The sequence below is a fragment of the Schistocerca nitens genome, chromosome 1 (genome assembly GCF_023898315.1).
Source record: "Schistocerca nitens isolate TAMUIC-IGC-003100 chromosome 1, iqSchNite1.1, whole genome shotgun sequence".
In the NCBI taxonomy this organism is placed as follows: domain Eukaryota; kingdom Metazoa; phylum Arthropoda; class Insecta; order Orthoptera; family Acrididae; genus Schistocerca; species Schistocerca nitens.
The window spans coordinates 554,204,749-555,358,181 of NC_064614.1; the positions used below are offsets into that span (position 1 = coordinate 554,204,749).

General features: G+C 42.9%; 1 protein-coding gene and 2 non-coding genes across 4 annotated transcripts; 2 read left to right on the forward strand and 1 right to left on the reverse strand.

Moving 5' to 3' along the window:
- Positions 1-375,177: 375,177 nt before the first annotated feature.
- On the reverse strand, positions 375,178-375,252 carry Trnas-cga (transfer RNA serine (anticodon CGA)). The gene has a single exon. It is a non-coding gene; the product is annotated as a tRNA-Ser (tRNA).
- Positions 375,253-375,791: 539 nt separating this feature from the next.
- Trnas-cga (transfer RNA serine (anticodon CGA)) lies at positions 375,792-375,866 on the forward strand. Its single transcript has one exon. It is a non-coding gene; the product is annotated as a tRNA-Ser (tRNA).
- A 14,599-nt stretch (positions 375,867-390,465) lies between these two features.
- LOC126254472 (follistatin-related protein 5-like) lies at positions 390,466-963,307 on the forward strand. 2 transcript variants are annotated; one of them, XM_049955314.1, is made up of 17 exons: positions 390,466-390,564; positions 636,959-637,025; positions 722,765-722,933; positions 810,550-810,786; positions 840,116-840,405; positions 846,803-846,943; positions 853,430-853,562; positions 870,750-871,034; positions 884,811-884,908; positions 909,451-909,655; positions 914,693-914,814; positions 921,867-922,007; positions 925,205-925,420; positions 928,111-928,261; positions 936,373-936,573; positions 939,917-940,063; positions 960,862-963,307. In XM_049955314.1, exons 2-17 carry the CDS (start codon positions 636,966-636,968, stop codon positions 961,089-961,091), a joined length of 2,826 nt encoding a protein of 941 aa, XP_049811271.1. In that variant the 5' UTR covers positions 390,466-390,564; positions 636,959-636,965; the 3' UTR covers positions 961,092-963,307. The 2 variants fall into 2 exon arrangements, with proteins under 2 accessions (XP_049811271.1, XP_049811272.1); XM_049955315.1 differs by having other exon boundaries at positions 853,430-853,550.
- Positions 963,308-1,153,433: the final 190,126 nt, after the last annotated feature.

Sequence of the window (1,153,433 nt, forward strand, 5' to 3'; positions counted from 1 at the left end):
TGCAGCTGGAGTGATATGGGACCCTTGATACGTCTAAATACGACTCTGACAGATGAAACGTACGTAGGCATCCTGTCTGATCATCTGCATCCATTCATGTCCATTCTGCACTCCGACGGACTTTGGCAATTCCAACAGGACAATGTAACACCCCACGTTTCCAGAATTTATGCAGATTGACTCCAGAAACATTCTTCTGAGTTCGACACTTTCTCTGGCCACTAAACTCCTCATACATGAAAATTATTGAGCATATCTGGGATGCCTTGCAAAGTGCTGTTCAGAAGAGATCTCCACCCCCGTGTACTCTTACGTATATATGGACAGCGCTGCAGGACTGATTCTATCAATTCCCTCCAGCACTACTTCTGACATTAGTCGAATCGATGCCACGTGGTGTTGCGGCACTTCTGCGTTCCCGCGGTGGCCCTCCACGAATTAGGCAGGTGTACCAGTTTCTTTGGTTGTGCAGTGTAGAACATTACTAACATGAAACTAATGCGCTGAAAATAAAACTGGAATGGGTCTGCTATTATGACGCACTTCGCACATTCTTTCGTCAAGGATGTTTTTAATTGAGTTGTCACTCTGCTGACAGCGAACGGCTGTGAAACATACTATACTTGCCCGCCACTAGCGGCTGTATTCTGCTGATGCCTTGCTGTGGATTTAACAGAACTTCCACTCTGAACTGGGGACAGCGGTAGTGGCCGGTTCACAGTATTAGCAAGCTCAGGCATCGATGCATTAAGTATGTGCAAATGAGGTCCAGCGACACTCGCCGTATTTTGACGCGTGTGGCGTTCGTCACGTGCGTTGCTGAGCCGGACCCGTGTGGCTGTCTTTCCGGAGCTCGCGGCTGGCTGGCCGGCTCCGCGCGGCCCGGAAGCTGCATAAGTTGCGGCAGACTGCGCGGCGCCGGCGGGGTCGAATATTATTTGCAAGTCGATGGCCGCCCATCTGGGACGGTCGACGCCGGAATTTAGCTATTCATAGTTATCCAAACTTATGAATTATTTACAGGGCCGGCCGCGCGCCGAATAATCCGCGCCTCCGCGGACGCTCATCCAGAGCGCGCACGGCGTCAATGTCGGCATCGTCAGCGACCGCCGCGTCAAGTTGTCCGCTCGGCGAGGGGCTGGCAGTATTTGTACGTTTGCCAGAGGCTCAGCCCAAAGCAAAACACTTACGAAATACGATTGATATAAGGGAATCCAAACAATGTATGCCTACGAATGATACATTTTTATTTCATAGTTCACAGAGCAGACGCTACGAAAATATCGCTCATTAATACAACCCTCTAATTTGTAATGGGACCACTGTGTGGTCTGCTAGGAAAAACGTTAAGCTTGCAGTCTGTCTTGTGGTCGTCTCAAACACGCTCCTGATATTTTGTGCCTGAATTGAAGATTTAATGCTTCAGATATGTAGAGGCTGATATAAAATTATTCGGTCCAGGCGATGTATTCATTTCAATTATGAATGTCAGACAGCTACGCTGCTCTTTAAATGGTTTTTATTTTGCGAATCACTCTCGATGAGCCCATTCAGCATATTTCTATCATCATGTGCTCTGTGAATACATAACTAAGGGATGGTTTTAACATAATGGTCTCTAACAATGATCAGTGATTTATAAAATAAAAACCACTTAAAGAGCAGTCTATCTGGATGCTATTTTACTTTCAGTGACAAAAGTCAATATATTTTAGCATCTCAAATCGCTGCATCTACTTTGGCATGAATCTACCTGACCTCGGTGGCTTGAGAATGCAACAGTGACATGTAAGTCCACCTCTCATTGAAACGTTATTAGAGTGTTTACGCTCAAACCACTGATCAATGCTCACTGTTATGTATAGAAACTTACCAGTAAGTATTTCTCTCGAATACTGTGTTCTCAAAACTAGCTGCCATGTTCATACCCGCAGCAACGTACGAACGTCAATAACCATGCTACAAATACAACTGTTTTGCAATTCTTCTATGTATTTTGCTTCATAGGCTGTTGGAAACGTTCTCTCACTACTTCACGTGCTAATGGAATGGTCTTACTATATGGTAGTGTACAAATAATTATACAGTTAAATTAAACTTATAACACGACCATAGTGGCGATTGCAGTCGCATATCGCTTGCGATCTTATGAGGGAAACTACCATACAAAGGCTTCATTAATACTGCCACAAACATAAGAAAGATATTCATAACATAGAAAATGGTTAAATAATGATATAAAGAATGAACGTGGCACATTTGTCTACACTGGTCCTGCTTGATGATTCCAGCTTTTGTATACCGTGTGTCATTTTTTAATTATAATATTTGTTTAAACAATGATTGTGAGTGCAGCTAAACGCTAATTAAATCACTCAAAAAACATGACCATTTCAATACCTCATTAAATATAGTCTAGCCTACTGCATGCTGTTGCCCTGTTTGGTACTGTTTAAACTGTATACCAGATTATTTATAACAAATTAGTCTAATCATTGGCCTTTGGTGGCCGTATGTTGTTTTAGCATACAGTAGGTAGTGAAGTCAAATAAAGAACATTTCAATGGCTTAAATTTAAGCCCCCGTTTATTGGATGAAAAACATTCAAGTTTCAGGAAACCTAAAGGCGATGAAGATTTATGCCTGACCTTCTGCTTGGTTGAAGCCACTGAAAATACATTCATAGGATTTGTCTACCAAGAAAAAGCACTCGACAATGTGAAATGATGCCAGAGTGAAATTCTCACGAAAATAGTTGTAAGCTATAAGGAACCACGGGTAATGTGAAGTATATACAAGAACCATGCGGGGTAAATTAGAGAAGAAGATCAAGAACAGTGTGCTCAGATTACACAGCATATAAGGCAGTGACGTAGATTTTCATCCTTACTATTCAACTATTCACTCTACACTCCTGGAAATGGAAAAAAGAACACATTGACACCGGTGTGTCAGACCCACCATACTTGCTCCGGACACTGCGAGAGGGCTGTACAAGCAATGATCACACGCACGGCACAGCGGACACACCAGGAACCGCGGTGTTGGCCGTCGAATGGCGCTAGCTGCGCAGCATTTGTGCACCGCCGCCGTCAGTGTCAGCCAGTTTGCCGTGGCATACGGAGCTCCATCGCAGTCTTTAACACTGGTAGCATGCCGCGACAGCGTGGACGTGAACCGTATGTGCAGTTGACGGACTTTGAGCGAGGGCGTATAGTGGGCATGCGGGAGGCCGGGTGGACGTACCGCCGAATTGCTCAACACGTGGGGCGTAAGGTCTCCACAGTACATCGATGTTGTCGCCAGTGGTCGGCGGAAGGTGCACGTGCCCGTCGACCTGGGACCGGACCACAGCGACGCACGGATGCACGCCAAGACCGTAGGATCCTACGCAGTGCCGTAGGGGACCGCACCGCCACTTCCCAGCAAATTAGGGACACTGTTGCTCCTGGGGTATCGGCGAGGACCATTCGCAACCGTCTCCATGAAGCTGGGCTACGGTCCCGCACACCGTTAGGCCGTGTCAATAAAGTTTCCCCTTCCTGGGACAATGAATTCACGGTGTTCTTATTTCAATTTCCAGGAGTGTATATACGAAAGAAGCAATGACGGAACAAATTATGGTACAGCAGTGGGATTAAAATTCAGACTGAGTGGAAATCAGTGGTAATATCCAGTGATGATTGACAGGAAGTGTTGAACTGAATGAACAATCTAATGACTACAGAATGCCGATTGAGAGCAACCTGAAGAAAGATGAAAATAATGATGAGTGACGGAATGAGACTTGTGATAAACGTAACGTCAAAATTGGAGACTATAAAGCACATGGAATGAAGAATTTTTATCTTAGAAGTAAGGCAAAACACGACAGATGAATCAAGGACGCCTTAAAAGAAGAGAAAAGCATTCTACCAAAGTCAAAAACGGCATTCCTGGCCAAAAGAAGTCTGTCAGTACCAAATACTAGCCTTAACGTGAGGAATACCTGCCTGACTATGTAAATTTGGAGCTTAGCATTGTGTGAATGTGGGAAAACCATAAAAAAGAAAATCTAAGGGTTTGAGATGTGGTGCTGTATGCTGTAGAAGGATGTTGGAGATTAGCTAGACTGGTAAGACAGGGACGGCCAAGAACGCAGCACGTGAGCAGGGCTCTGGCTCACATGCCGTATCTCTCTCGCCTGGGTGCACACGTCCTACACCGCCACGTCCTGCTGTCCGAGTCTGAAGAGGAGGAAGAGGTGGACTCACCGCACGTAAATGGCAATACAGTCACAATGAATACGACTTGCTTTCATATTTCATATTTCTCAAAAACACAGATCACAAACAATACAAATTTTCAGTAGTACTGCCACGTAATCGTGACTTGTTTATTTTCATAACTGAAAAAACTTCTCACGCACCTGTGTTGACGCAAATATTACATCAAGTTCGCAACCTCATTAAGGAGACGTGGAAACTCTTCTGGGGCAAACCGTAGACCTCCGGGACAGTTTTAACGCAAAATAATTTGTCTTTTAAACGGGAATTAAATTGCAGATCAATCAGTACTATCCGCACATGCACCGCGGCGCTTTCATCTGAAGAGGTAAATGGTCTCGAAAATAGCCCGAAAACAGTTTTAAGATGGCCAGTGTCGTCCAAACGTTTATAAAACTATCCCTGTAGTTCTTTAGAGCCTCAATGACTTACTCAACGCCCGTAAGCTCCGGCAAATGGACGGCGTTCTTCTGAGACTTTGTCTCTTCCACAATGCGATTTTCTTTGTAAATGCATCTCCATCGAATCGAAAGTAAGTTGCATACGTTTACAGAAGTAAGTTGTTTCTCACAACGCAATTTCTTATTGTGTGTAGTCAAGTACACTTAAAATACAAAGTCTGTTGTAATTTTCCATTCCTACTCTTCTTTTTCCTTCATAAATTCAACAATAGTGTGTTTTAACTTGAAAACCCGTTTCAGGCAAGCAACGTACTTCTTAGTAATATATAAAGTCGTCATACTCTTCGTTCCCATCGAAAACTGTCAACTGACATTGGAATAGTGCATGTGACTTCAGAAAATTTACTATTCGTACCACCAATTTCATCAAGTGCTCCATGTCTACAAAATCAGCACGAATTCCTTCTTGATGTGGAAAACAATCCGTCAATCACTACTATCCTTTGTTCTGTTATCGTCAATTAAACCTTTAATTTTTTTATGTTGTGAAGTCGTTCCATAGGAAATTCTTATCCTTCTCTTCTGTGACGTCTACTTATTTTGAAACGCTTGTAACAATAGATCGCTAGACTGCCTCTATTTGTGCAAGCAACCACTGGACCTGAGAACTTCTTTTACACCACGAGAAAAAACAGCGAAGGGTAAACAGTACTGACCCCGCAGTTCTGTCGGAGAAAGTCGCGCCGATCCAAATATGTAGCACAGTAATGCTCTAGGATACGTCACGACGTAGAAGTACTTGTGAGAAGTACCGAGCAATGCGGAGTCAGGCCGGGCATCGGCGTTCACACGGCCCACACATCGGGCTGACATTGACAAAAAGGTGGGACTGGCCGATAAGGCACGAGTTAAGACGTCTCAACTACACCAGTATAACTGTAAACAACAGGTCGTCTGTGACAAATCAGATAAGACGTAAGACCGACAGTATGTGGAAAAGAAACAATACCTGTCTATGTGTGCCGGAAAACGTACGCTAAACATTGAATTGTACAAATATCACATTGAATGCGCAATACAGCCATAACTTTTTAATGAACTAATGTATATAGGGTTAGAAACGCTGCAATGGAGTGAAAACACAAAATTCAACAACAAGAGCTCACCAGAACGGGAATATAATCGTACCAGTAGAACATAAGATCATAAATTCACTTTTAACAACGAAGGACATTTCTCTCACATACATAGATAAAGAGAATGATACTGGAAAACCACACTTTGGAATCACTAGCTACAATTTACAAATCAAATATTGCTATAATCGTTGCCAATTTCCAAATGCACAGACATTCGATCTAGCCAAACTGACACAAATACACAGAAAACACAAGAATAAAGGACGCAGCTGATCTAATAGGGTGAAAGAAAAAAATTGAAATCTAGCAGACTGTTGATGTAATTTTCATCTACACTCAGATATCGAGAGACCAAATTGTGAACATCATAAAAGAGATCTACAGCTATAACTAACTGTATCTGCGATGCACGTATAAGCAATTAGAATAACTCTGAAGTTCTGTTTTACTTTCAACATTAACTTTTACTTACAACGAGGACAATTAGCAGAATCATCAATTAGCAGCCTAATGTACTAATGATTGTTTGACAAAATAGTAATACCGAGATACAAAATTAGAAAGTTGGTACCAACATGTAGGTGATGTAATTCACCAATTACGCGAGTCACCTACCCGCAGGAAATAATTAAAAAATGGTTCAAATGGCTCTGAGCACTATGGGACTTAACATCTGTGGTCATCAGTCCCCTAGAACTTAGAACTACTTAAACCTAACTAACCTAAGGACATCACACACATCCATGCCCGAGGCAGTATTCGAACCTGCGACCGTAGCAGTCGCGCGGTTCCGGACTGAGCGCCTAGAACCGCGAGACCACCGCGGCCGGCAAATAATTACATGTTGGCAGAAAAAATATCCATCTACAAATGTAGCTCATGATTGAGAGAGATACGGATGAAAGTCCAACTTTTTGGACGTCACCATGCATAACGAAAACGATGAGTTCACAACATTGAGGAAGCGAAAAAATTTACAATTTATGGAAGCGAAAAAATTTACAATTTTGCTATATATATATCATTTGAATCGACAGTCACAGTCGTCATAAAAAGTCCATAGTGGCTATACACACAGGAAGTATACAGCTGGAAACACAGTTGTGGACAACCAATCAAATCACCCCATACGCCATAACAAAAGCCAGCTGCAGATACTTACTATGCTGACTCAACAGAACACTGTGAACAAATATGATTACATGGATGAAAGTAACGTAGTTAAGCAAATAGCACTGGAAAATGGCTACTGCATAAAGACATTATAAGAAAAAAAAACAACAACAGAAAACAGAAACGCACAGCCTAAAATCAGTAAACGAGCACACAATATTAAATGCTAGACTAGTAGACATTAAGCAACAAGCGGTACACCAGATGGACAATGCACTAAAAAGACGGGGTTTCAACATCCAATACCAGATTAGCGAAGGAGTTCAAAACTGTGAGAAAACGTTTACCTACAACGAATAAACAAGTGTAATATTTTTACTCATCAAATTGCATGCTGTTTGGAACACAAATTTTTAGTAACTAATTTTATACTTTTTCCCCGATATTTCACCGATACGTATAAACCTGCAGCAAATAATTTCATGTGGCAACAAAGTTAAACTGAAAATTTATTATCTGCAATGCAATTATTTGTTATCGCACCTCACCTTGTTATCTGTAGCTATCGTCGGCTTGCGACAGTTAAAACCAAAGATCATATTCCCTATTCTGAATGCTTGAAACGATGCTTCTCAGTTCAGTTGTTATGACAGGAACGGTTTTATCGTTGTCGGTTTATCCTTAATGTGCACTGTGCAATCATTAACGCTTCGAATCCTCGTAGCAGCACGTAACAGGCAAGAAGAAGGGGAATACGACGATAAATAAGGGTAAAGGGCCAAATACAGAGGGAAATGCATCTCATAAGTTCTATTTCCACTTGTGGTTTAGAATTTAGTCTAAGACGAAATTATAGGTTTCTGGTACCTCCAGATTTCTTGTAGCACTTTCTTGTGCTAGAACCATAGGATCATTAAAAGGCAGAACAATCAGCCATCTTTCTTAATGTCCTAAAAGCTGGGGCGCTTAGCAGCTGATCGCCCAATGCCACAGACCTCGTGGAAACAAGGTGGTGGCTGCTGGGGGGAGGGGGGGGGGGGAGGAGTGGGAGGGGGAAAATCTGCCAGTGCGTTTGCGGCCCACGTCGCAGATTGCTTACACAACACGGGAGCAGCTGCCCACGGAGCGGATAAAAAAGAGAGAAAAAATGCTGGCCACTACAAACGGCGCGCCGCCAGCAAAACACACACATCTCTCGTCGCCATTTCGCTTTCATCGCTCAGGGTTTAAATATTTAACTCCGGGCTAATGTTGCGCTTCCAAAAGAAAGCACACTACAACATTCACCCCGCTGAAACTGATTTCGGATGACGGCCCTCACCTCTCGTTAAGGCTGTGAATGTTGGTTACAGCTACTGACAGATTACACTGAACAGGCATGAGTTTCAATAAGGTAATGCCACTTTGAATTAATGCGATCATTCATAACTGCTGACAATGCACAGTAGCATGTTCCATACAATTAATATTTTTGGACTGACTCAATGGTTTGGGAGAAACCGCTTTTACTGCACGGCGCTTATAGACTGAAATCGAATCGACTACCATCAGTTTACACGAAGCTCCGACGTACTTACCTGAGTTCTACGGTTTCGATGGTATCCTCACAAAGAAATTCACTGTGTGACAGATTGTAATGAGGTTTACAACACATTGTACATCACACAATGTTGATATGGATGTTTTTACTACTAGATATGTGATCAGTTCCTTAGACATTTCGTTTCCTAATAGATGTTAAACATCGGGTATTAAAATTAAATGACATTGTGGTTCGCGAGACTTGACGGCTGTAGCAGTAGACCGAGACGGAAGCAATGCCTACTGAAAATACAGTTTATTTTCTTTGTATTTAGCAGCTGTGTGCCATAGGTCACTGCAGGAGCAAAGAGTTCTTGGGGACTGGAAAAAAAAGTGGAGGTCATTCCCGGTTTCTAGAAAGGTCGTCGAACAGACTTCGAGCAAACAAGGCGGTAGCCGTCGAACTGACGCACAGAACTATAGCCCTATATCGGTGACATCAGCATGTTGCAGGATTTTTGAAAGTGTTTTACGCTTATGACATTTCTGGAGTCCGAAAACATTGTCTCTTTGGATTAACATGGTTTCAGCAAACGATTATCGTATGAAACTCCGTAACTTTGGGTGTACTGCAGGCTCATTCCCGTTCACAATATACAGTGTTAAATAACCTAGATGATATCGTCAGTAGTTCAAAAAGGCTTTTGGTGAACGATAGTGTTGTACACTGAGAGGCTATTAACGCTAGAAAATTGAAGCGAAATGCAGGAAGACTTGTAGAGCAGTGAACCTTGGAAGCTCACTTTAAACATATATAAGGAATAAATAGGCAGAAAGACCTTTTATCATAATAATATTTGTGTGAAGAACAATCACTGTAAGAAGTCACATCCATTAAATACGTAGGGCTATGTGTACAGAGCGATTTGAAGTAGAAGGGCCACATAATACTAAACGCAGTTAACGAAGAGAATCTTGCGAAGAATCCTTGGGAAGTGTAGTCTTTCCACAAAGAGCGGAGCTTACAAAACACTCGTTCTACTAATACTCGAAATATGATTCAAATGGCTCTGAGCACTATGGGATGTAACATCTGAGGTCATCAGAACCATAGAACTACTAAAACCTAACTAACCTAAGGATATCACACACATCCATGCCCGAGGCATGACTCGAACCTGCGACCGTAGCGGTCGCGCGGGTCTACACTGAAGCACCTAGAACCGCTCGGTCACATCGGCCGTCAATGCTCAAATATCGCTCGTCAGTCTGGGATTCGTACGAGACAGGGCTGTTGATGGTAATTAAGAAGATTCAAAGAAGAGCAACTTCTTGCGCTGCAGGTTCATTTGGTAAGCACAAAAGCGTCATGTAGTCCCTCAACCAACTGCTCTGGCAGACGCTGCTGGAGAGGCGCTCTGCATGACGATATAGCTTACTGTTGAAATTCCAGAGCGTACGTTCAGAGATGAGTCAACCGCTATATTGCTCCTTCTACATATATGTCCCGAAGAGGACGGGGAGGTTAAATTAGAGGGATTTGAGATCACACTTTCTCCTCGCGGCCCATTTGCGGTTGGAGCAGGAGAGGCGGTTGTGGTATGTGGCGGTGGACGGAGGGGGGAGGGGGGGCGAAGGGGGTAGTGGTACACCAAGTACAGACGCTGCAATGTGGATTCCATAGTGCAGGTGTACATGTAACTATGTATATTATAAAAAAAAGAGATGTTGCAGCCTAAACATAAATGATGGAAGAGAAATACTGACTCAGACGCATGAGGGTACTGAAATAATTCAATGGCGACAAGTGAAAATGTGCGCCAGACGGAGACTCGAACCCAGGTGTCCTGCTTTTTGCGAGCGGTCGCCTCGGCTATTGGAGCACGCTTCCCACCCTCTTCATAATTCCCTACATGTCAGATATATATTATATTGGTCATCAGTCTACTGACTGGTTTGATGCGGCCCGCCACGAATTCCTTTCCTGTGCTAACCTCTTCATCTCAGAGTAGCACTTGGAACCTACGTCCTCAATTCTTTGCTTGACGTATTCCAATCTCTGTCTTCCTCCACAGTTTTTGCCCTCTACAGCTCCCTCTAGTACCATGGAAGTCATTCCCACATGTCTTAGCGGATGTCCTATCATCCTGTCCCTTCTCCTTATAAGTGTTTTCCACATATTCCTTTCCTATCCGATTCTGCGTAGAACCTCCTCATTCCTTACCTTATCAGTCCACCTAATTTTCAACATTCGTCTATAGCACCACATCTCAAATGCTTCGATTCTCTTCTGTTCCGGTTTTCCCACAGTCCATGTTTCACTACCATACAATGCTGTACTCCAGACGTACATCCTCAGAAATTTCTTCCTCAAATTAAGGCCGGTGTTTGATATTAGTAGACTTCTCTTGGCCAGAAATGCCTTTTTTGCCATAGCGAGTCTGCTTTTGATGTCCTCCTTGCTCCGTCCGCAATTGGTTATTTTACTGCCTAGGTAGCAGAATTCCTTAACTTCATTGACTTCGTGGCCATCAATCCTGATGTTAAGTTTCTCGCTGTTCTCATTTCTACTACTTCTCATTACCTTCGTCTTTCTCCGATTTACTCTCAAACCATACTGTGTACTCATTAGACTGTTCATTCCGTTCAGCAGATCATTTAATTCTTCTTCACTTTCACTCAGGATAGCAATGTCATCAGCGAATCGTATCATTGATATCCTTTCACCTTGTATTTTAATACCACTCCTGAACCTTTCTTTTATGTCCATAATTGCTTCCTCGATGTACAGATTGAAGAGTAAGGGCGAAAGGCTACAGCCTTGTCTTACACCCTTCTTAATACGAGCACTTCGTTCTTGATCGTCCACTCTTATTATTCCCTCTTGGTTGTTGTACATATTGTATATGACCCGTCTCTCCCTATAGCTTACCTCTACTTTTTTCAGAATCTCGAACAGCTTGCACCATTTTATATTGTCGAACGCTTTTTCCAGGTCGACAAATCCTATGAAAGTGTCTTGATTTTTCTTTAGCCTTGCTTCCATTATTAGCCGTAACGCCAGAATTGCCTCTCTCGTCCCTTTACTTTTCCTAAAGCCAAACTGATCGTCACCTAGCGCATTCTCAATTTTCTTTTCCATTCTTCTGTATATTATTCTTGTAAGCAGCTTCGATGCATGAGCTGTTAAGCTGATTGTGCGATAATTCTCGCACTTGTCAGCTCTTGCCGTCTTCGGAATTGTCTGGATGATGCTTTTCCGAAAGTCAGATGGTATGTCGCCAGACTCATATATTCTACACACCAACGTGAATAGTCGTTTTGTTGCCACTTCCCCCAATGATTTTAGAAATTCTGATGGAATGATATCTATCCCTTCTGCCTTATTTGACCGTAAATCCTCCAAAGCTCTTTTAAATTCCGATTCTAATACTGAATCCCCTATCTCTTCTAAATCGACTCCTGTTTCTTCTTCTATCACATCAGACAAATCTTCACCGTCATAGAGGTTTTCAATGTATTCTTTCCACCTATCTGCTCTCTCCTCTGCATTTAACAGTGCAATTCCCGTTGCACTCTTAATGTTACCACCGTTGCTTTTAATGTCACCAATGGTTGTTTTGACTTTCCTGTATGCTGAGTCTGTCCTTCCGAGAATCATATCTTTTTCGATGTCTTCACATTTTTCCTGCAGCCATTTCGTCTTAGCTTCCCTGCACTTCCCATTTGTTTCATTCCTCTGCGACTTGTATTTCTGTATTCCTGATTTTCCCGGAACATGTTTGTACTTCCTCCTTTCATCAATCAACTGAAGTATTTCTTCTGTTACCCATGGTTTCTTCACAGCTACCTTCTTTGTACCTATGTTTTCCTTCCCAACTTCTGTGATGGCCCTTTTTAGAGATGTCCATTCCTCTTCAATTGTACTGCCTACTGCGCAGATATAACACACACCAAACATGCAACATTAGCGCATATGACTTGATGGCATTCCATGATATCTTGAGCGTGGATGCACCCTAGGTGCGACCTCATGCAGGTCTCATCCTAAATCCGGTGAGAAATGAGGATAGTGGACAGGGGGCTCCATGGAAATATGTGCGACTAGAGCGGAAGCGTGCTCAGATAGCCGAAGTCGTTAAAGTGACTGCTCGCGTAAAGTGGGAAATCCGGGTTCGAGTCCTGATCCGACTCACATTTTCATTTGTCGCCACTGAATTACGAGAGACGTTCAATACGTAATGCCAAAAAGCTATTAATATACATAGGCAAACGTCCTAGTCGGTGCTTCACATTTGATGTTTGTTCTGTGCGCCGGTGAAGTTTCGAACCGTTCTGACAGATGGCAGAGCTGTAGTACAGCGTCAAAATGGCATCTACATACGACTCATGTTACAAGTAGCGGGATGTAATTGAATTCTTGTGTGCAGAAAAAGAAACCTTGATGAACGTCCATAAACGTTTGTGTGCAGTACATGGCGATGCTGCAGCTGACAGGAGCACAGTTGGCGACGGGCAAATAATGTTACAGCCTCAGGAAATGCAGAAAAACAGCTCCCTAATCAGCCAAGAGGGTCAAAAATCAATTCAGAAGTATACGTGAAGACTCTGAATAAACTCAAGAAGCGTTTCGGACGTTTTCGATCGGACAAGAATCGAGCAGAAACCTCGCTCCAACACGATAATGCACGTCCACACAAGTCTGAGAATCCGTGAACACATCGCCAAATTGGGTTGGACATCACTGCCCCAGACACCCTACACATCAGATCTGGAATCCTCGGACTTCCATCTCTCTGGGTCGCTTAAAGACTCTCTACAGGAAGACACTTTGAAGATGGCCACAGTGTCAGTCACGCACTGAAAATATGGCTACGCCTACAGGACAAGAACTTTTACCAGCAGGGAATACATGCTTTTCCACAACGTTGCCGGACGGCCATAGAACGTGATGGAGACTACGTAGAAAAATAGGTCATGGCTGATGTATATTGTCACCAATTTCTGACTCTTAACAATAAATAAGTTGTGAGTAAAAACACGTGGGGCGTCACTTATTTAACGATCCTCGTATTTCAGTACTCTCATGCGGCTGACGTCGGTACTCGTATTTCTCTGTCATCATGTACATGTACGGTCATTGAATCATGAAAGCGTGGCGTTTGTTCTTTAGGGAAAAGGACAGACACCACACCCATATAATAGTTATTAACACATAGACCTTAGCCATCATCGCGCACCAAGAACGGTAAAGGATCACCTTTACTGCCATTAATCCTATAGCGAAGTTCATATGCCAACCACAACCTGCTCATTAAAACAGTACCTACGCGATGGTGTTGCTTCGCAAAGACACAACTGTGCCACGTGGAAGTCGCTCATACGAAAGTGTGAGGCCGCCGGGAAACCTGCTTTAAGGAACATCCTGGAATGAATCGAAAACATAGCACAGTGTCTTGTACGAAGTCTTCAAGGGTTGTCAGCCGAGTACCATCGTCGTCTCGTAGCAACGTTTCGATGGAATGCGTCTCCATCATCTTCGCCTGGAGATGATGGAGACGCATTCCATCGAAACGTTGCTACGAGACGACGATGCTACTCGGCTGACAATCCGTGAAGACTTCATATATGAAATTCGCCGAGAAAGCCTGCACTCGCATATAGCACAGTGTCCTTCCTAGTATAAAGTGATTTTAATTTGTCCTGCACAAGTTAGCATGTCAGTAAAATCGTTCTTTACATTTTGTGGTAATATGCTTAATGGCGGATACAGTATCTGACACTAACCCTGGGGATTGCGGCTTGCATCGGGTTTAGTCGAAAAATCACAAACAGACCCAATTACAGTAATGGGCAACCGCACCTGTTTGGCTGTGACATACATAAACAGTAACGAATCGTTTGCTGTAAGATTGTCTATCATGCAAGAGAACGAGTTGCTGTGTTGCTCGCCTCCGATGGTACAGAGGAATGTGTGGCGCAAAGTTGCGTTTAGTGATGCGTGCAGATACTGGCTCAGCGTCAGTGAAATCCAGGTGATGCATATGCGGTCTGGTCAGGTAGGGGCTGGGGGGGGGGGGGGGATAGGGGGAGGCAAATAACGATATCTATGCCATGCAGGGCCGACCCAGGGAATCTTGTGTGGGAAACCGTAAACTACAGTAGCGCCTTGAGCAGTGGCGGCCGCTCATCTCAGACTAGGCTTTGTTCAAATCTACTTCAGGACTGCTCGTAGCAACGCGTGAGGACACCGAGCACACGGGTCTCACACCACACAGAATACGTGCTTAATCTTACATCTCATTCAACTCGCCCAGTCTTGCAAATAAATCAGGCTACGAAGCTTGCACTGTCATCAATGCAACCAGATGTTAAGTACGTACTGCGACTTCGCAAACCGGGGGTGAAGCCTAGAGTCGTAGATACTAACTCGCTCCTGTTCTCTGAATTACAACATTAGCACAGTCTGGTGGAAGAGTTCGTGCACGGATGAGTTCTTCTTCTCCGTCCAGAGGGTTCGAACGCACCGTCACGATTGTCGGTTACTAAAAAAGGCAGCAATCGGTTGAAAAAGTTGAAAAGTTCAGTACATGTGTGGACGAGCTGCTATCATTTGGTCTACACGTGGATTGACGTTTCCGAATAGGAACAAGCGAGATCATTCCAAATCACGGGGCATCGACTTCACACAAGCAGGCGCGTGATAAAACGCCAACGATCAGTTCCGCAGGATATCATAGTCGTTACTGAAGTCCATCTAACAAAACTGCACCATTAATTCATAGAAACTCTGACAAAATTACTTATTCCCATTGCTGTCGTCACCTAAATTTTTCATAGATAATTTTCACTGTTCAGCAGGACTTGCGATTTTTACTAAGTCTCACGCGATAACAATTACGAAAAACTGGCAGGTGTCAAAGAGCTTTAGAGCATCGAACATATTAGCGAACGCTGCTGAGTGTCCGCCGGCTGCTGAACAAACATACAACCCTGATTAGCTGATACCGCATTCGCAAAACCAACTGGGCAGAGCATTTGTACGCTCATGAAACTGTTGTCACAAATATATTTCAGAACGCGTATTACCAGTGCAATGCAAATTATTTGAATAACACATCTCACAGTACAGTTATAAGCGTCGTTGCTTGCGAGTTACCAAGATAGAAGGAATGAAATGAGTTAGTTAATTCTACAGTTAAGGTGCATGAGATTGATTGTTTTGATGTTGTTCATAATTGTAATTTTATAAAAGAAACTTAAAAATAATTTAATGTATGTGTGTGTGCACTGTCGTTTTTATATGAAATTATCTCCTTTCTATTCGAGGACTCAGACTGACGATATCTTCTGTTCTCTCTCCTACTTTACTTAGCTTGTAACTGCGTTTAGCGATCCCCGCCTTCTGGAGTCTTACAAGGAGACCCCAGTATGGGTGGGATCGGCATTTGGAAACCATCTACGCAGTGGTGGGTCCTCGTTTGCAAATTATTGACGAAACAACTCCCACGCACTAACTACACATAGAGGGCGTTTTTTTCTTTTTAACTTGGGACAACTAAATATATCGAAAACGAAGCTTCATACGTAAAAAAAAGTGTTCTAGGTGGATGGTTAATGTCATTAAAGGGCACATCTGTCTATACTACAACTGGCCACCTCCTAAATCCTGCATGGGCAGGATTAGTTTGATATTTTGAAATGGAAACCCCCATTATTGCATATTCGAAATCTACGCCCAAAAGTATCTACGGTTTACTCATACTATTGTTTTCCATTCGTGGTAGATAACGTTGTAATCGACAAATATCGAGGGTGCCTCTCTCTGCAGTTAAGAACCAACGTATTTAGTTATATATGAGAACAGAGAACTATTATATCCACGTAGTTTGTAACTGGACATCGAAACGGGTATCCATAATGTACTGCAGAACTAAATTTGTAACACCAAAGTAAATTTCCAACATAAATCTCAATCGTTAGAACACAAAGGTTTACCTTTACCTCCGGAATTAAACGTAGAATCAAATGCGTCGTTTATTAACTGCGAAAACAAGCACACTTCATATTTGCCGGTTATAGCGCCATCTACCACGTATGGGAAACAATGGTTTGAGTAAACATACGTATTTTTTGGCATAGAATCCCAATCAGCGTAAAAAAGAGGGGAGGGGGTCCAACTTGGAAATAGAAAGTTTATCCCACCACTCAGGAAGGTTGTTTATGAGATGATGAGTTGTAGCACTTGCTACTGCGCGATGTAAAACATACGATTTCAAATGTGGCTCTTTATAACAGCAGTGGTCAAAGACTACCCATGACTAGCCCAAACTCGGCATTGTGATGATGGAGGTATATGGAAGTTCAAGCTATCAGAATCCAGTACATTAATTTAAGAACTGGTAAACAGAAATCAATATTTGAACTTGCTAGGTAATGTTCCTGAGTTAGTTCAAATATGCCTAACCGAACTGCACTACCGTTTGCAAAGGGAAATAATGATTACCGGTAGAAATACGTATGACGTTTAGATATTCTACTAACTTATGCAGGAACTTGGCTGGCCGGCCGCGGTGGCAGAGCGGTTCTAGGCGCGTCAGTCCGGAACCGCGCGACTATTACGGTGGCAGGTTCGAATCCGGCCTCGGGCATGGATGTGTGTGATGTCCTTAGGCTAGTTAGATTTAAGTAGTTCTAAGTTTTAGGGGACTGATGACGTCAGATGTTGAGTCTCATAGTGATCAGAGCCATTTGAACTTGGTTGTGACCATGGCATTCATGTGCTTTCCACAAGAAAGAAGGGAGCTGGAAAAAAGTAACTAACAGTCAAGGCATTCACCGTAGGAAAATGGTTATAAGGACAGTAGGAACTCGCAGAGAGGCCACTTGTCTCTGTGGAGTAACAACAATGGTAAACGGAATTTTGACAGGTAGGTGGAGATTGTGGGCCTCCTAGAATGGTTGACATCAGAGATACAGATCCACGAAGCAGTGAGCTAAATAAACAAGAGAACTACGCATGTAGCAACTGACTAGATGATAACTTTTTCCATGGATTCTGAAGAGCTCAGAGAAACCCTGATAAAAGAGGGGAGGGAGAAACTGGCAATCGAGGGAATCCAAGTGTGAGCTAAAATGCGTAGAGAAACACAGAAGCATCTACTGCACAAAATTAATCTGGGAGTCAAAGTGTTGATAAAGTGTCGCCGCCAATTAAGAACGCATGAATACCTACACAGTAAATTTTCAGTGTTTACTGCAGATCTTTCCGCATAAGGAGAATAATTCATGCCACCTTTCCAGAATGAGATTTTCACTCTGCAGCGGAGTGTGCGCTGATATCAAACTTCCTGGCAGATTAAAACTGTGTGCCGGACCGAGACTCGAACTCGGGACCTTTGCCTTTCGTGGGCAAGTGCTCTACCAACTGAGCTACCCAAGCACGACTCACGCCCCGTCCTCACAGCTTTACCTCTGCCAGTATCTCGTCTCCTACTTTCCAAAAGCTCTCCTGCGAACCTTGCAGCACCAGCACTCCTGAAAGAAAGGATATTGCGGAGACATGGCTTAGCCACAGCCTGGGGGACATTTCCAGAAGGAGATTTTCACTCTGGAGCGGAGTGTGCGCTGATATGAAAGTTCCTGGCAGATTAAAATTGTGTGCCGGACCGAGACTCGAACTCTGGGCCTTTGCCTTTCGCGGGCAAGGGCTCTACCAACTGAGAGGCAAAGGTCACGAGTTCGAGTCTCGGTCCAGCACACAGTTTTAATCTGCCAGGAACTTTCATATCAGCGCACACTACGCTCCAGAGTGAAAATCTCATTCTGGAAACATCCCAAGGCTTTGGCTAAGCCATGTCTCCGCAATATCCTTTCTTTCAGGAGTGCTGGTGCTGCAAGGTTCGCAGGAGAGCTTTTGGAAAGTAGGAGACGAGATACTGGCAGAGGTAAAGCTGTGAGGACGGGGCGTGAGTCGTGCTTGGGTAGCTCAGTTGGTAGAGCACTTGCCCGCGAAAGGCAAAGGTCCCGAGTTCGAGTCTCGGTCCGGCACACAGTTTTAATCTGCCAGGAAGTTTCATGCCAACTGTGATTAAATTGGTACTATTAGAATCAAAAGATCGTGGAGTCAGCATCACATTTCTAACTGTAAGAAGTTTCGAGAATAATAGCTAAATGAATACCTAGAAGGGTAATTCGAGAATAATAGCTAAATGAATATCTCGAAGGATAAAGATTTGACTTTCTGTGATATTATAGCAAATTTTCTTGTTGTAATCTTCTTTCAAATGGGTACGTATAATTTGTTTCTTAATTAATGCAATAATTCCACGTTACTTGATACGTGGACAATATAATAACCGCATGTCCTAATCAATTCTTTTCTTAACGCGAGTTAAATTTTGAGTGTAATGTGGAGGGAAGATATCCGTTGTTTGCGTCTTCCTCTCGATGTTAATTGGCCAGAGCAAGAAATAATGTCGTGTCACAGTGGCCACAAGACAACAATGCGCTGAGAGTGAATATGGAGCATGCGTAGCGCTCTAAAGGAAGGTTTATATTTCTGAAGCTTCTTTTTCTTGTTCTTCCCAACGAGGATAAGGCCTTTGTGATCAATTCTGGCTTCGTAGGATTTACTCCCGTCTCTTGTCTGGTCATCCCACACTTTTTCCTCTGACTGTCTTTTATCTACTTGCTGCTTTAAGTAGCCTTCTTTCATTCATATGTTATAGATCCCCTTTCTATGTCGTTTGCAACTCTTCTCTAATCTCTTCATTCCTATGGCTCTGAGCACTATGGGACTTAACATCTGAAGTCATCAGTCCCCTAGAACTTAGAACTACTTAAACCTAACTAACCTAAGGACATCACACACATCCATGCCCGAGGCAGGATTCGAACCTGCGACCGTGGCAGCAGCGCAGTTCCGGACTGAAGCGCCTAGAACCGCTTTGCCATAACGTCCGGCCTCGTCATTCCTAAAATGGAACTCGCTTAGAACATCCTTTCACAGTCCCTAGTAATTTTATTTCCGCTATTTGTAGACGGCTTTTATCTCTCTTTCATTATGCATGACTCACTTTCATAAATCAACAAAGAGACAGCCACTATATTATAGAACCCGGACTGGGTGTCCATCATGGTATTATTTCTTTATCCTCTTCTTATGGTGTCTTTTATCATTCTGGACTTATCTATGTTAATATATACCTCTCCGTCGCTAAAAGATATCTAAGGAATCTAAAGTTAAAGACTTACTCAATTAGTTGATTATTGATCATATTTTTGCCTCTTGGGGCATTTCTTCCGTAAAAAGTCATCGCATTTGCTTTTTTTACGAAAATAGTTAGAGTAGATTGAGCAGAGCACAGCTGCAACTTATTTAATGATCTTTGCAATCCATCTTCTGCCTACATTAATACATTGTGTTGTAAGGGTACTTTGAAACACGTGAGTGGTGCCGTATAAATATACTGGGTGATCAAAAGGTCAGTATAAATTTGAAAACTGAATAAATCACGGAATAATGTAGATAGAGAGGTACAAATTGACACACATGCTTGGAATGATATGCGGTTTTATTAGAACCGAAAAAATACAAAAGTTCAAAAAAGTCTGACAGATGGCACTTCATCTGATCAGAATAGCAACAATTAGCATAACAAAGTAATACAAAGCAAAGATGATGTTCTTTACACGAAATGCTCAATATGTCCACCATCATTCCTCAACAATAGCTGTAGTCGAGGAATAATGTCGTGAACAGCACTGTAAAGCATGTCCGGAGTTATGCTGAGGCATTGGCGTCGGATGTTGTCTTTCAGCATCCCTAGAGATGTCGGTCGGTCACGATACACTTGTGACTTCAGGTAACCCCAAAGCCAATAATCGCACAGACTGAGGTCTGAGGACCTGGGAGGCCAAGCATGACGAAAGTGGCGGCTGAGCACACGATCATCACCAAACGACGCGCGCAAGAGATCTTTCACGCTCAATCTGTCGGACATTTTATGAACTTTGTTTTTTTCGGTTCTAACAAAACCCCATGTCATTCCAAGCATGTGTGTCAATTTTTACCTCTCTATCTACATTATTCCGTGGTTTATTAAGTTTTCAAATTTATACGGACTTTCAATCACCCTATATATTAAACAGCCTAGGAGAAAGACTACATCCTTCTTGATTTGTAGTAAATACCTGCTACTCTCTTCCTTTTTTGCAGAAGTGTCTGTTCGAATACAGGATCTTTATTGCTGATATAAATTACTTAGGTTATCCATGTCTTTCTAGAATTTCCGGTAGTATCGTCCTATTTACCTTGTCGAACATCTTTTCAAAATCTACGAATGCAATGTGTGTAAAAAGATTGTATTCTCTTCATACGCCAGTATTCTATTTATTGTGTCTATATTACCTGAGGTAGATCTTCCTTTTCGAAACTCGTTTTTAACTTCAGATAACTGAACCTCTATATGGGGCGCAAACGAGCATTACCTATCTAAGATAAGAAAGACGACGCACCACAGGCAAACAAATTATTACAATCTGAAAAACATTGCATGATTTATTCAAGAGAAAGAGCTTCACAAATTGTGCAAGTCAATAAAGCAATGGTCCACCAGTGGCCCTTATGCAAGCTGTCACTCGGCTTGGCTTGACAGAGTCGTTGGATGGTCTTCTGGGAGATCTGTCCAATTGGCGGGTTAGATCGTTAAAATTCCAAGCTGTTGGGAGGGCTCTGCCCAGAATACGGCTTGGCAAGCACGAAGATAAGCAACAGAAACTCTCGCCGTGTTCAGATGGACGTCATCTTGCTGAAATATGAACCCAGGACAGTGACTTCCCATGAAGGGCAACAAAACGGGGCGTAGATTATTGGCGACGTACCGATGTGCTAAAAGGGTGCCGCGAATGACAATCTAAGGCGTCCTGCAGTGAAATGAATTTTCACTCCAGACCATTGATTCACATTGTAGGGAGGTATGGCGGGCGACAGCCAGGTTGGTATCCCACTGCTGTCTGGATCGTCTCGAAATACGTCTTCATTGGTCTTCATGACTCTGCTCGAAGCAGGACTCTTCACGCAAGACAATTCTATTCCACTCGATTAGATTTCATGCTGAAGGCGTTTTTGGAGGCGCCCCAAAACGGGGTGGGATACTAAACTGACGCTGTCATACGGCTCTACAGTCAGGAGTGATGGTCTGCAGTGCTATCTCTTTTCATAGCAAGACGTCTTTAGTTCTCTTCCGCGACATCATTACAATACAATGGTATGTGACGATATTGTACCTCCGTTTTATTACTCTTCCTGAGCGTACATTTCAGCAAAGTAATACCCGCCCGCACATGTCGATAGTCTACTGCTGGACTTCATGCTTGTCAAACCTTAACTTTTCCAGCAACGTCGCGGATGTCTCAGCATGCGGGCAGAGCCCTCCAACTAACTCGGGATCTTGAAATCGTCTTTAGTCAGAGGGAGAGATCTCTTACCTTATAATGCTGTAGTAGTTCTATCTGAAATTATTGATCTTCTTTCCCCTCTTTGACCTTTGTGCTCTTTCTTTTCCACCTCAAACAAAGAATTATTTTACTAACAAACAGAAAACGATCTGTATGTCACGTCCCCTGTAGAATGGCGTATCTTATCGATTCTCTGGTTTTCTCATTGACTATTGTGGCCTACTAGTAATCTCAGCCCTCTGGAATTCGAAGTATATCTTTTTTGCGGAAAGATATATGTTTCTACTTTTAATTTGTTATATTTACAGAATTTTATGTATTATTCCATTGCTGATAAGATGTGCTTCTCCATATTTCCCTACCACATTTCCTTTTTCGTATTCCCTACTCTTTCATTTATACCTCCTGCCTGAATTAATGCTTCTGCTTTATTCGTTCGGTCTCTTTCTGCCTGTAGTGTATGATGCAAGTCATCCGTATGTTCCTCCCCATTTTCAAGCCTAAATAAGTATTGTTGATGCCGCAGATACTGGGCTGCGTCCTCAGGGTTATGTGTTGAAATTGGCAACTGCAGGGAAAGCGCTGTGCACAATACGGTGAAGCTTATTTCGCGCAGTGTAATGTACCTGACAGATTGTAAAAACACAGATTAGAGTCTTGTGGAGAGGTTTCGTCTTCATTCAGATCAAGTAATAGAGGCGATATGATGGAGAAAAACCCCAGTCAGAAGCGGTCAATAAAGAGCGATAAACCATAATCGACAGTGGGAGGAGGAGGAGGATATTAGTGTTTAACGTCCCGTCGACAACGAGGTCATTAGAGACGGAGCGCAAGCTCGGGTGAGGGAATGATGGGGGGAGGAAATCGGCCGTGCCCTTTCAAAGGAACCATCCCGGCATTTGCCTGAAGCGATTTAGGGAAATCACGGAAAACCTAAATCAGGATGACCGGAGAAATCGATAGTGTGTGGTCAGAAAGGAGTATCGACCATGACAAACCAAGACTGACGAGACGAGTGTGGATAGAAAGGAAACGAGTGACTATTTTGCCACAAGAGGTTAGCACGGCAAACTATAAGAGCCGCTGGACGAAGATACTGATGGTAAGCCGACAATCTCAGTACAGCGTTAGATCAAAACAAAATTATCCTGGTGTATTTTTTTTATATCTTTATTCTTCAAATACATGATACATAATAACCCACCACCTAATACATTAGTGGGTCCTAATTTATACGTGTATTGCAATTACAATTACTGCAGCTTATCTAAGTTCTAGGAATGTAGTGTTGTTCCTGTGTAACCTCCCCGCAAAAATGAAAGATAATATTCAAATGTAAATGGGCATAGAGCTAAGTGTAACCTCCCCGGAGAAATAAAAATGAAAATATTTTAAATGTTAATGGGAATAGAGACAAATGTTACCTCCCCGTAATTATTTTTAAATGATATGAATTGAATAAGAATTGCAAACAGTGCCAAATGTTAGCTTCCCACAATAATAAAAGTCAATGACAATAAAAAGTGTGCAAAAATATTAAGTCCCCACAAAATTAACGTTAAGATTAACCTGATAAATTGATTCTGGGAGGAAAAGCAAAGGAAGTATTGTTTCAAATGTAATAATTATTTTTTTAAAAAAAGATTGTTTTGAGAACAAAATTATTATTGGGGCGATTCTTGAACAAATTAATTACAGTTAAGATACATTACATTATCAGATGTGCGCAATGCTGCTTCATTACCTTATTTAAAAAATATACTTCGTCCTGAACCTTGACCAGAGGCCCATGTCGACGCCCGCCGACTCCTCACACACAACTGCGACTGTCTCTCGCGCGCTACTAGCACAGACGAACTACATGCTCTCGCGACTCGCTACGTACAACTACTCTCTCGCAACTCCACTCTCGCGCTACAGCTCTCCAACTGAACTACATGCTCTCACGCGGTCAAGCGCAGACTAGCCACGATAAATAACTCTCTGGTCAGAGATTCTGTCATGCCTCGCCATCGCTGCTACTGAATACACGTGTTTCATAACCCTCCACTGGGGGGGGGCAAAAATTTGGCAGCGATGGTGAGTCATTTGGACTTGCCATGAGCAACAAATTTTTCTTAACTAATTAACTTTTACAATCACAGAATATTCAGATGTAGAACATGAATTAAATGTGGTGCACATGCACCGAGTACAAAACATTTCAGACAATGACAAAAAAATATATACAATGAGTACAAAACAAGTGACATAAGTGCACACGCACTGAAAAACTCTTTAGCATTTTCACAACAAATAAACATAATGGCAAAAAATCATGTTGATAAGTGACATAAGTGCACATGTACTGCAGTTCAGCAAATCGAAAAAAAATGTATAGGTGATGAATATAAATGATGTTAGCAAAAAATGATTTTCATTACGTTACAAGAATTAGGATAGGAAAGGGAAGGATTGCATCATGGTTGTAGCACCTTAGGTTGCATGCAGCTGCACTGAAAGTCCATATCTTTACACAGAAGTACAACACCAAGTGAGACAATTTGAAGTTCTTTTCCCAGAAGTATTTATCAGCGTAGCCAAAACACTGAAATGTCGTAGTAATATTCCATGTTTTCACTTTGGCAGTACATTAGGTACACCAAACAGTGGGACCATAATAACGTCTCCATCGCTCACGGTGGTGGACAGCATGTCGTGTCAACACCACACTCTTACAAGGCACACCGACGTAGAATTACTGCAAAAACCAAATATAGTGCTCCATGATCAGGAGGATGTACAGGACAAATGGATATTGCAGTAATTCAGGGTAGTGAGGTCAGAAGGTGAAGGACATTAAGTCACATACTAGTCTTCATTAGGAATTACATTAGTAGTTTGCGGCATTCATAGCCCAGTTATTGAACATTTCTGTACCATGTATGTAGTATTACAGAAAAATGTTCATTAATTCTTTTAAATAGAATATTTGCACCCACTCACTAATTACAAATCATCAGAAGTCATTACTTAAAACAGGAGGTAGTCAATTAGAATGTTGATACTCTATCATTGGTCATAGAGTCATCATTTCTCAGTTACAAAGCATTATTCATTAGTAGCATTCATTTTCCAGTTACAAAACATTATTAATTAATCATTTGTCATTTCAATATAGTAATAATCAGTAGCCTCCTTTTCCTAGTTACAAAGCGTAGTGAATAGCATTCATTTTCTAGTTACAAAGCAAAATTAGTAGCATTCGTTTCCTATTTACAAAGCATTATTAAATAATTGCATTCTTTTCCCAGTTACAAAGCATAATGAATAGCATTCATTTTCTAGTTACAAAGCATTATTAATTAATCATTTGTCATTTCAATATAGTAATAATCAATAGCCTTCTTTTCCTAATTACAAAGCATTATTAAATAATCGCATTCTTTTCCCAGTTACAAAGCATAATGAATAGCATTCATTTTCTAGTTACAAAGCATAATTAGTAGCATTCTTTTCCTAGTTACAAAGCATTAAATAATCGCATTCTTTTCCTAGTTACAAAGCATAATAAATAGCATTCATTTTCTAGTTACAAAGCATTAAATAATCGCATTCTTTTCCCAGTTACAAAGCATAATAATAGCATTCATTTTCTACTTACAAAGCATTATTAATTAATCATTTGTCATTTCAATATAGTAATAATCAGTAGCCTTCTTTTCCTAATTACAAAGCATTATTAAATAATTGCATTCTTTTCTCAGTTACAAAGCATAATGAATAGCATTCATTTTCTAGTTACAAAGCATAATTAGTAGCATTCTTTTCCTATTTACAAAGCATTATTAAATAATCGCATTCTTTTCCCAGTTACAAAGCATAATGAATAGCGTTCATTTTCTAGTTACAAAGCATAATTAGTAGCATTCTTTTCCTAGTTACAAAGCATTAAATAATCGCATTCTTTTCTCAGTTACAAAGCATAATGAATAGCATTCATTTTCTAGTTACAAAGCATAATTAGTAGCATTCTTTTCCTATTTACAAAGCATTATTAAATAATCGCATTCTTTTCCCAGTTACAAAGCATAATGAATAGCGTTCATTTTCTAGTTACAAAGCATAATCAGTAGCATTCTCTTCCTAGTTACAAAGCATTAAATAATCGCATTCTTTTCTCAGTTACAAAGCATAATGAATAGCATTCATTTTCTAGTTACAAAGCATAATTAGTAGCATTCTTTTCCTATTTACAAAGCATTATTAGTAGCATTCTTTTTAGTTACAAAGCATTGGTTATCTCTATATAGTAATTAGTACTACTCATTCTTCAGGTGACATATTATTCATAGCTGATCAGCATTACTCAGAACTCTCTTAAACTGGTATCATTATTTGGGACTGGTAATACATTTTTTTTGTTAGCAATGCATTGCGTTGGGTAATTATAGAGGAAAGCAAGAGAGAAAAATTTGCTTCTGGGTTGTTGGTGCAAATAAAAATGTGTAACGTCATTCGTCATAAGTCAGCTGTGGCAAGATTATGCAACAAGTAGAGTATATGTAATCACATTCATAGATGACATAGATTTAATGAACCACTGCTTATAGCACATGAATTTCATAAATAATTTTTCCTGCAAAAATATATATAAAAAAATGGATTATTAAGCTGAAAGAAGAAGTGCATTATATGCTGAAAAGTAGTGAATTTCGAATTAACATGTAGTGAAATGTGTATAAAAATGTGTTCCATAGCTGTCCTTTCCAAAACCTTCCGTCATTATACTATGCAATATAACACCTGCTGTCAAAGCGAACCGCAAAATATACTTAAATAACTACATAGCATAAATACATAACTTCAACAATATCCTCATCTGTAAAGAAAAAAAACTTCATTACACATCACTTCATTACCTATATTATCATAACTCCATTATTATCATCGCTTGTAAAGAAAAACTCCATTATCCATAGTAGCATATTCTTCATCATTATTCATCATCATTCATTATCATCTGCAAAAAAATCACTTCATTACTCATTACACAACTATTCCTTATCTCTAGCATATTTCATCACTAAAACTAAGATGTGTAGTTCTGTCTGACAGCCCGCATCAATCGCCTTGTATTCTGAAAGAAAAAATTAGTTAAGACTGCTATTCTACGATGTGTATAGTATATTCTTGTTAATGCTTGTTAATTCTGATCCATTTACTCTTCCTCATAGGGTTTTTGCATCTTCTTTCGTTTATTCCGTATGTGAAATTCCCATTTCTGTTTAATTTATTTCCTTTACACGTTATTCCTTTCTGAAAATGATGAACAAAGATTAATGTCGTGCATTTACATCATATACCCATTAAATAATGACTGGTTTATGGTAACATAATTAAGCATACAGCATAACATGACAGAAAACGTAATTTGTCAAAGACATTGACAGTGTTCAGATGCAAAAAGTGTACACAGAATATCACAATGCAGCAGCAAAAAAAAAAAAAAAAGGTAAAACAGTCACGATCTTGAGATGTCATAGGGCAAAAAAAAAATGTCGAAGTCAACTGGTGTTTGTTATATCTTAATTATTTCACAGTGCATACAAACAAAACATGAAAACAATCGTACATACATAAATAAATGATGACAACTTGCCAAGAAAAAATGCGATAATCATCAATAAGTAGTCATGTGAATATAATTGCATAAGTAGTCATAAAATGTGTAAGTTCATCCGGAAAAATGTGCACGGTCTTATGTGTAACGACAAGAAGAGCGACCTGCTAACCTTACCTTGCCGGGCACTTGCCAAGAAAAAATACGACAATCATCAATAAGTAGTCACATAAATATAATTGCATAAGTGGTTATAAAATGTGTAAGTTCATCTGAAAAAATATGCACGGTCCGATGTGTAACGACAAGAAGAGCGACCTGCTAACCGTACCTTGCCGGGCACTTGCCAAGAAAAAATACGATAATCATCCATAGGTAGTCATGTGAATATAATTGCAGAAATAGTCATAAAATGTGTAAATGGCATCATAGCATGTTAAATCATAAAGTGTCCTCACTCAATAAAGGGTTTACTGTTAGAGACATGGTGGTTGCCTTTACTTTTTCTGGTTCTCAGAGTTTCGACGTGTACAACATTGGGGTGAGGAATGCTGCGAATCCGATATGGACCTGCGTATAGAAGTTCAAATTTGCTGCACTTACCTTTTATTCTGCTGGATAAATAGTGTGTACGTACTAATATCTTCTGTCCAATGTGAAAGTCTCGGCGTATACAAACCTGTTTTTGCTGTCTTCTCCGGCGCTCTGCGGCACGTTTGATGTTGTTCAGTGCAATGTCAATTATTTCGTGGTGTCGTAATCGACGAGATGTAGGAAATGTTACTAATTCTGTAATTTTGTTTGGTGGTTCAACGTTTTCCAGTATAACAGGCGGAGATAGCATAGTGGATTCATTTGGAATCGAATTAATTACATCTTGGAATGAGAGTATGTGTGTATCCCAATCAATATGTCTTTTGTGGCAGTATATTCTACACAGTTTACCAATTTCTTTCATTAATCGTTCACAGGGGTTCGAAGAAGCATGATACTTGGATATATAGATCGGAGAAATGTTTCTAGCTCGTAACATGCGTGTCCATATAGCAGATCGAAACTGTGATCCATTGTCGGAAATTACTTTCAACACATGCCCTACATGAAATAGAAAATGTTTTACAAATGCTTTCGAAACGGTTTTAGCAGTAGCTTTGCGTAACGGAGTGAAAGTAACAAATTTTGAAGTGAGTTCGACAGCTACAAAGATGTAGCAAAAACCTCTGTTAGTTCTGGGAATCGGACCAAAAATGTCTACTGCGGCCATATGTCTTAATTTAACAGGTACAATGGGATATAATGGAGGAATATGTGAAGTGGTGTCTGACTTAGCTTTCTGACAGATTTTACATGACGCTAAAACTCGTCGTATACGTTTCTCCATGTTGGCAAAATAACAGTTCTGTCTCAGTATAAGAAAACATTTTCTGGCTCCGTAATGTGCGTAACTTAAATGAGTATACCATATTAATTTGTTAACCAGTTCGTCAGGAATGCATAATAACCAATTGTTGCTGTCAGGATGAGAGCAGCGAAACAGAATGTCATTGCGTACAATGTAATGGTTTCTAATTGTAACATTATTCTTATCTTGCCAAAGGTGTTTAATTTCTTTCCACACGTTGTCTTTATTTTGCTCTTTTGCTATGTCCTGTAATGACGATGAAATAAAATTTTCAAATGCAACTTGTTGAATGTACATGACGCTGAAATTTACTTTGCAGAAGTTGGTCGCGACGTCTTGCTGATTGTTGCTATAACATTTTGTGTGCCGGCAATGTGAACTATTGTAAAATTAAATTCCTGTAAATAAAGTTTCCATCTGCTTAATCTGTCATGAGTGAATTTAGCCGAAAGTAAGAATTGTATCGCTCTGTGATCTGTGTAGACGGTGGTATGTCTGCCATAAAGAAAGTGCCGAAATCTCGTAAAAGCCCATACAACACATAATGTTTCCAGTTCCGTAACGGAGTAATTTCGTTCCGCAGGTGACAGAATGCGGCTTGCAAATGCGATGTTTCTAATTACTGTAGAGCCATCTTCTTCAATTTCCTGAAAAATATGTACCCCTAAAGCGGTGTTGGAACTGTCGGTGGCAATGGAAAAATTTCTGGTAAGATCTGGATGCGATAAAAGTGGTGCATTCAACAAAGCATGTTTCAGGTTCATAAATTCAGAATGTGCTTGCTTATCCCAAGACAAAATAGTGTTTTTACCTGTTAATTGGCATAATCGAGGTGTGTCTTAATTAAGCCCAAAAAACTGCGTAGTTGTTTCTTCGTCGTAGGAACAGTAATGTCACGTAGAGCTTGAAGTTTTTCCGGATCAGGCGCAATGCCTTCTGCTGACATTATGTGTCCAAGAAATTTTATAGAAGTTTTGCCAAAATGCGATTTACTGAGGTTAACTGTGAGTCCTTGTGCACGAAAAGTTTGTAACAGTCGTTCAAGAATCATATTGTGTTCACACCAGTTAGCTTCTGCAATAAGAATGTCGTCTACGTACGTCGTGATTCTGTCTTTAAGTTCTGTCGGAAGTATAGTTTTCAAACCGCGAATAAAGGCTGCAGAAGAAATAGTTAAACAGAATGGTAATTTGCAAAATTGATAACAGTCGCCAAAACAGAGAAATGCTGTGTATTTTCTGCAATTTGGATGAAGCTGAATTTGCCAAAATCCCGATTTCAAATCTAATGTAGAATAAATAGCCGTACCATGAAATTTCTGTAGTAGTTCTTCTAATGTCTGTGGTCGATCTGTTTCATTAATAATTATGTCATTGATGTGACGTGAATCAAGTACGAGGCGAAGTGAGCCATCTTTTTTCTTAACAATATGTAGCGGGTTTATGTACGGACTAACTGCTGGTTCAATAATACCTTGGTCGAGCATATCTTGCAACTCTTTTTTAACTTGTTCTCTGTGGATATATGGAATGGGATAATGCTTAGCTTTAAATGTGTCGTGCTGTTTGACTTGAAATTTATACATAAATCCGGACATAGTACCAGGAATGTTGTCGAAAACTGGAGCCTGCTGTAAAAGAATTTTGTGTAGTTGCGTGCGTTCGTCGTTTGTATTTGCGCTGCTTTGTTTAACTTTATCAGAAATCGTCTGTATTACGTCGTAGTCAGCTTCGTCTGGAGTGTTGTAGTTATGTACGTACGTATCAGTGAACAATGTGGGATTACAGTCTATGTTACGTGATACGGAAATGGCCTCTGTGCGGTTAATTGTTTGTTCTTCCGCAGATAATGAGTGCTGAAATTCTAAAGCAAGTTGTACATTTTCATCCTTTAACATTAAATAAGAATTCTGAAAATCAATAACTGCGTCGTGTTGTACCAGAAAATTAGTACCTAAAATAACGTCTGTTGTCAATAAAGGAACAATCCAAAAATTTGAGTGAAATGTGTGACCTGCAATACAAAATGATAAATGCGTCTGTAATTTAACATCTACTCCTTTACTCGATACTGCTCCTTTCACTTTCGTTTTACCTAATGGTAATGTAGGATACGTATTCTCTTTGTTACACTCGTTGAAAGTTTCTTCATTTATTACTGACATAGGTGATCCGGAATCGATTACTGCTGAAAATTTCGATGAACCTATTTTAATTTCGATGACAGGATGTGAAATGGTTTTCTGAACAACTGGTCTTTCCTGCAAAAGAGTGTCTCTGATATCGTCAAAAGTAATTACATTTTCGTGAACAATATTCTGTGTGTCTAAAGTATGCTTGTGTTACTGGAAGATGCGACCTGTACAGTATCTAGTCAGATTCTATCTGACGTGTTATTATTATCAGGAGCATTCTGTGGCATTTCTACTATTTGAACTGTTCTATTACTTCTCCCAGACGTATTACGCTCTGGATGATACCTACTGTCGGGTTCATTCATGAGAATAGGTGCTTGTGGATAGTTTTGCTGTTGGTATGACCGACTGTAAGTAGATGTACGCCGAAAATTGTCCTCATTATTTTTACGTCTGTCGTAATAGTCATTCCTATACGGTGCATTGCGATAGGAATTGAAATACTGTGTTTTCTGCACATAGTTAGGTTGCCCTTGTGCATTACATTGTTGGTTACGTATGCTAACCGGTTGACTTTCATGCTGTTGCGTTGGAAAACTTCTATTGTTACCAAAATGTGGTTCCTGTTGCTGATAATTTTGACGATATTGATAATTAGAATTTGGTCTGTTATTAAAGTTCGGTTGGTTGTCATTCCTAAAGCGTCTATTACTTTTACTATTGAAATTACGTGGTTGATCGTAATTACTGTAAGTTTGCTGGCCTTGGTTGTTATATGAAAAATTTTTGTTTACGAAGGAGTAGTCTGATTGCTGCGCTTCTAAAAGTTGCAGCAGATCCCTGAATGCCGAAATATTTTCTTTTTGATGACCCGTTAAAAGAGACACACGTAATGATCGTGGCAATTTAGAAATACATAATTGAATGAGTGCAGATTCACTGTATGGTTCACTTAGGTACTGGTTTTGTTGCACCATGTGCTCAAAAAATTGCTTCACACTGGGAAAATTGGTGTTCTCATAATTTGGCAAACTAATTAGTTGATCTTTAATTCCGCGCTGTGTTGTCTTCGACCAGTACGCTGATAGAAAAGAATTCTGAAATTCTTCTACCGAATAGCATTGCCTCGCGATCGGTCACATACGAGTTGCCGGTTCGCCTTCCAAAAAACTACAAATGAATTCAAGTTTGTGCGTTACAGGCCAAGTCGGTGGAAAAGCAAAGCTAAATTATTGTATCCAATCTAGCGGATGAATCTGTGTTCTGTCATTTTTAAACACTTTAAATTTTCTCACTGACAGAAAATGTTTGTAATCAAAATTATCGTCTCTATATGATGGAACAGGTTCATGATTGAAAGAGAATCTATTTGTCTGTGTCTGTTCTGAATGTAAGTCCTGTACTCTCTGTAGATTACTCAAATTATACGCGCTGCGTGAGTCTGACAAATGTTCGCAAAGTGGCATCTGCTGTGATGTGTTGAACCCAGAAACATTTTTTATCTCTGTTACCTCTTGCTGTAAACATGACAATTTTCTACGTAAGGTGTTATTAGATGAATCGATCTCATTAATTGTCTGCTGTAAATTTTGAAATTCAGGTGTTTGGTTAAATGAAACTGGTGCAGTATCGTCTGATTTGCTGTCATTATTACTTTCAATAACATCAATACGACTGGCCAATTCATCATATTTTTCAGTCAGTATTTTTGCATGCTCATCGTTTTTACTGTCAGAAGTATTAATCTGTTTTTGTAATTTACGTGTGGTTTCGTTCAATTTTTTAACGTCAGCTTTGATGACATCGCAATCCTGTGTTAGTTCTAATTGTTCAAATCTGTCTGTCACTGTCTGAATATCTACTGTGTGTGTATCTGTTTTTGATTTAAGATCAGAAATTTCATCACGTAATTCGGCGTTCAACTGTTTGATGGTATTAATTTCGTCGGATACTGTAGCAATATTGTTGTCTACATATGTTTTTGCCTTCGCAAACATTTTACGTTTGTCTTCTTGTCTCGGAGCAGTGATTGTTTCCATGACTTGACGTTTTACTTTATTTTTGATCCTGAATAAATTTGCAGAAACGCGTATCACTGTTTTGTATGTGCTGATTAAAGCGCTCGTCAATTTGAGTGTTCTGTTGTTCGAATTTCGCGTCTATCTTTGCGTCCATTGTGCGCGAAAGTTCTGCCGTCATTAATTTAAATTCGTCGCGCAATTGTGTAGCTTTTTCAGAGCATTGTTTAGCGACTCCGCTAATTTCCTCTCTAAGTGTTTCTGTTGCAGCTGTTTGCATATCCCTTAATTCTTGCGCAACAGATGTAATTTCTTCGCTACTTTTCTTTGAACAAGCCTCAATTTCCTCGCGTAACTGTTCCTTAGTGTCATGGCACTGCGCGGCAACGGCTCTAATTTGTTCACTAAGCTGCCTGGAATTGTTGTCTAATTTTTCATTTAACTGTTTGTTCTGTTCACTAAGTTGTTTGTGATTGTTGTCTTGTCTTTCATCCGACCGTTTTGAATTGCTGTCTATTTTTTCATTCAACTCTTTGGAAGTGTTGTCTAGTTTTTCATTAAGTTGTTTATTCATTTGTAGCAAAAATGCCATAATTGGATCCGACACAAAATTATCATTTCTATTCTCCGTGTTGTTTAGTGGTGTACCTGGAATTGTCTCGCTTTCCGTAACCATTTGGTTATTCTGAGATTCACAAAAAGGTTTGTCAGTCGGATGTACACTGTCAGACATTATTTCGGAATTAAATAAATCCGTCGTACTTTGTGTATCCTGTTCATTTTCATTAGACAAATTTGTGTGTTCGTCACGTGAATTTAGTAAACCGGTTGTGTTAAGCTGGGCAGCGCTCATTACAATAGAGCGTCCCACGTCATCAATTGTTGTCAAATTAACAGAGGAGACAATTGAGTTCGTTTGCTCATCAGTAGGATGATTGTCAGTAAACGGTGGATTGTCATCATTACACTGCGCGTCACAAGCACCATCAGTGAAGTTGCTTAAGTCGGTAATTTCATTCATTATACCTCGCGATACACTATTCACTGTCTTTCGCGGCATTTTTATAATAGACACAATTATTCACAAATGAAATAAGCGCAATGCAAAAAGCAACAAACACAAATACAACAAAGCAACGAATTGCCGATGATCTGAGGAAAGAAAGTCATAAAATTAGTACAAGCGTTGCGCCAAATGCTAATTATATTAAGTAAATAAGAGCAAATATCTGACTACTTTTCAGAAGATTCTCAAAGAAATACGATCCTGGACCGGATGTCGCCAAGTGTAACCTCCCCGCAAAAATGAAAGATAATATTCAAATGTAAATGGGCATAGAGCTAAGTGTAACCTCCCCGGAGAAATAAAAATGAAAATACACTCCTGGAAATGGAAAAAAGAACACATTGACACCGGTGTGTCAGACCCACCATACTTGCTCCGGACACTGCGAGAGGGCTGTGCAAGCAATGATCACACGCACGGCACAGCGGACACACCAGGAACCGCGGTGTTGGCCGTCGAATGGCGCTAGCTGCGCAGCATTTGTGCACCGCCGCCGTCAGTGTCAGCCAGTTTGCCGTGGCATACGGAGCTCCATCGCAGTCTTTAACACTGGTAGCATGCCGCGACAGCGTGGACGTGAACCGTATGTGCAGTTGACGGACTTTGAGCGAGGGCGTATAGTGGGCATGCGGGAGGCCGGGTGGACGTACCGCCGAATTGCTCAACACGTGGGGCGTGAGGTCTCCACAGTACATCGATGTTGTCGCCAGTGGTCGGCGGAAGGTGCACGTGCCCGTCGACCTGGGACCGGACCGCAGCGACGCACGGATGCACGCCAAGACCGTAGGATCCTACGCAGTGCTGTAGGGGACTGCACCGCCACTTCCCAGCAAATTAGGGACACTGTTGCTCCTGGGGTATCGGCGAGGACCATTCGCAACCGTCTCCATGAAGCTGGGCTACGGTGCCTCACACCGTTAGGCCGTCTTCCGCTCACGCCCCAACATCGTGCAGCCCGCCTCCAGTGGTGTCGCGACAGGCGTGAATGGAGGGACGAATGGAGACGTGTCGTCTTCAGCGATGAGAGTCGCTTCTGCCTTGGTGCCAATGATGGTCGCATGCGTGTTTGGCGCCGTGCAGGTGAGCGCCACAATCAGGACTGCATACGACCGAGGCACACAGGGCCAACACCCGGCATCATGGTGTGGGGAGCGATCTCCTACACTGGCCGTACACCACTGGTGATCGTCGAGGGGACACTGAATAGTGCACGGTACATCCAAACCGTCATCGAACCCATCGTTCTACCATTCCTAGACCGGCAAGGGAACTTGCTGTTCCAACAGGACAATGCACGTCCGCATGTATCCCGTGCCACCCAACGTGCTCTAGAAGGTGTAAGTCAACTACCCTGGCCAGCAAGATCTCCGGATCTGTCCCCCATTGAGCATGTTTGGGACTGGATGAAGCGTCGTCTCACGCGGTCTGCACGTCCAGCACGAACGCTGGTCCAACTGAGGCGCCAGGTGGAAATGGCATGGCAAGCCGTTCCACAGGACTACATCCAGCATCTCTAAGATCGTCTCCATGGGAGAATAGCAGCCTGCATTGCTGCGAAAGGTGGATATACACTGTACTAGTGCCGACATTGTGCATGCTCTGTTGCCTGTGTCTATGTGCCTGTGGTTCTGTCAGTGTGATCATGTGATGTATCTGACCCCAGGAATGTGTCAATAAAGTTTCCCCTTCCTGGGACAATGAATTCACGGTGTTCTTATTTCAATTTCCAGGAGTGTATTTTAAATGTTAATGGGAATAGAGACAAATGTTACCTCCCCGTAATTATTTTTAAATGATATGAATTGAATAAGAATTGCAAACAGTGCCAAATGTTAGCTTCCCACAATAATAAAAGTCAATGACAATAAAAAGTGTGCAAAAATATTAAGTCCCCACAAAATTAACGTTAAGATTAACCTGATAAATTGATTCTGGGAGGAAAAGCAAAGGAAGTATTGTTTCAAATGTAATAATTATTTTTTTTAAAAAAGATTATTTTGAGAACAAAATTATTATTGGGGCGATTCTTGAACAAATTAATTACAGTTAAGATACATTACATTATCAGATGTGCGCAATGCTGCTTCATTACCTTATTTAAAAAATATACCTCGTCCTGAAGCTTGACCAGAGCCCCATGTCGACGCCCGCCGACTCCTCACACACAACTGCGACTGTCTCTCGCGCGCTACTAGCACAGACGAACTACATGCTCTCGCGACTCGCTACGTACGACTAGCCACGATAAATAACTCTCTGGTCAGAGATTCTGTCATGCCTCGCCATCGCTGCTACTGAATACACGTGTTTCACCTGTTTCCACTATGGGGATTACTTGCTATGTCTTTGGGTTACCGGTGTTTTACTTATCTACTATTTATTGCTGATCTACTCTACATGTAGCGTTACAGGTGTGCCAGTGTTTATAAACCTGCATTGTGCCCATCGAGCTAATCCCAGTGGGCATGCCCCTGGCACCGGTTTCGGCCCAGAATAGTGAATCGCTGCAGTACTACGCAAATGGACTCTACTAAATCTTACAGTCATGTCCGGTGAGTGCCTGAATCAGTTAGAATATGCACACTCCCCCTAATCCTAGACGTGGCGGATCCCAGCCGTGAAGCGGCTGGCCAAGTCCACGCCTCGGCGGAACAGGACAGGTGTACGGACTCTAAATCAGGTATGGTTCTTCCTTAGGAATTCCTTTATAACTTTGCTTGATATTTCATTGGCAAGTTTATTCAAGATTTGGAAATGGTCCTATTGCGTGATCAGGTAGTACGTGTCATTAATGGGTAGCTGTTGTCTTAAATGTGCAGCTGCATCGTCGAAGAGGTGGCACTCATACACTACATGGTCCGGGGTGCCTGGTGCGGCCCCACAGTCACACGTTGGTGTAGCTCGCTTCCCAAACCGGCGTAGATATGCCTGGTAGGGCCCACGTCCCGTAAGGAAGTGCAGCAGCTCTCTTGATGGCTTAAAATATTGCAGCTGTAATCGCTCCATGTTGTTGGGCAGTAATTCGTATGTTCTACTACCCGTTTCATCCTTGTCCCACTGTTCCTACCATAGCTCCTCTCCCCTATGTTTAATTTCTAACTTGTTCCCCAAGTGAATCCCCATTAGTTCAATTATTTTGTCCCTCTTCTCCTTTTTTACCCAATACCACTTCGTCTGTTCCCCAATCTTTATATCAAGAAGACAAAGTCCCATTAATAGTGATAATGCTCCCCCTGGAGTTGTCCTATATACCCCTACAGAACGCAGGAGCATATTTCGCTGCACTCTTCTTACGGCCATGGCAGGCATGACCCTTGTGAGCCTGTGACTCCTGACCCGTATCCTACAGTTGATGCCAGAATACTATTATGGCAAAGTTTTATTACTTCCGTTGGCAGGTGGAATCGTTTATGACCAATCCCAATCACATTATTCAGTGTTTCTAGAGATCTTTGCGTCACGGTGTCAATATGTGATGTATTCTCCTCTCATCGACGACTACACCTAAGTATCGGGCCTCATGGTGTAATACGTGGGAACGCTTGAATATATTGATTTATGTTGTTTTCTGATTAAAATCTATGAAAAGACGAAAAACTGGGTTATAATTATTTCACGAGTTGATGTATGGATATTTTTTATGTTTCAGAAAACCATTTGGCCTTCATTAGTGGCTGAAATGATGCTATAATTTGCAAATGAGATGCCAGATGCTTTGTTAAAATGTCATATTGGTGTTTTGCTGATGACCCTTCAAAGGATTCGAGAAGATGGAAAGTAGTTCGTATAGTAAATATGGAGTTGATTGTGAGACCTACAATTGAGTTGTGGATGCTGAAGGAATTATGAATAAGATTTTATATGTATGACCAGTGGAGTCGGATTGCCTGTATCGGCAGATATCTCACAGCAAAATATGCAGCTTACGAGGCGCGGGGTGGAGAAGAGTTTGTACCTTTTTAATTCTGGCGAATTTTGCGTGAGAACTGGACATGCGCTCGACCCCTTCCATACCTACCACCTAATTGAGTGTGTGCACAACGGTAATAAAAGGAATTGATGGTGGACCCCGCTAGTTGGTAAAGTAAGGAGTGCACAGTCACACTAATTTAATAAAAATCAATATGTACTCAGTAAAGAAAAAGGGAATTTTATCATAATAAACGACAGGAAATGGGATTCTGCATCTATCTATGAAATGATATGCGGATTAAAAATTACAATATGATTTATTATACATCAGAACACAGGTACTTCATTGTCTATACAAACAGTAGGCAAAAGGGTAGGTCATACCGAACTATGATGAGAATAAGAGTTGGCTCGAGAACAAGGGGCTCCTACTCTCTGTGAAGCAATAGATTGACCATAATGACTGGAGGTCCTAAAGAATCAAATATTACTCCCCCGACTATAATGCAGTATTCCGATTAGTAGTGAGATCTCAAATGGGATCACATGGAGAAACAAGCAAGGTGGACTCCAGGCAAAGCGAGTGTGCGTGCTGCTGAGGAATTCAGTATAAAAATGATAGGTCCTACAATACCGGAGCCGCAAAATACTTTACCAGTCCTGAAAACTGCAGTTCGTCGTCAGTAGGCAGCGCTCTGATGATGTAGGCACCGACTTACACTGTGCAGAAACTCTGCTACTCGCCCTGTCGGTACAGACGCAAAAATGGATAGTGAGAATCTGGGTCTTAAGTCGCAGAATGAAACTGGAGTGTGACCGCAGTCAAGCTCCACAACTATTCCGAAAAAGTGTTAAAACGTCGCAAGACCACCCGATTCCGACGAAGACCAGATCATGAATCCTCTGTACCCGCGCAATGCAAGAGTGAAGCCTACGTTACTCACTCCACACTACCCTCGGAAAACCGCGAATCAGCATTCAGTGCTGATTCACAATTCCCCAACACTGTCTCAGAACATCACTCGCGCCAACAGCGACCATTCCCTCCAATTTCGAGCAGGCCTTTATGACGTCAACTGGCCTCAGTTTCAGTTGACCAATCATGCCTCTGCTATTTAGCTGGGGGCACTGAACTTGCCGTTTGACAGGCTACGAAAACAATATACCTAGACGACTGACCATCCGGCGCCAGACAGCCGCGCCCAGCAGGGCACGGTCCACAAGTATTCTCAGAACCATTAAGACAATACAGTCAGTCGGCGCCTGCAGTCTTCGTTCCAGATGCGCCGGGACGGTAAACACACAGACTGCGGCGGCACTCAGACGGCTCGCAGGTCGTTTGCACTGCGTGCAATAGGCGAAACTCGACCGTGGTCAGTCGTCCTGCCAGGCGCTGAAGCCCATTGATGTACGACCCTCTCAGTATTCGCTGAAGTGCAACCGCCCTCCCCCCCCCCCCACTCCCATCCCTGGAAACGCAGTGTGCTGCGTCCTCCGGTGTTCGCGTCGCAACAGGCCACCCAGTGAAGTAACAGAGGAAACTAAAAGTGAGACCACATACAGCTGCAACATGCATAGCAGTCCAGTGAAAATCACTTTGAGCTCTCAGTACAAATACTGTCATTAGAATAAACTTATTCGGCCCATTCCCACGGTGAAATGATATAAAACATTAATAAAATTGATGAAAATGATGAAAATGAGAGGCGACATGCAAAAGAAGGCATGGAACCTCCCAAGCTAATGACATAGATGAGTGTCGTCAGTTTTGAATCAGGAGCTTTTCTTCTCCCCTGCACCAATTTTTATTTATTTATTTATTTTTATTTTTTTTTACATGAGAGATATTAACTAGCGTTTGATCTTTGGATTTGCTCGCACTGAAATGTGTTAGTGTATGACTCTCATAATCTGTAAACTGAAGTTGTAGAGACTGTATGAACACTGGATTAACCTTTCATTTTTGTTGTATCTGTATCTGTGAATAAGGTGGTCTTCTTCATTTGGGTGTACAGATAATACTTCGATTTACACTTTATATTTATTAGTTGCATTAGTGTCCACCTCATAGAGAGATAGATCAGAGTATTCTACTTATTTTCAGTGTACTGGCTTTGTAAAACTAAAACCGGTTTTACGAATGTTTCTAGGATGATTACAACTAGTCTGACAAGGGAACCTTCCCATCGCACCCCCCTCACATTTAGTTATAAGTTGGCACAGTGAATAGGCCTTGAAAAACTGAACACAGATCAATCGAGAAAACAGGAATAAGTTGTGTGGAACTACGAAAAAATAAGGAAAATATACAAACTGAGTAGTCCATTCATAGGATAGGCAACATCAAGGTTAATATGAGCTCAGGAGCGCCGTGGTCCCGTGGTTAGCGTGAGCAGCTGCGGAACGAAAGGTCCTTGGTTCAAGTCTTCCCTCGAGTGAAAAGTTTAGTCTTTTATTTTCGCAAAGTTATGATCTGTCCGTTCGTTCATTGACGTCTCTCTTCACTGTAATAAGTTTAGTGTTTGTGTTTTGCGACCGCACCGCAAAACCGTGCGATTAGTAGACGATAGGACGTGCCTCTCCAATGGGAACCGAAAACGTTTCATCGCAAGTTCATTGGTCAACCAATTCCTCCACAGGAAAACACGTCTGATATATTCTATACGACACTGGTGACGGCATGTGCGTCACATGACAGGAATATGTTGCCGACTCACCTAACTTGTACACTTCGCGAATGGGTAAAAAGATTCTTCTACCTTGCCCGATTTAGGTTTTCTTGTCGATGTGATAATCACTCCCAAAAAAGTGATGAAAACATAAGAGTTTGTCACATAAACTGCAACAAATGAATGCAACAGTTGCAGAGTCGCGCAGTTTTCCCTGTGCTCTGTCAAAACATATGTTTTTAACGTTTTCAAATTTTTCCATTTAGGTGTAGCGTTCCCACACTACGGCGCAGTTACCTCGCATCTGACGGACGGACGGACAGATAATAATTGTCTGAAAATAAAAAATTAAAATCTTTAATCTTCACTCGAGGGAAGACTTGAACCATGGATTTTTCGTTGCGCAGCTGCTCACGCTAACCACGGGACCACGGTGGTCCTGGGCTCAAACTATCCTTGATGTTGCCTAGTTTGCGCATGGACTACTCAGTTTGTATATTTTGCTTATTTTTTTCATAGTTCCACACAACTTCTTCCTGTTTTCTCGATTGATCTGTGTTCAGTTTTTCAAGGTCTATCCACTGTGCCAACTTATAACTAAATCTGACGGGGGTGCGATGGGGTGGTTCCCTTTGAGCATCAAATCCACCCAGGAGCTGCTAGGGTCTTAGGCTTTTACCTGAGGCGAATACTCTGCTTTCTCAAGGGGCCCAGATTAATAGTGGTACAACGCCACAGGGGTGTAGGGGCGGGCGGGGCAGGAGGTGAAGGAGTAGGGGGAGGGGTGGACTTCCACCTTCCCCTAACTCCAGCCTAGTTTTTCCGCACGGCTCGTGGTATATACTTGCCACTGGGCGAACAACAGTGTCCACTGCTGCGCCTCTACAATCGTGACAATGCACCAGTTGACTGACCTACATCCGGGGCGGCCTGATGTCAAGCTGCCAGTAGTGTCTCGCGGCTCCAGGAGTGCAACAGTGTACGGGATACCTACATTAAACGCCTGATGAGGCGCAGCTAAGTCAAAAGCTTTCGCTAGCCGTATCTCTCCGGTGACGCGTTGAAAGTCGAGGTACACAGTCCGTACCTGTTAGTCTATCGTAGAAGCCAGACAGTTTTGGACGCCCGTAATGGTAAACATTGTATTCTTGACTTAACTTCGATGACACAAGACAATCTCTGTTAAGTATAAAAGTAAGCACTCTGATGGACATGGTTTAATAATGTTGTCGGGTACCTTCAAATTCGACACGAAGTTTCGTTTAGTGATGAGTATGAACTGAGATGTCGACACTGTGAAACCCTTTAGATACCAACAATCCGTAAGATCAAGTGAGAGGACGCTAATTAGAAACTAGTTGCCTGTAGTCATTTCCCAAAACTGGGCATTCCTCGGAGACATGAAACTTAGTCAGGGTGACATTGCTCACAGATTTGGGTAGTGTTAAAATGCAGCGACCACATAAACATTGTTGATTATCTGGAGTTGTATGAAAATCTGAAGATCAGCGCAGACATTACCGGTCATTTGTGAGAGACGTAAGACTGTCAAAGTGTAGAAGAAATCAGTCAATGGAACAATGGAAGGCAGCGAGAAAACAGTTGCTTTGAGGGGATGGAGATGGCGCCAGTGGAGCCTGTATGTGCCTTTTATCCTGCAACTCTGAGCTGTTCCTGCATATATGTATATGTATTCCTTGTGTTATCAGTTAAACCTGTTACCTAAGTATTTTGCTTAACAGTGACAATCAACCGAGTTTCATTTTATTTTGTGTCACTGTCGTCATGGCTATTAGATCTATTCCGTTGCTAAAGTTCAAGTAGAGAGTTGTGCGCATTAACTGTGCTAATGTACAGAGTTAATATTTAAGTAGTTGACTGATTATTCTTTTATTTATACCTACATAATGCTAGTTTGCTACAAACACACAAATATACACATATGTGATGAATATTTTCCATGTCATTTAGGATTGAATATTTTGATCATTGGATTAGCTTTTTCATTATTCTGAAAGATAGGTAGTTAACAACATGTAAGTTTTAATTTATAATTGCCTAATGCTAAATGACTTGATGGGCTATGTGAACAATGTGAATATAAGTTTATCGTTGCTTAATGATAATTGATTTGAAATCCAGTGTGCCTAATGTTAATTTTAATTGTACTATTGCTTAATGTTGACTGATTTGAAGGCCAATGTGCCTAAAGTAAATTTTTAATTGCATTATTGCTCTGTGTTCTGTGTTCACGCCAGGTCAACCTGTTGAGTATAGCCTGTTCCCTGTCGGCAGCTTTGTAACTGCAGCTACGTGTACCTACCTGGAGCATCCAGCACTCTATTCTGGTCCGGCAGCTAGATTGGAGAGATTGCCTTGTGTGGATGTTTTTGCAGCTATCCAGCACCGAAGTGAGAACACGTATTGCGCGTATTGTAAAGCATTTACAAGAATAAACATATTTTCATATCAAATAATTAGTGTTGCTGTAACTGATTTGAGCGGAAATAGGCGGAAGGGAGGGACTCGTTTCACAATGTGCACTCAGAACTTAAATGTGAAAGGTATGTGCTGAGATTCGATCAGGATAGAGCCAGTGAAAAATGTCGATAGTTCCCAACCGCAAGGTTGGACGAGTAGTACATCTTCGGGTAGTAAGATCTTTGACAGCTAACAGAGCTAGGTGCACACGGTAAAAGTTTGAGTAGTGGTGAGGAGATGCGCAGAGACAGCAGACGTGTTTCGAGTCGGAGCTAGATGCCTGCAGGAGGTAGCCGGGTCGTGACAGCATCAAAGTAAGAATTGGCGCTACGCACATAATAAACTATATATTGAGCGAAACTCGGCACATACCTGGGGAAACTAGAAAGAATAATTAATAAAATAGGTTTTCTTTGGTTAAATAATGTCTAAAAGCTAGATAGAAATCCCATTGTTGATGCAATAAGCGTTTTGTGAAACTTTCTCGTAAATCCATGCTATAGTTTTTTTTTTTTGTTTTTCACATGTGCCTTAAAAGTTTGAACAATAAATATTTTTTAGATAAAATTAGTTTCATCTCACACCTTATGTCGTTTTCCGCATCCTGTGCTTGCATCGAACCTAAAGGTACATTAAAGTAAAGTTCCCATGAGTAAAGCTAATAATTTCATTTATCAGAGTAAAATAATCTATATGCCATTGCACAGTTGGCAAATTATTCAGATCAGGACAGAATTTTTATTAAGTAACAAACAGGGCCAAAATGAGCAAAGTTATCTAGAATGACAATTTCATGCCATTGCACTACGGCTGAGTTGAATATATGTTTTATTATCGGCTAAACGGGAAGGAGTGCAGGAGCTAAGTCCACAGACGCAGTCAGATGCAGGTTGGTGACTTTCATTTATTTTTACCAGTAAACTTTAATGCAGTCAGATGTGTATTTTGAGTATTAATTTTCCAACAATATTTTCATGCAGTCAGATAAAGTTCAGTTCAGTTAAATACGCAATCAGATGCAAGTTTTATTAAAGACTAAAGCAGTCACATGCAGTTCAGTCTAGTTTAAATAGTTTTATTAACAACTCTTTCAAATGTATGACTGCAGGAGCAACACGCCTGCGAGTGAAAATCTTTTGTACAGTCGAAATGCTAAATTAAGCCCCAAAATACATATGTGGTTAGAAAAGCAAGCACATGTATTTATGGTAACCTAGAATTCAAACATCTCTCTCCGTTATTACATACGGGCAATAAGAACAACATTAATTAAATGTGTTCCTGTAATACAAACTCCTCTAGAAGGAGATGTGACAAGCAAAAGAAGCCATGGAGATGACTTCAGCAGGGAAGAGTGTTGTACATAGAGGACAGTGTACCTAGTAACACATGTTTCCTAGTCGGTGTTTCCATCTAGTGACTGATTTCTGAATCACATGAAGACTGTGCAATACATACCGCCATAAACAGTTTACTGCACTTTCTACTGTGTTTTTTGTTGTGAGACAGAGTCTTACAGTGACTAAATTTTAATATATTTTTTAAATCGTTTAATTAAGATTTGGATAGTCAAATAATAATTCATCGGTCGTGCACTATTTTGAACCTGCCACCTTGAACAAGTGATAATAGGAAATAAAATCAGCTTCTTTTAATGTCTCAACATTTTTCCCTGTATTGAGAATGGAAATTTTTGTTACTTTTCAGTAGCTTCTGTTTCAAAGTGTTTTAACTTGTAACTGGTTTTTGATAATACTACTTCTTAATTTGATTTCACTTATTAATTGTTGGTAGGTGGTAGAGTAATAATGTAATACAGACTACTCACAACATTTTCTCGACGGCCACGCTTTTAAATTTCAATAAACTGTTTATCGGTAGGTACATGACCACGGAACAGTTTAATTTTTCGAACAACTTTACTTTTCCGGATTAATTTTTGTAATTTAGGGAAAAGACTGCAGTCACATAATGCAAGTGCTATTATTTCTTAATGGTGAAAGGAAACATATTAAAATTATATTACAGGGCTCAAAAGAGGCGAAGTCTGTAAAGTTTTCTAGGGTACAACACTCCCTTCTACTGTTAGAAACTCTTACAAGATGAGCTTTTCCCTATTACAGGTCAATGCAACACGTAATCACACATTTCCAAGCCAAGTGGTCTAAAAGTTGTTTGTAGGACGAGTTATGGAGACACTTCGCACTAATTGTACAGGTGGTCTCTGAAGAAATTTTCAAACTCCAAGACCGATAGTAAAGCATTTATTTATATAACCGGTTTCGGCAATATGGAATAAACTAATACTTTATAATATCACATCATAATTTTCCTCAGTTCTTAAAGTGTTGTTACACGACGTATATACCATGTGATCAAAAAGTCAGTATAAATTTGAAAACTTAACAAACCACGGAATAATGTAGATAGAGAGGAAAAACTTGACACACATGCTTGGAATGACATGGGGTTTCGTTATTAGAACAAAAAAAAAAACCCATATTTGCTAGACGCGTGAAAGACCTCTTGCGCGCGTCGTTGGTGATCGTGTGCTCAGCCACCACTTTCGTCATGCTTGGCCTCCCAGGTCCACAGACCTCAGTCCGTGCGATTATTGGCTTTGGGGTTACCTGAAGTGTATCGTGATGAACCAACATATCTAGGGATACTGAAAGACAACATCTGACGCCAGTGCCTCACCATAACTCTAGACATGCTTTACAGTGCTGTTCACAACATTATTCCTCGACTACAGCTATTGTGGGGGAATGATGGTGGAAATACTGAGTATTTCCTGTAAAGAACATCATCTTTCCTTTGTCTTACTTTGTTATGATAATTATTGCTATTCTGACCAGGTGAAACGCCATCTGTCGGACATTTTTTGAACGTTTGTATTTTTTTAGTTGTAATAAAACTTAGTTGTAATAAAACCCCATGTCATTTCAAGCATGTGTGTCAATTTGTACCTCTCTATGTACATTATTCCGTGATTTATTCAGTTTTCAAATTTATACTGACTTTTTGATCATCCGGTATATCAGTGTTGCGAAATTCACTGGAAATTGGCATGTCTAACATAAAAGAATGACAGTACTTAAAAAGGTGACGGAGAATCAGCGTGAACATCCTGGATGTTACATAAACTCACCAGATGGCACTATGGTGGTGTAATTCGATAACAGCGTCCTCCATTGGACGAATGCACCGATATATTGTTCCATACAATTTTTTATGCTAAATAAAATCCAATTGTTATTTGCAGTATCTACATGCCAATTCAGAGAACATTATTTCAGAGGATTATCTTAAAAAAAACAGATGTTTATAAAATAACATATTTAAAAATTTTACAATTGTTTACAATTTTAAAATGTTACACTCGGAAGTTGGAAGACATTTGGTTAGATTCTCTGTGTACGTAATAGTAACAGACATGAAGCTTAGCTCTGTTATATCCAAGACTAAATGTATGTAATGTTAACTATCATATGAATAAAATAACACATCAATACGTCTAGTTGATTTTCTCACAACAAATGGAGTTTACATTTATAGTAGTGTCTTTTCCAGTGGAAGATGGTGGTATCATATCATACCAATACAGTGCCATTTGTTGAGCTTAATAAATGCTTAGAATGTTTACGATTATTCTCAGTCAGTTATAAGCTGTTGATGTGTGTAAGCACTCGCAGTCGGCGATTTAGTATTACGTTTGTACATACCATTTCCTTCATGTTTGAGATGACCATCTCGAATGAATTTCACGACACTGACGTGTATATAAGTGGTGTAACACGACTTACAGAACTGAGAAATAAGATGATGTTTATGTTATAATTATTGGCTGTTCCAAATATTGTGGTACACGGAAATATTTGCGGTACACTGTTATATCATGTTTATACGTCGATTTCGCTTCTATTCTGTGGCAGATCTGAAGACAACAACGTAGTCTTCCCGAAACCGATTATCTAAATCTAATAAGTGCTTAACTAACGATGTTGACTTTTGCAAGTTTCTTCAGACTACACGCTACTGCAGATCACCCCCCGCTCCTCCGCCCCCCCCTCCCCCCTATACAACAATATCAGGAATACAGGGCGCTCGGAAATTCTTGTTACAAACTTTTAGGAATTACAGAAGGCAGTGATTAAAAAATATTTTGAATAAGAGCCCAATGTCGCAGATGTATCGTTTCCATTCACGACGATTTCAGTTCAAGTGTGTAACACGCCCACGTCTGCTGAGGGAAAGACAAAAGTCTCGGAGTTGCTTGTCTTCTTGTCCTGGTATACAATAGGGTAGAAAGGTTGTCGTGCACAAAGTATGCTGTATGTGTTTGTTTTGTGGGGGGGAGGGGAAGTAATGTAAACATGTAATGTTTAAGTGTTAAATGATAAATTCAGTGATAAATGGATAATTCGTGACGTTAGCTAATAATTGTACTGTGCCACGCCTAATTCAATTCAAGCAGAAGTGGACGAGTTAAGTTGCATGAGTTAAATATCTGAAGTGAAATCTCTTTAGAACGGAAATCGTAGACTTCCGGTCATGGGTTTCTAATTGAAACTGTTATTGTTGTTGTGGTCTTCAGTCCTGAGACTGATTTCATGCAACTCTCCATGCTACTCTATCCTGTGCAAGGTTCTTCATCTCCCAGTACCTATTGCAACCTACATCCTTCTGAATCTGCTTAGTGTATTCATCTCTTGGTCTCCCTCTACGATTTTTACCCTCCACGCTGCCCTTCAATACTAAATTGGTGATCCCTTGATGCCTCAGAAGATGTTCTACCAACCGATCCCTTCTTGTAGTCAAGTTGTGCAAACTCCTCCTCAATTCTATTCAATACCTCCTCATTAGTTATGAGATTTACCCATCTAATCTTCAGCATTCTTCTGTAGCACCACATTTCGAAAACTTCTATTCTCTTCTTGTCCAAACTATTTATCGTCCACGTTTCACTTCCATACATGGCTACACTCCATACAAATACTTTCAGAAACGACTTCCTGATACTTAAATCTATACTCGATGATAATAAACTTCTTCAGAAACGCTTTCCTTGCCATTGCCAGTCTACATTTTATATCCTCCCTACTTCGATCATCGTCAGTAATTTTGCTCCCCAAATAGAAAAACTCCTTTTCTACTTAAAGTGTCATATTTCCTAATCTAATACCCTCAGCATCACCCGACGTAATTCGACTACATTCCATTATCCTCGTTTTGTTTTTGTTAATGTTCATCTTATATCCTCCTTTCAAGACACTGTCTATTCCGTTCAACTGCTCTTCAAAGTCCTTTTCTGTCTCTGACAGAATGACAATACAAACTATTAGCATGTCTAAAAGTCTTACAAGGGAACCTCCCCATCGCACCCCCCTCAGATTTAGTTATAAGTTGTCACAGTGGATAGGCCTTGAAAAACTGAACACAGATCATTCGAGAAAACAGGAAGAAGTTGTGAGGAACTATGAAAAAAATAAGCAAAATATACAAACTGAGTAGTCCATGTGCAAGATAGGCAACATCAAGGCTGAAATGAGTTTAGGAGCGCCGTGGTCCCGTGGTTAGCGTGAGCAACTGCGGAGCGGGAGGTTCTTGGTTCAATTCTTCCCTCGTGTGAAAATTTTTCTTCCTTTACTTGCGCATAGTTATGATCTGTCCGTTCGTTCTTTGACGTCTCTGTTCACTGTAATAAGTTTAGTGTCTGTTTTGCGACCGCACCGCAAACTTCCAGTTCAGAAAATATTCATTGACCTTGTTATTGAAGTCGCGAGCTATATTTGCTGGCTTCATATTGCCCACGGAATGCATCTCACGTATTTAGTGCACTCCCGTCCAAAGTAGCGAACAGTCAACTGCCAGTCAGGGAGCCTCGTTAGCAGGAATACTCTCTCTTCCGTGCGCTGTTGTCGACTGACGTCGTGTGTTCCGATGTTTGTTCAGGTGCAGCATCCTCATGCTACGGCGCAGTTACCTCGCATCGGACGGACGGACAGATAATAATTGTCTGAAAATAAACTCTTCACTCGAGGGAAGACATGAACCAAGGACCTGTTGTTCCGCAGCTGCTCACGCTAACCACGGGACCACGACGCTACTGAGCTCATGTTATCCTTGATGTTGCCTATCTTGCACATGGACTACTCAGTTTGTATATTTTGCTATTTTTTTCATAGTTCCACACAACTTCTTCCTGTTTTCTCGATTGATCTGTGTTCAGTTTTTCAAGGCCCATCCACTGTGCCAACTTATAACTAAATCTGAGGGGGGTGCGATGGGGAGGTTCCCTTGTTAGAAGTCTGTAAAGGAAATTTCCTAACAGGAAGTATATGATACAGGCACCAGAGGAAATATTCTTTACAGGGAACTGTGGATCTATTTTAACACGCCTCGGGAATAAAACTGAAGAAACGAGGTAAGGGCATTACGATTATTAAACGCCTTGACGGCCCGGACCGTGGATTAAAATCAGCGCCTGGGAAGGCTCCCCCGGGGACGGGGTGAGCCGTGATTCAAGGCCGCCGGCCGCCGCCGTAACGAGCGCCGCCAAATTAGATCAGCCGGTCCGGCATCCCTGCAGGCGCGCCATTTTTACCGGGGGCTGCGGGGCGACAGCGGTGGTGGCGGCGGCGGCGGCGGCGGCATCTGCAGATGCAGCTTCGTCACGGGCGCGTCCGCGTAAAGACCGCCGCGGCAGCGCCAAGTCAGCGGGAACCTTGCGGACGCTACCCGCCTCTGGTCTGCAGCTCCCGTGACGCATAGCGTATTGCACGGGGCGTCCCCAGCCGTCACTGGCACCGCCCCCCCCCCTCCCCCACCCATCCCACCACGAGTGTGCAGGCCATCGGTGATACCATACTGCGCCTACAAGATAACCATACCACACAAAACATTATTCAACCACAGGAGTCCGTTTTTTCTCCTTCCTTTGGCGATTTCGCCTGTTCTAGTCAAAAAGGTCGAGCCATTTCTGCCGTGGACTTCCCCTGTCTGTCACGTCCAACTAAGTCTGTTGTAAAGATTTGGTTTTCGAAATCTATACTCAGACTGAGCCGTGCGTGGCTCGTGTTCATTCCGTTTATTGTAAGTCATCTTCTCTTACCGTACTGCCGCCTCGTTTCCTTATTCCATTTACTGGCGTCACTAACTTCCTGCCTTACCTGCCCGTGAGTGGCAGCAGCAGCGCTTATCGATAAGTGCTCTGTCGTATTATATCTGGAGCGACCGATAGTATTCCGGGCCGTCGTGTGTCTGTTAGTGGGGCGCTGAGTAGCAATTAAGTCGAGATGCAGCAGGAGTGAAGTCGGGGACGGAGCGCCGGTGAGGTGCCGACAGCCAGTGCTCACCGACCACTGGCGGCACACATGAACTGTCTGACGGAAGAAGATTGGAGAGGGTCGACCGTTGGTTGGTCGTCACATCAGGCGACGTGTATTGCGTCTTTTGACCGTTTCTGGGCCTCGTCACTTGGTCATCTTGCTGAACGTGGGTCGGTTCCTTCCTTGTGCAGAGATGTCGTGGCCAATGGGCAAGAGTTACCTCTGCATGGATGGGTCCGAGCGACGGTGTCCAGGTAGCCGTGTCTCCGAATTCCGAACGGACATAGAGTCGGACTGGAGCTGCAGTCAGCGTCGGACAGCCAAGACTCGCCCCACCGTTTCTCACACACGAAACTTGAAATTACAATGAAATGAACTCCCTTAGCTGTTTACAGGCGTTGACATACGTCAACGGGTGCAGATGAAAATGTGTGCCCCGACCGGGACTCGAACCCGGGATCTCCTGCTTACATGGCAGACGCTCTATCCATCGGAGCCACCGAGGACACAGAGGATAGCGCGACTGCAGCGATTTATCTCTAGCACGCCTCCCGCGAAACCCAGATTCTCAACGTATTGTCCCGCACTACATTCGTAGTGCTCCCGCCCATTATACTCAAAACTCGCGGCGCGTTGCCGATTCCCGTAAGAGGTGGGGCACAGTTTGTGCACTCACACAGAAGATGATGGTCAATGGCCGGTGAGCCTGAACTATATTAGTATATACACGTAACTTGAGTTTGAGCGACCTGGGTTGGTCGTTCGGTCGGTCGTCTCATCGGACGACGTGTATATAGTCGCCGACCGCTTGTGAAAACTGTCTGTGGGTAGAATTTATTGGTCCTTGTTGTTCCACAGTGATTGCTTTTACAGTTGTTCGAGTTCTTGTGCAAGTATGTTTACGTGGAACCTTGTGTAGCTTCTGTGATTTCCGCTGAGCAGATGAATGTTGTCTGCGTAATGGAGTAGTCAGTCGGTAGGTTGAAATAGAGCATTTAGGCCTTCAGCAGTGTTTGTTTCAGAATCTGTGGCTTTAATATGTAAATCCTTGCCTGTAAGGTTTCTCTTTAATTATCTTGAATTCTTGATAGGGCCTTCAGCCGTGTTCTGTAAATGTTTATATTAAGGTGGTCTTTAATTATTCTTGAGTAATTGTTTGGGCCTTCAGCCGACAAGATACTTCAAGTTTTCTTAAGATGTTTTTCTGTTGTAGTGTGTAAAAGCTTATCTTTAAAGCCTCTCCTTTATTGTGTAAAGAAAACTTTTTATTGGGCTTTCAGCCGAAGAATTAACTTGAATTTTCCTTAATATGGTCTTTAGACGGAATTTGTAAATGCTTGGCTTTTAAAGTACTTCTTTAGCTGATCTGAAATATTGTCTCGATCTTTAGCCGAGAATATGTTGTAATTTTACTTAAATAAGGCCTTAAATAAGCCGTTACTCTAAATCCTGGTGTTTTAAAAGGAATCATTTAAACTTATTCTGGAGAAGTTGCTTGGGCCCTCAGCCGTGAATTGATCTTTGTTGTTTTAAAGAGAAAACTGTGCATTAGTTCGAGCAATACAGTTGTGTATTCTTGTATAACTAACAGTAATTGACGTTGGCCCCTTTCCACAAATTGATCCGCTCTGTCCTGCGACAACCGGATTTCACAGACGAAAAGATTAACGCATCACGAACGAGCGTTACGGAGACTGGCCACAAATTCATATTCGTGCAGGTATCGACGGAAAATGCGAAATTATAAACTTCGCAGCTGATGGATGAACGAGTGTCGCTGCAGTGTAATTTCACAACGCAGCAAGGGTAGTATCCAGGGGACATATCGATACCACGGTATACTCCGAGGTGATAAGTCATAGGATACCTCCTAATTATCTTATCCGGCCTCCTTTTGCCTGACGTAGTGCAGCATCTCGAAATGGCATGGACTCCACAAGCTGCTGGAAGTCACCCACAGGAACGTTCGCCCATCCTGCAGGAGTGAAGGATCTTATGCTCCAATTGGCCTCCACGTTATGTCCCATAAATGGCTGGTTGGTTCAAATGGCTCTGAGCACTATGGGCCGTAACTTCTGAGGTCATCAGTCCCCTAGAACTTTACTTAAAGCCAATTAACCTAAGGGCATCACACACATCCATGCCCGAGGCAGGATTCGAACCTGCGACCGTAGCGGTCGCGCGGTTCTAGACTGTAGCGCCTAGAACCGCTCGGCCACCCAGGCCGGCTGTCCCATAAATGTTCGATGGGATTCATGTTGAGTGATCTGGGTGGCCAAATCATTCACTCGAATCATTCACAATGTTCTCCAAAACAAAGCGAACACTTCCGGCCTTGTGACATGGTACACAGTGATTCATAAGCATCCCATTCTTCTTTGCGAACATGAAATCCATGAATGGATGAAAATGGTCCTCAGGTACAAAATTAAGGCTTTCGTGGCCACTTGTTGACAAACTGCCTATTGGCTTCAGTCTCGGGTTCTTCGGCCGACGTTCATCTAATGATTTTTCTGACGTTTCACCAGCACGAGTGGCTGGCATTGTCAAAGCTTTACCCTCCATTGCCGGTGGTGAACTGGAGGCGAGCTCGCGGCCGCAGACTATATGTACCTGGCGCGCCAACGTCCGAGGGCTTCTCCGCCGTCATTTCCGGTGCGGTTCTCCTCTTGCTACCTGCGACGGTCGTTCGCTGCAGTACGGGCAGCCAGGATCCGTTTACCCTAAGGCTTTCCTCTTCCTTGTTGAAACTGTTCACGTGTTTTTGTATTTCTGCAGCTTCTCTGAACAAGCGTGTGTGATAGTGCTTCTCTACAGCCAGAACTTCCGTGTCGGCGAATTTTATTACGTGGTCGGTCCCATTCAGTGCGTGCTCTGCCACGGCCGATTTCTCCACCTGCCCCAACCTGCAATGTCGCTTCTGCTCTTTGATCCTGGTGTTTATTGATCGTCCAGTCATTCCGACATAAACTTTTCCGCATGTGCATGGTATACGGTATATTCCCGACCTTGCAAGTGGGTCTCTTTTCTCCTTCGCCGATCTAAGACACTCTTTGATCTTCCTTGTCGGTTTGAAAATCGTCTTTACGCCATGTTTGCGCAATGTGCGGCCGATTCTGTCCGTCACTCTGGGAATGTATGGCAGAAAGGCCATACCCGACATTTCTTTTTCTGGTTCCTTACTTTGCCGAGTGTTGGGCTCTGTTACACTTCTAATGTAATTTGTGGAGTACCCATTGCTCCTCAGAACAGTTTCCAGGTGTTGCATTTTTCGTTTGAGGTGTTGTGGCTCACATATTCGTCCTGCTCTCGTACGAGCGTACTAATCATGCCTCTTCTCTGGCTCGGGTGGTGGTTTGACCGTTTGTGCAGGTATCGGTCCGTATGTGTCGGTTTTCGACACACGCTGTGTCCCAGGTTTTCGCCTTCCCTTGTGACCAGCACATCTAGAAATGGCAGTTTCTTGTCCTTTTCTGCTTCCATGGTAAATGTTATGTTGGCATGGAGGCTGTTCAAGTGTCTTAGGAAGTCACCGAGCTGTTCTTCACCATGGCTCCACACCACGAAAGTATCATCGACGTACCTGTACCACACCTTAGGTTTGCAAGTCGCTGAGTACAGTGCCTGTGCTTCGAATTGTTCCATGAAGAAGTTGGCCACCACTGGACTGAGAGGACTACCCATGGCGACGCCTTCCAACTGTTCGTAGAATTCGCCATTCCACGTGTAATAGCTCGTGGTGAGACATGCATGGAAGAGCTTTTTGATGTCTTGCGGGAACATGGAACCTATGTGCTCCAGAGCGTCACTGAGTAGCACTTTCGTAAATAACGAGACAACAACAAAGCTGACCACGATGTCGTTTGGTGCAAGTTTGTTTATTCAGCTTCTCAATGAAATGTCCTGAGTCCTTAATGTATGTGTCGGTCTTCCCCACGTGTGGCTGGAGCAGAGAGGCCAAGTGTTTTGCCAGTTTATACGTCGGTGAGCCAGGAGCGCTATCGATCGGTCTCAGTGGAACGTTGTTCTTATGGATCTTGGGTAATCCATACAGCCGAGGTGGTAGGGCTTCCGTGTTGCGCAGGTTTCTCTGTATCCGCCGGCAGAGAAAACGCCTTGATTAATAGATTCGTATTCCGAGTGATAGGCTGCGTCGGATCTGAGCTTAGTTTTCGGTACGTCGTCGGATCTAATAGGTCTCGGATCTTTTGCTCATAATCCTCGGTCTTCATTACGACGGTCGCATTCCCCTTATCGGCAGGCAGTAGCAACGTATAAACTGGCAAAACACTTGGCCTCTCTGCTCCAGCCACACGTGGGGAAGACCGACACATACATTAAGGACTCAGGACATTTCATTGAGAAGCTGAATAAACTGAAACTTGCACCAAACGACATCGTAGTCAGCTTTGATGTTGTTTCGTTATTTACGAAAGTGCCACTCAGTGACGCTCTGGAGCACATCGGTTCCATGTTCCCGTAAGACATCAAAAAGCTCTTTCATGCATGTCTCACCACGAGCTATTTCACGTGGAATGGCGATTTCTACTAACAGCTGGAAGGCGTCGCCATGGGTAGTCCTCTCAGTCCAGTGGTGGCTAACTTCTTCATGGAACAATTCGAAGCACAGGCACTGGACTCTGCGACTTGCAAACCTAAGGTGTGGTACAGGTACGTCGATGATACTTTCGTGGTGTGGAGCCATGGTGAAGAACAGCTCGGTGACTTCCTAAGACACTTGAACAGCCTCCACGCCAACATAACATTTACCATGGAAGTAGAAAAGGACAAGAAACTGCCATTTCTAGATGTGCTGGTCACAAGGGAAGGCGACAACCTGGGACACAGCGTGTATCGAAAACCGACACACACGGACCTATACCTGCACAAACTGTCAAACCACCACCCGAGCCAGAGAAGAGGCATGATTAGTACGCTCGTAACGAGAGCAGGACGAATATGTGAGCCGCAACACCTCAAACGAGAAATGCAACACCTGGAAACTGTTCTAAAGGAGCAATGGGTACTCCACAAATTACATTAGAAGTGTAACAGAGCCCAACACTCGGCAAAGTAAGGAACCAGAAAAAGAAATGTCGGGTACGGCCTTTCTGCCATACATTCCCAGAGTGACGGACAGAATCGGCCGCACATTGCGCAAACATGGCGTAAAGACGATTTTCAAACCGACAAGGAAGGTCAAAGAGTGTCTTAGATCGGCGAAGGAGAAAAGAGACCCACTTGCAAGGTCGGGAATATTCCGTATACCATGCACATGCGGAAAAGTTTGTCGGAATGACTGGACGATCAATTAACACCAGGATCAAAGAGCAGAAGCGACATTGCAGGTTGGGGCAGGTGGAGAAATCGGCCGTGGCAGAGCACGCACTGAATGGGACCGACCACGTAATAAAATTCGCCGACACGGAAGTTCTAGCTGTAGAGAAGCACTATCACACACGCTTGTTCAGAGAAGCTGCAGAAATACAAAAACATGCGAACAGTTTCAACAAGAAAGAGGAAAGCCTTAAGGTAAACGGATCCTGGCTGCCCGTACTGCAGCGAACGACCGTCGCAGGTAGCAAGAGAACCGCACCGGAAATGACCGCGGAGAAGCCCTCGGACGTTGGCGCGCCAGGTACATATAGTCTGCGGCCGCGAGCTCGCCTCCAGTTCACCACCGGCAATGGAGGGTAAAGCTTTGACAATGCCAACCACTCGTGCTGGCGAAACGTCAGAAAAATCATTAGATGAACGTCGGCCGAAGAACCCGAGATAGAAGCCAATAGGCGGTCCTCAGGTAGCCGAAAATCGTCAGGGAGGCACTAAGAGCCCTGGATTCATCGTTATAATCTATCTGGCGTGCACGCCCTTTGCACTGACTACCATTGACAATCTCATTGACCAGAGCAGAATGGTCTTCATTGATGAGTCCCATTTCGAACTGAGATCCGATGAAGAGCGATTACGTGCAACTAGGAATAAAGTCCCAAGCATTCAAAAAAGCCAAAAACAATTTACAAAACCAGAATCCTTGACTTGACATAAACCTCTGAGTACAAGATACAATGAACAATCCTGCTGAGTGTGACGTGTAGGACCCATGACATCTGGTACACAAGAATAGAAACTGTACATAAACATTGCCTAACAACTACAAAATGCTCAGTGCCATTTGTCTCAAAATACAGAATTGAATCACTAATTAATGCAAGAAAATGATCCCAAAACATCCCAGGAAGGGAATGGCAACAGGAAAGACAGGGTGTTGGTGGAGTTAGCGGTGAAACTCACAAGGAGGCACAATCTAGGTCCCAGAAGAACACATGACAAGATCAGCTGTGCCAGCTAGGACATCGAGGTTGGCGGGAACAACAGGTGCGGCCACATGGATGGCCACGGCATTGCCAGTGGGAATGACTGGGCTGGCCACAGGAAAGGCTGGGATGGCAGTGAGGGGACCAGTCATGGTCACACCGGTGCTGAACACACAGATAAGACAGCTGGCACCAGCACTGACGTGGCTGCTGAACTGTGGTGGGCCAGTCGGAACAGGGCTGGTGGTGCAAACGCTGACAGTAGGACAGACGTTGTCACATACAGACATAGCAACAACTAGAGGCTGGTTGTCATATAGCTACAATATAGCAGGTCAGCAACTGGAAGCAGTTAATTCTGTGAATTATCTGGGAGTAGGTATTAGGAGTGATTTCAAATGGAATGATCATATAAAGTTGATTGTCGGTAAAGCGGAATCCAGACTGAGATTTATTGGAAGAATCCTAAGGAAATGCAATCCAAAAACGAAGGAAGTAGGTTACAGTACACTTGCTCGCCCACTGCTTGAATATTGCTCACCAGTGTGAGATCCGTACCAGATAGGTTTGATAGAAGAGATAGAGAAGATCCAACGGAGAGCAGCGCGCTTCGTTACAGTATCATTTAGTAATCGCGAAAGCGTTACAGAGATGATAGACAAACTCCAGTGGAAGACTCTGCAGGAGAGATGCTTAGTAGCTCGGTACAGGCTTTTGTTTCCAGAACATACCTTCACCGAGGAGTCAAGCAGTATATTGCTCCCTACCTATATCTCGCGAAGAGACCATGAGGATAAAATCAGAGATTAGAGCCCACACAGAGGCATACTGACAATCTTTCTTTCTACGAACAATACGAGACTGGAATAGAAGGGAGAACCGATAGAGGTACTCAAAGTACCCTCCGCCACACACCGTCAGGTGGCTTGCAGATTATGGATGTAGATGTAGAGATCCTGGACAGTAGTGGGATACCAGTCGGATTGTTGCCCACTATGCTAGCGGACAACGTGGAGTGATGGTTTGGGGTGACATTTCATTTCATAAAAGGGAGCCTTCGGTTGTCATCCGCGACACCCTCACAGCCCCGTTTTGTTGCCTGTCACGACAAGCCATCCTGGACTTAGTGATGGACGAGAATTTCTATTGCTTTTCTCATGGTTGCCAAACCCTATCTTTGCAAGCAAGGTCACCCGATCTCTTCCATAAGAGAAAGTTTGGAGCATTATGGGCAGGGTACTACAATCAGCTCTTGATTTTGACGATCTGACGCGCCAGCTGGACAGAAGTTGGCAGGATATCTCTTAGGACATCCAGAAACTCTGTCAATCACTGTCAACCCGAATAGCTGCTTGCGTAAATGACAGAAGTGGGTTAACGTATTATTGTCCAGTTTGAGAAGCTCGTCCTCCTGAATAAATCATTCCGTTTTCCTGAATTGTTATCATTTTTGTGTCTGTGCATGTACATCTCATGTACCGATTCCGTACCATTCGGGTAATTCCTTCGTGGAGCGCCTTTCTTGTCTGTCTTAGAGTATATTTCCATGCATTCTGTCTACATGTTCCCACCATATATTTGGGTTTAGATTCATTTTCTTGCACACTGAATAAAGTTGTAATCCAGTTTGAATGTATCCATTTCTGGAGTGAATTTCTCTAGTGTACCTTTTAACACTACATAGATATTCCGCAGACTGAGTCTTGCTCATATCTTTTTCATTCGGATCCATAGAGCATAGTGCTGTGTCCTTGTTTCAGCGTAGTTGTAATTGTTCCACAGACTGAGTCAAATTTTTGAATCTTACTATAAATTTCACTGTCGAAATTTCGTCCTATGTAGAAACCGAGACACTGAAAGCGAGTCATCTACTCCAGTATTATACTATTTTATAATTTCAGGTCTTATACACGACTTTCTCAGAAGTCATCGTGCTAATACCAAGTAACACGCTCTCTAGCCTTCTTATCAGCTTCAGTACGGAGACGAAGAGACTCCTTAAGTTTCTTCCGATGTGTCGTATCTAGCTGAAGCCACTCTTTGAAGATCGGGTCTCATAAGGCTACCACTTTACGATTACGTTGAGTGATACACTTTACCCGCTGTTCAAAACAGAATCAAGTTTTATTTGATTGATGTGGAGTAGTAAAGCCGGCCAGTCCGCGCACGAGGAAGTACCAGACTATTTGTCAAACAAGGAACGTATGCATGCAGCCCTATAAACAACGCTGCTCTCAACATGAACGTGAAGAAGAAAGGGTGACATTTGTTCATCCAGTAGCATAAGGCGACCAGAGTCATAGGGTAGCGATATGAACGTACACAGATGCGGCAGTGTCGAGTACACAAGGTAAAAAAGGGCAGTGCATTTGTGGAGCTGTCGTCTGTATTCAGTTGATGGTTGTGGAAAGGTTTGCGACGTTATTATTGCCGCACGCCTGGAATTAACAGACTTTGAACGCGGATTGGTAGTTGGGGCTAGACGCATGGGACATTCTGTTTCGGAAATAGTTGGGGAATTCAGTATTCAGAGATCCACAGGTATCTGGAGTGTACCGATAACACAAAATTTCAGGCATGACCTCTCACTACGGACAACGCAGTGGCCGATGGTATTCACTTAACGACAACAACCGAGAGTAGTGGCTTTTGCATAGAATTGTCAGTACGAAAAGACAAGCAACACTGCGTGAAACAACCATAGAAATCAATGCGAGTCGTACGACGAACGTATTCGCTGACACAGTGTGGCGAAGTTTGGGGTTAATGGGGTATGGCAGGTGGCTACCCACATGAGTGCTTTTGCTAAAAGTATGATATCAGCTGTAGCGCCTCTCCTCAGCTCGTGATCATGTCGATTGGACCCTAGAAAACCATGGCTTCGCAGGTGATTCCCTATTTCAATTGGTACGAGCTGATAGTACGGTACGAGTGTGGTGAAGACCTCACGAAGTCATGGACCCAGGTTGTCAACAAGCCACTGTGCAAGCTGGTGGTGGCTTCACAGTGGTGTTATCTGTGTATAGAAGCGCTGGTCTTGGTGCTTTGGTCCAACTGAATCTAACATTGACTGTAAATGGTTATATTCGGCTACCTGGAGACCATATGGAGCCATTAATGGACTACATGTTCCCAAACAACGATGAAATTTTTATGGATAGCAATGCCTCATATACCTGGACCACAGTTGTTTGTGATTGGTTTGAAGAAGTTTGTGAACAATTCGAGAAAATGTGGTCATCCAGCTCACCCGACATGAATCCACTCCGACATTTATGGGACACAATCGAGAGGTCGGTTCGTGCACAAAGAAACTTCACTGGCAATACATTCGCAGTTATTGACGGCTATAGAGGCATCATGCTTCAAAATAATAATTCTTATGGGACTTCCGACGACTTGTTGAGTTGATGCCACATCGATTTACTGCACTACTCCGGGTAGAAGAATGTCTGACACGATATTAGTAGGTATCCCATGATTTTCTTTACCTCAGTATGTTGCAACAGACATCCTGGTTCAAGTTCACGGTAATCTAAATTACTAAGCTCAAATCATGGTAAGGAAGCACGCCTAGATGTTTACAGTTATCACCCCCGGAATGGCCAGCCGTAGTGTCCGAGTGGTTCTAGGCGCTACAGTCTGGAGCCGCGCGACCGCTACGGTCGCAGGTTTGAATCCTACCTCGGGCGTCGATGTGTGTGATGTCCTTAGGTTAGTTAGATTTAAGTAGTTTTAAGTTCTCGGGGACTGATGACCTCAGAAGTTAAGTCCCATAGTGCTCAGAGCCATTTGAATGGCTCTGAGCACTATGGGACTCAACTGCTGTGGTCATCAGTCACCTAGAACTTAGAACTACTTAAACCTAACTAACCTAAGGACAGCACACACATCCATGCCCGAGGCAGGATTCGAACCTGCGACCGTAGCAGTCGCACGGTTCCTGACTGCGCGCCTAGAACCGCGAGACCACCGCGGCCGGCGAGCCATTTGAACCTGCGGAATGAGCAACATCCTCCACACGTCTCACTGGGCAGTCAATGCATCCATCGCTTTGGATCACTTGAAATGAAGCTAAATCACAATTCGGTGGAGCATACTACACAAACTCAGGCAGCTACTGTGCTGTTTCCTTGTTTTAAGTCCCCCTAAAGTGCTTTATAGATACTATGATGAATGGACTTCTGGGAGGTACCGGACACCAAATATTTATTTCATGTCCACTTGGAAACTCTTTGACGGGACCTGAATTTACTGTAATTAATAATTCCTGTCGGCTTCCTCTCTCACTGTCTCTGTCCCTTGTTTTTGAATTATTTACTCTAGTTTTCATTTCTCAGTAACATTTCTTACAACTTTCAGTCTAACTACTTGTGGAGCATTGACTTCTTACCATGCCACTATCAAGGACTTGTCTTAAGGAAAGAGCATTCAAATCAAGTCAGGTAAAAAATTTCCTTTTTACTGGAAACAGAAATTCAAGTTACTGATAAATTTCGGTATTTTATTGATTCCTACTTCAATCTCTTAAATATAAAGGAACATGAAAGATATCACTTTTGGCAACCTAATGTTTATATTATTTTGAAATACTACTGTGAGATTTCGCTTCAGGAGGGACACAGCGTCTTCAAAAGCGCCTTCGATTTACACAGTGGTAAAGAAAATATGAATATAACAAACTGCATTCCCATCGTTTGGTTGTAGCTGATGTTGAACTTGAACGTTTTCCATCAGTTATTAGACATCAACAAATGCCATTTGGGTGTTTGATAACTTTTGGAGCCCCGATAGGTACTTCTCGAGATGATGATTTGACAAAAGAGATAGCAGCTAATTCTTAACTTCAAATGTAACCAACTTTAGGCAATGGTCCTCCCGAACTATAACATAATCGAGGATTCGAGACTTAGCGATCTATTTCAAATTACCCTTGACCACCCAACGGCGAATTCTCGTAACGAATTTATTAACAGGGAATGCATAACTAGCGTTTTGAAGTTTTCTCAAGATTGGTATATTCGGACGTGTGTAACTGCAGCTCATGTACGTTTATATTCCCATGACTCCACTGCAATATACACTTAAGTGCCCGGCAGAGGTTTATTTGAACCATCGTAAAGGAATTTCTTTCCCGTTCCACTCTCTATCGGAGCGTGAAAGGAAACGAACACTTAAATCATCCCGTATGAGCTCTGACTTCTCTCATCTTATTACGATGGTCATTTCTTCCGATGAAGATTGTCGACAGTAAAATACTTTCTCATTCAGAGGAAATAGTTGGTGACTGAAATTTCGTGAAAAGATTTCGCCACAACGAAAAAGCCTTTGTTTTAATGACTGGCACCCCAACTCGTGTATCATATCCGTATCTCTATCCGCCCTGTTTCGATGTCCTCCGTCAATTCTGTGTGGTAACGATCATATGCTGCAGGGAAATACTCTAGAAATGGACGGATAAGCGTAGTGTAGTTAGTCCCTTTAGTACAGTTACATATTCCAAGTGTTCTGACAAATAACGCAGTTTTTGCCTTCCCCACATTATCTACGTGCTGGTTCCAGTTTAAATTGTCGTAATCTTAACTCTTAGGCATTTAATAGAAGTGACAGCCTTTATGTTTGTGTAAGTTATCGTGTAACCGAAATTTCACGGATTTCTATTAGTACACTTGTGGATGACGCACTATCCTCATTCCGAGTTAATTGTCACTTTCCTAATAAGTGCTCCTATAAATGATTTCATGCATCTGATGCCTGCAAGATCGATACAAGACGTCATTTTACGAAAAGTTCTCAGCCAAAATGGAAACATCTCTAAAAATGCTGCTGTTGTGTCAAAAAATATCACTTCGACCATAGCACTGTGACACTCCTTCGGAGGGAGAGAGGGTGGTGGTGGTTAGTGTTTAACGTCCCGTCGACAACGAGGTCATTAGAGACGGAGCGCAAGCTCGGGTTAGGAAAGGATTGGGAAGGAAATCGGCCGTGCCCTTTCAAAGGAACCATCCCGGCATTTGCCTGAAACGATTTAGGGAAATCACGGAAAACCTAAATCAGGATGGCCGGAGACGGGATTGAACCGTCGTCCTCCCGAATGCGAGTCCGAGGGAGAGAGTTCATAGACATCTTTTTCCTGCTCGTTTTTACCGTAAACAAAAGACCGAAACATATATAAAAGTAGCACTTGGCAGCAGACACAAATGGCAGACGTCAGAACAAGATGGCTGCCGTAGAGAGAGACAGAAGAGGCGGGATCGGACACTTCCGATGGCCGGTTTCAGTAGTAGATGAATGTAGAAATGAAAATAAAGTTAATATGTCATATGATAAAGATAACTCAGTATCGGTTTCGTGCGAAAAGACTTTATTAATGAATGAAAGGGAGACAGAAATGGCGAGTGAAAAGGGAAATATTGGCACTGTTAATGATGTGTATGAGATAAAGGACGTTGATGTGGGGGAAGTTAGGATGAATAAAGAGGAAAGGGAGGTAGAATATGCCACGCAAAAGACGTGTGCACAATTAAAATTAGGTAAAAATGATGTAGAGGAGGACGTTAGTAATCATGACATTATAAGCAGCGCAGATGAAATTATTGTTGATGGAAAGGTGTTTAATGATTGTAATGCAGAAGGGCCTAGTAAGAATTTCGCATGATTACCTGAAAATGACAGCATGGAAGAAAATGAAATGAAAGTTATCGAATTATATGACGATTATACTAAGTATGAAGTTAAGGCTGAAATCGTTCAAAGTGATGCAACAGAAGTGCCTGAGCCTCCAAACGATATGCATTGTGTAGAAAATCAGTCGAAAAACGAAGTGGCTGAGGCATCTAGTGATAATCTGCTCCACTGTCTAAAAGTTGCTTTCCTGCTCGAATCTGATGACGAAAATGAAATCAGTGATAATTCAGGTGATGTAGGGTATATGAATACAGATAAGAATGAATATACTAACTTTGCCTATTGTTCAAAAGTCGCATACTTAACTGAATCTGATGGTGAGGAAGGGAGTAGTGATGACTCGAGTAAAGATGAATTCTCAGGTGTAAACGAAAGTGAATATAATTTTACTGAAAGAGGTTACGAAAAAATTAATGACATCTTTTCGAAACAGAATCCGGAATGTGTAACTGAAACTAAACCGAAAGAGCCGCCGGATGACACTATATTAGGGCAGGCTTTACTTAATGTAATGACAGAAATATATTTACTGAAACTTAAAGAAACTTCAGATATAAATATAGTAGAACATGAATTGTTGAAAATCTGTAAAGATGTAAAGGTCAACAAACCCAAAAAGCCACCTGATATACAACTGAAATCAGTAGGTAATATTTCCTGGAAAGACATTATGGTTGAGCAGGATTTGTTATGGGAAGAACAGGAGGAAAAGGAACAGAGAATTATTAAACAAACTATAATACCTGTAAATGTTTATAACACTGAACTGCAAGTACTTTTAGACACAGGATCCCAAATCAGTGCCATATCGGAATCATTCTTTGATCATATTTCATGTAAACCAGGGTTAGTAACAATGTCTGTTAGTGGAGTGAAAATTATAGGAGCTACTGGTAGGTCCAGCAAGCCCATTCAAAAACAAGTATTGATGGACTTTGAAATAGGAAGCCAAAAATTTGAACATGATTTTTTAGTGGTCCCTGAACTAAGTGCTGAACTGATTCTAGGTATTGATTGGCTAGACAAGGAAAAAGTAATTTTAGATTGTAGTAGTGGAACTGTTAAGATTAATAGGGAAACCGAAACAATAGAAATTAAATTTGAAGGTGACAACCAGGTCCAAGCTGTGAATGTAGAACCCATTTTGTTAAAAATAGAATCTGAAAATGATGGTTTATCCCAACTATTTGAAATATACCATGTGAGAGGTTTATTGCAGGATGATCAAAAAACTGACAGTTTTAGGGAAATTGTTGATGTTATCCAAGAAATATCATGTGAACAGAAAGATGATTTATTTGATATCTTGAATAGTAATAAGAAAGTGTTCTCTGATAAACCAGGTGTCGTAAACAACTTTGAATACCGTATGGATATCCTGGAACATGAACCATTCTTTGTCAGACCATATCCAATACCTATAGCTAAGAAAGAAGCAGTACAAGCTGAAATTGATAAAATGTTGGAGTGGGGGGGGGGGTAATAGAAAGAAGCAATAGTGAATACAATAGTCCACTTATTATAGTCAATAAAAAGGATGGAGGTGTAAGAGTAGTCATTGATGCACGGACATTGAATAAAATTGTCAGGAGAGAAGAAGACAGGCCTGAAAATTTAGATGATTCATTACAAAAGTTCCATAATGTAAAGTACCTAACTAGTTTAGACCTCACTGCTGGATATTGGCAGATCCCATTACACAAAGATTCTAGGAAATATACAGCTTTTTTGTTTGCAGGAAAGGGTTACCAATACAAAGTTGTACCATTTGGTTTAAATACTTCTGTTTCTGTTTTCATTAGGGCTTTGGATTCTGTGTTAGGAAAAGAACTTTGTGCCAGATTGACTGTATATGTGGATGACCTATTGATTGCTACTGATAACTGGAAAGAACATTGTGACCTGTTAAACAAAACCCTTATTGCTCTTCAAACAGGGGGCATGACTTTAAAGTTAAAAAAGTGTGAATTTGTGAGACAAGAAATTAAGATTTTAGGACACATAATAACCACATCTGGGATTGGCAAGGACCCAGAAAAGCTCAATGCTATTGAAAAGGGCCCTCCTCCAAAGAACAGGAAACAGTTGAAAGCGTTTTTAGGTCTGTGTGGGTTTTACCGCAAATTTGTGAAGGGGCAAGCTTTTAACAGCCCACATTTGAATAGCTTGTTAAAGAAAAATAGTGTATATGTTTGGACATCTGAATGTCAGAAAGATTTTGAAAATTTGAAAACTGAGTTAGTAAGGGAAAACATTTTACATCACCCAGTTTTAAGTAAGCCATTCCAGATGATTACAGACAGTAGTGCTTATGGTATTGGTGTTGAAATATTTCAGGAAAACACAGAATCTGGGGAAACAAAACATAATACCATTGCTTTTGCTAGTAGGACTTTAACTAAATATGAGAAAAACTATACTATTTCAGAGAAAGAGGCCTTAGCAATCATTTGGGGATTAAAGAAATTTAGGATTTATTTATGGGGGCATAAAACCATAATTCATACAGACCACAAGGCATTAACCTTTTTAAAAAACTGTCGACTGTTTACCGGCAGGTTGAGTCGATGGGCCCTGTACTTACAACAGTTGATTATGAGATATTATACATTAAAGGTAGTGACAATTATGTAGCTGATGCTGTATCACGGTTGCCTGAGGGTATGAACAACTTACCAAGGGAATGTAATGAAGATGGTAAATTTCATATAAGATATATTAAGGAGGTTCCAGGTAGGAAAAGAATTGAGCAAATTTGTAAAAGTATGAGGTTCCACCAGAATGAGGATGAAATTTGGAAGTCAGTGAAAATTAATTTTAGTAACCCTAATTTCCCACAAATCAGTAGATTTTACAAGATATTTAATGGAGTTTTGTATAGGATAAAGAATACCAGCACTGAAGAATGGAAGGTGTGTTGGCCTAGGCAATTTGAGACTGAAGTGATTATTTTCATCTTGCCTTAGGGCATTGTGGTCCCAAGAAGTGTATTGAAAAGTTAACTGATGTGGTTGCGATTAATGTAGGTGCTACTAAGAAAATTACTGAGAGAATAAGATCTTGTGATGTATGTCAGAGGGCAAAAGTAACAAATAGAGTAAATCAAGGTTTCATGCAGAATACGCTACCAGAGGACACATTAGAATTACTGTCAGTGGATTTGTATGGTCCTTTACCTAAAACCTCAGGTAATTGGTCTTACATTGTTGTAGTGTTGGAAGTATTCTCCAAATTTATTAAATTATATCCAATTAGGAAAGCCACTGCTAAAGCAGTCTTCAGCAAGATGACTGAGTATTTTAACACCATTGGTAAACCTAAAGCAGTTTTGTCTGATAATGGGCCACAGTTTATCTCAAAAATCTGGAAGGAAGGCATGAAGCAACATGATGTTCAAGTTAAATATATTTCAGCTTACCACCCAGCTAGTAACCCTGTCGAAAGATATATGCGTGAATTAGGAAGTTTAGGTAGAACCTACTGTCACCATAACCATAAGGCTTGGGGCAGATTTGTAAATGACTTTGAAAAGACCATGAACACCTTATACCATGAAACCACCGGTTTTACCCCTGAAGAAATTCTGTTGGACCGTAAAAGTAAAAGTATTATTGAAGAGATCTTGCAATTACCACCTATTGTAGGAATTAATCTGCATGAGAAAAAAGAGTTAGTTAAGAAAAGAATGAGAGAGAAAGCGGCCGCTAGATCTAAAAGGCATGATAATAACCTCAAAACAACTAAATTTAAGCTTGGAGATTATGTTTTGGTGAAGACCCATGAAAAATCTAGTGAAATTAATAATGAAATTTCTAAATTCAAATACATTTACAATGGGCCTTTTGAAGTGCAAGGAACTCCACATGCAAATGCTTATTTTCTTGTGTACCCTAGGTCAAGGAAGCCTTTAGGAGTTAGAAATATAGTCGACCTGAAATTGTATGTCCACAGAAACCAATGATGGATAAAATGTAGTAGCCTCAGGGGACATGCACTCTTTGCATTGTCAGGTGCCTGACGAGCACCAGGGACCCGAGTCATTGCCAGCACTACTTCCATTTCTTTTCGTGCTGGCCAACCTTCCTCTTCATCATTCAGTACTTTTACTATCTTCTTTCCTTCTTCTCTATCAGAGTAAACTGAATAGTGTGGAATTAATGTAGAACACTGTGTATTGTTTGTGGATAAGTAAATGAATAATTAAATTAGGCACACTAGAAAATGACTAAGAATAATGAAAGTATAGTGGGTACAGTAAAGAGGAATAGGAACATGCAGTTAAAGTAAATGAATAAATGGTTCTATGCAGAAAGATGCAAGTGTGAATAAAGGTAATGTTTAAATTGAATAATCTAATATGATTATTGTCTAAAGATGGTTGTATAGAAATGGGTAAGAACGGTGATGAAAAATGTTCTGTGTCAAAATTGAGGGGATAAACCTGACTAGTATACATGATATAGATTAGAGAGGTATGTGTCTAGTGCCACCAAAAGTGGGCAGAACTCACAGTAAGATGTAAAATTATTGTTCTGAGCTTGACATATCTGATGACCTAAATGTGTAGTTAAATTTGATACTGACTTTAAAAGAAATATTACTGAGTAAGAAAGTGGGGAGAAAAACCACAAATCGGGGACTCTCAAATAACCCCTGAACATTGTCATTATTCCAAAAATGTCATTTAAAAATTTTTCTTGATTAATGTATATGTTTCCTGATGTTGTCATTTGAAAAGAAATGGTTTTGTTGCCAGTGTCTAATTACTGTTTCAAAGTTGCAGGTTTTATGTTTTGTACCATTAATGCAAATTTTACCAAAGATGTGACATAATGCTGAAAAACTCAAAAGGGATGACAATAAACTGCTCAAAAATATATTGTTGGGCAGCAAAACAAGACAAAACAATAAAAATGCTGTGGTCCTAAAGCTGAGGACTACCCAAATATTCTGTGTGAGCAGTAACCAAAGGACTTGGCATTGTGGGGGCAAGGAGTTGATAAGTGGTCACGAACTGCCAAACCTATAGGATGGGGCAGTGTGTTAATTTAAAAAATGTGTTTTCTTTAGTGTTTTTAATCTAAATTGTGTTTTTGTGCCTAAATATTTATAGATAAAGACTGCCAAACCAATAGTGGGCAGAATGTGTAACATGGACTGCAAGCACTGAGGCAAGCAGTGAAGTAAGTTAGGTTTTTTGATCCATGTGTTATGAACTGATTATTCTTATTGAAGTCAGTGAAAACATGTTATACAATATATATGCATTCTTATTCAAATGGATGTAGATGTTTGTTTTGGACTGTCTTGTTTTAAAAAACACAGCAGTGATGATGAAAGATAGGTTCTGAGTAGGTTAATGTGTTTATGTGTAAGAAACGTTTTGGACTGCTATTAATGAAGAGCAGCTTCAAAGTTAATTGTTTTCAGAAAACCTTGAAAAGTTACTTTGGTATTTAAAGAGTCTGTTAGAAAAAGTTCTCATAGTTGTTTTGTGTAAATATTGATACATATATGGATGCAGACTGAAAATTTCAATATTTCATGAATTGCTGAATCTTGTAAAATGCACTGTGATTATGAGTATGTTTGGGTGTGTGTGAATATTTACTGTCTTTGAAAATATTGAAACACTAATTCCTGTTTTGTCAAGTTAAAATGTTCTGTGCTATTGTATATGTGTTTATTATTATTATTTTTTATTTGAAGGCTATACCTTTTCTACTATTATGAAGCTTATTTTGTGTACTGTTTTGTCTTTTATTTGAACTGTGTGTGTATGAAATGAACATGCTTGAAGGTATCCTGTGTATTGATGAAAATTAGTTTCCTTAAACCAGTGTGAAAATGAAAATTAGTGTAATTGTCTCAATTTTGATAGTGTTTCTGGAAAAAAGTATAAAAATTCTTACTATATATTACTGTATGTTTGTAATATGTATTTTTTTTCCCAACTGAAGTTGGATGGTATAATTTTTTTTCTGTAGCCAACACCACTTAGGTGTTATAGATGTTTCCTTGAAGTATCCCTTACAGGAAACTTCAACGAAACATGGGGCATGTGTAACACCATAGTTCTAATGCTCTACTGATTTATTTTGCTTTTTGTTTATTTAATGTTACTTCGTTGAGCTTCTATAAATGTGTTTGATTGAATAGATAATACAAAATTGTATACTCCTTTCTTTGCACAAACTTTGATGTCATGGTTTGGTTCTATGCAGTGTAGCATATCTCTCGTTTAAATGCTTTGACCCATTTGGAGGGAACAAAACTTACTGTATATGATTGTAATTTTGTGTGAATAATTTTTTGTAGACATGTTAATATGTGCAAATGTTCTGTGTTATTCAATGCGTTTGTTTGCTGTTATGTAAACTGCTGATCCTCACTTAGGAATCTTAGTAATTTTGTGTATAAGAGGTAGGGTGGTTCCCCTCGGGAATGGAACTGTGTAGCGAGCGCAAATTGTGGTTGGCCTAGGAGGAAAAGGTGGAACTGATAGTCAGTCGGGGACGAGCCATAAGTCGGAGATGAGCTACGAGTCCGTGCACTGCCATGTAAAAGACGCATATGGTGCTGGTTCCGAGAGAGGCTTTTCCTGCTACTTTCTAAGGCCTCGGATGTATGGATAAATAGCTGGAACTATTCTGGAATTTGTATCTATCTTCGCCACCAAGAAATGACAGAGTCCAGCAATTCTGTCTGCAATTCCATCTACCAACATGCAGTTGCCACCACATTGCGCAATCACTGTAACGCAATACTATAATGATGTACAGTGAAGGATCAGCTTAAAGGATGTGTTATTGTGCTCAAATATAAGGTAATTTATATCTGAATTTATGTACCAACCTTGATTTTTCTCCTCATCATAACACCTCTCAGGTTCCTTTCCGTTTGAACTAAAGTGATTACCGAGTGTCCTTACTGAAAGTACGTTAAAACCCAGTTTGCTAATTAATGCCTCTTGGACAGAGTAAAGTTAAAGTTAATGTGGCAAGAAAGTGAGTTAAAGTTAATGATGCTTGATGAAATAATTTTCCATAGTAAAATTGCTTATTAATGTGTTGTTGCCAACTTCAAATTAAAAGTTCTCAAGACTGAGGCTTATAAAGTTTTGCTTAGTAAATGATCACATTACTACCTGTTGTTAATCGTAGAAAGTGAGTCAGTATCTTACATAAATGTTAATTTTATGTCTCACGGTAGTAAAAGTAGAAAACTGCATAGTAGGAAATTATATGTTCATGATTACTAAGTGTTTGTCTCTCTTGTGTGCATATTAACAGTATAAAGACCACTCAGTGTAAGCCCTGAAAGTGATAGTGTTTTTCTGTACGTGTTATAATTTTGCAAATAGTTTTTGTGCTGCTCCAGTTGTTAACTTCAATCTTAAAACATATGTGTGTCAGAGTTCATTGCACTCGCGTGTGGCCAAGTCTAGGTTGTGTTTGTCCGTTATAGTTACTTATACCTACTTTCTTAAGCGAGAATGTTAATAATTCTCTTGCCTAGTTAGGCTGGCGACCATTTTCTTTATCCGTTAAACAGTGCAGATAGACAAAATTTTGTTTGCTACTTTTCAAATATTTACGTAATTCTGACTTTCATTTCCGATAAGCCATTTCCGTTAGGTACAACACGGTCAACTTAACAAAATTCCTCCCAGAGGGTAACACTGCTCTGCTGCTTTGTGTCATAATTGCTTTTGCAAAGTAGTTTTATGTCACGACCTGTTTCTAGCATTGAGGTTAGGGTGCAGTAGTATCAGCGGACAGAAGTGTTATAAAGTGTACAAAACGTTTGAATTACAATAGGTGATCGAAAAGTTTCCGTTGGACGGCCTTGCAGTCCAAAATCGGCATACCAATCGACCAAAATGACCATCACTCTGAAGCAATCATTCCACCAACGCACCAGAATGAAATACCTGACTGTTAAAATACCTGACAGGTAAAACATCGTGTCCTCTGCATGAAGAAGTTCGTCTGTAACTGCCTGCTGCACATCCTCGTCCGACAGGAATCGTCGACGCTTCAAGGTCTTTTATAAGGGACCAAAGGCGTGATAATTGCATGGGAATAAATCAGAGTGGTTGCTGTACCGTCACCTTACTTAAGTTGGTGTAATTTCTGCATTACGACATTTGCGACATGAGACCGTGCCTTGTCAAGAAGTAGCTGCAACCCTTTCGCACCATTCCACAACGGTGGGTTTCGAAAGAGATGCTGCCCCATACACATTTTTCATTCTCCTATAGATATCTACCTGTGGTTGTTTCTTGGAACCCAAGAAAAGAATAACGGCTCATTGGTCCTATTTGGACGCATTTAACAATACTGCGGCCGCAGTTCACGTTTCCGCTTTTACCGCACGCACTTGAGAAAGACAAGAATGCCTCAATAAACCATAGTCTATACATCGGTACTCATACAGCTTCATCGAATCGCGCTATATTGCAAACACGCTGCAGCAATGCCCTGAAACGGACACTTTGATCGCCACTTATACAATAGGCGATGTCACCCTGCTCTTATATTTCGCCGAAAAAAAGTTCATTTTCGCCGAGGGAAAAACGGATGTGCATTGTATGTTAAGAAAGCTTAAAGAAGAAAATGAGCACTAGGGTATGAAGAGAAAATTTACAAAGACTGTGTACTAGGTTGTCGGTGGTATAGGAAGGGATCTTGTTATGGATGTTGGATTCATACTTAAGTGTACTTGATCATACAAATATTTTGGGGCAACCATTCCGGCAAGAGATGATGCAATGAAGAAATAAAACGCTCATTACGAAAGGAACAGGTGGGAATTAAGTAGCTACACTCCATTATTTTAAAGATAAGTACGACAAAAATTTGAAAAGGAGTATATGTAATTGAAAAGGAATATATATAAATGATACCATTACTCCGTATGCTGCTGAACTGTGGGAAGTCTCGATGGTCAATGGGATGCAGTTAAAGGCAATGGTAATGGAGAAATTTGTGAAGTACCAAGAAATGACAAAACAAGAAATGAAGTGCTACGAGAATGGGAGTTATGAATGATATCGTAGGCACAACTGAAAACAAAGACACACGGTATGGACAGCTTAGAAGAATGATAGAGAAAAGATGGCCCTCAAGTATGGCGTTGGAAACATCTAAGACACATAATGACGAAGACCCAGGCTACTCTTGAACGATGGAGTGAGGCGGGCGATGCAGCTCAGAGCCATGAAAGAAGAGGACCTGCAAGATAATAGGATAGGGAAATTTGAGTGCGGGAGACGCCATGTGATGTAGAAAGCTCACAGAAAGAGGAGGAATTTGCTTCTAGTATATCTGTTAAAAACTTAATGTGTCTAAAATGTATCGAAAAAGTATCGTTTCCCTTTTTTGGCTATTTCCTATATTTCTCTGCTCACTGATCTCATTCATCTATACCGAATTTTCTGTTCCTTAACCTGGTGTCGGTAGTCTTCTCAGAGTTCACATTTCCAAAGTTTCTCAGTGCCTTTGTCTGTCTTCAACAGTATTCGATTTTGTCATACATTTACAAACTCCTTTTTCTTTTCTGCACTAAACGAAATCTTCACTAATACCTCTCTCATTGGAAGCACATTTAGTTGTTGGAATTTTTTTTTATTTTCGTAGTGCATTTCTTCTCTTCTGTAATAAAGGTGCCTGAACAGCAAAATTTATCAAGCTTTTCTATTTCCTTCCTTTAATTTTTCGTGTCAGGTGTCCTTATCATTTCTGATTTGGTTACCACCGTCTTCTTGGTAGTTTTTTGTAGTTACAAATTTCAGAAGTAAATTCTGCATACGTTTCTCATTTCACTTTTTACAGCAACATCATCCAGAGCTTAATTCACTGAAAGCGAACACCGTTCATTTTTCACTCCAGATATTTTGCTTTGAATATGGTCTTTGGACCGAAGAGGTAAAATAAATATGAAGTAATGGGCGGTAGGGTTCTAAGGTTTTCCATGCTTTTTATTACGACAATCCCCCGATCCATACTCAATTTGGTTCCACACCTTGCAAAAGTAAGCTGTGTGAAATCTGTGCCTTGAAAAACGGAAAACCCAGATTTCACAGACCATATTGCCCCAATGATGTAACGGGACAGTGAGCCCAAAGCAGATGGAGGAAGAGCAGAGTGAAAAGAGCCATTTATTTATATGATCCTGGCAGCACATGCTATACAGTATTTCGAGGAAAGATAGCAACAGTGTCAACGAAAAAGTCTTTAGTTTCTTCACAGGAGACGGTGAATGTCCTCGGGTATTAATCGCATAAAATGAAGGGGAGTAAACTGCTATCAGTAAGGAAACGTTCGTCACCTCAAAGTAGAAGAGTCTTGCAGAGCCAAGGCAAAGCCTTTAGTAGTGAATGACGTGTTTCTAATTTGTTGATTGTACATAGGAGCTAATTATAAACTGACAACATTGTTTGTGAGTCCTATTTTTATACTTGTTCTTTAGATTCTGCTATTGATGCACCAGTATATCTACATGAAGGTCATTTAAATACGATCCATTAATGTATATCCCTGCATCTGACTAAGCTATGTAACCAAAAACGTCTTTGCCGGAGTGGCCGAGCGGTTCTAGGCGCTACAGTCTGGATCCGCGTGACCGCTACGGTCGCAGGTTCGAATCCTGCCTCGGGCATGGATGTGTGTGATGTCCTTAGGTTAGTTAGGTTTAAGTAGTTCTATGTTCTAGGGGACTGATGACCTCAGAAGTTAACTCCCATAGTGCTCTGAGCCATTTGAACCAAAAACGTCTTTTAGAATTGCGAAATATGGAACCTTCTTTCCTTGCTCCTGTTTGAATTTCTCACTGTCTGTTAAGGAAACATAGCACAGAAGTATGTATTCTTCAATCTAATAATAAAAGCTTACATCAACACTTTATATCACTCTCCCTCTCCCCCTGCGGGTCCGGCGTAAGAATAGGCCTGAGGTATTCCTGCCTGTCGTAAGAGGCGACTAAAAGGAGTTTCAACCGTTTTGGCCTCCCATGTGATGGTCCCCCTTGGGGTTTGACCTCCATTTTTCAAAATTCTACAGAAGTATGAGCCTTTTGGGGAAGGACGCCTTACGTGGTGTCTCACTGGTCCTCAGTGCACTAAGACCTTGGCACTCAGCATTGTATCGGCGTTGTAACCACACCCACTATTCCTCAAATTGGGCCTAAACGCCTGATGGGTTGCACAAGTTACGCCCATCGTGCGTCCCCATCTGCACCTACGATCATGATGGACTTTCCATGGCACCCGAAATGCAGCACGGTAGCCAGCCCATTGTGGTGGGGTCGTCGTGTACCCTCTATGTTGTAGCCCCCTGACAACACAGGGATCGTACTGCCGATACCTGAGCTGCACCCTCCCCACGTCGGCCAAGGAGTAGATGCCCGTCTCCTTGGGGCATTGGGACTCCTGGCAACGGTCATCCTGCCAGGTGGCCCTTGCTGAGGCTGGGTGGCGCCCGTGGGGAGAGTCCCTGGTCGGAGTGGGTGGTATCAGGGCGGACGTTTCGCAGATGAAACGTCAACATGTGTCAGGTCGCCCTGCGGCCGAGTCTTTTAAAAAGAAAGGTACTGTCTCTGGTTCTGGTTCTCCTGCATTTTCCCCCTTGGCCACTCCCTGGGAGGAAGGACAGGCCCGCCGGCTTGGGGCGAAGTACTTCCCCCTCTATTTAGTCTGTTCTCGGACCGATGGGGAGACGTTTGCCACCTCCAAGCCCATGTTCTTTGTCCAGCACATCGAGGACATCTTCAGGGAAATCGAGGCTCTCAGTAAAATGCGTTCGGGGTCCGTTCTTATAAAGACCGCCTCCGCCACACAGTCGGCGGCACTCCAGGCGTGCGACCGACTAGGGGACATCCCAGTGTCTATTGTCCCGCATCTGGCACTGAATAGGACGCAGGGGGTTATTTTTCATCGGGACCTCCTGCTGCAATCTGATGAGGAGCTCAGGACCAACCTGGAGCGCCGAGGCGTACATTTCGTCTGGCGAGTTCAGCGCGGCCCCAAAGACCGTTGCATCGACACCGGAGCCTTTATCCTCGCCTTCGATGGGGACGTTCTCCTGGAGAAGGTAAAGGTGATGTGCACCGGTGCGACGTGCAACCTTACGTCCCGCCTCCTATGTGCTGCTTTCGGTGTTTGCGCTTTGGGCTCATGTCGTCACGGTGTGAGGCTGAGCCCCTTTGTGGCGATTGCGGACGTCCTCTTCGTGAGGAACATACATGCACCCCACCAACTCGGTGCGTCAATTGTCCTAGCAACCACTCGCCTAGATCTTTAGACTGCCCCGCGTATCAGAAGGAGAGGAAGATTCAGGAATTAAAAAGTTTGGATCGTCTCTCTTATTCTGAGGCCAGGAAGAAGTATGACCACCTCCATCCCATGACGTTGACAAGTTCGTTTGCCTCAGTCTTCTCCACTCCTTCCACAGTATCCTCACCCCTCTCCTGTCCCCCCTCCATCTACCCACCCCATTCGGGGTCTATGCCTCCGCCTCCCAAATCCCTCCCTTCGAAATCCTGCTCCCTCATGGCCCCTGCCCCTCTGCCCCGGGGGCCACCATTCCTCCTCCTCCCCCTCCGCCGCCTGAGAAGCGATCCTCTTCTCAGGCGTCCATCGGGGAAACGTTCCGGACCCCGGCTTCCGAGGTCCGGCGTTCCAACACGGACCCCACGCGTGAGGACCTTCTTCGGGTCCAGCCCACCATCCCCGTGCCTCATCAGACTTCAGAGAAGGCCTCCAAGAAGAAATCTTTATCCCCCTCTCCACCCCGGCGCGTTTCGTCTGACGCTCCATCCGTGAGTCGCTGCTCCTGGCCGTCCTCAGTTTCGTCGGGACGCTCTGCTGCCAGGCGCTCAGCTGGCCTCTCGTCGGCGAATGATGCTGCCCCTCCTACGCAACCCGGGAAAGCGGCCGCCGCTGGCGACGACTCGTGGAACAGGATCCGCCTCCCGCCGGTTGTAGCGTTGTTCCCTCGACACCTGGTTCTCCGCGGCCGTCGAGGTGACCAGCTCTTCACCCGTTTCGTTCCCCCTCTTTTCTGACTAGCGATGGCTTTGTTACATTGGAACATAAGAGGTATTCGATCTAATCGGGATAAATTACAACTGCTCCTCCGCCTGCACTGTCCGCTCGTCCTTGGTCTCCAGGAAACCAAGTTGCGCCCAACTGACCGTATTGCTTTTACCCACTATACCTCGGAGCGGTGTGACCTCCCCCCTGTGGACGGTATTCCAGCCCATGGTGGGGTCATGTTGCTCGTTCGGGAGGATGTCTATTACCATCCCCTCCCATTGACCACCCCACTCCAAGCAATAGCTGTCCGTATTACTCTTTCTGCCTTTACTTTTTCTGTTTGTACCGTCTACACTCCATCGTCATCCGCAGTTAGTCGGGCTGACATGATGCACTTGATTGTTCAGCTTCCTCCGCCGTTTTTATTGTTTGGCGACTTCAATGCCCATCATCCCCTTTGGGGCTCTCCTGCATCCTGTCAAAGAGGCTCCCTCTTGGCGGATGTCGTCAACCATCTCAATCTTGTCTGCCTCAATACTGGCGCCCCGACTTTCCTCTCGGACTCTACCCATACCTACTACCACTTGGACCTCTCGATCTGTTCTACCACTCTTGCCTGTCGGGTCGAGTGGTACGTCCTTTCCGACACCTATTCGAGCGACCACTTCCCCTGTGTCGTTCATCTCCTGCACCACACCCAATCCCCACGTCCTTCGAGCTGGAACATACCGAAAGCTGACTGGGGACTTTACTCCTCCCTGGCGACGTTTCCAGACCACGATTTTCTCAGTTGTGACAGTCAGGTCGAATACCTCACTGCTGTTATCATCAATGCTGCCGAACGTTCCATTCCTCGTACTGCCTCTTCTTCACGTCGCCTTTCCGTCCCCTGGTGGAATGAGGCTTGTCGAGACGCTATGTGTGCTCGGCGACGTGCTTTACGCACCTTTCGCCACCATCCTACGTTGGCGAATTGTATTGGATACAAACGACTCCGAGCGCAATGCCGTAGAGTCATCAAAGACAGCAAAAAAGCTTGTTGGGCCTCTTTCACCAGCTCCTTTAACAGTTTTACTCCCTCTTCTGTCGTCTGGGGTGGCCTGCGCCGGCTGTCGGGCATTAAGGCCCACTCCTCGGTACCTGGCCGGACTTCAGGTGATGAGGTCCTCGTTGATCCTGTGGATATCTCCAACGCCTTCGGCCGCTTTTTCGCGGAGGTTTCAAGCTCCGCCCATTACCATCCTGCCTTCCTTCCCAGGAAAGAGGCAGAAGAGGCTCGGCGACCTTCCTTACACTCGCTGAATCTGGAAAATTATAATGCTCCCTTTACTATGCGGGAACTCGAACGTGCACTTGCACTGTCCCGGTCCTCTGCTCTGGGACCAGATGCCATTCACGTTCAGATGCTGGCACACCTTTCTCCGGCAGGCAAAAGCTTCCTTCTTCGTACCTACAATCGCGTCTGGACCGAAGGTCAAGTCCTCATGCATTGGCGTGACGCTGTCGTTGTTCCTATACCCAAACCCGGGAAGGATAGACACCTTCCTTCTAGTTACCGCCCCATTTCTCTTACAAGCTGTGTCTGTAAGGTGATGGAGCGCATGGTTAACGCTCGGTTAGTTTGGATTCTTGAATCTCGACGGCTACTTACCAATGTTTAATGCGGCTTTCGTCGCCGCCGCTCCACTGTTGACCACCTTGTGACCTTGTCGACATTCATCATGAACAACTTTTTGCGAAAGCGCCAAACGGTCGCCGTGTTCTTCGATTTGGAGAAGGCTTATGATACCTGTTGGAGAGGAGGTATCCTCCGCACTATGCACAGGTGGGGTCTACGCGGTCGCCTGCCCTTTTTATTGATTCCTTTTTAACAGTTCGACAGTTTAGGGTACATGTGGAATCCGTATTGTCCGACGTCTTCCTCCAGGAGAATGGAGTGCTCCGTCTTGAGCGTAGCCCTTTTTGCCATAGCGATCAATCCAATTATGGATTGCATTCCACCTAATGTCTCAGGCTCTCCTTTTGTCGATGACTTCGCGATCTACTGCAGTGCCCAGAGAACATGCCTCCTGGAGCGCTGCCTTCAGCGTTGTCTAGACAGCCTATACTCATGGAGTGTGGCAAATGGCTTCCGGTTCTCTGAAGAGAAGACGCTTTGCATCAACTTTTGGCGATATAAAGCGTTCCTTCCGCCATCCTTATATCTCGGTCCCGTTGTTCTCCCATTCGTGGAAACAACTGAGTTTCTAGGGCTCACACTGGACAGGAAACTTTGTTGGTCTCCGCACGTCTCTTATTTGGCTGCCCGTTGTACACGTTCCCTTAATGTCCTCAGAGTTCTTAGTGGTTCATCTTGGGGAGCGGACCGCACTGTCCTGCTTCGCTTGTATCGGTCCATAGTCCGATCAAAGCTGGATTATGGGAGCCTCGTCTACTCGTCTGCTCGGCCATCCCTCTTACGCCGTCTCAACTCCATCCACCATAAGGGTTTACGTCTTGCGACCGGAGCTTTCTACACTAGTCCCGTCGAGAGTCTTCATGCTGAAGCTGCCGAATTACCATTGACCTACCGGCGCGACGTACTGCTTTGTCGGTATGCCTGCCGGCTGTTGTCAATGCCCGACCACCCCTCTTATCAGTCCTCCTTCGCCGATTCTCTCGACCGTCAGTATGGGTTGTATGTGTCTGCCCTGCTGCCCCCTGGAGTCCGCTTTCGTCGCCTGCTTCGACAATTGGATTTTTCCCTCCGTACCACCTTCAGAGAGGGCGAGAGCCCGACACCACCTTGGCTCCAGGCTCTGGTTCACGTTTATCTCGACCTCAGCTCGCTCCTGAAGGAGGGTACTCCAGCTGCAGTGTATTGCTCACGGTTTGTCGAACTTCGTGCGCGACTTGCCAATCACACCTTTATTTACACTGATGGCTCCAAAACTGACGATGTTGTCGGCTGTGTCCTTGTCGTTGGGGCCGTCACCTTTAAATACCGGCTCCTCGACCAGGGTTCCAACTTTACGGCCGAGCTTTTTGCTCTCCATCAGGCCGTTCAGTATGCCCGCAGCCACCGCCATTCATCGTATGTACTCTGCTCTGATTCACTCAGTGCTCTTCAGAGCCTTGGAACTCCATATCCGGTCCATCCCTTGGTGCAACGGATCCAGCAGTCCCTCCATTCTTTCGCTGAGGGTGGCTCTCCTGTCAGCTTTCTGTGGGTTCCCGGCCATGTAGGAGTGCCTGGGAATGAGGCTGCTGATGCTGCAGCCAAGGCTGCAGTCCTCCTGCCTCGGCCAGCCTCCCATTGTGTCCGGTCATCTGACGTTAGTGGTGTTGTTTGTAAGAGGCTTGTGTCCTTGTGGTGGGATACTTGGTCCTCACTTCAAGGAAACGAGCTCCGGGCAGTAAAACCGTTCCCAACTGCTAGGACAACCTCCTCCCGACCACCTCGGCGAGAAGAGGTCCTTCTGACCAGGTTGCGGATTGGGCATTGCCGGTTTAGCCACCGCTACCTGCTCTCCGGTGACCCAGCCCCGCAGTGCCCTTGTGGTCATGCATTACAGTGCGCCATGTTTTATTGTCGTGTCCACGTTTTAGTCAATCTCGTGTTGTCCTGTCTCTGCCATCTACTTTACAGGATATTTTAGCGGATGACGCTCGAGCTCGTGTTCTTCGTTTTATTACTTTGACTGGATTGTCCAAAGACATCTAACTCTTTCACTTATTTTATCTGCATCTTTGTAAGAACTTTGTGGTGTCCCCCCCCCCCTTGAGTTTTACTAGATTCTATGTGCTCTAACAATTGTGACTGGGCGCTAATGACCTCAGTAGTTGAGCGCCCTTAAACCCAAAAAAAAAAAAAAAATTGTATCTCCAACACCATTATTAAATACCATGTTGAAACTGAGGTAGCACTTACCTTAAATTATAACAATCACTGCTCGCTCGAATAGCTATGATCACGATTTTGAGGCACACAAGGCCTCTCTCCTACGAAAGTTATTGGAATAAACCCACCTCCTGCATAACATAAATATAAAAAGGCTATAGATTAAAATGGGCCAAGGAAAATGATTAATGAGCACCGCACATTTCCTCTCCCTCCTTTTGTACGTTGTTGTAGCTGCTAGTTGTACAGTTGGCTATCAAAAGTGCAGTCCCATAAAGACGGCATGCAAGAAATGCGAAACTGGCTTGAAATGTGCTACATGCTTGGATATGCAAATGATTTGCATTTCAGCGCAACAGAGCAAAACAAATGCGTTCTGTACTCTAGGAAAAACTAGGTAGCAAGTTTGTCATTTAGAAATCGCATCTGAGTGTTGTTTACTTTTTTGTGTGAGAAGATCGTATTACGTCTCGCCTATGAAGGAGAAAAGCCTATCAACGCCTGTCGAAAACAGCGTGGTCGTGACCTGTTGGTAATAATGTTTATCGTTCTGCGATGTTTTTGCTCCGGTTGATCGGGATCCCCAGTCATGCAAACAGGGAACAGCGAAACAATGCACCCACCAGAGAGGACAGGCATATTGTTTTCAGTCGTGTAGAATTGTGCATCCGTGTCAACTATATTGAGTTGGGGAATGGGTTTGTTTGCAGCAAGACAAATTTCCACACGAACAGTATCATGATGTTACACCATAGTGTGTAACGGAACATATTTTATTGACAACAAAATGTAATAATTTGTAGGAATGCGTGGTGTCTGTTCTTTCGAACATGTCCGACGGAACAGATACTACACATTCCTATAGCTGATTAACTTAGATTTGGCAATGGATAAACCTTCTTCAGTACCGATGCACCAATTTGTCCAACCTTCTATGCGAACCTCATAGTAACGAGCATGGAGGAAATGGGGCTGCGGATAGGTGGCCCTCGGTGTGAGTGTGGCTCGGCCATGAGGCACGCCGAGGTAGTCTGCGCAGTTACGGTAATATTGTGACACGGATGGCGCAGGGGTTAACGTACCTGACTAATAAACAAGACCTCACGGATTCCAATCCCGGTGCGGTACACATTTTCACGCAACGCCGCTTATTCTGCGTAATGTCCTGATGCAGCTGATACCCGTAATCCTTTCTGTTTCCAGTCCTTTCTTCCCAACCCACCTCTACCTTCAATCCATATAAAATGAAATAGCAGCTAATTTATGTTCCATAAATGTTTTCGATAGGATCGATCAATAAATTTCGACGCATACCTGTATTCAAATAGAAAGCAGATGGCCTTATAGGTTAAAAAAAAACAGTAGTTGACATGGGGAAAGGGTTGCAATACTTACGTTTGTAAATGTAGTTTGCTGTGGCATCCCAGAGTTTACAAAATAATTACTTGAATATGAAAGTCAAAATAGCGAAGATCGAGTGTCGTGTGCAGTAGCAAGGAGAAAGGCAGACAGCGAGGCTTTGATCTGAACAGCCATGTTATGAATGTCTAGTGGGACAAAAATTTGTTTTATGGTAAACAGTGATTTTTAACATTTATTAAGAGGTGTGGCGTTAATGTGCGCGCTATCAGGTCACCTCTGAAAATTGTAAAGGACGAATGCAAGAATTTCCACGCTAGTGACACTGCAAAATTTTGGAGCTGTGGCCGCTGAAATAAGAATGGCTCTAAACGGCGATGTATTGGTCGACAAGTAATTAATGTAACAGATCTTAACAAGCATAGCAGCCTTGGTTAGTTCACCGACCACCTGAAACGACGCACCGAACAACGAACGTCACAACAACACAAGGGGAGACTTCCCAGTTAATTTCTTAAAGACTAGAACAGTATCGGAGCTTAGTGCAGTCTTGTGTTATGTGAGATTTCGTGAATTATAGGTGAATAATACTTAAACACAATGTTAATTTCAGTCTAAACCACTTCACGCTCCGAATTTCAAAACACTTTCAGAATTACTTGAAATATTGTTTTAAATCATAGTGTTTCGTAATTTAAGACTAGAAAACAATTAAATTAAGACTGCTGAAGTAGTTTTTATCATTCTCACAGAGAGAAAGGAAGTTTTAATTAATTGCATTGATCGTTTTGCGATTCAATTTTTTGACGTATGTCTTTTTCCGTATTAACTTCAAAGTTTTGCTGAAAGCTAAGTTATCGTTAAAGAAAAGTCATTTCCATAAATTTATACGTAAAATGAAAGATGGCTGCTTTACAGAATATGAGTGACTCAGACTGCTGGCCCCCAACCTGGAAACAGTAATTGACATCAGTTATAATTACAGTGCAGCAACCAACCAGAATTCTGTCCAAAATGAAATCAAAGTAGATTAGCTCCATCACAGCTTTGCTACCATAAAGAAAAGAAACGGAAGGAAAAGAAGAGAATACTTGGTAATAGTATTTATACGTACAGAGAGTTAGTACAGCCGTGTGGGGTGGCCGCGCTCTTTGAGGCGCCGTGTCACGGACTGCGCGGCCCCTCCCGCCTGAGGTTAGAGTCCTCCCTTCGGCATGGGTGTGTCTGTTGTTCTTAGCATAAGTTAGTTAAGTAGTGTGTAAGTCTATGGACGATGACCTCAGCAGTTTGGTCCCTTAGGAATTGACACACACATTTTGAAGCTAATACTCGTACAAGACGAATCACAAACTATTTTTTTTTTTTAGCTGGAATCTTTGATTGTGGACAGGTGGATGTAATTAAAATATAAAAACGACGTCGGAGGAAAGCATTGTTAACTTAAGACAATGATTTATATGTCATAGCGGGTGAAGTTGAGGATCGAATCGCTACATCTAGCAGTTGCTTTCGAATAAGTAGCCAATCTGATTTTTCAAGCTTTAAACAGTCGAAGTAGGGCACACAGCGTTCAATCGAAACGCGGCAAAACCGATATGGTTATTTGCTAGATTTAATAGCAAAAAAATGGCTCTGAGCACTATGGGACTTAACTTCTGAGGTCATCAGTCCCCTACAACTTACAACTACTTAAACCTAACTAACCTAAGGACAGCACACACATCCATGCCCGAGGCAGGATTCGAACCTGCGACCGTAGCGGTTGCACAGTTCCAGACTGTAGCGCCTAGAACCGCTTGGCCACCCCGGCCGGCATTTAATAGCATGTGTGCGCAGATGAATAAAGCAAAATTTTGGCTACAGCGGGGGCTGGCATCACAATTTGAGCGACAGAGAGCTCTAGTGTGCCCAAGGTTGCAAGCCACCACATTTCGGGGAAACTGAAGGAGAGAAAAATAAGAAACAGTGCGCAGCGATGGGGACCCAGAACGTGGCTTGTCACAAAAAAAAAAAAAAAAAAAAAAAAAAACTAAAATGACCCGAAACTTTCTGGCAGATTAAAAATGTGCCGGACCGAGACTCTAACTCGGGACCTTTGCCTTTCGCGGGCAAGTGCTCTACCAACATTTTTTTTAACAGAATTTTTTCTGTAATTTCGCAACTCCATAAAATATATCAGAAAAAAAAGCTCGCATACGCTGGCCCCTATCACGGTTAGAACTGACGACTGATTGAGCCGTTCTGACCCAAGACACTGGCGGAACCCCCCCCCCCTTTTTTTGGGGGGGGGTCTCCTTCCTCCCCTTCAACCCATCCCTGCACTCGCCAATTTCTGCCTTCTCGGCCTGGCTTCTATGCCATTAAAAGAACGTTTAACACAAAGGACGCTTCCTCTGCATCTAGAAAGGGAAACGTGTTGTCACTGCAGTGGAAAATTCAAGGTGGTTTGCTTCTGCAGCAAAGGAGACGTTTCATTCCTTGTTGATGACTCTTTGCTGCAAAACTTTTATTTTCATCGTGTTTTGTTGGGTTTTTAGTTTTTTGTATTTTTTTAACTTTTTTAATATACAAAAAGTTATTTTTTAAATTGTTTGTTTCCACTATTCTTTGCGTGAGACATCTCGGCTTGTTGACGGCACTCAACGCTCGTCTTCTCGAGGGCTGCCTATTATGGTATACCCCAAGCACATAGCTTGGTCTCTTTTCTTTTTCCCCGTTTGTATGTGATATCCTATGTCGGCAGTTGTCTTCTCTTAGCACTGAGTGCCCAATTGCCGGACGCAACACACTGGTTGCGATGTTGGAAAAAAAAAAGAAAAAAAACACTACCATCAACGTTATCAACAGTCGGACGCAGTGCATACATCGACTTCGTCGTTCCTTGTTCATTTTTGTTCATCGTCGTTGTCGTTCATAGTGTCGTTATTCTCAATGCTGGTATATAGTTCGCGAACCTTTGTCTGTATTTGTCATCCTTAATCAGCAGTTGCGCTTGTGTGGCTAGATATACTCTGTAGCCCTGGTAAGATGGCGCATCTTCGGCTTGAATTAGGTAATGCAGAGTATGTCCTGTCAGCCATGTCCATATATTTTTCTTCGTGATGGGGTAGCAAGTGCCATCAGGTTGCAACACCGATGTGATGGAGATTGTCTGTCTAGCTGTCCTGCAGATAGAGGCAAGGTTCATTCTGCACCATTCCCAGACCAATTTATTTTCTCCGCAGGCACATCTGTGTAGCAAGTTGTCTATGAGGGCACGCTCTCCACATCTGTCAGTTGCCGACAATCGTATGCAGTGTAATTTTTCTTTCGTAGGTATGGTCTCATTAACTACTCTATGCCACGTTGATCTGATATTTGTTCCGAGCACTTTGTTGTGGATGTTCTTCCAGATTTGAGCCCAATCCCGTAGGGGATATTTCGTTTCCATGCGGTTTACTCTTCCACCAGTAGTCATTATCCGGTATAGTTGGGCGGTTGTAAGGTCCTGTATTGGCGCGCTCAGTTTCGCTCGGAGGTAACTAACTTCGAGCAGAAACATCCTGATGTGGTTGGCTTTGTAGTGGGTTTCCCCCAGGTTTATCGGTATTGCTATATTAATAGGTGTATACATCCGTAGGGCCATATGGAGCGCGCTGTCTGGGTAGTCTTGAAACAGCTGAGTAGTTCTCCGTATAAGAAGAGCCTTGCATTTAATTTCAACATCTATTAGCCCTAGGCCCCCTTTCTCTGGTGGGAGAGTAATAACATTAATTCCCACTTTGAATATTTCACCCCTCCAAATATACCAACCAATTGCCGTCATTATTTGCTTGGAAATGCTGTTTACCACAGGGATTGTCTGCCCTACATACCAGATTTTCGAAAGTATCATTTTATTGATAAACTGCACTCTTCGTATGAGGTCCTGTTCTCTGCCTTTATTTTACTGGAGACAACCTCTCGTCATAGCCAAAAGCTCTTGCCAATTGTCCGTAGTAGTTTTCAGAGGGCAGCGGCCCATTCGTATTCCCAACAGCTTGATACTCTCATGTACTACATGTGGGCAGTTATCATCGATTCTAAACCCTCTACCGATCGGCATTAGTTTGGTCTTGCGATAGTTGAGCTTTGAGCATGAGGCTCTTTCATACTCCCGTACACTATTAGTGACTTCTTGTAGGTCTCGCTCCGAACGTACGATGACACTTAGGTCATCCGCGTATGCCACACATTTTACAGTCATCGAATACAGGGTTAAGCCCTCAAGTGTACGGTTCAGCAAACGAACAAGTGGCTCAATGGCAATGACAAAAAGAGGCATTGACATGGGGCACCCTTGTCGTACAGATCGCTCAATAGTTATTTGCCGGGAGAGTTGCCATTGATGACGATCCTAGAGCAAGCAGAGGTGTACATATTTTTGACCATCGTAATAAAACCGTCACCAAAACCTAAATGGTTCATAATTTGAAAAAGGTAGCTGTGCGAGATCCTGTCAAAGGCTTTGCATTGATCTAGAGCTAAAATTGCAGCCTCCGGTTGGGTAATAGCACTAAAGGAAATGATCTCCGTATAATCTGCGAGACTTCTAAAGATCGTTCGACCAGGGACGGCTGCTGTCTGGCTACCATGTATGATTTTATGTAAAACATGTTTAATTCTAGCTGCTAGAACGCGGGCCACAATTTTGTAATCGGAGTTGAGGAGGGAAATAGGACGAAATTTGACATCATCTGGTGGGTATTCTTTGGGGACAAGTACAGTTAGACTATCACTGAATCCTGCTGGTAGTTACCGACCTACTTTAATTTCATTACATATGTTCAGAAAGTAATGTTCGAGTAAATACCAGAATTGTTTGTAGAATTCAATGGGTAGGCCATCTGCCCCGGGCGATTTATTACCCTGAGCCTTCCTCAAAGCCTCCCGAAGTTCTTCCTCTGTGACATCACTTAGTAATAGTTGTCTGTCTGTCTCGTCGAGGGTAGCTGTAAGGTAGTTTTTCATGGTCGTAATTGCCTCGTCATTCGTGAGCTCTGACATGTACAGCCGTCAGTAATAGTCGGTTATATATTCCTTTATCTCAGTCTGGGTTGTGGTGACACTGTCATCTTCTGTTTTTAATCTGTGAATCAATTTCTGTCTTGAGCGGCGTTTCTCTTTCGCAAGATGGAAGGAGGATGGGCTTTCGTCATAGGCGCTGTTACCATCGCGAGAACGTATTTTAATTCCTTCCAGTTGTCTTCGTTTCAATAGTGTTAGCTTCGCCTTAATCCTTTTGATCTGTACAAAGTTCTCCTGTGTGACATGAGGAGCAGAATACAGCTCACGGAGACATCGAAAATAAAATTTGAAAAGCTCTTTCTGCTGCAATTAATAAGTTTGGGCTTTGCGCAGCGGCACCACCACAGCGTGACCGACGGAAAAGTTTGTTGGCGCCGTGAGCAGAGATCCCATACTGCCTGCACCCGTTCTCTTAAAGCTTGATCATTGAGTATTGAAACATTCAGCTTCCAACCGGCTCTGCCACGGTACGTTCCCTGCCGTACCATTCGGATTGTACGGTGATATGCCTCGTGGTCGGAAAAGTACAACGGCCACGTCTCCGTTGCAGAGATCTTGTCCGGCAGGCGTTTTCATACATAAATTCTGTTTAGTCGGCCGGCAGTTTGAGCGGTAAATTACGTAAAACACTGTCGGTCCCCATTCAGGATTTCCCAGCTGTCTTCTAAGTCCATCAGTCGAACAGTTTCGGCAAGTGTCGCACAACCTTTAAAGTTCAGCCATTGGTCTTTAGGTTTAAAACACAATTAAAATCCCCGCCGACGAACACGTCCTCCTCATTCCTCCGTAAAAGATTCAATAAGTCAGTAGCGTAAAAATGTGCTCTGGCAGCTCTATTTTGATTCCCCGAGGGAGCATAGATGTTTATCAATCTAGTCTTTCCACGTCCGAGACAATAATACCCTCTTTGAATAACAGAGCTGTGCCTGAGGAGCTATCTGGGATGGTATATGTCAGTACGTCACACCCAGAAAAGTCAGGTAGGAAATGGTGAGCCACCTCTTGCAGCATCGCGATGTCTGCATCACAGCTATACAAATAATCGCGGAGACTGTGTATCTTCTGCTCTGAAGTTATTTTGTGTATGTTTACTGTGATTATCTTGTAGTCCTGAAAAGGAGGCATGAAGTTCTCTATGTTAAAAGTCGCCGACCAATCAGCAAAAGCATGATATCGGTGAGGAAATTAACACGTATCCGAATCCTCATCTTTTCTCAGGTTCGTTGAAAGCTGTCGTGTCACAAGTAATTCTGCTCTCCTGGCTGGCATAGCCTCCTTTGGTGGTTCAGACGTAATCAGTCCTCGATCCACCGACATATCCTCGATATCATCAGCCCAGCTGCCTGCATTTGACATGTCCATCTTCTGATCTGAGCCCTTTCCCGTTGGACACTGTTCTTTTCGCCCCTCTCTCAGGAGCTGCTGAGAGACCCGATCCTCGTCTGCGTGGTCACTGTTATCGCCTGGTCGTGGCCACTCGATTGCTTCGCATCTGTCCTGCCAAGAGTTGCGTCCGTTAATTCGCGGGCAATTTGCGCACCTTTCTCGCGCAGCAGTGGAGCTGTATTCTCACAAGGGAACCTCCCCATCGCACCCCCCTCAGATTTAGTTATAAGTTGGCACAGTGTATAGGCCTTGAAAAACTGAACACAGATCAATCGAGAAAACAGGAAGAAGTTGTGTGGAACTATGAAAAAAATAAGCAAAATATACAAATTGAGTAGTCCATAAGCAAGATATGCAACGTCAAGTACAATGTGAGCTCAGGAGCGCTGTGGTCCCGTGGTTAGCGTGAGCAGCTGTGCAACGAGTGGTTCTAGGTTCAAGTCTTCCCTCGGATGAAAATTTTACTTTCTCTATTTTCGCAACGTTATGATCTGTACGTTCGTTCATTGACGTCTCTGTTCACTGTAATAAGTTTAGTGTCCATGTTTTGCAACCGCACCGCAAAACCGTGCTATTAGTAGACGAAAGGACGTGCCTCTCCAATGGGAACCGAAAACATTTGATCGCAAGGTCATAGGTCAACCGATTCCTCCACAGGAAAACACGTCTGATATTCTATACGACACTGGTGACGGCATGTGCGTCACATGGCAGGAATATGCTGTCGACCCACCTAACTTGTACACTTGGCGAATGGGTAAAAAGATTCTTCTACCCTGCCCGATTTAGGTTTTCTTGTTAATGTGATAATCACTCCCAAAAAAGTGATGAAAACATAAGAGTTTTTTCATATAAACAGCAATAAATGAATGCAACAGTTTCACAGTCGCACAGTTTTCCGTGTGCTCTGTCAAAACATATGATTTTTACGTTTTCATACAACGTCCCCATACTACGGCGCAGTTACCTTGCATCGGACGGACGGACAGATAATAATTGTCTGAAAATAAAAAATTAAACTTTTCACTCGAGGGAAGACTTGAACCAAGGACCTCTCCTTCCGCAACTGCTCACGCTAACCACGGGACCACGGCGCTCCTGAGTTCATAACATCCTTGATGTTGCCTATCTTACACGTGAACTACTCAGTGTATATTTTGCTTATTTTTTTCAGTTCCACACAACTTCTTCCTGTTTCCTCGATTGATCTGTGTTCAGTTTTTCAAGGCCTATCCACTGTGCCAACTTATAACTAAATCTCAGGGGGGTGCGATGGGGAGGTTCCCTTGTCAGCATCCTTGTGAGCGATCCGTCGCTTTTTGTGTTTTTTAGGAGAAACGTCAGCCCTTTCATTTGCCACAGTCACTGAGGAAGAGCTGCAGATTGGTAATCCGGTGTTGTCGTCGCTTCCCATTGATTTAGAATCCGCTCCTTTGTCGGTGCGTGGATCATTCTCAACATCTTGGGTTTTCTCGCCAACCTGGGCGCTAACCAAACACGTAGCCTCCGGATCGGTCAGTTTCATCGTCACGTCGGGGGTGGTGTCAGCGTTGCCCTCTGGGGTGGCAGTCTCCATTGGTGTCTGGTCAGCTTCGGTGGTGGTGACAGTTGTGTCCATGTGTGTGACCTCCGTCGCTGCCATGGTCGAACGGACTGCCGCCACGTAAGTTAGAGGCACTGATGACATCTTGTTGCTAGGAACACTTTCGCCTGGTGGCAACTGTGTCACTCGTCTCTGTACGCATTGTGCGCGAACTTGATCAGTTGCACCACACCCAGAGCAAGTGCGCGGCTGTCCATCGTATATAACAATTGCCCTGTATCCACGGATCGTAATACATGATGGAATGTGTTTCTCCAGTTCTATTTTCACCTGTCGAACACCGTTCAAGACAGGAACTTTGAAGGACACCCACTTTTCCGCAATATTGCTGATAATCGTACCATAATTTTTCAAAACTGCATTTATTTCGTCGGCAGGAACTTCAAAAGGTAGTCCGAAAATTCTAACTGTGCGGACACTAAATCCTGCACGAGATAAATGAACTTCGCCAATATTACCATCGCTGTGAGTTAATTTAAGGCTACCACCGCATGACTGAACAATTTGATCGCATATTTCAGCAGTTTTAAACTTTATGTGCGCAGTACTGCTAACGATCGAAAGATGTACACCAATTATTTCGTCAAAAGTTCGTTTCTAAACATTCTCAATCCATGCTTCGAGTTCGTAAGCTTTAGGTCGTGCATATTTCGGATCGAAACTTAATTTCAAAGTATCTTTTCGTGCTAGTTCATTCATAGTCAATTCGTGACATTTTTCACAGCAGCAGAGACGTAAACACCAGCGCGCGTCCGCTCGCCACGGCCGCCGAGGGCCGACTCGTAACTGAGCTACCCAAGCACGACTCAGGCCCCGTCCTCACAGCTTTACTTCTGCCAGTACCTCGTCTCCTACCACCAAACTGACCCATTTAAAGAAACAATATTAAGTGCCACAATAATTAAAATATAAGACCTCTTGGTCGACAATCAACAGCCGTTAAGATAAGAACTTACGTAATTTTTACGCAGTTAGTCGCTAGTTAAAAAGTGTGGACTGGATCAGTAATGAAAGACCGCGTGAGTTCGTTCGCGAATGTCTACCATGTGAACACTGTTACTGCTTCCTCGACACAGCGGCAGGGAGAGGCGCGCTGGCAATTCTCGCCTCGACGACGACGCTGGACGCAAAAATGGCATGATGGCTTCCAAAGGATTTGGACAGCAACTGTCTTGTTGTAAACAGTCTTGGGGGTTTGCCGCCTGATAACGTCGTGCGAACTCCACAATATTTGTTCGGAGCAAACTGTCCAACATCTTCAGATGATTGAAACTTTGCTGGTGGCTAGATAACGGCACGTCGACGCCTCTGTGTATATAACACGTGTGCAAAGAATGCGCAGGCGCGGAAATCACGTATGCGCAGTGATTAGCAATGAGATTGCGCCATACTGAAACCCTCTCTGCCGAAAATCGAAGAGTGGCAATCCTGCGCGTGCGCTGTACGCTATGTTTACTAATAGTGCAGCCAAACGCTACTCACCAGGAAACCGTAGTACACCTATGTTATGGGAGGTCTCTTACAGAAAAATCATGATTTTCTCGGCGCGATTTAATAGGAGCCAATGCAGGGTTCCAGACTGTGCTCAGCTGAAATCCCGCATCCCTGGTGATGAGATTATCAGCTATACGGTTATGTATTGCTTCCTTATATACACAAGCTAAGAAAGATGATGCCCGGGATAAAACTTCTGTCTTTTCATAAAATCATTCGACTTTCTGTATTCATACAGTGTTCTGCAAATGCCATTTTCTCCAGTTGGCGTAGGCGCGTAACACTGATGTTTAGCGCAGCGTTCTTTTGCTGTGCCACTTGTCTGGCCGATATATGCCGGCCACATTGAGAAGGAATCTTATACACACCACTTTTCCTTAGGCCAAGAGCATCCTGAACTAAGCCCAACAGGTCCCTTAGTTTTGCAGATGGTTTAAAAACACACTTAATGTCTTATCTTTCGAGAACTCTTCCGATTCTTGACGACATGACTTGTCCTATATAACCTACATTGAAACACCAAATATAATTTCGAAATGTTGTATGAAAGCACACAGAAATTAAGCTTTATTGAAGGGTAAAGTTATTTTATAATAAATAACGTAAAGAAACTGGTACTTACTTCAATTTTAAGGGTGAAATCAAGATCGACAAACAAGAAAGTTGTTGTGCTACTTTACCAAGATGAAAAACGGGAATCCCTCGTAACAATGTTTTCAACATGAAAACAGAGTTAGGAACCAGTGTAACCAAAGTATACTGAGATTTATAACTATTAATAAAAAAATACAGAACACCGGGTTTCAAACATCTTCAGTATAAACTCTGGAGGATAATAATTTATCTTTTTCCTGTATGGGGGACGAAAGTCGCCCCGAAGAGCCAAAGTTGACCCATTTAATGTTGTACTAAAAGTTTGAAAGATAGTAAACAGAATAAAACACACAGTTTTTAACACTCAGTTGTTCATGCCTCCATACTTCTGCTTTGAATGAGTTTGATTCAGCAAAATTTTAGCTTCCTTTTAAATTTAAGAAGTCGTAGAATTCTGAAGAACTATATTTCTAACTAACTTTCATGTATCAGAATTCCTATCAAAGCCTCTTCTTTCATTTCACTTTTCTCAAATGTCCATATTTTATTCATCAAAGGTAACACACATTCGATTTGCTGCATTTCTAGAGAGAAAGCATAACTCAAATTCCACAATCTTAGAAATATTGTCAAAAGAGATATTTTTGGATGTGAAATGTTGGAACTGTTTGTACCCAACAAAATATTTGTGACAATTGTTTCTATGCCGAGTTTCTCTGTTTGCTAAGGCCAAATTGGTGAATGTCTTCGTATTTTCATTATGCCCCATGGACTGAATTCGCTTGGACCTGAATGCATTACGCATCTGTCTCTCTGAATAATAGTTTTGTCGGAAACGCTGTCCTCAGGTGTTGTATCTCAATCGACAGGCTTTCAGGGATCAGATACCACATGCACTCTGTGATCACTACCGCACTATGCAGGGTGATGGCAGCTTGTGACTTGCAAATATAGATCTGCATGCGTTGGTTTGCGGTAGACTCTGTGTCTCAAGGTTACATCTGCTTTCCTTCGTACCAAAACATCAAGAAAAGGCAAAGTACCATCTTTTTCAACTTCCATAGTGAAGTTTATATGCGGATGGAGCGAATTTAAATGCCGAAGAAACGTAGGTAGAATATCAAGTCCATGTGGCCACACTACAAACGTTGAAGGTGCTTTTTCTTCAAAGTCCTCCATAAAATGATTGGCCACCACAGGAGTCAGAGGGCTTCTCATAGCGACACCGCCTACTTGTTCAAAAAATATTGACCATGAAATAAGAATTATGTTGAAGTAAGCACATGCAACTATGTCCTTCTTAAATTTGTTGCTAATAACCTGAGCGTCCTGCAGGGGCACCTCTGTATATAGAGACACAACTTCAAGACTTACTAAGAGATCCGACGATTACAATATAAGAGTTTTCAGACGACCTATGAAATCCTCAGAGTTTCGAAAATGATGCACTTGCCTCCGAGAGGTCCCAATAGTGAGGTCAGATATTTAGCAAGGAAATAAGTAGGTGCTCTCATGCTTACAATGGGATGGAGGGGCACCGCATTCTTATGGACCTTGGGTAGGCCACGCAGTCGGGAACTGCAGCCTATTGACGCAAACCCTTGGTGACTTGCGCTGGGATCGAGCTCTTTCTGATGAGTTCCGAATTCTCTAACTGGATCCTACCCGTCGGATCATTTTTTAAAAATTTACTGTATGCAGGATCGTCGAGCAGTTTTTATGTCTTGCTACTATATTCTGTGCGTGAGAGAGGCATGGTAGTATGTCCTTTGTCAGCAGGTAAGTGATGATGGTCTCCTCTCAATTCTCGTAGAACATTTCTTTCAGCTGATGTGATGTTAAAGTTGGACTTCTTAGTTGGAGCTCGAGTCAAGATGCGGCACGTGTCGCGCCTAAGCTCCTCGGCAGCATCCTTAGGAACTTTCGAAACATCCTCTTCTACACCATTAATCACACCTCGGATGTGAATGGTCCCCGTGTACCGAGCGATGTGGCGTGGTTGTTAGCACACTGAACTCGCATTCGGGAGGACGACGGTTCAAACCCGTCTCCGGCCATCCTGATTTAGGTTTTCCGTGATTTGCCTAAATAGTTTCAGGCAAATGCTGGGATGGTTCCTTTGAAAGGGCACGGCCGAATTTCCTTCCCAATCCTTTCCCAAGCCGAGCTTGTGCTCCGTCTCTAATGACCTCGTTGTCGACGGGACGTTACACACTAATCTCCTCCTCGCCCTGGTCTCCGTCTAGGTGCAAAATTCAGACCATTCTCTAGCACCGAAACTGCAGCGTAGTCCAAAGTCTTGTACGTGAGATTGAACACGGTATGTATTCTTGGCATGTCTCCTTGCGTTCGGGGTTCGAGTCGATCGTATATTGTCATTCGACGAACCTTGGATTTTCGTTCAGTCCCATTAGCCAGCACCCAATTCCAGGATACCGCTGAAAGGTTCGCTGAAATCTTCAGATGTAGTGATAGTAATTGTCTGGACACCAAGATTTGAATGTATTTCATGTACTGGGCCGCTTGGAGTCCGTCATTTTATAGCTACCAGCATTTATGTGTAGGAAGGCTATGTGGAGCCTCTTATTGACATTCTGTCTACTTTTGTTTTATTAAGATGTGCATGTATTCCAAGTAGAAGACCACCTGCAACCATTCAATTTTTGATTTTACTGTTAGGTTTTCTCAAGTAATTATGTCACAGCACTGTGTAAACAAGGCCATTGGGAGCCAGTATTCTAATTTTAATGACATTTTATGACGATTTTGTGTAAGCATTTATGTGCAATGCCTACTGAGAGCCAGGAACTTTAAATGTACACTACAATTTTAGCTATAATGGCCACTTGTAACCAGCCTATGACCTTCCATTGATATATATATATATATATATATATATATATATATATATATATATATATATATATATATGCCACGTGCAGCCATACCATAAGCATTTTTATTGCTTTCTTAAATATTTTGTCAGGATGTTTACTATGTAAAATGAGCTTGCAGCTTTTCTAATATATCTAACCACTGCTATATGCATTATAATAGGTATATAGGGCGCTGTAGGTCATTATGAAGGATTATCCGTTACCAATAATTTTGTCTTGCCATGTTTGCTTAAATCTTTGTCTCGTTTATTTAGCATGTATGCTAGTATTGATATACTCATAGACAGACTAATGCCACAATTCTTGAGATTTATTATACTTACAGGCAGACTGTTGCCACACTTCTCATTATATTGTATAGAATTGACATGTAATAATGTACAGCAATATGCCTTCTGTCCAGTTTATGGTTTTATCAGGATACTGTATCTTTATTGTTCACGTTTCCCACATTTATTACAAGTTGTCATGTTGCATTGATGAAAGGAGAAAATATAAAAATGCAGTAAATGAAGCAGGCAAAAAGGAACACAAACGTCTCCAAAATGAGATCGACTGGAAGTGCAAAATGGCTAAGCAGGGATGGCTAGAGGACAAATGTAAGGATGTAGAGGCTTGTCTCACTAGGGGTAAGATAGATACTGCCTACAGGAAAATTAAAGAGACCTTTGGAGAGAAGAGAACCACTTGTATGAATATCAAGAGCTCAGATGGCAACCCAGTTCTAAGCAAAGAAGGGAAGGCAGAAAGGTGGAAGGAGTATATAGAGGGTTTATACTAGGGCGATGTACTTGAGGACAATATTATGGAAATGGAAGAGGATGTATATGAAGATGAAATGGGAGATAAGATACTGCGTGAAGAGTTTGACAGAGCACTGAAAGACCTGAGTCGAAACAAGGCCCCAGGAGTATACAACATTCCATTAGAACTACTGATGGCCTTGGGAGAGCCAGTCATGACAAAACTCTACCATCTGGTGAGCAAGACGTACGAGACAGGCGAAATACCCTCAGACTTCAAGAAGAATATAATAATTCCAATCCCAAAGAAAGCAGGTGTTGACAGATGTGAAAATTACCGAACTATCAGTTTAATAAGTCACAGCTGCAAAATAATAACGCGAATTCTTTACAGACGAATGGAAAAACTGGTAGAAGCGGACCTCGGGGAAGATCAGTTTGGATTCCGTAGAAATGTTGGAACACGTGAGGCAATACTAACCTCACGACTTATCTTAGAAGAAAGATTAAGAAAAGGCAAACGTACGTTTCTAGCATTTATAGACTTAGAGAAAGCTTTTGACAACGTTAACTGGAATACTCTCTTTCAAATTCTGAAGGTGGCAGGGGTAAAATACAGGGAGCGAAAGGCTATTTACAATTTGTACAGAAACCAGATGGCAGTTAAAAGAGTCGAGGGGCATGAAAGGGAAGCAGTGGTTAGGAAAGGAGTGAGACAGGGTTGTAGCCTCTCCCCGATGTTATTCAATCTGTATATTGAGCAAGCAGTAAAGGAAACAAAAGAAAAATTCGGAGTAGGTATTAAAATTCATGGAGAAGAAATAAAAACTTTGAGGTTCGCCGATGACATTGTAATTCTGTCAGAGACAGCAAAGGACTTGGAAGAGCAGTTGAACGGAATGGACAGTGTCTTGAAAGGAGGATATAAAATGAACATCAACAAAAGCAAAACGAGGATAATGGAATGTAGTCAAATTAAATCGGGTGATGCTGAGGGGATTAGATTAGGAAATGACACTTAAAGTAGTAAAGGAGTTTTGCTATTTAGGGAGCAAAATAACTGATGATGGTCGAAGTAGAGAGGATATAAAATGTAGACTGGCAATGGCAAGGAAATCGTTTCTTAAGAAGAGAAATTTGTTAACATCGAGTATAGATTTAAGTGTCAGGAAGTCGTTTCTGAAAGTATTTGTATGGAGTGTAGCCATGTATGGAAGTGAAACATGGACGATAACCAGTTTGGACAAGAAGAGAATAGAAGCTTTCGAAATGTGGTGCTACAGAAGAATGCTGAAGATAAGGTGGGTAGATCACGTAACTAATGAGGAGGTATTGAATAGGATTGGGGAGAAGAGAAGTTTGTGGCACAACTTGACTAGAAGAAGGGATCGGTTGATAGGACATGTTTTGAGGCATCAAGGGATCACAAATTTAGCATTGGAGGGCAGCGTGGAGGGTAAAAATCGTAGAGGGAGACCAAGAGATCAATACACTAAGCAGATTCAGAAGGATGTAGGTTGCAGTAGGTACTGGGAGATGAAGAAGCTTGCACAGGATAGAGTAGCATGGAGAGCTGCATCAAACCAGTCTCAGGACTGAATACCACAACAACACAACAACGTCATGTTGAAACACCCAGAATAGCCTGATTTAAAGCTTAAATACACATTTTGATACATTGGTTAGGATATGAAACTTATTAGGATATGTTCCACTATCTTACCTATCTTACAGCTTTCCATCATCCAATTTCCTCTCTCACTCAATGCACTGGAGCTATCAGATATTAGCTTTTATACTTCAGTGTGGTTATGCACAATATGGATTGGTGAAGAATCTTTAATTTCTAATGTAGTGATGATTAAGCTGTTCTTGGACTCTGGACCAACCTACTACAGCTAATGCTCAGATGTGAAACTGCAAATAGTTTGACTTTATAATGCAGCCATGTCTACATGGTCATAAGCTTCAGCCATGCACCAATCTTTCCTTAGCAAGTTTCCCATTATTTTCTTGACAACTATGGATATCCTTTACTCTTAGTTTCACTAAAATTATGCATCATCTAGCAAAATGAATTTAGACCATTTTGTAGATGACATGACCAGACTTTACATTTACTACTTATGCACCAGAGCATCAGCTTGCCCAAGAGCTCAATGATTTGTAATGTCGTTTGGGTTATATTGTAATGATTATGTAATATCTATTATTCATATTGTAAATTCTGATGTAAAAAGAAATAACCGTACATTTGTTGTCCATTGCACATCCAAACTGTATGGCAAATTTAACAAACCCTGCTGGAGGGTTGTGTGAGGGGCTATGTATATGTGGAGCCCAGTTTTGTAATATATTTCGTGAAAAATGACATGAAATGGTTATGACATGTAGAAAGGACTGTACGCTTGATACCACTGAACCAAAGAAGTTGCCTAAGTGGCACAATGGATTGTAAGTAGGGGCGCACAGAGCGCAGTAGCAGTTGCCGAGGCACTCTGTTAAAGGTAGGATGTAAGACTTGAAGCTAGTGGCCAGCTGTGAGAATTTAGCTGTTGGCCTATGGACGCAGAATAATACAGTTTTGTAAAGTAATCTAATTTTCTATATTTAGTTTTAAGTATGCAGCAACGCAATGTGGATTTTGCTAATTCTAACAGTACTGTCCATTAAATGTAGGAACCAAGTATCTTCCATCAGATTTAATGTATAGGTCGATTAGGCATACCCGATTTGTAATATTTTGTGTATTCAGTAATCCTGACACAGACAAGTTAAATTTTTGGATCTATTTTTTCAAACGATGTCAGACCTTTTGCCACACATCAATACAAGTATTATTAACTACGGCAGTTAAGTGAGAATTGTAGAAGAATTGATAAGTTCACTGATTTTAAAGTTTATTTAAAATGTTTCGTATTAGATTTTGTGAAGGAGAAACTTTATTTTGAATACAGTTTTCTAAATGAAGAACACTGTCGTAGCATATTGTGTTATCGTTACCTCATCCTCTACCACGTTGTGTGATCCCTTTGTATGAAGCTGTTTTACAGCCAGCGCTACACTTTGCTGAGTCATGTTTGAATATTTTGTAAGACTACTGAGAAGAGAACAGAATATCAAGAATACATCGGTTGCGACTCAAAAGCTAAGGAAATTCTATAACATTATTTATTTGTATAGGGAAATTTATCAGTTTATTGTACAGGGCCATAGAACTCGGTGCCCACGAGACTGAGTAAATTTCGGAGTGATTGATTCCATTATAGGCATTACACACTGATTTTTCAGATTAAGTGGTTTAATTTTTTTTTGGATTACAATAAAACTGATTAAGTACAACATTTGCTCAACAACACATCAAACTGTAAATATGGCTAACCCAAAGTTATTTTTGAAGAACGTTACACTTGTAACAAACACAAATCATTTAAAATACGTGACACAGTAGCCGACGGCCTTCACCTAACAGCCGAGATCAGCGGCGTTTGTGTGGACTTGTCAGTGTTAAGATACAAGCAACTCCGTGAAATAAACAGAGACATCAATATGGGACAGTGTTAGGACAGCGCGGCGAAATCTGGCGTTAATGGGTTATGGGAGCAGGCGACCTAAGCGAGTACCTTCGCTAAGAGCACGACATCGCTTGCAGCGCCTCTTCTGGGATCCTGTTCTGGGTTCGCGACCATATTGGTTGAAACCTAGACGATTGGAAAACCGTGGCCTGGTCAGATGAGTCCCGATTTCAGTTAGTAAGAGCTTATAGTAGGACAAGTGTAGAGGAGACTATAAGAGGCCTTGGACCCAAGCGGTCAACAAGACACTGTGCTGGCTGGTGGTGGCTCGTTAATGGTGTGGGCCTTGTTTATATTGAATCTACTGGGTTCTCTGGCTACGTTCGGCTGCTTGGAGCCCATTTACAGCCATTCGTGGATGGATTTCTTGTGGATGGCAGTGTGCCATTTCACTCGGCAACAGTCGTTGCCAGTTGTCTTGAAGATCATAGTGGACAATTCGAGCGAATGCTTTTGGCCACCCAGATAGCCCGTCATGAAGCCCATAGAAACATTTATGGGAAGCAATTGAGAGGTCAGTTCGTGCGCAAAACGCTGCATCGGCAAGGCTTTCGGATTTACAGATGGCTATAGAGGCAGGAAGGTTCAATATTTCTGCAGGAGACTTCCAACTTTTTCAGTCCATGCCACGTCGAGTTGCTGCACTACGCCCGACGAAAAGAGGTCTGACGCGATAATAGGTGGCATCCTGTGACTTGTCAACTCAGTGTTTGTACTCCTTATATCACCGTTGCTCGGAGGGGGAGAGAGAACAAAAGTCATGGGCGGAGGGGCTATGAAATACTGGTTAACACGGGCTGTGAGTAGTGGTGCAGGCAAAAATGAAGAGTTTACGCGTGTCTGGGCTTTCTGTGAGACAAGTGGCTGTTATAACGTGTCTCCGTGCGCCTGCTAAGCCTTGCTCGTCGGATCCGTCTGAAGTGCTGCAGGGTCGCCAGGGGGACGTGATGGCATCGTAGCAGCAGCAGCAGCAGCAGTGGCAGTAGCAGTGGACGGCAGTAGATGGCAGTTTGCAGCTGGAGCGGGCGTACCGCCTGAAACATTGATGCGGCCCCGCGCCGGAATCAGTTTGCTGGCGCTGAGTGTGCACGCGGCGCGCAGCGGTCGGTGGACGCCGGCTCTTAGGCTAAATATTGCAGCAGCCGGCGCCGGACCTCTCTGCCCTGCTCAGTGGTCGTCAGCGCCGCATTTGCCTGCGCGGCGACGCCCTGCGGAACGGAAGAGCGCCCTCCACTGCGTGAAGCACACACCTATAGTCGTCACATTCCTCTATTACGTGTATACAGCTATACACCAGGAAAGGTAGTAAATAGGGGAGTTCTCTTTATATTAGGAAGAAAACTCAGAAATCAGTAGGTGATTTTGGGGGACAGGACGCAAAATAAAGTACACTGAATTGTCACCTTTGATAGCAAGGGCTCTGTTGGGCAAATCAGAATGAGCCTGGATGACGTACACAGATAAGTCATTTCACTCTGCTTCAAATCTACGCTAGAGATCTTGTCAGAGTGGTGAGATAGTGACATTCTCTCCCCAATCTATGACCAGATGCTGTCAGTTGGTGAGAGATCTGGCGAACATGTTGGCCAGAGTGAACTGCAATGGTCAGGGCAGCACAGCCAACATGCAGCGTTGCGTTCTCTTGTTGAAAGACAATGACATAGAGACCTCGAAAAATGGCAAAATCATCAGCCTTAAAAATTCATGGCACCATATGTCTGCAAATCATTGCGCATGTGTGACTTCCGCGCCTGCACATCGTTGCGCGCGTGTTCTATATACAGGGTCGTCGACCTTAAGATACCGTCAGTCTTACCCACCCACCAGCAAAGTTCAACCACCTGAAGATGTCGGACAGTTTCTCCCAGAAAATATTGTGGAATTTGCACAAAGTCATCCGGCGGCAAACCTGTGAAGACTATTTACAACAAATCCGCCAGAAAATCTTGAAGAGTCTGATCGTGTACCTTTACAGGTACGAGATGGCGAAGAACATATGTGACTTTGACGATTTACGTCTCAAGAGATGTAGATTGTTAAGCATCATTGCATTTTTACTGAGATGCCACAAGCAAACTATTCCTAACATTGCTAAATTTAAACATTATATAAACTCTGCGGCTGCGGTTAGAATTAAATGACGGCGAGTGCGGCACTGCGAGAGGAACGGTGCACTATAAGAGTTGAATATAAAATGTCATCCAGAGGAGCCAAGTTGCTTTCCTGCATACATAAATGCTGATGTTACAGACATCATATTTGTTTCTCAAATTGGCCAAGTTTTACGAAGAAATAGTTGCTGACCTTTAACTGAAAATGACAAAAATGTTCTTTGAGGCTCTCAGTAGCCCTGTTCTACATTAAATAAATGCTGATCTTAATTGATAACATGACAGAAAACATCTTTCAGGCTCAAGGCGGCCTAGTTTTACATAGCATAAACATCGAAGCTAACTCAGCATGGCTTTCTACAAGAAAAAACAGCATAAATAGCGATATTATTTAAAACTATGGCTCTGTATGGCCTAAACGAGTACATATTAGACAAATAGTATCATAGGATAAAGACACAATATTTATAGGTTGTGTAGCACCCTCGGGTCTTCATAAAATTATATGTTAAATGACATATATCTCTGACAATGCGCATATCTACAGCGAAGGGTAGGGAATGATAAGGGCAGTACACTTTATCTGTAAAAAAAAAAAAAAAATTAAGTCAATCTACATTATCTTGAGTCTAGAACTGTATGGCCAAAGTAAAGAAAAAATGCGATTATAGTATATACAAGCATACAGACAGGAGTACTAAGTGCACTATAGCTTAATGACTAGATAAATGTAATATATTACAAGAAATGAAGAGATAATAAATGCAAATATGAGGGTGAACTGCAGAAATAGTGGATCCCGTAAATGTGAGTATTAAACTGGAAACAAAGAAAAAAGGCAATCATGCATGCTAACATGAGAAGGCAGTATCACACAGTCTCATAAAGAATGGTGAAAAAATATGTTTTTAGGTGCAAGGCTTCTGTGACAGCCTCCCACAAACATCTCCAATTATTTGGCACAAGGTAAGACAGTTTTTCTTAGAAAGGACACAACTTACACAAAATATATATGAACATCATAGAATACCATTAAGAAAAATCATCAATAAATCCTCATTATTGGAGTGCAGCTCATGGTATGGACACCTATTAAACATAAATATTCCATCATTATTCCATAAAATTGCTGCAGCTCAGAGCATGAACACATAGCAAATAATTTAACAATATTCGTAACCTAACACAGAATGCAGAGAAATATCCCTAATCCTAAATCTTTGTAGGCAAACGGCCTATTTACCTAGTACACCAACAGAAAAATGTTTGGTACATTGGTTCTGAATATAGGAAATGGATGAGAACATGTAATGAATATGAGTTACAGGGTACATTGATTTCTTAAATCTACATAGGTGAAAGCAAGTAAACTAATGACATCATCATGTACAAAAGATATTCCGCGAATTAGAGCACAAGGCTGGACATAAATGATACATGGCAACATTATAAAGTATAAAGAGTGACTGAACTAACACAACGTAATAATTCATCAGAAAATAGTATAAACAACAGTAGTAATACTAACTTCACTAGGGTGTGCCAAAATGGCAAAGTGAAGTAGCATAGCTTTGTTAAAAATATAACACATTTCATAGCATCAGTAAAGACAAAATAGCATCAGAAATAAATTATTATAAGATATATAGAAGCTATATACAAAAAGGCCACAAATTCTTATAAAATAAAAAGTGTTTGAGTTACAGTTTGCTGAGGTCAGATCACGCAAGGGATGTGATAGGCTGGACACTTGTCAAAATAAATGTTGTCTCCTTCAGTTCTTGTTTTCATGTACACCCTTATGAAAACAGAAAAATATGCAAGGCCCTAGCTTACAAACCGACCTGCAAGATTCTCCCTACTGGGCACATCGCCACCTAATAAAATGCTGAATAATCAAGGACACATGAAAACAAGGTACCAATGGAAATTGTATAAGCATGGGAAATGCATCAGACAAAAAGATCTGGGTTGTTTCGTATTATTACATACACTCATATGTAAATAAGAATAACCGTAAATAAAAGTTGGCAATAGAAATACATGCATCTGTAAATTTTTTTGCAGTTAGCAGAGTTCCTGAAAATAACAAAAAAAGTATACAAAACTGAACAGCGAAAAAATAAATTAGTAGCAGTAGTGTAATGTCTTCAGAATGCAAGACGTCGAACTGAAAAAAATAATACATGTTGTCAACACTGGTGCATATCTTTATTGTAAATAACATAGCTGGTTACATATGAATTTAGTAGAATAAATGCTGTAAGGATTTCTTCTGAAATTCTTGCTCCTCAAATAAGCGTGCATATAATTTCGTTCATAATCGCACCCGTATTCTTGGAGCTAAAACTTTCCTAGTTGGTATTTCAGTAATTTCTCGTTATTGCTATACAATGGAAATTGAAACACAGTACATATTCAGGTGTTGCATAGCAACAACAGACTTTAAAAAATGACAAATTTATTGTATCAGTGTCGAAATCGTGTGTAATTTTGCAGTCCATAAAAGGAAACTCTTAAAGGTAATTTATGTGATGGCAGAATCTGCTATGCTATATTTACGTAGCGCAATATAAGTTCAAAATGGTTCAAATGGCTCTGAGCACTATGGGACTTAACATTTGTGGTCATCAGTCCCCTAGAACTTAGAACTACTTAAACCTAACTAACCTAAGGACATCACACACATCCATGCCCAAGGCAGGATTCGAACCTGCGACCGTAGCAGTCACACGGTTTCAGACTGAGCGTCTAGAACCGCTAGACCACCACGGCCAGCGCAATATAAGTGATCCAGCTCTGTGTTTGGCATGGCATAATATTTTTGAGATGAATGCTGATGTGATTAGCTTTGGAAATCGATGTTCTGAAATAAATATGCTTGACAGTTTGGTACTGGTGATATTGAGCTCTGGTTATTTTGTTGTTAACTGATCTGCTGCTGATAACTTGGCGATTGATTTCATAGGATTCATGCACTGTTGTTAAACCAGATTTTTCACTGTAAATAAAACGAAGTACAGTGAGTGCAAACAATACTCGTTTGGCTGCATATCTTTTAGAAACCAAAGTATAACATGAAAAGAAATGTACACTTAGTCCAAAAAGAATTTGTCTAGTTGTAAGTTTTTGTAAAAACTAAGTATATACCACGCAAAAGGAAGGGAACATAAAATGTGAACATCCAGTCATATGCAACGAACCTTAATAAGTCATTTTTATTGATGGGCAAGGAAATAAATACATCCATAGCGATAACAAATTTGACGAAATGGAGAAATATTTTAGATACAACTATTAACGTATCAGAATATAACGAAATGAGTAGAAAAACAATGAACTGAAATTAGAAATAGGCATTTTAACTGCAAACAAATGATAAGATTTGGTTATTACAACATTAAATAAATTTTTTATCTGAGAAATAAATAATAACTAAAAATTTAATATAATCAAAACTATTTTAGTAAGTTAAATACACCAGATGTATTTGTTAACGATGTAATAAATCCAATCCCCTAATTCTTTTCTAATGTAACTTACTGAATGACTGTTGAGAAAAATAAAATTATTACTGTCGTGAGTTACAGTTATTTTTAAATGTTGTAGTTTATTATGAGTAGGAAATACGAAGGAGAGTATGATTAATAAATTATTAGAGTGAGAAATACTTTTTCTGGTTAAAAAGCAGTAATACCTGTTTCTCAGCGAGAAAATCCATTATATTTTAAGAACATTCCATCTAATTAATTAAAATCAATACTATTTCATTGGAAAGGAACTATTTTTGTCAAATTATTAGCTGCAATTTTTTTAGCTGGAATAGTACTATCACTAAAACCTAAACATTCTCAACATTACCTTTTATACCCATATATCATTTCATTTAAAATTTTATTTTTCTTAATATGTATGTCAGGTTTTTTAATATGATAAATTTTTTCTACGTTCTTTAAATTATATTGCTCAGGAGGGATCTTTATTGTTTCTCCATCACAAATAATTTTTTTTAATGTAATATTTACAGTTCTAATGTTGTATGAACAAATTAAAGCAAATTCTTATATTTATCTTCCTTAGGCACAATTAATCTATGTCTTTAGGATTGGTCAATGATTAGTTAACTGAACCAGACAACTAATTTAGTAAAAAAAAGTATTTCAATAAATAGTACACATTCAAAAATAGACTGGGTAACATAAACATGTATCCATGAGAAAAGATTAAAATAAGCATGTTAAACTGCTACTAAATTTTATTTCATGTGTAATAATGGCACAAAAAAGAAGTAAAAGAACAAAATTAGTGACTGACAATTATAATTTAACGCCAAAAGGATTACAGTGACATAAAATAAGTCATTTATATACTTATATAAATGTTTGAATCATGTTAACTACTCAGAAGCTACAAAAATCTGTAAAAAATTTAAAATAAAAACAATGAATAAATTGAAACTTCCTGGCAGATTAAAACTGTATGCCCGACCGAGACTCGAACTCGGGACATTTGCCTTTCACAGGCAAGTGCTCTACCATCTGAGCTACCGAAGCACAACTCACGGCTTTACTTCTGCCAGTATCTCGTCTCCTACCTTCCAAACTTTACAGAAGCTCTCCTCCGAACCTTGCAGAACTAGCACTCCTGAAAGAAAGGATACTGTGGAGACATGGCTTAGCCACAGCCTGGGGGATGTTTCCAGAAAAATTGTTATTTTTATTGAAAATAATGAAGAATTTGTACAATTTGAAAAATTTAAAACAATCTGTTTTATTTGATTTGATTCCTGAAAATGAAGGTATAAGAAAGGATATTTCACTAGAGGAAGAGAAAAATGAACAGATTGCTTTATTTTGTCCAGACAGTCAAAAATCCCAGAACAATTTGTAAGAAGTCATCTTAATTTTTTAAATATATTTAGTCAAGATGATACTATTTCAAACCTCAAAACATCATGAATATGTTGGCTATATAATATTACTTTAAGGAAATGTGTACTAAATGTTGGAACAACAATCAGTTTGGACTTATTGCAAGGGATATAACAAGAAAAATTAATGTAAAATATAAAGAACTAAAGTTGAAGATTTTTAAAACCATAGAAAGAAAAAAACATAACATACGAAACATTAAATGTTAAACTGTTAACCTTTAATTATGATATGTGAAAGGACAATTTTTTGTCTTCAATAAATACATGTGAGATGGAAACTGTTTTAGGACCTAAACGTAATACAAATGAAGGAAAAATTAAAAGAAAGATTTCAAAAATTAAAAAAGAAACCAGAACTAATTATGAAAAATAGAAAACAAACGTAGTACTGTATTGAGGAATGGAAGATGTAGAAGATAAAGTCTCAAATGCAATTGGAGGAAATAAATTGGGTGTAAACAAAATGGTTCCTTTTCATCATCAACAACTACATAGAACAATTTAATTATTGTTGCACACTGTGAAAGATTATGCCTCAACTGATTCAGAAATAGAATAATTATTAAACAAATATGTATAGGTGGTTACAGCAAGATAAAAAAATTCAATTATGTAGAAGTGTAAGAAGTGTAAGCATCTAGAGTATATCAACCACAGTGAAGATACTACTCTTACATGAGGAAATTTATTGTAAGATTTCCAGTAAAATTTGATGCACAAAAATTAAAAATTGGGAATAGAACACAAGAAGGTGCAGATGGATTAAAGTAGCACTTACTAAAAAGCAGATTAATTTGGATGATCAGAACAAAAAGTATAATGTGAATGATTTCTCAAATAATGCAGACATGTGATATCAGTGAGGCTTATTATATTCTGACAAATAAAAAGTTAATAAAATCAAGTCTACTTATCAACTATAGACATTTCAAAAAAGCTTTGTTGATGTTTATCTTTCAAAAAAATTAGCATTAAATTTACATTTATATGAAGATGAGAGAAGTGGTGAATGCTTAATTAAAAAGTATACAGAAAAACCACTTCACCATATTCGGATTTTTTCTAAAATTTTGAATAAGACGATTTTATAAATTTCAGAAATAAAATAATTTTATTAATTGTTAAAAGGGGAATACCTTTGTAAGGTTTTAAATAAAATAATTTAATTATTTTCTGAATATTGATTTTACTAAATTTATATAAATTTTTTACCTGCAAATCAATAAGTTTGCAATTGATTATTCTTAGCTGTCAAACTCGAAACCAAAACTAAAACAAGTTAAATTGAAGTAGGTAATGAACAATTAAATAGTACTGATAATTTTTTAAATGATGCGTAAAGAGAAACGATACATGAAGACTGCTGAAACTATACATACATTGTAAGTACGAGGTGCAGGCAGCCGAATTTTTCGACGAAGGAATTTCCAAGCTCGTCCATCACTATGATAAGTGACTTAATTTAAATGGCAGCTAAGTAGAAAAGTATTGAAGTGTGGCTTTCATCTGTATATAATAGAAAAAAATTATACAATACTTTATTTATTTTTAATTCCAAAACATAATGTACTTTGTGGATAGCCCTCATATCATAGTTATGACAAACTTTTACACATCTTAGAAGAAAAAGTTTTGGATTAACAAATCATAAAGATGGCTTTTTACCATCATTATTGGCTGCATTACCATATATATATACTGTAAGCGCAATAGTCGGTGGAGTGACCATTGTAGCAAATGCAATACCAGATTAAAAATGAAAAGCTAAAGCATTCAAGAACAAAGAGAGAATTTATGAAGGGAAAAAACGGAACTGGAACAAAAAAAAACAATAATTTTAAAATTGAACAAGTTTTGTATTCAGCAAATGTTGCTAAAAGTTTAAAAATAAATATAATAGTTGCTTTTATATTTGATGGATTCCATAATAAACCAGAATGTTTTCAATATGGTATAGTTAATTTAGATACTTTTGATAACATTGATGCTCCTTTGATTTATTATCATAAGACAAATAATACCAAAACTGTTTGATTCATTCGGTGGTGATATTCTAAGAGAATTAATTAATTATTTTGGAATAAACATTCAAATAATAATGCTGAAAGAACAAAAAATTTTGGTAAATTTATTTGTGACTATTTATATTTATTCATATTATACTGTTATCAGATATGCTAAATTTAATAATACTTTAAAAATGTCCATTTTTTAAAAAGTGGACATTTTTGGGAATAAAATATAGTTAATTTATGTAGAATTAGAAAATGACACACAATAAAAATTAATATATAACTAATTTTGGAGGAATTGAAATTAAAATTTAACACAAGAATTGATAAACATGACTTAGAAAAAAAAAGGATCAGTGCTAGAAATTGAACATTAAATCAGACATTTTCAGAACGAATTAAGTAAAACATTTTATTATACTAAGACTTACATTACTTTTAAAAATAGAAGATTATTGAAAGTGGGGGCAAACAATATGTAAAAAAAAATAATTTAAAAATGTTTGTAATAAAGTTGATTATATGATTATTCTATCGAAAATAATAAATATTTTACTAAACGATATATGGAAAAGGAATTACAAAAATTTTTAAGGATCCTTAACAAATGAAATGTATTTGATATTAGTGTAATAATTACACTTTACAAAAATGTAATGGATTAGACAGTCAAGTTTATGATAAATTACTAACTGAATTCACATTTATGAGTGCAAACGTCCAAAAAATTCATAAATTCAGACAGTAAAATTATATTGTGAAAAAGTTCTTAGTGTTCATAAAATTATGAATGAGGATTTTTCTTTTATAGATTTAACTTCTAATCATTTCATTATTTCTGTGTTTTCTGTAACTACTACTGCTATCCAGTCAATAAAAGTTGTGCATTTTTTTTAGTTATCTATCTACATAACAAATAAATTATGTATATCAGTGCAGTTTCATTAGGCAAATTTTGATCTTATATAAATGGATCCATTCCTCAAGAATCTCAACAACAGAAAAACTTCTTATCCGTTTTTATTAAAATAAGTAATTACATCAGATATTTAATATACTTAAAATAATTAATCTATGTAAATGGATAACCTTAATCACTTTTCAGACCATCGTACGTGATGTCCAAAATGTAAACAATTTATTGAAACACACAAATTAAACAGACCAAAGAATTGAAGTAATTTGTTCAAATTGTAGAACAAAAAACTATTTGTTACAAAATTGTAAGAAAATGTTTCCAATCTAATGAATTAATTAAACCAATTGTATAAAATTTTAAAAGTAGTCTCATTTCTTTTGATGTAGATGATTAAGGTTGAGCAGATTTAATGGAAATTGATTCCAGTAAATTAAAATGAATTTAAGGAACATAAATTATTATCTATAATCGATGTTTCTGAAAATATGCTTGAAATAATCCAGTTAAGGGTGAAACAGGTAAAACATGGCTCATTTTTTTTAGATAAATCCAAAGACTGCTTCAGCTGTCACAAGAAATTTACAAACAGCTAGTGGAAAACATTTTTATGGTAATGATTTTCAAGAACTTATGAAAAAATCAAAAGTTTACCGTTACTCAGCCTTTACAGAATTAAAAGCATCTGTTGTGGAAAGGTTTAGTAGGGAATCAAAAGAAATATGTGGGAAAGTTTGACTTACAAGGAAATCACGAAAGGGTTGATTTAGTTAAAAAAACTAGTTGATAAATATCACACAAAACATTCAACAATAAAAATGAAGCCAAAACATGTAACTAAGGAAAATGGAAAAAAATTATTTTGAACTGTTTATCTAATATTTTTTTTAAGTCTGAATAGCAAATAGGCAGTAACGGGAGAATAGATAAATTAAAAGGAATTTTTGACAAAACCACACAGATAACTGGTCTTCAGAAATTTCTGAAACTGAAAAAGATATTCACTCTAATCTACCAATACACATTATAAAGCCTTAGATGGAGAAGAAATGAAAGGAAATTTTTATAAACAAGGACTACAAAAAATCATTGTCCAGATACAGCTTCTTGAAAATATTAAGAAAATACTGATAAAGTTTTTCTTAAATGGCTTGGTTTTAATATTGCTCATAGTTTTTAGGAATTAAAATATCTTTACAAGATTATTTTCAATAATTCCTATTTTTACATATGAACAATATTGAGAGTCCTAAATTTTATTCACCTTCTGTAAGGAAAAAGTAAATATAATTTAGATATTGCTAATAGAAATATAGAAATTAATACAAATTTTGGAGATGGTTGGGTCATACAAATCATGCTCAATTATAAATAACTTCTAAAATTATTCATGCTAATGGTTCTGCTTGTCATACACGTGAAGGAAAACCAAATAAAAATTATTGGTAATTAAGTTTGAAAGTTATTTTATTTTCTAACTATAATATATCAAATAATTTTTATCTACAATGGAATATCCCTTCGTTTCATAGATATATTAAATTTAACTTTGTCTCTCTCAGATAAAATTTATGTGGAAGGACATAGTAAAGTAAGAAGTAAGAAAATTGAAGTACTTTATCTGTTAGAAATGTTTGGTGATATTTATCGATTACAAAGAATTTATGTGCGAAGGACTTTTAGCTGTTATTTTTACTTTAAGCTGTAGAGCTGGAGATGCTGTCAGTAGATGGACTCATAAAAATAATACTGGAGTCGAAATAAGATACATTTGCAAAATAAGGGTAAATTCTTATTGAAAACATGGAACTTAAATTCCCTGTTGTTAAATAACAACCTGATTATGAAAATGAACTAGAACAAAATTAGATTAAAATATCATAAAATAGCAATATGTTTTTGTAAATTATAAACGATGGCAGAAACTGTAGTAGTAAAAATAATTTCTAAATAGATATAACAAATCAGTGTACTTTAGCAGAGTTTCATATACTTTCTTTTATTTTTGTTGTGTTTCAAATGAAAGAAAATTAATCAAGTAGTAGAATCTTCATATTTAATAATTTTAAATTGTAGTGCATTTACTTAGAAACAAAAGAAAGGAAATTTTCATCAAGAAATAATGAATTTAGATCCACCAATAATTTTTTCAAAAATCATATGACCTATTTCACGACTTTAAATGAGTAACACATTTAAAAGGTGATACTGATATAAATCTGAACAAATTTAATATAGATTATCTTATTTCCATTATAAATATGATACAAAGGAAAAATATTGCCAAAATTTAAAAAATTTTACTTTCGTGATAAAATTAATGATATTTTATCTTACGCAATTTTATAAAAAAAAAAGAATGTAACTTATGATGTTGAACAAAGAATATTTATTGAGAAATTTTAATTAATATTTTTGGTAAATTATAAAATTCAAAATTCACTTCTTATCGTTTGAAATTATAGGTAAAGTATTCAGACACAGATTCATAGGTTACTGAATAGCAAAGTTTAAAAAAAAATATTTTAGCAAAAATGTAATCTTTTAATATTTTTGGTAATTTATAAGATTTATATTTGAAAACATTACACAATGAAGGGAGTACTAGACTTCTGTTATAACCTGCAATGAAAAAATTTTAGATTTTATAAATGAAAAATTTTATAGGATTTATTAAATTATGAAAACAGAGTTACATACAAGATATTTTGTTATGATTTATAGGACCAAATTTTTGTTAGATTTTTAAAAATGAAAAAACTAAAAATTAACAATTATCACATTTAAAGACAAAAAATTGTTTAGTTTTTAAAAATAAAAATGCATTAGAGATTTTAAAACAGGTTGTGCATAAATGTTTCATTTTTTGTGTGCAACATTTTATTACATTTTAATCAATGAAATTTATAATTAGCTGAATTTATTTAATTTTGTTCATTAAATATGGTTAAATTTATTAATTTGACTGATGATGGTTGGGGAAAATAGTTTTCAGCAATAGTAAATGGAATTTCCTCCAAAATGAAGGCCTATGTTTGATACTAGTAGACTTTTCTTGACCTGGAATACCATTTTTGCCATTGCTAGTCTGCTTTTGATGTCCTCCTTGCTCCAACCATTACTGGTTATTTTACTGCCTAGGTAGCAGAATTCCATGACTTCATTCACTTCTTTATCATCAATCCTGATGTTAAATTTCTGTCTATTCTCATTTCTGCTGCTTCTCATTACTTTCACCTTTCTTCAATTTAATCTCAATCCATTTTATGTACTCATTAGATTGTCCATTCCATTCAGCAACCATGTAATTCTTCTTCACTTTTACTCACGATAGCGATATCACCAGCGAATCATATCACTGACATCCTTTCACCTTGAATTTTAATTCCACTCCTGAATCTTTTTTTCTGTCACTGCTTCAATGTACAGATTGAACAGTTTGGGTGAAAGACTACATCCCCACCTGACACCCTTTTTAATCAAAGCAATTTACACTTGGTCATCCACTCTCATTATTCCCTCTTGGTTCTTGTACATATTGTATACTATCCATCTCTCCCTATAGCTTACCCCTATTTTTCTCAGAATTTCGAGTACCTAGCACCATTTTACATTGTCGAATGTCAGAATGGCCTTTCTCATGCCTTTACCTATTCTAAGCCAAATTGATCATCATCTAGCACTTTCCAGTTTTCCTCTCCATTCTTCTGGATATTATTCTTGTCAACAACTTTTATGCATGAGCAGTAAAGGTGATTGTGTGATATATTCTCGCATTTGTTAACTCTTGCAGTCTTCAGAATGGTGTGGATGATATTTTTCTAAAAGGCAGATGGTATGTCACCACACTCCTACATTCTACACACCAACATGAATAGTCGTTTTGTCGCCACTTCCCCAAATGATTTTAGAAATTCTGATGGAATGTTATCTATCTCTTCTTCCTTATTGGATCTTAAGTATTCCAAAGCTCTTTTAAATTCTTATTTTAACACTGTAACTCGTATCTGTTCCAAATCGACTCCTGTTTCTTCTTCTATCACATCAGAAGCTTTCAATGTCTTGTGTCCACATGTTGGCTCTGTCCTTTGAATGCAACAGTTGAATTCTTATTGCCCTCTTAATGTTACCTCCCTTGCTTTTAATCAGTCATTTCTTTTTCGGTTTCGTCACATTTTTCATGCAGCCATTTCGTCTTAGCTGCCCTGCATTTCCTATTTCTTTCGCTCCTTAGTTACTTGTATTCAGTAATCCTCAGTTTCCCAGAACATTTTTGTGCTTCCTGCTTTCATCAATCAGCTGAAGTATTTCTTCTTCTACATGTCGTTTCTTTGCAGTTACTTTCTTTGTACCTACGTTTTTCTTTCCAACTTCTGTGATGGCCCTTCTTAGAGATGTCCATTCCTCTTCAATTGTACTGTCTACTGAGCTATTCCTTATTGCTGCATCAATAGCCTTGGAAAACCTCAACCATATCTCGTCATTCCTTAGTACTACCATATCCCACTTCTCTGTGTATTCGTTCTTCCTGACTAACGTCTCAAACTTCAGCCTACTCTTCTTCACTACTGCTACTACTGATCTGAATCTACATCTGCTTCTGGGTAGGTCTTATAATACAGTATCTGATTGAATCTCTGTCTGGCCATTACGTAATCTAACTGCAATCTTCAGATATCAACTGTCCTTTTCCAAGTATATCTCCTCTTGTTGTGCTTCTTGAACAGTGTATTTGCTATTACTAGCTGAAATTTATTATGGAACTCAATTAGTCTTTCTCCTCTCCCATTCCTTGTCCCAAGCCCATATCCTCCTGTAACCTTTTCTTCTGTTCCTTCCCCTACAACTGCATTCCTGTCCCTCATGACAATTAGGTTTTCATCTTCCTTCAAATATTGTATTACCCTTTCAATATCCTCAGATAGTTTCTGTAATTCTTCATCTTCAGCTTGCAACGATGACATGTGTATGTCAAGTATCATTATTGGTGCTGTTTTTCTGTCGATTCTGATGAGAACAACGCTATCACAGAACTGTTCACAGTAACACTCTCCCTGACCTTCCTTCCTCTTCATAACGAATCCTACTCTTTATACCATTTTCTGCTGCTGTTGATATTATTCTATACCCTCCAACCAGAAATCCTTGTCTTCTTTTCCTTTAACTTCGCTGACGCTTACTGTATCTAGATTGAGCCTTTGCATTTCCCTTTTCAGATTTTCTGCCTTTGCTACCACATTCAAGTTTCTGACATTATACGTCCCGACTCGTTGAACGTTATCCTTTCGTTGATTATTCAGTCTTTATCTCATGCTCACTTCCTCGTTGGCAGTCCCGTCCCATAGATCCGAATGGGCGTCTATTCTGGAATTCTTTGGCCAATGGAGAGATCATCAAGATACATTTTCAGTTACAGGCCACATGTCCTGCGTATGCACGTTGTGTGTCTTTAATGCAGTGGTTTCCGTTGCCTTCTGCATCCTCATGCCGCTGATCACTGTGATTCTTTCCCCTTTCGGGGCAGTCCGCTTCACCGCCCTCTTTGGTGAGGCTGTTGGCGAAATGAGGGTCAATTCTTATGCCGGAAGTCTTCTGCCGTCAAATGAAGATTATTAATCAAATTTAAGTCCTGCCGGGTTACGAATCCAGAACCGAGGACGCTTTGATTATTAATAAAAGACGCTACTTCTTAGATACTGGTGTGAAAAAGTTCAGTTAATACGACAGCACTGACGAGGGACAAGGAGTACTTGAACTGTTAGTACTGGTTATTGGGCTGGGAGCCACAGGCTGAGAAAATGAGGTCAAGTGACATGGATTCTGTCTAACAATGCTATGGTGGGAATTAAACTTTTTATGTTAATTGCGTAGCAGCAAAGTCTGCTTCCGGGCGTCCTTTCGGGGTATCAATATAATATCCATCATTTTGTTGCAACGACCGAGTGACAGGATTCTTAAGTGAGGTGCTCGCTAAAACCTGGGAACCTTCCCCGAACTCTAAGTTCGAAACATTCCGGAACACTGCTGCAATATGGAGCTTTAACTGTTGATTCGTGTGGCATGGAGGTATACTGTAACCGTCGTGAAAAGTCAACTGAAACCTTCTACTCGATTTGGACGTTTCTTATGGTCAGACTGAATTTTGCAGCACTTCTGGCAAGACTACTCTTAATAAGTTAAATAACAAGCCTGTCTCCTAACGGTCTCAGTATTCTTAAAGGAAACATCGTTACAGAAAGATGTATGGCTGTATGATACAATCCAAGTACTGAAAACATCACTGTTAAGGGTTGATGGTAAAACTTCATAACTAATTGGAATGTAGAAAATGAAGCACTTTAAACTAAAACAGTTCAGAAACATCACTAAAAAATCCAATAATTTATCAGTTTTACATGTGGAGCAGGGCAGTCAAGGCAGGCCAAATTTAAATTGACTGTACGTAGCTACAGAAGGTAACGTTTTCCTCATTTACCAACTGCAAATCTAGTTCTGTTAAAAATTACAAATTACGAATTATAGCCAAGATGCCAAGTTACATTGAAACAAACTTTTTGCAGGATTTTGAATGCTTTCATGTGTGGGGTACACATGAAAGATGAAATTTCTTCAGTGATGTTTCCTTCAAGAATGCTGAAACAGAGTTGTTCACTCTCACCAGTCCAGATAGGGATAGGTGACACTGACAGGTTATAACTGATGGCAGTATTTTATTTCTAAGTAACCAGTATTTCTTGATATTTTTTCCTAGTTATGACCGCTTTTTTTCATGTTGAAATTACAACTGGGTAAAAAACCAGTCCTATCAATTTCTTACAATAACAGCGCTAAAACTCTGTGTTCTTAAATAAACTTTTTAAAAAAGCGAGTCATGTTTGTTGTTAGTATTTCCACCGGTTTGAAATATAATGTTGTAGAAATTGGGGGATGCTATCAGCTCTGTTTTAATGAGAATGCCTACAGTTAGAAACTAGCAACAAACCCATGACATAAGAATCAATACAGCACTTCAGAGACAATAATGTACCCGTTGCCATGTGGCGTGGCCTATTAGATATTACTCATGTACGTACAACGTGCAAGAGTTGCCCCCATCTGGTCTACACTACAGTTTATCTCTGTCGTCCTCAGAGATAGGTTGTGTCGCAGAATGGTACCACCGGTACTTTTGAAGTATTTTACGAAATGCTGTAGGGAAGAAGCACAAAGTTCCATTTGCTTTAAAAGCTTAAATACCGGAGGAGGCACAACAAACTTGCGAGATCCACAATACTCCTTTGAAGAGAAGGTAAACCAATAACTATAGATTTATTGATATGATATTAACCTGTTCAGTGTGAAAAATTTAGAGCACCCAATAGTGATGATGCCAGGAAATCACTGACTTGTGACAATATTCGCTATTGAAACTTCCTGGCACATTAAAACTGTGTGCCGGACCGAGACTCGGACTCGGGACCTTTGCATTTCACAGGCAAGTGCTGCCAAGTGGTAGAGCACTTGTCCACGAAATTCAAAGGTCCCGAGTTCGAGTCTAGGTACGGCACATAGTTTTAATGTGCCAGGAAGTTTCAATAGCGAATACTGTTTCCAAGAACCACAGGAAGAGGAGGGGTATATTTTCAAAAGGCCGGATGATACGAAAATACTTCGGTTAGATTGTCATGGTCAGACAGAGATTTCGAAATCAGATACTGGATTGTAACGCATACCCAGGAGAAGATCTAGATGCAGATCACAATGGATTAGGGCCGAGGAGAAGGCTGGAGTTTAATAGATTGGTTGATTGATTGAGGGAGCAATGGGACCAAACAGCGAGGTCATCAGTCTTGCGGTTCCAAAGTTACACATGGAAGTGAGAGTCCGCTAAAAATGAAGAGGAGTCAAACTATAAAACGCGGAAGTTAAAACACACACAGTAGAAGCTATAAAATGGTAACCCAAATCCAAAAACTGTGAAAACAGAGGGATCAAAGAGCAGTCTTTCCAATGGGGAGTGGTCATGCATCCGAAACTGAGAAAACGTGAAGAGAAGCGCCAAGCACAACCATCCTGCCCCTGCTCCATGAGTGAAGTAAAACCCTATACCTGAAAACAAAAACCACTTTCATGGAGGAAACTGATTACTTCTTCAACCATCCATGAATTGTCTGCCCATATTAAATTTAAGGAATCAGGAAGACTTTACTGAGTGCAAAGGGCCAAAAGAAGGGAATATTTCACTAATAAATGGGATACCGTCAGTCTGGCTCCACAACAACACTGGGGATGGTTCGTTATGTAAGAGGAAACAATCAGTTAGCCTCCTATGACCATTGTGTAGATGGCAAAAGACAGTGGACCCCTTCTGAGAGGAGTGGAAGGGAGAGTGCCAAACCACAGTAGGCTCCTTGATGGGGCGGAGTTTATTGCTGTGAGCAGTAGCGCACCAGAAGTCATTCCACTTTTGGATTTGATGTAGATTCGCACATCCACATCTGGAATCATGTAAGGGAACGCACAGTGAGTATCTGCTTATCTAGCTAAATGGTCAACCAGTTCATTCCTTGGGGTACCCACATGACTTGGAACCCAGAGAAAGGCAACTGAGCAGGCGGCACAGCCAAAGGCAGAGAAAAGGTCATGGACAGCAGCGACCAAACGGTAATGAGAGTATCATTTGTTGATAGCACTCAGGCTGCTCATTCATCAGTACAAATTAAAACACTGTGGAGGGAGCCTGAGAAACAAAATAGAGGGCTCTGTGACAGACTAAGAGCTCTGTACTACATGATCCCAGCAAGAAATGGTTTTCTAAGCCAGCGGGAGATGTCAAAGCGCATCCTGCCTTGTCTTTCGTCTTAGAACCATCAGTGTAGAGGATCGTGGCACCGTGGAACTCTGTAAGGACGGCATTTACAAGACACCAGAACACCATAGTGGGCGAGAGGCTTAGGTCCTAATCCATGGTATAGGCACCATCCAAGGATGGGTGTGGGAGAAAATACACAGGGTACATTCCAGGGAGTGGAAATGGAGATGCCTACAGAGGGAAGTGAGATGCATTGCAACCAGCAATCCCACCCTTGGGTAGTTATCAGGAGGGAGCATCCGTCGTTTACAAAGAGGACAGGGTACATAGGATGGTCAGGGAAATGGTGAGTGGCCAGTGCATCGTTTTTCTAGAGGGCGAAAGCCCGCTTCTGTGAGGAGACTGTCTATGGAACTAGCACAAAAGGCACCAATAGCCAGATGCACACCACAGTGGTGAACAGGATCAAACATTTGCAGAGTGGAAGTAGCCATTGAGCCATTACCTGACTACCGTAATCTAGTCTGGACATGACGAGAGCATTGTAAAGAGGGAGAAAAGTAGCACAGTCTGTACCCCAAGATATGTGGGCTAGGAGGCAGAGAGCATTAAGTGGCCACACGCATGTAGTCTTTAGGTGACGAAAATGGGGCAGTGACATCAGCTTTTTATCAAAAATAAGGCGCAAGAAACGGGACTGTGCTAGAATATCGAGGGGCTGGTCGTCTAAAGTTCTGGGTCGGGGTGTACTGTGGGTTTATGATAAAAGGGCATAACCCATGTTCTGGAGGTTACCGAGTATGAGCTGCACTAGAAGCAAAACTCGTTGACGTACAAAGCTGGGGCAACCACAGGCCCAGCAGAGGTTACATGCCCATTGATGGCTATGTGGAAGAGTGTGACGCTTAACACAGGACTCTGTGGGATACTGTTCTCCTGGATCCGAATGAAGTTAAATGCCAACTGAAATCCAGAAGAGGCAGTGACACAAAAACTCGCGGATAAAAATCGGAAGGGCCCCTGTCATGGAAGGTCGCTAAAATGTGATGGTGCTAAGCCATGTGAAACGCATCATGTATATCGGAGGAGACTGCAACAAGATGATGGCAGTTAGCAAAAGCATGTCGGATTGTTGTTTCCAACCTGAGAAAATGGTCAATTGGAGATCATCCTTCCTGGCAGTCACACTGATACGGGGACAAAAGGACGAACATAATCTGAAGCTAAATATCATATTGAACATTTTACAAAGATTTTGTCAGGCCAATTCGGCAGTAGCTGTCAGAGACATTGGGTTCTTCCTGGACTTAAGGACAGGAATAACTATATTGTCTCACCATTGCAAGGGTAAAGAGCCTGTGAGCCAAATGGAGTTGCAGATCCAGAGGTAACGTCCAAGTGTTGGATCATCTGGTTGTGGATGAAATCTGGGCCTGTGGCCAAGTCACGTGAAGAGGTAAGAGTCTGCAAGAATTCCTTCAGTGAATGGTTCATTATAGGGTTCAGCATGGTGTGGGTTGAAATATCAGGGTGGTTTCTTCAACCGGCGTTTCTGCCAGAGAAAGGTAGCGGGATAAGAAGAGGATCTTAATGCCGTTGCAAAGTGTGTGGCGAGGTGTTCTGCAACGACTAGCTCTAGGCGCGCAGTCCGGTACCGTGCGACTGCTACGGTCGCAGGTTCGAATCCTGCCTCGGGCATGGATGTGTGTGATGTCCTTAGGTTAGTTAGGTTTAAGTAGTTCTAAGTTCTAGGGGACTGATGACCACAGCAGTTGAGTCCCATAGTGCTCAGAGCCATTTTGCAACGACTAGTGGATCAGTGCACAGAGCACATTGGAAGTTAAGACCTCGGACAGTTGACTGTCGCTGGCTGCCCAGAAGGCTATTGAGATTGGACCAAACTTGTGATAAAGAGGCATATATCTCAAGGGAGGAAACATAGCACTCCTGGCGTTCCTTTTTACTCTTCTTAATAAGGAAATTCACCTTAGCACAGAGACACTTGAAAGCGAGTAGTCTGGTCTGTGAAGGGTGTCATCTAAATCACTGCAGCGCCCATCAGTGGTGCTGGACAGCGACTGCTACATCCTTGGTCCACCATGGCACCGGTCGACGACGAGGGGGACCTGTGGTTAGGGAGACAGCAGTGCCAGCAGAATGAAGAATTGTGGCGGAGACACCCTTCGCGACTGCATCAATGCAATTCGAGAGGGAGGTGTTAAGGTACACAGGAGACTTAAATAAAGGCCAATTGGCTCTGCAGAATGCCCAGTGTGGGGGCCTGTCTGCCTTGCGGCAACAGGTGGACGACAGAAATACTATAAACTGGTCACTGTCACAAATATCATCACGGGGTGATCAACGTAGGGAAGCCATGAGAGCAGGGAAGGAGATCGTGAGATCTATAGCAATAAAGGTGCCATGAGCGCACCTGAAGTGGGTAGGGGAACCGTCACTGAAGAGGCATAAATAGCAAACGGTAACAGGTTGGTCGATTACATCCACACAATTCCGAAGACTGCAAGAACTGACAAGTGCGAGAATTATCTCATAATTAGATTAATAGCTCAAGCATCCAAGTTACTTACATGAATAATATACAGAATAATGGAAAAGATGCTACGGTCGCAGGTTCGAATCCTGCCTCGGGCATGGATGTGTGTGATGTCCTTAGGTTATTTAGGTTTATGTAGTTGTAAGTTCTAGGGGACTGATGACCTCAGATGTGAAGTCCCATAGTGCTCAGAGCTATTTGAACCAATGGAAAAGAAAATTGAGATGTGCTAGCTGATGATTAATTTGGCTTTAGAAAAGGTAAAGGCAATTCTGACGTTGCAGTTGGTAATGGGGGAGAGAATAAAGAAAAATCAAGACAACATTTTGAAAAGGAAAGTTGCTACTCACCTTATAGTGGAGAAGATGAGTCGCAGATAGGAACAACAAAAAGCCACAAGTTCACAGGATCTCTCAAGCTGGTGAAAGAGTTCGACAATGTAAAATGGTGTAAGATGTTCGAAAGTCTGAGAAAAATAGGGGTAAGCTATAGGGAGAACCCGGTAATATACAACATGTACAAGAGCCAAGAGGGAATAATAAGAATGCAGGACCAAGAACGAGGTGCTCGGATTAAAGAGTGTAAGACAGGGATGTAGTCTTTCCCACCTCCTGTTCAAGTTGTAAATGGAAGAAGCAATAATGGAAATACAAGAAAGATTCAAGAGTGGAATTAAAAATCGAGGTGAAAGGATATCAGTGATACAATTCGCTGATGAAATTGCTATCCTGAGTGAAAGTGAAGAAGAATTACATGGTATGCTAAATGGAATGAACGATCTAATGAGTAATGAATATGGATTGAGAGCAAATCAAAGAAAGACGAAAGTAATGAGAAGTAGCGGAAACGATTACAGCGAAATACTTAACATCAGGATTGATGGCCACGAAGTAGATGAAGTTAAGGAATTCTGCTGCCTAGGCAGAAAAATAACTAATGACGAATGGATCAAAGGGGACACGAAAAGCAGGCTAGCCTTGAAAAAAGGGAATTCCTGACCAAGAGAAGTCTACTAAAATCAAACATAGACCATAATTTGAGAAATAAATTTCTGAGAAACATAGACTGTGGCAAAATAGGAACAGAAGAAAATGGATGCGTTTGAGATGCGGTGCTACAGGCGAGTGTAGACAGATAAAGTGAGGAATGAGGAGATTGTGCTCAGATTGTGGGAGGAAAGCAATATGTGTAAACACTGTCCAGGAGAAGGGACAGGATGATGGGATATCTGTTAAGACATCAGGGAATTACTCCCATGGTACTAGAGGGAGCTGTAGAGGACAAAAACTGTAGAGGACGACCGAGATTGGAATACATCTAGCAAATAATTGAGGACGTAGGTTGCAAGTGCTACTGTGAGATGAAGAGGTTGGCACAGGAGAGTAGTTCGTGGTGGGCCCCGTCGAACGAATCAGGAGACTGATGACAAAAAACTGTAGTTTACATATGACACAACGAAGACGTATAAAGAATTAATCCCATCATTCGTTTCGAAAGTTTTATGGAATCCCTTCGAAATACCAAAATCGAAATGGACAATCAAACTGCTCCATGTTCAGCGCTTTACCGCTGTTCCAACTCGCTGTTTCTTTTCTTTTTCTTTTTCTTTTTTTTTTTTTTTTCCTACTCCACGTGAAATTTATTAATGTCAACATTTGCGTATGGACATTGGACCATTTTCTAGATCACAATTTCTGCTTGATTACAGATGATTCGATCTTATAAATAAAATTTCGATTGGAACTTGAAGTGCCAAGAATTTCGTGGAAACCATGTCCTAGAAGAGAATATGAATTACTTGTGCCTTTCCCTCGGGAAACGGCTGTGCGGCGCCCGAGTGGAAACACTGCAGTCGTCGAGGGGGAGGGAAGAAACGTCATGGGGGGGGGGGGGGCAGGGAGGGAAAGAGGGAGGTTGGGGACTGGACGGGAGGGAGGAATAAAGCGCCGCCCACGGCCACGGTTGCTGAACTGTCGACGTTTATCTTTCCCTCCCACTCCTCTGCGGCAAGCATTCCTTTCCCTAGCAGCGAAGTTACAGGCATTCTTAAATATTTCCGTTCTGTAGGCGCTCATTTTCACCTTAGCGTTTTTATTTTTCTTTGCTTTCCAACAGCAGTTACTTCAACAGCTTCCAAAATATGTCACGTACGAAAATCACGCAACTGCGCTGTATAATTTATCCTCATTGCCGTCGTTTCTATAAACCAACCCAGAAGACGAGCATTTGCAACACTGAGTGAAGCATTCTAGTATCAGGAATTTTGCCTGAAGCCCAGATATGAGTCAGAAGCAACAACGCCAGTGCACTATCAGATCCAGACACCCATTAGCGTACGTTAAGAAGCGTTTGTCTTTCTTACAGCTTTAACTGTTCTTGGGAGACTTTCAGTGAGATAACTAAACGTATGTGGAGGAATGGCAGCCCATTCTTCCTCAAGAGCCGAATGAAGCGAAGGTAGGGATGTTGAACGCTAGAATGTGCAGTCGACTTTCTGACTCACAGATGTTGCTTTATGACAAGGAGCATTATCATGCAGCACAGTGATCGTCTCCAAACTGTTCTACAGTACGCAGTACACAATAGTGTACAAATTGTTCATATCCTTCCGGATTTAGCGTTTTGTTACTCACCAAAAGCAGGAAAAATAACCACCATTCCTTGCTGCAACACCACCTCCTCCTTACTTCACTGTTGTCAATAAACATGATGGCAGATAAAGTAGCCCAGACATTCGCAATACCCAAAACCTTACATCGGACTGCCCACAGTGTACACCGTATTTCATCACTCCAAGTCACTCATTTCTAGTCATCTAGCGTCCAGTAGTGCTGCTCTTTACATCACTTCTAGTATCGCTCTGCATTCACTACAGAAAGATGGAGTGATGTATGAGGTGATGCTCGACCATCGTCCTTTGTGCTCATTCTTTTTAACTACCTAAGCACGGCCTTTGTGCTGGATGGGCAGCTGGTAACGCTTTAGGCCTCACTTCTGATTTATTTCCCTTATTTCACGCGATTTCTTACAGCCACCCTTCGCAGTCCTCGACCATGCCTGTCCGTCAGTATACGAGGTCGGTCTGGACTTCCAACTTCACATCACCAACATTAGACTTGCGCAGCTTTAGAAGGGTAGAACTACGATGGTCGTTCAATAAGTAATGCCCTACATTTTTTTCTCAGAACATATTTATTGTTGAGAGTCAGAATTTGGAGACAATATACATCAACATGTCTTGCCCATATCCTGTTTTTCTACGTAGTCCTCATCACTTTCTATGGCTGTACGCGTACGTTGTGGAAGAGCATGTCATCCCTGCTGTTAAAAGCTCTTGTTTTGTAGGCATAGCCACGTTTTCACTGTATCCGTGACAGAAAGGCCTCTCTGTCGGTCTCAAAAAATGGTTCAAATAGCTCTGAGCACTATGGGGCTTAACATCTGAGGTCATCAGTCCCCTAGAACTTAGAACTAGTTAAACCTAACTAACCTAAGGACATCACACACATCCATGCCCGAGGCAGGATTCGAACCTGCGACCGTAGTGGTCGCGCGGTTCCACACTGAAGGGCCTAGAACCGCTCGGCCACAGCGGCCGACCCGTCGGTGTTATAATGTTCCAACAATTCAGTTGAAATGGCCTTTATTTGAATCTTGTGGTCCGCTGTGAGCATTCGTGCAACCCATCGTGAGCACCTCTTTGAATATCCGAGAGTGTCGATCACTGCAAACGCACTTCCAATGCTGGCCGACAAATATAGGGCCAATTGTCGAGTTGTGATGCCCCGATCGGCACGAATAATGGCATCCGCACGATTCAGCATGTCTGGAGCAGATGCTGTGACAGGACGTCCCGAGCGTGGCTGATCTTGGAGCTCTGATTCTGCATTTCCTGAGGCTGTAGCTTTCTCTACACGTCGCCCAACTGTACTCCTATCAACTGCAGCATCGGCATACACTGCACACAAACGTTTGTGGATGTTCACCACGGTTTCTTTCTCTGCACACAAGAATTCAATAACAGCATGCCGCTTGTAACGTGAGTCGTATGAAGACGCCATTTTGATGCTGTAATACGGCTCAGCCATCTGCTAGAAAGGTTCGAAACTTCGCCGGCGCACAAACATCAAATATGAAGCACCAACAAGGACGTTTCTCTATGTGTATTAATAGCTTTTTAAAGAAAGTGGGACATTACTTATTGAACTACCAGCGTATTCCTGATTTATATATTACTCAAACGACATCCGACGCCTAGTGCACGTTCGAAGCTAGTGCACCGACCCAATTTGCTGTTACAGCTTCTCTGCTCACATTACTCCCTGCTTCCTTTCGTACTGGCGGGTCCGCCTCTCGTGCTGTCTCCTGACCACTTGCACGTGACATAGGGGTGACCGGAGTGTAAGTTACCGCTTGCACTATAGTATGAACGAATAAAAGAGTTAATGTTCGTGGTAATAAATTAACACTTACTTAGATCGAAACCTGCACAGAGAAAAATGTAATGCTGTGACTTACGTATACATTCTCATCTGAGACAAACGACATTTGAGGCTCTACCTGAGGAAGAAATGTTACTGCATGCCTTTTACAAGGCAATACTTTATTATTCTGCTTTATAGTCTTCGCAACTCTAGGTGTAAGACCACACAAAGTTCGATGTATTACTAAACAATACAGTTACATCGACAACAGCATTCTGTCAATGGACCTTTTTTCTACTCGGCTCGCACGTTCTGCTGAGTGATCTTTTGACAACTCACGCTATGTGTATGTGCTATGAATCAGGAACGCTATGCGACATATGATATATGCTTCATTTATAGTAGGATTATGCCAGTGATCAGCTGTAGGCCATACGTCTGCATCAATATTTTGTTCTAATTGCCAATTGCACTTAACAACGAATCTGAGATTTATTTCTTGAATTCTGGCGGGCAAGGTAAACCTGAATGTTGCTTCGTCATCAATTTAATCAAATGCCAGTGTATTTCTGGATTTGTCGTGCATAAATTCAGTATTTAATCTGTCATATGATTTCTGGAGTTAGTTTATAGCTACCTATAGACTCCACAAACTAATTTGCTGGTAACATCCAGTTATTAACTACAGCACCATCCCCGGATAGTCCTAATTTGTACCCCGTGTTATCAACTGCTTCACTTACGTGATCCATAAAGATCCTAAAGGTCCTAGCTAGTTGCACTACCGGATGTGATAGGCTCAGTTCCATAAGAGGTATAATTAATTACTTTTATTTGAAATAAAAACCAGCAGTTTATTCGGAGTTGGTATAATTTCACACTTTATGTGGCATTCGTCCTTTTACGTGTATCAGTTGAACAGTCTGATACACTTTTTAAACACAGATCTTATAGCTGCAACAGTAAGTGAATTATGAGAATTAGCACAGCGTCAGCTATGCTTAAAGGAAATGTACACATTAACCAGCCTATCTGTTATTTTGAAAGTGTCGTCAATAACGTAAATAGTTATCACTAAGTTAGGAAAGCCGGCCGAAGTGGCCGTGCGGTTAAAGGCGCTGCAGTCTGGAACCGCAAGACCGCTACGGTCGCAGGTTCGAATCCTGCCTCGGGCATGGATGTTTGTGATGTCCTTAGGTTAGTTAGGTTTAACTAGTTCTAAGTTCTAGGGGACTAATGACCTCTGCAGTTGAGTCTCGTAGTGCTCAGAGCCATTTGAAGTTAGGAAAATTAGCGCAAAACTTGATTTTCCTTCTTCATTAAGCTCTTAGAGCACGGGAGCTGTTTACGGCTGCCGCGAGAACGCGCCTTCCTGTCGACTGAATTCGAGTGGTGGCTCATGTTAGTTATTTGCTATGGAAATTTTCTAACGTAAGGGGCCTAGATTAACGTAGAAAGGTACAATGCGTTGAACAATATTATAATGTCGTTAGTAGTAGTTAAGAACGAAGTCAGTTTATATGTGTCCTTTAGCTTCTGTATTTACATGACTGGGTATATTGTCACGTAGAAGAAAGTGTATGTAGATGAATGACGAACACTGACTTCACTTAACGAAGGTTTATTCAGCACTTTCACATACAAGGGCGCGGAGCGAACTGCCTCCGGCCAGAACACACACGGTATATACAGGGTGAGTCACCTAGCGTTACCGCTGGATATATTTCGTAAACCACATCAAATACTGACGAACCGATTCCACAGACCGAACGTGAGGAGAGGGGCTACTGTAATTGTTTAATACAAACCATACAAAAATGCACGGAAGTATGTTTTTTAACACAAACCTACGTTTTTTTTAAATGGAACCCCGTTAGTTTTGTAAGCACATCTGAACATATAAACAAATACGTAATCACTGCCGTTTGTTGCATTGTAAAATGTTAATTACATCTAGAGATATTGTAACCTAAAGTTGACGCTTGAGTACCACTCCTCCGCTGTTCGATCGTGTGTATCGGAGAGCACCGAATTACGTAGGGATCCAAAGGGAACGGTGATGGACCTTAGGTACAGAAGAGACTGGAACAACACATAACGTCCAAGTGCTAACACCTTTTTATTCGTCTTTCTCACTTACGCACATGTACATTACCATGAGGGGTGAGGTACACGTACACACGTGGTTTCCGCTTTCAATTACGAAGTGGAATAGTGTGTTCCGACATGTCAGGCCTACAACCCCAGAGGATATGAAACAACGTATTGTGACAGCCTACGGCGACATTACACTAGATGTACTGCGGCGTGTACGACATTCATTACGCCAGAGATTGCAATTGTGTGCAGCAAATGATGGCCACAACATTGAACATCTATTGGCCTAGTAACATCAGATAACTGTCTTACAACCTTATAAGGTCCAAAGTAGCGCCTGAGGTGTTTCTCAGAGAGACCAACCATCCGAACAGGAGTGAAGATCCAGACGAGGTCACCAGGCTGGTATACAACATGACTTTGGCCCGCTTCATACCTTTGGCTATCGTTTACTTGAGCCTGCAGCGTGCGGAGCCGAGCTAAGTGCCGAGCTTCCTCAGCTCTGGTAGATACCTCACCGATGTAGTGGTAGTCCACATCATCAGGATGTAACGGAAACTGGCCGGCCAGTGTGGCCGAGCGATTCTAGGCACCTCAGTCTCGAACTGCGCGACCGCTACGGTCGTAGGTTCGAATCCTGCCTCGGGCATGGATGTGTGTGATGTCTTTAGGTTAGTTAGGTTTAAGTAGTTCTAAGTTCTAGGGGACTGATGACCTCAGATGTTGAGACCCATAGTGCTCAGAGCCATTTCAACCATTTTGTAACGGAATCAACAGTGTATATCGTCATCGTCGCCTTACCCCCATCCACCAGGAAAAATGGCGTAAATCCGGTGGTGTCTTATTTGGCGGTGTTGTAGGCAAACGTCACGAAAAATAGGAACTCATCTCAGTTGCTCTGCTCAGTATTGACGAACATTGATAGCATGCCGGTCTTATTAAGGCGTTCAGTGAGCACGTTAGTTTGCGGATGGTAGGCAGTCGTCATGTGACGACTGATGTTGCACCGACGGTTTATCTCTGTCACCAAGATTCGATTGATAAACTTTCCCTCGATCCGTAATTAACGACCTTCGGGCACCTGGTTTAAATCAATGTCTTCCACGATGAATTTGGCTACCTCGAATGTTTCGGCTGTTTTCATGGCTTTTGTAATGGCATAGCGTGTCACATAATCAGTGCTAACAATTATCCATCTATTGCCACTAGCAGACGTTGGAAATCGTCCGAGGAGGTCAATCCCAACACGCTGGAAAGGCGTTTCGGCTGGTGGAATTGGTATGAGTCGGCCAGACGGTTTCTGAGGAATTGTCTTACTCCTCTGGTACTCTCGACAGTGCGACACATAGTGACGGACACACTTAAATGAACCTTGCCAGAAAAATCTCTTGCGGATGATATCGTATGTCCGGCCTCAGGTGTGTCATGGAATTTCTGTACAACATCTAAGCGCATGTGTTTAGCAATCATTGGTAGATACCTCTTTCCAAAGGTATCAAAGTCTTTCTTACAAAGCAATCCATTAACAACCTTAAACTGTCCTTTCATATCCTCTGACCGACTTAAGGCAAGCATAATTTGAGATATCTAGGCGTCCTTCTTCTGCTCAGCAGAGAGATGCTGGAGTGCAGCGAGACAGTCACTATAATCATCAAAGCATTGATGGTCTTGCACAGGATATCTTGAGAGACAGTCGGCATCTTGATGTTTCCTTCCACTTTTGTACACTGTGGTAATGTCATGCTCTTGAAGATGTAGTGCCCACCTGGCGAGTCGTCCTATTCGAACCTTAAGACCTGTCAACCAACAATGTGAATAATGGTCTGTAACAACTGTGAATGGCCTTCCATAGAGATACTGTCGAAATCTGCACATGGCCCAGATCTCAGCAAGACATTCTCTTTCTGTAGTTGAGTGTTTCTATCGGCTTTTGTGAGTGTCCTAGAAGCATAGGCTACAACCTTCTATTTTCTATCCGAAATCTGCACCATAACAGCACCGATCCCAAACCCACTGGCATCTGTGTGTAGTTATGTAGGTGCTCTCTCATCATACAGACCAAAAACAGGGACAGTCGTCAGAGCTTTTCGCAGCACATCGAAAGAATCTTGTTGAGCACCACCCCAGATAAATTTAGCATCAGTTTTAACAACTCTTGGAGTGGCCTGGCTTTGATACAAAAGTCTTTGACAAAACGACGGTAATAAGAAAATAATCCGAGAGAGCTTCTCACATCTCTAATATTTTTAGGAATAGGAAATTCCGTTATAGAGCTCATCTTTTCTGGGTCTGCCGCTCATCTTCGTTTGAAGCAAGGTGTCAAAGTATTTTGATTTCTTTGCTTCAAAGAGACACTTTTTTTGATTAAGTTTCAGTCCGCCTTATTGGAGACACGTAAGAACGGCCTTCAGTCTTTTTATGTGTTCATCAAATTTCACTGAGAACACTATAATGTCATCTAAATAACAAAGACACGTCGTCCACTTCAGGTGCCTTAGAAGATTATCCATCATCCGTTCAAAAGTTGCTGGTGTATTACACAAACCAAACGGCATTACCTTAAACTCATACAGCCCCTCAGGGGTGATGAATGTAGTTTTCTCACCTTCATCCTCATGTACTTCGATTTGCCAGTATCCCGAGTACATGTCCATGGTTGAGAAAAACTGAACCCCCCATCAGACAATGTAGTGTGTCGTCTATGCGTGGAAGAAGGTAAACGTCCTTTTAGTTATTAAGCTTTCTGTAATCAGCACAAAAGCGCCAACTGAGATCCTTATTCCTGACGAGAACCACTGGTGACGACCATGGGCTCTGTGAAGGCTGAATGATGTCATTCTTCATCATTTTCTCTACCTCGTCGTGAATTACTCGACATCCTCTTGCTGCCTTATTGGTAGATGGTCTGCAGTGCTAATCCGGTGCTTCACCGTCGATTTGTCTAATTTGCTCCTCATCCGTGGATTGAAGCATTCAGAGAACTCTAGGAGAATGGCAAGTAGCTTCTTTTGTTGTTCCTTAGTGAGATCTGGTGATAATCGAGTTAGAAGATCATGTTTCGCAATGGCAGCGCCAAATTCGCCCACAGACTCGGCATGAGACTTCCATGACGCTCAGCTGCTCTGCAATTAACGGCTCAGCGTTTGCTACGCACATGCGTCTTGGAAGGATCTGTGGTTCTCAGCGACAGTTAACTATCCACAATTCAACGAATCTGTTCTTAAACGAGACGACAGAGGCTGGGATTACCAAGTTATTCTTCAGTGGTATGCTTCTCGTACATTCCACAAGATGCGTGGGTTGATGCATGGCATCACCTCTCTAGCGCTGACTGCAGGAATGATCACATCATCCAGCAGACATAGTCTCCACACACTTGGATGCGCATCTTCCTGTCCACAGTACCTGATCTCGTTTAGCAAAATCTTAAAGTGACCACAATCTATAATTGCCTGAGAAGATTTCAAAAAGTCCTATCCAAGAATGACGTCATGACTACACTCTTGTAAGACGATGAATTCTAAGTGCTGTATATGGCCACTTATACTCATACGAATGACACATCTTCCTGCAGGTTTTACTTATTTCCCATTAGCCATCTTCAGCAGACATGTTTTTTTGTCGACGAATACGGTTTTCTGCAACTGGCGACGGTACTTCTCCGAAATTGAGTACACAAGAGCTTGAGCTGGTCGGCCATCCAGGAGGATATCGACGTAGTTTCCTATCATTTTTGTAGTGATCGACAGTGGAGGATTTTTCTCTTCTAAGACCTCACCTCCAAGGAAGGTTGCACCCTTTAGTTTTCCAGGTTGCGGCAGCTAGGTGATCTGCTGAAGCTTCTGAACAGCGATGGAGACTTTGATTGGCGTGTTGGGGAGCGTCCTCTCTAGCGGCTAGCTTGCGGCGATAGTGACCTACGTCGTCCTGCACCCACATCTTCTTGTTAATCTTCGTTGTCCCGGAGTTGTCGCCGGCTAAGATCGGTCTGCTGTCTTCTGGCGCGGGCGTCATCAAATATCCGCCTCCTTTCTCAACAATAGCGCACCACATGTCCCGGTCGTCCGCAGTGGAAACATACTTGTTGGTTATCCTGGGTCCTCCAGACGTCAGTCTTCGGTGGTGCCCAGGTTCCTCATGCGGCATTGTAGGAAAGTAACTTCGCCTGGGTTTCGACTTTTTTCCATTTTAAAGGGAAGTGAAGGACGAGAGATTGGGTTCAATGTCTGTTCCACTTCCTCCCTTATGACCTCTTGACGCGTCTCGGTTTTTTGCTCGCCTTGCAATCCAAGTGCCTTCTGAACTTCCTCTCTCACTATCTGACGAAGAACACTTGCGAAATTAGTTTTTTCCTCCATAACAGACCTTTGGAAGCTGTTCAGACTTCTTGCTTGTAATTATTTTTTGATGCATTGTCTCGATATACTGGCACCAGTTTATGAAGTCGTCTGCTGTCGAAACCTCCTTCAGGAGTAGGGCTTGATACATGTCCTCAGCAACACCCTTCATGAGATGTGCAACCTTATCTTCCTCCTTCATTCCAGGATCCATTATTTTACACAGCTCCAAGACGTCCTGAATGTAGGATGCTGTCGTTTCTCCTGCACTTTATCTTCAGCCTTGCACTTGTGTCATTGTGTGTCACCGAACTACTTGCGCAGTTCCGCCTGGAATACTTCCCAGCTTGTGAACTTCTCCTCGTTGTTCTCATACCATTGCTTGGCAGTGCTCTCCAAGTAGAAAAATACTTTTGCCAAACACACGGTGTCATCCCATTTGTTAAATTTGGCTGTACGCTCATATACCTTCAGCCACTTATTTGGATCTTGGCCATCGTCATCAGAGGATGTCTCATGTGGTGGCACACAGTTGCTGTCACCGTAACGTCCTCTTCTTCTTCTGTCTCAGATACATTGAGATCTGTTGAATACGGCTCGGACTCGGGTTTCTCGCCACGTAAAAGGCGGCTCTGTCGTGGCCTGATGGGAGCCACTGTGTCGTCGATAACGTGCGGTATCACAAATTCCAATACCCAGTGCCTCCACCGGAATAATGTCGCGTAGAAGAAGGTGTAAGTAGATGAATGACGAACACTAACTTCACTTAACGAAGGTTTGTTCAGCACATGCACATACAAGAGCGCGGAGCGAGCTGCTTCCGGCCAGAACACATACGGCAAATATACAGCTACAGAACATTACAGTACAATGATTCTTGCAATGTGGACACTTCTAGGACGTACTCGAACCGAATGTAGAAAGTAAAGTTTTTACAGTTTAGTAAGGTTTTGAATTCACGGCCGTCCATGCATCAGCCTAGTATCATAACCCCTACACTACAGCGACTATGGTACTGAGCTTCTCCTGCGACAATATTTATGGAATGACAGATCAAAAAAGTTTGACTTCTGCGGTTTTAGGTATAGCTAAGGCTAAACCAACTATCATAATTTGCTTAGAGAGTTCAACAGCGCAGCTTGTTTGAAACTGTCTTCGATTTTACAACGAAGAAACATCTCGGGGACTGGGATTCGTTATGATTTATTTCAAGAATATTGTGCGACCAAAGTTGCTGAGACTGTTGAATTTCAGGTGATCCACTCGATCGACATTTGCTTTTATCGTCACTGCATGGACCTTAAAACGGCTTTTATTTCAACAAAAAGAGTACACGAAAGTGGAGAATGACTTGCAGTCAGGTGATAAAAATCACATGGGTATTACGTACCATGATATACTCATTAGGTCGTAAAACTGTTTTAAACCACAATCATTTTAAAATTGGTATGTCTAACAATTAATGGTTCGTTATCGTAATTGTTAGTCACTTTAAATCAGTGACTGACATTGGTGGTTGGGTCGTTTGCTGATAGCTGTCATTTTTCCTTGCCTATGTTTTTGGTAGCAGTATACAGGGTGGTCCATTGATAGTGACTGGGCCAAATATCTCACGAAATAAGCATCAAACGAAAAAACTACAATGAACGTAACTCGTCTAGCTTGGAGGGGGGAAACTGATGGCGCTATGGTTGGCTCGCTAGATGGCGCTGCCATAGGTCAAACGGAAATCAACTTCGCTTTTTTAAATAGTGTAGTACGTAAAGGAACATGAATGTTTTAGTTGGACCATTTTCTTCCCTTTGTGTTGGATGGCGCTGTAATAGTCACAAACGTATAAGTATGTGGTATCACGTAACATTCCTCCAGTGCGGACGATATTTGTTTCGTGATACATTGTTGTTGTTGTTCTGGTATTCAGTCCTGAGACTGGTTTGATGCAGCTCTCCATGCTACTCTATCCTGTGCAAGCTTCTTCATCTCCCAGTACCTACTGCAACCTACATCCTTCTGAATCTGCTTAGTGTATTCATCTCTTGGTCTCCCCCTACGATTTTTACCCTCCACGCTGCCCTCCAATACTAAATTGGTGATCCCTTGATGCCTCAGAACATGTCCTACCAACCGATCCCTTCTTCTGGTCAAGTTGTGCCACAAACTCCTCTTCTCCCCAATCCTATTCAGTACCTCCTCATTAGTTATGTGATCTACCCATCTAATCTTCAGCATTCTTCTGTAGCACCACATTTCGAAAGCTTCTATTCTCTTCTTGTCCAAGCTATTTACCGTCCATGTTTCACTTCCATACATGGCTACACTCCATACAAATACTTTCAGAAATGACTTCCTGACACTTAAATCTATACATTACCCGTGTTGAAATGGACCGTTTACCAATTGCAGAAAAGGTCGATATCGTGTTGATCTATGGCTATTGACATCAAAATGCCCAACGGGCGTGTGCTATCTATGCTGCTCGGTATCCTGGACGACGTCATCCAAGTGTTCGGACCGTTCGCCGGATAGTTACGTTTTTTAAGGAAACAGGAAGTGTTCAGCCACATGTGAAACGTCAACTATGACCTGCAACAAATGATGATGCCCAAGTAGGTGTTGTAGCTGCTGTCGCGGCTAATCCGCACATCAGTAGCAGACAAATAGCGCGAGAATCGGGAATCTCAAAAACGTCGATGTTGAGAATGCTACATCAACATCGATTGCACCCGTACCAAATGTCTATGCACCACGAATTGCATGGCGACGACTATGAACGTCGTGTACAATTCTGCCACTGGGCACAAGAGAAATTACGGCACGATGACAGATTTTTTGCACGCGTTCTGTTTAGCGAAGAAGCATCATTCAGCAATAGAGGTAACGTAAACCGGCATAATATGCACTATTGGGCAACGGAAAATCCACGATGGCTACAAGTGGAACATCAGCGATCTTGGCGGGTTAATGTATGGTGCGGCATTATGGGAGGAAGGATAATTGTCCCCCATTTTATCGATGACAATCTAAATGGTGCAACGTATGCTGATTTCCTACGTAATGTTCTACCGATGTTACTACAAGACGTTTCACTGCATGACAGAATGGTGATGTACTTCCAACATGATGGATGTCCGGCACATAGCTCGCGTGTGGTTGAAGTGGTATTGAATAGCATATTTCATGACAGGTGAATTGGTCGTCGAAGCACGTTCACTGGATATGACGTTCCCGGATTTCTTTCTGTGGGGAAAGTTGAAGGATTTTTGCTATCGTGATCCATCGACAACGCCTGACAACATGCGTCAGCGCATTGTCAATGCATGTGTGAACATTACGGAAGGCGAACTATTCACTGCTGAGAGGAATGTCGTTACATGTATTGCCAAATGCGTTGAGGTTGACAGACATCATTTTGAGCATTTGTTGCATTAATGTGGTATTTACACGTAATCGCGCTGTAACAGCATGCATTCTCAAAAATAAGTTCACAAAGGTACATGTATCACATTGGAACAACGGAAATAAAATTTTCAAAAGTACCTACGTTCTGTATATTAATTTAAAAAAACCTGCCTGTTACCAACTGTTCGTCTAAAATCGTGAGCCATGTGTTTGTGACTATTACAGCGCCATCTATCACAAAGCGAAAAATGTTATTCAACTAAAACATTCATATTTCTTTACGTACTACACGAATATGTAATAAAAATGGGGGTTCCTATTTTTTAAAAAAAAACCGCAGTTGATATGCGTTTGACCTTTGGCAGTGCCATCTAGCGGGCCAACCATATCTCCATCTGTTTTCCCCATTCAAGCTAGACAAGTTTCGTTCTTTGTAGTTTTTCGTTTGACGCTTATTTCGTGAGATTTTTTGCCCGGTCACGATTAATGGACCACCCTGTATACCTACAGTGGCAGTATGAAAGCTGTCTTCTCTGTTCATTGCCTACGTGGTTTCCTGGTTCGTATTTGCGATGGTAGTTTAGTTGGCAATCCGATCTCGATTTATCGTTAAGTTCACATCCGTCTTATTCAAGCTGTTGTGATTTTTGTGGATCTGAACTGTTTCTCTGAAACAGGGGTAGTGGAGTCTATTCAAAGAGAGACCATGTAGTTGCTTTCTGTTACATATGACGCATGGCTGTCAGAGAGATTGCTTTGCAGCAGCCTATTTCTCTGTGAGCTCAATCTGTAGTGTCATTGTGTTCAGTAATCCTGGTATTGATGGAATTCTCTGTCAAGCGAACGCAAACATTCCCATTTGGTAACGGTAAGAGCTTAATCTAGACGCTGTATACCAGTCTCTCTTAACGTTTCCTTAACACTGTCTGAGATTTAAGATTTTCCACAAAATATTAATCCTTTCTGAATTCTAGCTGAGATTTAAGTAATTCACAAATTCTACATGAAAGAAGAGCACGACGAGATTTGGAGATACACTGATAAGATTATCATGATGACGTTGATTTGAGGGGCGCTCAACATTGAGATCATCAGCATCCATACAAGTTCCCAATCTTTCCAGTCCCAATCCCGCCACTTATCGAATGATGATGAGGACAACACAAATTCCCAGTCCCCGGGTGGAGAAAATCCCCGACCCACCCGCGAATCGAACTCGTGACCCCGTGATCCATAGGTAGCAACGCTACCCATTAGACCACGAGCTGCGGACCATAAGATAATCATGAACCGATTTATTCATTACCAAACTGCTGTAGAGGTACTCACAAGCCAGAAGCATTTCATATAGGGGCTACTCGCTTTATCGATGGCAACCGTTCAGGGCGAATGTCTGACCAATTGCTGGGTAACCGAAGAACGCCTTCCAGCCAAAATACAGTGATGTGGCCGATCGGCAATATGTGCAGCATACTCTAGAGTCTTGTCTCATCGGTGGAACTGTGTATAGTTAGTGGACCACTGTCGCCGCGGGCAAGTTGACGTCCCTTTTGGGTGAAGTCGGCAGCCTAGCTTAGTGTGTGTTGGTGCCAGCTAAACTCCGGTTAGAATTCTGACTGTCAGCCACTCAACCACATGGCGGAAGCCGACTTAGGAATACGTCTCACCCCCGGACTGTGGCTTTTATGGTGAGTGCTCGTTTCAAACAACTTTTAATTTGATGAAAATGTGTGGTGGCCCTGGGCATCCTTGTTACCTTTTTAATCTGCGAGTGATTTTCCCGTGGCCGGCGTGACACGCTCTTCGGTACATATCCGCTCGTTTGCTTCTATAGTGGGCTGTCTCACATCTACATCTACATCTACGTGATTACTCTGTTATTCACAATAAATTGCCTGGCAGAGGGTTCAATGAACCACCTTCAGGCTGTCTCTCTACCGTTCCACTCTCGAACGGCACACGGGAGAAACGAGCACTTAAATTTTTCTGTGTGTGCCCTGATTACTCTTATTTTATCGTGATTATCATTTCTCACTATGTAGGAGGGTGCCAACAGAATGTTTTCGCAATCAGAGGAGAAAACGGATGATTGAAATTTCATGAGAAGATGCTGTCGCAACGAAAAACGCCTTTGTTTTAATGATTGCCACTCCAATCCACGTATCATGTCTGTGACACTATCTCCCCTATTTTGCGACAATACAAAACGAGTTGCCCTTTTTTGTACTTTTTCGACGTCATCCGTCAGTCCCACCTGATGCGGATCCCACGCCGCACAGCAGTACTCCAGAATAGGGCGGACAAGTGTGGTGTAAGCAGTCTCTTTAACAGGCCTGTTGCACCTTCTAAGTATTCTGCCAATGAACCGCATGCTTTGGTTTTCTCTACCCACAATATTATCGATGTGATAATCCAATTTAGGTTATTTCTAACTGTAATCCCTAAGTATTTAGTTGAATTTACAGCCTTCAGATTTGTGTGACTTATCGTGTAATCTAAATTTTGCTGATTTCTTTAAGTATTCATGTGAATAACTTAAATTTTTCTTTATTCAGGGTCAATTGCCACTTTTCGCACCATACAGATATCTTATCCAAATCATTTTACAAGGCGTTTTGATCATCTGATGACTTTACAGGACGGTAAATGACAGCATCAGCCGGCCGTTGTGCCGAACTATTCTAAGCGCTTCAGTCTGGAAACGCGACCGCTATGGTCGCAGGTTCGAATCCTGCCTCGGGCATGGATGTGTGTGATGTCCTTATGTTAGTTAGGTTTAAGTAGTTCTAAGTTCTAGGGGACTGATGAGCTCAGATGGTTCAAATGGCTCTGAGCACTATGGGACTCAACTGCTGAGGTCATTAGTCCCCTAGAACTTAGAACTAGTTAAACCTAACTAACCTAAGGACATCACAAACATCCATGCCCGAGGCAGGATTCGAACCTGCGACCGTAGCGGTCTTGCGGTTCCAGACTGCAGCGCCTTTAACCGCACGGCCACTTCGGCCGGCGATGAGCTCAGATGTTAAGTCGCATAGTGCTCAGAGCCATTCGACAGCATCATCTGCAAACAGTCTAAGACCGCTACTCAGATTGTCTCCTATGTCGTTAATATAAATCAGGAACAATAGAAGGCCTATAACACTTCCTTGGGGAACGCCGTATATTACTTCTGTTTTATTCGCTGACTTTATTACTACGAACTGTGATCTTTCTGACAGGATATCACGAATCCAGTCGCGCAGCTGAGGTGATACTCCGTAGGCACGCAGTTTGGTTAGAAGACGCATGTGAGCTTGCCTTTTGGAGAACGTTTCACCGCTTGTGGCGAAAATAAGTTAAACATTAAATTTACTGCTGGTATTTTTGGCATTCTATTGTCATACCGCTGTGTGTCGGGGCTTGTTCGCCTTTGTACAGGATCTGCGTTTTAATCCTGTCTAGAGAGCTGCACGCTCGAGTAATTGCTGTAAAATTTCCTGACGTTTGTATTTGTATACCTGTCACCCTTTCCCCACTCTTTGACGCACTCGTTGGTGCATGTGTTATCTCGTTTTGGTGGTACTTGTATTAATGCAGGGCTGCTAATGGTAATTTCGTTATTATTATTGTACTGGATTCAAGAGGGAGACTGGAAGTGTGCGTTGCTGTGTTGTCCTGTGTGTCACCGAGTGGAACTAAGTTCACAGCTAATAAAATAAAAGATGAAAGAAAGGGAACAGACACATTGGTGTCCTATTTAAACCTCCATACACCACTGAACAGAGATATGTCTTTGTAAAAAAGATAGCCAGCTAATTTCACATATGCATTTTACTGTAAGTTGTTTACTGTTCTGCTGCATTTAGGTACGCTTGCCTCTTCCGCTACTATTGCGTTACATGTTTGCTTGTCTGCTGCCTCAGCATGCTTAAGCTGATGTATGTAGTGTTTGTATTGCTGGCTGTAGAGAGACATTAACTGTCCTAGTCCTAAATTAACTTAATGTAGTTGTCTCAAGGTCGTTCTAGATCAATTCCTTGCCGGGCTGGCAGGTGACCTTTTCCTGTAATGTCTAGTGGTGCTGGCAGTTAATTTTAACTCTCTTAATAATCTGAATAACTGGTACTAAGCTTAGTGACGGCCGTTTATGTTAAATCCTTTTTGCTACGACTGTTTGTGAATATCCTTGATAGCGTCATCGAGACGTGGCTGTTGGTGTACTACTGCATTTCACGGCGGCAGAGCGAAATTAGCCCGCATCTCGTGGTCGTGCGGTAGCGTTCTCGCTTCCTACGCCCGGGTTCCCGGGTTCGATTCCCGGCGGGGTCAGGGATTTTCTGTGCCTCGTGATGGCTGGGTGTTGTGTGCTGTCCTTAGGTTAGTTAGGTTTAAGTAGTTCTAAGTTCTAGGGGACTTATGACCACAGCAGTTGAGTCCCATAGTGCTCAGAGCCATTTTTTGAGCGAAATTAAAAATCATTTTCGCTCTCTGAGTGGTCCTCACCTGTTCATAAGTTCAGTACTCTGTGTAAAATTAGCATTTTGGAGTGGTCTCGTTTATTATAAGCTTTGATTGACCGCAGGCCAGGAATCTAATTGCTTAAAAAAAGTTGACTTTCCGCCGGCAACGGCGTATTTGGATTAATGTTACACACACATTTTTGATGGGCCTTCTTGTGTTCTAGTAAACTATTCTGTAACGATCTTATTGGGTCTATCCCGCTAGTTCAAGATTATTATTATTGTTCTCGCTTGAACTGAAGTTCTTGGTAGCAAATTGCTAATACTTGCTTGACTCGTTTTTCTATTTTAATTTTAGGCGCTGTCGTAGTTGCACAGCTGTTATATGGTTTTGAAATGTTAAAAATTGCACTTAATTGTTGTAAAGTTTTTATACAAGGTATCTAATCTTCAACGTTAGTTTTCACCCTTTGCTGTTAAGAGATTGTTGTGCTGAAGACATTACAAATTGTTATTTATGGAAATAGGATTTAATATGAGCAGCACCTTACCAATCCCCAACCAGGTCCCTAACGCTCCATCTCAGGGAACTTAAATCGAATAATTAATGACAAGCATTTTTTACCGCAGAGCGAACATTTTAGATGTTACGTTTCCTGTTTCTACCGGATCCCATCAGTCCAAAAAGTTTCGCAACTGCATGAATAAAAAGATAGATAAAAGTTCAGATGGCGGTTTAATGCTTCAGATGATCTACATTGTTTCCTCCCACGTGAATACAAAGAACCTTCATACGACCCTGGGATGTTATTCAATTCGCGCCTCACATTTTCTTGGGTGTTGTTTAAGTCGTCAAAATGTTGGCCCTTCATGTGGATTTCTGCACCTTGTTGTTTTGTGGTAGATTCGTACCACTCATGATGATTTTTTTCCAGAAAAGAATTGTCCGAGTTTTGAACTTCAGTCATGTCGTTGGAGGCATCCATGAGTCATTGCTTTTGATAGGGACTCATGGTACGAGACAAACTTTGCACGCAATTTTCTCTTCTTCGAAACATTTTGCAGAATGTGTTGAACTCTTGGTTTAGAAATATTGCTCCATTCCGATATGTGACAATAAACACTGACAAATAAAGCCTTAAGACGGCCTGATCACAACTGAATGAGTCTCTGCCGGCCGGGTTGGCCGAGCGGTTCTAGGCGCTACAGTCTGGAACCGCGTGACCGCTACGCTCGCAGGTTCGAATCCTGCCTCGGGCATGGATGTGTGTGATGTCCTTAGGTTAGTTAGGTTTAAGTAGTTATAAGTTCTAGGGGACTGATGAGCTTAGAAGTTAAGTCCCATTGTGCTCAGAGCCATCTGAACCATTTTTTTGAATGAGTATCTGTTTTTAGTTCAAGCAGCCACCTTAGTTACTGCGCTGATGTCGCTTATACTCTAGGAATGATATCAGTCTCTGAACGTTTTTGGCGGTCTGTGTATGTTTTGTTAGCGTATAAACATGGGTAATGGACAAGAAAATATGACGCGTATAGAAGATTATAGAATTTACCCGTGATAATGTTTCAGTGAATGATGATGAGAGGGTTGATACAGCACCCTCGAGAGGTGATGATATAATACTTATATTTAAATTTCACGTAGAAACAATAAGCTAATTAGGTTCACCAATATTTGAAGCTCGGTATTCACTGGCATTAAAAATATATTGTAAGGATTCTCCTTGCCATTAAACCGAGACCTTAGTTAGTAGCATCGTGCTTCCACGTTCAGGGATACGACTGCAAAATAAAATTGGTGGTAAGATAAGACCACAGCCCGGAAACCTAACACCACGAGCGATTCCATCAGAGCTTGTTACAAAAAAAAACCATTTAGGTTCGCCACAAAAAGCCGTTTCACTGCCACTAGTGGCTTTTCTCGTGATAGGAGTCTTCAGATAGTATCTCAGCTTTTAGCCGGACTTCGTGGACACCGCACGCGCTTCTCTGATCGGCAGTTTACTGCCAGACCACATGGATCTATACTTTAAGCATGATGTGGGTAGAAGTTCCAGTGAATGCCCCTTAAATACAACTATTTCGACGAGCTGTCATTTCGTACATTTTCTCACTCGTGGCTCGTAATAGCACGTTGCCTAATCAAACGATGACACCACCGAGTCTCGATGTCAATCGTGCTGCCACTCAAGCGACGCCAAAGCGTCCCACCACCGCCGCTGCGTCACTGCTCGTCGGTCTCTCTCCAGCTCGTATCATAGTTTCACACTTTTCTTAACAATGTATTCTCATTTATTCATGTATATCAGCAATGTCAATTAGATATACAGTATTCTTGAATGAAACCTGATGGTAGCTGCTCCTTTTAGTAAAGTTTCAGTACTATTATTGTTATTATTATATTATTCCTTTAGTGAACTGTTGTGCATTGCGTAAAATAATTAAACGATCACTTTTTCGAAACCCCTTAATTGCCTCCCGTTCCGACGCCTAAGGCGACATCACCCCACGGATCGACGACGAACAGCAAGGTGTCAACACACGCACAAAAAATGCCAGAGCTCAGAAATTCATGTGACGTCTAAAGTTGGTTAATAATTCATTGGCAACCATATGTCATCACAATTCTGCCCAGTGCCGCCGCTGGGAATATCAGCACAGACCCTCTTACACACATTTCATCCCTTCTTTTGACGCCCCCATAATGGAGGTCAGAACCAGCGTTGAATTCAACCTGTTTTCCTATGAGTGGCTGTGGGATCAGAATCGACACGAAAAGTTCTCAGAGGGTGGCATCAAGGGCGTCAATAAAACCACTCCTTTTCTTGGGACGGATTCCCACACATCTATCGGACGAAAACGAAAATTTGCAGTGCGGTGAGCAACACGGAAACGTTCTTGATGGTTTTTCATACTACTGGCTTCTAGCTAACGCTTCAAGCCTTTTACACGAACATCGTGGACTAGCAACCCCATTAAACGACGTGATCTCACTCCTTGGTGTGCAGGGCGTCCGCAATTTTTGCTCTGGTGTACACCGTGCAACCACTTGGGACCATTCAGAACCATTCGAGGAAAGCTGAACGTGATCTGAGGCAGCAACGCATTAATGGTAGAATGAAGCTTTTTTAAAAAAAATCCTTACAGGAAATGACGCATCAACAAATAACGACTGTGACAATGTCACTTCAAACATGTGTCAAAGCGACGAGAGAAATGTCAATAGATTAACCGTTGTGACCACAAAAATTATGTGCAAGTGGATTCGGTTGAATGTTAGATATGTGCAGCTTAATTACCAGTATAGCAAAACTATATTTCTTAAGTTTTAACTATCATCAGTAACTGAGTCCGAATGATGTTTGTTTCAGGAGTGCAGTCTTAATCGCACTAAGCAACTTCCTCTCACTGTCTGCATTTCCACTGTTGCGATTATAAGGCGGTGTATTACATTATCACCACTTTTCTTTCTTCGAAACTGTTGAGTCTCTTCACTTTCGTTAACAGGTATAGCTTCCGTGTTATGTTACAAATTAGTAGACAGTTTGGCAAGAAATCGTAATTACAGATCAGTTACAAACCTAGTGCTCCGTTTCTCTCAGTGAACTCAAATGTGTGACAGCTGAGGTTTTGATACCCGAGCGCAGTATCATGAGTCACTTTAGCTCAAATTACCTCGTGTTAGAGATCTGCAATAGAGCTTGGGTCTGGAGAAGATGGAAATGTGTTACAAATATTTTGTTTTCGTAATGTGTTCCCATAACTCGGTAACGTTGTCAGGTAACACACATCGGTGAACTTTACACATATCGTTTTAAGCTTTTGCTCTCGCAAATAAAATTAAAATGAAAACATTTTGCACCCCGTCTAAAAAGTAGTTATGCCAGAGCAATCTTTGTACATTCATACAGTTTGCGAGTTTGAGCGAGTTAAATGAAATGTAAGATAACGAGTGTGTTCTGAGTGGGATGTGGCAATTCTGTTCTGCGCCTGCCAACGTACCTACCGAAATGTGAATCCTGATGTAATTCTGGACAGACCGTAATGTCCTCTACATCGTTGGAACCTAAAAGCTATTTTCTTCTAAAACAATTTGGAACAGCTGGCGCAAGCAATTCAGAATGGCTTAGTCCGGTCCGCTGCGCCTTCCTGTCTTCCTGTTGGGAGACCGAGTGAATGACGAATCCGAGGAGGGTTTTGTGAATGGGCAGGTGGTGGGAAATGAGTGGGGGTGGGAGACGTGATGAGGTGCTCTGCCCGGCGCCGCTCTTTTAATCACGTCGTCAAACTCAACGAGTGGCTGGGCTCTCGGCAGCCCAATGGGACAGACTCACTGCCCGTGGGACCGATGTTCTATCAACGCGGCACGCTTTACCACTACTACCACCCAAACGTGCAGCTCCACCACTCTTCACTGGGTACTGCGATCTACATATGTTTATTTGAAATAGCTTTAATATGAAACACCTCTAATAATGTAGAACAGGAAATGTATTCGCAGTTGCGAATATGAACCACCATCCGCTGTATATTGGAATGACAGCAATGAAAATACGTGCCGGACCGAGACTTTCCCTCTTTATACAAGACATCGCCTCAACCGCTTCGGCCATCCGAGCACGAATCACCACCAGACCCAACTTACATACGTAGTCTTCTGTGTGTCACAACCGGCACTCGCACGTTACGATCATTCCTGTCCACGAAAGACAGTTTATTAAAAATCGAGGGCGGGGGATTGACGAATAATACGAAATATCGGAGCCTGTGTTATTAAGAGAGCCATGCAATCTTCCCTTGGACATGAATGCATGTCCGAAGGTACATTGCATCGTACTTTTTAATAACACAGTTATTCCTATTTTGTATTACTGATAATGTAATATATCAGCAAAAAGCAAACCTCGACGTACTGGCCGTGATGGGTCAATCGGGATTGACCAACCGCCGTCCCATTCTATGCCAGTAGCGTCATTAGATGCCGTATAGAGGGGCGTGGGTCAACACACCACTCTCTCAGTCGTTTGTCGTTTTTTTTTTTTTTTTTTCCCTGGACCTTAGTGTTGCTCCCCAACTGGTACCCCTGGCAGTACTGGGAATTGAACCTGGTTCTTCCATAGCGACCAGACATGCTGACCACATACCAGATGAGATGTTAACAACTGCTTATCTGCTTTTTCAAGTGGAAATATTCTCCTAGACTTCTTAACTGAACTATTATCTTTCGTAACCATAGTTGCTATAATTACGTAATGTTCCCTAATCCCCCTTGTCGATAAGGTCCGGCCTATCTGCAGCTACAAGGTCTAAGATGATTCCACTGCGCGTGGGCTGCTGAAATAGTTGCTGAAGGCAGTTTTCAGAAAACAAATGGCTCTGAGCACTACGGGACTTAACATCTGAGGTCATTAGTCCCCTAGAAATTGGAACTACTCAATCCTAACCTAAGACATCACACACATCCATGCCCGAGGCAGGATTCAAACCTGCGACCGTAGCGGTCGCGCGGATCCAGAGTGAAGCGCCTAAAAATGCTCGGCCACACCGACAAGCTTTCAGAAAACGTTTTCGTAAGTACTTCGCATGACTGACTGTACCACGCAGCAATGAATCCATAGACATCCCAGTCTAGACGCAGTAGGTTAAAGTCGCCTCCAAGAACCGATGCATGACTTGAGCATTTACATGTAACCGACTATATACGTTCTTTGACTCTATAACTGTCAAAACAGAATAGGTACCAGAAAAAAACATCCAAAAATTAAGGTGGTTTCACCAAGACCTTTTACACGCAACCAGATAACTTCTCTGTCACATGCAGCTTCGACCTCAACAGAGAGAATATTATTGTTAACTCCAGTGAACTCTTTCCTTCATATGGCCTCTAATCTGTCTTTCGATATACGTTCCATGATTCGGTAAATATCTCAGAACTTTACAGTTAGGAGTTCAGGCAGCTGTCAGTCCCGAGAATAAATTGAGCGGGAAAACTTTCCTGGAGGGCAGTAACTTCGGGAACTTTGTTACGAATACTTCGACAGTTTCCTGATAAAATTTTGACAGTTGAAGTGTATTTACTCTGAACGAGTCTGTCTTCCCTTGGCCGGCCGCGGTGGTCTAGCGGTTCTAGGCGCTCAGTCCGGAACCGCGCGACTGCTACGGTCGCAGGGTCGAATCCTGCCTCGGGCATGGATGTGTGTGATGTCCTTAGGTTTAAGTAATTCTAAGTTCTAGGGGAATGATGACCTCAGATGTTAAGTCTAATAGTGCTCAGAGCCATTTGAACCATTTTTTGAATAGCCCAAGTCCGTCGTAACGCAAAATGTACATGAATGGATATAGGTGATAAGGCAGGATACTTACAGACTTGTCACCTGTCAGAGTCGTATCAGAGTCCCCTACACTCCAACTGCACATGCCCCACACCATTACAGAGCTTTCAACAACTTGAAGAGTCCCCTGCTGACATAATTTCAAGAGGTTGTCTCAATACCTGTGCGCGTCCATCCGCTCGATAAAATTCGAAACGAGAGTCGTCCGACCAGGCAACATGTTTCAAGTCATCAACAGTCCAGTGTCGGTGTTCATGGGCCAGGCGAGACGTAGAGCTTGGCTATGCTCTACCTCGTGTTGTGCCATCCATTGTCCTATATACTTCCAAATCTACCAGTGGAATACTACATCTAGATCTACATCTACATGGTTACTCTGCTATTCAAAATAAAGTGCCTGGTAGAGGGTTCAATGAACAACCTTTAAGCAGTCTCTCGAGCGTTCCACTCTCGAAAGGTGCCAGGGAAAAGCGAGCATTAAAATATTTTTGTGTAAGCCCCAATTTCTCTTATTTTACCGCGATGATCATTACGCCCTATGTAGTTGGGCTCAAACAGAATGTTTTTACAATCATAGGAGAAGAGATGATTGAAATTTCATGAGAAAATCCTGTCGCAATGAAAAAGGCTTTTTTTTAATGATTGGGACTGCTATTCAGTATTGGGGCAATGGGGGTTATACGCCAAAGTACCATTATACAAGATGATGGCGATGACGTCATCCAAGGCGGCGGCCATGACGTCAGCTGGTGGCTCAGGTACCGTTATCCAAGATGGCTGATTTTCGCGGGAAGTTCGAATTTTGGTGGGAAAGTGCCACACACTCCTCTCCCACAAAAATGGCGGGAAGTACAAATTCCAACCGGATAATGCGTCACACCCTGGTTATCTCTACTAAGCAAAGAAAATAGCGGGAGAGAGCTCACTTGGCCTATCTACATTAAGCTATGTCACCTGATCGCCACTTTTTCCTGTGAACTGGCGCCAAGGTTGAATTTTGGCTGTAAACAAAGCTCACTTGGGGTTTCTCTGCTAAGGTAAGAAAATGGCGCGAAAGAAAGGACACTTGTACTAACCACACTCGCCTGACCGCCATCTCCTCCTAAGGATTCGTGCAGATGTGTTCGGCACGAGGTCTGGACTCCAACTGGCTTAGTACACATGGCCACCAGCAGATGGCGCTCTCATGACATCAAGCGATGACGCAAGTAGCGTAATCCAAGATGGCGGCACCCAGTGTGTTCACTTCGAGGTCCAGACCCCCAACTGACTTAGTACATTTCGTAGAAGCCAGAGGACGCTACCGTGATGTCAGGTGATGAAGCAAGTACTGTTATCCAATATGGGTACATACATTTTGTTCGCCATGTGCTCTAGGATACAGCCACTGCACTATCCCATTACGTAATCCAAGATCGTCTGCTCTCTCACACGTTTATAACGGGATACAGCCAGTGCGCGCGCGACTGTTGACGTCACAGCCTCCTGCCAGCGTATTTATACTCACGGCACAGATAGTCTTCTGCTAATACCCTAATGAATGTAACTGAACACATGTGACACCCACATCGCGCATCTAACGTATGAATTTTCTAAGTACTTAACTCCATTTCAATTTTAATCATATTCAATAACTGAATGTACCATTTCCATATTAAGCGCTCAAATGAGAAGTTCCACATTTTCCCACTAGGAGCGCAGTGTTCCTTCATGACCTAGCATCCCCCACTCCCACCCCTAGAATGCTGCTCTCCTATTGGCTACTTCATTAGTCACGTGATTCGACGTCATAGATCCCTAGATCGTGGTCTGTAGAGGGAAAATGGCACGAAAATGACTCAGGCTGCGCTGGGCTGCTGGGGAGAGTAAGGAAGGAGTGCACTCTATTTATTTTTGAACATTTTATTTAGGGATGGAGTACATTTATCACACTGATACAAAACACACGCTCTCACATGCTTGGGGCCATCTCACACAGCCCAGAGTCCTGCAAACTACTTCTAAATAACGCTCTCGACGTTTTCCCAGATTCCTCCTGTTGCTGCATACTCGTTACCATTTACAAATTGTTCTGCGCGAACCAGAAGATACGCAAATACTTCCTCAATTTCACAGCATTTCGGTGTACATTCCGTCAATTTATACCTACTCTCTTGTCATTTTTCGCAATTCTATTTTAGGTCAGACCTATCCGTGCGATGACAACATAACACCTCGTTCTGTGTTCTAAAATTGCCTGTAAATGTAGCACAGGTGCCAACATCTAGCCCAAATGCACTGATGGGGATGCGTAATACAGCAATGTACTCGACTATATCCAGACACCTCCACATTCGGAGGTAGTTTGCCCTGTTTTGTTGAGGAAGTACTTGCGTATCTTCTGGTTAGCGCAGAACAATTTGCACATGGGAAGGAGTACACAGCAACAGGTGGAATCCGTGATAATCAGGGAGGTAGTCATCGTTTTTCCGCCGAGGCAGTATTATACTGTATGTCTGTTGAGGTACCAGTGATACACCTGAGTAGACTATTGTATTTGATGCTTTTCAGGAGGACAGAGGACCATTAAGTTCTAAATTTACTTGTATCTATGTTCAAGGATAACAGAGAGTGACCGAGCGAGGTGGCGCAGTGGTTAGCACACTGGACTCGCATTCGGGAGGACGATGGTTCAATCCCGCGTCCGGCCATCCTGATTTAGGTTTTCCGTGATTTCCCTAAATCGCTCCAGGCAAATGCCGGGATGGTTCCTTTGAAAGGGCACGGCCGACTTCCTTCCCCGTCCTTCCCTAATCGGATGAGACCGATGACCTCGCTGTTTGGTCTCTTCCCTCAAACAACCCCCCCCCCCCCCCCCCCCCCAACAGAGAGTGGACGGGGTGATCGATTGAGATAGAGCTGTAACGAGGCACGATTTAATGGTTGACTGATTCATTCTAGAGAAGTTGCTGCAGGTCAATTTTTTTTCCAGTGTTCTGACAGGATGTATCAGTTGCGTGACATAGCCTGCGTTCTAATCGCATACAACCACGTGTTCTGTATGCGGTTTAAAGCACTATCTACTTGCGATCGTTAACGGTAAATCTGTCGGTCATCAGAGGACTTCCATCTCATGTGTGAGTAAACTTGACACATTCCTCTAAACGAACTTTGATTTATGCGATGTATTGCATCCCCCCTATCGCGCCTTGGGTGTAAAATTCTTTCAGCGGCATAACTTAGTTAGCGATAGGAGCTTGTGAGGTGTTGCAATCGCCGTGTACACATTTGCCCTGCAGATGTGCTGTTTACAGAGTTAGTGATGGAATGAACTGTAATTTTCACATGTTGGACGCTGCTGCTATGCGTTTATTTGTTTCGTTGTAGGATGTATCCCCCGCTACTAACGATCATTTTATATAGGGGTGATGCAGACATGGTATAGTTTATGAATGGTGTTCGGATGTGAACAGTGGACACTATACGTCTCCGGAAAGCTATATAGTGATCGTATCTCGCAGAGCAAGTGTTTTGCGGTTCGATAACATATATTTTCGTAGAGAAAGCGGGAAGGAGGATGTATGTCATGCGCTTGAAATATATTTCTCACAAAGGAATATTAACAACGCTACATTACATACGTCTGAAGGTCGGAAACGCAGGTGATCTAACGTTATAAATGTTCAAATGTGTGTGAAATCTTATGGGACTCAACTGCTAAGGTCATCAGTCCCTAAGCTTACACACTACTCAACCTAAATTATCCTAAGGACAAACACACACACTCATGCCCGAGGGAGGACTCGAACCTCCGCCGAGACGAGCCTCACAGTCCATGACTGCAGCGCCTCAGACCGCTCGGCTAATCCCGCGCGGCTCTAACATTACAGGTCCGTTTTAAGTGAAGAACGTTGTAGCCTTAGGAGTGCGTGTATTTATGTTCTCTCTTACCAACTTCTTCCATGTACCGATCCTACACTCTAGAACAGTACTTTAGAATTGATAGCTTGGTTGATTTACGTAAAAATGCGTTGACCTCCATCCGTCTGGAGCTCCATTGCGTATAAAAATTATTCCTTTCGTGTTCTTAACTGTCCGCTATTACATCATGGCACTTTGAAATCTGTTACTATACAATGACAATGCGAGGAGGGTCCTTCACTGTCTAATTTTAGCCTAAGACAGTGAGTATGCTTTGTGACTCCCATACGCATAGAGATAGACCGTAAATTAAACACTATGCTCGAGGTGATAGAAATATGTGGAGCGCTGTCTGGTATACGTTGATGATTTATGTGTTCGAGAATTAACACTGAATGGATGTACTGCACAGTCATCTATTCATCTATCCATGTTCGCACTGATACTCGCAATGTGGAGAAGGAGTGGTTCAGCTATGATACTGAAATTGGGGGAACATGCTGTCACATCACTGGCCGGTGTTGAAGTTACTGTATAATTGTTTCCGCTATCAATTGTGATGCTTATTATTACAGTACATCGATGTTGTCTTTTCCATTCCATACGTGCACTGGTTACCACATAATGATTGACTGATATTGCTTGTCTGAGTTGGGGAAAACGTTTTAGTGGATGGACAGCAACTTCTGGGCGGATAGCGCCGAAACAGTGATCGCGTACATGAGAGCAATATGCGGAATCAGTCTAAATGGAACGCAGAGTCATGAGCTACTCCATCAGTGTGAGAGATGAGTATAAATGTAGAGCTCGTGAATCACCTTCGGACTGTAGTTTCGAGACCTACGCCAATGTGGCAAACTCTTCCAGTTTGCTTATGTTGTAATTGTATTTTATTTAAAATAAACCGATGTGTGGCGTGTTATGCTATCCAGCGTAAGAATATCATTTACATCATGCAACGTATAATTTCCTACGAAAGGCCGTAGATCAGAACTTCTTAATGTCAGTTGAAACGCGTATGTATTCAGTACAGCGATGGCGAGGCATGACAGAATCTCTGACCAGAGAGTTGTTTATCGTTGCTAGTCTGCGCTTGACCGCGCGACAGTTCAGTTGCTAGTTGCACTCAGTCTGTGCTAGTAGCGCGCGAGAGACAGTCGCAGTTATATGTGAGGAGCCGGCGGACGTCGACATGGGCCTCTGGTCAAGGTTCACGACGAGGTAAATTTTTTTAAATAAGGTAATGAAGCAGCATTGCGCACACTTGATAATGTAATGTATCTTAACTGTAATTAATTTGTTCAAGAATCGCCCCAATAATAATTTTGTTATGAAAGCAATCTTTTAAGAAAATAATCATTACAATCGAAACAATATTTCCTTTGCTTTTCCTCCCAGAATCAATTTATCAGGTTGATCTTAACGTTAATTTTGTAGGGACTTAATATTTTTGCACATTGTTATTATCATTGAGTTTTACTACTGTGGGAAGCTAACATATGGCACTATTTGCATTTTTTATTCAGTTCATATCATTTAATAATAATTACGGAGAGATTACACTTAGCGCGATGTCTATTCACATTTAAAAATTATCTTTCATTATTGCGGGAAGGTTACACTTGGCTCTATTCCCATTGACATCTAAAATATTTTCATTGACATTTCTCCGGGGAGGTTACACAGTTCAGAACCTGACACTGGCGTCGAAGTCGTGGCAGAAAAACGAAATGTTTGGCTTTGTAAAAAAGCGTGTCAGAAAACAGTGTTTGAACCAGGACCAGAGGGATCATCTCATGCGACTTAGTATAGTGTGCGGGATAAGATCATTCACCTAGAGTACAGCTGGTCAAACTTCAAAGTGGCCTCTGCAGCGCCTTTATATTTTATAGGCGTCAGTAGCAGTAGCAGTTTGAGGTGTAAATTCGGTAAGGGACTTGGTAAACAGGAATGCTTGAATGACTGCACGCTTCGCTATTCTGGGAAAGCATTGCGAAATCTGTTTCTCCGCGCTGGACCGCAGTACATCTATGCGACATTGCGCCTGCACCGGTGCCTACATGACTTATAAATGGGATGAGCTTTTATAGTTCGTAATTTTTCTATGTTGGGGGTGGAGAATAACGATGATGGCATGTTGGGCTGATTGATTTGAATGGGCGTGGATCTTTAGTACTTGTATGTGGTTTGGGGACGTTCAACATTGCGCGCATTTCCGCCGGATGGTCAAAACACTATCCTGTTACACTGACTCAGGTCGTTCTGTTTCTACACTGGTTGCGGAAGGTGGTGGGTATGTCTTTCTCCGACTTCTGCTCGGTTCAGACTTAAATTGAACGATCACATGCGGAAAGCTGTAGAAACGGGAGCAGTTGCCAGATGAGTAGGGGGTGACTAAAACCACATTGCAATTTTACTGTAGCAGCTAGGTTCGGGAAAGGTGATTCGTTTCGGTATATGGGAGTGCCAGAAATATGACTCACTTGTGGTTGTGATCGGGTGAAGGTAAGTGCTTGAATGGAGAGACCTGATTCCAAATGATTGACATCATTTCTAGCGGATAGTGTAACACTAGAGATCTGAGAAGCTAGTGTACATTTTCTTCTTAAGACCTCAATCGGCACATCATATACAACTACTGTTTGTGTTCCTTCTCAATCAGCCATTGCCTATAACTCAGTGGATATGTGGCAGAAGCTCTGATATGGTATCGAGACAGAATGCGCTAGAAATACACTCCTGGAAATGGAAAAAAGAACACATTGACACCGGTGTGTCAGACCCACCATACTTGGTCCGGACACTGCGAGAGGGCTGTACAAGCAATGATCACACGCACGGCACAGCGGACACACCAGGAACCGCGGTGTTGGCCGTCGAATGGCGCTAGCTGCGCAGCATTTGTGCACCGCCGCCGTCAGTGTCAGCCAGTTTGCCGTGGCATACGGAGCTCCATCGCAGTCTTTAACACTGGTAGCATGCCGCGACAGCGTGGACGTGAACCGTATGTGCAGTTGACGGACTTTGAGCGAGGGCGTATAGTGGGCATGCGGGAGGTCGGGTGGACGTACCGCCGAATTGCTCAACACGTGGGGCGTGAGGTCTCCACAGTACATCGATGTTGTCGCCAGTGGTCGGCGGAAGGTGCACGTGCCCGTCGACCTGGGACCGGACCGCAGCGACGCACGGGTGCACGCCAAGACCGTAGGATCCTACGCAATGCCGTAGGGGACCGCACCGCCACTTCCCAGCAAATTAGGGACACTGTTGCTCCTGGGGTATCGGCGAGGACCATTCGCAACCGTCTCCATGAAGCTGGGCTACGGTCCCGCACACCGTTAGGCCGTCTTCCGCTCACGCCCCAACATCGTACAGCCCGCCTCCAGTGGTGTCGCGACAGGCGTGAATGGAGGGACGAATGGAGACGTGTCGTCTTCAGCGATGAGAGTCGCTTCTGCCTTGGTGCCAATGATGGTCGTATGCGTGTTTGGCGCCGTGCAGGTGAGCGCCACAATCAGGACTGCATACGACCGAGGCACACAGGGCCAACACCCGGCATCATGGTGTGGGGAGCGATCTCCTACACTGGCCGTACACCACTGGTGATCGTCGAGGGGACACTGAATAGTGCACGGTACATCCAAACCGTCATCGAACCCATCGTTCTACCATTCCTAGACCGGCAAGGGAACTTGCTGTTCCAACAGGACAATGCACGTCCGCATGTATCCCGTGCCACCCAACGTGCTCTAGAAGGTGTAAGTCAACTACCCTGGCCAGCAAGATCTCCGGATCTGTCCCCCATCGAGCATGTTTGGGACTGGATGAAGCGTCGTCTCACGCGGTCTGCACGTCCAGCACGAACGCTGGTCCAACTGAGGCGCCAGGTGGAAATGGCATGGCAAGCCGTTCCACAGGACTACATCCAGCATCTCTACGATCGTCTCCATGGGAGAATAGCAGCCTGCATTGCTGCGAAAGGTGGATATACACTGTACTAGTGCCGACATTGTACATGCTCTGTTGCCTGTGTCTATGTGCCTGTGGTTCTGTCAGTGTGATCATGTGATGTATCTGACCCCAGGAATGTGTCAATAAAGTTTCCCCTTCCTGGGACAATGAATTCACGGTGTTCTTATTTCAATTTCCAGGAGTGTATTATAGAATTATCTAGTTGGGGTGGTGTGAGGGAGTTTTAAATAAAGCTTACATACCACGTTCCTTAGTCGAATCACTCTCAAAATGGGGTAATTTTCTCACGAGGTTGCATAGTGGGCTGGTAATACGCATTCCTATGATCACCATCATGGTATGTGCCTGGAAAAAAAACACCTCATTCAGAGGTTATGTCGTACCTCGATTGGTAAAGCGGGTATAGCTTTTAACATGAATACTTGTGTGCACCTGTAGAACCAAGACCGCTTGTGACGGTAACATACGCTAGTTGCTGCGATCGGGATTTTCTTTAACATCTCACCGACTGCGTCTCTCTTTGTAGGACTCGCAAGAAAAACAAAAGAGACATGCACACAGATCGTTGATTTTCGGTCAGTATCATTTCGTGTCGCAGGCAATCATCTAATGACGAAGTATTATATTTAGTAGTGGCGGGGAATGCGTGATATGTTCGCATTTGAGCATCAGGTTTATAAGCTATGTGTTTGTGGAAAGGAAATGACTATGTCCACTCGTAAGGAGGGTATGGATTTGACTTGGAGTACTGTGATAGCAAAGGGAAGAGTATGTCCAGGTGTAAGGAAGGTACAGATATCTCTATTTCTAGAGCCACTGCCGACAGCGGTGTGTATATCCGATACTTCGCTCATTGTCGAATGTCGTTCAATTGATACCATGATCGTAACATTGAACTGTAAGTATAATGATAAAATATATATGTGACCGGTTGTCTGGACTAATTCCATGTACGCATGGGCTGTGATGGGAATGATTCACGTTCCCCGTTAACGGCAGCAAAGGCCTGTTGGAGTGTAGGAATGTGTATGAGTTAGACGATCGAATAGAGAACTAATACTTAGTATGTGTTGGGCGGATTTCGTGATCAAGTGGAAATTTGAGAAGATTGTGTATGGAAGTGCGTTTGCACTGGACTGTTATTCCCTCCCATGTAAATTGTTCAGTTGACTGCTTCTGCACATTTCGGGTCTTTATTTAGTTGAGACAAGATCGATTGTGTTGCATGCATGTGGCATGTGGAAAATACGTTTGCCTGTTCTCTAGACATGGGAGAGACCTTAGTTGGCTTGTAAATTATAGGGATGATATGGAATCTGTTACACCAGCAAGATCGGCATTCGCAGGTGGAAATATCATTTTTCATCTGTTTGTTTCTAGTTACTCAGTGGTCTAGAGCATGCTCCACCTAGCTAAAGTTTGGGGTTTGTGGAGAAATAATTTCCAGTCTCTATCTTCGGAATTAAGTTGCGTGAGCGACCGGGCGTCTGGTGCTGTGTGCTTGATATCGAGAAGTACAGGGAAAATGATATTATGGGAGATGATGTGGAAATACTTTTTTTCGTGTAATCGCAGAGTCTGGAGATGGGTGTAGAAACGCAAGCAGGCAGGTCCGGACCAGAAACAGTAGCGCATTTGCACTGAGGGGAAAACGAGCCTGTCTTTGCACATCAGGCTTTTTGATGTAAAGGGGGTGATTTTGTACTGCATAGGATACGAATTGTATGTTTACTACATCGACACAGTACACGTTGATATATTGCTGAGTTGGAGATCGGTTACACGCAGTAATATTCAAGCTCTTGGCACGAGTGGGAGGACAGTGTATAAGAGTAGGTGTCTTTACATGTTTGAGGGTATGTTTGGCACTTTGCGAGGTTTAGTTCTCGGTGCAATATGGCAATCAGTGTAAAGCAGTTTTTTGCAGCTGAATGTCACGTCTGTAGAAAGAAAGAAAAGGTGAACGGTGCTTTCCTAGGACTGGGGAGCATTGTGATATATAGCCTGTGTGAGTGTAGGCACACAATTTTTTTGGGCGCTGTACATATATAAAAGATAACTGCACTCTTTGTGTAAAATGTGTATATATTGTATTGTAAAGTTACTATGATTTACGTTATGGCAAGAGTAGAGAGGATGACAGTGCGTCCTATCGTAAGAGTCTTTCCGTATTTGACGATATGTATGGTAGTTTGTATGATTTGTCAGTGCAATATGGCGATTTGTGTAAAATAACCACTCAGTCTCGTCTGCAGAAGAGAAAAAGGTGGACAGTGCTTAGATATCGGCAGTATCAGTAAATCGGCGAGTAAATTCGATAACAGCCAATCATAATGCTCCATTCATTCACATCCTTTGTGCTTGGATACAGGAGCATCTACTTAGCAGTGAGACCATGTGCGTTTGTTGAGAGCAGGAAGGGTAGCATGTGATGGAGTGGGTACCACGATAGGTGCGCAAGGAACACTGCATTCGACGATATTTTGCGTTATTTTCCTAAAGAGGTTTTGTTAGGGCAAGAATTTCCATGCATACATGCTGAGACAATACGAAACTCGTACAAAAGCGCACATTAAGCATTTCTGAGGGACTATGCAATTTACTAGAGTTCGACTTGGTTATTATTTTAGATAGCAATGTGGCTTCAGTATTAGACAGAACATTGCAAGAAGCGCTTGCGATGGTAAGTAGCTATGTGCGGCTAAGTGTCAACCACACATCAGGCTTGGCCCATTAGAAGCGAGCTTGTGCTATTCTGGAATTGATTTCTGCAGCATCTTCGCCAGACCGCAGTTGGAGCGAGGGTAGCGACGAGATCACGCGAGAGGATAATCGTGGAGCGTCTGGGGTCTGCAAATAAGTCTTTGCTCCCGTCCGACCTCGTCATCAACGGCCCAAGATGCAACTTCCACCTGCGTTCGGCGGCGGCTCGCGACTGTGACAGCGTGCGCATCCCTGGCCAGTCGCACCAAGACCCGTGTCCAAGTGAACACGTATTTGGATAGCAATTTCTCAGAAATCAAGTATGAAAGGGATGTGGCCGCCTCATGCTTGCGGGACCAGATTGGGGGCCTGTGCGTGGTTTGACAGCTGATGGCCACGTCACTTCGCAGTTCGGTGGACAAGGTACGTGAGGATGCGGCGGTGCTTGTGCGCGTTAATTGCATTATTTTGCGAGCTTGCCTATAGGCTGTTCCATGCACTATTTGGACAGTTTACAAGTACTGAGCGTGTCTACACATCACTGTGCTATATTACTTAGGAGTAGTCTGCAATGCGTGCAGCCGGCCGGAGTGGCCGTGCGGTTCTGGGCGCTACAGCCTGGAGCCGAGCGACCGCTACGGTCGCAGGTTCGAATCCTGCTTCGGGCATGGATTTGTGTGATGTCCTTAGGTTAGTTAGGTTTAATTGGTTCTAAGTTCTAGGCGACTGATGACCTCAGAAGTTAAGTCGCATAATGCTCAGAGCCATTTTTTTTTTTTTTTTTTTTTTTTTTTTTTGCAATGCGTACTGATATTATTTGGTTAATTTAAGAGTTGTTTGCGTGCCTGGAGAGCTTTATTTAGAAGTAGTTTGCAGGACTGTGGGCTATGTGAGATGGCCCCAAGCATATGAGAGCGTGTGCTTTGTGTCAGTGTGATAAATGTACTCCATCCCTAAATAAAATGTTCAAAAATAGAGGGTACTCCTTCCTTACTCTCCCCAGCAGGCCAGCGCAGCGTGAACCATTTTCGTGCCATCACCTGCATCACGTGCTTCATCACCTGACATCACGATAGTGCCCTCTGTCAGCTACGAAATGTACTAAGTCTTTTGGGGTCTGGAACGCATGGTGAACACAATGGGTGCCGCCATCTTGCATTATGGTACTTGCGCCATCACCTGAGAACATGAGAGCGCTCTCTCCTGGTGGCGATGTGTACTAAGCCAGTTGGAGTCCAAACCTCATGTCGAACACATCTGCATGAAATTGTATAAATAATAAAGACATATCTACAAATCCTTTTTTCCAACTAATCCGTAGGAGGAGGTGGTGGTCGGGCGAGTGAGGTTAGTACAAGTGTCCTTTCTTTCGTGCCATTTTTTTACCTTAGCAGCGAAACCCCAAGTGAGCTTTGTTTACCGCCAAAATTCAACCTTGGCGCCAGTTCATAGGAGAAAGTGGCGGTCAGGTGACTTAGGTTAGTGGAGGTAGGCTAAGTGAGCTCTCTTCCCGCTATTTTCTTTGCTTAGTAGAGATAACCAGGGTGTGACTCATTATCCGGTTGGAATTTGAAGTTCCCGCCATTTTTGTGGTGGAGGGGGGTGTTGCTCTTTCCTGCCAAAATTCGACCTTCCCACTAAAACCAGCCATTTTGGATAACGGTATTTGCGTCATCAGCTGACGCCATGGCCGCCATCTTGGATGACGTCATCGTCGCCATCATGGTTACTGGTACTTTGGCGTAGAACCCCCCTCCCCCTTCCCGTCCCAATACTCAATCCACGTATCATGTCTGTGGCACTATCTCCCTTATTTCGAGATAATACAAAACGAGCTGCCCTTACTTTTCCGATGTCATCCGTCAGTCCCACCTGATGCGGATCCCACACTGCATAGTCCAGGACGGACAAGCGTGGTATAAGCAGTCTCTTTAGTAGAACTGTTGCACCTTCTAAGTGTTCTGCCAATGAATCCCAGTCTTTGGTTTGCTCTTCCCACAACATTACCTAAGTTATCGTTCCAGTGTATGTTATTTGTAATTCTAATCCCTAAGTATCTAGTTGAATTTACAGTCTTCAGATTTGTGTGACTTACCGCACAACCGAAATTTAGCGGATTTCTTTTAGTACTCATCTTAATAACTTCACACTTTTCTTTGTTTAGGGTCAATTGCCACTTTTCGCACCATACAGACGGTAAATTGCAGCAGCATCTGAAAACAATCTAAGACGGCTACTCAGATTGTCTCCTATGTCGTTAATGTAGATCAGGAACAATAGAGGGCCTATAACACTTCCTTGGGGGACGCCCGATATTAGTTGTATTTTACTCGATGACTTTCCATCTATTACTACAAACAGTGACCTTTCTACAGGAAACCACGAATCCAGTCGCACAACTGAAGCGATATTTCATAGGCACGCAATTTGGTTAGAAGACGCTTGTGAGGGACGGTTCCGAAAGCTTTCTGGAAATCTAAAAATATGGAATCAATTTGATTCCTGTCGATAGCACTCATTACTTCATGAGTAAAGAGAGCTAGTTTTGTTTCGCAAGAACGATATTTTTTGAATCCTTGCTAACTGTGTTTTCTTCGAGGTACTTCATAAGATCGCATACAGTATATGTTCCAAAACCCCACTCCAAATCAACGTTAGTGATATGGGCTTGTAATTCAGCGGATTACTCCTCCCGTTTTGTGTATTGGTGTGACTTGAGCAATTTTCCAGTCTTTAGGTCGGATCTTTCTGTGAGCGAGCGATTGTATATAACTGCTAAATATGGAGTTATTGTATCAGCATACTCTGAGAGGAGCCTGTTTGGTATACAATCTGGACCTGAGGGTTGCCTTTATTGAATGATTTAAGCTGCTTTACTACACCGACGATATCTACTTCTATTTTTCCCATCTTGGCAGTTGCTCTTGATTGGAATTCTGGAATATTTACTTTGTCTTCTTTGGTGAAGGAGTTTCGGAAAATCGTGTTTAATAAATTGATTTAGTAGCACTGTCATCAGTGACTTCACCGTTGTTATCGCGAAGTGAAGGTATTGATTGGGTCTTGCCACTGGTGTGCTTTTTGTATGACAAGAATCTCTTTGCGTTTTCTGCCAGATTTCGAGACAGAGTTTAAATGTGGAAATTATTAAAAGCATCTCTCATTGAAGTACGCGCTATATTTGGAACTTCTGCAAAACATTAGCAGTCTTGGGGAGTTTGCGTTCTTTTAAATTTGGCATCGTTTTTTTCGTTGCTTCTGCAGCAGCGATCTGACCCGTTTTGTGCACCATGGGGGATCAGTACCATTGCTCCTTAATTTAGGTGGTATATCTCTCTCAATTGTTGTCGATACTATCTCTTTGAAATCATTCCACAACTTCTCTACGCTTACATGATCAGATCGGAAGGAGTGTAGACTGTCTCTTCAAAAGGTGTTAAGAGCATTTTATCAGCTTTTTTAAATAGATATACTTTGCGTTTCTTTGTAATGGTTGTAGGCGTTACGGTGTTCAGCCTAGCAGCTACTGCCTTGTGGACGCTAATCCCCGTAATGGTCACTATACGTCCTATTTGTCAAGGACTATTTGTTGCTAAGAGATCATGTATGCTTTCGCAACCATTTACGCTTTGAATGGGCTCATGAACTAACTGTTCAAGATAATTTTGTGAGAAAGCTTTCAGTGCAATTTCGGACGATGTTTTATGCCTGTCGCCGACTTTAAACATATAACATATCCAGCAGATCGAGGATAGATTGAAGTCACCACCGACCATGATTGTATGATTGGGGTATCTATTTGAAATGACTCTAATTTTCTTTGAACTGTTTAGCAACTATATCTTCCGAGTTGAGAAGGGGGGTGGGGGGTGGGGGAGGCAGGGGTGGTCGGTAAAACGATCCAATTAATAGTTTAGACCGATTGTCAAGTATAACCTCTACCCATTGTAATGGTCCGCCTAAGTCGTTGATATCTTGCTAATTGCTGTAAACGCACTATTTCACTCCCATTTACGGAGCTTGTTAGCACTTGATGTTAGGTTGGCGCCATTACAATGTATTGTATTGTAGTAATCGCTGCTGCTTGCTGGATCGCTGCTGTGTCTCGTTGCTGATGCTGGCTCTAAATCTGGTTGTCTAGGGTAAACACATGAGGTCCCGTGTTTTTCATGTGCTTTTGATGATAAAGAACGAGCGAAACCAACACATATGTAAATATCAAATATTTATTACTTTAGTGGCCATATTAATTCCACTGTCCACCAAAGACCATAACACAACACAAAGTAGTACTTCCTTTACATGTTCTTTGCATTGTTTTGCCAAACAATAACACAGAAACACACTTCACCAAAGTGACATTCCGACTGCCCCGACTGCCTCCGACTGTTCTTTTCGACCCTTCTCGCTGCTTGTATTTATAACATTGTCAAAGAACTACTAAAAAGAGATATAGTTTATAAGTCACATGTACATCTGTTGTTATAATTTGTGCAGAAAAGTTATTAATTTGCATCGAGTGACATAATTTAACATGTTATTAAAATGACAGACAGATTTGTTGACTTGACAGAATAATTCTTTGTTACAAAAAGGCTGTTTTTTTAGAAGTTTGTCAATTGACTTCTCTAATTTGCATAAATAAGTAAGTAACATGAATTATGAAGAATTACATTGGTTTTCGTCTAAAATAGGATTGATTACATGAATACTGAGTGAAAACGCTCCTAGTGAACAAATAGGTTTCACTGGGTGATTTTTATTTAAGGAGATCCAAAATACCTATGTTGGCCACTATTTTTCGTACTTCATATTAATTATTTAAGATGAACTTAGTGTTTTTACATGATGACATTTGCTGTATCAGTGATCAAGTGATATTAACTTTTGTGTGGGTCAGTTATTCAGTATAATTTAATGGGTTGACTGTTTATGGAGACATGTTATGCAATCATTGTTAACATACACAATAACTTTTCTATAATCATAAATACTCATTAAACTGGTTGAATTTGGAAGGGATCGCATACCTCATTAAAGTAAAGCCTTTAATATGTTCCGTTACAATACCCCCCTCGGGTAATATCATTTACAGAATGTTAATGATATTTGCCGACTAGGACAAATGTGTCAATTTCTATGCATAATGTGTATGTATACAACAACCGTTACACTGTTTCAAAATGACTTTTTCCTGCAAATATTTTTGTTGTGTTGTTTCAAATGCACTTTGTGTTATGGCTCTCAGTATGACAGCATAATAAAAATATTTAGTAATATATGAAAGTAAAAAAAATTGTTAATCTTTGCTCCCAGTGAGCCACAATGGAAAATGATCAAAAACAGACACAAATGTATCACATGCGATGTTAAGATATATACAAAAAAATATATGTAAATTATTTCAAATTCAGCTCTCATTGAGTCACAGAATAATCAAGATAATAGAAGGAACATAAATATATTACATAGATGGACAGGTCAGATGTCCATAGCAAAATTTTGCAACTGTCTGCTCGTTTTGAGCCACATAAAGGAAGTGAAAACAAAGAACATAATTATAAGTATGGACATGATAAATAAACACAAACACTAGAGAAGTCACATGTATGAATATAATATGCATTTAAAAAAAAGAAAATATTTAAAAAACTTGTCTCCCATTGAGACACATAGTCAAGATAGTAGAAGAACATATTAATACCAAAATTGCACACTTAATTTGGTCACAACATAACACAAACATCAAACTTGGTAAACATCTGATTGGTTGTAGAAAATTGTACACAAATCTTATGCCTAAGAAAAGAATAGTAACAAAATGATGGGTCTTGCACAACAATTTTTACATTGTCTTTTATATTTGGTGCAAGTATGTCCCATATTCAACAATACAAAAAGAAAGTAATAAATGTTGGTCACCTTCTTGCCCATTGCAAGTAAAGAAGATATCACAATATTTAATATTCAATAGTGACAATAAAAATATAAAAACATTGTCTCAGACATCTGGAACTTTTCCAGGGTCTGTAGTGGTAGTTGCTATTTGACACACCCAGTGAAAATCTTTCGCTGATAACATGCTTTACGGAAAATGGGTAAGTAACTGTATTCAAACAGGGAAATGTGCTTAATCATGTTTATATGGTTTCAATTCAGTGATGTTTCTTAATCCAAATAACCTTCTTGATCTGGGAAAGATTAGTCTATACGCATTAGGATGTGGGCTTTCTTTTATTTCAAATGGACCAATGTAAATATCAAAAAACTTTTTAAGTTCAGCTGACAATAATTTTGATTTCTCTTGTGTCTTGACTAGTACAAGGTCCCCTGGTTTGAACTGCGTAGCTTTTCCTTTGGCTGCATGTCGCCTTTTTCTCAATTCCCCTTGTTTTTTCATGGTTTCCCGTACACAGTCTTCTCTTTCTTGGGGTGACATAATTTTGCAAGGTGGATACTCTATGTTTTCAGTGAAGAAACTAGCGGGGTATTGGTTGTACATTATTTCGTGTGGGGAAAATCCAGTGGAAGAGTGCTGTAAGCTGTTCATTATTTCTTCAAAACTATTTATGTACTCTAACCAATTAGTGTGGTTCTGGCTACAGTAGGTTCTGCACAGTCTTCCAATTTCTCTCATGTATCTCTCAGCTGGGTTGCTTGACGGGTGGTAAGCAGATATTAAAATGTGTTTAATTCCCGTGTCTTCAATAAAAGTTTTCCAGTAGTTAGAGGTGAACTGAGACCCATTGTCTGAAAGTATTGCCTTTGGTTTTCCCACAGTGTTGAAATAATTACTTGTAATTTTTGAAACTATCTGTTTGCTGGTAGCTTTCCTTAAGGGATAAAGCTTTATAAATTTGGAGAAGGTGTCTACCATGACATAAATATAACTGTAACCCCCCCTTGTCTTGGGTAACGGTCCATAGATGTCAGTTGCAACGAGATCGAGTTTATTAGTGGGTAATATGTTCTGCATTATTCCCCTGGTTGTTTGGTTAGTCACTTTTACCCTCTGACATCTGTCACATGTTGATAACTTTTTCTTTACTCTTCTGCTAATGTTGTAAAAATAAATGTTCTCCTGTATTTTCTGAATACACTTAGTGGTGCCACAGTGGCCAAAGCTTTCATGTACATAAGTAATGAGCGTATCTATTTGTTGCTCAGGCCAACATAGTTTCCAATAGTCTAAATCGGGTTTAGGTCTTCTGAATAGTATCCCCTTGTGTACTTTATAGTATGCTTCTACCTTTTCTCCCTCAGTTTTTCCTATGTAACTTTTGACTAGTTTCCAGTTTTCATCGTGGTTCTGAAACCTCCTAATGTCGTTACAGATTTTTTGTATTTCCTTTTCCTCTTTAATGCCCTTTAGATACATAATTTTGAAAATTCTCTCATCCTCCCCACTACTTCCCTCCAAATCACTTCCCAAAGGTAGTCTTGATAAAGCGTCTGCTACCACATTTTGTTTTCCCTGAATGTACCTCACTTCGTAATCAAACTGCTGGAGAAACATGGCCCATCTGGTGAGTCTGTTATGGTATAACCTGCACTCTTGGAGATAGCTTAATGCTTTGTGGTCTGTCTGTACTATTACTTTATGTCCCAAGAGGTAATTTCTAAATTTTGTAAAACCCCAATGTATAGCTAGTAATTCCTTTTCTGTCACTGTGTAGTGTTTTTCATGTTTTTGAAGAATTCTTCTGGCAAATGCGATTGTTCGGTGTTCCATTTTTCCATTTACTTCCTTTTCTTGAAATAAATGTACTCCTAACCCTGCATCGCTGCTGTCAGTAGCTAGCCAGAAAGGACTTGACATGTCTGGTCTATGTAGAAGTTGGCTGTTACATAGTTGCGATTTGATTTTGTTAAAAGAATCTTCACATTCTGGTGTCCAATCCCACACTACATTTTTCTTAAGTAAGTTGTACAAACAAACTGCATTTAATGCTTGATTACTGATGAATTTTCTGTAAAATCCTGTGAAGCCGAAAAATGATTTGAGTTGTTTCTTGTTTCTAGGTGTTGGAAAATTTTCTATGGCTTTTATTTTGTCTTTGTCTGGCAAAATCCCTTGTTCTGTAATGATGTGTCCCAAAAATTTTAACTCCTCTAGCCCAAATTTACATTTTTCTAATTTTAATGTCATTCCTCCCTTTCTGAGTTTCATAAATACCTCCCTTAATAGTTCAAGGTGTTCTTCCCAAGTTTTCCCAGTGATTAAAATGTCATCTACATAAATGGTTAATTTTGAACTAGTTTCATGACCAAGTACAAAATCTAATGCTCTGATGAATTCCGCAACTGATACATTGAGACCAAATGGTACGACTGTATACTGATAACATTTACCATTATATAAAAAGGCTGTATATTTTCTCGAATCAGGACTAAGTTCAACTTGATGAAAACCAGCGGTGAGATCTAGGCTTGTCATATGTTTGACACACTCAAATTTACCTAACAGCTCATCTATACTTTCTGGGTGGTCGTTCTCTCTGATGAGATACTTGTTCAGATGTCTGGAGTCTAATACAATCCTAACACTATTGTCTCCCTTTTTTACAATGACCAACGGGTTGTTGTAGGCACTGCAACTTCTTTCTATAACTTCCCAATTTTCCATTTTTTGTATTTCTTTTTCCACAGCGTCTCTTTTTGCAAATGGTATTCCATATGGTTTTATAAAGAAAGGCTCATGTGGTTTTAACTGTAATTTACATTGATAATATTTCACTCTACCAGGTCTATCATCAAACACATCTTGGAATTCCCATAATAACTCTTTTAATTTTTCCTTCTGTGTAATATTTAGGCTTTCAGCTTCCCCCAGTTTTTTCTCTACTAACTTCTCAAACTCTTGATCCTCTGCATCTTCCTCTAAGTTCTCATCCAGGTAATAAACATCCTCATTTTCATGATACACTGATTGAATGTGGTTACAGCTGTCACCACAGTTTAAAATTAACAAATTCACTACACAGCTTTGTTGTGTAACAGGTTCTATAATACACATTTGTTTTGCTATAAAATTAAACTCTGCATTCACTTTTAATATCCAATCCATACCTAAAATGAAATTTTCATTCAGGTCATCTACTACTAAGCATCCATGTTCAAAATTTAGGTTATCAATTTTAAAAGTAAGTAACACTTGTTTCTTAACTACCTTGCTGGCTCTGCCTGTAGCTCCTTTCACTTTTAATCCAACAACTGGCATCTCGGGAAAATGTTGAGAATTTCTGAGCTTATCTCTAAGTCCAGAAGTGATGGCAGAAACAGGACTTCCTGTGTCTACTAACACTCTCCCTTCCCACTTGTCAATGTTTACTTTAACATATGGACAACCTAGATAAACATCTTTGTCTATTTCAGTATTTTCAAACAATAGATCATTTTCAATTTCTTTAGTTCCTAAGTCTAATGTCTCTTTCCTACATTTAGCCACATCCCTCTCTGTTTGCAAAGCATTGGCATTTAAATATAAACCTTTGTTTTTATCTGTTCCTCTTAACACTGTGTTGCCACTCAACAAATTATTGTTTTCACCCCATTTTTTATAAAGTCCACTATGGATTCTTATCCACCATATAGGATACAAGGTTGCACTTACCTTTGCTAATTCTTTCCAAAAGGCGTCTTTCTTTATACAGTTCCCATAGTTGTTCCACAAAACTTCTAAAAACTTTTCCCCTTTTTCTTGAAAACACACATTCACATTCCATCCCTTTATATTTTCTTTAATATTATTATTATTCTCATAGATTAGCGTTTCATAGTTCCCAATAGGCAATAGCTTGTCCTCAGATACACATTCCCTAGTTTGCATTTCACTTAAATTAACCTCATTATTACCCATGTTTGTCACATCACTTACCTTTACCACATCATCACTTTTCAATTCTACAAATACTTTTATTTCTTCCTCCACACTCTCATCAATAACATCACTTGATTTAGGATCATTATTTAAATGTCCCTCTATTACTTCTTCCTCCTCCTCAACAACAACCCCATCTGCAGTTTTCCCCCTATGTATCTGATTCTCAGCAATTGAGTCTTTGGCTCCATTAAACACTCTGTCATCCCCCTTCTTATCAAATAAACCCCCCAAAATAGATTCTACTTGTGGTGTGTCTGACTTGTTATTCACACCAGTATCCTTTTCAGCCCAACTATGGAACTCTGCAATACCTTCAACTTCTGCACTTTCACTAACTACCTGTGCTTGAACACAGTTTTTATTAACTGTATCACTTTTACTCATAGTATCCCAAAACCTTTTATTAAATTCTAATTTATTCATTCTAACAACTTCAGTATTTTCATGGTATTTACTCTTTACATTGTATCCTCTCCTTTTCCAGTTTCGGTTATGTGTTGTCCTGTCATAATATTGTCTAGCCCCAAAACTACGGACATCTAGTGGGACTGTCCACCGTTTCCCGGCTGGTTTCCTCGGTCTGTCCGTTTGTAGTTGTCGTTTTGTTCACTAGTTTCAACAAACCCCCTTCTCTCTTGTTCTCTTCCCCAATACCTATTTCTATCATTCCTGTTATCTCTCCTCCATCCTCCCTCCTGTGTATTGTTTCTGAAATCATTTTCATATCTCCTATCTCCCCTATTTGGAGCATTATTTCCAGAATTTTCAGAGTCTCTCCTCCCATAATAATCTCTATTTACATTCCTGTTCCACCCCCCATACTGGTTGTTGCCAGAGCCAAAACTTTGGTTATTTTCTAAGGCCCTATCTAATCTATCTACAAATTTCAGGAACTCTTCCATTGAATCGTCTGGTCCATGGACCAATTCCCACTGCAGTCTCTCTGGTAATCTTCTTTTTAAAACATCAATTTGTGTCATAATATCAAAAGAATTATTCAAGTGAGCAAGTTTTTTCAATTGATCTCTGCAAAATTTTTGCATTCCCCCTACTTTCCCTCTATACACTGGTCCATTTAGAAATTCTGACTTCAATCTGGCTTGTATGGACTGTGACCAAAATTTACAAATAAATTTGGCTTCAAACTCTTCAAACGTATTCCAAGAATCATTATTCTCATTTGCCCAGGATAGGGCCTCCCTTTCTAGAAACCGTTTTACTAACTTAATTTTTATGTTGTCTGACATTCCTACAACAAACATATCCTTACATTGGTGAATAAAGTCAATGGGGTGCAGATTTTCACCAGGAAAGCATTTCACTTGGATGTGCCCATACATTGTATTTTGATTGTAAAACATTTGTTTTGACATTAATGCATCTTCCAATTGTGTATATTTAGTGTGTATATTTTCTACTTTTGTATCTACATTAGTGGTGTACAGGTTGTATTCTTGTTTAAGGTTTTCTGATGTTTTGTCTATTCTCTGATCTAATCTTTCAACTTCAGTATCTACTCTGTTGTAGATGACAGCAATGCTGTCTGTGTTAGCTTGTATGTTTTCATTTAAACTTTCAACTTTAACTTGAAATTCTTTTCTGAAGTGTATCAACTGTTCTCTAGTGTCCTTACTGAGGGTAGTTTTAATTTCCTCACACTTCTCATTGAGATGAGTACTTAATAGTTTAAAATCCGAACTTAACTTATCCAGTCTATCTGTGTTTTCTTCACTTGATTGTTTAAGTTGCAAGCTTATTTGAGTTGCAAACCCTGCTAGCCACTCTGTTAAGTTTAATTGTTCACCATCCCCTGGTTCAATTTTTACATTTCCTACGATCTCATCACTCTCAGGTAGAGACATGTTCACTATTAATTATTTTAAATGACAACAACAAGATACCTTGCTTTATGCTATGATGTCGTGATCGGTGTTCTTGTTGGCTTTCTTCACTTCTATTCAGTTTTATCGAAGCAGAAGTCTTGATTGATGAATTCCATTGACATGATCCAGACGTTAATCTTGATGATAGTTTTTCGTAGTCGCACAAACACAATTTATTTATTTATTTTTGACATATTTTCACTGTTGACACACTGCACAGATAACCTTTTTTTTGGAATGCTAAGCACTTACGAAATTTATCGCTGCACTATTATCATCGATGCACTTAAAGATCCCGGACGAGCCCCCACTTTTGTAATGGTCCGCCTAAGTCGTTGATATCTTGCTAATTGCTGTAAACGCACTATTTCACTCCCATTTACGGAGCTTGTTAGCACTTGATGTTAGGTTGGCGCCATTACAATGTATTGTATTGTAGTAATCGCTGCTGCTTGCTGGATCGCTGCTGTGTCTCGTTGCTGATGCTGGCTCTAAATCTGGTTGTCTAGGGTAAACACATGAGGTCCCGTGTTTTTCATGTGCTTTTGATGATAAAGAACGAGCGAAACCAACACATATGTAAATATCAAATATTTATTACTTTAGTGGCCATATTAATTCCACTGTCCACCAAAGACCATAACACAACACAAAGTAGTACTTCCTTTACATGTTCTTTGCATTGTTTTGCCAAACAATAACACAGAAACACACTTCACCAAAGTGACATTCCGACTGCCCCGACTGCCTCCGACTGTTCTTTTCGACCCTTCTCGCTGCTTGTATTTATAACATTGTCAAAGAACTACTAAAAAGAGATATAGTTTATAAGTCACATGTACATCTGTTGTTATAATTTGTGCAGAAAAGTTATTAATTTGCATCGAGTGACATAAGTTAACATGTTATTAAAATGACAGACAGATTTGTTGACTTGACAGAATAATTCTTTGTTACAAAAAGGCTGTTTTTTTAGAAGTTTGTCAATTGACTTCTCTAATTTGCATAAATAAGTAAGTAACATGAATTATGAAGAATTACATTGGTTTTCGTCTAAAATAGGATTGATTACATGAATACTGAGTGAAAACGCTCCTAGTGAACAAATAGGTTTCACTGGGTGATTTTTATTTAAGGAGATCCAAAATACCTATGTTGGCCACTATTTTTCGTACTTCATATTAATTATTTAAGATGAACTTAGTGTTTTTACATGATGACATTTGCTGTATCAGTGATCAAGTGATATTAACTTTTGTGTGGGTCAGTTATTCAGTATAATTTAATGGGTTGACTGTTTATGGAGACATGTTATGCAATCATTGTTAACATATACAATAACTTTTCTATAATCATAAATACTCATTAAACTGGTTGAATTTGGAAGGGATCGCATACTTCATTAAAGTAAAGCCTTTAATATGTTCCGTTACACCATACTATTTCGCAGGAACTATGTACTTCAATTTCACTACAAGGCAAACTACTTCTTAGAGCAATAAATACTGCACCACTAACTGAATGTAATTTATCCTTTCTGAACACTGTTAGATCGTTTGAAAAAATTTATGATGAACTGATTTCCAGCTTTAGCCAGCTTTCTGTACTTATAACTATTTGAGCTTCAGTGCATTCTATTAGCGCTTGGAACTCTGGTTCTTTACCACCACAGCTAAGACAATTTACAACCACAATACCGATCGTCTCTATAACTAATTTACTGTGTTTACCTGCCCCCTTTTAGACGGACGCCCTTTCTCTGGTTCTCTGAGACCCTATAACCCAAAACACCGCCCAGTGCCTCCCACACAGACCCTGTCACCCGTGCAGCCGCTTCCTGTGTGTAGTGAACTCCTTACCTATTAAGCGGAACCTGGAAACCCACCATCTGATGGCGCAAGTAAAGGAATCTGCAGCCTACACTGTCACAGAACCGCCTGAGCCTCTGATTCAGTCCCTCCACTCGGCTCTGCACCAAGGATCATAGTCGGTTCTGTCGACGATGCTGCAGATGGTGGGCTCCACCTTAACCTCGCAAGCGAGCCTGGCAGTCTTTACCATTTCCGCTAGCCACCCGAAACCAGAGAGAATCTCCTCCGATCCAAAGCGACATACGTCACTGATACCGACATGAGCCACCACCTGCAGTTGGCTGCACTTTGTACTCTTCATAGCATCCGGAAGCACCCTTTCCACATCCATAATGACTCCCCCCCACCCCCCAGCTATGCACATGGCGTGCACACTGGCTTCCTTCCCCCCTTGGCAGCAATGTTCCTAAGGGGCTCCATTACGCGCCTCACGTTGGAGCTCCCAGCTACCATCAAACCCACCCTCTGTGAATTCCCAGACCTTGAAGGCCGAGAAGCTTCCTCTGGAACAGGGTGTATGACTGCATCTGGCTAAGAAAAAATGGCTCTAAGCACTATGGGACTTAACATCTGAGGTCGCCTAGACTTAGTCGCCTAGACTTAGAACTACTTAAACCTAACTAACGTAAGGATATCAAACACATCCATGCCCGGGGCAGGATTCGAACCTGCGAACGTAGCACCAGCGCGGTTCCGGACTGAAGCGCCTAGAACCGCTTGGCCATATCCGGCTAAGAGACATCTTCAGCCATAGATAACGCCCGAAACCTGTTCGTCAAACGAACTGGGGAGACCCTACGGTCGGCCCCTCGGAAAGTTTTTCGCTTGCTACCAGACTTTGGAATGATCTCCCTCTCGACCACGGGTGAGTGGTCAACCTCATTGTAGCCAGTACCCAGTACCCAGGGCGGCCACAGCAGTGGACCAATCCGGGGACACGTAGGACGTGTTCGACATCCCTAGCATCCCCGCGTCCGACCACTCCGCCCCCCCCCGCACCACACACACACACACACACACACACACACACACACACACAGTGATGCCCGTTGGCAGCAGCCCCGAGCTGTGTGACGGTAGCCAACGGAGCCTAGTGCTGTGAGCGAAGGGTCACAACTCAGCTCGCATCTGTACATAGCAAAAAAATGGTTCAAATGGCTCTGAGCACTATGGGACTTAACGTCTAAGGCTATCAGTCCCCTAGAACTTAGAACCACTTAAACCTAACCAACCTAAGGACATCACACATATCCATGCCCGAGGCAGGATTCGAACCTGCGACCGTAGCGGTCGCGCGGTTCCAGACTGAAGCGCCTAGAACTGTTCGGCCACAACTGTACACAGCAATCACAGTTCCTATCAGTTACTGAAGCTCTTAAAAATATATAACAAACGAACCCATCGACAACGAGGTCATTGGAGCACAAGCTGGTATTATGGAGGTTTGGGAAAGGAAATCGGCCGTGCTCTTTCAAATGAACCATCCTGGCATTTGCCTGAAGAAAGTTAGGGAAATCACAGAAAGCGTAAACCAGGACAGTTGAACCTGGATTCGAACCGTCGTCCTCTCGAATGCGAGTGCAGTGTGCTAACCTCAGCGCCACCTCCCTCAGTGTTATCAAAGTAATGTCCTCAAAGGTGTTCTGTAAATTGGAAACAGATGAAAATCGTATGAGACCAAGTCGAGCCTTTTCATGCTGAAGTTGGCCGGCCGGAGTGGCCATGCGGTTCTAGGCGCTGCAGTCTGGAAGCGAGCGACCGCTACGGTCGCAGGTTCGAATCCTACCTCGGGCATGGATGTGTGTGATGTCCTTAGGTTAGTTAGGTTTAAGTAGTTCTAAGTTCTAGGGGACTGATAACCTCAGATCTTAAGTCCCATAGTGCTCAGAGCCATTTGAACTTCTCACTTCCCGTCCCCTAGGAAAAAAAAGTGCTAGATCCAGTACACATTTTTTATTCCTGTACATTTAGTGCTTACAGCTATTAAAGCACCATGACACATTGATGGTGAGGCTATCCAGTTTTCCGAAGTCGGTGACCTTCATCCGGTCACTGGAAAACACATCGAGTCTGTTCTTGTGGTGTAGTAAAAACTGCAGGATCATTTACAAGGTTAAGAGCATGTATTCTGGTGCCCTAAACTTTCTGTTACTACGGCGGACATCGGTGTACGAACATCTGGGTTGCGCGGAGTTCCTATAATTTTCTCAGTACTTGCAGTCTTACTCTTGACTCACAACTGTTAAAAACAGAAAACAAAGCTATCACACTTGTTGTGTTAGTGTAGTAATATGGATTACAAATGGTAAATATTTTATTGGATCTGGTAACATACAGGGCACACGCCTCCTAGAAACAATGACTAATCAGGCCTTTTCACCCCAAAAGTGTCCATATGTTACTTGTTAGTTTCATTATCTCATCATAATCATTTCGAATTTTTTCGTGCTGGGCACCATATGTGCTGGCAGTGGAGTTTTTTCTCATTAACTGGGATGGAATAATGTTTTTCCCTTTTTTAAGAAAAGACCTGGTCATCTATGCAATGAAATAACCAGCATGCCTTCAGGCATTATGCATGAACAGTAAGACATTGGTTGGGTTTCAGGTAACGACGTAAGGTGCTATAGACTTATATCACCTTCGCACTTTCAGGGACCTGTGTCGCTGGAGACTTTCGTCGGGCATTATGTTATTGTGTCGGGCGACAAATCTTACCAGCTCAATGTTTAGTTGTAGTATACCTATTTCGCACCTTTTGACTGATCACTCGAGCCATAGATACACAACAGTGTGCCATTTTGAAGAAACCACACACACAACTCGGTGGCGGCATATCTGAATCATTTTAAAGCGATATAGTGAGAAAACTTCACTCTGCAACAATTACATATAAATTGTAATGATATAGTTCAAAATTTTATTGTAAATTTTTTAAATTATTTGTTCGTTTAATCGTCAAAAGAGGTGAGACTCGTCACAAGATAAATAATTTTTGCAAGTGTGAGAGGTGGTATGAGCCCCCTCTCATTTTCTATCTTACGATATTCGTCTCTAATTGTATGCGGTGAAAAGTTGCTATTCCTTCACACGCGGACGTCCCACGCAGCGTCTCTCGTCACCTGGGTGGTCCGGTGACAGGCGTGCTCTGCTGATCTGGAATGGGTTAAGCCGACAGGTGTGAGGAAGTCGAGTGAATGCTTTGCAGACGCCGACATTGTCAAACGACACGCCCAGAGGGGTCTGAAGTAGCGGCTGGGCTAGAGGTTCCGTTACTTCGCAGAATCTTAGCGAAAACACTTTCTGGCGGCCTACCAGCGAGGCGTGGGAATGACTTGTGTACCCAGGCAGTTGTGGCGGGAAAATTCCCGCGCTTTCTGCAAAATAGTAACTGTGATTGGCTTGCTCAGGGCATAGCTCCGTGACGTAGCAAAATCAGCGCAGAAATTGGCGCCAAGAATCTCCATTGGTGGAATGGTAGTGCTCCGGCAATGGAGTGGAATTTTCCGCCGGTTTTCGAGTTGCCGATTGGAACGTTTAACCACGGCCACTGTCGTGGGGGCGGGAATGTTGTGTGTTCGGCCTGTATGGCTTCTCTAGTGCAGGCGCCTTTCGGTCGAGGACGTCGAAGCAACCAGCCATCGCCTCCGGTACGCCAAATCGTGTTCTTGCCGCAGCACCGGCAGACAGGGATTTTCCTAGGTGATAATCAGAGCTCAGCAGAGCGCGCCTGTTCGTCTTTTTCTAACTTTGTTCTGTCTTGGGTAGCATCAATTAATGTTGGGTTGGCTATGTGTTTTCTCTTAAGATTTGAGTTGCAAGGAGTTGGCTCCACATACCACTTCGTCATAATCCTCACAATCTAGTTTAGGGACAACTTCACATTCACAGCGTTTGTTTGAGTATCCAATTTGAGCCAATTTGATGTATTGTAAATGTTTCATGTGTTTTTGTTTATTATTTTGTGTTTAGTCTTAATAAATCATATTGTTATTTTGGACAGAACTTTCATTCTGTTAATCGGTAGAGCAACCCTATCATTCCTCACTATGTTAATGAAACCTTCGTTTTTTTAACTTATTTATCAAATTAAATTATTGCAGGTGCCAAACTCTCTTCTACTCCACTGGCAGGGTTGATTAGAGTCAGTTCGCGTTTTTTTTTTTTTTTTTTTTTTTTTTTATCCTTGTGCAACAGCAAAAGTCGGAGTTAGAATACGGGGGGCTTAGAGCATCATTTACATATGTAGATTCTAGAAGAATTTAGTGTTAAATACACTGCTAGCCCCAGCACCTCGCAAGTGGTACGCTACGATTTGTTTATACTTCAAAAGAGTCCTTCAGGAACCATCAAGAGCTTCAGATGAAGTAAATCTTAACTCAGTACCAGTTTCAATCATATTCAGGTAGCATAACATTGTCTACATTGTCCTGTGTGGCGTCGTTCTTGCTGTGGCATTAATATATAAAATGAAAATCATCCTGCGCCACTGAAGCTACCATCAGGAGTAAAAGACATTCAGAGAATCAACAGCAAATTGCATCAGTATAGCTAAATAATCTTAGAACATTCTCTGTGTTCACGTTCGGTTCTCCCGTGTTTCCGTAAGGCACTCATCCACTGACAATGGAAACCAGTAGCGCACCAGCTCTTGCCGATTCATAAGCATAATTTCTTTCAAATAAATAATTCTTAGTAGAATTCAACGGAGCACAGTCATCACTAAACTATCGTAATGAGCAGCTTGTGATATAAATCGTGATGAGAAAACGAATTGGACAATAAATCGTGGGCTTTAAGACACCAACAAAACTTTAGAAGTTGATTTCTGTTTGAGTAAAGCGTACTCCCTGCTTATAAGGACACAGATTGAGTAATGAACCAATGTTATGGTTCTGTGTGATTTTACAAGTTACACTCAGTAGCTGTAAAAATGTAATACAAAAAAGTGGTCTGTTTAGGTAATTGACCATCAATAGAGCCAAGTGTAAATAAAAATGTTGCAGGTTACACTGCGAGATGTCAGCATGCTTCTTTGCTAAAGATTGCTAGGAAGTAAAAAGTAAGCATTTGTGGCTATCCCTTGCTATTTAAAGTATGAAAATAGACAACGAAAAACTACTGGAATTTTCTAAATTTAGAAACTGCTAGATGGTGGCATATTCATTCTAGCAATCAGCTAACGACCACATGCAAGTGTTGATGCCATCGCATTTCAGAAGCTTCATTCGCTTCTCTCGTGAGTCCTGTCGCCGCCTCACAGGCTTTAACCTCTGCTCAGCACTGGGTGGTCGGTGGAACCACTCCGCACCCATGCTGGCAGTTTATCTTCCCGAAACGATGTTTCTATGGCTGCTGTTCTCAGCGCCAGCTTTGTCATGAGTGCGGACAACAAGCCGTTTGTCAACTCTGCGTGGAGGCGCATGATATCGGCAAACGCATCAATAAGCATCCTCGTAATCCCAAATGTCCTACACCAGTGGCTCCTACTTGCTGACGCAAACGAGATTTATCAACTGGCATTGTGATCTGTTACCCTTTAGTCTGCAAATAAGCTGTTCTCAACTATATCGGATGAAACTTAGTTCCCTATGCAAGTGAGTCATTCTTCTGTAAGGTGGCCTACAAAAATGCTTTTCAGCTGCATTCGCAGCTAACGTTAACAAAATATAAACGACAGAGAAATGGTTGCAGTCGTGTGGTGCATCGGGGCTTGACGAAACAACGAGATACTGACGTTATTGTTAACAAAAACTTTCGTAAGCTGTTATAGGCTACAACATATCAGAATTAAGGTACGACATTCAGAGTCTTATTAACTTCTCATAGGACGCGAACTGAGCAGAATGCTCATGTGTCTGTGGCTGTTAAAGTATTGGGAAAACAATTAAGTACAACAAAATATGCCATTTATCGTGATAGGACTGAAAACGGCACGTTTTTGAAATCGTTAACCTGACTCAGAAAATAAATTAGGAGACACACACACACACACACCATTAAGACCCCAAACTGAATTCCTGTTTGCGAACGGATTAACTGGTGTGATGAAATTATAAGGCCCTAGTTCAGGATCCTAAAGTGGAGAATTCAATAATACTGAAAACGTGGTTAATTAAAGGTGTAAACGGAAACAAGTTTACATTGCTACAACTACGAAATCACAGCCTCACAGAATAAACAAAGCTGATGACAGATCACGATGCTCCAGTAGCATTATTATACGTATCGTCCCATTACAAGAGGAAGCCAGGGCGGTCAGCAGTTAACGCGCTCGCGTCTGACATTGTCGACAGAGTAAGGGGAGACCTACAGAAAGGGCCGTTTAAAATAGGAGTAAGCAGAACAACAAAATGTATGGGAATGACGACCTTGCGCTTAGTATACTGTTCAAATATACCTATACCATAATTCCTGCTAACCTGCCACTCTGATTTTTAAGTTGCACCAATATTCACATTCTTGAAACCCATGATGTTTCTCTGAAGTTCTTCCATCAACGACTGTATTCCATTGCAGTGGAAAAGTGTTCCGGAATGGTTCAACAACTCACCGTTGGTGTACGCGGAAAACACACGCACACACACACGAACACACACATTCAAGTAGCTCTGAAATATGATACGTGTCTCCTGTGTATGACGTGACAGGAAGTTGTGGGGCTGGGATGAGCGCTTAACAACATGACAGATTTAATCTTACACCCAAGCTTTAAAAAGATTTGAAGAGCATGGGTTAACATCCAGCAAGTGACTAATAACAACAAATATTCAGTGATAGACTAACGCCCTGTCAACCCAGGCAAAATACAACAACTGTTACAATTAATAAAAATCCAAAACCGGATAACAGGCTCCAAAGGTACTAACCTCTGGGGCAAACCACGGAAGGAGGAAAACTTTCAAAAACATGCTAGATCCAAAAATGAATTAAGTGCACACGAGCCAGAGCATTAATATGTGACAAGTTTTCTCTGAATAACAGTGCCAACAGCGTCTGTCAAATAACGCAAAGACAATGAATCGGAAATATAGCAAAGTGCAAGGAATTCCGTTACAATCCTAAATTAAAACATGTTGAGAGAACGTTTCCAAATAAGTTCTCGAAACATAACTCATTTATTCCAAAGAAATCAGAGTGGTAATTACAACGACACTAGATCGAAGGCACTAAAATATCCCAACGGTTAGGTTTACTTAGTTGTGTTTACATCACGTGGCAAAAGGTGTAATACCATAGCCTGGTGGTTCACTAATTATTACTGCACAACTGGTCAAAATGATTATGAAGCAAGTACTCAGAAGGCAACAAAAATGGTTCAAATGACTCTGAGAACTATGGGACTTAACATCTTAGGTCATCAGTCCCCTAGAACTTAGAACTACTTAAACCTAACTAACCTAAAGACATCACACACATCCATGCCCGAGGCAGAACTCGAACCTGCGACCGTAGCGGTCGTGCGGTTCCAGACTGAAGCGCCTAGAACCGCTCGGCCACACCGGCCGGCTGAAGGCAATCTGTTACAAAAATCCTTAACAGCCGCGCAATAATCAATAGTTACCCTGCATACGGTGTACACCAATAGCACTGCCTGCTCTTTCCTGCAAGCATGATATCGGTGGAAGTGAGGGAGGCACTGAATAACAACACACTCTCACAGCTCAGATCGGGGCCCGAATTCGTGCATTCCGCGAACCAGCAGAAACAAACTGCTCTCTAGAAAGCAAACAAAATCGGGCCTGCTGTACTTTCACTGTTCGGACATCAAATTCTTCTTATCGGCTGGCGATGAGAGCTCGCGCTAACCCGACTTCCGGTCAGATCCGGCCTTCTCAGCTGCTCAGAGGAACTCCGCAGTTCCCCCGTATCTTCTTGCTCTCAACCTCATACTCCCTTGTTATGCGCGGTGTGTCCAGTTCTATCAGTGCTGTTTTCGGGGTGCTCTCATAGAGTCGTGCTGTCGCAGCCGAAACTCTGTTCGAGCGGATTTTCAAACTGCCGCTGCTGAGTGACGTCTTGTGAGAGCACAGTTTACATACGTGCTCAGTTGAATTGTACACAAATTATTGTGATTTTGTAGTGAAATGATTGTTCAACCGAATATAGCCTGAGTGCATTCAAGTCAATCGACTGATTGTCAACCTATCCATACAAGTTCAGTTTGTGCGCACATCAATGTATGCGCTTTTAGTGCCACTGATAAGATGCAGTTGAAGTCGATTTCTCTCCACGTACGATTCAAGATATCCGAGGTGACACGTTCAAATGCAGTGCGAATGGGTGCCTTCAAATCTTATAGGTTTTGTAAACTTGGTTCGGTAAACCACACCCTTTACAAAACTCCACAGGAACAAATCCGGTGGTGTGAGGTCAGAGGATCGTAGTGGCCATCAAATTGGAACATCTCATCCATTTCACCAATTCGGAAACTTTTCATCTAGAAACTGACGGACGTTTAGCAACTAGTAGGCTGGCGCCCCATCCTGCTGGAATATGACTTCCGGTTGCAGGCGTTCCAGTTGCGGCACAGCAAACTCCTGCAACATGTCCAGGTAAACACCACCGTTCACGGCAGACTCGAAGAAAATGAACGGACCATTGATGCAACTGCGCATCACTCCGTACCAAACATTGACCATTTTACGTGCAACATTTGGATGCTGTGAACCCCGTATATCAACGTTATGATGAAGCAATCTGCCAGATACGTTGTCTCATTCGAGAAACAATTTTTTTTTCATAAAGTCATTGTTTGCGTCAATCTTGGATAGCATATCCACTGCAAACTGTTCGCGCTGAGGGTTGTCCGTAGTCTTCAACGCCTGAGGCAGCGGCACCTTGCAGGGATAAAGCTGTAACCTCTTATGCATTCTTGTGCAGCGATCGCGTCATTTCTAACTCTCTGGCCGCCGGACTCCTTGTAGATGCCTGCCATACCTTGTTCACGTAGTCGTCTGAAACACACGGGCGTCCGGCCCCCTTTCTACAGAGAACATTACCTGTTTTCATAATTGAGGTATGCTAAGCCCGAACAGTTGCTCAGGACAGTGGTTGCGTTCCATACCGTTTACGAAAGATTCATTGCACTTGGGTTTTGGATGTTGTCTGTATCAACTAGGCCGCACACTGAGCTTTCTCTGTTTTGCGTCAAATTGCATCATCTGGAAGGTAAAAAATTGTATGAGGTGTATTATCACATGTTGAAAACCATTTGTTAATCAGAATGAGATTTTCACTCTGCAGCGGAGTGTGCGCTGATATGAAACTTCCTGGCAGATTAAAACTGTGTGCCCGACCGAGACTCGAACTCGGGACCTTCGCCTTTCGCGGGCAAGTGCTCTACGAACTGAGCTACCGAAGCACGACTCACGCCCGGTACTCACAGCTTTACTTCTGCCAGTACCTCGTCTCCTACCTTCCAAACTTTACAGAAGCTCTCCTGCGAACCTTGCAGAACTAGCACTCCTGAAAGAAAGGATATTGCGGAGACATGGCTTAATATCTAGCATAGTTTTAAATTTATTAAAATGTTGTGAAGATAATTTAGGGATACCCTTTATCTTCAGTCAAAATTAAAATGTTGTTTCCGTAAGTTTAATTACACAGTCAACAGTTTATTCTCTCTTTCCATAACAATTTCGAGACGTAGATGATGGTTAAAAGCTCAGTTGGCTTCACGTAATACAGTATACTAAAATTAACACTATTTATGTATTCTCTTACATTTATGACGTAGGCACTGGAACTGCAGTCTTTTTTATCTCAACACCCTGTAGAGACCTCATATCATCCCTCACGTCGACTCGCGAGAACGTCTTCACTATACGCATCCACTCCACACGAAAGTTCAACAGTGACGGCTTAATGAACTTCAGCGATCATTAAGGGTCAATGAAATATAGCAATAGACAACAATACCAAAAGATGCTCACATAGGCAAATCATAATGCCGCTGAGGTTCCAAAGAAAAACAGAAGCAGAGCAGTCTCGTTATACTTGCTGTAATACGTTAGTTTTGGTAGTTTATAAACCGTGTGTATATAAAATACTTCTATAAACTTCTGATATGATTCTATCACTCAGAACCAAGTACAAAATTCATTAACTTCATGACATACTTCAAGTAAGTCATAAATATACCAAACGCTGAGAATGTTCTCCGCTTGTTTCTTCACATACAGGCACTCGTCAGAAAATTCACTGATGCGCACTATTTATAGAGAGGGGGGGACGATTCGACTGGCAGCAATGACTCTGTTTTCATACCTTTTGGAGAAAAAACAATATGTCCTACTGCCAGTGAAGAGAACGGTCAGTGCTCTTTCAAATTACAAACTTCATACAAGTTTATCGACTATTTTCTACTACCTAATTTTGAATTCTGTCAAGTTATAATCTTCCGTGTCGTCAACATATTCTTTGTCCATTCTCGTTTACAAAGTTCTGGGCTCCATATGTGTAACATAGTCAACTTTCCTCGTAACTGTGCATACTAAGGGCAGTTGTGAGGGTATGAAGACTGTAGCAAATGTTTGCGACTATTTCTGAGTCCAACAAGTGGTTGGATTCGGCCAGTACCCAGTTGTCGTTGCTATCGTCTTCTGTCCAAAGACTTGTTTGATTCAGCTCTCCAGCATGGGAAAGCATGTCCAGATAACTGCTGCAACCCACATCCATTTGAGTCTGCTTGCTGTACTCGATTCTTTATCCCCCTCTGAAATTTTCATCGACCGCACTTGCCTCTATTACTAAACTGATGAACCCTTGATAACTCAGAACGTGTGTTATTAACCAATCCCTTCTTTTAATGAAGTTGGCCGGCCCGTGTGGCCTAGCGGTTCTAGGCACTTCAGTCTCGAACCGCGCGACCGCTATGGCCGTATGTTCGAATCCTGCCTCGGGCATGGATGTGTGTGACGTCCTTAGGTTAGTTAGGTTTAAGTAGTTCTAAGTTCTAGGGGACTGATGACGTCAGATGTTAAGCCGCATAGTGCTCAGAGCCATTTGAACCATTTTTAAGTGAAATTGACAAATTTCTTGTTTCGCCAATTCTATTCAGAAGCTCCTCATTAGTTATGCGATACACCCATTTAACCTGCAAAATTCTTCTGTAGCATCACATTACTAATACATCTGTTCTTGTTTTGTCTAAACTAGTTATCGTCCTCATTTCACTTTCACACAAGAGTACACTCCTTTGAGAAAAGACTTTCTAACACTTAAAATCCATGTTAACAAATTTCTATTCTTCACAAATATTTTTCTTTCCATTGCCGGTCTACATTTTATATCCTCTCGGTCTCTGCAATCATCTGTTACATTGATGCCCAAATAGCAAAACTCATCTACTATTTTAAGTGGCTTGTTTCTGAGCCTAATTCCCTTAGGGTCATCTGATTTAATTCTAACATTCCATTATCTTTGTTTCGCTTTTGTTGATGTTCATATTATACTGTCCTCTCAAGGCACTGTACATTTCGTTCAACTGTTCCTCCAAGTCTTTTGCTGTTTTTGACACAATTACCATCTCATTCGAAAACGTCAAAGTTTTTATTTCTTCTCCATGAACTTTAATTCCTTCACCAAATTTCTCTTTGGTTTCCTTTACTGCTTCCTCAATGTACAGATTTAATAACATCAGTGATAGGTTACAGCCCCTATATCACTCCGTTCTCAAGCACTGCTTCCTTTTCATACCGCTTGCCTCATGAGTGTCGTCTGGTTTCTACACAAGTTGTAAATACCCTTTCGCTCCCTGTATTTTGCCCCTGATACCTTCAGAATTTCAGAGTATTCCGATCAACTTTGTCAAAACCTTTCTCTGAGTCTACAAATGATATAAACGTAGGTTTGCATTTGCTTAATCTATCTTCTAAGATAAGTCGTAGGTCAGCATTGCCTCGTGTGTTCTTACATTTATCCTGAATCCCAACTGATCTTCCCCGAGTTAGGCTTCTAACAGTTTTCCCACTCCTCTGTATGTAATTCGTGTCAGTATTTTTCAAACACGACTTATTAAACTCACAGTTATTTAATATTCTCACGTCTCATCCATCCCTTAACTTGGAATTTGAATTATTACAAACTTCTTGATATCTGTGTGTGTGTGTGTGTGTGTGTGTGTGTGTGTGTGTGTGTCCACTGGTGATCCAAACCGAGCTATTTTACCTCCGGAAGATATTTCCCAAGTGGATACCATCCTCATTCAACCATACAGTTGAGCATCGCGCTCTCGGTAAAAATAACAGCTGCAGTTTCACCCTTGCATTGAGCCGTTCTCAAGGCCACGTTTGCTAATGTACCACGACCAGATCCGTCAATCGGCCAGACTCTTGCCCTCTTCAGGAATCAGATGTTCGTCTCGCCACTTCACATTTGTTGTGGTTGCACCTACAATACGGCTGCCTGTATCCTGCATCGTTGAAGCCACACGACATCGGCACGGTCTTTCGTTCATGGGGAGGAGGCATCGATTGACGGCGACAATTTTGTGCCTACTTTCTCAAGTTTTTTTAAAGATTTTTACATTTCTTTTATTCTTATTTTTACAATTATTAGTCTCCCGAAAAGTTTTATGTGGCCCTCCAGAACTACCTCTTCATCTCGGAATAGCACTTGTACCCAATGACTTCAATTTTTTGTTTCAAAAATTTCAGTCTCTACATTCTTTTACAGTTCAAGCCCTCTATAGCACCCTACAATACCAAAGATGTTATTTCCTGATGGCTGAACACACATCCTATCACCCCGTTCCTTCTTAACCAGTGTTTTCGACGTGTTCCTAAGATTTCTGATTTTGGGGATAAACTCCTCATTTCTTATTTTATCAGGGCTTTTAACTTTCATTACCATTCCAATAACACAACATCGTGATTCACTTCCTTTATAATTTTCCCACAGTCCACGATTATCTTTCATATCATGTTGTGCATCAGAGTTACATTTTCTGATATTTCTTTGTATGATTGACACTTTTAGACATGTTTCAGCGAGGAAAAATAGACCCTTGCCCCCATTCATTTTGGCAGTATTTTCTGCGGGATTCAGATGGGGGACGTACTGTTGTCTACGAGGCCAAGAGCAAGTGCTGCACAGCAAAGGAGACTACGGGATAAGACATGAAACCTTTGAAAAGAATGGTAAAGTACACTGAAGAGCCAAAGAAACTGGTACATCTGCTTAATATGGTGCAGGGCCCCCGCGAGCACGAAGAAGTGCCGCAACAAGGAGTGACATGGACTCGACTAATGTCTGAAGTAGTGCTGGAGGGAACTGACACCATGAATCCTGCAGGGCTGTCCATAAATCGGTAAGAGTACTAGGGGATGGAAATCTCTTTTGAGAAGAGCGTTGTAAGGCATCCCATATATGCTCAGAAGTGTTTAAACTCAGAAGCGTGTTTCTGGATCCACTCTGTAGCAATTCTGGATATGTGAGGTGTCGCATTGTCCTGCTGAAATTGCCCAAGTCCGTCGCAGCGCACATTGGCCATGAATGGATGCAGGTGACCAGACAGGATGCTTACATATGTGTCACGTGTCAGAGTCGTATGTACACCTATCAGGGTCTCATATGATTCCAACTGCACATGCCCCTCACCATTACAGATCCTCCACCAACTCGAATAGTCTCCTGCTGTCATGCAGAGTCCATGGATTCATGAGGTTATCTTCATACCTGTACACGACTATCCGCTCGATACAATTTGAAACGAGTCTCGTCTGACTAGGCATTTATGCATTTATGTCGATGTATAATTCGTTTGTTTTGTAAATATTATTTGTATTTTTACGCTGGGTCTGGCCTAGGGAAAACTATGCTATCGAACGATTACATCGATAGCTCGTGTGGAGAACCAAAGTGTTGAGGATCTTTGGTAGTGTTAACTTTGCCACATGGAGCGCGGGCAGAGGGAGTCTGGCTGGAGTAGGGCGGTGGAGCAGGTGTGTGGTGTGACGCTCCCGCGAGTTGCCGCGCTTTCGGTGTTTGGCACCATGTAATTGCGCTCGACTTCCTATGATAGTTTCTGACATAGTGTCGTGGACGGGAAGCATTAGCTGGCGCACATCAAGAGCCCGTTTCGCCTGGTGACCGTGTCAAGAAGAAGGCGCGCCAACATCAAGCTTCTGCAACAGCGACAGCTGACAATGAGTGACTGCCGCCACCTCCACGATCGACGACTGCAAACCTTCAATCAACCAACAAGGAAGACTAAAAGCATGTAAAGTTTTAGAACTATATGGCAGACCTCAGCTTTTCAAACTGTCCAATTTGTCTCACAAATTACGGCAACGTAGCATGAACCTTTGTTGCTCATTGTCCCAATTGCATTACCAAGCAGGGTCCCTTCTTTTTCCGGAATGAACCCGAGTGCCGTTGAAATTAAAACGTCAGCATGAAAGTAATATCATTCCATTTCACTCCTTTAATTTCAAAGTTCAGTTAAAGTATTCATAGCTGGCTACAATATTTAGATTACACGAGCAGAAATTAAGAGTGCGAGTTTTGTTACCATATTTTAGCTTACCTGTGACTGCAGCTCAGCTTGGTACGTACTAAATTTTACTATTGCTAATTGTTCAGAATCATTTAATTCAAGTTCAAAGTTAAATCTCTTATTTCTAAATTGCGTAAATTCAAGTAGCTTTTGTTGAGGTATCCCAAGACTACCCTTATTGTATTGAATTTCGTAGTGCTTCAGAAACAAAGTTAACTATTAATTTCAGTCACTAAATTAACTTCCAGTTATCCAGTTTTATTAATTCTTTTGCTAAATTAAGTCAAAGTGTAGCGGAATTTATTACTTCTCACAGACATTCAGTTTTTACACAGCAGGTGTCAACCTTCAGTTGCCACGCTTTTAGTGCTAATTATATGTGCATTAATCTTTCATTTTCAGTTATAATAGTTGTCTGTAGGACTGGCGACCGTAATTTTCCCCAAATCTCAAATATCTAATTAACGCCAGTTAATTGTTAACGTAACGACCGCACATTTACTTTATTAACTTTACCCCTTTTCAAAATTAATTTCCACCAGTTGCATTTGCATTTTTCCTTTCATTTAGGTGTAACCCTTTCCTCCCTCTTTACCTACAGATTAACTTCAGTGACGATTGCTTTTCCCAAATTTCCATTAGGTACAAGCGGTTTAATTTTTACTATCATTAAGGTCGATAAGTGAGGGGGAGGTTACAACTTCATGGGAAGCAGTATTTGGATGACGGGAAGGTTATTAATGCTGCAAGACGTTGGCTCCAACGGCGAACAGTAAAGGCCCTCCCAGTAAGATGGCGTTAAGCCCGTCGCATTGGTCACTATGTTGAAAAATAGGGCTTAGTAGCCTAAAGAGTAGAGAATAATATGGTGTACTGGAATCCTGAATAAAACCAATCGGCTTTCAGAAAGATATTTATTGGATTACTTATCAAACGTCTCTCATAGAGCGTGTTTAGAGGCATACAGACTGTATTTCCCTCGCTCTTTACGAGAATGGAACAGGAAAGAAAGTGGATAATATCGGTGCGATGTACCATTCCTCATACACTATATAGTGGGTTGTGGATATGTATTTAGTTGTAAATCACTGTCTATATATGTGATGTGTAGAAAAGTGTTGGAAAGGATGGGTGAAGAAATGCCTTACCAGAAAAGGGTACACTAATAGATAATGAGTTAAGTCATTAAGGCATGCACAAATGTTTCCACAGGAAGTATCACAAGAGAAGGAAAGGAGAAATCGCAGACAAGTATTAAGTAATAAAAAAATTTGTGCATTGCCAAATATGCGGAATACTAAATGGAGCGGGCTTACCTACAAACGTTGTATTTCCAAGAACACAGAATTTTTTCACTTACGACCACGATCCAAGCAACACGTTTCCTACCTTGATAACAAGCTACCATATCCTCTGGTTCCAGGACAAGCGTCTGTAGCCTTCTCCATATGCCGAGAATGAGGGCTGTCGTAATACACGTCAGGCGGTTTACGAGCGCGGGGGCGGCGCGCGTGACGTAATCCAGGAATGGCTAGAGGGGTAGGGGCGAGGTGGGTTTACGGTCGGCGTTGCGCACCTGCCGCTTGAGCCGCGTTCAGCCCCTGCCGGCGTTATCTGCCCTCGCAGACACCCCGGCGACGCCTCCAGCCACACCACACCGCAGCACAGCAGACCTCCCCGCACTGCCGGATGGGGTGGGGGCGGTGTTGCCGCGTCACGCCTCTGCTCTGGTGCGGGCAGCAGCGTGGGCCCCCTGCACGGGAGGCGCTGCACGGCGGCGCACAAAAAACGTCACGGCCAGCCTCGTCGAGAAATCCCGCTGTACTCTCCTACAGCTCGAAGACGTAATTCTTTTCATTTTTTGACGTCAGTTTCTCTATTAGTTTGGAGATACGCATATGAGCGGATTAGGGGATGGATTAAGGTTGGCTACTTGCAGGTTTACATTGTCTGAGTACATACACATTTCTGATTGTGGTTTGCCTCTTACACTTTTAAGGAAGCTGACAGCAATTACATCATTTCAGATTAGAATACTTGTTCAGTTACACTCACTGTACATCACCATCATTTGTTATAAAAATAGCCGGCCGCGGTGGTCTCGCGGTTCTAGGCGCGCAGTCAGGAACCGTGCGACTGCTACGGTCGCAGGTTCGAATCCTGCCTCGGGCATGGATGTGTGTGATGTCCTTAGGTTAGTTAGGTTTAAGTAGTTCTAAGTTCTAGGGGACTGATGACCACAACAGTTGAGTCCCATAGTGCTCAGAGCCATTTTGTTATAAAAATATTACAAAATTTATAAAAATACATTCACTATGACAAAAATATTCGAGTAAAGACAAAGAGTAGTGTTTTTCAACGAGCGAGGTGGCGCAGTGGTTTGCACACTGGACTCGTATCTCGTAGGGCGACGTTTCGAATCCACGTCTGGCCATTCAGACTGGGTAGGTTACTTTGGAAGGGCACAGCCGGTTTCCTTCCACCTCCTCCAAATACTCCCAGCCTGCGTTCCATCTCTAATGACCTCGATGTCAACGGTCTGTTAAACCCTTGTCTTCCTTCCTTCCTTCTTTCAACTGTGTTTTTCATCGAAGGGCACCTGGAAAAGTTTAATAAGTGTCTGATCAAATACTAATATTGTTGCAATGGGAAATTTCTGCGATTATGCACTCTTAGAATGGCTCTGAGCACTATGGGACTTAGCTTCTGAGGTCATCAGTCCCCTAGAACTACTTAAACCTAACTAACCTAAGGACATCACACACACCCATGGCCGAGGCAGGATTCGAACCTGCGACCGTAGCGTTCGCGCGGTTCCAGACTGTAGCGCCTAGAATCGCTCGGCACTCGGCACTCTCACTCCGAACATATGCACAAAATATTTTTTCTCTTTCAGATTTGGTCACGATAAAACTTCACTACATTGTGGAAACTTTCAATCCTCTGTCTTCCAATGCTTAAGGCCTAGGAGGAAAACTACCACGCTACCTTCGAGGGACGTGAGCCTGACTTCTATGCAACCCAAGTGCAGTGCTATGTAATGGGAACATTGCGCGAGTACATACGACGTTCAAAAATTCAATACCCAAACTGAGCCCTCTCCATAATGGAGAGGACAACATACAAATTTCGTTAAGTAACCAAGTGTCATAAATGAATGTTTCATGTGTACAGAGTATCATTGGGTGTAATTGAAAGGAAAATAATGATCAATATTCTTCAATTCTTTATTGCTGTGATCTTTGTTACAATAAATGTTCAAAATGCACACCATTAACTCCAGCGCATAGCCAGTATAGGTGTAGTAGGGCGCTCGTTTTCGATGGAGAAGGTGTGGCGTGCTCTGTATACGTGTGGCAGTTGTAAGAATTCTTGCAATAATTTCTCCCCTGAGTGCACAGGGATGGAATGCACTTCAGCTTTCATGTGCCCTGATGATGGGCCCTAATGATGGGAGGTCGGGAGAGCTTACAGGCCAATGTCTAAGTCCTGCCGGCCGATCCATCGACTGCTGAAATTACGGCCAAATATTACACGTACTACATAAGAGGCGATCAAAAAGATTTCTTTGACGACGTTGCTCCAGCATATATGGAATGTGGCGCCACTTCAATCGGGTAGGCACCGACATGTAGGCAGAGGATTGTATGGCATTCGTGTCTTGCCGATTTCGGAGCAGTAAATGTGGATAAGTGAACTAAGGTGACGTTATTACCAAATGCGTCCAAAGAGCCATTATTCTTTTCTTCGCTGCCGAACACTGGTAGACATCCATCACAGAATGAAGAATGTGTGCGAGGCAGCGTGTCTGACGAAACTCACCGTTGTGGAATAGTGCGGCCAGGGGTGTCGCTGGTTCATGGTAACGCAGCTTGCTGTATCACAAATGTTGACACGCAGAAGTTACGCCCCCTCAAGTGGGAGACACTCGAACAACCGCCATAGAGTCCTGATCTGTCCCCGTGCAATTATCACACCTTCGGTCCCTTAAAAAAAGCCTTGAAGGGTCGATGATACCTGCGGGACGAGGATTTGCAGCTGTTACGGACTCCTTCACGCTGCAAGACATAGTGTTTTACCAAATGAGTATCTTAGATCTGGTACGTCGGTGGGATGATTACCTCTATGCTCACGGCGATTTTTCCCAACTGACATACTGATCCTGGACCGTATGGTCTTCGAAGGGACGCTTTTTTATCCTTTCCCATAGTTCTGTAAAACGTTCCAGGACCCATCGTGTTGGAACTACATCCTCGTTCAAATACACTACTGTCCATTAAAACTGCTATACCAAGAAGAAATGCAGATGATAAACGGGTATTCATTGGACAAATATATTATACTAGAACTGGCATGTGATTACATTTTCACGCAATTTGGGTGCATAGATCCTGAGAAGTCAGTACCCAGAACAACCACCTCTGGCCGTAATAACGGCCTTGATACGCCTGGGCATTGAGTCAAACAGAGCTTGGATGGCGTGTACAGGTACAGCTGCCCAAGCAGCTTCAACACGATACCACAGTTCTTCAAGAGTAGTGACTGGCGTAGTGTGACGAGCCAGTTGCTCGGCCACCATTGACCAGACGTTTTCGATTGGTGAGAGAGCTGGAGAATGTGCTGACCAGGGCAGCAGTTCAACATTGTCTGTATCCAGAAAGACCCCTACAGGACCTGCAACATATGCTCGTGCATTATCCTGCTGAAATGTAGGGTTTCGCCGGGATCGAATGAAGGGTAGAGCCACGGGTCGTAACACATCTGAAATGTAACGTCCACTGTTCACAGTGCGTCAATGCGAACAAGAGGTGACCGAAACGTGTAGCCAATGACACCCCGTACTATCACGCCGAGTGATACGCAAGTATGGCGATGACGAATACACGCTTCGAATGCGCGTTCACCGCGATGTCGCCAAACACGGATGAGACAATCATGATGCTGTAAACAGAACCTGGATTCATCCGAAAAAATGAAGTTTTGCCATTCGTGCACCCAGGTTCGTCGTTGACTACACCATCGCAGGTGCTCCTGTCTGTGATGTAGCGTCAAGGGTAACCGCAGCCATGGTCTCCGAGCTGATAGTCCATGCTGCAGCAAACGTCGTCGAACTGTTCGTGCAGAAGCGTTAGAGTGTTGGTCGTTTTTTTCTCTGTGTCGAACAGTTTTCGCACAGACACTTCACATAATTTACTACCTGATGATTCCTACACCGTCGTAACTGCATCTCTATGTGGATTATGCCTGCAGTATAGATTAACTGTTTTGCGTCCCAGGGTCCACACTTCAACACCTGACGTGCTGCGCAGGGGAAAATAAGCATTAATGGCTTGCTCTTGCCACACATACTTCGAGGTACTGACCAACCTAAAAACAATCTACATCTAATAACCATGATTATTAATCTGCAAATGAAGGAAATACTGGTGCAATGTTGTTCAGTACGCCGTCCTCAGTCACCTATAAAAATCTCTATTTATGCTCGGCACATGCTGTATACTCACTGGACAAAATATTAGTCACCTACTTGAGAGTAATTGTATTCTTGGAGCGCCGCAGTGTGTGCACAACGCCCTCCCGTGTCAGTAATATGATCACCAACCAGACATAAATCTTTGCAGGGAAGTGTACTTGAGAGTGGATTGTCTTCAAAGAAACGAACAGCATATGAACTGGACAGTAGTTGACTCTAGACGTTTAGCATAGTTCAAAGAGTCATCATTTTGTCTCTTTTTCAAGTGAAGCGAGACATCGAATTCATCGACAACCCAGTGAGGCATTATACCCTTCGTTGAGGCGGTTGCGGTTCAGGACAGACGAGGTTCTGTGATGTTCCGAAAATTTTTTCCGTATCATGATTTGGGTCCAATCATTCAGGTAATGTTGAAAATGAACCAGGATGAAACTTCCTGGCGGATTAAAACTGTGTGCTGGACCGAGACGCGAACTAGTTCTGCAAGGTTTGCATGAGAGCTTCTGTTAAGTTTGGAAGGTAGGAGATGAGGTACTGGCAGATGTAAAGCTGTGAGGACGGGGCGTGAGTCGTGCTTCGGTAGCTCAGTTGGTAGAGCACTTGCCGGCGACAGGCAAAAAGTCCCGAGTTCTAGTCTCGGTCCGGCACATAGTTTTAATCTACCAGGAAGTTTCATATCAGCGCACACTCCGCTGCAGAGTGAAAATCTCATTCTGATGAACCAGGATGTTTGTTTCAACAATCTCTGCGACGCATTACCCTCTCCTTTACATAGAAGTGATGGATTCGCTATGGACACGTGTGTCTTCAAGGGCATTCACCTGGTTTTCACGTATACGTTCCTGGTTTGACGTACACGCTGTCCCCTACAGTACCTCATCAGTCCCGCCAAAGCACCCTATGTTCATTACATAAGAAACGTTTTCGATCATTTGGAATTGCCGGTGAAACTTAGTAATCAACATCCCCCAATCTGATAATTCCAAGAGGCAATGAATAAGGAGTTACTCCTGCTCCATATGGCAAGCCTGAAGCGGCCTGTTGACTCTTTTCCACGCCGACTGCAGACCATTATCAACGGTGGAGGCACTGTTACATGGTATTAGCGTGATGTGGTAGCTGATTAATTTTATTTTGTGTGGAGGACATGCATAGATGAAACTGCGGCAAAACTAGGAAGAACAAGCTAAAACAACGTGAAATACGTTTCTATATAAATTATCTCCGAAATTAAATAATTAGAAGTACCATATGACTAATACGGGACAAGCGAAGTGCATGAACGACCATTCGCGTAAGAGAGGTGAACAGTTTCCGGAGTTTCTGCTCTAAAAGACGGCTCTCGAAGTCTCCTAAGCATATTCTTGCGACTTAAATGCGTCGTTTTTCAAGTGCATGCGAGGCGAATTTTGCCAAATAATACTGTACCCAAAACACTGCTCTTCTTTGTGCACGGTCTGTGCGCTCCATTAGCCTAACGTGATGCGCGTCCCATACCTTTGGGCAGTATTAGCAGTATTATGTATGGACTGCACAAGCGTCCTATATGGTATATCACTTTTGTAGGCATGCTACAGCTTCCCAGTATCCCATCAATGACGTGCACCTAGTCTTTTTCCTTACCTCTCATTGAGCCTATGAGTTCGTTGGACGTCTCTACACACTGTTACTGCCAAGTGTTTGAGTGACATATCTGACTGTGCTTGTGACACATTAATCCTGTAGTTACTGGGAATCATGCTCTCAGTTTTTCATAAAGTACACAACTTTGCTTTTCCCTGCATTAAGACCTAGTTTCCAGTTTTTGCACTAGGATGCTACTTTGCTAAGGTCTACTGGACATTACTGCACTTCTTACGGAATGGAATTTCCTTCTAGAATCAACACTTATACTGTTGGTCATCAGTTTGAAATTTAGGGACATATCTTACTCACTCGGGGTGCATCCATTTCTCCAGTGTCTGTTGATAAGTTTCTTCCCAGGATAATAGGTTATTTGTTGCACGCTGCATGTAAAGTACGAGTAATTTTCAGTCCAATTGGAAAAGTGCGTAGATGTTGCAAAGTTACTCATTTTCTTCAGAAGACATGTAGGTGATGTTGCTATTGTTGTTGTTGTTGTTGTTGTTGTTGTGGACTCAGTGCGTAGATACAGGAACAAGGCTCTTCGTCTCTACACAACTACTGAAACATAAGCCTTCTTATTATGTTCAGTTATTTGGCACCCTCTAAAACTTTTACTTCTTGCTCTTTTATTTCTCACACCGTTCCTTTGCCACTGGATGTCTCCTACCAACCTATCCCTCCTCATACTCAAGTTTTACCGTAAATCTCTTTTCTCCACTATTCGATTCAGATTCTCTTCGTTAGTTATTTTATCGAAACATTCTGTGGTAAAAGGTACGGTGCAGCATATTTTAAGAAATATAAAATTTAATATTTTCTTCATGTATCGTTCCCAAAATATTTTTATTAACATGTGACCTGTTCCACTTCCAAATGCACCTTCATCAGATATAAAATTATTGGCTGTGGAGAGCAGACATTTCAAAATCTTCTATTCTCTTGTAACTTGTACTACTTGAATAGACGTTTAACATTGTACATAGGTACACTCCAAAACTTCCAGAACGAAATTCCTAGTAAATTTATGTCAGCCTCTAACATACTTACATTTCTTCAGGAATTTTTTTCTTCCTAATACCAGTCTACATTTTATATTTTCTTTATTTTCGTTATTTTGATGTGTAAGTATCAAACTCGTGTTAAGTGTCTAACTCCGTCAGCACCACCTGACCTAGCTCGAGTACACTCTGTAAGTAGGCTGTTTAGGTTTTTATATTGGTAATGCCACGTAGCGCACTGTATGAAAATCACTGGCTGTGCTGTGTGCAGTCTGTGGCTGGGTGGCATTGTTGTAATATTCGCTATTGTAGTGTTGGGCAGTTGGCTGTTAACAGCGCGTAGCGTTGCGCAGTTGGAGGTGAGCCGCCAGCAGTGGTGGATGTGGGGAGAGAAATGGAGGAATTTTGAGAGTAGATGATCTGGACGTGTGTCTATCAGAAACAGTACATTTGTAAGAATGGATGTCATGAACTGCTATATATATTATGACTTTTGAACACTATTAAGGTAAATACATTGTTTGTTCTCTATCAAAATCTTTCATTTGCTAACTATGCGTATCAGGAGTTAGTGCCTTCAGTAGTTTGAATCTTTTATTTATCTGGCAGTAGTGGCGCTCGCTGTATTGAGTAGTTCGAGTAATGAAGATTTTTGTGAGGTAAGTGATTTGTGAAACGTATAGGTTAATTTAGTCAGGGCCATTCTCTTGTAGGGATTATTGAAAGTCATATTACGTTTCGCTAAAAAATATTGTGTGTCAGTTTAAGCACAATCATGTATAATTTTTCTAAGGGACCGTTCCAACTCTATTTATTTCATTTTGCTTTAATGTAACATCTGTTCAAGATGCTACACTTTTATTTCAATTGATCTCCCAAGTCCTTTGCCTTTTCTGACAGATTTACAAATTTTGTATGTGCTCTCCATTAACTTTCATTTCAGTTCCAAATTTCACGTTTGTTTCCCTTACTACTTTTACTATGAATAACATGAGGGATTGTTTACAACCTTTCTTCACATCAGTCTCTATACTGCCTCGTTTTATGTCCTTCGACTCTTTTAATTGCTTGCTGGTTTCTATATAAGTTGTAGATAACCACTTCTCCCTGTATTTAATGCATGAAAACAGCAGTTAGGGAGTCCAGAAACGTGTAAAGCTTTAAATTCGAGTATGTGAGTGTGCGACAATGGCTCGAGTGACCGTGCGCCTGGAGCACGGAAGCGGTGCTGAGGTGCGTTTCAGAGATTCATAAATCGCACGGAGGTGTGCGCGATAAAGCCCTGAAAAGGGACGCTCACTATCTGCGACGGAAATGGGCCGCATAAAGGTCAGCGCCGCGGCGGAAGCGTTTGGGAGGGTGGGGGCGGCGTTCCCCACTCTGCCGTAAAGTCAAATTACCAGCGGCGCGCTCCCCCCGCCCTATAACACCAGCACCAGCAGCAGCAGTAGCAGCACTCGTTAGGAATTACTACCTCGGAAAGTGAACTCACCAACGCAGCCGGGTCTAGGCCTGCAGCGGAATAATATTTTCCCTCTTGGTACAGTACTGTTATGAGCGTAATTAGAAATCTGGGGTGCTGCTGGCTGTCTTACATGCGTTCACAGAATAGTCCCACGGAGAAAACGAGGAAAACAAACAAATGTTATTTTCCACAGTTCGCTGAGATCATTAAAAAATCCTTGGAGATTAAATTCGTTTTCTGTTGAACTGTAATATTCTGAAACGTCTCCTGAAAATCTCTGCATAAGATGACAGCACGAAATACTTTTACGAGAGGGATTGAATAAGTAATGCAACACTTTTTTTGAAAGTAGGTCGGTTTTATTCGGGATTTCAATACAGCATATTACGAGAGGCATTTGATAAGTCCGTGCAAATTCCGAGAGATGGCACCACTGGCGCGTATCGAGGGCTTGTTTACTTAATAGCATCTTTGGAAAGAACGCACACCAAGTTTCAGTCGTATTGTATTTCTTTGTGTTTGGCATTCATGTGAATCAAGGAAGTCGAGTGATTGTCAAAAAATGAACGAATAAAAATTTCGTATGGTGATTAAACATTACATCATGAAAGGCAAAACCCCTCAGGAGACTAAAGAGAAGTTCGATAAACATTATGGTTCCTATGCACCTTCGATTGGAACAGTTTATAAGTGGTTTAAAAATTTTCGGAGTGGCCATATGGGCACAAGTGATGCTGAACATTCTGGACGCTCTGTGGTGGTTACAACTCCAGAAATCATTGATAAAATCCATGATATGGTGATGGATGACAGAAGAGTTAAGGTGCGTGAGATTGCTAGTGCTGTGGGCATCTCGAATGGACGGGTAAATAATATTTTTCATAAACATTTGGATATGAGAAAACTATCAGCAAGGTGGGTTCCGCGATTGCTCACGCTTGACCAAAAACGGAATCGTGTGAAGTGTTGCAAGGATGGTTTGCAGCTATTCTGGAAGAATCCGCAGGACTTTAAACGTCGTTTCGTCACTGTGGATGAAACATGGGTACATTACTATACTCCTGAGACCAAACAACAATCTAAACAATGGGTTACCAAGGGACAATCTGCACCAGAAAAGGCGAAGACCATTCCTTCGGCCGGAAAGATTATGGCGAATGTCTTTTGGGATTGTCAAGGGATAATCCTCGTCGACTATCTGGAAAAGGGTAAAACTATTACAGGTGCATATTATTCATCGTTATTGGACCGTTTGAAAGCCGAGCTGCAAGAAAAACGCCGGCGATTGGGCCGCAAAAAAATCCTCTTCAATCACGACAATGCACCAGCACACACCTCAGCAGTTGTGGTCTCAAAATTAATGGAAATAGGATTCCAACTAGTTTCACATCCCCCATATTCTCCAGACTTGGCTACCTCGGACTACTATTTGTTCCCCAAGTTGAAGAAATGACTGACGGGACAAAGTTTTTATTCAAACGAGGAGGTGATTGCAGTAACTAATAGCTATTTTGCAGACTTGGACGATTCCTATTATTCGGAAGGGATCAACAAATTAGAACAGCGTTGGACGAAGTGTGTAAGTGTAAAATGAGGCTATGACGAAAAATAAAAAAGGTTTACCCCAAACACTTAAGTAGTTTTTGTTTCTGCACGGACTTTTCAAACGGCCCTCGTATTCCCTTCTCTTTTCGCTACCAAAGCTTGTTTTCCAACATAATTTCCGTTCGATGCGACGGCCTTACGCCACCTTTCTATGAGGTCCTGTGTTCCGGCATGGAACCACTCTATAGGTCGACGTCGGAGCCAACGTCTGGCTGCATCAATAATCTCCCCATCATCCGCATACTGCTTCCAGCAGTGTGCATCTTTCATTGGACCAAACAGATGGAGGTCCGAAGGTACGATACGCGGGCTGTAGGGTGGCCGAGGAAGAACAGTGAAGTTTTGCGAGCTCCTCTCGGGTGCGCAGACCAACTGTGACCTCCAGTTGAGCCACGAGGTGTTTGGTTGTGATCCGTCAATCATCTTGAATGAGAGTGTCCGCACGTTCCAACATTACAGGAGTCACACCTGCGTGCGGCCGGCCGGCACGTGGGACATCGGAATGGTTTGCGGTACCTTGTTGCAATGATGACAGAAGTCCCACCCACAACTCACCGTGAATTTCTTCAGTGCCAGATCCCCGTAGACTTTCTGCAAGCGCCTATGAGTATATACGATTATCTTATTCCCCTCCAAAAGAAATTTGGTAACAGCTCCCAGGTTGCAATACATCTCCGTTACAGGCGTCATTTTGAAGACTACCGTATAGTGTTTCAACCTATCGGAATTTCATGAAACTAAAGCGCTTGAAGCGGGAATAAGACGGAATATTTCCAATGTTCCACAGCAAATTCCTCGTTTTGGCCAAGAAGAAAAGATCTGGCGTTACTTATTGAATGCCTCTCGTAGCTTTGTGTCGCGGAGATACTAACTGCAAAACACATCTCATCTTTTTTTTTTCATTTGTATTCAGCCTCTTGGCGTACTACTGGAAAGCACCTAAATAATCACTCCAGGTAGAAAACTAGTCACGCCCTCTCTAGACTTGATAAAGGCCTGAGTTCAGCGAGGAAGAGCGTCCACAAGCTTCGTCAGGTATGCTCAAGCCACTCGCTGATTATTAAATACTATAGAGATACGAAATTGCGAGGATATTGATTCTCCAAACAGTCCCCCAAATTTGTTCAGGTGTTTAGATGGAGAGATTTAAAGGGCCAATCGAGCTAAGATAGTGTGCCCGATTGTTCGTCGAAAGGAGAACGTACTCTTGTAGCCCTGTGAACGCGGCTTGCAAACCAGGAGCGTCCACAGCACGCCCATCAAGAAGATACAGGAAAAAGGCAACACTTAGGCCCTGACCACGTTGAAGTAAACGTGTTGGTTCACGTTCACGGTAACCTGAACGAGTGGTCCCAAATCATAGTACTGTAACAGAAACTGGCCGAGCGGTTCTACGCGTTTCAATCCGGAACCGCGCGACTGCTACGATCGCAGGTTCGAATCCTGTTTCGGGCATGGATGTGTGTGATGTCCTTAGGTTAGTTACGTTTAAGTGGTTCTAAGTTCTAGGGGACTGATGGTCTCAGATGTTAAGTCCCATAGTGCTCAGAGCCATTTGAACCATTTGTAACAGAAAAACTCTGTGGATTACTAATTTTTTTCTTTCACTTTTGCTCTTGCGAAGTGTTTTTTCCGGCTGTAAATAACTGTACTAGGACTTTTCTTATGTGATGTTGATACGTTCACTGTTTGTCTACTGTAAACTTGAGTGAATAATAAATGTAAGCTAGTTGTATGTAGACACTCTGGTTTAGTCAGGGTTATACGTTGTCGACAGATTACAGTGAAACTGCAATTTTATTATCACTGGGCGTGCGAGTGCTTCGGCAGAACAGTGTAGAACGGTGCAGAGATGTGAACAGACGAGTCACGTACAGAGAACGGTGGAGAGAGTAGTGACGCGGCGTGTGTGTGGAGACATGGTCGTAAGGCAGGGCTGCTAAAATATGTAGTGGCTTGGTGGAGGTTTAGGGTGGCCAGGCAGAGTATAGCGCATCAAGCGGGCACAGAACAATCACTGCAAGAGGATACCAACTATCATGAAGAGCACTGAGGGTCCTATTTCATTTATTGTGGAGTAGTAAGAAGGAGAAACTATGCACATACTTTCTACGAACTATGCGTTAAATGCGCCGACGACGACTCAATACTATGTAAAATCCAACCTATTGTTTGATTACACTTGTATACGGCTAGGCAGCGTCGTACTTAATCACGTAATTGAATAGCAGCAAGATACTTTAAAGTGCTCGAAAATGGTTCAAATGGCTCTAAGCACTATGGGACTTAACATTTGTGGTCATCAGTCCCCTAGACTTAGAACTACTTAAACCTAACTAGCCTAAGGAAATCACACACATCCATGCCCGAGGCAGGATTCGAACTTGCGACCGTAGCAGCAGCGCCGTTGCGGACTGAAGCGCCTAGAACCGCTCGGCGACAGTGGCCGGCCTTTAAAGTGCTGACTATCAGTTGCACCTAGGACAGTTTACCAAATGAGGTTCCATCCTATCCGCTATTACTAACCCGTGGAAACCCTAATGAATAACAAGCAATTGTTTGCAAGACAGCATTTAAACGGATTGTTTACGCCTACTAATTTGAACAGTAGCTTCAAAAGCAGTGCTTAGCAAAGTAAAATTGAGTAAAAATATTCTTTGTGTTACTTTTTTTCAATGAGAAATACTTTAATTTTACGGAACTATAGCCAGTCAGAAGTGTCATTCAAGTCTTTAGTAAATAGTGGTTGCGCCTTGCACCCGCGTTTAATTCCGCGTAATTGCCACGGATGTGGAATCTGGTCGCAAGAGCGCATGGAGCGTTACTGTCGCCGGTAGAGGGCAGTTCGCAGGAGAAGGTTGTTTAGGGCTGCGGCGACCTGGAGAAGAGGAGGAGCGCAAGTGTGGCGGCGTGTTGGTGTGGCCAAGCACCTGCCGTGGCCCGTTCGCAAGAGTTATGCCTTTGCTCACTGCCGGTTTGGCGGGACCGATTGTTGGCCCTGTGGCTTAACCATTCCAAAACGATTTTAGAATCGAAGGGTATAGAATGCAGACGTCATTCCTCTGATTTATGAATTGCAGTTTATAGTTAGTGAAAATTGTTTCCGAGGCATGTCTATAGTTAACTGTTGGGTTGTATCACGAGCTCAAGCTGTATACTAAATTGTTTGCATCTACAAAAGAACTAAGGAATTTCTGCATTTGAAATATGTTTAATTTTTAAAAAATAATTAACCAGTTGTCTTTGTGTTACAGGATAGGTGATGATTTCTTTTGTTAACAGTGATCTTGTGAAATATGCCTGAGTACCATTATCGAAAATTTTTAATAAAGTTTTCTAGTACTGTGGTAGCAGCAACCGCTTTCCTATGTTATTGGAGAAGGAGGAATTATTGCTACTGCCGTCGCCTCTGCCGCCGCCTCTATTATCTTAAATTTGAACCACTTTTGTCAGTCATTTTGGCAACGGCCTTGCCGCAGTGGATACAACGGTTCCCGTGAGCTCACGGAAGTTAAGCACTGCCGGGCGTGGTCGGCACTTGGATGGGTGACCATCCAGGCCGCCATGCGCTGTTGCCATTTTTCGGGGTGCACTCAGCCTCGTGATGCCAATTGAGGAGCTACTCGACCGAACAGTAGCGGCTTCGGTCAGGAATACCAGCATTACGACCGGGAGAGCGGTGTGCTGACCCCGCACCCCTGTTATCCGCATCCTCCACTGAGGATGACATGGCGGTCGGATGGTTCCGGTAGGCCACTCATGGCCTACGACGGAGTGAGTGCTTTGACAGTCATTTTGGCTACTTCGAAGGCAATGGGGTTTCGATAATTACTGGCATTAGTCGATGGTTGATATTTGTGACACAATCATTTGATCATATTTTTGCTGTGTGCAATGTAAATGTATATTTTTACTTCATTTAATAATCTTTACAAAAAGGAAGTGATTTTATACTGTTGCTCTTTTGAGGTGTTTGCCATCAGTTGGTTATTGAATTTACTCTTTTCAGTCAATTTTATTCTTGGATGTTTGATTTTAAAAATAAATTCATTAGTGTTTTCAGAAACGTTAATAAATTCATTATGGCTCAGTACCTTTCCCCTCAACACGAGCTCCCCACCGAATTTCAGTGGTAGTAACTGTACAAAGTGATTATCAGTAAGTGTTAGTTAATAATAGTGAAAGATAAAGTTATGTGGACTCAACAAGTGAGTAAAATCATTTCCCGAATTTTGACAAACTTTTGCAATTGAAAATTAGCTTCGCAGATCATGTAACTGTGAATAACACGAATGTGATTTAACTCTTCAGGCTTTCCCGGCGATCTAATGACATCTTGGGTTGTCGGTTGTTCTGCCGGATATCAGCGTCGTACTTGCACGATATTTCGGTCACGTAGCTCGTAACCTTCATCAGGTGTGACCTGAGACTGCTCCTCGAGTGGACCTGGTCCAGCGTCTGCAGCCGTTGGTGGAAGGGGAAGGCCATAGGCATAAATACTGGACCAGGTCCACTCGAGGAGCAGTCTCAGGTCGCACCTGATGAAGGTTACGAGCTACGTGACCGAAATATCGTGCAAGTACGACGCTGATATTCGGCAGAACACCCGACAACCCAAGATGTCACGAATGTGATTATTTAACGCGGCTGTAATCATTACGTTTTCCAGTTTAAATGACAGCATTTATTCGTGAATAAGTATGAGTAGCTTTTGGCGTAGACCTAACGACGGTGAGTATCACACTGAGTTACGTCAAGATTTTTGCATTTTACGTTACCACTCACAGATAATGAAATTTTGTGGTTGTTCGTTCATTACTAAATTGTTTCCATGATTTACAATTTAACTGAAAAGTATTTGACTAATGTGACACTTTCGCAGTATTTAATAGATGCGTGCTGTTTTTGCTTGGTAACAAACAAAGAATTCTTACGTATTTTTACCCCTATATCGTATGAGCAATTAGGGAAACAGAAATTCTGCTCATGTAGTGAGTTGGCCAACGTTAAGTTTCCTTATTCATTAACTAAATTCATAACATTCTTTTCAAAATTTTTCTAACTACTGTGCTTCCATTTCATTACTTTCATTTTACTTTAACTGAGTTCCACTTCTTTATCGTCATTGCTAAAAGCACTGAGCACTGACGATTCGGTTATACTAGCACGTACATTTAACGGGTTTCATTTATTCTTAAGAGTAGATACCTTTCCAGCACAACAGAAAATTCTAGGTACCGGGAACATTTAAATCCTAATGAAACGAAAGTGCAAAGGGTTATTATAGTACGAAAAACATCACCAATACATTACAGAACCACTTACGACCTGAACTGCATCCGCCACACTTTACCGGTTCAACATCTCATTGGCGCATTCTATGCTTTGTATTATTTGACGAGAATGAGGTCGCGGCCCGACATACCACGCTGGACGCCTCCATTCAACCACTGTCCAGTTCCTGTGTTGTTTGAAGACTTGCAGCTTAAGCCCGTCTCACACGGAGCAAGGTTCGCCGCAAGTTTGCGAGACGGCGTGCATGCCTGCCGGCTTGCAGGGAAAGGAGCCGGCTATCTTCCATGCCGAAGCTCTCCCACGGTGCAAGATCGGCAGCTAGTTGAGAGAAGAATAAAGAAAGAATAGACGAAAAACTGGATTAAGACGAGAAACGCTGGAGAAGGTGTGCTCTCCATGCTTCATAAAGAGTTGAGGTTAATTCGCATAACACCTACTTTTGTTTGAAAAGTATCAGCATTTCATTACTGTTCGATTTTATAAATATGCCAATAATGACTGTTATATACGACTTTATTTTATAGGATAGAAGATCGTACATCTTTTGCAGATTTTATACGAATGGATGTATTGGTATTTGCAACTCTCTCGAGTGCCTCTGCACGCAAGTGTTTACTATAATAGTTTGCGCTTTTCACGACGTACAGACACTGTTCTTCCCTATAAGTACATATCAATGCTTCTATCGCTTCCTTGGACCACTGCGGTGCCATTATTAATTAATTATAAGAACTTCCTACCGCACCTCTCAACAGCAGAAAAGCGACTATCAACAAAGGCTTCCCGCCCAAGCTTTCCGCGTCTGATGTCACAAACGAAACGCCTTATCATGGGCCAACGCAGGTAGCACGCAAGGAACCTCGCAAGAATAATAGCACCGGACCTATCCTGGAAATCTTAAAAGGTTCCCAGCAAGGTAGCCCACTAGGGACGACGGAGTCCGCAAGGTAGGCGCCGCGCGAGCCAGCAAGGAAACTTACAGCGAATCTTGCTCCGTGTGAGACGGGCTTTACGTGCGCAGCGAGGTACGCGACTCCAAATGAACACTGATTGTAGTTCCCTTCACAGTGTTCTCTCGAGCAAAGAGATGTACAAGCTGAAAATTATTGAACTATATGATAACATGAATTAGTTACAACACACACTTTATTCAACATGTAAACGTCACTACAGATGATCGGGTTCAAGTTGCGACATGTTCGATATGCCTGCCATCATTGGCGATGAAATGGAGCAGACTAATAGAGAAATTCTGCATGACCCTCTGAAGTGTCGGAACATGGATCCTGCCGATGACCTCCTAAATGGCTGTTTTCAGCTCAGAAATGCTTTTGGGGTTATTGCCGTACATCTTGCCTTTAATGAAGCCCCAGGAAAAAGGCGTCGCCTGTGTTCACATCCGGAGACTATGGCTGTCAATCGAGGCACATGCCAGTGGCTTCTGGGTACCGCAGAGCCAGACTGCGGTCCCCAGAGTGCTCCTCCAGGACATCAATGACTCAACTGCTTCGATGGGGTCGACCTCCGTTTTGCATGAACGACATATTGTCAAAATCCAGATCACCTTGAATTTTTATTTATTTATTTATATGTTTTTTATCATCAATCTCCTGAATCGTTGGAAGTGGCCCGAAACGAATTCCTCTCCTGTGCTAATCTCTTCATCCCAGAGTAGCACTTGCAACCTACGTTCTCAACCACTTGCTGCACGTATTCCAATCTCGGTCTTCGTCTACCGTTTTTGCCCTCTACAACTCCATCTAGTATCATGGAGGTCATTTCCTGATGCCTTAACAAAAGTCCTATCGTCTTGTCCCTTCTCCGTGTCACTGGTTTCCCCACATTATTTTCCTCTTCGATTCTGTGCAGAACCTTCACATACTTTAACCTGTCAGTCCACCTAATTTTCAACATTCGTCTGTAGCATCACATCTCAAATTCTTCGATTCTCTTCTTCTCCGGTTTTCCCACAGAGCATGTTTCACTACCATACAATGCTCTGCTACAAACGTACATTCCCAGAAATTTATTCCTCAAATTAAGGCCTTTGTTTGATACTAGTAGACTTCTCTTGGCCAGTAGTGCCCTTTTTGCCAGTGCTAGTCCGATTTTAATGTCCTCCTTGCTCTGTCCGTCATTGGTTATTTTGTGGCCTAGATAGCAGCATTACTTAACTTCATCTACTTCGTGACCATTAAGTTCCTCACTGTTCTTATTTCTGCTGCTTCTCATTATTATAATCTTTCTTCGATTTACAATCAGCGTATCATGAAATTCTTCTTCACTTTCACTTAGGATATCAATGTCATCAGCGAATCTTGTCATTGATATCCTTTCATCTTGAATTTTAATTTCACTTCTGAACCTTTACTTTACTACCATCGTTGCTTCTTCGATGTACAGATTGAATAGTAGGGGCCAAAGATTACATCCTTGTCTTACACACTTTTTAATCCCAGCATTTCGATCTTGGTGGTCCAGTCTTATTATTCCCTCTTGGTTCTTGTACATATTGTATATTATCCGACTCTCCCTATAGCTTTCTCAGGATTTCGAACATCTTGCACCATTTTATACTGTCGAACGCTTTTTCAAGTCAACAAATTCTATGAATGTGTCTTGATTTTTCTTTAGTCTTTCTTCCTTTATCAACCGCAACCAAACTGATCGTCAAGTAACACATCCTCAATTTTCTTTCCCAATCTTCTGCATATTATTCTTGTGAGCAACTTGAATGCATGAGCTGTTAAGCTGACAGTGCGATAATTCTCGCACTTATCAGCTCTTGCAGTCATCGGAAATTGTGTGGGTGATATTTTTTTGAAAATCTGATGGTATTTCGCCAAACTCATAAATTCTACACAACAACGTGAGTAGTCGTTTTGTCGGCACTTCCCCCAATGACTTAAGAAATTCTGATGGAATGTTGTCAATCCCTTCTGCCTTATTTGATCTTAAGTCCTCCAAAGCTCTTTTAAATTCTGATTCTAATACTGGATCCCCTGTCTCTTCTAAACAGACTCATGTTTCTTCTTCTATCAAATCAGACAAGTCTTCCACCTCATACAGACCTTCAATGTACTCTTTCTACCTTTCCCCTCTCTCCTCTGCGCCATGTCAGGGACTGCGCGGCCCCTCCCGCCGGAGGTTCGAGTCCTCCCTCGGGCATGGGGGTGTGTGTTCTTCTTAGCATAAGTTAGTTTAAGTAGCTGGTAAGTCTAGGGACCGATGTCCTCAGCAGTTTGATCACTTAGAAATTCACACACATTTGAACATTTTTTCTGTCCTCTGCATTTAACAGAGGAATTCCCGTTGAACTCTTAATGTTACCACCCTTGCTTTTAATTTCACCGAGGGCTGTTTTGACTTTCGTACATGCCGAGTCAGTCCTTCCGACAATCATTTCCATTTAGAATTCTTAACATTCTTCATGAATCCATTTCGTCTCAGCTTCCATACACTTCCTATTTATTTCGATCCTCAGCGACTTGTATTCCTGTATTCCTGAATTTCGCTGAACATTTTTTGTATTTCCTTCTTTCATCGATCAACTGAAGTATTTCTTCTGTTACCCATGATTTCTTCGCAGTAACCTTCTTTATACCTATATTTTCTCTTTACAAGTTCTGTGATTGCCCTTTTTAAGGCGTCCATTCCTCTTCAAGTGAACTGCCTACTCAGCTACCCCTTAGCAATAACGGAACTTCAAGCGTATCTTATCATGCCTTAGCGCTCCCGCATCTCACTTCTTTGCATATTCATCCTTCCTGACTAATCTCTTAAACCGCAGCCTACTCTTCATCACTACTACATTGTGATATGTCTATATCTGCTCCTGGATACGCCTTACAATCTAGTATCTGATTTCAGAATCTCTGCCTGACCATGATGTAATCTAACTGAAATCTTTTTCAAGAATTCCTCCTCCTCTTTTGATTCCTGAGCAGAGTATTCACTATTAGTACAGAACTCAATTAGTCTTTCTCCCATCTCGTTCCTTACCCCCATCCCCTACCCTCCTGTTTTTTCTCTTCTCCTTCGTCTACTACTGCATTGCAATCCCCCATGACTATTAGGTTTTCATCTCCCTTCACGTATTGTATTACCCTTTCAATATCATCATAAACTTTCTCTATCTCCTCATGTTCAGCTTGCGATGTCGACTTGTCTACCTGAATTATCTGTGTCAGTACTGGTTTGCTGTCTATTCTGATAAGAACAACCCTATCACAGAACTGCTCACAGTAACACACTCTCTGCCCTACCTTCTTATTCATAACGAGTCCTACTCCCGTTACACCATTTTCTGCTGCTGTTTATATTACCCTATACTCACCTGACCAGAAATCGTTGTCTTCTTTCCATTTCACCTAACTGACTCCTACTCTATTTAAATTGAGCCTTTGCTTTTTCCAGTTTCAAATTTTCTAACTTCGCTACCACATTTGAGTGTTGGATTCCACGCCACGTCTCGTAGAAAATTATCCTTCAGTGATTATTCATTCTTTTTCTCATAGTCACTTCCCCGTTGACAGTCCTCTCCCGGAGATCCGAATGGGGTATTGTTTGCCAATGGATATATGATGATTACACTTTTTCAGTTACAGGACACATGTCCTGGGGATAAACGTTATGTGTCTTTAATGCGGAGGTTTCCATTGCCTTCTGCCTCCTCATGCCGTTGATCATTGTCAAATCTTCCACCTTTAGGCGCAGTTTTCCACCCCAACGATAAGTGAGTGCCATGAATCTCTGTCCGCTCCTCCACCCTCTTTGACAAGCCTTCGCCCGCCAAAGCGGATTGTTAATCAAAATACAAAGGGTGACGAGTATCGAAACCGGGACCGAGGACGTTTTGTTAGCAATAGTACACGCTATTCTTTTTTTAATCTCGTTTTGTTCGTTACTGGTCGTTGTATTCGTTCGGTGCGGACGTCCCAAGACGCTTGTTAAAGTACATTGTTGACCCATTAACTCAATTTTTTTATTGCAGTGAGCAGCTGAAACGTCCCCTTAGAAAAATTGTACATGACTGTGCTTAAACTGACACAAAATATTTTTAGCGCAATGCAATCTGACTTTCAAAAATCCCTACAAAGGAATGGCACTGACTAACATTGAAATAAACCTTTCACAAATCACTTACCTCACAAAAATCTTCGTTACTCAAGCTACTGCAATACAGCGAGCGCCACTACTGCCAGCTAAATAAAAGATTCAAATTACTGAAGGCACTAACTACTGATAGGCATAGTTAGCAAATGAAAGATTTTTATAGAGAAAAAAGCAATGTATTTACCTTAATAGTGTTCAAAAGTCATAATATATAAACCAGTTCATGACATCCATTCTTACAAATGTACTGTTTCTGATAGACACACGTCCAGATCATCTGCTCTCAAAGTTCCTCCATTTCTCTCCCCACATCCACCACTGCTGGCGGCTCACCTTCAACTGTGCAACGCTACGCTCTGTTAACAGCCAACTGCCCAACACTACAATAGCCAACAACAATGCAAACCAGCCATAGGTTGCACGCAGCACAGCCAGTGATTTTCATACAGAGCGCTACGTGGCGGTGGCGTTCCCAATATAAGAACCTAAACAGCCTACTTACCCTCATGCTCCCCAGAAAATATTTTACAAATTGTTTTGGGCACTGGCCAATACATATTTGTTAACATTTTTTAACAATTACAATAACAAAGAAATCAAATGCACACACCTATTGATACAATGTTGGTCAAAAGCTAAAATTTTCTCACAGTCCATAAAGACAGTTCTGATCGTTCATTATAATAAAATTGCAGTGTTTTTCTCAAAGTCTGAGCAGTAAAAGAAAATGCACACGGAAGTAGTGGATTTCAATGCAGTCTTGAAGAAGTAGTGTTGTCCTTCCAACGGAAAGACAATGCTGACTCTTGACATGCAGTCAGGTAATGGTCCACAACAGAGCAAACCCACCACAGAGTCAGTCGAAGTTTTGAAGAATATTGGTAGGTAGGTCGTCACAGAGCAGACCCACTGTGGTCGTGGTAGAGATTACGGTATTGGTGGGCCACCAGAGGTGCAGACCCACTGTAGTCCTTGTAGAAATAATGGTATTCGTGGGCCATCAAAGATGCAGACTCAATGTAGTCCTTGTAGAGATGGCTAGCAGCCATCCGTGGCGACTGTGCAGGTGCACAATCACCATCCAAGAGTCCTGCAGAGAATATAGCAAGTCCATAAACCACCACTTGTGTACTCACAAAATTTGTTTCTAATTGTCCTTAGAACCAGCAATGCTGTTAACTAGTCCCTTGCTGAATTATTAACACACGTCCAAACACTAACAGTCCCAACTGCTCACATACTGTGCATATACTATGACGAACAGAAACATGTGCAGTGAAATGATACTTAATTTGAAGAACTGGTGTCTATACAATTATAAATTTACAACATAAGAATACAATTACGAAGGTGCAAAATACATCATTAAAGAACATAACAATACAGATAAAATTTGTAGTAAATGGGGCTTTACAAAAGAATAGAAATAAAAATATACATCATTGTTTCAAGAATTATGACATAAGTAAATACATAAAAGGTCTGAATAACTTTCGAAACATCAACTTCACACGTGAGCATTAAAACAAAACAGAACAAATAATGTCTAAACATCTTTACAAAGTAAATAACATAGTATTAGAAAAATTCTACAACATAACATCAGCTAAACACATAAAGACAGGAAAAACGCAAATACACAAGGGTACACAAACACATAGAGGGATAACACAAATGGAAAGGACAGGGTTTGTTTTACTGCAGTATTTTGCATGGAGATCTCCCTTCGTTCATCATTATTCCCAAAAAGTCCTATCTAAGCCTGCTTTCTGTATTCTGTTCATATCCTCTTTCAAAAATAGTTTCTCTCCACTGTACACAACTTTTTTGGCCAAACCATTTTCTTATAGCTTCTCAATGCATTTCTTCCATTTCATCATAGTTAGTTTCTTATATAGTCTGCCCCCTCTTAAGCTAACTTAAATCTACTGAGCTCAAATGCTAAACTAAGGGATGAGGCAATGCAGCAGCACATAACAAATTAACACAAACAGCAATGACAAAAAAATGGAAATCGGCAAAGCAAGCAGCAGTATATATAAATTAGCAAAGCAATTGCAATATTACAACTGATATAAGGCAATGTGCAGCAAACAAGAAAAATAAATCCATAGTAAAACTGGCTTAACAGAGTGATACAAAGTCAAATTCAGTAACACTATGCCTGACAAACAGCAGCAACAAATGCTATAACTTATACCTAAACATGACAAAGCTCAATCAGAAAAAATATTACATTAAAGACAACAATGCAGATAAGGGAAATGTCTATTCACATCTTAATCTCTATGTAATTAAAGTGGTGCACCACAACGTATTCTACAAAATAAATTACCAAGTACTTGAAAAGAAAATTATGTATGCAGTTCCTTTTAAGGGAAATGTCTTTTTGTGCTCCCTAATTTTTTTTGAAGTATATCATAAAATTATTATTTACTGGATCTGTAGACAGAAAATATTTATATTAGTACATCTATTAAATTTTATTTTAGCCAATGCTGCAGTGGAGCTAGAAACTAGATATTAAACAAATTGAGCGATCTCTCAACTAGAAAGACAATAGATGTAAAAATGTTTCTCATCATTTCATTAGGCATTTTAGTAAATATCATAAATTAAGAGCTTCACAGTGTAATCATATGTTTTCAAGTGTGAGCGTGTCGTATTTGCGGTGCTTTCTACAAAGGAATGTCAATAGCGAGGATAATGGCCTCTTTTTTTTCTCCACCTGTGCCTCTGAAAGGCACACACTAATGCTTTTTTCCAGGCGACTGTTGCGCAGCTGGGTGCCCACGACGCATTACGTGAAGGTGGTCACTTAACTTTCTTACTGAGATATTTACGACACCAGTTTGCACTACAGTGACAGTCTCATATAAAAATTTCACAGGTCGAGAATTTGCATTGCAAATCTGTAGAAACAAAATCCTATAAATATAACAGTGTCCAAAAAATTTTCGCCAGCATAGTGATACATTCATGCATATACACACATTTCATAACTCTTAAAGTATGACTCTCGGTTTCCAACATCCTTTTTCACAAACCAGAGTACCTAACCACTACTCATTATTCCTTGCTTTATTACACATACACATATTCGTAGACACTTCTTCAATATTTCATCATCATAAATACGTAGCATAATCAAATTCCTCATATAGCATCAGCTTATTGATCATAAACATGCCGAAACAGCGTAATACACATAGTCATCATAACATTATAAAACCTCAGCCAAATCTCAGAATCGTCGTAGCTTCCTCCAATAATTTCAAAACCTAAAAAATTCTCTGCTCATGTCAAAAGTGTCATCTACCTTAAACGTACTTTAAAAATCATGATCCCATACCAAATACATCATTCAAAGCTCTCATAGTATCACAATGGTTCCGAAAAAATATGAACATTTCACAGAGTACAGACAAAATACAATATCATAAGTGTGAAGTTATCCAACTGTGTAATTACGTAAACATCTGTCACTGATGTAGTAAAATAAATATTTGTCTCTCTGTTAAACGATCAGATAGCTGTGTAACTCTGTGTTAGAGAAATATGGTACCGATGTGTAACGTTGTATAAGCAAATACCATATTAGCTAGGGCTCCTTGTGCTTGCCACACACATGGTACACAAAGTAAGCGTGTACCCCCCTGAGGATTAATGTAATTATACCCTCAGGTGTTACAGATTACAGCAATGGAATGAAATGTATCATGGAAAACATTCTTTGTAATTCAAAAATCTTGAAAAATAAATGGTTTAAGTACAAAATTAATCTCTCAAATGCGTGTCCTGTAACGCTAAATGTGCGTCTTCTGTAAGATAATTTTGTGGAAGTGTCGTAGTTATCGTCCTCCGTAAGCAAAGTTCTGCTGAAGTCAATGTACTTACCTCATCATAAACGAAAGTGAAATGCTTTGCGTATAGATATCGTAGTTATTACGTACCTTACCGTGATCAAGAAAGTACTATAATGTAACGTATTGTTGTGCTACGGAAAAGGCTGTCTCACTGTAGCTATACCACAAAAGTTACTACTAAAACATGTTTTACTTTCCAGAATAATACAAAAAAAATTGTGCAGATATAAAACAGATACACCGCAAAAGCAACAATGTAAATTGTGTCACATATTAGTAGCGTCGTGATATAATCGTGTAGCTATCAAAGAAACCAAATGCTAAGTCATGTTTAATCTCACCGAATGTACTTCAAATAAAGAGTATCTTTTCAAGTAAACCAAAATGTTGCATTAAAATCTCATTGGCAGTATATGTTCTAAGTATGTAAGCCTGATAGTCATTGCATAATCGTGCAACTAACAAGCAAGAATGTACAAATGTACAAATAACACTGTGTCGTCTGCTCACTATAACAATGCATTCGTAATTTCTGTTTAAATAAGTTCTCTTGGTTCTTGACTGGATATTTAACTTCAGACATTGTCGCATGTTAACAGATTCTAAGTCTGACAAAGCATACTAGAAATGTGAAGTGAAAAGTTTTATGGCAAAGACAAAGTTAAAAAGCAGATTATCTTTCAATAAACGGTTTTACATGTGAAATGTGGTGTAAACCTTTACTCTTCCTAGTACGCAGAGTTTCAACTTCAACGCAATTATCATGTGGTATACGTCGGATTCTGTAAGGTCCACTGTAAACTAGAAAGAATTTGTGACTCAAGTGTTTCTTCTTATGTGACAATAAATGAGCTTTAATGAGAACTTTATGACCAATATATAATTTCTATGCATTTGCTTTACCGTGTAGTTTTCTCCTTTTGTCTGCTGCAGATTTTATATTTTTAATAGCCAAATCAATTACGTGTATTCGGGAAAGGTACAAGCTCTCCGATTCTGTTCGATGGTTCTTCATTCTTCAGTACAATAGTAAAGCAGTAGAGTCATGAGGCATTTCATTCAGCACATTTTGAAATAAGTGTAAATATCTGTCCCAATGCTGATGCTTTCTGTGACAAAGTCTGCAAAGCTTATTGATTTCTTTCATAAACCGATCAGACGGGTTACAATGTGGTGAGTACAATGAAATAAAAACAGGTTTGATTTTATGATTCCGAAGCATGCGTGACCTAACAGCAGATCTGAATTGCGGTCCGTTACCTGAAATGACTTCAGCAACGTGGCCAACTTCACGTACGAAATTTTTAACAAAGGCGTTGGATACAGAACGTCCAGTGGCTTCACGTAACGGAGTGAAAGAAACAAATTTTGAAGTAAGTTCAACAGCGACTAGAACGTACGAAAATCCATTCGATGTTCTGGCAAGGCGTCCCAAGAGATCAACAGCAGCAATTTTTTTTAATTTAGAAGGAATGATAGGAAACAATGGAGCACGATGTGAGATAGTAGATGGTTTCGCCTTTTGAAAAAGTTTACAAATAGACAAGACTCTTCGAATTCTCTTTTCCATATTGTTAAAATAAAGTCGTTCGAAGAATATGATAACATTTTCGTGGACCAAAATGTGCGTAGCTGAAATGAATGTACCAAATGAGCTTATTAACAAAATCGTATGGAATGCAAAGTAAGTAGCGATTCTTTCAAAGAATTGAAGTCCAACTGTGCTTGTTCGTCCCAGTTCCAAATAGTATTTTTTCCAGTGAGAGAACAAAGTTGTGGTGTAACTAGAATTTCCATATTCAGAAAACGACGGTAAAAATTTACGAGACCTAGAAAACTTCGGACTCGTTTTTTTTGTGGATGGAACCGGAATGGCTCTGATTGCTTCTAACTTTTCAGGATCCAGCTTAATGCCTTCAGAAGAAATAATACACTCCTGGAAATTGAAATAAGAACACCGTGAATTCATTGTCCCAGGAAGGGGAAACTTTATTGACACATTCCTGGGGTCAGATACATCACATGATCACACTGACAGAACCACAGGCACATAGACACAGGCAACAGAGCATGCACAATGTCGGCACTAGTACAGTGTATATCCACCTTTCGCAGCAATGCAGGCTGCTATTCTCCCATGGAGACGATCGTAGAGATGCTGGATGTAGTCCTGTGGAACGGCTTGCCATGCCATTTCCACCTGGCGCCTCAGTTGGACCAGCGTTCGTGCTGGACGTGCAGACCGCGTGAGACGACGCTTCATCCAGTCCCAAACATGCTCAATGGGGGACAGATCCGGAGATCTTGCTGGCCAGGGTAGTTGACTTACACCTTCTAGAGCACGTTGGGTGGCACGGGATACATGCGGACGTGCATTGTCCTGTTGGAACAGCAAGTTCCCTTGCCGGTCTAGGAATGGTAGAACGATGGGTTCGATGACGGTTTGGATGTACCGTGCACTATTCAGTGTCCCCTCGACGATCACCAGTGGTGTACGGCCAGTGTAGGAGATCGCTCCCCACACCATGATGCCGGGTGTTGGCCCTGTGTGCCTCGGTCGTATGCAGTCCTGATTGTGGCGCTCACCTGCACGGCGCCAAACACGCATACGACCATCATTGGCACCAAGGCAGAAGCGACTCTCATCGCTCAAGACGACACGTCTCCATTCGTCCCTCCATTCACGCCTGTCGCGACACCACTGGAGGCGGGCTGCACGATGTTGGGGCGTGAGCGGAAGACGGCCTAACGGTGTGTGGGACCGTAGCCCAGCTTCATGGAGACGGTTGCGAATGGTCCTCGCCGATACCCCAGGAGCAACAGTGTCCCTAATTTGCTGGGAAGTGGCGGTGCGGTCCCCTACGGCACTGCGTAGGATCCTACGGTCTTGGCGTGCATCCGTGCGTCGCTGCGGTCCGGTCCCAGGTTGACGGGCACGTGCACCTTCCGCCGACCACTGGCGACAACATCGATGTACTGTGGAGACCTCACGCCCCACGTGAGCAATTCGGCGGTACGTCCACCCGGCCTCCCGCATGCCCACTATACGCCCTCGCTCAAAGTCCGTCAACTGCACATACGGTTCACGTCCACGCTGTCGCGGCATGCTACCAGTGTTAAAGACTGCGATGGAGCTCCGTATGCCACGGCAAACCGGCTGACACTGACGGCGGCGGTGCACAAATGCTGCGCAGCTAGCGCCATTCGACGGCCAACACCGCGGGTCCTGGTGTGTCCGCTGTGCCGTCTGGTGTGTCCGCTGTGCCGTGCGTGTGATCATTGCTTGTACAGCCCTCTCGCAGTGTCCGGAGCAAGTATGGTGGGTCTGACACACCGGTGTCAATGTGTTCTTTTTTCCATTTCCAGGAGTGTATGTCCCAAAAACTTCACCTTTGTCCTACCGAATTCAGACTTTTCTAAGTTAACTGTAATTCCAGATTCTGCAAAAATATGTAACACGCTGTTGAGGATGCGATTATGTTGTTCCCATGAGGCTTCTGCTATCAGAATATCGTCCACATATAAGGTGATGTAACGTTTTAAGAACTCAGGTAATATGGAATTTAGCCCGCGAATGAATGCTGCCCAAGAAATGTTCAAACCAAAAGGAAGTTTCCGAAACTGATAACAAACGCCGACACAAAGGAAAGCTGTGTATTTTCTACATTCTGGATGAAGTTCGATGTGATAAAAGCTAGATCTGAGATCAAAAGAAGACAACACTTTTACACCATTAAAATTTTGAAGTAGTTCTTCCAACGTTTGCGGCCTGTCTGTTTCAGGAATGATGACAGTATTGATTTGTCTCGAATCTAAGACAAGCCTGATCGATCCATTTTTCTTCTCAACAACATGTAATGGATTGCTGTATGAGCTTACTGCAGGCTCAATAATGCCCTCGTCAAGCATAGATTTTATTTCTGTTCCAACACGGTCCCTGTAATGTGCCGGAATTACGTATGGTCTAACACAAAATTTAGTATGCTCACGAACACGAAATTGGTATTGAAATCCCTTGATTGTTCCTGTTTTGTGGGTAAAAACTGTGGAATGTGCTTGTAAAATCTCAAAAAGGTCTTGCCTATCAGTGTCATTACAATTCTCAATTGTTTGAATTTTATTCTGAATTAACTCATTAGTATCAAATGCGCCGTCGATATCATCCCTGTCAGTACTTGCAGAGTGATTGTTAGTGTCAAGTTCCGTCGAAAATTCCGAACTGTTGTCTAACAGGAGGTAAAGCCGATTAATTTCTTCGTGATGGTTTGAGAGCCAATCTTCAAATTTCAAAGGTATTGACTTACCTTCTTTCTCTAAACTTATTTCAGCATCGTGAAAGTTTAAGATGGTTTTGTATTCATTCAAAAAGTCTACTCCCAATATAATTTCCGTCGACAATAATGGAACAATAAGAAAGTTCATAGAGAAGCTGTGGCTTTGACAAAAGAATTCTAAGTTGGTTTGTTGGCGTACATCTACACTTTTTCCAAAGAATGCACCTTGTAATTTAATATTACGTAACGGAAGTGTGGGGCAACCGTTCGACTTGTTGCATTTGCTAAAGGCTGTTTCACTAATTACTGAAATGGGACTGCCAGAGTCAAGTACTGCCGTAAATTTTACGTCATTTACTGTAATGTGAATCACAGGATATGCAATGTTGTTATGTTTTACGTCGTGTTCCTGGAGTAAGATGTCCCTAATGTCTTCCATTTTTACGTAATTACTAGCTACGGCAGCTGCGTCATTAGTTTCATACGTACGTTTTGTGGCTGCCAGCGGTATGAGTCATTGCCTATTGTGTCTTTGTTAGCGCGCGTCGTTATCGGGATTTGGAGACCTAACTTCTACAAATTCACCTTGTCGAGAGGGCCCTGCCCTGTTTGAATCCCGCCAGTTCTAATGCAATTCAGGTCTGTCGCTAGGATCATATCGTCTGTCGTCATGTCGGTAGATTCCATAATTTCTTTCTTGTCGGTCACGTGGTGGAGAATTTCTCCCTGAATCGTAACTGCGCAATGGACCGTTGCGTCTGAAGCTATTCTGTCTCCCTTGATAATAATTATTTTGGTTCCCATATTGTCTGTTTCTCTAATTGTCTCCGTGATAGTCACTACTACGGAGAGGTGATCTTTCCCTGTAAATATTACTACTCTGCCAACGGTTGTCATACGGGTGGTGTCTGTTTTGGTTACGATTTGTGTTGTGAGAATAGCCTTGTCGTGTCCAGTTATTATTTCTTTCATCACGGAATTGCGACGGATGTGACTTGTAATTGTTATGTTCCTGTTATCGCGTTCCGCGATTGTCAGTGTCAATTTCTAATTCTTGTAAAAGTTCCTGATAAGCTTCAATGTCGTCTTTGCAACGTCCTGCCAAAATAATATGTCGTAAATGTTCAGGTAATTTGATTAAGCAAATGCGGATGAGTTCTGAGGGGCTGTATGGGTTTGACAGGTACTGATTCTTGTGCAACATGTCTTCAAAATATTTCACAAGACTGGAAAATTCAGATTGTTCGAAATGTTTCATCATTATGATGCAATGTTTTACTTGGTCTTGTGTAGCTTGAGACCAATATGCTGAGAAGAAGGCATGATAAAATTCTCCTTCACTGTGGCAATTGTGAATGACCGATCGCATTCTTACAGCTGGTTCATTCTCTAAATAGCCACACATAAATTCTAATCTGTGCTGTAATGACCAGTTGGGAGGAAAACAATGAGAGAATTGATGAAGCCACGCTTGTGGATGAATGTCGTTGCCGGAATTCTTAAATGTTTTGAATTTACGTGTAGTAATAATCAGCTTATAGTCAAAATCATCATGTCGGCGAGTCGCATGTCGGTCATTGTTACGTCGTTTCGGCGGTTCCATCTCTAAATTCGGTGTACCTTGCCAATTTTTTTCATAATTTCCGAAGTTCCCAGTGTTATTATTTAGTGGCTGTTCCGTATTTCTATGTCCATCTTCCCATATTGGAGAGCGAGTGTCCTCTGAAATACATATTTCTTGTATTACCTGTGTCAGCTGATCTTGTACTTCCCGGATTTCTCTTTGGTGTTGCGTATTAATTTGATTCTCATTTTGTTTGAATTTCCTAATTTGTTCGCACTCTTCTGTGTCATTAAGGACTACCGGTTTTGTGTCATTCAGATTATCATCTACCTTCGTAGATAAATTATTTAGCTGATCCGAAAGTTCAACTACTTTCTCTGATAATGAACTAATTTCCTCCATGTATCTTTCTGAACCAATTTTCAGAGTATCTACTGTGTCCTTTAAGTTTTCCTGGGTTTTTGCAAGTTGCGTAACCGAATCGGTAGATTCAACTGAGTCAATTTTAGCTTGCAAGGTCTCTTGATTTTCATGAACAATAGTTTGCAGTTCTTTTATGGCTGCTTCGTGATTCTGTAATGCATTTTCATGCCACGAAAAAATAGGTTGGAAATGCTCACAAATTTGGGTTTTTACGTCGTTACAGACTTTTTGACATTTCGATTCGATTTTATGTAACTCAGTAGTTAATTCTTCACGTGTTTGTTCAAGCATGGTGTCTAACTTTTGAAGCTTTTGCTGTGTTTGATTCTGATTTTGTTCCATAGTGTCTAACTTTTGAAGCTCTTGCTGTGTTTGTCTCTGATTTTGTTCCATTTGTTGCATTAATTGCAATAATAATGTATTAGTGTCTGGGATCTGTTTCTCTATGCTTTTTGGCAGTGCATTTTCACCGGCAACATTCACATTTTGACAAGCAGAAAATGTCTTGACTCATTTGAGAAAACGGTGAGGACCCAAAACCTAAGTCTACAGTATTTGCGATATTGTGTTCTGTCATTCCCGATTCCTGAGGCGAGCTGTTGCCGACCGATCGATCGATAATGCTTCCCTGTTTACTACCTGTTTCACTGTCTACACCATTATTTGCGCCCGCTCCATTTCCCTATGCGCAGTTACCAAATTACTACTTTGAATGTCTGTTAATTCATTACACAGTGGTGCTGAAAAGCTACACTCGTCGTCACTATTATTTCTCAGTTTACTTTGCAGCCCAGTGTTACGTTTTTCACACGCCATTATTGTCACAATATTTCACACGATAACACAGAAAAGCACAATCTGAAGAGCAAAAATAAGAGAACACTTTAACATAGCACTGAAAATAATATCTAGTTAATTGCAAGCGCAGCTGCGAAATACTTGGTGCAAATCTACATGCGTGCCACAACTGTTTTACTGTAGAACAATGAAAGACTGCAACTACAAAGGAGATTCTCTCTACAATTACGCGCTAGCAATAAACAAAAGCTACACTAATCACACAAACTACAAGAAAAAATCAGAAGATTCCAGTGAGGTATCCTCGGCTAAGGGTCGAGATATGAAACGTCCCCTTAGAAAAATTATTAATGACTGTGCTTAAACTGACACACAATATTTTTAGCGCAACACAATCTGACTTTCAAAAATCACTACAAAAGAATGGCCCTGACTAACACTGAACTATATATACCTTTCACAAATCACTTACAAAAATCTTCGTTACTCAAGCTACTGCAATACAGCGAGCGCCACTACTGCCAGCTAAATAAAAGATACAAACTACTGAAGGCACTAACTACTGATAGGCATAGTTAGCAAATGAAAGATTTTTATAGAGAAAAAACAATGTATTTACCTTAATATTGTTCAAAAGTCATATTATATATATCAGTTCATGACATCCAGTCTTATAAATTTACTGTGTCTGTCCTGATCATCCGTTCTCACAACTCCGCCATCTCTCTCCCCACATCCACCACTGCTGGCGGCTCACCTCCAACTGCGCAACGCTACGCTCTGTTAACAGCCAACTTCCCAACACTACAATAGCCAACAACAATGCAAACCAGCCAGAGGTTGCACGCAGCACAGCCAGTGATTTTCATACAGAGCGCTACGTCGCGGTGGCGTTCCCAATATAAGAACCTAAACAGCCTACTTACACAGCCAAGCCTCCGACAAAACACGCTTAGCTCCTGTGGCGGCGTCTCCTACACCACGGGGTCTTTGGGTAATGCGGATGAAATCAGCTTTGAAAACGTTAACATACCGTTCGGTAGTCACCGTGCCATCATGGAGTACCGTACTGCTTATTCCGTGACTGGACATTTCACACCTCACAGTCACTTGTTGAAGGTGAGATGACTTCTCGATCGCGAAATGCGGATCCTCTGTTTCCCCTAATGCGCCAATTTTGCTTATCGACGACCCCATCCAAATGAAAGTGGGCATGCACATATTAATTCCCATCCTGCCCCGCGCCCAACGATGCAGTTTGAACGTCTTAACGCAAACCGTTCAGAAGTTATGAAGATTTTATGTCATATAGTTCAATAATTGTCTCTGCGCCTGCGTTCATTGCTAAAACCGATTTCTTTTGAGCTTGAAACCTGCAGCCACTGAGCAGGACTGACACACGTCTCCATTCATATCGATTAGAGTCTTTCTGCGACCGCTGTTCTTACGCGGTGATGCAAGGGGAGAGGTTGACACATCGTTCCTCGTAGACACGTTGGACAGCCCTCATTGATACATCAACAAATCGGATAGCTCCATTCCCGGTGTGATCATGGAGACGTCAAACATGATAGCACTTTTCTGCTACTTTAACATCTACACGTCGACACATCTTTTTGGCTGATTCCGTACAACCAACTGGCATAACCACGATTCTTGAAGATCTATCGTACACCAGCGCTCTACTATCGTATGACTTTTACTTTGCTTACAGAATCCCAAAGCGACAAATGTGCCTTTTTAGGAATGTGGCTAATTCCAGAATGAGATTTTCACTCTGCAGCGGAGTGTGCGCTGATATGAAACTTTCTGGCAGATTAAAAGGTCCCGAGTTCGAGTCTCGGTCGGGCACACAGTTTTAATCTGCCAGGAAGTTTTAATGTGGCTAATGTTTTGTCGATTGAACTTACTTAACTGCCAGGAAAATACTGAACTGTTAAATGACGCAGTGGTGTCATTTCAGTACACAGAGCGTCTTTTATAGGAAGGATTTTCTCTCGACCATTTTCTCTCATGTTTCCGCTTATATTTGTAATTTCGTTTCTGCAATGTTTGGCTGCAGTCATCCCAAATAAATACAGCTCATCACACCTTTTATATGACGCCCAGTGTCGTCAGAAAGCATCGGTTTGTTTCCCGTTGCAAACAAAATTATTTTCATAGCGGAATTTTACGTGCTATTTCTATAAAGCGGCCGCAAAGTAGTGAAGTGAGAGATTTGTTTCATGGATACGTATTAACAGGGACAGTAAAATACGAACAGTAACCAGTACTCCAGTAGCCACAATACCACCCTCGTCCGTGTTGACTGCCACCGCCATGCTGCATGTGTGGCATGAGGCTTGATGAGCAGTAGTTGTTTAGGCTGACTCCACGTACACATAGAAAAAATAAAATCTCAAATACCTGTGGAAATAACAGAGAGAACTCCCCTGACGAGTCTTAGCAGAGACACCCTGCATGTTTATCCGGTTTTGGTTGAGTTATTATTTAATTACCATATCCAATAGTAAAACAACCCATTGCTTCGACACCTTGTAGCTTAAAAGCACCCATTACAGATGAATAATATTTTCAGCTAATGTACAAGATGTGCAGACATGTAATCCATACATCCATACTTAATATAAAAGTATATGTATGTGTATATGTTCCACATTTCCTCCTAAATCACTGAACCGATTTCAACCAGACTTAATACACACTTAATTTAATGTCTGGAATTCATCGCTGTTGGGGGTGAAGCCCACCTTCGTGTCAAAGCGGTGTGGGTAAAAAAGCACTGTAGCCCAAGAAGCACGAATATTCGTTCTTTACTCACCTAACATTTGAGAATACAGAATTAAACACGAAAAACGCTGATCCCAGTACTGAATACGTAGCCAAACGTTTTCGGGCATAAACGACATATCCTGAACTGTTTCAGAATGAAAGAGATGTCTGTACTACGATGCTATGAATCATAAAATATGCAGACGATCTATTGCTATTGACTCTAGGAACCAGTAGGAATTAACTTAAGAATCAATTTTGTAAAATGAAGACAGTTATTGAAAGTCTAAATGGTTACGAAGTACCCAACACTGGAATGAGCAGAAATGCGACTATTTACAATTTAGTTTTAAATCATTCAGTTTACATTTCACTGTCACCCCGTTATCCCGTTGCTGTTGACTTTTAATGCCTTGACAGCTGCACGACCTCAGTCTCATCAATCAACTGAGGGCTGACAAAATACCTGGCACACTGCTCTTTTTTCAAAGCTGCAAATTATTGATTCAAACAAACTTTGATAGGGCTAAATAATAGGAAAGAAATTTGGCAACAAAATCATTGTAAAAATATATTTTCCCATTGTAAGCCTATTTTTACCCTGTGGATTGCAACTCTTAGTACATTCTATTAGCAAATAAATTATAAATTGATTTTTAACTTAAAGCCTTGGGTGCAAACTTGAGCTCACTAACAGATTTAAAATAACGTTTCTGGCTTCAGAATGGCTACATAAGGGGCACTCTTTAAATTAAAGTGCATAAAGTTTATTGAAAGAGTTTGTTGACTGCAGCTTTAAATGTATGTAAGTAATTGAAATCAATATGCCTGATTAAACTATATGACAGTGTAGCTTTCAGATACAAAAAAAATGTTTATTGAGTTATGCTGAGAAATTAGAAGTAGCGAAATATTTAGAAACTTTTTACCCAAAATGTTTATTATATTTATAAAACACAAGGCTCTTTGCAGCTAAAAACTACTGAGACAGCAACGCAAGCTGGCAGTCAATGTAAACAGTGAATCACTAAATCCAACTAAATGAAGAACATTTTCCTACACCTGTTACTCATTTTGTCACGACCCTTGACGAAAACATCAGAGTTCACAAAATGAAACAACTGGTGAAAATTTCTGAGTTCCACACTCAATTCTCATTTAAATCTAATCATTTGGACTATGCGGTTGTCCACCACCCAGAAAGTAAAAAGACCAACTTGACTGTACCGTGTTTCCACATGAAGTTCTCAATCCAGTATCACCCAGGACGAAGGATCTTTCTACATTCACAAACAACAGCTCTCGTTCCCTTCCAGCCTGTGTGTTTTTCCACTACCACCGCCATCTAGCCTTGTGATGGGTATGATCATTTTTTAGTAAGTTCTTTCCAATTTCGCCGTCACTAGTGACATATATTAACATAACATCAATTTCCGAACCTACAGTACAATTTACATAAAATGTCTGATGCGAAGAATAATGAAACACATTAAACTCCGTCATAGCCGGTCCCAAGCCCGGTTGAAAAAGGAGGAGGGGGGAGGAGTAACACCTCATAAAAAAACCTTGGTTCACCTGGCCCGGGTGACAGTTCCTCGTGAGGGCGCCTTGTCAGGGACACGGTGAAGACCTCAACGGCAGTGAAGGCGGAGATGAAGATCATCGGTACGGCGGAACTGGCGGAAGAGGCGACCTTGCTTTTTGGGATACTATAAAAGCTACCGTCCAAGGTTATTTGGACAAAGGGCACGACGGTTCCTCAGGTTAGTGGCGGTAACCCTACAGCGTCTGTTCCACATGTTAGTGGCGGCTGATCTATAAAACTCAGAAGTGGAACTCTGAGCTTAACCAGACTGAAATCTCAATTTCAGTCACAAACCCAGTCCAATTAAATCAACATGGATACAGCACCTTCAAAGACAAATTACCGCAGTGGGTCAAATCCCACGGTTGAAAAACCGCAAGTGGTCTGTTCGGATTCTGGGGAGACCACAGAAGTGTGCATGGAGGTAAATCGGAGTACCTCAAAACCCCGTAATAACAAAATCAAACCAAAATCTAGAATTTGGCTAATGACATTTAATGTAAATTCTCTCCTAAAAATGGGAAAACTGAAAAACATCCTGGACAAATCCAGAGAACGTAAAATCAAAATTATTGCATTTCAGGAATCACGATATACAGATGAAAATCCTTTTGATTCGGAAGGATACAGGATATACAAAGGAAAACCTGGAAAACGAGCTATGGCAAATTGTCCACAATTTGGAACTGGATTTATAGTAGATACATCAATACTTGATTCAGTCGCAACTTTCAAATCTTACTCGGGTCAGCTCTCCATGATGACAATAAAATCAGCTAATAAGATATACACCCTAATCAACGGACATGCACCAACTAACATCACTAACAAAAACAAAATAGAAGAAGTAGAAGAATTCTGGAACCAATTAGATAATATTCTCCAAAAAATCCCAAATAACCATGTCAAAATCCTTAAGGGCGATTTCAATGCACAAATCGGTAAAGAAAAGAAATATCGATATTGGGTAGGTAAATGGTCAGGGCATACACAGACCAACCGGAATGGCATGCGACTCATTGAAATCTGTAAAAACCATGACCTATTTTTCAAATCAACATTTTTCAAGAAAAGAGCCTCGAAAACGAGAACTTGGATCTCACCTAATCCATTACCAGGTGAATATCAGTTGGATCATGTAATGATCTCCCGCGTAAATACAGTAGAAATCATGAAACTTAAAGTCCTTAATGGACTAGACCTAGATTCCGACCATTACCCAACAAAATTCTCCCTAGATGTCATTCCAGAAAAAAGAAAATTCACTAAGAAATCTCCACACCGTAAATATGATGTACAAAAGGCAAATGGCAATGAACAATTTACAAAAGAAATGCAAAATTTAAAACCACAAAATTGGCAACAACTGCAAGCAGGACTTTTAAATGCAGCTGAAACTGTAGCACCGCAAACAAGAACACGTAAACACCCATGGTGGACAGATGAGTGTGACCAACTGATAAATCTCAGACAATAGGCGTGGCAAAATTGGTTGTGCAACAAAAATCAAAAGACCCTGGAAGATCTCAAAGATACCAGGAAAACAGTCACAAAAGCAATACGAACAGTCCGTAAACAACACGAAGACAAAAAATTGCAAGACATAGAAAATGATTTCAAGAAAAACAATTCCCGAAATTTCTACAGAGTATTCAAACAAAAATTAACAAAGTACTCTCCTCCATAACTCCAGTTCAAAAATGACCATGGGGAAGTTGCTCATACCAACACCGAAAACTGTGAAATTCTTGCAAAATACTTTTCTAAATTACTGAATTGTGAAAAGCCTGCAGAAAAATTTGAGTTCCATCGTACACAACGAAACCCAGACTCAAAGCCACCAAGTTTACAAGAGATTAAAGAGATAATTCAGTCACTGAAAAATAACAAAGCAGCAGGAGAAGACCAAATCATCGCAGAATTATGGAAAAATGCAGGAGAAAATCTTATTGCAAAACTCAAAGAAATTATACCTGAAATCTGGAAAACTGAAAAAGTCCCCACAGATTGGAAGACTGCAATCATACATCCTCTGTACAAAAAAGGAAGTAAAACAGACCCCAACAACTATCGTGGAATCTCTTTATTGTCAATAACATACAAAATTCTGTCTAAAGCCCTACTAAACCGCGCAGAACCTCAGCTGGATTCAAAACTAGGCAAATACCAATGTGGGTTCAGAAAAGGTCGATCATGCGTAGAACAAATCCTTAACTTGAAAAACTCAATGAAATATTTACATAGTACTTCAAACAAAAGTTATGTCATCACGTTTGTCGACTTTAAAAACGCATATGACAGTATAGACCGAGAATCCCTTTTTGAAGTATTAACAAAATTTGGACAAGATCAAAAGACAATAAACATCATAAAAGAAACACTCACGGAGACCAAATCCAAAGTAAAATTTATGGGAGAATTGAGCACAGAATTTGAAATAGACACAGGAGTACGACAAGGGGATGTACTGTCCCCAGTGCTCTTCAATTGTGCTCTTGAAAAGTTGTTAGAGAATGGAGAAAAGCAGGTGCACCAGCACACAGACTGGGACCAAGACATAAGGGCATAGAATTAGACTGTTAAGCATTTGCTGATGACATGGCACTGATCGCAAAAGACGTTACCGATGCACAGAAACAGCTAGAATTATTACAAGAACAGGCAGCTAAAATAGGATTACGAATTTCATTTGAAAAAAGCAAAATTTATGACTGACTTCAAAGATGCACCTTCTGATCTCAAAATTGGTAATAACTACATCTCTCGAGTAAAAGAATTTAAATATTTAGGTGAATGGATTGCAGAAAACTGTAATGAAAAGAAATCTGTCAGATCAAGAGTCAGGAAAATGGAGACGGCGTTTCAGTTAACAAAAAACATTTACAACAAAAAGACTGTCGTGGAACTGCAAAATACGACACTATACAACAGTAATTAGACCCGAAGCTCTCTACGCATCTGAGACACTAAATCTTCTACACAGAACACTAAAAGAGGAATTAGAAGTAAAAGATCGTAAGATAATGAGGAAAATCCTAGGACCAAGAACTAAAGATGGGGTACATTATCCAAAACCCAATGCAGAAATATATAAAAATATCTCCAAAATAACAGACACTATGCGCATGAGAAAAATCCAATTCATGAGGCAGAAAGAATTGACTCAAACAGGTTAACGCACAAAATCCATACATTTTTAAAGAACAAGACCGAACTGGTACAAACAGACGGAAAAAGACCTGAGGGAATTAGGGTCTCCAAATCTACATGATAGAAATGAATTCAGAAAAATCACAAACACACGGGGTTTTGAGGAAGAAGAGAGAAAAACTAACCGACATACGAGTACATGGTCTACGCAACGAAAGCTAGCCCATTCGTTGTTTATGAACGAATACTGGGCGAAAAGGAAGGCCAACAAATGTTGATTACGCGTGGTCCTAAGTGATCCATCCGCGAAGAAGAAGAAACACATTAATTTTATGTTATGCTACGTACAAGTAAATTATTTCATATACGAGGGCAGTTCAATAAGTAATGCAACACATTTTTTTTCTGAAACCGGGGTTGTTTTATTCAGCATTGAAATGCACCAGGTTATTCCCCAATCTTTTAGCTACACAACACTATTTTTCAACGTAATCTCCATTCAATGCTACGGCCTTACGCCAGCTTGAAATGAGGGCCTGTATGCCTGCACGGTACCATTCCACTGGTCGATGTCGGAGCTAACGTCGTACTGCATCAATAACTTCTTCATCATCCGCGTAGTGCGTCCCACGGATTGCGTCCTTCACTGGGCCAAACATATGGAAATCCGACGGTGCGAGATCGGGGCTGTAGGGTGCATGAGGAAGAACAGTCCACTGAAGTTTTGTGAGCTCCTCTCGGGTGCGAAGACTTGTGTGAGGCCTTGCGTTGTCATGAAGAAGGAGAACTTCGTTCTGATTTTTGTGCCTACGAACACGCTGAAGTCGTTTCTTCAATTTCTGAAGAGTAGCACAATACACTTCAGATTTGATCGTTTGACCATGGGGAAGGACATCGAACAGAATAACCCCTTCAGCGTCCCAGAAGACTGTAACCATGTCTTTACCGGCTGAGGGTATGGCTTTAAACTTTTTCTTGGTAGGGGAGTGGGTGTGGCGCCACTCCATTGATTGCCGTTTTGTTTCAGGTTCGAAGTGATGAACCCATGTTTCATCGCCTGTAACAATCTTTGACAAGAAATTGTCACCCTCAGCCACATGACGAGCAAGCAATTCCGCACAGATGGTTCTCCTTTGCTCTTTATGGTGTTCGGTTAGACAACGAGGGACCCAGCGGGAACAAACCTTTTAATATCCCAACTGGTGAACAATTGTGACAGCACTACCAACAGAGATGTCAAGTTGAGCACTGAGTTGTTTGATGATGATCCGTCGATCATCTCGCACGAGTGTGTTCGCACGCTCCGCCATTGCAGGAGTCACAGCTGTGCACGGACGGCCCGCACGCGGGAGATCAGACAGTCTTGCTTGACCTTGCGGCGATGATGACACACGCTTTACCCAACGACTCACCGTGCTTTTGTCCACTGCCAGATCACCGTAGACATTCTGCAAGCGCCTATGAATAACTGAGATGCCCTGGTTTTCCGCCAAAAGAAACTCGATCACTGCCCATTGTTTGCAACGCACATCCGTTACAGACGCCATTTTAACAGCTCCGTACAGCGCTGCCACCTGTCGGAAGTCAATGAAACTATACGAGACGAAGCGGGAATGTTTGAAAATATTCCACAAGAAATTTCCAGTTTTTTCAACCAAAATTGGCCGAGAAAAAAAATGTGTTGCATTACTTATTGAACTGCCCTCGTATAATGTTAATACACTGCACATCGGAAGTAAAAGATACGCCGCGCGGGATTAGCCGAGCGGTCTTGGGCGCTGCTGTCATGGACTGTGCGGCTGGTCCCGGCGGAGGTTGGAGTCCTCCCTCGGGCATGGGTGTGTGTGGTTGTCCTTAGGATAATTTACGGTAAGTGGTGTGTAAGCTTAGGGACTGATGACCTTAGCATTTAAGTCCCATAAGATTTCCCACACATTTGAACTTTTTTTGTAAAATATACCTTTTTCGAAAACCCGTAAAATTTAGCTTAAAGGTGCCTACAGCCTTCCTCTACGATGGTGGTGGAAGAGCGTGGCGCCCTGCAACGCACCAGCTGGCTGGGCGACTTTTCAAACAGTAAGGTATCGACACTTGAAAAGTCAAGGCCAAAGCTTAGATGGAAGTTCATGTGACGTGTAAAGTTGGTTAATGATGTCACATTTTATCACTTTCGCACCAAATTTCACGACAATTCTGTCCGATAACTCTGTGGACGTGTCGTAGGATGAAAAGGTTGTCACGTTCCCGCTTATCCACTTTTGACCCCTTTCTTTTGATGCCTCTCCGATGGAGGTCAGAACCGCGACACCCAGCGTTGAAACCACGCGGTTTTCTTGTGAGTGGCCGAGGAAAACATGTCAGACACAACGCGGCACAGAATCAACACGAATGGGCCTCAGAGGACGTCATAAAGGGCGCAAAAAAACACCATTTCTTGAGACGTTGATTCCCACTCAATTCGCTGTTGAAAAAGACAGTTTTCATTGCGATGAGCAAAAGGAGGAAGTTCTTGACAATTTTTGATACTGTAATATCTCCCTTACGCTTCAATCCCCCTCTAAGGACATCGTGGACTAGCAGCCTCATTGAGAGTGATAGCACCCCCTTGTAGCGAAATATGACCGCATTTTCATTGAGAGCGATCGCACCCCTTGTAGCGAAATACGACCGCATTTTTTGTTCTTGTCTGCACAGTGGAACCACTAGGGACCACTCAAACAAATTCGATGAAATTTGAATGTGAACCGAAGTAGCAAAGGTTTATTACGCTTTTTCAGTGCTCCTGTTTCTCGCCTTCCTGTGGCATGATCACGGAAGGTCTGACATTGACACATGGAAGAGTGGAACGTAAGTGGTGCCTCTAAGTTTGGTAAACGCCGCGGTGGCAACCGCTCACATTTATTGAGAATTTTAGATATGTGCTTTTACAGAGAAATCCTGTGATTAGCCCTAGCCATCTGAGGGTAGGGGCCGTGGTGGCCGAGCGGTTCTAGACGCTACAGTCGAGTTCCGCGCGACAGCTACGGCCGCAGATTCGAATCCTGCCTGGGGCATGGATGTGTGTGATGTCCTTTTAGTTAGGTTTAAGTAGTTCTACGTTCTAGGGGACTATGACCTCAGCAGTTAAGTCCCATAGCGCTCAGAGCCATTTGAACCATGTGAGGGTAGGCAACCACTTGACACACTTTACATGCCAGTTTCCTGCCTGCGTGCACCTAGGACAAGGTCACTCCTAAGAAAACCGCGTAAGTCAGAGTAGGGTGTCACAATTTTGACTTATATCACAGAGGCGTTAGAAAAAGAAGAGAAATACAAGAGGGGGTTTGTCGACCTTCCTACCGTGCGGCACGTCAAGAGTGATGTTGGCCGGAATTGAGGTGAAATTTTGTGCCAATGTGACAACATTAATCCGCTTTACACATTACACGGATTTCTGAACTCTGGCCTTTCCTTCCCGTCTGTTGACACCTTGCTGTTTGCAGCGTCGTCGGGCACGAGATTGATGTATCAGGACGCCACACTTTTGTAGCATTACAGAAGAAGTTCATAGGCACCTTTGAGCCAAATTTCAAACTTATACATCGTAGAGGGAGGCAGCTATGGGGGTTCGAAAAAATATTTTACTTCTGTTGCGGAGTGTAGTGCGTAACACCACTGAGCTGGTATAACCACAATAAATTATAGATGTAATTTATTATTAAATTTTTTCACAAGAATGGATGTGGGATAAATTAATGTTCGGTATTTTGCAAGCCGCTGCCGATAACTTGGAATCTGAAACTAAGCTGCAAGTCCCTAATATAAAGTTGTGAGAATTTTCTTCTTCACTTGCAGTGCGCCCAAGTTAAGTATACATTTGAGGCAGTGTCACCATACTTGCGCCGCTGAGCATTTTCTGCCAGAGCTCAGTACGATACGCAGCGTTTAGTCGCCCAATGTCATTTTTTGTTTCTATTCATACACACGGGAGGAAATTCTCCTAAGCCTTTCCTCCATGGAAACCACTTTACACACCACGTTAATCTCGTTCTATCTGGGCTGGGCGCTAACAGCCAAGTGACACTGAGCTAACATCTCTGTACCGCTGGAGTTTCGCGGAAGGCTCAAAGCTGGTATTTATTCCGCAAAATATTCTCACAACAATTTTCAGCTTTTACATTCCAAACTTGTGAAAACTTCCCCTTAAAACAGTTCCAGGTACAATGTTGTATTCTCAGGGCATCTTCCGTTTCTTACTGTCTAATTTGAAAGAACGTTAATTTCCAAACTTCTTCCGTTTCTCTGATATCGATTCAACTTTCTGCAGTTTTTACTAAATCTGTAAATGTCACTGCTTCCGGACTGATACGTCTGGCTTTTTGGTGGTACAAACAAGCTTCTCGCACTAACATAGCATACCCGAATCCACATATTCCAGACCTGTCGGATTTGTTTCTTCCATGGGGGACTTGAAGCACTTTCACCAAAACAATTGCAGGTCGCAACGGTAGCCGTACAGCACTATTAGGTATTGTCTCCTAATGGAAAAAAAGATGGATGTTCAGAATCACAGACCAGGTTTTCAACTAGAATGAATAGGACCTAGTGAATAGAAAACAGATGGTTATTCTTAGTGGACGACGGTAACGAACTACGATAATACGTCAATGCAGTACCATTACTGTATAGAATTTACAGGCTGGCCCAAAAGTCCGTTAACGTTTGAAAATACACTAATTCACAGAATAACGTAGGTAAATGAAATTTTCGTGTGGCTAGGGCCACCGGTCGAGTAGACAGGACGCCTGGTGCAAGTCTTATCACTCCCATCAGAATCTTGTATAATATGAGTTGTACTGCGAGAGGGAAGCATGCCATCCCTATCCTGACTAATAAACACCTGCAGAAAGTCACAAATTTCATGCACGATGGTGCTCCACCCCTCGTTGCTACACGTATTAATGATCTGCGCACATCGTTTGAGGAGGATCGCGTACTTTGCCGCCCCGTCTGTCTTTCTTTGCGTACCAGGTACCCAGACTTCAATTCGTGTGATTCTTTGCTGTGGGTTACCTGAAGTTGCAGCTCTACCACAGTCGTCGGACCTCATTAGCAATGCTAAAAGACAACATTCGACGGCTATTTCTCCCCATACCTACTGATATGGTGCACAGTGACGTTCACGACATTGTCCTTCGGCTTGTAGACACTGTTGATAAAAGACAGACTACATGTTGAGCATTTGTTGCGAAGAACATCGTCTTTACTAAAAAGTCAATTGTTATGCTAATTATTTCTTTTTTACCATATAAAGCACCATTTGATCACATTTTGTGCACTTTTTTTTGGTTTCAGTAAAACCCCACGTAATTTCAAGCACGTTTGTATTCCGTGAAGTATTGAATTTTCAAATGTTAACGTACTTTCGGGTCACCCTGTATATAGATGACCTACTCGGTAGTGCAGGAAAGTCGATAAGAATTCTTGGATCATACTGTTGTTTGTTGAAATGCGGCAACGCTAGAAAATTGTGACGAAATGCAGAAACACCTGTAGAGAATCGACACGGTATGGGGATTGTCAGTCGACCTTGAAGATACAAATAGGCAGGAAGATCCGTTATTGTATGATTACATGATAGTTAGGCAATCAGTTGAAAAAGCCACATCCCTCAAGAATGTGAGAGTTTGTCGATGGATTGATTTAATCAGGTAGCTGCAGTGTTTCTTGATTTCCGAAAAGCATTTGCTCAGTACCTCACCTAATCTTATCGTCAAAAGTATGATCAAATGGAGTTTCAAGTGAAACTTGTGACTGGATTAAGGACTTCTTGGTAGCGAGGACACAGCATGTTATCTTGGATGGAAAGCCATTATGTGTAGAAGTAACTTCGGGTACGCCCCAGGGAAGTGTATTGGGACCCTTGCTGTTCATCTTGTATATTAATGACCTTGTAGGCAATATTAATAGTAAAATCAGGCTTTTTGCAGATCATGCAGTTATCTATATTGAAGTACTAACTGAGAGAAGCTGTATAAATTTTCAGTCAGATCTTGATAAGATTTCAGCATGGTGCAGAGATTGGTAACTTGCTCTAAATGTTCAGAAATGTAAAATTGTGCACTTCACAAAACAAACAAACAAACTTAGTATCCTATGACTACAATATCAGTGAGTCACTGCTGTAATCGGCCAACTCATACAAATACCTGGTTGTAACACTCTGTAGGGATATGGAATGGAATGATCACATAGGTTCATTTATGGGTAAAGTAGGTCGTAGACTTAGGTTTGTTTGTAGAATACTGTGTACTAATGAGATTCAGTCTACTAATCTACTCCAAAGAGATTCAGTCTACTAAAGAGATTGCTTAAAGTCACCTCTGCGACCCGTCCTAGAATACTGATGAAGTGTGTGGGACCTGTACCAGAAAGACTAACAGGGGATGTTGAACGTATACAGAAAAGGGCATCACGAATGGTCACAGGTTTTTTAAATCCATAAGAGAGTCACAGAGTACTGAAGGAATTGAAATGGCTGACTCTTGAAGGTGGCGTGAAATACCCCGAGAAAGTCTATTTACAAAATTTAAGGAACCAGCTTTAAATGACTACTCTAGGGATATACTACAACCCCCGACATATCGCTCATACAGGGATCGTGAGGATAAGATTAGTACAATTACTGCACGATTAGAGGTACTCAATCATTCTTCCCGCGCTCTATACGTGAATGGAACAGGAATAAACCCTAATAACTGGTACAATAGGACATACCCTGTGCCATGCACCTCACGATGGTTTGCAGAGTATAGATGTAGATGTAGATTTAAAGAGGAAGAACCACATAAGACTAATCGTAGGAAAGGCAGATTCGAGACATATTTCCTGTAAGAAACCTCAGTAAGTTCAGTTTACCCACCGAGCAGGCAGGTACCTTATTCCTCGTTAGCTAATATTTGAGTATGATTCCTCAGTCTGAGGCCCTTACCATGCAGGAAAAGAAAGAGATAAGATCCGAAAAGGAGAAGTGCATTTCGTCACTTTAGTAAGCTTGAAAGTGTCACGAAGATGATTGACGCTGCAAGAGTGCCACTGTTCATCACGATCTGATTTACTGTTAAAATTACGATTGCGTAGAATCCTAAAAGAGTCAAGCAACATTTGTTTTTCTCCTACAAGTATCTTGTGAAAATGAAGATAAAATTAGAGACATTCGATATCATACAGAGACTTACCAGCAGTCGTTTTTATTGCCCAAGATTCACGACTGGAGCAGAAGTTGACGGGAAGAGGCAGCGTCGCACAGAAGTAACCCTCTCCACAAACTGTAAGGTTGGTTGCGGAGTAAAGCATATAGACGTAGATGTGCAGTACAGCTACCACCAACTGAAACCCTCAACCTAAGTCACTAAAGACCAGACTCATAAGCTGTCAGACCTTAAATAACGGTGTTTCTCGTTCCACTAAAACCAGTCTCACCACGTGGGAGTAATGACTCGTACGCCTCCACGCCACCCTCACCGAAGCACACACGATCCCAGTAAGTTCGAGCTGCATCACAACCCGCTGTCTCTTCAAACGAGTCAGGGAAATGGCGCACAGTGAACGTCCCGAAACCAGCAAGCAAAGGCAAACTGAGGTCTTTTATTGCCTACTCCAGGCTCAGTAGTTCAAACTTCACACTACCGGTGTTCAGGTGGATTATTAGCACGTCTTAGTCTTATTTCACGTGCAAACTACGTTGGTGTAAGTGAAACGGTGTGTCCCTTCTTCTCCTTTTTGTTTTATGCTTAGGATACTTGTTTACTACTAATACCACGAACCGTGTCCTGACATGCAAAATGTAGGCTAAGCACCTTCCAACTACATTCGTGTGGTTCACACATTGCAGGGATGTTAACAAACGCATTGTATGAAGAAATGCTGTAGTACACTGTTAGTGATGTTACATCACAATGAAACTCCCGCAAAACAGGATGACTTAACGGTACACCTTCTCTGCGGTACCGATGTTGTGACAAAAAAATGGCTCTGAGCACTATGGGACTTAACTTCTGAGGTCATCAGTCCCCTAGAACTTAGAACTACTTAAACCTAACTAACCTAAGGACATCACACACATCCATACCCGAGGCAGGATTCGAACCTGCGACCGTAGTGGTCGAGCGGTTCCAGACTGTAGCGCCTAGAACCGCTCGCCCACCCCGGCCGGCGATGTGACATATATTGTCGCGAATTACGCCAAGATTTCTAGAATCTTATCGTGAAAGATGAAAAACGTGAAACGAAAATTAAACAAGGGCCTACAGGTGCGTTAGTTCGAACTGGATAAGGACAGGGCAAGTAATCGACAACGAACGAAAACGCAATACCTGAACTTCGATGGCCGGATTTCTCTACCTAATACGAGATTTCAATGCCCACGTTCGAATAGAAAACAGCTTATGACACTTTCACTTCTTTCCTCAATGATGACTTATCCAGAAATAATGCCATAAGACATTAGTGAATGAAAACAGCAAAAGTAAGTCAACAGTTTTATATTTTCATCTCCAAAAGTTGTTATTTGTCAGCAGAGAAAAAGTTTCACAGCTAAGTAATATATGTAACATATGATTTCTAGTTCAGGTCATTATGAACATAAATATTGCATGGGGGCTTAATTAAAAATATTAATGAATAAATGCAATAATTTTACTAGCTGTGTGACCGGTTACGAAGTCTCGTAACCGGTTGGCCCTGACTAATATTAGCACGCAATCTGACTGCATAAAATAAAAATAACGAATAACAAGGAATTTTCATTAACAAAATTGATTAATTAAGTCCCCTGCAACTATAAAACCTACGAAACAACAAAGCACAAGTGTAACTGTTCTGTGTGTGGTAGTGTGACTCAACGTACATGTATCTGGCTCGGTGCTTTTTCAATACGACAAAATATTTTAAACATCATTTACAAAAAACTAATTGAAAAACCAGAAATACTATAATTGCACATTGATACCACAATTACAAGTCTAATAAATGAACACGAGCCAGACGTCTTGTTGACTGTATCTGTGAGTAAGGGGCATTGTCATTAATGAAAACTGTAATACCTTTTTACCTCACTATATATTGACGAAAATTTTCCTTTACACCAGCATCATAAATCAAAAGCCCATCTCCTCAAACACAATCTGACAATTGCAACTTCTTCCATCAATACATTACACCAACCGAACAGCATCTACTCTCTCGCCCAACAGAACAACAACTGCCCTCGACATCCTCTGAACTACTACTGCACCAGTGGAGGCAGCAGAGTAATAATCTTTGGCGCAATCTCTGGCGCTGTGACTCAGTGCAGCCACCTTTCAACATCTAAGGATATATAGTATCTTCTTCCATCTATTGATTTAAACTCATGAATTATTACTGATGGTGCGAGTGGCCTTGTGTATTACTGACTTGTGTGTATTCTATTTTGTCAAAATACAGTGGAAGACCTATTCCAAAGAACCATTTCTTAATTTTCTGGATAATATTATTCACATTTTCAGGTGTCGAGGTTAGTCCATTAGGCTTCTTTACATGGTCAGCATAGAGAAATATTTCTGCTTCTTGGCTATGTGATGGAATATCATCATACAAGAGGTTGTAGGCTAGCCACCACACATTGTGGTGCGGATCCAGTATTAATCCCTGTGGTACACCCGTAATTATGGGCATTCTGAAGGTGCTGTTTTACTGCGTGCACTGCTTGACTTTCTCGATGCAACACGCTACATCCTTTTACAGTAGTTAGGTAATACGAAAAGTGGTTGCCGGCAAGACCTCTAATATCATAATATTTGAGCTACTGTAGGAGAATACTGAACACTGCCCAATAAAACGCTTTTGACGAGTCACAGGAGATTTTAGCTTACAAAATTAGGTGATTCAAATTTTATATAATCTGATATGTGAATTGAAAAATAGAATTTTCTGTGGAGAGACCGCTTTAATTACGAACTGAGATTGACCAAGTATCTTATTTTCAGAGAGATGCGTTAGGAGTCGAAGTCGCTGGAGGTTTGGGGATGCTTGAGTGGAGGCTGTAGAGCGGGGAAAAGGGCAGCTCGTGGCTGCAGAGACACATTGCGGCAATCTTTAAGCATTTTATTTTCTTACGCCTCGTGCGGTACAGGTTCCCGTCGTCCTGCTTACGTCGAATTCGACCCATTCGGCGGTTTCGTCGCTCTGCGTTGCTAAGACGCAGCCCCATTGCTCGTGGCCCCGTTGCAACAGCCACGGCGAGGGACGCTACCCATCAGCAAACTCTTCGACGACGGCCACGCGCCGGGCTCCTCTGGTGACAGGCGGTACTCGTGCCACGCCGGCCCGCTCCTCCGACGGGGGGGAAGCGGATGCTGTGGATGGATGTCCTCTGCAGCACGAGAACGCACACCATGCCTACGGATAAGAGTCGACCGTGCTGCTGGAAGGCCTGGTCTAGTCAGAGGGTCCAACCGTGGCCCCGCTAGAGACTGGAACTGTCTCTGTTGGTCCATCATGGACAGGGGACGTCGGCTGGTTAAATAATTTTCATTGTCAATGAAATTCACCAACAACCGTTTAACTTAATATTTTACACTGCTGGCCACCGTAAATGCAACACCAAGAAAGACAAGAGGTAGTACAACAAAATTTATTTTGTAGATAACATGTTGACCAAGTATCAAATGATTACGTTTACAGACGTCTGTGACATGTGGTTCCTGCCAGAATCAGTAGCCAGAGTAGCCGCCATTGTTGGAGATCACCGCTGCCACACGTCTCGGCATTGAGTCAAAGAGACGTTGGATGTGTTCCTGGGGTAAAGCAGCCCAAGCAGCTTCCACACGTTGCCAAAGATCATCTGGTGTGGCAGCTGGAGATGTAATCTGGGTCACTCGTTGAGCAACAATGGACCACATGTTTTCTATCGGCGAAAGATCGGGAGAGCGAGCCGGCCAGGGAAGCAATTCAATCTGGTTATTGACGAAGAACCTTTGGACAATGCGTGCCACGTGTGGTCGCGCATTATCCTGTTGAAATATGGCTGTGGCCGAGCCCTGAAGGTGAGGAAGACCAACTGGCTCCAGCACCTCGGATATGTAGCGCCGGCTATTTAAAGTACCGGCAATGCGTACTAGAGGCGTGCGAGAATAATATCCAATACCGCCCCATACCATAATACCCGGTGCAAGACCAGTGCGGCGGTGCATAATGCAGCTGTCCAGCATCCTCTCTCCACGGTGTCTCCACACTCGAATCCGACCATCGTGGTGCTGCAGACAGAAGCGTGCCTCGTCAGTAGAGACAACGTCATTCCATTCTGCCGTCCACATCCGTCTGTCATCACACCATTGGCGACGGAGACGTCTGTGGTTCTGCGTCAATGGTAGACGAAGCAATGGACGTCTTGCGGACAGACCACTCTGCTGTAAACGGCGTCGAATGGTACGCGCAGACACTGGATGATGCGTTACAGACGCAATGTGCTGTGCTATGGTTCGGGATGTCACTGAGCGATCCGTCACTGCCATGCGCACAATTTGCCTATCAGCACGTGCAGTGGTGCACAGAGGTGAATGCGAACGACCACGTCGGTCCGTCGTACCCTCCTGCATCCAACGGTCACATATCCGCATTACAGTTGTTTGGTTTCGCCCAACACGACTAGCGATTTCTCTGTATGATAATCCAGAATCTCGGTAAGCCACTATCCTTCCTCTGTCGAACTCGGATACTTGATCAAACGATGTTCGCTGTTGTCTACGAGGCATAACTGATCGTCTTGTGAAACAACCACAAGGTAAACACACGTGCCGAAAGTACACTCGTCGAAATCGCCAAGCCTTAAATGGCGCTATGAGGTGGCGCCACAGGCGCGCGTGATGTGCGTCTGCGCTGAAATTCTAATCAGTTGCATATCTCATCGCTGCAAACCCATGGTGTAAATTTCACTTGATTCGGATGCTTCCTTCAGGGTGTTGCATTTACGGTGCCCAGCAGTGTATTTTACTTTGAAGGCTACCAGTTTCAGTATTTCATTATGTCATCTTCAGGTCCCATACGCAACTCTCCAAACAAACGAAAAGGTCAATGGAACGGTGGTCCTCCGTCGGAAGCTTCATGTGGCCGGCCGTGTAGCACAGCACCGTCATCCAAGAGAGCTGTGACACTGAAGATACTGGTATTACCTGACTGCCCCGTATTTATACTAGAAAGTGCGGAAAGTTTTGCAAATGCTCTTCAAGTCACCCACTGACACACATTAGGTCAGCTCTAGTGCGCTGGCTTCGAGGGCGGTTTGCGGCAAGAGCACGCCATTTAGGCAACTCTTGCACCCATGTCGGTCGGACGAACTTTGCTACTTCACGTTGCACAAAGTTATTATCAACAAGCCCGCACCTGACTGACGGGTATGGCTGCAATCCACTGCCGTAAATGCACGTTAACAGTACCTTACGCGGTGATGCCGCTACAGGTTCTTGCAGACTTGAACCGGCCGGGGTGGCCGAGCGGTTCTAGGCGCTACAGTCTGGAACTGCGCAACCGCTACGGTCGCAGGTTCGAATCCTGCCTCGGGCATGGATGTGTGTGATGTCCTTAGGCTAGTTAGGTTTAAGTAGTTCTAAGTTCTAGAGGACTGATGATCTCAGAAGTTAAGTCCCATAGTGCTCAGAGCCATTTGAACCATTTTCTTGCAGACTTGATTTTTTCCAGAATCTTCGAGCAGGAGGTGAAACGGCCGGGCTGGTAATTATTAACATACGGGTTGGTAATTATTAACATACGTTTACCTTAATTATAAACGGGTCTGACGGTTGCACATTTAAATCTGTCTGAAAATTACCCCGTGATAGTTGAAACGAAGTAGATTTGTGAATAAAGGGATTGTACTACTTTATGTATTATCAACTCCGTGGGAGATTTGGGCTTTTGGAAGAGTTAATTACTTTATTCTTTGCGGACATGGACTGCAGTAGCTGTAAATTGCCTGTGTTCATGAAGCTTTGCTTACTGCACACACAGAATTGTTTCTTCCCATGCAGTGGCCTTGGAATTGAAGGGGATTTGGAGGCAATGTTTTCCATGTTTCCTTTAGCGAGGTCTGCAAACCGAGAACCTCGAGAGGGCGTTGACACAGTAGTCAGGCTTGAGGGTATTCCGCCCTCTGACACCACACGACGCCGCGCTCGCGACGGGAATCCTCGAATCAGTCGGAGGCGCGCGCTGTCTTTGCATTGCTTCTGGGGGCGTCACGGCGCCTTTTATAGGTTTCCTCCGCCTCCGCTGGTGCAGGATTCGCGGCTGCTGGCGTTTCGCGCGAGCTTCTCGTTCCACGTCGCCTCTGCCGGTGCCGAGAGGCGCCGCTGCGCCTGCTCCCCTGTGAAACTGACACTCTCTTCATCACCCGAGACGCTTTTCTCTGTTAGGCCCTGCCGTGCATCGTCTTAGGCGCCCTTACAGTCGGTAGAACTATGGTTTCGGGAGAATTGTCTCTGATACCGTTCCTTGCGGTGCCGAATTACTCTTGCTTGCTTACGAGACGTGCTAATTCGCTTGTCCCGTCTTGGAACGAGTAATCCTCCAACATCCTTTCTCAAATATTTGTCTATCATTTAATTATTTCACACCTCTGAGCTCACTTAAAATTTCCCTGATTATTATCCTTGGAAATTAACACTTTCTATTGTACTATTCTTCTCCATCTTCTTATTTTTGTTTCGCTTTGACCGGCTTTACAGTGGGTTATTTCCGCACAACCTTGAGCTTCAACTTGCATCCGTCATTCTCGCATTTGACTTGTGTCAACCTCTTTTCTGTTAACAGTCAGTTTTTGCTAGGTTTGAACTTGGCTTTTCTTGAAAACGCTAAAGGGTTCGAAGTCTTCTGCTTGGTTTGATGCGGAACTTCACGTTTTCCTCTGCTCTGCTAACATTTTCGTTTCACAGCAGCACTTTATTTTTTGGAATCTTCTGTCTTTACCTACATTTTTTGGCCGCTGCAGCTCCCTGAAGCACAACAGAAGTTATTTGTTGATGTCATACCACACCCCCTATCATCCTGTAGTTTCTTCGTGTCTTTCCACGTACCTTTTGTCGTCGAGAATTCGACTAAAGGGAGTACTGAACGTATAAAAAGCTGGGCAGCAAGAGTAATCACTGATTTGTGCGACCAATGCATCAGCACCGTGGAAATGCCGAAATACGCTGAGTTGGCAGATGACTGGAGATAGATGTTCCTACATTTATTTATTTCTGTTTATATTACTGATATTGCCTAAGTTCCTTATGTATTCTGCAGTAACATTGATAATTGTTTCTTATTTTAATTGGCTTGTGTATCACCCTCCATGTTCTATACCTCCTGATGCAGCCTTGTCAAGTACTAATCTTACTTTATTTTACTGGTTTTGTTTATCAATAGAAACCGTTATGTAGGCAAGCTGTTCCTATTTTGTGTTAAAGTTTTTCCTGTCTACTCCATTTTTATTTCTTTACTGTTCAATTTTTTATTTCTTCATTGCATTACCGCCACACTGACAAAGATGTTACTTACTGCATGTTTCTGTTTCAGTCTAGACGTGTTACTTCTCTTCCAATGTTGTTTGCAAACATTGTAACTTCTTTGGTGACAGTACTCTGTAAATGTCTGAAGAGGGCCTTGTAAGCCGAAAACCGGTTCTACATAGTAAAAGCAATATTGTAGAGCAAAAGCAAACTGATGCTGTTCATTTATTATAGATGTTGAGCCTTGCCGTTTATTGAGATCTTTTTTTTCTCGGCTTCTATAAGACAAAGTCAAATGAAAACGAGATAAATGAAAAAAAAATAGTTAACTGTTTATTGATTCAAAAGTAAACGCCATAACTGTTAATGTGCTTATGTGCTTATCCCACTCCAAGATGAGACGGTCAATGCCTTCATGGAAAACTGTTTGTGGTTTCCACTGCTGTACCCAAGCGTGCACCTCTTTGACCGATCAAATCGACTGCCTCCAATGTCTTCTTCCAGGGACTTAAAAATAGGAAATTCCTACAGGACAAGCAGAAGTACCGCAACATGACGTAGCATGGATTCAACTTACGTCTGAAGTAGTGCTGGAGGGAATTGACACCGTGAATGCCGCAGGACTGTCCAGAAATCCGTACTAGTGGGTAGAGATCCCTTCTGAACAGCACGTTGCAAGACATCCCAGATATACTCAATAATGTTCATCTCTGGGGAGTTTGGTGGCCAGCGGAAGTGTTTAAACTCAGAAGAGTGTCCCTGGACCCACTCTGTAGCAAATCTGGACGTGTGGAGTGTCGCATTCTACTACTGGAATTCCCAAGCCCCTCGGAATGCACAATTGACATGCATGGATGCAGGTGATAAGATAGGTACCTTACGTACGTGTCACCTGTCAGAGTCGTATCTAGACGTATCAGGAGTCCCATATCACTCCAACTGCCCACGTCCCACACCATTACTGAGGCTCCACCAGGTTCGACAGTCCCCTGCTGACATGCAAGCTCCATGGATTCATGCGGTTGTCTCCATACCGGTACACGTCCATCAGCTCGATACAATTTGGAACGAGACTCGTCCGAACAGGCAACATGTTCCCAGTCATCAACAGTTCAATGTCGGTGTTGACGGGCCCACGCGAGGCCAGAGCTTTGTGTCGTGCAGTCATCAAGGGTACACGAGTGGACTTTCGGCCCCGAAAGTCCAAATCGGTGATGTTTCATTGAATAGTTCACACGCTGACACGTGTTGACGGCCAAGATTTAAATCTGCAGCAGTTTGCGAAAGCGTTGCACTTCTACCACGTTGAACGATTTTCTTCAGTCGTCGTTGGTCCCGCTTTTGCAGGATCTTTTTCCGGCCACAGTGATGTGGGAGACTTGACGTTTTACCAGATTTCAGATATTCTCGGTACATTCCTGAAATGGTCGTACGGGAAAATCGCCACCTCATCGTTATCTCGGAGATGCTGTGTCCATCACTCGTGCCCGATTATAACATAAACTCACGTACGTCTTGATAATATGTCATTGTAGCAGCAGTAACCGATGCAACAACTGCGCCAGACACTTGTCTTACATAGGCGTTGCCGACCGCAGCGCCGTGTTCTGCCTGTTTACATATCTCTGTACTTCAGTAGCCATGCCCATTCCAGTTTCTTTGGCGCTTCAGTGTAGATATTTAAATTAACAACAGCGTTTGTTAATCTAGACCTAAATGAAATTATATTACTACATACATGTATTAATTTTAAAAAAATTAAGAATTTTTGGATAGTAAAAAATGGTCTAGACCATATACAGTAATTTTATTTTAGAAAAGATGACAGGTTTGACAGATGACAGCATTTGATCATCCTCACAGCGTTACTCCATAAACTGAGTAACATAGAAGTTATTACAGGATACATAAAAACTGCACAAGCAATAAAAATTATATAACTGTAATATAAGTACAATAAAGAACACCCATTGTGACTGCTGGAGATGTTGACACGGAGCATGAACCGCTCCAGGATGGCTGGGAGAACATCTAGTGCATGACGTGCTATTGCCTTCGCATAAATAGCGAGAACTCTGCCCACCGTCTCCAGCAACATGACAACGACAGCCAAAGGCCGTGAAACACAAATGAAATCAGCAAAATACAACTGTAAAATTAAATGTTTAGTTTACGCCCACAGTCAAGTTGACATAAAAATATGGCTCAAATGGCTCTGAGCACTATGGGACTCAACTGCTGTGGTCATAAGTCCCCTAGAACTTAGAACTACTTAAACCTAACTAACCTAAGGACAGCACACAACACCCAGCCATCACGAGGCAGAGAAAATCCCTGATCCCGCCGGGAATCGAACCCGGGAACCCGGGCGTGGGAAGCGAGAACGCTACCGCACGACCACGAGATGCGGGCATAAAAATATGCTTTAACAAAATATAATAAAAGAAATGGGAAAAAATAATAATAAGGAAATGAACTATTAAAAAAAGTAATAGAAACAGGAACGAGGTGCCCTCTATAAGGACTTGTGCGTAAAATTTTTGGAGCAAAGATGGCTCAAAAGGACGCCACCAGTAACATAGCAACGGCATGGAGATAGACATCTTCCGATTACAAGTCAAAGATCCAGGAGATTTGGTTTACAATTTTTACACAGAACATAATTCACCATAACTTAATTATATACAGCAGCGGTAACGGGTATATTAGATACATCAGAAACACTAGCACGGACACTAGAAAATATAATCTACACAGGTGTAATAAAGCAATAAACCACTGACGTTAGAATTATACACAAGATGCCCTCAATGAGGAACCCCTCAATGTATGTCGAGCTGCGATGGATTACAAGGACTCCTCCAGCTCATGATAGCTGTAAAAACATTGATATGTATCGATTATGTCACAAACACAGGCCTGTTGTTACAGTTGGATTCGGAATACACGTCATGATATTATTACATACAGTAAAAATAATAGGTACTTTAGTTACAACAGAAACTGCATTCCCGAAAATTTTATTTCCTTTTTCAATTTAGATGACGTGTCTCATATCATTTTGTAAATAATTTATGGATGAATTAACAACTACCGAATTAACTAAAATAAAACAAAATATCTTAACCTATTGGAGCAGTCTCTATGTTAATGTCTGTTCTCTGTTTAATACCACATGGATAGAATCAACTGAAGCACATATCACGAGGCAGCAGCACCTGGCTTTGTATGGAGTCTTGTTTATTGTCTTGGGGCGTGATGAATCACAACGTACACCTTCTTCCACCTGTTTCCTTGTATTCTTTAGGTTAGGTAGTACAGGTCACATTTAGCAAACACTTCTAGCGACTATTACACTGTTCAATTTTCTAATAAGACTTTGGATCATCTTCCAATAAACTGAAAGCAGAATTTGTTTCCATATTTACACACGTTACTGCCGAGACTTTGGCCGAAAGTATCAGTCACGTAGGCTTACACTTTAGAGCATCATGGAGGTATTCCATCAGGTCTTTTTTTTTTTTTTAGCTTTTAGCAGTGTATTGCAACAGATCAGGACGATTTGTTTTTTCTATCCATTTTGTTACGGTCTTCCATTTGCAGTCAAGAGAGTTATTAAGCTAACACCGAAAATGCCCTCCTCAAATTGTTGCCAAGGATTGATGGATCTGATGTTATCTAAAATGTTGTCATAAATAGCAACGTTAGTTTTGTCACCGACGGGAAATGGCGGCCCCTGTAAACTTAATAAAATCAAACCCAGTCTGTCATACCACTTGAATGCAATTTATTGTCGTTACTACACAATAAGGGAAATATTCACCCAGCAACTTTCCATCGCCACCTACAGACACAAGTACCTTCCGCAACGTTCTGTGAAATGTTAATCTACTACCGCATAGCCAATGAAAACGTTAAGGTTTCACTCAATTTTGCATAGCGATTTACAGCTGGAGGCTTCCAATTATTGGCTTAACATAAGTGGCTTCTGGATATCATAGCTATCATTTAAGCAAAGTCCTAGCATCTCTTAGTGTATCGTTATGTCGATGACACTTATAGGTGAGATCCAGAGGAAATACCAGTGCCAGAAAATAGTAGCGAAATGCTTAGCGCAAGAACTGGAAGGTGACCCTAAGTAAAAATAAATGTGTTAATGATAATAAATAGGAAGGACTCATTCTTGTTCGATTACTCGATTGACGATCAACCACTGCAAACATCAAAAAGCAGTGTTAGAGGACGTTTAGGAGCGATGTGTCATACTTATCTCTAGGAGAAGCAAAATGTGATGGAAGGTGAACTGTGATTCGTTGGAAGAATAGGAAGCAAATGCAACTAATGGATGTGTGTGCTACCGAGATGAGAGGTATTCGTTTCAGATCGTAACCCAACAACTGAAAAGAGAAATGTATAAGTATTTTGATGAATACAAACATCTGGCAGCCTATTATGTGTTTATTCTAGGTAACCATTACATTTAACGTTACCTTGGGACAGACTTATCGTGACACCGTGGGGTGAAAGGTAATAATCCACAGTCGATTAAGACCATTTTTAGTTTTGCAGCGTGTAAACATTAACATCTCGCGGTTTTCTAATGCTTCTGCAGGACAAATCCGTTAAACTCTCAATATCCACAAGCGTGACAAAAATTAGTATCATTTCGGCATCTCAGGGTGGAGAACAAGCTCGAAAGAGTCTTGTTCGCATTTGGTGCGTTTAAGTCTACATGGGAACAAAGTGGATCCCTTGCCACTTTGGGGTTAGATTACAAACGATAACAGCAATTAGATTCCTGAACTTCATCAGCGACATGAATGGTCAGTCTAATGACGGGAAAAAGATCGCAAGTCCACAAATAATTAATATAGAGTAATGAAATAACTGGAGAAAATTTGTCTAGGTAACATGTTTAAGTGATTAACATTGCAAGATACAAGTTAACAGGTAACGCGTTTAAGCGCCAGAATATTGAATGTAAGCATGGAAAAAGGCATTCATTGTGTACTACAGGCGCGTAAAGTCAGTTTGTGGGATGGAATTCCTTGCCTATTGGACTTGGGCGGCCAGTGCTGGGACAGTTAATGCTGTTTGTGGATGGCGCTGGAGTGGTCGTCTGATGATGTCCCATATGTGCTCGATTGGAGACTGATCCGGTAATGGAGGAGGTTAGAGCAATTTTTAGATACCCTGTGTTATACTGTTGAAAAAGGACCGCATGGAAAGTTTTTCTTGAATGGCAGTGCAGCAGGTCGAATAACCACACTCCCATACAATACTGCAATCAGGATACGTAGGATAGCCACGAGGGTGCTCCTATTGTCATGCGAAATCCCAACCCAGATCGTAATTCCAGGAGCAGGTCCATTGGCTCAAAAGGACGCAGACAGGTTGGTTTGTAGGTCCTCAGCTGGCCTCCTTCTGGCAAATACATGGCCATCAAATGGTTCAAATGGCTCTGAGCACTATGGGACTCAACTGCTGAGGTCATTAGTCCCCTAGAACTTTGAACTAGTTAAACCTAACTAACCTAAGGACATCACAAACATCCATGCCCGAGGCAGGATTCGAACCTGCGACCGTAGCGGTCTTGCGGTTCCAGACTGCAGCGCCTTTAACCGCACGGCCACTTCGGCCGGCTACATGGCCATCAGTGGCACCAAGGCAGAACCAGTTTTCATGAGAAACCAACAGACCTTGACCCTTCCCTCCAATGAGCTCTCCCTTTACACCCCTGTCTAACGACTAACAAGCATGACACGTAATACTTCAACCGATGTTGAGAGAGAGAGAGAGAGAGAGAGAGAGAGAAATCGAAGGCGTTACTTTTCAGCACGCCCTCGTATCAAAACCAGTGTATACCCAGATCACAAATACGATAATGCATTCTTCCTGCTGTACTGTACAAGTACTTTAGGCAGAATTTCGTTTACTGCTATCAGTGCTGGCGTTGCAACTTTAATGGTTAGCGTGCAGTTTGAGTCTCCAAAGGGCTCTTTTGGTACGGTAGTATAATATTTCCAGCCTCCCTTCTTACCGTCTCTGTGCAAGCTTTAATGCTCCAGATTACGACGTGTTTCTGTCTTTTTGTAAGAGAGAGAGAGAACATGGAACTCGGCGCCGCGAGGTGCAGCTTTTGCGGCTCCGGGCTGTGGCTGTGGCTGCGCCTGCAGGGTATACCGCGCCGCGGTACGCCGCCGCTTGTTCTGCCCGCGGCTGTTTGCAGTTGGAGCTGACGTGGGCTCGGCGCGCGCTTTGAAGTGCTGAAGAGTGGCCGTCAGGCGCACCGCCAGCCTCCGTCGCTTCTGTGTCAGCCAAATGTTTATCCGCTAAACGCGAAATGTCACAGGCTTCGTCTCTGTCTTTAGGCAGGACGTGGAGAAGGCTCTGGTGGTGCAATAACTTCTTAGCGGAGGCAATGTCAGTGGTTGACGAGAAGATACCAAATTCTTGTACCAAGCAACAGCTGTACTGTACTGGCTGTCTATTACTTTCAAGTGACATAATTTTCCCTTGAACACAAAATATGAGAGATTTCGTAGTAAGGCATTCGTATATCGATGGCTATCTGATCTACTTTAGACTGATGCCTGTTTTTCTGAAGAGAGAGTAATCCAATTCCACACCTTATTTCCTTCGTTTAGTTACCCTTTTTACGTCGTTGACTAAATGTGAGACGATTTTACGCCCACGTAGAAGTATACCTGGTACATGGCAAAAGTCACTTTTCATTTACACTAGCGCTTAGGTGTATCCCCTATTCTTTAGTTGAGGTTTGTACACTCTCAGGTGCATGGCATGGAAACTACTAATGTTCTCAGTGTAAACTCATTTTAAAAGAATCAGCCCACTAGTTACTTCCTTATACTTTAAATAAACAAGCAAACATTCAACACGGCTGTAAATCAACACGGGGAAAACAAGGCCAACCGAAGAACTTTAACAAATTAACTAGCAAACGGTGGTTGGGGTAATATACCAGCTTCATAAAGGAGCTAAACAACAGATTCAAGCATACTGAAATTTACTGGTTTTAAATGGTGTCCTTTATAATACCCTCTCCTTTTGGCATGGAATCTCTTTAATTATTTGACTGAATTTACAAGTAGAAACAACATGTGGGTCATTTGAAAATTAATGCAACTTTTTTCTCCTAATGTTTATAATTGTCGAAATACGAGGATTAAACATAAAATTTTAATGTTCACATCGGAAAAAGCGAGTGAAGTTATTACATTTTTGTTTTCTTGCAGGTACAAGGCAACAGTCCTGATACACAATGAACTTATCTCGCTAGAGCACTGAGGCACGTCACTAGATGAGCCAAAACAAAACAATGTAATCTCTTGATGGAGTACTCTGTGTAATTTGTTTTCTGCATCTGAAGAAGAACAATGCTGCAACAATCCATGCTGAATGGGTGAAAGTATATTGCAACAATGCACCATCATATGCACAGTGATTAGATGGCGTACACTCTTCTAGTGTGGTCGGCCAAGTCAGAATTACTAAGAGAGAAGTTGAACGCCATCTCTTTCTCAAGGATCGATAATTGCTCGGGAAATGGAAGACCTGTACTCGAATACCGGCGTATCACACTCCAGGCGATAGTGGAAAAAGTGGACATCAGTCTTGGATTAGTTTTCGACGTCCCGCACGACAAACACAATATGAAGAGGTCACCATCAGTTTGTGGTTCGCGACTGCTCACACCCGTCAAAAATACCCACCGAATCGAGACAGCAGAATAAATGTTGGAACTGTCAAGCTAATCCGGATGACGTCTTTAGCCACATAACCGGAATAGACGAATGTTGGGTGCATCGCTAATACCCTAAAACAAAGGAGGAAACGAAGAGGCGGAAAGATGTGCGTTCACCACCACCTAAACATGCCAAGACCCAACCATCACAGGGCAAGTTGATAGGGTTTTTTGACTGCCATAGTGTTGTGGTAGTACATTATGCTCACAAGAGACGAACCTTGACAGCAGCATACTACCAAAATGTCCTGACGACGTTATGGGAGGTGTCAAAACGAATCGTCGAGGGAAGTTGTGCAAGGGGTTTATCTGGTTTATGGCAGCGTCAAAGCTACTTCTATGGGCTATCAAATTTTCTCTCGTCTCCCATCTCCCCCTATTATAGCACCAAATAACTTCTCCCTCTTTCCCCGGATGAAGAATCCGTTGCGTGGCAGCCATATGTAGACTGATAGCTAAATGATTAAGTCATTGAAAGATATCCACACAAGTACATATACTGGCGTGCACAACTTATGTACTGAAACGACTTTCCCATGAAGTGTCACTGCCAAGTAAAATAGCTCTGATATTTCACCTTTGTTCAGAGACAATGGTTACACTCCAGTCACCATCATTCATGATAGTACCATGGACATTACATACGGCTGGACATGTTTCTTAATGGAGCAATGTATGCTCTGCAACATGCTCCTAAACTGGTAACAACGTTGGAAAGAGTTCTTTGTGGTAGAACGTTTCATTCCTCTAGCAGCGCAGTTGACGACTGCTAGACAATGATCTTTGGTGCATGTGGATGCATATCACGCTTGCTCGATGGGATTTAAATCGAGAGAACAGGTAGGCCAGTTCATTCGTCGAATGTCTCATTCCAAGATATCCTCCACCAACGTTATGCCTTGACACCCTGTAACACCTGGACGACCACAAAAAAAGATCGTGTTTGACGATACTGAACTTACCCCCAGCCCCCCTCCCCCCGGGACATTATCAAACATGATCGCTTAGGTGGTCCAGATATTCTGGTGTAGGGATGGACAATGCTGTATGGGCGTACTGACCTAAAACTTTTTGAACAGGATACGCTCACCGGACAAGGTTATTACATTTTACTTTCACATGTGCGTCTTTTCAGGGAAGCGTTCGGTCGTGACTTGATTTTTATGGATAACGCGCGAACACATCGAACAGCGTAGATGGAAGATCTCTTAGAACGAGAGTATATTCGCGAGTGTACTGGCCTCCCCGTTCCCCCGACATAAATCTCATCGAGTTGTATTGCTGTACTTCTACATGAACCAACGACCGTCGAACAGCTGTCAAACCGCACTGGCGGAGGAAGGAAGCCCCTTACCGCAACTCCTTAAAAATCTTTTGGCCAGTATGGGACTACGTTGCAGACCACACACTACCGCCCATGGGGATACCACAACGTGTTAATAAGCATGTACCGACGTTTGAAATATACTGTACCACCACTAATCACAGTAACTTCAGTGTAATTATTGGCTTCGTATAAAAATATCATTTCTGTTCGTCTCATTCCGTTTTATGCTGAGTTACCTTGTATACTAGCAGTACAGGAGCGGTTCGTTCTCTGTATGGTCCAAGTCTGATCAAAATATGTTACTTGGCATTAACATGTTATGCGAAAGTAATTTTCGTCCTTACGTTTTGCCTACCAGTGTATGTTAAGTGTCTCTGGCACGAAACAAATAAGAACATTATCTCCACAATTAGATGTCAGAACGTAGTCGAACTCAATAGAAACTACAATGAAATATTATCTAAGAGTAACGTACGAGGAAAGAGTCACTCACTTATCGACATTTTGTATGTAATAGATCTAATGTACATAAGAATAAGTACGGTGAAATCATATTTCGTGGACGGCCGCGATGGCCGAGCGGTTCTAAGCGCTTCAGTCCGGAAACAGGTGGCTGCTGTGGTCGCAGGTTCGAATCCGGCCTCGGGCATGGATGTGTGTGATGTCCTTAGGTTAGTTGGGTTTAAGGGGATTAGGACGTCAAACGGGCCGACTTGGAGCAGGAGAGGCACCACAGGACATTTTAATTTCCACTGTCTATACTTTTACAAATAAATTCATAACACTTTGTCAGCATGACCAGGACGGATTCAGAATTCACACTCATAGGAGTGGAAGTTCGAAAACATAACGAAATAATTTTTTTACATGTGAAATTTCATCATTTTTTTCACTTACTAATGACAGTATTTGTTCCTATAGGTACACTTTTCTTTGCACAGCATACAAACCATACTTAAAGGTATATGAAACCCTAGAATTTTCCAAATCTATTAAAAACTGTGGTAAAAATTGAGGTAATTAACTATAAAATTTGTGTTTTTTCTAAACATGAAGTTTAAAATATAACAGTTCATCCGTTTTTTCGTAAGTTAAATAAATTCTAGAGTTTCATACACCTGTGAGTATGGTATGTATGCTGTGCAAAATTCATCGAAGAATCTAACTTATGAAGAAAAATGTACCTATAGCAACAAATGCAGCCATTAGTAAGTGAAAAAATGATGAAATTTCGCACGTAAAAAAATTTATTTTGTTATGTTTTCGAACTTCCACAGCAATGAGTGTGAATGCTGAATCCTTTCTGGTGTTGCTGACAAAGTTTTATGAATTTATTTGTAAAATTATAGACACTGGAAATTAAAATGTCTTGTGATGCCTCTCCTGCTCCAAGTCGGCCCGTTTGACGTCCTACCCCCTTAAGTAGTTCTAAATCTAGGGTACTGATGACCTCAGATGTTAAGTCCCATAGTGCTTAGAGCCACTTTTTTTTCATATTTCGTTTTCAGTGCAAGTTTTCTCGTATTCAGTCAACGTGAAAATTTCCGTCACAGATACGGTACTGGTACCAGTGGAAACATATTTTTGTTGTTCCGCACAGTAACAGTTTTCAAGTGACAAGTATATGAATTTATAAACTGTAGTGTGTGTCCTGTTGAGATAAACTGAAATACGGCGTGTTTATAAATATCTTGATTTTCTATGGTTTATCGCTAACGGAAAATAGTGTAAAATTGTTCAGGTATATCATTTTCAATTTTTAAAAACGGAAATCTGGATTGAAGGACAGTACCGGTACCTCTCTTGTATACAGCCTGTTTAAGGTCTTGTGTCTTTTACTAACCTTAGATACTGTACATTGTGAAGTAATAAGTAAACAAAAATTACTTTCATGTCGCATGAGAATGATATTGATAACTTAGTGTCATTTTGAAGGATACAGCAGACATTGAACAATGAACTGATAATCAAGTTAACAGTAGTTTTTGATATTCCAAACATTAAACGTCAAATGTATTCCATAAGATGTGAAAGTCTCGTGGGTAATCCAAGCAGTTGGAGTCGGATTTTTGTACCATTAAATTTGTCACGATTGAATGTCACGTCAAGCAACGGGAACTTAGTATTTAGTAGCAGGAGCAATAGTAAAACGGCGGTATTTTGTCGCAGGGAGTCACTAATCTCTTTTTATTGCTTACAAAAAAACCAGTCTACATCAAGCATTATGTGACAGATATGTGCCGTTTCTGCTGAATTAGGCCCTCTTCAAACTACAAAACTAAAATACAAGACTGTTACTACTGTCAGGAACAACTGGTGTGCGTCGTTAGAATTCGTTGGACTTAGTGTTAGTTTCCACACAGTAAACGCAGACAGTCTCGTTGTGTCAGGCGTGGATGCGTTCGACACCATCTTTTAGAGTCATCAGTCTTCTGACCGGTTTGATGCGGCCCGCCACGAATTCCTCTCCTGAACCAACCTCTTCATCTCAGAGTACCACTTGCAACCTACGTCCTCAATTATTTGTTTGATGAGTTACAATCTCTGTCTTCCTCTACAGTTTTTGCCCCCTACTGCCACCTCTAGTACCATGGAAGTCATTCCCTCATGTCTTAACAGATGTCCTATCATACCACCATCCTGTTCCTTCTCCTTATCAATGTTTTTCATACATTCCTTTCCTATCCTACGCTGCGAAGAACCTCCTCTTTCCTTACTTTATCAGTCCACCTAATTTTCAACAATCGTCTGTAACACCATATCACAAAATCTTCGATTCTCTTCTGTTCCGGTTTTCCCACAGCCGATGTTTCACTACCATACAATACCTTCCTCAAATTAAGGTCTATCTTTGATACTAGCAGACTTCACTTGGAGAGGAATGCCCTTTTTGCCAGTGCCAGTTTGCGTTTGATATCCTCCTTGCTCGGTCCTTTTATTGGTTACTCTGCTACCTATGGAGCAGAATTCCGTAACTTCATCTACTTCGTGACCATCAATCCTGACGTTACGTTTCTCGCTGTTCTCATTTCTGATACCAATCACTACTTTCGTCTTTCTTCGATTTACACTCAATCCATATTCTGTACTTATTACATTGTTCATTGCATTCAGTAGATGATGTAGTTCGTACTCATTTTCACTCAGGCTAGCAATATCATCAGCCGATCGTATCACTGAGATCCTTTCATCTTGAATTTTAATTCCAATCCGAACTTTTCTTTTATTTACATCATTACCTCTTCGATGTACAGATTGAACTGTATAGGCGAAAGACTACATTCCCCTCTTACCACCCTTTTTAATACGAGAACTCCGTTCTTGGCCGCCCAGTCTTATGATTCCGTCATGGCTCTTGTACGTATTGTATTTTATCCGTCTCTCCCTATAGCTTACCCCTATTTTTCTAAGAGTTTCGAACATCTTGCACCAGTTTACATTGTCGAACGCTTTTTCCAGGTCGACATATCGTATGAAGTGTCTTGATTTTTCTTTAATCTTGCTTCCATTATCAACCACAACGTCAGACTTTTCTCTCTGCTGACTTTACCTTCCCCAAACCCAAACAATAACACAGCCTCAATTTTCTTTCCCATTCTTCTGTATGTTATTCTTGTCAGCAATTTGCATTCCTGAGCTGTTAAGCTGTTTGTGCGATAATTCGCAAATTTGTCAGCGCTTGCAGTCTTCGACATTGTGTGGATGATATTTCCCGAAAGTCAGATGTACGTCTCCATACTCATACCTTCTACACACCAACGTGAGTGGTCTTTTGTTGCCACTTCCCCCAACGTTTTTTTTTTTTTTTAGAAATTCTGATGGAATGTTATCTATTCCCTCTGCTTTACTTGACCTTAAGCCCTCCAAAGCTCTCTTAACTTCTGATACTAATACCAGATCACATCAGACAAATCTTCCACCTCATAGAGACCTTCAATGTAGTCTTTCCACCTATCCGCTCTCTTCACTGCATTTAACAGTGGAATTCCCGTTGGACTCTTAATATTGCCACCCTTGCTTTTAATTTCACCGAAGGTGATTTTGACTTTCCTGTATGCTGAGTCAGTCTTTCCGAGAACCTTTTCTTTGACGATTTATTCATATTTTTCACGCAGCCATTTCGTCTTACCTTTCCTGCATTTCCTATTTATTTCATTCCTCAGCGACTTATATTTCTGTATTCATGAATTTCCCTGAACATATTTGTACTTCATCCATACATCGATCAAGTGGAGTATTTCTTCTATTACCCATGGTTTCTTCGCAGTTACCTTCTTTGCACCAACGATTCTCTTTCTACTTCTGTGATTGCCTTTTTAGAAAAGTCAATTACTCTTCAACTGTGCTGCCTACTGGACTATTCCTTATTGCTGCCTTAGAGAACTTCAGGCGTACCTCGTCAGTCCTTGGACTATTCCTTATTGCTGCCTTAGAGAACTTCAGGTGTACCTCGTCAGTCCTTAGCACTTCCGTATCCCACTACTTTGCCTATTGATTCTTCCTGACGAAATTCTTAAACTCCAGTCTGCTCTTCATCACTACATTGTGATCTGAGTCTATATCTGCTCTTGGGTACGCCTCACAATCCAGTATCTGATTTCAGAATCTCTGTCTGACCATGATGTAACCTAACTGAAATCTTCCCTTATCGCCCAGCCTTTTCCAAGTATACCACCTCCACTTGTGGTTCTTGAACAGAGTATTCGCTATTATTAGCTGAAATTTATTACAGAACTCAATTAGCTTTTCTCTTCTCTCATTCCTTGCCCCAAGCCCATATTCTCCAGCAACCTTTTCTTCGCCTACAACTGCATTCTAGTCCCCCATGACTATTAGGTTTTCATTTCCCTTTCATATACTTTTTCTATCCCTTCATCTTCAGCTTGCGACATCTGCATGTATACCTGAACTAACGTTGTCGGTGCTTTTTTGCTCTCGATTCTGATAAGAACAATCCTATCAGTGAAGTGTTCACAGTAACACATGTTCTGGTTCAAATGGTTCAAATGGCTCTGAGCACTATGGGACTTAACAGCTATGGTCATGAGTCCCCTAGAACTTAGAACTAGGTAAACCTAACTAACCAAAGGACAACACACAACACCCCACATTTTCAGCCCTACCTTTCTATTCATAACAGATTCTACTCCCGTTATACCCTTTTCTGCTGCTGTTGATATTACCCTATACTTATCTTATCAGAAATCCTTTTCTTCTTTCCATTTATCTTCAATGACCCATACTGCACCTAGATAGAGCCTTTGCATTTCCCTTTTCAAGTAGAAAGCTTCTCTACCACATTCAGGCTTCTGGCATTCCACGCCCCAACTCGTTGGTTATTCATTCTTCTTCTGATTTTCACCTTCCCCTTTGCAGTCCCCGCCCGGAGATCCGAACGGGGAACTATTCCCGAATCTTTCGCCAATGTAAAAATCATCATGACATTTTTTCAATTACTGGCCACATGTCTTGTGAATACACGTTACGTGTCTTTAATGCAGTGGTTTCCATTGCTTCTGCATACTCAAGCAGTTGCTTATTGCAGTTCTTCCGCCATCAGGGGCAGTTTCTCACCCAAAGGTCAACAGAGTTCTCTGAACCTTAGTCTGCTCCTTCACCATCTTTGACAAGGCCGTTGGTAGGATGAGGATGACTACTTATTCCGCAAGTCCGGAAGTCTTCGCCTGCCAATGTTGATTATTAATCAAATATTTAAGCGGTGGCGAGTTCCAACCCTGGGGCCGATTACGTTCTGATTACTAATGAAAGACGCAACCACCTCTCTCTTTTTTTATTTTATTTTATTTTTACAAACTAACGACTAACGGCCAGACGCTCTTTCAGTAATGAATATATGTGACGACTTTTCCACTGCACTGATGTTTCTCAGTTTTGTGTGAAACTGAAAGCAAGCCGGTTTCGATAAATTGTGTGAATTTTGTGCTTAGCTTTTTTATTATGGCTTCGTTGTCGTCTTCTCTGGAGTAAGATGCTCTTGATGTTTTTTTTTTTTCCTGGGGGAATAAATATGTAATTTTCGAGGATTCGTTTCTTCGTTGAGTCACTGCACCCGTGATAAAATAATAGTTGGTTGATTTGCGCGGTTGTATTTTAGAATTCTCGGGCGACTGCTTCACAAAATAATTCACAGCTTCCATATTAGTATGACATTTACCTGCTCATATGAACTACAGAATTCAAATTGTTCCTTACGTCTACACAAAAACAAGTTCCGACCTCTTAAAGCAACTTCACAAGACACTTTTCTCTAACAACTCTCTCCGCCAAGTGCAAGAGAGAGATCAACGATTGCTTTTGTAGGCCAAAGAGTTCAAATCATTTACATCGTTGGTGAAGAAATGGTTTGGAGTAACTAATACACGTTATTTATATAAATTTAGCAAAATTAAGTGGAACGTCGTGATAGATATAGTTTCGTGTTAAATAACTTCCAAATTATTCTGATGGTGCAAAATGAAAGCAGCACTGCATGAACGACATTTTCGTATACATTAGTTTATATGAAGTTACTGCGTTACAAATTCCTATCAGTACCGGAGTTCATGATGTGCATTACGCTTGATTATGTCACACTCCTGCAACTTCAACACACTGTATTATCATTCTTTGACGTTTCTATCCTCAAGTTAGTCCTCTACAGCGCCTCCAAGTCTGTCTGTACCGTTTTGTTAAACCTCATACGTCGATGAAAACACTGAAACAAAGAAATTCTTTGTCATAACAATTGAACATTTGTGTCAGTATACGCCGGCGCAGATGGCCGAGCGGTTCTAGGCGCTTCAGTCTGGAACCGCGCGACCGTTACGGTCGCAGGTTCGAATCCTACCTCGGGCATGGATGTGTGTGATGTCCTTAGGTTAATTAGGTTTAAGTAGTTCTAAGTTCTAGGGGACTGATGACCTCATATGTTAACTCCCATACTGCTCAGAGCCATTTCAACCATTTTGGCAGTATACGATTCAATACTGCTTGTGCGTATCACGAACAGTCATCTTAACAAATTAATCTATCCACACAACAAACCTCGGCCGAGTGAAAAATTCGATATCATTGACCATTCCCAATTACACGCCCCGTGAGATAAATTTTGATTCTACTTTTGGACACAATATGCGTCCTAGGAGAGAATAATTTGTTGATGTTTTAGAAATCAGGGGACTTCAGTGATATTAGAATATGAAGCCGGTCTGGAGGCGTTTTACTTTTTTTAATCTCAGCCGGGAACAAATTTTCGGTTGTCACGAGATACAAACTTGAGCAGTAAATTTTTATCACTTTCCAATCACAGCCATGAAATGAACTTCATCACATAAGAAATTGAAGCGTAATATGTACAGCAACATTAAGTGTAATTTCGAACTATTTTAGGTCCCGCTTCCACGCTGTATCGCATAAAGAAAATTCGTTAAGATAGGCTTGTAAAAGCTACTGGGAGAGGATATAAATTGATTTTATTAATGCCAGCTGAATACTAAGCAAGTAACTTACCTAGTAGCAGCACAGCAAGTAGTTTGCTTTGTACGCCTAGCGCTCAGAAGCTGCTGCTGGGAGCGGGAATTACCAGTACGTCAGACAGTGTCGGCGATTTGCTCGGTGGGACCAGGGTCTGAGTCAGCCTGGATACCGCCGGCTGGCCCCGGGGAACCATACGTCTCAGGGCCCGTCACGCCACCGCCTCCCCAAAAACAGGCCGCGACAGCGCTCTCAGCTGTCGACAATAGCGGTGGGTCTCGAGGGAAGGCAAAGTCGGGGTGCTACCCTCCAAAGGAATCGGCTGAAGGCTGAAGACAGTCTCTTTGCCTTTTCTTTGTGAAACCTCTACCGTTGGTCGAACAAACACTATTCAAGTGATTATGCTGTACCATGGATTTCACCTTAAAACCAAGATTTCGTTCCCATCTGCGAAGGACATTTTCATGGGGAACCTAACCTTCTTTGAGTTTCCGATTAACACGCAGTCTAGCTGGTGTCTCGTCCGCAGATGGCGACGAAGCGTTGGGTTTTAACGTGAAATCCACTGGACCACAGCATAATCGCCGGGAACATTTGATTAGTTGTGATATTTGGGGGCGTGAAAGTTTACGTTTTACAATCATTGGAAAGTTGGTAACAAGCTAGAACAAATGTCTGTGTTTGAGCGGCGACTATGTAGAGAAGTATCTGGAAAGTGTAGCTAAATGTTGCAGATAAAACATTTTTTATTTTCGCCGCGATTTCCATTTCCCTGCCGATTGGAGGTCGAAAAACAAAAATAACCATCGACTGTCATTTAACATCCGGGCTGAAAAAGAGGGAAAAATATATTAATCATGGCTCATGTTTTTTGGTACTCGTTCGATTCAGAATCTAATATTAATATAATAATTTGAGAGGACGGCTATAAATAGAGGCTGCAGCATCCTGTGGTTTTCTCACTGCGCCATTTTCTACATTTTACGTTAAAATCAAGTCGAAGAGAAAGCGTTATTGGTGAATAATTTTAGATGTCGGTCCTTGTGCAAGTCATTTAACGAATGAATGTTCACACGGGACAGAGATCTCCCCGCCCCAGACTGAAAGTTTCCACAGTGAAGGAACAGTCTGGGTGCTCAGTACAGAGGTGAGCAGAAGTTAAGGACGAAAGCAGCTTTTGTATCACGTGTCACTGTCAAATACTCGTAATATAGCTTGGTGAAACTTGAATCATGCATAGAAAGAAGTGCTACAGTACCGTACAGTACCATACAGTGCTGTACCGTACAGTCTTGTGCCATACCGTACAGTACCATACCATAGAGTACTGTACTGTACCATACAGTACTGTACCGTACCATACTGTACTGTACCATACCGTACAGTACTGTACTGTACATTACATACCGTACAGTACTGTACAGGACTGTACGGTACCTTACAGTACCCTACAGTACTGTACAGGACTGTAGAGTACCGTACAGTACTGTACTGTACTGTACAGTACAGAAGGTAACTGAAAGAAATACGCTAGGAGACGAAACAAGTGCTACTTTCGCTGTACATTACAAAAGGCGGAGCATGGTTCTTACTAGGATGTGTGATAACTACGGACGTCAGTGCATACTCTGTAACGTGCCCCCATGCTGGCCACAAAGTTGGTATTTAGTTGTGGTGGTAGGGTGTTCCATTCTTCCACCAGCGTCGTTCACAACGGCTAGATGGTCGCTGGGGCCTGTATGTGGGAGTGCTGCCCCCCCCCCCCCCCCCCACCCAGTGCATCCGACACGTGCTCGATGTCTCTTAAGTCGAATGAATTGGCAGGTGACTCCATTCGCCGAATATCCTCACTTCCCAAGCACTCCTCTACCTTCGTTGTTCGATGCGGTCACGCATTGTCATCCTAAAAATTAATTCAGTCCCGAATACACCTCTGAAAAGACGCATGGGGGAAACGAGTAGTCCCAATAACATTGCCCAGTGAGCGTTGTTGTATCCGGATCACGCTCCAGCTACTGCCGGGTCTGAGTGCTGACGAGTCCTCTCCATTTGGTTCGGTCCTCCCACCACTATTCTCCCTCCACTTGCTGCCAGGTCACAACTCTCCTTTCCACACATATTCTCACTCCCGTTTTCCACCGTGTTCTTGGGCGCTGGTTCAAATGGCTCTGAGCACTATGGGACTTAACGTCTGAGGTCATCAGTCCCCCAGAACTTAGAACTACTTAAACCTAACTAACCTAAGGACATTGCATACATCCGTGCCCCAGACAATTCGAACCTGCGACCGTAGCGGTCGCGCGGTTCCAGGCTGAAGCGCCTAGAACCGCTCGGCCACACCGGCCGGCTCTTGGGCGCTGTCTAGGCCTTTTCCATCCATCTTCAGTTCTTCCATACTTTTAGGAAGTGTCTGCCCACGCGTCCTCCTAACATGCCCGTACCATCTTAATCTCGTTTTTTTACATTTTTTTCTCTCATACTTTCTTGTTAAAGGTCCTTTCTAATATCTACATTCATGTTTTTCCCTCTGCTCGGAGAAATTTCATTTCCACTGCTTGCAGTCTGTTCCAGTCACTACCAGTGAGCGTACAACGTTCAAATTTTTGTAGATGCAGTTATGCCTCATCACTCCATGTTGGGCAACGCCGGACTAATTCTCATATGGCAAGCTGTGGAAACACTTAGCGCACCCAGGAATGTCGTCGAACATGATCGTTCTGGTGGTCTAGATGTGACGATATGATTTTAGGTCGTGTTATGCGACTGCTAGCAATAGGTTATTCCTCATAGACATTGGACAGTCTCCAGAATGAGATTTTCACTCTGCAGCGGAGTGTGCGCTGACATGAAACTTCCTGGCAGATTAAAACTGTGTGCCCGACCGAGACTCGAACTCGAAACCCTTACCCTTCGCGGGCAAGTGCTCTACCAAATGAGCTACCGGAGCACGACTCACGCCAGGTACTCACAGCTTCACTTCTGCCAGTACCTCGTCTCCTACCTTCCAAACTTTACAGAAGCTCTCCTGCGAACCTTGCAGAACTAGCACTCCTGAAAGAAAGGAGTGCTAGTTCTGCAAGGTTCGCAGGAGAGCTTCTGTAAAGTTTGGAAGGTAGGAGACGAGGTACTCGCAGAAGTGAAGCTGTGAGTACCGGGCGTGAGTCGTCCTTCGGTAGCTCAGATGGTAGAGCACTTGCCCGCGAAAGGCAAAGGTCCCGAGTCTCGGTCGGGCACACAGGTTTAATCTGCCAGGAAGTTTCATTGGACAGTCTGTTTTGAAACATCAAAAAATCTGGAAACTTCATTGGTTCGGTCGTCATAACCAGGTTAAAGCATGCAAAGCATGATAGCCCCTTTATGAAATTCTGTCACGTTTTCACATCGAACGGTCTTCGCTGCGCTGATTCCTTACAACCGACTGGCATTTACACAGTACTTCACTAAGATGACTTAGGTCAGCGGTAATGGATTACACTATCGCCTGATCCCAGTAAGATACTTGTGTGGTAATATTTAGTGCTGCAAGCTTACAAATAATTTATAAATGTGGTGGAATCGGAAACTTTGCAAGAATTATTTAACCTGCATGGTAGAGAGAAAATGTTACAAGAAAGCATAACGATTAAGAACACAATAGAGGCGAAAGAAATACTCATTCCCTGTGTAGAAGTCAGTAATTGTATGGGAAATGTTGCGCCTGCGTCGTCCGGAGGGTGAGCGAGACAGCTGGCTTTCACAGTTGAAACCTGAACTTTAACAGCACGCAGGCCAACTGCAGGCTGAGTGCCGAGGGCCACACTGTGCTACTGCCAGGTGAAACGATTAGGCGCGCAGCGAATCTGCCGGAGCGGGCAGTTGGCTGCAGAGTTGCGCGGTAAACGTAATTAGCGAAACGGCGAGTGGAGGACTGGCCGCGTTGGCTGGCGCGCTCTACGGTCCGGAATGCTGGCAGTCCTGCGCGAGCCAGCCGCCTCGGCCGTGTCCTCTGGCGGCTAACGGCAGCCACGGACCGCACGGCGGCAACGCTGCATCTCCGCCCGTTCCGTCAGTTGCTCCAATTAAACTTCTTCTTCGTCTTTTACCAACCCGCGATTAGGTCTCGTGACCTGTTTTGGTCTCACCATTTCTTTCTCGGCCATCCCACACTCTTCTTTATAATTGGATTATATTTCGTAACATTACAGCATTTCATTTGGGTTTCTCTTCTCACTGTACCCTTTTATGTTCTTCTTATTAGATTAGATTTACTTTCATTCCATTTGATCCGTAGTGAGGAGGTCCTCCAGGATGTAGAACATGTCAGAAAAACAACAATACATGACAAATATTTACAACTAAAACAAATAAGTTAATGTACCATTCCACAGGTCCGAAGTGGAATGATCTCATCTTTTTAATGAACGCTATATTAAAAGAGTCATTTTACAAATACTAATGCACTGAATTTAAATAAAAAAAGTTTTTTATTTATTTATAACGTAATAAACGTATCCTACACCTGCTATAATACTTATTTAAAATGAACACATTACAGCACTGGAATGGTGCAGAAGTTTATATAAGCCAAACATTATATATATATATATATATATATATATATATCAGTTGATTTTACTGAGAAATTCATCAATGGAGTAGAAGGAGTTGGCCACCAATAAATCCTTTAGGCTTCTCTTAAACTGAATTTCATCGGTTGTTAAGCTTTTTATGGCTGCTGGCAAGTTACTGAAAATGTGTGTTCCTGAATAATGCACACCTTTTTGTACAAGACTAAGTGACTTTAAATCCTTGTGAAGATTATTCTTATTTCTAGTATTGATTCCATGAATTGAGCTGTTGGTTTGAAAAATATATTGGGAAGCAGTAGTTAGTATCCCTAGTTCCCTAAACAGGCTTCTGCAGGATGTTCTTGAGTTCACACCACATATAGCTCTTACTGCACGTTTTAGTTCCCGGAAAACTTAAGCTTGGCTTGATGAATTACCCCAAAAAATAACCCCTATGTCTGACAATTCGTATTGCAAATACAGATTTGTTAAGACGCTTCAGCAGTTCTGTGGTGTGCTCCTTCCAGTTGAATTTATTATCAAGCTATAATCCCAAGAATTTAACACTGTTCACTTCTTGTATCTGCTTGTCATCGTATGTTAGGCATACATCCCTTACAAGTTCTGAACTGCATGTATTGTGTGTGTTTTCAAAGTTTAGAGACAAAGAATTGGCTAGGAACCAGTGATTAAGGTCCACAAATATTTTATTAGCTGATCTTTCTAAGACTACACTTGATTTGCTATTTATTGCAATGTTTGTATCATCGGCAACAAAACGAACTTGGCATTTGGTAATGTTACTGATAAAAGATCAATGATATACACAATAAAAAGTAAGGGTCGCAAAATGGAAACTTGTGATACATGTGTGATAGTAAGTGTTAATAAGTGTTAATCGAGATCCCCTGCTATACCCGCAGGACAGGACAGATAGTTTAATTTGTGGAAGGGGGCCAAAATGAGTGGCTGTCAGTTGCACTCGAACACACTCCTTCATTCACGTGACAAACATTAGAAGAGTAAAGAAAAACATTAAAAACAGAGCAAGCCAAACATTAATTTTAGAACTTAATTCCTGGATAAATGCACCATCCAATCTCGTACCTCAAGGCCAAAACAACTTTAATTTAATACCGGATCAAGGCCAATCACTTAAGACTCAAAATCAAGAATTTGAATTTTAAAAGGCAGAAGGCCTCATCTTAAAACATTTCTCTAAATTAGGCTGAAGTCCCAAACAATCTCACGCCTTAAGGACGAAACAACTGTAATTTAAATCGACTATAAGCCATAAATAAACAAACAACACGGACAAATAAGAAAAGGCAGCACATCAAATGGCACTCAGAAGTTTCCAAGGGTCGGCCTGGAATTCAAACACTAACGCTCGCATAGGTGAGACAGGCAGTCGGCCAAACAATTCTCAATCCGACGGCAAAAGGATTACTTCCACTCCACCCGACCAGCACACAACAGGGAGTTCAACGGAACAGCGCAGAAGGTATCGGCGCCCGCAACGAATTACACATTCAGCTGTAAAACTACACGCCCTGCTGGACAGCCGCAAAACGACGAGGAAAATACACTGCCGGAATTTACGTCAATGGTCAGGGCAGGTAACCGGAACGTTAACGGCCACAAGGCAGAAGATTCGGCTGGTGCACATCAATTCAAAAATAATCAAGTTAAGTTAAACTCCATAGGAGGGCGGCTAGAATTTCGCCAACTTGAAAACACACGTTGTTTGCTAGCCCACAACGAAATTCAAACGACACAATGTGAACAGTTGGGGACTGGCAGGCAGATTAAGTAAAGACTCAACTTTCTTGTACGGGATCGGTGAGCCACGGACCTCGTAGCAATGGGAACAGCTCCTCACACGCCGACCGCGCGTGGACACCGCCAGCGGCCCTGGCCAGACATGTCACGGAGACTTCCTCGCTGCTCCACGCCAACCGACCAACTGCCCGCACACGGCACAGCCGGAAACTATAAGCGCGAGGCCAATGATAGTACAAGGGTGCGAATATCGAGACACGTTGCTGCTGCGACTCGCAGAGAGAGAGAGGATCATAGCATAATCGCGATAACCGCGCGAGACTAATCACAGAATAGCAACCAAGGTTTAACGCAGGGCACAACATGAGCCAGCCACGGCTCGTTAATTTTTTATTTATCTCTTTCGCCGGCCGGAGTGGCCGTGCGGTTCTAGGCGCTGCAATCTGGAACCACGAGACCGCTACGGTCGCAGGTTCGAATCCTGCCTCGGGCATGGATGTGTGTGATGTCCTTAGGTTAGTTAGGTTTAAGTAGTTGTAAGTTCTAGGGGACTGATGACCTCAGAAGTTGAGTCCCATAGTGCTCAAAGCCATTTGAACCACTTTTTTTATCTCCTTCTATTCTTCAAAAGTTATGTCGCATCCTAGATGTTGGAAATGGGCAACTTGTTGTTATTGAGTGTATCTCATTGAAAGACCATTTTGTTTTTGTTGTTTACATCTTCGTGCTGTAATCTAGGACTAAACTGTTTAATCTGTGTACCGCTTTTTGTAATTTGTCTTCAGCGTCCTGTATGATTACCTCGACGTCAAGAAAAAGCATCGTATTTAGAGATTTACATTGTCCAGGCACATTTAATGCAACCACCTCTCAAAAGCCAGACTAACAACTTTTTACAGCGTGAGACGTGCAGTAAGAGAGTTAATAGGGTTCTCTATGCTGCCTGCAGGCATGTGGGGTCATGCCAGGGGCCGGCTGAGGTTTCATGGCGAGACCAGTCTGATCGAGATTGTCCCACAGATTCTCGATTGAATTTAAATTCTGGATGTTTAGTGGCCAGGGGAGTACGTCAATCTCACCCTGGTGCTCTTCGAACTACTCACGTACACTGAGAGCAGTTGATACGTTGCACTGAGCTGCTCGTAGAGGCAGTCGCGCCGAGGAAGAACAGACTGCATATAGGGATGGACATGGCCCTCAACGACAAATGCATGCTTTTTTGACCCATTGCACTTTCCGTAATGATGAGATCACCCTGGGTATGCCACGAAAACGTTCTGCAGACCTTGTTTTAATGCAGGGTGTTTACTTTCAGACGATTCACGCCGTAAACACTAACGCCCATCTGTCTGAGATAAAAGTGGTTCATGTGAAAAGGCATTTCGTCACCTCTCTGTGCATGTCCACTTGCAGTACTGACGTACAAATTTCAGCCTGAATCTCCGATGAACAATAGCGCATGAACGGGTCGCCATCTGCGGAGGCTCATACGCAGCTGCTTTCGCTGAACGGTCGTTGATGAGACACTGTCGGTAGCCCCTCTGTCCATCTGGGCGGTCAGTTGCTCAACAGTTGCACGGCTACTCTCCTGTACACATCTCCACAGCTGTCGCTCATCACTGTCATGGCCGGTGGTGCACCACAGTTGCCTCGCAGCCGGTTTTACATACCGTATATAGTGTATATGTTCCAAATCATATACCTCGATGTGTTCTGGCCTCCATTAGCTGGCCAAATCGTCGATGTAGATGTTGAACGGTGCTGGTGATATGCCTTACTCTGGTTTACCTCTACTTCAGGTGTTGCCTCTTTGCCAGTATCTATTCTTATTTTGGTGTGCCGGCCGGGGTAGCCGAGCGGTTCTAGGCGCTACAGTCTGGAACCGCGCGACCGCTACGGCCGCAGGTTCGAATCCTGCCACGGGCATGGATGTGTGTGATCTCCTTAGGTTAGTTAGGTTTAAGTAGTTCTAAGTTCTAGAGGACTGATGACCTCGGAAGTTAAGTCCCATAGTGCTCAGAGCCATACATTTATCAGGCACGTGGGGAAACCACTATTGACCGTTCCTGACCAAATACGTTTTCAGTTGTTGCGGTCTAATGCTGTTTCATTGTCGATTAATGGTTGGTGTGTTTCCAAATTGAATTCCCGTTTCTGTTGTATAATCAGTTTCAGAGCGTGTCAGTACAGTATCTTCCTTTTGTCTAAGCATGTTTTAATAGAATTGAATGATAGATGTTTCGAAGCCTTTCCTTAATTGTTATGCTGCTGATTTTAAAGTGTTTATAGTTGTGTTACTTCTTATACTTTTTCAGATGTGAAATTACTTTACGACACCTCTATTCCTCTAATATTTCATCTGTATATTAAAAAATCTAGGAACGGAGTCTTCTGAATTCTCGAGATGTTCCATTATATTTCATTACTTCTGAGTCAGTTCTATCCAATCCAAGTGCTTTTTCTTTTCTTGAATGTCTCTTAATTCTGTCAGCTCTATTATATTTAAAAAACAATCAACTACGGAAAATTAAAAAAGAAACGCTTCCACAAAAGTTGCGTAAAACTCTATGTTGCTATGGCTTACTCGAGGTCATTGCTGTTCTTTTTCATTTCTCTCATTGGCCTGAAAAAATGGAGAATTAAAGCTAACGCACCTACGATCATATGTTCATTGAAGACGGTGCTCACACACGGCAGGAGGAGGAAGGGGAATAAAAATCGCCCATGCCCTTTCGAAGGAACCATACTGCGTTAGCTCTGACTGACGAGAAACCTAGATCTCGGTATTTGAACCACCGACCCAACGTTTAATACAACCCGAGATATTTTAGCTGGCCAGCTGGAGTCATCTTCAGGTGATCCATCGCAGTATTCGATGGTTATACTGTAGATAATTGGTAACTGCGGAGTTGAAATCTTTTATGTAGTGTAGTAACACGTTCCCTGCCATCCTGTCGAAAATGTTCTCCACATGCTTTTTCACTGAGCGATTCTACTTGAAACATTAACATTTCCCACGAAATCATTTAATTTTCATCATCCTTTTCTAATACGACACTTCAAACTCTGCAGTTTTCTTCTTTTCCGATTTTCACAAAGTCCACTAATCAATTCCACACTGTATTCCAGACTCACATTCTCAGTAATACCTTTCTGAAACTTAGGCCTTTTTTTGGTGACTAGAACGAGATTCGTTTTGGTGAATACTGCTCTTTTTCCCTGAGTTAGTGTACTTGTGTCAAGCTTTGTTCGTTAAGCCTTATTTTTCTTCGAAGAATTGCTTTACTACATGGTATGCAATGTTGATGATAAGTTTATAGCTCATTTCATTTCTGACACTCCTCATTACTTTAGCTTTCCTTTAGTATATTCTCAATACGTAGACCACTCCATTGCATATATTTCGTAAATCCTCCTCAATTTTCACAGAGAGAATAATTCATCATCAATTCACGCCATCCTCTACGGTCGCAGGTTCGAATCCTGCCTCGGGCATGGATGTGTGTGATATCCTTAGGTTAGTTTAAGTAGTTCTAAGTTCTAGGGGACTGATGACCTCAGAAGTTAAGTCCCATAGTTCTCCCAGCCATTTGAACCATTTTTTGAATTAACGCCATCGAATTTCTTCCACTGGGTAACATTTTTTTCAGTTTCTCTAGATTTAGCAGGTGAACAATACAAGAAAATGACACTCGCTGCCTTATGTCCTTCTGATTATGAGGACTTCTCGTTCGATCTTCTGTCTGTATTACACTTGGTTAATGAACGTGCTGTGCTTCCCACATACTGAATACATATTTTACGTGGTTTTGAAAGGTCTTGTATCCCATACCTCAGCGTATACTGCAGCACGCGCTATGTTCTTCCTACACTGGTGCATCGTTAAAACAATTGGCATTCCCACAATTTTATTCTTAACGACTTCGACAATCGGAAGCAAACTTCATGCAGTTACTTCGTTTTTCATAAACTAAATAACTCTGTGATGTAACTGAGAACTGCCATTGCCCCACGCGTGACATGCATTATGTCAGAACGTTGGTAACGCGTTGCTCATCAGGTCTTCCATTACGTTGGAGGCCAAAGTACCGAGTGAAGAATGCAAACATGGGATCATTGAGCCCATCTCTGGATTCCATTTGCTTGTAGAGACTTCTCCTGCTCCGAGCAGTGCAGCAGGCTGGCACAGTCAACTCTTGCTGCGGAACGAAAGATGTGTTGGTTGCTACAACAGGGGAATTGCCTTCCACAGTCAGTCTGTACCGGAGATGACAATGACCTGTCATGCACGTTTATGCATCGAAAGTTCTGAAACTTAATTCGTCGACTTCCACTACAACTGGAATCTCAGAGAGGATAATTTGTCGCTGAGTGGCGGAGTACACACGGAAAATAATCTTGTTACAATATTGCAGTGCCAGTGTTATTCCGAATTACGATCCAACGTTCCTTCGGACATACGCGCGTCCGAAGGAACAAGCACTGCGGCGACTACAGTCGTCATCAAATACTGAAATGTATTCACAGTTGCGAATATGGATAATCATCAGCTCTATAATGCAATGCCGACAATGAAAGTTAGAGGACATAATATTACTGGTTTTGAAAAGAATATACTGTAATATTATCGCTTTTGCTGATGACAAAGCTTCTGAAACAGTAAAATAGTGCATAGAAAAATTTTTTCTTGTGGATGACAAAATTATATATTCCGCCAACCAGCATCAGATTCCCATCTGACCAACGAGAACGTTGACCGACGGCATTGTTTAGAGGCCAGTGACCGATCTCAAAATTACGCTGTTTACGTAATTACATTGTCCGGATACTTACAGAAAAGACCGGTAAAAGAGATCTCAGGGACGCTGAAATAAAAGTTTGATAAAGTAATAGCCGATTGAAGACTAATAGCGTTCGGCTGAGGCCACCAAACAATTCGTCGGCAACTCTCCTTCGTTGCAGCCTGAAAAAGTTCTAAAATGCATCATAATAATTTGAGATGTGGAATTAATGGAAGAGGTAGATTCTTAACTCAAACACTGCCATTGTAATTAAATTAGCGTAATTATTTAATCAAGAGTTATAGATACGGCAGCGACTTTTGCCTTTTCTGAAACTTCCATCGAAAACAAACGAGAGAGAGAGAGAGAGAGAGAGAGAGAGAGAGAGAGAGAGATATCACAGCTCCTGCTTTTGTATAATCCAAAAACAAATTACGGCGACTGCTTCAACTTCCTTTACAGTTTCGATGCTTAAGCATTTCTCTGCCCGCATCTCGTGGTCGTGCGGTAGCGTTCTCGCTTCCCACGCCCGGGTTCCCGGGTTCGATTCCCGGCGGGGTCAGGGATTTTCTCTGCCTCGTGATGGCTGGGTGTTGTGTGCTGTCCTTAGGTTAGTTAGGTTTAAGTAGTTCTAAGTTCTAGGGGACTTATGACCACAGCAGTTGAGTCCCATAGTGCTCAGAGCCATTTGAACCATTTTGAAGCATTTCTCTGGAAAGTTCTTTACCAGAACAGCAAAACAATAAATTCCTTATATTAAATCGTGACCTTTTCTCCTTACTTTACAGATTTATTTACACAGAGAAAATTTATTCATAATATATTTTAGCCTTAATCAAACAATGGGACATTTTCAATTAATTATTCAAAAAACAACATTTCAAGGATGTCAAATTAAACACCTTTCAGCCATCAAATTTCCAACCTTATATTATTTGGCAACCAGTTTCAGCGTTATACTACGCCCCTGACTGAAGTGTAGGAAAAAGTTACCTCGGTTGTGATCTAATCAGGGGCCAGCAGTACAGGGATCATTTCAACTATCACCTGCCGACGGGTGACTAAAACCAGTATTGCTGGCCCCTGATTAGATCACAACCGAGGTAGATTTTCCTACACGTCAATCAGGGACGCATATTCTATTAGTTATTCAAAAAGCAACATTTCATTTCACCCTTGAATACTTGTTTCGTATTTGACTCTAGAAATACAGAACTAGGGTTCAACTGCGTTACGATTAGTATACATTGTGTTACATAGGTGTAAGTAAACATTATGGTCCAACAGAATCATTAACAAAATAAACTGTCCACTTGGCAGTTCTTTTAGAGAAAATGTTTGGTACCTACACTTTAATGTCTTTGTGTACCTGTTTCTTGAAGTTTGTTTAAATGCATTTGTCTTTTGAAATGTTCATAAACTTTTAGTAAATATACAGAAATATAGTACTATAGGCATAGGTCCTTTCTGAGTTTGTTATTTCTATTCCTTTTTTACTGTTTTTTTTAATATGAATCTTGTCGCTCTTATCTGTAACTACGAAACACACGCGGTGCGTCTAATTGACACATCACAACACTTTCTTGTTTCGGCGCGCTCTGTTGAAGAGGCGGGACTGTCGGCTCTTGCGTTGACCTCTGGCGGCGATTCCAGGAAACCCGGTGCCCAGCTAGTTGCGCATTGTATTTGGAACGTGTGCGAACGGCTCTGGCGGCTGGCCACGCCCCCACTGGAACTTGCTCCATACACGTGACGACCGGCTGCGGCCATTGATACATGAATATCAAACCGAAGCAGTACCAGATCTACAAACGTTAGTTCTATATCGCACAGCTGTCCTAGGTAAAAAATTTGGTTAGTACAACAGATTTAGCTTTCATTATTGTCTTCCGTGCGTATTGTTATTGGGATCCAGGTCTATCGTTAGGGAACTTTATTTCTCACAAGATTGTAGTTGGCACCACTGTCTACAGATCATGGTGCATTTTTGAACTAAAGAGGTCGAGATCTTAACCTCTGAATTCGTCAACAATCAGCATTCGTTTATGCTTTTTTGTGTTCACTACAGGCATTTCAAGGACGTCTCTGCCGAAACACTGCTCAGAGTTGTTTCACAAAAAAAGGTTCACTCAGTCTATAATCGTAAAGTTTGTGAGTGGCGGCAATTATGCACGCTTTCAAACGGTGTTTGTTTGGTGACGAGGAAGGTTTTTACTTTTACATTACCTCGCCAATGCAAAACTGTCTTTTATAGTTTCACTAACTCACTTTTGTGTGTGGACATCTATGTCAACGAATGTGTACACATGGAAGACAAGTCATGTCCGCCGGACCTCTCGCTGCACTGGATGGCGTGCAGTTCACAACGGTGAATTTGACATATGAACTGTTCACTTCGTGTAGCACTTATTTACTTCATACACTTTGGATTCCCAACGTTACTCGCTTAAGTGTCCTATTGCGACACCAGTTCACATCGCACTCTTCGTTTATAAAAACACTCACAAATAAATGAGTCCCTTTTTCTTATCCATACCAGTCTGTTTGTTCCCTGGATCGCATTTACTTCTTCTACAAATTAACTGACATAGTTTTCACATTTGTCTTTCTTACAAGTGGAGTACATTGCATGAATTATGTGTTGCTCATGTGTTTTTTGGAATATTAGCCGTGTTTGTTACAATGCATTGCTCGTGGTCTGATGTTCACAAAACTTTTACTTCCTTCTTTCTGTATTTCATAGACTGAGTATCAATACCTGGTTTATCGTCATGTTACCATGTACTTACTAAAAAATAATCCCATTCTACATACGGATCAGCAAAGAGCAAAGCACAAACAAAATCCAAACAACACAGATCGCAGTCACAGAATTAACACATGCTTCCGAAATCTCATGTGGCAAAAATCTAAACTCTTGCTCCGCATAAACTCATATCACTCATGGTCTCACATCATTTAAAATATAATGGATTATGCTGTTGAAATTGAGCCAGTATACCTTTGCATAGCAATTATTCAATTCAAAATAGCATTCATATCTACTCACATGAAATAGATAAGTAAGAGATTAGCATACACATAAATCTTCACATACAAAATAAAGTATCAATCCAATAGCACCTTTTACTAGATTCTGCTTGACTTATATATTAGAAATGAAATCTTTCATGCTGCTTGCGTACTAATATCTACAGTATGATTCAGTTATTACACAGCCTGTACATCTTTCTTTTATAAATGATCAGCTCAATTTAGTGTAACCCTATATAGCACAAGTGCGACTAGAGAACGCACTCTGTTTACATACAGTTCACTATCAAGTTTCACTTACTGTTCTTTACTTGTTAGTATTCAATGTATCAGTGTATCATACATTTGTTCCATAGAAATTAAACCAGAAAAAAATGTTTACCACAAGATAACAAGTTATATTGGATATTACTGACTCTTGCTCTGTATACACTTAGTTGCATGCAACAGTTCATCTGTTTATGTTTGTACTAGGCATCAAATTATAAAAAAACATAACTTTAGTTCTCATTTGGCTTCTGTTCATCACTTCCCTTATATTATACTTTAAATGATCTATACAGAAATATCTTCCAAAATGTCAGACTTCTAGACTTCATATAACTAACGCTGAAAATAATTTTTTCACTGACATAATACTCAGTCCTCATTTCCACATTTCACTGTTTTAGTGCCATAGTGATACTTTCACATTACATAACGGTCACTTTTGACAACATAAACATACTTTCATGAAATTACATAGAAAAACTTCATAACTACTACTTATACTCAGCAAATACTTAAAACTAAAAGATCATTATTGCTTCTATGTCAAACAAATGTCAGCAGTTTCATCACCTTCTATATCATTGGTAATATTTATGTCCATTAGGTTTGGTACAGTAGTACATGTTCTTCATTGTGCAATAGACTTTCACAGTACGACAGGTTCAGCATAAAACTTCAAAGTGTGTATATATTCACCATACAGAGTGGTAGATAAAATATGGAAGACAAAATACTTTGACCTCTGGGCAAACATCCTTACTGAACATATTTCTTCAGATCCTTTTGGTGATAATAAAACTTCTGACCTTTTCGTACGGAAGCAGTTATTTTGTTGATAGATCATGCATCAATAACAAGACGCACGCCTCTACCTGCCTTGCCCACAGTTAATAATGGGCTGATTTATTGCGAAAGGGTAGGCTCTATAATATGCCACTATATCATCTTCTGGAGCTCCTGTTTGGCAGTCTCCCATTTGGACCACGGGACGGAATAGGTTGCTTGTCAGTAGTTTATGTGGTAGAACTTCCATCTGGTAAACATAATTCTTAATCACGACAGGCTTTAACGAAAGTACCTCGACATATTTCTCGAGTAACATACACAATTCGGTTTTCTGTTCGTTCGATAAGGTTTTCGCTTCATCGGATTTGCATCGCATGAGCGAAGAATCTATTTCGTTTTGCCCACTGTTCTTTAGTTCAAGTGCAAGCTTCGTATACTGTGAATGGTCTTGAACCCACAGCACTCTGTTCTTAACACTATGCCGTCCGGCGACACCACAGTGGTGTCGTGCGCGAAATACCGGTCAACGGCCGGCGGCACCACATTGGTGTCGTCTGCATAGTATCGCGCAGTGGCCGGCGACACCACAGTGGTGTCGTGTGCATAGTATCACTGAGTGGCCGGCGACACCACAGTGGTGACGTGAGGATAGTATCGCGCAGTGGCCAGCGACAGCACTTTAGTATTTTTTGCATTCTGTTGGTGCTTTGTTTAGGTAGCAATAAGCTACACACGTCTACAAGTACGTGCCCTTTCATCATGGCAGACGAAAGAGACGATACGATTATTTACGATGAATCCGTGGAGGTTTTGTGTGAGGTTTCGAACGACTTGGCCGAGTGGGAAGAGGACATTGAATATCAAAAATACACTCCTGGAAATTGAAATAAGAACACCGTGAATTCATTGTCCCAGGAAGGGGAAACTTTATTGACATATTCCTGGGGTCAGATACATCACATGATCACACTGACAGAACCACAGGCACATAGACACAGGCAACAGAGCATGCACAATGTCGGCACTAGTACAGTGTATATCCACCTTTCGCAGCAATGCAGGCTGCTATTCTCCCATGGAGACGATCGTAGAGATGCTGGATGTAGTCCTGTGAAACGGCTTGCCATGCCATTTCCACCTGGCGCCTCAGTTGGACCAGCGTTCGTGCTGGACGTGCAGACCGCGTGAGACGACGCTTCATCCAGTCCCAAACATGCTCAATGGGGGACAGATCCGGAGATCTAGCTGGCCAGGGTAGTTGACTTACACCTTCTAGACCACGTTGGGTGGCACGGGATACATGCGGACGTGCATTGTCCTGTTGGAACAGCACGTTCCCTTGCCGGTCTAGGAATGGTAGAACGATGGGTTCGATGACGGTTTGGATGTACCGTGCACTATTCAGTGTCCCCTCGACGATCACCAGTGGTGTACGGCCAGTGTAGGAAATCGCTCCCCACACCATGATGCCGGGTGTTGGCCCTGTGTGCCTCGATCGTATGCAGTCCTGATTGTGGCGCTCACCTGCACGGCGCCAAACACGCATACGACCATTATTGGCACCAAGGCAGAAGCGACTCTCATCGCTGAAGACGACACGTCTCCATTCGTCCCTCCATTCACGCCTGTCGCGACACCACTGGAGGCGGGCTGCACGATGTTGGGGCGTGAGCGGAAGACGGCCTGACGGTGTGCGGGACCGTAGCCCAGCTTCATGGAGACGGTTGCGAATGGTCCTCGCCGATACCCCAGGAGCAACAGTGTCCCTAATTTGCTGGGAAGTGGCGGTGCGGTCCCCTACGGCACTGCGTAGGATCCTACGGTCTTGGCGTGCATCCGTGCGTCGCTGCGGTCCGGTCCCAGGTCGACGGGCACGTGCACCTTCCGCCGACCACTGGCGGCAACATCGATGTACTGTGGAGACCTCACGCCCCACGTGTTGAGCAATTCGGCGGTACGTCCACCCGGCCTCCCGCATGCCCACTATACGCCCTCGCTCAAAGTCCGTCAACTGCACATACGGTTCACGTCCACGCTGTCGCGGCATGCTACCAGTGTTAAAGACTGCGACGGAGCTCCGTATGCCACGGCAAACTGGCTGACACTGACGGCGGCGGTGCACAAATGCTGCGCAGCTAGCGCCATTCGACGGCCAACACCGCGGTTGCTGGTGTGTCCGCTGTGCCGTGCGTGTGATCATTGCTTGTACAGCCCTCTCGCAGTGTCCGGAGCAAGTATGGTGGGTCTGACACACCGGTGTCAATGTGTTCTTTTTTCTATTTCCAGGAGTGTATGAAAGTGAAACAGAATCGTCGGAAGATAGTGAAATACGTCCAAGAAGAATTCGGCGAACGCTACGGTTGCCAACTGATTCGGATTAATCAGAAGAAGACGACAGAGCACAGTAGTCAGACTTTGATTTACCGAGGACCAATAATAAATTTGAAGGATCTCCCGGTCCAAACATATTTCTTAAAGATACACAGAGCGTCGAGGATATTCTAGAACTCTATATTAGGAACGATCTATTTCAATATATTAGCAACAAAATCAACAAGTACTACAGTCAAAATTGCATTAGAAGGAAACAGGATAAAAAAAATGCCAAATTTGTCGACGTTACTGGAACTGAACTTAGAAAATGCTTTGGGCTTGCTATCCTTGTGGGAACTGTAAAAAAAGCGAGGATCGATTATTATTGGTCAACGAATCCGTTGATAGACACACCGATATTTCGCAAAACGACGTCCCACAACCGATTCAGACGAATATTATCATTATTACATTTTTCGGACAACAATAATAAACTGGATAATGCCGACAGCCTTTTCAAAGTGCAATTCGTAATTGATTATTTTTCCAAAAAGTTTAAAGAAACGTTTAGTCCAAGTCAAAACATCTCAATTGATGAAGAAATGATACAGTGGCGTGGACGATTAATATATGTGAAGACAGTAACTGTTCTCGAAAGAACAGAATACTGTTGATGACCGTGCATCTTTTCCCTGGACTAAATGATGACTAACTGAAACCCTCAGCTGCCGACAGGTGTTATTAATATACCTCGATGTGGACAGTTGAAAATGTGTGACCCGACGGGACTCGAACCCGGGATCTCCTGCTTACATGGCAGACGCTCTATCCATCTTTTTTTTTTTCTAATGAACCGCTGCAGGAGCAGGACGACGGGTAGGGCAGGGGTCGACACCCGAAGCCTGGCCATCCCGCCGCCACGCCCAAGCAACGTGTTCGAGTTCGAGGATCGAAGGATCAGGAAGAGGATGTAGTGGGTTTGTCGATGTTGTTTTATTTATTTATTTCTTTAATTTTTATAACATTTTTTTGTACTATAGATTTATTTTTGTTTCATTACAAAGAAAGATCCTACAACTGCCGTAGCCGAGCGTCCGAGTCGTCTTCTCGTCTCTTGGGAGGGGTTCCCCCCTATTCCGTCCGTAGAGGATCAATATGCTCCAGGATTCTTCTTCATTTCCAGCGTCTCATACCCGGAACGCCCCAGTGAGCAGGAGGATCCACAAATAATGAACCTAAATAATTTGCGAAACGAGTTCTGTACTTCGGGTGGCGGCTGAAAGCTGCATGTGTCGTCATCAATAGGGACCAAAAGTCGAGTGTGCCTTTGGGAGCATCGCAAAATATGTAGTAAACGGCCATGCCTTTTAGCCAGTTAAAGGCGTTCGTTCTGGTTGATGGAAAGTATACGCCGTCGGGGCGCAATACGTCATCAGGGGAGATAGACTCCGGCAATCGCCGCAAGAGTAATGCCAGCATGCGCTGCGTCAGTAGCCAGCACTCGCTGGTCGTGGCCTGATACATCGACGCCACGTGTCAGTGACTGCTCGCCGACACGCTTCCTCGCGAAGGAGGGAGACGTTCAGCGTCCAAGGGCCCCTGCTGCGTCTCGTGAATTGTCGGGGCAAGGTGACAGTGCAGATGTACGCGAGATGGTCCGTGAAGGCCGTCGGCCAGAGTTCTGCATCACGGGTTGCTGTGCGGAGGGCACGCGAGACGTATATCCGGTCCAGACGACCGGCAGAATGGCTGGTAAAGTGCGTATATCCACTCTGGGTCCCATGATGTAAGAGCCATGTGTCGTGGAGCGCGAGGTCACGTATCAATGCTTGTAGAGCCGGGCATGGAACGTAATGCGGTATCTGGTCCTCGGGCCGCAGAACACTGTTAAAATCGCCGCCCACTATGTAATGGTCCATATTTCCTAGCAAAAGTGGGGCTACCTCCTCCGAATAGAAGACATGCCTGTCACCACGGTGCGAATTACCGGAGGGAGCGTAGACGTTAATGAGGCGGACTGCGCCAAGTGTGAGTGCGAATTGAACGGTTTCTACGAGACATCATGCACATCGAACCACAAGAACTGATAGGAATTCGTCTATTGTAACCAGCACAATTCTATAAGGTACAATTCTATAAGGTACATTACATATGTAGAATTGTGGACAATTGGGAATGTGAGTCTCACGGGAAGCGTGCAAGGGATAAGTCCCTGCAGTCGCGTTATTTATCTGTGTCCTCGGTGGCTCAGAAGTCGGCTTTCAGCCGTGTTACCGTGCGGACTGGCTCGGCGCGCCGGGCAGTGCTCCGCAGGTGTTGTTGTTTACCCGCTAGCGCGCGGTCGCGTCGTTGTCTTGCCGTATAGTACTTGTACCGACCCGACATGGCGTTCTCATATCGAAAAGCTACAATCAAACTAACGTTCAACGCATCGTACACAAGACCGAAGGCCCATGAAATTGAACGGTTTCTACGAGACATCATGCACATCGAACCACAAGAACTGATAGGAATTCATCTGTCTGTTGTAACCAGCACAGTGTCAGTGTACCTCGCCGGCCGCGGTGGTCTCGCGGTTCTAGGCGCGCAGTCCGGAACCGTGCGACTGCTACGGTCGCAGGTTCGAATCCTGCCTCGGGCATGGATGTGTGTGATGTCCTTAGGTTAGATAGGTTTAAGTAGTTCTAAGTTCTAGGGGACTTATGACCACAGCAGTTGAGTCCCATAGTGCTCAGAGCCATTTAGTGTACCTCAAACTGATCGACGAAGCGGCCTGCGACAGATTACTCCAATGATCTGCAAACGGCTTTCGCTTCTGTCACGCAGACGGTAACGTGAGCGTGGTAGGAGTTGACCATGCTGGTCTGGGGGTGCGTACCGTGCGCATCTTTGAACTACCGTTCGAAGTTCCTGCCAACCTAGTCGTTGAGGCGCTGCGGCCATACGGCATAGTTCTGAGCCACACAGAGGAGAAATGGAACACATTCGAAACGTACCCTGTCCTTAACGGGGTACGACAGGTGCGCATAGAACTTAAGAAGCACGTTCCATCATATGTTTTCGTTGGTGGCTGCCGCGCAATTGTTATATATGATGGACAACCGAGGACCTGCTCGGGCTGCGGCCAGGAGGGCCATGTTAGAACTGAGTGTCTGCAACGCCGCCTCGTTCAGGTGCCTCGCAATGAACTTCCCCAAAGATCCACTATGACCTCTCTCCCGCTAACATACGTGGAGGCGGCACGACATGATGTGATGGAGGATCAAAACCTGCTACCTCCTCAAGCCGCTGCCAGATCCGTTCGAGAGTCAGCGCCGTCGACGACGCCGCAGCCCAACGGTGCAGAGGTTCCTACAGCCTCTGCCCACCGCAGCGTCGTGGGCACCGAGCCACCGTCACTGTCGGGATCAGACACATGGGTTCCTAGCGACCGAGACTGTGTCGAGCCCCGCCCTCCAGTGGATGTCGAATCTCGGACCCGAAAGCAAAAATCACCCAAGCGACACAAGAAGAGGCGATTGTCAGCTGAAGAACAGGGCAGGGATGTGAAGCCGGCGGAAGGCACCGAATTCGTTGACTCGCCCACAATTGCAACGGACTCCAGTGGCATCATTCACCAGAAGGTGCCTGAAGACAAGGAACACTCTCCTAAATCTGGTGGCCCAGAAAACGAGGCGCACTGCGTCGACTCCCAAAATGTGGGCTCCTGTGAAAGCGACCAGCCCCCAATGACAGCACAATCGTCTCTTGGTAATTGGGCAGACGATATGGAGGCAGATGATGCACAGCAAACATCGATATCTCCACCAGAGCCCATGGCTGACATTGTGCCCGGAGGGCTCTGCCAGTCAGGGACTCCTACGACACAGTAATGCACAGCATGCAGATGGATGGCTGTGTTGTGTGTGAGATCACTGTGGGATTGCACCGGCACACTGACTCCGCCACTTGATATGTCTCAGTCATACCGTGTGGGAACAGTCAATGTAAATGGTGTCCACTCCACTGTCAAGACCCGCATATTACACGACATGATCAGAGCGGCAGACTTGGACATTGCCCTTCTCCAGGAGGTCCGTCCCGAGCTGTGTTTAGACCTATATGGCTACACCACGTACAGCCTACCCGTAGGTGATGGCGCAGGAGGAACGGCCATCCTTCTCCGAGATGGCATAGACGCGACGGACGAGACGTACTTGCCGAACGGGCGAGGCATCGCACTCACACTTGGCGCAGTGCGCCTCATTAACGTCTACGCTCCCTCCGGTAATTCGCACCTTGGTGACAGGAATTTCTTCTATTCGGAGGAGGTAGCCCCACTTTTGCAAGGAAATATGGACCAATACATAGTGGGCGGCGATTTTAACAGTGTTCTGCGGCCCGAGGACCAGATACCGCATTACGTCCCATGCCCGGCTCTACAAGCATTGATACGTGACCTCGCGCTCCACGACACATGGCTCTTACATCATGGGACCCAGAGTGGATATACGAATTTTACCAGCCATTCTGCCAGTCGTCTGGACCGGATATACGTCTCACGTGGCCTCCGCACAGCAACCTGTGATGCAGAACTCTGGCCGACGGCCTTCACGGATCATCTCGCGTACATCTGCACTGTCACCTTACCCCGACAACTCACAAGACGCAGCAAGGGCCCGTGGACGCTGAACGTCTCCCTCCTTCGCGAGGAAGCGTGTCGGCGAGCAGTCACTGGCACGTGGCGCCGATGTATCGGGCGCCTGCCTATGTACACTTCTACGTTGCTGTGGTGGCTGGGATGTGTGAAACCTGCCCTCCGAAAGACCTTGATCGCCTACGGGCGTGACAGATCGAACTGGCAAAGGGCAACATCGGAATTTTATTATACAGCGTTAAGTGAGCTGGCGACGCAACCGCCGTCTCCCGAATGTTAGATGTCCGTACAACGCATCAAAGCTCGTCTACTTCGCATCAGGACAGAGTAGCTGGACGGTGTCCGTATCCGTGCGCGAGTGCAAGACTGTATCCCCAACGAAACAGCGTCAGTGTATCACATTGTGCGCGAGAGGCGCCACCGCAAACGTCAGCTCATTACGGCGGTAAACACGGAGGACGGCGGGCGCGCAGTGACACAAACGGCCATCGCGCACACTTTCGCCAGACACTATGGGACCTTGTACATGGAATATCCGCAAAATGTACGTGATTATGACGAGCTGTTGCACGATTTTCCCGCCCCTCGGGACGTGGCACCCGATGATAGTCTGCTGTTGCCCATTACACCCGACGAGCTGACATCGGCCTTGGCACGTGGAGCACCGAACAAGTCGCCTGGACCGGACGGTTTACCCCTGGAATTCTACCGCACTTTTTACCACCTTATGGGCGACAAATGGCTCCAAATGTTTCAAGACCTGATCCGCCCTGATTTCACTGTCCCCACAGAATTCACAGAAGGCATCTTGATCCCAGTTCCGAAACCGAATGGTGGTTGTAGGTGGCAGGATTTTCGCCCACTCACACTCCTCAACAACGACTACAAGATCTTCGCCCGTATCCTCCGCGCGCGTCTCCACACCGCTATCGGGAAAGCCATCCACACCGATCAGACATGTTTAGGTGGTGTCAGCAACATTCATACGGCGTTAGGAGCATACCGCGACGTAATTGCTTTGACGGCGGCCTGCAAAATACGAGGCGCCCTTGTCGCCGTAGATTTTGACCACGCATTCGACCGCGTCGACCACGGCTTCTTACGCGCAGTTTTGCAACACATGGGCCTCTCTCCGGAGTCTGCACAGGTGGTCCTTCGACTGGTCCACGGAGCGCGCTCCCGCATGATGGTCAACGGTTATCAGTCTGGTCACATTGTTGTTGGACGGTCAGTGCGACAAGGATGCCCCCTGTCGGGTATATTATTTGCTGCAGCGCTTGAACCAGCTTTACATGGTCTACGGCAGCGATTAACTGGTATCTCCTTGCGGGACGTGACCTTTTGTTGTTGTGCATTCGCCGATGACATGTTGTTCCTGGCCAGATCAGAGGATGAAATGCATATGGCGCTACAGTGGCTACGCCAGTACGGGGCGGTCGCTGGGAGCGTCATCAACGTAAAGAAGACAAAATACATGGATGTCGGAGGGGGGATTTCCCACACAACGGCGGTGTCCTTTGACAAGGTGCCCGTACTCAAGTGTTTAGGAGTGCAATTCTATAGCAATGTCCGCCGCACGGTGGCGGCTACGTACCGCCGGCTCTTACACCAGACACGTGCTCTGCTGCAGGACAACAAACTGCGTCGCTTGGATATGCTCCTCAGAACACGTTATGTCAACACCTATCTTGTCTCAAAACTGAACTATTTTGTGCATATCCTTCCCTTGACAGCTACGATGGCCGACAGATTTCAAGCTGCATATGGACTTTTCGTAAACACCGGTCTGGTTTTTAAAGTCCGATACGCCGCCCTGACACTGCTGCAGCGGGCGGGCGGTATCGGTTTAATTCACGTATATAACCGTGCGCGATCGCTTTATCTCAACACTATGCGTCGTACGTGGACCTCTGCCCATGCCACTCTGACGGGCACCCTGATAGCGGAAGTGGCACCACACTCTCTGCATCCCCCGGTTTCTGTAGGACACATTTCAACGGCACTCACCCACGTCAGAGAGTTCTTTATTGACTTCAGCTACTTACGGTCAGAACTTCCGACGACACGGAAGCCCAGCACAAATGACTATTATCGCCTCTATCAACAGCGGCAACCTGTAAATACGGTCACCCACAGACATCCTGAAGTTGCCTGGAACACGGTGTGGCGAGCGGTACACACGCCTTTTCTACCTACGACGGTGCGTTCATTGTGGTACGTGGTTGTGAATGGGAAGTTCGCTACTCGTCAGAGGTTACATTCCATACATCTGACGGACGACCCCTTGTGTCCGACATGCTCAGTCGCTGACTCGGATGCACACCGTCTGACGTGTGCCGCGACCAGCGAATGCTGGCTACTGATGCAGCGCATGCTGGCATTACTCTTGCGGCGATTGCCGGAGTCTATCTCTCCTGATGACGTATTGCGCCCCGACGGCGAATACTTTCCATCAACCAGAACGAACGCCGTTAACTGCCTAAAAGGCATGGCCGTTTACCACATATTTTGCGATGCTCCCAAAGGCACACTCGACTTTTGGTCCCTATTGATGACGACACATGCAGCTTTCAGCCGCCACCCGAAGTACAGAACTCGTTTCGCAAATTATTTAGGTTCATTATTTGTGGATCCTCCTGCTCACTGGGGCGTTCCGGGTATGAGACGCTGAAAATTAAGAAGAATCCTGGAGCATATTGATCCTCTACGGACGGAATAGGGGGGAACCCCTCCCAACAGACGAGAAGACGACTCGGACGCTCAGCTACGGCAGTTGTAGGATCTTTCTTTGTAATGAAACAAAAATAAATCTATAGTACAAAAAAATGTTATAAAAATTAAAGAAATAAATAAATAAAACAACATCGACAAACCCACTACATCCTCTTCCTGATCCTTCGATCCTCGAACTCGAACACGTTGCTTGGGCGTGGCGGCGGGATGGCCAGGCTTCGGGTGCCGACCCCTGCCCTACCCGTCGTCCTGCTCCTGCAGCGGTTCATTAGAAAAAAAAAGATGGATAGAGCGTCTGCCATGTAAGCAGGAGATCCCGGGTTCGAGTCCCGGTCGGGGCACACATTTTCAACTGTCCACATCGAGGTATATCAACAACCTGTCGGCAGCTGAGGGTTTCAGTTAGTCATCATTTATTCCAGTGGACGATTAAATTTTAAAGTTTACAATCCGTCGAAAATTTACAAATATGGCATACTCATTCGGATGCTGCGTGATTCGAGTAAGGGATACATTTCCTCATTCAAGATATATAGCGACGCTGGACAGCCTTTAGTAAAAAAACAGTGACACCTTCTTATAGAAAGTGGCATGAGCTCTACGTGGATAATTATTATAACAGTGTAGAACTTGCACAGAAGTTACTTTAAAAGAAAATTCGAGTTTGTGGAAAGATACAGGAAAATATAGGATTTCCGGAAAAATTTAAGCGTGCAACAGCTTGTCATCAACGGAAAGGTGAAGTACTCGCACAGGTATGGAGAGCTTCGAAAACTAAAACGATACGAACAATCTCTACAATACATAATGTCACTTTGACTGACACAAAGAAAATGTAGAAAAACCAATTACACAATAAAAAACCTGGAAGTGTATTAGACTACAACAAATACATGAAAGAAGTGGATCGGGCAGACCAATATTTGAGTTATTACCCTATATGCAGAAAAAGTATAAAATGGTAAGAAAAGGTATGCATGCACATCTTTAATTGAGTATTATTTAATGCTTCACGTACATGGCAATATTTCAATACAGACCACTAGAGTCTCCAATTTCACGATTTTATACTGAAAGAGTCTGATTCTCAGATAAAAGACCATGTACTTGCTTCTGAGCAAAACTTGGGGGTTGCCACTACGTCGCGTACTTCACATCGTCATCTGGTTGACAGACTTTCTCGTCTCATAAAGCAACACCAACGAAAATATAGGAACTGCCATGCCATGTATGTTCCAAAGACAAAAGAAAGAACAACAAACTTAATGTGCAAGTCTTGTGGTGTTACGCTACATCTTGGAGACTGTTACGCTGCATATCATACGAAACAGAAGTACTAAGTACCAAAGACAATGCAAATAAACAAATATATCAAACAAACAAATTTTGTATTTATTTAGTTATGTATAACTTCGAAATTTTATGAAAGTAGGGCAACAGGGTTTTGAACTATCGAGAACTAACGACGAGATTAGTAAAATTTAATTTATAATCTCCCTATAATGTCAAGAACGGCTGGTGACAAGCCAAGTAGTCCGAAATAGCGCTGCCTGCGCCAAGCGAATACATTTGTACCAGATGTGCGGACGGCAAAGTGTTAATAATCTTAAACTCTATTCCTTGGCACAGTCTGCTGAGTTTCGCTTTTGTCTTTATGAGACTCAAACTAACTCCTCACCTCCTAACTTTATATGGCATTTCCCATGCGGGAGGTCGATCTTTACGTCCCGTTTCCGCATGAATTCCATGCCTACGAGACACGACACGGTTAAATTTTTTCACTTCGAGAAACGTTCATTGATCCGCTCCGTTCTCAAATTTTATACCTATCCGTGCCTGCAACGTAACAGTCTGGCCTCTGGCACCAATATCACCAGATACCATCCAGTTTTGAACGGGAAAAGACGGAATTTTTACAGACTGCGCTATTTTCTTAAAGAAATTAGCTTCTATCACGTTTACGCTTGCACCGGTATCTAAAATCAATGTCGTGGAAATACCTCCCACAATGGCTTAAACAGCGGCTTGTATGTACCCCTAGGGATGTTCAATATTATTGTCTACCTCATTAAATAACTCAGTCTCATCGTTACATCGGAGTATGTCTATCTGTTCGTTGAACCTATTGCGCCCATTCCGTCCCGCGACTGGCATCAGGGAGTTCGATACAGTCGCATTTAGTTTGACGCCCGAGACGCTGTCCTCGGTGGCGCTTCAACCACCTCGATTATCCGAACGTCCTGATTGTAGTTATTCCCATTTTGGTTTACATGCGTGCCTTGGTCTTGACTATTTTGCGACCACTGATTATTGTGATCTTGATTCCTATTGTTGTTTTGTCGGTTCCCGTTTCGATTATTTTGATAACCGCGATGGTACCGATTACTGTTTCGCCTCTACCTTTGAAAGAACGCCTTTTCCTTTTGTGGACAACCATTGCTGCCGTTCTGATGTGCGTGTCCGGTTTGCGACCAGTCGTTATGGCTGATATTTAGGCCGTGTCCGTTCCTATTCGCGGACTGCGAGCCATTGTTCCTAGTGCTGATTTTCACATCTTCTTGTGTTACGTCCATGGTATCAAGCACTGACAAAAAAAGTCCAAGGCCAACATCAGGGAGTGTGATTAACTTTACCCTTATGTGCACAGGCAAACTTGCCTTTAAGATGCGTAATACATCATTTTGTGCGAACGGCTATTCCCATAGCTCGTTAAACTAATGCATTTTTCGAAATACTTCATAAGTCCACCCTGCTTTGGATTGTAAATTTCTGGGCTGAAGAAATGTTTTCTAAGACGTTCTTGTATGCCCAATGACCAGTACTTAGCAGGAAAAGCCGTTTCAAATGGATCAAATGGCTCTGAGCACTATGGGACTTAACATCTGAGGTCATCAGTCCCCTAGAAATTAGAACTACTTAAACCTAACTAACCTAAGGACATCACACACATCCATGCCCGAGGCAGGATTCGAACCTGCGACCGTAGCAGTCATGCGGTTCCAGACTGAAGCGACTAGAACCGCTCGGCCACTCTGGCCGGCTAATGTACACAGTTCTCTGCGGCTTCGGTAACCCATAAAGCACCGTCTCCTTGTATGTGTGAGGCAACGAATTGTGTCCTCTGCCTCTAATTCCATGACCTGGGCAATGCGTTGCGGAATGAAAGTGACGGCTGTGGCATTGTTTCCATCGCACTCGCACTTCTTTCACCTGTGACGAAACTTCGTCTCGCCGCTATGCAAGGTCGTGATGTATCATGTTCTTTATTTGGTCTATTTCCTAGCGGAGCGTTTGTTTCGCCTTGCCGAGTTCAGCCATCGCTTCGCTCCCAGCGCGTTGTATTGCGGCTTTCCACTCGGAATTTATTTTATCGGTGAACATTTTGTCTTTCTGCTCAAGCCACTTGGCGAATTTGGTATTTAATTCTTCACTTTGCTGATGTAGACTGGTTTTTAACACTTCTTCTTCTGTTTCTGCAAACAAACTGTCAACACGTTGTGTTAATTCGCGCATCGTACCTTACATAGTCTTCTGTGCTGATTGTATTGTTTCCACATCTTTTGATAGTTTGGAAACGGTTTCTGGTAAATCCTTATATGCCTCCTGAAGGCTGATAATTTCGGATGCTGTTTGTTGTGGCGTAACAAGACCGCTACGCCACACGGAAGTAGCCGAAAGGCACGCGTTAATCTCACGTAGGCTAGAGAGAGGTCTGAAACAGGATACGTAATGAATGCTATAAATAAAAGTACGTAGCGGCTATAATACTTAACTTTATTCCATCATTTGTATACAGCATTCTTGATGATACAAGTGAGACTCTATCTTGAAATGGTTAATGGCTCCTTCCTAGGTCGTAGCCATGGACTTAGCTGAAGGCTATTCTAACTGTCTCTCGGCAAATGAGAGAAAGGCTTCGTCAGTGTAGTCGCTAGCAAAGTCGTCGTACAGGAGGGGCGAGTGCTAGTCCGTCTCTCGAGACCTGCCGTGTGGTGGCGCTCGGTCTGACAGTGGCGACACGCGGGTCCGACATGTACTAATGGACCGCGGCCGATTTAAAGCTACCACCTAGCAAGTGTGGTGTCTGGGGGTGACACCACACTGTTGTTCCTAAAGCACTGTTTAATATTTTTTACTAATTCCTCATTTACCTGAGTGATTTGAGATGTCAGCGCTGCATCTCTCTCAGCACTAATAGTATTGACCTGCCTAGAGATTTCAGAAAATGTGCTGTTTATGCGTGAAGGAAGCGCTTCATCGCGTTCATTCAATATAGTATTTATGCGTAAAGCAAGGGTTTCATCGCTTGCATCAAGTGTTTTTACCAGTTCCTTATCGCGAGCATTAATCATCTCAGAAACTTTATTGAATAACAGAGAAAAGGGATCTACGGCGGAAGGAGGTATTTGCTCGGTACTTTCAATTGCTTGTGCAACTGCCTTGGCGCAGTGGATACACCGGTTCCCGTTGGATCACCGAAGTTAAGCGCTGTCGGGCGTGTGCGGCACTTAGATGGATGACCATCCGGACCGCCATGAGCTGTTGCCATTTATCGGGGAGCACTCAGCTTCGTGATGCCAACTGAGGAGCTACCCGACCGAATAGTGGCGGCTACGGTCAAAGAAAACCACCATAACGACCAGGAGAGCTGTGTGCTGACCACACGCCCCTCCTATCCGCATCATCAGCTGAGGATGACACGGCGGTCGGATGGTACCGATGGGCCACTTCTGGCCTGAGGACAGAGTGCTTTCTTCAATTGCTTGTGGCTGTATATTGGCTTCTTCGTCCACATATTGAGCACCAGAACCTGCCACCGTCGGATCGGTACTATTGTTACCGCTTTCGACGTTATTTTCAGAAACACAATCATTTGCGGAACCCATGTTTTCAGGTTTACCTATCTTTGTCATAACACAAATTTAAAATATACTTTGAAATAAAATCTCTTGACAACAGACTGAATAACTAGCGTAAATCGACCAGAAACTAATTGGTGTATTCCTATAACGACAATATGGATGCTTCAAATTTCGTTTCGCTTGCGCGCAGCAGAAAAGTAGCCATCTTAGTATGGCGCTTAGCAACAATGCCTACTGCAATTACAAATTACGCAAAATGCAGAAAATTTAAAATTGACCATGAATTAAATGAGCAAGGCTTTGCAGACTACGAAAGCAGGGGTAACTGGTAACATGTTGGTAACCATACATTTTTTTCCGGGTTGCTACTAGGAGTCTGGTCTGATTCCCGTTACACCAGTTAATTTTCCGTGCAGCCGTCATCAGTTTGTTCCTGACTGCAACAATACAGTTGATTCGTGAAAAACAGAACGAACAAGCAGAAATTAACATTATACCATTTTTGTTGGAGCAACACGTTGGCTGCGCCAATATAATATTATTGGTGTTTAAAACGAATATAATGTAATATTATACTTATCGCTTTTGCTGATGACAAATCTTCTGAAATGGTAAAATAGTGCATTAAAATTTTTGCTTGTGGATAATTAAATTATTATTCCGCCAACCAGCATCATCAGATTCCCATCATACCGACGAGAACGTCGAACGACGGCATTGTTTAGAGGCCAGTGACCGATCTCAAAATTATGCAGTTTGCGTGGTTAGATTGCCCGTATGCTGACAGAAAAGACCGGTAAAAGCGTTCGGCTGTGACCACGAAAAAAATTGTGGTCAACTCTCCTTCACTGCAGCCTGAAATAGTTCTAAAATGCGGCATAATAATTTGAGATGTGGAATTAATGGAAAAGGAAAGTAGATTCTTAATTCAAACACTGCTATTGTAATTAGCGTAATTTTTTAATCAAGAATTATATATGCGAGAGCAACTCTTACCTTTTGTGAAACAGCCATCGAAAACAAACGAGAGAGAGAGAGAGAGATATCACAGCTCCTGCTTTTGTATAATCCAAAAACAAATTACGGCGACTGCTTCAACTTCCTTTACAGTTTCGATGCTTAAGCATTTCTCTGGAACGTTCTTTACCGGAACAGCAAAAAACTAAATTACTTACATTAAATCGTGACCTTTTCTCCTTACTTTACAGATTTATTTACACATAGAAAATTTATTCATAATATATTTTAGCCTTAATCAAACGAATGGGACATTTTCTATTAATAATTCAAAAAACAACATTTCAAGGATGTCAAATTAAACACCTTTCAGCCATCAAATTTCCAACCTTATATTATTTGGCAACCAGTTTCAGCGTTATACTACGCCCCTGACTGACGTGTAGGAAAAAGTTACCTCGGTTGTGATCTAATCCGGCCAGCAGTACTGCTATTAGTAGATACTTGCTACAGGGATCACTTCAACTATCACCTGCCGACAGGTGACTAAAACCAGTATTGCTGGCCCCTGATTAGATCACAACCGAGATAAATTTTTCCTACACGTCAGTCAGGGGCCTGAAGATGGCGTAGTATAACGCTGACCCTGATTGTCAAATAAAATGTTTGGAAATATGACGGCTGAAATTTTTAATTTGACACCCTATATCAAACAGCCGAGTCCCACAACCATCCCTAAACAGATGGAAATACAGAGAATGAAAATTAGTGTCGGACCGGGGCTCGAATCCGGATCTCCCGGTTATGGTGACCGTTCGCAATAAGCGGGAAACCCTGGTTCGAGCCCCTGTCCGGTACAAATTTTCTCTGTCGTCATTCCTTTCTACAGCTGATGGTTATATACATTCCCAACTGCGAATATATCTCATTTAAAAATCTTGTTATTGGTTGTAGATAATCCATGTCCTTATGTTTTAACTTGCAGTATTTTAAGGTTACATTTCTGCATATAAGTGAAAGCAACTACTGCGAAGTCATTAGCGAGCGTGTTAATAACGTATTGCTAGTGAACAAACGAAAATTTCTACCTTTACAAGGACATATCGAATAAACACAGTCGCATTTCGCATTGCATAAACAGTGACGCAACTACGATGACGCTCTGATTTATTACAGTATGGGAACAGGTGCTCACCTTAACTGTGCCAAGATAAGTTTCCCAGTCTAGAAACACACTGTCGTTCAAAGTCCCTTACGGCGACACGCCCCCGTCTTACGTGATTCGACAACTTTTTTATTTACGTATAAACAGCGACGACGGAAGAACACTCGCAGTGAGAGCCCTTGGTGTATAAAGTGTGGCGTTGTTGCATGTCATAACAGCAAGTAGTTTGTTTGAAGACGGAGATTCTGAAATTTATGTGCTTGTGGGCGTAACAAGAGGGAAGTTTTCCGATCAGGGAACTTTATTAGACGAACTAGGTTAAAAAACGTCAGTAAGTTTTGAAGAGATCGAGTCGCTAAAGCGTTGTGCACTCTTTATTCTTCCCCACCACGTCGACATTTTGTTTTATCATAAAAACTCCTTATAGGACCTTGTATTTTTGACATATGGAATGCGCAACTCACGCAGTGTGAAGAAGCTTACAGCGTAACTATATAGAAAAATTTAGTTTAACCTTTCCATCATGATGGAAGAAACGAAAGCAGTCGTGTGATGAATTGAAATTACAAATAAATTGGGCTCTGGTTGCAAGGACGGGTTTCAGTTTCTTTATTACACTGGATTGTCTCCTTCTGTCCTCTGAGTTGTCAGTTTTGTGTGGTGGTGTACGTTTGTTGCGTCGGTGATGACAGCAGTTTGTGATGCAACGGAGGTTGTATGTAACATCCATTACATGTATATTACTATGTGCACATCTGCCCCGAAATCGATAATTCATTAAAATAATAGTGAAAATCATCCTTGGTGGCAGAGGCTAATTTACCAACAATTTCTATAAAATTCGGCTAAAGTATATACCTATGTGCCAAACACAAGAAACAGCACCAAGAATGTTGACAACTATATCTTTGCTTCTGCCAGTCGCTATTCAGAAAAATTATCTTCAGTTATTGTTACACGTGATTTACATTCACATTTAACACGTCACACTGGAAATGCCTCCAACACGTACTTGAACAAATGGAACACTATCAAGCATGTGCTCGTGAGCAGAGACCGAAGAAAAGTGGGGAGGAGTGAGAAAGAGGAAAGGGATTTTGACAGGAAAACCGAAATACTGATCCTCAAATAACATTGTAATGACGTATTCTTATAGCCTTCCACCAATATTACAAAGTCATCACATTGCAATAACATGTTCGGGTATATTGGTCGACGCACATAAAAGAAAAGAAAGCAACTCAGGTAAGCGCCAAGTTAACGTCACTGTAGTAATTGATGTATTGACGACGCAAGTTTAAATTCGTAACCCTGAAGAATAATAAAGTAAATTCTGAGAACTGCTACAGAGAGAGGCTCTTTTGTATCCCACCTGGAAAGCAACGGGTGGGTAGGAGCAGGAAAAGGTAATACATGTCGGTACTGCAGTATGAGTTCAAATCACCTTTACTCTAGCAAGAAGAATACATAACTTTGCAATGTGGTACGAAGTGTCCCGGCCATCTGCTCTTCATCAAATGACAGAATGTGGAGTGGAGCTTGTGGAGTTCTCCCGCTCCGGCTAGAGTGCACTATCGTCGGTGTCTCATAGCGCCAACTTATGAAACTATGCCGTGGCATCGTTGCTATCAATACCACATCCCTCCCCCCTGAAATGACACACCATCGTTGAGCATGGTTTCCGACGACGGGTGGAGGGGCCCAGGGGCGGTGTAGCTGAGGGGGCGGACAGCGGAACTGCCGGGGCGCGCTGTCCATCCGTGATCCCGAATTGCTCTCGAGGGGGCGAGGAAAACGCCCCGTGGAAAACCTGCCCAGGCCGCGCACCACCACTGGGTACGCCCGGATGAGGAGGCGGACGCGGAGCAACGACCTCCACGGGCGACGGCTGCGGCGGCGGCCTCAGCGTCTATCGGTTCTGCCACCGCGGAGGAACACGGCGGCGGTGAGAGGCGACCGGTGCAGCTGACCAGACCGGCAGTGGCGACGACGACGACGACGACGACGACGACGACAGCAAGCGCGCCCGCGGGGGCGCGAGCGAGGGAGGCGCCGTAGGTGGAGTCGTGAGTTGAGGCGGCGGAAGCCGTGAAGCCTCCAATTCTGCCGGAAAAAAACCTGCGGCAGAGATCCGAGGACAGCACAAACGGATCTGGTCCCGGTGTCGCTTGACACTGCCAGAGGGACCAGAAATGAGAAATAGGGCGCGGCCAAGCTGGCGAAGAATGCATCCCTGCTCCCAGCGCTTCCTGCCAGAGAAAACGCGATAGAACACCAAATCATGTGGCGCCAAGCCAGAACGAGGCGAAGCAGCGGGAGCGCACGTCGGCAGGTGCAATAGCTCCAGGAGCGACCGATGGGCGCGGCCGTGTAGCAATTCCGCTGGGGAACGGGTGCTGCCGGCCGGTGTGGCCAAGCGGTTCTAGGCGCTTCAGCCTGGAACCGCACGACCGCTACGGTCGCAGGTTCGAATCCTGCCTCGGGCATGGATGTGTGTGACGTCCTTAGGTTAGTTAGGTTTAAGTAGTTCTAAGTTCTAGGAGACTGATGACCTCAGATGTTAGGTCCCATAGTGCTCAGAGCCATTTGAACGGGTGCTGCGTGGTTGAGAGCGATAGGAAGCAAGGAAAGTCCAGAGTGCGCGCTTGCGTGAGTGCGTGGCGCGCAACTTGCTCATCTGCGACTTAAACGTACGCACAAAGCGTTCAGCCTCACCGTTCGACTGGGGGTGGAACGGGACTGAGGTCAGATGGCGAATGCCATTAGCAGCACAGGACGCTTCAAACTATGAGGACACGAATTGGGAGCCATTGTCGGAGACAATAACTTTAGGAAGGCCCTCACTGCAAAAAATAGACCTCAAAGCCCTAACAGTACTCGCAGATGTAGTAGAAGACATAGGTACAACAAAATGGAAGTTGCTGCACGCATCAATAACCATCTACCAGCGGGTGTCCCTGAAAGGACCCGCAAAATCAATATGAATGCGCTGCCAAGGCGCAGTAGGAGTAGACCACGCAAAGGAGCGCTGGTGGGGAGTAGATTGATGCTCTACGCAAGAGCGACAGTTAGCAAGCAAATTCTCAATTTGTTTATCAATGCCGATGCAAGTGCAGTGACAACGCGCTGATTGCTTCATCCGCACTATACCCCAATGACCAGCATGCAGTAAACGGAGGATATCCGACTGCAACGAACGAGGTGCAACCACACGAGACTGATCATTGTCAGTCTGTAACAGGATAGCACCGTTGTGTACAGACAACTTGTGACATTGCGCGAAGTAATGTCGAACGAGTGGGTAATTAATCTGTGTAACAGATGCAGACCATTGAGTACGAATATACTGGAAAAGAATCTGTAAAGAAGCGTCGGCGGCTGTCGCTGAAGCAATGCGACGAAAATCCACCGGAAAACCATCAGCTAATTCCTTATCTTGCGAATCAATAAACAGGCATGACAATTCAGAAGAATCAAACATTTCGTCAGGACCGATAAGCAGACGAGACAAAGCATCAGCATTGTCGTGCTGGGCCGTAGGTCGAAACAAGATTTCGTAATTGTAGTTAGACAAAAACAAAGACCAACGTTGCAACTTTTGTGCAGTACGGGCCGGAACTGGCTTTGACGGGTGGAATAATGACGTCAAAGGCTTATGGTTGGTGACGTACATACGGTCGACAGCTGGTGGTGTCACGTCTACCAAGGTGTGGCAGGAGACAGTCTCCTGCCACACCTTGGTAGACGTGACACCACCAGCAGTTGACCATATGTTCGCCCTGAAGATGGCTCCTGCGATGAGCTGAAACCGGTCGGCACGACATAAATAAACAACGCAATGAAGACTGTTATCTTAATACTAAGTTAATGGCTGTTGCTCCATAACCATGTTGTCCAAACATATATCAGGATAGCCGGACTCGGGTTGGAACCATCGTCCTCCAGAATGCGAATCCAATGTGCTAACCACTGCGCCACCTCGCTCTGGCAATGAAAATTTGATTTTCATTACTTCACATTACTCCTGCCGAAATTAAACTAAAATGCCATCATAATCTATTCATAAAATGGCATAATTTTATTTTAAAAGTGTAACACAGTAAGACAAGTATTACAGTATCTTAGTATATGTAATCGGCAGGGTAACTCACTACGCGAAACTTACCGGAAATTTATTCATCCAGTATTTGAGAAATAGCGCCCTTAGCGACTTCCAACGAACTTTGCACATCATTTCAAACTTTTTCTCGCTGACTACCCCCACAAAATGAAGCTAGGAAGAATTTTTATCCCTTAATACACTTTCGCTGCTCATGTAACATTCAGCATGACAGTTTAGCATGACAGCGCTCTCTAGTATTTCCGGGTCATCGTACGTCGAGCGAGGGGAGTTGGGACGGAGCAACAGTGGGGTCCGGACAGCCACCGCTAGCGACCCACACGCACTGTTCGACGGAAGCCCGTGGTGGAGAGAGTGCACGACCACGTCAAGGACCGGATTCAGCGAGTTTTAGTTGAATGAACCATTGATATTCGTGTAGTGCAATTTTCACCTTTGTGTGTGTGTGTGTGTGTGTGTGTGTGTGTGTGTGCCCGCCCGTCGAAGTGCCCTTGTGGCAGTAAGTCGTCAGTCGACGATTTATACTGGGATCTTTCCCGTGCCTGACTTGAGTGGCTACGACCGTTGGTTGGTCGCTCGGTCCGTCGTCGCAGCGGACGACGTGCATTTGGTCTTCCGACCACTTCTGGCTTCTCTATGTTTGTGCCGACTTGGAACTTGGAATTCGTTCGTGTTGTTTGACAGTGACTGGTTTTGGTATTGTGAGTTGTTGGTGGAATTGTTTTACCGGATCCGTGTGTATCTTATGGTTTAGAATGAGCAGTTATTTTAATGCTGTTTGCGTAGTGGATTTGCTGAGAGTGGCGCGCACGGACATCAGTTCGGTTGGGGCGCAGCAGCGAACAGGTCCGTGCAGCGCGAGGGCAAGCCAGAGCCGCTGGGGGCGTGCTGCCACTGCCGGATCGAGGAGGGGTAGCTGCGAGAGCGACGACTTCGTTGCACTCCGTACCCTTGACGTTTGAGTGAAGAGTTAACTGCTAACGCAACCTCAACTATTCTGAGATCTCGCCTTTGGTCGGTGCGTTGTTTGTTGCTACCAGGGCCGCTGAGCCTGGCGGCAACGAGTGAAGTGTTTCAAGGCGGTGAAATATTACAGCCGTCTTTCTCTATTTGTTATTCATCATTGAATTTAGTATTATTCTTATTAGTGAAGTGCAACCAGCGGTATTTTCTGAATTGTGGCCGCCAGCGCCCCAGTTACCTGCTCTGGAGGTTAGTGTACTTTTCCTCGTTGTGTTGAAGCTGTCAGACACAGCCTCTACTTCAACAGCGTCTTGTATTGTACAGTGCTTATGTTTTGGAGGGTCTACCTTGGTTCTAGTGTTTCCTTCGGCCTTGGTGTTTTCTGAAGATGTAATGCTGTCTGTCTCTTCGCTCTTGCCTAAAAATACTCCATCGTTGTACCAGTGATCGGACGTTAGGTGCATTGGTTAGTCGTTCGATCGGCGCTTAAGCTGCCCCTAGTTTGAGTTGCCATCCTGTTACATGAGTACAACTCTTGGCTACCTGTCTCACCTTACCTTATGTTTGAGTTACCTTCGCAGGCCGACTCTTGAAACCCTTGCTGAGAACCGCTTTTGCTGATTCCATAGATTGTAATGTTTGATTTAAGGATATTTGTAATTTTCTAATTATTGTTGGTGTGACCTAGAGCCGAGCAATATAATTTCATTTCTTTCGTGATAAGGCCTTCAGCTGTGTTACAGTAAGGTTTTTTCAAGCAAACTTGTTTTAAAGGCAAGGTATTATTTTAAAAGGTGCTATTTGGAATTGTTCTTCTGACTTCCAATTCAGGCGTTCAGCCGTTTGTTGTTTGAGGTTTTCTTGGTGGCCTTCGCCCCCAAAATTGTGGAACTTTTTTTTTTCCCTGTGATAAGGCCTTCAGCCGTCATACATTCAGTTGTGTGTGTTCTTCTTTTAGAGATTGTTTTAATTTTTTTTTCTTTATTGATTTTCAATTCCCCCCGAAGGGAGCGGGCTGGCAGCAGCTTACTACGCTGCTCTACAGCCTACAGACTTTTTTTAAATAAAGGAAGAAGAAAGAAACAAGGTAAAACAGGCGATAAAATGGTGAGTTATAGTGTAAAATGGCGTAAAAATGCGGAAAGTTAAAACAGAAAGCAAAAGGGGTTGGCAATGTAGATAAAATACACAGGAATCAGACAAGTAACATAGTAGACACACAATTAAAAAACACGGCGACAGTCTGGTTTCAGTTCGCAAGAGATAAAAGGCACACCCAGCGACAGTATGATGGCCGTTCGCAACAAGTCCCAAAAAACACAACACGGAACACTCACTGTAAAACACGCACTGTAGAACACTCATTGGAGAACACTGCAGGATAGTGGCAGCACAAAGATGACACTCCCGAGCCAAAGGCAGATGGGGGGGGGGGGACCTGCAGGAGGGGGAAAAATAAGGAGGGAGGAGAGGAAAAAAAACGAAAAGGGGGGGGGAACCAAGGAGGGAGAGGACTAATAAAGGGGGAGAAGGGGGAGAGGGAATGAGAGGAGGGAAATGTAAAAGGACGCGGGGGAGAGAAGGGGGCAAAGAGAGGGGAGACGGGGAAGAAAGAGGATGGAAGGGGGGGAGAGGGAGCCCGGGAAAAGGACAGAGGAAAGGAGGGGGAGTGAGGATCAGAGTTGATAGGAGGGATAAATGGAGGGAGAGAGGGCATCATCCGGGAGGGGGAGTTGATGGAAGCCACCTTGGGAAAGGAGATGTAGGGTGTAGAAATGGAGGGTAGGGGGACACAACGGTGAAGACGTGGCAGGGGGTGGGGATGGGAGAGGAGAGGAGCAACCAGGGGGTGAGGGGGTTCAAGACGGCGGGAGGTGTAGAGGATGCGGATATGATCGAGGAATAGGAGCAGATGGGGGAAAGGAATGAGATCATAGAGGATCCGCGTGGGGGACGGGAGGCGTATACAGAAGGCGAGGCGGAGTGCATGACGCTCAAGGATCTGGAGGGACTGATAGAATTTGGGGGGGGGGGCAGATATCCAGGCAGGACTGGCATAACAGAGAATGGGATGGATTAAGGATTTGTAGGTGTGGAGGATGGTAGAGGGGTGCAACACCCAAGTCCGGCCGGAGAGGAGTTTGAGAAGTCGGAGGCGGTTGTGGGCTTTGGATTGGATGGAGCGGAGATGAAGGATCCAGGTGAGGTGACGGTCAATGGTGAGGCCAAGGTAGGTGAGAGTGGGGGTGAGGCGGACAGGACGGGCGCAGACAGTAAGGGAGAAATCCAGGAGCCGGAAGGAGCGAGTGGTACGACCTACGTTGATTGCCTGGGTCTTGGAAGGGTTGAGTTTCAGGAGCCACTGGTAACACCATGCAGCAGAAAGGTCAAGGTGATTCTGGAGAAGGCGTTGGGACCGTTGGAGGGTAGGAGCGAGGTCGAGGAATGCGATGTCATCAGCATATTTCAAGAGGTGTACTGGAGGGGGGGGGGGGTAGGGGCATATCTGCCGTGTACAGGAGGTAGAGGAGAGGGGAGAGGACAGAGCCCTGGGGCACACCTGCAGAGGGGTAGAAGGTGTAGGAAGTGGCATTATGGATGGTAACATAGGAGGGGCGGTGGGAGAGGAAGGAGGCCACCAGACGGATGTAGTTGATACGAAGGGCGTAGGTTTGGAGTTTAAACAGGAGACCGGGATGCCAGACATGGTCGTAGGCCTTCTCGAGGTCAAGGAAGACAAAAATGGAGGAGCGACAGGAGTTAAGCTGGAGGGAGAGGAGTGAGGTGGAGGAGTTGGTCATCAGCAGAGAAGGAAGGTCGAAAGCCACATTGGGTGTTTGGGAGGAGGTGGTGTTGGCGGAGGTGGTGATGGATGCGCCGGGAAAGGATGGATTCCAAGAACTTGCTGAACACCGATGTGAGACAGATAGGACGAAAGGAAGAGGCATCAGATGGAGGCTTGTTGGGTTTGGAGAACATCAGGATATGGGAGGTTTTCCACAGGTCGGGATAGAAGCCAGTGGCAAGGATGACATTGTAGAGGGTGGCAAGGATTGAAAGGAACGAGGGAGGGCAGTGCTTGAGGTGGCGGTAGGTAACGCAGTCATGGGCTGGAGCAGTGTTGCGTTTGGTGCGGAGTGTGAGAATGATGTCCTGTGTAGTGATGGGAGTGTTAATTTCAGATGGTGGTGGGTGGCCCAAGTACTGGAAGCTAGGAGCAAGGGGAGGAACAGAGGTATTCGTACGGTCCATGACATCAGGGAAGAGGGAATAATCAAAGTAGGGATCATATGGGATGGAAAAAACATCAGAGAGGTGGGAGGCAAAGTGGTTGGCCTTACTGAGGTTGTCAGGAAAGGGACGGTCATTAAGGAGGAGAGGGTACTGGGGGGTGGGGTGGTTCCCGGTAAGGCGGTGGAAAGCAGACCAATACTTGGAAGAGTTTATGGGGAGCGTGGTGTTGAGTGGTGTACATGTCTGGCGCCAGGCTCGGCGTTTCTTCGCAGTAAGCAGGTTGCGGATGTGACGTTGTAATTGCCGGTGGCGGGTAAGTGTATACTGGCCACGAGTGCGAAGAAAAGAGCGGTAGAGGCGGCGGGACCCTCGAAGGAGAAGGACGGCCTGTGGAGGCACTGCGGGGCGGTGAGGGTGGATGGCTTTGGTGGGGATATGGGTGGCGAAGGCGTCAGACAAAGTCTGGTGCAGGAAGGCAGCAGCACGAGAGATGTCATCAGGAGATTGGAGGGTAAGGTCGTGGCCGTCAACCTGGGTGTGAATGGAGTCCCGGTAGGCATCCCAGTTGGCACGGGAGTAATCATGGACAAGTTTAGGAGGGACGTCAGGGCGAGGAGCGTTGCGGGGATGGCGACCAGTAGAGACAGTGAGGATAACATTAGCATGGTCACTGCCAATGAGGTCAAGGACATCTGCGGTGATGCGCCCAAGGAGGTTGGGAGAGGCAAGGACCATATCAGGAGTGGTGTTGGATTCGGGTCAGGTGTGCTGGGGCAGGGGAACCAGGTCGCCCTGGAGAGTGGTGAGAAACTGATGCCACCGCTGGAGGTCGGCAGGATCACGGCTGTGGATATTGAGGTCGGCGGCAAGCACGTGGATGGAGAAGGTGTGGTCAATGTGGGCCAGGAAATCGTACGGGATGGGGGTGCGAGGGCGGACATAAATGGTGGCACAGGTGATGGTAAGGGTGGGGAAGAAGAGGCTGAGGGTGAGATGCTCGGCAGGATTGTTAAGGAGAGGTTGGGGCCGGACAGGGAGGTGCTTGAGGTGGCCTATAGCAAATCCGCCACGCGCCAGAGGGTACGGGTTATTGGTGCGGTGTAGGGTGTAAGGAGCCGTGGAGACGGAGATACGTGGTTGAAGGAAGGTTTCATTTAGGACGAAGGCATCCACGCGGTGCTGGCGGAGGGTGTGGAGGAAGAGGAGTTTGTGGGTGGGCACGGAGCGAGTGTTGTGGTACAGGAGACGGTAGGGTTCGCGTACCATGGGAGGGGAGAGTTAGACGAGGGTGGTGAGGGGGGTGAAGAAGTGGGCCTGGTTGTGGGAGTATGTGGCATATGTGGCAAGATGGAAGATGGAACGGGCAGTGAGGGCGATTTGGGAAAGAGTGTGCAAGCGCTGGAAGGGGTGGATGTTTTGGAGCACAATGGTGGGGAAACGGATGATGTCCTCAGCAGTAGGGGGAGGGCGGAGCGAGTTGTTGGGGTGGATGGGGTCATCAACAGGACGGACAGGGACGGTGAGCTAAGGGGTGACTGGTGGAGGTTTCGCTTTACACTTTGAGGAGTAGGTAGGATGTGGTTCGTTGCAAGTGTTGCAGGAGGTGGGAGAGGTGAGGTTGGGGCAATTCTTGAGGAAGTGGGAAGCTTTGCAGTGGGGACACTTAGGGGGGTTCTTGCAGGCAGAGGTAACGTGGTCGTTGTAGGTGAGACAGCATTGGCAGCGGTAGGATTGGACGGGGGAACGGGAGGGGTCCACCTTATGACGGCGATTGTAGATGTGGGCTCCCTCTGTGAGGAGGCGGTCAATGGAGGAGGAGGATTCGGTGAATATCCGCATGAGAAAAGTCTGCCCGGCATCATTGAAGATGTGACGGGCCGAGCGGATTTCAATGTCGGTCCGGGAGTTGAGTTCCGCCAACACCTCAGCCTCCGTCATCATGGGGCTAAGCTTTGTGATCACAGCGGTGAAGGTTGGCGGACGTCGGGGAGGTTGAGGTTGACGGGGAGAGGACGGGGTGTGGTAGGGGGTGAGGGTTGCACGTTGGCCAAATTGGATACGGGGGATGTGGGAGAGGAGATCGGTGTGGAAGGAAGCATGGGGGGGATTGTTTTAATTTTTTTTGTTTTTTTTTTCTTTATTGAATTTCAATTCCCCCCGAAGGGGGGCGGGCTGGCAGCAACTTAGCATGCAACTCTTCAGCAGACATATTTTGTGACAAAGATCAAGAGAACAAATAATAAAAAAAAACAGGCGATAAAATCGGAGACTTAGAGAGTAACAAGATGAAAAGAAATCGTGGAAGTTAAAACAACAACAGAGGGATGATGATGCTAAGAAAAATACATACGAAGCAGACAGGGAAAACAATAGACAATTAAAAAACACGGTGACAGTCTGGATTCTGTTCGCAAAAGACATAAAATTCACACCGAGCGACAGCATGGCTTCTGTTCGCAACACGAGAAAGACAAACAACACTGAATAGTCACTGGAACACTGCACTAAAAAGTTGGCAAATGTGACACCACAGTCGAGAGCAGGTGGGGGCAGACGGGACAGAAGATGGAAAAACAAAAAAGGGGGGAACGGAGAGTAAAAGCGAAGGGGGGAACCGGGAAAGGAGCTGATGGAGGATGAGGACCCAGAAGAGGGGTGGAGGGCAGACGCGACAGAGAGTGAGGGAGGCAGAGGAGGGGAATACAAAAGAACTGGGTGGGAGAAGGGAGATAGGGAGAGGTGTAGTGGGTAGAAAACAGGACGGAAGGGGGGTGGAAGAGGGAGCCCAGGGAAAGGACAGAGGAAAGGAGGGGGAGTGAGGATCAGAGTTGATGGGAAGGATAAATGGAGGGAGAGAGGGCATCATCCGGGAGCGGGAAAGGAGATGGAGGGTGTAGAGATGGAGGGTAGGGGGGACACAACAGTGAAGACGTGGCAGGGGGCGGGGATGGGAGAGGAGAAGAGCAACCAGGGGGTGAGGGGGTTCAAGACGGCGGGAAGTGTAGAGGATGCAGATATGTTCGAGGAATAGGAGCAGATGGGGGAAAGGAATGACATCATAGAGGATCCGCGTGGGGGACGGGAGGCGGATACGGAAGGCGAGGCGGAGTGCATGATGCTCAAGGATCTGGAGGGACTGATAGAATTTGGGGGGTGCAGATATCCAGGCAGGACTGGCATAACAGAGGATGGGACGGATTAAGGATTTGTAGGTGTGGAGGATGGTACAGGGGTGCAACCCCCATGTCCGGCCAGAGAGGAGTTTGAGGAGTCAGAGTAAGTTGTGGGCTTTGGTTTGGATGGAGCGCAGATGAGGTATCCAGGTGAGGTGACGGTCAATGGTGAGGCCAAGGTAGGTGAGGGTAGGGGTGAGGCAGACAGGCCATGTGCAGACATTAAGGGAGAAATCCAGGAGCCGGAAGGAGCGAGTGGTACGACCTACGATGATTGCCTGGGTCTTGGAAGGAGTGGGTTTCAGGAGCCATTGGTTACACCATGCAGCAAAAAGGTCAAGGTGATTCTGGAGAAGGCGTTGGGACCGTTGGAGGGTAGGAGCGAGGGCGAGGAATGCGGTGTCATCAGCATATTGCAAGAGGTGTACTGGAGGGGGGGGGGGTTGGGGCATGTCTGCCGTGTACAGGAGGTAGAGGAGAGGGGAGAGGACAGAGCCCTGTGGCACACCGGCAGAGGGGTAGAAGGTGTGGGAATTGGCATGATGGATGGTAACATAGGAGGGGTGGTGGGAGACGAAGGAGGCCACCAGACGGTTGTAGTTGATAGGAAGGGCGTAGGTTTGGAGTTTAAACAGGAGACCGGGATGCCAGACATGGTTGTAGGCCTTTTCGAGGTCAAGTGAGACAAAAATGGCGGAGTGACGGGAGTTAAGCTGGAGGGAGAGGAGATGAGTGAGGCGGAGGAGCTGGTCATCAGCAGAGAAGGAAGGTCGAAAGCCACATTGGGTGTTTGGGAGGAGGTGGTTTTGGTGGAGGTGGAGATGGATGCACTGGGAAAGGATGGATTCCAAGAGCTTGCTGAACACCGATGTGAGACAGATAGGACGATAGGAAGAGGCATCAGATGGAGGCTTATTGGGTTTGGAGAACATCAGGATACAGGAGGTTTTCCACAGGTCGGGATAGAAGCCAGTTGCAAGGATGACATTGTAGAGGGTGGCAAGGAGGGAAAGGAAGGAGGGAGGGCAGTGTTTGAGGTGGCGGTAGGTAACGCAGTCGTTGCCGGGAGCAGTGTTGCGTTTAGTGCGGAGTGTGAGAATGATGTCCTGTGTAGTGATGGGAGTGTTAAGTGCAGATAGTGGGGTGTGGCCCAAGTACTGGAAGCTAGGAGTAAGGAGAGGAACAGAGGTATTCGTACGGTCCATGACATCAGGGAAGAGGGAATAATCGAAGTAGGGATCATATGGGATGGAAAAAACATCAGAGAGGTGGGAGGCAAAGTGGTTGGCCTGACTGAGGTTGTCAGGAAAGGGACGGTCATTAAGGAGGAGAGGGTACTGGGGGGTGGGGATGTTCCCAGTAAGGCGGTGGAAAGCAGACCAATACTTGGAAGAGTTGATGGGGAGTGTGGTGTTGAGTGGTTTACATGTCTGGCGCCAGGCTCGGCGTTTCTTCGCAACAAGCAGGTTGCGGATGTGTCGCTGTAATTGCCGGTGGCGGGTAAGTGTATCCCGGCCACGAGTGTGGAGAAAAGAGCGGTAGAGGCAGCGGGACTCTCGAAGGAGAAGGACGGCCTGTGGAGGCAGGGCGGGGCGGTGAGGGTGGATGGCTTTGCTGGGGATATGGGTGACGACGGCGTCAGACAAGGTCTGGTGCAGGAAGGCAGCAGTGCGAGAGATGTCATCAGGAGACTGGAGGGTAAGGTCGTGGCCGTCAACCTGGGTGTGAATGGAATCCCGGTAGGCATCCCAGTTGGCACGGGAGTAATCATGGACAAGTTTAGGAGGGACGGCAGGGCGAGGAGCGTGGCGGGGATGGCGACCGTTAGAGATAGTGAGGAGGACAGGAGCATGGTCACTGCCAATGAGGTCAAGGACAGCCACGGTGATGCGCCCAAGGAGGTTTGGAGAGGCAAGGTCCACATCAGGAGTGTTGTTGGATTTGGGTCAGGTGTGCTGAGGCAGGGGAACCATGTCGCCCTGGAGAGTGGTGAGAAACTGATGCCACCGCCGGAGGTCGGCAGGATCACGGCTGTAGATATTGAGGTCGGCGGCAATCACGTAGGTGGAGAAGGTGCGGTCAATGTGGGCCAGGAAATCGTACGGGATGGGGGTGCGAGGGCGGACATAAATGGTGGCACAGGTGATGGTAAGGGTGGGGAAGAAGAGGCTGAGGGTGAGATGCTCGGCAGGATTTTTAAGGAGAGGTTGGGGCCGGACAGGGAGGTGCTTGAGGTGGCCTATAGCAACTCCGCCACGCGCGAGAGGGTACGGGTTATCGGTGCGGTGTAGGGTGTAAGGAGCCGTGGAGACGGAGATACGGGGTTGAAGGAAAGTTTCATTTAGGACGAAGGCATCCACGAGGTGCTGACGTAGGGTGTGGAGGAAGAGGAGTTTGTGGGTGGGCACGGAGCGAATGTTGTGGTACAGGATACGGTACGGTTGTTGTACCATGGGAGTGGAGAGTTAAACAAGGGTGGTGAGGGGGGTGAAGGTGAAGTGGGCCTGGTTGTGGGAGTATGTGGCATAGGTGGTAAGATGGAAGATGGAACGGGCAGCGAGGGCGATTTGGGAAAGAGTGTGGGAGCGCTGGAAGGGGTAGATGTTTTGGAGCACAATGGTGGTGAAGTGGATGATGTCCTCAGCAGTAGGGGGAGGGCGGGGCGATTTGTTGGGGTGGATGGGGTCATCAACAGGACGGACAGGGACGGTGAGCTCAGGGGTTACTGGTGGAGGTTTCGCTTTACACTTCGAGGAGTAGGTAGGATGTGGTTAGTTGCAAGTGTTGCAGGAGGGGGGAGAGGTGAGGTTGGGGCAATGCTTGAGGAAGTGTGAAGCTTTGCAGTGGGGACAAGTAGGGGGGTTCTTGCAGGCAGAGGTAATGTAGTCGTTGTAGGTGAGACAGCATTGGTAACGATAGGATTGGACTGGGGAACGGGAGGGGTCCACCTTATGGCACTGATTGTAGATGAGGGCTCCCTCGGTGAGGAGGCGGTCAATGGAGGAGGAGGATTCGGTGAATATCCGCATGAGAAAAGTCGGCCCGGCATCATTGAAGATGCGACGGGCCGAGTGGATTTCAATGTCGGTCCGGGAGTTGAGTTCCGCCAACACCTCAGCCTCCGTGATCACGGGGCTAAGCTTTGTGATCACAGCGGTGAAGGTTGGTGGACGCCGGGGACGTTTAGGCTGACGGGGAGAGGACGGGGTGTGGTAGGGGGTGAGGGTTGCACATTGGCCAAATTGGATACGGGGGATGCGGGAGAGGAGATCGGTGTGGAGGGAAGCACTGGGGGATTTTATGAGGACCGAGTCCTTGCGAGGAATCAGTTGGGAGATGGGAGCATTGGGGTAGTATTTCCGGATGGCGAGGGTGAGGGAGCGGGCATCAAGGAATTGAGGGTCAGGATTGGAGAGGACAAAGGTGTGGGTGGCAGGCGTGGCGGGGGCGGGGGTCGGAGCCGCGTCCATGGGGGTGGGTGGGTCATGGGGGTTGGGGGTTTTTTTGGAGGAGACTTCGGGGGAAGGGTCAACATTCGGGCGCTTTGAAGGTTTCATGGGCACGACCGGGTGGAGAGGGGGCAGGGGTACATGTTGCAGGGGAAGATGGGGGGGGCAGGACCACCCTGAGCAGCGGATGACGCAGACGGAGGGGGCGTGGGTGTCACTGAGACTGTGGAATGTCGAGCAGAGATCCGTGCTGGCTTGGAGCCTGTAGGAGGCGGAGCGTGGAGCGGCGGAAAGTCAGTAGCTGTCGATGGGGCGACAGTGATAGGGGAGGAGGAGTTGGGGGTGGTTACAGCCGAAAGTGGCGCAGGGGTGGGGTGGACAGGGAGAAAAGGAAGGACGGGAAGTGGGGTGGAGGAGGAGCTCCATGTGATGGTGGTTGGAGCAGCAGAGGTAGAGGTGAAAATGATAGCGGTGGTGGTGGTGGGTTGGGACATGGTGGCGGCGCGCGAGAAGGGCGGCGGCGGCGACCAGACGGCGACGGCGGCGACCGGCAGGCGGGCGGCGGCGGCGAGCACCGGCAGGCGGCAGGCGGCAGGCGACGGCGGCGAGCACCGGCAGGCGGCAGGCGGCGACCAGGCGGCGGCGGCGAGCCCCGGCAGGCGGTGACGCCGGCGGCGGCGGCGGCGGCGGCGGCGAGGACCGGCAGGCGGCGACCAAACGGCAGCGAGCACCGTCAGGCGGCGACCAGGCGGCGAGGAGGACCGGACGGCGAGCAGTAGTGACGGCGAGCAGACGACACGGCAAGGAAACGGCGGGAATCTTCCACGTCGAAGTCGCACCCTGAGAGTAGCCCAGGCAGTGAAACTCTTCGATGAAGACGAGAGGGAATCCAACTCTCGAATGGTGGATTGTTTTAATTTTTTTTTCTTTATTGAATTTCAATTCCCCCCGAAGGGGGCGGGCTGGCAGCAGCTGACTATGCCGCTCTGCAGCCTACAGAATTTGTGTTAAAAAGAGGAAGATAATAAAAAATAACAGTTGGCGATAAAAACGGTGACTTAAAGGTAAAATGGCAGAAAATTCTAGAACTTGAAACATAAAACAGATAGGTGATGATGCTAAGATATTACACAAGAAGCAGAAAAATAACAGGCAGACAGTTAAAAAAAACACGGTGACAGTCTGGTTTCTGTTCGCAAGATATAAAATGCACACCCGGCGACAGCATGATTTCTGTTTGCAACACTGTGGAAAGACGCACAACACTGAACACTCACTTAAACACGGCACTAAAAAGTTGGCACAAATATGACATACCACAGCCGAGAGTAGGTGGGGGGGAAACTGGACAGATGATGAAGAAAATAAAAAAGGGGGGGAAGGAGAAGAAAAGTGAAGGGTGGGAGGGGGGAAAGAAGCCAATGGAGAAGACCCATAAGAGGGGTGGGGGGTGCTGAGCAGACGTGCCAGGGAGTGGGGAAGGCAGAGGAGGGGAATGCAAAAGGACTCGGGGGGTGGGGGAGGAGAAGGGACACAGGGGGAGGTTGGGCGGGGAGAAAACACAGGATGGAAGGGGGGAGGAAGAGGGAGCCCAGGGAAAGGTCGGAGGAAAGGAGGGGGGTGAGGATCAGAGTTGATAGGAAGGATAAATGGAGGGAGAGGGGGCATCATCCGGGAGGGGTAGTTGACGGAAGCCACCTTGGGAAAGGAGATGGAGGGTGTGGAGATGGAGGGTAGGGGGGACACAACGGTGAAGACGTGGCAGGGGGTGGGGATGGGAGAGGAGAGGAGCAACCAGGGGGTGAGGGGGTTCAAGACGGCGGAAGGTGTAGAGGATGCGGATATGTTCGAGGAATAGGAGCAGATGGGGGAAAGGAATGAGATCATAGAGGATCCGCGTGGGGGACGGGAGGCAGATACGGAAGGCGAGGCGGAGTGCATGACGCTCAAGGATCTGGAGGGACTGATAGAATTTGGGGGGTGCAGATATCCAGGCAGGACTGGCATAACAGAGGATGGGACGGATTAAGGATTTGTAGGTGTGGAGGATGGTACAGGGGTGCAACCCCCATGTCCGGCCAGAGAGGAGTTTGAGGAGTCGGAGGCGGTTGTGGGCTTTGGATTGGATGGAGCGGAGATGAGGTATCCAGGTGAGGTGACAGTCAATGGTGAGGCCAAGGTAGGTGAGGGTGGGGGTGAGGCGGACAGGACGTGCGCAGACAGTAAGGGAGAAATCCAGGAGCCGGAAGGAGCGAGTGGTACGACCTACTATGATTGCCTGGGTCTTGGAAGTATTGAGTTTCAGGAGCCATTGGTTACACCATGCAGCAAAAAGGTCAAGGTGATTCTGGAGAAGGCGTTGGGACCGTTGGAGGGTAGGAGCGAGGGCGATGAATGCGGTGTCATCAGCATATTGCAAGAGGTGTACTGCAGGGGGGGTTGGGGCATATCGGCCGTGTACAGGAGGTAGAGGAGAGGGGAGAGGACAGAGCCCTGGGGCACACCGGCAGAGGGGTAGAAGGTGTGGGAATTGGCATGATGGATGGTAACATAGGAGGGGCGGTGGGAGAGGAAGGAGGCCACCAGACGGATGTAGTTGATAGGAAGGGAGTAGGTTTGGAGTTTAAACAGGAGACCGGGATGCCAGACACGGTCGTAGGCCTTTTCGAGGTCAAGTGAGACAAAAATGGCGGAGCGACGGGAGTTAAGCTGGAGGGAGAGGAGATGAGTGTGGCGGAGGTGTTGGTCATCAGCAGAGAAGGAAGGTCGAAAGCCACATTGGGTGTTTGGGAGGAGGTGGTTTTGGTGGAGGTGGAGATGGATGCGCCGGGAAAGGATGGATTCCAAGAGCTTGCTGAACACCGATGTGAGACAGATAGGACGATAGGAAGAGGCATCAGATGGAGGCTTATTGGGTTTGGAGAACATCAGGATACGGGAGGTTTTCCACAGGTCGGGATAGAAGCCAGTGGCAAGGATGACATTGTAGAGGGTGGCAAGGAGGGTAAGAAAGGAGGGAGGGCAGTGTTTGAGGTGGCGGTAGGTAACGCAGTCGTGGCCGGGAGCAGTGTTGCGTTTAGTGCGGAGTGTGAGGCTGATGTCCTGTGCAGTGATGGGAGTGTTAAGTGCAGAAGGCGGGGTGTGGCCCAAGTACTGGAAGCTAGGAGCAAGGGGAGGAACAGAGGTATTCGTACGGTCCATGACATCAGGGAAGAGGGAATAATCAAAGTGGGGATCATCTGGGATGGAAAAAACATCAGAGAGGTGGGAGGCAAAGTGGTTGGCCTGACTGAGGTTGTCAGGAAAGGGACGGTCATTAAGGAGGAGAGGGTACTGGGGGGTGGGGCGGTTCCCAGTAAGGCGGTGGCAAGCAGACCAATACTTGGAAGAGTTGATGGGGAGCGTGGCGTTGAGTTGTGTACATGTCTGGCGCCAGGCTCGGCGTTTCTTCGCAACAAGCAGGTTGCGGATGTGTCGCTGTAATTGCCGGTGGCGAGTAAGTGTATCCCGGTCACGAGTGTGGAGAACAGAGCGGTAGAGGCAGCGGGACTCTCGAAGGAGAAGGACGGCCTGTGGAGGCAGGGCGGGGCGGTGAGGGTGGATGGCTTTGCTGGGGATATGGGTGACGACGGCGTCAGACAAGGTCTGGTGCAGGAAGGCAGCAGTGCGAGAGATGTCATCAGGAGACTGGAGGGTAAGGTCGTGGCCGTCAACCTGGGTGTGAATGGAATCCCGGTAGGCATCCCAGTTGGCACGGGAGTAATCATGGACAAGTTTAGGAGGGACGGCAGGGCGAGGAGCATGGCGGGGATGGCGACCGTTAGAGATAGTGAGGAGGACAGGAGCATGGTCACTGCCAATGAGGTCAAGGACAGCCACGGTGATGCGCCCAAGGAGGTTTGGAGAGGCAAGGACCACATCAGGAGTGTTGTTGGATTTGGGTCAGGTGTGCTGAGGCAGGGGAACCAGGTCGCCCTGGAGAGTGGTGAGAAACTGATGCCACCGCCGGAGGTCGGCAGGATCACGGCTGTAGATATTGAGGTCGGCGGCAATCACGTAGGTGGAGAAGGTGCGGTCAATGTGGGCCAGGAAATCGTACGGGATGGGGGTGCGAGGGCGGACATAAATGGTGGCACAGGTGATGGTAAGGGTGGGGACGAAGAGGCTGAGGGTGAGATGCTCGGCAGGATTTTTAAGGAGAGGTTGGGGCCGGACAGGGAGGTGCTTGAGGTGGCCTATAGCAACTCCGCCACGCGCGAGAGGGTACGGGTTATCGGTGCGGTGTAGGGTGTAAGGAGCCGTGGAGACGGAGATACGGGGTTGAAGGAAAGTTTCATTTAGGACGAAGGCATCCACGAGGTGCTGACGTAGGGTGTGGAGGAAGAGGAGTTTGTGGGTGGGCACGGAGCGAATGTTGTGGTACAGGATACGGTACGGTTGTTGTACCATGGGAGTGGAGAGTTAAACAAGGGTGGTGAGGGGGGTGAAGGTGAAGTGGGCCTGGTTGTGGGAGTATGTGGCATAGGTGGTAAGATGGAAGATGGAACGGGCAGCGAGGGCGATTTGGGAAAGAGTGTGGGAGCGCTGGAAGGGGTAGATGTTTTGGAGCACAATGGTGGTGAAGCGGATGATGTCCTCAGCAGTAGGGGGAGGGCGGGGCGATTTGTTGGGGTGGATGGGGTCATCAACAGGACGGACAGGGACGGTGAGCTCAGGGGTTACTGGTGGAGGTTTCGCTTTACACTTCGAGGAGTAGGTAGGATGTGGTTCGTTGCAAGTGTTGCAGGAGGGGGGAGAGGTGAGGTTGGGGCAATGCTTGAGGAAGTGTGAAGCTTTGCAGTGGGGACAAGTAGGGGGGTTCTTGCAGGCAGAGGTAATGTAGTCGTTGTAGGTGAGACAGCATTGGTAACGATAGGATTGGACTGGGGAACGGGAGGGGTCCACCTTATGGCACTGATTGTAGATGAGGGCTCCCTCGGTGAGGAGGCGGTCAATGGAGGAGGAGGATTCGGTGAATATTCGCATGAGAAAAGTCGGCCCGGCATCATTGAAGATGCGACGGGCCGAGTGGATTTCAATGTCGGTCCGGGAGTTGAGTTCCGCCAACACCTCAGCCTCCGTGATCACGGGGCTAAGCTTTGTGATCACAGCGGTGAAGGTTGGTGGACGCCGGGGACGTTTAGGCTGACGGGGAGAGGACGGGGTGTGGTAGGGGGTGAGGGTTGCACATTGGCCAAATTGGATACGGGGGATGCGGGAGAGGAGATCGGTGTGGAGGGAAGCACTGGGGGATTTTATGAGGACCGAGTCCTTGCGAGGAATCAGTTGGGAGATGGGAGCATTGGGGTAGTATTTCCGGATGGCGAGGGTGAGGGAGCGGGCATCAAGGAATTGAGGGTCAGGATTGGAGAGGACAAAGGTGTGGGTGGCAGGCGTGGCGGGGGCGGGGGTCGGAGCCGCGTCCATGGGGGTGGGTGGGTCATGGGGGTTGGGGGTTTTTTTGGAGGAGACTTCGGGGGAAGGGTCAACATTCGGGCGCTTTGAAGGTTTCATGGGCACGACCGGGTGGAGAGGGGGCAGGGGTACATGTTGCAGGGGAAGATGGGGGGGGCAGGACCACCCTGAGCAGCGGATGACGCAGACGGAGGGGGCGTATGTGTCACTGAGACTATGGAACGGCGAGCAGAGATCCGTGCTGGCTTGGAGCCTGTCGGAGGCGGTGCGGGGAGCGGCGGAAAGTCAGTAGTTGTCGATGAGGCGACAGTGATAGGGGAGGAGGAGTTGGGGGTGGTTACAGCCGAAAGTGGCGCTGGGGTGGGGTGGACAGGGAGAGAAGGAAGGACGGGAAGTGGGGTGGAGGAGGAGCTCCATGTGATGGTGGTTGGAGCAGCGGAGGGAGAGGTGAAAATGATAGTGGTGGTGGTGGTGGGTTGGGACATGGTGGCGGCGCGCGAGGAAGGGGGCGGCGGCGACCAGACGGCGACAGCGGCGACCGGCAGGCGGTGGCGGCGGCGGGCGGCGGCGGTGGCGGTGGCGGCGGCGGGCGGCGGGCGGCGGCGAGCACCGGCAGGCGGCAGGCGACGGCGGCGAGCACCGGCAGGCGGCGGCAGCGGCGAGCCCCGGCAGGCGGCGACGGCGGCGGCGGCGAGGACCGGCAGGCGACGACCAAATGGCGGCGGCGGCGGCGGCGGCGGCGGCGAGCACCGGCAGGCGGCGGTGGCGGCGAGGACAGGACGGCGAGCAGTATTGACGGCGAGCAGACGACACGGCAAGGAAACGGCGGGAATCTTCCACGTCGATGTTGCACCCTGAGAGTAGCCCAGGCAGTGAAACTCTTCGATGAAGACGAGAGGGAATCCAACCCTCGAATGTGGATTGTTTTAAAATTTTAATTTCTTTACATAAAGTTTACGTATATGTTGTGCATCCGAGAGTAAGTAATTACGGCCCCGTCCACAGTCATAACCTTATCCGGCACCATCCTGAGAACCCAGCTCTCAAATACCTTATTTAAAATACATGCAGCCGACTTCTAAATTTTGATAATTATTATAGAAACCAAATGCGGTAAAATAAAAGACGAATACAGTTAACCGTATAAAATTACTTAAAGGAAATATATAAAGATAATAGCTCTGATACTTTTATGGTGAATTTACGGTCAAAAATAAAATATACGTAATACACTGTCTATAGTAACCTATAAATTACCTACGAAAGATAAAATGTCTCTATGACACAATAACTGAAGAAAAAACACATCAATGATCGACGCCCTCTGTTGGTTCGGCCGCCAGGATGTTACGCCGGCGCGCAGCGAAAGTAAGAAAATAACTAGAGGGCTTTGCATACATTGTGATATGTCTCCCGCAAAAAAGATTTCTACAACATACTAACAGACATTAAATAAAATTATATAGTCTGGTCATACAATCCATGAATAGGTGGGATATAATCAGTTACAGGATTAGAGCGACGAATGTATGGAAGTAAGGCAGATACAAACTGTTCTCGACATAAATCAGCAACAAGGCTAGGTATAAATAAGCGAGGCATTATGTGGTTGTCGTAGTATCTTATCAAACGAAAGGAAGTAGGCGTTGGGCAAAAAATCGCTTTGTCCATTGACTACGCTTGTGGGCTTATGCTTTTTAGCTTTGTAAATCTCCAACTTCTCCAAAAAATCGAGTGCGCGACTCCTCTGTGCTCTGTGTAGAATACGCATAGCAGTTTCGATATTTCCTACAGTGTGGCCAGTTTTGTTATGTGCCTGCAAATGCTCCCTGAATGTTATTTTAAAAGAAAGGCAGGTTTGACCGATATAAAATTTGTCACAACTACTACAAACGGTCGTGTAAAACCCAGAACCATCAAATGTATCAGAATTATTACTCTAATTATGTTTTACATGGTGTTTCAGGGTGTTGTTAACTTGAAAACCACATCTAACCTTAGATTTCCTGAAACACTTTTCTCTTTGCTGGGACATTTTTCGGTAAAATTTCATTGGAATAATTTTCAGTTTTTCTTTATTACTTTTTCTTTAGTATTAATATTGTCACAATACATGTGTTTTATTGCTCCCCCTTTTTTTTAAGTTGGCAGTGACAGGGGTCATATTCCGCTCTTCAGCCTTTGATTTAAGAAATACCTAGAAATGCAATGAAACCCGACTAAAAACGATTAATTGGCTGAAATGGTTATCCGTGTGTCATGAAAGTGATAAATTTACAACGTAATCTTCATCATGCCGATAAACCTGGCTACAGTAATTAGAAAGGGGTTTGAAAACAATGGGTAACTGAGGTCGATACCGGTAATGTGATTTACCCTAAGAAGTGACCAAGACGGTGCCTAGACTGAAATTTTCACTCTGCAACGGAAAGTGCGCTTATTTGGAGCTTCCTGGCAGATTACAATTATGTCAGACTGAAACTCGAACTCAGAATCTTTGCCTTTCGCGGGCAAGTGTTTTAGCGGCTGAACTACCCAAGCACAAATCACGACCCGTCCTCACAGCTTTACTTCCACTGCAGCGTGAAAATTTCATCCTGGAAACATCCCCCACGCTGTGACCTACCCACGTCTCCGCAATATCCTTTCTTCTAGGAGTGCTAATCATGCAAGTTTCGCAGGAGAAGTTCTGTGAAGTTTGGAAGACAGAAGACGAGATACTGGAGGAAGTAAAGCTATGAGGACGGATCGTGAGTCGTGCTTGGGTAGCTCAGTCGGTAGAGCTAAAGGCAAAGGTCCCGAATTCGAGTCTCGGTTCAGCACACAGTTTTAATCTGCCGAGAAGTTCCAGGACGGAGTCTGTTTATTTTCGTAGTTATTGTTCTCTTAAACTGTCAATTATAGTACCGTCTCCGAATGACTAGTCATTATCAATAGCCCTTTTATCTTTCAACATACGTCAGCTGAATATTGGCCATTATCCGGGACCATCAAAGAAGTGACAACACTATGTAATTTTTTTAATCATTGTTAAAAATTTTCGACAGGTTTTTAAAGTTGTAGAGCACACATGTATTATTTTAAGTTAACTTAATTTTAAATGATATATTAGTACAAACTAAACTACAAAAATATCTTCCACAGCCATGTATTGCTAGTTCGGATCAGAACTCAAGAAGGAGCCGCATGAAGTGTGAGCTCCTACCATACTGTGATGCAGCCATCGGCGAAGGAGCATTCAAGGAACCACTTTCGAATTTTGTGATCTGAGGTTAGACATTAATTAATTTATTAATATAATGGACCTTAAACAGTTCTTTAACACTTCAGTTATTAATCACTCAATTCGGTGTAGCCTTAGAAATTTTTTTTATATATTATGTTCTTTACATTATTTGAAAAGCATTAACAATTGTATACCAATAAGACTGTAATAAGGAGAAGTGTTTGCGTTGGATTTAGAAGCGTCCGATCCACCATACTTTTCAAGCCGGTGGGCTACTCTGAAGCGTTAATGAAATATATAAATAAGTTCAGACAAGAAGGTTTTGAATTATATGCTGTAGAAGAATTTTGTAGATTAGATAGGTAGATCGAACAACAGATGAGGATATTCAGAATGTAATAGGGGAAGAAGAATTTTATGGAGAAAATTAAACTAAAGGAAGAGATCAGTTTATAGGGTATACCAAGCGTTGCGCCGGCTGAATTTCAATAAGATCACAGTCAAGGCAAATGGTGTGCAACAGTTCTGTTGGAAAGTACGTAAACCAAAATACTCCTCCATTTGAGAAACGTTAATCGTGATTAGCACCGATCTCACAGTTAACTTACATTATCTTGGAAGTAAAACAAAATACTAAGTTTTAGATCGTCCCAGATGCAGAGTCGTAGCCCCGGTGATTCTGAAAGAAGACAATAGTGACGCCCTCAGTCGGCAGTGGCTGGTGCAGCAGAACGTCTTGCGTAGCGAACGCTGCGATTGAGACTCTGAGGAACTGCGGGTGCAGTCGGCAACAGGCCCTAGACTCAGGAGATACTTCGGAGCAGCTTTCCACCGCGTTAAATATGCAGGTCCCGTAGATATTCGAGGAACTATTTGCGATCACGTGGCGAGTGGAGACGCTTGCCACAGGACCAGCGAACTCTGGCGACGCTAGATCTGCCGCCTGCAGGCCCAGGCAGCATGCTTGATTGAAGCTCTGTCATCTGCTGGCGTGGCGTTACTCCTTCAAGGTTAGGCTACAGCTACAGCACTGCTGTGAGAAGAGTTGCCGGTACGTAGCGCACACAGCCCGTCCTCAGCATGATACACCTTAAGCAGAGCTGATCTCTACCAAAACTACAGTTCGGTAGTCGTGGTACAGTACGTAAATAGCGTGGTAAATGGTAGCATTAGTGGTAGTGTTGCAAGCATTGGTAGGGAAAGGAATATGAACAAATGTGTAAGAGAGGAACAGGGAAACCACGAATTATCTTGGTTTTGTTGTTTGCTTGATTCTTTGTTTTGCATATAATGAGAGCCACACATCATTCAGTGTTGTAATGTAATGTAATGTAATGTAATGTGTGTGAAATCTTATGGGACTTAACTGCTAAGGCTATCAGTCCCTAAGCTTACACATTACTTAACCTAAATTATCCTAAGGACAAACACACACACCCCATGCCCGAGGGAGGACTCGAACCTCTGCCGGGATCAGCCGCAGATTCAGTGTAAATCCATTGTGTATTTCATATATTTACAGACCATAAATTTCATTTTAAAGTGAATAAAATTTAGTTGATCGCATGGCTTCCGGGATTTTACATAAGCAAAATAATTACTTCTGGAGCAAGCACAGCTTCCATGCACGAACATAAAGTATATATAATTATAGGTGTTATATTGTACTCAATGTCAATAGAACGTTGCTCATCATAATCATAGGTAAGAGTTTCATGTTACTAAAGATATATAGTAAAGTTGTATATGAGTAACAGAAACATGTTTTATATAAGCCTGACAATGTAGTGAAATGTTTGACGTATTTCTATTCCCGTCTTTTTATTTATTTATTTATTTTTTGAGAAAATTGCGTCGTCTAGATCTATATGATAAATCTATACTGTTGTACAATTTTTACAACGACGTCCTTCTGTTTTTGCGTTACAAATCAAGAACTTTGGAATAAAATCTTAATTAAATATTGAAAATTTCAATATTTCTGTATATACTATTTACATTTGGTAACAGACAGTAGGTAGTTTGCGCGGCCCTGTATAAAGTTTCAGCTTTTAACAGAGAATACTCTGTTCAATAATCGTAAGAGGAGGAGGTATATTGAAAAAGGGCTGGAGATACAGGAAGATTTCAGTTACATTACATCATGGTCAGGCAGAGATTTGGAAGTCTCTCAGGAGCAGATGTAGACTTAGATCATAATTTAGAAGTGATGAAGAGTAGAATAAAGCTAAAGAGACTAGTCACGAAGAATCAATACGCAAAGAAGTGGGATACGGAAGTAATAAGGAATGAAGAGATACGCTTGAAGTACTTCAAGGCGATAGATATTACGATGAGGAATAGCTCAGTAGCCAATTCGGTTGAAGAAGAATGGTCATTTCTAAAAAGACAGTCACCGAAGTGTAAAGCTACATAGGCAAAAAGAAGGTAACTACGAAGAAACCATGGGTAACAGAAGTCATACTTCAGTTGATCGATGACAGAACGAAGTGCAAAAATATTCAGGGAAACTCAAGAATACAGAGAAACAAGACATTTAGAAATGAAATAAATAGGAAAATCAGGCTGCTTGAAAATGGTGAAGATGTCGAAAAAGAAATGATTGTCGGAAGGACGGACGCAACATATAGGAAAGTCAAAGAGGCTTTCGTGGGATTAAAAGCAAGGGTGACAACATTAAGAATGCAGTGGTAATTCCACTGTTAATTGCATAGGAGAGAGCGCATAGAAGGAACGATTACACTAGAGGGGAGGAATTGTCTGGTGTGACAGATGAAACAGGTATCGACATAGAAGAGTTAGAGCATCTAGAATCTAGAATTAGAATCACCATTCAAAAACTTTGGAAGACTTGAGATCAAATAAGGCAGAAGATACAGATAACATTTTTTAGAATTTCTTACATCATTGGGGGAAGTGGCAAAAAAAAAAAAAAACGAATATTCACGTTGGTGTTTAGAGTGTATGTGTCTGGCGATATACTTTCGGAAGAATATTATCCTTACACTCCCGAAGACAGCAAGAATTGTCGCACAATCATCTTAGCAGCTCATACACCTAAGTTGATGACAAGAATAATAAACAGAAGATGAGGTTAAGTTTGGCTTTAGGAAAGGTAAAGGAGGCAATTCTGAGGCTGCGGCTGAAAATGGAACCAAGACTAAAGAAAAATCAAGACCCATTCTTAGCATTTATCGACTTTGACAATGTAAAATGGTGCTAGATGTTCGAAATTCTGAGGAAAACAGGGGTAAGCTATAGTGCGAGACGGGTAATATACAAGATGCAGAAGAGCCAAGAGGAAATAATAAGGGTGGAAGACCATGAACAAAGTGCTCGAATTATGAAGGGTGTGAGACAGGGATGTAGTCTTACGACCCCACTCTTCAGTCTATAGACCGAAGAAGTAATAATGAAAATAGAAGAGTTTCTAGAATCGAATTAAAATCTAAAGTGAAAGGATATTAATGATGACACTGCTATCCTCAGTAAAATTACAAGACTTGCTGAAAGAAATAAACAGTTTAGTGAGTACAGAATATGGCTTGAGAGTAAATCGGAGATATACGAAAGTAAAGAAAAGTAGGAGGAATGTGAACAGCGAGAAGCTTAACATGAGGATTGATGGCCACGAAGTAGATGAAGTCTACTACCTAGGTAGCAAAGTAACCCATAACCGACGGAACAAGGAGGAGAAAAAGCAGACTGAAACTGGCAAGAAAGACATCACCGGCGAAGAGAAGTCTACTACTAAGCAATAGGGAGAAATTTCTGAAGATGTACGTGTAGGCCACTGCTTAGTGTGGCCGTGAAACATGGATTGTGGGAAAGTCCTAAGATGAAAAACGTATGTTTTTGAGGGTATCTGCATACTTTTGATCACTACACACAGTTTCTACATGGTTCACTTCTTCCAGTTTCTAGTGGACTCTTAGGAAGGCAATGATCACATACGTTAAGAAATGGGAAGCCCGATAGGTATGCAACACAGCAAACATATGCCTACAGGAACGAGGGTATAATCTTAACGGGCCAAAGCTACTAGGTAAACTGCCATCTCCATACTTATTTATGATAGTCTGCGGTAACCTACAGTACAACTCCACTCTTGAGATATCAACAGATTATAAATAGGCTTGCACAGGGTAAACGAGTGTGGATAGCTGCATCAAACCAGTCCTTGGTCTGAAGGCCACGTAAACATTATATTTCTACTTTATACGGTTTGTAGAGCAACTAGCAGACGAGCGCGGCATTGCCAGAGTCAGAATAAATAGCATAGGGGAAGGCATGAGTACCTTCTGGATATGAGATGAATACCGTCATATGTCTCATTAAGGATAGCATGAAAGCAGTTAGACTGATAATAAGGTAATTTCGTCGCGGTGCGTGATGGCGGGTGAGTGTGGTGGGAACATATCCGTTAAATAGCATATGAAGCAATAAACACTCTTAGGTAAAGCTAAATAATACAAGACTTCCGCACTTAAACACACACGTGAAAATGTTTAATTTCCGAGGCAATGTAACGTTGATATGGTCCTCAACGTGTTTCATCCATACTGTGCTGGGTGATCATACGCATGAAGAATAACGCCACAGGAGAATAAGCGAAGTGATTCACGAAAATGTGCTAAATTATTGTAAGGAATATATTAATGAATAATAAGCGAAATATGTATGCGAAATCACTGTTTCACAAGCTGCGACATCGTCGCGAAAAACAGATCTGATGATGGTAATTAAAGACCGAAACAGGTAATCTGTTAAACAAAAAAGATTGTGACCATAGACTTAAATTAAAGAAAACAAAATCACTGTAGTGTACCGTTAGATTATTCATTTGTTATTTACTAGTATTGTTATCTTTGAGTCTATATGATTTTTTATTTTGTATCTCTGATGACCATCGATAGAGTGTGAGTAACTAAAATGCGCTGAGACATTAAAAACTGATCTATTGATATTAAACGCCGCTCTTAAAGTATGAATGACGGTTCGCGCAAGCATCGTATTATGTCGGACGAATGAAACAAACACAATGATAAAGTTCGTTGGTCACGGAGTATATACACTACTGGCCATTAAAATAGCTACACCACGAAGATGACGTGCTACAGATGCGAAATTTAACCGACAGGTAGAAGATGTTGTGATATGCAAATGATTAGCTTTTCAGAGCATTCACACAAGGGTGGCACCGGTGCCGACACATACAACGTGCTATGAGGAGAGTTTCCAACCGATTTCTCATACACAAACAGCAGTTAACCGGTGTTGCCTGGTGAAACGTTGTTGTGATGCCTCGTGTAAGGAGGAGAAATACGTACCATCACGTTTCCGACTTTGATAAAGGTCGGATTGTAGCCTGTCGCGATTGCGGTTTATCGTATCGCGACATTTCTGCTCGCGTTGGTCGACATCCAATGACTGTTAGCAGAATATGGAATCGGTGGGTTCAGGAGGGTAATATGGAACGCCGTGCTGGATCCCAACGGCCTCGAATCACTAGCAGTTGAGATGACAGGTATCTTATCCGCATGGCTGTAACGGATCGTGCAGCCACGTCTCGATCCCTGTGTCAATAGATGGTGACGTTTGCAAGACAACAACCATCTGTACGAACAGTTCGTCGACGTTTGCAGCAGCATGGACTATCAGGTCGGAGATCATGGCTGCGGTTACCCTTGACGCTGCATCACAGACAGTAGCGCCTGCGATAGTGTACTCAACGACGAACCTGGGTGAACGAATGGAAAAACATTTTTTCGGATGAATCCAGGTTCCGTTTACGGCATCATGATGGTCGCATCCGAGTTTGGCGACATCGCGGTGAACGCACAATGGAAGCGTGTATTGGTCATCTCTACACTGGCGTGTCACCCGGCATGGTGGTATGGTGGTCCCATTGGTTACACGTCTCGGTCACCTGTTGTTCGCATTGACGGCACTTTGAACAGTGGACGTTACATTTCAGATGTGTTACGACCCGTGGCTCTACTCTACATTCGATCCCTGCGAAACCCTACATTTCAGCAGGATAATGCACGTCCGCATGTTGCAGGTCCTGTACGGGCTTTTCTGGATATAGAAAATATTCGACTGCTTCCCTAGCCAGCACATTCTCCAGATCTCTCACCAACTGAAAACGTCTTGTCAATGGTGGCCGAGCAACTGTCTCGTCACAATACGCCAGTCACTACTCTTGATGAATTGTGGTATCGTGTTGAAGCTGCATGGGCAGCTGTACCTGTACACGCCATCCAAGCTGTGTTTGACTCAATGCCCAGGCGAATCAAGGCCGTTATTACGGCCAGAGGTGGTTGTTCTGGGTACTGATTTCTCAGGATCGATGCATCCAAATTGCGTGAAAATGTAATGGCATGTTAGTGCTAGTATAATATATTTTTTCAATGAATACCTGTTTGTCATCTGCATTTCTTCTTGGTGTAGCAATTTTAATGGCCAGTAGAGCAGCTCTTTCTAAGAGTATGTATTGCTCCATATTTCGTGGATTTTTGCTTGCGATACTCACTCACTGCGATGCACCGCAACTAAACTCCCTTACTGACAACATGAGACAAAGTACTATGTACCGCCACAACCACGAGTGGGTGGCAGTGGGTAGCTGTGGAGAAAAGTCTGTCAGTACATACACACACAAGCCTTTTATAAACACATATAAAGATTGATAATAACTAGCCAGTCGAAACCACTGTAGCCATCACATAATTCATGTCAGGATTGAGTGAAACAGAGTACAAGTCAAAGTAAGGTCCTCATGGATTCTGCCTGGCAGTCACATGATAAATATGTAAAAGCAGGAAGCTGGTTCTTCCGACCTTTAATGGCAAGGGGACTGCCCCAATTCGCCTACGGGTATGATGTTAAACAATGAAGGAGGGGAATGTAGGTGGAGTGTTTCGAGAATGGTCTGCAGTTGCAAAACGGGCAGTCGCCTAATCCCTGAGAAGCAGAAGGGAAAGAAGACGATTTTATCCTGCTGCACACGTCTGCAAATCCTTAGCATCACACCTGCCAAATGTCAAAGCGCATCGTGTGTGCTGAAGAGAGAAACGTTACGACTAGAACTCGTATTTGCTATAGTACAGATAATATCCCGTCCGTGGTGGTCCATTACGACTGCGCCAAATCTCATATTAATACAGCCGTCAAAGTGGCGGCAATAAAAGGAGCTGTAACTCCTGCGGAGGCGCTCGGTCTTGGATTTATGAGGTGATGGCCTGCGGGCCGGGTGCGTTTCTTGGGGCTGGGTCCGGCGTGCGATCTCTGGCACGGCCGGCGGACGGCCGTAAACTGACGGAATACGGTGGCGCTCTGTTTCATTAAACCGGCGCTGTCGCTTACAGATGCCGCACCATCCGCCTCTCCACTTCCGCTGCCAATAAACGTTTCACTCCGACACTTGCTAGAACTCTGGCCGCTGCTCCTCTGAAACAATAAAACCGCGCCGTCACTTCAGTTGATACGTAATTTCAACTCGTTTCACAGCCAGGCATGTAATAACTGAAACTCTGCTTTGGAGGCTACGATGCTTCACTATTGTCTTAATAGGCACATTAATATCAAAAACTTACGACGAACAGAGAAATGAAAATTATGTTAACAATGAAATCGTACATTTACCATGTAGGGAGGTCGAATTCGATGGTTTTCTCTTTCTATAAGCACAATCACGTCATCGAGAGCCACATAACCTTCATCTACATCCACGAGATCAATCTGCAATTCACACTTAAGTGTTTGCCAGATGGTTTATAGAACCATTTCAGTCTATTTCTTTACCTTTCCACTCGCGAAACACATGCGAGTAAAATATACATCTTACACTTTCCACGCGAGCTCTGATTTCTCTTTTTCATGACGATCATTTCTCCCCATGTTTGTGGAACAAAACACTTAGACATTCGGGGGAGAAAGCTAGTGGCTGTAGCTTCGTGGAAACTGCCTTTGTATTAATTCTCACCACCTCGACTTGATTATCGTATCCGTGACAGTCTCGCCTTTATTTCGTGATAATACAAAATGGGCTGCCCTCTCTCGAACTTTCTAATCGTCTTTCGACAATCCTATTTGGTAGAGATCCCACACCGTGTAGTAATACGCCAGCAGCGGACGAACAGCCATAGTATCGGCGTCGCATTAGTAGATTCATTGCATCTTCCAAGTGTTCTCCTAATAAAGCGATTTTCCTCCAGAATATTTAAATGTGACAGTTCCCAAATCAGTAGGAGAACTGAGCTGTTGCTGTACTGGTCACAAAATAAGAAGACATCAGCTGATAAATCAATGACTTTATTTGACGCGTTTCGGGCAGAATCCATCCTCTGATTGTCTGCAAGCCAGAAATACATAACAAATAACAGAAAATGTAACTATACAAAGAATACAGAAGAGTATGAAAACACAAGTATCATCAAAATCTCACTCGCCTAATCTTGCTACGGGGTGAGACCTTGCCCTGTCTTATAATTGTTTCTACTATTTATATTTTACTGTACTTTATTAAATTGTTTCTTTTCACTTGTTTTATTTATGTAGTTTTGTAGGGAAGTCTGAATTTATGTAACAGGTTCGGAATTTTTATCCTCTTTGTCTTTTATTTCACATGTATTTCCTCTTTGTCGATGGTGTTTTGTAAATTTCTATTCTTCATTTATTTTATTATTCACAATTTTTGAACTTCTGTAAAAGCTGAATTTTGTGTACTACGTTTCTTACGAAAAAGAGAAAAGAGAATTTTTCCCTGCCTTTGGCACTACTTTTGTATTCATTACTGCCCTGTGGTGGAGTACACTGCAATATGGTTGCATTGTTCCTGTGTGACTTTGTCACGATTACATGTCAGAGGTTGAAAATACCGCTACAGTTGTAAAGTTCTTTTATTATCACATGACCGGTTTCGGGCTCTTATAAGCCCATCTTCAGGTATCATAGCTTAGTGCTATGAACCCCGAGCGCCGCAGTGGACGTGTACAAGGCGCGGTGTGCTACCTACGAGCGCAGAACATGTGTCAGTTTCAATCAAATTTCTTTGCCACTTCGTTGAATCGACAGCGTTTATGTTTCTGTAATTTACCGTGTAACGGAAATTTAACAAAATTTTTCGTACTCATGATAAGGACCTCATACACTCCTGGAAACTGAAATAAGAACACCGTGAATTCATTGTCCCAGGAAGGGGAAACTTTATTGACACATTCCTGGGGTCAGATACATCACATGATCACACTGACAGAACCACAGGCACATAGACACAGGCAACAGAGCATGCACAATGTCGGCACTAGTACAGTGTATATCCACCTTTCGCAGCAATGCAGGCTGCTATTCTCCCATGGAGACGATCGTAGAGATGCTGGATGTAGTCCTGTGGAACGGCTTGCCATGCCATTTCCACCTGGCGCCTCAGTTGGACCAGCGTTCGTGCTGGACGTGCAGACCGCGTGAGACGACGCTTCATCCAGTCCCAAACATGCTCAATGGGGGACAGACCCGGAGATCTTGCTGGCCAGGGTAGTTGACTTACACCTTCTAGAGCACGTTGGGTGGCACGGGATACATGCGGACGTGCATTGTCCTGTTGGAACAGCACGTTCCCTTGCCGGTCTAGGAATGGTAGAACGATGGGTTCGATGACGGTTTGGATGTACCGTGCACTATTCAGTGTCCCCTCGACGATCACCAGTGGTGTACGGCCAGTGTAGGAGATCGCTCCCCACACCATGATGCCGGGTGTTGGCCCTGTGTGCCTCGGTCGTATGCAGTCCTGATTGTGGCGCTCACCTGCACGGCGCCAAACACGCATACGACCATCATTGGCACCAAGGCAGAAGCGACTCTCATCGCTGAAGACGACAAGTCTCCATTCGTCCCTCCATTCACGCCTGTCGCGACACCACTGGAGGCGGGCTGCACGATGTTGGGGCGTGAGCGGAAGACGGCCTAACGGTGTGCGGGACCGTAGCCCAGCTTCATGGAGACGGCTGCGAATGGCCCTCGCCGATACCCCAGGAGCAACCGTGTCCCTAATTTGCTGGGAAGTGGCGGTGCGGTCCCCTACGGCACTGCGTAGGATCCTACGGTCTTGGCGTGCATCCGTGCGTCGCTGCGGTCCGGTCCCAGGTCGACGGGCACGTGCACCTTCCGCCGACCACTGGCGACCACATCGATGTACTGTGGAGACCTCACGCCCCACGTGTTGAGCAATTCGGCGGTACGTCCACCCGGCCTCCCGCATGCCCACTATACGCCCTCGCTCAAAGTCCGTCAACTGCACATACGGTTCACGTCCACGCTGTCGCGGCATGCTACCAGTGTTAAAGACTGCGATGGAGTTCCGTATGCCACGGCAAACTGGCTGACACTGACGGCGGCGGTGCACAAATGCTGCGCAGCTAGCGCCATTCGACGGCCAACACCGCGGTTCCTGGTGTGTCCGCTGTGCCGTGCGTGTGATCATTGCTTGTACAGCCCTCTCGCAGTGTCCGGAGCAAGTATGGTGGGTCTGACACACCGGTGTCAATGTGTTCTTTTTTCCATTTCCAGGAGTGTACTTAGGTCCTCAATTGCCATTTTTCGCATCATGTAGCTGTCTTACCTAAATCATTTTGCAGTTATTTTGGACCTTATGATCACTAGAGTAGACTATAAACGATAGCATTATCTGAAAAAACATTTATTTGGGCTGCTCTAAATGTTTTTTTACGTCTTTTATGTGGATTAATAATACCAAACGGGTGACTTCCGTGTTGCGTGACTTCCGTGTCCTGGGCATAAGCTCTCCTGTAGCACAGCCACGTCTGCCGGGTTGCCTACGCGGCAGATGGCAACATCAAAATGCAATATGTTTAAAGTATGGCTTGTGGGAGGCTCCACTCGGATCGACTGTGCCACCGTCACCACAAGTGGCGCCAAAGTTGCCGCACTATTTCTCTATACCAAACGCATCTCCAGAAAGAGAGCAGGACACACAACCTTCCACTGAACCAGTATTTACGAGGCCGCACGGCTTCGAACCAGCAGTTGCGGTTCCGATGTCAGTTCAAGTTATAGTTCCACTTCAGTGAGTTACCTCCAAACTCAGCGTACAGCCTAGTCGTGGTCACTGGAAAGACATCAATCGATTATCAAGACTCTCAACACCAACGAGTGTTTGTTTCTAAATTTGCATCTAAGTGGTCATTTAACTGTCGTAGTTGGAACTGCGTCGAAGCAATCACTTAACTCTCTTAATTTGTATCAAAAGTGACCATTGACGTTATTTTTTGGCCTTTCTAGGTGATACTTAATGGATTTTTGCAATTCTAATTCTGAATATTTACTTGATCTAACTTTATGCACTCTGACCTAAGTAAATATGTTGATTCTAGTGGAATTGGCTTTGGTAGATACGTAGCTACGTCTGTAGGAACTGGCAATTTTAGACCTGCAATAAAGCATTCGGTGACTGCTGTCTCAACAGCTTCTATATTTTTCTTGGGGAACGTTAGTAATCACCTCAGTTTACCTAGATCACTCCCCGTCAACTACTATGAACTCTGACCTATGTGACGGGGAAAATATGAATCCAGTACCAAATATGAAATGATACGCATTAGAAGCCAGTTGTGAGGAGTGGTCTTAAAAGCTGTCTGGGAATCTAAAAACATGAAATCAACTTGAGTCCCCTGTCCATAGAACTCATTTTTCAGTAGATTTCACAAGTTAGGGATTATTCACAAACAGCACGAAGGAATCCAGGGAAGAGCTGCTGTACTTGTACGTAGTCGGTTCATTTTGCACCTTAGTGTAGCTTCGATGCTCATTCGGTTTCACCTTAATCACACATTTGTGTCACGCGTATTATTTATAATAGCCGCCATGATGAAGAACGTGTCAGTTGATCTGAATTAAAACAAACGTCTTAAAGAATACATTTATATTTAAAAGGCTAATATATATCACTTACAGATTTACATTGACTACTTTTTACTGTTAACATTTGTTCAGAGAAAACAATTATAATCCACACTTGAAAGCACTTGTAAAATACGAGGGTTACCCAGAAAGTAGGTTCCGATCGGTCGCTAAATGGAAACCACAGTGAAAGAAACATTTTATTTGCAAGAGTTAGCTACATTTTCCAGATACTTCTCTAAATGGACGCCGCTCCGACTTAGACATTTGTCGGAGCGTTATACCAAGTTTCCAACACCATCGTTATAGAATGCAACCGCCTGTGCTTTCCAATAATTCTCTACGCTGGTCTATAGAGCGTAGCCTGCGTCCAAGTGCTGTCTTCATATCCAGCGTTTCATGTGAACAGAGATGATACTCAGGACGAGCCAATTAGGGCTGTGTTGTGGGTGATCGAACACTTCCCATCGAAAAGGCTGCAGGAGCATCTTCACTGCCCCTGCAGAGTGCGGCTGAGAATTGCCATGAAGAAGGAAGTGCGTTGCAGTTGTGTTAGGTGGGCTGCATTCTTTAAGGTGAAACCTCTCAGCGGGCCCTCCTACTTGGCGGGAGACATCGTTGCTCTAGGCACCTCTACTCGCTCACAGTGCGCTCTTTACTGTAAAGATGGTCTTGCTGCGATCGACGGGCGTACTAGAGACACTACCCAACACATCTGTGCAAAGCTTCATCGGGTTTTCACTATGGTTTCCATTTAGAGACCGATCGGAGCTTACTTTCTGGACAACGCTCGAACATTTCTGATGTAGGCAGGTCAAGTGCTCGAATTCTAACGTAAACCGAACGTAAAATGTAGACAGTTTTTTTCAGCTATGTACTTTATTTGTACCTACGCTAAATTACATACTCTATACAGTGGATCGCATTTTAGTCTATTATTCTATTTGTGAATGTTATGACTGCTATCATACCCAAACGAATCAATGGCAATAAATAGGTGGATAGAAGTACGGTGAGTCAGTGGTTAAAGTTCTCAACGGTTTGTTTAGAAACCTAAATGGAACTAGTTTTGAACGGCACATATGATAACCAGAAAGGATAGGTAGATCTCCCTGGGGAAAGGTTGACATAAGGAGTAATGACTTTGTAGTAGCTCGAGGGCCCAAACACTTCTCACGTTAGAAGGCAAAGCATGCAAAATTTACTACTTAAAAGAAAACATTTGGTTCAAGGAAAATAATGTCGCCGCGTAAAAGATTGTTTCAGAAACTGGTGTATGGTACGGCTCAGCAACATAATCCTTAAAGACTGCCGAAAAGAAGAGGCTGAAGACTTTCGATGCACGGAACAGCCAGAAAATACCGAATATACCGTGGAGGGAAGGAAAAATGTAATATCAGTGAGCGTGCTGTCCGTGTGTAGAATGGGGAAGGTGAGCAATCTATCTGAGATTGATCAAGTGCAGACTGTGATAGCCCGGAGGCTCGCCACGAGTATTTCGGGAACTGCACGACTTGTCGGGTGTTCAAAGAGTGCTGCCGTGAGTGTCATCAACATATAGCGAAACCACGATGAACCCAAGCCCATAAGACATGGGATTCACCAGGTACCCCTCATTACAGTTGTAGGCTGGGCAGGCTGGTGAAACAGGACAGACGACGAAATGTGGGGGAACTAACGTCAGTGCTTAATGCTGGGCAGAGTACAATCTAACGAGGGCATCTTCAGCCGACGACCCATATATGTGCCAATGTTAACACCACGACATTGGCAACTACGACTGAAGTGGGCGTGTGACTATTGGTATTGGACGTTGGCGTAGGAAAAGAGCATTGTATCAACTGATGAATACCGATACTTTCCTCATCATGCCGATGGAATGGCGCGAATCCGTCGTTTTCCAAGAGAACAACTCCTTGATACCTGAACTGTGGAATGGAGACAAGGTGGCGGCGGCTCCAGCATGCTCTGGGGAACATTCACATGGGCATCCATGAGTCCAGTGGAGCTCGTGCAAGGCACCATTACGGTCAAGGAGTATCATACACTGCCTGCAGACCACTTACACCCCTTCCTGACTATCATGTTTCCCGAAGGCAGTGACATTTTTCATCCAGGCCAGGAGTGTGATGGACTAGAGGAATGCAGTGGCGAGTTAGACTTGTGTTGCCCCCCTAACTCGCCAGATCTGAACTCTATCGAACACGATTCGGATGTGGTTGACGACCCCCTCCCTAGAATTTGCGGGAATTAGGTGACTTGTGTGTGTGTGTGTGTGTGTGTGTGTGTGTGTGTGTGTGTGTGTGTGTGTGTGTGTTTGTGTGTGTGCGCAGATGTTGTTTCAACTCCCTCCGGCGAATTTCCAAGGGGCTCATTGCGTTCATACCACGAAGCGTCGTGCAGTCGTCCTTTTATCGCTGCCAGAGGCAGACGTACCGATTATTAGGTAGGTGGTCATGATGTTCCGGCTGATCAGCGTATGTAGCATTTAGCAACTATTATGTGTATGAGACTTGCTTGAGGTGTCATATAGTCACAATTTCATTGACTTTTTATTTATTTTATCTCAATCTTAATCATAATGTTAGGATACCATACCAGTGAATACCAGTGAATATTAATGTAAAGGCTGGTACTAAAGTAAAAGCAGTCATCTGAGGCTTTCTTTATTAAGCGTGTTTGCTTCTCTTTTTTCTTCAGTATTAATCAGTAACGTTCGACTAAATAATAAATAATTACATGTATCGAGCGCTTGTCTCGCGATAGTGTTTATTCACTAACTATTCTATTGCGCTATCTGTTTGAAAAAAAACGTCGTGCAGCACAAAAGAAAAGCTGTAACTGTTTCTCTAATTGTCAGAAGTCTAGATCCGGCCATTTGCATTATCTCTCAGCGCTGTGGTATGCAGAGGTTCTGGAGGAATTGTTGTTCAGCTCTGGAGCAGTTGGAGTTTTGTGTTAGCTAGTAGTGTAAAGGTATGTGTCGTGCGCCATAAATAAGATGTCGCGAGTTCGAATACATTTACTACCAAATTTTTTTAAAACGCAATTCTGCTGTCTGCTGAAGTTACCAATGTAATGGAACATTGAACATAATTCCCTTCACTTCTCAACCCAAAATAGTCACATGTGGAAAAAGGGCTAACTTCTGTGACATTTTGTTCTTTTCAGTTTTAGTAGACAGCCAGGCAGCAGATGCATCTCGAAGCTTTTGTATTATGTATGTGGAGAGCGCATCGTGGCCAAATACATCAGAAAAGTTTTTTCTACATTAGCTGTCGTATGGTAGTGGCATTTTATTCTTCTTCAAACATTGTTTGACAGCTTTAACTCAGAACACGCTTTCTACATGCATGTAATCAATAAACTGCATGTGCATCGTGACACTGTAATAGTTAACATCAGAGAATTCGCATATATCGTTGATGATTAATTTCGCTATCATGTTTACTATTGTTTCAACAACACTAAAGGAAACCTTACGAAAACTGTGCACTGTATTATAAGAAATGAAATAAAACTACCCACGATAACCTTACGACGAAAGTGTGTTTTAATAAAACTGAGTATCTGTACACAAGCATGCCTCTATCGACACGAATTAGTAAAATACTACTCACTTAGATTTTGATTGGGTCTGTGTTTAATTGGTATGCTGTGTCATACTCAATAGGTATGCAAATGTGGCATTTCATAAATATAGTAATGTATTTCTAGAAACCCAAAATTTGCTTGTCAGCAGCGGAAAGAGGCGTTACCTGTTGTGCAGCATTGTAAGTTTTTCACCATTGCACTATGAGCCGAAAGTATTTTCTTGCGATTTCCTTACTGATGTTTGATCTAACTGCTTGTAGCTCTTTTACAGAAGGGGTAAAAACGTTGAAGTCAGTGAGACGAACTGCGAACCATAACAGACGCTTTTTCACAGGCCAGCACGTTACCATAGAGCTGGCGAGCAGGTATGTGTGTGTGTGTGTGTGTGTGTGTGTGTGAGAGAGAGAGAGAGAGAGAGAGAGAGAGAGAGAGAGAGAGAGAGCGCTTCCTCTTACGAGGCCAATAGTGGCTAGAACTCATAAACCGCTATTTAAAGGACGAGATTAGTTGCGATTTACACCTGCAACGACCTTCCTGGGCTGAAACCCGTAAGTTTACAATCTTTTGTTACACCTCAAGCGATAGTAACTGAGATTATTCAATGGAAATGACAGGTAAAACCAAGTGAACTTTGAGGCTTAATTCCGTGCACACAAGGAAGTAACTCGTCGATCACAGAGTTGCCAAACATACTTTGCCTTGTTGCCAAATCTCAGTTACAGTACCAGCAGGAAGAAGACAAACCGATGTGATCCTACAGCGGGCTGGGAAGTGACCATAGCTGGTGTCTCGAAATCGCAGCTGCTACGGCCTGGAATACGTAATGCGACTGATTCGCATACCTGTAACTAGGTTTAGGGACTGGAGCGTAGTTACTAAAAATACTCAGAATTGACTGCAAACTAACCATCATAAATCAGTAACTCTCATAGTTGTCTTCATATTTATTTCGCAAGTGTACTCTAAGAAACTCATTCACAGGCGTTTTCGTGCCTCGCCGATAGTCGAGCACAACAAACAAATAAAAAAAAAAAAATGTGTGAATGTGTGTGTGGCAGAGAGAGAGAGAGAGAGAGAGAGAGAGAGAGAGGGAGGGAGAGGGAGGGAGAGAGGGAGAGGGAGGGAGAGGGACGGAGGGAGAGAGAGGGAGGGAGAGGGAGGTAGAGGGAGGGAGAGGGAGGGAGGAGAGGGAGAGAGAGGGAGAGAGAGGGAGAGAGAGGGAGAGAGAGGGAGGAATAAAAAAGAACGAGAGAGAGAGTGTGTGTGTAAAAAATTGTTGTAAAGAAATTGAATCACGATATGTAATGAAATATTTCATTTAAAATGACACATTCCACATCATTGCGAAATGTAGTATTCATTATCTATGGAACAAGAATTAATCTAATCTAATCTAATCACATCATATTGATGACTAGCCATGAAGAGTCATGAATTACCGAAAATTTTGCCAATACCAGTAACCAAATCTAAACTTGAAAATAAAAGACGACAATTTTTGTAATAAACGGGGCCCTAATCAAGACCTTTTCGTCCCTGTTAGCTAACCACGAAAGATGTCTGATATACCTCCATTCTGAAGTAACAAAGTGTGCATGCATTTAAAGATGAAGTGCAAGATGTGAAGTTATGTGACGTAGATACGAACCCAACACGTAATCGGATTCTTAACTAAGAAAAATCAAATGTTACGTATCGGTTTTGCTAAAGAGCTGCTAGGTGTTTGAATCTAAAATAAGGATACAAAGTTTTGTGCCTAAGCGACAAATCGAACTGCACACCTATGGTGCATCCACGAATATAGCTTACGTATCAGTTGCTTACTCACCAACGGTAAGATGTGTGTGTGTGTGTGTGCTTGACCAGAAATAACTACACCTATTGCGATTGTTGGCAACACATTAACAGACATTAAAAATGCACGTTAATTTTCACTAGCAGGTGGGTGTGCACTTGATAGGGCTTGAAATGAAATTATGAATATTTTTGTACTGGATCCTTTGGATCAGACCTAGAGAAGATTGCAGTCTTGGGAAAAAAAACGAAATGATTGAACTATACCGTTCTGAGAGATTCAGATCCTCGAAAGAGGAGATACGAATTCGAATCACAGTCCAGCACCAAATTTTTCAACGTCTCTAGTTCAGTCAAGTACAAGTAAAATAAGAGATTTGTTCCTTTAAATGGCTATCGGTTCATCAAATAAAATAAAATTTTCTAATGTAAGTGAGTTTACTGGCGACTGTATTTATGTTTGCTATGACTTCCGCTATGTCATTTCCCAACGTAAACCAGCTCTGCCCAGTCGGTAATGATGGAACGTGATGTTTAATGCGGATTATGGATTATAACGTCTTTCTCTTTACGTTACCAGAGGTAAAATAAATCTGTTTCTGCCTCTTAAATGTAAATTCCTGAACCCACGCAGTGCACCTGTGATAATTCGTTCCACCAGACCATCGTGGCCACATTTCCCAGCCTCAGGAGTGTGCTGACACGGATGATGTGCTTAGCTTACAAAATTAGTCACGGTGGAAAAAATGCGAATCTATTAAATGGTTGAGTAGAAATAAGCTTCTGACGCGGAGATTATGCTATTCTCATGTCAGCAGGATGTAAAGACCCCTCTAGGCATCATAGGCTGGAAGTAAAGCCATTTTGAATTTTCAGAAATTGAGCAAATCTCTTCGTTAGAGAAAATCCACTGTGAAGTGTGAAGTTACCGGATAATTCGATTATTACCGTCATTATTACCACCATTTTCTTCATACCGCTACTGGAACACACGTGCTTGAAGATCATTTAATGCCTTTTGGTCAATATAGAAGTAGTTTCCCAAGAACAGGTTATTTCCCTGTCTACGGAATCCTTTTCATGTTAATATCAAACATCAGCAGTTACTTGATAACAAAAACGCGCTGCCTTTCTTCATTTACTTGCGCCTAGAAATGGTTGTCAAATACTGCCAAACGAAAAGGCAAGAGATCTTACTGCCTTCCGATATACATCGCTGTCAGTTCTTCCATATGATTTGATCGACATGACCCGTTTCAAGTTGTGTATGACAGACAATGTTTTAGCAAATCAATTGTTTTCCTTTGAAATAAACAGAAAGATTTTCATTCTAATCTATCCAAGTTCAAAATTTTCGCAGTATTATTTCAAATTTAATATTCGCTTCTATAATGCAGAAAAGTATTTCACAGTTGCAAAACTCGCATCCGACTCATTGACCTTACACTTAGTCGCTGACCATAAGTTCTAGCTCAGAGTGACACCAGTTTAAGTAACCTAATGTAGCGAAGACTGTTTGCCAGCGCTCTTTCTCACCAGAAAACACGAAATTCACTCATTTGGCTCCATAAGTGCACTGTAACAGTTATTTCTGAGTGTATGCAATGCATACGGAGTGTAGAATTTAGTGGTGCTCTCTCTTCCACTTCTGTATACAATATGCCTGACCTAAACGGGCCCTTTATCATTACAGGCGCTGGGCAGTGCAACATCATAATGACAACAGTAATGTGCTTATACTGACAACCTGACTGTTCGTTTTACCTGATTTTGTAATCATTTAAATAAAACATGAGCTTCCAGTGGGAGACATTCGTCCCCCTTTTCCTTCTGTGAAATTTGTCAGTAAGCTTTTTGCCTTCCAACAAGTGAAATGCGGAAGAATACGGCCGGTAAACGATTCAAAAACCCCGATTTGGTGCCGTTAAGACGATTTGTCCAAACATAGTCGTAGCTGAAGGAATTTAGTTTCTTCTTAAATCGTCTTAAGCAGCAACGTTCACAGATATCTCAAATAGGAAAAAGCTCATTATCCAGGTACGAAGGTTGTAAAACAAACTTCCCACAGTTTGTGACAGGTTGATCTTTTCGTCTGATAACACTGCGTAAGTATTTTGTCTAAGAGGTATCACAAGTAGTGTTCCTGTAGCTGTGGGAATCATTGGTTGAAAACCTAAATTGGTGTCACTCTGAGCTAGAGTTTATGGTCAGCGACTAAGTGTAAGGTCAATGAGTTGGAAACCAATTTTGAAACTATGAAATACTTTCCTACATTTTAGAATCGAATATTAAATTTGAACTAATATTGCGAAAATTTTGTGCTTGGATAGCTTAGAATGAAAATCTTTGTTTATTTCAAAGGAAAAAAATGATTTTCTAAAACATTGTCTGTCATACACAACTTGAAACAGGTCATGTCGACCAAATCATATGGAAGAACTGACAGCGACGTATATCGAAAGGCCGTAAGATCTCTTGCCTTTTGGTTTGGCAGTATTCGACAGCCATTTCTATGCGCAAGTAAGTAAAGAAATGCAGCAGGTTTTTGTTATCAAGTAGCCCCTTCATCAATTACTTTAGTTTTAATGTAATCTACGAGTAACTGCTGATGTTTGATATTAACATGAAAAGGATTCCGTAGACAGGGAAAGAACCTGTTCTTGGGAAACTACTTCTATATTGACCAAAAGGCATTAAATGATCTTCAAGCACGTGTTTTCCAGCAGCTGTATGAATAAAATGATGGTAATAATGACGGCAATAATCGAATTATCCGGTAACTTCGCACTTCACAGTGGATTTTCTCGAACTAAGCATTTTGCTCAATTTGTGAAAATTCAAAATGGCTTTACTTCCAGCCTATGATGCCTAGAAGAGTCTTTACATCCTTCTGACATGAGAATAGCATAATCTCCGCGTCAGAAGCTTAGCATTAGGAGTCGTTATTTCTGGTCAAACACACACACACCTTACTGTTGGTGAGTAAGCAACTGATACTTAAGCTATATTCGTGGATTCACCGTAGGTGTGCAGTTCGATTGTCGCTTAGGCACAAAACTTTGTATCCTTATTTTAGATTCAAACACCTAGCAGCTCGTAAGGAAAACCGATACGTAACATTTGATTTTTCTTAGTTCACAATCCGATTACGTGTTGGGTTCGTATCTACGTCACATAACTTCACATCTTGCACTTCATCTTTAAATGCATGCACACTTTGTTACTTCAGAATGGAGGTATATCAGACATCTTTCGTGGTTAGCTAACAGGGACGAAAAGGTCTTGATTGGGGCCCCGTTTATTACAAAAATTGTCGTCTTTTATTTTCAAGTTTAGATTTGGTTACTGGTATTGGCAAAATTTTCGGTAATTCATGACTCTTCATGGCTAGTCATCAATATGATGTGATTAGATTAGATTAGATTGGCTCTGAGCACTATGGGACTCAACTGCTGTGGTCATAAGTCCCCTAGAACTTAGAACTACTTAAACCTAACTAACCTAAGGACAGCACACAACACCCAGCCGTCACGAGGCAGAGAATTAGATTAGATTAATTCTTGTTCCATAGATAATGAATACTACATTTCGCAATGATGTGGAACGTGTCATTTTAAATGAAATATTTCATTACATATCGTGATTCAATTTCTTTACAACAATTTTTTACACACACACTCTCTCTCTCTCATTCTTTTTTATTCCTCCCTCCCTCCTCTCCCTCCCTCTCCCTCCCCCTCCCTCCCTCTCCCTCCCTCTCCCTCCCTCTCCCTCCCAATCCCTCCCTCCCTCCCTCTCCCTCTCTCCCTCTCTCTCTCTCTCTCTCTCTGCCACACACACATTCACACATTATTTTTTTTTTATTTGTTTGTTGTGCTCGACTACCGGCGAGGCACGAAAACGCCTGTGAATGAGTTTCTTAGAGTACACTTGCGAAATAAATATGAAGACAACTATGAGAGTTACTGATTTATGATGGTTAGTTTGCAGTCAATTCTGAGTATTTTTAGTAACTACGCTCCAGTCCCTAAACCTAGTTACAGGTATGCGAATCAGTCGCATTACGTATTCCAGGCCGTAGCAGCTGCGATTTCGAGACACCAGCTATGGTCACTTCCCAGCCCGCTGTAGGATCACATCGGTTCGTCTTCTTCCTGCTGGTACTGTAACTGAGATTTGGCAACAAGGCAAAGTATGTTTGGCAACTCTGTGATCGACGAGTTACTTCCTTGTGTGCACGGAATTAAGCCTCAAAGTTCACTTGGTTTTACCTGTCATTTCCATTGAATAATCTCAGTTATTATCGCTTGAGGTGTAACAAAAGATTGTAAACTTACGGGTTTCAGCCCAGGAAGGTCGTTGCAGGTGTAAATCGCAACTAATCTCGTCCTTTAAATAGCGGTTTATGAGTTCTAGCCACTATTGGCCTCGTAAGAGGAAGCGCTCTCTCTCTCTCTCTCTCTCTCTCTCTCTCTCACACACACACACACGCACACACACACACACACACACACACACACATACCTGCTCGCCAGCTCTATGGTAACGTGCTGGCCTGTGAAAAAGCGTCTGTTATGGTTCGCAGTTCGTCTCACTGACTTCAACGTTTTTACCCCTTCTGTAAAAGAGCTACAAGCAGTTAGATCAAACATCAGTAAGGAAATCGCAAGAAAATACTTTCGGCTCATAGTGCAATGGTGAAAAACTTACAATGCTGCACAACAGGTAACGCCTCTTTCCGCTGCTGACAAGCAAATTTTGGGTTTCTAGAAATACATTACTATATTTATGAAATGCCACATTTGCATACCTATTGAGTATGACACAGCATACCAATTAAACACAGACCCAATCAAAATCTAAGTGAGTAGTATTTTACTAATTCGTGTTGATAGAGGCATGCTTGTGTACAGATACTCAGTTTTATTAAAACACACTTTCGTCGTAAGGTTATCGTGGGTAGTTTTATTTCATTTCTTATAATACAGTGCACAGTTTTCGTAAGGTTTCCTTTAGTGTTGTTGAAACAATAGTAAACATGATAGCGAAATTAATCATCAACGATATATGCGAATTCTCTGATGTTAACTATTACAGTGTCACGATGCACATGCAGTTTATTGATTACATGCATGTAGAAAGCGTGTTCTGAGTTAAAGCTGTCAAACAATGTTTGAAGAAGAATAAAATGCCACTACCATACGACAGCTAATGTAGAAAAAACTTTTCTGATGTATTTGGCCACGATGCGCTCTCCACATACATAATACAAAAGCTTCGAGATGCATCTGCTGCCTGGCTGTCTACTAAAACTGAAAAGAACAAAATGTCACAGAAGTTAGCCCTTTTTCCACATGTGACTATTTTGGGTTGAGAAGTGAAGGGAATTATGTTCAAAGTTCCATTACATTGGTAACTTCATCAGACAGTAGAATTGCGTTTTAAAAAATTTGGTAGTAAATGTATTCGAACTCGCGACATCTTATTTATGGCGCACGACACATACCTTTACACTACTAGCTAACACAAAACTCCAACTGCTCCAGAGCTGAATAATAATTCCTCAAGAACCTCTGCATACCACAGCGCTGAGAGATAATGCAAATGGCCGGGTCTAGACTTCTGACGATGAGCGAAACAGTTACACCTTTTGGTTTTGCGCTGCACGACGTTTTTTTTACAAACAGATAACGCAATAGAATAGTTGAAGTGGAAAGGAACACTTCCTATCTAAATTTCTGCAACCTACACTGTTGGCAGTTCTGTGTAGGTGGCAGATTTTATTTTGGTGATTACAAAATAGAGTCGAATGCATGCACTGGGCAGCTAGTTCATGGTGATTTGGTCAACCAAGTAAATGAATTTACTGAACATGCTGCAATTTACTACAGTGAGCCTGTGTGTCAGAATTCTCATCCAGTGTGGCGCAACGGCGTTACAATAGAAAAATCAGTCACGGAGCAGTGGTTTTGGTGGTCGGTTGGACTGATGATAGGTCTTATACCTACGGTCTGGGTTCGAACCCTTCTGTCAATGATTTTAGATAGGGAGAGAAAGATTCCATTCTCTTCTGACTACACAAAGTGAAGAAGATATAATGGCAGTGTGGTCTGAAATTCACATTAAAGATTATATTCCTTCACTGCCAAGTAGACGTTAGGTTGAACCACAATAAAGTCTGGAGTGGCGACATGTAGAAACTGTATCACCAGTTGGTTGTGTTTCGATATCAATCCGATTAGGTTCTGGGTTCGAATCGGTGTCCAACACAAAGCTTTACCTCACAGCGTTTCAAGTAAGTTACTTGTGAAGAAGCAATATTTAACATCTCTCGTAGTTCGTTAACAGAGACAAGAGATGCTGGGGAGAAATTCGCGTCCGTTAAAAATGTTTGTGTTATGTAATTTAAAGTTGATATTTGCTAACTGATACTGTCTAAAATCGAGGTATATCACTCTCTGTATGCCTAATCAGGAATGACTGTTAGTTTGCGTCAGTCACGAAATCTTTACTTAGTCTGCCTGACCTGGGTTTGAATCCATTTGCAGAACGAGACGGTTCGTCGTGTCATTTGAAGTTCATACATATTCTCAACTAGCTGCTCGTGGATAGCTTAAATTTTTAATATCATTTTGTGGCTCAATACTAAGTGCTGTATGTTACTTTGAAGAGGAAATCATGAATACGACGAACTTACTACGTGCATTACCTATCTGTCGTAATAATGAGTGTGGTAACATTTCAGGTATGCCATTTATTGTAATAAATGTGAGCTTACAAGCCTTAAGGGCAGTCTTATCTGTGATAAGGTGTTCCCTGATATATGTAGCATCGTAGTATTACTTTACATCATGAGTTACTGCGATACAGAGCAGTGTTTTCTAGTGGTGACTTGTCGGAACCATTTTCAATAGTCAAACGACTGTACCAAGGAGCGTTTAGAGGACCTGCTAGACAGCTGCGTTATGCCGGTTGCATGCGAATCAGGCGAAATGCAATTCAGGTCGTTCGGATATTTTTGAGTATAACTGTAAAGGGGTAGCAACTAAGTTTCGCTAGAGTTTTATGGTCCGAAAAATAAGATCCAAAATTTGAAAAAAGAGCATACAACTTACCAATTTTGTTTTTCTCATCCATGCTCTTCTCATTGAAATCAGGCACAAACTTAATTATAATTTCTTGCCACGCATTCGTATTCATCACTTTATTGCTATAGTAATCGCTTTTCACATCCGAAATAGCAGGACGACTTTCTGCTTCACTTATAAAATCTTCCGTGTTTATCAAATCTAAACTCATGGCTACAGTGTGTACATTATTATGTACAATGAATGTTTCGCAGCACTGTCTCAGAAATGGCTGCCTGTCGGTTGGAAAGTCTGCAGCGGTGTGTCTGTGATGTGTCCAGTGCGAACACTCCAGTTCAATCTAATGCATGTCCGGCGGCGACTGCTGAGAACACAGTGATCTTGTCCCTCACAGGTGGCGAGGGTGAGTCACTGCTGTGTGACAGTGGCTCGGGGAGGCAGTATAGTGTCCCGGTGTGAATGCTCCAGTTCAAACGAATGTATCTCTGTCGATGACCGTCGCTGGTGACCGTCGCCAGTGTACCAGTGTGAAACTGGCCTTACATAAAGATTTCACCCACAGCTTTCATCAACAAAAGAGAAACACACACCATTCACACACAAGTAAGCACAACTCATGCACACATGACCGCCAGCTCAGCGTCTTTATGTGTCTTTTAATTGTGCAAATCTGGAATTTAATGTGTCATCTTTATGGTAAGTAGCAATGTGTCTTTTCCTGCATTGCTGATATTCCTACCTATTTTCTTTGAAACAACTGCAATTTATATACAGCTGCTACGTAAATGGCCACTACAAGAAACGTTCCCATTGTTTAATTTTGTCTGTTCTTGTTGTGGTCTTCAGTCCAGAGACTGGTTTGATGCAGCTCTCTATGCTACTCTATCCTGTGCAAGCTTCTTCATCTCCCAGTACCTACTGCAACCTACGACCTTCTGAATCTGTTTAGTGTATTCATCTCTTGTTCTCCCTCTACGAATTTTACCCTCCACGCTGCCCTCCAATGCTAAATTTGTGATCCCTTGATGCCTCAGAATATGAGCTAACAACCGATCCCTTCTTCTAGTCAAGTTGTGCCACAAATTTCTCTTCTCTCCAATTCTATTCAGTACCTCCTCATTATGTGATCTATCCATCTGATCTTCAGCATTCTTCTGTAGCACCACATTTAGAAAGCTTCTATTCTATTCTTGTCCAAACTATTTATCTCCCATGTTTCACTTCCATACATGGCTACATTCAATAAAATACTTTCAGAAACGACTTCCTGACACTTAAATCTATGCTCGATGTTAACAAATTTCTCTTCTTCAGAAACGCTTTCCTTGCCATTGCCAGTCTACATTTTATATCCTCCCTACTTCGACCATCGTCCGTTATTTTGCTCCCCAAACAGCAAAACTCATTTAATACTTTAAGCGTCTCACTTCCTAATCTAATTCCCGCAGCATCACCCGATTTAATTGGACTACATTCCATTATCCTCGTTTTGCTTTTGTTGATGTTCATCTTATATCCTCCTTTCAAGACACGGTCGATTCCGTTCAGCTGCCCTTCCAGGTCCTTTGCTGTCTCTGACAGAATTAAAATGTCATCGGCGAACCTCAAAGTTTTTATTTCTTCTCCATGGATTTTAATACCTACTTCGAATTTTTCTTTTGTTTCCTTTGCTGCTTGCTCAATATACAGATTGAATAATATGGGGGAGAGGCTACAACCCTGTGTCACTCCCTTCCCAACCGCTGCTTCCCTTTCATGCCCCTCGACTCTTATAACTGCCATCTGGTTTCTGTACAAATTGTAAATGACCTTTCGCTCCCTGTATTTGACCCCTGCCACCTTCAGAATTTGAAAGAGAGTATTCCAGTCAACATTTTCAAAAGCTTTCTCTAAGTCTACAAATGCTAGAAACGTAGGTTTGCCTTTCCTTAATCTATTTTCTAAGAAAAGTCGTAGGGTCAGTATTGCCTCACGTATTCCAACATTTCTACGTAATTTTGTCTAGATAACATATTTAAGTGTTTAATATTGAAGGATCATAGGCTAAAATAAGCGCCGGGTAAACCATTGCAAATGTAAAATGCTGGTACATTAATGACAAGAGAAATCGTTGAAGAATGCAAGCATGCAAAGGTGCATGCATTGTTGTACAGGTGCCCTGTGTCAGTTTGTGGGACGGAATTCCATGCCTGTTGCACTTGGTCGGTCAGTACAGGGACTGTTAATGCTCTTTCTGAATGACGCTGGAGCTGTCTTTCGGTGATGTCCCATACGTGCTCGATTGGAGACAGATCTGACGATCGAGCAGTACAAGGCAACGTGTCGATAGCCTTAAATCATTTTGGCTTACAACAGCAGTATGTGGGCAAGCGTTACCCCTTGGAAAACACGCCCTGGAATTCTGTTCAAAAATGGCAGCACGACAGGTCGAGTTACAAGAATGACGTACAGTTTTGCAGTCAGAGTTGTTCTGCTGTCATACGAAATCACACCTCGGACCGTAACTCCAGGTGAGGGTCCAATACTTTTAGCATCCAGACAGATTGGTTTCAGTCCTTCAACTGGCCCCCGTCTAACCAGTACCCGGCCATCACTGTCACCGAGGCAGAACCAGTTTTTATCAGAAAACGGAACTGACCTCCACGCTGACCTCCAATGACCTCTCGCTTGACACCACTGAAGTCGGAAATGGAAGTGGTTTGGGGTCAGTGGAAGCACTCCACACGCGTCTCTCTCCCAGAGCTGTCCTTGAAGTAATCGATTTGTAACAGTCCGTTGTGTTACTGTGGCAACAACTACTGCTCAAATTGCTGCTGCAGACGCAGTGCGATGGGCCAGCGCCGCATGACGAACGCGATGGTCCTCCCCGTCGACAGTGCCACTTAACCGTCTAGAGGCCGGCCTTTTTGCGATCGTACATTCCCGTGACCACTGCAGCCAGCAATCATGAACAGTGGCTGCAGTACTGCCAGGTCTTCCTGCGGTACCGCGCAAGAAATATTCAGCTTCTCGTAGCCCTCTTACGCGACCTCGTTCAAACTCAGTGTAATGTCCATAATGGTGTCCCTGCCGCCTTAAAGACATTCTTAACTAACATCAGCTCAGAGGTATCTAACACTCCCTACCGTTACTGCGTCTATTTAAAACAAACCTTATTTACATCTTTATAGTGCCCCTACTGGCGGCCCTCTTAAGTGACTGGCGTGAAATTTGAATAGACATCATCTTTCAAGCGTAGAAATACCCTATAAACTTTCTTTTATGTTGCACAATTCCTTGGTGTAGCGATTTTCGTCGTTCGACGATACCAAAATGATTTCTTATGCTACTGATGCTGCACTTTGGCTCAGTCGTATTTTAATCATGGAAGATTTCGTCTGTTTTACTCAGATCTGAAGATGGTATTCATGGGCCGAAGTCGATATAACCTGGTGACAATTTTTGTGCTCTTATTGCTGACTCGTCAAACTTCTGACTGGTTTGGTGCAGCCCACCACGAATTGCTCTCTTGAACCAACCTCTTCATCTCAGATGTGGCACTTGTCGCCTATATCCTCAGTCATTTGTTAGACATATTCAGTGAACACTGCCTTCAAGTACGGTGGAGGCTATTCCCTGCTGCCTCAACACGTGTTGTATCACCCACTCCCTCCTTATTGTCCGCATTTTCCATGTGTTCCACTCTTCGCCGATTCTGCGGATCTAATTCCTTACATTGCGAGCCCACTTTTAATAAACATCCTCCTAGAGCACCACACCTCAGACGATTCGATTCTTTTGTGTTATGGTTTCCCCACTAACGTAAAATTTAGCGCTCCTGACGTACATTCTCAGAAATTTCTACCTCACATTTAGACTTACATTGATACGAATAGACCTCTTATGGCCAGAAATGGGGTCTTCACCTGTGCTACTATTTCTGCGTCCTCCTTGCCTCGTACGTCATGTGTCGTTTTACTTGCAAGGCAAGTCTCATTAAGTCCGTTTACTTTGTCATTACTTCTGGTGCTAAGGTTATCACTAATCTTATTTCTGTATTTTAAACATAGCTGCACAACAGCAACGGTTCCACGTAATAAAATTATAAACAGCCGACCAGTTGCAATGGATAAAGAATTCTTTACCTAGGTTTCAACAAATTTAAATTTGTCTTCTTCAGAAGGTGGCCTAAGGACAATGAACATCATAGCTTACATTAGAAAGGTATGAAACTTAAGTCAAGAATAGATTTTAACACAAATTACAGAGCTCTTGCATTACAAAAATATGAGAACGACGACTGGTTCAAATGGTTCAAATGGCTCTGAGCACTATGGGACTTAACAGCTGTGGTCATCAGTCCCCTAGAACTTAGAACTACTTAAACCTAACTAACATCACACACATCCATGCCCGAGGCAGGATTCGAACCTGCGACCGTAGCAGTCTCGCGGTTCCGGACTGCGCGCCTAGAACCGCGAGACCACCGCGGCCGGCCGACGACTGGTACTTACAATTGTACATTAGTATGGACTAATGTACCATCGCCGTTTTTACAAATGTCGGCATAGATCCATTTGTCAAAATTAAAATATAGCCCTAAATTATCAGTATTAATAACGTCCTTAGATAAAGTAACAATAAAAAGAAGGAAAGCGTTTAACACTCCCGTTATAACAGTATGGGAGCCTTGGTACAATTAATGTAGTTATACATCAAAAAGACAGATGGCGCTTACCCCGCGAGAGTTACGCACAGTGGCATATACAGCCAAAATACAAAAATTACATTACTATATTAGTGAAGCCCTCAAACGGTATATATGTCAGAACTTTAAAATTGACAATAATGGCTCTTAAGACAGAATTACGAACCCTGGTCCACAATCCAGTTAATACACATTCGCAGGGAACCAATGTTTTAAAGCCAGACGAAATCACATAAGGGCCGATGTAGTGGCAGCCATACATCGTGAGAAAACCACATTACATAAAGGGTAGTGAGCTTAAAGATTTGAAAGTGCATCGTAGCTTCCTGAGAAAATATTTCTACTACTACTCAATATTTCTACTACTACTCAATATTTTTTTCGGATTACTTTCAATTCACATTCAGTACTTCAGACTGTTTATTTAACTTCACTTCACTTTACTGTCATCAGCGAATTTTATCATTGTTATCGTAGAACTGAAGAATGAAATTATACATACAATTATCTACTGATTTAGCAACCGTCTGTGAATTCCTTCGACGTCTTCCTCGATCCCAAGCACTCGAGCAGTACTCAAGAATAGGTCGGACTAACGTCCTATATGTGGTCTCCCTTACAAATGAAGCACAATTTCCTACGGTTCTCCCAATAATACAAAGTCGACCATACATCTTTCCTTCTACAGTCCTCACATGCCCGTTCCATTTCACGTCGCTTTGCAGTGCTACGCCTAAAATATTAAACGATATGACTGTATCAAGAAGGACAATACTAAAACTGTATCCAGAAATTTTGTGTTTGGTTTTCCTACTCGTCCCCATTAACTTACAATTCTTCCTCATTTAGAGTTAGCTGCCACTCATCAAACCAACTACAAATTTTGTCTAAGTCATCTTGTATTCTCCTACAGTCACACAACTTGGACCTTACTGACACCGGAGCCTTATCAGCAAAGAACAGCAGATTTTCAGCCCACCCTTTTCGCCAGACCATTAACATATAGAAAAAATAATACCGGTCCTATCACGCTTCCCTGGGGCTCTCTTATTGATATACTTGTCTGTAATGAACACTCGCCGTCGAAGACAACATACTGGATGTATTACGAAATAGATAAGCATTCTGTGACTACATAAATTTATAAATTATAGGAAGCAGCAATTAGTCGTCCTTGTCATTTTTTTTTTTTTTTTTTTTTTTTTTTTGTAGGTTTCATTCTGCAAATCCAGAATCGGCTAGTGCCTAGCCATTATCAATGCAACATTTTCTAATCTCGATGTATCTTAGTTCCCAGTTGTTCGGACGTCAGTCACAGTTCTTTGAATACTACATAATAGTCGCTGAGTGCATCCACTTTCCTAATGGAAGGTAACCTGATGATTCTGTGACTGCGTATTAACGTCGACTGTTTGCGAAGTACGAACACTTATGCCAGTCTCGAGCTCAAATTTTCCCCTTATGGCGAGCGGTCACCCTAACAACTTCGGTTATCTGAGCACGCTTCCAGGACCGATCCAAACTTCCATGTGTCACGTAGTCTGATACGTATATGTCTGAAGGAAATGAACAGACACTGTATAAACACAGATATCACAAGTATCAGTGAAGTATGCACTACTTATTACTAATTGCCTTCAGTTCTGGCGCTACAGTCTGGAACCGCGCGACCGCTACGGTCGCAGGTTCGAATCCTGCTTCGGGCATGGATGTGTGTGTTGTCCTTAGGTTAGTTAGGTTTAAGTAGTTCTCGTGCTCAGAGCGATTTGAACCGTTTGAACTAATTGCCTTCAGAACACAAGTTACGAAAGTGGATACATTACTTTTCATTTAGCCGCGGTACATCCATTATCTTGTTGGTATGCAGAAACCTGAAATTTACCTAAGCTAGTTACGCGAAGTCGGGAAACTCGTCCAGGCGGAACGTGAGGCTGTCAGCAGCCATCTCGACCGGCTGCAGACATCGGCGCTCGTGTCTCGCGGATGTAAGGCGCGGCGCGTCGCGGCGCTGCGCGGCTGGCGGCACAGTGGGCCTCGGCTAACAAGGATGCCGGCGTGGGCGCCGCCCTAATGAAGAATGGCGGCTTCTAATTGTAATTTATCAGTATTAAGTGCCCCGCAGCCGGCTGCTGGCGAGGCGCGGCGCGACGCGTGCCGCTACGTGCGGCTACGTGCGGCCGTACCTAATTAAGACTTTTTAATGGCCCGGCCAGCCTCCCACGCGGCATGCGTCATGATTAGCCGGCCATTGTTCTGCCGTGGCGTGACGACGGCGCCCCTTTGTCGCTTGCAGCGGCGGAATGTCCCAGGCTCGCGTCTTCCCTTTCGTGCTGCCGACATCCTGCAATTTCCCATTTCACACCTTGCGAACCAGACGCACGGCGTCGTATGTGCATCGAGCATTGCTTCAGCTGCAGACTGCCTGCCGTAGTGCTTGGGTAAACCTGCGTAAGAGATAGTGTGGGCTTACTTGGCCGACAAATTTTCAGAACCTATTAAGCGAATCTCCTCTTCATGTATTCGCTGCGTTTTTTTGCGTAAATATTTCTTGGATCTGCTGAGTCGCGCGCTCATAATGCCCGAGGATTTGAATCCCCACCACTTCTCTTCCTCCGGCCGCTGTGACCGAGTGGTTCTAGGCGCTTCAGTCCGGAACCACGCGGCTACTACGGGACTGATGATCTCAGACGTTAAGTCCCATAGTGCTCAGAGCCATTTCAGCTTCTCTTGAGAGTCACTGTTTACGGTTGTGGCAAGCCCTAGCCGCGATTTTCCTGCAGCGCAAGACGGCCTCTGCTGAGTTGGCCATTTTCTCTCGTTCCATCGACTGGTGCAGAGGTAGTCCATATCACTTGCCACACTGCGGAGTTCGGAGCAGTGTATGTTGTGATTTGATATCGTACGTGCCTTATATGTACGAGCCGCGCGGGTTTAGCCGAACGGTCAGGGGCGCGGCAATCATGGACTCTGCGACTGGTCCCGGCGGATGTTCGAGTCCTCCCTCGGGGAATGGGTGTGTGTGTTTGTCCTTAGGATAATTTAGGTTAAGTAGTGTGTAAGCTTAGGGACTGATGACCTTAGCAGTGAAGTCCCATAAGATTTCACACACACATTATATGTACGAGGGGCGTTAATTAATAATGCAACTTATTTCTTTCTCGGCCGGTTTCGTTGGAAAAATGCAGTATTTCTCGTGGGACATCGTGGAATATTCCTGCTTCAGCCATTATAGTTTCGTCAAGTTCAGATTGGTGCCGACGCTATACGTCGCCTTAAAAAAAAATGGCTCTGAGCACTATGGGACTCAACTGCTGTGGCCATAAGTCCCCTAGAACTTAGAACTACTTAAACCTAACTAACCTAAGGACATCACACACATCCATGCCCGAGGCAGGATTCGAACCTGCGACCGTAGCGGTCGCACGGTTCCGGACTGCGCGCCTAGAACCGCGAGACCACCGCGGCCGGCCGTAGCCTTCAAAATGGCGTCTGTAACGGAGATGTGTTCCAAGCAGAGTGCTATCATTGACTTTCTTTGCCGGCCGCGGTGGTCTCGCGGTTCTAGGCGCTCAGTCCGGAACCGCGCGACTGCTACGGTCGCAGGTTCGAATCCTGCCTTGGGCATGGATGTGTGCGATGTTCTTAGGTTAGTTAGGTTTAAGTAGTTCTAAGTTCTAGGGGACTTATGACCGCAGATGTTAAGTCCCATAGTGCTCAGAGCCATTTGAACCATTTTTTTTTTACTTTCTTTTGGCGGAATACCACGGCATCGCAGATATTTATAGGCGCTTGCAGAATGTCTTCCGAGGCCTTACAGTGAACAAAAGGACGCTGAGTCGTTCGGCGAGGTGTTTGTCATCATCGTAACAAGGTCGCACAAACCTGTCCGATTTCCCGCTTGCCAGCCAGCGCGACACAGCTGTGATTGCTGCAATGTTGGGACGTGCGGACACTCTCATTTCGATGTGATCGATAGATTACAATCAAACACGTGGCTGCACGTCTGCACGACTCTGTTGGTAGTGCTCACGCCTTTAGTTGGCGAGCTCAAAGCAGTGGCGCACAGCACTACTGGCCTCGACGGTACGATGAAAGGGTCTTGTGTGTGGCAGGGAACCGGTCGGAACCAGGAAGACAGTGGGCTGCTGGCTGACGAAACGGTGCCAATACATGGAAGGCGCGTATTCTGCTGTTGTCTTGGTTCCGAGGATGACAGACTTTAGAGATCCGTGGTACGGCCTCTGAGGAGCCCAGTGGGAATCATTGGCTGACGACGGGAGTGAGCAGTCTGAAGACTAGGAGGTCAGGCCAGCCGGTGTTGTCTCTGTGTCCGAGAAGTCTGCACCTGGATAGCACGGACATGGATGGCGTCTTCTTCTATGTGCGTCTTGTAGACAGAGATTCCTCCGGGCCACTACGAGTTCGGCTTTGATCTTCACGTTGTGCAGCCGACTGTCTATTGACAAAAAGTAGAACAGACACTAGCGCGATGGAAATTACATGGAGAGTGATTCGGTACAAGATTACCGTGTATTAATACTGCCTTCGACTGATTTATGTGCAGTTGATTGGCCAGTAGCTGTAGCCGAGCGGTTCTAGGCGCTTCAGTCCGGAACCGCGCTGCTGCTACGGTCGCAGGTTCGAATCCTGCCTCGGGCATGGATGTGTGTGATGTCTTTGGTTAGTTAGATTCAAGTAGTTCTAAGTCTAGGGGACTGATGAGCGCCGGCCGGTGTGGCCAAGCGGTTAAAGGCGCTACAGTCTCGAACCGCGTGACCGCTACGGTCGCAGGTTCGACTCCTGCCTCTGGCATGGATGTGTGTGATGTCCTTAGGTTAGTTAGGTTTAAGTAGTTCTAAGTTCTAGGGGACTGATGACCGTAGAAGTTAAGTCCCATAGTGCTCAGAGCCATTTGAACCATTTGACTGATGAGCTCAGATGTTAAATCCCATAGTGCTTAGATCCATTTGACTTTTGCAGTTGATTGTTCCCAGTTATCCATTAATGATGGCTATGCTGCTGATCCAAGCTATCATTCTTCAACATGCGTATGAGGGATTTTGTGCACGTCAAACTGGGTACAGATTTCTGTGGCTCCTGTGGCTAAGATGCGGTGTAATTTAATGAAGCTGTTTTTCTTTGTCATTACTATTGATATTTCACTCACAGCATCTCGTTCTCTTCAAATGGTTCAAATGGCTCTAAGCACTGTGGGGCTTAACATCTGAGGTCATCAGTCCCCTAGACTTAGAACTACTTAAACCTAACTAACCTAAGGACATCTCACACATCCATTCCCGAGGAAGGATTCGAACATGCGATCGTAGCAGGCGCGTGGTTCCGGACTGAAGCGCCTAGAACCGCTCGGTCACAGCGGACGGCTCGTTCTCTTCATTGTGGATTTTAATTGCTGTGAATCTCGGGCATTAACCATTTTTGTGCTTATAAAATCTGTTCCAGTTATTCTGCATTTATTTAGCGAGCCTTAATATGCCAATCCTGTATATTTTCTCTTATAAAGATTTGCTGTATTCAGCCGCGCGGGATTATCCGAGCGGTCTAGGGCGCTGCAGTCATGGGCTGTGCGGAGATTCGAGTCCTCCCTCGGGCATGGGTGTGTGTGTTTGTCCTTAGGATAATTTAGGTTAAGTAGTGTGTATGCTTAGGGACTCATGACCTTAGCAGTTAAGTCCCATAAGATTGGACACACATTTGAACTTTTTTTTTTGCTGTTTTCATTGTTTATTATTTACAGGTTGTCTGACAACTCTCTATCAATACCATGCACATTTTTAATAGAAGATTTCGTCAAGTGTTGAAATTGTCTTGGTGATCCTGTTCTTAGTAAAGTGCGTATTCTGGTAAGACAAATATACATCCCCTCAATGGCTAATCACTTCCACTCTTCAGCCCATTCTGCCGATAAAGTTAATAGAAATGGAGACTAAGTACGCTACGAAGAGGTGTTCCTCCAACAACAGAGAAACACCCCAGCGGCACAATTAAGGAGTCACTCAAGAGTAACCCATTGAATTACAGACCCATAGCTTATACTGTACTCGAACATTACGAATCACCTTGAAGAAAATGATTTATTGGTACATAACCAACACGGAAATATAGTTCCTGTGCAACACAGCTAGTTGTCTATTACCATGTAGTAATGACTGCTGTCGACAAGGGATCTTAGATCGATTCCATATTCCTAGATTTCCGGAAGGCTCTTGATACCGTTCTTCACAAGCGACTATTAATCAAATTGCGTGCATATGAAGTATCGTCTCAGTTGTGTGACTGGATTCGTGATTTCCTCTCGGAAAGGTCACAGTTCGTAGTGATAGACGGTAAATCATCGAGTAGAACAGAAGTGATATCTGTCATTCCGCAAGGTAGTGTCATAGGCCATCTGCTGTTGTCATCTAGGTGATGATCTGAGCAGCCCCCTTGGATTGTTTGCAGATGACCGTGTAATTTACCGTCTAGTAAAATCATCAGACGATCAATTCCAATTACAAAATGATCTAAAGAGAATTTCTGTATGGTGCGAAAAGCGGCAATTGGCACTAAACAAAGAAAGTGCGAGGTCATCCACATGGATGCTAAAAGAAATCCGATAAATTTTGGGTATACCATAAATCACACAAATCTAAGGGCTGTCAATTCGACTAAATACCTAAGAATTACAATTACGAGCAACTTAAATTGGAAAGAGCACATAGATAATATTGCATAGATAATATTGTCGGGAAGAAACAAATACTGCGCTTTGTAGGCAGAACACTTAGAAGATGCGACCAACCCACAAAAGAGACAGCCTACATTACACTTGCCGGTCCTCTGCCGGAATATTGCTGCGGGGTATGGGATCCTTACCAGGTAGGACTGACGGAGGACATCGAAAAAGTGCAAAGAAGGGCAGCTCGTCTCGTGTTTTCGCTGATACGATACGCGAGTTGGGGTGGCAGTCACTGAAACAAAGGCGGTTTCCTTTGCGGCGAGATCTATTTATGAAATTTCAGTCACCAACTTTCTCTTCCGAATGCGAAAATATTTTGTTACACCCACCTACGTAGGGAGAAATGATCATCATAATAAAATAAGAGAAATCAGAGCTCGAACGGAAAGATTTAGACATACCTTTTTCCTAAGCATCATTCGAGAGTGTAATGGTAGAGAAGTAGAATGAAAATGGCTAGATGCACCCTCTGCCAGGCACTCAAGTGTGAATTGCAAAGTAACCATGTAGATGTAGGAGAGTCAATTAAAAAATCATACTGTGAATATTATTACAGATGATGGTGGCTGCATCAAATAAACGGCCGGCCGGAGTAGCCGAGTGGTTCTAGGCGCTACAGTCTGGAACCGCACGACCGCTACGGTCGCAGGTTCGAATCCTGCCTCGGGCATGGATGTGTGTGATGTCCTTAGGTTAGTTAGGTTTAAGTATTTCCAAGTTCTTGGGGACTGATGACCTCAGCAGTTAAGTCCCATAGTGCTCAGAGCCATCAAATAAACCAGAATACCATAAGCGTTTAAATGCGCGAGAACTCTATACACGCTAGCTGCTGTATTGTGCGAGATACGACAAGTCTTCTCCTAGAGAGCACGGACGAGGACGGCGTCTTGTTCTGTGTGTGTCTTGTATACAGGATTTCCCAAGGCCATTTTAAAAAGCTTAAAATGAGCAGGAACAGCACTTTTTTTGCGTCGAGTGGCCTTTGTCAACTGACTCTTACAAATGATGAATCACATCTAACCCTGCTTTCATTCTGTACACAGACAAAACTAAATTCTTAATAGATGACATCTTCAACAGTCATAAACGTATAAATAGAGTGACAAACTCATAAGCAATGGTGTACTGGGCAGATATATGGAACGTAGCCAAAGTGCCAATATTCTACGAAGTTTCGTGATTAGCTCTTGCCTGTTCATTGCAACTTGACGATGACGTCTAGTTCACGGTCCCTGAAGAATTCTTTCCACAATCGTTGGCAGATATAGCGTTGGCACTGTAGGGAAGCAGCCTACTCACGCTGTAGTAAATTCACATCAGTTTCCATTGTGTGCCAGCCAGTCTGCTGTAACTAGCTCTGACGTCATAAATGTTGCGCAATACCTTAAAAATCAAGCAAATGACCTAAAACTTTTCTGGCATGTCAGAAGTAATACTAAATTAATGTGTGTTGAATATCAGTTCGATAACTTAAGCCATTTCCGAAATTTGGACGTTTTTCTGTAAAAATCATTGGCGCAACAGAAAAGAGCTAGAGACTTCAAAATTTATATTTAGATTCATCTTTCATAATGATTTAATAAAAACAGTACTTTGGATTTCACAAATTAAGATTTTAGTGGAAATTCATGATTTTGTGGTTTTCGTCTCAAAACTGAAGGAAGCAAGATAGATTAAGTAGACTAATAAATAAGGCTAGGATGTTTAGATTTAAATAGGTTGGAGGTCCGCTATGACTATGAAGATGTGAAAAGTTTCTTTTGAATACCTATAAAATTATAGCGATAGCGGATCTCAAAAGGGACAGTTCAGAGCTCATCTACTGCGTGCAATGTAATTAAATTAATTCTCTCGCCCAAAATATTTAACTTAGCCACGTCAAAATTTTATTATCAATACTTACCTGCGTGCTGAATGCACATTTAAATTAAGAGCTTCATCGGCCATCAGCAAGAGAAGCTATAATTTATTATGTAACTTGAAGTGGTGCGTTACTAGCCTAGCGGCTAGTCGGGAGAGCCGATTTGATCAGGCGTTCCCTTAGCCGTCCGCACCGCGGCTGTATATATAAGAACGCTGCGCAAGGAAGCAAGGCCCCAGTTCTCTCCAGACGCTGAATAACACGCCATCTGTGTCGGGAGCCGCGTCGCGTCGGTATCACTGCTACTAACAGCCTCAGATGCCGTATTCAGTTACTCGTGATGCGCGGAACCAGGAAATCATTTCAAGTGAAGTGTTAATTCTGGAATGATTTTCATTATCTAGCTTCAGTTTGCGTATTGTCGTATTTTCACGTGCCGTCGCCGGACAGACATTCTACCAAATATTTAGCGTGGCGTTTGATGAAATACTCTCATCAAATTATGGCGAGCATTCTTGTTAACATTTAATTCGGACATTTGTAGTTGCATCAGCGCATTAGACTCTGAACTGCTCTGTTAGTTAGGTTGTAGGGATACTTGTGTGTTTTTATTAGTGACTTTGAGAATATACTCAACTATTTTGGAAAATCGTTTTTGATTATAAATCCCGGACAATCTCCTAATTCCTCAGAGCTATAAGCTGCAGCTATAATGGGATTCTCAGATGAAGTGGGCACTAGGAACTCTAATTACAAGCTTCACGTTTTGTTAAATCACTTTCTGGGTGCCTAAAAAGTAAATAGAGAGCCAGTGTTGAGAACGGCGAAAGACAGCATTAACAACATTCTAATAGCCAGAAACTGATTTTACATTCAAACATTTATACAGCAAACGATTATTTTTCAATTCACACTCGCCACCCCACAGCACTACGTACACGAGAGCTTTAAACATGGCGCTCGCAGAATCTGTACTCCGTGTTAGGGATAGGTTTGGTGTACCGTTGAGAACCGTTAGATTGATCGTAGCACTGGCCAGCTTGGTCAATGGATACTAAGTTGATGGATTTTATTCATCCTTCACTAGAAACTGATTGGTAATTCATATTGAGATATGGTTCTCACACATGATCTGTATCGTCGCTAAATTGTCAATGGAAGCAGTCACGAATACCAATGGAACACCTGCTTTGCCACGGTGATGTCTAATAACAAGCAGCACAAGAAAGTAAACCGAAAAATACAGCAGTGTCACGTGTAACGCCGTTGTTTTATAGAAAACCCACTACAAGTTTCACTTTAAAGTCAGTTATCGAAAGGAAATGACTGTGTTTGCATGTTATGAATCATTTTAAAAACTGTTTGATTCTAAGTAAACGAAACACCTTTAAAATGTTTTCGTAGCGTCATTAAATCTTAGCTGACGTTCGTCTCAGTGACTGGTGATTTAATAGAAATATCTTACTCAGTGTCTGACCTTAGCGAAAATCCTTGTACCTGTCCTTTGGAGTGACAGACTTTATTAAAGTCATGTGTTAGCAGTATTTAATCAGGAATTTGTCTTCACAACGTTCTGAAAGTTTTAAGTTTGAGGTAGGTACGTCATTCAAGATGAATATTTTTGCTCAAGAACACAGAGGTAACTACCGTTCAACGTCATTTTGCTTTGTTCATGTTGGCAGATTCAACGCCGCTGTGTTTTCGTTTGGACACAGCTGTGGTGCCTACAATCGTAACAATCGCTAATATTTAATATTATTTTTGCTAGTCGTCTCGCGTCTTACATTTCTCGAAAGTTTTTTTTAATTAAACTCAAATGATCCTATATAGTAAAGGTCTTCACATACTTACTTGTAGATATTTGCGCTTGTCTATGTTTTGGATACTCTTTCACACCATGGACAAGACATAGATTGTAACTCCTGCATCAGAAATACTCATGCAATATTCCGAAATGAACACGTACAAATGAGATCAACAGTACACAGACTTGTGGTGTAGAAGAAAGTTCTCGAAACAATTTACTTTTAAAATCGGGTGGTATTTACAAGGCTTCTGCAGTTAATTTGCAAGTATTGCCGTACATTTATTGAACGAATGTTGACAAGTTATTCTTAAGGCATCTAAATACTATTCTAGAATTTATCCCTAATGAAAATGAACGATTGAAACATTAGTATTAACATCTTAAGATGTTCAAACAACAACCTAATGCAAATGAAATGCTGAATTTCAAAGAAAATTAAGGTCATACAATACTTAAAGCAAGAGCAACCTTTCGTCCTTTTGGTGCAAAGGCACACGGTGTATCTATATATAGTGTCCGTCCTACGTCGTCAGGGGCGTTTTTTCTGGTGTTTCGGCACATATTTGCAATTTATTTCTGCAGCGTTTAGCTGGAGTCATCCCAAAAAGACACCTAGCACCTACAGCGTCGGTTGTTTCCGATACAAGCAAAACGATTTTGAAGCAAAAATTTACGTGCCCGTTCAACAGTACGGTCCCTAATCAGGCTATTGCGGCAATCCTTTTATTGATGTGTTTTAATACGGACAGTAAAACACGAAGAATAATCAGTACTTGCAGCGAGTGTACCACCCCGGGCAGCGCGGACTGCTACAACGGTGCAGAAGTGTTGCTCAGTCGCTGCTAGAGTATTTTTCGTATTTTACTGATCCCGTTAATACATATAAGTAAAGCGAATAACGCCTACACTATTAGGGCCAGCTCTATCGAATTGGAGCGTGAAATTCCACTTTAAAAATGATTTTGTTTGAAATGGGAAACAAACCGACGCTTTTCCTCGTCGCCAGGTGTGTAAAAGATGTGCTGAGTGTTGTCTGTTAGCGATGACTCCAGCCACACGTTTCAAAAACGAAACACCTGAGAAAATGCTCCTGACGACCCGTAGGAGAGACGCCCGGTATGTGCGTGTGCGTGGCGTGTGCGTTTGTTTACATAATTTGAGCATCCCTTCATATTCAAGTGTCATTTCAGGAATATGACATTTTGGTATTTAGTCTAATGATGGTGTTCCAACTAGTGAAAACTGCACGAGGTCAGATTACTGCAATGGGATATTTGTAAAAACCACTGTAACATACGAAGCCCCTTGTTATCACGACACAGAGATAGAGCTGCATGCAAAGGGACATACTAGGGAAGTTGTAAGGTATTGTCATCACAAAATAATCAGTCTGTCACGATGGAACTCGCTGTTGGTTCCTTTCTACTGTTGGTCCCTTTATACACATGCACCCTTCAATGCGACACATCTCTCCCAGCAGTGGATCTTGGCTGTTTAAGTCTACATTTTGACTTTTCACCAATGGTTCCATGTTGTAAATCACCTCGTCATTCTGGAAATTTCTGCCATCCAATTATTTCTTCATACAATGGAAGAGACCGCGCGGATAGAGGAGCCATGTCACGGATTGAGCGGCCCCTCCCGCCGGCGGTTCGACTCCTCCCTCGGGCATAGGTGTGTGTTTGTGTGTTGTTCTTAGCATAAGTTCGTTTAAGTTAAAGTAGTGTGTAGTCTGCGTACCTGTGACCTCAGCAGTTTGGTCCCTTAGAAATTCACACACAAGGGTAGAGAGAGAAGTCAGTGGGTACTAAGTCAATAGAATACTGACTACGAAGCAAAACTCAGTAGCCCAAAAAAGTTGTGTGTGTGTGTGTGTGTGTGTGACTCTGTCATGTGCAGTATGAACTGAGGCGTTGTCGAGGAGCCAAACAGCCCCTTGGACAGTTTCCCGCGACGCTTCGTCTTGACATCCTCCGCAACTTCGGAGAGTTCGGTAGTGTGCTCAAGTAACCACTAAGGCCATAGCCTATTATCGCCACAAAAAATGCAGTCCAAAACGCGCTAGCCCGCCGCTGTGGCCGAGCGGTTCTAGGCGCTTCAGTCCGGAACCGCGTTGCTGCTACGGTCGCAGGTTCGAATCCTGCCTCGGGCACGGATGTGTATGATGTCCTTAGGTTAGTTGGGTTTAAGTAGCTCTAGATCTAGGGGACTGATGACATCAGATGTTAAGTCCGATAGTGCTCAGAGCCATCTGAACCAACCAAAACGCAATAACAGGGAGCCTCGTAAGTGTGAGATCGCAAAACGTCAATGTTATTTGCGGTATTCGATGCTCCACATATTGATTACCATGCAACCATAATATTGGCTGCTAATGACAACAGAGGGTGGGACTGGAGGTATCCAACGGTGAGCGCAGCATGAGGCTACGGAGCGTCGTTGAACTGCTTAGTCGACGAGTATCTCACAACAGTGCTACAGTGGTAATGGTGCTGATGCAAAACAGAGCTGTAGCGGCGATACTCAAAGCAAGCATTGCATTATACCTACAACAACAGTTGCCGAAGTTGACATTTCGTCACAAAGGAGCCGAATGAATTTCGCAGATTGAGAATGAAGTGGCACATGTAATATTAGCGTTTCTAAAAGACGAGTCAGTGGAGTGTGTAACGTCGTAAATGCTCAGATGTGTTGTGCGGCAATGTACGTGAGGCGTACAATGATGAAGATGGATGCTTCACAAGATACCGAAAGAGGTCTCGAGTCGAGCCATCATCCTTGTCGCACGGGCAGTCACAGATCCCGTCTCCAGTGAAACGTAGGAAAGGGCAATCTTTGTGCAGGGAGCAGGTACTGTACGTAATTACGTACGAGGAAGATGATCCCCAGCACAGTAAAAAAATCAGTTCTGTATAAATGTCGAATAAGTTCGCAGCAATTTGACCGTGCAGTGCATAAGAAAAACTACGGATATTCAAGGGAGGACGAAGCACACTTGTTACAACAATTGGCTTTTGCGCATTTCAGAGATGCTCAATGTAATCTACAGGATGTTTATGATAATGACCTACTACGCTATGCACACTGCGCACGACATAGATTACAGTAATTTCAAGGGAAGCAGCTGATGGTTGCATACAGAATTGGATGACGTAAGATAACGAAATTTCAAACAAAGCATCAACTTGAGAATACACAGCAAACTGCGGAATCGGCCCTAAAATTTGTAGACGAGATAAATGAAGTTATTCCATCGTTCATTAAGGAATTTGTATTTATCTCCTGCCAATCGGGATTTGAAGAGGAAATGCATATGAAAGGACCCCTGGAAATTAGAAGTACCAAGAGAGTTAGGTCAAGATGAACTAACATCAGTGCCTCGACACATTCGTATACAATTATGCCAACTTTAATCTGGATGTTAAATTCGCTGGAAAAATATTGTGCTGCGAGAAGTTGGAGGTCCTCTGCCACCTAAGATTCTCTTCCGTGTGAGTCATCGTGGAAGGTCAGAGGGAATATTTACGTCCCAGTAAACAAAAGTGAGAAAATGGGCGAAAGATAACTAAAACTTTGGTATGAGCACTGCTTTTGGCCGATAGCTGGTCAAAATAAGTTGCTCTTGCTTCATTCCTGGTCTGCGTATAAAAACTGTACTCCTTTAGAGCAAACTATCCCCCCCAAAAAAGGTGTGTCACATTGCAACTGACACCACCTGAAACCACCGGACAAATTCACCGTCTGGGTGTTGTTTTTCCTTATCTACAAAACATATTATAGCACTATCTGTATCTACGTCTTGAAGAAAGCCGGTTTCACTAAAAGCTCCACGAAATACTGTCTCGCTTTCGGATGCATGCCATCACATTCCATCAGTTCTCGTCACTCCGTTACACCAACATAATTCTATACGCATTCCTTAAGAGTGGATACCTAGCTGAATGTCCTGACGGTTTGTAACTCCTAACGAGTTCGCCTTCGATATCGATTGTGCGAACCTTTGTGATCACTGTGGCGTGCTACTTTTCATTCGATGTCCATGGTGCAAGTTTATGGTTTGTTTTGAACATTTCTTAAATACCGACATCCCACTCATTTTCTGTTGCCCTCCTGTCTTAACTGTTAACACAACAGTTTCAAATGAGCCTTACTGAAGATTAAACTTGCGACCTCGCAAGCAAGGTATTCCCTGTAAGTGTCACTTGGCCCGATATTGGTGTTCAAAAGGTTCAAATGGCTCTGAGCACTATGGGACTTAACATCTATGGTTATCAGTCCCCTAGAACTTAGAACTACTTAAACCTAACCAACCTAAGGACATCACACAACACCCAGTCATCACGAGGCAGAGAAAATCCCTGACCCCGCCGGGAATCGAACCCGGGAACCCATGCGCGGGAAGCGAGAACGCTACCGCACGACCACGAGCTGCGGACGATATTGGTGTCTTTTTACCTTTTGCGACGGTGGTGAATCCACGCACACATAATGGGTTACTCCAGTTTGATAGTCGGCTGCGCCATTTTGTTATGGCTCGTATAGTGACGTGCTACAGTACTGTAAATCTGGGATTGTAGTGAGTATCGAGACTACAGGCATGTATCTCCTAACAATCAAAAAAGATTCCAGAATGTGTTTTCCTCCTGCAGCGGAGTGTGTGCTGATATCAAACTTCCTGGCAGATTAAAACTGTGTGCCGCATCAGGACTCGAACCCGGACCTTTCTTCTAGAAGTGCTACCCGTGAAAGCTTCAAAAAAGAACTTCTGTGAAGTTTGGAAGATAGGAGACGAGATACCGGTGGAAATACAGCTGTGAGGACCAGTCATAAGTGGTGGTCATGCAGCTCAGATGGATACCAGCACGGTAGCTCAGCGTGTTCTGTAGTAAAAAGTTGAGTGAACGGATCAACGAAGAATTTCAACGGGTGTGATGGGGCGTCCACCCAGAACAAAAGCAACGAACAATAACAAGCAAAATGAAAGTAAAAAAAAAAGTTGGTAGAACACTTGTCACCGACAGGCTAAGGTGTCGAGTTCGAGCGCTGGTCGGGAACAGAGTTCCAAGCTGCCAGTAAGTTTTAACAAAACAGTTACTTATATGACTATATTTTCGAGGTTATAAGGGTTCGATCTACCAGGAAGTTTTATAAAAAAAGTTAATTACTTCACTTTATTTTCTTCGAGATTATAATTAATGCTCTATGAATACACCTTTTAGAAGAATGTTCGTTTGTAACAGCTTAGTACGTAACCCCAACAGAGATTTAGCAAACCGGACTCAAAGTCATCGACTCACTCTTTCTCACTCAGATCAGCAAAAATTGTTTCAAAAATGAACGTTATTCTGCCGTGTGGCAGGCAAAGACAACTGCTACTGAATTATGTTAATAACATGAATTATATGTCAGGCTGTGACAGTGATATTCGTTGAAATGTTGTCTGGCCTAGGAGGGAACATCTGTTTCTGCTTTGTTAATTATGCAAGAAGCCAGATGAGTTATTTGTAGGGGATTATTATTCGGTGGACATTATGGCAATGATTGTTACATATTGCGTAAAGCGAGCGCTTGTGAGAGGTTTATTATATAATTACAGTTCGTTAATCGTATTAAACTTGGTATTTCAGTGTACTGACCGCTCATTATGAGCCTAAAATTAATTTTCCCAGAAGGGAAACTAATTGCAGCTGTCATTTTCTCGTAATGAATGTGTACCGTTCATCATGTTTACATGTCGTCTGAAAGCGCTGCGGGGCTGTTAGGAGAGGCGTCACATTGACGGAATCGCAATGTCGTTCGCAGCCGAATTCATTGCTCTGGGAAATAGGAGTAATGGGCTATTACAAGGCAGGTCTTGTCAAAAGTCTTAGCCACAGGAATTATGGGTACAAAGTATGTGTCAATGTAGAAAAATGGCCCGACAGAGTAAGATGTTCGAAGTTCAAGGTAGTATGGGGAGTAGCTACAAAAGTAACTGAAGTAAATCAAGAGAGACACACGTACATATTAAGTAGCGTGTAGTATGGTCTTCTACACTATTGGTATTGTCGCTATTGCCGTCATACTATAACGAAAAAGAAAACAGTAATTTATGAATAAAAATAAATAACCAAGGTAATCATTTACTAACACAGGGTGACAGTTATTGAACTATATGAAATGAAATCGTCATAACTTTTAACGGTTTGCGTTAGGTCGTTCGATCTGCATGGTTGGCCCCGGTGTACGATGGGAGTTGATATGTTCAGTATGGTTTGGTTTAGCGACGAAGCCCACTTTCTTTTGGATGGGTTCGTCAATAAGCAAAATTGGCTCATTTTGGGGACTGAGAATCCACACTTGGCGGCCGAGAAGCCTCTTCACCCTCAACGAGTGTCTGTGTGGTGTGCAATGTACAGTCACTGAACAACCGCTGCGATATTCCTTGATGGCACAGTGACTACCGAACAGTACGCGCACCTTTTTGAAAGATGATTTCATCCCCACAATCCAAAGTGACCCTTATTTCGACAAGATGTGGTTAATGCAAGGCGGAACTCGATCCCATCAAAGCAAAAGTGTTTGATGTCCTGGAGGAGCACTTTGGGGATCGCATTCTGGCTCTGTGGTACTCAGGGGCCACTGGCATGGACCTCGATTCGCCACCTTTTTCTCCGGATCTGAACACATGCGGCCCCTTTAAAGACAAGTGTACAGCGATAACCCCAAAAGCACTGCTGAGCTGAAAAATGCTGTTCAGGTGGTCAGTGACAGCATCGATGTTCCGGTACTTCAGCGGGTCATGCAGAATTTCGCTATTCGTCTGTGCCACATTATGGCCAATGATAACAGGCATATCGAACATGTCATTACCTAAATCCGAATATCTGTAGTGACGTTTACATGTTGAATAAGGTGTGGGCACGCGGTAGTCTCTAAGTAATTTTTGTTTTTTTTTTTTTCATAGAATTCAATAACTGTCACTCTGTTCATGTAGTCTAAAGTACTGTGGAACGAAATTAACGAAATTTTAGTTGAGAATAGGCAAAACATAGGCGAAAGTGAAGAAATGTAACGAGAGGGAGATTAGTCGGTTAATGAACATCCAAATAAGGGGGTAAAGTAGAAGAAATGCAACGATTTTCCTATCTGAGAAGTAAGATCACGGAGCACGTTGGGCACAAGGAGGATCTCAGAAACTAAAAATTGCAGGTGCCCTTGAACTTTTGAAGCCTATTGGTATCAAATACCACATTAAGGCTCAAATGGCTCTGAGCACTATGGGACTCAACATCTGTGGTCATCAGTCCCCTAGAACTTAGAGCTACTTAAACCTAACTAACCTAAGGACATCACACACATCGATGCCCGACGCAGGATTCCAACCTGCGACCGTAGCGGTCACGCGGTTCCAAACTGACGCGCCTAGAACCGCACGGCCACACCGGCCGGCACCACATTAATGATAAGTTACAGAGAGCGCCTCTGGAACACAGAGTGCTTTGGAAAAGTTGGAGGAGGAGATTTAAGACTTTAGGCTATAAAAGAATCTCAAAAATTAACGGATGAAACAATACGAAAAGGAAACTTAAAGAATATGCGAAGTGATAAATGTGCCACACTTATAGAGAAAGGAACAAATTAAAACAGAATGTACTAAGACGTGTAGGAATAGGTACCTTGCCTCTCAAAGTAGTAGAGATGAAAAACTGCAAGGATATAAGTTAGTTAGAATATGTAAAACCGATTACCATCACGTTTTCAGAGTAAGGATGACTGTCAAAAAGTTATTGATGATGGACTGCGTCACGTAAATGAAAAGACTGATGAACATTAAGAAATAAAAGCCTTTGTTTCATCTGTATCTACCACCAAGTCTGACAGCCGAGCAGCGCAAGTGTAGCCCTAACAATACAACACAGTTTATCTGTTAAGTATGTCGCTCGTTCGTCAAGAACTAACTAATTTATCAGTCCAACAGTGGTCGTTGTAACGCCGTGAAATACTGTGAGCCCTTCGATAGCATGAGTACTACATACAATAACTAAACGAGATTACAGCATGGTACGTTATTGCAATACTTTCATTCGTCCACGAGAGATTGCGTCGATCAGTTGGTGCATGCTGTCATTTCCACTTCCATCCAGCAATGCATTACAAATGCTCAGCATCATTTAAGTACGGGAGGACTGCCTTCAGAGTCTATTAACTTAATGATTCAATCATCTGCAAAGATAATTCTAATTTAATTAACTTCTGCATGGCAACAATGCTTTCCGAATATTTTCAGCTGTGCTTAAAATACTTATTTCCTTCTTTAGTCTTGTTGTCAAATCTCACACCAGTGACGTAAGTATCATGTCTGTTGTAGGTGATCATATCCTTTCAGAAATTGCGAATGAGTCAGACAGGTTTTGGTCTTATCTGTCAATACCTAAGGAATGGTACGTTTGTTCTGCGTTTCACCCAAGTTCCCCAGAGAGATTAAACAAACTTTTGGAATGCAATCTCAGATCAGTATAGCAAAATCTAAAACCTCCAAGAGACATTTTATTCATTTCGATGAAAAACAAACATAGTCTGCAATTTTTGTAATCATTCTAGTAATTTTTTCGATATAAATCCGTGATCAGAGAGACTTTTAAAATATTTTTCATGAGGTTCCGTGGTAGTAGTATATGTTATAATAACAGCTACCTACCACTGAATTAAAGACGCTTGTGTTTAACACATTTTACTATCTCTTGTGAATCCCATATCGGTATTTGCGGAATCCATGTTGATGCCAACAGAGAAAATTTACGGTCTCCTGAAAGGTCATATTACACAAGTGTAAAACCTGTTCAAGAATTCTACAACAAACTAACGTCTATTTTACAGGCTTATAGCCGGATGCTTCTTTCCGATGACACCGACTGAAATTAAAAATTATATGCACATTTTTCTGATCACAAGGAACACTTCGGTCCTTCCATGACCAACGGTAAACTGCTTCTCATGGTCCTATCTCTTCCTCTCTATTAAGTTTCCCGAATAAATGTGAACCTGTTATTGACACTAAATACCAAGTGCAATGAGCTCTCTTTCTATTTAGTAGTTGCTTGATGGCAATCTGTACTTCCAGCGACAACAATCAAGGTTACCTACACAGTTTGAGCTGTGCTACTAATACTAGTGATTAATTTAAGCATATAAACGATCACCCTATAGATTGATTTTAATTAAATCGCTACTACTAAGAACAAGAAATAGTAGTCATATCAAATATGGCACAGTATACTCCTATACCCCGCTCACCACAGGAACAGTTACAATATGCCTAGACTGTGATGAATTGAACGTTAAAGGCAATCAGTATTCGAAGACATAATGACACATTCAACTGTGGTAGTTACTAAACCACGTTAATTAATTCCTGTCTGTTTACTCTTCTTCCGCATCAGCAAAGTTTGTGCAGTGCAGAACACTCGGATAACACAGAATCTGGTGCTTACTGTTAGTCAATCCACCTGAAAGTTTAGCTTGTTTTATATATTGTGAAAGCTTGGCATTGAAAATTGTTAATCCTGAAAGAAGCTGAGTACAGTTTGTGTACTTTACCTGTAAAATAGTGAAGCTAATCCATTCTCTGATATAGTTTATTATTCCGTGACACAAACAAAAGTTCTTGCTCGTATATCTTTATTCAAAACCTACACACTGAATGTATCTGTAAAATATGTGTACAGCAAACACGTTCTCTCCATACCGTTTCTGTTATGTATACCAAGCTACTACATTTACTAATACAATATCCTTGTATTCACTTCAATGAACCTATGCAATATTAAATACGTTATTTGTATTAAATAATTCCACGTGCGTCATTTGCAAGTGCATATGCGCTTCAGTGTTGTCATCCCTAACTCAGCTTGGAGGTAGCACATACAGATCATTTATTTTGCCATTTAGTCTAAGAATGTAAGAACCGTAAGACTTGCGTGAGCTTTGTAGAAAAGCTGAAGTCTCATTTTTACTATAAACATTAAAACTAAGTGCATTTGAATACAGCACATTTTAAATAGTTTTACACGGAGTGTGGTTTCATGCACTGGCTACCTGAACAAAATGCAACTGCACTGCAGCTGATACTTCCTGATTTCAGGGATTTATAGCTTACTTTACATTAGACTATCCAGCATGAAACTTTGCGAAGGTTAACTCAGAGCCAAACAAATATTAACGAATAGCTTCTTTAATAGTGTGTGATGGCTTTCCTGCTGCCGAGCAGCATTAATCGTCAACTGTATAATTACACCAGTGGTCCATAGTAAATTATAGAGGATAGTGAGAAACAGTCTGAAAAGCTTATAAGGGTGTTGCAGCGTATGGTGTGTTGCGAAATAGTTGTTAAGAAAAAATTAGATACGTTGGGTCGTTTCCGAATTAATCAGCATTGAAGTTAGCCAATCGGACTGTTGAGCGCCTAGATTCAAGCGGCCCGCCACATACAATTAGCGTCAGTTGTTCCCATGGCTTAGATGATGGCACACGGGACTTCTCAGCATTTGTCTCGGGTTCGATCCTTATTACTGTCCCACGTCCAGTGTTTGTATCGCTCTCTTGTTCGGTTTTAGGAAATCAAACAAAGAACCCGGTTGGCGACACTGTCTCCGCTCGAATATGCGCGCACCACGGCCTTATCGACTAATTTAAATGCTAATTAACTCGAAAACCGCGCATCGAATCGATTTTTTTCTTCATAATTATTTATCAGCACAACCTACCCTACAACAACCTTAGAAGATTTTCAGACTGTTTCTGACCACCCTGTATACAGACAATGATGGAACTGACAGGATAATCTTTGACCTTAAAGAACATATAGTTTATACATTTCTGCCGGCCAGTGTGGCCGAGCGGTTCTAGGCGCTACAGTCTGACACCGTGCGACCGCTACGGTCGCAGGTTCGAATCCTGCCTCGGGTATGGATGTGTGTGATGTCCTTAGGTTAGTTAGGTTTAAGTAGTTCTAAGTCTAGGGGACTGATGACCCCAGATGCTAAGCCCCACAGTGCTCAGAGTCATTTGAACCATATACATTTCTGCATGTGAAACACAATGATACAAGAGAACAGTCCGAACCGTATAACAATGATAACTAAATATGTTCCTTAGATCTTGCCTTGAATGGACGAAGTCCACAAAGTTTGTGCTCGTTTAATAGCTGCTCATTATTCTGCCTCCTTTTCGCACAAATCACGTACTATATGCATGTTCTTCTTCCATAGGTATGATGTCATTTGCAGTTCCTTTCTCGCAAGTTGCGCCTGATATATCGTCGACATGAGGCTGATTATTACATTTTAGAGGAATGCATGTTAACTTTTCGTATACTCTATGTTTGTCTTGTCCTATCTCCGAAAAGCACATCCTTGATCTGAACATACGTCACTGTGCATTCGATCACCATGGACAACAGTTTGAATGATTGTGTAATTAATGTGTTTGAATAAAATTGTCACTTATGTTCGTCTGATTGCGTATTTCTTTCAGCTACCTTCTATGCTATATTGTAGCAGTCCTTTCTATGTATGTTTTATTAAGCTATTATGCTTGGCAGTGACACATAATGCAAAAGCTATTTCCGTCGTCATGTTCTGCACACCAGAGTAGTTTTATGGTGCTGACTTTCACACTAAGAAGGAACTTAATTCCTAGCGCCAATAACATTATTTTTTGACCATGGCGTTCAATAGCGCAGGCATTATAACTATCACCCCCCCTCCTCCTCCAAAAGAAAAGGAAGTCCCTATTAATCTCCATCAACAACGAACGTGCTTTCATGAACATAAGATCTTTTAACACGTACCTTAAGAACATCGACTGGTGCAAGACTTGAATACTGTCAAGCCAGTGTGAAATGAATCGGAATTACAATTAATGGCCATTATCGTCACTTATCATCTGGGTGCAGCAACCCCTCCTGGATATCTGATGATGGATAAATTCTGAAACGTGTCATATGATAATAAAGTCATTTCTTGCCTGATGTTTGACTTTTACCTTCGGGACCAAATCAGCCTGAATGCAGAACTAGTGATTATCTCTCAAGGAATTGAAGCAGTTCCTTTAGGAGGATGACAAAAAATTCCAATTTTACACTGCTGGTCATCACTAGTTTTTCTTTGAGGCGAGATCTGTTTACGAAATTTCAATCACCAATTTTCTCTTCCGAATGTGAAAATATTTGTTGACACCCACCTACGTAGGGAGAAATGATCATCATAATAAAGTAAGAGAAATTACAATGAAATGAACACCCTTAGCTGCCTACAGGCGTTAACATACGTCAACGGGGACAGATGAAAATGTGTGCCCCGACCGGGACTCGAACCCGGGATCTCCTGCTTACAGGGCATACGCTCTATCCATGTGAGCCACCGAGGACACAGAGGATAGCGCCACTGCAGGGATGTAGTGCCGGACTATACGTTGATAATGTGGGTTTCGCGGGAGGCGTGCCCGAGATAAATCCCTGCAGTGGCGGTACCATCTTAGTATGTAAAATAAGAGAAATCAGAGCTCTAACGGAAAGATTTAGGTGTTCCTTTTTCCCACGCGCCATTCAAGAGTGGAATGGTAGAGAAGTAGTACGAAAATGGTTCGATGAACCCTCTGCCAGGCACTTAAGTGTGAAGGGTAACCATGTAGATGTACATGTAGATGCAGATGTAGTGCAACTCCAGAAGTATGGCATGTAAGAAACACCAGTGTGGCATGAAGCGTACTATATGCCTGGATATGCAGATGATTAGCATTTCAACGCAACCTCCCGAAGTAGGGGTGAGTAATGCCATCTACACTATGTATATACAGGAAAATTACCCAGTTGGTATCTCATTCACAAATCTCATGTGAATCTTGGTTGCCTGTAAGAAAACTGCGTTACACCTCGTGTGAAAAAGGGAAACGATTAACAGCAAGAGTTTTAGTACAAGAGCTGCGAGATCAAGGCCTATCGAGACCGCGGTTAATCGTTCCCTTATGTTGGTACACCGCGTTGGTCGGGATCCAACTGCCGTCTGAATGTACAGTCGATACGTTCAGGATGGGAATGATCAACGCCATAAAAAATCTCACAAGACTAGCGACCGAAGGGATACACACAATCTTCACTCCACCGTGTAGGATCATACACTACGTAACCTACCACGACTCAGGTTCAAAAATGGTTCAAATGGCTCTGAGCACTATGGGACTCAATATCTAAGGTCATCAGTCCCCTAGAACTTAGAACTACTTAAACCTAACTAACCTAAGGACATCGCACACATGCATGCCCGACCGTAGCGGTACGCGGTTCCAAACTGAAGCGCCTAGAACCGCACGGCCACACCGGCCGGCACGACTCAGGAAATGGGCTTGTTTGCACTAGACGTATCACACATGCACAGTGCGATGACGTCGAAAGTGTCACGGACGCCCAACACGGGAAAGATTCTGACGGGTTTCCCCGATACGACAGTAGAAGAGGAGGACCGGCGAATGTGGCACGGCCAACGGAAAGCTTGATACTAATGTTGGGCAACGTCGTCTTGTCATATGAACCCCGGTTCCGCCCACAGCATGTCGATGGACGCAGCCACGTGTGGGTGACCCGAGGAGGACGAAAGCAGCCGCGTTCGTGACCATCAGACTTGCCTGAGGCAATGGTATGGGGTGCCACTGAGTTAACAACACGATAGCCTCTGGCTCGCAGGGCTGACAACTTAGGCAACAGCTGTTGCATTTCTGACACAATCAGGCGGGTCGCCGTGCCCCGAGGCCTCTGTGACGTTATTTTTCGGTACTTTCCAACAAGATAATGCAAGACCACAAGTTGCTCGCGCTGACTCGACTGACCACGATACCTAGAATATTCTCCATTCCCATCTACTGAAAACACATGGTCATGGGCTGCTGAGACAGCGGCAAACCACCGCATTCCAATCAGTACTACTGATGAACTCCGGCACAGAGCTGGCGTATCCATATCTGTCATCCGAGCGCAATTCGAATCCATGCCCAGCAGGATCACAACAGTTGTTGCTGTCACTGGCGTCAAATCTGTGTACAAAATTTCTGACTCTACATACCACATTCGCCTACAAACTGGATCATATGTTCGTTCTACTGTACAGTAAGCGTGCAGTAAATATAATTAATTACCTTCTAAGATATAAAAGCGACACCCCAAGAAGGAATTACCCGAATGGGATGGAGATCGGTAGATGTGATAGACATGTACATCAAAACAAATCATTACAGTTTCAGAAAAATTGGATGATTTTGTTCAAGAGAAAGAGCTTCGCAAGCTGAGGAAGTCAACACCGCTTTGGTCTGTAACCTCCCGCTCACTTATCGATCTTAATGACAGTGAAAAATTAAACCACGTGTACGTACAGGAAATTTGGGAAAAGCAATCGTCACCGAAGTTAATCTGTCGGTAAATAGGGAGGAAGGGTTACACCTAAATGAAAGGAAGAATGCAAATGAAATTGGTGGATATTAATTTTGAAAAAAGGGTAAAATTAATAAAGAAAGTAAATGTACGGTCGTCACGTTAACAATTATTTGACCTTAATTAGATACTTGAGATTTGGGGAAAACTACGGTACCCAGTCCTATGGACAACTACTATAATAACTGAAAAAGAAAGATTAATGAACATATAATTAGCACTAAAAGCGTCGCAACTGAGGGTTGACACGTGTTGTGTGAAAACTGAATGTTTGTCAGAAGTAATAAATTTCGCTACACTCTGACTTAATTTAGCAAAAGAATTAATAAAACTGGAAAACTGAAAGTTAATTTAGTGACTGAAATTAATAGTGAACTTTGTTTCTGAAGCACTATGAAAAATAAAATGAGGTTAGTCTTGGGCTACGTCAACAATCATCTCAAAAGCAACTTGAATCTACGCAATTTAGAAATAAGAGATTTGACTTTGAACTTGAATTAAATGATTTTGAACAATTAACAATAGTAAAATTTAGTACGTAGCAAGCTGAGCTGCAGTCAGGTAAGTTAAAATATGCTAACAAAACTCGCACTCTTAATTTATACTTGTGTAATCTAAATATAGCTGCGTTTGGTTATTGTAGCCAGCTATGAATACTTTAACTGAACTTTGAAGTTAAAGCAGTGAAATGGAATGATATTACTTTAATGCTGTCGTTTGAATTTCAACGACACTCGGGTTCATTCCGGAAATGGAAGGGACCCTGCTTGGTAATGCAATTGGGACAATGAGCAACTAAGGTTCATGCTAAGTTGCTGTATTTTAGTGATGCAAATGGAACGGTTTGAAAAGCTGAGGTCTGTCCTACAGTTCCAAAACTTTACGTGCTTTCAGTCTTCCTTGTTGGTTGATTGAAGGTTTGAAGCCGTCGATCGAGGAGGTGGCGACAATCTCTTATTGTCGCCCGTCGCTGTTGCAGAAGCGGGATGTTGGCACGCCTTCTTCTCGAGACGGTCACCAGGCGAAACTGGCTCTTGATGTGTGCCAGCTAATGTTTCCCGTCCGCGACACCGTGCCAGAAACTACACTCCTGGAAATGGAAAAAAGAACACATTGACACCGGTGTGTCAGACCCACCATACTTGCTCCGGACACTGCGAGAGGGCTGTACAAGCAATGATCACACGCACGGCACAGCAGACACACCAGGAACCGCGGTGTTGGCCGTCGAATGGCGCTAGCTGCGCAGCATTTGTGCACCGCCGCCGTCAGTGTCAGCCAGTTTGCGTGGCATACGGAGCTCCATCGCAGCCTTTAACACTGGTAGCATGCCGCGACAGCGTGGACGTGAACCGTATGTGCAGTTGACGGACTTTGAGCGAGGGCGTATAGTGGGCATGCGGGAGGCCGGGTGGACGTACCGCCGAATTGGCTAAATGGCTCTGAGCACTATGGTACTCAACTGCTGTGGTCATTAGTCCCCTAGAACTTAGAACTACTTAAACCTAACTAACCTAAGGACATCACACACATCCATGCCCGAGGCAGGATTCGAACCTGCGACCGTAGCAGTCGCACGGTTCCGGACTGCGCGCCTAGAACCGCGAGACCACCGCGGCCGGCACCGCCGAATTGCTCAACACGTGGGGCGTGAGGTCTCCACAGTACATCGATGTTGTCGCCAGTGGTCGGCGGAAGGTGCACGTGCCCGTCGACCTGGGACCGGACCGCAGCGATGCACGGATGCACGCCAAGACCGTAGGATCCTACGCAGTGCCGTAGGGGACCGCACCGCCACTTCTCAGCAAATTAGGGACACTGTTGCTCCTGGGGTATCGGCGAGGACCATTCGCAACCGTCTCCATGAAGCTGGGCTACGGTCCCGCACACCGTTAGGCCGTCTTCCGCTCACGCCCCAACATCGTGAAGCCCGCCTCCAGTGGTGTCGCGACAGGCGTGAATGGAGGGACGAATGGAGACGTGTCGTCTTCAGCGATGAGAGTCGCTTCTGCCTTGGTGCCAATGATGGTCGTATGCGTGTTTGGCGCCGTGCAGGTGAGCGCCACAATCACGACTGCATACAACCGAGGCACACAGGACCAACACCCGGCATCATGGTGTGGGGAGCGATCTCCTACACTGGCCGTACACCACTGGTGATCGTCGAGGGGACACTGAATAGTGCACGGTACATCCAAACCGTCATCGAACCCATCGTTCTACCATTCCTAGACCGGCAAGGGAACTTGCTGTTCCAACAGGACAATGCACGTCCGCTTGTATCCCGTGCCACCCAACGTGCTCTAGAAGGTGTAAGTCAACTACCCTGGCCAGCAAGATCTCCGGATCTGTCCCCCATTGAGCATGTTTGGGACTGGATGAAGCGTCGTCTCACGCGGTCTGCACGTCCAGCACGAACGCTGGTCCAACGGAGGCGCCAGGTGGAAATGGCATGGCAAGCCGTTCCACAGGACTACATCCAGCATCTCTACGATCGTCTCCATGGGAGAATAGCAGCCTGCATTGCTGCGAAAGGTGGATATACACTGTCCTAGTGCCGACATTGTGCATGCTCTGTTGCCTGTGTCTATGTGCCTGTGGTTCTGTCAGTGTGATCATGTGATGTATCTGACCCCAGGAATGTGTCAATAAAGTTTCCCCTTCCTGGGACAATGAATTCACGGTGTTCTTATTTCAATTTCCAGGAGTGTATCAGAGCAAGTCGAGCGCAATTACATGCTGCCAAACCCCGAAAGTGCGGCAACTTGCTGGATCGGCACACAACACACCTGCTCCACCGCAGTACTCCAGCCGGACTCTACTTTGCCCGCGCTTCACGCGGCTGAGTTAACACTACCCAAGATCCCAAACACTTTGGTTCTCCACACAACCTATCGATGTAATCGCTCGATAGCATAGTTTTCCCTAGGCAAGACCCAGCGTAAAAATACAAATAATATTTACAAAATAAACCAATTAGACATCGACATTATATATATATATATATATATATATATATATATATATATTGTAAAACAATTACAATATATAAAGACATAGAAATGTCGTATCTCCAGGTACCAAAATAAGGAAAATATTTATAGTACAATAGATGGAAATAGGAGGATATGCATTTCCGGCGTTACAGGTCCACCCCTAACTCCTAAGCAAGCAGTTATTTGGTTTGGTATTGATGGACAGAGTTATTGGTTGTCCTTCTGGCGTGTTATATCGTGACAGTTCCGAACTGGTTCCGGAGACCTCCCCGTAATGCTCCAATGTTGGGGAGGAGTCCGGTGACCTTCATGTAAATCGTAGGGTTTGGCAAGCACGGAGACAAGCAGTAAAAACTCTCGCCATGTGTGGACGGGCGTTACCTTGCTGAAATTTAAACACAGTTTAACTCGCATAAAAGGCGACAAAACAGGGTTTAGAAAACTTAGCAATGTGCTGTAAGGGTGACGCTGATGACTACCAAAGGAGTCCTGCTATGAGAAGAAATGGCACCTCAGACCATTCCCTGCTGTCAGGCAGTATGGCGGGCGACAGCAGGTTGGTATCCAATTGCTGTCCGGGACGTCTCAGACACGTCTTCGGGGAGCAATCTCATTGACTGGAGTAGAATTATCTTCAGTGAACATTCCCGCTTCAGACTGAGCCCCAACGACCAGCAAAGACATTCCTCGAAACTCCCTAGACAGAAACGGAAAACCAGCTTGAAAGTCGTCCGCCGTACGGGCTGACAACCAGGAGTGTTGGTCTGGGGCGCCATTTCATTTCATAGCAGCTCCCGTTTGACTGTCATCGCCGGCAACCTTACAGCACAGTAGTACGTCTATGATATTCTAAGCCCCATTTTGTTGCCCTTCATGGGAAGCCATCCTGGGCTTACATTCCAGCAAGACAATGCCCGCTCCCACACGGAGATATTTTCTACTGCTTTTCTTCGTGCTTTTCAAACCCTATTTTCGTTAGTAAGGTTGACGGATCTTTCTAGAATTGTTTGGAGAATTATGGGCAGGGCCCACCAACCAACTCGGAAATCTGACGCTCTACCGCATGACATCCTACTCTGTCAATGTCGAGCCGAGTAACTGCCTGCGTGAGGGTCAGAGGTGGACCAATGCGCCATTGATTTGCTCAGTTCGTGAAGTTGTCTCTTTCGAATAAACTACCCAAGTTTTCTGAAAGTGTATTCTTTTGTTTGTCTGTACATTTACGTCGTGTCTACCGATTTCAGTCCCATTCGGAAAATTCCTTTCGAGTGGATTGCTTTTTGTCCTGTCGTTGTTGTGGTCTTCGGTCCTGAGACTGGTTTGATGCAACTCTCCATGCTACTCTATCCTGTGCAAGCTTCTTCATCTCCCAGTACTTACTGCAACCTACATTCTTCTGAATCTGCATAGTGTATTCGTCTCTTGGTCTCCCTCTACGATTTTTACCCTCCACGCTGCCCTCCAATACTAAATTTGTGATCCCTTGATGCCCCAGAATATGAGCTAATAACCGATCCCTTCTTCTAGTCAAGTTGCGCCACAAACGTCTCTTCTCCCCAATCCAGTTCAACACCTCCTCATTAGTTATGTGATCTACCCATCTAATGTTCAGCATTCTTCTGTAGCACCACATTTCGAAAGCTTCTATTCTCTTCTTGTCCAACCTATTTATCGTACATATTTCATTTCCATACATGGCTACACTCCATACAAATACTTTCAGAAACGACTTCCTGACACTGAAATCTATACTCGATGTTAACAAATTTCTCTTCTTCAGAAACGCTTTCCTTTCCATTGCCAGTCTACATTTGATATTCTCTCTACTTCGACCATCATCAGTTATTTTGCTTCCCAAATAGCAAAACTCCTTTACTACTTTAAGTGTCTCATTTCCTAATCTAATTCCCTCAGTATCACCCGACTTAATCCGACTACATTCCATTATCCTCGTTTTGCTTTTGTTGATGTTCATCTTATATCCTCCTTTCAAGACACGGTCGATTCCGTTCAACTGCTCTTCTAAGTCCTTTGCTGTCTCTGACAAAATTACAATGTCATTGGCGAACCTCAAAGTTTTTATTTCTTCTCCATGCATTTTAATTCCTAGTCAGAATTTTTGTTTTGTTTCCTTTACAGCTTGCTCAATACACAGATTGAACAACATCGGGAAGAGGCTACAACCCTCTCTCACTCCCTTCCCAACCACTGCTTGCCTTTGATGCCCCTGGTTTCTGTACAAATTCTAATTAGCCTTTCGCTCCCTGTATTTTACCCCTGCCACCTTTGGTTCTAGAATATAAAATGTAATTATTTAAGTCATTTATGGTGGAATGCTAATGGCCATCTCTGAATGTTCACTGATCCTCAGGGTGACTGATGCCGTTTGTGACACGTAATGCGAGTGTAAAGTCGCGGCTCGTACGCCTTAGGTTAGTGTTCCCGTTATTTCGGCCGGCCGCTGCTTCTTGCGGCCAGCCGGCATTCGGAACAAGTGCCGGACTCAGCGCTGGCGCCGTGCCGCACCCAGCCGACCGCGGAGCACCCGTAATGAAGAAATAATGGTCGGAAAACGAGGCGGGCAATCTGGCGCCACCTCGTGGGCCGCGGCAGCGCCGCGCCGTGGCCGCCTGCCAGCCGCCAGATTAATCGCCAGCCGGGACCGGACTCCCGCAGCCACTCTGCCGCCGCGCTCCTGCCTCCGGAGTGCCGTCAGCAGACGTCTCACTCCACTCTCGGACGTGCTAATCATCTCGCCTTATGTTCTCTCACGTTAGCTAGCTGGGGAATACAGTAATTCAGAAATCTAGGAAAAGGAAAAACTGTCCATTGGCGTGGAGAAGAACCATTAGAACCTGATGAATTCCATATCCAAGGCAGTGACCTGAGTTTGCCTGTTAGTAATTTTTGCAAAATTTATGCAAACCTCTGAATGTAGAAGTTGATTCAGTCTGCTGTGCAAAGCCCGTGAAACTGGTCCCACACTATCAGATTTCTAGCACAAATGTTAAAAGAAGAAAATTGTAGCTGCAGTGGTCCATGGCAGAAAGTAGAAAACGATAGAAGATAAGTGTGAGCAGAATGCTTTAACTGATACATTATTGCAAATGACTGTAACGTTTATTACAATCAATGCTAAAGTAAACTGTTTAAGAGCTATACCAGTTTCTATTGACTAAGCGGTATCAATAGCGCATAACCACTTGTTAGTTAATGGTTCTGACACAGCCAATAATATTGCAAATACAAACACAAATGCCACTCACGACTCTGAATCTCTGATGGGAATGATACCCAGAAGAATTATATGAAATACTGAAGTTCAATAAACCGACATTACTATAATTGGCGTAATGGCTGTAACGGGTGATACTTCCGTCGCTGACTGACGAAGGTATACTGAACAACATGACATCATGTTGTCTTCATAGCCAGCGGTTCATGTGAGCAGAGATGAACCCTGGAGAGAGTCAACTGAGGGCTGCATTGTGGGTGATCAAATACTTCCCATCGAAAACGCTGCAGCAGCGTCTTCATTGTCCCTGCAGAATGCAGCTGAAAATTGTCTTGAAGGGAGAAACGCCTGACATTTACATTATGTGGGCTGCATAGCTTCAGGCGAAATCTCTCACCAGATCCACATAATTGGTGGGAGACACTGTTGTTTTCGGAATTTCTCTGTGATCTCTTTGCACTCTGAACTGAAAAGTGCGACATGAAGCGTATTTTCGGTTCAAAATGTTTCAAATGGCTCTGAGCACTATGGGACATAACTGCTGTGGTCATCAGTCCCCTAGAACTTAGAACTACTTAAACCTAACTAACCTAAGGACATCACACTCATCCATCCCCGAGGCGGGATTCGAACCTGCGACCGTAGCGGTCGCGCGGTTCTAGACTGTAGCGCCTAGAACCGCTCGGCCACTCCGGCCGGCCCGTATTTTCGGCATTTTTAGTCTAACAACTACAGCTATTACAAATCCTATGTTTTTACATTGGTCAGAAGCTCCAAGTACGAGGCGTATTCGGAAAGTAAGGTCCGATTTGGAGCGAAATGTAAACCACTGAGAAACTCCGATGGAACTTTGCACAGATGTGTTGGGCAGTGTCTACCGTGCCTGTCGATCGCTTCAATTCGCTCTTTTCAGTTCACAGTGCAAAGAGGTCACATAAAAATTCCTAAAACAGCAGTGTCTCCCACCAGTTATGTGTATCTGGTGAGAGATTTTCCCTGAAGCTATGCAGCCCATGTTTCCAGAATGAGATTTTCACTCTGCAGCGGAGTGTGCGCTGATATGAAACTTCCTGACAGATTAAAACTGTGTGCCCGACCGAGACTCGAACTCGGGACCTTTGCCTTTCGCGGGCAAGTGCTCTACCATCTGAGCTACCGAAGCACGACTCACGCCCGGTCCTCACAGCTTTACTTCTGCCAGTATCTCGTCTCCTACCTTCCAAACTTTACAGAAGCTCTCCTGCGAACCATGCAGAACTAACACTCCTGAAAGAAAGGATACTGTGGAGACATGGCTTAGCCACAGCCTGGGGGATGTTTCCAGAATGAGATTTTGAGATTTTCACTCTGCAGCGGAGTGTGCGCTGATATGAAACTTCCTGGCAGATTAAAACTGTGTGCCCGACCGAGACTCGAACTCGGGACCTTTGCCTTTCGCGGGCAAGTGCTCTACCATCTGAGCTACCGAAGCACGACTCACGCCCGGTCCTCACAGCTTTACTTCTGCCAGTATCTCGTCTCCTACCTTCCAAACTTTACAGAAGCTCTCCTGCGGACCATGCAGAACTAACACTCCTGAAAGATAGGGTACTGTGGAGACATGGCTTAGCCACAGCCTGGGGGATGTTTCCAGAATGAGATTTTGAGATTTTCACTCTGCAGCGGAGTGTGCGCTGATATGAAACTTCCTGGCAGATTAAAACTGTGTGCCCGACCGAGACTCGAACTCGGGACCTTTGCCTTTCGCGGGCAAGTGCTCTACCATCTGAGCTACCGAAGCACGACTCACGCCCGGTCCTCACAGCTTTACTTCTGCCAGTATCTCGTCTCCTACCTTCCAAACTTTACAGAAGCTCTCCTGCGCTGTTGCCATTTTTCGTGGTCCACTCAGTCTCGTGATGCCAATTGAGGAGCTACTCGACCGAACAGTAGCGGCTACGGTCACAGAAAACCATCACAACGACCGGGAGAGCGATGTGCTGACCATACGCCCCTCCTATCCGCATCCTCAAATGGTTCAAATGGCTCTGAGCACTATGTTACTTAACATCTGAGGTCATCAGTCCCCTAGGACTTAGAACTACTTAAACCTAACTAACCTAAGACATCACACACATCCATCCCTGAGGCAGGATTCGAACCTGCGACAGTAGCGGTCGTGCGGTTCCAGACTGACGCGCTCGGCCACCCTGGCCGGCTCCGCATCCTCATCTGAGGATGACACGGCGGTCGGATGGTCCTGATGGGCGACTTGTGGCCTGAAGAAGGAGTGATTTTCTTTGTAATGTAGGCACAACTGACGAAAATTAGACACCATCAAAGGATCTGTCGACGTAGAAAAGGCGTTCCTGTAAGGTTTTTTCTATTCTCATAAGTACTATCCAATATCCATCTATGTATAAAATAACAATAGAATAGGAAAATGATGTCAGAAGTCGGATTTTATTGTCTACTATTAACTACATAAACGCCTGGTGGGAAGAGAAAGTGTAAGTGGACTTGTAGGCTCAAGACTGTTACCTTTAATTTTATATACATTGCATGTTACGATCTTGCCATCTTCTTCTCGTTGTGCAGATGGCGGTGTTGTGATGATAGCCTTTGCACACCACTTACGACTTCGTGTCCCATAATTTACTTTTGTCACAGAAAAGCACTCCTGACGCACATACCGAGATCCACATGCAAGAATAACGCAAACGAGAGACGGCACCTCCCAGTAACTGTACACTCGCACCAGTAGTGAAAATCAATGCAAAAAAATAGTAAACCTATCCAGAGTAATGAATAAAAGGTTTCATACTACTGGGATCAAACATTAGATACCGAGGAACGGTAATAGAAAATACAGTGGGTGTGAATAACCTCTGCACTTAACAAATGTCACAAAAAATCGTTGTCAAAAAGCGTGATGGGAATGGAAATGAATCCTATTACTTCCCGTGGATGGAAATTTTGGATGACGCAGTGTGACTATAAACAGCATCCAGAAGTTGACTATGATTGTGAGCCGAGAAAATAGCTTAGTAGTAATAGCCTGCTAAACTTCAAACTGTTGGAAATAAGCTCACGACAGACAGTAAGCTAACACACGTATTTCTGCAACAGCAAAGCTGCATACATTCTTACCAAAAGATACAGCCGTCCGTCAGAAATGGTGCTGCGGCAAACACCTGCAATTTATTTGTCTTCACAGAGCCGACAGCTACTCTCACTCGCCGTGCCCGTGTTTCTGTCTCACTGCCTTGCTCGGGGCGCCGCGCCCATGTATCTATCTGCAATTGTTGGCGGTTTGCGCCGTCTTCCATCTGCCTCCGCTAAAAGCCCCTCAGCTGCGCGTTCCATCAGAATCGCGCTGGAAAAGGCCTCCAGCAAACCAGAAAGACTCTTTGCCTTTTCAGCACCAATTGAATCATCGTACACCAACACATGCACTCCCTACTTGTCTATGCAACAAAGAGTCAACCAGTCGGAGATTTTCTCGCAAAAACTAAGCAGCTCTACGATTACTTTTGATGTCATCAACTGCACAGCCAATCAAACTGACTTTCATAATTTTCAGTGGAAAACGCACCTTTCTGCCGTGATTGATGTAAAAAAAAAATCTGACACCGCACTGTCGCTGGAGCCAGTGTTGCGCCCAAATCGTCATGGCATCCACTAGCGTCACCCTCACCTTTTCCTGCCCCGTCAATGCCCTGCACTGGCTTGCAGAAAAATAGGCTTCGCCTCCTCTGGCAGGATTAAAGCGTTCTTTCACAGTCTCGCTACCCCTGAAGCGTGTGGGGCCAGTCTTCTGTGCGAGAAGCGATCCTATCTACATCTACATCTAAATTTATACTCCGCACGCCACCCAACGGTGTGTTAATGTGTTAACGTGCCACAGCAATGCCTCTGCGACGTGCATGGCGTCGTCGCTGGCGGCGCAGCGTACCTGTGTATCGCAGTTTGAAGGCGATTGATACTGACTTGGCTGGGCAGTTTAATAAACAGCAATTGATTGGAGGTCCAAATGTTTTTCGTGGACTGCATCTGAACTTCACTTGTGATGTTCAGGCTGTGTTTGGAGGTAGTACATGGCTCACTCTGGCTGTTGTATGGGGCAACCAAGCAAATTATGGTGGCCTTGAAGCCTTTCCAGATGCTAACATATTGGCTTGGAAAACACGGAGTATAGCAGAGACCACAGGACTGTTGGCTAAACAGCCTTATGGTACGAAACTTCCTGGCAGATTAAAACTGTGCGCCCGACCGAGACTCGAACTCGGGACCTTTGCCTTTCGCGGGCAAGTGCTCTACCAACTGAGCTACCGAAGCACGACTCACGCCCGGTCCTCACAGCTTTACTTCTGCCAGTATCTCGTCTCCTACCTTCCAAACTTTACAGAAGCTCTCCTGCGAAACATGCAGAACTAGCACTCCTGAAAGAAAGGATATTGCGGAGACATGGCTTAGCCACAGCCTGCGGGGTGTTTCCAGAATGGAAACATCCCGCAGGCTGTGGCTAAGCCATGTCTCCGCAATATCCTTTCTTGAGTGAAAATCTCATTCTGGAAACATCCCGCAGGCTGTGGCTAAGCCATGTCTCCGCAATATCCTTTCTTTGAGTGAAAATCTCATTCTGGAAACATCCCGCAGGCTGTGGCTAAGCCATGTCTCCGCAATATCCTTTCTTTCAGAGTGAAAATCTCATTCTGGAAACATCCCGCAGGCTGTGGCTAAGCCATGTCTCCGCAATATCCTTTCTTTCAGGAGTGCTAGTTCTGCATGTTTCGCAGGAGAGCTTCTGTAAAGTTTGGAAGGTAGGAGACGAGATACTGGCAGAAGTAAAGCTGTGAGGACCGGGCGTGAGTCGTGCTTCGGTAGCTCAGTTGGTAGAGCACTTGCCCGCGAAAGGCAAAGGTCCCGAGTTCGAGTCTCGGTCGGGCGCACAGTTTTAATCTGCCAGGAAGTTTCATATCAGCGCACACTCCGCTGCAGAGTGAAAATCTCATTCAGCCTTATGGTACGCTTGTTCCAAGCATGCCATTTGTTTTGACTACGAGAAGGAAGAAGAAATTAAATGCTGATGTGTTGCCTGCCCTCCGACATGACCGATTCTCCAGAAAGCAGTAAAGCCACCTTTACCTCTGCTCTTTTTGGTAGGCTCCTGCCGGTTGGCAATTTTAAAGCGAACCTCGACTCAGAGCAGACAGAAATTATAACCAGCCAGAAAATTAACTCAGGCAAATATTCTGCATAATGTACGCAAAACCAGAGTCAACCGCTTATTAAAATGCATTGTTATTACGCTTCGCTGAGGACATGTTGACTAATAACTGCATAGAAAGCAGTGCAAATAAAGTCTGACAAGTGAAATGGAGGCTGTCGGAAGAAACACTCGCCCTTCAAAGTTCTCGGATTAAAAAGGGTATAAGACAATGATGCAGTTTCTCCCCTGCTGTTGTATATGAACATCGAAGAACCACTGACGAAACTAAAAGAATGGTTCAGAAGTGGGGTTAAAATCCAGAGTGAAAGGATGCCAGTGATAAGATTAGCAGATAACATTGCTATCCTCGCTGAATGCAAAGAAGAAATACAGGACCTGTAAATAGCCTTTCGCTCCCTGTATTTTACCCCTGCCACCTTTAGAATTTGAAAGAGAGTATACAAGTCAACATTGTCAAAAGCTTTCTCTAAATCTACAAATGCTAGAAACGTAGGTTTGCCTTGCCTTAATCTTTCTTCTAAGATAAGTCGTAAGATCAGTATTATCTCACGTGTTCCAACATTTCTACGGAATCCAAACTGATCTTCCCCAGAGTCGGCTTCTACCAGTTTTTCCATTCGACTGTAAAGAATTCGCGTTAGTATTTTGCAGCTGTGACTTATTAAACTGATAGTTCGGTACTTTTCACATCTGTCAACACCTGCTTTCTTTGGGATTGGAAATATTATATTCTTCTTGAAGTCTGAGGGTATTTCGCCTGTTTCATACATCTTGCTCACCAGATGGAGAGTCAGGACTGGCTCTTCCAAGGCCGTCAGTAGTTCTAATGAAATGTTGTCTACTCCCTGCGCCTTGTTTCGGCTTAGATCCTTCTGTGCTCTGTCAAACTCTTCGCGCAGTATCGTATCTCCCATTTCATCTTCATCTACATCCTCTTCCATTTCCATAATATTGTCCTCAAGTACATCGCCCTTGTATAGACCCTCTATATACTCCTTCCACCTTTCTGCTTTCCCTTCTTTGCTTAGAACTGGGTTTCCATCTGAGCTCTTGATACTCATACAAGTGGCTCTCTTTTCTCCAAAGGTCTCTTTAATTCCTGTAGGCAGTATCTATCTTAACCCTAGTGAGATAAGCCTCTACATCTTTACATTTGTCCTCTAGCCATCCCTGCTTAGCCATTTTGCACTTCCTGTTGATTTCATTTGTATTCCTTTTTGCCTGCTTCATTTACTACATTTTTATATTTTCTCCTTTCATCAGTTAAATTCAATATTTATTCTGTTACCCAAGGATTTCTACTAGCTATGATTAAGTTATGCTCTGTGCAAAATTCTACCTGGCGGCTTCCTCTTTCATTTCTTACCCCCAATCCATATTCACCTACTACGTTTCCCTCCTCTTTCTCCTACTATCGAATTCCAGTCACCCTTGACTGATAAATTTTCGTCTCCCTTCAGTATCTGAATAATTTCTTTTATCTCATCATAAATTTCATCAATTTCTTCATCATCTGCAGAGCTAGTTGGCATATAAACTTGTACTACTGTAGTAGGCATGGGTTTCGTGTCTATCGTGGCTACAATCATGCGTTCACTACGCTGTTCGTAGTAGCTTACCCGCACTCCTATTTTTTTATTCATTATTTAACCTACTCTTGCATTACCCCTATTTGATTTTGTATTTATAACCCTGTATTAACCTGACCAGAAGTCTTGTTCCTCCTGCCACCGAATTTCACTAATTGCCGATATATCTAACTTTAACCTATCCATTTCCCTTTTTAAATTTTCTAACCTACTTGCCCGATTAAGGGATCTGACATTCCACGCTCTGATCCGTAGAACGTCAGTTTTCTTTCTCCTGATAACGACATCCTCTTGAGTAGTCCCCGCCCGGAGATCCGAATGGGGGGCTATTTTACATCCGGAATATTTTACCCAAGAGTGCGCCACCACCATTTAACCATACAGTAAAACTGCATGCCCTCGGGAAAAATTACGGCTGTAGTTTCCCCTTCCTTTCAGCCGTTCGCAGTACCAGCACAGCAAGGCCGTTTTGGTTAGTGTTGCAAGGCCAGATCAGTCAATCATCCAGACTGTTGCCCCTGCAACTACTGAAAAGGCTGCTGCCCCTCTTCAGGAACCACACGTTTTTCTGGCCTCTCAACAGATACCCCTTCGCTGTGGTTGCACCTACGGTACGGCCATCAGTATCGCTGAGGCACGCAAGCCTCCCCACCAACGGCAATGTCCATGGTTCATGGAGGGGTGGGGGAGCTTGCACAGTACATCAGACTAAAATGAAAATCACAATCTAAAACAAACAGAACAGTGGTGCTCACAAATGTTCCACGGATCGGCCTAAGGAGGTAGCTTTAATGTAAGGTGAGGTGAGACAGGCAGACAAGAGTAAGGTTAAATAATTGGATGGTAACCAGACCCAGGGACGGCTGAAGGACCGAACAACAACCTAATCAATTGTCTTCCGCCAAACCAATGGTACGACAACGGAAAATATCAGCCGAGGATGAAGATACCAGCCACAGTAGGTCTTCAATATTGGCAACTAAAGACAGCCAAGACACAATAACCACTCTTAAGACAAAAATATCAACAAACAACTAAAACGCTGTCGATCTACACGCCATGCCGGACAGCATCAACATGGCGAGAAAAACACACTGCCGGAAATCAACGCTAATGGCAAGGGCAGGTAACTAGGGCGTTAACGGCCGTAAGGCATAAAATACCGCTGGTGCGCTTCACTGATAAGTAACAATTAATTTAATAGTTAAAGACCATACAGGAAGACAGCTGCAAAATTTTGCAAACTCCAACAGACCATACATTGCTGCTAGCCGGAACGGCCCAGGAAGCAACAACCGGCAATGAATGAAGAGATGTCTCAGCAGCTGAGGTTTCATAACGGGGTAACTGATCACCCGAATTCAGTGTTCTGGTTTTTGTAGGCAACGAGCTTGGTCGCTCTCGCAGCTAGCGCCTCACAATCCGACCGTGAGCGCACGCCGCCAATGATCCCGGCCTGACCTAGCACCGCATAGACTTCCTCACTGCTCTGTCCCAACCGACTGACGGCAACCCAGCATGCAGACAACATTTAAATAACTGCTCAGTCAAAACCACACAAGCCACACATTGTTCCATGAAACACTTCCAGAAACAACTCCACCAATACTAAAACCAGTCACTGTGGAACAACTAGGAGGAATCGCAAGTCGACACACAAGGGGAACCCGAAAGCAGTCGGCGACCAAATACACGTCATCCGACGAAACGACCGACCGAACGACCAACCAAGGTCGTCCCCGCTGAAGTCATGTGTGCCGGCAATGGTTGGGAGAGTCATGAATGTCCGGACCTCACTACTGCTCCCTCCCCACTGATCTCCCAAAACACGATGACCTGGAAATACTAGCGGTCGCTCCAAAGATAGCATGACACTGCTCTTATCGATGAGCGCTGCTGCTGCTGCCACTCACTGGCAGAAAAGCCAGCAACTTAGGGACGCCAGTAAATCTAATAAGAAACAGACGGCAGTACCGCAAAGACAAGATGTGAAGTAATAAACGGCACAAACACGAGCCGCGCTCTGCTCAAGTGGGATTAAAGTTCAGGGTGAAAGTATAGCAGTGATAAGATTCGCTGATGACAGTGCTCTCCTCAGTGAAAGTGAAGAAATGGTACAGCAGCTGCTGAACAGAATGAACGATCTAATGAGTGGTAGGTATGGATTGAGAGTAAACTGGAAAATACAAAAGTAATTAGGAGTATCACAAATGAGAATAGCAAAACACCTAATCAACATTAGTGTTCACGAAGAAGATGAAGTTAGGGAAGTTTCCTCTCCTGGAAGCTAAATAACCCATGATGGACGAAGCAAGGAGAACATTAAAGTCAGAGTAGCACAAGAAAAGTGGGCATTCCTGGGCAAGATAAGTGTGTTGAACATCGGCTTTAATTTGAGGAAGATATTTTTGAGAATTTACCTATAGAGCACAGCACTGTACGGTAGTGAATCATAAACAGTGGGAAAAGCGGAATAGAAGAGAATCGAGGCGTTTGAGATGTGCTGCTATAGAATGATGTTGAAAATCAGGTAGATTGATCAGATAGGAGGTTCTCCGCCGAATCGGCGGAGAACGGAACATAATGCAAACATTGACAAGAAGAAGGAACAGGATAACAGAATGTGTGTTAAGACATGAGGGAATAACTTCCATGGATAGGATATGTGTTGCCCGCATCTCGTGGTCGTGCGGTAGCGTTCTCGCTACCCACGCCCGGGTTCCCGGGTTCGATTCCCGGCGGGGTCAGGGATTTTCTCTGCCTCGTGATGGCTGGGTGTTGTGTGTGATGTCCTTAGGTTAGTTAGGTTTAGGTGGTTCTAAGTTCTAGGGGACTGATGACCATAGATGTTAAGTCCCATAGTGCTCAGAGCCATTTGAACCATTTGTTTTAGGATATGTGTTAAGGCATTAGGGAATAAATTCCATTGTACTAGAGGCAACAGTAGAGGGTAGAAGCTATAGGGGAAGACAGAGATTAGAATACATCCAGCAAATAACTGAGAACGTGGAGTGAAAGTGCTCCTCCCTGCTGTAGCGGATGGATTATGATGAGAAAATACGCCAACTTCTGAGGGACCCTGCATATAGAACCTTGGAGTGTGACCCCACTGACAAGGTGGACAAGAAGACCTGGGCTCTACTGAAGGAGATAGGGATGCCTGATAAGATCACCTGACAAATCTGGCCAAAAGCACCAGTACCGCCTAAAATACACAAAGAAGGCGTGTCCCTAAACCTAATTGTCAGTAATATGGGGCACCTACATATGCATCAGCCAAGTACTTGAAAGATCTGTTGTCTCCGTATGTGGGGAAATGTGTTCACCACATCCAAACTCAGAAGTCTTATTGGAACTATGCATCCCAGATTTGGCCATCATGTTACTTTTAATGTGGTATCACTGTTCACTAGGGACCCACTGAAAGACTCACTAGAATTGATTGCGGAAAAATTTGACGGTGCTCTGTTGTACCTGTTCAGACATACATTGACATCCACAAAATTCCTGTATGGGAACAATATTACGAGCAAACTGAAGGAGTAGCTATGGGCAGCCCACTGTCTCCTGTGGTTGCCAACATGTTTATGCAGCGATTTGAGGAGAGGGCATTAGAGACAGCCAGATATAAACCCACGTGCATCTTTACGTATGTGAACGACATCTGATCTCATGGGAAGGACAGGCTCAATGAGTTCCTTGAACATCTTAACTACTGCCACCCAAATATCAAGTTCACCATGGAACTTGAGAAGAATATCCAGCTGCTGTTCCTGGAATTACTAGGTACAAGGAAAGTAGGTGAATCAATTGGCCACAGTGTGGATCGAAAACCCATACACACTGATTTATATCTGCAGGCCAGCAGCTGTCACCACCATGCGCAGAAGAATGGGTTTCTTAAGACATTGGTCCACAGAGCACATATCCTGTCATACCAAGAGTCTACCAACGGATATAGAGCATCTTAAAACACTGTTTTGCAAAAAGGAATGTACTACCAAAGAAACTGAGATGGCACTCCAACTAGTCACTACACCACAGGTTCCAGAAACAGAGCAAGATGAAGCAAAGAATATGGCATATCTGCCCTATACTGATCCCATTTCTGCCAGAATCTGTAGGATCATCCGTAAACACAACGTCAAGTGTATCTTCGGCCCATAGAGCAACATTGGGGGACTGGTGGGAAATGTTAAAGATGATCTGGGGTTACGAAAACCAGGCATTTACAATATACCTTCTCAATGTGTCATGTCCTACATTGGCCAGATGACAAGAACAGCGGATATCAGGTGCAAGGCACACCCCATTAAGACAGGTGACGAAATCAGTCATTGCTGAACACTGTGTAGAGCTAGAGCATGCCATGAATTATGAAGAAACCAAGATTCTAGCACAGACACCTAGATTTTGGGACAGTGGTTGAAACCAGGTTGTTAGGTACTCAGAGAGCGCACAGGATAAGGTTATGATTGTGGACGGGGCCGTAAACAGTTACTGTGAGTTGCACAATCAAACACACAACTTTATTTTCTAAGAACCACGCATTTGCACATTGCTTTAAAAGATCACAACTGAACAATATGGCTGGAGGCCTAGTTAAAGAACTTGAGATGCTTTCTGGCTTGAAGGCCCAAAACCACACCAAAAACAAGAACGGCTAAAGGCCTGGCTTAGAAATCGAAAGCAATTAAAAATATAAGGTAATTTTTTTTCCTTTGAAAAAAAACATGCAATTGCAAACAATTTGCGGCTGAAGGCCTACACTACACGTCTGAAGGACAACTATAATTAAAACACATTAATAAACAATTTTTCCAACCAAGAAATTTCCTTTCAAACTTACAACAGAATGGCCGAAAGCCTAATTAAAGAAATATTAACTTATTGCACGGCTGGAAGACAAAACCAGATTTGAAACAACAGCTGAAGGCCTGAACAACAAATCAGACAAACAGTTTAAAATAAACCCTTTCCCTCCTATAAAAAATTTTCCTTTAAAGAATACACACGGCTGAAGACCTCATAAAAAAGGGTTCACGTAAATCCTTGGCTGAAGGCCACACATAACACATCGAACTACTGACAGCTTTGGGCTTGAATTACAAACAATTTCAGACAGAACCAATTTCAAAGAACAATTTTTTTTCTTTTTTAAAATAAAATCAATCTTCAAATTTTAATTTAAATATGGCTGAAGGCCTTTACGTAAAATTTAAAAAGAACTGAATTAACACATGGCCAAAGGCCTCGCACAATACTTCAAACTAAAATGAAAATCACAATCTAAAACAAACAGAACAAGTGGGGCTCAGAATTGTTCCAAGGGTGAGCCTGAGAAGGTAGCTCAAACATAAGGCTAGGTGAGACAGGCAGCCAAGACTTGAAGTTAAACAATCAGATGGCAACCCAAACCAGGGATGGCCGAAGGACCGACCGACGATTTAACCAATTCCCTTCCATCCGACCAAAGGCACAACGATGGAATATATTGGTCGAAGAGGAGGATATGAACAGCAGTACATCATCAGAAATTGGCGTTTAAAAACGGCCAAGGGAACAATAACCACTCTAAGCAAATATGAACCAAACAAAAGGCTGTCGAACTACACGCGGTGCCAGACAGCATCAACATGACGAGGAAAGCACACTGCTGGAAAAGTACACTAACGACCAGGGCAGGTAACTGGGGCATTAACAGCCACAAGGCAGAAAATACCGCTGGTGCACTTCACTGGCAAGTAACAGTCAGTTTAATAATTAATCACAATATACGAAGACGGCTGCTAGATTTCGCCAACCCCAACACTTCATATGTTGCTGATAGCCCGAACGTCCTAGGGAGCCACAACCCGTAAATGAATGAAGAGATGTCACAAGAGTTGAGGCTTCATAACAGGTTAACTCATCACTCAATTTGAGCGTCCAGGTTCGGTAGGCAATGAACTTCGTCGCTCTCGCAGCTAGTGCCTCACTATCTGACAGTGCGTGCATGCCAACAGTGGTCCCAGCCTGGCCCCGCACCACAGAGAGTTCCTCGCTGCTCTGTCCCAACCGACTGACTACCACACACACCACCACCACCCGGAAATACTAGTGGTCACACCAAGCATAGTACGACAGTACTAGTATCGATAAGGAGTCAAGCCAACTACTTCCTGACACCAGTAAGTAAGGAAGAATCAATACGCCACTCGATGTGACAAAATGCCAAAGAACAAACGCCATGAACGTGTGCCACACACAGCTCAGTGATATAAGGGAATCAATAGATATAAAAGTAACTGACAATCTCATGGACTGCGACATGGGGTACCAGCTAAGCAGAGCCTTGGATGCTGCTCTGGAATTGCTGAACGAGTAACGGAGACAGGTGTAGCACTCCATGAATAGAAGAACTGAAAGCGTGGATATAGAAAACGACCCCCAGACAGAGTGCCAGGCTCTCTGGACCGAAGATGGAACTTCCGGGAGCGAGTCCGACGGGTGTGGACCGCAGGGGGAACACCCAGAACCGCAGCGGACCGAAAACGGAACGGCGACGCTCCAGAAGATCGCAGTGAGCGGGAGAGGAACGCAGGGAGAACGCCTGGCAACACAGACAGAACTCCAAACGCGCCAGGCTGAAGATGAAACACTCAGGAGCGGGTCTGGCGGGCGCGGACCGCAGAGGGAACGCCCAGAACCGCAGCCGACAGAGAACAGAACGGTAGCGCTCCTGCAGGTCGCAGCGATCAGGCGCGGACAGCAGAGGGAACGCCTGCAACCACCATTGGCGATGGAAGGCCACAGACATGAATAACGGACCAGGTCCATTCGAGGAGCAATCTCAGGTCGCACCATATGAAGGTTATGAGCTACGTTACCGAAATATCGTACAAGAACGAAGCTAATGGCAACCCAAGATGTCATTACATCGTTAACGTTGCTAAAGATTTCTTATGGTGGCAATAATTTCGCGGCACACCATGCATAATGGATCAAAAATGATTCAAATGACTCTGAGCACTATGCGACTTAACTTCTGAGGTCATCAGTCGCCTAGAACTTAGAACTACTTAAACCTAACTAACCTAAGGACATCACACACATCCATGCCCGAGGCAGGATTCGAACCTGCGACCGTAGCGGTCGCTCGGCTCCAGACTGTAGCGCCTAGAACCGCACGGCCACTCAGGTCGGCCATAATGGATCCCTTTTCCGAAAACCTTGCAAATTATTGTCAACCAAGATACATTACATGAATTTCATCAAATATATTTTTAAATAATTTTGTCATTTTTTTTAATTCATTGATCTGGCGCACAGCAGGCAGACAAATAAGGACAACATAATATCAATAAACAATGAAAAACATATGCGTAGTAAACTTCTGCAGACGTAGATACATAAATGAAAAACAACAATAATAATTTCCAGAAACCGTCGAGTGTCTGCAGAGAAGCCGAGACACGTGCTTATTTACTCTGACCCCTATTCCATTGAGCGAAGTTTCTGAAAAATCAGGCTATGGCACTTGTCGTGTTTCCCTCGTGAGTGGTCAGCGCATCTGATTGCCATACAGCGGGCCTAGGTTCAATTTCCAGCAGCATAGGAGAGTTTTCTTTGCTTGGAGACTGGGTGTTATGTTGTGCTCACCATCATTTCATCATCATCGATACGCACGTCACCCAAAATGGCGTAAAATGAAAAGACTTTCAACTCGGCGGCCAAACTTCCCCGCGTGGGGACCCCCGATCGTAAATGCCGCCATATCATTATACTTTTTCTTTCTAACTGATCCCTACCTTTTCGACCACCACCTCTCAACCCTACATAAAATATTCCATCCTCCCGAAATACTTCTCACCCTGTGTAGGTCCTTGAGATGTTATGTGATGGTGCAGTACGTCAGTAGTTTTTTTTCCCCTCAGAAGAATTTCATCATTCTGTGATGTGTTCCTACAGTGTATGTATTTTCGTTTCCTAGCTACCGACCTTTGATTTTTAATTTTACAACAGAAAAACAGTCCTAAAGTTTTTCTCATTTTTGTTACACTTTTTAATTCCCTTAAATGAAAAGCGGAATTTTGTACCGCTGATAGCCCACCCCTCATCCACATCGGGCGAGGAATGAAATAACAATAAAGGAAAAAAGGTAATATGGAAGATGAGGGAATTACTGTTATTAGGATGGGTGACTGGATAGAAAGAATACATTAAGGCGAATACAGTTTCTTGGAAGTGTATGCGTCTAGGGTTAGCAAGTACACTGTTAAAGTAAAAATCTTCTCGGTTGTTAGACTACGTCACTTTTTTTTTTCAAATAATCGATATGCTGGTATGTTCTTCAGGATCTTGTTGTGACCCTTGTAGAGTGAGACTGTCAGAGACCAACATAACCTTCTCTCATAAAGGTAAGTTGCCTTGCACTTGTGCTGCAAAAGTGGGACTATTGGATAAAAAACGTTAGGATACCACTGATGGGCCATCGACATTAATAAGAGCAGTTCTCCCGTCCTAATGCCAAACAACTGTCTGACGGTCATCCACGTCGCCAGGAGCAGCTAAGATTTTTGTGGAACAATTTGAGCAATAGCCGTTAACTATTCTTCCTTCGAAGCCCTTCTCCTGGCTCCACTGTGTGTTTGGATGACACATTTGTTATATAGGGCGACGAAGAGCTTCATGGGTTCCACAATTTCTTAAATGGTTTTCACCCCAATAGGTTGATAGCGAAGACTGTCTCCCATTCCAAGATGTGCAGGTATATAGATGATCTCACAACTCTCTAGGACACAGACTGTATACAAAGCCTACTAATACAAATTGGTATTTACATGCCACTTCGCACAATCATACAGCCCAGAAGCAAGCAGTCCTCAACTTTGTCCTAATGTGCCTTCCGTATCAGCAATGGCATAGCTTTGAATCGGAGCTGGATTTTTTAAACAAAACAATGAAGGCCAATGGCTATGGCAGTTTGTTTATAGACAGAGCTTTTAAGCGAAATATTAATTATGGTAATAGGAATGACAGAGAACCGCCTTCTCATTCTGTTAAAATTACCGATGGTTTCCGGAGTCATTCACAAGGTAAGCAGAATTCTAAGGAAAAATGGTATTCAGACCACTTTCTTCAAACAAAACAAAGTAAAAGACTTTCCCTCACATGATTACCTTCAAACTGCGGCTGCGGGCGTCTATGAAATGACGTGTGGCTGTGGCAAAGTGAATGTAGGCGAAAGGAGAAAGACTGTTTAAGAACCTATTAAGGAACACGAACGCCACACGCTCCTGAAACAAAGTATGAAATCGGCGACAGTGGAACATTACGATAACTGTGGCCTCGACATCGGTTTCAATAACGTACGTTTGCTCGTTTGCTGGTTAAGGAAACTAACGTTTATAGAAGGAAAGTCGGAGAAGGGATTGAAATTTTTAAGAACGCTTGTAACTCCAATACAGAGGACGGCTATATGCTCCGGCATCCGGGCTCCCCGCCATCAAGGAAGTGAGCAATAGCCGCACGGGGTAGCGACGCGGTCTGGGGCATCTTGTCACGGTCCGGGAGGCTCCGCGCGTGGAGGTTGGAGTCCTCCCTCGGGCATGGGTGTGTGTGTGTGTGTGTGTGTGTGTGTGTGTGTGTGTGTGTGTGTGTGCGTGTGTGTGTGTGTGTGTGTGTGTGTTTGTTTGTGTTGTCCTTAGCGTAAGTTAGTTTAAGTTAGGTTAAGTAGTGCGTAAGCTTAGGGACCGATGACCTCAGCAGCTTGCTCCCATAAGACCTTACCACAAATATCCAATGTCCGTTGAGCAATAGAAACAACACCGTGGAAGCCACCTCTGCGGATAATGGTTCTCTGGGTAAACATTACCCCTCTCATGTTCTGCCCGTTTCGCTTCTAGTCAATTACGTGGGCCCACCAATAGCAGAAAGGGGAATTTCAACCAATAGCTCTTCTCCAGCGTATGTGCGAGAAAACCACTTTCTAACGAATGACTTTGGCCGAATAATGGTAGCCACAGGAGTCTTAGCGATTTCGGCATTAGCGCAGTAAAACTTCTCTTACTACCCAGTAACGATAGCCCACCAATGGCAGCCCAATAATCCTACTTCTCCAGCAAGGCGCGGAAAAACTCACGTATATAAGGGAAGGCGACACTGGTCTCTGACCACAACCATAGATGGAAACATAATAGATCAAAGACACTATTAGCAAGGAACTAAACATCTAAACATCCATAGCACGCTAACACGACAGTACTGGCGAGCCCCTGCAACACACCTACTACTGGCAACCCCAGATGCTCGACCCGCCGAAAAACAGGCAACCTCAGGGAAACCGTACTGTACACAGCACGCAAACCAGCCACACACACCCCCTACACTGTCTGTGAGCCGATCTATGACTGATCGCCCACTAATGTATGACGAACTTGAACTGTTACAGGGACGCCGCAACTGCAGCAAGCCCCACAACGAGCTTCCGCAACGACAAAGGTAACGACGCACGATACCTCGCACTAACATAACCACACCTTGCATGCATTGTCGCAGATAGCAAGCCACTACTGCCCTTACTACCCGTCCTACTGTCGCAGAGGTTTTTTTCCCTTGGCCCTTGCCTTGGCACTTTTTTTCCTCTGCCCTTACAACCGCTACCATTTCTATCGCTTTCGTCCACTTTCTGATGGACCGTGTTAATGAGTAATCTTACCCAGACGCATGGATAACATCACAGCCCGCATCCTGTGACTCTTGATTCAAAAACTAACTAACGGAGGTGACAGTATAACTTTTGGTTTGGTCACCACGTTGGTGTGGACGTGGAGGGGCCCCATCCTTTTGGGAAGAAAAAAACAAGGTCTCTGACAGTAGTAAGGTGTCAGGCAAATCCAACACATTCCATGAAAACCCTGACACGATAAGCAAATCCGGCAGTATGTCACATAGCTCCGAATAAATCCTGACATTAAATTAACCAAAGTAATACGATCAACGAGTGAGCAAATGGAATACCACAGACTAACACAAGAACGCCTAAATGCATGTCATACCTTCCCACCGTGAAAAAGACGCAGTTCCGAGGGAAGAAACGTGAACAGAAGCCGAGAGCAGAACCGTGTTAAGGTAGAAGGCCCTACGATAAGGGACGGACACCCACATCTCCGGCTGACCGCCAGGACCACCCCCAAGCCCATGTTAAAAGATAGAGCCCTCCAGAACAGTATAGATCTTACGATAACACTAAAAGGGCCACACCAGCTGCAAGTTTTAGCATGAGACTGTTTCGCGTCTCTGTTACGTTGCGAACGTTAAAAACATTGCCCCACCACGAAAAGTATAATGTTTCTCATTGGATATACAGAATTTTTTTAGGTGGAGCTTAAGGTTAACATTGAGACCCTGATTGGTCAGTTGAAAACACAGCCAGATAGCTTTTCTTAAACCAACGTCGGTAAATTGTAGTAAGGAGAAGTTAGGAGAGAGTTGCTTCCGAGACGGCGAGGTGTGGAGCTGCGCCGCCCGCCGCCCCCTGACGCTGCCTAGCCAACGACAAAGTAATGAACGCACGCGATGCCGCATGTCAGCGCATAAAGCTTCACTCAGAACTGCAGAAGTCTCATCTGTTACACCCCCTTTTTGAGTAATACTAGTGTCGATCGTCAATTAAAGCTCATGGTATTCACATTTTCTACGTAAGATAAAATCTGAAACGCTATGATTTTTCTGTTATATAATTATTGAGAAGCCACATCATCCACTGTAATTTACGACAAGTTAAATAAGTAATTAAAGATAATTGAGGCTCACTGTAGACCATTTTGATAGTTTTCTCTTTTGTGAAACTTAATTTAAATCTAGATTATAGATGTGACATGGCACAGGTCATCCTTCGATCCATTATAGAACTTGGAAAACTTGGAAACCCATTCAGGGAATACTCGTTCACATTTTTGTTGAACGCAGTTGGTTTTTATCATCCTGTATTAAAACATTTCCTTTTATCAATAGTGCAATTTATAAACAATGTTTTGTGAGTAGAATAAAATTTCCAATGGTAAACTTAACTGCTTTTTCGACGTTATTTTACCAGCTAACTAAAAATAGGAAAGCCCTGAACGCCTTCCACTAAATTTAGTTAGTATTAAGATTGTTTTACAGGGAGTGCAGTGGAGCTGACGCTGAAATCATTAAGTATTTGATTATATCATCGCTAGTCTCACTGAACTCTTCTGAACTCTACATGTCATTTGTAGTGTGGCGTCTCCTTACCAGCAACAGGTCCCAGGTTCAGTCAATTCCCTAAAAAACACGCTCAGAGCGTTGTTGCGCGAAAGTGGTAGGGAGACACGACTTAGAACAGACAGACTCCACGCAGAATGTTAGACAGTGCTTACTCTAAAGAGGACACCATAAGATCCTGAAGAAAATCCCAGTAGAGGAAACGTCGTTGGCGGCCTAAGAACCCAGATGACTAAATTCAGTGACAAATCGCCACTAGAGTCTGCAGACCTACATAAGCACTGTGCCCTCTGCGAGTGTATTTTTCAAGTATTGTTACCGGTTATTCCGGCGTGCGCGCTGACCCCAAGGCGCGCGGTGCCACGCGGCTGTGCCGTGCTGCTGTCCTCTGTTGGCGGCGTGACGTGGGCGCCGGCGCCGCGACGCTACCCCCGCGCAGGCGCGAGCCGATCGATAGGCGCTCGCCTGCCATCTGGCGGCGGCGACGCTGCCAGCCGCGTCTCCAGTGCTGTGTGGTCGGGCGCCGCGGCACCAGCATAGCACGAGCAGCGGCCAGGGCACGACCACCGCGGTGACGCCGCACCAGACGCTCTTCGCAACGTGAGTACTCATCGCTTAATGCGAATCCACAAGTCTGGACGCTGTAGCATGGGCGGCGCTGAGCACGATGACGTCACTATCACGCATCGGGCGCGCAAGGCTTGAACGCTGTAACAGATTCCTGTAGCTTTGTTTTTCCAAAATAACACCGACACAAGTTGGTCACAAAATGTTTAAGAATCTAATGACACTTTCAAGAATAGCACGTCATTATACAGTGACAGCTAGATAATACAGGGCGTGTCACTCAGTCTGTTGCCCACAAATAATTCCGGAATGATTCGAGAGATAACCAGCTTCCCGACAAGCGATCGTCCCCAGACTGGTATGGGTCAACCCACGTAACTCTTTTTTATGTGTGTATACTGAGCTACGGAAGCAGTACTAGCTCAAAATGGACCCATGTACCTCTCTGATGGCAGTCGGAAGCTTTTAACAAATGGCAACAAGAGAGTGACGCTCCTTATGGTTTGTTGTGAAACATTTGCAAACGAGGTAATGAATTTGCTAAACGTGAAGACGAAGAATGCGAGATCGCCGTGTCATCTGCTTTCACACGTAAACAAAGGGTAACGATCGGGACCTGCCCCCGCCGGCAATAATTGTAATCCTGATTCTGCACACTCCACGTCTCTTTTATCAAAATATTCGCTAAGGGCTGTAAAAATAGTCGTATAATTTTTTTCCAGGAGGGCTCTTGAGTGCTGTTACTTGCAACACAAAGTTTCCCGGGAGTCGTGCGACCATTACATGATTAACTAAGCTCTCCCTGTGCTTCAGGTCGCTAGAGAAGAAGAATCCATTTATTATAAAAACCTAATTGCCGCGTTTCGTGCACAGCCCATTACCAGAATACCACAAAGTTACTTGATGCCAAATATCATTTCAAACGATAACACTATTAATATAATAAGCATACTTCTTGTTGTTCCGCAACGTGAAGCAGCCTTAAGGAAGTGGTCCGTTAACAAAATCAAAATGTGTTAAACATCATAGTTTTGTATCCAAGAACCTTGGATACAGCACATTCGCCAAGAAAGCCTCAGATCACAGATCTCCATTAGATATAAACACCGACTTGATAATAAAGTGGATTTCCACTTCAGGAGTCAATTTCAAAAAAGAAAAAGTTCTTGATGTGTCACTGCGATATGTGTAATAAAACTGGCACTATTTCCGGCTGCTAATGCAGTCAGCTTCACCCTGATGATAGTTGCTTGCAATAGTATCCGAAACGATTGTATTTTGATCACACATAAAAGATTTTCTTAAAAAAAATTTCCATATCTACAGATATTTCGAAGATATTTATAGTTAATAGATTAGACGATTCACGCAACATAATTCTCAAAGTCTCACGAATTAGGAGAACGGTTTTTGGCGTAGTTTCACATACTGTTCATAAAAATGGGTGATGGCATATCCGTCAGATCAAAAACTAGCTATAAAAATGACATCGTCAAACGACATGGCGGACGAAATGACTGAAAGCAGTTACAAGCAGCTTCTTCCCGGTAACGAAGCGAACCTTTCGTTAATCTTGTTTGCCATCCGGGCGCTGCGGAGCTTTGGCGCGCAGATCCTCTTACGGACGTCCTTGGCTTTGATATTCCGAGGTCATGGGACCATTCGCAACTCTAGTTAAGCATCGCGGCCAGCGAGATATACTGGTCAAGAGGCGTACGTGACACTGCAAGTCTTGAGGGTTGCAGCCGTCATCTCCAGCGGGGAGCGTGTTACTGTTTCAGACCAGTTTTAAAACTTCGTAACTGCGCGTTTCTGTACACCCACGCTCTCGAGTATACATGACCATGTAAAGACTTTAGTGGATATTTTTCTACTGAGATACTGATTTCCCACTTGGCTCCGGTTGTAGCGGAATGTTAGCGATATATGTTGGGCAACTAGCGTGACGTCCCAAGTTCGTCGCGGGGTTCGTATTTCCCCTGGGCCCCATTTAGCATGGTGTGGTGTTAGCTCCAGAACATTTCAGCATACTTTGTGTTTCCACTGTCACCTGGTGGGAGCACACGACTATAGATGCATACGTAAAGACACTGTAACTTCGAATTCTGTAGTAATAATTATGTAACTTACTTTCATTGTAGCACTATATCTCGCAGTTGTGCTCTTCACCTTAGTAAAACACCCTAACATATTGGAAAAATTGGAACTAGCGCTGAGAGAAAAAGTAAAGAAGGAATAAAGCGCCGATGTAGCGCTCTCACGACGGAGTTTCCAAGGTGATTCAAACTCTTATCGGCCGGCCGATGTGACCGAGCGGTTCGAGACGCTACGGTCGCAGTTTCGAATCCTGCCTCGGGCACGGATGTGTGTGATGTCCTTAGGTTAGTTAGATTTAAGTAGTTCTAAGCTCTAGGGGACTGAAGACCTCATATGTTAAGTTCCATAGCGCTCAGAGCCATTTGAACCAAACCCTTATCCTGTCCGGATGAGGCGTTCTCTCCAATGAGAAGCCGGCAGCACACATTACGCCCGCAGTCAAGTTATCGCGTCCTCACTCTCCCCTGCAAAGGTGTATGATGTTTCACGGTCATTTCTTAGCGTAACTGGACGAAGAGAGGTATCCGATAGGCGACAACTCAACTAATGGTCTTTCAATTCCAACTAACGATCATTCCGTACACTAAAGACCATCAGTCCAGTTGTAGTGGTATTATGTTTCTGTCTGCAGTGTAGCCATGTTTGCACTGTATTATACATGTTCCATGATATGTGCGATTGCAGCCTTTGATGAAAACTTCTCGGGTTGTCAGCCGAGTGGTGGCGTCGTCTTGTCGCAACGTTTCAGTGACCTCAGATGTTAAGTCTCATAGTGCTCAGAGCCATTTGAACCAAACCCTTATCCTGCCTGGATGAGGCATCCGGGCAGGATCATCTTCTGGCGAAGTGAGACTTCACCAGAAGATGATGGGTACGAAACACATTGAAACGTTGCGACAAAACGAGACCACCACTCGACTGATAACCCGAGAAGAATTCATCCATGCTCCATGATGCTAAGCAAATATTATTCCATGATGTTTCGGGATTGTAGCCAGATTACGTCAACTTTTTGCCACAGTATTTCACCAAACAGCCATTCAGCCACCTTCAGGTATTTTACACTGCAGATTGTTAATCCACACAGTTTATACCAAAAATTGTCGCTGAGACTCACGTGCAAAAGCAGAAACTACATGAACGACCTCTGTCGAGTTTCGTGCCCTCCACATCTAAGACTTGGGTGAATGTTTGTCAGCTGAAATGTCGTAAAAAGAAGTCTACATAACCCGGATACAATCCCAAAACTTCCTAGAATACTCTTTACGCCGAAAAAATTTCAAGAGTCACATAAGCTAATATTGTTTGTATGTTATATCGATGTCACCTCGATTAGTCATATTAGGATAATATAAGACTCCTTCTGTTTTAGTGAGCTATGTTTCATCACATTTTAAGATAAAGGCTGACATACAGGGTGTCCCTTTTATCTTACCCACACCACAGAACTTTTTGCCCAGAAGCAAAATAAGCCTATCAAGAAAGTGTTGTTTGACTACTAGAGGAGAATAATCAGTATGATTACCTTTTTATGACATTGTTCGTTGCAGGAATATGAACAGCAACGTCTTTTTTCAAATATCTTCTTTAGACATCTGCTAATATTTTTTACTCGGCAATCATCCCTCTCAAAGAGTTGTACAGGGTGTAACATTCAAATAAACATGACGTTACTGAAAACGTGAGACAAAACTGACTTTGCCGGCCGGAGTGGCCGTGCGGTTCTAGGCGCTTCAGTCTGGAACAGCGTGACCGCTATGGTCGCAGGTTCGAATCCTGCCTCAGGCGTGTGTGTGATGTCCTTAGGTTAGTTAGGTTTAATTAGTTCTAAGTTCTAGGCGACTGATAATCTTAGAAGTTAAGTCGCATAGTGCTCAGAGCCATTTGAGACAAGACTGACTTTGTCTCTGCTCTACATGTACATAGTCCAGGCAAAATGATTCAAATGGCTCTGAGCACTATGGGACTTAACATCTGAGGTCATCAGTCCCCTAGAACTTAGAACTACTTAAACCTAACTAATGTAAGGACATCACACACATCCATGCCCGAGGCAGGATTCGAACCTGCAACCGTAGCGGTCGCGCGGTTCCTGACTGTAGCGCCTAGAACCACTCGGCCACTCCGGCCGGCCATAGTCCACGCACCTGAGATAAAATAAATCATCACTGGTGATGACATTAAACAAATGAAAATACGAGGAAATATACGCCGGTCATTCAGTCAACCGTCAAACGTGTTCAGAACGTAGACGACTAGAATTTTTTAAGCTCTCACACAAACCATTAACTGAAGACCGTTTACTCAGTGATCGTTTGTATTTGTCTTCTGCTCGACGAGTTACGTTACCCCTGGTAACAGCACTTTGTGTTCTTACAGGAGAATCAAAGTCAGTTTTCTGTTACGTCCTTAATAACGGCGTATTTATGTGAATGGTACATTTGTGATACGTTTTTTTAACAGTTCCTAAGAAGAGGAAATGGATTATCAAATAATAATTGTGTTGATATTTTAAAAAATACGCACTGCTGTTCATATTTTGGTAACGAACACAGCTACAAGAAAGGCAGTTATGGTGTTTCTTTATTTTGATTCTGGATAAAAAGATATTTGGGGCAGTCGAAATAAATGGGACACCCCGTATATGTGAAAACCGTATATTTTTATTATTTTATAATTTATTATTTACCATATTTATAAGGAGAAGTCAGATTGAAACTGTTTCGAATTTCAAAAGCAGTCACTATAGCTGTTAATACATTTACCTCACTATGAGACAAGACGGTCAATGCCTTGAGGGAAAAACGTCTGCCGCTGCCTGTGGCACCACGGTTGTACCCAGGTATGGACCTCTTCTTCCGAAACAAATCGACGGCTACGAATATCTTTCTTCATGGCTCTAAAATTACGGAAATCGCATGGGGAAAGATCGGGACTGTATGGAGGACTTGTAAGAGCTTCCTAGTGAAACTTCTGAAATGCAGTCGAAAAAACAGGCACACTAGCTCTGGGAAAGTAATAATGACATTTTTCACTTACTGAAACGCCACGCCGCTCACTGACTTTCTGGAACTCGGTGACACAATTAACGCACAGCGGTACGTGGACACTTTGGAACAGCTGAAGCGCGCTATCAAGTACAAATGCCTAGGAATGTTGACGGACCGGACGACATCACTCTGTTGCCCACATGTTGCCGATGTTGTTTCGACTGCGATGCAGAAGTTTCGCCGGATAGTTCTTACACATCTTCCATACAGTTCCGACATCATACCATGCGATTTCCGTATTTTTGGAACCCAGAAGAAATGTACGCGACCGTCAATTTGCTTCGGACGAAGAGGAGCACGCCTTGGTACCATCATGGTTTCGTACGCCACCGCAAACTTTTTTCCATCAAGGCATTGGCCGTCTTGTCTCACGGTGGGTTAAATGTATTAACAGTTATGGGAATTGCTTTTGAAATAATAAACATCTCACTTACTTTTTTCCATCTGTTTCGGTTTCATTTGACTGTCCTTTACATCTTAATGTCTTACACAGTAATTGTCTACGGTTTCCCTATTCCTGACAGATTCCTGGTCAGACACAAATCGATACACTGACCACATCACACAATTGAGTGGAATTGCAAAAAGCCCATTCTGCACTTCCCAGATGACAGACTTTATTCGCGACTATGCCTCACCCTTGAAGAACACAGTTGTTTAACAGATAAGACTGGTTGACTGCAGATGTGGAAAAATTAGGCCTCAAGCATTTTAATCTGAATGTCTAGTGAGCACTGGAAATGGAATGAAAATGATGGTATGGCATTGTTGGCCGGGAGGCTCCATTCGGGGAAGTTCGGCCGCCGTATTGCAAGTCCTTTTTAGGTGACGCCACATCGGCGACTTGCGAGTCAATGATGATGAAGAACACACAACACCCAGTCCCCTGCCGGGAATCGAACCCGGGCCCCCTTCGCCCCTGCGTGGCAAGTAGTAACGCTACCGCTACGCTACGGAGATTCAAAGAGTCATATTGGAAAGTTTCGTTCACTATCTGGCCAATGTAAAACTAAAATCATCAGTTTTTCTGTACTGGACAGAAATTTTGGAAAACGCTATGCAAGGCTTGTGTTAACGATTCGTTTAGGTTCGAAGGAGGAGAAGGAGGCGGAGCTCAAGTTTGTGAGACTCAGTCTCCGAAAAGCTTTCACTAATCAAGCTAAGCCAACCCACCAGTTACCACGTGAGCAAATATTTTTCTTCCTACTAAAAGTCTTAGTATTCTTAACATTTTAGCTCCTTCGTAAAACAGTCTTCACACTCGAAGGTTTCGGCCAAGCTCCCGGCACGTCCTCTTTTTCTAAAACTCTGCACGGCATTCGATTTCGCTGTGGGAACACTTCACGGGCCATTATTTCGCCATTCAAATATTTTGCAGAGAATGCGGAGACAGGTAGAAACCTATGGTACAGAATGGCTAGTTCTGTATGTTACAGGCCGCAAACACGCCCGTTATTCTTGATATGAAACTGTCGTCAGTTCATCTATGTAAATAAATTTCTCCTGAGTTGAATCAGCTGTTCCGTTCGGTTGCTGGAGTTCGCTAAAACTGCCAAATATCTTGGGTGTGTCTTTTCTCCAGTCACATGTCTCGCAAGCTGACTCCCTTAACACCAGAAATATGATGGTGCTTTGCCCAAGGGTAAGCTGGTAGGCCCTACTGCAGTGACCTAGAGTTACTAGAATTAGGTCTGAAACGGAGAGAGACTTCACCATATACAGTTTCTGATGAACCGACGGGCCTATTTCAAACTCCGCAGCTCTGCGTGGAGGATTGAGTAACAAAGGAAAATGTTCAAATGTTTGTGAGTTCTTAAGGGACCAAACTGCAGAGGTCATCGGTCCCTAGACTTACACACTACTTAAACTAACTTAATCTAACGTATGCTAAGAACTACACACACACCCATGCCCGAGGGAGGACTCTAACCACCGGCGGAAGGGATTAACAAAGGAGTTCTCGTTTATAATCATCCATAGCTAGGAAAACACCCTACAGCACTCCACACAGTTATTCACACTATACAGACACGCACTCTTGTAAACTTACACTGACGGAAAGCTTCGGACTTTATGTCAGCAGTGCCTCAGAGCTCCAGTTTCTCCCTGTACAACCCATGAAAATGAGCCACAATCAGAGTTAGCAATAGAGTGCATATACAAAATGTCTGGAACAATTATTAGAAAAAAATGAAACTATGTGGTTCCAGAAACCTTTACAATTCTCAAAATGTATGATGTGTATACACAGATTGAAGCGATTTAAGAAACTTTTGTACCAAGCCTGGGATTCGAACCCATATCTCTTGTTCACTAGGCAGATGCACTAACCAGACCCCACAGCCACACTGCCACCATGGATCTGCACAACTCTACTCCTGCTTCGATGGGGTCGAGCTTCGTCTTGCATGAACCACATCTTGTCGAAATCAGATTCAATCTAATGGGGATGAAATCATCATCCAGAACCTTCACGCGCTGTTCGGTAGTCACTGTGCTATCAACGAATATCGCGCCGATTATTCCGTGAGTGGACATTGCAGACCACACAGTCACCCGTTGCGGGTGAAGAGACTTCTCATCGCGAAATGAAGATTCTTAGTACCCCAAATGCATCAATTTTGCTTATTGACGAACCCATCAAAATGAAAGTGGTCTTCATCGCTAAATCAAACCATACTGCGCATACTATTTCCCATCATGCCCTGCGGCCAACCGTGCAGTTTGAACGTCCTGATGTAAACTGTTCATAAGTTATAACGACTTTATTCTATATAGTTCAATAATTGTCACCCTTTATGTGCGGGTACTGCGAGTGGTTCAGTAATAAATAAGTTATAAAATGAAGCGATATGCCTGTGCCGAAGTTTTACTGCATGAACAGCGAAAATGTAGTAATAGTGAAACTTTATTTCTTTCATCATTTTGTTAGAAAGAAAAGTTATCTTAACATTTGAAATTATATATAATGCTTGTTGGAAGCCTTTTGTTGCATGATACAGGTTCCGAGAAGCTATACACAGATGTTAAATGTTAATTATTATAAATAATCTCTTACTAGTCAATATCACAAAAAAATTTTACCCTCATGCCCTATTATTTTCGGCAAAAATAGCTATCCATCTTCAGATCAAATAAGACAAACGTTTCTGTGTCTGGTCACCACGCCGGTAGAAGGTACATTCCCATCAATTTTGTATTTTACTGTGTGTGTGTGTTTGTGTGAAATCTTACTGATGTGTCGACAGAAGTGCCGACACCGTGTGGTTTGAGGAGACCGAAATACACGCTATAAGCTCACGCAGGATGGCGTGAGGTCTGAAACAGGATACGTAATGAATGCTATAAAGAAAAGTACGTAGCTCCTGGAATACTTAACTTTAACCCATCCTTGGTACATCGCTATTGACGATACAAGTGAGACTGTATAGTTTCAGACAATATACTGCTAATGGCGCCTTGCTAGGTCGTAGCCATTGACTTAGCTGAAGGCTATTGTAACTATCTGCTCTGCAAATGAGCGAGGCTTCGACAGTGTGCATCGCTAGCTACGTCGTCCGTACAACTGGGGCGAGTGCTAGTAAGTCTCTCGAGACCTGCCGTGTGGTGGCGCTCGGTCTGCGATCACTGTCAGTGGCGACACGCGGGTCCGACATGTACTAATGGACCGCGGCCGATTTAAAGCTACCACCTAGCAAGTGTGGTGTCTGGCGGTGACACCACACTTATGGGACTTAACTGCTAAGGTCATCAGTCCCTAAGCTTACACACTACTTAACCCAAATTATCCTAAGGACAAGCACACACACCCATGCCCGAGGGAGGACTCGAACCTCCGCCGGGACCAGCCGCACAGTCCATGACTGCAGCGCCCCAGACCGCTCGGCTATGTATTTTATTGATGATGATATGTCTTCTACCAGCTTGGTGATTATAGACAGCAATGTTTGTCTTACCTAATCTGAAGATGGGAAGCTGTTTTAAACGAAACTAGTTATCAATGATTATAAATAGTTTTTGTGGATTTTACTACTAGAGGATTATTTCAAGTAATTCAGTAGCTTTTCTTGGAAGTCCCTAATTGTTCTCTTTCTCAAATAATCGATAGATATAGTCAAAGCAATTTGTGCGCCGTTGCCCACACTACTTCAAGACATATACACAGTTCCTAACGGTAATATCTGACTTGCTATGTTAAACTTTCTAATAAGATTATACCTCTTAATGAGTGGGTTATGATTGTATTTAAGGTTTTCATATTCGGTCAGTAACTATATGAAATATTGAAAATTAAGTTTTGTCGGCCCTGGAAGGTGTTACGCAGGCAACCTGCAACTGGGAAAATACGCCGTGAACCAGGTTATCCTTTTAGTATCCAGATGCGAGTCTAGAATCATAAGAATCATGAAGGATCATGAGGAATAAGCTGGCAAACATAAGAAATGTTTGATGACCGTCACCTCTTACGAACGCAGTCTTAGAAAAGCTATGGTAATGGTAATCTTTCCAGGAAAGCTTCCACATTCCTCGTTTCACGTAGTCAATACGTGTATGCTTGTGAGGTTGTCTGGAGCGGGGGGCATCTCTAATGTAGTAGTTACTTTTCAGGCTATACTCAGTAAGCAGAAGTCAAAGCGAAATGTTGCGGCCAATGACATCTCTAACTATGAGCACAGTCCAAGACAAATGTATCACTAAACTCCCACAGTTTTTCTGCAACTTCGCTACTGCATTGCAGCCAAGCGGCTAGCCCGTATAAATATACTGCGAAACGATTGTACGTTGTACATAAAAAGTGGATAAGCAATTTTAAAATACAGGTGAGGTATGTCGGTGGTTATTGCGACACTACAAATACAGAAAAGCGTTTCATAATATGGGATAAAATAAAATGCTTTGATAAAAGAGATAGATGGAAACCTTACTCTCTTTGTTCAAAGCCAATTAAATTAGTTGTCTGACAGGTTGTATAAACTTTCAGCCCGAAAAATGTAGGGGAAAGGTGTTCGTATACTGAAAAGGGAATTAGAGAAATAAAGGACGCTTGTTATTTGTCACGAAAGTGAACCAGGTACGCGTCTTGTATTGAGCGTAATGGAACATATGCCACCTGTAGCTTAAGATGTACACCTATATAAGAAGAAAGTGTCGCAGGTGGACGTGCTGGAGGACTAAATGTACAGCCGGGAGAGGGAATCTATGAGATGGTTCAAATGGCTCTGAGCACTATGGGACTCAACATCTTAAGTCCCCTAGAACTTAGAACTACTTAAACCTAACTAACCTAAGGACATCACACACACCCATGCCCGAGGCAGGATTCGAACCTGCGACCGTAGCAGTCCCGCGGTTCCGGACTGCAGCGCCAGAACCACACGGCCACCGCGGCCGGCATCTATAAGATACACACTTTTGATACTTAGGAAGCAGAACACACAAAGAACATAGGTAAAGACCAAAAGGGCTTTTAAAGGGATAAGTAGGGCTTTATGTCCTAGGATGTATAGGTGGTGTCTAGTTTTCTTTGTATTAAGAAGAATCTGAACTCTATAAGGAAACTAGCGAATCACATTTCAACCAGTGTAAAGGTTCAGAAAGTGCGGACATACTAATCACTTCATTTTTAACTTAAATACAGCTAGTTACAGTTCATTTCTTGGCTTAGAGGATTTTAGGTGATACTACTCGGCTACTTTGAACCTTACATATTACATTGCAGCCACATTTTATCACTGTAAGTTGACATTTGTAGGAGATAGTCTATTTTAGTTACATTTTGCCTTTCCTACTGGTAAAATCACAGGTCCTTTTACTGGCTGGGAAATACGGAAGTAACAGCATTAAAAGAAGCAACTTCTCTGTTTATACGAGGGTTGGAACTTTAATAGTGGCAACTATTTATTTGTAGCTCGTACAAAATAGATACGTGTCGTAGAGTTGTAGGTTATGTTCCAAAAATGAACAGCGTAGAGACGGAAGTGATGACACTTTCTACAGGACCTGGCCAACATTTTGCAGGACAACGCTCAAGCACGTATAGTGCAAGCTGTTACTGATTTGTTTGACTGATGGGGCTGCTAATTGCTATACCACCTACTGCATTCTCCTGACTTAATCCCTCGTGAGTTCAACTCTTCACGGGATTCGCTTCAGAACTGCTACAAATTCGTCGGGCAATAGACCGCCTCGCTCGAACTATCAAGACAAGTGGCACTGCTAAGAGTACCCTACGACTTCCACATCGCTCGCAACGAGTTATACACAATGCTGGTGACTACTTTGAAGGTCATTAAAACTTATAAACACGTATCTATTTTGTACGAGCTGTAAATAAATAGTTGCCACTTTTAAAGTTCCAACCCTAGTATGACGCTGCTCTTCTGTTACCTCAGGTCAGCCGCTTGGAATGCCAGCATCACTGCAACTGTCAAAAAGTTGAAATTGTAAGTCCTATAGAGTTTCGCGACTGTTTGCCATAGGCTGTGCTATCACGATGTTCTTCCACAGCTGCAGGTTGCCTAACTTTTGTCATTACGATGGGAACCAAGAGAGGCCATCGCCCACTACAGATTGAAGTAAGATTCGTCCGAATGTGTCTGGCCCACAGTAAGCAGCGACGTCATTCGCCTGCTTATTGCATCTGAGGCAGTTATGGAGTGTGGACAGTGGAAGCCTGTGTGAGGACGGTGCCGAATTGTCGCTATAAAGACAGTTCCACAAAGCTGCCGTCGAGCCAGGACTGTGGGTAATGCTAGAAGATCCGTTACTGTGTGGAGAACTTGATGTGATTATAGGGACACACACCGTGTGTTATTCTCGCTCGTCGCTGCAGTCTTTTGTCAGCCTGTTCCACGGACTCGAGCACGTCGTAGCAGCGCGGTTGTCTCGAGCCGATATGTGACGGTAGGACAACCCAGATCCCAGAGAGCGATCGCTGTGTCGCGTTATTTCTCTCTTTGACGTCGACGAGGATAACTGCCGCTAGAATGAGATTTTCACTCTGCAGCGGAGTGTGCGCTGATATGAAACTTCCTGGCAGATTAAAACTGTGTGCCCGACCGAGACTCGAACTCGGGACCTTTGCCTTTCGCGGGCAAGCGCTCTACCATCTGAGCTACCGAAGCACGACTCACGCCCGGTCTCACAGCTTTACTTCTGCCAGTATGTCGTCTGCTACCTTCCAAACTTTACAGAAGCTTTCCTGCAGGAGAGCTTCTGTAAAGTTTGGAAGGTAGGAGACGAGATACTGGCAGAAGTAAAGCTGTGAGACAGGGCGTGAGTCGTGCTTCGGTAGCTCAGATGGTAGAGCGCTTGCCCGCGAAAGGAAAAGGTCCCGAGTTCGAATCTCGGTCGGGCACACAGTTTTAATCTGCCAGGAAGTTTCATAACTGCCGCTGTTTCTTGAGTGGCCGACGTTAGTGGAATTTTGACGTGTTGGATGGCGCCGCGGCTCGATGGACGCCGTAGCTTTAGCCCCTTATTGCCTGTGCATTGCTCTACACATTCCTAGAGTCTGAGCTCGTTTTGCTTTTTGAATTTTGAAAAAAAAAAGAAAACTATACTTACTTCCATCCTGGCACACAAATTTTCTAAAGCAACCTCCATATGACAACCGCATCTTAGAAAAGCCTTTAAATTAAGTAAAACTACTGTATTTTGTGTAGGAGTGATCACTCAGAATACATACCAAGATGATTACGAAAACGGGAGGTCACAAGGAAAGGATGAACTGGGTCCAGTGGGACAAGAAAGAAGGCACTATACAGTGACAGTGTTGAGTGTAGGAACATTCCTCTCTCCTCAACATTATACAACTATTTAAAGCAACATTACACTTCGTACCACTGCGTTACGGTAATGTTAAGACCGAAGATGATTTACTCTTAGCGTAACGTCAGCAAAGCAGCGCAGAACACGGAGCTGAAGAGGAGCTTATGCGTTTACAGAGACTTCGTTTTCACTTCTCTGTTTTGCGACCATAGAACTTTTCCCACGTAGCACGTGGGTAGGTGCGGTTCTCCATATGACCATGACATGAACATGAATAAAACATCGAAACAAAATTCCAAGTTAATGTCTGCTGTCAAGCACGAATACCTGATACGTTAAGATATACAAATCTTGTTTGTTTTCTTCCTGGAAGTCGACAGTCCCCTATTTTCAATATTAACTGTTCAGAGACAAAACTAAAATAATAACCAAGCTTTTTCCACTAACAATATAACTAAATTTCATGGACGCAATGTTTTCGTATAATGGTTTTGATATTAAAGAAATGTTAATGAAGGTGGATTTGGCAGCAATTTAATTTAGTCTCATCTCTTGTACATTTTAAAATAATCTCATTCATTTGCTCACTATATGATGCTGAAACTTAAATGAAGTGGTCAGACAAACGCACCTGAAATGGTTGGAAAAGGAAAACAAAATGTAATTTCGCGGTAATCGGTGCCTTCTTTTCAGTAAAGTTGTAGACGGGCAGAGGAGCCTGCCTCAGACAGGATCCACCTCGCGGTGCTGACGAGGCGGCGAGCCAGCGTGTAGTTTGTAAGCAGTTTTCCACATTCGGGTATAAAAAGTATATGTATTCACTTACCATCTGAGATACAGCTACTCAAATAATTTGAAGACATTCTAACACTTGAACAACAGGCTGACACATGGAGTATGCAGATTCCATCCCTTGGGGGATACTCATATGGCCACATACTATCGCTAATGTTAGCAAAAACCCATATAAAAAGATGAATATATGCAGACTGAAGGGATGAATGAAAATCTGTACCAAGGCTGGGATTCGAATCCAGGTCTCGTGCCCGTAGGCAGATGCACTAACCACTACGCCACTCTGGCACAGTGGCTTTGCACAACTGCACGGACTACCCTAGCACGCCTCAGTCCCCAATCAAAATTCGCATTCACGCCTCAGCCCACTTGGTATTCCCCCTCAACTCGAAATGGAAAAAGGCAATGAAGAAGAAAAAAAGAAGAAGAAAATGCCTACATATTACTCAAAAATTAGAAATTTCACTGAAACATATTTTGCAATGAGTTTCTTGTTGTAAATTTAGTAATACATCGCCTACTTCTAAACTAACGTTGTAAGTCTTAACATTGGTCAGCTCGAAAAAAACATCTTATAAGATTTTAACCATCGTGTTCGGCGTATAGCTGTGTCGCATCGTAGTGCATCTCCAGCAGAAATCGCAGCAGCAATTGGCAATACAGTGACACATAGAATATCTACAAATCGGTTACTTCAACGACAGCTCCGAGGCAGACGCCTTGTAGCGCGCGTTCTACTGGGCCCAAACCACCGCCATATGCGATTTCACTCGTGTCGAAGGTGAGCTCATTGGGCGAGGGAGGGAGAGGGGGGTGGGGGGTTGGGGGCAAGGTGGAAGTCTGTTGCTTTTTCTGATGAAAGCTGGTTCTGCCTCGGTGTCAGATGGCCGAATGTTGGTTAGAAGGAAGCCAGGTGAGGGCCTGCAACCAACCTGTCTGCATGATAGAGACAGTGGATCTCCACCTGGAGTTATGATCTGGAATGCGATTTCAAATGACAACACAGATTACTTTCATGATTATCACACGCACCGTGACTATAAATTTGTACGTCACACTGATAACTCGACGTGTTGTGCTGTCATTCATGAATAGCATGCCAGTGACATGCTGCCCATATCACCAGAGCTGTTTTCAGTCGATTGCATATGCGACATCAGCGGATGACAACCCCGGCATCATCGATAAACGGCATTAACAATCCCTGTATTGACCGACCATGTGCAACAGTTCTTTATGAACTGACATACAGCACTTGCACAACACATGTATGCACGTCTGCGTGCTTTAATCCAAAACATTCTGGCGATTTCACCGATTATGAATCTACCAGAATTTCACATTTGTAACGTTTTATCTCGAATTTACAATAACCAGTGATCTTACAATGTTAATCACTTAAAATATATTTCCTAGGTAAATGTATTCCGGAAATTTTTGTGCTCCTGTTGCGATTTTGTTGCGCCAGTGGAGTGTGGATTTTTAAACTGAAAGCGCCATTCCCCTGAACGAATACGCTGAACTACCATGCCAGTACCTTTCGCCCAGAGAATAAGGTCCTTTTTAAAATGTTACACGATTATGGAACACGTAAACAGAACATGCTGTGGTGTACGGGAAGGTGTCGTCGTTGAGTGACTGTAGGAGGATACAAGATGACTTGGGCAGGATTTGTGATTGGTGTAAAGAATGGCAGCTAACTCTAAATATAGATAAATGGAAATTAATGCAGATGAATAGGAAAAAGAATCCAGTAATGTTTGAATACTCCATTAGTAGTGTAGCGCTTGACACAGTCACGTCGATTAAATATTTGGCCGTAACATTGCAGAGCGATATGAAGTGGGACAAGCGTGTAATGGCAGTTGTGGGGAAGGCGGATAGTCCTCTTCGGTTCATTGGTAGAAGTTTGGGAAGATGTGGTTCATCTGTAAAGGCGACCGCTTATGAAACACTAATACGACCTATTCTTGAGTACTGCTCGAGCGTTTGGGATCCCTATCAGGTCGGATTGAGGGAGGACATAGAAGCAATTCAGAGACGGGCTGCTAGATTTGTTATTGGTAGGTTTGATCATCACGCGAGTGTTACGGAAATGCTTCAGGAACTCGGGTGGAAAGGAGGCGCTCTTTTCGTGAATCGCTACTGAGGAAATTTGGAGAACCAGCATTTGAGGCTGACTGCAGTACAATTTTACTGCCGCCAACTTACATTTCGCGGAAAGACCACAAAGATAGGAGAGATTAGGGCTTGTACAGACGCATATAGGCAGTCATTTTTCCCTCGATCTGTTTGGGAGTGGAACAGGGAGAGAAGATGCTAGTTGAGGTACCCTCCGCCACGCAACGTATGGTGGATTACGTAGTATGAATGTAGATGTAGATGTAGAACATAACGTACCATGGACAAGTCTATCTCCAATGTCCTTTAGTTATTTGCATTCCACGTAACATATCCCTTATTTCGTTTCCATTCTGTTAAGCTTCTTTTTTTGTTTTAGGGGGTAGGGTATCAGGAAACTTTCTCGTTGTTCGCTGTGAAAGTGATGTAGATGGGCCTGGTTTCTTTATGAGCCGCCCTCACAAAGGGGGCACCGCGGAGGCGGACAGGACGCGTCCGACCCGGCGGCTGACGGCGCGCAATATCCTGGCGGTAGGGACATGGGCGGGGGAGGGGTAGGGGGAGGGGGAGAAGAAGGGGGGCTGGCAGTGTTCGGCATCGATTGGCAATTAGGGCGCGCGTTGTCGGGGAGCGTGTCGCGATCACACACCGCGCCAGCCGCGGCGAAGCCAGGCGGCGGGTCCGACCGCCGGGCGTTCGATACGCGGCCGCCGCGGACGGCCGTCTGTCGCTTCCGCTGGCGGCTGCCGCGCTCCCGTCACACCGCTGTCGCACTTTCTGTCCCGCTCCCAGCCACCGCGGCCGGCCCTTCATATACGCTGGAGGCGAAAAAGGTATCGCTAATGTCAGTGCGCTGTGCTGGCATCAGGCTTCTACGTACGTCGCTGAACAACCGAGAACTTTTTCTGATACCCTACCCCCCCCCCCCCTAAAACTAAAAGCAAAGCTTAATAGAATGCAAGCGAAGTAAAAGATATGTTACGTGCAATGCAAATAACTAAAGGACATTGGAGGTCGACTTGTTCTGTTTACTTGTTCCATAATCGTGCAACATTTTAAAAAGGACCTTATTTTCCGGGCGAAAGGTACTGCTATGGTAGTTCAACGTATTCGGTCTCGGGACTGGCCACATTTAGTATAAAAATCCAGACTCCTCTGACGAAACAAAATCGCAACAGAGTACTGAAATTTCTGGAATACATTTCCCTAGGAAACACATTTTAAGTGATTAACATTGTAAGATCACTGGTTAATGCAAATTCGAGATAAAACATTACAAATGTGAAATTCTGGTAAATTCTTAATCGGTTTAATCGCCAGAATGTTTTGGATTAAAACACGCAAACGTGGATGCTTGTGTTGTGCAAGTGCTGTACGTCAGTTTATGAGAAGGAGTTCCATGCCGCCGGCCGCGGTGGTCTAGCGGTTCTAGGCTCTCAGTCCGGAACCGCGCGACTGCTACGGTCGCAGGTTCGAATCCTGCCTCGGGCATGGATGTGTGCGATGTCCTTAGGTTAGTTAGGTTTAAGTAGTTCTAGGGGACTGATGACTATAGATGTTAAGTCCCATAGTGCTTAACGCCATTAGATTTTTTTTTCTTTTTTTTTTTTTTTTTTTTTTTGAGTTCCATGCCTGTTGCACATGGTCGGTTAATACAGGGATTGTTAATGCCGTTTATCGATGATGTTGGGCTTGTCAGCCGCTGATGTCGCATATGCGCTCGACTGGAAACAGGTCTGGTGATAAAGACAGCATGTCGACGCTCTATAGAGCTTGTTGGTTTACGACAGCGGTAGGTGGCCGAGCGTTGTTGGAAAAGACCCACTGGCATGCTATTCATGAATGACAGCACAGCACGTCGAATCCTCAGTTTGACGTGCAAATTTGTAGTCACGGTGCGTGCGATAATCATGAAAGTGCGGCACACGGGTCTCTGTTGTATCGTTGCTTCCTGTGGACAAAAGGCCCGACTAACCTCCGCAAGGTCGGTTTGATTTTAATATACCGCTGACATCAGTACAGACAAAACACTGAAACATTTGGTTGGGGCATGGCAGCTGGACCTGGTGGTCTAGTGGTACCGGCACTGTAACTCAGCGTGTTCCGTCAGAGTAATAAAAAGTAATAAAAAAAATTTAAAAAAACTAAACGAAGTATTCGACAATCAACTTGAATCGGTGTCATGTGACGTCCATCCAGACAAAATGCCGAGAGCAAAATGAAGAAAAAAAGCGGTGGCATGTAAATCGAAAAATCGCTGGATCGAGTCCCAGTTGTACCACCGAAACTTTCAGTCTACTTTTCTAATCTAAAATTTCTTCTCTCAGTGATGTGAACATTCACCAGAATGTATTCCACGTTGGACTGTGGATACGATACCTTGGTCGAGTAATAAGGTGCGTTAGGTTCAAATGGTTCAAATGGCTCTAAGCGCTATGGGACTTAACAGCTGAGGTCATAGGGTCCCCTAAACTTAGTACTACTTAAACCTAACTAACCTAAGGACAGCACACACACCCATGCCAGAGACAGGATTCGAACCTGCGGTCGTAGCAGCAGCACGGCTCCGGACTGGACCGCTTAGAACCGCTCGCCGGCCGCGGTGGCCGAGCGGTTCTAGGTGCTACAGTCTGTAACTGCGCGACCACTACGGTCGCAGGTTCGAATCCTGCCTCGGGCATGGATGTTTGTGATGTTCTTAGGTTTGTTAGGTTTAAGTAGTTCTAAGTTCTAGGGGACTGATAACCTCAGAAGCTAAGTCCCATAGTGCTCAGAGCCATTTGAATCATTTTTTTTTTTTAGAACCGCTCGGCCCCCGCGGCCGGCAAGGTAGGTTAGGGATTGTGGTTAAAATTCAAGGTGAGTGGCTAACAGTGTTAAGATTCCCTGTTGCGATTGCATCCTCAGTAAAAGTGAACAACAATTACAGGATCTGTTGAATGGAATCGTCTAATGAGTTCAGAATACAGATTGAGACTAAATCGAAGAAAGATGAAAGTAATGAGAACAAGCAGAAATGAGAACAGCGAGAAAACTTATAATCAGGATTCACGAAGTAGACGAAGTTAAGGAACTCCGCTATCTAGGTAGTAAAATAATTCGTGACGGACGGAGCAAGGAGAACGTAAAAAGCAGACTGGCACTGGCAAAAAAGGGCGTTCCTGCGCAAGGGAAGTCTACTAGTATGAAACATAGGCCTTAATTTGAGGACTAAGTTTTTCGAGCACATCATTTTATTGTAGTGCGACATCTAGTGTGGGAAAATAGGAACAGAAAAAAAATCAATTGTGTGTGAAATATTGTGGGGCCGAACTGCTAAGGTCATCAGTCCCTAAGCCCTAAGCTTACACACTACTTAACCTAAATTATCCTAAGGACAAACACACACACCCATTCCCGAGGAAAGACTCGAAGCTGCGCCGGGACCAGCCGCACAAGGAACAGAAAAGAATCGAAGTCTTTGATATGTGGTACTACAGATGAATATTGAAAATTACGTGGACTGTTAGGGTAAGGAATGAGGAGGTTCTCCGCAGGATCGGCAGGAAAAGGAAAGGAACAATGAAAAACAGCGATAAGAAGGAGTAACAGGATGATAGCGCATTTCCTAAGACATCAGGGAATAATTGACGTAGTACTAAAGGGAGCAGTAAGATTGTGAGTGGAACACATCCGGCAAAGAACTGACGTAGGTTGCAACTGTTATGAGATGATCGGCACAGGAGAGGAATTCGTGGGAATCAATGCCGATGAAACACTGAAACACGAGGTTGGCGAACGAACTGGTAATATCTGTGCTGAAGTAACCACGTCACCATAGTAGCTCGGCTTGGTGGTCAAGAGCGTGCGTACAGATCGAACGGTCGCGGATCGAAGCCCAATCGTACCAAGGAAACTTTCAATCTGCTTTTTTATATAGCATTCATCTGTCAATGACGTGCAAATTCACCAGAAACCATTCAAGGTTCGGATTCCACGTTAGAGACACGCAAGTCTGCGAAGAGGAGTCAAATTGAAAGACTTACACCGACCACTGAACGACATGAAATTATTATTCGTGTTATTGTTGTTGTTGTTTCATTCTTCAGTCCGAAGACTGGCTGCAGCTCTCCATGCTACTCTATCCCGCACAAGCCTCTTTATAATTACTACAATCTACATCTTTCTGAATCTGCTTACGGTATTCATCTCTCACTTTTTCAGTGCTCCTATTTTGTGTCGTCGTGTGGTGTGGTCATGAAGGGATGTGACATTGACATAGGCTCCAATAAAACTTGCCAGTTCAGCAAAATCCTCAATGTCACTCGTCCACCTTTACTATTTTAAAAATGTTCGTGTACAGGCAGAACCCGTGACGAAGACCAGCTACCCCTTCGATAATCTTTCATTCCGGCTACCCTACTATCAGGCGCAGGAACGGTGTTGTAGTGCCAAAAGAGAAGCAGCGTGGCCTGCCTGCAGGCGCCTGATACTCTGGTCACCGGTTCTCTCTGTACACGTACATTTACAATGTGCTCAACAAAGGCGGGTGGATGGGAACGAGGGTTTTGCTCAAATGGGGGTCACGCATGCGTCACTGTCGCACCCCGTCCGTGATCACGCCACAGGAGGGTGCGAAATAGGAGGGATGAAAAAAGCGTTAGCTCTCTTTACCGGTTCGGACCACATTCAGATGCCGTCGAATGTTGTTAAACGGTCGCTAGTCGTTTCAAGCTGTACAAGAGAGCTGAAACTGCGGTCGTAGTGCGTTCCAAAGAGGTCAGATCATGTTTAATGGCCGTGCGGAGTGGCCTCGCGCCGGAGGTTCGAGTCCTCCCTCGGGCTTGTGTGTGTGTGTGTGTGTGTGTGTGTGTGTGTGTGTGTGTGTGTGTGTGTGTGTGTGTGTCTGTGTCTGTGTGTGTGTGTGTGTGTTTTTTTTTGCTCTTAGCATAAGGTTGTTTAAGTTAATTTAAGTAGTGAGTAAGTCTAGGGACCGATGACCTCAGCAGTTTGGTCCCTTAGGAATTCACATACATGTTTAATGGCGATGCAGCCCCACATATGTTTAGAGAAGAAATGAAATGTCTGGGTTTCAGCAGCATAAAAGATTGTGGAGAACGTCTTCCTGTTGCTCATCGTGCTGTGAACGTTGTATTCGACCGCGAAATGTGTGGGAATCAACGCTTCAGGGAAAGGGTGAATTCATTGAGGTCCTTCATGTTACCCCCCTACCCACATAATATTATGGGACTCACTATTGCCTACGGAGGATTCCTTTGACCGTATACAATGACAAAGACAGTGATTGGCCGCCGTTAGCATGAATAGCCCGGGAGATAGGCCGCACTGGCCAACAGGCAATACAAACGATTACGAGAGCTGTTGGATGAAATGATCCGATGCATGTAATTTTAGAAACTGTTTTCTCAATAAACTTCATTGGAGGTTACATTTTGCCTGCTCCACGATCGCTTGTAGGGATTTCGCAACCGCTTATTGTATTCAGCACCTGGTGGGCAGATATTTCTACCGCTTACTGTCTATGTATTTTCAAGATGGAAAAACGTAACTTCCCTCTCAAGTCTTGTACCTGGTACAGTCATCGGACAGTAGTAATTTTCTATTTTAGAGAAATCAGCTAATGACTTCGACTCATCTGTGGAGTGGCTGGCTAGTGAAAACATGAAACATCAGTCATGGACGTTGTATTCGGGTGAACATTTTAAAACTGATAGGATTCATTACATACGTCATTTGTGAACGTTTCATTCTACCCAAGAAATACACCGTACATAGAGCTAGTACTGTTTGAACTGAATTTATTTATTAGAATTGGCAATTGTTTCACTGAAGTAATCTACATGTTAAGGGCAAAAAAACACAATACACGACTGTGAGGTGTCTTCTGTGCTGGTTCGATATGGGTGATGAATAAACGCAAGCTTCACGAAAAACAAGTTCTTCGAATTCTCTTAATATTCTCCTCTTTGAATGTATAAAGTATCACCATACTACACAAGATTCCTTGAAATCTTCTCATTAATATACCTTTCGTAATTGCGTAGGTTTGCGCAAGAAATGATTTACCTGCTGACTGTTGACAGCGTTGTTCTACTGCCAGTCATGGATTTCATACATATACCTTAATTTGAGAGGCACTCCTTAATTTTGGTGTTACATTTATATGATTTCAACCTTTATTTGTCTTTCTAATTTTTTTTTCACTTCATTACATGTGGACACAGGAGACCTAGATACACACAACATAGACTCAAAAAGTTATGTCGTGCTGGATCGAAAATGAACTGTATATCATTTCCACAACACAATTTCAAAATAATTATTTTTCTTACATTTTCTTTTACGATTGTAGTATAAATTGCAATGCATCAAGACATTGTAAATCTCTCCTCTTCCGACTCATGGCGATCGCTGTATGGAACACATGCGGCCATACAGTATTACCGCATTATTTCGTTGTTTATTACAGTCTGTGTAAAATTATCACAAATCATAAAAAACTTTCTAGCGTATCTTTCCAGATCCACGTGCTACACGCACGTATATCTTGCATGCACAGTGCGAGCTATCAGTTCTTTGGGGTGTAAGTACAATTGGTGAGATATTATTTTTAAAAGCCTCTTCATTCATAGCTGACTCATTCCTCAACACATAACTCTGACTCATGCGAGCATTTCACATTGGTTCGCTTCAAAGAGACGCCACGTACTAGTTCTTACATGCCAGCCAGCATTGCACATTCAAATCTACGTTAAAGTATTTGCAATACCCACTCATTGAAAACCATCTGACTGGCATTGCAGAAATTACACTGCTATGTCCGATTAAGTAGGATTTTATTTGAACTACATTTAGGAAATCATGAAACTCAGAATGGGAACGTTATCGTAATCAAATATTTATCCAAAGACCTGATTAATGTGGAACTTCCAAGTACAGTATTGTGTCTGTCATAGAAATATCTACATTCCAGTTTGTAAATCGAGCGTCATCGTTGAACGACTTGTGGCGGCTATTGTATAACAGACGACCACCAACATGTTCGAAGCAACTTTTTGCGCAGCACAGTTTGTTGCTTAGAAGCACACATTGGTCTGCGATGGTTGTCATTGTAGCGAAGCAATCTTAGCAGCGTAGATTACATGTTTTCCATAACTACAGGGATGTACGGAACTGGGCAAAACCGGAGACGTCTTTGGATTTCAAAGAAGCACACGGCGCGTGGTTAACTGAAGCACATAAATCGAGACGTCCCAGTTACTTCCGTACATGGTTCTTAACCGCGTCCTATGCGACATATCGCGAGAAGTAATAGTGAACAAAACCTTTACTGAGAGACGGGGGTAGCCTAACATGCAAGTCGACAGCCACGAAGGACCATGCAACAAAGCGATAGAAGTCAAGTGCGAACGAAATGAACATTATTGGCTTATTTTTCACAATCAGTCACAGCTCGAAGCAAAGTGCAGAAATGAACGCCAGCAGTCTGTTTTCCAACTTGACACCTCGAATTATCACTGGGAACCTGTTAGCAAACCAGAAAAGATGCCTAAATCAAGGCGAGGTACACCAACGATGATTGAACAAGTATATTATCTTGAGCTGTGTTGGTTCTGTGTGAAAACTCAGAATACTGCGCCTGTCGCAGCTAGAATCCATATACTTGCTTTTGGCGGGCCACGGGAAGGAGTGGGATGAAGTACATAGCGATTTAAAGTTTTAAGGTGATCTGAAAGGAAATGGAATAGCGCATGTTGGCCCAATTTTTTCGAAACGTACACAGTTATAACTTTTCAAACAGCTTCCCGAAAGAGAATACTTAAATGGGAAAAAATTACCTAGTCTTCCTAGATGAAAGTTTAATTGACGTCGCTCCAATTAATCAGGCGCAATTTGACGGGAATGTGGGAGCGTGTTAAGCTCTTTCATATTTGTTAGCAAGTGTGGTTAGCTTTACAGCGGAAGTAAGGCATAGATTTTCTCAAGCCACACATACAGTAAATGTCGTATGATACGAATGTCTGGAAACAGACAGCGTTATTTCTGCATCGATACTTCATTACATACTAACTATACGACCCAACGCTCTAGTTAGTTAGTGAAGTACTAGATATCTCACTAAATTCTGTTATGTAATTGTTTTCCGTGCAGTACTGCCTTTCATCAGTGGCCCTATGATATTGACGGACTCCTCTCGTATGCGAATTATGCCTTCTCCTTGCATAACTGTTAAAATGGAGTTAGTTAAGCCGAACAGCATTGCACAGGCTCTCCAAGTGTATTCGAACACAGTTTAGGGAGAATAGCAAGTGTGTTGAGGCGTGAATGAGAATTTGGATTGAGGAGAGAGGCGTGCAGGGGTAAACCGTGCAGAGGTGCAAAGCCACAGGTGCCGCTCTCCAAGTGTATTCGAACACAGTTTAGGGAGAATAGCAAGTGTGTTGAGGCGTGAATGAGAATTTGGATTGAGGAGAGAGGCGTTCAGGGGTAAACCGTGCAGAGGTGCAAAGCCACAGGTGCCATGGTGGAGTAGAGGTTAGCACATTTGACTCGTGATCAGGAGGCCCAGGTTCGAATCCTGGTCTTGGTACAGATTTTCAGTCGCCATTTCAGTCTTCATATTAACATTACAGATGTTTGAGAGTTGGAAAGGTCTCTGGAACCATATAATTCGTTTTTGCTGGTGATACAAGTATAGTAATCACATCCAATAAGCAAGAATCAGCTGAGGCAATTGCAAATAATGTCTTTCAGAAAATTATTAAGTGGTTCTCTGCAAATGGACTCTCACTGTGTATTCGAACACAGTTTAGGGAGAATAGCAAGTGTGTTGAGGCGTGAATGAGAATTTGGATTGAGGAGAGAGGCGTGCAGGGGTAAACCGTGCAGAGGTGCAAAGCCACAGGTGCCATGGTGGAGTAGAGGTTAGCACATTTGACTCGTGATCAGGAGGCCCAGATTCGAATCCTGGTCTTGGTACAGATTTTCAGTCGCCATTTCAGTCTTCATATTAACATTACAGATGTTTGAGAGTTGGAAAGGCCTCTGGAACCATATAATTCGTTTTTGCTGGTGATACAAGTATAGTAATCACATCCAATAAGCAAGAATCAGCTGAGGCAATTGCAAATAATGTCTTTCAGAAAATTATTAAGTGGTTCTCTGCAAATGGACTCTCACTAAAGTTTGAGAAAACGCAGTTTATACAATTATATACAGTAAATGGCATAACACCTTTGATAAATATGGACTAGGAACGGAAGTCTGTTGCTAAGGTAGAATACTCAAAATTTCTAGGTGTGTGCATTGATGAGAAATTGAACTGGAAGAAACGCACCGATGATCTGCTGAAACGCTTAGGTGCAGCTACTTATGCTATTACGGTTATTGCAAATTTTGGTGATAAACATATGAGCAAATTAGCTTACTATGTCTATTTTCAATCACTGCTTTCATATGGCATCATATTTTGGGGCAATTCGTCACTAAGAGGGAAAGTAGTCATTGCACAAAAGCGTGTAATCAGAATAATAGCTAGAGCCCACCCAAGCTCACCTTGCAGACATTTATATAAGGAACTCGGTATATTCACAGTACCTTCGCAATACATACATTCACTTACAAAATTTGTCATTAATAACCCATCCCAAATCAAGTATGAGAGCGAAGTGCGTAGCTACAACACTAGAAGAAAGGATGATCTTCACTATTCTCGATTAAATCTCACTTTGACACAGAAATGGGTGAATTATGCTGCCACAAAAATCTTTTGTCATTTGCCAAATAGTATTAAAAGTCTGACAAATAGCCAACCAACATTCAAAAGCAATTTCTGAATGACAACTCCTTCTACTCAATAGATGAATTCATAGATATGAAGTAGTAACTGTAAAAAAAATAATTAATTAATTATTTTGAGGGGCTGTCATGGTTGTTATATCATGTTCAACGTCTCGTACTAAAATTAAATGCTGCCACCTTCATTATGAGAATTGCCATCGCTGTCATTGACACTGACACACGAACCCCTGCTTGCTTTGCTAACTTTCATTCTACTGTCTTGTCAGGTGTTGTATTTTGGGGCGACGCTGTGCACCCTTAAAGGTTGGTTGGTGGATTCTAGGGAGGGGACCAAACAGTGAGGTCATCTGTCCCATCCGATTAGGTTAGGGAGTCGGCCGTGCCTTTCAAAGGAATCATCCCGGCATTTGCCTGAAGCGATTTAGGGAAATCACAGAAAACCTAAATCAGGATATCCGGACACGTGTTTGAACGTCGTCTTCCCGGATGCGAGTTCAGTGTGTTACCTACTGCACCATCTCGCTCGGTGAACTCATAAAGAACATCGTTAATCCACAAACGGGCGGTCGAACATCTGCGTTGTCATTTCGCCAACTTCATGCAGGCCTTCGTTCAGGTGTCTCGGGATTCTAATTCTGCCGCCCCTGTACACAAATTCCATCACGGGATTTGCTGTTCACAATGTTGACCCAGTCAGAGGAAACATCAATACCAATACAGTGAAGACGAGAAAAAGGTATACACTTGGAAAACCTTCCTTAAGCTGTGTAAAGTGTGATTTCATTTTCAATAAATTTTCAGCACAGCTGAAAAAGGCAGTGATAAACATAAAGTACACAAAGCGGAAAGCTATCCTTGTGGCAGACTCTTTCCATTCTGTGCAGGAGTTCATAGCAGTAGTTAATAACTTACCTCTGCAACGTTATTTACGTTTACATTCTATTTTTCGTGTTTTATTAAGTGTTTAATTCATCGTTTATAAATTTTCTGATGAGTATTCTGTAGACCATATACTGGCTCATTGGTTGACCAAGAATCTTTGATTCGGACTGTGATAGGGAGCTTAAAAAGAAACAAAATAAAATAAACACTTGATACGCCATTAGGGAAAACCTGGCGCCGGACGCGCTGGCTCGAAAAAACGGCAGGCTCTGAAGACGCTAATAATGCAGGGTCGTTTTTCTTTTCTTTTTCTTTTTTTTTTTTTGCCTACATTACTCGCAGGGTAATTTATCATTTTCCCTGTAGTAAAAAGAAAAATTTTGGCCGTTTTGTTAAACGATCTTCCTTTCTCACATTTTCAGACTTTTATTCCGCATTATTACGCGATAAGATTTTTTTTCTTATAATGGTTACAATGTTTGAAGTGATAATATTAGTAACATTACGGGACGCTTATGGTTTGTAGCCAGAAACAGTTGACACCCATCAAATTTACGGAGTATTTAGCCTGGTTAGTGAATTATCGGCCTCATTAGTTGCGACTTTAAACTTTTTAAAAACGTTTATTTTTTCGTTCTATGAGGTAATTAAAGGTGGTAATGAGGTGTGTTAAAGTAGATGGTGAAGCTAATGGTACAAGCTCGTTTGTGATGATGGAGTCGCCGGCCGCGGTGGTCTAGCGGTTCTAGGCGCGCAGTCCGGAACCGCGCGACTGCTACGGTCGCAGGTTCGAATCCTGCCTCGGGCATGGATGTGTGTGATGTCCTTAGGTTAGTTAGGTTTAAGTAGTTCTAAGTTCTAGGGGACTGATGACCAAAGTAGTTAAGTCCCATAGTGCTCAGAGCCATTTGAACCATTTTTTTGATGATGGAGTCAATCATATACATAGGGTATTTGGAGTAGAACAGAAACGCCGTCTATGTGAACTTGCAGCAAATGACAATGAATTAGAATGTTGAATACTTTAATACTTATTTTTTACTTTGCTGCTATGATTACTTACAGTGCACTACAGGTCAAAGCTTACTTGTAATGGTATATCGAACTTTGCCAGAATACCAAGAAAAAAATACATAATGTGTTTTCCTTTTTCTCGTGACACATGCTTTGGCTTTGATTTGATGTAATTCATATTATGGAATGTTTATCCTTACAGAACAGATACCTGGAGAAAAACAACCGAATTATAGCATGTATTATCTGTGGCATCAGCACTTTTCCTCTTAAGTACAACGCCAAACGTCTGTCTCCTTCTACCTGGAAAAGTAATTTATTCTACTCTACGAGATAAGTAGTGTGCACCTTCTTTTCTGAACACATCTTGTCGGTGCGAGTTCAGTTCGTATTTTCGTAAAACTTACCGACTCCTTCCAGACTGTCGAACTTTTCCAGTGCTGTATTTGACGTATAATTTAAGTGATTTATCGACCGTCTCCAAACGAAATGTTTGAATTAAATCCAGACATCAACAGTTTCCATCTTCTTTCACTCCCTTCTCGCAGGAAGCCACATTCCTTTACTTTTTTTCCACTTTTGATGTAATTTGACAGAAAACTTACTCCAGCTTCTTGAGGAAACTTGGAAAGACTGGCTCGCCAGAGGTAATTGGGAGCGATTTACCGTTGGCGGCAGCCGCTGTCGATCGCTACTCGAAGTCTCAACCATAATTTCAGTACGAGGAGTACGGAAGACCACCGTCAAACTCATCGTTTCCGAGCTTGTTTCTAATTGCGTTTAAAGCTAGATGTAATAAAACGTGTGTCAGAGAAATGCAAGGAATTTAATGATGTTATTGATGGATAAATGACAGCTAAAACGTCATTCAGTCCGATGGACGTTTCCAAAGAACAAAATTAACACTTTGTCATCTCCACGTTACCTTCACGGAGGTGGAGTTTTCGAGTTCTGAGTTATTTTGTAAAACATTTGTCTTTACAGATTCCATTTGGTGGTTATAAATCAAAAATGTCACAACCTGGTGTTACTTTTTTTCACTCACAGAATATTCACCAATTTAATATTTACGGCAAGTGTTCTATCCGGTGTGATAGCACATTTTAATTACCGAAATGTGAGTAAACATAACGTAATTTATTATTAGGATGATATCCTTCTCTGTATTCTTCATCGTATAATTAGGCATTATAATTCCGCCACTTCTCCTTTATTTTTCAATTAACGTTCGCTGACATGATTATAATTACATCACAGGGAGACACTGCACAATTCTGTCCACCGTCTTGACAGGAAAAACATTGAAGATCTGTGGCCGATGCCACCAGCTTATGATCGCTGTCCAGCCTTTTCATGACTTTTTCATGTTCACTATCAAACCTGATTTTTCTTTTAGTACAAAATCACCATTTATTATCTGCTCCTTAACATTCTTAGATTATTCTTAAAAACTTCATCTCTGCGCTTTAAATGTAGTAACGTTTCTTAACCAAAACTGATTTCTCACTCCCGTGCAGCAATGTCGGAACAGCAACCATCCTGTACAATTTTTATTTATTTTACTTGCTTGTTTAGTACTTACGACCCTGTCAATTTTTCCACGTATGACGTGGTACTTGTCCATATTCTTTTGCTCGTCGCTATGTAATCCTGATATACCTCACAAATTCGTTCGAACATTTCAAGTGTCGTAATATTTTGTTCTTCTTTCTGTCACAAATTCTGATTGTAAGACAGGTTTGATACAGTTCAGCATTCCTGTCGCTTGTCACCGTAACTACAATTTCCGACGCCATTAACTATCTGTCATACCTGCAACAACGACTACTATTATACTTACCTAATCATTCTGTCTCTTGGTTCAATATATCCCTTAGTAGGAATTTGGTTTTTCTTGTCTTCATTTTTCCTCGATCATTTCACCTGATCTTTAACAGTGTCCTGTCACACCATTTTTCAGCAACTTCAAATTATTTCATTTCTTTTTGTGCTTTCAAGGTAGCAAAATTCTTCCATCTCTCGACAAGATTTGACATTTAGACATCCAGTGAGTTTTGCTGCGCACACCGTGACCTAGTTCTCTTTTTGTTTATGTGCATATTGTAGTCATTACCTAGTGCACATTCCATTTCCATCTGCGCCCGACTCATTTCATGTTCATTATAGATGACCACTGGTATGACAACGAGCAACATTAGCATGTTCACTTTCCATTTGTGTCAAACAGCTTCGACATAGTGTTAGTCCCGTGCTTTCCTCTTATCCTCTTCAGTACACAAAGTAATTAACAGATATGGCATAGAGCCACTTTTGCTTTGTACATGTCCTGAATTTTGTTCTCGTACCATGCTCTCAAAAAAATGGTTCAAATGGCTCTGAGCACTATGGGACTTAACTGCTGTGGTCATCAGTCCCCTAGAACTTAGAATTACTTAAACCTAACTAACCTAAGGACATCACACACATCCATGCCCGAGGCAGGGTTCGAACCTGCGACCGTAGCGGTCGCGCGTTTCCAGGCTGTAGCGCCTAGAACCGCTCGGCCACCCCGGCCGGCACCATGCTGTTAATCCTGACCTCTGTAATCTACTTCATAGTAAATAACACTGATGGTCCCTCTTTCTCTGTGATTCATACCACACTGCTTAACAACAGATGTCATCAGAAACTCTCCAGATCTGCGAGTACAATATAATATTGAAAACTATTTTTTTTCTGAAAAAGAAATGTAAATGAGATTTCGATGGCCTCGTTTTCTGCTTCAAGAACATTTACTAGCAGATATGAAGGATCTCTAAAACACTTCTGAATTTGTGAAAAGAAAATAAATAACCATGAAACACTGAAATATTTTTATTTTACATATCGGTTTCAGAGCATTATGGCTCCATTTTAAAATTTGTGATTGTAATGTATCAATTGTATGATTTCAAAATTGAGTTATACTGCCGGCCGGGGTGGCCGAGCGGCTCTAGGCGCTACAGTCTGGAACCGCGCGACCGCTACGGTCGCAGGTTCGAATCCTGCTTCGGGCATGGATGTGTGTGATGTCCTTAGGTTAGTTAGGTTTAAGTAGTTCTAAGTTCTAGGGGACTGATGACCTTAGAAGTTAAGTCCCATAGTGCTCAGAGTCATTTTGAATTATACTACAACGAAACCAGTATTCAGATTATCACATTTGATACAGTAAAGACTGCAGCATATTCCTCCACAGTCGGAAAAAGTTTCAAGATATCCGAGACAGGCTGTACTTCTACGGCCAGAAGTCTTCCGTTTGGGATATCCGCTCTGACCTTACAGGTAGACTAAAAGCTTGTATCTTATGCTGCATTTCTCCTCTCCTTCCAGGCCCCGTGAGTCGTGGCCAGCTTCCAAACTTGTCGGACTTGTATAACGTAATGCTACCTAGCCAGGTGGTTTTAGTGGGAGATCTGACAAACTCATCGCTGCGCAGTAGAAATTCCATTCCACGTTTGATATGCAGCACTTCTATTACATATCTACAATCACACACAAGAATTTTGTGGTGTTTCTACACAGTTTGCTTGGATCAACTATAAGATGATACTGGCGTACTCTTCAGTACTTTTCGTTTAAGCTACGCATGTTAATTTTTCACATACATGAACAGCTAAACAGAAAAAGGTGTGCACCACCGTCATGACTTCCATAATCTGTCTCTTTTATTGGAAACTTCTTAATAGTTCTCTTTAGACTAACTGAAATCGTGTCTAACAGCCAACTGTATTTGTGTAATGGATGTAAAAGTAAACCTCCGTTCTCTGGGTTTTTCAGTAGATTGCGCCTAGTCGCCAATTGTGAACGGAACGATGTGGTTTTGCTTGCAGTGTTTAGTCAACATGCCTCGAACGCACATACTAAGCTTAGAAAACTCATACGTTGTTACTTTTCTGCAAGAAGAACTGGCATCGGGATAAGCTGCACTTCGAATTAGCGTACACGCAATGATGACATCAGAAAATTTCTTTCGCTGTCTTGAAAGATAAGACGTTCAAACCCCACCTCGTAGTAGTCTTCCGTAGACCACATCAGCAGCAGATTGCCCTCGAATATAGAACATAACCGGTAAAACCCCCACCCTCTACACCTTAATCGAACAGATTCAAATGTCCGATTACCATTGGTTAATGTGGAAAATATTTTAGGTTGAACAAGTAATGGAGAAAAAGGTTTGAAACTATGTTTAAAGAGTGCTGGATGTCGAAAAGTGCTCTGATGATCAAAAATGGATAAATATAGTCTTGGGTAATTTGCGCTCCACTTGCAGCAGAAGCTAGTTTCTCACGAATCTCAGTGTCTATGACGCGTATCTCCTGTGCTACGTGTCGTTCAGTGACATAATTTTGCAGATAAAATCAATGGTGCCCTGTCCAGTCACACTACGTGATCGCCTGTGAAAAGCACGAATGACCGCCTTTTGCAGCGCTGACCACAGCTTGACGTCGAGGAAGAAAGTCAGTGAGGCTTTAGAAGGTACCGACGGGGATGTGGATCCATGTCAACTCCAGTGCCGTGAACAGCTGCGCTACGGAAAAATTTGGAAATTTGTGGTAAGGACTATGGGACCAAACTCCTGAGGACATCGGTCCATAGGCTTACGCACTACTTAATCTAACTTGAACTAACTTACGCTAAGGGCAAACACACACACATACACACACACACACACACACACACATTCCCGAGGGAGGACTCGAACTTCCTTCGGGAAGAGCCGCGCCAACCGTGGCAAGGCGGATGAGACCGCGCGGCTACCCCGCGCGGCAGCTGCGCTACGTTTCTCGGATGGCGATCCATGGCACGAACAGCCCGATCGAGGTGATCCCACAGATTCTCGATTGAGCTTAAATCCGGGCAGTTTTTGGCTAGGATAGTACGGTAAACTCACCTTGGAGTTCTTCGCATCACGCACGTACACTGCGAGCTGTGTGACGCGGTGCATTGTCGTGCTGGTAGATGCCATCGTATCGAGGAAGAATAAACTGCATTTAAGGGTGGACATAGACCCCCAAGGATTGATGCATACTTGTACTGATCCATTGTGCCTTCCAGAACGACGAGATCACCCAGGGAATGCACTTCGGTCTGGACTCTTACGACGATTGTAGCAGGGTGTTTGCGTTCAAACGTGTCACGCCGTACGCGCCAACGGCTATATGTCCGAAGGAGCGTAAAACGTGAAAAGGCCACGTGTCACCACTCAGCCGACTTTCAGTTCTGGTACTGGCGTGCACAGTCCACTCTTCGTCACTGATGAACAACAGTCAGCATGGGTACAAGAGCCAGGCATCTGCTTCGGGCGCCCACAACAAAAATCTAATTATAACGGGGTGGACGATTGGCTTTTTAACTTTTATTGATTTTTTTTATATTTTTATTAAGCTACAAACATTCCACTCTCTTTCCCAGTGAGTTAACTAATCTCTCTCCATGTCGTAAACTTTCACTTATGCTACCCTGTTAGCTGTAACCTGATTCACATGTCCTATCGCAAACAAAGGCTGCAGCATACATGCTTGCTGCTTAGTTAAAACCAAATCTACTTTTGATGTCCTGCATCACAACTATTAATTTCTTCCCTGTAAATCACGTACAGCATTTTTCTCTACGCATAATATCTTTTCTAGTACATTATTCGCCCAAATCCCTTACCATTCAGTTACCCGAATCCAGTACCATCGCAATCACCAAGCGGAAATCCCCTTAGCAGCAAGCACATGCAACCCACACACTGTGTTGTCATAAAAAAATGTTTGTGTTCCTCTCATGAGTAAAACAAAGGCTAAAGGGTGATAATTTGATCTTTGCCGACGTTTCGCAAGCAAGGAGAATGTACGTAAGCGCAAAAACTATCGCACAATCAACTTACTAGATCATGTTTTCAAGTAATGAGGGATAGCATAAATGAGGCCCATACGTATTATGAAAGTGGATGTATGGATGTGTGCCGGCCGGGGTGGCCGAACAGTTCTAGGCGTTTCAGTCTGGAACCGCGCGACCGCTACGGTCGCAGGTTCGAATCCTGCCTCGGGCAGGAATGTGTGTGACGTTCTTAGGTTACTTAGGTTTAAGTAGTTCTAAGTTCTAGGAGACTGATGACCTGAGAAGTTAAGTCCCATAGAGCTCAGAGTCATTTGAACCATTTTTGATGTATGGATGTATGTGTATGTATGTTCCACACCTCGTGCTAAACGACTATACCGATTTCAACCTAACTTGGTACACATATACCTTACTGTCAGGTGGCAATTGCTTTGGGAGAAGAACTACCTACCTATCAAAGGAGTGGGGGTAGGGACGAAAAAGGAGAGTATCCCGCGAATCGTTAATTCCCAGATTTTATAATGACAGCTTTTAGCAACTTGTAACAGACTTTACACATAATATAAAACCTTTGCTACATTTTTCCTTCCTGACAACCCCTACAAAATGAAACGAAAAATGTTTATCACTTACTAATTTTCCGCTGTTCATGCAGTCTTAGAAGCATGGCATAATTTATCACTTCTTTACTACTAACTGTATTCACGACACATCTTACAGACAGGATGCACTTATACCACTGAATGCAACTACAAAATTTTATCACTCCATGGCACACATATCAGGAGATATGACGTCATAAACATTAAGCACAAGGCCAGTGCTGCGTGGTACGAGCGTGGATGCACAGCGTGGATGCGCCTGGGTAGCGCCGGGTTTCTCCTCTAGTTAGATAGCTGCGACCACTAAGTAGAAGTAGTGAAGGAATCCTGCTATTCTGGTCACATAATAACGCGTGACTGCTAAAGGAAGGAGGATATGAGAAGCAGACAAGCACAGCCAAAGACAGAAATCTCGGCTGCAAGAAGTCTGTTAATAGTAAACATAGGCCTTAACTTGAGGAAGACATTTCTTAAAATGTTCGTTTGGGGCACATTGTATGAAAGTGTGACAACTGACCGTTGGGAAACTGGAAAATAAAAGGATCATGCGTCTGAGAGGTAGTTTTATAGGAGGACTAACTTACCTCTCGCTCCTTAGCTCGCGTAGACTGTAGGCTCCCAATAGGTTTTCTTTTTTTTTCCATAGGTTTCTAATTGAATTTTTATGTTATTCACAAATTTCAAACACCTTTTAAACTTTTCACGCTAATGAAGGCCACAGAAGCACGGTCTTTTTCAAATTTATTTCTGACCAAAACGCGATTCTGGCAGCTGGTGTCCATGGCCGTTGTTAATCATGCTTTTCGCCTTTAAGACGTGATATTTCCATAGAAACTTCCATCCCTTAACACATATTTCTCCACGTCTAACCGAGAAGTGAAACACATTAAACTTTAAAAGTTCTCTAATGTAACGAAATCTTTTCTTAAAAATTTTCTTCCTCAATTTCACCCCCCTAGGGTTGAACTTCCGGAAAACGTGAATGACGTATTTTCTTTATTTTTGCCGTAGAAGGCAAATACAAATTTTCATAGTTTTAGCTTTGAAAATGCTTTCGTAATGAAACAATTTCATAAAAATTGTCATCCACTATTTCACTCCGTTAGCTGGATGAATTTCCAAAAACACTGAAACACTATTTTTTATTTCTAACTGAGAAGCCAAATACTAATTGTCATAGACATATCTTCAAAAATACGTCATTAGTTCTTTCATAACGATTTATTTACAAAAGAAACTTTCACCCAATATTTCGTCCTCACAAGGGTTAATTTCCAAAAATGCTGAAAGATGTATTTCTTTTTTCTGACCGAAAAACCAGTTTCCCTAGGTCTAACTTCAAAACTGCCTTAATAATGACGTATTTACGAAAAACATTTCGTACCCTATTTCACCTTGTCAGGGTCGGAATATCAAAAAATCCCTTCTTAAACGACGTCTACAGTACAAGATCAATAACATCTTCAATTTTGAAGTTTCTTTCCTTACCAATTTGCACTGGGCGATGATGAATCAGTCAGGACATAGTCTCTTATATATACAGATGTTAATTAGGTTGACTGATTGTAAATGAGGTAGTTCCTCGCAGAATCAGCGAGAAAATGGATATGTGAAAAACTGTAATTAAAAGAAGCGGCAAGAATGGTAGGTCACGAGTTAAGACATGGTAGGTGTAGTGTAGGAAATAGCAGAAGATGAATATTGTAGGGCAAAACACATACTGAAATATATTCCACAAATAATTGAGGATGTGGCAGTAAAAAATATTCTGAGATGTGGCCATTAGGAAACGAAATTGGGCGGGCTACATCAAACCAGTCAGAATACTGAAGACGAAAAAATAAATTAAAAATATAATTTTTTGAAAGTACAGTGTGTTATGCGTCTTATAGACTATAGGTAGAAACCGATTCAAGATGTTAGAGACGCAACTGCCCATTGCACACACACTAGCGTGTGACGTTTCGTACCAGAGCCTTTGTAGCGACAGAGCCAGCTTGCAAACTGCCGCTGAATGCTTTACGGAGCGGTGCCCTCGGCGCTAGCCATGACACCAGTATACAGGGGGGCAGGGTTGCAGAGCATCACACCAGTACACAGGGGGAGTGGGTTGCAGCCACAGCCGGCCGCAGGCGAGCACGCGTGCCCTTTGTGGGCAGCGGCAGGGGATTAGCTGTCCTCCTCCTCCTCCACTTCCCTCCCCCCCACCCCCCACCCCCCTCCCCCACGCCTCACAGCAGCCGGCGTGGCCTGCGTGGGCGACTCGCCCGCGACCTTTCACCCTGCAGTCGCTTCCTGCCATTTGACGTCCCCGCTAATAAGCTCGCCGCCTCGGGCACCCATTCCAAATCAAGCATCCGCTGCAGTGTGCAGCGGCTCAAACAGATGCTACCACGAAAGAAAATGTGTTAATTAAATGCTTGTCCTGGACAAAACGGATTTCAGTCAAAAGCACTCTGCTTGTAGAATTCCTGCTAGATTTTAAACAGAAATTGTATACGAAAGTAAGTCCACATGTGCCCTAAATTAAGAATCACATCCCTCTAAATACAATTTTTTAGTTCCGTGAAACAAGTTAGTAACACAATCTGACTGCAGAGAATTTGTTGAAGTAACCTAGACAGTAAACACTTTCTTCCTTGAACGACTTACATTAGCCATTACAGTAGAAAATTCGATTTAATTGAAACAGAAGCATTCACACCAAAATGTGTAAAGCAATGCGGTTTCTTGTCGTGTGCAGTGAAGTACATTGCATTGGACCCTATCAAAGACACACGACCTCGAATAAGCACAATTTCCAGAGAACAAAGTAAAGTGTATCTGCCAGCTGTATCAATACCAGCACCTACTCTAGTGCTGTGAAGCAGCCAAGGGAATTCGGAGTAAAATTCGTAGTGACTACTACTCTTGTTGATATTAACTGCAGTAAGATATCCCTAAGGATTTTACCAACAGCTGAATGCAAATACTAAGTTTCATATCAAGTTATCGTACTCCGACTGCTGAGTACAAGTGAGCATAATTCGTCTAAACAGGAAAACAACTGGCAAGGAGAACTGATTTGTAAGAATACTTCATGGTAAATCCATGTAACTGACTACTCTCAGAACGTAATTCAACCACAATAGTATTTGTAATACTGTATAAGTGCTAAGGCAACACGCGACAAACAGATTTCCAATACATAAGAAAATCTAACGAAGTGTAATTCTTATAATATGCAAATTATTAACAAAGCTGCATTAATAGTGGATATGCCACAACTGACTACTCTACCATTTGGATAATTAATAGCAAACAGATTCTTCACTGAGGCTCGAAATATAGCTAGAAGAAATACATAAAAACGAATCTCCATACAGTGAGTAATGAGTATAAGTGCCAATATTTCTATTGATGACTGAGGATAGTATACCGAACAACATTACATGAGTATCTACATCATTCGCAGACTTAATAGTCTGTTCAAGAATTACAAGAGATGAAGGTATACTTGGAAAACGCCGAAAGTTACCGAAATGTCCCAGACAGAGATTCCGAAATCGGATATTGGATTGTAAGCGTACCGAGAAGCAGATATAGACACACATCACAATTTATTAGTGATAAAGACTAGATTGCAGCTCAAGAGACTAGTCAGAAAGAATCAATGTGCAAAGAAGTGAGATACGGAAGTACTAAGCAATGAAGGGATAACCTTAAAGATATTTGAGGCTTTAGATGTTGCGAAAAGGAATGGTTCACCAGTCAGTTCAGTTGAAGAGAAATGGAATCTGTAAAAAGGGCGAACAGAACACGAAAGTTTGAAAGAAAAAACATAGGTACAGAGAAGGTAACTGCTAGGAGGTCATTAGTAAAAGGAAGAAACACTTTAGTTGATCGATGAAAAAAGGAAGTACAAAAATGTTCAGACAAAGTCACTTAGGAATGAAATAAATAGGAAGTGCAAGGAAGCTAAGGTGAAATGGCTGCATGAAAAATGTGAAGAAACCGAAAAATAAATTATTGTAGGAAGGACTGACTGATCGTATAGAAAAGTAAAAACAACCTTCGGTGAACTTAAAATCCAGAGTGGTAATATTAAAGAGTGCATTAGGAAATGCAGAGAAGAGAGCGGATAGGTGGAAGTAGTACATTTTAGGCCCTTATGAGGGAGAAAACGTATCTGATGGCGTGATGTAAGAAGAAACAGCTGTCGACGGGGAAGAGATAGGGAATCCAGTATTACAATCAGAATTTAAAATAGCTATGAAAGACTTAAGATCAAATAAGGCTGAACGAATAGGTAATATTCCATCAGACTTTTTAAAATCATTGGAAGAAGTGGTAAAAGAAACGAATGAATGAATGAATGAAAGAATGAGCGAGTGAGTCTGGCGATATACCATCTGACTTTCGGCAAAACGTCGTCCACACAATTTAAAAGATTGCAAGAGACGACAAGAGCGAGAATTACCGTACAATCAGCTTAGCTCATACATCGAAGTTCCAGACAAGAATAATATAAGGATGAATGGAAAAGAAAATTAGGAAATTGAGAATGCGTTAGATGACGATCAGTTTGGCATTAGGAAATGGAAAGACCCAGAGTGACAATTCTGACGTTACGTTCGATAACGGAAGCAATTACGAAGAAAAATCAAAACACGTTTATAGGAATTTTCGACCTGGATAAAGCGTTCAAAAAGGCCAAATGGCGCAAGTGTTCGAAATTGTAAACTACAGAGAATGACAGGATAATATACAGTATCTACAAGAGCCATGAGTGTAAGACGGAGAAGTATTTTTTCAACCTTTCTGCTGTTCTATCTATACATCGAAAAGCAATGACGGAAATATAAGGAAGGTTCAAGAGTGGAATTAAAATTTAGAGTGAAAGGATATCAGTGGTAAGGTTCACTGATGTCATTTCTATTCTCAGTCACAGTGAAGAAGAATTACAGGATTTGTTGAATGGAATGAACAGACTAATGAGTACAGAATATGGACTGAGACTAAACCAAATAAAGGCGAAAGTAATGAAAAGTGGCAGAAACGAGAACAGCGACAAACATAACATCAGAAATGGTGGTCACGAAGTAAATGAAGTTTAGGGATTCTGCTACCTAGGCCACAAAATAAATCATGACAGTCGGAGCGAGGAGGACGTAACAAGCAAACCAGAACTGCCAAAAAGAGCATTCCTGCCTAAGAGAAGTCTACTAGTATCAAACATAGACCTTAATTTTAGGAAGAAATTAATGAGAAGGTACGTTTGATGCACAGCATTGTACGGTAATGTAATATTGACTGTAGAAAAACAGGAACAGAAGAGACTCGAAGCATCTGAGATGTGGTGCTATGGAAGAATTTTGAAAAATACGTGGACTGGTAAGGAATGAGGAGGTTCTCCGCAGAATCTCCGAGGAATGGAATATACGGAAAACACTGATAAGAAGAAGAGACAGGATGGTAAGACATCAGGGAAAACTTCCATGATGCTAGAGGGCGTTGTAGAGGGTACAAAATATTGGAGAAAGCAGAGATTGGAATACATCCAGCAAATAATTGAGCACACAGGTTACAACTGCTGCTCTGAGACGAAGAGGTTGGCAAAGGAAAGGAAATCTGGCGGGTCACATCAAACCTGTCTGAAGACTGTTAACTCAAAAAATCAAGATCAACAAAGTAACGGTAGACTGCAGAAAAATGGATTGCCCCCAAGGAAGCTTGCTGGCTCCATTACTGTTCGATATTTACACTTATAACCAACCATTGCCCTACAACACAAGTTGTTTTATCCATGCAGAGGACCTTGCACTAGCTTGGCGGGGTGCAACCTTCTAAGAGGTAGAACTCACATTTGACAGCACTCTAAAGAATCTTGGCACTTACTCAAGGGTAACGATCTAAAGCCAAATCCATCAAAATTCCAACTTTGTGCTTCCTATGTCTGGAATAAACAGGCTTTAACGAAATTAATGTCTCCTGGAACAGGAACGCTTTTGGAACACTGTTTCATGTGAAAATATCTGTGGGACACGGATCCCTTCCCCACAGTATACACTGCTCCAGCATCAAGTATAATGTAAGTGCCAGAAACAACATTTTGAGGAAGTTATGTGGTACAAAATGGGGTACGAAACCTCAAGTTCTCAGAACCACAGATTGGTCTCTTAGCTCCCTTGGCGGAGAATGTGCACCCTCTGATGGAGCTTCACGTCAGAGGAGACAAAGTCCGAGAGTGGCAAAGAACAAACAGTGAGCCATATGTGCCAGTGCTCTCTCTGCTCATTTTCAAGCTCACAACTAGATCTACTACTTGCCAGTAACCGGAACTAAGTCTTGAAGAATGATTATCTGAATGTAGATTCGGTCATTTCATTTGTCTTGTTAATCTTGTTTCGTAATCTATGTACACATAATATGATTGTTATGTAATCACGTACACATTTAGTTGTATATATTTATCATGCTTTTGCCATGAAAAAATAAAAAATTAGAAGAATTCTGCTATTTGGGGTCTAGGTTACCCAAAGAGGAAAAGATCATCACCAGGCGAGAAAGCTTTTCTCTTCATGCAATATCCTCTTGTATCAAATATTGACCTACGTCGAGGAAATGATTTTGAAACTGTATGTTTGGAACTTGCAACTGTACTAAAGTTAACTGTGGGCCATGAGAAAGTTAAATAATAATAACTGTGCCAAAAGTGAATTTGATCCGGCTAAATAAGTACGAAATGAGCCCACTAAAAAGAATAGGGATAGAAATAAGAGTATAGAAAACATTTGACAAATGAAGGGATAGTGTAGTGCCACAATCTACAGAAATTAGTACTGGGAATAGCAGTTCCGGGGGGAGAAGTCTAGAGGCAGAGAACAGAATTGATTCGAATATACATAACAGATTATTTATCGATTATGTTTGCTGTATAATTTGCAGATGTGTGGCGTTACCTTGCCACATTTGATGCCTATCTAGTACACAGTCTGAAACATGAAACTGTATATTTTTGTATGTATGCTCATAAAATATTCCAGGTCGCATTGTCTTCCAATTTTGTTTGTAACAATTTCGCTGGTTACGTCAGTTATTGAATAAAGTATATTTTACGCAATATTACAGACACCAGAGAAAATCCGCTGGATTTCGGCACCGGTGAAATATGTACTTGTCAAACATCAACGTCTGCGTTCCTGGTTCAAATGTGAATTTTGTGATTTGCTTTAGGTCCAACTTCATATATTGTAATCAACTGCGAGATCGCGTTGGCTCTAGAACATGTCGGGTTTTTTTTCTTCTGCAGTTATCTCAAACAGAGCAATTACAAAAATTGACTGCAATCAGATACGTTGTTTGGCGCCGACACAACGCATTTCGAGTACCAGTTCCAATCAGCTGTATTAAAACACTGTCACGGCCGCATCACGCCACGTCACAAATCTGATGGAACGCTGCGGGCCTGATGCGGAAAAAAGGGAAATCTTCTCTGTCGTGCCGAAATAAACAGACAAATTTTTCAGTAGCTGTGGTGTTACAGTATTTAGAGGCGCATACACCCAGTGCTCTATGTGGACACTGTCTGTGAAATGCGTTTCGAATGGAGTTAATAGTAAAGAAGTAATAAACTAAAACATCATTCATGATTCTGCAGTTTTGCAGGCATCTCAGTGTTTATGACGTCATATCTCCTTAACTGTGTGTCGTAGAATGATACACTTTTAAAGGTACATTCAGTGGTAAATGTGCATGTTGTGTGCAACATGTTCTGGAAATAGACGTAATAAATTAAAAGGTCGTTGTTGGTGTGGCAGTTTTACTGCAGGAACTGCGAAAATGTAGTAAGCGATAAACTTTTTTCCTTTCTCCATTTTGTGAGTGTTGTCAGCGAGAGAAAGTCTCGTAAAGCTTTGAAATCATGTGCAAAGTTGACTGCAAATCAGTAAGTGTTCTCTTTGTCATATCATGGACGAATATAGTCTGGTTTTCTGTGAGTCGTGAGCTTAGATTCTTTTTCACCTCCCCCCCCCCCCCCCCCCGCCAGTTTGATAGGTTGTTCTCAGTATACAGCGTGTGACACGTGTATTGTAATTGTCAACTGTCGAAGCTGCATTGGTAAAGTACCGGAACTTCAAGCGCTGATAGAAAGCACCGAAGCTGAAATCGTTATAGGAACAGAAAGCTGGCTGAAGCCAGAGATAAATTCTGCCGAAATTTTTACAAAGGTACAGACGGTGCTTAGAAAGGATAGATTGCATGCAACCGGTGGTGGGGTGTTCGTCGCTGTTAGTAGTAGTTTATCCTGTAGTGAAGTAGAAGTGGATAGTTCCTGTGAATTATTATGGGTGGAGGTTACACTCAACAACCGAGCTAGGTTCATAATTGGCTCCCTTTACCGACCTCCCGACTCAGCAGCATTAGTGGCAGAACAACTGAGAGAAAATTTGTAATACATTTCACATAAATTTTCTCAGCATGTTATAGTCTTAGGTGGAGATTTCAATTTACCAGATATAGACTGGGACACTCAAATGTTTAGGACGGGTGGTAGGGACAGAGCATCGAGTGACATTATACTGAGTGCACTATCCGAAAATTACCTCGAGCAATTAAACAGAGAACCGACTCGTGGAGATAACATCTTGGACCTACTGATAACAAACAGACCCGAACTTTTCGACTCTGTATGTGCAGAACAGGAAATCAGTGATCATAAGGCCGTTTCAGCATCCCTGAATATGGAAGTTAATAGGAATACAAAAAAAGGGAGGAAGGTTTATCTGTTTAGGAAGAGTAATAGAAGGCAGATTTCAGACTACCTAACAGATCAAAACGAAAATTTCTGTTCCGACACTGACAATGTTGAGTGTTTATGGAAAAAGTTCAAGGCAATCGCAAACTGCGTTTTAGACAGGTACGTGCCGAGTAAAACTGTGAGGGACGGGAAAAACCCACCGTGGTACAACAACAAAGTTAGGAAACTACTGCGAAAGCAAAGAGGGCTTCACTCCAAGTTTAAACGCAGCCAAAACCTCTCAGACAAACAGAAGCTAAACGATGTCAAAGTTAGCATAAGGAGGGCTATGCGTGAAGCGTTCAGTGAATTCGAAAGTAAAATTCTATGTACCGACTTGACAGAAAATCCTAGGAAGTTCTGGTCTTACGTTAAATCAGTAAGTGGCTCGAAACAGCATATCCAGACACTCCGGGATGGTGATGGCATTGAAATAGAGGATGACACGCGTAAAGCTGAAATACTAAACACCTTTTTCCAAAGCTGTTTCACTGAGGAAGACCGCACTGCAGTTCCTTCTCTAAACCCTCGCACAAACGAAAAAATGGCTGTCATCGAAATAAGTGTCCAAGGAATAGAAAATCAACTGGAATCACTCAACAGAGGAAAGTCCACTGGACCTGACGGGATACCAATTCGACTCTACACAGAGTACGCGAAAGAACATGCCCCCCTTCTAACAGCCGTGTACCGCAAGTCTCTAGAGGAACGGAGAGTTCCAAATGATTGGAAAAGAGCACAGGTAGTCCCAGTCTTCAAGAAGGGTCGTCGAGCAGATGCGCAAAACTATAGACCTATATCTCTGACGTCGATCTGTTGTAGAATTTTAGAACATGTTTTTTGCTCGAGTATCATGTCGTTTTGGGAAACCCAGAATCTACTCTGTAGGAATCAACATGGATTCCGTAAACAGCGATCGTGTGAGACCCAACTCGATTTATTTGTTCACGAGACCCAGAAAATATTAGATACCGGCTCCCAGGTAGATGCTATTTTTCTTGACTTCCGGAAGGCGTTCGATACAGTTCCGCACTGTCGCCTGATAAACAAAGTAAGAGCCTACGGAATATCAGACCAGCTGTGTGGCTGGATTGAAGAGTTTTTAGCAAACAGAACACAGCATGTTGTTCTCAATGGAGAGACATCTACTGACGTTAAAGTAACCTCTGGCGTGCCACAGGGGAGTGTTATGGGACCATTGCTTTTCACAATATATATAAATGACCTAGTAGATAGTGTCGGAAGTTCCATGCGGCTTTTCGCGGATGATGCTGTAGTATACAGAGAAGTTGCAGCGTTAGAAAATTGTAGCGAAATGCAGGAAGATCTGCAGCGGATAGGCACTTGGTGCAGGGAGTGGCAACTGTCCCTTAACATAGACAAATGTAATGTATTGCAAATACATAGAAAGAAGAATCCTTTATTGTATGATTATATGATAGCGGAACAAACACTGGTAGCAGTTACTTCTGTAAAATATCTGGGAGAATGCGTGCGGAACGATTTGAAGTGGGATGATCATATAAAATTAATTGTTGGTAAGGCGGGTACCAGGTTGAGATTCATTGGGAGAGTGCTTAGAAAATGTATTCCATCAACAAAGGAGGTGGCTTACAAAACGCTCGTTCGACCTATACTTGAGTATTGCTCATCAGTGTGGGATCGGTACCAGATCGGGTTGACGGAGGAGATAGAGAAGATCCAAAGAAGAGCGGCGCGTTTCGTCACAGGGTTATTTGGTAACCGTGATAGCGTTACGCAGATGTTTAATACATTCAAGTGGCAGACTCTGCAAGAGAGGCGCTCTGCATCGCGGTGTAGCTTGCTCGCCAGGTTTCGAGAGGGTGCGTTTCTGGATGAGGTATCGAATATATTGCTTCCCCCTACTTATACCACCCGAGGTGATCACGAATGTAAAATTAGAGAGATTAGAGCGCGCACGGAGGCTTTCAGACAGTCGTTCTTCCCGCGAACCATACGCGACTGGAACAGGAAAGGGAGGTAATGATAGTGGCACGTAAAGTGCCCTCCGCCACACACCGTTGGGTGGCTTGCGGAGTATAAATGTAGATGTAGATGTAGAACTCTGCCTGAAATCCATCCAGTCATTTAGGACGAAATGTGGAATATGCATGCATATATACATGTTGTTGTTTCTTCAGTCGTGAGACTGGTTTGATGCAGCTCTCCATGCTACTCTATCTGTGCATATTTTACATATGTTTGATATTACGTCAGTCGTTAGGGGGCGATCTGAAAACCATATAAGTCTTGAAGAATCAAGTTTGCGTAGATACCCAGCAATTCTTTTTATTGGTGTGACCGGTTTTGACAGTTCTATGCTGTCATCATCGGATCCGATCTTGGCAAACTTGATTCTTCAAGACGAGTACATACATTTTTATAATACGTATGTATATCAATACATCTGATAGCTCCTGACATTCTTTTGCTTCATTATGAAGTAAGAAACTGAAAGAAGCATTTTAAAGCTTTCTCAGGTAGCCTTCTCATTGCCATGTAACGTTACAGACAACTGCTTGTCATATAAGACTCTCGTATTTGTGGGACAGTGAAGATACTACCTTTGATTTTAGATTCAATCAGTCATGAGAATTTTTCCATTAAATCCATACAGACCTAAACACTATGGTTAATTTTCAACACCACATTTTTTATGAGACCTAATGTTTGAGTAAAGACTGAGTTACTCCTTTGTGGGTCAACTAGTGGCCCATTTAAAGCATTTTTCTCACCTAGCTGTTGTGAATTTCTTCCAGACCAGACATATTTCGTACAGAGACGTGCACGAATCCTACTATAGCCCTTCTGTACTATTCACATATGAAAGATCAATATGTAATCGGAACGTCATTGTATACCTAGCAGAAGTGCAACAACCTCAAGGTCACCACAAATCGGCCAAAAAATTTCACTGTACTCGATATTTCAAGTACAGTGTCACAGTGTCATAATTTATATTTTCGTAGGACTCTTCCATATGAACAATACACCCAATTTCGACTGAAGTAAGTTCATTACCCACATGGAAATGTACGTACGCTGACATTAATTTTTTTCTATTTTCGTTTATAGTTTAAAACATTTGTAAAACAATACACACAATGAAGTATCAATTTTCTTTGTGGTATTCGTCTTCAACTCAATGCAGTTAATAAGAGTCGCATCACTTTCAATGAAAAACTCGTGCTTCTAATAGCTTATTGAAGCACGTCACAGCGAAAGACTCGGAGAACAGGGAATTGATAAGAATTAGTTAATTTCATGAAATTTAGAGTACAGAGCCGCGTGATATTATTTATGCCTGTGGTCAGTCACAGATTCTGATAGAGAACTTGCTACAAGTCCCAGTAATTTTATCAGCGAGAGTTTATTCATCCACACTTGATAAGTAGCTTGACGTTCGTGATATCAGTTTAGAAACAGTAGACTGCTCAAGGAAAAACAACGTTGACATGGATTCAAAAACATGATTGCCGTCTATTATCTTAGAGTTCAATTCTTGTGTTTTTCACTTCTTTCAGTGCCGGAGCTAGCTCTGATTCACATGTTCTTACTGTACTCCAGCGTTGTAACTGGAAAGGTAGTTTTATGTTGTCACATTGTAATCCCTGTTAGGACCTCCTTTAAAGTAAGAAAGAGTTGAGGTTTTAGGTCCCATCTACAGCAATGTCATTGAGAGACGATGCAAAATCTGGGACTGGAGAAGGACAGGCATGTGAACTGGCCACGACCTTACTGGCCACGACCTTTTCAAGGCAACTAGCCCAGCATTTTCCTCAAACGGATTAAGCATACCATGGAATCACCTGTCAGAGCGGCTTTGAGGGATTGTGAACAGTCTTCCCCCTGACACCCCATTTATTATTCTGTCAAATGTATACAAATGTAACAGAAGCGAAAATACATTACAATTATCGCAGTCGTTGACACGACCAAGATTTTTTTTCAAAGAATTGTTATGTGGTACCTTGCAAATGGAATTATCGTAAAAATACATTATAATCAGTTTATATAGCAAATAGTATAAAAGTAAAAATTAATGTAGCGCATGAACTAGAGTCGGAAAATGGAGCATAAAAAATCTTTAATGAGCACATATTGATGAAAACTTGAACAGGAAGGTAGATATTAGCCTTTGATGTTCGTGTAATTGATAGTTTTGGAAACAAACAAATCAAAATCTTAAAATGTTTTATGTACTTCCAGTAATTAATTTCTTCTGACATAATTTTTGGAGTAAGTTTATTACTTACCGAGAAAGTAATGATTTCACAAAATCCAGCAATGGCAATAAAACGCGGCGCAGTCATCGTGGGACACCTCGCCTATTAGTTAGACATTTTTAATGTTCCCTCACTGTATGTGTATTGGCTAAAGAAGTTCATCATAAATAATCCATCACCATTTGAGAACAATAGTGAAGTCCACAGCTACATCACTAGAGACAAAAATTGGTCTGTATTATTCATTACTAAGTACGTGAATAGCTCAGAAGGGATATCAATATGCATCCGTAAAAAACGTTACTCATTTATCCAGTAAGATAAAATGCCTGACGCACAAAATCAAGTTTAAATACAGCCAAAAACTATTTCTTCTTACAGACTATTTTTACTTTGTAGCCGAATGTTTATTATATATATATATATATATATATATATATATATATATATATATATATATATATAGGACTTTCGTCATGAGCTTATTAAGTTCATTACGAAAGTCCTACATATATGTATAATGACTTTTAAACACTGTTAAAGCAAATACATTCTTTATTCTCTATCATAATCTTTCATTTGCTAACTATGCCTGTGAGTAGTTAGTGCCTTCAGTAGTTAGAATATTTTATTTTGCTGGCTATATTGGCGCTCGCTGTATTGCAGTAGTTCGAGTAACGAAGATTGTTGTAAGGTAAGTGATTCATGAAAGGTATAGGTTACTGTTAGTCACGGCCATTCTTTTGTAGGGATTATTGAAAGTCGGACTGCATTGCGCTAAAAATATTGTGTGTCAGTTTAGTGATGATCAGAATAAGAGAAATATATATATATATATATATATATATATATATATATATATATCGTTTTACTGACGGATACACGTCCAGATCGTCCACTCTCAAAACTCCGCCATCTCTCTCCCCACACCAACACTGCTGGCGGCTCACCTCCAACTGCGCAATGCTACGCGCTGTTCACATCCAACTGCTCAACACTACAATAGCAGATATTCCAACAATGCAAATCAGCCACAGACTGCACACAACAGTCAGTGAGTTTCATACAGAGCGCTACGTGGCATTACCAACATAACAACCTAAACAGCCTACTTACACAACTGATTCGTCACGTTACTTTTAGAGTCATCTCAGACGAATCACCCTCGATATGGGAAAACCAGCGTTCTGTATACGGGTCGGATTCTGTCCATCGTCACGTCTCTTCCCCTGCCGCCCAACGTTCAAACTGTTTCTCTGCAGATGTATACTGATAAGTTCGTCACTGGCTGATTGGACTCCGAAACCCGTTCGTCGGGACCGTAACGTCAGAACGTAAGCTCATATCATTACCGCGGCACAGCAGCGGGACGGACGCCGTCGCTTTTGATCAGTGTCCCGCGCGTACAGAAGCTCCCCGTGAAGATACGGCGCGGTGAGGCGAGGCTCCGCCATTAAGGGCGGCCCCTGGTGTCCGCCAGCTGCGGCGGAAAGCGGCCGCCTCACTGCGGGGGCGGAGGCGAGCGGCGCGCCAGCCGTGTCGTCATTACGGCGGCCGGCCGCCCGCGCCGTTCACCGCCGCCTCCTCAAAGGCTGGCGGCAAGGCAGCGCCAGGTATTGCCGATAATGGGCTTCCGCTGCTACAGCCTCATCACGGACGTCGCCGCCTCCTCAAAAGCGCGGCACGGCGCAGCGCGAGCAGCGCAGAACCGCTCACAGTGCGAGTCCCCGTGGGACGCGCTGCGAATGCCACGGCACACCGCAGGTGGGAGCACAACGAAGCTCTTAATTCAGTTAGTCTCCACTTCCGTGTCTAATTAGTTTAACAGCCTTTTCTGCTCCAGACTGAGAACCTCGGTGCTTACATGGGAGTGGACTACTTGGAAAGTAAGTTAGCACTACATGTCGGGGAGCCAAAGTGGGTGACTGTGTGCCTTTCTCATCTTGTGCTACTTCAGAAATTACGTACGTGACCAAACTGAGTACCTACGACATGAAATTCGCAATGCCTGTCTCATTCTGAATATGATGCATCTTATTCAGAGTAAGAGAGGTACTGCAATGTCGTATTTATCCAGTAACACCGAACAAGAGACTTTCAAGAAATCTCACCAGTGCGGGAATATACATTATTGATATACGTATACACGTCGTAGAAGCACTATTGACGACATATGGAATTTTGGGTCTGACCGTGAGTTGTGCATGGAAAGTCAAAAGGTAAGTGGGAAATTCGCGTTCGATTCCCGGACCGGCTCAAATTATCTTTGACATTCCATTCTAGAGCTGATGTTTATCCATATTCGAAATTGCGACTACATTAACGTAAATGAGTACCTAGTTACTAAACGAACTATCAGTTTAGTAAGGCACAGCTGCAAAATACTAACGCGAATTCTTTTCAGGCGAATGGAAAAGACTGGTAAAAGCTGACCTCGAGGAAGATCAGTTTGGATTCCGTAGAAATGTTGGAACACGTGAGGCAATACGGACCTTTCGACTTATCTTAAAAGAAAGATTAAGGAAAGGCAAACCTAAGCTTCTAGCGTTTGTAGACTTAGAGAAAGCTTTTGACAATGTTGTTTGGAATACTCTCTTTCAAATTCTGAAGGTGGCAGGGTAAAATACAGAGAGCGAAAGGCTATTTACAATTTGTACAGAAATCAGATGGCAGTTATAAGACCGAGCGAGGTGGCGCAGTGGTTAGCACACTGGACTCGCATTCGGGAGGACGACGGTTCAATCCCGTCTCCGGCCATCCTGATTTAGGTTTTCCGTGATTTCCCTAAATCGCTTCAGGCAAATGCCGGGATGGTTCCTCTGAAAGGGCACGGCCGATTTCCTTCCCCATCCTTCCCTCATCCGAGCTTGCGCTTCGTCTCTAATGACCTCGTTGTCGACGGGACGTTAAACACTAATCTCCTCCTCCTCCGCAGTTATAAGAGTCGAGGGGTATGAAAGGGAAGCAGTGGTTGGGAAGGGAGTGAGACAGGGTTGTAGCCTATCCCCGACGTTATTCAATCTGTATATTGACCAAGCAATAAAGGAAACAAAGAAAAGTTCGGAGTAGGCATTAAAATCTATGGAGAAGAAATAAAAAGTTTGAGGTTCCCCGGTGACATTGTAATTCTGTCAGAGACAGCAAAGGACTTGGAAGAGCAGTTCAACGGAATGGACAGTGTCTTGAAAGAAGGGTTTAAGATGAGGATAATGGAATGTAGTCGAATTAAGTCGGGTGATGCTGAGGGAATTAGATTAGGAAATGAGACAAAGTAGTAAAGGAGTTTTGCTATTTGGGGAGCAAAATAACTGATGATGGCCGAAGTAGAGAGGATATAAAATGTAGACTGGCAATGGCAAGGAATGCGTTTCTGAAGAAGAGAAATTTGTTAACATCGAGTAGAGATTTAAATGTCAGGAAGTCGTTTCTGAAAGTATTTGTATGGAGTGTAGCCATGTATGGAAGTGAAACGTGGACCATAAATAGCTTAGACAAGAAGAGAATAGGAGCTTTCGAAATGTGGTGCTACAGAAGAATGCTGAAGATTAGATGGGTAGATCACATAATGAGGAGATATTGAATAGAATTGGGGAGAAGAGGAGCTTGTGGCACAACTTGACTAGAAGAAGGGATCGGTTGGTAGGACATGTTCTGAGACATCGAGAATCACCAATTTAGTATTGGAGGGCAGCGTGGAGAGTAAAAATCGTAGAGGGAGACCAAGAGATGAATACACTAATCAGATTCAGAAGGATGTCGGCTGCAGTAGGTATTGGGAGATGAAGAAGCTTGCACAGGATAGAGTAGCATGGAGAGCTGCATCAAACCAGTGTCAGGACTGAAGAACACAACAACAGTTACTAAAGCCGTCGGAACACCGGACGAGACAGCTTGAAGGCCTCCTACTCACCTTTATTTGCCTTTTTATTAAAGTAGGCTTGGTTTGCGGAACTTAACGTCTTTACAGGTGTAACACCCCAAGAAACCCGAAAACCCAAATAAGAATGTCGTAATACAGGGTGATTCAAAAATAATACCACAACTTTAAAAATGTGTATTTAATGAAAGAAACATAATATAACCTTCTGTTATACATCATTACAAAGAGTATTTAAAAAGGTTTTTTTTTCACTCAAAAACAAGTTCAGAGATGTTCAATATGGCCCCCTCCAGACACACGAGCAATATCAACCCGATACTCCAACTCGTTCCACACTCTCTGTAGCATATCAGGCGTAACAGTTTGGATAGCTGCTGTTATTTCTCGTTTCAAATCATCAATGGTGGCTGGGAGAGGTGGTCGAAACACCATATCCTTAACATACCCCCATAAGAAAAAATCGCAGGGGGTAAGATCAGGGCTTCTTGGAGGCCAGTGATGAAGTGCTCTGTCACGGGCTGCCTGGCGGCCGATCCATCGCCTCGGGTAGTTGACGTTCAGGATTCATAACCAACCTTTTTCGTAGGACTCTCCATAAAGTTGATTGTGGAATTTGCAGCTCTCTGCTAGCTCTGCGAGTCGATTTTCCTGGGCTGCGAACAAATGCTTGCTGGATGCGTGCTACATTTTCATCACTCGTTCTCGGCCGTCCAGAACTTTTCCCTTTGCACAAACACCCATTCTCTGTAAACTGTTTATACCAACGTTTAATACACCACCTATCAGGAGGTTTAACACCATACTTCGTTCGAAATGCACGCTGAACAACTGTCGTCGATTCACTTCTGCCGTACTCAATAACACAAAAAGCTTTCTGTTGAGCGGTCGCCATCTTAGCATCAACTGATGCTGACGCCTAGTCAACAGCGCCTCAAACGAACAAATGTACAACTAAATGAAACTTTATAGCTCCCTTAATTCGCCGTCAGATAGTGCTTAGCTCTGCCTTTTGTCGTTGCAGAGTTTTAAATTCCTAAAGTTGTGATATTCTTTTTGAATCACCCTGTAATTTAAAGTAGGGAACAGTGTTATCCTGACAGGTACGACAACTTTGACAATAATATAACAGCTTAAAGTTTTGATGAACACCAATTTCAATAATTATTGAGTATGTCATGATATAAAGGTGGAAGGAAAATGAGGTTGTTTTTAATTAGCTATCAAACATCTCAGTAGTAACTGCAAATCAGTACGATGAAAGTTAAGTCGAAAGTAATATGTCAGTCGAAGATAACATTTATTGTGAAAGAGAATTGTAAACGCGGCGAAAAGGAAATTCAGTGCGTCTACAATGCTCGATCGTGGAAAAGTTAGTCCCTTGCTAGTTTGCTTGCTATCATGTCGAGAGAGAGCACCGTTTGTTATAGTACTACAAACGGAACGCTACGAAATTGTTTTTTTTTTTTTTTTTTAAAGTAATATTGTGTGATAGAGATGCGCGGACTTTGTTCTCAGTTATTCTGACTTGAGACCTTCAACTGAAGTGATATTCTGATAGTGTACGACGAGTTAATGAACTCTAATTATTGGAGATATTATTGTTGGACTCAGCCTTCATCAAAGTGAACAGTTACACGAAGAATGGACATAGTATCGAAGACTGCAATACGTGATCAGCCTTGAGTAGGAAACATAAATACGACCGCACAAAGATAATACAAATACGCCGATTGTAAAAGTTATAATTGTCACGATCACCGAATTGAAAAGGATCGTAATTGATCTGACCCATCGGTGTGCGTGTGGTGTGGTGATTATAAACTAGCTACTAAGAAGGAACAATAAAATTGTTCGTCAGTAATGGAAATCTCACGTGTTGGCTCCATCATTAATTGAACTGTGTGATAGTTGATGACCAAAATTAATTAACTGTGAACCCTTTAATTGAAAGAGTGACTTGATGAACACTGGGCATTGAAAGGAGTGTTTTGCCGGAATAATATCACGACGCACGAGAGCAAGATAGCTTATAGATTATCTTTGGATTTGAGTAGTGAACAATTCTGCCTAACAACAACTACTGATACTTAAACGCAAATGAATTTTTCCTCGCTTCAGTGGTGTGAAACGACGCCGGTGATGAATGATTCACTCAATACTGCAATAACTAACTAACCAGGCATAGCAAATCATCATAAAACCATAACAGACAATTAAAATCAGCAGTTCGCATCGCTGAGAAGACTCTGCGGACTCGCAAACGGGCTTTCATACATTACGCGAGGAACAAATTTCTTTAGGGATTTTCAGGTGCTGTTCCACGTTACCCGACGGGGACAGACAACCATCACTGCGCGTCACGTCTCCCTCCATTCCACCGACCGAGCTGTAGCAGTAGCGGCTCAACATCAACAGCGACAAATGGTTCAAATGGCTCTGAGCACTATGGGACTCAACATCTGAGGCCATCAGTCCCCGAGAACTTAGAACTAATTAAACCTAACTAACCTAAGGACATCACACACATCCATGCCCGAGGCAGGATTCGAACCTGCGACCATAGCGGCTGCGTGGTTCCAGACTGAAGCGCCTATAACCGCTCGGCCACACCGGCCGGCTCAACAGCGACAACAAAAGGGTAGAGGAGACGTCACACAGGTCATTGCCAGCTTGTGGTATAATCCTGGCTCTATCCTGGCGCTACCTTCCTAGATTCAGTAGCACGTTAAATAAAGTAAGGAAACAGCCAGAAATAATAAAATTCATATTAGCGTAACAGGTAATGCAAGGGACGGTTCCGGTAACCCAGGAAGTTAGCCATCTAAAACACACACTCTGACACGAACTAAATTTTTTTGTGTCATTATGGATTATGATCATTACAATTTTTACATTCAATACATGGATAGTTAAATGGTGGGGACTGTGATCCAAATTATCACACGTAATACGGGAGCTACTTTCCTTTGGCAAAATTATTTATTACAGCTTTAGTGTAAATGAAACCAAGGAGATGTGTGCATTAACAATATTCTTGCCCTGATAGCGCTTACCTCCTAACCCAATGGTCTCTTGGATACGATATGCATGTGGATATTCGTGGCATCTACGTTGCTATACTATAGTCCCATCCACGAACGATGGCTGTTCTCGCATGTCGAGGCACGGACGGGGACTGCATTGCTGACGATTTTAAATGACAGTTGCTGTAAGCGCCTGCGCGTATTTTCCGCTTGAAGAGAGCCTGTATCCTGGAAATTATGTCTCTCGCATGCTTATGTAGAATTTATCGCTTACGCCCACAATCAGCGTTGACAGTTCGCAACAAATGGAATCGAAATTCACTAAACAACTCACTACTATCACGTTTAATGCTCACATTAGCAACGGCATTCACAGCAGAGCGCTCACTACTGAAAGCTCGTTGTCTGTCGCAGAATGCGTGACGTAGGTGCGCTGAACAAGTCTAAACTCGACCGCCATCGTTCGTGAATCCAGCTATGGGAGACAAATCTCTATCAAAAACGGATGCCAATGGGCAATTCAAACACGAATATCTAGTCCCCCGTTAACCTACGAGACTGGCCATGCAGCGCTAATGAGAATGAAATTTATTGGGGCGGGAAATCAGAATTCTGTTCCCATAAACACAAAGTAAATTGGACGGGAACAGCGGCAAGCAGACATGAACAGTAACAAAGTCATTATACACAAAAACACTCTACTGATTGCTTCTCACGGTGGTACCTAGTCTGCTTTTCAACAAGAGAGTGTAACATCTCGCAGTTTTACGCGGTTATCGCCAGTTTGGTAAATGGCAGTCATTCGTATCATCATTACTCACCGTTTTAATGGCACGCTCTTGGATTATAGCAAAATCATCACTCGCAAATGCCTCACCTGAAGTTCCTCAAGAACGATCCACATGGTCCGTGTTTTACTCACCGTCAGTGTCCGCTCTTGTGGTGCACTGAATACGAATTTGCACACGATTTACCTATGCTCACTAAAATTATGATGCTCGCAGTAAATAGTCCCGCTGGGGCTGCCGATTAACGCAAAAAAATGGTTCAAATGCCTCTGAGCACTATGAGACTTAACATCTATGGTCATCAGTCCCCTAGAACTTAGAACTACTTAAACCTAACTAACCTAAGGACAGCACACAACGCCCAGTCATCACGAGGCACAGAAAATCCCTGACCCCGCCGGGAATCGAATCCGGGAACCCGGGCGTGGGAAGCGAGAACGCTACCGATGAGAGCAGTCTGATGATCGAATGTACAAAAAAAGTTAAATAAATAAATAAAATAAAATAAAATAGCGAATTATTTCACACATTGATATTTCTTAATTATTTCACATATATTACATGTTTTTACTAAATAGTTGCACGCGAGTTCTGTGAATCATCTAAGTTATTCAAGATACAACCACATGGCTACGACAGACAAGGTTGAGAATCAATTTACCGATAAAAATCTCAGATATTTATCAAAAATGCAAACGCTAATCGTAGTAAGAAAGAAAATTGCATTAAAAGCTCATCTAAGATCAGTTGTGCTTAAGGCAACAAAAGACTGACTGCATTCTAACGGATGGCATGTAACTTCATGCTTGCACCTCAAACCGAAAATTCTAACTGCTGATACTGAAAATTACAGTAAACGATGGTCGTACCGAAAACTGAACTATCGCTCGCTTGTAGAAGAATGGATTAGACAAATAAATGATAAAATGCATCATCCCTATTGTCCTCGAATGTTCGTATAACGGAGTCCATCACTGGCTCCGTGCTCACCCCCTGCAGTCCGACAAACGGGTAAACAAAAGATGGCGACCACCCCGAACGGTCGCTCTGCATTCCCTGAAAGGGAGGCGGAACTGCTACCAATCCTTGAAGATTAGACGGAACAGGTGCATCTGTGAATGAAATCATATAAGCATTTAGGTCGTCACCCGAAAATCAAAAGCTAATCTACACTACTGGCCATTAAAATTGCTACACCACGAAGATGACGTGCTACAGACTCGAAATATAACCGACAGGAAGTAGATGCTGTGATATGCAAATGATTAGCTTTTCAGAGCATTCACACAACGTGCTGACATGAGGAAAGTTACCAACCGATATCTCATACACAAACAGCAGTTGACCGGCGTTGCCTGGTGAAACGTTGTTGTGATGACTCGTGTAAGGAGGAGAAATTCGTACCATCACGTTTCCGACTTTGATAAAGGTCGGATTGCATCTTATCGCGATTGCGATTTATCGTATCGCGACATTGCTGCTCGCGTTGGTCGAGATCCAATGTTAGCAGAATATGGAATCGGTGGGTTCACGAGGTTACATACGGAACGCCGTGCTGGATCCCAACGGCTTCGTATCACTAGTAGTCGAGATGACAGGCATCTTATCCGCATGGCTGTAACGGATCGTGCAGCCACCTCTCGATCCCTGAGTCAACAGATGGGGACGTTTGCAAGACAACAACCATCTGCACGAACAGTTCGACCACGTTTGAAGCATCATGGACTATCAGCTCGGAGACCATGGCTGCGGTTACCCTTGACGCTGCATCACAGACAGGAGCGCCTGTGATAGTGTACTCAAAGGCGAATCTGGGTGCACGAATGACAAAACGTCACTTTTTCGGATGAATCCAGGCTCTGTTTACAGAATTATGATGGTCCCATCCGCGTTTGGCGACATCGCGGTGAACGCACATTGGAAGCGTGTATTCGTTATCGCCATACTGGCGTATCACCCGGCGTGATGGTATGGGGTGCCATTGGTTACACGTCTCGGTCACCTCTTGCTCGCACTGACGGCACTTTGAACAGTGGACGTTACATTTCAGATGTGTTACGACCCATGGCTCTGCCCTTTATTCGATCCCTGCGAAAGCCTACATTTCAGCAGGATAATGCACGACCACATGTTGCAGCTCCTGTACGGGCCTTTATGGATACAGAAAATGTTCGACTGCTGCCCTGGCCACCACATTCTCCAGATCTCTCATCAATTGAAAACGTCTGGTCATTAGTGGCCGAGCAACTGGCTCGTCACAATACGCCAGTCACTACTCTTGATGAACTGTGTTATCGTGTTGAAGCTGCATGGGCAGCTATACGTGTACACGCCATCCAAGCTCTGTTTGACTCAATACCTAGGCGTATCAAGGCCGTTATTACGGGCAGAGGTGGTTGTTCTGGATACTGATTTCTCAGGATCTATGCACCCAAAATGTAATCAAATGTCAGTTCTAGTATATTATATTTGTCCCATGAATACCCGTTTATCATCTGCATTTCTTCTTGGGGTAGCAATTGAGTCTATGTGATCGCCGTAAGCTTAGTGACAACAGTGCATCCCAATTTAAGTTATACAATATAGCACTGAAGATGGTCACTCAGTGACAGAAAATCGATTTTGCAATAGTAAAAAAAAAATATATACGACCAATGCTGTCTCTTTTTTTCAAGTAAACCTGTTATCTGGTCGTGGTGCACAGGACAACATGGAGTCGCCAATCAATAAAGCAATTTTAATGGCCAGTAGTGTATCTTTGATACTATCACCCAGAAGACAATCTTTCCCACTTAACAACATTTAATAACACATAATGTAGAATGAGTAGGATAGGACATGAATAATGTGATTTATAATTAAGATACACAGTAATGTCCGTTCCTTCACCAGGAATTCACAGAATAATAAGAAGTAAAAGAGAATGACAGCAAAACTGTTATGTTCTCGTAATAAGGTAATGAGGCGGAATAACAGATTCCGTCTTGAGCTAACGTTGACGTACACCCAAACAGGATATCCAAAATCAATACACACTGCGCCGTTGGCACACGGGACGATGTGGCTAACGTGATTTTTCGCTCTTAGCGGTCTCCAGCAGCACTTGTCAGCCTTATTTGGCTTGCAACCCACAAAGTTTGTTCACGAAAAGAACGCGCTTACAGTTGCTACGTTAGCTCTACTAAAACGCACATTTATCCATAGTCCATACGTTATTCATGTTGTTATGTCTACTCTATACATAAATAAAAACAATCATTTCCGTGAATAAGTAATAACACAAAAAGGAAAGATAGCTGTCTAATCTTTTAGTAAGGACACTACCTTATAAAAATTCACCAAATCGAACAAATTCAGTCCTGACAGAGAAACGCTCTTATACTGATATAACGTCAAGTGTTACAGAAATAGGTATAACGAGATTCGAATCTTATACCGACCTAACGTCTCTTCCAGAGCATGTTGCCCCTACTCACAACTACGCTGTAACTTTGTAGTGTGTGACATTGTATTTTATCTTACCGTCTTCTGTAGGCTTTAACCGCTCAGTTATTATTAATTTAAATTTCATTATATCACATTCTAGCAAGAACGACTAGTTTTTCATGAAACTTCAATGTACTGTTGTCTTAAAACGGCTTACTATGCTAAATGCATGTTATGACACGATAATAATAATGTTTTCCGTTATTTTACTATAACAAATCGTGTCAATAACGAATCGTTCTCAAGACATTGGATGTGATCATGCTTAGAAACAACATACAAACATCAAAAAAAGGTTTTGCATCACTCCATGTCCCAGAACTACTCAAGATAGACATTGACTGTGGGTATTGTACCGCTATCACAGACACAGTCCCTTTGACTGTTCAGAGATGTCTCTAAACCCGCCAAAAGATGTAAGCAACCACGTGTGAGCAGCGCCTATTAGATGGAGAGGGTCCGACAGCCGATCAGTTCCAGTCCTTACACCAGGAAGGATGTACACGGCTCGTATTGTCTGTAGCTCAACCAAGTCTAGGTGGTCAATACCGTGGTTCTATCGCGTCCGCATTATTACTTTGAGCCAGGAAGGGCTCTCAACTAGGGAAGTGTATAGGCTTCTCGAAGTGAACTAAAGCGATGTTTTTCGGAGATGGAGGAGATACAGAAGGACAGGAATTGTCGATGACATGCCTCGCTCAGCCAGCCCAAGGGCTGCTACTGCTGTGGATCACCGATACCTACGGGTTACGGCTCGGAGGAACCCTGACAGCAGCGTCAGCATGTTGAATAATGCTTTTCGTGCAGCTACAGGACGTCGTTTTACGACTCAAACTGTGCTCAATAGGCTGCATGATACGCAACTTCACTCCCGACGTCCATGGCGAGGTCCATCTTTCTAACCACGACACTATGCAGTGCAGTACAGATGGGCTTAACAACATGCCGAATGGACCGCTCAGGATTGGCATTACGTTCTCTTCACCGATGAGTGTCGCATATACCTTCAACCAGACAATCGTCGGAGACGTGTTTGTGGGCAATCTCGTCAGGCTGAACGCCTTAGACACACTGTCCAGTGAGTGCAGCAAGATGGAGGTTCCCTGCAGTTTTGGTGTGGCATTATGTGGGGCCGACGTACGCCGTTGGTGCTCATGGAAGGCGCAGTAACGGCTGTACAATACTGAATGCCATCTACGACCATAGTGCGACCATGTAGGCAGCATATTGGCGAGGCATTCGTCTTCATGCACGACAATCCGTGCCCCCATCGGGCACATCTTGTGAATGACTTCCTTCAGAATAAAAACATCGCTCGACTAGTGGCCAGCATGTTCTCCAGACATGAACCCTATCGAACATGATTGGAAAGGGCTGTTTATGGACGGTGTGACCCACCAACCACTCTGAGGGATCTACGCCTAATCGCCATTGAGGAGTGGGACAATGTGGACCAACAGTGCCTTGATGAACTTGTGGATAGAATGCCACGAGGAATATAGGCATGCATCAATGCAAGAGGACGTGCTGCTGGGTTTTAGAGGTACTGGTATGTACAGCAATCTGGACGATTACCTCTGGAGGTCTCGCTGTATGGTGATACAATATGCAATGTGTGGTTTCTATGAGCAATAAAAAGGGCGGAAATGATGTTTATGTTGATCTCTATTCCAATGTTCTGTACAGGTTCAGCAATTCTCGGAACCAAGGTTATGCAAAACTTCTTTTGATGTGTGTATATTCTTGGGTGTGTATATTCCTGGGCTTCTGCTGAACACGACAAGTACGATATTGCGTCTTGCTGTTGCAGCCCTCGAGTTTCCTTCTTGTGACGTAGTGAGCGTTCTTGGTTTCTATTGGTTCTACTTTACGTGACACGTTGCCAAAATGTCGCAGAACTTATTTTGTGATTGTAATGAAATGGCTCCTCAACATGAAACAACAGGAGGAGACGTCACAAAACTTGGAGAACGCCACGTCAACGTTATCTAACTCGTCCCGTGTATTGATGGCTTAAGTTACTGAAAGTAGCTTTCCAAACTTTGAAGAATAATAAATCTGCAGACTCAGATGATCTAACAAGGGAGTAGTCAAATCCTTGAGGTTCCATAAGATAGTTACAAAAGTGCGTAAACGGTAATCCACTAACACTTCTCACTAATATTGTTGTATACGAATGTGGAGTAATATTCGTTGACCGCAAAAGCGACTCTGTGTTTTCATCGGTCGAAATTATAACGTTGCACGCAGTTAATGCACGAAACCTGCCTGACTTCATACACAACTTTTTGGGGGATCACAAGAGGCTTCCTCTTGAAGTCAGCTACTAATTTCTCTACAGCATTGACTGTTAATGACACTCCTCTGCATTTTTATTGAGGTAAACTTGGTAATTTAGCAACTTCGTGCTCTGTATAATTTACTGAGTCTGTTGAATCAGGTCGAAGAAGCCTGGCAATTACTAATGTTCATCTCACTTGCAATTCAGAGCACCCACTCTCATACGTGTCTCAGTGACGGTGCATTGATCGTTGATAGACGTTCTAAATCTTTCGAATAGTTTTCTTTTTTTCGCATTTTTGCGAGTTTCATTTTGACACATATTTCCTATTCCGTTTGTGCAGATTTTACGAAACGGAACCAACTTTGCACACTGCTTAGGTTTAAGTGTTTTCTTCCTCCTTCGTTTAACCAAAACTTTTACAGCCTTTTCTTTGTCGCTGAAAGCTGTTGTTTTACATGTTTTCTTTGGGCTTGGAAGATATTCCATTTTTGTTCCAGTCTTTAATTAACACAACAATCATCGATCGAAAAAAAATTCACGGAATCGTCTCAGTTAACTCCTTTTCCTTTTAATCTTATCACAATTTCTAATGAAATGTCTACATCATTCGAATGGATGTCCTAGACATTAACTAATGAATAACACAGATGTAGGTATTTAGGTGAAGTGATTTCGATTGCATACAAAGTTTTTCATATTTCATCTTTGCAAGGTTGAAAACATTAACTCGATTCCACATTACGATGAAACCGACAAAAAAACTGCTATTAGCAAGCTTATACGAAGAAATAAATTCAGTATCATCTCCATCCTTAACAGAAAAGGCCACTGCTAGTTATTATGGGTATTAAATAAGTTGTAAATTCGAGCGAGTAGTAACTGTGAGCAACTGTGTCATAGGAACTGTCAACAGAAACTGAAATTTGGTTTACAAATGACGATAGCACTGTGATGTGTAGTCTGTTTGCCAATGTGCTATCAATTAAGGACATGTCCTTGTCGTGTTGCGCATGCGCTGGTTGCTGCAGCTCTTGCAGGGGTACACATTTCTCTAGCCAGTTACGAATTTGGAAATTTTCAACATTTTTTTTTTCAAACACAAGTTTGTGCGCCTTAGCAGCTAAAATTTGGACAGTGATTTCTCTTAGTGTATTTTTACTGCGTGAAAAATTTCAGGGTAGGTTTCGACATGTCGCATTGGACCATTGCTATGTAAAGGCAATGTAAATTAAAATGTCTGGGCCTATAACAGAGCTATAGATCTTAAAACCTAACTCTCAAAATGACAGATTTCTAAGATTGGGCGCAGAGCTAATGTTGTATTACTTCTGAAGCTCGGAGGAGAACCAACGGATGCTAAATACTTGTGTCCAGTTCTCTTTTTTGCCAGCTGTATAAAGTCTTGCAAAGGCTGATCGTCAATAGCATCCCACAACACGTTTATAATTTCCTTACAAACGAGCAGTTACGTTTCCGCCCAGGAAGATGATGCTGTGGTCGGATCCTTAATTTGACTGAGTACATAGAAGGTGGATACGAAAGAGAACAAGCTGTACGAGTGGCATTCATATACCTGTCAGGAGCGTATGACACGGTCAACCACAAGAAAGGTACATTCAATAACAAAATATTACCGTTTAACACAGTTAATCCAGTGTTTTCTGCAAAACGGGAGGTTTTTCCCTCACTCTGTATAATATGAAGGGCCAATTGAGGGCTTGAACTAATGCCTAGACACTAGGACCGCGCAACATCTACACGAACAACAAACCAGTCGACGCCGTAAGAAGGATATTTCTTTATGCAGGTGACACAGCAACTTCAGCTCAAAGCAAAATCTTTGAGAAAGTGGAGATGAAGATGACTGCGGACCTTGAAGATCTCGGCAAGTATTATTATAATAACCACCTAAACTAAAACCTGGAAAGACGAAGGTAGTTAATCTGAGAAATCGGGAAGCCAAACGGGAGTTAAATATTATCTGGAGGGGCAACAACTATGCCACTACGATACCTATAAATACCTGGGGGTAAAGCTGGATCATTGCCAAGAAAGGAAGCTGAATGTATCTAACGAACAACATCATCCATAAACTTAGTGGCACCACCTACGGCTCATAGCCGAACATAATCCATACTTCTGCAATGCCACTGTGCTTCTCCGCAGCAGAATATGCAATACCAATATGTCGAAGTTCTACGCATGCCAAGCAGATGGATACTGCGTTGAATGACATTGGACGCTCTGTGACTCGCTGCCTACGACCAACGATTGTCACCAAAATTTATCATACTATGTGTATAGCGCCATGTGACATCCGCAGAGGAAGAGTCGCAGTAAGTGTGAAAAGAAAAGCAGAAAATCGATCCCAGACACCCCCTGTCTGGACACGAACCATAAAACCTAGGTTGAAGCCAAGGAGTGGCTACATACGCACACCATCAGCAATTCCATCAACACCTGGAACCCGCAGAACGGCGCTAGGTCGAAATTCATTAACCGAAAGTGCTGGGGAGAACATCAAAGAGGAACATGTTGCGCGCTTTCATCTGCCTTATGTGACACGGAAGGCACTAAACTGATAGAGGACACGATGAGTGTCACGATGCAAGGCGGACCTCGGGAAATGGGGCTACATGGCTGTGAGTGTGGTAACTCCCTGACTGCAGAAGCCTACTCGATCCTTCCAACCTAGAAGATCTATACGCGGCTACTAATAATTCCATCAAGACACCTGAATTCCGGAGCGTATGGTCCATCTAACAAAAAATCAGCAGTACACCGAAGAAGTATATCATTATTTTTATTATTTTCTGTTATACCTGGGCCAGTAAAATAAAATAAATAAATACATACAATTGGACCAATAGCTCTGGGAAGGAAAACGAATTGATTTAAGGTAAACTGCTTGGCTTTTGCGGATGATTTTGCAATACTTTCAGAAAACCTGACAGAAGCAGTTATTGAGACAAACCTTCTGGAAAAAATAGCAAACAGAACTGGTCTCAAAATTTCAGCTGAAACAACAAAATTCATGACAAATATAAAAAAATTCGCCAAGATTAATAGAAACACAAGTAGGTAAAATAGCGCGAGTAAATAAATTCGAATATCTTGGAGAAATTATACAACAGAATGAACTAGAAAAATCTGCAATACATGTAAGAATTAACAAAATGGAAAGTCCATATGATTTGACCAAAAATATCTACAACAAAAAATGTATATCTAGAAAAACAAAACTAAAACACTACACCACTGTGATACGGCCAGAATTTTTATATGGATCTGAATGCCTAACGATTAACTATAAGATGGACAAACTAGAGGTACTGGAAAGAAGGATTATTAGAAAAATAATGGGTACAATAAAAACTGCAGATGGTTGGAAAATAAGAAGTAATGAGGAGATCTACAAAAATATAGAGAAAATATCTGAAGTAATGGTCAAACTATTATTAATCTTTTTCGGATGAAAATAGACTCACAAAACAACTACTTCTATATTTCTGGAAGAAGAAATCGACAATAGCGTGGATTACAGAAGTAAGGAAAGATCTAGAAAGAAACAACATCAAAGAATCAGAAATAGCAGAAAGAAACCATTTCAAAAATAAAATACTGAATTTGGAAGGCTTTCAAAGCAGAAGAAATAAAAAATCGGGGACAACATGGACAGAAGAAAGCAAGACACTTCATGGGGAGAAAATGAGGGAATACTGGAAAAATAGAAAACAACAACAAAGGAAGAAGAGGAACTGAAATTGTTAACGTGATCCTAGTTGGTCAAAACGATTGTAAAAAAAAGTACAATTTGCGTAGATCATTTGCACAATTTTATTGAAATGATGTGGAACGAGTCCATTCACAGTTACGTATACACGATATGTGAGTATAGCTAAGGCCATTTGTTATTCTTGTTTTGGCCTCCAGTCCGAAGGCTACTTTGTTCTACCTCGGGAAAGCATCTTCATCTCTCCATAACTACTGCAAGCTACATGCAATTGCTTACAGCAAATGAGTGAAAATATTGAAGTATGATAAGCTGTTGATTTGTTTCCAAAGCAGCAATTACACGAACAGCAGAATTTGGTGAACTTAGTTGATGGACTATTACAGTGGTCTCTTTCTTTCCAAAACGAGGCTGTACTGCACTTGATTCACATAAGGAAGTGCCCTAAAAGATTAACATACTTCTAAAGACAAAGCAGTAGCCAACTACAAAAGATGCACGTATGAGGTAGATGAGAAGAAATAGCTCGGTGTATTTTATGCGAGATCTTTCTGAAATGAGGATGCAGTATTTGTTGACTGATAATCAGAAGTGTATGAGAAAATTCTCGATTGTTTTTGTTTCGAAATTACCTTCCAAACCTTAGAGCAATACCTAGTAAACAGTAGGAGAGACTTTTGGACCAACTGAATCACAAAATACTGTGAGTGAGGAATAATAATAGTACTATTACTACTACTAATAATAATAATAATAACAATAATAACAATAATGAGAGAACAATGCATACCTCTACAAAGATAATATGATAGTTTGAAACCTAAGAGATTTGAAGTAAGATTTGTTGGAACACACACCCTCTGATATCCACCAGTTCAAATGGTTCAAATGGCTCTGAGCACTATGGGACTTAACATCTATGGTCATCAGTGCCCTAGAACTTAGAACTACTTGAACCTAACTAACATAAGGACAGTACACAACACCCAGTCATCACGAGGCAGAGAAAATCCCTGACCCCGCCGGGAATCGAACCCGGGAACCCGGGCGCGGGAAGCAAGAACGCTTCCGCATGACCACGAGCTGCGGACTATCCACCAGTTTCCGTATCAAATTCACAGATGAACCAGCACATCATGACCACCGCCCGCTGTGAGATTGATTACCGCTTGATTACGGTGTGTGTGTAATGGTGGTTGGGGGAAGGGGGGGATTATCGGAGCTCAACATCGTGGTTATCAGCACCGTGACGCGCTATGGAAGGTATATAAGCGGACCCGAGAAGAATGTGGAATCATTCTCATGGCGTTTCAGGCCAAAAATGGGGAAATCTACTGTCATGACTTGGCCAAAGGGACGATTGTTACGGTCAGCACCTGCAAACGATCTTCTCGGAAAACGCATAGGTAATCCACTGTTCGTGTGCTACTGTTGTGAGGATCTACGGAAAGTGGTTGAAAGGCGGTGAAACCACCATCATCTGACAAGGTATTATAACGTGAAAGTTGCAAGTTTGCTCTCTCTGTAAAGTAGTATAGACGGTGGTCTGCGGTACATCCGACGACAGAATACAGTGCTGATGGGGGCACAAGTGTTTCGGAGCATATCATTCAGAGTATATTGTTCAATATGGACCTCCACAGCAGACACCTCTAAGTTTCCCCATGTTGAACCAACTCAGACGTCAATTACGGATGCACAGGGCGCGACATCGTTGAGATTGGACCGTGGAAGCGTGTCACTTGGTTGGATGAATCACGTTTGTTGTTACGCCAGGTCAGGTGCCCCGATACGCCGTCAGTCAGGGGAACTGCCGGACGAAACACACAAACCGCCACGGGCGAAGGCCGGTGGTGAGGGCAGTGTTTTACTGAGAACATTTACCTGGGCTTCCGTGACATCTGTGTTAATTATCGAAGGTAACATGACAGCTGTGAAAACTTCACTACGGACCATCTACATCCTTTCGTGCTTGCTGTCTTCTCCAACAGCGATATGATCTCCCAGCAGTATAACTGCACATGTCGGTAGGCCAGAAACGTGCTGCAGTGGTTTCAGGAGCATGATACTAACTCACGTTGATGTCCTGAGCATGAAATTCGGGTGGTACGAATCCTATGGACCACATCTGGGACGTTATCTAGCACCAGCTCCGCTCCCACAAACTACAAGCCCGTAATTTACGAGAATTCCGTGATCTTTGTATAGACCTCTGATATCTCAGACCTCCGGAGATTTGCTAAATACTTGTCGAATCCATACCACGTAGAATCGCTGCTGCATTGCTTTCCGAAACTGCACCGATATACTATTTATCAGGAGGTCATAATTCCATAATGAATTTTTCATTTTGCAGAGGACTGTCCGCTGACATGAAACTTCCTAGAAGCTTAAAACTGTGTGCTGGACCGAGACTCGAACTCGGGGCCTTTGCCTTTCGCGGGAAAGTACTGTACCGACTGAGCTACCCAAGCACAACTCACGACGGGTCCCCATAAGCTTACCTGAGAAACTTGCAGTCGGTAGAGTACTTGTCTGTCAAAGACAGAAGTTCGAGTCTCGGTACAGCACACAGTTTTACTTCGCCAGGAAGTTTCAGAAGGTGTTAATATTTCCTCTCGGCAGTCTAAATCCACGACTGTAAAACGTTTCAAAGCTAATGAAGAGGATATGGCAGCTACAGATGGTACTCTCGCAGATCCAGCAAAACCCCAACAAATTGTGTAAGTAAGTGTGTAATTGACTTACGAGTGATTGCTTTTCACCGACAGGTAGTAAAATTTTCAATTTGGTTTCATATTTTTCACAATTTGAGTGAACTATAATTGCTATGTAAAATTTTCTTTTATTACTTTATTCCTGGATCGTTTGTAATGAGAATGTTGAATGATTGTAGTTCATGGCAAGGTATTCCATTAAAAGTAATGAACTCCATTACTTCAATATTCTTCTCGTGTGCAACGTTTAGACCTGACAGGCAGGCGCACATCGTTATGAAGTGTCACATCACCATCTGTGGACCTTAGGCATGTGAAGCAGCGTCCTCACCACGTCACAGGTGGATAAGGAATGATCAGTCGCCTTCTCTTCCGAATGAACCCACCATTCGCCTCACATTCGACTCGGGTTCACGTCGCTGCTCCTTGCGAACACTGCGCCCCTTCGGTCGTTTTGTCTTTGCGCTAATCCCGATGAATACGGGACGAATGCAAATTATTGACGATGACTACGCCAACTCTCCTCGTGGAATGCAGTGTCGGTTTAACAAACAAATTTCTTTTATTCGATCTATTCAGCCTCGGATCTCTCAGATATTACTGGTTTTGATTTCCTATAAAGTCATCATAAGATAATTAGAACACGCTACACTGTAACTCGTTGACAGGATATGTACAGCACATCGGTAAAAGTATGACGAGCTTTCACGTATTATTTGGTACAGTACTGCTAAGAAATCTAAATCGGTAAGGATACTGTTTGTAGAAACCGTGGCTGAACAAGTTACCGAATCATACTATGAATCCATAATTCCATCAGAAACAGATTTCAGCATGGAAGCGAAATCCGAACGTTCAGCGCTGAACTTCTGCGTCCTTCCAGTGTTTGGCTCAGTGTCACCATGCTGAAAGTGGTCTTTCGTGTAATTCCTCAATATATTTCATTCAGTGTAATCTGGTTCTACGACTGTTCCTTACAATACAGATCTGACACTCTGTTGTATTTTCTAAACTACTTTGTCTTATCTCAGTGTCATTTATCTTCATTGTAACTTAAACAAGGCTTGTCGATGGCTTATTTCGTTCATGACTACAAGCATTATTCGAAACTCGTCCAGTGTGGTCATAGCTATTTCTTTAGCTTCCGAAAGATGCTGACCCTGAAAGCTGTGAAGTCCTTCCAGATGAATTTAAATGTTCATTTTGGAGACGAAGGCCCGCAAATAATGTTATAGAACACAAAATTTCGGTGTAACAGACCAGATTTCAATATTTCTAGAAGAAACCTTAAACAGTTTGAAAAACATATTTGGGACAACTGTTCAATGGAAACATAGTATTAGTTAATTAGAATGGTGTCACCATTAGATTCGTATCCACTTCTATGACTAATACTAGGCGGAAAACGCATCCCACTTGTGCTCTGGTAAAACATATGTAGCCTTCTGTTACAACACATTTTGAAATTTATCCAGTTTTGCAAAAATGGTACTCGTCTAACTTCCCATTCTAGGATGGAACATGAATAGGCAGTCTCTACCAGTCTGTTCTCGTCGCTTTTGGTAGGGCCGGCTGGAGTGGCCGAGAGGTTCTAGGCGCTTCAGTCCGGAACCGCGCTGCTGCTACGGTCGCAGGTTCGAATCCTGCCTCTGGCATGGATGTGTGTGATGTCTTTATGTTAGTTAGGTTTAAGTAGTTCTGAAGTTCTAGGGGACTGATGACCACAACAGTTAAGTCCCATAGTGCTCAGAGCCATTTGAACCATTTTTTTTAGCTTTTGGTAGGTAACTATGACATGCCGTTTGCATGAAGCCCCTTGCACAATCTACCTTCTCTTAAGTCTAGGTATACATGACTTTTCCATGATACTTGTATGTAACCTGTCTAGGTAATTATGACACGCCGTTTCCACGATAATCGTGGACAACCTACCTTTCGCTCTGTGCACCTGCCAAAATATTGTGTGTCCGCTGGAACTAGCTCTCTTGTCAGTTTATAGCGATGACCTTTCAACACTGACGTAAGTCATGCAAGTGAAGTTGTGTGAATGTGTCAGTCGGAAATATGGAACCACCACAGTGCGATGTGAGGGCTGGAGAGGTGGCAGGACTGCATGAAGTTCCTTTGGTGTTTGGGAATGCCCATATTAAATGTGTGTTAATGAAATTTTTATGGTCCATCACTCGTAACCATGTAACACAGCATAATAATATTTCTTCTTTTTCTTATCTTCTTCTGCTCTCTCTCTCTCTCTCTCTTTCTGAGAGTCGCTTGCTCGCGTCCTTCTGTATATGCAATCTAATCTCAGGAATATTGATCCGGTTTTAACTAATAGAGACACTGATTCATAGCGAAGAATTCTGAGTCTAATTTATAAATATATCGTAATAATTATCTGAATTATGATGGCTTAAGTTGTGAAAAGTACGTCATTTTTACCTAGCGAACAGCCACCGTAACTCCAAATGACAGCAGTGTCCGAAAACGCAGCAGGTGGAATTTGTTTTAGATGTGGTGTGCTTGTCTAGAGGTAGAACCTAAAGTTTGTGGAAGAGAATCCAGGCTAGGTCACATTTTGTTTTCACTGCGCCTCTCAATCTAGCGTTCATCTCTTATTAATGTAGAGATACACGTTTCGAAATTTGACGAAGTTTCAGATGCCAGTTTCTGGTTTCTTCAGATTATCAATCGCAGTCCATGCTCTTAATTCACTGCAAATTCTTTGAACAATGGGCAGTAAGTTACTCAACTTGGAAGTATAACAACAATTACGAAAGGATAATGAAGCTGTGATGTGAGACAATTTGAAATAACCATCTAGTTTTAACCGAAAGTTGACCTAAAATCGTCTGAGAACGGTCTTGCAGCCAAAGAACATGGGAATCCAAATTAAGTGTTGTTTTATTTTTTATGCTACAAATAAAACAACTTCAAAAATCGGTACAGCAACTGTGCGTCGATTCCGTACAGTACGTTCTTTCGCCACAGCTGCAGATGATTGAACTTTCAGCCTTCTGCCTTCTTTGAATCAAACTTAGATTTGGACACAATTCTTTGCGTGACGAGGCGATATCTCTAAAGAGTCTACGACAAAGAATTGGAGCAACGAGTCTCAATAATGCGTCACAGTGTGTACTAAGCTTCACAAGAGGCGTGCTGTAACACGAGCTAAACAGGTAAATCAGGGGTGTTTTTTCTTATTTTTTCTTTTAGTAAGCCTCAAACACTTACTGAATCACTCACATACATGTACACCCATGACTCGCCTGCAGGATGAAGAAAGTCAATGAAATTCATCGTCAATTAAACGATGTTGTTGTTGTTGTGGTCTTCAGTCCTGAGACTGGTTTGATGCAGCTCTCCATGCTACTCTATCCTGTGCAAGCTTCTTCATCTCCCAGTACCTACTGCAACCTACATCCTTCTGAATCTGCTTAGTGTATTCATCTCTTGGTCTCCCTCTACGATTTTTACCCTCCACGCTGCCCTCCAATACTAAATTGGTGATCCCTTGATGCCTCAGAACATGTCCTACCAACCGATCCCGCCTTCTGGTCAAGTTGTGCCACAAACTTCTCTTCTCCCCAATACTATTCAGTACTTCCTCATTAGTTATGTGATCTACCCATCTAATCTTCAGCATTCTTCTGTAGCACCACATTTCGAAAGCTTCTATTCTCTTCTTGTCCAAACTATTTATCGTCCATGTTTCACTTCCATACATGGCTACACTCCGTACAAATACTTTCAGAAATGACTTCCTGACACTGAAATCTATACTCGATGTTAACAAATTTCTCTTCTTCAGAAACGCTTTCCTTGCCATTGCCAGTCTACATTTTATATCCTCTCTACTTCAACCATCATCAGTTATTTTGCTCCCCAAATAGCAAAACTCCTTTACTACTTTAAGTGTCTCATTTCCTAATCTAATTCCCTCAGCATCACCCGACTTAATTCGACTACATTCCATTATCCTCGTTTTGCTTTTGTTGATGTTCATCTTATATCCTCCTTTCAAGACACTGTCCATTCCATTCAACTGCTCTTTCAAGTCCTTTGCTGTCTCTGACAGAATTACAATGTCATCGGCGAACCTCAAATTTTTTATTTCTTCTCCATGGATTTTAATACCTACTCCCAATTTTTCTTTTGTTTTCTTTACTGCTTGCTCAATATACAGATTGAATAACATCGGGGAGAGGCTACAACCCTGTCTTACTCCCTTCCCAACCACTGCTTCCCTTTCATGTCCCTCGACTCTGATAACTGCCATCTGGTTTCTGTACAAATTGTAAATAGCCTTTCGCTCCTTGTATTTTACCCCTGCCACCTTTAGAATTTGAAAGAGAGTATTCCAGTCAACATTGTCAAAAGCTTTCTCTAAGTCTACAAATGCTAGAAACGTAGGTTTGCCTTTCCTTAATCTTTCTTCTAAGATAAGTCGTAAGGTCAGTGTTTCTACGGAATCCAAACTGATCTTCCCCGAGGTTGGGGAATTCGTGTTAGTATTTTGCAGCTGTGACTTATTAAACGATATTAAACTAATTTTCCCCGGCAGTCATCTGTCACCGTAGGCTTGCCTCACCAGGGTATTATTGTCTCGAGAGGGCGGAGAAAGTTTCCGAGTTTTGATGTAATATTGCTAGTCATTTTCAATATGGTAAACAGCCACAAACGTTATTCGAGCTACTGTTTTGAATTCCAAACCACAAATGTTGTTCGAGCCATTATTTTGAATTCCAAACCACGGTTTCTTCGTGACGGAGAGTCACCGTCTCTCCACTAACGACGACTTACCGCCACTCCGGGAAACCCAACCTAAGAACCGTGAGACTACGCCTTGCAGGCCAGAACAGAACTTAACCATGACTCTGGTTAGATTGACTACGGACTCCTGTTTCTGTCGGCGGACGCTTGCTGCGTTGCGATACTCTCGGTAAGATGAAGGAGAGGCCTTCTCGTGCTCATTAGCCTGCAGTTGTTAGCTGGCGTAGGTCCTTGGGTATCGGTAGCGCCGAAGTTGTCACTATTTTTATGTCTTTGTGCTTGCCTACTATTCTCAGCAGCAACCATGGACCTTACTGTTTTGCATGAAACGTAATGCAGCCGCGATCATTTCAGCCGTGAACCATAAAAATTGCAACGGTTTGTACATCGATCGGTAGGTGCGAAAACTTTAACAGTATCTTGCGTGATAGTACTTTGTACTGCCCCTACTGGGCTTCAGTTAATTATTTCTTCTGAATAATAATAATAATAATAATCATTACAATTTACCTCCCGGTGTACACTTTCTCTCGCTGGTCAAGGGCTGGACGATTTAACAGAACTCTCGTTTCTACTACAAATCGTTCCCTGTGTCTTGTCCAGCAGGAAGACGTTCTCTGTGTCATTTTTGTGCTATTCCAACGTGTATAGTATGCGATATTTTAGTTGTAACAGGTTGCATCTCCTTTACATGTGTGTTTATGGAAATATATACAAGATTTTATCAGATCCGTCCAACTTCTGGTCTGTACAATTTAACCGTTGCCTACCACAACCCATTAATTAATAATCGGAAACCATTGCTAGAAGAGAGCGGGCGGTGTTCTGTGCACATACCGTTATGATAGGCTAGGTTTTTTGCTGAGTGGTTGGCTACTTTAACGTTCTATGGGGAAAGTGAGATTGGTAGATAGGTTGGCATATACGGATTTGTTCACAATCGCACCCTTTAGGTGGTCCTTGGTGACACAATGGATTATTTTATTGACTTTAGACGTTAAAGTTTTAACACTTTAAATTTTTTTTTTTTAAATCTAGAGCTCTCCAGTATCTGGATGGCATAGGTAGGACTCGGGCAATTGTCGTGCCACTAGTTTATACAAGGAATGTGTGAGGTATAATCAACGTATGTGTTTTGGTATCTTATGAAAATGTTCTTCCTCTCACCATTAAACTTTTTTTCCATTTTATTTATATTGATATATGGTTTGAGTTGTGCTTGGTGCCATTACCGGCTATAGGTATAGTATGGCAATGTGAAAATTTTGGAGCTTTTAAATTTTTTTAAAAAAATCCTTTAGTGCTAACGTGTACGGAAGTACCAGTCGGGTTGCTAGTCGTAATTACACCCTGTTAGATGTTATATGCTGAGTATATTATTATTAAATTACATGTGAACGCATGGAGCCACATGACCATGCAGCGCACGCTACCGAGGGCGCTTCGCTGCTAGTTGACTTGTTTAGCGTCAGTATACGGTCTGCTTCAAGACTGCTTGTGTCGCAGTTATAGTCATATGTTATTGGACACTTTCTTTGTCAAGGCTATATTCCTGGTTGGTTAGGAAGGATTTGAAGTTTGTGGTATGTAAATCATATGTCCCTATCTCATTTTCCGTAACGTTGAGACGTGTTCAGTGTGCTGTTCACTTATATCTTGTACTTTTTTGTAACAGATGTCTGAAGATGGATGTAATACTGAAACGCGTAACATGTTCTAATAAAAGAGTCAATTGAACATCTCACGACTTTATTGCGATTGTACAGCATTGGTTCCCAATTATTTACAAGAGACAACGTCAGGACAGCAGAAGTTTACCAAAAAAGGTCAAATGTAACTGTTGATTGGGAATCGCCACGTTCGTTCATTTAAAAGAAAACCGACGGAAGCCGCAACATCTACAAGATCGAATTACCAGTAACTGGACTCATCCGGATACGGCACGGCTCAAGAAACTTGTGGATTCTCCTTCGCCGAATTGAGGCCGTCACCAAAGCTAGAGTATTTTTTACACGGTGTTAGTCTGGTGTCCTCCAGGAAGGAAAGAGTATATTATTGTTCCATGTGTATAAAGAGAACGACAGTATTATCGTCGCCTCAAACAAATTTCTGTTTTTCGCCGGCACCGTTTCTTACCGCACTCTCTGATCTCCTGCTGAAGTAGACTTTCTCTTTCCAGGAGAAGGATGCATGTTACAAGATAGCAGAAGAGTGTCCTTGCCGTGGATTGAGATTCCCTTAAATCGCAGCGCGTCGTACGGTCCTCACCACAATGATATTTCTGACAAAAATGATGTAAATGTTGTGAATACTATGAAGCCCCCCTCAGATAAAATAACAAAACAGCTGGATGTGCAGTGAGTTTTTGGAACACCCTAGAATACCTCTAACACGACAGCGGTAACATTCAGAGCGTATAAAAGGCTGATGTTTCCAAAGTTTCAGTCAAAGTTTATTCCGTAAGACATGGCCACGCGGTAAAATCGATTGTAGTTGATTCTGTTAGGACCGTCTTCCCCCTGGAGCGGTGGTGGGTATGCCTCCCAGCAACGCCCGCGCACTCTAGCCGCTAGCGAATGCGCGACGCGGAGTCGTAGCGTTACATTTCACCGGAGCGTCTCGACACACACCTCAATTGACTTTGCGTTCGTGCAACTTTGACGCTGACGTCCTCCTTTCATTCCTTTTCTTTATTTTAAGTTTCCCTTCGCCGTACTTTGCCCCAGGCTACGCCTTTCCTCTTGTAGCAGCAGACGAGAAGCATTCCGTTCGGCGCTTTAAGTTTCCATCCGCTCCGAAGTTGGCAGAAGGAAGTACAGCTGCCGACGTTTAATTTCGTTAATTCTGCCTTGAGAAAGCCGTAAACTTTTCAAAGTATGCCTGGAGATGCGATGACCCTTCTTTAGAATATACGCCGCAACAAACGCAGGTGATGTGAATTCCGTCAAGAGACAGAGTTCGTGTTTCGTTCAGCTCAGTGGTTGACAGTTCCGATACATATATTTGCAGCAATTTGAGTGACCATGCTACTTGTTCCGGAAACTACAAATATGAATTAGAGCAAGATAATATTCTTGGAGATGTTTTACTTTTAGTTGTGTATCTACATTAGCTCTATTGCACACTAGTAACGACTTGTATGACTCGCAGCAATGTTCCACAGCTTCTGCTAATGTAGATCTTGTGCGGTGATAGCCGTATATTCAGAGACAAAAATAAAATATGATAATTATCTCGATTGTGGTGGCACTAACAAGGAAAGGGTCTGACATGTATGGTATCGGTTTTGATCAAGTTTTGCAAGGACGTTCTGTATTGAAAGTACAGAGACGTGTGTTTCGGCTTTTTGCTAGAAACATCCTAGTTTTTGCAAAAAAAAATATCGATTCAAAGTTGATGACGGAAAACCGTATTTCCAATACTACACATTTAACGATCGCCTAAAAACAAACATTTTTTATCAGTGTAATATTTTTGTTTTTTCACGCTGTAGCAAGGGTATCCATAATTCAGTGAGTATAGCAGAAAGAAGTCGGCGGTCGAGCAATCAACACATCAGAATACAGAACCGCTGATCTGTTTTCGATTCTTAGACGTGGAATATTTTTTATTCCATGTTTTTTCGGTGTATCTGATAATGGTAATATTCGTGTCCGATTTTCCAAGTAAAACATCTGGATGTGCGATTAATTATCAAGTACGTATATACAATAATGTCTAGACAGTTATTTTCATCATGATGCATAGGGCAAAGATACACCCAAAGTACGTTAATGCGTAATGCAAGCTGATCGTCTATGAATGAGCGTGAAGTGGAGTGAAACTTACAATAGAAACAGGCAAAATGTAGATATTTCTCCCACCATGTACAAGGACGAAATTACTCGCGTTGACTTGTTTCCAGGACACTGTTCGTGGAAACCATATCTGATTCACGTTACTCAAAAGAGATATATCGGGTATCACTCTGGATGTGTGCAAGCTTATAAAAGCAGATCTTGAAGATAGTCGTCGACAACTCATTATGGACCAACGTATGAATTTTGATAGCGTCTGCCCTATCTTGTAATTCATTGCTCTGCTGTGATGCCGCATGCTTATGAAATCGTGCGATGAAGTTCTTCGCCTGTCGGAAAAAACAGACGTCACAAGACTGATACCTGTAAAGTTAGGTACATTTCGGTGGTACCGCATTCACGGTGAAGGTCGCTTGAGCTTCATCATCTACGAAATTCCTATCTAGCGCATAAAGTACCATAATGAAAATACATACCATCATCCGATGTTATACTTGAAAAGAAAATCGAAATAAGTATTCCCACTGTCAGAATATTATCAGATACAACGAAAAGAAAAATGGAATGAAAAAGGGCCACGACCAAAAATCGAACACGGACCAGCAGTTCCGTAATGTTTTGCCAGACCGATATCTTTTTTTAACTTTTAAAACTTTGTGCTCAGAAGGAACGATACAAAATCGGAGTGAATTCTACATGGCTTCCGCCACTTAAAGAAGAAAAAAGAAGTTTTGTTTCCAGTCTTTGCATGCAACAATTTTTCGTTTATTTTTTTCATGAAAAAAGAAAGAACAAGACAAATAGGGCCCCAAAAATAAAATAAACAGTGTAACAATACACCTGAAAAGGGGCCACGACGAGAATACATACGGGGTTCGGTTACATCAGCCGTTACCTTGACGACGGAATACAAGGATCAACATATCGGTGAATAAGTCGCGATGCCATGGCAGGCGCCATGTACTGATGGAAGGCGAGTGGATCCCTATCGCCCCCTCCACCTACAATGCAATGAACACAGCGGAAAGTAGTAGTAGTCTGAACACAAGAGGATATCAACTGAAAAGGCAGTCTCGACGGATGGAACTCAAAACGCAGTTTGTTTTTTAAGCCAGTGTCAGTTCGCCTCCTGAGCATGATAGACAAATTTATGTTGCAGCGTATCTATGGCGGGAAAGTGAATGCACTGACCCGGAAAACCAAGTCATTGCTGGATAACAGATCTTGTACCACTTGATACCACGAAGACACAACCCCCAATGGTAGAACAGGAAGGCTAAGATGAAACCAAACTATCTTCCAAGAAGTTTGCGCTGATGCGCATATAACCTGGGCCGTGCAGTCAGTCCCTTCCCCGTGATAAAAAATGTGATAGTGAGATTCTGGATCTGTAGGGTATCAGCCCCCAAATAACTGACAGCAATATAAAATTCACGCACATGTTTTAACTGGAAATTCACTTGACAAACATCGATAGGCGGATCAGCACTGCCCGGCCGCAGACAGTAAAACAACAACGACGTGAATGTGTGGATTTCGTGGGAGATAGTCAGTGCAGTCCACCGAACAAATAACACAGATACTTTCTTTTGAATATGGGAAAACCCCAAACCACCGAGAGAACTCGCACACTCAATCACCGTGTATCGTAATAAAATGTGATACTTCCATAAAAAATAATCAGCTTCCTAGCCAGCATCATGGGAAGGGGAAAGATCTGGGCGATGTATATGCTTTGCATAAAACGTGTGTATCCAGCAACCTAATTTTCTGAAGCTGGTTAAAGGAAAGACGTTCTTGTTCCAGGATTGCTCCTTTTATCTTGTCCATAACCAACTTGCAATTAAGTGTAGCCGTTTGAGGTGGAGAGAGGTCAATTATGACCCCCAAATATTTATGCCTATCAATTACCGTCACCCACTAAATGACAGCATTATGAAAACCCCGTAATTTCATCAATCGACATTTGCCTTCGTTGATACGGCCACCAGGTAGAAGGCAATGGAATCTCAGCGGTAGAATGGAGCAGCGCCATCACACAATGCGCGTACACGCGGACCGAAATCATCTCGCCCACGACTGTCCATGTTTGTGACTGAGCAGCGATTCTTCAGAGATGGGGCTCAAGTCATAGAACAAACAACGACATTGAAAGCAGACTTCGCTGAGGAAACCCATTAAAGGTGGCACGCCATTCTCTCACCATAACTGCACTGTCAAAATGGCTCAAATGGCTCTGAGCACTATGGGACTCAACTGCTGTGGTCATAAGTCCCCTAGAACTTAGAACTACTTAAACCTAACTAACCTAAGGACAGCACACAACACCCAGCCATCACGAGGCAGAGAAAATCCCTGACCCCGCCGGGAATCGAACCCGGGAACCCGGGCGTGGGAAGCGAGAACGCTACCACACGACCATGAGATGCGGGCAAGCACTGTCAGTCAGATTAATATTAATATTTTAAGTCATGATCTCCATGTTCCTCAATACTACATTTGGTACGTGGGGTTCATGACTTTCTTACATGAGGAAATTGTGAGCACAATGTTCAAACGACCGCATGTGTAGCCTGTATAGAACTTGTACCCGACAGGCCATAGTGGAGGCGACGGAGAACAGGGAGAAAGATGGGTTGCAGGGCTTAAATGTTGTGTCCAGAGAGCTGGCTGGCTGTGCGAGCGATTCAGGCAAGCAGCGTTCTGTGAGCTGTACCTGCAGAAGGTCTTCGGGCCGTGACACTTCACTCTCCCCACTGACGGTCAGAGCAGGAGGGTGCCAGCTTGCGAAACATCTTACCTTACCTTACGCATTTATCCTCCTTACACGAGGCATCACAACAACGTTTCACCACGCAACGCCGGTCAACTGCTGATTGTGTATGAGAAATCGGTTGGAAACTTTCCTCATGTCAGCACGTTGTATGTGTCGCCACCGGTGCCAGCCTTGTGTGAATGCTCTGAAAAGCTAATCATTTGCATATCACAGCATCTTCTTCCTGTCGGTTAAATTTCGTGTCTGTAGCACGTCATCTTCGTGGTGTAGCATTTTTAATGACCAGTAGTGTAGAAGTATTTCGTTTTTACCGTATGAGATACGAAAATGAAAAGAAAAGGCACCCGCCATATCTGTCTTTACTGACAGGAACGGCAATCATGTGGCGGTTCGGTGCATGCCGGGCCTCTGGACACGTGTAGGTGGCAGTGGCCATGGCTCTCGCCTGGTCTGGCCCGGTTTACGTACGCCTGATCTCCGGAGAACCGCAACGCTTGGCCGGCCGCACAGAGGGCGCGGGCAGGGTTTCCGGGCAGAAGCCCGCCATTCGCTCTGTCCGCCGCTTCCCTCCGGAAACCCGATCCGCGGCGGCTGGCGGGTGGCGGGTGCTGGCTTCCTCATCGCAAACAACAGCTGGCCGGGACCTCGCCGCAGCGCACCACACCTCGTGCCGCGTGGTGCTGTAGCGATTGTTTGCCCTTCCCTCCGACACCCGGGATTACACGGCGGGAGACAAGGGCGCGCTACACGTGTGCCGGCCTGCACGCGTGCGGGCGTGCGTGCGTGTTTGCGTGCTTTGATCCCTGCACGCACGCCCCTCTCACACTTTGTCTCCGGCGCTTAAGCTCCCTGTAATGAATATGTCCTGTCGGGCGTAAACCGCATTTACTGCACGACTACAAATGTGCTGCCAATTTTAGCTGTACGTGGCCAGGTATTTTAAAATAAAAGTTAATACTTATAAAAATGACTGTTTAGAAAGCAATGCCTAGCAGCTCATTTGAACGATCCACCATCACATTCACCTGAGTGCCATTTCCCTCATAATTAAAATACTCATTCACAATAAGACACATTCACATCAGGCCTTTATTATTTCCTGTTTGGGGGAAAAACGTCATTTTGACATGGAGTTAGGGACAGCATTTTTAACTGTGTAATATCTCTTTATATTCTACTAATTATTCCTGCATAATTCTATGAGTGAATTACGTTTCCTACTTGACCATCTATATAGTCTTTAAAGGCACATTTTTAGCCATAGCATATAAATCTATTTTTTTAATCAGAGGACCCTGTTTAATAAAGCATGAAATCCAATGAAAGTTATCTTGTGCGAGGCCGCATGTGATCGCTGGTGAGACACAGAAAGGATGATGAGTCTTTTGTTAATTACTTCTTCTGTTATCTGTTCTGGAAGGGAGTCGAGGGAGAGACTCGCGAGTTAGACTGGCCGCTCTAATTTAAACTCTTTAATTTTATAAAAAGTCACTGCGTACTGCAGGGCGCATACTCGCACATACTAGTAATTATATAAGGAAATTTCCACTGCGCACGGACGAGATACCGACGTGCGGATAATCAACATATCACTAGTGATTAATATTGTATTTCCAATGTAAGTAGCATAGTGCACTTAACTAATTATACTTATGATTAATTATGATTTCATTATTTGTTTAATCCATGATCCTAAAAGTTCAACATTATATGTAAACTGTATTTTCAGTATTTATCTCATTTTAGCTCACAAATAACGTGGCCACGAACCTCCTTCTTACGGCGACGATGTCCGATGCCACCTTATCATGGTTTATTCACTGATTTTTTAAATACTTCCATCTATCTCAATTCAGTTCAACAAAAATTAAAATAATATAAATAATCATATTTACACACACACACACACACACACATTATTTACAACTCGCAGAATCGATGCGCAAAGTAGTACAGTACTATTACTATTCCATGAGCGCATAATTACTGTTTGTAATATTCTCTCTGGTGTGTTGAGGGGACTTCTAGGATCTTCTCCGTGCCGAATAGCCGCATTGAATAATTGCAATTTTGCTATCGAGACTACTGGAAGAAAGAGATTGGAAACATATTGTATGCTACTCAAGAAAATATATATTGCGCATTTACATCAAAAGTGTGTAAGGAATTTCATAATACAGTATATGTATTCTCTAATTGGAAATTTGCACGGAGGTGTCGTTTCGTTGGTAATCAGAAGGGAACTTCCGATGAATTGGAAACGAACCTGCAATTATTAGATCCAAGAGCTCCATTATTTCATCGGATAATTAAACTCTATCAAAGCAAACTTCCCGCTTTATCTGAAGTTTCCCGACTGACTACGCAACGCAAGAAAACCAAGACATTTTATTTACACAGGATTGCAGGTCGCTTCGAATCATCCAGACAGCGGACAAGGAGAGTCATTGTCCGATTCTGATTAAACAAGTAAAGCTTAATTATAGCTTTCTTGAGCGACTGTTATGACTGTGATATGGCTGCTTATGAATCAGATCATTAATAAAATACTAATAACTAACTTTCCTCCTCACCAGCAACTAGTATAAACACAATATTAATTAAAATTATAACTGTACAGCTAATATTTTCTCTTACGCAGTCACAGAAGCGTTTATGTCCCTAATTGGTATAGGCTACCAGTGTCGACGTAAAAAAAATTTTTTTTTTTTTTTTTGAGTCATTAGTCTGACTCATTTGATGCGGCCCGCCACGAATTTCTCTCCTCTAACAATAATTTCTCGCAAAGTTATTACAACCTACGTCCTCAATTATTTGCTGCGTGTACCCCAGTCTCTGTCTTCCTGTAGAGATTTTACCTTTTACAGCTCCCTCTAGTACCATGGAAGTTATTCCCTTATGTCTTAACACATGTACTATCATCCTGTCCCTTCTTTTTTTCAGTGTTTTCCATACATTCCTTTCCTCACCGATTCTGCGGAGAACCTCCTCATTCCTTACCTTAACCGCCCACCACACGTCAAATACTTCTATTCTGTTCTGGTTTTCCCACAGTCCATTTTTCACTGTCATACACGCCGTGTTCCAAACGTAAAATCCGAGAAATTTTTTCCTCGAGGCATATGTACCATACTAGTATACCTCTCTTAGCAGAATGCCCTTTTGCTAGTCTAGTGTGTTTTTTATGTCCTCCTTGCTCCATCTGTCATGAGTTATTTTTGGTGCCTAGGCAACAGAATTCCTTAGCGTCATCTACTTCGTGGCTACCAATTATGTTCTTAAGTTTCTCGCTGTTCTCATTTTTGCTACGTGTCATTACTTCCTTCTTTCTCCGACTTGCTCTCAACACATCTCCTTTAGGCATTAGTGAAAGTGAAGAAAAACTGCAGGCTCGTTGAATGGAATGAACAAATTAAGGATAGCAGCGTCACCAGAGAATCTTATCATTGAAATCCTGTCATCTTGTATTTTAATCCCACTTTTGAACCTTTCCTTTTTTTTCGTCATTGGTTCTGTGACGTGTGGGCTGAACTCCACAAGCGAAAGACTAAATCCCAGACTACACACATTTTAATCTGTGCACTTCGTTCTTCATCTTCCAGTCTCACTGTTCCCTCCTAGCTCTTGTACACATTGTATATTACCCGTTTTTCCCTATGGTTTACCTCCATCTTTCTCAGGATTTCGAACTTCTTGCGCCATTTTACAGAATCGAAGGCTTTTTCCAAGTCGACAATCTTATGAATGTGTTTTGATTTTTTTTTTCAGTCTTGTTTCTGTTATAAACTGCAACATCAAAACGTCTGGTGCCTTTACCTTTCCTAAAGCCGAACTGATCGTCTTCTAATAAATCCTCAGTTTTCTTTTCCATTCATCAGGACTACAAAACAAAAAGAGAGTGAGAGAGAGTAACTGGCGGTGCTATACACAACCCTATATTTGTAACGTGTGGCTCTTGGCTAAGTAATTTCTGAAGATGCCTCACGTTGGTTGGGTGAAACACGTAAAAATAAAGAAAAGTTCCATGCGACTTGTGGCTGCTCTATAGTTTTAATTTCTAACGGTCGTTGCTCCCCTGTAGGTAAATGCCTGCACTCGCTCAAATATGAAAATTACTTTAATTTGCTTTTTATAGTTAATTTATCCATCTTACTGGCTGTAGAGCTCCGAGGCTGTAGATTGCATTACAGTAAGAAATACAGTCACCAGGCACTTTTTATGTTTTTTTATTAATATAAATTAGAGTTTCGAGCTTTCACGTATCTTCAGTTCGAATCTCTGGAACACTTCTGAAGCGAATCCCACGAAATGGTTCCTTCGTCTTCAGAATCAAACCAAAGTCACAAGGACTGAAGTCACCTGCGACCAGCTTTGCGAAAGAAGCGGCGATACTTCCTGGGCAACCCACCCATCATTTTGCACGACAATGAGCGGGCGTATACAGCGCAAGTTGTGGCTGCTCTGTTCGTGCCGTCGAAGGACAGGATGCTCTCGGTTGGGCGAAAGCTCACCTACAGAGATATCAGGGGCATCGAGTGTAGATGCGCTGGACACAGGAGGATCGCACTCGGCAGCAGGCACTCAAACTGCCATCTCCTCCTCGGCAGTTCCGATGATACTGTTGCTGGCACGGCTCTTGGTTCTGGTGTTGTTCAGTGTTACTTAAATATCAGCCTATGACCCAGGGTCACGCCTAGATATTTCGGTTGTGAGCAGTAGTGGAGTAAAGGGTTAAAATTTTAGGGAAATATAAAGATTACGATATACACACTGTTCCATTTATCTTTCATTTCACTTTTGTCCAGAAGTCAAATAATAGGCCGTGCCGTTCTAGGCGCTACAATCTGGAATCGAGCGACCGCTACGGTCGCAGGTTCGAATCCTGCCTCGGGCATGGATGTGTGTGATGTCCTTAGGTTGGTTATGTTAAATTAGTTCTAAGTTCTAGGCGACTGATGACCTCAGAAGTTAAGTCGCATAGTGCTCAGAGCCATTTTCAAATAAAAAACATATAATACAAATATTGTTTAGCTAGCAGGGAGCCATCAACCCGCGTGACTACCTTTTGTGCCACTTTGTTTGTTATTAAAATACAAACAGAAACACGTATTTCTGAAATAGAATCCCATATTTTTTATTCGGTAATCCACTTCCCCACCTCAAGACCTTTTCAAAAACATGTTACGCAAGCTTCACATGACTGAAATTGACTGACTCTCACACAGTGCAGGTACTGGGGTAACGTAATTCTTCCACTTAATGGAGTTGACAGCAAAAAGCGGTAAGACGACAAAGGAATTTACTCAATTGCCTTCAGCCGAAGATTTACATGAATATAAGGTACCTCTACGCAGAGAAACCAGAAATGCTACCACGCGTTGCACTCATGTGTGGATTAATTGCAACAAAACAGAGAACAGTAACTTCCGCGACGGCGTCTGTGCGAGTTCTATGGCGATTGCGCTGCCTTCGGTCGAAACTTTCCGTTTCCGGAAGCGTAACAACTACAGCTGCGTTGTACGAAAACAAGGTTAGATAGTTTTGGTACACTATAAAAATGAGACAGTAAATGGTAGTCTCGCCGGTACCACTGGTAGTATTGATAGGGAAAGAAAGATAAGATACGAGAGAAACTTGAACCCGACGATTTCTCTTTATTTTGTGCTTGTTTGGTTCTTTGTTTTGCATATAATTATAACCGCGCATCATTCAGTATTAGTGTATTGTATATTTTATACCCTTACAAAATACGAATTGCATCTTATAAGTTATAAAAATTATTGATTGCGTGACTCCCGCGCTTTTATGTAACCAAATCATTTACTTTTGATGCAAGTAAAATTTACATGCACAAACGTAAAAAAATAAATACAATTATTGCTGTTATTTTGTACTCACTAGGACGTTCTTCATCATGATAAGAGCCAAGAGTTTTCTGTTATTACCGATAAATGCGGAAGTTGTTTACCAGTGACAGAAACACTTTTTATATAAGTTCGACGAAGTATTGAAGCGAAATCCGATGTATTTTTGTTTTGCTTTCATTTATTCTATCTTTTTGTTTAGTAAATTGCGTTTTCTAGAGCTATGTGATAAATCTGTATTATTTTCTTTCTTTTTAGTAGAACATTCCTCTGTTTTACGTTACAAATCAACAATTTTTGAACAAACCAGAATTGAAGTTCATCTGTGCTATAAATACAGTTCATTTTTAAATAACAGGCAGGAGAATAACTGTATAGAACAAAAATGTTTCATGCGCTACCCAGCCCTTTATATATCCTGGCTCAGTTTCTAGACAGTTTAATGCGTCCGGCTTTTATGGGACTGTAGTAAGACACTGATCGCACATGTAAAGAAAGTGATCGTTATGAGGTAACGGCTGATAGGTATGCAACACACTTAATGTACAGGTAACACGGGTACAATCTCAACAGACCAAAGCTACACTTACTTATGAAGATTTGCTTGGTTTATTTTTCATTTTGATTATGAAGAAAAAGTTATTTGGGATGGTGAAGCTAAAAGGTGAATGATTGTGCTGGTAAACCCCTTACGTTATTTGATTTTCAAACAGCTGAGCAGAACTGAACGTACTCAGACATTTCTCTCTTTACTTATTCTGATCATCACTAAACTGACACACAATATTTTTAGCGCAACGCAATGTGACTTTCAACAATCCCGACAAAAGAATGGCCGTGACTAACAATAACCTATACCTTCCATGAATCACTTACCTCACAAAAATCTTCATTACTCGAACTCCTGCAATACAGCGAGCGCCAATACTGCCAGCTAAATAAAAGATTCTAACTACTGAAGTCACTAACTACTGATAGCCATAGTTAGCAAATGAAAGATTTTGATAGAGAACAAACAATGTATGTACCTTAATAGTGTTCAAAAGTCATTTTATATATATATATATATATATATATATATATATATATATATATATATATATATATATATATATATATATGTGTTCATGACATCCAGTCTTACAAATTTACTGTCTCTGATGGACACACGTCCAGATCATCTGCTCTCAACATTCCGCCACCTCTCTCCCCACATCCACCACTGCTGGCGGCTCACTTCCAATTGCGCAACGCTACGCGCTGTTAACAGCCAACTGCCCAACACTACAATACCAAATTCCAACAATGCAAACCAGCCACAGACTGCACACAGCACAGTCAGTGATTTTCATACAGAGCGCTACGTGGCGTTACCAATATAAAAGCCTAAACAGCCTACTTACAAAGGGACTATTTGTATACATCAAACAAGAGAGCACGTTGGATGTAGGGGCCACAATGAGGTGCAAAGATTGGCACTGGAGAGGAAGTAGTGGAGGGCTACATTAAACTGGAGAAAATAAAAAAGGAAGTGGTCTTGGGGACCTTGTCGGAAGTTGTGAGGTAGGGATTTAAGAACTGCGTGTGTGGGGCTCTAAGCTTCGGAGGGAGGAGCACGTGAGCATAGGTAACGACTTAATACGTGCTCAGTTAACGTGGGATTGCAAACCACCTCGGAATCCCTTTGGAGCTGACGTTTGTGTCGCAGTGTGAGCTAGAAAAAGAGGATGAGACGAAATCCCCGCCAGAAAAAAAAACGAGCCGTGGAACTAAAACTAGGGTGCAGCCAGAGGCCCGCGTTGTCATTGCTGGTCGGAATTTGAGCGCGGCGGCCGGCGTCGGTGGGACTAAGCGGATTCCGGCGCCGCTTTTTATCCGGCTGCGCGGAATTTCCAAAAGCGGGCGAGCAGGCGTGTCGGCTCCAGGCCTCCCATTTTTTTGCTGTTTTCGGAGCGGGCCCGCTTGATCTCGTGACAGGCGCGACCGCGCACGCTGTTCCAGCGTCCATCGGAAAAGCGAGGCTCACCGCTTCAGTGGCAAACGAAATTCCGTGATGCGATATCGCACCACTGTAGCTCGCGGTTTTACTGTCACTGCGCACGCATGAATGCCCGGTCTGCGTAACACTTTTGCAGTTTGCAAAAGGTATGGAAAGGTAATAGTTGTTACGGATCGTTAAATGCAGTAGTTAAATTCCCATTACTTTTTGCATATACACTGTCCAGTCACATTAATGAATCCAAGTGTCAAAACCCTGAATATCCATCTTTCACAGCGCCGACCGCTGCGAGATGTGCAGGGAGAGATGAGTGCAAAACCATGCCGCCTCCAATGTTGTCTCTCGGTTGAGGATCCATGGCATAGGCCTATATCTCTAACGTCGATCAGTTGGAGAATTTTGGAACACGTATTATGTTCGAGTACAGTGACTTTTCTGGAGACCTGAAATCTACTCTGTAGGAATCAGCATGGGTTTCGATAAAGACGATCGTATGAAACCCGCCTTGCGCTATTCGTCCACGAGACTCGGAGGGCCATAGACACGGGTTCCCAGGTAGATGCCGTGTTTCTTGACTTCCGCAAGGCGTTTCATACAGTTCCCCACAGTCGTTTAATGAACAAAGTAACAGCATATGGACTTTCAGACCACTTGTGTGATTGGATTGAAGAGTTCCTAGACAACAGGACGCAGCATGTCATTCAATGCACGAGGATTTGCAACGAATTGACGCTTGGTGCAGGGAATGGCAATTGAATCTCAATGTAGACAAGTGTAATGTGCTGCGAATACATAGAAAGAAAGATCCTTTATCATTTAGCTACAATATAGAAGATATAGGTCAGCAACTGGAATCAGTTAATTCTATAAATTATCTGGGAGTAGGCATTAGAAGCGATCTAAAATGGAATGACCATATAAAATCAATCGCCAGTAAAGCAGATGCCAGACTGAGATTCATTGGAAGAATCCTAAGGAAATGCAGTCCGAAAACAAAGGAAGTAGGTTACAGTACACTTGTTCGCCCACTGCCTGAATACTGCTCACCGGTGTGGGATCCGTACCAGATAGGGTTGATAGAAGATGTAGGGTAGATCCAACGGAGAGCAGCGCGCTTCGTTACAGGATCATTCAGTAATCGCGAAAGCGTTACGGAGATGATAGATAGACTCCAGTGGAAGACTCTGCAAGAGAGACGCTCAGTAGCTCGGTACGGGCTTTTGTTGAAGTTTCGAGAACATACCTTCACCGAGGAGTCAAGCAGTATACTGCTCCCTCCTACGTATATCTCGCGAAGAGACCATGAGGATAAAATCAGAGAGATTAGAGCCCACACAGAGGCATCCGACAATCTTTCTTTCCACGAACAATACGAGACTGGAATAGAAGGGAGAACCGATGGAGGTACTCAAGGTACCCTCGGCCACACACTGTCAGGTGGCTTGCAGAGTATACTCGGCCACACACTGTCAGGTGGCTTGCAGAGTATACTCGGCCACACACTGTCAGGTGGCTTGCAGAGTATAGATGTAGAAATCCCGATCTAGGAGGTCCCACAGTTTCTCGATTGGACTTAAATCCGGCGAATGGCGATGTACTTCCAACATGACGGATGTCCGGCACATAGCTCGCGTGCGGTTGAAGCTGTATTGAATAGCATATTTCATGACAGGTGGATTGGTCGTCGAAGCACCATACCATGGCCCGCATGTTTACCGGATCTGACGTCCCCGTATTTCTTTCTGTGGGGAAAGTTGAAGGATATTTGCTATCGTGATCCACCGACAACGCCTGACAACATGCGTCAGCGCATTGTCAATGCATGTGCGAACATTACGGAAGGCGAACTGCTGGCTGTTGAGAGTAATCTCGTTACACGTATTGCCAAATGTACTGACGTTGACGGACATCATTTTGAGCATTTATTGCATTAATATGGTATTTACAGGTAATCACGCTGTAACAGCATGCGTTCTCAGAAATGATACGTTCTCAAAGGTACATGTATCACATTGGAACAACCGAAATAAAATGTTCAAACGTACCTACTTTCTGTATTTTAATTTAAAAAACCTACCTGTTACCAACTGCTCGTCTAAAATTGTGAGCCATATATTTGTGATTGTTACAGCGCCATCTGTCACAAAGCGAAAAAAGTGGTCCAACTAAAACATTCATATTTCTTTAGGTACTAGACGAATATGTAATAAAATTGGGGTTCATATTTTAAAAAATGCAGTTGATATCCGTTTGGCATATGGCAGCGCCATCTAGCGGGCCAAGCGCCATGTGGTTTCCTCCTTCAAGATAGACAAGTTTCGTTCTATGTATTTTTTTCGATTGACGCTTATTTCATGAGATACTTGGCCCGGTCACGATCAATGGACCACCCTGTATAAGAGTGGCAGTATGGCGCATTGCTCGGTGCTGTAGAGACGCTATTTCTAAATTCGTTTTCTGACAAGTTTTCTGTAGACTCATTTGCTTTCCTCATTCTTGCGCCCTTAGAATGACATTATTCCGTACAAATACGAGAGTGAATGTGGCGCTTACGCTAATTAGCAGCTATTTCTTTCATTCAAGAAACGTTGTAAGAAAGTTAGTTTGCGCGGGCGTTCCTCGCGCGGAGTTGTCCGCTGGAATTTCACGTCTTCAAACTCACTAATGACGTACGTACCCTGCTGACCGCGTCTGACAGAAATTCGAGTGCTTTTGACAGAGCTCCGGAATATTCTTTCAGCGGGTTCCCTGTCCCCGTGCGGCTCTTGTTTTACATAATGGCGCCTGCGTTTTTCATTTGATTTTCGATTTATCGCCTCACTTTGTTTCGCATTCAGCGCGCGCGCCGGCTGCAGAGCGCACAGTCTGGCCCTGTGCCAGCGCGGCGCGCGAAAGAACGCGACAGTCCGGGACAACGGCGGCCGCGGTCCGTCCCGGGCAGGGCCTGCCTGTCCTCTCCAACTCGGCTGTTCATAACTGCCGCCAATCTCGCTCTGTGACACGGCCGGCAGCGCTGCTGAATTTACTGCCGGTATGAATTTCAGATCACGGTAGAAGCGAGCGCCAGGAAAAACGCAAATAAAATCAAAGACGAAAGGCCCTCCACTTTGTCACTTGAGGCATTTGTGAATTGAAACTCTCTGCGAGACGTACTGGAAGTCCACTACGCGTAACAAGGAAGCAGTTAGGTTTCCCTTAAAAACTCTCTTTCCGAGCTTGCAGAAGTTCCTAAAAGCCAAAACAAACGTGTCTGTTATCCGGTTGAGCTTATTATGGCCGTGTTTTAACATTTCTAAATGAGTCCGTGACAGGCGATTATACAATGGTTCCACAGACCTCTACAGTACGAGTTGGATCCAACCAAAACGAATGTTTAGTTTCGTAGGAAAGGAAAGTTATTTATTTTTAAAAACAGCGGCGAAGTGAAAAATAATTTAATTTAAGATTGCGACTAGACACTAGATTCGCACTCTCAAACGCAACAATTCTTAAACTCTACCTGCTCTAGTCCCGAGTCAACCTGAATACGTATCTCCTTTCGAAGCACAAAAATATCTTCATCTACGTGATTACTCTGCTATTTACAATAAAGCGCCTGGCAGAGGGTTCAATGAACCAGTTTCATGCTGTCTCTCTACCTTTCCACTCTCGAACGGCACGCGGGAGAAACGCGCACTTAAATTTTTCCGTGCGAGCCGTTATTTCTCTTATTTTATCGTGATGATCATTTCTCCCTATGTAGGTGGGTGCCAACAGAATGTTTTTGCAATCGGAGGAGAAAACTGGTGATTGAAATATCATGAGAAGATCCCGTCGCAACGAAAAACGCCTTTGTTTTAATAATTGCCACTCCAATTCACGTATCATGTCTGTGACACTATCTCCCCTATTTCGCGATAATACAAAACACGCTGCCCTTCTTTGTACTTTGACGATGTCATCCGTCAGTCCCACCTGATGCGGATCCCACACCGCACAGCAATACTCCAGAATAGGGCGGACAATCGTAGTCTAAGCAGTCTCTTTGGTAGACCTGTTGCACCTTCTAAGTGTTCTGCCAATGAATCGCAGTTTTTGTTTTGCTCTACCCACAATATTATCTATGTGATCGTTCCAATTTAGGTTATTTGTAATTTTAATCCCTAAGTATTTAGTTGAATTTACACCCCTCAGATTTGTGTGACTTATCGCGTAATCGAAATTTAGCTGTTTTCTTTTAGTCCTCATCTGAATAACTTCGCACTTTTCTTTATTCAGGGTCAATAGCCACTTTTCGCACCACACCAATATCTTATCTAAATCATTTTGCAAGTCGTTTTAATCATCTGATGACTTTATAAGACGGTAAATGACAGAATCATCTGCAAATAATCTAAGACGGCTACTCAGATTGTCTCCTAAGTCGTTAATATAGATCAGGAACAATAGAGGGCCTATAACACTTCCTTGGGGAACGCCGGATATTACTTCTGTTTTACTGCCTATTACTACGAACTGTGACCTTTCTGACAGGAAATCACGAATCCAGTCGCACAACTGAGGCGATACTCCGTAGGCACGCAGTTTGATTAGAAGACGCTTGTGAGGAACGATGTCGAAATCCTTCTGGAAATCTAAAAATATGGTATCAATTTGACATCCCCTGTCGATAGCACTTATTACTTCATGAGTATAAAGAGCTAGTTGTGTTTCACAAGAACGATATTTTCTGAATCCGTGCTGACTGTATTTGAATAAATCGTTTCTTCGAGGTACTTCATAATGTTCGAATACAGTATATGTTCTAAAACCCTACTGCAAATCGACTTTAGTGATATAGGCCTGTAATTCAGCAGATTACTCCTACTTCCCTCTTTCGGTATTCGTGTGACTTGAGCAATTTTCTACCTAACGTTTTACCCACCCTTGCACGACCCTCACTCTCGAAGTTAGTTAAATACATTACACAGAAAGATTGGCACTATTCCATTTCCTTTAATGGTGAAAGAAGCCGATGTATTTGGAAAGAAGGAACAAACCATAACTTCCCGTCGGAAACGGGATCGCTAAAGATGAACGTAGACTCAGACTGATACAATATCTAACAGGTGGTCAGTAGGAGACACGAGATACTCTTGCAGTGATACGGCCAGCGATGAAGAGGCGCATTTCGCCATGAACCATACGAATGGCAACCTCAGGCACTTGCTGCCATAAGCTGAAACATTGCAGTGTTTGTGTCTGCGACTCGAATTGTCAGTGGAACAACTGATAACTTACTGCAAATTTGCCGTGTTAATTTTGTTACACATCCGGGGACATCGCATGATAACACTATTGAGCCGTGAACGGCTCGTGTTCATCCCATTAATTGTTTGTCATCTTCTATTACAGTAGTGACGCCCCGTTTTCTTATTCCATTTACTGGCCTCACTAACTTCCTGCCTTACTTGCCCGTGAGTGGCAGCAGCAGCGCGTATCGGTAAGCGCACTGTCGTACCATCTCTGGAACGACTGATAGTATTTCCGGGTCGTCATGTGTCGAGTAGTCAATGAGTGGGAGACGCATCAGCAGTGCAGTCGCGACGGAGCTGCAGTCGAGTCGGTCGGTTGGCGTGGAGCAGCAAGCAAGCCCCCGTCCTGCGGAGTCGGTCTGGAGCCGCTGGCGGCGTGCACGCGCGGTTGGAGTGTGAGGTGCTGCTTGCGAGTGCTACGAAGTTCGTCGACCTCCGATCTTGAACATGAAAGTTGAGTCCTCACTTAACTTACTCTCGAGACTCAACTGTTTACATTTCTTTGTTTGATCCTGGTCGTTGCTTTTGGGACATTCCCGCGAGCAACAACGTGTGTGTATTTAAGTCGGCTGAGATTCCAGCCGTCTTTCTGTAAAATATGACTTAAATTAGTTCCTGTTATGGAACTTCACCAGTGGCATCTTCTGCCTTGTGGCCGTTGACGTTCCGGTTACCTGCCCTGGTCGTTGACGTACTTTTATGCAGTGTATTTTCCTCCTCGTGTTTTTGCTGTCCAGTACAGCGTGTAGTTCGACAGCTGAGGTGTTGTTGGTCGTTGTGGGAGCCAATATTCTGTGTGTCGTGTATTGAAATCTTGTGGTCGTTTTGCTGGTTGCGTGGAGTGGAACTGATTTGGTTGATTGGTCGGTCGGCTGTCTGTCGGTTGGGTAGCCTCCAGATCAAAAGTCGTTGGACAGGCTGCCTGCCTCACCAAAACGGGCATTAGTGTTACAATCTCAGGCTGACCCTTGGAAACTTCTAAGCACCGTTCCTTGTGTGTTATGTAGTAATTTCCCTGTTTGGATTTTAGTTATTTGTTTGATGTGTGACTGTCAGCCGAATATCAGTATCTGAAATTAATGTCCTTGTCTTGCCCTTAAGGCATGAGATTGTTACTATTTATTTTATATGAAATGTTTTAAGACAAGGCCTTCTGCCTTTTGATTGAGACTCCTCTTTTTGCTTAATATGCGACCTCCAGCCTAGTTTCATTGAAATTAAATTGCTAAGGCCTTCAGCCGATTATATTGAAGATTTAGAAAATATTCTTGGGTGAAACCTCCAGAAGAACCTTGTATTTCAATTTTGCTTAAGCCTCTTGTCTTTGATTCTGAATGTGGCCTTCAGCCGATCTAAAGTTAATCAAAGGAGGTCGATGAAAGTTTTGAGTGTTTTGCATCCTTGTTGTAATATTGTATGTTGATAAATAAAGTTTGTACGTTGAGTGCAACTGACAGCAACTCATTTTGGCCCCTTTCCACAACATAATCCGCTCTGTCCTGCTAGCCCACGCATTTCAACTATGAGCACAGGAATCATTCGTTTAGAGCAATCATTAATTTCGTTAATTTTGCACTTGTGACAAGTATCAATGAAACTGTCGCGTCCCATTCAAGACACGACCTGCAAAAATCCTGAATAAGCGCCTTTTGCAGCGCTGGCCGCTGCGAGACGTGCAAGACGAGAGTCTGTGAGGTTGTGGAAGCTACCGACGTGGACGTTGTGCATGTCGACTCCAGTGCGTGGGCAGCTGCGCCAGATTTTTCGACTGAGCAACCACGGCGCGAACAGCCGGATCGAGTTCGTCGCTGACACTGTCGACAGGGTTTAAATCTGGGAGTTCGGTGGCCAAGGGAGTACGGTATATTGGTCCTTATGATCTTGGGAATACGCACGTACTCTGCGAGCTGTGTGACACGTTGCATTGTCGTGCTGGCAGATGTCACCGTGCAGCGGAGAAACAAACTACCTGTGGGAGTGGATGTGATACTCAAGGGCAGATGCATAATAGTGTTGCCTTCCAGAATGACGAGATGATCCAGGGAATGCCACCAAACCAATCCCCAGTTCGATGATTGTGTCAGGGTGTTTACATTCCGATGTTCCACGCCATACTCGCCAATGGCGATCTGTCCGATGGAGAATAAAACGTGATTCATCTGAAATGTTGCGGTATTGGCGTGCAAACTCCAGCCCTCGTCACCGAAGAACAGCATCACCACGGCTACATAAAACATGGACGTGCTGTGGAGACCCATAAGCAGCACAATTCAATGAATGGTCGTTGAGGAGATACGTGGTAGCACCTTCACTCATCTGAATCGTCTGTTGCTCAACGGCTACAGGTCTATTCGCCCGCAGCCGTCGTTCAATCTCGTCATCTGTGGCCCGTGGTACACCACAGTGGCTTCGTCGCCAGTTGTGAATAGCGTCACTTTGCCTTGAACAGTGTACTTTAACCACGGTGGCGTACGAACGGTTTACACACTTGGCCGTTTCGGCAATGCTTCTACCCTTCGCCCTAAATCCAAAGAGCGTGCCATTACTTACGCAAGATAAATCGCACCGTTTGGGCACTATGACAACGATTCCGTCCTCCCGACACGTTTTGTATAATATTCTCAGCAAGTGCTACCATTTGCCATCTATAACTAGTTATTGCACGCTGACAAACTACCTGCGGGGGTGGATGTGATACTCAAGGATAGATGCATACTAGTGTCGCAAGTTCCATACGGTTGTTCCATTGCAGCGAAATGCAGGAAGATCTGCAGCGGATAGGCACTTGGTGCCGGGAGTGGCAGCTGACCCTTAACATAGACAAATGTAATGTATTGCGAATACATAGAAAGAAGGATCCTTTATAGTATGATTATATGATAGTGGAACAATGGTAGCATTTACTTCTGTAAAATATCTGGGAGTATTGAAGTGGAATGATCATATAAAATTGATTGTTGGTAGGGCGAGTGCCAGGTTGATATTCATTGGGAGAGTCCTTAGAAAATGCAGTCCATCAACAAAGGAGGTGGTTAACAAAACACTCGTTCGACCTATACTTGAGTATTGCTCATCAGTGTGGGATCCGTACCAGGTCGGGTTGGTTCAAATGGTTCAAATGGCTCTGAGCACTATGGGACTCAACTGCTGAGGTCATTAGTCCCCTAGAACTTAGAACTAGTTAAACCTAACTAACCTAAGGACATCACACACATCCATGCCCGAGGCAGGATTCTAACCTGCGACCGTAGCGGTCTTGCGGTTCCAGACTGCAGTGCCTTTAACCGCACGGCCACTTCGGCCGGCCAGGTCGGGTTGACAGAGGAGATAGAGAAGATCCAAAGAAGAGCGGCGCGTTTCGTCACAGGGTTATCTGGTAAGTGTGATAGCGTTACGGAAATGTCTAGCAAACTCAAGTGGCAGACTTTGAAAGAGAGGCTCTCTGCATCGCGGTGTGGCTTGCTGTCCAGGTTTCGAGAGGGTGCGTTTCTGGATAAGGTATGGAATATATTGCTTCCCCCTACTTAAACCTCCCGAGGAGATCACGAATGTAACATTAGAGAGATTCGAGCGCGCACGGAGGCTTTCCGGCAGTCGTTCTTCCCGCGAACCATACGCGACTGGAACTGGAAAGAGAGGTAATGACATTGGCACGTAAAGTTCCGTCCGCCACACGTCGTTGGGTGGCTTGCGGAGTATAAATGGTAGATGTAGACACTGAACATAGGCGGTGGTTACATTAATGTGACTAGACCGAGCATAAACAATATTCATGCAGCGCGAACAGGAAAGGGAATGAGTAACAGTGGAATAGAGTAGTTTAGTCGTGCAGTTTGCGGTGTGTGTTCGAAGATACAGATGTAGCAGCGGATATGCACTCTCAAGAGACTTGCAACTAGACGAGTAAATGTGCACAAATAACAGCTCGAGTGAGAAGCGACGCTAATGACAGTGTTCACCTTCCAATAGAGAATAATCTGTCCGGCCACAACGCCACAAAGACCAGCCCACGTGCTATAAACGACATGACTTGAAGCCTCCTAACGTGTCGTGCTGCAGGGTTAATGAATGGACTGTGTTGCGACTATTTACGACGTACAGTTTTTTGCTTTTATTCTGCTGTTTTGACACCGGAGAGGTACGCTTAACCTCATACTGTCCGACTTCTCTCGTGAGGCCGTCAGCTTGGAGGCCAGATCCCAGTCGGGAGTGGCCGAGCGGCGGACGCAGATTAATAATTTCGGCGCGAGGTGCCGCTGCGGGCAGCAGACTGAGGGCGTTCCGGTCTGCGGCCGCCGGCAGCCAGAGCTGCTAGCCCACTGCGGTCTGGCCCAGCCGCAGCGCCCACGTCAGTAATGGCTTCCACCATTTGCTGCGCTCGCAACACGGCTTTTCGCTTGTTGTTAGTGGCTATTCCTGGACTTACGCACTGGCGCTTAGCTGGCACACAAACACACCAAATTATGCATTGTGGCGTGCGTATAGCGAACAACAAAGTGGTTTTCTTTCCTAAGGTATACCGTAAAATCATATCCAGTTTCGACAATTAGGTGCGCTGTGTATGTGTGTGTGTGTGCGTGAGAGAGAGGGAGACAGAGAGAGAGAAAGAATTTTCTTTACGTTTGACTCAATTACGGAAAAAGGTGGGTTTGAAATAACTCTTTTGACAAAATATTAACCAAACACTTAAAAGAGCAGCACTGAAATGCCTAGGCTAGCAGGACAGAGCGGATTAGGTTGTGCAAAGGGGCCAAAATAAGTTGCTGTCAGTTACACTCAAGATACAAATTTTATTTGTCAACTCACAATATTACAACAAGGATGCTAAACACTCAAAACTTTAATCGACCTCCTTCGATTAACTTTAGATCGGCTGAAGACCACACTCAAAATCCAAGACGCAAGGCCTAAGCAAGAAACTGAAATACAAAGTTCTTCTGGAGGTTTAACCGAAAAATATTTTATAAATCTTCAATCTAAAGAGCCTGAAGGCCTTAGCAATTTAATTTTAATGGAACTTGGCTGGAGGTCGCATATTAAGCAGTAAGAAGAATTTCAATCAAAAGGCAGAAGGCCTTATCTTAAAGTAATTCTTGCACAATTCTGCTGAAAAGAGTAACAATCTCATGCCTTAAAGGCAAGACAATAACGGTAATTTAAGAGATATTGATACTCGGCTGTAGGCCACACATCAACCAAATAACTAAAACCCAGACAGGGGAATTACTATGTAACACACAAGGAACGGCGATCAGAAGTTTCCGAGGGTTGGCCTGGGATTGTAACACTAACGCCCGTTTTGGTGAGGCAGGCAGCCTGTCCAACAACTGAAGGCAACCCGACCGACAGACAGCCGACCGACCAATCAACAAAATCAGTTCCGCTCCACGCTACCAGCAAAACGACCACAAGATTTCAATACGACCCACAGAATATTGGCGCCCACAACGACCAACAACACCTGAGCTGTCGAACTACACGCCGCGCTGGATAGCAACAACACGACGAGGAAAATACACTGCCGAAATTTACGTCAACGACCAGGACAGGTAACCGGAACGTCAACGGCCACTAGGCAACAGGGAATAATTTAAGTTACATTTCACAGAAAGACGGCTGGAATCTTAGCCGACTTAAATAGACACACGTTGTTGCTCGCGGGCATGTCCCAAATACAATGACCAGGATCAAACGAAGAAATGTAAACAGTTGAGGCTCTATAGTAGTTTAAGTGAGGACTCAACTTTCAAGATTGGTGGGCGACGAACTTCGTAGCACCCGCAAGCAGCACCTCACACTCCAACCGCGCGTGCACACCGCCAGCAGCCCGGGCCAGAGTAGGCGCGACGGAGACTTCCTTGCTGCTCCACGCCAACCGACCGACTGCCCAGGTCCTGAACCGGTGGAAGGACCAAATATACGTTGGCCGATGAGATGAAATAAGAAAACTAGGCGGCAGTACCGTAATAGAAGATGACAAACAATGAATGGCATGAACACGAACCGTGCTCGGCTCAAGCACATTTTTCATGTGACCTTCCACACTTGCCTCGAAGTGCTGCGCATGTGGCAGTTGACTTTTTGCAGTTGGTACAGAATGGTCCGCACAAAGATGTGACAATACGGCTGAAAACTGCAATCGTGTCTGAAAGTGACCGTGACCGTACCGTCAGTGAAGTTGAGCGATTCACGGGGTCTGTCCGACGTCTCTTCAGCGAATGTTACACATTCCTGTGCCATGTATCAAGGCATAAGAACGCTGGAGGTAAAAAAGAAGAAAAAGTAGCGAAACGGACAGGGACCAGAGACGAGTACATGCCTTTTCAGTGACAGTCGTTTTGACACCCGACAGGAATTGTTGTTATCAGCGAATGCTGGTCCATTTCAACCAATTCTCGAGTAAACATTGCGAAAAGAACTGCACGTAATGGACATTTGGGGTTTGGTTACTTCGGAATGGGCTGTTGCCCGAAGCAGTATATAAAGCTGTACGTACTGAATGGGACAAACAACCCGGAAACTGGGCACTGACAAATTTTACCTCTTTTCAAATGATGTAAGGCGTCTACTGCACCGGCAGCCCAACGAGGCGTTTAAACCGCAGTATGTGGAGGTGGTTCTGTGGTGATTTTCGTACCCTCGCTTGGTCCCACTCATTCTAGTTTCAACATTCTTCATGACCAGATTTTCCTGTTCTTCTACATCTTCATTGGGTATTCTGTAGACAGTTCCAACACAACAGCTGTATTCATAGTGATGCTCCCTTATGTTCCGGATTTATGAATACACAGGCACGATGTAGCATCTCGGCTGGCCCTCTTCTTCAGCCGATTTTAACGCCTTAGAAATACAGAGTGTACCAAAGCAGTACGGCCAAACTTCCAGGAAACCTTTCTCACACGTAGAGGAAGAAATTCAACAACTCTTCAACACACTCGTCATTGTTGACTCAAGAAACAGCCCTGCATACTTCATAAGCCGTAAACTAAAAGACCTCATTACCAAATACTGTACATCTGAAAATAACTACAGCATACATAACATACATGAACTCATAAGCTTAATTAAAGAAATCCACATCCCACCAGCAGCTAAATTAGCATCACTAGACATAGTCAACCTATACACAAACATTTCTGTCAAAGAGACTATTAGCATTATAACAAACAATCTGCTTAAATATACGAAAATAAGTATTGCAGATATCCGTGAACTCACTGAAATACTTTCACTTATTCTAGAAGATAATTACTTTAACTTCAACAACAATCTGTACCAACAACATGTTGGTTTGGCAATGGGAAGTAGCTTAGCCGGGATGCTGTCTGATATTTACATCCACCACATACAACAAAAATTCTTCTCAACCAACCAGCACATCTCAAAGAATTATCTACTACAGAAGATATATTGATGATACTATATTGCTTTTTGATGGAACAAACAATTAAATTGATACATTAGCAGCAGATCTACGCAAAATGCACAAAAATATTAAATTCACGATTGAACATGAAACTAATAAAATCATTAACTTTCTTAACCTGAAGATTTGCAATAGTAACAATAAACATCAATTTAGTATTTACAGAAAACCTACCACCACAGATGTCAGTATTGACAACTCATCTTGCCATCCCCGCCAACAAAAAATGGCGTATTTCAGAGCGATGGTACACCGAACTAAAAAAGTACCAATGAGTGTCACAGACCAACAAAATGAAATCAATATAATTAAAACAGTTGCTCATAATAATGGATATAAACCCATACAATAGAAAAACTCCACAACAAAATGCAGACAAAAGCCACAGGTCCACCTCACAGCAGTCCACACAACATGCAAGCCAAATCAATGTGCCACGGAAGGCAAACCTAAATATGCTACTCTCCCTTACATTGGCCCCACCGTCATACCAAATAGCAAACTTATTTAAAAAGAAAAATATCACAATCAGCTTTTCCACAAATAATAAATTACTAGCAAAAAGTAATCTATGATGTAAATACCTCCAAGAGTCCCTACGGTAAATCAGGAATACACAATCTCAAATGCGATGCATGCCCAAAATTCTACATTGGACAGACAGGCAGAAGTTTTGAAGTTAGATACAAAGAACACATTGATGCTGTAATGCTTGGAAATTTGAGCAAATCTGCATTTGCAGCCCATATTGCTGAAGAAAACCATTCAGTGAAAAACATTGAGAACAACTTAAAAATTTTACATCTAGCAGAAAAAGAAGCCACTATGAATATATGAGAAGAAATATAAATACACACACACACACATACACACAAAAACAGCACCCCAGACTATATCCTTAATGAAGAAACCGAGTTACCTAACACCCATTTCCTGAAAAAATTTGAAAAATTATTTTCCACCCTCGAAAAGCAAATAATATTCCTACGCCTATCTGCAGATCAAGTAGCAAATTTATATGTTACTACAATTCTCATGATGCTAAATGTAAATAAATAATGTACTGTCTTACCTATACAGTACTCAATAATACGGAACAACTATATAATTAATGTAACAGTATTCGCTCTAAAGCTCACAAGATCAGTGTATCTCTGTACAAGTATAAATGGCGTTTCAATTGCATAAGTGAATATATGATCTTTTTTCAAACATGGGACATCTTCATATGTTACGATACATCAGTATCTTTTACACTCATATGTTTTTAAGCACTTTGTATGTATCAAAACATGTGGTGCGCGTTAGAAATCTCGCCTGTGACAAATATAAAGTATTCACTGAGAAAAATTTACATGTGAAACGATAAGAATGCAGTGGGAATATATTCACATCTGTTGGACGAATGTAATGAAAACAAACACTCCAAACCGACCTTTCACATAAGTCACATCCAATGATAATCTGTAACGCAACCATCTTTGTGGCGTGCTTATAATTATGTATTATTTATATTTTAGGACAATTAATTTGTAAAAAAACGAACCACATGTAATGAAAGCACGAAAACCGTCTGAAGATAAATCATAACGATTCGAAACCGGTAACGGTACCCTTTGAATAAAGGAACTGAAAATAAATTTGTGGCTGGTTGTTGTCTCAACACCATCGACATTTGTCTTGAAGTAACAGCCACGGTATGCAACCATTTCATCATATGACAAAATTGCACATTCATCATTTACTTTGAAATGAAGCCTCATCCGTGAAAGGCATATTTGCACTATAGTGAGAGTTGATACATTATTGAATGAACCACTTGCACATATCTACCCCTGCAGGAAAATCAGTTGCTGGTAATACCTGCACATGCTGTACATGATTCGGAAGCAGCAATTTCTCATGTACCACTCTACACTACAGACAGTTATGTGGTCATTTTTACTTCTAGCATGTAACTGTCTTACGGAAACACTAGGGTCCTTGTCAACTGTACGAAGAAGTTCCTCCTCCACTTCAGGTGTTCTCGTCCTTTTAGGCTTTCCCCCCCCCCCCCCCCCCCCCCCCCCCCCCCGTCACGAGAAGCAGGCTTAAATGTCTCGTGCTCCGTAAGACGTAAGACGACGATCAATTGCCTCAAACGTCCTCTTGTCGAGGCATTGATTTCCTGGGAACCTCTCCCAAAGCAAACGTTGAGCGCCACGGCCATTAATAATTGCTAATCCATACAGCAGCTGGGCACCTGCCAACTCCGTATTCGAGTACACTTCCACTGAACTGTACGGGATGACCACTAAACAGCTGGTGCTGGTGCTACGTGCTCGATGCGAGCAGAACAGTGAAGTAAGTTGCATGTCAACACCGAGCAATGAAATGAGTAACATCTCAGCATTACCTTTGTTTAGATGTAGCAACAAACACTGACTGTGAACCTAACAATTACAACCTACTGCACTTTCTAACCAAACGTACCCAAGAGGGTCATCTAATGCACGAAAAAGTTTCATGTAATCCTAGTTCATCCTGCTTCTGTGTGTTCCCACGATTAAAATGAGTAAGAGGGGATGTAGAAAATGAGCCCTGACATACAAATAAAACGCATTCAGATCCTTGTCAATATAACCCATTTTATTTCTCTATGTGTGAGAAATCTTTCTTGAGAGATCTACCATACCTTTTTGATACATCCGGTATGTCTGGAACTATTTAGATCAGGTGAATAAGCATCTCTGCAATTAGTAGCTCTGAGCTCTATAGAATTAATCAATGTGAGCTTGAGCTGTGAGCTTGAAAAAAACATATGGACCCTCTTCGCTGCCGTATTGAGACCATTACCGAGGGTAGAGGTAGCGTTATGCGGTAGTAGTGTGATGTCTTCAGTGTGTTTACATCACATTATATCTCACCAAAGACATCAGGACTCCAAATTACACTTGCATTAACATGGTGAACACTAGTCAAAGAAGAGAAAAATGTTTTAAATTACAGAGCACTGACGTTTCAGACGTTTTTTTATATTTGTTGCTGTACCCAAGCAATGACTACGACACGAACTGTCCCTGTTTTGTCTTTTTAGTGAGAGCGGCGTTATCATAATACTTAAGACAACCTAGTACAACATGTTGTGCTCTACTTTTACTTTCGCTTTCCGTCTTAACCTAGAATATAATTTTCGAGAAAAAACATCATGTATTAAGGCCCTATAGAATTATATTGCAAGGTGACTCAAGTAAGAAGAAAGAAAACGTCCGCTGAATGAAACTACGTAGTAAGAATGACATGTGGTTTCCCTATAATCAGCGTGTTATAGAATAATGTTCTAATCTCCTTTTTGAGGTCGTTCTTTTACCTACAAGTTTAAATTATAAATATCTAAATGCTAAATGTGTTAAAAAGTTTTATAATTCGTAATGGTGAATTATATTCATAAACACGGCTTAGAAATAAGATTACTTGCATTACTTTTCATTAAAGATGATTTTGACTTAGAAAGGAGTGAATAATGCTGTACTAACATATTTCACCACATATCTAATTACTGAAATACTGAAAATGATCTAAATTTAGAAACAAAAGTCTCAATATGTGAAGATCTTTCTCTTGAATAAATGATCCAACTTTTACTGAAACGGTAATCAATTGTTTCCTATGCATCACACATACCGTTTTCCGTCAAATTGGGGTAATGTCTTCGTGGTGCGCCGTTTTTATGTCTTAGATTGTATTTTGGGCGGTGGCATTCATGTTATCTGCTTCAGTATCAAGTCAGTTGTCTCGACACCAAAAAATTATCTCTGTCTGTTGTTGAGACTTGTTATGGAATTAATATCTCACATCAATAATTTCAAGTTGAAGAAGAAAACATTAGAAACGAATATCCTGTGGCCTCCTGCCGTTATTTCAGCCGTTTACTGTGTCATAAAGGTGGAAAGTAAGCAAAAACTGTTAATCCACTCAGTCCATCCAGCTCTAGTACAACCCCTACCCATATAATTCGTCTGCTAAGTCGGGCTAAAGGGTAAGACGCTACACGCCATTTGCGGCGGCGAAGAAATAGCCGAAGTAGAAGGGGTTCACTTAAAAAAAATTTTGGTCGACATTTTTTTTTTTTGTTTTTTTTGTGCTGATACAGAAATCAGAGGACAGCAGAGAGATTCTCGCGAGCTGCAGGATGATACGGATACACACGTCACATTTTAGCAAGCATAGTTTGATGCTTAACTAGACAGTAAGGACGCATTCAGTGCCGTAGGCGTACTTGGTGCCAGACCAAGGGCTTTAGGCGACGGCGGCGCTAACGAAGGGCTGTGCTCCCTGCTGACGCCGCAGGTGGACCGAGGGGCTGGGGGAAGGGCGAGTGGCGAGGACACGAGCGCACGTTGTGGCTAAGTGGAAGCGGCAGCTGTTAGAGAGAGAGAGAGACAGAGAAAATGAGAGCGCTCTCCTCTCTGGTCCGCTCTCGCTACCTCTCTCTAAAAGTGCTTGGAGTGGTCTTAATTTGCGCAACTGACCTCATCTCGAATTCCAAAATCAAGGCTGACTCCTCACTAACCTAACGCAGTGTCTCCCCTAACTTTGCCCTATTTCTATAACTCTTTCTCTTTGGCCGCCCCTCCCCCCTCCTCCAATCGCTTTGCAACTCCAATTGCAGTCCGGCCTCTTACGCCAATATTCTCCATCCCTCCCCATACCGCCCCTATCTTCAGTACATTAATCACATGCAAACGTTAAATGACCTACTGCTTAATATACTACAATTATATTCACACCTACACAATTCGCTAAAGGGGGTGGCTTAACGATTCCTGCAAAACGTAAACATAATATAGTTCTCGACACTCATATCCACTTTAACTGACAGTTTTCTTCTCAGTTACCCTTTGGCTATGCACGATTGGCAGTTTCCAGCTTCATTATATGCCAAAATACGGCTCGGTGAGCGAAAATTGTGAGATACTGAAAGCCAAATGCCTTTTTTCTTGTTAGTTTGATCACTCTAATGAAACACATATGAGAACTGTGACATTGCTTTACATTAAAAGAAAGTAATACGTTAGGTATTGGAAGAGCTTCATTGCTTGTAGAAGAGCGCTCATAGTTTTTAAGAAAAATAAAATAAATTTATGTAAAAAATTCAGTGTATTAGACAGGAATCATTGAAAAAAAGATAACTTTTCCAAAATTTTAAAGCAGGATTAACTAAGTCATGGCCGAATTCAGTCTTCATTCTAGAACAATCGCTGCTAATGCTGTCTTTTAGGGGGCTTCATTTTTCAGTTATCCTTCCTTCTCTTTCCATGGGTATTTTTTCGTTATAGACACAGAATGAGTAAGAAGCAAACTTAATTTGTCCTAGGAAAAGTATCTGTATTTACCAGTACGTATTAAGACTCATGACCTTAAAGTGACAGATCTTCGATATTCATGAAAAAAAGACACTCCTTTATGAATCTGTGTGTGTTAACGACAGTTAGGTAACTCAAGAAACACTATAGCACGAAAGTAGAGACTGCCTAGTATGTCTATAGCAGTCTGTGTGGGTAGATGCTTGTGGTTCTAACTCAGTAATGTGAGAGTTTACCGTGCAGTACTGGCGTCGTACGAAAGCATGTTAGCTCAACGTACAGATCTGGATGGTGTATTGTATAAGGGCCGAACAAAAAGTTTCCGTTTGAAGGCCGCACAGTCCAGAATCAGTATGTCAATCAGACAAAATCGCCATGAGGACTGAAGCAATTATCCAACCGACACACTGGCAAAACACTGTTACTACTGCGCGAACAAGTCTGAACTGCCTGCTGCACATCCTCAACCGACAGGAATGGTCGATACTTGATAGCCTTTTTAAAGGGACCAAAGACGTGATAATCACATGGGGAGAGACAAGGTCTATAGGGTTGGTGTTCAAGTGTCTCCCACTTGAGTTATTATAACCTCTGCGTAACGACATTTGTGATATGGCGAACTGCGTTATCCTGACGCAGCAGCACCTCTCGTCGCACAGCGGTGTTTTTCGACAAGCATACAGCCCCCCACACATTCTTCTTTCTCTGACGGATGTCTAAAAGTGTTCGGCAGCTAAGAAATGAATAACGGCACAATTGTCCTATTCGGACTCATTTAGTAATGATGCCTCCGTATTTCACGTATCCACTGCGCGGACGTCGAAAAGACACGAGTGCCACGCTAATACCTTGCCTAAATGTCGGTGCTTATATACCCGCATTTGAGCCACTTTATGTAGCATATACGCTGCAGAAACGCCCTCGAACGGGAACTTTTTCACCGCCTCTTGTATGTCCCGATTGTTGGCAGATTACAGGCCAGCCACAGTCAGTGCGATGTGGGCATAGCGTCGCGTCCTTTCGAAGTTATCGAGAGGATTCCAGGAGGGAAAAAGCATTCAGTGGCAGTACGAGCAAGGGCAACTAGGAGCTATATACCACCCTAGGGATAGAAATGTTAGACCAGTAAGGACAGCACCTGCTCTGAGTAGCCTCTGGAAGCCTTTAGGATACCCATCCGACAGTCAGATGGTGTACCGTCCAACACTGAAAGATTGCTTCTTTGTACTCGGCGACTTCCTAGTTGTTTAGTCCACACATGAATGTAACGATGTGGCTCGTTCAATATGGCAATTTGACCACTGGGATATGACGCAGAAACACTGGGACAGAGTCCAGTTGACAGTTTAGTTGCAGATTAGCCTGTAAAGGGAACCTCACAGTTACGCTGAGAAACCATTTACAAATAACTTGTAGGTTGAGAGATGTTACTAGAAGAAGTATTTGTCTGTTTAGGTAATCAGCTTTCTCCACTTTCATTCAAAGTTGCAAACCAATTCATGGCCCATTTAGTTTCATTTCCGAGCCATTCTTCTCGTTTGTATTTATTCGTCAGACCTGTCTCAGTAATACAACTTTTACAGTGGCCTGATATGCTATTTTCCTTTGTTTTCCACTACTAGGGTTCCGTTTCATAATTCATTACCTGTGTCATTATCTTAAAAGCAGCTGATGTGACTGCATTCTGAAGTGACTATAGACATAAATTGTGAGTTATTTTATAATAAAAAGTCTTTGCGCATTGGAACCTGAGTTACTGTTTTGAAAACGATCGTCACTTGTGTGTTTCTTTGATACTCTTCAACTAAAACTTATTTGTCCACTAGGTATTGTCAAAGTACTCGTATGAAGTAGATTCTCAAACACTGACTCTTAACAAATATCTTCCATCTTATTTCACAGCGTTAGGTGGAGGAAAATATTTGTTTTTGCTCCAAAAGGCACACAACGCCATAGAAATGAGATCCGTGTATTACGTTTTTGGATGGGCATCGAGGTCTGGAGTGACCTCAATGAGGCACTTTCGAACTACCCCGCAGAACGATACCCGCAAGTTTGCTCGTTGATGATATTTCACACGTTTTAGAACTCACACTTGAACTCCGGACCTCCATTCTCCACAAGAACTTCTATCAGGTTTTAAGAACGGGAGAGAGATACTGACAAAGCTGTAAGTCATGCCCAGATAGCTCAGCTGGTAAGTGCATTACCCGCAAGAGGCAAGGTTTCTGGTTTGATTCCTGGTCTGGCACACAGTTTCACCCTGCCAGCACGTTTCGTATAGTGCACAGTCGTATGCAGCCTGAAAATTTGATTCTGATTTCTTAAATACGTCTTTTGTTATTAACTAATAGTCCATTAGGTCTCTTGGTGGCTGAGTGTGCTACCGTTGGCCGGAATATAACACTGGACAGGTTTAAAGTGTGAAACTGCAGTAGTTGCTTAACCTCTGCTGCAACATGGGCACGTAACTACTAGTGGAAACAAGATGTAAGCAGCTGAGGTGGCATTTATGGAAACTGATGTTATTGCTGTTTACACATAAATTAATCTAGATAGGTCTCTAGCTTATTTAAACAGTGATGAAAGGAATTAACAGTGGGGCAGTTGCAAATCTCCCGGAATTCACCTGAAGAGAAATTGTGCAAGGTCATGATTCTAGTTCCTGTTGAGCTATCTCTATAAGACACAGGTACAATACGGTATCTCCTGATAAGGGATGTTATTATTGGGACAACTATTACTATGCAGAGTATTCCACATAACGGGCCGAGGATAGCGGGTAGGTGCAGAGGGGGGGGGGGGGGGCGAATACTAGTACGAAGAAGTTTACTGTCATAAAATCCACACTACCATGTAAAAGCTCCATACCTTAACGGAAAAGGCCGTGGTCCTCCACTTTTGTTCTTTTCATTTCTCAGATTCAGTGGCTGCAAAAAAAAGAAAATAAAAATATCTCTCCATTTTCAAAAACAGTAAATACTTCAGTAGCTATTGTAGAAGAAATTTAAGAAAGAAAATACTACCGAAGTTTCTCATCATCACCAGTTCGCGGAGTTCGTAAGCCCTTCTGAAGTATTACCGGTTTCATTCTTCATCCACATCTACATCAACATGACTTCTCTGCAATTCACAGTTCAGTGTCTGGCAGGGGGTTCATCGAAGTAGCTTCCAGCTGCCGTTCCACTCTCTATGGGCGTACGGGAAAAACGAGCACTTAAATATTTCTTGCGAGCTCTGATTTCTCTTATTTTGGCGCCAACAAAACATTTTCGCAGTTAGAGGAGAAAGTTTGTGATTGAAATTTTGTGAGAATATCCTGCCACAAAGAAAAACGCCTTTGTTTTAGTGATGTACACCCCAACTCACTTATCGTATCCGTGTACTCTCTCCAATATTTCGCTATGACACGAAACCAGCTGCCCTTCTTTGGACTTTTTCGATGTCTTCCGTCAGTCCCATCCGATACGGATAGCATACCGCACAGCAATACTCCGGAAGGGGGCGGATAAGCGGTCTCTTTGATAGACCTGTAGCACTTTCTAAGGGTTCTGCCAATAAACCGCAGTCTTTGGTTTGCTTTCGCCACAGCATTACCTATGTCATCGTTCCGATTTAAGTTATTCGTAATTGTAATCCCTAAGTATTTAGTTGGTTACACATTTGTGTGATTTATCATGCAACCAAAATTTAATGGATTTGCTTTAGTACTCTTGTGGATGACTTCATACTTTTAACGATTTTACATCAATTTTTGCAAGAGACAGATATATTGTCTAAGTCATTTTGCAATTGGTTTTGATCACCTCGTGGCTTTACGACATGGTAAATGACAGCGTCATCTGCAAACAATCTAAGAGAGCCGTTGAGTTTGTATCCTTTACGTAGTTCAGGAACAGCAGAGAGCAGTTCCCTATGGAACGCCAGATATTACTTCTGTTTTACTCGACGGCTTTCCGTTGGTTACTACGAAGTGTGATCTTTATGACTGTAAATCAGGAATCCAGTCGCACAAGTGAGGCGATACTCTACAGACATGCAATTTGATCAAAAGTCGCTTGTGAGGAGCGATGTCAAAATCAGTCTGGAAATCTAAAAATATGGAATTAATTTGGCATCTGTCGATAGCACTCATTACTTCGAGCGAATAAAGAGCTAGTTATGTTTCACAAGAACGATATTTTCTGCGTCTTACATCAGACACCCTGTATTTTTTTTCAAAATCTAAAACGGGTACTCTGTTCAGCGAGACTGACAGCAAGATAATGTGCTGATATGCAGAGGGACGCACAGAGATTAATGGTGTCTCCCTTTTATCACAGTCCGTTGCGTGTAGCGTCCCGTAATATCCCAGTGACTTGCCCCTTCAGGATTCAACACGGAAAGCTCACACTTTTATTACATTTCGCAGGTGATACGTACCGTTCACAATAATGGCAGGATCAGATCAAAGCTGTCAATGCCTGATCCACGCCGCGTACTTCGTTCTTTCAGCGCTTTCAACAGGTGACACGTGTCACGCCAGTACGCCTGCGAACCCTGTTTGGTAATATTTCGCTTTGTCCACCCAGGAACCAATCACGAGTATCGTTCGTGCTACTTCTGTGCCGCTGTTACAGAGCAGCGCCTTTTTTATGACAGAATGCAGCGAGGAAAAGCCTGGAAACAACGGTGCGAGAACTGACGACTAATCGGTAAACGCCGTAATCTAAAAGTAGCAACAGTAACAAAAATTCGATATCCCAAATAACGATGAAAGTAGTGCGAAGCAGTTTTCACAGAACAGTACAGAGAGAAAGTGAAGTTTTAAAAAAATCTTTGGAATATATTGTCAAAATCATTACTTTTTCACGGACAGATAGCTATTCATTTGAATCGTCGTCGTCGTTGTCGTCATCTATTAATTGAAAGCAAAAAAATTGTCCGCGGCGAATAGTTACCATGGTCTCGGATACTGGCTGTTTCGCATAATTTTTTTTCTTTTTTTGTCATCAGTCTTCTGACTGGTTTGATGCGGCCCGACACGAATTCCTCTGCTGTGCTAACCTCTTCATCTCATAGTAGTACTTGCAAAACTACGTCCATAATTATTTGCTGGATGTTTTCCAATCTCTGTCCTCCTCTACAGTTTTTGCCCTCTACAGGTTCCTCTAGTACCATGGAAGTTATTCCCTCATGTCTTAACAGATGTCCTATCATCCAGTCCCTGAACCTTTCTTTTGTTTCCATCGTTGCTTCCTCGTACAGATTGAACAGTAGAGGTGAAATTCTATATCCTTGTCTTACACCCTTTTTAATACGAGCACACCGTTCTTGGTCTTCCACTCTTATTATTCCCTCTTGGCTGATGTAGATATTGAATATGACCCGTCTCTCCATATATCTTACCCCTACTTCTTTCAGAATTTCGAACATCTTGCACCATTTTACATTGTCGAACGCTTTTTCCAGGTCGTCAGATCCCATGAACGTGTCTTTATTTTTCTTTAGTCTTGCTTCCATTATTAACAGCAACGTCATAATTGCCCCTCTCGTGCCTTTACCATCCCTAATGCCAAACTGATCGTCATCTAGCGCATCCTCAATTTTCTTTTTCGTTCTTCTGTATATTGTTCTTGTAAGTAATCTGGATGCATGAGCTGTTAAGCTGATTGTGCGGTAATTCTTGCACTTGTCAGCTCTTGCCATCTTCGAAATTGTGTGGATGATGCTTTTCCGAAAGTCAGATGGTATGACGCCAGACTCAAATTCTACACACCATCGTGAATAGTCGTTTTGTTGACATTTCCCCCAATGATTTTAGAAATTCTGATGGAATGTTATCTATCCCTTCTGCCTTATTTGACCTTAAGTCCTCAAAAGCTCTATTAAAATCTGAACCTAATACTAGATCCCCTATCTCTTCTAAATCGACTCCTGTTTCTTCTTTTATCACATCAGACAAATCTTCCCTCTCATAGAGTCTTTCATTGTATTCTTTCTTCCTATCCGCTCTCTCCTCTGCATTTAACAGTGGACTTCCCGTTTCACTCTTAATGTTATCACCCCTGCCTTTAATCTCACCGAAGGTTGTTTTGACTTTCCTGTATGCTGAGTCTGTCCTTCCGACAATCATTTCTTTTTCGAACACATTTTTCCTGCAGCCATTTCGTCTTAGCTTCCCTGCACTTCCTATTTATTACATTCCTCAGCGACTTGTATTCCTGTATTCCTGAGTTTCCCGAAACATTTTTGTACTTCCTTCTTTCATCGATCAATTGAAGTATTTCTTCAGTTACCCATGGTTTCTTCGCAGTTACCTTCTTTGTAGCCATCTTTTCTTTCCCAACTCCTGCGATTGTAGTTTTTAGAGATGTCCATTCATCGTCAACTGTACTGCCTACTGAGCTATTCCTTATGGCCGTATCTATAACCTTAGATAACTTCAACCGCATCTCGTCATTCCTTAGTACTTCCGTTTCCCACTTCTTTGCGTATTGATTCTTCCTGACTAATGTCTTAACCTTCAGCCTAATCTTCATTACTACAGGGCTATTACAAATGATTGAAGCGATTTCATAAATTCACTGTAGCTCCATTCATTGACATATGGTCACGACACACTACAGATACGTAGAAAAACTCATAAAGTTTTGTTCGGCTAAAGCCGCACTTCAGGTTTCTGCCGCCAGAGCGCTCGAGAGCGCAGTGAGACAAAATGGCGACAGGAGCCGAGAAAGCGTACGTCGTGCTTGAAATGCACTCACATCAGTCAGTCATAACAGTGCAACGACACTTCAGGACGAAGTTCAGCAAAGATCCACCAACTGCTAACTCCATTCGGCGATGGTATGCTCAGTTTAAAGCTTCTGGGTGCCTCTGTAAGGGGAAATCAACGGGTCGGCCTGCAGTGAGCGAAGAAACGGTTGAACGCGTGCGGGCAAGTTTCACGCGTAGCCCGCGGAAGTCGACGAATAAAGCAAGCAGGGAGCTAAACGTACCACAGCCGACGGTTTGGAAAATCTTACGGAAAAGCTAAAGCAGAAGCCTTACCGTTTACAATTGCTACAAGTCAAACGCTTTGAATTTTCGGCGCGGTTGCAACAGCTCATGGAAGAGGATGCGTTCAGTGCGAAACTTGTTTTCAGTGATGAAGCAACATTTTTTCTTAATGGTGAAGTGAACAGACACAATGTGCGAATGTGGGCGGTAGAGTATCCTCACGCATTCGTGCAGCAAATTCGCAATTCACCAAAAGTTAACGTGTTTTTTGCAATCTCACGGTTTAAAGTTTACGGCCCCTTTTTCTTCTGCCAAGAAAACGTTACAAGACACGTGTATCTGGACATGCTGGAAAATTGGCTCATGCCACAACTGGAGACCGACAGCGCCGACTTCATCTTTCAGCAGGATAGTGCTCCACCGCACTTCCATCATGATGTTCGGCATTTGTTAAACAGGAGATTGGAAAACCGATGGATCGGTCGTGGTGGAGATCATGATCAGCAATTCATGTCATGGCCTCCACGCTCTCCCGACTTAACCTCATGCGATTTCTTTCTGTGGGGTTATGTGAAAGATTCAGTGTTTAAACCTCCTCTACCAAGAAACGTGCCAGAACGGCGAGCTCGCATCAACGATGCTTTCGAACTCATTGATGGGGACATGCTGCGCTGAGTGTGGGAGGAACTTGATTATCGGCTTGATGTCTGCCGAATCACTAAAGAGGCACATATCGAACATTTGTGAATACCTAAAAAAAACTTTTTGAGTTTTTGTATGTGTGTGCAAAGCATTGTGAAAATATCTCAAATAAGAAAATTATTGTAGAGCTGTGAAATCGCTTCAATCATTTGTAATAACCCTGCACTATATTGTGATCTGAGTCTACGTCTGCTCCTAGCAATGCCTTACAACCCAGTGTCTGATTTCGGAATATCTGTCTGATCATGTTGCAATCTAATGAAATCTTTCCGTGTCACTCTGTCTTTTCCAAGTACCTTCTCCTCTTGTGATTCTTAAACAGAGTATTCGCTATTACTAGCTGAAACTTGTTACAGAACTCAATTAGTCTTTCTCTTCTCTCATTCCTCGTCCCAAGCCCATATTCTCCTGTAACCTTTTCTTCTACTGCTTCCCCTAAAACTGCTTGCCAGTCCTCCATGACTATTAGATTTTCATCCCCTTTACACAATCGTTGTCGGTGTTGGTTTGCTGTCAGTTTTGATAAGAACAACCCTGTCACTGGTCTGTTCACAGTAACACACTCTCTGCCCTACCTTCCTATTCATAACGAGTACTACTCCCGTTGTATAATTTTCTGCTGCTGTTGATATTACCCTATCCTCATCTGACCAGAAATCCTTGTCTTCTTTCCACTTCACTTCACTGACCCCTATTGTATCTAAATTGAGCCTTTGCATTTCCCTTTTCCAATCTTCTAGTTTCCCTGCCATGTTCAAGTTTCTGACATTCCACGCCGCGACTCGTAGAACGTTATCTTTCCTTTGATCATTCAGTCTTTTTCTCATGGTAAACTCTCCCTTGCAGTCCCCTCCAGGAGATCCGAATGGGGGACTATTCCGGAATCTTTTGCCAATGGAGAGATCGTCATGACACTTCTTTAATTACAAGCCACATGTCCTATAGATATACATTACGTGACCGGCCGCTGTGGCCGAGTGGTTCTAGGCGCTTCAGTCTGGAACCGCGCGACCGCTACGGTTGCAGGTTCGAATCCTGCCTCGGGCATGGATGTGTGTGATGTCCTAGGGGACTGATGACTTCAGATGTTACGTCCCATAGTGCTCAGAGCCATTTGAACCATTTGAACACGTTACGCGTCTCTAATGCAGTGGTTTCCATTGCCTTCTGCATCCTCATGACGTTGATTACTGCTGAATCATCAACCTTTAGCCGCAGTTTCCCACCCCTAGGACAACAGTCCTGAACCTCTGTCCGCTCCTCCGCCCCTCTTTGTCAAGGCCGTTGGCGGAATGAGGGTTGACTTCTTATGCTAGAAGTCTTCGGCCACCAATTCCGATTCTTATACAAAATTTGAGCAGCAGCGGTATTCGAACCCGGGACCGAAGATGTTTTGATTATAATCAAAGACGCTATCCGTTGACCCCTTATCAGTTCTTATTCACAGTTAACAGATATCCTCAGCGAATAACGAGATCTGCCTCGTATCGTCTGATTTTAGGTGTTCACAATCAAGGACCGTTCCACTTCTGGTCCTTCGCTTTGCCTCACATGTGTCTGATCATCTGATCAGTTCCTACATTCCAATCATGATTTACTCATCTGTTGGTATCTGGACAGGAAGGAAAATATTGAGACATTCGGGCTAAATATCTTTAATATTCAAGGCTGGTAAGTATTACTCAGTTTGTCTGGATACCAATTTCTCGAATTAAACCCCCCGCGAGGGAATTGAGTTCACATTTTTGCTAACGACTTATATCTCGTAACTGCAGCCGGGTTAATTAAATTTTCAAATAGGCTTGAGTTATGCGAATGTGCCTTAATACATTTTTTTTTGTTAGAAAATATCTATATTTATATCTACTGCTACCTGTCGGAGGGTTCAGTGAACCACTTCCACACTATTTTTCTACCAGTCCACTCTCGAGGAGTGGGCGGAACTAACGAATACTTAATTTTTTCTCTTTAAGCCCTGATTTCTCTTATTTTATTACGATAACCGCTTCTAAGACGGCTTTTATGACCCTACCATCTTATGTGACGGATTTATCTATGTTTATGCTATGTCCTTGCAGTGTAAATCGTCTGAGAGATCGCCTCGTAAAACTTTGATTTTTATGTTTACATATTTGTTGTTACTTCGTCCTAATCACACTTCCCACATTTTTCTCTTTGCAATTAATAGTGAGTTCTACAGCTTTAGCTGCCTGTTGCATAGACTTTTGTCTTCTTCGAAATCTCTCACAAACCGTTAAGGTTCTTTTTACATATATATGTCAGCTAGCAGCTTCGCGAGTTTGCACTTTCATATATCTCGCGTCTCAAGAAGATAGTTAAAAGCGGTGTCTTGCTATTTTACATTTGTGCTACGCCGGAAATTGTTACACCAAGAAGAAATGCAGATGACAAACGGATATTCATTGGACAAATATATTATACTACAACTGACATGTGATTACATTTTCACGCAATTTGGGTGCATAGATCCTGAAAAATCAGTACCCAGAACAACCACCTCTGGCCACAATAACGGCCTTGATACGCCTGGGAATTGAGTCAACAGAGCTTGGATGGCGTGTACAGGTACAGCTGCCCATGCCGCTTCAACACGAGACCACAGTTCATCGAGAGTAGTGACTGGCGTATTGTGACGAGCCATTTGCTCGGCCACCATTGACCAGACGTTTTCAATTGGTGAGAGAGCTGGAGAATGTGCTGTCCAGGGCAGCAGTCGAACATTTTTTGTATCCAGAAAGGCCCGTACAGGCCCCGCAACATGCGGTCGTGCATTATCCTGCTGAAATGTAGGGTTTCGCAGGGATCGAATGAAGGGTAGAGCCACGGGTCGTAACACATCTGAAATGTAACGTCCACTGTTCAGAGTGCTGTCAATGCGAACAACAGGTGACCGAGACGTGTAACCAATGGCACCCCATACCATCACGCCGGGTGATACGCCAGTATGGCGATAACGATTACACGCTTCCAATGTGCGTTCACCGTGATGTCGCCAAACACGGATGCGACCATCATGATGCTTTAAACAGAACCTGGATTCATCCGAAAAAATGACGTTTTGCCATTCGTGCACCCAGGTTCGTCGTTGAGTACACCATCGCAGGCGCTCCTGTCTTTGATGCAGCGTCAAGGGTAACCTCAGCCATGGTCTCGGAGCTGATAGTCCATGCTGCTGCAATCGTCGTTGAACTGTTCGTGGAGACGGTTGTTGTCTTGCAAACGTCCCCATCTGTTGACTCATGGATCGAGATGTGGCTGCACGATCCGTTACAGCCATTCGGATAAGATGCCTGTCATCTCGACTGCTAGTGATACGAGGCCGTTGGGATCCTGCACGGCGTTTCGTATTACCCTCCTGAACCCACCGATTCCATATTCCGCTAACAGTCACTGGATCTCGAACAACGCGAGCAGCAATGTCGCGATACGATAAACCGCAATCGCAATAGGCTACAATCCGACCTTTACCAAAGTCGGAAACGAGATTGTATGCATTTCTCCTCCTTACACGATGCATCACAACAACGTTTCACCAGGCAACGCCGGTCAACTGCTGTTTGTGTATGAGAAATCGGTTGGAAACTTTCCTCGTATCAGCACGTTGTAGGAGTCGCCACCGGCGCCAACGTTGTGTGAATGCTCTGAAAAGCTAATCATTTGCATATCACAGCATCTTCTTCCTGTCGGTTAAATTTCGCGTCTGTATAACGTCATCTTCGTGGTGGAGAAATTTTAATGGCCAGTAGTACCTATGGGAAACAGTTCTGCTACTGTTAGGCCATCGCTTGCCAACGAGAACAAAGAATCCGCAAATTGCATATCAAATAAGATATAATGTACCCGCAGTCTATTTTTGTAAACAGCAGAGACGAAGTGTATCAAAGACAATCCGAAAATAATGAAACGTAACATCAATTTGAGTGTCATATAGGACTTTGATTAAGATTAAATGCTGTCCCACATTACATTTGACAAAATTTATATATGGAGACAAATGTATACGTAAACATGAAAATGTCTAAGCGTCAACTTGGCAACACCACGTTCAGAAGCGGTAAAGCAGACAGTAGTCAGCTTATGTAAAAGTAGCTGCTAACTGTTGTTCCCCCTGGTCGTAGTACGGAATTATTCATGCACTCCAGTAAGCTTATCCCAGTGATATTCAAAGTTTGGAGGGCACCGCTAGCGCACGCACTTGCCCGGGATTTTCGCTGAAAAGCGCTTTACTCTCTGCTGCAATATCGGCCTGCTCGCCACCCTCTTCACCTATTCCACCCCCCCACCCCCCCACCGCCTCTTTCCCGTACCTTCCATTGTCTTCTGCCCGAAGTGCAGCTCATTCCCGGAATGGCAAAGACAGGACCGACGATGGACTGGATGCGCCCGCGGTCGATGTCGGAAGCAGGAGAGGATTTCGCAGAAAGCGAGTTCCCGTATTATTTCATATTAAGTGGTGAACGGCGTAGGGTGTAGGAGGGAGGGGGGGGGGGGAATACTCATCTGCTACGGAAACAGGAACCTCTTAAAGTACAGTTAGGAAGTTCCAGAAATACGGTTGTAAGTAACGCTCGGAATTAGCCAGATGGGGGCTTTGGAACGTTCCTGCGATTAAAATTGCAGGCAAATTTATTACGCCAAAGAGCTTGGCGTGGTGAAGGTCTGTGAAGGTCGAGCGCAAGGGTGGAAGGGAGCGCGGACCGTCGTCACGCCAGGTACCGTGCGGACAAAGTTCCCAACTTGGCTGCGTCAGTGCAACTTGGCCCGTTACACGAAAGCGCCTTTTAATTGCTTGGAACGCCCGATAACAAATGTGCAAAGTTGTGGAAGAGCGTGGAGCCGCGAGGGATCTAACGAGATGCTATAGGAATTAAAAAGTATACATGGTCAGGGGTAAGACGGCTGTCAGACTCTTAAAACTTTAGAAACCACTTTCTTTCCGTCCATAGAACTGCGACATCATTGGTGATATCTACCATCTTTCTTAGCGTGAATACGTAGTTTTTCCCTGCGAAATAATTGATAATACGCTTCTCGGGTACGCAGCAACGTGCCTATGAACTTCGGTGACACCAATTTGATCTTAGGTGCAAACGGTTGTATTTTTGTGGCGTTTCGTCATACACATACGAAAACTTTAAGATGAAAAAGCATTCGAAAAGTGATAGTTATTACTGAAGTACCTCATTCTATCTTCCTGCGTACCGAGCGAGGTGGCGCAGTGGTTAGACACTGGACTCGCGTTCGGGAGGACGACGGTTCAATCCCGCGTCCGGCCATCCTGATTTAGGTTTTCCGTGATTTCCCTAAATCGCTCCAGGCAAATGCCGGGATGGTTCCTTTCAAAAGGGCACGGCCGACTTCCTTCCCCGTCCTTCCCTAATCCGATGAGACCGATGACCTCGCTGTCTGGTCTTCTTCCCCACAACAACCCAACCCAACCCCCCTTCCTGCGTCTCCAATATTTAATTACCTCCGTGTTATCATGGAAATCAGTCACAGTACTACAACAGTAATTCATCATAGACCAACAAGGGAAGCAGTTTGAATGAAAGTCATTTTTCGTCAAGCAGTTATTGCCTTTTCAAAGGAAAGCAGCCATGGTGTACACCATAATGTGAAATATTAAGTTCAAGAATTTAAGATACGTTCTTAAAAGTTGGCTGTGATTTGAGCGAAGCCACTAGCATCACTTGGCCACCATCACAGTTTGCAATATATTTGTAATGGATGTGAACCATTAATCCTTTGGCTTTCAGGAAACTGTTACGTTGACATTTTGATATATAGTACGAAAAAAAATCATTTCAGACTTTAGAGAACACGACGAAACACTTTTTTGTGTGACCAATATGTCCCGGCTAGAACTCCACGGAGGTTTTGGCGCTAGTGTAGTTTAGAGGTGTTCAAACTGCCTTATGATGAATAGTCTTTTAAAGATGTTACTGGAAATGCCGTCCATTTACGTTAATACAGAACTGGCACCAGCATGCTAATGATTGTCTACCAGGCTAAAAGCCAACCAGGTATTATCGAATAATGGCTAAACCATCAACCGAGGGGGCAGTCAGCTTTTCTGGAATGTGTATTGCTGTCTCGTACAGCAGACATCTTCCCCCACAAGAAAAAGACAAAAATTCATTCTGAGATTGGAAAAACGTTGTAGCCCCACGGCTGTGGCCCACTCCTCCCAATCCAACAATTAGGGAGAACGTAGTGTAAACATTCTAAGATACCAACGGAAAAGTGTGGTGTGGCCCCGTCGTGCTGAAATCATTTCCGTTGTCTCACTGCTAATAGAACATGCGTCACCATTTCCGGTAGCAAATCACAGAGAAAGATACGGTAATTTCTTCCACCGAGTTTGTTACAGGGATACGGCACATACGGATGGTCATGAACAATATCGTCCCAGACTTGAACACACAGTTGCCAATTGTGCATTAATTTAATAACAGGACGACGTTTTCACCAGCATCTCGAAAATGGTATTCATCGCCGAGCAGTTTGAGCACTGTGTCTGAACGTCACTAGATTTCAGACCTTCATGGACTCCTAACGGGAAAACAGTGCACCTGTGACATTTCTGTGACATAAAGGAGGTGTATCTTTTTATCTCATCTAAATACTCTAAAATTTTGTATAAGCAGCTTTTATACACTATGGGCATCAAAAAAATTCCTCATTTTCAATGTTTCTAGACATTCTGTCTTCATCTACGACTACGTGGTCCGGAACAGATCCTGCTTAATAAACTTTAAACTAGAATATTTTCAGAAACATTAGCGTCTTGTCGTAAACCCTGTCCGCCAGCGCTGTCGAAATCGGTAATCGGTAGTTCACAGGATCTGTCCTTTGTGACGGTACGGTAATAGCGTCGCTACTCGTTTTTGCACTGTAGGGTTCTCAATAAAAATTAAAATTAATTGGTATATCGTACACATATCGGAATAGATTGTTTCTTCTGTTAGATAATAGAGAGCTGCATGTAAAAAAATGTGCGCCAACAACCAGTTTCAAATTATGAAATATTCATTGTTTATCCATTACTTGCACATAATAAATAACAGATTCATGAAAACCTAACACCCGTAGCTATTTAAATTTAGAGTTATTCCAGCATCTGTACAGTAATTAGAAACTCACTATAAATTATAAATAAATTTGGTGACATTGCAAAATTATTTCAAATGAAAGCGTTCACAGTGCCGTAATACTCTAACCATGAGCACTACTCGCGATACGCCCAAGTCCGTACAAAATTCGACAAAATTATTCTGCGGTTTATCGTATCGCGACATTGCAGCTCGCGTTGTTCGAGCTCCAATGACTGTTAGCAGAATATGGAATCGGTGGGTTCAGGAGGGTAATACAGAACGCCGTTCTGGATCCCAACGGCCTCGTATCACTACCAGTTGAGATGACAGGCAACTTATCCGAATGGCTGTAACGGATCGTGCAGCCACGTCTCGATCCCTGAGTCAACAGATTGGGACGTTTGCAAGACAACAACCATCTGCACGAACAGTTCGACGACGATTGTAGAAGCATGGACTATCAGCTCGGAGACCATGGCTGCGGTTACCCTTGACGCTGCATCACAGACGCAAGCGCCTGCGATGGTGTTCTCAACGACGAACCTGGCTGCACAAATGGCAAAACGTCATTTTTTCGGATGAATCCAGGTTCTGTTTACAGCATCATGATGATCGTATCCACGTTTGGCGACATCGCGGTGGACGCGCATTGGAATCGTGTATTCGTCATCGCCATACTGGCGTATCACCCGGCGTGATGGTATTGGGTGCCATTGGTTACACGTCTCGGTCACCTGTTGTTCGCATTGACGGCTCTTTGAACAGTGGACGTTACATTTAAGATGTGTTACGACCCGTGGCTCTACCCTTCATTCGATCCCTGCGAAACCCTACATTTCAGCAGGATAATGCACGACCGCATGTTGCAGGTCCTGTACGGGCCTTTCTGGATACAAAAAATGTTCGACTGCTGCCCTGGACAGCACATTCTCCGGATCTGTCACCAATTGAAGACGTCTGGTCAATGGTGGCCGAGCAACTGGCTCGTCACAATACGCTAGTCACTACTCTTGATGAACTGTGGTATCTTATTGAAGCTGCATGGGCAGCTGTACCTTTACACACCATCCAAGCTCTGTTTGACTCACTCAGCGCCTAGGCGTATCAAGGCCGTTATTACGGCCAGAAGTGGTTTTTCTGGGTACTGATTTCTCAGGATCACATGTCAGTTGTAGTATAATATATTTGTCCAATGAATACCCATTTAACATCTGCATTTCTTCTTGTTGTAACAATTTTAATGGCCAGTAGTATATATGGAGAATGACTGATGACAGTGAACCCAAGGCGTCTGGTTGTTGCAGATGATGCAACGCTTGTGTGTGGTCTGGCATTGTCATGCTGAAGGAGAGGGTGTTCCACTTGTGGACGAACTCTTCGAATTCGTGCTTTCATTTCTCTGAGGATCTCACAGAACCTTGCAGACTTTATAGTGGCGTCTTTAGCCATTAGCTCCAAATGCACCACAACTTGAACATCCTGAATACACTATGATTTCGCTTGCTGATGGCACGGTCTTGAGCTTTTTGCCCTTGCTGATCCTTTCTGGCGGAACCCCATTGATGCTGTGCTGTTTTCGGGATCAACCCTTCGAGAACCCATCTTTCATCACCTATCGCGATATTGTTGAGGAACCCATCACCCCCCCCCCCACCCCCCCACCCCCCCGTTCAAAAAGTAAAAGAAACTGTTGACTGTTGTCCAGTTTCCTCCGTTTATTGTCAGGAGTTAACATTAGAGTCACCTACCTTGCACACAATTTTCTGTACCGCTGTACTACAATGACGGTCTGTACACGCTCTCGTGACATGCCACACTTACCTCAGAGCTGTGCGTATCTTTTCCAACGATTTTCTATTATGTATTCATCAACCAGATTCCGGTGATGGTGTGGTAAACAAAAACAACCTGAAAGTGGTCATTTTCGGTAGTTTTACATGATTACAATACGATCAGAAACCCAGAAAATTTTTGTTGACTGTGACAATGGTCGCAGAATCCTACGTTTATATGATGTGTTGATCCTCCTGTCGATTCTTCCTGACATCCTAACATGGCAATCTGTTGCCACGTGTTTCGTTGTAGTGTACTAGACATAACCCTCTTATAGAGGGTTCTCTAAAATTCTCCTTACAAAATTCTAGAACTTGTAGAGGGAAATGAGTAGACAACCCGCGTCCGGAAACGTACCGTTTGTATGCTACAAACGATTAAAAAAAAAAGTGTTTGTTAGGTAGCTATGCAACAGGGTGATCATGGTGTGGTGCGCTTATGTCGAATGGATTGATGTCATTTTGCGTCTATGCTACCTCTCTGTCCTGGTTCTAGTATATTTCATGTGTCTGTTAGAGCAACATAAATAAGTACACGTTTGTTCAGTACACCGACATGATCCTTCTGCATGGCCACACTCACGGTAGTGGAAGAGCTGCAAGTCACCTTTATCAAGTTTTCCACGACGTCCGACTCCATCGTATACCCTTTTCGCAACAATTACGCAACGGCTTCGAGAAAGGATTCCTTCACTATCAGCAGCCATGACTGGGGTGCTCCAAGGAGTCGCCGCGCACCCGAATTGGAAGAAGCTGTACTTCATCACATTCAAGAGAACCTGTCAACGAGTACAGGAGCAATGTGTGTACCGAACTTATTGGTCGCTACATTGAAACATTACTTGTAGTGGTTCAGAATGCTAACTATCCTTTGAGAAGGACAGAAATGGTTTAACTGTAAACAATGTGTTCGTGAAAACTGATTAAGTTTCTTTTTTGTTATTAATGAGTGGAATTTTTAAAAAAGTGAAGCATTGGCTCATGCCTAATAAATCAGCTGTCAGAGTGCTCGGGCTACCATCATGTTTTCAAATAGTTGTAGCACGGAAACGGTAAGTTACCGGACATGAATTCCAGTTCAAAATATTATCTACTCGGTCCCCTCTACGAGTCTTAGAAGTCTGTAAGGGGAATTTCAGAGCACCATGTATTTATTAATGAGATTTAATTTCTCCGCGTATTTTGCTAAATCGCCCAACACAAGTGCAGGTTTTTTTTTCTATAAAGATAAGCCATATTTCCTACTCCATTCTCCGTTTCACAGCAGTAGTGTTGTAGACAGTAAAATAAGGCTCCTGATGGGCTTAGATCACGTTGCGTGCAGTACAGGGTTGCTAACTAAAAGAGAGAACTCAAAAAATCTTTTTTTAGTTCGCTACTTGAGAATCCAACGACTTTCCTATGGGTACGTGTTAAATGATTATCGGTGCTGTGATGGTTAAATGCTGACGTGAGCATGATACATATTGAAACGTTATCGCGTTCTGGGTCTCATGATATGAGTCAGTAAGAGGGTATTACAATGTTACAGCGATATATGTGTTTGTTACTGAAGACGTCACTTCGCAGTCGCGTTGGTTATTCTCTTGTCCCGCCACAGCACCAATTAAATAAATACTCGCAATTACTTCTTTAATCGTACGCTATTCTCGGCACAGACTTAATTGCAGGGCTTAGAATCTGTTAATGAGAAATTCGGGGAGCCAATTTCGATGTTAAATCGTGTGGAACGACTATATAGACGAACTTGTCACGAGAATCTGACGTGAAAGCTCTCGCAGGAAACAAGGGCCGATTCCAACCTAATTTGGGCCCATTACGAACTGTCTCAGCTCTCTCTTCAAGTTACACTTAATAACGAGAGTTCCATCCCTCATTTAGAAAAAAGAAAAGACGCTTTCATTGTAGAAAGAATCTGCTAAGCAGTCACGATTTCTTTTTACTAAAAATTAGTGGAGCACTCGGAAAACGATTGTATAACATTGTATTTGTATAATATGGCACCGTTTTCGGGAGTTACCAAACGTTATGCACTATGAAAAGATAAATGACAATTTACACTTCTGTAGTTACACAGAAAACGTTTCATAACGTGCTATATATATCATTTTCAATAATGATCTGCAATTAGTAGAGTACAATCAATGAAAAAGGGACAGTGCTTTGTGGCTCCTTGCATTTTTATATGACTTTCTTATGCTTTTTACACATAGACCGCTCTCGATAAAAGTTCATGAATTTAACCGAAATGAGAAGTCATCAGGCGTATGATAGCTTACTGAGACTGTGTAGCCGACTAGCAAGTTGTAGGCGATAAGTCACTTCGTTGCTACATCTTTTGAAACGGGAAGTTTAGCAACATGCACTTATCTGTTCTGATTAGGCGACATACTATGATTGAAAAAACTGTGTTTTATTTTGAGTGAAAATTCCTGTGTATTTCGGTTAGTGCAGATATGAATTATTTATGAATGTATTTCCTTCTGTATAATTGTTGTTTGTGAAAACGTTCTTATTATGAAAATTTCTACGACATAATAATTATGTGTAACTCGATTCACGCGCTGTGCCCAGTTAAGATTAATAGTAATCTACGTTTTACGCAAAACAGGCAGAGGTAGGCAATTGGTAGTGTGGTCTATTGGAATGTAAGTACAGTAGAATACGCATTTTGCGTTAAATTCACTATAGTGAGAACGTAAAGGGGCAATAATCTGGAATGTGCCAGCGTGCCGGTAAAGAGAGCATTACATGAAGTGTGTATCAATATAGCAAGAGGTGAAGTTAGATTCAAGAAAGACTGTCGCTTGCTGAAATTGATTGTGAAGTCAGCCCTACATGGTGATGTTTCAAAACTGCTTGACGAAATTTATATCAAGCTACCTTTTGTTTAAAATACATGAGGACGGTGGATAGTTAAAGGAAGCCAGAAGAGTGGGAAATCGAAAAGTGGACACAAGTACGAGATCTCTTCAAAAAATTCCGGAACTTTGTCCACAAAATTTTTCTGCTCTTACCTTTAACTTATTTTTGTGCGTCGTCTCCTTCGAAATACTCTCCCCACAATTGGTACCCGGTCCCGTTTCCACTTCCGGAAGAAATCTTGGAGCGCCTCTTTCTGGATCGCGCGAAGCGACGTCTGCGAATTTTCCTATATCTCGTCTATCGTTGCAGATCCCCCGCAGGGGCCCAGTCTGTAGAGTACAGAAGATGAGGCAGCACAGTGATTCCGATTTTTGTACAATAGTCACGCACCTACAGGGATGAATGTGGGGATGCGTTATCGTGATTCAAGAGCCACGAATTGTATCGCCACATTTCAGGGCGTTTCCTTCTCACGTTTTCTCGCAGGCGTCGCAAAATGTCCCGATAATACCGTAGATTAACATTTTGTCCCTGTGGCACGAATTCATGATGAACTAATCCTCGAAAGTCAAAGAAAATTATCAGTGTAGTCTTGACATTTCACCTGACCTGACGAGCTGGTTTCTCTCTCTCTCTCTCTCTCTCTCTCTCTCTCTTTCGGGATACTTCTCCCGACCCATTGTGAAGACTGAACTTTTGTTTGAACGTCATATCCGTAGTCCCACATCTCATCATCTTCTATAGTTCCCTTAAGGAATATCTCATTCGCATTTACGCGATCCAATAGCTATTCACAGAAAATGGGAGGCGAAGATCTTTCTGGCCTTCACGCATGAGCCTTGGGACGAACTTGGCGGCAACACGATGCATTCCAAGATGCTGTTATCAGGATTTTATGGCATACTCCAACTGAAATGTTACTTTCTTTTTCAATCTCTCGGACACTCAGTCTTCGATTGGCACGCACAATTCCGTTGACGTTCCTGACATGAGCGTCGTCGGTAGACGTCAAAGGGCGCCCTGAATGAGGGTCATCTTTAACTTCCGTCCGGCCATTTTTAAACCGCGTAACTCATCGCCATAGGCTTCCTATGTCATTTGGTCTGTCTCTGTAAATGTTTCCTTGAGTTTCATGCAAAATTTAATAATGACGCATTGCTCCTCTAACTCTGCCATCCCGAAATTCGCAAACTGTGAAACACAACGTTCTACTCAATACAGCTCTGAACAATAACTAATAGACATACAACAAGGAAATTTCCAGTAGTTACACATTAAACACAAGCGTGTGCAAGGATGCAAACCGCATTTCGCTCCAGTACACCACTGACGTGAACTTACGAATAATCCGGAATTTATTGAACAAACTTCGTATTTTCGTAGTGAGTAAGAACGATCAGGAAACGAAAAAACAAAAACAAAGGAACTATACGTATAGATTCGGAATGTTTCGTAGCTGATGGGCATATAATCAAGACGTAGAGTTGAAAGAAGTGCAGAGGGATAATTGCTGTAAAGAATTAATAATAATGTCAGGGAAACTAAGTCAAGTGTATTTACTGTGGACGTTGAATGAACTGTGCAGTTAAAAGGATAAAAACATGAAGTACAAGTTAGAGTTTCTGGCCAGAAGTAAAGCTAGTATCAACTTTCAGTCAAGTGAATTTCCAAATAAACTTGCACGGTTTCAAGCAAATGAATTCAAATGGACGTTTGTTCTTCGTTACGACAATATTGAGTTTTTCGTGGATTAACACGTCAAATCCCACGTGTTGGTATCCTTTGGATTATTTAAAACTTTTGTTTTGTACATGACACCACTCATGAGCAAGATTTCAGATGTAATTACTAATTTACAACGAAATTTGTCCGTAAATTGTTGACAAGGGCTGCCATTTGTAGCAGATATTTACATTCAGTTACTACGGGAGGAGAACAACAACGCAGCAGGGGAAATGCCGGTCAACGGAGCAAAATAGTAACAACAGAACCCATCACGTGTGAAGAGCGAAATATCCCAGTACAGGCACAAACATTGGTGTCAGTTATCCTAGTCGCTATTAAATGTATTATAAATTGGCTTCATGGTACAGGAAATGTTTTAACGTAACAGGTCAACTAATTAAAGAGTGATGCAATAGTCAAAGGCATTGTATCTCTAAATAGCCAACACGTATTGTCTGTTTTAACACAGCATGAGACTTCGTTGAACCAGTTGACAAGATTAAGATAATTCAGAAGAGTCGGAGAGGAGAACTTTGGAATTAGATATTGTAACACACCAATTTCATTGTTTAACTTTGCCATATTCATAGTTTCCTTACAAATTAAAATATACAAATTTAGTTATTATCAAACTCTTTCTAGTGACATTAACTCAAGACATATAATTCTGATGCTCTGTTTATATAAGCATCTGCCGCCTGTTACGGTATCATTAAATTTTATCAAACGTCTATCCAGTGCTCTTGTGGTGTGTTTGAGTGAATAATTGAGGGTATGAATATATATAGTCCACGCAGTTTAGAAAGAGCCTGCTGAAGAGACAGCTTATTCGAGTATAACTGTTTACTAAAGCGAAGGTAGCAACCGCTTTAGAGTAGGGTAAAGATTCAGCGGTAGCGGTAGTAGCTAAGAGCTAGCAGAGATAGCACAGAGGTTTAAATTTTTTCTAAGTTTTACGTTGCTTCCTATAGGAACTGAGAATGACATGAAAATTAAAACACTTCTGCTTTCCCTTTTTTCTGTTTTCTGTAAGAACGAATGAAAGTGTCGTTCGTTTAAATGAATGTAGAACTGATATATCCGTGATAATAATTATCTGACATGCTCATACCAACCAGGCGTTTCACGAATAATGGGTGCAGCTTCAGCCAAAATGAGAATCAGCTCTTCTGGTCTGTCGGTTTCATGTACACCAAACGCTTCATCTCCCCTCCCCCCACAAAAAGACATCGACTGCTCCTAAACATCTCTAAAAGCAATATTCATCACACGGCAGTTAGAACATTACTAGCAAACCTTCATGGAATACAAGCGGGGAAATGGTCCCTCTGTGACACCCCTGTCACATAAAGTTTTCTTTTATCTCCTATAAACACTAAAATTTTGCGTATACAATTTCTTACGCCTTGTATCTTCAGTTCCCTATCCAAATGTGACAACGAAATCAAGTGTGTGGTGAAGAACATACAAACACTTCGAAGACTTACTTTTCCCCGTGTTATTTTGTACATACAAGAAGTAGTTTATGCTGAATTGAAAATCTTTTCTCTCACATCATTGAAGACAACGGTTAATTTTCTTTGTCACTTAACGTTCTTCTGTTTAGAGTTATTGTGTAACCAGTTTCATTTACCATTATTAAATTTGTAAGAGGACGTATGGTGAGTGTTTGTCTTTCCCAACATCGATTATCACTGCAAATTAAAACACACTCATTTGGTTTACGTTTCTACATACTGCTTCCACCTATACATTTGTACCTGTCCAGTCGTGATATGAATACCACCATGTGCACCAAAGGGATTAAATTCCTGGTATCAATCACCGTTATAATGTACAGTAACAAAGCTTAAAACAAAAGGTTTTTTGAATAAAAACGTCACTGGTGATTCGATTTATAATGTATTACAATTATATAGATTTAAATATTCTGCAAGGAATGTGTTTAGAGAAAGTTTTTAACCCAACTGATATCAATGAAAAATTGAGGCTACGTTGGAATCTGAATAACGGTATCATTAGGAAACGCCCGTTATGTTCTGAAACATTTTATTTCTTTGGTGGGGAACCGGACTTCGGCTTCTCAGATCACGTTAAGGTGACAAATTGCACATTCGTTCAATACATTTTGTCCATTACGTAACGGTTAATTTGCACTGTTTGACTGAAAATATAACAGCAAGAATGTGTGTGGTGTTCAACCATTAATGGTAAGGTATAGGATTGGTAAGGTGGGCACATCTGCTGCAGGAGTGGAATGATGACCCCATTTGAGGATACAAAAGTTTATTTTCAGCACGTTAATTAAAACAGAGCACTGGTAACAACACAATGATTAATTAGTATTTGAAAACTGCGGTGATCTACACCGATTATTCATTTATATAAATGCAATGAGAATAATTCAGCCTTATAGCCTCACCTTTAAACTCAAAAAATTACTTTACACAAATATAACTTTAACATAAGTACAGATCTGAGCTCACTAATCAACTATCAGCCCTTGTGAATATGAAAAATAGTAATTTGTAAAAGCTATTAGGTTTAAAAAAACTCAAATAGCAAGACCTCATAAATACGGGAATTAATTATTACGGAAAACATTTGGCAATATGTTACGATAGCCAGAGAGATATACACAACAATTAGCCCATTCTCGACGTTTGGCGTTCACATCGGCGGCGAGTCTGCATTCCGTACTCGAGAGCTCACGTGACAACAACAGGCAGCAGGAGGGCCTGCGCACGCCAATAACGGCTTCTAGAACACACGAACCCAGTATTAATATACAGTTCATTAAAATATTAAAACCAACAGCCAAGTAGTGGGTAGCGCCAAATGCAGGAAGAAATGTTAAACGTTATAGAGTGACAACCGCAGTTACTAATAAAGCAATAGTTCATTAAACAATCTCCAATTACGTGAAATTTCACTTGATATATTTATAAATCACAACTAGTTCAAGGTGATAATGACCAGATAATCCGTACAAAAACTGTTGCTGTTGTAGTTGCCAACCAAAAAGGCAGTTCGCTATTCCAATTTAAATTGACGGCTGAAGTTTTACACAGAGAACAAACTTTGATTCATAAAATGACCACTTAACATTTTAACAATAATAATAAAAATGCGGCTCGCCAAGTATCAGCCACACTTGTAATGCAACAGAGCCAGGGCAAAGCGCAGTTACATGGACTTGCAATACCAAGTATCCCGGACCCACGTCCAAGTGGTTTAAGGAATGACTAGCGAAAATCAAAGTGGCTACACGGAGCAATGACATCCCGAAGTTCCATCATAAAATGGCTCACCATTTAAAGACATTTCAGGAGCTCGCAGTTAACATGCACGCCAGGCTAAACTCCCGCGCTCTCCTCGGGATTCGAGATAGACACGACTCTTAAACAGAGCCTACGTTGACCGATGACTGCTTTCGCACTCCAGTTCCGCTCACCAGCAGACCCAGGCGCCGGAATGTCAACTCCGTGCGTCGTCGCTGTACACCAAGCGCCGACTGACTACTCGCGATGCTTAGTGCGCTGTCTTCCTTCCGTCGCTACCCCGACCGAGTCTCCTCTCGAGAGCGGCGGCCGTGCTAAACAGAGAGCGCTAGCCAACCAAGGCGCCGCAAAGCGCGTAACTTCGACAGAGAAACTTATCCTGCCAAGAGCGTTGTAGGAAGTCACGGAGTTGCATTTCTCCGATGATGTGCCATCATATAAGTGAACAAACGAACGGGGCCACATGTACACTGAAGAGAATGTAATCTGCACAACGAGAACCCTTAAGGGGCTCCGGAAAGGCTCAAAATCATGAAAAGTTCAATTTTTACTTTTTTGCGTTTTCTGAATCTGCAGACTATTACCTTTTAATAGATATATAATTTATTCAATTCCGAAGACTACAACTATTTTTAAATTTTTTTTGAAATGTGTTCTACATGGGCGTGACCCACTGTGGCGCTGTTAAACTGCTGTCAAATGGTGTTATTATTAACGTCCGTGTTCATCAGGTACATTTTAGTGATGTGAGATAAAGTATGTGTTGTGGCTAACCTGTGATGGTTCAATATATATCGCTGGTGTGATTGTCGATTGTTTCATGTTTATTTACTCTGTCGTTATCTCGAAAATATTCGTAATTAATTCTGTTTCTTGAGTCTCTGTATTGTTGAAATATAATAATGAGTGAAAGTAAAGTTATTAGAAATCCTCTGAAGGCAAAAGAAAAGGTGAAATGTTGGCAACATTGTAAGGTGCAAGGTATTTAGAAATATGGGAATGAAGGTAGGTTCTAACATGGTACGAGCGATGCTTGCTTTAGACAAGGAACGCCTTCGGGCTGCAGACAGGGCTGTAAAGAGTCTAGAAATACAAGCAAGAGTAAACAGGAGGAGGAACAAGAGGAAGCTGGAGGAGGATTTTGCAGAGGATGAAGATAATCCATCCTATGGACCTGGAATGCACTAAAAAGTTAATCCAATCTTTGTCGCTCGATTCCCAAAACTTTTATTTTCTCATACTAATTACATGTTTTCTAAGGATCTTCCAAACATATTTGTTTCAAACTTTCAGTAAATGTTACACAGTACCTTCTGCATAATTTAACACAGCCTTTTCTCCAAAAAACTGTATATTTTTGAATATATAAATAAAAAATTTCAAAAAATGTTGTGAATTTTCATTACAATTGAAAAAAAAAATCATCTTTAATAACTGAACTAAAATTTTGTAAAATCCCTGTGTTAAGTTGTAGCCCATATTCCAATAAATAATCTGTAAAAAGTTCAACTTCCTACATCAAATACTTTGTGAGGAAAGATGTAATTTATAAGCGTTATTTTAACATTGCAAGTATAGGGCGTTCCGGAGCCCCTTATGGTGTTACTCAAGATCCATTCGATCTAAATCACACGCAGCACGTTCACGCTAAAAGAGGGATTGATTGATTTCAACATAATTTAGAAATTCTTCCTTACAGTGCTATATACAGAACGCTTACATTATGAACCGCATAATTTGAAGGTTTCGCAGAAATTCAGTTTCAGAAACTGCTGTATTAGGACGTTTTCGTTGATTCTGAAATCCCATCGCTGTAATGTTATTTGTTTTCAGTAGGACAAACATCAGGAGTGGCCTGGTCTTCGAGCCGTGACTTCCTGCAATGCTCTTGGCAGGATAGTTTCTCTGCCGAAGTTACGCGCTTTGCGGCGTCCTGGTTGGCTAGCGCCCTCTGTTTAGGACGGCGGAAGCTCGCCAGGGAAGGACAGACTCGGCCGAGGCAGTGACGGAGACTCGGTCGGCGGCAGTGACAGATGGAAGACAGCGCAAGCAGCATCGCGAGTAGTCAGTCGGCACTTGGTGTACTGCGACGACGCACAGTGTTGACATTCCGGCGTCTGGTCTGGGGCGACCCGAACTGGAGTGCAGGAGACGTCACCGGTCATCATAGGCTCTGTGTCTATCTCGAACCCTGAGGAGAGCGCGGGAGTTTACCCTGCCGTGCATGTTAACAGCGAGTTCCTGGACTGACTTTACATGGCGAGCAATTTTGTGGTGGAGCTTTTGCATGTAACTGCTCCGTGTGACCCCTTTGATTTTCGCTAGGCGTTCCTTAAACCACTTAGACGTTAGTCAGGGATACTTGGTATTTTAAGTCCGTTGCATTTATCTTGAATTACCAGTGTGGCCGATATTCGGCAATTCTCTTTCTCTATTACTATTGTTAACATGTTAAGTTGTCATTTTTATAATACAAAGTTTATTCTCTGTATAAAACTTCAGCCGCCAATTTAAAATGGAATTGATACTTCTTTCTTGTGGGAAAACTATAATGGTAACAATTTTGCGCCCTCAAACGATGTTTTGGTATTTTAGGTTCGCATTGACTGCTCATTATCACCTTGAGCTGTTGTGGTTTATACATTCAGCAAGTGAAATTTCACGTCATTGGAGATTGTTTCATGAGCCATTGCTTTAAAAGGAACTGCAGTTGTAACACTATAACGTTTATCAACTCTACCTACATTTTGCGCTACCCAGCGCTTGGCTGTTGGTTTTAGTATTTGGTGAATTGTGTATTAATACTGGGTTTGTGTTCTAGAAGCCATTATTGGTGTGCGGAGGCCCTCTTGCCTGTTGTTGTCACTTGAGCTCTCGAGTTCGGAATTCAGACGCGCGGCCGATGTGAACGCCAGACGTCGTAATGTGCTGATTGCTGGGTAGATCTTCCAGGCTGTCATAACATCCTGTTGCCGAATGTTTTCCATAAAAGTTAAATCACGTATTTATGAGATCTTTCTGAGTATTTTATGAAACCTAATAGGAAATGAGACGCTTAAAGTAGTAAATGCGTTTTGCTATTTGGGGAGCAAAATAACTGATGATGGTCGAAGTAGAGAGGATATAAAATGTAGAGTGGCAACGGCAAGGAAAGCGTTTCTGAAAAAGAGAAATTTGCTAACATCGAGTATAGATTTAAATGTCTGGAAGTCGTTTCTGAAAGTATTTGTTTGGAGTGTAGCCATGTATGGAAGTGAAACGTTGTGGTCTTCAGTCCAGAGACTGGTTTGATGCAGCTCTCCATGCTACTCTATCCTGCGCAAGCTTCTTCATCTCCCAGTACCTGTTGCAACCTACATCCTTCTGAATCTGTTTAGTGTATTCATCTCTTGGTCTCCCTCTACGATTTTTACCCTCCACGCTGCCCTCCAATACTAAATTGGTGACCCCTCGATGTCTCAGAACATGTCCTACCAACCGATCCCTTCTTCTAGTCACGTTGTGCCACAAACTCATCTTCTCCCCAATTCTATTCAATATCTCCTCATTAGTTATGTGATCTATCCATCTAATCTTCGGCATTCTTCTGTAGCACCACATTTCGAAAGCTTCTATTCTCTCCTTGTCCAAACTATTTATCGTCCACGTTTCACTTTCATAAATGGCTACAATCCATACAAATACTTTCAGAAACGACTTCCTGACATTTAAATCTATACTCGATGTTAACAAATTTCTCTTCTTCAGAAACGCTTTCCTAGCCATTGCCAGTCTACATTTTATATCCTCTCTACTTCGACCATCATCAATTATTTTGCTCCCCAAATAGCAAAACTCATATACTATTTTAAGTGCCTCATTTCCTAATCTGATTCCCTCTGCATCACCTCACTTAATTCGACTACATTGCATTATCCTCGTTTTACTTTTGTCGATGTTCATCTTATATCCTCCTTTCAAGACACTGTCCATTCCATTCAACTGCTCTTCCAAGTCCTTTGCTGTCTCTGACAGAATTACAATGTCATCGGCGAACCTCAAAGATTTTACTTCTTCTCCATGGATTTTAATACCTACTCCGAACTTTTCTTTTGTTTCCTTTATTGCTTACTCAATAAACAGATTGAATAACATCGGGCATAGACTACAACCCTGTCTCACTCCCTTCCCAACCACTGCTTCCCTTTCGTGTCCCTCGAATCTTGTAACTGCCATCTGCTTTCTGTACAAATTGTAAATAGCCTTTCGCTCTCTGTATTTTACCCCTGCCACCTTCAGAATTTGAAAGAGAGTATTCCAATCAACATTGTCAAAAGCTTTCTCTAAGTCTACAAATGCTAGAAACGTAGGTTTGCCTTTCCTTAATCTTTCTTCTAAGATAAGTCGTAGGTTCAGTATTGCCTCACGTGTTCCAACATTTCTACGGAATCCAAACTGATCTTCCCCGAGGTCGGCTTCTATCAGTTTTTCCATTCGTCTGTAAGGAATTCGCCTTAGTATTTTGCAGCTGTGACATATTAAACTGATAGTTCGGTAATTTTCACATCTGTCAACACCTGCTTTCTTTGGGATTGGGATTATTATATTCTTCTTGAAGTCTGAGGGTATTTCGCCTGTCTCATACATCTTGCTCACCAGATGGTAGAGTTTTGTCAGGACTGGCTCTCCCAAGGCTGTCAGTTGTTCTAATGGAATGTTGTCTACTCCAGGGGCCTTGTTTCGATTCAGGTCTTTCAGTGCTCTGTCAAACTCTTCACGCAATATCATATCTCCCATTTCATTTTCATCTACATCCTCTTCCATTTCCATAATATTGTCCTCAAGTACATCATCCTTATATAGACCCTCTACATACTCCTTCCACCTTTCTCCTTTCCCTTCTTTGCTTAGAACTGGGCTTCCATCTGAGCTCTTGATATTCATGTAAGTGGTTCTCCTTTCTCCAAAGGTCTCTTTAATTTTCCTGTAAGCAGTATCTATCTTACCCCTAGTGAGATAAGCCTCTACATCCTTACATTTGTCCTCTAGCCATCCCTGCTTAGCCATTTTGCACTTCCTGTCGATCTCATTTTTGAGACGCCTGTATTCCTTTTTGCCTGCTTCATTTACTGCATTTTTATATTTTCTCCTTTCATCAATTAAATTCAATATTTCTTCTATTACCCAAGGGTTTCCACTAGCCCTCGTCTTTTTACCTATTTGACCCTCTGCTGCCTTCACTATCCCTCAAAGCTACCCATTTTTCTTCTACTGTATTTCTTTCCACCACTCCCGTCAGTTGTTCCCTTATGCTCTCTCTGAAACTCTGTATAACCTCTGGTTCTTTCAGTTTATCCAGGTCCCATCTACTTAAATTCTCACCTTTTTGCAGTTTCTTCAATTTTAATCTACAGTTCATAACCAATAGATTGTGGTCAGAGTCCACATCTGCCCCTGGAAATGTCTTACAATTTAAAAATTGCTTCCTAAATCTCTGTCTTAACATTATACACTCCTGGAAATGGAAAAAAGAACACATTGACACCGGTGTGTCAGACCCACCATACTTGCTCCGGACACTGCGAGAGGGCTGTACAAGCAATGATCACACGCACGGCACAGCGGACACACCAGGAACCGCGGTGTTGGCCGTCGAATGGCGCTAGCTGCGCAGCATTTGTGCACCGCCGCCGTCAGTGTAAGCCAGTTTGCCGTGGCATACGGAGCTCCATCGCAGTCTTTAACACTGGTAGCATGCCGCGACAGCGTGGACGTGAACCGTATGTGCAGTTGACGGACTTTGAGCGAGGGCGTATAGTGGGCATGCGGGAGGCCGGGTGGACGTACCGCCGAATTGCTCAACACGTGGGGCGTGAGGTCTCCACAGTACATCGATGTTGTCGCCAGTGGTCGGCGGAAGGTGCACGTGCCCGTCGACCTGGGACCAGACCGCAGCGACGCACGGATGCACGCCAAGACCGTAGGATCCTACGCAGTGCCGTAGGGGACCGCACCGCCACTTCCCAGCAAACTAGGGACACTGTTGCTCCTGGGGTATCGGCGAGGACCATTCGCAACCGTCTCCATGAAGCTGGGCTACGGTCCCGCACACCGTTAGGCCGTCTTCCGCTCACGCCCCAACATCGTGCAGCCCGCCTCCACTGGTGTCGCGACAGGCGTGAATGGAGGGACGAATGGAGACGTGTCGTCTTCAGCGATGAGAGTCGCTTTTGCCTTGGTGCCAATGATGGTCGTATGCGTGTTTGGCGCCGTGCAGGTGAGCGCCACAATCAGGACTGCATAAGACCGAGGCACACAGGGCCAACACCCGGCATCATGGTGTGGGGAGCGATCTCCTACACTGGCCGTACACCACTGGTGATCGTCGAGGGGACACTGAATAGTGCACGGTACATCCAAACCGTCATCGAACCCATCGTTCTACCATTCCTAGACCGGCAAGGGAACTTGCTGTTCCAACAGGACAATGCACGTCCGCATGTATCCCGTGCCACCCAACGTGCTCTAGAAGGTGTAAGTCAACTACCCTGGCCAGCAAGATCTCCGGATCTGTCCCCCATTGAGCATGTTTGGGACTGGATGAAGCGTCGTCTCACGCGGTCTGCACGTCCAGCACGAACGCCGGTCCAACTGAGGCGCCAGGTGGAAATGGCATGGCAAGCCGTTCCACAGGACTACATCCAGCATCTCTACGATCGTCTCCATGGGAGAATAGCAGCCTGCATTGCTGCGAAAGGTGGATATACACTGTGCTAGTGCCGACATTGTGCATGCTCTGTTGCCTGTGTCTATGTGCCTGTGGTTCTGTCAGTGTGATCATGTGATGTATCTGACCCCAGGAATGTGTCAATAAAGTTTCCCCTTCCTGGGACAATGAATTCACGGTGTTCTTATTTCAATTTCCAGGAGTGTATAATCTACCTGATACCTACTAGTATCTCCAGCGTTCTTCCATGTATGCAACCTTCTTTCATGATTCTTAAACCAAGTGTTAGTTATGATTAAGTTATGCTCTGCGCAAAATTCTACCAGGCGGCTTCCTCTTTCATTTCTTCGCCCCAAGCCATATTCACCTACTATGTTTCCTTCTCTCCCTTTTCCTACTCTTGAATTCCAGTCACCCATGACTATTAAATTTTCAGTCTCCCTTCACTACCTGAATAATTTCTTTTATCTCATCATACATTTCATCAATTTCTTCATCATCTGCAGAGCTAGTTGGCATATAAACTTGTACTACTGTGGTAGGCATGGGCTTCGTGTCTATCTTGGCCACAATAATGCGTTCACTATGCTGTTTGTAGTAGCTTACCCGCACTCCCATTTTTTTATTCATTATTAAACCTACTCCTGCATTACTCCTATTTGATTTTGTATTTATAACCCTGCATTCACCTGACCAAAAGTCTTGTTCCTCCTGCCACCGAACTTCACTAATTCCCACTATATCTAACTTTAACCTATCCATTTCTCTTTTTAAATTTTCTAACCTACCTGCCCGATTAAGGGATCTGACATTCCATGCTCCGATCTGTAGAACGCCAGTTTTCTTTCTCCTGATAACAATGTCCTCTTGAGATGTCCCCACCCGGGGATCCGAATGGGGGACTATTTTACCTCCGGAATATTTTACCCAAGAGGACACCATCATCATTTAATCATACAGTAAAGCTGCATGCACTCGGGAAAAATTACGGCTGTAGTTTCCCCTTGCTTTCAGCCGTTCGCAGTACCAGAACAGCAAGGCCATTTTGGTTAGTGTTACAAGGCCAGATCAGTCAATCATCCAGACTGTTGCCCCTGCAACTACTGAAAAGGCTGCTGCCCCTCTTCAGGAACCACACGTTTGTCTGGCCTCTCAACAGATACCCCTCCGTTGTGGCTGCACCTACGGTACTGCTATCTGTGTCATTGAGGCACGCAAGCCTCCACACCAACGGCAAGGTCCATGGTTCTTGGGGGGGGGGGGGGGAGGGGGCAACAACAATAGCTTTTACAAATTGATATTTTTCATATTCGCAAGGCCTGATGATTGAATTAACCTCACAACTAGTGAGCTCAGATCTGCAGTTACGTTAAAGTTATATTTGTGTAAAGTATTTTTTTATTTATTTAAAGTTGAGACTATCAAGTTTTTTTCTTTTAAATTTTTTGAGCTATTTTCATTGGTTTTATAGAATTGAATAAACGGTGTGGATTAGGGCAGTTCGCAAATGATAATTAATCATTGTGTTTCCAGAATGAGATTTTCACTCTGCAGCGGGGTGTGCGCTGATATGAAACTTCCTGGCAGATTAAAACTGTGTGCCCGACCGAGACTCGAACTCGGGACCTTTGCCTTTCGCGGGCAAGCGCTCTACCATCTGAGCTACCGAAGCACGACTCACGCCCGGTCCTCACAGCTTTACGTCTGCCAGTATGTCGTCTCCTACCTTCCAAATTTAACAGAAGCTCTCCTGCGAACCTAGCAGAACTAGCACTCTTGAAAGAAAGGATACCGCGGAGACATGGCTTAGCAGGAGAGCTTCTGTAAAGTTTGGAAGGTAGGAGACGATATACTGGCAGAAGTAAAGTTGTGAGGACCGGGCGTGAGTCGTGCTTCGGTAGCTCAGATAGTGGAGCACTTGCCCGGGAAAGGTAAAGGTCCCGAGTTCGAGTCTCGGTCGGGCACACAGTTTTAATCTGCCAGGAAGTTTTAATCATTGTGTTGTTACTAGTGCACTGTTTTACTTAACGTGGTATCCTCAAATGAAGTCAGCATTCCATTTCAGCTGCCCATGTGCCCTGCTTAAAAATCCTACACCTTACCATTCTTATTAAAAGGGATATCCGGCGTGCCCCTGAAGTGTAATGAAACCGCTGTAACTCCAGTTAAGATAACCTGTGAACATGACATGCGTTGCTGTCGACTGTCAGTCGGGCCTGTGAGCAGCTGTGTCGCTCAGCTGAGCTGAACTGGCGAGGTGGATATTAATTCACTTGACGCGCCGTACCCGCCTCACAGGTCGCGGACAGCAGGTGGTGGCGCGTCACGTCTCAGGGCGAGGCGAGCGGCTCGCGTGCGGCCCCGGGCCCGCGGCAGAGACTCCGGGAAGGCGGCGGCCCCTTTGTCTCATTGATCACCGCCATTGTGGCCGCGCCCTGATTGCCTCCTGTTCCGGCAGCCCACCTCCGCCCCCTGAATGCTCTGAAAGCCGGCTTCAGCTTCCTCCGGACTGACCTTCCCGGAGGCGATATCCTGCGGAAATGTGCCTCTAGCGAGCACGTCGCTCCGTACTGGTAGATAACGGCCCACGCAGAGTAGGTAGCAGAGGTACGAACTGGAAGTTGGTCTCTCGACAAATCCCAATTCGAACATTATAGCCATTCACTCAATACGAGGCTGCTTTCTCCATAGTACACACAGAGGCCGGACGTCCCAAAAGTAGGCATTATTAATATCTTGTTTCGGCATGTATCACCTTTGTAACTCATCCCATATTCATTACTGCATTTTTAAGTGTTCCTTCACAAATATTCTGAGCTGCAGTATAGAGCATAAAATGCAGAAGAAAACATCGCCATTTGTCATCTCAAGACAGTAGTTTCTAGCTGCGGCCAGCGGTAATTTCAAAGGCGGTTTATTCGAATTCGAAGCAAAAACAACTGCCAACATACTTAACATAGAAAGAGATGTTCTCGGCTTAGCGAAGCAGCTTAAATCACTTAAAAAGGCAAGGCATCCGGTCCAGATTGTATACCAGTCATGTAACTTCCAGTGTGTGCTGATACAGTAGCTCCATACTTAGCAATCACATACAACCGCACGCTAATCGATAGAATCGTACTTAAAGACTGAAAAATGGCACAGGTCACACTAGTACCCAAGAAAGGCAGTAGGAGCAATCTGCTGAATTACACTCCCCCACTCAAAAAATGGTTCAAATGGCTCTGAGCACTATGGGACTGAACATCGGAGGTCATCAGTCCCCTAGAACTTACCAGCAAAGTACTTGGGCTCGAACAAACACAAATACACCAAAATCGTGTGAGAAATAATGTAAAGGTCTCTTATTGCACTAGTGATACTCCCGCATCTGCAGAACTCTGCAGTCGTCCGTTAGAGACCTCTGCGTATGCCATGCCGCATTGCACACTGACCTGCCGGTACGCCAGTCGGGACCAGTAGGGACGGTGCAGTGTGCCTCGGAAGTTGCGTTTTGTGACATTATTTGTGTATTGAAGCGTCAGATGGCTCGGCGATTGGTAATCAATCCTGCTAATCTATTGCGATTGGTTGAGATGAAGTTACGAAGAACCCTTCTTCGTGAAGATGGTATTGGTGTAGAAGACGAATCATTCGCATGTTTTCTGCTATCTATTAAAGTGCAGAAATTTGAGCATAAGTTAGAAACAGATACTGTTGTAACGCTAACACATAATGATGATGATAGGGATGATAATGACGAACAACTAATTGCAAACGGTAGTGCTACGGCAAGTGCGGGAAGAGGCGATGGAAGCAGTGACAGTGAATACCAACGGTTTCCCAAGAAGAAGGTTAAAGTTGCAAGTATCATCACGGCGCTTGATGACAACACACTGAAGAACATGTGCGATGATTATTACGTAAGAGGTTTCGACACATACAACAAGCTTCTGAAACGATACCCTAAACTGAAGTCTAAAAGCAATCTTAAAAACATACTGGATTACGTGGCAAAGAAAAGAGAAGGAAATACTGTTTTCAAAGGAAATCGTACACTGTTGTTCATGACCATCAAGGAGCGTGTAATGGCAAAATTCGATGAAGCTCGAGAATGCGGTTCCGCCGTTCATTATTGGCATTTACAACATTGGGCATTGGACGTAGCCAGAAATCTCGGGTGTACAAACTTTACACCTTCACTAGGATTTGTTACTAATTTGAAAGGAGTTTAGGATAACATCACGCCGTATCACTATGCTCCAAGCATGAAAAGATAAGGATGACGAAGAAGAGCTGACTGAAAGAGCTCAAACGTTTGTTGCTGACGTCAATGAGCATATCACGAGTGAAAACATCGATATTAGTTCTGTATGGAACTGTGATCAGAGTCAGTTCAACTATGAACTTTCTTGTGACAGAACACTATCCGTGAAAGGGGAGAGAAACACTGTCGCGATGGTGCAATCAGTTAACTGTGCAACACATAGTTACACGATCGATGTTGCTATATCAATGGACGGACGATCGGCAGGCAAACTCTATATTTGCTTCCAAGAAACCAGTGGAAAGTTTGGACCCCGCGTGTCAAGGGAATAGAAACGTGGTGCCCTCCAAATGTCGTCGTCGATTCAAGTGTGAGTGGGAAGACGACGAAACAAGATCTGAAGACGTTTTTTCTGTCAGTTTTGAATCCACATTGGTCGAGAAAGTCGTTAGTACTTTGTGAGTCCTGGTCTGGACATAAGGATGAACGAGTACTACTGGAAGCATCTGGAGGAAAACATGTAGATTTAAAAACCATTCCGCCTAAAACTACAAAATATGCACAACCTCTGCATGTGTATTTCTTCAGGCAATATAAAATATATGCCAAGAGAATAACAGACTTCATTAAACTACGTTCCAGTAATATGCAGCCGAAATTGGACGACAGATTCTTTATCATGAATATGCATTCTGTAATTTACAATCAGTTATCTGCGGGAGCATACAGACCAATGCTTCGTTACGCGTGGCAGAACGCTGGCTACGATATTGGTGAACCAGCGAACAACTTCAAAAGTGTCGTTGACGTGGCGTTCGACACTGATATTATAGAATGTGCAAATACGCCATGCGATCAACTTGCATTTCTTCACTGTGCGTTTTGCAGTCATTCGTATTGCTCGGAGGATTTTATTGACATTCCGCATTTACATTTATGGTTAAGATTGCTGCATTGCGCATAGCGCCTACAATTAGATTTACAGTGATATCTAGAGCATGACTACAGAGTTTTGCAGAAAAACGACACCCACCAGCACATTCAGAGATACATAATGGTCCTGTAACCAAACGTTCATACAGATCTGTTTGTTCGAGCCCAAGTACTTTCCTGGTTAGTACTACTTAAACCTAACTAACCTAAGTACATCACACACATCCATGCCCGAGGCAGGATTCGAACCTGCGTCCATAGCGGTCGCGCGGTTCCAGACTGAACCGCCTAGAACCGCTCGGCCACATCGGCCGGCACCCCCATATCGCTAACGTAGATTTGCAAAAGGATTTTGGAACATGTAACGTGATCGAACATCATGATATGAAGAAAACGATTTATTGATTAACAGTCAACATGGATTCAGAAAATATAGTTTTTCTGAAACAAACTAGCTCTTATTTCTCACGAAGTAATGATTGCTGTCGACAGGAGATTTCAAACTGATTCCATATTTTTAGATTACCAGAAGCTCTTTGGTATCGTTTCTCATAAGCGATATCTAATCATAATGCGTGGCATCGTCTTAGTTGTGCGACTGGATTCAGGATTTGGTGTAAGAAAGGTCACAGTTCGTAATAACTGACAGAAAGTCATCGAGAAAAACAGAAGTAATATCTGACGTACCTCAAGGAAGTGTTGTTCCAGATCTACATAAACGATTCAGGAGACAATCTGAGCAGCCCTCTTAGATTTTTTGCGGATGATGCTACCATTTACCGTCGTATAAAGTCACCAGACGTTCAAAACAAATTGTGAAACGATTTCGACGAGGTTTCTGTATGATGCGATAAGTGGCAGTTCACTCTAAATAATGAAAAGTCCGAAGTAATCCATATTATTACTAAAAGTAATCCGCTAAATTTTGGTTGCCGGATAAAACACACAAACCTTAAGGCTGTAAATTCAACTAAATACTTAGGGACTACAATTACCAGTGACTGAAACTGGAACGATCGCATGGATAATGTTGTGGGGAAAGCAAACGAAAGACTGCAATTTATTTTAGAACATTTGAGAAATGCAAAAGGTCTACTAAAGAGATTGCCGACATTACGCTTGTCCGCCATTCTCTGGAGCATTGCTGTGCGGTGTTGGATCCACATCCAATGGGACACACGGAAGACGTCGAAAAATTTGAAAGAAGAGCGGCTCGTTTTTTATTTTTTCGAAAAAGGGGAGCCAGATATGATACACGAACTGGGACAGCAATCGTCGAAACAAAGGCGTTTTTCGTTGCTGCAGGAGCTTCTCATGAAATTTACGTCACCACCTTTCTCCTCATAGCGTGAAAATATTTTGTTGGCGCCCACCTACATAGGGAGATGTGACCAACAGAACAGAAAAAGAGAAATCAGAGCCCGCACCAACAGATATGAGTGTTCGTTTTTCCCGCGCGCTGTTCAAGTGTGGAACGGTAGAGGCATAGCTTGAAGGTGGTTCCATGAATCCTCTGGCAGGCACTTAACTGTAAACTTCAGAGTAATGATGTAGACGTACTGTGGTTTATTAACTGCTCTGTATTATACAATATGACTGAGAATGCACTGTTAAAACGTAACTTGTGCCAAAGAAAAACAAAACATTTCGCTGGAGCTTCATTACTACAAGATGCAGTGATTGCCAGGTAAGTCAACTCAGGTTGGTGAGCAATACGTATTTGATAATGTACGTAAGATACTTTTACTGAAATCTCTCACCCGAGTCACTGCATGACGTTTTTGGCATCGGTGAAACCTGTGCGTCTTCCGGGTGGAATCTTGGAGTCAGAGTGAAGTGTCAGGTAGGTATAAGATATCGTGCTTTACATTAGGTCTCTACAAAAATTTCAAGAATTAATCAGGATACAACTTCTGTAATTACTATGCTACCTATACCGGGATGATATATAAAAAAAGAGATGTCACTTTTGACATTTTTTACTCAATACTGCACTAACGTCCACCCATAGAACTCACGTCAGCTTTTTGCTACAACGTCTGTTGCAACGTGTGGGAGAAAATATGGAAGCACATTACCGTGCCCGATTTGGTGCAGGAAAACCGTTGGCATTCAAAACCGCTTCCTTCAGTCTCTCGAAATGTATGAATACAGGTTACGTACGGCTTGGAAAGTTATACTATTTTTTCCTGAGAAATATGGGAAAATTCAGGTAACTATGATGGGGGTAGTTAGCGGTCGCGCACCCTCCTCTCCAAAGTAGACAATGCTCAATAATATTGAGATCTGGTGACTGTAGCGGCCAGTGGAGATGGGACTGTTCATTCAAGTGCTCACAAACCCAGTTCTGGGCGATACGAGCTGTGTCAACAGGGGCCCTGTTGTCTTGGAACACAGTATCACCATTGGGAAACAAACATTATACCTTGGGATGGACGTGAACAAACAAAATGGTTAAACAATCCTTGGGGAAAATATGACCTTGCGGGATAATCACGGGGCCCATAACATATTACGATATGGCTTCGCAGATTATCACCGAGCCCATGTCATGTTTCTCTCCTCGAAAGTAAACTCTGCCAGAAGTTGGAAAGAGCGTGAAACAAATTTCCTCCCATCAAATGTCTTTTCCATAGTTCCATTACAACAGAGTGTATGGCTTCGGCATCACATTGTTCTGTAACAGGAATTTGCATATCTGCTGAGTGATTTTGGAATTGCAGCTCGCCCTGGTAATTTTTTTTTTTTTTTTCTGGAAGTGCTCGCGATTGTGACATTCAGTTCTGCAGAGACTTTTCAGCGCCGTCCTCTTACTTTTCGCCACATCCTCTTCTGCAATGAATAACCGTCATTATCACTCAAAACCCACTTTCGTCCCAGTTGTGACTTTGTGAATGTTGTTTTTGGGCTTTCTCTGTATGCGATATCGTCATAGTGCTTCTTGAATCTGTAAAGTCTTCAGCTCCCTTGGTTACGGAAGCATCTGCCATACGACCACCAGCAATTTGTCCACGTTCGAATTCTCTTAGCTCCGACATAACACACTCACAACTACACAGAAGACTGTTCTGACCACAACTGACGCACTGTATTGAGTTCGTTGCGCAGGTGCCGCTCGTGGTCACATACAACAGCGCTATCTCCAGGCTTAGCTAACGTCTGCATTTATGCTACAGCATGAAACTCTCGCGGCATTTCGATATTTTTGTCCATCCTATGTATACGAAGTTGTTTGTTACATTTCTCAATAAAATATTCCACTGTGTATGTTTGGAGAAGAAGTTGTTCTTCTTTTCATCCTTGGTAGGCATGAAATAGTTTATATAACAGGTACTGCAGAGGGTCGTCTCAGAAGCATGCTTACAGAGAAACTGACGCCTCTTCTTGTTCTTTTTTGACTTTTCTGTTTGCAAGACACACCATAATGAGAGGTGGTGGAATTACACTACTGGCCATTAAAATTGCTACACCAAGAAGAAATGCAGATGATAAACAGGTATTCATTGGACAAATATATTATACTAGAACTGAAGTGTGATTACAGTTTCACGCAATTTGGTTGCATAGATCCTGAGAAATCAGTAACCAGAACAACCACCTCTGGCCGTAATAACGGCCTTGATACGCCTGGCGATTTAGTCAGAGCTTGGATGGCGTGTACAGGTACAGCTGCCCATGCAGCTTCAACACGATACCACAGTTCATCAAGAGTAGTGACTGGCGTATTGTGACGAGGCAGTTGCTCGGACACCATTGACCAGACGTTTTCAATTGGTAACAGGTCTGGAGAATGTGCTGGCCAGGGCAGCAGTCGAACATTTTCTGTATCCAGTAAGGCCCGTACAGGACCTGGTATAAGCGGTCATGCATTATCCTATAGAAATGTAGGGTTTCGCGGGGATCGAATGAAGGGTAGATGGTTCAAATGGCTCTGAGCACTATAGGACTTAACATCTATGGTCATCAGTCCCCTAGAACTTAGAACTACTTAAACCTAACTAACCTAAGGACAGCACACAACACCCAGCCATCACGAGGCAGAGAAAATCCCTGACCCCGCCGGGAATTGAACCCGGGCGTGGGAAGCGAGAACGCTACCGCACGACCACGAGATGCGGGCTGAAGGGTAGAGCCACTGGTCGTAACACATATGAAATGAAACGTCCACTGTTCAAAGTGCCGTCTGGTTATCACATTTAGCATTCAACCGCGATTTTTATATATATTTTAACAACGCGTTTCGAGAGACAATGCTCTCATCATCAGGTTGTAAAATCTATGTCGCGAAATTAAACGTACTAAAAAGACAAAATACCATCACCAATAGTTGGTGGGTCCATAGAGTAAAAAAGAATTAAAAGTATATTGGACTGTGGGTCCTCGTCTTACATTAAAGTTGTTGACGCAGGTCGATGGCCGTCCCATAGCTACCAAATATGCTGTCGACTGCGCCGGCTCGGGTGCTGTTGTGGACTAACGTGCCTAGGTGTTGTGGCGTGGTTACCGCCGTGTGCTTGACGGTAACGCTATGCTATTGGGCGCCTCATTTCCTTACTGCATTGGTCTGCCATCGTTAGCCTCTCGCAACTCCGTCATTGACATGCTACAAGTTTTAAGTCGCATGCCTGCCCTAAAATAATTCTAAAAACCCGCTAAAAAATCTCATTTCTTTAAAGTTATCTTGTACATTTAGGATATTGCTTTGTTTCTTTTCATGGATAGCTATCTCGAATTCCTCTAGTAAGTCAAGTTTCCTCCCTTTCTTTTCTACATGCAATATTTCTACGTTGTCTTCTATGCTATTAAGGGGATGGCCTGTTTCATATATATGGTTCGCAACAGCTGATTTGTCATAATTTCCTAACCTGAACGCATCTTTATGTTCTTTATACCGGATCGCGAATGATCTTCCTGTCTGCCCTATATATTTTGCATCACACGTTCTGCACTGAATCTTATAAACTCCCGATCTTTCAAACTTATTTCTCTTCTCGCCAATATCGTGCTTAAGGCTATACCTCACCAGGTTATTAGTCTGAAAGGCTATTTTGACATCGTATGGCTTAAAAATATTTGCTATCTTTTGTGAGACTTTTCCGTAGTATGGCATCGTGATAATTTTCGCTTTCTCTCCATCAGGTTTATTCTTTTTGCGCTTATTACATTTTCGTAACAGTTTTTTAACTATATCTATTCTGTAACCGTTATTCTTCGCTATTCTCTTAACGGTGTTAATTTCAGTCTCCCTATCTTTTTCACTCATAGGTATATTGACTGCCCTATGCACGAGACTACGGAAAGCAGCTTCTTTATACGCCTGCGGATGGCATGAATCATTCGGGATCACGGCATCAGTTGTAGTTTGTTTTCTATAAACGGAAAACGCATGTTTGTTGCCCTGCTTTTTTATATTCAGGTCCAGGAACTGTAGACAATTGTCAGTTTCGTACTCCACGGTAAATTTTATTTTATTATGTGCGTCGTTGAACTTTTTTCCTATTTCCTCAATGTCCTCACTGGAACCATCAACAAGTAACAGAGTGTCGTCAACATAACGTTTGTAATAAACAATTTTATCCGTAATGTTTTCGTCAGAATTTAGAACTTTATCTTCAAGGTCATTCATAAAAATGTCCGCCATAGTTCCTGAAATGCTGGACCCCATGGCTAACCCATCGTCCTGAATATAAAATTTGTTATTAAACGTAAAATAATTAAAACTTGTAATGAGCTGTAGGAGTTCAATAAATTCAATTGTCTCTTGCGTTGAAATTTTACCGTATTTCAGGAAATTTCTCTTAATGATTTCTATAGTCTCGTTAACCGGAACACTGGAGTATAAGTTCTTAACATCCAACGAAACCAAACGGGAAGTGTCGGTGACTGGCGTATCTTTAATTTCACCTATCATGGTCATACTACCACGCACTGAATAATTATTATTATACACGTAAGTCTTTTTCAGAATTTGGTCCAACATTTTCGTTATTTTATATGCTGGACTATTTCGACCGTTAACAATCGGACGAACCGGATGCAGATCTTTATGTATCTTCACCTGTGATCTTAATTTGGGGGCCGTTGGATTCATGATAACACATCTTCTTTTTTCGGCTTCTGTCAGCAGGAAGTGCGTGCGTTTAAGAACATTTTTTAGTTTAGTTTGGAAATTGGCTGTTATGTCTTTCGGAATTTCTGTAATGCTATTTTCGACAAAAAACGCTAAGGTTTTCGAAACGTACTCCTCCTCTTTTAATATTACGACCGTATTCCCCTTATCCGCTTTCGTGGCACGAAAGCGGATAAGGGGAATACGGTCGTAATATTAAAAGAGGAGGAGTACGTTTCGAAAACCTTAGCGTTTTTTGTCGAAAATAGCATTACAGAAATTCCGAAAGACATAACAGCCAATTTCCAAACTAAACTAAAAAATGTTCTTAAACGCACGCACTTCCTGCTGACAGAAGCCGAAAAAAGAAGATGTGTTATCATGAATCCAACGGCCCCCAAATTAAGATCACAGGTGAAGATACATAAAGATCTGCATCCGGTTCGTCCGATTGTTAACGGTCGAAATAGTCCAGCATATAAAATAACGAAAATGTTGGACCAAATTCTGAAAAAGACTTACGTGTATAATAATAATTATTCAGTGCGTGGTAGTATGACCATGATAGGTGAAATTAAAGATACGCCAGTCACCGACACTTCCCGTTTGGTTTCGTTGGATGTTAAGAACTTATACTCCAGTGTTCCGGTTAACGAGACTATAGAAATCATTAAGAGAAATTTCCTGAAATACGGTAAAATTTCAACGCAAGAGACAATTGAATTTATTGAACTCCTACAGCTCATTACAAGTTTTAATTATTTTACGTTTAATAACAAATTTTATATTCAGGACGATGGGTTAGCCATGGGGTCCAGCATTTCAGGAACTATGGCGGACATTTTTATGAATGACCTTGAAGATAAAGTTCTAAATTCTGACGAAAACATTACGGATAAAATTGTTTATTACAAACGTTATGTTGACGACACTCTGTTACTTGTTGATGGTTCCAGTGAGGACATTGAGGAAATAGGAAAAAAGTTCAACGACGCACATAATAAAATAAAATTTACCGTGGAGTACGAAACTGACAATTGTCTACAGTTCCTGGACCTGAATATAAAAAAGCAGGGCAACAAACATGCGTTTTCCGTTTATAGAAAACAAACTACAACTGATGCCGTGATCCCGAATGATTCATGCCATCCGCAGGCGTATAAAGAAGCTGCTTTCCGTAGTCTCGTGCATAGGGCAGTCAATATACCTATGAGTGAAAAAGATAGGGAGACTGAAATTAACACCGTTAAGAGAATAGCGAAGAATAACGGTTACAGAATAGATATAGTTAAAAAACTGTTACGAAAATGTAATAAGCGCAAAAAGAATAAACCTGATGGAGAGAAAGCGAAAATTATCACGATGCCATACTACGGAAAAGTCTCACAAAAGATAGCAAATATTTTTAAGCCATACGATGTCAAAATAGCCTTTCAGACTAATAACCTGGTGAGGTATAGCCTTAAGCACGATATTGGCGAGAAGAGAAATAAGTTTGAAAGATCGGGAGTTTATAAGATTCAGTGCAGAACGTGTGATGCAAAATATATAGGGCAGACAGGAAGATCATTCGCGATCCGGTATAAAGAACATAAAGATGCGTTCAGGTTAGGAAATTATGACAAATCAGCTGTTGCGAACCATATATATGAAACAGGCCATCCCCTTAATAGCATAGAAGACAACGTAGAAATATTGCATGTAGAAAAGAAAGGGAGGAAACTTGACTTACTAGAGGAATTCGAGATAGCTATCCATGAAAAGAAACAAAGCAATATCCTAAATGTACAAGATAACTTTAAAGAAATGAGATTTTTTAGCGGGTTTTTAGAATTATTTTAGGGCAGGCATGCGACTTAAAACTTGTAGCATGTCAATGACGGAGTTGCGAGAGGCTAACGATGGCAGACCAATGCAGTAAGGAAATGAGGCGCCCAATAGCATAGCGTTACCGTCAAGCACACGGCGGTAACCACGCCACAACACCTAGGCACGTTAGTCCACAACAGCACCCGAGCCGGCGCAGTCGACAGCATATTTGGTAGCTATGGGACGGCCATCGACCTGCGTCAACAACTTTAATGTAAGACGAGGACCCACAGTCCAATATACTTTTAATTCTTTTTTACTCTATGGACCCACCAACTATTGGTGATGGTATTTTGTCTTTTTAGTACGTTTAATTTCGCGACATAGATTTTACAACCTGATGATGAGAGCATTGTCTCTCGAAACGCGTTGTTAAAATATATATAAAAATCGCGGTTGAATGCTAAATGTGATAACCAGTATAACGACAACTGCTACCTCGACTCCATAATGGATTATATCAAAGTGCCGTCAAAGCGAACAAGAGGTGACCCCATACAATCACGCCGGGTGATACGCCAGTATGGCGATGACGAATACATGCTTCCAATGTGCGTTCACCGCGATGTCGCCAAACACGGATTCGACCATCGCGATGCTGTAAACAGAACCTGGATTCATCCGAAAAAATGACGTTTTGCCATTCGTGCACCCACGTTCGCCGTTGAGTACACCATCACAGGCGCTCCTGTCTGTGATGCAGCGTCAGGGGTAACCGCAGCCATGGTCTCCAGGCTGATAGTCCATGCTGCTGCAAACGTAGTCCAACTGTTCGTGCAGATGGTTGTTGTCTGGCAAACGTCCCCATCAGTTGACTCAGGAATCGAGACGTGGCTGCACGATCCGTTACAGCCATGCGGATAAGATGCCTGTCATCTCGACTGCTAGTGATACGAGGCCGTTGGGATCCAGCACGGCGTTCTGTATTACCCTCCTGAATCCACCGATTCCGTATTCTGCCAACAGTCATTGGATCTCGACCAACGCGAGCAGCAAAGTCGACATACGATAAACCGCAATCGCGATAGGCTACAGTCCGACCTATATTAAAGTCGGAAACGTGATGGTACGCATTTCTCCTCCTTACACGAGGCATCACAACAACGTTTCACCAGGCCACGCCGGTCAACTGCTGTTTGTGTATGAGGAATCGGTTGGAAACTTTACTCATGTCAGCACGTTCTAGGTTTCGCCACCGGCGCCAACCTTGTGTGAATGCTCTGAAAAGCTAATCATTTGCAAATCACAGCATCTTCTTCCTGTCGGTTAAATTTCGCGTCTATAGCACGTCATCTTCGTGGTGTAGCAATTTTAATGGGCAGTAGAGTACTATGAGCAGAGCAACCAGTACTTTTCCGTTTTTCGACTTTTGTCTTTCAGTCTGATCACAATGTGCATTTACTGTGCCGTTGATGATATTTCAGGAAGTGTTTATCCCGCGCTCGCAGGCAGAAGGTGTTGTGTTTGCCACGGCTCCCCCAAAGCGCCTCCTGCAGTCTGCAGACTTCCCACGCCGGCGGCTTCCCAGCGCAACGCGGCCCGCCAGCCGGCGAGAATAAATTACCGCAGGGGAGCAGCCCTCTTCCTGGGCCGCTCGTTTCTAAGAGCGCGCTTCCTCACCTCGTCCCCCCTTCTTGGAATTCGCATTTCCACCACCGCCTGCCTTAACGACAAGAGGAAGATACGTGGGCGCTTTTCCTAGGATAACTCCCACGTTTCGGGGAGAGTTGATGGCGCGAATTTATCAGTGGTATCTTTAACTTGTCACACAGAGTAGCTGAAAGGAAATGAAGACCTTTTGATCTCAGCAAGGGCACCTCACGTACATAACTATTTTGTAATTATACCGAACTAACTCTTAATCCTGTCTTGGAGGTATAACATTTTCCGTAAAGTGATAATTTGAACAATAGCCTTTCTCGGCGTGGCAGAAAACGGAAATCTTGGGAGCACAAGACTCCGCTCTTTCCTGATCAGGAAGCATATATTCCATCCGCTAGCCGCAACCTACAAATTTTTACTGTGAGAAGTGAATGATACACACTTTGCTGTCTTACAATACAACTGTTCACTATCGGATCCGATCATGGAGCATCCCCACGGCGGAAAAATATCTAGTGTAACAACTTTACAAGGCATACATGCTATTTAACCAGCAATTGCCGACTTGAAAAACTACGAAAATTGATACTTAACGTCGTAATACGGGCAGTATCACTTTTCTTTCGTTTTCTAGTCAGAAAACTACTATGTAGGTGCGTGCCAACAAAATATTTTCACACTCTAAGGAGAAAGTTAGTGACTGAAATTTCATGAGGAGAGTCTGCCGCAGTGATAAACGCCTTTGTCAGTGGTAATCTCTTCTCTATTTCTCGATAATCTACTTGAAATCGTAAGAAAATTGACACTTAACACCTTAGTACTGGCTTAAGCCGCATTATGGCGTTCAGTACCAATTTTCGTAAGTTTTCAAGTCAGCAATGGCGTATACTGTCATCTACATCTGTACCTACGTGATTACTCTGCAATTCACAATTAAGTGCCTGCCAACTCCAGGCTATTTGTGTACCGTTCCACTCTCGAACGGCTCGCGTATAAACGAACAGTTAAATCTTTCTGTGCGAGCTCTGATTTCTCTTATTTTGTTATATGATCATTGCTCCCTATGTAGGTGGGTGCCAACAAAATATCTTCGACTCTAAGGAGAAAGTTAGTAACTGAAATTTCATGAGAAAATTCTGCCGCAATGATAAACGCCTGTTTTAATTATTGCCACCTCAATTCACATATTATATCAGTGGCACTCTCTCCTCTATTTCGCGATGGTAAAAATCGAGCTGCCCTATTTATTGTCTACCTGATCGTTACAACTTAAGTTATTCGTAACTGCAACCCCCAAGTACTTAGTTGAATTTACAGCCTTTAGATGTGATTTATTGTGTAACCTAGACTCAACGGATTTCTTTTAATACTCATCTGAATGACTTCACACTTTTCATTATTTAGAACCAGTAGCCAGTTTTCGCACTATAAACATACCTTGTCTAAATTATTTTGCAGTTGGTTTTGATCATCTGATGACTTAACAAGACGGTAAATGATTGCTTCATCTGCAAACAATCTAAGAGTACTGCTCAGATTGTCTCCTAAATCGTATATGTAGATGAGGAACAGCAGAGGCCTATAACACTTCCTTTGAGTACGTCAGGAATTACTGCTGTTTTACTGAGTGACTTTCTGTCAGTTATTACGAAGTGTGACCTTTCTGATAGGGAATCACGAATCCAGTCGCACAACTGAGACGGTAATCCATAGGCATGCAATCTGATTAGATGGTTAATAGCATGTTCACCTTCTGAGGTTGTTACAATAGGTACTTTTCCACTTCGAAGGTGGTTCATGATCAAAACCGGTGGTGAATAAATAATAAAAGACAGCACAGTGAGTATCATGCATTTCTTCAAGTATATCCATGCTTCTGACAGTCGCCTGAAAAAAAATTTTTGATCCACAAATGTTCCGTCAGCATCGTGGTCAGTGGGTGTGGATGCTGCTGTACAGTATATATTTTCCTTTAGTGCATAAATTGACACTAAACAGCGATAATAAAGCTGTTTGTAAATGAAATACAGACGTCTATAAGTTTTATTGGTTCAGATGGCTCTGAGCACTATGGGACTTAACATCTGACGTCATCAGTCCCCTAGAACCTAGAACTATTTAAACCTAACTAACCTAAGGACATCAGATACATCTATGCCCAAGGCAGGATTCGAACCTGCGACCGTGGCGGTCGCGCGCTTCCAGACTGAAGTGCCTAGAACCACTCGGTCACAGCGGCCGGCTGTAAGTTTTATTCCATCACAGTAAACTGAATAACGTCACTAATAGCCAAAAACATGAAACTGAAAATGATGGAACTGGAAATGATAATTTGACCAAGTAAACTATTCTGTCGGTCGCACTCCTCGAGTTAAGGTAACTAAACTAAAAGGAGTAAAACGATCGTATCTGAGAGACAAGGCGTACGTGGAATCACGCAGGTGTTCCATTTATGTAGGAGTAAATTAGGCGATACTATGTGGCGGTTGCAAAGGTATGTCTCCTGTATCGGAGACTTTACCTCCGCTGCTTTTCACACTGGGACAAACCCGATACTCTAATGGAGACCCAGCGCAACGAGTGATGGAATTTCGTTTAATAGATCAGCAAGTGCTTTCCGTTATTGGAGTTTCCGTGTAGTTTGTTCAGTGTCCCGATCGTTATCCCACACTTTACATTCTCATAGAGATACGCTGATATCCCTGATCGGTTACACATACCGTGCCACTTTCAGAATTCAGTTCTCCAGTTGTTTGTTACTATGTGTAAAACTGCAGTACGAATAGTGGTATTGTGAAATATCTAACCACTTATTTAATGCTAATAAATGGAATGAATCGCGTTTATTTCCAAAAACTAAAGATAACCAGGATATGTTTTATTGTTGTGCTGATTTTTTCCGAAGCGCACTGAAGTCTATTTCGTCTTTTTTTCTATCAACGTTCCAGACAAATCCAGTGTCTAGAGCAAGAATTTACATTCGTATCCCGATGTAGGTTTTCTGTACGTACAATACACTGCGTTAATCAGGATTTGCCAGCTTCTGCTTGGGGGTTAACAAGTCCACGGTTGATTCGTCTCACTGCTTTCATCCAGTCAAGCTTGTAATAGACCTGTACGGATAACGCTTTTGCTGTCACAGTAAATCCCTATAAAAAGAAGTACTTACATAGCTGAAATTAATAAGAGACATTTTAACATTGCAGCGCGTCAGCAATCGTGAATAATTTAATGATTATAAAGAATCCGCCTCGATTGCAAATAGAAACCGGATGTTGACCTGGGTTTCGGCGCGGATAACCACTCCTTCTTCGGAACACACTAAAACTACAAACTGCCTAAAGAGGCATGGTCCAATATTAATACAGAACGCCCAAAAGGGCAAAAGACTTGCATAAAATGTAAAATAAACGGTACGTGTGTACCATGTCAATAGCTGTACTTAGCTCAAACGTCAGAAGCGTGCTTCCTCACCCCAGCCAACGTTCGATGGGCTGCAGGTTCTCAGGTAATATTGGACCATGCCTCTTTAGGCAGTTTGTAGTGCGTTCCGAAGAAGGAGTGGTTATCCACGCCGAAACCTAGCTCAACATCGGGTTTCTATTTGCAATCGAGGCGGATTCTTTATAATCATTAATAATAGTCGCTCAGCTACCAAATAGGACCAAATGAGCATTTATTTACTATTTCTCTTTGAATGACGAGTTAAAATGCAGTGGGAGAGTCGTCAGATAGTGGGTTACTATTACATTTTTCTGTTTCTGCTGCTACACGCGCTTTAACGTGGTGCTACGGATGGTCAGTGGAATCACTGAACTTCATCGCATCGTTTCATAGACGTGTTTCCTGCCTCCACAATACACGTTTTTACTTTGCTTGAAAAGTTCTGAAAAAGGAAAGTTTCTTCTGTACCCAGATGTCGCGTATATGAAAGTTACCGAGAAGTCGACCACCCTTATTTCTTCCACTCCAGAAATATCATTCTCTGCTTACGAGTGGTACTGTCCCCAACGGTTTGTTTCCTGAGAAATGTCTAGACATTTTTGTAATATTACCTTAAAAGTTACATTATTTTCAGTACTAATGTCAGTAAAGAAAGAGGTTTTACTTCGCATCCCAAGTTTGTAGCAAAATGTGAAGTAAATGTTGTTTGTTTTCTTTAATACATACTGTTCATTTATTTTAAATAGTATTATTTCCATCATTTTTTAAACTATGGTAATGTAGGTTACTTCATTCTGGCAGTAAATACATGCTTTGTTCGTAGAAAGCAACAATGACATGTAAAGTACAAAAATGTGGAATACACCAATAATGTCTCAAATTTTTCTTGGAGGTAAAATGGTGTAACCCACAATTTTGGGACTGAAAATACAATTTATAAGTTCATGTAGAGAGCAAACATTTAGATTTAATAATATCACTCCAGGTACAGTTAACAATTTTTGTAGCAGTAACAGTTAATTTATACGGTTTCTTTAACTTTCACCCATTTTTATATATATAAAAAAAGGAAATTTGTGGGTTACACCATTTCTGCCTCTCAAATGACGTTGAGTTTACACAGCTTGACTTGACACGACATGTAACCGACATTCACATAATAGGGATCGGTTATGGCTGAAACAACCGGTTTTTGGTTATATCGGCGTTTTCAAACATTAGATTAATGCAGTTAAATCACTTGAAATAATCGATTTCTGAAATAAACGATTTTCTGTTCTTTATTCCTGTAATTTCCTGGAACAAACGTAGAAATCGAACGAAGACTGAAAAATTTTGAGTCAGTCAGCTTCAAGATATGTAGAATCAAACCGTTAAATTAAATAGGAAAATAAAAGAAAACTTCGGTTGTCCATCGCTCGCTGCTTTCCTTAATAAGTGATAAATGGTTGAATACTGCAAAAACCCACCAATATTCTCCTCTACTCAAAAATCATGTTGTGTTCGGGGATCATGCCACTATTTGGATATTACGAACAGTCAGTGCCAAAATGTAAAAACTGAGATTGAGAAACACTATTTTTCGTGTTAATTTGTCCATTTTCTAGTGCTACAAGCAGATAAAGACATATTATGTAGACACATGTAGCAGATCAGTTACTTTCTATTTTTATTGTATACAATGAACGACTTGTTGTTAAGTTTCTGTTAGGTCCCATAGTGCTCACAGCCATTTGAGCCATTTGTTAAGTTACTAATGTACTGCTGTTACTTACTATCGCTTTCCTCTTTTATTTTTTCACAGAAATCTTTAAAAGCAAATGAAGCATTGCAGTTAATTGCTACGTGATTCCGTGAAAATATTTCCAGATGAGGGTTGGTGCCAATCTGCAATACGGCCGATGTCCAACGACGAAGCGAGAAAATACCGTATAGACCGCATCTACACGCTTACCTACGTCAGCGGGGACATTATTGTTTGCAGTGCTGTACCAATTCCTATACCATTTATTTATTGCTCGTTTCTGTCAGCACTGCCATTAAAACACACCTGAGCGATTTTCTATTTTCTATAATAACGATATATTTCAAACCAATGCAAATTTTTCGAATGGAAATTACTCCTTTTTTAGAAAAGGTATATTGAGAAACGAAAAATTTTAGCACTGCTTCTATGGCTAATTGATATTTCGCTTTTTTATTAGTATACAGTAAAAAAAATGCTTGTTATAACCCAGACCAAATAAATACCGAAAAATACCAATCATTGAGAACTAAAATACCGGTATCGGTTTTAACCGGTCGGTTTTTCCCATCCCTACCCCATCAACAAAGAATGATTTGGCGCATTGGATACACACAGTTTCCAAAGAGGACGACATCACTTGCATAGAGCAAGCATTCATCAAACGGAGTAGTCGCTGTTGGCGAAGGCATGTGGGTCTTGGCTTGACATATCGTGGCCGAGGTAGATGGTGCCGTGGTAAGACACCGGACGAGATGATCTCCGCTCAGACCCTCTTTCACTTATGAAGGTTTAGGTTTTCGATAGTTACTTACCAAATGGCACGGCCAGTTTCATATCCCAAGCTTTGCCAGTCCGAGACTGTGCTCCCGGGACCTCTTCGCTGGCAACCTTGCTATCCTTTTCGAAACACGGCTGCAGTCTGCTGCTGCAGCACCTGGACACCAGGCGGCGGCACGCCGTCCACCGTGTTTGGTGGAAACGCAGCCGTTGCCTAGGAGCGGCCGGCAGCGGCGTTAATCGATAGGCAGACGAGTCGCGCTGTCCGCGGGCCGCGGCAGGCCGTCGCTGCGCCGCGACTCCATCAGCGTCTGTGGTCCCACCCAGACTTCATAGAGAACGCGCTACGACAAGAGGTATGGTCCCGCTGTCTCACTGGGCAAAGGAGTCATCCAGGAACTGTGGGATAGTGAAGAAACGGGGCGAAGAACACACGAGTTGCTGCCCAACATTAAGGAGCGTCTACAGCATAGATACACCACTGGCCATTAAAATTGATACACCACGAAGATGACGTGCTACAGACGCGAAATTTAACCGACAGGAAGAAGATGCTGTGATATGCAAATGATTAGCTTTTCAGAGCATTCACACAAGGTTGGCGCCGGTGGCGACACCAACAACTTGCTGACATGAGAAAAGTTTCCAACCTATTCCTCATACACAAACAGCAGTTGACCGGCGTTGCCTGGTGAAATGTTGTTCTGATGCCTAGTGTAAGGAGGAGAAAGGCGTACCGTCCCGTTTCCGACTTTGATAAAGGTCGGACTGTAGCCTATCGCGATTACCGTTTATCGTATCGCGACATTGCTGCTCGCGTTGGTCGAGATCCAATGACTGTTAGCAGAATATCGAATCGGTGGGTTCAGGAGGGTACTACAGAACGCCGTGCTGGATCCCAACGGCCTCGTATCACTAGCAGTCGAGATGACAGGCATCTTATCTGCATGGCTGTAACGGATCGTGCAGCCACGTCTCGATCCCTGAGTCAACAGATGGGAACGTTTGCAAGACAACAACCATCTACACGAACAGTTCGACGACGTTTGCAGCAGCATGCAGTATCGGCTCGGAGACCATGGCTGCGGTTACCCTTGACGCTGCATCACAGACAGAAGCGCCTGTGATGGTGTACTCAACGACGAATGGCGAAACCTCATTTTTTCGGATGAATCCAGGTTCTGTTTTCAGCATCATGATGGTCGCATCCGTGTTTGGCAACACCACGGTGAACGCACATTGGAAGCGTGTATTCGTCATCGCCATACTGGCGTATCACCCGGCGTGATGGTATGGGGTGCCATTGGTTACACGTCGCGGTCATCTGTTGTTCGCATTGACGGCACTTTCAACAGTGGACGTTACATTTCAGATGTGTTACGACCCGTGGCTCTACCCTTCATTCGATCCCTGCGAAACCCTACATTTCAGCAGGGTAATGCACGACCGCATGTTGCAGGTCTTGTACGGGCCTTTTTGGATACAGAAAATGTTCGACTGCTGCCCTGGCATGAACGTTCTCCAGATCTCTCACCAATTGAAAAGTCTGGTCAATGGTGGCCGAGCAACTGGCTCGTCACAATACGCCAGTCACTACTCTTGATGAACTGTGGTATCGTGTTGAAGCTGTATGGGCAGCTGTACCTGTACACGCCATCCAAGCTCTGTTTGACTCAATGCCCAGGCGTATCAAGGCCGTTATTACGGCCAGAGGTGGTTGTTCTGGGTACTGATTTCTCAGGATCTATGCACCCAAATTGCTTGAAAATGTAATCACATGTCAGTTCTGGTATAATGTATTTGTCCAATGACTACCCGTTTAACATCTGCATTTCTTCTTGGTGCAGCAATTTCAATTTCCAGTAGTGTACTTCAAACCAACAATAGGATTGCTGCACTTTCTTCCTGGACGTGGACCCTACCCGGCATACGTATGACGGCTTGGGGAGCGGGCTACACCAACGAGTGACTGTGGTGCCGTACCGGGCACCCCAGGCCAGTGGTGTGTGAGTGCACCCTCCTAGACAACTTCCTAATCACTACACGTACCACCTGCTCAGGCAGGAGGACATGTTTCACATCCTGAACAAACATGCAAACGAAATATCTGGTAAAGTTTTGAAAGAGTTTGAAAGGAACGGTCAGTAGTAAATAAAACCCAATTCAGACTCCGTACACCTGTTCTGTCCCGCCGAGGCGTGGACTTCGCCAGCCGCTTCACGGCTGGGATCCGCAGCGTCTCGGATTATGGGGAGGGTGTGCAACCGATCATGGCACGCAGCAGAAATGACAGTAGGAATAAGAATTCGGCTAGATGTTCGATAGGATAGGATAATTCCACCAGGATACCAATATTTTGGGCCAGCCCGGTGCCAGGGGTATGCCCACTGACATCAGCTTGGTGGGCACGGCCGACAACATAGGTTTATAACATGCTTTCGCACCTGTAACGCTGCAGGTAGTGTAGATTAGTTTAAGTATAGATAAAGTAGTTTATAAAGAAAAAACAGCAGTAGTGAACTAATCCGAAGTAACAGAGCAATAAAAGAAACATGTAGTATAAGATCGTAGTTAAACTTAGCTATGCCCATAGTGGAAATAGTAGTAGCATTAACACACCTGTAGTAATAACAAGATAAGCTGCAGTATTTGTAATACAAATATAAATTTAGGACCCACTAATGTATTTATATGGTGGGTTAAATATGTATCATGTAGTTTTCAGAATAAAGAATTTAAAAAAAGAAGAAAAGGAAAAGGAGTCATCCAACTCCTGATTGGACAATGGACCCTATCCAGCATACCTGCACCGTAAGCGGAAGAGAACATTCAGTGAATGAGAGTAATTTCCCAGCTACGAGCCGGCCAGTGTGGCCAGCGGTTCTAGGCGCTTCAGTCTGGAACCACGTGACCGCTACGGTCGCAGTTTCGAATCCTGCCTCGGGCGTGGACGTATGTGATGTCCTTAGGCTAGTTAGGTTTAAGTAGTTCTAAGTTCTAGGGGACTGCTGACCTCAGTTGTTAGTGCTCAGAGCCATTTGAACCGTCGGAGCTACGAGTTTCTACAGAAAGTTTATATACAAGAGCTTCTCCAACATTTCAACCAAAGGGAAATGTTAAGAAGTAGAGGAAAAAGTCTCTGTACTTTATCAACTGGAATACGACAGTAATAATTATTTAGGGAAATCGTGCACTGAAACATGACATCTAGGCGCCGGGTCTATAAACGCAGAGACATCAAAACTTTTTGTCCGCAGCTCGTGGTCGTGCGGTAGCGTTCTCGCTTCCCGCGCCCGGGTTCCCGGGTTCGATTCCCGGCGGGGTCAGGGATTTTCTCTGCCTCGTGATGACTGGGTGTTGTGTGATGTCCTTAGGTTAGTTAGGTTTAAGTAGTTCTAAGTTCTAGGGGACTGATGACCATAGATGTTAAGTCCCATAGTGCTCAGAGCCATTTGAACCATTTGCCATCGAAACTTTGAGAAACACCGATTAACACTGAAGATTGGCACCGCCACATAATGAAAGGGGTGACCAGTAACGGTTCGGGCCGAATTAAGTGGAAAAGTGCATGGAAGATACCGGATAGCTTGGAAGGTGACGGAAATGATAAAGGGTGGTATGATGACACCCCTGTCTGTTGCAAGACAGAGTAGCGGTAGTCAAAGAATGTAGTAACTAGAAATCTCCTCGCCGCGTTCTACAGCGTGAATTTTCTGTTGTCGCTAACAGTGCTACCTAGAATGGACTGTCAGTTTATTAAAGCAAATACGCAGTCTTAAGTGAAAGTAGTTTCAGTTTAGCAGAAAACAGGGCTGACGCCTGACTCCCTGACTGTAATTATCGCTCAGTGCGGTTACTAGTTATTATTTTTTAAAGCGCAGTCTTATAATTGTACCGTCGTAACTTTCGTAATTTTTGCAGTATAATTATCCTTCAGGCGGAAATGCACGCACTTCAATGTAGTGATCATCCTGGTGCAATGGAATTCTTCTGGGACGTTCCCCTGATTTGTAGTTTAAGTAGCTGAGAAACACGGCACTGACCACGTATTGATTTACTTCAATCTTCTATAAGTCAGTTTCCTCCTCCTCCTCCTCCTCCTCCTCCTCCTCCTCCCTTTCTCACTCCTTCTCCTCCTTCCTCACTCCTCTAGCAATCTCCCCTCCCCCTCTGTGTCCATCTCCTCTTCCCCCCCCCCCCTTACTCTGCAGAAAATGTACCCTCTGACAATTCGACAATGGGTGTAATCTTACATTTTATAGTTAATAGAATCCGCCCGCCTCCTCAGAAACTCACACACATCATGGGCGTTCTAAATGATGCAATTGTACTGAAACATTTACATAATAAGGTAGAATAGAATCGAAACGGCAATGTGTAACAATAGTTTGGTTTAGACTGACTAACGCATCCCCTTATTGTAATTAGATAAGGCGTATTTTATGCAACAATTAAGTGTAAAAGAAGTCTCGTTGGCTCTTATTCCTAGAACTGTATGCCAAAAGAACTAATTTTCGGCTATCAAAAATCAATTGATAAAAATGAGTTGCATATCTCTAAAAGCAATCACCTCACGATTGAAAAATTTATTACAAGGGAGGAAAAACATTTCGCAGCCATTTGTTTGAAAATCTAATGGCGAATTTTGCTTAAAATCGCCAGCGTCATTAGTGCGTATCACGGTTTTTAAAATCACGTGTATTTCACGTAACATCACACTCAACATACGTGTTATGACTGCACAATGTTTATTGTGGGCAAGGGACTACGAAAGTATTGTTGCAAAGGTCTTATGCTAAAGTATACACAAGCATACAAAGACGATGCACTCGGCGTATATTGATACATGCGGTCGTTTTCCTTCCTGTAGACTTAAGAGTGATAAGAGAGGTTAACTTAAATGGAAAAGTTCTGTAATTCACCAGTTGAGTAGCTACAATGCAGTAAATAGTACTCTTGCTGTTATAAAATAAGATAAAAAAAAATGAAACAACTACAAACTGTCATTACGTGGCTGTATGGTCCCTGTACATGTGCTCCGCCGGACCTCGGACCTGGAGTGTTGCCTTTGCCGGGCAGCGTTCCTACCAGCTAGTTTCGGAAGACACGATTCTGTATTTCCGCTCACTCCTGGCAGTAGCTATCCTTTTCACACACAACTTTAATCTCGTAGGAAGTTTCACAACAGCACATTTTCGGCTGCAGAGTAAAGACTGCTTTTGAAACATGTCACACATTTTACATACGATATGCCATCTTGTTCGATTACAGTTAATTTAGCGCCAGTTGTCACAATGTAATTCTTCAGACCTGTTTTCCCACCTGGGACCTGAAGGTCATCATCAGTCGGTTGTGTTAGCACTTCTGATACCTCGTCATGAATATATACGTCATGGCCGGCCGGTGTGGCCGAGTGGTTCTAGGCGCTACAGTCAGGAATCGCGCGACCGCTACAGTCGCAGGTTCGAATCCTGCCTCGGGCATGGATGTGTGTGATGTCCTTAGGTTAGTTAGGTGTAAGTAGTTCTAAGTTCTAGGGGACTGATGACCTCATAAGTTAAGTCCCATAGCGCTCAGAGCCATCTGAACCATCTATACGTCACGCAGAATTAACGAATTTCATTCAGAACATGCAGGCTGTGGGGTACCCAGCAGACAAGATAATTAAATAATGCTGCTTTCTAATGCCGATTTACACTTTTGAAATTCGGTGTCTCTACGATAATCATCACTTTTAGTCACTCCCATTCAGTGGAGACAACTTTTGACTGTATATCGTTTTACACTGAAGCGCCAAAAAAACTGGTATAAGCATACGTATTCAAATACAGAGATATGCCAACAGTCAGAATAAGGCGTTGCGGTAGACAAGTGTCTGGCGTAGTTGTTAGATCGGTTGCTGCTGCTACAATGGCAGACTAACAAGATTTTAAGTGAGTTTGAACGTGGTCTTGTAGTCGGCGCACGAGCGATGGGACACAGAATCTCCGAGGTAGCGATGAAGTGGGGATTTGCCCGATCGACCATTTCACGAGTGTACCGTGAATATCAGCAATCCCGTAAAACATCGAATCTCTCACATGCAGCGACCGGAAAAAGATCCTGCAAGAACGGGACCAACGACGACTGAAGAGAATCGTTCAACGTGACAGAAGTGCAGCCCTTCCGCAGACTGCTGCAGATTTCAGCGTTGGGCCATCAACATGTGTCAGCGTGCGAACCACTCAACGAAACATCATCGATATGGGCTTTCGGAGCGGAAGGCCCACTCGTTTACCCTGGATACCTGCACGACACAAAGCTTTACGCATCGCCTGGGTCGGTCAACGTTGGCCTGTTCATGACTGGAGACGTGTTGCCTGGTCGTACGAGTCTCGTTTCAAATTCTATCGAGCGGATGGACGTGTATGTGTATCGAGACAACTTCATGAATCCATAGACAATGCATGTCAGCACGGGACTGTTCAAGCTGGTGGAGTCTTTGTAATGTGTGGGGCGTGTGCAGCTGGTATGATATAGGACCCCTTACGACTCTGACACGTACGTAAGCATCCTGTCTGAACACCTGCACCCACTCATGTCCATTGTGCATTCAGAAGGTATAGAGCAAGTGCAGCAGGACAATGCGACGTCCCACACTTCCAGAATTGCTACAGAGTGGCTCCAGGAACATATTTCTGGGTTTAAACACTCCCGCTGGTCACCAAGCTTCCCAGACATCAAACATTACTAAGCATATCGTGTGTGTCAATTCCCTCCAGCACTACTTCAGATATAGTCGAGTCCAGGCCACGTCGTGTTGCGGCACTTCTGCCTGCTGGTGGCTGCCCTGTGCGATGTTAGACAGTTGTATCAGTTTCTATGGCTCTTTAGTCAATTATTATTATTATTTCTTTACTTTCTCAGACGTTAAGTCTGGTTAAGAATGGAAAGTGACGCGGACCTTGATCAAGCGTCACTTCCTATTAACTGTACGGTATGTGTTATATTGCATTTAGGAACTTTCGGGTAATTGAACATGTATCAATAATTACGGATTTCTGTAGTTGTATATATATGTTTGGATGTAGCTGTATTGCATTGATGTACTGGTGGATATTGTGTGGTATGACTCCTGTAGTTGATAGTATAATTGGTATGATGTCAACTTTATCCTGATGCCACATGTCTTTGACTTCCTCAGCCAGTTGGATGTATTTTTCAATTTTTTCTCCTGTTTTCTTTTGTATATTTGTTGTATTGGGTATGGATATTTAGATTAGTTGTGTTAATTTCTTCTTTTTATTGGTGAGTATTATGTCAGGTTTGTTATGTGGCGTTGTTTTATCTGTTATAATGGTTCTGTTCCAGTATAATTTGTATTCATCATTCTCCAGTACATTTTGTGGTGCATACTTGTATGCAGGAACTTGTTGTTATAAAAGTTTATGTTGTAAGGCAAGCTGTTGATGTATTATTTTTGCTACATTGTCATGTCTTCTGGCGTATTCCGCATTTGCTAGTATTGTATATCCACTTGTGATGTGATCTACTGTTTCTATTTGTTGTTTGCAAAGTCTGCATTTATCTGTTGTGGTATTGGGATCTTTAATAATATGCTTGCTGTAATATCTGGTGTTTATTGTTTGATCCTGTATTGCAATCATGAATCCTTCCGTCTCACTGTATATATTGCCTTTTCTTAGCCATGTGTTGGATGCGTCTTGATCGATGTGTGGCTGTGTTAGATGATACGGGTGCTTGCCTTGTAGTGTTTTCTTTTTCCAATTTACTTTCTTATTATTATTTACTTATTATTATTATTATTATTATTATTGCGATGCCTTCCTGCGTCCATCCTGGTTTAGATTTGGATTTGCCAGAGGCAGATTGCTCCTTAGCCCATCGGTGGGCTACATTGTAACAAAGATAACGGTGTTCGTGATAGATACCATTGGTCTCAATGTCTGTGCAGTTCTTCCTGCCAGCACTTAACTGGTATTCGTAAATTGTCTTGTTTACGTTGTGGTTGTCGGCATGCGCCTTGCTATACGTAAAAGTCTATAGTTGTGATTTTTCCTCTTCCGTGCATTATTTTGTTTTTTGTGTTTACTGGCGATTCTGACATAACTTTCAGGTTGAAGAGCTATGGTAGTAATTATAATAGACGATGTTCGTTTTTAAAGGCCTGCTGTTGCTACGGAATAAAATGTGGAAGAACGAGCGGTACTTCGGACGCTTCGAATAGACATTCATGCGTTCTTGATCAAGTATAGGCCCGAAGAAGCGGAGGCTCAGTATCCAGAAAGGTTGTAATTTCTTACAAGTGTGGCAAGCACGAACATAAAAGAACAAAATGAGTGTGTATACAGTTCCAATAAAGGTGTGTTCAAGAAACGTAACGTCACCGACATAAAATGTATTCGTTGTGAGAGGGAGCAACAGAAGAAGTCGACTAGTCGTTGTCGACTTCCTTTCAAGAATTACGCTGTTGTCTGTTTCCCGCTCACAAACAAAATCATCCTCATCTCCCAATATCTCTCTTCTCATTTGGTTTGTAGTTCAGGATCTCACGGGGAATACTATGACCTGCCGTTCTCACGAGGTCTTGTGCCTGATTTCCATAATACTTTTGAATTTTTTCATTATTGTGGAAAATGTTTAATTCTGTGCTAATATCATCATTATCTTCATTTCTAATCATATCTCCTCTTGTGCAGCTCCTCATCCTCATCAGGAACATCATATCTGCTGCGTGAATTTTACTTTCTTGTTTTCCGTGGTTTTCCAAATTTCGCTTACATAGCAAGAGGTAGGAGCTGCCGTCACTCTAAACAGTTTCATGGTGGCCTATTTTGGTACTTTATTGACTAATGTTCTTCTAATGGTACCACAGAAAGCTTGAAAAACTAATACTAGAGCCTAAGTAAGCGATTCGAGACACCTGTTCTAAAGCTTTAAACGTTCCTCCTCGTACTTCGTGCCGGATCTTCTGCAGTGTCTGGTCAAGTTCCCTAGTGGTCGAGGCCAGAGTCCATGAATTCTTATAATTAGCGCTGTACAGTGCGAGAGACAAATCAAGATACTTTTTGTTCCTCAGACTTCCTTCCACATGTTTGTTGGCGGACCTAGATAATTTCTAGGCCCTGCTCCTTCTACGCTATGAAGCCAAATAAGGGTCATCAGCCTCGCTTAGACCCGGAAGACGAGGCTAATACAGTCATTTCCTCTATACCACTATTCAGTGCCCTGAAGCCATCTGACTACCTTTACATCTCACGTGTCCGACCACTGGATTGGACAACAAACCTTGAAATCAGTCATCTCTTCTTTGAACAACACAGGAACACATCTGAAGTCAGAAAGGATAAATACGTATAGAAGCACTGCACACTTAATTTCTATTGGAGCAAATCTCAATTTATTTTCTTCTACTAACCCTCGCTATGTCCGTTCGTTACACAACGCCTCCAGTTAGACAGTTGCTCCACACTGTTAGGCAGCCTCTTGCTTAGCAGTATGTGTACGATCGTTAATATATAAAACAGGCAGTAGATGAAGACATTCCGCACGTGCGTGAAAGGGAATGCACTTCCGAAACGCTTCTGAACTTTCCATATCTAGAGAACAACCGTACTGCTCCCTGACTACGAACTTCTAAAATACGACTCCACACCACACCCGCCTCAGAGGTCTCAAATCTGCACCCCACCAGGGCTACTGACCGACTTCTCGATTTTGGAGCTTTCCTCAGCTCCACTGCATTTTCACACGCCGACATTTCGGCCAATCAGCGTCCAGAGCAGAGAGTAGTCAATACGATCGGCCATTTGCTGCTAACGGTCAGAGTATCTCAGTGAAGTGCTGCTGCCTGCCGACACTTCCAGATGTTTGTTTCCCATTGGGTTCCGGGAAACGCCAGACATTCCGTGGGAAAAACGCTCGCCTTTGTAGACCACACAGTCGGGACAGGCCACCACCCTTTAAAACATCTGTGGATGAAAATCCTACGTCAACATTTTCAACAACACCACAATTCAGCCTGATTAGTGGAACCCAGCCCGTTACCTGCAGGTTGTAGAATAGCCACAGTCCCACAGACAATGGAAAACCGGCGCTGTCACTTCCAATGAGGGCCACCACTTGTGGACTGTCACGGTCCGTAAACGATCCGTTACAAACTGAACTATCTGAAAAATTTCTTGATCTGATTGGATATTTTCCTCAGAGAGCCATTCTTTTTGTTTTATTACTATAAATGTTTCGTTCAACTGGTATAACGACCTTTAGAGACCATTCTCTTGAATAGTAACGAAATCATCTGCAAAGAGAAGCACATTCGGGTACTCATCATTCGTCTTTAATAGTTCCTTCATTTACTTTAAATTTCCATTTACCAATAATTAAGTCGTTGTAAATACTGGAAAGAGCAGGTCACAATACCTACTCTTTGTTTAGCAGCATTCCTCCAGATTGATTCCCACCCGTGTTTACTACAATTCTCGCATTTTTATAAAGGGTTTTCACTTCTCTATCAATTGATAAGAATATCTATTCAGTATACAGACTATCACGGCTCACATGGTCAAAAGCCTTCTAAAGAGATTTTTTTTTTTTTTCGTTTGGTCAGCACTCTGCGTTTGAATATGTGGAGGTGGCATGTTTGTGTTTGTATAAGCGTGACAGTATACTGGTATTTAAAATATTGGGATGTATAGGACAAATGGAGGTGTCAGGGGGTATGGGAAACTGATTAACTGGTGAAGGATTCATACAGGACAGGGTACGAAAAACAACGCGTAATGCATTCCGTTCAAGGATCTGCAGCGAGTGGTAAACTTCAGTCAAATGGATATGTAGGCTACATACAGGCTGTCACGTCTAAACACTTCGTGCGTGCAGAGCATACGGTGGGCGACCAACGGATCCGGCTCGCGACTGCTTTCAAAAAAATGGTTCAAATGGTTCAAATGGCTCTGAGCACTATGGACTTAACTTCTGAGGTCATCAGTCCCCTAGAACTTAGAACTACTTAAACCTAACTAACCTAAGGACATCACACACATCCATGCCCGAGGCAGGATTCGAACCTGCGACCGTAGTGGTCATGCGGTTCCAGACTGTAGCGCCTAGAACCGCTCGGCCACCTCGGCCGGCGACTGCTTTCAGTCCGGAGAAAATTTGTAGCAGAGAGGGATGTATTAGAACACTGCAGTTGCTCAAATTTAAAGTATTTTATACTGAATTAGCTGAAACCAGCTGCCTTTTTTGGGTCATCAGTGTTATGACTGGTTTGGTGCAGCCAAGCATGAATTCCTTTCGTGACACAGCCTTTCCAACTTAGTGTAGGATTTGCAACGGACGTCCTAAGCTGTTTGCTGGATGTATTCCAATCGCTACCTTCCCCTACAGTTTTTATCCTCTGCAGCTCCCTCTAGTAGTCTTCACAGACTACCTGTCATCTCTGTTCTTCTTATCAGTGTTTCCTGTGTATTCTTCTCCTCCCAGATTCTGTGAAGAACCTCCTCAATCATTACTTTATCAGTCCACATAATTTTCAACATTCTTCTGTAGCATCGCGTTTCAAAAGCTGATATTCTCTTCTGTTCCGGTTTTCCCATTGTCCATGTTTCACTACCATACAATGCTGTGTTGCAAACGTACATACTCAGAAATTTCTTCGTCTAATTAAGACCTATGTTTGATACTGACAGAATTCTCTCGACCACGAATGCGCTTTTTGCCAATGCTAGTCTGCTTTCGATGTCCGCCTTGCTCCGTCCGTCAATGGTTATTTTGCTGTATAGATAACAGAATTCCTTAAGTTCGTCTACTTTTGGTTCCCCAGTTCTGATGTTAAGTTTCTCTCTGTTCTTATTTCTACTACTTCTCATTACTTTTGTGTTTCTTGGATTTACTCTCAGTTTCTATTCTGTTCTATTCAGACTGTTCATTCCATTCAACACATCCTGTAATTCTCCTTCACTTTCACTGCGGGGTAGCAATGTCGTCAGCGAATATTATCATTGATATCCTTTCGCTCTGCATCTTAAACTCTCTTTTAAACCTTTCTTTTACTTCCGTCACTGTCTTACACCCTTTTTAATCCGAGCCCTGCGTTCTCGGTCTTCCACTCTTATTCTCCCTCTTGGTTCTCGAACGCTTTCTCGCCAGTATCATGTATTCTATCGTTTTGTTATCACTTCGACCAATTATTTCAGAAATTCCGATGGAATGTCACCTAGCCTTTCTGCCATATTTGAAAGGCTCTTTTAAATTCTGATTCTAATACTGGATGTCCTATCTCTACCCTATCGGCTCATTCATCTTCTATAACGTCATCGGACAAGTGATCCTTCTCATAGAGGCCTTCAGTGTACTCTTCCTAGGTATCCACCCTCTCCTCTGCATATTACAGTGGAATTCCCATTCCACGTTTAATGTTACCGCCTTGCTTTTAATTTTAGCGAAGGTGGTTTTGACTTTTCTGTATGCTGAGTCAGTCAAACGACAAACTTTTTCCCGATTTCTCCACGTTTTTCGTGCAGCCATTTCGTTTTAGCTTCCCTGCTCTTCCTATTTTTTTCATTCCTAAGTGACTTGTAGTCCTGTATTCCTGAATTTCCTTGAATATTTCAACTATGTTTCCATATTAGACTAATATAGTGCAGAATACTTAAAATACTAAGTGTGTTGTAACAGCCGCAAGGCACCAACTCATGGAAATTTGCAAAGTGCACGTAAATAAAGTTGAGAGGTTCCATGCCCTGTTTTGCATGTCGCCTCTCATTTTCATCGATTTTATTTATGTTCTATGTCATTGCACGGTAGTAACAGACCGAATAAGGTTATTGAAATGACAGTATTTGTACTGATAGCTCAAAAAAATACTTTTCACTCGATTCCTAAACATGTTGTTTTACTTCCCTGAGTGGCTTGTGCGAGGCGAGCATCGGAGGACGCGGCACACTGCGTTTCTGGTTGGGGGCTGCACTTCCCTGAATTCTGAGGGGTTCGTACAGTATGCTTAAGCGCCTGGCGGAACAACTGACGTCGGTCGAGTTTCGCCTATTGTATGCAGGGCGAAACGACCTGCGAGACGTCTGAGAGTCGCCGCAGTTTATGTGTTTACCGTTCCGGCGCGTCCAGAACGAAGATTCCTGGCACCGACTGACTTCATTGTCCTCTTGATTCTGAGAATACTTGTGAACTGTGCCCTGCTGAGTGCGACTGTCTGGCACCGGATGGCCGGTGGTCTAGGCAGGTTGTTTTAGTAGCCGGCCAAACGGCAAGTTCAGTGCCCTCACCTCAATAGCAGCGGCATGATTGGTCAACTTAAACTGAGGGCCGCGCGGGATTAGCCGAGCGGTCTAGGGCGCTGCAGTCATGGACTGTGCGGCAGATCCCGGCGGAGGTTCGAGTCCTCCCTCGGGCATGGTTGTGTGTGTTTGTCCTTAGGATAATTTAGGTTAAGTAGTGTGTAAGCTTAGGGACTGATGACCTTAGCAGTTAAGTCCCATAAGATTTCACACACATTTGAACATTTTTTTTAAACTGAGGCTAGTTGACGTCATAAAGCCCTGCTCGAAATTGGAGGGAACGGTCGCTATCGGCGCGAATGATGTTCTGAGACAATGTGGAGGAATTTTGGAATCAGAACTGAATTCTGATTCGTGGTTTGTCGAGGAGAGTAGGGAGTAGAGCAATGTAGGCTTCGCTCTTGCATTGCACGGGCAGGAGATTCGGGATCTGATCTTCGTCGGAGTAGGACGGTCTTGCGACTTGGTCGCTCTTTTTCGGAAGAACTTAGAATTCTCGGATAGCCTTCGAGGTCAGGGGTTGACACAGAGTCGCTGCACGGCAGAAGTCGGCGCCTACATCATCAGGACGCTGCCTACCGACGACGTGCTGCAGATTTCAGTACTGGTACAGTATTTTGCGGCTCCAGCATTGTAGGACCTTATCAATTTCATACTGAATCCCTCAGCAGCACGCATGCTCGCTTTGCTACAAGTCCACCTTGTTTGTTTCTCCATGTGATCGCATTTGAGCTCTCACTACTAATTGTGAAACTGGTGTATAGTCGGGAGATTAATATTTGATTCATTAGGACCACCAGTCATTATCGTCAATCGTTTGCATCACAGAGAGTAGGAGCCCCTTGTTCACGAGCCAACTATTATTCTCATAATATTTCAGTTTACCCTGTCCTTTAACCCACTGTTTGTGTGTCGATAATCATGTACATTTATGTTCTGATGTATAATAAATCTCATTCTAATATTTAATCCGCATATCATTTCGTAGATATATGCAGAATCCCGTTTCCTGTTGTTTATTATAAAAAAGTTCTCTTTTTTCCGAGTAGATTACGATTTTTATTAAATTATTGTGAGTGTGCACTCCTTATTTTACCAACTAGCAGGGTCCCCCATCATTTTCTTCCGTTACCGTTGCGCACATAATCAATTAGGTGGTATGTAAGGAGGGGGTCGAGTGCATGTCCACTTCTCATGCAAAATTCGTCTGAATTCAAGACGTACAAACTCTTTTCCACCCCGGCACCTCTCAAGGTATTGGCGTTCCATAGCTCTATCTGCCACGACCGCGACGTTTACCGTGACGCCGTTTTCCAAAGTTAACTTCTAGTGCCTCAACTAATGCGCGACCTCGCTCGGTATTGCGCTTCTGGAACTTAGCGTAAGTGAAACGAGTCTTGGCACAATCAAAAGAGGCTCTTCGTCTGGAGCAGATCCGATCAGTGAATAGTTCCCGCACTTGGCCGGGGAGTTGGCTACAGAACGCGTCGCCGGCGTTTGATTCCCCCGCGGGGCGCGCACTGCGCCTGCGACTAGAGGCAGCGAAGCCAGCGCCGGCTGCGTCGAATGCCTGTCGCACGCGCCAGCGCCACAGTCACAGGGCGAGTTGGCGCCAGCTGCCTTTGAGATCTGGAGCGTCGATATCGGAATACTTTTCCGAGTTGGGAGCCGGGCGGGGCGGGAGGCAGTCGGTACTCCGGGGCGGGAAGACTCAGACTCGCTTCCCAGAGGGTCGCACGCCATCAAGCGAGAGGACGGGTGGCAGCCGTTACTGCAGCGCAGCTGAATGGAGACGGTGTCGGCGCCGGCTGCCTGCGTGCCAAGTGGATGGCGGCGCTACTGTGCACGTCCTCGAATAAGAGGGCCCTACTGACACCAGCCGCCGGGAAGTTCACAGCGAAGACGCTGCAGGCGTACAGACCCGAATGTAATGCGAAAAGTCTTGAGCCGTCCTCGCACTGGACGTGAAAACGCCCGTGGACGAGGAGCTAGTGATGTCACAGGGTGGAATTGCTAGTTCCACTATGCTACAGAAGGAATCTGATATATTTGATTCTTGCCTCTTCGAGAGGAACGTGGCCAATGAAATGCGACAACGTTTCACGTTACAAGCAGAAGACAGGAGCCGTGGAATATGTAATGTGTAAACATCGCCTTGGTGGGTTACCTTTCTCATAGTGTACGTGGTATGAATACAAGCTATTTCGAAGCATCACGAAACAGAGGATCTCTCGAAAAAGCGTCGTATTAGCTACGATTTCTTGTAGTGAAATTGCAGGATACTGCGTGTCGGTAGGCAAATACAGACAGTGGTTAATGTTCAAATGTTCAAATGTGTGTGAAATCTTATGGGACTTAACTGCTAAGGTCATCAGTCCCTAATCTTACAAACTACTTAACCTAACTTATCCTAAGGACAAACACACACACACACGTGCCTGAGGGAGGACTTGAACCTCCGCCGGGATCAGCCGCAGCCAGTGGTTCATGTTTTTAGTGTTGCAATTTGTGTGGTACGAAAGTATATCGTTTCAATGATACGGCACACAGATGCGTATTAAATATCAAATAATGATATTTCCCGACCTCAGGTTGGCAAAAAAAGAAGAAGAAGTCTGTATCTATGCCGAAACCTTAACGCAGTTGATAGCGTCGCGAGGTGTAAGCTCTGAAGAAATAGGTAGCAGTTTCGCGTCCAACAACTTTTTCTTTTCTTTTTTTTCCGCTAGTTGTTCTGTAAGAGACTCTACATCTTTATTTTCTGTTTAATAGAAGTATTGCATCAAAAGTCGACGTTATTTGTTATAAATTATGTATCTGCTGCAATTCTTGTTCCAAAGGCCAACGACTGGAATGTTTCCCCAGTCGCTCGAAATCTTAACGTGACTGCCAGTCTACGTCAATAAGTAAACACAAGCTTCCCATTGAAAGGTTTTGCTATTATGAAGCCGGCCGGTGTTTCCGTGCGGTTCTAGGCGCTTCAGTCTGGAACCGCGTGACCGCTACGGTCGCAGGTTCGAATCCTGCCTCGGGTATCGATATGTGTGATGTCCTTAGGTTAGTTAGGTTTAAGTAGTTCTAAGTTCTAGGGGACTGATGACCACAGATGTTAAGTCCCATAGTGCTCAGAGCCCCCTTTTTGCTATTATGAAACTTTCTGTAAAACATATGCAATGCGAACATTAATAAAACCGACAAACTGCAGGGACCGGTTTCTGACTGGAAATGGAGGAAAAAAATGCCCTATGAAGATGTATTCGGAAATGAACGGTGTGCGTCCAACGACAGCAAATCGTCTCATAACACAGTACAGAGTTGCATCGCATCCACGTCACAACGGATGCTCAAAGTGGGCTCCATGGAATGCAATGCAGGATGCGTATAATCATACTTTGACTTACACCACTTACCTGGAGCTTGTACTAGGGTTCGTCACAGTATTCTGTAGAACCCGGTCCTCCAAATCTAGTCCGCCGCATCCGTGCACGTTCGTCAAGACCTCACAAACGCCCAAAGAGGACTTGAAATGTTGTTTGGTGTGGTTGGTGCCTGTGAGAGTACTTGTTTTGGTATAGCCGTATTGCCTCCCTACCGCTTCCATCTGCTTGGCGGTACATAGACACTATCTCGGCTTGTTCCCGACTTGAACACCGGACCATTCTGCTGCTTTCAGTTTGCCGCATCAGTCACACAGCCTCCAACACACAAGGAACACACGGCATGTGGTCAGGGGAACTTTCATTCGTCAGCGCCATTTACCGTGGCAACGATGCATTTCCAGTCAGAACACTGTCCACTCAGTTTGTCTGTTTTAGTAATATTCATCGTGTATATTTGTGTCTGGATTTATGGTCTGTCTCATGGTTTTAGCTTGCTGGTAAATACCTTTTTCAATTATGGTGAGCACTTTCGAAAAAATCTCCTCTTCCATTCGAAAAACTTCACGAAACGAATTTCGATCTTGAAATCGATGGGATGAGGTACATTATTTCAGAGTGATTTGGTAGTCAATGGTGCGCCGAAGATCGCCATCATTGTGTTACTGTTTCTCTTCGTCTTAGTGCAACGGTGTTTCTTCGTCAGTGATCCTACGTACACGTGTTCAACCGTCTGTCTAAGTTTGTGAACTGAGCTGAACTTCCCTGTGCGACCAGTGCCTTCCGTGAACGGCTTCATTTCTTTTTCATTTGTCTGTCTCCTGCTTTTATCCTACATCTACATCTGTTTTTTATGTCTTCATGTTCCTTGTATGTTTTTTCTGTGGACGAAGAGCGGCGTGGATTAGGCCATTGTTGGCCTAACGTTTCTAAAGGTTTAAAATAACAATAAAGGAAAAATGGCAGTCAATGCAAAATCAAGAATATGGATACTATGAACGCGCTGACCGACATGAGATATCGTATTTAATAACATTCAATTTTAAACCGAAGAATAAACCAATAACTTCGGCGAGTGTGTATCTCTGATCATTGTACAGCGTTATGTAGTGTTCCTCTATCAGCAATTCGCTGTTTAAGCCATTGACGAGTCCAGAATCTTCTTCGTGATTTCCTCCGCTCTTCTTTGACAATCGCTATCGTTGTTGTTGTTGTTGTTGTGGTCTTCAGTCCTGAGACTGGTTTGATGCAGCTCTCCATCCTACTCTATCCTGTGCAAGCTTCTTCATCTCCCAGTACCTACCGCAACCTACATCCTTCTGAATCTGCTTTTCATCTCTTGGTCTCCCTCTACGATTTTTACCCTCCACGCTGTCCTCCAGTATTAAATTGGTGATCCCTTGATGCTTCAGAACATGTCCAACCAACCGATCCCTTCTTCTAGTCAAGTTGTGCCACATGCTCCTCTTCTCCCCAATTCTATGCAATACCTCCTCATTAGTTATGTGATCTACCCATCTCATCTTCAGCATTCTTCTGTAGCACCACATTTCGAATGCTTCTATTCTCTTCTTGTCAAAACTATTTATCGTCCACGTTTCATATTCATACGTGACTACACTCCATACAAATACTTTCAGAAACGACTTCCTGACACTTAAATCTATACTCGATTTAACAAATTTCTCTTCTTCAGAAACGCTTTCCTTGCCATTGCCACTCTACATTTTATATCCTCTCTACTTCCACCATCATCAGTTAATTTGCTTCCCAAATAGAAAAACTCGTTTACTACTTTAAGTGTCTTATTTCCTAATCTAATTCCCTCAGCATCACCCGACTTAATTCGACTACATTCCATTATCCTCATTTTGCTTTCGTTGATGTGCATCTTATATCCTCCTTTAAAGACAGTGTCCATTCCGTTCAGCTGCTCTTCCAAGTCCATTGCTGTCTCTGACAGAATTACAATGTCATCGGCGAACCTCAAAGTTTTTATTTCTTCTCCATGGATTTTAATACCTACTCCGAATTTTTCCTTTTTTTTTCCTTCACTGCTTGCTCAATATACAGACTGAATAACATCGGCGAGAGGCTACAAACCTGACTCACTTCCTTCCCAACCACTGCTTCCCTTTCATGTCCCTCGACACATAACTGCCATCTGGTTTCTGTACAAACTGTAAATAGCCTTTCGCTCCCTGTATTTTACCCCTGCCACTTTCAGAATGTGAAAGAGAGTATTCCAGTCGACATTGTCAAAAGCTTTCTCTAAGTCTACAAATGCTAGAAACGTAGGTTTTCCTTTCCTTAATCTATTTTCCAAGGTAAGTCGTAGGGTCAGTATTGCCTCACGTGTTCCGATATTTCTACGGAATCCAAACTGATCTTCCCCGAGGTCGGCTTCTACTAGTTTTTCCATTCGTCTGTAAAGAATTCGCGTTAAACTGATAGTTCGGTAATTTACACATCTGTGAACACCTGCTTTCTTTGGGATTGAAATTATTATTATATTCTTCTTGAAGTCTGAGGATATTTCGCTTGTCTCATACATCTTGCTCACTATATGGTAGAGTTTTGTTAGGCCTGTCTCTCAAGGCTGTCAGTAGTTCTAATGGAATGTTGTCCACTCCCGGGGCCTTGTTTCGACTCAGGTCTTTCAGTGCTCTGTCAAACTATTCACACAGAGTTAACGCAGCTATTTTAGGCTCATGCATTTTCGTAACGAAACTGCGTGGTTTGATATCAAGCCGACAACATCCGCTGGAGAGTGCTGAGATCGAAAATCAATTTAACCAACTCGTCCCCCGTCCTGACGGTGCTGTGTCTCGTGAGGTCGGATGGCCCGTCCGCGTCCAGTTCGACGTCAGCTGCCTCGTCCCGTAGGAGAGCGGCTTTAGGCTTTCTCCTCCACGTTTACAGCCGACCGAGGTGCGGCAGCTGCGGAAAACGCTAGGGCTGCGTACGTGAGAAGGATCTGAATGCGTGTCCAGCTGTTATCCATGCATTCCCATCTTGTGTTCCGCTCAGTCCCCCTTAGAAGAAAATAGTCACACATTAGCAGGCGGAAGCAGAGAGTCTAAGCTATTTCTGCACACTAAAGAAAATTGTGATTAATATAAAGGCGTAGGCTTCCGTGGCCCACATCAATCTCAGTAAGGTCCTTCTGGGTGAAGTGCCACATCACATGAATAAGTCCACTGCAAAAGGATGGGAACGTCATTTACTCGTTCTTTAGTATTTTACCGTCCTAATACGCAACACATAATTCGGAAAGCAGAAGTGAAATCATGCAAACGAGCAATATAAAGCCGGATTCAAATGGCAGACAACCGTTATAAAGTGATGAAATCACTCAGCAGATAAGGAAAGATCGTTTACGTGTCAGTTATATGGAGAGAAAGAAGTGGTAGCTCATTATAAAAAATTATAGTAAGACGATACTGTAATTAAGTGGTCAACTAAACTGCATAAGACCCGAGCGATGCTGATTTGAGAGTATTGATGGAAACTCTAAAGACTACAAAGAACAGAAAAGCCACTGGTTTACATGGCATTAATACTGAACAGGAACACGTAGATTTATTTCTACATATAAGGCTTCTTCACATCTTTATTCAATGCTGGATAAATAAGAAGGTACCAAAAGACTCGCTAAAAGCTAAAGTAATATCTGTCTCTGAATAGGACGATAAAAATAAGTGTAGTAACTATAAGAGGTGTAAGCCTCCTGGATTTACCCTATGAAACATATGCCAGATCCTGAAACCAGGACTAAACAGTATCATGAGAAAACTAACACCTGAAGAATAAGCTGGTTTGGAAAGGGATGATCAACTACTGGAAACGTTCTCACACAAAACAGTTATACAAAAGATAGAATTCAATAGGGAGACCGATCTTGTTTTTATAGATTTCCAAAAGGCATTTGATAATGTGAACAGAGACTTGCTGTGTAATATAATGACTAAACGAGGTTATCCACCTCACCTCATAAATGTTATTGAGAGCCTATACACAAACACCAAAATTGCTATAGTTGTGATACATTTAAACCGCGAAGCCAATAAACAGAAACAAGAAGGTACGACAGGGATGCTGCATTTCAATGTGTACACAGATGAAGTGCTCACTAAATGGACAAAGCTGAATAATAAAGGAGTAGGTTTAGATTATGAAACTAGATTAAATGTAATGTTATAGGCAGATGACCTAACTATGATACTAAAATGTAAACTTCCACGGCCGGAATTGTCACAATTAATAAAATATTCCAGGCTATTATGACGTGGTCGAAGGTATTTCACTTCCTTCTATTCTATGATTGCAGAGAATGAAGATCACCTTCAGATGGGAGTCTATAAGTTGCAGCAGGTACACTCAGATTAAAACCTAAAATTGTCTGTAGATTAAATGTAAGTGATGGCATTTCAGCATATGAAGCCAGTAAGTCTTGAATAAGAAAATATTTGAGTAAGTCAAATATTTTAAATATATGAGGTGCAACATCACTTACCAATATAACCGGTACGTGGACCGAAAATTAAATAAATTTCCGTCCACATGCGCAACGCTTGTTAAAAAGTTGCGGAATAAAGACAGGAAAGAAGCCCAGCTAAATTTTGAAAGAAAGCATAGCAGTACCAACCCTTGCTTATGGAAGTGAAGCATGGACTTCAACAAGACACTAGGAATGTAGAATAAAGGCTCAAGAAATGAGGTTTCTAAGAAGAGTGGAAGAACGTACAACGGACGATCGCAAAAGAAATTAGGATATAGGGAAATGTTTAGGAACATATAAACTAGACGAAAAATTGAGGAAAATATGAGAAAATGGAAGGAACATGTAGACCGGAGAAACAATCGGGGTAAAGGCCCTCAATTACAAATGTCAGGAAATGTAGGAAGACCATACAAGAGATGGAGTATCGTAACAGGTACTTTGACTGTTACATAAAGTGAAGAAGAGCGGTAGTCCTGATACACTGTCCAGTCACAGTAATTTGACTACGTGTCACAGCATGAATAACCACCTTTTGCAGTGCGACCGATGCGAAACGTGCAGGAAGAGAGACAGTGAGGTTCTGGAAGGTACGGAAAGAGATGTGGTCGGTTGAACATCCATGGCGCCAACAGCCGATCGAAGTGGTCCTACAAATTCTCATCTAGGTTTAAACAGAGTGGGTATGGTGGCCAGGGGAGTACGGTAAAGTCATGCTGATGCTCTTCGAACCACATATGTACACTGCGAGCTGTGAGGCATGTTGCGTTGTCTTACTGGTAGATGAGATGCCATCGTGCGAGGAGAAACAAGATGTATTTATGGGTGGACATGAACCCCAAGGATGGATGTATACTTGTGTTGATCCATTGTACCTTTTAGAATGACAAGATAGCGCAGGGAATGCCACGAAAAAGTCCCATTCCTACAATTGTTGCAAGGTGTTTGCTTTCAGATGTTTCACGCCGATGGAGCTTAAGACATGAATCATTTGAAAAGGCCATCTGTCGCTACTCAATGGACGCCCAGTTACAGTACTGGCACGCAAACTTCAGCCTTCGTCTCCGATGAACAGCAATCAATGTAAGTGCACGAACCACGTGTCTGCTGTGGAGGCCGTTCGCTGAATGGTCGTTTAGGAGAGACACTGTTGGTAGCCTCTTAGGTCGTCTGGGCGGTCAGCTGCTCAACAGATGCATGCATACCTGTTGGCTCGTACACATCTCTGCAGTTGTCGTTCACCCCCATCAGATACAGTAGTGCACCACTGTTGCCTCGGCGGCAGTTTTGAATGCCGCCAGTTAGACATGCACCGTGTACGTTAGCCACATCGGCACGCGAGCCGTTCGAAAACTTAGCGGCTTCGGTAATGATTCCACCCTTGGTCCGAAAGCTTATCATCATGCCCTTTCGGACGTCAGATAAATCGCTCCGTTAGGACAACTACTGCACTGCTTTCGCCGTCCCCCCGACACACTGCTAGTGTTCACACCTGCCGTGTGTGAGTGATTATTACTGTACGGCTTAAGATTTCGAATCATTGATTTCAACTAGTACTCAAGTATCCCGCAGTGTGGTCAATCGCCGTAACAGTTTGTCTACAGGATAATGAAGGAACTGACGGTGCGGAAAGGAGAAAGGTTTTTCAGGGTATTCGCACAAGGAGAAGTAGAATGATCGTATTTTGTCGTTTTGAAAAGACAACAGGAACGATTTGTTTAACTTGCTAAAACATTCTAAAATCAAGATCTCATAAATATTTATTTATTTAAAACAACCGCTTTCGACAGACTTTGCTGTCACCTTCACGCTACACATGACAGCGTGGCGTGAGGTCCAACTTAAAATGAACACGTTTCATAACGGAAGGATTTTTTAAGACCTGAGGATGACAGCAAAGTGTAGAAACGCGTTGTTTTAAGTAAATAAATATTTATGCTGCCTTAGAGATATTGAATGGTTTCAGGAATAGTTTGCTAATACATGTCTCTTTTTGAAACAGCTGCAACCATAGCCGATAAAAGCTTTAAACAATTTAGAAATATTTAATTCCTGAAGCTGAGTGGTCTTATTTACATACACTTCTTCCGATGTTTATGGTTCAAATGGCTCTGAGCACTATGGGACTGAACTGCTGTGGTCATCAGTCCCCTAGAACTTAGAACTACTTAAAGCTAACTAACCTAAAGACATCACACACATCCATGCCCGAAGCAGGACTCGAACCTGCGACCGTAGCGGCCGCGCGGTTCTAAACTGTAGCGCCTAGAACCACTCGGCCACTCCAGCCGACTCCGATGTTTATGGAAAACATTTAATAAGAGAACAACATACTACTAAAAACAATATCGTGGTTACTTTAGGAATTCGGTAGTAGTATCTCTTTACACAAAAAGAAATGAGAACAGATAGAATGAAAAGATGCTAAATACAACTAAATTTAGAAAATGATGTAGATTAAGTAAACACCTGAAGGTGAGGCCCCAGTGCCCGAAAGCGTCCCGTACTGAAATAAAAACCTCGATTGATCACTGTATGCTGTTTTCTTTTTTACGAAAATAATAGCCATGAGGGCAATACTGACAGCAACGGACAAAACTAAGTTGGATATCTGCGTGCACCGATTCTACTGAACTTTGGATGATCCGTATTTGGTGAGACGATTTACGTTCCGATGGATGAGAGTAAAACAGAATCCCCAATTAGAAGAAAAAGTTGGAGAATTTTCGTTTTCGTGGGACTTTAAGCACTTGAAATCTACGGCCATGAACAAATTAGCAGCCAGCACGTTCGTTACATCACACGGCCGCGGTACGAAGTTTCTGCCGTTTTTGGCTCAGATCGGCCGGAGCAGCCGGCGAGCGGCGAGGCGTGGGCGGCCGCCTGCCGGAGATGAGCTCATCTGGCGCCAGATTGGCCGACGGCCGCTAACTGTGCGCTACGAAGGCGGGAGGGGGGAGGAGCAATACGGGACCTCTGCTGCTTCCCTACCGTAAGGCGACCACATCTTACTACTGCACGCTTCACCCCGTAGCACTCTGAAAAGGCGAGTACCAAATCCCTCCGATAACAAGCTCCATGTGAACATATCATAACCTGCGTCTGTCGGAGGATGTAGTCTCTCGTGGCGATATCCTGTACGGTAGAAGCTCCTAGCACCGAATCTCATCTCGTCTTTTTCGCTTCAGTGAATGCCAGGTCAGTCTACAGTTCGTGAATACGTCTCAAGAGTCAATCATTAAAACATACGAGAGGAGTTCAGTATATAATGAAACATCTTTTTTTCTGAAAGCAGATTGTTTTTATTCAGGATTCCAATACACCATGTTATATTCCACTCCTTTGGCTACAGAACCCTATTTTGCTACATTATTTCGGTTCAATGTGAAAGCCTTACGCCGCCTTACTAAGAAGGCCTGTATGCCCGCACTGTAACACTCTACTGATGAACGTGGGAGCCAACGTCTCGCTGCACAAACAACATTCCCAATCATTCACGTATTGCTTCCCGCGGAGTGCATCCTTCATTGGGCCAAACAGATGAACGTCGGAAGGTGCGCGATCCCGGCTGTACGGAGGATGAGGACGAAAAGTAGAATCAGGTTTTGTGAGTTCCTCACGGTTGGACCCACTAGTGTGAGGTCTTGCGTTGTCGTGGAGAAGGAGAAGTTCGTTTGCATTTCTGTGGCGACGAACATGCTAAATTCAGGAGTTGATCGTTGCACCATGATGGTGAACACTAAACAGAATAACACCATGTGAGTCCCGAAAGACCGTCGCCATGGCTGCTAAGGGTGCAGCTTTAAACATTTTTGTTCGGAGGAGAGGTAGTGTAGCGCCACTCCGTAGATTGCCGTTTTGTTTCCGGTTTGAAGTGATGAACCCATATTTCTTCGCTAATGACGAGGTTCGACAAAAAATTGTCACCACCAACCTTTGTCTGTCTTTACGATCTTTTTCTAGGCGACGGAAACCCATCGGGAACGTACCTTTCCGAACCCGATTGGTGGGCGAGTGTGTCAGCACTATACCGCCTACGAATATCTGCGATGCTCTGGTTTTCCGCCAAAAGAAACTCAATGACAGCGTTCTGCTTGGAACGCATCTCCGTTACGTAGGCCATTTTGAAGGCTACTGTAACGCCGCGGCCTATTCGAATTTAATGAAACTATAGGGCCTGATGTTGGTGTATTCTACAATGTCTCGCAACAAATCCCACATTGTTTCAACTGAAATTGACCAGAAAACACTGTGTTGCATTACTTACTGAACGCCCCTTTTAATTTCGTGTTACGAAGCCTTTCGTGATGGAGCATTTGGATAAAAGGTTCTCGTTTAACTTTCCGTGTCAATTTCGGATAAATTTCAAGCCTTTCATGACTCTCCAACGTCGTCAGGTGCTAAGTCAGTTGTGAAACTAACGAGGCTCCCAGGTTTGTGCCCAGAGGACGGAATCTGATTGACTGTCACGGAAGTTGCGTACATGTTTTTGCGCTTGCCGTCTAGTCTCCAGCGCCAGCACTTACATCAGGCGGCTAACTATGAAAAGTCATTTTGCTGCCTTCCATGCATTGCGAAGTCCATAGCCGGGGCCTCTATTGATATTATCGCATAGTCTAATTTCTAAAGCTTCTCTGACCACTGATTCCCAATAGATCGGTACGACACCAACAATTCTCCGGTACTTGAAAAAGCGAGATGTAGAATCCTCATAGTTTTACCGCGTGATGCAAGTGGTGGCGCTGTAAGCAGCGCTTGACAGTACGTGCAAACATGATGTACGGACTTAAAGCGCGCCACGTCAGCACGCGCCATCTCAGTGACATAGTCCAGCCAATCACATGCCGTCCTCTGAGCATCAAAGTGGCCAGTCACTGAAGATAATGAAGGAATAATCGAGGGCTTGGGATTTTATCTGATTTTGGTACGGTATTTTAGACGAGAACTTTTTATCGAAGTTCCTGATGGATGTATCATGATAATAGTCTTTATTCTCCATCATAAAAGAATAGCATCTGTGAAAAATTTTCTACACGATGCAGGCCAAATGTTAGAATGTCAGTAGAATTTTTAACCGCTGAATCAAATGGCCGGGCAAAGCTACGATGAAAGTAACGAACTCTGACAGAATTGGATTTAGCTACCTGCTTAATGCTGCAATTGTGCAAAACATATTTACAAAGTGAAAGAATTGTAATCCTTCGGAAATAAAATTCCATGACTTGAGAAAAGTAGAGGAAAGGCTAGAATCTGTAGGCTGCAGATTGAGAAGCCTACAGGTATCTAATATGGACATAATTTAAAGATAGGATTTCAACCTGTACATTTGTGTCACATAATTTCATGGATGTCAAACGTGGATAACGCGAGAAATCGAAAATGATGAAACAGAAATATTTCTTAAGTGTTGCTACAGGAGAACAAAAAGGTGTAAGACGAGAAACGGTGTACTAAGTAGGATTAATCGTGGAAAACCCCCATGAAAAACCATTACTTGAAACGGAACATGTGTGATATTGTCAAGCATCGGGCAAATAGTATAGACAAGAAAGCTTTCGTAGCGTCGGGTGAGAATTCAGTCGCTGTCGCGGCTAGAGCACCCGCACTCTTAGCGCCGCGGCATGCGCGAAACCGATTACGTGATCTATTGCCTCGTAGCCTTCCCAGGACCAGATTACTGCTGTGCACTCCTGCACATATATTTCGAGTCTTATGACTGGTTTGATGCCACGGGTCGCTCTCCTGTGCCAACCTTTTCATTTCAAAGCCATCGCAACCTACGTACTAAATTATTTGCTACATGTATTCCAATCTTTCTCTTACTCTACAGTTCGTACCCTCTACAGTTCTCTCTAATACCAAGGAAATTGTTTCCTGATATCTTAACAGATGTCGTATTTTCCTATCCCTTCTTCTAGTCAACGTTATCCGTATGTTCCTTTCCGATTCTGCGAAGTTCCTCCTTATTTCTTACCTTATCAGTCAACATGCTTCTATAGCGCCTCATCCTAAATGCTTCGATTCTCCTCTGCTCCGATTTTCTCGTAGCCCGTGTTTCACTACCGGCGCATTATCAGAAATTTCTTCCTCAAAGTAAGGCTTATGTTTGACAGCAGTAGACTTTTATTGGCCAGGAATGCACTCTTGCCGGTGCTAGACTGCTTTTTATGTCCTCCTTACTCCTTTTATCACTGGTTGCTCTGCTGCTTAGGTAGCAGAATTCCTTAACTTCATCCATTTCGCGCTCACCAGTTCCACGTTAAATTTCTCGCTGTTCTGGTTTCTGCTGTTTCGCATTGCTTTCGCCTGTCTTCGATTTATTACACTGTACTCATTGGAGTCCTCATTCCATTCAACACATCCTGTAAATATTCTTCACTTTCATTATCGAATCTTATCCTTTCACCTTGAAGTTTCATCCTTCTATTGAGCCTTTTTTTTAATTCTGTCATTGCTTTTTCGATGTATAGATTGAACTATAAGGGTGGAAGACTACATTCCCGTTCTACGCTCTTTTTAATCCGAGCACTTCGTTCTTGGTCCTCAACTCTTACTGTTCCTTCTTGGTTCTTGTACGTATTGTATACAACCCGCCTTCCCCTATAGCATAGTCCTACTTTCCGCAGAATTTCGAACATCTTGCACTATTTTACACTGTGTAATGCTTTTTCGAGGTTGACAAATCCTATGGTATCTTGCTTTCATTATCGACTGCATCATTGGAACTGCCCCTTTTGCCTTCACCTTTCGTAAACCCAAACTCATTGTCATCTCAAAGTTTTGAACATGGCTGATTGGTTCAGTGACCGTTTATAAATTAAAATTGAAACAAATTATCCCTGGGTTACAATGTGGGCTCATTTGCTTCAATTTCAATTTTTTTCATTGTCATCTAACAGATTCTCAATCTTCTTATCCATTACTGTCAGCAGCTCACATATGCAAGTTGTTGAGCTGACTGTGTGATAATTATTGCACTTTTCGCCTCTTGCAATCTTCGGAACTGAGTGGATGATATTTTCAGAGACTCTGATGATATATCCCCAGTCTCGCACATTCTACACACCAATGTGAATAGTCGTGTCGTTGCCACTTCCCTGAAATATTTTAGAAATTCCGATAAAATGTTATCCATCACTTCTGCATTATTTAACCTTAAGTTCCCAAAACTCTTTTAAACTCTGACTCTAATACTGGATCCCCTATTTCTTCTCCATCGACTCATGTTTCTTAATCTCTCACCTCATCGGACATATGTACTATCAGTCTAAGTGAGGGTCGCTCGCCGCGCTTTGACCCGTGAAACAGGGTTACTAACTTCTTCTGCACCTCTAATCAGTGCAATCCATCTACTTTTAAAAGTCTCTCGGGTCCTAGCACTAGATTTGAAAACGAGCGACAGGCACAGTTACCGTATAATCTCTATCCAATTTATAGTGCCTCTTTTCCGTAAACAAAATTGGACAATAGTCTACAGTTACAAGTGAGAAGGATGTGGATAAGAACAGAAGTTTCCACTGCAACGAATTCAGTTAACTTTTTTCTATGATGCCCCGCCAAGTCTGCCTCGTTGTCCAACACTACCTCCTGCCGGCCGACGCTCTGTTATGACGCCTCGCTCACCTAACAAGCGCTCTTTCATTAAATAGCTGTCTTTATCGCAAAAATCGGAAAATAACTATATTCAATACAGAGGATCATTCACGTCCGATTTCAACACTCAGCTCCACTTCTGTCCTACCCTCGCGAGGGCTGCCAGCTGGCTCTCAATTCCGCGAGCTACAAAACCGCTCCACGAAATTATTTTAACGTGCCGACCTTTCAGTTAATCAGTCTCCAGAGCCGAATGTAGAAGAACTCCATTTGGTCATTTCCTGCTAACGCTCATAGCAATTTCTTTGAACTGCTGCTTCCTGCCAACCCTCTGAGAAGTTTCCCTTCAAAACGGTCTTAGGGAACACCGGCCGTTCTGCGAAAATCTCTCGCTTTTGAAAACAGCGGGGTCGGGACGAACCATCACCATTTAGCTGGATTAAGTGAAGAGGGAGCTGAAGAGACCAAAAACTGGATGACAGAGACTGGACTACATCCAGCAAATAATTGAGGACGTATGTCGCAAGTGGTACTCTGAGATGAAGAGGAGAGGAATTCGTGGCGGGCCGCATCAAACCAGCCAGAAGAATGATGACCCAAAAAAAAAAAAAAAGGGAAGACCAAATCTTGATCTCCAGGCTACAGAACAGTCCCTGTCACCCTGTTATCGAGAACGTTGGATGCACTATATACGTTTCGGTGAAAAGATAGGGAGGGGTGGACGTGGTGTCATGGTATCATTCTAATGACAGACAATTTTGAGTAATAATGATGATAAGAAAAGGAAGAACGGCTCCACTTTTATGCCGTTTCCCACACCAGTCCTTGACAGTTTTTAAAACATAAGGGAGCGATATATTCGGTTTATTGTACCATGCAGCTTTTACTGAAGAAAAATATCCACCGTGAAATGGAAGGCGCCTTCCATGAGGACGTTAACCGCTCTGGACGCATTCCACTTGCGAGCGGCCCTGGCCTGTTCCCATGCCACGCCCATTTCCGCCCGAGAGAGCGAAGGGTGCATATTTTCCGACGCTGCCGCTGCCCCTCTGCGCGTTGTCAATCAGGCGGCAAGCACTGGTCTGGCCTCACACACACACACACACACACACAGAGCTCCTCTATAAATATTCAGCCCCCGCAGTCGCACCGCGATCCGTCTCCTCTGCACTCCGTTTTTCTTTCTCGTCTCCCACGGAGAGACATTCCCGAGGGAGAGAAAATTTCGGGGTTTCTCGATAGAGGAAAAAAAAAAGCGGGAGAAGGGAGCTACGACTTAAGTTGACTGCGGTGATTACTTTCCCTTCTTTCCGAAGCCTTTGTACGCCGGCAGCCGCTAAGAGCTGTAACGAAGCGTGCGGCTGAAGGGAAAGCGACCGTTAAATTGCTCTTGGGAGCCGCGCTACCAGAATGCGTTTGCCGAATATTTATCAGTCAACTGTCCAATCGACAGCCCGGTTCCATCTCGAACGGTACATCAGAAAACCCTTTGCTGGTGGTTGGCACTCGCTCCCGTTCTCGAGGAGGCAAAATTCAGAAGCAGTGCGCGACGCCAATAAGAGCGCACAGAGGGCTATCAGTTCATGAAATATATCTGCTATTGTGAGGGTGCCAGTACCAGGTCAACATATGGAATTCCAACTCAATCTGTTATTTATGAGTTAATGATTATGTCGATGTACTTCTTAAGAAGACATTGAAACGTCTCTGTGAAGTCGTTTCATAAGACGCTTGTCGAATTCGGTACAAATTACTCATTTTACTACCTGATGTTAGCTCAATTCATGAACTCTTCCAGAAAGACTGACCACTCAATTAAGGCCTGCTGATATTATATGTGTGTTTTAATGTGGGGTTTCGGTTTTGTTTTGTGGGAAACGCTGAGTTGGTCATCGTCTGCTGGGGGCAGATTATGCTTCTTCTCGTTCGAGGAAGAACACAGGATGACCAACTTAGGTTTCCAATACCTGAACAGAGAGGTTTATCCATCTTAGTCGAAGGCTGTGTCGAAGGCTGTATTTGTGTGTGAGGTTGGTGGCGGAGCTACCGCTGCACGGGAGCTAGGTAATCTCGAAAGAGGAAGGGGCACTCTTCGGTGAACGCTTGGTGAGTACGGATCGTAGCTCTTAAGGGGGGTTTCAGGTGATAGGAAGCAGGTTGAGTTAGGACTTCGCTATGTTTAACTGTTGAAATACTTAAGAATTTCAGCTTAACTGAAACGTATGAAGCGAGTTATTTTTCCGAATGTGCATTAATTATATTGCTTTAAATAGGCGGTTTTTGTGTGTGGAAGCTGCTTTTGTCTTTGTGTGTTGATTTTGTGTCACGTGTTTGGTAATCAATGACCCTTCTGCTCCACCACGGCACCGAAATAGGCTTTATTTTAACAGTTTGCTTGTTTAATGAGCTATAATATCGACATGAATATCTGCTCTTTCGTGCGCTTTCTACAAAGCAGCACAACAGTTTGATTCGGAATGCACCACGTGCTCTAGCTCGGCCGTTTTCAAGCAGCAGACGCAGTTAGTATGTAAAATAATTATCGCACAGACATGTGTATTGGTTAAACCTCTGTCAACAATAGTGCATGCATATAATCGTAATGCAAATCTCACTGAGATGTTTTTGTGGTATTAATGCAAAGGAGATGATAGTATAATTGTCTCCCACCCCCGTCTTCTGTGTTTCTTCTTGCTGTAGTTAAATTGTGCTCTGTTTCATTCTAACGTAAATCTTGATTAAATATTTCGAGTCAGGCACCCGTTATGCGTAGTTAGGACGTGCAACCAAATATTTAGTTACAATAAATAATCTACGTGAAAGATAAATTCTTTGGTGTCGATCTTACCCCCATACTCCGATTTCCAGCCCTGAATTAATCAATTTGCTTCATGCCCGACATGAAGTGCTATTTATCTGGCTGCTTAAAGAAATTTGATTACTTGTAATTAAATTATTAAAGTAATTAAACTATTAATTTTCCAGCTCCGTTTTTTTTCTAGATGGTTAGGAAGGGCTTGGGCTGGTGGCGACCCTGAATTTCTGAATTTTTGTCATTAATTGTGTAAGAGAAGCGGCTAGAGATGCGAGATTACGTATATGGCTCGATGAGCAACGCCGCAAACATAGTAATACGTTACAACATGACTGCAAGGGAAGTAGTAACGTTTTATTATTACGAGGATAATCCCAAAGGTAAGGTCTCCTATTTTTTTTATAAGTACATAGACCTGTTTACAGTGGTTCACATCAGTTTACAGCTTGAACATTCAGCTATGTTTCGACATAATCACCATTTCTGTCGATGTATTTTTGTAGACGCTGTGGCATTTTTTGTATGCTTATGTCATACCAGCTCGCCGCCACGCTGTTCACAAAGTTATGAACCTCTTCTTTTACCTCGTCGTCGGAGCTGGATCGCTTTCCGGCCAAATGATCTTTTAACCTAGGGAACAGGTGAAAGTCACTGGGCGCCAAGTCAGGACTCTAGGGCGGGTAGTTCCACTGAAACTGTTGCTGGAGAACAACGGTTTGCCGAGCGATGTGTAGGCGAGCGTTGTATTTCTGATGACGGAGGCTTAACAGACGGTTTAGTCGACATTTTAACGTTAACAATGACATATTGCGCTGAAAGGCCTGCCAGCCGCGTACATCACTGTGGCCCTCGGCGCGTAATTTCAGCTGACGTTGTCAAGACAGCAACTCTACTGATTCTCCTCGTTCCCCATAATCATTATCACACAGTACACTGAAGTGCTAAAAGTCCTGGGAAACCTCAGAATATCAGTCGGATTCCTTCTGCCCAGCGTAGTGTAGCAACTCTGTGTAGCATGGACTCGAAAAGTGGCTGGGAGGTCCCTTACAGCCGGCCGGTGTGACCGAGCGGTTCTAGGCGCTTCAGCCCGTAACCACGCTGCTGCTACGGTCGCAGGTCCTGCCTCGGGCATGGATGTGTGTGATGTCCTTAGGTTAGTTAGGTTTAAGTAGTTCTAAGTCTAGGGGACTGATGACCTCAGATGTTAAGTCCCATAGTGCTTAGAGCCATTTGCACCATTTTTTTTTTGTCCCCTACAGAAATATTGAGCCATATTGCCTCTATAGACGTCCATAATTGCGAAAGTATTTGCGGTGCTTGAATTTGTACACGAACTGACCTTTCGACTGTGTCCCATAAATGTTCGAAGGGATTCGTGATGGGCTCACAGGGCAGCCAAATTATTCTCTCGAACTGCCCACAATGTTCTTCAAACATATCGCAAACAACTTCGACCCGATGACATGATGCACTGTCATCCATAAAACTTCCCTCTTTGTTTGGGATCATGAACGTGATGAATGGCTTCAAATGTTCTCCAAGCAGCCGAAAATAACCATTTCCAGTTAATGGTAGGTTCAGTTGGACCAGAGAACCCAGCCAGTTCCATGTAATTACGGAGCCACCATCAGCTTGCACAGTATCTTGTTGAATCCATGGCTTCGTGGAGTCTGTGCCGCACTCGAACTCTAACTCTACTATCAGCTCTCGCCAACTGAAATCGCGATTCATCTGAGCACGCCACAGTTTTCCAGTTTAGGTCCAACCGATATGGTCACGAGTGAGAGGCGCTGCGGGCGATGTCGTACTCGCAGCAAAGGCACTCGCATCGGACGTCTGCTACCATAGCCCATTAATGCCAAATTTTGCGGCACTGTTCTAATGGGTACATTTGTCGTGCGTTCCACATTGATTTCTGCGTTATTTCATGTAGTGCTGTGTCTCTGTATCACTGACAACTGTACGCAAACGCCGCTGCTCTCGGTCGTTAAGTGATGACCCTCGACCACCGCGTTGTCCGTAGTGAGAGGTAACGCTTGAAATTTGGTATTTTCGGCACACCCTTGACAGTGTGGATCTCGGAGCATTGCATTCCCTAACGATTTCCGTTGTCCCACGAGTCTATCTCCAACTACCATTCCGCATTCGAGGTCTGCTAATTCGTATCGTGCTGCCATAACGACGTCCGGAACCTTTTCACGTGAATCAGGTGAATGCAAATGACAACTCCGCCAATGCACTGCCCTTTCATCTCTCGTGAACGCGATACTGCTGCACTATGTATCTGTATATACCCATATTCCATGACTACTGTCACCTCAGCGTATGATAAAAGTCATCTACGTGCGTCAGAAGATGAAGAAAATGGTGGCTTTATATGCAGAAGAAGAAATTCATAGGAAAAGAAAACCATATGTGACTATTCGCCAACTCTAAGCCCTTGAAGAAACTCACTTCCCTCCGTTGTTATCAGATACCTATAAAATTTGGAGAAATACTTCTTAACATTAGAGTTCTTCTTAATTGACATAGTTATATTAATAACAAATATTTTCTTAAAATCTTATAAAATTTTACACGTTTTTACAATAAAGAAATTTAATACGTGCTCGCCTCAGTCTCAGTTTAATTCAGAGACTCTTCGAAGACCTTTGGAGCACGTGGCGAAGTCTCATAAGCTGCTCAGTGAAATCCCATTACAAAGTGCGAGAGAGTAAAATAAAATTGTAAGCGAGTTTCACATCGCCCATTCGTATTGCTTACGTAATTACGAGTTAAATGGTAGGAAGCATGGGGCGCCGGCCGTTGTGACCGAGCGGTTCTAGGTGCTTCAGTCCGGAACCGGGCTGCTGCTACGGTCGCAGGTTCGAATCCTGCCTCTGGCATGAATGTGTGTGATGACCGTAGGTTAGTTGGGTTTAAGTAGTTCTAAGTCTAGGGGACTGATGACCTCAGCTGTTAAGTCCCATAGTGCTCAGAGCCATTTTTTGAAGCATGGGGCTGTACAGAAAATAATTAAAGGTAGACAAACTTAATCTGCTTGTTTATACATTGAAAATAATTTTTCGCAAGCCAGCTGCAGCCACCAATAGCTTGAGCAAGAACGGGTCTATCGAATGGCGGGGTGCGAAACAGTTCTGCGTTCATCAACCGTTGATTCATTAAATATTTAAGATGGCATATATCTGCAGAAGGTCTGAACCCAAAGCATAGGCTGCGAGGCGAGACACCGAAGTTTTCCCTGTTCAGAGAGTAGCCGTCACCCCTAGCACCATGATACAGTTCGTGGGCGGGCCGAACTGCCATCGCCATGTCCGCCTCCAATTAACTTGGCTGCAGGATTCTTTTGCTCCTAGAGGAAGCACACAATTGTACGGCATCCGAGGTAAAAGAAAAACTGCTGAGAGACGCCGTCTTGGTTGCTGTTCTTGGTAGGCATCACTTCACCACCTGCATTAGCGCGGTAGTTTGCCTCATTTCTCACGATGCCTATGTTGGTTTTCAGAACCCTGGAAACAACCACGCACTGTGTCCCTCAGTTTTAGCCATGTCATTCGCGACACAATACTCATAGCACATCAGTCCCTGATTAAGTCGCAAATCCGCAATTTGCACCGCGAAGAATTAGCTTCATGGTATTTACAAAGCTAGTGCGGTAATCTCCGTCGCGCTGTCCCTGTATGTGTGATCACAGTTCCTCATTATTCATGTTTACCTCTTTCGTTCTTGATTCCAAATTCTTAAGACTCTTCTCTGATTTTCTGATCAGTGCTCTTTCTAGAGACTCGACAAGTGTTTCTGCGTCTTTGGCTTGACCCGCTGCAACTCTGCAGATCAACGTGTAGTCCAAAATTCTGGGCTGGCAAATTCTACTTCATGCAAAATACTGTATTTCGGTTGTGATATATCAGATTTAATCTCCATTTTTCGGCTGTTACTGGACTGTAGTCTCCCCCTGTTCCCTTCATTATTGAGCTTAGTTGCTTATCTCGGTAACCGAATTCCCTGGAGGAAGGGGAGAGCGCTGCTGCCTGCACTGTCCAGGAAGCAGAAAATTATCAGACGAGGTCAGTTTAGTCTGAAGGTGGAAGTAGTGACGGGCAGAACTCCTGTATTTCTTGCATTTAACTTTCTCCAGATTCTCTTCTTACATCCGTCTACAGTAAGCTCCTTCTTTTTCACAGTTACAATATTTCCACAAGCTGGATAGCAATTCAAACAATGGATTCAGTATTGTACAGCAGACGTCCATATCCATCCTCCTAAACCAGAGTGCCGATTTCAGTCGAACTTCGTACGTATTTATATATTATCTGAAAAGAATCGCCGGAGGTGAAGAAGCAGTGCACCCCACGATGTGCAAATACCTATACTTTAGTCACTCATTATTTGAGATTTAGAGCACTTTGTGACTTGGAAAGGACTTCACATGTAATTTCAAACCATTAGAAACTTTTTGTCTGTGACAACCCGCACAAAACCCGCACCCATTTGTGCCTGTGTCGTAGTGTAATGTCCGTTTGCAACAACGAAGTGGAGGACGGAACCTCCAGAAGTACACACATATTATTTGTTCTACATAAGTACCACACGTCATGACTCATGCGTTCCGTTTAGGAAGTTTTGACTCTTTAATTCCTTTGTTGTAACATAGTTCAGACCCGTTTATTTGTTGTGTTCAGTTCTGTGAGGGGTCTATGTGACATCTCACTCGCCCTCACTATCATCATATTTAGGCCTACTTGCAACGGTAATATACTTTTACTATATGCTTCATATTTTATAACCAGTGAATAGTACAATTGCCAAGACTACAGAAGGAGAATAGATACTTCAATGATAAGACCGTAAGTTCATAATTTTGTGGAAAAGAAATGTTCGAGGGAGGTTTGAACACCGATCTGCTGCTTTCCAGTCCAACGCTATGATCACACAACCACGAGGCCATTGTTCGCGTATTTCACTCGGTGTTGTACGTCTTGAGCTCGGACCGTTAATTGTTTCTATTGTATTTCTTTTTTTCACAATTCAGTACACATTATTCCTGTGTTCATCTTTGATCTGTGTTCAGTTTTTGACGGGCAATCCACAGGGCCAATTGCCACGGTCCTTCCGCATCAACCCAATAGAAGTTTACGACTGTGACGGCCACCGCAGCTTCCTCTCTGTCGCTTCGCACAGCAGACCTCAGTCGACAACGTATTGTAGTTCAAATCGGCGGGCACATCAGCTCGTCAGTCGCACATACGACTGCTTCCGCTGCCCGTCGCCAACCAACTACCGCTCGGTTTATTCTCGGATCCTAAGAAATTTTGGTCTTATGTCAAAGCGGTAGGTGGATCAAAACAAAATGTCCAGGCACTCTGTGACCAAAATGGTACTGAAACAGAGGATGACAGACTAAAGGCCGAAATACTAAATGTCTTTTTCCAAAGCTGTTTCACAGAGGAAGAATGCACTGTAGTTCCTTCTCTAGATTGTCGCACAGATGACAGAATGGTAGACATCGAAATAGACGACAGAGGGATAGAAAAACAATTAAAATCGCTCAAAAGAGGAAAGGCCGCTGCACCTGATGGGATACCAGTTCGATTTTACACAGAGTACGCGAAGGAACTTGCCCCCCTTCTTGCAGCGGTGTACCGCAGGTCTCTAGAAGAACGTAGCGTTCCAAAAGATTGGAAAAGGGCACATGTAATCCCCGTTTTCAAGAAGGGACGTCGAACATATGTGCAGAACTATAGAACTATATCTCTAACGTCCGTCAGTTGTAGAATTTTGGAACACGTGTTATGTTCAAGTATAATGACTTTTCTGGAGACTAGAACTCTACTCTGTAAGAATCAACATGGGTTTCGAAAAAGACGATCGTGTGAAACCCAGCTCGCGCTATTCGTTCACGACACTCAGAGGGCCATAGACACTGGTTCCCAGGTAGATGCCGTGTTTCTTGACTTCCGCAAGGAGTTTGATACAGTTCCCCTCAGTCGTTTAATAAACAAAGTAAGATCATATGGACTATCAGACCAATTGTGTGATTGGATTGAAGAGTTCCTAGATAAAAGAACGCAGCATGTCATCGTCAATGGAGAGAAGTCTTCCGACGTAAGAGTGATTTCAGGTGTGCCGCAGAGGAGTGTCGTAAGACCGTTGCTATTCACAATATATATAAATGACCTTGTGGATAACGTCGGAAGTCCACTGCGGCTTTTTGTGGATGATACTGTAGTATATCGAGAGGTTGTAACAATGGAAAATTGTACTGAAATGCAGGAGGATCTGCAAAGAATTGACGCATGGTGCAGGGAATGGCAATTGAATCTCAATATAGACAAGTGTAATGTGCTGCTGTAATCCTTTATCATTTAGCTACAATATAGCAGGTCAGCAACTGGAAGCAGTTAATGCCATGAATTATCTGCGAATAGGCATTAGGAGTGATTTAAAATGGAATGACCATATAAAATTAATCGTCGGTAAAGCAGATGCCAAACTGGGATTCATTGGAAGAATCCTAAAGAAATGCAGTCCGAAAACAAAGGAAGTAGGTTACGGTACAATTGTTCGCCCACTTCTTGGATACTGCTCACCGGTGTGGGATCCGTACCAGATAGGGTCGATAGAAGAGATAGGGAAGATGCAAATGCGAGCAGCGCGCTTCGTTACAGGATCATTCAGTAATCGCGAAAGCGTTACGGAGATGATAACTAACAGTGGAAGACTGCAAGAGAGACGCTCAGTAGCTCGGTACGGGCTTATGTTGAAGTTTCGAGAACATACCTTCACCGAGGAGTCAAGCATGAGTTTCTTAGAAGTAGATACCTTAGGGGTTGCGAAGCAACTCAAATCGCTTGATACGGGCAAGTCTTCAGGTCCAGATTGTATACCGATTAGGTTCCTTTCAGATTACGCTGATACAATAGCTCCCTACTTTGCACTCATATACAACCGCTCGCTCATCGATAGATCTGTACCCACAGATTGGAAAATTGCGCAGGTCGCACCAGTGTTTAAGAAGGGTAGTAGGAGTGATCCATCTAACTACAGACCTATATCATTGACGTCGGTTTGCAGTAGGGTTTTGGAGCATATACTGTATTCAAACATTATGAGTCACCTTGAAGGGAACGATGTATTGATACGTAATCAGCATGGTTTCAGAAAACATCGTTCTTGTGCAACGCAGCTTGCTCTTTATTCGCACGAAGTAATGGCCGCTATCGACAGGGGATCTCAAGTTGATTCCGTATTTCTAGATTTCCGGAAATCTTTTGACACCGTTCCTCACAAGCGACTTCCAATCAAGCTGCGGACCTATGGGGTATCGTCTCAGTTGTGCGACTGGATTCGTGATTTCCTGTCAGGAAGGTCGCAGTTCGCAGTAATAGACGGCAAATCATCGAGTAAAACTGAAGTGATATCAGGTGTTCCCCAGGGTAGCGTCCTGGGATCTCTGCTGTTCCTGATCTATATAAATGACCTGGGTGACAATCTGAGCAGTTCTCTTAGGTTGTTCGCAGATGATGCTGTAATTTACCGTCTAGTAAGGTCATCCGAACACCAGTATCAGTTGCAAAGCGATTTAGAAGAGATTGCTGTATGGTGTGGCAGGTGGCAGTTGCTAAATAACGAAAAGTGTGAGGTGATCCACATGAGTTCCAAAAGAAATCCATTGGAATTCGATTACTCGATAAATAGTACAATTCTCAAGGCTGTCAATTCAACTAAGTACCTCGGTGTTAAAATTACGAACAACTTCAGTTGGAAAGACCACATAGATAATATTGTGGGGAAGGCGAGCCAAAGGTTGCGTTTCACTGGCAGGACACTTAGAAGATGCAACAAGTCCACTAAAGAGACAGCTTACACTACACTCGTTCGTCCTCTGTTAGAATATTGCTGCGCGGTGTGGGATCCTTACCAGGTGGGATTGACGGAGGACATCGAAAGGGTTCAAAAAAGGGCAGCTCGTTTTGTATTATCACGTAATAGGGGAGAGAGTGTGGCAGATGTGATACGCGAGTTGGGATGGAAGTCATTAAAGCAAAGACGTTTTTCGTCACGGCGAGATCTATTTACGAAATTTCAGTCACCAATTTTCTCTTCCGAATGCGAAAATATTTTGTTGAGCCCAACCTACATAGGTAGGAATGATCATCAAAATAAAATAAGAGAAATCAGAGGTCGAACAGAAAGGTTTAGGTGTTCGTTTTTCCCGCGCGCTGTTCGGGAGTGGAATGGTAGAGAGATAGTATGATTGTGGTTCGATGAACCCTCTGCCAAGCACTTAAATGTGAGTTGTAGAGTAGTCATGTAGATGTAGATGAAGCATTATATTTCTCCCTCCTATGTATATATTGCGAAGAGACCGAAGTGGCCGAGCGGTTCTAGACGCAACAGTCTGGAACCGCGCGACCGCTACGGTCGCAGGTTCGAATCCTGCCTCGGGCATGGATGTGTGTGATGTCCTTAGGTTAGTTAGGTTTAAGCAGTTCTAAGTTCTAGGGGACTTATGACCTCAGCAGTTAAGTCCCATAGTGCTCAGACCCATATGAACCATTTTTTGAAGACCATGAGGATAGAGTCAGAGAGATTAGAGCCCACACAGAGGCATACTGACAATCTTTCTTTCCACGAACAATACGAGACTGGAATAGAAGGGAGAACCGAAAGAGGTACTCAAGGTATCCTCCATCACACACCGTCAGGTGGCTTGCGGAGTATAGATGTAGATGTAGATGTAGATGTTATCAATACGGCTCGTTACCTAACGGGTCTGGGCAAAACTCTCTGATGCGCGTCGATACCACGGACGTATGGACAGACATGCATCAACATGGTAGACTACTGCGCAGATTTCTCGCTGGATACATTTTGCCCTGTGAAGCAGAACACGGAGCAGTCTTCGGAAGAGCGACAGTCTACTTTATATTTTCAAAAGATGCAAGGCACGGAACGCACTGCCGGCGAACTGTGGCGCCTAACCCGCAGTGTACGGGGGTTGTGGAAAAGGCCGGATGTTGTTCCGTGCTATTTCTAAGGGCAGTTTTCGTATCATGACTTTCAAGTTTCGGTAAGACGAACCAGAACTTTTATTTCAAAATCATCGGTCACCAAATATGACTCTTCGTTCTACAGTTTCATAATGACTGTCTTGTGGACACTCTCATCTCCCAAGACGTCATTTTCACAAGGCATCAGGGATACTTTTCAAATGTGCCTAACACCCAGTTTCTCTATCGTACTTCAACTCGATGTTAGTCCTACAGAGTTATCTGGGAGGTTTGGAACATTTGGTAAAACACAATAGCCTACATCGCCACAGTTTGATAGCTCTGCAGGAGCAGGAGCGGATTCAGGTCGATATGGCGTACACGGAGGAACCTGAGGAATGATTTCCATGCCGAGCTAAGGCCATTCTCAACGTTAGAGACTGTATTACATAGTATTCACGTTATGTTTCCTATTGTGAGTAATGTTTCGCACGCTGTGATTACTTACATCACCATCGTATACACCATGCCATCAAAAGTATCCGGAGACCCACGAAAGCATACGTTTTTCATATTAGGTGCATGAGGCTGCCACCTACTGCCAGGTACTCCATATAAGCGACCTCAGTAGTCATTAACCATCGTGAGAGTGCAGAATGGGGCGCTCCGAGCAACTCACGGACTTTCAGCGTGGTCAGATGATTGGGTGTCACTTGCTTCATAAGTCTCTACGCTAGATTTACACACTCCTAAACATCCCTAGGTCCCCTGTTTTCGATGTTATAGTGAAGTAGAAACGGGAAGGGACAGGTACAGCACAAAACCGTACAGCCCGACCTCGTCTGTTGACTGACAGAGACCGCCGACAGTTGAAGATGGACGTAATGTGTAATAGGAATACGTCTATCCAGACCATCACACAAAAATTCCAAACTGCATCAGGATCCACTGCAAGTACTATGACAGGCGGTAGATGAGGAAACTTGGATTTCATGGTCGAGCGGCTGCTCATAAACTACTCATCACGCCGGTAGATGCCAAACGACGCCTCGCTTGGTGTAAGGAGCGTAAACATTGGACAATTGAACAGTGGAAAAACGTTGTGTGGAGTGTCGAATCACGGTACACAATGTGGCGAACATATGGCACGGTGTGGGTACGGCGAATGCCCGGTGAACGTCATCGGACAGCGAGTGTAGTGCCAACAGTAAAATTCGGAGCCCGTCGTGTTATGGTGAAGTCGTGTTTTTCATGGAGGGGGATTGCACCGCTTGTCGTTCTGCGTGGCACTATCACAGCACAGGCCTACATTGATGTTTTAAGTACCTTCTTGCTTCCCACTGCTGAAGAGCAATTCGGGGATGGCGATTGCATCTTTCGGCAAGTGGCGGAGTGGTTACATGACAATAACATCCCTTTAATGGACTGGCCTGCACAGACTCCTGACCTGAATCCTACAGAACACGTTTGGGATGTTTTGGAAGGCCGGCTTCGTGCCAGGCCTCACCGACCGACATCGATACATCACCTCAGTGCAGCACTCCATGAATAATGGGCTGCCATTCCCCAAGAAACCTTGCAGCACCTGATTAAACGTATACCTGCGAGAGTGGGAGCTGTCATCAAGGCTAATGGTGGGCAAACACCATAATGAATTCCAGCGTTACCGATGGAGGGCGCCACGAACTTGTAAGTTACTATCAGCCAGTTATCAGGATAGTTTTGATCACACAGTGTGTATGACACCTACCGGTAATTTTTCATACCATTCAGTTATAAAAACGTCTTTTCGAATGTTTTATTGAGACAAAAAGAAAAAATTTATTTACTTCCTTTGTCGTACCTGTTGAAGCAGTACGTGGCAAACCTAGTAGCTGGTGTACATGGAGTGCTGTCAGTATCAGGAACTTCGTGTGTGTCCTTTAAAAATTATAAACCCTCAGCCTACTTCTTATAATTTTCTTTCGATGTTCCTGGCACATTTCTTTTTGTAAGTTAAATTACCTTGTCGAAGTACAAGCAGATTTACTACCTTCCAGCTACTCCTTGAGGAGCGTGTCAATAACATAATCTTTCCGTCTCTTAATTTTTGAGTCGGTTAGTGAACTTTTGCTCTGAGCTGTATTCGCACAAATGTCATTTGATACAACAGTCCAAAAGAAAATTTATACTGCTGATTACTCCATTTAGCGTTCTTCAAACTGTTTGAAAAGAAAAAGAAATTGATCGCGTAAATCTGGTTGTTCCCCAGCTGCAATGAAGGGGCAATAATGACGTGCAAGTTTACGAAACGTCTGTCACTATCTTCTCAATCACTAATGCGAGGGCGTCCAGATTGGTTCAAATGGCTCTGAGCACTATGGGACTTAACTTTTAAGGTCATCAGTCCCCTAGAACTTAGAACTACATAAACCTAACTAACCTAAGGACATCACACACATCCATGCCCAAAGCAGGATTCGAACCTGCGATCGTAGCGGTCGCGTGGTTCCAGACTGTAGCGCCTAGAACGGCTCGGCCATCCCGGCCGGCTCCAGATTGGTCACGAAATTAAAAGCACAGTGAAAATCCGACAATGCTCTACGCTGATGTTAGTCGCCACTATGCCCCTCGTTGGCGTCACGTCACACTTTTCAGTTCTGGGCGCACAATGAACACGTAAAAATACCTTGAACAACTGAGCCGCCTGTCAAGTGTGAAATGCGAGCTGTCTTTCGACTTTTCACGCTGAGGGATTCCGCCTGATTTCATGCAGCCCACATAACATAACTGTCAAGCGTGGCAGCAAAGTGCGGCAATAATGCAGGGACTTTGCAGCAGGACATATAGACGTTCATTATCCAGGCGCTCAGAGAAGGACGCGAGTGAAGGAAGCGAGTGTTAACCGATGACTTTATTCAGTAACTGTATCACGTAATTCGAGAAAATCGTCAACAAACGGTAATTCAGAACAAGCGAAGAGGGATGTTCAAAAATGGTTCAAATGGCTCTGAGCACTATGGGACTCAACTGCTGAGGTCATTAGTCCCCTAGAACTTAGAACTAGTTAAACCTAACTAACCTAAGGACATCACAAACATCCATGCCCGAGGCAGGATTCGAACCTGCGACCGTAGCGGTCTTGCGGTTCCAGACTGCAGCGCCTTTAACCGCACGAAAGAAGAGGGATGTTGTCGGCAGGCATTGAACTTCTTCATGACAATGTCCCGCCGCATTCTGCAGCTGCAAGAAACACTCTTCTGCAGATTTTTTGATGGAAAATGTTTGATCACCCACATCGTAGCCCGCCCTTGGCACCCTGCCATTTTTATCTATTGCTCACATGAACCGCCATCTAAGAGGAGTGTTACGGAATAACGTGTTGCCAGACCAGCGTAGACAATTGGTATAGGGCACAGGTAGGGTATTGCAAAGTTGGTACAACGCTACAACAAATGTGAAAGTCCGAGCGCTGACTGTGTAAAGAACTAGTGGAAAGGTGCAGCGATATGTTACAAATAAAAAAAAGGCACTCCGTCTTCAGGCCACGAATGGCGTACCGGGACCATCCGACCGCCGTGTCATCCTCAGAGAGGATGCGGATTTGAGGGGCGAGGGGTCCGCACACCGCTCTCCCGGTCGTTATGATGGTATTTTTGACTGAGGCCGCTACTATTCGGTCGAGCAGCTCCTCAACTGGCGTCACGAGGCTGAGTGCACCCCAAAAAATGGCAACAGCGCATGGCGGCTGGATGGTCATCCATCCAAATGCCGGCCACGCCCAACAGCGCTTAACATCGGTGATCTCACTGGAACCGGTTTACAAATAGAAAGCTTTGTATGTAAATCAAAGAGGGGGGGGGGGCGGGGGGTCACTGCTGTCAGCTGCAACGGGACGTTAAGAGAAATCAGCGGTGACGAGGGAAAATATGTACGGGACTGGTATCCGAACCCGAGAGTTCCTGCTTACTAGGCACGTGTGGTAACCACTGCATCATACGGGACACTGTAGTATTGCAACTGCACGGACTATCTCGGTACGCCTCACGGCCGATCCACGCTCCCATCAAGTGCCACCTGTCTACATCTACATCTACATTTATACTCCGCAAGCCACCCAAAGGTGTGTGGCGGAGGGCACTTTACGTGCCACTGTCATTACCTCCCTTTCCTGTTCCAGTCGCGTATGGTTCGCGGGAAGAACGACTGTCTGAAAGCCTCCGGCGCGCTCTAATCTCTCTAATTTTACATTCGTGATCTCCTCGGGAGGTATAAGTAGGGGGAAGCAATATATTCGATACCTCATCCAGAAACGCACCCTCTCGAAACCTGGCGAGCAAGCTACACCGCGATGCAGAGCGCCTCTCTTGCAGAGTCTGCCACTTGAGTTTATTAAACATCTCCGTAACGCTATCACGGTTACCAAATAACCCTGTGACGAAACGCGCCGCTCTTCTTTGGATCTTCTCTATCTCCTCCGTCAACCCGATCTGGTACGGATCCCACACTGATGAGCAATACTCAAGTATAGGTCGAATGAGTGTTTTGTAAGCCACCTCCTTTGTTGATGGACTACATTTTCTAAGCACTCTCCCAATGAATCTCAACCTGGTACCCGCCTTACCAACAATTAATTTTATATGATCATTCCACTTCAAATCGTTCCGCAAGCATACTCCCAGATATTTTACAGAAGTAACTGCTACCAGTGTTTGTTCCGCTATCATATAATCATACAATAAAGGCTCCTTCTTTCTATGTATTCGCAATACATTACATTTGTCTATGTTAAGGGACAGTTGCCACTCCCTGCACCAAGTGCCTATCCGCTGCAGATCTTCCTGCATTTCGCTACAATTTTCTAATGCTGCAACTTCTCTGTATACTACAGCATCATCCGCGAAAAGCCGCATGGAACTTCCGACACTATCTACTAGGTCATTTACATATATTGTGAAAAGCAATGGTCCCATAACACTCCCCTGTGGCACGCCAGAGGTTACTTTAACGTCTGTAGACTTCTCTCCATTGATAACAACATGCTGTGTTCTGTTTGCTAAAAACTCTTCAATCCAGCCACACAGCTGGTCTGATATTCCGTAGGCTCTTACTTTGTTTATCAGGCGACAGTGCGGAACTGTATCGAACGCCTTCCGGAAGTCAAGAAAAATAGCATCTACCTGGGAGCCTGTATCTAATATTTTCTGGGTCTCATGAACAAATAACGCGAGTTGGGTCTCACACGATCGCTGTTTCCGGAATCCATGTTGATTCGTACATAGTAGATTCTGGGTTTCCAAAAACGACATGATACTCGAGCAAAAGACATGTTCTAAAATTCTACAACAGATCGACGTCAGAGATATAGGTCTATAGTTTTGCGCATCTGCTCGACGACCCTTCTTGAAGACTGGGACTACCTGTGCTCTTTTCCAATCATTTGGAACCCTCCGTTCCTCTAGAGACTTGCGGTACACGGCTGTTAGAAGGGGGGCAAGTTCTTTCGCGTACTCTGTGTAGAATCGAATTGGTATCCCGTCAGGTCCAGTGGACTTTCCTCTGTTGAGTGATTCCAGTTGCTTTTCTATTCCTTGGACACTTATTTCGATGTCTGCCATTTTTTCGTTTGTGCGAGGATTTAGAGAAGGAACTGCAGTGCGGTCTTCCTCTGTGAAACAGCTTTGGAAAAAGGTGTTTAGTATTTCAGCTTTACGCGTGTCATCCTCTGTTTCAATGCCATCATCATCCCGGAGTGTCTGGATATGCTGTTTCGAGCCACTTACTGATTTAACGTAAGACCAGAACTTCCTAGGATTTTCTGTCAAGTCGGTACATAGAATTTTACTTTCGAATTCACTGAACGCTTCTCGCATAGCCCTCCTTACACTAACTTTGACATCGTTTAGCTTCTGTTTGTCTGAGAGGTTTTGGCTGCGTTTAAACTTGGAGTGAAGCTCTCTTTGCTTTCGCAGTAGTTTCCTAACTTCGTTGTTGTACCACGGTGGGTTTTTCCCGTCCCTCACAGTTTTACTCGGCACGTACCTGTCTAAAACGCATTTTACGATTGCCTTGAACTTTTTCCATAAACACTCAACATTGTCAGTGTCGGAACAGAAATTTTCGTTTTGATCTGTTAGGTAGTCTGAAATCTGCCTTCTATTACTCTTGCTAAACAGATAAACCTTCCTCCCTTTTTTTTATTCCTATTAACTTCCATATTCAGGGATGCTGCAACGGCCTTATGATCACTGATTCCCTGTTCTGCACTTACAGAGTCGAAAAGTTCGGGTCTGTTTGTTATCAGTAGGTCCAAGATGTTATCTCCACGAGTCGGTTCTCAGTTTAATTGCTCGAGGTAATTTTCGGATAGTGCACTCAGTATAATGTCACTCGATGCTCTGTCCCTACCACCCGTCCTAAACATCTGAGTGTCCCAGTCTATATCTGGTAAATTGAAATCTCCACCTAAGACTATAACATGCTGAGAAAATTTATGTGAAATGTATTCCAAATTTTCTCTCAGTTGTTCTGCCACTAACGCTGCTGAGTCAGGAGGTCGGTAAAAGGAGCCAATTATTAACCTAGCTCGGTTGTTGAGTGTAACCTCCACCCATAATAATTCACAGGAACTATCCACTTCTACTTCACTACAGGATAAACTACTACTAACAGCGACGAACACTCCACCACACTGTCCGCAGTCGCTGTCCGTTATACTCCTATCTGCTACTCAGAGATTCCCACAGATGGTCATACGTTTTTGTGCATTCGCACGTGAAGAAAGTGGGAATCTCTGAGTAGCGAATAGGAGGGACTGCGTATAGGTGGCGCTCGATGGGAGTGTGGATCGGCCGTGAGGCGTGCAGAGGTAGTCCGTGGAGTTGCGATAACGCTGTTTCTGGATGGCACAGTGGTTACCGCCCCCGCTTAGTAAACAGGAGCCCGCGGGTTCGAATCCCGGTCGGGTACACATTTTCGCTCGTCGCCGCTCATTCCGCTTACTGTCCCGTTGCAGCTGACAGTAGATATCTCCCTTTAATTTACATATTGTGTTTCGCAGCTTTGGATTCTTTGGGACAGACACCGCGCATTCGCGTAAAAAAGCATGGTGCCTGGGCCATGTGACATGCAAAGATGGAAGTGATCGAAGGAAATCCTATACGGAGTACATAATGACTTCAGAACAGGTGTGGGCGATGGTAGGTACATGGTAGATATCTGAGACAATCACCTCCGTTTAAATATATTACGTATTCTTTCTTTTGTGGCATCATTTAAATAAATTATCCCCTCCTTATTGTCAGATCGAATTAGTACGCCCCTACGGACAGGCAACCTAATAAACAGCTTTCAAACTTGGGCTGCTACCGCTGCGCAGCCTCGACTTCAATTAACTGTATGCACGTGCTCTTCCTCCCATATCGACATTTTTCACGTCACCAACAGTGCTCTTACTGGACACAATGTACTGTGAGCTAAAAACTTGGAGGGAAGCTTTTTCCATTGATGTCTATTTTCTATACGCTCTGCAGATCAGCACAGTCGTTTCTGAAACCGAGGAAGTACTTACAAATAACCCTGTATACTATATAAATGGAAATGCCGTGTGGCTAGGGCCTCCCGTCGGGTAGACCGTTCGCCTGGTGCAAGTCTTTCGAGTTGACACCACTTCGGCGACTTGCGTGTCGATGGGGATGAAATGATGATGAAAGACACACAACACCCAGTCATCACGAGGCAGAGAAAATCCCTGGCCCCGCCGGGAATCGAACCCGGGACCCCGTGCGCGGGAAGCGAGAACGCTACCGCAAGACTACGAGATGCGGACTATAGTATATATATCCTTGTTTTCATGTGCAGGATAAAAAGTCACATGTATTCCAATTGCATTTAAGTGCACTCCAGTAACCGTAATAAGCGAGTGAAAACGGCAAATACCAATGTTTGATGTAAGCTCTGTCTGCATTAAGCTTCCGAAACTGACAACCAGTGCTTTGCGCAATGCTACATATTGGCTGATAGTTCTTTTTAGCTTCTTTCCTGGAACAACTTCTGTCCGTTAGCAGCTGTTGCCTGAGTGAGAGTAACACAGGCAGGGAAGCATCTCTGCCTTATATATACAGCCCGTCTCGACAAACTGCGTTTCGCAAAGTATATCGCGAGCCTATATCACTTGCGTCCGCTGTAATCAATTCGGCCTGCAGGCGGCTTTATTGAAATACGCCGCGAGGGCGAGCGCTACGGAGGACAGCCCAATAAATAACGGGTGAACGCAGCGTCGCCCGGCAGTTGTTATTTAGCACCGCGTGGAGCGTTAGTGTGCGCGCATCGTGGTGAGGTGGGTGTTGTGTTCCCACAGTGAGAACCGCCGTCACTGCGTGAGCAGAAGCTATTTGTCCAAGCTCAGCAATGTATAGTGCCCTCTGTGACAGTAATTTCCCCTTCTCAATTACGGGGAGCTCGTATTCGACGCCAGTACAGCACTCTTCGGAGCAGAACGATCTGTTGCGCAACTGCAGGTTTTCACAACTGTGTCTGTTAAAATTTACACAGTGCGTGTACGCGTCGTCTACAGAAGCGTGCTGTGAAGAATGGAAAAACTTAGTAAATTTCTGAACAATTCTATATGAATTTTGAAGTGCTTTCTGTGATGAATGTTATGTCTACACTGACACTTTACTATTGCGTTAGGGAAGAACACTAGTAAATTTAATTACGCCACACGTACATAGCGGCCCAATGTAATTACCACGATCCGACTATCTTTCCTAGTATTTCTAATGGTTTTCCTTACGCCATTTTTGTGTTTACAAGGCGGATTCCGATTTCATACAATGGTCTTTGCGAAAATGTAGTATTCGTTATTCAGTTTTAATATCCTAGGTTTAGAATGCCGGCCGGTTGGAGTGGCCGTGCGGTTCTAGGCGCTACAGTCGGGAACCGAGCGACCGCTACGGTCGCAGGTTCGAATCCTGCCTCGGGCATGGATGTGTGTGATGTCCTTAGGTTAGTTAGGTTTAACTAGTTCTAAGTTCTAGGCGACTGATGACCTCAGAAGATAAGTCGCATAGTGCTCAGAGCCATTTGAACCATTTTTGATTTTATAGATTGCCACTCATAGGTTAAACACAGCTTAGGAAATTTCAGTATCATATGTGTTAAATATAACAGAAATTTGTTACAGTTATGGAAAATAAATGTATGAGATGTGTGCAGTCCTAAAACTGCATGAGAATTTGTGCAACAACAGACTGGCTGACGACTATCTTCGCCAGGAGCAGTTAGTTTGCAGTCTTGAAACAGTGTAGACATGCGTATCGATGATCGAGGTGTTAGTCACGACCTTCCAAGTGTTGAAATTTTTCTAAGAACGTTGTTGGGAACATGTTAAATCATGTGCGTTGGCGCAGAAAAACTTGAAATTTCTCGGGGAAATGTTCGGAGTCTTTTAATATTTATATGAGTTACCGTGGGACTTAGCCAGTGTTGAACTTGTAATAATTTTACGCAGTTAGCCAGGGCTGAGCTTGCAGTTTTTACATGAGCTACCGTGAGCTTAACGTTTTACAATTTTACTCAACTTAGGCGATGTGGGACACATCAAATTTATGCATGATCACGGGCAGTTAAACTTGTACTATTTACGCTAATTAGCCAGTTTGGGACTTTATTGGTTCAGAGCGATGGCTGTGTTGGCATTATTTTTCGCAGATTATTGGGTCTGCACTTTTCTTTGAACCCAAGCAGTTGGACTTTTAACACTTTTGTAGGTATTGGTTAATAAGGTGATGCGTTGCTATCAACAATTAATTTTCAAAATATTAAGATCTGTCATTGTGTTAGTTCATGAACAAAGGGGTTAATCAACTTTATTTAATTTTGAACCCAATCCGTATGAGAGTGTCGTTATTTAATTTTTATCTCGATTTAATCAATCCTGCCGGCATTCATGGGAATTACGGTACAATCAGTATCATGGTTGCACATTTACGTGAAGAAATAACTTGTAAAATCAATCACAGTTCTGAAACCCATATTTTGCCATTTACGATCGTACATCGCATATTCCTGGTCGACAAATGGCTCTATCAAGACCGAGTACCTCCTCAAATACTCTTTTTTGCTTACTGATCTCGAAATATAAAATTTATGGTGTTGTACAGTCTGTTTCAGTTTGACCCAAATGGTTTGGGATACCCAATATGTGGTTGTAGGGTCACCCCCTCCCAGGCTGGAATCCCTTCTTTGAAGGCCGAGGAACCTCACACGCGTTACCAGATGCAACAGAATATAATTGAATATTACGCCATTTATATCTCTGAATACATCTCGTCGCTGTATCTTCACCGGCAGCTGATGGATGAGTAAGCCGGCGAGGAACCAGCAGGACCCCGTTTCTCGTTGCAACAGCCCTATCCTCAACACGGTGGTACTTCCAGTAGGTGGGTTGCCGCCCGCGATGTGGAAGGTGCGCACAGCCAGAAGCTCTGCTTGGAGATGGCTGTGAGCATGGCGCAAGTTTTTGTCACTCATACACCGTTTTGAGAGTACTGTGCCCCTCCCAGGTCACTGCCCCTGTTGCCCCAGCAAATGGATCGCGATTTTGGGTGCCGTGAGGTCGTGATGGATGTTGATCCTGGCCCGCCTTTTCGGTAGGCCATCTGACCCAAACGATGCTGGAGTTTAGAGCAGTTCGTGCCCCAGGTTGGAACGGTGACGAAAGGCCCCTGGACTGCCCGTGGCAGCTGATACTGAAGTTTGGTTTCTCTCATCCGTGGCTACGGATTGATGGTCATCTCGGAAGATGGCAAGATTATGGCCAATACTGGAACACTCTCACACAGGAAGTGTTACGGTACAATAAACAGAGAATCTAATGCGAACAATATGAACGCCTTCGATCCAACTGATCGACTGACTCTAGCCTAGTGAGGCTGGATATTTACTGCGTCGAGTAGAGGCTCTGTTTGTTGACGTTATTTCAAAATGGTTCAAATGGCTCTGAGCACTATGGGACTTAATATCTGAGGTCATCAGCCCCCTAGACCTTAGAACTACATAAACCTAACTAACCTAAGTACATCACACACATCCATGCCCAAGGCAGGATTCGAACCTGCCACCGTAGCGGTCGCGCGGTTCCAGACTGAAGCGCCTAGAACCGCTCGGTCACACCGGCTGGCTGACATTATTTGTCATGACGGAATGAGTTCTGCTATTTACGGGTTATCAGCAGTTTTCCATTCTGAAACATTTCCTTAACCTATTTGTTTCACTGCCTTAACTGCTGCGCCAAACCGTTGATGGGCGTTATTGCGTCCTGCTTAGCATTTCTTCCATAAAGTTACGAGAGTAACAGAGACAGGTTGGTCTGCACCCATCTAACCCTCTTCCACTGAGCTCGCTCGTACTCGCACACAGAAGTGCTGATGCGCTGTCTTGATAACCGACTAACAGTGTCGTAATATTTACGCCTAGCGGCTGGCTCGAGTTGATACTTCCGTGTGCTTAAACAATGCCGTTGTGTTCGGACATAAGAAATTTCACTCTCACTTTCCCTTACTTTCCTTATGCTTAACACTCCCGAATTTTACTCTGTTGTAGTGTGCTAGTGAACCGTCTTACACATTTATATTTGCCCTGCACATTTTATCCCTTTAACCACAAACAATCATATACTAGTTTAATATGATCTTCCTAGTGTGTTTCTTCATACACTATATCCACAAAAATCTCTCATTTAATAGTACGAATCCAATCCATGGGACTTTTTTGACCAGTTGCTTCTTTTGCATGAGTGATTTTCCTTCTTAGACAAAAATCAATTGCACATATGAATGCTAGTATCACGATAACACTAATGGTTGATACACTGATCGTAATGATATTATGTCTACATTAGTTTTGATATTTCCGTAGATACCGTAACATTTGATTTACCAATATTTGTCCCTTCTCTGAAATGATTAATTCATGTATTGCCTGTAGTTAAGTGGGATCCAAGGTACGTTTCAGGAAGGTTAGGTTTTGTAGGGGTAACACACTTAAAGGTTTTTGTCTCACAACTAACACTAGTCGAGTTCTTGCAGTTATAGTGGTACCGCTAGTTGCTGAAAGAAGGTGAAACTGAGTCCCGGCTATGTCACACTTGATTCCATTAACTAGTAACCCACTCTGTTAACTCTAGAATTTGGCCTACCCATAAATGGTCTATTATTATTATTATTATTATTATTTTCGATTATTCCCATTTAAGAGAGCGTTTGAACTTGAGTTCCTTTATGATGATTGTTTATGTTTTTTCTGAGCCCAAATTTTCATCATGTGTTCACTGTGTTGTTTCTTTCGCTCCGCTGTCCATTTGCATCCTGGTCTCTTCTGTGTTGTGGTGTCAAATTTATGTTTTTTGATGATGTTCCTGAATTCAGTTCTATTTTCTGCATCGTTTACTGTTATTTGTGGTTGTCTGAGGTCCTCTTCAACTTCTTTTATCCATTTTGTTTTTCCCCTGCCTGAGTTGATGACTTTTAGAATTCGCTTTGAAATTCTGTTTTCATTCATCCTGTGGATATGACCGTAGAACTGCATTCTTCTTTTCCTTATTGTACCCGTAATCTTGTCTGTGTATTTATACACTCCTGGAAATGGAAAAAAGAACACATTGACACCGGTGTGTCAGACCCACCATCTTGCTCCGGACACTGCGAGAGGGCTGTACAAGCAATGATCACACGCACGGCACAGCGGACACACCAGGAACCGCGGTGTTGGCCGTCGAATGGCGCTAGCTGCGCAGCATTTGTGCACCGCCGCCGTCAGTGTCAGCCGGTTTGCCGTGGCATACGGAGCTCCATCGCAGTCTTTAACACTGGTAGCATGCCGCGACAGCGTGGACGTGAACCGTATGTGCAGTTGACGGACTTTGAGCGAGGGCGTATAGTGGGCATGCGGGAGGCCGGGTGGACATACCGCCGAATTGCTCAACACGTGGGGCGTGAGGTCTCCACAGTACATCGATGTTGTCGCCAGTGGTCGGCGGAAGGTGCACGTGCCCGTCGACCTGGGACCGGACCGCAGCGACGCACGGATGCACGCCAAGACCGTAGGATCCTACGCAGTGCCGTAGGGGACCGCACCGCCACTTCCCAGCAAATTAGGGACACTGTTGCTCCTGGGGTATCGGCGAGGACCATACGCAACCGTCTCCATGAAGCTGGGCTACGGTCCCGCACACCGTTAGGCCGTCTTCCGCTCACGCCCCAACATCGTGCAGCCCGCCTCCAGTGGTGTCGCGACAGGCGTGAATGGAGGGACGAATGGAGACGTGTCGTCTTCAGCGATGAGAGTCGCTTCTGCCTTGGTGCCAATGATGGTCGTATGCGTGTTTGGCGCCGTGCAGGTGAGCGCCACAATCAGGACTGCATACGACCGAGGCACACAGGGCCAACACCCGGCATCATGGTGTGGGGAGCGATCTCCTACACTGGCCGTACACCACTGGTGATCGTCGAGGGGACACTGAATAGTGCACGGTACATCCAAACCGTCATCGAACACATCGTTCTACCATTCCTAGACCGGCAAGGGAACTTGCTGTTCCAACAGGACAATGCACGTCCGCATGTATCCCGTGCCACCCAACGTGCTCTAGAAGGTGTAAGTCAACTACCCTGGCCAGCAAGATCTCCGGATCTATCCCCCATTGAGCATGTTTGGGACTGGATGAAGCGTCGTCTCACGCGGTCTGCACGTCCAGCACGAACGCTGGTCCAACTGAGGCGCCAGGTGGAAATGGCATGGCAAGCCGTTCCACAGGACTACATCCAGCATCTCTACGATCGTCTCCATGGGAGAATAGCAGCCCGCATTGCTGCGAAAGGTGGATATACACTGTACTAGTGCCGACATTGTGCATGCTCTGTTGCCTGTGTCTATGTGCCTGTGGTTCTGTCAGTGTGATCATGTATCTGACCCCAGGAATGTGTCAATAAAGTTTCCCCTTCCTGGGACAATGAATTCACGGTGTTCTTATTTCAATTTCCAGGAGTGTATAATTCTGATGTTGGTCTCTTCTTCCAGATTCCTTGCTCTTGTATCGGGCCGAAAATTTTCCTGAGAATTTTCCTTTCTTGTTTCTCTATTTCTTTGATTTTAGTTTGCCCACCTATCTGTGTTGTTTCAGATGCATACAGTGCCTCCGGAAGTACGACAGTGTTGTAGTGCCTCAATTTTGCGTTAATGGATATGGACTTTTTGTTATAATAGTTCCACGTGAGTTTATATGCTTTCTGTAATTTTTTTATTCTTTCCTCATTGGCCTTTAGGTTGATCCCTGATGGCTGGATGATTTCTCCCAGGTATTTAAAATGTGGTGCTTGTACGATTTTCCCATGGGTTGTCACAATAGGCAATTTGTCTTGTGGCACTCTTTCTATGTAATGGGTTTTCTCATATGAGATTTGCAGGCCAGTTCTTTGTGCAATTTCGTGTAACTTCTCTATGGCGTTAGTGGCTTCTTTTCTATTATTTGTGAGGATTGCAAGGTCATCTGCAAAAGCTAAACACTTCACATTGAATCTATTATCTTTTCTAATGCCAATTTGGATTCCTTTGACTTCTTTTTCTCATGTCCTGATGATTTTTTCAAGAATGATATTGAAGAGTAATGGTGAAAGTCCGTCACCCTGTCGCACTCCAGTTTGGATTACAAATGGTTCCGAGATATCCCCCATAAATTTAACCTTGGAGACTGTGTCAGTTAATGTTTCCTGAATGATTGCTCTTGTCTTTCTGTCAATGCTGAATTCTTCCAGCGTCTTGCATAGCACTACTCTGTCTATTGAGTCGTAGGCCTTTTTAAAATCTACAAAAGTAACCACTGTGTTTCGGGTGTTTCTCATCTGGAGAATCATTTTCAGATTCCAGATCTGCTCTATGCATGATCGTCCCTTGCGAAAACCAGCCTGGTATTCTCCTATTTGTGGGTCAGCTTGTTCTTCTGATCTATTCATGAGAACTTTTGAGAGGATTTTATATGTGACCGGTACGAGTGAGATACCCCTGTAATTATTTGGTTCAGTTTTGTCCCCTTTTTTGGGGAGTGGATGGATGAGTGCGCATTTCCATTCAGATGGGATCTGTTCTGTTTCCCAAATGTTTAATATGATTTTGTGAATTTTTCTTGTTAATCTTTCATCATTTAGTTTCCATAGTTCTGCAATAATTCCATCTTCTCCTGGGGCTCTATTGTTTTTCAGTGTCTTCATAATTTCTACTATTTCGTTGATGGTTGGCGGTTTAGCGTCAGGATTTGGTGTAGACGTCTCGTAGTGAATGTCCTCTGTAGGTCTTTCGCAGTTCAGAAGTTTGTTGAAATAGTCTGCGAGGATTTGGCAGTTATTCTTCGTGTTAGTTTCTAGTGAACCATTCGGTTTCTTGAAGCAAAGATTGGGTGGCTGGTATCCTGCAATATGTTCTTTAAACGTCTTATAAAAATTTCTGGTGTTGTTCTTCTTAAAGTCTTGTTCTATCTCATCTAGTCGCTGTTTGTCATAATTTCTTTTTTCCCTCCGAATAGTTTTCGATGTTTGTTTTCGGATTACTAGAAAATTGTTGCCATTTTTCTGATGTTTTGTGACTATTGAAGTTTTTCCAGGCATTGATCCTTTCTTCTACTGCTTGGTCACATATTATATTCCACCACCTGTGTTTTCTCGTTCTCGGGGGAAGGTCTATTGTTATAGCAGTTTATTATTATTGTTTCTGATGAGTACTCCATCGACAAAATTATGGAATTTTTCAGGGATATTTTCTGAGTATTGCGGTATAAGGGACCCATAGTCTCGGGTGATTGTATCTCTATTGATTACTTACCTCCAATGATATTTGTATTTGTTTCACTCTGAAACTATCTGTACGACAGCGCAAATGTCGTCGGTAAGTGCTGTGTGCCTTCTTTACACACACACTTGTTCGATTACGGCTACGTAGTCTTTCATGAGCGAGTCCTTGGATAAAATGTTTTCTGTTAACCTGCCACAGCAAATCAAGATAAAATCCAAGGCTTCCGATTGTCTACAACGTCGTCGTCAGGGGCTAAGATTTGCTGTCGTGAAACTGGCGAGGCTCCCATTTTTATACCCAGATGAAGGTATCTGAATGGCTAGATTGTGTCGCGAAGATGGCATATGCTAAGATGTGCCTCCCTGTGCGCCCACAGATTACTCGCTGTCACCCAGCTGCAGCTCCACCACTAATAACTATCGGTAAACTACGTGAAACCTCTCTGTGGTCATATTGAAGTGCACGCTCCGTGCATTCCACTGTGGAAATTAGTCTGCGTAACAGCTTCGGCAGACACATCAGTTATGTATTAAGCAATACCTGGAAGCGTGCACTTGATAAAGAAGATCATAGCAGTATAAACAGGTGTGCTGATGAACAGTTGGCCAATTCGCAACTGGTGAATGGATTCTCTGATGCAATGGAAGAGCGGTATGACGAGGAAATTCTGAGCTCTTCCGCAGCGATGGCAACCACATCGTTGTACTTTTCAGTCTATAAGCATCTATAATCTATAAGAATAATCTCGAAAACACAAAAATGAAAAGAGAAAAGATGGTCAATAACCGCAAATATTCATCTATGAACGCTACTTGTTCTCTCTGTATAGAACAGAGTATTCTATGCTGTGAACAGCGGCGTAACCGAAAGATAAACACATCAGTGCATGAGACCACTTATGTTTCAGTTTTGTTTGTCTTCTCATTTAAGCAGAGTGTAATATCCTGGAGAAGCTGATAACAAAATGCCACAAAGACGCCATTTGGACCCTGTTTTTCAGGGTAGAATATCCGGTCACCTGAAAGCAGGCCAGGCACGGACCGAAACCTCAATGCCCTTGGATGTACCACAAACTGACCTTTCGAGGCTTTGGCGAAGGTTTCTACGCACAGGAGATGCTCGCCGTAGGCCAAGCCCCAAATGATGCAGGTATCTGACCGAGACTTCCCAGCGAAATCATCGTACACCTGCAAGACAAATGGCAGTATAGCTTGCAGCTGACTCCGGACTTTCTGTTCACCGACAAACTGCGTATCAGAGGCTCAGAACAAGCGTCTGCCAGATGTCAGGCCGTCTACATCCTGATCACTCCAGCACAGAGACGGGCCCGTGTATTGTGGAGTCGGCAACATCTAAATTGGACGACGAGTGAAAGAGGAATGTGCTTGTGGTTTCACCGCCAGACACCACACTTGCTATGTGGTAGCCTTTAAATCGGCCGCGGTCCGGTAGTATACGTCGGACCCGCGTGTCGCCACTGTCGGTGATTGCAGAACGAGCGCCACCACAGGGCAGGTCTAGAGAGACGTCCTTACACTCGCCCCAGTTGTACAGCCGACGTTCATAGCAGTGGTTCACTGACAAATACGGTCTCATTTGCCGAGACGATAGTTAGCATAGCCTTCAGCTACGTCATTTGCTACGACCTAGCAAAGCGCCGTATGCAATTAATATTGAAATTATAAAACATGTACCGTCAAGAGCGCTGTACACCAAATATCGATTAAAGTTAAGTATTCCAAGAACTACGTTCTTTTCTTATTAGACTCAACTCCTTTAATTGTTCCAGACCTCACGCCAGTCTGCGTGTAATTAAACGCGTGCATTTCGGCCTCCTCTAGCAACATGGTGTTGGCTCTTCTGCCAACACTACAGTGTTCTTCACAGATAAATCCCGCTTCAGTTTGTCTCGTCACATATTACTCTGAAGAGAACCTGGTAGCCGATACAATGAAAGGAACATCGTGGAAAGAGGTTTGTTGGTGGCGCCATGGTGTGGGAAAGCATCATGTTGGATGGCAGTATGAAGCTGCGCATCTTCGTTGGTGATATGGAAAAATACTGTAAAAACTCAGAGGTACAGAGATAAGTAGTACCCACTTGTTCGCGTTTTAAGAGGCACAGTTGGTCCATATTTACTGTTTCGGGACGATAACACCCGTCCGCATCGAGCTGCTCAATGGATGAATTTCTTGAAGGTGACGATATCAGTAGCACGGATTGCCCATCAAGGCCCCGGATGTGAGTCCCATGAAAATGTCTGGGATGCATTAGGTAGGTGCATTGCCTCCCGTTAGCCTCCACCGAGGACATTTCCAACCCTCCGCACCTCTCTTACTGAGGAATGGGATCGACTGCCAGGAGAATTCTGAACCATTTCGTAGAGGGCAGGCAACGTCGCTGTGCAGTATGTGTGGCTGTTAGAGGCAGCCGTATCCTCTCTTAACAGCTTCTTTTGTTGTGGAAGAGATTTCCCAGTTGTCACTTTCATACAAATATGTACACTATGTGATCAAAAGTATCCGGACACCTCCAGAAACATACGTTTTTTCATATTAGGTGCATTTTGCTGCCACCTGCTGGCAGGTACTCCATATCAGCGATCTCAGTAGTCATTAGACATCCAGAGAGAGCAGAATGGGGCGCCCCGCGGAACTCACGGACTACGGACGTGGTCAGGTGATTGGGTGTCACTTGTGTCATGCGTCTGTATGCTAGATTTCCACACTCCTAAACAGTATCCACTGCAGGTACTAAGACAGTTAGGCGGGAGGAGGGAAAACTTGGATTTGATGATCTAGCGGCAGCTCATAAGCCACACATCACGCCGGTAAATGCTAAACGATGCCTCGCTTGGTGTAAGGAGTATAAACATTGGACGATTGAACAATGGAAAAACGATGTGTGGAGTGACGAATCACGATACACAATGTGGCGATCCCATGGCAGGGTGTGAGTATGGCGAATGCCCGGTGAACATCTGCCAGCGTGTTTAATGCCAACAGTAAAATTCGGAGGCGGTGGTGTTACGGGGTGGTCGTGTTTTTCATGGAGGGGGCTTGCAGCCCTTATTGTTTGGCGTGGCACTATCATTGCCTGCATTGGTGTTTTAAGCACCTTCTTGATTCCCACTGTTGAAGAGCAATTCGGGGATGGCGATTGCATCTTTCAAAACGATCGAGCACCTGTTCATAATGCATGGCCTGTGGTGGAGTGGTTAAACGAAAATAACGTCCCTTAAAGGAGTGACCCGCACAGAGTCCTGAACCCCTTTGGGATGTTCTGAAACGCCGACATCGTGCCATGCCTTACCGACCGACATCGATACATCTCCTCAGTGCAGCCCTCCGTGAACAATGGGCTGCGATTCCCCAAGAAACCTTCCAGCACCTGACTGAACGCATGCCTGCTAGAGTGGAAGCTGTCATCAAGGCTAAGGGTGGAAAGAAGATGATTATGGTAATAAACTAAGTAATTTACAATTAAATTATTACTCAACAGTGAGCCACGGGAGCACTTAGGTGAACTGTGGCTCAGGTTTAAAAGAATAGTTGACCATGCACTGGATAGATACGTACCATAATGGAAGGAGCCCTCGCTGTATACAGTCACGATAAAGAAACTTCTAAAGAAACAGAGACTACTGATTAATAGGTGTAAAACAAAGCAGAGGGCTACAGACAGAGAGATGATGAATGAAACGCATTTGGCTGCCAAGAGAGCAATGCGTGAAGCCTTCAACGACCACTGTGGCAGCAAGCTGTCGAATCATCTTTCACAAAACCCAAAGAAATTCGGGTCGTTTATAAAGGCTATTAGTGGCACCGATATCTACATCTACATATATACCCCGTTAGCCACCAAGCGGTGTGAGGCGGAGGGCACAATTCCCCCCCTCCGTTCCACTCGCGGATCGCGCGAGGGAAAGACGACTGTCTGAACGCCTCAGTACGAGCTCTAATTTCCCTTCTCTTTGAATGGCGGTCATTGCGCGATTTGAAAGTTGGTGGCAATAATATATGCTCTACATCCTCGGTGAAGATCGAATTTCGGAATTTAGTGAGCAGCCCCTTTCGTTTAGCGTGCCGTCTACCTGCAAGTATGTCCCACTTCAAACTTTCTATGAAATTTGTAACGCTCTCGCGATGGCTAAATGTACCAGTCACAAATCGTGCCGCTCTTCTTTTGACCTTCTCAGTCTCTTGAATCAGACCCAACTGGTAATGGTCCCTATACAGACGAGCAATACTCTAAGACTGGACGAACTAACGTATTGTAAGCTATTTCCTTTGCTGACGGACTGCGTCACTTCAGGATTAGTGTTCAGTCACTCGCGAATGAAACAGGAACTGAAACTGAGGGTAGCAAAACAAAACCTGAAACGATTACGTCCATTTTATAAAGTTTCTTTGCAAAGAAAAACCCAGAAGAATTGCGCCAGATTAATCCTCGCTCCAGCGAAAAGGTGAGTGGAATCAGTGTTATTGTCAGTGGTGTTGGGAAAGAGCTGAAATCGTTTAAATCGAATAAAGCTCCAAGGGCTGATGGAGTATCTGTCAGATTTTGTACTGAATTGGCAGCTGAGTTAGCCCCTCTTCTAAATATAATAATTGTAGATTTCTCGAACAAGAAACCATGGTCAGATGTTGGTAGGGAGCGAAGGTCACACCCAAGAGGGTAGTAGACGTGATCCACAGAACTACCGTCCAATATCCTTGACTTCGATTTGTTGTACAATCTTAGCACGTATTCTGAGCTCAGACATAATGAGGGTATCTCGAACTGAATGACCTCCATGATAACCAGCACCGGAAACATCGATCATGCAGAACCCAACTCGCAGTTTTCTGACCTGACATACTAAAAGTTTTGGACCAGGGGAGACGGGTAGGTGCACTATTTCTTGATTTCGTATTTACCTGACCACCACTATTAAGCTTTGTCAAAAATATGATCATTTGCGGTATGAAGCGAAATTTGTGACTGGGTTGAGGAACTTATTGGTAGGGAGGACGCGGCACATCTTTGATGGAGAGCAGTCGTCTGGATGTAGAAATAACTTCGGCTGTGCCCCTGGGGAGGTTGTTGAGGTCCCTGCTGTTCATGTTGCATATTAATGTCCTTGTGGACAATATTAGTAGTAACGTCAGACTTTTTGTAACACTTTGTAGGGGTGTGACATGGGATGATCACATGGGCTCAGTCGTGGGTGAAGCAAATGATCGGTTTATTGATAAAAAACTGGGGAAATGCAGCCAGTCTACGGAAGAGATTGCTTACAAATCGCTCGTGGAACCCATCGTAGACTATTGATCATGTGCGTGGGACCCGCACCAAATATGACGAGCAGAGAAGGGCAAAGCCAATGGTCACAGGCTTCTTTGACTCGTGAAAGAGTGTCACAGAAGCTGAAGAAACTGAACAGGCAGACGATTGATGATAGACGTAAACTATCCCGAGAAAGCCAGCTTAAAAAGTTTCGAGAACAAGCTTGATATGACAACTCTAGTAATGCACTACAACGCTCTACTTATCGCTCACAGATCGATCGTAAGGACAAGATTAACTACAGCACACACAGAGGTATTTAAACAACCACTCTTTTCGCCATATGTGGATGGAACAGGGAGAAACCCTAATAACAGGTACAATGGTACGTACCCTCTGCCACACATTTCACAGTGGTATATAGAATATGGACTCCATTGTACCGAAATACTCAGAAAATATCCCTGAGCAACCTTGAAAATTATGTCGGTGGAATTTTGACTGATTCTCTATACGGAAAGGTGGCTAGCTTTGCGGGTGGTTTGCCTGGTGGCGGGTTTTCACTTAGCTGTCAGTAGTTTGAAGCCATAGGCCAGGCTCTATATTTTGTGCGTGGAAGCGAACAGAAAATTTATTTACAGTCAGCGTATCGCCCTGGGAACAAGTTTATCGTGTTTTTATGCGGCTCAGGCAGCGCCCGATATAGAAATATTTTCCAGACGCACCTGTTTTTTGCGGCCGTTATTATTCGGAGTGTGAAATTGCGACTAGCGGACGGATGAATATCCCAGACGTCTGCGGGGTGGAAACAAGAGCGGCGTGTTGAGGATTTATTGTGCCTCCGGGGCCACAGACATGGTAGCACGGACCGCAGCCCGAATCTCCGTCCCGTTCTGTCCTGTTCTGTCCGTACCCTCTGTTCGGCCGCAGACAATGAAATACCGCCACCGCGACAATCCAGCCGACACGCTTCTCATAGCGGAGCTTCTAGTCCGCCCCGTGAAACATCATTTCCCGCGTTCAACACCACGCCAATTTCCCAACAGAAGCTGACTGAAAGCTCGCAAAGTCTCTTTCGTCCACGCCGGAAATTACGATGCTGATTTCCAATAAAAATTGTATTTTACTAAGAAATTAGTACACTGCTGAAAAGAATTAGGGGAACGAGTACCAACGATCGGTATGTTAAACCTATAAGTATTTTGATACTGGCGGTACTTGTGATCTCATTGCATCACTTGATATCTTCGATTTCAATACAGGCAAGAATTAAAATCGTTCGTCATCTGTAGGCTTTGTTTTGCATGAAAGTGTGAGGTGACTCCTCAGAATAAAGTTAGTACCGGGGTCCTAGTGTTTTCAAGTCACGTACTCAGATGGCAGTTATCATTAGTGGACATTGTATTCAACCAAAAACACGCAACCCGACGTCTTAAAATGGTTCAAAATGCTCTAAGCACTATGGGACTTAACATCTGAGGTCATCAGTCCCATAGACTTGAACTAATTAAACCTAACTAACCTAAGGACATCACACACATTCATGTCCGAGGCAGGATTCGAACCTGCGATCGTAGCAGCAGCGCGGTTCCAGACTGAAGCGCCTAGAACCGCTCGGCCACAGCGGCCGGTGACGACATCTTAATGTAGTTCAAGTTGCAAGGGCGGTCTGTTTAATCCAAAAGTATGGACCTTCGATAGTGAAGCTGCAGATGCCAATGCCTCTCCATGTGCCATCCATAGGTTGTGAACACGCTAGAGGGAGAGATGGACAAGGGTGGCAATGCAATAAAACTCCACGTGAAGACCGATATCTGGCCATCGCTTCGTTGCGTAGTCGTACGGATGCCGCCAGAGCACTGCATGATGATCCCAGAAGAGCCACTGGAGCCGCTTTTCCCTATCAGATTCTAATGAAGAGGATACGAGAAAGGACCTTACGACACACACGTCCTGCTCCAGTACCCCGCATCACACGACAAACGCAGCTCGCCTTCAGTTCTGTCGTTCCCATGTGAACTGGCACTTTCGTTACTGGCGAAATGTGTTACTCACAGACGAATCCAGATATCGTCTGACGCAAGGTAACGGCGGTGCTCGTGTGCGTAGACACGAGGTGAGCGGTACCTGCCAATTGTTGTCCAGGAAATCGACGGATTTGCAAGTTTCTGTGCGGTGCCTTCGATGCTGACAGCCATACGGTTCTTGTCATTGATCATGGTCGCCTTACCGCCACACAGTACAACGAACAGATCCTGTTGGACCATGTGGTGACTGCTGCATACGGTGGCGGCCCTGAGTTTCTTTTAATGCCAGGGCCTACATGGCGGGCGTCAGCAGGGACGTTTTGCGGAGCGTGGAAATTGAAGTAATGCAATGGCCGGCGGTGAGTTCCGATCTACACGCCGTCGTGCATATGTGGGGCATTCATGACAGACGCGGTCGTCATCCTCTTTGACCACAGACTCTCGAATAACTCTGACGGGCTCTCATTGAAGAATGGGATCGGCTACCAAAGGATGACCTCCGTAGACTTATACTGAGTGTGCCACGTAGGTGTCAGACAGTGATAAACGTTCACGGAGGACATGCACGTCATAGAAGCTGTCAGAGTCCTATGAACAACACCCAGGATGACAGGATGAATGATTGCTTCCACTTTGTTTTCGACACCTGTCGGACATTTCACTTAATTTTATGTAAAAGAGCAAGGATGTAATAATAATTTGTTGTGTATGTAATTTTTCGAAGATAAAGGTACAATTTGGTAACATATTAAGTCCTCAATTATTGCTCAATAGAGTATGGCAGACACCCAAAGTCATCTCGTTGAATCGGGTGTCCTGCTGGTGGTCTGCGTTTATCTAACACAATATTTCGGCGTCGTACGTCGGCGTCTTCATCAGGTGCTTCCTGTGACAGTCACAAGAGGAAAGAGCAGGGTTTGTTTTCAGTGTAACATTTGGTACTGCAGTCCAACCCAAAACTTCATTCCATAGATCTTTCGTCTTATTTCAACATTTTTTTCCACCAAAACATCCTATCCAAGCATGCTTTCTGTATTTGTATGTTCACATATTTCTTACCTCATTATTTATTTTCCATTATCTTACCTCATCATTTATTTCCAAGAAAATCCTACCTAAACTTGCTGTCTCTAAACCCTACTTCTTTGTTCATATCCTCTTTAAAAATACTTTTTTTTGGCCAAACCATTTTCTTATAGCTTCTCAATGCATTTCTTCCAATTCATCACAACTCGTTCTCTTATACAGCCGACCCCATCTTAACCTAACTTAAATCTACTGAGCTCAGATGCATAAACTAAGGGATGAGGCAATGCAGCAGCACAAAACAATTAACACAAACAGCAATGACAAAAAATGCAAATTGGCAAAGCAAGCAGCATTATAGAAATTAGCAAAGCAAATACAACTAATATGAGGCAATGAGCAGCAACAAGAAAAATAAATCAGTGGTAAAACTAGCTTAATACAATGTAAAATTCAGTAGAACTATGCCTGGCAAACAGCAGCAGCAAATGCAATAACTTATACCTAAACATGACAGAGTTCAAGCACAAAAGTAGATAAGGGAAATGTCTATTCACATCTTAATGTCTATGTAATTAAAGTGGTGCACGACAAGAAGTTATTCTACAAAAAAAAATTACCAAGTAGTTGAAAAGAAAATAATGTATGCAGTTCCTGTGAAGGGAAATGTCTATTTGTGCTCCCTCATTTTTTTGGAAGTATATCATTAAATTATTATTTACTGGATCTGTAGACAGAAAATATTTATATTAGTACATCTATTAAATTTTATTTTAACCAATGCTGCAGTGCAGCTAGAAACTAGATATTAAACGAAATGAGCAAACTCTCAAGTAGAAAGACAATAGATGTAAAATGTTTCTTATCATTTCATTAGGCATTTTAGTAAATATCATAAATTAAGAGATCCACAGTGTAATTATATGTTTTCAAATTTGAGTGTGTCGTATCTGCGATGCTTTCGACAATGAAATGTCAATAGCGAGGATAACGGCCTTTTTTTTCTCCACCTAATGGCTTTCTTTTGTCAGACGACTATCTCTCAGCTGGGCGCCCAATACTCATTACGTCAAGGTCACTTACCTTTCTTACCGAAATATTTACGACAGCAGTTTCCGCTACAGTGACAGTCTCATATAAAAAAAAATTTCACAGGTCAAGAATTTGCGTTACAAATCTGTAGAAACAAAACCCTATAAATATAACAGTGTCCAAAACATTTTCGTCGGCATTGTGAAACATTCACGCATGTACACATATTTCATAACTCTTAAAGTACGATTCTTGGTTTACAACATCCGTTTTCACAAATCTGCGTCCCTAACCACTTCCTATTATTCCTTACCTTATTAAACATATACATATTCGTCGACACGTCAATCTTGCATCGACACTTCAATATTTCATCATAAAAAATATGTAGCATAATCAGATTCCTCATATAGCATCAGCTTATTGATCATAAACATACCTCAACAGCATAATACACATCGTCGTTGTAATAATATCATAACATCTCAGTCAATTCGCAAAATCGTCGTAGCTTCCTCCAATAATTTCAAAACCTAAAAAAAAAATCTCTGCCACTTCAATAGTGTCATCTACCTCAAACGTACTTTAAAAATCATGATCCCATACCAAATACATCATTCAAAGCTCTCATATTATCACAATGGTTCCGAAAAAATATGAAGAGTTCCCAAAGTACAGACAAAATATAATTTCATAAGTGTGAAGTTATCCACCTGTGTAATTGCGTAAACATCTGTCACTGACGTAGTAAAAAATGTTTGTTTCTCTCAATTAAATGATCAGATAGCTGTGTAATTTATGTGTTAGAGAAACATGATACCGATGTGTAAAGTTGTATAAGAAAATACCATATTAGCTAGGGCTCCTTGTGTTTGCCACACACTTGGTGCACAAAGTAAACGTGTACCCCCCTGAGGATTAATGTAATTATAACCTCAGGTGTTACAGATTACAGCAATGGAATGAAATGTATCACAGAAAACTTTCTTTGTAATTCAAAAACCTTTAAAAATAAATGTTTTAAGTACAAAATCAATCACTCAAATGTGTGTCCTGTAGCGCTAAATGTGCGTCTTGCTGTAAGATAATTCTGTGGAAGTGTCGTAGTTATCGTCCTCTGTAAGCAAAGTTCTGCTGAAGTCAATGTACTTACCTCATGATAAACAAAAGTGAAATGCTATGCATATAGATATCGTAGTTATTACGTACACTACCGTGATCAAGAAAGTACTGTACTGTAACGTATTGTTGTGCTACGGAAAAGGCTGTCTCATTGTAGCTATACCACAAAAGTTACTACTAAAACATGTTTTACTTTCCATAATAATACATAAAAACTGCGCTGATATAAAGCAGATACACCGCAAAAAAAAATTATATAAATTGTGTCACTCATTAGTAGCGTTGTGACATAATTGTGTAGCTGTCAAATAAACTAACCACTGTGTCATCTGGTGTCTCTCAGAAAGTACTTTAAATCCGGAATCTATTTTCAAGTAAACCAAAACGTTGCATTAAAATCTCATTAGCAATATATGTTCTAAGTATGTGAGCCTTATAGTCGTTACATAATCGTGCAATTAACAAGCAAGAATGTACACACACAATAACACCATGTCCTCTGTTCACTATCACAATGCAGTGGTAATTACTCTCTAAATATGTTCCCTAGGTTCTAGACTGGATAGTTAGCTTCAAAACATTGTTGCTTGTTAACAGTTTCTAAGTCTGACAAATTGTACTAGTAGAGTGAAGTGAAAAATTTTATAGCAAAGACTAAGTTAAAAAAAAAAAACAGATTATCTCTCAATAAACGGTTTTACATGTGAAATGTGGTGCAAGCCTTTATTCTTCCTACTATGCAGAGCTCCAGCTTCAACGGAATTATCATGTGGTATATGGTACATCAGTAAAGAATGCTCAAATTTTTCTCAAGGTTAGCGTCTATGTTATTTTTCGCTGAGCCAGCCGGCGCACGTGGCTGCCTGCGGTGCGAGTCATTGTCTGCTATCTGTTTGTTGGGGTGCGTCGTTATTGGGATTAGGAGACTTAACTTCTACAAATTCACCTTGTCGAAAGGGCCCTGTCCCGTTTGAATCCCGCCAGTTCTGATGAAATTCAGGCCTGTCGTTGTGATTATATCGTCTGTCGTCATGTCGGTAGTTCATGTAGTTTCTTTCTTGTCGGTTAAGTGGTGGAGAATTTCTCCCTGAATTATCACTGCACGGTGGACCGTTGCATCTGAAGTTATTCTGTCTCCCGTGATAATAATTATTTTGGTTGCCATATTGTCTGTTTCTCTGATTGTCTCTGTGATAGTCATTACCGCGGAGAGGTGATCTTTCCCTGTAATTATTACTACTCTGCCAACGGTTGTCATACAGGTGGTGTCTGTTTTGGTCACGATTTACATTGTAAGAATAGCCTTGTCGTGTCCATTTATTATTTCTGTCATTGCGGAATTGTGACGGATGTGACCTGTAATTGTTGTGCTCCTGTTTTCGCGTTCTGCGATTGTCAGTGTCAATTTCGAATTCTTGTAAGAGTCCCTGAAAAGCTTCAATGTCGTCTTTGCAACGTCCTGCCAAAATAATATGTCGTAAATGTTCAGGTAATTTGATTAAGCAAATGCGGATGAGTTCTGAGGGGCTGTATGGGTTTGACAGGTACTGATTCTTGTGCAACATGTCTGCAAAATATTTCACAAGACTGGAAAATTCAGATTGTTGGAAATGTTTCATCATTATGATGCTATGTTTTACTCGGTCTTGTGTGGCTTGAGACCAATATGCTGAGAGGAAGGCATGGTAAAATTCTCCTTCACTGTGGCAATCGTGAATGACTGATCGCATTCTTACAGCTGGTTCATTCTCTAAGTAGCCACACATAAATTCTAATCTGTGCTCTAATGACCAGTTGGGAGGAAAACAATGAGGGAATTGATGGAGCCATGCTTGTGGATGAATGTCGTTGCCAGAATTCTTAAATGTTTTGAATTTACGTGTAGTAATGAACAGCTTATAGTCAAAATCATCATGTCGGCGAGTCGCATGTCGGTCATTGTTACGTCGTTTCGGCGGTTCCATCTCAAAATTCGGCGTACCTTGCCAATTTCTTTCATAATTTCCGAAGTGCCCTGTGTTACTATTTTGTGGCTGTTCCGTATTTCTATGTCCCTCTTCCCGTATTGGAGCTCGAGTGTCATCTGAAATACGTAATTCTTGTATTACCTGTGTCAGCTGATCTTGTACTTCCCGGATTTCTCTTTGGTGTTGCGTATTAATTTGATTCTGATTTTGTTTGAATTTCCTAATTTGTTCGCACTCTTCTGTGTCATTAAAGACTACCGGTTTTGTGTCATTCAGATTAACATCTACATTCATAGATATATTATTTAGCTGATCCGAAAGTTCAACTACTTTCTCTGATAATGAACTAATTTTCTCCAGGTGTCTTTCTGAACCAATTTTCAGAGTATCTACTGTGTCCTTTAAGTTTTCCTGAGTTTTTGCAAGTTGCGTAACCAAATCGGTAGATGCAACTGAGTCAATTTTAGCCGACAAGGTCTCATGATTTTCATGTACAATGGTTTGCAGTTCTTTTATGGCTGCTTCGTGATTCTGTAATGCATTTTCATGCCGCGAAAAAATAGGTTGAAAATGCTCACAAATTTGTGTTTTTACGTCATTACAGACTTTTTGACATTTCGATTCAATGTTATGTAACTCAGTAGTTAAATCTTCACGTGTTTGTTCAAGTGTGGTGTCTAACTTTTGAAGATTTTGTTCCATTGTGTCTAACTGTTGCTGTGTTTGTCTCTGATTTTGTTTCATTTGCTGCATTAATTGCAATAATAATGTGTTAGTGTCTGGAATCGGTTCCTCTATGCTTTTCGGCACTGCATTTGCACCGGCAACATTTACATTTTGACGAGCAGAAAATGTGTCTTGACTTATTTGAGAGAACGGTGAGGACCCAAAACCTGAATCTGCAGTATTTGCAAGATTGTGTCCTGTCATTTCGTATTCCTGAGACGAGCTGTTGCCGACCGATCGATCGATAATGCTTCCCTGTTCACTACTTGTTTCACTGTCTACACCATTATTTGCCACCTGCTCCATTTCCCTATGCACAATTACCAAATTACTACTTTGAATATTAGTTAATTCATTACACGGTGGCGCTAACACACTGCTTTCGTCTTCGCTGTCATTTCTCAGTTTACTTTGGAGCCTAGTGTTACGTTTTTCACACGCCATTATTGTCACAATATTTCACACGACAACAATGCAAAACACAATTTGAAGAGCAAAAATAGGGGAACACATTAACATAGCACTGAAAATAATATCTAGTTAATTGCAAGCGCAGCTGCGAAGTACTTGCTGCAAATCTACATGCATGCCACAACTGTTTTACTGTACAACAATGAAAAACTACAACTACAACAGAAATTCTCTCTATAATTACGCGCTAGTAATAAACAAAAGCTACACTAATTACACAAACTACAAAAAAAAATCAGAAGACTCCAGTGAGGTATCCTCGGCTAAGGGTCGACATATGAAACGTCCCCTTTTTAACAATTACACACGAGACTGTGCTTATCCTGACACACAATATTTTTTAGCGCAACGCAATCTGACTTTCAGAATTCCCTACAAAAGAATGGTCCTGACTAACATTAAACTATACCTTTCACAAATCACTAAATCACTTACCTCACAAAAATCTTCGTTACTCGAACTACTGCAATGCAGCGAGCGTCACTACTGCCAGCTAAATAAAAGATTCAAACTACTGAAGGCACTAACTACTGATAGGCATATTTAGCAAATGAAAGATTTTAATAGAGAACAAACAATGTATTTACCTTAATAATGTTGAAAACTCATAATATACATATCAGTACATGACATCCAATTTTAAAAATTTCAAAACTCCGCCATCTCTCTCCCCACATCCACCACTGCTGGCGGCTCACCTCCAACTGCGCAACGCTACGCGCTGTTCACATCCAGCTGCCGCTGCCCAACACTACAATGGCAGACAACAATGCAAACTAGCCACAGACTGCACACAGCACAGCCAGTGATTTTCATACAGAGCGCTACGTAACGTTGCCAATAATAAAACATAAACAGCCTACTTACAAGTACATACTGTTAAAGTGAAGCGCTTCCCTTATTTTCTCGGCACGACTGCTACGGTCGCAGGTTCGAATCCTGCCTCGGACATGGATGTGTGTGATGTCCTTAGGTTAGTTAGGTTTAAGTAGTTCTAAGCTCTAGGGGACTGATGACCTCAGAAGTTAAGTCGCATAGTGCTCAGAGCCATTTGAACCATTTATTTTCTCGAATGGCTGCCTCGCAGAGATCTACAGGGTGTTACGAAAAGGTACGGCCAAACTTTCAGGAAACATTCCTCACACACAAAGAAAGAAAATATGTTATGTGGACATGTGCCGGCCAGTGTGGCCTTGCGGGTCTAGGCGCTTCAGTCTGGGACCGCGTGACCGCTACGGTCGCAGGTTCGAATCCTGCCTCGGGCATGGATGTGTGTGATGTCGTTAGGTTAGTTAGGTTTAAGTAGTTTTAAGTTCTAGGGGACTGATGACCACAGATGTTAAGTCTCATAGTGCTCAGAGCCTGGACATGTGTCCGGAAACGCTTATTATCCTTGTTAGAGCTCATTTTATTACTTCTCTTCAAATCACATTAATCATGGAATGGAAACACACAGCAACAGAACGTACCAGCGTGACTTCAAACACTTTGTTACAGGAAGTGTTCAAAATGTCCTCCGTTAGCGAGGATACATGCATCCGCCCTCCGTCGCATGGAATCCCTGATGTGCTGATGCAGCCCTGGAGAATGGCATATTGTATCACAGCCGTCCACAATACGAGCACGAAGAGTCTCTACATTTGGTATCGGGGTTGCGTAGACAAGAGCTTTCAAATGCCCCCATAAATGAAAGGCAAGAGGGTTGAGGTCAGGAGAGCGTGGAAGCCATCGGTCACCGAATCTGTTGTTGAGAAGCGTACGAACACTTCGACTGAAATGTGCAGGAGCTCCATCGTGCATGAACCACATGTTGTGTCGTACTTGTAAAGGCACATGTTCTAGCAGCACAGGTAGAGTATCCCGTATGAAATCATGATAACGTGCTCCATTGAGCGTAGGTGGACGAAACTAAAATGAGCTCTAACATGGAAATTAAGCGTTTCCGGACACTTGTCCACATAACATCTTTTCTTTATTTGTGTGTGAGGAACGTTTCCTGAACGTTGGCCGTACCTTTTTGTAACACCCTGTATATCTCACAGAATTTCAAACTTATCGATGGGGCCTTAAAACCTAAACTCTCTCTCTCTCTCTCTCTCTCTCTCTCTCTCTCTTTCGCTCGCTCACTCGCTCTCTATTTCCCGTTAAAAAAGTCCCGCTATTTTATGAATTTGAAGATCTGTAGAGACAGCCACAATTTCCTTAGCACCACTTTCTGTTTACCATTGTTCCAAGTTTCCTTTATCCCTTCTCTTCCATGGGAGGAAGCAGGAAATACATTTGGGCTACTGCAGTGTTACGCTGCGGCTATTGGCCGGAGGTGACTTTGGCATCAGTGGCTGCACACACACACGCACACACACACACACGCGCACACACACACACACACACACACACAAACGCGCGCGCTTGCGAATATTAGCACAGGATCGAGGACTGCCTTTTGTGGCCGCAATGATTCGCAGGCTAGGAGGGATCGGTGAGACGCGAGCGATGGCTCAGACGGGCCGGTAGTGAAAGTAGTGGGATGCGGGATGGTGACTGGGGAAGGGAAGACGAGTAGGGGACCATGTGCGGCGAGAGAAACATCTCCAGGAAGAGACGAGCAATTTCCTCCGACAGAACTGAAAATCGAGGGAAATAAATTTTTTCCCTTTTTTTTTTCTTTTCCCTGCTGCGCCCCATTCACAGGAGCAAGCGTCGGAGCGGCGTGGATATTGGTTCTTTTTAAGCGACAGTCGGGAATTCGCTCGCGCCCCTTCCCGTTCTTAAAATAACCAGCGGCCATTATCGAGCGACAGCGGCTGTCGTGTGGAATTGGCCGACGAGACAGAGCGGACGGGCAGGCATTTTATGTGCGCTGCGCGCTGCCGGGTGGGTGACGCACGGAGCGGCAGCTGCGCGCAATCGGCCCCTCTGTTCTGTTCTCTGTAGGACGCCACGCTAAAACCCACGTCCCGCGGAACTTCACACTCATTCACGTACTACGACTTTTGGTGATCAAGTCCCCACCATCACATTTGACTACTGCGCCCTCGCTGCCTCCCTCCTCCCCAACCAGCCCCGTGTGAACATACTATTATTCTATACCTCCATCAGAATAACAAACTGATTGACGTCTAGCTGTTTACAGGGTTGTTACCATAGGAACAGCCAATCAGAAAACGCGCTTGGCCACACGTCTTGTTCCGTTCACTGCTGTCAAATTTCCTCTGCTACTGCAAGTAGCGGCCACTGTAGCCAGTTGGAGCCGACGTTCGCGGCCGGTAGTATAAACGGTTGTGGTCCGTTTCGTTGTGTGCTTTATTTCTCTGAGTGGCGAGTTTATTTTGTGCCACAGAATGTCCGAAGTTTGTAGAGAAAGCGTACAACAACAGTGTAGGAGCTAAGCGAAAAGTTCAGCGATTTTCGCATGTTTTGTGTAGTCAGACACGTGAGTTTGTGTGCTCGGTGCGGCAGTATTACTGTTGCCGGTAACGAAGGTAGTCGAAGGAACTGCAGACGCTCTGAAGACGCATAAAAATACTGTCGTCAAAGCTTGTAAGGAGAAATACTGTGTAAAAGGGGAAGAGCCTGGTTCATCCAAAAATAGGAACCACGCGTAACAAACTTGCTTTCTTTTCAGCAATATGCTGTTCGTCATCACATAGATGGATATTACGAGAGAGAAGAACATCTAACTGTACAAAGAGCTGTGCGTTACTCTTCGCGAGGCGGAGTTATTCAGTGGCACCAAGCCGTCTTCGTTACGGAGACGGAAAATTACAATGGAGAGAGGTGACGTCGTAGTGTGGCGATGTCGACTTTTAAGAAATATCGTTGAAGTGCCGTTTGAAGACACTGCGTGGCTCGATGAAACCTGGATAAGCACCGGTCACGAATCCTGGATAAACACCGGTCATTCTGTCAGAAAAGACTCCACAGTGATAGTACGAGACGCGTTTTTTAAGTAAACTCCGTTTGAATACAAGTACACAACGAACGGTTATTTCAAAAAAGTAAATTTATTTTCAGAAAGTACATACTTCACTGTGTTTTTTGACATAGTTGCCAAGTTTGTTCAAACACGTATCATACCTCTCAACCAATTTCAAAATACCCTCTTCATAAAAGCATGCTGCCTGGTCCGATAACCAAGAGTTCACTTCCGTTTTCACGTCGTCATCATCATTGTAATGGTTGCCACTGAAGTGATGTTTGAGTTGGAGGAACAGATGGTAATCGCTTGGCGCAGGATCAGGGTGGTCTAAAACTTTCCAGCCAAAACTGTCCAACAAATCGCGGGTCTGACCTGCAGTGTGAGGTCTTGCATTGTCATGGAGATGGATGATTCCCTTTGTCAGTATGCCGCGTCTTTTCTTTTGAATCGCTCTGCGTAGCTTTAGAGTCTGGCAGTATGCTTCTGCATTGATAGTGGTTCCTTGTTGCATGAAGTCGACCAACAAAACACCATGCCTATCCCAAAACACCGACGCCATGATTTTGCTCTGGGACAGAGTCTGTTTGGCCTTCATCTTTACAGGCGAGTGTGTGTGTGTGTGTCTCTCCATTCCATGCTCTGTTGATTCTATTCAGGCGTGATATGCGAAACCCATGTTTCGTCTCCAGTTACGATCTGACTCAAGAAGCCCTCACCTTCCTCGAGATAACGAGTCAAGAACTTCATCGCACACTCAAATCTTTGGTTTTTGTGGTCCTCTCTTAGGAGTTTTTGGGCCCAATGAGAGCACAGTTTCCTAAACTTTAGGTGTTCAGAAACTATGTTGTAAAGCACTGATCTAGAAACGTCAGGAAATTCGTTTTAGAGACCTGTCATTGTGAAGCGCCTTTCTGACGAATTCTCGCTTCAACTGTAGCCATCAAATCGTCTGTAATCAAAGAAGGGCGACCGGAGCGGTCCTCATCATCGACGTTGTCACGGCCATCATTCAAGTCTCGTACCCTCTTACGCACTTTTCTTTCACTCATAACAGTATCACCATACACTTCGCAAATCTGTCGATGAATTTCTGCAGCAGACAGGTTCCTTGCTGACAAAAACCGTATCACTGACCGAACCTCACACGCGGCGGGCGAATTGATAGTCTTAAATATTTTGAAAGCACAGAACAGAACATTACAGGTTAGCTACAGTGCTGAAACTGAGCACAATTGATCCTGAGGCATGCCGGTACACGACGCACGAGCTCGTTGCGGTATGCGCGCGAACTACTAGCAACTACAACAAAACGGATATTTCTTAAAAAACACGCCTCGTGTGTGTGGAAATCCTGCTGTACCGATGGGAAAGGGCATAAGAAATATTGTCTTGCGTGCTGCAACTGCATCTGGTTTCGTGCTTAACCGTCTCCTCATTTACAGATCGAGAAAAACAAACGAATACCACGAGGAGATGAACCATGACAGTTTTCTGAAGTGGTTCAAGGAGCAACTAATTGGGAAATTTAAAGCCGCTGTACGTCATTGTAAAGCATAGTTCTCCCTATTATTCAGTTATTAAACATAACGCTCCAACGATGGCAACGAAAAAAGCCGACATTTCTGAATGGTTCACCATAATGTGAAAAGTCAGGACGATTTACGCAAGGCGCAGCTCATAGAAATAGTGTAAAAAATAAGGCACAGTTTCAACAGTATGTTGTGTATGAGGTAGGTAAAGGACGTTGCCATGGGGTTCTTAGGCTTCCACCATACCACTGCCACTTCAACGCCATCGAAATGGTTTGGCCACAATTTAGACATTACGTGGCAACAAATAACTAAAGCTTCAGTGTCGCAGAAATTCAAAGACTTTTACAGTAAGCAGTGGCACAAATAACGCCAGAGAAGTGGCATAATGTCGTACGCCATACAGATACTTTTGTTAAAGAAGGGTAGAAAAGTGGAGTGTGTGCAGGGAGTAATCATGAATATCTTTGGGTAACTCCAGTGGCTCCTCCACAGACCAGAGCTCAGGTAACAATAGTGATGAGAAAGAAAGTGATTCTGAAGTGTGGCATTTACCCTTTGCCTTTAATTCGGCTCTATTTTTATGTTTGTTTCGCATTTTTGACTGGATGGTGTGTACTGTGTTTGCACATGAAGTCTCATCTCATTATTAAGGAATACTCCTCTGCACGTGTACAACACTCTGCATGCACACTTGTCTTCGTGGGGTCTACAACACACTCGAACGCTATCATCAGCTCTTACCAATTGAAAGCTGGCCTCATCTGACCAGGCTACGGTTTTCCAGTTCAGCCGACATAGTCACGAGCGAGAGGTGCAAGAGGCGATATCGTGCACTCGCGTCTGTCGTCTGCTGCCATAGCCAAATTCGGTATATCAATACGCCGTAGCAGTTGTGCTGAAATTTTTAGGCTTGAAATAATTAAAAACAACGAGTTTTGTTTTATTATAGAGAAGGGTAAGAGTGATCAATGTTGTTAAAATAACAACTCCAACATAAACGAAGCGAGTCACATACCCACAAACACATAACACAAGAATCTGTACCTGTTGCGGTGTGGCGTGACCTGTTAGACGGTGCCCGTCCGTGTACATGCTTCGTGCATGACTTTCTCCCACCTGATCTACAGTAGTGGAAGTCATTAGGAAGTCATTATAAACACATGGATGTGTGTAGGAAACTTAACATTGTCGTTTCGAATAGTTGCGCACAGTGTCTTTGCAGCAGTATGAGATTCAGTATGCTGACAAATGAGCTCAAATGATATCGCATTTGATGGCAGTAGAACAGTATGTAACAACACATCAACGATTTAGGTGGCAGAGGGTGGAACTCGGTATAAAGAGAGTCGGCTCTGTGTGATGTTAGTGTGTGCATGTATTGCAGATAGGAAACAAACACCATTAGTGACAGCGCGTGTTGTGTGCATAAACCACGACTGTGACAATGCCTCGTGTAAAACAGTTATCATGAAATGAAAAAGCAAAAATTGGTGCCTACAAGGAAATGGGACTGTCTAACCGTCAAACCGCCAAGAAGTTGAGCCGTTGTAGTACGGCGATTCACAATTTCGTGAGATTGGGAGCGCGATATGGACAGAAGGTAAAATATGGACTAATTGAAAGTTATTTGAGGCATCTAAACGGTTCCTTTTGGGCAGAGCAAGAGCCAAAAACCGTTATTCTTCTCAGCTTGTTGCTGCCAGACATCTACGACAAATTTTGTCAAATGACAAACATCTTGCATTCAAGAAACGACTACAGAAACCTGCTGTAACACCCAAACGTAAATTTTTTGTATTAAAGATTGCCGAAAAATATGTATTATGGACTTCAGAATGGGATAAATGGTCTTCAGTGATGACAAGACATTTAATTTAGATGGGCCGGATGGATTTCAGTATCAATGGCAAGATCTGAGAACAAAGCAGCAGGTAATAATGATCAGAAATTTTGGCGGTAAAAGTCTTGTGATTTGGAAAGTCTTACGCACTAAGGGTAAACGAGACATTGCTCGGCAAAACAGCACAACGAACGCTAACATGTACACTGATGCTAGAGACAGAACTGATTACAATCTATGAGGAATAGTGGAGGAAATTCTACTGTTTCAACAAGATAACGCATCTATGCATGTTTGAGCTACAACCATAAATGGTTTGAAGATTAAGATATCGATGTCTTGCCCTGGCCTGCAGTATCCGGGCTATGAACCCCGTGGAAAACCTTTGGGGAATACTTGCAAGGCGTGTTTCTCGCAATAGAATAAAATCTGAGCCGTTTGTGAGCAGAAAAGTGCGGTACGAGAAGAACTACAAACTCTAACACAATTAATGCCGAAGAGAATTTCTGAGCTAATTCGGAAGAGCAGAGCTTGTGCAGAGTATTAACAATGCAATAATACAACAGGATGGTGAGTGCCTGTATACTAATTTCCACTCAGGAAATGCAAGGGCCTTATTTTGTTATTGGTGTTATGAAAGAAACTATGTAATTTCATTAGGTTTGTTTATGTCTTATACGCATCTACTACTTGTATAATAAATTCGGTACAGTATGCTACAGACATTATATTATTACTATCGTAGGAATACTGCTTTTATATTGATTTCCACTGCTGTATAAGGTAGTTTCTTGCTGTAGTTGCCTGACTTCGGTTGTACTGCAAAATGGTACTATCCATAGTCTGGAAGTATTTTACGAAGTGCGGTAGCATTGGAGTACAATGGCCTATTTGCTCTGGAAGACTGAAATGGCCAGTAGTGTAGAATTCTCCAGCCTCAGCTTTCACTCTGAAGCGGTGACTATTCGTAATGCCCAAATGGTGATACGACCCTTGATTACAACATGATGTCTCAGCACAGTTTCAAAAATCAGAAGCCATAGGAGAAAACTGGCGACTTTTTGTGGTATTCAGCCGCTCATTACTTTTCGAGAAAAGCTGTGAACGGTGGGCAGGGTACGTTTTCTTCTGTTTACCAATTTTATTTGAAATTTTGATTCAACGTATCTCGAGACGTATAATGCAAAAGACTGAGGTACTTAGAATTTCTCAATCTTTGTTCAATGGCTACGTTTACTACTGCAAAATAACTGCAATAAAAACCTAAAAATCGATTATTTCAGAAACTGGTTATTTAGAGTAGATTTAACAGTCAGGTTAACCTGGAGATGGAAAAACTCGGCATGACCGAAAAGTGATAGTTTTGGCGATAGTTATAAATTCATCTGGACAGTCCCGTATTCTACATCTACATCTACATCTATACTCCGCGAGCCACCTTACGGTGTGTGGCGGAGGGTACTTATTGTACCACTATCTGATCCCCCCTTCCCTGTTCCATTCACGAATTGTGCGTGGGAAGAACGACTGCTTGTAAGTCTCCGTATTTGCTCTAATTTCTCGGATCTTTTCGTTGTGATCATTACGCGAGATATATGTGGGCGGTAGTAATATGTTGCCCATCTCTTCCCGGAATGTGCTCTCTCGTAATTTCGATAATAAACCTCTCCGTATTGCGTAACGCCTTTCTTGAAGTGTCCGCCACTGGAGCTTGTTCAGCATCTCCGTAACGCTCTCGCGCTGACTAAATGTCCCCATGACGAATCGCGCTGCTTTTCGCTGGATCATGTCTATCTCTTCTATTAATCCAACCTGGTGAGGGTCCCATACTGATGAGCAATACTCAAGAATCGGACGAACAAGCGTTTTGTAAGCTACTTCTTTCGTCGATGAGTCACATTTTCTTAGAATTCTTCCTATGAATCTCAACCTGGCGCCTGCTTTTCCCACTATTTGTTTTATGTGATCATTCCACTTCAGATCGCTCCGGATAGTAACTCCTAAGTATTTTACGGTCGTTACCGCTTCCAATGATTTACCACCTATGGCATAATCGTACTGGAATGGATTTCTGCCCCTATGTATGCGCATTATATTACATTTATCTACGTTTAGGGAAAGCTGCCAGCTGTCGCACCATTCATTAATCCTCTGCAGGTCTTCCTGGAGTACGTACGAGTCTTCTGATGTTGCTACTTTCTTGTAGACAACCGTGTCATCTGCAAATAGCCTCACGGAGCTACCGATGTTGTCAACTAAGTCATTTATGTATATTGTAAACAATAAAGGTCCTATCACGCTTCCTTGCGGTACTCCCGAAATTACCTCTACATCTGCAGATTTTGAACCGTTAAGAATGACATGTTGTGTTCTTTCTTCTAGGAAATCCTGAATCCAATCACAAACCTGGTCCGATATTCCGTAAGCTCGTATTTTTTTCACTAAACGTAAGTGCGGAACCGTATCAAATGCCTTCCTGAAGTCCAGGAATACGGCATCAATCTGCTCGCCAGTGTCTACGGCACTGTGAATTTCTTGGGCAAATAGGGCGAGCTGAGTTTCACATGATCTCTGTTTGCGGAATCCATGTTGGTTATGATGAAGGAGATTTGTATTATCTAAGAACGTCATAATACGAGAACACAAAACATGTTCCATTATTCTACAACAGATTGACGTAAGCGAAATAGGCCTATAATTATTCGTAGTATTTTTCAAACAGTGGCTCTTCGTGAACCCGTGCTGTTTCTAATAAGGACGTGTAAGTTTAAAGTCTAGCGAAACAAAATACATACCTTGTACAATGGACTTCAAACATGAATCCAACTTAAATGTAGCTGTCGTCAGTCTAAAAATTCAGTTAGCTATGAAGCCTAGGTTAATGTACTATTCGAACTACGTTTTTATCACGATTGTTGTCAAACGTTGGAATTTGTTAACTGAAGAACCACATCCGTTCCAGTGAATTTACACAGAAGTGAGCCAGGAAACGTAAAGGCTCCAATCTGAGTGTGGTTTACTGCACACGAATCATGTGACACAAAATGGTCCTTTTAATTACCAAACAGGGTATTAAAAGGCGGTGCGAGCGATTCGCCCGCTTCGGACTCAGTGACGGGTGTGATGCGGTCAATGGCTGGCCACTGAAGCGTTGCCGCCATTCGCTTTACCTCTCGCTCATCACGCCGGCGTCATAACGTGGCCAACTGTGTCATCCGATGCCCACGCGGTTCGATTAATTACTGCCCGATTATCCTGTGTGCTGTTTTCAGCTAGCGTTAAAAGAACTAGTAGCATAAAGGAAATTTCATGAAAGAGCTCGAAACTGAATGTATGATGGACACTGAACATAGTTTTACACTTTAAATTTTTGGTAATCCACGTCAGGGATGAGGCGTGCTGGTAACTGCTGTAATCGGCTATTACAGTTAAAGATAACACGCATTTTTTTCACATTTAAGCATTCTTGGTATATATTTTTTCTACAAACATGCGATTCTTTACTTTAAACACTTCCATCAGTTGTTCCTTAAGCTTTTATATTACCTTTTTCTACGTCCTTTTTTTACTTCATGGATTCGACTTGCTGCTTACTTCTTTCCAAGAAACATTAGAAGATCTTTTTGGTTAATCTTTCGCTCTTCTTTTCTTGTTACTTTTGATATATTTTATACTTATCGATAAATTTCGTCATTAATGTGTACTTTCCAACCTCCGATTGTTTTTTGTCGGCCTAAAGTGGCTCGCGCTTCTAGTGTTTTTAATTTATTAAAATTATAGTTTAATTCTTGGCATTCGCTTGCTTATAGACATTCTGGTTTCATTACTATACTGTAACGCCTTATTTGAGCATTTTCGAAGGTATTGGAGAGGCTGCCGGCTCACACGGCATGTGTGCATACGAGCACTGTGCTGTTGGTAATGGCCTGCTGACTGACGAAGGACGAGTGTGCAGTGTTACCTGGCCAAACAGCAGTGGTATATTGTCACTGCAGGCTCGCCCATACAGCAGTAGTTATCTTTTCATCCTTGACAGGGCGTACTGTTGTTTGTTTTCACGTTCCGCACCGTAGTATTTATCTTTGCAGTCACAAAAGAGAGGGCACTGTTGTTGGACACAGGTGAACTCCATCTCTCTGCTGTATTAATCACTTGTTGCTGCTACGCCGCTTTACACATCAAGCCTGAATTCATTCGGGACATTATTTCTGAGTATTGCAATGCTCTCAAACTTCCATTACTTGGATTAGACCGCGCACATCAATTGATGTTTCAATGAACAGCTCAAGGACAGGAATGAGCCGTGGTCTCTTCGCACCTTTTTCTGTTCCTATTCCAACGTCCCGACTGCAGATAAGATTTCCGGCCTAATACATGCGAGAGGAATGATGTGAATCTCGAGTGCTACTCCTTGTCAACCCGCTGTATCCACGACTAATAGCCTGATCCACGCGGAAAGTTTGTATATGTAACTTATTTCCGCTACGCCAGACAGTTCGTCCGAACGTAGATGGTGCTACCCTTACGAAACTGGGGCAAGTCGCTAGCATGTAGTTAAAAGACCTTCATCCTTAGCTACACAAATACTGTATCCATCGCTGATCAAAAAAAAAATGGTTCAAATGGCTCTGAGCACTATGGGACTTAACTTCTAAGGTCATCAGTCCCCTAGAACTTAGAACTACTTAAACCTAACTAACCTAAAGACATCACACACATCCATGCCCGAGGCAGGATTCGAACCTGCGACCGTAGCGGTCACCATCGCTGATCCTCCCATGTTCTAACTCATCTTTCAAATCCTATAATGTCATGCACTACATCTCGGTTTCCATATCAGTGTACATCATCTCCCCCCTTTTGCTGTATTCTGCACTAGCTGATAAAATACTTGGAATTCCCTCGTCAGCCCCGTGTCTGCCGTAAAACCAACTCACACCCATCTTTGTGTACCCCGGCTTGCTGGTGTGACTCTTGCCATGCCCGCTGCCCCCACTTCCACATCTCAACGTAATCCATTTCATTTCCGAGGATGACTTCCACCGATTTCGGATCATGAATCTATCCAGCCTATCAACTACAAAGCGCCCAACCTCTTCCATTCCAAACTACGGCTCCAACTCAGCCTTTCCCCGAATAACCGGAATCCTACGCGTATGTTACCACCTCTATCCTCTCTCTTGACTGTTTTCCAATACCTATACAATAACCTTTCTCAAATCAGCTCCTCTTCAGTCTCATCTGCATCGAAATACGACATCAAGGAAATGTTAACAGGAGCCCACAGCAACAGCATCCTTATAGTGTTCAAGCTCAAACACATCACCAACGCATGAAGCTTGAGATGATCTTTTTTATCCTTGTCGATATATTTTTATGTTTTTATTTAATTTCATTGTAAGTGGTATTGTTCCCCGCTACCAGTCCCACCTAATTCCCGCGTCCTCCCTCCACCAACCCCTACTCCTTCCTAAATAACACAATACCAAATAAATGGCTCAACGACAGAGGTCAAGGAAAGTAACGAGACAGTCCAGGAAATCATTGCCTTTATCCGCCACAAGTCGGAAAGATTGGCCGTATCCTTCCTGATGAACTAACAGGGTACATTAATGGTTAATTCAAGACTACAGAGCTGGATAATACAATCTAGAGGAACTATGGCGAATATCTAGACAGTGCGTTCTACACCCCTAGAGGTCAGCCCTTGTGCGCTTATATCACGGTGAATGTATCGATAGCCGATCTGCTTGTGCGATACGGCCTGCGCATTCATTATACGAGCCGCTGCGCAAATCAGTGGCGAGCGCTGGTGCGCGCATGGCACGCTCTGATTACCGTCGATTATCGCCGCAGCCGCCCCCGCCGTGGCAGCCGCCAATTGCATTAGTCCGGCTGCGGCACGTCCTTTGTTTGCTCTTAATGGCACCCCGGATGGCCACAGGCCTCTGCAGCGACCGCTGTTTACACTGCGCTGCCCCGCTTAAGTAGCCGCCATTGGCGAGCGCAGAGGACCGTTTGTCTCCGCTGCTGTGCAACTGACAACCAACTGTTTCCTCCCTCGCGGCTCCATAACGTAGAACACGAACACTTTCAGAGAGTGGAATGACAGCTTAGAGATATCCCTAGCTCCTCTCCCGAGGGGAAAAAAGGTTTTCTTAAACACACAATTAATGAACAGTAGACGTATACTGGCGACAGCACTTTTTCTCTTTATTGTTCTTTTATTCCCTCGCCCCTCGCGGGAGATGGTGGACTAGAAACACAACAACATACTGCTCTTCAGCCACCAGCATTTTATTAATAAAATAGTTTAAGATATTAAAGAGAAGTGTTACACCCTTGATCGGTACCACTGGACGGGCGTCGTAACAGCGGAATTGCAGGCGTCCATTAGACGACGATAGCGGTCACTCTGGTTCTGGCAGACCCAATGGAGCGCACCTGCTGAGCCATGTGTCTAGTGGCTCCGTAACACGAGCCCCTCCAACCGCCACAACACGGCGCGACTGGCAACAGTCACTGACTCCACCTTGCACTGGGAGCCTCATTGCTATGACACCACCGTTCGTGCTTAGTGCAGCGAGCCTCATCCTAGTTGCTTTTGAATAAGCTGGACTCTTTAATTCTTGCTGCGTTATTTGTAACGTGTCTTCGAATGCTTGGTAAAATACAAGTTAAGCAAATCATCTGTTTGTTGCGTTAACGTGTTCTATAATCATTTCAGCTCCTGTCCAGATTTCCCACGACGACAGTTGCTTCACTGTGTAACCTCCCCATTACTAATCGGCGTGTCCTGCATGCGATATAAAATATGACCGTGGATCGTGTATATGCCTAAGGGATTTTTACTAATTAGGTAAAGCTATCTTTCCCGAAGAAGTAATACTGATAAGTAGGAGGAAAGTGTACAACCGACCCTTCTGATGGAAAAGTCTGCTTAAATAAAAAGTAATTAAGCCGAACAGGGCTATGATTTGGACAAATGAAAGTTATTTTGTGGATCCACTCACGAACAACACTGTACAGAAAAGGGGTACCACTGAATATGAATCAAAAAGTTACACTAATGAACGGAAAGGAAAAAATTATCGGTCGCCAGCCCACTAGAGCAAAAATCCTGTACAAGACGTGGCAACTGAAGGTTTTTTGACATTGATTTTATGTAAGTATGTAAGGATAAAGAAAACTGAGAAGTCACCCTTACGTTATTATTGGCACTAAATTTTGAAAAAGTCAATCAAGTAATGATTTCAAAATATGCACTTAAACTGTATGTTAGTACTGAGCTTCGTTACGTGAACAATGACTTTCAATGACCTCAACATAACGTCATCAAACAGATGTAGAAAAAAAAGCAAGCACTTTTACTTTGCAGTTACTTATTTTGCAAATTTTATTTCATATTACTGTCTGAACAACTGAGCCCTTGTTTTTACTGACTTGAACAGAATTAAATACTAGAATACGTACCAAACCAAACAGCCATGTGCTCCAAGGTATATTTAACATAAATTTTTAGACAACATAGTTGTGTGGAGATAACAGCGATTAATTTCCTCATAATCAATTATTCAAAATGACAGTCACAATCGCATTATTTATTTTGCTGCCAACCGGTTTCAACCCGCGATGGGGTCATCACAGGCAGGGTGACGACTCCACCAAGCAACCAAATGGTGTAAATTGCCCTGAAGATGACACCATCGCGGGTAGAAACCGGTTGGCAGCAAAATAAATAATGCAATTGTGACTGTCATTTTGAATAACTGATACGTAAAATAAATAAAACTTCTGCACTCTTAATTTGTGCATTTCTTTAGATTTTTTCCAGTGATTGATTCTCAAACTTGAAAAATGAAATTGCTTTACTTTAGTAATATAATGAAACCTCTGTTGTACAACAGTTAATTGAAAGTAGACTGAGGCTAAAATTCTTAAAAGTGAAACTATTCATTAATAGACTAGCTGTAACTATTCAGTTTGTTTTTTATGACACTCAGTTGTTATATAAGGAAAAAAGGAACAACGATTCTGCTTGGTAACAATGTCTGGGGGCAATGAGGACAAAATCGCCCTGAGTTTAACTGATTATTATCCAAATGAATTTTATCAATCAAATCACGTTCGGTTGTGCTCCTGGGTTAGCCGTTAATACTTTCTACCAATAAACAGCCTTACTTCAGTGCTGTGCATACGACGAAACTCGGAGCCGACGACGAAACTGTGTTGCTGGAACTGCTGCTGTTGTTGAAGACGGTATCATCTTGTGGAGCCACAGCTAATTACAGAAACGGGCAAACTGCTAGGTTTGCAGGAGAGCTTCTGTGAAGTTTGGAAGGTAGGAGACGATGTATTGGCGGAAGTAAAGCTGTAAGGACGGGGCGTGAGTCGTGCTTGGGTAGCTCAGTTGGTAGAGGACTTGCCCGCGAAAGGCAAAGCTCCCGAGTTCGAGTCTCAGCCTGGCACACAGTTTTTATCTGCCAGGAAGTTTCATATCAGCGCACACTCCGCTGCAGAGTGAAAATCTCATTCTGAAATTAATACAGCCTCTTCCGCCCGTTCACTGTCCGTACTCCTGCTATTAGACATCTGGCCAGCGTGTGTACATGATGCCGCCAAAAAAAGTACTCTCTACTACAAAGCGTTAACACCACACTTCCGCATACTACAAGCACTGGAACCGGTCCCCCTGTCTCTCAGCGCGCTCCGCCCAACAACTCTATACCCCAAATATTTTACAACGCACAAGCGCTGCTAATATCGTTGCTAGTCGATGCAAATAACAATTCCTTTGGCTTTTTCTCAGAGCTTATAAGTTTCACGGTAAGGCACAGATAAATACAACGAAACGTCAACAGACTTCTACCTAAATTTACACATACAATGAAGCAATGTCCTTACTTATTAAAAGAAAGCATTTAAATTACAATTATTTACATACAATTCAGAATAACATTATATATCGGTAGCAGGTGCTAAGCATCCTGCATTTTCGGTGTTACAACTGTTCTGTAGCCCACCTCTTCTTATCGCTGTGTACGAATTCGTACACAATAAAAAGAAATAAAATATCTACATAATTCTTGAAATTTTTAAATGGATGAAAACACAGGGGTTGTATTTAAGATAAAACTGATGAAACACTAAATAAGAGGTACTTACACAGGAGGGGGCGGAGGGGGGGGGAGGGTGTTTCGAGAGAGGAGAGAGTGAGCGATTCTGTTGATGTAAACATAGTATCGTACGAATTTAATGTCAGTGAGTCACAGCTGGAATTTGTAAACAAGGTTGCAACACTTAACACGAACATAAAGTACAACGATCACGTGGGCTAAGTCTTGGCTAAAGCAGTCAGAAAACTAGGGATATGCAGCCAGTCTACAAAGGATATTGCTTACAGATCACTCGTGCCACTGCCGGCCGGGGTGGCCGAGCGGTTCTAGGCGCTATAGTCTGGAACCGCGCGACCGCTACGGTCGCAGGTTCAAATTCTGCCTCGGGAATGAATGTGTGTGATGTCCTTAGGTTAGGTTTAAGTAGTTCTAAGTTCTAGGGGACTGATGACCTCAGACGTTAAGTCCCATAGTGCTCAGAGCCATTTTGAACTCGTGCCACTCATCCTAGAATATTGCTAATGCGTGTGTGTGATCCGTACCGAACAGCACGAGCAGAGGATACTGATTGTATACAGAGAAAGACAGCTCACATGTTCACAAGTTTGTTTGAAACGCCGTAAAGTGTCGCTAAAATGTTGAAATAATTGGACTGACAGACTCTTGAAGATGTATGGAAGCTACCCCGAGAAAGACTACTTACAAAGTTTCAAGAACCGGCTTTAACGATGACTCTAGGAGTATACAACAACCCCCCGCACATCGTTCCAACAGAGACAGAAGAGGATTACATTAATTGTAGCACACACAGAGGCATTTAAACCATTTTTTCCCGTGCTTCATACAAGAATAGAACGGAAAAAAGCCCTAATAACTAGTACACTTCACAGTGGCCCGCAGAGTACAGATGCAGATGTATATTTGTGCATTTGGGAAGAGAGAAAGTGAGGGAGACTGGACTGTAGCTAAACATTCGATTTGGGATAGCTGTATTCAAGTTGGAGGTTAGGATGTACTTAGGGGAAAGGAAGAGGGCGCTCTTACTTGAGGAAGGTTATTGAGGGCGTTAGAACTGGCCTGAAGGCTAAAAGGCAGTTGCCTCGGACAGGAAGTGTTGAAATTGCATAAGAACAGATTATGGAAGGTGCACACGTGAAGAGATGGAGGTTTGTGCTTGTATGCGCGTGACGATACATTAGTATTTCAATTATTGGGAAGTACAGGATAAATGGAGGTGTTTAGTGTGTGTTAAGGGGAAAGGGAATTAACTGGTAAAGGATCAGCGCAGAAGAGGTATGAAAAACAATGTGGAATGCCTTGCGTTCAAGGATTTGCATTGAGTGATAAACTTCAGTAGAGGGGATATCCACGGCACTTAGAAGGTGGGACGTATGAACGCTACGTTGGTATAGAGCACTGGTGGGCAACTGGCGGATCCTGCTCGCGATTGGTTTCAATCTGGCCACTCGAAGAAATTCGTGGGAGGGAGAGCGACGTATTAGGACACTGCAACTCTTCAAATTTAAATTATTTTATAATAAATTAGCTTCAGCCATTTGCTTTTGCAGGCGTTTATTTTTCCGCGATGGAATTTCAAGATGTCTGGCATCCCACCTTCAAGTATTTGCATTTATTTACGCGTCGTGAAAATTGCTTCTTTCTTAATGCGTTGTACAGTTCTGCAATGGAAGTTTTTAGTACAGCAATTGTAAAACGTCGTTTGTAAAGAAAGCCGACCAGAGTGGCCGAGCGGTTCCTAGGCGCTTCAGTCCGGAACCGCGCGACCGCTACGGTCGCAGGTTCGAATCCTGCCTCGGGCATGGATGTGTGTGATGTCCTTAGGTTAGTTAGGTTTAAGTTATTCTAAGTTCTACGGGACTCATGACCTCAAAAGTTAAGTCCCATAGTCCTCAGAGCCATTTGAACCATTTTTGTAAAGAAACTATATTCATGTTGCGTAAATATTTCTAAATATATGAGGATTGGATCAACATAAAATGAATCTACTCTCAAAACCGCGTGTTTTGAGGTGTAATATGTTTACGTGGCACGTCGTGAAAGGGATCCCATTCACACCGGTGCGTTACCACTTCAACGTTAGCGTCACAGACGCTTTGGTTTTGACTTAATGGGCTAGGAGCGCTGCTGTGCGTTCCTTGACGAGGCAGCCAGCGAGCTTAAATGAGTATGTGAATCGTGGCCGCGGGTCACCAAAGGTTGCCCGTGCCTGGTGCTGAAGATGGTGGTGGGATGGAATTCTCGTTGACGATTTCACTCAAGAAGATGAAAACAGAACAAATTCTAATGGAATTCCTTTGCAATAACAGTCGAAATAAGGTAGGCTTCTGCGTAATTTCAGATGCGAAATTATAGGTTTATAACTGAATTGAAGAAGTGCTTTCAGATTTTTGGAAATCATAACATCAATAGGAGCGCATGAATTAATCCTCTGTTTCCCACATCGCGCATGCAAGCGAATAATTTGTTTCTTTTTTTCTGTCATCTGTGTTCTGAGCAGTTTGATGTAGAGCCCCACGAATCCCTTTCTTGTGCCAAACTCTTCATCTCAAAATTTCACCTCCACCCAACATCATTTATTATCTGTTATTACTCTCTCTAGCTTGTTCTAGCACAATGGAGGTGATTTTCTGCTATCTTTATATACCTACAATCCTGCCCTTTCTTCTTGTTAGGGTTTTCCTAACGCTTCTTTCATCACCGAATCTGCGGAGGATCTGTTCATTCCATATCAGTCCACGTAATTTTCAACAGTCTTCTTTAGGACCGCATTTCAGAGGCCTCGACTGTCTTCTTTTCCAGTTTCCCAGCAGTCCATGACTCACTACCATACAATACTGTACTCCAAACGCAAATTCTCAGAAATTTCTTCTTCAGGTTAAAGCCTGCGTTTCATACCAGTAAGCGTTTCTTTCCCAGGAACGCGCTTAATAACAACTTTCATTTCAGAAACCTGGTGGCGCACTGACAAACACATTGCACTCGTTTTTGGGAGGAGCGGCATTCGAATACCTGTCCGTCCACCTTAGGTTTTCTGTGGTAAGCCCAAATCACGTTGGACGGAGGCCGCGTCGGTTCCGTCAAGGCCAAGGCCGATATCTTCCTTATTAGCCGCCCACCTGAGATGGGAGCCTGACTCTACTGACATGGATCTCAGCGATAGCTTACCTAACGTCCGTACTCATAATTCCAGTTGAGACTACGGTGCAACGCATGCCGTTCAACAACTATTTTAGAGGAGTTTGAGGACATTAGAGTTGAACCTCCCATCACGACGAGGCCATTAGAGACGAAGCACAAATTAGGATTGCGAAAGGATGGGCAAGTAGTAGGCGCGTCTTCTTTTTCAAAGCATCCAGACATTTGGCTCAAGCTATTTACGGAAACCACGGGACTCCTAAGTCTGGTTACCCGAATTAAGATTTTTAGTTGTCTTTGCCATCTCGTTCGGTGGTCTTAGTGCCTTGTAGAAAGTTTCTTAGGGCTGCGTCCCTACGCATCAGGTTACCTGCTAGTGGTTGCATAGTAATTGGGAAGGTACAGTTACGAAACGAGTAGCGTTACATAAAGAAACGTGACAAATATTTAAGATGCTAGGGCAGTTCTAAGAAAATTAACATCTGATGTTCGGGACATAAAAATGCAGTGGTGGAGTATTTGTACAGAGAGTTACACTTATTTCTACGCAAGAGATATTGTAGTATTTTCCCTAACACAATAGTGAGTCGCTCCACACGCTAGAAAATTCAAATTTCAATATGTAGAAGTTTATGAAACATGTGTTTATTTTGGGGTGCAACGCAAATAATATCTTTATTTTATCATCTGATTTCTGTTCTTGCTAAAGTGTGCCGTCTGTTCTTCCAGAAAAACCATGATGATGTGGAAAGGCGTTTTGCTGTTCGGAGCCCTTATCGCAGCAGCTGAAGCAAAGGTAAGAGCACTTTCAAATCTTAGTTCCGTCTGGAGAGTGTGAAGAAAGCTCAAGACATAGCAACTATTTTTATTTCATTTGCATCATACATGCACTCATATTTATGGACCACGATACATTTTGCAGTATTTTGTAAATACACTCCTGGAAATTGAAATAAGAACACCGTGAATTCATTGTCCCAGGAAGGGGAAACTTTATTGACACATTCCTGGGGTCAGATACATCACATGATCACACTGACAGAACCACAGGCACATAGACACAGGCAACAGAGCATGCACAATGTCGGCTCTAGTACAGTGTATATCCACCTTTCGCAGCAATGCAGGCTGCTATTCTCCCATGGAGACGATCGTAGAGATGCTGGATGTAGTCCTGTAGAACGGCTTGCCATGCCATTTCCACCTGGCGCCTCAGTTGGACCAGCGTTCGTGCTGGACGTGCAGACCGCGTGAGACGACGCTTCATCCAGTCCCAAACATGCTCAATGGGGGACAGATCCGGAGATCTTGCTGGCCAGGGTAGTTGACTTACACCTTCTAGAGCACGTTGGGTGGCACGGGATACATGCGGACGTGCATTGTCCTGTTGGAACAGCAAGTTCCCTTGCCGGTCTAGGAATGGTAGAACGATGGGTTCGATGACGGTTTGGATGTACCGTGCACTATTCAGTGTCCCCTCGACGATCACCAGTGGTGTACGGCCAGTGTAGGAGATCGCTCCCCACACCATGATGCCGGGTGTTGGCCCTGTGTGCCTCGGTCGTATGCAGTCCTGATTGTGGCGCTCACCTGCACGGCGCCAAACACGCATACGACCATCATTGGCACCAAGGCAGAAGCGACTCTCATCGCTGAAGACGACACGTCTCCATTCGTCCCTCCATTCACGCCTGTCGCGACACCACTGGAGGCGGGCTGCACGATGTTGGGGCTTGAGCGGAAGACGGCCTAACGGTTTGCGGGACCGTAGCCCAGCTTCATGGAGACGGTTGCGAATGGTCCTCGCCGATACCCCAGGAGCAACAGTGTCCCTAATTTGCTGGGAAGTGGCGGTGCGGTCCCCTACGGCACTGCGTAGGATCCTACGGTCTTGGCGTGCATCCGTGCGTCGCTGCGGTCCGGTCCCAGGTCGACGGGCACGTGCACCTTCCGCCGACCACTGGCGACAACATCGATGTACTGTGGAGACCTCACGCCCCACGTGTTGAGCAATTCGGCGGTACGTCCACCCGGCCTCCCGCATGCCCACTATACGCCCTCGCTCAAAGTCCGTCAACTGCACATACGGTTCACGTCCACGCTGTCGCGGCGTGCTACCAGTGTTAAAGACTGCGATGGAGCTCCGTATGCCACGGCAAACTGGCTGACACTGACGGCGGCGGTGCACAAATGCTGCGCGGCTAGCGGCATTCGACGGCCAACACCGCGGTTCCTGGTGTGTCCGCTGTGCCGTGCGTGTGATCATTGCTTGTACAGCCCTCTCGCAGTGTCCGGAGCAAGTATGGTGGGTCTGACACACCTGTGTAAATGTGTTCTTTTTTCCATTTCCAGGAGTGTATTATAGAAAAGGTTCTTACCTATTATCAATAATGTGTGTAGTCATGATGTATTCACTTTTGTATAAGGCACGACTTTTTGGAGTATTTGTCATGTACAGATAGTCTCCGTAAGATACCAACAAACTTCATGTGATTGTAGAGGCCAGCACAAGGAACGAATTGAGGACAGGACTCAGTTACTGCTGATATTATCCAAGGACGCTGCAGAACGTCTGAGTTGTAGAATTAATCGTGTTCAGGTACGACACCCTTTCGCAAATAGACGTAAATTTGTACACTTTACTACGTTGTGACAGGTGTAGACGCGTCTGACACCATCTAACACCATTGCTGTCAGCCCAGTTGCCAAGGATTCTGCGTACGACCCATCAACGTCAAAGCTCACGACTGCTCACAGAAGTGTATAACTTCGTCGTTTTGCACCGGTAAGGCAAGCGTCGTTTTGCACCGGTAAGGCAAGTATTAAGTGAAAGAGAGACGAATGGGGAGTCACTCCAGGAATTATAAGGGCCGCAAATGGGGAAATCCACTGACATAAGCGTCTTGTACGAAGGGCACATTCTTGCGGCACAGTGCCTGGAAACATCTCGGAAACGGCCAAGCTGGTCGGCTGCTGTGGTGAGCATCTATAGCAAGTGGTTGATGGACGAGGAGGCGACAAGCTTTTGGACATCTACGCCTTTGGCCATCTACGCCCCATCACAGTAGTGGAGGTCAGCTTCCCCATCTGTAAACCAGGACAGGCGGCGAACTGTGGGAGTTCTGACGACAGAGCACAAAGCTGGTGTGGGCACAAATGGTTCAGAGCACACCGTTCAGAGCACTTTCTTGAATATAGCTTGCAGCAGATTAACTGGAGTACACCGTTCAATACGTTTTTCTGAACATGGGGCACTGCAGCAGACTAATCTTACATGTTTCCATGTTGTCCCAACGACATCTTCTTTTACAATCGCAATGGGCTGGGGGTCATCGATATTGGACCGTTGGTTAATGGAAACGTTTTGCCTGTATTAGCTGGCGCTTGAGTTGTTCAGCATAAAGATGCTATAGATCCCCTGTGAGCTGCTCCCCGTTACATCCTGTGAGTTTAAAAGAAGAAAGTTCGTGCAACGGATAACGGTGTGTTAAGTAGAAATTACATAAAACTACGAAAGGAAACAAATGGTCACTATAACAGTCTGGTTTATTACCAAGAGGCAACAAAAAATGATTTACTGCAAACAAGGGAAACTCCGCCACTGGTTGTATAAATTTGAAACCGTGTTTGCACATAGATTTCAGTCACAGAGTGATCATCTTCAGTGCAAGACTAAGTCCAGTAATTCATACGATCATGCACAAAATATAATTTCAAACGTAAGTGTTCATAGTGAAGAACATGCCAATTAGCAGGTATGATTGAGAGAGATTGAACCTGACTTGATAGTTGGCATGTTCTTCACTGTGAACGCCTATGTTTATATTTTGTGCACGATTATATGAGTCCACTGGATTTACTCTTGCACTGAAGATAATCCCTCTGTGACTGAAATCAATATGCAATAATAAAAAGATAGTTTGAAATTTATATGACCAATGCTGGAGTGTCCCTGGTTTGACTGGTTTGCAATACTCGTCGTATGGTCGTGATGCACAAATTTCCTAATGGAATACAATCTCAAGAAAATAGAAACATTAGCCGCTGCATCAAGAATACAAACATTGAACAAGTATACAAGGGATTGTAAATACAAACTATAGTCTTGACACAGGTGGATGAATACATAAAACGTCGCCTATATTGCCAGTGATAGTAGAAAAGGTTAGAGATTTATAGAAAAGTCACAGAAAATCTTGAACGAATACTAATACTCTCGCCTAAGCGCATGATAGGTGCAACTAGCTGGAAGTGAATGTTAGATCTCCACACTGAAATTCTGACGCAAATTAACTGACTTCGTGCTAGCCTCGTCTCCTTATCTGCAACAACAGCCCATGCTTACCACTCTTAAGACGTGTGAGGGCAGAAAATAGTAGGGACCGATGATCTCATCAGTTTGGTCCCTTAGAAATTCACACACAGAGAAAACAACTGCAGCGGTGGCTGAAAATTCTAAGCTCCACTCGGCCTCTGTATTCTGCTCTAAAGTGGAGACATTTTCCTCTGCAGGTCAAATACCCAGGATATGGCCTCACGCTCTGGAGCGCGTTGTCTTCTGCAGGCGCCTAAGGACAAATGTGCTGCTTCAGTCTTCATAAAGCAAGTGTCCTCTAACTTTTCTGTATGAAACTTGGCTTGTTTTGCCAGCATCAGGATCTTGCCGGCCAATTGCAACAGACCTTGCGTATTCCGCCCATTGATAATTTAATAAACAAGCTTAATAGCTCCTGCTGATTTTGTCGAGGTCAACCATTAAGTTATATTTGTCCCATGGTGCAGGGATGAATGCAGAAAATTTCTCGACTACGTGATGGATTTTCAGTCTTGGCCAACCAAAAGACATCCACGTAAGCTTTGCTGGCCATTATGGCTGCTCCCATGTTGTGTGGCTTTCAGATTCTTGTCTTAACTAAAAATTATTCTTTTTCCTTCCAGCGCAGTACAGTTCTATGCCACTGTGCCCATCCTCAGGGCAAGCTCCTGCTGGGCTGGGATGCCAGACTATCCTCCTTCGCTCTGTACCTGCACAGCGAATGCCTTTCAGCAAAACAACTTTACTCTTCATTATCATAAGCGAAACTTCCTTTTCGTAAGACAGCTAAAGTCCACAAGGCTGCTGTAATTGCAACACTGCTTCACCACACGCGAGGAAGGGGAATGTAGACATCATTGCTAGTAGCGAATATTCTTTCCCAGTTTTCATACAGCATTAGTGATTTGACTTGCCGGACTATTGGGATCTGCATATTAAATTATAAAACAGGTGACAGGACGGTTTGAAAATCTGGTGTTGTAAATTGCTTGAACATTATTGTGGACCACCTGCATCCCTTCATGTACCCTATCCAGGAGCGACGATAATGTTAAGGTGTGAGACTGTTTTCGAAATGTCTGCGAATAGTGCAAATGAGGTGGGATGTGAGTACCAGCTCAGTATTCACCTAGTAGGATATGGAAAACCGCAGAAAAACCCCACTGGCTCTCGACGTTCATCTGTTGGTCTTATTCGACCCTGGGCCGGCGCCTTTTCCCGAATACGGAACCGGTGTGCTAACTTGGGCTGCTATGCAGCAAGATTCTTTCAGTACCTGATAACCAGGTCAAAGTTAATTGAAACTAGCTACAACCGAATAAATGTCAGACATATTTGTGTTATTGTCTCAATTTACATTTCTCTTCCGCAGTATCAAAAAATTTGGCAAGAAGAAACAGGATTAGAATTAAAGATCCGAGACATGGCGCTGCGAATGAAAAAAATATTGGGCTGCAATATGACTACAGGTTTAGTATTTGCAAACTGTGTTCGTTCATACTGGTATCTAACAGAAATGGTTGACAACCACTTCAGAGAAATAAACGGGGTTGGCAGAGTAAAATCAATGTACAAAGTTCCTTAAATACCATTTAGAGCTACATCGGATGCCGTAACATACAGACTAATTACATTCAATGTAAACGTAAGTATGCTTGTTGAATCCAAGAACCAAATGTTAAATGCGCTCTGTTATTCCAGTAAGTTTTTTAATTGCTTGTTACACTTTGCTGAACTCATCTTTAAGGATATATTCCTTCTAGTGACTTGATATTTTAATCTTGTTTAATGTATACTGAATAAAACAGACTATTTGGCACATTTTTTTGCTGTTATGCGTGAAGATTTTATGACCACGAATAGATAAATTATAATGCTGTAAGCTAGCATTTTCGTTTCATTTTCATTTATTGCCACCTTTTTCTGTGCTTTATATTCACGTGATATATGCACACGTACTTTTATTGCATGTGCAAAGATACAAGAGTGACTGCTTCTGTTTCGGCCGGAACGTTCACGACACATTTCTAGAAACATACGAGAACAACACAAACAATAGAAGACACAATTTCCATCCGGGGTGGAAGGGGGGAAGGGGGAGGGGTGGCGACAGGAAGGGCATCCGGCTACCCTCTATCATTAGCACTGCAAAATCCAGATTAACGTGCCTACCCCTTGAAGATACAGGATAACGTCAGGAACAAGAAGAAAGAACATCTGTTAATTATCCTAGCTTTCATTTGAGTTTAGAAACGAATAGCAGCCGTTTTGCGCCTACCTATATAGCAAAGGTTTAAAAAAATTCTTCAGTTGTAAAGTTCTTTTATTATCACACGACCGGATTCGGGCTCTTATAAGCCCATCTTCAGGTGTCGTAACTTGGTGCTGTGGTCCCCGAGCGCCGCACTGGACGTTTACTACTCCCTGTTCTGCGCCCATAGGTAGCACACCGCGCCTAGTACACGTCCACCGCGGCTCTCGGGCACCACAGCAACAAGTTACACCTGAAGATGAGCTTATAAGAGCCCGAAACCGGTCGTGTGATAGTAAAAGAACTTTACAACTGAAATGGTATTTTCATCCTCTGGTGTAATGCGCAGTTGCGGATGTTCCTACAACAGGATTGTTTGGCTACCTATATAGGCTATGCCTCACAGCGTGCTGTATCATGTTGCCTCCATATTTAAATCCTTTGCGGTCAGTCGGCCCCTTACTCAGGGTCCTTCCCTATAATTCTGTTGGTAGTTGCTTACTACGTGTATATCTCGGCCTTTATGACCCCGTTACCAACGGAAAATGCTCCAAATCGGTGTCCAAGCTATGAGAAACTATTTTTGGAAAAAGAATTACATCCTGTCTTACATTATAGTACATTACATCCTATCTTGCAGTGTAGTTCAAGGTAGTACGAAGGCATCTTGTGTCACAAAGTCATGGCTTATTGACATTTATCGTATTTGAGTAACAATCCGTAGTGCAATTTTGGTTCTCTACAAAACTGCTTTGAATTGTTGGGATATTACAAATGTAAAATACGTTGCGTAATGAATATATCTTTGTCCAGATATACATTATTTATAATTAAATATTATATCTGTGCAACGTCCTATCTAATGAAGTTCGACCTTTATCATTTTTAGTTCATCTCTTTCTTTCAAAATTCAAAGCACTTAAGCTGGCAAAGAACTCAGATTCATACTCCATTTCTTTTGCCGTCGACGCAATTTCGGTAATACCACGGCAAGAGGGGTCAGTGCTAGTGTTGGTGTAATTTAATTAAATCTGGCGTGCTGTCACAGTAATTTATATTCACAATAGAAACAGACTCTCATGGAGTCCCCAGACATTAGATACTTAAACAATATATTTCTTGTGATATTGAATATGACTTTATCGTGTCAATGGTGAGGCGTAAGCAAATACAGATTCATACAAAGACAATAGAAGAGAGATGGTCCTCTAGATGAAACACTCTGTCTCATACATCACCTCCACGGCGACACAAACATGGCCCACCCATGGACAAAATTCACCACAGAAATGTAGAAGCCTTAATGGACTTCTGCATAAAACTGGGCTTAAAATAATCACACAGATATATTTTAAATATATGATAGAAACGTTGTAGGCGCGCTAAACCGCAAAGAGCAATGGTAAATAGAACATGCAACACATAGAACAAAACCAGAGGCCGTCAACAGCAAACACAAAATGCGCAATACGCCACCTATTCTGAAACTCAAATGAAAGCTAGGAATGTTCTTTCAGTAACAGATATTCTTTCTTCTTTTCCCGATCTTATCCCCTACGTTCTTTACAAGCCGTGGGGCACTACCTTATGAAGGTATCTTGTTATTTTTCCCCGTCACAGAACTTACAAATTGCCAATCGAGGGCTACGTACACAAATGCACATCTAGACATTCTTTCGTAGAAACTGCATAGTCGTGATCGAAAGCAAATTTGTTAAGTGATGTCAATATAATTATAATAGTAGTTTGACAGAAGTACAGTACTAATCAAACAACAATAGCAGACACTGTGAAAAAACAGCTCAATTATCAATAATTCCGTCTGTAGGCGTAAGTTCTCGATTGAAGTTAGCCGATGTAAAGCATCATTACCTGTAAGCAACAAATTGTAATAAGAAACAAAAGAGACAGACAGCAATGTCGGCAAGTGACTTTCCCGCTAGAACTTTTTTTTTTAGAGCTGTTAGTGAAACTAATGACCCTGCTTATAATTGCTGTCTATATTCGTTACATTTTGCAGTCAAATGAAAAAGAACCCACCGAGGATGGAGTAACGGCACATTAACGTATAAACAAAAAGAAACTGTGTTTTGCTCAGGGCGGAATTCTTATGTATATCTTTATTATTTAAGCAAGCGTGGACGTAAACTGTGAGCTTCTTTCAAAAAATTCTATATGAATATTTCGTGTCCTTTTTTAAATTCCTGTTTCATTTTCTAGCAAACCTGATTTTCACAGAGAAAACATATTTGGCAGTGTAAAATAAAGAACACGTTCTCATTATTATATCATAATAACAAACTTACAGCAATTAGCGAAAGGAAGATGTTGGTAAAAAAGGACTGAGAGAACAGACCGCTGTAATTTTTAGAAAATGAGACACTGGAACAAAGAGCTGTTGCCACAATAGCCTTCTCTGGCATGCGGCGGCGTTTCGCTCACGTGTATTATCCTTTGGTTTATAACATCCCTCGGAAAATCGCCACCGTACTGCTCCCAAAGCGATTAAAAGTACCTCGTTCGCTTAAATAAAAGGACTGTGCATCTACCTGTCTTACTTCAGTAAATATTGTCTAAATTCCATATAGATATAGAAATCCTGTTTGCCAGAAAATATCTCGAACGTGAATCGTCAGCGTTCCCTTGTGTACTACGTCATCGATGAGTAAAATGTACTTCAGTTCTGACTCTTTCTCACTACCTATGCACATAAACAATAACATATCCGTAATACGATAATATTCTTCAACTCATTCAGTCTATGCGCGTAACGATCGTAGTAAAACATAGACTACTGTTACCAGAAGAAAATTACATACAGCTAAATGTCAGAATTTCTCAGCCACTGTCCACATTCGGGTAAATCAGTTTCTAGTTTCCTGATGGTAACCCGACCCCGACACCAAAACCGACTGGAAGTGACAAATCATGTTGATGAGGCAGGAAAAGACTTATCAGAAAAAGTAGAATCTTTCTTTGATGAATCATTTGAAGAATATGAGTTATTGAATTCAAAAATGGTTCAAATGGCTCTGAGCACTATGGGACTTAACATCTGAGGTCATCAGTCCCCTATAACTTACCAGGAAAGTACTTGGGCTCGAGCAAACAGATCTGTATGAAAGTTTGGTTACGGGACCATTATGTACCTCTGAATGCGCTGGTGGGTGTCGTTTTTCTTCAAAACTATGCAGTCATGCTCTAGATATCACTGTAGGTGTAATTGTAGACGCCATACGCAATGCAGCAATCTTAACTATAAATGTAAATGCGGAATATCAATAAAATACTCCGAACAATACGAATCACTGCAAAACGCACAGTGAAGAAATGCAAGTTGATCGCATGGCGTATTTCCACATTCTATAATATCAGTGTTGAACGCCACGTCAATGACACTTTTGAAGTTGTTCGCTGGTTCACCAATACCGTAGCCAGCGTTCTGCCACGCGTAACGAAGCATTGGTCTGTACACTCCCGCAGATAACTGGTTGTAAATGACAGAATGCATATTCATGATAAAGAATCTGTCGTCCAATTTCGGCTGCACATTACTGGAACGTAGTTTAATGAAGTCTGTTATTCTCTTGGCATATATTTTACATTGCCCGAAGAAATACACATCCAGAGGTTGTGCATATTTTGTAGTTTTAGGCGGATGGTTTTTAAATCTACATGTTTTCCGCCAGATCCTTCCAGTAGTACTCGTTCATCCTTATGTCCAGACCAGGAGTCACAAAGTACTAACGACTTTCTCGACAAATGTGGATTCAAAACTGACAGAAAAAAAAGTCTTCAGATGTTGTTTCGTTATCTTCCCACTCACACTTGAATCGACGACATTTGGAGGGCACCACGTTTCTATTTCCCTTGACAAGCGGGGTCCAAATTTTCCACTGGATTCTTGGAAGCAAATATAGAGTTTGTCTGCCAATCGTCCGTCCATTGATATAGCAACATCGATCGTGTGGCTATGTGTTGCACAGTTAACTGATTGCAACATCGCGACAGTGTTTCTCTCCCCTTTCATGGGAAAGTTCATAGGTGAACTGACTCTGATCACAGTTCCATACAGAACTAATATCGATGTTTTCACTCGTGATATGCTCATTGACGTCAGCAACAAACGACTGAGCTCTTTCAATCAGTGCATCTTCGTCATCCTTATCTTTTCGTGCTTAGAGCATAGTGATACGGCGTGATGTTATCCTAAACTCCTTTTTTAAATTACTAATAAATTCTAGTGAAGCTGTAAAGATTGTACACCCGAGATTTCTGGCTACGTCCAATGCCCAATGTTGTAAATGCCAATAATGAACAGCAGAACCGCATTCTCGAGCTTCATCGAATTTCGCCATTACACCCTCCTTGATGGTCTTGAGCAGCAGTGTACGATTTCCTTTGAAAACTGTATTTCCTTCTCTTTTCTGTGCCAATCGCAATACATTAGCAGGACTGATTACCAATCGCCGAGCCATCTGACGCTTCAATACACAAATAATGTCACAAAACGCAACTTCAGAGGCACACTGCACCGTCCCTACTGGTCCCGACTGGCGTACCGGCAGGTCAGTGTCCAATGCGGCATGGCATACGCAGAGGCCTCTAACGGACGACTGCAGAGTTTTGCAGATGCGGGAGTATCACTACTGCAATAAGAGACCTTTACATTATTTCTCACACGATTTTGGTGTATTTGTGTTTGTTCGAGCCCAAGTACTTTCCTTGTTAGAACTACTTAAACCTAACTAACCTAAGGACATCACACACATCCATGCCCGAGGCAGGATTCTAACCTACGACCGTAGCGGTCGCACAGTTCCAGACTGAAGTGCCTAGAACCGCTCGGCCACATCCGCCGACCAGTTATTGAATTAAAAGTCAGTACTGTAATTTGTTGCGGGGCATTGTGGTATATTCGGGCTTCAGCCTCGATAGTTTCATTTAGTTCCGATAGTTGGCGGTGCTATACGTAGTCTTCAAAATGGCGTCTGTAGCGGAGGTGCTTTCCAAGTAGAGAGCTGTCATTGAGTTTATTTTGGCGGAAAACCAGAGCATCTCAGGGATTAACAGACGCTTGCAGAATGTCTGCGGAGACTTAAACAAAAGCACCGTGAGTCGTTGATTGAGCCATCTGTAGTCATGGCAACAAGGTCACACAAATCTGTCGAATCATCCGCGATGCCGGTCGGCCGCTCACAGCTGTTTACTTCTTCAGTGTTAGAACTTGCGGACACTCTCATTTGAGGTGATCAACGGATCACAATCAAACACGCCGCTGTACGTCTTTGTTGGTAGTACTCACACACTCGTCCACCAGTTGGAGTGCTCAAAGCTATGTGCCCGCTGGATTCCTCATCGCCTAACAGAAGACTACAAAGAGCAGCGAAGGGCGATCTAAGCGGAACTGCTTGCGTGTTACGAGGGCGATCGTGATAATTTTTTGTCGAACATGCGATGAGACGTGGGTTCATCACTTCGAACCGATAAAAACGCCAATCCATGGAGGGGCGCCACACCACCTCTCCTCTGGAAAAAAAAGGTTCAAAGCCGCACCCTCAACCAAGAATGTCACGGTGACGGTGTCCTGGGACTCTGAAGGGGTCATTCTATCTGATGTCCTCCCTCATGGCGAAACGATCAGCTCTGAAGTGTACTGTGCTAACCTCAGTAAATTGAAGAAACGACTTCAACGTGTTCGTCGCCACAAAAATGCAAACGAACTTTTCCTTCTCCATGACAACGCAATGCCTCACCACGTCTGCCCACCCAAGAGATGCTCACAAAACTTCACTGGACTTTTCTTCCCCATACACCCTACAGCCCATATCTCTCACTTTCCAATTTCCCTCTGTTTGGCCCAATGAGGGACGCACTTCGCAGGAAGCAGTACGCGGATGACGGGGAGTTTATTCATCCAGCAAGACGTTGGCTACGACGTACACCACTAGAATGACGCCATGCGGACAGACGGCCCCCTCAGTGAGGTGGCGAAAGGCCGTCGCATTGAAGGAGATTATGAGTGAAATAGGGTTTTGTAGCCAAAAATGTGAAGAATAATGTGATGTATCGGAATCCTGAATAAAACCAACTTGCTTTCAGAAAAAAAAAATGATTGCATTACGTACTGAACGCCCCTCGTAATTTACATCGCTATGGACGTATTCAATAATCCCAAGTTATTTCGTGATATTTATATGACTCAGTAGCTGCGACCGTCGGCGAGTACAAGTCGCTATTTTGAGTGACAGCGCAGGGTTCCCGGTTTTCACGGCACAGGGACTGTTCTCCCATATGGAGTCGACAGTCTCTGTTTAATTTAGCTAAAGCACGGTGGCGTGTCCCGACCTGGTGGTTTTCAGAGGCGGGTGTTTCTCACAAAGTGACTGGCGTTTCTTAATACGAAATAGCAGTGCCTGTGTTACTATGAAAAACGACGCAGTGTTCCTGACAGCGTGGAAGAGGCAAGTTTTGATCACTCTGCAGCGGAGGTGATGAGACTGTATGTATTTCAGCAATCTGTTGTAATTCTCCCTGAGTTTAAAGTGCAGAAAGTCTTGAGAAGTGCGTTTCCCCGTGCAGGTATGGGAATTGTCTTAGTAAACTGCCTGTTAGCAAGGTAAGCGTTGTTGTTTGGCTAATATACACTGACTGTTTCGAAACAAGCGGCTTAACAGAGCGTGGAGTAAGTAGGTAGTTGGATATGTTGTTGGTTATCAGACGCAAGGGTTATTACAAGAAAATAGCGTTTCGCTCCGATGGAAATTTGAAGTGTGGTGTTCTCGCTTATGTCAATATCCTCTTCGACTTCAAACTGTCATCCTATGTTGTTTATAGAGGTCATGGTGTAAACTGGTTAGCGACAGGGTAGTGACCGACTGTAGTATTCGTTGTCTAATCCAGTGGTCAGACTTCGGAGTTTTTTGAAAGTAGGCAGATGGCTATATGGTATTGAGAACGTGACTGTTTTATCCGTTTCTTGGGGGTCAAGATGAGGGTGGCGATCATACAGACAGCATTTGTGTCGCAGTGTAAAGGCATTAGCCAGGTCCCGCAGCAAATATTTTTCACGAATCCTACAAAGCAGTATGTCACGTGATTTGTCCCGTGCACAGCATGGCGTGAAGAATCTAGCGCGGCCGCCCTTGCGGCATCGTCGGAACCGAATACCCAAAACCACAAACGATAGTGAACGTTTCAGCGCATCACCAGATAATGTAAACGCTCCCTACCGGAGCAGCAATAGAGAAAGGAGGACACATGAGATTATTAGCTTTTTAATTTTTGTTATTATGGTGTGTGTTCCAGTTCAAGAAACGACTTGTATAAATCTATTACTCATCCGCAAATAGAAAATACGAAGAGAAAATTTAGCTTCTTCAAAGTAAGCGATGGAACCTGAAGCCCAATTTACAAATTGTTACTGTACTTAGAAAATAAAAAATAAATTGAACAAAATATTCTCCGACATTAAAACTGGATGTTGAGCCATGTTTCAGACTTGAATTCTTACCTTGCCAAATCGTTATTCTTAATAGCTGGGTTCCCCAAACATTCCTCATGCCTCCAACCACAGATTGTCTCCTACAAATGTTGACTTGCATATCTCATTGAACCAACCTCTGGCAGTGAAAATAATTGCTTAACTGGGACTCGAACCCTGATCGTTGCCATCTACGGACGGCAATGTCAGCTTTCCGGATAGTCTGCACACCTAGCGGATCACCAAGGGGTCACGGCTGCTTCACTTCCGGAACGCCAAACGTATTTTAACATATTCCTGGTCGCCAGGAAGAATACAGCTGAAAATGATTTACTTGTAACCTACGGATGGTTTCCAGGACAGACAACCATAGAACTCAATTGTCTTAGAATTCAAGCACAATGCATCGATGATCTTTGACTTTTGTCATAGTAATCATTTTGGTTTGATGCGGCCCTCGACGAACCCCTCTCTTCCGTCAGATTCTTCATCTCAGAGCAGCACTTCCTCATGTCATTTATTATTTCGGGAATATATTCCAACCTCTGTCGTCCTGTACAGTTTTTTCCTTCTACAGCTGCCAGTAGCACTATGAAAGTTACTCTCCCATTTAAGACACGCCCTGTCATCCTACCCCTCTTCTTGACTTTCCTGTGTGTTCCCTCCTCTGTTGGTTCTGCGAAGAAGCTCTTCTCTCCTTAAAAGACCACCTAATTTTCGACATCTTTCTATAGCATCACATTTCAAACGCTCAGTTTCTGTGCTTTTAAGTTTGTCCACAGTCCGTGGTTCTTTATCACACAGTGCTGTGCTCCAGACGGACACATCAAACATCAGCCTTAATTTGAGGAATACCTCAAATTAAGGCTGATGTTTGATACTAGTAGTATTAGTTTGCTTTCTACACTCCTGGAAATGGAAAAAAGAACACATTGACACCGGTGTGTCAGACCCACCATACTTGCTCCGGACACTGCGAGAGGGCTGTACAAGCAATGATCACACGCACGGCACAGCGGACACACCAGGAACCGCGGTGTTGGCCGTCGAATGGACCATTCGCAACCGTCTCCATGAAGCTGGGCTACGGTCCCGCACACCGTTAGGCCGTCTTCCGCTCACGCCCCAACATCGTGCAGCCCGCCTCCAGTGGTGTCGCGACAGGCGTGAATGGAGGGACGAATGGAGACGTGTCGTCTTCAGCGACGAGAGTCGCTTCTGCCTTGGTGCCAATGATGGTCGTATGCGTGTTTGGCGCCGTGCAGGTGAGCGCCACAATCAGGACTGCATACGACCGAGGCACACAGGGCCAACACCCGGCATCATGGTGTGGGGAGCGATCTCCTACACTGGCCATACACCACTGGTGATCGTCGACGGGACACTGAATAGTGCACGGTACATCCAAACCGTCATCGAACCCATCGTTCTCCCATTCCTAGACCGTCAAGGGAACTTGCTGTTCCAACAGGACAATGCACGTCCGCATGTATCCCGTGCCACCCAACGTGCTCTAGAAGGTGTAAGTCAACTACCCTGGCCAGCAAGATCTCCGGATCTGTCCCCCATTGAGCATGTTTGGGACTGGATGAAGCGTCGCCTCACGCGGTCTGCACGTCCAGCACGAACGCTGGTCCAGCTGAGGCGCCAGGTGGAAATGGCACGGCAAGCCGTTCCACAGGACTACATCCAGCATCTCTACGATCGTCTCCATGGGAGAATAGCAGCCTGCATTGCTGCGAAAGGTGGATATACACTGTACTAGTGCCGACATTGTGCATGCTCTGTTGCCTGTGTCTATGTGCCTGTGGTTCTGTCAGTGTGATCATGTGATGTATCTGACCCCAGGAATGTGTCAATAAAGTTTCCCCTTCCTGGGACAATGAATTCACGGTGTTCTTATTTCAATTTCCAGGAGTGTATGCCGTCCTTGCTCCATCCATCGTGCATTATTCGGTTAATCAACTACTTTGTGGTCCCCCATTTTGATGTTAAGTTTCTTACTAATCTCGTTTCCATTATACCTCATTACTTTCGTCTTTCTTCGGTTTATACTGAACCCATTTTCTGGTATCATTACAGTATTCATTCCACTGTACAGGACTTCAGTTTCAGTGAGGATGGTAATGTCATCAGTGAATCTCTGAATTTTAATCACGCTCCTGATCCTGTCTTTGATTTCCGTCATTATTTGGACAGTAGGCGCGAAAGGCTAAATCCCTGTCCTACACCCTTTCAATCCCGTTAATGATGAAGTAAAGACGTTGCATATACACTGGCTCACAAAAAAGTGACGCAGCTAGGGGAGACGAGGAAACTAAATGAAATCCACGTGTTGAGAGAGTATATGATGTTACTGTAGTGATTCCAAAGCGAGTCACGTTTACAAAGAACTTGGTACTATGTGCTAATTTATTAGTGTGACCATCCACCCCCCGTGCCCTTATTTCACGCACTGATTCGGTTGGGAAGGTTATAACCAAGCTCTTTTGTCTTCTCGTTAGGCATCTTGCGCACGACGGTTGTAACTGGTCGCTGATATCACGGATGCTGGCAAAGCAACGGAGTTACCGTCCAAGATGGTCCCAAACACGTTCTATCGGGAACGGATCTGGGGTTGTTCTTAGCCACAGCAGTACCTCAACAGACAGTGCGTAGAGACATATGTTCTGTTGAAAATTGGCACCCATATGCTGTCGTATGAGAGGTAAGACTTTCAGGACACAGGGTAATCGAATCTAATCGAATTTCGGGGTCAGGGATTTTCTCTGCCTCGTGATGACTGGGTGTTGTGTGCTGTCCTTAGGTTAGTTAGGTTTAAGTAGTTCTAAGTTCTAGGGGACTGATGACCAAAGATGTTGAGTCCCATAGTTCTCAGAGCCATTTGAACCATTTTTTTCGAATCGAATTTAATCAGGTGATTCTGATGTACTTGTATTAGATAGCGAGACGCTATCTATATTTGTACACCAAAATAACTGACAGTGGCAGCAGTACAGAGTATACAAGAGCAGAATGGCACTTATCAAAAAAGATTTTATGAAAAAGAAAAATGTTGACATGTCAAATAAATATTAAGTGTTTGGAAGTCTTTTCTGAAAGTATTTGGCTAGGGTGTAGAATTGTATGAAATTGAATTTGGTCTTCAACAGTGCAGACAAAAAGTGAGTTGGTGGTTTTGAAACGTGGTGCTGCAGAATAATGCTGAAGTTTAAATGGATAGATTGGATGATTAAGGAAGAGAAGATATTGAATGACTCAAAGAGAAAATAGCTTTGTATTACAACTTGACTAGAGAGATGGGCAGGGTGAATGGCAACGTCCTGTGGCATTAAGGGATAATTAATTTAGAAAGCGATAGAAGTGTAAAGGCTAAACATTGCACAGGAAGACGAAGACTTGACAACATAAACAGGTTCGAGTGACGTTGGTTGCAATATACTGCACTGAATAGTGTCGACTTCGTGTGGCACAGCTTTCAGTTTCCTCCCTAAAGAAACGAGCGTGCTAATAGTCAAATTAGTTAGATACTGATTGTCAATGATGATAGGTAATATGATCACCACTCCCTACTATACGGGAGAAGCACGCCAATTCTCGCAAAAGTCGCTATTTATCGCACCAGAGCAGTACAGTGTGGGTCCGTGCAGCCGACCAGCAGCCACCGTGAACTCTTGAGCCGTTGCGTGCGACAGTGAGTCATAACCCAGGGTGCACACAGAACAGAAGCGGGACGAGTGAGTGGCAGTGACTCAGCGCGGCCTCTGGCGCAGAACAGGTCTTTGCTGCGCGGCGCAGCTCGATAACTGAAACGGGCATAACCTCTTTGGTAGAGGGGGACAGTAAATTTATTATTCCAGTCGTATCACGAAACGTCAGTGCAGGAAATAAAAGAGAACGTCCATCAATGTGCTGCTGTTACAGTGAGCGTGAAGAGTGATGCAGCACAGTCGCAGAAGCGCCAGACAATTTGGCGACAATAACATTCCATGGAAATCCTTGTGTTGGAATGTCTCTCATTTCCAACCTCATGCTTCCTACATCGGAACAAAACCTTTCTATTCCACTATACTACAGTGAACACGTTTCTAATTGGCAGTACGGGTGCATCAACATCGTGCGTCCAGAAAAAACTTTCTCCACAGAGTTTCATAGCTTGACGGCACGTTCCTCTGCTTATGGTGATGAATGCTAATTTCCTCGACATATTTCCTGCTATTCTACAGTAATACAGTACGTCTCAGCATTATTCAATACCGAGCGAGGTGGCGCAGTGGTTAGACAGTGGACTCGCATTCGGGAGGACGACAGTTCAATCCCGCGTGCGGCCATCCTGATTTAGGTTTTCCGTGATTTCCCTAAATCGCTCCAGGCAAATGCCGGGATGGTTCCTTTCAAAGGGCACGGCCGACTTCCTTCCCCGTCCTTCCCTAATCCGTTGAGACCGATGACCTCGCTGTCTGGTCTCCTTCCCCGAAACAACCAACCAACCATTATTCAATATTACCCAAAACACCTTAAACACACCTTCAACATATTTCTCAGCTAAGTCCTACAGTTTCTATTGTATCATGTGCCCCAACAGTGCACCGCAACTCAAACTAATCTCCATTCAGATCGACTTCTGCCAGTAATTTCATTGTTCCACTTCTTCGTGGGTGGATCCACAGCCTAGACAAACGCTAAAACCGTTTTGGTACACATCGCTGTCCATTCTACATAGAACTTCAGTGCTTCATATAGAGAAAAAGCTTTAGTATTTTCGAACCCTGGTGGGTGCTACGGTAATTTCACTTGTCAGTACCTCTACTTTTGGTGCTCTAATTATCCCATTCTTCGTTGAGTCTGGGAGTATTTCAGTCTCGTACATCCTGCATACCAGGTGGAACGGTATTGTCATAGCTTATTCCTTTTAGAATCAGTTATTATGGAATGTTATCTATTAAATATGCCATGTTTTACCTTTCGCCATATGAGCTCTTGATGGTCATACAGTTGTTCCTCTTTACTTCAAAGATTACTGTAACTTTCCTATACTTGACTTTTATCTTTGCCATAATCGTGCATGATTCTACAGCTTTCCAGTTCTTCGTTAACCATTTCTGCTTTGCCACTTTGCATTTCCTGTCAATCTCATTTCGATGGGTCTGTATTCCCCTTCGCCTCTTTCAATTGCTACATTTCAACTTCTTCTTGTATAAGTACTTTTATGAGTTCGAAACACACCGAGAACTACCGAAAAATACCTTCTGTTGGTACACACAGTAATATTCATAAATAGGAGAACGTTCTCATTTTCTCAATAACGATATCACTCATTATGTGCAGTTTACAGTTCAAAGACTTGATCTCGAAATATATATTAGCAAATTTTCCTATTTTTTAACAATCTTATCTGTGAACTTAATATTATTTGATTTTATATTATGCCAAATACTGAATAAGGCTTCAGTATTCCAACAGTACAATCAAAATATTTTGGCTTAAAACACTATTATAAAGAAAAACTGGTGTTTAGCTCATAAGACTCCTGCAAACGGTAACCACCTGTTCACTGATCGAGATACTGGTTTCCTAATAACGACGTCATGTACTGTATATCCAGTCTATCAGCTAAGATATAACCGTTGTCAGCTTCTAACAAATACGATTAACCACGTTAGAGCATTTTTTCGCCTGACGTGTACTGCGCATGACTTGAGGTGGCAGCTTGTGGCAGTGACCGCAAATAATCCACAACCTTCCGCCCCGCAGGATAATTTGGGCAAGACAAAAGAATGCAGCACCCACCCTCCACTTTCCGCCTATGAAAAACTTAAAGTATCTTAACTGTAAGAACAACACTTGAGCAACATTGTATTGTATTGTATTGTATTGTATTAAACCGACGACCTTGAAACGACGGAGAGGCCTCGTCCCGCCGTAGCCCTCAGTGGTTCACAACCCCACAAAAGCCTACCCACCCCTCCGCCACCCCACACCGAACCCAGGCTTATTGTGCGGTTCGGCCCCCAGTGGATTCCCCCGGGAACGTCCCAAACCATACGAGTGTAACTCCAAATGTTTGCGTGGTAGAATAATTGCAGTGTACGCGTACGTGGAAGCGGTGTTTGCGCAGCAATCGCCGACACAGTGTAACCGAGGCGGAATAGGGGGAACCAGCCCACCTTCGCCGCGGTAGATGGAAAACCGCCTTAAAAACCATCCACAGGCTGGCCGGCACACCAGACCTCGACACTAGTCCACCGGGCGGGATCATGCAGGTGACCGGCACGGCTTCCCCCTCGGGAAGCAGCGCGTTAGACCGCGTGGCTAGCCGGGCGGGCTCTTCAGAAACGTACTAGCATTTAATGTAACGCGATGTAAGAGCATAGCAATTAATGAAGTTCGTGTTCTCTGCAGCGTACAGAAGCTAACGGAATGCAGAAGAAAAAGATTAGAATTGGATAAAATGATATATTCCACACTGGAAGTTACATGTAGCATTTGCTGAAAATTTTAAAAATCAACTTTTTCTTCTGTTGCTTCGTAATTAATATTTAATGTACATTACTTAACGTGAATAATTTTTCAAGCAATGTGACCTGCTCTTAGAAGGGCTGATTAAGTGTTAATACCTGGAAAATAAGTCTCAATAACGTGATGTTTCACAGTAAGACAACAGTATAGCACATTTGTTGAGAGTTGGTGTTCGTGGATAATAAAGTTCAGCTGTGTGTATGAAGTCTTTCACCGTACGTAAAGTATGCCCTGCCCGTCCAAGTAAAACAGTCAGTCCCCAGTATTTTCTTTACGTGATATCTGACAATGTTGCTGAAATCCTCTTCTAGTACCGGAAAGCTACAACATCATATGATGGGTGAATTATTTCGACGATTCTTTCAACTCTTACAAGGATACCATGGAATTTTCTGCCTTTCTTTAAAAATCAAAATTGCCTACAGTTTTGAAATTGCTCATGTTTAAAATTTTGTGTTATTTTATATCACCCGGCATTTCCGATCTGCCACTATTTGCCACTATTAATCAATTTGTGTGCGTGCACAAAATCGGTTCAGTCTCTTGGATTTCAGAATTCACGTAGTGAAATTTCGAAGCGGGTCCTTGAACGTAACTACGTTCTGCAAACAATTCTGAAAAGGCACCCGTACAACTGTCCAGATTATAGTTTCCCATGTTCTGTTTGTTTCAGTTGACTTTCCTTTTCTTTCTTCTTTTTTTTACTTCTCTTTCAGTAATTACACTTCCCGAAAAAAAAGGAAAGCTCGTTGTGCAACAGTTATTTTTATTTATTTTTTAAGCCAGAAGCTTATAATTCTTCTATGACTTATTCAAAAACGAGCGCATATAATGACCACATACCCAGTATTACTATAAACGCGGTAATCCATTCCATGTGTGCATAAGCCATCGACCTAGATAAGCGTACGGCAACAGAGCGAGATAAGCAGGCACAAAGCTCCCACGTGCTATTGCAGCAGCTACTTTTAGGTGCTGACCCCATTTTCAGCCTGTTTTACGTCCCCCACGTGCGGTCCCGTGGCGCTAGCTAAGCCCGATATCCCCGTCCCTAATAAGCAGACAGCGACAGGCAATTTTCCGGCGCGTGGAGGCTGGCTGGATCACAGCGCTGTCCCTTTCATCTCTGCTTAAGCTGCGCACTGAATGCAATAGGCCGACCACAAAGCCAGGAGCGCCCTTTCTCTGCTCTCTGCGTTGGCACTCCATTCGCCGAAAAAGTATTAAATTTTTGTGTCTTACAGTCTGGTGGCGTTCCAAACATGGACTCTTTATTCTCTGAAACAATGTTCATAAACTGGCAATAACAGATACGTGTACCGTTCATTCACAGGTAATAGAAACCTGTATCATCTTTTCGAATTACTCTAATTGGAGAGGTATTAATATAAGTTCATCCCTAACTCACAGCTACGAACGCGACTCTGTTTAATACCTAGAAATGCAACAGATAGTACCTTGAACCACTAAAATAGTTCTTTATTGTGTTACACAATGAAACTTAGGTCCTCGGTGTTCCATCTTCAGGTGTAACATACTCCTTACAGTATTTCTCTTGCTTTTGAGAGGTATGACATAGTAGAGAAACTGGCCAACTGCAAGTAGGACTAGCGTACTGAGGGTTCCGCACAAAATTAATGACGTATATAGACAGTTTATCCAGTCCAGGAATCGAGGCCGGCCGAAATGGCCGAGCGGTTCAGGGCGCTACAGTCTGGAACCGAGCGACCGCTACGGTTGCAGGTTCGAATCCTGCCTCGGGCATGGATTTGTGTTATGTCCTTAGGTTAGTTAGGTTTAAGTAGTTCTAAGTTCTAGGGGACTGATGACCTCAGAAGTTAAGCCACACAGTGCTCAGAGCCATTTAAACCATTTGAATCGAGGCTCCCGATGATTTTTGCCTTTTATCGACAACGATATTCGCAAGATATCGGTCCAACGGATTCCAAGACTTTCGAGATTGTTTTAATTTCGAGTTTTAAGTGGCATTACTAAGGAAAAAAGAACTTTTTTCGTGTGATATAATTACAGATTAACAATTTTAGGATTTTTTTTTCCTGTGTCTGTAGTGTGAAACTTTGTTTCTTGGCAAATTTCATGATTCTAGGTCAACGGGAAGTACCCTATCGGTTTTGATGACTGAGTATGCGAATATCAAAATGTGTGGCATAAATGGCTGTATCTTTTGACTCCGTTGACTTAGAAATTTTACTTTTTTACTTCGTCAGAGCATCGTAGATCTTAATATGTGACATAAATTTCAGCTTGATACGTCTAGCTTTTCCTGAGATAAAGGGTTCTTAACAGTCGGACAGAAAAACAGAGGGACAGACGGATAAGAAACTGATCTTAAAAGAGTTCCGTTTTTACCTAAAAATCAAGGAATGTTGTAAACAAACGCGTCGTGAGTTATACATCCAATATATTCGCGAATTATTCTAGTGCATTAATGTAAAAGCATTGTACAGTCGCCAGTTAATTTATTATTTTAATGTCCCATGCATAATGTTCACGACATCTACGACGCGTAGCATCGCAGCTGATTTATAAGAACTACACTGCACACTACCTCAACCTGAACACACACACACACGCACGCACAGAGGGAGAATGAGTTACATCTGTTAATAAAGTCTTCTACTAAATTCGAAGGGGTTACAAACCGAAAGAGGTCTTTAAGAGTGTTAGAATTATTTGTCAACTGTTTCCATTCACAAAAATTTGTAGAATGCTTATCTGGCGGCTTTATGTGATCTGCTCCATTCTGTTCAGGTTAAGACTTCAACAGTGACCATATATATATATATATATATATATATATATATATATATATATATATATTAGAAGTATTGACCCTGGCTGTTGCGACACTTGTCCCATTGTGACACCAGGTGGTGAATTGATGTCTCATAAAATTCCCGGGGTTGCGGTGTTAACCAGTTTCGCACGTACAGACGTCATCTGAGGTGAATCGTTTGCCCCTCAGAGCCTTTTTAAGGGGACCAAAAATGGTGTTATCACAGGGAGAGAGGTCCGAACTGTATGGAGGGTGGCCGAGAAACTCCCATTTAAATTTCTGCAGGAGTGCCGCGGCTGTCTTGGCCGTATGGGGCTTTGCATTGTTGTGGAGCAGAATGACCGCACGGGTGAGATTGCCTGGTCGTTTTGATTTGATCGCTTGGCGAAGGGTGGTCAGGGTTTGCGATTAATGCTGTGCATTCACTGTTGTCCCGTGCTGCAGGAAGTGAATCAGAAGGGCGCCATCTTAGTCAAAGAAGAACGTCAGCATAGGGGCTGTTGTCAGCACTCACACTTGCTTAAACAATATTTTCCACTAAGCACGAGTTCCCTTCCAGAATGTAGGGAAGGAATATGTCGATAACTGTTCAGTTGTCAGACCTTTGTCGGAAAAAAACCAAAGTTACATCTACAAATTCCGGTCTGGCAGACATTTTCAGTCTTTATCGAAAAAATAATGTCACTCTTGTTCAAGGCTGAGAACTTTAAATCGAGTTAATATACAATGTGAAATTATAGGCTGTAGTCCACAAAAACGTTCAATAAAATGTTTTACTTGCCTAACGTGGAGATTACCTGCAACAAATCTACAAGCCAGTGGAACCAACATTTTTCTCAATACAGAGACTATTATGCTCCAGTTGTCGAAAATGTGTGACTTATTTATCACAACATGTTTTGGGGGTACATTATCCCATAATGAATTACTTAATGTTAAAATTATGTTAGGCAATGTAAGCTTTGGAACTTTTTGCTCAATTAACTTTCATTTTTTACTTCTGTAGATTAGTACACCCAGTATGGGATATTAACTATAAGTACTTGGTAATGGTATAATGTAACCCCGAATCAACATTACAGATATTTTAGCATACAACCACTAATATTACAAACATGATTTTCAGCAACTCGTTTCGGGATTAAATCTCCCTTCATGTAGCTGAGTTAAGTTACGGCTACAAAAAACATGCACTTCAAAAGCACAGAACTTTGTGTGCTTTCAAAGTGCATGTTTTGTATGATTAACTTGAGACAGCTAGAAGATAGGAGCCTGGCTCTCGAAACGCCTTACAGAGGATTATGTTCCTAACAATAGTTGTTCTATCCCAAAGTATGTATAACGTTTATCTTAACAACCGCTACCTCTGGTCCTTAACATGGCAATATTAGAAAGTCCTGCAGCACATTGTGTTAAAAATAAGTTTCCCATTTCAACAACTGGTGCGTAATATTCGTGATAAGTTACACCACGGCTTCAAAACAGACAGCACTTCTCAGGTGAGCGGACCAGTGGCACACATTTCCGGTGGCTTCCCTGATTCTGCTACAAAAATATCGCTATGGTTTCCCATCCACGTAAAAACAAAACACGAAGCAACACAAACTGAAACTAATATTATTCAGTTACAGAGACACCATTATACCTAAGTATTTATGTTGCCAATTCTCATTTCATTAGGTCGTCCTCTGGTATTAATCTTATCACCACACAAGTTCCTTAGTCCATCTGATACTATTTCATATCACTGTATCTTCGAGCCATCTCCATTTCAACTTTTGAAAGATAGCTATTACGTCCTCAGCTTCCTCTTATCCATTTATTTTCATGTCCCTTTTAATTACGCTACTGCTCGTTGGACGAACCTCGGTGTTTTAACGGCTTGAGAATTTAAGGTTCATGTTTCACACCCTGCATTCAGTCGTAATAGAAGAATCATTTAAGCGGTATTGGGAATTACTTCCGAATAAAGGAATCAGTTTCTCAAATGAACTAAAAGCTATTTTTATCCTTCTGTCAATTTCTTGCGGTTTTCAGCCGCTTGTTGTTTTCGTAATGCAGTTTCGTCAATTGCTTATACACTTTCATTACAGAAAATTATTATTTTCGTTTCAATACACCGACTGTACATCATTTCGTTCGTCCTGCAATTAATCTTCTGAGGAACTGTAACACTTTCTGTGTTCAGTTCCTGCATCCTTTGTAGAACTTCAGAAGCTAACGAAACATTGTAGTCTGCAAATCGAAATCGGTACTGTGCTACTACCTGCGGATAACAGAGAGCTACGATGTACGCCACAAAATCTAGCATTTGCCTAGTGGCTGGATCATAACTCATCACACGAGGCTCCGAAAGTGGAATAATGCCATGAAAGAGAGAGGAATGCTAACGTCTGGTGATGACAAAAGTAGAACAGATGTGTGTCCTGACTTGTTTATAAACATGATTAAGTGACGCTAGCAGGTTCATATTATCACGTACGATTATTAACTCGCTTATGTAGCTTCCCTGCGTCCTGTTTAATGCATCTCGCGTTATGCAGTGCGCGACGCTACGCTGACCCACAAGAGCGGCACTCGGCGCTAACCGCAGTCATTTAGGTGCATTACCATCGGCGGACTGTTACGGCCCCTGTGTACACGCATTGCCAGTAATTCGATTCCGGAGATCATTCCGCGCTGCCAGCAGTAACGGCGCAGCTGATTCATGTGCGTGCTCAGTGCGAGCGCCACAGCGCGCCCTTCTCAAACAAGCCCGTAATTGTTATTTGCACGGCGCGTCGCGCACGCTGTTGTGCTTATGGCGGACTCAGACCGACGCTTATGAGCGGACCTTTCTCTTTGTGTTTCCGGCATGAGCTTCATGGGCAATAGGTTCTCCATCGACATCTCAATTTCACCGCACCGAGCGAGGTCGCACACTGATTAGCAAACTGCATTCACATTACGTACGTCGACGGTGCAGATGCCAATAAGACCATCCAAATTAAGTTACGGGATATCCCCTTCCAGTTTAGAGTGCGTCACGATAATGTATCTGTTGACGACATTAATCGTACGCTTGGGGAAGAGGATAATGTAAACTCTAGTTTACAGACATTTCAAGGAAGCGGTCAGCGAGAAAAAGAGTTAAGCGACCAAGGAAAATGTCGGGACGATTCCTTTGAAAGGGCACGGCTGATTGCCTTCCGAATCCGAGCACGTGCTCCGTCTGTAATGATCTCTCTGCGGAACGTAAAATTTTAATCTAATATTCCTTCCTCCCATTTTAACTTCGCCGTACTCGTACGAAGTGTGGCATAGAATAAATTGCGAATCGTTAGCGTGACAAACCCATACAAGCAGGTTCGAATCCTGCCTCGGGCATGGACATGTGTGATGTCCTTAGGTTAGTTACGTTTAAGTAGTTCTAAGTTCTAGGTAACTGATGACTTCAGATGTTAAGTCCCATAGTGCTCAGAGCCATTTGAACCATACATGCAGGGGGAAGACAAAAACATAAATCACAAAATATTACAGCTAAAATGCGGTGTAGGAGAAGCGTTTCCATTCAAAACGGCTTCAAGTCATCTCAGAATGGATGAATACAGATCACGTGTGGCTTTCAAGGGAATCTTGAAGGTGGTTATGTATGCCATTGCCACGGAACTGCTGTTAAATGGACAATGACGCCAGCTGCAGGGACTTGGTTGAGAGACCTACCTTCGTCTGTTGTACACATGTGGCCGATCTGATGTTCATATTGTGTATACCAAAGTCCAAAGACCACGGGTCTGGAATGCCCAGTACAGTGCTATAGCCGGAAGTTTTGTGATCTTTGAGAAGTCTGACGCAGTAATCATCGACAGCGGCCTTCCGGAAGGGAGCTTGGCCCCATACTCATCCTGAGATGGAATCAAATATTACGTGCAACAGTAGACGGATGGCACATCTTACCTGTACTTGTCTTGTAGAAGGCATACCATCCTCGTGAGACCCACATGCCCAACTTCACACTCTACATTCGTAGTGCCCCTGCCCATTACACTCATTACTCGCGGCAGACAATATTACCAAGTCCCGCAAGAGTTCGGGCAATGCGTGTGCATCCAGCACGGAAGAAGAAGGTCAATGGCCGGTTAACCTTAACTATATGAAGATGGTATCTGTTATTTCGGACATGTAATGGGCAGGAGCACTACGAATGTAGTGTGTGGACATTAAGTTGGGAAATTGGGTCTCACGGTGAGCTTGCAAGGGATAAATCCCTGCAGTCGCACTATCCTCTGTGCCCTCGATGGCTCAGATGGATAGATCGTCTGCCCTGTAAGCAGGAGATCCCGGGTTTGAGTCCCGGTCGCGGCACACATTTTCAACTGTCCCCGTTGATGTATATCAACGCCTGTCGACAGCTGAGGGTCTTGATTTAATTATCATTTCATTCTAAGAGAGCCGCATGATCACCGATGATATCTGTTCTTTCGGACATGTCCGAAAGAAAAGATACCATCTTCATAAAGATTTGGAATGGTCAACGTGTGGGTTAGAGGAGCTAATTTACACGTCGTCACGATGACGAAGATGTGAACTTGCCGCCACCACAGCTTCATGGGAACTGTCTTCGAAGAACTGGCCCCCATCTCTCATGAACCCCCTATTGCATAATTTCCCCGATATCTACCTCACCTTAGAGAGTCTTTTGTGGACTTCAGTTACATTTACGACGACATGCCGAACGAGCGGCTGCGGTGTGTACGTGGTGTTTATTGCCGGATGATGCGAGACTGTCCCCGAAATCCTACTGATAGCCGCCTACCATCGATTACTTGGCCAGTGGTCTGGCGTTCAGTGCACATTGCTCTTTTCGGTTTGGACGCCAGAGCGGCCTGGTATTTGGTGGCCCATTTCATACGTATGGCAGATTCTCCAATACGTCTCCAGTGCCATCTACTTGATATGAATGAAAGCAATCTGGAATGTGGATCTGTCATGGAGGGTGGAGGTTGACGAGACTGACGTTGGCCTTCCTTCATCGCATGACTCCAACTGCAGTGTTTCCGACAGCCCTTCTCAGGCCAGATACGACTTTTTATCCGTGTAAGTAAGATGCATGCATTGATATGGATCAATGGTTTGACCATATGGTATCTTTACCGGAATAGTGACAAACACTTTCTCGGTTCTTGGACCTTCCTATTGGAATGGTTCGCTCGTCTCTGACACCACATAAGCCACCGCCAATACTTTGCAAATTATCTTGGTAGTGTCTTCTTGGTCCCTCCCATCAGTTGGAGTGTGCCGGATATGAGAGGTTAACCTAATGTGCATGTCAATTTTATGGACGAGAAGAAGTGACAGAGCCATATAAACCCTTTTGTAAAGACGTATCTGGTCCCAGTGGTGGGTAACAAGGATCCCTTTACATTTTGATCGCTGGTAGCAACGGGTGTGGTGTCCATGTTGGTTCCACTGGAAAGGCGGCCTTTAAGTTATATTTATGCTTTAATTTTGTTTTTGTTGTTTAGACATCTTCTTTACCCTAGAACGGCACAACTTCTGGAAACCACGAATTCCCACTCACCCCTTCCTTTCTTTCCCAATTTTCAGTTTCATATAGAATTTTTCTTATGATTTAAAGACACAGAATTGAAGTCCTTTTTAACGAAATACATCAAATCTTACCCTTAAAGCTGGAAAGGTTGAATGTGACTTCCATTTGTTCGGTGGCACACTTCCCGTCATAAGTCGATTTCTTTCCAAACTCGCCACTGAATATGAGACGCAACTTGTTCACTTGCGGCACAGACTCTTGCTCTAAACTCTGCGAGGAGCCATTAGAGGTGGAACGAACCTAAATCTTTGATAAATCTCCACAAAATAAAAGCAAGTGGTGGCGGGTCCTACTACCGTGGGGATCACGCAGTCGGCATGTCCCAACCAATCTACACACTTCGAAAACAGTTTTCAATCAGCCCGGTTCCCAGAATTCCGGGAGACAGACGTTCACTGTGGATATTGTATCACAGACGCAGTCTCTTTGACTGTTCAGATATGTCACTGAACCCTCCCAGATATGTAAACAACAATGCATTAGCAGCGCCTGTCAGGCGGAGGGGGCCGACAGCAGATCAGTTCCAGTCATTCCACCAGGAAGGAGGTACACGGCTCGTGTTGTCAGTAGATCAACCATGCCTAGACGGTCAGTACCGCCGTTCGATCGCGTTCGCATTGTTACTTTGTGCCAGGAAGGGTTCTCAACAAGGGGAGTGTCCAGGCGACTCGGTGTGAACCAAAGCCATGTTGTTCGGACGTCGAGGAGACACAAAGAGACAGGAACCGTCGATGACACGTCTCGCTCAGGCCGCCCAAGGGCTACTACTGCAGTGGATGACCGCTACCTACGGATTATGGCTCGGGGGAACCCTGACAGGAGTGCCACCATGTTGAATAACGCTTTTCGTGCAGCCACAGGACGTCGTGTTCCGATTCAAACCGTGCGCAATAGGCTGCATGATGCGCAACTTCACTCCCGACGCCCAGGGCGAAGTCCATCTTTGCAAACACGACACCATGCAGTGCAAATGAGCCCAACAACATGCCGAATGGACCGCTCAGGATTGGCATCACGTTCTCTTCACCGATGAGTGTCGCATATGTCTTCAACCAGACAATCGTCGGAGACGTATTTGGAGGCAATCCGGTCAGGCTGAACGCCTTAGACACACTGCCCAGCGAGTGCAGCAACTTGGATGTTCCCTGTTGTTTTGGGATGACATTATGTGGGGCCGACGTACGCCGCTGGTGGTCATGGAAGCCGCCGTAACGGCTGTACAATACGTTAAAGCCATCCTCTGACCGATAGTGCAACTGTATCGGCAGCATATTGGCGAGACATTCGTCTTCTTGGACGACAATTCGTGCCCCCATCGTGCACATCTTGTGAATGACTTCCTTCAGGATAACGACATCGCTCACTAGAGTGGCCAGCATCTTCTCCAGACATGAACCCTATCGAACATGCCTGGGAAAGACTGGAAAGGGCTGTTTGTGGACGACGTGACCCACCAACCACTCTGAGGTATCCACACCAAGTCGCCGTTGATGGGTGGGACATTCTGTATAACAGTGACTTGATGAACTTGTGGATAGTATGCCACGACGAATACAGGCAGGTATCAATGTAAGAAGACGTGCTACTGCGTATTAGAGGTACCGGTGTGTACAGCCATCTGGACCACTATTTCTGAAGGTCTCGCTGTATGGTGGTACAAGATGCAGTGTATGGTTTTCATGAGCAATAAAAAGGGCGGAGATGATGTTTATGTTGATCTCTATTCCGATTTTCTGTGCAGGTTCCGCAACTCTCGGAACCGAGGTGATGCAAAACTTTTTTTGATGTGTGTATTTACTTGGATAGCGGTTATTGAAGAAATCACTGATGTCGGTGACGTACTGCAGTGCGGCATCTTGGACGATGTGTGCGCTGCAGCTTCGTGAATCAGCGAGATTATAAAGGTTTCCAACATGTCTATATTACTCCGTCCGTTGGTTTCTCTCTGAAAAACAAAGGGCCGTAAATTTCACTCTTGCTCAGTGCACAAAAGACGTTAACTTTTGGCAGCCATGATCATTTCACAAGGTTTGCAGTGGTCTTCCACCGTCTCACATCCTTCAATTGTGTTTAATAGCATTATCACTACTCAGCACTAAAGTTAACGTTTCGAATGAAATCTATATCTTTATTCAATCGATATATCATTTCCCCCCAAGAATCCTTACGAGCAATACTACGTGTCTTTTAGTTCCTAAGCCGTTCTTCATATACACAGCTTGAGGCGGAAATGTCTTCTTAACACACATCAGTTATCACATACGAGATGCCCAGATCGCGAGAAGTGCACAAACTTGTAAAAATGAAGTAAAACTTAAAAAATTACCACAGTCTTGAAATATTAAATAAGTAAAATCAGTTCAAAAACAAAAAAATCCTGTATTACGCCAAATGCAAAATTAAATTACATTAATACAGCCAAAATATTCGGATAGTACCGGTGAAGAATTCGTAGCTCATAAGAAACGAAAGATTAAATGTCAACAAACTCTGGGCGTTACCAATAAGCTGTAATAAAATGGAATATAGCTGCCGATCGACTGAGTGCCGAAACTACTTCACGTCTGCTCCACCCCACTTGTAAGAAGTATATCCATGGGGAGAATTCCATCTCGGAAGGGCTACCTTCCTAGGTAGCGAAAATGTCTCTCTCTCACTTCTCACGTATCAAGGCGCATATATCTTCGTAAACCTCAAATATTTGTTGCTATAACAAAACAGTTGCTCGACAAAACACATTCGACAAAAGCTTACTCCTTCAAAAATTCAAGTAATGCTTCACAACTGACAGGCGTTAATTTACAATTGCATGTTGTGTTTTATTCCCTATCATTTTCTGCGGTCCGTCGCCCGTATGAGGGGCCCTTTACGAAGGGTCCAACAGAAAATAACATAAATGGAGGGAAAATGTAAAATCTGCGAATGTAAAACTAGATTTTACCATAATTATACTGTTAGCTTGTTTATCGACCAAGTGTTAAGAATACACAGCAGAAGGCAATAGGAGGAAATGATGGTCAGATAATACTGTACTCAGAATTCATAAAACAGATGAATGGGTAAAATGTTTTGCCCCTACCGGCGGTCACTTGGCACGAGAATTACATTGTGTAACATGGATGAAGAAATGTAATTGTAAACAAACAAGATATTAATTACATAACTTTATTTTTTCAAAGTGATAATTAAAATTTTGTGACCTTCCCTCGTATCTTATTCTCATGACTGCCACACGACATACACGATGATGGCCGCACAATGGTCGAACAGTCTGTGTCGAATCAGTTTATCCACTTTTACCCAATACAGTATCGTGAGAACTACGTCGTCTCTCTTTTACAACGATTCCCATTTAAATTCCCTGAGCATTTCTGTTACATTTTTGTGTTTGCTGTACAGAACCGTTAACATTCCTAGCAGCACGTTTGTGAATTCGTTCCAAGTCTGTTGTCATGTCTACTTCATAAGGACTCCAAAAAACAGGAATAATAGTCTAGAAGAGAAGGAGAGGATGAACAGTACTTGGAATAATGCATGACATTAAAATTGTTTAAGTTACTAGAAAATCAGGAAGCAGAAACAGGACAGGTGAGTGGAGTGTGTCCAGTCGAATACTGCCTCTAAGGTAGACATGCCCAAGGCTTGCGCTGTAATTAACCTAATCCCGTCTTCGTGGCCTCAACGGGAGCAATACATTCTTCGGTTAACATTCCATTTCATATCGACTTGTACTGCTACACCCAGGTACATGCCTGATTTGAATGATTCTAGAAGTGACTCATTAACTTTTTACTCATAGGATAATATGTGTACAATTTTACATTTTTGAACATGTCACACTAATTTCCAGATTTTGCAACACATTGAGATGTTATAAAATTCAGACAATGTTTGCGCGCTTTTTGCAAGCTAGTACGTCGTTATAGATAACTGACCATCTGCAGAAAGTGTGAGGTTATTCGCAATAACATCTGTCAGGTCGATATTATAAAACACCAACACTGGACCACGCCTGATAACATATCACTTTCCCCCTCCGACAAGAGACATATTTACATCAAGATGGTATCTGTTCTTTCGGACATACCCTAAAGAACAGATACCATCTTCATATACACTCCTGGAAATGGAAAAAAGAACACATTGACACCGGTGTGTCAGACCCACCATACTTGCTCCGGACACTGCGAGAGGGCTGTACAAGCAATGATCACACGCACGGCACAGCGGACACACCAGGAACCGCGGTGTTGGCCGTCGAATGGCGCTAGCTGCGCAGCATTTGTGCACCGCCGCCGTCAGTGTCAGCCAGTTTGCCGTGGCATACGGAGCTCCATCGCAGTCTTTAACACTGGTAGCATGCCGCGACAGCGTGGACGTGAACCGTATGTGCAGTTGACGGACTTTGAGCGAGGGCGTATAGTGGGCATGCTGGAGGCCGGGTGGACGTACCGCCGAATTGCTCAACACGTGGGGCGTGAGGTCTCCACAGTACATCGATGTTGTCGCCAGTGGTCGGCGGAAGGTGCACGTGCCCGTCGACCTGGGACCGGACCGCAGCGACGCACGGATGCACGCCAAGACCGTAGGATCCTACGCAGTGCCGTAGGGGACCGCACCGCCACTTCCCAGCAAATTAGGGACACTGTTGCTCCTGGGGTATCGGCGAGGACCATTCGCAACCGTCTCCATGAAGCTGGGCTACGGTCCCGCACACCGTTAGGCCGTCTTCCGCTCACGCCCCAACATCGTGCAGCCCGCCTCCAGTGGTGTCGCGACAGGCGTGAATGGAGGGACGAATGGAGACGTGTCGTCTTCAGCGATGAGAGTCGCTTCTGCCTTGGTGCCAATGATGGTCGTATGCGTGTTTGGCGCCGTGCAGGTGAGCGCCACAATCAGGACTGCATACGACCGAGGCACACAGGGCCAACACCCGGCATCATGGTGTGGGGAGCGATCTCCTACACTGGCCGTACACCACTGGTGATCGTCGAGGGGACACTGAATAGTGCACGGTACATCCAAACCGTCATCGAACCCATCGTTCTACCATTCCTAGACCGGCAAGGGAACTTGTTGTTCCAACAGGACAATGCACGTCCGCATGTATCCCGTGCCACCCAACGTGCTCTAGAACGTGTAAGTCAACTACCCTGGCCAGCACGATCTCCGGATCTGTCCCCCATTGAGCATGTTTGGGACTGGATGAAGCGTCGTCTCACGCGGTCTGCACGTCCAGCACGAACGCTGGTCCAACTGAGGCGCCAGGTGGAAATGGCATGGCAAGCCGTTCCACAGGACTACATCCAGCATCTCTACGATCGTCTCCATGGGAGAATAGCAGCCTGCATTGCTGCGAAAGGTGGATATACACTGTACTAGTGCCGACATTGTGCATGGTCTGTTGCCTGTGTCTATGTGCCTGTGGTTCAGTCAGTGTGATCATGTGATGTATCTGACCCCAGGAATGTGTCAATAAAGTTTCCCCTTCCTGGGACAATGAATTCACGGTGTTCTTATTTCAATATCCAGGAGTGTAGTTAAGGCTAACCGGCCATTGACCTTCTTCGTCTGTGCTGGATGCACACGCGTTGCCCGAACTCTTACAGGACTCGGTAAGGTTTTCTGCCGCGAGTAATGAGTGTCATGCGCAGGGGCACTACGAATTTGGACATTAAGTTGGGAATGTGGGTCTCACGGAGAGCGTGCAAGGGATAAATCCCTGCAGTCACCCTCCCATCTGTGCCCTCGGTGGTTCAGAGGGACGCCCTCTGTAATAAAAAAAACTGAGTCAACGGCTCAACACTGAACTTAAACGGGTATCCTGGGACATCCGCACTGACCAAATTCATCGATCAACATCGAACAAAATGAGAACAAAAAAAAAGATGGATAGAGCCTCTGCCCTGTAAGCAGGAGATTCCGGGTTCGGGACCCGGTCGGGGCACACATTTTCAGCTGTCCTCGTTGATGTATATCAATGCCTGTCGACAACTTAGGATTCAAAATGGTTCAAATGGCTCTGAGCACTATGGGACTTAACAGCTATGGTCATCAGTCCCCTAGAACTTAGAACTACTTAAACCTAACTAACCTAAGGACAGCACACAACACCCAGTCATCACGAGGCAGAGAAAATCCCTGACCCCGCCGGGAATCGAACCCGGGAACCCGGGCGTGGGAAGCGAGAACGCTACCGCACGACCACGAGCTGCGGACGACGACGACAACTTAGGGTCTTGATGGTTCAAATGGCTCTGAGCACTATGGGACTCAACGTCTTAGGTCATAAGTCCCCTAACTTAGAACTACGTAAACCTAACTAACCTAAGGACACCACACACACCCATGCCCGAGGCAGGATTCGAACCTGCGACCGTAGCAGTCCCGCGGTTCCGGACTGCAGCGCCAGAACCGCTAGACCACCGCGGCCGGCTTAGGGTCTTGATTTAATTATCATTTCATAGAGACATATTTCGTTTAATATCTTATGTGGCCGATAAAAATATTAATCAACCATTAAAAGAACACACAACTCACGTCAGATCGGTAGTTGTCAATGTGGGTGTCATCACCCCAAAGTTTAAGGTTTTCACTTTTCGAGTGCGCGATGGAAGGAAAAGGGACGGCAGGGGGGCCGTCGCAAGAAAAAAAAAAATATCAGTATTTTAAACATAGCTGCGCTACAGCAACGGTTCCACGTGATAAGATTAAAAGCAGCCGACCAGTTGCAAAGGATAAAGTACTCTTTACCTAGGTTTCGATAGATTTAAATCTATCTTCTTCAGAAGACGGCCTGAGGATAATGAACATCGTAATTTATATTAAAGGTATGAAACATGAGTCAAGAATAAAGTTTAACATATAATAGGAGAATCTTGTATTACAAAATGTGAGAAGGATTCCTGGTACTTACAGTATTACATTAACATGGAGTGATATGTCCTTGTCGTTTTCATAAACATCTGTATAACTCCATTAGTCAAATAACATATAGCCCTGAGAACAGGGTTTGTCAGACAAATAAAAATAAGAACATGGAAGTTGGAGAGCGCATAGGCGACTGAGTAAAATCGGCCAGCGTAGTAGCACTGCGGCCAGGGCAGGTGGCGCTCAGGTCGCGAGCGATGTGCCGATTGGCGTACTGAAGTAACATGTAAAATATCAATATTAAATGCGTCCTTAGATAGAATGACAATAAATAAATGGAAAGCATTAATCACTCCCGTTATGACATTGTGGGATCTGTAGGAACAATAACATAGATACATACATCAAAAAGGCAGGTGGCGCTTACGCCGTGAGTAACATGCAGTGGCATATACAGCCAGAATATAAAAGTTATATTAGCATAATAGTGAAGCGCATAGAACGTATATAAGTAAAAATATTAAGAAAAAACAATAATGCTCTTAGGAACAATAACATAGATACGTACATCAAAAAGGCAGGAGGCGCTTACGCCGTGAGTAACATGCAGTGGCATATACAGCCAGAATATAAAAGTTATATTACCATAATAGTGAAGCACATAGAACGTATATAAGTCAAAATTTTAAGAAAAATCAATAATGGCTCTTAAGACATAAATACGAAATCTGGTCCACAATCCAGTTAATATACATTTTAGAAAAAGAGAAAATTACATGAGGGCCGGTATGGTGGCAGCCATACATCGTGGGAAAAACACATTATATAACAGGTAGTGAGCTGCAAGATTTGAAAGTGCATTATAGCTTCCTGAGGAAATAGACTACTGAGGTTACTCGCATTTATGTTATATATTAAATAGTACGGGTTTAAAGCCTTCGAAAAATTGTCTACAGGCAAGGTTCAACTGATAATTCAGTATATTGCCGTCTTTGAGCTCTAGATGTTTAAAAATAAATAACTCTTCCCACAGATCTAGATATATAAGGCGCTGGGCTGGTGGCTGGACTGATTGGTCTTCTGGCGATTAATAGACAGAAATGTACATTGATTTAATTTCCTTAGTACAATGACGGAAAAAAATCACAGCACCAAGAAGGAGTTGAGGGACTTACACGAAAGTTGATAGGAATATTTCTGAATGTGAAAAATGATGTCTGTTCCAATTTCGTGCCAGTCGGATAAGAGTGGCGCTAGTTGCGCCACTATGAGGATGCAAATCGGGTTCGTTTTAAATACACGCTGTAACAGTCGTGAGTATTTGAGATTGGACGAGGTGAGTTGTTAGTCAAGAACGCCTTTAAGGCGGCAAAAACGCCATTATCAACACCTCACTGAGTTTGAACGACGTGTAACAGGACTATGAGGAATGGTATGTTCCTTCTGCGATACTGCAGAAGACTTGGCGGGAATGTAGCCACGGCGTATGATGGGTGGTGGCGGCGGTCACGAGAATGTTCGGTAGCAATAAGCAGGCGCAGAAGACGGCCACGTGGTCCTACCGAGAGGGAAGACCACCGCATTTATTGTGTGGCTGTGGCGCATCATTCTGTGTCTGCAGTAACGATATGAGAAGCAGTGGCACCACTGTGGCACAACGAACTGTTACAAATGTGTCAAGCGAGAGCTCATTGAAGGGCAGGGTGAAGGTCTGATGTGTTATCTGGTTCTGCCTCGGTGCTATTGATGGCCGTGTATTTGTTACGAGGAGGCCAGTTGAGGCCTCTACCCAACCTGTCTGCCTGCTACACACACTGGACCAACACCTTGAATTATAGTCTGGGTTGCGATTACGCACGACAGCAAGAGAACTATTGTTGTTAGCCGACACACTCTGACTGCCAATTTGTACGTCAATCCGGTGATTCAACCTGCTGAATTGCCATTCTTGAACAGCATTCCGGGGGTGTGTTTTCCAACAGGATAACGGTCACCCACATACTGCTGTTGTAACCCAACATGCTCTACGGAGTCAGTGTATTTCTACGATACATCACAACAACTGAAACAAAAACCCGTGATTAAAATGATGTTTTCATTACTAGTCAGTTTAAAATGAAAAAGATCGTTAAAAACGCTAAATACAATAATGTTTTAAATACAGTTTTATATGCATTAATCTACGCCACATCGATATCACCAGGTGTTGTGTTGTGGAATCAGCATGCGTGCACCAAGTGAATGAACTGAAACTAAATGTAAACTCTCTCTCCGTTTGCGTTTCAGGTTACATTTTCTCCACATTACTATCCAGATAGTCAAATATTTTTATGATTGAATCTCTTGTACAGCAGTAGCTTACTTCTTTGAATGACTCCATGATGCCTGCAACTGCTAATACCTACTTCATCGTCGCACCATAACACTGCTCTGGGCCTAGGTCTTTTCGAGCTTGCTGTTATGTTCCTATAAAACAACATTGTATTTTCAGTCATTATGTTCTGGAAATCTAATATTTCTTTATAAATCCTTTTATGAGGGTACATGAAAAAGGACTAAATGACATACTGAAGATCCAATATTGCTCCACAAAAACGCTCCAACTGAACAAAAGCCGAAATTGTACAATGATATGAAAAAAAAACCAGCTGCAGGCATCATGGAGTTATTCAAATGATTCATAACAACTGTGTACCCAGAGTCACAGAAACTCGTCCCAACAACTTCCATTGGACATCATCAGGTCAATGAGAGATTCATAACTAGAAGCAAACTCAGGAAAGGCAATCCATATCATAAATATTCCCGACACTTCTGAAGGAACTTTCCAGATCTTAAATTGGGAAAATGGAGAGTAAGTGTGAGTTAATAGAACATATTTGAATCAGCTTTCTTTTGCTGACGACACTGTACTTTATGCCTCTAGTGCAGATTACCCTCAAGATTGAAGGTAAGAACTTAATATATCAAGTTTGAAAGTAGGCTTGAAATATAATTACAACATAGGCAAAAACAGATTATAAGCGACATATCGGAAAAAAAGATCAGTGCGTATTAAGAATGAATCTAGAAATGAATTTTTATACTTACAGTATTGGATGGACAGCATAAGAAATAAATGAAAGTGTCGTTTTTTGAACACAAAGTAGGGTTTGCAAAATAATTGAATTAAATTTAACAAAGAAATACAGAAGTTGCCAATACGTCCGCGAAGGAAAAGTTAGGAAATATTGCGATTACCAATTCTGGCGTTAACCAATGCGATATGCCAGTGGACTTAATAAATGCTACTACTAGTCTCTGCGAGAGATGAGAGGTACATGCTGATAATTTCTGGGAGAGACAGCAAAGAGAAACAAATGCCAAGTGCCTGAATGACGGATCTCATTGGTTCAGTTCAAGTTCTATGAACAGACAGACAAAACAACACACAACGTACTAATATTAGAACAGCCGAAGTACTGTAACTCATTTAATCCCTAGAATTGTATTCCATCGACCGCTCTCGTACTCAGAACTAGAGGTGGCAAAAAATAGCTTAACTAGAATCAACGTTTATTGAGTATTCACTGGCAGTGAAATAATCGGTTATTGGTAAAAGGCATTTATTTCAGTAAGTGCCAGTACCGCGTGCCACGTGTTTTCCAATGTGCATACTATTTCCCCTTCGGTCTCTCTCCGTTTTACCAGGAATAATGAATACACTAACGAAGAGATGTTCGTGCTACCAAGCAAATAACTAGTGAGGAACTGTTAATACTGGTCGCCATTTCTTTATTGATGAATACACTGATAAGTCAAAATATTATGACCACTTGCTTAATAGCTTGCTTGTCCGCCTTTGGAACGAAATACATCACTGATTCTACATTTCTTGTTAGGTCTGTGGAATTAGATGTGTACGCATATGTCGTGTTGGCTCTGAGCACTATGGGACTTAACTTCTGAGGTCATCAGTCCCCTAGACTTAGAACTACTTAAACCTAACTAACCTAAGGACATCACACACATCCATGCCCGAGGCAGGATTCGAACCTGCGACCGTAGCGGTCGCGCGGTTCCAGACTGTAGCGCCTAGAACCGCTCGGCCGGCTATATGTCGCGTAATTCGGGTAAACAAGTAGCTGCTAATTGGCGTACGCGGTGATGGCACCAGATAGCGACGCACACGGGTTCCACAGGATTTGCATCAGGCGAATTTGGTCGCCGAGACTTCAGCTTGAGTTCACTATAATGCCCCTCAAACCACTGTAGAGTCGTTCTGGCTCCGAGACACGAACAGTTATACTACTGTAGGATGACATCGCCTTCGGGGAAGACATCAACCGCCCGCATCTCGTGGTCGTGCGGTAGCGTTCTCGCTTCCCACGCCCGGGTTCCCGGGTTCGATTCCCGGCGGGGTCAGGGATTTTCTCTGCCTCGTGATGGCTGGGTGTTGTGTGATGTCCTTAGGTTAGTTAGGTTTAAGTAGTTCTAAGTTCTAGGGGACTGATGACTATAGATGTTAAGTCCCATAGTGCTCAGAGCCATTTGAACCATTTAGACATCAACCATGAAGTGATGTAGGTACCACCAAAAGTACCGTGCAGCCGCAGGCGAATATCTCCCACAGTAAAATACTGCTCTCACCATCCAGCGTCTGTGGCGAGCTGCAGGTTTCCAGCCACCTTTCACCTCGATGACGGCGTTGGTGGAGACGACCATCGACCTAGTGTGAGCCTGTAGAAACGACACGTGTCCATTGATACCAATGGTCCCGTGCCCGTTGTAGTCGTAATTAACGATGTTGTTTGGTCAATACGTGAACACATAGAGGTGGTCTGCTGCGGAGCTCCATGTTCAACAATGTGCGAAGAATCTTGTGCTCCGAAACATTTGTGTGTACACCAGCATTATGCTCTGTCGGCATAGATGCCACAGATCGTCATCTACCCTACTTCACAGAACAGACAAGCCTCCGAACCATACGTTCTTTAAAGAGTTGTGGACGTCCATCCATTTAGCGTCTAGTGACAGTTTCACTGTCGTACTTCTTTCCGTAGATGCTCACGACAGTAGAAGATGTAAATTCGACCAGCTTCGCCGTTTTCGAGATATTTGTTCTCAGGTTCTGCGTAGTAACAATGTGCCCTTTATCAGAGTCGCATATCTCAATGGATTTCCCATCTGCAGCCCATGTCTTCGCTAGAGCGATCTCTCGTCCGTGTCTGCTCCGCTTACACACCTTTTTTACCTGCCCGCAACCTCACCATGTGGCATCCAACGTCGTGGTGGGCGTAGGTCGTAATGTTTCGACTAATCAGTGTATTCTTCCAGTTCATTTTCGTGCTATCTAGCCATGGATAAATCACAATGACCTCCCAATATTCGTGCTTCCATGTTCGAGTCTGTAAGCTATCGGTATCCAAAGATCCCGAGGCTGCGTCTCCAGGCAACGCTAACGTTGGCGTATAGCTAGGCGGCAGCGATGTCGAGCTATGAGGTAACAAAGAGCCGTACGCCGACCAGTTTATTGTCTAGGATATTGCAGTGTCTGTGTTAGTATTATGGCAATGCACTGCGGCGACCCCAGCTGTTACGAAACCCATCAGATGAATTCGCAACTGCGAGTAATGACTACCATCAACTGTAGAAGCGAATGATGACAATGAAAATTTGTGCCGGAGCAAGATTCTAACCCCGATTTCCGGCTTATCATAATGGATGTGCGAGTACAGATCGTAGACGTATGGTTGACAACTTAGGGAAGTTTGGGTCTGGCTGTGAGTCGTGCGCGGATAGCCAAATGGTAATGCGACCGCTCGCGATCAGTGGGCAATCCGCGTTCCAGTCCCGGTCCGGCACAAATTTTCATTGTCGTCATTCCATTCTACAGCTGATGGTAGTCATTATTCGCAACTGCGAATTCATCTGATGGGTTTATTGTCTTGTCACCTCCAGTGTATAAGTGTTAGTGAGTCATTTGGGCCAGAGAGGGAGCTATTCGCATGTGGAGTTGATGCTGTCTAGTAGGCACAGTGTTACTCGGACGGAAGTTCACTGACATCATTTATAGTACATGTTCGCAGCGTCACCTGAAAGTAAGGAGGAGTTCGAAGTTGTGTCGTGAGTCTAATGCGAGGCAAAACTGAAGGCAATACAGATTAACGAGAACTGACAATAATTGGCAGAAAATGTACAGTGGGTATCTTGAGTATCTACTAAGGAGACTGCCTACATTACGCTTGTCCGTCCTCTTTTAGTATACTGCTGCGCGGTGTGGGATATCTACCAGATAGGACTGACGGAGTACATCGAAAAAGTTCAAAGAAGGGCAGCACGATTTGTATTATTGCGAAATATGGGAGAGAGTCTCACAGAAATGACGCAGGATTTGGGCTGGAAATCATTAAAAGAAAGGAGTTTTTCGTTGCGACGGAATCTTCTCACAAAATTCCAGTCACCAACTTTCTCCTCCGAATGCGAAAATATTTTGTTGCCACCGACCTACATAGGGAGGAACGATCGCCACGATAAAATAAGGGAAATCAGAGCTCGTGCGGAAAGATATAGGTGTTCGTTCTTTCCGCGTGCTATTCGAGATTGGAATAATAGAGAATTGTGAAGGTGGTTCGGTGAACCCTCTGCCAGGCACTTAAATGTGATTTGCAGAGTATCCATGTAGATGTAGATGTATGTCGCGTCGCGGCACACGTCCTGCCGGCAGCTTTGGATGAAGGCATGGCCTGCGTGACGCAATCAGGACGTTGACGACACTGTGGGGTTTAGTCTGCTAATTCGCCTGCATTTGGGGGGGGGGGGGGAGGAGAATGTCCTAAGATACCTAGCAGAAGTGCTGTTGAAATGGAGAGGAGAAGTTTGTGGGCTCTCGTAGGAAGTGAATAGGAGTGCAAACACGAATAATGGCTTGGTTCAAATGGCTCTGAGCACTATGGGACTTAACTTCTGAGGTCATCAGTCCCCTAGAACTTAGAACTACTTAAACCTAACCTAAGGACATCACACACATCCATGCCCGAGGCAGGATTCGAACCTGCGACCATAGCGGTCGCGCGGTTCCAGACTGTAGCGCCTAGAACCGCTCGGCAAACACGAATAAAATTTAAGACTTTCCTAATAATACAGCCTTACGCGAAGAGATGTGTTGCAATAAGTTCCCTTTAATTTACGTCTATGGTCACAAACGTTTTGTTAACAGATTACCAGTTTCGGTCTATAATGACCATCATCAGATCTGTTTTATAAAAACACAGTCATAATGTACTGCAGTGCAGATTTTGCATCCAACATTTGACGATGACGCTATGGCTGCAGTACATTATGGCCTCATTTTCATAAAACAGACCTGATTATGGTCATTATAGTCCGAAACCGGTAATCTGTTAACAAAAAGTTTGTGACCATAGACGTAAATTAAAGGGAACATATTGTATATACAGGTCACTGTTTTATTTGCGACAATGTCGCAGCTTGTGAAAGATGTGATGCAGTCGCTCTCTATCTTTACATATCAACGATTACATTCTATTTTGTTACACACACGCTTGTTCTAGGGGTGTGGCGTTGTGGCACCCATCCAGCCTCAGTGTTGACAGTTATGTCCGCTCTAGTTTCCACTGGCCATATACATCGGGTCTTCACCATGCTTGGGCACTGCCTTCATACAACTCTTAATAAATTTTCATACCTTGCTCCATAAGCCTGCCACATCTTAAATTAATAAAAATTTATAGGCAGAACATCTCTCATATCAATAAAACTTGACTGCTATGAGAAGAGTGAAGATGATGCGTGGCAATGTCCTTCAAATGTTCGCTTGCACTGATCAGTTTATCAGTCTTTGAACATTGGTATAGTCCTGTATCCAGTGAATCTTGACTAATATAAATAACGTCGATTTGGCCTCTTTTGAATGAAGACAGTAGTCTGGACGTTGTCTTCAGGCATGGCGTTAATATTGTCGACCTAACTGTCGAAGATCTCTGTTGACTGACACTGTCTGAGTGAAGCTGTGTGTCCACTTACATTCACGTTTGGCATATGAGTGTTTACATGGAAACTCTTCGTGTGACGTTAGACAGAAGCATAACATAGTCTGTACTGTGTGCGCCCTCTGGAGTCTGAACATAACTGTGTTGTGCCTCTGTGCAGTCTGACCTTGCCAAGTGTCTGTATGGCTGCACAACGTAGCTTCTGCGGAAACAGCAGACGCCTTGCAGACATTATGCAGATACCAACACAACTGGAGGAGAATGATGATATGGCCCACCCATCCTATCCGCAGGAAACTCTCTGATTGGTTTATTTCCAAAAAAGGAGTGCAACGTAGCCGGCCGCTGTGGCCGAGCGGTTCTAGGCGCTTCAGTTTGGAACCGCGCGACCGCTAAGGTCGCAGATTCGAATCCTCCCTCGGGCATGGATGTGTGTGATGTCCTTAGGTTAGTTAGGTTTAAGTAGTCCTAAGTTCTAGGGGACTGATAACACCAGATGTTAAGTCCCATAGTTCTCAGAGCCATTTTAACCATTTTGTGCGACGTAAGGTGAGGATTATCACTGGACAAGCTACACTACTGGCCATTAAAATTGCTACACCAAGAAGAAATGCAGATGATAAACGGGTATTCATTGGACAAATATATTATACTAGAACTAACACGTGATTACATTTTCACGCAGTTTGGGTGCATAGATCCTGAGAAATCAGTACCCAGAACAACCACCTCTGACCGTAATAACGGCCTTGATACGCCTAGGCATTGAGTCAAACAGAGCTTGGACGGCGTGTACAGGTACAGCTGCCCATGCAGCTTCAACACGATACCACAATTCGTCAGGAGTAGTGACTGGCGTATTGCGACGAGCCAGTTGCTCGGCCACCATTGACCAGACGTTTTCAATTGGTGAGAGATCTGGAGAATGTGCTGGCCACGGCAGCAGTCGAACATTTCCTGTACCCAGAAAGGCCCGTACAGGACCTGCGACATGCGGTCGTGCATTATCCTGCTGAAATGTAGGGTGTCGCAGGGATCGAATGAAGGGTAGAGTCACGGGTCGTAACACATCTGAAAAGTAACGTCCACTGTTCAAAATGCCGTCAATGCGAACAAGAGGTGACCGAGACGAGTAACCAATGGCACCTCACACCATCATGCCACGTGATACACCAGCATGGCGATGACGAATACACGCTTCCAATGTGCGTTCACCGCGATGTAGCCAAACACGGATGCGACCATCATGATGCTGTAAACAGAACATGGATTCATCCAAAAAAAATGACGTTCTGTCATTCGTGCACCTCCAGGTTCGTCGTTGAGTACACCATCGCAGGCGCTCCTGTCAGTGATGCAGCTTCAAGACTAATCGCAGCCATGGCCTCCAAGCTGATAGTCCATGCTGCTGCAAACGTCGTCGAACTGTTTGTGCAGATGTCTTGCAAACGTCCCCATCTATTGACTCAGGGATCGAGACGTGGCTGCACGATCCGCTATAGCCATGCGGATAAGATGCCTGTCATCTCAACTGCTAGTGATACGAGGCCGTTGGGATCCAGTACGGCGTTCCGTATTACCCTGCTTAACCCACCGATTCCATATGCTGCTAACAGTCATTGGATGTCTACCAACGGGAGCACCAATGTTGCGATACGATAAACAGCAATCGCGATAAGCTAGAATCCGTCCTTTATCAAATTCGTAAACGTGATGGTAAGCATTTCTCCTCCTTACACGAGGCATCACAACAACCTTTCACCAGGCAACGCCGGTCAACTGCTGTATGTGGAAACTTATGTCTGCACGTTGTAGGTGTCGCTACCAGCGCTAACCTTGTGTGAATGCTCTGAAAAGCTAATCATTTGCATATCACAGCATCTTCTTCCTGTCGGTTAAATTTCGCGTCTGTTGCACGTCATCTTCGTGGTGTAGCAATTTTAATGGCCTGTAGTGTAATATAACAGTAAAATACTGAGCTGGAACTGGGCTACACGTGTGTGCTGACTAGGTCTCTGACTGACTAATCTTCAAGGAAGGATGTGGTTTAGTTAAGGGTAGTGGAGTGGAAGAGGTATGGCTTGGAATGGGTGATGGGTGGGGAGGGGAAGGGGGAAAGGAGGGCAGGGATAGGGAAGAGGAAAGGGGGGAGTAGAGGATGGAGGGAGAGAAAGGTCAAGGTCAAAGGTCAACCACTTGAATGAGCTTTGCTAGCACCCTTTACTTCAATATTTTACTTTGAGCATTAATTTGTTAGAAAAGATTTCCTAAAATATTTGCATACATTTCCTTGCTCTTAGACCGCATCATACAAAATGAAGCAATGTTTCAGTCATCTTCGCACGTGGCCTTCATAGTAATCGAAACTTAGGTAAATTTTACAAAATGGCACGTCTGCAACCGGAGATCTCTAACAAAGTAGGAGACGTTGAGGCGTGCATTGCCCGTAAACGCAGGCCGAATAGGAGATAAAAGCAAGCAAGCCGCTTTTAAACAAATCCGGCGTTCATTAGAGAGGAGGATGTATCGCAATCTAAGCCGAAGTAACACAACATTAGCGATCGGGGAAGAGGCCAGCCGACAATCTGGCGGTCCTCCAAGTTGCCGCCGGCTTTTCTTTTTCCTCGGGATAATCCGCGGCGCTGGCGCCCATGGGACTCGATTATCTCTGGCGAACTGCCGGACTTGCAGCGCCGCCGATAATCTGCTGAGAGCGGCCCTGGCCGCCGGGCCTCGCCCCCACTCCGCCGCGGACCAGCTGGCCGACCCGCGTAATTACAACCACCGCAGCAGGGCCGCCGCTAACTTGTTGCCCAGAACCCACTACTGCGCCGCCGTCTCTCCGCGGAAGGCTTTTCTCAAGTTGTCGGACCGAGACAGAACATTAATCCAATTATTTAGCAGTAGTAGTCGTGGTGGTCGCACCTAATGTTGTGCTATTTTGCGTAGTCTAGATAATAGTGTTCACGAGTACATAGAGAAGATAAAAACATGGCATACACGATGGATTTTAATACCTACTCCAAGAAAAGTTTGGAGTAGGTATTAAAATCCATGGAGAAGAAATAAAAACTTTGAGGTTCGCCGATGACATTGTAATTCTGTCAGAGACAATGGTGCAAATGGCTCTGAGCACTATGGGACTCAACTGCTGAGGTCATTAGTCCCCTAGAACTTAGAACTAGTTAAACCTAACTAACCTAAGGACATCACAAACATCCATGCCCGAGGCAGGATGCGAACCTGCGACCGTAGCGGTCTTGCGGTTCCAGACTGCAGCGCCTTTAACCGCACGGCCACTTCGGCCGGCTGTCAGAGACAGCAAAGGACTTGGAAGAGCAGTTGAATGGAATGGACAGTGTCTTGAAAGGGGGGTATAAGATGGATATCAACAAAAGCAAAACAAGGATAATAGTCGAACTAAGTTGGGTGGTGCTGAGGGTATTAGATTAGGAAACGAGACACTTAAAGTAGTAAAGGAGTTTTGCTATCTGGGGAGCAAAATAGCTGATGATGGTCGAAGTAGAGAGGATATAAAATGTAGACTGGCAATGGCAAGGAAAGCGTTTCTGAAGAAGAGAAATTTGTTACCATCGAGTATAGAATTAAGTGTCAGGAAGTCGTTTCTGAAAGTATTTGTTTGGAGTGTAGCCATGTATGGAAGTGAAACATGGACGATAAATAGTTTAGACAAGAAGAGAACAGAAGCTTTCGAAATGTGGTGCTACAGAAGAATGCTGAATATTAGATGGGTAGATCACATAACTAATGAGGAGGCATTGAACAGAATTGGCGAGAAGACGAATTTGTGGCACAACTTGACAAGAAGATGGGACCGGTTGGTAGGACATGTTCTGAGACATCGAGGGATCACCAATTTAGTATTGGAGGGCAGCGTGGAGGGTAAAAATCGTAGAGGGAGACCGAGAGATGAATACAATAAGCAGATTCAGAAGGATGTAGGTTACAGTAGGTACTGGGAGATGAAGGAGCTTGCACAGGATAGAGTAGCATGGAGAGCTGCATCAAACCAGTCTCAGGACTGAAGACCACAACAACAACAACACGTTCTCAAAAATCAAGGGCAGGTAATGGCGAGAACTGTCACCAAGCAGGGTAACACCTGATGATAATAATACAGTGAGGCGATAAAAGTCATGGAAAACCTCCCAATATACTGTCGGACCTCCTTTTTCCCGTATAGTGCAGCAATTCTAAGTGGCATTTACTTGTAAGCCTATTTGTCCGTCGCTGACGTAGAAGACCGCAAACCTTCTTTCCTTCCAGTCTGGACAAGCTGTGCAGTGGCTAGAGTACATGTAGAGCTTACTGGGACAATGAAATCGATAATTCGATTGTAATACTGGCATTTTAATTTGATATTCCCCACAACTGACAAAATTTACAAAAAAAATGTGAATTTCTTTGTCCACCCACACACTCCTGAGAATGGCTCATTAACAATTTGCAATTACGCGCCCCTATTACGAGCAGCTACGTTGATAAATACTCGGCACCTCGCAAGGATAACTACCAAATCAAGAATATTAGGTGTAATAATAATGGCATGTGACGAGGGCCTCCCGTCGGGTAGACCGCTCGCTTGGTGCAAGTCTTTCGACTTGACGCCACTTCGGCTACTTGCGCGTCGATGGGGTTGAAATGATGATGATTAGGACAACACAACACCCAGTCCCTGAGCGGAGATAAATATCCGACCCAGCCGGGAATCGAACCCTGGCCCTCCGTTAAAGTTCGTTAGTTGATCCTTCCACTCAGTTTTTTTTTCTTCTTTTTTCTTTTTTTTATTACAGAGGCCAACCAGCTCTCTGACCGAACACGCTGAGCTACCGTGCTGGCTATCACTCAGTTATCGGGTTGGTGGAAGTGGTGAAGTGTTGGTGAAAATCTCGCTTCTGAACACACAAAGAGCTCTAACCGCAGAACTCTGCACGGAACACGCGTTGGTGCAGTGCTGTGATACACACCATATATCTCCCTCTAAGGCGATGGCCAAGACGCCGTCTCCAAGTCCGTACTGCTCGATGGCTGAAGGCAAAGTCCTCTCTCTCCACAATTCTTCTGTCTCACACGCGTACGAAAACGCGGCGGAGGAATACTCAGTTTCGGCCAATGTCGAACGCTCTATCACCGCGGAAATCCCTCCAACGGCATTTCTGAGATCTACCCAATGATCGAGTAGGTCATATCGCCCCTAGGCAAACGAAATTCCCATCTTCGCCAAGTGTTGCCCAGCACAGGTGGCTCCGGATGATGGGCTATCCACAAAAGCGCCGTATTGTCCCGCGTTTCCGGTGGCTGCTACCTGCCGCCCACGGCGGCCCGGCGAGCTACGGTCAGCTGCAGACTTTATATTCCACAATTCTCAACTTCCGACACTTTTCACCAACGCTTTAAGTTAGTGACTTAGTTATGCAGACATGCAGGGAATACTGTGCTCTAGAGTGCCTCATATTTATCATAATTCAATAGAGTCATGATCTGATGCCCTTGCCAGTCCCTTTATTATTAATACTAATGTTGGTAAGCTAACGTGTAAGTGCCCATGTCCTGGCACCTTACAGACTTAGCAACTCGTTGAAAGTCCCCTGCAGAAATACTGAGGCATGCTGCCCCTACAGCCGTCCATAGTTGCGAAAGTGATGTTGGTGCAGGATTTTGTGCAAGAACTGATCGGGCGATTATGTTCCATAAATGTTCAATGGGATTCATGTTGTGTGATCTGCATGGCCAAATCATTCACTCGAACTGTCCAGAACGTTCGTCAAACCAAACGTGAACAATTTTGCCCAGTGACATGGCGCACTTTCATCCATACAAATTCCATCATTGTTTGGGAAGATGTGGTCTATGAATGGCTGCAAATCGTCTCCAAGCAGCCGAACAAAGCATTTCCAGTCAATGACCGCTTGATTTTGACCAAACGACGCAGTCTGTTCCAAGTAAACACAGCCCATACCATTATGGAGCAACCACCGGCTTGCACAGTGCCTCGCAGACAACTCGGGGCGTGGAATCTGTGACATACTTGAACTCTAACATTAGCTCTTACCAACTGAAATCGGGACTCTTCTGACCAGACCACTGAAAAGTCGTTTCGGGTTTAATCGATGCGGTCACGAACCCAGGAGGGCGCTGCAAGCGATGTCGTGCTGTTAGCAAAGACACTCAAGTCCGTCGTGTGCTGCCAAAGCCCATTAACGCAGAATTTCGTCGGGTACATTCGTCGTACGTTCTACGTCGATTTGTATGGTTATGGTTCAAATGGCTCTGAGCACTATGGGACTTAACTGCTGTGGTCATCAGTTCCCTAGAACTTAGAACTACTTAAACCTAACTAACCTAAGGACATCACACACATCCATGCCCGAGGAAGGATTCGAACCTGCGACCGTAGCGGTCGCGCGGTTCCAGACTGTAGCGCCTAGAACCGCTCGGCCACTTCGGCCGGCTGTACGGTAATTTCACATAGTGTTGATTGTTTCTTAACGAACGCCGCTGCTCTGTGTCGCTAAGTGAAGACGGTCGGCCACTGCGTTGTCCGTGACGAGAGGTAACCCTGGTAACCTCGGTACGCTCTTCACAGTTTGGATCTCGGAATATGGAATTTCCCAACGATTTCCGAAGTGGAATGTCCCATGAGTTTAGCTCCAACCACCATTCCGCCTTCAGGGGCCTTTAATTCCCGCCCTGCGGCCATAATCACGTTGGAAACATTTTCACATGAATCACCGGAGTGCAAATGACGGCTCTGCCAGTGCGCTGTCCTTTGATACCCTGCGCACGCGGTACTGCCGCCATCTGTATACGCTCATATCGTCATCCCATCACACGCAACCTTACTGCAAACAGACAAATGGAAAAGATAGTTTAAGATCTGAGTATCACTTCGGTAAAGGGACCACAGAGGCGGTTTTGACGTTGTAATCGATAATAGAACCAAGATTTACCAAAAATCGCCATTTTCATAAGAGTTGTCGACCTAAAAAGGGGTACGACAATGTGAAATGGTACGAAATATTCTAAATTCTCTGGAAAATAGGTGTAAACTATAAGGTAAAGGGTAGTATGCAATATCTACAAGAAGCAAGAAGGAAACGTACGAATGGAAGGGCTAGAACGAAGTCAAGGTTGATACTGTCAAGATACGGAGCCATGTAGATTATTGCAGAAACAGAAGTACAAGTTAAAACAGCCAAGACCGATATTGTATAGTTTTTATTATGATGACCTGTTTCAGCAAATTACGTTGCCATCATCAGAGCTTCTGCATGATACTTCACTTAATTTTGACCAAATGCTTCTTAAACCGTATCAAGGACGATCTGATGATGGCAACGTAGTTTGCTGAAACCGGTCGTCAGAATAAATGTTGAATAAAGGTTGAAGTTAAGAAGGGTTAAGACGGGGATGCAGTCTTTCGTTATAAGTGTTCCATCTATACATCTAAGAAGCAATGACGGAAACGAAAGTAAGGTTCACTAGTGGGATTAAAAGGAATGAACAGTCCTGTCAGTACATGGTATAAACCTGAGAGTAAACTGAAGAAAGACCGAAGTAATGAAGTGGAGCAAAAACGAATTTAGCGATAAAGTAAAAATCATAACTGGGGGACACGAAGTAAACGGAGTAAAGGAGTACTTCTACCCGGGAAGTAAAAAAACATTCGACGGACAAAGTAAGGTGGACATAAAAAGCAGAGTAACAGGCAAAGAGGGAGCTGCTACCTTAACTAAATCTGGTAGTATCAAACATTGGCCAAAATTTGAGAAAGAATTTTCTTAGAATGTGCGTTTAGAGCCTAGCACTAATGGCAATGAGTGATGACCTGTGGGGAAACCTAAAGGAAGAGCATCGAAGCATTTGAGAGATAGTTCTATACAAGGATGTTAAAAATTGGTGGACTGATAAAAAATGAAGAGGTTTTCCACATAACAGGGGAATATGTGAAGAAAATTCATAGAATAAGGCGCAGGATTCTAGGATATGAGCTGAGACTTCAGAGACTACTTTTCGTGATACTTGAGTTATCTGTAGATGGTAAAAGGTGTAGGGGAACACATATGTTAGAGATCTCGAACAAATAATTAAGGACCAGAATGAGATTTTCACTCTGCAGCGGAGTGTGCGCTGATATGAAACTTCCTGGCAGATTAAAACTGTGTGCCCGACCGAGACTCGAACTCGGGACCTTTGCCTTTCGCGGGCAAGTGCTCTACCAACTGAGCTACCGAAGCACGACTCACGCCCGGTACTCACAGCTTTACTTCTGCCAGTATCTCGTCTCCTACCTTCCAAACTTTACAGAAGCTCTCCTGCGAACCGAAGTTTCATATCAGCGCACACTCCGCTGCAGAGTGAAAATCTCATTCTGGAAACATCCCCCAGGCTGTGGCTAAGCCATGTCTCCACAATATCCTTTCTTTCAGGAGTGCTAGTTCTGCAAGGTTCGCAGGAGAGATTCTGTAGAGTTTGGATGGTAGGAGACGAGATACTGGCAGAAGTAAAGCTGTGAGTACCGTGCGTGAGTCGTGCTTCGGTAGCTCAGATGGTAGAGCACTTGCCCACGAAAGGCAAAGGTCCCGAGTTCGAGTCTCGCTCGGGCACACAGTTTTAATCTGCCAGGAAGTTTCAAATAATTAAGGACGTTGTTGACATTGAAAGGGTACAGTACCGCCCGACATTGAAAACAGGTACAACATACTTCATTATTCTTGTCAGAACGACACATTTTTTGTAAAAATAACTCAATTTCAATTAATACAGCGAAGCCGGATACCAGTGTGGGAAAGAATGACAATTTATTTATTTTATTTATCACATGTACACTCCCACAAAATAAATCCCTACATCCAGTTTGGTGAGATCTGTGAAATGAATGAATGTATGGTCGTCTGCTAACCGCAGATAGTGAATGTGAATATATGATCATCTTTGAGACGATCCTTTGGCCACCTTTGGTGCGACCAAAGAGATGAAATTTACCTGAGCTTTGAGCGACTGAAATGTGGCTGACCAATACGGTAGCTTGGTCTTCCCCCACCTCGACAGAGGTGCGAGATGACCTGAAGAACGGCCATGTTTCAGCACTCTGCCGTTGGATCTTGTGCTGTTAAGACCTGTCTTAGGTGTGCTTCGTAAAGACAAAAGAGTGGAGACATGGTATGCATGTGGAATATTTAAGAATAGTTTGAAATAATAATTTCTCTATGTCAGGAACTTTTGTGGGGAGAATTAAATGTCAGGCAGATAATATTAATGGGATCGTAGTAATCTTCGGAAGTGACCAACGGTCACAATGAAACCATGTGTAGCAATAAGTTGAAATGCTTCCGTGTGCTTAAGTTAAGCTGAATTACTGGCGTGTGTACTATAAGTTGAAATATTTAAGAAATAGCGTGTGCAGGACTTGAAATTAGAGGCTAGTACTTCCACGTGGTGAGTACTGTGTGAGTCTCAATCTGTGTATGAGACAAAGGATAAAGAGAAGTACTCGTCCATGGTATCAGTTGAGGACTCGTGTGTGTGATGAATATGTTCTTAATATTACTTTGCGAGATATGTTTCCGTGTGACGCTTGATTCAAACTACACTCCTGGAAATTGAAATAAGAACACCGTGAATTCATTGTCCCAGGAAGGTGAAACTTTATTGACACATTCCTGGGGTCAGATACATCACATGATCACACTGACAGAACCACAGGCACATAGACACAGGCAACAGAGCATGCACAATGTCGGCACTAGTACAGTGTATATCCACCTTTCGCAGCAATGCAGGCTGCTATTCTCCCATGGAGACGATCGTAGAGATGCTGGATGTAGTCCTGTGGAACGGCTTGCCATGCCATTTCCACCTGGCGCCTCAGTTGGACCAGCGTTCGTGCTGGACGTGCAGACCGCGTGAGACGACGCTTCATCCAGTCCCAAACATGCTCAATGGGGGACAGATCCGGAGATCTTGCTGGCCAGGGTAGTTGACTTACACCTTCTAGAGCACGTTGGGTGGCACGGGATACATGCGGACGTGCATTGTCCTGTTGGAACAGCAAGTTCCCTTGCCGGTCTAGGAATGGTAGAACGATGGGTTCGATGACGGTTTGGATGTACCGTGCACTATTCAGTGTCCCCTCGACGATCACCAGTGGTGTACGGCCTGTGTAGGAGATCGCTCCCCACACCATGATGCCGGGTGTTGGCCCTGTGTGCCTCGGTCGTATGCAGTCCTGATTGTGGCGCTCACCTGCACGGCGCCAAACACGCATACGACCATCATTGGCACCAAGGCAGAAGCGACTCTCATCGCTGAAGACGACACGTCTCCATTCGTCCCTCCATTCACGCCTGTCGCGACACCACTGGAGGCGGGCTGCACGATGTTGGGGCGTGAGCGGACGACGGCCTAACGGTGTGCGGGACCGTAGCCCAGCTTCATGGAGACGGTTGCGAATGGTCCGCGCCGATACCCCAGGAGCAACAGTGTCCCTAATTTGCTGGGAAGTGGCGGTGCGGTCCCCTACGGCACTGCGTAGGATCCTACGGTCTTGGCGTGCATCCGTGCGTCGCTGCGGTCCGGTCCCAGGTCGACGGGCACGTGCACCTTCCGCCGACCACTGGCGACCACATCAATGTACTGTGGAGACCTCACGCTCCACGTGTTGACCAATTCGGCGGTACGTCCACCCGGCCTCCCGCATGCCCACTATACGCCCTCGCTCAAAGTCCGTCAACTGCACATACGGTTCACGTCCACGCTGTCGCGGCATACTACCAGTGTTAAAGACTGCGATGGAGCTCCGTATGCCACGGCAAACTGGCTGACACTGACGGCGGCGGTGCACAAATGCTGCGCAGCTAGCGCCATTCGACGGCCAACACCGCGGTTCCTGGTGTGTCCGCTGTGCCGTGCGTGTGATCATTGCTTGTACAGCCCTCTCGCAGTGTCCGGAGCAAGTATGGTGGGTCTGACACACCGGTGTCAATGTGTTCTTTTTTCCATTTCCAGGAGTGTATAATACTCTGAGAGAGAAACAAGGTGAGTCAGCGGTCTATCCAGCAATGCCACTTGGCTTGCATTGCACAGGAAGACGTGCATATATCTCCAGAGTTCATAGTAGGAAAGTAGAATTACGAAGTGGGGCAGTGTCGTGTGAAACTGGGATAAATATTAATTGAAGTGGGAAAGCTGAACGTGATAATGTTGTGACTATTCCCTGTGTTGTATTTCGTGTTGTAGTGTGGTGTATGTCATGTAATTTAAGTATGTGTGGTTTGCATGGGAGAGTAGCAAGGTAGTTTCAGAGGTAGTGGGTTATGCGTGTTCCTTTTGTACTGCTCGGTCTGGAGGAAAGTTTCGTGATGATGATTGTGAGAGTCGAAGTGTGAGAAATAATAAAAGATCCACCATCCTATCCAGAAAGTGCACTGTAGCGTTAAATAATTACGAGACCATAAGATAGAGATTCACCAATGTAAAGCCATGCCCACTGGGCGGAATTTCTCATGTGTTATTGTTGTAGGTTATAGAATTTGTGTGTTTAGGTTATAGAATTTATCGGAATAAATAAGACAGTGAAAAGAAGAAGATTGGTGGCCTTTTCCTTCGAATTGTATGTTGTCATGATATCCAGAATTTATAATGTGTGCGCCACTCATATTCAGTGCGATGGCCACGTGTTGATAAAAGCCGTTAAATAAAAAAAAAAAGAAAATGTGGTATTGCCAGTGCGTAGTGAACAGTCAGAGTTCTGTAAATTACTGATAGTCGGATGTGCGTTTCCGTTGCGTATTATTCATCCAGGAGGATAATTTGTAACTTAATTGTGAGTACGAGAGTTCATGTTACTCGATAAATAAGAATGAATCCACTCGCTTGGCAGACCACTCATCTTGCAGGCCTGACTGCTTGATGCCACAGTATGAGCAAGGCATGTGGGTGCCTCTCAACATGTCCGTCAGCTTCAGAAGGTAACATAGCCAGTGGTCAAAACTACAGCGCTGTGCAGCTGCAGGCACAAAACTAGAGCCAATAATCGACGACGGAGGATTATTTAACGATAAGCGAACGTGCTGTGAGGCAGCGACAGTTATTCACAAGATGTCCGAAAATTTTCGAGGGAGTGTACGAACCCTTTTTTTTCGGAAATATGGTCTTTGTAGCGATGTTTGAAGCAGGAGTTTCGAGCACTTTACGTAAAAAAAGTCATCTGAGAGCAATAGTGTATAAATTTCATTTATGTTGTCTTTATCAAAAAATGGTTCAAATGGCTCTGAGCACTATGGGACTCATTCAGCAGTCCCCTAGAACTTAGAACTACTTAAACCTAACTAACCTAAGGACATCACACATATCCATGTCCGAGAGAGGAATCGAACCTGCGACCTAGCGGTCGCGTGGTTCCGGGCTGAAGCGCCTAGAACCACTCGGCCACAGCGGCCGGCTGTCTTTATCACGACAGTCTTATTTCGCACAGAGTTTCAATAAATAGACTACGAACACAAGGAGAAACTTTCTTTGTCAATGCCAGGAATGACAATGATATCATTTAAATATGCTTATGTTGATATATGTTACGTAGTGAAGAAGATCGAGTATCAAATTAATTTGATTTCATATGAGTTTTTAATTAATTTGTCTGAGCTTCGTTCAGATGTATGAATCTGGAAATCCGAACGGTTTTTCTTTTCTACTGTTTTCCACTGACGAATATCTATCGAAATTTGGCCTAGTTTCATAACGATTTTTTTTCGTTTTCAAATCCACATTCATGGCCGAGATCCACAACGCAGGGCTATTTAGTGGCGCGCGACTCTATGTCAGCTCGGTTCAAATCCTGGTGGTGGAAGGAAATTTCACTGCCAGTATTTGGCCACCAAGCGGAGGAGGGATCGTGGCGTAAGGATCCCGACCAACAGACTTTGCGGCAGTGTTCTGATTTAATTCCCAACGTTTCCACAGCGTCTCATATAGTGGAGGCCTGCGATACTATTGATCGTGATCCGTCTATCGGATGAGGTCCCGCAGGCAGCAGAAACATGACACCGTACTGTATACATAACCATTTCAGTCTGATACACACATTAACTACACTTGCGACAAAAGGCTCATACAACACGTGGAAAGCAGGAAAACCCTTTTCTTTTTGGCCACTGAATCTACCCCCCACCCCCACCCCCCCGGCCAACATCTCGGTGCCTCCCAGCGAACAGCGCCACATGTCTCCTTATCTTTCTTCGTTTTCAACAACATGATATTTTCTTGATTCTCCAGAACGTGTTTTACATGGAGAACGCCACAAAACTGCAACAACAGATGTAAATATATAAAGTACGCAGGGTGATATCGGAATTTTAACGATTAAAAATGAAGTAAGCAGCTTATGCAACAGGCATTCGAGGATAAAGGAAATGACTTCCTCTGGTGTGCAAAATTTAAGGATGAAACTAACTTACATAAGATCTGTCACAAGTAAGATACCTCGATAAAACTTGGACCATATATAGAAGGTACTGCTGAAGTACAGACCAGAACAGAAGGTAACTGAAGAAAGTACGCAGTGAAACGAAAGTATTGGCATTTTTATCCAAAGACGGTTACCCTTAGGTCACCACGATTTGTGATGATTCCCGTAGACATCACAAAGGGCAGGATATGATTCTTAATTGGTTGTGTTATTACCACGTACGGTAGTGCGCGCTCTGCAACGTGCTCCTATGCTGTCCACGAGGTTGGTAAATACCTTTCGTGGTACGACGTTCCATTCATCCTCCATGGCGATTGACAATTGCTGGATGCTCGTTGTTGCATCTGGACGCATATCCCATGTGCTCCATGGGTTTTAAGTCGCGGTCAACGGGCTGGCTAGTCCATTCGCCGAATATTCTCTCGTTTCAAGAGCTCCTTCAACTGCGCTGTTTGACACGGTCGCGCATTTTCATCCAGGACCGAATGCGTCCCTGAAAAGACGCACATCGGAAAGGAGTACAGTGTCACAGTAACGATGACCGGTGGGTGTAGCATGTTCATATAGAGGGAAGTCAGTACGCCTATGCACATGATGCCTCCCCACACCAAAAAGTAACTATCAAAATTTCTGTCAAGTTGACTTTTAATGCAAGATATACTGAATGAGATTTTCACTCTGCAGCGGAGACTGCGCTGATATGAAACTTCCTGGCAGATTAAAACTGTGTGCCGGATCGAGACTCAAACTCGGGACCTCTGCCTTTGGCGGGCAAGTGCTCTACCATCTGAGCTACCCAAGCACGACTCACGCCCGTCCTCACAGCTATACTTCTGCCAGAACCTCGTCTCCTACCTTCCAAATTTTACAGAAGCTCTCCTGCGAACCTTGCAGAACCAGCACTCCTGAAAAAAAGGGTATTGCGGAGACATGGCTTATCCACAGCCTGGAGGATGTTTCCAGAATGAGATTTTCACTCTGCGGCGGAGTGTGCAAAGGTCCCGAGTTCGAGTCTCGGTCCGGCACAAAGTTTTAATCTGCCAGGAAGTAAGATATACTGTTCGTGTTTGGTTTGCTGTAGTTGAGCGCAAGGAATAATTTCCTTATTTTTTTATTCAGGCTGATGCTCTCTGCTTGGCTGCGTTGTATTAATTTTGGTCATCAGTCTACTGACTGGTTTGATGCGGCCCGCCACGAATTCCTTTCCTGTGCTAACCTCTTCATCTCAGAGTAGCACTTGCAACCTACGCCCTCAATTATTTGCTTGACGTATTCCAATCTCTGTCTTCCTCTACAGTTTTTGCCCTCTACAGCTCCCTCTAGTACCATGGAAGTCATTCCCTCATGTCTTAGCGGATGTCCTATCATCCTGTCCCTTCTCCTTATCAGTGTTTTCCACATATTCCTTTCCTCTCCGATTCTGCGTAGAACCTCCTCATTCCTTGCCTTATCAGTCCACCCAATTTTCAACATTCGTCTATAGCACCACATCTCAAATGCTTCGATTCTCTTCTGTTCCGGTTTACCCACAGTCCATGTTTCACTACCATCCAATGCTGTACTCCAGACGTACATCCTCAGAAATTTCTTCCTCAAATTAAGGCCGGTATTTGATATTAGTAGACTTCTCTTGACCAGAAATGCCTTTTTTGCCATAGCGAGTCTGCTTTTGATGTCCTCCTTGCTCCGTCCGTCATTGGTTATTTTACTGCCTAGGTAGCAAAAAAATGGTTCAAATGGCTCTGAGCACTACGCGACTTAACGTCTGAGGTCATCAGTCGCCTAGAACTTAGAACTAATTAAACCTAACTAACCTAATGACATCACACACATCCATGCCCGAGGCAGGATTCAAACCTGCGACCGTAGCGGTCGCTCGGCTCCAGACTGTAGCGCCCAGAACCGCACGGCCACTACGGCCGGCGCCTAGGTAGCAGAATTCCTTAAAATCATTGACTTTGTGACCATCAATCCTGATGTTAAGTTTCTCGCTGTTCTCATTTCTACTACTTCTCATTACCTTCGTCTTTCTCCGATTTACTCTCAAACCATATTGTTTACTTATTAGACTGTTCATTCCGTTCAGCAGATCATTTAATTCTTCTTCACTTTCACTCAGGATAGCAATGTCATCAGCGAATCGTATCATTGATATCCTTTCACCTTGTATTTTAATTCCACTCCTGAACCTTTCTTTTATTTCCATCATTGCTTCCTCGATGTACAGATTGAAGAGTAGGGGCGAAAGGCTACAGCCTTGTCTTACACCCTTCTTAATACGAGCACTTCGTTCTTGATCGTCCACTCTTATTATTCCCTCTTGGTTGTTGTACTTTTGTATATGACCCGTCTCTCCCTATAGCTTACCCCAACTTTTTTCGGAATCTCGAACACCTTGCACCATTTTATATTGTCGAACGCTTTTTCCAGGTCAACAAATCCTATGGAAGTGTCTTGATTTTTCTTTAACCTTGCTTCCATTATTAGCCGTAACGTCAGAATTGCCTCTCTCGTCCCTTTACTTTTCCTAAAGCCAAACTGACCGTCATCTAGCGCATTCTCAATTTTCTTTTCCATTCTTCTGTATATTATTCTTGTAAGCAGCTTCGATGCATGAACTTTTAAGCTGATTGTGCGATAATGCTCGCACTTGTCAGCTCTTGCCGTCTTCGGAATTGTGTGGATGATGCTTTACCGAAAGTCAGATGGTATATCCCCAGACTCATATATTCTACACACCAACGTGAATAGTCGTTTTGTTGCCACTTCCCCCAATGATTTTAGAAATTCTGATGGAATGTTGTCTATCCCTTCTGCCTAATTTGACCGCAAGTCCTCCAAAGCTCTTTTAAATTCCGATTCTACTACTGGATCTCCTATCTCTTCTAAATCGGCTCCTGTTTCTTCTTCTATCACATCAGACAAATCTTCACCCTCATAGAGGCTTTCAATGTATTCTTTCCACCTATCTGCTCTCTCTTCTGCATTTAACAGTGGAATTCCCGTTGCACTCTTAATGTTACCATCGTTGCTTTTAATGTCACCAAAGGTTGTTTTGACTTTTCTGTATGCTGAGTCTGTCCTTCCGACAATCATATCTTTTTCGATGTCTTCACATTTTTCCTGCAGCCATTTCGTCTTAGCTTCCCTGCACTTCCTATTTATTTCATTCCTCAGCGTCTTGTATTTCTGTATTCCTGATTTTCCCGGAACATGTTTGTACTTCCTCCTTTCATCAATCAACCGAAGTATTTCTTCTGTTACCCATGGTTTCTTCGCAGCTACCTTCTTTGTACCTATGTTTTCCTTCCCAACTTCTGTGATGGTCCTTTTTAGAGACGTCCATTCCTCTTCAACTGTACTGCCTACTGCGCTATTCCTTATTGCTGTATCTATAGCGTTAGAGAACTTCAAACGTATCTCGTCATTCCTTAGTACTTCCGTATCCCACTTCTTTGCGTATTGATTCTTCCTGACTAATGTCTTGAACTTCAGCCTACTCTTCATCACTGCTATATTGTGATCTGAGTCTATATCTGCTCCTGGGTACGCCTTACAATCCAGTATCTGATTTCGGAATCTCTGTCTGACCATGATGTTATCTAATTGAAATCTTCCCGTATCTCCCGGCCTTTTCCAAGTATACCTCCTCCTCTTGTGATTCTTGAACAGGGTATTCGCTATTACTAGCTGAAACTTGTTACAGAACTCAATTAGTCTTACTCCTCTTTCATTCCTTGTCCCAAGCCCATATTCTCCAGTAACCTTTTCTTCTACTCCTTTCCCTACAACTGCATTCCAGTCGCCCATGACTGTTAGATTTTCGTCCCCCTTTACATACTGCATTACCCTTTCAATATCCTCATACACTTTCTCTGTCTGTTCATCTTCAGCTTGCGACGTCGGCATGTATACCTGAACTATCGTTGTCGGTGTTGGTGTGCTGTCGATTCTGATTAGAACAACCCGGTCACTGAACTGTTCACAGTAACACACCCTCTGCCCTACCTTCCTATTCATAACGAATCCTACACCTGTTATACCATTTTCTGCTGCTGTTGATATTACCCGATACTCATCTGACCAGAAATCCTTGTCTTCCTTCCACTTCACTTCACTGACTCCTACTATATCTAGATTGAGCCTTTGCATTTCCCTTTTCAGATTTTCTAGTTTCCCTACCACGTTCAAGCTTCTGATATTCCACGCCCCGACTCGTAGAACGTTATCCTTTCGTTGATGATTCAATCTTTTTCTCATGGTAACCTCCCCCTTGGCAGTCCCCTCGCGGAGATCCGAATGGGGGACTATTCCGGAATCCTTGGCCAATGGAGAGATCATCATGATACTTCTTCAATTACACGCCACATGTCCTGTGGATACACGTTACGTGTCTTTAATGCAGTGGTTTCCATTCCCTTCTGCATCCTCATGTCGTTGATCATTGCTGATTCTTCCGCCTTTAGGGGCAATTTCCCACCCCTAGGACAAGAGAGTGCCCTGATCCTCTATCCGCTCCTCCGCCCTCTTTGACAAGGCCGTTGGCAGAATGAGGCTGACTTCTTATGCCGGAAGTCTTCGGCATCTATTACTCCTAATGTTTCCTGCGATGCAGACTGCAACGCTTACGTGCACGTTCCGTCGTAATTTTCATCAGCTCCTTTTTGTTTCCGATTGTCAATAACTTTAACAACAGGTCTCCGCTGCTTCCTGCGAAAACATTTTTCACGATCATTTCCGACACTTGCAGTGGAAGGTAATAACGCTCACTGATTTCAGCTGGATCGCGGTTGTACGTATGCCACGTGACCTCCGTTGTTCCCGCTACGGTCGCATCTTCGGTTGGCTGAATCGAGTAGCACTGGTAAAGTCTGTAAACAGCACACAGCGAAGATGTACAGAGCTGCAGATATTTCGAAAGTATTGATTTTCCCGGAAAAGATGTGCCTAAACTACCACCTCTTGATGCAGTAAAGCTCCTGAAAAGCCTCGTAATTAAAAACTTAGTTTAATGACTGGTTACGTGCGTTTGTTATTTATATTTTACGTAAATATCACGATATCGCGATATACGCTATTATCCTTCTTAGGGGTCTTGTTTATTTGGAACACGTGCGACGCAGATCAACGTTCTACCTTGTTAACCGACTGCAAATGTTGATTTCTCGACAATTTCAGGAACGAAAATCTCGAAAGTGATCCTTTGACAAACAACAGAAATATAATAAAAATATTTGTGTAACAATGACATGTTCCTTTCGCTCTGTTATTTCGAGCAGTGTGCCACTTGAAGACTGCTAGCTTAGTGTTCTGTTCTTTATTTCGTGTTAGCTATCGCGGTTTCCAAAACGTTTCCTCTGCGTGTTCTTTTGCTTCCATTGCTATACAGATTTATGCGTCGGAGAAAGCTCTCCAACACGGCTAACCGCTATCGCTTACATTTTCCGCTGAACAACCTCTATACTTCTTCACTGAAATTGACAACACATAACCGTATTTCACTTCCCCCATATCGTAAGGCCGTTCGCTGCGCAAGCGAATCTGCATGGGAATAAGACGCTCAAGATACATGATCGTTTATTGTCATGGAAGATTCACTTCTCATACATTACTTTCAGATCCTTTGTATTTATTTCGCCACCAGCAGCAACGTATACGCCGGGAAATGCGTTATGTCCGCTGCGTTATTGTTTAGTTTATAATAATTTTAAACGTGAACCATGTTTGGACTTTCACTGATGTAGCATCCAATAAGTTTTTCCAACTCATTAAAGAGTTCCACGGTAGTATTACGTCCATTAGTTTCATCTAGCATTCCACCCCGGCTTCACACTAAGTATCTACGACCGGACGATTTGTCTGGCGTGACGGAAATAAATTATATTGTTGATAAAGGAGATTAATTTCCTATATGAATCCGCGATCATTGTGAATGTTTTGTGAACGATACCGTCGAGAACGCTTATTAAAATTTATTTATTTATTACGACGTCTCAGCCGCTGCCGGCATCAGAAGATGAAAAGAATATAAAGAGTGTCAAGCGTTCGTTATAAAACAACAAACTAAAAAAAGGTAATAGATGAAAAGATATTTTTACAGATACGCTCACCAAAAAGCTTAGAAAATATAAAATATGGTTTTCTGTCAATAATTAAACCTGTGCCTAATCGGGGCATCAACTAACAGCTTGGATTAATTTTTTTTTCACAAAAATGTAAATTTTAGTCGGCAAGTGGCGCTAGTGTTCGTGACGCTGCCTTCAAATTTCATTTTATTATTTACATATTTTCTTTTACTTTTCATACTTATAAAAAGGCAGATCGTCTTTTAAATATAAACATGCAAATTATAAAATATTATTTAAATAAATAAAACTGCATACTTGTAAAAGTAGCTATTGAGATGGTGCCAATTATCCCATGTGGAGTTGTCCAAACTAACAACAAGTATTCATTAAATCTAGCTAGCCTTGTCGTTCTTTCTGGCAGAGACTCTTTTTGACTAAATTCCTTGTTTGTCCTGTTCTTACATTTCTTCGTTCGAGACTGTCAATCAATGGTAACTTTTTGTTGTCGAAGACCACAACTCGAAAGCTCGCAGTATATCCTTTTCGCCTTCATCAGCGTCCAAGTTGATGACCCAAACGGAGATACTCTCCAAAACTTAATATTAAGAATCGTTTCGTGGTAGTCAATGACAATCTGTTTCATGGCACTAGTGTTATTGTGTGAAGAAGTGATTCTTTTGCCTCGATTATCCGTTATCAGTTGTATTTCTCCTATCTTCTGTCATACAGTTTGCGACGAACCTCAAGGTAACTTATGCCAACTTGTCGCCGTCTAGGTGCAGAAATGCATTCTTTTTTTCATCTCTTATGTACTTCACAGTTCTTTTATTTCCGTTGATCTTCATTTCTCATTTCTCTGTTAATATTTGATTCATCTGGTCGAGCACTTTCTGTAGTTCGTCTTCTTTTCTGCCAATAAGTTAATGGGATCTCCAAAATGGGTGGTTTTGAATCATTTTCTATTAATTCTTATAACTCTGCTGCTGTTTTCCTACAATTTCTTCATTGCAGTTTGCATATCCAAATTAAATAATAATGGAAACCAAAAACATCCCTTCCATATTCTATTTAATATCTTAGCCTATGATTCATTCTATCCAATGAGAAGGTTGTGATTCTTCTAGAGCTATAGCAGAGACGAACTAGAGGTTTAAACCTGTACAGGAACATTGGTTTAAAACAAAAATTTTGTTTATGACCGTTCAACAACGGGGATGAAGTGATACAATACGGTGAACTAAACGGTACATTTATTTACTTCGTTTCACAAAACTTATTTTTATACGCCATGTTTTTCCTGGCTGTAAGCCAATTTTCTTGTGTATAACTAATTTCCAACACGAAACTTAGGGCGTGCAAAAATTATGAACTTTGACATTGGCGTCACTAGGGTGAGTGCACCAAAGTCCAGTCCTCTCACCAAGAAAAAATCCCTGCAAGTACCGGGATCTGAACCTGGGTCCGTCGCAGGAGACTACGTCACGTTGACCATTCGGCTAAAGAGGTGGACAAGATTGTTGAGATGAGGCAAAGGAGGATTTCGTTTAGATAATACGATGTACAATGTTTCACCAAAAAGCCACAGTTCTGTCAGTAAAACAAATCATTTGTAGGGCTTATATTCTATATATTAGGGACAGAATTTACAGTTATCGCGTGAGGTAATTATTTTAAATCCGAAAGTGTTATTTAAACAGTTTGTTTCCTTCATTTCAGGCGACAGTTATACACTTGAAGACACAACTGCAGCACACAAAAGATAGTTATTTATTTATTTATTTAGCTTATGGCATTTAACACATCATATAGAAAAGACATAAAAATCATAAGACACAGAAATAAAGAGTAGTCACAGTGTGTAACATATAGTTGTAGATATAAAAGTGTTTAAAAATAGTGTATATAACAAACAAAAGTTCACAAACAAACATCCAGATTTGTGACATAGTCTATTGCACTTTCAGTCGCGGTCAGAAACTCTATCGGTCCGCACCGCAGTCACATCTCGGGGTGGTGATTTTACCCCACCTGTGGAGGCTGTCTGCACATCTGCCGTTATTTGTCCCAATTCGATTCAGGGTCGTCCAAGTTTTCCTTGGCAAATTGAATCCTGGTGGTTGGACATTGATGCATGGCATATTCTGCAGGTTTTGGGGCACAGATTCTCTCCACCGCATTTTGCAGAGGTTGCCATAGTCCGGGTTGAGAGGATGCGTATTTTTTGCCTTTTTTAAAGAGGGGTGTCTTGAGCGCAATCTGTTCATCTCCAGGGCAGGAACATCCTTATGGATTGGCAGTTTCTCGTTGTTCAGCACTTTTCCATACTCACGTAAGAGAGCGTTCTCTCTGCGCAGGTCCGGTGGGGGAATGTTGCTCAGTATAGGTAGCCAGTGTAAAGGCGTTGGCTTTATTGTTCCTGATATCATCCTCATTGTGTAGTTTAGTTGAGCATCGATCAAGCCTGTGTGTTTACTGTTTAGCCATACCGGTGCGGCATATTCTGCTGTTGTGTAGACAAGTCCCAGAGCCGAAGATCTCAGTACAGCCGCGGAAGAGCCCCACGTGGTCCCACATAGCTTCTGTATGATATTATTTCGAGTTTTAAGTTTTGCGGCTGTATTACGTAGGTGTTCCTCAAATGTTAGGGTTCTGTCAAAGGTGACGCCTAGATATCTGGGGTAATTATTATGGTTTAGCTGCCTGTTTTCGAAATGAACGTTGAGCTTTCTTTTTGCTTGGGCATTGTCGAGGTGAAAGCATGTCACCTCCGTTTTTGTCGCGTTTGGCCGTAATCTCCACCTTCGGAAGTAATCTCCCAGCTTTGTTAGATCCGCAGTTAATGTGTTTTCCGTTGCCTCCATTGATCTGCCTCTTGCAGCTATTGCCCAGTCGTCGGCATATCCGAATTTTTGAGAAGTGGTTTCAGGTAAGTCAGATATGTAGAGGTTAAACATCAATGGCGCCGGAACGGAGCCTTGTGGTAAACCATTGTTGAGCTTCATTTGGTCACTTTTTAAGTCGCCCATTATGACTCTGAAACTTTTATCTGTGAGCATGTTATCAATGAGGTTGGCCAGCTTATTACATGGTATGACCCGCAGCAACTTAAATATCAGGCCTTGTCGCCAAACGGTATCATAAGCGGCTGATAGGTCTATAAAGGCTACTGATGTTTTGAGTTTTTTCTGAAAGCTCGCCTCTATATGAGTTGCTAGGGAGAGGATCTGGTCGGTGCAACTGCGGTCGGGTCGAAAACCTGCCTGTTCAATCGGTACCACTTCAAGAATTTTTCCGCTTATTCTATTGTAGATGATACGTTCCAACAGCTTAAAGACACAGTTCAGCAGTAATTCACGTTTGACGGTCGTGGTGTGTGTTCTGTCCCTTGGTGCTCTTGAGGTTCTAACTATGTGTGCGGCCACATTGTTAGGGGTTATCGGGTGGGTGTCTTTTATTTTACGTTTACTGCCTCCCAGGTTACGGAGTAGGGTCCATGCTTGCCTACTGGATTTAGTGAAATCAAGATTCTCCACGGTGTCCATCCATTATTCCCGTCGAGCTGCGTCTAAGCTGTGCAACAGTTCGTCCGCGATTTCTTGGTTGTTGGTTTCGGTAAATTCCTGGTACAGGTCTTCGCATCTCTCATTCCGGCCAGGGATGTACTCTTTCCGGTAGCCTCTTGGTACATTCCTCTTAGCCGTGGCGATGACTGCTCCCACAAATCTGTCATAGTTGTCCCTAGTCGGGGGTATCCAACCTAGACACTTGTGAAGGTTTTCTGCAAAGGTGGCCCAGTCTGCCTTCTGGAAATTCCATCGTGGGCGAGGAAAGGATTTTATGATTGGGATGTTAATTCCGACTTTTAGGATAACAGGGCGATGCTGGCTATGTGGGAAATCAGACAGGACTTCACGAGTTGCGGCTAGCGGTTGGTTGTTTTTGTTTTTAGTGACGAAACATAAATCAGGGTTATAATCTCGTCTCCAGGCTGCTGATCGAAATGTTCCGCGGTCCTTGGCGTCGAAAATCAGGTGGGTGTTAGTCTCCTCACTCCAGCTCATCAGGGATTCACCGTTCTGGTCGTTTCGTGCGTACTTCCAGTTCTCATGGTGACTATTAAAGTCTCCTACGTAGATAGCAGGGTGGGGATATTCTTGGAGTACTTCTGGAGGCCATGGACAGCCGGGAGGCTTATAGATGTTAACTATAGTGGTCTCGCCAATTTTGACAGCAACTTCATGTATGTTGTTGTCTGTAGATGTCTTACACAGGGAAGCATTTTCTATCTTATTTCGTATGTAGGTTGCCACGCCGTAATTGCGGTGATAGGTGGCTCCCAGTATCTCGAATCCAGGGATTTTTCCTCTAGAGGCCAGCTGATCTATGTTTTCCGCATGAGTCTCTTGTATCGCGACTACGTCGATTTTGTTCTGAGTGAGAACTCTCTGGAGAAATTCACATTTGCTCCTACTTATGCCTTCAATGTTTAGGTGGCAGACCCGGAGGCACGGTCCGAGTGCTCTAGTCAATTCTTCATCGTTCATTTGGTCGGTATCATTCATGATGTGTTTACCAGGAGGTCCAGCACAGGATTATCTGGATTATCTGGTTGCCTTTAGTGCTAGTTCATTTAGCGTTACCCAGGGTGCACGTGTAGTATTCTACTACGGACGCGAACTAGCCTTACACCCCACAAAAGATAGTATCACTTCTCCAGACATTGAACCGAGAGATCACTTGATTTGTTAAGAAGTCTTTGGCACAGTTTGCAATATACTATAAGAATGAAAGGTATCTTTTTGTATATCTGCTGGATCAGAGTAGTATCTGACATTCCACTTCACTGACATCAGTTTTTCTGTCCGTACTGCCATTTCCGACTTTTATGTGAAGCCGACCATGAGCAAGCCGGTTGCGTTTTGCCGCAGTCGATGTTACTGGTACAGTTAAAAATCCTGGAGGCCAAATGGCGCAAAGGCTGCTTAGTGCAAAAACCTCACCACCAGCTAGATGGAGACAATTGATCAGTAGCAATCCAGAGATAATCTGTCGAAAAAAAGGCAACAAAAGGCAACACCAGTTTGAAATTCTGCTAGATTTGCGCTGATTATTCCGAAACCAAGTTAAAGGAAATTCCTCGGTGTTGTTACGCAGTCAACTGCTCGACTTTCCTCATTTGCAATAACATCTCCTACCTTATACCGTCAGCGAAGGAAGTCTGCTACCGCATGGATAGTTTTGCACTTAAGCTCCTTCCTACGTTTTACAGCAGTTTTTATAACTGGTTGGTCTCCTTCAGCACTGCGTATACGTTATCTGAAGTAACAGTAAAAAGCTCATATATTTCGGAAAAAACGTTATTGTCTGCTTCCGTTCCCGTTATAGCTCCATCAAAGGTTTCATTAACCACAAAGTCTCTTCCAGTTCCTGTCATGTCTCACCCTCTAACATGCCGGTAATCACAGCCGTGTCCAACTGCATATCGAGACCAACACTTGTTTCCAGCATAGCTCCCTGTTCGTTAGCAAGTTATCAAACCAAACTCCTACAGCAGTTCATGTTATTAGAGATGAAAGTTTAACTGTGACAGGTGCTCTGTCGTATTTCTCTTTCCTCTTAGCCTCCAGTGTTCCATTGGTATCATGATTGCGCCTTAAAAGTCAATTATCTTTTTGACTGCACGGTTAAATTCATGGAGAACTTCTACGGTTCAAATGGTTCAAATGGCTCTGAGCACTATGGGACTTAACTTCTGAGGTCATCAGTCCCCTACAGATTAGAGCTACTTAAACCTAACTAACCTAAGGACATCACACACATCCATGCCCGAGGCAGGATTCGAACCTGCGACCGTAGCGGTCGCGCGGTTCCAGACTGTGGCGCCTAGAACCGCTCGGCCACCCCGGCGAACTTCTACGGCCATAGCATTTTTGTCAGTGGGTTGATTCTGAGTGCCGTGCCATGTGCGCTGGCTATGTGCGGATATCATTGATTCGAAGTGTTGCCTGCAGCCAACATATTTCGATCTTCGTTTGTTGTAACAGCAACGAGCTTTTCATCGTATACCTCACAGTATCCACTCAATATTGGAGAGAGTCCTTTTACTGTTCATAAAAAAATGCTCATGTAAAATACTGGATCCAGAGTGATTGTAGATGAAAGGGAAGACGATGGTATGGACAACGGCCTCTGTTTCTTTCTTTTTATATAATGTGACGTAACCAGATGTTTAATTGTCTGTGGACGTACCTAACATTCACTGAGATGCTGGCCCAGTCGTGACGCCAGTGTATAAAGACAGCCTGTGGCAATATTTGCATCTGACTCCTGTTTCCCCATCTACAACTCGTGTTTTTTACCGATTCCATAAACTATAATGAGACTGCATCGCCGTAAAAGGCTTTATAACAGCGACGGCCTCAGATACTGCCGTCAGTGGATCGAACGTTGCCGGCCGAAGTGGCCGTGCGGTTAAAGGCACTGCAGTCTGGAACCGCAAGACCGCTACGGTCACAGGTTCGAATCCTGCCTCGGGCATGGATGTTTGTGATGTCCTTAGGTTAGTTAGGTTTAAGTAGTTATAAGTTCTAGGGGACTAATGACCTCAGCAGTTGAGTCCCATAGTGCTCAGAGCCATTTGATCGAACGTTCTGCTTCCAGTGCTTTATACACGATATGATCAAAAGTATCCGGACACCTGGCTGAAAATGACTTACAAGTTCGTGGTGCCCTCCATCAGTAATGCTGGAATTGAGTATGGTGTTGGCCCACACTTAGCCTTGATGACAGCTTCCACACTCGCAGGCATACGTTCAATCAGGTGCTGACGTTTCTTGGAGAATGGCAGCCCATTCTTCACGGAGTGCTGCACTGAGGAGAGGTACCGACGTCGATCGGTGGGCCTGGCACGGTGTTCCAAAACATCCAATAGGGTTTCTATAGGATTCAGGTCAGGAGTCTGTGCAGGACAGTCCATTACAGGGATGTTATTGCCGTGTAACCACTCCGCCACAGGACGTGCATTATGAACAAGTGCTCGATCGTGTTGAAAGATGCAATCGCCATACCCGAATTGCTCTTCAACAGTGAGAAGAAAGAAGGTGCTTAAAACATCAATGTAGGCCTGTGCTGTGATAGTGAAACGCAGAACAACAAGGGGTGCACGCCCCTTCCATGAAAAACACGACCACAACATAACACTACCACCTCCGAATTTTACTGTTGGCACTACATATGCTGGTAGATGACGTTCACCGGGCATGCGCCATACTCACACCCTGCCATCGGATCGCCACATTGTGTACCGTGATTCGTCGCTCCACACGACGTTCTTCCACTGTTCAATCGTCCAATGTTTATGCTCCTTACACCAAGCGAGGCGACGTTTGGCATTTACCGGCGTGATGTGTGGCTTATGAGCAGCTACTCGACCATGAAATCAAACTCAAGATTCACATATTGGTTACTTCTTAGAATAAAAATATACATTACACTTTCTTTCCTTATAAAATTAGAAAAAAGCGTAAGAATAGAAAAAGTCAAATTCACTTACCACGGGGAACGAGTCTCTGAGACACAACTAGACAAATAAGAATAATTAACATTTAAACAACAAAATTGCCCTAGAGAAGTATGAGCCAGAACAACATCTTATCAGTGGAAGAATATGTGCATAAAAATATTAATCAACACAGCAACAGACCACATACAAGAATGTGAAATAGTGCAGTAAATAACTTCATGGAACGGGGAAACTAAAGTTTTGGTTACTACATTAAATATTAAAGGCCCAAGGCCAGTTTCAAACACCAATGAAGAAAATTAAAATTTCCTATCAGTTGCGTGGACTAGTTGGAACAGGTACAACTATACAGACGGAGCACCTGGGATGATCACACACGACAAGGAGTGTCTTCGCCCAGTGTCTAGGTGTCCCTTGCTCATGGCAGGTGTTCGGACTGCGTAGCGCAACCCTCTCAGCGACCCAAGCGTGGACGATTAATTCAAGCATGGTATCCCCACACAAGCAAGGACACACAAGTGGGATGCAAAAACTTATTAGTCGAGATACAGGGAAATACATACGTTAACTGCACAGAGGGGTAGACTAAATTTGAACTACAGTGTAAATATTAAATTTTCATTAGAAAAACCTTGTACCAGGCCACTATGCTTGAGACGGATACAAATTTAACCATTCGCCCGAAATACCTGGGGCTTACTATCTTGAGACCTCAGTAACATGAATGAGCTCACAAATGCAACGAAATGCGATTAATCTGCTGACTAGACAGCACAATAAATGTATAGAAATTGAGGTCACAAATTTAAATTAACAGGATTTGCAATGTTGCGCGGTATGCTGCACGTAAACTTCCAAAACTTAAAAAAAAAGCAAATTAAGCATCATCTACATCTACATCTAAATGGATACTCTGCAAATCACATTTGAGTGCCTGGCAGAGGGTTCATTCAACCACCTTCACAATTCTCTATAATTCCAGTCTCGTATAGCGCGCGGAAAAAATGAACACCTATATCTTTCCGTACGAGCTCTGATGTCCCTTACTTTATCGTGGTGATCGTTCCTCCCTATGTAGGTCCGTGTCAACAAAATATTTTCGCATTCGGAGGAGAAAGTTGGCGATTGGAATTTCGTGAGAAGATTCCGTCGCAACGAAAAACGCCTTTCTTTTAATAATGTCCAGCCCAAATCCTGTATCATTTCTGTGACTCTCTCCCATATTTCGCGATAGTACAAAACGTGCTGCCTTTCTTTGAACTTTTTAGATGTACTCCGTCACACCTATCTGGTAAAGATGCCACAGCGCGCAGCAGTATTCTAAAAGAAGACAGACAACCGTAGTGTAGGCAGTCACCTTAGTAGGTCTGTTACATTTTCTAAGTGTCCTGCCAATAAAACGCAGTCTTTGGTTGGCCTTCCCCACAAAATTTTCTATGTATTCCTTCCAATTTAAGTTGTTCGTAATTGTAATACCTAGGTATTTAGTTGAATTTACGGCTGTTATATTAGACTGATTTATCGTGTAACCGAAGTTCAACGAGTTCCTTTTAGCACTCATGTGGATGACCTCACACTTTTCGTTATTTAGTGTCAACTGCCGCTTTCCGCACCATTCAGATATCTTTTCTAAATTGTTTTGTAGTTTGTTTTTATCCTCTAATGACTTTTCATTAGTCGATAAACGACAGCATCATCTGCAAACAACCGAAGACGACTACTCAGATTGTCTCCCAAATCGTTTATGTAGATAAGGGACAGCAAAGGGTCTATAACACTACCTTGGGGAACGCCAGGAATCACTTGTGTTTTACACAATGATCTTCCGTCAGTTATTACAAACTGTTACCTCTCTGACAGGAGATCACAAATCCAGTCACAGAACTGAGACGATGTTCAATAAACACGCAATTTCACTACGAGCCGCTTTGGTACCGTGTCAAAAGCCTTCCGGAAATCCAGAAATACGGAATCGATCTGAAATCCCTTGTCAATAGCACTCAACACTTCATGTGAATAAAGAGCTAGTTGTGTTTCACAAGAACGATGTTTTCTAAACCCATGCTGACTGTGTGTCAATAGACCATAATTCATAATGTTCCAAAATCCTGCCGCATATCGACATTAACGATATGGGCCTGTAATTTAGTGGATTACTCCTACTACCTTTCTTGAATATTGGTGTGGCCTGTGCAACTTTCCAGTCTTTGGGTACGGATTTTTCGTCGAGCGAAGGGTTGTATGTGATTGTTAAGTATGGAGCTAAGGCATCAGCATACTGCGAAAGGAACCTAATTGGTATACAGTATGGACCAGAAGACTATCTTACAGTTTACCATCGTTCCAGCAGTGAGACCACGAGCAAATAACAAATCAGATACACAGAGCAGAACCAGCTTACAGTGATGTAACCAGAGTTTGAACTTTACAGTCCACGTGGGCAATAGTAGGACACACTAAGATTTCCATCAATTTCAGTAAAAATAAAGCTATGAATTTAAAACAAATCTCTCACATGCAGGCTTAACCACGTCACATTACGCATAACCGGAGCCAAAGTAAGTGAAGGCAGTCTTTTAAAATACAGTCTCAGTGCAGGCTATTCGAATGCAGCAGGAAGCAATTACAATGCTTGGATACAGGAATCGGGACAGTCGTACTTTCGCTACCTGAATATCAGCTTCGTTTGTCCGAAAATTTGGTATAATGGACAAACAGAAGGCCCACAAAAGCAGTCCTAGTCGTCGGCCAACGTGCAACCAAAATACGTCACGGCCACCAGGATAGTGGCCACTGCACAGTGCTGCCAGCCCCCACAGGCCGTGGAGCTGGGAGCTGCCACCGGCGTGCAGCATGCCCAGTACCGCACGCTACCTTTTAAGGGGCTCCTGAAAGGCTCAAAATCATGAAAAGTTCAATTTTTACTTTTTTGCGTTTTCTGAATCTGCAGACTATTACCTTTTAATAGATATATAATTTATTCAATTCCGAAGACTACAACTATTTTTAAATTTTTTTTGAAATGTGTTCTACATGGGCGTGACCCACTGTGGCGCTGTTAAACTGCTGTCAAATGGTGTTATTATTAACGTCCGTGTTCATCAGGTACATTTTAGTGATGTGAGATAAAGTATGTGTTGTGGCTAACCTGTGATGGTTCAATATATATCGCTGGTGTGATTGTCGATTGTTTCATGTTTATTTACTCTGTCGTTATCTCGAAAATATTCGTAATTAATTCTGTTTCTTGAGTCTCTGTTTTGTTGAAGTATAATAATGAGTAAAAGTAAAGTTATTAGAAATCCTCTGAAGGCTTTTAAGAAAAGGAGAAATGTTGGAAAGCCAAAGGTATTTAGAAATATGGGAATGAAGATAGGTTCTAACATGGTACGAGCGATGCTTGCTTTAGACAAGGAACGCCTTCGGGCTGCAGACAGGGCTGTAAAGAGTCTAGAAATACAAGCAAGAGTAAACAGGAGGAGGAACAAGAGGAAGCTGGAGGAGGATGAAGATAATCCATCCTATGGACCTGAAATGCACTAAAAAGTTAATCCAATCTTTGTCGCTCGATTCCCAAAACTTTTATTTTCTCATACTAATTACATGTTTTCTAAGGATCTTCCAAACATATTTGTTTCAAACTTTCAGTAAATGTTACACAGTACCTTCTTTTTTCCAAAAAACTGTATATTTTTGAATATATAAATAAAAAATTGCAAAAAAATGTTGTGAATTTTCATTACAATTGAAAAAAATCATCTTTAATAACTGAACTAAAATTTTGTAAAATCCCTGTGTTAAGTTGTAGCCCATATTCCAATAAATAATCTGTAAAAAGTTCAACTTCCTACCTCAAATACTTTGTGAGGAAAGATGTAATTTATAAGCGTTATTTTAACATTGCAAGTATAGGGCGTTCCGGAGCCCCTTAAGCGGTTTCGCCAGGCTCTGTGCACTCGCCCTGCGCCAACACCCCTTTGCTTCGCTCGCCTTCAACCCCGGGCGCCACACAGCCACAACGTGCGACGTCTAACCAAAGATACGCAGGCAGCGATGGATCAAGACGAGCCGCCATGGCTCAAGTCGGTTGCAGTTAATGTTATCGAACACTCGATCTGTGTCTTTTAAAGCTATAAAGATTGATCTGCTGAGTCTCAAGCGTCTCTCTTATGGCTAATCGAAAAGTGAATAGTGCATCTCGATTCCACAATTGCAACGAATTCCTTTCTGTTTATTTAGTAGACGTTCTTCTAATTTCTGTTTCGTGTGATGATAAGGAATACTGCTTACAAGGGAACCTCCCCATCGCACCCTCCTCAGATTTAGTTATAAGTTGGCACAGTGGATAGGCCTTGAAAAATTGAACACAGATCAATCAAGAAAACAGGAAGAAGCTGTGTGGGGGTGAACTCAGGGGCGCCGTGGTCTCGTGGTTAGCGTGAGCAGCTGCGAAACTAGAGGTCCTCGGTTCAAGTCTTCCCTCGAGTGTAAAGTTTAATTTTTTATTTTCAGACAATTATCAAAGTTCAGGCGCTCACACATAATCAACTCAGCTCTCCAAAATTCCAGGACATGTTCAGATTTTCTTGGACATATGCAGGATTTACGGTCTACACACGGAAAAATTTCAAAATGTTAAAAACGTATGTTTTGACAGAGCACAGGGAAAACTGTGCGACTGTCAAACTGTAGCATTCATTTGTTGCAGTTTATGTGACAAACTCATGTTTTCATCACTTTTTTGGGAGTGATTATCACATCCACAAGAAAACCTAAATCGGGCAAGGTAGAAGAACCTTTTTACCCATTCGCCTAGTGTACAGGATAGGTGGGTCGACAACATATTTCTGTCATGTGACGCACATGCCGTCACCATTGTCGTACAAGTATAACATATATCAGACGTTTTCCTGTGGAGGAATCGGTTGACCTATGACCTTGCGATCAAAGGTTTTCGGTTCCCATTGGGGACGTACGTCCTTTCGTCTACTAATCGCACGGTTTTTGCGGTGCGGTCGCAAAACACAGACACTAAACTTATTACAGTGAACAGAGACGTCAATGAACGAACGAACAGATCATAACCTTGCGAAAATAAGAGAGTAAACTTTTCACTCGAGGGAAGACTTGAACCAAGGACCTCTCGTTCCGCAGCTGCTCACGCTAACCACGAGACCACGGCACTCCTGAGTTTACATTATCCTTGATGTTGCCTATCTTGCGCCTGGACTACTCAGTTTGTACAGTTTGCTTATTTTTTTCATAGTTCCACACAACTGCTTCCTGTTTTCTCGATTGATCTGTGTTCAGTTTTTCAAGGCCTATCCACTGTGCCATCTTATAACTAAATCTGAGGGGGGTGCGATGGGGAGGTTCCCTTGTTAGTACCTGTGAGACACGTGAGACGAGGTTGACTTTTGTGTACCTGTAGCACCTCCTTGTATCGATAGTCTTTGAAATATATATCATACATGTCTGCCACGCCAGTAACGCCCGGTTTCCCAAACATGCGGCTATACAGATACAGCACAGACAGAAAGGGAGAGAAAAATTCCTTCCAGCGAGATCCCCATGAACAATAGACCGTCTGATGAAATCCAGCTTGAAACGACACAGGTTGAAAATCAGTGATGGCCGACACGGATACCGGTGAGCTATGTTGCTGGCGTCCTCAGATGAGTAGCTACCTGTTCTGGCAGAGTCCCTCCGACTTCGTAAGCTATCTCATCAACAGTACCCAGATACCCCTATGTAATGCATAATTCAGCACTACATGTCACGGGAGGTGGACCCACCAGTATAAAAAGAGGCGAGGAGTATTTTTTTATCTGTATAAATGCAGTAATAGCAGAATGGGTCACCCTGGAGTGCTCAGCGACTTCGGAGATGGACTATTTATTGGACGACACCTAAGTAACAAATCCGTCCTTCTAAAGCTGCCCAAGTCGACTGTTGGTGGAGTGACTGAGAAATACGGAGGTGGTGTTCTGGCAAGCATCTGTTTTTCGTGGTTATGGTGTATTCCTTCATTGCGCTTAAGGAAACGGTAAATGCGAAAGGATATGAATTCGTTTAACAGTAGAGAAACAATTCGGAGAAGATGACTGTTTGAATCAGTATGACAATGCGCCCTTTGATAAGGCTAGGTGATGGTTTATGAACAATAACATTCCTGAAATGGACAAGCCTGTCCAGAGTTCCGACCTGAAAACAATGGAACGCCTTGGGGATGAGTTCGAACGCCGGCTTCACTCCAGACAAGGTCATCACTAAAGCTCTGACAGTGTTCTAGCAATAGTGGACACCGAAACATCCAGAAGAAGATCTCAGCAGAGCGGTCGAAACGTCGATTACTGAAGAGGAAAGATGACGGGGCCTAACAACCCAGAAGATTTTAACTTTAGTGACACCGGCCACAATAGCCTGCAGATTTACATAAGAACTTCACTACCTTCTGTAGTTCAATTACAACGTCAGACCTGAACGGCGCCGGCCGGAGTGGCCGAGCGGTTCTAGGCGCTTCAGCCTGGAACCGCGCGACCGCTATGGTCGCAAGTTCGAATCCTGCCTCGGGCATGGATGTGTATGATGTCCTTAGGTTAGTTAGGTTTAAGTAGTTCTAAGTTCTAGGGGACTGATGACCTCAGACGTTAAGTCCCATAGAGCTCAGAGCCATTTGTACCATTTTGAACAGCGTTAATAGTGTGCTGCTTGTCACAGTCATGTCGATGGAATATCTAGGGGTAAAGTTGCAAAGCAATATGAAATGGAATCAGCATGTAAGGATTGTAGCAGGGAGACAAATTGTCGACTTCCGCTTATTCGGAGAAGTTCAGGGAAGTGTGGCTCACCTGTAAAGGAGTGTGCAAGCTATTCTTGACAACTGTCCGAGTGTTTGCGATCTGTACCCGGCCGAATTAAAGAAGGACATGGAACCATTTCAGAGGCGAGGTGTCGGATTTGTTACCGGCAGGGTCGTATAATGAGCAAGTGTTATGGAAATGCTTCGGGAACTAACATGGACTCACTGGAGTGAAGCCGACGTTCTTTTCGGGGAGCAATATTGTCAACATTTATAAAAGCGACATTTGGGGCTGACGACGGAACGATTCTGTTGCCACAAACGTACATTTTGCGTAAGGACTATGAAGACAGGACTAGAGAGATTAGGGGTCATACGGAGTCATATAGACAGTTGCTTTTCGACCCTCCGTTTGCTATTGGAACAGGAAAGGAAAGGGTTGGTAGTGGTACAGGGTACCCTCCGCCATGCGCCATACGAAGGTTTGTAGAGTTTGTATTTAGGTGTAGATGTAGATGGTGTGTCAGCTTGGACTCCACCAATAGTATATGCCGTTTCTCATCTAAAACAACATACTTTTAGCTTTTTCTCCAAGTCATTTCGATAATCTGGCAGCTACGTTCTGTGTATAAAATAAGTATACAGGTGTAGGGGAACTTGAAGTCTTCTTGCACAGCATAATGTCAGTATTCGTAAAAGCTCGCTGCCGTGGAAGATACGAATTTTGTTCATCTACGTGTCGAGTCGTTTCGCCAGCGCTGTTTTACTAAACGGTGAAGTTTCGTCAGGAGAGCCAACTCGGGTGCTCGCCGGTTGATTAAACGCGACGCGCAACGAGCAGCGGCCGCAGTCGGTAAACACAGCGACACGCCGTGGGCCGCGCCGTAAACGGGACGCTACGGCGCGGTGCGGTGCGGTACGGTACGGAGCAAGTTTCCCCGGGGGCGAGTTTGCGCACGTAGCCCTGCCCGCCTTCGCCGTGCGAGAGCCGTCGGCGCCGCCTTATTGGCCGCGGGCGCACCTGGTCTCGGGCGCATTAGCCATTCCGGGCGCCGCGAGCTGCCGCGGGGAAGAACCCCCTCGCCGGGGAGTATTAAGGCTGGCGACACCGCGCCGCACGACGCCGCCGTCGCGCGCAACTTGGCGTTTAATTTGGCCCAGCGCCCTGTTGGCGCCCACCTCAACTGGCTGACAACCCGGCCGCATTATAAGGCGCCACCTGCGACGCTCCGGCACTTTGCTCCTAGTGCGCTGCCGCAGCCGCCTCTGACGTATTTCATCCGCCTTTGCGTTGTCGCGCTGTCAGACAGAATGGTGTTTGTATGCTAGTCGCGAGCCCGTGTCCGTCATATGACACCTGCCAGAAGCGACGACAGCCGTCTCCGCAGCTTCACCTTTGCGCATTTATAGGCGTACCACATATTTTTTTCTCTAAATTACTTTTGAATACATTATGGGAGTGACAGTGATCAATGTGTTACAAATATTTACACTTAATAACAGTCTTGATCACAATTTATTTATTACGGTGACCGGTTTCGACCACTACTGTGGTCATCTTCAGACCTACAAGTCGGCCGGCCGGAGTGGTCGTGCGGTTCTAGGCGCTACAGTCTGGAGCCGAGCGACCGCTCCGGTCGCAGGTTCGAATCCTGCCTCGGGCATGGATGTGTGTGATGTCCTTAGGTTAGTTAGGTTTAATTGGTTCTAAGTTCTAGGCGACTAATGACCTCAGCAGTTACGTCGCATAGTGCTCAGAACCATTTGAACCTACAAGTCGTATACAAAGCTATAATTAGAGGGCTACATACATTAAACAAAATACATAAAGTTATAAAGCTATAAAACGGTGGATTACCAATGAGTAAGAACCTCCTTCTGCTGGAGAATCACTACTGGAGAAACCAGTGCACGTCTTACTATATATAATGGAAGCTCCGCCCACTTCTGACGGCATGATATGATTACCAACCAATGAGTTATAAGTCGGATAGCAATGTAAAATTTCTTAGTTAAAAGAACATTGTCAAGAAATAAAAAATAAACACACACTAAACTTAGCTTGCTTAACAGCTATTGTCGATTAAGAAGCGTTAAAAATATTGTAAGACGTGCACTGGTTTCTCCAGTAGTGATTCTCCAACACAATGAGGTTTTTACTCTCTGGTAATTCATCATTTTATAGCTTTATACCTTTATGTATTTTCTTTAATGTATGTAGCCCTCTAATTAAAGCTTTGTATACGACTTGTAGGTCTGAAGATGACCACAGTAGTGCTCGAAACTGGTCACCGTAATAAATAAATTGTGGTCAAGAGTGTTTTAAATAGTAAATATTTTTTCTCTGTTGATCCATTGTGGACCGCGGGACAACCGCTGGTCAAATATCTACCAAAGAAAATCGCCAAACAGCCATATTTTTACACAAGTTGTTTTATTTTGACAACCAGTTTCGGTTCAAATGGTTCAAATAGCTCTAAGCACTATGGGACTTAACATGTGAGGTAATCAGTCCCATAGACTTAGAACTACTTAAACCTAACTAACCTACATCCATGCCCGAGGCAGGATTCAAACCTACGACCGTAGCAGTCGCGCGGTTCCGGACTGAAGCGCCAAGAGCCGCTCGCCCACAGCGGCCGGCCACCAGTTTCGGCATTTCAATATGTTATCTTCACACCCCATATGCACTTCGTGCACTGAGTCAGATGTATCGATATTAGCATACTGGAGCCATCAATATGTGGATACCGTGAATTCGTTACTCCAGTGCTTGCTTCGAAGACCTGACAACAACTCAAGTCTCCGAAGGAAGCGTTCGGATAACGAATTCACGGTATCCAGATAATGATGGATCCAATATGCTAATACCGATACATCTGAGTGTCTGTGCATGAATTGCATATGGGGCCTGAAGATGTATTACTGAAATGGCGAAACTGGTTGTCAACGTAAAACAAAATAACTTCTCAAAACGTACTGCTGTTTGGCAATTTTTCTTGGTGTACATGTTTTTAGGTCCAGGACAAACTACAACATTTTTCGTTGTGTCCAACCCACGACAAGTTTCTGAAAACACTTGATAGAAGAGTTGCGCACTACGCAAACTACGCTTCGGTATATTTCGTACAGTACACAAATGACTTATTAAATGGTACGATTACCGGCAGCACTGGTGGCAGAGTTAGGGGAAGAAACGTAAATGAATGTGTGTGAGATAAACTGGGGGCCGAAGACTCCTCTTTGTTTTCTATTTGTTTTGCACCTAATTACAATAGCTCATCGTCCACTGTGTGTTTCATATCCTTACAAGTTATAAATTTCATTTTATAACTAATAAAAGTTAGGTGGTTGTGTAACTTCCGCGGTTTTTTCCAACGAAAACAATTACTTTTGTTGCAACTACAGTTTACATACACAAACATAAAAAAGTCTATACAATTATTTTTGTTCTTTTTTTTTTACTGCATAGAACGTGTTTGATCATGATGAGAGGCATGAGTTCCTTGTTGTTATTATTTATAAGTACGAAAGTTGTTTATGAATAACTCAAACATGATTTATATAAGCTGAAATAATTATTAAAGTAGTGTTTGATACTTATGTTTAAGGAAATTGCGTTTTATAGCGCTGTGTAAAGAACCTGTTTTGCTCTTTTTTTGTAATTTACTACAACATCCCTTTGCTGCATGTTACAGATCAACAATTCATGATGAAGAGGTAGAAGAAGGAGCATGTTGTAATAAAGATCCTCGTTCAGGTTCATGTAAACGAAAACCGCCCCCCCCCCCCCCCCCCAATATTTATAGGGACTCTCCACACACAGCTCGTTAAACGTCTCACTGTGACATCGGTGCTCTCGCCACCTTGCGTCATTTGAAAAGAAGCGAAATCACGACTCTTCATACGCCTGAAGTCAGTTACTGTCTACTTTGTGAGTTACTTCTCTCGCTGAAGACGTGCAGTTTTGTTTGCTGCTGCGAGCAGCGATCTTTTGCGAGATACCTGGCTACAGCTGTCCACTGCATGCAGTTCCGTTCGCAACTTTCGCTCAGTAACTGGTTGAGATGGTCCTGTGTTCACAGACAGCAGCGGCTCCTGTCGGATTTGAAATCGAATGTCCCTGACAAGGCGTAAGACACGTCTTCGGTGCCCTCTTGTTAAGATTTTGTACATCATCTTTTGTTATCCCATGTTACATGGCCACCATTGGTGCACAATTTTTTGTAAATGTGTGATACAACTTATGTTGGTAGTTCAACAAACTGGGACTACCTGATTCACAGTGTGGTCATGGGCATGTCCACAAACAACAGCTCCTCTCTGACAATCTTTCAGGTCTCGTCATCCACTGCACTGATCCCATACAACTGACTGGCACACACACACACCATTCCGTGCCTTGACTAACATCACCTTTGAGGTCACGTGACCTCGTGATACCTGTTCTACTGCATCTATCGTGCTCCAGCCAAAGCCAAAGTACCTAAAAATTTGTATTCTAAACATGCTCTCAACTGACATGCATTCTCGTATTCATAGTTTTCGACCCATTAGTTTATACAATAACGTGATATACGCTCTAAGACATAAAAAACGACGCACCACGAAGAAATTATAAAAATGGGGCGAAAATCGGTAGGTGTGAGGAACACGTACAAACAAACAAATGAATAAAATTTCAGAAAAATTTGAAGAATTATTCAACAGAATGAGCATTGCAAATGGAGAAAGTCAATAACTTGTTGATCCATTTCTGCCGCTTATGCAAGCATTTATTCGGCTTGTCATTCATTTACGCAGCTGGATGTCATCCGGACGGGTATCGTGCCAAATGCTATCTAAATGGCGCATTAAATCGTCAAAGTCCCTAGTTGGAGAGCCCTGCCCAAACGGCTCCAACAGTTCTAAATTGGGAAGATATCTGGCCACCTTGTTGAAAAAAATGGGTTCAAATGGCTCAAATCACTATGGGACTTAACATCTGAGGTCATAAGTCCCCTAGACTTAGAACTACTTAAACCTAACTAATCTGAGGACATCACACACATCCACACCGTGTTGAACAAAGTAGGATTTGGCAAGTACGAACACAAGTAGTAGAAGCCTGCCGTTGTGGCCGAGTGGTTCTAGGCGCTTCAGTCCACAACCGCACTGCTGCTACGGTCGCAGGTTCAAATCCTGCCTCGGGCATGGATGTGTGTGATGTCCTTAGGTTAGTTAGGTTTAAGTAGTTCTGAGTTCTAGGGGACTGATGACCTCAGATGTTAACTCCCACAGTGCTCAGAGCCATTTGAACCATTTTTGAACAAGTAGTAGAAACTTTCACCACGTGCGGGTGGCATTATCTTGCTGAATTGTAAATCCAGGACGGCTTGCCGTGAAGACCAACAAAATGGAGCGTAGAATATCGTCGATGTACCGCTGTGCTGTAAGGGTACCGTGGATGACAACCAACAGGGTCCTGCTATGGAAAGAAATCAACATCGGCGGTTCGAAGCGGGATTCATCACTGAAGACAATTCTACTCCAGTCTATGAAATTCCAGACCGAAGACATGTCTGGAGACGCTCCGGACAGATGTGCGATAGCAACATGACTGTCGCTCGCCTTACGACTCCAATACCAGGAGTGATGGCCTGGGGTGCTGTTTCTTTTCACAGCGGGACCCCTTTGGTTGTCATCCGCGGTACCCTTACAGCACAGTGGTACGTCGACGATATTGTACGCCCCATTTTGTTGGTCTTCATGGCAAGCAAACCTTGGTTTATATTTCAGCAAGATAATGCCTGCCCTCACACGGAGGCAGTTTTTACTACTTGTCTTTGTGCTTGCCATACCCCACTGTGGCCAGAAAGGTCGCCAGATCTCTCCTCAGTTCAGGAAGTTTCGTGCATTAAGGGTAGGGCCCTCCAACCATCTCAGGATTTTGGCGATGTAAGAATTTGGTATGAAATCCCTCAGGAGGACCTCCAACAACTTTATCAGTCAGTGTTAAATCGAATAACTGCTTGCATAATGACCAAAATTGGAGTAACGCGTTATAGCCTTGTTCAATTTGTGAAACTGTTTGCTTTGAATAAACCAACAATTTTTTTTTTAAATTGTGATAATTTGTTTGTCTGAACATGTGCATCACATCCCATTCGGATTATTTCTTTTTGCTACGTCGTTTCTTTTCCTCCTCCTCCTGCTCCTTCTCCTCCTTCTTCTACTTCTTGTTCTTCTTCTTAAAGTGTAACTATACCATTAGACAAATAGGGTCTAGACCAGAAGACACTTTCATCGTGAACGTTTTTGCAATGTTAATACCAGTTAGTTGATTTGCATGAACCTGATAAGTTGAACTGCAGATCTGAATTTACATCAGCTGCATGTAGGCGACTGTGTTTGTGGCTCAGTTGTATGCAAAGGGCATGCTCGGCTCGGTTTGTCAGTATAGCTCACAAACACAAGATTTCATATAAAATGATCAGTGACTAACTAACCTTCTGTTCTGAAAAAAGAGAAAATACAATCATATATAGGGAGACGGAGACTATTGCTCTCTGTATTTACCGACAAAGTTATGTCGTTTACTGAAACAACTCAAGCTGAGATCAAAATGCACTTCAAATTGATAGGTTTAGCTTCGTTTGTGAAACGCAAATCAACGTGAAGTGGCCAAATCTGTAAAAATGATACAAAGGACATTGGAATGACTTCGAAAATATTTGATTAGAGAAACATATCACTGCTCCCAAAATGTAACTAATACACGACGGCACACACATTATTTATGTACAAACCACGTGGACGAAAATGCTACAGCAAGTAAAGTATTGCAACAAAAGAAAATCTATAAATCTCGAAAAACATCTGAAAAGCTCATTGAACGGTTATCTGATGAGTCTGAAACCCCTACTGTTTGGGTAGACTAATGGAAGATCGATTCTGTGCCATACATCGAAGATCACCCATGTCGTTAATCCACAAGCGCAATATCTCCAGCATCAAAATCACATGCACTTAGGTTCTAAGAATACCGTGAAAGTTACCACTCCAACCCTGGCATTGCGATCAACAGAATAGACATACATTATACGCACATTATCTACGAGTGACCAGGGGATTCTGATTTCAGTTGCATTCAAGTTTTGCATAACAACATAGCATCTCACCACATCGCTGTACCCCACTCCAGACCACCGACCGATTCTAACATATTGTCTACTTTCCCTCCTTCAACCAAGCCGTCCACAGTTCGGTGTAACAGTCCGTGCTTTAATGTCATTGGCTCATGGAACCGAAAACTCAGAGTGTGTCTGTCATCCAAATTTCCAAACGTGCGAAAGGCTATTATCCGTGCAGGTACAGAGAGCTCGGCACAGCGCATATCTTTCCAGTGTACCTGCATGTTTATAACATGCAAAATAATTTTATTAATGAAAATAATGAATGTGGCCCACCACTTTCAGACTTAGTTGTCGGACAGAAGTGAGTCAGCTTTGCAAAAATCGTGCAGGTTAGATAAGACGGGCGTTCAGCAAGTAATGCAATACATTTGTTTCCCCTGAAAGCACGTTGGTTTTATTCAGAATGCCAATACACCACATTATTCCCCACTCTTTTGGCTACAAAACCTTGTATTTCAACATAATCTCCGTTCAATGTGACGGTTTTGCGCCACCTTACTGGGAGGGCCTGTATGGCAGCATTGAACCGTGATACTGGTCGACGTCGGTGCGAACGTCTTGCTGCATCAATAACCTCCGCTTCACTTACGTACTGTTTCCCGCGGAGTGCATCCTTCATTGGGCCTAGCAGAAAGAAGTCGGAAGGAAAGAGATCCTGGCTTTAAGGGGGATGAGGAGGAACAGTTCAATGAAGTTTTGTGAGGTCCTCTCGGATGCGCAGACTCGTATGAGAAGGAGAAGTTCGTTTGCATTCGTGTGGTTACAAACATGCTGAAGTTATTTCTTCAATAAACTTCCTGTCTTAACACTTAGCACTTACCACTTAGTTGCGAGGACATCAAGCAGAATAATCCCTTCAAAGTTCCAAAAGACAGTCACCATGACTTTATCAGCAGAGGGTTGAACTTTTCAGAGGAGAGTTAGCTGACGGCACCCCATGGATTGCCGTTGTGTTTCCCGTTCGAAGTGATGAACTCCTTTCATCACCTGTGCCGATGTTCGACAAATAATTGTCACGATCAGCGTCGTAACCCACAAGCGGCGAGGAAGCCAACGATCACACATCTTTTAGTACCTCAGCAGGTGAACGAATGTCTCAGCACTACCGACAGAGAGGTCCAGTTATGCAGCGAGGTATTTGAATGTAATCTGTCGATCACCTCTAGTGAGAATGACCGCAAGTTCCAACGCTGTAGGAGTCACAGCCGCGTGCGGCTAGCCTTTCTTATTATTATCGGACAGGTTAGTGCGTTCTTGTTGTGATGACGGACGCCACGCCCAGCGACTCATCGTGCTTTTGTTCACTGTCTACAAAAGCCTATGTACATCTGCGATGTTCTGGTTTTCTGCCAAAATAAACTCAATGGGAGCTCTCGTTGCTTTGAAAGCACCTCTGTTGCAGATGCCATTTTGAAGAGCACATATAGTACCACCTCCTATCGGAGCTTCATGAAAGTTTAGTGGCTGCAGCGAGAATATTCCATCATATCCCACATCAAATTTCCCATTTTTCAACCGAAATTGGCTGAGGAAAATACGTGTTGCATTACTTATTGAACAGCCCTCGTAGTTATAACTGAACTCAGATTAGAAATACTGTGGATAAAATGTAGTGTATGCGTGTTCTCTATCTGCTACATTGCGCCCGGTGTTTGTGTGTGTGCAGAGGTCGCGCCACCACCGCGACTTCGCGCCGGCCCCGCAGCAGCTGCAGCTGCAGCCGCAGCCCGCAGCCACCACGCCGCCGCCGCCGCGAAGCCCTGGTAGCCCAGAAGCCGCCGCCGGGGAGTCCACAGACGCTGAGGACTATGACGAGGACCTGCTCGCTAGGGAGAGTGAGTCCGCGCTCGTGCTACCCCAGCTCTCGACACACCCAGCTCACGACAATCTTTTTTTATTATTGATTTATATATTTGGCTCTTATCTGCACAGCTATTTAGTCAAATACATTTTTTTAGGCATTAGCGTTCTGACAGGTTAAACCAGACGGCCACGAATTTTCCTCCTGTGCCAACTCCTTTACCCAAGAGTAACAATTGCACCTTGCGTCTCAATTACTTTTTTCAGTATACTCAAATCTCCGCCTTCCTTTACAGTTTTTACCCTCTACAGCCAACTCTGGTACCGCTCTTATTTTATATATCACAAATACCTTTTTGTCCCGAAAATAAGCCGTACTTTTTATCGGTATTTGACCCTCGAAAAGTTTGGGTGCGGTTTATATCGGCTTTCTCGACTTTTTACGTACCCCTGCTGTAAAAAAAATTGTGCTCATTTGCAACACTAATACTAGCGTCTGTAACCGAAACTGGCGGCAAGGCATTTTATTGCGGAATAATGCAAACTTTTACCTGTATTTTATTGGCATTAACATTATGTAGGTCTACCAATATTGTTTCCGTAGCTTGTAGTTCAGTTTCAGTTGGCTACTGTTGAAAAAGCCTGATTTACCTCAACACGAACGACAGTTAGAGCGAAATGGATCTTCAAGCAAAGGAATTCGGCGCAGTTACGAAGCATGCCTCAAACTTACTGTTCATTTTGCTAAAACTGCAACCAACAGAGAGGCCCGAAAGAAATATGGACTGGAAAAATACAATGTGCAGCGCTGGATTGCTACTGAATTAAAATGGAAGAAGGCAGTTTCAACGAGAAAATCATTCTGGGGACCGAAATGTGGCAAATATCCGGAACTTGAAGCTAAGGTTCTTTCCTGTATGCAAGAGGAAAGATGGGATGGCTATCTCACGAGAAACAATCAAACTGAAGGCACTGGATGTCACAATAGGTGTAAACCTCCCAGAAAGAGAATTCCGTGCCGACGTTGGTTGTTGTCGGTTTACGCGGACAAATGACCTCGCTCTCCGACGAATTACTACAACAGCACAGATAATGCCAGCAGATTTCGAGGTGAAATTGGTTAACTTTCATTGGCACGTCATCCAGTTGTGAAAGTGTCACTCATAACCTTCCCATCAGATCGCCAATGTTGGCGAAACGACACTATTTTTTTGAAATACCGGGCTATACGACAGTAGATATGAAAGTGGTGAAACGTATCCTATTAAGAAAAAGCACGAATAAAAAAATATGATAGTTTGATGTTAGCCTTTACAGACGAAGGTGGAAGTTTACACCCTTATGCCATTCTGAATAGAAAAACTATGCCCAAAGGAAACATTCCTAATGGCTTAGTGATTCACTGTCAAGAAAAGGGCTGAATGGCTACGTAAGTGATTGTTCACTGGCTGTCTAGTGTTTGGAATCGCAGACCTGGGGCTCTGCTTGCTAAGAGAGCCGAGCTAGTTATGGATATAGGACATCTAACTACTAAAGAGAAAGACAAACCTGCTGCTCAAAAGACACATCTCGTCGTAATACCGCCCCAAGCTATGTTCACGTAAAACGCATTAAGTAGGAGAACGATACTCTAACAGAACTTGCCCTCGAACATATTATTATCACAGTTCAATGAGGCAGCGCCACCACAAGTCTCATGACACCATCCAGCGACACAGTAACTTACCAACTTTATTCTGTTCACGAGTAAGCATAGGATTTCTGTTTGTTACCATTATGCCTTAAGCAAGCTTCACTAGCAGCAGATTTTACTATCAGATTTACTATGACGCCAGTAGTTACTTCACATGACACAAAGTAAGACGGTTGCTAACCAGCGTGCCACATTCAAGTTGATAGTACGCAAAGAGCAGTGGGCTTATCGGTAGAAATAAAATCGTGAGTACCGAGTTTAAACAACTCTGTATCGTCAAAAGCATTCAAAAATAAACTTTACAAACTCCGAAAGGATATTTCAACCTACAGTTGCAAGTATTAGATTTATAAGTAAACGTAACATCATTCGTCAAATACGCAATTAGAAATCTTCGACAAAATTATTCTTTACGCTTCAGGGGTAGTAAGGTCTTTGAATTTACCGTAGCAAGAAGTAAATAAAGAAATCTGTGATGCTGTAACTGTCGTCCAAGCAGTTCGAATTAGCTACCTGTCCGCACCAATCGCATTCCGCGGAAACACGCGATCGAATACCTACACAGGTAGTTATCAACATTGCCAGTTCTTGCATCCAAAACTTAATTTTGTCGTTGAATATAAATTGTATTAATCTTAATGATACATCTCCCCTTCTGTGGCTATACGCCAGGAAGAGGCGACTTCCTTCTCAAAACCATATAATCTCGAATGTAACACTCCAACTCAGAACCAAGTATTAATGGAAAATTCCCTTCAAACAAGAAAGTCACACGACTTGCAACCCGGGAACGATTATTACTGGACGAGAGCAAACTGATTCGCCAAAGACGTAATACTAACACAGGGACTGAGCAAAGAGTTTGCGAAAGACCATGTACCGATATATTGAAACTGGTAAGAGCAGTAGATCATAAATTACAGCAAAATAAGTATCACAAAAAGTAAAATATGTTGTGACGAAATGAAGGTACTTGGAAACAACTACCTTCCAATGTATGTACAGTACCAACAATGAAGTACAGCAGAGATGGTGCTATGGTGTGGGGGTGTTTTTCGTAGTTAAGGTTTGTTCCTCTTATTGCGATTAAGAAAACGACAAACGCAGTTCGATATGGACAGTTTTACAGCTGTAGACGCCACGGAGATGTTCCTCTATGGTTGGAGGTGGAAAGGGTAGTTGGAGGTCACGATACCGATAGTTCACCACTCTGGAGTGGGTAGCATTGGAGGAGTGAGGAGATGTCTGACAGTCGTCCGACATGTGGTCATAGAAACATAATTGTTAAATCATTCATTCGTTATTCATCCAGTACAACCACCGAGATAATTGTATTGTATTGTATGTTAACCGGGGACCTAAAAACGACGTACCCACCGCAGCCGCAATGGTCCACAACCTCACGACGACCACCGCAGTCCACTTCACCCCTCCGCCGCCCCACACCGAACGCAGGGTTATTGTGCCGTTCGGCCCCCGGTGGACCCCCCAGAGAACGTCTCACACGATTGTAACCCCTATGTTTGCGTGGGAGAGTAATGCTGGTGTACGCGTACGTGGAGAACCTGTTTGCGCACCAATCGCCGACATAATGTGACTGAGGCGGAATAAGGGGAACCAGCCCGCATTCGCGTAGGCAGATGGAAAACCGCCTAAAAACCATCCACAGACTTGACTGTTCACCGGACCTCGACACAAATCCGCCGGGCGGATTCGTGCCGGGGACCAGGCGCTCATTCCCGTCCGGAAGGCAGTGCGTTAGACCGCACGAGCAACCGGGCGGGCTACCGAGATAATACTCGAAGAGGCCAATGCCCTCAGGTAAGCCTGCGAGGAAGACGCTGTGGTCAGCATGCGGCTCGTGGTCGCGCGCAGCCGACGGTGTAGTGCAGCCCGCAAGTGATGACGAAAACGGCAAGGCAGGGCCGCTGACTCCAGCAAGATGGCATCCCACAGCGGCAGACGCACTGCGTAGAAGTAAAAGAGCAGCCACAGATAATATGCCCCGTGGCGAGCAGGCTCATTGCGTGGATCCACTGTAGAAGTGGCACCTCAGAACACAAGTGTCTGCCCAAACGAGTAGAGGCAGGGCGAAAGGAGTTTGCCTACACACGTGACAGACAGCTGCATGGCCCCGTGCTCGAGCAGTAGACGGCCGGAATAGGAGGCCGGCAGCAGCTGAAGTAGGCCACAGGTGGCCCGCCGGCTGGACGCCGCTAAGTCCACAGCATTGCACATGGCACCAGCAACAGGGCCGAAACTGGCAGTGGCAGAGTCCAGAAAGGGCGACTGATTGAGTAGCGTACACTCATAGACTCCTAGGCTCTACACTCTTGGACAGTCCTTGGTCCGCCCCCCCCCCCCCCCCTTGTGAATGATGACTAGCAGACTGTGACAACTTTGACTAAAAATGACGAGTATTTTTGTGTCGTGGACCCTTGTTTTGCTACAGCTTCGGTTTCTATCATGTAAGACACAAAAATTCCGTGGCTCAGATGTGAAGTAACCAGGTCAGGAACTCTGTAAAGGTTCTGCCATTTTGTTTAGTTGGTAATACTGGTAAGTTATAATTAAAGTGTAGATACTCAAGGAGGTCCAGTTTGCCCTGCAATTATCGTGCGGCAGCGAAACTTGATAGATACTCTATTGCGTTAATGAGGAACCAATTTATGGTAGAAAAAATTAGTTCCAATTTTGTCCATCCAGTCATACATCTTGTAAGACTATATGACAACCACGCTGTTATTTGACAAGCCATAACGTGAGTGAACAGTATGGCTCTCGAGAAGAGAGACTGTACACTGTTAGTGAAACTGTTTCATGTGAACAGCAGAAATTGCAGTGCTGCTTTGAGAGGAGTGAAAGATCCGAGAAGAGGCTCGATGTCATTAAATGATTTAAAGAAGATGAAAATGAAATGTCAAAACGTGGGTGAGCCTGGTGTAGCACCTGGAAAGGGGAGGTGTCCTATGCCAGTGAAAGTTACTGACGAGATTTTAAACATGGCTGCAACAGCAACTGTTGAAATTCTTCACGATAAAGGATGACAGCCAAAAACAGTTGCAGGATAAAAATTTATTAAAATTCTTGACCAAGGTTTCGGTACATATAAATATACCTTCATCAGAAGTAAAAAATCTAAAATTACATCGCCTATAGGCGAAGTAATGGTGCTAAACTGTTCGCTTTGACCCTGTGCCCATAGTCATGTACAAATGGAGAAGATGTCTTAATTATTGACGACGCCTTTGGCACAATTGTTTTATTAATCTCCATTGCATGATGTAATTTTAGATTTTTTACTTCTGATGAAGGTATATTTATATGTACCGAAACCTTGGTCAAGAATTTTAATAAATTTTTATCCTGCAACTGTTTTTGGCTGTCATCCTTTATCGTTACTGACGCAGTTGCTGTTGCTGCGACTGACCATGCAGCACTTGCACCGGGTAGTGCTGGTGTTCGTGCAGAGTCACGTAAATTGTCCATCCCATGGTCACAAGTAAGGGAATTTTTGCAGCCCGTATTACACTGGCATCCGTACAAGATCCAGACGGTGGAGGAACTGAAACCTCAGAATTTGCTCTTCGGTTTTTGGCACGGACCGAAGTTTATGACACGTGGCCGGGCAATATTCTGTGGAGAGACGAGGTACCTTTAACATTACAGGGTGCAGTGAACACACAGAGCTGCCGAATTGGGATACCTTTTCACCACATGTTGCGCACGAATGGCTATTGCACTCGCCGCAAGTATCTGTGCTGACTGAACTTATTACATCAGGGGCTGCTTGCTGACACAACAGGAACTGCTGTTACGACGCCGGTCAGTTACCACATCGGCGAGGAACCAGAGCTGAAATACTGGGTGGTTATAAGTAAAATGCAGCTTCTCACAGAGGTCCATTGTGAACTGTAATTATAGCGTAGGAACGAACTTGGTAGCTATTGTAATGCGTTAATGCGGGCCCATTTAAAATGTAAATAAATTTTTTTCCAATTTTGGCCAACAGGTGCATACCTGGCGCTTTGATGTAATGAATTAGGAACGGGACGTGGGCAGAAAAGGTCAAACACGTGAGAAAGGCGTAATGTTTATTTTATTATTAACCGACGCTTACACAATTTGTTCAGTATGAGCACTGGAGACGTCGACGAGATTTTTTATCTGTAAAACGACGTGATAGATAGCTGCTCGCAGCAGTTCTGATGGAATCTGAGCAACGTGTTCTTACGTACTGGCTTCAGGTCAAGTGGATACGGAACGTGTCTCTCTAAAACATGTTCTTTTAGATATCCCCAGTCACTTCGGCTCAGAGCAGGTAATCTTGCAGAATATGCATCAGGAAAACTTCTGGAGATAACTCGTTCATGGTAGGTTGCATTAAGCAGATCTTTTACAGCGCGAGCGACAATAGGTGTTGCCCCGTCTTGCATGTAGACAGTGGTTTACTCGCAGTTGCGCTCCTCCAAAGCAGGAATAATATGCTGTAAAAGAGGGTCTCGATAACGCGCAAACATCACGGATTACTTGACAGACCTTCTGGGTGTACTGTCTTCAAAGAACAGCGGACCGAAAATAAAAGTGGTTGTGAATCCACCCGATTACCCACTTATGCGTTCTCTTGCGTTGGCCATGCATGGTGTCTTAATTTCACTGACCTACGCCCAACCAGTTAATAGCGACACAACACAGCACTGTGTACCGTGTACAGCAGAGTAACGGTTCGGAGATGGTGCTTGTATAAGAATGAAAAAACACCCTGTAATAAAGCACCATCTGTCAGGCAACTTTGCGGACGATGACATTCCGGAAATGGTCTGGCTTGCCCGGAGTCCCGTCCTTAACACTGTGGAACGCCTTTCGGATGAGTTAGAACGTCGACTCTGCACCAGAGCCCCACATCACTACCTTCTCTGGCTTTGGCTCCTCAAGAAGAATTGTCATTACTCCACAGATACTCAGACACCTGACTTTAAAGTTTGCCCAGAAGATTTCGCCGGCCGCGGTGGCCGAGCGTTTCTAGGCGCTTCAGTCCAGCGCCGCGCGACTGCTACGGTCGCAGGTTCGAATCCTGCCTCGGGCATGGATGTGTATGATGTCCTTAGGTTAGTTAGGTTTAAGTAGTTCTCAATTCTAGGAGACTGATGACCTCAGAAGTTAAGTCCCATAGTGCTCAGAGTCATTTGAACCATTTGAACCCAGAAGATTTCAGCGGTGGACGGCTGGTGCCTGATCAGTCGGCACACCCGCCACACAGCAATGCAATGCCTGTTGCCAACAAGTTTGATACCTGCAGCTGAAACTTCCCGACTTCAGTGTTGGAAAGGGGGCGGCGGGGGAGGGGGGCACGACCAACAACAGACACATCCGCGAAGCTGCTTGACGTCGGCCACTTCCTGGTATCCATAAGCCAGGTGGCCTTTTAGCTCTGTCAGTCTAAAGCCGAGTCCGAAGAAACGACGAGTCCAAAACACAGCGCCGCCGGATCAAGACAACCTCCGCACACCGCCGATTGTGACAGCAACCGATTTCGATCTTGAAGAGTATCCTATAGTGACAGTTATTCCCCTTGCGTTCTTTCATAGAGAATCAGTACTATGTTGTTCATGTTTTCTTGTTGCTTTCTAGAGAAATAAATATCTACGGTTTAGTGCTAGCTGAACACCTATTTCTTGTCTGCGTGCACAATCCCACAACCGGATACTTCATGCTGTAGTAAAGCGGAATGGTGGACCACCTCATATTAATGTTACCGATAGGTGTGTAGAGTGTTTTTATCAGATAGTGTATACCTAAAACAGCAAACAGATTTCATGATGGGTTATTCACATCTCAGAATAGCGGTGCTTGTCAAGGGTAACACCAGTCTACATTCCTGCAAGTCATTTGTTAATGTGCGCCCTTATTACTTTTTATATTTAACTTGAGGATCTCAAAGGAAAAAAAAGTATGAATCCTGACCCCGTCATCACCGTTATGCATAGCTGTGCTATCAGCACGTGCACAAAAGAGATACATTGTGTACACAGGCGAGCTTGCGCGTTGTTTACGCGCCTAGCGGTGGGACACGTGTCCGAGCGGGACCACCACCTGACCGCAGACCAGGCGGCCCACGTGGACTGGCGGCACGCCAGCGGCAGATTGCCGCCAAACGCGGTGAAGCCCGCAGCCGCAGCGCGTCAGAGCGCGTCCAATACAGCCACACTGCCAATGGAACGGCGCAGAGCCAGCCGCCAATACAGCCGGCGGAAGCGGCGGAAACTGGCGCAGAAGTGAAGCAGTCGCCAGGGAGCGGCTTCGCCTCTTTCCTTTTTATCACTGCAGGGCCGGCAGGCGGAGGCTAAGAACTTTTTTCCGGGGAGGACTCGAGAAAAAGACGATGCCGCTTATTCAGCAGTCGGATTTGGCGTCGGATTCCATCTGCCACAGATCCCTGCTCCGGCTGAATAAACAGGGGACCAGGGCGAGGATGTAGACACTCTCTGTTAGAAATTTCAGAAACCTTCCGAACGCCAACAAACTGATTGCTAACGGAATTATTTTATTATATTATAGGAACGACTTGGTTTCCTTTTTTATTGTTAGTAACCAGCACTAGGGAAATCAGATACGTGTCCTAGCACTGTATGCACGCTTTTACGGATACGAAAACTTAAACAATTAAACAGATAACTGTAGGTTGAGTCAGGAGGAAAAGTACATGATTTGAGGGCTTACAGTATTAGATACTGGTTTCCCAGATAGAACACATGTTCTATCTGTCATTTATTTTCTGTATTATTCAAACATTGTCATTGTTTACAACGTACCATTGTGGTTCAAATGGTGCAAATGGCTCTGAGCACTATGGGACTCAACTGCTGTGGTCATCAGTCCCCTAGAACTTAGAACTACTTAAACCTACCTAACCTAGGGACATCACACACATCCATGCCCGAGGCAGGATTCGAACCTGCGACCGTAGCAGCAGCGCGGCTCCGGACTGGAGCGTCTAGAACCGCACGGCACCATTGTGGTATTAAGGAAGTTATGACAATAATCAAGTCGTGTAACTACCTCGAATTGGTCTACAGAAACACATAAGCTACAGCGCATGCCCCTCACACGATATTTCCTGTATTCTCGCGCTCGCTTCATGCAAACTAGTAGAGAAGAAACGAATAGGTCATTTCTGAAATAATTTAATGTACTGCCTCCTGGCTTCTGTCTCGGGTTCTTCGGCTGACGTTCATCTAATGATTTTTCTGACGTTTCGCCAGCACGAGTGGCTGGCATTGTCAAAGCTTCACCCTCCATTGCCGGTGGTGGACTGGAGCCGAGCTCGCGGGCGCATACTATATGTACCTGGCGCGCCAACGTCCGAGGGCTTCTCCGCGGTCATTTCCGGTGCGGTTCTCCTCTTGCTGCCTGCGACGGTCGTTCGCTGCAGTACGGGAAGCCAGGATCCGTTTACCTTAAGGTTTTCCTCTTTCTTGTTCAAACTGTTCGCGTGTTTTTGTATTTCCACAGCTTCTCTGAACAAGCGCGTGTGATAGTGCTTCTCTACAGCCAGAACTTCCGTGTCGGCGAATTTTATTACGTGGTCGGTCTCATTCAGTGCGTGCTCTGCCACGGCCGATTTCTCCACCTGCCCCAACCTGCAATGTCTCTTATGCTCTTTGATCCTGGTGTTAATGGATCGTCCAGTCATTCCGACATAAACTTTTCCGCATGTGCATGGTATACGGTATATTCCCGACATTGCAAGTGGGTCTCTTTTCTCCTTCGCCGATCTAAGACACTCTTTGATCTTCCTTGTCGGTTTGAAAATCGTCTTTACGCCATGTTTGCGCAATATACGGCCGATTCTGTCCGTTACTCTGGGAATGTAGGGCAGTAAGGCCGTACCCGACATTTCTTTTTCTGGTTCCTTACTTCGCCGAGTGTTTGGCTCTGTTACACTTCTAATATAATTTGTGGAGTACCCATTGCTCCTCAGGACTGTTTCCAGGTGTTGCATTTCTCGTTTGAGGTGTTGCGGCTCACATATTCGTCCTGCTCTCGTTACGAGCGTACTGATCATACCTCTTTTCTGGCTCGGGTGGTGGTTTGACAGTTTGTGCAGGTATCGGTCCGTGTGTGTCTGTTTTCGATACACACTGTGTCCCAGGTTTTTGCCGTCCCTTGTGACCAACACATCTAGAAATGGCAGTTTCTTGTCCTTTTCTACTTCCATGGTAAATGCTATGTTGGCATGGAGGCTGTTCAAGTGTCTTAGGAAGTCACCGAGCTGTTCTTCACCATGGCTCCACACCACGAAAGTATCATCGACGTACCTGTACCACACCTTAGGTTTGCAAGTCGCCGAGTCCAGTGCCTGTGCTTCGAATTGTTCCATGAAGAAGTTGGCCACCACTGGACTGAGAGGACTACCCATGGCGACGCCTTCCAGCTGTTCGTAGAAATCGCCATTCCACGTGAAATAGCTCGTGGTGAGACATGCATGGAAGAGCTTTTTGATGTCTTGCGGGAAAATGGAACCGATGTGCTCCAGAGCGTCACTGAGTGGCACTTTCGTAAATAACCAAACAACATCAAAGCTGACCAGGATGTCGTTTGGTGCAAGTTTCAGTTTCTTCAGCTTCTCAATGAAATGTCCTGAGTCCTTAATGTATGTGTCGGTCTTCCCCACGTGTGGCTGGAGCAGAGAGGCCAAGTTTTTTGCCAGTGGAAATACAAAAACACGCGGACCGTTTTGAACAAGAAAGAGGAAAGCCTTAAGGTAAACGGATCCTGGCTTCCCGTACTGCAGCGAACGACCGTCGCAGGCAGCAAGAGGAGAACCGCACTGGAAAAGACCGCGGAGAAGCCCTCGGACGTTGGCGCGCCAGGTACATATAGTCTGCGCCCGCGAGCTCGGCTCCAGTTCACCACCGGCAATGGAGGGTGAAGCTTTGACAATGCCAGCCACTCGTGCTGGCGAGACGTCAGAAAAATCATTAGATGAACGTCGGCCGAAGAACCCGAGACAGAAGCCAGGAGGCAGTTTGTCAACAAGTGGCCACGAAAGCCTCAACAATTTTGTAATTTAATGTAGTTCACTCTTGTATTGCAACACGTTTTTGCTGGAGGATATTGTTTTCGAGTTATTCGAGAAAAACATACAAAAGTTATATTAAATCTGTTTTATCTTGATAACCATTCGGAATAGGGAATAAGTCCAGATGAAATTGGTTGTTGAGAACCACTAACGATATGACCCCTCGATGCACACACCTTTCCTCCTGAATCACCCAGTACAATAATAAAAAAAACACTGAAAGGAACACGTAAGATGTATGGCATGATGTCACGGGCATAGAAGTAAAAGTTAAAGTTGATTTTGACGAAATTAATCTGAACTTTATTCCAGGGATCTAGGTGTTCCAATAAACAGGAAATTTAAGAGAATTATAGAGAGTCCAGGCTCGTGGAGGTGTGGTTAAGAAATAGGATAAATGTTAGAAAATCGAAAAGTTTGACGATACAAAGTCTGGCACTTTGCGACTGGTGTAGCACAAGATACATCAATAGACGCTGAATAACACCATCACAAAATATATCTTTGGGGCAACGTTCATATCTTGTAGTTCCAAAATTAAGCACCAAGAATATTAAATTGAAATCATTGAACAGGAAGCCTTTTATGTTACAGCGGATCGGATGTTAATGGGGTAGCGCTCATACTTCGCGCCTAACAGCAATGTAAAAAGTGAAGGCCGCCAAAAGGAGAAGATATTTCATCTATGAAGTGAAACGGACTCGTATGGCGCTGAAGGGAGCCAGCACGATCGGAAACGAATTTGTTTCTGGGCAAGTTTCTCGAAAAATTGGTGCCAAACGGCCGGACATATAACGGATAAAATAGTCTCTTGATATTTCTGGTACTTGTTCGCAACTATACTGAACTGGTGAACTCGTCACTAGCGTATTAATATAGTGCTGATACCGGGGTGACGAACCGAGCGACAGGCATCAGACTTCACTGCAGAACCGTAAAGTCTTCGGAGAAAGCGCAGCTGAAAAACGAAGAGTAGATTTATTTATTTATTTAGCGTATGGCATTTAAGTAGATTTCAGTATTGGATCACATTATTCTACATTACATAAAATTACATATATTGACAAACATCTAGACCTTGTATGTATTCGATGGATTTTTGGGATGCCACGAGGAATTCTTCAAAGCCCAAACTGAACACTCTAGCACTGCATTCTTCTCTGATGTGTTGGATGGTCTGCTTAGGCGCACCGCAGTCACATGCTGGCGAAAACAGCAGTCCCCATTTGAAGAGTGAGTAAGCACATCTTCCATGCCCAATTCTTAATAGGTTCAGAGTTGACCAGATCTTGCGGGGCTGATCAAACCCAGGTACTGCCTCGGTAAGACAAGGCATTAGGTGGCAAGTTGTTGGGGCATTCTGGAGCATTCTCTTCTCCAAGAGTTTATGTCAGACCCAGTGAGGCTGTCGAGAGCAGGAGGAGGATGTCTTGAACGAAGCCTCTTGGTACTCAGATCAGGTATATCGATGTGTACCGGTAATTCAGGGTTTGCTTCGATCTTGTTATATTCCCTGACCAAGGTTGCTTCTCGTCGTATTTTTGGGAGTGGTATATAACTCAGGACAGGTAGCAATATGCTAGGGGTATACCTAACGGTTCCTGAAATAATGCGCATGGTGTTAAGTTCGACATCGATTTTGTTCACATGACTACTGTTTAGCCATACTGGCCCACAGTACTCCGCCGCAGAATATACCAGGCTCAGTGCAGACGTCCTCAGTGTTGCTGCCGTTGATCCCCAGGTGGTTCCCCAGAGTTTATGAATGAGGTTATTTCTTGTTCTCACCTTGGCAGCTGCTTTTGTAAGGTGTGATTTAAATGACAAGGTTCTGTCTAACGTGACCCTTGGCTCCTTGTTGTGGTTGAGGCTTGTCAAGTATACTTCCAGAGCTCTGTCGGCTTCTCTGTTATTGAGGTGGAAGCAAGTTACTTCTGTCTTCGTGGCGTTAGGCCTAAGCCTCCATTTGCGAAAGTATGCTGCCAAGGCAGACAGATCGGATGACAGGGTTTCTCCCATTGTATCAAAATCGGTGTGCCTTGTTGCAATAGCCCAGTCATCAGCGTAGCCTAATTTCATACAAGCTGTTTCTGGCGTGTCGGCAATGTATAGGCTGAAAAGCAGTGGGGCTAATACCAAGCCTTGAGGTAAGCCATTTTGAAGGAATTTCTGGCTATTGGCTTTGTTTCCCATGACGACCTGGAATCCTCTGTTACCAATCATGTTACCAATAAGCTTTGTCACTTTTTGACAGCGAATTATTTTCATCAGTTTTTAGAGTAGGCCTTGTCTCCAGACGGTAAATAGGCAACTGACAGGTCAATGAAGGCCACAGACGTTTTTAATTTCTTTTGGAATCCCGCTTCAGTATGTGTTGTAAGGGCCAGGAATTGGTATGCACAGTTTCGGTTGGGACGAAAGCCGGCTTGTTCTACTGGATGGACGTGAGTATTGTCTGGCTGATCCTGTTAAGTATTACGCGTTCCAGAAGTTTGTACACCATGCTAAGCAGTGCTATCGGCCGGTTGTTTTGCGGAAGATTTCCCGGTTTACCTGGCTTTAGGAGGGCAATTATCTTGGCACGTTTAAGTTCTTGGGGAAGACGCCGTCGAATAAGTTTCGCATAGCGGACTTCGTTTTATTAGACAAGTTTCATTTTGGAAACCAGTTGACCATAGTTTCTCAAACTCAGGTGGGGCTCGGTAGCCACAGCCACAAGCCACGTGGCATTGTGCGAGTTGAGCGGCCGGAAGATGTTAATTCGCTGAACCAGAAGATTGATTCTCGTGGTGGCTAAGCGCGCGTGGCTTCTGGCAGGCGTGGCGGGGGGGGGGGGGGGGGGGGGGGGGCAGGTATAAACACGGCAGAAGTTACCAGCGTGGGCGGCGGAGTACGGTGATAGTACGCTAGCTGACAGGAGTTTAGATGGCTGCCGATGTTGGCGATTGCGGCGCGTCGTCTGCTGCTGTCAGTGGAGGCGAACGATGGGAGTCGCCGCAGTATTCTCGATCTTGGTCATCGAGGCTGGAAAATACAATATGTCTACTCTGTGTATGTTGGCGAAAATACTTTTAATTCCGGAGGTACGCATAAAATATCATCCAAAATTGTGTTAAACGCATTCTCTGAAAATTATCTCGAGCAATTAGTTCCATGAGCCCACGCGAATAGTAAACGGTTGTGAAAACACACTTGACCTCTCAGCAACAAATAATCCTGAGTTAATTATGAGCATCAAAACCGATACCGGGATTATTGACCACAGGGTTGTCATAGCGAGATTGAATATTGTAATCACCAAAGCCTCCAAAACTAAGCGAAAAATATAACTATTCAAAAAAGCAGACGAAAATTCACCTGACGCCTTCCTGAGAGACAATCTCCACTCATTCCAAATTAATAATATAAGTGTAGACCAGATGTGGCTTAGATTCAAAGAAATAGTATCGGCAACAGTTGAGAGATCTATACCAAATAAATTAACAAACGACGGAGCTTATCCTCCTTTGTACACAAAACGGGTTAGAACACTGTTGCAAAAACAATGAAACAAACATGCCAAATTTAAACTGAAGCAAAATCCCCAAGATTGGAAATCTTTTACAGAAGCTCGAAATTTAGCTCGGAGTTCAATGCGAGATTTTTATAACAGTTTCCACAGCGAAACTTTGTCTCGAAACCTGGCAGAAAATCCAAAGAGATTCTGGTCGTGTCGAGGTATGTTAGCGGCAAGAAACAATCTCCTCTGCGCGATAGCAATGGAGATACTATCGAAGACAGTGCTGCCAAAGCAGAGTTGCTAAACACAGCCTTCCGAAATGCCTTCACAAAAGAACACGAAATAAATATTCCAGAATTCGAGTCGCGAACAGCTGCCAGCATGAGTAACGTAGAAGCAAGTATCCTCGGAGTAGTGAAGCAACTTAAATCTCTTAATAAAAGCAAGTCTTCTGGTCCAGACTGTATACCAATTAGGTTCATTTCGGAGCATGCTGATGCATTAGCTCTATGCTTAACAATCATATACAACCGTTCGTTCGACGAAAGATCCGTACCCAAAGACTGGAAAGTTGCACAGGTCACACCAATATTCAAGAAAGGTAGTAGGAGTAATCCACTAAATTACAGGACCATATCGTTAACATCGATATGCAGTAGGATTTTGGAACATATATTGTGTTCAAACATTATGAATTATCTCGAAGAAAACTGTCTATTGACACACAATCAACATGGGTTTAGAAAACATCGTTCCTGTGAAACACAACTAGCTCTTTATTCACATGAAGTGTTGAGTGCTATTGACAAGGGATTTCAGATCGATTCCGTATTTCTGGATATCCGGAAGACTTTTGACATTGTACCACACAAGCGACTTGTAGTGAAATTGCGTGTTTATGGAATATCGTCTCAGTTGTGTGACTGGATTTGTGATTTCCTGTCAGAGGGGTCACAGTTCGTAGTAATTGACGGAAAGTCATCGAGTAAAACAGAAGTGATTCCTGGCGTTCCCCAAGGTAGTGTTATAGACCCTTTGCTGTTCCTTGTCTATATAAACAATTTGGGAGACAATCTGAGCAGCCGTCTTCGGTTGTTTGCAAATGACGCTGTCGTTTTTCGACTAATAAAGGCATCAGAAGACGAATACAAACTGAAAAACGATTTAGAAAAGAAATCTGAATGGTGCGAAAATTGGCAGTCTACCCTAAATAACGAAAAGTGTGAGGTCATCCTCATGATTGCAAAAAGGAACTCGTTAAACTTCGGTTACACGATAAATCAGTCTAATCTAAAAGCCGTAAATTCAACTCAATACGTAGGTATTACAATTACAAACAACCTAATTTGGAAGAAACGCATAGAAAATGTTGTGGGTAAGGCTAACCAAAGATTGCGTTTTATTGGCAGGACACTGAGATAATGTAACAGACCTACTAAGGAGACTCTCTGCAGTACACCTGTCCGTGCTCTTTTAGACTACTGCTGCGCGGTGTGGGATCCTTACCAGATGGGACTGACGAAGTACATCGAAGAAGTTCAACGAAGGGTAGCACGTTTTGTGTTATCGCGAAATATGGGAGAGAGTGTCACAGAAATAATACAGGATTTGGGCTGGACATCATTAAAAGAAAGGCGTTTATCGTTGCAACAGAATCTTCTCACGAAATTCCAATCACCAACTTTCTCCTCCGAATGCGAAAATATTTTTTTGATGCTGACCTTTATAGGGAGGCAGGATCACCACGATAAAATAAAGGAAATCAGAACTCGTACGGAAAGATATAGATGTTCGTTCTTTCCGCGCGCTATACGAGATTGGAATAACAGAGCATTGTGAAGGTGGTTCGATGAACCCTCTGCCAGGCACTTAAATGTGATTTACAGAGTATCCATGTAGATGAAGATGTAGATATTACCCTTTCTTCAAGCAACGCTTCTCTAACACGGGGACCATCAAAGTGTACTCTGATGTGTACTAAATTGATATGAATAAAATACCTATGTTGACGACGCTTTCAGACAGTGAATACACAAAGGGGAACGGAGGCATTGAAACAGGGCTACAAAAATGTGTAAACACCATGACGTTCGCAGACAACCAGACCACATGAGACCGAGGACGAACTGGAAAGTGTAATATATTGCCTAGCACAGATGATCAAGAACTACATTTCTAACATCTCTCTTTTATGTTTATGGCCCTTAAGTGAAAAGATCATTTACATTTCAAAATAACGCTAAATGCTCATGACTAACTATTGATAATTGTTTGGTTGTTTTTAATATCGGTATGTTAGTGGCTAGATTGGCACCTGGATGCTCCAACGAATAAATAGTTCACAAAGAAATGGATATGAACCAGGAGAAATAAGATATCAAAAACATTTAGAGTTCTCAGTTCGATGACTGAGTAGAATGGATTGTGAATTTCAAACTGTTGTGACTTAAAGAGGTGACTCCAGTGCAATGTTATAGTGTGTCACCGTCGTGAAAACTATGGGCTGTAGTTTGTATTCAAGTATATTGAAACTTCATAACTTAAATGAGTGTGACTGTACTTAAATTGCTGAATGACTGAGAAGATGAAACTTCTACGTTACTTGATTCTGAGACAGCTGAGTAAAACTGAACGTACTGAGCCTACTTTCTCTTTTTCTTATCATGTCAACGCTGACCCACAATATTCTAGCGCAACGCAGTCTGACTGCTCAAAAACATTAGAACCTGACTTCAAATAATTCATTCAAAAGAATGGCCCTGACCAAAAAGAAATCTTAACAATAACCTATACAATTCATTAAGCACCTACCTCACAAAAATCTTCATTACGTGAACTACTGCAATACGGCGAGCGTCAATACTGTCAGCTAAAGCCGACCGCGGTGGCCACGCGGTTCTAGGCGCTGCAGTCCGGAACTGTGCGACTGCTACGGTCGCAGGTTCGAATCCTGCGTCGGGCATGGATGTGTGTGATGTCCTTAGGTTAGTTAGGTTCAAGTAGTTCTAAGTTCTAGGGGACTGATGACCTCAGATGTTAAGTCCCACGGTGCTCAGAGCCATTTTTTGCCAGCTAAATAAAGGATTCTAACTACTAAAGCCATTAACTACTAATAGGCATGTAGTTAGCAAAGGAAAGACTTTGTTGCAAACCAAATAATGTATTTTTCACCTTACTAATGTGACATCCAGTTCAGACACGAATCTAAATCGTCATTGACACCCAGTACAAAGATATATAATCATGAATAATTTTCAATCTCCAAGTCGGATACTTCCAGGTCGTTAGCCTACGCTAACATTTCAGACCTCTACCCGCCACCAACGCTAACTTCTCACATTTAACATCCATCACTGCTGGCTGTTCACCTCCAACTGCCCAACAGTACTTCCATCACTGCTGGCGACTAACTTTCAACTGCCCAACACTATTGGCGATTAACTTCCAACAACGAGTCCAACTAGCCACAAAGAAAGCGCAGTCAGAGATGCAATGCAAAGCACTACACAGCCCTGCCAACACAGAAGCAGTCCACTTACAATATTACCAATGGTGAAACATGATCAGTTTTACCGAGTATATTTCATTAGTCATGCAACATTAAAAACAAAGGTGACACAAAGATTAAAATTAATTGTATACTAATTCCTCTAATATGTTTGTGGACAATTTCAAAGTTTTTAGAGGATTGATCTTCAGATTTCACAACTACAACTGGAGTATCGTAGCACCCTAAAATGACATTCTCCAATCGGACGTCAACTGTGATGGCGTGAACTACGTCGGCCACACTCCTCAACATTCACTTATTTAAAGTTGCTGTTACTATATACCCCTTTCTATTTTTACTAAAATGCTACTACGTTATCTACTTCGATATGCAGTTAACTGTTCTGTAATTATGTATAGTTCTTCAGCTCAATATTTATTCCTGAAAAGACAGGTTTCCATGTTTGGCAAATCAGGGTAAAGCTAGAATAGTTGAGGCGTTCGCCGTCACTACGTAACGTGTTGCCTGTTGGCACTCCTCGGCTGCAGACACTGAGACGAGTGCCATCACGTAAGTGCTTTGAGGAACGGATATCGTAAACACAACGCCCCGTGGCAAGGAGCACAGTGGGATGCTACACCACACCAAACATACACTCCTGGAAATTGAAATAAGAACACCGTGAATTCATTGTCCCAGGAAGGGGAAACTTTATTGACACATTCCTGGGGTCAGATACATCACATGATCACACTGACAGAACCACAGGCACATAGACACAGGCAACAGAGCATGCACTAGTACAGTGTATATCCACCTTTCGCAGCAATGCAGGCTGCTATTCTCCCATGGAGACGATCGTAGAGATGCTGGATGTAGTCCTGTGGAACGGCTTGCCATGCCATTTCCACCTGGCGCCTCAGTTGGACCAGCGTTCGAGCTGGACGTGCAGACCGCGTGAGACGACGCTTCATCCAGTCCCAAACATGCTCAATGGGGGATAGATCCGGAGATCTTGTTGGCCAGGGTAGTTGACTTACACCTTCTAGAGCACGTTGGGTGGCACGGGAGACATGCGGACGTGCATTGTCCTGTTGGAACAGCAAGTTCCCTTGCCGGTCTAGGAATGGTAGAACGATGGGTTCGATGACGGTTTGGATGTACCGTGCACTATTCAGTGTCCCCTCGACGATCACCAGTGGTGTACGGCCAGTGTAGGAGATCGCTCCCCACACTATGATGCCGGGTGTTGGCCCTGTGTGCCTCGGTCGTATGCAGTCCTGATTGTGGCGCTCACCTGCACGGCGCCAAACACGCATACGACCATAATTGGCACCAAGGCAGAAGCGACTCTCATCGCTGAAGACGACACGTCTCCATTCGTCCCTCCATTCACGCCTGTCGCGACACCACTGGAGGCGGGCTGCACGATGTTGGGGCGTGAGCGGAAGACGGCCTAACGGTGTGCGGGACCGTAGCCCAGCTTCATGGAGACGGTTGCGAATGGTCCTCGCCGATACCCCAGGAGCAACAGTGTCCCTAATTTGCTGGGAAGTGGCGGTGCGGTCCCCTACGGCACTGCGTAGGATCCTACGGTCTTGGCGTGCATCCGTGCGTCGCTGCGGTCCGGTCCCAGGTCGACGGGCACGTGCACCTTCCGCCGACCACTGGCGACAACATCGATGTACTGTGGAGACCTCACGCCCCACGTGTTGAGCAATTCGGCGGTACGTCCACCCGGCCTCCCGCATGCCCACTATACGCCCTCGCTCAAAGTCCGTCAACTGCACATACGGTTCACGTCCACGCTGTCGCGGCATGCTACCAGTGTTAAAGACTGCGATGGAGCTCCGTATGCCACGGCAAACTGGCTGACACTGACGGCGGCGGTGCACAAATGCTGCGCAGCTAGCGCCATTCGACGGCCAACACCGCGGTTCCTGGTGTGTCCGCTGTGCCGTGCGTGTGATCATTGCTTGTACAGCCCTCTCGCAGTGTCCGGAGCAAGTATGGTGGGTCTGACACACCGGTGTCAATGTGTTCTTTTTTCCATTTCCAGGAGTGTATTTAGGTGCCACACTTTGTGGCATCTTTATCTACAAAGCACTGCCGTTACAAAACGGTCCAAGATGAAACCAGAAACAACATCCTCAGGAAGTTCATAGAGAGTACGTGAGAATCCCAGCCACCAACTTCAATAATGATGGAATTATCAGTAGGTCACTCTGTCTAGTAATGGTATGCCCACGCTTACATCACAAGCCGAGGTATATGAGGTTTCTCAAAATGTGGAATGAACCTGCTCAGGAAGCTAGCCATTCATTAGACGATGAAGTACCAACGGCCCAGAGATTGAATTCCACGTAATCCAGAAACATCTTGTAAATTACTCTACCCATAGCAAAGCAAGCTAGCATGTAAATATGAAAATACAAGCTGTACATGACGCTAATTTCCTTCATCCGTCTGAAAACTTTCTTTCTGGTGACACAAGAGAAGTGAATTGCATGGCATGCTGTCCTTCGCCTACGCTTTGGTGTCAGACAATACAAATAAAATTTCTGACAGTGGGGATTTCCAGTCGTCACCACCACCTGTGACTACGGAGAAGCACAAACCATCGAACAATTGCTCTGCAGCCGGCTCTGACCAGCGTCCTGCACCGAGGGAGATTTACTTCTCGTTTCTATTAATGGTCTTGAGGTTGCCCGCTTTTGCTCATTCATTCGATGTGTAATTTTCGCACTTGCGTCTGGACTTGTTCACTTGAAGCTGGCGCGTGGGGAAGCCGCGCGGTCTAACGCGCCCCGTCGGAGGTTCGAGTCCTCCCTCGGGCATGGGTTTGTGTGTTGTCCTTAGCGTAAGCTAGTTTAAGTTAGATTAAATAGTGTATAAGCCTAGGGACCGATGGCCTCAGCAGTTTGGCCCTGCAGTAAATTACAACAAATTTCCAAAATTTACTTGAAGTAACTTGGTTTATATAGTCTGACGTTTTCCTCACCGTTTCAGTTCTCGTGGGCATCAGTCGTCGTCAGGCGCCCTGTCACACACTCCACACCGCATTAACGTTAGTGTTTTCCGTTTGTTACCCTCTGAGATCAATGTTTGTGCAGGGCTGGTCGTATTACAACACCCATTCCACTATAACGACAGACTGCATTTCCGCAAAATAGCCAAGCTTTACCGCAAAACTTGCTATTTTCGCTACCGCAAAATTGCACATGTCTTTACCGAAAAATTTTTAGAAATAATCACCGCAAATATAAATTGTACTAACAGTTCACGTGTAACACATCGACCGACCCATGTTGCGTCACCGGGCCACGCACTAAGCGCCAGTCGTGCTTTTCTGCTGTAGCCGCCGGAGACCGAACGCCAGTCAACGTGTTGAAACTGGCAGCGCAGCACACACCTTGCTCCTGGAGACACTTTTCCTAGAGTGGGGTACACTTGAACCGATGTGCACTTCTTTTTACGTACCCAGTAACGACAGTTCACCACGCTGGTATTTGTCCTACAATCCAGTAGCATCACGGTGATTTTCTGTGCCGCCATTTGCAGTTCTGATTTCATCCGTTGGTATGCTGGACCATAAAGTAGGAAGAAATTTAGTCTCTTCAGTTACACAGTTGTCAAGCACATACCCTACAAAGAAATGCGGTGATTTTCTGTGACGCCATTTGCAGTTCTGATTTCATCCGTTGGTTTGCTGGACCATAAATTAGGAAGAAATTTAGTCTCTTCATTTACATAGTTGTCAAGCACATACCCTACAAAGAAATTTAACAGATTGTGAACAATAGTATGTCTCTATGAACGCGTCTCTGACTGTGCTTGGAGCTGGAAATCTTACACTGAGGTGACAATTGTAATTTGATACCTCCTAATATCGCGCTGCACTTCCTTTTTCCCGGCGTAGCGCACTATCTCGACGTGGCATGGACTAAGAAAGTCGTCGGAAACCACTGCGAAAACAGTCAGCCACGCTGCCCCTATAGCCGTCCATAACTGTGAAAACGTCGCTGGTGCAGGATTTTGTGCACGCATTGACCTCCCGATTATGTCCCATAAATGTTAGATGGGATTCATGTCGAACGATCTGGATGGCCAAGCAATTCGGTCGAATTGTTGAGAACGTTTCTGAAACCATTCGCAAACACTCATGACCCTGTGACACGGCACATGATCGTCCATAAATACACTCCTGGAAATTGAAATAAGAACACCGTGAATTCATTGTCCCAGGAAGGGGAAACTTTATTGACACATTCCTGGGGTCAGATACATCACATGATCACACTGACAGAACCACAGGCACATAGACACAGGCAACAGAGCAAGCACAATGTCGGCACTAGTACAGTGTATATCCACCTTTCGCAGCAATGCAGGCTGCTATTCTCCCATGGAGACGATCGTAGAGATGCTGGATGTAGTCCTGTGGAACGGCTTGCCATGCCATTTCCACCTGGCGCCTCAGTTGGACCAGCGTTCGTGCTGGACGTGCAGACCGCGTGAGACGACGCTTCATCCAGTCCCAAACATGCTCAATGGGGGACAGATCCGGAGATCTTGCTGGCCAGGGTAGTTGACTTACACCTTCTAGAGCACGTTGGGTGGCACGGGATACATGCGGACGTGCATTGTCCTGTTGGAACAGCAAGTTCCCTTGCCGGTCTAGGAATGGTAGAACGATGGGTTCGATGACGGTTTGGATGTACCGTGCACTATTCAGTGTCCCCTCGACGATCACCAGTGGTGTACGGCCAGTGTAGGAGATCGCTCCCCACACCATGATGCCGGGTGTTGGCCCTGTGTGCCTCGGTCGTATGCAGTCCTGATTGTGGCGCTCACCTGCACGGCGCCAAACACGCATACGACCATCATTGGCACCAAGGCAGAAGCGACTCTCATCGCTGAACACGACACGTCTCCATTCGTCCCTCCATTCACGCCTGTCGCGACACCACTGGAGGCGGGCTGCACGATGTTGGGGCGTGAGCGGAAGACGGCCTAACGGTGTGCGGGACCGTAGCCCAGCTTCATGGAGACGGTAGCGAATGGTCCTCGGCGATACCCCAGGAGCAACAGTGTCCCTAATTTGCTGGGAAGCGGCGGTGCGGTCCCCTACGGCACTGCGTAGGATCCTACGGTCTTGACGTGCATCCGTGCGTCGCTGCGGTCCGGTCCCAGGTCGACGGGCACGTGCACCTTCCGCCGACCACTGGCGACAACATCGATGTACTGTGGAGACCTCACGCCCCACGTGTTGAGCAATTCGGCGGTACGTCCACCCGGCCTCACGCATGCCCACTATACGCCCTCGCTCAAAGTCCGTCAACTGCACATACGGTTCACGTCCACGCTGTCGCGGCATGCTACCAGTGTTAAAGACTGCGATGGAGCTCCGTATGCCACGGCAAACTGGCTGACACTGACGGCGGCGGTGCACAAATGCTGCGCAGCTAGCGCCATTCGACGGCCAACACCGCGGTTCCTGGTGTGTCCGCTGTGCCGTGCGTGTGATCATTGCTTGTACAGCCCTCTCGCAGTGTCCGGAGCAAGTATGGTGGGTCTGACACACCGGTGTCAATGTGTTCTTTTTTCCATTTCCAGGAGTGTATTTCATCGTTGTTTGGGAATACGAAGTCCACCAATGGCTGCAAATCGACTCCAAGTAGCCGAACATAACCTTTTACAGTCAATGATCGGCGCAATTGGATCGAAGGACCAAATCCATTCCATGTAAACATAGCCCACACCAACATAGAGCCACCACCAGCTTACATAGTGCCTTGTTGACAACTTGGATCCATGGCTTCGTGGGGTCTGCACAAAATCGAACCCTAGCATCATCCAATTTAAATCGGGACTCTTCTGACCAGGCCATGGATATCCACTTGTCTAGGGGTCCAGGGTACAACCAATATGGTCACGAGTCCACGAGTTCCCTGCAGGCGAAATCGTGCTGTTATTAGTTGCACACGCGTCAGTCGTCTGCTGCCGTAGCCCATTAAAGCCAGATTTCGCCGTCGCACGTCCCACATTGATTTCTGCGGTTATTTCACGCAATGTCGCTTGTCTGCTAGCACTGACAACTCTACGCAAACATCGCTGCCCTCGGCCGTTAAGTGAAGGCCGTCGGCCACTGTGTTGTATGTGGTGAAAGGTAATGCCTGAAATTTGCTATTCTCAGCATACTCTTGACGCTGTGGGTCTCGGAATATTGAATCCCTAACGAGGGCAGCGTGGAGGGTAAAAATCGTAGGGGGAGTCCAAGAGATGAATACACTAAGCAGATTCAGAAGGATGTAGGTTGCAGTAGGTACTGGGAGATGAAGAAGCTTGCACAGGATAGAGTAGCATGGAGAGCTGCATCAAACCAGTCTCAGGACTGAAGACCACAACAACAACAACAACAAACGATTTCTCGAATAGAACGTTCCATGGGCCTAGCCCCAACTACCATTCCGCGATCAAAGATTTTTAATTCCTGTTGTGCGGCCATAATCACACCGGAAACGTATTTATATGATGTTAGAACAAATAAGCCCTCGGTCACAAATATTAAGTCAAAATTGACCAGGTTTCGACGCTACAATGAGCGTCGTCTTCAGAATTAAATTAACTGTTCTAAAACATATTAGGTATATAATACATTAATAAAATTAAACTTTGTACTGACTGGAAAGAGATGCAGTACTTACAAGTCACATTTTAAAAAAATCGAAGAAGGAAAGGCGACGTCATGAATAGTTGTAAATAAGATGGCGAGCCGCTAAGGGCTGCTCGTACTTGAGTGAACAAGGGTCCATACACCTAAACGGAACCACTCGTCTTCATTTTACGCTGTTCACTATATTCGCCTTTAATACGATTCGTAATAGTTTTTATGAAGTCCATTCTTCAAACGCTTGAAGTGGTAAGAAAAAGATAAATGCACTTCGGTATCGCCGTCGAGATTTCGCTCCTACCACCTACGTAAAGCAGTAACTTCCAGTTGTGTACACAGAGATACCCAACACCCCACCAAACACAACACACAGCCTTGTGTAATACCATCTACAGTAACTTTCGCCTGCGGCCATAGTCAACACATAGTAGCCGATCTACTGCCATCTACAAGCAGTAATAATTATGTAGGCAGGATGGGATAGAATAAACGCGGAGTTGCTAACCGTACGCACAATGTAATCAGGAAATTAATTTAGCGATACTGAAAATTTATATTTCGCGGTAATGAAAATGTATTTTTATGCGTTTACGAAAGTTAATTTTTGCATAATTTTTATTTTTTATTTTTTGGAACATTTGCTGTCCAGCCCACTATAATACATTCAACCACTTGTCTTGATATCTACGCCTGACACCAGTCTTTTACGCAATAATTCTCTGTCGAAAGAAGGCACCTGAGTCCACTTACGGCACGAAAATAAACCACGATGTAGTGGGTGCTCCAACATAAGTCCACGTTAACAAGGCCCGAATCTGAAGAAGACGCGCAACGTAGAATAAAGGAGTACTGAATATTACATCTCTTTCTGTCTTTGAACTCGTACAGAGTACACACAATTAATGACTCTATCTTACATCTCACATTCATCATTATTAAGCGCCTGTTGACCTACCATTTCCCGCAACTTTCAAATTCCGCCCTCTTTATCCTACAGTCTGCTGGTTAACCGTTAGTAAAAAATCTGCAGTGTCATTATGATGGCCATTGTACAGGTAGACCTATAAACGATACAATAACATTGTTTCATCCCCTTAAAGCGCTACAGTAACACCTTTAACATCTAGTAGACTGAACCAATAGAGACACTGAAGGTAATTCAGAGATATAACCTGCGCATATCGTTCGTCTCCACAAGAAGTGCCGAGCTCTTAGACGATCGTATCTGCTCATCACACACTGTAGTGTATAGTTAGAATGGAATAATCGAGGCACTGAGTATCATAAAAGCCTGTAGCACAGCGCCGACGATTTTGAGAATGTAGCGTGTATGCATGCTCCTGACATCTGTTGATCTTAAGGTGAACCAGCTTTATCTATGCTGTAGACCCACATAGTATGAAAATTCACGAAAACCTGCCTCACCGATTTCTCTAACATTCACTTTCATGTGTGCTTTGGGACAATATGACTGTCAGTGTCTTCATTACACTTCACTAAGAACAATTAAATTTAGCATTTGATAATGCCACAATGTTTAAAATACATATATTCGTTGTATCTTTGAAGGAAACTAATTTCTGTAATCTGCCCTTGGCTGAAGTGGTTTGGAAGGGAAAAAGTTGAAGCTGTTTGCAGTCTATTCGTTAGGAGCTCTGCTGGAGTCAAAGTCTTGATTGTAATCAAGTGTTTGTTCAACTGTGGCTTTAGTTTGTAGCAGCTAGCTACATAGGCATTAAAAAACATGAGGTGATAGTCGACTGGCACTAAGTGCCGAGCATTAGGTGAATTTGAGCCAGTGGATGCTGACAATAATTTATACGAATATCGAACAGCTAGCAACGGCGAGGTGGCGTTATACTCTCCTAATGGCCACGGCGATCTCCGCAAGGGTTATTCAGTGGGCCCATACAATCGAGGGATTCCTCACAACCGAAACATACAAACTCCACAGAAGGAAATATTCCGCTACTCCTAATGACCGCACAACCAGTGCCACTGTTCATGCCCCGTCAAGAACCGTTAGTGTCACCCGGTTGACCTATGAACACATAAGAACAAAAAGCTTCGAATATGGTTTAGCCCCCCCCCTCCCCATGTTGTGCCCCTGCGCCTAACAGTAATCAAAAATGATTCAAATGGCCCTGAGCACTATGGGACTTAATATCTGAGATCATCAGTCCCCTAGGCTTAGAACTACTTAAACCTAACTAACCTAAAGACAGCACACACTTCCATACCCTAGGCAGGATTCGCACCTGCGACCGTAGCAGCAGCGCGGTTCCGGACTGAAGCGCCTAGAACAGCTCGGTCACATCGACAGCCCGACAGTAATCAAAAAGAACAAATATTATTAGTCGTCGATTTTGATTAAATAGGGTCTGATGCAGAAATAATTATCAAAGAACATTTCTTTGACTTAACTGCAGTTCCGGACGCTACTGGTAATCTCTAACCGATGTTTTCTTCAGTGAGATGGAAAAACGAATGATTCCTTTGAAAAATATGAGAAGCGAAAGGCGTGATAACGATACGAATATGAAAGACAAAACTACACTACTGGCCATTAAAATTTCTACACCAAGAATAAATGCAAATGATAAACGGGTATTCATTGGACAAATATATTATACTAGATCTGACATGTAATTACATTTTCACGCAATTTGGGTGCATAGATCCTAGAAATCAATACCTAGAACAACCACCTCTGGCCGTAATAACGGCCTTGATACGCTTGGGCATTGAGTCAAACAGAGCTTGGATGGCGTGTACAGGTGCAGTTGTCCATGCAGCTTTAACACGATACCACAGTTCATTAAGAGAAGTGACTGGCGTATTGTGACGAGACAGTTGCTCAGTCATCATTGACCAGACGTTTTCAATTGGTGACACATCTGGAGAATGTATTGGCCAGGGCAGCAGTCGAGCACTTTCTGTATCCAGAAAGGCCCGTACACGACCTGCAACATGCGGTCGTGCATTATCCTGCTAAAATGTAGGGTTTCGCAGGGATCGAATGAACGATACAGCGACGGGTCGTAATGCAACTGAAATGTATCGTCCACTGTTCAAAGTGCCATCAATGCGAACAAGAGGTGACCGAGACGTGTAACCAATGGCACCTCATACCATCACGCCGGGTGATACGCCAGTATGGCGATGACGAATACACGCTTCCAATGTGCGTTCACCGCGATGTCGCCGAACACGGATGCGACCATTATGATGCTGTAAAGAGAACCTGCATTCATCCGAAAAAATGACGTTTTGTCATTCGTGCATCCAGGTTCGTTGTTGAGTACACCATCCCAGGCGCTCCTGTCTGTGATGCAGCATCAAGGGTAACCGCAGCCATGGTCTCCGAGCTAATAGTCCATGCTGCTGCAAACGTCGTCGAACTGTTAGTGCAGATGGTTGTTGTCTTTCAAACGTCCCCATCTGTTGACTCAGGGATCGAGACGTGGCTGCACGATCCGTTACAGCTACGCGGATAAGGTGCCTGTCATCTCGACTACTAGTGATAAGAGGCCGTTCGGATCCAGCACGGCGTTCCGTATTAACCTCCTGAAACCACCGATTCCATATTCTGCTAACAGTCATTGGATCTCGACCAAAGCGAGCAGCAATGTCGCGATACGATAAACCACATTCGTGATAGGCTACAATCCGACCTTCATCAAAGTCGGAAACGAGATGGTACACATTTCTCCTCCTTACACGAGGCATCACAACAACGTTTCACCAAGCAACGCCGGTCAACTGCTGTTTGTGTATGAGAAATCGGTTGGAAACTTTCCTCATGTCAGCATGTTGTAGGTGTCGCCACCGGCGCCAAGCTTGTGTGAATGCTCTGAAAAGCTAATTATTTGCATATCAGAGCATCTTCTTCCTGTCGGTTAAATTTCGGGTCTTTAGCCCATCATCTTCGTGGTGTAACAATTTTAATGGCCAGTAGTGTATATAACTGTATATGACGTTTTTCAGGACTTAATTGGCAATAGAAAATGACAAAGGAAAGCTGAAGTTTTAATTTCGTATTTAATAAATCGTTCACGCTGGAGGATCGTACAAACATACCGTCGTTTGACAATAGCACAGACTCCCGCGTCGAGGACTAGTAATAGGAATCCCTGCCGTAGAGTGCAGCCGGTCAACTGCTGTTTGTGTATGAGAAATCGGTTGGAAACTTTCCTCATGTCAGCATGTTGTAGGTGTCGCCACCGGCGCCAAGCTTGTGTGAATGCTCTGAAAAGCTAATTATTTGCATATCAGAGCATCTTCTTCCTGTCGGTTAAATTTCGGGTCTTTAGCCCATCATCTTCGTGGTGTAACAATTTTAATGGCCAGTAGTGTATATAACTGTATATGACGTTTTTCAGGACTTAATTGGCAATAGAAAATGACAAAGGAAAGCTGAAGTTTTAATTTCGTATTTAATAAATCGTTCACGCTGGAGGATCGTACAAACATACCGTCGTTTGACAATAGCACAGACTCCCGCGTCGAGGACTAGTAATAGGAATCCCTGCCGTAGAGTGTAAAACAAATGAAGCCAAGTCTTGGTGGTATCACAATTCAGTTTTATAAAGAATAATCAACAGCATTGGCCTTTTACTTACCTCGCATTTATAGCGAGTCTCTAGCACAGCGCAAAGTCCAAGCAAGTGGAAAATACGTAGGTGACACCTGTATACAAGAAGGGTAATAGAATCTAACTGCAAATTTACGTACCAATACCCCTAACACAGCTTTGTTTCAGAATTCTTGAACATATTCTCAGTTAAAATATTATAAATACCCTTGAGACGAAAAACTTCTGTCCACAAATCAGCACGGCTTTAGAAAGTATCGCGCATGCGAACCTCAGCTTTCCCTTTTCTCACATGATAACCTGCGAACCATGGATGAAGGAAAACAGGCATAGCAATAGGCCCCCAGATATGCGAGTGGTTCGAAGACTTATTAAGTAACAGAACCCAGTACCTTGTTCTCGAAGGCTGGTGACCGTTAGAGACAAGGATATCGTCAGGAGTGCCCCAGGAAAGTGTGATAGGACTGCCATTATTCTCTTTACAAATAACTGATCTGACGAATACGGCGAGCAGCATTATGCACCGGTTTGTTGAAGATGCTGTGGTGTACGATAAGGTGTCGTCATTCAGGGACTATAGAAAGATACGGGATGACTTAGACGAAATTTCTAGTTTGTGTGATGAATGACAGCTATCGAGGGGGCAGCGCGGAGTGGCCGCGTGGTCTGGGCGCCATGTCACGGAATGGACGGCTCGTCCCGCCAGTGGTTCGAGTCCTCCCTAGGGCATGAGTATGTATGTTGTTCTTAGCATAAGTTAGTTTAAGTAGTGGGCAAGTCTAGGGACCGATGACCTCAGCAGGTTGGTTCCATAGGAATTCACACACATTTGAACAGTTGAACAGCAAGTTCTAAACATAGAGAAATGTTAGTTAATGCAGATGAGAGGAAAAAACTATCCCACAATGATCGAGTACAGCATTAGTAGCGCGCTGCTTCACACACACACGTCGATGACATACCTAGGCGTAACGTTGCGAAGCGATATGAAATGGGACGAGCGTGTAAGGCTTGCAGCGGGGAAGGCGAATGGTCGACTTCGATTTACTGGGAGAATTGGGAGTGTGATTCATCTGTAAGGGAGACCGCAGACAGGACGCTTGTGCGACCTATTCTTCAGTGCTGCTCGAGTGTTTGACATCCCCACCAGGTCGAATTACGGAAGACATCGAAGCAGTTCAGAGGCGGGCTGCTAGATTTGTTACCGATAGGCTCGATAAACACGTAAGTACAACGCTGATGCTTCGGGATTTCAAATGGAGGGAAGGCGACGTTCTTTTCGTGGAACGCTATTGAGAGAATATGGAAAACCGGCATTTGACACCGATTGCAGAGAGATTCTACTGCCACCAAAGTACACTACTGGCCATTAAAATTGCTACACCACGAAGCTGTCGTGCTACAGACGCGAAATTTAACCGACAGAAAGAAGATGCTGTGATATGGAGATGATTAGCTTTTCAGAGCATACACACAAGCTTGGCGCCGGTGGCGACACCTACAACATTCTGACATGCGGAAAGTGTCCAACCGATTTCTCATACACAAACAGCAGTTGACCGGCGTTGCCTGGTGAAACGTTGTTGTGATGCCTCGTGTAAGGAGGGGAAATGCGTACCGTCACGTTTCCGACTTTGATAAAGGTCGGACTGTAGCGTATCGCGATTGCGGTTTATCGTATCGCGACATTGCTGCTTGCGTTGGTCGAGATCCAATGACTCTTAGCAGAATAGGAATCGGTGGCTTTAGGAGGGTAATACGGAACGCCGTGCTGGATCCCAACTGCCTCGTATCTCTAGCAGTCGAGATGACAGGCATCTTATCCGCATGGCTGTAACGGATCTTGCAGCCACGCCTCGATCCTTGAGTCAACAGATGGGGACATTTGAAAGACAACCATCTGCACTAACAGTTCGACGACGTTTGCAGCAGCATGGACTATCAGGTCGGAGCCCATGGCTGCGGTTACCCTTGACGCTGCATCACAGACAGGAGCGCCTGGGATGGTGTACTCAACAACGAACCTGGATGCACGAATGGCAAAACGTCATTTTTTCGGATGAATGCAGGTTCTCTTTACAGCATCATGATGGTCGCATCCGTGATTGGCGACATCGCGGTGAACGCACATTGGAAGCGTGTATTCGTCATAGCCGTACTGGCGTATCACCCGGCGTGATGGTATGGGGTGCCATTGGTTACACGTCTCGGTCACCTCTTGTTTGCATTGACGGCACTTTGAACAGTGGACGTTACATTTCAGATGTGTTACGAACCATGGCTCTACCCTTCGTTCGATCTCTGCGAAACCCTACATTTCAGCAGGATAATGCACAACCGCTTGTTGCAGGTCCTGTACGGGACTTCCTGGATACAAAAAATGTTCGACTGCTGCCCTGGCCAGTACATTCTCCAGATCTCTCGCCAATTGTAAACGTCTGGTCACTGGTGGCCGAGCAACTGTCTCGTCACAAAACGCCAGTCATTACTCTTGATGAACTGTGGTATCGTGTTGATGCTGCATGGGCAGCTGTACCTGTGCACGCCATCCAAGCTCTGTGTGAGTTAATGCCCACGCGTATCTACGCCGTTATTACGGCCAGAGGTAGTTGTTCTGGTTACTGATTTCTCAGGATCTATGCACCCAAATTGCGTGAAAATGTAAATACATGTCAGATCTAGTATAATATATTTGTCCAATGAATACCCGTTAATCATCTGCATTTCTTCTTGGTGTAGCAATTTTAATGGCCAGTAGTGTACATTTCACGTAAGGACTGCAGAGATAAGGTAAGAGGAATTAGGTCTCGTACGGAGGCATATAGAGGGTCGTGTTTCTCTATTTGCGAGTGGAACAGGAAAGGAAATGACTAGCAATGGAAAAGGGACTCTCCGCCTATCGGAGTGTAGTTGTAGGTGTAGATACAGAATTAAGCGTTATTGAGACATAAATATCGAAACCGGTCCAGCCTAGTGTTATGCGAGGATTGACTGAAGTCTAATTTTAAAAGACGAGAAGAAGGGAATGGATTTAGTCAAAAAATGTTGTCATTATTTTCTTACAGAAAGATACATTCTAATAATTTAAAAGGTGGAGCAGTGGCAGAGAAACCAAAAATAATGCTTAGAAATGGACTTTTGTATGCAATTTTAGGAATTCTCAGCTACTAGGGTATATGCTGAAATGCAAGCTTCGACGTATACGTAACGCCTTCACGAGCCCGAAACGTGCCGAGTGGAAAGCGTTGTTTGCAGTGTAATGTAAAATCTCATTTCGCAGCAACGTATCAACGTGAACGATTGTTTTCTTATTACGGCAGAAATGCAATTGTGAAAAATAAAACTTCTCACTGGGCTCTGAGCAATGTTTATTCATTTGACAGAATAAAAAGAAATGAAATAAAAGAATAAAAAAGTAAAAAGAAAACAAATAAATCGACGGGGGTGGAACAGGCTTGTAAGGATTACAAAGATAGTACATTCCATATAGGAACGAATTGACGAACTGAGTAATGACAATCGGTTTAGTAAGCGATAAATTGCTTCCAGGTTATTGTTGTTGTGGTCTTGAGTCCTGAGACTTGTTTGATGCAGCTCTCCATGCTACTCTATCCTTTGCAAGCTTCTTCATCTCCCATTACCTACTGCAACCTACATCCTTCTGAATCTGCTTAGTGTATTCATCTCTTGGTCTCCCTCTACGATTTTTACCCTCCACGCTGCCCTCCAGCCCTTGATGCCTCAGAACATGTCCTACCAACCGATCCCTTCTTCTAGTCAAGTTGTGCCACGAACTCCTCCTCAATTCAATTCAATACCTCCTCATTAGTTATGGGATCTACCCATCTAATCTTCATCATTCTTCTGTAGCAGCCGGCCGCGGTGGCCGAGCGGTTCTAGGCACTTCAGTCCGGAACCGCGCGACTGCTACGGTCGCAGGTTCGAATCCTGCCTCGGGCATGGATGTGTGTGATGTCCTTAGGTTAGTTAGGTTTAGGTAGTTCTAAGTCTAGGGGACTGATGACCTCCGATGTCAAGTCCTATAGTGCTCAGAGCCATCTTCTGTAGCACCACATTTCGAAAGCTTCTATTCTCTTCTTGTCCAAACTATTTATCGTCCATGTTTCACTTCCATACATGGCTACACTCCATATAAATACTTTCAGAAACGACTTCCTGAGGCTTAAATCTATACTCGATGTTATCAAATTTCTCTTCTTCAGAAACGCTTTCCTTGCCATTGCCAGTCTACATTTTATATCCTCTCTACTTCGACAATCATCAATTATTTTGCTCCCCAAATAGCTTCCAGATTAAGAACTTCATAATGACACTTCTGTCACGCTAACTTCTTGCCTAAATATCTTATTATTTGTTCTCGTTATTTCCACCACAAAGGGCTCGATACAGCGAGAGCTTCCATTTCCTAACAAGGCAGTAGCTGTAGCATTCTTCGAAAATACTGTCGCTGTAGATTAATGACCGCTGCACCCTTATAAACAAAACCAAAAAACAGTTTGTGAAATACTCACGCAATGACGGAAGCCACGTTTTATTCGAATGGAGAATTTATAAAATTTTGGGTATGCAGATCGTTTATCCTTATCGATTTACTAGTAAAATAGGTCCGCTATGTAGATACATTCTGCGACTCGAAAAGGCGATTAAGGGCTATTCGAAGTTGCAAATACAACAGCGTTGTTTTGCGACTGCACGCGACCCATTGCACACCTATGTCAGGCAGCCGTCCACCCTGCAGTTTGTAAACGACCGCGGTGCGGAAAACCGTGCGCCGGCTTCACATTTCCGGTGCACGACCGGCGCAGGCTGAATTGCACTCGGAAGCCGTGGATGTGCAGAGCGCTTCTAACGCTTTGGGTGGCTGGCATGCTGTTCACACGGTTCCGTGTGGCTCACTAAACACTGGCGCTTCCGAGGTATTTCAGCTACAGCGCGGCACACGCAGAGGAAACAGTTCGTTTACCCCCTTTTGTATTTCTTTTTATGTTCTAATTTGTTCGTAAGAACACAAATAGCTAAAAATGAATTTTAAATTTGCTAGTAGAAGAACACTATTGAGGAGAAAACTTGTGGAAAATTAGAAGACAGGACTAATTTGATAAATGTATGGATCAAGAAATTGAAAGGACTATTGCAGTACATGAACGACGAAGAAATAAGTGAATACGGTAAGTAAGTACAGTGGTACAGTAATGACAATCTTTTTTGAAAATGTATTTTAGAAAAGAAATCCAATTTACCAGCCGAGGTTATGTCGAAAATTAATCTGTGATCCAGCTACCTGCCCTAGTCAATATAGAATCATCAGTCATGTGCCCTCAGTTTCGCGGAAGTCTCTGTATCGCACAAAGTTTGAAAAATGACAGTAACTTTTACAGTATCAACAAAAAAAGTCAGTATCTAAGTTCGTAAATAAGTGAAAAGCGGGCTGGTATGGCCGAGCGGTTCTGGAACCGCACGACCACTACGGTCGCAGTTTCGAATCCTGCCTCGGGCAGGGATGTGTGTGATGTCCTTAGGTTAGTTGGGTTTAAGTAGCTCTAAGTTCTAGGGGACTGATGACCACAGCAGTTAAGTCCCACAGTGCTCAGAGCCATTTGAACCATTTAAGTGAAAAATTCCTCAATATCGACGCCACTGACTACGTGCCTTCAAATGGTTCAAATGGCTCTAAGCACTATGGGACTTAACATCTGAGGTCATCAGTCTCGTAGAACTTAGAAATACTTTAACTAACCTAAGGACATCACACACATCCCTGCCCGAGGCAGGGTTCGAACCTGCGACCGTAGCAGCAGCGCGGTTCCAGACTGAGGCGCCTAGAACCGCTCGCCCACATCGGCCGGCCTACGTACCTTCGAAATCTGGAAAACTCACTTTGCAGTTGTTAACATACGGCAATATGTTCAAAGTGTCTATGCATTCGAAAAGCCTCACCGTCTCGGAAAAAGCAGACACCATGGAGCCTGCTATAATATAAAGATGTTTTTCTTATGGAAAATCCAGCTATTTACTTACTACTGAACTACACGTTGTCCTTGGTTTTAATACACGATTAACATTACTAAAACCGACAAACTGAAGGAACGGATTGCTGACTGGAAATTGAGGGAAACAGGTCCCATGTATATGTTTCCGGAAATGCATCGTTGTCACGGTAGATGGCGCTGACGAATGAAAGTTCCTCTGACAACGTGTGGTGTTTCCCTTGCCTGTTGCAGGTTGTGTAATTGACTCTACATTCTGTAAGAAGCAGAATAGTCCTCCGATCGGATTCTACAACACCCTGTAGAACCCGGTCCTCCATATCTGTTGTGCTCACAGTCCGCTGCCTCCCTGCAAGTTTGCGTCTCTGAAAGGAGCCATTGTCACACAAACGCCAAAAAAGGCTTGAAATATTGTGTGATGTGGTTGGCGTCCGTGAGGGTACTTGTTTTGGTACAATTGTGCTGCCTTCCGACCTTTTCCATCCGCTTGGCCGTGCACAAAAACCATCTCGGTTTGTTCGGACCATTCTGCTGCTCATAGTATGCTGGGTGAATCACTCAGACTGCAACATACAAAGAACACACGACACGTGGTCAAATAAACTTCCGTTCATCAGCGCCATCTACCGTAGCAACGATTCATTTACGGACATGTGTTGTAGGATCTATTTTCTTCCATTTTTAGTCAGGAATCTGTCCCTGCAGTTTGTAGGTTTAATTAATGCTCACCCTGTGTATTTGGATCACAATCTATCGCATAACTTTATATATCGACATATGTGAACCGGTAGTCTGAATCCGTCACAGGTCTATGGATGATCTTACGTAGTGTAAATATATGGAATCTGTCAAATTGGCAATTGGCACATGTTTACCATCAACAGCTCTAACGAAGTGTGGAAAATTACCTCCCTGTAAGAAATTACGAGGAATTGTTTCCCATTGCACTCTTGTGCGTCTATGGATACATTGGTGATACAGGAATAAAATATTTTTATGCACATCATTGTCTATTTTCTTTTCATAGTAAATATTTGAGCTCGACTTTTTTTTCTTTTTCTCAAATTATTATGTCATTTACGGAGCATGTGAAGTGTCTCTCTCTGCCCCTCTCTCTCTCTCTATCTCTCTCTCAGGCGCAAATGTTATGAAGCGGAAAAGTTATAGAGATCCTGTTAATAGAACCGCACCAACGTATATCCGTTTAAATAAAGTCGTCCAACTATAATTCATTTTTAAGGACAAACTAAAATTGTCAAGAGACAGTGACTACCGTTTGTCCTTCTGAAAGCGCGACGGTCAGTAATTGGTGCGACACTAGTTCAAGTAGACAGCAATGTGATAAATACAAGAAATCTGACGCAAGGAAGTAAAACACAATGAAGATACTTTGGAACTGAAAATAAAAACGTATTTAGACTAACGCCAAATAGACAAGGAGCTTTCTTCAGAGGCATTATTCGTTCATTAGAGACATACAACGAAGATGAGAAAGTGGTATTTCATGTACAATGATTTAGACTGTGGCAAACATTAACAAACTAGTATCAGAAAATGTTAGTGAAGCTCGGCATGGACTTGCATAAGGTTCATTCTCCTTACCAGAACCCTCAAACTGCATACAAAGCTGCAGAGGGGCAGACATCCTCATTAGTACGATGTACTCTGTACTGCGATAATGTAAGCCAGCAGGGTTCACAGCCACCTTTCCATCAACTCAGTTCATCAGATAGACACTTCACAAAATTCGTATGATTCATAATACACAAACAACAAAATCTTTCTCTTCTCTAAATATCTTTTATTTATTTAATCGTATGGCTAGGGCCCTCCGTCGGGCAGGTCGTTCACCGGGTGCCGGTCGTTCAATTTGACGCCACTTCGGCGACCTCTTGTCGATGAGGATGATAGGATGATGATGAGGACAGCACAACACCCAGTCCCTGGGCGGAGGAAATTCCCCGACCCATCCGAGAATCGAACCAGAGCCCAGAGGATTGACAATCTGTCACGTTGACCATTCAGCTACCGGGGGCGGACACTAAATATATTAAAGCATATTTAAACTAAAGATTCCTTTGAATTGCTTGGGTTTTGATGCCTCTGTCTTTCAGCAGTTGCCGGGCGGTGTGGCCGTGCGGCTCTAGGCGCTTCAGTCTGGAACCGCGTGACCACTACGGTCGCAGGTTCGAATCCTGCCTCGGGCATGGATGTGTGTGATGTTCTTAGGTTAGTTAGGTTTAAGTAGTTCTAAGTTCTAGGGGACTGATGACCACAGATGTTAAGTCCCATAGTGCTCAGAGCCATTTCAGCAGTTACCCTGTAATTTCAATGTGCTAAGCACAAAATATGAACAGCTTGAGACGCGTGAAGTACTACTTTTGTTCTACACACGTGATGGTGATATTTTACATTCATATGAGCTGAATATATCCTGTGAAGAATGTCTTTTGACGTTCCAACGAATCCTTAAGTCATCTGCATACACCTTATCAGTATTGGAAGAACGTGTATCACTATGGAGGTTTTTATAAATAGGACACGAAACGTCCACATACGTTCATTGCTAAAGTACTTGACTTAATTCATAGTATTCTTTCTGCTCTTTCCTTTTATACAATAATAAACAAAACCAATGTTAGCATTTACTCCCTTTTCTTTTTGTTGGGACTGTGCTGAGAGTGTGGAAAGAAATGAAATAAAAAGGAGCGTCGGCCAGTTACTATGTAAAACTTCCTGGCAGGTTAAAACTATGTGCCGGACCGAGACTCTAACTTGGGACCTTTGCCTTTCGCGGGCAAGGTAGGAGACGCAGAACTGAAGCTGTGAGGACGGGCCGTGAGTCGTGCTTGGGTAGCTCAGTTGATAGAGCACTTGCCTGCGAAATGCAAAGGTCCCGAGTTCGAGTCTTGGCCCGGCATACAGTTTTAATCTGCAAGGAAGTTTCATATCAGCGCACACTCCGTTGCAGAGTGAAATTCTCATTCTAGTTACTATGTAGCTCACAACTACCGCCAGTTGATGAGAAACCGATACGGTGGCATACAGTGAACTCGGTACAAAGTAAAATGGGCCTAAGAAAGTTGGTATGCAGCACGGTACTGCACCAATCGTACAGCATAGATAAGGTGCTCTGAGATTTTCGGTGAACTGCCAGGACCTTTGTGTCACTAATTATGAAACTGACACACCCGTCAAGACATGGTTGTAGAAACAAAGTTCTTCGCAGGCGTGTACAGCAACCCGCATTGACTAGACAGTACGTGGATAATCATTGCCCACGGCGTGACTGAATACCACCTAGGAGAGTTGTGGCAATGACGCAGTAAGTAAAATAAAGCATACGAACGAAGCAGAGACGCATGGGGAGTCACTCTAGCGAAGACGTGACCTGCAAGTGTGGAAATGTCCTGACATAAGCGGCATTGACAAAGAGCAGGCTGTTAGGGCCCAGCGCCCTGGACAGAGTATTTCAGATACCGCGAAGATGTTCGCTTGTTCGTGTGCCTCTATCGAGAACATCTACGGGAATTGGTTCAAGCACAGTAAAATCACCAGTCGCTGACATGGTGTTGCACGTCCATATGTCATCATAGACTGTGTAGATTAGAGATTTGTCCGGTCTGTTAAGCAGGGGAGGCGGCGATCTGTGGCAGATATGACGACAGAGTAATATGCTGTTGCAGGCACAAGTGTTTTGGTGCACACAGTGAGGCGCATGTTGTTGAACATAAGACTCTGCATCAGACGATCACTGCGTGTTCCTACGTTAAGCCAACGACATCGACAGTTACGGTTTCAGTGGGAACGGAATCATCAAGACTGGACCCTTCCTGTTATGCCAGATCGATGGTCGTGTCCGTATACCTTGCCATCCCGGCGAACGGCTACTCGAAATATGCGCCGCCCCACAGACGCAAGTCCGTGGGGAGCAAGTGTTACGCCACCTGCGCTGCTTTTGGATCTGTAGTAATAATCGAAGACACAATGACGGCCATAGACCACGTCAACATCATTGCGGACCACCTGCATAGTAAAGTCCACAAAGGCTGCCTTAGCATCATTGACACACGGTCAGAATCGTGGAACAGTGGTTTAAGGAGAATGACATTAAACTGTCGATGATGTCTTGGCCACAAAATTTCCTGATCTAAACCTGACGGAACACTTATGGAATGCTATTAGACCGTAATCTGAGCGAAGTGCGTGACTTGTGCGTACACATCTGGTGTAGACCTGTACAGCAAATGCACAAAATCGTAAAAGAAATTCCGCAGTAATTAACTTTCACTAACGCAAAAAAATACCTTTTAACTGTCGCAAAAGATAGATTTAAGTACCTCTAAATTAAATACCTAATCACATTCTACGTTATTTTTGCAACTCCGCGTTTATTCTATTCCATGAGGCTTCCACAACTAGTGCTGCTTGGAAAGTACACTACTGGCCATTAAAATTGCTACACCAAGAAGAAATGCAGATGATTAACGGGTATTCATTGGACAAATATATTATACTAGAAGTGACATGTGTTACATTTTCACGCAATTTGGGTGCATAGATCCTCAGAAATCAGTACCCAGAACAACCACCTCTGACCGTAATAACGGCCTTGATACGCCTGGGCATTGAGTCAAACAGAGCTTGGATGGCGTGTACAGGTAGAGCTGCCCATGCAGCCTCAACACGATACCACAATTCATCAAGAGTAGTGACTGGCGTATTGTGACGAGACAGTTGCTCGGCCACCATTGACAAGACGTTTTCAATTGGCGAGACATCTGGAGAATGTGCTGGCCAGGGCAACAGTCGAACTTTTTCGGTATCCAGAAACGGCCGTACAGGACCTGCAACATGCGGTCGTGCATAATCCTGCTGAATGTAGCAATTCGCAATGATCGAATGAAGGGTAGAGCCACGGGTCGTAACACATCTGAAATGTAACGTCCACCGTTCAAAGTACCGTCAATGCGAACAAGAGGTGACCGAGAGTGTAAAAAATGGCACCCCATACCATCACGCCGGGTGATACGCCAGTATGGCGATGACGAATACACGTTTCGAATGTGCGTTCACCGCGATGTCGTCAAACACGGATGCGACCATCATGATGCCGTAAACAGGACCTTGATTCATCCGAAATAATGACGTTTTGCCATTCGTGCACCCAGGTTCGTAGTCGAGTACACCATCGCAGGCGCTCTTGTCTGTGATGCAGCGTCAAGGGTAACTGCAGCCATGGGCTCCGAGCTAATAGTCCATGCTGCTGCAAACGTCGTCGAACTGTTCGTGCAGTTGGTTGTTGTCCTGTAAACGTCCCCATCTGTTGACTCAGGGATCGAGATGTGGTTGCACAATCCGTTACAGCCATGCGGATAAGATGCCAGTCATCTCCACTGCTAGTGATACGAGGCCGTTGGGATCCAGCACGGCGTTCCGTATTACCCTCCTGAACCCACCGATTCCATATTCTGCTAACAGTCATTGGATATCGACCAACGCGAGCAGCAATGTCGCGATACGATAAACCGCAATCGCGATAGGCTACAGTCCGACCTTTATCAAAGTCGGAAACGTGATGGCACGCATTTCTCCTCCTTACACGAGGCATCACAACAACGTTTCACCAGGCAACGCCGGTCAACTGCTGTTTGTGTATGACAAATCGGTTGGACACTTTCCTCATGTCAGAATGTTGTAGGCGTCGCCACCGGCGCCAACCTTGTGTGAATGCTCTGAAAAGCTAATCATTTGCATATCACAGCATCTTAGTCCTTTCGATTTAATTTCGCGTATGTAGCACGTCATCTTCGTGGTGCAGCAATTTTAATGGCCAGTAGTGTAATATAGTATATTTCACTTTTGAACAAAATCTGTTATTTTGTTGTATCAAAATGAGTACTGTAGTAGGGGATGAGACATTTTACGTTTCACCGAAGTCCGAAACATTTTCATCGGCTTTGCATTTAACTACGTGGGGTATGTCAAAGTTTCTTTTCGTTTAATGTTATCAAATACTGTATAGCGTAAGAAAAAAAATGGTTCAAATGGCTCTGAGCACTATGGGACTAAACTGCTGAGGTCATTAGTCTCCTAGAACGTAGAACTAGTTAAACCTAACTAACCTAAGGACATCAGACACATCCATGCCCGAGGCAGGATTCGAACCTGCGACCGTAGCGGTCTCGCGGTTCCAGACTGCAGCGCCTACAACCGCACGGCCACTTCGGCCGGCTATAGCGTATGAATGCATGTTAGAGGATATCGTAGTTTCTGCACAAAAAGTTTTATCCCTGTAGCATTAATCTTAGATTTTGAAGTTACAGTTCATGTGGCAGCAGAGAAAGTGTTTCCAGGCGTTAACAGTAAAGGCAGCCGTTTTACTTAGATCAGACATGGTCTCGAAAGACAGTCGAATTTGTTCATCGTTCTGAATATACCAGTCCTCCATCAGAAGTCGCAAAGTTTCTGAAATATATGTTTGGTTTATGATTCCTACCTGCATCACAGTTGAGGATGCCTTCGTAGAGTTGCATGATATTGCTCCCAATCACGACCAGTATATTTTTTTCTAGACTATGTACTTGAAAGCCATGTAAGTAAAGAGCCTAAATTTTCCCCTAATGTACAAGACAGTATACCGGCTGATGAAACAAGAGCTATAAGTAGGGAGGAGTCGTATCATCGACATTTAAAACAACAACAAAAATGTTCGAATGTGTGTGAAATCTTATGGGACTTAACTGCTAAGGTCAATAGTCCCTAAGCTTACACACTACTTAACCTAAATTATCCTAAGGACAAACATACACACACCAATGCCCGAGGGAGGACTCGTACCTCCGCCGGGACCAGCCGCACAGTCCATGACTGCAGCGCCTCAGATCGCTCGGCTAATCCCGCGCGGCTTAAAACAACAAATTTACAAACCCCATCCTTCTAACGACGAGTTTACGGAAGTTCTAAAGCAACTGCAAAGTGAAACAGAGCTATGCTTTAAAACAGTAAAAGAAAAGTGGACGTGACCGTGAAAATGATTTTGCTGCTACTGAATTGTGGAGCAAATTTCAACGTGTTGAATTATCATTACTGGAGTGCCTAAAAAGAATTGCACACCGGTTCCAGCTTACTCCACTCTAGGACAAGGGTCTATCCGGGGCAAGGTGTGTGTGCTGCGTTGCTAGTTTCAGAGGGAAATCTGTTACTACACTTTATATTTGCGGTCGTAGTTATTTTACCATAAAGATACGTGCGGTATATCTAAGCTATTTTATGGAAATGCAATCCACGATGGTGCCACGCGTCATACCTCCGGAAACTTACCTAGTAGTTATCGAATCCACGCCATGCAGAATCGCTGCTGTATGACTTTCCAGCAGATGGTCGTAAATGTTTCGGGTCATCAGGGTAGTTCAACGGTGGGAGTATTGCGGTGAGGTATTGCAGTATAAATGACATTCAAATGTGGTAGTTCGCACTCCGACACAAACGCTGGGTATCTGTGACACCGTCCGCATCTCGTGGTCGTGCGGTAGCGTTCTCGCTTCCCACGCCGGGGTTCCCGGGTTCGATTCCCGACGGGGTCAGGGATTTTCTCTGCCTCGTGATGACTGGGTGTTGTGTGATGTCCTTAGGTTAGTTAGGTTTAAGTAGTTCTAGGTTCTAGGGGACTGATGACCATAGATGTTAAGTCCCATAGTTCTGAGAGCCATTTGAACCATTTATCTGTGACACCGTCGCAGAGTTTACACTAACAGGGAAGAAGCGAGAAAATCTGTGTTGTTTTTCATTACTCCTTGTAATAGTCCCAAATTACTGCTGTCCTGCCATAACTCGCCATTCCTTTCTGCGGATTGGAGGCCTGTGGCCGAAACACGGAATGCGACAGCAAGAAGAATACCGCGGTCTCGGCCAGATTGATTGGTGGGGGACCCCTGGCGACCGGACAGGGAATTCCGACCGACAGATTGATGGATGGCTGCAGATCGCAGATCGAGCGCGTTCCCCTTCGGTCGCAGGTTATCTCCGCGGACAGGGATGAAACGAGTAATCCACGCATTCACAGGATACGCCTGTCGCTGCGTCATCGAATTTTTCCACCCAGTTGGCCACCGGCATCAGTATCAGCTTGGTATAAAGGTAGTCTGATGTAACGTCGTTGCTATATGAAGACACGAAAACGATATTCCTAATTATTTCATCCTCTTGCAATAAGGCGAAATCGGAACAAATTCCCGCAAATCAAACAAGACACTTTGAGCGACGTAGTGCAATGATGAAGATTGGCACAACGGTTTTGAAACTCTCGAACGGTGAACTTTATCAGACACCAGATGAGCATAAACTTTTAATTCGGAGGATAGAAAATTGCTTGCACCAAACCATCGACCATGGATTTACTCTCGCATTCGATTTGGCTAAAAAAAAAAAAAAAAAAAAAAAAAATCAGCTGTAATTGCTGCATATTAATATGGAATACTGAGCTCAACCATCAAGTATTTTTCCATTTAAAGTATAACAGAAGTTGAATACTGCGTTTTACGTTTACACGTATAATCATTGTAACTCTTACGTCTAATAAAATAATATTATTTCTTCAGGTATTTTTGTATTCGATAAAGGGTGATAACTTAATACACAAACATCTCCAAATTACATTATTTGTGATTTAAATATGGCCATTACGAACATTGTTTTCCCAAAACCAACAAATCCAACAAAATATGATACTTAGTACAAATTAAATATATGTCAACTTGTCACACTCAGTGCCGTATATAATCGATTTAGATGCTTAGTAACAACTTCAGTGACCTATACACTTCATAAGGCCAAGGGCCTTGCCGCAGTGATAACAGTGGTTCCCGTCATATCACCAAAGTTAACCACTGTCGGGCTTGGTTAGCATTTCAATGGATGTCCGTCCGGGCTGCCGAGAGCTGTTGGCACTCAACCCTTGTGAGGCCGACTGAGAAGCTACTTGACTGAGAAGTAGCGGCTCCGGTAAACGGTGTGCTTATCACATGCCCTCCTTATTCGCATCCAGTGACGCCTATCAGCTGAGGATGACACGGCGGTCGGTCAGCACCGTTTGTCCTTTCGAGGCCTTTGCGTCAATACTGCAGAAATGATCTGTGAATATATGTGTCCATCACATAGTTTTCAGATTCAATCCCATGGACCTCTGCTCGATTTAGCTAGTACAAGGTATGTTACGTTTTTTTAAATATTGAAATCTCCCTGTGTAAAATCAGTTGGCATCAATTTGTAGATTAATAATGAAATCGCAGCCTGTCTCCACTAATGAAATGAAGGTCATTGCTTTGGCAGTTTTTTCGTGCTACATTGGCAGAGAGTGCAGTTACAATCGATCTGAAGTAAAGAACTTACACTGATCAGCCAGAACATTATGGCCACCTACCGGATAGCAAGTATGCGATAACGGATAACTGCGGCGACGCGTCGTGGCATGGAAGCAATGAGGCCTTGGTAGGTGGGCGGAGAGAGTTGGCACTGGCACACACAAGTCACCTAATTCCCGTAAATTCCGGGGAGAGGGCGATGAGCTCTGACGCCACCTCGCCGGCCGAAGCGGCCGTGCGGTTAAAGGCGCTGCAGTCTGGAACCGCAAGACCGCTACGGTCGCAGGTTCGAATCCTGCCTCGGGCATGGATGTTTGTGATGTCCTTAGGTTAGTTAGGTTTAAGTAGTTCTAAGTTCTAGGGGACTAATGACCTCAGCAGTTGAGTCCCATAGTGCTCAGAGCCATTTGAACCATTTGACGCCACCTCCAGTTTCATTGCACACGTGTTTGTTCGGGTTAAGATCTGGATGGATTGGGGGGGGGGGGAGGGGGGGAGGGGCTAGCACATCAATTGGAACTCACCACTGTGTTCCTCGAACTACTCTATCACACTACCGAGCGAGGTGGCGCAGTGGTTAGCACACTGGACTCGCATTCGGGAGGACGACGGTTCAATCCCCTCTCCGGCCATCCTGATTTAGGTTTTCCGTGATTTCCCTAAAATCGTTTCAGGCAAATGCCGGGATGGTTCCTTTGAAAGGGCACGGCCGATTTCCTTCCCAATCCTTCCCTAACCCGAGCTTGCGCTCCGTCTCTAATGACCTCGTTGTCGACGGGACGTTAAACACTAACCACCACCACCACCACCATCTATCACACTCCTGGCCTTGTGACACGCCGCATTATCTTGTTGAAAGATGCAACTGTCGTGGGGAAACACGATCGTCATGAAGGGTTGTACATGGTCTACAACTAGTAAAGGATGCTCCTTGCACGAGCTCCACTGGACCGGTGGATGCCCACGTGAATGTTCCTCAAAGCATAACGGAGCCGCCCCCAGCTTGTCTACGTCGCGCGGTACACATGTCAAGGAGCTGTTCCCCTGGAAGACGACGGATTCACGCCCTCCAATCGGCATGATGAAGGCATCGGGATTCATCAGACCATGCAACGCTGTGCCACTGCGCCAACGGCCAGTAGTCAAGTGCCCATTTCAGCTGTAGTTTGGCGATGTTGTGGTGTTAACATTGTCACTTGCAGTGGTCGGCGGCGGAGGTTCATCGTTAGGAGTTGTCGTGCACTGTGTGTTCAACCACACTTACACTCTGCCCAGCATTAAAGTCTGATGTTAGTTCCGCCACAGTTCGCCGCCTGTCCTGTTTTACCAGTCTGTCCAGCCTCTGATGTCAAACATCTGTAACGAGGGGCGGCCGCCCAACCCCACGACGTATGGTCCTGGTTTCACCTTCGTTCCGCCACGTGTTGAAAACACGCACCACAGCACTCCTGGAACACCCGACAAGTCGTGCCGGCCATCGGGTCATCACAATCTGCCCTCGGTCAAACTCAGATAGACCGCGCGCCCTTCTCACTCTACACACGGACAGCACGCTCACTGATACTACATGCGCCGTGCGTGTGTCTAATACCCATTTGTTGCCAGGTGACGGTACTATCGCATGGGCGGGTTTATATCGATGATAGATCTGTGGTCATAATATTCTGGCCGATTAGGGTATAATTTTTAACATTTCTTAGAATTCATTGAAATTTATGGATTTTATTTCTGTCCAAAACAGACGAGAAGCAAGTAGCCGCACTCTGATGTTTCCATAGACATTTAATGCGCTACATTACAATGAGTACCAAAACGAGTCATGTTATTCACCAACTTGTAATAGTGTTTCTTAGTTTCTTGAAATCAGTTAGAAACGACGTTAAAAAAGAATGGTTCAAATGGCTCTGAGCACTATGCGACTTAACTTCTGAGGTCATCAGTCGCCTAGAACTTAGAACTAATTAAACCTAACTAACCTAAGGACATCACACACATCCATGCCCGAGGCAGGATTCGAACCTGCGACCGTAGCGGTCGCTCGGTTCCAGACTGTAGCGCCAGAACCGCACGGCCACTCCGGCCGGCCAGAAACGACATTAGCAGTCTAGTGAAAATATAGCAACCCTATAATAAATTATCGCTTCTGCGCCCTGAGACCATAAGTGAATAATTGGGATTTTCACAATAAGCTGTAAGTATTCACCAAACTGATGTCTTTGGAAACTTGATAACGGTTAAGTACTAGAAATAACTGTAAAGTTCTGCTTGCTGCTCCTAACGGGCCAATTGGGCCCTACCAATTGCCGTATTATCCTCTGCCAATTGCGTCATTGGATGTAATATGGAGGACCATGGTGTCAGCACACTCCTCTGTCAGTCGTTGTCGGGTTTCTTGACCTTGGAACTGCTACTACTCGGTCGCGTAGCTCCCCAGATGGCCTAACGAGGCTGAGTGCTCGCCCTACCAGTCCTCCCTTCAAGGAAAAAAATACCTATTAGTACCGGACTCCAAATCTAACTGGGTTCCGTGCTCAGCACTCAACTGCGCCGGCCACTCAGCTACGGAAGCGGGCACCGTAAGGTAATGGTGAAGATACAAATGTGCATAATACAGTCAGTATTAAGGTATCAATCAACAGGAAGGTCATTAGCGTAAGTATACGGAAAATTGAGAGTCCTTGGTGAACTATGAGGAAATATTTTTGTACAGAGTGCTGTGAACGGAACACATTCTATAAAAACAAGAGCATAGAAACGGAAACCGGAGACTGATCAAAGATATGCCATGGCCAGTTGAAAGCCAAGTACAGTGATCAAATGAAGAGAGCACAAACGACGATCGTGATCTTTGTGAATATTGCGCTCTGGAAGGCTGAGAAACAGGAGACATATTTTGGGTGGTATCGTTGACTCCAAGGTATCTGTTGCTTCCAAGAGGACGTACGGAGACTCATTCGTTTCATTTACGACAAAACTAAAAACGGTTCTACATTTGACGAGACTCGAATGTTAATAACACAGGCACTTGTCTCTAGGAGTGCAAATGCCCGTGGAATGGTTAGCTATGACAGCACTCGACGAGGTCAACGAAGAAACTAGAGATTTTCGAACAATTTACTAGCGTGAGATAATCTCGCTTTGGGGTTGGAGTGTGACTCAAACTGCTGCTCAGCAATGCAGATTTCTCTTTTCCGTGGTTTCCATAAATTTATTACGGAGAGAAACAAGATGGTTCATTTCAAAATGACACAGCTGTTCCCCGTTTTTGCCTTACCAAAGAATTGCGATCTGTTTCTAATGAAATCATCATCGATGGAAGTTAAAACCGTATTGGTTTCTTGGAATCGTGACAGTATTTATGTTGTTCACAATAAGCTCAAAACAGTAGAGGGTATAAGGACTTTCTCTTTAGTGTACTGCAAAATAGGAAAATTTTTCACGGGCACATTTCGCTATTGTTTGGAAAGTATTATCTGCATCTACACCTACATGTACGTGGATACTCTTCAAATCGCACTTAAGTGCCTGGCAGAGGATTCATCGAACCACCTTCACAATAATTCTCTATTATTCCAATCTCAAACAGCGCGCGGAGAGTACGAACACCTATATCTTTCTGTGCGACCCCTGATTTCCCTTGTTTTATTGTGATGATCGTTTCTCCTTTTGTAAGTGGACGTCAACAAAATATTTTCGCAGTCGGAAGAGAAAGTTGGCGATTGGAATTTCGTGAGAAGATTCCGCCTCAACGGAAAACGCCTTTGTGTTAATGATGTCCACCCAAAATCCTGTATCATTTCAGTGTCACTGTCTCCCCTATTTCACGATGATTCAAAACGTGCTGCCCTTCTCTCAACTTTCTCGATATACTCCGTTAATCCTATCTGCTAAGAATCCCACACCGCGCATCAGTACTCTAGAAGAGGACGGACAAGCGTAGTGTAGGCAGTCTCTTTAGCAGGTCTGTTACATTTTCTGGGTGTCTTGCCAATAAAAGGCACTTTCTGGTTTGCCTTCCCCACTACATCTTCTGTGTGTTCTTTCCGATTTAACTTGTTCGTAATTGCAATTCCTAGGTATTTAGTTGAATTTACGGCCTTTAGAATAAATACACTATACTTCTTTGACATTTGGATTACTACTGAATTAAAACAGTTTTGTGTAAGAATGAGATTTTTATAAGATTCTTAAACACAGTATTCTTCCTCTTCTCATCTTATAACGATACTGGTTCTTCGTTTCTTTCTCACAACATGATGAAGCCCATTTGCAGTGATCTGCATGAGACTTTTCTAGTACTTCACGATTTTTAATATATGTATCCTACGAAATACCTCAATATTGTGTGTTACTGTGATTTGATTGTTTGTTTTTTTTCCTGAATAAAACTACGGAAAAACCGAAACAGTTATTTTTAAAACAGCTGATGAAGATGATGGACACTGAAAGAAACGTTGTGCAACCTATCTTTCTCTACACTTTTTTTTTACCTGCTTATATTATGGCGTTCAGGCCCTCTCTTACATTGGATCAGGGTTTTACACATACAGTACTTTTTACATCTTAGTTACTTGACAAATTACAATATTTTTAGCGTCAAAATAGAATGCAATGATATTAATAGAATTAAATAATTTTTAAGCAAAATTTTGCTGTATCTAATGAATGACACTATGAATAATAATACAAGTTAAGAACTAATGGCGTTAATATTAGCGGTACTACTACTAATGCTAATAGTAATAATAGCAATAATAACAGGTACAAAATGTATTTATATAACAACAAATGACGTATTTTCTGTACTGTGAGGAAGAGTATTGTAGGCTGACTTCATCAACTAAGAGCTTTGGTAAGTGAGGAAATTATGATTCAAAAGAGGGGTACTTAAGTTTAATGGGATAGGGGATGCCTATAGCAACAAAAACAGACATTATGGCTGCTTTAGTAGATATTTCATTAATTGTCTTTTGAAGCAGTGAATGTTATTCAGTTCTCTGATAAAGAGAGATTCTTGCTCCTGAAAAGGACTTAAAAGGCGACTAATGGAATAGGACAGAAAAGTGATCACGGAAGTGACGCATTATTCACGAACCCCAGGTACGAGCGAAACATTTGAACTGCACTTGGAGAGAAATTTAGGGTGCTAATTCTGGCAATAAAATCTAATTACATAAATACGCACGCATTCGTGTAACCGATTCGCCTCCATGGACAATGAATCCACCACCTCCAGGTGTCGATGCACGATTAAGTTCGACCTCCTGTAGGAATCTCAAAGCAGTGAGCATGGAGGACACAGACGGGTACTGAAGGTAGTCATACAAGCTTGTAATTCAGCTCTTAGTTCCAATAATTTTTTTGATGTCTTACCCCGTGATAACCCTCTAACCTTGGTGTGGAGCAGCAGCGTTTTATGTTAGGTCCCATAATCTTCAAACAAAATTGAAAACAATCGGCACTGAAGAGAGCATGATTTAATGTGATTGATTATTTTTACTGCTTCATCAAGAATCAGTTTTGGATTTGGTGGCATCTTCTTTCTCCGAGTGCTTGTCTATGCATGATACGATGGCCGGAGGTACAGTCCAGCATTTTGCTTTTTATTAGTGATACCGTTCATGCTCTTTTACCAGTCATTGCATTGGGCCCACCTGTACAAATTTTGAAACAGTCGTTTCAGTTGAATGGTTTATTTTTAAAAAGTTGTTAATCGTTTTAAAAATTCCTTTTCCGTGGTGTTAGTTGGCAGTGATTCATACCTTAGCAAATCTTCTTCGAGTGAGTGTTTATATGGATGTCGTACAGTTATCAGCAATATGGGCAGTCCAGAAACATCAGTTGGTTCATTCATTTGCAAGACCAATTTGTTGCGATGAAACAGATCAACTAGTTCCTGCTTGTTACAGCCTACGAGGTCGTTAATTCGACGCGAAACAGTGTCTTTCGAAAGCGGCGCAGTTGACTGACGCTTTGCAGATTTTTCATTTATTTATTTAAATGTCAAGTTCCGTAGGACCAAATTGAGGAGCAACTCTCCAAGGTCATCGAACGTGTCAGTACATGAACTTACAACATAAGAAGTAATAACAGATAAAAATAAATATTCATGAACCTGAAAGAAAATCAGTCCATAAGTTAAAGAAAACGCTGTCAGCAATACAATGAGAATCATCTTAATTTTTCAAGGAACTCCTCCACAGAATAGAAGGAGTGACCCATGAGGAAACTCTTCAGTTTCGATTTGAAAGCGCGTGGATTACGGCAAAGATTTTTGAATACGAGTGGCAGCTTATTGAAAATGGATGCAGCAGTATACTGCACACCTTTTTGCACAAGAGTTAAGGAAGTCCGATCCAAATGGAGGTTTGATTTCTGCCGAGTATTAACCGAGTGAAAGCTGCTTATTGTTGGAAATAAACTAATATTGGTAACATGAAACGACAATAAGGAATATACATATTGAGAGGCCAATGTCAAAATACCCAGACTCGTGAAAAGAGGTCGACAAGAGGTTCGTGAACTCACACCACTTATTACCCGAACCGCCCGTTTCTGAGCCAAAAATATCCTTCTAGAATGGGAAGAGTTACCCCAAAATTTAACACCATACGACATAAGTGAATGAAAATAAGCAAAGTAGACTAATTTACGTGTCGAAATATCACTCACTTTCGATACCGTTCGAATAGTGAAAATGGCCGTATTAAGTCTTTGAACAAGATCCTGAACGTGGGCTTTCCACGACAGCTTACTATCTATCTGAACACCTAGGAATTTGAACTGTTCTGTTTCACTAATCATATGCCCGTTCTGTGAGATTAAAACGTCAGGTTTTGTTGAATTGTGTGTTAGGAACTGTAAAAACTGAGCCTTACTGTGATTTAACGTTAGTTTATTTTCTACAAGCCATGAACTGAGGTCATGTACTGCTCTACTTGAAACCGAGTCAATGTTGCACACAACATCCTTTACTACCAAGCTAGTGTCATTAGCAAACAGAAATATTTTAGATTTTAGAGTTACCCATAATACTAGAGGGCATATCATTTATATAAATAAGGAACAGGAGCGGCCCCAACACTGATCCCCGGGGCCCCACTTGACAGTACCCCACTCAGATCCCACATCACAGCTGTTATCAACATTGTGAATAATGACCTTTTGCTGCCTGTTGCTAAAGTAAGAGGTGAACCAGTTGTGAGCTACCCCCCTTATTCCATAATGATCCAACTTCTGGAGCAATATTGTGTGATCAAAACAAATGCCTTTGTTAAATCAAAAAATACGCCAAGCGTTCGAAACTTTTTGTTTAGCCCATCCAATACCTCACAGAGAAAAGAGAATATAGCATTTTCAGTTGTCAAACGACTTCTAAAGCCGAACTGTACATTTGATAGCAAATTGTGTGATATAAAATGATCAATTAACCTTACATACACAGCCTTTTCGATAACTTTTGCAAACACTGATGGCATAGAAATAGGTCTAAAATTATCTGCATTATCCCTTTCTCCCTTTTTATAAAGCGGCTTTACTACTGAGTACTTTAATCGCTCAGGAAACTGACCATTCCTAAAGGAAAAATTACAAATATGGCTAAATACAGGGCTAACATGTGCCGCACAGTACTTTAATATTCTACTAGACACTACTTCATAACCATGAGAGTCCTTAGTCTTCAGTGATTTGATTATTGTCTCAATCTCCCTCTTGTCTGTATCACACAAGAGTATTTCAGACGTCAATCTCCGAAAGGCATTTGCTGAGAAATTTATATGATTTCCTGTAAATACTAAATTTTTATTTAATTCACCAGCAATTCTTAGAAAATGGTTGTTAAATACTGTACATATATCTGATTTATCAGTAACAGAAATATTATTACTGCAAACTGACTTTATATCGTCAACCTTGTGCTGCTGACCAGACACTTCCTTCACAACTGACCATATGGCTTTAATTTTATCCTGTGAATTAGCTATTCTATTTGCGTACCACATACTTTTTGCCTTGCTAATAACATTTTTAAGCACCTTACAATACTGTTTGTAATGGACTACCGTAGCTTGATTGTGACTACTTCTAACATTTTGACATAATTCCCGCTTTGTTCTACATGATATCCTTATCCCACTAGTCAGCCAACCGGGCTGTCCATTACTGCTAGTACCCCGTATAGAATGTTCTAATAAAAAGCAACTCTCAAATAGCATGAGAAATGTGTTATGAAAAGCATTGTATTTATCATCTATATTATCGGCACTATAAACATCTTGCCACTCTAGTGCCTTGACAAGTTTTAAAAAACTTTCTATTGCTGTTGGATTAACTTGGCTACATAGTTTTTAATTAAATATGACATTGGTTTGAGTACAAAAACCTTTTAGTGTTAAAATTTGTGCATCATGGTCTGAAAGGCCATTGACCCTTTTACTAACAGAATGCCCATCTAGTAATGAATAATTAATAAAAATATTGTCTATGACTGTGCTACTGTTCCCCTGCACCCTAGTTGAAAATACACAGTTTGCATCAAATCATATGAATTTAGGAGATCCACCAACATCCTTTTCCTTGCACAATCATGTACAAAATTAATATTGAAGTCACCACATATAACTACTTTCTCGTACTTCCTACAAAGTGAATCAAGAACCCTCTCTAGCTTAAGCAAAAATGCTCTGAAGTCGGAGTTAGGGGACCTATAAACAACAGCAATTAGAAGTTTAGTTTCACTAAATTCAACTAATGCTGCACAACTTTCAAATATCTGTTCAGTGCAGTGTCGTGATACGTCTATGTACTCAAATGAAATACTGTTTTTTACGTACAGAGCCACTCCCCCACCCCGCAAGGAACTCCTTGAGAAACAGCCAGCTGATCTGTAGCCTGGTAAAGGAAGCCTCTGAATTATCAAATTATTTAAGTGGTGCTCTGATATACCAATAATTTCAGAGTTAACATCTATTAGCAGTTCACTAACTTTATCTCTAATACCTCTTATATTTTGATGAAATATTCTAATTCCTTCTATACTTGGAAACATTACATCCTCTGGAGGTGAGCCTTTAGTTAGAGGCACTTCCTTTAAGCAGGTATACCTATCAGCTGACTTCAGTCTAAAAAAGGTGCAGCTCTGACACCAACTACTACAGGAATTTTTCCATGAGTGACACCACTACCACCACCATCACCCACTAAACTGTCACCTATAAGCTTAGCCAGCCTCCCTTCCCATACCTATTGAGGTGCAGGCCATGCCTAGTGAAACCCCATCTACTGATAGACCCAACTGGCACCACTGAGATGTGATCCATGCCCTCCGCCTTCAGTGCCCTCCCCAGCCCCCATCTAGCGTACATCGTGTTGCGTCAGCCACATGTAGTTTTATTAAATTCCCAGCGATAGTGTGCACTTCACCTGCTTTTCCAAACTGATATATGACCACACACGACGCCTCCATGGCTTTTTCATTCACAGTTCGGCTTTCTTACATCATAGTTTTTTGACTTTTGAAAATCTGTTCTTTCTTACATATAAAAAATTCGTCATATTTGTCTTCCCAATCGGATTGTATAGTTTCTAAATGTCGGCGCATCTTAACAAGAAGGATGCAACTCTTCAGAAGTAGTTTGCTACATAACATGCAGAGAGGTGAGCTCTTAGAATCAACAAGTCCGACTTTGATGTAAGATTCGTTATACTTCCTTTTTTCACCTTACGTCCTTCTTTCCATATACACATCAAAAAAAGTTTTGCATCACTTCGGTTCCGAGAGTTCCGGATCCTGTACCGAAAATTGGAACAGAGATAAAAGTAAACATCATTTGTGCCCTTTTTATTGCTCATGAAAACCACACAATGCATGTTGTACCACCATAAAGCGAGACCTTCAGAGCTGGTGGTCCACATTGCTGCACACACTGGTACCTCTTATACCCAGTAGCACGTCCTCTTGCATTGATGCATGCCTGTATTAGTCGTGGCATACTATCCACAAGTTCCTCAAGGCACTGTTGGTCCAGGTTGTCCTACTCCTCAGTGGCGATTCGGCGTAGATCCCTCAGAGTGGTTGGTGGGTCACTCTTCCATAAACAGTCCTTTTCAATCCATCCCAGGCATTTTCGATGGGTTTATGTCTGGAGAACATGCTGGCCACTCTAGTCGAGCGATGTTGTTATCCTGAAAGAAGTCATTCACAACAAGTGCACCATGGTGGAGCGAATTGTGGTCCATGAAGACGAATGCCTCGCCAGTATGCTGCCGATGTGGTTGCACAGTCGGTCGGAGATGACATTCACGTATCGTACAGCCGTTACGGCGCCTTCCATGACTACCAGCGGCGTACGTCGGCCCCACATAATGCCACCCCAAAACAGCAGTGGACCTCCACCTTGCTGCACTAGCTGGACAGTTCAGCCTGGTTGCCTCCAAACACGTCCCCGGCGATTGTCTGGTTGAAGGCACACGTGATGCCAGTCCTGAGCGGTCCACACGGCCTGTTGTTGAGCCCATCAGTACCGCGCTGCATGGTGTCGTGATTGCAAAGATGGACCTCGCTATGGACGTCGGGAATGAAATAGCGCAACATGCAGCCTTTTGCATACACATTGAGTCGTAACACGACGTCCTGTGGTTGCACGAAAAGCATTATTCAACATGGTACCGTTGCTGACAGTGTTCCTCCGAACCATCCGTAGGTAGCGGTCATCCACTGCAGTAGTAGCCATTGGGAGGCCTGAGCGAGGCATGTCATCAACAGTTCCTGTTTCTCTGTAACTCCTCCAGGTGCGAATAAGATCGCTTTGGCTCACTCCGAGTCGCCGGGGACCTCCCTTGTTGAGAGCCCTTCCTGGCAGAAAGTAACAATGCGGACGCGATCGAACGGCGGTATCGACCGTCTAGGCATGGTTGAACTCACAGACAAGACGAGCTTTGTACCTCCTTCCTGGTGGAATGACTGGAACTGCTCGGCTGTCAGACCCCCTCATTCTAATAGGCGCTGCTCATGCATGATTGTTTACATCTTTGGGCGGGTTTAGTGACATCTCTGAACAGTCAAAGAGATTGTGTCTGTGATACAATATCCCCAGTCAGCGTCTATCTTCAGGAGATCTGGGAACCGGGTTGATGCAAAACTTTTTTTGATCTGTGTATGTTACTGCTTGAACCATGGAGCTGCGAACCGTTAAATAAAATTCTTGAACCTCATAGACTTGACGTAAGATCGTTGATGTTGATGCTGCATTTTCTGCGCTAATCACAGCTGAACTTTCGATGCAAGATTTTTCTGCAACACCTTAAATTAGTATTCTATTGTACTTTTTAAAGTAGAAAGTTTAATTTTGCATTACAACAAACAAAGAATAATATCGCCACAAGATACTGAATTTTTCAGCTGTTCTCAGTAACAAACACGAATAGAATATACTGCCGTCCGAGAGCGGTGAGTGAATTCGCCGTGCCGAACTGGACTGCCCATTGTAATTGCAAACTTGAGAAGGAACTGTACACTTTGTGCTCCATGGCGCGGGTGTAAATAGCTCCGAGCGGTGAAGCGACAAGATCCTATGAAGTGTTTGTGGCTAAGAGAAGGATGGAGAGAGCGAAGTGGCATGTGTATAGATGAGACAACAGGCAGCGAGAGAGAGAGAGAGAGAGAGAGAGAGAGAGAGAAAGGGGGGAGGGTGGGAAGCTTCAGAAAATCTGCTGCATACGTGTGTAGAAACAAGTATCGTTCTCGTACAAGCTAAATCCTTTTTTGTAGTTTTTGATCATAGTAATATTGTAGACTATTATGCTTCTCGTCGCCTCATTTTCAGCTGTTACGCACTGAGAGGAAAAAATGAGTTTTGTAAGAGTGATCTGATATTTGTAAGAGTATTTTATCTTAGTGTGTGCCAAGACTTGATGTCCGTTCTTTAGGTTGATACTATTTCCATGAAGCCTTCGCAGAGGCCTTACGGAGCCCCAGGCCTCCGTATAAGCATCGCTGTTTTAATGGGTTGTTTGTAGTTAAGTACTTGATTCTCTGGTCACGGACTATAAGTTCTGAAGCCTTCGACAATGAAGGAAGAATACAAGTAGCCCAGTAATCGGAGCGTGTTTCCATTTCAGGTAGCGGCTTGACAGGACCCTGTTTCTAGGCCTCATGCAAAACGCTTGTGGTCAAGGAGAGATTGAAATCTGTTATTGTGTATTTGATTATTTGAATTGTCTTGCCATCCTTTACAGTACTGACTTTTCCCATGGCCACGGATACTTGCTCCTCAGTTTGATCCTGCGGAACATGATATATGAAATACAAAGGTAAATAAATGCTAATCTGATATGCATCATGCAAGTAACGTGGTTACAATTTTTCACGCAATGAGAACAATTCCATGACGAATTTTTTCTAAGAGCATTAAATTAAATTTTTTTAAGCAAGTCTCTCACATGTACCCTTTTATGTGTAGGAACGTAACTTTTTTAGTGTTTTAAAGTTCATGTGCAGAATGCTGACCTACTGCATATACAAAAATAAATGGACAAGAAAGCACGAACCAGAAAAGTATCACATAGAAGAAATCAGGAAAAGGTCTAAGGAAATTAACTAGGAGGCATAATCAGGCGCATCGTTTTTTGTGGTACTCTTATTAATTAATCTCAGAGTGTAGCGTACAGTAGAGAGGCAAAACTCTCGAGGGAGATTGTTGGAGCAATTATTTAGACTGCAGATGTAGTAAGTAGATAGAGAAACTACACTACTGGCCATTAAAAAAAATTGCTACACCAAGATGAAATGCAGATGATAAACGGATATTCATTGGACAGATATATTATACTAGAAGTGACATGAGTTACATTTTCATGCAATTTGGGTGGATAGATCCTCAGAAATCAGTACCCAGAACAACCACCTCTGGCCGTAATAACGGCCTTGATACGCCTGGGCATTGAGTCAAACAGGGCTTGGATGGCGTGTACAGGTGGGGCTGTCCATGCAGCTTCAACACGATACCACAATTCATCAAGAGTAGTGACTGGCGTATTGTGACGAGACAGTTGCTCCGCCACCATAGACAAGACGTTTTCAATTGGTGAGAGATCTGGAGAATGTGCTGGCCAGGGCAACAGTCGAACATTTTCTGTATCCAGAAAGGCCCGCACAGGACCTGCAACATGCGGTCGTGCATTATCCTGCTGAAATGTAGGGTTTCGCAGGGATAGAATGAAGGGTAGAGCCATGTGTCGTAACACACCTGAAATGTAACGTCCACTGCTCAAAGTGCCGTCAATGCGAACAAGAGGTGACCCAGACTTGTTACCAATGGCACCCCATACCATCACGCCGGCTGATACGCCAATATGGCGATGACGAATACACGCTTTCAATGTGCGTTCACCGCGATGTCGCGAAACACGGATGTGACCATCATGGTGCTGTAAGCAGAACCTGGATTCATCCGAAAAAATGACGTTTTGCTATTCGTGCACCCAGGTTCGTCGGTGAGAACACCACCGCATGCGCTCCTGTCTGTTATGCAGCGTCAAGGGTAACCGCAGCCATGGTCTCCGAACTGATAGTCCATGCTGCTACAAACGTCGTCGAACTGTTCGTGCAGATGGTTGTCTTGCAAACGTCCCCATTTGTTGACCCAGGGATCGAGACGTGTCTGCACGATCCGTTACAGCCATGCTGATAAGATGCCTGTCATCTCGACTGCTAGTGATACGAGGCCGTTTGGATCCAGCACGGCGTTCCGTGTTACCCTCCTGGACCCATCGATTCCATATTCTGCTAACAGTCATTGGATCTCGACCAATGCGAGCAGCAGTGTCGCGATACGATAAACCGCAATCGCGATAGGCTACAATCCGACCTTTATCAAAGTCGGAAACGTGATGGTACGCATTTCTCCTCCTTACACGAGGCAACACAACAACGTTTCACCAGGCAACGCCGGTCAACCTCTGTTTGTGTATGAGAAATCGGTTGGAAACTTTCCTGATGTCAGCACGTTGTAGGTGTCACCACCGGCGCCAACCTTGTGTGAATGCTCTGAAAAGCTAATCATTTGCATATCACAGCACCTTCTTCCTGTCGGTTAAATTTCGCGTCTGTAGCACGTCATCTTCGTGGTGTAGCAATTTTAATGGCCAGTAGTGTAGGTTAGAACTGGAAAAAAGAAAGGGCATAAGCTCAAACTACTCAAAAAACTGGTGAACACAGGAAGTAAGGTAACGAGGGAAGCCTTCTCAGTCAGTGGATGATGTCCACGGATAGGCCACGCTCTCGTGCAGCACTGCTTAGTTTTTTCTAGGGTGGCCCGCTGCTCGGTTGGCACCTCGTTGCGCATATCACCTGGCCGCCAGACACGCGAGCTCGAGAGGGGGGGGTTGGGGCGGTGAGTCAGCGCGCGTGACGGCGCGTGTTAATTACGGGAGAGCGGGGGGAAGCAGAGTCCCGTGGGAGAGGGCAGGCCGGACTAGGCAGCCGGCGCCAGGCTAGGGGCTGCAGGCTCCCCTCCCGGCCAGCTAGCCACTCCGGCCGCTCGTCACGCGCTTCGAGCACCTCGTCCCAACTGAGCAGAGGGCGAGATTTCGTTTTTGTATTTAGGCCATTACTTTGTGCGTTACGCTGAGGTGGATAATCTGCAACAGGCCGCGTCATTTCTATTGCCCCCTTCTGTCAGCTTGCTATCTTACTCTGCAGTAATATTACGTCAGTAGACAATAAACTAAGATGTCCCATTTGTCGCCTCGTATCTCACGGCAGGAAAAAAGGAATAAAAGTGAGATAGTGTTAATACTATCATCCCTCTTTACCTCCTCTGCATTACTGCAGATGACGTGTCACTGAGCACATTTGTACTGTGCGTGCAGTACACGTGAGGTGCCTAGTTTTTTCCACTGCCCTGTGTGGAATACGTAAGTTCTTGTACACTTCACTAACCTGCTGTCTTCATGATGATGTCCCCAGCGCAGAAAACAGCACGCAGGTCGTGGATTCTTTTTCTTGAGGCTGAAATTAACTTCGCAAGGAACTGCTGCTACGAATAAACTGTAACTCAATTGGGGTGCCACTCACGTTTTTATTGATATAGACACGAGAAACTATTCATGATCACAACGTATTGAACATATCGTTCCACAGTCATTATATCTGGCTAAAATAACATGAAATACATCCTGCCACAGACAACATGTCTGTCTACTGGAACGGTCAGAACTGGAGAGCCGGACTGCCGGAGACACTTCGCGCGCCAAGCCAGCAAGGCGTGACCCGAACGCCACCGAAGTGCATCGGCAGTAATATCGTCAGTCTTTTGTTTTAGTAATACTTTGATTTTAATAATTTTGAAATGACTGATTGATAGGTGGCTGTTGAGAGATGTTTATTTTAAAAAAATGAAGTAATTTGGATGACAGGTTTAATTAATAATAGAAACTAAAGTTTAACGTTTTGGCGCCATACCGCCGAACACAGCAGCCAATCACAGAGCAGCAGCATCATGCAGGCGGTCTTTCTCACTGGAATGGTACCGAGTCTAACATCTGTCACCGGTACCTCATCCCAATGCGTCATCTCTATGCTTCTTGCATCTCTACTGCCCTGGGAATAGCTTCCTGGAGCCTAATATGATGGCTGAATAAGCCAGAAATATTACCATCTCCCTTATCTAGTGTTTATCATGTCGTACGGGCCCGCTGTTTTGATGCATTATCAAATATATTTTATTTTAGCTATGTGGTCGGATGGATTCCATGTTGCCACACAAATGACAGAGAGAAGTCGCGTGCGCTGTCTGTATGTGATCGTGTTAAATAAGAACAACACCACGGCTGGCCAGCGTATCAGGTCAACGGTCAGTTATCTGTCGTGCGTATGGATTTAAATGTGGTTGCTTCGGTGGCAGAAAGTGAGCGGACAGTGAATAACATGCTGAAAGATCTGAATAAAGCTTGTGTGGAATATGGGATGCAAATAAACACAGCAAAAAGGAAGAGTATGGTCATCAGTACAAGACGCAGACTGTCCAATATTAAAATAGGACAATCTACCATTAGCCAAGTAAGTGCATTTAAATATCTTGGAAGCACAATAACTGAAGACGTGAGATGTCACCAGGAGGTGAAAACTCGAATTGCCATAGCGAAGAAGGCATTCAACAGAAAGAGGAGACTCTTATGTGGCAAATTACATGAAGAACTAAGTGCAAAACAGGGAATCAGTGATCGTAAGACGGTTGTAGCATCCCTGAATACGGAAGTAAATAGGAATATTAAAAAAGGGAGGAAGGTTTATCTGTTTAGCAAGAATAGTAGAAGGCAGATTTCAGACTACCTAACAGGTCAAAACGAAAATTTCTGTTCCGACACTGACAATGTTGAGTGTTTATGGAGAAAGTTCAAGGCAATCGTAAAATGCGTTTTAGACAGGTACGTGCCGAGTAAACTGTGAGAGACGGGAAAAACCCACCGTGGTTCAACAACAAAGTTAGGTTCAAATGGTTTAAATGGCTCTGAGCACTATGGGACTTAAAATCTTAGGTCATCAGTCCCCAAGAACTTAGAACTACTTAAACCTAACTAACCTGAGGACATCACAAACATCCATGCCCGGGGCATAATTCGAACCTGCGACCGTAGCAGTCGCGCGGTTCCGGACTGAGCGCCTAGAACCGCTAGACCACCGCCAACAAAGTTAGGAAACAACTGCGAAAGCAAAGAGAGCTTCACTGCAAATTTAAACGCAGCCAAAACCTCTCAGACAAACAGAAGCTAAACGATGTCAAAGTTAGCGTAAAGAGGGCTATGCGTGAAGCGTTCAGTGAATTCTAAAGTAAAATTCTATGTACCAACTTGACAGAAAATCCTAGGAAGTTCTGGTCTTATGTTAAATCAGTAAGTGGCTCGAAACAGCATATCCAGACACTCTGGGATGATGATGGTATTGAAACAGAGGGTGACACGCGTAAAGCTGAAATACTAAACACCTTTTTCTAAAGCTGTTTCACAGAGGAAGACCGCACTACAGTTCCTTCTCTAAATCCTCGCACAAACGAAAAAATGGCTGACATCGAAATAAGTGTCCAAGGAATAGAAAAGCAACTGAAATCACTCAACAGAGGAAAGTCCACTGGACCTGAAGGGATACCAATTCGATTCTACACAGAGTACGCGAAAGGGCTTGCCCCCTTCTAACAGCCTTGTACCGCAAGTCTCTTGAGGAACGGAGGGTTCCAAATGATTGGAAAAGAGCACAGGTAGTCCCAGTCTTCAAGAAGGGTCGTCGAGGAGATGCGAAAAACTATAGACCTATATCTCTGACATCGATCTGTTGTAGAATTTTAGAAAATGTTTTCTGCTCGCGTATCATGTCATTTCTGGAAACCCAGAATCTACTCTGTAGGAATCAACATGGATTCCGAAAACAGCGATCGTGTGAGACCCACTTGCTTTATTTGTTCATGAGACCCAGAAAATATCAGATACAGTCTCCCAGGTAGATGCCATTTTTCTTGACTTCCGGAAGGCGTTCGATACAGTTCCGCACTGTCGCCTGATAAACAAAGTAAGAGCCTACGGAATATCAGACCAGCTGTGTGACTGGATTGAAAAGTTTTTAGCAAACAGAACACAGCATGTTGTTCTCAATGGAGAGACGTCTACAGACGTTAAAGTAACCTCTGCGTCCCACAGGGGAGTGTTATGGGACCATTGCTTTTCACAATATATATAAATGACCTAGTAGGTAGTGTCGGAAGTTCCATACGGCTTTTCGCGGATGATTCTGTAGTATACAGAGAAGTTGCAGCATTAGAAAATTTCAGAGAAATGCAGGAAGATCTGCAGCAAGGAGTGGCAACTGACCCTCAACATAGACAAATGTAATTTATTGCGAATACATAGAAAGAAGGATCCTTTGTTGTATGATTATGTGATAGCGGAACAAACACTGGAAGCAGTTACTTCTGTAAAATATCTGGGAGTATGCGTGCGGAACGATTTGAAGCGGAATGATCATAAAAAATTAATTGTTGGTAAGGCGGGTGCCAGGTTGAGATTCATTGGGAGAGTCCTTAGAAAGTGTAGCCCATCAACAAAGGAGGTGGCTTACAAAACACTCGTTCGACCTATACTTGAGTATTGCTCATCAGTTTGGGATCCGTACCAGGTCGGGGTGACAGAGGGAATAGAGAAGATCCAAAGAAGAGTAGCGCTTTTCGTCACAAGGTTATTTGGTAATCGTGATAGCGTTACGGAGATGTTTAGCAAACTCAAGTTGCAGACCCTGCAAGAGAGCCGCTCTGCATCGCGGTGTAGCTTGCTGTCCAGGTTTCTAGAGGGTGCGTTTCTGGATGAGGTATCGAATATATTGCTTCCCCCTACTTATACCGTAGATGTAGATGTAGGAAAACTCTTGGCAAATGTTTTGTCGAGTGTGGCACTATATGGGGCAGAAACATGGGCGCTGAGACGAGAGGGTGAAAAAAGATTTGAAGCATTTGAGATGTGGGTGTGGAGGAGAATGGAGAGAATAAGCTGGATGGAAAGAGTGAGTAATGAAAGAGTATTGGGAAGGGTTGGTGAGAGAAGATGTCTGTTGAAGGTTGTAAGAGAAAGGAAAGAGAACTGGTTGGGACATTTATTGAGAATGGAGTGCTTGCTAGCAGATGCTTTGGACGGATTGGTTTGTGGGAGAAGACTGTGAGGAAGAAGGAGATACAAGATGATAGACGACATAAAGGGAAAAGGAAATTATGCAGACCTGAAAAGGATGGCAGAAGACCGGACAGCCTGGGGAACTACCGTGTGAAAAACCTGCCTTTAGGCAGAACACTGGTGATGATGATGCTTCCTGTCCCTCTGTGTCCTAAGCGGCTCTTATTTGCTGCCTGACGACAGTGCAGTCTAAACAGCTTGCTTGGACTTACGAACTTCTTGTTGTATTATAGATTAATATTCATCAACAACGACGGGAGTAAAGACAAATCACAAACCCAAATGGGCAGATTATTTGCTTTAGGAAAGTCGTGGCAATCATCTAAGAGAAATAAATGATTAGCAAAGTCGGTGCGCATTATAACCTTTCTCCTTGTCCATGTGTAGGGTAAAGTGCTCATATTTCGGTTGGTTGCGATACTTCGAGTATCTGAATATCTACCTTGCTTGGTGCTGCACCCCGTAGCTCGCACCGACAACCAGTAACGAAGGTCATTTGATACACCATTATGTGTTCGGCGTCGGCGCCGTTAAGATTTCGTTCCACATAGCAGTTTTCCATTGTGGTCAAGATAAACATTTTCTAAGAGTTCAATTAGCAGTCCTTCCTCAAGCTACGTGAGACGTACTTTCCAAGTATTTCATACGAGACAGTAACTTGAAGCACTTTCTGTCATATATAGTTGATAAAACGTCTCATGCACAGTTCACTTAAGGATTAGGTTGTGCCTAAATAGAAGGGACTCGGACAGTAATAGGTCGCACTATTTCAGCTATCCGAAATTTGACGCCACCTTATACAAAGAGATCTGTATTTTTTCTAGATGCCACCTTCCCAGTGTTTGAGGAACAGAGACGTTGAGCCGGCCGCGGTGGCCGTGCGGTTCTGGCGCTGCAGTCCGGAACCGCGGGACTGCTACGGTCGCAGGTTCGAATCCTGCCTCGGGCATGGGTGTGTGTGATGTCCTTAGGTTAGTTAGGTTTAAGTAGTTCTAAGTTCTAGGGGACTTATGACCTAAGATGTTGAGTCCCATAGTGCTCAGAGCCATTTGAACCATTTTTTAGAGACGTTGAATCACTGATAGGTTGAGCACACTGCAGATCCGCAGTAATGAAAGTGGCTGAAAACTGTTTCAGAAATGTGGTATCTACCCTTGTGACCCTTGGTTTTTTCATTTATACACGATCTCCTCAACAACCTGCAGAAAATGCGGATAAGGTCTCAGAAGGCAGAGCAGGGCAATTTTCGACTAAAGTTAATTGAATTCAAAAAACAGCGGTTTCTACTTTTGTTATCAACCAAGCTCCTGCACTTCCACCACCAAACCCAACTCCAAGAGCAGGTAAAGCAGTAGTGCTGATGTTATCTCCTTTTAGAAAGGATCTGGAGCAGTCCCTGACTAAAGGGAAAATGAAAGCAAGTACCAAGACTGCATGGAAGACGCCATCATCAAGACGACCTGCTCCAGGAGATTCATTTGATGCCTCTGATAAACCTTCAAATGGCTCTAAGCACTGTGGGACTTAACATCTGAGGTCATCAGTCCCGTAGAACTTAGAACTACTTAAACCTAACTAACCTAAGGACATCACACACATCCGTGCCCGAGGCAGGATTCGAACCTGCGACCGTAGCAGCAGCGCAGTTCCGGACTGAAGCGCCCAGAACCGCTCGGTCACATGGACCGGTGATAAACCTTCAACACCTGGGGTTACCTAAATGAAACTCTTCTTAATAAAGAACCAGAGAGGCACGGAGCAGCAGGATCATGGTGAGGCACACCCCAATTCAAGCGTTGATGAAACCAAGTTGAAATACTCATCATACTAATATGAAGAGAACGAAGAGTGCATTTACTGTTACCAACTGTGGTCAACTGATACCTCTAAAGAGACCTAGATAAGTGCATCGGTTGCTTTCGCTAGTGTTATGAGCTTTGTGCAGATGTCGACAATAATACGTGGAAAGTTTTTAAATGTGACTTCTGTATCAAAAATTACAAGGTCTGAGCATATTTCTTGTTATAGCTGAAACGTCTGCAGAGTAACAGACAGTTTTGCAGCACTCTTTGCTTTTGAAATAAACATTTGGGGTGAATAAACACCCTGTTACGAATCCATTAAATTTTAGTGTTTATTTACAACCCGTAAGTAGGAAATCCGTAAACCTCTGATTAGGAACCACATTTGCGGAGGTAACACATTTTGATTATTTCTTCTGCTATTACAGAATGAGAAAAAATTATGGTCGTTAAATTATGGGACATGTGCTATGTGTAACACATATTCCATAATGTAAAGACTGATAATTTACTAGTGATTTAAAAACGGTACCCCAATGCTGTCGTTCAGACGCAGCAATTGCTACATAATGTCGATGGAGGGACCAGTCAATTTGATTTAAAAACTTCCTCACTTGTTAATTCTTTGGGCCAGATTGTTACTCAGACCGAGAGCCACCTCTTCCATATATATTTCGTAATATAAAAAAGTATCTGTCTCGTTATGGATGAGCCAAAGTATTACGGCCACATGCTTAATTGAGTGTTGGTCCACCTTAGAATAGCACTGTAGCAGTGATTCTGCGTGGCATGGATTCGACAAGACTTTGGTAGATGTCTACGCACTGGTCACGTAATTCCCGAAAGTTACGGGCTCATGGTTTGTTGGCGCTGTACTGTCGCCCAATGGCGACCCAGATGTGTTCCATTGTGTTCACATAAGACGAAATTAGCGGTCGGTGGCAACATGAACTCGAGTTAACTAACACTCTCCTCAAACCGCTTTAGCACGATTCTCGCCTTGTAACGCAAACAGTTATCCTGCTGGAAGATGCCATGTCATCATGAAAGAGTTCAGAAATGAAGGTGGTGGTCCGCAATAATATTTATGTAGTCCAGAGCTGTCAGGATTCGAGGAATCCCCCATATTATGAGATACAACCAATGGAAAAATGCTCCTATCGGAGCACAAAAAAATGCGAAACTTTTCTTCTTTATTTAAAAGACTCTGATTGAAAAGTAGGGTGCAAACTGTCTCATTCTACCTTCCTCAAATTCTTTAAAAATTTTCCGAAAAATTACTCCCGCAAGCTCCTCTAACTGTAACTCACTGATACCCACTAGCCCATCGCTGGAAGTTGCTCACATCCACCGATTCCCAGATGCTTTTCTCACTCATCCAGGCCTACTCATTGTCATTACGTCTTTTTGTCTCTGCGTCATTGTCCCCTGTGTCACAGCGACAGCTTCCTTCATTCTACCTTACTACTACAGTCTTGTCTCAGTGTTACTGTTTACGTCTTCCTCTCTCTTACTGGCAGTATCTCATCCCTTCCTTCCTACCGCTCCTGCCTCTTTTCACTGTCGCTATCTCTCTCTTCCTCGTTGTCATTGTCACATTCTCTGCCTATCATTATTATTGACTCTCACTGACTTCCACTTCCTCTTTATTCCCTCCCCCCGGCACTATCTCCTTCACTCTTTTCCTAGCACTGTTGTATCACTTTCAACTGCCATTGTCCCTCTCTTTCTCTCACACTGCCATAATTATGTCCTGCCCTCTTTCTATAGCACAGCCACTTAGTATTTGTTAATTTTCCGTCTCTTTGCTACTGCCACTGTCTGCTTCTCTCTCAGCATAAAAAATCGCGAATATTTTTGCATGCCATAATTTCTGGAAAAGCTTTTATTAAAGGCTCTGAGAGAGCCCACTTTTCAGTCAGAGTCTTTTAAATAAACAGTCATCTATCCGCAATTTGTGTGCTATGATAGAATAATTTTTCCGCTAGTTACCTTCTTTCCCCTACTGCAGCAGGGTATGCCAACGCATGTGAAAGGAAATGTATCGGTCAATACAATTCAGATAGTTTATTTAAAAACACAAAAATTATTTTACACCTGAGACCGGAATTTACGCGCATAACTTCTTTTATAAGTGATTCAGTACTACAACACGCGTTCCCGGATGATGACGGAGACACATTACAGCATATATCTCCGCGATTCGTCACCTTATAAACCACCTTATCCCCTCACACCGGATGCTATGTGCCTATTTTAAGTGTACAAATAGGATAAATCTGAACGTCTGTATCTCGTATCGGATAAAGATAAGAAGAAAATTTTCAAGGCTGTTCGAAATCGGTATCTTAGGAATACATTGAAAAATTACAGTCATTTTCTATGCATAGCCGCCTCGGAATCAGCAGCTGGGGTTTCGTACCCAAAAAAAAAAAAAAAAAAAAAAAAAAAATTGCAGCAATTTGCTGCGGTTATTTATTAGTTTTCGTCTCAAATCTGATTTTACATATAGAGGTAGGGTAACTTGGAACCCTTATTTCTTGAAAACGGATAAAGATGTCAACAAATTTTTTAAGTTCTTTCGAGATGGGATCTTAGAAATATTTCGTAAATTTTCAGCTATTTGTTGTGTACATCCGTCTTGGAATCCGCTGCTGGCTTTTGGTCCACTGATGACGGCGAAAATATACTAAAATAGTTTGTGGGGTTTTCCGAGAAACCAACCATGAACTATTGGTGCCTCCACAAGTCCTATCAAGCCCAACGCAGACTACACGAGTTGCAAATTTAATCAACCGATTTGGTCCAGCTTCCGAAGAAGGAGAAAGTGCCTCATATTCGTGTCGTAGGACAGTAACGATCCTTCTGCTGTGTGTAAAAATGGTCCCTAGCCCAAGGGCTGCCCAAAATCAATAGAACTCGAGTTATTAGGACGGAATATCCCGTTTTTATGTGCGGCGTTTTGAACCATATTAGGTACGCATGTTGTGGATAAATTCTAGTGTCCGATACCGCCTGTTGGCTTTGACCAATGACGTCATACGTAAAGCAAAGATGCGGCAACGGACAATGTATGAGTAGAACGGATTATACTCGTAAACAAATGAATGTAGTATTATTTACGCACGAATATCATTCAAACGAGTTGAAGATGATTGAAATAAATAAAAACACGAGAGCAATTACGAGTGCATATATTATGCAATATAATAGAACAGCGTTGTGTAGAACCTGTTGCCAGCGATGTGGAAGGTGTAGTATACCGTTAGTAGAGCCTGTTCTGTTATATTTTTCACACGTACTGCAAAAACGATCTAAATTATGAATCGTCGAATAGTTGGAATCGGTAACTAGAAGCAACCTATGTAGGAGGTTATTTCTAGTTACCGATTCCAATATTACTGTTTGTTGCGCAAAAATCTTATAAAATATCAGAAACGTACGTAAAAATGATCTTGTTAGTGAACTACAGAATACTACTAGACTTTCAAAAAATGAAAATCTTTACACACATTACTGCACACGCAAAGAAATAAAACGCAAAAAAGACCAAACCTTGCAACTGATAACTATACTACACGAAAGTGACACCAGCTGCAGTAGCTCCAAATAACACTCAGTAAAATTGATATACCAGGAGTGACAGTAAAAATACGACAAGTGTAGCAAAAACATCAGAAAGGAAAACATAACAGTGGCTAGATGAAAAAAAACTTACCGCATATGAAGATCGAGGCTGACAAGAACGAAATAAGAACATAACAAGAAATAATCATGTTAGAAGGTCAAACTATAACGAAAGAAGCAAAATCCAGAATAACTAATGAAAAAATAATTAGAAACACAAACTCCAGGCACGAATGAGGTACCACTCAAATCAGTTCTTCCCGCTCTCAATCAGACGCAAAATTTTAAAATAATAAAAAAAATGAAACCACGAGCAATCACTTAAGCCCTCCGGCAAAGACACAGCGATACCCCTCGGCCCACCATTGTAACCAGAAAATATTAAAACGACAGAAAAACCTACCTCCAGAGAACCAAAAAAGTAGCACTCGCACAATACAGTAACATAAAAAAACGCAACGTAAAACAAGAAAAAAGTATCAGACCCACCAATACCTAACTAACAAAACGAGGCCTGTACATTTTGCTGACTACTTTCATAAATGCAAGAAATAAACAATAACCTTTAGGAATACTCTTCCTCCAATTGTATTCATTTAAATGGCCTCGCAACACTGAAATCCTTCTCTTTCCCCGCAATGACGCCCAATGATTGCAAAAATTTTATAGTTGATTTATGGTCACTCATTTTCTGAAGCAGAATTTTCGCAGTAAAAACAACTGACTCATCCATAACGAACAGCGTGAGAAATCAAGACCTTATAAATCACGACTACTTACAAATCACGAATACTTTCATTAACGAAAGATGCCGAAAACAAATTACGGGATGAAAACAAAACAATCTACACCAAATTTTTAATATACGAGCGTAACGAGGAAATCCAGAGAAATCATTTAACGTTAATCAACAGTAATCTGCGGCACAAACAAAATAATATCACACATTACGTCATTTGTCAAAGCCGACGGTTGGTATCGGACACTAGAATTGATCCCACGTTGTCGCATGCATACCGATACGGATGTGTAACGTTGATTGCGGAGTACAACGGCGTATGTGGACATCTTTCGAAGTTATCACTAATGGCTTGCGTCACTGGCACGGTACGTGTTTCGAGCAGCCGTTCGCCTGCCTGGATGACTGCATACACAGCCACGACCATACACGTCGTGTAACAGAAAACGCCATGCATCCGACAAGGCGACATGTTCCCAGTGTTCCTCTTCCACACTCTTCCTGATCTCGTGCCTACTGCAACCGTAACTGACCCTAAGGTCAACATGGGAACACGTAGCGGTCGTCTACGGCCGAGCTCCGTGTTCAGCAATGTGGGTTGGACGTTGTACTCCGAAACACTTGTTGCTGCACGAATATTGTATTCTTTCGTCAGGCCTGTCTCAAATCGCCACCTATCCAATTTAACTGAGCGGACAAGCCTCCGACCTCTACTTTGTGTGACGGGACGTGAACATCCAACGCCTTGTCACCTGTTCTTGGTTTCACCGTAATTCAGCCATTCCATAGTTGCTCATTGCCGTAGCTCGCTGTCCGCCGCACTGCTTCGCCGTTTCTGAGACCGCCGAACTGCTTCGCCATTTCTGAGATGCTGGTTTCCAGGTACCGGGCCACAAATGTCTGCGCTTTATCAAAGTCACTTATATCAATGGACTTCCCCAATTGCGGCTCGTATTGTAGCTAGAATCATTCCCCATCCGCCTCTGCTCAAAAGGAAGCGGGGCAGATGAAAAGAATATTAAATAACTCTCTGTTATTTCAAATGTAATCGCCATAACTACATTACATTTTAAACTCTCAGAAAAATAGGTATAAGATGTATGGAAATGAGAAAGATTAAGAATGAATGTACAAGAGAGAGGTTGGTGACAGCTACGTTTTAGTAGTAGACTATGGCCAGAAACGTCGCGTCCTCTTGTGGTCTGGATAATTTTATTTGGATGAAACGATGCTTATGATACCTGGGACCAGTCACCACATACATAAATACAGGAAATCAATTATAAGATACCAAAGCGCGTTTATTATTATTATTATTATTATTAGTCGTCGTGACTCTTCTGATTGGTCTGATCCGGCCTGTCACGAATTCCTCTCCTGCACCAATCTCTTCATCTTAGGGCAGCACTTGCAACCTACGTCCTTAGTTATTTCCTGGATGTGCTCTAATCCTTGCCTCACCCTACAGTTTTTACCCTCTACAGCTCCCTCTGGTACCATGGAAGTTATTCCCTAATGCCTTAACACATGTCTTATCATCCTGTCCATATATTCCTTTTCTCTCCGATTCTCAGCAGAACCTACTAATTCCTTGCTTATAGTCCACCCAATTTTCAACGTTCGACTGTAGCACCACATCTCAAATGCTTCGGTTCTCTTCTTTTCCGGCTTACTCGCAGTCCCTTCCTCATCGCCATAAAATGCTGTGCTCCAACTTTACAATCTCGGACTGCTAGTCTCCTTTTGATATCCTCCTTGCTCCGTCCGTCATTGGATATTTTACTGTCTACTAGCAGAATCCGTGACTTCATCTACTTCGTGACCATCAACACAGATGTTATGTATCTCAGTGTTCTCATTTCTGCTACTTCTCAGTACTTTCGCCTTTTTTTCAGTTTACTCTCAGTCCATATTCTGTACTCACTAGATTCTTCACACCATTCAGCAGATCCTGTCATTCTACTTCACTTTCATTGACGATAGCAATGTCATCAGCGAATCTTATCATTGACATCCTTTCACCCTGAATTTTAAAACCGCTCTTGAACCTTTATTTTATTTTCCTCCTTGCTCCTTCGATGTACAAATTGAACAGTATGTGCGAAACACTACATCCCTATCTTACACCCTTCTAAATCCGAGCACTTCGTTCTTGGTGTTCCACTCTTATTATTCTCTCTTGGCTCTCGTAGGTGTTTTAATTTACCCGTCTATCACTATATCTTACCCATATTTTCCTCATAATTTCGAATACTTAGAGCCATTTTACATTGTCGAACGCTTTTTCTAGGTCGACGTCCAATGAACATATCTTGATTTCTCTTTTGTCTTCCGTTCATTATCAAAAAGCGTCACAATTTCATCTCTGGTGCCTTTACCTTTCCTAAAGCCAAACTGATAGTCATTTCACTGATCCTCAATTTTCTTTTCCATTCGTCTGTGTGTCATTCTTGTCAGAAACTTAGATGCATGAGCTGTTAAGCTGATTGTGGGATAATTCTCGCATTTGTCCGCTCTTGCAGTCTTCGGCATTGTGCGGATGACATTTTTCCGAAACTCAGATTGTATATCGCCTGACTCATACATTGTCACACCAGAGAGAAAAGTCGTTTCTTTGCCACATCTCACAGTGATTTTAGAAATTCTGATGTAATGTTATCTATCTCTTCTGCCTTATTTGGTCTTAAGTTCCCCAAAGCTCTTTTAAATTCTGAATCTAATATAGGATTCCCTATTTCTTCTATATCGACTGCTGTTTCTTCTTCTGTCGCATTAGAGAAGTCTTCCCCCTCATAGAGGCCTTCAATTACACTTTCCACCTAGCCATTGTTTCCTCTGTATTTATCAGTGGAATTTTCATTGCATTCTTAACGTTACCACTCTTGATTTTAATGTCACCGAAGATTGTTTTGATTTTTCTCTATGCTGAGTCAGATTTTTCGAAAGTCATTTCTTTTTCGATTTCTTCGCAAGTTTTATGCAACCATTTCGTCTTAGCTGCCCTGCACTTCCTATTTATTTCATTCCTCAGCAATTGATATTTCTATATTCCTGAATTTCCCTGAAAATTTTTGTAATTCCATTTCTCGTCGATCAACTATAGTATTTCTTCTGTTACCCATGGGTTTCTTCGCTGTTACCTTCTTTATACCTACATTTTTCTTTCCAACTTTCGAGACTGCTCTTTTCAGAGACGTCCATTCTTCTTTAACTGAACTGCCTACTGAGTTATTCTTTCTTGCAATATCTATAGCCTTAGAGAACTTTAAGCGTATCTCTTCATTCCGTAGTTCATCCGTATCCCACTTCCTTGTGTATTGCTTCTTCCTGACTAATCTCTTAAACTTCCGCCAACTCTTCATCACTACTAAATTGTGATGAGTCTGTATCTGCTCCTGGGTACGCCTTAGAATCCAGTATGTGGTTTCTGAATCACTGTTGATCATGATGTAATCTAACTGAAATATTCCCGTATACCGCAGCCTTTTCGAAGTATTCCTCCGCCTCGTATGATTCTTGAATGGAGTACTCGCTGTAGCTAGTTTAAATGTATTACAGAAATCAATTTGTCTTTCTCCTCTCTCGTTCTTTATCCCAAGCCTATATTCTCCTGTAACCTTTTCTTCTACTCCTTCCCCTACAAACGCATTCCAGGCCATCATAACTATCAGACTTTCCTCTCCCTTTACGTACTGAATTACTTATTCAGTATCATCATATACTTCTGTGTCTCATCTTCAGCTTGCGACATCGGCATGTATACCAGAACTATCGTTGTCGGTGTTGGTTTGCTGTCGATACTGAGGAGAACATCCGTATCACTGAACTTTTCATAGTAACTCACGCTCTGTCCTACCTTCCTTTTCATAACGAATCCTACTCCAGTTAAACCATTTTCGGCTGCTGTTGTAATTGATCTGTACTCATCCGACCAGAAATCCTTGCCTTCTTTCCATCCACTCACTGGCCACGACTATAGCTAGATTGAGCCTCGGCATTTCAATCTGCCGATTTTCTAGCTTCTCTACCACGTTCAAGTTTCTGACATTCCGCGCGCCGACTCGTAGAACGTTTCCATCCTCAGAGAAAGTTAGGAAGAATTTCAGGACCTTCTGACTGGAATGGACAGTCTGAGTAGGGAACATGGACTGAGAGTATCCGATGAAAGACGAAAATAATAGGAGGTAACAGAAATAAGACAGCGATAAACTTAACATCAAAATCAGGGATTGCATTGTAGACGAAGTAAAGAAATTATGCTACGTTGCAATCAAAATAATGCGTGACAGACGAAGCGTGTGCAGTCTAGTACAAGCAAAGAGAGAATTCCTCGTTAAAAGAACGTGTTAGTATTAAATTTTGAAAGAAATTGGGGAGAATGAACGTTTGTAGCACTGCGTTGTATGGAAGTGAGTCGAGGATTATGGGAAAACCGGAAAACATTAAGTAGACAGATGAGATGAGAAATAAGACGTTACTCCGAGAACAGATCAAGAAAGAAATATGTGCGAAACATTAACCATAAGAACGGACATTATGACAGAACGTGTGTTCAGGCACGATGAAATAACCTCCATTGTTCTAGGGAGAGTCGTAGAAGGTACAAACTGTATGAAAAAACAGACACTGTAATATATATTTACAGAGAGTGTTTCACAATTCCTATTACAGGGTTCTAGGGGTTGTACAGTGGAAGTATAAGATTGAGTTTTGATAAGGAATCCATGTCCGGAAACTTCCGTTTGGATACAAAATAAGGTTGAGGATCTGATGACTTCCAAATTTCCCTCTGTTCAGTACGATACTTAATCATAGAGCTGTGCAACACGAGCGTCGAGAACGTTTTCCTCAGTCCATCACGTATAATTTTCATCCGACTACAACAACGGCTGCGAGGAAGCTGGTACAATTCTCAGCTAGGAGGGTCAACTGTGGCGCTCCACGAACTCGCAGGAGGGCTTGTGGACTGCGAATAAAAAAACATGCGTCGCAGATGGCCCTCCCTGTAGAGCACACAGCTGATTGTGTCCGCTGAGTGCGTAACATGAAAGGGTAGATTTATGTGATCTGCTTGTCAAACTTACTTTGCATCCAAACGGTACATTTTGGGATGTCATACATTACCGAAATTTTATCTACTACAGTACCTATAAATCTGCAACAGGAATTGTGGAACACCCGGTATATTAACAAATAATCGAAGAACTTGGTCGTAATTGCTGCTGTGATATAAAGAGCTTGGCGCTTGAGAGGACACTGTGGCGGGCCGCCTTTAACCAGTCAGAAGTCTGACACTTAAGATGATCTGAATAACATACACGAATGTAGAATGCTATGGTAAATGCCTCACTTTTAAGAACAAGAGATGGATATCTGGTTTTCATCCTTTGCATGAAGCAGTTATAACTTTCCACACTCGTGGTGCAAGGTGAATGAAGTAAGGGTGAAATTTAATATGTCGCCGTCCAAGTCACAAAAGACGGAAATGTAACTCATCTGGTGAATAGTTAACCTACATCAATTCAGTAACGTCGGAGCAGCTAAGTTCCTGAATGATTCTACTTCCACCAGTGTAGTATAGCCTAAAAGGAAACTTTCGGACAGTTTAAAAATGTATGTTGGTCACTTGGGTCCCCAATATAACTTGCCCTTGTACCTTACGTCGAAGACTTTCGGCATAAGAAGTCACTTCATTCTGTCAACGGCCTTGTCAAAGAGGGCGCAAGAGCGGACAGAGGTTCAGGGCACTCTCTTGTCCTTGGGGTGGGAAACTGCCCCTAAAGGGGGGAGAATCAGCAATGATTAACGGTATGGGGATGCAAGAGGCAATGTAAACCACTGCATTAAAGACACACAACTTGTATCCACAGGACATGTGGCCTGTAAATGAAAAAGGGTCTTGATGATCTCTCAATAGCCCAAAGATTCCGGAATAGTCCCCCATTCGCATCTCCGGGAGGGAACTGCCAAGGGGGAGAATACAATGAGAAAAAGACTGAACTCTAACGAAAGGATAAGGTTCTATAGGTCCGGGAGAGGAATGTCAGAAGCTTGAACCTGGTAGGGAAGATAGAAAAGCTGAAAAGGAAACTGCAGAAGCTCAATTTAGCTATAGTAGGGGCTAGTGAAATGAATGGAAAGAAGACAAGGACTTCTGGTCGGATCAGTACAGGGCAATATCAACAGCAGCAGAAGATGGTATAACAGGACTAGGATTCGTCATGAAAATGAAGGTAGGGCAGAGGGTGAGTTACTGTGAACAGTTCAATGACAGGGTTGTTTCTATCAGAATCGGCAACAAACCAACATCCAACAGCGATAGTTCAGACATACGTGTCGACGTCGTAAGCTGAAGATGAAGAGGCACAGAAAGTATATGAGGATATTCGAACGGTAATACAGTACACAAAGGGATAGGAAAATCGGATAGTCATAGGAGCCTGTTGCGTTTGTACGTGGAAGGAATAGAAGAAAAGGTTACAGAATATGGGCTTGGGACAAAGAAGGAGAGAGTAGAAAGACCAATTCAGTTCTGTAGTAAACTTCAGCTATTAATAGAGAATACTCTGTTTAATAATTACAAGAAGAGGAGGTATACTTGGAAAATGCAGGGTGACACGGGAAGGCTTCAGTTATATTATATCACGATTAGACAGAGATTCCGATATCAGATACTGTATTGTAAGGAGTACCCAGGAACAGTTATAGATTCAGATCAAAATGTAGTAGTGAAGAAGAGTAGGATGAAGTTTAAGAGATTATTCAGGAAGAATCAATACGAAAAGAAGTGGGATACGGAAGTACTATGGAATGGCGAGATACGCTTAAAGTTCTCTAAGGCTCTAGATATAGCAGTAATGAATAGCTCAGTAGGCAGTACAGTTGAAGAGGAATGGGCATCTCTTAGAAGGGGAATAATAGAAGTTGCAAAGAGTAACATAGGTGCAAAGAAGGTAACTTTGAAGAAACCAGTAGGTCGATGAAGGAAGAAAGTACTAAAATACATGTCGCTAACACATGAAATTAATAAGAAATGCAGGAAAGCTAAGGCGAAATGGCTGCGTAAAACATGTGAAGAAATTGAAAAAGAAATGATTTTCTAAAAAATTGACTCAGCATATAGGAAAATCAAAACAACCCTCAGTCAAATTAAAAGCAAGGATTGTAACATTAAGAGTGCAACGGGAATTCCGCAGTTAAATACTGATGAGAGAGCGGATAGGTGGAAAGAATACATTGAAGGTTTCTATGAAGAAAAGTTTTGTCAGATATGATAGAAAAAGAAACAGGAGTCGATTTACGTAGGAGAGATAGGGGATCCAGTATTAGAATAAAAATTTAAAGGGGCTTTGGATGACTTAAGATCAAATACGGCAGAAGGGATAAATACATTCCATCAGAATTTCTAAAATCATTGGGGGAATTGACAACAAAACGACTTTTCACGTTGGTGTATATAATGTATGAGTATTGCGATATACCATCTGACTTTCGGAAAAATATCATCCACACAATACCGAAAACTGCAATGGCTCATAAATGGAAGAATTATCGCACAATCAGCTTAACAGCTCATGCTTCCTAGTTGCTGCCAGAAATTATGTACAGAAGAATGGAGAAGATAATTGAGGATTTGTTAGATGACGATCAGTGTAGCTTTAGTTAAGGTAAATGCACCATAGAGGCAATTCTGACATTGCGATTGATAATGTAAGCAAGACCAAAGACAAATCAAGACACATTCATAGGATTTGTCGACCTAGAAAAAGCGTGTGACTATGTAAAATGGTGCAAGATGTTCGAAATTCTGAGAAAATTTGGAGTAAAGTATAGGGAGAGACGGGTAATATACAATGGGTAGAATAGGCAAGACGGAATAATAAGAGTGGACCAACAAGAACAAAGTGCTCGAATTAAAAAAGGTGTAAGACAGGGATGTAGTCCTTTGCCCCTACTGTTCAATCTCTACATCGAAGTACCAATGATGGCAATAAAAGGAAGGTTCGGGAGTGAAATTAAAATTCAAGGTGAAAGGATATCAATGTTATAATTCGCTGATGACATTGCTATCCCGAGTGCAAGTGAAGAAGAATTACATGGTCTACTGTATGGAATGAACAGTCTAATGAGTACAAATACGGATTGAGAGTAAGTCGAAAAAAGGCGAAAGTAATGAGAAGTAGCAGAAATAAGAACAGCGAGAAACTTAACATCAGGATTGATGGTCACGAAATAGATGAAGTTAAGGAACTCTACTACCTAGGCAGCATAATAACTAATGACTGACTGAGCAAGGAGGACATCAGAAGTGACTAGCACTGGCAAAAAGCGCATTCCTAGCCAGGGGCAGTCTACTAGTAACAAACGTAGTCCTTAATGAGAGGAAGAAATTTCTGAATTTCTGAGATTGTACGTTTGGAGCACAGCTTTGTATCGTAGTGAAAGATGGACTATGAGTAAAAATGGAAAAGAGGAGAATCGACGCATCTGCCATGTGGTGCTGCAGACGAACGTTGAAAATTAGATGGACTGATAAGGTAAGAAATATGGAGGTTCTGCGCAGTATCGGAGAGGAAAGGAATATGTGGAAAACACTGACTAGAAGAAGGGGGCAGGATGACAGACATCTGTTACGACGTCAAGGAATGTTTTTCATGGTACTAGAGGGAGTTTTAGAGAGCAAAAACTGTAGAGGAAGACGGTGATGGAATACGTCCAGCCGGCCGGAGTGGCCGAGCGGTTCTAGGCGCTACAGTCTGGAAACGCGCGACCACTATGGTCGCAGATTCTAATCATGCCTGGGGCATGGATGTGTGTGATGTCCTTAGGTCATTTAGGTTTAAGTAGTTCTAAGTTAAGTCCCATAGTGCTCAGAGCCATATGAACCATTGGATACGTCCACCAAATAATTGAAGACGTAGGTCGCAAGTGATACTCTGAGATGAAGAGGTTGGCACAGGAGAGGACCTCACGAACACTTTTAATGTGCCAACATCTGTTGCTGCTGAGTGCTCTCCACTGCCAAGATTAAAATCCATTCTTTAAACTAAATTCTGTCTTTTCGATCGCATCCTGTTTTCAAGAGGTGCTAGTGTAACACGACATGTGTGAAAGCGTCTGTGTTTGGAAAGAAGGTCAGAGAAGGACATTACGAGTCGAGTCTGATGGGTTACATGCAGTGCTGAACCGAAAATACTATCTGAATTGTTGACATGGTCACCGCGGTGTAACGATTAGTAATAAACTTTTTTCCTCTCTCGATCCCAAAGTAGCTTCATTTAAATGCCTCTATCTCTCTCATAATCAAACTGATCATCACCTAACGTATCTCCACTTTTCTTTTCCATTTGTCTGAATTATATTCTTATCAGAAACTTGAAATGGTGCGTTTTAAGCTGATTGTGCTATAGTTCTCGGACTTATCTGACCTTGACACCTTGGGGACTGTGAAAACGACATTTTTCCAAAAGTCCATTAGCATGTCTGTAGTCTGTACCCCATCCTCAATTGTCCTTTCGTTGACACTTTCCCGAATGATTTTAGGAATGCCGAAAGAATATTATCTATTCTGTCTGCCTCACTTGCACGCATATCTTCCAAAACTCTTTGTAATTCTGATTAACACTGGATCCCTCTGTTTTGCAAATAGACACCTATTTCTTCTTCTGTCATGCCAATAGACAGTTTCCCCCCTCTACCCCCCTCCCCCCCAACCGCTCCCAATCCGTCGTAGATGCTCTCAGTGTTCTCTTACCACCTATCCACTCTCTCCTCTCTTTTCTGCGTTTAATACTGGAACTGATCTTGCACTCTTAATGTGACGGCATTGCAGATACGTGAGTAATTTACAACAGACGAACCATATAACGGTTAATGGCCCATTGTGTCGTCATAACAAGAACGTTCCGTCGGTTGTAATTGACCGCGAGCAGTCCACCGTAGAACTTATCATGGTGCTCTAGGCTGTTATCATTATATGGTTTGTCTGCTCTAATGGCGCTATAAAGAACTCGCTTACCCGCATACGATGATCTGATCTGGATACAGTAAGGTGCATGCTATGATACGTACTCCACCCGGTAATGATCATGAGGCTGTGCAGAAATAAAAGAATATATTATTTCAAGGCTAAAAAGCCTTCGAAATATGGTTTTATCCTTCATAAAAATTAATTACAGTTGCAGATCCTTACAGAAGATATTATTAGAAAATTACTTGATTTATCACTGATAAATCTGAAATTCTACTGTAAACACAATAATAAAGCACCTCTTCATCAAACGGCAATCAGAATTATCGAGAAACATCAATGAAACCTGAGCAATAGTGACAAGAAATAAGCAGATAAAAACATAAGCTGCTTTGATGTCCTCCGACGTACTTCTCACGACTTTCTACGCTGATGTGGCAAAACGTAACCACCATCTGCCTAACAGCATATTGTTTCACGATTCTGCATGGTTCAAAATGGTTCAAATGGCTCTGAGCACTATGGGACTCAACTGCTGAGGTCATTAGTCCCCTAGAACTTAGAACTAGTTAAACCTAACTAACCTAAGGACATCACAAACATTCATGCCCGAGGCAGGATTCGAACCTGCGACCGTAGCGGTCTTGCGGTTCCAGACTGCAGCGCCTTTAACCGCACGGCCACTTCGGCCGGCGATTCTGCATGGCATGGCTTCGACTAGTCCTCCGTAGGTTTCCGGGGATATGTGGCACCAGATATCTGCGCAAAGGTCAAGGAATTTCTGTAAACTAAAGGCCGATGGCTCGTGGGTGCAGAGCTTGGACCTGTGGTGCACAGATTCTTCTTCCAGATTACCTGCTCTCGTCTCCTCCGCAACCATGCCGCAACGAAGACACAAATGTACACGATTACTGGAGCATAGTGGTTGAAGCAGGCCAACTTAGGTTTGCGCAAGCTTGTCAACCTTCACGGGACCCGTTCAGCCTGCTGCACCCGCCAACAGGTTGCCCTATTAGTACAGCGTTACCACAGAATAGCCAGGTATATGTTTGTGTAGTTCCAATGCAGCTGATTTATCATAACCGTGGCACCAGCAGAATGAACAATTTAGGAGAATTTAAGACTTTGGGTATATATAACAGTAAAAAGTTACTAAAGATCATTCAGGAACATCGAGTACGTCAAAACATGTTCGTAAATTTGAACAACAGGTTCTTCACTTCACAAATATTTTGAAAGAGGACAAAGACTTAGTGGCTGACAAGTGTGAGGAAAGGTGTGGTAAGAACTAGAGGTCATTTACCCGTATATCGGTTTTCTAAATTAAGGGCAAACACTGACTGAAATAGGAAAAAAAAAATTCTCTGCGGTTATTAAAAACCAACATTTTGGTTGTGTGCAACGAAGTGCGAAGAAATCTTAATGTGGAAGAGAAGCTTCTTCATTCAGAGATGTACTTCTTACACTGACATAAAATGAAAAACTTCTTTTTTGATAAAATTCATCTGGGGTATTTAGAATGAACTATGTTGGCCACTTAGAAAGTTCAGCGAACCAACAGTACACATCCTAGAAAAAGTAATTGAAACTCATATAACTGGTGTCATATTTTGGTGGAATATGCGAAGATTACAGAACAGATACTTCCAAAACTATACTTTAGCTGGTTACTACAGAAAACATTTATTAAAGATGACCTTATGATGATTCCTACTGCGTATAGCCAGTAATAGTCGAATGTGAGTGAAGTTGCTGTGAAAACCTATCGTATCGAAATAAATAAATGAGCCCAAAATACGCCGAAAATGGAAAAAAATAACAAATAATTTCGACAGTTTTCTGGCTCAAAATTACGCAGAACGAATATATATTTCATCGATTCTCGTGTTGTGATACTCAGGTTAAAAAAACAAAGGGGAGGGGGTGTTACATCCGTCCGGTGTGAGACGTTCTCAGGGGGTGGGGAGTTCATTGGGGGCCGAACCGCACAATAGCCCTGGGTTCGGTGTGGGGCGGCGGTGGGGTGAGTGAACTGCTTAGCCTGTTATGGGGTTGTGTACTACTGAGGCTACGGCATGGACGAAGCCTCTCCGTCGTCATTAGGTCCCCCAGTTCAATACAATAAAAGATTCCCTTAACCTGCTTGGGTTGGTCATGGCTTGACTTGCATGGGAATAAAACAACTGGCTCTTTCTGCTAATAACATGCGGCTAATGGACAAGCATGGGCAGGTTAAAAGTGAAATGTGTACACCTCTGGCTTGCGCTCGATAGCATGTGGTATGTCAATATGGGTCAGCATCGGGCTGCTGCTGAAATATCGATGTACCGATGATTTGATACTTTTCCCAAAGATTATCGATATGTACAGGTGACATTTCATGAAGCGATATATTGGTATCGTAGTTGCAATATCGAGTGCCGATATTTTTATTGTACGTTATATTTTTTTCCAAGGTTTCTGTAAATATTTGAATGTGTTTTTTTGAAATTGTAGTATAACATAATTTTATTTTCTCTTTGTGAAGGAGTCTTACCGCTTTTGGGCTTTCATCACGTTCAGTCTTTCTCTTTGGCTGTGTGAAGGATGTATAGGTGAGACGAAGAAAAAGCCCGATTGCACTTGGGGGTGGCGGTGTGAATGGAATAAGAAGGAATCCGATGCGAAGAAACTACTGTGCTATTTCTTCACATCGGCATTCTTCAAAACCAGTTGCTGAAAATTATGAACAAAAATCTAAATTATGAGACTGGTCTTTGCGGTGGGCGGATACATGTGAGGGGAAATGCTGACGTTATCGGCGCTAGGGCGCTACCAACAGAAACTGCAACGTTTAGCTTCAGCACGAAATTTTGACACTACAATCGCTAGTTCACTGGCGTTTGCAGAAATGAAAAATATGGAAGTCGACATGAAGTGTTCCGGACAAATCCGATATGTGACGAACCTAAACGAAGGACCCATCGGACACCTTTTATTGTGCCACTTACATGCACTTACCACTGTTTGCAAAGTGGTTATCGCCAAGCGTGAACGTGCATCGTTTTCCTTTCAATTCTTGCTCTGAGGGGGATGATAAGGCTTGCTAGATTGTTGCTGTGCAGTATATCTAATAATAATCAATACTTAAATAAAAGCTCTAAAACTGGCACTGTATTTACAATGTACAGGCGATATTCTTATATGCCGGTGCTTAAATACTTCTTCCGTCGATATATCGATATATCATTACCATTCTTCGATATATCCAGGGCCGATAGTAATATCTTTTAAATATCGATGAATAGGAAGCCTGATATTTTTAAAAATATCAACAGTCCTAGTCAGCAAATTTCCTTCATTTTCAGAACACCTCAGTACCCTTCTTTCGAGCATTTGCTTCATCATGGAGGTGGCCGAACAGCACAATAACCCTGGGTTCGGTATGGGACGGCTGTGGTGTGAGTGAATTGCTGTAGCCTGTTGTGGGGTTGTGACCCACTGAGGGCTACGGCGAGAACGAAGCCCCTCCGTCGTTTCTACGTCCCCAGTTCGAGGCAATACAATAATTACATCAGTTTTTAATGTGTTAAGTCCATACTGAAAGTTCAGTGATACGCCTCAGCCGTTGGCGAAATACATTCAGACTGGACTGAGGAACAGACGCATATAAAACCGTACAGTGCTTCTCTACGACACTGTGGAAATAGGTTCATTGCTGCCTGAGGCGGGCACACATTTTACTAATCCCTTAGACAGGACATAATTCACGGCACTAAGCAGCATTTCAATAGTTGCAGGGGCAACAGTCTGGATGATCGACTGATCTGGCCTTGTAACACTAACCGAAACGGCCTTGCTGTGTTGGGGTACTGCGAACGGCTGAAAGCAAGGGGAAAATACAGCCGTAATTTTTCCCGAGGGCATGCAGCTTTACTGTGTGGTTAAATGATGACGGCGTCCTCTTGGGTAAAATATTCCGGAGGTAAAATAGTCCCTCATTCGGATCTCCGGGCGGGGACAACTCAAGAGGACGTCGATTTCAGGAGAAAGAAAACTGGCGTTCTACGGATTGGAGCGTGGAATGTCAGATCCCTTAATCGGGCAGATAGGTTATAAAATTTAAAAAGGGAAATGGATAGGTTAAAGTTAGATATAATGGCAATTAGTAAAGTTCGCTGGCAGGAGGAACAAGACTTTTGGTCAGGTGAATACAGGGTTATAAATACAAAGTCAAATAAGGGTAATGCAGGAGCAGGTTAAATAATGGATAAAAAAATAGGAGTGCGGGTAAGCTACTAAAAACAGCATAGTTAACGCATTATTGTGGCCAAGATAGACACGAAGCCCACGCCTACCACAGTAGAACAAGTTTATATGCCAACTAGCTCTCCAGATGACGGAGAAATTGATGAAATGTAAGATGAGATAAAAGAAATTACTCAGGTAGTGAAGGGAGACGAAAATTTAATAGTCAGGGGTGACTGCAATTCCATAGTAGTAAGAGGAAGAGAAGGATACGTAGTCGGTGAATATGGATCGGGGGTAAGAAATGAAAGAGGAAGCCGCCTGGTAGAATTTTGCACAGAGCATAACTTAATCATAGCTAACACTTGGTTCAAGAATCATGAAAGAAGGTTGTATACATGGAAGAAGCCTGGAGATACTAGAAGGTATCAGATAGATTATATAATAGTAAGACAGAGATTCAGGAACCAGGTTTTAAATTGTAAGACTTTTCCAGGGGAAGATGTGGACTCTGACCACAATCTATTGGTTATGAACTGTAGATTAAAACTGAAGAAACTGCAAAAAAGTGGGAATTTAAGGAGATGGGGCCGGGTAAACTGACTACACCAGAGGTTGTAGGGAGTTTGACGAAGAGCATATTGGAACAATTGACAGGAATGGAGGAAAGAAATACAGTAGAAGAAGAATGGGTAGCTTTGAGGGATGTAGTAGTGAAGGCGGCAGAGGATCTAGTAGGTAAAAAGACGAGGGCTAGTAGAAATCCTTGGATAACGGAAGAAATATTGAATTTAATTGATGAAAGGAGAAAATATAAAAATGCAGTAAATGTGGCAGGCAAAAAGGAATACAAACTTCTCAAAAACGAGATCGACAGAAAGTGCAAAGTGGCTAAGCAGGGATGGCTAGAGGACAAATATAAGGATGTAGAGGCTTATCTCACTAGGGGTAAGATAGATACTGCCTACAGGAAAATTACAGAGACCTTTGGAGAAAAAAGAGAACCACTTGTACGAATATCAAGAGCTCAGATGGAAACCCAGTTCTAAGCAAAGAAGGGAAAGCAGAAATGTGGAAGGAGTATATACAGGGTCTATACAAGGGCGATGAACTTGAGGACAATATTATGGAAATAGAAGAGGAAGTAGATGGAGATGAAATGGCAGATATGATACTGCGTGAAGAGTTTGACAGAGCACTGAAAGACCTGAGTCGAAAGAAGGCCCCGGGAGTAGACAACATTCCATTAAAACTACTGACAGCCTTGGAGGAGCCAGTCCTGACAAAACTCTACCATCTGGTGAGCAAGATGTATGAGACAGGCGAAATACCCTCAGACTTCAAGAATAATATAGTAATTCCAATCCCAAAGAAAGCAGGTGTTGACAGATGTGAAAATTACCGAACTATCAGTTTAACAAATCCCGGCTGCAAAATACTAACGCGAATTCTTTACAGACGAATGGAAAAACTGGTAGAAGCCGACCTCGGGGAAGATCAGTTTGGATTCCGTAGAAATATTGGAACACGTGAGGCAATACTGACCCTACGACTTATCTTAGAAGCTAGATTAAGGAAAGGCAAACCTACGTTTTTAGCATTTGTAGACATAGAGAAAGCTTTTGACAATGTTGACTGGAATACTCTCTTTCAAATTCCGAAGGTGGCAGGAGTCAAATACAGGGAGCGAAAGGCTATTTACAATTTGTACACAAACCAGATGGCAGTTATAAGAGTCGAGGGACATGAAAGGTGAAAGGGAAGCAGTGGTTGGCAAGGGAGTGAGACACGGCTATAGCCTCTCCCCGATGTTATTCATCTATATATCGAGCAAGCAGTGAAGGAAACAAAAGAAAAATTTGGAGTAGGTATTAAAATCCATAGAGAAGAAATAAAAACTTTGAGGTTCGCCGATGACATTGTAATTCTGTCAGAGACAGCAAAGGACTTGGAAGAACAGTTGAACGGAATGGACAGTGTCTTGAAAGGAGGAAATAAGATGAACATCAACAAAAGCTAAACGAGGATAATGGATAATGTAGTCGAATTAAGTCGGGTGATGCTGAGGAAAATAGATTAGGAAATAAGACACTTAAAGTAGTAAAGGAGTTTTGCTATTTGGGGAGCAAAATAACTGATGATGTTCGAAGTAGAGAGGATATAAAATTTAGACTGGCAATGGCAAGGAAAGCGTTTCTGAAGAAGAGAAATTTGTTAACGTCGATTATAGATGTAAGAGTCAGGAAGTCGTTCCTGAAAGTATTTGTATTGAGTGTACCCATGTATGGAAGTGAAACATGGACGATAAATAGTTTGGACAAGAAGAGAATAGAAGCTTTCGAAATGTGGCACTACAGAAGAATGCTGAAGATTAGGTGGGTCGATCAGATAACTAATGAGGAGGTATTGAACAGAAATGGGGAGAAGTTTGTGGCACAACTTGACTATAAGAAGGGATCGGTTGGTAGGACTTGTTCTAAGGCATCAAGGGATCACCAGTCTAGTATAGGAGGGCAGCGTGGAGGGTAAAAATCGTAGAGGGAGATCAAGAGATGAATACACTAAGCAGATTCAGAAGGATATAGGCTGCAGTAGGTACTGGGAGATGAGGAAGCTTGCACAGTATAGAGTAGCATGGAGAGCTGCATCAAACCAGTCTCAGGACTGAAGACCAAACAACAACAGACGGAAATACTCAGAGTATGACATGTTAATTTTTCGTTGTTTTGTGCCAAACTAAAGTGAAGAATTATTGCATGAGAGTGCACATTTTCTGTCAGTTCATGTACTAATCTGAAAGCCAACTGCCATTGCTAGTAAGGTGCTGGTAGGATTGCTCGTTAGCAGCTGCCGGACATTGTACGAGGGACGTTCAATAAGTAATGCAATACATTTTTTTTCTCGGCCAGTTTCGGTTTAAAAATGTGGAATTTATATTGGGACAACGTGGATGGTTACCGCTACAGCAAAAAAAAATGGCTCTGAGCACTATGTGACTTAACTTCTGGGGTCATCAGTCGCCTAGAACTTAGAAATAATTAAACCTAACTAACCTAAGGACATCACACACATCCATGCGCGAGGCAGTATTCGAACCTGCGACCGTAGCAGTCACCCGGCTCCAGACTGTAGCGCCTAGAACCGCACGGCCACTCCGGCCGTCTACCGCTACAGCACTTACAGTTCATTAAGTTCCTATAGATGGCGGCACTAAACGTAGCCTTCAAAAAGTCTTTAAAACGGAGTCTGTAATGCAGGTCTGCTCCAAGCAAATAGTTGTCATAGAGTTTCTTTTGGTGGAAAATCAGAACGTCAAGATATTTATAGTCGCTTGCTGAATGTCTGTGCAGACCTGGCAGTGAACAAAATTGGATGTCTTTGTTCATAGTGGTGACCCCAAGTCGGTTTTTTTTTTTTTTAACATACTCAAAGGCGATGAAGCGTGGATTCATCACTTCGAACCCTAAACAAGACGGCCGTCCATGGATTTGCGCCATATCAATTCTCCTCTGAACTTCAAAGCCACTTGGTCTAGCGGTAAAGTGATAGTGACTGTCTTCTGGGTGCCTAAAGAGGTTATTCTATTTGATGTCCTTCCTCACGGTGCAACGGTCAATTCTGAAGTGCCTTGTGCTACCCTGTGGAATTTGAAGGAACGATTTCAACGTGTTCATTGCCACAAAATTGCAAACGAACTTCTCCTTCTCAACAACAATGCAAGGTCTTACGTAACTCTCCGGACCCGAGAGGAGCTCACTGAACTGTTCTTCTCTTGTTTGGTCCGGTGAAGGAAGCACTCCATGCGAAGCAATACGTGGGCGATCGGGAGTTTATTGATGCAGCAAGACGTTGACCTCTACATCGACCAGTAGAGTGGGCATGCAACCCTCCCAGTAAGGTGGTGTCAGGCCGTCGAATTGAACGGAGTTTATGTTGAAATACAGTGCCGTGTTGCCAAAACAGTGGGAAATAGTGTGTTGTGTTGGAACCAACCTACTCTTATCCGGGGGGGGGGGGGGGGATGTGGTGCATTACTTACTGAAATCTCCTCGTATCTGTGGAGCGCTGTTGTGCAGTACGCTGGCCGCTTTGAAGTGCTTACGGTCGCCGCTGCTTGCGCTGCTCGGCTGTCCGCACAGCGGGCTGTAGGGCTGCCCCGCGCCTGTTGCAGACCCGTGCCTGGTGCAGTTCTGCGGCGCGGGCCGCGAGTGCGTGCTGGAGCGCGGCGCGGCCGTGTGCGTGTGCGTGCGGCGCTGCCCGCGGCACGCGCGCCTCCACCTGCAGCGGCCCGTCTGCGGCTCGGACGGCCACCTGTACGCCACGCACTGCGACCTCCACCGCGCCGCCTGCCTCGAGGGCCGCGCCATCGCCGTCGACCACTCGCTCGCCTGCATCCCGCACCACATCGGTAAACGAACAGCGCTCGCTGCCGCTAGTGCTGCTGCTGCTCCTGCTGCCGCTACCTACTTGCTGCTTACTGCTCCACACACACACACACACACACATACACACACACATTGCTGTTCCACTGAGCACGATCTCTATGCTGCCTGAATGGAGTACTCTTGGTCTTAGGGCATTCACAGCAATGGTCATTAAAATGGCAAGAACTCTCCCTCTTTGACTGTACACCATACTTTTTTTTTATCGTATATTGAACTATCTGTATTGCCATTCTGAACTGTCAACTGTGGCTGTTTCCAAGCACGCATATTTGGCTATATCTTAAGTACATACGAAGACGAATGGTTTTGGAAATGGACATAACTGGTACGTTAGTTCTATTTTGAACTGCAATTTCCTTAACCTTTAATATAAAGGGAGTGCGAGGACTTGACCCATACAGTAACCATTTCATTTCAACATATTTATTTGCATCATAGAGAAATCATTAAGAGAATTACAATCATAAATCAGGTTCGCAGGAGAGATTGTGTAAAGTTGGGAAGGTAGGAGACGAGGTACTGGCGGAAGTAAGGCTGTGAGGAGGGGGCGTGAGTCGTGCTTGGGTAGCTCAGTTGGTAGAGCACTTGCCCGCGAAAGGCAAAGGTCCCGAGTTCGAGTCTCGGTCCGGCACACAGTTTTAATCGGCCAGAAAGTTTCATAAATCAGATAATTTCTTTAAGAACCGCCATTCAGGCAAACTTTACAAACTGCTTGTTATATAAAACCACGAATGAATTAATTTGTTTAAAAACATTTAAAAACCCGCCACTCAGGCCAGTTTTACAAATTGCTTGTTATATGAAACCACAAGAGAATTAATCTCTTTACAAACATCTAAAAAACCGCCACACGGGCCAAGAAATCATTTAAAATAAACCTTACATCAAATAACCAGGAAATCAATTATTATTTCCACATAGACTGAAAACCGCCCCTCCCGGGCGAGATATTACCAAACAACTTTACAAGGTTATAGACAGTTTGATCAATAATAACCCAGTTAATTCTCCATCAAAACTGAAATACGCCACTAAGGCTGAATTGCACCACAATTTTAGAAAACGGTTTCAATTAAGACGCAGTCTTCTAGAAATCCCTCAAAATTCTTACGACAAATATTTAAAACATACAACCCGGACAACCTTGCAGAGCCAGCACAAGTTTTAGAGAACTGCAGCTTGTACAATAACTGAGGCCCGAGATTGTGAGGCCGCGACTTGGCCACGAACGGTTGAGGTGACTGAGTGCTTATCTTCGAATTAAGATGTGGACTCCGTTTGTACTCCCACCCAGTTCAGAACACCGAAATCGGAACCAAACAGGACAGGCGAGCTCAGTCGAAGTCCACCGCCCGTACGCCCGCTAGTAATTTAAAAGGGGAGGCTCTGCACTTTGGTGGCCCACTGCTTCCGATCTCTGAAACATAAATCAGAAGCGACAACAGGGAACCAAACAACCCTTGCTTCACCTTAATACTCAAACATATACACAAAACAACTTCAATAAAACTGATTTCATTCCTTTAAGCAGAACCACGTACACGAATGATGCAAACGGAGCTGGCTCATTAAAACCCAAGCATCACATGGAGCACCACACGGCAATCATTATACACGGAATATAGATCGTTCGGTAAGGCTGCGCACACGTATCAATGTTTTAGACACTTGCCAGCTGAAGTAAGAACAACACTATTAAGGAACGAAGCACACACGTAATAAGAGGCATGAAATATCACATCACAGTCCTAGCAACGCTTTGCTGCCTCAAGAGCAATCATCATTATATTTCACTAATCGTTGGTAGGACTTGAATTACTTAGCTTGATGCCAGCTGCTGGATCGATGTGGTGAAGACACCAGACGTTGCTTAGTCCGATAGTAACAGCGTGTTCCTTCACGGAAGCGAGCACATGCATAGCTTCACGAGGTTGCCAAGAAGCCACAGCGCCGGCCCGCTGTTACTGACCCCAGTACGATGAAGCGCTAACTGCCGCCCGCACTCAGGCTCACTGTGCTCGCTGTCGTCTTTCCAATGTCTCGCTAATACGCGCACTTTCGCGTACCGTGCCCAACGTTGTTCCCCCTTTTCACTCCGTACTGTCCTCTATATCCTGAGCCGGGTCAGGCTCCAAAGACAAACTTCAGCCAGAGGGAATCGATAGTGCCTAACCAAAGATAATCCTGGCACCAGTCCCGCCACGGCTCAGTAATGTCAGAGACTAGTAACCACCAATAAAAAAGGGTACTTCTTAAAGCAACTATCGAAGGAATTCCAATCATTTATTTCAAAATTCGGTATCGTGATGCCTTTGTTATTGACAAGTGCGATGCAATACGATATTGCAGTGCCTGTGTTGTTCAGAAGCACAATGCAAAGTTCCTTCAGACATGCATGCATCGTACCTGTGAATAACAAAGGCACAACAATATCGTATTTGTCCGCCGACATCGGGCAAGCGACTTTCAGTCGAAATGCCTCCTTTGTACGGGAATACATATAACGAATGTACGAGTACATGTTATAGACACATACTTCACCACACATGTATGTTTGGGTCTGGTAGTGACTCATACTCGGATAGCCTAATGATGAGGCGACCTCTAGCGATGAGCGAGAAATCTGGGTTCGCGTCCCAGTCCGCCATAAATTTTCAGTGGTATCATTCCATTACACAGCTGAGGGTTGTCGTTATTCGTTACTGTAAATACATTTCATGTACGATGCAACGTTCCCTCGGGTATGCATGCAGGAACATACACTGCGGCGAATACAGCCGTTATGAAATACATTAAATGTATTCGCAGTTGTGAATACGAACAACATCTACATCTACATCTACATCTACATGATTACTCTGCAATTCACATTTAAGTGCTTGGCAAAGGGTTCATCGAACCCCAATCATACTATCTCTCTACCATTCCACTCCCGAACAGCGCGCGGGTAAAACGAACACCTAAACCTTTCTGTTCGAGCTCTGATTTCTCTTATTTTATTTTGATGATCATTCCTACCTATGTAGGTTGGGCTCAACAAAATATTTTCGCATTCGGAAGAGAAAGTTGGTGACTGAAATTTCGTAAATAGATCTCACCGTGACGAAAAACGTCTTTGCTTTAATGACTTCCATCCCAACTCGCGTATCATATCTGCCACACTCTCTCCCCTATTACGTGATAATACAAAACGAGCTGCCCTTTTTTGCACCCTCTCGATATCCTCCGTCAATCCCACCTGGTAAGGATCCCACACCGCGCAGCAATATTCTAACAGAGGACGATCGAGTGTACTGTAAGCTGTCTCCCTTATACAGTTGGTGGTTGTTCGTATTCGCAACTACGAATACATTTCATGTATTTCAAAACTGTTTTTACTGTACATAAACTATAGCTCGAAGAATGTATGATTACATTGAAAATGAATTCAGGAAAGAATCCTCTAGTCTGTCTCAGCAATATCCGTTCTTCTGGGAGCGCTGGGGTCACAAAGTACACTCAACTTCTACCAAGTGTGAAAGCTTGGAGAAAAAGGTACTGGAGAAAGTAAGGCTGCGGATCATGAATCGTGCTTGGACAGCTCAGGCGGTAGATCACTTGGTTACGCGACTGTCGCGATTTATTATTATGTGATCCTGCTTAAGCAAATGTATAGACTCTGGGTGTACCGGGAACACCCAAAGCCGTGTAACAAAGGAATACTGCAAGGGCCCAGAGTTACAGAATCCTAGTTCTGAATGTTTTCAGAATTTTGAAATCGGAAATTTAAATAATAGAAACACTATTTTTTATTGACGTGATAAACGGAAGATCAACGAAGGGAATTTCCGTGACACTCTTCTCCACCACAAACCACAATGACATAACAATAACAATAATGATACCAGAATGAAATTTTCATTCTGCAGCGGAGTGTGCGCTGATATGAAACTTCTTGGCAGATTAAAACTGTGTGCCAGACCGAGATTCGAACTCGGGAATGTTGCCCTTTGCGCACAAATGCTCTACCATATGAGATACCCAAGCACGATTCACGACCCGTCCTCGCAACTGTACTTCCAACAGTACCTTGTCTCCTACCTTACAGACTTCAGAGAAGCTCTCCTGCAAACCCAATAATGATAATCTGCGTCTACATACACTATGTGATGAAAAGTATCCGGACACCTGGCTGAAAATAACTTACAAGTTCGTGGCGCCCTCTTTCGGTAATGCTGGAATTCAGTATGGTGTTGGCCAACCCTTAGCCTTGATGACAGCTTCCACTCTCGCAAGCATACGTTCAATAAGGTGCTGGAAGGTTTCTTGGACAATGGCAGCCCATTCTTCATGGAGTGCTATACTAACGAGACGATAGGTGAGACCTGGCACGAAGTCGGCGTTCCAAAACATTCCAAAGGTGTTCAATAGGATTCAGGACAGGACTCTGTGCATGCCAGTCCATTACAAGGATGTTATTGTCGCATAACCACTCCGCCACAGGCTGTGCATTATGAACAGGTGCTCGATCGTGTTGAAAGATGCAATCGCCATCCCCGAATTGCTCTTCAACAGTGGGAAGCAAGAAGGTGCTTAAAACCTCAATGTAGGCCTGTGCTGTGATAGTCCCACGCAAATAAAAGGGGTGCAAGCCCCCTTCACGAAAAATGCCTCCGAATTTTATTGTTGGCACTACACACACTGGCAGATGACGTGCACCGGGCATTCGCCATACGTACACCCTGCCATCGGATCGCCATATTCTGTACCGTGATTCGTCACTCCACACAACCTTTTTCCACTGTTCAATAGTCTAATGTTTACGCTCCTTACACCAAGCGAGGCGTCATTAGGTATTTACTGGCGTGATATGTGGCTTATGAGCAGCCGCTCGACCATGAAATCACAGTTTTCTCACCTCCCGCCTAACTGCCATAGTACTTGTAGTGGATCCTGATGCACTTTGGAATTCCTGTGTGATGGTCTGGATAGATATCTGTCTATTACGCATTACGAGTGTCTTCAGCAGTCGGCGGTCTCTGTCGGTCAGCAGACGAGGTCGGCATGTACGTTTTTGTACTGTACGTGTCCCGTCACGTTTCCACTCTACTATCGCATCGGGAACAGTGGACCTATGGATGTTTAGGAGAGTGGAAATCTTGCATAGAGACGTATGACACAAGTGACGCCCTATCACCTGACCACGTTTGAAGTCCTGAGTTCCGCGGAGTGCCCCATTCTGCTCTCTCACGATGTCTAATGACTGCTGAGATCGCTGATATGAAGTATCTGGCAGTAGGTGGCAGCACAATGCACGTAATATGGAAAACTTTTGATCATGTAGTGCGCATACTCCAAAAGCTACCGTAAGGTACGTGGCGGAGGGTACCCTGTACCACTAACAGTCCTTTCCCTTCTTTTTCCACTCGAAAATAGATCGAGGGAAAAACGAATGTCTAGCCTCCGTGTGTCCCTGATTCTCGTATCTTATCTTCATTGTCCTCAAGTGGCCAAAGGTATGCTGGCGACAGCAGAATCGTTGTGCAATCAACTTCGAATGCCGGTTCTCTAAATTTTTTGAATAGTGATCCTTGACAAGACCTTCACCTTCCTTCCAGGGATTCCCATTTGAGTTCCCGAAGTGTGTTGCTCGAACCTATTAGTAAAAAGTTCAGGATAGTAACGGTCTGCCGAGCAAAAGTGTGACTAACGGAAAAGACCCACCGTGGGTTGACAACTGTGTTAGCAACATGCTAAGAAATCAGAGAGAACTTCACTGCAGATTTAAATGTAGCCATAGCCGCAAATTGAAACAATAACCAAATGAAGCCAAAATTAGCGTATGGACGGCTATTCCTGAATTCTGTCTACAATATTATGAGAAGTTTTGATCTATGTTAAATTGGTAAACGGGTCAAAGCCATCTGGCTAGATGCTCTGTGACCGTAAGGACTTTGAAATAGAGAACGACACAGAAAAGGACGAAATAGTAAATGCCTTACTGTAAAACTCTTTCACAGAGGAAGATCGGATTGCAGTTCCTCTCTTAAATCGTCGCACGAACGACAAAATAAAAGATACCGAAATAAGTGGTCGTGGAACAGAAAAGCAACTGAAATCGCTCGACGAAGGAAAGGCCAGATGACCTAACGGGATACCATTTTGATTCTACACACAGTCTATGAAAGAACTTGCCCCTCTTCTAGAAGCAATGTACCGTAGGTCTCTAGAGGAGCGAAGTGTTCCTAATGTTTGGAAAAAAAAAGTGCTGTCCTGTTTTCAAGAGAGATCGTCGAACAGACGCACAAAACTACAGGTCTATAGCCCTGACATCTGTCTGTTATAGAATTTTAGAACGTTTTATGCTAACGTATTAAGGCAGTTCTGAACACCGAAAATTTACTCTGTAGGAGTCAACATGGGTTCCGAAAACAACGATCGCGTGAAACCCAGATGGTTCTGTTCGTCCACGAGAACCAGGAAGCAGCACATACCGGCACCCAGGTAAATTCTGTGTTCGTTGACTTGCGGAAGGCATTTGATACAATTCTGCACTGCCACCTAGTAAAGAAAATACGAGCTATGGAATATCAGACCAACTGTATGACCGGATTGAAGACTTTCTAACAAACACGACCCAGCATCTCATTCTGAATGGAGTCAAATCTTCAAACGTAAAAGTAACTTCGGGCGTGCCCAAAGGGAGTACTATAGTACCATTACTTTTCACAGCATATACACATATCAAAAAAAAGTTTTGCATCCCCTTAGTTCCCAGAACTACTGAAGATTGCCGTTGACTGTGGGTATTGCATCACAGACACCGTCCTTTGACCAGAGAAGTGACTAAACCCGCCCAAAGATATAAACAACCATGCATGAGCAGCGCCTATTAGACGGAGGGGGTTTGACAGCCGATCAGTTCCAGTCATTCCACCAGGAAGGAGTTACACAGCTCGTGTTGTCTGTAGTTCAACCATGCCTAGGCGGTCAATACCGCGGTTTATCGCGTCCGCATTGTCACTTTGTGCCAGGAAGGGCTCTCAACAGGGGAAGTGTCCAGGCGTCTCGGAGTGAACCAAAGCGATGTTGTTCGGACATGGAGGAGATACAGAGAGCCAGGAACTGTCGATGACATGCCCAAGGGCTACTACTGCAGTGGATTACCGCTACCTCGTCCATGGCCAGGTCCATCTTTGCAACCACGACAGCGTGCAGCACGGTATAGATGGGCTCTGCAACATGCAGGATGCACGGCTCAGGACTGGCATCATGTTCTCTTCACCGATGCCGGTCGCATTGCCTTCAAACAGACATTCGTCGGAGACATGTTTGGAGCCAACCCGGCCAGGCTGAACGCCTTAGAGATACTGTCCCGCGAGTGCAGCGAGGTAGAGGTTCCATGCTGTTTTGGTACGGCATTATGTGGGGCCGACGTAAGCCGCTGGTGGTCGTGGAAGGCGCCGTAACGGCTGTACGATACGTGAATTTCATCCTCCGACTGATAGTGCAAGCATATCGGGAGCATATTGACGAGGCATTCGTCTTCATGGACGACAATTCGCGCCCCCATCGTGCACATCTAGTGAATGACTTCTTTCAGGATAACGACATAGCTCGACTAGAGCGGCCAACAAGTTCTCCAGACATGAATCCTATCGAACATGCCTGGGAAAGACTGAAAAGGGCTGTTTATAGACGACATGACCCACCAACCACTCTGAGGGATCTACGCCGAATCGCCGTTGAGGAGTCGGACAATATGGACCAACAGTGCCAACAGGCATGCATCAATGCAAGAGGACGTGCTACTGGGTATGACAGGTACCGGTGTGTACAGCAGTTTGGACCACCACCTCTAAAGATTTCGGTGTATGGTGGTACAAGAATTATGTTTATGATGATCTCTTTTCCAATTTTCTGTACAGATTCCGGAACTCTCAGACCCGAGGTGAGTCAAAACTCTTTTTATGTGTGTATATGTCTACAACATGACGTCGGAAATTCCATGAGGCAATCACAGATGATGCGGTTGTATACAGAGAAGTCTAAAAGTAGAAAATTGTAGCAAAATGCACAAAGAGCTGGAGAGGATCGACACTTGTGCAGGGTTTGGTAGCTGATCCTCAAGGTAAAAATGTGTGAAGTATTGGCCATAAATAGGCAGAGAGATGATTTGTACGATTACACGATTGTTGAACAGTCACTAAAAGCAGTCACTTCCATAAAATATCTGGGAGTGTGCGTCGGGAGCCATTTAAAGCGGGACAACCACATAAAATTAATCGGAGATAAGGGAGATGCCAAATTGAGAGTCTTTGGAAGGTGGTAGCCTATAAAACTCGTTCAACATTTGAATACTGCTCAGATAGGACTGATTGAAGAAGTAGAGAAGGTCCAACGAACATCAGCGAGGTTTCTTTACAAATTCATTTTGTAAGCACGAAAGTCTCATTCCAATGTCAGACTATGCAAGCGAGGTGCTTGCATCACGGTGAGGTTTACCGTTCAGGTTCGGAGAGAGTGCGTTCCAAGCAGAATCAACCAACATATTCCTTGCTCTTACTTAAATCTCGCGAAAAGACCTTGGATTCGTGCCCACACGGAGGCTTACCAGAGATTGTTCTTCCCGCGACCGACTGAAACAGGAAATATGCGAAGTGACAGTGGTTCACAGTCTCCGCCACACACCATTAGGTGGCTGGCGGAATGTAGATGTAGATGCAGATTTAGATAATAGTAACACATTCATGCACACATGCATTTAGTGTATATTGCTAATCATGCATAGGTAACACTGCTACGTATAGTAAACGATAATATACGGCTAATGAAATATGCCATATGACTACAATGGCTAAAAGATTTTCATCGAAATACTTTGTACGACTTTAAGTGTCAAACTTATAATTTTCTTGTAGTAATAGGTAGCAGGATAAAAGAAAGCTAATCTCATTACAATTTCTTTTAATCAATTTATCTAGAAATAAGTATGTAAATATTTGTTAAGAACCCATACTTTTGCAATAATTCTTCGAACTTACTTGGACTGCTGGATTGCTGCCGCGGACGTTGTGTATTTTAGTGGTATCTACGTAGCACATTTACATCTCGACATACAGAGCAATAAACTTCGCCTCCACACCTGAATGTATCGTCACTGCAATCATGAGAAGCCAGGTTGTTCTCCAGACAGCGCTAATATCCCGCTCTATTATTAGCTGACGACACATTACTACTACTGCTACTATTATTACTACTGCTACTCGATGCTGTTACAATAAATAAAGTCTTCGCCTTACCCGTTCAGTTCCCTTGCGGTCGTAATAAAAACGTTTACATACTCTTGTTTTCTCAGTGCCATTCCGTATTCTTTAAATTATAAGGGAATTTGTAGCAGAAATAAGAGTAAATTTCCGCAGAATGCAAATGAAAATGTTTAGATAGAAAGTGTTTCCTACGCCATTAACAGATGGTTCTTTTCTTTAGGTTTGCAACATGCAGACGTATATATTGAAGTATTTATTTAACTTATTTAAAATTTGGTAGGCGAAAGAGGGAAAAAATATGTTACGCACTTACATATGGACTGTGTGTGTATTTTCTTCTAGTCTTTACAGAACTGTTACAACCCGCCCGTGAAAGGTAAGGAGCCAGGGTCTCAGTCCCGGTCCACCACAGAGCTCTTATCTGCCGGGAAATTCCAATTCATGATTAAATTTCTAAGTAATACACCAATGGCTCTAATGCGGTTGGTCAACGAAGCGAGCTGGGGTTACAGATGAGATGTCAGTCCACGCTACTTTAAATCTTAATTTGCAATGGTGAATCATGGTTTGCAGTCTCTTGGCAGTCAGCGACTCGACGTTTCAGTGGATAAGAGATTTGCGGAACTTGCTGGCTAGGGCAACAGTCGAGCACCCTCTGCAGCGATGTAGGTCAGAAACGCTTGGGCGAAGTGCGTCGCTGCATTATCTTGTTGAAAGATAACATCACAAAGACCTAGAACACACCAACTTTGACAAGTCATAAATGTATCACATGTTGTTGTCGTGGTCTTCAGTCCAAAGACTGATTTGCTGCAGCTCCCCACGCTACTCTATCCTGTGCATTTCCAAGGAACTACGACAACCTACATTCCTATGATTTTTACCCCACACGCTTCCCTCCAGTACTAAATTGGTGACCTAGCGATGTGTCCCTTCTTTTGCACCACAAATTTCTGTTCTCCCCAATTCTGTTCAGTATCTCCTCATTAGTTACGTGAGCTACCCATCTAATCGTCAACATTCTTCTGTAGCACCACATTTCAAAAGCTTCTAAACTCTTCTTGTATAAACTGTTCATTGCCCATGTTTCACTTTCACACATGAATACACACCATACTTCCTGACACTGTAATCTACATTTGATGTTAACCAATTTCTCTTCTTCAGAAACGCTTTCCTTGCCATTGTTTGTCTACATTTTATATCCTCTCTACTTCGACCATCATCAGTTATTTTGCTGCCCAAACAGCAAAACTCATCTACTACTTTAAGTTTCTCATTTCCTAATTTAATTCCCTCAGCATCACCTGCTTTAATTCGACCACATTCCATTATCCACATTCAGCTTTTGTTGATGTTCACCTTGTATCCTCCTTTCAAGATACTGTCCATTCCGTTCAACTGCTCTCTCAAGTCCTTTGTTGTCTCTGACAAAATTGCAATGTCATCGGCAAACAACAAAGTTTTTATTTCTTCTCTCTGGAAAATTCCTACTCCAAATTTTTCTGTTGTGTCCTTGACTGCTTGTTCAATAGACAGATTAAATAACATCGGAGATAGGCTACAACCCTGTCTCACTCCCTTCTCAACCACTGCTTCTCTTTCGTGCCCCTAGACTCCTATAACTGCAATCTGGTTTCTGTACAAATTGTGAATAGCATTTTGCTCCCTGTATTTTGATCCTGCCACCTTCACAATTTGAAAGAGTGTATCCCAGCCAACATTGTTAAAAGCTTTCTCTAAGTCTAAAAATGCTATAAACGTAGGTTTGCCTTTTCTTAATCTATCTTCTATGAGAAGTCGTACGGTTAGTATTGCCTCGTGTGTTCCTACATTTCTACAGAATCCCAACTGATCTTCCCTGAGGCTGGCTTCTCCTAGTTTCTCCATTTTTCTGTAAAGGATTCGTGTTAGTGTTTTGTTCAAAATGGTTCAAATGGCTCTGAGCACTATGGGACTCAACATCTTAGGTCATAAGTCCCCTAGAACTTAGAACTACTTAAACCTAACTAACCTAAGGACATCACACACACCCATGCCCGAGGCAGGATTCGAACCTGCGACCGTAGCAGTCGCGCGGTTCCGGACTGCAGCGCCAGAACCGCTAGACCACCGCGGTCGGCTAGTGTTTTGTAGCTATGACTTATTTAACTGATAGTTTGGTAATTTTCACTCCTGTCAACACCTTCTTTCTTGGAATTTGGATCATTATATTCTTCTTGAAGTCTGCGGGTATTTCGCCAGTCTCATACATCTTGTTCACCAGATGGGACAGTTTGTCATGGCTGGCTCTCCAAAGGCTATCTACCTACTCCCGGGGTCTCGTTTCGACTTAAGTCTCCCTGTGCTTTGTCAAATTCTTAACACAGTATCATACTCCCTTCTCATATTTATCTACGTCCTCTTCCACTTCCATAATATTTCCCTCAAGTGCATCTCCCTTGTGTAGACCCTTAATATACTCCTTCCACATTTCTGATTTTCCTTCTTTGCTTAAGACTGATTTTACATCTGAGCCCTTGATATTCATACAGCTGGTTCTTTTTTCTCCAAAGGTCTCTTTAATTTCCCTGTAGGCAGTAATTATTTTTACCCTAGCGATATATGCTTCCACATCCTTACCTTTGTCCTCTAACCATTCATACTTAGCCGTTTTCCACTTCCTGATAATTCTCTCCAACACAAAGTCCGAAGAGAGTGGAAAAAAAAGCAGGTAAAACAACGGACTCTCAAAATTAAAGACCAATATACTTAATATCTGTTTGCTGCAGAATTCTTGAGCACATTGGAAGTTCGAATATAAGAAATTCTCTTGTGACAGAAAAGCTTCTGTCCACAAATCAGCAGGGATTAGAAATCATAGCTCGTGTGAAACTCAGCTTGCCCTTTTGCCCTGCAAACCATCTATGAAGAAGATTCTGTATTCCTAGATTTCCAGAAAGCGTTTCATACAGTGCCTGACGATCATACAGAATAGGTTATAGGGCCAAGGTAGCCCCTGAGGTCCGGCAACCCATATTACACCACAGACGACAGGGTTGTCTATGTCCAAGGCGTACCAAAAGCACCACGGTAAACACCGGCTATTTACATACAAGGTAAAGGAAACAGACATTCCGAGCACTAGTTCCTGCAGGAGGAGCTGGAGCCACGGTTTGCAGAAAGTATCACTACGCCAAAACCTGATTGGCTGGAGACAGCTACTTAGGAGCTAGAACCAGCCCCGAACTTCAGTTCACTATGTATGCCGACTTCGTGCACTTCGACCGCTGAAGATTACGTCTTCGTCTCTGAATTGCACTTTCACTAGCGTGTGTGTGTGTTACCACGAACCTTTGTGGAAAATAGAAGTGAACTTTTTGTTTGCCTCAATTAGGAGACTTTTACTGGCATTTGTTGTTCAGTCATCAGCCTTGAAAACGTACATAAATAAAAGTTGTGTTTGTGAAAAATTGCGAATTGTCAGTCACTACATCGAGTGTTTGGGATCCCCAGCAGGTCGTATTAAACGAAGACATCGAAACAATGTAGAGACATGCTGCTAAAGTTGTTACCGGTAGGTTCGAAGAACGCGTGAAGGCTACGCAAGCGCTCCGTGAACTCAAATGGGAATCACTGGGAGGAAGATGACGTCATAATAGCGAGACGGTACTGAGAAAGTTAAGAGAACCGGCATTTGCAACTGAATAGAGAACGATTATATTGCGCCAACGTACATTTTGCGCAAGGACCGCGAATGCAAAATAAGAGAAATTAGAGCTCTTATGGAGGTGTATTGAAGTCCGTTTTCTAAACCCCATTTACGAGTGGAACAGGTAAAACATCACCAGTAGTGGTACAAGTTAGCCTCCGCTATGTGCCTTAGGTAGTATGTATGTACATGTATACGCTATAACTGATAACTTACGAGGAGAATATCACACGAGCCATAACCCTATTTCACCGAAACTTCAGTCAGCGGAAAAGCAGCTAAAATGGGCGAATACGTGCCCCGTCCTATCAGTAGATACTCGCAATTTTCTGAGAAAACGACGGTCAATGTGTCCGACGTTATTTAGATGGCTTTTAGAGGGCGATAATGTCAGACGAAACGGCGGCGCAGTGGCTAGCGCTGCCGCTTCTCACGTTTCCCGTCGTGTTCGAAACCCGATTATTGTTTAACTTATTTTTTATCACTTATCTATACCTGTCCGGAGAAAATGACTACACGAATGTTTCTTAACAATTTAGAGGATACAAGGGCATTATATTAACTGCAAAATTACAACTGGGATTCACAGTGAGTGTCATATATTTATTATATAATATACGTGTGTAAGGTGTTTTCGAGGATTAAAACCTTTTTAAATTCACATACTCTTATATTTCATTCTTATGTCAATGCTTACGTTAATTCTTACATTTCATTCTTGCGTTTATTCTTCAGGAAGGGTTTGGTGCTTTCCCTTGGATTATAGCGATAGTATAAACATTCTAAATATAAAAGTTCCGAACGCTATGAGCATTCACGATGGAACGCTTGCCACTTATTTCTATGAATCTCACCTGAGAAAGAAACATCGTTGACACTGTTGAAGATTTCACTCGTTGGCAATAATTTCGCGGCAAACCAAGCATAACGGGTCACTTTATCGAAAACTGGCGCTTGCAACTCATAATGAATCAAGATAAACTACAAGAATTTCACCCGATACAATTTTACATAATATTCTCATTAGTTTATTTTTATTTTTCTCTTTTTTTATTTATTCACCAGACATACAGTTAGCAGCCCAATAAGGGGCAACGTTATTTCAATATACACTGGTAAAAATTTGTGTAGTGATCTTCTAGGGACATGGGTAGATCAATGAAAAACTAAAATAAAAATAATTATCAGGCTTTGAATACGGAGTGGAAAACTGTAAAGCCACGACGCTAGCCATTGAGCCACCTTCTTTTCTTTATTTTTTATGTAGGGCCTCCCTTCTCTCTCACAGCTCTTCCTTGATCTCTCCAAATATGACTTTATCGGTGAGACTCGCTGCTTTAGTTAAATTAAAACATAGATGTCACGTTCTGACAAAGGGTGATTCATAATCTTCTCACCTTTACAGCAATAAAAACAAAATCAAGAAATAAGTAGTCTGAAATGAAGTTGTAAATGTTCCTCAAAGTCCATTTGCCGTGACGAAAGTTTCTTGCGGTAAACTGAATCTTCTTGATATACCGTAAAACAGAAAGTGTATTTCTTTGTGAGACAAATTTTAGAAAAGAATATCTTGATGGATTCTATTTTCTAAAATTTGTCTCATGAAGAAATACACTTTCTGTTTTACTGTATCTTGATGGACCCCCCCATGAACCATGGACCTTGCCGTCGGTGGGGAGGCTTGTGTGCCTCAGAGATACAGATAGCCGTACCGTAGGTGCAACCACAACGGAGGGGTATCTGTTGAGAGGCCAGACAAACTTGTGCTTCCTGAAGAGGGGCAGCAGCCTTTTCAGTAGTTCCAGGGGCAACAGTCTGGATGATTGACTGATCTGGCCTTGTAACACTAACCAAAACAGCCTTGCTGTGCTGGTACTGCGAACGGCTGAAAGCAAGGGGAAACTACGGCCATAATTTATCCCGAGGGCATGCAGCTTTACTGCATGGTAAATAATGATGGCGTCCTCTTGGCTAAAATATTCCGGAGGAAAAATAGTCCCCCACCCGGATCTCCGGGCGGGGACTAGTCAGGAGGACGTCGTTATCAGGAGAAAGAAAACTGGCGTTCTACGGATCGGAGCGTGGAATGTCAGATCCCTTAATCGGGTAGGTAGGTTAGAAAATTTAAAAAGGGAAATGTATAGGTTAAAGTTAGATATAGTGGGAATTAGTGAAGTTCGGTGGCAGGAGGAACAAGACTTTTTCTCAGGCGAATACAGGGTTATAAATACAAATTCAAGTAGGGGTAAAGCAGGAGTAGGTTTAATAATGAATAAAAAAAATAGGAGTGTGGGTAAGCTACTACAAACAGCATAGTGAACGCATTATTGTGGCCAAGATAGACACGACACCTACGCCTACCAAAGTAGTATAAGTTTATATGTCAACTAGCTCTGCAGATGACGAAGAAATTGAAGAAATGTATGATGAAATAAAAGAAATTATTCAGATAGTGAAGGGAGACGAAAATTTAATAGTCATGGGTGACTGCAATTCCATAGTAGTAAAAGGAAGAGAAGGAAACGTAGTAGGTGAATATGGATCGGGGGTAAGAAATGAAAGAGGAAGCCGCCTGGTAGAATTTTGCACAGAGCATAACTTAATCATAGCTAACACTTGGTTCAAGAATCATAAAAGAAGGTTGTATACATAGAAGAAGCCTGGAGATACTAGAAGGTATCAGATAGATTATATAATGGTAAGTCAGAGATTCAGGAACCAGGTTTTAAATTGTAAGATTTTTCCAGGGGCAGATGTGGACTCTGACCACAATCTATTGGTTATGAACTGTAGATTAAAACTGAAGAAACTGCAAAAAGGTGGGAATTTAAGGAAATGGGACCTGGATAAACTGAAAGAACCAGAGGTTGTAGGGAGTTTGACGGAGAGCATATTGGAACAATTGACAGGAATGGAGGAAAGAAATACAGTAGAAGAAGAACGGGTAGCATTGAGGGATGAAGTAGTAAATGCAGCAGAGGATAAAGTAGGTAAAAAGACGAGGGCTGCTAGAAATCCTTGGGTAACAGAAGAGATAATGAATTTAATCGATGAAAGGAGAAAATACAAAAATGCAGTAAATGAAGCAGGCAAAAAAGAATACAAACGTCTCAAAAATGAGATCGACAGGAAGTGCAAAATGGCTAAGGACAAATGTAAGGATTTAGAGGCTTATCTCACTGGGGGTAAGATAGATACTGCCTACAGGAAAATTAAAGTCCTTTGGAGAAAAGAGAACTACTTGTACGAATATCAAGAGCTCAGATGGAAACCCAGTTCCAAGCAAAGAAGGGAAAGCAGAAACGTGGAAGGAGTATATAGAGGGTCTATACAAGGGCGATGTACTTGAGGACAATATTCTGGAAATGGAAGAGGATGTAGATGAAGATGAAATGGGAGATATGATACTGCGTGGAGAGTTTGACAGAGCACTGAAAGACCTGAGTCGAAACAAGGCCCCCGGAGTAGACAACATTCCATTAGAACTACTGATGGCCTTGGGAGAGCCAGTCATGACAAAACTCTACCGTCTGGTGAGCAAGATGCATGAGACAGGCGAAATACCCTCAGACTTCAAGAAGAATATAATTCCAATCCCAAAGAAAGCAGGTATTGACAGATGTGAAAATTACCGAACTATCAGTTTAATAAGTCACAGCTGCAAAATACTAACGCGAATTCTTTGCAGACGAATGAAAAAACTAGTAGAAGCCGACCTCGGGGAAGATCAGTTTGGATTCCGTAGAAATATTGGAGCACGTGAGGCAATACTGACCCTAGGACTTATCTTAGAAGCTAGATTAAGGAAAGGCAAACCTACGTTTCTAGCATCTGTAGACTTAGAGATAGCTTTTGACAATGTTGACTGGAATACTCTCTTTCAAATTCTGAAGGTGGCAAGAGTCAAATGCAGGGAGCGAAAGGCTATTTACAATTTGTACAGAAACCAGATGGCCGTTATAAGAGTCGAGGGGCATGAAAGGGAAGCAGTGGTTGGGAAAGGAGTGAGACAGGGTTGTAGTCTCTCCCCGATGTTATTCAATCTGTATATTGAGCAAGCAGTGAAGGAAACAAAAGAAAAATTCGGAGTAGGTATTAAAATCCATGGAGAAGAAATAAAAACTTTGAGGTTCGCCGATGACATTGTAATTCTGTCAGAGGTAGCAAAGGACTTGGAATAACAGTTGAACGGAATGGATAGTGTCTTGAAAGGAGGATATAAGATGAACATCAACAAAAGAAAAACGAGGATAATGGAATGTAGTCGAATTAAGTCGGGCGATGCTGAGGGAATTAGATTAGGAAGTGTGACACTTAAAGTAGTAAAATAGTTTTGCTATTTGGGGAGCAAAATAAGTGATGATGGTCGGATTAGAGAGGATATAAAATGTAGACTGGCAATGGCAAGGAATGCGTTTCTGAAGAAGAGAAATTTGTTAACATCGAGTACAGATTTAAGTGTCAGGAAGTCGTTTCTGAAAGTATTTGTATGGAGTGTAGCCATGTATTTAAGTGAAACATGGACGATAAATAGTTTAGAAAAGAAGAGAATAGAAACTTTTGAAATGTGGTGCTACAGAAGAATGCTGAATATTAGATGGGTAGATCACATAACTAATGAGGAGGTATTGAATAGAATTGGGGAGAAGGGGAGTTTGTCACACAACTTCACCAGAAGGAGGGATCGGTTGGTAGGACATGTTCTGAGGCATCAATGGATCATCAATTTAGTACTGGAGGGCAGCGTGGAGGGTAAAAATCGTGGAGGGAGACCAAGAGATGAATACACTAAGCAGATTCAGAAGGATGTAGGTTGCAGTAGTTACTGGGAGATGAAGAAGCTTGCACAGGATAGAGCAGCATGGAGAGCTGCATCAAACCAGTCTCAGGAGTGAAGACCACAACAACAATAAAACAACAACATCTTGATGGACTGTTCCTCTTCTCAAAAGCAACAAAAGAACGAAGGAATAACACAACGAGCAGCAAATGGCCGAAATGACAGTCTGGCAGTAGAGTTTAAAGCCTGCAGTCGTACTGGTTGGCAGATGGAAAAACAAAAATAGTTAACTGGGTGCTGTAAAAGAATAATTCTCTAAGTACTTTGCTAACATAATAATAGTCTTCTAAATCGAAAATGCCCGACGGAAATATTGAAAACAAGTTAGCATAACCTGGCAGGAGACGTCCCCGATGACACTCGAAGTAAATGTTCACCTCCGGTTGTAAGATAAAGTAAAATGTAGCTTAAATAAAGGAAATAAGTCTGTTCCAGCTATTCTACAGATCCAGTCTTAGGCAGTGTCATTCAGTTCACAAGCTGCCTATCCACAATACACAGGGAGACATGTATTGGAATGTTCACCAAGCACATCCAGAACACTCTTGAGACAATGTTGCCTATGTTTGTTTTTCTGTTAATGCTCTTATAACAAACTGTTACATAACGAAAAATCTCAGCACCTGTAGCATAGAAAAGTAAATAAAGACTTTGGATAGCACAGTAAATCACGAAATCAGATTAAATGATGAGAAAGGAGAACACAAAAGAAAATGTGAAACGATTAAATTTTAGTCCCATATCACAATACGCGTTTTGCAATGTTTTCTTCGGGAAATTTGCTAATGTGTCGCTCTTCAACTTCCGTGTTTGTGCCCTGCCGTGTTCATTCCACAAATATTGGAGGAAATTCAATTTATCAGATATTTTTAGGGAGAATATTGCGTAAACTGTATGTCCCATAATCCAGAGTCGTAGCATTTTTCTTTGTTTTGGGATGGGGTTCCATTGTAGTATGATGGCGTTTGACACCGTGACGTGATTTATAACGACTCTGCTTATCAATCGCAGCATGTCTCTTGCAGTGTCCTAGACGATACGAAATTTGCCGGCACACATAATGCGATGTTCGATTGTGTCCTCTTCCGCAAAAATGTCACAGTCACTGGATCGGAGTAGGTGAAATGAATAAAGTTTCGAGTTTGTAGGAATGGTGCGCTTGACGACCTTGTACCATGTTGTGCGCACATTCGCAGACTAAACCTTGGAGGCTAGGTTTTGCCACAAAATGTTCCACTCGTGTTACGGCAGTTGCAACTCCCATTTATTCCAAACTGGAGATCCACGAAGTGCGGTAGCAATGTCGTTGACTCTATTGCCTCTCACGTCACTATGTAGAAAGTAGTTACTGTCGTGGTAAAACCGATTAACGAAGTTCTGCGCATAAGGAGTGCTACTGATTTGGATGAGGACATCCAGTGACTTATGAAATAATGTTGCTGTCGAACTGCAAGAACCTTTGTCAATCACGGCTTTAGCGCGCTTGATGAAATGCGCCACACATTTGGCGTGGAAGTCTATTAACCCCAGTCCGATAGCTTAAAGGCTCAGGGTGCAATTTTGCATAGACACTTTGAAGATGTGTCCCATCCACAACATTTAATACATGGTCTGTTTAATCGTGGATGCTATTTGTTTGGGCACTGCCAGAACCTGAGCCAGATACCAGATCTTCGCTAGGCTGTAGGTGTTAATGATCTACACCCTTTAGTGAACGTCCAAGGCCCTGACCGAGTATAAACTGGCTACCAGTCTGATCTTATGCTGAGTGGTACGCCAGTTGAGCGCCTCTATTCTCTGCAGATTATCAGTCATGGCGACTCAGAGAACTTCATGCTGTGTCCGCACACAAAACTAGTTCCGCTGAATATTCCACCCGGTACGGGTGACGGGGAGTAGCACTGTCTTTGTAGGATTGGCAATCGCCCCTGTTGCCTTCTCAGAGTGTCGGAGTACGGTGTAGAGCCTGTCCACCCCGAGATCATCGGCATAAGCCCTGCAAATCAGCTTGTCGTTGCTATCGTGATCTCCAGGCATTCGTTGTAAATATGTCGAAGGAGCGGATCTAATGTTACGGTGTATAAAACCATCGACATTATGCATTCTTGCCATACTGACCTTGTGGTCGGGATATTATCACTCAGGAATACATTGATGATGATCCTCGAAGTGGCGTTCGCAAGCATGTTCTGAATGACAGTCGTGAACTTGGTCCCGAATCCCGTTCTGGTCATTACCTTCTTCGGATAAGCGTGACTAATTCCGTCAAACTCATTCTGAATTTAATTGGCCATACGGATAAATGTGTCACTTAAGATGTGAAAATATTTAGCATAAAATTCAACAAGGATCTCGCCGAGTCCTGGGGACTATCCCTGGAACTGCCTTTGGTACCATTCTCCAAATCGTCGCGTGAAGAAACCTCTTTGGGTTGTAATCGGTCATCTCTCGTTAAAACATGGGGAACGTTTTACAAAACATTTGCCAATGCTTCGGACTCTATATCGGTGTCGCGAGAAAGAAGGTCAAAATACGTGCAAATGTGTCGCCGTATTTCCTTCATGTCACGGGTTTTCCGACAGTCCTGTTTCCGCTAGTCTTCTATGTATATTTTTTCGCGACGCCTGCGTTCGCTCTGTAGATGATATAATTATGGAGAGCGACTCCCCACGTACAGCATCGACGGGTTGGGTCCTTGTGACTATCCACACTTCGGGACCTTATGTCGTTTAAAATTTGAACTTTAAATCACTTAAAAACCGTATGTAGATCTGATTGCCCCGTAACCTGCTGAGCTAGATCTTACAAACAGCTCCGATAAAACTGCGCTGTAGTCCTGTGCTAGTGAGCTTCCTGACGACCACTTCAGTTATAACAACAGTCGTTTACTCAGAAATGGTCGAGTATCCAGGGATAATCCGAGACATATGTTCGCTTATTGTGACCCCGCTTCCACTGAATGAAGTTTCTGAGAAATCTGGTTATGGCACTTGCCGTGCTCTCCTCGTTACTTGCTTAGGAGTGTAAACATTCAAAATGTGATTGAGACTCTCATCTAAAATTCTCAAACTGCAATATAACATCTATCAAGCGTTCCATCATTATATCACCTGCCAATTCACCTGAAAACATAAATGAAAATCGAATTTATATGGATAAGGCAGCAACTACTCCTTATTCAACGGCCATACTGATGAGAAGCTCCATCGATCTATCATTATTTAAACTTAAGTAGTCGTTAAGAATAGCGACTTGTTGATAAACTGGAGATAGGAACAAAAACAGATATAATTATAAATATTTTCAGCCATTGCAAGTATTTAGTTTGCAAGGCCAGGAGTAACAAATGAAAACATCCCTCCGTCGTTTCCCGGAAGCGTTTTTCTGCGGAGGAAACCAGCTGCGGGCAAGGTCGGGGGTGCAGTCTGCGGCCACCTGTTGGCTGCTGTGTATCCAGCGAGGGCAGAGGGGAGGGAAAAGAAAAAGAACAGCGACGGCGAAACCCTTCGGGGCCGTCTGCCCCTCAACAGTAACGCAGACGCTCCGGAGTGAAGTCTGCGCACAACGACCAACCCTAATGTCCTAATGTGGAGCACGTTAGCATACCAACTTTTTGTATCTTGTTACAAAATTTGCAGTTAATAAACGATTAACATCGAACCGGTCGAGACTGTTTGCGGTTATTTACCGGCAGTTATGATGCAGTTACACTGTGTGATCAAAAGTATGCAGACACCTGGCTGAAAATTACTTACAAGTTCGTGGTGCCCTCCATCGGTAACGCTGGAATTCAGTGTGGTGTTGGCCAACCCTTAGCCTTGATGACAGCTTCTACTCTCGCAGGCATGCATTCAATGAGATGCTGGCAGATTTCTGGGGGAACGGCAGCCCATTCTTCACGGAGTACACCACTGAGGAGAGTATAGATGTCGGTCGGTGAGGCCTGGCACAAAGTCGGCGTTTGAAAACATTCCAAAGGTGTTCAATAGGATTCAGGTCAGGACTCTGTGCAGGCCAGTCCATTACAGGGGGTGTTATTGTCGTGTAACCACTCACCCTAATGTCCTAATGTGGAGCACGTTAGCATACCAACTTTTTGTATCTTGTTACAAAATTTGCAGTTAATAAACGATTAACATCGAACCGGTCGAGACTGTTTGCGGTTATTTACCGGCAGTTATGATGCAGTTACACTGTGTGATCAAAAGTATGCAGACACCTGGCTGAAAATTACTTACAAGTTCGTGGTGCCCTCCATCGGTAACGCTGGAATTCAGTGTGGTGTTGGCCAACCCTTAGCCTTGATGACAGCTTCTACTCTCGCAGGCATGCATTCAATGAGATGCTGGCAGATTTCTGGGGGAACGGCAGCCCATTCTTCACGGAGTACACCACTGAGGAGAGTATAGATGTCGGTCGGTGAGGCCTGGCACAAAGTCGGCGTTTGAAAACATTCCAAAGGTGTTCAATAGGATTCAGGTCAGGACTCTGTGCAGGCCAGTCCATTACAGGGGGTGTTATTGTCGTGTAACCACTCAGCCAGAGGCCTTCCATTATGAACAGTTGCTCGATCGTGATGAAAGATGCAATCGCCGTCCCCGAATTGCTCTTCAGCCGTGGGAAGCAAGAAGGTGCTTAAAACATTAGTGTAGGCCTGTGCCTTGATAGTGTCACGCAAAACAACAAGAGGTGCAAGCCCCCTCCATGAAAAACACGACCACACAATAACACCATCGCCTCCGAATTTTACTGTTGGCATCACCCTGCCATCGGATCGCCACATTGTGTACCGTGATTCGCCACTCCACACAACCTTTTTCCACTGTTCAATCGTTCAATGTTTACGCTCCTTACACCGAGCGAGGCGTCGTTAGGTATTTACCGGCGTCATGTGTGGCTTATGAGCAGCCGCTCGACCATGAAATCAAAGTTTTCTCACCTCCCACCTAACTGTCATAGCACTTGCAGTGGACCGTGGTGCAGTTTGGAATCCCTTTTTGATGGTCTGGATAGATTTCTGCGTATTAGACATTACGACCCTCTTCAACTGTAGGCGGTCTCTGTCAGTCAGCAGACGAGGTTGGCCTCTACGCTTTTGTACTGTACGTGTCCCTTCACGTTTCCATTTCACTATCACATCGGGAACAGTCGATTTAGGGATGTTTAGGAGAGTGGAAATCTCGCATAGAGACGTATGACACAAGTGACACCCAATCATCTGACGAAGCTCGAAGTCTGTTACGTTCCGCGGAGCGCCCCATTCTGCTCTATCACCACTACTGAGGTCGCTGATATGAAGTATCTGGCAGTAGGTGACAGCACAACGCACCTAATATAAAAAAAACTTATTGTAGCTGGGATTCACGGTCATAAAAAATTTAGAAAAGACCATGAAAATAAAATCAAAAAGATTCGAGCACTCACGGAGGCTTACCAACAATAGTTCTTCCCGTGAACCAAACGTGATTGCGTGATTGGAAGGGGAAAAGGGGGAAGAGACAGTGGTACGCATAGTACCCTCCGCCGTACACCGTAAGGCAGCTTGAGGTGTAAAGATTTAGATGAAGATCAATTGTTGCAGAATGGTCTTCATTGTATAATCTAAAATAAGCCGAGCACGTAATATAACCTCCATCACAGGCTGTGTTATTCTGGATTATTCCCAAACGAATGTGGTAGACACTTTTTTACTGTTTACCTCGATTAAAATTTATGGCTATAAACCGGAGGTTTTTGTAAACAACGTATATGGCGAGTCGTCGTTCCTCATAACTCAAGTGCTGTTGTTCACTCTTAATTTCGACGCTGCTTCTTAATAAATTCTTACTACAATCTCTTCATACAGAATTCACTAATTTCCTTCCCTTTGTTAATCTTTTGCTGCCTTACCAATTATTCACGCTATTCTCACATTTCATACCAATCACTCCTCCATGCTGTGACTGAACTGCATTGTTCTACTCTAAGCTACGCCTCACAACGTAAGTGGACACGTGGAAGTAAACCTACATAGTCAAAATCACAAATGCCCCAGGAATGTTTGTCTCGCTGTCAGCGAACTTGATCCGATACGTTTACTGCAACTGGCACTGGACGTAAAACCTTCAAATTTCGTAACCGGGAAGAATTCAGTATTTAAACTCCAAAAGTCATCGCATATTCGAACGGTACTGATACATTTTCTGACATGCCTTAATCTGCACTCTTCATATGGACTACTTACCATTGTTCGTCTCCTACACAAAACTATATTACGGACGATTACACTGGTTGTCCTTAATAGTATTACTGAAACAGCTCACTCAAGGAATCCATAGCGAAACGCTGTTCCTCTCAGCACTGTTCTGAACACACTCGTCCATTAATGCGTCAGAGCTTCAGTAAAATGGTACATGCTTTGTTGTATTACCATGCGAAGGAAAAAATAGACTAAAAGCACAGAGCGTCACAACATCAAGTCAGGTCGCAGCCACATCGTTGAAGGTCCCGCAAAGAAGAATGGTAAGTCTGCCTAAATTATCGGCTGTGTAGAAAATTGGGCTGATTGTGATTCATAAACACCTTCATAAGAGCAACTGCGGTGGCACAAAGAATGTCTAGTCGGTATTCAGTTTCCATCCAGGTTTACTGCAGCATGTCTGGAGGGATGGTACCGTTAACAAGCACATTCCCAGTACGGAGGTCTTGAAGATTCCGCGCAGCAGTACCGAACTTCCTCTCCTTCACGTAGCCCCAGACAAAATTAATCCAATCGTATGATGTCAGGAGATCGTGGAGTCCAATTCACAGATCCATCTCGTATAATTCAGAGTCCTGGAAATATTACATCCAGAGTTGTCCGAACATCAACGACCAGTGAGGTGGAGCACCATACTGTTGAAACCAGGTCTTCAACCTACAGAAAAGCAATTGTCTCCAGCATGTCTATGTACGTCATTTCTGTAACTGCCTCCCCAGCAAAGAAGAATGCTCCAGTTATCTTGTCGCACATGAGGCAGCACTGAACGTTGACTTTCGGGATGTCTCGTTCCTTTTCCCTGATACAGTGTGTATTTGTGACAACCCTCGTCCCCCACCCACCACCACCTACAACTGCGAACGTTATGCTTATTCACAGTTCCAGATACATAGAATGTGGTCTCATCAGAAAACATTACACTTGACAAGAAAGCAGGATTCCAGTCCATTCAATTACGCATTTCACATCAAAATCCATAAATTCGTTGCGTGTCATGGCGATTTATAGGCTGTAGAATCTGTTCCTTGCATAAATACACTTGTGGCCAATAAAATTGCTACACCACAAAGATGACGTGCTACAGACGCGAAATTTAACCGACAGGAAGAAGATGTTGTGATATGCAAATGATTAGCTTTTCAGAGCATTCACACAAGGTTGGCGCCCGTGGCGACACCTACAACGTGCTGACATCAGGAAAGTTTCCAACCGATTTCTCATACACAAACAGCAGTTGACCGGCGTTGCCTGGTGAAACGTTGTTGTGATGCCTCGTGTAAGGAGGAGAAATGCGTATCATCACGTTTCCGACTTTGATAGAGGTCGCATTGTAGCCTATCGCGATTGCGATTTATCGTATCGCGACATTGCTTTTCGCGTTGGTCGAGATCCAATGACTGTTAGCAGAATATGGAATCGGTGGGTTCAGGAGAGTAATACGGAACGCCGTGCTGGATCCGAACGGCCTCGTATCACTAGCAGTCGAGATGAGAGGCATATTATCCGCATGGCTGTAACGGATCGTGCAGCCACGTCTCGATCCCTGAGTCAACAGATGGGGACGTTTGCAAGACAACAACCATCTGCACGAACAGCAGCATGGATTATCAGCTCGGAGACCATGGCTGGGGTTACCCTTGACGCTGCATCACAGACAGGAGCGCCTGCGATGGTGTACTCAACGACGAACCTGGGTGCACGAATGGCAAAACGTCATTTTTTCGGTTGAATCCAGGTTCTCTTTACAGCATCATGATGGTCGTATCCATGTTTGGCGACATAGCGGTGAACGCACATTGGTAGCGTTTATTGTTCATCGCCATACTGGCGTATCACGCGGCGTGATGGTATGGGGTGCCATTGGTTACACGTCTCGGTCACCTCTTGTTCACATTGACGGCACTTTGAACAGTGGACATTACATTTCAGATGTGATACGACCCGTGGCTCTACCCTTTATTCTATCCCTGCGAAACCCTACATTTCAGCAGGATAATTCACGACCGCATGTTCCAGGTCCTGTACGGTCCTTTCTGGATACAGAAAATGTTCGACTGCTGCCCTGGCCAGCACATTCTCCAGATCTCTCACCAATTGAAAACGTCTTGTCAATGGTGGCCGAGCAACTGGCTCGTCACAATACGCCAGTCACTACTCTTGATGAACTGTGGCATCGTGTTGAATCTGCATGGGCAGCTGTACCTGTACACGCCGTCCAAGCTCTGTTTGACTCAATGCCCAGGCGTATCAAGGCCGTTATTACGGCCAAAGGTGGTTGTTCTGGGTACTGATTTCTCAGGATCTATGCACCCAAATTGCGTGAAAATGTAATCACATGTCAGTTCAAGTATAATATATTTGTCCAATGAATACCCGTTTATCATCTACATTTCTTCTTGGTGTAGCAATTTTAATGGCCAGTAGTGTAGTTGCACGTGGCATCTGACTTCCTTTCCCGTAAAGCCTGATGAACTGACTTGCATAGACTTGCTTGGAACACTTGGCGGTCATTTTCAGATTCAGCTTCATCTTCAGAGACATGCTGACATGACGCTTCAGAACGCTACCACTGTTCAGAAACTGTCTGTGCTATGCTTTTGTCCTCTTGGCGTCTGGAGCTACCTTCTTGTAATAGTAACGAAATAGGATGTGCACCGTAACAATGGATATAATCTCCTCATTCCTAAGTACAGGTCGTGCCTTTTCTTGAACCGACATCATTTTCCCTTGATTGGACAACAATAAAACAATGAAAACACACCAAACGTTGACAAAAATTAGGCAGTAACTGTAGGTTCTTCTGCACCCAACGGTCAAGTCGACCTGAAACAAAGAAAGATCTAGTATTTTTAAACCGCCTCGAAATTTCGATGTAGACGCCGTGTACAGTACCGAATTGAGGAAGGTAATAAAAGAACTGACACGGAACATAGACAAAATCTGATAAAACCCATAATATAATAACATGACAAAAATGTTCGGACAGGGACCTCACTAATGTGACTCGATGATTTGATCGGTATGCATGCGACAACATCCGTACCTAGTACGTTCCAAAACGCCGCGCATTAAAATGGGATATTCCTGTGGTATAACCTCGGGTTCTGTTGGTGATAAAAAGGTAAGGTCAAGTTTTTCGATATCACTTAGGATATACCCAACGGAATGGCCGTCTTAGTGTTACTACCCTACAACACAGTGTGAAAATATGAATATTACACGCTGCCTCCTGCTTAGGCAAATGGAGCAAATCGTTAGGTTGTTTCCGCATTTTATGTGGACTACCCTGGGCTTGATGTGACTTACGGAGGTAACACTAGTGCATGGCCCGTTCCTCAAAAAACCCCCAAACACGCTTATATCCCATATTTGGGTCGTCAGCAGCGGACCAAAACCCAGCAGAGGATTACAAGACGCCGATGCACAGCAAATGACTGAAACGTTTGCGATGTATTCCTAAGATCCAGATCTCGTGCAGTCTTGAAAATCTTCATATATTTATCTATTTCCGAGATACAGAGATTCAAAGTTACCCTAGTTGACAAGTAAAATACGCACATAAAATCCGGTCTGAGGGGAAAGTGTAGTTTATAAAGCGACGTAACACGGAGAAATATGCTGTCAAATGTGTGCGTTATCACCTGAGAACACCATGTTGTAGTACCGAAGCATATACAATTTTTTTCTGCATGTAAAATACGTTCTGAGCCGCAAAAATTAATTTTGCGTTATTTCAATTTCACATAAGTAAGCTATCTTTTAATGACCCACATTTCTTTTCGTATGAGTTACATGCCCTGCTGCAACAGCGAAAAGAAGGAAACCAACGGAAAAATGCTACTATCGGAGCACAAAGAATGTCATTACGTTTCTGATTATTTAAAAGAATCTGACTGAAAAGTAGGGTACCAGCTGCCTCGTTTAACCTTCCTCAGCACCTTTAAAAATTTTGCCATGCGAACATATTCACGCTTTTCATATGCTGAGAGAGAAGGAGACATTGGCCACGGCAAAGAGACGAAGCCGCGCGGGATTAGCCGGACGGTCTCAGGCGCTACAGTCTTGGACCTTGCGGCTGATCCCGGCGGAGGTTCGAGTCCTCCCTCGGACATGGGTGTGTCTGTTTGTTTTAGGATAATTTAGGTTAAGTCGTGAGTAAGCTTAGGGACTGATGACCTTAGCAGTTAAGTCCCGTAAGATTTCACACACATTTTGAACATTTGAAAGAGACAAAAAAATAATAAGTACTGGAAGATAGTAGACAGTGGTTCGTTATAGTAAGAGAGAAGGAGACAATGACAGTGAGAGAGCAAGAGAGGGACACATTGGCAGTGGAACATAGTTGAGAGTGACAGAACAGTGTTAGGAAAAGAGTGAAGGAGATAGTGCAAGGGGAAGGGGGAGGGGGAGAATAAAGAGAAAGTGGAAATGGGTGACAGACAGTGAGAAAGAGAGACAGAGTATATGACAATGATAATGAGAAAGAGACAGTGACAATGAGAGGAGCCAGCAACAGTAGGAACAAAGGAAATAGGTATTTGCAGTAAGAGAGAGTAAGAGGGAGACAATGACAGTGAAAGGAGACTGTAGTAGTAGGACAGAGCGAAGGTGACGCTGGGTTTGACACAGGAAATGATACAGAGAGTCACATCGAGATAATGACAATTAGTTGGGTTGAATGAGTGAGTGAGAAACGGCTACTGGGAGTGGATGGTTATGAGCGACTTACAGCAATGGACTAGTGGATGTGAGCGACTTACAGTTAGGAGAGCTTGTGTGAGTATGAGTGAGTTGTATATTAAAAAGCGCTAATATGTTGGCAGGCCAAAACTTTTTAGGAATTTTTTAAAGGTGCTAAGAAAGATAGAATGAGGCAGCTGATACGCCGCTTTTCAGTCCGAGTCTTTTGAATTAACAGTAACATATTTACATTTTTTCTGCTACAACAGGAGCATTTTTCCGCTGGTAAAGGAAGACTCTCCATCTTCGAAGCGTAGAGACGTGGCGACTTCACGTAATACAACTAAAGTTCAGCATGAAGTGGCTTCGCCGACACTGGAAGCGTGCAACGTGCAAAACATTCGGAAGAGTAGAGGCCAACCTGATAACTTTTTGCAGAGTTTTATGGACCCTCACAACATTAGTTACCAGATCGGCTATGTGCTATCCCTTTACGTGGTGTCACGATTTTGACATAATGAGGATACATTTATTACGTTCGCTGATTAGAGTGTGTGTGTGTGTAGTTGTGTGACGGCTGCGGCGTCGGTTGCAGACAACTCGTCTGGCGAGGACAGCAACGACAGCTGGCCGTGGCCGTGGCTGGAGGGCGCCACCAGCCCGCCGCCGCCGCCCGCGGCCTCCACGGCGCCTCCCGCCGCCCCCGCCGCTCCAGCCACCAGCTCCTCCGCCCCCTCCGCCCCCTCATCGTCCAGCAGCAGCCCGCCCGTGGCAGCGGTCACGCCCCTGCCGGATGGTGACCCCGCCGAAAACGAGGCTGAGTCGGACGCGGAGCTTGACTTCGACCAGAGGCCGTGCTCCCTGCAGGAGTACGAGATAATGAAGGTTAGTCACCCCAGCACCACGTTACATCACGGAGCGCTGTCTGATGAGGATTCACTACAGAAGGGATTTTCGCTCTGCGGAGGACTGTACGCTGCCTTGAAACTTCGTGGAAGATTAAAACTGTGTGCCGGGCTGAAACTCGAACCTGGGACCTCTTCGTTTCGTAGGCAACTTGGTGAGGAAACTAGGAGAGAAGTACTGGCGGAGTCGAGCTGAGGTCCTGAATATCTTAATATTTACCGGCGAAAGGCAAAGCTCCTAGTTTCAAGTCTCAGTCCGGCAAACACTTTCAATCTCCAAGGAACTTTCAAGGGTTCAGCATATCCACAACTGACAACGTAGTAAGGAGGCCATACACGGTGGTCGGAAACAGAAAAGCTTGTAAAGGTGTTGCACGATAGGTCGCGCTGAGAAATAATTATTAAGAGAAGAACTGGATACGTTGCGCTATTATCGAGTTAATTGGCCTTGAAGTTAGCCAATCAGGCCGCTGTGCGCGCAAATTCAAGCGTCCCAGCAGATACATTTGGTGTCAGTTGTTCAAATATCGTAGATGATAAAACACGAAACTGCTAAGCAGTTGGCGGCTAGAGATCAATCCTTACTGCCGTTCCATGTCCAATTTCTGTATCGCTCAGTTCTTAGGTTTTAAGGAACCAAACGAAGAACGCGTTCGGTGACATCGACTCTGGCTGGACGCTTGAATTTGCCCCGGCAACGAAATCATTGGCTAACTTCAGAATTAATTAACTCGGAAACAGCGCAGCCTCTCGAATATTTAGCAATTATTTCTTGACACAACCTACCCTCCTACATCATTACAACCTTGAAGGTTATTTCTGACAACCCTGTATACGGAAAATCCGGATTCCACCAACAAAATTTCGGAGACTATCCATGGACAATCCCTGAGGATTTAGTGTAACCACCATATGGTCTACTCTGTATAGCTTCGGTTTCATTTTCTTATCCTAGAAACCTTTGTTTCTTTGAAAAGACCTTAAAATCGTGACAAAGCATGTAACTAGACGGCCACGAGGGGGCGCTTGCGCTCTCCTGGAATCTGTAGTATCGACTTTATATTCGTAATAACATTCTCTATAATTTCAAGCAACAGTTTACTGTGAATCTAATAAACTGCACACTTAACAGTGCCGAGCATGACGAGTAATATTGTGACTGTAGCGATTACTATACCATTGGACTTTTTATGTCAAGCTGCTCGGGGAAAGTTATGTCATTTGCTTGATGTGGCGATATTTTCGGTGCTGTCGTGCAGTCAAGGTGGAGGCGAACGTCTACTGAACAACGCCGATACTGAGTCCTCAATCTGTGGTCTGTCGCTTCCTCTCACAGTCCATACCAAACTGCAAGAAAGGACCGGTCCAACATCCTACCTCACCGATTCCGATGACAATTCGCAGCACAACATGGAAATGGCAGCAGTATACGTGCACCTCATCCGTCCACAGTTCCCTTTAATGTACAACTGCATCACAACAGTAACTTACGGTTTGTCTGTAGACGAAGAAGACACGTGACGAGTTGCTTATTCTACATGCAGTTGTACACAAGAGCTATATTGTAGCAGAAAGTGAAAAACGGAGCAATGCTATCATATAGACGTTTATAAGTATGCTTAATCTTTACTGGCAAGTAGATTCGTTGAAAAAAGAAAATACCTCTCATTCTCTGGGACAAAAGGAAAAAAAATGTGAAAATTCAACGTCGAAAGGATGTCCACTCCATTAATTGGGATCGTCTCCACGGGGTGCAACATAGACCCATACGCAGTAATACAGCTACGAATACTGCACTTCCTGTAGCATGGCTTCACAACTGTGTGATACACTGGAGAGAGGAGTACAAATCAATTTGAAGGGTATTTTGGGAGATTTCCCACATTCATGTAGTCGTGTACTGACCCTGAAGTACACTTTACCTAATCAACCCGAAAAATATAGGTTACAAAACAAATTTCTCATCTACGATTGTCCTTTTGCACTGAAAAATATAAATAAATAAAATAATCCAGTTAATCACTGAACATTAAATAAATCCATTAACTTGATCAGCTGTGAAGTTCTGTATGTAAACAAAGACAATCAGCTTTTTTTATTTATTCTCTGTTTCTCCACTTCGACTAGCATTAGTGTAGCTTTCATCGGTTATTTTTGTTGATATTCAACAGGATTTTGTCTGTTATTGTGATTTTTTAGATTTTAGATTCTTAGCTGTCAGTATTAATCTAATACGAGGGTCACTCCAAAGAAATGCACACTATTTTTGTAAAAATACAGTTTCCATTCTGCATGTGTGAAAGTTTTACAGTGTGTAGATACATCCTTCCCGCTTGTTTTCAAACTTAGTTCAACCTGTTCCCGTGAGTGGCGCCGTCACAGCATGTCTTCAGGATGACTGCTACACTTGACGTTCGTCAGAAGCAACGTGCTGTTATAGAATTTCTACGCTGTGAAAACGAGACAGTGAAAACATCCACAAGAGGTTGAAAAAGGTGTATGGAGACGCTGCTGTCGATCGCAGGACAATTAGTCGGTGGGCAAGCAGGTTACGTGATGAAAGCGGGCACGGCAATATTGCGGATTGTCCTCGCAGTGCCAGGTCTCGTACTGCACACACTCCAGACAATGTGCAGAGAGTTAACGAATTGGTGTCTGCTGACAGATGCATCACAGTAAACGAATTGTCACGCTACGTTGGGATAGGGGAAGGAAGTGTTTGCAGAATACTGAAAGTTTGGCTTTAAAAAAGGTTTGTGCCAAATAGGTTGCCAGGATGTTGACAGTGGCTCACAAAGAAACAAGAAAAACGGTATGCAGAGAACTTTTGGAACAGTACGAAACTGGTGGGGATTAATTTCTTGGAAGAATTGTGACAGGTGATGAAACATGGCTCCATCATTTTCCACCAGAGAAGAAGAGGCAATCAATGGAGAGGCATCATGCGAATTCACCCAAGAAAAAAAAATTCAGAACCACACCTTCTGCTGGAAAAGTTATGGCTACGGTGTTTTTCGATTCCGAAGGACTCTTGCTTGTGGTATATCATGCCAAGTGGAACCACCATAAATTCTGATGCATATGTGACGACACTGAAGAAACTTCAAGCTCGACTGAGTCGTGTTCGATCACATCGGCAAAAGCAGGATGTTTTGCTGTTTCATGACAATGCATGGCCACATGTCAGTCAAAAAACCATGGAAGCGATCACAAAACTCGGATGGACAACATTGAAACACCCGCCTTATAGTCCTGACCTGGCTCCATGTGACTATCATCTCTTTGGGAAACTGAAAGACTCTCTTCGTGGAACAAGGTTTGAAGATGATAACTCCCTTGTGCACGCTGCCAAACAGTGGCTCCAACAGGTTGGTCCAGAATTTTACCGTGCGGGTATACAGGCGCTAGTTCCAGGATGGCTTAAGGCAGTTGAGAGGGATGGAAATTACGTGGAGAAATGAAAATATTGTTCCTAAAGGATGTATCTACATACTGTAAGACTTTCAGACATGTAGAATAAAAGATGGATTTTTTAAAAAAAGTGTGCATTTCTTTTGGAGTGACCCTCATATTATTGGAATATTTACTAACTTTTCATCAGTATGTCCTAGCTATTTCATAACTCGTTGGAAAATCTAGTTTTAACATGATGAGCATATAATTTCAGATCGTCGAGTAAAAACGATAGCATCAGTATTTACACCAATAATATGAAAAAGATTTCTTTGCGTATTTTATTGTAATATGGTTACTGTTTAGGTGTCACACTAACGTACAGATCGTTTTAGTCGTCCAGCTGTTACGGTGTGGGAGGCATTATGTTGCATGAGCGTACTGACCTCCAAATCTTTGAGCACGGTACACTCGCTGCTCAAGGTTCCCCATGTGTGTCTTTTCAGGGGTACTTTCCCTGATTTCATTTTTGTGGTTGACAATGCGCGACCGCTTCGAACAGTGCAAGTAGAGGTAGTCATGGAACGAGAGGATATTCGGCCAATGGACTGGCCTGCCCGTTCCACCTGTTTAAATCCCATGGAGCATATGTGGTAAACGTTGGATAAAAGTACCGCAGCACGTCCCCTTGCGCCAACGACCATTCAGCAGTTAACAACCGCGCTGAGGAGCAAAGGAACGGCCCACCACAGGAACTCCTTAGCAAACTTGACGCCGGCACGGCAGCACGTTGCAGACCATACACACTCGTCGGTGCCGATCTGTCATCCTATTAAGTACCTTGTCCGGCTTTTTGTAATGTCCAGGGGCCTAACATAAATCACAGTGACTTCAGTGTAATTATTTTCTTTCGATATAACTGCCTTTACTGCTAGCCTCATTGCGCATTTTTTCAATTTCCATCTGTACTATAGAGTAACAGTTCTTTCTATGAATGTCCGAGCTATGTTACTTGGCAGTGACTATAGTTGAGCTCTACCAAAACTATCTTTCGGTTGTTTTGGTACACTACATAAATGAAGTATCAAATGGTAGGATAACTGGTTGTATTGGTAGCATTGGTAGGGGTAGAAACATAAATGAATGTCTATGAGAGAAATAGGAGCCGACGACTTCTCCATGCTTCTTTGTTTGTTTGGTTGTTCCTTTCGCAAATAATTAGAGCCGCACATCATTTAGTATCAGTCCATTGTGTATTTTGCACCTTTACAGAATATAAAATGCATTTGGTAAGTAATAAATATTAGTTTATCGCGTAACTGCCGCTATTTTATGTAATCAAAGCAATTACTTTTGATGCAAGTACAGTTTACATGCACAAACATAAAAAATACACATAATTTTTGTTGTTATTTTGTACTCAATAGAAAGTTCTCCATCATGATCGGAGACGACAGATTCCTATTATTATCGGTAAGTGCGAAAGTTCTTTATGAATAACAGAAACATGTATAAGCTCGACGAAGTATTGAAGCAAAGTTTGATGTATTTTTGTTTTGCGTTTTTTTTAATTTATTTCTTTTTTAGAAAATTGAGTTTCCTAGCGCTTTATGATAAACCTGTATTTTTTAAAATTTTTACAGAAATATCCCTTTGTTTCAGGTTACAGATCAACAACAATTTTCAAATAAAACCTGAATGAAACATCGACAATTTCAATTTTGTTATAAATACTGTTTATTTTTAAGTAACAGACAAGAGAATAATAATGTAGAACAAAAATGCTTCGTAAGTTACACGACCCTTTATATACATCCTCAGTCAATTTGTAGACGGTTCACCACTTCCGACTTTTAGGGTATTCTAATAAGACACTGACCGCAAACGCAAAGAAAGCGATCGGTATGAGGTAACGCCCGATAGGTATGCAACACATCTAACATACAGATACCCTGGGTACGACCCCAACCGACCAAAGCTACTCGGAAAACTACCATAGTCTGCCCTCACTTATGACAGTCTGCAGTACCCCGTGGTAGTTTCACAGCTCTAGCAATGACACATCTGCGAAACTTACTTTCGTCCTTACATTTTGCGAATTAGTACATATAAACTCCGTAGCGCTATACCTTTGCAAAGGAATTATCCCGATATTTCCGTTAAGCGGTTTAGGAAAGGAGGAAGAGCCTAATTCTGGATTACCAGAATTGCAATTTTAACCGTTGTCCTCCCGAACGCGTGCCCCTGTAGAGCCACTGCGCTACTAAACAGGGTCAGATATAGAACTTTCTTATGGCTACTTACAAGTCATCATTGTTCTTCAACAATATTAAAAATACGCCACACGCCCAGGTCTATGCCCGCCCACCCCTCCCCATAGACCATCGTATGCGTGCCTGTGACTGTACCTTACAAAGTACGTATACGTAGATATAGAAGAGGGTTGGATGTCAAAACAGTAGACACACCTTTTACGTGAAAATGGCTGAGAACTTTGTGACGCTTTATGAGACGCGCAAATTTAACTTCCTGAGAATAAATTTCTTTGACATTTATAACTATACCTACATTTATTGCCACAATATAACGTACTGCTGCTGCAAAATTTCATGACTCGTAGCGCCAGCAAATTCTCATCACAACATCAATGAATCGATTGGTATTATTGCATCAACTACAATACTGTTCCTCCAGGTGAAATCTGTAAAACTGGTATGTTTAGAATTTACTATTAAAAAGTTAAAAACACATATACAATGTCAGCATAAAATTTTTTCCCTTCGTATCAGCGACTGGATTAGGAAAGAGATATTATGATCCATATAAAGAAAACCTGTCCTACTGTAAATGTCTCTTAAGATTCCTTTCATTTACGTCCTGCAGAACAGACTTCAAGCAGTATGTATCAAGCTTCCAAATAGCTGCCAGCGTGCGGTTCCGGTATGGGACGCAAACGACGAGAACAGTTGCTTGTGGTTTTGCAGGACAACCTGCTGTTGTACAACCATGCCAAGCAACTGGCAGAGGAGTTGCGCAACACGGGCAAGGAGTACCTGGTGAGCCGCATGTTCAGCCACTACGACCACAACAACGACGGCGCCCTGGAGAAGGAAGAGCTGGAACAGGTGAGTCCAGGGCTCGCGCTGCTCCAAACAAGCTACTCGAGTAACAGATACGACTCGTCTGACTTGCCGCTTACCGCACAGCCAAGAAACAGTGTGGCTCTTTCGGTAGGTGCGGACTAGCTGTTAACCAGTGCTGCAGTAACGGAGTATGTACCTGCACCAATGTGTAAATCTCTAGTAATTCTACTGTACCCACATCCCTAGTGACTTCACTTCTCTGGGAAACTGGTCGTAGTTTACCGCATATTTTTGTTTCTGATATTACGTCTGCTACTGCGTGACACATCGACAGAGGAAATGAAAATTAATAGCGTAACTGTTCATTGTAAACTCAAGTAAAAAGCAAATGTACTTGCTCATCTAGCGGGAACGTGCCGTCTATTCGTAACGGTGCCCAAGATTCCAGATTCGTGCAGACACATGTTATGCCTGGGAAGGAGAAATACTACGGTTTTTATGTGCAGTCGGTGACAAGGCTTTAGGGATGTTGAAGAAGCCGCCGTAGGCGGCACGAAAAATGTCGTATATATTTCAAAATTTTATTTATAAAAACAAGAGACACTGTTCGTCTTCTCTGAAGAATAATGATACAAGATTTTCACGGTTGTTTTTCTTATTATAGAAGTTTATTCGCCCAGATCGCACAAACAATATACAATGATTACTAGTTTAGGCGAAATTAAATCGCAGTATTCTGATCATTTGTACGAAGCCAATCCATTTCGTCAACTGTTGACATAGATTGGACGTGAATGCAGAGTAGATAATGGTACAATTATAGAAATTTCTAACTCGAACCAACATAAAATGTATGCAAATATAAAGTAATCAAACCTTACAGAGACGACATTTCGTAGTACCGTCACTCGGTCATGCTGTAAGAAAACTGCTGTTCGAACAGCATGTTGTTGTTGTTGTTGTGGTCTTCAGTCCTGAGACTGGTTTGATGCAGCTCTCCATGCTACTCTATCCTGTGCAAGCTTCTTCATCTCCCAGTACCTACTGCAACCTACATCCTTCTGAATCTGCTTAGTGTATTCATGTCTTGGTCTCCCTCTACGATTTTTACCCTCCACGCTGCCCTTCAATGCTAAATTTGTGATCCCTTGATGCCTCAGAACATGTCCTACCAACCGGTCCCTTCTACTAGTCAAGTTGTGCCACAACCTTCTCTTCTCCCCAATCCTATTCAATACCTCCTCATTAGTTACGTGATCTACCCACCTTATCTTCAGCATTCTTCTGTAGCACCACTCTTCTTGTCCAAACTATTTATCGTCCATGTTTCACTTCCATACATGGCTACACTCCATACAAATACTTTCAGAAACGACTTCCTGACATTTAAATCTATACTAGATGTTAACAAATTTCTCTTCTTCAGAAACGATTTCCTTGCCATTGCCAGTCTACATTTTATATCTTCCCTACTTCGACCATCATCAGTTATTTTACTCCCTAAATAGCAAAACTCCTTTACTATTTTAAGTGACTCATTTCCTAATCTAATTCCCTCAGCATCACCCGATTTAATTTGACTACATTCCATTATCCTCGTTTTGCTTTTGTTGATGTTCATCTTATATCCTCCTTTCAAGACACTGTCCATTCCGTTCAACTGCTCTTCCAAGTCCTTTGCTGTCTCTGACAGAATTACAATGTCATCGGCGAACCTCAAAGTTTTTACTTCTTCTCCATGAATTTTAATGCCTACACCGAATTTTTCTTTTGTTTCCTTTACTGCTTGCTCAATATACAGATTGAATAACATCGGGGAGAGGCTACAACCTTGTCTCACTCCTTTCCCAACCACTGCTTCCATTTCATGCCCCTCGACTCTTATAACTGCCATCTGGTTTGTGTACAAATTGTAAATAGCCTTTCGCTCCTTGTATTTTACCCCTGCCACCTTCAGAATTTGAAAGAGAGTATTCCAGTTAACGTTGTCAAAAGCTTTCTCTAAGTCTACAAATGCTAGAAACGTAGGTTTGCCTTTTCTTAATCTTTCTTCTAAGATAAGTCGTAAGGTTAGTATTGCCTCACGTGTTCCAACATTTTTACGGAATCCAAACTGATCTTCCCCGAGGTCCGCTTCTACCAGTTTTTCCATTCGTCTGTAAAGAATTCGCGTTAGTATTTTGCAGCTGTGACTTATTAAACTGATAGTTCGGTAATTTTCACATCTGTCAACACCTGCTTTCTTTGGGCTGGGATTATTATATTCTTCTTGAAGTCTGTGGGTATTTCGCCTGTCTCATACATCTTGCTCACCAGAAGGTAGAGTTTTGTCATGATTGGCTCTCCCAAGGCCATCAGTAGTTCTAATGGAATGTTGTCTACTCCCGGGGCCTTGTTTCGACTCAGGTCTCTCAGTGCTCTGTCAAACTCTTCACGCAGTATCATATCTCCCATTTCATCTTCATCTACATCCTCTTCCATTTCCATAATATTGTCCTCATCGCCCTTGTATAAACCCTCTATATACTCCTTCCACCTTTCTGCCTTCCCTTCTTTGCTTAGAACTGGGTTGCCATCTGAGCTCTTGATATTCATACAAGTGGTTCTCTTCTCTCCAAAGGTCTCTTTAATTTTCCTGTAGGCAGTATCTATCTTACCCCTAGTGAGACAAGCCTCTACGTCCTTACATTTGTCTTCTAGCCATCCCTGCTTAGCCATTTTGCACTTCCTGTCGATCTCATTTTTGAGACGTTTGTATTCCTTTTTGCCTGCTTCATTTACTGCATTTTTATATTTTCTCCTTTCATCAATTAAATTCAATATTTCTTCTGTTACCCAAGGATTTATATTAGCCCTCGTCTTTTTACCTACTTGATCCTCTGCTGCCTTCACTACTTCATCCCTCAGAGCTACCGATTCTTCTTCTACTGTATTTCTTTCCCCCATTCCTGTCAATTGTTCCCTTATGCTCTCCCTGAAACTCTGTACAACCTCTGGTTTAGTCAGTTTATCCAGGTCCCATCTCCTTAAATTCCCACCTTTTTGCAGTTTCTTCAGTTTCAATCTGCAGTTCATAACCAGTAGATTGTGGTCAGAATCCACATCTGCCCCTGGAAATGTCTTACAATTTAAAACCTGGTTCCTAAATATCTGTCTTACCATTATATAATCTATCTGATACCTTTTAGTACCTCCAGGATTCTTCCAGGTATACAACCTTCTTTCATGATTCTTGAACCAAGTGTTAGCTATGATTAAGTTATGCTCTGTGCAAAATTCTACAAGGCGGCTTCCTCTTTCATTTCTTCGCCCCAATCCATATTCACCTACTATGTTTCCTTCTCTCCCTTTTCCTACTGACGAATTCCAGTCACCCATGACTATTAAATTTTCGTCTCCTTTCACTACCTGAATAATTTCTTTTATCTGGTCATACATTTCATCAATTTCTTCATCAGCTGCAGAGCTAGTTGGCATATAAACTTGTACTACTGTAGTAGGCATGGGCTTTGTGTCTATCTTGGCCACAATAATGCGTTCACTATGCTGTTTGTAGTAGCTAACCCGCACTCCTATTTTTTTATTCATTATTAAACCTACTCCTGCATTACCCCTATTTGATTTTGTATTTATAACCCTGTACACCCGACCAAAAGTCTTCTTCCTCCTGCCACCGAACTTCACTAATTCCCACTACATCTAACTTTAACCTATACATTTCCCTTTTTAAATTTTCTAACCTACCTGCCAGATTAAGGGATCTGACATTCCACGCTCCGATCCGTAGAATGCCAGTTTTCTTTCTCCTGATAACGACGTCCTCTTGAGTAGTCCCCGCCCGGAGATCCGAATGGGGGACCATTTTACCTCCGGAATATTTTACCCAAGTGGACGCCATCATCATTTAATCATACAGTAAAGCTGCATGTCCTCGGGAAAAATTACGACTGTAGTTTCCCCTTGCTTTCAGCCGTTCGCAGTACCAGCACAGCAAGGCCATTTTGGTTAATGTTACAAGGCCAGATCAGTCAATCATCCAGACTGTTGCCCCTGCAACTACTGAAAAGGCTGCTGCCCCTCTTCAGGAACCACATGTTTGTCTGGCCTCTCAACAGATACCCCTCCGTTGTGGTTGCACCTACGGTACGGCCATCTGTATCGCTGAGGCACTCAAGCCTCCCCACCAACGGCAAGGTCCATGGTTCATGGGGGAAGTCGAACAGCATAGTAGTTACAAATGGTTGCGAAACACACATCAGCTGATCATTCAAGATACTTTGTTATACGAGACTCTAAACTTACTGCAAAGTCACACAACACCGTTTTCATGGAATGTCGTCTCTGTAAGGTATGTTTACTTTGAATTTGTGTGCCTTTATGTTGGTTTAAAGTAAAATTTTCCGCAACTTTTGTGCAACGTCGGCGACGGAGCTTCTGTAATGAGAAGAACATCCGTGTTTAGATTCTGAGATCGCCTCCAACACAGCTGACAAAGTCAGGTAATCCTCACCAGATTTACAAGTTGAAAGTCACTGATTAAGAAAACAAATTTGTCACACAAATGAAATTGCCAAGTCTCGCTGAGAACATATTAAAGCAAAGTTCAGCTAAGGCTTTAAGTTCTTCCATCTTGGTTTGGAGTTAAAAACCAACAGACAACTTCAGTTATTCCGTTTATGCATGGAGTTAAAGTTCAACCAGAGGTTTAAGTTCTTCCGTTTATGTAATGAGCCAAAGTTCCCTTCGTACAGTCTGTAGAGTCAGTCTACAAGAAGAATAAAAGCAAAGGATTACAGCATCCACAACCACGAATGCAAGTCCGTCGGCGGCGTCGCAGCGACCCAGGGTTTTGTCCGTAGCGGCGGCGGCTGGTCGGAGGCGGAGGTGGAGCCGTCGGCATAGAGTTTGACGTCCGCGAACTGGAGTCCTTGCTCGGTGTGAACTGCTGACGGACGGCCATGCGCCGTCCTAAATACTGTCCAGCGGCGGGATTTCTTGGTATTTATTCTCGGTTACGTGGACCGCGAAAGCAAGTAGTTTCCCAGGACGCGCGACCTCTGGCAGCGCTGCTAAGGCCGCGTTATGTGACACCAGGAAATCTACTTTACGGTGACAAGCTTAACAATGGTGCAACTTGCAGTGCTGGAACGCATGATGTGTTGTCGACCTCGTAGGTGTAACGCCGCGACATAGATGTATTACAGCTCGGAGTGGGAACAGAGCCCCTTTAACGGAACGTTCGCCTTAAGCGACTGTGGAAAGCACGCAAACCCAAATCTGGCACACGGTACGAGGTCCTGACCCCCGGGTCCGATGCCTTACTACTCCTCCAGCTCATTCATCTTATTAATATAACATTTCTCCTTCTTAAACAATTTTATTAAATATTTGTTTTTTGGCTTGACTGTAATTGCCAATCCTTTGTCTTTTGCTTTCGCTATAATACCACACAAAAGTATGTAATCATGAACCATGTCGCCTACTGTGTTGGACGAGCAATATTATAAATTTACTATCATTGCTTCGGACCGCTGTGGATGGGACTCTGGTAACATAAAAGAACTTTCTTGAATAATAAAGTACAAAAGACGCAAAAGTTGTCTTTAAATTACGTTATTGTTGGTTTACGATTTATCTGAGCTTCAGAATAGTGTTCCGAGTATGCACTTCTTTACATTTTACAGATAAGTACGGCACATTATTTTCTTAATAATTAGGACGCGAATAATGGCGGGATTGCGTCTTTCTGTCAATAATGATGAAGTAGATCTGAACTTCTTTGGAGCCGTCCCATCTTCGAAATGAGCAGGACATGATATGAGTAGAGAGCAGTGTGAATGCTAGCCCTACTTTGTTACTTTGTCGAGGGTGATGAAATGTATTTCATATTATGTATCAATAGGAATTCAGTTACACCAGACGCCGAAGCGAGAGAGAGAGATAGTGCACTGAGCATGTACGGCAAAGGTGTTCGCGCTGTTTAATTTATTTGGCGCCATGATCCAAAAGTCCTCTTTTCCATAAAATACGACGGCGCAACTCGGCGAACCTATGACGTCACAACTCGACCTCTGAGTAATAATGAATAAGCAGTTCGGCTGTTTCCGCTAACTAAGCAAGTACACTGATTCGGATTTTAAAGTATTTTATGTTGGACAATGAACTACTTACTTCTACACTGTCTCTGATGGTGTCTCCCGCAGAAGGAGGCGAAACGTCACGCACCAAAAAATGCGTTAGATCAATTTTTAGGTAACAAGTATCACAGAGGAAATAAACATCGGCAGTGAATTGCTGCACTTGTGAATCCTGCAGTAAATGGTGATTCTGCAGTACACATTGAGACACATTAAGCCCTGCGGTATACAGACAGCAACTGCGGCTCTCGGGACGTGACTTGTGCTCCCCTCCAATCACCCGCAGCTCGCTCCGCTAGTTTCTGTTGCTGACACCGGTAACGTCTCGTCAGACGAGTCGCAGGTGAGAGCGGAGCAGGTTGTCATTGTTGGGCACGGCACATTGCTGCAGATGGCGGCCAAGGAGCAGCTGAGCCAGCTGTCCAAGGGCTGCAGCCTGAGCGACATGCTGCACTTCGACGACGCCAGCAAGGACGGCCGGCTCGACATCAACGAGTTCTACACCGCGTTCAGTAAGTTATACAGTAAGTTGCTCCAGCCAGCGGCGGCCCCTACTGGACGGGCCAGCCGCCGCGGCCGCTCCGCCCTCCCCACCCACTACTTCTCTCCTGGAGCCTGATCTCCCCTACAAAGCACTGCACCACTTCGTCCAATAATAAGCGTGGTACCACCATATGGACTATCGTCGCAGGTATGCGGCTGGATCGACGACTTTCTGACTAACCGAACCAAATACACTCTTTGCGGGACGTGAATAAATCCGCTTCATTTGTATTTGACTAACGCTTTATTTCGATAAAATTGTATACACGACTTGCGTTTCAGGATTAAATACCATCGTCAGCCGCTTGACTGCGTACGGGAAAGTCGTACCAGTCATGTAAAAAATCCATCAAATTTATCAAGTAGCACTGGATCGTTCCCATACAACAAAGTTGGTCGAAAGATTGAACGGTTCTAGGAGGAACAAAGTTAGAACAGGTGGACGGTTTCAAGTACTTAGGATGCATATTCTCACAGGATGGCAACATAGTGAAAGAACTGGAAGCGAGGTGCAGCAAAGCTAATGCAGTGAGCGCTCAGCTACGATCCATTCTCTTCTGCAAGAAGGAAGTCAGTACCAAGACTAAGTTATCTGTGCACCGTTCAATTTTTCGACCAACTTTGTTGTATGGGAGCGAAAGCTGGGTGGATTCAGGTTACCTTATCAATAAGGTTGAGGTTACGGATATGAAAGTAGCAAGGATGATTGCAGGTACTAGTAGATGGGAACAATGGCAGGAGGGTGTCCATAATGAGGAAATCAAAGAAAAACTGGGAATGAACTCTATAGATGTAGAAGTCAGGGCGAACAGGCTTAGATGGTTGGGTCATGTTACACGCATGGGAGAAGCAAGGTTACCCAAGAGACTCATGGGTTCAGCAGTAGAGGGTAGCAGGAGTCGGGGCAGACCAAGGAGAAGGTACCTGGATTCGGTTAAGAATGATTTTGAAGTAATAGGCTTAACATCAGAAGAGGGACCAATGTTAGCGCTGAATAGGAGATCATGGAGGAATTTTATAAGGGGGACATTTTGCCCCAGACTGAACGCTGAAAGGCATAATCAGTCTTAAATGATGATGATGATGATGACGATGATGATGATCACTGGATCTAACATGCTACTTGATAAATTTGCTGCACTTTTTACACGACTGGTACGAGTTTTTCGTACGCAATCAAGCGCTTAAGATTGGTTTTAATCCTGAAATTCGGGTACGATTTTATTCAAATAACGGATTATTGAAGTACAACTAGAGCGGATTTGTTCATATGAAGAACCCAGTACGTTATAATGGACTATGGATGTTGAACAGAAGCGAATGTAACATCACGACGTCCCCCAATGAAGTATAATATAACCTCTAAAGTTCTCAACATACATAAATGATTTATCAGTTAGAGTCAATGGCATGATTAGTGTGTTCACTTGTGCTTCTATAGTCTACAGGAAAGTATCGCCATTGGCAATCGTATGGAAATTTCCATTTGATGGAATGAATGACAGCACTCTTTCTAAAATTGCTATCTCTTTTTCTATTAGTTCCTACTGTCTGAATACATAAGCAGTGTGTACATGAAATTCTTATTGGTGAACGCGAACGAACCAAATAAATCGCTATGCCCACGGAGATACAAGTTACTAAAATTCTAGTGACAGTAGTCAAGAACTGTTGAATGAAGGATAGCATATTAGAATAAGATTCCTTTTAGTGCACCATTAAAAGGTTTGCTCTGGGGCGTGCTCAAAAATCAGTAGTAATTACACGGAAATACTCACCAATCGCAAACGATTTATTGTCCCTAGCCTCAACATTCGAAGCAGTGGTGACTTTCTGCTTGTAACAACTCTTCGCGACTTTCAATTTCATTATCTCAAGGACACGTGAAGATTAAGTAAGCTATGTTTCCTCAGATCAGAGTCATTGAGTAAAATTATGAAATAGTAAAATTACAGCATCTCTGGCGTAGCAGACACACGGTGATAGATATAACTTTTATCCTCTTTCCTCTGACGTATTTGAAATAATTTTACACTGAGACGCTACATCCTTGATAATGTCTGCAGTGAAGAGGAAGAAACGGTTAGCATCTTAGTACATGACTAATTGTCAATATCGGGCGATTGTGACACCGTATAAACCTTTAGGGGCAATACTAAGCAGTAATATGAAATGGGATGAACACTTACAATGAAAACTTACATTTATTTCAAGGATTATGAGACTGTACACTTCACTTTTAAAAGGAAATTACATATAACACGATAATGTCAGTAATATTAGAGGACATCGTTCCAGTGTTCGAAGTCCTTATCAGGAACATGAATGGAGTCAGTGAACGAAATCAGAGACCGGCTGCTAAGATCGTAAGAGGTGAGATAGCCCTTACGGAGCTTTAACCGAATTCTCGGCGAACTCAATTGAGTCATAATTCTACTCACTGAAATTGATCTGAGGAAGCAAGTTGTACTTAATATCCACTTGTCCTTTAGGTAGTAAAATGGAAAGACTCAAAGAGTTTTCACGATCGGAAAGTAACCATAGTTTCGTGGGCTGCGGCTAGCGACATAAATCGCTTACGACTGGTGAACATTGAAAGGAAAAATCGACTTTCTTTTTCAATGTCCGCGTAATTACTACTGAAGCTTTGGAAGAAACACGACGTTGTTCTTGCGGAACCCTGTTGGATAAATGTAGAGAACTCAGTGAGGATAGCAGAATATTCTGCTGCCAGCACCGTGTATCTCGCGTAGATATTATGAGAATAAGACATGGAATGCACTGTGAAAAATCAAAAATGTTTCACCTGCCAGCTGTTTCTCTACATAGTCGCCGCTCTGACTTAGAAATTTGTCGTAGCGTTGTACCAAATTTCCAAAGCTATCGTCATAGAACGCAGCCTCATGTCGTTTCCGCCAATTCTATGCGCTGGTCTACATCTTGTTGTCTTGTTGCCGTCATAGCCAGCTGTTATAGCAAGCGGAGCTGGGACCAATAGGGAGCCAATACGTGCTGTATTGTGGGCGATCACACACTTCCCATGGAAAACGCTGCACGTGCATCTTCATTGCCCCTGTGGAGTGCGGCCAAGAATTGTCATGAAGCAGGAAACGCATGACAGTTGTGTTATGTGGGCTGTATGACACGATTGTTCTACGCATCTTTACGGCTTACTGTGCTCTCAGCACTCAAAATACTGACGTGACGCAGACGACAGCCATACTAGAGACACTGCCCAACACATATGTGCAAAGTTTCATCGGATTTTCACTGTGATTTCCATTTCGCGCCCGATTAGCCCTTACTTCCCGAACAGCCATCGTAAGAAGAACATCAACGAAACAAGGGTAATGGAATTTAGTCCAATTAAATCAGCAGATGCTGCGCCAACTGAGTTAGAAAATGATGCACTGTAAAGTAGTACATGAGTTCTGTTATTTGGGGAGCAAAGCAATTGATGATGGTCGAAGTAGGCAGAATATAAAATGCAGACTTGCAGTAACAAGAGCAACATTTCTGAAGAAGAGAATATGTTAATATAGAATATAAATTTAATATTAGGAAGAATTTTCTGAACATATTTCTACGGAGCGTACCATGGTACAGAAGTGAAACTTTTGTGATACATATTTCACACAAGACTAGAATAAGAGTAATGAAATGTGCTGTAACAGAGGAATGCTGAAGATTGAATGCGTGGAATGAGTGGGTCGATAACTGGTAAGGTAAGGTAAAGGTAAAGATAAATCTGTCATCAACCGTAAGATTGGTGTGAACACCACAACTCTTTACTAGGCATACAACTGTTGGAGATTCCCCTTCTCCCACCTTCGAACTTACCCACAGGGTTACAGGGCCACCTGTAGTTAAACTTGGACTCCGAGCCACGGTGCTCCTCGGCATTTTTCCTATCAACACACACTGCCAGAGGTGAAAGCAGTGGTAAGTGATAGCTCAAAATCCTAAGAACGACCAGGAATCGAACCTAACACTTTTGGATCCGTAATGGGCCGTTTTGCCACTTGGCTACCAATCAGGTACAAAACTCAGCTGGGGAAAAATGAATTTATGGTGCAGATGACCACCATCTGGTACGAAAAACTGCCTTCTGCAACTCACCTGTCAGTTACGTTGACTCATAAAATCGCATTACCGGCAGCTTCATGAGTAATAATACAAAAGAATAATACTTTTCACCGGCCGAAGTGGCCGAGCGGTTCTAGGCGCTACAGTCTGGAACCGCGCGACCGCGACGGTTGCAGGTTCGAATCCTGCCTCGGGCATGGATGTGTGTGATGTCCTTAGGTTAGTTAGGTTTAAGTAGTTCTAAGTTCTAGGGGACTGATGACCTCAGAAGTTAAGTCCCATAGCGCTCAGAGCCATTTGAACCATTTGAATAATACTTTTCCCACATCACCATTCTTCCTCACGCATACACAACAGGAAACTACTTCTGTATTGTTCTTCTGTATTATTACTCGTGAAACTGACAGTTAATGGTTGACCGACATGTGACTTGCAGTAGACAATTTTGCGTTCCAGATGTCAGTGGACCGACATGTGACTTGCAGTAGACAATTTTGCGTTCCAGATGTCAGTGACAGAAACTGGGAGCAAATTAATAAGTTGCTCTAAGGTAACCAACTTTGATGAATTCCCTGACACATAAAAGATAAAAGTTATAGGACATAGACATCAGGAAGGCTTAGGCATCACGGCACCATCAATTTGTGGGCAATGAGGGCTGGGAATTGCAGAGGGAGTGTACAGTAAACAGGTTGAAATGGATAATTGTAGTAAATGTGCGGATATGAAGAGACTTAAATACGACGGACTAGCGTGCAGTCTTCGGAGTGACGACCACAACAACAAGAACAACATCGTCAAAAATGATGGAGTGATAAGATGGTTCAAGGTCCGACGTTTATGTCGTATCACGCTAGTATACGTCACACTGACAGCACCATGAAACATATGGAAATGAAAATTGCATCGAACCAAACACGAGGACACCTGCCTAAAAACCTTTATACTAAAAGTAAAGAAAAATATTGATGAAATATTGTAGGTCACTAAATATGTTTCCATTATCACCCGCATACAGAAAGAACTGAATCAGAGCTCTTTCCATCTTGTGGTATTATGCCCTTTTTGTTTAGCGTAAATTCAGCCCTACTTTATATCTTAAAGCTCCTTTTATATAGCACAGTCGGTTTAGAAGGTTCCCCGTCCGTCTACCGAGGATGGCAGTGAATGTAAGTTGGTCGCCAAGCACTACGGCCTAACGACCCGGCACGGTATGACGGACAGCCTGCTCCGCTTGGTCTTTTACGTGGCGAGTTTAAACGCGCGCCCTCTTTGTGTGGATTATCGCGTCCTGTTCGCCACCGCGCTCCGTCCACACAGGCCAGCAGAGGTCGGGCGACAGGCGTCAGTCCCTGGCGCGACATTAACCTCGTCTTTGACAAATGGTTCCCTTAGACGCCTGGGAGCGCTAACCGCGGACCCCGCGCTCCCTCTGGGCATCAATCACGCCTGCCCGCGCTGGCAGCACTCCCCACCTCACTCCTCAGCCTGTTGATTAAAGCGCTTTGTCTGCCCAACTGTGACACGGAAGTCGCATTGTCCGGAATTAGAGTAACTTTGGCCCTCACGGCCGCTCAGTGTGGCTTCCCTGTTTCGAACATCTCCTGTTACGTAGTCTCGGCTGAGGCTCAAAATGGCTCTGAGCACTATGGGACTTTACTTCTGAGGTCATCAGTCCCCTAGAACTTAGAACTACTTAAACCTAACTAACCTAAGGACATCACACACATCCATGCCCGAGGCAGGATTCGAACCTGCGACCGGAGCGGTCACGCGGTTCCAGACTGAAGCGCCCAGACCGCACGGCTACACCGGCCGGCTTTCGGCTGAGGCGTCTGAGACATTTTGTGTCAGTATTACACGGTTGCCTCTGAAACGACGAGCGAATATTTTAAATATTTTCCCACGTAATCCTGTAATTTACTTTCAAAAACACCACTTCCGTCCGTTATGGTATTTTCTTTACTATCGAGCAGTGTTCTCTTCGTTCCCAAAGAAAGCACGTTTGACAGATGTGAAAATTACCGAACTATCAGTTTAATAAGTCACAGCTGCAAAATACTAACGCGAATTCTTTACAGACGAATGGAAAAACTTGTAGAAGCCGACCTCGGGGAAGATCAGTTTGGATTCCGTAGAAATATTGGAACACGTGAGGCAATACTGACCTTACGACTTATCGTAGAAGAAAGATTTAGCAAAGGCAAACCTACGTTTCTAGCATTTGTAGACTTAGAGAAAGCTTTTGACAATGTTGACTGGAATATTCTCTTTCAAATTCTAAAGGTGGCAAGGGTAAAATACAGCGAAAGGCTATTCACAATTTGTACAGAAACCAGATGGCAGTCATAAGAGTCGAGGGACATGAAAGGGAAGCAGTGGTTGGGAAGGGAGTGAGACAGGGTTGTAGCCTCTCCCCGATGTTATTCAATCTGTATATTGAGCAAGCAGTGAAGGAAACAAAAGAAAAATTCGGAGTAGGTATTAAAATCCATGGAGAAGAAATAAAAGTTTTGAGGATCGCCGATGACATCGTAATTCTGTCAGAGACAGCAAAGGACTTGGAAGAGCAGTTCAACGGAATGGACAGTGTCTTGAAAGGAGGATATAAGATGAACATCAACAAAAGAAAAACGAGGATCATGGAATGTAGTCGAATTAAGTCGGGTGATGCTGAGGGAATTAGATTAGGAAATGAGACAAAGTAGTAAAGGAGTTTTGCTATTTGGGGTGCAAAATATCTGACGATGGTCGAAGTAGAGAAGATATAAAATGTAGATTGGCAATGGCAAGGAAAGCGTTTCTGGAGAAGAGAAATTTGTTAACATCGAGTATAGATTTAGGTGTCAGGAAGCCGTATCTGAAAGTATTTGTATGGAGTGTAGCCATGTATGGAAGTGAAACATGGACGATAAATAATTTGGACAAGAAGAGAATAGAAGCTTTCGAAATGTGGTGCTACAGAAGAATGCTGAAGATTAGATGGGTAGATCACATAACTAATGAGAAGGTATTGAATAGGATTGGGGAGAAGAGAAATTTGTGGCACAACTTGACTAGAAGAAGGGATCGGTTGGTAGGACATGTTCTGAGGCATCAAGGGAACACAAATTTAGCATTGGAGGGAAGCGTGGAGGGTAAAAATCATAGAGGGAGACCAAGAGATGAATACACTAAGCAGATTCAGAGGGATGTAGGTTGCAGTAAGTATTGGGAGATGAAGAAGCTTGCACAGGGAGCATGGAGAGCTGCATCAAACCAGTCTCAGGAGTGAAGACCACAACAACAAAAACGTAAATATTTAAAGTCACTCAGCATTAGTCTCTTAACACAGTAATTAATACAAGGGTCGGCCAAAAACTCAGCATATTACCATGCCTAATAGGCCTAGGAAACACGTTTGCTTTCAGCACAGTTTCCAATCGTCTCGGAATGGTACAGTTTTCAAGGAACTCTTATATCACCCTTCTAACAAAATTACGACAAGTTCAAGTAACGATGAGGACACTGAATAGTGATCACACACTCTTCTCTCCAAAGCAGACCACAGAGACTCGATAATATCGATGGTCCCGGCGGAGGTTCGAGTCCTCCCTCGGGCATGGGTGTGTGTGTTTGTCCTTAAGATAATTTAGGTTAAGTAGTGTGTAAGCTTAGGGACTGATGACCTTAGCAGTTAAGTTCCATAAGATTTCACACACAGCTGAACAGCTGATAATATCGAAATCTGACGCCTGTGGTGGAAAGGGGAGATGCGAAAGCTAATCCCGTGACGATGCGTACTATGTGAACAGCCTGGCGTCTTGGAACACAGCATAATCGTTAGAGAACAAACATTGTACCATAGGATTGGCCTGATCATTCAAAACGGTCAGATAATCCTTGGAAATAATGTAACTTTGCAGAGTAACCATGGGGGCCATGGAATAGCGCGATATGACAGCCAAAATTATTACCGAACCCTCCACCATACCTCAGTCTTGGGACGTAAACTCAGCAGGAAGTTAGAAACAGCGTGAAACGAGACCTGTCCAATCAAACGACTTGCTTCCGTTCTCTATGCTAGAGGTTTTATAGCGTCAGCTCCATTCTTTCCTGTTATGGGCGTTTACATCACTGGGGAGTTGTTTTGGAATTGCAGCTCGCTCTGGCATCCCATGCTTATGGAGGTCCCTTCGTATTGTTTTGCTGCTGACAGGGTTCACGCATGCGATATTCAGTTCTGCGGCGACTTTTACAGACGTCGTCCTCAGATTCTTTGTCACCGTCCTCTTCGATCCCGCCACACACTTCCCTCCTCATTATAACTTAGCGGATTATGTTTTCCTCTTTCCCTGTACTCGGTATAAATCTTCATTACAGTGCTCCATGAAACATTTCGGCTACCTCGGTTGCGGAAGCACCCATCATACGCCACCAAAAATTTGCCCACGTTCGAATCCACTCAGCCCTGACATAACACATTCGCAACTACACAGAACACTGTTCTGACCACGGCTCACACTTGAGACTACACAGGAGAATTCAGTGGTGAAATACAACAGCGCCACCTACAGGCCTCGCTAGCCTCTGCATTTATGTTCGAGCATCCATTTCTCGTAGTTTTTACATATTTTTGTTCAACCCCTGAAACCCAACTACTTTCAGTGCTTAAGAAAATCTTGCTCAACGATTCATTCTAATGTGTAGAGCGAGAAGCCCACAGTCTGAAAAGTTGTATTACACTGCCTGCTTATCATCTACCTACTGCAATAAATTAAGTCACCATACCAAATGTACGTAGACGTTAGCCCAATATGGTGACAATGGTGGTATCGAGTCTCGTTAGAAGACAAATATGGGCTTACTCATGTGAATATGTAGAGAAAAATGATTCTTTTAAACGTCGACCCGCTGTAAAAGCTCAGTATGCTTACAACATAACATTTCTTTAACGACTATCTTAACATGATACTTCATTAAATTGGGAAGAAACAAACTGCATATGAGTTATTGTCGATTCTGTATGCAGCTTAGTCGCCGAGACACCATTCCTCATTATAAGCAGTAGTTAGGAAGACTTCGAATTTAATTACATAATTCCATCATCAAAACTATTTATTTACTTTCGCTTGTATATGAGTCCTTCATATGAGTGATTTCTTAAACTTAATTTCCACAAACATGGTGATGGCCTGATATGGCTGTAAAACACTCCAGACACTCTTCATTTTCTTTAAAATTCTGGAACGAAAGCATCAATCCGTAGCGACAATGGTCTACTCGTACAACAGACTGACCCAAAACATTAAACTTGAAGGGGAATCCGACGTGTGATTGAGGATGGGAACTCAAGCTGCCAAGAGTCCATGTGACTCGTCCGTCAGCGAACGAGCACTTTGAGAGCGGTACTCAAATCATCCACGTCCTTTAGTGGTTACGTGTTTACGCTTGATAGTACAAGAAAACTAGAAAATCTACAGCAGACAGTCAGCTACTTCTGATTCTGGCTGTGTATACTATGCGTTTTACAAGCGCAATGCATAATAGTGAAGAAAGTTTGTCATACATGTACTTATGCTCTGTATCTCTCCCTATTATGTCGAACGCATACTGAGCACACTCACAACGAAAGCGTACACCCAACGAGACACCAATTTCCCAGGTTTTCAGTACATTCTTACATGGAACAAATGCTGCCTTAGTACGATGCTCTTCTCATCCATTTTCAAGAAACCGAGATCCAAACTTTTAAGAGCATGTTGCGTAACATACAAGAGCACCAGCTCTCGAGAGCGGCGTAAGTGGAACCAGATAAGGTGGCTGACTGGAAGTCTTGCACCTTAAACATCGAATGATGTTTCTTCCGAGAGAAAGTGTTGTCGTGGCAATTCATTGCCGATGTGTATGTTGACAACAAACATCAACGTGCCACTGATGTAAACAAGCTTCACTTCCGGCAGGCATACCTATAATCACAACTATTGAAATGACTACAGTTCTGTTTCCAAACGCACATAGTAATCCAATGACACACAAACATTTATCTTGGAGAGACCACTGTACCGTATTATAAGTCTGTGACAGTCCTGCTATAAGATTAAGTCCAATGGTGTACAATACAGTATCACAACCGGCATAGGCGCAGCAGCGGCAGTGCCATCCGGTGTCACACAGTGGCAGATCCTTCTCCGGATAATGAATTGGAGCGGTAGCGGTGACGGTGACGCCCGAGTGAAACTTGAATTCCGAGTGGCTCTCCCTGGAGTTCTTACAAGGGAACCTCCCCACCGCACCCCCCTCAGATTTAGTTATAAGTTGGCACAGTGGATAGGCCTTGAAAAGCTGAACACATATCAATCAAGAAAATAGGAAGAAGTTGTGTGGAACAGTGAAAAAAATTAGTAAAATATACAAACTGAGTAGTGCATGCGCAAGATAGGCTACATCAAGGAGAACGTGAGCTCAGGAGCGCCGTGGTCCCGTGGTTAGCGTGAGTAGCTGCAGAACGAGAGGTCCTTGGTTCAAGTCTTCCCTCGACTGAAAATTTTACTTTCTTTATTTTCCCAAAGTTATGATCTGTCCGTTCGTTCACTGACGTTTCTGTTCACTGCAATAAGTTTAGTGTCTGTGTTTTGCGACCGCACCGCAAAACCGTGCGATTAGTAGACGAAAGGACGTGCCTCTCCAATGGGAACCGAAAACATTTGATCGCAAGGTCATAGGACAACCGATTCCTCCACGGGAAAACACGTCTGATATATTCTATACGACACTGGTGACGGCATGTGAGTCACATGACAGGAATATGTTGTCGACCCACCTAACTTGTACACTTGGCGAATGGGTAAAAAGATTCTTCTACCTTGCCCGATTTAGGTTTTCTTGTGGATGTGATAATCACTCCCAAAAAAGTGATGAAAACATAAGAGTTTGTCACATAAACTGAAAATAAAAAGTTAAACTTTTCACTGGAGGGAAGACTTGAACCTAGGACCTCTATTTCCGCAGCTACTCTCGCTAACCACGGGACCACGGCGCTCCTTGACTCCCAGTGTCCTTGATGTTGCGTATCTTCACATGGACTACTCAGTTTGTATATTTTACTAATTTTTGTCGTAGTTCCACACAACTTCTTCCTGTTTTCTCGATTGATCTGTGTTCAGTTTTTTAAGGCCTATCCACTGTGCCAACTTATAACTAAATCTGAGGGGGGTGCGATGGGGAGGTTCCCTTGTTAGCTGGAACTCTCACAGGAACGCTCCCTCGAACACACATTGCTGGTTAAGCTGTGAAGCGTGACTTCTGTCCTGGTGTGTCGTGATGCATGCCGCGAAACAGTTCCGCTCTGCTAGTAGCCTCTACCAGCAGCCCGCTAGAATTTGTTGGCGGACTCGCTTCGCCTGGCGAGTCGGCCGCTCTGCGAAGCTCGTGTCGTTTGAGGTAAGTCTACGTTGCAGGCGTTGCGGCTCCCGGTAACAAAAGAAACAACAATACAATGCATTTTCTGGGGATGGCGATCCATAGCTCATTTATATTTGAAAAATTACATATAATTGCCTTTAACTGCTGGTAAAATATTTATACAACCCATTTCAGTCGTCTTACTATTATCAGGTTCATGAAAGTATTCACACTATCATGTGAAGCGAAATAGAAATCGTTATCGTCAGCCAATAAAACCGTGAATAATATGTAACAGATCAACGACGAAATTTATATTACGATATGAAAGAGTATTGTTCATTGTTTAATCACCTGACGACAACGATTTTATATTTCGCGTAACATGATGCTGGTAAATACTTTCATGAACCTGATGATGCTCAGACGACTGAAACTGATTGTAAAAGTATTTTACCGGTTGCTCAAGGCGGTAATATGACTTATTCAAATAATACCCAGCTGGTAAAAGTGAGATACCCTCCAGGACTGTGTTCAGTGGTGCTTGAATATATAATGTGTGTGTGCTGAGCGGTTGTAGTGTTAGCGATATAGTTATCACGGTCATCGGCGAAACAGGGCCCTCTGTTTTGACTGCAGGAAGTAACTGTGCTGAGTTCAGAGGTGAATTGTGTGTGTAATGTTCATTCTAGGGTAGAACCAGGTACCCAAAGACGAGTACGTACTCCAGTGAACAACCTCAGCACTTTGAATAGGGTCGCATTGTTGGTCTGCAGGAAGCTGGATGGACGTATCGACGGTTGCTGCAAATGTTGGACACGGTGTATCGGTGGTGTGTGGCTGCTTTCAGCAGTGGTCTGAGGGGCGTTCAGAACCACTGCGTAGTGCAGACGCACGTCAAGATAGAGGGTTATTCGGAAAGCAAGGAACGATCGGTCGCGAAATGGAAACCACAGTGAAAATCCGAGTTTCGCACAGCTGTGTTGGACAGTGTCTCTAGTATGCCCGTCGATCGGGTTACGTCGTTCTTTCTAGTTCTGAGCACACAGGAAGCACATAAAGATACCTAGAACCGTAGTGTCTCCCGCCAAGTACGAGGGCCTGCTAAGAAATTTCGCCTGAAGCTATGCAGCCAACATTACATAACTGTCGTGCGGTTTCTTCTTCAAGACAACTCTCAACCGCATTCTGCAGGGGCAATGAAGATGCCCCCGCATCGTTTTCAATTGGAAATGTTTGATTACTCACAATACAGCCCGTAATTCTCTCCCTCTGAGTTTCATCTCTGCTCACATGAACCGCTGGCTATGAAGACCTTTTGCCACAGACCACGAAGTGTAGACCAGCGTAGAGAATTGGCGGAAACCGCTGGCGGCTGCCTTCTATAACGAGGGTATTGGAAAGTTGGTACAACGCTACAACAGAGGTCTAAGTCGGATCGGCGACTGTGGAGATAAGTAGCTGGAAGTTGTAGCTAACTGTTGCAAATAAAACAGTTTTGATTTTCACTGTGGTTTCCATTTCGCCCTCGTAGATACATTGTGAGAGCAGCAGTGGGGGCGCCGGCCGAAGTGGCCGTGCGGTTAAAGGCGCTGCAGTCTGGAACCGCAAGACCGCTACGGTCGCAGGTTCGAATCCTGCCTCGGGCATGGATGTTTGTGATGTCCTTAGGTTAGTTAGGTTTAACTAGTTCTAAGTTCTAGGGGACTAATGACCTCAGCAGTTGAGTCCCATAGTGCTCAGAGCCATTTGAACCATTTGAGCCAAGCAGCAGTGGGCCGCTAAACATCGTCCAGGCAGGTATTCTGGGCGCATGTTGAACCTGATGTGCCACCAAGCCCATTGGAGACTGTCTGCCTAGAGCAACAGTACGATCACGTGTGCCTCTGGCCAGATTAACATGGACACGAACACACTGCCAAGCACTGTTACTCCAGTGTCATGAAAGAGTCAACTGGAGGCTGGAATGACACTCTGTTGTACCCAGTGATGAAAACAGATTTTACCTGTATGGGGTTCAAAAATGTCCAAATGTGTGTTAAATCTAATGGGACTTAACTGCTAAGGTCATCAGTACCTAAGCGTACACACTACTTAACCTAAATTATCCTAAGGACAAACACACACACCCATGCCCGAGCGAGGACTCGAACCTCCGCCGAGACCAGCCGCACAGTCCATGACTGCAGCGCCTAAGACCGCTCAGCTAATCCCGCGCGGCTGTATGGGAGTAATGGAATTACAAGTGTACAGTGGGGACCTGATAACCAGCGTGTGGAGGGCCGTCAGTTGGAAATGGGGTCATACTTGGTGTTTCTGCAGGGTACAGTACACAGCGCCTGCAACACTGCAGAAGTTGTTGTCCCAGTACTACTACACTACTGGCCATTAAAATTGATACACCACGAAGATGACCTGCTACAGACGGCGAAATATAACCGACAGGAAGAAGATGCTGTGTCATACAAATGATTACCTTTTCAGAGCATTTACACAAGGTGGGAGCCGGTGGCGACACCTACAACGTGCTGACATGAGGAAAGTTTCCAACCGATTTCTCATACACAAACAGCAGTTGGCCGGCGTTACCTGATGAAACGATGTTGTGATGCCTCGTGTAAGGATGCGAAATGCGTACCATCACGTTGCCGACTTTAGTAAAGGTCGGATTGTAGCCTATCGCGATTGCGATTTATCGTATCGCGACACTGCTGCTCGCGTTGGTCGAGTTTCAATGACTGTTAGCAGAATAAGGTATCGGTGGGTTCAGGAGGTTAATACGGAACGCCGTGCTGGATCCCAACGGCCTCATATCACTAACAGTCGAGATGACAGGCATCTTATCCGCATGGCTGTAACGGATCGTGCAGCCACGTCTCGATGCCTGAGTCAACAGATTGGGACGTTTGCAAGACAACATCCATCTGCACGAACAGTTCGACGACGTTTGCAGCAGCATGGACTCTCAGCTCGCAGACCATGGCTGCGGTTACCCTTGACGCTGCATTACAGACAACGGTGCCTGCGATGGTGTACTCAACGACGAACCTGGGTGCACGAATGGCAAAACGTCATTTTTTCGGATGAATCCAGGTTCTGCCTACAGCATCATGATGGTCGCATCCGCGTTTAGCGACATCGCGGTGAACGCACATTGGAAGCGTGTATTCGTCTTCGCCATACTGGCGTATCACCCGGCGTGATGGTATGGGGTGCCATTGGTTACACGTCTCGCTCACCTCTTGTTCACATTGACGGCACTTTGAACAGTGGACGTTACATTTCAGATGTGTTACGACCCGTGGCCCTACCCTTCATTTGATCCCTGTGAAACCCTACAGTTCAGCAGGATAATGCACGACCGCATGTTACAGGTCCTGTACGGGCCTTCCTGGATACAGAAAATGTTGGACTGCTGCCCTGGCCAGCACATTCTCCAGATCTCTCACCAATTGAAAACGTCTGGTCAATGGTGGCCGAGCAACTGGCTCGTCACAATACGCCAGTCACTACTCTTGATGAACTGTGGTATCGTGTTGAAGGTGCATGGGCAGCTGTACCTGTACACGTCATCCAAGATCATTTTGACTCAATGCCCAGGCGTATCAAGACTGTTATCACGGCCAGAGGTGTTTGTTCTGGGTACCGATTTCTCAGGATCTATGCACCCAAACTGCGTGAAAATGTAATCACATGTCAGTTCCAGTATAATATATTTGTCGAATGAATACCCGTTTATCATTTGCATTTCTTCTTGGTGTAGCAATTTTAATGGGCAGTAGTGTACCATTTCTTTGACAGTTAGGCGATATGATTTTTCAACAGGACAAGGTACGTCGAAAATTTGGTGCTACGACGCAGCGTCCTCTTCTTGGTGTACAACGACAGCCCTGACCGGCAAAGTCACCTGATCTCTCACGAATTGTACATGTATGTGACTTGGTGAAGCGCGAACTGACTCGTTCCCACTGCCGAATGGGAACAAAAGATGCAAGTTGCTTGGCAGAATTTGTCGCAGGTTGCCATTCGGTACCTTTGGGATCGTCTGCATGTAAGAATACGCGCATTTGTTATCTTGTGCTCTTACGACGATGAACTAGCTGTCACCTCACTTGTCAGCCAAATGGCTTTGTCCTGGAGAGTGTTACATTTTTTCCCGCAATTGTAACAAGAATACTCATTGTGCTACATTCGTGGCGAGGTATAATATGGAATCGTGATGAAATGAAGATTTATTTATCGATACATTCGTGTGCGTGTTAAAAAAATGGTTCAAATGGCTCTGAGCACTATGCGACTTAACTTCTGAGGTCATCAGTCGCCTAGAACTTAGAACTAATTAAACCTAACTAACCTAAGGACATCAGACACACCCATGCTCGAGGCAGGATTCGAACCTGCGACCGTAGCGGTCGCTCGGTTCCAGACTGTAGCGCCTAGAACCGCACGACCACTGCGGCCGGCCGTGTGTGTGTTGCAGACACATTATTCGAAATAGGTGTAAACGGATGTTGCTTCACTGTGATACGCATGTGAATGGATCTGTAGAAAATTAACATTTATCTTGTTTCTACATAGCCGAGAATCAATTCTCGAAGATTATTATTATTATTATTATTCCTTTCCAGATATAAATGAGTACCCGTGGCGATCAGTATAAATTTGAAAACTTAATAAACCACGGAATAATGTAGATAGAGTGGTAAATGTTGACACACATGCTTGGAATGACATGGGGTTTTATTAGAAGAAAAAAAAAATAAGTTCACAAAATGTCCGACAGATGGCGCTGTACAGCAAAACTGCTACAGTGACGGGTGAGAGGTACGCCGATATGTTACAGAATCGAATCATCCCCAGCCTGACTGATAAACACCTGCTGGAATTTATGATGTTTATGCAGGATGACGCTCCACCCCATATTGCTAGACGCGTCGTTTGGTGATGATCGTGTGCTCAGCCGCCACTTTCGTCATGCTTGGCCTCCCAGGTCCCCAGACCTCAGTCCGTGCGATTATTGGCTTTGGGGTTACCTGAAGTCGCAAGTGTATCGTGATCGACCGACATCTCTAGGGATGCTGAAAGACAAAATCCGACTCCAATGCCTCACCATAACTCCGGACTTGGTTTACAGTGCTGTTCACAACATTATTCCTCAACTACAGATATTGTTGAGGAATGATGGTGGACATATTGAGCATTTCCAGTAAAGAACATCATCTTTGCTTTCTCTTACTTTGTTATGCTAATTATTGCTATTCTGATCCGATGAAGCGCAATCTGTCGGACATTTTTTGAACTTTTATATATTTTTGGTTCTAATTAAACCCCATGACATTCCAAGCATGTGTGTCAATTTTTACTTCGCTATCTACATTATTCCGTGATTTATTCAGTTTTCAAATTTATACTGACTTTTTGATAACCTGGTATTTCTTTGGCGAAAAATTAAACACGATATGTGCAGACTAATAGTCCGACTGTGCAAACGGCGCAGATCGACAGCGGGGACTCTCGTCAGGGTTTGCAAAACTTTGAAGCACAATTTCTTGAAAGCGCTTGAGAAGCGCACCCTACTGGAGCAGCTACGTACCAGAGCAAAATCGCCGACACGTTGTGTGTACGCTCCCCTCGTTCGTCGAGACGACTGCCGCGCACTGGGATGCGTGTTGCTGAAGAGCGCCTGGGTGTGTCGGCAGGTGTGTCGGTGGTGTCGCTGGACACGGCGCTGCAGGTGAACCACCTGTCGGCGCGCGTGGGCGACAACGTGGACATCAAGTGCGACGTGACGGGCACGCCGCCGCCGCCCATCGTGTGGCGGCGCTACGGCGCCGACCTGTCCGAGCTGGGCGAGCCCGACGTGCGCGTCTTCAGCGACGGCTCGCTCTACCTGACGCGCATACAGCTGGTGCACGCCGGAAACTACACCTGCCACGCGCAGCGCAACAAGGACGTCGTGCAGACGCACGTCCTCACCGTACACAGTGAGTCTGCCGCGCTGCGGTTTTGCACCATGCTTCGCGTCTAACGCAAAGCTCATTTCTTTAGTCATTTTTTTTTTTACTTTATTGTTATTTTAAAGCCCATACAACAGGCAGGCTGTCAGCAGCACACTGCGCTGCTCTTCAGCCATAGAATATACAAGCAGCAAAACAGGAGAAGACACATAAGTTACAGAATGGTGGGCAATAAAACAGGAGACACAGAGAGACAAACACGGAGCCGTTCACACTCGTCGGTAAACCACACTGCTAACTGATGAGACGACGCACAAACACTGAAGATGACGATGGCACTGGTGAACGAGGGAGTGTGACGGGGAACACTGAACACTAAACACGACGGCACACACGAAACACTGATGGCGGTGATCTCCGGCGCGCGAATGTCCACTTAGCGTGTGCGAGTCCGGGGACCTGCCAAGAGGGGAACAGGGGTGAGGTGGGGGAGAGGGGAGAAAAAGGATGCCAATGGCGGAGGAGACGGGGGCAGGAGGAGAGGGACAGGGGAGGGGAGGCCCGGGGGAGGAGGGGGGAGAAAAGGAGGAGGGAGGGAGAGGAGGGTGCCCAGAGGAGCAAGCACAGGAGGAGGGCGGGAGGATCAAAGTTGGTAGGAGGGGTAGATGGAGGGGAGGAGGGCATCATCAGGGAGGGGGAGCTGGCGGAAGCCACCTTGGGAGAGGGTAAGGAGGGTGGACAGATGGAGACCGGGCGGGACGTGGGAATACAGGCGCGGCAGCGGGCGGGGGTGGGAGAGGATCGGGGAGACGAGCGGGTGAGGAGGGTCGAGTTTACGGGAGGTGTACAGGATTTACAGTCATTTTTCATATGTTACTAATAACTCCACACCATCCCACATCTCATACCGAGTGCCAGGAAAACACTATACACGAGGTGACACAAGTCCATGGGATACCTCCAAATACAGGGCTATTACAAATGATTGAAGCGATTTCATAAATTCACTGGAGCTCCATTCATTGACATATGGTCACGACACACTACAGATACGTAGAAAAACTCATAAAGTTTTGTTCGGCTGAAGCCGCACTTCAGGTTTCTGCCGCCAGAGCGCTCGAGAGCGCAGTGAGACAAAATGGCGACAGGAGCCGAGAAAGCGTATGTCGTGCTTGAAATGCACTCACGTCAGTCAGTCATAACAGTGCAACGACACTTCAGGACGAAGTTCAACAAAGATCCACCAACTGCTAACTCCATTCGGCGATGGTATGCGCAGTTTAAAGCTTCTGGATGCCTCTGTAAGGGGAAATCAACGGGTCGGCCTGCAGTGAGCGAAGAAATGGTTGAACGCGTGCGGGCAAGTTTCACGCATAGTGATGTGAAAGATTCAGTGTTTAAACCTCCTCTACCAAGAAACGTGCCAGAACTGCGAGCTCGCATCAACAATGCTTTCGAACTCATTGATGGGGACATGCTGTGCCGAGTGTGGGAGGAACTTGATTATCGGCTTGATGTCTGCCGAATCACTAAAGGGGCACATATCGAACATTTGTGAATGCCTAAAAAAACTTTTTGAGTTTTTGTATGTGTGTGCAAAGCATTGTGAAAATATCTCAAATAATAAAGTTATTGTAGAGCTGTGAAATCGCTTCAATCATTTGTAATAACCCTGTATCATGTCGGACCTCCTTTTGCCCGGCGTAGTGCAGCAAATCGAAGTGGCGTGAATTCAACAAGTCGTTGGAACTCCCTTGCAAAAATATTGAACCATGCTGCCTCTATGAAATGAAATGAAGTCCCATGCTTCTTTTACAGATCGTAGGGGAACGATGCGGCAGACCAGCACCGCCTTACTAGGCAAGGTCCTAAAGGAGGTGGTTTGCCGTTGCCTTCCTCCGACCGTAATGGGGATGAATGATGATGATGAAGACGACACAACAACACCCAGTCATCTCGAGGCAGAAAAAATCCCTGACCCCGCCGGGAATCGAACCCGAGACCCCGTGCTCGGGAAGCGAGAACGCTACCACGAGGGGCGGACGCTGCCTCTATAGCCGCCCATAATTTCGAAAGTGTTGCCGGTGCAAGGAATGATCTCTCGATTAAGTCTCACAAATGTTCGATGGGCTTCAGGTAGGTTGAAGTGGGTGGCCAGATCATTCGCTGGAATTGTACAGAATGTGTTATCTACGAGGGCAGTTCAATAAGTAATGCAACACATTTTTTTCTGAAACAGGGGTTGTTTTATTCAGCATTGAAATACACCAGGTTATTCCCCAATCTTTTAGCTACACAACACTATTTTTCAACGTAATCTCCATTCAATGCTACGGCCTTACGCCACCTTGAAATGAGGGCCTGTACGCCTGCACGGTACCATTCCACTGGTCGATGTCGGAGCCAACGTCGTACTGCATCAATAACTTCACCATCATCCGCGTAGTGCGTCCCACGGATTGCGTCCTTCATTGGGCCAAACATATGAAAATCCGACGGTGCGAGATCGGGGCTGTAGGGTGCATGAGGAATAACAGTCCACTGAAGTTTTGTGAGCTCCTCTCGGGTGCGAAGACTTGTGTGAGGTCTTGCGTTGTCATGAAGAAGGAGAAGTTCGTTCTGATTTTTGTGCCTACGAACACGCTGAAGTCGTTTCTTCAATTTCTGAAGAGTAGCACAATACACTTCAGAGTTGATCGTTTGACCATGGGGAAGGACATCGAACAGAATAACCCCTTCAGCGTCCCAGAAGACTGTAACCATGACATTACCGGCTGAGGGTATGGCTTTAAACTTTTTCTTGGTAGGGGAGTGGGTGTGGCGCCACTCCATTGATTGCCGTTTTGTTTCAGGTTCGAAGTGATGAACCCATGTTTCATCGCCTGTAACAATCTTTGACAAGAAATTGTCACCCTCAGCCACATGGCGAGCAAGCAATTCCGCACAGATGGTTCTCCTTTGCTCTTTATGGTGTTCGGTTAGACAACGAGGGACCCAGCGGGAACAAACCTTTGAATATCCCAACTGGTGAACAATTGTGACAGCACTACCAACAGAGATGTCAAGTTGAGCACTGAGTTGTTTGATGGTGATTCGTCGATCATCTCGAACGAGTGTGTTCGCACGCTCCGCCATTGCAGGAGTCACAGCTGTGCACGGCCGGCCCGCACGCGGGAGATCAGACAGTCTTGCTTGACCTTGCGGCGATGATGACACACGCTTTGCCCAACGACTCACCGTGCTTTTGTCCACTGCCAGATCACCGTAGACATTCTGCAAGCGCCTATGAATATCTGAGATGCCCCGGTTTTCCGCCAAAAGAAACTCGATCACTGCCTGTTGTTTGCAACGCACATCCGTTACAGACGCCATTTTAACAGCTCCGTACAGGGCTGCCACCTGTCGGAAGTCAATGAAACTATACGAGACGAAGCGGGAATGTTTGAAAATATTCCACAAGAAATTTCCGGTTTTTTCAACCAAAATTGGCCGAGAAAAAAAATGTGTTGCATTACTTATTGAACTGCCCTCGTACAAGGGATTTCGGATCGATTCCGTATTCCTGGATTTCAGAAAGGCTTTTGACACTGTACCACACAAGCGGCTCGTAGTAAAATTGCGTACTTACGGAATATCGTCTCAGTTATGTGACTGGATGTGCGATTTCGTGTCAGAGAGGTCACAGTTCGTAGTAACTGACGGAAAGTCGTCGAGTAAATGAGAAGTGATTTCAGGCGTTCCTCAAGGTAGTGTTACAGGCCCTTTGCTGTTCCTTATCTATGTAAACGATTTGGGAGACAATCTGAGGAGCAGTCTTCGGTTGTTTGCAGATGACGCTGTAGTTTATCGACTAATAAAGTCATCAGAAGATTAAAACAAACTGCAAAACGATTTAGAAAAAAATATCTGAATGGTGCGAAAAGTGGCAGTCGACCCTAAATAACGAAAAGTGTAAGGTCATCCACGTGAGTGCTAAAAGGAACTCGTTAAACTTCGGTTACACGATAAATCAGTCTAATCTAAAAGCCGTAAATTCAACTAATTACCTAGGTATTAAAATTACGAACAGCTTAAATTGGAAAGAACTCATAAAATATATTGTGGGGAAGACTAATCAAAGACTGCGTTTTATTGGTAGGACACTTAGAAAATGTAACAGACCTACTAAGGAGACTGCGTACACTACGCTTGTCCGTCCTCTTTTAGAATACTGCAGCGCGGTGTGGGATCCTTACCAGATAGGACTGCCGCAGTATATCCAAAAAGGTCAAAGAAAGCCAGAACGTTTTGTATTATCGCGAACTATGGGAGAGAGTGTCACAGAAATGATACAGGATTTTGCTGGAAGTCATTAAAAGAAAAGCGTTTTTCGTTGCGAGGGAATCTTCTCACGCAATTCCAATCACCAACTTCCTCCTCCGAATGCGAAAATATTTTGTTGACACCGACCTACATAGCGCGGAACGATCACCATGATAAAATAATGGAAAATACATAATTGTGAAGGTGGTTCGATGAACCCTCTGCCAGGCACTTAAATGTGATTTGCAGAGTATGCATGAAGATTTAAATGTAGAAATGTTCTTCAACAATCGCGAACAATTGTGGCCCGGTAACATCGCACATTGTTATCCATAAAAACTGCATTGCTTTTTGGAAGCCTGAAGTCCATAAATGGCTGAAAATGGTCTCCAAGCAGCGTAACGTAACCATTTCCGGTCAATGATCGGTTCAGTTGTACCAGAGGATCCAGTCCATTCCATGTAAACCATCAGCTTGCACAATGTCTTGGGTCCATGGCTTCGTGGGGTCTGCGCGACACACGAACCCTACCACCAGCACTTACCAACTGAAATCTGGATTCACCTGACCATGCCAGCCATCTGTGGCTGATGTGGCGACAAGCTTCGGAGAGGCACTGCAGGCGATGTCGTGCTTTTAGCAAAGGAACTCCCGTCGGTTGTCTGCTGCCACACCCCATTTATGCCAAATTTCGCCGCACATTCGTAACCGATACGTTCGTCGTACGTCCCACATTGATTTCTGTGTTATTTCATGCACTGTATCTAGACTGTTTGCAATGACAACTCTACGCAAACTCCGCTGCTCTCGGTCGTTAAGGGAAGGCCACCGGCCACCTCGTTGTCCGTAGGGAGAATAATACATGAAATTTGGTATTCTCGGCACACTGTTCTCACTCTGGATCTCAGAACACTGAATTCTCTAACGATTTCCGAAACTGAACGTCCCACGCATCTAGCTCCAATTGCCATTCCCGACGTGCGACCATAATCACCTCGGAAACTTTTTCACATGAATCACTTAAGTACAAATGACAGCTGCACCAGTGAACTGCATTTTTGTAACCTGTTTACGCGATACTACCGCCATCTATATATGTGCATATCGCTATCCCATGCCTTTTATCAATTCAGTGTATTTCTATTCCCATTTTCGCTTTACGCACTGACATACCCAAATCCTGTGTCCAAGCCAAAGAACGACGACATTAACACCATTCCGTTATCGTAAAGGTCAACTCTCTCATTCCATTGTTGTCTTTGATATCTGACAATCCGCCAGAATTCATGTAATAATCATGGGACGAACAACTCGCCATTTGAGCCTCCTCGACTTCCACCTTACCTTCCTCATCCATCCCAATTCACCAGCAGGCTGAAATACACACTTTTGAGAAATCCAATTAAAGCCGCCCGAGTAGCATCACATTTAGTCCTGATGTAGGCAGCGACATGTCGTAGCCACGAGGCGTAGAAAGCGTTGGGGAACTGTCCTGATCTAGAAACTCATAGGAGAGATTTTAGTAGGCGAGCACGTCTAGCTCTGTGGCAGCCTCAATAGAGGTTCTGACCCCTTGGGGGAACACAGCTACCCTCATATCTACAGTGAGTCTGCCGGCCGCTGTGACCGAGCGGGTCCAGGCGCGTCAGTCTGGAACCGAGCGACCGCTACGGTCGTACGTTCGAATCCTCCTCGGGCGTGGATGTGTGTGATGTCCTTACGTTAGTTAGGTTTAAGTAGTTCTAAGTTCTAGGGGACTGTTGACCTCAGATGTTGAGTCCCATAGTGCTCAGAGCCTTTTGAACCATTTTCTACAGTGACTCTCAGGCTATTCTCGTTTCCACTTGGAGGCTAGCTGGGGACACTGAGAACAAGTGAGATCATGCAGGCGAACAGTCTGATGCATGCGATCGGACACTTTGTCACTGAATCAAGTAAATGGCATACGGTTTCAGACTAGTCAGGAATTGCTCCTGTCAGTGAGCACATGTCCATCTCAACCATTATCCGAGCGAACGTTCCGAGGGGTACTCTCATGCAACCGACAATTGGCTGCTAATGCTTCACAAAAGTGCGTTTCTGACATCGGCAAATAGAGTAGCTCGCCTTCTGTGGGCCTAAAAACGTAGAGACTGGACATGTGATTTTGCATCTTTTTAAGGGATGGAAGACAGTATGAGACTTTTAATCGGCAAAGTGTGCAAGATGTAGTTCAGGACGTTGGTATTCTATGACATATTTGGGGTGTTTTCGTACCATGACTTGCACGTAATAATTCAGGTTACTGTGATCACCTACCAGATTACTTATTTAAGCATTACCGATGACTAAGTGTTCTTTTCTACATCTTCATGATGAGTACGCTTCATGCACCTTCCAAGATGGCAGCAGACGTGCTCGCAGGGCTGCGAGCCTATCTTCTTGGGTTGATGAATACTGAGGCATCCTATAGTAGCTCGACCGGCCCACTATATGGTCCGATCTCAGTTCCATAGAAAATACATGAGACTTTTTGAAACAGCGGGTGATACATAGCAATCAACATCGATTCAGTTTGGTAGCTCCACGGAATCTAATGATTAATGAGTGATTTCAGTGTGATATGTAGTGCCTAATAAACTCGTACTCTCCCTTCGCCACCGAATTGAGGCCATTACCTAGGATAGAGGTGGTGTTACACGGTGTCAAAGCGGTATCTCTTGGGAGCGACTAGTATTTTGTCTGATGTGCTTATACGAGTATTAGCATGTTTCATAACTGAAGAAATGACGTCTTTGGAAAACAGTAAGCGATGTTAATATAGAGAAAAAATATTGCTTAGATCGATACTTTTTTTATTCAAATAACCAGTATCGGCCCTTTACACACGTTTTCTGATTAAAAAACTGAACAAAAAAATAAAAAATGAGGTGGTGGTACAAAGGTGATAGTAATGTAACATTAAAACAGACAAAGACAGTGGCACCAAGGAAATAAAACGTTTATCATATATTGTTTTGAGCTTTTCCTCATTACAGAGGCTTATCTCCAACATAATAATTTACCCGGAAATTACAATACAAACAATAAACGTTCTTAAACTATATTTTCAAAATATTCCTCCAGGTGTTTCGATCTTGTGTGTCCTCTTCCTCTGCCCCCATTCTCGTCATTGTGTGCTGTACATTTTGGAGCCAGGTGGTCATAGGTCACCCTCTTCTTGTTCTCCCCTCCGGTTCCCACTGCAGTATCAATTTTGGTATTCTGATTTTCTCCATTCGTCGTACATGCCCGTACCACTGTAATTTCTTCCTATCCATAACGTCATATATTCTTTCTTTTATTTCCATTCTCCTTATTATTTCGGTGTTCCTTATCTTTTCTTTACTGGAGATACCTGCCGATCTTCTCCAGAAGTCCATCTCTAGAGCTTGTAATTTTTTAATGTGCTTCATGTTGATTGTCCAGGTCTCCGTTCCATACAGAACCACACTCTCTAATATGGATTTGTATATTAATTTTTTAGTTCTGCTCATTACATTCCTGGTCCATAAGATTGAGTTAAGCATCCCAATGACCCTCCGTCCGCTACTAATTCTTTTATTGATTTCTGTCTCTGATTTTCCCTCGATTTCTAAACTGGATCCCAAATAACAGAAAGTGTTTATCTTTTTGATTTTCTTTCCTTCAATGTGTAGCTCATCTGAATCATTAGTCAAGTATTCTGTTTTTTGGAAATTAATCTTCAAACCCCAAGTTTTGTTTGCTACTGCTAGTTGATTGCACATATAGTTAGCATCCTCCCCATCTTGTGCTACGACTACTTGATCATCAGCAAACAAAAAATGATGTAGGTAAACTCCATCTCTTATTTCTAATCCCATACTATTACATTTACGAGACCATGTTCTAAGGCTAATATCTATATAGGTTTTAAATAATGATGGTGACATGGGACAGCCCTGTAAAAGGCTTTTGCTTGTTCTAAATTTCTGTGAAAGTTTATTACCGATTTCCACTTGGCAAATGTTATCTTTATACATCTGTTGTATTATTTTAATCAAGGAAGGGTTTATGTTTGCCATATGTAGTGCTCTCCAAAGTAATTTTCTTGGAACGGTATCATACGCTTTTTCTAGATCTACGAAAATTAATCCTATATTTTTTGATTTTCCCCTTTGTTTCTACAAAATCTGTCGTAATGTGAAAATATGGTCTACACATGATCTCTCAGCCATGAATCCACATTGTTCTTCTTGGGTTCTAATTTTTTTTTCTAGTTTGTTTCTAATTACTTTCGCAAAAATTCTCATTAATGTGTTTGTAACACAAATTCCTCGATAGTTTGAACAAACATTATTAAGTAATTTATTCCTAGTACAGTGAAGTACAGTTTCTCAACAAGGCGAGAAACCTATAGTAAACTACGGAAATTGTACAGCTGAAACAATGAGGAATGTTATCATGTCAGCCATGTAACAATATATCAGCGCCCTCACATAAGTGCACACTATTTTCTTCACCTGTCATAATTTTTAAAATAATATCACAGATCAAATAATGAAGAAAATTACATATACATAAAATATTGAATTAATACATATTAACGTTTACGTAACAAATGTAAAGATATTCACGTGTACGGGAAGACAAAAGTAAGTGGACACAAGGGCGCGCCACATACAGTATGTTGAACATCGAGCGTAGGCTCGTAGTGTCCACTGAATGTATGCCGCAGATAGCTGGTCTTGCTGGCATCCACTCATCTACTGCCAGTTTATATGACAGCATGTTGCTTTGGTGGCTACGGCATGAGGGAGACACTGAACATGCCAGATTTACCACAGAACTTCATCCATGGTGTTCGAGTAAGCGATGCAGCAAAAACCTATTTTATTCATTCACAATCATTCCACCACATCTAGATATCATACCTTATGGGCTCTATGAAAAGTTATCATAGCAGGGCTGTGATTCTATAGTTGTGTATTGATAGTGCTGTTTTCTTTTGCTGAAAAAGTGCTCAATAAAGCCTTTCATAGTAAACACAACTTAGAATGGTACGCCGACATTGGCACCTTTCAACCCTTCCGTTTTCCTAAATATGCCTTCATTTCTCCTTGTTCAGTCTCTGGTACATGACAGTAACTCCCACCACAATTCGGGTAGAGATCATAGCCAAACCACCTTACTAATGCACCTCCGCGTCTCTATCCTTATCATTTTCAACCACACTATCCAAGCCATACTATCTACTTCTGTCTTCTTTCCTCCATCTCACCTGTTAACATTATTATTTCGCGCTTTTCTGATGACTAGAAAACTTCTGAACCCTTCTGCAATGCTGTCAACTTTTCAGTTGAATTTGATACATACTCCAGCGACCCTAAAAGTTCCGAGACTGATTTTATTCCTGGCATACAAGCGAGATCGCCTACGGCTTGCCGCAGTGCTAACACCGCTCCGCCTCAGATCACCGAGGCGCTGTGGGACGGGTAGCACTTTTTTTGGATGGGTGACCATCCGGGTCTGCCGAGCGATAATAGCACTCAGCACTCAGCACTTGTGAGACCGATTGGGGAGCTACTTGACAAAACTGGGGGCTCCGGTCACGAAAACTGGCAACGGCCGGGAGATCTGTCTGCTAACCACACCTCGCCCCTTTATATCCGCTTCTAGTGACGCCTGTGTGTTCAGGATGTCACAGCAGTCGGTCGGTACCGTTGGGCCTTCAAGGCCGATTGGGACGGAGTACAAGTGACGTCACCGCAGTAACTACGATGGCGGCTTTAAATAAAAATTATAAATAACAGGTGTGCATACGGCCAGTCAGTTGTGAGAGGGTAGGTTTAAGTGGAGATACTCTCCAGAACGTTGTGAAGAAGAGAAAAGTGTATCCAAAGTTTGCCACTCACACCTCGAGTCCTTAACAAAAATAATGACGCATGGACACATGCCGCGACTTGAAATGCAAAACGCGGACACTTATGTTCTGGAAACAATAATCACGACTGACGAGACTTGGTGTTATCAATACGAACATACCACAAAACGATAAAGTGCAGAAATTCTCATGAAGGTTCAACACTCTGATGACATAACCGACATTCAAGCAAATGTGAGCGATATTTGAACAACAATCCAAAGAAGGGCTTTCCTGTTAGATTCACATCACAGTATGAATGTTGTCTGCAGAATGTATGTTAGTGGTGGTAGCTATGTAGAACACTTGAAGTATTAAAGGAACCACGTTAACTTTTTTCTACTTTTTTTAATCCCGTCCCGAAACTTTTTCGGCTCAAGGAATATGCTTGTTTACTGATAGATCTGCGTCTAGGCCAGCTATACTTTGCTTGTGTGTCAGTTAAAGCCTTAGATAGCTGACACAACTAAGGACACCACGATGGGACCTTGAACCCTTCCGTCTTCCTAATTACCGCTTCATCTATCCTGGACAAATCTGTGGCACATGACAATCACTCCCACTAACCTTCTGGCAGTGATCATAGCACAAACAATCTGACTATTACAGCTCCCCCACTTTCACCTACAACGATACCGACGAAGCCATCCTATCTATTTCTGTCTTATGGCCTCCATATGACCTGCTAACCTTAATCCACAGTTCTTCTACGGATCTTGATGCCCTGTACACTGCTGCCAGACATTTTGACTAACATTCGACAAAAATTAATTAACAAACTGATGTTTCTAAAAATAGCGTATAGTCATTATTATGTCTATCTATCTATTATTATTATTAACATTATTATTTTTAATATCATTATTGGTATTATTACTATTATTATTCTATTATTATTTACTGATCATGTGTTGAATCTCTTGTAATGTCAACTTACTAAAGAAGTCTGATTAGACATAAGTGATAGGCAGAAGGCACTAACCTTGACAAGTGAAATAAGTGTATAAATGAGTAAATAACCGAGTCCAGTTTCAACAAATTCAGTAAATTAGTCATTTTCCCATACGACGGTGCTAATCCTTGAACAGAGGGAACTATGGTCTATATAGTGTCAGCTATATTGTAATCACTGTCCGATATACTTGGGGGAGTGTACTTCCACTCGAGAATGTCCCAGTTTGCCTTGCTAAGGGTACTCTGGTGCTCTCACTCGTGCGATAAACTGAGCACTCAGCACTACACATCGTCAGCGTAAAGCTGTCTTCATGAGATAGAAAAAACGAGGCAGGTGCTAAATGGGCGAAGTTTTAATGGTGGCCATGCCGCGTCGTGAAGGTGAACTGCTTATCCCAGCGGCTACTGTTCTCCGAGTGTCTCAAAAAAGAAACGACGGCTCTTCCAGAGCTGTCACGCAGATGCTCCGGGCATAAGAGCTAGGCACGGTGCGTCCAGTGTCATCCCGTGTATTTCCTACACGATGGAGAACAGGCCAATCAAAGCGACTATACTTGCTGTTCTCGTATGGACGCACATCTACGAGGCCGCTTGTTATATATCGCAAACTCCTGCCACGGAGAATGCATGAGCGACACTGGAAGATTCTCGCAACGTGAGCCCTTTTGTGAGCGACCTAATTGGTTGAACAACATGTGTCCTGTTGTAGTCTGTGCGTAGCAGAATAGGTGGAACAGTCGCCAAACTGCTTTTTTTAAGTCTAAAGCGCTTCCAGAAAGACTGTACAGAACCGTCGATTACTAACCGAGGTGCCATTGTACGGTGTGTCTTATTAAATATGTAAGTAGTTTGATGAACATTTGGCTAACAGAATGAAGTACATAATAAGAACTAATATCGTCAAGTGTGCAGAGCGCGCGATCTTAATTTTCAATATACAATTTGTCTCGAATTGGCGAACAACGCAGATAAATTTTATATCCAGCATTTTATTCTGGACGGCGACTGTTCCACAAAAACGAGAGGAAGATCAAATGCTCCTCAAGGAGGTTTTTCGATATACTTAAACGATCTCTCAGATAGGATCAGCAGTACTATAAGGTTGTTTTCTGACGATGAAGGTGTGTACAGAGAAGTGCTGGCGTTACAAGTTCGTAAGAAATTGCTGAAAGACTTGAACAAAATTTACACGTGGTGTAATAAATGGCAACTTCCTTTAAATGTGGATAAATATACGATAATCACTACAACATATAGACAGAACCTAGCGGTATCAGATTACAAAATTTGCGAGGAAGATTTTGAGCCTGTCACATTGTATACGCACTAAATTGGTACTAAGAACAGATGTGAAGTGGTCGATTACGTAAAATCAGAATTAGGAAGGAGAATGGAAGACTTAGATGTGTTTCAGAGTTCACGGGAAAGTGCGTTACATCAGTAGAGTAAACCGCATATCAAACGGTAGTAGATCGACTCGTTGTTCTAGAGTTTGGAGTCTGTATGAAGAAATCATGACAATGGGAATCGAACGAGTTCAGAAAAACGCTGTTAAGGCCATAACAGGTCGGCATAGCCCGTACAAAAGAGTAACGGTAGTGCTCAGGAGTTGCAGTGGCAAACCTTGGAAGAAAGGCGATGTACTTCCCACGAAACCCTACTAAGTATATTTAGAGAACTTGTATTCCAAAAACACTGTCTGACTATTATGCTGTCACCAGCGTATATTTCGTATACAGATTTTGAAAGTAAGAGAGATTTTTGCTCATACAGAGGCATGCAGGCAGTCAGTTCTGCCTCGCTCAGTATGCGAATAGAAATTAAATAAAACAGATACGATCGATATCATGTGGCGTCTGCCAGGCACTGCAAACTGCCTTGAGGACTACGTTTGTAGCTGTAGATGCAGATTCGTTGGAGACTCTAAGAATGTAGGTAATGGATTTCATTTTTTATTCTCAAGAACGAAGCGGGCTGTTTGAGACCCAGCCCATTAATAAGTCGCAGTTCTGTTCAGCCAGTTATCAGTCAGGCTGATGGTGGAGCAAATGGGAGATCCAAATTGGGAATAAATGGGTGGGGCATACCAGTCCCGGCATACACCTTACAACCAACGGTAACCAGCCGAAAACCTTGATCGGAGCCGGGGGAATGGAACCGTATAAATTTTGTTTCCGGGACAACGTCCGTCGTTGAGAACGTGACAAACTTGTCCCAGCAAAAAATAGAAAAAGAAGCGTATGTCTAGTTCCACTTTTACATTTGAGAAAAAAGTGCGAGTTTTAACAGTACATGAACTTTTTTGTACAAAACATGGTGATGTTTGCAGCGACTTAAGCAAAACTTTGTGTCTCTCGATATAAAATTCCTTACCCTTCTATTTGGAAAAGGTAGGTCTGTGAACACATTGAACGTTCTTCTGTCCCCAAGGTATTGACTTCCAAATCTTGACTACTATGTCGTAATGTAATTTTGCTACTACACTATCACTCTAGATACCACAGTAATTGATTTCTGGTAGCATGCTAGTTCTTAAGATTGTACATGGAAAACACATGTAAGCAATAGACCCTGCAGCTCCTGATTGATTGTGAAAACACTCTAAACACATAAATTACACCGACTATTGTTTGCATTTGTTTCAGCTATACCTGAAGTAAAGGTCACACCACGAATACAATCCAGAAGGCCGGGTGAAGACGCTTCAATGTTCTGCCACGTCGTCGGTGAACCGTTTCCGAAGGTACGCCAAAGAGACATGTTTTCTTCTTGCTATTCTCTTTGTGTTATTTTGATGTTAATTTATTGTCCCTTAACGTTGCACAGTCTAACTTAGGATTCCTGAATAAATATCGGACCGATTACTACAGCAACTATTTAATCCTCGGTACTTCGACGTTTTGTCAAAAAACAATCATTTTTACACAAGTTATTTTAAGAACTTCTACGATTTTTACGATTACATTCACATTTACTTTTTTAAAGGAAGGGGAAAACAATGTAAGCTATTAATTTAGTTTACGCAGTAACGTAGTGAAATGGGATGTAAAACGTCTCATCGAAGATCTACAAAATTTTTTTTGCGACTAAAATGGTGACATCCTCTCTGAGATGTAGCGATCGCAATACTGTTAGTAATATAAAAGTATTCCGTCTCTATCATAAACATAAGACCAGTTTCAATGCCTTATGCATCATTATCATATCAAACTACTAGAGAACAAACAAGAAACAGTGAAACCCCAGTGAGAAAACGAGTAATATTTATCAAAGTATGAAACAAATATTCTCATCGGGCTTCTCCTGTTTCCTGTTGGTTCTCTCTTTTTTGATCTGAGGTTAGTGCACAATGAATTGAATCGGACGCAAGTTTGTAAAAATACTTTGCGATTGATACAAAAAAAATTACATTACTAACAGTTCCTGTTGATCGATCAGGCTTAAATGATATCATGGCAAAATAAGATAGAACGGAGCTATTATATACCACAATTACCCTTTACTTATTCTAAAATACTGTCTCGGGTGAAATTTAGCGGATACAGTCAACTCATCAACTATTTCAGAGTTCCAAGTGTGCCACTGCTATGTACGTGAATTAATAAAAAACAGTCCCTAGAGGTAAAATGACTTTCATTTGACAGTTGTTAAGCGAGGCATTTGGTAACCACGCATTTGTTTCACATAAGTGCCGTATTTCCGTGTGATTCATGTATTAGTGTAACCAGTGTGACTAACAACACTTTGGGTGCTCGAGTGTACGGTCTGTCAGCAAACTAACTCCATTACCTCCCTTAATTACGAATAATGTAGAAACCTACTATCCAGCGATGGCAGCCGTTCGCTCGACTACAGCAAGACACACACGTTCTCCATCTCTAGCCAAACAATGTAGACACCATAGGAACCCAATAGCACCAGAGCAGTCTGATGAACATCCTGCGTAGCCAAACAATGTAGACACCATAGGAACCCAATAGCACCAGAGCAGTCTGATGAACATCCTGCGGACACGAATGAATTTGTATGCCCCCTCACCCATCGCAATCCAAACATGTGACCGTTCGAGTTGCTCTTCGTTGTACATGTTCGCTATCCCCAATTAGTCATACTTGGTACGGATTTCACACACTTGAGCAATATTGTATGATAGTTTACACGGTGTACCGCTACCTCGCCGGTCCGGTCACGGTCTCAAGTATACTTACGGTGTACCCAACGAATGTGACGAAAAGAGTGTAAGATAATATTACCGCCTAACTTTAGTGATATTTACGCGCGGCTGTACCGTGAATACAGTACTTTTTTCGCGGAGCGGACACAAGAAAGAATCATGATAATATGGTGGACCGGAATCTGTACTTTCATAAAATAGTTCTCTGAGATCTGATTATTTAATAGCGCGAGACTCACCGCCTTGTTAATATATGACTGCGTGAGGCGCTTTTAGAATTTGTTAAAACTTATGTCTACGTGGAGCGTTCATACTGACAAAAAACATAAACATAATCTCAGGGATTGTGTTTCACGTTATCACATTAAAATGTTGCCGCAGGATATCTTTACTCTAGTGAAATTTAATTAAAATAAACCTTTCAATGAAAGAAAGTATTTCCCTTTTTTAAACGTAATAATCTTCATCTTGCCGAGAAGCGGCCAATGTCTGAACTTAACTGAATGTTCTTAGTTTTTACCTTCATACGACATAAATTAATATATTCACTTTCTTTTTCTTAATAATTATGATGCGAGTCCTTTAAAGAGTCCATTGATGACAGAACGCAATGAAATTATTCCTACGCAAGATGTCTGCCAAGAATGGTCGATTGTTCGGCCGTTCTTGTTAATTATCCAGGGTACTGAAAACCTCACAAATTTACTTCTGCATGAAGGTCACTTGGCATATGAAAGAAAAATGCACGATCATCATAAATTATCATATATTACTTAAAATTTACAACTTACAGTGCAAAATGGCCGCCGTAGCATGCTTTAGCTTCGAGACTAGAACGACAGTCAGTAATAACGCTGGTCTTCTCTAGTTCCTTATAGTTATCTTACAGAGCCTGTTTGTACCATTATTATTTCATTTCATAACAAATTACCGTTATGCCAGCTAATTACACGCGCATTTTCAGAGATTCTTACAATTTTCGTTTTACTTATTTTGTGTCTCACTTGTCGTCGCACGATTAAATATATTTAATATTTTATGCCGTGTATTGGTACAATGGGTTCTTGGTAGGCAACTTCCTTTGTAGATTGACTGAGTTTTCGCCGTACCCTACGAATGAACCAAACTCTACCACCTTCTTTACCCACAAATGAGCCTATGTGATGGTTCCATATCATCTCCTCGTAAAATATGATACCCAGGCGTTTTGTATGAGTTGACTAACTGCGGCCGACCGGAGTGGCCGTGCGGTTCTAGGCGCTACAGTCTGGAGCCGAGCGACCGTTACGGTCGCAGGTTCGAATCCTGCCTCGGGCATGGATGTGTGTGATGTCCTTAGGTTAGTTAGGTTTAAGTAGTTCTAAGTTCTATGGGACTGATGACCTCAGAAGTTAAGTCCCATAGTGCTCAGAGCCAATTTTTTGACTAACTACGGTTATGACTCATTATTCACATTTTAGTCATGGGCTACTCATGAAATGGGACCTTTCAGAGTGCGACTTAACCAAAACCAAACATGTGAAAGAACTGGGACAAGGTTTTAAGAACACATCATCACCATTTGTCACATTTTATTACCATTTAGAAAACACTATATATACTAAGAGAAACAATTTCTGAGATCAGCAACAAATACATTAAACGAAGGGTGCAACATTTTGGATACTAACAACAGTTATAAAACGAAACAGGGCCTTTTATCAAATTATAACTGTTTATAGAGAAGCTCATAAAACTGGAAACCTCTAATGTCAAATTACGAGTAAACTTTATTATAATTTAAATCACAGACTATACATACTAACAATGCGGACAGCTTGGGAGAAGAGTAAAAGGCGCAAATAAGTCAAATACAATTTTCCGTAACCTTTCAGAAGAACATTACAAACATGCCCCACTAGGCTGACTCAACATTTAAACTACCATGAAACTAAGACGCAACGGCCTGAATTTAAGAAAGTAATAAATATGAAATGTCAGAACCAGTCGCTGCCTCTGTACCGCGCCGAAGCTAACCTTAGAATTCAATGTGTGAAAAAACAAGTTTAATATTTGGCGCTGCAGCCTTTTCTTTCTCCTTTAAAAAAAATGTCAGTATCAAGGAAGTTTACCCCGCCTCGTAAGACCTGCCACAGTTAACAACGCACGACCAGAATGTGTGGCAGAGATAAATCCCTTAAGCACACGGTCTAAGCCGTGCAATGCAGATTATTTCCTCTTACAATATTTGTAACACCAAGCACAATGGACACACTCATGTTCAGAAAGAACACAACACTTTGAACGACTAGAGATCGGACGTTCTTATTCACAGGACATGTACGTTATCATGTTCTGCGGAAATGATTACTATTTCAGTCACCTCGGTTCAGCATGTGACCTGTTGCCTAGTAGACACAGGGTCCGTCATGGATTCTGATAATTTATTCCACGAGTGATGATATCGTTGCGTATAAGGCACGAATGGCCATCCGTGCTGCATTCACGTGGGTCGAAGACTCATCTGTGGTGGTTGTCATCGATCACAGCGCTGCACCATATCGCACACAGTTTTGAGTGGCGTCAGATCTGGTGATCTGTCGGGCCAGGGAAAAGGACTGCTACCCTGTGACGCCACGAAGACAGGCGTTTGTGCAGCGGTATGTGTTCGTACACTGTCGTGCTGCAAAATGTCATCTGGGGCGATGTGCGGAAAGGGTATGGCTACAGGTCGCAGGAACGATTTGAAGTGGAATGATCATATAAAATTAATTGTTGGTAAGGCGGGTACCAGGTTGAGATTCATTGGGAGAGTGCTTAGAAAATGTAGTCTATCAACAAAGGAGGTGGCTTACAAAACACTCGTTCGACCTATAGTTGAGTATTGCTCATCAGTGTGGGATCCGTACCAGATCGGGTTGACGGAGGAGGTAGAGAAGATCCAAAGAAGAGCGGCGCGTTTCGTCACAGGGTTATTTGGTAACCGTGATAGCATTACGGAGATGTTTAATAAACTCAAGTGGCAGACTCTGCAAGAGAGGTGCTCTGCATCGCGGTGTAGCTTGCTCGCCAGGTTTCGAGAGGGTGCGTTTCTGGATGAGGTATCGAATATATTGCTTCCCCCTACTTATACCTCCCGAGGAGATCACGAATGTAAAATTAGAGAGATTAGAGCGCGCACGGAGGCTTTCAGACAGTCGTTCTTCCCGCGAATCATACGCGACTGGAACAGGAAAGGGAGGTAATGACAGTGGCACGTAAAGTGCCCTCCGCCACACACCGTTGGGTGGCTTGCGGAGTATAAATGTAGATGTAGATGTAGATGTCTTCACGCAGGTCACAATGGTCACAGTGCCATGGACATGCACCACCTGTGATTCGTGATCGTACCTAAGAGCATGGACACCATAACGCCTTGATTGGCGCTGTAAGTCTTGCGTGAATGCACTCACCGTGATGCCGCTGTCCCTGCCTGCAGCGAACCAAAATGCGGCCATCATTTTCAAACAAATAGAACCTGGAACCTGGGTTCGTCCAAAAACACCGTATGATGCCAGTCCTGTCCCCAGTGACGTCATTCCATACACCATTGCCGTCTAGCGTGTTTCTGCACATTCCTCGAAGGTAGGTGGAGAAGTGGACGACGTGCACGTAACCCATGCCATAAGAAACGGCGACGGTCTGTCATCCATGATAGTGAACGATATGATCCACTGTTCCAGTATTCCACCAGAGCCGAGGAGGATAATGATCGGTCCTGCAATGTCATTCGGATGAGGTATCGATCTTCTCAACGGGGGAGGGGGGGGGGGGGGCTATATGGTGCGACCTGACCCATCTCGTCGTGTTATACGTCCTTCTGTGAACCATTCTGCACACACTCGTTGTACTGCCGAAACACTTCATCCGGCAGGAGCAGCAAATTCCCGCATGGACGCATCACATTCTTTCATGCTAATAATGCGCTCTCTTTCAGACTCACTGATTTGATGGTACGGTTAGCACTTACGTCTGCGATGCATCCTGCGTGTCTGTTCAACTCACACTGATTCAGTACCTTTGGATCATAGCGACAAAGAGAGCCGCAGGCACATTTTACCGGTTGGTAAAGTGCTGCCAAAGCAGATTTATTAAACACAACCTTCCGAAATGCCTTCAAAAGAGAAGACGAAGTAGATATTCCAGAATTCGAATCGAGAACAGCTGCCAACATGAGTAACGTAGAAGTAACTATCCTCGCAGTAGTGAAGCAACTCAAATCCCATAATAAAAGCAAGTCTTCTGGTCCAGACTGTATACCAATTAGGTTCCTTTCGGAGTATGCTGATGCATTAGCTCCACACTTAACAATCATTTACAACCGTTCGCTCGATGAAAGATCCTTACCCAAAGACTGGAAAGTTCCACAGGTCACAGCAATATTCAAGAAATGTAGTAGGAGTAATCCACTAAATTACAGACCCATACCGTTAACGTCGATATGCAGCAGGATTTTAGAACATATATTGTGTTCAAACATTATGAATCACCTCGAAGGAAACGGTCTATTGACACACAGTCAACATGGGTTTAGAAATCATTGTTCCTGTGAAACAGGCAGGCATATAGCACATCAATTCTTTCAAGTAATAAATATAAAGGGAATCGAACCTGCAACATATCAAAGATAGCCAGTAATCAATGTTCTCAATATCAAGGCAGGTCAAGACTTTTTCCATTCACAAAAACTGCAAGCCAGCGTAAATATCAGTATATACCACAGTAACTGATAGTTAACCAGGTGAATGCAACTCGGATTCAGGTGACTGAAAGCGTAGGGGAGTTATGTAAGAATTTTACGAAAGAGGATCAGGTAGTGATAGTGGTTGGAGCAGGGAACAGTATCGATAGGGACGGGGAATATGATGTCAGTGGTGACTTGGTTAAGATAGCTACTCAAACTGGTGGCACTAATGTGCATTTCGTGCAACTGTTTCAGCGTCATGATCGGCCTCACCTTAATGCGGCTGTTAGGCGCGTTAATGTTGGGCTGGGGAGGGCGCTGATGGCGGAGGGCATGGATCACATCTCAGAGGTGCCAGTTGGGTCTATCAGTAGATGGGGTTTCACTAGGCATGGCCTGCATCTCAATAGGTATGGGAAGGGAGGCTGGCTAAGCTTATAGGTGACAGTGTAGTGGGTGGTGGTGGTAGTGGTGGTGTCACTCATGGAAAAAATCCTGTAGTAGTTGGTGTTAGAGCTGCACCTTTTTTAGACTGAAGTCAGCTGATAGGTATACCTGCTTAAAGGAAGTGCCTCTAACTAAGGGCTCACCTCCAGAGGATGTAATGTTTCCAAGTAGAGAAGGAATTAGCATATTTCATCAAAATATGAGGTATTAGATATAAAGTTAGTGAACTGCTAATAGATGTTAACTCCGAAATTATTGGTATATCAGAGCACCACTTAAATAATTTGATAATTCAGAGGCTTCCTTTACCAGGCTACAGATTAGCTGGCTGTTTCTCAAGGAGTTCCTTGCGGGGTGGGGGAGTGGCTCTGTACGTAAAAAACAGTATTTCATTTGAGTACATAGACTATTACGACACTGCACTGAACAGATATTTGAAAGTTGTGCAGCATTAGTTGAATTTAGTGAAACTAAACTTCTAATTGCAGTTGTTTATAGATCCCCTAACTCCGACTTCAGAGCATTTTTGCTTAAGATAGAGAGGGTTCTTGATTCACTTTGTAGGAAGTACGAGAAAGTAGTTATATGTCGTGACTTCAATATTAATTTTGTATATGATTGTGCAAGAAAAAGGATGTTGGTAGATCTCCTAAATTCATATTATCTGATGCAAACTGTGTTTTTCTCAACTAGGGTGCAGGGGAACAGTAGCACAGTCATAGACAATATTTTTATTCATTCTTCATTACTAGATGGGCATTCTCTTAGTAAAAGGGTCAATGGCATTTCAGATCATGATGCACAAATTTTAACATTAAAAGGTTTTTGTACTCAAACCAACGTCGTATTTAATTACAATCTACGTAGGAAAGTTAATCCAACAGCAATAGAGAGTTTTTCAAAACCTGTCAAGGAACAAGAGTGGCAAGATGTTTATAGTGCCGATAATATAGATGATAAATACAATGCTTTCCATAACACATTTCTCATGCTCTTTGAGAGTTGCTTTCCATTAGAACATTCTAAACGGGGTCAGCCCGGTTGGCTGACTAGTGGGATAAGGATATCATGTAGAACAAAGCGGGAATTATATCAAAATGTTAGAAGTAGTCACAATCAAGCTACGGTAGTCCATTACAAACAGTATTGTAAGGTGCTTAAAAATGTTATTAGCAAGGCAAAAAGTTTGTGGTATGCAAATAGAATACCTAATTCACAGGATGAAATTAAAGCCATATGGTCAGTTGTGAAGGAAGTGTCTGGTCAGCAGCACAAAGTTGATGACATAAAGTCAGTACGCAGCAATAATATTTCTGTTACTGATAAATCAGATATACGTACAGTATTTAACAACCATTTTCTGAACATTGCTGGTGAATTAAATACAAATTTAGTTTCTACAGGAAATCATATAAATTTCTTAGCAAATGCATTTCCGAGATTGACGTCTGAAATATTCCTCTGTGATACAGACAAGAGGGAGATTGAGTCAATAATTAAATCACTGAAGACTAAGGACTCTCATGGTTATGATGGAGTGTCTAGTAGAATATTAAAGTACTGTGCTGCACATGTTAGCCCTGTATTTAGCCATATTTGTAATTTTTCCTTTAGGAATGGTCAGTTTCCTGAGCGATTAAAGTTCTCAGTAATAAAGCTGCTTTATAAAAAGTGAGAAAGGGATAATGCAGATAATTTTAGACCTATTTCTATGCCATCAGTGTACGCAAAAGTTATCGAAAAGGCTGTGTATGTAAGGTTAATTGATCATTTTATATCACACGATTTGCTATCAAATGTACAGTTCGGCTTTAGAAGTCGTTTGACAACTGAAAATGCTATATTCTCTTTTTTCTGTGAGGTACTGGATGGGCTAAACAAAAAGTTTCGAACGCTTGGCGTATTTTTTGATTTAACAAATGCATTTGACTGTGTTGATCTCACAATATTGCTCCATAAGTTGGATCATTATGGAATAAGGGGAGTAGCTCACAATTGGTTCACCTCTTACTTTAGCAACAGGCAGCAAAAGGTCATTATTCACAATGTTGATGACAGCTGTGATCTGAGTGGGGTGCTGTCAAGTGTGGTGTGCCCCAGGGATCAGTGTTGGGGCCGCTCCTGTTCCTTATTTATATAAATGATATGCCCTCTAGTATTATGGGTAACTCTAAAATATTTCTGTTTGCTGATGACACTGGCTTGGTAGTAAAGGATGTTGTGTACAACATGGCTCGGTTTCAAGTAGTGCAGTACATGACCTCAGTTCGTGGCTTGCAGAAAATAAACTAACGTTAAATCACAGTAAGACTCAGTTTTTACAGTTTCTAACACACAATTCAACAAAACCTGACGTTTTAATCTCACAGAACGGGCATATGATTAGTGAAACTGAACAGTTCAAATTCCTTGGTGTTCAGATAGATATTAAGCTGTCGTGGAAAGCCCACGTTCTGGATCTTGTTCAAAGACTTAATACTGCCATTTTCACTATTCGAACGGTATCGAAAGTGAGTGATACTTCGACACGTAAATTAGTGTACTTTGCTTATTTTCATTCACTTATGTCGTATGGTACTATGTTTTGGGGTAACTCTTCCCATTCTAGAAGGATAGTTTTGGCTCAGGAACGAGCGGTTCGGGCAATAAGTGGTGTAAGTTCACGAACCTTTTGTCGACCTCTGTTCACGAGTCTGGGTATTTTGACATTGGCCTCTCAATATGTATATTCCTTATTGTCGTTTCTTGTTACCAATATTAGTTTATTTCCAACAATAAGCAGCTTTCACTCGTTTAATACTCGGCAGAAATCAAACCTCCATTTGGATCGGACTTCCTTAACTCTTGTGCAAAAAGGTGTGCAGTATACTGCTGCATCCAATTTGAATAAGCTGCCACTCGAATTCAAAAATCTTAGCAGTAATCCACGCGCTTTCAAATCGAAACTGAAGAGTTCCCTCATGGGTCACTCCGCCTATTCTGTCGAGGAGTTCCTTGAAAAATTAAGCTGATTCTCACTGTATTGCTGATAGCGTTTGCTTAAACTTATGCACTGATTTTCTTCCAGGTTCATGAACATTTATTTTTATCTGTTATTACTTTTATGTTGTAAGTTCATGTACTGACTCGTTCCATGACCTTGGAGATTTGCTCCTCAATATGGTCCTACGGAACTTGACATGTAAATAAATAAATAAAAAATAAAAAAATATCAAGCAGAAATGTCAGCGCTCAAACAGACCCTCTGTATGCTTTAAAACAGGAACACAGTCTCTCGGTGGACTCAATAGAGCTCGCTGCCATCCAAGACGGAACTCAGCAAATAGGATAGTACCTTTTGACACGAACAGCAAGAGCAACCCAGGATCGCTTCAGTCACCACAAGAGCACACACTTCCATCGTACACGCCCAGTAGGATAGCGACGTCCGATATAGTCTTTCAGAGCGTAAACTTAAGGTCAGAAGCCACATCAGTAGCTGGCCCACAGATCAACCACTCTTTCCGGCAGCGATCTCATAAATCGCGGACGTGTAAATACTGCCAACTTAGGTCATATGTTGGATCAGTGTCAGCCATAGACAACACCTAAGAATTTACAATATTCTGTTTCTTTTATTGGTTTGCGCTCTTGTATTATGTTTAGTGATGTGGTCAGGTCCAGTACAGAGATGCATATATTGTGTTTTATTTTAACTGCTTGACAATATATCTGCAGAGAACTGCTTATTTCTAGAAAATTTTGTTTATATTTTCAAGCGTATATATTTATTCGGTAGGCTTGTTTATAATACTTGCGTTGTCAGCACAGAGAACTGTTTCTCCTTCTTGGGTATATGATGGCAAACCATTTGAAGAGTAAAAATGAAAAACGTTGTAAGTGCCATTTTTACACCAAACGCATTTCAGTGCTGTTGTGTTGCTGGTACTCTGTCGAATGTCCCTAGACATGATCCAGGTCCCAAACCGTGGAAACATGCGTTAGCTGGTGGCGCATGGTCATTGTGCCAATCTGTGTTTCACTCTGGAGTTCCAAAATGTAAAAGCTATGAAAAGGTGTTTTCGTTGTCTGAATTTCTACTAGCTAAACACCTAATGTTGCATTTCTGTATTATCACGAAAAACACATAGAGCCTCATTACTAACGGCACTTGGAACAAAATCTGTCTTCCTGTAACTTTTCGAAAACTGACATTTTTGAGACCGTGAGTGTGTACAAAGTACAAGCTGATCTTGCAAAGAAGAAAACAGCAACTGGACACTGTTAATAAAGCTGCTCATTTGCACTAATAGCGGCGTTACCGATTTTGAACCGATGGGTTCATCTTCAGACGGCCGTTGATGTTAATATTACATTTCCTCTTGCTAAACAACACTCAACTAATGTAAGCATGAACAAATGTAATATAAATATGAACAGTCTTTTGAAGAAGAACCTGTCTGTAAGAAACAGGTAGCGATGCTGTTCGTGTAATTAAAGTGCGTTAGTTGTTTTGGTGGTTGTTTTGTCCTTTGCGAGAATCAACTTGTAAAAACTTCTTTAGTGGCATCATCATTCGAAATGAAATATTTGTTTTGATTATTTTTTGCGGTGAGGCAGTGAGCAGCATATTTCTGTGGTATGAGAATACCTTCTAAAATTCTTGGATATAAATCATTCATGTACAAACAGGGATACCATGATGTCGTATTTGGCAGTAACCTGTAATGATTATTCAACATCTGTAGAGATTTCGTTACGTACACAGCATTCTTTTAGTTTGACAGCAAGGAAATTATTTAACGGCAGGATCTCTAAGAGAATACTGTGAACTGGATAATCAAATACACTACTGGCCATTAAAATTGCTACATCACGAAGATGACGTGCTACAGACGCGAAATTTAACCGACAGGAAGAAGATGCTGTGATATGCAAATGATTGCCTTTTCAGAGCATTCATACAAGGTTAGCGCCGGTGGCCACACCTACAACGTGCTGACATGAGGAAAGTTTCCAACCTATTTCTCATACACAAACAGCAGCTGACCGTCGTTGCCTGGTGAAACGTTGTTGTGATGCCTCGTGTAAGGAGGAGAAATGCGTACCATCACGTTTCCGACTTTGATAAAGGTCAGATTGTAGCCTATCGAGATTGCGGTTTATGCTATCGCGACATTGCTGCTCGTGTTGGTCGAGATCCAATACTGTTAGCAGAATATGGAATCGATGGGTTCAGGAGGGTAGTACGGAACGCCGTGCTGGATCCCAACGGCATCGTATCACTAGCAATCGAGATGACAGGCATCTTATCCGCATGGCTGTAACGGATCGTGCAGCCACATCTCGATTTCTGAGTCAACAGATGGGGACGTTTGCAAAGCAACAACCATCTACACGAACAGTTCGACGACGTTTGCAGCAGCATGGACTATCAGCTCGGAGACCATGGCTGCGGTTACCCTTGACGCTGCATCACAGACAGGGGCGCCTGCGATGTTGTACTCAACGACGAACCTGGGTGCACGAATGGCAAAACGTCATCTTTTCGGATGAATTCAGGTTCTGTTTACAGCATCATGATGGTCGCATCCGTGTTTGGCGACAACGCGGTGAACGCACATTGGGAGCGTGTATTCGTCATCGCCATACTGGCGTATCACCCGGCGTGATGGTATGGGGTGCCATTGGTTACACGTCTCGGTCACCTCTTATTGGCATTGACGGGACTTTGAACAGTGGACGTTACATTTCAGATGTGTTACGACCCGTGGCTCTACCCTTCATTCGATCCCTGCGAAACCCTACATTTCAGCAGGATAATGCGCGACCGCATGTTGCAGGTCCTGTACGGGCGTTTCTGGATATAGAAAATGTTCGACTGCTGCCCTGGCCAGCACATTCTCCGGATCTCTGACCAACTGAAAACGTCTGGTCAATGGTGGCCGAGCAACTGGCTCGTCACAATACGCCAGTCACTACTCTTGATGAACTGTGGTATCGTGTTGAAGCTGCATGGGCGACTGTACGTGTACGCGCCATCCAAGCTCTGTTTTACTCAATGCCCAGGCGTATGAAGGCGTTATTACGGCCAGAGGTGGTTGTTCCGGGTACTGATTTCTCAGGATGTATTGAAACGTCCCCTTTGAACAATTTTACACGACTGTGCTTAAACTGACACACAATATTTTTTAGCGCAACGCAAACTGACTTTCCACACACAATATTTTGTTAACGCAACGCAATCTGACTTTCAAAATTCTCTACAAGAGAATGGCCCTGACTAACATTAAACTATACGTCTCACAAATCACTTACCTCACCAAAAATCTTCGCTGCTCAAGCTACTGCAATACAGCGAGCGCCACTACTGCCAGCTAAATAAAAGATTCAAACTATGGAAGGCACTAACTACTGATAGGGATAGTTAGCAAATGAAAGATATTAATAGAGAACAAACAATGTATTTACCTTGATATCATGACAAATTACAAAACTCCGCCATCTCTCTCCCCACATCCACCACTGCTGGCGGCTCACCTCCAACTGCCCAGCGCTACGCGCTGTTCACAGCCAGCTGCCTAACACTACAATGGTTGAGTATTACAACAATGCAAAGCAGCCACAGACTGCACACGGCACAGCCGGTGATTTTCATACTGAGGTGGCGTTATCAATAAAAAAACCTAAACAGCCTACTTACATAGCCCCCATGCTCCCCACAAAAAAAATTTTACAAATTGGGTTGGGCAGTGCCCAATACAGATTTGAAAAAATTTTTCATAATTACAATAACTAAGAAATCAAATGCACACACTTATTGATACAATGTTGGTCAAAAGCTAAAATTTTCTCACAGTCCATAAAGACAGTCCTGATCATTCATCACATTGCAGTGTTTTTCTCAAAGTCTGAGCAGTAAAAGAAAATGCACATAGACGTAGTGGATTTCCATGCAGTCTTGAAGAAGTATCGTTGTCCTTCCAACGGAAAGACAGTGCTGACTCTTGACATGCTGACAGGTAATGGGCCACAACAGAGCAAACCCACAGCGAGGTCAGTCGAAGTTTTGAAGAGTATTGATGGGTAGGTCATCACAGAGCAGACCCACTGTAGTCCTGGTAGAGATTACGGTATTGGTGGGCCACCAGAGGTGCAGACCCACTGCAGTCCTTGTAGAAATAATGGTATTGGTGAGTCATCAAAGGTGCAGACCCACTGTAGTCCTTGTAGAGACGGCCAGCAGCCATCTGTTGCGACTGTGCAGGTGCACAATCACCATCGAAGAGTCTTGCGGATAATGTAGCAAGTCCATAACCACCACTTGTGCACTCACAAAGTTTTTGGAATTGTCCTCAGAACCAGCAATGCTGTTATCCAGTCCCTTGCTGAATTATTAACACACGTGCAAACACTAACAGTCCCTACTTCTCACATATTGTCCATATACTATGACCAATAGAAACGTGTGCAGTGAAATGTAACTTACAAGTTACTTAATTTGATGACCTGGTGTCAATTACAATTTTATAACATAAGAACACAATAACAAAGGTACAAAACACATCATTCAAGAACATAACAATACAAATAACAGTTGCGGTAATAGGGGCTTTACAAAAGAATAGAAATAAACATATACATCAGTGTTACAGGAATTATGACATAATTTCATACATAAAAGATCAGAATAACTTTTGAAACATCAACTTCACATCTAAGCATTAACACAGAACAGATAAATGTCTAATCATCTTTACAAAGTAAATAACATATTATCAATGCAAATTATATTTGAGGATCACAGTATTCCTCATCATAGTGAATGTAGCTTAGTATTAGAAGAAGAAAAAATTCTATGAAACTACACAAAGACAGGAAGTACACAAATATACAAGGGAACACAAACACATAGTGGGATAACACAAGGAAAGGACAGGGTTTCTTTTACTGCAGTATGTTGCAAACAAAAACTTTCTTTACTTTTCGGAGATCTCCCTTCGTTCCTCACTATTTCCAAAAAGTCCTATCTATACCTCCTTCCTGTATTCTATTCATATTTCTTTCAAAATAATTATTTCTCAGTGCAAAATACTCATTTTTGCCATATCTGTTTCTTGTGGCTTCTCAATGCATTTCTTCCAATTCATCATAGTTAGTTTCTTATATAGTCTACCCCCTCTTAAGCTAACTTATATCTACTGAGCTCAGATGCTAAACTAAGGGACGAGGCAATGCAGCATCACATAAAACAATTAATATAAACAGCAATAAAAAAAAAACGCAGATTTGCGAAGCAAGCAGCCTTAAGAAATTAGCAAAGCAATTGTAATATTACAACTAATCTAAGGCAATGTGCAGCAAACAATAACAAGAAATCATTAGTAAAACTGGCTGAACAGCGTAATACAAAATCAAATTCAATAACACTATGCCTGGCAAACAGCAGCAACTTATACCTAAACATGACATAGCTCAAGCAGAAAAAATAGTACACTAATGATAACAATGCAGATAAGGGAAATGTAGGTTCACATCTTAGTGTCTACGTAATTAAAGTGGTGCACCACAAAAACTAATTCTAGAAAAGATTACTAAGTACTAGAAAAGAAAATTATGTATGCAGTTCCTGTGAAGGTAAATGCTCTTTTTTTTTTGTGCTCCCTCATTTTTGTAAAAAAATTATTATTTACTCGATCTGTAGACAGAAAATATTTATATTAGTACATCTACAAAATTTTATTTGAACCAATGCTGCAGTGCAGCTAGAAACTAGATATCAAATGAAATAAGCAATTACGCAAACCAAAGCATAAAAATATCATTCAATAGTCATGAGGTATTTCATAAGTTAGTAGAAAAATATCTCATCTAGAAAGACAGTAGTCATAATCAGGTGTGCAGATGTAAAAAATATTTCTCGTCATTTGATTAGGCATTTCTGTAAATATCATAAATTAAAAGCTCCACAGTGTCAACATATGTTTTCAAGTTCGACCGTGTCGTTTTTTGCGATGCTTTCTACAAAGGAAGGGTAATGGCCTCCCTTTTTTTTTTTTTACCTGTGCCGCTGAAAAAGGGGCTCGCAATAATGGCCCTTTTTTTTTTTTTGTTTTGGGCGTCTGACACAGCTGTGTGCCCGCGACGCATTACGTGCAGGTGGTCACTTAACTTTCGTACGGAAATATTTACGACAGCAGTTTCCGCTACAATGGCAGTCTTAAATAAAAATATTTCACAGGTCAAGAATTAGCGTTGCAAATCTGTAAAAACAAAATCCTATAAATATAAGTGTCCAAAAAAAATATTCGTCAGCATTGTGATACATTCACGCATTTACACACATTTCATAATTCTAAAAGTACGATTCTCGGTTTCCAACATACGTCTTCACAAGGCAGAGTTCCTAACCGCTACTCAGTACTCCTTACCTTATTACACATATATATATTCGTCGACGCTTCTTTAATAATTCATCATATGAAATACGTAGCATAATCAAATTCCTCATATAGCATCAGCTTCTTGACCATAAACATACCTCAGCAGCATAATACACATCGTCGTCGTAAAAATATCATAACATCTCAGTCAATTCTCAAAATCGTCGTAGCTTCCTCCAATAATTTCAAAACCTAAAAAAATTCTCTGCTCATTTCAATAGTGTCATCTACCTCAAACGTACTTTAAAAATCATGATCTCATACCAAATACATCATTCAAAGCTCTCATAGTATCACAATGGTTCCGAAAAAATATGAACAGTTTACAAAGTACAGACAAAATACAGTTTCATAAGTGTGAAGTTATCCAACTGTGTAATTACGTAAACATCTGTCACTGATGTAGTAAAATAAATGTTTGTCTCTCTCAGGTAAATAATCAGATAGCTGTGTAATTCTGTGTTAGAGAAATATGGTACCGATGTGTAAAGTTGTATAAGCAAATACCATATTAGCTAGGGTTCCTTGTGGTTGCCACACACATGGTACACAAAGTAAGCGTGTACCCCCCTGAGGATAAATGTAATTATACCCTCAGGTGTTACAAATTACAGCAATGGAATGAAATGTATCTCGGAAAACTTTCTTTGTAATTCAAAAATCTTTAAAAATAAATGTTTTAAGTACAAAATTAATCACTGAAATACGTGTCCTGTAGCGCTAAACTGTACGTCATGTTGTAAGATAATCTCTGTGGAAGTCTTGTAGTTATCGTCCTCCGAAAGCTAAGTTCTGCAGAAGTCAATGTACTTACCTGATGATAGACAAAAGTGAAATGCTTTGCGTATAGATATCTTAGTTATTACGCTTATTGTTGTGATGAAGAAAGTACTGTGCTGTAACGTATTGTTGTGCTACGGAAAAGGCTGCCTCATTGTTGCTATACCACAAAAGTTACTACTAAAACATGTTTTACTTTCCAGAAGAATTCAGAAAAACTGTGCAGATATAAAACAGAAACACTGCAAAAGCAACAAGGTGAATTGTGTCACACATTAGTAGCGTCGTGATATAGTCGTGTAGCTGTCAAATAAACTAACCACTGTGTCACCTGGTATCTCTCAGAAAGCACCTTGAATCCATAATGTATTTGCAAGTAAACCAAAATGCTGCATTAAAAAAAGCAGATTATCTTTCAATAAATGGTTTTACATGTGAAATGTGGTGTAAACCTTTACTCTTCCTAGTACGCAGAGTTTCAACTTCAACGCAATTATCATGTGGTATACGTCGGATTCTGTAAGGTCCATTGTAAACTAGAAAGAATTTGTGACTCAAGTGTTTCTTCTTATGTGACAATGAATGAGCTTTAATGAGAACTTTCTGACCAATATACAATTTCTTTGCGTTTGCTTTTCCGTGTAGTTTTCTCCTTTTGTCTGCTGCAGATCTTATATTTTTAAGAGCCAAATCAATTATGTCTTTGTGTCGAAGTTTACGTGTGTTCGGGAAAGGTACAAGCTCTCTGATTCTGTTCGGTGGTTTTTCATTCTTCAGCACAAGAGTAGGTGGTAAAGCAGTGGAGTCATGAGGCATTTCATTCAGCACGTTTTGAAATAAGTGTAAATATCTGTCCCAATGCTGATGCTTTCTGTGAGAATAAAGTCTGCAAAGCTTATTGATTTCTTTCATAATCCGTTCGGCGGGGTTACAATGTGGTGAATACAATGAAATAAAAACAGGTTTGATTTTATGGTTGCGAAGCATGCGAGACCAAACAGCAGATCTGAATTGCGGTCCGTTATCTGAAATGACTTTAGCAACGTGGCCAACTTCACGTAAGAAATTTTTAACAAAGGCGTTGGATACAGATCGTCCAGTGGCTTTACGTAACGGAGTGAAAGAAACAAATTTGGAAGTAAGTTCAACAGCGACTAGAACGTACGAAAATCCATTCGATGTTCTGACAAGGGGTCCCAATAGATCAACTGCAGCAAATTCTTTTAATTTAGAAGGAATAATAGGAAACAACGGAGCACGATGTGAGACAGTAGATGGTTTCGCCTTTTGACAAAGTTTACAAATAGACAAGACTCTTCGAATTCTCTTTTCCATATTGTTAAAATAACAAGTCGTTCGAAGAATATGATAACATTTTCGTGGACCAAAATGTGCGTAGCTGAAATGAATGTACCAAATGAGCTTATTAACAAAATCGTCAGGAATGCAAAGTACCCATAGCTTGTCATCAACAGTGCAGCGTTTGAACAGTATGTTGTTTCTAACCAGATAATAATGCCGAATCTGTGTGTGTGTCTTTTCATGCCATTTGCTTTTGATGTCTTTCCAAATCGGATCTTTATCTTGTTCATGAGCAATGTCCTTTAAAGATGTGGTGATGAAGTTTTCAAAGGCGACTTTCTGAATGTAAAGAATACTGAAATTTTTCTCGAGGTTGCCTTCTGTGTTACTTTTCTCAAGCCCAGCCGGTGCGCGTGACAGTGCGTCCGCAACAATGTTCTCCTTGCCGGGAATGTAGACTATTGTGAAGCGGAATTCTTGCAGAAACAATGCCCAACGTTTTAACCTGTCATGATTTAATTTTGAAGACATAAGAAATTGTAATGCACGATGATCACTGTATACTTTTACGTGCTTACCAGAAAGAATGAAACGGAATTTGTTAAATGCCCAAACGATAGCTAAAGCTTCTAATTCAGTAACGGAATAATTTTTTTCAGATTTTGTTAGCACTCGGCTAGCAAAAGCAATGGTTTTCTGAACAGTAGTGTCATTTTCTGTGGCTTCTTGAAATAAATGGGCACCAAGACCGACTTTAGAAGAATCCGTGCTAAGGCAGAAATCTTGTGACAGATCTGGATGAGCTAGAATTGGCGCGTTAAGTAGCGATTCTTTCAAAGAATTGAATTCCAACTGTGCTTCTTCGTCCCAGTTCCAAATAGTATTTTTTCCAGTGAGAGAACAAAGTTTTGGTGTAACAAGGATTTGCATATTCAGAAAACGACGGTAAAAATTTACGAGACCTAGAAAACTGCGGACTTGTCTTTTTGTGGATGGAACTGGAATGGCTCTGATTGCTTCTAATTTTTCAGGATCCGGCTGAATGCCTTCAGAAGAAATAATATGTCCCAAAAACCTCACCTTTGACCTACCGAATTCAGACTTTTCCAAGTTAACTGTAATTCCAGATTCTGCAAAAATACGTAACAAACTGTTGAGGATGCGATTATGTTGTTCCCATGAAGCTTCTGCTATTAGAATATCGTCCACATATAAGGTGATGTGACGTTTTAAGAACTCAGGTAATATGGAATTTAGCCCGCGAATGAATGCTGCTGAAGAAATGTTCAAACCAAAAGGAAGTTTCCGAAACTGATAACAAACGCCGAAACAAAGGAAAGCTGTGTATTTTCTACATTCTGGATGAAGTTCGATCTGATAAAAGCTGGATCTGAGATCAATGGAAGACAACACATTTACACCATTGAAATTTTGAAGAAGTTCTTCCAACGTTTGCGGCCTGTCTGTTTCAGGAATAATGATAGTATTAATTTGTCTCGAATCTAAGACAAGCCTGATTGATCCATTTTTCTTCTCAACAACATGTAATGGATTGTTGTATGAGCTTACTGCAGGCTCAATAATGCCCTCGTCAAGCATAGATTGTATTTCTGTTCTAACACGGTCCCTATAATGCGCCGGAATTACGTATGGTCTAACACAAAATTTAGTATGCTCACGAACACGAAATTGGTATTGAAATCCCTTGATGGTTCCTGTTTTATGAGTAAAAACTGTGGAATGTGCTTGTAAAATCTCAAAAAGGTCCTGCCTATCAGTGTCATTACAATTCTCAATTGTTTGAATTTTATTCTGAATTAACTCATAAGTATCAAATGCGCCGTCGATATCACCCCTGTCAGTACTTGCAGAGTGATTGTTAGTGTCAAGTTCCGTCGAAAATTCCGAACTGTTGTCTAACAGGAGGTAAAGCCGATTAATTTCTTCGTCATGGTTTGAGAGCCAATCTTCAAAATTCAAAGCTACTGACTTACCTTCTTTTTCTAAACTTATTTCAGCATCGTGAAAGCTTAAGATTGCTTTGTATTTATTCAAAAAATCTACTCCCAGTATAATTTCCGTCGACAATAATGGAACAATAAGAAAGTTCATAGAGAAGCTGTGGCTTTGACAAAAGAATTCTAAGTAGGTTTGTTGGCGTACATCTACACTTTTTCCAAAGATTGCACCTTGCAATTTAATCTTACGTAACGGAAGTGTGGGGCAATCGTTCGATATGTTGCATTTTCTAAAAGCTGTTTCACTAATTACTGAAATGGGACTGCCAGAGTCAAGTACTGCCGTAAATTTTACGTCATTTACTGTAATGTGAATCACAGGATATGCAATGTTGTTATGTTTTACGTCGTGTTCTTGGAGTAAGATGTCCCTAATGTCTTCCATTTTTACGTAATTACTTGCTACGGCAGCTGCGTCGTTAGTGTCACACGTGCGTTTCGTGGCTGCCAGCTGTATGAGTCACTGCCTATTGTCTCTTTGTTGGCGCGCGTCGTTATTGGGGTTTGGAGACCTAATTTCTACAAATTCACCGTGACGAGACGGCCCTGCCCTGTTTAAATCCCGCCAGTTCTGATGCAATTCAGGTCTGTCGTTACGATCACATCGTCTGTCGTCATGTTGGTAGTTTCTGTGGTTTCTTTCTTGTCGGTTAAGTGGTGGAGAATTTCTCCCTGAATCGTAACTGCGCGCTGGACCGTTGCGTCTAAAGTTATTCTGTCCCTCGTAATAATAATTGTTTTGGTTCCCATATTGTCTGTTTCTCTGATTGTCTCTGTGATAGTCATTACCGCGGAGAGGTGATCTTTCCCTGTAATTATTATTACTCTGCCAACGGTTGTTATACGGGTGGTGTCTGTTTCGGTCACGATTTGTGTTGTGAGAATAGCCTTGTCGCGTCCAGTTATTATTTCTTTCATCGCGGAATTGCGACGGATGTGATCTGTAATTGTTGTGCTCGTGCGTTCCGCGATTGTCAGTGTCAATTTCCAGTTCTTGTAAGAGTCCTTGAAATGCTTCAATGTCGTCTTTGCAACGTCCTGCCAAAATAATATGTCGCAAATGTTCAGGCAGTTTGATTAAGCAAATGCGGATGAGTTCTGAGGGGCTGTATGGGTTTGACAGGTACTGATTCTTGTGCAACATGTCTTCAAAATATTTCACAAGACTGGAGAATTCAGATTGTTCGAAATGTTTCATCATTATGATGCCATGTTTTACTCGGTCTTGTGTGGCTTGAGACCAATATGCTGAGAGGAAGGCATGGTAAAATTCTCCTTCACTATGACAATCGTGAATGACCGAACGCATTCTTACAGCTGGTTCATTCTCTAAATAGCCACACATAAATTCTAATCTGTGTTCTAATGACCAGTTGGGGGGAAAACAAAGAGAGAATTGATGGAGCCACGCTTGTGGATGAATGTCGTTGGCAGAATTTTTAAACGTTTTGAATTTACGTGTAGTAATGAACAGCTTATAGTCAAAGTCATCATGTCGGCGAGTCGCATATCGGTCATTGTTACGTCGTGTCGGCGGTTCCATCTGAAAATTCGGTGTGCCTTGCCAATTTCTTTTATAATTTCCGAAGTGTCCTGTGTTATTATTTTGTGGTTGTTCCGTATTTCTATGTCCCTCTTCCTGTATTGGAGCACGAGTGTCCTCTGAAATATGTAATTCTTGTATTACTTGTGCCAAATGATCTTGTACTTCGCGGATTTCTCTTTGGTGTTGCGTATTAATTTGATTTTGGTTTTGTTTGAATTTTCTAATTTGTTCATACTCTTCTGTGTCAGTGAAGGCTACAGGTCTTGTGTCATTCAGATCATCATCTACCTTTGTAGATAAGTTAGTGACCTGATCCGAAAGTTCGCCTACTTTCTCCGATAGTGTACACATTTCCTCAGTGTGTTTTTCTGAACCAAGTTTCAGAGTGTCCATTTGTGTTGAAATCGAATCTACTGTGTCCTTCAAGTTTTCCTGAGTTTTTGCAAGTTGCATAACCGAATCGGTAGATGCAACTGAGTCAATTTTAGCTTGCAAAGTCTCATGATTTTCATGAACAATAATTTGCAGTTCTTTTATGGCTGCTTCGTGATTCTGTAATGCATTTTCATGCCGCGAAAAAATAGGTTGAAAATGCTCACAAATTTGTGTTTTTACGTCATTACAGACTTTTTGACATTTCGATTCGATGTTATGTAACTCAGTAGTTAAATCCTCACGTGTTTGTTCAAGCTTTTGCTCCAATGAGTCTAACTTTTGAAGATTTTGTTCCATTGCGTCTAACTTTTGAAGATTTTGTTCCATTGTGTCTAACTTTTGAAGATTTTGTTCCATTGTGTCTAACTTTTGAAGATTTTGTTCCATTATGTCTAATTTTTCAAGCTTTTGCTGTGTTTGTCTCTGATTTTGTTCCATATGTCTCTGATTTTGTTCCATTTGTTGCATTAATTGCAATAATAATGTATTAGTGTCTGGAATCTGTTTCTCTATGCTTTTTGGCAGTGCATTTTCACCGACAACATTCACATTTTGACAAGCAGAAAATGTGTCTTGACTCATTTGAGAAAACGGTGATGACCCAGAACCTGAATCTACAGTATTTGCGAAATCGTGTCGTGTCATTTCGACTTCCTGAGGCGAGCTATTGCCGACCGATCGATCGATAATGCTTCCCTCTTTACTAATTGTTTCACTGTCCACGCCATTGTTTGAAACCCGCTCCATTTCCCTATGTGCAATTACCAAATTACTACTATTAACATTAGTTAATTCATTATTCTGCGGCGCTAACATACTGCTTTCGTCTTCGCTGTCATTTCTCAATTTACTTTGGAGCCTAGTGTTACGTTTTTCACACGCCATTATTGTCACAGTGTTTCACACGACAACACAGAAAAACACAATTTCAAGAGCAAAAATAAGAGAACACATTAACATAACACTGAAAATAATATCTAGTTAATTGCAGCTGCGAAATACTTGGTGCAAATCTACATGCATGCCACAACTGTTTTACTGTACAACAATGAAAAAACTACAACTACAATGGAAATTCTCTACAATTACGCGCTAGCAATAAACAAAATCTACACTAATTACACAAACTACAAGAAAAAAAATCAGAAGATTCCAGTGAGGTATCCTCGGCTAAGGGTCGACATATGAAACGTCCCCTTTGAACAATTTTACACGACTGTGCTTAAACTGACACACAATATTTTTTAGCGCAACGCAAACTGACTTTCCACACACAATATTTTGTTAACGCAACGCAATCTGACTTTCAAAATTCTCTACAAGAGAATGGCCCTGACTAACATTAAACTATACGTCTCACAAATCACTTACCTCACCAAAAATCTTCGCTGCTCAAGCTACTGCAATACAGCGAGCGCCACTACTGCCAGCTAAATAAAAGATTCAAACTATGGAAGGCACTAACTACTGATAGGGATAGTTAGCAAATGAAAGATATTAATAGAGAACAAACAATGTATTTACCTTGATATCATGACAAATTACAAAACTCCGCCATCTCTCTCCCCACATCCACCACTGCTGGCGGCTCACCTCCAACTGCCCAGCGCTACGCGCTGTTCACAGCCAGCTGCCTAACACTACAATGGTTGAGTATTACAACAATGCAAAGCAGCCACAGACTGCACACGGCACAGCCGGTGATTTTCATACTGAGGTGGCGTTATCAATAAAAAAACCTAAACAGCCTACTTACAGTATGCACCCAAATTGCGTGAAAATGTAATCACATGTCAGTTCTGGTATAATACATTTGTCCAATGAATACCCTTTTATCATCTGCATTTATTCTTGGTGTAGCAATTTTAATGCCAGCAGTGTAATGTTGAAAGGTCACCTAAAATACGTGTTGGCAATATTCCGGCGTTTAAATTTTGTACAATCTGTTATATGAATTCAAAGATAGCGTGTCCCGTGTAGAAATGCTTCTGAAATACGAACTGAGACTGAGTACGGATCTTATTGTGGCAGAAGTCTTTAATGGTTCCTGGGCACATAACATTTTCCAGAACTTCGAGAAGGAGGTAAGTAGGGAGAGTGCTTGCTGTGGACTGACGTCTTGATTGGTGTCTTGCTGTCTTTCTTGTGAAGGCGTCTGACAACGGTATATTTCAGTCTCTCTGAAAATATCCCCCTTGATATTCATATGCTGCATATGTGACTGAGTACGTTGCAAATATGTGAAGAACAGGAGTTTAAGAAATTAGCTGTAAATCGTGAAGCTCGTGAGGGTTTCACTTTGGAGAGAGTTAATTTTGTTCCAGGTTTCTTTGACAGAGGACGAATTAACTGTGATTTGCCTACATTTACGCGGCACTGCCTTGTTGCATGTGGTGCACTGATTGATCCCTTTAACTGCAGTAGGCGTTGTGTGTGAGTGTACTGGTCGGTGTCGGCAGGTGGAGTGGCTGAAGAACGACGAGCCGCTGCCTGGTGAGGGCGCGCCGGGCCGCGACCGCTACGAGGTGGTGGGCAACGGCACAGAGCTCACGCTCAAGCGGCTCGCCTACGCCGACACCGGCGCCTACATGTGCCAGGCCAGCAACGTGGGCGGCCTCACCAGGGACATCTCGTCGCTCGTCGTCCAGGACGAGCCCACGCCCAGTGAGTGGCCCTCCCCAGCACCCTGATAATACACTCTGTCCCAAAAACTTTCATCCACTTTTCGAAGACTCACTGGAGTTAGCAATTCTGGGTGATTTTAATTCAGTCACCGAAACTAAATGTTAACTTTTACACCTGTCTCACCTTGCCGTTTCGTGTGGTTGCCGGTAGGTGTCCCCCTAGTGCAGCTCACTTGCTCGCTCGTTCAAAATGGTTCAAATGGCTCTGAGCACTATGGGACTCAACATCTTAGGTCATAAGTCCCCTAGAACTTAGAACTACTTAAACCTAACTAACCTAAGGACAACACACACACCCATGCCCGAGGCAGGATTCGAACCTGCGACCGTAGCAGTCCCGCGGTTCCGGACTGCAGCGCCAGAACCGCTAGACCACCGCGGCCGGCTCGCTCGTTCGACGTGGTGGTAAAACAGAAACAAAACGTGCTTTGTGGTCTCCGTTCCAACAGATAAAATTCGGTTACAACTGTTCTACATGATTTTCTTTGAGAATGCTGCATGGCGCCGCTTGCAGCTCACTGAAACGGTCAACGGCGTGAGCAGTTGTAAGACATTTATTTACTTACTGCTTCCCCTAGCCCCACTCTCTGTATTTATATAACGGATCATGTTTCCTTTGACGGATTGAAAAATTGTGTCTCAGTATAGTAATAGAAATAACGCACTGAAGAGCCAAAGAAACTGGTACACCTGCCTAATACCGCGCAAAGAGACCCCTCGATCACGAAGAATTGAAGCAACACGACGTGGCATGGACTCGAATAATGTCTGAAGTAGTGCTGGACGGGATTGATATCATGAATCCTCCAGGGCTGTCCATAAATCCGCAAGAGTATGAGGGTGTGAAGATCTCTTCTGAACAGCACTTTGGAAGATATCCCAGATATGCTCAATAAAGTTCTTGTCTTGGGAGTATGACGGCCAGTGGAAGTGTTTGTCCGAGGCTCGTGGTCGTGCGGAAGCGTTCTCGCTTCCCACGCCCGGGTTCCCGGGTTCGATTCCCGGCGGGGTCAGGGATTTTCTCTGCCTCGTGATCACTGGGTGTTGTGTGATGTCCTTAGGTTAGTTAGGTTTAAGTAGTTCTAAGTTTAGGGGACTGATGACCATAGATCCATAGATGTTAAGTCCCATAGTGCTCAGTGCCATTCGAACCTTTTTTTTTTAAGTGTTTAAAATCATAAGAGTGTTTCTGGAGCCAATTCTGGACCTGTGGGGTGTCGCATTGTTCTGTTGGGATTGCCAAGTCCGTCGGAATGTACAATGCACATGAATGGATACAGGTGATCAGACAGGATGCTTATGTACGTGTCACCTACACTCCTGGAAATGGAAAAAAGAACACATTGACACCGGTGCGTCAGACCCACCATACTTGCTCCGGACACTGCGAGAGGGCTGTACAAGCAATGATCACACGCACGGCACAGCGGACACACCAGGAACCGCGGTGTTGGCCGTCGAATGGCGCTAGCTGCGCAGCATTTGTGCACCGCCGCCGTCAGTGTCAGCCAGTTTGCCGTGGCATACGGAGCTCCATCGCAGTCTTTAACACTGGTAGCATGCCGCGACAGCGTGGACGTGAACCGTATGTGCAGTTGACGGACTTTGAGCGAGGGCGTATAGTGGGCATGCGGGAGGCCGGGTGGACGTACCGCCGAATTGCTCAACACGTGGGGCGTGAGGTCTCCACAGTACATCGATGTTGTCGCCAGTGGTCGGCGGAAGGTGCACGTGCCCGTCGACCTGGGACCGGACCGCAGCGACGCACGGATGCATGCCAAGACCGTAGGATCCTACGCAGTGCCGTAGGGGACCGCACCGCCACTTCCCAGCAAATTAGGGACACTGTTGCTCCTGGGGTATCGGCGAGGACCATTCGCAACCGTCTCCATGAAGCTGGGCTACGGTCCCGCACACCGTTAGGCCGTCTTCCGCTCACGCCCCAACATCGTGCAGCCCGCCTCCAGTGGTGTCGCGACAGGCGTGAATGGAGGGACGAATGGAGACGTGTCGTCTTCAGCGATGAGAGTCGCTTCTGCCTTGGTGCCAATGATGGTCGTATGCGTGTTTGGCGCCGTGCAGGTGAGCGCCACAATCAGGACTGCATACGACCGAGGCACACAGGGCCAACACCCGGCATCATGGTGTGGGGAGCGATCTCCTACACTGGCCGTACACCACTGGTGATCGTCGAGGGGACACTGAATAGTGCACGGTACATCCAAACCGTCATCGAACCCATCGTTCTACCATTCCTAGACCGGCAAGGGAACTTGCTGTTCCAACAGGACAATGCACGTCCGCGTGTATCCCGTGCCACCCAACGTGCTTTAGAAGGTGTAAGTCAACTACCCTGGCCAGCAAGATCTCCGGATCTGTCCCCCATTGAGCATGTTTGGGACTGGATGAAGCGTCGTCTCACGCGGTCTGCACGTCCAGTACGAACGCTGGTCCAACTGAGGCGCCAGGTGGAAATGGCATGGCAAGCCGTTCCACAGGACTACATCCAGCATCTCTACGATCGTCTCCATGGGAGAATAGCAGCCTGCATTGCTGCGAAAGGTGGATATACACTGTACTAGTGCCGACATTGTGCATGCTCTGTTGCCTGTGTCTATGTGCCTGTGGTTCTGTCAGTGTGATCATGTGATGTATCTGACCCCAGGAATGTGTCAATAAAGTTTCCCCTTCCTGGGACAATGAATTCACGGTGTTCTTATTTCAATTTCCAGGAGTGTATTAGAGTCGTATCTAGACGTATCAGGGGTCCCATGTCACTCAAACTGTACACTCCCCACACCACAACAGAGCCTCCACCAGTCCCCTGCTGACATTCGGGGTCCATGTATTCATGATGTTATCTCCACACCCGTACACATCCATCCACTAGATACAATTTGAAACGAGACACGTCCGACCAGGCAACATATTTTCAGTCATCAACAGTCAAATTTCGATGCTGAGGGGCCCAGGCGAGGCGTAAGGCTTTGTGTCGTGTACTCATTAAGAATACATGAATGGGCCTACGGGTCCGAAAGCCCATACCAATTATGTTTCGTTGAATTGTTGGCACGCTGACACTTGTTGATGGCCCAGCGCTGAAACCTGCAGCAATTTGCGGAAAGGTTGCACCTCTGTGACGTTGACATTTCTGGAAATTTGTGGTAAGGTCTTATGGGACCAAACTGCTGAGGTCATCGGCCCCTAAGCTTACGCACTACTTAATCTAACTTAAACTAACTTATGCTAGGGACAACACACACATCCATGCCCGAGGTAGGACTCGAATCTCCAACGGAGGGAGTCGCACAGGCCGTGAAAAGGTGCCTCAGACCGCGCGGCTGTCACGTTGAACGATTCTCTTCAGTCGTCGTTGGTCCCGGCCTTGCATGATCTTTTTCTGACCGCAGCGATATCGGAGATTTGATGTTTTACCGGATTCCTGATATTCGCAGTACACTCGTGAAATGGTCGTAAGGGAAAATCCCTTCATCAGTTCACGGAGATGATGTGTCCCATCTCTCGTGCGCCGACTATAACACCACGTTCAAACTATAACCTGCCATTGTAGCAGCAGTAACCGATCCAACAACTCTCCCAGACACTTGTTGTCTTATATAGGCATTGCCAACCGCAGTGCCGTATTCTGCCTATTCACATATCTCCGTATTTGAGTACGCATGCCTATACCAGTTTCTTTGCCGCTTCAGGGTAATAACAGTAATAATAATAAGTAATTGTAAAAAAGTATATATACATATACATGCTGCAGCGCTGTGTGTTACCTACGGTTAAAAAACTACTTATAAAGTAATGTTCGCGTATGGATTTACTCCATCTCCTCCATCCCCCTCTCGTCCGGCTCCGGTAGCTGAGAGGTCAGCGTGACAGAATGTCAATCCTAAGGTCCCGGGTTCGATTCCCGGCTGGGTCGGAGATTTTCTCCGCTCAGGGACTGGGTGTTGTGTTGTCGTAATCGTCATCATTTCATCCCCATCGACGCGCAGGTCGCCGAAGTGGCGTCAACTCGAAAGATCTGCACCAGGCGAACGGTCTATCCGACGGGAGGCCCTTGCCACACGACATTTCATTTCATTTATCCCCCTCTCACTCTGTCCACCACCTCCTTCCCCCTAACCCTGTCCATCTATTCCTTCCATCTTTCACTGTTGATCTCTTCTACCCTCCTCTCTCTATCTCCGCCTCCTTCCGTTCTCTGTCCATCCCCTCCTCTCATATCTATCTGTCCATCGCCTACCCTTCCTTTGCTCATTTCTTCTTCCCCCGCTCTCTCTATCTCCCACTACTCCTCCTCCTTCCCTCTACCTCATCCCCCTCTACCTGCATCCATCTTCTCCTTCCCCGTCTCTGTCCGCTTCCTCCTACCCTTTTCTCTCTCTAAGCTATCGCCCCAACCTAATTAGGAAATTGGTGTTTCTTACGAAATAATGTTTTTTTTAGATCGTAACTAATATATCTACCAAAATTGACTGAAATAGTTCCAACGGTTTATGATGAGCTTTCTAACCGCAGATTTGTCCACATATGCATATGTCAAATACATTTCAAATAACTTACCATATACCACACGTACTTATATTCAACCCGCATCTCCATCGAATTTCGCCCTGCACTTTCATTTTCATGTAGCTCTTTGTATATCAAGTCGTATCTTCCGAACTAAGTGTCGTACCATAATATAATTGTGCAGGTGCATCCAGTCGTATTAGGTGTTACTGTCTGTGAAATGTGTTACTAACTGAGCTGGTAGCAAAGAAGAAATTAATTAAAACATAGTGTATGATGCGGCAGTTTTTCACGCATCTCACTATTTGACATCGTATTTCCTAAACTACGTGTCATACAATGATATAATTTTGCGGGTACATTCATTAGAATATGTGAGTACCGTCTGTAAAATGAGTCGCGAATACTCTTAGTGGTAAAGAAGTAATCAGTTAAAACGCCATGCTTCATGCTAGATATAAGTGACGTAATACGGCACCTGTGTCCACAGCGGCCTTGAATGAGGAGCACCGCTTCTTCGCGTTCCACGACTGGGGCGTGTCCGTGTACGAGCCGACGGCGTGCCGCCTCTACCACCAGATACAGGCTACCGACATCATACCCGGCACTCAGGTAAGCTACATTTCCACGTTGCCCCTCGTTGAGAAACTCTGCCCATGACCATGGTATTAACTGATAAAGAGATGGCGTCGCTTCGTGTAGAAAGTGTTCCACTGTTGACCTTGTAGCAAAAGTACGTTATATACAGGGTTATTACAAATGATTGAAGCGATTTCACAGCTGTACAATAACTTTATTATTTGAGATATTTTCACAATGCTTTGCACACACATACAAATACGCAAAAAGTTTTTTTAGGCATTCACAAATGTTCGATTGTGCCCCTTTAGTGATTCGGCAGACATCAAGCCGATAATCAAGTTCCTCCCACACTTGGCGCAGCATGTCCCCATCAATGAGTTCGAAAGCATCGTTGATGCGAGCTCGCAGTTCTGGCACGTTTCTTGGTAGAGGAGGTTTAAACACTGAATCTTTCACATAACCCCACAGAAAGATATCGCATGGGATTAAGTCGGGAGAGCGTGGAGGCCATGACACGAATTGCTGATCACGATCTCCACCACGACCGATCCATCGGTTTTCCAATCTCCTGTTTAAGAAATGCCGAACATCATGATGGAAGTGCGGTGGAGCACCATCCTGTTGAAAGATGAAGTCGGCGCTGTCGGTCTCCAGTTGTGGCATGAGCCAATTTTCCAGCATGTCCAGATACACGTGTCCTGTAACGTTTTTTTCGCAGAAGAAAAAGGGGCCGTAAACTTTAAACCGTGAGATTGCACAAAACACGTTAACTTTTCGTGAATTGCGAATTTGCTGCACGAATGCGTGAGGATTCTCTACCGCCCAGATTCGCACATTGTGCTGTTCACTTCACCATTAAGAAAAAAATGTTGCTTCATCACTGAAAACAAGTTTCGCACTGAACGCATCCTCTTCCATGAGCTGTTGCAACCGCGCCGAAAATTCAAAGCGTTTGACTTTGTCATCGGGTGTCAGGGCTTGTAGCAATTGTGAACGGTAAGGCTCCTGCTTTAGCCTTTTCCGTAAGATTTTCCAAACCGTCGGCTGTGGTACGTTTAGCTCCCTGCTTGCTTTATTCGTCGACTTCCGCGGGCTACGCGTGAAACTTGCCCGCACGCGTTCAACCGTTTCTTCGCTCACTGCAGGCCGACCCGTTGATTTCCTCTTACAGAGGCATCCAGAAGCTTTAAACTGCGCATGCTATCGCCGAATGGAGTTAGCAGTTGGTGGATCTTTGATGAACTTCGTCCTGAAGTGTCGTTGCACTGTTATGACTGACTGATGTGAGTGCATTTCAAGCCCAACATACGCTTTCTCGGCTCCTGTCGCCATTTTGTCTCACTGCGCTCTCGAGCGCTCTGGCGGCAGAAACCTGAAGTGCGGCTTCAGCCGAACAAAACTTTATGAGTTTTTCAACGTATCTGTAGTGTGTTGTGACCATATGTCAATGAATGGAGCTACAGTGAATTTATGAAATCGCTTCAATCATTTGTAATAGCACTGTATTTTCAGAGCTTCCGCAAAAAAAATTTTTATTCAAATTGGTAGAAATTAGATCGAAAACACTTTCTCTGAATCGTTATCTTGACCGTGAATGTATTTTGGAGTTAGTATGTATCCAAAAAAATGGTTCAAATGGCTCTGAGCACTATGGGACTCAACTGCTGAGGTCATAAGTCCCCTAGAACTTAGAACTACTTAAACATAACTAACCTAAGGACATCACACACATCCATGCCCGAGGCAGGATTCGAACCCGCGACCGTAGCGGTCGCGCGGTTCCGGACTGTAGCGCCTAGAACCGCTTGGCCACTCCGGCCGGCAAAATGTATCCAGCACCAGACTGTCCTAACTGGATTATTTCTAAGTCAGAAGGGGGTCACTAAAAAAAATCTTTCGAGCCTTTATTAAATATTGTTTGTCGACCAAGGACCCTCATCAGTTGAAGTAATGGAACGTTTATCTTTCACTGCCGCGCGGGATTAGCCGAGCGGTCTCAGGCGCTGGAGTCATGGACTGTGCGGCTGGTCACGACGGAGGTACGAATCCTCCCTCGGGTATGGGTGTGTGTGTTTGTCCTTAGGATAATTTAGGTTAATTAGTGTGTAAGCTTAGGGATTGATGACCTTAGCTGTTAAGTCCCATAAGATTTCACACACATTTGTTTATCTTTAATTCGGCTATTCGTTAATGCACAGGAAGGTAGAAAAAAAGTCGTATACGCCATATACGATCCACCAAAAATCGAACAATTTCATATGGAGAAAATGCTGCTTTGACAGTCTGAAACTCTGTCAGACAAAAACAGAGAGAGCGAAAGAGAGATGATAGCTATTTATGTGTTATAATGTCTTCGCTGTGGTTCAAGTATTTTATTCTGTGACATCACTGAGAAATTTAAAACCAGATTGCATAAATAACAGCTTTCACTCAGTATTAACCGTTTACTTTCTTTTGTTTCGTAACAGACTGGAGAAAAGTTCTCTCCAAATCAAAAAGTAATATTTGAGTTATGTAGTTACATCAGGCAATCTTTATGAGTTACTCTTGTACACAGCTGTACATGAGCTTCGTATGCATAAATCCCTTTAATTTGTTTCATAATCAGTACGTCGTATGGCGACGAAAGATTAACATGACAATTCTTCCCGCTTAACCTATCTCTAACTAGGTGAACGGTTGAGCGCCAATGTTATGAGTCTGGGTTAAGTCAGAAGTAAGCGGTCGCGCAATGTCTTTTTTAGTGAATTTCTACTCATTATGAATCTGACAAATTGTTTCAGCCGAATGCTGCTACTGGCTGTGTATAATGTTTCGAATATTTTCATACTTAACAGTTTATGGACTGTATTCACGAGGCACAGATGGAGAGTCAGCTTGGCATTAATCAGAACGAGGGTAGAAACCGCCATGCAGCAACGCACAGGATGATGAAATATCTTACCAGTTTATACAACCAGGCACAGAATAGATATCTATCATGACAAAGATTTCCCAGAAACGAAGGAATACCGGAGTAGACCTGGGCTGCAGAAAGAACCTTCAGAACTGCAGCAGAACCGCGAAGGTTAACCAAGCTGGAAACGTATCCCTCATAAGCCAAAGTTAGTTGCTTCCATGTTGCTTGGATCATTTGTAAGTGTAAGATCAGCCGTAATCAGTGGAATGAGACACTTTACCTTCATATTATACGTTTATCTGTAAATGCAGCTACTTGCAGGCCATTTACAACTTTTTAATACAGTCTGGACAAAATAAAAGCGCCCGAAAAAAGTAGTTACAATAAGATGGAGATCTTCTGCTGCATAATGGCGCATGTTCTGTCAGTTCACGTACCCGACACACATGCTGACGTAAGCCTCACCTGAAGAAATGAAAAATGGAAGTCCAAAAGTGGTGATTTCATTTCACTGAGAAACCATCGGTAGAGGTCAAAGGGCGAAAGTCTGTCTGGGCGGTTTATTTCATGCACAACCGCAAATTTCCATGGAAACAGATGCAGGTAATTTTCGATCATATTTCGATACATCTGTTAGTTCTCGCTTTCATAGATAAGGGGGTTGAGTTTGCTCAAGGTAATTTAACACATTTGCATTGTTATATAAAGATGAAAGAGAAAATGTTATTAAATGAGGTACGGTCTGGTATAGAATTCATGTTCGGCAGTATTAATGGCGTTTTTGATGTTCAGAATTGTAGAAGTCGAAAGTCTGCAGTAATTTACATTACGAAATACGATTCTCTGCCAATTTCGAATTGTAATGATTCTTGTTTGTCTTTTAATGTTCGATTGCGTAGGTGGACAGATCGAACCAGTAGGATCGATTACACTGACCCGTTTTTATTCAACAATTGGTCAAGGATTCGTTTCATTGAGAAGTATTTCGATTCTTTTCAGGCAAATCGGTTGGTTGTCAGGTCTCTGAGCGAGTGTCATCTCAATTACAATGGCTGGGCGGGGCATGTTGTACGGTGGTATAACAAGGCCTTTCGGTCCACGGAGGTGCGTAAGAAACAATTGTACCTTTATGGCGATACAAATATTGGGAAGTCCACCTTAACAGAAAAAATCATTTCACGAAAGCAGCATATTTATCTGCCGTTTTGTTCTGAATTCGGATTTGGCGGATATGATGCACGTGTACATAATGTTATTGTTTTTGAGGAATTCGAGTGGTCTAGGTGGAGGAAGTATGCTTCTACTTTGAAGCGTATTGTTGAAGGATGACCTGTTACTGTTAATGTAAAAAATAAACCTTGTATGGTTATACAGCATCGTGGTTTGGTGATATTTGTATCAAACGAGTTTAATATCGGTGACGAAGCTCTTATTTCACGTTTGAATGTTATTCACGCTGACTGTCACATTTTGCATTGTCGTTCTTTGAAGGCGGAACTGGATGCGTCGGATTCGTTGGATGTGGAAACCCTGGAGGAGGTCGTTTGCATATCGTCGGATGAGGATGATCCGGAAGTTTCTCGCTGCACGCCCGAGGCGTTGGATACGCCGACGGACGAATCTCAGTAGACCTTATTTTGGTCGTATGTGTAGGTGGCGCACAGAATTTACGCAAACTGATGGTGTACGATTTGAGTATGGCAAAATGGGTATTAGTGAAAAACATGACGGAAAGGCGAAGAACTTTGCCAAATTGCAGCATTATGATATAACGGATGAATTCAAGTTTTTTCTAACAAATATGCTTCAGTAATAATTAATAAAGTAGTTACGTATGTTTATAGAATTAATGTCAGAATCGAACGTTTGACTTTGGATGAAAGGGCTAACAAAACAATGTTTGAGGATCAAAGTGCTCTTGAAAAAGTTCGTATAGCATGTACTAGACTTTCCTTCACTCAAACAAAGTTTTATTAAATTCTAAAGCTTTTCAGACATTTACTGCTTTTATTCGTTACAGAACCCGTTACGTGCCACTTTGCCAATAAGTTTTACATTGCAGTTTTTTTCTGGAGGTTTTGCCAAAATACTCCAGATCTTAAAAAAACTCCAACCTTAAATTCTTGCACAAACAATCCCGCACACATATCCCACGAACTGTGCTCCGCCAAATACTCGATATTGAACACACTGTTTTTTCGGGAGCATCATTTTGTGTTGCAATCAATTGGAAGTAGCACACGTCTTCTCCTCTCACTTACTCAACCGTAATGAAAGAGCGAAGTACTCGAGACAGAGAATGTCGCAACTCGCAACTGAGCATGCGCGGACATGTGGCAGCAACGGATTGGTGCACCATAATCACGGTTTCCAATATTTTCTGTGCTGGGCAGTCCTCCTGTTCATTAACAAAGGTCACTCTTGCGTCAGTCTAGTAAAAATCTTCCAGACATTTTTATTTTGCCCACACTGGATATACACTGTTCGAAAGGGTTAGGGGGACACCGTATCAACGTCCGGTGTCTTAAACCTAGTTTGATTCAGGCGGTATCTGTGGTGTGTCGTACGATGGTATAAACAGTTTACAAAGAAAGGGTGTTCGTGCAAGTAAAAAGTTCCGGACGGCCGCGCACCAGTGAAGAAAATGTTGGCCGCATTCAAGGAGCATGTGCTCGTAGTCCAGAAAATCGACCCGTCGAGCTAGCAGAGAGCTGAAAATTCCGCATCCGAGCATTTGGGGAGTCCTAAGGAAAAGGTTGGTAATGAAACTTTATCGTCTACAATTCCCCTTTAGGAAGCTGGTAAGGTGAAATGAATCGAGTTCTGCGAGTTTGTCCTTGAGAAAATGGTAACAGAAGACCAGTTCATTTCGAAGCTAGTGTTTAGTGAATTTCTACTCATTATGAATCAACCGAGCGAGGTGGCGCAGTGGTTAGCACACTGGACTCGCATTCGGGAGGACGACGGTTCAATCCCGTCTCCAGCCATCCTGATTTAGGTTTTCCGTGATTTCCCTAAATCGTTTCAGGCGAATGCCGGGATGGTTCCTTCGAAAGGGCACGGCCGATTTCCTTCCACATCCTTCCCTACCCCGAGCTTGCGCTCCGTCTCTAATGACCTCGTTGTCGACGGGACGTTAAACAACACTAACCTAACCTAACCTAACCTCATTATGAATCTGACAAATTGTCACACGGCAGGGCAGTCAATTGGCAAAATGTCGATATATGGTGCACTGAAAATCCGCGAGAAACAATTCAGCATGAACGGGAACGCTTCCTGCGCCATTTAAGCCAATAAAGTTTTTGGTCCTATTTTCTTCGAACATACAATCCATCAGGGCAAACCTATCGGTAAATGTTTCAGAATTAGCTGTTCTCTCAACTCAAAGAAGAAGCCCGTCAGTTCATGTTCCAGCAGGACTGGCACCTCCACACTGGCACATAATCGTCCGTGCCTATTTGAACGAAAGATTCCCACCTGCCGCCAGGCAGTTCGTGACGGAGCCCTTCATCGTTGGCCTCTAAGAAGCCCTGACCTCAGCCCCTGTGATACTTTTCTGTGGATCTGAGTTAAAGATGTAGTGTTTCGACCACCTCTACCAGCTAACACTGAAGAACTAAAAGAAAGAATAACGGTAGCTATCTAAACTGCTGCGCTGGATATGCTACAGAGGGTGTGGAACGAGTTCGAGTATGGGGTTGATGTCGCTCAAGTGTCTGGAATGCTCCATATTGAACATTTATGAACTTGAAACTTCCTGGCAGATTAAAACTGTGTGCCCGAAAATCTCATTCTGGATTTATGAACTTGTTTGCTTCTGAAAAAAGCTTCGTTGAGTACTCCATCATGTTTCTTTGATTAAATACAGATTTTCAAAGTTGTGGTATCCTTTTTGAATCACACTGTATATACAGATGTAAATTAGCAATTCTTACCTACAGATTTTATAAATATCGAAATTCTTCTACGGAATAGAACGAGTTGTCGTGGAGAAACTTTTTCAGATTGTTTTTATATTTAATTTTGTCTTCTGGCAAACATTTTATATCATTGATTGGATAAACCAAGATTTTTTAGGTAAATTCGACCTTAACGTGGAATATTGGCAATGTTCAGTACCAGAGAAGATCAAAGGCAGAAAGATATCAACGAGATGTTGACCTTGTTATTTGTTTCGCAGCAGGAGTACGTGTGCGGCGACAAGGGCGTCAACTGCAGCTGGGGACAGGCCATCAACGTCGCCAACCGCTACGTGTACGTGGCGCAGCCGCACAAGGACCGCGTCCTCGTCATCAGCAAGATCCAGATGGTCGTCGTTGACGTAAGTCACAAACCAGCACCCATCTTTCGTAAAAACCAGTGTACATCTACATCTACATGGGTATTCTTCAAATCACACTTAAGTGCCTGGCAGAGGGCAGAGGGCTGGTAGAATGACTTCCACAGATGCTTGATGTTCCACTTTCTCGATAGTATCTGCATGACCTAAACTTAACCCCATCAGCCTGATTTTTTTTTCACATGGTTATTTGTAACGTAATAGCTCTCTCCTGATAGCTTTTTTGTCTTGTGCGCCTAATCTCAATAAAAATTCCACTTGTTGCATAAGAGAAGAACAGTAGTAAATCCAAACACGCATAAATGGTTGACAGTCTCTCTAAAATCAACAAAAACTTATATTATTTGAAACGATGTTAGGTGACCAAGGTGTCGCACATATTCTGATCAAGGTTCAAAACCTGGTGAAGCACTTCTGATTTATTTTCCCTGTTGTTTAAGAAAATGAGCATTAAAAAATTGCCTATAAATAGGCCAAGAGTACATACTTGTATACCCAAATTTTCCTATGTGAAAAGCATTATTGACTGCTACTTTTGTCTCAAGAATATTATCCTCAAGGTAATAAATTTTTCCTGTCTTTCATGACAGTAGGATAAATACTAACTTGTATACCAGGGACATTCGAGCAGATAGCAACTTACTGCACTACAGCAAACGACGAATTATTTTTGTTCTGACCACGATATCCCTGCAAAGAAAAGTAATGTATCATTGGCATACACACTGTGTTCCAGAAATGTTGCGACAAACTTCGAGGGTGGTTGTAGAGGGTGTCTTGAGAAACTAATGGAGGATGGGAACTTGTGTCTGGAAACGTCATCCAACGACGCTACAGAGCTTCGAAGTTGTAGGGGTCAGCGCCTGCCGCTAGGCCACCCCTCCGGCACCAAACGTGACTTTTTATCCAGACGGACCATAGGCGGAATGTCTCGCGATGTTGTTTGTTATTCAGTGATCGCGACTGATTGCCACGACCGCCAATGGGGTCTGATGCGTAGACAGGCCTTGTCTCCTATGAATGTGACGCTCTGTTGGTTCGCTTGATGACAGTTTCAGACACTGTTTTCCATCGAATGTTTATTTTTCTCCTGGAATCCTGTAAAGTCTCTATTGTTTTTCGGAATACAGGAGCAAAATAAACAGCAGATCAAAACGTGTGTCCAAAACCGTCATCCACCAAGGCAACAGAGCATCGCATTAATAGGAGACAAGGCCTGTCTGCACAGCAGCTAGCTCTATCTTTACTACTGACGAGCGTGACGATCAGTCACAGTCACTGAATAACAAACAATATCGCATGACGCTTCACCTAAGGTCCGTCAGCGCACATAGGCACGTTTACCGACGAAGGCGTGGCCTACTGGAAGGCCCCGGCACCTACAACTTCAACGCCTTGTAGTGTCGTTGGATGAAGTTTCCAGTCAAGGGTTTGTGTCCTCAATTCGTTCCTCAAGGCACCCTCTACAATCCTTCGAAGTTTGTCACAACATTTCTAGGACACGCTGTATATCGCTTTCTGCCACCAATAAACTATACCTCCTACGTCAACTGCTATAGACACTACACGAGTAAGACTTGGAGCCAATATGGTGAGGTGTGGGAACGATCAGCCTTTGTTAACGCGATTTGTCATCTCGTGCAGCTGCCGTCCGTTTAGCACCTAATGCTGAAACGCCGTCATTGAATCTTTTTGGGATTTAACATGTAAGTGACTCGCCACTAAATCGAAAACAGCAAAGAACAGTTCTGAACTTCGAGCCGTGAAAGACATGATGGCAAATGCCATTCCTCGGGGAAGCGTTCAGAGTCTGTTCGATCCGATGCTATTACACATATCGGTACTATCACTGTGGCGTGTGGACCTTATTAGTTCTTGTTGTGAGTACGTAATATTATTTTATATCTTTGTACATTTAACGTCTGAACAGTAGTAAACCATATCATTATTTATTTATTTTTTATTTTGCTCATAGCGTGGTGCATCACATGAATTAATTACCTACAAATAATCTGCAATACGAGCATTAAGTATGATATAAAACATATAGCAAATATTAAAAGAAAATAAAGGATAGATATAAAAAATGTATTAACTATATAAAACCACGAAATATTGCTAATGTATTCTACAGCTTTTTCGATAGCATGCAAGAATTCGGAGCAGTCACCGGTGAATATTCTACTATATGTATCACGGTTTGTCTAGTAGCTCCATAATCACATTTGGCAGAAGCTATTTTTCCCCATAGATACATCAAGTCAGGACATCTACGACAGTTTGCTCATATTCTGTTTATGGTAGACCAAATTTTTCGAGACGTGCCGAATCCATGTGGTATGGTGGTGAGGCTAGACATTTTATGAAAGTCAGGGGCTGCCTGTTTGGTCCACTCCTCTTTTCAGCGATCAACAGGCTGAATCAATTTTCATCCAAAACTGTTGCACTCTTTTAAGTTTTGTTGTCAAGAGCGCAGTCCATTTCTCTTGCTAACGGGGACGTCTCGATATTTTTGTAGAAGAGGGCTGTTCTCGATCTTTTTGAGTCCTGAAAGGAATTATTTCTCTCGTTCCAGATGGGAGAAGCTTAGTGCGAGTAGCCAGCAGGTTGAGGTGGAATTTATAGTTCCTGTTATAAGGTGGATGGAGTTAGACATCAATGCACGTAGTGTGCGCACTGTTGTGCCAAAGCGATTTACCGGGTAGACTGGGCCTAAAGTTGAAGTCTCTAGCGTGGCGCCTGAAGATGTTGTTGCGAGTTCTAAGCTTGGCGGCTGTCTTTGACAGATGACCCTTGAAGCTCAGTGGTCTACCCACGGTGACGCCTAGATTGTGGGAGAGTGGTTTGTTCTCAAAGTAAATACTGAGTTGCCTGTTGGTTAACGTGTCGTTGAGGCGGAATGCAGAGACTTCGTCTTTGTCACACTGAGTTGCAATCTCCAACTTCAAAAGCATTTTCCAATATCTTCCAAGTTCTTCGTCAAGATGTCCTCAGTAGCCTCTATACCAGAGGACGTCTTGAAGAAGGACCAGAAAGTTATTGGGAAATGCTTTCCCCGTTGAAGATTCCGGCACAGTGCAACAAAGTCAGAACTATCTATGTCATGGATATCATTAGTCTATAATGATTGCTACGTGATTGATGACTCGTATTAACCAAGCAGCCTGCCTCGCCGGCAGGTGGTGACGACGGACAAGATGCCGGTGGAGCTGCACTACGTGCCGCACCTGGACCAGGTGTGGGTGCTCAACTGGCGGTCGGAGCGCGACCGCGGCGTCAAGACGGTGCAGGTGATCCGCGACGCCGCGCAGAAGCGCAAGCACCACACCGTCCATCCGGAGCCCATAGACGGACAGTTCGACCTCGTCAGCGGACTCTTCATGCCACCGGTGCAGGTACGTCTTCCCTCACGTCTCTCACTTTCGACTCCAGTCAACACTTGGGGCTGACTCATGCGTATTCTATACCGCCTAGTGGGGTCGTGCTGAAATGAAATACCTTTAATATGTAATGGTTCCCATAAATATTTGAATAATTGTATGACGGCTTTGCCCTTCTTTGTTCTCCATTCTCCTCTTACCTCTTCCCATTTAACGTCGTAAACCCTTGCCTTCCTCCTTGAAGATGCACCAAATTCTCAACTCTTGCCTCCTTTTTCGAAAATGTCATTGTAAGAATACTTCGTAAGAATCTTTGCGTTACAGTTACCTTTCCACTAGTAGGAGAGTGTTGGCCAAAGTGCTGAGCGGTGCGTTAGGGCTGCGTGGCTAGTAAAGTGATGTACAGGGATTGGATAAAAACTAGTGGCAACACCGCCGCAACATAAAGATTGTGCGTCGTATGGCATGTCCGCTGTCTGTATCTGACAGCAGAAGGGCAGTCCAAGTAGTGGAGTAATCGGTGACGTCTGAGTCAGTTGCTGTGTGTAGTATCAGAAAGTGCGGAAGGCAGTTCGAGCGCCCTAACATGTATTTAGTATAAGCCCAGCGATAAATCACCATGGTCAGTGAAGTCTTTCAAATACTTCGGTTCAACGATTAGAATAAAGAAAAGTGTAACAAGCTGGTCAGTCTGTTCGTGACAAGAGCAAACGCTGGGCCGTGAAATACTGCGGGGACACAGTGGAGGGGTGAACTATTCACAGATGACGTGATGCACGTCTTGACATTCATCTTCCGGCACGACTCGGAATGTGGAGTTTGCGACGGGTTCTTTTGATCACTATGAAAGAGCAACTTTATGCACTATATATTTCACTGGGACACCTTTAAAAAGGCACTGCGTAGCCCGCGAAAGAACACTGTAGAAATTGTGGAATTCTGGGGACCTGCTCCAAAAGACAAAGTCACACTCAACCGTTTGTACGTATTGTGCACGGATCGTAGTATTGAAATCAGATGACAACAGAGAAAGCAGGACGTAAAGTATGATTCTTCTTGTGCGCGCATTGAAAGAATGAGAAGATATATGGATAATATTGATACTCAGTACACTTAGCACGTCGGGCAGCAGTTTACTGAGCACGACTTTCAATGTAAAAGATATCCTACTAGCATTTACTGCGTTGTGCGCTTTTAGTGAACATTTTCACCCATACTGCTGTTGCTGTGGCTGTCAATCTGAAGACTGGTTTGATGCAGTTCTCCGCACTACACTACCCTGTGCAAGCCTCTTCAGTTTCAAATAACTATTGCGACAGACATCTACTTGAACCTGCTTAATATATTCCTCTTGTCTACCCCCGCAATTTTTACGCCACACACTTCCGTCCAATACTAAATTGTTGAATTCTTGACGTATCGGAATGCATGCCATCAACCAAGTTTAGTCAAGTTGTGCCACAAATTTCTTTTCTATTCTGTTTTTTTTTTCAGTACCTCCTCATCGCTTACGTGTTCCAGCCATCTAACCCTCAGCATTCTTTTTTAGAAGCACATTTCAATAGCTCCTACTTTCTTCTCGTCCGAACTCCTTATCGACCACGTTTCACTTCGATAAAGACCATGCTCCAGACAAACACTTCTAGAAAAGACTTCGTAACACTTTAACTCATACTCGATGTCAAAAATTTCTCTTCTCCACAAACGCTTTTCTTCTCATTTCAAGTCTGCATTTTATATCCTGTCTGCTTCGGCCATCATCAGTTATTTTATTGTCCAAATACTGAAACTCCTCTACTAATTTTAGTGCCTCATTTCCTAATCTAATTCCATGAGCATCGCCTGATTTAATTCGACTACATTCCACTACTCTTGTTTTGCTTTTGTCGATGTGCATCTAAAATCCTCCTTTGAAGATCAATGCCCATTCCTTTCAAAAGCTCTTCTCAGTCCTTTGCTTTCAGCGACAAAATTGTAATGTCATTGGGAAGCCTCCAGTTGTTTTTCTTCTCCCTGAATTTTAATTCCGTCGCCAAAATCGTCTTTCTTTTCTGCTGGGTCAGTGTACATCAAGGATAGGCTACAACGCTCCCTAACTACCCTCTCAACTACAGCGTCCTTTCAGGTCCTTCGAGTCCTGTAGATACAGTCTGGTTTCTGTACCAGTTGTAAATGACCTTTTGCACTCTGTATTTTATCCCTGCTACCTTCAGAATTTCAGAGATGTGTCCTGTCATCATGGTCAAAGGCTTTCTCTAACTCTACAAATGCTGTAAACTTCTGTTTCCTTTCCTTAGCGTGCATTCTAGGTGAGTCGTAGGGTCAGTATTACCCAGAGTATTCTTATATTTGTCCGGCACCCAACGTGATCTTCCCCGATGGCGGCTTCTTCCAGATTTCCATTCTTCTGTGAATAATTCGTGTTAGTATTTTGCAACCAAGACTTATTAAACTGATAGTTCGGTAATATTCGTAAGTGTTAACACCTAATTTCTTTGGAAATTGAATTATTACATTCTTGTGAAGACTGTGGGTTTTATTCGTGTCTCGTACATCTCGCACACCAGATGGAACAGTTTTGTTGTGTCTTGTTCCAAGCGTATCGGAAGTTCCAAGGGAATTTCGTCACCCTTGCAATCATGTGTAATTTTTCTTGTTTCTTCACCTCCAGAAGTTGTAATTGACGCCTTCCGCGTGTTCCGCAGGACATGAACCAGCTGTTCAAGTACGCGTACGTGACCCACACGAACCAGCGCGGCCTGTACAAGCTGGACCTGGCCACCATGCGCTACATCCGCAGCATCGACCTCACGCCCTACAACTGCGTGCCCAGACACATCGAGTTCTCCGCACTGTGTAAGTTGTCATTACATTATGCCAAAACCAAAATCACTCGTTTTGTTTTCAGCTCCAGGTAGTCACCATTGTGAAAAATACTTACAAGGGAACCTCCCCATCGCACCCCCCTCAGATTTAGTTATAAGTAGGCACAGGGATAGGCCTTGAAAAACTGAACACATATCAATCGAGAAAACAGGAAGAAGTTGTGTGGAACTATGAAAAAAATAAGCAAAATATACAAACTGAGTAGTCCATGCGCGACCTAGGCAACATCAAGGAGAGTGTCGGCTTACGAGCGCCGTGGTCCCGTGGTTAGCGTGAGCAGCTGCAGATTGAGAGGTCCTTGGTTCAAATCTTCTCTCCAGGGGAAAAGTTTAATTTTTTATTTTCAGTCAATTATCAAAGTTCAGGCACTCACACATAATCAACTTCGCTCTTCAAAATTCCGGGACATGTTCAGATTTGCTTGGACATATGCAGGATTTGACGGTCTACACACGGAAACATTTGAAAACGTAAAAAACATGTTTTGATAGAGCACAGGGAAAACTGCAGTTTATGTGACAAACTCTTATGTTTTCATCACTTTTTTAGGAGTGATTACCACATCCACAAGAAAACCTAAATCGGGCAAGGTAGAAGAATCATTTTACCCATTCGCCAAGTGTGCAAGTTAGGTGGGTCGACAACATATTCCTGTCATGTGACGCACATGCCGTCACCAGTGTCGTATAGAATATATCAGACGTGTTTTCCTGTGGAGGAATCGGTTGACCTATGAACTTGCGATCAAATGTTTTCGGTTCCTATTGGAGAGGCACGTCCTTTCGTCTACTAATCGCACGGTTTTGCGGTGCGGTCGCGAAACACAGACACTAAACTTATTACAGTGAACAGAGACGTCAATGAATGAACGGTCAGATCGTAACTTTGCGAAAATAAAGAAAGTAAAATTTTCGCTCGAGGGTGGACTCGAACCAAGGATCTCTCCTTCCCCAGTTGCTCACTCTAACCACGGGACCACGGCGCCCCTCAGCTTACAGTGTCCTTGATGTTTCATATCCTGCACATGGACTACTCAGTTTGTATATTTTGCTAATTTTTTCATAGTTCCACACAACTTCTTCCTGTTTTCTCGATTGATCTGTGTTCAATTTTTCAAGGCCTATCCACTGTGTCAATTTATAACTAAATCTGAGGGGGGTGCGATGGGGAGGTTCCCTTGTTAGTAGAATATGAGGGATGTTAGGGGTATAAGTCTAGAAATTTCCATGAATGACTGACTTACAGTGTACTGAATAACATTACACCAATATTTACTTCACTTTCAGATAATTATGGCTATTACAAGTAGTATGTTTTTAGATTGTTTGGTTCCTCCAACTGTCAACGGCCTCACCGCACTGGCAACTACGAAGTTAAGCGCTGTCGGGCTTGGCTAGCATTTCGATGGGTTACCGTCATGGTCTGCTGAGTCCTGCTGGCAAGCGGGATTCAATCAGCCCTTGTGAGGCAAATTGAGGAGCTACTTGTTTGAAAACGTAGTGACTCCGTTCTCGAAAACTGACAACGACCGGGAAAACGGTAAGCTGATCACATGCTCCTCCCATATCCTCATCCGGTGACACCTATCAGCAGAGGATGACACGACAGTTTATCGGTACAGTTGGGGCTTGCGAAGAGTAGAAAGAGAGAGAGATTGTGTAAAATAAATTAACAATTAATAGTCAAACGGCGGAATTTTCATTAAAAAATTTGAATTTGATTCTGATCCTCCACGAGGGAAAGAGAAAAAAGAGAGAGAAAACTTTCAAGTACGTGTGGCAGAAGCTGGCCCTTAATGCTTATTTTCCCATAGGCAAAAGGTCAGATTCTGAAGCGTGGACATGTGGACGCAAAACACACTTGGACGAAAAACGGATTATCTATACCGACGGGTGTAGTCCACTTCACAGCATAGTTACGACCGTGCAGAAAACATTAGAGAGTAAATTATGTGATGTGTTTGCAGGAAGACTGTTAGACGAAGAGAAACAAACAACTAACACACTGAAGTGGACACATATTAAGGTACCAATGACCAGAATATCTGTAACTAGGCCCCTAACACAGTATACAGTAGACAACATAAAATTCAAAACACTGTGAAGGAGATGAAACATGACTGTTACATCTACACTGTATGATTAGACTTTCAGCTATCCAACATTTCTTGATACGTTGTTGAGAATTACATCGACGTTTTATGTTGTACCACAATACTCGTAATGTGGTTTCCAACATTCGAACATCTAGATCTAGCTGTGCTTTCATAATGTGGCAAATCTGAACAATCTGAAACAACAGTTTATGAACGCGCATGTGAATATGTTACATAATTTACAGAATTCTCAATCTTCAAACTCTAATTAAACGCCTCAAAATTATTTGTTTGAATCGCATGCGTTTGTCTCATTTGATTGCTGATACTTCGGAGTGGAGCAGGGACTGTACTGTCTTACTGAAAGGTAGCATGGCAAAATTGAGAAGTTATCACCCTGGAATATAGTCGACGCCCTTGTCAACGAAATTTTGTTTCCGTTGTGATGGTACATGCTGCGCATTAAAATACGTCAAATTTCAACGTGTTATGGCCGATAGTTCCGTAATCACTTTCCAAGGTTTGTCGATACTGGAAATCATCCAAAGTTAGTAAAACATTTATAATCAGAAACTTCCTGGCAGATTAAAACTGTGTGCCCGACCGAGACACTTGCCTGCGAAAGGCAAAGGTCCCGAGTTCGAGTCTCGGTCGGGCACACAGTTTTAATCTGCCAGGAAGTTTCATATCAGCGCACACTCCGCTGCAGAGTGAAAATCTCATTCTGGCAATTTATAATCAGTTTGTTCCGTTATTTCCAGCTTTCAGATTCGAATGGCTTAGTTCAAAGTGGTCGTTGTCCTCAAGATAATTCATTTGAATAATGCCTGTAACTACAAACACATATGAAAAGCAGAGAACTTGTACAGTACGGTATTGAATGTACACAGAGTGAAGATGTGTGATACAGATGATGCCACAGGTGTACTAAATGAAAGACAGAGACACATTTTCCAGGTAATTAGCTATGATAAAGCTTTTCACATGATAGGTGGTTACCGCATTTGTTGAATACTGAGGAAAGGAACTTGCGAAAACAGCTTTTTAGCGATGGTTGAACGGTTTTAGAAGACTCCGAGAGATCTTGTGTGCCGTTTTATTTCCTTACAGGAGACATAGGTCCATCCTGAAAGACTAAAATAATAACCAGTGAATAATATGCAGGTATTCTAGCCTGAGTCGATGGAAAACATCGTGAAAAGGAGATCCAATCGCGATTTAAGAAAATTATGTTATATCAGGTGCCACAAAGATTCACTGACAATGGAAAACAGGCATCTGAAGAACTAATTGGTGAAACATAGACGGAAGTCAACAAATTTGGTATCTTCTCAATTCCATCCATTCGCATATGTAAGGAGATGTTAACCTGAAAAACATTTCGCCCTATAAAAGAACGCTGATGATTACTTGGGTACTTTCAAGAGACAGTGAGTAGAACTGGGAAGAAGAAAAAGAAATGGGAAGAAGAAAAAGTTCCTGGCATAACTTAACTAAAAGAAGGGATCGATTAATGAGGCGCAATCTGAGACATCAAGAATTTAGTCAATTGATAACTGAGGGAAGCGTGTATGGGGACGGGACGGGGGCGGGCCTTCCACAGTCGCAGTAGGTTGATGGAATCTGTTCAGAGGTAAAACGTTGCTCAAAGTTCATTGATCAAAAAGACGACTACATGAAAAATGAACGGAAGGTTTTCCTAAGACCTGATTCACTTACAGTCAGGATAAGAACAGTTCACAATATACGAGTATTGCCAAGGGTGTGAAGAAAAGATGTAACATTAGTCAAATTCATGCAATCTTGATACTACATTCTAACTTAAGGACATGCAACTACGTGGTATTTACAGTAACGATGTCTTACTACAGATCCACAACACATTTCTTCCTTTCTCTGGCATTCATCAGAGATGTCACCGGTTAGTGAAGTATAGAATAAACTGTCGCGCAACAGTTAGTACCAACAGTGTAGTCTGTCACGCAGTATGCTACAAATTCTGATACAGCCTTCAGGATCATATACACATTTCGGTTCAAATGGTTCAAATGGCTCTGAGCACTATGGGACTCAACTTCTCAGGTCATTAGTCCCCTAGAACTTAGAACTAGTTAAACCTAACTAACCTAAGGACACCACACACATCCATGCCCGAGGCAGGATTCGAACCTGCGACCGTAGCGGTCTCGCGGTTCCAGACTGCAGCGCCTAGAACCGCACGGCCACACCGGCCGGCACACATTTCGGCTACACAGGTTTGAGTGGATATCATAATTAGGAGACGGTCTCGTGTGCAGGATGTTTCCCCCTTGACTTATACACCTGACTAATACCTAGAGTTACTGCAATGAAGCACGTGGTATTGTTCCTTATTGTTGAACTACAAGTTTCGAGGGAACAGGCTCACATCTTGCTCACTGTCATTTTTTCCTCACTATCAAGGAGACCAGACAGCAATCGGAATTCTGTAATGTTTTACATTTACTCGTAGAGTACCTGAAAGCCAAAACTCAAATATCAATCTTGAAAAGCCGTTTGATGCATCTCTCAAAAATTCTCGACAAAATTGACTTTCAAGCTTTCCGAAGAAGTTTAATTCCCTAAAGTTAAGTTTATTTTTCACGGAGGGCTGCGTGGCTCACGCGGCCGCTCGGAAACTGAACATCTCAGTGAATCGCCGGTTCGAAGTTTGCTATTGTCCTCTATCCCGTTTTATTTCTTTCGTTCAATTCGAACAACTATGTCACTTACCTATAAAACTTATCAAATACTTACTAATTAACACCAATTTAATAATTATCTCTTATGAAAAATGCACCTCTTCTCCTCCCTAATTACATATCACATGCATTGCAAATATGAATTATTAATTATCTATATTTTATAAAAGACTTGTTAATAAAGTTATTATGTTTTCTTAAATTTAAAAAATATTTATTAACTACGTTTTATAAAATATTGATAATTAAGAATTTATATTCGCAAGGCATGTCAAATATAATTAGAAAGAAGAGGACGTACATTTTTAATAAAAAAAAATTATGACCAGATATGCATTAATTAGCATATACATGATGAATTTTATATTTAAATAATTTACGTAGAAAAGCCAAAGAAACTGGTACATCTGCCTAATATCGTGTAGGGACCCAGGACCACGCAGAAGTGCCCCAACATGACGTGGCATGGACTCGACTAACGTCTGAAGTAGTGCTGGATGCAATTGACACCATGAATCCTCCAGGGCTGTCCATAGATCCGTAAGAGTACGAGGGAGTGGAGATCACTTCTGAACAGCATGCTGCAAGGTTTCCCAGATACGCTCAACAACGTTCATGTCTGGGGAGTTTGGTGGCCAACGGAAGTGTTTAAGCTCAGAAGATTGTTCTTGGAGCCACTTTGTAGCAATTCTGGACGTGTGGGGTGTCGCATTGTCCTGCTGGAATTGCCCAAGTCAGCCGGAATGCGCAATGGACGTGAATGGATGCAGGTGATCAGACAGGATGCTTACGTACATGTCACCTGGCAGAATCGTATGTAGACATATCAGGGGTCCCATATCACTCTAACTGCACACTCCCGAAACCATTACAGAGCTTCCACCAGCTTGAGCACTCCTCTGTTGACATGCAATGTCCATGGACTCATGAGGTTGTTTGTATACCCGTACACGTCCATCCGCTCGATACAATTTGAAACCAGACTCTTCCGATCAGGCAACATGTTTCCAGTCATCAACAGTCCAATGTCAGTGTTGACAGGCCCGGGCGAGGAGTAAATCTTTGTGCCATGCAGTCATCAAGGGTACACGATTGGGCCTTCGGCTCAGAAAGCCATTATCGATGATGTTTCGTTGAATGGTTCGCACGCTGACACTTGTTGATGGCCCAGCACTGAAATCAGCACCAATTTGCAGAAAGATTGCACTTGTGTCACGTTGAACTATTCTCTTCCGTCGTCGTTGGTCCCGTTCTTGTAGGATCTATTTCCGGCCGCAGCAATGTCGGAGATTTGATGTTTTACCGGGTTCCTGATATTCACGGTACACTGATGAAATGGTCGTACAGGAAAATCCTCACTTCATTGCTACCTTGGAGATGCTGTATCCCACAGCTCGTGCGCCGACTATAGCATCACATTCAAACTCACTTAAATCTTGATAATCTGTGATTGTAGCAGCAGTAACCGATCCAACAACTCTGCGAGGCACTTGATGTTGTACACTACTGGCCATTAAAATTGCTACACCAAGAAGAAATGCAGATGATAAACGGGTATTCATTGGACAAATATATTATACTAGAACTGACATGTGATTACATTTTCACGCAATTTGGGTTCATAGATCCTGAGAAATCAGTACCCAGAACAACCACCTCTGGCCGTAATAACGGCCTTGATAACCCTGGGCATTGAGTCAAACAGAGCTTGGATAGCGTGTACAGGTACAGCTGCCCATGCAGCTTCAACACGATACCACAGTTCATCAAGAGTAGTCACTGGCGTATTGTGACAAGCCAGTTGGTAGGCCACCATTGACCAGAGGTTTTCAATTGGTGAGAGATCTGGATCATGTGCTGGCCAGGGCAGCAGTCGAACATTTTCTGTATCAAGAAAGACCCGTACAGGACCTACAACATGCGGTCGTGCATTATCCTGCTTAAATTTAGGGTTTCACAGGGATCGAATGAAGGGTAGAGCCATGGGTCGTAACACATCTGAAATGTAACGTCCACTGTTCGGAGTGCCGTCAATGCGAACAAGAGGTGACCGAGACGTCTGAGCAGTGGCACCCCATACCATCACGCCAGGTGATGTGCCAGTATGGCGATGACGAATACGCACTTCCAATGTTCGTTCACCGTGATGTCGCCAAACACGGATGCGACCATCATGATGCTGTAAACAGAACCTGGATTCATCCGAAAAAATTACGTTTTGCCATTTGTGCACCCAGGTTCGTCGTTGAGTACAACATCGCATGCGCTCATGTCTGTGATGCAGCCACGGTCTCCGAGCTGATAGTTCATGCTGCTGCAAACGTCGTCGAACTGTTCGTGCAGATGGTTGTTGTCTCGCAAACGAGCCCATCTGTTGACTCAGGGATCGAGACGTGGCTGTGCGATCCGCTACAGCCATGCGGATCAGATGCCTGTCACCTCGACTGCTAGTGATACGAGGCCGTTGAGATCCAGCACGGCGTTCCGTATTACCCTCCTGAACCCACCGCTTCCATATTCTGCTAACAGTCATTGGATCTTGACCAACGCGGGCAGCAATGTCGCGATACGATAAACCGCAATCGCGATAGGCTACAATCCGACCTTTATCAAAGGCGGAAACGTGATGGTACGCATTTCTCCTCCTTAGAAGAGGCATCATAACAACGTTTCACCAGTCAACGCCGGTCAACTGCTGTTTGTGTATGAGAAATCGGTTGATGACTTTACTGATGTCAGCACGTTGTAGGTGTCGCCACCGGCGCCAATCTTGTGTGAATGGTCTGAAAAGTTAAACATTTGCATATCACAGCATCTTCTTCCTGTCGGTGAAATGTCGCGCCTGTAGCACGTTATCTTCGTGGCGTAGCAATTTTATTGGCCAGTAGTGTATGTAGTCGTTGCTGACCGCAGCGCCGTATTCTGACTGTTTACATGTCTCAGTATTTGAATACGCATACCTGTACCAGTTACTTCAGCGCTTCAGTGTATATCGCAAGTCATGTCTTCGTCGCCGGCAGGAGTGGCCGAGCGGTTCTACGCACTTCAGTCTGGAACCGCGCGACCGCTACGGTCGCAGGTTCGAATCCTGCCTCGGGCATGGATGTGTGTGACGGCTTTAGGTTAGTTAGGTTTAAGTAGTTCTAAGTTCTAGGGGACTGATGACCTCAGAAGTTAAGTCCCATAGAGCTCAGAGCCATTTGAAACATTTGAATGTCTTCGTCAATCTTCCACGAAACACTGGAAGTCCTGTGTCCTGCCGGCAGACGGGTACGCGATCCTGGAGTGCGAGGAGCCGGTGACGGGGCGCGCCGCGGGCCAGGTGCTGCTGGACCACCTGTCGGACGCGGTGCTGGCGCGCAAGCCCGTGCTGCTCGGCCGACCCACAGTTGCCCCGGACAGCCGCGCCGTCGTCACCGTAGACCACGGCCGCGAAGGCGTCACCCTCGTCGTGCAGCGCGTCACCGGTGAGCCCACTACTCCTCTACTCCTCTGCTACGCATCACCCGTGCTTCCGAGGGCGTCGCTGCAGCAGTTACGTATTGCACAGCATTTGTGTGGAACATTCGAATGGCAACTTAGAGGCAAGCGCCACATAAATTTCAGACAAAAACTTTTTGTTTTTAACGCCATGGTGCGCGCCCTCTTACAGTATGGAAAGGCCTGGACGTAATTATTTTGTTCGGCACATTCGTCTCATTTTTTTTTTCAGTCGGTAGCTGACAGAAATTATCATTTATGTCTCAAACTGTACGCTCCTCCGCGTCGAATTCTTGAGTTGGCAAAATAGCCAATATTTTCAAAAGAATGGTTAGTGGAATTTTGGCGGTCTGAACTGAGCTCCGTTTCGCAAAAGGCCAATTTCTTCCATACCTTATTTTATCCTAACCTGAACCTTTTTTTTCTTCAATCGCTGGACGCAGACTGTTCACCATTTTTTAGCAGGGCAAAATGAAGTCAGTTTCAGATAACTTTATTCACAAATGTTGGTGTTGGGACAGTAACCAGCCACAAATTTACTTTCAGTTCCTGTATTCAACGGGTACCATTAACGGTTTCGAATCATTATGATTCATCTTCAGACGGTATACGCGCTTTCCTTATAACGTGTGATGCGTTTTTTTACAGATTAATTATCCTAAAATATAAATAATACATAATTATAAGCACACCACACACAGATGGTTGCGTTACAGATTTTCGTTGGATGTGACTTACGTGAAATGTCGGTTTGTATTGTTTGTTTTCACAACATTCGTCCAACAGATGTGGATACATTCCCACTGCATTCTTATTGTTGCACACGTAAATTTTTCTCGCTGAACACTTTAGATTTGTCACTGTTAAGATTTCTACTACGCACCACAGCTTTTGATACATACAAAGAGCTTACAAACATATGAGTATCAAAGATGCTATGACATATCGTAATATTTGAAGATGTCCTATGTTTGGGAAAGGATCATATACGCACTTATGCAACTGAAATGCTTTTTACGCTAGTGCAGAGGCATTGATACAGTTACATTAATTATAAAGTTTTCCGCTTTTTCTTTCTTTGCTGTCCCAACACTAACATTTGTCTTCAAATAACAGCCACGGTCTCCAACATTGTCATCATATGCCAAAATTGCATTAAAGTTTATTCACGTCTCACAAGGTAGCTTACTCACTAATGACGTCCATGCGACCTTTTTAGCGGGAAATCGAAAGTCAAATAAACAAACATATGTATTAAAATACGAATGTATTTCTAATTTTTGACCGTACAAATTATACTAATACCGACTGGAGACAACTACAAAACAATTTTCTTGTGGTGACCATTAACATAATCCACAATGGTTAATACCCCCTTTTGTATGATGTACATTCCTTTTTTTTTACTTTATTTATGGACACAGACAAGTTTCGCGTTTTTAATAAACTATCTTCAGTGTACGCCTTGGAATATTACATGATATTTTCATTGTCATATATTGGTTATAGATTTGAAACAGTTCATGAAAATATCTTTTACACTAAAATAGAAACTGACTTACACTAATTCCATTATTTCAAAACCATGCAGCGTTCCCTTGTGTGGAAAACTATTTAAAAGACTCCACCTTTTCATGTAGTCACTGTGGTTCGTAACATATTAAACAACAACTCAGCTGCCGTTTTCTAAGTATAACAAAGTCATTTGTTTTTATAAGTGTTGTCACATTTTTTCTGTTTTTGTTTTCACTTGTTGTTTGTCTGTCTGTATGTGTGTTGGCCGAACACCTTCTGCACATCCAAGCGATTAGCGTTTAAAACACATGATGAGTTAAAAATGCTGTGGTCATTAGAGACAGAACCCGCGAACTGGAGAAGCACGGTGGAAAAAATTGGCCTTCTTGAAGTAACTAAACTGCGAGTGCCCTCAGGTAATTTGAAGATGCCAAAGAAAACTTAAATCATGGTGCTCAGCCTGGGATTTGAATGGTTTTTCCTCAACAGGATTGCCATGAACTTTAACCAATGTCTCTTCTCGATCTCTGTTAAACATATTAGGACCATAAGCTATCAGGCATTGGAACCATCCTTCATCAGCTCCAACATCCTCCTAAAATTTTGATACTTGCCCATCTATTCCATCCAAAATCTCCTGACATATACTTTTTTAGGTCTACTGCTACTTCCAGTGCGAAATTAATTAATTTTGAACGCTCTGTCAGATGTCCTCTAACCTCTTCTCCGTTTAATCTCATTTTTAAATATATTTCTTTCAATATCTATTCTACTTATTATAATGGTAGAACAATGATCACACTTTGGAGTTGAAGGGCTGGCATGGGTCGACGTGCATTTGTTGGGCTTTATACTGGAGACAAGCAAACTATCTACAATTTTCACTTTAAGATAGCAAACTTGCTTTGGAACTGTAAGTCTTAATGAAAACCAATCTTTCTTTATGATTTAGCGAGAACCACTTGATTTTACTTTTACCAGAATTAAATTGTACCCCATTTTCTTACTGGCTATATAAATACACCGTACAAAATCTACACATTTAAATAAAACACAGTACATGGAAACACTACAAAATCCTCTCAGCTTAGAATCGTAATATAAAAGTAATAAGTCCGATCGGTGGTCCCACCTTTCAACAGTCCACACACCAGCAGAATTCAAACTGCAACATCTGTACAGCTTGATCTCCCGCATATCTCCACATGCCCTTCCACATAGATGGAACACTTCGGTACAATCTCACCGCAAGCAACTGCCGCCTATTGCTAGCTTAAAGATTGCACACAGCAAATGAAACAGGCCACTGTGTTATCGCCCGCCTCTGATGTGCCACAGCCATGCTAAAAGCGACAGTTCTCAGCTAGGCGCCTCGATGCGCAGCGGTCCACACATGATTCGTGTCTCGTCTAGATCGTACGTACGTCCACCGTCGCACTCATGGCGATAGTTTTCAGCCCCTCCGGTTCCGTGTCGCCAACTAATGGGTCCTCGGGAGACGAAGACTGTGCCGTACTTTCCACGGCACGCTATTACCTTCTGCGTATCGTCTTTTGTCTCGTCACTTCCTTGGTTTGATAACCTCTATTTTTATCGACTCTCGTGGTTTGCGGTCATTTTTCACATCCAGGCAACGCTATGCTTTAAACGTAGAGTTTCATGAACGACTTCCGTAATTCCGTGTCAGTACTGGCAACAGCAGAGCTTTTGTTTAAATACAACTTCCTTCATCAGGACCAGTCTCCTCCTGACGTCTGCCTCGCTGAGTCGTTAAACTGATCACAAGAACTGATAATTTATTGCAATTATTTTCAGAGAACGGCCTGAAGTTTATGTTCGACGTGAAGACGACGTTGAACATCAGCGACATCACCTTCTACCCATCGCAGACGACTCACGGCTACGATCTGTACGCCAGCGCCACCGATAAGGAAGACATACTCTTCCTCAACCTACTGACAGGTGAGTACGACTACACTAAGCCAATTCCGAGTTTTACTGTAACATCTCAGCTGCTGCATAATGCGTATTTGTCAGCTCCTAGTAAAACTCTACTACAAATACGATTTAATGTGAATAAAGTTCAAGACATCTGATACAATATCATTTGAGTGAGTACATTGCTTTCCACGGTGTGCTGGTGCTTGAAATTATCTCTGATTTTCCCAATTACTTAGTGGAAGACACATTGAAGCCAATTACCACAACTTAACTCCTGGAAATGGAAAAAAGAACACATTGACACAGGTGTGTCAGACCCACCATACTTGCTCCGGACACTGCGAGAGGGCTGTACAAGCAATGATCACACGCACGGCACAGCGGACACACCAGGAACCGCGGTGTTGGCCGTCGAATGGCGCTAGCTGCGCAGCATTTGTGCACCGCCGCCGTCAGTGTCAGCCAGTTTGCCGTGGCATACGGAGCTCCATCGCAGTCTTTAACACTGGTAGCATGCCGCGACAGCGTGGACGTGAACCGTATGTGCAGTTGACGGACTTTGAGCGACGGCGTATAGTGGGCATGCGGGAGGCTGGGTGGACGTACCGCCGAATTGCTCAACAAGTGGGGCGTGAGGTCTCCACAGTACATCGATGTTGTCGCCAGTGGTCCGCGGAAGGTGCACGTGCCCGTCGACCTGGGACCGGACCGCAGCGACGCACGGATGCACGCCAAGACCGTAGGATCCTACGCAGTGCCGTAGGGGACCGCACCGCCACTTCCCAGCAAATTAGGGACACTGTTGCTCCTGGGGTATCGGCGAGGACCATTCGCAACCGTCTCCTTGAAGCTGGGCTACGGTCCCGCACACCGTTAGGCCGTCTTCCGCTCACGCCCCAACATCGTGCAGCCCGCCTCCAGTGGTGTCGCGACAGGCGTGAATGGAGGGACGAATGGAGACGTGTCGTCTTCAGCGATGAGAGTCGCTTCTGCCTTGGTGCCAATGATGGGCGTATGCGTGTTTGGCGCCGTGCAGGTGAGCGCCACAATCAGGACTGCATACGACCGAGGCACACAGGGCCAACACCCGGCATCATGGTGTGGGGAGCGATCTCCTACACTGGCCGTACACCACTGGTGATCGTCGAGGGGACACTGAATAGTGCACGGTACATCCAAACCGTCATCGAACCCATCGTTCTACCATTCCTAGACCGGCAAGGGAACTTGCTGTTCCAACAGGACAACGCACGTCCGCATGTATCCCGTGCCACCCAACGTGCTCTAGAAGGTGTAAGTCAACTACCCTGGCCAGCAAGATCTCCGGATCTGTCCCCCATTGAGCATGTTTGGGACTGGATGAAGCGTCGTCTCACGCGGTCTGCACGTCCAGCACGAACGCTGGTCCAACTGAGGCGCCAGGTGGAAATGGCATGGCAAGCCGTTCCACAGGACTACATCCAGCATCTCTACGATCGTCTCCATGGGAGAATAGCAGCCTGCATTGCTGCGAAAGGTGGATATACACTGTACTAGTGCCGACAATGTGCATGCTCTGTTGCCTGTGTCTATGTGCCTGTGGTTCTGTCAGTGTGATCATGTGATGTATCTGACCCCAGGAATGTGTCAATAAAGTTTCCCCTTCCTGGGACCATGAATTCACGGTGTTCTTATTTCAATTTCCAGGAGTGTATTTTTCAATGAAAACAAATTCCTTTTACGGGCACCGTCAATAATCATGATAAAACGTTTAATTTTTGGTAATGAAAAGGTCTTACCGCATTTTTCACGGGGAGGCCCCATCCACGGTAGTAGACAATTAATACATCATCAGCAACTGTGCATCAGTTTGTCTGTCGTGTCTACGGAAGTACAGCGAACGTCTCACTTCTCTGCGGACGAGACTTCAAACTCCAACTATCTTTTACGTCATCTCAGGCACCATACGAGATTTCGTCATTAGAGTTTAGTTCCTTGTGACAATAAATGGATCTTCGAAGTTATTAAAAAGCATAGAGTACCAACCTCAACCACTTCCTCACATTGCAGCTCTTGCACATCAGATCCTCAATTATTTGCAGGGTATACTCAAATATCTATCTTGCCGTTCAGTTTTTACCCTCTACGGCCCCCCTAGCACTATGAAAGTTATTCCTCGCTGTCCTAAAACGTACCCTGTCATTCTGTCCCACCTTCGCGTCAGTCCTCTCGGATTTCCTATCGGTCTACATAATTTTAAACATCTTTCTATGCCACCACATCACAAACGTTTCGATTATCCTCTTCTCCGGATTTCCGTTAGATCATGAATCGCTACCGTACAATACTATGCACCACAAGTACATTCTTAGAAATTTCTTCCTCATGTTAAGATTGTCGTTAAAGACCAACACACTTGGCCAGAAATACATAAGATAATCTGCTATTCACATCCTCCTTGCTTCGTTCAAAATGTGTTACTTTGCTTCCAAGGTAGCAGAATGCCTTCACTTCGTCTAATTCCTGGTCAACAGTTTTGATTTTAAGTTCATCACTAATCTTATTTCTGCTTCTCTTCATTATCTTCTTCTTTCTTCGGTGAACTCTCAGTCCACGTTCTGAACTCCTTAGACCAGGGACGGCCAAGACAGCGGCTCGAGTGCATGCACGCGTGCCGAGCTTTCACACGCGTGCGGATCGCTCCCTTCTGACGTCACACGTCCCTCACTATCACACCAGCTGACTGCGCGCGCATGCGCGGAACTACGAACACGCCGCACGCGACAGTGCATTCGCGTAAGGAACACCGCCCTGCTAGCAGGTGGCTTAGTTTCATATTACGACATTTGATAATATTAAGCTCTGTACAACACATCATGTTGAGCAATACTGAATCTTTGTTGGCTGTTCGTACACCTACAGAAAAATAACAATAACGCTGGGTTTGAAACTGTATTACACCAACAATATCGTGCTTCTCACATCGTCACTCATAAAATTCTTACAACATTTAAGCTGAGATATAGAAACGGACTTGAAAGTGGTCTACAGCATGCAGTATGATGTGGAATAAGTGATTCCAACTACATGTGAAACAAGCAAATTTTATATTCTGGAACTACTGTACAAAATTTGCAATAACTACAATTCTCAACAAAACATACGACAAATACAACAAAATTATCACCATTAATTTAATTATTTTTGGTTCACTGTAGACATAATAAAGTACATATCCGGCACAAACTGACGGTACACGGACAAACGCAGACAGTTTCCCATATTTTCGTCACTCGAACTGCCACGTAATGCTGACTTATTTAGTTTCATAATCTAAATAAACCTTTCGCACACGTATGTCGACCCAAACCCTGATATAACTTTTGCAACCCCATTGTGGAGACGGGGAAACTCTTCCTGAGGAAAACCTTCGTAAAATTCCTGGATAGCTTTTACGTAAAAAAAATTGTCCTTTAAATGGGAATTATACTGCAGATCGATCAATTCCATTTGAAAATGCACTGGAGTACTTTCAACTGAAACTGCAAAGGGTCTAGAAAATAGTTCAAAAACAGATGTCAGACTGGCAGTGTCCTGAAAATTTAGAAAATTGTGCCTGTAGTTCCTCCAACACAGAAACGATTTCGTCAGAAGTTGCGTTCTCTCTGACTTCAGAGAGCGTAGGGCAATGGGCAGTATTCATTTTAATGAGTTGTTCCTTCCACAATGCGAGTTTCTTATTAAATGCATCCACTTTTTTCATCAGATCAGTCTCATTGAGAGCGTTCAAGTGTGCAGTCAGATCAACTAAACAGGCGAGGTCTGCAATCCATTTTTGATCTTCTAATTTTGGCTCTGCCTTTCCTTTTTCCTTCAGGAACTCAACAAGAGCGAGTCCTAAATTAAAAAAATCTTTCGAGGCATGATCCTCGACTTAACCAACGTATTTCCCAGTGGGAAACATCATCTCCGTACTCTTCGTTCAGTTCCATGAGAAACTGTTGAAACTGACGGTGTACTAAGCCATGCGACTTCAAAAAATGCACTATGGTCACTACCAACTTCATCACGTGCTCCAAATTTGCATACTTAGCACAAAGAGCTTCTTGGTGTACAAAACAATGAATTTCGTACAAATATTCCGTCGATCGTCCTAGTTTTTTACGCAACAATGCTACAAGCCCATTTCGAGCACCTCGAATTGCTGGCGCTCCATCCGTGGTGACTGAAACTAACATTTTCCAATTCAGACCAACGGCTTCAATTGCCTCTTCAACTGCTTTTAGGAATTCGGTACCCCTCGTTGTGTGTTTCATTTGTACTAAATCTAACAGTTTTTCCGCCACGTGCAAATTTGTGTCGACTCCACCAACATAAATCGCTAGTTGTGCTGTGTCCGAAATGTCGGTCGACTCGTGCAAAGCAATCGAGAATGCCATAAACTTGCAGGCACTATCAATTAATTGCCTGTAGACATCCAGTGGCGTCAAGAGTTCCGCCGCCTCAACAATACACTCCTTGATGAAATCACCATCACTGAAAGGCTTATTCGCTCTTGCAATTTTGAGCGCTATTTTGTAGCTTGCTTTTAAAGACAGGTCGCTACGTTCGGTTGCAGGCTAAAAAAAGGAAACAAAAACTGAGTGAACTCTAAATTCGAATTCTAACGATAAATATGTACAAATACAAACATCAGAAACACAAATATTTGTAAGTGGTACTCGTGTTCGGTCCGTCTCGCTGCATAACACTACGTCTTTTTAATTCCGCCAACTTGTTTGATCTATCAACCCAACTAAATCATCAAGTCCTTTGTGTGTGGTGTTATAATGCCGTTCTATTGCAAATTTGCGGCGCCCGGCGAGTATGCGACTGCATAATAGACATTGAGAATTTTCATCCTTCTCTTCGAAAAAATACTGCAATTCCCATTCAGCTCGGTGACGTTGTGTCACTACCCCGCCTCTTTGTGAGCGTGTGTTCCATTGCAACGACCACAGTACAGTACTTATAAACTTCCTACGAGTCGCTAACAAATAGCGAGGAATAAACATGGCTGCCACTACGAATCAACTAATGCATCCTATGCCGGATAGATGTCGCATCGCACAGCTAGTCTAATGTCGTGCCGTGCCGAGCAGTGCCGCGAAAGACCGAGGAAAGCCGAGTAGTGGCGAGGCGGACCGAGCCCTGGACGGCACGCGTGCAGCACATCTGTACACGCGTGCAGTTCGGCACGCCGTGGCCGTCCCTGCCTTATAGACTGTTCATTCCATTCAACCTTCACTGAGGATGACAATGTTATCAGTGAACCTTATCATTGATATCCTTCCACCCATAATTCTAACCCAATTCGTGAACATTTCTCCTTTGTGTCTATCATTACTGCTCCGATGTGTATACTAAACACTGGGGCCTAAAGACTACATCCCAGTCTTACGCCCTTTTCAATCCGAGTACTTTGTTCTTGATATTCCAGTCCTACTGTTCTCTCTTCGTTCTTGTGCGTATTGTGTATTATCCATTTGTTAATATAGCTACTCCTAATTTCTCAGAATTTCGATCATCTTACAACACTTGACGTTGTCGAACATTTTTCCAGGTTACCAAATCCTATGAACGTGTCTTGATTTTTCTTTAGTCTTGCTTCCATTTTCAGCCGCGTCAGGACTACCCACACTGATCATCTTTTAACAATCCTCAGTTTCAATTCCAGTGTTCTGTATTTTATTCTTGTTAGAATTTTGATGCGTGAGTTGCTAAACTGATTGTGAGTTAGTTCTGTTACTTATTTGCCACTTTTTTTCGTGTATCAAAAGTGAAACTGCATAAACAGAATGACTGTAGTGACTGCTAGTGCAGCACAGTGTTATGTTGTTACGGATGATTATGGAAATAAAAGGAAGGTGGCATTCCGTGCCAGGAGGTAGCTCACTATTCTCGAGCTATAGCCGAGCTTAATGTCCTCATCCGTTAACATCTCTTACTGAACAGTGTCGCAATTCTCACTGCATGAGACAATACGCACACGTTTTGAATTTATCGCATACCTTCTGCTCTCAGTCTCATACCCTGTTCCACGCACGACGCGGACACCTGCCGACAGTTTGCACGGGATGTGCACAGTTCGTTCCTCTTTTCAACTGTCGCATGATGGTTGTTTACATCAGATGTTCAAAACGATAGCCCTCTGCCGCAGGAGCAGCCTGACAGCTTCAGAACATGTTGTCGAATATCTGCTGCCAGAAATCTGGAAATCACTAGCTGAATACTGTCTTCTAACTCTTGGACATATGTGGATTGTTTGCATACCCGTATGTTTCACAAGAACCTGAATATAAAAATCACTTGAATTTAGATGTGGGGGACGAGCCAGTCAAGCATAATATCACCAAAAATATCCCGTAAAACTGTCAATGACACACTGGCGATGTGTTCCCTTGCATTGACCTGCATGAAATATTCGTTATTGGTTCTCTGAAAAAAGATGATAGTATTTTGTCCACATACCTAGAGGTTATGGTTCGTTGTAAAAAGGTCACACTAATAATTCTTACTGCACTAACTGCACGCTACACTCACGTTTTCAGATTTGCAGAGTCTTTGGATTATTGTTATGCCACAAATAAATTATTTGGTGCAACTGGGTAAAAAGTAAGCAACCTTCCTCGGCTAACGTAAGGAGCCAGAGAAGCAAGTCAAGACAGACGGCTGGGCAGTTACGTCAGGGCTACCATCTGACGTAGCAAGCACAGCTGCCAAAGCGTCACAATGGTTACCGCATGTGGTTGCCAGCAGACGACACAGGAGCGTAAATAATATCGGCACAAAAGAAAAGCAAAGATACCACGATCTAGATGGTGCAGTTATTTCACAGCAGTCCAGCGGACTTGTGGCCTACGTGACCAGATTCACCGACCTAGTATAAACAACCTTCATTTTTTAAGTCAAAGGAGTGGCACATAGTCTGGCAGCCACCATCTACGAGGAGAACTCTAAGCTGGCCCACAAGGCGATATGGTTTTACAAGCAGCCACCGTGAGACCTGCCCTCCACTAATTGTGGATCTACTGCTGACGATTTGGCATCTACCAGCCGGTAGACAACCTGCGAGCGTACTTCCAGCCTTCTGCCCTGCGGATGGGGCAGCTGTTAGAGAAATGGGTGGTGCAGTCACCTGAGCACCTCCTCCGTGCCGAATACCTCCACTGGCATGAGCAGGCGCTCATGCTGAGGGTTGTCTTCCTGTAGATGTTGGTATCAGAAGAGGGATCCACCAAAATGTAGAGGAAGGCAGCCCTCAGCAGGAGCCCTCGCAGGAAGCAGGGGCATGTGGTTGCATTGCCCCGGTCTGGGACAGCTGCCCTCTAGGACAGAACACTGGCAGTGACTCGCAAGTGTTCCATCGGCTGGAAGTCGCCAAGTCCACAGCACTGGACTTAGAGCTGGCAGTAAGGCTGCAGTTATCAGAGGCCAATTCTCCTGGTGGCTGCTTGTAGGACCATGTCACCTCATGGACCAGTGTAGACCTCTCCTCGTAGACGATGGCCGCCAGACTGTGTGTGATCCCTTTGACTAAAAATGGGGATTATTTATACAGGTTCGGTCCGTACTTGTTTTCCCATCGTTTGGGTCTGGTTACGTAGGCCACAACAACTCTGCTGGCCATCTAGACCATGGTGTCTTTCTCTTGTAGCGTTACGCTCCTGTCACGTCAACTTGACAGTGAAATGGGTAACCACCCGGACGTTTCGGCAGCTGTTTTCGTTATATCAGCAGATAGCGTTGGCGTTAATTCTGTCCAGCTGTCCGTCTTGACCTGTTTCTCTGGCTTCTTGCGTTAGCCAAGAAATGGGTCTTAGTTTTATCCAGTCACACCAAATAATTTATTTGTGGTGGAATGGTATAATCGAAGAGGGTTTTCAGAACTGCGACGTCGATTGTTCTCCGAGTCCATTCCCAAAAATGCAGCCATGCTTCATCATAAATATGAGCATTTCAAAGTCAGCATATTCATCATGGACAGACTAGAAGAAACTGTGTGTACTGATGCCGACAAATAGTCTTTGAATTCGCCAGTCAATGCATCTGCCACGCGCTGTTCCACCTACCAACCTCTGGTAAGTGTCTGGCACCTGTTAGTACTGGCGTCATGTCAGTCTGTTGCAGAAAGAAATGCAGTTTTATTTCTGTGTATATCGTCATTGTTGTCAGTTCACTCTTCTAAAAGGAAGGGGGTAAAGAAGGCAGATTACGGTTTAACATCCTGTTGACACCGTGGTCATTAGAGAGGGAGCGCAAGGCCGGATTGGGAAAGCATGGGAAAGGCAATCAACTGTGCCCTTTCAAAGGAACCATCCCGACATTTATCTTAAGCAATTTATGGAAATCACAGAAAACGTGAGTGTGGATAGTTGAGGGTGGGGGGGGGGCGATTTATCCCTTATCCTCTGGAATTCGAGCTTACTCCTCTTGACTAACCAGGCATCAGCGTAAGATCATAGTGGTGGTCGTGTTTCCTAGTACTTAAAATTATCCAAAGGCAGTGGTTCAAAGAGGGTATTAATCTTGTAGAAGTTCATTCACTACGTGAACTTTTATTTATTTGATATCATTAAAGAGACTTTCCCTCAATCTAAAGGCGCAGTGCCCTTTGGCTCTTTAAGTTTGGTACGCTTGCGATAACCACCACAACGAGTTCATGGCTGTTAAATAGTGGTACGAAGGTTTTCGAAATGGGAGCCCACGTCCCCGTGGTTAGACAACAGAGAATGTCTCATACTGAAATGCCGACACGCGGTGTTAGTAATTTCATCATGACAGAAAACTTGGCTGGAGTGTCCCCACTCAAACACACAGTTCTTGAAGCTTGAGCCTAGCCATTCGCCTTTCAGTGGTGGTGGTGGTGGTTAGTGTTTAACGTCCCGTCGACAACGAGGTCATTAGAGACGGAGCGCAAGCTCGGGTTAGGGAAGGAGTGGGAAGAAAATCGACCGTGCCCTTTCAAAGGAACCATCCCGGCATTTGCCTGAAACGATTTAGGGAAATCACGGAAAACCTAAATCAGGATGGCTGGAGACGGGATTGAACCGTCGTCCTCCCGAATGCGAGTCCAGTGTGCTAACCACTGCGCCACCTCGCTCGGTCATTCGCCTTTCAGTAAATTATCAGAAACATTATGGGTAATAGAAACGAGAGCAAAAGCAGTTTCTCGGTCTTTAGTAGTGACGTCCGTAGCTGCGACGGACACCCAGTTGTTGGCTGTGCTCGCACCACCTGTTGGTGGCTGGCGTGGGACAGAGGTAGCGGATATGAGATACGGGCGGCTCCTTTCGCTGACGCTCAGCTTCGTTCCATCCTCTGTCTGTACGTGCTGGGGCTTACACAGCCTCCGTGGTCCTTTGTCATACTCACAATATTCTCTGTTTAATATTTTTTTTTTAAATATATAATAGAGCGTTCAAAGCCTTCTACTGGTGGAGGCTATCTTTTGCAGCCCAAGCTGCGTTTCGTTTCCCATGACCATCTTTCCTTAATGAGGAAAAACAGATAGGACGTAACTCTGGACACAGGGTGGCCTCGTCCTTCCCAGTGGGTGTCCCGACAGAGGAACTTCTCACTATTTAAAAAAAATGGTTCAAATGGCTCTGAGCACTATGGGACTCAACTGCTGTGGTCATTAGTCCCCTAGAACTTAGAACTAGTTAAACCTACCTAACCTAAGGACATCACACACATCCATGCCCGAGGCAGGATTCGAACCTGCGACCATAGCGGCCTCGCGGTTCCAGACTGCAGCGCCTAGAACCGCAAGGCCACTTCGGCCGGCTCTCACTATTCCTCTCCAGGTTTTATGCCTTAGGTATCTCCGCATGAAAGCTTCAGAAAAAGAGGTTAGAGGGCACTAGCCTTGCCATACTTGGCCTTCGTTCTACCAGAATGCCCTGCCATACAGGATGTTAACAACTAGTCGCTAAGCAAATGCTCGAAAGTCTCCACCACTAGCCCACCAAATTGGTTACCTTCACGAGGGCCCTTTCAAGAGGCCTTATATTCTAATTAATGTATTTGTAAATTGAACATATTAAAGTTTTCTTCCAACTTATAAGAAGTGTTTCCATAGTTAATAGTTACGCCGGCTTCACACACACACACACACACACACACACACACACACACACACATACACACTGTCTCAAATTTTGTAACATTTCGTTTTGAGTTTGTGTGCATAAAGGCGTAACGATATACTCGGATTTCCTTCCGAGGACGCTCCTAAGCCTTGTAGTTTATCCTGAGATAAAACAATTACTTTTGTAGGCTTTCTTTTCGTTTACCAAGATCCAGTCACTTCAAATTTGTTGCTACTCTTGGTGTATCGTCGAATCATTCGGAACGCCTGCAGCAGGAAATTTTCGTAGGAAGGCAGGTCGACATTCCACATTAGACTCTGTTATTCCATAGTTCAACGTAAGAAACAGTCGGTGATGCTCAGCGTGTACCAAAGGAGGCGCACACACACACACACACACACACACACACACACACACACACACACACACACATTATGCCACCTGCCACCCTGTCCGAATAACGAGCCGACGCGTCACGTGGCGATAGCAAGATTGCCTCTGCCTACTACGGAGGTATCGACTGAGCGAGGTGCCTCAGATATCAGCACAGTAGACTCGCAGTGGGAAGACGGACGTACTGGCTACATATTTTTCCTTTTTTTTTTTTTTTTTTGTCCGCCCCTGGTAGGTGAGTGGTCAGCGCGACGGAATGTCATACTTAACGGCCCGGGTTCGTTCCCGTCTGGGCCGGAGATTTTCTCCGCTCAGGGACTGGGTGTTGTGTTGCTGTTATCATCATCGTTTCATCCCCATCGACACGCAAGTCTCCGAAATGGCGTCAATTCGAAAGACTTGCACCAAGCGAACGGCCTACCCGACGGGAGGCCCTAGCCACAAAGCATTTTCATTTCCATTTTACTTTTTCTGTAGTTTTCGTAATTCGCTTACGGTAAATGGGGGTGTGGTTAATTTGAAACAGACACTGCTGATTTCCTTCCCCAAAGTTCCCCAAGCTTCGTCTCCAATGACCTAGTCGTCGACGAAACATTAAGCCCTAATCTTCATATGGTGGTGTTATTGATTTCCATGCAATGCAGGAGAGAGTCCTTCCGTGGTACGTGAAATATCTACATCGCCATATACACTTCCCAGGCATATACACTTCCCAAGCCACTGTATAATGCATTGTACCATTATTACCGTACCAATACTGTTCGTTTTCTTTCCAATTCATCCACGTAGTGGGTGAGTAAAACAAGACTGTAAGCCTCTCTAGGGATCCTAATCTCCTTTATTTTATTGTTATAGTCCCTACGCGAGATGCATCGTTGGTGGCAGCAAGATCGCACGTCTTCTTAGGATACATGTTCTCTGAATTTATCCAACAAGAGAGTGCGAGAGAACAACATCGTCTTTCTCCCAAAGATTCCCTGAGCATTTCTGTTACACTTTCCTAAGATCTATATCGACCTTTTGTGGTTCTAGTAGTTCGAGTCTGATGTTGTCAAACCTTCTTTATAAAGACTCCAAAACACTTGAACAACAGTCTATAACTGGTCGCACCAGCATCGTGTATAAGATTTCCTTTACAGATGCAATGAATTTGCCAAGAACCCACACAACAAATCTCAGCCTTACATTAGCATTGCCGCGCGGGATTAGCCAAGCGCTCTAGGGCGCTGCAGTCATGGACTGTGCGGCTGGTCCCGGCAGGGGTTCGAGTCCTCCCTCGGGCATGGGTGTGTGTGTTTGTCCTTAGGATAATTTAGGTTAAGTAGTGTGTAAGCTTAGGGACTGATGACCTTAGCAGTTAAGTCCCATAATATTTCACACACATTTGAACATTTTCTTAATAAAAATAATAATTGGCAATATTATTAATAATAGTAAGACTAACAATGATAATAAAATAATGGAGGAATTAAGAATGATATTAATTAGTTATTACATAACAAACTCAGTAACAGAAATTAGGATTATTAACGACGAGTTATAATTGGCAACAATAATAATAGTAACACTATTAATAATAACAAAGTAATGCAGACGTTCAGAATGATACTGATTAGTTTAGCACTTTGGAGGCCTTGTTTGCTATTAGAAAAAGTGGGAGGGATAGTCAAAGAGGAGAAGATTCAAATGAAAGTGACAACCGCTGCAAGGAAAGAAGAAAATTTAAATAGATAATTCGGTACATAAGTGGAGGGAAAAGTTGCGGGGGAGGGAAGATTGAGGATACTGAGCTGGACAAGAGATAGCTATAGTGAAAGAAGGTGGGCCATTAGCCGTCTTTTGAACATAATATATTGACAAGTCATATAATTCAAAAATGGCTCTGAGCACTACAGAACTTAATATCTATGGTCATCAGTCCCCTAGAACTTAGAACTACTTAAACCTAACTAACCTAAGGACATCACACAACACCGAGTCATCTCGAGGCAGTCATATAGTTTAATATATGTTTAAATACAGGTGTTAAAACTATTAAAATATAAAACTGAATGGAAGGTCCAACAGTCCGCTGTAGCTGTATTTATTTAGGTCGGCTAGAGCCGCACACAACTGGTTTCGCTACTGTTAAGTTGCATCTTCTGGTGTATATAAATGCTACGTCAGATGGCGTAGGGAGTTGTTACAGAATGTCACAGAGTAGCAATTGGCGTGGTTGGGTGAAATTCTCAGCCCTCCTCAATTGATATAAACCATCTTCAATGATAAACGTCCAGTGTGTGATAAAATCACGAGCTGTCATCACTTTACTGATTAAAATATGTTCCTGTCGGCCTACGTCAAGCAACAGACCATGTCCCCCGTAAAAAAATTATGTCTTTTGAAGTTTGAGAAGATTTTAATTTGTTTTATGTTTTGAGGGGTTATAGTGTGAGGGGTGAAGATGAATAGGAAGGAGGAGTGCAATGACTGAGAAGACGATACAGCAAACACAGGGTATGATAACCTCTATGCTTATCAGCACATAGCAATAATAACTATTCATAGCCAGGCGTGGTATCGTCGAAACACCGTACGTCACGATTGATTAGCACACAGGCTTCCATCGCCAGTTCCAGACGACATGACCTCTCATACAAAATCCGTTGGAGATTGGGATCGCCATAATCAAGAATAGGCAGTATTAGTGACTCTACGACCTCCTTTATACGGATTATCTTACAATTACTCACACTTAAAGAGACCTGACATTCATTATATCAACTACAAGTTTCTGAAATTTTTGTACAAGTCCTTAGGATCGTCCAACGACGAAAATTCCCTGTAATAACTAACAGCATCGGTTGCGAACAGTCGAATTGTGCTGCTGATAAATCGTTTATGTTCGAGGTTTGGAACTTTATTAGTGGCAACTATTTATTTACAGCTCATTTCAAAGTTTTACTGACCTTCAACGTAGTCACCAGCATTGTGTATAACCCGTTGCCCGCGATGTGGAAGTCGTAGGATACTCTTAGCAGTGCCAGTTGTATTGACAGTTCGAGCGGCGACGTCTATTGCCCGACGAATTTGTAGCAGTTCTTAAGCAAATGCCGTGAAGTGCTTCCTTCAGTTTAGAAATCGATTTGAACTTAACGAGGGCTTAAGCCAGATGAGTGCAGTATGTGGTATAGCACTTAGCAGCCTCATCAGTCAAACAAATCAGTAACAGCTTGCACTGTACGTGCTTGAGCGTTGTCTTGCAAAATGATGGTCAGGTCCTGCACAAAGTGTCATCACTTCTGTCTCTAAGCTGGTCGTAGGTTGTGTTCCAAAAATAAACAGCACAGAGACAGAAGTGATGACACTTTCTGCAGGACCTGATAATCATTTTTCAGGACAATGCTCAAGCAAATACAGTGCAAGCTGTTACTGATTTCTGTGCGGCTGGTCCCGGCGGAGGTTCGAGTCCTCCCTCGGGCATGGGTGTGTGTTTGTCCTTTGGATAATTTAGGTTAAGTAGTGTGTAAGCTTAGGGACTGATGACCTTAACAGTTAAGTCCCAAAAGATTTCACACACATTTGAATATTTTTTGTTACTGTTATGTTTGAACGATGGGACTGCTCCCAGCTATACCACCTACTGCACTTCACTGACTTAAGCCCTAGCAAGTTAAACTCGATTTCCAAACTGAAGGAAACACTTTACGGCATTCGCTTCAGAACCGCTACAAATTCGTCGGGCAATAGACTGCGCCGCTCGAACTGTCAACACAACTGTCACTGCTAAGAGTATCCTACGCAGGGCCGGCGCAAGCCCAAGTGCCGCACCGTGCGAGCTGCTAAATTGCCGCTCCTCTCCCCCCCCCCCCCCTTTCCCCCGTTTTTTTTTTTTTTCAAAACGTTTGTGGAATATTATTTAAACAAATCTATAGAAAATATCAGCAATCAATCGCAATTTTTGTTTTTACTTTTCAGATCTACCTAGGTTTCGTCCACTGAGTGGCCAGTCTCAAACTTTTAATATGTGCTTACATCTAAACCGTCATGTTGACAGTTACGTTCAGCATAACGGTATGGATGTAAACATAAGTCAAAGCATTGAGAATAGTCACACTGTGCCCGAAACCTATGTAGATTTGGAAAATAAAAACAAAAATTGCGACTGATTGGTGACATTTTCTACAGATTTGTACAAAACAGTCACTGGGCACCAGCTCAAAAATGGCGTCAAACCTAATTGAAGAAATCTAGCTAATTTTAATAAGCCTTGTGAATTTACAAAAATGTTCAAATGTGTGTGAAATCTTATGGAACTTAACTGCTAAGGTCATCAGACCCTAAGCTTACACACTGCTTAACCTAAACTATCCTAAGGACAAACACACACATCCATGCCCGAGGGAGGACTCGAACCTCCGCCAGGACCAGCCGCACAGCGCATGACTGCAGCGCCCTAGACCGCTTGGCTAATCCCGCGCGGCATGAACTTACAGTTAACGTCATTAAACATTTTTCAATGTTTGTGAACAGATAATGTATTTAACGGAAAACAAAATATATTTACAATTTAACGATAATTTGTTATGGACAATAATATTTACAATAACTATTTAATGTTGAACAAAATAAGAAACAACACAGTAAATAACCAAGACACTGATCATAATATAAAAATTTAAAAAAATACTAGACAAATCGAACCTTCCTGGGTTTTGCTTGTGCAAATTCTTTCACACGATCTGTGTAATTTAAATCCTCTGCAAGCTCGTGCTCTATCGATATTCTAGCAAGATCATTCAAACGAGTTTGGCTCATCGTTGATCGGAGGTATGTCTTTATCAATTTCAGTTTTGAGAAACTCCTCTTTCCACTCGCAACTGTCGCTGGGAGTGTTAGGAGAATTCCCAGAGCAATGTTAACATTAGGGCAAAATTTATGTCTTCCTATAAACTTCAGAGTCTCTTTTGGTCCTATTCAAGGTTTCAGCAATGTTGAAAGCGCGTTTAGTTCTTCCATCAACTCCAGTGCATCAATGTCGCTTGATTCATGATCTTGCAAAATCGCTGCGAGGATTCTACACTTTGTGTCCAGGCTGTCAGGAGGTGCATTCTTCAGCTCGGCGATGTCGTAGAGGAAATCAAAATAATCACAATGAGATTTCAGTTGATTGAATCTCTCATCCAAAGATGTGGTTGCTGCATCTAAAAGATAATAGTAGAATTCAGGCTTGTAACGTTTTGTTTGGTCATCTATTGTCTCATCCCTTCCTTCATAGGTAAAGTGTATTGGCTTCTTACTTCGTCGCCAGGAAACACTTATCCGTGGTAACGTTAGATCTTCTAGCTCTAATTCTGTGGCCAATTCTTTGGAATTCGTCAAGAAAGGCACAAACTTTTCTTCTCTTCTGCAGGTCTCAAAGTATGCTTTCGTTTTTTCAAGCATTTAAACGGCCTCAGAAACATTTATATCAGTGGTCTGGAGGGTCTTACTGACTTCACTGATGTGAAGCAGAACGTCGTACCAGATTACTATAGAAGTGAGAAAGATGCAATTTTTTATTTGATTCGCAAGCGACGTTGCTTCGTGAGTGGTCATGCCATTGAATTCTTCTGATATCTGAACCAGTGCATCATAAACGCCTCCAATTTGAAACGTCAGGGGAGTAAGTGCATCGATGCGACTTTCCCACCCAGTATCGCTCAGTGGCTTCAGCGACAGGTTAGGCAGATACTTCTTCAAGACATCCTAACCTCGAACGGAGGACGAGAAGACGTCATACAAGCTTTTCATTGTCGAAAACACGGAAACAGCATGTTTAGAAGACATAGCGGCAACGTTTACAACAAGATTCAATGAGTGACTGCTACATGGTACATAAAATGCTCTCTTGTACATATCTGAAATTATTTTCTGGAGACCAGACTTCTTTCCTTTCATGTTTGCTCTATTGTCATATCCTTGCCCTTTCATATTACACAATAGGATTCTTTTATCTTGCAAGAACTTGAGTACGACCTGCGTCAAAGTGGAGCTTGAAGACTCGAGCACTGGAAAAAATCCCATGAAATGCTCCCGAATTCGGACATCGTATACCCTGTCGAGTCTTGTATCCTGGACGAAATGTACCACAACTGTCATCTGCTCAACTTTTGAAATATCTGGTGTTCAGTCCAGAATTATACTGTAATACTTTGCAAATTTCATCATTAATAAAATGTTGTTGGTTATAGATGATCCAATAAGATGAATTAGTTCATTCTGTGTTTCTTTTCCAAGATAGTGATGATCCTTGTTCTCACCTTGCTTTGTTCTGTGCAGGTGCTCCATCATCACACTGTCGAATTTTCCGAATAATTCAACGAGTTTCAAGAAGTTTCCACTGTCAGGCTGAAAGAGTGTATCTGTACTTCCTCTAAAAGGCAGACATTGCCGACCAAGGAAATGAATTATTGCTATTAAGCGCTCAAGAACATTTTCCTAATGTTCGCTTTCAGTATTCAGAAGCCTTTGATGATGGGCGTCAACAGTTCGTGACTTTTTCATTCTCTCGGAAAACACGATCCACTTTTTATGTGAATTCAAATGCTCGGTGGACTTCCCGTGACATTCGAGATACAAAGCAAGATGCCGCCAGTCGATTATACCGTTCTTTGCCATTTTTACTGTAGATGACGAAAAAAGTTTGCAACAAAAGTAGAACCCAGCATCCTTGCTCTTTGAGTACACCAACCAATGTCTATCTGCTTCTTCTAAATTCTTCAAAGAATAGCTGTAGTGCACAGGGCTGAAACGCCGGGCCGCGCGGGTTTACCCGAGCGGTCTGGGGCGCTGCAGTCATGGACTGTGTGGCTGGTCCCGGCGGAGGTTCGAGTCCTCCCTCGAGCATGGGTGTGTGTGTTTGTCCTTAGGATAATTTAGGTTAAGTAGTGTGTAAGCTTAGGGACTGATGACCTTAGCAGTTAAGTCCCATAAGATTTCACACACATTTGAACTTTTTTTTTTTGAAACGCCGGTCGTCCGCTTTTTTAGGACATTCTTCAGCTTCCTTAATACGCTCTGGAGGACCTCGCATGACCAAAGTCTTTCGAATGCAGTCGGTAATAATTTCCGGCCATCTTCCGGGATCTGAGTCAATTGTGTCTTCCAGTTTAGGCTCGCCTTCAATCCCTTTTCCGGTGGTGAGTACCTAGGCTGATGTTCCTCCGGTATTTTCCGAATCGGGTCGCCTAATTTCAGTTCTGCCTGATGTTTCAATCTCGGAGCTTTCTTCACAAAGCAGCTCTTGAGCCCAGACGAGGTCTGTTGAACATGTTGTGGGTGGCCCACCGTCAGCATTGCTACTGTATACGGTGGTCGCAGTACTGTGTTGGCCAACTTTCTGGTCATGTCCTGAAGATAAAGATGTAGCTGCAGTAGCTCCACTAGTTTCTGTACTTTCAGGATCTATTTTTCCACCCTCGCCGCTGCTAGGTCGTTCTCCCTTTGGCTTGAACTATCGTTGCAGTGCATCCTTTTGCTTCTTATAGTCATCTTCCTTCAGCGCCCGTCTTTTCCTATATTCACTGCCAGACAGCCTTTTTTTACCATCGGACATGTTTCGATCCAGCCTGTAAAGAACGATTACGTGAAACTAACTGTTGATGTCAGTATACTGAATTTTTTCATCACACTTCACAGACATTTTCCTGATATTCCACTGCACGTAAACGGAATATTATATTACTGTAGTATACACTGTTCAGGAGATGAAGTCATAAGAATTGAGCCGCGTGAAATTGAATTTCAGGCCAAATTTCACCACAGACGCAGGTGAAACGGTCAAAGAGTGGGGCGGAAGACACTGGAGAGAGGAAGAATAAGGAGATGGAGTAACATGATAATGCAATAAATACACACCTGGGCATCGACGGGTACTAATGCTAGTCGAAATATATTAACTCACTGCACTGTGGTTTTTCATTTCAAAGAACTGACACTCGACATCCGTCGTAATTTCCATGTGTCATTTCTTTCGTGTCTGATTATAGAATAAGGGGTAGCAAATTAGTCATCGCCATATCACTTCACTTTTCTTCGCTTTATTTTCATTCTAGCTATTGGGACGACGCGTGTTTATTTGCCGACTTGCCAATTCTTGAAGTAATAGATCATAAGGTTCAAATGGTTCAAATGGCTCTGAGCACTGTGGTACTTAACATCTGTGGTCATCAGTCCCCTAGAACTTAGAACTACTTAAACCTAACTAACCTAAGGACATCACACACATCCATGCCCGAGGCAGGATTCCCACCTGCGACCGTAGCGGTCACGCGGTTCCAGACTGAAGCACCTACAACCGCACGGCCACACCGGCCGGCAGATCATAAGGAAAATAAACTTTCCTATTCTGCAATCTTGAAAGAGAAAAATTCTAACTTATGAGTAACGTGCATGAGCAATACTAATTGTATGTTATATGAAAAGCACTTACCTATTACATCCCAAGTTGCAAGATATTCGGACACACCAATTCTTCTGTTCTTACGAAACGCAATGAAAGTGCTCCTGACCAATCTTGACTCCCTCGGCTGTAGAGAACGCAACAATACGTATTTCCTGGAGAGGCGAAGTGGTGTCGCGGCAGTGCCAGGAACTAGGTCACGTGACGCGGTACAGCGAGGCTACGGTTAAACTAGTGCCTCAGAAGAAAAAGCAAGAAGCTCATAATAAGTTTGTGACCGATGATGCGGATAAATGTATTATCAGGGAGCAATTTCTATGGCATTACGAACAATAGAAAGTAATACGAACTTCGTGAAAACTGCACAACTTTTGTCAAACAGAAATGAGCTTCAAAGCTAGCAAGTAAACCCTCAGAAGCAATGTTCTATGGATTTTCGTTTTAGAAGGTGTCAAAATTAACGTTTTGTTTTGTGCGGACGAGAGTGCATTGTTACTAAAGCACCATAATTTCTCAGGTTTTCATCAGAATCAAAGCGACCAGTAGTTTACTAAGATGAAACATGGATTCACACGCGTTATACAGTAAATAAATGTTGGCAAAGTGATAGTGTGCGAGTAGTATTGTCAAACAAAAGTGCCGGTCAGAGTTTAATGGTTGTTCACGCAGGCGGAGACGGGTGTTTCATGGCAAACCAAAACGTCAGACTATCACTCATAAACGGATAGCAAAAATTTTCAAAAATACGTCTAAAGCCAACTTATGCCAGGATTATTACCAATGTCTTTATCCCTTGTAATTACTCGCAACGTATTTACCCATTCAGAATACTTCTAGCCATTGTAGGTGTTGGACATGTTTGACTGTAGTAATGTTCAACCATTTTTTTTCCGTAATGCGGGAAGAATAAAACACTCGGAAACTGCCATTGAAGGGCTTAGCAAAATTGCTTTAGGCTTAACATGTAACTGCAGTATCGAACATTGCATTCGAATTTCCAAATTAGATTTCGTCTTCTGCAAAATTAGTTGTGAGTAAACGCACGGCGCGTAACAGGCTGGCAGCGCTCACCCATACGAATACTGGCGTTTACGCCAGACTGCTTCCCACTCTCTGCTCCTACGGCGTAAACACGACGGTGCTGCCACAGTGGCGAGGAAGAAATTAGTCCTCCTCCCTCCCCTTGTCCAACAGGGACGGCCGGCAGGTAGTAGAGGCGCCATGCCACAACTCCCGAAGCCGCTCCCTTCGAGGTTGGGTTTCGAATCCCCTCTTTGCCATGAATGTTGAGTTTGTCCAAAAAAAAATGGGGGGGAGGGAGGATGCCGCAGATTTGCCACCCCTCGGGAAGTGCCGCCCCGTGCGGCCGCACGTTTCGCACGTGCCTTGCGCCGGCCCTGATCCAACGACTTCCACCTCGCTGGCAACGGGTTATACACAATGCTGGTGACTTTTTTGGAGGTCAGTAAAACTTTGAAACACGTATCTATTTTGTACGAGTTGTAAATAAATAGTTGCCACTGCTAAAGTTCCAACCCTCGTATGTTGAAACAGCCTGTGTTTGCCAAGCCGGCCGGAGTGGCCGTGGGATTTTAGGCGCTACAGTAGGAACCGACCGACCGCTACGGTCGCAGGTTCGAATCCTGCCTCGGGTATGGATGTGTGTGATGTCCTTAGTTAAGTTAGGTTTAATTAGTTCTAAGTTCTAGGCGACCGATGACCTCAGAAGTTAAGTCGCATAGTGCTCAGAGCCATTTGAACAATTTTTGTGTTTGCCACCGCCACTGTTCGACAGGGCTACCTCACTGCCTAATACACAGAGATTAGTGCTCCTGTCCATATTTTATCACTGACTTTGATTCGTGTGTACGAACTGGACCGCTGTTGCGCAGGTAAAGTGGAGATGATCACCGGCGTGGGCCGCGCCATGTCTCCCGCGCTTGCGCAGTGGGGCGCGCCCAACCGGCCGATCGCCTCGTCGGCGGTGTTCGGCCACTACATGGTCACCACGGCCAACGAGGCGCTGTTCGTCGTGAACGGCGAGACGCGCACCGTCAACTGCGAGATCGGCGGACTCGTGCACCCGCGCGCCGTCGTCTGGGTGACGATGCGCCTACAGTAGCCGCCGGGCGACGTCACCGCCTCGCGGCGTGCAACGCGCCGCTACCGAGGCAGGTCCTTCCAACTGCCGGGAGCCGACACCCTCACCAGGACGCTTACGACCAAACCTCAACAGTCGTTCCACAAGAACATTGAGACGTGGGCCATTTAGAGAAAAAGAGAAACACTGTCAAATGCAGAGATTCCTCTGGAGTATATTTAGTACGCGAAATGCTTGTTAATTGTTTTGTGTTATTCTATTTATTTGCCACTACCTTCCAACTGGCTGTCGGAGATCGCTTATTTCGGTACTCGTATACCTTCCACACTCCACTCATTCCACTGAAGGTCTCCGCATGGAAGGAACTGAACACATTACACACATTTATCATCCGTAGCATCCAGGATACAAGAGCAGAAAGAAAATTGTGTTGACATATACATAGTATACGTACCAAAAATGCAACATAGCTAGACACCTATTTTAATGTTGATTCCAGTTTCGTCAGAATGCATCTACTGAATAGGTAAACGCTTCGATGAGAGATACATCAAGGACATCACAATTATATACTCTTTCTATTAGCATCAAGTGAAATAGCAAACTAATCAATAAATTCCCATTAGGAAGAATACTTCCGTACCTTAACAGGATCTGTAATAAGAAGTTACACAGAGGACTGCCAAAATGAGTGACGCACATCGTACTCAAATAATCTGTTTTGTCTCCTTCAAATAAAAGAAGTCGGAATACGGTAATTATTACTAATCCCTGGTGTATTTCACGCAAAATCCTAAATCTATAAATATCTGTTTCTTCCCGTCAACTAAGAACTGACGTATAGCAGTAAATCATTGTTCAGCAGTCTCGACTCAGGCGTTCACCAGCAACACAGTTGATCAAAGTTTGTCTGTCACAGAAGGCGCCACCATCTTGACTATTGAGCAGAAGCACTTCTGGCCAAAGTTTTTTCATCTGCCGAGAATCACAGAACTGCCTAACACTCACAATTCTTTTAATTCTGATAGTCATCACGCACACATACACCTCTAGCATAGAATACAGGAGCAGAACAACGTTGTGTCGTTTCACACTGGAACAACCGCGGTACATACACAGGGACCGCCGATGTATGGCACCATGGCTGATACATCGCATTCGGAACTTCAAATGCCTCAGGCGTCAGCCGAAAACTGCTGTTAAGAGAATTGAATAACAATAAAATATTGCTGGTACAGGATTTTCTATATATGGGTACGATAACAGTGTATGGTAATTTGCGATGACAGATTTTACAATATACTACTGGTTCTGGGAGCGTCAAAATTGAATATTCCGACGTAGTTTGGATGTGCGAAGATGACAAATATGTAAAATACTTTTCATTTGCCGTAAGGATATTTTGTAATTCTAGGCACTACATTTTCCCTCCGTAGTGTCGCGTGTAAGGCGGACACCACTTACGGCGTAGATTCCATGGTAAACCTGCTTAGACTTAATACGCAAATAACGTTTTTATTTAGCAAGTTGGAGTGATTCTTCCCTCTAATTACTCAGTTAAAATTTTCTGTAGTCCTGCAGAATCGTATAAAATAAGCTGAACCGTTTTGTCTTTCAGTAAACGTAAGTTTATGAGGAAAAGGTGGCTCTATCTTCTAAAAAGAAGGGTATGTGGAATTTTGAATGTAAATGGTTGTCGTGCAAGGCCTGATTCAGCATTTTGTAAAATTAAATGTGTAATGTTAATCAGTTATTTGATTATTAATGTGTAATTGGAAAGGTACTACATGTTACTTCATTTAACAACAAAATATCGAGTAATAAATGTAACATCGTTTTAAGGCATATAATAATTCAATTGCTTGTGAATATGGACTGCCAATACGCACAATACAGTTTCTTGTTGAACAAATCGGATTTTTCAAATTCAATGACAGCTTCACTGTGTTCATGCGCAGGGCCTAGATACTTTTATACAGACAAGAATTCATATGCAGGAACCTTCTTGATTAGTGTATATTTAAACATATTCCTCCGTATTATTTTTTTTTTCACGCCCGTGAATCAATAAGGAACCGCTGCATGCTGTGCCGATGGCAGTCCATGAACTCAGATGTGTTTAAGGCAACATACGTGTAATTTCTGCTGTTTGATGTGTGTGACGCTTGCGTGTGTATGTGTACAAATAAAAGAGCAGTGTTGGTATGTATTTTTTAATAAAACAAAGAAAATTTCTAGTCTTTCTAATTTACTAAACGATATTTAACGAAAATCGTCATAATGTATAAAAAAAATCTTTTTGTACACTTTTTGTAACTTCCCTCTCTAATGTAGACTTATAGTACATCATGTAGAAGTAGTAACTATGTAACCACTTTCTTGCTAAAATACATTTCCATTACAGGTCTAACCCTGTCAGTCCTTCGTGTTACTAAATTAATCTAAAACGAGCAGCCAGTCCTTTACTAAACGGTTTCGTTCTTCTTCTTTTTCTTGTCGTACCTCTCCTCTTGTCTTTATTCCAGGTGACTTAATGCTTTCATGAGAGACTGTAGTTTTCTATACTAAATAAAGCGCTATTCACCACCTTAAATAAAAGTAAGAGGAAGAAGTAAGTTCCACTGTCCTACGTCTAACAGCATCCTTTTAGTTTCTGGAACTATTCCCTGTTCCCAGTGACGTGACGCAGTTGTCATGACATTACCTCTTACGTATTTGGGAGGTGTGAGGCTCAAATCCTCGTCCAGAAATTCGGATCTAAGCTTTAAGAGTCCTTAGACTAGCACGCGCCCAATTACCTTCCCCTTTCTTGTCTGTCACTTCTAAAGTTTTGCTTTAATGACTTCGATGTCGGCGAACCGTTAAACTCTAGCATTCCTCCACACCCTTTACTCCTCACTAGCAGAGAAACCCCGTGTTGCCGATCATTTTGTCTAACAGTTCGTCGACGTGGAATTTGTTTTTAACTTACAAAGCTTCTTTGTGTATAACTTTCGAAGTCGTATGATCGGGTATATGAACAAAGAGGTTGTTTCCTTCATTAACATGGGAGAGAGAGAAACTTACACGAAGATTTAGGTCCGCAACTGCTGCGTCTGACGTTGTGCTTTGTTTACAGCCATGGCGTAACATAAATTCACTGGGAATTGTACACGTTTAAAGCAAAATGGTAACTTGTTAAGAATAAACGGGATTCGGGGTATAAAAACTCACATGCCAGCCCCACTTTCCATCAAAATTTCCGCTCCTATGGTGTTACGTTGAAGAGAAGTAGGTCGCAGGTTCGAATCCTGCCTCGGGCATGGATGTTTGTGATGTCCTTAGGTTAGTTAGGTTTAACTAGTTCTAAGTTCTAGGGGACTAATGACCTCAGAAGTTGAGTCCCATAGTGCTCAGAGCCATTTGAACCATTTTTGAAGAGAAGTAAATCAACGCCTCCGTGAGTGAAGGATACTGACGAACGAGATCAGAGTTTCTTCGCACCTCGCTTTCGGAAGCAGTTTCCAAAGAGCGAATTAAAGCCTGAAGTTCTGAAGCCATAGCTAGTCTTACCTCGAGATCTTCACTGAATTCTTGGGAGCGTTCATTAGCCGTTCTGATGCATTGAAATATATTCAGTAAATCCAAATATCCTAGCCAAGTAAATTCAATGTTAGTTTGTACTCATAAAGATAAGATAGAGGCTCTCAATTCTGTCACTGACGTACACTTTCGGAAATACTTCTGTCACTGAGGCAAAATAAACTTTCCGAGGAAAGAAGTCAAATATAAACACAACATATTGAAAAAAGCAATCCAACGTCGCTAAATTTTTCTAGACATTCTTATTCGAAAACAAATCGAAGTGAAAATGCAATGAGTAGGCTCCTAAATCACAAAGCAAGCTTAATAAATTCATCGATGTGCGGGATTAGCCGAGCGGTCAGGGGCGCTGCAGTCATGGACTGTGCAGTTGGTCCCGGCGGAGGTTCGTGTCCTCCCACGGGCATGGGTGTGTGTGTTTGTCTTAAGGATAATTTAGGTTACGTAGTGTGTAAGCTTAGGGACTGATGATCTTAGCAGTTAAGCCCTGTAAGATTTCACACACATTTGAACATTTGAATACATTCATTTTTCCTAGCAAATAACATAAATAAAACTTATCGAAAGAAGTAAAGTAATGTCATTAAGATATAATACACAAAGGGAAATCAGTAAATCCTTATACCCTAGCCAAATAATCTCGCTGTTAGTTTGTATTCCTAAAGATATGTTTGCGACGCTTAATTCTGTCATTGACGTAAATTTCCTAAAACACAAGTCAGTGACAAGGGGACCGCCCTACTTATCATCATCAATTTCGTCCAGATTTGTAGTATATGCAGGGCTTGAGCAGAAATGACAGAAATGGAAGCTCCAGATGTCCATGCGTTCGAAAAAAATAGCATTTTTGGCGCGGGTAGCGAGAGGCATGGACAGTTTACGGTAAGACGGCTGCCACGTACCATTTGGCGCAGCAGAAAGAGTATTTAATCACATTCCAAAGGTTTTGGGTTCGAGTCTCTTCGCAGGAAGTCTTCTATATTTTCAGTTATTATGTTACTTACGCTATAAACGAATATGAAAATCAGTAATTACAGCGCATTTACTAATTAATAGTTCCATGAAAACTAAAGGTAGAGGAAAATTTGGATTGTAAATAAATTCCGAGGAAAGGTTTGCAAAGTGTACATGGGTACTTTTTGCATATACAGTTAGGTACTTTTATTATTTTATAGTTGATGATTTAATCGTGCTGGTGTAATATTATCGTAAAAACAGGGGGAGCATTAATTTACTCGGCATTTTGCACACTTTATAAACGCTGCATTTTTACAATTTCATGATTGTTTTAAAACTTCTGAACTTGGTTTACATTCATAAAACGCTAACTCTCATTGTACAGTTTGGCAGTAAACCAAGTGTAACGCATCATTTCGCCACATATTTGCGAAGAAACCTGGTGTTGTACAGTGGATTTTTTTTTTTTTTTTGATACAGTCTTCTCGGGATGTTATATCTTTTTCCGTCTCGACGGGATAAGAGCAGTTTTGACGCTTTATCATAAAATTCTTTAGCGGACGTTAAAAATAAACATGGCAGGGTGGCACTAGACGTACGCATTTGGGGGGAATTACTTTAATACTGCGCAATGGCAATCTTTCTTTATCTCGAAAAATCTCGTCGTATGATTTTGAATTTGTTTTTCCACCACACGAGTCAGTTAACAGAAAAGAATTTGATCTCCTGTACATATGCACATCTCTGTTTATTTGCAGGGTAAGTAAGGTAAAAACTGGAAATAAAAACAGGGTTACTTAATACGGACTCGATCCCACGGGCCTGCGATGAGTGTTTCGCACTCTTTGCTCTTTACCAACCACCGACTGTAAACTACGCTACCATGACTCAAACCTTGCCCGATCAACGCCAAAATGATAGTTTTTCTAAACGCTTGGCCATATGGAGATCTCAGTTTTGTCACTCACGTTTCTGACCAAGACCTGCATATCCCATTAATTTTGACGAAATCGATGATGACGAGTAGGCGCAGTCTTCTTGTGAGTTACAAAGACTAACAGAGACATCTGTTGGTTCTTTCGAATACTATGAAATTAACAGCGCCACCTATTGTTTCTTTCGTACACTACGCCGTGTTGATTAACCATCCGCCAGTCGCAAACTTGTCGTAACTTCGTTCGGACACAATGGGCCAGAAAAGGACTTTTCAATTCCCTTTTTGATCTGGAGAACGTTCCTCCTTACTTACCTACTTTAGAATCGAGATTAAAGGGTTAATAAAAGAACTGAAAGAAAAATAGTTTTTATTACCCAATACATATGATTTTGAAAATGATCATTTTTTTGCCCTCCAGTGAATTTGATTCAAAATTAGTACTGATTGGGGACCTAAACGTAAAAAAAAAAAAAACACGAAAAAACACTCAGACACTTCTGTCTGATCCTAGTCTCCTCAGTCCTCCTCAGCTTCGCTTGATTTAGGCTCCTCAGAAAGAGGTGGAAGGATGGCAACTCTGCACTCATCGCAGACGTCTTTTGCGTCTTCATTGTAGATCAGCTTTGTACAACTCGGACATCCCGACACGGTAAGCCTTCTCAAACCAGTTTTAGTCCTGCAGGATACGCATCTACGCCTCTTAAAAGGCGGTTCGTCCTTCGACCACCATTACGAAAATTCGTCGGGGGATTGAACTTCCTCTGGCAGATTTGGAGGCTGGAGGGGATTCCACGCCGCTTCTGGCTCCTTTTCTGAAGCTCTGGAGAATAAGCTCATAGTCCAAATGTTTGAGGGACATCCTCCTACTCAATGGCTCAAGATCATTGCCAAGGTAGATGAGGAGGGAGTTGATACCAGTCACATTTTCCCACGAATAAAAGATTACCACTGGGTTGTTTCTGCATAGATCAAAGTTGAACATATTTGGTCTACAATATCCAATCCATCTTTATTGGAGCTGTAGAATGTTATGATGATCTCTTCTGCTGTCCAGATGAAAGATCAACAGCATTGTTATTGTGAAGGTAAGTAAGGACGATTACATGTATTTTTACTGTCTTTGAATGTACAAGACCAGGGCTTTGCCATCGTTGAACCCGAACGTACTGTAGTACTGCTTCCTCCCATTCATATGCACAAAGGCTGGAGGCAACTGTCTCTTGTTTTACCTTACCGAATGAACTTCAGTGAGCTTACGTTTTTTGAGGTCATCAAGAAGCGCAAGGTCGGTAAACCAGTTGTCTGACGTAGTAATGCATCCACTTTCCAATAAGGGCTCAACTATCCATTTGACGACGTCAGGTGGTTTGTTGTTCACACTGGAAAGACAGTTAGGCTGTGTGCCAGCATACATTTCCAGGCTGTACCTGTAAGTCATTTCACGTGGGTGAACAGTTTGATCCCGTACTTCATGGGTTTTGAGGGAATATACTGACGGAAAGGGCATCTTCCTCTGAAACATGAGAGCATTTCGTTGATGGTGACGTTCTCTCCAACAGAACAGTTCTTTTGACAGTTTTCCACTAATAAACTGACGGAAAAAATTGCAACATCGAAAAGTAATTAATTTAGAGAAATGAAATTTCGGGAATACATTCGTCCAGCTAACAAGTTTAAGTGATTAACATTGCAAGATAAGGGCGAGATACGCCATTGCAAATGCGAAATGCCAGTACGTTAGTAACGCGTTTAACCGCCAGAATATTGAACGCAGCCTGCAGACGTGCAGGCACAGTGTTGTACAGGTGCTGGATGTCAGTTTGTGGGACGGAGTTCCACGCCTCTTGCACTTAGTCGCTCAATACAGAGACGGTTAGTGCTGCCTGTGGATGACGATGGAGTTGTCGTCCAATGATGTTCCACATGTGCCCGACTGGATACAGATCTGGTGATCGAGCAGGGCAAGGCAACATGTCGACGTTCTGTAGAACATGTTCTGTTACAACACGGTACGTGGGTGAGCGTTATCCTGTTGGAAAACACCCCCTGGAATGCTGTTCATAAATGGCAGTACAGCATGTTGAATCACTAGATTGATGTACAAATATGCAGTCCGGGTGCGTGGCATTACACGATAGAGCTCCTGCTGTCATACAAAATTGAAACCCAAAACACAATTCCAGATGTGCAGATGCAGTGTGTCTAGCACACAGACAGGTTGGTTGCAGGCCCTCAACTGGCTAACCAACACGCGGCCGTTACTGGCACCGTGGCAGAACCACCTTTCATCATAAAACACAATGGACCTCCATCCTGCCCTCCAGTAAGCTCTCGCTTAACACCACTGAAGTCGCAGATGGCGGTGGCTTGGCGTCAGTGGAATGCATGCTACATGGTTCAAAATGGTTCAAATGGCTCTGAGCACTATGGGACTTAACATCTATGGTCATCAGTCCCCTAGAACTTAGAACTACTTAAACCTAACCAACCTAACGACAGCACACAACACACAACACCCAGCCATCACGAGGCAGAGAAAATCCCTGACCCCGCCGGGAATCGAACCCGGGAACCCGGGCGTGGGAAGCGAGAACGCTACCGCACGACCACGAGATGCGGGCACATGCTACATGTGGTCTGGCTCCGTGCTGTCTTTGAAGTAATCGATTTGTGACAGTTCGTTGTGTCATTGTGACGCCAATTGCTGCTCAAATTGCTGCTGCAAATGCAGTACGATTCGCCAGAGCCATACGCTAAATACGATGATTTTCTCTCTTGGTCACTTGGCCGTCCGGAGCCCGATCTTCTTGCCACTGTTTATTCTCGTGACCACCGCGGCCAGCAGTAATGTACAGTACCTACATTCCTGCCAAGTTTTTCTACAGTATCGCAAAAAGAACGTCCAGCTTCTCGTAGCCCTAATATATGACCTTGTTCCAACTCAGTGAGGTATTGATAAGGTACCTTTGTCGCCTTAAATGCACGCTCTACTAGCATCAACTCTCCACGTCCGATCTCAAAGGTAACTAACGACCACAACCGTTACAGCGTGTATTTAAAGTAAACTTGATTTTCACCCTCATAGTGGTGCTACTGGAGCGAAATTTCAAAAAAACATCATCGTTTAGACATAGCAACACGCCTACCAACTTTCGTTTACGTCGCACAGCTCATTCTTGGTGCTGCTTCTCCATAAGTGTAATTCATTGATTTTACTAATAGGACAAAGTGTGTCATACTTTCTCCTTTGCTCTCGGGAAATGCGATTGTCGAAGCGAAGATAACTCATGACCAGGCCAAATACTTCAGTTACATCGTTTTCGCTACGCCAGAGACCTTCCAGAATTTAAAGATTCTTGCCTGGTATAGTACAATAAACGCCTGAACTTCAGTCATATTTGTTGACCTAATGTCACTCGCCCGAGCAAAATTTCACTTGATTCTCTGCATATATTGGTTGGTGTATTTCACTAGCATTTCAAACATAGTATCAGTGAAAAAGTGATTCCAACAATCAACTCTCGTTTTGTCCAGTCTAGCTGCTCCTACGACCTACGAAAAGTGAATGATAATAGTTTCAGGTCTTCTGCGCTTATCCATATTCGGAGACTTCCTGGTCCATTTGCTCTTCTTCTCCTTACCTAATGCGAATGATGCATCATCTTCTTCAGTATCAGAAGCCTCTTCATCGTCGGAACCGTCAGTATATTGTTCAGTGGCCGTATCATCTTTTTGTTCTTGAACCTCATCTTACGACGCAATATCTCTTCCTTCACGTAAATCTCCTATTAGCGCTGGATCCTCATCATCTTCAGCTGTGAGAGGTCTTATTACCTACTCAATATCCATCTCATAACTCAAATAGAACGTCCTCTTCGCCATATTGTCCAAAAATCTGGGGCAAGGGACAAACAAGATAATTTACTTTCGCCATAACGAGGTCACTCACAATGTGGAAATTACGCACACCTCATAAAAACACCTTTGTTTCTTATAAATCAGACAAAATAACATTATAAATTGGTGAAATATAACCAACAAAAATGAATGCAAGAAAAAAATTCAAAATACGAATGTCGGAAAGTGTGGCGTCTTCTACCGCAATGTGTTTTCTTGGAAACTTGCTCTGGCTCGGCTCCTGAGATAACGTAGCACCAACCGCGGTGGGAGGTCGGGAAGACCTCCACGAGCCACGAGGGTACTGGGGAGCGGGGAACTCACCTGTCAGGGGAGCCAACCGGAAAACTGTGGCCTTTGTGTTGTGCCTAGCTACGCTCAAATAACCTTTGGAAAACCCGTGAAAATTCGTCTGGTAGTTATGGAGACGATTTTACAGTTTTATTTCGTCCCATGGTTGTCAGAGCCATTTGAACCATTTTTTGAACAGTTTTATTTCATTCTTGAAGAATCAATTTGCCAAAATCGCTTTTTACAGTGTTGTGAAAAACAGGGTGCATCTAGTGATGTTACAAGATCCGATGGTGATATCGTAGATGTGTCGAAACCGGTAACAGTAATAAAAACAATTACTAGCGATCTTGGTAAACTTGATTCTTCAAGAAGAATATAATCTTCAGATCGCCCCCAACGATTGACGCAATGTCAAACACATACAGGATGATTCACGAAAATACGCAAATATTTTAGTAAGTTATTCTATAACTAAAACTCAAGAAAAAAGTTCACGTAACCACAGCTCCGCAAATGTTTAAGTTACGGAGTTGCGCCTAATAAAAGATTTTGCCTGAAATTTAGCAACTTAGCTAATATGAAGCCATCACAAAACTGTAGGAGGTTAAAGTAAAGCACGATATCCATTTATTTTGTTGTTATTGATCTGTTGAATCTAATAAAATATGTCCCATACGTGTATCTACAGTAGTTTTCCAGAACATCCAAAAAAGCAAAGACGTAATTTCGTAAAAGTTTTACTTTATTAACAACTTGGCCCAGTTTGTTTTTTAAATTCCAAACAATTGCACAAAGATTTCAACAGAAGTTGTGGAGAATTTAATTTTGGAAAAATGATGGTAATAACGTTAAGTGAAACTGTATGAATGTTCTGCAAGTTTCGCAGGAGAGCTTCTGTAAAGTTTGGAAGGTAGGAGACGAGGTACTGGCAGAAGTGAAGCTGTGAGTACCGGGCGTGAGTCGTGCTTCGGTAGCTCAGTTGGTAGAGCACTTGCCCGCGAAAGGCAAACGTCCCGAGTTCGAGTCTCGGTCGGGCACACAGTTTTAATCTGCCAGGAAGTTTCATATCAGCGCACACTCCGCTGCAGAGTGGAAATTCTCATTCTGGAAACATCCCCCAGGCTGTGGCTAAGCCATGTCTCCGCAATATCCTTTCTTTCAGGAGTGCTAGTTCTGCAAGTTTCGCAGGAGAGCTTCTGTAAAGTTTGGAAGGTAGGAGACGAGGTACTGGCAGAAGTGAAGCTGTGAGTACAGGGCGTGAGTCGTGCTTCGGTAGCTCAGTTGGTAGAGCACTTGCCCGCGAAAGGCAAAGGTCCCGAGTTCGAGTCTCGGTCGGGCACACAGTTTTAATCTGCCAGGAAGTTTCTGTATGAATGTGTCAGATAATCTGTTTTTATTAATACCATAGCACATGTGAATTCATGTTAAACCGGCAAAAACAAAACTCAGTATCAAGGAAGTTGTACAGTGTACATACAATTTCACAATAAATATCCAAAAATGTCTCCACCGAGTTGAATGCACTTAGCTGCACGTGTATGAACAGATTTTGTTGCTCGTCTAAGCTTCACAGGGTTGTTCTTAATTTCGTCTATTGCATTCATAATGCGAGCAAGTAATGCCTCACGTGTATTGACTTTGTCCGCCTACTCCATATATACGTCTGGGACAGGCTTTATTAGATCCACCAGACCAATAATAACAAAATAAATGGAAATCGTACTTTACTTTAAACTCGTACAGTTTTGCGATCGTTTCATATTAGCGTAGTTGCCAAATTTCTGGCAAAATCTTTTATTAGCCGTAACTCCATAACTAAACATTTGCGGACCTATGTTTGCAAGATCTTTGTTCTTTAGTTTTATTTATTGAATAAAATATTAAAATATTTGCATTTCTTCGTGAATCACCTTGCAGAAAATTTTACACTTTTATTGTTAGTACAGATTTGTCATTTCCAGTTATGCGCTTTTGGTCAACATCTGTTCTGCTGTAACCTGCAGCAAATACATAAACACTTTTATTATTATTACAGTATTTACTGCCATTATACATCACGACAATTTAAATCGAAGAATCTTTTATCTCGGAAAATTTGAATCCCATATGACAAATAAGTGAAGTAGGAGGAACAGACACATCGAGATCCAGGAGTTCAGCGACTATCGCAGAGTGCACTCAGTGACACTTGATAATAACGTGAGGGAGTCCAGAGTTTTCCACACGACATACGTTACAGGAGTACAGATATCCAGAGGAAATGTTTCTAACAAGGGAACCTCCCCATCGCACCCCCCTCAGATTTAGTTATAAGTTGGCACAGTGGATAGGCCTTGAAAAACTGAACACAGATCAATGGAGCAAACAGGAAGAAGTTGTGTGGAACTATGAAAAAAATAAGCAAAATATACGAACTGAGTAGTCCATGCGCAAGCTATGCAACATCAAGGACAATGTCAGGTCAGGAACGCTGTGGTCTCGTGGTTAACGTGAGCAGCTGCGGAAGGAGAGGTCCTTGGTTGAAGTCTTCCCTGGATTGACAAGCTTAATTTTTTATTTTCAGACGATTATTATCTATCCGTCCGTCCGTCCGTCCGATGCGAGGTAACTGCGCCGTAGTATGGGGACGCTACACCTAAACATACATCGAAACACACGACGTCAGTCGACTACAGCGCACGGAAGAGAGAGTGTTCCTGCTAACGAGGCTCCCTGGCTGGCAGCTGACTGTTCGCTACTTTGGACGAGAGTGCATTAAATACGTGAGATGTATTCCGTGGGAAATATGAATCCAGCAAATGTAGCTCGCGACTTCAATAACAAAGTCAATGAATATTTTCCTGTGGAGGAATCGGTTGACGTATGACCTTGCGATCAAATGTTTTCGGTTCCCATTGGAGAGGCACGTCCTTTCGTCTACTAATCGCACGGTTCTGCGGTGCGATCGCAAAACACAGACACTAAACTTATTACAGTGAACAGAGACGTCAATGAACGAACGGACAGATCATAACTTTGCGAAAATAAAGAAAGTAAGCTTGTCACTCGAAGGAAGACTTGAACCAAGGACCTCTCGTTCCGCAGCTGCTCACGCTAACCACGGGACCACGACGCTCCTAAGCTCACGCTCTCCTTGATGTTGCGTATCTTGCGCATGGACTACTCAGTTTGTACATTTTGCTTATTTTTTTTCATAGTTCCACACAACTTCTTCCTGTTTTCTCCATTGATCTGTGTTCAGTTTTTCAATGCCTATCCACTGTGCCAACTTATAACTAAATCTGATGGGGGTGCGATGGGGAGGTTCCCTTGTAAGTATAACCTGTAGTCGAGCGCTGCTGACAGTCAAAGCCCCATGGCATTGTAATAGGACGAGACGAAGATTTCGGCAGAGTCCGGCTTAATGGAACCATGACGTTAACGGAGACCAATAGAAGACGGCGGCGGAGCGCAGCTGGCGATAGTCTAAAAAAAAATGGCTCTGAGCACTATGGGACTCAACTGCTGTGGTCATAAGTCCCCTAGAACTTAGAACTACTTAAACCTAACTAACCTAAGGACAGCACACAACACCCAGCCATCACGAGGCAGAGAAAATCCCTGACCCCGCCGGGAATCGAACCCGGGAACCCGGGCGTGGGAAGCGAGAACGCTACCGCACGACCACGAGATGCGGGCTGGCGATAGTCTGTTTGACGTGGCTGCCGGAAGAGAAATGCCTTCCACCTGCTCTGTGGTGGGTCATATTGCCGCTTTCACAGTCCCCCTGCCGGTCGACTTGCGTGGCTGGTTGTCAAGTGGCATAGTCAATGGTGCTTGTGGCGAAGCTGCCAAACCTATGATGTCCAAGTTTCTGGTATCGATGCATTTTCGTCCATAAATGGCAGACATACCACAGAGCGATGAAAAAATAAATGGGATTTGCACAAGGGTATCACGTTGCCGGAATCCAAAGCTAAAATTACCTAAAAGATGAGTAAATGAACTATGAAACTTTCCATCCTCTGCAGTCAAACCCTACCACTTCATCAGTGTTTTCTTAAATTGTCACAAATCGAAACAAGAGCCTGAATACTTCCAGGAATGTAATCGAAACGTTTGATGTGCTTCCAGATTGAGAAATTCCATTGAAGTCCATAGACACAATGCCCTGGTTATTGCCGCCGGAGGAGTTTGAGTGGCTAACTGCTGTAGATCAATAAGCCATAAGATTTTCGGCAGCTACATAAACTATGTGATCAAAACAATCTGCATACCTATTACTGGACGTTAATACGGGGTGTGTCCACCCTTCGCCTTTATGACGGCTTCCTTGAGCTGGAAAACTTACAGGGAGGAGTCCGAACATCTGTAAAGGAGTGACAGCACATTGTACCTGAAGAGTTGAAACCAGGGAAAGTAGCGATGTTGGATGTTGGGGTCTGGAGCGATGACGATGTTCTGGCTCACCCCAAAGGTCGTCAATTGGGTTCAGGTCGGGTGTTTGGGCAGGCCAGTCCATTTCAGGAATTTCATAGCCCACAAACCATTATGCTTTATGAAAATTGCTGGCAGTTAAAACTGTGTGCCGGACTGAGACTCGAACTCGGGAATACTTCCAGGAATGTAATCGAAACGTTTGATGTGCTTCCAGATTGAGAAATTCTATTGAAGTCCATAGACACAATGCCCTGGTTATTGCCGCCGGAGGAGTTTGAGTGGCTAACTGCTGTAGATCAATAAGCCATAAAATTTTCGGCAGCTACATAAACTATGTTCAAAAATGGTTCAAATGGCTCTGAGCACTATGGGACTCAACTGCTGTGGTCGTAAGTCGCCTAGAACTTAGAACTACTTAAACCTAACCAACCTAACGACAGCACACAACACCCAGCCATCACGAGGCAGAGAAAATCCCTGACCCCGCCGGGAATCGAACCCGGGAACCCGGGCGTGGGAAGCGAGAACGCTACCGCACGACCACGAGATGCGGGCCATAAACTATGTGATCAAAACAATCTTCATACCTATTACTGGACGTTAATACGGGATGTGTCCACCCTTCGCCTTTATGACGGCTTCCTTGAGCTGGGAAAACTTACAGCGAGGAGTCCGAACATCTGTAAAGGAGTGACAGCACATTGTACCTGAAGAGTTGAAACCAGGGAAAGTAGCGATGTTGGATGTTGGGGTCTGGAGCGATGACGATGTTCTGGCTCACCCCAAAGGTCGTTAATTGGGTTCAGGTCGGGTGTTTGGGCAGGCCAGTTCATTTCAGGAATTTCATAGCCCACAAACCATTATGCTTTATGAAACTTGCTGGCAGTTAAAACTGTGTGCCGGACTGAGACTCGAACTCGGGACCTTTGCCTTTCGCGGTAAAGTGCTCTACCATCTGAGCTACCCAAGCACAACCCACGCCCCGTCTTCACAGCTTACTTCTGCCAGTATCTCGTCTCCTACCTTCCAAACTTTACAGAAACTCTCCTGCGAACGTTGCAGAACTAGTACTTCTGAAGGAAAGGATAATGCGGAGACATGCCTTAGCCACAGCCTGGGGGATGATTCCAGAACGAGATTTTCACTCTGCAGCGGAGTGTGCGCTGATATGAAACTTCCTGGCAGAATAAAACTCGGTCCGGCACACAGTTTTAATCTGCCAGGAAGTTTCATATCAGCGCACACTCCGCTGCAGAGTGAAAATCTCATTCCGGCATTATGCTTCATGATAGGGTACATTGCCGTTCTGATATACAGAGTTATTATAATTAAACTTCCAAAACGCTGTAGAAATAACACCACTGGTCAGAATGGCGTCAAATTGCAACGGAATATTATCGGAGAAGGGGGAAAACGTACGGCAGAAAAAAAAAAATACTGTGAAAATTGATCAGAAAATTGTGTCAGAATACGTAAATGAAAACACCTGTCATGTGCACGATCCACTAAAGTTGGTATAAACACGCCGGGTACACGCTTTTCCTCCTTTCGTGTCTCCGAATTTCGCCATGACTGTCCCAACGCAGGATCGTGCTCTGCTTGTAAAACTGTATTACAAGAATGATGACTGTGCACACGTCGCTCTGCAGGAGTTCCGGACACTGAAGGGTTTGAAAAAAGGCGTTGGTCCGATGCTTGTCGTGGGTCTGGAGAAAATGATTCGGAAATTCGAAAAGACGGGCTCTTTTGGTGTGCAACCTAGTAGAGGGAGGAAACGAATTGATTCGACGTCAGTGGAAGCAGTAGCCACAGCAGTGCAGGAGGAGACGAGTGGTGACGTGCAAACGTGTAGTGCACGGAGAATTGCCCGAACACCGGACATACCCTTCAGGACGGTGCGTAAACTCCTTCGAAACATCCTTCTTTCGTATCAATTGAAAATTACCCATGTGTACCAGTTGCGTCTGTTGACCTGCTAGCAAGGGAGATCTTTGCTTTAGAATTTCTTGCTCGCATGGAAGTGTACAACGATTGGCCGTGGAAGATTTTGCGGGTAGAAGAAGCCCACTTCCATCTGACAGGACATACCAATACACAGAAATGTCGAGTATGAGCAACGGAAAATCCACACGCAAATCAAGCAGTACCACTTCATCCTGAAAAGGTCACTGTGTGGTGCGGGTTTACGGCGTCATTTATCATAGGGCCACAGTTTTTCGAAGAGACAGATGCTTCTGGTCCTGTAACCTGTACCGTCACTAGTACGCGCTATGAGTGTTTTTCAGCAAGCACGTCATCCAGTGGATGTACGGTTGCAATCATTTTTATGCAAGATAGCGCACCTCCGCACATGGCAGATTCACTTAAGCAGCTGCTGAAACGCCATTTCGGAATTGCTAGAATTATCAGCCGCCATTTCCCTACAGCTTGGCCGTCCCGATCACCTGATTTTCTGCCTGTGGAGCTAACTGAAAGATGTTGTGTTCAGTGTTCCGATTGCAAACTTAGCTGCATTGAAGGCACGCGTTGCGCAACACATTCTGAGCTAGACCCCGGAAACACTTCGATCAGCTGAGGGATTTCAACTTGTTGCAAAAAACGGTGGACAGCATATCGAACATGTTTTGTGACAATCACACGAAATTAATAATCCGATTTGATTTTGATTGATACTTTTATGCGGTTTTTTTGGCCTCAGGACAATTAAAAACCTATGTGAGTGATGCTTTTTATGTGGCTTTTGGCATCACGACAATTAAAAACCGATTTTTCCCATCCCATGTGATGTGACCTTGCCGTGGTGGATGGGCTTACGTAACTAACACTATCACCCCTGTACACCCAAGCTCGCATGGAAGTGGACAATGATTGGCTTGTTTAACGTGAAACGTACACATTAGGCACTGTTGTATGATTCATTTGTCATTTGTAGTGGACCACTATTATATTATGATGCTTACAGCACCATCTATTGCTACGTTTTGTAACTATTTTTTTTTCTTCTGCCATACGTTTTTCCACTTCTCCGATAATATTCCGTTGCAATTTGACGTCCTTCTTACCAGTCGTTTGAAAGATTAATTATAATCACCCTGTAAGTACTCATCGTCTTCAAATTCTTCCTTTAGTGTACTCAGTACATAATGCTGTAAAGCGTGTTAATATTCTTCCGAATTTAGGTTTTGTTAAGTGCAATAAGGCGACCACATCCTATCGAGGAAAACACATCTCCACCATAACACCATCTCCTCCGTCCTTCACTGTTGGCACTGCACGTGGTGGCAGGAAACGTTCTGTAGGCATTTGCCAAACCCAAACCCTTGCATCGGATTATCACAGGGTACAGCACGATTCATCACTCCAAATAACTCGTTCCCGGTCATCCAATACCCAGTGGTGTCGCTCTTTACACCCCCTCATGTGACGCTTAGCACTGATTGCAGCGATATATGCCCATGAGAACTTGCTCGACCAGTGTACCCCTTTCGTTCTTACTCCCTATGCACAATCATTCTAAAAGCTGAACTGGTGGTAGAAGTTTCGAACTCACGGGTGATTCCTTCTTCTGATTTGATGCGAGTTTTAAGAAGCACTCTCCGCAGTGCTGGACGGTCCCTGTCTGCTATTCGCTAATCGCTAGACCTATCGAGCATCCCTTGCTCGGCGTATATGCTGGTGAAAGATTAACATGTTGTTATTACTGAACCTCTTGGTGTGGTGTTGTGTTTTACCCGACTTGCTTGATTGGCCACAGGTAATGTGCAGGATGCAGCAGAGAAAACTATTCTCGCTGCATGTCAGACCAACGCGTATTCTGCCTGTGATGTAACTGGCCCAGTTCCATGATGAGCCGATTGCGGGATTGACCTGATTTTCGTAAAAGGCGCGTGCGCTCTGACGTGTTCTGTCACACAAAAGCGGAAATTCAGTGTCTCTGTGCAGCCTCGAGAGGTGCAGAGCGAGTTTCAGAGCTCGGTTCCGCACCCTCAGCAGCGGAGCGACGTGTGAGACAGCGCCCTTCCCCCGTACAACGGCCGCGACGTGTGAGACAGCGTCTTTCCCCCATAACACAGCCGCGATGTGTGAGACAGCGCCCCTCCACCATATCACAGCCAAGACATATGTAACAGCCCCTTCCCCCATACCACAGCCACGACATGTGAGACAGCGCCCTTCCCCCATACCATGGCTACAATGTGTGAGACAGTGCCCTTCCCCCATACCACGGATGCGATGTCTGAAACAGCCACTTCCCCCATACCATGGCCGCCACTTGTGAGACAGCATCCTTCCCCCCATACCATGGCCGCGATGTTTGAGAAAGCGCCCATTCCCCATACTATGGCCATGACGTATGAGACAGTGCCCTACCGCCATACCACGGCCGCGATGTCTGAAACAGCCCCTCCCCCATACCACGGCCGCGACGTGTGAGACAGTGCCCTTCCCCCATACCACGGCTGCAATGTGTGAGACAGCGCCCTTCCCCCATGCCATGGCTGTGACATCTGAAACAGCCCCTTCCCCCATACCACGGCCGCAACGTCTGAAACAGCCCCTGCCCCCATACCATGGTCACGATGTGTGAGACAGTACCCTTCCCCCATACCACGGCTGTGACATTTGAGACAGTGCCCTTCCCCCATATCACAGCTGTGATGTCTGAAACAGCCTCTTCCCCCATACCACGGCCGCGACGTGTGAGACAGCACCCTTCTCCCACACCATGGCTGTGACGTGTGAGACAGTGGCCTTCCCCCATACCATGGCCGCAACACCTGAAACAGCCCCTTCCCCCATACCACGGCTGCGACTTGTCAGACAGCGCCTTTCCCCCATACCAAGGCTGCGATGTGTGAGACAGCACCCTTCCCACATACCACGGCCGTGTACTCCAACACTGGTCTGAACAGTGTTAGGTACGGTATATCGTCCTGGTGTGGTGACAGCAATGACTTTAGATTAAGCAACAGATACAGGGCACGGAGGTGCCCCACTTTTATGCTTCTGACGTCACAAATATGTAGGGACCAGGTGGTCCTTTTGTCGAGGATCACCCAGACGTACTTCGCCGTCTTCATCCATGAGATGGGTCTTCTATGACGTTTACAGGCTCCATATCTGGCAGCAGCTTCCTTCAGGTGAAGACCACTGCCAGGCTCTTGGCAGCATTGAATTTAAGTCTGTAATTTTTAATAACATGTCTCTCTGGAGTACAGCGGTATACTTATTATTTAAACATGAATATATACAGTCATCAGTTAGCGTTTGTGGAGGTGTAGCGCCTGCCCCGTTCACAGCCACCATTTATCATCATGATGTGTGTCTGAAGATGTTGTTAAACAGACTAAAACAAGTAACCGTATACGGAAAAAAAACATTTTATTGCGGGCTTGACTGTTTATATTCATATTTTAATTTAAGTCTCATTGTCGGGTCGTTCATACTGTGAGTGAACATCGCTGTGTCATCGGCGTAAACAGCTAGAGGCCGAGCACAGACCCTTGTGCCACATCCGCACGTATTTGCCGGTCAGTGGATGACCTGTCGTTTCCCCTCACATGGAAGGTCCTCGTAGCAGGGCAGAATCGAAAAAGGACCAGGTTTGACGTCGGCATCCCGTGCACAAAATCTTGTACACGAGACTGTCGTGTCACACGTAATCGACAGCCCTGGAGACGTCGAGGAACACTGCTCCGAGGTATTTCCTTGTTTCCAGCGTCCTCACTGCGGGTTGCATTCGTCTCAACATCTGGCGGGAGGTGGCCACTCTGAAGCCTTGTCCGTCAGTACAAGAGGTCTGCTTCGTCTTGATGTAGATGTGATTTTCCCTTCGCGTTTTCGTTCCACAATCAGATCACCAACACTCGGCTACGTCGGCTTTAGAAGGACTGAAATGGTCCTGATGGATTTCTCACTCAGGTGACGTCGAATGGCAAGTCCACGTTCGGAGTCACTGAGCTTTCCTAACCGACTCATTCTGCTGTTAGTGCTTCTCTACTGACAACACAATATTCTCCGCCTTCTTTTATACTTGCGGGTCTGTCTCTTGTGACATGTGGTGCTCAATTCCTCATTACATAGGGCTGTCCACATACTTGTGATCAGATAGTCTACATCCCAGAAGGGAAGTCAAGGGCGAAGCGTTTCTTGCTGAAACTGCAAAAATCTTGAGTGCATACTGACCATCTCGAACTTTCTACAACGTTTTAATGTGACACCAAGAGTATTTGGCAGATTTTATTTCTCCTTACCGTTGTCTCTCAATGTCTTGCAGCTGTTACTGTTGCCCTAAATGGGGCTGTTGGAAACAGACATGGTGGTAAACAGAGTGTGGCATGAATTTAAGAGTCAACGGTGGAAAAAAGAACAGGAAAAGTCAAGCATTGCGTAGTAGTATGGGCATTGGGGATGTAATGGAGTAAAAGGATTTAAAACGTGGTAATGGGTGTCATGAGGGGTTTGTGGCTGAACAAGTTGGGAAACACCATAGCACACTGAAGACTGTGATGGAAAGGAGAAGAGAGCAAATAATGGAAAAGGAAATCTGGGAGTGGGAGTGGTGGGCTGTCATCTGGAAGATAATAGGAACGGGTTAAGTCAGGAAATAAAAGACGGATTTCGTAGTCTTGGTGTGGGAGGTGTTTCAAACATTTCATCGGGATAGAACGTATGGATACAGATGTAGTGGTGTAAAGGTGGTGAAGAGGGATAAGGTGATAGGACAGTTTGAGTCGTAGAGAATTAAGAAGGATGTTGAGGCGATTCAAGAACAATTACACTTGGTTTTGTGAATGTGTTGGTATGAGGAACTGGGTTAATTGTCTATCTTGACATACTGGTTGTTGTTGAGAGTAACCGTAATTTGTAACAGTTACGATCACCAGTGTTGCAATTTGGGTACATACCGTACTCCACCGCGTATATTGCTCGAGATACGTGCTAGATGATGAGTTGCAAATGGTGAAGAATCACGTCACAATGTCAATGGCGTATGTGTCAATAACAGCTCTTGTCGCAGGATCTTTGTTACCTTTGGCGACAATGGTGGCAACATAAGTCTTACATGAAAACCATGTATTAGCGTATGCCTTAACGCGTCCTAAGAGGAGCACACATGGTGTTGCAGTATACCTTCTATATCACCCCCAACATCCCACCACAACACCTCATTGAAGTTTTAGAGTGGCAGGCAGCTATACCCTGTTTCAGGACTCAATGGATTATACTACAACGCAAGACGCAAACAGTACACGTACGAAATACAGTCTTGGTCACTGTAGAGAAAATATGTTTCCTTCCCTAGATTCTCTAATATATTCTAGTGTTTCGAACATAAAACTATTAAGTATGTCTCCGTATCTACGTGTCTAACTGCCATGAGTAGGACGCGCTCTCGATATGCGGTACTGGTTCAAATGGCTCTGAGCACTATGGGACTTAACATCTGCGGTCATCAGTCCCCTAGAACTTAGAACTACTTAAACCTAACTAACCTAAGGACATCACAAACATCCATGCCCGAGGCAGGATTCGAACCTGCGACCGTAGCAGTCACGCGGTTCCGGGCTGAGTGCCTAGAACCGCTAGATCACCGCGGCCGGCTATGCGGTACTGACAAGGATTTTTGCTGTAAGGGAGGACTTGAATGAGATGTGCTCAGACTCATGTGGTCGCTGAGGACGTACTCGAATGATAAGATGCAGCTCTAATGAAGAGGAATGGCTGGGTAACAGATGCGTTGAACAAAAGTCCATCCATACGGCATCCAAAGACGCTATGGCAGAGAATGACGAAGTGATCGGTTAGTATCACGTGATCTTCAGGTCGTGATTATGTAGATAATTACTCGTAAATGTGAAGAAAGAGGTAATATTTTTATCTATAACCCTCTTTTCATCAACAAATATATGTAAGTCCTAGGTAGCAGTTGTTACTTCTGTCTGCTTCCGGTATTTTATGCTCTTCAATCATTGCCTCATAGGGCTGCATTTTATTATTCTTGTTGTCATTATTACTGTGCATAGCAGATTCTCTTCCCCAAAGAAAGCAGGTGTTGACAGATGTGAAAATTACCGAACTATCAATTTAATAAGTCATGGCTGCAAAATACTAACACGAATTCTTTACAGACGAATGGAAAAACTGGTAGAAGCCGACCTCGGGGAAGATCAGTTTGGATTCCGTAGAAATATCGGATCAAGTGAGTCAATACTGACCCTACGACTTATCTTAGAAGCCAGATTAAGGAAAGGCAAACCTACGTTCCTAGCATTTGTAGACTTGGAGAAAGCTTTTGACAACGTTGACTGGAATACTCTCTTTCAAATTCTGAAGGTGGCTGGGGTAAAATACAGGGAGCGAAAAGCTATTTACAATTTGTACAGATACCAGATGCCAATTATAAGAGTCGAGGGACATGAAAGGGAAGCAGTGGTTGGGAAGGGAGTGAGACAGGGTTGTAGCCTCTCCCCGATGTTATTCAATCTCTATATTGAGCAAGCAGTGAAGGACACAAAAGAAAATTTCGGAGTAGGTATTAAAATCCATGGAGAAGAAATAAAAATTTTGAGGTTCGCCGATGACATTGTAATTCTGTCTGAGACAGTAAAGGACTTGGAAGAGCAGTTGAACGGAATGGATAGTGTCTTGGAAGGAGGATATAAGATGAACATCAACAAAAGCAAAACAAGAGTAATGGAATGTAGTCGAATTAAGTCGGATGATGCTGAGGGAATTAGATTAGGAAATGAGACACTTAAAGTAGTAAAGGAGTTCTGCTATTTTGGGAGCAAAATAACTGATGATGGTCGAAGTAGAGAGGATATAAAATGTACACTGGCAATGGCAAGGAAAGCATTTCTGAAGAAGAGAAATTTGTTAACATCGAGTATAGGTTTAAGTATCAGGAAGTCGTTTCTGAAAATATTTGTATGGATTGTAGCCATGTATGGAAGTGAAACATGGACGATAAATAGTTTGGACAAAAAGAGAATAGAAGCTTTCGAAATGTGGTGCTACAGAAGAATGCTGAAGATTAGATGGGTAGATCACATAACTAATGAGGAAGTATTGAAAAAGATTGGGGAGAAGAGAAGTTTGTGGCACAACTTGACTAGAAGAAGGGATCGGTTGGTAGGACATGTTCTGAGGCATCAAGGGATCACCAGTTTAGTCTTGGAGGGCAGCGTGGAGGGATACGTCATGAACAAGTGCTGTACCCATACCATCAACACCGCGTTCAGACCCTAGCGCCGCAGGATCATAGTGGCAAACGGTGGTTCTGTGCTGCGGAAGAGTGCCGCAGATCCACTGTTCGCATCCAAGATTTTATTCACCGATGAGGCAGGGTTCAAAAGAGATGGTATTGTGAATTTCCATAATCATCATGTAAATCCCCAAGCAATTCATGGAAGAGGGCATCAACGCCGATTCTTAATCAACGTATGGGCATGATAGATTAATAGGGCCATACGCGCTACCATAAAGGCTAACGGGGGCGCATTATCCGGAATTTCTCAGTAATGTGTTGCCTACTTTGATGGAGGATGTGCCGTTGCGGCAATGAATACAAATGTGGTTTATACATAATGGCGCACCAGCACACTTTCGTCACACTGTGCGCGAACATCTTACACAGACATTTCAAGACCCCTGGACTGGCAGGGGCCAGCAAATCTTGACTTGCTCATTCCCCAGACTTCAATCTCCTACACTTTTGGTTATGGGGACACTAGAAGGAATTGGTCTACGCCACACCAATCGACGATGTGCGTACACTACAGGGTAGCGTCTTCAAAGCGTGCCAGCAGGTAAAACAACGAATGAGTATAGTTCAAAGTGTGGGTCATTCCTTATGTAAGTAGGCTGTTTGGGTTTTTATGTTGGTAACGCCATGTAGCGCTCTATATGAAAATCACTGACTGTGCTGTGTGCAGTTTGTGGCTGGTTGAAATTGTTGGAATATTCGCTATTGTAGTATTGCGCTGTTGGGTGTGAACAGTGCTTAGCGTTGCGCAATTGGAGGTGAGCCGCCAGCAGTGGTGGATGTGGGGAGAGAGTTGGCGGAGTTTTGAGAGCGGATGATCTGGACGTGTGTCCATCAGAGACAGTAAATTTGTAAGCCTGGATGTCATGAACTGATATATATATATATATATATATATATATATATATATATATATATATATATAATGACTTTTGAACACTATTAAGGTAAATACATTGTTTGTTCTCTATCAAAATCTTTCATTTGCTAACTATGCCTATCAGTAGTTAGTACCTTCAGTAGTTAGAATCTTTTATTCAGCTGGCAGTATTGGCGCACGCTGTATTGCAGTAGTTTGAGTAACGAAGATTTTTGTGAGGTAAGAGATTCATGAAAGTTATAGGTTACTGTTAGTCAGGGCCATTCTTTTGTAGGGATTTTTGAAAGTCAGATTGCGTTGCGCTAAAAACATTGCGTGTCAGTTTAGTGTTGATCAGAATAGGTAAAGAGCGAAATGTCTGAGTACGTTCAGTTCTGCTCAGCTGTTTGAAAATCAAATAATGTAAGAGGTTTATTAGCACAGTCATTCATAAATTTTTCTAAGGGGACGTCACACTTACGTCGGAAGGCAGAGGAGTGCATTGTCATGAACTGACGCCACGTTGAACACCTCCTGTAAACACGTGTTTATCGCAGAAAGTATGCATTTCCGGAGCCATGTTTACTGCACTTAGAAAGTATGAATTTCCTGACCCATGACTTATTTTTCTTGTTTAGATGAGTACTACCACATCTCAATGCATTCGACTCCTTTTTAGCACCCGGTATAACAGATTTTAAGTTTGTACTATCATGCATTCTCTTTGCTGTATGAGGACATGTAGTCCAGCAACTCAACAAGCAAGTTCTGCCGGTTGCCAACTCAGCGGCGCATTTGTCGGAGTCTCCAACATTCCCAACAACTACACTCATGCTCTCATAAATTAAGGATAATTGCAGAATGTGGCTCCACACAACGTGGCTCTACACAAAACTGGCGCTAATAGCATAGGCACATAAGGAACACACACGACACAGATCTGTAAGTCCACGGTGTTGGTGATACATTAAGAAAACACATGTGTACAAAACGCCACAGTTTCAGTTTCCTGCGCATGTACGCCGACATCAGTATGGGATATCATCACCGTGCACACATACACAGGCCGCGCAACGGATTTGCATACTCTGGATCAGGTGGTCGAGCAGCTGCTGGGGTATAGCGTCTCATTCTTGCACCAGTGCCTATCGGAGCTCCTGAAGTGTCCTAGGGGTTTGAAGACATGCAGCTATACGTGGACCGAGAGCACCCCAGACGTGCTCGATGGGGCTTGGGTCTGGATAACAGGCAGGCCACTCCATTCGCCTGATATCTTCTGTTTCGAAGCACTCCTCCACGATGGCAGCTCGGTGGGGCCATGCGTTATCATCCATCAGGATGAAGGTGGGACCAACTGCATGCAGGCGCAAAATGACGTCCCGATACACCTGACCTGTTACAGTTCCTCTGTCAAAGACGAGCAGGGGTGTACGTGCACCAGTCATAATCCCACCCCACACCATCAAACCACGACCTCCATATAGGTCCCTTTCAAGGACATTAAGGGGTTGGTATCTGGTTCCTGGTTCACGCCAGATGAAAACCCGGCGAGAATCACTGTTCAGAGTATACCTGTACTCGTCCGTGAACATAACTTGGGACCACTGTTCCAATTACCAAGTACTGTGTTCTTGACACCAGGCTTTACGTGCTCTCCTTGACCAGGGGTCAGTCGAATGCACCTTGCAGGTCTCCGGGCGAATAAACAATGTCTGTTCAGTCGTCTGTACACTGTGTGTCTGGAGACAACTGTTCCAGTGGCTGCGGTAAGGTCCCGAGCAAGGTTACCTGCCGTACTCCGTGGCCGTCTGCAGGCACTGATGGCGGGATATCGGTCTTCTTTTGGTGTTGTACACTGTGGACGTCCCGTACTGTACCGCCTGGACATGTTTTCTTCATGCTGGAATCGTTGCCATAATCTTGATATCACACTTTGTGGCACACGGAGGGCCCTTGCTACGACCTGCTGTGTTTGGCTAGCCTCCAACCGCCCTAGTATTGTACCCCTCATAACGTCATCAATATGTGTTCTTTGAGCCATTTTCAACACAAAGTTACCATCCTAACGTCTGAAAGCGTCTGCACACTTACTCGCTGCACCCTACTCTGACACGCACCAACAAACCTCGGCGTATGTGGACTGCTGCCAGCGCCACCGTGCTACGACCGCAGGTCAAATGCACCACATGGTAATATCCCGAGGTGATTTAAACCCGCAAACCGCCCACCAGAGCGTTTTTTCACCATGTATCTGCATTATCCCTAATTTATGAGCGTGAGTGTACAACACGAGGCTGTTTTCATGGCCAACTCCGACAGCGCAGCAGATTCATGTGGCGTACTCTTTGCCTACAGGTGGTTCCCGTGTCACCACTGGCGGACACGGCGAACACGGTACTGCTCCTTTCCTCTATGTCACGTGTTGTGCCATATCCATTTCGCCGGTGTAGTATTTCGGTCGCCGCACGGTTTCAGCAAGCCAGACCCTGACACTCCTCCACCACGACAAAGAGCAGCCATCAGTTAGCTACGAGCCTCCACCTGTACACTTTGGCCTCTGTGGACTCAGGCGCGAGGATTTGGTATCCTCCGGTTACTGACTGTAGTTTTTTGTGATTAACAGACAGTTGTTCCCACATAATCCACCTGTATTTTGAAAGTGTTCTAATTTCGTCCACACTAGACACACAACTGCTAGATTTGTCAGTTTACCATAAACTCGAGAGAAAATTCATATAATTTTAGAAGATGTTAGTATTCTTTATTCAAATGGTTCAAATGGCTCTGAGCACTATGGGACTTAACATCTGAGGTCATCAGTCCCCTAGAAGTCAGAACTACTTAAACCTAACTAACGTCAGGACATCACACACATCCATGCCCGAGGCAGGATTCCAACCTGAGACCGTAGTGGTCTCGCGGTTCGAGACTGAAGTGCCTAGAACCGCTCGGCCACTGCGGCCGGCATTCTTTATTCAAATGATTAGTAAATCCAGTGAATTTTATGTCAATCAAGAGTTTTATGTTTGTTAAAATATAGTGGATATTGTTTTATTTCTACCTGGAAACTTTATTTCGCTTGTGGAGCCCGCGCAAGGTCATAACAGTCATTGGCGATGAGGTATTAAGTATTTTAGTACAGCAGTTGCACAAATTTCGATGTGTCTCAGGACAGACAGCGATTCTAAGTACATATTTTACAAATTTTGGTATCACGCCGCTGGTGTCAGGATTATTAATTCAGTTTTCTCATTTTGCGAGAGCAGAATGGCGATCTCTTTAACTGTTAAAGCCCATTCAACAGCCGAGATCGCATAAAATAGTTTTTTTTTATTTAAAACAACCGGTTTCAACAGACTATGCTGTTATCTTCAGGTGCGTGATGTCAGCGTAAAATGAACATGTATTGCAACAACAGATTGTAAGATCTGAAGATGACAAATTAGTCTGTTGGAACCGGTTGTCTTAAATTAAAAAATATTTTATGCAATCTTGGCTGCTGAATGGTTCTTAAGATTGGCTTGAATAACACTCCGTCAACATGTGGGTACCCTCCCCCTCTCCGCCTGGTTACCTGTTCTCAGTTCACATTCACGTCCAGCCAGCTACATGTCGCTAAAACTCTAAAGGCGAATTCTCAGATGCTTCCTTTGAAATGGCCGATTATTTTCCACACCCTTCCACAATACGACGTCTCTAACGAGCTTGTCGTCGACGGAGCGTGAAACGCTACTCTTCCGTCGACCGAAACTTCGCACCTTTGACGCAGTCCTGAACAGTCTCCTTGAGTGGTGAGCGTAGGCGAATGTTCGGCCGGCCGCTGTAGTCGAGCGGTTCTAGGCGCTTCAGTCCGGAATCGCGCAGCTGCTACGGACACAGGTTCGAATCCTGCCTCGGGCATAGATGTGTGTGATGTCATTAGGTTAGTTATGTTTAAGTTGTTCTAAGTCTAGGGGACTGATGACCTCAGATGTTAAGTCTCATGGTGTTTAGAGCCACTTGAACCATTTTCGAATGGTGGGGAAACAGGAGGTGTCCGTTGCGCTTTCAGTTTCCGTGGAGTCCACACCACGATCCATCGTTCTCCTCATCGTTATCTTCTGCTGGTTGCTGTGTGCTGCGACATATCTTATACAATAGCCTCCAACGGTCCAGAAAAAAGGAATTTTCATGAGTCTCCCACCGCTGTCACATAATACATTACTGGCCATTAAAATTGCTACACCACGAAGATGACTTGCTACAGACGCGAAATTTAACCGATAGGAAGAAGATGCTGTGATATGCAAATGATTAGCTTTTCAGAGCATTCACACAAGGTTGGCGCCGCTGGCGACACCTACAACGTGCTGACACGAGAAAAGTTTACAACCGATTTCTCATACACAAACAGTAGTTGACCGGCGTTGCCTGGTGTAACGATGTTGTGATGCCTCGTGTAAGGAGGAAAAATGTGTAACATCACGTTTCCGACTTTGATAAAGGTCGGATTGTAGCCTATCGCGATTGCGGTTTATCGTATCGCGACATTGCTGCTCGTGTTGGTCGAGATCCAATGACTGTTAGCAGAATATGGAATCGGTGGGTTCAGGAGGGTAATACGGAACGCCGTGCTGGATCCCAACGGCCTCGAATCACTAGCAGTCGAGACGACTGGCATCTGATCCGCATGGCTGTAACGGGTCGTGCAGCCACGTTTCTATCACTGAGTCAACAGATGGGGACGTTTGCAAGACAACAACCATCTGCACGAACAGTTCGACGACGTTTGCAGTAGCATGGACTATCAACTCGGAGACCATAGCTGCGGTTACCCTTGACGCTCTATGACAGACAGGAGCGCCTGCGATGGTGTACTCAACGACGAACCTGGGTGCACGAATGGCAAAACGTCATTTTTGCGGATGAATCCAGGTTCTGTTTATAGTATCATGATGGTTGCATCCGTGTTTGGCGACATCGCGGTGAATGCACATTGGAAGCACGTATTCGTCATCGCCGTACTGGCGTATCACCCGGCGTGATGGTATGGGGTGCCATTGGTTACACGTCTTGGTCACCTCTTGTTCGCTTTGACGGCAGTTTGAACAGCGGACGTTACATTTCAGATGTGTTACAACACGTGGCTCTACCCTTCATTCGATCCCTGCGAAACCCTACATTTCAGCAGGATAATGCCCGACCGCATGTTGCAGGTCCTGTACGGGCCTTTCTGGATACAGAAAATGTTCGACTGCTGCCCTGGCCAGCACATTCCCAGATCTCTCACCAATTGAAAACGTCTGGTCAATGGTGGCCGAGCAACTGGCTCGTCACAATACGCCAGTCACTACTCTTGATGAACTGTGGTATCGTGTTGAAGCTGCATGGGCAGCTGTACATGTACACGCCATCCAAGCTCTGTTCGACTTAATGCCCAGGGGTATCAAGGCCGCTATTACGGCCAGAGGTGGTTGTTCTGGGTACTGATTTCTCAGGATCTATGCACCCAAATTGCGTGAAAATGTAATCACATGTCAGTTCAAGTATAATATACTTGTCCAATGAATACCCGTTTATCATCTGCATTTCCTCTTGATGTAACAATTTTAATGGCCAGTGGTGAATTTTTAGTAAATACTGTGTTATCGTTTCTAAGTCATCCCAGTCTTTTTTTCCGAGTCGCATAATCCACAACGCCATCAAGTAAAGTGTGGGCTATAAATTTAGTATATTTTTGCCTCCAATAACGATTCGGATCTGTCGCTGTTCTCAAACGTTCCTAAATTCGTTATCTGTCCAATTATCTTGCACGTATGAACGCTGTGCTAGAGCATGGATATCAAACTGATATATCACATCACTTCCAATACGGCTCCAGATTGAAAATTATCTCTATAGATTCTGTCACGATTAGGAGGAAAAATTCGATTTAATTATTTGGTAGTTGGCTCATTTGTTTGGAATTTTTACGCTGTATCGTTCAAAACACGGTTGTACTATAAGAAGCTTAAATAATTCGAAATTGTTTACATTGTTAGAAACACATGCGAGATGAATTGCTTACTTGTCTACAGACACCACTCGGCGCGATTTCTTTTCGTAAGCTTCGTTCAAGAGGCGAATTTTAATAATTACCATATTAGACTGTAATCTTCCAAAGCCTGTCTCACGGAGAGGCCACTTCAAATGTCTGAGAATTTTTATTCTTCATACTGAGCCACGGAGCATTTCAGATATGGAGAATCACGGGGAACTGGCTGGAAATAAACTGTAACGGCATAAGCTATGTGATGCCTACGAAAATTCGATCCAGATCTTAGCACCCGTGAGAGAGTTGCTATTATCGCAAATACACTAATAAATTAAGATTCCGGGTCATTACCATTCCTATTTGCAAAATAATACAGCTTGCATCGGTTGTCTAATCGACAAGTAGTAGGTTTTCTGTTTTTCTCTTAGAGCAGTAGGTCTTAAAATAAGAATAGCGACATAATGAACTAGAAGGCATTAAAACAATCCAGAATGGTTAATTCTGAGGGTACATTTGACAGTATTTTATATAATATGTAGTAGACAACATTCCATTGGAACTACTGACGGCCTTGGGAGAGTCAGTCCTGACAAAACTCTACCATCTGGTGAGCAAGAGATATGAAACAGGCGAAATACCCTCAGACTTCAAGAAGAATACAATAATTCCAATTCCAAAGAAAGCAGGTGTTGACAGATGTGAAAATTACCGAACAATCAGTTTAATAAGCCACAGCTGCAAAATACTAACACGAATTCTTTACAGACGAATGGAAAAGCTAGTAGAAGCCGACCTCGGGGAAGATCAGTTTGGATTCCGTAGAAATACTGGTACACGTGAGGCAATACTGACCTTACGACTTATCTTAGAAGAAAGATTAAGGAAAGGCAAACCTACGTTCCTAGCATTTGTAGACTTGGAGAAAGCTTTTGACAACGTTGACTGGAATACTCTCTTTCAAATTCTGAAGGTGGCTGGGGTAAAATACAGGGAGCGAAAAGCTATTTACAATTTGTACAGATACCAGATGCCAATTATAAGAGTCGAGGGACATGAAAGGGAAGCAGTGGTTGGGAAGGGAGTGAGACAGGGTTGTAGCCTCTCCCCGATGTTATTCAATCTCTATATTGAGCAAGCAGTGAAGGACACAAAAGAAAATTTCGGAGTAGTTATTAAAATCCATGGAGAAGAAATAAAAATTTTGAGGTTCGCCGATGACATTGTAATTCTGTCTGAGACAGCAAAGGACTTGGAAGAGCAGTTGAACGGAATGGATGGTGTCTTGAAGGGAGGATATAAGATGAACATCAACAAAAGCAAAACGAGGATAATGGAATGTAGTCGAATTAAGTCGGGTGATGTTGAGGGTATTAGATTAGGAAATGAGACACTTAAAGTAGTAAAGGAGTTTTGCTATTTGGGGAGCAAAATAACTGATGATGGTCGAAGTAGAGAGGATATAAAATGTAGACTGGCAATGGCCAGGAAAGCGTTTATGAAGAAGAGAAATTTGTTAACATCGAGTATAGATTTAAGTGTCAGGAAGTCGTTTCTGAAAGTATTTGTATGGAGTGTAGCCATGTATGGAAGTGAAACATGGACGGTAAATAGTTTGGACAAGAAGAGGATAGAAGCTTTCGAAATGTGGTGCTACAGAAGAATGCTGAAGATTAGATGGTTAGATCACATAACTAATGAGGAGGTACTGAGTAGGATTGGGGAGAAGAGGAGTTTGTGGCACAACTTGACCAGTAGAAGGGATCGGTTGGTAGGGCATGTTCTGAGGCATCAAGGGATCACCAATTTAGTATTGGAGGGCAGCGTGGAGGGTAAAAATCGTAGGGGGAGACCAAGAGATGAATACACTAAGCAGATTCAGAAGGATGTAGGTTGCAGTAGGTACTGGGAGATTAAGAAGCTTGCACAGGATAGAGTAGCATGGAGAGCTGCATCAAACCAGTCTCAGGACTGAAGACCACAACAACAACAACATGTAGTAACAAGCAAATTACCTCGGTCAACTGTACTTAGAGGTAAAGAGATGACAGACCTAATTTTTACACATTTTCTCACAATAACTGACATCACAGTGGTAGTATCGCCTGTCAAGTGTTGGGTAGCTTTTTAAAATAAATACCGGACTTAAGACTGACAAACTAGAAAAGTCTGCTTACACCAAACCATAGGATACTTTTGGCGAATATTTGTGGACTCAGTAACACGGTCGTTGCCGTGGAGTGAAGTATGTGGTATTGTCTTTATGCGAATCGCCTTTCAGTAGTTACTGGCATATAGAAAACTTAGGAAATGTTACTTATTGAAATCAGGCATTTACAAGTCAAGAAAACTGTATGTATTTTTATTCATAAACTACGAAACATCGCATAGTGCAGATAGAATGTAAAAACATAACCCACCATCTCGATTCCATGAATACGCATTAAAACTTACCAGAGCCACCTCACAAATTCTTATTAACAATCAAATCATCGAAAACAGTACAAAACCTTATAGGCACACATTCTACCGTTTCCACAAACAACATAGATAAATGGTTTTAGACATTGTCTGTACTAAATTTTCTCGATTTACTGCCGAGCGTGATTGCACTGCGATTATGTCTCGTATCCGAAAGGTATGAGGGTCATATCCCCGTCGGGTCATCCTGATTCATGCAGCTAAAGCTTGAATGATTTATTCCCTTTCTCCATCAAAGCGAGCTAGTGTTCTGTCTCTAATGACCTCCAGTCGACATTCAGTTAAATTCCAACGCTTCTTCCTCCAAATTCCCAGACGTCGCCTGTGTGTAAGATAATGGGGTATGTCAATATGCTTCGATACTATCTGAATCATTTGACTGTTAGATTGTTTATCGATTTCCACTTTACTTACATGCAGCTTGCCGCGAGGAGTCGCAGCGTGGTTAGAGGCGCCATGTCACGGCTTGCGCGGCTCCTCCCGCCGGAGGTTCGAGTCCTCCCTCTGGCTTGGGTGTGTGGTTGTTCTTAGCATAAATTAGTTTAAGTAGTGTGTAAGTCTAGGGACAGATGATATCAGCAGTTTGGTCCCTTCGGAATTCACACACATTCGAATATTTGAACGTGCAGCTTCAGCGTTTTATTAGAAAGCAAAATCACTCAGACGAATGCCAAAGCCCGTTTCAGTTTGCATCCTTTCACTAATATTATCAATTACTATATTTCGACACTGTGATGGTAGAGTGAAAGCTTTCTCTATTCTTTCGGAAACTACGTAAAAAGGCAAGCTAGTTTTGTGAAAGTTTCTGGACGCTTCTTCAGCCGACTGAGGCACAAGGATGAATAACCTGCGAATACTTCATTTATTTATTCACCTTCAGTGACAAATAAAGACACGCATGAAAAACTGTAATTATTTCGTTGTTTATCAAATCAGCTATGATGGAGTATTCTCGTCCAGGAAATGCCACGAAAACATTCTCCAGGCGGTAAAGCTCCCTACTCCGACCTGGACGCAGGATATTTGCTTTGAGACGTTTCACTCCGTACACGCTAACAGTCATCTGTCCGATGTAGCATAAAACGCGATTCATCTGAAGAAGCCACTTGTCGCCACACAGAGGGCATCCAATTTAGGTGCGGGAGTGCAAATTACAGCTTTCATCGCCAATGAACGGCAGTCAGCACGGTTGTATGAACGAAGCGCCTACAGCGGTGGCTCGTACGCAGCAACGGTTGCTGAACGGTTGTTGAGGAGGCGGTGTTGGTAACCCCTTGGTTCATCTGAGTGTCAAGAGTTGCAGGTCGATTCACCCGTAAACATCTCCGCAGCCGTCGTTCACTGCTGTAATCTACAGCCCGTGGTGCATCACAGTTGCCTCGACACAGTTCGCTATCCACGGAATACTTTAATCAAGGCGGCACGCGATAAGTTTACCGACTTAACCGTTTTTGAAATGCTTTTACCTTTGGCCCGAAAGCTAATGACCAGACACTTTTGGACGTCATATGAGTCGCTCCGTTTCTGCGTTACAAAAATTATTGTACTGTTTTCCGCGTCCCTCGACATGTTTTATATATCCTCCACTGCTAGTGCTGTCATCTGGCGTCTGTGAGCGTTTATTGCATTTCGATGTCGAACATAGGCAGTGGTCACATTAATGAGACTGGATGATGTAAAAACATATAAAATTTTAGTTGCCATAAGTTGCCCAGTATATCTTTCTGCAGCGCAGTACTGCTAAGTAAGACGAGGAAACCTGTTCACCCGTATTTTAATGATATGCAGTTTTTGGGTAGTTGTGAGCAAGAACAGTCTGTTGCTAATTATTGTTAGAGTAAGTACTCGGTTCTTGCCTGGTTATGCAGCTGAAATCACTGATGCGCACTTGTGCAGTGGCACTCTACTCAGAAATACGCCGGCTCGAACCCTTGTGAGGAATAAAATTTTCACTGCCAGTACTTAGTCGGCAATGGGAGGAGAGATGGTGGGTAACGTTTTTTATCACTAGTCTTTGCATCAATGTCCTGGCTTCAATGCCAAACTTCTATGCAGTGTTTCAGGAGGTGAGGGTGGGTCACACTGCTGGTGATGATCTGTTTGTCACATGAAGATGTTAATCTTGACAGCCTCCTCAGTACTTTTCGAGAGGAGCAGGCTATCTGACGGTTAGGGTTTCACCCTCTCCCTTCCCTTCATCCATAATGACACAAACGCAACACTACACAGCGCATGCACTCATCACAGTCATCCATAGGACACAGGCATACACATGACACATCGTAACAGGTCGGATGAAGGTAACGGCAAACTATCTCCATTAGAAACTTGCCATGAGTGGCGATGCAGGATTCAAAAATGGTTCAAATGGCTCCAAGCACTATGGGACTTAACATCTGAGGTCATCAGTCCCTTGGAACTACTTAAACCTAGCTAACCTAAGAACATTACACACATCCATGCCCGAGGCAGGATTCGAACCTGTGATCGTAGCAGCAGCGCGGTTCCGCACTGTAGCGCCTAGAACTGGTGGCCCACAGTGCCTAGCTTGCAGGATTCCTGCATCTGCTCTCCCTAGTCTCACTTCCTGAGTTGTTGTTCTTGTGGTCTTCACTCCTGAACTGGTTTGATGCAGCTCTCCATGCTACTCTATCCTGTGCAAGCTTCTTCATCTCCCAGTACCTACTGCAACCTACATCCTTCTGAATCTGTTTAGTGTATTCATCTCTTGGTCTCCCTCTACGATTTTTACCCTCCACGCTGCCCTCCAATACTAAATTGGTGATCCCTTGATGCCTCAACACATGTCCTACCAACCGATCCCTTCTTCTTGTCAAGTTGTGCCACAAACTTCTCTTCTCCCCAATCCTATTCAATACTTCCTCATTAGTTATGTGATCTAACCATCTAATCTTCAGCATTCTTCTGTAGCACCACATTTCGAAAGCTTCTATTCTCTTCTTGTCCAAACTGTTTATCGTCCATGTTTCACTTCCATACATGGCTACACTCCATACAAATACTTTCAGAAATGACTTCCTGACACTTAAATCTATACTCGATGTTAACAAATTTCTCTTCTTCAGAAACGCTTTCCTTGCCATTGCCAGTATACATTTTATATCCTCTCGACTTCGACCATCATCAGTTATTTTGCTCCCCAAATAGAAAATTCCTTTACTACTTTAAGTGTTTCATTTCCTAATCTAATTCCCTCGGCATCACCCGATTTAATTCGACTACATTCCATTATCCTCGTTTTGCTTTTGTTGATGTGCATCTTATAGCCTCCTTTCAAGACACTATCCATTCCGTTCAACTGCTCTTCCAAGTCCTTTGCTGTCTCTGACAGAATTACAATGTCATCGGCGAACCTCAAAGTTTTTATTTCTTCTCCATGGATTTTAATACCTACCCCGAATTTTTCTTTTATTTCCTTCACTGCTTGCTCAATATACAAATTGAATAACATTGGGGAGAGACTACAACCCTGTCTCACTCCCTTCCCAACCACTGCTACATTTTCATACCCCTCGACTCTTATAACTGCCATCTGCTTTCTGTACCAATTGTAAATAGCCTTTCGCTCCCTGTACTTTACCCCTGCCACCTTCAGAATTTGAAAGAGCGTATTCCAGTCAACATTGTCAAAAGCTTTCTCTAAGTCTACAAATGCTAGAAACGTATGTTTGCCTTTCCTTAATCTAGCTTCTAAGATAAGTCGTAGGGTCAGTATTGCCTCACGTGTCCCAACATTTCTACGGAATCCAAACTGATCTCCCCCGAGGTCGGTTTCTACTAGTTTTTCCATTCGTCTGTAAAGAATCCGCGTTAGTATTCTGCATCCGTGATTTATTAAACTGATAGTTCGGTAATTTTCACATCTGTCAACACCTGCTTTCTTTGGGATTGGAATTATTATATTCTTCTTGAAGTCTGAGGGTATTTCGCCTGTTTCATACATCTTGCTCACCAGATGGTAGAGGTTTGTCAGGACTGGCTCTCTCAAGGCCGTCAGTAGTTCTAATGGAATGTTGTCTACTCCCGGGACCTTGTTTGGACTCAGGTCTTTCAATGCTCTGTCGAACTCTTCACGCAGTATCGTATCTCCCATTTCATCTTCATCTACATCCTCTTCCATTTCCATAATATTGTCCTCAAGTACATCGCCCTTGTATAGACCCTCTATATACTCCTTCCACCTTTCTGCTTTCCCTTCTTTGCTTAGAACTAGGTTTCCATCTGAGCTCTTGATATTCATACAAGTGCTTCTCTTCTCTCCAAATGTCTCTTTAATTTTCCTGTAGGCAGTATCTATCTTACCCCTAATGAGATAAGCCTCTACAGCCTTACATTTGTCCTCTAGCCATCCCTGCTTAGCCATTTGCACTTCCTGTCGACCTCATTTTTGAGACGTTTGTATTCCCTTTTGCCTGCTTCATTTACTGCATTTTTATATTTTCTCCTTTCATCAATTAAATTCAGTATTTCTTCTGTCACCCAAGGATTTCTACTAGCCCTTGTCTTTTTACCTACTTGATCCTCGGCTGCCTTCAGTACTTCATCCCTCAAAGCTACCCATTCTTCTTCTACTGTACTTCTTTCCCCCATTCCTGTCAATTGTTCCCTTATGCTCTCCCTGAAACTTTGTACAACCTCTGGTTTAGTCAGTTTATCCAGGTCCCATCTCCTTAAATTCCCACCTTCTTGCAGTCTCTTCAGTTTTAACCTACAGGTCATAACCAATAGATTGTGGTCCGAATCCACATCTGCCCCTGGAAATGTCTTACAATTTAAAACCTGGTTCCTAAATCTCTGTCTTACCATTATATAATCTATCTGAAACCTGTCAGTATCTCCAGGCTTCTTCCATGTATACAACCTTCTTTCATGATTCTTGAACCAAGTGTTAGCTATGATTAAGTTGTGCTCTGTGCAAAATTCTACCAGGCGGCTTCATCTTTCGTTTCTTACCCCCAATACATATTCACCTATTACGTTTCCTTCTCTCCGTTTTCCTACCACCGAATTCCAGTCACCAATGACTATTAAATTTTCGTCTCCCTTCACTACCTGAATAATTTCTTTTATTTCATCATACATTTCTTCAATTTCTTCGTCATCTGCAGAGCTAGTTGGCATATAAACTTGTACTACTGTAGTAGGCGTGGGCTTCGTATCTATCTTGGCCACAATAATGCCTTCACTATTGCTGTTTGTAGTAGCTTACCCGCACTCCTATTTTCCTATTCATTATTAAACCTACTCCTGCATTACCCCTATTTGATTTTGTGTTTATAACCCTGTAGTCACCTGACCAGAAGTCTTGTTCCTCCTTCCACCGAACTTCACTAATTCCCACTATATCTAACTTTAACCTATCCATTTCCCTTTTTAAATTTTCTAACCTACCTGCCCGATTAAGGGATCTGACATTCCACGCTCCGATCCGTAGAACGCCAGTTTTCTTTCTCCTGATAACGACATCCTCCTGAGTAGTCCCCGCCCGGAGATCCGAATGGGGGACTATTTTACCTCCGGAATATTTTACCCAAGAGGACGCCATCATCATTTAACCATACAGTAAAGCTGCATGCCCTCGGGAAAAATTACGGCCGTAGTTTCCCCTTGCTTTCAGCCGTTCGAAGTACCAGCACAGCAAGGCCGTTTTGGTTAGTGTTACAAGGCCAGATCAGTCAATCATCCAGACTGTTGCCCTTGCAACTACTGAAAAGGCTGCTGCCCCTCTTCAGGAACCACACGTTTGTCTGGCCTCTCAACAGATACCCCTCCGTTGTGGTTGCACCTACGGTACGGCTATCTGTATCGCTGAGGCACGCAAGCCTCCCCACCAACGGCAAGGTCCATGGTTCATGGGAAGAGGACTTCCTGAGTATGGTACTATTTACTGTATTATTATTAAAGTACTCGGTTTACTTGCCACGGTAAAATAAGCTTCCGGTGATCACCTTCATCAGAGACGTCACAGGCTAGGTCTAAAAGTCGTGAACCTTGTGATCTTTTCACTTTTATGCCTCAGAACGGCATCTGATTGGCTAGATTACGTTATAGCCATCAACAGTATAATGTCTACAGTGAGGAGTCCAATACAGTGCTCCTTATTTGTGGACGACTTTGCTGTTTTCTGTTCCTCCTCCAGTGTTGCAACCGTGAGCCGTCAGTTGCAGCTAACAGTGGGGCGGTTAGAGGAGTGGGCTGCAAAGACGGGTTTTCGGTTTTCTGCCGATAAGTGTGTTTGTGTTCATTTTAATCGTTCTCGTCGTCTTTCTACTTTGCCTGCCTTGTATATGGGGGATGCTGTCCTACATTTTAGAGACACAGCGCGGTTTCTGGGCCTAACTTTTGACTCCAGGTTGTCATGGATGCCACACCTACGCGACTTGAAAGCCAGAACTCTGAAGGCACTGAACATCCTCAAGTTCCTCAGCCACAGGTCTTGGGGAGCGGACAGGGCGCGTCTCCTTCAGTTTTATCGGGCTTTTGTGCGTTCACGGCTGGACTACGGGTGCACAGTGTATGGGTCAGCGAGGCCGTCTTATTTGCAGATCCTTGACGCTGTCCACCATGCTGGGATTCGACTGGCCACGGGTGCTTATCGGACCAGTCCCATACCCAGCCTCTGCGCTGAGGCTGGGGAGCCGCCACTTACCGTCCGGCGGCAGCTCCTGCTGGTGCGCCAGGCTTGTAAGTTTCTGGCAGCTCCCACCTCGCCTGCTTACCATCTTGTTGCTCATCCACCTCTGGACCGCCTTTTTTCCCACCGTCCCCGAGCTACGTTGCCGTTTGGGATCCGTGTGCAACGTGTGCTAGAGTCCCTCGGTGTGGAGTCTGTACAACCCCAAATCCTGGGTTTCAACCTCCTGCCACCCTGGTTACTGAAGAGGCCCAGAGTGATTTTAGATTTATTGCAGTACAAGAGAGATTGCACTCCTGCCACCGTTTTTAATGCAGCATTTTCTGCCATTTTATCTGAGCACCACGACTATGTAGCTGTTTTTACGGATGGGTCGAAACAAGGGGATTCCGTTGGTTGCTCTGTTGTTTTTCCGGATCGTGTCCTCAAGGTCCGACTGCCTCAGACTTTTACTGTCTTTGATGCAGAATTGTCTGCGATCTTGCGGGCACTGGAGCAGATGAGACATTATTCCTATCCTAAATTTCTTGTCTGTTCCGATTCACTAAGTGCCCTTCACTCTTTGCAACGTTTGTATCCAGCAGATAAAATAGTCCAGACCATCCAGGATGCCCTCCTCCAACTACAGCGATTGGGGAAGGTGGTAGCTTTCTGCTAGGTTCCGGCGCATGTCGGCATTGCTGGGAATGAAAGGGCAGATCTCGCAGCCAAGGGGGCGTGTCTCGATCCACAAGTATGTCAGTGTGCCATCCCCCTGCACACACTCACCTCGCTGTTGAGCTCACGAGTCATGCGTCGGTGGGAGGATGAGTGGCTGGAAGTGACTGACAATAAGCTCCGTTTAGTCAAGCCCACAACGTGTGTGTGGTGTACTTCCTTTCAGCCCCGTCGACGGGACGAGGTTCTCCTCACTCGGCTTCGGATAGGCCACAGCCCTATGACGCATGGCTTCCTGCTCCGGCGAGAGGACCCTCCAATGTGTGGTGCTTGTGGCGTCCAGGTCACTGTGCGCCACGTTTTATTGGATTGTGTTTATTTTTTGACCAGCGGGCCGCGGCTGACTTGCCAGCGGACCTGCCATCTCTTTTAGGCAACACTCGGATGAATGTGGTTAAAGTTTTAAAGTTCTGTGCCATGTCACATGTTTTTACAAAGATTTTAGGGGGAGGATCGTAATTTGCTCATTGTGTGACAAGCTCGCCCACATTTTATGTAAGTGGCCAGCCACTGACAATTTACTGTGGCATTCTTGTTGCTACGTTTGCCCTTTCCTTACGCTCTACTTTCTTATGTCGCATTCATTTTTATTAGGTCTGCCGACATTCGTTCCCTTTAATGTGTGTCAGGGCGCTGATAACCTCGACGTTGAGCGCCCATAAGCCCCAACACACACACACACACACACACACACACACACACACACACACACACACACGACACCGCTGAGAAGTGGGTGCTTCGGTGACGCCTTCTGTTTGTGCACGATATTATCTGTCCCTTGCAAGTGGGAAAGCACATGAAGTTTTCCTCTGTAGTGTTTCTTTGTCCTTCTATGCACTGCCGAGTGCATAGCGCATTCCTCTAACGAAGTTGCTATCACATAGTATAATTTTCACGGCTTTCCCCATTGAAGAGTCCCAATAGTTCGCAGCGTGAGCCAGAATTGTCCTCTGTTCAAACAAACTTGTGTTTATTCATTAGGCTGTCCTCGGTCACCGCAGATTTTTCAAAATTTTTATACTTGATAAGACGCTCACGTTTAGCAGAACAACAGGCAATAGTTCTCATTGGCTGCCACATGTAACTGCTGCCACTCTTACAAGGAATATTATAAATCTCTGGTAATCTCGGGCCAAAGTTAGAAGAGCAAGACTCGAAGTAATTAATTATCAAAACATGAATAAAATAGGTTTTTAATTGATGTATAAGCTAGGAAATGTGCATACGGAAAGGCCGTAGTTCAAGAGCTCGGGAAAACATTATGACTTCCATTCGATGTGGTTGTTGCTGTTGTCGTTGTTCAGCTGTTTCTAAGGAACGATCATCGGTTATTCATAACAACGTGGAGATGTCCATAGCAGGTCTCAGTACTTTCTGCTCTGTCTTTTTCTCTTCGTCTCTGTGAACCTTTTACATTGAAAGATGACAGTACCCTGTATCGCATACTCCAGTCCATCTCAACTCCTGTAATTTACTTTCTCACACTTCTCTCTCTTGCCAGTTGAAACAGTACTTAACTTTTATCCTTGGATCCCCCCAAATTGTTCATTTCCCTCGTCTACCATTATTATAGACGTGTAACGTTTATTATCTCACTTGTACCTCTTCATTGCGTATTATATTTGCTGATATCGTTTACTTTTTCTTAACTTGTTTCCCCCAAGGCCTACTGCAGTAGAGTCCAATGCGTCGAACGTAGAGTTTTAGCAATGCAATATTACAATAATATTTGACATTATCAAATACTTTTAGGAATGTGTTTTAAGAATGTTCTCTTCCGCTTATAATGTCATCTTTGGTAGTCTTCTCACCTCTTTTCCACTCGCCGTAGTTCTAATGTTATTATTATCGTTCTGCTGTCTTAATTACTTTATTTCTTATGTTTAATCTGCATCATGGTTTTCTAAGTTACTAACATATTCCATTTACCATTCCATTTACATATTCAATTTTAAGTCTTCCTTCCACTCACTTTGATACCTATGTGAACACTGGCTTTCATTCCCTCACCTCTTCATTGACCTTCTTAACATTTCTACTTTTATTTCGATGCCTCTTCGACATACAAGTAAAAATAGCTTTGTCACCAAAGTATAACCGCATCTTAGAGACCATTCAAGAAGGGTTTGCCTTCTCTAGGCTCCTTTTTACATAACTATCGATATCTCTTGCAGATGCCGCTACATAAATGCCCACCTGATAATCATTTCCACGTTGTATTCAGAATTGTGCACTTTAAAACATATTTATTGCATTATATAAAGTTTGATGGACGGCATTAAATAAAATGTCTAACTTACGTTAATCTTTAGATTCAGCACAGATGGAGTCACATTGAAATGGCTGTTCCAAAACGGGGGACGCTTGGAATAAATCGCATTTCGTAATGGAAAGTTTTGGTTATCGTGACAACCCATGTCAAATATGGTTTGTGATTCGAACCGACTGCCTTTGTACCAAGGTTCTTTGTCTCTTACGCAATATCATTCGTATCAACTTTCTTCAGTACTTCTTGCGATCAATAGAAGTTTTCGAGCTATGATTTGGTGACATATACTGTTCATTTGCTGCCATTAAATTTAGAGCGAGCGGTTCACCTTCTGACCGATTATACAGTCATAGTCTTTTCAGTCAAATACACTCCTGGAAATTGAAATAAGAACACCGTGAATTCATTGTCCCAGGAAGGGGAAACTTTATTGACACATTCCTGGGGTCAGATACATCACATGATCACACTGACAGAACCACAGGCACATAGACACAGGCAACAGAGCATGCACAATGTCGGCACTAGTACAGTCTATATCCACCTTTCGCAGCAATGCAGGCTGCTATTCTCCCATGGAGACGATCGTAGAGATGCTGGATGTAGTCCTGTGGAACGGCTTGCCATGCCATTTCCACCTGGCGCCTCAGTTGGACCAGCGTTCGTGCTGGACGTGCAGACCGCGTGAGACGACGCTTCATCCAGTCCCAAACATGCTCAATGGGGGACAGATCCGGAGATCTTGCTGGCCAGGGTAGTTGACTTACACCTTCTAGAGCACGTTGGGTGGCACGGGATACATGCGGACGTGCATTGTCCTGTTGGAACAGCAAGTTCCCTTGGCGGTCTAGGAATGGTAGAACGATGGGTTCGATGACGGTTTGGATGTACCGTGCACTATTCAGTGTCCCCTCGACGATCACCAGTGGTGTACGGCCAGTGTAGGAGATCGCTCCCCACACCATGATGCCGGGTGTTGGCCCTGTGTGCCTCGGTCGTATGCAGTCCTGATTGTGGCGCTCACCTGCACGGCGCCAAACACGCATACGACCATCATTGGCACCAAGGCAGAAGCGACTCTCATCGCTGAAGACGACACGTCTCCATTCGTCCCTCCATTCACGCCTGTCGCGACACCACTTGAGGCGGGCTGCACGATGTTGGGGCGTGAGCGGAAGACGGCCTAACGGTGTGCGGGACCGTAGCCCAGCTTCATGGAGACGGTTGCGAATGGTCCTCGCCGATACCCCAGGAGCAACAGTGTCCCTAATTTGCTGGGAAGTGGCGGTGCGGTCCCCTACGGCACTGCGTAGGATCCTACGGTCTTGGCGTGCATCCGTGCGTCGCTGCGGGCCGGTCCCAGGTCGACGGGCACGTGCACCTTCCGCCGACCACTGGCGACAACATCGATGTACTGTGGAGACCTCACGCCCCACGTGTTGAGCAATTCGGCGGTACGTCCACCCGGTCTCCCGCATGCCCACTATACGCTCTCGCTCAAAGTCCGTCAACTGCACATACGGTTCACGTCCACGCTGTCGCGGCATGCTACCAGTGTTAAAGACTGCGATGGAGCTCCGTATGCCACGGCAAACTGGCTGACACTGACGGCGGCGGTGCACAAATGCTGCGCAGCTAGCGCCATTCGACGGCCAACACCGCGGTTCCTGGTGTGTCCGCTGTGCCGTGCGTGTGATCATTGCTTGTACAGCCCTCTCGCAGTGTCCGGAGCAAGTATGGTGGGTCTGACACACCGGTGTCAATGTGTTCTTTTTTCCATTTCCAGGAGTGTACGTAGCGAACTGGTAATTGGGCAGAGGGAGTTCCAGCTGCAAACAGATGGGAGAGAAGTTCCGGAATTTGCTTTACAATCAAGGGAAAACTCTCGAAAACCGTGGTAAGACACGGGTTATTGAACCTATTTTAAATTTTTATCTGAGACAACAAAATGGCTCTGAGCACTATGGGACTTAACTTCTAAGGTCATCAGTCCCCTAGAACTTAGAACTACTTAAACCTAACTAACCTAAGGACATCACACACATCCATGCCCGAGGCGAGACAACATTGTCCATTGTCCCGGACATACATTTTAGAAGATTATCTGTGTGTGAGTGTTGTGAGGTGGCGGGTGAAAAAGTTTAGTTATTATCTTTTCTTTTGTATTGTCGTTCTCAATACAGACTCTCTAACTACAATGTTGGCAACAAGAACGTGATTAGCAAACACCTGATGCCTGTAATTAGAGTTCACTGTGCCCACTCTGGTGGAGAAAAAGTTATTGATTATTGAAGTTCATTAATCTGAAGATTTAGGATGATGCCTGGGATTCATAGAAAATGCAGTTTACTATAACAATTTTCACTATATTCTGAAAACGATAAACCGCAAAATTCCAGACAAATGATTACCCATATCAGCTATTGCACTATCAGAGCTGTTCAGAGTCTATTGCGTGGATCCTATTATGCCTAGATAACGAAACTGTTCAATAATCGTTATCGATGTAAATGTTAAAAGTGAACGCTCGCCAAAATTTGATGTTAACACTCATCAAACGCCACGCTAGTAATGGTGAAAGTCTGTCCTGCAGCGACACATGAAAATACGACACACGCAAACTGAGACTAAATCACTGGAGTCGTTCCGTAATTAACACTTTACCCCAATGCAAACTCATTGTTAAGTGCATATCGAGTTACGTAATACAGCATCCACGGCTGTTCCTTGCAACTGCACAAACGCGGCACAGCTTCCGACATGGAGTGCGCGCTGATACGAATCTAGAAGAGAACTGGGGCCTTACTCTAGCTCGCACGCTCTTATTTATATGGCCGCGGTGCGGACCGCCGAAGGCGCAGCCGACAACATTTGTCTTACTGACTAACTGCTGGGCTAGCAAAACACCACTTGAACTTACTAAATAATTAATTGCTTCATTCGCTGAAAGCCAATGAAGATCTCGATTTAATTGTGCACTCAGCACACAGGTAAGTATCTATAATAAAATTCTAATGTGGCTAGCTTAAATACGTTTGGCGAGATAAATATTTTAGTTGTACTGCACGCAATAGATGAGCTTTGAACTTCCCCTTTCGAGAGACGCTACAGCTATAGTTCTATAGCTACCTCTTTGAAACTTCTCAAATTTTGTTATTTATAGCGTATCTCCATTCTGCCTAAATCTAAACATCCTAGCTTTATCTAATCATCATTAAACAGACTCAAACGAGAATAGACAAAAATTTAGTTTCTGAGTCTACGTTTTACTAGAGACCGAGAATGTACCCAGAGAGATTTGAGTGTGTACCCAACTCTGAAAAACACTAAATTCGCATTACGCACCCCTATAACGTAATGAAATGGCTAGAAAATATAGTCAAGTAGTCCTCGTTCAATTAGTAAACGATTGGTCGGTGGGTAGCTTCTGAAAGTAACATTTGCATTCCTATTCATATCGTTTGTTTCTGATTGTCAACGTTAAGAGATCCTACTATAATGGTTAATGTATGGAAATTTAGGTACTGATTTAGGCACTGACACGTTAACTGAAACTGAGCCTGAATCCACCTCCTGGAATACACAAAACATATTTAGAGGAAAGATGATACTAGCGGCATGACTTATTCACGTGGATGGCCACAATTTGTACAACGTTTTAAGATTTTTCTGGGTAAACGACTGGTACACTGTGTTCCGGGTGAGAAGGTTTTCAGAAGGTCGTCGGCGATAAAGGCGGCAAAGAGGAACGTGTCTTGGACGATAGCCAAGGGATGCCTCTCACACGACAAAGCGCTCCTGATTTATATCCGATAATGGGGGACAAAGCTGCTCAAGTGTTTGGAGGGCGAGGCTACAGGGGCTGAAGTGACGCGGTACGAGGAAGTATCGATTCCGAAACCTGACCAAAGTCAGCAGAAATGCTCCTTCACACTGTTAATATTCTTTCTTATAGCGGAATCGTGTTATCAACTACATGAAACTGATGTTCTTGATGGTGTTCAAGCTTGGATTATGTAACAAATAAAGCGTAGCAGATACTGATACAGGCTATCCATAAAGTACCATTATCATTTCTAAAATCGCAACTTGTAAACTATTATAGATAGAAAATGGTTACTTGTTGTAATACGCTTAGTAACTCTCGAGCTTTGTTTTTCTTTTGTCCTTTATTGCAGATTGATTTGGAGCTACAGTTGCACTATACCAAAGAGTTCAGTACTTTCGGTACACTACATAAATGACGAGGTAAATAGTAGGGAAAGAAACACAAGTGAATGACTGAGAGAGAAAGTAGGAGTCGACGTTTCCTCTTTTTTTTTTTTTTTTTTTTTTTTTTTTTTTTTGGACGTAATCAGAACCGCACATCATTCAGTGTTAGTGCATTGGGTATTTTATATCCACAGAATATAAATTGCATTTTACAAGTAATAAAAATTAGTTTATCGCGTAACTTCAGCGCCTTTATGTAACCAAAGCAATTACTTTTGATGCAATTACTACTGTTGATATTTTGTACTCGATAGAACGTTTATCATCATCATCAGCAGCAAAGACAAGTTCACTGTTATTACTGCTAAATGCGAAAGTTGTTAATGAATAACGGTAAAGTCTTTTATTTAAGTTCGTGAAAATATTGAAATGAAGTCCGATCGTTTTTTGTTTTTCACATTTTTTATTTTACCTTTTTGCTAATGAAATTGCGTTAGCTAGTGTTATAAGATAAATCTGTACAGTTTTCTTTATTTTTTAATACACGGCCGCTCTGTTTCACTTTATAAGTGACCTATTTCTGAATAAAATCTGAATTAAACATTGGAAAGTTCAATTTTGCTATAAATACTGTTTATTTTTAAGTACGAGGCGGACGGATAACTACGTAGAACATAAACGTTCAGTAGGTTACTCACTCAGTTTACAGACGGTTTATCGCTTCAGGTTTTTAGGGAAATCTAGTGAAACACTGATCGCATACATAAGGAAAGAGATCGTTGTCTGGTAACACTCTATAGCTACGCAACACACGTAAAGCACAGGTACCACGAGTACGACCTTAACTGACCAAAGCTAGTAAGAAAACTGCTATGGACGACGCTTACTTTTGATAGTCTACGGTAGCCGACGGTAGTCTTACAACAAAATGGTGACAGACCAGGACAAAACGCAATTTGTCATCTGGTATGTAGAATCCAAATCTGTGACATCGGCACTACGGAATTAGCTGTGCCAGTATGGTAGAACACCACCGGCAAAAAAAACGTAATGAGGTAGGCCAACAACTCTGAAGAGAATGGAAATGAGCGTATGGCATCGTTGGCCGGGGGAGGGGGGGGGGGGGGGGCATTCAGGGAAGTTCGGCCGCCAAGTGCAAGTTCTCGACGCCACATTGGGCGACTTGCGCGCCCGTGACGAGGATCAAGTAATAATGAGGACAACACAACACCCAGTCCACGAACCGAGAAAATCTCCAGCCCGGCCGGGGATTGAACCCGAGCCCGCATGCGTGGGAGGCAAGTACGTTACCATGTAGCTAAGCAGGCGAACAACTCTAATGGGTCAGGTAGTGTCAGAGACCTTCCTCGAAGTGGACGTCTACATCTACATCTACATACATACTCCACAATCCACCATACGGTGCGTGGTGGTGGGTACCTCGTACCACAACTAGCATCTTCTCTCCCTGTTCCACTCCCAAACAGAACGAGGGAAAAAATGACTGCCTATATGCCTCTTTACGAGCCCTGATCTCTCTTATCTTATCTTTGTGGTCTTTCCGCGAAATGTAAGTTGGCGGCAGTAAAATTGTACTGCAGTCAGCCTCAAATGCTGGTTGTCTAAGTTTCCTCAGTAGCGATTCACGAAAAGAACGCCTCCTTTCCTCTAGAGACTCCCACCGGAGTTCCTGAAGCATTTCCGTAACACTCGCGTGATGATCAAACCTATCAGTAACAAACCTAGCAGCCACCCTCTGAATTGCTTCTATGTCCTCCCTCAATCCGACCTGATAGGGATCCCAAAAGCTCGAGCAGTACTCAAGAATAGATCACACCAGCGTTCTATAAGCGGTCTCCTTTACAGATGAACCACATCTTCCCAAAATTCTACCAATGAACCGAAGATGACCATCCGCCTTCTCCACAACTGCCATTACATGCTTGTCCCACTTCATATCGCTCTGCAATGTTACGCCCAAATATTTAATCGACGTGACTGTGTCAAGCGCTACACTACTAATGGAATATTCAAACATTACAGGATTCTTTTTCCTATTCATCTGCATTAATTTACATTTATCTATATTTAGAGTTAGCTGCCATTCTTTACACGAATCGCAAATCCTGTCCAAGTCATCTTGTATCCTCCTACAGTCACTCAACGACGACACCTTCCCGTACACCACAGCATCATCCGCAAACAGCCGCACATTGCTATCCACCCTATCCAAAAGATCATTTATGTAGATAGAAAACAACAGCCGACCTACCACACTTCCCTGGGGCACTCCAGATGATACCTTCACCTCCGATGAACACTCACCATCGAGGACAACGTACTGGGTTCTATTACTTAAAAAGTTTTCGAGCCAGTCACATATTTGGGAACCAATCCCATATGCTCGTACCTTAGTTAGGAGTCTGCAGTGGGGCACCAAGTCAAACGCTTTCCGGAAGTCAAGGAATATGGCATCCGTCTGATACCCTTCATCCATGGTTCGCAAGATATCATGTGAAAAAAGGGCGAGCAGCGTTTCGCAGGAGCGATGCTTTCTAAAGCCGAGTTCACGCATGGACAGCAACTTCTCCGTCTCAAGGAAATTCATTATATTCGAACTGAGAATATGTTCGAGAATCCTGCAACAAACCGATGTTAAGGATATTGGTCTGTAATTTTGAGGATCCGTCCTTCTACCCTTCTTATATACAGGCATCACCTGCGCTTTTTTCCAGTCGCTCGGAACTTTACGTTGCACATGTTTGTGTTTCAAGCATATGTTAACAAAGTGCAAGCTGCATTTCAACGTAGCCCCGCAAAGGTCAACTGCAGGAAGGAAGATCATTTGTCGATAAGCGGTTTCGCTCTTTTGCGTACAAAGCGCAAATGGTCCAAGCAATGCAGCCAAAAGAGCGCGCTCTGCGGTATGCATTCGCATGTTCCATGCTGGATTCCAGAGATAAAGATAATGACCAGATGAGGAAGTGTCCGTTTTCAGATGAAGCAACGTTCCACGTTACTGGACATATGAATCGCCACAACATTACGATTTGGTACTCCGAAAACCGCATAACACATATGAACACATCCATGATGGGCCGAAGCTTAATGTTCGGTGTGGCCAAATGCATGATAGGTGTCCGGCCCATTTTTCTTCGCAGAGAAAATCATAACCGTAAACGTTTGCCTGAGCATGTTCTAACCGTAGATCTTCCAATATGACGTTGCACCCTCACACTAGTGTCTAAAAGTGCGGAATGTGCTGAATGACATGTATCCTGAGAGGTGGATGGGTCTTGATGGTCCCACCGCAACGCCCGTGCGCTCTCCCGATGTCACGCCACTAGACTTGCTTTCGTGAGGTTACGTCAGGGATCGCATGCACGCAACGCCAGTCAGTGACACTGCTATCCTTCGTGCACGAATCAATGAAGCAGTCAGAACTCTGGGCACTGCAATGCTGATTCGTACCCGGCCAGAACTTGGATATAGCCTTGTGTTCTATGAACGTCGAGTGGAACACTCACTAAAATTCTTGCGTAACAGAAAAAAAACTTTGAGAGCTGCTAAACGTTTTGAAACAAACCACTACGCTCTCTCTCCAATAGTTTAGAAGTTATAATTTTTTGAAATGATACCAAAACGCTATGGACATTCTGTACTTGATTTATAAACAAACAGTATATGTCGGTGTCACCTTTTACGGCTTGGCAAAAATTTCTCCATGTTTGGTGTCAGTACTGGAGCTTCGCCATACCTATCTGCACAATTCGACATGCACTTACCGAATGAGGTGACGCATGATAAAGCTCTTGATTCGCTTTCGGGAGAACGACGGTTCAAATCCCCATCTGGCCATCCAGATTTAGATTTTCCGTGGCATCTCTAAATCACGTAAGGCAAATTCCAGGATGGTTCCTTTAAAAAAGACACGGCCGATTTCCTCGTCCACACTTCGTCAGTTGTGTTCCCCCTTTATATGACGTTCTCGTTGGCGGTATGTTAAAACTTCATCCTTCCTTCGTCCCTGCGAAAAGAACCTATCAGCTAGTATCAGTTGAGGATCAGAGGAAAAAGTTCAAAACCATCGTACAATATGCATTAGATGAGTATGTGGCAAGCAAGATCGAAAGAGATGGAAAAGAGCCACCGTGGTACAACAACCGAGTTAGAAAACTGCTACGGGAGCAAAGGGAACTTCACAGCAAACATAAACATAGCCAAAGCCTTGCAGACAAACAAAAATTATACGAAGCGAAATGTAGTATGAGGAGGGCTATGCGAGAGGCGTTCAATTATTTCGAAAGTAAAGTTCTGTGTACTGACTTGGCAGAAAATCCTAAGAAATTTTGGTCGTATGTCAAAGCGGTAGGTAGATCAAAACAAAATATCCAGGCACTCTGTGACCAAAATGGTACTGAAACAGAGGCTGACAGACAAAAGGCCGAAATACTAAATGTCTTTTTCCAAAGCTGTTTCACAGAGGAAGACTGCACTGTAGTTCCTTCTCTAGATTGTCGCACAGATGACAAAATGGTAGATATCGAAATAGATGGCAGAGGGACATAAAAACAATTAACATCGCTCAAAAGAGGAAAGGCCGCTAGATCTGATGGGATACCAGTTCGATTTTACACAGAGTACGCGAAGGAACTTGCCCCCCTTCTTGCAGCGATGTACCGTAAGTCTCTAGAAGAGCGTAGCGTTCCAAAATATTGGAAAATGGCACAGGTCATCCCCGTTTTGAAGAAGGGACGTCGAACAGATGTGCAGAACTATAGACCTATATCTCCAACGTCGATCAGTTGTAGGTTTTTGGAACACGTATTATGTTCGAGTATAATGACTTTTCTGGAGACTAGAAATCTACTCTATACGAATCAGTATGGGTTTCGAAAACGACGATCGTGTGAAACCCAGCTTACGCTATTCGTCCACGAGACTCAGAGGGCCATAGACGCGGGTTCCCAGGTAGATGCCGTATTTCTTGACTGCCGCAAGGCGTTTGATACAGTTCCCCACAGTCGTTTAATGAACAAAGTAATAGCATATGGACTATCAGACCAATTGTGAGATTGGATTGAGGAGTTCCTAGATAACAGAACGCAGCATGTCACTCTCAATGGAGATAATTCTTCCGAAGTAATAGTGATTTCAGGGGTGCCGCAGGGGAGTGTCGTAGGACCTTTGCTATTCACAATATATATAAATAACCTTGTGGATAACATCAGAAGTTCACTGAGGCTTTTTGCGGATGATGCTGTAGTATATCGAGAGGTTGTAACAATGGAAAATTGTACTGAAATGCCGGAAGAGCTGGAACGAATTGGAGCATGGTGCAGGGAATGGCAATTGAATCTCAATGTAGACAAGTGTAATGTGCTGCGAATACATAGAAAGAAAGATCCTTTATCATTTAGCTACAATATAGCAGGTCAGCAACTGGAAGCAGTTAATTCCATACCGAGCGAGGTGGCGCAGTGGTTAGCACACTGGACTCGCATTCGGGAGGACGACGGTTCAATCCCGTCTCCGGCCATCCTGATTTAGGTTTTCCGTGATTTCCCTAAATCGTTTCAGTCAAATGCCGGGATGGTTCCATTGAAAGGGCACGGCCGATTTCCTTCCCAATCCTTCCTTAACCCGAGCTTACGCTCCGTCTCTAATGACCTCGTTGTCGACGGGACGTTAAACACTAACCACCACCACCAGTTAATTCCATAAATTATCTGGGAGTAGGCATTAGGAGTGATCTAAAATGGAATGACCATATGCTTGAGTACTGCTCACCGGTGTGGGACCCGTGCCGGATAGTGTTGATAGAAGAGAAAAATGGCTCTGAGCACTATGCGACTTAACTTCTGAGGACATCAGTCGCCTAGAACTTAGAACTAATTAAACCTAACTAACCTAAGGACATCACACACATCCATGCCCGAGGCAGGATTCGAACCTGCGACCGTAGCGGTCACGCGGTTCCAAACTAAAGCGCCTACAACCGCACGGCCACACCGGCCGGTGGTTGATAGAAGAGATAGAGAAGATCCAACGGAGAGCAGCGTGCTTCGTTACAGGATCATTTAGTAATCGCGAAAGCGTTACGGAGATGATAGATAGACTCCAGTGGAAGACTCTGCAAGAGAGACGGTCAGTAGCTCGGTACGGGCTTTTGTTGAAGTTTCGAGAACATACCTTCACTGAGGAGTCAAGCAGTATTTTCCTCCCTCCTACGTATATCTTGCGAAGAGACCATGAGGATAAAATCAGAGAGATTAGAGCCCACACAGAGGCATACCGACAATCTTTCTTTCCACGAACAATACGAGACTGGAATAGAAGGGAGAACCGATAGAGGTACTCAAGGTACCTTCCGCCACACACCGTCAGGTGGCTTGCAGAGTATAGATATAGATATGAATCGCCTTAACAACTCATAATCTGACAGGAGACCACCCAGATACGAAGAAAGAAGGTTAGCATTTATACTTCTGTTGGTATGAAAGTCGATGGAGATGGAGCACCAGCTCATAATCGGCCGTCCTAATTTAGGTTTTCTGTGGTTTCTCTTAATAGCTTCTGGCAAATTCCGGGATGATTTCTATTATAATGCCACGGCCGACTACCGGAACCATCCTTGCGCAACTGCAAGCATGTAACTCAGGCCCGGCCACGGCGCGCCGGACTTCACGTGTGCAAGGCGTGCGGGCGTCGGGTGGACGAAGACTCGGACTGCCCCGACTTGGTGTGGCGGTTTTCTGTCGGCACAAGTCTCTTAAGTTCGGCAGAACCGTAGTGTCAGCGATGTTTATCTTTCACTACTTGTTCGTGATATGGAGGGCGTTTCTCAAGTCCAGTAGCTGTCTGCACAAAAAGAGGCAGTCTAGCGATCCATCGTCGCAAGCCTTTAAAAATGAATGGGAATAATGGGCGAGAAGGAGAATTCTCGAAATCCATTACGCAGTCGCACAAGTGACGACTAGACCAGATTTGCTATGAAACTACATGACAATATTATGCAGAAAGAATTTAAAGATTTAGTTGGCAATCAAGGAGTAAAAATTTACAACGATCGACAGACAGAATTTATTGTCCTGTACATCAAGAAGCACTTTGTGTTTCATTTGGCGGCATGAAGCACGTAAAGAGATTGGAAGCACGAATAGTAAAATTTCTGTTATCCTATGCATTATTCCACTGCTAGTTGCAGGAGTTTCCGATGGACCTGAACGAAGAGCGTGGAGACTATATATTACTCCAACATACGTTGGTTAGATCAAGGAGCATTCCTGGAACGATTTTTCGATTTAAAACTCGCTATTATTGAATTTACGAAGGAAAAAAGAAGTGCAGGAATAAAAATTATAACATCCAGAAGTACTCCAGACCTCGTGTTTTATGTGGACTTGTCTGCACGCTCCTCGCAGTCAGACATTGCAAGCAGAGAAACGACTTATTTCTGATCTGATGGGGATGCATTTAAAAAGAAAATTGCGTTGTAGGTGGAAGACTTTCTGACACGCAGTCCAGTTCCCTAAGCTCAAGGGTTTTAAAGAAAATACGACGTTTGAATAATACATTGTAGCCTTGACAGAATTACAAGGATAGTTTCCTAAAAGTTTTGATGACACTGCCAATCTTACATCTGTTCTCGAGCTGTTTTCGAAACAGTTTCCATTTCAGCCTACCCCCATGAACCATGGACCTTGCCGTTGGTGGGGAGGCTTGCGTGCCTCAGCGATACAGATGGCCGTACCATAGGTGCAACCACAACGGAGGGGTATCTGCTGAGAGGCTAGACAAACGTGTGGTTCCTGAAGAGGGGCAGCAGCCTTTTCAGTAGTTGCAGGGGGAACAGTCTGGATGATTGACTGATGTGATCTGGCAACACTAACCAAAACGGCTTTGCTGTGCTGGTACTGCGAACGGCTGAAAGCAACGGGAAACTACAGCCGTAATTTTTCCCGAGGGCATGCAGCTTTACTGTATGGTTAAATGATGATGGAGTCCTCTTGGGTAAAATATTCCGGAGGTAAAATTGTCCCCCATTCGGATCTCCTGGCGGGGACTACTCAGGAGGACGTCGTTATCAGGAGAAAGAAAACTGGCATTCTACGGATCGGAGCGTGGAATGTCAGATCCCTTAATCGGGCAGGTAGGTTAGAAAATTTAAAAAGGGAAATGGATAGGTTAAAGTTAGATATAGTGGGAATTAGTGAAGTTCGGTGGCAGGAGGAACAAGACTTTTGGTCAGGTGAATACAGGGTTATAAATACAAAATCAAATAGGGGTAATGCAGGAGTAGGTTTAATAATGAATAAAAAAATAGGAGTGCGGGTAAGATACTACCAACAGCATAGTGAATGCATTATTGTGGCAAAGATAGACACGAAGCCCATGCCTACTACAGTAGTACAAGTTTATATGCCGACCAGCTCTGCAGATGATGAAATGTATGATGAGATAAAAGAAATTATTCAGGTAGTGAAGGGAGACGAAAATTTAATAGTCATGGGTGACTGGAATTCGAGAGTAGGAAAAGGGAGAGAAGGAAACATAGTGGATGAATATGAATTTGGGGGAGAGAAATGAAAGAGGAAGCTGCCTGGTAGAATTTTGCACAGAGCATAACTTAATCATAGCTAACACAAGGTTCAAGAATCATAAAAGAATGTTGTATACATGGAAGAATCCTGGAGATACTAGAAGGTATCAGATAGGATATATAATGGTAGGACAGAGATTTAGGAACCAGGTTTTAAATTGTAAGACATTTCCAGGGGCAGATGTGGACTCTGACCACAATCTATTGGTTATGAACTGTAGATTAAAACTGAAGAACCTGCAAAAAGGTGGGAATTTAAGGAAATGGGACCTGGATAAACTGAAAGAACCAGAGGTTGTAGAGAGTTTCAGGGAGAGCATAAGGGAACAATTGACAGGAATGGGGGAAAGAAATACAGTAGAAGAAGAATGGGTAGCTCTGAGGGATGAAGTAGTGAAGGCAGCAGAGGATCAAGTAGGTAAAAAGACGAGGGCTAGTAGAAATACTTGGGTAACAGAAGAAATATTGAATTTAATTGATGAAAGGAGAAAATATAAAAACGCAGTAAATGTAGCAGGCAAAAGGGAATACAAACGTCTCAAAAATGAGATCGACGGGAAGTGCAAAATGGCTAAGCAGGCATGGCTAGAGGACAAATGTAAGGATGTAGAGGCTTATCTAACTAGGGGTAAGATAGATACTGCCTACAGGAAAATTAAAGAGACCTTTGGAGAAAAGATAGCCACTTGTATGAATTTCAAGGGCTCAGATGGAAACCAAGTTCTAACCAAAGAAGGGAAAGCAGAAAGGTGGAAGGAGTATATAGAAGGTCTATACAAGGGCGATGTACTTGAGGACAATATTATGGAAATGGAAGAGGAAGTAGATGAAGATGAAATGGGAGATATGATACTGCGTGTAGAGTTTGACAGGGCACTGAAAGACCTGAGTCGAAACAAGGCCCCGGGAGTAGACAACATTCCATTGGAACTACTGACGGCCTTGGGAGAGCCAGTCATGACAAAACTCTACCATCTGGTGAGCAAGATGTATGAGACAGGCGAAATACCCTCAGACTTTAAGAAGAATATAATAATTACAATCGCAAAGAAAGCAGGTGTTGACAGATGTGAAAATTACCGAACTATCAGTTTAATAAGTCACAGCTGCAAAATACTAACGCGAATTCTTTACAGACGAATGGAAAAACTGGTAGAAGCCGACCTCGGCGAAGATCAGATTGGATACCGCAGAAATGTTGGAACACGTGAGGCAATACTGACCCTAATCTTAGAAGCTAGATTAAGAAAAGGCAAACCTACGTTTCTAGCATTTGTAGACTTAGAGAAAGCTTTTGACAATGTTGACTGGAATACTCTCTTTCAAATTCTGAAGCTGGCAGAGGTAAAATACAGGGAGCGAAAGGCTATTTACAATTTGTACAGAAACCAGATGGCAGTTATAAGAGTCGAGGGGCATGAAAGGGAAGCAGTGGTTGGGAAGGGAGTGAGACAGGGTTGTAGCCTCTCCCCGATGTTATTCAATCTGTATATTGAGCAAGCAGTAAAGAAACAAAAGAAAAATTCGGAGTAGGTATTAAAATCCATGGAGAAGAAATAAAAACTTTGAGGCTTGCCGATGACATTGTAATTCTGTCAGAGACAGCAAAGGACTTGGAAGAGCAGTTGAACGGAATGGACAGTGTCTTGAAAGGAGGGTATAAGATGAACATCAACAAAAGCAAAACGAGGTAATTGAATGTAGTTGAATTATGTCGGGTGATGCTGATGGAATTAGATTAGGAAATGAGACACTTAAAGTAGTAAAGGAGTTTTGTTATTTTGGGAGCAAAATAACAGATGATGGTCGAAGTAGAGAGGATATAAAATGTATACTGGCAATGGCAAGGAAAGCGTTTCTGAGGAAGAGAAATTTGTTAACATCGAGTATAGATTTAAGTGTCAGGAAGTCGTTTCTGAAAGCATTTGTATGGAGTGTAGCCATGTATGGAAGTGAAACATGGACGATAAATAGTTTGGACAAGAAGAGAATAGAAGCTTTCGATATGTGGTGCTACAGAAGAATGCTGAAGATTAGATGGGTAGATCACATACCTAATGAGGAGGTATTGAATAGAATTGGGGAGAAGAGAAGTTTGTGGCACAACTTGACAAGAAGAAGGGACCGGTTGGTAGGACATGTTTTGAGACATCAAGGGATCACAAATTTAGCATTGGAGGGCAGCGTGGAGGGTAAAAATCGTAGAGGGAGACCAAGAGATGAATACACTAAGCAGATTCAGAAGGATGTAAGTTGCAGTAAGTACTGGGAGATGAAAAAGCTTGCACAGAATAGAGTAGCATGGAGAGCTGCATCAAACCAGTCTCAGGACTGAAGACAACAACAACATTCCATTTCAGTTGAAACGACCCCTGTGCATGTGTAGATGTAACTAACTGATCTGCAAGCTTATTCCCTTTCTAAAGACAAATTTCTTTCATGTTAAAACTACGAAACTAAGTAAGCCACGATTACGTGGCAACCTGACTGCGAAAATCTGTGAAATTCTCTCTGTTTGTCCATATGCTGACAGTTTGCACCAGATCAAAAATATATATCTTCAGCGTGCCAAAAATAATTCAGTATTATTGAAAATTTCTTTTGTTTGTGATCTGTGTTACTGAGAAATGTGAAATTAACCAACTCGTACACAGTACGCCTGCACTGCCGTTTAAATGCGTCGCGTTCGCCTTTTTCTCCTCCTCACGCTCAGACCACATCACGTAGCGGTGAGGAAGCGTGCCAGCCAGGCTGAGCACTTTGGCACTTGGGCCAGGGCATGGCCCGCGCGCCGAATTCTTAGCCACTCCTGGCACAAATGTTCGTATATACGATTATGTTTTTCTTTGTTGTTGTTGTTGTTAAACTGTAATACCATGATGTCCAAAATCATTATAAAAGTGACTTATAGATGATTAAAACTACTGCTACTACTACTATTGCATGGTTGTATAAAGCAACTATCTTATTGGAAAAATCCCGCGTTTTGCTGGAATCTATTAGAAACACGCTGCAAACCAAAACCGGGATGATACGAATCTCGTTTAGACATCTAGTTCTCAGGGGATAACTACAGTCATGCGGACCCAGAGGTACGTAACTAAACTGGGGCAACCCTCCCACTCTTTTGTTCACTCACTCCTCATTTCCTAACTCACCAAACGTCGACAACAGCCCGTCTCTTATAGCCGCCACCTCCCTTCTATTCCAATACGCCATCACCCTGGCCGCTCTTCACCTACTTCGGTCTAAAAGCAAAATTAAGAAGTAAAGCCTTTTGGAAAATGTGGTCCATGAATACGACTATTCTCGCTAACACTAACTATGTTTAATCGCTTGATAAAGATGGATAATATACGATACATGCAAGAACCAAAAGGGAAAAATAAGAATGGAAGATCAAGAATGAAGTGCTCGGATTACTAAAACATACTGATGTAGCCTTTCGCCTCTACTGTTCTGTCTGTACATGAAGAAGCAGTGACAGAAACAAAAGATACGTTCAAGAGCGTGTTTAGCACTCTGGGCGAAACAATATCAAAGATAAGATTTGCTGATGGCATTGCTATCCTCAGGGGAAATGAAGAACTAGAGCAGGACCTGTTGAATGTAGTGGACAGTCGAACGAGTACAGAATATGGATTGATAGAAAACCAAAGAAAGACGTGTAACAGAAACGAGGTAAGTAGTGAACTTAACATCAGAATTGGGGACCACGAAGTAGGCAAAGTAAAAGAATTCTGCTGTCTTCCAGGCATAATAACACGCGACGGACGAAGTAAGTAGGATATCGAAAGCAGACTAGTACAGGCAAAGGAGGAACTCCTGATCAAAACAAGTCTGCTAATATCAAAAATAGAGTTTAATTTGTGGAAGAAATTTCTGAGAACGTACGTTTGGAACACAACAACGCTTCTGAAATGTGGTGCTACAGAAGGACGTTGAAAATTGGGTGGAAGGATGCTATAAGGAATGAGAAAGTGCTCTACAGAATCGACAAAGAAAGGAACGTGTGACAGAGAACTAATTAAACCTAACTAACCTAAGGACATCACACACATCCATGCCCGAGGCAGGATTCGAACCTGCGACCGTAGTGGTCGCGCGGCTCCAGACTGTAGCGCCTAGAACCGCTCGGCCACTCCGGCCGGCTGAACATTTTTTCTTCGTTTTCTTTTCTTATATTTCCAAAATGGTATTTTTAATTAACATTTCTCAATCTGCCATTGTACGATCACAGTAGAGCCAAAGCAAAGAAATATTCCTGAATCCGAGTAAATATAAGTAGTTCTTTATTATTTTTGGCTTGGATGCATGAGGACGATTGTACATAGGAGTGTATTAGAGTAACTCGAGGTCAATGGCCTACGTTTGACTAATAACAGCACTGTTAAATCTTATGCATCAATTTCGATACTTATACTTTAATGAAGATCTTATCAAGGAGGGGAAACATCATCAGGCAGTTGAAATGTAAGTTAAATACCTCATTTTAAGAAGATAGTCACAGGCGGTAGGTATATACTGTGAACATGAATTTAACTTCATTCGTTTCCTGAAAAAACGCATGTCACTCAGGGTAAATGGTGTCATTGGGATGAAACGTGTCGCTCTACATGTAGTTACAGGCTCTTGTCAGCCCCTCAGCCTCGCAAAGTTAGTCAAAAGCCTTGCTAGCAAACAAATAATTTCGTTCTGAGTTACGAGGCTTAGAAACTTTATGAGAGTCGAGTGGATTCTGCTGTAATTCGTTTGGTACTGAACCATAATGGTAAAGAAGGGCGGAAAGAAAATTACCCTTCTTTGAGTACGTGATATTGTTGCATTTGCTCCGAAAGGAATGAATGTATGCCGGTAATGTTAACAGCACATTAATTACGCTTTTTAAAGCATTATTCCAAAAACTGTATTTGCTCCATGACTTTACTGTTGCTCATATGTAGCGCAGTAATTCGCGTGAGATTTTGAATATTCATGCGCTTGAATCCTCTCTGCTAAATGTCCCCAGTCTCTTACTCCCTTACCGCACGCTGAGCTCCTGCAGAGCTCTTTTCAGAAAGCGTCTACGTTGTACCCTTTCACGAGAATCGTTATATGTATCTTTTACACCTCACCGTTATAGATCTGACGATGGCGTTACCGAATTGAATCATAAAACAAATTGGAAAACAAAAATGACCAGAAATAGTAAAACCATCAATGAACTAATCGCTGATCATCATTTGATTTTTAATGGTTTAAAGTGGTCGTATTTCAATTGTATAGTGGGAACCCCAAAAAATATATACACCTTTTCAGCTCATAACTAATATCCTTTCTTCAGGAGTGACGGCTGGTAAAATGGCTGAAGGCAGCCCGAACTCTGAGCGTAAAGAGTTCATTCTGAAGCGCTACTGGAAGACTGAGAATGTAGGTGAAGTGCAAAGACACTTCCGAATAAAATTTCAACGAGATGCACCAACGCGACTCACAATTACTCGCCTGGGACGTAAGTTTGAGGAAGAAGGAAGAATCCAAAACGCCCACAATAACTATTCCGGAACATCACGATCACCTATTGGCTCCACAAGCGAATGACAAGTCACAGAAAAGTTTCAAGCAATCTCTTAGAAAGCCTGTGGGGCAAGCGATTCGTGAGCCAGGAGTTCTAAAACCGAGAATCTATCGAATTTTGAAGCGTGTCCAATCAAAAAGTTTTATTCCTAGATTACTCCACGCTGTGAATGAAGATGATCATGACCGGAGAATTGAATTTTGTGACTGGTATCAAGTAAGATGCGTGCAGGACAAATAATTCCCGTACAAGGTTGTTTGGAATGATGGGGCGCCTTTTACGTTAAATGGTTCAGTTAAACGTCAATTGTACCTAATGGGCAAGTAACAGTCCTCATGCTACAATGGAAGACCATGTGAATTCACCAGGAGTTACAGTGTGGTGTGGTTTATCAGCATCTGGTTTAATTTGATCTTTCTTCTTTGAGCATATAGCGACTGGTGAAAATTACCTGAACTTACTACGGGAACACACACCATGCCACGCATCGAAGAAATTTTCCGAATGGAAAATAGTATTATTGCCTCCCTCCTTCCATCGCGACGTAAGTGCATACCTTGACAAATACCTACGGACAGATGGATAGGACGAAGAGACAGTACCGAGTACCTCCACTCTCACCGTATTTGACAGCTATGGATTTTTTTCTTGGGAGGGGCCAGGGGGCACAATGTTAGTAGCACAAGACCAACTACAACCAATAAATGAATCCGAAGTAGCCGTTGAAAATGCATGTGCCAGAATTCCAATCACAACGATTAGGAATGTGTTGGGACTCCATCTGTCAGTGTTATCAGCAGTAGGCAACAATTTGAACACTTTCGATTAATGGCTAGTTTCTACATTCGTTCACATTATTTTGAATTTTAAAATTTTTCCATATCAACTAAATATTGCTGTTATAGTCATGAAAAGAATGTACATAATTTTTGGGACACGTTATATCGTAATCGGAATGTATTCAGAGTGTTTTTAACACTCGCAGTTTTTTTTCCCTCGACTTCTTCGCCCAAATATGTTAAATCACGTCCCTGCCATCATCAGTGGAATCTCCCTTTTATTATATTTATAAATTCTTCTTCAATATTTGAGTACTAACAGTGACGATGGAAAAATAATCTTAAACATATCTTGTTGTTAGTATGATGCTACTTTTCCTTATTTAGTAGTTTACGTTGTTTTTAGAACATCAATTCATTTTGGCAGGATAGTATTTCATCTGCAACAACATGATTATTTAGAAAGAACAACTCGACTAGAAGAAGGGATCGGTTGGTAGGACATGTTCTGAGGCATCAAGGGATCACCAATTTAGCATTGGAGGGCAGCGTGGAGGATAAAAATCGTAGAGGGAGACCAAGAGATGGATACACTAAGCAGATTCAGAAGGATGTAGGTTGCGGTAGGTACTGGGAGATGAAGAAGCTTGCACGGGATAGAGTAGCATGAAGAGCTGCATCAAACCAGTCTCAGGACTGAAGACCACAACAACAACAACAATAACAGAGAAAATTTACGAAAATCGCTTAAACTATATGTGTTTCACATATTTTTTAGTTTATTGGAAGTCTCTAGACTGTTGTGCGTCGAACCTATGGATTTTCTTGAGAAGCACAACGGATCGTACCCGTTCTTAACGGGAAGCTCCAGGAAGCGACGTAGCTTGAATGTATGTTCCAATCATAAAGTGACTCGCTATTGATTGAAGTCAGTATTTGGTGCTACCCAGCTCAGTGCATGAAAGCGACGTTACTGTTTTCTTTAAAAAAAAAAAAAAAAAAAAAAAAAGCATGTTTGACCACTGTCGGTTATTGTGAACATGCCGGTACCGTTCAGCGTTGGAAAACTGGTCGCTGGCACACTTCCGTCCCACAATCTAGAAATGGGTACCACCAAGCTACACACACTCCGACTTTGGATTAAAATTACAGTCGTGTGTATTAGCCTCTAGCGTTCCTCTCTACAGCCATCCGCTCGTGGCTGCCACAACCTTGGTCTTATGAAACACAAGTTTACGGTTTCCTCGCTGCAAGACATGTCCCGCGACTGTTGACTTAACCATTTCCTCCCATCGACCGTTGATTTCTTGCTTCTCTATTAGTTTTTTCACCGTTTGCGTAGCTGGTCACAACTTCTGGCCACCAACTAAAGACATATGTGAACAAAGAATTTGGTATTTCCAGTTTCTCCAGTTTTCATTTCAATTTCCCTTACGTCTTCCTTTCTCTGTTTTGGGTGCCAGGACCGTTACCTCAATTACATCAGCGTAGTTACGGCCCTGTTGCCAGTTGCGATTTCCCACTACACTGGAAACCTACAAACTCATTACCATTCACAGCATATCAGTCTATCCAGTGCCGGCCGGTGTGGCCGTGCGGTTAAAGGCGCTTCAGTCTGGAACCGCGTGACCGCTACGGTCGCAGGTTCGAATCCTGCCTCGGGCATGGATGTGTGTGATGTCCTTAGGTTAGTTAGGTTTAATTAGTTCTAAGTTCTAGGCGACTGATGACCTCAGCAGTTAAGTCGCATAGTGCTCAGAGCCATTTGAACCAGTCTATCCAGTGATACACAAATAAGCAGTTTTTAAATACGTACTTCAGAGGTTAAACAGAACACTAACATTCATCTACATCTACATCTACATGGATAATCTGCAGATCACATTTAAGTGCCTGGCAGAGGGTTCATCGAACCACCATCACAATCCTCTATTATTCCAATCTCGTATAGCGCGCGAAAAGAATGAACACCTGCATTTTTCCTTACGAGCTCTGATTTTCCTTATTTTATCGTGGTGATCGTTACTCCCTATGTAGGTCGGTGTCAACAAAATATTTTCGCATTCAGAGGAAAAAGTTGGTGATTGGAATTTCGTGAGAAGATACCCTCGCAACGAAAAACGCGTTTATTTTAATGATTTCCAGCCTAAATCCTGCATCATTTCTGTGACACTCTCTTCCATATTTCGCGATAGTAAAAAACGTGCTGCCTTTCTTTGAACTTTTTCGATGCACTTCGTCAGTCCTATCTGGTAAGAATCCCACACCACGCAGCAGTATTCTAAAAGAGGACAGACAAGGGTAGTGTACGCAGTCTCCTTAGTAGGTCTGTTACATTTTCTAAGTGTCCTGCCAATAAAACGCAGTCTTTGGTTAGCCTTCCCCACAACATTTTCTATGTGTACCTTCCAATTTAAGTTGTTCTTAACTGTAATACCTAGGTATTAGGTTGAATTTACGGCTTTTACATTAGACTGATATATCGTGTAACGGAAGTTTAACGAGTTCCTTTTACCACTCATGTGGATGACCTCACACTTGTCGTTATTTAGGGTCAACTTCCACTTTTCGCACCATTCAGATATCTTTTCTAAATCGTTTTGCAGTTTGTTTTCATCTTCTGATGACTTCATTAGTCGATAAACGAAAGCGTCATCTGCAAACAACCGAAGACGGCTGCTCAGATTGTCTTCCAAATCGTTTATATAGATAAGGAAGAGCAAAGGGCCTATAACACTACCTTGGGGAACGCCAGAAATCACTCCTGTTTTACTCGATGACCTTCCGTCAATTACCCCTGTGACAGGAAATCACAAATCCAGTCACATAACTGAGACGATATTCCATAAGGACGCTATGTCACTACGAGCCCATTGTGTGGTACAGTGTCAAAAACCTTCCGGAAATCCAGAAATACGGAATCGATCTCAAATCCTTTGTCAATAGCACTCAACACTTCGTGTGAATGAAGAGCTGGTTGTGTTTAACAGGAGCGATGTTTTCTAAACCCATGTTGACTGTGTGTCAATAGGCCGTTTCCTTCGAGGTGATTCATAGTGTTTGAACACAATATATGTTCTAAAATCCTGCTGCATATCGACGTTAACGATATGGGCCTGTAATTTAACAGATTACTCCTACTACCTTTCTTGAATATTGGTGTGACCTGTGCAACTTTCCAGTCCTTGGGTACGGATCTTCCGTCGTGCGAACGGTTGTGTATGACTGGTAAGTAAGGAGCTAATGCATCAGCATACTCCAAAAGGAACCTAATCGATATACAGTCTGGACCAGAAGACGTTCTTTTATTAAGTGATTTAACTTGCTTCACTACTCCGAGGATATTTACTTCTACGTTACTCATGTTGGCAGCTGTTCTCGATTCGAATTCTGAAATATTTACTTCGTCTTCTTTTGTGAAGGCATTTCGGAAGGCTGTGTTTAGTAACTCTGCTTTGGCAGCACTGTCTTCGATAGTATCTCCATTGCTATCGCGCAGAGAAGGTATTGATTGTTTCTTGACGCTAACATACTTCACATACGACCAGAATCTCTTTGGGTTTTCTGCCAGGTTTCGAGACATTGTTTCGCATTTAAGTGCGCGCTAAATTTCTAGCTTCTGTAAAAGATCGCCAATCTTGGGGATTTTGGATCTGTTTAAATTTGGCATGTTTGTTTCGTTGTTTCTGCAACAGTGTTCTAACCCATTTTGTGTACCAACGTTGAAACAGAGTTACGCACAGGAGTCAAACACAGTAAAATAAATAACCGTAGAGATTTTTTAATACCCGTTTGGAAGACAGTCATAAAATGCGTGGAACAGGTAGACCTCACTGAAAAAGCACCACACATGCTGAACCAGCAAATTGGGATAACACACATTTAAATGGCTCTGAGCACTATGGGAGTTAACTTCTGAGGTCATCAGTTCCCTAGAACTTAGAACTACTTAAACCTAACTGACCTAACGACATCACACACATCCATGACCGAGGCAGGACTCGTACCTACGACCGTAGCGGTTGCGCGGTTCGAGACTGTAGCGCCTAGAACCGCTCGGCCACTCCGGCCGGCGGGATAACACACACACGAAATTGCCGATCAAGAATGCGGGCTCTCCCATAAATAAAAACCGAAGAGGGTCATATTCACTTATTTTATCAAAACTGTCTACAAAATAGCCATTACACTGTAGAAACGCAGACTTCAGATAGGATACTGTAAACACAGCGTAACAAATAAAACGAATACATGAAACATTAGTACAGCCACAGACAATTTCAGCAAGACAGGCATTTACCAGCTAGCACAAATCTTGTCACTCTATGAATGTAGGTCAGACGTACGGGAACTTTAAAAACAACGTATTCTTAGCACCTCAGAGCAAAAAGCAACAGCTCATATTTCATACAATTACGCTGATTGGCAAAGGCGCATAGCGCACCTGTCGGGTGGAGGGAGGTTAATCTCATGTTAGTTTCGCAGTGAATGACGACATAAATTTGGGGTTTCACAACAAATGGCTCTGGATACGCTTGCTCTTAGTCAATGGCGCTACATTTGCTGCAGTTCAATATCGTTTACATGTTCTGGCTTTCTTCAGAATGATACCGAACTAATACGTCTGACGGTTTGCATGGCAGGATGCGAGTGCCTGTTTTGAAGATCCCTCTTCTAGAGGAAAGTACCCAGTTTCCGATCACTTTGTGGACCATAACCATCGCCCAACACAGATTTCATAATACAGGGTGACCACAATGAGACTCCAACGTTTGACGAACAAATACAGGGAAATCATACAGCAGCTCATCAAGTTTTCATACACAGGTGGACTGTTCAGTATACTTGAACATGGGCGCCACGGGTAGCGCGAAGAATATCAAGTCTATAATCGATTTCGTGTCATGTGTTGCGGAGCATCTGTCCCGTGACAGAGTTCATGACAATTCTTATGCGCTGTTTCAAGTCTTGCAGGTCCTTCACTGGTGTAGCGTATACCCGGTCTTTCACATAACCCCACAAGAAAAAATCGAGGGGGGTTATGTCGGGCGAACATGACGGCCAAGGAATTGGACCATGGGGCCAATCCATCGTTGCGAGAATGTGTCATTTAAAAATTTTCGGACATCAAGGCTTCAATGGGGTGGTGCACCGTCCTGTTGAAACGTCACATTTGGCTGCAGGTCTGTTATCTTTGGCATGGCAAATTGTTCCAACATGTCCAGGTAGATGGCTCCATTCACAGACAGTTCCTGAAAGAAAAACGGCCCAACAATGCGATTTATCATCAAACCGCATCACACATTAACTTTCGGACTGTCGCGCACGTGTTCCCTAGGTGCATGTGGATTTTCGGACCCCCAGATGCGCACATCGTGACGATTGACAGCCCCTGACACGTGAAAGATTGCCTCGTCAGTAAACCAACAACCAGATATGCTACGCCACCCTTTTAGCCTTCCTGTTTAGACGTCTGATCCGAATGGAAGTCCTTATCCTCACGTGCAAGAAAATGAGTTTTGTTCATTTTTTTCAGTTCAGAATGTATGAGTATTTCTATCAACTTTTTGAACTTCGAAATTCTTTCCCCGTGGTAAGCTGCGATAATAATCTCGAACTCTAGCAAAACAGACAGCCAGTCAAATCGTAGTCGTCCAGTGTTGATCAGCGATTTCTTTTGCGGCAGGATGACAGTTTACTGTTTGGTATCCCATTGAACTGTCAATGTTCTTGCGATTGAAGCCAAAGCCGGGTACTGTGTACCGTAATTCAGTAAGACAGTTGAGCTGTTGTAGTCCATGTTTAGAACCCACTTCACATTGTTTCGGTTTTTCCAGTTGCAGACGCCTAGTTGGACGCATAACTAACTACAAGGAAAATTTTCATAATCTGCGTTGGACTTTCTACTAAAGTACTGAGACACTAACATTAAGAACTGTTTCCTCCAAAGCATACAATTATTTGAGAAAACGTAAGTATCCCTCACCTGCCGTTTAATGTTCCAGCGAATGACGAAGCAACTTGTTTTTAATAAGAAGTAACAGTTTTAATGAGTACTTAATTAAGTTGTTTAAAACCTTCGATGAATTATCTGTTCTTACTTTCGATCAAATGAATACTGACAGTCGACTAAGTCGTAATACGTCGTATTAATAGGGCCAGGAAAGTCGTCACTTTATTATGACGTCGACGTCACAATGACTAGAGATGTCTTAGAAAGAATAAAAAGAAACGAAAGTAGCTGCTTTTTCTTGCGATCTGAGAGCAAAAAGTTTGAAAGTATGTAAGCAGCTTAGGCTGACCACAAATAAAATGAATTTCTCGTGCCCCGCGTTTACTGATCTTCTCTAAATATAGAAGGCAGTGTCCCGACTGACTGACTGATTCATCATCGTTCAGTCCAAACGATTAAGGGTTGTGTGATCTTATACTGTAGGCATCGTTTAAGAGCGGATTTTTTGAAATTTCATCGGTAAGGGGCTGAAATAGGGGATGAATGATTTATTGAAAAAGTCGCTATTAAGGCAATTTTGAAGCTGGACCTACGAAAATTGGTATTTGGTTTCTCGGTCAGAAATAAAGAAATAAGTATTTCAGCATTTCTGAAAATTCAAACATATTGGGGTGAAAAAGTGGGTGAAAGCTTTTGTTTTTTTTAAAAAAAAAGTCATTATTAAAGAACTACTGAAGTATTTTTAAAGCTACATCTATGAGCATTGGCATTTGACTTCTCGTTTACAAATAAAAAGTACATGTTTCATTGGTTTTTGAAACTGAACTCCTAATGTGGTAAAATAGGGGATGAGATTTTATGAAAATACTTTATTATATAAGTATTTTTAAAGCTGTATGAAATAAATTTTAATTTCTATTTTCTGCTAGAAACAAAAAGGACACGTGTTCTCTATTCTTCGAAATTCAACCCCTAAAGGAGTGAAATAGGGGGTGACAAGTTTTATGAAAATATTTCATTGAGAAAGCATTTTTTAAGCTAAATCTTTGAAAATTGATAATTGGCTTCTCGATTGGAGAGAAAAAAAAGTGTGTTTCACTGTTTTTGTAAATTCAGTCCCTAAGGGGGTAAAATAGGGTACGACTGTTTCTCTGACTCTTCAACACCCGGCCCAAATCGCTAAGAATAGAAAACTGAAATTTGGAGAGGGTGTGGATCTTATACTGTGGGCACCGTTTATGAAGGGATTATCCGAAATTCCACTCCTAAGGGGGCGAAATAGGGTATGAATACAGTTTTGAAAGTATGTCGCTGTTAAGACAATTTTGAAGCAAAAACTACGAAAACTGGCATTTGGTTTCTCAGTCACAAACAAAAAATAGGTTTCTCAGCATTTCTGGAAACTCGACCACTATGAGGGTAAAATAGTGGCTGAAAGGCTTTTTGAAAGTAAATCATTAGCAAAGAACTACTACAGCATTTTTAAAGCTACATCTATGAAAACTAGCCTTTGATTTCTCGGTTCGAAATTAAAAAATACATGTTTCTGTGTTTTCGGAAATTCAACCCCTAAGGGAGTGAAAGAGCGGATGAAAATTTTCAAGAAATTATTTTGTTGCATTAAAAATCTTTGAAGCTTAATCTATGAAAATTGGTACTTCACTTCTCGGTTAGATATAAAGAAACATTTGTTATGGAATGAAAGTTGCTATGGAAATATCTCCACAAGAGCGCAAAAGGCATGATTAACAAAACGTTTAGACTTCAGCTACCAGAATCGCTTTTTGGTCAGAAGTACATTCGGCAAACATCATGCTTCTATGGCCTTAACTAGTCCGAAAAGCTTGGAAGGTGTTGCAATTTGTGAACAATATAAAATTCGATTAAATAGAAACAAAAAGAATCTCTGCAGGACGTGCAGATTATGCGACCAAAGGAGCGGGCGCTAATATATATTCAAGGCAATGTCCCAGCTGACTCACTCACTCATTAACTCATCGTCGCCCAGCCCAAAATACTAACTTTTAAGGATGGAAACTTGAAAATTGCAGAGAGTGTTGAGCTTATATTGTAGGCGTCGTTTACGAAGGGCCTGCTCGAAATCCCCCCTAAGGGGGTGAAATAGGGGATGAAAGGCTTTTTGAAAATATGTCACTATTAATGAGAGCTACGGAAATTGGCATTTGGTTTCTCTATCAGAATTAAAGAAATTTAACCCCAAGGGGTTTAAAAAGTTGGTAACATTATTAAAGAACCACTGAAGTATCTTTAAAGCTACATCTATGAACAGTGGCATTTGGCTTCTCAGTTATAAATACAAAATACATGTTCAGTGCCTTTGAAAATTCAACAGGTAAGGGGGAGGGTAAACAGGGAATGAAAGCTTTTATTAAAATATTTCATTTTGAAAGTATTTTCGAAGCTAAATCAATGAAACTTTGTATTTGGCTTCTCGGTTAGAAATAAAATATAATTTGTTTAAATTTTTTTAGAAATTCAACCCCTGAGGGTGCGAAATAGGGCCTGACTTATTCATTGACTCAACATCACCAAACCCAAAGCACTAAAGACAGAAACTTGAAATTTGGAGAGTGCCTTCATCTTATACTGTACGCATTGTTTAGTAAGGGATTGTTCGAAATTCCTCCCCCAAGGAGGTGTAGTTCGGGATGATAGATATTTTGAAAAAACATCGCTATTAATACAGTTTTGAAGCTAGAACCACAAAAATTGTTATCCAAATTCTCTGTCAGAAATTAAAATACATGCTTCAGAATTTTTGAAAATTCAACGACTATGGGGAACAATAAAGGGTGACAGGTTTTTTGGAAAATAAATCATTACTAAAATCCTAATAAAGCATTTTAACCCACATCTATGAAAATTGATACTTGACTTTGGGGTTAAAAAATTAAAAAACGTGTTTCAATGGTATTGATGAAAATATTCATTAAAGAATTTTTTAAGCTAAATCTAAGAAAATTTGTATTTGGCTTCTTTGTTACGAAAAAAATACATCTTTCAGTGTTTTTGGAAATTCGACCCCTAACGGGGTGAAATAGGGGATGAAATACTTTTTGAAAATATCGCGTTATGTTAAAACATTTTTACAGTTATATCTACGAAAATTTGTATTTGGCTTCTAAATAAACATGTGTTACGGGATGAAAGTTTCTACAGAACTATCAACACAAGAACTCAGAAGGCAGGAGTAAAAAACATCTTCGACTCTAGTTGCCAGAATCGGTTTTTGGTCAGTAGTACATTCGGAAAAAAAGAAAAACAAAATGAAAAAATCGGACTCAGGTAGGAGCGCCGGCCCCGGGTTGAATCCGCCCTGCGGATTAACGACGAAGGCCTGTGTGCCAGCCAGCCTGGATGTGATTTTTAGGTGCTTTTCCACATCCCACTAGGTGAATACTGGGCTGGTCCCCATGTCCCGCCTCAGTTACACGACTCGCAGACATTTGAAAGCGATCGCACTATTTCATGGCTTACAGTAGATGCAGACAGCTGCGGTACACTAATTCCGTCCCGGGGGGGGGGGGGGGGGGGGGGGGTTACAAGTTGGCGACAGCAAGGGCATCTGGCCACCCTCTGACACTAACGTCGCCAGTTCCATAGTAACCAAGGCCGACCCCGTGCTGAAGTGGGACAAAGGCCCAAACGAAATGAATAAGTATATTTGGAAATGACCATGCTTATTTGACCTTAATTAGCGTGCGAAGCTTAAAAGATGTTGCAATTTGTGAACAACACAAAAATTAGATTAAAGGAAAACAAACAAAAAATCTGTGCAGATCATACAGTTAACGCGGGTGAAGCAGCTAGCGCTAAGCAAGTAGGATATTGTAGGTATTCTGTATTGTTCCCATTGTTGAAATTGTTTGGATACTATCTAGTAGACGAATGACTCAATATACCAGATCTCATGGCCGTGGCAATGAAGTCAATATAAGCTCTGAGGAAGAATCACAATGTTGATCGTTGAATTCTGTTTCATATTTCAGAGACGTATTCGAACATCACGTGAAGTGTAAATCAAAGTGTGAGAACAGCTCTACAATTACGTTTACGTCTCACTGTGCTCGCTGTGAACTATGTGCTTAAGAAAAAGAAGTTAATTTTATTTAGTTATTAAATGTCACTTGTTAAACTAAAGAGGAGAGTACTTTGTGAGAAATACACACCGTCTCAGATTAAAAACCCGTAAAATATTTTAAGAAGATTTTTGGTAGTTTGTTTAGTTATGACTCTGACATTAAGAGCAACGTTTCTAGCATTGCAGAAAAGTAATTTGATAGGCGATTGCAATTTGCGTTTGCGACATGTTCTTGAAAATGAGGAATGTTTGAAATTTCAATTGCAGTACATAAAAATTTCAAACAACCATGAGCGATAATTGCCATATATAACGAATATTAAGTTGCCAAGACGTTTATGTTTCTCCCACAGATCTCATATCTTCGTAATGTTCTGTTTCTGAGTTGAGCTACGAGTAAATGTAAATCACGAGGGCATACTTACTCATTTCCCGTCATATACTATCAATAACATAAGCATGAACGACATATTCACGAAGCACACACACACGTAACGACACAAAAAACATAGGAAAGTGTTTGTTAATGCTAGTTTAACACTTTAACGCGAGTAAGAAATTTATTCCTCAACTTATCTCTTGCACCGCTTCATACTCTTATACTATTCTGGATACTGTCTCCCAGTTACACTTTCTCTTCGAAAAGACAACAGTTTCTGCGTCTTACTTGGAATTAGAGGCAGACCTAACACCTCATTTTTTTAATTCCCCACATAGTACTCAGAGAAGAAATGTTCCGAGCACATCCCTGCATTGTGAAAATTGACGTTACCCACTCGTTTGCTCCGACATACTTTCGTGCGTTGAACAATAACGTTCTTTGAGAAACAGTAATACGTCAAATCCCGAGTTCTATAAACAGTGCCGTTACAATGGGCAACGGCAAAATTATTCCTGCTCTTATTTATTTCATCGACAATTCAATACTGATTAGAAATGTAGAAACCACAACAGAAATCACAGCATAATCCGCACACGAAATGGGTCATTGGTGCACAATACATCGAAGTCTGCTACCAGATAGCTGACCGTTTGGAGTACACACAAGGGTGTTTTAGATTAGGCGACTCCCCATCCAGTCCAAATCACGATAGCTGTACGATCCCCGGAAGTATACTCGTTTGTGTAAGATTCAAAGATATGCGTCCCACAGGCAAGAGTTTAAAATCCCAGTGGTTAACTGGCGAAGCATCCGCAACAGCTTGCATAGTTAGAAGCTCTCCTAAAAAGCAATAAAGCACCATAATACTAGGTACAGAAATCTGATTAAAAAATGAAATTGGTAGCAGTGAGAACCTTTAAATAATTTAAGTCTATTTCGAAATCATGGGCTACTGGGAAACGGGGATGGTGCATTTGTCGCAGGGCACAAGAAATTGAAATCGACCATTACAGAAACAGAAGTTGCGTACGAGACTGTTTGGCTGAGACTCAGTAGCAGGGGTGGGCATAAACTTATAATTGGATCCCTCTATTGACCACCGAAAACTTTAGAGAAAACTTCAGCTCGCTAGTACGTAAGTTTCCCAATTATACTGTAATCATCGGAGGAGACTCCAGTCCTCCAACAATTAATTTGGATAGTTCAGTTTTGTTAGTGGTGGGTATGACAAGACATCTAGCGAAACATTATTAAATACCTTCTCAGAAAACTACCTAGAACAGTTAGCTGGATCTAATGGCACCAAATAAATCTGACCTCTTTCATGATGTCAACAATGAAACTGGTATCAGTGATCATGAGTCAGTTGTAGCACTAATGATCAAAGTACAAAGGGCAACTAAAACGAGCAGAGCAATTGATATGTTCAGGACACTATATAAAGAGCCTGTAATGTTGTATCCCAATGAGGAACTTGAAACTTTTATATCTGGACATGAGAATGTAGAGCAACTATGGCACAGGTTTAAAAGAATAGTTGCAATGCACTTGTTAGACATGTACTTAATGGAGCAGTATGTGGTGGGAGAGACAATCCATGGTGCACAGCAATAATAAAGAAACTTTTAAGGAAAAAGAGACTTCTGCGTAATAGGTGTAAAACAAAGCGTAGGGCTATAGATAGAGAAATGTTGAAAGAAACCTTTTTGGGTGTCAGGTGGGCAATGCACGAATCCTTCAGTGACTACCGTAGCAGAATATTATTATCGAAAGATCTCTCACAAAACCCGACGAAATTATGATCGTATGTTATGGCTGTGACGAATGTACCCAGAAGTCCAGAAACTGGATTCTCAAGTTTATTTTTATGTTCTTAATACTTCGTCACGGAGTGTGCAGGGCCAATTATTACGGCTAGACGAAGAAGCAGCGTTTCCGGATAGGGTTTTCGAAATTCCTCCATGGCAGACAAAAAAATTCCCCAAATGATACAATTTCGGCTACTGTTCCTTAAATATACTTTAATGTATTATTTATTATGACTGTTGGCAGGCTGAATAGGTGGAATTGTGTTTTTAGAGACGTAAAGCTACCGTACACACCAAAAAGGTATAGTACATAAATTAATATTTTGAATTTGTAAATAAAAAGGCATAGCTTGACCAAAGAAAGAAAAAAATGTACTCCAGGAGCGTCATGTTTGCTGTCGTCGCGCTTTTTTCGTTGTTCTATTGATTTACCACTGGATAGTATAGCAACTTTATAAACAGATAAGAGAGCGATTATGGGGATTACAGAAGTACAATTAGGGCTGCATAATTAAATTTTTTTAATTTCTTAAATGTATACAAAATATAATTTTTTCTGCCTTAAAGTATGTGCTACACTGATCTATTATCATAAAATATTATGTTCCATGGTACAATGAATGAAATTATGTGACTTATACTATAATTATTGCATTAACGCCAACACCGTTTTTTATCACTCACATTGCAATAAAATAACAATAAAATCAGTATTAAGATATTGTTATACCACAAGCGGCATGACGTCGACATCATTATGATTATTTTATATATCCCCTGACTTAAACTTGGTAAGCATTTTAGAGTTTGGTTGGAATTTATTATAACCGCGCTTTAATTAGGTGATCTGCTGTGGTTGAGTGCATTCTAGTTCTCTCTTTGTTTTTTACCACCAGATTCGTTAGGGGGATTGCTCCCTCCACACTGACATTCGAGAACGGCAAGCTCAGAACTTTCGCCAACAATTTGCCGACAGTCGAGAATTTCCGCTCTTCGGCAGCATCTTCAAAGGCTGCCACTTCGCCACAAAATGTTTCTGCTGTGGAAATAACTTCGTTCCAGTGCTGAAATGTGAGAACTCGCCAATCATCCAAGGTGCTGGCAACGTTGTCGGCTCCAAGCAACTGTTTAAAATTGGTCATTATATTCCCCACATCAGGCCGGTCTTGACCAGCAGCCGAGATAGGGGAGAAATAGGTAATTTTTTCCAAGAATTTTAGAATTTTTTTGACTTCTCTTCTGAATTTCTTGGAATAACCGACAAAAAAATACAAGGCTCCTTACAACACTTAAATAATTTTTCTCAATGCCAACTGTCGCTTCATTGAAATTAAATTCTAAATTGATACGTTCAATATTCATCACGTTGTCTCTGAAACTGAACCCTGTCATATCTTGTCTCTTGCCATTATTTAACTGCTCTGGTGGAACTAAAATCAATATACAGTCCATCAGCAAACTTTGTAGTTCTGATAATAGCTGAAGAGGTTCGATATCATCAACGTGAAACATATGATTATAATCAGTGATAAATTTTAGTGAGTTTTTCAAAAATAGAAGGTGTAATTGTTTGGGTTCTGATAAAAGCAGAAGATGTAATTGTCCAGTAGCGTTCATGGTGAGCTGTAGGCAGTAGCGGTTTTAAAGACATTTTCATTAGGTTTTCATGAAATTTTGAAGTAAGGTATTTAGTAAGTAATTATTACTTAATCCCGCTTCATAAATTTTATAAACGTAGTTTCCTATTTCACAAGTTACCATTACTGCGGAACCGGTGGGCGGTTAGAAAACTACTACTAACAGAGATACAAATGTTGTTGTTACGTAAAAAAAGACTGACTCCCCTGCTCTAAAGTATCCCATTGGTCTAAAATTTTAATACTGGCTCCTGTGCGAGACAGACAGTGCGTTCTTTCCAGTCAGTGTTTCATGTAGCGGGGAATATTCTGTTTCCCGCCTGGTACTGCACGAACTCCAGTTATGAACTTCCTCTAACGATGTATTCTAAATGCGAAGATAATACTTCGCAAGCGTTTTCTACGGCAAGATGCAATGAGTGTGACACAAGTTTGACAACAGTAAGATGAGGCAGAGATTCTTTAAAAGTCAAAGAGAGTGAATGTTGTTCTGCTACCATGACATTAGCGCCGTCCGCACCTAGACGCATCACGTTACTTAAATCAAGGCCGAGTTGTCTGCCTTTTAAAAGTATTAGTTAAACAGCCAGCGTCAGCACCTTCTGTTTCCGGCAGTCTATAAAAACGTTGTTACGATGTTTCGCGTGTTTTGGCTGAAATAACGCACTATAATCTATAACATTTTCTTGGTGCCAATGTACGTATCGAATGGGGACTATCACCACTGTCTTAAAGTAGATCCTCAGGCAAACACATTAATAACCAACCGTGCACAATTAGTGCGATGCAACTCCATTCCACTGAGTACAGTAGATGACTTGCCCAAATCTGGCAACAGATCTCTTAGATGGCCTACTGCTGATACTGAATAATTTTCTGCAATGTCGCCACTTTCAGCTCTGCTATTATTCTTTCTCTAGATGTACACTGAGGTGGCAACAGTTATGGGATACCTCCTAATATCGTGTCGGACCTCCTTTTTCACGGCGTAATGGAGCTACTCGACGTGGTATGGACTCCACAAGCCGTTGAAAATCCCCTGAAGAAGTATTGAGGCATGCTCCCGCTATAGCCGTCCATAATTGTGAAAATGTTACCATTGCAGAATTTTGTGCACGAACTACCTCTCAGTTATGTCTCACAAATATTTTACGGGATTCATGTTGGCCGATCTGGGTGGCCAAATCATTCGTTCGAATTGTCCAGAATGTTTCTCAAACCAATCGAGCACAACTGTGGACTGGTGACTTGAAGCATTCTCAATCACAAAAATTCCATCGTTGTATGGGAACATGACGTCAACAAATGGCTGAAAATGGTGTACAAGTAAGTGAACGTCCAGAGGACCCAGTACATTCTATGTAAACACAGCCCAAACCATTATGGAGCCCCACCAAGTAGCACAATGGATTGTTGACAACTGGGGTCCATAGTTTCGTGGGACCTACGCCACACTCGAACTCTACCATCAGTTTTTATCAACTAAATTCGGGACTCATCTGGCAAAGCCATGGTTTCCCAGTCGTCTTGCATCCTACCAGTAGGCGATCACGAACTAGGAGAGTACACTGCAGACGATGTTGTGCTGTTAGCAAAAGCACTCGCATCGGTCGTTTGCTGCCATAACCCAGCAAGCCCAAATGCACTGTCCTAAAAGATACGTTTGTCGTACGTTCCACATTGATTTCTATAGCTATTTCATGCAGTGCTGCTTGTCTGTTAGCACTGACAACTCTATGCAAACGACGCTGCTCTCGGTCGTTAAGTGAAGGCCGTCGGCCACTGCGTTGACCGTGGTAACAGGTAACGCCTGAAATGTGGAATTCTCGGTACTCTCCTGTGGATCTCGGAATATTGAATTCCCCAACGATTTCCGAAGTGGAATGCCCATGTGTCTAGCTCCAACTACCATTTCAAGTTCAGAGTCTGTTAATTTCCGTCGGACAGCCACAATCATGTCGGAAACCTTTTCACATGAATCATCTAGTACAAACAACAGCTCCGACAATGCATTTCCCTTTTATGCCTTGCGTACGCGGTATTACTGCCATCTGTATATGTGCTTATCGCTATCCCATGACTTTATCACCTTAATGTATTTTGACTCAGTACCACATCCACTCTTGTTGTCAAATATTGATCATATGGGGTATCGAGTAAAATTTGTGACTGGGCTGACCCCTTTTTTGAGGGAGGACGCAGCACGCTATACCATAAATGGACGCAATGTGCAACAAAGAAGCGTTTACATTGTTGTACTTAAGTTTGGAGAAATGGCAGCCACTTGTCAACTGTCGACAGAAACCACTGTTTACAATCTTTAACGCATACAAAACTTTAACTCACAAAAATACACATTTCTCTTTGTCTCGTAAGGAAGAAGTAAAACTACGAGTATATATCAGCGTATCAAGCACGCTTGGACTGCCAGCTTCGGCTAAACAGTGGTAGAACACGTTGCGACATTGATATGTGCAACACTTCTATCGATAACTTGCAACCATCGATATGAAGCTAACACCAAGGAAGAGAAAAGGAAATGAGTGTCGACTGATATGAAGAAAGAGAGAGAGAGAGAATATCTATAAAACCAAGTATGTGTCGAATAAAAACACCGATGCAGCTATACGGTTAATTTATTTCAAAATCACGACCTGTTGCCTAATGTTAGATGCACCATTTGGTGAATTTTATTACAACATGATGCTGAACTACATTTGTCATTAAATTCCGAGAACTGTACTACATCTATAAATCATGTTGCACCCAGCGACAAACTAATGTAGGATGGGGGCCATGTTGCAGAGGATATGACGCGCAAAGTGCAGAGCAGCCCGCTACTGACCGCAGACACGCGTGTGTGCGGTTGTCCTGATTTCCGGGCGTCGGATGCCTAGAAAAGTGGTCGGCAAACTCATTAATCAACAGAGACAAATATCAACAGCACAACGATTGAACACTCTGTGTATTGGTCGCAGGATATAGTATGACACTTCCAGCATGTTTACCATTTGACTGAGTGTCAGACCTGATCCAGCCTTGTATTCACTAGACCACATTACGCGTTCCGGTAATTTTATCGATGTAATGCTTTTAATACATGAGCATGTATTTGCCTCGACTATTTTTCCTGCACAAAACGAGGACAATTTATTTTTTGTGGATGTTTAATCATTGAAATCTCTAATTTCCATATCAACGTTTCCAGCCACTGAAGATGCCTTGAACTAGGCGAAACGCAAGTCGCTCCACTGCAGAGTGAAATTTTCATTTTGGAATAAATAAACAGTAATCTTAACATCTCCTTATTCTACCTAATGGTTGCTGTATCACCACGCCATGGAGTGTAAAACCTTTTACGACTGAAATTTCTTTTGAGAGCCATATTTCCTGGTCTTAAACGATTTAGGTCGGTACCCAACTGATTTACTGGAAAGCCTGCATCTGCGTTATTCATGTCTTAAATAATGAAAAACTGCAACAGTTTCTTATTTGTTTCTTACTTCTTACTTCAGGAATTTATTCTGATTTGCAAGTGCATTCTTGTATATAAATATTTTTTGTGATGTTTTCAGACCTGATTTTTTGCCTCTCTTATATTGTAGTCTTTTTGAGATTATACTGCAATCGGAAAAATGGACAAATGAAGCTTGGAATGTTTTTTATATGCCCAATGTTAGAGATTTTATACTTACAAGTATTGTGCCTTCTCCATTACACAGAATGTCACAAACGCACAAATCATCACGTAAGATGTTTGTTTTTGTAATAAAAACTTGATAAAGAGTATGGTTTCACAAAGAGTTTGTATACAGTCAGAGGAGTTACATTTTATGAGTGTGTCATACATAAAGTTTTCAATTATAAAATTTATTTTACCATTATTGACTATTGAATTACCTATTATGTTTCTGTTTTGTTCTACATGTCGAGTATAGTATATGGGGTAATGTACATACGAGGGCTGTCCAGAAAGTAAGTTACGATCGGCCGCGAAATGGAAACCACTGGGAAAATCCGGTAATGCTTCGCACAGATGTGTTGGTCAGTGTCTCTAGTATGCCCGTCAATCGTGTCGCGACGCTCTTTTCAGTTTTGAGTGAACAGTGAGCACGTAAAGATGCGTAGGGAATAGCGTCTCCCGCCAAGCATGAGGGCCCGGTTAGAGATTTCGCCTGTTTCATGCAGCCCACATAGCACAACTGTCGAGCAGTTCCTTCTTCAAGCCAATTCTCGGCCGCACACTGCAGGGGCAATGAAGACGCTCCTGCAGCGTTTCCGATGAGAAGTGTTTGATCACCCACAATACAGTCCGTAATTGGCTCCCCCTGAGTCTCATTTATGCTCACAAAAACCGCTGGCCATGAAGACAAAATTTTTCGACAGAGAACGAGCTGCAGACCTGGCCGAAAGCACAGGCGGCTGCTTTCTATGACGAGGATATTGGAAAGTTGATACAACACTACGACAAAACTCGAAGTTGGAGCGGCGACTATGTAGAGAAGTAGGTAGAAGGTGTACCTAGCTGTTGCAAATAAAATGTTTCTGCTTTTCACTGTGGTTTCCGTTTCGCGACCGATCGTAACTTACTTTCTGGACAGTTCTCGTATTTATGGGAATTACTACAGTCATCATATGCAGGAGAAACGTTTGAGAAAATTAACTTATTCGCTATCTAGTTTGTCACTGAGGCTTTTTCCCCTTGCTTTTCGTAGTGTGCGTAAAAATATCCAGCTCCTCATTAAATCTGCCGTACACGATTTTTGGAAGTGGTGGAGTATCTTAAAATCTTCTTCTGTGTATTTGAATATATATCCACGAAAACTTGCTCAAGTTACTACGTAGGACAAACTGGCAGGAACTTTCAAATTAGAAACTCTGAACACGTTAAATTCTAGACACACAACCAATTTACAAAATCAGGAGTAGCAACACACATAAAAAACACTGGACACAAATTCAAAAACAGAGAAGAAGATCCTAAGATACTCCATCACTTTCAAAAATCATGTAAAACTGATTTAATGGAGAAGCTGGAAATTTTTATATACACTACAAAAAACAAGGAGAAAAAATTCTCAGCGACAGGCAGTTAATTTTCTCAAATGTATCTCCTGCATATGATAACTGTAGTAATTTCCACAAATACGTACATTTCCCCATTGACTATCGAACTATTGACTATGTTTCTGTTTTGTTGCAGATATTGAGTAGTCAACACCTACAACAAAACAGAAACATAGTTAAAATTCAATAGTCAATAATGATAAAATAAATGTTCATAACATTATATATATAATATAATGCTAAGAAAAAGTAACACTTCTGACTGCATACAAGCTCTTCGTGAAACTATACTGTTGTAATATACCTGTAGCATGTTTTGATTACAAATACAAATAGTGTAAGTGACGATTTGCATATGTGTGATATTCTGCGTAATGTAAAAGGCACAATACTTGTAAATACAAAAAAATATTGTCTCTAAAATTAACATATAAAAATATTCCAAGATTAATTTGGCCAATTTTCACATGTACCTCAAAAACCAACTACTGTGCAAGAGGGGCAGAAAACACGCAGGCAGAGATCACAAAAAATATTCATGTAAGCAAATGCACTTGGAAGTGTGAATAAATTCTCGAAACGCATAGTGCTATGCACGATACGTAAGTAACCGTTGCAGTTTTTCATTATTTAAATCACAGAAAGGTACATTGTTATTAATTCAGTCTGGGTTCTCCTAAGCAGGCCTTTTCTAATAACATCTTCAATCTGAGGTCGATCGCTTCCAACTCTCGCATCCAGACTCGTCCTGTCTCTTTATGTCCAACCTGTCTCAGCATATCTTTCTCAATACTCACCACTGCATCTTTCACTCCAAATTGCTCCCTCAATTTTACTTAATAAACTTTACAAAGTTTCAAGTCGTAGTTTAACTGTTGGCACGTTTAATAAAACCTGTGTCACATTTAATTTGTTGATAAAATTGGATTGTAATGTTTACTTAAAATCAAAATACGACAGTAACTGAGAAACACTAAGGTGAACAATGACCTTGCTGTCTTTGGAAAGTTTGGGGAAGTCAGTTGTTTTTACTTTTAGGTATGATTCGAGCTTCTCATTAACAACACGATTTCCCAGTTTAGTCTAGAAAAGGTTCATGTTTCAGAAAAATTGTTCACCTTTATATAGATGTTAATAAACCAAAAACAGGAAACATTAGTTTGTTTCAGTTTAACTCAGGAATACTGTTCCAGGTGTGAAAAATCAATTCCATCCACCTTAAGGTCTTTCAGAGCAAACCATTTTAGCTGTGAACAACGTTCACATTTGTTTTTCTCCAACATTTCTATACCAGCACAAAGGCATGCAGATTTCGAGCATCACTTTTTTTTTAATTCCAGCAATTGCATTTCCTTCCCCATCTACACGTTGGTGGCGAGGTTTGTGTGTGTCTCAGTGGCCCATTGAGCTATGCTGGCGGGAGCTATTCTCCCAGCAGGGTCACCCACACTAAACTGGTCAGCAGGGAGAGACCAGACACAGAGTAATCCCACTAGGGGGCTCCCTTCTTGGGAGTATGTGGGTGGCAACCACATGGGCCTTTAGCTAAGTCTGACATTGTATTGTATTGAACTGGGGACCTAGGAACGACGGAGAGGCTTCATCCCCGCTGTAGCCCTCAGTGTTTCACAATTCCACAACAGGCTACAGCAGTCCACTCACCCCACCGCTGCCCCACATCGAAGCCAGGGTTATTGTGCAGTTCGGCCCCTATTGGATTCCCCCCCAACCCCCCTCCCAGGAACGTCTCACACCAGACAAGTGTAACCCCAAATGTTTGCGTGGTAGAGTAATTATGGTGAACGCATATGTGGAGACAGTGTTTGAGTAGCAATCGCAGACATAGTGTAACTGAGGCGGAATAGAGGGAACCAGCCCGCATTCACCAAGGCAGATGGAAAACCGCCTTAAAAATCATCCAGAGACTGGCCGGCACACCGAACCTCAACATAATCCGCTGGGCGGATTCATGCCGCAGACCAGCACGCCTTCCCGCCCAGAAAGCAGTGCATTAGACCGCATGGCTAACTGGGCACGTAAGTCTGACATTACTTCCACTTACTTGTGTTAGGCTTCTTCTGTTTTCCTTTCTATGGGCCTTTCTTGGCCAACTCTTTTTTTCTTTGAGCCCGAAGGTATTGTGTTTCGAGACCAGAGGGTGTCTTTCATTTTCTGTTTCTATCTCTAAGGTCGGAGGCGGCGGAGAAGATAGACTTCAGCATGGCGTCGAGGACGGAAGAAGGAAACTGTAGTGTCAGTTCTCAGAGAGGTGGCTAAGGACAGCATTCGACTCATACTGAGTGGCTGAATTCAGCTGGGCAACCACCCACCTATGTGGAAAGGAATGGGATACCACCACATTATCTTTTCCTCCAGGAAACACACGATATGGTTCTCTTTGTAAAAGAATCAGGAGGCAAAACTTCCCCTCCATTGTGTCTCTGGGAGGGGATTACATCGAGATCAAATACAGAAGCGCTGAGGAGGATGCAGAAGGAAAGAGGACATATAGTAGGAAAAGGGAAGGGAAGTTAAGAGTTGGAACCTGGAAGGTGCTCAAATTATTGTAGGCTGGAAAGCTGGAAACTGCTAAACAGGAAATGAAGAAGAATAAACTGGATGTATTAGGTATGTGTGGATGAGATGGGGAAGTAAGGGAGAGTTGGAAGTGAAGCACATACATGAAAGACTGATGATGATGTGGGAAGGTGAGAAGAAGGATATCGTTTTTAATACAAACGTATACGTGCCAACAAGTCAACACACTGATGAGGAAGTAGAGGAATATCATGGAAAGATTGAAGGAATTATGGTTAAGGAAAAAAAAGATGCATGCGCCATCAAATGGTTCAAATGGCTCTGAGCACTATGGGACTTAACATCTATGGTCATCAGTCCCCTAGAACTTAGAACCACTTAAACCTAACTAACCGAAGGACAGCACACAACACCCAGTCATCACGAGGGAGAGAAAATCCCTGACCCCGCCGGGAATCGAACCCGGGAACCCGGGCGTGGGAAGCGAGAACGCTACCGCACGACCACGAGGTGTGGACATGCGCCATCGTAATGGGGAATTTGAATGCAGTGGCAGGCGAGGGAAAAGAAGAGGGAGTGGCTGAAGGATTTGGTTTGGGAAATGTGAACGATAGAGGTGAAAGGTGGGTTAATTTCTGCGGAGAAAATTCTCTTGTGACTGAAAACACATTGTTTGAACACTAAAGAAGACGAAGATATACATGGATATCTAGTTTGAATGATGACAGATACGAAATTGATTAAACTGCCCAAAGAGTGCCAGAGCGTATCCTGGAGCAGACACAGATTCTGACTACAACTTGATGGTGGCCCACTTACAAAAAAGTTGAAGAGAGTGAGAGAAAGAAAACCAAGAGAGAAATTTGACCTAGAGAGACTTAAGGAAGAAGTTAATGGGTTTCGGTTTGGGTTGTTTGGGGAAGGAGACCAGACAGCGAGATCATCGGTCTCATCGGTTAGGGAAGGACGGGGAAGGAAGTCGGCCGTCCCCTTTCAAAGGAGCCATCCCGGCATTTGCCTGGAGCGATTTAGGGAAATCACGGAAAACCTAAATCAGGATGGCTGGACGCGGGATTTAACCGTCGTCCTCCCGAATGCGAGTCCAGTGTGCTAGCCACTGCGCCACCTCGCTCGGTGAAGAAGTTAATGATGCAGAGTTGTAAAACATGCTGAGTTGTAAAACAAGTCTATGTCAAACTGGGATAGAGGACCCCATGAAGAGAGTACAAACGAGAAATGGAAGTGAATGAGACAAAACCTTAAGGAATCTGCAGAAGAAGTTGTAGGGGTGAGGAAGTTTGAAAGAATTAATAAAGACTCGGTAACAAACACAATGCTGGGTAAGAGAGAAGAAAGAAAGAAATTCAAGACAGTAGCAACTGAGGAAGGAAAAAGAATGTACAGAAACCTGAATAATGAATTAAGGAGAGAAACAGAACAGCAAGAAAGACATGGATGAAAGAGAGAAGTAAAGAAACAGAGAAACTAAGAAAGAAAGGAAAACATAAATGTGCAGATTAGTTGCTGACCTATCTTTGAAGCAAAGAAAAGCAAGACAAGTATGGAAATAGAAAGATGTAATGGTACCTTGGTTCATAAACCGGGAGAAGTGTTGGGAACGTGGTAAGAATATGTAGAGTGCCAATATGAGGCTGATCAAAAACCAAATGATAGTGAATTACAAGAGGCGACGATAGTTACAGAAGTGGGTACAGGATGCAGTATCTTGGAAGGAGAAGTAGAAAGAGCTTTACGAGAGATGAAGACTCATAAAACAAATGGAATTGATGGAGTACCAGCGGAGTTGTTTATGAGCCTTGGGAGGAATAGTATGAAAGGGTTAACATACCTATGTAATAAGAATTATAAAAAAGGTGAATAGCCAGATGAATTTATCTCAACAGTAATGAGACTGATTGAGAAAAAAAAAGGAATGAAAAGCAATGTGAGGATTTTAGAACTATGAGTTTGATTTCTCATGCAGCAAAAGTTTTATTAAGGTTAGTAAATAGAAGACTTCACGGAAGCCTGGAAGAAAGTACTGCAAAGGAACAGTCTGTGTTTGGAAGAGGTAAAGGTTCAAGAGATGTTATTGGACTGCTGAGAATTGTAGGTGATAGGTACATTGAGAGAGGAAGAGAAATTCATACTGTTTTCATTGACTTGGAGAAAGCCTTTGACAGACTACAGTGGAATAAATTAATGGACATTCTAAGGAAGTGTGATGTCGACTGGAGGGATAAAATGCTGATTAAAAGCCTGTACCTGTATCAGAAAATATGAGTATAGATGGGAATGGGATGACAGGTGAAAGCACAATTGGAAGGGAAATGAGGCAAGGCTGTTGCGTCTTCCAAATATTGTTTTACATACATTTGGAGCATATTGTTTAGAAATGTTTCAAATGTAATAGAGGAGTTTGCTGGTAGGGGAATAGAATGTATTCGATTTGCGGATGATATGGTATTTTTGGTAGAGAGCGAAAGAACTATGACTGGAATGTTAAAGGAATTAAATAAAATCAGTAAATAAGTCGGAATGAGAATTAACAATAAAAAGACAAAATGTATGGTGATAAGTGCAACTATAAATTTGGGACAGAAATACATAGAACAAATCAGTGCTTTCAGATATCTAGGAAGCATAGTTACAGACGACATGAAATGTAATAAGGAGGTGAAAACATGTATGGCAATTGCCAAGGGGGCGTTTAATAAGAAGAGGAGGCTGCTATGTGGGTGCATGGACAGGGACCCGAAGAAGAGACTGGCGAAGTGCTTCATATGTAGGGTGGCATTAAACGAAACTGAGACATGGAGACTGAGGAAAGAGGAAGAGCAGAAGTGTCTGAGGTGTGGATTTGGAGGAAGATGGAAGGGATAAAATGGGTAGACAAAGCGAGAAATGAGGTGTTGAGAAGAGTGGGGAAGAGTGAAATTTTAAAGGTAATCGGTCAGAGGATACAATATAGGCTTGGATATTGTGTGAGAAGAGATTGTTCACTGAAGGATGCTATGGAATAAACAGTGAACGAAAGATCAACAGGAAAAGGACGCAGAACATTCCAGAAGTGAATAGTATAAGGCTAGGAAACAATTATGAGAAAACGAAGAGCCGAGCAAATGACAGGACTGCCTGGAGAGCTACATATGAAGACCTGCCCTATGGAAGAACACTGATGACGGTGATGATGCTGATGATGAATTAGATTTCAGTATTGCCCAAGTCAAGATTTAAGAGAGAAAAATTTAGTTCTATTACAGTAGCATTAACAGGTTTTCTTTTTAAACCGAAGGGCAATGTTGCTATACTATTTACGAATTCCTAAAACTATTGAGAAAACTTTCCCCTATTTTTGAAGTGTTATTTGTAAATAGCTAATGTTAGTATCAAAATCATTTTCTTGGGGATGCTTCAAGAGTCTTGGAAAGTGAGTATGTTTCTTTTTCAGAATCTTGTGCTGAAAGATAATTTGTTTTAGATTGAAATAACTTCACCTAACATACAAAAAATTTTGCTTCCTTTCCACTGTAACATATAATTAAACTTATTTCGATGAGATGTAATGCCTATGACGAAATAAAACTTATGGATCCACCGATCATTCGTTAGTTCTGCGTAGTGAACACTCTTCTCGAGGAGAAATGATTTAATTTCTTTTAATAAAGAAGCAAAACGATTGAAAATGTTTTCTCTTAATAGCCGACATAAAATATTATGCAACAAAAAATCTGTATACTCATCTACATTTCAGATAAACATTCTTTAAGTCGGCGACGATTAGGAGCTTCAACTGTAATTCATCTGTTGAAGATACGAATTCACGATAGGCGTTGACGTTTTACGTCTCCGGAAATACACGCGCGCGCCTGCACGTGAATTTTGTGGAACAGCCACACTCGACTGACCAAAGACCCGTCTGTTGCTCGCGACTATTGCACTAGAGCATGGTTCTGGCTATTGATCCCCCTTCTACATTAGCTTATCGTGGGTTACAGCATGATTTCTAGAATGGAGTAAAATTCTAGGAATCAGGGGAAGAGTTAATATCAAATGTACTCAAGCATCATATTGTAATTGACTTCATCTGATGATGTAACCAACGTTATGAAACCGGTCGCTCTTTTGAAATGAAGTAATCATAAAAAATGCAGCGGAGTTTTTTTATTGACATGAAGTTTTTTAGCTGCGGACATGCGTTAAATGAACTTTTGCGTTCAATTAAGCATGAGTTGTTTGAATTAAAATACTAGGATTGCATTAGTATTAAGGTTAAGCAGGTAAGATACTTCCCCAGTTTCCCCGGTGCCGAAATTTTCTTCCCGAAAAATTTCCACAAAGTTTTCGGTTCCCTAAAAGTTCCTGAAAACATATTTTTTTCTCAAAATTGAGGAAAAAAACAATCTGGAGTTGCTGTAATGAAGGCGCACTCTGTGAACGCCACAGACGAACAAAGTGTAGAGAGCAGCTGCTATATTACTCGACAGAGGGTAACACAGTGGTCGAAGACAATAAATACAGACTTCTTTAAAAGGAATTCCACGGGCAAAATAAAAGCGACATCTTTCAATTGACAGTGAAGAGGAAGTGAATTTCTCTAGGAAAAAATAAGGAAATATGAACAATGGCTCTTTAGGTAAGAGAGAGCGATACACTTTGTGATTAAGGTAAGCACATTATTCTGAAGAACTGGAGAGGAAGTGAGAAGAACTTTTATATTTATATGTAAAGAATACGAAGTGGTGAAGGGATCAACGTCAGATGACGTAATTAATAGAATTAAATTACGAAAGATTCATGTCTTAGGTTTAGCTACAAGAATAACATTTCAATTTGTGTTTTACTCAAAATAGTTTTTTTTTTCAGTTGCAAAAACTGGATAAGCAAACTGAAATCTCTTATTTCTTGGTTGACTGTATATGATTGATCAAGGTACTTACTGAAAAAACAGAAATATTATTCCACAACCAAATATGACAGCGAAAGGTTGTGTGCCAAAGAACGAGTTAAGTGTTTCTGTGGCTTTTACAGAGGATGAATAATCATCTGCAATGTAAGGTGTCGGTAGAATACGTTCTACAACTGTGTAACAGTAACACAACAGGTGGTATGAGCATTGATAACTTTCTCAAAGGGGACTGACATATAAATGACTGAATTCATTAATAAAGTTTTAATTATTTATCATGTGTAGGACGTGATAAAATTGGCCATTGTGACAGACATTTGTGGGATTTTATTTATTTATTTATTTATTTATTTATTTATTTTTTTTGCACAAATATTCCGAGGAACCTGTATCTTTAGAGCTAGTGCCTGAGTGGTATAAAATATAGAATTCAGTTTGCTTATGCCAACAGTATTACAATAATACCTTAGCAATTCATTTAGATATAAGTATTTAGATTTAGTACTGTCCATACTGTTCAACTTTCATCTGAGGCGAGTAATTGTTCTATGCTTCGAGCTACACATTTTCTGGAATTGAAAAAACCGACAATATGAGTGGAAGGACTGTTGGTCATTAACAGTAACTGAAGCAGAACAATAAAAAAACGGCCTGAAGTTGAAAAAGGATGCAAACATAGATAACTCTTGTAGTTATAGCGTATTTATAGACGCAAAATAGTTACAAGTAACGTGAGCGAGTGAGGAATGACTTTAAAAATATTTTAGGTCTGGCTGTAAAGTTTTTTCATTAGTATATTATTCTCCTACATTTAGTAGCTTCAGTAAGTATCTTAATTTGTTTATTGTGATAATCGCTTAGTAATCATTTATGATTTGCTTACAAAAAACCCGAAAATGAGTGACATAGACCAGACTCTTGGATTTTTGGTCAGGCGGGCAGAAGAACAAAGGTAGGAAAGGGAAAGACAAGAGCAAAACAAGAAGAGGGTGAAGGAGGGACAATAAGAGAGGGGGTGGACTCACATATGCCAAGGTTGTGTCGACTACGGTGCAGAAGTTTCACAATTCTTAACTGATAGCTTTAGATAGTTTCCGTGTCGCTCCAAAAATTATGACACCTGATACTGGCGTTACCATAATTTGTCTTTCTTTGGAAATGGTTCAAAACATTCCACTGATGTCGTAGATGTGTCTGAGCCGATATAAATGTTTCTAATCTACACCATCTAGTCTGGCCACAGTAATAAGACTGATGTTAATATTAGTTGGTACTGGATCATTTTCCTGCAAAAAACCTTCACTCATGCTCTGCTATCAAACTCCTGCTTCATGGCTGTATTTCCAGTTTGTACTCCACCAAGGATAAATCCTGAAACTCATATAACATCCTGTCGTGACAAATCACACATTTGCTTTGCTTCTCAACACTTTTCATGTGCGTCTAAGGCAAATGCAGCATTATTGTCTAGTCTGAAGGGCAGATCACATTCGGATTTCCCATCGAATACAAATCTGCATTGCTGTCACTTTTCTCAAATGCCATCTCTGCCCTTTTTGATTGTACGGTTTTATCAAGTTCCAACTCCTGCCCCTTGAGCTCATTCTTAGCCATATCTTTCTCCAAATTCTGGTTCGCAGCTCAAAAATCACATATTTGCCATCCAGATATTCTCCTATGAGTTCATGCCCTACTGCATTTGGTTCATGACCACTGAACTGGCTGTTTATAAACTACCTTCAGAGGCTGCGGAAGAGGTTAGGAGGGAAGCTTGTCATGTGTTGACTGGGGCCCGTCCACCCGAGTGTAACATTACAGCAGCTGAGACGGCTGCTTTACGTTCACTTAGAATAGATTCTGATATTGTTATTTTACCTGTGGACAAGGGAAACGCCACTGTTTTGTTGAATAAGCACGATTACATTCAAAAGATGCAATGTCTACTTTCTGATTCGGCGTATCGCAAAATCGGTGCTGACCCTACTAAGAGTGTTGAGAGAAAGACAGATAACCTCCTGAAGAAAAGTTCTTTGTCACAGGAGACAAGAGTCTTAATTCTTACTGAGCTGTACCACCTACATTATATGGCCTCCCTAAGGTCCTTAAAGAGGCTGTCCCGTTGAGGCCTATTGTTTCTAATATTGGTGCTCCGACATATCGTGTAGCTAAACATCTTGCTAGTTTGTTGAGCCTACTAGTAGGTAGGTGTGAACACCACATTAAGAACTCTGCAGATTTCTTACGTCGATTGCAGGGATTGAGTTTGAATGACTCTGATATTTTAGTCAGTTTTGATGTGGTTTCTCTTTTCACTCTCGTTCCTCTCTCTGATTCGTTGCAGCTAATTGAGGTTAAGTTTGGTGTCGAGTTAACAAATTTGTTTCGACATGTGCGACTTCCACTTACTTTTTATTCAATGGTCAGTACTACGAACAGACTGATGGAGTTGCAATGGGAAGCCTGTTGTCACCTATTGAGGCCAATTCATTTATGGAGGACTTTGAGGAATGTGCATTGGAGTCAGCGACCTTGAAACCTGCGTGTTTTTTCAGATATGTAGACGATACTTTTGTTATTTGGCCTCATGGTAGTGAGTATTTAAACCGGTTTTTGGAACATCTGAATTCAATCCACCCGGATATTCAGTTCACTATGGAGGTGGAAAAGAATGGATGCCTTCCCTACCTTGATGTGTTGGTCAAAAGGAAGACTGATGGTACGTTGAGACATTCTGTTTATTGGAAGCCTACCCACACTGACTTGTATCTGCGAGCTGATAGTTGTCACCATCCAGCTCAGAGTGAAGGAGTACTTCGCACCTTGGTTCACAGGGCCCAAGTTATCTCAGACCCTGAAAGTTTGGCAGCTGAGCTATCACATCTCGAAGTCACCTTTTGTCAGAATGGTTATAGTGAGAGGCAGATCAAACGTGCGTTGTGCCATCAGCCTTCTGTGTAACGGGTGAGTGACGATAGCAACAAAGTGGCACCTAAGTCTACGGCCTTTTTGCCTTATGCAGGAAGCATTTCCAACAGTATTGGCCGTATTTTGCGCAAATATGTTGTGAAATGTGTTTTTCGACCACCTTCTAAGATTAAGACCCTGTTGGCGTCCGTAAAAGATGATCTTGGTTTGCGTAAGGCTGGGGTCTATCGTATTCCTTGCAGTTGTGGCATGTCATATATTGGTCAGACAATCAGCACTGTGGAAGACCAGTGTATTGAACATAAGCGTCACACATGCTTACAACTGCTGAGCAAATCCGCTATTGCAGAACATTGCCTTGACACCGGTCATCCTTTGGAATACAACAACACAGAGATTCTGGCTTGCACGTCCAGCTATTGGGATAGTGTTATTAAGGAAGCTGTTGAAATCAGACTATCAAGCAACCTTATTAATAGAGATGGTGGATTTTGTTTAAATGCTGCTTGGAATCCGACTGTCTCTCATCAAAAAACAGAGGGACAGAATTAGTGCTACCTCACCTGTTGATTAATAGTAACTATCAATATTTCTGATGTTGGTTATCTTTGTTTGTGTTGACACTTGTTCTGTGTGTGGTGTCTTCCTTGTTTTTCCTCTGTGAACCGAGGTATTAAATTTGCTTGCACATTTCCTCTTCCTTGCATTTGTGCCTTGAGAATGGCAGGGTGTGCGCCTGTCGAAATATCGGCAGTGTTCGACGATGTCACCCAGCAGCAAACCCGTAAGTTATTTGAACATTCAATTCACCAGGAAAAGTTAAGGTCTCACAATATTTCAGCTGATCGATTAAAGAAGGGTGTACAAAAATATTCAGGGAAATTCAGGAATACAGAAATCCAAGCCTAAGCAATGAAATATATAGGAAGTGTAGGGAAGCTAAGGTAAAATGTCTGCATGAAAAATGTGAAAAAATTCAAAATAGAAGTGATTGGTGGAAGGACTGACACAGCATATAGAAAGGTCAAAACAGCCTTTGTAAAGTTAAAAGCAAGGGTGGTAACATTAAGAGTGCAGTGCAAATTCCACTGTTAAATGCAGAAGAGAGAGTGGATAGATGAGAAGAGTACATCTGTGAGAGAAAAGACTTGTCTGATGTGATAGAAGAAGAAGCAGGAGTTGATAGGGAAAAGATAGGGGATCCAATATTAGAATCAGAATTTAAAATAGCTTTGCAAGACTTCAGATCACATAAGGTGGAAGGGATAGATGAATTCCATCAGAATTTATAAAATCATTAGGGGAAATGGCAACAAAGTGACAGTTCACATTGGTGTGTGGAGTGTACAAGTCTGGCAGTGTACCATCTGATTTTCAGAAGAATATCGTCCACACAATTCTGAAGACTGCAAGAGCTGACAAGTACAAGAATTATCACACAATCATCTTAACAGTTCAAGCATCCAAGTTGCTGACAAGGATAATATACAGAAGAATGGAAAAGACAATTGAGGATGTGTTAGATGACAATCATTTTGGCGTTAGGAAAGGTAAAAGTACCAGAGAGGTAGTTCTAACATTGTGGTTGATAATGGAAGCAAGAATGAAGAAAAATCAAGGCACATTCATAGGATTTGTTGACCTTCAAAAGGTGTTCTCAACAATATCAAATGGTGTGCAAAATGTTCGGATTTGTGAGGAAAATAGGGGTAAGCTATAAGGAGAGACATACAGTATACAACAGTACAAGAGCCAAGAGGGAATAATAAGAGTGGAAGACTAAGAACAAAGAACAACTTCTGTTCAGTCCATACATCGAAGAAGCAATGATGGAAATAAAAGACAGGTTCAATACTGGAATTAAATTTCAAGGTGGAAGGATGTCAATGTAAAGATTTGATAATGATATTGCTATCCTTAGTGAAAGTGAAGAAGAATTACAAGATCTGCTGATTTGAATTAATAGTCTACTGAGAATAGAATATGGACTGAGAGTAAATTGAAGAAAGAGAGAAGTAATGAGCAATAGCAGAAACGATAACAGCAAGAAATGAAACATCAGGATTGATGGTCATGAAGCAGGCGAAGTTAAGGAATTCTGCTACCTATGCAGCAAAATAACCAATGACTGACAGATAAAGGAGGACATAAAATGCAGACAAGTGCTAGCAAAAATAGCATTACTGGCTAACAGAAGTCTACTAGTATCAAACATAGGCCTTAATTTGAGGAAGAAATTTCTAAGAATGTACATTTGGAGCACAGCATTGTATGGTAGTGAAACATGGACTGTGGGAAAATAGAAACAGCAGAGAATTGAAGCATTTGAGATGCGGTGCTACAGATGAATGTTGAAAATTAGGTGGGCTGATTAAGTAAGGAATGAGGAGATGCTGCGCAGAATCACAAAGGGAAAGAAAATTGAGGATTTAGGTTGCAAGTGCTACGCTAAGATGAAGAGGTTGGCACAGGAAAGGAATTCATGGTGGGCTGTATCAAACCAGTCAGAAGTCTGATGACTCACAAAAACAAAGAACATGCCAACCATGTATCCTGCTCCTTTGTTAAGCTAGCATATGCAATGTGCGAAGGCTAATATGAATAATGTATTAATTATTTTGCTTTATGAAAATGATTATCACATAACTTGTTTCTTTATTTAAGTTTTGTGTGCAGAATGAGACGCTTACATATGCTTGAAATGGCAAGCATTAAGATCCTATGTCGGAACTTTACACAGAAAAGAAATGGTGATAAAACTGGGGGTTGTCTATGGCAGGTAAGGAAATATATACAGGGTGTGTCAAAAAATGTATACACACTTTGAAGTGTCATAGAAAATTTATTTCCCATTCTACAATGTTAAATTTCTAGAAATGGAAAGCTTAAAGTCCAATTGGAAAAATAAATGTACTTTGAAAATGCGATTAATGTTCAAACTTGTGGCCTTCAGCATCAAAAAATGGCAGGGAATATGGAGTCAGCAAGCATTGTTAGGTATGTTTCTCCAGTAACAGTACCTTCAAAGCGGAATGACCCAATGAGTCCCCTTGCAGACAAACCACACCACACATTTACTCCAGGCAAATTCACAGCCTTTTCAACTGTAATGTGAGGGTTATCTTCAGCCCAGTACACACAATTGTGACTATTGACAGTTCCATTGAGTTTGAATTGGGCTTCATCTGACCAAATTATGCTACCCATAAATCCCGGTTCATGTCTCACCATCTCCTGAACCCAATCACAAAATTCTAACCTTCGATCTGGATCGTTGTCACTTAGCTGTTGCACCAGCCTTGGAATGTACACACGAACATGCCTTTCTTCAGAATGCGTAGCACACTACTAGCACTTACATTACTCTCACGTGCTGCTTGCTTTGAAGATTTCTGAGGCGAACGCTGAAACAGTTCCAAGACCACAGTTGTGGAATCATCACTTGTAGCTGTACGAGGTCGCCCTGATCGACCTTTATGCACATCTCACACTCTTCCATGAATTTGGAATTTGTCTTGTAGACATGTAATTATTAACCTTGAAGGTGGTTCTGTACCGTACTCACTTCTCCACTGTCTTCGAACTGCAGGTACATTCTCAAACTTCTAGTACCACTTAATTATCTGCTTCCACGCTTCAAAGCTCAAACGCACATCCGCCATGTTGCAGTTACTTCCTTGTCACTGCTGCCACCTGTTGAAGAAACATAACATTAGTTTCTCACAGATATTTAACATTGTAGAACGGGAAATAAATTGTCTATGACAGTTCAAAGTGTGTATATATTTTTTTGACGCACCCTGTATATACTGTGTGTTTTTTTGTATTTGTTTGTACCCTTGTGGCAGAAACTTCTATATTGGGCTATGCTATAAATGAATCTTTTATTTATCAAACAAAGGAAAATCCAGGATGGAATGTAACAATATTATGAGTAGGAAAGTTGCTACTCAACATATAAGGGAGATGCTAAGTTGCAGATAGGCCCAACAAAAAGGCTCTAACAATTATAGCTTTCTGCCATTAAGGCCTTCTTCAACAATAGACACACATACGTGCACACACACACACACACACACACACACACACACTCACCCAAATGCAACTCACACACACGGCTGCTGTCTTAGGCAACTGAAACCACACTGCAAGCATCAGCACCAGTGCATGATGGAAATGGTGACTGGATGGGGGTAAGTAGGAGGCTGAGGTGGGGAGGAGGAGGGATAGTATGTTGGGGGTGATGGACAGTGGAGTGCAGCAGGTAACATGAAGGGCAGGGGAGAGGTGGGGGGGGGGGGGGGGAAGTGGCAGAAAAGGAGAGAAATAAAGAGACTGGGTGTGGTGGTGGAATGGCGGTTGTGTAGTGCTGGAATGGGAACAGGGAATGGGATGGATGGGTGAGGACAGTGACTAATGCAGGTTGAGCCCAGGAGCGTTACGGGAATGTAGGATGTATTGCAGGGAAAGTTCCCACCTGCACAATTCAGAAAAGCTGGTGTTGGTGGGAAGGATCCATATGGCACAGGCTGCGAAGCAGTCATTGAAATGAAAGATATCATGTTTGGCAGCTTGTTCAGCAACGGGGTAGTCCACTTGTTTCTTGGCCACAGTTTGTCTGTGGCCATTCATGTGGACAGACAGCTTGTTGGTTGTCATGCCTACATAGAATGCAGCACAGTGGTTGCAGCTTAGCTTGTAGACCACATGACTGGTTTCATGGGTAGCCCTGCCTTTGATGGGATAGGTGGTGTTAGTGACCAGACTGGAGTAGATGTTGGTTGGAGGATGTGTGGGACAGGTCTTGTGTCTAGGTCTGTTACAGGGGCATGAGCCATGAGGTAAGGGATTGGGAGGAGGGATTGTGTAAGGATGGACGATTATATTGTGTTGGTTCGGTGTACGGTGGAATACCGCTGTGGGACAGATGGGAAGGATAGTGGGCAGGACATTTCTCATTTCAGAGATAATTGAAATCCTGACAGAGAATGTAATTCAATTGCTCCAGTCCTGGGTGGTACTGAGTTATGAGGGGAATGCTCCTCTATGGCCAGATGGTGGGACTTTTGGAGGTGGTGGGAGACTGTTTTTGTACAAGGTTGGGAGGATAATTATGATCAGTGAAGGCCTCAGTGAGACCCTTGGTATATTTTGAGAGGGACTGCTAGTCACTGCAGATGTAACAATCACGGGTGGCTAGGCTGTACAGAAGGGACTTCTTGGTATGGAACGGGTGGCAACTGTCAAAGTAGAGGTATTGCTGGTGGTTAGTAGGTTTGATATGGATGGCGATACAGATGTAGCCTTCTTTGAGGTGGAGGTCAACATTTAGGAAGGTGGTTTGTTGGGTTGAATAGGACCAGGTGAATCAAGTGGGGGAGAAGTTGCTGAGGTTCTGAAGCAATATTGATGGGGTGTCCTCACATTCGATCCAGATAGCAAAGATGTTGTCAATAATTCTGAACCAGGTGAGGCGTTTAGGATTCTGGGTTTTTAGGAAGGGTTCCTCTAGATGGCCCATGAATAGGTTGGCATAGGATGGTGCCATGCAGGTGCCTATGCCAGACCCCAGATTTGTTTGTAGGTAATACCTTCAAAGGAGAAGCAATTCTGGGGCAGGTATATACAGGGTGTTACAAAAAGGTACGGCCAAACTTTCAGGAAACATTCCTCACACACAAATAAAGAAAAGATGTTATGTGGACATGTGTCCGGAAACGCTTAATTTCCATGTTTGAGCTAATTTTAGTTTCCTCGATTCACCGCCAGTTGGCCCAATTGAAGGAAGGTAATGTTGACTTCGGTGCTTGTGTTGACATGCGACTCATTGCTCTACAATACTAGCATCAAGCACATCAGTACGTAGCATCAACAGGTTAGTGTTCATCACGAATGTGGTTTTGCAGTCAGTGCAATGTTTACAAATGCGGAGATGGCAGATGCCCATTTGATGTATGGATTAGCACGGGGCAATAGCCGTGGTGTGGCACGTTTGTATCGAGACAGATTTCCAGAACAAAGATGTCTGACAGGAAGACGTTCGAAGCAATTGATCGGCGTCTTAGGGAGCACTGAACATTCCAGCCTATGACTCGTGACTGGGGAAGACCTAGAACGACGAGGACACCTGCAATGGACGAGGCAATTCTTTGTGCAGTTGAAGGTAACCCTAATGTCAGCATCAGAAAAGTTGCTGCTGTACAAGGTAACACTGACCACGTCACTGTATGGAGAGTGCTACGGGAGAAGGTCCCGAGTTCGAGTCTCGGTCTGGCACACAGTTTTAATCTGCCAGAAAGTTTCTTATCAGCGCACACTCCGCTGCAGAGTGAATATCTCATTCTGGAAACATCCCCCAGGCTGTGGCTAAGCCATGTCTCCACAATATCCTTTCTTTCAGGAGTGCTAGTTCTGCAAGGTTCGCAGGAGAGCTTCTGTAAAGTTTGGAAGGTAGGAGACGAGGTACTGGCAGAAGTAAAGCTGTGAGGATGGGGCATGAGTCATGCTTGGGTAGCTCAGTTGGTAGAGCACTTGCCTGCGAAAGGCAAAGGTCCTGAGTTCGAGTCTCGGTCCGGCACACAGTTTTAATCTGCCAGAAAGTTTCTTATCAGCGCACACACCGCTGCGAGTGAATATCTCATTCTATTGATTCATCTGTTTATGCATGCAGTATTCTATTATTTTTGATATTATGGGTATAAGTGATACTGTTCGATAGTTATCTGGTGATGCTATATCTCTTTTCTTATTTACTGGTTGAACCACAGATACGTTTAAACATTCTGGAAAATTACCTTCATTTAAAATTTTGTTGATTATTTTAGTCAGTGGCATTATAATTTGATTTCCGATGTATTTAATAACATAATTTTAGAGACCATAGTAGATGAAGATGAAATGGGAGATATGATACTGCGTGTAGAGTTTGACAGAGCACTGAAAGATCTAAGTCGAAACAAGGCCCCGGAGTAGACAACATTCTATGAGAACTACTGACAGCCTTGGGAGAGCCAGTCCTGACAAAACTCTACCATCTGTTGAGCAAGATGTATGAGACAGGCGAAATACCCTCAGACTTCAATAAGAATATAATATTTCCAATCCCAAAGAAAGCAGGTGTTGACAGATGTGAAAATTAGCAAACTATCAGTTTAATAAGTCACAGCTGCAAAATACTAACGCGAATTCTTTACAGACGAAAGGAAAAACTGGTAGAAGCCGACCTCGGCGAAGATCAGTTTGGATTCCGCAGAAATGTTGGAACACGTGAGGCAATACTGACCTTACGACTTATCTTAGAAGAAAGATTAAGGAAAGGTAAACCTACATTTCTAGCATTTGTAGACTTAGAGAAAGCTTTTGACAATGTTGATTGGAATACTCTCCTTCAAATTCTGAAGGTGGCAGGGGTAAAATACGGGGAGTGAAAGGCTATCTATAATTTGTACAGAAAGCAGATGACAGTTATAAGAGTTGAGGGGCATGAAAGGGAAGCAGTGGTTGGGAAGGGAGTGAGACAGGGTTGTAGCCTCTCCCTGATGTTATTCAATCTGTATATTGAGCAAGCAGTAAAAGAAACAAAAGAAAAATTCGGAGTAGGTATTAAAATCCATGGAGAAGAAATAAAAACTTTGAGATTCGCCGATGACATTGTAATTCTGTCAGAGACAGCAAAGGACTTGGAAGAGCAGTTGAACGGAATGGACAGTGTCTTGAAAGGAGGGTATGAGATGAACATCAACAAAAGCAAAACGAGGATAATGGAATGTAGTCGAATTAAGTCGGGTGATGCTAGGGAATTAGATTAGGAAATGAGAGACTTAAAGTAGTAAAGGAGTTTTGCTATTTGGGGAGCAAAATAACTGATGTTGGTCGAAGTAGAGAGGATATAAAATGTAGACTGGCAATGGCAAGGAAAGCGTTCCTGAAGAAGAAAAATTTGTTAACATCGAGTATAGATTTAAATGCCAGGAAGTCGTTTCTGAAAGTATTTGTATGGAGGGTTGCCATGTATGGAAGTGAAACGTGGACGATAAATAGTTTAGACAAGAGGAGAATAGAAGCTTTCGAAATGCGGCACTACAGAAGAATGCTGAAGATTAGATGGGTAGATCACATAACTAATGTGGAGGTATTGAATAGAATTGGATAGAAGAGGAGCTTGCGGCACAACTTGGCTAAAAGAAGGGATCGGTTGGTAGGACATGTTCTGAGACATCGAGGGATCACCAATTTAGTATTGGAGGGCAGCGTGGATGGTAAAAATCATAGAGGGAGGCCAAAAGATGAATACACTAAGCAGATTCAAAAGGATGTGGGCTGCAGTAGGTACTGGGAGATGAAGAAGCTTGCACAGGATAGAGTAGCATGGAGAGCTGCATCAAGCCAGTCTCAGGACTGAAGACCACAACAACAATAATCCTCTGCTCTAGAATTACTGAGCTTAGCTATTGATTCATTGACCGTCTTCTCAGTTACACAAGTCCAGTGCAAGCTGTCTGTCTGCTTACTGATCATTTCTGGCAGCAGTGCCTCTGCCTTGCTCACATTCTCCATTATGCTGTTATCTGATTGGAGACTGACAAAATGGGCATTTAGAATATCAGGTGGAATTGGTGTCTAGTATACTTTATCATCACAGTTAGTTTATGTTTTAATAATTTCCCATGCAGCTTTGCATTTATTTACTGAGTTCAATATATATGCATCATTTGCTTTGCACTTAGCTGCCTTGATTTCAGACCTGTAAATCTTTTTCACTTTCATGTACATTTCCTTGTCAGTATTATTGTGCTTGGACCTATCATGATGGAGTAGCATTATGATTCTTATTCTACTTAGATGTGGGGTGTACCAGCTTTTTAAATTTTGTGGTTTGGTGTAACAATTTTGCTTTGATATTTTCTTGCAGTGTTTAGGAGAACATTCTTCAAAATTTTCAGGTAACAGTTCTAGAAATTTGTTGGTAGATTCATTTGCACCTGCAGTGGTTATTATTTTATCCCAGCTTATTAATTCAATTTACTTATCAACTTGTTTAGCTTTTATTTGTTAATTGGTCTCATAATTTTTCTACAGTCTGTGGAAGTTTCAGTTGTTTTACTTTTAAGAGTTTGTCTGAGCCTTAGTCCCTCATGATCTGAAATGCCTAGCTTGATTGTGTTGAATTCTGTTTTGTTTAGATGAAAATTACAAATTATGTTATCTATCATGCTTCCTGTCTTGTAGGTTTGTCATTTACACAACTGAAGTTAAGGGATCTTAATGTATTTAGCAAGTGATCAACTTTTCTATTCTTAAACCTAATGTCTAGTACTCTGTAGTTTTTGTATTTGAGTAGCAAGAGTATCAGTTTCTCCAGAAGCTCCACAAACAGGTCTTTATTGCGTTTTGGGGTGCGGTATACTGAAGCTATTATAATTTCCTGGTTTGGCAACATTATGGGTGCTGCTTCAAATTTTGCTTCTATGCACAGTCCAGTTATATCTATAACTTCATAGAACAGATTGACACTATTTTTAACATATACAGATACACCACCACGTTACAGTAGCTGATTGGCAATTCATATCCAAATGGTACACTTAATTTAATTCCTCATTGCTAAGCCAGTGTTCATTTGTTGAAATAACAGTGCAGTTTAAGGTTTCCAGCCAATACTGAAGTTCATTAAGATTTTTTCTAAGAGACTGCACATTAATATGTAAGAACATTACACTTGTACTTATCTTACTGTAGTTTTGCTGCAGCCCTTCAGCAAAAAATCATTAAGATGGGATGGGACTGTTGCTTTCCTCTTCCTCAGTATATGACCATTTGATGGATTTTCCAGTGTTGACTGCTCCTTCAGATGGCATGGTGGTGAAGCTCTTGTCTTGGTAAGGGGATGAGTGGCTGAACATAAATAACATTGGATTTGCTTTCTGTTGCATGTAGGGCAGGAAACAGTTTCTGCTGCATGAGTTGATGTTTCAGCTGTTGGTCCTGCCATTGATGATTCTCCTGCTTTTGATGATGCTGCTTCTTCTGCTGCTGAGACTGGTCCCATACCGGTACATGGAATTTTGCTGTTCACTCTCTCCCTGTTCACAATGATTTCATTTATCATTTTTAACACAAAGTTTTTTCCTTTGTAATTTAGATTCATTCCATGTTTTGTATGCTGACATCTGTCCAGTTTGCCTATATCTAGGACGCTACATTTTCCAAACAAAGAACACATTTGTTTTATTTTAATGTTGGTTTTACGTATTTCTTTGTTGACACATGAGTGATACGTTAGATCATATCTGTGTGGTAACGTTGCAACTATTGTAATTGGTTGTTTATTGTGTTCCAGGACCTTTTTTGTTCCATTAGGCAGTTATTTGCTTTGTTTTTTGCAATATCATTTGCACCCACTATACACACGACATAGTCATTTTTTCCTGACATTTTATCGTATTTTTTCCTGACATTTTATTGTGTAAGTCGACACCAATAACGTTTTTCTTTGTTGCTCCTGGCTTCACAATACCTGCTGTGTTGTATTTTTTCTTTTCTTTGAAAAGTCTCATCATGTTTTTGCTGTGACTGTCTGTTAAAAATAATACACTACTTTCGTGTTTGCACTGTTCTACATTTTTGTTGATATTGTCTTTCTCATTCGTCCCATTACTTCGTGCAAAAGACGGCATGCTCAGTTTCTCACTGTCACTGTTTGCCTTACTTCTGAACTTAAGAGCCTGTATCACCTTTCTGTTGATAAGGTTTGTTCAAAAGTTCATGTTCCCTTAAAGCTTTCTTGTAGCTGTCATTAGGTTGATGCATTGCAGCATAGCCACATGCACCAACAACCATCCAGCTGTTGTCAACTGCACTGGTGGAGGAATGGAACACCCTACCACATGAACCCCTTTACCAACCTTATGACCAACATGGGAGCATGTTGCAGAGCATGCATTACCATCCATGGGGATCACACATCCTATTAATCTCTTAACTGATTATCCCAAGATAACTTGGGTTAAACGGTTCTGCTGAGAAATATTATCCTGGGATAACCTGATCCTCCAAATTTTATGCATCCCTGCACCAATGTCCTGATTATAATCGCTATTGTTTCTTTCACTGCTGCTAGTTAGCACCAGCATCAGGATTATAATTGTTGTAGTTCCTTCTGCTATCACTAGTTAACATTTTTCACAGTTTTGGGTTTTGTTATAATGTTTTGCTACTCGCTTGTGCTCATGGGTTATTGCAGCATTATCATGTTGTTTTATAGCATTTTGGCGCAATTGTTGCAGTGCTGCATCTGCTTGCACTCTTCTAAAACGAATAGTGTTTATTCCAGTGAGAAAAAACAGTGGGAAGGCATTCTGGTTTTGGTATCTGGTGATGACTCTTTTGATCCGTCATCAAGTGGGGAAGAATGTGAGGAAGACACCAATATAGATTGGTCTCATGTGAGAGTGTGGCATATTGTTGATCAAAATATTGATTATGCTCCACCAAGATTTCTGTTTACTGCTAATCCTGGCTGTACACTACCTTTTGCCAGTGATGAACATGAAATATTTGAACACTTTTTTGATAGGGATTTGATGGAAATGAGGCAGATGTTTACCACTAAATACATCAGATAATGTGTTTCAACCACCAGATGTAATGCTTTGCCACCATCATGTGAAGAACTTTGAATTTTTCTTCCTCTAACCATTTTGCAAGGTGGTGTTCAGAGACCTGAATTGCAGATGTACTGGACATGGCGAGCAAGCGTATCAACTCCATTGTTCAATGATGTAATGTATTACAAGAAGTTTTGCCAAATCCAAAAGTATCTTCATTTTTCTGATAACGAAGTGTATGATGCTGCAAATGTCAACCAAAGCCCAAGCTGAACAAAATTTGGTCAGTTACCGGCACCTTGAAAATAAATTCAAAACTTCTTTTTTTCATGAATGAGTCACTTTTGTGGATGAAAATCTACCTCTGTACAAGGGTCGACAGGGTTGGATACATCTTGATAAAAAGAACAATATTTTGGGATAAAATCTACATACTGTGTGATCATCTATTGGATATGTGTGGTCCATGATTATCTAAACAGGGAAATGGACAAACCTGGATGCAGACCTTACGGATTTTCCAGTGTTGTCACAAGGTGTTTTCACACTAGTGAACCCCTCCTGAACCAAATTTACGGTTTAATGACAGATAGCTTTTACACATTAGCAGATTTCCTGATTTTGAAGTCCACTAATAGTTATGGAACAGTAAAAATGGCCTGGAAAGGAATACCACAATGTCTCAAAATAAAAACTTATGAAAGGGGGAAACTGCAGGTGAAAGATGGAGAAAAGTTCTAGCAATGCATTGGAAAGATAAGAAAGATGTTTTACTTTTTTCAACTACCCACATGGTGGATATGGTGAATAATAATAAAATTTCAAAAAAAAAAAAAAAAAGAAAATCCAGAGCTTGTGCCTGGCTATGACGACACAACGGGATGAGTGGATTGAGCTGATCAGAAAGCAAGGCAAGAAGTACTACAAGATACTCTTTGTCTGCTTGCTGGAAAATTCTGTGTGGAATTCTTTTATTTTGTATGGCAGATCAGGAGTAAGAAAGGAGGCCCTGGAATTTATCTTGATTTTCTTGAAAAAATACAAAGGGAGCATCATTTCTCCTAAGCCAGGCCAACCAGGGCCCTCTTCAGTTGACTGAAAGATATTTCCCAGAAGTCATTGCAGAAACAAAGAAGAAGAGCAATCCAACATGAATATGCACAGTTTGCTCCAAGAAACAAGATGCACATGGGTAGCGCATCCAAAGAGAAATACAATACTAGTGCCCCAATTGCCAGGTTTCCTTGTGCGTCACACCACACTTCAGAATCTATCATACAAAAACGGATTTCTAAAGCCATTCTGGCATGATTCTCATATGTATATCTTATTTACCTCCCGATTTGTATTTTTAAATCAAAAATTTTTGTCTTTATAATAAACAATGTGTTGTAATGAGTATATGCACAGATTTGCGATGAGCCTGAGTTACCTCAGGATAATGCCCTTTATCCACTTCCACCTACAATATCTCCTTATATTTTTGAGATAAATGTAGGAATGAGTTTCCAAAGCAATATGTTTTCAAAAAAAGTGTAAAATTACATAGAAGAAATAGTTAAGGTTTTGAAAGTTTTGTGGCAGGATAGGTGCATTAGGAGATTAAGAATCATGTCCTGTATTTTATAATGTCCAGGGGACCATTTTAAATCATGGTGACTTCAGGGTAGTTATTATCTTTGAATGAAAGCATTATTTCTGTTTTTCATAGTGTATTTCTTTCAGTTATGGGCTATGTTACTTGGCAGTGACACATCATCTGAAAGTTACTTTTGTCCTTACATTTTTCAAGCCAGTGTAGTATGAATGTATGAGCCTGTCAATGCTTCTGGGACCCTGTTGTTCTTAATTATTGCATGAAACTAATATGTGTTGTACAATCTGTTGCATGTACAACATGATCAAGATCATGAGATCCTGAAGAGTATGCAGAACCACATTCCTGTTGCCATTTCCATGCTGTCAACAACCTGTTGCTCTTACTGACCCACTGCTGTTATCAGCCTATTGTAATCATCAGCCTTCTGTAACTGACAACCTGAAGCTGTCCTCAAGACATTGTATCCATTATAAATCAGGTGCAAGAGAGATACCAGATGATGTACTGTTGCCAGTTCTTTAAATGGGACATTTTCCCAGCAACCTGTGGACAAATGCCAGGTCGAAGCAGTGTAAAGATTTGTCTTTCTCGCTCCAGCAAAATCCAACTTGAAAGAAGTTCCTGGTATTCTCCAAGAAAAACAGCTTGTAGCGAAATTTGTATTAATCCAAAGTATGTGATACATTTATACACATTGTATAACCCAAACCAATGTTGCTAAGATACATTTGAAACACATTTACCAAGAGACTACATTATGAAAGCTTAAGTTAATTGTTACTATGAAATACTAATGTCTTTAACCCTTTGAATGCTGCACCAGCACGTGTGTCTGGCTGTGTCAAGCCTGCCCTTGGGGCTGCCTAATCAGTGTACCTGCACTGGCAGCCACTTCCGCAGACTTTTGTGTGTGCCTGAGCTCCCTGTTCGGCCGTCCTCGCACTGGCCTGAGTATTTCTGGAAACACAGTGATCGTGACAGTCTCACAGTTAGTGTGATCGCTGATGTTAAAAATAAATGCAGAATATCTGGTTAATTATTCCATAGCTTTGAATCTGGAGATAAATTGCTCGACAAACCTAATGTACACTGAAACTGCTTACGCTGCTAACATGTAACTCCTCATCAAAGGCTTTCTTTCATTTGCAATTAGTTCTTGAGAATCATCATAAGGTCTCAGTTTACATCTGTGTTTTATTTGGTATACTGCTACTTAATTATCAGATTTTTGTACGTAACCTATGATGTAAACGCTGTAGAATCCGTAACGACCGAACATTGATGTTCTTCCGTACTAGCGCACTAATTCGCCCACAAACAACCTTCAAGGGAAGCGTCTGGATGCTAAGACACACTTTTGAAGCTAATCACTATATTTTGAGAGCATTAACTCAATAAATTATCCCCAAGGAAACTTCAAAATCAAAAATTCAACATTTCTGAATTTTTTTAATATGGGACACAATTGTTATTGTACAGCAGAAATAAACAATGATTTATAACTTTTGTTTAAGAATTAGATAAGGAAATACTCAAGTTTCTAAACTACCTAATTAAATGTCACCTTTAATTCCTAATGACCTTTTGTGCTTCAGAAATAGGTGAGTGTGTGCAACTGACCAACGTGTGCTGAGACGCCCTTTCCAAGTGCAGGCCTAGAATTTTTTGCACAAATCCAGTGTCCTGGAAAATAGGACAGCAATCTGTTACTGAATATTACTAGAAAGTTGTAGCCTGGGTAGGTAAAAGATATTTATTTAAGTGGCAACTAGTTTCAGGTGAAGCCCATTTTCAAACAATCATCTCAAAAAGTAATGTGACAAACACAATATAGCTGTTAATAAAACCATAGAATATTGGTAGCTATCCATCTTCTATCATTTTATTAACAGCTATAAAGTGGTTGTCACAGTTTTTTTTTTACATGGTGGTTTGAAAACTGGCTTTGCCCGAAACTAGTCACCACTTAAATAAATATCTTTTATCACAACCCAGGCTACATTTTTGTAGTTATAATAATGCTAGAATTTTTTTGTTTAATTAATGATATTTGCACTAAGTTTAAGGTTTAACTCCTACCAAGAAGTTATGGAAGAATCCATAAATTTGTGCTAAGCTTTTATTTTTGCACCTTCTGTACGAACATTTCAAGCATCCAGTCTGTGTTTGTCAGCACAGACTGGATGTTTCACATGTTTGTACATAAGGTGTTTGTCAGCAAAGTAATTCATCTAGAGAAGCTCCTCAAGCTCAGATAATTCAGGTCCCACCCCCCACCCCCCTCCCCCACACAAACACAGTTATATTTCCCATCCTTCTTTCTCATGCAAGCTTTTGATCAGCAATGGCGAAGTTGAAAAAAAAAAATTTTTTTTCACTTTTGGAATTATTTTTATTTTTTTTTTTTTAATTTTTAAGTAATTTTTTCAGAAGTAAGGGCTTCATTTCATCTTCCAGCTGTAGCAACTTGGCTAAAAGTTCTTCTTTGTGTGGTACATTTCAAAACATTGGTCAACGCACAAAGGTACATTGCATGTTTTGCATTCATATGCATTCAGTAGGTGAATATGGACTAAGGGAAATGAATGAAAGAGGAAGCCTTCTGTTCGAATTTTGCACAGATCATAATTTAATCATGGCTAAAACTTGGTTTAAGGATCACGGAAGAAGGTCGTATATGTGTAAGAGACCTGGAGATGCCAGAAAGTTTCAGACTGATTATATAATGGTAAGACAGAGATTACAGAACCAGGTTTTAAATTATAAGGCATTTTCAGTGGCATATGTGAATTCTGACCACAATTTGTTCATTATGAACTGCAGATTACAATTGAAGAAACTGCAAAAAATAGGAATGTACGGAGATGGGATCTGGATAAACTGAAAGAACCAGAGGTCCTTGAGAGAACAATTGACAAGCACAGAGGGAAGTAATACAGTGGAAGAAGAATGGATATAATTGAGAGATGACATAGTGAAGGCAGCAGAGGATAAAGTAGGTAAAAAGACAAGGGCTAATAGAAATCATGGGTAACACAAAAGGCATTGAATTTAATTGATTAAAGGAGAAAATATAAAACTGCAATAAAGGAAGCAGGTGAAAGGGAATATAAATGTCAAAAAAATTAGATCAACAGGAAGTGCAAAATGGCTAACCAGGAATGGCTAGAGAGTGTCTATACAAGGGAGATATGCTTGAGAGCAATATTGTGGAACTGGAAGAGGACGTAAATGAAGATGAGATGGAAGATATGATATTGCTTGAAGAATTTGACATAGCACTAAAAATCTAAGTTGAGACAAGGCCCCAGGAGTAGACAACATTCCGTTAGAACTACTGATAGCCTTGGGAGACCCAGCCAAGACCAAACTCTTTTCTGGTGAGCAAGATGTATGAGACAGGCAAAATACTCTTAGACTTCAATATTATACTCATATTTCCAATTCCAAATAAAGTAAATGCTGACAGGAGTGAAAGTTATTGAACTGTCAGTTTAATAAGTTTTAGTTCCAAAATACTAACATTAATTCTTTACAGAAGAATAGAAAACTGATAGAAGCTACCTCAGGTAAGATCACTTTGGATTCCAGAGAAATGCAGGAACACATGAGGCAATACTGACCATATGACTTCTCATAGAGGATAGGTTAAGGAAAGGCAAACCTCTGATTATAGATTTGTAGACTTAGAGAAAGCTTTTGACAGTGTTGACTGGAATACTCTCTTTAAAATTCTAAAGGTGGTAGGGATAAAATAAAGGGAGTGAAGGGCTATTTACAATTTGTACCAAAACCAGATGACAGTTTCAAGAGGCATGAGAGGGGAGCGGTGATTGAGAAGGGAGTGAGACAAGCTTCTAGCCTATTCCTGATGTTATTCAATCTGTATTCTGAGCAAGCAGTAAAGGAAACAAAAGAAAAATCTTGAACAGGAATTGAAGTCCAAGGAGAAGAAATAAAAACTTTGAGGTTTGCCAATGACTTTGTAATTCTGCCAGAGACAGCAAAGAACTTGGAAGAGCAGTTGAACAGAATGGACAGTGTCTTGAAAGGAGGATATAAGATGAACATCAACAAAAGCAAACTGCAGATAATGGAATGTAGTCAGATTAAATCAGGTGATGCTCAGGGAATTAGATTAGAAAATGAGGCAATTAAAGTAATAGATGAGTTTTGCTAATTGGGCAGAAAAATAACTGATGATGGTTGAAGTATGGAGGATACAAAATGCAGACAGGCAATGACAAGAGAAGCATTTCTGAAGAAGAGTAATTTGTTAACACTTAGTATAGATTTAAGTGTCATGAAGTCCTTTCTGAACGTATTTGTATGGAGTGTAGCCATGTATGGAAGTGAAACATGGATGATAAATAGTTTAGACAAGAAGAGAATAGAAGCTTTCGAAATGTGGTGCTACAGAAGAATGCTAAAGATTAGATGGGTAGATCACGTAACAAATCAGGAGGTACTGAATAGAATTGGGGAGAAGAGAAATTTGTGGTACAACCTGACTACAAGAAGGGATCCGCTGGTAGGATACATACTGTGGCATGAAGGAATCCCCAATTTAGTACTGGACGGAAGGGTGGGGGGGGCAGGGGGGGGGGGCAGGGTAAATTAACACCAGTTAATGTTGCCACAACATGGCGTATTACAACATATGAACTATAAGCAAAACCCTACAATGCATTCTATGAAAACGTTTCCTTTAAGTAGCAGGATACTTTCAGAACGACAGTATGACCATACTATACATCAAATACGGCATGACTTCTTTCTTTATGGGCTGAAAGAACACCCATCAGGGTTATGGCATTGATTGGTAGAAGTGAATTGTTGCTTCTAAAGCAATATTTGAATGGCAGGATCCTCAGTCACTGTAAAACTGTGTGTGATCAATTTCTGTCTTTTAGTATAATATGTGACTTATGATTATCAAGCATTTCATTTCAGCTGACAAAACAACTATACATTACATGATCTTTTAAGTGGAGCCACATGGGATCAACCAAATGTAATGGCAAAGTAATGATAACTTATGATTGCATGAAATCTTGCAACTGCATACACCCTCTAACACATAAATATCTTCATCAGGTTTGACTCAATGGAGATTTTTGTTCTACATATGGACTACTATCAAGTGGTTCCTCAGTTCCAACAGAAAATACTGTGACTTCAAGTATTTGAAAGCAGTCCTCATTCCTTTGTCTGCACTACCCACACTTGCCACCAACAAATCGTTATTCTTCTACCCACATATGATCGTTGTTAGTTCTTAGTCTGTTACCAAAATGTGCAACCCATTTCAAATTATGAAAACCTGACTACAAAAACAAAAGTTAGTGACAGACAATTACTCACCTGTAGATAACCAACTCATGATGCACTGGTACACGTAAAAAAGATCTGATATTTCAAGTTTTTGAGCTGTAGATATTTTTGTAGCACATAGCTTCTAGATAAATTAACACATGCACACCTAGATTGAAACCTGAAGCTATCAGTTTTGTATGCCAAGAGCAGGAACAATATCAGAGACTGCAATAAGGCAGGACAGAAATATTGACCAAAGGAGTCTATGCTCCAAGTAATGTAAAATTAATTTTTCCTTTTATTTCTTTACATTAAACCTCCAAGTAGGTGATTGAGGGTATGATCCATAAAAGACAGTAATCCACACACCTCAGAAGATGCAGGCTGTTCTAAAGAAGCTAACATGATACAGCAAAGATAAAGTTGTCTAAAGCAGAATGGTACCGACTGTGGGACAGTGATTATAGGCCTACTGATTCTACTTTCTGACACATAATTAATAGAATCACTGCTTAGTGACTGCTGCCTTCACTAGTTACAACCGCAGGACCAGATTAGGCCTAAAGCAGCAAAACTCACTAATCAAAACTCTTTCTTCCAAATTAGACAACATGCATCATGCATCACAACCCCACATACTTGACCACTGTCACTGGCTGCCAAGACCAGACTGCAAGCAGATGCACATGTTGAGAGAAGTAGTCTGGTTTATAGGGGAATGGAGGAGGCTGTGTTGGGGAGGGGGAGGGATAGCAAGTAGAGGTGGAGGACAGTAAAGTGCTTATTTTTGGAGCATACAGGGATGAGGTGGAGAGGGTGCAGGGTAGCTAGATGCCATCAGGAGTTTAGTTGGAGGGCAAGCTGGGGGTGCGGGAAGCAGAAAAGGAGAGACGTAAAAAGACTATTGGTGTGTTGGTGGAATAGAGGGCTGTGTGGTGTTGTAGTAGTAGCAGGGAAGGGGATAACTGGATGAAGGGCAATGGCTAACAAAGTTTTAGGCCAGGAAGGTTATGCATGGAGAGTTCCCACCTGTGAAATTCAGAAAAGATGGTGTTGCTTGGAAGGATCCAGATGACACAGGCTGTGAAGCAGTCATTAAAATGAAGAACATTCTGTTGGGCAGCATGCTCAGCAAATAGGTATTCCAACTGTTTCTTGGCCACAGTTTGTTGGTGGCCATTCATGTAGATAATTGAGTTGTTGGTTGTCATGCCCACAAAGAATACAGCACAGTGGTTGCAAGCTTAGTTTGTAGATCACATGACTAGTTTCACAGGTAACCCTGCCTTTGATGAGGTAGGCAATGCTTGTGACCAGATTGAAGTACGGGTGGTCAGAGGATGTATGGAACAGGTCTAGTACAGGGATATGAGCCGAGGCAATGGTTGGGAGCAGGGGTTTTGCAGGGATGGATGAGGATATTGTGTAGGTATGGTGGGCAGTGGAATACCATTGTCAGAGAAATGAGAAGTATAGTGAGTGGAATAGTCCTCATTTCGAGTCATGGTGAGAGGTAGTAAAAACCCTTGTTGAGAACGTGATTCAGTTGCTCCAGTCCTGGGTGGTACTGAGTAATGACAGTAATGCTCCTCTGTGGCCAGGTGGTGGGACTTCAGGGGGTGGGGGATGACTGGAGAGATAAGGCACAAGAGATCTGTTTCTGTACAAGGTTGGAGGGGGGGGGGGGGGTGTAATTACAATCTGTGAAGACCTCAGGGAGACCCACCCTTGATATATTTCAAGAGGGACTGCTCATCACTACAGATGTGATGGCCGTGGGTGTCAAGGCTGTATGGACAGGACTTTCTCATATGGAATGGGTGGCATCTGTCGAAATGGAGGTATTTCTGGTGGATGGCAGGCTTAATATGGACGGAGGTACTGATTTAGCCATCTTTGACATAGAGATGAACATTGAGGAAGGTAGCTTGTTGGGTTGAGGAGACCCAGGTGAAGTGAATGGGGGAAAAGGTATTGAGCTTCTGGAAGAATTTGGACAGGGTGTCCTCACCCTTGATCCAGATCATGAAGATGTCATCAATAAATCGGAACCAGGTCATAGGTTTGGGATCCTGGGTAGTCATGAAGGATACCCCTTGAGGTACAGCAATGTGGAAACCCACTTGGCATCATCCTCACTGTTCTAAATGATTGCTATACCTCTCTTCTGTAGCACAGCCCAGGCATATATATACATGCTGCAAAACAACGACTGTGATGTTCCTGTTGAGATCACAACTAAACCATTCAGAACCACCAAATGAAATATTGTTAGTTTAATTTTATGATGATGTCACGTGGCTACATTAGATTTGGAACAAACAAAATTAAAATAATATAACCTACACATCATCCATATCTACTTTGCTTTAGATCCCATATCCCTTGTGTATTTTTCACTGGACTGAATATTGTTTAAATGTTCCCTTTAGTTGACACAAATAAAATCTTATAAAAATTAAAATTTATACATTCAACTGTCAGTCTATCTCTCTACTTTTTAAACTGTGGCTGTGGTAAGGAGAACAACATCTCAACACAAGCACTACGAGCTGCATTTCACTACTACTCGACTCAATGTGCTTGCACTATTTCTTCTGGCTTGGTTCAGATTTTTCATCATAAATAGCTATGATTTCTTTTAAATTTGAGAACTGATCAAAACACCTTTCATCACTAATTTCAATATAGACTCTTTCATGTAAGTCCATGATTGTGTAATTCAAAAACTGAAGAAAAAGCATAAACACTGTTGATGAAAACACAAATCTAAAAATCTTCTAAAAAATGGACATTAGCAGAAAATGTAAAAATGTATTTGGACACTACATTAAATGTTGAAAATATGTACATGCTCACATAAATATGGATGAATGCTAACTTATTATGTAGCAATACATTTATAACGATCTGGTGCAACAGTGGAGTTACTTGTGGGTTTTTTGGTTCATTGCTGAAGTTGTGGAACTTTTCTGTAGCAGTAACTATCATTGGTACACCCAGTTGTTGCATTTCAGTCTTGTGTATTACTCTTGATGTTTTATAACTAATCAATAACAGAACCTCTTGTTTTGGCTACACTGAGTGAACCAAGAAGTGTCTGTAAGAGATAATGGTTGAGGAATGTAAAAGTTTATATTAAGCAATTCAGGATGGAGCAATGACAATGCTATGAAAAGGTTAGATTGCTACTCACCATAAAGCAAAGGTGCTGAGTCACAGACAGGCTCAACAAAAAGACTGTTAAACAAGTGGCTTTCAGCCCAAAATGCCTTCTTCCAAATTAGACACACATTCACGCAAATGCAACTCAGACACAAACACATTACCATTGTCTATGGCTGCTGAGGCTAGACCGCAAGCAGCTGCACATGATGGGAGAAGCAGTCTGGGTGATAGGTGTAAGGGGGAGGCAGTGGTGGGTAGGGAGTATTTAAAACAACTATATATGATATGACATTATCAATCTTTGCCTACTTCTACCCCCTTCTGTAGTGCCCCCAGAATTTCACGAAAGTCTGGAGACATTTGTGTTCCAGCCATTTCGAACACGTGTTATTTTAAAGCATGGCGTAAGGATGAGCATGGGATACTGCACCCATTTATTGTTTGTGCTGGCAGAACTGGAAGGGATATAATTCGTCGGCGCCGACAAGTGTTCAGCACGACCTGCCAAGAATAAGCAACTATGGCCCAAAAGCTCCATGGCCAGCTGCAAAGAGTAATGTAGCATTGTATTGTTAAAAAGCAAATGGAGACACTCGAAATAGTGACCGTTTATTAGACGTTGAACTGCTGTTGAGAGTACGTGGACTGGACGTGGATAGTCAGCCACGATAAAAGCTTATGTATTAATTGTGTTCAAAAATGTGTAAGTAACTGATTCTGGGTGCCTGGTAATTTGTGGGCTTACATCATAAAGTTTAGTTGTTTTTTTGTACAAAGTGGAAATAAATATGTTCTGGTGCATTGAATGATATTCCAAGAGGAGCGTATTTTTTAAATAAGAAGAGAGAGAGCGAGAGAGTGAAAATTTCCACTTCTTAGCAGTCAAATCTTCGGAGAAGCGTCTGTTGCTAGCAGAAGACATCAGTGCTGCAAGAAAGCAGAACCAGCATTCTTCAACAAGTAAGTCCACGAAAATGCTTAAGCTGTATAGAGAGAGCTTAACATTACACCGGACCACCGTAAGAACTTGGCGACCATGACAGGACCTGAGAAAGAAGGGGAAATATTAAAGAAGAAGTTATAAGAAAAAAAAACAGTTGGGAGCTGCCATAGCAACCGATAACAGCGAGGCTGAAGAGCGATTCCACGATACTTATCCAGAAATATTGTGTTGATAAATGGTGAAATGATTAAGGGAATCAAGAAAATCCCACAATGCTGGAGTTAGCCTCAAATCGCCGATGCCGACGGCTACAAACACTGACGCCGCCGGCTACAAACGGTGACACCGCCGCACACCAACGCTGATGCCGCCGTACACCAACGCCAATGCCACTGTACACCAACGCTGATGCCGCCGTACACCAACGCCAATGTCACATCACACCAACGCCGACGCAGCCGTCCACAAAAGCCGACGCCGTCATCCACCTATGCCAACACTGCCGTCCATCGACGCTGACACCGCCATACACCGGTACCTATGCCACCTTCCACTGTCGCCGGGTGAGCTACTACTGACCTTTGATTGTTTGTGAAGTGTGGGGGGCTGTGGAAATAAGCGAGTGTACTTTTAATGATGACTAGATTAAAGGCAAAACAAAACACAATGGAAAAAGAATGTCAATCCATAGATTCTGTTGGGGCTATGGGAATTGAAAAACAGGGGCCAGATTTAGGTAAATTAATGAGGTTTATCAAAGTGCAGTTTGAATCACAGAACACAAAACAGGATGAACTGAAGGCAGAATTAAACTCTAAGTTAGATTTGCAAAACACAAAACTAGAGGCTCAAGTTAATATTGTAAGTAATCAGATAAAAGTATGGAAAAAAGAACTGGAAAAAGAATTGTCCGATTCCCTGAGTGAACAGACAAATTAAATTATTTAAGGATTTAGAACAAAGAAATGAAGCTCATCTAAAAGGGTTAGTTCAAAAATTAGATTATGATGTAAACTGTAAATGTAGTAATTTGGAAACACAATTTAACAAAAAATACATCTCTTTGAAAAATGTATGTAATGTTATATTTGATGTGGTCGAACGAGAATTAACTACGCTAAAAACCAATGTTCAGAAACAAGATAAATTGCTCCTCCTAGTACAGGCGCAAATTTCAGGAGTCAAATCATGGGTGGAAGCCATATAACAGAACTTAAAAGAAAAGTTAATGACTGCAGAGCTTATAAATTTGAATGGCTTAGAAGAACAAGTAGAAGAATTAATAGGGCGAAAGGTTGAAGAGAAACTAAGTGTTGATATCTCTTCGCCTATAGTAACTTCCGATTTAGATAACACCAAGAAAGACTTAGAAACTTTGAGGAAAGAATTCAAGTTTATGCAGGAGAAACTAGAGAAAGGCACAGTTTCCCAAAATATTATATTAAATAAGGACATGTTAACTGATTTGCAATGGGTATCAAATTCAGACTTGTCGAGACAGTTTCCTAAATTCAAACCAGACGGAGAGGTACGCCCCAGCCATTTCTTAAAACGGTTTAACCGACCCATACCCAAAAGGAAGCGAGGTGTGGCTTATATATTAGTACTTATAGAATGTTGGTCGAAATATGTAAGACTGTATCCTATTAAGAAGGCTAACGCGCAAACCCTGATCAAATTTTTGCAAGAATATTTTATAGCTACAAGTAAAACGAGGCGTTTTCTTTCTGATAATGGACCTCAGTTTACCAGCCATGAAGTTAAGGAATTTTTAGCCTCGGAAAATATACGACACATTTTAATATCCAACTATAAGCCATCTTCGAGCCCTTGTGAAAGAGTAACGAAAGAGTTTGGTAGGTTGTGCCACACTTATTGCCACGACACCCATACCTCATGGGCAGAAAGAATTCAAGATTTTGAGCTTACTCTAAATGAACTACCGCCTTTGTCTACAGGAATGATGCCCGTAGAAGCCATTGGCAAGCCATTTATAGGAGAACCTATAAGTAAGTGTTTTACGTGGCCGGAGCAAAAAGCTACTGATCACCAAGCAATTCAGGAAAGAGTTGGTGGAAACTTACATAGGAGCACCCAACAAAGGGTAGATAAATACAATGCAACTGCAGCTGACCCAGAATACCATGTAAATGATTTAGTATTAGTAAAACAACACCTTCGAAGTTCAGCACTGAAAAAAGAAACACACGAGTTTTTTTTTGAAAAACATAGGACCTTATCGTATTCAATCAATAGTACACCAAAAAACCCTATATTTAGTAGATCCTGTGACGGGAGAGAAAAAGGGAATGTATAATGTTAAGGATATAAAATGATATGTACAAAACCCGCAGGGACGTTGACGTTCTGTGTCAACGGGCGGAGTGACGTCCGCCGGTTCCCGAGTTGGGTTCGGTGTTACTTCCACATTAGTTTTCCTACACCGAACTCCCTTCAAATCTTTGACTATCCTCTAATCTATTTATAGCCCTTAAGCTATCCTATAATATTAGTATTAAAAGAGACCAATTATGACTACGCGATTATGGCTAATTTAAGGAGTCACAATAAACAGTAACCTTTAAGCATGAGATAAAACTAACAGGGTAAGATTCTAACAGGAGATATAATATGATGGTACTGTTTAGGAAGAATGATACCTAGATGACATGAACGGAACATGTGTATGAAATATGGAGTGAAGTGACTAACTGAATAACTATTTGATTATAGTGTATATAATTTCTTTTTTTTATAGAATGTTTTATATTTTTTGTAAAGTGTGATGTGATTGGGGAGGGTTTATATCTGATTTTGAAAGGAGTGGGTAGCATAGGCACAGACATGACCTACACACCACGCCCTCCATACAACCCTCGCAAACAAGTGTGACTGGTTCTTCATCATTTGACGTTCCATAGGAGTTGCCAAGATCTTTTCTTCAGGGACTTCAAAGGTGATGGTGAGAATGTCCATTCTGCAGGAGACACCGAACATCATACCTCCTCCGGCTTCTCACTTATCTACTGGTGAAGTGGGGATCCTGGGGAAGGGGCTGGGGAAGGTTTCCTGTCTTTGGCACTGTCTTCTTTCTTTCTTCGATCTTAGCAACCAATTCTTTTATTTCCTTTCTTACTTCTCTTAAGAGTAACAAACTATCTTTCCCTCTGTCCACATTCATAAACTTCTATCACTGAATTCCTTCTCTTTTCCGTGATTTCTATAAATCTTCAACTAAGAACCTTAGTGGGCCGAAGAATCAGGATGCACGATCACACTTCCACACTTAAACAATTAAATACAAAGACGCAGACAAGTAATACACAGGGAGATGTAACAACCATCACAGATAAGGAGGGAAGTAGTGCTCGGGAAGGGCTCAAGCACATGTGCTAAGTAACAACGATTGCACATCTCAAGTGAAATGGTATAGTAAGCCTAAGTTAAAGGAACAAGGGGGGACGAAGTGTATATCCACCTGTGATCATAGCTATAGTACTACAAAGTAATATGCATGGAGATAAAAAGAAATAGATATTAAACCAGAGGTATTGAGTTGAATAAGATAAAGGAACTGGGGGGGGGGATGAGGTGTATATCCACCCGTGTTCATAGCTATAGTAGTACAAAGTAATATGAATGGAGATAAAAAGAAATAGATATTAAGCCAGAGGTATCGAGTCAAATAAGTTTCTGATGAATAATAGGATTGTGCAGACCGAATAGCCCGAAGAAAAGAAATAAAGTTACAGCCATGGACAAAAAATATTTAGTTATTAAGGCTATATAAGTGAGCTGTAAGCAATGAACAAGCGAAGAATTTAAGCAGGTAGGCTGAAGGGCTAAGGAGGAAGAAAGGAGAGGTAGATAGAAATTTTACCAGGAAATTTTAAATAAAATAGTGCACAGAGGAGTACGAAAGAGGCAAGAAGATAGGGAGGGTGCATCCGATACAGATGAGATGAGAGAAAGAGAGGCAGGTATGCAGACCCAGAGGAGGCTGACCTATACCACCAAGGGCACCAAAAAAGGGATTGACCTGTACCATAGTTTAGTATAAATGGAAGGGGTGTACCTACCCAAGGATAAGGAAGAAGATGTTTTCATAGTATCAACCCTTATGTAGATTGGAACCCAAAGGAAAAGGGTGGTATAGTGACCTGAGATTGTACTGGAAAGTTTCTCCTGGTAAATTTGAATTCTAAAATTTTTTAAATAAAAAAGACAAGTCCTGCACAAGAAGATAGAAAAAAGAGAAAACCCCAGTACAACTAATTTCTTTCAGACCCGGAAAACTGGTGGTTATCATTGCAACAGCTTCTTAAAAAAAAAGAAAAGACTCTACTCAGAATAACACCTGAACTTTGGAACTGGCAAAGGGGAGGGATTTATTTTGGCTCAATCCTGGAAGCACGAGTAGATAAATCTATTGGAAATAGCTAATACTTGTTGTACTATTAGTTTATCATACTACTATGTCTATGAAAGATATTACCAACAGCTTAATGAAATACCGGAGATGGAAGAGAGTTTTTGTACCTAATGTTTTATGTAGGACAAAGTAACAAGATAAGGGTTAAGAAAAAAAAAAAAAAATTAAAATATACGTTGTGTGCAAAAATAGTCTTCGAGCTAAGAGGAGGGATATGTAGTGCCCCCAGAATTTTACAAAAGTCTGGAGACACTTGTGTTCCAGCCATTTCAAACATGCATTATTTTAAAGCATGGCGTAAGGATGAGTATGGGATACTGCACCCATTTATTGTTTGTGCTGGCAAAACTGGAAGGGAGATAATTTGTCGGCACTGGCAAGTGTTCAGCGTGACCTGCCAAGAGTAAGCAAATATGGCCCGAAAGCTCCGTGGCCAGCTGCAAAGAGTAATGTAGCATTGTATTGTTAAAAAACAAATGGAGACACTCGAAATAGTGACTGTTTATTAGACGTTGAACTGCTGTTGAAAGTACATGGACAGGATGTGGATAGTCAGCCATGACAAAAGCTTATGTACTAATTGTGTTCAAAAATGTGTAATTAACTGATTCTGGATGCCCAGTAATGTGTGTGCTTACGTCATAAAGTTTAGTTGTTTTTTTGTACAAAGTGGAAATAAATATGTTCTGGTGCATTGAATGATATTCCAAGAGTAGCGTATTTTTTTAAATAAGAAGAGAGAGAGCGAGTGAGTGAAAATTTCCACTTCGTAGCAGTGAAATCTATGGAGAAGCATCTGGTGCTAGCAGAAGGCATCGGCACTGCAAGAAAACAGAACCAGCATTCTTCAACAAGTAAGTCCATGAAAACGCTTAAGCTGTATAGAGAGAACTTTAACATTACACCGGGCCATCGCTCTTCTCAAGATCTAGACTAGAACTGTCCTAAAAGCACGGTGAATCAATCCCATTGTGGATGTCCTCATTTTTGGTTTTCAGGCTATGGTAACTGTATCAGAAGTACATAAAAGTATTCAAGTGCTGAAGATGTCATACCTCCAATGAACAATGCACCTACCTATTGGGCAAATGTTGGCTGTTCATTTATTTGTTTTAGAGATTTGTAAAACTCCTTTCAGTAATGAATAGGTAGCACACATGTTCAAGTCATGATAATTTAATAATTATGCTTTCACTTATTTCTCTCTTTTTTTTAATATGTGCTTTTCTCTCTTTTTTTCCATCTTCTACTGTATCTTGTTGTCATGGTTGTACTGTGGTTGTAACTGTGTTAGTTAATACATTGGTATTACTTATTCAAATACCTGCTAATTTCTAGCATCAACAACACACATTTCACACCACTTGTAATTAACAAAGTATCAGTCCACAATTTTTTTATCATTAGCTTTTTTAAATGTTCACCAAAGCCACAGACTGGGCACAAATTCAAAATTTCATCATGTGTTAAGCACAAAAAAGACACTACCCTGCAACAAAATCTGTATTCAATGTTTTAATGACATCCATAATACAAAATCATATTTGGCCTACATACATGAAACATAAAATTTCATGGCTAACCTTGGTTTTGTGGGGATGTGAATACTTATTCCATATTTCATTGCTGCAGAATGTTTACGCTGCCAAGGATTTTATATTCACAGAGTCAATGAATTCCACATTACAACATTAACAAACATGAAATATTAAATGTCAAGGTGAATCATGGTTTTATCAGGAGAAAAGGAGGGAACACACAAAGTATGACAGTTTGACAAACTGTCACAACTTGTGGTTTTTGCAATTTACAGCTATTTTGTGGCAAATATTTCTTTCAATCATTTACTGACACACAAATGTTTTGTAAACATCAGAAGTTAATCTCCAGTCAATCTGCACTAAGCATTTTCGTTTGTTGACAGTAATTCTACTCTTATTGGTTGACTGCACTATAGAGACTTATCTTTGGAATGAAATTTGTTTAAGGACCCCACACATGAGTGACAGACATGGGGACTACACCCCTCCACTGTCCTTCACGTGCACAAATCCATAACCCACCCCAACCTTTGCTATGCAAGTGTTGCATGGATATCCACTCCTCTCAAATTCTTTAAGTCCCTCTAGAGCCTCAAATGCCATGCACTTGGGCTCGCTTTCTGGATCTGTTTACCTTCCCTCGTGAGGATCCTTTACCCTCTCATCACATCCCTGCCACTCCTCAATCACACTGAATGCTTCTAAATGACCTACACCATCTGCAAACTTGACCCCAATAATCTTATCATTTCCACTCTACTGTCCAATCCTCATACACTGCCACACCTTTATCAACATCTTCCACCAACCCTCCAATTACACAGCCTCCAGATGCTCTCCCAAAGAAACTTCAACCATCTCCCCCTCCCAAATCATGAACTTCATCCCAACATTTACCCTTGCTACCAGCTATAGGTCCACTCCACCCAGTTCACCTTATCATGGATTCCTCTCCCTGCCCTCCCCACATATCCATGCTTCCTTTTTTTCCCCTTCTACCATTCTTTCCCCATCCCCTTTTCCCAACAACTACTGATATCACCAATCTCCCCCACCCCCCCCCCCACTTCACCCCCTCTTCTGTTTCAACAACCACTACTACCCCATCACTTCAGTGCTCCAATCCTCACCCATCATATGAACAACTGATTGTTTTGTAGATTGCACATGTGTCAGTAAATCAAAGCGATCCGTTGCTGATCACCTGTCGCATGTAAATTCCAAGCAGTCTGGTGGATCACATGGAATTCATGCATGCAATATGGTTGGCTGGTTACTTGTGGTGTATGGCAGTATGTTTGTGACTCAATTCTCTATTTATCAAGCAACATTTTGCAGTTTTGTTTTTGCCCACATTGAGCAAGAAATTTATGTTAGGATTTATAGTTACTCAGGGACCACAAACTACTCTGAGAAGTGAACTTCAGAAGGCTTTTGGAGAGTAGGTTATGACAAGAGATCAAGTTTTTCATTGGCATAAAATGTTTAGTGAAGGCAGAATGAATGTTGAAGATGAAGACCGCAGTGGAGGATCTGAGCGAAGATTATCCATGAAAATGACTGCAGAAGAACTGAACAGCAATCGAGAAATGGTTCATCTAATAAGAGCTGAAGATCTTGGTATGAGAAAGACTTGTGCAAAAATGATCCCCAAAATTCTCACACCACAACAGCGAGAAACACGGAAAAATGTGGCAGCTGATATGTTACAGCAAACGGAAATCAATCCAGAATTGCTGAGCCGTGTTATCACTGGTGATGGAAGTTGGTTTTTTTAGTATGATCCAGAGACAAAACGCCAAAGTTCACAATGGTGCTCAAAGGGATCACCCAGACCAAAAAAAGCTCACATGTCAAAGTCAAAAGTGAAATGCATGCTTGTGTGCTTCTTTGATTCCAAAGGAATTATTCATAAAGAGCAAGTGCCTCCTGGACAAACAGTTAACCAATATTACTACAAAGAAATTTTAGAAAGACTTTGTAAAAGAGATCTTCATGTCAGTGCCAAGAGTTCTTCATGTCAGTGCCAACATTGCTGATAATTGGATTCTGCATCACGATAATGCGCCATCCCATGCTGCTCTGTCAGTACAGTAATTTTTAACCTCAAAACAAATTTCAGTACTACCACAGCCACCTTATTCACCAGATATCGCGTCATGCGACTTTTTTCTATTTCTAAGAGTCAAAACGGCAGTCAAGGGACACCATTTTCAAACAACACAAGATGTCCAAAAAGCTGTGACAAGGGTCTTGGAGGATATTACAAAAGATGAGTTCCAGAAATGTTACTATCAACTGCAGAAGCACTGGAAAAAGTGTGTGCAATCAGAAGGGAACTACTTTGAAGGATACAACACTAAACTTGAATAAAACGCTAAGAAACTTTTTTTTTTTTTTTTTTTTTTTTTTTTTTTTTTTTTTTTTTTTTTTTTGCCCCCCCCCACATCAGCCTCATTACTTTACTGTCTCACCTCATATACTGAAGCATCAAAGACACTGGTGTAGACATGCATATTCAAATACGGAGATATGTAAACAGGCCAAATATGGCACTATAGCCGGCAATGCCTGTATAAAACAACAAGTATCAAGCGCAGTTGTTAGATCGGTTACTGCTGATACAATGGCAGGTTATCAAGATTTAAGTAAGTTTGAAGTGGTGTTATAGTCGGTACATGAGCGATGGGACGCAGCATCTCCAAGATAGCAATGAAGTGGGTATTTTCCCATACAACCTTTTCATGTGTGTACCGTGAATATCAGGAATCTGATAAAACATCAAATCTCTGACATCACTGCGGCCGGATAAAGTTCCTGCAAGAACAGAACCAGCGACAACTGAAGAGAATCTTTCAATGTGACACAAGTGCAACCCTTTCGCAAATTACTGCAGATTTCAATGTTGGGCCATCAACAAGTGTCATTGTGTGAACCATCCCGTGAAACATCATCGACATGGGTTTTTGGAGCCAAAGGCTCACTCATGTACCCTTGATGACTGCATGATACAAAGCTTTAGGCATTGCCTGGGGCCATCAACACTGACAGAGGACTGTTGATGACTGAAAACATTTTGCCTGATTGGATGAGTCTCATTTCAAATTTTATTGAGCGGATGGACATGTACGGGGCTGGAAACAACCTCATGAATCCATGGACTCTGCATGCCAGCAGGGGACTGTTCAAGTTGGTGGAGGCCCTGTAATGGTATGGGGCAAGTGCAGTTGGAGTGATATGGGACCCCTGGTATGCCTGGATACAACTCTGACAGGTGACACATATGTAAGCATCCTGTTTGGTCACCTGCACCCATTCATGTCCATTGTGCATTCTGACGGACTTGAGCAATTCCAGCATGACAATGCAACACCACATTCAGAATTGCTACAGAATGACTCCAGGAACACTCATCTGAGTTTAAACAGTTCCACTAGCCATGAGTTTCAGAAATTCGCCTTTCACACAGGGGGAAAATGGTAACAGGAATTTCACAGGCCTACCGTCTTAAAAGTTTACTAGCGCCGAGCTCTAGTTGCAAAGAGGCGATACGCTAAGGAACGTGATAATCCACCAGATCTGGAGAACTAAGAAGTTGCCAGAAGGATGGAAAAATGCAATTGTAGTACCAATACATAAGAAGGGGGACAAGAGAGATGCAAACAGCTACAGAGGAATATCACTACTAGAGGTCGGATACAAGGTGCTGTCAAAACTATTGCTGAAGAGATTAGAAGAACAGGTAGAAAGTACGGTTGTTGACTACCAAGCAGGATTCAGGAAGAGAAGAGGTTGTATAGAACAGATATTTATCCTGCAGCAACTGATAGAACAAAGGGCTTTAAAAAACAAAAAGCCAGTAATAACCTTCATGGACTTCACAAAAGCATATGACTCCAAAGACAGACAGACTTTTGTTAGGATCCTGAAGAACAGAGGTCTGGATGGAACTACATAAGAACTCATAAAAGAAATTCAAAAGCAAGGGTGAGATTCAGAGGAGCACTGTGAGAAGAATTTGAGATCAAGACTGGTGTTAAACAGGGAGATGGGTTGTCACCATTGTTGTTCAATATAGCGCTGGACAAAGTGATCAGGCAGTGAAGAGCAATAAACGAGGAAATGGGAATACCAAAGATCCATGTGGGAGACAAAAAGGACAGCAGGGCTCAAGTGGACTGCCTAGCCTTTGCACACGACATAGCAATAGTAAGTGAAACAGGAGAAGACACAAAGACACAACTCGACAACTTAAGTAAGGTAGCCAGAAAGGTGGGACTGAGGATCACCTATAACAAGACAACATTAAATACCACTGCAGACTGGGAAACACTGGAAGGCACTGTGTAAATGTTGGACAAATTTAAATATCTGGGAGAATTTATAACAGGAAGGAACAGGAGCAAGGAGGGAATGACAGAAAGGATAAAGAAGATAAGGTCAGCCTTCTGTATGACGAAGAGATATACAATAAAAAGAATATATCCACAGAGGCCAAGATAAGCTACTACAAGGCAACAGTGAGGAATGCAGTATTATATACTGCTGAGATGATGACACTAGGAAGAAATGGGGCAGAACAACTAGAGAAAGAAGAGAGAAAAATACTAGGTCCCAAAAGAGGAGGAGAGAGGTGGATGTGAAGACCTAGGAAGAGCTGTAACGGAACATGAGAACAACATCCAGGGAAATCAGACTCAAAAGGGCAAGGTTTGCTGGACATGTAGTTAGGATGAGTATGGACAGAATGACGTAGAGAGTGTGGGAAACAACAGGGAGGACAAGGGGGAAGACAGGAACCAAGTGGGTTGTTGAACTCCAGAAGGACTGGTTGGAATTGGGGATCGTGGTCGAAGGAAAGGAAAATTGGAGGAACAAATATACACCGACCGAGATCAATGACAGAGAAGAATACAGGAAAAGATTAGAGTGTCACCAGTGGAGCCGACAGGAGAAAAGGACACTGAAGATCTCGGAAGAAGAGAGGGAGAGAAGAAGAGAAAGAATGAAGAGGTTCTGGGAGAAAAAGAGGAAAATGCAGTCCACAAATGTCATAACACAAGAAGAAGAAGAAGAAGAAGATAATACCTCTAATAAAGAGAAATAATCTGATAATAACATATTACAAAAGTACTGATGAACACCTTGAGCATATCACAAAATATTAATATTCAGTGCCATAACCATGTAATCACATAAGTAATACTTCAAACATTCTGCCAACTAGATCTGCACAGGCCAGCCGCAAGAAATTGCCTGTGGTGGGCCACATGAGTTGTGCATGCCAGGGTGGCCCTCATTTTACATCTTACATTTAGCTCCCACCCTCTATTTTGTTCCAATCAGTAAAAATATGACATATGCAACATTTCAGCTCAAACGGGGCAACTACAGGATGACATTCACCGACCATGAAGTTCTAAATTTTTGCTGTGTCAATTTTGTTACACAGTCTCTCATTATCATTATTGTTAAATAAAGTCCTATTATCAGAAATACTTATTTTTAATAATTCAGTTTTAAGACTTTATTCCTAAATTGTAATATATCATAATTATCACAATGTTATTTACAGTAAAACATTATTAGTGTAAGTATAGACAGCTGCAATAGGCAGGCAGGGATAGAAGTGGCCTCTTCTTCCCAACACTCAAAGGTGTGGGAAAGGTAGGTAGAGTGACTGTATCAGTAATCATTCAAGGCAAAGAACAATTGTTGAGAGTACCTGAAACCCCGTGGGAAAGGGAGGTAGAGTGACTGTATCAGTAATCATTCAAGGCAAAGAACAATCCCAACATCTTAAGAAGATCAAGCCAAGGCTATTTACCAGGCACTATGCTGTGATGTGGCAGCAAGCACTACAAGTCAGATGAATGACAGCTACACAAATCTAGAAAAATTGTTTAGTCATGACCTGTCATACTTCCATATGCCATCATCACATTTTTGAACTGGTGTTGAGGACCTGTGTCAACACACTGATGGGGGAAACTTCTGGGCTGGACATGGAAGTTTTCAATTAATTTAGAGTAACTTAGTCAAAATTCGACAATAACACTTACATAGCTGGTAGCAGTGAAGTAACTGACGATATACAGTCTATCGTTCTCAGATTTCTTGATAACCAAATTTCTGTGCAGAAACAGCCTTGAGGTAAATACCAAGAATTACTGGAGCTAATGATGATCTTTCTTGGCATCTTTCCAAGGACTGGGATATTGCTCCACATCCCAGGAGCTGTAACTGATTCTAGGTTCATTGGAAAAGTCATATCCAAGTTATACATGTTTCAATATCAGTTTCACTTATCTGATATGGGGAAGAACTCATTGACAAGAATATATGTTTTTCTTTCGCACATGCACATTTCAGCCACATTTCCATCAACAAAAGCAATTACGGCACCTACCGATCCATGAGTCAACTGATAAATTATAAGCATATTGATTCAGCAATCAGTAAATTTTGTGCAAAAGAAAATTTCAAATCATGCCCAATACTTAGCTTCAGAAGCTGTGGTTTTAGCTTTGTTTGACAATAGTGTTTTAACAAAGGTCAAGGCAAATATAGCTCAAGTTATCTTGGAAACAGAAGAAAGTGAGGAACAGGAAGAATAATATTACAAATATTGGCTTTTCATCTCTTAATACTCATTACAAAAACTTTCTTGACAAGTTTTTCTATCAGTACCGATTTTCTTCACAAAGACTCTTCAACATGGGGACTCCCTTTACAAAAGTGTAATTCAGAAACTTGAATAGAAAATTGTGAACGATGTCTCAGAAAGAGGTGTCAAACCCATTCAAGACTACAATGACGTGACACAAAAGACAAAACTGAGAAACATTTTATTTTACAGATTGTTACTGGAGACTGTAAAAAATATCCAGCTGCTACTATATCCACTCTCAGGAATTAATAATGTTCAGTGTTCATTCAGTCAAATTATCTTTCAGTTCTACAGAAATGAACATCTTAAATGATTATCATAAATAAAAAGGTTTCTCAAATTGAAAATACGTGCAGAATCGAAAATAAACTTGATATTCCTTAAATTTTATGTACTATTTTTTGAATTCCTGGAATCAACTTTTCAGTAATATTAGTGACAATAATTAAACAATTGCTGAGTTCACTTGAATCTGTCACATACATTACTTTCACAAAAGAAAAGAACACAGTGGAAATAAGAAAGAATACAATGTGCTTCAACATAAATAAGTGGAATGGATGCTATGTTCTAACTTCAAAGCGTTTGAGGGTAATCTAGTATTTGTTGTCAATAGGAACAAAAGTAGGGAAGGGGAGGTGGTGTACAAGAAGTAAAATTTTAACTTTCAGAAGATTATGTATAGCTAAGGTCCACCCTAGTACACGCAGCACAGCATCCACTGTGCTCAACTGTTATTCAGTTGTGTGTGGAAGAAGAACCAATTTTGGTTCATTGTGGCAATGCTGTTGGTTGTATCTTACAGTATGATACAATTGGTGATGAGTGTGGTGTTCACTTCCATGTGCCCTGTCTATTTGGCACTTCCTTCAGTTCCTCTGTCCTTGAGCAGTGGTAACAGGCTCTTACTGTTGCTGTCATGAACTTGTCAAGCTACATTGACTTTCAAGGCTGCCATGCGCATGGTGTAGACTCCGCCCTTTTTCCCCTTACATTGAGCAGCCAACGACTGGGAGGCTTATGAGAAATGGCTTTGGCAACACTTCCTCATTTTTGACGTCACTGATGCAAACATATGTAAGTGTTAGGTCCTGTCTTGGATTTCTCCTTAGATTTACGAGTTGTTGTGCCAGTTAGCCCTACACCAGGAACCTGTGTTACTTTCATTCAATGAAATATGTAAGTTATTGTCAGATTATCTCCATAAATGCACACATGTCACTGCAGCATGTGAAGAGTTCTATTATTGTCACAAACAGCTCCAACAGTCTTACCAGGCTTGGGCATCCAAACTCCTTGGTCTTAGTCACAAATGACAGTTTGTTACTGATGCTCATCATGATTTGATTTCTGTGCTTATTCCACAGTCTCTGAAACCATCATTCAGCTGGCTTCTTACAAGGAGGTGTGTCAGCAAGCACTACAGTGCGAGAATCCATCTTAGGCTGAAGTGTTAGGTATTGCTCAATCTTTCGAGGTATCTGATGCTGCTGGTGAACAGGCTGAGGCTCGGTGTGACATCGCTGTGGTGGCCCCTGTTCCTGCTCATTGAGTGTCAGTCAGTTCTCCAGGGGAGTACAAAGTGGCAGCAGTACAAATGCAGCCTCCACACTGCACTGGACAACAACAAGCCAAAAAACAGCAATCATTGTAGCAAATAGCAATGGCAGTGATCCATGCTTCCATCTTGCTCCTATTGCTTCTTAAAACGTGACGGAGCCACGTGCCCCTATGTGCTGGATGACTCACAACAACTGCAGGAGAAAAGGGTAGTCATTCCCAGCCCCCCCCCCCTCCCTGCAGACATGTACATTCATGTTAATTGTGTGTCTCCCATGCTTACAAATGATAACAAACTGCTTATCAAAGTGCAAGTAATGGACAAAGTGCTCAGACTACAAGTGAACATGAGTGCAGCCATTATTTTATTATCTATCTATCTATATCCGAATCCCACTCCAGCTACTGCCGGGTCTGGGTGCTAATGAGTCCTCTCCATTTGGCTCGGTCCTCCCACCACTTTTCTTCCTCCACTTGCCGCCAGGTCACACCTCTCCTTTCTACAGATATTCTCACTCCCATTTTCCACCGTGTTCTAGGGCATCCTCTAGGTCTTTTCCCATCCATCTTTAGTTCTTCCATAATTTTGGGGAGTCTCTGCCCATGCATCTGGTCAACTTCATGTCTTCAGTGGCTTTAAAGCTTTTATTAACACTCACTCGCAGCCAGTGACCTTGTCACTGGACCTCTCTTGTGATACTTAGCAAGGGAGCAGCTGCCATGTGTGTCCATGCCCAAGACACTTCTGCCTTACTCACCAGTTCCAGCTTCGAATATCCTTCTGAGGCCACTGTCAACACCTGAAATGTCTACTGTAGATGTCATGAGTGTTTCAACAGTCACACTGATACTCACGTCAGTGGAGCACTCTTTCCTCAAGAGGGGTGTTATGCACCTGTACATAATATTTGGATACTCACTATGGCACCAGGCCGCTGGCCATCTGCGATGGGTCACATGACTTGTACACACAGCATAGCATCTACTGTGGCATCTGCTGGAGCCCTCCTCTTTATAAGTGTAGCAGGCACTCTCTCTCATATTGCATTCATACTTATTGTCAGCAGCTGCTTGTATCAGCACCTCGATTATTTCCATGTTTATCTGTATGTTCCCAACTGTTGTTTGCTCGTATGTCAATGGAGAATAAACTTTAATTTAATGTGGCCATGCCGGTTTGTGATATTAAGAAGTGATACATAATGGTATGAACATGTAAAACTAGTGTAACATTAGTATTAAGGGAGGTGAATGGAAGACTTACATTTGTTGTGTGGGGTCCGGGAAAGTGCAGTGCACTGATGAAGAAACTTGCATGCAAGATGCTAGTACAACCAACTATAGAGTGTCATTCTAGTCCTTACCTAATATGCATGACAATAGACTTCGAACAAATCCAGGGACATACTGCTAGGATTGTACCAGGTTGACTCAGCCCATAAGGAAGTCCAACAGAGATGCTTTGGGAACTTAAATGAAAATCCTTTGAAGAAATGCAACGTAGTTCTGATAGAATTGTTAATATTAGAGAACCTGTATTCAAGAAAGACAGTGCTACCACCATAATATATCTCACATAACAATTGTGAAAATAAGGAAAGGCAGATTAGGCCAAGTACCAAAACTGGTATAAAATGCCCTCAACCATGCTCTGTACAATGGGTTGAAGGGTGTACAAACAGATTTAGGTGTAGGTGTCAGGGGAAGATCATAGATAAAGCCTCTGAGGTGGAGCATACCCGTCCCTCAAAAATTTCAAACTCCTGCTGTGGACAACAATGTTTTGACCAATAGGGCTGTATGGTTGTAAAACTTGGGGAAAAAAATTGAATTGTCTTCTCATTTTCAAACGGAAAGTTTCAAGGTAAGTTTCTGGTATGAGATGAGATCACCGGGAAGAAGGATTGGGCATAAATGTGAGCTGGATGAGATCTACAACAGACCAAATATTGTAGGCTTGATGAGAATCAAATGATTTACAGGTGCAGGAGATGGATAAACATTGATGGTCTTTGAAAAATTGATGGATTTTACTCCCTGCAGATGAAGACCAGTAGGCAGGCCAAAGAAAAGACAGAGAGATGGAATCCATGAAGACTTGCTGCAGATCAGCACAGAGGGTGACTGGCAGCAGAAAGCAGGAAATAGAATCCAGTGCAAGACAAACCTTGTAGCTGTGAGCAGTCCTCTGGGCCTGACTGTGTAATGAGAAATAAAGTAAATTAAGTATGCTAAGTATGTAAATATCTCATTAGTGTGCACTGTGATACAGTAACATAAATGTCATCAACTAGCAGGAGTTTCATGAATGATTCAGCAAAACAAAATGCACAAAACATGTCTTGTTCCTTTCAGTCACTAGCAAGTTCCTTGCTTGTTAATGGCATTTGGCCGAAAAAGTGAATTTTTTCTTTCTTTCTTTTTTTTTTCATTTGGTTCTTAAGGTTTTTGCAGCATACACATTAGATGTGGTTTTCAGACCAGAGAGTGGTTTGATGTAGCTCTCCACACCAATCTATACTGTGCAAGCTGCTTCATGTCTACATAGCTACTGTAACCTACATCCATTTTAACGTGCTTACTGTGTCGAAGCACTGGTCTTCCTCTACTCTTTTTACTACCCATGCCCCCTCCCCGCTCCCCTAACCCCTTCCACAACCACATACTTACTTCTGTCACCAAAGTGATGATTCTATAAGGCCTCAGTATGTGTCCTGTAAACAGACACATTCTTTTAGTTAAATTGTGCCACGAATTTCTGTTTTACCAATCAGCTTCAGTACCTCGTTATTCCTTATTCAATATACCCATCTAATTTTCAACATTCTTCTGTAGCATCCAATTTCAAAAAAATCTAATCTTTTCTTTTTTTAAATCCTTTATCATTCATGTCCATGTCACTTCTCACTTCCTCGCACACTACTCCACACAAACACCTTCGAAAAAGTCTTCCTAAGAATTACATTTACATTTGGTGTTAACAAATTCCTCTTTTTCTTCAGAAATTTTTTCTTGATATTGTCAGTCTGGATTTTATATACTCTCCACTTTGCCTATCATCAGATATTTTTGTGCCCAAATAGCTAAAGTCATTGACTAATTTTAGTATCTAATTTGCTAATCTAATCCCTTCAGCATCACCCAGTTTAATATGACTAATTCTATTTCCCTCAGCTGCTCTTCCATGTCCTTGCCATCACTGACACAATTACAATGTCATTGTCAAACTGCAAATTTTTCATTTCTTCTCCCTTTCCAAATGTCTCCTTTATTTCCTTTATTGCTTGCTCAGAAGACAGAATGAATAATGCCAGGGACAAGCTACAATCTTGTCTCCCTTCCTTATGAACTGTGGCTTCCATTCATATGGTTTGACTCTTGTAATTGCTGTCAGATTTCTGTTCAAGTTGTGAATAACCTTTTCCTTTCTGTATTTCACCCCTGACTGATTGTCTTTCCTTCTCATCCCATCCGGTAAGTCTCCCCTGACCCAGGGGTCTGGGTGACTTTTCCAAACTCTATCCCTTTTCCTAAGCCTCGCCAATCCTTTCCTTTACCCTTCTTCCTTCCCATTCAACCCTTCTGCCATAAGAAGGAGCCATTGGCTCTGAAAGCTTCCATATGTAAAACCTTTTTTCATATGTGTGTTCTCCTGCTGCCACTTGGTGAGAAGATTTTTTTCTCTGTCCAATTACAGTCATTTAACTAAGATACTTGAATGAGAACGACTTGTATGAATATCAAGAGCTCAGATGGAAACCCAGTTCTAAGCAAAGAAGGGAAAGCAGAAAGGTGGAAAGAGTATACAGTATAGAGGGTCTATACAAGGGCGATGTACTTGAGGACAATATTATGGAAAAGGAAGAGGATGTAGATGAAGATGAAATGGGAAATATGATACTGCGTGAAGAGTTTGACAGAGCACTGAAAGACCTGAGTCGAAACAAGGCCCCGGGAGTAGACAACATTCCAGGCTGACGGCCTTGGGAGAGCCAGTCCTGACAAAACTCTACCATCTGGTGAGCAAAATGTATGAGACAGGCGAAATACCCTCAGACTTCAAGAGGAATGTAATAATTCCAATCCCAAAGAAAGCAGGCGTTGACAGATGTGAAAATTACCGAACTATCAGTTTAATAAGTCATGGCTGCAAAATACTAACACGAATTCTTTACAGTTGAATGGAAAAACTGGTAGAAGCCGACCTTGGGGAAGATCAGTTTGGATTCTGTAGAAATATGGGGACACATGAGGCAATGCTGACCCTACGACTTATTTTAGAAGCTAGATTAAGAAAAGGCAAACCTACGTTTCTAGCATTTGTAGACTTAGAAAAAGCTTTTGACAATGTTGACTGGAATACTCTCTTTCAAATTCTGAAGGTGGCAGGAGTAAAATACAGGGATTGAAAGGCAATTTACAATTTGTACAGAAACCAGATGGCAGTTATAAGAGTCGAGGAGCATGAAAGGGAAGCAGGGGTTGGGAAGGGAGTGTGACAGGGTTGTAGCCTCTCCCCGATGTTATTCAATCTGTATATTGAGCAAGCAGTAAAGGAAACAAAAGAAAAATTCAGAGTAGGTATTAAAATCCATGGAGAAGAAATAAAAACTTTAAGGTTTGCTGATGACATTGTAATTCTGTCAGAGACAGCAAAGGACTTGGAAAAGCAGTTGAACGGAATGGACATTGTCTTGAAAGGAGGATATAAGATGAACATAAACAAAAGCAAAACAAGAGTAATGGAATGTAGTCTAATTAAATCAGGTGATGCTGAGGGAATTAGATTAGGAAATGAGACACTTAAAGCAGTAAAGGAGTTTTGCTATTTGGGGAGCAAAATAACTGATGATGGTTGAAGTAGAGAGGATATAAAATGTAGACTGGCAATGGCAAGGAAAGCGTTTCTGAAGAAGAGAAATTTGTTAACATCGAGTATAGATTTAAGTGTCAGGAAGTCGTTTCTGAAAGTATATGTATGGAGTGTAGCCATGTATGGAAGTGAAACATGGATGATAAATAGTTTGGACAAGAAGAGAATAGAATCTTTCGAAATGTGGTGCTACAGAAGAATGCTGAAGATTAGATGGGTAGATCACATAACGAATGAGGAGGTACTGAATGAGATTGGGGAGAAGAGGAGTTTGTGGCACAACTTGACTAGAAGAAGGGATCGGTTGGTAGGACATGTTCTGAGGCATCAAGGGATCACAAATTTAGTATTGGAGGGCAGCATGGAGGGTAAAAATGGCTCTGAGCACTATGGGACTTAACATCTGAGGTCATCAGTCCCCTAGAACTTAAAACTACTTAAACCTAACTAACCTAAGGACATCACACACATCCATGCCCCAGGCAGGATTCGAACCTGCGACCGTAGCGGTCACACGGTTCCAGACTGAAGCGCCTATAACCGCACAGCCACACCGGCCGGCGTGGAGGGTAAAAATCGTAGAGGAAGACGAAGAGATGAATACACTAAGCAGATTCAGAAGGATGTAGGTTGCAGTAGGTACTGGGAGATGAAGAAGCTTGCACAGGATAGAGTAGCATGGAGAGCTGCATCAAACCAGTCTCAGGACTGAAGACCACAACAACAACAACAACTTGAACAAACAGCAAAAGAAGCTCCACATATAAAGCAGGCAGAAAAAGGACAAAGATTATGATTGAACATCCCATAGAAGATGAGCTCATTAGAGATGAAAATACTACAGATTGGGGAAGGATGTGAAAGAAAATTAGTCATGCATATTTCCAAAGGAACTACAATGACATCTTACTTACATAGTTTAGGGAAACAAAAACCTAACTCTGGATATCATGGCAGAAATTTCAGCCCTAGTCCCCCTAAGGCAAGTCCATGTTTCACTTTTTAACCAAAGCAACTGAATACAATAATAGTATGAAGGAAATGGAACAAAACTTTTGTTAAGTAGACACCCGAACTTAGCAGTTTGTATAGCAGATGGCAGAGTAACCAATAACGGAGACAAACAATCTATGTTAGGGAATAAAAACAACAAAGATACAGCTTCTGGAGGATTTCACCAGGATAGGTGAAAAATTGAAGTTGAGGATTCTGTTTCATCACAACTGTTCTTAGCAACACTACGGGCACATGAGAGCACTTGTCAAAGAACCCTTGGAGGGGTAGATTTCATCACTGCTGAAATGTACCTACAGACCATAAATAATTTACCTTGATTATAATACATTACTATATGGAAGAGTAGGTGCAAAGTACTGAGTAGCACAGTGGATATTAAGCTGAGTGACAGCAGTCAGACACCAGCACCACCCAGCTGTTATCACTCGACAAATGTATGTCAACAGGATGCAGAATGTAAGCTTTATGATTGCATTAGTAAAAGTTAAAATTATGAACTATGTTCTGACTTACAAACAATATGACAAGTGGCACATGAATATTCAAAAAGCCTCAGCTCAAGTGTACAAAGTAGTTGACAAGTAAATAAAATAGTGGGAATTGGTTGGGTTCTAGGGTTTCATGAATTGGTATCAACAGCTCACCTCACAAAAATCTGAAAACTATAGCTTATCACAGATGATTTCAGAGAAGCCTGAATGTACAACATGGATGTTGTAATTGAAAGTGCACTTACCATGAGCAAAGGAAATATAGTTGGTTTCAGCTTTAAATGTAAACCTACAACAAAAGAAGCAAAGATAAATACACAGGCACAAGTGAAAGACACCTGAAGATGAAGAAGTATGACCTTTTCCAAAGGCTACAGTGAAAAGTTTAACTTTGGGAAGAATGAGAGGAAAGTCATGAATATTAAATAAAAGATGACAGAATTGAACTGGAAACTTTTAAAGTGAAGAGTAGGTTAAATAAACTTAAACACAAAGAAACACCCACATAAAATAATAACAAATAATGCAAGACTGGAAGAAAAGTTACCTTGGGTGAGTCTTCTGACAGTAAAAGTGATGAGGCTTTTTTACAAGTTAAGTCTTAACATGAAAAAAAAAGGTTTTAAACTGATGGGGTTTGCAGGAAAGACCAACAGTCCTGTTTTTAGGGCAAGTAGAAGTGATGGAAGATAAAAATTATAAAATAAAATTCATGCAGACAATTACCTTATAGTTCAGAGGTGCTGTAACAAATATCTATGAAAAGGCCATGTGCAGAATTGTGGTTATGGTGGGTCTTGGTGCTCAGTTTCTGTTTGAGCTAGGACCATGAGGTAGGAAGTTTTTGGTTTAGCCCAGATCAGTGAATGTTTATATAGCCATTTGAACATCTGCCTTATTGGGCTGAAATTAATGCTCAGCTAATGTCGACATTTGTAAGCGTACTGTTCGGGTTTTACATGCCAACACAGTCACCCTGTTCAGATTTTATGTGCAAAAACAGTCACCCTTAAATAACTCCTGACTGGAGCAGGACTGATGGTTCAGATTTCATCCACCAGTGTCCCCTTGGGCTAAAACAATTTTTAAGCATTTGCAAACATCTTGCTTTGTTTGGATTTTATGTGCAAAAACTACATTTTTCTGGGAAGTTTTTGAAGTGCGCCACTTCTATACTTTAATCTTGTATGAATCAGGTCAGACTTTGCATGAAGGTAGGTAACTGAATAAAGTCAAAATGACTTTTTTTATATTCAGTAATCAATATTTGTCCAGTGTCAAGATATGATGGTATAAGCTTGAGCTAAATGTAGCACATAAAATTTGTTCTTATGTGAACTGAAGGCACAGAAATGGTTTAAAGTGAATCAAATAAACAAAAAATGCATTCTTATGATAATTATGTATTTTGTGATTTTTTTTATGTGTGCCACTTCTATGTTTCAATCTTGTGTGAATCAGTTCAAATTTGTAAGAAGGTAGACAAAGACATGTAATTAATGGTTGCCCTGTTGTATTGTGAAAGCTTTTATCTGCTACCACGATACAGTGGTCTAAAGTTGCACAGAAAATGAATGCAAAATTCAGTTTTAAGCAAACTGCACTTGCTGAAATGGTTTAAAGTGATACAGATGATAATAAAAAAATATGTTCTTATGGTAATTAGAAGAATAGTTTCCAAAATATTTTTCATCATTTAGATTTACATGTGAGAAATTATGCATTTGCTCATGAAACTGTGTGTCATAGAAATGTGTTGCAATTTAAAAGCACAATAATGAAGTGAGTAAAAAGTAAAGCCTTCTATACAGTGAAGGAATTTGAAATATAAAAAAGATGATGTGGAGACTTGAGATGGGAGTACACAAAACTATAAATTGTAATATTTTAGAAAACTAGTAGTGTAGTATGTTGATTCACTTGAGCCACTGGACAGAGGCCCCCCCAGTAATTTAAGAAAATTATTAGTTATATTATGCTTTGTAAAATCACAAAATTATGTTGGAATTTTTTATTTTCCTTGTTTGACAATAGTTACCTTTTAAAATACATTCAGTAGTGAGTTAAAACAAATAATTATTATGGTATTAAGCAGGTTAACTGAAAACAAGTTGTGTGAATCATGATAGCGTTAAGGTGCTGTGGGCATACTTAGAATTTGTCCCTGTGTGCGAACCTTCGGGTAAAGTTTGGCGCAGGTGGGCCAGCGCTGTGGCTGCGGTGAGATCAAAAGGACTGGAGCAGAAGTGACTGGAACTCTCTGCCTTGTGTCACCTTAATGTTTGAAGACATTATGACGCCGCAGCTGTATGAAGGCCACCCTGCCATCGTAGTCATTCAGTGTGGATAGTGTCTTTCAGTGGATGCTGCAGACGTGTTAAGTGTACCGACTTTAGTGTCTAGTGGACTATTTTATATGATGATATTTTATTTGTTTACTTTAGTCTCTTAGTGTATGGTGAATTAAGTTTGCAATGATGATTCCTTAATCATCAACAAAGACTTTATTGGCTTATACGAGATCCCCAACACTGAATCACAAACTCTGTTTAGTATTTTAAAAGACTTTTTGCTCATCTTGATTTGTCAATGGATAACTTAAGAAGATAGTGCTATGATGGTGCCTCAAATATGAGCCGTAAGTTCAAAGGACTAAAAAGGTTAGTTTTGGGTATACAACCAAAAGCACATTATGTGCACTGCACTGCTCACAGTTTAAACTTGGCAGTTGTAGACAGGCTCCACCATCTTATGAGGGATATTATGACTTTAGGCAAAGACTTAATAAACACCGTAATGGAATCAAACAAAAGGATGGGACTTTTCAGGAGCATATGCTGTTTTAGATTAGATTAGATTTACTTTCATTCCAATTGATCCGTAGTGAGGAGGTCCTCCAGGATGTGGAACATGTCAGAAAAACAACAATACATGACAAATATTTACAACTAAAACAAATAAGCTAATGTACCATTCCACAGGTCCCAAGTGGAATGATCGTCAATTTTTAATGAACACTAAGAGTCATTTTACAAATACTAATGCACTGAATTTAAAATAAAAAAGTTTTTTATTTATTTATAAGGTAATACAACTACTGTAATACTTATTTACAATGAACACATTACTGCACTGAAATGGTGCAGAAGTTAGATTATACTAACACACACACACACACACACACACACACACACAAATTTTCAATGAACACATTACTGCACTGAAATTGTGCAGAAGTTATGTTGTACTTATATACAAATCAGTTGGTTTTACTAAGAAATTCATCAATGGAGTAGAAGGAGTTGGCCACCAATAAATCCTTTAGGCTTCTCTTAAACTGAATTTCATTGGTTGTTAAGCTTTTTATGGCTGCTGGCAAGTTATTGAAAATGTGTGTTCCTGAATAATGCACACCTTTTTGTACAAGACTAAGTGACTTTAAATCCTTGTGAAGATTATTCTTATTTCTAGTATTGATTCCATGAATTGAGCTGTTGGTTTGAAAAAGTGATATATTTTTAATGACAAATTTCATTAAGGAATAAATATATTGGGAAGCAGTAGTTAGTATCCCTAGTTCCCTAAACAGGCTTCTGCAGGATGTTCTTGAGTTCACACCACATATAACTCTCACTGCACGTTTTTGTGCCCGGAAAACTTTAGCTTGGCTTGATGAATTACCCCAAAAAATAATCCCATATGACATTATGGAATGAAAGTAAGCATAGTATGCCAGCTTTTTCATTTTTATATCCCCTATGTCTGACAAAATTCGCATTGCAAACAGAGATTTGTTAAGACGCTTCAGCAGTTCTGTGGTGTGCTCCTCCCAGTTGAATTTATTATCAAGCTGTAATCCCAAGAATTTAACACTGTCCACTTCTTCTACCTTCTTGTCATCGTATGTTAGACATATACTCTTGGGACACCCCTTACAAGTTCTGAACTGCATGTAGTGTGTTTTTTCAAAGTTTAGTGACAAAGAATTGGCTAGGAACCAGTGATTAATGTCCACAAATATTTTATTGGCTGATCTTTCTAAGACTACATTTGACTTGCTATTTATTGCAATGTTTGTATCATCGGCAAACAAAACAAACTTGGCATCTGGTAATGTTACTGATGAAAGGTCATTGATATACACAAGAAAAAGTAAGGGCCCCAAAATGGAACCTTGTGGGACCCCACATGTAATTAGTTCCCAGTTGGATGAGGCCTGATAGCTTGATACATGTCTCTTTCCTAATAACACCCTTTGTTTCCTGCCAGAGATATAAGATTTGAACCATTTTGCAGCATTTCCTGTTATACTATAATATTCTAGTTTACTTAAAAGGATATTGTGATTTACACAGTCAAATGCCTTTGACAGATCACAAAATATACCAGTTGCCTGCAATTTTTTGTCTAATGAATTAAGCACATTTTCTGTGAGAGCACCAATGACCAAGCTGGTCTACGACCCCTTTGCCTGACTTGATGGACTATGTGAGCTTCTAGTATCTTGAGAATATTGAAAAACTTTGAGGAACTTCTAGAGTTTTTTTGAAACATTTTCTGCAGAGGACAAAATGAGGCAGGCTACAAATGTGCAGGCTACCTTGAGTCAATGTTACAATTCAAGACTTATTTCTTTTTACATCTTTATTGCCATGCAATGAACCCAGTAGAGGATGTCAATGAAAAAATTCAGTGCCCTCATCTAAGCGTTGCTGACCTAGAAAAAATATATGAGGGCTTGATATGTATGTTGAAAGGAAGGTGTGATAGTTTTGGGAATTGTGTTTAAAAGAAAAATAAGTTGATGATCCTTCACTTCCTCTGAATTGAAGTATACCAAAGAAGTATGAAAACAACAAATCCAACTCATCACACACTTTCAAAACCCCAAAGGAATACTACAAAGCTATTTACATTGAAGTTTGTGAAACAGTGCAGTCTTGCATTACTGAGCAGTTTGCCTCAACTGGTCTCACACAGGTCATTGCAGTTGAATAAGAGTGCTTGCTTTTAGTAAACAGAGGTGAAACAAATTTGAAAAAATCAACTGAGTTTTTCACAAATGACCCAGACATTGTCAGACTGCACTTACACTTGAATATGTTAGCCGATATCGCTAATAAAAAACAACTGGTCTTAAAAAACTTGCGTGATGTAAGAAAGTACATTACACAAGAGCCTGTAGTTAGAGAAATGTTATGTGAATTAGTGAAGTCCATTAAGCTTCTCCAAGTAGTACCAATCACAACAACAACACGATAATGTCTGAAGTCATATCTCTGATCAACAATGGGACAGAAGCGATTGAACAACTTGGCTTTTCTTCATGCCCACCAAGATGTTTTGGACGAATTTGATATCCAACCAAACATCAACGAATTCATATTCAGCAATCCAGTCAAACGGTTGACATTTGCACCTTTCTAAAGACACTCTAGCCCTAATAATGGCTTTTAGAGCAATATTAAAAATCTTTATAAAATAGAGAATTAAATACATACATAATGTTAAATTTTCAGTTTCAAAATATTAGTACTAGTTTAGTGCTGTATTATTATATTACTATAGTACTGTATTAGTTATTTTCAAATACTTAAATATTTTTAGAGTGTAAGACCCAATTAAAACCTGCTATTTACATACTTTTTGACTGAAAGTATTAGGCCTACTGTATTAACTTTATTAACTGTATTAAAGCATTAACTTTGAGATATTATTTTTATTTAATGAACCCTGAGCCTTATTCAAAGTAAGCTTAAATTAGCTATTTCACTTATTAATCAAAGTGCTATTACTGTGTGACAGCAATATTTTATGTTTTATTCTTTAAATGACAGTTTAGAATTTATTTAAATATAATTTCAGTGTTTTCAGGGCTATATATTCACTGCTCTGTAATAGTCTATATACATGATTAAATTAGCTTTTTATGAAAATACCATGCGTGTTTATGTTTTGTTTCTTTTTCCAAAGCCAAAAAATGTATCAGGCTTGTCCAGTTTCCCAGAGTGTTGAGTTATCGAGAATCCAGTTTTCAGGGTTCTAATGTTGATCATATGACTCTAAAATGCTTACAAAAACTTTTAAAACTCACTATTTTTCATCTAAAATATTTTTTATAAGTTGGTGCCCCTACACAGAGATGAAGTTTATGATTATTATAGTTATTTACAGATTATATATACACAAAGATATTAACATGATACACTAACTCACTGTGTTGTGCTGTATTATGTTTGCAAAAAGTGATCAGTCTGAGTAACAACGTAGTTTCCTAAAGTAGTTATGCAGTAACTGTAAGTTATATAAATTTCAATTTTATATGGTGGCATTGATTGCATTGTTGTTGTTTGTATTCCACTGATAGCCCTGAAATCGCCAATGTAAGAGTTGTGGCAGTTGGTTGGAAACATACACCAAAATCAGTCACCCTTATGGCGGAGTTTGAGGTCGACCACCGAAAGCAAGCATTCCAAAGGTTTGGGGACTCACCACAATCAACACTATAGGGACAGAAACCTATGTTACCATGCAAGTAGCTTATTTGCCAGAAATTTCAATGTCTAACCATATTACCTGTACTGTAAAATTACATTTGCAACACTCAAGTAATGTTTGAGCATCAGTATGAAATGTAGAATCAAATGTGTTGGTTCTTAATTGCAGAAACAGGCACAACTGATATTTGTTGATTACAGCACCATTTATCACGAATAGGAAAAATGGGTACAGTAAACCATACATATTTTTTGGCATATAATCTGAATATACAATGAAAATGGGACTCCAATTTTGAAATACAAAATACCCCACCTACAGTGGATGGGTGGTTAAGAGGTGGCCAGATGTAGCACAGACAGATGTGCCTTTTCTAATATTGACTTCACCTAAAACATATTTCCTTTTTTGTATGATCCATTTTCGATATATTTAGCTGTCTCAAGTTAAAACAAACACCCCGAATATCAGTACACACAAGCAGAGCCCAGCACTTGTGGAAGGCTAATTACTCAGGGAAGTCGCAAGGTATCCCCGAGGCTCCATCCCATGCACAATGCAGTTCTCAACACAGACGACATCACACCTTGGATTGGGCGAGTGCTTTTGTTTTGTTCCACTTCTTCCAACTGATACATATTTTCATGTGTCAAGTCAAACACACCATGGTAGGTGGCATTCTTGGCAACTGTGTGTTCCAGCTGTCTCTTGGCTACAGTTTGGCGATGGCCATTCAAGTGGACAGAGAGCTTGTTAGTGGTCATGTCCACATAGAATGATGCACAGTGTTTGCAGCTAAGATGGTACACCACATGGCTGTTTTCACAGGTAGTGCTGACTTTGATGGGAAGGGATGGTTGGTTGGTGGATTTTGGGGAGGTGACCAAACAGCAAGGTCATTGGTCTCATTGCATTAGGGAAGGAAGTCGACCACAGTCTTTCAATGGAACCATTCCGGTATTTGCCTAAAGAGATTTAAGGAAACCATCGAAAACCTAAATCAGGATGGCCAGATGTGGGCTTGAACCACAGTCCTCCTGAACTGAATGTGAGTCCAGTGTGCTAACCACTGCACTTCCTTGCTCAGTGGTAAGGAGATGACTGTGACAGGACTGGAGTAGGTGGTAGTGGGAGAATGTGTGGGACAGGTCTTGCATCTAGATCAATTACAGGGATAGGAGCCATATACAAGATGATGGGAGCACAGATGTAATAGGGTTCAACTAGAGTTTTGCGTAAATTGGGTGATCAGCGGAATGCCACTGTGGGAGGAGTGGGGAGAATAGTCAAGAGGTTATTTCTCATTTAAGGGCATGATTGGAGGTAGTTGAAACTCTGGTGGAAAATGTGACTCATTTGCTCCATTCCTATGTGGTGCTGAGTCACAAGAGCAATGCTGCTTTGTGGCCAGTCAGTGGGTATGTGAAGGATGGTAGATGACTGGGAGATAAAGTGTGACATATCTTTCTCTGGGAAAGGTGGGGAGGGTAGTTTTGGCTTGTGAAGGCTTCATCGAGACCCTCATCTTATTTAGAGAGGAACTTGTCACTGCAGATGCACAGCCACGAGTGGAATGAACTTCTTGGTACGGAATGGGTAGCAGCTGTTGAAATGGAAGTATTGTTGGCAATTGGTAAGTTTGATGTGGACAAAGATACTGACAGAGCAACTTATGAGTTGGAGCTTGACATTTCTGTGTCACCTGAACAAGACACAGCCAGGGAAAAAGCTCCACAGGCACACAGATGCGAGCTGGTGCCAGTGCCATAGAGACTCAACACTTGCACAAGTTCCACCAGCGCCATGGGTGGCGATTGGCCGAGGCAAAGTCAATATCTTAATTCTCAGCACCACTTGTTTTGCTGGTGGAACTTACAGAAGTGATGAGTCTCTATGGCACTGGCACCAGCTCACATCTTTGCACCTGTGGTGCTTTTGCCCTGGCTGTGTCTTGTTTGGATGACACAACAGACGTTGAGGAACCTAGTTTTTTGGACTAAGAAGGACCAGTTGAAGAAAATGGCAGAGAAGGTGTTGAGGTTCTGGAGGAATGTGGTTTGGTATATTTACCCTCAGTCCTGATTAGGGAGTCATCATGGTGACTTTTAACCAGATGAAGTGTTTTGAATTCTAGGTGGCTGGAAGGATTCCTCTAGATGGCTCTTGAATAGGTCATCAGTCTACTACTAGACTCTAGAGTTTCCAAACACAAAGTTTATATGGTATTGAATCCAAAAAGATGTTTAATATAATATTCACTAACCTATAGTGTCTGGGACTTAATTCCAATATTCTTGTGTATACAGCCATCATCATTCCCCTTTTATCACTTTACAACAGTATATATTAGTTTGTATTTAATTACAAGTGATGAGCATAACACAGCTCATTCATTTTTATCTATTGATATTATTAGTTTAAGCTACTTATTGTTTGATCATAGACATATATAATTTATCCAAGCTGTAGCTTTTTCATTTGTTAGTAACTGTTTGTGGGGCAGCGGGTGAAATTTATGTTGTTATTTAAATGTAGAATGTAATGTAGAAAAGATGCATTTCCCGGCCGATTAACCATATGTGGGGCGGCGGGAGGAATTAATTGTTATATAAATGTTCCTATTATTTATGCTGTCTTTTGCCGTTCTCAACACTGGCTCTCTAACTACAATATTGGCAACCAGAAAGTGATTAGCAAAACGTGAAGCCTGTAATTAGAATTCCTAGTGCCCACTTCATCTGAGAAATACACTTATAGCTACAGCTTATAGCTCTGAGGAATTAGGAGATTGTCTGGGATTGATAATCAAAAACGATTCTGTCTAAAATGTTCACTATATTCTGAAAGTCACAGACCAAAAAAGAATCCACATAATCCAACTACCAGAGCAGTTCAGAGTCTAATGCGCTGATGCAATTATAGCTGTCCAAATTAAATGTTTAAGTGAATGCTCACCATAATTTGATGATAATGTTCATCAAATTCCATGCTAAATAATGGTAGAATGTTTGTCCCGTGGCGGCACGTGAAAATACAACATACGCAAAGTGAAGATAGATCATTGAAGTCATCCCAGAATTAACACTTCACTCGAAAACGATTTCATGGTTACGCGTATCCCGAGTAACTTATTACGGCATCTGAGGCTGTTTATAGCAATGATACCGATGCGACGCGACTCCCGGCACAGATGGTGCGCTAATCAGCGTCTGGAGGGAACTGGGGCCTTACTTCCTCGCGCAGCGTTCTTATATATAAAGCCGCGGTGCGGACGGCTAAGGGAACGCCTGATCAAATCGGCTCTCCCGACTAGCCGCTGGGCTAGTAATGCACCACTTTAAGTAATCTAATAAATCATTGCTTCCTTTGCTGATGGCCGATGAAGCTCTCAATTTAAATGTGCAATCAGCACACAGGTAAGTAATCATAATAAAAGTCTGACGTGGCTAAGTCAATTATTTTGGGCGAGAGAATTAATTTAATTACACTACACGCAGTAGACAAGCTCTGAACTTGCCTTTTGGAGATACGCTATCGCTATAGTTTTATAGTTATTCAGTTGAAACTTCTCACATCCTTATGATTATAGCGGATCTCCCTTCTACTTAAATTTAAACATCCTAGCCTTATTTATTCGCCTACTTAATCTATCTTGCTTCCTTAATTTCTAAGACAAAAACCAGAAAATTATGAATTTCAACTACAATTTTAATTTGTGAGATCCAAAATACTGTTTCTACTAAATTATTATGAAAAAGGAATCTAAATATAAATTTTTAAGTTTCTAGCTCTTTTCTGTTGCGCCAATGATTTTTACAGAAAAACGTCCAAATTTCGAAAATGGTTAAAGTTATTGAACTGATATTCAACACATATTGATTTAGTATTAGTCCTGACATGCTAGAAACGTTTCAGGTTATTTACTTGATTTTTAAAGTATTGCGCAACATTTATGACGTCAGAGCTAGTTACAGCGGACTAGGCTGGCACACAATGGAAAGACTGATGAGAATTTTATAGGGCGTGAGTAGGCTGCTTCCCTACATCACCCTCTACTTAATTTTTTTAATATAAATGGAGAAAGGAGAAGAAAAAAAAATTAATTACAAAAAGGGAAGCAAGAGTACAGCTTAACTCCCTATGAAAATTAAAATTGAAATGTAAACATATATTAATATTAAAAGAAAACTTATTACCCACTTCAATTATTTAAATTGCTGGCATGTTCACTGCCTCTTAAGCAACATTATCACTCAAAATTTCAGCAAAATCAATGAAACACTTTGGCATACATATTGCCTTAGACAGACAAACACATAAAATATGTAAAATTATGAAAATCTTAAATCCATTAAATACATTTTTACATACACAAATTTAAAAAAATAATACAGTTATTCATGATACATAAACAGATAATTATATCTTAGCAGTCTTTTCTAAACCTGAAAGAAAATTTCACAAACCATGACAATTTCATTTTTACACACGTGGTTGTAGCCACTTTGGCTTGCGTTCTACACTTCCATTCACAAAGGGTAGAGGAGGGGAAGTTGCTATGGTGTGCGTCCTTCACGTTCACTCTAAATTACATGGGGAAAGGGGAGGGGTCACTGTGAGTTGTGTCCAAGTCACTCCACGCTTTCACGCAGCTACCAGGCTGCCATTATCTGGTTTGTCCTGTAGAACAAACAAAAAGAGTGCCTCAGACTCTGTTCACTTAATATCTAAGGGTGGGTCACAATGAAATGGGGATATATACATTTTATCTTTCAGTATGTTACTGGAACAAAGTTAACAGAACTTTTTCAATTTTACTCTCGCGGTTACTTAACTGTCATAAAATCGGTAAACAAATGGCTCAAAACGCCGTTAGTCATGTACTAGAGAAAATTTATGCTCAAGGCATACAATCATAAATCCTATTTAATTTCAATTTATTATTTCTGGGCTGGAACACTGAACCAATGCTCGGTACATTCCTGATACATTTGTATTTTATTTACTTAGCTGACTCATCTTCGATTACCTTATACTTAGAGATAGTATATTTGATTAGTAGTTGTCTTCTCAGCTTCTTTGCACATGTGAGTAACTTGTGGTAATAGTACAGTTCTGAGTGTTCAAAACACACTACGTTTAGTTGACTACTAAATCCACTTATTGGTCCTCTGCTGCTGTGTCAGTTCCACATCTGCAATTATGTACTTACTTCATCGAAGTGTATTTATGCTGAGCTATAAATAATGTTTCACGTTGCCATTATGTTACTCAATTATGTTGCTAGTGTATGTGCTTATTTAACACTCAATCTATTAACATTTAAAGCATATGATAGCACATTTATTTCATATCTATAGTGTATTGCAGCTGATCAGTTTGCTCACGTGGCAATCCATTTCCACTCGATCGGATGCTGAAACCTCAGGTAGTCTCTCTCGACCTACCACTAAAGTGCACTAAGTAATTATGGCCGAGCGTAATACTAAATTCCTTAAACCTATAGGACAACATGAGCTGCTCTGTCTCATCTAACATAAGGGTACCTATGGTCGCATTCACGCCTCCAACTCATAACCTCAATACATGTAGGTGTGTCCTGTCACACATTACACCAAATAACGGCCAGCTCCAACCTTATAAATACTTCTGGGACGTGTCCTTCATGTCTCAACCACAAACACTACTTAATTCTATTAAACTGCCATTCCTTGCTACACAAGGTGAGTTTATTCTTACAACTTATCTGCATTTTTTTTTCATAACACTAAGCAATCTCTTTTACTATTAATTAGTTAGCTCTACAGCATACAATGGGTTTCACTGCCACTTCAGATCCTGCTTGTACATGAATTTGTATATATTTTTAAATTACTGTTGGTGGACCATTTCCAATAAAACAACAACTTTGTACTTATAATATTACCAGGGTTCTATACATACTTTTTACTCAAATACCTTTGTATCTTAATTACGTCATATTTCTCTGTTGTTTATGTCACTGTTAGGTTTGTCACATTAGGCATTTTTCTTCACTAATCGGTGGATAGAATGGTTACAGAACTCATGGCTTGATAGCCATGACGGAAAATTTTTGTATTGCAAAGAAGGAGTCGAAACTTTGGTAGATAGGAAAGATGAAGAATGAGTGAGACCTGAAAAGGGAAAGAAGATCTCACACAGCTGGGACTGCACAGCTGCCACACTGTGTAGAGGTTACAGAACAACCTCCTCCCTACAGAATTCATTAGTTTCAGAAAATTTTCATATTGGAAAGAAGGGGCCGAAATTTTTGTGGATAGGAAAGATGAAGAATGAGTGAGACCTGAAATGGAAAGAAGATCTCACACATCTGGGACTTCACAGCTGCCACACTGTGTAGACGTTACAGAACAACCTCCTCCCTACAGAATTCATTAGCTTAATGATGGCTTGATGCCGGCCGGAGTGGCTGAGCAGTTCTAGGCGCTACAGTCTGGAACCGCGCGACCGCTACGGTTGCAGGTTCGAATCCTGCCTCGGACATGGATGTGTGTGATGTCCTTAGGTTAGTTAGGTTTAAGTAGTTCTAAGTTCTAGGGGACTGATGACCTTAGAAGTTTAGTCCCATAGTGCTCAGAGCCATTTGAATGATGGCTTGATAGTCATACCGGAAGATTTTAGTATTTGAGAGTAAGAGCCGAAATTTTGGTGGATAGGAAAGATGAAGAATGAGTGAGACCTGAAAAGGAAAGAAGATCTCACACAGCTGGGGCTGCACAGCTGCCACACTGTGTAGAGGTTACAGAACAACCTCCTCCCTACAGAATTCATTAGTTTCAGAAAATTTTCTTATTGGAAAGAAGGGGTCAAAATTTTTGTAGACAGGAAAGATGAAGAATGAGTGAGACCTGAAAAGGAAAGAAGATCTCACACAGCTGGGACTGCACAGCTGCCACACTGTATAGAGGTTACAGAACAACCTCCTCCCTACAGAATTCATTCACTGCCTATGAACTTCTTTAGGTCGATCACGTTCCTGAGACCTAATAGCTTTTTACTTTTAGGGTACTCTAGCCTATATGCATTGGCATGTGGTTTTCCTATGATCCTAAAAGGTCCTTGGTATACGAACATGAATTTCTTTGTTTCTGCATTTATTTTCTTTGATTTTTCCTTGGTTTTGACAAGGACTAACTGACCTATTTCAAAACTGGTGGGTACAGCTTTTGCGTCATGACGCTTCTTCCTTTCTAATGTGTTTAGCTTACTTTTACTAAGATTAACACTTTCGTCCCAATATCTCCTATTTTTCAGAACTCGTATAGGCAGCTCCCAAGTTTCATCATTAGTTACTACATGTTTATCAATAAAAGGTACCTTAATTACTCCGGTTATCGGCAAGACCATTTTTAACTGGCTTCTTTCAAAGTCAACAACACTCTGATATTTTGACAAGAAATCTATGCCAATTAAAACCTCAACACTGAGATTGTTTACAATTAAGCATGGATGATCAATTAAATTACCATTAATGTTAAAGAGCAGCAAAGCTTCTTGCTTTACCATTTTTGACAGCTTGCCAGTAGCACCAATTATTCTTAGTCCTGATACCCTCATTACTGTAAGCTTGTCTTTACCAGGTAACGCATCAAAGAAGGACTGAGATATCGCACTCACCTCACTTCCACTGTCTAAGAGACAACGTACATTGATACCCAACATATTCACTATTATTATAGGGTGGCTTATTCTAGTTTGTACAGATGGTTCCTCAAACTCATCCAATAGTTCCTTTTGTATTTGTCTTCAACTAAAGTGATCGACATCTGTCTTCATTACATTTAGGTCAAAGTGTGTAGGGGTTTCCTGAATTACATTTTCAGCTGCCTTTTCCAGTCGGTCTATTAATTTCAAATCGAAACACCACATGACTTCATTACACTTAGTTTGCTGAACATGATCCAAATTACTGTAGTCTGAGCGATTCTGCGCCTCCAGACCGGGCATAACACTAGTTACAGCTAAACCACTTTCATTATTATCGTCGGGTTCCTTCTCAAGTGACAACTGGTCTCAGCTATTGGGCTCATCGACCCCCAACAGGCTATCCTCTACATTCTCACTTACCTCCTTTCCTAAATCTATTAGTACAGTATCAACATCCTGCACAGGCACTTTAGATAAGAGCACATCGTCCTCATCATAAATATAAGCATGAATTTCTTCTGCTTCACCTGACAATTCAGTATTTTGTAGCTCCTCCCTACCATTACACTGCTGCGCCTTCTCTTCCTCTTCCCACTTAGAAACCGTCTCTAGCACGGTATCTATCAAATATTGTGAGTGATCTAATATTTCTGCTGTATCGTTAGATGCTACCGACCCCTCATCCACATATTCAGTCTGAGTATTCTGATCTGTCTTACCAATTACTGTAATTACTGGCTTAGGAAAAATAACCGACTGGTGAGCGCCAGTGTCCTCATAGACAGGAACTAGTTTTCCTTTTTCCTGCCTCGGCCTACTACTGTTTACTTTATTTCCATTATAATTAACTGGCACAGCATTGCTTTCCGCACTGTTGTTTACCTGCATAATTTTGTTCGGAACAAAATTACTATCATTTGGATGCCATTGTTGGTTCTGATAATTTTTTCTCCAATTCCTACCTCTCTTAGGATGGCGAACACCTACTGTTCTGAAGTTTACGTTGCCATTCTGCTCGTTCTTAAAATTACTACTAGTGTTATTAGCATTTCTGTTATTACGTGCTTACTCCTCATTGGCAGCCACACGCTCTACACGTTCCAAATATTCAATGAAACAATCCAGATTGTCTCTAGGAGCAGATATAATTCTAGTTTGCCAATACCATGGCAGTTTGGCTTCAAGACCTAGTATTATCATTTCAGGTTTCAGCTTTTCGGCCAAATGTGATAAACGTGAGATCCATGACCTAGCAAACTCTTTAATAGATTCCTTGCCTACGTTGAAACATTTTCCACTCCAAAATTCTCTCAACACTTCATTTTGCTTATTACTAGACCAATACTCATTAATCAAAGCTGTTTTAAATTCGCTAATGTTTTACACTTCAACATAACATCAGCTGACCAATGCATGGCGTCACCTGCTAAATGGCTTCTAATAAATGAGATTTTCTCTCATTCAGACCAAGTTGGTGGAATCATGTCTTCAAAATCGTTCCAGAAATCTAGCGGGTGGATATTTTTATCTGGATCGAACCACAAGATCTGCCGACACCTGATAAAAGCGGCGTTTGCAGCTACAACTTGTTGTATACTACCATTACCAGAAGTTACTGAAGCTACTTTACTCTCAATGTTAGCAATGTTAGTACTAATATTTTCTACTCTCATTTCAACATTATCTACCCTTTGCACAATATGAGTAGTATCAGTTTTGATTGCATCTTCTTCTGCTTGACATATGTTTACTTTTATATTAACATCTTTAAACCTATCTGAGCACAGTTCAGATTCCGCCTTGATATTTTCTGTTAACTTGTGCTCCAGCTTCGCATCTTCCATTTGGAAGTCTTTGCGAACCTCAGCAACTTCAGATTTTACTGTTTTATACATTTCAGAAAATTGTTGAGCAACCTTTTTCTTAATATCCTCATGATTGTAATCAATTTTATAATTCAAACTGTCCAGATCCTCTTTCAACTTATTAAAATTGGTTTGGCTGGCCACAATCCTGTTATTTACCTCAATTATATCAGATTTTAACTCAGCTGTCATTCTAGCATTACTGGCTGACATTTTTGCATTACTGCATTTGACCTCAGTTATTTCAGACTTTAATTCAGCTGTCATTCTAGCATTACTGGTGCTTTTGCTTGTAATATAACATTTAAATCAATAGCCCCAGTATCTTTGGGTTGATCACTAGCTGGCTTTTTATCACACTCAGGTGACGAAAAACTAGCTCCAACACCAGAATCATCAAAACTAAATGATACTTCTGATTGATCAGTCATATCTAACTTCTCCTTCTTAAACTCTACCATCTCTGATGACTGTTTCGTTTTTAACTCATCAGATAAACTATCATCCAATAAATTAACAATTTCTGCTTTCTGCTTTACTACAGGGGTCTCTATTATTGAATCATTGCCCCTTCTCACACTACTGTCAGGAGACAATACTTCATATTTCACTTTAACATTATTATTTTCATGCATATTTACACTTGAACTGTTGTCTGGATTTACAGTTCCCTCAACAGACATAGGTTCTGATTTAAGTTTAACCTCAGTTTCTTCTGGCAGGTTAGTAAAATTTTTAACAGCTTTTCACTTAACTTAGTTCCTTCTGCACGACGTATGGCATTGCCAGCGCGGCGTACCAGGATTACTGATGCGACGTGGCGTGTTGAACTGCAGACGGCACTCCGACGGCTGCTGTGTGTTTGCGTGGCCCGCAACTGCAGGCACGGCTCTGGTTGCTCCTGCGGACGACTGCAGTGAGGCGAAACTGGCTTCTCGCGATGCCGGCAGTGCCGCTAGACTCAGTGCCAGCTAAGTCAATCCAGATGCGTTGTTAATCCAATTGTGTCGTCCACATGCACACGTAACACTATCACTGTTCTATTACTCAGTTGCGTGTCGCATTTCACTCCCGAATCTGAATATTTAAAAATCACCTTCACTTTTACTCAGTTTCTTTCCCGGCCGATGCACCAATTGTGGGGCGGTGGGTGGAATTTATGTTGTTATTTAAATGTAGAATGTAATGTAGAAAAAATTAATTCCACCCGCCGCTCCACATATGGTTAATTGGCTGGGAAATGCATCTTTTCTACATTACATTCTACATTTAAATAACAACATAAACTCCACTAGCCGCCCCACATGTTTTCAACTATAGCTTTATGTAATCTGTAGGTGAGGCTTTCAGAAGAATTTAGCCTATAAAAAGACCTGGTGAAAACACTGTGAATCATTTGGATGTGATGGATAGTCTTTCTTGTCATACTGAATCTATCTATATCTGGATCCCACTCCAGCTGCTGCCAGGTCTGGGTGCTGACGAGTCCTCTCCATTTGGCTTGATCCTCCCACCACTTTTCTTCCTCCACTTGCTGCCATGTCACACCTTTCCTTTCCAGAGATATTCTCACTCTCATTTTGCACCGTGTTCTTGGGTGCCCTCTAGATCTTTTTCCATCCATCCTTAGTTTTTCCATAATTTTGGGGAGCCTCTGCCCATGCATCTTCGAGCAACCAGCATAATAAGTGTATTACTGCACAAGAGATTAAGAAAAATTAGAAAATAATGCATAAAACACCTCTGAAGCTAGTGAAGAAGGGATAACTAGGAGTATTGAGATTGCTCACTTCCATGATTTTGTAAAAGACAAAAGAACATAGTGTAAAATAAAGAATTATACAAATTAACCATGAAACTGACTGCTTCAGAAACACTAAGCAATGATATATTTGATAAGCACACTGGGCACCAAATTACTTACTGTTAGGAGACATCACGCAAATATCATGTATTGCTGCCACTCACCTTGATAATGGCCTCATTTCAGCAAAGAAGAGAGGCTACAAGTTTCTTCTGGTGTCTGACATCAAGTTGAAGCTACTCATTAATGATCAGATCCCTCATTTGCAATTAGATCTTACAGAGATGGCAAACTGCTGGGATACTGATGATTACATTTCACATGCTGTTTCAATTACTCCCAGAGATTTTGAATGGAATCAAAAGCGTGTGATTTATCAGGCCAGCTGAAATGCAGTAGGGTGCCTGAGTGTTTGTCAACTCAAGAATGTATGTGAAATGACTGCTGTGATCTTGGAAGACCAAAGTGTCCACTGCATACTCATCATGAAGATGTAGACGAAAAGGCAACACTTGGTCACTGAGAATGCTGAAATAAATATTCTGCTTCATGTTCACAATAGCCGTAATGACTGAGCCGAAGTTTTGGTATGTAAAGCACTCCCAAAACATCACATAATCACATACAGCCTGAACTATGTCCTCCCCATACTTCATGTTAAACATTAATGTGGGCATTGGTGCACTCAGCTCATTCTATCAATTGAAAAGAGGCAAAACTGTAACTTGTCCTGCCACACCACTTGTCTCTTCTCAGATCCTGTCCAGTTTCTGTGTTTCTGGGCCATTAACCTTCCGTTGGGCACGGCTGTTCAAATTGATACACCTCGAAGTTTACAGTAAATTATTTGCCAACGAGTGGCAGCACTGACGCCTACTCGCTAGTAGCTAGCCTTTTCCGAACGCTTGTCATTGTTGTGTGCTTCAGTGTTGATACGACTGCTCTTTTGACGATATATGTGCTGATTGATCAGTTTGATACACTGCGCCCGTTCGTGTTGCATTTCAACAATTCATTTCTTTGGTTATCAACATAACTTAGTAAGTAGTACAATGTTTATATACAATGTGTAATGCACTTATTTTCTTTTTGGGCCGTTTAATCGTCAGTTAAGAATGTTTGAGTATCAGGTATCAAACTGACACACTGCACCTGACTGCGTTATTTTATAGGAATTTTATCATTTTAGGTGTGAGACACTTGATCATGGCAGGCTACAGTAAGACGTAATACCTCCTTGACCCAAATCACGTTGCAGAAATACAAAAATTGTTGTTCGAAGAGGATAATGATGAAGTTCAAGAGGATTTTGAAGATGAAGTAGACACAGATTGTGATGACGCAGTTGAAGTTTGGCAGGAAGATTCAGAAACAGAGGAAAACGACAGTGAAAATGACGAGGAAGTACTTGAAGAAAGCAAGCATTATTATACTGGAAGGGACTAAGAGACAAAATGGTATAAAGTTCCACCATCGCAGAGAGAACGTTTCAGTTACCTGGTTCTATAGGTGCAGTGAAAGCATTGAGAATGCCTTTGGAATGTTGGAATTGCCTCATAGATGACGACATTTTGTCGATTATAGTTCTATATACCAATCAGTATATTGAGAGCATCAAAGCTTCTTTTCAGCGAGAGAGAGACGTAAAACCTATAGATATTATTGAATTAAAAGCTTTCATTGGTCTTCTGTTTTTGGCTGGTGTTAACAAAAGTAACAGACAAAGCTTAGAAGATTTGTGGGGAAGTGACGGGGATGGAATTGAAAAATTTCGTCACTTTATGAACATAAAACATTTCAAATTCATCATGCGGTGCCTTAGATTTGACAATCGTGTGACTCGCGATGAAAGGAGAAAATTAGAAAAGATAACAGCGATTCGGGAAATATTTTCTCTGTTTGCACAGAATCGCCATAAATCCTACACCCTCAGAGAAAACATTACAGTAGATGAGAAACTTGAAGGATTCCGTGGATAGTGCAGTTTTCACCAATACATACCTAGCAAACCAAACAAATATGGAATTAAGATATATGTTCTTGTGGATTCCCAAGTATTTTATCTCTATAATCTGGAAATATACGCTGGTCTGCAGCCAGAAGGATTGTACCACGTTAGCAATAAACCTTCAGATGTTGTTCTGCGACTATGTGAACCAATTTATCAGTCAGGTCAGAATGTGACAGCAGACAATTGGTTTACTAGTATTGGTCTGATAGAAGAGGTAAGAAGAAAAAATCTTTCTTTTGTTGGGACGATGAAGAAAAACAAGTGTGAGATTCCTCTGGAGTTTGCTACCAGTAAAGGCAGGGCTGTCCATAGTTCACTTTTTGGCTTCAAGAAAGGCTGTACTCTAGTTTCCTACGTTCCTAAAAAGGGGAAGTGTGTTATCTTGGCATCAAAGGTGGAGTCAACACTACAGATAAGTTGACTGCTTCATACAATGTAGCAAGAAATGTGTGCCGTCGGCCCATGGTCATATTGTTTGCAATGATCAATATGAGTGGAATCAATTCACAAGTAATTTACTAAGGCAACAACGAGAATTTTATCTGAAGAAAAGCATTCCTGAAGCAACTCTGCAACTCTCACGTGCATTAGTTCTACCTCACTTGGTTCGTAGAAGCTTGGACACCTCAGGAATTTACAGAGATCTTCAACTGTGGCTACAACAATATAGGCCAACGTGTGAAGAAGAAGCAGAAGACACAAGCAGAAACGAAGAACAAGGGACTGGGATCAAGAGGAAAAGGTGTAATACCTGCACAGAAAAAAAAAAAGACTGACAAAATTTTGTTGCAAAATGTGTCAGAAGCCTATCTGTTTGATACATATTGAACCTTTTTGCTCTGAATGCGGAAAAATTCCGCATTTGTTACCACAGTCAAAAAGTGACAATGAAACAAATGAATGAGTTGTAATATTGTTGTTCTGCTCCAGTGTCATAATAGCCTTTCTGTAAAGATAATTGTCATTTGTAATGTGTTTTATTAGTGAAATATAATAAAGAAGCAAATGAAAAAGCAACTTTTTATCATTTGTTACTAAAGCCCTACATTGAGATAAGAAATCTGAATGATGAATATTTCTACTGCAGTTGTGCCCGTATGTCATCTTTGTCTTTCTTTAAATATATTTGGCACTCATAATATGTTTTGTGAACAGAATTTAATAAATGATCACATGAATAAACGGTGTGATCAATTTGATACACTGCGCCCGATCTCACTGCGACAAACACCGCGCCCGACAGAAGGTTAAAGATGTGTAGCTTTATGTGCTGATTTGAGCAACAGCCTTTTGTAAGGTTTTTGACTCTAAATGTGGAGTACACTTGGACTGGGCCCCTGCATCCTTGGCCACTCCCATTTCAAAAATGACATCTGCACCCTGCAGGTTGCCATCCATAACTCCTGCAAGCACTCCTCCTTTGTATCCAGTTACATGTCTCACTAGTACAACCTGTATTTGGATTCAGCACAGAGAGTAAAAATTCTGTTTACATTCTAGCAGGCACCACCAGGACTGCTATTATCGCCCATAGGCAGCATGTGTAGCAGTTACAGTGTCATTGCAACAGGGACTATGTTGCATCCACAGGTCACATGTTCCTCAAGATCCTGTGGATGTTCTTCTGTCATGTTGTACTTATGCCATAGCACAAGCTCCAGCAGCTAGTTGTAATAATGTCTCCACTGCAGGCCACATGCGCTGGTTGTCTACAGTGTCCCATCTCTACTATGATGCAAAGCACTGCTTTGTCAAAACCCAGTGCTACAGTGCAGTTGTGTAGCAGTGGTTACCATCACGACCTCATCATGATGGGTATTTAGTATCATGCCCTACATCATGACACAGATCACAATAGACCCTTACCTTATACTAGGTAAATGACAATAATTTCTGTTACTATTGTTCATGTGGAGCTTTACTTTTCTATTATGAGGCTGCAATAAATGAACATAGTCAAACTAACTGTGGAAACATCAATCACCTGTATGCAGTAGAGACAACCATACAACCTACTGATATAAAAGTGACGATAAGGATTTTCGGTTTCCATTTCACAATGCCGACTTTGTGGTTAGTTGTATCTTTCTCCAGCAGCACCTCACCTGCTCTGCTGTTTTCCCCTTGTCCAACATCGACATCACAGTACCTGACACTCCAGGTTTTTGACAAAGTCTTGGAACCTGGCCCATTTTCCTTTACAGACTAGAGCATACTCTTGTAACTTTGTCATCATTGAAGACTCTGAGAAACGAGGTCTTCTCCTTGCCTGTTCTGGCACTTCCATCTATTGGGTGCATCTGCCCTCAGTAAGGAGGTCAAAATTTCTTCCCTCTCCTATGCCAACTTGCAGCACCAGCCCCCTATTCATTACACTGCCATCATTGAACCTCATGTTCCTGCACACCCCTCTCTTCTGGACCCACCATGTCCTCAGTCACCTCCAGCTCTTTTGTTACAGGTTCTGGCACTAACAACACTAGCACAACCTGGTCCAGCACCACAGTCTCCATCAAGTTCTTGTACTGCAGACTCAGTTGTCCCGAACTGAGACACCTGCCACCAGCTGTGGCATCCCTGGCCCATCCGCCACCAGCTGACCCAATGATGGCCCTCATGATACCAACATGTCACTCTCTCCAGTACTCTCTCCAGTCAACATTGGCTCTGCCTTCACCCAAATTGGCCCATCCAGTACCAACTCTCGTGATGTTGCCGAGTCACTGGCCAGTTCGTGCCAGTGCCAACTACCACTGCCAGCTCCAACACCACCACCACACCTGCCACCAGCTATGGTGCCACCTGCTCCAGTGCCACAGGCCCACTGGCAACTGCACCCTCTGGCCATGAACCCACTGCTGCTCCCATCCTCCTACCTTCGGGATGCAGCCTTGGTTGGCCTCCCTCATGTTGTGCCTGTCATCTTACCATCAGTGCCCTCTGCACGAGTGCTTCCTACTTCCCTCCATGCTCCCAAGAGCTTTTCTGCACACTTCGTTGTGTATTCAGGCTCCCACTGCAGCCAAATGTACCCGCAGTTGGTCTCCTCTGTACCCTTTCCTTGTGGTCATACACCACAAGCACACTGCACTGAGATGCTTCCCACTGCCTCTGGCCTCCTTTTGACCAGCCCATTTCCCTCCTCCATGCTCCTTCACACATTTCCCATTCCAAATCTTCCTCTGATAAACATGCCATTCTAGCAACCCCTGATTCTCATGGCTCAGCCTATATTGTGGCTGCCCCTCCTGTCCTCATCGGTCCTGTCATGGATGGCCCCATTGCTTCTGATGCTGGCCCTGAACACAATGCCATCACATCTCCTGTCACTAGCCCAGTTGCAGCTGGCTCTGTCACCACTGGTGCCTCGCCTGCGACTACTGTCTCTGCCACTGATGTTGCCAGTCACTATGCCCCTTTGGGCACCACCATACACTCACACACATCATTGTGTACCTCTGCACATTCCACCTCAACATCCCATGCACGTTTGTTGCCAGGGCTTTCATTTGCTTGTTTGTGTTCCCTGGCTCCCGTGTCATGTGTGTTCGCATCTATTCCCATTGCTTTCACTCTTTTGGCAGGCAACTCTCTGACACAGATCAAGCTTCCTGCAATTTCTCACCCTGTGCTACTCTGGTCAGGTTACCATCCCCGGCCATATCCAGTCAACCACAGACAGCTTCTTCTGGTGCTTCTTTTGGTGCTTTCATCATCACATTTTCATTGAAAGCCTCATCCACAACTCTCCTGCTGCCTTTGGTGGCCCAGCTGCCCTCTTCTTCTGCTGCAGCCACTCTTGTGCTGTGTGCCTCCTTCCTGGCAGGGCCCTCTCTTGTGATGGCTGCACCATCTACTATGGAAGGAGAAATGGAGTATACACAGTGCTGCACTCATGCATGCTTGGCCACTCATGTTTCTGGCATGATGTCTGCAGCCTGCAGGTTGCCCACTCCTTACTGCCACAGGTGCTCCTCCTTCAGAAACTGTTATGCATCTTGCCAGTACATCCAGTGTTTGGATTCGGCAGTGATGGCAAACATTCTGTTTGCAGGCTCAATGCTAGCAGGCACAACCAGGGGCCACTACCATTGTCCATAGGCAGCAAAGAAATTGTGGCAGCACTCAGGGACTATGTTGCATCTGTGCGTCATGTGTTTCTCAATGATCATAATGCTCTGATAAGAACTATGATTATGGGTTTTGCAAGGACTCTTAAGAAAATTAGGAAGCTATTTTGGCTTAGCAAGAGTGACAGGAAACAAACTGCAGGGTATCTCAGTAAACAGCACCAGATATTCAGTGATGACAACAAAAATGTGAAGCACAAATGGAAAAAAGTCAAAATCATCATTCATTATGGCTTTGGCATGAATGTTCTGAGCAAGGTATTAAGAGATGGTAAATACCCACCATGGTTTAGTAGCCATGTTAGAAAACTCCTCTGTAAACAAAGAGAGCTTCAGCTCAGATTCAAAAGAAGTCAAAACTTAGCTGACAAACAAAAGCTGAACAAAGAAAAATTGAGCATGAGGAGAGTAGTAAAAGAAGCACACAGTGACTGTGAAAATAAAATTTTGGTACCAGTCACAGTAAAAATCCTGAGCAGACCTGAACTTAATGAATCAGTTAACATGGAGGAAGTGTCAATGATCATAAGGCTGTGATAAGCACTATGACTATGGGTTTTACAAGAAATGTTAAGAAAGGTAGGAAGATATTTTACACAGCAAGAGTGAAAGAAAACAAACTGCAGAGTAACCAGGTATTTAGCATCAAATATTCAGTGATGAGGGCTAAGCACAACTTGAAGCATTATTCATATGGTCAAGGGATGGGAAAGGCCCACCACAGTTTAAAGCCATGTTAGAAAACTCCTATATAAATAAAGTGAGCTTCATCTCAGAATCAAGAGAAGTCAAAACCTAGCTGACAAAGAAAAGCTGAACCAAGCAAAAATGAGTATGAGTAGAGCAGTGAGAGAAGTGTTTAATGAGTCTGAAAATAAAATTATGTCACCTATCTGAGTAAAATTCTAAGAGGATTTGGTCTTATGTAAAATCAATAAGTCATTTGAAATCATTGGATCATTTAACCAGAGGCCAAACTTGTGCCAAAATAGAATATAACAGACAGAAGACTGAAATCCTGAATTTGGTCTTCCAAAACTATTTCACTGCAGAAGACCATAACATGCTCCCTTCTTTCAATAATCATATGAACAACAAAATGGAAGATATTGAGATAACCAAACATGGAATACAAAAGCAACTACAATCATTTAGTGGTGGAAAGGCATCAGGACCCGATGACATATCTATAAGATTCTACAAAGATTATGTGAAAGCACTTGCTCCCCTTCTATGAACAGTTTACTGTAAATTGCTGGAGCAACAAAGGGTACCTGGTGACTGGAAAAAAGTGCAGTTCATTCTCATTTTCAAGAACGGCCACAGGACACATGTCCAAAATTATAGACCTATATCTTTGACATCAGTATGTTGTACAATTATGGAACAAGTTTTATGGTAAAGAATTACGACATTATTGGAGAACAAAAATCTCCTATATAAAAATCAACGTGGATTCTGCAGAGATCTTGCTAAACTCAGTTCGTTCGGTTCCTCACTGAGATCAACAGTGCTGGAGACAATGGTGATGAGGTTAATGCCATGTTTTTTTGACTTCAGGAAGGCATTTGACACCCTCCCACACTGCTGTCTTTTGAAAAAAATAAAAGCTTATAGAGTATCAGACCAGATTTGTAACTGGATTCAATACTTCCTGGAAGATAGAACTCAATGTGTTGCTCTTAACAGAATGAAGTCGACAGATGTAAAGATAATTTCTAGAGTACCCAAAGAAAGTGTGATAGGGCCATTACTGTCTACAATGTATGCAAATGATCTAGCAGAAAACACAGAATGCTCTTTAAGACTGTTCACAGATGATATGATGCAGTTTTCTATAACAAAGTAGCAATGCCAGAAGATAATACAATTTGCAGAACGACCTGCAGAGAATTGATGACTGGTACTGGCTCTGGCAGTTGACCCTGAATGTAAATAAATGTAACATATTGTGCATTTATAGGAAAAGAAATCTATTATTTTGCAACTACACTGTTGATGACAAACCGCTCTAGATAGTATCTACCATAAAATATCTAGGAGTAACAATCCCAAGTGACCTTAAGTGGAATGACAACATAAAACAAATACTAGGAAAATCAGTTATTCTTACAACACATCATCCACTCCTGTAATCATCCTGGTGTCAATCTCGGGTAACCCATTGTTGCTATGGCCTCTACCCAACAGTTCCTCCATCTCCTTCCTATCACCCCCTCCCAGTTTGTGTCCCCATGTTGCCTTCAGCTTGTGCCACTTCCAACCAGCCACAACAATTGTGTTAGCCCCTTTACCTGCCACTCCCACCCCCCTCTCACATTCCTAGCCAGCAAACAGGTCACCTCCCTCTGAGCCACTTGCCACTCACCCCAGTCCCTCTCCCTGCCACCTGCCTTCCTCTCTCTCTACCCACTGCCCCCTACCCCACCCAAAAATACCCACCACAACCAATCCACCTGCTGAAAAATAGCATTGGCACTGTTAGTCCAGCCAGCAGCATGTAAGGGCATAGGAGTGTGTGTGTGTGTGTGTGTGTGTGTGTGTGTGTGTGTGTGTGTAAGTTTTCTTTCTTTTGTTTGTGCCCATCAACAACTCTATACTACTGCTTTTTTTCGGTGAGTGGTCCCCTAAAACCCAAAAAAATATATGAATATAATAGAGGGAAACATTTCACATGGGAAAAATATATATAAAAAAGATGCTGTGACTTACCAAATGAGAAAGTGCTGCTAGATAAACACAATAAAAAACACACAAACACACACACAAATTTCAAGCTTTCGCAACCCAAGGTTGCTTCATCAGGAAAGAGGCAAGGAGAGGGAAAGACAAATGGATGTGGGTTTTAAGGGAGAGGGTAAGGAGTCATTCCAATCCCGGGAGTGGAATGACCTACCTTAGGGGGAAAAAAGGACAGGTATACATTCGCACACACACACACACACACACACACACACACACACACACACACACCTGCACATTGATGGATTGGATTGACTCCTTACCCTCTCCCTTAAAACCCACATCCATTCGTCTTTCCCTCTCCTTCCCTCTTTCCTGATGAAGCAACCTTGGGTTGTGAAAGCTTGAAATTTGTGTGTGCGTTTGTGTGTTTTTTATTGTGTTTCTCATTTGGTAAGTCACAAAAAAAAATATAGATTGAGAACTGAGATGCCAAAAGTAGTAGCTGAGGTTTGCTAGGTTTCCTTATTTGGCATCATAATAATGACAATGACGAAAGTAGAGAGGACATAAAATGATGAATGGCAATAGAAAAAAAAATCATTTGTAAAAAAGTGAAAGTGTCATCTAATATAAATTTAAGTGTTAAGAAATCTTTTCTGTAGGTGGATGGTGGGAGTGTAGTCTTATATGTGGGTGATAGCAGTTTGGACAAAAAGCGATCAGAAGTTTTGAAATGTAATGCTACAGATGAAGGCTGAGGATTGAATTCAGAAGCTGGTTAATTGATGAAAAAATACTGATTTGAATTGGGAAGAAAAAAATTACAGCACAACTCAAGTAAAAGAACAGATCAGTTGATAGGACACATCCCGAGCCATCACAGAATGGCCAGTTTGCTAATGGAGGATAGTATGCTGATAAAATTTGTAGAGTAAGCTAAGTCTGACTACAGTAATCAGGGTCCAGTGGATATAAGTTGCTGTGGCTATCTACGTCTATGTCTATACTATGAAAACCACAGTGAGGTGCGTGACAGAGGGCACCTCCAATTGTGCCAGTTATTAGGGTTTCTTTCCGTTCCATTCACAGGAAGAACGATTGTTTGAATGCCTCTGTGCATGAAGCAATCATTCTAATCTTATCCTCATGATCCCTATGAGTGCAATACATAGGGGATTGTAGTATATTCCTAGAGTCATCATTTAAAGCTGGTTCTTGAAACTTTGCTAATAGACTTTCTCTGGATAGTTTACATCTATCTTCAAGAGCCTTCCAGTTCAGTTCTTTCAGTATCTCTCTGACACTCTCCCAATGATTGAAAATATCCTGTGACCATTCATACTGCCCTTCTCTGTATACATCCAACTTCCACTGTTAGTTCTGTTTGGTACACACTTGAGCAATATTCTAGCATGGGTCGCACGAGTGATTTGTAAGCAATCTCCTTTGTAGACTGATTGCACTTCCCTAGAATTCCATCAGTAAACTAAAGCCTACCACCTGCTTTATCCATGACTGAGCTTATGTGATCATTCCATTTCCATATCATATCCCTGCAGAGTGTTACACACAGGTATTCATATGAGATGGTCCACTCCAACAGTGGCTCATTGATATTATACTGAAATCAGTTTTTACTCTGGAGATGACAACAGAAAGAGCAACAACAACAGCAGCAGCTTATCTCAGTTTTGAAATTTACAATTGTAATACCCATATACAAGTCTTTCAAAAAATACACTTTGTCTCTCTGATTACGAAGTAGCTAATGGAAGCACAAGATTTCAGTAATTTGGTTGACATACTGTCATATCCAGAAGATCAACTGGTTTTCAGTGACTAACTGATTTTTATGATCTGTCCAATCACTTAGTTAAAAAAAAGTGATGTCTACCGTAACAGTATATAAATGTTCTACCGAGCAAGATGGTGCAGCAGCAATTAAGATAAATGCTCTGCATTCAGGCAGCTAGAGGTCCAAAGCCTCAGCTGGCTATCCAAATTTAGATTTTCTATAACTTTTCATACATTAATTAAGGCAAATGTTGGGACGTTGCCCTGGAAAAATTACTGTCTATTTTCTTAAGTAACTTTCCCTAGTCTGAGCTTCTGCTCCATTTGTAATGACCTCATTACTGATAGGACATTAAACACCAATCTGTTTTTCTTCTTTCTGAATTGTCTGTGTGTAAAAGTGCACTTTGTTATCCCTATTTTTCTACCACTTTTAATAGAATTTATTAAATTCAATGGCAAATGATTTAAAACAAATCTAATATCATTTTTTTCGTTATATCTTCTAGTGTACGTTCTCATCTAATTAGAGCTAGACCTCAAAATTAAATAAAGCACGAGATAATTCGGCTCAAGATTCACAGCTTCTACTGTAAGTGCCCTCATCTTAAGTTAAGGAAAATTGGATTCATAGTGCTTTATTCAGGCTGTGTGGCCTAGAAGTAAAACATGTGCTTGGAAACAGAGAGGTCACAGGATCAGATCCCAGTTGAACCACAGAAATTTTCAGTCTGCCTTTAATATAGCCTTCACCTCTCAATGACGTGAGGAATCACCAGGTATGACGCATGGTTCAGATTCAGTGTCATGGGGAGTAGATTGGAGATGTGCAAATCACCAAAGTGGCATGCAATTTATAGACTTGCACATGGCTATTGAGCCACAAGAAATTATTATTACGGTGCTGTATGCATATTTTTAAAAAGAATTAATTTCTCATCTCCTGTGTGCCCTTTGTAAACTTCTTACTATTATTTGTTCAATAAATTTTCTCTGGATATTGTGACTGATTCATCATTTATGATTCTGTGAAACTGTTGTTTACCTTCTTAGGTAAATCCAATTAAATGGGGATTTATAAATAAATTATTAGTCCCTGTTAGTGCACTATGCCCTATTCTTGTTTATGAGGAGATAGGAATGTGCAGCTGTACTAACCTCCTAAGTAATACTGTTGCATGTACCTATGTAAGGTAAAGTTCACTTCACGTATCTTAAGTTTTCACCACATTGCCTCATCCATCAACAGTCACATCACACTATGACTTGTCTGATACCATGATGTGTTTTTTTGTGTATTGTGTGAGGCAGATAAATATCCAATGGTTGATACTTTATAATGTCATTCTGGAAAGACACTTAAATTGTTTGTGCATGCTTTACACCTACCACTTTGACACTTGCGAGAATCTCAGTGCTATTTTTGCGAACAGCCAGAAAGTGATGGAGAACATACTGACCATAATTTGCAGTCTGCAAGTCCTCATTACTCCTCATGCCCGCTGAAAGAAAAATGTTGCTACTTGCTAGTTACTCAGTAGGATCAGGAACTATGACTCTAAATAAAAGTTTTTGAGAGTTAACTCTTTGATACATTCTGTAAAAGTTCACATGCACAAAATATAATAAAATCCCTAATAATAATAATAATAATAATAATAATAATATCATCCCTATCAGAGACAGCACTATTAACAGTCCAGAGGCAACCTCTACAGGAAGTTCCTAGTAAAATGGCCTATTGCCCTGACCTCTAATTACGAAAAGTTAATTGCTCATCTTAAAAGTAGAAAATAATCTTGCCACTTGCCACACTGTTTTGTCGACATTATGGGTGGTACACAAACAGTTACTTCCACAAAATCTGTGTGTAGTCTTCACAAGTTCACTTCCTACTTTTTCTGAAAATGCATTCATGTCTGCTTCGCTCTCACATCATCCAACGTACAATGCATGCTGACATTTGACTGACACAAACAGGTTGACAGTATCTCAGTGCAAAGTAACTCCTTAACTGCCTCTCTGACCATATTTATATATGAGCACAGTGGACTGCAAACAGAATATTTGCTGTCAGCTGCCCTCAGCACAGGTACCACTATCTAAATGGCCCCTTTCTCAGCCACAAATTAATTAATAGCTCTGTCATCAACAATTTACAATCTTCTTAATTTTTATGCGAACCGAGTTGAGTTTGCTTTAGATACTGAAAAGGTTTTGGCTATACTGCATTTCACCTTTGCTAGCTAGAATTTTTAGAATGGAATCGACAGTAGAATGTGACATCTGAACTGCCTCCTTAAGATTCCTTGTACCCCTGTTATTCACAATGCAGTCTTGAAACTTGGTACAGTTGTACTACTGCATGAATGTAAACAAGTGCTATAATTAAAACTTCCTATTACAGATACAAATGATACTTTATCTACTATTAATAAGGACTTTTGGTTCCAATTTTCTTTTAGTAAATAACTTGCAAACTAATAGAGGTATTTATTGATTATGTATATAATGTTTTTTACATGTAATTGAGGTTACATATGAATTTTCATCTTTCATAGTCTAATATTTAGTGCCTTCAATTTTTTATCAGAACACCGATGTTAGGCAAAACATTGCTCTGACCTAGTTGAGACTTGTAACCTTTAATTTTGACACATTTGCATATTCTGAACAATTGTTAGCTTTCTAGTTTTATTATTTTACACCACATATTTTTTTCTTAAGATCGTATATTTTGCCTAACATATTGATTTGATCATTCTGAGACTTAACAGTGTTAACATTAATATAATACTTAAGGATACAATGATGAAGTTTGGAAAAGTTATTTTAATTTTCAATTTCACTCTTAGATTATGGTGAAGTCCTTTGTATGTTAAGAACAGGCACTTAATGATGATGGGCACTGTTAGTAGTGAATTGGAGTAAGCCCCAGTAAACTCGCACACCACTGTACCTCTTACGAAGATACAATGCTTGTTTCACCTCAGTCACCTTGTGAATATGTTGCAAAACAAAGAATACAGTGGGCCAACAAATAAATGAAAATGTTACTGAAGCTAACAATTCAAAGCTGGACATCTATACTCTTGCCCTTGGCCTACTTAAATTACAGACATTTGCTTCTGGAGACCTGTCTACTGTTAGAACTGCAATCTTGTATGTTTCCATTTCTATTACTGGAAGAGAGAACTCAAAGAGCTGTTCAATGAAATATTCATTTATGTCTACAACCTGGGACTTCATTCCACTTTTGGTGTACATACAGTCACAACCCCTTTCCATTATGTGTGTTGCAATGCAACACTGACTTGTATCCGTCTGCTTGCATCTGTTTAATTTCTTTGACTTGCAAAATTATCTTCTGTTAAGCACATACCTTTTGATTAATCAATTTTCTGTAGACATCAGAGATGTTCATCTTTCTTATTTGATGGGACACTTATATTTTGATGATGAACTCTAAATGTATTTTGATTTTTATCATTTGTCATTTGTGCTATATTATCTACCACTCTTAGTTCTTTACCTCTGTTAAGTATGTAGTTATTTGGCAAGTGTTTCTTTTAGAGAAATTTAGAAAAAAGGGCATAGTGGAGAGATTGAAAGTCACAGGGATTGAACAGTCATTGCACTAGTTACAGTGATTGCCTCTAGTCATGCAAGCACTTTTTACCAAAAACATTTAGAAGTAGATCATGCCAATTATGGTGCAATTGAGTGAAAGGGGAAAGCATGTATCACACTCAGGTGTGATCACAATTTACTGAGTGACTCCGGAAGCTCTGAAATTAGATACTTGGCAGAATACTTTATGCAGGGCTTATTGACTTACTCAAAGAGTGCCAAAATCTTTACATTAGTGTGTTGCATGGAGCATTCTCAGTGATGCGTGTGATATTATTCTCAAGTATATAATTCTGGTTACAGACCAAACTACTACAGGTTTCCCCTATCCACTTACTCCAAAAAAAAAATTATTTCAACACTTTTACCAAGATCTTTCCCTGGGAGCTTAAATCATCGATGAAATCATAACTATAATAATAATACTAATTACTTAGCAGTCCTACCCAGGAACTATTGCACTAGTTCTGATAGAACCCTCCCATGACAACTCATTAGCATGAGGACTTTTTTGATACTTTTAACTCTCTTACCACTATTAGATTCAACTTACACTTTGTGTATATGGAAGGAGCAGAGTGATATTATGCATGTAGTGCCTGTTTAAACCAAATGTTTTGCACTAGAGTACACTGAAAATTCTATGGATGTATAGCACCTCTGATGAAAATGTATGGCTATATCTACATTTGTGGAATTGGAATTCAGTCATTCATTCACACATCATGCTTTATGAAGGAGAGTTTTCAGGGACATGAAACAAGCCAAGTTACACATGAACAGTTAGAAGCAGTCACTGCTGACTAGTTCTGTAAAATATTGGGTGTTTTAAATTCTGTTACTGATTTCCCGTCGAACAATTTATCATGGGCTATAAACAACATGAACATGTATTGAGACACTTCTTGGTACAAATTTAGTAGATTTCAGTGTTCTGACCCTGCAAATGTATTCACAAGTTCCATCATTCCAGGTAGTCCCGGACATAGCCAGTCAGCAACAACAGTGGTTCTTTCTTCTACTGTATACATTTTTTATGTTGTTTTTGTTGTGATCTTCAGTCCAGAGACTGGTTTGATGCAACTCTCCATCATACTCTATCTTGTGAAAGCCTCTTCATCTCCGAGTAATTACTGCAAGCTACATCCTTCTGAATCTGCTTAGTGTATTCATCTCTTGGTCTCCCTCTATGATTTTTACCCTCCACACTTCCCTCCAATACTAAATTGGTGATCCCTTGATGCCTCAGAACATGTCCAACCAACTGATCCCTTTTTCTAGTCAAGTTGTGCCACAAATTCCTCTTCTCCCCAATTCTGTTGAGTACCTCCTCATTAGTTATGTAATCTACCCATCTAATCTTCAGCATTCTTCCATAGCACCAAATTTTGAAAGCTTCTGTTCTGTTTTTGTCTAAACTGCTTAGCATCTATGTTTCACTTCCATACATGGCTACACTCTGTACAAATACTTTCAGAAAAGACTTCCTGTCACTTAATTCTGTATTCGATGTTAACAAATTTCTCTTCTTCAGAAACACTTTCCTTGCCACAGCCAGTCTACATTTTATATCTGCTCTACTTTGAACATCATCAGTTATTTTGCTTCCCAAATAGCTAAACTCATCTACAACTTTAAGTGTCGCATTTTCTAATCTAATTCCCTCAGCATTACCTAACAAAACACTGTCCATTATGTTCAACTGCTCATCCAGGTCCTTTGCTGTTTCTGACAGAATTACAATGTTGTCGGCAAACCTCAAAGTTTTTATTTCTTCTCCATGGATTTTAATTCCTACTCCAAATTTTTCTTTTGTTTCCTTTACTGCTTGCTCATTATACAGACTGAATAACATCAGGAATAGACTACAACCCTTTCTCACTCCCTTCTCAATCACTACTTCCATCTCATGCTCCTTGAAACTGCCATCTGGTTTCTGTACGAGTTGAAAATAACCTTTCGCTCCCTGTACTTTACGCCTGCCACCTTTAGAAAGAGAGTATTCCAGTCAGCACTGTCAATACCTTACTTTATGTCTGCAAATGCCAGAATTGTAGGTTTGCCTTTCCTTAACCTATCTTCTAAATTTAATTCGTAGTGTCAGTATTCCCTTGTATGTTCCAACATTTCTATGGAATCCAAACTGATCCTCCCTGAGGTCAGCTTCTACCAGTTTTTCCATGTGTCTGTACAGAATTCATGTTAGTATTTTGCAGCCTTGACTAATTAAACTGACAGTTCAGTAATTTTTGGATTTGTCAACACCTGTTTTTTTTGGGATTGGAATTATTCTATTCTTCATAAGTCTGAGGGCATTTTGCCTGACTCATACATTTTGCTCACCAGATGGAAGAGTTTTGTCATGTCTGGTTCTCCTAAGACAATAAGTAGTTTTAATGGAATGTTGTCTTCTCCTGGGGCCTTGTTTGGACTTACGTGTTTCAGTGTTCTGTCAAATTCTTCGTGCATTATCATATCTCCCATTTAATCTTCATCTACGTCCTCTTCCATTTCCATAATATTGCCCTCAAGTCCATCACCCATATATAGATCCTCTATACACTCCTTCCAGCTTTCTGCTTTCCCTTCTCTGCTTAGGATTGGTTTTCCATCTGAGCTCTTAATGTTCATACAGATGGTTCACTTTTCTTCATAGGTGTTCACTTTTCTCCAAATGTCTCTTTACTTTTCCTGTAGGCAGTATCTATCTTACCCCTAGTGATATATGCTTCTACATCCTTACATTTGTCCTCAACCCATACCTGCTTAGCCATTTTGCAATTCCTATTGATCTTATTTTTTAGACGTTCATATTCCATTTTGCCTGCTTCATTTACTGCATTTTTACATTTTCTCCTTTCATCAATTAAATTAAATATCTCCTTTGTTACCCAAGGATTTCTACTAGCCCTCATCATTTTACCTACTTGATCCTCTGCTACCTTCACTATTTCATTTCTCAAAGCTAACCATTCTTCTTCTACTGTATATCTTCCCCTGTTCTTGTCAATCATTCCCTAATGCTTTCTCTGAAACTCTACGATCTCTTGTTCTTTCAATGTTTACAGATCCCATCTCCTTAAATTCCTACCTCTTTGCACTTTCTTCACTTTTAAATTTTAATCTACAGTTCATAATCAATAAACTGTGATCAGAGTGCAAATCTGCCCGTGGATATGTCTTACGATTTATTTAACTTCCAGTGTCTCCAGGCTTCTTCCATGTACACAACCTTCTTTCATGATTCTTAAACCAAGTGTTATCTATGGTTAAGTTATGCTCTGTGCAAAATTCCTCTTTCATTCCTTAACCTGCCCCCCCCCCCCCCCCAGGTCCATATTCACCTACTGCTTTTCCTTCTCTCCCTTTACCTGCTATCAAACTCCAGTCCCCCATAACTGTTAAATGTTCATCTCCCTTAACTATTTGAATAATTTCTTTTATTGCATCATACATTTCCTCAATTTCTTCGCCATCTGCGGAGCCAGTTGACTTATAAACTTGTACTACTATGCATGGGCTTTATGTCTATCTCAGCTACAATAATGCACTCACTATGCTGTTTGTAATAGCTTATCCATGTTCCTATTTTTTTCATTCATTATTAAACCTACTCCTGCATTACCCTTATTTGATTTTGTATTTATAACCCTATATTCACCTGACCAGAAGTCCTGTTCCTCCTACCACCAAACTTCACTAATTCCCACTATATATAACGTTAACCTGTTCATTTCCCTTCTAAAGTTTTCTAGTTTACCTGCCCAATTAAGGGATCTGACATTCCACAGTCCGATCTGTAGAATACCAGTTTCATTTCTCCTGATAACAATGTCCTCCTGAGCAATCCCCGCCTGGAGATCTGAATGGGGGACTGCTTTACCTCCAGAATATTTTACCCAAGAGGACACCATCATCATTTAACCAAACAGTAGAGCTGCATGCCCTTGGGAAGAATTACAGCTGCAATTTTGCCTTGCTTTTAGTGTTCCCAGTACAAGCACAGCAAGGCTGTTTTGGTTGATGTTACAAGGCCAGATCAGTCAATCAGCCAGACTGTTGCCCCTGCAACTACTGAAAAGGCTGCTGCCCCTCTTCAGGAACCACACATTTGTCTGGCCTCTCAACAGAAACCCCTCTGTTGTGGTTGCATTGATATGCAAAAGCCTCCCCATCAACAGCTAGGTCCATTGTTAATGATTTTATACTGCATGCAAAAAAGGCAAGATTTTTATTGTTAAAACAGAAATTGTAAAGGACTTTATAAACACATTGTATTCTAACATCAAATTATCGCGATTGATCATTTACTCACACCGATAATAATAATAATTACTTGGAGATTACTATGGATATATATCTGTACCATTATGAGCACAACTACTAATCTGAAGAGTCTCTGCCTCTTCTCGCATACTACTGAGCAGCTGCTTTTGTCTAACACTCCAAAGAAAGCATTTAGTTTACACAGACCACCAGCAGTTTTTTCTTTTGTGTGTGTGTGTGTGTGTGTGTGTGTAGGTGGGGGGAGGGGGGGCAGTAGGAGATAGGGGGGTGTTCATTAGCCTTCCAACTGGTTTAATGGCATCCCACGTCCTCCTCTTCAGAGTCACCTCTTCATTTCAGACTAGCACTTACAGTTAACATCCTCAGTTGTTTATTGGATATCTTCCAATCTCTGTTTTTGTCTGCAGTTTTTGCCCTCTATAGCTCCCTCTAATATAACAGGAGTCACAACCTGGTGTCTTAAGGTCTGTCTCATCATCCTGTCCCTTTTTGCAGTCAGTGGTTTCCACATTCCTTTACTTGCAATTTTTTTCAGAGTACTTGCTCTCTATCTTGTCAGTCCACATAATTTTCATCATCCTGCCATCACATAATTTTCGGCATCCTGCCATAGCACCGCATCTCAGACACTTTGATTCTCTTCTTTTTCAATTTCCTTATAGTCCATAATTGACTTCCATGTAATGCTGTGCTCCAGGTAAACTTTCTCAGAAAATTCTTCAACAAATTAAAGTCCATGATTAATAGTAGTAGGCTTCTACAAGTAAGGAATATCCTTTTTGCCTGTACCAATCTGTTTCTTATATCCTCATTGTTTTGTCCATCATGCACAGTTTTGTTTCCAGGGTAAAAGAATTCTTTCAATTCATCTAACATGTGGTCCCCAATTTCGGTGTTAAGTTTACTGCTGATCTCATTTATGTTACTCCTCATTACATTCATCTTTTTTTTTCATCTTCTCTCCAACCATATCCCCTGTGCTCAATAAACTGCTCATTTTATTCAATAAGTCCTGTCATTCTTCCTCACTTTCACTGGCGACAGTTATGTCATCAGTAAATCTTATAATCCATATACTTTGACCACGAATTTTAATCCCATGCCTGAAACTCTCTTTTATTTCTGTCATTGTTCTTCAGTTCATAAGTTGTTGAATGATGAGCACTTTTCGCTTGGTCCTTTATGCTTCTTGTTCCCTCTTTGTTCGGATACAAATTGTATATTAGTGAACCCAGCAATGCTTTGCAATTGGTAAATATGTATAAGAATTGGATACAAGTTCTAATCTCCTCCTCCTCCACCTTCCTCTCTCTGTTTACCTCCTTCTCCCTCCATCTCTCTCCATCTCTTCCTCCCCCCCCCCTCCTCTCTCTGTCCATCTCCTTCCCTCTCTCTCTCTCCATCTTGTCCTTCTCGTCTCCCTCTCTCTCTGTCTCCTCTTCCAAATCTCCCTGAGCATCTCCTCTCCCTCTCAGTGTCTAACTCCTCTTCCTCCCTCTTTCTGTTCTTGAGCCTTGTTTATTGTTATTGCAAATGAGAACTTGATTGGGAACTGAAGTCACTTAAAATGAATGGGAAATTAGTTGGGATCACTGGTATGCACGGTATGAGGGAGACCTCTCTCAGCTGGATCTGTGAAGATAATAGCTTCAATGATAGTATTCCACATAGTTTTAGTCTGCAAATGAGTAAGATTACAAAATTTCAGATTGTTCACATTTCATAGCAGTATTCTAATCATTATCTGATAAACCGTAAAAACAACTTTCCTGTTTTCTGTTAAAATCGACTGTGAGGAAGAGCACAAAGCAGCACATTGTTGTGTATATAATTTTTTTTAATAATGTGTAAAGATAAAGAATATATATGGGGGAAACAATTTGTCTAATGGTTTAAACACCCTGCTTTCATGATTTGACTGTGAGAAAGAAAATGGAACTGCAAATTCCATAGCACCATACAATACAGCATTTTCTTTCTCACAGACAGTTTTAACAGGAAACCTGAACATTGTTGGTTAAAAGAATATAAAGCTTATAGCCATCTAAATGTTTATTTCAATATTGTTTAAAAATTTGATAGAAATAGGTTAATAAATTTCAGTGATTTCTGCTAACAGTGTTTCCCAATTATGTATTATAAAATACATAGGCTTTGTATGTCCAAATGATTATCAGAGCATCACATAAAAATTTGAAGTAAATCGAACAAGGACTTTTCAAGTTTTTTGCTAACAACTATTTATTCACAACCGATACAAAAGAGACACATGTTTGTACCTGTTACTGTCCTTCAAAGTAATCACCAGCATTGTGTAGAACCCATTGCCAGCGATGTGGAAGGTGTAGTATACTGTTAGCGGAGCCTGTTCTGTTGATGGTGCAAATGGAGCAGTCTAAAGTTATGGTGATTCTCGTGTACAACGTTCTTCCACGGCAGACCGTCAGTGCACAGTATTACTGTTCATTTTTGGAGCATCACCTGTGAGCAGCTTTGCAAAATAAGTGGTGACACTTTCTGTGCAGCCCATCCATCATTTTGCATGACAATGTGCGGGCACACTGTGAAGTACTGTACCATCCACCATACTCCCCCAACTTAAGTCCTTGTGTCTTTGATTTGATACCACAGATGAAGGAACCACTTTGTGCATTTGCTTCAGAAATGTTCCAGTGATTTGACAGGCAGTAAACTGCTCCATTCACACCATCAACAGAACAGGCTCTGCTAACAGTATACTACGCCTTCCACATTGCTGACAATGGGTTCTGCACAATGCTGGTGACTACTTTGAAGGACAGTAACAGGTGCAATCAAGTATATCTTTTGTATCGGTTGTGAGTAAATAATTGCCACTATTTAAGTTCCAACCCTCGTATATGGTGGTTGGAAACAGGCTGAAATGCTTGTAAGGGTCTAGGGCACATTGTGTTTCAAAGTTGTTGTTCAGAAAGAAATTCTATATGTTGCACCATTTCCAAGTTAATTAGCATTGAAGGTAGCCAAGCAAGACATTGCATGCACAAATTCAAGTAGCACACCAGAGAGGGCATCATAAAAAATGTTCTTCATTTGATTTCCTAAAAGTGAACATGTGAGTGATGTAAAATTGTACATAGGACAGCAGCAAGGATCAAACTGGAGCCAAAGGCTGAGCAGTTTTATGCACTATCATTCATGCTGTAAGAACAACTGACACTAATTATAACTGGCAGCCCACTTGAATCTGCATCTGCAACAGCCTCACTGGCTAACTTCCACATCTACATCTACCTCTACATAGATACTCAACAAGCCTCCATATGGTGCATGGCAGATGGTACCCTGCACCACTACTGGTCATTTCCTCTCCCACTCCACTCGCAAATAGAGCGAGGGAGAAACAGCTATCTGTACACCTCTGTAAGAGCCCTAATTTCTCAAATCTTATTTTCATGGTCCTTATGCACAGTGTATGTTGGCAGCAGTAGAATCACTTGGCAGTCAGGTTTGAATGCTGGTTCTCTAAATTTTCTCAATATGGTTTCTTGACAAGAACATCACCTTCCCTCCAGGGATTCCCACTTGATTTCCTGAAGCAGCTCTGTAACACTTATGTGTTGTTCGAACTTACCAGTAACAAATTCAGCAGCCTGCTCTGAACTGCTTTGACATCTTTCTTCAACCCAACTTGATATGGATTTCAAACAATCAAATAGTACTCAGAAACAGGTCACACCAGCCTCCTTTACAAGTGAACTACTCTTTCCCAAAATTCTTCCAATAAACTGTAGTCGACCATATGCCTTCACTAACACAGTCCTCACATGCTCGTTCCAATTCATATTGTTTTGCAACATTACTCCCAGATATTGAAATGACTTGACTCTCAGGACTGAAAATTATAGGTTTGTTCTTCCTACCAATTTGCATTAACTTACATTTTTCCACATTAAGAGCTAGCTGCCATTCATCTAACAAACTATAAATTTTGTTAAGTCACCTTGTATCTTCCTCCAATCACTCAACTTCAACATTTTACTATACACCACAGCATCATCAACAAACAACCAAAGACTGTTGCCCATCCTGTCTGCCAAACAATTAATGTAAGAGGGTTGGAACTTTAATAGTGGCAACCATTTATTTACAGCTCATACAAAATAGATACGTATTTCAAAGTTTTACTGACCTTCAAAGTAGTCACCAGCATTGTGTATAACACACTGCCAGTGATGTGGTAGTCATAGGATACTCTTAGCAGTGCCAGTTGTGTTGACAGTCCGAGCACGCGGTCTATTGCCCAACAAAGTTTCAGCAGTTCTGAAGCAAATGCTGTGAAGTGTTTCCTCCAGTTTAGAAATCAAGTTGAACTCACAAGGGCTTAAGTCACGGGAGTGCAGTAGGTGGTATACCACTTAGCAGCCCCATCAGTCAAACAAATCAATAACAGCTTGTACTGTACGTGCTTGAGATTTGTCCTGTAAAATGATGGTCAGGTCCTGCAGAACGTGTTATCATTTCTGTCTCTAAGCTGGTCGTAGATTGTGCTAAAAAAATGAACAGCATAGAGACAGAAGTGATGACACTTTCTGCAAGACCTGACCATCATTTTACAGGACAAAGCTCAAGCACGTACAGTGCAAGCTGTTACTGATTTGAAACTTCCTGGCAGATTAAAACTTTGTGCCAGACCGAGACTCGAATGGGACCCTTGCCTTTCATGGGCAAGTGCTCTACCAACTGAGCTACCCAAGCACGACTCATGGCCCGTCCTCACAGCTTTACTTCTGCCAGTACCTCATCTCCTACCTTCCCAACTTTACAGAAGCTCTCCCGTGAACCTTGCAGAACTAGCACTCTTGAAAGAAAGGATATTGCGGAGACATGGCTTAGCCACAGCCTGGGGGATGTTTCCAGAATGAGACTTTCACTCTGCAACGGAGTGCTAGTTCTGCAAGGTTTGCAGGAGAGCTTCTGTAAAGTTGGGAAGGTAGGAGACGAGGTACTCGCAGAAGTAAAGCTGTGAGGATGGGCCCTGAGTTGTGCTTGGGTAGCTCAGCTGGTAGAGCACTTGCCCGCGAAAGGCAAAGGTCCTGAGTTCGAGTCTCCTGACGATACCCTTGTCTGGTGAACACATGCTGTTGAGAACAACATACTCGGTTCTATTACTTAAGGAGTCTTTGAGACACTCACAAATCTGTGAACTTATTCCATATGCTCATACCTTCATTAACACCTGCAATGGGCCACCGTGTCAAATGCTTTCCAGAAATCTAGAAATATGGAATCTTCCTGTTGCCCTTCATCCCTAGTTTGCAGTATATCATGAAAGAAAAGGGTAAGCTGAGTTTCACATGAGTGATGCTTTCTAAAACCATGCTGATTCACAGACTTCAGTGCTAATTAACTCAGAAAAGGCACAATATGTCAGATATTTTCCTTAACTATTATTTCTCAGTCCAACCTAACCTGCAAAATCTTTGTGAGCTTTTCGGACAGTTTTTGATCATCCATTTCAAATGAAAATGAAAGATAATGGATAGAAGTAAATAATCTGTTTATTATTCAAAAGTAATCACCATAGCTGTTAATACATTTATCCCCCTTTGGGACAAGATGGTCACTGCCTCCATGCGAAACATTTGCTGTTGCCTTTGGAACCATGACTATACCCAGGTGTGCACCCCTCTACTCAAAGCGAATTGACAGCCATTAGTTTCTTTCATCAGGGCTCCAAAAATATAGAAATTGTATGGGAAGATAATGGGACTGTATGGAGCATGTATAAGGGTCTCCCAATGAAACTCGAGCAGCACATTCAAAGAAAACCTTGGCAATATGTGGACAAACATTGCTCTGCAGGAGAATGGTGCAATCCGTCAACTTTCCAGGGCATTTGGAATTAATGAGGTGCTTCAGTTTTTTCAACTTTCCCATGTACCAATGTGTGTTTATTGTGGTGCTGTATTCTAGAAAGTCAAAGTGTAGCAGACCCTTGCAGTTAAAGAAAAAGGTCATCATGGCTTTCCTGGTGCTGGTGTGCCTGTTGTTTTGACCACACTGCAGAAGTTTTGCTGGGACCCCTTACATGTCCTCCAATCAGTCCTCACCTTCATCCTCTGTGACTTCCATATTTTTGGAGTCCTGAAGAAAAATATTTGTGGCTATCAATTTGCTTTGGACAAAGACGCACTTGCCTGGGTAGAATTATGTTTCTGTAAGAAACTACAAACATTTTTTGATGAAAGCATTGAATGTCTTATCTCACAGTGGGGTAAAGTTATTAACAGTTACAGTGATTACTTTTGATATGATAACTTACTTTTTCTTCATCTGTCCCATTATTATTTGACTCTCCCAGAAACACAGACAAATTAGGGATCTTCAATAATGATTGGCACTAATGGTCATACAACAGTTTATTGTAAAAAAACTGTACATATGGTTTTTTTATCAAACAAATGGTTATTGGCTACCTCAGTAGTGCTCATTGTTTGACTAGGCCATACTAAAAATAAAAATTGGCCATGTGCTAGTAGCACTCACACACTGAGGGTTCTGTACAAACTTAATTATGTATATAGTCATTTCATCCATTCCAGGAATTGAGAATCTCAATAATTTTTGCCTGTTATCAACATTCATATGAGCAAAATGTCAGTCCCAGGGATTCCAAGACATTCATGAATGTATTAATTCTGTGTTTGAAGTAGGATAACAAATGACAAAAGGAATATTTTTTTGTGTGACATAATTACAAACTAACAATTTTCTCATTTTTCCTTTAACCATACAGTGAAACCTTTCTTCTTGCCAAATTTCGTGATTCAACGTCAAGGGGAAGTACAATAAGGGTTTTAATGAGTGAGTTTGTGCAAAATATGAGACATAAATGGCCATATCTTTTGAGTGCATTGACTTAGAAACTTCATTTTTTTACACTGCCAAGGGACCATAGACCTTAATATGTGACAAATTTCAACTTGATACATCTATCCATTCCTGAAAAAAGGGGTTTCGAAAAGTCGGGCAGACAGACAGGTGGGCAACAAAGTGATCCTATAAGAGTACTGTTTTTTACCAATAAAGGTACAGAACCCTAAAAATCACTCATACAGCTTTTGTCCCCCACAAAATACTCCACACCCCTCACCCCCCCCCCCTTCTCCAATGCAGACTTGTAGCATCTCCTTTACCATTCCTGGAAGAAGTGCAGCACGCCATTTCTTGACACCCTCTTCAGTATTGCATCTAAAGTTTATACTGCCTTGATCTTGTTGTCAAACCAATGTCACTTAAGTCCCTGTTTGGCCATCAGGTTAAGAAAAAATTCCACATAGGACCAGGACAGTACCACAGAATGGAATGTATATGTAAAGGAAACTTGGCTGAAATCTATATCCCAAAATTTAGTGTGCATGCACAAAGTCTGCCATATTGAAACCAAGTAATCAGTTGTGTTTGAAGCCAAAGATGAACATACATGTTTTGTTTATTTTATAAATTGTACATTTTAGCTGCTGGGCTAACCTAAAAGTAAACAGTTGTTTGATGTACTAAAGAAGTTAGGAATATGTGTTTATATCTTAAGCTTCATTGTTGTATAATGAGCAGTAATAACAGAAAAGACAGTGCAAGAAATTAATGAGTGGTTGCCATTTTTCTGATTTCCTTCCTTTAAATGAAAAAAGCTCATTAAATTCTAAAAAAATACAGTATGTAAATGAAGCAATAGCTACGTAATCCTGGGGTTAGTTATTTGGTAGAGATTCTCTTTTTCCTTTCAGAAGATCTGTTTTACATTTTCACATTTTTTTCACTGTAAATGCCTCTCATTAGATTCTGAGGAAACTAACTGGCACACAAAACTGATTTCTTTCTTATCTTATACTTTCATACCACAGCTTGATGATTAAGGGTCTATTTTTCAATATTGGCCAAGTTATGGTGGTACTTAATTTCCAAGTACTCTATAGCATGAAATTCAAAGTGTTTACAGTGAAAAATTTGGTCACTGGCTACTTTGTATTCCACTCATTTTAAGTGATACATTGCTGTGTATCAAATGTAGCAAGTAACGAAATCATTTTTAAAGTTGGATGAAAAGCCATACCTCACTACAGTATGGAAACAATAAAAGTTAAAGTACCGGTACTGTATTTTATTTGAGTACACTGCCTGGCAGTGCCAAGTGCAAGTAGCTTGCAGCTCAGTCATTAACAGTCTGCAGAAGTAGATGGATGTCATGAGTGAATGTGATTTATTGCTGAACTTACTCCTGGAAGAAAATGATGAAGAAGACATTCTATTCAAACAGCTGCATAAGAGGAAAGCTGAAACACATTCCACCTCTAGGACAAGATTTGATGAAAGTTTCTGAATGGTACTTATCAATCATCATTTATTAAATGAATATTATTCATATTACATAATATGTTAGAATGAACTTATAGTCTCAACCTAACTGAAAAAATTTGTATAGATTAAATTTTAATGTAGCCTGTTGTTTCCATTTAAAATGATACTTATGTGTTATTTTCAGGCTGAAACCATGAATGAAGATTGCGGCACTGATATAGACTCCTTCAGATTGCCCCATAACAGCTACTTCTGTTGGAAGTAAAGTTGATTTATCAGCTCAAAGTCCCAGAAAACAAAAATTAAGAAGTAAAATAAAATTGCTGTGAGAAAAAACCATGTTTACAAAATAAAGTAACTTCATTGTCATCTGAAGCTAAAAGCTATGGCAGTTCACAGATTGCAAATGTGAACAGCAATGAATTTAAAAGCTTACATGGCAAGCTTTTAGCTAAAGATTTATCACAGTTTGTTTCATTAACATTACCTTTCACAACACTTTTCATTTAGTTGGTTGGATTAGATTCATTTCACAAGAATGTTCATTTCAAACCATAGTAGTAAGCACCTGTTGTGCTGCATTTACTTGGTCTCAATTTGGCATTTAGTGCAAAATGTGTCTTCTTAAAAATCAAGGGAGCCACCAACTGCTTTCCTTTTGTAAGCTCTCTGTTCTGTGAACCATACTGAGGTGATCCTCTACCCCTGGCAGAACTGCCAGATCTGAGCACCCTACCCCCACTGTCCCCCAGTTACATTTTTTTCTACATAGCTTTAGCTACATTCATAATTTTTAAGTAGTTTTAATAAAATTTATGCATTATTGAAGAATATTACTTAGTTGGACTATCTTTATCTAAAATATTGCACATAGCAAATGAAATATATCATTGTATTAAATAAATCACAAGTAGTATAAATACAATGAAAATGATAATTGCTACTCACCATATAGCAGAGCCTTTCTGCAAACTCTGCATCTCTGCTACATGGAGAGTAGCGGCTATCCTTTTCATTACACTGTTACATTCCATTCTGGTTTTTACATATAGTATAAATTTCTTTAAAAATGCAGAAGTAAAATTGTATTGTTTTGTTTATGGAGCTACTGCACAATGGATTTAGTATGATGTATGGTAAAGAAAACATATATAGGCCTAGCTATGGAATCTCCAGGGTGGAATATCAACAATATTAGGAAAATGAAAAATTGCTACTGACCTTAAAGATGACCGACCAAGTGGCAGATAAGTGCTATGAAAAGACTGTTACACATTCCAGCTTTCAGCCAAAGCCTTCTGTAACAAAGAAAACACATACCCAGAATGTGTGTGTGTGTTTTCAATGGTGAAAAAAGCTTTGGCCAAAAGCTATAATGTATAACAGTCTTTTTGTTGAGCCTGTCAGCAACTCAGTAGGTTACCCTTATGGTGAACAGCAATCTATCCTTTCTCCAATATTGATGAAGAACCTATATAAGAATCCTGCTAGGTATTTTCGTTGTTTAACTTGGCAGAGCTAAAGTATACCAAAAAACTGTTAGCAATTTTCCAGAATGTAAATTAGCCAACAAGAATGGAGCCAGATACACAGCATTGTGTGAAAAAAAAATTTGAAAATCATGTCAACCTCTCTGAGGAAACGTTTTTGAAAGCAAAAGACTTGGAGGTAATCATACAACTGCCCAATGAGTAACAAATCCATCACATACCATAATGTAAAAATCTTCAGAGCTACAAACGTCAATTCAGATTACTGTCTTATTCACATTAAAGTTAAATTCACCACAAAAGACCACACCAAACAAGTATACACCTTCATAAGATTGACACAAAAAGGATCCAAGAAATTAATATGAAAGAGAAATGGGAGAAATAATAGGCAGTCACCTGGGAATAGTTCCAAACCAAGACAATACAGAAATCCAAAAAGCTAACTGACAGAAGAACACAAAATGACTAACTTGTCACTACATATGTGAAAACACTTTGAAAGAACAAAAGAAAGTCTTCCAGAAGAATAATAAATAAAAAATCACCCTAGACTAAACAACACTTTTTTGAGATCAGAAAGCAAGTGACAATATTAATCAGAAACACAAAAAGGAAACATGCATTACCAAACTAATAAAAACAGCTTTAGGGAACACAACATGTCACTTTTAGAGGATGTTCAGTGGAAAGATCCATGGATACATACCACTGAATCTATGCTTTAGAAAGCAGAACTGTAAACTCAGTCCAACAAAACACAGCAAGTTTAGGGAGCAATTTCAATACTTCTTTGAGCTACAAAACTGTCCATAACTCCTTTAAGTTTTCCCAGGGAAACTCCTATACACACACAACCACAGTCTGAACCACCCACCAAAGATGAAATCTACAAACATATCCTTAGACTCAAAAACAGCGGGGGATCTGGAGAAGATGGCATCATCACAGAGTAATTAAAGTGCATAAGGATAAACACACTTGAAGAACTTACACAAATAATCATGGATACTTTTACACAGTGCACACTCATCCACCCACTACACAAGAAAGGCGACGGAACAGATGCCAATAACCATAGAGGGAACCTTCTCTTTCAAGTCATGGGCAAGATACACTATGTGATCAAAAGTATCTGGACACCTGGCTGTAAATAACTTGTAAGTTTGTGGCACCCTCCATCAGTAATGCTGGAATTCAATAAGGTGTTGGTAAACCCTTAGCCTTGATGACAGCTTCCACACTTGCAGGCATACATTCAATCAGGTGCTGGGAGGTTTCTTGGGGAATGGCAGCCCATCCTCCACGGAGTGCTGCACTGAGGAGAGGTATCAATGTCGGTCAATGAGGCATGGCACGAAGTCAGCACTCCAAAATATCCCTAAGGTGTCGTATAGGATTCAGGTCAGGACTCTGTGTGGGCCAGTCCATTACAGGGGTGTTATTGTCATGTAACCACTCCACCACAGGCCATGCATAATGAACAGGCACTCGATCATGCTGAAAGATCAGTCATCATCCCTGAATTGCTCTCCAACAATGGGAAGCATGAAGGTGCTTAAAACATTAATGTAGACCTATGCTATGATAGTGCCATGCAAAACAACAAGGGATGCAAGCCCTCTCCATGAAAAATACGACCACACCATAACACCACCACCTCTGAATTTTACTGTTGGCACTACAGACACTGGCAGATGATGTTCACCAGACATTCACCATACCCACACCCTGCCATTGGATGGCCACGTGATTCGTCACTCCACACAACATTTATCCACTGTTCAATCATCCAATGTTTATGCTCCTTACACCAAGCAAGGCATCGTCTGGCATTTACTGGTGTGATGTGTGGCTTATGCAGCCGCTCGACCATGAAATCCAAGTTTTCTCACCTCCTGCCTAACTGTCATAGTACTTGCAGTGGCTGCTGATGCAGTTTGGAATTCCTGTGTGATGGTCTGTATACATGTCTGCCTATTACAAATTATGACCCTCTTCAACTGTTGGCGGTCTCTGTCAGTCAACAGATGAGGTTGGCCTGTACGGTTTTCTGCTGTACAGGTCCCTTCATGTTTCCACTGCACTATTACATCAGAAACAGTGGACCTAGGGATGTTTAGGAGTGTGTAAATCTCACGTACAGACGTACGACACAAATGACACCCAATCTCCTGACCGCGTTCGAAGTCCATGAGTTCCGCGGAGTGCCCCATTCTGCTTTCTCACGACATCTAATGGTTACTGAGGATGCTGATATGGAGCACTTGGCAATAGGTGGCAGCACAATGCACCTAATATGAAAAACATATGTTTTTGGGGTGTCTGGATACTTTTGATCACAGTTTATTCTCAGCATGTTTACTTCAAAGGACACAAGCATAGCGTGAACATGAGATCAACATAAGCAAGCTTTCTGCCAATGTGCTCATGTGTAGAACAGACCTTCAACCTAAAAATAATACAGAAATATAACGTAAACCAAAATAGTTCAGTCATCTACACTTTTATTGACTTCAAAAAGACATAACTTAATAGATCAGTAGTCTCTGTTTGATATCCTAGAAGGGCAGGGATTAGACTCAAAGACAGTAACACTCCTTAACCAAACACTCATGAGCACAATGCCTGAAGTAAAATGTATGTGGGAAAGATCAGAAGCCTTTGAGGTTAAAACAGATGTTCACCAAGGAGATGTGCCATTACCACTCACCTTCACTTTCATCTTAGATAAACTGCTTAGAAAATGTTAAAAGAATTTAAAAATCAAAATGTCTGAAAACCTATTCTGATTGGACAAACAAATATGACATTAATATCCCTTACTTAGCTTTTGCAGATGATTTGGCAATACTAGAGGACACTGAAATCACAGCAATAAGACAGAAGTCGTCAAAGAATGTGATGAAAAAGCTTACAAACAAATGGTTTAAAAAAGAGTTAGTTTGTACTAAATTTAAAATACAAGTTATTTAGGAATAAAGGAGATGACTCACTGAAAGGCAGAAGCAGTGAGTCATTCCTGTAATATTTCTTTCAAAAGATCATGTAATATTTCTTCATTTTCACCGAGGACAGCAATATCATTAGCAAGTCTTACAATTGTTGACCTTTCACCTTGAATTTTAATTCCACTCTTGAAAATTTCTTTTACTTCTGCTTATAATACATGCACTTTGTTCCATTCTTCCATCCTAATTGTTCCTTCTTGGTTCTCATATATATTGTATGTATCACATCTTTCTCTATAGTGTACACCAGTTTTTCAAGAGAATTTCAAACAATGTACACTATTTTACATTACTGAACACATTTTTTTGATTAACAAACCCTTTGATAATGTCCAGATTTTTCTTAAGTCTTGTTTCCATTATCAATTGTATTAGATCTACCATTCTAGTGCCTTTACCTTTCCTAAGCTAAAGTGATAATTGTAGTAGGTAAAAAAAGTTGGCAGATATCAGTTTATCAATAGAAACTAGGAACATGCAGCAATCACAGCATGTACAGAGGTATTACAATGGCCATTCTCCCCACACTCCATGTGTGAATGTAATAGGAAGACGCCATAATAACTGATAACAATGGGAAGTATCTTCTACCATTTACTTCACACTGGTTTAAAGAGTGTGGATGTAGATGTAGATATAACAGATCCTCAGTTTTATTTTCTATTCTTCTGTGCTTTATTTTTATCAGAAATGTGGATGTATGATCTGTCACACTGATTGCGAGATAGTTCTTGCACTTGTGCACCTTCACTGTCTTTGGAATGGTGTGAATGATATTTTTCCAAAAGTCTGATGGTGTACCTTCAGACTGTTACATTTAACAAAGCAACTTAAATAGTTCTTTTGTTGTCACTTTCCCCAATGGTTTTAGAAAATCTGAAGGAATTTCATCTATGGCTTCCGTCTTATTTGATTATAAGACTTTCAAAACTCTGACTCTGATATTGGATACCCTGTGTCTTCCACATTAAGTCCCACTTCTTCTATCAAGTAATCAGAAAGTTCCTCTACTTAGTAGAGACACTCAAAGTACTATTTGTACCTATCCACTCTCTCTTTTGCATTTGACAATGGAAGAGATCATTTTGTGCTCTTCATTAGATTAGGCACATACCATTCTGATATATATCATCCACTACTCAATGATTCATTCTTTTGTTGTTGGACCTAATATTCTGGTGCTAAAGTGCTTGCATGAAAACTGAGAAGTAGCAGTGTCAAATCCAAGTCAGATCACAGAAATTTTTAGTCTGGCTTTAATCTAGCCTTCAGCTCTAAACAATGTGAGGAGTCACAAGGAAGAACACATATTTTGGAATCCATGCATAACTGTGGGACCTGGTTGGATAGTGGGTTATATTTGAGATAAGGACTCTCTGAGGTGGCGTCCAAATGAAAGATTTGCACCTGGACATTGAGCACCACTAAATTATTTTTATTATAATACATTTCTTCATCACATTCCAAAAATTCTCTTGTGTGTGAGAACATTCAGCAACATAGAATTATGGCTCAGAGATGTACCTGTTACTCACCTTTCATTGGTGTAGTGCTTGCTAAAGAAACTTCAGCTGTGCTAGTGTTTTTTTATCTGTCTGTGCAGTTCAGCTTAAACTGATAATTATTGTCAGCAAGAGACATGACAGCCAGTCATTACTAAACATATAACAGATTGACAGGTGAAACAGCCAGGGCAGGTCACCCACACAGGCAAACATAACTTGTGAGGAGGTAATGAGCAGAACTGTCTTCTAGTGTCGCCTCTGAAATTGGTGGAATAACAGTGCCATGAAGTAAGCCAGCTAACAGAAGAGCAACGGGAAGCCTGGAGAGTTAATTATTGGGTTTGCCTCAGGTAAATAGCTGGCCATTTGTGTTGTGAGGTACCGCCATATCATGTTGTCAGAGACCAGAAAATCATTTCACAGTCATAAAATGTGTAAAAACCAAAATAATGAAGAGTTAAAAATAGGCAAGGGCACCAAATGAAAGATAAAAACAAGACAAGTAAGTTTGTCTAAAAAGCCACTTGACAGACAGAATAGTACTTAAGATATTAAAGATACTTGAACAGTGCTATCAAAATAGTTTCAGATTTTTTATTAATGTAATACAGGTAGAGTTAAGAACCAGAATCGTAATTTCAAGGAAGAAAAAAAATGTATTGTAATGTAGAATAAATTACAAATCAATAAATACAGCGGCAGTATGAGACAGTAAAAGCCCTTAGATATCTATAAATGTGCAATTTTCATCATGTTTGGTAATGGATAATAGCAAATAAGCATAAGTAAACAATGTCACTGATTAAAATTTAAATAAGAAGGAAATCCAGGATTCCATCAAAAACCTAATGTCACAATGAGAAAGCTGACGAAATACTAGTCCTAATCCATGTGTAACATGTGTAGTAACAATAAGTCCAATGTAAATCTGTGACTGTAACACTGACAGATTATGTCTATTAACGGATTGTGACCATATTGACTGCGGACAGTTAACTTTGAGAGATCACTAAGGATGGATGGATGTGTGAATGAGCAGCATTTCAGTCATGACTAAAGTGATTGAAATTTTTTGGCTGATCAGCTCACACACATAAAAAATTTTTAAACAGTCCGCTTTGTGGTCTCTAACTTTGAGCTGCATTGTGTTAGGCTTATAAAATTTTCTGCAGGATTTCTGAGACTTAGAAAAGTTTCAACAGCTAGCTTCATGAATTTTATCTCTGAACAGTATTGTGGTGTGCTAGTGACTATCTGTCATTGATACTCTCACAATATTAAAGAAAAGTTTAATAAACATTTTTATTTCCAAACAATAACTAGCTGGTGTTTAGACATTATTGACACAACTGACCATAAACCTGCTTGCAAATTGATAATTATTAGAAGCTAACAGAACAATCCACAGGTTAATGCCACAGGTGTGTGGCCATTCCCTAGACCAATGGCATCAAGTCCATGGCAAGTAGCAGTGCAGCCCAAGACACTAGCATCTATCAGCTCTCTGTTAAAAATTTGGAAATTTATCATGTCACTACAAGTCAGGAGAAGTTAGAAATCTTCATGTGGACTACAATTAGTGTCAATGTCTGCTATCTAACAGTCCTGTAACTCTTTTATAATAGGTTAATCTGACATCATATGCTACAAAGAAGAATCACTTTTGAGTATGAACATCTTTATAATGGGCTTTCATGAAATCATCTTACTTTCATGTGCAGTTTCTACCACAGCATATGATCAGTACAGAGAGATGAGCTTTAATTCAATTCAGTGCAGTCCAAGACATGAGCATCTATCAGACAATTGGGAAAAAAAAGGCCACCCATGCTGTACTTGAACCCCTAGAATCTTGTTGTTATAAGTAGCAAGTCTATCAGATGTGCCAGTGTTTCATCTTATATCTATTTCAGTTGCAAATGCAAAACTAGAAATTTAGACAGTTGCCTGTTAAAAATATGGAGATTTATCATGTCACTACAAGTCACGAGAAGTTAGAAATGTTAATGTGGACTACAATTAGTGTCAATGTATGCTATCTAACAGTCCTGTAACTCTTTCATAATAGGTTTAATCTGACATCATATGCTACAAAGAAGAATCACTTTTGAGTATGAACATCTTTATAATGGGCTTTCATGAAATCATCTTACTTTCATGAGCAGTTTCTACCACAGCATATGATTGTTACAGAGAGATTAACTTTAATTCAATTCAGTTTCTTCTTTTAACATCCCATGGATTACTTCCTATGGAACTAAATGATCATCAGTTCCAGGAATTCCTTAGAAGTTTGGATGCTGAATGTGGTAATATAGTATATATTACAGAATAATGTGGCTCACTCAGGGCCAGATGTTAAAAAGATTTTATAGCATAATTAATGAAATCATATCATGCACATGATTAAAAGTAAAATCTGTGCCAGAACTTTACAATGTCATATGGGTGGCAGATTTAGCATTTTTGGTAGATATGACTGTTCATTCGCATGACTTAAATAGGCTTCTTCAAAGCAGAAACCTACTTATCAGTACAGTTTTTCAAACAATAAATGCATCCTAAATGAAAACTGAAATTGAAGACCCCTCTGCAATAACAAAGCAATTGAAAAGTATCTGTTAGCAGCTACAAAGCACTGAAATGTACTGTCAGCAATGTGCATGGAAATTTTACTGCCTTACAGATATTCCTATTCCGAATAGTAGACTAGCATCTTTCGTTCACTTCAGACCATAAGATTTATATTCCATATCTGCTGAATAATCCATCAAATAAATCTGAAAATGGAATATTTACCTTATTATTGCATATCCTATTGTTTGGAGTGACAGACAAGTACATTTGAAACACAGAATGACTGTTTGTTTCAATTTCATGTAGTGAAGTACAAGAGGTTATAAAATATTATGTTTCTTATTAGTTTTGTCTCAGCTTTTGTATTTGAAAAAAGTGACTGAAGCCTTGTTTAATACTCCAAATATGATTCATCCACTTCTGATTCTGCCTCCTCATCCTCAGGTTCCAATACATCATTGGGGGGTCTGCAATTTTTTATAAAACTGGTACTTTTCAGGAGTAACAAATCACAGCAGACATTGAACAGCCTTCTGTGATGCCTTAATGTGCAATTGGTCTGGTGTCTTGAGTGATGACAGAGTGGTAGCCAGTTTTGGGGCCTGCACCTGATAGACTTTTTCTCCTATACCACTGTAATTTTCCACCACTGGCATTCTTCCCTTTGCTTTGAATATTATCTTTACTGCTTTTGAGATCTGGAAGTTTTTGCCTTTCTTAATCTTGACCTTCATGGCTAACTTAAAAAGTTGAACAGGATGTCATCTCACCTCCAATCAATCATTATGAAGGGGAGATTTCTGCTCAATTAGATCATCGCCACATATTTCAGTTTCCACCACCACCATCCTTTACAACTTCTGAGAGTAGTTCACAAGGTTCTTGCCACATTGAAACTATGAGTGCCCTCTCACAGAGATAACACACATTAGCTGCACATTCAGAGTTCTACATAGCATACTCAGGAGATGGAACAGTGTGTGGCTTCTGTTAGGTCGTGAGTAGGCATCTGAGAACAGAATGATTCTCTCATGCTTCTCCTTGTCAAAGTTCAGTTTTATCACTTGATACAAGAAGGAGCACCTTTGGCACCTTTTTTTCACAACTCCAGCTGTTAAGTGGAACATGTAGGACACTGGAGTACATTCACTGTTAATATCTTTGTTGAACAGATACATGCATAGGAGTCGTTTCTAGAATTGTTTCATGACTGAAAGCTTTGAAAGGGACAGGTTCTGTGCATAATCAAACTCCAAAATGTGTGAACACCCCAATTTTAACATCTTGTCTTTCAACTCCTAGTGTTTCTTGACTTTCCGTTCATGTAACATAACATCTGGAGTCTCACATCTTTTAGTTCATTCTCAAAACAAACATCACTCACATCACAACATGAGAGCATGAAATCTATGAATTGGTTGAAGTGCTTTTCATACGTCTTTTGGACAATGGGAAAATTTTTCATCACGTGTTATGGCAGCATAGAAATCTAGAAAGACTTCATACAACTTGCATAGATTTATCTCTGGGTTTGTGACGTGCTTCAGTTCAGTTTCCTTCCAGCTGAAGTGGCTTTCCTTATAAGGAATGGATGGACAATGTGTGTATATTAACTCTTTCACCGACTCCATCAGTTTTTGTCACAATGGCTGTGCTTTTGTTAACCATCACATCAGCTTTGTTCTTCTTTCATCTTCACTTGAATTTGTTCAAGCCTTCCCTTATCAATCTTAGGGATTGCACAGAGTAAAAATTTATATACAATGATATCATTTCCCTTGTCCTTGATGTGGTGCATTCAGATGCAGCTTTTCTGTGAGGTGATACTTCAAAAACCAACTTTCAGGTCTTAAAACGCCATCTGTCCAGAACAGGCCAGTTGTTCTTTTCAGGCAAGTTGTTCTTTTGTTGCACCATTAGACCACTCTTTGCAGTGTAACCTTCCCCCTGCAATGAACATGAACATATACCCAGTTTTGATAAGTAATCTTTGCACACCGTATACATATTGTCTGAGTGATTGATGAAATTAAGGTTATGTTGTAAATGTATAGCATCAAACGTATGACATTTAATCATGATTTTGCAACATTTCATTGCCACAGTTAACGACTTCCCTTCCATTTCCATCCCCTTCACGTGTGTCATTCCTCTTCAACTGCTTCAATTACTTCCATATCGACAGTCAAGCATGCTATGTGTCACAACCAGCGTTTTCACTGAACCAGTGGGCCCTCCTCCCAGCTATGTGCACTTGCTCAAAGCACCGCAGACAGTGTGCCACCTGTTATCAGCAACCTGGGCAACTGAAACACATGTGCAGGTCAGGTGTTTGTACATGCCATTTTGGTGCAAACCTGAAATAGATCTGACAGCAGGACAAGGTAAGTCAACAGCCTTCTTTTTACATGGTTTCCCTGGAGTGAAGATAATTTGACTTGCCTTCTTATTGAAGATGTGATGCCTTTTAAAAACAATATAGGCACATTGCCTGAAATTTGCAGATGGAATGCGTGGAGATATGCAGTGTGACATCAAACTATAAGAAAAATTTGATCACATATCTTCGTTGGACTTTTTCCAATGATATGTGCCCAGAGACAAATATCACTTGCTGCATAGTCATGCTTTATATATGTCAGTTTTCTTTGGACGCATGTACATTTGTAAATAGTTATTTTCTATAGTAAAGCACATAAACAGTAAAAATAGAACCAAAATCTCAGACAAACACCTTGAGAACAAACTGAGCATTGCAACCAATTGGACAGAGTTTTAGATTAGATTAGATTATTACTTGTTCCATAGATCATGAATACTACACTTCATAATGATGTGGAACGTGTCAGGTTAATAAAAGGTGTCTATACAAGATATTACCTTACACAAAACATTAAATTACACTTTTTTTTTGGGGGGGGGAGGGGGGGTTGGGGGGGGTGGAGTGGGGCTGGGGAAATTACCCACTTACTATATCCAAAAATTCATCTAATGAGTAGAAGGAGTTGCCATTCAGAAATTCTTTTAATTTCCTTTTAAATGATATATGGCTATCTGTCAGACTTTTGATGCTATTAGGTTAAATGACCAAAGACTTTTGTGGCAGTATAATTTACCCCCTTCTGACCCAAAGTTAGATTTAACCTTGAGTAGTGAAGATCATCCTTCCTCGTAGTGTTGTAGCCATGTACACTGCTATTACTTTTGAATTCCATCGGATTGTTAATAACAAAAACAAAGATAAACTGCCTATTGGCTTCTGTCTCGGGTTCTTCGGCCGACGTTGATCTAATGATTTTTCTGACGTTTCGCCAGCACGAGTGGCTGGCATTGTCAAAGCTTCACCCTCCATTGCCGGTGGTGAACTGGAGGCGAGCTCGCGGCCGCAGACTATATGTACCTGGCGCGCCAACGTCCGAGGACTCCTTCGCGGTCATTTCCGGTGCGGTTCTCCTCTTGCTACCTGCGACGGTCGTTCGCTGCAGTACGGGAAGCCAGGATCCGTTTACCTTAAGGCTTTCCTCTTTCTTGTTGAAACTGTTCGCGTGTTTTTGGATTTCTACAGCTTTCTGAACAAGCGCGTGTGATAGTGCTTCTCTACAGCCATTAAGAATCTCAACGCCGACAAGAGTATATTGGTACTGCCTGCCGATAAGGGGAATGCGACCGTCGTAATGAAGACCGAAGATTATGAGTAAAAGATCCGAGACCTATTAGATCCGACGACGTACCGAAAACTAAGCGCAGATCCGACGCAGCGTATCACTCGGAATACGAATCGATTAATCAAGGCGTCTTCTCTGCCGGCGGACATACAGAGAAACCTGCGCAACACAGAAGCCCTACCACCTCGGCTGTATGGATTACCCAAGATCCATAAGAACAACGTTCCACTGAGACCGATCGTTAGCGCTCCTGGCTCACCAACGTATAAACTGGCGAAACACTTGGCCTCTCTGCTCCAGCCACACGTGGGAAAGACCGACACATACATTAAGGACTCAGGACATTTCATTGAGAAGCTGAAGAAACTGAAACTTGCGCCAAACGACATCCTGGTCAGTTTTGATGTTGTTTCGTTATTTACGAAAGTGCCGCTCAGCGACGCTCTGGAGCACATCGGTTCCATGTTCCCGCAAGACATCAAAAAGCTCTTCCATGCATGTCTCACCACGAGCTATTTCACGTGGAATGGCGATTTCTACGAACAGCTGGAAGGCGTCGCCATGGGTAGTCCTCTCAGTCCAGTGGTGGCCAACTTCTTCATGGAACAATTCGAAGCACAGGCACTGGACTCGGCGACTTGCAAACCTAAGGTGTGGTACAGGTACGTCGATGATACTTTCGTGGTGTGGAGCCATGGTGAAGAACAGCTCGGTGAATTCCTGAGACACTTGAACAGCCTCCATGCCAACATAACATTTACCATGGAGGTAGAAAAGGACAGGAAACTGCCATTTCTAGATGTGCTGGTCACAAGGGACGGCGAAAACCTGGGACACAGCGTGTATCGAAAACCGACACACAAGGACCGATACCTGCACAAACTGTCAAACCACCACCCGAGCCAGAAAAGAGGCATGATCAGTACGCTCGTAACGAGAGCAGGACGAATATGTGAGCCTCAACTCCTCAAACGAGAAATGCAACACCTGGAAACTGTTCTGAGGAGCAATGGGTACTCCACAAATTACATTAGAAGTGTAACAGAGCTAAACACTCGGCGAAGTAAGGAACCAGAAAAATAAATGTCGGGTACGGCCTTTCTGCCATACATTCCCAGAGTGACGGACAGAATCGGCCGTATATTACGCAAACACTGCGTAAAGACGATTTTCAAACCGACAAGGAAGATCAAAGAGTGTCTTAGATCGGCGAAGGAGAAAAGAGACCCACTTGCAATGTCGGGGATATACCGTATACCTTGCACATGCGGAAAAGTTTATGTCGGAATGACTGGACGATCCATTAACACCAGGATCAAAGAGCATAAGCGACATTGCAGGTTGGGGCA

What these genes read in the sequence shown, in the direction of transcription:
- LOC126254472 (XM_049955314.1), top strand. Translation starts at nt 636,966, where the DNA reads ATGATGATGTGGAAAGGCGTTTTGCTGTTCGGAGCCCTTATCGCAGCA. An exon ending in CCAGGACGAGCCCACGCCCA is followed by an intron (nt 909,656 to 914,692) that starts GTGAGTGGCCCT and finishes CTGTGTCCACAG; the next exon opens with CGGCCTTGAATGAGGAGCAC. An exon ending in CATCGAGTTCTCCGCACTGT is followed by an intron (nt 928,262 to 936,372) that starts GTAAGTTGTCAT and finishes TCCTGCCGGCAG; the next exon opens with ACGGGTACGCGATCCTGGAG.